This window comes from Delphinus delphis, chromosome 5, assembly GCF_949987515.2.
Source record: "Delphinus delphis chromosome 5, mDelDel1.2, whole genome shotgun sequence".
In the NCBI taxonomy this organism is placed as follows: Eukaryota; Metazoa; Chordata; class Mammalia; order Artiodactyla; family Delphinidae; genus Delphinus; species Delphinus delphis.
In genome coordinates this window covers 22,342,945-23,496,377 of record NC_082687.1, presented here as the reverse complement: position 1 = coordinate 23,496,377, position 1,153,433 = coordinate 22,342,945, and the positions used below count along the sequence as shown (strand labels likewise).

Below are 1,153,433 nucleotides of genomic sequence, written 5' to 3'. Positions count from 1 at the left end.
GTTATTTATTCGCCAGTTTTCTTTCTTTTTTTTTTTGTGGTACGCGGGCCTCTCACTGTTGTGGCCTCTCCCGTTGTGGAGCACAGGCTCCGGACACGCAGGCTCAGCGGCCATGGCTCACGGGCCCAGCCACTCTGCGGCATGTGGGATCTTCCCGGACCGGGGCACGAACCCGTGTCCCCTGCATCGGCAGGCGGACTCTCAACCACTGTGCCACCAGGGAAGCCCAGTTTTCTTGTTTCTTGAGGTAAGCTTGTATCACTATACGCTTCCCTTTTAGAACTGCTTTTGCTGTGTCCCATTGGTTTTGGATCATTGTGTTCTCATTTTTATCTCTCTCTCTCTCTCTCTCTCTCTCTCTATATATATATATATTTTTTGCAGTATGCAGGCCTCTCAGTGTTGTGGCCTCTCCCATTGCGGAGCACAGGCTCTGGACACGCAGGCTCAGCAGCCATGGCTCACGGGCCTAGCCGCTCCGTGGCATGTGGGATCTTCCCGGACCGGGACACGAACCCGTGTCCCTGCATCGGCAGGCGGACTCTCAACCACTGCGCCACCAGGGAAGCCCTATCTCTAGGTATTTTTTGATTTCCTCTTTGATTTCTTCAGTGATCCATTGGTTGTTTAGTAGCATATTGTTTAGCCTCCACATGTTTGTGTTTTTTACCGTTTTTTTCTTGTAGTTGATTTTCACTCATAGTGTTGTGGTCTGAAAAGATGCTTGATATGATTTCAGTTTTCTTAAATTTACCAAGGCTTGCTTTGTGGCCCAGCATGTGATCTACCTGGAGAATATTCTATGTACACTAGAAAAGAATGTGTATTCTGCTGCTTTCATGTGGAATGCTCTATAAATATCACTTAAGTCCACCTGGTCTAATGTGTCATTTAAGGCCTGTGTTTCCTTTATTTGTTTTCTGTCTGGATGATCTTTCAATTGATGTAAGTGGGTTGTTAAAGTCCCCCACTATTATTGTGTTACTGTCAATTTCACCTTTTATGGCTATTAGCATTTACCTTATATACTGAGGTGCTCCTATGTTGGGTGCATATATATTTACAATTGTTATATCTTCTTCTTGATTGATCCCTTGATCATTACATAATGTCCTTCTTTTTCTCCTGTAACAGTCTTTATTTTAAAGTCTATTTTGTATGATATGAGTATTACTACTCTAGCTTTCTTTGATTTCCATTTGCATGGAATACTTTTTCCATCACCTTACTTTCAGTCTGTATGTGTCTCTAGATCTGAAGTGGGTGTCTTGTAGACAGCATATATATGGGTCTTGTGTTTTTATCCATTCAGCCTGTCTGTCTTTTGGTTGGAGCACTTAATCCATTTACATTTGAGGTAATTATTGATATACACGTTCTTAATGCCATTTTGTTAATTGTTTTGGATTTGTTTTTGTAGATCTTTTTCCTTCCTTTCCTCTTTTGTTATCTTGCCTTGTGATTTGATGACTATTTTTAGAGTTGTGTTTGGATTCCATTTTCTTTTTTGCGTGTATATCTATTATAGATTTTTGGTTTGTGGTTACCATGAGGTTTTGATATAGCAGTGTCTATATATACATGATTATTCTAAGTGGCTGATCTCTTAATTTCAAATGCATTTAAAATATCCTGCATTTGTACTCTCCTGATCTCATGATTACTGGTTTTGATGTATTTGTGTGTGGATGATTTCCTACCTTTACTGTATATTTACCTTTACTGGTGAGCTTTCCCATTTCATACTTTTCTCGTTTCTAGTTGTGGCATTTTCTTTTCCACCTAGAGAAGTTCCTTTAGCATTTGTTGTAAAGCTGGTTTGGTGGTGCTGAATTCTTTTAACTTTTGCTTGTATGTAAAGCTTTTGATTTCTCCATCAAATCTGAAAGAGAGCCTTGCTGGGTAGAGTATTCTTGGTTATAGGTTTTTTGCTTTTATCACTTTAAAAAATCATGTCACTCTCTTCTGGCCTGCAGAGTTTCTGCTGAAAAATCAGCTGATATCCTTATGGGGATGAACTTGTATGTTATTTGTTGCTTCTCCCTTGTTGCTTTTAATATTTTCTCTTTGTCTTTAATTGTTGTCAGTTTGATTATTATGTGTCTTGGTTTCTCCTTGGGTTAACCTGCCTGGCACTCTCTGCACTTCCTGGACTTGGATGACTGTTTCTTTTCCCATGTTAGGCAAGTTTTCATCTGTTATCTCTTCACATATTTTCTCAGGCCCTTTCTTTCTCTCTTGTCCTTTTGGGACCCCTATAATGCAAATATTGGTGCATTTATTGTTGTCTCAGAAGTCTCTTAAACTGTCCTCATTTCTTTTCATTCTTTTTTCTTTATTCTGTTCCATGGCAGTGATTTCCCCCATTCTGTCTTCCAGCTCAGTTATTCACTCTTCTGCCTCATTTATTTTGCTGTTGATTCCTTCTAGTGTATTTTTCATTTCAATTATTGTATTCTTCAACTCTGCTTGGTTGTTCTTTATATTTTCTAATTCTTTGTTAATAATTTCTTGTAACTTCTCACTCTGTGCATTCATTCTTTTCCTGAGATCTTGGATAATCATTACATTCAGTACTCTGAACTCTTTCTTGGGTAGACTGCCTATCTTTACTTAGTTGTTCTTCTGGGGTTTTATCTTGTTCCTTCATCTAGAACAGATTCCTTTGCCATCTCATTTTGTCTAAATTTCTGTGTTTGCAGACTCAGTTCCGCAGGATGCAGGATTGTAGTATTCTTGCTTCTGGTGTCTGTCTCCTGGTGGGTGAAATTGGTCTACAGGCTTGTGCAGGCTTCCTGGTGGGAGAAGTTGGTGCCTGTCCAGTGGTAGGTGGAGCTGGGTCTTGGCAGTCTGGTGAGCAGGGCCATGTCAAGGGGTGTGTCTAGAGGCAGCTGTGGGCTCAGGAAGTTTTTAGGTGGCTTGTCTGCTGATAGGTGGGGCTGTGTTCCCACCCTGTTGGTTGTTTGGCCTGAGGCGTCCCAGCACTGGAGTCTACAGGCTGTTGGGTGGGGCCAGGTCTTCATGCTGATGACACAAGCAAGACGTCTGCCTCCTCAAGTCCACATAGCTGAACTTTCCCTGAAATCTCTACCACCAGTGTCCACATCCCCAGGGAGCGTCATAGTCACACCCTGCCTCCCCAGGAGACACTCCAAGACCAGCAGGTAGGTCCAGCCCAGGCTCCCATGAAAACTCTGCTTTTGCCCTGTGTCCTGGTATGTGTGAGACCTTGTGTGCACTCTCCAAAAGTGGGGTCTCTGTTCCCCCCAGTCCTGTGGAGCTCCTGCAATCAAGCCCCACTGGCCTTCAAAGCCAAATACTCTGTGGGCTCCTCCTAATGCCAGACCCCCAGGCTGGGGAGCCTGACGTGGGGCTCAGAGCTCTCACTCCTGTGGGAGAATTTCTGCGATATAATTTTCTCCAGTTTGTGGGTTGCCCACCTAGGGAGTACGGGATTTGATTATATCACAAGTGCACCTCTCCTACCATCTTGTGGCTTCTTCTTTATATCCTTGGATGAAGACTATCTTTTTTGGCAGGTTCCAGTCTTTTTTATTGATTGCTGTTCAGCAGTTGTGATTTTGGTGTGCTCGTGAGAGGAAGTGAGCCCAACATCCTTCTACTGTGCCATCTTGTCCCAAGCTCCTCTCAGTTAGTTCTTATACCATCCCTGGTATAGCAAGAAACTCGGGTCATGAGGACTGAGTGAAGTACAGTCAGGACTCCAGCACTATTTCTCTACAATTCTCTTGCTTTGCTTTGCTTTGCCCTCCTTTGTGTGTAGGCTTTGTCTTCAAGGTGACATCCTTCACTACTGAAAGAAGACCATGAGCAGCAACAATGGCAACATGCTTTCTGGTTCCCTTCCAGTGGAAGAGAGTCATTGGGTTAACTTCAATTCAAATTTCCTTGCTTTCACTTTAACCTGTTAGTTACAAGATCACATTATCCAAGGTTTAACCTTATTCCTGTAGATGATGTTACTAAGTTATTAATCATAGTTAACATTTCCTAATAAGTTTTCCTAAGATGTGAAGAACTTATCCATTACTTCAGGACTATTTAGTTTTAGAAATCTAAACTTATTAGAAAAAACAGAGGGTAAAAATATATACAAAATACAACACTGATGAGATAAGATGCCATATATATATTATTTTCTCTGAAATATTCATTTAAAAAGCTCTCTTTGTATAGTGCATATTATGTGAAGTGCATAATCATAGAAAAATATATACTGGGAATTAAGAACTGGAACTAAGAATACAACATCAAAATGGTGATTTATATTAAGATATGTGTACTGGACAGATTATGCCAATTATGTTTTCCTTAAACTGTGCTGGGCACACAATAAGCATTCAATCCCCTTTTAAAAGAGGTAGCAAAAAGTTTTTGAAGAGGTAGTCTATGAAAATATAACTGCTTTTGTAAATAACATTATCATAAAAAGAATGGAACTAAATGACAAAGAACATTATGGATTTGAGGTTAAGACTTACTTTCGAAATATTTTTGTTCTTTCCAAATGTGAGTTAAAAATACAATAGGCCTTCTGAACCTGCCACAAAGTTCCACAATACCTCTAGACATTATGAGAGATCTTTACTTCTACATCCAAAGGATTCTTCTGGAAACTTAAAGTATGGAAACGAAAGTCAGGGATCTCTAACACAATGCTGCCCTGTTTCTCTGATTATTCAGCTGGAAGAGAAGTGATGGGAAGATACTTGGGGAATGAGCTACATTCCTTTCTCCAACATGAGCTATGTAAATGTCATGAGTCAGAGGTGCACAGGCATTTTCTTAGTGGATGGGTTACAAGGGCTTACATATCCAACATCATCACATGTATTTTCTTCTTTGTATATCTCTCTGGAAAAAAATTCTACTTTTCTCAATGTGTCAATAAACATCCTTGAAAGAATAGACTTAGATTTCTAGTTTTTTATTTTTGTTAGTGAGGCCTAATGTGTTCTTCTCAGCAGCAATGAGCAGCTTCATTTAAACTGATTACCTTAGGCTGAACTAAAGAGAAACAGTAGTTCTCTAGTCAGCCTTCAGTCAGACCTTATATGCAAGAGTCAGAGGAAAGTACAAGGGTTAGGAATATGGGAGAAAGAAAAGACCTAATACGACAATCAAATAAAGCTGCATGAAAGCAATGGAGATGCTAATTACTGAGGAATAAAATGATCCTTAGCAATCCTTAGTATTAGCTTATTGAAAAGGGTCAGTTAGATGAGTTTTTGAATGAAGTGTCTCATTATTCTGGTTCCAAATCTTCCATAGGTATAAATACTTTAAATTCAGCAAATAAGAAGAGCGATCAAGATGGCATAGTAGTAGGACATGGAGGTCACCTCCTCCCCAAAATACATCAAAAATATATCAACATGTGGGACTATTCTCACAGAACATCTACTGCATGCTAGCAGACCTCAGACTTCCAAAAGGGCAAGAAAATCTCCATGTAACCAGGTAGGACAAAAGACAAAGAAAAAAAAAAAAAAAAGGAATCAGGATGGGACCTGTGGCCCTGGGAGTGAGCTGTGAAAGAGGAAAGGTTCCTGCACCCTGGGAAGTCCTCTCACTGGTGGGGAGATCAGCCTGGATGGAGGAGGAGCTTTGGAGCCTCGGAGGAGAGTGCAGCAACCTGTTTTTGGGAGGCAAAATGGAGAGAGACGAACAGATTGTCAGTGCTGCTGCCCTGCAATCCCCAGCCTGAGATGCATGTCTGCTGGTGCAGACGGGGGCTCGGTGCTGAAGCTCAGGCTTCAGAGGTCAGGCCCAGGGAGAGGACTGGGCTCGGCTGTGAGGAGACAGCCTGAAAGGGCTGGAGTGTGATGTGGCTGTAACCGAGCGTGCAAGCGGACGAATCCTTGGCCTGCCGTAGAGGTGAGGTGCCATTGCTGGGGGGCGGGCGAGGGGAGGGCCCGGCCCTGCCACAGGAGACTCTTTCCCCATGTGCGCACTCTCAGGTGACAGGACACTGCTGTCACGAGCCCTGGGGGTGGGTGTGAGCTGCTGCCACCAATGCACACCACTGCTGAAATATCAGGGAGCAGGTGCCAGCTGCTATCTCTGCCGTTGCAGGCTCTGGAGCACATGTGAGCTGCCACCACTGAGAGATCTGGGAGTGTGTGCCAGCCGTTGCCACCACTGTTGTGGGATCTAGGAGCGTGCACAAGCCTCTGCTGTTGAGATCTGGGAGTGCGTACTGGCCACCACTGCCCTGTTGAGGGCTCTGGGAGGGTGCACGAGCCACCACATCTGTGTATCCCCTATCAAGGGGATAACAGCCAGCACACGCTGAGGAAAAAGGTGGCAGGCATCCATACTAAAAAGAGCCCTTGCGCCAAAAATAATAAACCTACCCAAGGTGCACAGGGACACTCCCACGTATAAATAGCTTTCCAAGACCACAGTAGATAACTGTTTCTCCTAAACTCAGAGTAAGAGAAATATAAGTAAAATGAAGAAGCAGAGGAACCACTCCCACTTAAAAGACCAAGAGAATTCCCCTGAAAGAACAACGAAAGAGACCTCTTCAGTCTAATAGACACCAAGTTTAAAGAGGAGATAATGAAAATACTAAAGGAATTAGAAAGGCTGTCGACAGAAATGCAGATTACTTTAAAAAGGAACTAGAAAATAGGAGGAGGAGCCAAGGAAAATTAGAAAATTCATTTGCAGAGGCAAAAGCTGAACTAAAGGCAATGAACAGCAGTAAGAATGAAGTAAGAATGAAGAATGAGTAAATGATCTGGAAGATAGAATAATGGAAATCACCCAGTCAGAACAGCGGACAGAAAGCCAAATGAAAAGAAACGAAAGCAGTATGAGAGACCTATGGGATAATTAAAAGCCTGCCAATCTATGCATAATAGGGATTCCAGAAGAAGAAGGAGAAAAGGGGATTGAAAATGTATTTGAAGAAATTATGGCTGAAAACTTCTCAAACTTAAAGAAGGAAACAGATATCCAGGTACAGGAAGCACAGGGTTCCAAAGAAGATGAACCCAAACAGACATACACCAAGACATGTTATAATTAAAATGGCAAATGTTAAAGAAAGGATTCTAAAGGCAGCAAGAGAAAAGCAAGGTTAATTACAAGGGAACCCCCATAGGGCTATCAGCTGATTTTTCTACAGAAATGTTACAGGCCAGAAGAGAATGGCAAAATATATTCAAAGTCTTGAAAGGGAAAAGTCTGCAACCGAGAATACTCCACCCAGCAAGATTACCGTTTAAAATAGAAAGAGATAAGGAATTTCTTAGAAAAGCAAAAACTAAAAGAATACAGCAATACTAAACCTATCCTAAAAGAAATATTGAAAGGATTTCTCTAAATAGAAAAGAGGCAAGAAGCTATAGGAAAGAGGAAATCACAATAGGAAAGTAAATCACTTAAATGAGCCAGTATACTGATTAAAAAGAAAAAAAAATCTATTTGTGAAAGTGATGATAACCACAAGGAACAGCAAAAGGATGAACATGAAGCTGTAAAAGAGGACATCAAAATCACAAAATGTGGGGGAGGAGAGAAAGAAAATTTAGATTCTTTTTTTGGTTTTAATTTTAAAGAATGCATTTGAGCCTATATGACTACCAGTCTAAGGCAAAGTAGATGTAGGAAGGGGTTAACATACTTGAAAAACAGGGTAACCAAAACAAATCAAAAACATACAATAAAGTCACAAACACCAAAGAGAAGACAACATAAGTATAATCCAAAAAAAAAAAAAAAATCAAATCACAAAAGGAAAAGCAAAAAAGAAAAAGGGACAAGGAAGAAATATAAAAACAACAGGAAAACAAGGTTTAAAATAGTAATAAATACATATCAATAATTACCTTAAATGTCAATGGACTAAATGATCCAATCAAAAGACATAAGAGTGGCAGATTGGATTAAAAAAACAAGAGCCTATAATATGCTGCCTACAAGAGAGTCACTTTAGGGCAAAGGACACACATAGATTGAAAGTAAGGGGATGGAAAAAGATATTTCACGCAAACATAAATGACAAGAAAGTAGGGGTCGCAATGCTCATATCAGACAAAATAGACTTTAAAACAAAGGCCATAAAGAAAGATAAGGACACTATAACATGATAAAAGTATCAATACAGGAAGAGGATTTTACACAACCAGTGGTATTCATCCCATGTTCACAAGTATGGTTCAACATATGCAAATCAATCAATGTGATACACCACATCAACAAAAGACAAAAACCACACAATCATCTCAACAGATGCAGAAAAAACATTTGACAAAATTCTACATCCATTCATGATAAAAACTCTTACTAAAGTAGATATAGAAGGAACATATCTCAACATAATAAAAGCTATTTATGACAAACCCAGAGCCAATATAACACTCAATGGTGAAAAGGTGAAAGCCTTCCCACTAAAATCAACACAACATGATAAAGATGCCCACTCTCACCACTTTTATTCAACATACTACTGAAGTCCTAGCCACAGCACTCAGGCAAGAAAAATAAATAAAAGGTATCCAAATTGGAAGGGAAGAGGTAAAACTGTCATTACACGCAGATGACATGATACTATATATAGAAAACCCTCAAGATTCCACACAAAAACTACTAGAACTGATAAACAAATTCAGCAAGGTAGCAGGATACAAGATTAACATACAGAAATCAGTTGCATTTCTTTACACTAACAATGAAATATCAGAAAGGGAATGTAAAAAAAAAGACTACCTTTTACAATTGCGCCAAAAAAAAAAAGTACTTAGGAATAAACCTGGCTAAGAAGGCAAAAGACTTAAATGCTGAGAACTATGAAACATTAATATAGGAAACTAAAGGTGATTCAAAGAAATGGAAAGGTATCCCACGCTCTTGGATTGGAAGAATTAATATTGTTAAATGGCCATACTACCCAAAACAATCTACAGATTTAATGAGATCCCTAACAAATTACCCATGACATTTTTCACAGAACTAGAATAATCCTAAAATTTGTATGGAACCATAAAAGACCCAGAATTGCCAAAGCAATCCTGAGGAAAAAGAACGAAGATGGAGGCATAGCCCTCCCAGACCTCAGATAATACTACAAAGCTACAGTAATCACAGCAGCATGGTACTGGCACAAAAACAGACATACAGATACATGGGACAGAATAGCGAGCCCCAAAATAAACCCACACACCTATGGACAATTAATCTTAGACAAAGGAGGCAAGAATATACAATAGGAAAAAAGACAGTCTCTTCAGCAAGGGGTGCTGGGAAAGTTGGACAGCCGCACGGAAATCAGTGAAGTTAGAACACACCCCGACACTATGCATAAAAATAGACTCAAATGGCTTAAAGACTTAAACATAAGACATGACACCATAAAACTCCTAGAAGAGATAATAAGCAAAACATTCTCTGACAGAAATTGTACCAATGTTTTCTTAGGTCAGTTTCCCAAGGCAATAGAAATAAAAGCGAAAATAAACAAATGAGATCTAATGAAACTTACAAAGGAAACCATAAACAAAATGAAAAGGCAACCTACAGAATGGAAGAAAATATTTGCAAACAATGTGACCGACAAGGGCTTAATTTCCAAAATATACAAACAGCTCATACAACTCAATAACAAAAAAACAACTCAATAGAAAAATGGCCAGAAGACCTAAATAGACATTTCTTCAAAGACACACAGATAACCAATAGGCACATGAAAAGATGCTCAACATCACTAATTATTAGACAAATGCAAATCAAAACTACAATGAGGTACCAACTCACACCAGTCAGAATGGCCATCACTAAAAACTCTACAAATAACAAATGCTGGAGAGACTGTGGAGAAAAGGGAACCCTCCTACACTGCTGGTGGGAATGTAAGTTGGTGCAGCCACTATGGAAAACAGTATGAAGGTTCCTCAAAAAGCTAAAAATAGAATTACCATATGATCTAGCAATCCCGCTCCTGGGCATATATCCAGAAAAAACTATAATTCAAAAAGATATATGCACGCCTATGGTCATAGCAGCACTATTCACAACAGCCAAGACATGGAAACAATGTAAATGTCCATCAACAAATGAATGGATAAAGAAGATGTGGTACATATACACAATGGAATACTACTCAGCCATAAAAAAGAATGAAATAATGCCATTTGCAGCAACATGGATGGAACTATAGATTACCATACTAAGTGAAATAAGTCAGAAAGAGAAAGACAATATATCACTTATACATGGAATCTAGAATATGACACAAAGGAACATATCTACAAAACAGAAACAGACACACAGACATAGAGAACAGACTTGTGGTTGCAAAGGTGGAGGAGGGGCATGGGAGGGATGGACTGGGAGTTTGGGGTTAGCAGATACAAACTATAACATATAGAAGGGATAAACAACAAGGTCCTACTGTATAGCACAGGGAACTGTATTCAATATTCTGAGCTAAGCCAAAATGGAAAAGAATATAATAAAGAATGTATATATATGTATAACTGAATCACTTTGCTGTACAACAGAAATTAGCACAGCATTGTAAATCAACTATACTTCAATTAAAAAAATTCACATACAGAGTGAAGAGAAAAACTAATACCGTATGCTAACACATATATATGGAATCTAAAAAAAAATGGTTCTGTTGAACCTAGGGGCAGGACAGGAATAAAGACACAGACGTAGAGAATGGACTTGAGGACACGGGGAAGGGGAAGGATAAGCTGGGACAAAGTGAGAGAGTGGCATGGACGTATATACACTACCAAATGTAAAATAGTTAGCTAGTGGGAAGCAGCCACATAGCACAGGGAGATCAGCTTCATGCTTTGTGTCCACCTAGAGGGGTGGGAGGGAGACCAAGAAGGAGGAGATATGGGGATATATGTATATGTATAGTTGATTCACTCTGCTATACAGCAGAAACTAACACACCATTGTAAAGCAGTTATACTCCAATAAAAATGTTTAAAAAAAAAGGAAAAAATTAACAATTTTCTCTAAAATAAATAAAAGTTCAGCAAATAATTAATGTTACTATATTTTTAATCTTAAAAGGAAATCTTTAATTTCCAGTCTTTGGTAGTGGTATGAAGTTATCTAAATATGCTCGGTATTATTATATAACTAGAGTTTCATCTTTCTCTTATCATTTTGAAAATTCAATATGTATTACCTTGACACATAAAAATCTTTGAAGGACTTGCTATTTTCATAGATAAAACTTTGTGTAGGTCTAATTGTCTTTATGGAAGTTTCTAGTAGAAGCAGCTGAGCCCACTATCAACCCACCAAGTATTACATGACTTTACCAATTTCAATAGATGCTAAGACTGATATAGTCTGACTATAAATCATTATCTAGCCAGTGGATAACTGAACGCATAGCTTAGACATTCATTATTAGAACAATAGGAAGTCCAGAGGAAAGACAGTTGATAAAAAAAACTTTCTGGTTCAGTGATTTGTAGGCAAGAGAAGTCTCAATTCTGCAAAAGAATTTCCAGTTTTTAACTAATCCAGTCAGTTTTCCTAATCTTCCTGGTGACTAGAAACAGGTTAGGAGTGGTAAGTAGTAGAATGAAGATGAGGAGTTCTGTTTTTAACCACTGCCATTAAAAGCTTGGGAAAAAGATAAACCCCAAATCACCAAAGAACATTCTTTCCTTAAAATGTTTTCAAAATAAATATGTGACCAATCTTCAGAACAATGTACACCATGGATAAGTTAAAACTTTTAGGAATGGGGACAATTGGGATAACTTCTAAATACTGTATAATCAAGACCCAGGAGAAGTGACTTGTTTCCAGTTTCCTGGCAAAAGAAAATGTGGGACCACAGGGGCTGACATTTCGACATTTTATCTGAAACTGTGAAACAGAAACAACTGTGCAAAACGCATGACTCAAACGAGAAAAAACAAAAAACCCCACAAATGTATAACTCTAAAAATATGTGATCAATGTTTAATATTCTGAGGATTAAGTAACAAAATCGAAAAAATTTTTTTACCTGACTAGGTTGATTTCCTCTGAATTCTTCTAAGAGTTAAAAACAAACTATTACACTTATTGATTTAGAACCATCAGATTTTACTTCAGGAAAATCTAATACCTTTCAAAAGGTTATAATTTTAACATTAGCACAAAAAATTACTTCCTAACATTTCATTTGTAAAAAACTTTTCCGCAGCCAAAGATTCCTATTTTTGAATTACAGTACTGCAAGGCACATACAGAACTCACCTCCTTCAAAACACACAGAAGATATACTCCCTGAAATAGAATTTTTAAAATCCTCAAACAATTAGAAACACTACAAAGTTAGCAATTTTTAGGTAAAAATGTGGCTCCTACAGGATCATGCACCTTTCTTAAAATCAATTCAGCACATATGTATAAATAATCCTTTTTTAAAACATTTGTACTTGAAATGTAGATACAGTGATGCTGAAGACAGCACTGAACAAACCTGAAAAGTACTACAGCTCGATAAAGTTTATGTTATTGCCTTCATGAGAGACTATATCATCTCTAGTATTCTCAAAGACTTGAATTTAATAATGGGGTAACTACACAGGAAATAAAAGATTTTCTTTCTTTCCTTACTAACAATATTTCCTTCACCTCTAACACCAATTCTTTTATAAAGGATGCTAAATGAAATCTATCTTTTGTTCAGTAAAACTGAGGACAGGACCATTTAATTGCCTCTACTAAATTTAATGCAGCTTAATTAGGGACCAGGTACATATTTGCCTCTGAAAATTTTTGGTCAAGCATGTCTAACCATAAAAGAAAATGGAATTTTAAGAGGTAGATTTTTTCCCAATGATGCATTTTGTTAATAAACGTTTTGTCAACAAAATGAAAACAAGCACTATGTTTTCTTGTATAACGGTCTAATGAAAAGAAAAATAAAAGATAGATATGATATTTGTTACAGTCTGACATTTAAACAGTCATAGTATTGGATGTTTTGTGACCAGTGCATTTTGGACTCTCTCAGCATCAAAATACGAGTCTGCCAACTGTATTAAACCCTCCTCCACCCCCACCACCAGTTGGTCCACAGCTTCCTGGTGGATCATTGTCGTCAAATCCATTGGGCCGAAATGAACAGGATGCAGATGCAGCTTGTAGGGCCCGGGCTCGAGCATTCAGCTCTTGTTCCTAAAATTAAAAATTGTTTTTATGAAATTAAAATTCTAAATACAGTGGATGGGTATCACCTACACAAATATTTTTAAATTGCCTTAATCCTTAATAAGCATCCTTCAAATCTCAGTAACTTTAAAAATATTGATTACACTAGTCTTTACCAAATCTTACTAAAGTCGAGTACCTAATCACAGATGGAGCGAACAAGGTAGAGAGCAAAATCCTAGTATAACTCTACAGAATGACAGATCCTAAAGGCCATTCTCTTTCAGTACCCTCCTTTACAGAAGATGAAACTGAAGCTCCACAGTCTTAAAATTTCTCTACAGAAATATCACAGTTGTTGCAACACTCATCACCGTATACAAGAATGGATTTCTTTTCTAATACACAGAACACAGGATTCAAAGGTTACACTTTCTGTCAAGTGGAGCTATTTTGGAAGTGGGTGATTACAGTAAAAGGTATAAATAATGAAAGAAGGCTGAATTTTTTTCCTACCCTTTCCTCAGAATATTTCTCAGTAAATAACAGCTCAAAAACACTGCTAAGGAAAAGGAGCCTGTCTCCTTACAGTATTACTTAAAACTTCCCCCTACCAGATTATTAGAACTTTTATAAGGAACCATATTCATCTATGTGCCTGACACATATTAAGTGCTCAGTAAATATTAATGATTTCAGACTAGAACACTATTAGGTACTTGGCCACGAAAGGAACAAATGTGAATAAGCACTTATTTATTTATTTATAAAGAAACTGCAAATTCATTTGGCAAGGTGTAGAACTGGATTCTAAAACTGGCACAAACTCCTAGGAAGAAAATATTCTGATATATGTCCATGTTCCTGGGAAAGAGTCTATAACTTTCAAGTGAGGTCATCGGTGTCAACAAGGTCTAAAAGCCACTAGCAACAGCACAACCCTTAAATGGTTAGGTATAATCACCCTGAAGAACTTTCATAGTACAGTCAACATTAATAACAAAAACTGTACTACTTTCAATTTTTCAACTAAAAGCCCAATTACTTTGCTCCTCCTGGCAAGGTAATTTTATTTTACAATTTCTAGCTAAATTTTCTTGGTCGACTATTCTACCCCCTTCATGAGATGCCCAATTTTTATTATGGAGAAAAAAATCCCAGGCTTAACCTGACATCTGTCCCTCATATTATGGACACCCTGTTTCTCAGTAAGCATACAGCGACTGCTGTGTGATTCCCAATACACAAAATTATCAAGAACCACAAATTTTTAGGGCTGAATGTGACCTAAGAAATCCTGATAGCAGAATGGCCTAATTAACCAGTCTCTGACAGGTCTTAGAAAGGCTTTTAAAACTTAATTTGCAGGATATTTCTCAAAAACATTTTTTAAATTAACTCTATCATTTACAACATTTATAACTGCTGGCTCCTCTGTATCATGTCCAACCACACAATATTTTTCAGGAGCTATAGTAATTTATTCTTCAATTTGTAAAATTAAAGTAAGAATTACATACATTTTACAGAGAGAAAATAAAAGCTGCAATGGATCTATCAGAAATAGACACAAAAATAAGAAACAAAAATCCTCTATTATGGCTCTATAATCTATTAAGCTATCTAAACAAGCAATGAATATATGACTCTGGATCTACGAAACAATATCTGGTTTAGGATACAGATCATCTTCCCCAATGAAATAAATAAAACTGAGTAAATATGCAAGGCAGAGTTCAAGAAGTTCTGCTCCCAAAAGATACGGCAAATTTTGCCTGGACTTTGTTAAAAAGTGACTTCTCACCAGAAACTATGTTGAAGGACCTACAAAATACAAAACTTAGTAACTCCACTGCTTCTGAGACACCTGAAACCTATATTATATTTTAAGATAGAGAGCTTCCCAAGAAAGAAATATTCCATTTTTACTTTCTTAGCTATTTATATAAATACATGGCTTGAATCTAAAAAAAAGAAGAAAGAAAAAAGAAAAAAAAGGTCCTGAAGAACCTAGGGGCAGGATAGGAATAAAGATACAGACGTAGAGAATGGACTTGAGGACACGGGGAGGGGAAGGGGGAAGGGTAAGATGGGACGAAGTGAGAAAGTGGCATGGACAAATATACACTATCAAATGTAAAACAGATAGCTAGTGGGATGTAGCTGCATGGCCCAGGGAAATCAGCTCGGTGCTTTGTGACCACCTAGAGGGGTGGGATAGGGAGGGTGGGAGGGAGGGAGATGCAAGAGGGAGGAGATATGGGGATATATGTAAATGTATAGCCAATTCACTTCGTTATAAAGCAGAAACTAACACATCATTGTAAAGCAATTATACTCCAATAAAGATGTAAAATAAATAAATACATACATACATACATACATACATACATGGCTGAGGGAGAAAAATGTATGCTATTCTATTTTCAGAAGATAAGCTTAAACTATGGATAGAAGTAGGGGAAACTGCTTTTCATTTTATTTCTTTTAATACAGATGACAATATTAGGTAAATGTCGCAAACTATGAATCTCAGTGCATATGTAATTTATATCCCAAATTTATATCAAGTATTAAAATTAATTCTTATTTCAGCAGTGGACTGTACATCTAGTGACAAAAAGGAGTTCCTGTTGCTTTGGGACAAAAACCTTTCAGTATACTTAGATCTCTCATTTAAATAAATCTGTAAACATTAAATTAATCCATCTTTTTTTTTCCTTTACACAGATATAATGTATACTCTTCTGTATGTGTGATGAAGAAAAAAATTAAGACAAAGTCCCACCTTCTCCAAAGAAACAAAGGAAAGAAACCGAACACGAAAGGAGAGAACTGTCTGCAGCTGGTGTGGGACACATGGGGATAGGTGGTGCGACTCACACAGCTTTTCTCTCACTGGATCCTAACTGAAAGCATGATTTTGGTAGTTCAGACACTAAAATAATGGAGATACTCCTAATGGAAGTTGGGGAGAGAAATATATATGAAGAGATAAGCCCTTTCCAAAATTTACTTTAAGATCCACAATTCGCATTGCTCTCTTATGTGTCAGGCTATGATACAGAGTAGAAAATAGTTTGTCAGACAGGATTTTTTTGCCTAGGCTTTTCACAACCACTAATCCTGCTAATACTATAGAAACAGCAAGAGTCTTTCTAACACTTGTAAATCTAGTTGTGACTTTACTCAACTCCACACCCTTATTTTTACTAAGATCTGATTAAGTTTTCTACAACTGTTTTATAAATAGGTATAATGCTGTTTCTTAAAGCCAAAGTTGTATCCTAGACATAGCAATCTATTACACAGCATTATTACTATGAAATGGGCACAAACTTTTAACTATACCCCAGGAATGAATGTAAAAACAAAACTGAGAATAAGAGCAAAAACATACACATACAGGTTCCACTTGTTCAAAACTAAGAAATGATAGCTGAAAGCGGCTGTATACAAAAATCTCAACATCACACATTCTCACTGCCTGGCAATTATGAGAACATGTTCATCAGTAGAACAGAAGAAACACTATAGTCTCCTAATACAAACTTAAGATGCCAGATGATTCAGTTACACAGTATGAGAAACATCACAATTCAAACCTTATCAATTAAAGTAAAGTCTAAATATATTTAAGTTTCTAATTAAGAGTTGAGTATGTTTTTGTAATTTGCTTTAAAAAAGCACTTTGATAATGAAGCTTTAATAGCCTAAGAGTCTTAATACAGGTAAATAAATAAATACCTTAATGTAAAATTTAGTGATATCTTTTTTGCATTGAACAACTGGCCTGAGACTTAAAATGGAATTCAGAACAACTGCACAACACTGAGAAACTGAATTAACAAAGTACATAATGGTTTTCCTTTATAATGACATAGGGTATTAAAATAATAATGAAAAGAATGGCTCATCACATACAAACATTGTAAAATCAGGATGTAACGGGGTAAACGGCAAGATAGAGAAAATCATGTAGAGCCAGGTTGCAATACAAATAGTTGTTATGGTTAAAAGAGCTTTTCGCATTACAATTACACAAATTAGAGTAGTTTCTGCATATTTCCAAAAGTCAAGATTGCACTGGGCCTTATTTCCTTATTTTATACTGTAGAAAATTTCTATTTTAACCTAACCTTCTCACACTCCACCTCTCTAATCTTCAAGAAGCATGAGTCCTATCTAAGTGCTTATTCAGTATGTAGTGAGGAGGACATGTTTGAGTATACTCTATTACCTTGAACATAAGCCTTCTGACTGGATGTTAGAGTCTTTGGTAGTGAATAATGAATATTCTGAGTTTCTAATTTTTTTTCTGTAAACTGTACTGTTTTTGTGTGACTCTGGAACATTGCCATACTCCTTTAAAAATGTATCATGTATCGTTATCTGAGTATTGTTTAATACAGTAAATTTGAAAACTTTTTGAGTAAACTTCCCTCTAAAAATCAGTACTATTTTTTCTCTTATTCTGTATCCTTTAGGAGTCTGTAATAAAAAATTTTTAGAAACTTACTTATTTAAACTCATACAATCAATTGGACTACCCAATTAATACACCTACAATTTTAACTACAATTTACTGTTGGTCCTTTATGTTGATAGCAAGTTGGCAGGTTTCAAAGAAAAATGCTTTCAGCAAGGTCTTTATTAACTTTAAAGTAAGAAAAAGCGCTAACTCTGTGCGAAAAGTGTAAGTAAATTCAGCTCATATGAAACCTTTACTCCACAGTTTTTATTTACTAATTGTTCTATTACTGCCATGATTCTACTGATCAGGTCCTTAAAGAATACAAATATCCTTTCTTTGCATATTCTACCTTTTAGTGTCCTTTATTTTATCCACCTGACTGTCAATAAACAGTCCTTAAAATATTTATACAAAGGTCTAAAAGGAATAAATACAAATTTAGCAGTTGTTTCCCCTGGCAGGTGGGACTGAAGGGAAGAGGAAAATACTTCCATTTTATTAAGCTTCCTAAATTTCTGTATGTCATGATTTTATAATGATCACATCTTTTCTAATTAAAAACAAACAAGGTTACTCAACATAGTTTTGGAAGTTTTAGCCACAGCAATCAGAGAAGAAAAAGAAATAAAAGGAATCCAAATTGGTAAAGAAGAAGTAAAGCTGTCACTGTTTGCAGATGACATGATACTATACAGAGAGAATCCTAAAGACGCTACCAGAAAACTACTAGAGCTAATCAATGAATTTGGTAAAGTAGCAGGATACAAAATTAATGCACAGAAATCTGTGGCATTCCTATACACTAATGATGAAAAATCTGAAAGTGAAATTACGAAAACACTCCCATTTACCATTGCAACAAAAAGAATAAAATATCTAGGAATAAACCTACCTAAGGAGACAAAAGACCTGTATGCAGAAAATTATAAGACACTGATGAAAGAAATTAAAGATGATACAATAGATAGAGAGATATACCATGTTTTTGGATTGGAAGAATCAACACTGTGAAAATGACTCTACTACCCAAAGCAATCTACAGATTCAGTGCAATCCCTATCAAACGACCACTGGCATTTTTCACAGAACTAGAACAAAAAATTTCACAATTTGTATGGAAACACAAAAGACCCCGAATAGCCAAAGCAATCTTGAGAACGAAAAACGGAGCTGGAGGAATCAGGCTGCCTGACTTCAGACTATACTACAAAGCTACCGTAATCAAGACAGTATGGTACTGGCACAAAAACAGAAATATAGATCAATGGAACAGGATAGAAAGCCCAGAGATAAACCCACACACATATGGTCACCTTATCTTTGATAAAGGAGGTGAGAATATACAGTGGAGAAAAGACAGCCTCTTCAATAAGTGGTGCAGGGAAAACTGGACAGGTACATGTAAAAGTATGAAATTAGAACACTCCCTAACACCATTCACAAAAATAAACTCAAAATGGATTAAAGACCTAAATGTAAGGCCAGACACTATCAAACTCTTAGAGGAAAACATAGGCAGAACACTATGACATAAATCACAGCAAGATCCTTTTTGACCCACCTCCTACAGAAATGGAAATAAAAACAAAAATAAACAAATGGGACCTAATGAAACTTCAAAGCTTTTGCACAGCAAAGGAAACCATAAACAAGACCAAAAGACAACTCTCAGAATGGGAGAAAATATTTGCAAATGAAGCAACTGACAAAGGATTAATCTCCAAAATATACAAGCAGCTCATGCAGCTCAATATCAAAAAAACAAAAAAACCAATCCAAAAATGGGTAGAAGACCTAAATAGACATTTCTCCGAAGAAGATATACAGATTGCCAACAAACACATGAAAGAATGCTCAACATGATTAATCATTAGAGAAATGCAAATCAAAACTAGAATGAAATATCATCTCACATGGGTCAGAATGGCCATCATCAAAAAACCTACAAACAGTAAATGCTGGAGAGGGTGTGGAGAAAGGGGAACACTCTTGCACTGTTGGTGGGAATGTAAATTGATACAGCCACTATGGAGAACAGTATGGAGGTTCCTTAAAAAACTACAAATAGAACTACCATACGATCCAGCAATCCCACTATTGGGCATATACCCTGAGAAAACCATCATTCAAAAAGAGTCATGTACCAAAATGTTCATTGCAGCTCTATTTACAATAGCCAGGACATGGAAGCAACCTAAGTGTCCATCAACAAATGAATGGATAAAGAAGATGTGGCACATATATACAATGGAATATTACTCAGCCATAAAAAGAAACGAAACTGAGTTATTAGTAGTGAGGTGGATGGACCTAGAGTCTGTCATACAGAGTGAAGTAAGTCAGAAAGAGAAAAACAAATACTGTATGCTAACACATATATTTGGAATCTAAGAAAATAAAAAAAGGTCATGAAGAACCTAGGGGCAAGATGGGAATAAAGACACAGACCTACTAGAGAATGGACTTGAGGATATGGGGAGGGGGAAGGGTAAGCTGTGACAAAGTGAGAGAGTGTCATGGACATATATACACTACCAAACGTAAAACAGATAGCTAGTGGGAAGCAGCCGCATAGCACAGGGAGATCAGCTCAGTGCTTTGTGACCACCTAGAGGCGTGGGATAGGGAGGGTGGGAGGGAGGGAGACGCAAGAGGGAAGAGATATGGGAACATATGTATATGTATAACTGATTCACTTTGTTATAAAGCAGAAACTAACACACCATTGTAAAGCAATTATACTGCAATAAAGATGTTAAAAAAAAACAGAAAAAAAAACAAACAAGTGCTTCTATACTGCATGTACTTGTGACTTTTCATTACTAATTTGTAACATTAGAAAGAAAATTTAGCTATATAGGTTGAACCCATTTCATATAAACCCAGATTCAAATTTCAAATCACCTCGTTGTAAATTCCTTAAAAATGCAGAAGTTGGATTTCAAAATTAAGGCACTCATTTAACCACCTGTCAATTGTTTAAATATTTTCCACAAATGATGAAGCTTATATTTCCAACTTACCTGTAAATATAGTTTATTGTCTTTTGTTATAGCATCCATTAGTTCTTTCTGTAGAGGTGGGTCTCCATTTACCCAGAGTCCAGTGGTTGAATTATTCCCACTTAAACCATTAGCGCTGTTCTGTTTTTTATACAACAGCACATAAGCTGTGTCCTTGGGAAACCTACTCGTAATTTTCTGGACTGACTGAAATGAAGTAAACGTCACTCTGCTGTCATTAAATAAAAACCATTCTTTTGACATTTCCTTATTTTCCAAATCCTGTTCAATAACTGCACTGGGACTATCTCTCCCTAATAAATGACTCTGGGAGGAGGCTAATGTCAGAGTTTCGGGCTGGTGGCACATCTGGTATGAGGACTCTGTACCTGTGATGTTTCTGGCATAAGAATAGTAATGTCCGCTTTCAGAGGATACACCAGAGTGAACGACAACAGAACTCAATAGATAGGGCACCAATTTTGGGGAGCAAGCTTCTTCAGTCCCAGAAGGCTTTAATTTTTTAGCTAGATTCTCACTAATATCAGTGAAGTCAACATCTAAAGACCAACTTTCTGACAACGAAGAGAAAGAAGTAGTTCTTTTAACTGGCAACTCCAAAACCAGTGGCAGTGACACATTGTCTAGGATTTTTCTTCTCACATGATACTTCTGATCATATGAAAATCTTAGGAGAGTAAGAATAAGGTATTCAGGTTCCTCCGTGATTTGCATAGTTTTCTCGGCATTCTGCAGAGAGGCACAGTTTTCACAATAATATTGGTTGTCACCAGTAAGAATCTCTGGAGCCAAAAAATAATTTAGTAAGTCAGTTACTGAAGATGTGGTTTCACCTCCTGCTTTCTGAGGTACATCTTTATTAACAAGCATCTTGTTAGAGTCATTAGGGACAGAAGTGTCTTCACTACAGCGAAACTCATCAGGACTATCCACCATTCTTTCATTCACAGCTGAGTAACAGGCAAAGGCAGCTGTTGATGGATTACAGACTCCTGGTTCTTTTGAAGGACCAGGTACACTGGCCTGCATTAGACCACCATCTTGTGTACTGGGTGATGATGCCGGTTCTTGAAAAGACAAGTTTTCCATAGAAGAGGAAGGACAAAAGGCAAGTGAAAGATCTGTAAAGGCTTCCACTTTTTGTGAGGTACTCCTGCAGTTCAAACAACATATGTGAGTTTGTAGTTTTCCTCCAAACATTTTTTCGATTAATGTCTTCTCACTATCACTTGTGCAAGGGGTCTCTGTTAGTACAGCTGCCTTATTGGCTACTTCTTGTAAAGAAGTTTCACTGCACCCCAGACTTTCAGAAAGCTTGTGTGAGGACTGAACTTTCAAGATCTTTTCTTCTTCATGGAGCCTGTAGAAGAGTATATCATTATATAGCTACTTTGCTTAAATTTAAATGTCATTTCTACTTTAAAATATTGGCTGCCTATATAAATAGCCAAATTATTCTTATCAAATATAATGCTTAACTAAAAAAAAATCAAGTTTCTCCTCCTTTAATCAAGAGGAATATTGAACAGTTTGAGAAGGTAGATCAGAAGAGAAGTTAGGAACTGTTCCTACGCTATATTCTCATTACACTTTCGTCATACTGCTATTTTATAGCACTTATTATAGTTAATTATACATGTCCACTAACTGTCTTATATATCTTTGTTTGCCTGACACTTCACAGAAAGCCTGGCACAAAGAAACTACTCAACATATCCTTGCTGAATGGAAGGAAGGTTGAGTTCAACTAACTTTACTAGTCATTCACATAACAGAAGGGAGGCAAAGACAGGGAAATACAGGAAGATAATAGGTTTTATTAACTAAGTGGTAAGAAGACAATAAAATTTACCAAACCCACTGAATTATGAACTGGTTTAAAGAGCAGTTATTAATTTTTTTTGTCTCAGGATGCCTTTATACTCTTAAACAAAATTGAGGAACCTAAGAGCTTTCATTTATGTGGTTATACCTATTAATATTTACTGTATTCAAAAATTGAGAATAAAAGTAATATTACATTTAAAAACAATAATAAACTCATTACATGTTAATATAAATAACATTTTTTAAAATAAAAAAATAGTTATATTTTCTAAACCCCCCAAAACTTAGAAGAATGGCGCTGTTTTACATTTTGCCAATACTTCAAGTATCTGGCTTAATAGAAGACAGGCTGGATCCTCATATCTGCCCTGCATTCAGTCTATCGTGATATGTTGTTCTGGATGAAGTATATGAAGAAAATCTGGCCTCAACTACATATAAACAGATGTGCAGTTCGAAAAGGGAAGAGCCCTGAAAGTGTTCTGGGAACCCCTAGGGGTCCTTGTACCACACTTTGAGAACAGCTGGTCTAAAGTAAGAAAATTTAAAAAAGAAACCAAATTGAAAACAAAAGAACACTTTAAAAAATACAATAAATGCAAGGTATTTTAGGGATTAACAGTTGAAATATGTCTTTAAAGGAAACGATGTTTTGTAGAAATAATCTGTTATGAAAGAACATAATTCAAATCATAGCTTTAGAAATACTTCTTACCTGTCTAGTAGAAACCTGAGGTATTCAGAACAGTCTTGTTGTGATCTGGGGGTAAACCATGGAGGTCTGGAAGCCTCAAAGAATATCCGAGGTGCATACGCTTCTCTCTTTTGACAGAGAAAACACAAGGGAGTGATTCTCACACCATGAACCAAATAACTGAAATCTTAATATATAATGCTTAATAAAGATTACTAAAATTACACTGGCTTAACCTTTACCACAAAGTGCCAAACATGAGGGCACATAAAATTAGTTAGAAATAAATTTAGGTAACTTTCAGTCATAACTTCTTATTCTGCAGATGAGAATTAAGATCTAGAGAAACTATGGGACTTGCCCAAGGTCATATAGCTAAATTAATGGCAGAGGGGATTATATCAGAACCCAAGTCTCTTTAAATTAATATAATGCTCCTGGCATTACCCTCTATGTGCTTGAGTCCACAATTAAAAAAAAAATCAAATCTGAAAAAAATGTTAGTGAATATATATCCTTGCTAAAGTAATAAGGGGCATACTCTACAGAGCCATGCGTACTTATTTTAGGTGAAAATTTCCTTGACTGGGTACACATGTCATAAATGTACAGAATAGGAACACACTGGCTAGGGACTTTTCACTGGTTGCTGACTTTCTTTCTTTTTTTTTAGTACAGAGGCAGTTTAGTGAAGTGGCTGCTAGTGGACTTCAGAGCAAGCTAGGTTGAAATCCTAGATTTTGCCATGACAAAAAAAAAAAGAACTGAAAAAGGCATCTGAAGAGTCGTGATTATAACTTGAAAATTTATAATTTATTTGTGGTATATGACAGAGTTCTCAGTTAAGGAAATTTTTTTATCAAAATAGGAGTGTTTATGGTTTTTTGAAGGAAAGGAATTTGGTGGACTGGTTGAACATGGGTTCCAGAATCATTTGGTTTACATTCCAATCTTGCTGTTTGTTTGCATGACCATGAAAGCAAGTAATGTAAGCCCCACTTCTTCACCTGTAAAATGGGTATGCTACCTTATTACCTCATAGATTGATTTTGAGGATTAAGAGATAATATATGTAAACCACTTAGCACAGGAGCTAGACAAATTTAAATGCTCAATAAATGTTAGTTTTATTAATTATAAGAAGAAAAGCCTTTTAAATTATATAGGGACAATCTCCCTAAAACAATCCTTGTCAGGCTGCTATCAGATAGGGTCTCAACTATGACAGAACTTTAATTAGGTTCTCCTGTTAATTCCTTTTGTCTTTTATTGGGAGTTTGGAAGCCTCCTAAAAATTTTTTCCCAATAGCTCTGACTTAATAAGTTAATATAGTATATATAATGTATTAATATCTACATGTATACGCAGAGATACACACATATATATTATACAGCTGACCACTGAACAACATAGGGGTTGGGGTGCCTATCCTCTGCTTAGTCAAAAACTTTACAGTATACTGAGAAGTTATACTGTGTATCTGTTCATGTATCTGTGGTTCCGCATCTGCTGACTCAAACCACCATGGATTATGTAGTACTATAGTACATATTTATTGAAAAAAATCCATGTGTAAGTGGACTCCTGCAGTTCAGACCTGTGATGTTCAAGGGCCGACTCTATACAGTATACAGTAAATACAGACTAGTGATAAAGCAAGTGCATAAATCCATTTACTAGAAAACAATGTTTGGGGGGAGTTGCAGGGAGGAGATTTCATCTCCCTTGGTCCTGAGATGTTAAATTTAATATATGAACATATTTCCCCCAGATAGAGAATAGTATAAATGATCCTTTGAGTATCTCATAGGCCATCATCTCATGTCAATCTTGTCTTGATTCTTTCCATTTAAGAAGTTATACCTGAGATATTTCTCAGCTTGTAGACAGGAAACAAACCATTCCTATCAACTCAATTCCACCGATTCCGAATCTATCTTCTCTTCTGGCTGTAACTACCTACTCCTTTAGACCTCTGTGAAACTAAGACAATCAGAGTATAACCAGAAAATAATATGTATTATTTATAAATGATATATATTATTCATATGTATTACTCAAAACTTAAAGTATAAGTTCCTCAAGCATAAGGATTCCTTTTTGAATGCTTATCAGACTGCATATTGTGTCTCTCAATAAATGTCTGTTTACTATGTGATGTTCTTGCCATTAGCATAAACTCATTTCCTTGGATTAATCTGTGGACATAAATGATTATCACAAAATTTTAAGCTCTAGAATAGGTAAACAGTTTATCCATTAGTTCTAGAGCTTAGAAGTAGTCATAATTAAAGGGTACATATGTTAGAAATGAGATAAAAAAGAAGCCAAGATGCCACAAAATTATTTTAATTGTTCATTACTGTGAAGATCTACCAATTAGTATCTATAAACTTAATATTAAAGATTCATTTTTAACGATTTCTTCATGAAGGAGCTTAACTTTTGGATAGAAAATCAGATATATAATAATCAGTATAATGAGTCAGTAAAATATTCATCTACAAGAATGGAAAGCAGAAGGGAGAAATAAAAACTTAGAGCATATCCTGATTTTAGGCAGTATCTTTTTAGATTTCTATGTGGATTTGTTGTGCTGGGAGGATATATATTATTTCATCAGTTAAAAAGGTTCACCAAGTTTGGTATAATGTGAAGTTTAAAGAAGATTTTCAATGCAATTAACATATACACACTACACACACACTCACCTGTGTATGAGCCAAAAAGGCAAAAAGATGCTGTAATTTTTTCATTAATGAATTGCACCCATTTAGATTTAAAGATAATACTTGTCTCCTGAAACTGAAAGATAATAAAATATAATGATTTTTGTATACATGTATACACACGATGCATTTTTTTAAAAGCTAAAAGGAAGTTAGTTCAAGAACTTATTATCCTCAAAGTAAAATTTCACTTACCTGAAGGCCCTTTACCTGGCAAATTCACTGCCTACCATGTAGTGAAGAAGGAAGAGAATGACGGTAATTGAACTCTTACTACATGGCCTGGCAATGGCCACGTGCAGTCACATATTATTCCTATCTTCTGGATTAGCAAATAGAAATAGATTAAGCTATTAACTAATAACTTAAGTAAACAACTTTTGAATTCTTTCACATCTGCATGAAATAAAAAAATATGCCGTCATCAAAACTACTATGAAGTTAGAGTGATTTAAAGAGTGTGGTACTAGTGCCAGATGGGAAAAGAAGCTATACAAAAAACAGTATAGGAACAAATGGGTATCCATTTGGAAAAAAAATGGAATTAGATTAAGATTTCACATCATTACAGATGCCACAGAGGAGTAATGAGCTAAATGTAAAATACAAAAGTACTGAAGAAAAAAAAAAAAAAAGTACTGAAGTATTTAAAAGAAAAAAAAAGGTGGGGAAGGGGTATGGAGGGGAAGGCTTCCTAAAATTCAGACACTATAAATGATAAATAGCAGATTTGACTACATAAAATAAAAAAATTGCAAACAAAACACTCCACAAATTTGAATCATACTGACTGGAAGAAAGCATGAAACAAAGGATTATCACCCATAGTATATATAAATCAGTATGAAAAAGAAAAGGACCCAACAGAAAGGTGCACAATGGAAAAAATAGGTTATTCAAAAAATAAACACAAATGAACAAAGAAAACTAGAGAGGGAAAAACTCTGTAATGGTCAGCAATACACATTTTCCTCCAGATTGGAAAAATTTTTAAAGACTGATTATATCAAGTACTGCTAAAGGCATGGGGTCATAGGTACAATCATGTATTCGTATGCAAGTTCAAATGCTATAGCCTTTCTGGAAGCAATTTGGCATACCCTATTCAAAGAATATCCTCTATAACTGCATATGGGCAGAAAGATATTAATTATAAGCAAAACAATCTAATATTCATCAGAGGAATATGATTAAATAAATCATGGTACACCTATTTACTCAGAATGACACAGTTCTGTCATTTGTACTAACGTGGGACTCTTTCCAACACAAATCATTAAAAGAAAAAAAACAAGTGGCTGGAAAAGAATATATAAATAGGATCCTTTATAAACACATTTTTAAAAAAACAATTCATTTGTTCTTGTACTAGATAAATCTTATCTCTGTACAAAAAATAGGTTTGGAACAATACAAGCAAAACTGTTAACAAATTACCCTTGGGGATGGGAATGTCTGATTTTTATTTTATGTACTTCTAGATTTATTTTTTTAAAACCACAAAGAATTTACATATTACCAAAGAAATAAAATATCCTGTCTGCTTATTCTGAGATAGTATTGGCCACTGTACAATAAGATGTGCTCTTTGAATTGTGGTTGCCAGTTATAACTGCTTTGGGTCTCTGCTTTCTCTATCATCTGTAAAATGAGACGGCTGGATTAGATGACCTCTGGTGGTGAGACATGGATTACTTTAGCTTTATGCCTAGTATCACTTGTGTCTAAGAGTATACATTTTCTTAAAAAAAAAAAAAAATCCCAAATACAAACAAACCGAAAGACAAAAGAAAACACTAGACCAAATGAAAAACACCTTAGTGTTGACAGTATATTCTGAGGCCAGGAAAGAAAATAAAGCTAAACTCTTTATCTTTCAGTTTATGATTCCTCTATGTAGGCATAAAAACTTACACGGGCTTAGAACTCAATTTGTAAACATCTTTGCTCAAGTCCCATGAATACTCTATTGGTACAGAAGAGAAAAATTCAACCATGCTTTTGCCTTCAGGAAAATTTATCATTATTTTGTACCTTTACAGATTGTATTCACATAGCTAACAACCTCTGATTTCCTATTTGCTTGGCTGCAAAAGAAAATGAATTTGAAAGTAAATCTGTAAGACGGCAAAGAAACATGTCTGTTTATACAGTTGTTCAGTATCTATCAACTTGGGGTGGGAAGCAGAGCTTGAATTTCCTTAACAGCAACAAAGGAGTTATTGATCTGATAAAACAGCAAAATATCTATAAGCAGAAAAAACATGACCACCTTAAAAGATACACAGGTTAAAAGAAACAGGATAATAACAAATTAGTACTTGAGGACCCTTAAATTCTGAAATAAGCTCAATCAATACCTCTGTTACATTAATAAATATCAACTTGGAGTAATTCAAAAGACTCTAAATGCAATATATAATATAAACATGAAGTAGAATTTATATAAGTTAACATTTTAGAAGTTCCTGAGCAGTAAAAGCAATTCATTTCTGAATAAGGTAATTATATGAAAATATGAATATTTCTGCCATATATAGGAAATAATGTGAAGATAGTCCCACCATTTACATTTCATCAACATGCAACAATTTCTACAGTTAAAATGAAAACAAACAAACAAAAAAGCTCAAATTTAAACTTACTCTGTGGCCATAAACAATGCTTGTATAACACTGTTCATATAACATGTATTCCCTAGATTAATAAGACCAGTTTTCCCAGTTTCAGATTTTCCAGAAAGTCTAGACAAGCAAGATGCCAAAGAATTGGATTGAGAAGTCCAGGCACTTTGACTGAGAATCAGTTTAATCTTCTCTTCACTGGGCTTAGGAAAATCCTGTAGATCATAAAGAGGAAAAGTAGTGTAAAAATATAAACTTTTTTTTATTAAGTTAACACCATAAACAAGATTCTTCCACTGACACTTAACCTTTGTTTTCTCCCACTTAGTTTGGAAATCACTGATAATACTTGAGCAGTCATCAAAAAATCAAATTACACTACATGGCAAAAATAATTGTCTCCTAAAATGAATAAGTATCTCCTAAGGTAGAGTTTATCAAGCTGAGGAATACTCAAGAACCAGGAATTGAAGTCACATTTGAATTATTTATATTTCCTATTTGCCAGCAAAATGTTTTCAAAATAAACCTCTGACATCAGAGAGTATATTGCAGTGCTATTCAAAGGCAGTAGAATAAGGACTTAAATTAGTACAGAATTGAATAAGCTTAACAAACAATTTGCTTTCAAATTTTGTAGTGAAAATAATATCTCCTTTTCATTCAATACTAATATTTACCCAGTACTAACCCTTAGAAATAAAAGCTCAAAGTAATCAGGGAATGAAAAATGAAAGCATCTAAGCACAATGACCTCTGACTTTAAGAAATAAAACTCAATTTTTCTATATGGTTAAATTATGTTTAACCATATAGAAAAATTATTACAGGATACAGTTTCTTCCCTGCTTTGTGACATATGAGATATAAGTGTAAGTGGTTTCAAGCATGAGTAGAGCACTGGAGAATAAGGAAAGTTGGTAAAATCATTCAGGCTTTTTTGGACTATTACCATCGAAGGTACTTAGAGCTCAGAAAACATTTTCTGAAGGAATTTTAATCTTTGGATTTGATTTTGCTGTTGTTGTTGTTGACAGCTAATGGAAAGTGCTTCCCTTGGTTTAAGAGGGAGATCCTTGATTCTTCCGAGCCTATTTCAGTTATCAGAATTTTCAACATTCAGCAGTGAAGAATGACATTTAACAACAGCAATAGCTTTCATCTATGGACACAGCGACACTGCAGAAAGAGATTAACATTACTATCAAATCCATGACAAAAACGAGTTTGCAGGGCAGAAATAGAGACACAGATGTAGAGAACAAACGTATGGACACCAAGAGGGGAAAGTGGCGGGGGGTGGTGGTGGTGGGATGAACTGGGAGACTGGGATTGACATGTATACACTAATATGTATGAAATGGATAACTAATAAGAACCTGCTGTGTAAAAAAATAGAATTCTAAAGTTCAAAAAAAAAAGTAAAAAAAGAAAACAAAAAAACCCCAAAAAAACCCTTTTATACATAAAGACATTTACTTCTGAAGTGTCAAACTGTCATACCACTAGTACACAATAATTGCTGAACAGTCTTGTGTTCTGGGCTCAGTTTGATTTAGCTAACTCTACAGTAAAAAGAGCATGCTCTGAATTCACTTCAGATACATAAGAAGTAAAGATAATGAGACCTTATATTTTATTTCAGATCTCAAAAAGGAACACTGTTAATAGAAATGATTTGTAATAACTTCTGAATACACCTAGCTGAGGCAAGTTCTTCAATTCTTTCACTCTACCCTGATCACGCAATAAATCTACTAAGAGGAAAGTGTGCTTATTGTGACCCATTTTTCAAGACAAACAGAATCAACGCTTTTTAGATCCAGTTATCTATACAAAGTTGAAAACCAGTAAGTTCACAAATAATTCAAGTAAAGATTCTATGAAATATGGACATTCATGAACAATGCATAGCAAAAATGAAATAAAAAACAGAAGAAACGTAAGTCAAATATTTTATTGAAGTGTCTTTCCTTGATTCTAAGACATATCTTACATATTTTAACGTTTCTGATATTGGGATGCAACTCTGATGTATGTATTAACTTAATGTAGCATTTTTTAAACCAAATCTCCCCCAAAGGTATTACAAATTTACAGGGACACCTTATCATTGTTGGCATTGTAGAACTGAAGAAATATGGTTATTAATTTAGATTAGTTATAGTAAATAAGAGATTACTCCCTAAAAATTAATGAAACTTGATTCCAATTACATATTTTATTACATATAAAAGGCATAGTTCCATAAAATAGTAAAATGAATAGCTGCTTATAGGAATGTTTCACCGCATTCATCTATCACATCATGGGCTGCAGCTCCGCAAATACTGGTGCAACTATTATCATACCTTTATTGCTTCCAGGATAGGTTCGTAGAGATCTGGAAATCCAGAATAATGATACATCATACAGTGTATCAGTTCTGTTAATTGCACTAGGAAGGTTGTACTGGAAGGCAGACCATCACTTTTGAAGGAGTGAACCAAATTAACTACATGAGGAACAATCTGAACAGAAAAGAAGACAAACATTCCTCTATTTATACAAATTGTCAACAAATCCTCTAGCCTACAAATGGAATGCAAATGTTACATGATCAGCAAATGCTTTTCTGTATGTTTAGTCACTGCCTTTTTCTAAAAAAGTTATGAAGCTAAACATTTCTAGAATATCAAGGTAAATCTAGGTTTAAATCACATATAATTGTAATTCCATATAAGACCCCTCTCCTCATTCTTAGACTCCATCTAAAACTAAGGTACAAACAAATTAAGGTACAAAACAGGAGCCTTAGTCACTGCCACCATTCTAAAAAATGGCTTACGTTGAAAAATGTTAGGGCTATTATATTTACCAGATTGTTCAGTAGGGAGAAAGTTTTAAAAGATAAACCCAGAATTAGCTTAAGAGCTCCATCTAGTGTGAATTTTAGATTTTTCACTTGAAAGAATTATACAGGAGTGTGAACATTAAAGTCTACTTCAAAAAACCTTCAAGATAATTTATGCATGTAACTAAAATTACAGATCAGACTTCCCCAGTGGCGCAGTGGATAAGAATCCTCCTGACAATGCAGGGGACACAGGTTCAAGCCCTGGTCCAGGAAGATCCCACATGCTGCGGAGCAACTAAGCCCATGTGCCACAACTACTGAGCCTGCTCTCTAGAGCCCATGAGCCACAACTACTGAAGCCCGCGTGCCTAGAGCCCGTGCTCTGCAACAAGAGAAGCCACCGCAATGAGAAGCCCGTGCACCGCAACGAAGAGTAGCCCCCACTCGCCGCAACTAGAGAAAGCCCAGGCGCAAAGACCCAACACAGCCATAAATAAACAAATAAATAAAATTATAAATAAATAAATAAAAATAAAATTACAGCTCAGGATACAGCAGTACCTCTCTTTAAGATAAGGGACTACCTCTATTTTACGGTCGGTGTCTTATGTAAGCATGGTTATCCTTGCTAACAATCCCTATGCCCCACCTCCGAAAAGAAGAGACAGTTCTAAAACTAAAGTGAATTAGAAATTTCTCTTATTTTTAAGGAATTGGGGTTAAAAATGAAGGCGAAATCTAAAATGCTCATTGCTCATAAATATGTAGAAAACTATTAATACTGATAATAAGCACAACAATGTCCTTTCATTATAAAATTACAATAAAAAGTCAATACAGAGCCAATCACATATTTAAGAGGTTATTAACAAAATAAAATAAATTCTATTACGCAGTAATGGCTCATTCCATTAGTACGGTGCTATACTTGTCTCAACTAATTATTACTTATAATCTGATACTACATATTTACAGTTCACATGTAAAAAGCATCTTACTCGTCTAACTCGTGATAAAAGTGAAGTTATAGCTCTATGGACTTATCATCAAACAGCAGTGACAACAATTATAGTTATATCCCAATCAACTCCCTTCCTTCCTGTAGAAAGAAAATCATATTCTTAAATTAACACTGCTATTCTCATTCTGCTGTCTCTGGTTTTACTCTTGTGCTTTGAGGTCTGAAATCACACTTTAGCTTTTGCACCACTTTCTTTAATCTTACCTCCAAAAAAGGTATTAATCTGACCATAAAACTACCAGTTCCTAATGGTTCACTCTACTGCTATCATCTCTACATTTCAAAGCAAATCTGAATTATAAGTTTGCTCCATAAAGCCATATCTATCAGATACTCTCTTGCTAAAATAGTCAGAAATCCAAATTATTGTTTCTTCAGAGGTGACAGGAGAGACAGAGATGGAAGGGAAGAGGAAAGAATTTTTAAAATGATTGTTTAATTTACAAATACCAAATCTTCTAAAAGCTAGCGTACAATCTTCCTAGTGTAGATTGGATCTCTGCAGTCAGATAATACACATAATTGTCTACTACTACATCCTATGTCAAAATGATCACTGACGTGGAAATAACACTAAGTTCTTCACAAGCATATAGATAGACATCCAAGCAGGTTATTACCTTCTAAATATCTGAAAGTTGATTTTTTTTCTGAATGAGCAAATCTAAATATTTGCAGACATTATTGTGATACTCATTAAACTTAAGTTACTATTTGAGAAAATGTGTATAACTTATTTAATTAGAAGCTTTGATATTTTCTCTTTTGTTAAAAATTTTTTTTCCACTTATAAAAAGCATACGAAAAGCAACTTGGTCCATAATAACACACACTATAATTTCAATCTCAGTTTGCTCTAAAATATTCTAAATGTATAATACAATGAATAATGATGCTGGTGATTCCAGATTATTGTTCATTCTTAGCAACTCCTAAACCTGAGTCCTTCGCTGAGTTATTTAGAGTTATAGGTGATTTAACTACCACATGATCCACTACTAGATGCCCAAGTTAATTTTAGTTGAGTAGCAGGTCAGGATACACACAGAATGTAGAGAGTTAGTAGGTCTTTGTTTTTAGACTTTACTAGGCCAGATCACAATTTTCTACTTTAGATCTAACTGTTCTTTAAATAAATGATTTAATATTTACTTATTTCAGTAGCCAAATATTTCAAAGTCAACCATTTGCCATTTCAATTACTATTTTCAGGGGAAAAAAAAGCAATACAAGGTAAGGAGATATCTTCTATCTTTAAAAAAATTGAGCAAAGAAATAGGTTTAGAGTACAGCAAAAGTGACTTTTCAGAGAGATTAAGGAATGTATGGAGAGCAATAAATATTAGAATGGATGATTTCCTTCCCAGAAATTCTGAAAATAAACCTTTTCTCAAATGGCCTATACATGATCATGCCTGAAGACAGGGAAAAATAGTTGTTTTTTTTCCCTTGGAAGATTTTGCTAGTATAGCTGCTGTATTAGCTCAAGTGTGAGTTTTGTTTGTGTAATGGATATAAGGTTATTAACTGATGATCAAGCTCACCAATTAGGGCAATGAACTGCAGAAATCACTCACCCTAAGAGATAATGTATAATGTAATTACTTGTTAGTAAGGTTTACTTCTATTAAGCCTGAAGATTTTGGAAATGAGGCACCAAGTAGCCTATGTGAGTATATAATTCTCTGAGGCTAGTTACATTTCTAGCTGACAATCAACAACTGAAATTCTGCACTTTATCAGTCTCCTTTGAATTTGTTTGTGGTGGGTCAGTATTCCTAAGATTTTAACATTGTGGGTGTGTTGATAATGAGTTTCTAGTCCTGTAAAACTGAGGATCAGACCTTGGAGGAAGCACGTAACCACATACACCACTGCTTTCCTGTGATCCCCTAGATAGAAAAATGGACAGGTTCCTAAAATAACATTTTGTCATTTTTCACCTGCAATAACTGATAATCAAATAATCAAAATCAAATCAAATCAAATCAAAAGCAGTGATGTAGCTGGTTAAAAGTGGTAGGATTCTGGATATATTTTGAAGGTGGAATCAACAGAATTTGTAGGATATGGCCTGAAAGAGAATGAAAAGCCCTAATTCTGGGGCAACAAAACAAAGACTTATGGTTTCATGCTTCTGAAATTCTAAAGCAGTCAGTGGTTTTTTTTTTTTTTTTTTTTTTTGTGGTACGCAGGCGTCTCGCTGTTGTGGCCTCTCCCGTTGCAGAGCACAGGCTCCGGACGCACAGGCTCAGTGGCCACGGCTCACGGACCCAGCTGCTCCGTGGCATGTAGGATCTTCCTGGACCGGGGCACGAACGTGTCCCCTGCATCGGCAGGCGGACTCTCAACCACTGCCCCACCAGGGAAGCCCTAGTCAGTGGTTTTAAACCATTTTTCTCCTACACTGTTCACCTGTGCAACACACAACCAACAGTGACACTGACATGTGACATCTCCCATGTACAAGAGTAACTTTTAACTTTCAATTGCTGGTTGTGATTGCAAGTGGAGCAATTTTGGTGAGACCCAAAACATTCTAAAAACATATTCTTTGGAAGGAAATCTCACAATCTCAATTTTAAAAGGAATCATAAAGCTACATGAAAATAGTTAGATTTAGGACCAACCTACAAGGTTTTCACTAATACAAATGTGACTCAATATTAAATTGAAATTTTAAAACAAGTCTTTTCAGTGTAGAAAGCTTGTGTCATAACTTACCAAATGGAACGCCTCTGGAGAATGCTGAAAACTAAGCAGCATGTGAGAAAGAACTGTGAGAGCACCGGGTCTCACAAGAGGAAACCAAAGCCGATTAAAAACCTGCAGAAAAGACAAGACATCCACTTTAAGAGTTGGTAGGGAAATAATTAATCCAATCAGTGATTATCTTCCTAGGGCCAAAAATTATTTGTGTGAATATCCCCTTTCCTGAGAAGTTCTGTCATAAAATATGTTATTAAATTCTGGGAAAGGGAGAAAGTTGGGAAATAATATGACAGAGATCAAGAGAATAAAAGGACCTAACCAACTCTGAAAACTCCCTGATCAAATAAAAATCTGTCAAACCATGTTTACAAGGTGATATCTCCCTGGTCCTTTATTCATTCAATTCATTCAGCAAATACTTATTGACCACCTACTGCTGCTTGGCACTATTCTAAGTACTGGAGATACAATGGTAGATTAAAAAAAAAGAAATCTCTGATCTTACAGGGCTTACTGTCTAGAGGGTGAGTAGAGACAATATAAAGTAACATGGGAGAGAAATGCTATGAAAGCAGGGTATGTTGAAGAGGGAGTGTTGAATGGCAAAAAGATCTGCTATTTTATATACGGAATTTAAAAAATGCATCGTGATAAAGGTGATACCTGACTTAAAAAAACTGAAAGGAATGAGAGTAAGTCTGACAGATAACTTGGAGAAGAGCGTAGGAAGCAGAGCAAAGGCCCTGAGGCTTCCACCCTGGTGGACTAGAGATATAACAACTAGGGCAGTGTAAGTAAAGCACAGAGACTGAGGCAATAATAGTGGGAGACCGGATGAGAGAAGTAGCAGTGGGCCAGATCAGGTAGGACCTTGTGTGACACCTGAAGAGGACCAAGGGCAGGAGCTGCAAGGCTACTGCAATCAATATAGCAAGGGGTGGGCTTCCCTGGTGGCGCAGTGGTTGAGAGTCCGCTTGCCGATGCAAGGGACGCGGGTTCGTGCCCCGGTCCGGGAAGATCCCACGTGCCGCGGAGCGGCTGGGCCCGTGAGTCATGGCCGCTGAGCCTGCACGTCCAGAGCCTGTGCTCTGCAACGGGAGAGACCACAACAGTGAGAGGCCCGCGTACCGCAAAAAAAAAAAAAAAAAAAAAAATATCTATCTATCTATCTATACATATCAAGGGGTGATGATTACTTTGGACCAGGGTGGTAGTGATGTAGCTGGTTAAAAGTGGTAGAATTCGGGATATATTTTAAAGGTGGAGTCAACAGGATTTGTAAGATATGGACTGAGAGAGAATGAAAAGAGAGAAGAATAGCTTCAAGGTTTTGGGCCTGAGCGTGTAGAAGGAAGAAGCAGTCATTTAAGATGGGGAAGAACAGGTCTGGGAGGGAAAAATCAGGGGTTAGATTGTGGATAAGTTGAACTTGAGATCCAACTGTCTAAGCTGGGTAAGTGAATATGGAGTTCATGGGAGAATAATGGACTTGAAATATAAACCTGGCAGTCATTAACTTAGAGACATTATTTAAAGCCATGGGTCACTATAAGTATGGACTGAGAAGAAAGTGAACCAGAGATATGATTCTAAGGCACTCCAAAGTTAGAAAGATCCACTACAGGAGACTGAGAAGCCAGTGAACTAGGACAAAAGTCAGGAGAGTATAATGTCCTGGAAACTAGCAGGAAAGTGTTTCAAGAGGGAGTGATCAACTATGTCAAATGACTAACAGGTCAACGAGAGAAGGCTTGAGAAATAACTCCTGAGTTAAGCAACACTGGAAAGCACTGGTGTCAAAGATAGCTTTGGCAGAATAATGGTGGTAAAAGTTTGATTAGCTGGGATTCAAGAGATAACGGGAGGAATGTGTTTTCGTAATAAATATTTGAAAACAGCAAAATTATTTTAATTACCTAATCTTAAGTAGCATTTTAAATTTCTAAAGCCCATTCAAAAGAAAACCAAAAACAAGACCACATTCAAAATTAGACACTTTAAAGGGGACAACCCAAAGATAAAAAGACTTATTATATGGGTCCATATATTCCAATAGATTTATACACTCCCACTTACCAGTTCTATCTTCAGTAAAGTAACATCTATCAAAATAGTAAACTTCTGGACAGCTGCCAGTCCTTTCAGGAGTGCAATCACCCATGTGTCTACATGCTGAGCCAACGGCCAGGAGAGCCAGTCAATCATTCTGAAAATTGAAGGAAAACAAAACTATCAGCATTGAAAATATCTTTAACATTACTTATTGAGGAATAACACGAGTTATACTAGATAATCACTCACTTTGTGACTCAAACTGAGCTTGCTTGTGAAAAGTACTATTCAAGATGTAGAAATGACTATAATGGGTGCTAGAACTCAAGGAGTTTCCAATCTTGTAAGCTGACAGTTTCTTATATAACATATTTGCATTAAAAATAATTTCTGATAAACAAGCATTTTGCATAAATGCAAAGTTTTAAACATGCTATATAGTGAGTGGTATCAATAATTTATTAGGCAAATTTACTCTAAGAAGAACAGTTAAAATACGGCTATCTGGGACTTTCCTGGTGGTACAGTGGTTAAGAATCCATCTTTCAATGCAGGGGACACTGGTTCAATCCCTGGTTAGGGAACTAAGATCCCACATGCCACGGGGCAACTAAGCCCGAGTGCTGCAACTACTGAGCCCACACGCCACAGCTACTGAGCCTGCACCACAACTAGAGAGAAGCCCGTGCACTGCAATGAAGAGCCCACGTGCCGCAACTAAGACCAGATGCAGCCAATAAATAAATATTAAAAAAACAAAAATATGGCTATCTGAACTGAGACATATGGATACGGACCAAAATTTCTCCTTTCTGGTGATTACAGTCTAAATATGAAATGCAGTGTTAAAAAAGATTATATTTTGAATTGTGAAACAGGTCTCTTCATCCCTTTCAAAATCTTACCATATAAAGACAACAAGAAGAAATTTCAAATAGATAAAAAGGGCACCAAATGTGTAAATACTGAAGTGGCCTAATTTTGTAATAATGAGTGTTTTTCTTTTTGAGTACCAATCCCGTTTAATGGAAATAAAGATAAAGTAATATGGGGTATGATGGAGACTATCCTTAATGTTACACATCAACCACAATGAAAAAGACTGCTATGACTCTTTTGGAAAGCAACTGGGCCAAATGTTAATATTACTTGATCCAGTAATCCAATTGGGAGGACTATATAATAAAAAAAATAGTAAAACAAACCAGGATTTTAAAGTCAGAATGATATAGTTTAAAAATCTCAATTCACCATTTATTAGCTGGGGAACCCTAAATACTTATGTAAGTTATTTCACTTCTTTGTGTCTCAGTTCCTTATCTGTAGATTACGGATAAATTTTACAGGACCGATGTGAAGGTTAAATGAGTTAATACACTGGAAATACTGTGAATGTCTTTCTTCCAAATATTTACACATGTGGCAATAAATAAATACTTTGATTGTACAAAATGTAAAATATAAATACTAAGTACATAAACACGTGACCAAAAGAGCAACTAACATGTCAAAAGGACTGACTTTCATATGATATGTTATAAACTATCTATCAATACATTAACATTGGAGTGTTATCTTTATTAAGGTTTTTGCTCTTAAGATTAAAATGTTTCATCAGACATTAAGAGTGGCTCCGAAGTTCAAACTCATTTTACTACGAGTTATTTGTATGTTCCCTCTGCTCCCTGCACACATTTTATCTCCCTTCTTGTTTTTCTGGCCAACAATGATGGTTGTAAGTCATTAAAGTAGTCCCTAACAGCTGTTCCACGTCTCTCAACTATTGTTAGCCTGTTTTTCACAAGTCTGTGGCCACTCTAAGTACATGAAGTAGAAAGTAGAGATACTTGCATTTGTGTACAAAGAGTATATTCACTGCAGCACTGCTTATGATACAGAAAAAATGCAAATTATCTAAATGTCCATCATAAGGAAATGGCTAAATATACTATGGTATTGATACTATGAAACATTATGTTGAGTTTTAAAAGATGAGATAGATCAATATGAATCTAGCAACAGGGATCTAACACAGAAAGGTCTGAGATATTGTTGAATTAAAAAAGAAAAAAATGCCAGTAAATCTTTTTTTTTTTTTGCGGTACGCGGGCCTCTCACTGCTGTGGCCTCTCTCGTTGCGGAGCACAGGCTCCAGACGCACAGGCCCAGCGGCCATGGCTCACGGGCCCAGCCGCTCCGCGGCATGTGGGATCCTCCCGGACCGGGGCACGAACGCATGTCCCCTGCATCGGCAGGCAGACTCTCAACCACTGTGCCACCAGGGAAGCCCGGTAAATCTTTTTAAAACTGTTTTTTGTTTGTTTAAAAGAAAACACATGAGTACATATTGTATATATATTTTTTAGCGTAAATACGTGCACAAAAAAACATGTGGTTTAGATAAGGAATATATGTGCGCACATCTCTTTGGCCGTATGGACTCTTCCCCATGGGGAGCAAAGTCCCAGAGTAGAACCAGGTTGGGCTCCCTAGCACACAGGGCCCAAGGCCAGAACTCCCTTTAGCTCAGGTCTAAGGGGGGTACTAGTAAAGAGTGAGGGGGCAGAGTACAAAATTCCACTTGGCCATGGCTTTTCATTATCTCTAATCACCCAATCAGCCTTTTCCTCCATCCTCTCCATTTCTAGCTTCCCATCTCATAAGCCTCTAGTCTTTATCTTATCCCATGTGTACCCAATCTCCTAACCACCCTAAAGATATTTCAAGCCAGAAGTAACACAAATTAGAAACCACTCATTCAAAAAATATTTGAGTATCTATTATATAATAGGCACTGTGTTAAGTGCTAAGAATATAATAGTAAAATATGGTTTCTGCCCTCAAACTGATAAGGAAAGTTAGGAAATTCTCAACAGTCACACAATAAGTACTAGTACTGGTATCTGAACTAAGCTCTGCTGGCGTATAATGCAACACCTTTGGCTACACTTTAATTATATTCTAGTCTTGCTTCAATTTGATTGGACTTACGTATGCTCAAATCCTCTCAGACAAAGGCACTATAGAATCAGTTATTTTTATGGTTAACTACAGTAATCTTATCCACCATGTATTGGTTACACTTTGAATTTTAAGGACACTTAACTGTGATAGGCTGATTTAATTTCTTACTATTTAAAGAACAGTTAGCTGTAGTTGTAATAAATCTTGTTTCCTCTGTTAGATTGTGGGCTTAAGAACAGCGATCTTGTTGTTTTGTTTTTTAATCTTTAATCTTTGATCTGCATTAAAATGGAGCTCAAATTTGTTGAACAAATGAAACCATTTCTCTCTATAGCCAAAAAAAGTACATGCAACTTGAAAATCTTAAAATTGGCAATATTATGAAAGGCCACAAAATAGATTTAATCTTAATTTGTAGAGAATAAAGCCAATTTTCACTTTATTGTAGGTAGCAGCTTAAGGGCTAGATCCAGCCTTCAGTTTTATTTGTTCCAATGTTTTAAATATTAGAAAACTCCACATAAAAACTGGATTTCAGTCTCCTTTTGAAAAATCAGATTAGCAACACTGAACTCAAATTTCCCTGTGATAACAAGACAACTGGAGTTGAGGATCAGCTTTCTCTTTCAGAAAATGCTTGTATACCCCATTCCCTATTACTTCAGTTACCCCGGCCTATTTCATACTTTAATGTTACTATCTGGTTCTTGTACAATACCTGCATTTGCATTTCTTTGGATTACAGAAAATGACAGTAAAGCATGACAAGTGCTATGTGTGGGGAAGCGTAGAGTATGGGGGAGTAGAAGGTGGGAGTGTGATAAAAGTAAACATTACTATTCTTTTCAATTACATTTGCAATACAAGAATAATTACTCCAGGTATATTATAAGTTAAATAGGATCATGTCAGATAAATTGGAAATGCAATGGAAACTGGATCACAACTTTCCATAGAAACATAGGTAAAAATTAATTTACAAATATATCTTAAAAATAAATTCGTAAATTGGACACTATGGTTGTTTTGAAGAGGTTAAAAAATTAAGACTAAGAGTGCCATACAGAACATTATAAATCAACTATAAGAAAAAAAGAGGAAAAAAAGACTAAATGCTAGAGGGCGAGAATTGTACACATGGAGCTTTCTGAGAACCCAAAATAAATACTTAAGTTTACAGGTTACTTTATGACTGTAATTTACAACAGGTGCACAGAAACCACTGTTCTAAATCCTTACATTTTAGGGGACTTCCCTGGTGGTCCAGTGGTAAAGAATCTGCCTTACAATGCAGGGGCGCGGGTTCCTGTCTTCTTCTTGAACTAAGATCCCACATGCTGCAGGGCAACTAAGCCCGCACACCACAACTACTGAGCTCATGAGCCTCAACTAGAGCCCATGTGCCACAACTAGAGAGCCCATGTGCCACAACTACAGAGCCCACGTGACACAACTAGAGAAGAGGAACCCCACACACCACAACTAGAGAGAAGCCCACGTACCACAACTAGAGAGAAGCCCACGCACCACAACTAAGACCTGACACAGCCAAAAATAAATAAATAAATGCTTACATTTTATTTAAATGTGCTATGCATACACACATATATGTGCACACAGGAAATAAATAGAAAAAAATTATAAAACAAAACCAGACAGATATGAAACAAGAACAGGAAGACAGGAAAAGCTCAATTAGAAAAATATAGTCATTGAAATAAAGACACTCAATAACTGGAATAATCTCTATAAATGGGTATCTTTGAAGGAAAAACTAGTAAATTATAAGACAGTATTGATGCTCTTCCCCTTAGATCACCACAAGGTCTGCACCCTCATTTCCTTCATATCTTTATTTCATGGTCACCTTCTCAGTGAGGCCTTCCTCTTCTATCATATTTAAAATTGCAAACCATTCCCCATGCTTTCTTGCTTTCCTATCTACTTTTTTCCAAAAACGCTCATCACTATCCAACATACAAAATTATTTTACTTACCATACTTAATGAAATCTAAAACAAAATCAGTTTTAGGATGTAAAATTTAGTTTATGTACCACTAAGGCAAGAAAAGTCCTGTAATCTAAACTAGAACACCAATGACTGTACCTTTCCACATTTTAGCATCTCTGAGATCAGGATGTATCTCTTCAAATATGTTACTGATATTGCCTGCCTGCCTCCCCAGCTAGAAGCCCGTTAGGATATTTCTACCCATTTGTTCAATGAGGTTTTTAAACACTGCTTGGCACTCATAGTAAGTGCCCAATAAATGTGATTTTAATAGTTGAAAGAATGAATGATTGAATTAATAAAAGCACAAGAGTTCTGAGAAGCAAAAATAACATTAAGTTTACACCTAGAAATATAAGAATAAAACTGCAAAACATCAAGGATAAAGAGAAAAGCATAAACATTACCAGAAGACCCTAACTACTCACAAAGGAACGATAATCAAATTGACTGCAGACTCCACATCAGCAACAATAGATGCCAGAAGACAATGCAGTATTATTTTCAAAATGCTAAGAGAAAATAATTATTAAATTAGAATTCTGTATCTTGCCAAATCATCTACTTGGGAATAAGCAAGAAAAAAACACCATTTCAAACAAAGGCTAAGAAAGTATTACCCAGAGGTCCTGGTTGAAAGAGAAAGTAAAAGTATGTACTAAGTAAAATATATACTTAGCCAGAAAAAAAAAAGATCCCAGAGGGAGGAAATAGGTTGCAGGCAACAATACTGAGCAAAGAAATTAGTAAAATATATTGATAATCCAACCAACTCCTGGCTGAACAGTAAGTGTATATGTGTGCTATATTTTTGGAATTTAAAAAAGCTGAATAGAAAACAGATATGTGAGTTACTGGATGCCTGTCAAGCCTATAGTAAGGTAAACAATTCATTTCAATTAATTTGGAGAGTCTTTATATATTTGATTCCACAATATCAGTTTTAAACATTTCCCTAAGTTTTTCATTACCCACAAAATACAGCAAAATATCTCCTCCTCCCAAATCTACAATTACCATCTATGGTGTTATGAAGAAGTACCTGCAAAGAGCTTGGGTCATACTTGCATCTTTTACATTTGGATCTGTAGTAAGGCTCCTGATGAGAACTGTTATCATCTGAAGAGGAATGTGCTGCACAAGGCTTGCCAATGCCACAGAAGGTTCAAATGATGCATCTATTTTTTAAATGAAAAGAAAAAGGAACATGGCAAGAAGGTTCAAGGGAAGTATTCAGAGAGAACAACAATTTACCACCCCTCCACCAGGCAGTTGTTACACTCCATCTCATGGGTAGACTCTAACATACAAGGAATGTTAAACTGCAGAAACGAGAGATTAAGAGTAGTAGTTCGACAGTACTGCAACATAAAAACTATTCTTCACTATGGCCATATTTAGTCCGTAAATTACTTTATTTTCTTGCATTCTTTAATATTGTTATTGTCGTGTTAAAATATTCATTTGTAAAGCAGTAGTCAGAAAAGACATGCAAGGTATCATAATTCCCATTTTAGATCCTCCAAAGTAACTTACCCCTATTAATTATAGTAGTCATCACATTGTTCTAAGGAAAATTTTTAAAATCACTTAAAGAAGTAGAAACTAAGATAAATTTGGGGGGGACTTTGCTTAAACTACATGAAAATTAAGCAAATCCAAGATGAGCAGCTTTACTACTACAGTTGAAAAAGTTCTGGGGAAATCGAACTGTTATAGCAACACAGGCAATACATAAAAAATTACAATTAAAAAATAAACCAAAACTCAGATAATGCAAATATATAGTTGGTAATTCTTTCATAAATGTACTTAATTCATCAGGAAAGCATGGAGCCTGTTAAAACTCTACTCTTATTTCTTATTCTCAACATAAAAGGAGGATACCTCCTTCACAAGTTCAATTTCGAACAACAGCCAGAGAAAGATTGTACCAAGCAGAGAGGGAGTGAACACAGTTTTGGATCTATTGTTTCACAACTTACAGAGCTGGAAGCTCCATGTCCGAACAAGGAATGCAAACATACAGGTAAAATTCCCGAGTGAGAAAGCATTTTCCTGCTAAGTATCACCTGATCCCTCCCGGATTTCTAAGGACATGATACGTGGGCTATTGACACCTGGAGCGCAAAAACACCTATTTAAGTCTTCATGCTCTTTCCCTTCACTCGTCCACCTGTATCTACTCTCACAAACTACTGCAGACATAAAATGTCAATATTCAACAACGACACAGTTAACTAGGATAATCTAATAATAAATGGCACACAGTCCATGAATTAAAAAATGGAAAAATTCAGAAACTAAGGAAAAACTCATGACAGCAAGATGACAGAATCACAGTACAATGATGATACAGTAAACATTATTATGCGGCCATTAGTCACTAATGAATAGAAGCTTTCACATAGTAGCTGTCATCTTCAAAGCATTCCATAACTTGAGCAGAAGCTGGGTAGTTAAGCAACTTGTTTGCTGCCAAAGGTCTTAGACCTCGACGTTCTCAGCCTCTAAACTGGAAACACTGCCCGTTTTTTAATGTCCAAAGTGACAGCCTGAATAGGGCAGTGGATAAGAATTTGGATGAAGGTGTTAAGATGTCCTCTCCCATTAAGATGTTTTCAGAGCAGGGAAACAAACACGGTGTGTACGTAAGAGACACACACTAAATTTCCAAGAGAGATTTTCTCGCAATGTAATGACCCTTACCTGTGGAAGAAATGCTTGCAAAAACTTCTTGCAGGGAAGGCAGCAAGGTGGAGGGCTCGGCCTTCCAGATGTTCTGGAGCAAGTTACTCACTTTTGTCACCTGTGAGACATATTCCCGCAGCTCTTTCTCCTGGGTGGACACGCACTGGAAGTGGCCTATCGTTCGAACCAGCTGTTGGCAGAAGGTGATGGACAATTTCCCCTTGGGGATGCACTGCACGAAGTCGGTCAGGAGGTCGCTCAGTCGGGCGCAAAGCTGCGGCTCCGGCCTCTCACACACCATCCGCAGCACCTCCACCTGCAGCAGGCTGAAGAGGTCCAGCACCGACGGGCAGCTCATGATCAGCTTCAGGCCGTTGTGAATGTAGTCCAGGATGGCTACGTCCTTCCTGTCCAGCGAGTGGTAGCCCTGTTGGAGGAGGCCCAGCACGAACGTCTTATTGAAGAAGGACTCGAACTCTGGCCGGTGGTAGCGCGCGTAGGCCTCCAGCACTTGATGGCCCACCTGCCGCTGAAAGGGGTCCTGGCCCTCCAGGATGAGCCGCGTCGTGAGGTCAAACATGGCCTCGCATTGCGCCTCGTCCAGCCAATGCTCCGCCGACTCCACCACCTTCCGCACGATCACCCGCTTGAGGGGCAGCGGGTGCGAAGAACTCACCAGGCCCTCCAGGATCTTGTCCATTGTCGCCACGCTGCAAGGCCCGGCCCAGTGAGGAAGGAGCGGGCGGCCACGGCCCCAGGGTGGGCCAGGAGAGCCCCGGGGCGGAGGTGAACTTGGAGCGCAGCAGCAGCAGCGGGACCGACCACCGCCACCGCTGCCTCAGTAGCCACATTTATCGGGCAGGGGGGCCCATCCAAGCCCGGGCGGGAGTTGGCAAGCCTGGGGCGCGTAAGAATCGGCACCGCCCGCGATGGGCCTAAGAAGCCAGAGGCCCGCACTCCGCCGCCGCCCCGGGCCCGCGGGGCCTCAGCATCAGCTCTGAGGGGCCAGCGGGGTCCCCTGGCGGCTACGGGTGCTCAGGGGCCGGGGCTGCGAGCCAGTGGATGAGGAAGCACGCCTCCGCGTTCTGCGGCAGTTGTGGGAGTCCGGGCTCCGGCAGGTCGTAGGATGAAAACCGCCCCGGGTTGAGTCAGGAGCCGCTGTCACGGACGGTGCCGGATCAGCCGGGGAGAAGAGGGGGTGGACACCCTTGACCCGGATTCAGAAGGTCCGGCAAACAGGAAGTGGAGGACGTTGGAACCTCCGGAAAGGCCCGCCCCTCCGCCCCTTCGCCCCGCCCCACTCCTTTCCTCCCTCCCCTCTCACCGTCCTCCGCCCACAATCGCCTCCTACTTCATGGGCCGTGCTGGTACCCCCTCGCTGACCCGCAGCTTAGCTGCTGCGCTGGCGCGGCTGCCTCTGGCTGAGTGGGGCGGCTACCGTAGTGTCACTGGGGATCGTGTGTAAGTCACAGGAGGCTTCCCGGGAGAAGCGGCCGGGAGCGGACGCGTTGGAGGTGACTACGACTCTACGAGTTCCACCTTCCTATCTCTATCCGTTCTGTCCGAGTCAGGTTACTTGTGAAAGGCCGAGAAAGTTTTATTTAGGTAAAATCTTGTGAATGGGAAAGTTTTGGAAACACGAGTAGAAGAGCATTTGGGGAGAAAGTAAGGAAAAGAACTCAAAATCCGGATTGAAGGGAAATCGTTTGAGGTCGTGGCCCATTCATCAAGAAATGAGCTAGGGTTCCTAAATGAGATTGCCTTTCTCTTGCGTGTGGTTATTAAAGTAAGGGCTGTACTGGTGGCCATATGCGTTTGGAGACGATCCGTTATCTTTAGCAAATATCTTTTTAATGAGCTTTTGTGGCGTGTCGAAAATTTATGTTGTCCGAAAAATGGGGGGAGAGTAAGGAAAATGACAGGTGAGAAAGAATGAAAGAGTACTTTGAAAATAAAAAAGGTGAAATTTTCACAGTATTTACGTGTAGGCTGACACTGAAGATGGTTTACAATAAAGAAGAATAGATGGAGTCATCACGCTTGTACTCTTTCAAGTTAAATTCCAAGGATTCACCATAAGAATTTAGGCTTTAATTGGAGACCTTTAAATTGGAAAATATTGCCTAATTATAGCTCCGTTAAGACTTGACTAATATGATTGTGATGTCAGACGTTAACGGCCTGTAATACAGACGAAACTTTAAAACGGTTTAGTTGAAATGTCCAGTAGAAAAAGGAACAAAATTGTAAGTTGTTTACCTTGCTTAATAGTGTTTTGGTTTTTACCAATTTACAAAATGGTTACACCAATATATTTAACGCATCAGTAAGGATAATCTTGAAAAGAATGGCTGTTTAGACAAGGTAGGAGCTGGGTAGAGGAAACTTGAGACCGAGTTAGTTTGCAGGAAGAGATTAAAGATAAAAGAGATATGAAGTAATTGATGGATCTAAGACAGTCATGCTAGAACACAGGAATAGCTTTGGAACTTTTCCTTTTCCAATAGATGGAAGTAAAACTACAGAGGAAAGTTCGCCTTTACTGGGAATGGTGCCACGTTGGAAGACAAAAATAAGGTAGAAAGTAAAGCATTAAGAGGACTGAGTGGTAGGATTGTGGATTTGCTGATACCCTGTAACTTAAATGCTGAGATGTAAAATTAACAATACTTAATGACTATCTGTTACATCCTATGTTATGTGACAAGGGAATAACAGAAGAAAGAAAACAATATTTGTTATATTTGTTATATATATTAATATATAATCTAAGCAAATATTTTTGTTATATATACTAAGCAAATATATTACACATTCACAACGAAAAAAGGAGGAAATACTTATAAGTCTGTAAATGGTCATGTTATAGTTGGTATTTATAACAGCCTTTTCCCACTACTGTTTCGTATTTCCTTTGCCTTCAGCAAGTACCTCAGCTGGTTGTAGTTCTTTGCTTGGTGGAGTGACCCAAACCTTCATTCCTGAAGAATCTGGGCCATTACTAGTCCTACCTGGATTGGATTGTTGTAGATTTCCATTGATTTTAATCACAGAGCATAGTAATACTAGGAGATGCCCTAAGGGATCTCTTGTATTCCAGACAATGCATTCCTTATCTCCATTGTATTAATAGTAGAGTTGCTGTCCAATTTCCTCTTGATAGTGAGGATTAATCACCCCAGCCAGCACACTAATTCCCTTCTTTGCATGTTTTTTTAAAAAATAGATCTTTATTGGAGTATAATTGCTTCACAATACTGTGTTAGTTTCTGTTGCGCAAGGAAGCAAATCAGCCATATGCATACACATGTCCCCATATCCCCTCCCTCTTGAGCCTCCCTCCCATCCTCCCTATCCCACCCCTCTAAGTCATCGCAATGCACCAAGCCGATTTCCCTGTGCTATGCTGCTGCTTCTCATTCTGTAGTGTATATATGTTCATGCTACTCTCACTTTGCCCCAGCTTCACCCTCCCACCCCATGTCCTCAAGTTCATTTTCTATGTTTACCTCTTTATTCCTGCCCTACAACTAGGTTCATCAGTACCGTTTTTTTTTTTTTTTTTAGATTCCATATATATATATGCGTTAGCATACAGTATTTTTCTCTTTTTGACTTACTTCATTCTGTATGACAGACTCTAGGTCCATTCAACTCACTACAAATAACTCAATTTCGTTTCTCTTTATGGCTGAGTAATATTCCATTGTATATATGTGCCACATTTTTATCCATTCATCTGTTGATGGACATTTAGGTTGGTTCCATGTCCTGGCTATTGTAAATAGTGCTGCAGTGAACATTGTGGTACATGTCACTTTTTGAATTATGGTTTTCTCAGGGTATATGCCCAGGAGTGGGATTGCTGGGTCATATGGTAGTTCTATTTTTAGTTTTTTAAGAAACCTCCATACTGTTCTCCATAGTGGCTGTATCAATTTACATTCCCACCAACAGTGCAAGAGGGTTCCCTTTTCTCCACACCCTCTCCAGCTATTGTTTGTAGATTTTTTGATGATAGCCATTCTGATGGGCCTGAGGTGATACCTCATTGTAGTTTTGATTTGCATTTCTCTAATGATTAGTGATATTGAGCATCTTTTCATGTGCCTCTTGACCATCTGTATGTCTTCCTTGGTGAAATGTCTATTTAGGTCTTCCACCCTTTTTTTTTTTTTTTAACATCTTTATTGCGGTATAATCGCTTTACAATGGTGTGTTAGTTTCTGCTTTATAACAAAGTGAATCAGTTATACATATACATATGTTCCCATATCTCTTCCCTCTTGCATCTCCCTCCCTCCCACTCTCCCTATCCCACCCCTCCAGGTGGTCACAAAGCACCGAGCCCATATCCCTGTGCCATGCAGCTGCTTCCCACTAGCTATCTACCTTACGTTTGGTAGTGTATATATGTCCATGACTCTCTCTCGCTTTGTCACAGCTTACACTTCCCCCTCCCCATATCCTCAAGTCCATTCTCCAGTAGGTCTGCGTCTTTATTCCTGTCTTACCCCTAGGTTCTTCATGACATTTTTTTTCTTAAATTCCATATATATGTGTTAGCATATGGTATTTGTCTTTTTCTTTCTGACTTACTTCACTCTGTATGACAGACTCTAGGTCTATCCACCTCATTACAAATAGCTCAATTTCGTTTCTTTTTGTGGCTGAGTAATATTCCATTGTATATATGTGCCACATCTTCTTTATCCATTCATCCGATGATGGGCACTTAGGTTGTTTCCATCTCCGGGCTATTGTAAATAGAGCTGCAGCGAACATTTTGGTACATGACTCTTTTTGAATTTTGGTTTTCTCAGGGTATATGCCCAGTAGTGGGATTGCTGGGTCATATGGTAGTTCTATTTGTAGTTTTTTAAGGAACCTCTATACTGTTCTCCATAGTGGCTGAACCAATTCACATTGCCACCAGCAGTGCAAGAGTGTTCCCTTTTCTCCACACCCTCTCCAGCATTTATTGTTTCTAGATTTTTTGATGATGGCCATTCTGACTGGTGTGAGATGATATCTCATTGTAGTTTTGATTTGCATTTCTCTAATGATTAATGATGTTGAGCATTCTTTCATGTGTTTTTTGGCAGTCTGTATATCTTCTTTGGAGAAATGTCTATTTAGGTCTTCTGCCCATTTTTGGATTGGGTCGTTTGTTTTTTGTTATTGAGCTGAATGAGCTGCTTGTAAATTTTGGAGATTAATCCTTTGTCAGTTGCTTCATTTGAAAATATTTTCTCCCATTCTGAGGGTTGTCTTTTGGTGTTGTTTATGGTTTCCTTTGCTGTGCAAAAGCTTTGAAGTTTCATTAGGTCCCATTTGTTTATTTTTGTTTTTATTTCCATTTCTCTAGGAGGTGGGTCAGAAAGGATCTTGCTGTGATTTATGTCATAGAGTGTTCTGCCTATGTTTTCCTCTAAGAGTTTGATAGTTTCTGGCCTTACATTTAGGTCTTTAATCCATTTTGAGCTTATTTTTGTGTATGGTGTTAGGGAGTGTTCTAATTTCATACTTTTACATGTACCTGTCCAGTTTTCCCAGCACCACTTATTGAAGAGGCTGTTCTTTCTCCACTGTGCATTCCTGCCACCTTTATCAAAGATAAGGTGTCCATATGTGTGCTTCCACCCATTTTTTAACTGGATTGTTTGTTTTTTTGATATTGAGCTCCATGAGCTGTTTGTATATTTTGGAGATTAATCCTTTGCCTGTTGTTTCATTTGCAAATATTTTTCCCATTCTGAGGGTTGTCTTTTGTCTTATTTATGGTTTCCTTTGTTGTGCAAAAGCTTTTAAGTTTCATTAGGTCCCATTTGTTTAGTTTTATTTCTATTTCCATTACTCTAGGAGGTGGGTCAAAAAAGATCTTGCTGTGGTTTATGTCAAAGAGTGTTTGTCCTATGTTTTCCTCTAAGAGTTTAATAGTGTCTGGTCTTACATTTAAGTCTTTAATGATTTGGCGTTTATTTTTGTGTATGGTGTTAGGTAGTGTCCTAATTTCATTCTGTTACATGTAACGGTCCAGTTTTCCCAGCACCACTTGTTGAAGAGGCTGTCTTTTCTCCATTGTATGTTCTTGCCTCCTTTGTCATAAATTAAGTGCCCATATGTATGTGGGTGTATCTCTGGGCATTCTGTCTTGTACCATTGATCTATATTTCTGGTTTTGTTTCAGTACCATACTGTCTTGATTACTGTAGCTTTGTGGTATAGTTTGAAGTCAGGGAGCCTGATTCCTCCAACTCTGTTTTTCTTTTTGAAGATTGCTTTGGCTATTCGGGGTCTTTTGTGTTTCCATACGAATTGTAAAATTTTTTGTTCTAATTCTATGAAGAATGCCATTGGTAGTTTGATAGGGATTGCATTGAATCTGTAGATTGCTTTGGGTAATATAGTCATTTTCACAATATTGATTCTTCCAATCCAAGAACATGATATATTTCTCTATCTGTTTATGTCATCGTTGATTGCTTTCATCAGTATTTTATAGTTTTCTGAGTACAGGTCTTTCACCTCCTTAGGCAGGTTTATTCCTAGGTATTTTATTCTTTTTGTTGCAATGGTTAATGAGAGTATTTCCTTAATTTCTCTTTCTGATTTTTCGTTGTTGGTGTATATGAATGCCAGAGATTTCTGTGCATTAATTTTGTATCCTGCAACCTTACCAAATTCAATGATTAGTTCTAGTAGTTTTCTGGTGGCATCTTTAGGATTTTCTATGTATATTATCATGTCGTTGGCAGAAGGTGACAGTTTTACTTCTTCTTTTCCAATATTTATTCCTTTAATTTCTTTTTCTTCTCTGATTGCTGTGGCTAGGATTTCCAAAAGTATGTTGAATAAGAGTGGTGAGAGTGGATATCCTTGTTTTGTTCCTGGTATTTGTGGAAATGCTTTCAGGTTTTCACCATTGAGTATGATGCTTGCTGTGGGTTTGTCATATATGGCCTTTATTATGTTGAGGTAGGTTTCCTCTCTGCCCATTTTCTGGAGAGTTTTTATCATAAATCAGTGTTGAATTTTGTCAAAAGCTTTTTCTGCATCTACTGAGAGTATCATATGGTTTTTATTCCTTAATTTGTTAATGTGATGTATCACATTGATTGATTTGTGTATATTGAAGAACCCTTGCATCCCTGGGATAAATCCCACTTGATCATGGTGTATGATCCTTTTAATGTGCTGTTGGATTCTGTTTGCTATCATTTTCTTCAGGATTTTTGTATCTATGTTCGTCAGTGATATTGGCCTATAATTTTTTTTTTTTTGTGATATCGTTTTCTGTTTTTGTTATCAGGCTGATGGTGGCTTTGTAGAATGAATTTGGGAGTGTTTCTCCCTCTGCAATTTTCTGGAAGAGTTTGAGAAGGATCAGTGTTAGCTCTTCTCTAAATGTTTGATAGAATTCACCAGTGAAGCCATCTGGTCCTGGAGTTTTGTTTGTTGGAAGATTTCTAATTACAGTTTCAATTTCATTACGTGTGATAGGTCTGTTTGTATTTTCTAATTCTTCCTGGTTCAGTCTTGGAAATTGTACCTTCCAAGAATTTGTCCATTTCTTCATGGTTGTCCATTTTATTGGCATATAGTTGTTTGTAGTAATCTCTTATAATCCTTTGTATTTCTGCAGTGTCAGTTGTGATTTTCCCTTTTTCATTTCTAATTTTATTGATTTGTGTCCTCTCCTTTTTTTTCTTGATGAGTCTGGCTAAGGGTTTATCAATTTTGTTTATCTTTTCAAAGAACCAGCTTTTAGTTTTATTGATCTTTGCTATTTTTTCTTCATTTCTATTTTATTTATTTCTGCTCTGATCTTTATGCTTTCTTTCCTTCTACTGACTTTGGGTTTTCTTTGTCCTTCTTTCTCTAGTTGTTTTAAGTGTAAGGTTAGATTATTTATTTGAGATTTTTCTTGTTTCTTGAGGTGAGATTGAATTGCTGTGAACTTCCATCTTAGAACTGCTGTGTCCCATAGGTTTTGGGTCGTCGTGTTTTTGTTGTCATTTGTTTCAGTGTATTTTTTATTTCTTCTTTGATTTCTTCAGTAATCTCTTGGTTATTTAGTAGTGCACTGTTTAGCCTCCATGTATTTGTGATTTTTACCGTATTTTTCCTGTAATTGATTTCCAATCTCATAGCATTGTGGTCAGGAAAGATGCTTGATATGATTTCAATTTTCTTAAATTTATTTAGGCTTGATTTGTGACCCAAGATGTGATCTATCCTGGAGAATGTTCCACGTGCACTTGAGAAGAAGGTGTATTCTGCTACTTTTGGGTGGAAGTTTTATAAATGTCAATTAGATCTACCTGGTCTATTGTGTCATTTAAAGCTTGTGTTTCCTTATTAATTTTCTGTTTGGATGATCTGTCCATTGGTGTAAGTGGGGTGTTAAAGTCCCCTACTAGTATTGTGTTACTGTCAATTTCTCCTTTCATGGTTGTTAGCATTTGCCATACATATTGAGGTGCTCCTGTGTTGGGTGCATAAACATTTATAATTGTTATATCTTCTTCTTGGATTGATCCTTTGATCACTATGTAGTGTCCCTCCTTCTCTCTTGTAACAGTCTTTATTTTAGTCTATTTTATGTGATATAAGTATTGCTACTCCAACTTTCTTTTGATTTCCATTTGCATGGAATATCTTTTCCATCCCTTCACTTTCAGTCCTTATGTGTCCCTAGGTCTGAAGTGGGTCTCTTGTAAACAGCATATATATGCATCTTGTTTTTGTATCCATTCAGCCAGTCTGTGTCTTTTGGTTTGGGCATTTAATCCATTTACATTCAAGGTTATTAAATTCAATATGTATGTTCTTATTACCATTTTCTTAATTGTTTTTGGTTTGGTTTTGTGAATCTTTTTTTTCTTTTGTGTTTCCTGCTTAGAGAAGTTTCTTTAGCATTTGTTGTGAAGCTGGTTTGGTGGTGCTGAATTCTCTTAGCTTTTGCTTGTTTGAAAAGCTTTTAACTTCTGCACTGAATCTGACTGAGATCCTTGCTGGGTAGAATAATCTTGGTTGTAGGTTTTTCTCTTTTATCACTTTAAGTGTATCCTGCCACTCCCTTCTGGCCTTCAGAGTTTCCGTTGAAAAATCAGCTGATAACCTTATGGGGATTTCTTTGTATGCTACTTTTTGTTTTTCCCTTGCTGCTTTTAATATTTTTTCTTTGAATTATTTTTTTGTTAGTTTGATTAATATGTGTCTTGGTGTGTTTTTCCTAGGGTTTATCCTGTTTGGGACTCTCTGTGCTTCCTGGACTTGGGTGACTATTTCCTTTCCCATGTTAGGGAAGTTTTCAACTATAATCTCTTCAGATATTTTCTCAGACTCTTTCTTTTTCTCTTCTTCTTCTGGAACCCCTATAGTTTGATTGTTGGTGCGTTTAGTATTGTCCCAGAGGTCTCTGAGGTGGTCTTCAATTCTTTTCATTCCTTTTTCTTTATTCTACTCATCAGCAGTTATTTCCACCATTTTGTCTTCCATCTCACTTATTCGTCCTTGTGCCTCAATTATCCTATTATTGATTCCTTCTAGTGTATGTTTCATTTCAGTTATTGTGTTGTTCATCTCTGTTTGTTCTTTAGTTCTTCTAGATCTTTGTTAAACATTTCTTGTATTTTCTCAATCCATACCTCCATTCTATTTCCAAGATTCTGGATCATATTTACTGTCATTATCTGAATTCCTTTTTGGGTAGACTGCCTATTTCCTCTTCATTTATTTGGTCTTGTAGTTTTTACCTTGCTCCTTCATCGGTGACATTTTTTTGCCGTCTCATTTTTTTTTTTTTTTTTATGAGTGGGATGGAATCATTGTTGCGTTTCCTGGTGGCAGAATTCTTCTCTTTGAAACTAAGACTTCTACAGCAGCAGAGCATAAGGTCACAGGAACAGGGAGCAAACATTTTGCAAAAAATGTCACTAGGAGAAATAGTGAGTGGTACCCCTCCCATTTCTATCCCTTGGTTTCTGGACCTGTGAATCCTGGCTACGAGAGAAATAGCACCATGTATTGGATGCTGATTCAGAGCATATACAGCATTCTGGAGAACTTTGCTACAGTCCTGCAAGTTCTAGTCACCTAGTGGCACCGTAACTGAGTCTTCAAAAGGCTATTCCACCATTCTGTCAAGCCATCTGCTTCAGGATGGTGGGATACATGGTAAGATCAGTGAATTTCATGAGCATGGGTCCATTGCCTCACTTCATTTGCTGTGAAGTGAGTTCCTTGATCAGAAGCAATGCTGTGTAGAATACTATGATGGTGGATAAAGTATTCTGTAAGTTCATGGATGGTAGTTTTGGCAAAAGCATTGTGTGCAGGGGAGACAAATTTATATCCACAAATTTATATCCAGAGTAAATGTTTATTCCAGTAAGAACAAAATATTCCCCCTTCCATGATGGAAGGAGTCCAGTGTAATCAACCTGCCACCAGATAGCTGGCTACCACCCAAGGAACTCGTGCCATGGTGTTGGTCTCTGCCGTTGACAGGTTGGGCACTCAGCAGTGGCCATAGCCAGGCCTTGGTAAGTGGAAGTCCATGTTGCTGAGCCCATGCATAACCTCCATCCCTGTCACCATGACCACTTTGTCTGTGAGAACATTGGGTGAATACAGGGGTGGCTGGGGAAAAAGTGATTCAGTATGTAATCATATGTCTGGCCATTTCTCCTTCCATTGAAAGTGAACAGCCAGGTTCACTGCTTGAAGTTCACCTGCTTGGAGGAGTTCCTTCACTACTGTCCTTCAGGGATGTCCCAGAACAAGGGGATGTAGTGCTATAGCCATCCACTTTTGGGTGGTGCTTGCATATTGTCCAAAATCATCTGTAAACCAGGCCAGAGTCTTCTCTTCCTCTGTCAATTGATTTAGGGAACTCCCCATGAGGCCACAGAGGCAGATTTATTTCTCACTGTGGCATGCAAATGTCTTACCATTAAGTCTAGAGTAGTTCCTATTCCAGGTCCATCTTTTGCTCACCAGGTCCAATCCGTATACTGTCATCAATGTAATGGAGCAGTGTAATGTCTTGTGGAAGAGAAAGGCAATCAAGATACTTGTGAATTAAATTATGATCCCCTAAGTTAGGACTGGAGAGTTTAGTCCCCTGAGACAGGAAAGTGAAGGTGTATTGCTGCTGGCCTTGCTAGCTGGAAACAAACTGCTTCTGGTGATCCTACCAATAGGTATAGAGAAAAAACATTTGTAAGATCAGTAGCTGCATACCAGATACCAAGGAATGTGTTAATTTGCTCAAGCAATGAAACCACATCTGGTAGAGTAACTGTAGTTGGAGTCTCCACCTGGTTAAGCTTACGATAGTCCACGGTCATTCTCCGAGATCCATCTGTCTTCTGAACAGGTTAAACAGGTGAGTTGAATGGGGACGTGGTGGGAATCACCACTCCTGCATCTTTCAAGTCCTTGATTGTGACACTAATCTCTGCAGTCTTTCCAGGAATATGGTAGTGCTTTTTGTTTACTATTTTCCTAGGTAGAGGCAGTTCTAATGGATTCCACTTGGCCTTTTCCACTTGAATAGCCCTCACTACACGGGTCAAGGAACCTTTGTGGGGATTCTGCTAGTTGCTGAGTATATCTGTTCCAATAATTAATTCTGGTATTGGGGAAATAACCACAGAATGGGTTAGGGGACCCACTGGGCTCACTCGCTGTGAGACAGACTTGAGCTAAAATTCCATTGATCACTTGACCTCCATATGTTCCTACTCTAACTGGTAGATCATAATGATGTTTTTGATCTCCCGGAATTAGTGTCAGTTCTGAGTCAGAGTCCAGTAGTCCCCCAAATCTCTGAGTATTTCCTTTTGCCCAATCACACTTACCCTGGCAAAAAGCTGTAGGTTACTTTGGGGAAGGCTGGGAGAAAGATTAACAGTATAAATTTTTGGCAGTTCATCCAAGGGGTTCTGGGTCTACAAACTGGCTCAAGTCTGGGAACTAAATGAAGGACCATGACTCTTTCTTTTCATGACTCAGGTTAGACTTGTCTTCATTTGGCCTAGAACTTTCCTGCTTATACAGATCAAGTAAGAATTTAGTAGGCTTCCTATCTATTTCATTTCTAGGAACACCACGATCCACTAGCCAGTGCCTTAGGTCTATGCAAGTCAGACTTTTCTGGTTGCTACGTCTCTGCTGTCCATTATGGTAACCAGAGCACCTTGCCTTTGGCAGTGCCACTTGATCCCTGCTCTCTGAGATTCAATCACTCCCATTGCATTTAGGTTTTCCAATTCAGTGACTGCAGTCCCTGCTATAAGGCCTCGCCTATAAAGAAGAGTGATCACAGAGTTCTTCAGAGATGTTGGGGCTCCTCTCACAAGGTTATTTCTCACGGTAGTGGTGAAAGATATGTTTTCTGTACCCTTCCGATATGGATACATAGGTCTTAAATGACAAATCCACTCTAACATTCCAATCTCCTTAAGCCTTTGAATCCCTTCCTCCATGTTAAACCGAGGCAGGTCTAGCATTTCTCATTTGCCCACTGGTGGTTGATTGAGATCACTAAGGGAATTAGTGTAGATGGGAGAAGAGAAATAGCTCTAAGTTGGGCTCTATAATATTAAGATATTTGGAAGGCTATGAAGAAGCAACAGAAGGGGCTATGAAGAAGCTACTAGCGTGGTAGAAAGAAAACCAAGTATCCTGGTATCCTGCATGAAGAAAACAATTAGCTACATTATATGTTGCTAAATATTATAATAAGATGAGGATTGCTGCTGGAATTAACAATGTAAAGATAAGCAGTTGGATGGAGTGGTGTGGTGAGTGTTAAAGCCTATAGGAGACTGAAGAGAAAATGGGAAAGAAATTGATGACAACAAGAATAAACAACTCTTTCAAGGAGGTTTGCTAACAAGAAGGGAAAAAATGGGGTGGTAGCTATAACGCAGAGCAGGATAAAGCGAAATTTTAAGAAAAGAGAAAAAGCATGTTTGTTCATTAATGGCAAAAAAATCTAGGAAAGGAGATTTTTGATACTGGAGAGAGAAGGAAGAATTGCTGAGACAATGACTTTGAGTAGATGGGAAAGGATCTAGTGCACAAATGGAAGGGTTTCCCTTTGCTAGGAGCATGAACGAGTTCACTCAGTAACGGGAGAGACAGCAGCTGCAGGTAGGTGGGTGAATGTCGTGGGAGTCTGCAGGAATTCTCATCTGATTGTTTCTATTTTATCAGTAAAATAGAAAGCAAGGTCGTCAGTTGAGAGTGAGACTGAAAGAAGAGTTGGAGGTTTTAGGAGAGAGGTAAAGCCATGTAATAGTTGTTTAGTGTTGAGGAGAATGGAAATACAGTATGATTCCAGGCAGCATTAGGGACCCATTGAAGTTAGAGGTCATGAATATAAGTGAAACCAGTCAGTTTGTTTATTTGTTTCCTCCAGCCATGTGTACATGCACAAGTACAACCATGGAATAGGCAGAGAGTTGGACATTACCAGGGTTGTGGTTTAGCCATGTACAGGGAGACAAGAAAAGGGCAGGAGAGTGAAGAGTGTATGCAAAGGAGTGATTATTATTGACCGTGCAATTTAAGCTGGACAAGGACAGAAGTTAAGGTATGAGGGGTGGGAGACGAGAAAAAGACGTTAGAATCAATGAACTGTAGGTTCTGGTGGGGTCAGAGGATTGTTGGAATTTTCCAGATTCTAAGTAGAGGTGGTGAGCTGGAAAAATAGGAGATGATAGTCAAAATGAGATAACCTCAAATTGAGATGATCAAGAGGCAATACAGTCGTCCTTTGGTATCTGAGGAGGTTGTTTCCCGGTGGTGAGCTGGAAAAATAGGAGATGATAGTCAAAATGAGATAACCTCAAATTGAGATGATCAAGAGGCAATACAGTCGTCCTTTGGTATCTGAGGAGGTTGTTTCCCGGTGCCCTCATGGATACCAAAATCCATGAATGCTCAATCCCTTATATAAAATGGCATTGGATTTGCATATATCCTATGCGCATCCTCCCATATACTTTAAGTCATCTCTAGATTGCTTATAATATCTAATACAATGTACAGCTGACCCTTGAGCAGTGTGGGAGTTAGGGGCGCTGACCCTTTGTGCAGTGGGAAAATCCATGTTTAACTTTACAGTCGGCCCTCTGTATCCTCGGTTCCACATTCACAGATTCATCCAACCATGGATCATGCAGTACTGTAGTATTTAGTGAAAAAAACCCACGTGTAAGGACCTGCACTGTCCATGTTGTTCAAGGGTCAACTGTAAATGCTATATAAATACAATGTAAATGCCGTGTAGATAGTTGCCAGTGCGCAGCAAATTCAAGTTTTGCCTTTTGAAACTTTCTGGATTTTTTTTTTCCTGAATATTTTTAATCCACGACTGGTTGAATTAGAGGATGTGGAACCCCACAGATATGGAGGGCTGACGGTAGTTATTGGGAAAGAGGAGGATTGAGGTATGGCCATGCGAGTAAGTAGCTGAGGTAAGGTGGAGAATAAAAAGTCAGTGGAGGAGAGGAGATCAAGGCACTGAGTGACAATGTATTGGGTAGATCATCTATGTGGACACTGAAGCCCGCTGAGAATTATGACAGGAATGCGGTTTAAGACAGTGTCAGGGAGTTAAGAACTAAAATCTCCAAGGAATGGGGTGGAGGGAGACTAGCCTGGGGATTGTTTGAGAACCGCAGCAGGGAGAGGGAGTTCGCGGTTGTTTGATGTCATAAAATTTAAATGGGCAGCTTTTGGAGGAGGGAAGAAGAGTGGTCTGGAAGGAGCTGCAGGGAGCAGGAATGTCATCCTCTCCACCTCCAGGCTTCGTAGTGGTGGAGTTTGGGAGTTTGGGCTGCAGAGGAGAGGGCTGATCAGGTTTTAAAGCAAAAAAGTGAAGGATATGTTTAGAGAAGGTGATTTTGCTGATGACTGAGTCTCAGAGGGCCCAGTGGAAAGTTTTCAGGTGTCCGACAGGGATAAGAAATGGGTCAGAAAAGGAGATGTTCAGAGTCTTATAGGAATTAGAGTCCTGAAGATGAGAGTTAACTTTGGCTTTTTGTGGCAACTAAAATCAACAGGCATGAGGTGCATAGTGAGATTCATCTTGATGAAAGTCTTTGAAAAAAGCTTTAAGTTCAGAAAGGAAACTATAATTAAACAAATGTGCAACCTTAGTGCCTATTCAAGGACAATCTTGGGCTTGGATTAGTCATGAGTGAAATGCCTGTTGGCCAAATGTCTACCTTGTAAAGGGTGCAGGGTGGTCTTTGGGGTTAGGAAGGAATCTGAAGACCTTGGAGATAATCAGGTTTACTATTCATTACCTTCAATTTACACCATACAGCAATTATTGCTGCTATCTCAAAGACTTTCATCATCATAAGAGGATCTTTCTCAAAATCTAGGCAGTAAGTTTCTGCCCTCTTACCTGAGGGGAGTTGGAATATCAGTATCATCTTGTTGATTTGTAGACATTTTACCTGTTGTTACATTCAAACAAAATTTGAAACTTGAAATTTGATGTTTTGAAAATCCCAAAAGATCAAAACAGGCATAACTGGCTGAACATGAATTCAAAATAAAGAAATGGTGGGAAGATTCCAAACCTAGAAAATGGACATAAATATTTATAGGCACATTAAAAACTGTAACAGTTTTTCCTATTCTGCCTAAAATAATCAACATGTGCTACAGGAAGAAACACTGTGTGGGATTATTAATTTTTATCTAATTCTTGTTTTGGTCAACTCACTTATCTTCTCCCTAAGACTAGATCTGTGTGTCTCTTCTTCACTTATTTATAACAAGAATTCACAACTATCATTGCTACTTTTGAACGTTGAGAGGTGAAAAATTTTCTGGTCAGGGACAGCCAAGGCTTTGACTGGCTCAGAGAGGGCCACGTAATCACAGGGTGATGTAAGTAGGAATGAGGTGGAGAGCAAGAGAGTAGATGGCTATGGCATAGCTGCAGTTTTATTTGTTATGTGATTGGGGTGTTTACTACGGAGTCTGAAAACTCAAGTTTGCTAAGAAGGGGAGAGGGCTGGAATGGATACTTATGCAGTGTTTGTGTACAGGTTTAAGATTTAGATGGAAGGCAGGACAGAGAACTTTATCATTTACTGTTTAGGTTCTTTTTAAAGTTTCTGCTGTGACAGTGAGTGTGCAAGACACACTTTGGCTTGGCAAATTGTAGAAGGAATAAAACCAGGGCCCACAAATAGCTACCTCATAATTTTGTTGAAAGAGTAAATTAAATATGCAAGGTACAGAGCCCAGTGCTTGGCTTAAGTTGCATCTCCTTTCTTAAAAGTTTTCTGGAAATTATCTCATTAGTTTTCGAATGTTTTACAGAAATAAAATAACAACTTCTGGTTGCAAAAAACCTCTGTAGTTATTTAGATAAGCTCTTTAACCTTGTGCTAGCTATACACATATGTATGTGTGTGTGTGTTTAATCATAGTAGATCTTCCCTGCTGTGGTCCCTTTCCTCAAGTGTCACTAACTCATTCTTTCAGATCTCAATTTAAATGTCCTATCTTCAGGGGAAATTTTACCTAACTTCACAAAATAGATCAAGCATTCTATAAAATATCCTCAGAGTATCCTATTACTCTCTAACACGTATCACAATTATAATTATTTTTTCTGTAATTTTTGAACGTCTGTCTTCTACCTGATGAATTAAGTTCTTTGAGGCTAGGCATCATGTTTATCTTTCTTCCTGTTCCTTGCCCAGCACCCAGCACAGTGTCTCCCAGTACTCAGCACTCAATAATTATTAATAAATTATTAATAATTATTAGTGAATCTTGGTTTTAGTAAAAATCCTTTTGGGGACATGCTCATTTGGCATGTATCAATATTTTTAAAGAGAAATTTGACAGGAAATAAGTTCTTTAGTGGTATCATACATCTTTAGGGATTATGCATGTTAGCTTCCTCTACTGTAACTGGAAAAAATATATATAAAATGTTATATATATTATTATATATATGTTGAAGAGTTTTCTTAAGGTGATGTGGACATTGCCAACATGTAGGTTATTAAATGTTTCCAGTAATGTTTTATTGCCTTACTTCTGAGGCTTTCTACATACTCTTTCTCAAAGATGTATCACCAGGGAATTTTATTTCTTAGAGGAAATAAGATGTGAGTCTTTTATAGGCTTCAATGTAGAAGAAATTATTTGCATTTTAGGAAGATAGTGCTTAAGTCAGCTTTAGTTATAAAGCATTTTCACATGAAGAGCAATCTAGAATGTTTATTTGAAGTGGCCCTTTTAGCTCTAAAAAGTAGACTGTTGTGGTAGCAAACAAAGAACCAGAGAATTGGTACCAAAGCAGGCCAAATAATCTTTCTGGTTTTTAATATGTTGTATGCTTTTTATTTTCAGTTGCAGATTAGTGAAGAAGAAATATTAACTGTTTTTCAAAACAGACCTAAGTAGATTGACTGTACCTCCCTCTTTTATGTTGTGGCCTTGGGTGAGGTAAATACTTGGACCTCAGCTTTCCCATCTGCAAAATGATAATATCACTTTATTGCCAGGGATGTTCTATGGATTAAATAATCTAGTGTATATCAGATGTCTTGCAAATAATGGCACACAACAAATACTTCTTTCCCCTCATTGCTGGTGTTAAAGAGAAAAATCACAGGCCCAAAATGGTGTCACTTGTGCTAGCATTTATGATACCAAGCCTAGATTTAATATCTAACCTCATTACAGTTTTGCCCTTAATCTTAGTCAACCAGTCTGGAACTTTCTGGTCAGCACCAATTTGACCAGAGGTAATCTGCCACTGTGGGCCTTCTCCATCCCCCAGAGGAAGAGAGGCAGTCTGCATGATAAAACCCTTGTAGTTCCCTTTCCCCCAAAAGATGTCCTCCAGCCTAAAATAATCCCCTCCTTTCTTTTGCTAATAGCTCCTTTGCCCCACCCTTCTTCCTGTAAAAACCTTCCATTTTATACAACCCCTTGAAGGGCCCTTCTAGTTGCTAGATGGGATGCTACCTGATTCATGACCTACCTAATAAAGCCAATTAGATCTTCAAATTTATTTGGTTGAATTTTTGTTTTTTAACAGTTTTTAGGCTGAGAAAAAACAGCCTAAAAACTTTTATCTTTTAACATATCCTCTGACACTTCAAACCAGCCCCTTCCTTCCCTCCCTTCCTGTTTTTCTTCTTTCCTTTTTTTTTTTTTTTTAATAGAAAAGGAAAAGATTGTAGTTTGGATTGTCATTTGTAATTATGATAAAGTTCTTTAGGGGATGAGGAGAATGGAGGGTATATACTTTCTCAACTCTCTATGTCTGGATCTTGGATTGGGTTAGAAAACTCAGAAAACTGGGGAGTTGTGTAAGTTTATTGGGAAGAAAATGTCTAATAAAAGCATTGAAGAAAGCAGGTGAAGGATTATTAAATATATTTATTATTCTTGACTTCATAATATAGATGTAAATACTATTTACAGAGTTTCTGTATTACAAAGGGGCCCATGAAAAGAGAAGTGTGGTATTGGTAGGAAAGCTAGAAATTGTATTTTGGCTGTTTATTGGCTTGTTTGAAGTGAAAGGATAACAAGGTATTTTTTCCTAAGCTTTTAATGGTAACTGAATGCAATCCACAAGTCTGTTGTCCCAAAGCTAAAGAAAGCCTGTTCCCTTTTAATGGCTTTTATAGAGTAAAGTCAGTGCTACTGTATTTGTCTAACTCCAGATTTTTCTGTCTTAATGTATCTCATAATTAGGTCCCATATTATGATTCTGGTCAAATCATCTGGGAGGGATGGATCACCAAGATAAATTACCAATCTATCTAGTTTAGCTTATAGCAGATGCAAATTCTAGTTATTTAAATGATTCATTTGTTCTACTCTAAGGTTTCTTGATTCTTACCAATGATATATACCATAGTAGCTTGAACTCTGTAGATTTTTGTAAGATTAATAAAAAGATCTTCCTTACAGAAAGGAAAGCGTTTCAACTAATCAGTAGTCATTGGCCACAGGCATTACCTAATTCAGTTAAATTTTTATAGTTGGATTCTAGTGCTGGGTCAGCCCTATAATTCAATTCTCTTACTCCAGTTCCCCAATTGCTGAAATATTATTAAGAGTAAGTCAGGAAACCAGACTAATTGATTTTACTGCTAATTCATGTTATCCACCCTCAGTGGTGCCATTACTGTTGTTAAACAAGTTTCATATTCATCTCTAAATATTTCATATCCCCCCAGAACCCAAGCATCCTATCCCTGCCTCTCCTTGGTAACATTGTTCATTCTAACTCCACTAGGAAGATTGAGGACTATCTCATCAACTCTCTTAATTTCTCTCTTCACTGGAAAAAAAAAAGTTTTTGTATATTAACACACATTTCCCATCTTCCTTCTATTCTCAGAGAAGAAAATGTCTTTCTCCTTTTTAATTTTGATGCTCATACCTTTCATCCTTTCTCACCTTTTGCGATATTTTGCTTCATCTATTACATCCTTATATTATCAATCAATTGCTTTACCTCAAAAGGCAGACATGTTCCTTTCCTCAATCTTATCATCTTATCTATTTGCCCTTTAGTAACTCACAATATTTTAATAACACTTCATAAAATAGATGCCTTACACTATTTAAACTGTATGTAAAAGAATGTTCATTTGACTCTCGTAACTCAGGAGTCCTGCCTTAGTTAGCGTCAGTGAGAATTACTAGCTAAGCTAGCCTTAATTATGTGGTTCACTTTGGCATATATGCTTTTAACTTGTCATAAAAAGGTTTTATTAACTACTTATGTGATCAAAAGTATGATCTAATTTTAGTAATTGAACATCAAAATTATTTTCCTATAATTACATTTTAATCAGATTTTAAAAAGATGATATTGTTCAGGAAAAATTGGATATCATTATTCTTGCTGGGAGAACTACCTCCTCTTGGGTACTTTTGTATCTTTATGGGTTTATAATATTCTACCCTGAAAAATCACTCTCATTATTTCAGTGACTATTTTTCAGTTATACATCTACTGAAATACTTTGCTATCCCAGGAACTAATAAAGGCCAACCCTACCCTACCAAATCTAGAAAGAATAGCAATATAACCTTTTGAAAAACAGTTTTTTAAAAAACCCTCAAATTGCTCACATCACTTTTAAATACCATGGTGCCATAATGAAATAGCCAAATAACTATCTTTTCATTACATGGCAGAAATATCTGTCTCATGAGATTATGTTTGTTTAATAGAACTGTTATGATTAAAATACATCACTAATACAATCAGCAAAGCATTATTACCAAAGGCCATTTGTTGATGTATAGGAACAGCATCATTATATAGAACCAGATAGTAAATATATTTGTACCTAAATGTGTACTTTCAAGAGTTAGAGAAATAAATGTACAAAAGATACATAGTAATAAAATTCAAATGATATACGTGAAATCTAACATGAATGTTAGATTTGTAATACAATTTATATTATTGTTTGAGGCATTTTGTGGGAAAAAAATCTATAAAGTTACTAAATGTTGAAAACACATTATAGAGAATTCTGGGAAGATGGTGGAATAGGAAGTGCCAGGAACCTGTCTCTCCATCTAGACAACAGTTGCACTGGCAGAATCTGTCTGATGTAACTGTTTTGGAACTCTGGAGTCTATTGAAGTCTTGCAGTTTCCAGGGGAAATATTGGATGGTAAATACAGTTAATTTGGTCAATTTCAGCTCTTAGCACAGGAGCAAATACCTATTCCCCACCCCCAGCCACATGGCAGGCAGATGTGCACATGCTCCTGGAGAACCTTGCACACAGCTTGCGGGAGCCAAAGTGGGTTAACAAAAAGACTCTGTCCTCAAAATGTTGAGATCTGATTGCAGAAATGCAGAAAAAGAGGTGGGTGGTCATTGTTGTTACACCTCCCATTGTTGTAAGCCCCTCCCCCTCAAGTGACTTCCAGAAGATTTAAAGGACTGACCCTTTTTCTCTCCCATCCATTTCTCTCTTTTTACCCTTTTGGAAGCCAGACATTAAAAACTAGGACATTAAAAAACAACTGTATATACGGGGAAAGTTAGAAAATGACTATGCATGCTCAGGGGCAGGCTCAGAAAAGACCTGGGAAGACCTTAAGTTTACACCTCAGACTCATTCTTGGCATAGAGACAACCTACAGCAATCAAGAAAACAGAATGGAATATTATTTATCCATATAAAAAAGGAAATCTTGCCATTTGTGACAACATGGATGGACCTTGAAGGCATTTTGCTAAATGAAATAAACCAGAGAAAGACAAATGCTTTATGAACTCACGTGTGGAATCTAAAAATATCAAACCCATAGAAACAAAAAGTAGTATGGTGGTTGCCAGGGGCTGAGGGATGGGGAAAATGGGGAGATTTTGGTCAAACAGTACAAGCTTACACTTAGAAGATGAACAACTTCTGGGGATCTAAGGTACTGCATGGTGACTCTAGTTAACATTATTGTATTGTACACTAGGAAGTTGCTATGAGAGTAGGGTTTTAGCATTCTCACACTAACAACAACAAAGTTAATTATGTGAGATAAGGAATGTTTTAATCTTATTTCAGTTAATATTTCACAATATACATGTGTATCAAACTATCACATTGTACACTTTAAACCTACACAATGTTATGTCAATTATATTTCAGTAAAGCTGGAAAAAAGTGACAGAAGTCCCTCCTTATTAGTACTTATATGTGAATGACAAACAAGAGACAGGTTAGAGGAGTGGATTAAAAACATATGATCCACCTATAAGAGGTTCACTTTAGATCCAAAGATGCAAATAGATTGAAAGTGAAGGAATGGGGATAGATATTCCATGAAAATAGTAACCAAAAGACAGCAAGGGTTGTTATTCTTCTATCAGACAAAATAGACATTAAATCCAAAAAAAAGGTTACAAGAGACAAAGAAGAACATTTATAAAAGTTTAAATACATCAAGGAGATATAACAAACATTTATGCACCTAATGACATCATCAGAATATATGAAGCAAAAACAGACAGAACTAAAGTGAGCTATACATAATGCTAAGTGGAATAAGAGAAAGAAAAAACTGTATGGTTTCATTTATATGTGGAATCTAAAAAACAGACTTATAGAAACAGAACAGATTGGTAGTTGCCAGAGACAGGGGGTGAGGGGTAGAGAAAATGGGTGAAGGGAGTTTAGAGGTACAAACTTCCGGTATAAGGTAAGTTCTAGGGATGTAATGTACAGCATGGTGTATACAGTTAACAATACCATATTGTATATTTGAAAGTTGCTAAGTTTTCATCATAAGGAAAAAATTGTAACTATATGAAGTGATGGATATTAACTACACATACTATCATAATCATTTAGCAATACATATGTCATTATGTTTTACACCTTAAACTAATACAATGTTATATGTCAATTATAAAACCAGAAAAAAATAAAGGGAGAAACAGTTCTATAATAATCATTGAAGGACCTCAATACAGTCTCAATAATGGATAGAACAGGGACTTCCCTTGTGGCACAGTGGTAAAGAATCTGCCTGCCAATGCAGGGGACATGGGTTCAAGCCCTGGTCCAGTAAGGTCCCACATGCCATGGAGCAACTAAGCCCCTGCACCACAACTACTGAGCCTGTGCTCTAGAGCCCGCGAGCCACAACCATTGAGCCCATTTGGCACAACTACTGAAGCCTTCACGCGTAGAGCCCGTGCTCTGGAACAAGAGAAGCTGCCATAATGGGAACCCCTCATACCACACTGAAGAGTACCCCTGCTCTCTGAAACTAGAAACACGCGTAGCAACGAAGACCCAATGCAGCCATAAGTAAGTAAGTAAGTAAGTAAATAAATAAACAAATAAATAAAATAATGGATAGAACAGACAGAGGTAAGGAAATAGAAGACAACACAGTACACTAACTAGATCAAATATATATATATATATATATATATACACATACAGAACACTGTACCCAACAACAATAGCACACACATTTTACTGAAGGTCACATGGGACATTTTCTAGGATAGACTGTATGTTAGACAACACATTATGTCTCAGTAGTTTCAAACAGATATCATACAAGTATCTTCTCTGATCACAAAGGACTAAAATTAAGAAGAAATGAGAGATTGGGTTCAAGATGGCAGAGTAGAAGGACATGCTCTCACTCCCTCTTTCGAGAACACTGGAATCACAACTAACTGCTGAATAATCATCGACAGGAAGACACTGGAACTCACCAAAAAAGATACCCCACATCCAAAGACAAAGGAGAAACTACAATAAGATGGTAGGAGGGGCGCAATCACAATAAAATCAAATCCCATAACTGCTGGGTGGGTGACTCACAAACTGGAGAACACTTATACCACAGAAGTCCACCCACTGGAGTGAAGGTCCTGAGCCCCACGTCAGGCTTTCCAATCTGGGGGTCCGGCAATGGGAGGAGGAATTCCTAGAGAATCAGACTTTGAAGGCTAGTGGGAATTGGTTGTAGGACTTCGATAGGACTGGGGAAAACAGAGACTCCACTCTTGGAGGGCACATACAAAGTAGTGTGCGCATCGGGACACAGGGGAAGGAGCAGTGACCCCAGGGGAGACTGAACCAGACCTACCTGCTAGTGTTGGAGGGTCTCCTGCAGACGCGGGGGGTGGCTGTGTCTCATCGTGAGGAGAAGGGCACTGGTGGCAGAAATTCTGGGAAGTACTCCTTGGTGTGAGCCCTCCCAGAGTCCACTATTAGCCCCACCTAAGAGCCTGGGTAGGCTCCAGTGTTGGATGGCCTCAGGCCAAACAACCAACAGGGAGGGAACACAGCCCCACCCATCAGCAGACAAATGGATTAAAGTTTTACTGAGCTCTGCCCACCGGAGCAACAGCCAGCTCTACCCACCACCAGTCCCTCCCATCAGGAAACTTGCTCAAGCCTCTTAGATAGACCCATCCACCAGAGGGAAGACAGCAAAAGCAAGAAGAACTACAATCCTGCAGCCTGTGGAACAAAAACCACATTCACAGAAAGACAGACAAGATGAAAAGGCAGAGGGCTATGTATATGTACCAGATGAAGCAACAAGATAGAACTCCAGAAAAACAACCAAACAAAGTGGAGATAGGCAACCTTCCAGAAAAAGAATTCAGAATAATGAGAGTGAAGATGATCTAGGACCTCGGAAAAAGAACAGAGGCAAAGATCGAGAAGATGCAAGAAATGTTTAACAAAGACCTAGAAGAATTAAAGAAGAACCAAACAGAGATGAACAATACAATAACTGAAATGAAAAATACACTAGATGGAATCAATAGCAGAATAACTGAGGCAGAAGAACGGATAAGTCACCTGGAAGACAGAATGGTGGAATTCACTGCTGCGGAACAGAATAAAGAAAAAAGAATGAAAAGAAATGAAGACAGCCTAAGAGACCTCTGGGACAACATTAAACGTAACAACATTCGCATTATAGGGGTCCCAGAAGGAGAAGAGAGAAAGAACCCGAGAAAATATTTGAAGAGATTATAGTCAAAAACTTCCCTAACATGGGAAAGGAAATAGCTAACAAAGTCCAGGAAGTGCAGAGAGTCCCATACAGGATAAACCCAAGGAGAAACATGCCGAGACACATAGTAATCAAAGTGGCAAAAATTAAAGACAGAAAAATTGTTGAAAGCAGCAAGGGAAAAACGACAAGTAACATACAACCCATAAGGTTAACAGCTGATTTCTCAGCAGAAACTCTACAAGCCAGAAGGGAGTGGCATGATATACTTAAAGTGATGAAAGGGAAGAACCTACAACCAAGATTACTCTACCCAGCAAGGATCTCATTCAGATTCCATGGAGAAATCAAAAGCTTTACAGACAATCAAAAGCTAAGAGAATTCAGCACCACCAAACCAGCTCTATAACAAATGCTAAAGGAACTTCTTTAAGTGGGAAACACAAGAGAAGAAAAGGACCTACAAAAACAAACCCAAAACAATTAAGAAAATGGTCATAGGAACATACATATCGATAATTACCTTAAACGTGAATGGATTAAATGCTCCAACCAAAAGACACAAGCTTGCTGAAAAAAAGCTTGCTGAAAAAAAAACAAGACCCACATATATGCTGTCTACAAGAGACCCACTTCAGACCTAGGGACACATACAGACTGAAAGTGAGGGAATGGAAAAAGATATTCCATGCAAATGGAAATCAAAAGAAAGCTGGAGTAACAATACTCATATCAGATAAAATAGATTTTAAAATAAAGAATGTTACAAGAGACAAGGAAGGACACTACATAATGATCAAGGGACCAATCCAAGAAGAAGATATAACAATTATAAATATATATGCACCCAACATAGGAGCACCTCAATACATAAGGCAACTGCTAATAGCTATAAAAGAGGAAATCGACAGTAACACAATAATAGTGGGGGACTTTAACACCTCACTTGACCCAGCAATCCCACTACTGGGCATATACCCAGAGAAAACCATAATTCAAAAAGACACATGCACTCCAATGTTCCTTGTAGCACTACTTACAATAGCCAGGTCATGGAAGCAACCTAAATGCCCATCGACAGACAAATGCATAAAGAAGATGTGGTACATATATACAATGGAATATTACTCTGCCATAAAAAGGAACGAAATTGGGTCATTTGTAGAGACGTGGATGGATCTAGAGACTGTCATACAGAGTGAAGTAAGTCAGAAAGAGAAAAACAAATATCGCACATTAACGTATATATGTGGAACTTAGAAAATGGTACAGATGAACCAGTTTGCAGGGCAGAAATAGAGACAGATGTAGAGAACAAATGTATGGATACCAAGGGGGGAAAGCCATGGCGGGGGTGTATGTGTGGTGGTGTGATGAATTGGGAGATTGGGATTTACATGTATACACTGATGGGTATAAAATGGATGACTAATAAGAACCTGCTGTATAAAAAAATAAATTAAATTAAAAGTAAAAAAAAAATGAGCCATCAAGCCATGGAAAGACATGGAGAAAAATGCATGTTGCTAAGTGAAAGAATCGAGTCTCAAAAGGCTACATGTTTTATATTTTATGATCTCCACTATATGACATTCTGGAAAAGGCAAAACTAAGGAGAGTAAAAAAAAAAAAAAAAATCAGTGTTTTCCAGGGGTTTGGGGGAAGAGGGGATGAATAAGTAGAGCACAGGGAATTTTTATGGTGGTGAAACTACTGTATATGATACTATAATAACAGACACATGACATTATGCATTTATTAAACCCACAGAATGTAGGACACAGAGTAAACCCTAATGTATCAATATTGTTTCATCAACTGCAACAAATGTTCCACTCTAAGTTATTAATAATAGGGTAAAATTGGGGGTGGAGGAATATGAAAATCCTTTAAACTTTCTGGGGAATTCTTCTCTAAACCTTAAACTGCTCTAAAAAATAAACCCTATTTTTAAACCCAAATGCATTATGAAAGATAGTATTCATCTATTCTGGAATCTGGAATCTTTATTATAGGGTCAAGCAGGGTTTTTCAGTTCCAGGATTTGATTTTACCATGCTTGCAAGCTAATAAGTTAGCCTGTTACTGTTTCATCAATGCATGAGCATCAGTATGTTTGCATTGATTCCCCTTGCCCCTCATTTACATGGGGGTACACAGAGGGCCTAGTTGGGAGCCTGCACATGCAGTCAGTTATATTCTAACTGAATTTGGGAATCCACTGTTTTTATAGCAAGCACTAAGCAAGCCTGCTCTTTATTTGTGATGGTTGCATTACCTTATCTCTCAAGATTGCTCTCTGCAAGCACAAATTTCAGAAATGGCCTGGGCAGAGAGTGGTCAGGGCTTTGCTTTCATGGCACACCCTGCAAAAATGTGCAGTATGATAACTGCCCATGGCAGATTGTCTCTCCCAACAGGTCCTTTCAGTTCTGGTATCTCCAACAATACGTAAGGAAAGAAATTACTCGTATTGGGGTTTCTAAAAACAACATGCATTTTTATGTACAGTTGACTTGCATATGTGTATAAAATTAAATATGAATTCTTCACAAATGGGATACTGATGTCAATTTCCATTTCCTTCTTAATAAGCATTCTTCTCTGTTCTGTTCCAATCTAGATTTCTTTTTTTTTTTAACATCTTTATTGGAGTATAATTGCTTTACAATAGTGTGTTAGTTTCTGCTTTATAACAAAGTGAATCAGCTATATGTATACATATATCCCCATATCTCTTCCCTCTTGCGTCTCCCTCCCTCCCATCCTCCCTATCCCACCCCTCTAGCTGGTCACAAAGCACCGATTTTCTTTCAAGTCCTGCTGATCTTACTTTGGAGGGCTCCATTCAAATCTGCCGTAGAATGGTGACATTTTTTGTATCAAAGCCTTTATAACTATTTGCAGAAATTTCTTTACCTATGCATCTGAAGTTCCTAGAGCTTACTTTAAATATGGCCTTTTCCTCATTTGGCTGCTGTGTACCTTGTTCTCCTTGCCATGCCCTGTTTTCTTCAAGGCTAGGGTCTGCTTGCTTTAGCAGGAAAAATTGCTTCCTGTTTGATACCTAGACTGAAAACAACCACAATGGGCAGGAACATGGCTACCATAATGCTTCTTGGGTAACATTAGATAATCTTCCACCTTCCTGTGTCAGTGCCGGGGACACTGTTGTTTAATTATTTTATTCTCAGTATTGTGTGGATTGTAAAAATCCATGGAAATATGATTTCATATCCAATCTACGGTGTTCTTATAAAAAAAGAATGTCCTTAATGAATAAAATAAGACTAAATTGAGTGCCCATAGTTTATAACTATCATTTATGTAATAAAGGCTGTGGAGTACCAATGCCATTTCTAAATATAATTTCAAATCAAATCAAATCAATACTCTTTTACCCTCCAAGATAATATTTTAGCCATATATGTTAATTATTGCTATTAGCAAAGTTGATAGAGTTAACTTATATCTCCTTTTGCTTTGCTTATCCCAATTGTTGTTTATAAGACGGCAATAAGGAGATAAAATAGCTTGTATAGTGTGAGCACAGAGAGAAACTCACCAAATCTCTTGCTAATTTTCCTAAAACTCCAGTTTTATTTTGTTGTTTCATAACTGACCATCCCTATGCCTCTTTTGGGGGCAGCACAGGGGGGTTGTGCTCGGTGGAATATCAAAGGGTCATTACATTTTGAGAAATGGAGTAAAAATAATAGTTTTTTCTGTTTTTACTTCTCCTGAGGTTAGTAACTCCCTCAGTAGGAGTCACATATATTTAGAAAGTGCATTAACATTTTAAGGCCATTTTGATGCTCGTTAATAAATTATGCTTTCATCATACTAAAATAGCACCTGGATGGACATTCCAGTGGGCTTTCAGAGACAGGGTGTAACAAGGCACTATTATTTGGAATTAGGAATGAGAGCTCAACTGGAGAGTTAGACTGCCTGGGTGTAAAACCTAGTGCCACAATTTACTAGCTCTATGACTTTGGGAAAACTAATCTCCAGGCTTTAGGCTTCTTATATAATGGTAATAAACATACAACATAGACTTTTTTGATGATTAAAGGAGTTAATCCGTAGAAGACACTTAAGTGCCTTTCACATAATATTCACTCTATAAATGATAGCTCTTACTCTTTCTTGGCATTATAATAATATATTATTAATAATAGCCAACTTAATGAGTGCTTGCTACAAGCTTGGCACTGCATTTTCACAAGCATTGACTCATTTAATCCTCACCAGTGTCCTCTGTGTTAATCTTAACACAAAAGATTGCATTATCAAGTCAGACAGGAATCAGAGATCTCACTGGCATCATTGGGTGCAATGATGATTTGGCACAATTAACTTTGCTTCAAGTTTGCCAGGAGGTTTGTCATTAGCATGTTCATAAGGAAATTTAACTAGGTCAACTTCCTTCTTTTCTAGGGGCCTCCTTTCAGTCAAGGGAGAGAATGGATTGTAGAAATATGCTAGCTAGTTTCTTCCCAGGCAGGCGCTAGTATTTCCATTTTAAGGCTGAAGAAATTGGGACACAGAGAGGCTTAGTTAGTTGCTTCAAGCTAGTAATAATGGAGGCTGGATGAAAAGGATTATGGCCTATGGAATACCCCCCCACACACGAGGCACTAAATTGTATACAACCAGACTCACATTTAACCAAACTCAATCAAACTCACATTTCATTTCTAAATAACTTAAATTTTGAAAGAATATATTCTGATAGGTACATAAAATATACAAATATACAGTAATACACTGAAGGAATATTATACAAACCTGGTCTTCTAGTTTTCCCTTTCTCAGGAATGACACCACCATCCAGCTATGCAAACCAGAAATATAGGAGTTGTCCAAGACACTTTCCCCCTTTCCTCTTCTTCACCTTCATATCCAATAACCCATAACAAGTTCTATTGTTTTGACCTCCTAAATAGGTCTATAAGTAATTTACTTTGCTCCACTTTTTCTGCCTCCCCTAGTCTAATTACTATCTTCTGACTTCTGAACTACCACAATAATAAATTTCCAGGTAAGAAAATAGCCTATACCAGCACACTCTTAAAATATTGTCTCCACACCACTTGCAAACTAATCTTTGAACATGCAAATCTGATTATGTCATTCCTCTACTTAAATGTATTAAAGCTCCCCATTCTTAAAGTAAGAACAGAAGTTTTTATTATGGTCTATGGGGCACAACAGGTCTAGCTCTCAACCATATTTCTAGCCTCTGTTCACACTATGCTTCCCCACGTTCTTTGTATTCCACCCACAGTGGCCATTTTGCAAACTCTTCTAATTTCAGTGCTTCATCCTTTCAAATAGTTTTTGCATATGCTTTTCCCTTTGTTCCTCCCCCCCCCTTTTGCTTGGTGGTTCTTAAAGTTTGTCCTACTGACCTTAGTTCAGTTATTTTTTTCCTCAGTGAAGCCTTCTCTCACCTGTTTGACAAGGCCAAACTCCCCAGTTCTAAAGCATGTACTTTAGGTAATTTCAATGGAAAACAGTTAACTTAGAGTCAGTTCCATGAATTACAGATTGGCTAAAAACAAAGTTGGCAAAAGCCAACTTACAGGAGACCAGTTCATCACCCTGGTCTAGGGTGGTTCTCTGCAGCAATCTTTCTGGAAGAGGCTTAAGTCTAAAGACAGTAAATTGCATTTAAGGAGAAGCCCACCATTTGCTTACATTGAAGTACTGGATCATTGGGCTTTAGAGAAGGACTTGGCATCTAAAATGTGAAAACATGAAATTGATATCCAGCCCAGACAGACAGTCAAATTTGGAGTTAAAGAGCTGTCATGAAAGGACTGCATTGCAATATCTGTGAAATGAAGTCTTTGAAAAATCCTTAATAATTCAGTAAATTAGTCATTTGATGAAATGATAATTTGGCAGACTACTTTTCATCAAATTGATTTTCTAGAAATTGGTTTTTGGTGAACTAGCTTTCAGTGATTTGTCTGTTAGGGAATTCAGTGAATCAGTCATTTGGAAAATTGACTTTTGGCAAATTGGCTTTCTGCAAATTGATTTTTGGCAAATCGGCCTTCTTACAGCATCATGTACCTCACCTTACAACATTTTTCATACTTAATGTTTTCCATTTGTTTTATGATTATTGGATTGGTGGTGCTTTCCCCCACTGTACGTAAGCATCACCAGGGGAGGGGCTATATCTGTTTTCATTCACCGCTTTATTCTTAGCTCCTGGCACAGTGTCTGGCACATAGTAAGTACTCAATAAATATATGTACAATGAATTACAAAATAACACATTGCTATAGATCAAAATGGAATTTAAAATACTATTTTCCTTTTTGTTCTCTAACAAAAAAAAAAAAGGATTTTGGGCATTACTCAGTGGGGCTTTATTACCAAATATCTAGATGAACTGATTCTGAGGCAGTTGCTTTTATTTTTTAAAATTTGTATTGGGGTATAATTGATTTACAATGTTGTGTTAGTTTCACATGTACAGCAAAGTGAATCTGTTATACAAATACATATATCCACTCTTTTTCAGAGGCAGTCACTTTTAGATAAGTGCCTAGAGGAATGCTGTATATATAAGATGGTACCGTTTTAACTTAGCAATAGTAATAGCTAACCTTTATATATCACTAACTTCACAGCAAACTTTACAGTGATTAACTCATTTCTTCCTTGCCACAATTCATGGGGTAGATTACTACTGTTATCCTCATCTTGTAGATGAGGAAGCTGACACATAGAGAGGATAAGAAACTTGCCCTGTGTCACACACCTGCTCGAACATAGGCAGTCTGGCTCCAACACTAGCCGTATATTGCAGTTTTCCTGACTGAAATTGCGGTCAAAGTTAGGTGATGAGCAATGAGCAGTTTGTAACTTTGAATATTTCTTAGGATAGGCATGGAGCAATGAATCGGTTATAAGAAAGGAAGAGTATTTCAGGTGTAGTTACTAATGTGATCTAAGAATTTTGAAACGTGTCATGGAGGGTAATGTTTGACGATGGGCTAAGCGGTGGCTGGACACAATAGGAGAAGGCGGATTTTTAAGGTCTTTTGTATCTCCATCGGCCTCCTGAAAACTCCCCAAACATGCAGCATATGTAAAACAGGGTGCTTGCTTTGTATGCACAGCATCAATGCAAAAATCCCTCTGTTTACTGGAACCAAAACAGTGTCCTTGCTGTGCAAATTCAACTTCAAGACAATTTTTCTAATGTCTCTTTCTTACCAGATTTTTGCCCCTAGTTCCTTCTATATAGAAATTCAGGAGCTGACTCCAGTTCTTGTAGGGTCACCTGGGTAGGAATGAAAGCAGCAGGGGTGGGAAATGGATCAGTGATAACTATGGACTGCAGGGAGTGAAATTAAGTAATTCATGGAGGCCTTGTCATCATTATTAAAATAGTAATACGAAGTATGACCTTGCTCTTCAGAAAGATAGAGAGAATGATAACTTATTGCTTTAATGTAAGCCTTCATATCTATCATTTGGTGGGGAGGGGTACTTTGTATATATACTACATTTAATTTTTACAACTTTGCAAATGAAGTATTATTCTTCCTATTTTCCAGATGATGAAACAGATTTGGTAGTGTATATATGTCAGTGCTACTCTCTCACTTTGTCCCAGCTTACCCTTCCCCCTCCCTGTGTCCTCAAGTCCATTCTCTACGTCTGCATCTTTATTCCTGTCCTGCTTCTAGATTCACCAGAAACATTTTTTTTTAGGTTCCATATATATATATGTTAGCATACGATATTTGTTTTCCTCCTCCTGACTTACTGCACTGTGTATGACAGTCTCTAGGTCCATCCACCTCACTACAAATAACTTAATTTCGTTTCCTTTTATGGCTGAGTAATATTCCATTGTATATATGTCCACATCTTCTTTATCCATTCATCTGTCGATGGACACATAGGTTGCTTCCATGTCCTGGCATTGTAAATAGAGCTGCAATTAACATTGTGGTACATGACTCTTTTTGAATTATGGTTTTCTCAGGATATATGCCCATTAGTGGCATTGCTGGGTCGTATGGTACTTCTATTTTTAGTTTCTTAAGGAACCTTCATAATATTCTCCACAGTGGCTGCACCAACTTACATTCCCATCAACAGTTCAAGAGGATTCCCTTTTCTCCATACCCTCTCCAGCATTTATTATTTGGAGATTTTCTGATGATGGCCATTCTGACCAGTGTGAGGTGATACCTCATTGTAGTTTTGATTTGCATTTCTCTAATGATTAGTGATGTTAAGCATCCTTTGAGGTGTTTGTCGGCAATCTGTATATCTTCTTTGGAGAAATGTCTATGTAGGTCTTCTGCCCATTTTTGGATTGGGTTGTTTGTTGTTTTGATATTGAACTGCATGAACTGCTTGTATATTTTGGAGATTAAACCTTTGTCAGTTGCTTCATTTGCAAATATTTTCTCCCATTCTGAGGGTTGTCTTTTCATCTTGTTTATGGTTTACTTTGCTGTGCAAAAGCTTTGAAGTTTCATTAGGTCCCATTTGTTTATTTTTGTTTTTATTTCCATTTCTCTAGGAGGTGGGTCAAAAGGATCTTGATGTGATTTATGTCATAGAGTGTTCTGCCTGTGTTTTCCTCTAAGAGTTTTATAGTGTCTGGCCTTACATTTAGGTCTTTAATCCATTTTGAGTTTATTTTTGTGTATGGTGTTAGAGAGTGTTCCAATTTCATTCGTTCACATGTAGCTGTCCAGTTTTCCCAGCACCAATTATTGAAGAGGCTGTCTTTTCTCCATTATATATTCTTACCTCCTTTATCAAAGATAAGGTGACCATATGTGCATGGGTTTATCTCTGGGCTTTCTGTCCTGTTCCATTGATCTATATTTCTGTTTTTGTGCCAGTACCATACTGTTTTGATTACTGTAGCTTAGTAGTATAGTCTGAAATCAGGGAGCCTGATTCCTCCGGCCCCATTTTTCTTTCTCAAGTTGGCTTTGGCTATTCAGGGTCTTTTGTGTTTCCATACCAATTGTGAAATTTTTTGTTCTAGTTCTGTGAAAAATGCTGTTGGTAGTTTGATAGGGATTGCACTGAATCTGTAGATTGCTTTGGGTAGTATAGTCATTTTCACAATGTTGATTCTTCCAATCCAAGAACATGGTATATCTCTCCATCTGTTTTTATCAACTTTAATTTCTTTCATCAGTGTCTTATAGTTTTCTGCTTACAGGTCTTTTGTCTCCTTAGGAAGGTTTATTCCTAGGTATTTTATTCTTTTTGTTGCAGTGGTAAGTGGGAGTGTTTCCTTAATTTCTCTTTCAGATTTTTCATCATTAGTGTATAGGAATGCAAGAGATTTCTGTGCATTAATTTTGTATCCTGCTACTTTACCAAATTCATTGATTAGCTCTAATAGTTTTGTGGTAGCATCTTTAGGATTCTCTATGTATAGTATCATGTCATCTGCAAACAGTGACAGTTTTGCTTCTTCTTTTCTGATTTGGTTTCCTTTTATTTCTTTTTCTTCTCTGATGGCTGTGGCTAAAACTTCCAAAACTATGTTGAAGAATAGTGGTGAGAGTGGGCAACTTTGTCTTATTCCTGATCTTAGAGGAAATGGTTTCAGTTTTTCACCATTGAAAATGGTGTTGGCTGTGAGTTTGTCATATATGGCTTTTATTATGTTGAGGTAGGTTCCCTCTATGACCACTTTCTGGAGAGTTTTTTTTATCATAAACAGGTGTTAAATTTTGTCAAAAGCTTTTTCTGCATCTATTGAGATGATCATATGGTTTTTATCCTTCAGTTTGTTAATATGGTGTATCACATTGATTGATTTGCATATGTTGAAGAATCCTTGCATTTCTGGGATGAATCCCACTTGATCATGGTGTATGATCCTTTTAATGTGCTGTTGGATTCTGTTTGCTAGTATTTTCTTGAGGATTTTTGCATCTATGTTCATCAGTGATATTGGCCTGTAGTTTTCTTTCTTTGTGACATTTTTGTCTGGTTTTGGTATCAGGGTGATGGTGGTCTCATAGAATGAGTTTGGGAGTGGTCCTCCCTCTGCTATATTTTGGAAGAGTTTGAGAAGGATAGGGTTTAGCTCTTCTCTAAATGTTAGATAAAATTCACCTGTGAAGCCATGTGGTCCTGGGCTTTTGTTTGCTGGAAGATTTTTAATCACAGTTTCAATTTCAGTGCTTGTAATTGGTCTGTTCATATTTTCTATTTCTTCCTGGTTCAGTCTTTCAAGAGTGTGCGTTTCTAAGAGTTTGTCCATTTCTTCCAGGTTGTCCATTTTATTGGCATAGAGTTGCTTCTAGTAATCTTTCATGATCCTTTGTATTTCTTCAGTGTCAGTTGTTACTTCTCCTTTTCATTCCAATTCTATTGATTTGAGTCTTCTCCCTTTTTTTCCTGATGAGTCTGGCTAATGGTTTATGAATTTTGTTTATCTTCACAAAGAACAAGTTTTTAGTTTCATTGATCTTTACTATAGTTTCCTTCATTTCTTTTTCATTTATTTCTGATCTGATCTTTATGATTTCTTTCCTTCTGCTAACTTTGGGGTATTTTTGTTCTTATTTCTCTAATTGCTTTAGGTGTAAAGTTAGGTTGTTCATTTGCGATTTTTCTTATTTTTTGAGGCAGGATTGTATTGCTATAAATTTCCCTCTTATAACTGTTTTTTTGCTGCATCCCATAGGTTTTGGGTCATTGTGTTTTCATTGTCATTTGTTTCTAGGTATTTTTTGATTTCCTTTTTGATTTGTTTAATGCTCTCTTGCTCATTTAGTAGTGTATTGTTTAGCCTCCATGTGTTTGTATTTTTTACAGTTTTTTTTCCCTGTAATTGATATCTAGTCTCCTAGTGTTGTTGTTGGAAAAGATACTTGATATGATTTCAATTTTCTTAAATTTACCAAGGCTTGATTTGTGACCCAAGGTGTGATCTATCATGAAGAATGTTCCATGAGCACTTGAGAAGAAAGTGTATTCTCTTGTTTTTGGATGGAATGTCTTATAAATATCAATTAAGTCCATCTTGTCTAATGTGTCTTGTCTAATGTGTTTCCTTATTTATTTTCATTGTGGATGATCTGTCCATTGGTGAAAGTGAGGTGTTAAAGTCCCCCACTATGATTGTGTTACTGTCGATTTCCCCCTTTATGGCTGTTAGTATTTGCCTTATATATTGAGGTGCTTCTATGTTGGGTGCATAAATATTTACAATTGTTATATCTTCTTCTTGGATTTATCCCTTGATCATTATGTATGACCTTCTTTGTCTCTTATAATATTCTTTATTTTAAAGTCTATTTTGTCTGATATGAGAATTGCTACTCCAGCTTTCTTTTGATTTCCATTTGCATGGAATATCTTTTTCCATTCCCTCACTTTCAGTCTGTATGTGTGCCTAGGTCTGAAGTGGGTCTCTTGTAGACAGCGTATATACGGGTCTTGTTTTTATATTCATTCTGCCAGTCTATGTCTTTTGGTTGAAGCATTTAATCTATTTACATTTAAGGTAGTTATCAATATGTATGTTCCCATTACCATTTTCTTAATTGTTTTGGGTTTGTTATTGTAGGTCTTTTCCTACTCTTGTGTTTCCTGCCTAGAGAAGTTCCTTTAGCATTTGTTGTAAAGCTAGTTTGGTGGTGCTGAATTCTGTTAGCTTTTGCTTGTCTGTAAAGGTTTTAATTTCTCTGTCGAATCTGAATGAGATCCTTGCTGGGTAGGGTAATATTGGTTGTAGTTTTTTCCCTTTCATCACTTGAAATATGTCCTGCCACTCCCTTCTGGCTTTGGAGTGAGAGGACTTGTGGAGGGATGAAAAATATTGAAAATAGCTGCTTCAGAAGAGTGTGGCTGATATTATAGATTGGCTGCCCCAGATTCTTTTGTAATCCCCTCCCTTTCTGTTCTTCTAGTACAATCACTGAAAATCTTAAAGATTCATGTTCCTTGGACTTTCTTGAAGCTAGGATGAGCCACGTGATAGAGATGTGTTAAATGAAACAGAAGTGTTTCTTTTCCCCTTTCTTTCTGGATGAGATGGTTCCTAGCAGGTTCCTGCAGGTGCAGCACCATCTTGCACACATGGACTCCCTGCCAAGGATGCTGGCACAGGAGACGGAAGGAGTCTGTTTGCTTGATAACATTACTGAGGCTTTCAACTGCCAACACTTAGACTTCTTGTTGCATGATATAAATTCCCATGTTTTAAATAACTGTTAGTCAAATTTTTAGTTATTTAGGGGTAAACACAATCCTAACTGATACCAAAAGAAGCTCAGCTTGTTAGATGGAAATTGTTATTACAACATAATGTTAGGGGGACATTACCCTAGGTAATGAAAAGGAAAAAGGCATTGGTTTGAAATTTAATAGTTAGAATGAATAAGTTGTATATAATGCTAAACCTTTATTTCTTTAAATGCAAGAAGTCATCGTGGGGCTCTTATAACTTTATAATTGTAGGTTTTCCAAACTAGAGAAAATTTAAGATCTCTTCATTCACAATGCCCATCAAATACCTAGTATATATTATGTATGTCCAATAAGTGCATGTTAAATGAATAATTGAAAATGTCATTGAAGGCATAAATGAATGTGAAGGATACTTCCTGAAGGAAGTATCATAGGTGACCTCACCAAGAATATTTAAAAACACAAATCAGGAAAGGTTGAGAAGTTTTTATACTCATTTCCATTGATGTCAATAACTTTGAAAGACAGATGTAGAATCTAACATCAAAAAATTTTAATGTTTCAAAAAGATATGATCATGCCTAATGTGAGACTGGGAAGGACAACTTATTTAGTCTGGGAGTGTATAAACAAATGGAAACATGACCTTTAGATTTTATTATGAAAGTTGAAATTAACTTCTAAGAAGTCTATACTTGCCAAATCATTTTCTGGAACTGAAAGGGCAACACAATGTAACAGAATATTAGGAAGCACAATGACATTTTAGAATATAAAATGATGAGTGATACGTGATTTTGACTCTCTATTTTACAAGTTTGGTCGGAGTCAGAGTTGTATCCTTTATTATAAAACTATAATTGTAAGTATAATGCTTTCCTGAGTTCTGTGAGTCATGCTAGTGAGTTATAGAACCTGAGGGGGTCATGAGAACTGTTGGATTTGCAACCAGTTGGTCAGAAGTGTGGGTGTCCTGGGGACCCCTTGAACTTGCAGCTGGCATCTGAAGTCAGGGCAATCTAGTAGAGGACTGAGCCCTTAACTTGTGGGGTCTGCGCTAACTTGGGATGGTTTGTGCCTGTATTGTATTGAAGTACATGCAGTTAGTTGAAGTGGAATACTGTCCATGATAAATGACTGGTGTTTGCAGCCCAGTAGCATTCTCAGATTTTGTCCTGTCTGCCATTAAGTTGACTTTCTTAGGAAATGCACTCCTTGATGGATATTAGTGTGCAGGAGGTTAACTGGGTAGTATTCTCTGGATCAATACTTGTTAAAGGGAAGATAAGGGTAGGACTGGGCCAGGGGAGAACTCAAGCTGTGATACAGTCTTAACGGAAGACTCCCCTGTCCCTACAGAGACTTCTAAAGGTAGGATGACTCCTCAAAGCTACTCCAAGTTAGGGTAATGGCTCTGGAATATGGGGTAGTTAGTTTTTATGGACTGGGTAATTTCATATGCTAATGAGTGGGAGGATTATTCCAACTATTTTGGGGAAGGGGTGGGGATTTCCAGGAATGGGGCCACTACCCAATTTTTGGCCTTTTATGGTGGGCCTTGGAACTGTCATGGCACCTGTGGGTGTGTCGTTTAGCATATGCTAATGTGTTACAATGAGCATATAATGAGGCTCAAGGTCTGCTGGAAGTCAAATCTTCCACCATCTTGGGCCTAATTGGTTCTAACCAGTTTTTGTTGTATCCTCAACAGCTGTATCATTCTTTTAATGGTTATGCCCTTTCCCCTTCCCTCCTGTCTCAAAGCCAGGAGGGGAAAGATTCTCTCTTTAGGAAGGGCCCATTCCCTCTTTTAAAGGCTTTCACTTGATTAACTTAAACTCACCTGGATAACAACCCTTCTCGTTTTTGCTTTTGTCATCTGATGTTACCTAGTCATGGGAGTGAAATCCCATCATATCCACAGATCCTGTCCACACTCAAGAGGAGGGAGTTATACAAGGCTGTACTTCTGCATCAGGGGATGGAAATTTTAAGGGCCAGCTTACAATTCTGCCTACTAGAGTCTTTAAATTCTATTTCCCCCCTTCTTAGTTGTTCTAGGGAAAATGGCACAGGCCCAGAGGTAGGAAGCCAAGGTTAAGTCCTGGCTCTGCCACTGACCCATTAATAACTTTGGACAGGTCATTTACCATTTTAGGAAGGACTAGATTTCTTCTGCATTTCTATTCAGATGCTAATATTTCAAAATCCCATGATTCTATCTCTAAGTTTCATTGTAGGGAGGAGGGACACAATATCAGACACATTGTTGCAATTCAATAGATATTAATTTAGTGAGGTAAAAAATTCAACCTACATTATAACTTGGGTGTGCAGAAAAATTATAGTTACTGAATGTAGTCTACAACTAATTCGGCCTTTCCGTATAACCTCCATCAACTAACTGGAAGGGAGAAAAACCAACTTAATATCCAATGTAAAGCTTATCCGGCTCAATAATTTAAAACTGGCTATTTAAGCAGTGTTTATTACCTCTTGGATAAAAATGTGGAGCCTTTCATACAACTTTCTCCTCTTCCCTGCCTTCTTCCTAAGACAGTGTCAGTATCTATGGGGAAAGGGATGATGATGAGGAGGAGGATGGGTGGGGCTAAAACATCCTTATCAAGGTGGGGAAGTGCTGGCATCTTCAAGTGCCATCGTTGGCCTCCTCTGGTCTCCAGGTGATATGACATGAAGCTAATTGAGAGTAGAATAGGAAATATAATTAGTTTGGCTTTTAGTGCATAGTATTTGCATGGTTTGTAGTCATTTCTATACTACTAGCTATCGCATTGTAGGAATGGATTCTAAGAATATGCCTACTAATCTAGGGTGGCCTCGGCCTGCAGTAACTTGAAGCAGCATTTTGGTTCCCTGGCCAGAGACTGAAGTCAGGCCATGGCAGTGAGAGCACTGTATCCTAGCCACTAGACCACAAAGGCCAGTGGCCAGTGACAAGGCCCTGGCCCAAAGGCTTTGTAGAAATGAATTTCCACAAAGAGACGGAAAGTAGTGAAACAAGTAAAGTGTTTATTAGGAGGAAGAGTGTGTGACTCACACTGGCAGACTCAGAGAAAGAGTCGCACCCTCGTGGTAGTTTGAATCACTTATATGCGGCATTCCTTCTGGGTTTCCTCTGGCCAGTCGTCTTACTTTGCCTGGCTCTGAGTCCATATTTGGTTTATGTCAGGGTCCTCCCCGTGTGCGCACGCATCTCTTAGCCAAGATGGATTCTAGTGAAGAGGCCTATGGGTAGGTTGACATCACCTACTATGGGGTGGCGTCCCCTCTCTTTTTGGCTCCCCAGGAACCATTCTGAGCATGCGTAGTTGGGAAGGTCTCCTTGACCTCAAGAATGAGAAATATGTGGTCTCTTTATCTTTTTATCTGGACAGGGCTAAGCTCCTCCTCGCTCCTGCCATATTCTCCATCTTGGAGTATCTGTTCACAGGGGACAAACTCCAGCTGCTCAGCCTGGGGCCCATCTATCTTCTGCCTCACTACCACTTGCTGTGTCAATTAACCTATTGTCATGGTATGAAGGTGTGGGACTAAAAGTCTTATTGTGATATGAATGTGTCCTGTGGGGCCAGGAGCAAAAGTAAGTGGTTAGTGGATGAGAAGCAAAGATTAAAATGTTTGGGGCCAGAAGCTAGTCTGTGGGAAAATTCTTACCTTCATCACTCCATCTCAGAAAAGGAATTGTCTCAGTTTCTCCAGAGTAAGCCTTTACATTTTCACTGGATTCCATCCCTTCACACTTCTTCCAGAACCTCGGTCTGTTGTTTATACTAGTGTGTACTTTTGGTATGGTATCTGACTGTTCAGACAATAAAAAAGAAATACCTTCCAGATTTAAACTAGACCATGTTGAAGGATCAACCTAGTCACTAGGCCACAGTAGCAGTATGAAGTATCAGTGCATTTATTTATTCACACAATAAATATTTAATAAGCATGTATGTATCAATTTTCTATTGCTGTGTAACAAACCACTTCCAAATTTAGTGGCTTAAAACAAAAACAGTGACTTACATTGCTCATGAATCAGGGCTCAGTAAGGATAGCTCATCTTTGTTCCACATGTTTCTATCTGGGGTGGCTTTGTTGGGAGCTGGAGAATCCGCTTTCAAGATGCTCACCCACATACCTGGGAGCTCAGCCAGCCTCTGTGCCAGGGACTTTGGTACCTCTCCACATGGCTCCTCCATGGACTGCTTGGGCTTCCACAAGGCATAGTGGGTGGATTTCAAGAGCGAGATCCCAAGAGAAAAGGCAGAAATTATGACATTTTTATGAACTAGCTTCTGAAGTCACATGGTGTCATTTCCTCTATATTGGCTGAGGTAGCCATAAAGGCTCACTCAGGTTCAAGGGGAGGGGGTATCTATGTTGTATCAGGGCTTCTGTAACAAAGTACCATGCACTGGGTGGCTTGAAAGAATAAAAATTCTGTAGAAGTCATGGTTCTGGAGGCTGGAAATCCTAAAGCAAGTTTTCGCCAGGGTCATGTCCTCTCAGAGGCTCTATGGGAGAAACTCTTCCATGCCTCTCTCTCAGCTTCTGGTATGGCTGTTAATCCTTGGCGTTCCTTGGCTTGCAGATGCATAACTCCAATCTCTGCCTCTGTCATCACATATGATCATTCCCTCCCTGTCTGTCTGTCTCTCTCCTTTTCTTATAAGAACACCAGTCATATTGAATTAGGGGCCCACCCTACTCTAGTATGGTCTTGTTTTAACTAATTACATCTACAACAACCCAATTTCCAAATAAGGGCACATTCTGAGGTACTGGTAATTGGGACTTCAACATATCTTTCTGGGGACACAATTCAACCTGTGACAGATGACAAATGTATCTTCTTTGGGAAATATAATCTTCCACATTGTACTAACTAGCAGTCACTGGCTTATGTATAGGTGATAAATTGGTGACTTTTAGAATGTAGGCTCTATGAAAACAAAACATCGTCCAGTACTTAGAACATTGCTGACATAAGGTAGGCACTCAACAAATATGCTGAATAAATAGAATGAGTGAAACAGATAAAGACTTTGTCTTAATGGAGTTTACAGTAATACAAAGATCAATCAAATTATCACACAAGTACAAGCTGAAGTACATGCTATTCATTCATATTTAACAAATAGTTACTGAGCACATATATCCTGCCAGTTATTGCTCTAAGAGGTGGGTGTAGAGCAGTGAAATAAACAAAGTTCCTGCCCTCATACAATATCAGAGAGTAAATAAACAAATACATATAATAAATAAGATGATAAGAATTATGGAGGCAAATAAAAAGAGAGAAAGGGAACAGGATGGAGTTGGTAGTATTTTACATGGGATGCCCTCCAGAGTCAACATCACTGAGGAGGTAACATTTCTGCAGAGACCTGAAAGAAACAGATAAGAAGATAAGCCATATACCAATCTGGGGGAAATGTGCTCCAGACAGAGGGCAGGTTAAGGACAAAGGCCTTGAAATAGAAAAGGGATTGGCATGTTTGAGAACAGCAAGGAAGCTGAAATAGAATGAACAAGGGGGAGGAAGGTGTAAATGGAGGTCAGGGACTTGTAAGCAAGCCAGTGGAAGGACTTTGATTTTTTGCTTCAACTGAGATGGCAAGCCATGGAGGGTTGTGAGCAGAGGATTGGCGTGATCTGACTTATGCAAAATCTCAGCTCAAACCTGATTTCAGCTGTCAGCTCCTATGTCATCCTCCCAAATAAAAAGTTTAGATGATCATGAGAATATGTAGCAAGAGAATGTGATCTAGTTGGGGGGTGGGGAGTTTTGAGCTGATAAGTGGGAGATGACAATAATTTTCCAATTTTATCTCAATTTGATTTTCAACAGATAAGAATGTTGCATTATTTAACTTTGTCATATTATATGTTAAGCGATCTATAGTATTTTAAATACCTAGGTATTTGAAAAGGAAAAATATATAGTGATGGTTCTATCCAAATTACATTTTTATTTAGTAGCAATAAGTATTATCCAACTTGCAAATAGGAAATTGAAGCTTTTTCTATTATCTTGTCATTTAGAAAATAATGCTTGGCCCAAAGGATAAAAAATAAAATATATGTTACTTGTTCATGGGGAGAAAGTAAATATCTAGTTTCGTATATTATGAATATTTTAAATAATGATGCTGTGGTTATAAAGTTAACATAATGTTCTTTAACAATATGATGATCTAAAATTACTTCTTTGCCATATACTACCTGTTATGGACTGAATGGTTGTGTCCCCCCAAAACTCATATGTTGAAACCCTAATCCCCAGTGTGATGGTATTTGGAGATGGGACTTTTGGGAGGTTATTAGGTCATGAGGGTGGAGCCCTCATGATGGGGTTAGTGCCCTTATAAGAAAAGACACAAGAGAGCTTGCTTCCTTTCTCTCTGCTCTCTGCCATGTGAGGTACAAGAAGACAGCTGTCTGCAAACCAGACAGAGGACCCTCACCAAAAAATGAATATGCTGGCACTTTGATCTTGGGCTTCCCAGCCTCCAGAACTGTGAGAAATAAATGTCTATTGTTTGAGCCACCCAGTCTATGGTAATTTGTTATATCAGCCCACGCTAAGATACTACCCAAAAATGAAGTGATTTTTAAAAAGTCTCTAAGTGGTAGTATGTCCAGAAGTGTTTAAAGATTACACATTGCTGGAGTATGTTGGGAAACACAGCTCTAGATTGGGGGTTTGGCAAAGTTCAACCAATGAACCAAATTCTGCCCACTGCCTATTTTTGTGAGTAAAGTTCTATTGGAAGACAGTCAAACCTATCCATTTACTTGTTTTCTAATGGCTTTTTTTTTTCTTTCTACAATAGCATAGTTAAGTAGTTATCTGGCTCTTTACAGAAAAAGTTTGTTACTCCTGCTTATGTGAGATGTATGACAGACCTAGAGAAGAAGGTCTCTAACTTTCCCTAAATCTTAGAAAGGTAACATGATTATTGCTAGTGAGGAAAAATTTGTAAAAATGAACCTCTGGCAATTAAAATATCTATTAAGAATAAATGAGTATGGGGATGCTTATGCACAAACATTCCAAATGGCTTTGTAGATTGCTCACAAAACCATTTATACTCCTGTTTTTTATATCAGCACCTCCCAGTTACTCAAGGCAGAAATCTAGCCAGTGTCCTCTTCATTCCTTCTCTGCTTCATCACCAACTCAGTCCTTCTCTCCATTCATACTGTCACCCTGGGCCAGGCCACCTGGAATTCTGCAAACTTGCCTGGAGTAGGCAAGCATCCTAACAGCCTCTCCCACCCCCAGACATTCTTTTATATTCAATCTCTGTCCTACACAATGACCTTTTAAAAGGCATCCGTCCCTATTTATACCATTCAATTGGTATTCTATTGCTTTTAGAAATAAATCCAAACACAAAAGCATAATTTTTGAGTCCTTCACAAGTGGCCTTTATTTGACGAACTTCTCTTTACCCTCCAAGCCCCAGCTTATCTATCACTTCCTCTGGGATCCTTCTCTGGTACCCAAGTCTGGTGTAAGTCATCCTCAAATGTTCTCCTAAGGCACTTTACAGTTTCTTGTTATAGAGCAGAACACATTGCATTGTAATTGTTTGTTTAATTGTCTGTGTGAACACCGTAATGCGGAGGGTAAGAACCATGTCTTTATTAACTGGGGAGGCACTAGAGAGGAAAACAGACATAGTCTCTGTTGTACAGACACTGCAGCATAGTGAGAGAAACAGATACTTATCATGTATTACTGAAATATAAGTAGCAGTATCCTACTACTACTGCTGCATTTTTTTTTTTTTTTTTTTTTTTGCGGTACGCGGGCCTCTCACTGTTGTGGCCTCTCCCGTTGTGGAGCACAGGCTCCGGACGCGCAGGCTCAGCGGCCGTGGCTTACGGGCCCAGCCGCTCCGTGGCACGTGGGATCCTCCTGGACCGGGGCACGAACCCGTGTCCCCCGCATCGGTAGGCAGACTCCCAACCAGTGCGCCACCAGGGAAGCCCTACTGCTGCATTTTTAAACTGAGGTTCCCTGACCCTCTTTACGGAAATTATTCTTGTTTTCTTATGGTTCTTCACCCATTCATTGATTTAGGAAGAAGGCAAAGTCAGGCTAGATGAATGACGTCACGATCAGTTTTGAAGTTCATAGTCCATAGGGAGACAATAGTTTTGAAGGCCAGACTTTCAACTGCAAAAACTAGTCACCTCCAAAGAGAAAAGTGTTTCCCAAATTCCAAAAGCTATCCTTTAATAGGAACAAAAGATTGGGGGGCTAAGGAAGAATTTTACTATAAGCTCCAGAGTAGAAAGGCTACAGGATATGTCACACAGGGGGAAGATAAAAGCTCTTTTGGGGCTGGGCAGAGAAGCCTGGAATGAGGGAAAGGAGTATAAGTTCCAAGTGAGAAGACTTCACACTTTCCTGTCTCTTTCCCCTAGAGTGTAGGTCTTTTGGGGGCAACAGAAGCCCCAAGATGGGGTTGAGAAATCCAGAGGAAGACTGTGCCCTGCTTCCCTTTCCATGACTCAGGGAAGGTGAGAGCCTCTTAGAGAAGAGGCCCTGAGTGTAGCATGGCGCTGGAGCAACCTGGCACACAGGTTGATAGCAATGCTGATACAGGTGACCCAGTGAATGGCTTGATACAGGGAAGGGTTGACCCTCCCTACCTAAAGGGATCCAGAACTGTAGACTAGGAGGTCTGGAATAGTCTAAAGTCTAGACTAGTTTAGAATTTCAGATCCCTTTAGGTAGAGAGGGTCAGTGGAGAAAAACATGTTATAGAACTGAAAGAAAGTCTTGTTTATGATTGTATCCCAAATATCTAGTACAGTTTTCTGGCACATGGAAGCAGATAATAAATATTTGTTGAATAAATTGAATGAATGAAGAATGGGAAAACAGGGAGGAAATTGAGTTTTTATTTATTTAAAAGGATATTTGAAGGAAACAGTCATGTTGACACTTGACATAAAGCACTTAACTGGAAAATTAATCTTACTTTAATTTCAGGAAAGCAAATCTACAAGCAAGTGATCTAAAAAAAAGTCCATAAAAACCTTAGATCCTTGGAAAATCCACATGGCTCCAGAATCCATGGACTGTCTGTCATCTTGATAAACTGTGACAGCTTACTTGATCTAATCCTTTTACAAGCTGTTTCATTTCTTATATTCTTAGTTTCTAATACAACTTTTACTGTCTAGAGCCAGCACAGTATGCTTAGAAAATACTTAAAACAAATTTGTTGAATGGATTGTTGAAGAATTCATCTCATCTCCATATCTGAAAACTTTGGAGGAAGGAAAAAATCCCCCCTCTCTTAAATCATATTTGTACTGATTATCTGCATAGCATCTGGTGTAAAGTGGGTGCTCAAAAATATTTGTTGAAGAAACTGAATGACCAAAGAGGAAAGAAGGGAAAGAAAATTTCAGCTCCCTTGCACACTTCTATCAGAGATCTTTCCAGAGAAGCGCTATCAAGCTTAACATCTTCTATTCCCTATTACCTTCAATATTAATTTTTAATGTGCTTTTGCCATGAAACCCCATGTCCAATCTTACGATCATGTAAGTATTAGGAAAGAATATATATTAAAATAATTAGCTTTTTCCAATTCTGTCTTTTATGCTTTTTAAGGAGGATGCACTCTTAGGAAGAACCTTTGTTTTGCTAAATGAGATGATATGTGGGTGTAAGATGTAGAAGCAAGTGAAGACTGTATTCTGAACAGAGGGGTGGAGAAACCCAGACATCAGGGTATATGGATGTTGCCCACATGACATCCTGGCTTTTGGGTTGAAAGTCTTCCTTCCTGGGTATGGGTTGAGGCTTTTATAATGTTTGTTGTTTTAATCCTTGTGTTCCGCCTGCGTGCACTGCCGACTTCTCTCCCTGGTAAACTTGTGCTTTACTTTCTCTCAGCTTGGTCCAGTACTGATTGTGATTGCCCGTTCCTGCTGACATGGCCTCTCTTTAGCTCTTGGTACTGCAGAGGGCTGTTGGGTCTCTGCTGTATTCTCCATCTGACCTTGTCCAAGGATGTCCACCCTGCAGCAGAGGCTGTTGCTCAGCTCCCCCCACACCAACTATGGCCTGTGCATTCTCATCCCAGGAGCCCTGTTACATAGGAACAGAGGTTGATCCTGTCTCTGGCTGACCAGCCTATCCATTGTCTCGCCCACACAGGGCGTGGCCATTTGTTGGTCAAGGGCCACTCTGTATAACAATCTCCCAGAGTCCTGAATATGGGATGCTCCTCCCGGTCTATCACCTCCTGTAGAGCCTTGAAGCCGGGAGGTTGGGCACACATCTAATTGCTTATCTCCCCTACTTCTATTCACATTTTCTCTCCCAAACCATCATATTGGAAAGGACAGACTTTCCCCTTCTCTTCCTGGCTGATTAAAATACTCTGTGTCATATCCTTCACTTCCCCAAAGATCTTTGTGTCTCCATTTCTTTAAAGCTGTGATTGTGAGTTGGTGTAGGGAGATAGAAAACCTGCTTACCAATAGGCAACATACATAAGAAGATATTTTAAAAATATTATACTTGCTGCACTCTGAGAATGGGTGATTTAGATTAGAGCCAGATACACTGAGCTTTCTGTGGGTTCACTAGGTTAAAAAAATCCGCAGTACTTCTTTGTGGAATGGAAGACTGGAAATTAATATTTAACCCAACCTCTAATGATACATGATTTCTTTAGTGATCAGAGTAATTCCTGGAAATGGAGCTACACCGTTATCATTCTGAGTTCTGCAGACACTTCCCTTAACGCTGGTATAGTAAATTTATACTTCTGTATAATAGCACTTAACTTTCCTACTGTAATTATCTCTGACTAAAAGTCTCTCTCTCCTTTAGATCTGTATGAATTCGAGCAAGGACCTTGTTTTTCTTACGTCTCCTATCACTACCTCTCCAGCAGTCAGTGAGCGTAACACCTGGCACACAGTGAGTGCTCAAAAGTTATTTGTTGAATAAACGACACCATTTAAACCTATGGTTTAAAAAATGTTTCACTTTAAAAGTGGCAATATTATAAAAGGCCACAAGATGGCCTCATTACACTGTAGAAGTTTGTAAAACACTCCTGAATCATGAAATTAACAATTTTCTGCAAAAAGTTAGGAAGATTTCATACATGTTTTTGAATCTTAAAGAGGAATTAAAATGCTTTTAGTGGCAAATCCTGGCAACATTTAGTCATTTCTTTATTCATCTAAAGAATTTTATTAAAGGAAAGTTGTAGTGTTATTTAATTATCATTCCCTCTTGTGGGTTTGAAAAAAAGGTTTTATCTTTATCACTTTTTCCATATATTCCTCTCTATAAAATTGAAATGTCTTCCTATTTATGGAACAATAAGTTAAATTTCTTCTTAGAATTCAAAAAGGTGTTTTTCACTTTTTTTTCATTCAAAAGATTAAGCTTACTAAATTGAGTAGCCCTTTTTTTCTAAACGAATGCTTCTTGAACATTGATGGTATGCCAGGACAGTCTCCATCCTTATCTCATTTGATACTTATGAACTAGATGAGGAAACTGAGGCTCTGAGAGTCTGAGGCTGGCCAAAGTCACCCAGCTAATAACTAGAGGTACATTTTAGAAGAAAGACAGATACAAATCAAACAAAAACAAAAGCAAAAGCAATATCAGAGAAACAAGAGAATTGGAGCTTGCATGACAAAGCATGGTGATTCCATAGAGTGACTGAGGTTCTCCTGTAGGTTGGATGGCCTCTTTGAGAGGGTGACATTGATGCTAAGCCAGGGATGATAAGAAGGAGCCAGGTTTTTGTAATTCTGGGGAAAAGTTTTCCAAGCAGAAAGAACAGCCAGTACAAAGGCTGAGCTAGGGAGGTGATTGATCTCAGTCTGGAAAGAAGACAAGCTGTGTGGCACCAAAAGATTCGTCCAGTATTACTCTTATGCCCTTGACACAGTTGATGTTAGACATCTACTGTCCTGGCTTCCCTTGAAGAGAAGCAGACACTGGTGTGTATCTTTGCAACAACCAAGGGATTGTTGCTTATTTTAAGGGACTGGCACTCACTACCAGGAAGAAGGAAGAACTGTTCTGGAATTAACTGTTCTTTAGCTAAGGAAGGTCAGGGTTATATTCTATTAGGATGACTCCAAGCCAAACAGGACCTCCTGGCACCCGCTGAAGCCACAATGGGATTGGAATGCTTTTCATGTAGTCAATATGTATACGTTAAGTATCTACTGCTGGGCATAGAGTATAATGCAGTGAACAGAACAAAAGTCCCTTCCCTCAAGGAGCTTGTATTTGATGACGTCATGGCTTATGTACCCACACATGGTTTACTTCAATTCTCTTTAGTCAAGCCAGTGCTTGATTAAGTTTAGAACTCTTTCATTTATTGGGTAGTTGAACAAAAAAGGAAATGGCACTGATTGTCAGGATATCCATTTTCCTGTCCCAATCCCAGTTGGGCTCCTTCAACAGTGGGAATTTTCCTGAGGATAGATGTGGTGCAATTATTCCTGCCTACAAAGATTCAGAGCATTACTGCTGACATGAGAAATCCGACAGTTATAATGGCTTATTTGTACCATCCTGGTCTCTAATGCAGACCTAGACTTACATGGTACCCCCTTACTCCCTACCTAGCTTCCATCCATCAGGTCAGGTTATTTCTTCATGATTCGTGTCCCTTAAGTCTATAATAGGAGATGCAGAAACTTATCCCTCAATGACTGAAATCTAAAACCCAGTGGAGTCTAATTGTTATAGACTCGATAGCTTTTTCTGAAATTTTTCCATAATTTAGGCTACATAGAAGAAAAATTCAGAAAAGAAAAAACAAACTACATTCACACACTGACCTTTTGACACAAGGGGCAATATCACTTGTGAACATGGTGTCATTTCTGCCCTCACATCCACTAATTCATAGGAAAAATCCTCTAGATAGAACCTGAAACCACCACCTGCTCCCCCTCCCCCACCAAGCACAGTTCTTTACAATTTTTCTTTGTCATTGAAAGCAAATGAGATAACAGACTATGTATATGGCCTATTCTTAAGCTTCATAGCACCTTATATTGGGTTTTATAGCACCTTATAATAAGTTTTCTATTTGAAAACTTCTATTTACAATCGCAAATTACTACAAACTTAGTGGTGTAAAACAAGATACAGTTATTATCGGACGGTTCTGTAGGCCAGAAGTCTGACAATGGGTCTCACTGGGCTAAAGTCCAGGTGTTGGCAGGGCTAGGTTCCTTTCTAGAGGCTCTAGAGGAGCATGTTTCCTGGCCCTTTCCAGCTTCTAGAAGCTACCTGCGCTGCCTACCTCTTGGTCCCTTTCCTCCAACTCCAAGGCCAATCACTTCACATATCTCTGACTTTTCTTTCATCATCTGGTCCCTCTCTAACCATAATTAGAAAAGTTTCTCTGCTTTTAACTGCTCATGTGATTAGATGGGGTCTGCCTAGATAATCCAGGAAATCTGCCCTTCTCAGAGGCCATACCCATAACCACATTATCAAAGTCCCTTTTGCCATGTATGGTAACATATTCTGAGGTTCTGTGGATGAAGATGCAGACATCTTCGGGGTCATTATTTTGCTACCACACCCTTTTCTTAAAAAAAAAGGCACTGGGAAACATATACATGTAACTCCTATAAATTCCCTGTATAGAAATCCTGCTGTTTTCAGTTAAAACTCTCCTCTCCTGTCCTCTCCTCTTCTTACCTCTTTCCTTCCCTCCCCTCCAGTTTTCTTCTTTTGGGGACAGATATGGAAAGAAAGTGAGATGAATACTGTACTTTTGTCTACTCAGCTTCTCTTCTCTTGTCACAAGCCTTTGGTAGGGGAAGTGAGTGTTCTTTTCGTCCACTCTAATCCTGATGTTTTGGTAGGGTTTCCAATCATAGTACTCCTCTACCTCTTTGCCTCAGGGCCCCCCTATCCAATTTGATTATCTTATCCAGCTGGACATTGTGATTGGTTCAGTAGCAGGCATTTAACCCAAACTGGGCCAATCAGAATACTGCCTTGAGATTTTTTTTATAAGTGGCTCCATGGGGGGACATTACTCTTTCTTTCCTTGCTGCAAGAAAGCTAAAAGTATATGATTCAGAGCTGCTGGTTCTATGCCTTTCACCCCTTGGAGAAACCAATAGACTGATGAGAACAGAAAGAGATGATTCTGGTAAGTTAGTCCTTGATTTTATTCTTTGAGGTCTTCAAAGCTGCTTTGGTTCCTCTTTGATTCTATGAGTTACCCACATTTGTTTCCAATAAGTCTCCCTTTTGCTTAATCTAGTTTGTTTCTTACAACTAAAAGAGTCCCAATTAAAATATGTTATTTTCCCTCCCATAATGCCTTTGTCCCCTGACCTCACTGTTTGTTTTTTTCTGGGGGGTGGGCATTGCTAACTTCTACTTTTTTTTTTTTCTTAAGGTATAGTTGATTTACAATGTTGTGTTAATTGCTGCTGTACAGCAAAGTGCCTCAGTTTTACATATATGTATTCTTTTTCATATTCTTTCCATTATGGTTTATCACAGGATGCTGAATATAGTTCCCTGTGCTATACAGTGAGACCTTGTTGTTTATCCATCCTATATACACTGGTTTGCATCTGCTAATCCCAAGCTCTCAATCCTTTCCTCTCCCCACCCCCACTCCCCCTTGGCAATCACAATTCTGTTCTCTATGTCTGTGAGTCTGTTTCTGTTTGGAAGATATGTTCATTTGTGTTGTAGTTTGGATTCTGAATTTATATGTGATATCATATGGTATTTGTCTTTCTCTTTCTGACTTACTTCACTTACTCATAATCTTTAGGTCCATCCATGTCACTGCAAATGGCATTATTTCATTCTTTTTTATGGCTGAGTAATATTCCTTTGTGTATATATATACCATACCTTCTTTATCCATTTATCTGTCAATGGACATTTAGGTTGCTTCCATGTCTTGGCTATTGTAAATAGTGCTGCTATGAGCATAGAGGTGCATGTATCTTTTCGAATTATAGTTTTGTCTGGGTATATGCCCAGGAGTGGGATTGCTGAATCATATGGCAACTCTATTTGTAGTGTTTTGGGGAACCTCCATACTGTTTCCATAGTGGCTACACTAACTTACATTACTGCCAACAGTGTAGGAGGGTTCCCTTTTCTCCACACCCTCCCCAGCATTTGTTATTTGTAGACTTTTTAATGATGGCCATTCTGACCAGTATGAAGTGGTATGTCATTGCAGTTTTGATTTGCATTTCTCTAATAGTTAGCAATGATGTGCATCTATTCATGTGCCTATTGACCATCTGTACGTCCTCTTTGGAGAAATGTCTATTTAAGTCTTCTGCCCAATTTTCAATTGGGTTGTTTTTTTGTTATTGAGTTGTGTGAGCTGTTTGTATATTTTGGAAATTAAGTCCTTGTCAGTTGCATCATTTGTAAATATTTTCTCCCAGTCCATAGGTTGTCTTTTTGTTTTGTTTATAGTTTCCTCTGCCATGTAAAAGCTTATAAGTTTGATTCGGTCCCATTTGTTTATTTTTGCTTTTATTTCTATTGCCTTGGGAGATTGACCTAAGAAAACATTGGTACAATTTATGTCACAGAATATTTTGCCTGTGTTCTCTTCTACTGTCCAAACTACTTATCTTGTTGATCCATTGGGTTTAAAAGCCAAATCTAAGGTCAAGGATGTCTCCCATGGGGGAAGAAAAAAGATCAAGAAATGATCACAAGAGATTCTGAAATGAGTCCACATCATATTGATTTTGTTAGTTCTTAGGTCACACTTTCTGAAAACATTCACCCCTTGTTTCAGTTCTTCTTGGATCATGCAACTCAGTTAATTAAAGAGGATTATGTACAGATGCCAGTAATCCTATTAATACAATGGCAGTAAGACGAAAAGCTTGAAATCTAAATACTTTCTGTTTCTATTATCAAGTTTCCACGGTGAAATTAAAATCCTTTAAGTGAAATCTTCCTTCTCATTTCTTCTTATTTTACTTCTGGAACTTATACATTCCCAACAAAACCTTCAAAGGCCAGTTATGCTAAAGCCAGCTTTCATGAATCTCATTTTTCCAAACTTCAGAATGTTATATAAGAACATTTCCATTGCAACTCCATACCCAGAATTTTCTGACCCAAATACAAGAAGTGCCAATTTTGCTTCATAATTTGGATCTTCTCAACAGCATATTTCTGAGACTTGGAAATCATTACATTTTTGTGCATGTTTTTGACATACAAGGAGAGGCCCATTGTGCACTTCCCAATGCATTGCAGACTACAGTTCCAGAAGAGAATTGGTGGGGAGAGGAATGTCCAGCCAGCATATGAGGCCAAGCTACTCACTTCACGTTAAATCACAGAATGACTGCCAACTGGAGGTGCTGAACTACATTATGGAAGAAGATACCTCTTCTGCACCTGTTTAGGTATGGAAATAACTCTTCATCTCTAGCCTACAGAGACCATCATCACAAAACAAAATTAGCATGCTGCTCAGAAAGTAGTTATTATCATGTACTTGTAGGGCATAAGCTAGGTACTGGTACGTAAAGGTGGACAAAACAGATCTAATTCCAGCTCTCAATGAGCTTGAAGTCTGGTGGGAGACATAGAAACCAAGTGACAAATAGAGTTATAATTAAAAATTACCCTAAGTGCTATAAAAGAAAAACTTCTAAAAGGTGACATATAATCTGAGCTCTGAATGTGATGGATGGAAAGGAACTAGTAAAGGGGAAACTATTAGGAAGAGGATCCTAGGCAGTAGGAGGAGCATCCAATGAAGAAGAAATAACAATTGCATAGATCCTGAGGCAACGAATCGATTGCAGTTCTTGAGGACTGTCATGCATGCTGTGTTCTGGAGCCTGGTGGGTGATGTAGAGTGTAGTAACAGTGTATGTGTGTTTGGAGGAGAGTTAGGGAGGGCAGACAAATTGTACAGGCTCAGTTTGCCTTAAACCAGGTTAACAATTTTAAATTTTATTCTAGGTACAATGAGATGCTATTGAAGTATTTTCAAAGTGGGAGAGTCATGATCTAATGTACATTTTAAAGGGATCACATGGAACCTGTTTGGAGAATGGCTTGGAGGGTGGCCCTAGTCAAAGCAGACAGACTAGTTAGGAAGCTATTACAGTAGACTACACAGGAGGTCAAGGTCATGACTCTTAGACTAGAGTCATGGCAATAGAAATGGAGAGAATCACATGGATTTGAGATATATGTTTGCAAATAGGATCAACAGGTTTTAGTGATGGGTTGAATACGGTGAATGATGGCAAGAAATCTGCTTTGAGAGGCTAGATAGGTAGTGGTGGCATTTAGGGATCAGGAAAAAGACTTTTGGTGGAAGAGATTTTGAAGATAAGGTAAGAGTTCAATGTGAGAAATTTTAAGCTTGAAATGTTTGTGGTACATCCCAGTGGAGATATCAAACAGGAAAGTGAACAAACTAGATAAACTAGTCTAGAGTCCAGAGGAGAGATCTGGACTAGAGATTTAAACATGAGATCAAAGGCTCATACTCTTTTTTTTTTTCATGTTTTATTTTAGAATAGTTTCAGACATACAAGAAAGTTCGAAAATAGTACTGAAAAATCCTGTTATACATCCAGGTTTCCTAAATGTTAAAATCTTACATGGCCACAGTACAATTATGAAAACCAGGGAATTACCATTCATACAGCACTATCTAATGACAAACATTATCCAAAGTTTGTCAGTTGTCCAACTTGTATCCTTTTTTGCATCCAACATCCAAATCTGGGATCACACATTGCGTTTAGTTGTCATGTCTACTCAGTCTCCTTTCATCAGGAACAATCTTTTGTCTTCATAACCACAGCATTCTTAAAGAGTACTGGCCAGTTATGTTGTAAAATGTCCCTTAATTTGGGTCTTTAGAGAGTCCTAACTAATATAATGAGTAGAAGGGTAGCTTTGGACCTCCACCGAACCCTTAGATCCTGTTACAGAAAGACCTTCCTGCTCCGAACACTGAGAATTCCTGGCTGCCATTGCTAGTGGGCTGAGGGGGATAATCTTCAGTGAGGAAAGGGTGAGAGGGTGGGGAACAGAAAAGCAGCATAAACCAAAACTCTCTTTTGCACAGCAGATTCCCCTGCTGAAGCAGGCCTGAATGAGAAGTGGGAATATGTTTTAACCTTTCATGAATTTCAGAGTTTTGACTATTACATGGGGCCAACTCTTTTAAGTATTACACTTAGACTATTCTTCGGACTGAAGTGACCAGAAGATTCTTATCATTTGCGACATAGGGAAACAATTTTCCTACTCCAAAATGTGTCTCTTTGGCATGAAGATAAATTTAGGCTGATTATTTTTAAGAAACAGAAGACTCGGGAAGTCTTGCTTTTTACTTCCCCCTTAGTTGCCTAAAGAATTTAGATAGAGGGCCTGTCTTCTGAATAGAGCTATCACCAGAGATATTTGAAAAGAATTTGGACTAGGTGTGATCCATAGAGATCAGTTCTTTCTGGGTCCCATTTTCTCTGCATGGCCCAGCAAAATTTGCTTACCAAACATCTGCTTTCCCATCTCCATGTCAATCACCTTCTTCCCCTTTGAAGTCCCAAATCACTACCTCTGATATCTTATTTATTTATTTTTTTTAGCTGAAGATGGTATTTAAGGTGAGAGTTTCGGCCATTTTGGTGAGTTACTCAGTTTTCTTAGGTCTCTCCCATGTATACATGTTATTAAACTTTTGTTTGATTTTCTCCTGTTAATCTGTCTCATGTCAATTTAATTCTTAGACCAGCCAGAAGAACCTAGAAGGGTCGAGGAAAATTTCTTCCTCCCTGACAGAGATGAAGGAAAAAGTCATGAGTTCTGTTATAGAATTTACTCAAAGGACAGGAAAGAACTAGCTTAATAAAATTTCACTGGGCAAGAAGGGGTACAATTATTTTGTTTGTACTCCAGTTTCTTCTTTAAATGTAATAAACACATGTGCAAACAAGAAGACTAAAAATTCATCAACTAAGTATTCAGCTAAAATTTTTTAAAAAGAAAAATAGTCTAAGCCCAAAAAACATAGAAGAAAGAAAAGAATAATGATATAAGCATAAATTAAGGAAATAGAAATCAAACAATATAAGATCAACTAAACCAAAAACTAATTGTTGGAAAAGAGTAACAAAATAAATTAACTTTTTCCAAGATTGAACAAGATCAAAAATAAAGAAAAAGCACAAATAAACAAGGCTAGATATTAAATAACAGGCATCACTATATGTAAAGTAAAAACTTAAAAAGAAGAGAATACTATAAACAGACTTATGTTCATGATTGAAAAAGAGCTGAAACAAATACCTTTCTAGAAAATGGATTCAAAAGGAATTATAAAATCTGAAAAGACTTATACACACTAAAAAACTGAAGGAACATTCAAATATTGACACACAACGATGGCGCCCTCCTCAGAACCTTTTTAAGCTGAGTTTTATGAAACTTTTAAGGAAAAAAATGATTCCAATCTTATAAGACATGTTTACACAATAGTAAAAAGGGTGTACACCTAAACTCCTTTCATGAGTCCAGGTAACTTTGATACCCCAAAAAAGATAGTATGAGAAAGGAAAATTAAAGGCCAGTCTTATTTATGAACATAGTTATAATACTCTTAAAAAATATTTGCAAACTAAATCTACCACTGAATTAAAAAAAGAAACATCTTAACCAAGCAAGAATCATCTCAAGAATGTATGAATGATTTACTAACTGAAATTTTATAAAGTAATTCACCATAATCACAGACAAAGCAAGGTTAAAACCCATACAATGGCCCCTGTATCCTGTACTGCTGCTGTAAAGAAATCACCACAAATTTACTGGCTTAAAACAACACAAATTTATTATCTTACAGTTCTGGAGGTCAGAAGTCCAAAATCAGTCTCAGTGGACTAAAATCAAGGTGTTGACAGGGCTGCATTCCTTCTGGAGGCTTTAGGGGAAAATTCATTTCCTTGCTTTTTCCAGCTTCTGGGAGCTGATCACATTCTTATGGTTTTAGGGTCTCATCTTCTATCTTCAAAGCCAGTAGTGTAACCTCTTCCAATCTCTTTTTCTCTCTCACTCTGATGCTCTTTACTCCTTCTTATAGGGATCAGTGTGATTACAGCGAATGCACCCAGACATTCTAGGACATTCTCCCCAACTCAAAATTCTTAATTACATTTGCAAAGTCTCTTTTGTTATATAAAACAAAATATTCACAGGATCTGGGGTTTAGAATGCAACTATCTTTGGGGGCTATTATTCAGCCTGCTACCTTTTAGAAAAATAATTTGATAAAATTTAACATGTGTTCATGATTTTAAAGTAAACAACCACAGTGATAACAAAACTCTTAGCAATAGAAATAGAAAGCAACTCCCTTAGCCTATGAACGGTATCTTTAGGAACATTTTCTTTTAAGATCAGGAACTATGCAAGAATTCTCATTATCATTGCTTCTGCTCAGTATTGTGCTGGAGGTCTTCACCAATGCAATAGATAAAATAAAGAAATAACTGGTAAAGCACTAGACAGAATAAAAGAAAAAATTTGTCAACAAAGAAATTTCTCCCAGAGAAAACCAAAGAGAGTCTACAGATAAATATTAGAACTAATGAGAAAATCTGCAAGGTTGCTGGATACAAGATGAATTTACTCTTGTTTCTATATATCAGCAGCAAGCAAATAGAACATGCAAGATGTAATTTTAAAATTTCATTCAATCCCTACTTCATGTCATACACAAATATGAATTCCAGGTAGATTAAGGACAAATATTTAAGGCAAAACTATGAAACTTTTCAAAGGCAATATGAGAAATTAACTTTATAACACTGCAGTAGGGAAGGAGTTCATAAATAGGATACAAAAAAATGCAACCCATAAGAAGAAGACTAAATTTGTTCACTTTCTATGATGAACTTCTCGATCAAAAGACACATAAAGGGACCATAAAGGCAAGTCATAGTCGGAAGATAATTTTCAATATCTTCAATATCAGATGTAATTGAAATGAGATTAATATTCAGAATACATAGTGATCTTCTAGAAATCAACATAAAAGAGAGATACCCAATCAAAAAATAGGCAAAAGATTTAAACAGGCATTTCACAAAAGAGGAGATCCAAATGGCCAATAGGCTTATAAAAAGGTGCTTACCTCATTAGAATTAGAGAAATACAAATGAAAACCACAATCAGATACCATTCCATACCCAAAAAATGGGCAAAAATGAAAAAGCCTTATGCCAAGTGTTGTCATCAATATGGAGCAACAGAAACTCTTAGACAATGTTGGAGTGTAAAATGGTACACTGCTTAGGAAAATAGGTTTTACATTTGAACAGAAGTAGACACAATGATTCAGCATTTCCACTCCCAGGCATAGACTTTAGAAAAACTAGTACAGTGCCTGAATATACATATACAGCATTGTTCATACCAGCATTTTTTGTAATAGCCCCAAACTGAAAACAACCAAAATGGCCATCTACAGTAGAATAAACAAAATTTAGCATGTTCACCATTGAAAATGCTCCACAGCAGTGACAGTGATTGAATAACCATCACATGTATCAATATGGCTCAGTTGAAAAATGTGATTTTGACTGAAAGAAGTATACAGAATAAATACGGCATGATTCTATCTATAGAGTTTGAAACCATCAAACCCTGATCAGTGTATTGTTCATAGATACATTCATAGGTGATAGCATTATAAAGAAAAGCCCTGTAATGTCTAATATGAAATTTACAGTAGAGGTTATACCAATGAAAGAGAAAGGGAGGAATAAGATCGTGGAGGTAAGATTCCACATGAGATTCTGGGTAGTCCTAGTTTCTGTGGGGAAGGAAGCAGATGGTTTTTTTATGTTGCTGTTTTTACAGTGTTCAACATCTACAATGTTTCATACATCTTCTGTTTGTATATTTCATTCTTTGTTTCTTTCATAGCCACACCCACACTCAAGAAATTCCATTCAGGTTAGCAATAAAAACTAAAAATTACTTAGGAATATATCTATAAAAGCAGGCATAACTCTTATGGAGAGAATTCTGGAACTTTCTTGAAGGACATACAATGAGTTAATGAACAAACCACGGCATTGGAACTCAGTATGGGTGAATGAAAAGATGACGATTCTCCTCAAATTTACTTTACATTTAGTGCATTTCTTTTTTCTTTTGGTGGATTTTGCTAAACTGACCATAAATTCTGTGGAAAGGTAAGGGACCCAGATTAGCCAATATAAATTGAGATACAGGATAAAGAAAAAAAAATTCACACAACATGTATTAATATAGTTTGTTTCTTTGAAAAAAAAAGACTGGGAATGAAGAAATAGAGATAACATTTGTAGGCAACCCTTTTGAAAAGTTTGGCTGTGCAGAAGAGCAGGAATACAATTTGTCAATACTTGTTCTGGTACACAGAAACATTTCAGCTAATGGATCAGCTGCTGCCTGTGAAATTGAGACATAGTTTATGACACAGACAATCAAGTTCAGGGTTTCCCAAACTTGCCTAGTCATTAGAATTGCCTAGGATAGTTGTTAAAACTGCAGATTCCTTTGCCACATTCTAGACCAACTGAATCAGACTCTCCAAAGGAGGGTCCTGGGAACCTGTATTTTCCCAGTAATAAACTACCCAGGTGATTCTTCTGATTTGTCAAGGTTGTGTAACACCGATCACTTCCTTAAAGAATAATTGTTGTTACAAAGAAACATGATAAAACACATTTTGTGAAAGATAATACATAACTTTAAAATAATAGTAATCATCTAGAAAAATATATATTTTCCATAGATGAGAATTATTTCCACAGAAGTTTGGAATCTACTTTAGTTACTAAGAAACTCTTTAGGAGACACTCTCTAAATGTGTCTAACTTGCCAAATTAAAAAAAGAAATGTAAAAGTCTTAATTTATAGGAGCAGTTAATATTTATTTCCATTTACTTAGGCTCTCCAATTAGAAGATCATTGGTTTAGCTATGTTTTTCTTTTCTACATTTTTATCAAAGAAGGACGTATAATACAAATTTTGGTTTGTGGTTCTGTCCGAAAAGGTTTGTGTAGAGAACAAATGTATAGACACCAAGGGGGGAAAGAAGAAGTCTGTGTGTGTTGAGTTTCAAACTGTTTTTCTTCCTCTCAAGCTGAGCTTCTTTCTTCCTCAGTTAAAGGAGAATCTGTCCTCCGGTTTCCAGCCTTCAGAATCAAAACTTTTTCTTTCTTTCTCCCTTTCTCCCTCCCTTCCTTCCTTCCTTCCTTCCTTCCTTCCTTCCTCCCTCCTTCCCTCTCCCTCCCTCTCTCTCTTTTTCCTTGCTGTTTTTCGTTTTGTTTTGGACTGGGCTTTCCTTCAGTCACATTATTGCCGCTCAAAGCCCATGGTCTTCCTTGGGGAAAGCAGAGGCGTATCTAATTTATCACTATCACTTGTGATTTAATGCTTGTGTTACAACTTCTCAGATGGTAAGCACGTGTCAAAGTTTCATTTCAAACTTGCCAGACGGAGAAGGCTCCTAAGAAAGACAATTCAAAGATTTGCTCTTGGTAGAGACATCTTTTGGGGAAATAAGTGGTTAAGTAATCATTGTTAAATTAGCTTTCTTTAAAAAAAAAAGCATGACTACTTAAAGATCATTAGGCTTATTGCAAGATGACTGTAAGCTGAGTGATGTGACTCTAATTTCTCAAAAGGAGTTTGAATCTCATTATCATCTATCAGAAAATTGCTCCAGCATTTCATCACGAATACCAGCTATTTGCCAGAAGGTACTGTTAACTACATCACACCCCAGAGTTCTGCCTCAGCTCAAGTATGGGGTATTTTTCTTTTTCAGGCCTTTTTTCCCCCACTGAGAAATTCTTTTAAAAGCGCTAGCTCGGTCAAGAAAAGATTCATCTCATTTTGTTTTTATCCTATGTGTATTAATCGAGTTTGTCACTTAGTTACTTATTACATTTTTTACAAATGGTAGAAATTAGACATAGGTTTAATTTGCACCATCAACATCAATATTTGTACTTCCATTGTTAATATTGCATTTAACCATCCCTCTAGGGAATATTTCTGAAATAAGGATATGTCTTACAACTGAACACACACACACCTAGTAAAGCTGTTGTTGAACTGATAGTGTGTCTTAAATAAATTTAAAAAATACATGTGACATTATACAACTTGGCACATGTGGCTTTACAGTGTTAGCTTCCTGACAGTAGGCCTTTTTTTTTGTTTCTTGGTCTGTTTAAAACCCTTTATTATGTGGCATACATGAGAAAGGTGGGGTAATACAGCCTGGTCCCATTCTGTGAGAGGCAGGAAGCTCTCACTGTTTGTTGACTCCAGTGGGAAAGTTGGGGGAAAGGCCTTTTTTTTTTTTTTTCCCCGGTACGCGGGCCTCTCACGGTTGTGGCCTCTCCCGTTGCGGAGCACAGGCTGCGGACGCGCAGGCTCAGCGGCCATGGCTCACGGACGCAGCCGCTCCGCGGCATGTGGGATCTTCCCGGACCGGGGCACGAACCCACGTCCCCTGCATCGGCAGGCGGACTCTCAACCACTGCGCCACCAGGGAAGCCCGGAAAGGCTTTTTATCACCCACCCAAGGGTGGGGAGAAACAGGAGCGGCTGTGTAGTCGCATCCAGATAGTAGTCCTTTCCCCAAATTGGTGACTTCCATGCTTCCATGTTGCTTGGGAGGCTCTTCTCATTATGGAGTTTTCCTCATCCCTCTCTTAGGTCTTATGTAGTTAATAATTCTGTTCAGGTTTTTTTGGGTGAGGCTGCCTAGGTGTGCTTCTAATCCATGTATGTGCAGTAAGGGAAATTGCCCTCATCAGTCCAGCCTTGTGGTGAAAACATGTGTAACACAAATCAAGTTTGACCCTGCCAAAAGTGATTGCTTGTCGGTAGTGCTTCTAAGCGCTGTTATTCTGCTAACGGAGTCTCTCTTTTCTCTTGTTTGAATTATATTACAACACGTCCCCTTCTGTAATCCCCTTCAACACAGACCAGGCACTGGAGGAGAGCAGTGAAAGTTGATTGAAAACCCTGCAGAGCTACATATTGTACCCACCATAGAGTTCCATGTGGTGCTTGGCACTTACTTGGTACTGGCGCCATTTTGCTGGTGGTGGGTGCTTGTGGCAGTGCTGGCTGGTGAGAGACAGGGCTTCTCAGCATTTCACTACTGCCAGGGATGAATCTTTGACCTCACAATTCTAGAAATGGGAATTTTTCAGTACATTCAGCTGCTCCATTGCTGACTCGTGTTGCCTCAGTTCCCCAGATGTAGGTAGATAAGCCAGAACGTGATCTTACTAATTTACGGTCGAGTGTATGCCTGTTGTAGTAACTGGGACGGTCACCATGGTCTCAGGGAGCCCTCCTTCCTAAGTACTGAGGAAAGTGAGAAACTGGACTGTAGCTTGTGTACCTGGAATCAGAACAGGAGCATAGTCAATATGTGGGGTGACGGGGGGGGGATATTTTATCTAAGCTTCAGGAAATAAAGACAAAATATGACTAGCCTACAACAGAGAGAGTTTCTTTACTGACTGCAGTTGACCAAGGTAATTAGTGTCAATGAGAGAATTGGAAGTAGGAAGTGGATTTAAAGGGGTCTAAAAGGGAGCTTACTTTACAACTGTTAAGAAAAATGGTGACATGACAAGTTTTGTTAATGATTGAAATCCAGACATCCAAGACTTTTCCAAGAGCCCAAAGGAGAAGAATGTCAGTTAGCAATAGACTTTAAAAATATCCTGCCTGGGCCTCAGATTTAAATTATGAACAATATTTATTCAAAGAAGTTAATCATGAATGTGACAAGAAACTACCTCCAAAGTGGTAGAAATGTAAGAATTTTAAAATGTGTTATGACTGAAAAAAACACGACAAATAAAACTTTTTTAAACAAAAATAGGGACTATTGCAATCACAGCTGTGCCAAATCTGTGTGAAATACCTACTTAAACAGGTAGGAACATCAGAGGGCCTGTAATTACTGTCTCTGCATTTCCTGTGGAGTCTATTTTGCAATACTTTGTTTGGAAGTCTTTTACCCCAGTTTGTGGAGAGATGAGGGGAAAGAAGTAAATTGGTATTATAAAAAAAAAAAGGAAAAAAATTTAAATATAAGAATAAGAGACCCGAGTTGCACAAACACCCAAGCTCATTAACATAAAGAGCTCTGTGCCACAAGAAGATAATGTCTGAGCAGATAAACAACACAGTTGTTTTCTTCTTCTGGCCTGAGTATGAAATCATCCCCGAGTTTAACGAAAGATAGATATTTGGATGAGTTGTATGAGTGCAAACGGAGGAAGGAAAAACAAACTAAGGCCCCTAAGGGAAAACAAATCAAAATAGGCATCTCATCTTGGGAAAGAGGAATTATATAAATATACATCAAGAAATTTGGACCTGCTATTGCATTAGCTCTTTTGGATATTAGGGATATTGAGGGAAACTTCTAGTTATCTTTGGTCCCCTGTCTATAAAACAAACAAGAATAAGCATAGATCTTTTCAATGGGTGCTGGAAAGTAAATGCAGGATTTTTGGAGAAAGTTCTAAATACTTTAGAAAGGAGCTTAGAAGAATATGATGCAATTACATTTATTGAAATAGAATGAGCACCATGGGCATGTTCATTCCGTTAATTACAGTAGTACGAACACTTTTATTTAGTGTTTGCTGTAATTTTAAAAATAAATAGACTTTATTATGGTATAGTTTGCATATAATAAAATGTGGCCATTTAAAGTATTGTCCACTGTGTTTTGATAAATGCATGTACTCACCACCGCCACAGCCAAGACACAGAACATTTTCCTCACCCCCAAAAGCTACTTCATAGTCTTTTGCAGTTATCAGCACTTAGTATTGTCAGGCTTTAAAATGTTAGTCATTTTAATAGAGATGTAGTGGTATTTCACTGTGGTGCTAATTTGCTTTTACTGATAATTAATAATATTGACCATCTTTTCAAGTGCTTCTTTGCCACTCATGTATTTTCTTTGGTGAATTGTTAGTTAACATATTTATGTTGGGTTGTTAGGTTTCCTCTTATTCAGTTAATGTGAGTTCCATATATATTCTGGATATGAGTCCTTTATCAGATGAATGTTTTGCAAATAGTTTCCCCTGTATGTGGCTTGCCTTTCTACTTTTCTAAAAGCGTTTTTGAAAAAGCAAAAGTTTTAAATTGCAATGAAGTCTAGTTTATCAATTATTTTCTTTTCTAATTTGTATTTTGGGGGACCTATCTAAGAAATCTCTGTCTACTGTAAAGTAACAATGACTTACTCCTATGTTTTCTTCTAGAAGTTTTATATTTTGTGCTATTACATTTAAAGCTATAAACTATTTTCAGTTAATTTCTGTGTGGCATGAGACAAGGGATGAGGCTGATTTTTGTCCATATGAATATGGATATTTAATTGTTCCAGCACTGTTCATGCAAAGGAGTATTTTATGCCCCTTGAATTAGATTTGGATTGCTGTAGAGAATTGCTTGACTATATGTATGTATGTTTCTGGACACTATCTTATTCCAATGTTGTAAATGTCTAGTCTTGCACCAGTACCACAATTTATTGCTTATGATAGCTTTACAGTTTCGCCTGAAATCAGAGAGTATAGGCCCTCCAAATTTGTCCTTTTGTGGGGCTTGTCTAGGTCTTTGCCTTTTGGTATAAATTTTAAAGTTGGCTTGTCGAAAATGTGTCCTGGAATGATTTGACTGTTACTACACAGAAGCCATTGACAATTTTGTAGAAAATTGACATCTTAACGATATTGGGTCTTCTGATCCATGAATATGGAGTATCTATCCATCTATTTGAGATATTCTTTAATTTTTCTCAACAATGTTTTATAGTTTCCAGTATAAAGGTCTTGCATGTATTTTTCAAATTTATATTATTTCATGTTTTTGGATGATATTGTAAATTAAATTGTACTTTCTGATTGTTCTAGTATACTGAAATTAATTTTTCATATTGATTGTTTATTCTTCCATCTGACTAAATATATTTATTAGTTCTAACAGTTTTCTTTTAGATTCCTTAGAATTTTCGACATAGACTAACTTGTCACCTATGAATAAAGACAGTTTTGCTTGTTTCTTTTAGTCATTATCCCTTCAGCTCATTTACTTTCATCTTATTGCACTGGCTAGGAGCTCCAGTACAATGTTGAAAGAAGTGAAAGTGAACATCCTTGATTTACCTTCAAAATTAGAGGAAAAGCATTCAGTTTTTACCGTTAAGTGAGATTTTAGCTATAAATTTTTCATTGATGTCCTTTGTCAGTTTGATGAAGTTTCCTTTAATTCTTAATTTGTTGAAAACTCATCACAAATGCCTGGTGAATTTTTGTCAGATGCTTTTTCTGCATCTATTGAGATGAATCATGTGGCTTTTCTCTTTTATTATGTTAATGTGGAGAATTACATTGATTGATCTATAAATATTAAATCAACCTTGTGTTTCTAAAATAAAACCCAGATGCTCATGATGTATTATCCTTTTTCTCTATTGCTGGGTTCTTTTTGTTAATATTTTAAAAGAAATTTTACATCTATATTCAAGAGAAATATAGGTCTATAATTTTCTTGTTATTCCTTTGCTTTTGGCATCAAAATAATACTGACCTCATAGTATTAAATGAGTTGGGAAGTGTCCTGGGGATCTCCAAGACCACCTTCAGGCTTGATGACTCACTAGAAGGCTCACAGGACTCAGAAAACTATTATACTCATGATTACAGTTTATTACAGTGAAAGGATACACATTAAATTCAGCAAAGGAAAAGGTACATGGGTTGAAGTCCAGGAGAAACCAAGCTTAAGCTTCCAGGTTTCCTCTCTTAGTGGAGTCACATGATGTCCTTTATTCTTCTCCTAATGATGTGTGACAACATGTATGTTACCAACTAGGGGTGTTCACCTGAGTATTGGTTTGAGACTGCAGAGCTTCAGAGCAAAAACAGATGTTCATCATAAATCACATTCACATGAACTATCTGATCAAGCTGGTATCATGTGGTCCAAGGCTTCAGGCATACAAACACATTCTTATCAGTCAGAATATCCCAAGGGCTTAGAGATCATATCCCAGGAGGTGGCCAAGGGGCAGTACGAGAGGAAGGACACTCTTGAGAATGTGCAGGTTTTGAAGAACCCAGGCCTGTTGCATTAGCCCTTTCCTGCACAGGATGTGTGTCTGTAGTCTCTATTTTCTGAAAGAATTTGTGTAAGATTGGTCTTATTTCTTATTAGATGTTGACTGTAATTTATCAGTGAGGCCATTTGGACCTCAAATGTTCTTTGTGGAAGGATCTTTAATTAAAAATGCAATTTCCTTAGTTGATGTAAGGTTATTTATGTTGTCTATTTTTTCTTGTGTCTTATTTGTAATTTGTATCTTTCAAGAAATTTGTCCATTTTGTTTAGTTGTTAATTTTTTGACACCACTTTTTTTAATGATATTTCCTTAAGTATGGTAGATTGAAAACAGTTTCCCAAAGATATGTCCATATCCTAATCCCTAGAACACATAAATGTTACTTTGGAAAAAGGTAAGATGTAACTAAATTAAGGATTTTAGATGAGGAGATCATCTGGGATTATCCAGGTAGGTCCTAAATGCCATACAAGTGTCCTTATATGAGAGAGGCAGATTAGAGAGGTACACAGAGGAGACACTGATGTGAGGATGGAGTCAGAATAGGGAGTAATGGAGCCACAGGACAAGGAACACCAAGGAATGCTGACAGCCACCAGAATCTGAAAGAAACAAAGAAGGGATTCTCTCCTAGAGCCTTTGGAGGGGATATGGCCTTGCTGACCCCTTGAGGGTTTACTCAACCACTTTATACTATGGAAGCAATAAAGAAAGGCCATTTATTAGAAATCCTATTCACTATGTTTTAATTGCCTCTTTTCATGCCTGCTCCCCTTTATTTCACTATAAGCTCTTGGAATGTGGAAACTGTATCATATTCCATGTTGCACCCTCAGCACCTAGAGCAATACCTGGGGCCAAGCAGGCCCTCCATTAATATTTGTTAACTAAATTAATAAAATTCTAGCAATGAGTCTCACCTGACATCTTCAGAAGACTGGCAGGATCATTATGTTACATATGCCCAGAAGGATGCACGGTTATTAGAATTATGTGAAGAAATTTCAAATATGCAAATAATATGTAAATGAGGAGTCTATTAGTGATGAAGCCATGGCTCAGTGGTAGGGGAGGTGGGATGCCAATGCAGATAAGGCTGAGCAGGTCAGGAAACAGGTATGATAAAACACGTAGGCAGAGAGATCACTGAGAGGCTCCTCATTAACACATTTAGGAAGCCTACATTTGTGTTCACAGTGAATACAGAAACACTAAAGTGATCTTTGTTTCTCTGGGAACAGAAACATAGGCTAGCAATTACTATTTAAAAAAGCAAATAGACAGCATTTCTGTATTCATGGTTGTCAAAGAGCAGCTTACATATATTAAAATATTTATGCTCTTTTCATTGCTATAACACTGTCAAACCTTATCACTTGTACTGGCTTTGAAAGAGCAATAAAGCAAGAGTGAAATGGCTTTATTTATTTTTGGATACATGCAAAAGATATTTTTATCTTAGTCAAGGACTAATTTAAAAGCATATTATGAAGTAATGAGAAGACTAAAAGTTTCTATGTTTTCAGTTAAATATTAAAAGTGTACTAAAGTTACAGCTTATGGAAATATAAGAAGAAAATACTTATCTAGGGAAAAGAAAAGAAGAAACTCCACACAACAAGGATTAGGAATGCTTGCAGGGGGACAAATTTCCATCTTGAATGGGGCTGTCAGATAACATTACTGGTGAATCGGGCAGGACAGAGACTAAATGGAGTCTGGATATATTTCTGTCTAGAGCGGCTGAAGCTACTCAGTACCAGTTCTTTGTTCATATGGAACCAGAGCCTGTGTTACCAGTTCTTCAATTTGTTTTCCGTTCTGCTCATGGTTTTGGATGTTCTTCAAAAGTTGCACGTAATTCTCTTTTGATCTGTCTCATTTCCAGTTTGTTCCTGGCCTGGCATCCTTCCTGCATTTCCCTTCTCTCTTCAGCTGAACCACTTAAAAAAAATTTTCTTTTTATTTTATATTGGACCATAGTTGATTAACAATGTTGTGTTAGTTTCAGGTGTCCAGCAAATTCAGTTATACATACATATGTATCTATTCTTTTTCAAATTCTTTTCCCATTTACGTTATTACAGAATACTGAGCAGAGTTCCCTGTGCTATACAGTAGGTTCTTGTTGGTTATCTATTTTACACATGGTAATTTATATATGTCAATTCCAAACTCCCAATTTATCCCTCCTCTCACCTTTCCCCTGTGGTAACCGTAAGTTTGTTTTTTATGTATGTGAGTCTGTTTCTCTTTTGTAAATAATGAACCACTTTTTTAGTCTTTGAAAGATTCCTTTCTTTCCTCTTTCCTCTCTCTCTCTCCATCCTTCCTTCCTGCCTTACTTCTCTTCCTTCATTCTTTCTTTTAAAATAATTCTTTCTCAAATAGCTCTATTAAATGGAAAAATCTGCTTCCACAGTCCTTTAACCTTGCCTAGAGATGGACACACACACACACACACACACACACACACACACACACACACGAAGCTTGGCATTTTAAGATTTGACGTACATTTATCTTGGGTTTTCAATGAAGTGTTCACAGATGCTTTCCAGCTTCCTGTGGGTTGTTGAATTTTTAAATGCTATCATTCAATATCCCCCTAACTAATCTCTACAGATTTTTCAAGTTTTTTCCCTAAAATTGAATAACTGGAATGGATTTCTCTTTTGTTTTGCTTTCTCTCTTCCACTGGCATGCTCAACTTAATTGGCATCATCACAAACATTTACTGAGGGCTGCACCATAAGGCACTGTGCAAAGGAATGGGGACCCAAAAAATATGGCATGCCTCTCTATTTGCTTGTAATCATGATGGGGGAGATAAGATATCACATGAAAAGATAAATAATGATGGAAGGTCATATATGGTAGGTAACAGAAAAGTAATGTAAACAAGTGCTATAGGAATTCAGGGATAGGAACAATTATTATGGCCTGAGAGAGAGAAAAAAAGGGTAGAAACGAACACTCATTGAGTGTTTATTATGTCGAGGCATTTCACATGTGCCATTTTCCTTTTTATTTCAAGAAAATGGGAGGTTTATAATGTTACTTCTTTTCAAAAGGATGAAACTAAGTGTCAGAGTGGTCAAAATGATATTCCCAAGAACACAGAGATAGTAAATTGCAATCCAGGATTTGAGATGAATAGTCATGACGTGTTTCAGAAGTAAAGAGTCTAGGAGAAGTGGAAGGCTCTTACTAGGTATAGTAGAGAAAAAGGTCTTTAATGATAAAGACGAGATCAGGTAATGCTTTGATGTCAGCTCCTTAGAGTGTACTTAATGCGTTCTAGAAGACTGTTTTAATACAATCAAATATTATATTTTACTTTAGAAGGGTAGTGATAAAATATTCTTAAACAGAATTTTATTTTTAAAATTTTTATTAAAATTTTTTTTATTGAAGTATAGTTGTTTTACAATGTTGTGTTAGCTTCTGGTGTACAACAAAGTTATTCAGTTATATATATATATGTTACATATATATAGTTACATATACATATATAGTTACATATATGTTTGATATATATCTATCTATATACATATAAATATTCTTTTTCATATTCTTTTCCATTATGGTTTATTACAAGAGATTGAATATAGTTCCCTCTGTTATACAGTAGCACCTTGTTGTTTATGTATTTTATATATTATAGTTTGTATCTGCTAATCCCAAACTCCTAATTTATCCCTCCCCCTCTTTTCCCCTTTGGTAACTATAAGTGTGTTTTCTATGTCTGTGAGTCTATTTCTGTTTTGAAAATAAGTTCATTTGTGTCATTTCCTTAGATTCCACATATAAGTGATGTTTTGTGATATTTGTCTTTCTCTGACTTACTTAACTTAGTATGATAATCTCTAGGTCCATCCATGTTGCTGCAAATGGCATTATTTCATTCTTTTTTATGGCTGAGTAATATTCCATTTTATATATATATATGTATACATATATGTACATATATACATATATCTATATATTATACCTTCTTTGTCCATTCATCTGTCAATGGATATTTAGGTTGCTTCCATGTGTTGGCTATTGTAAATAGTGCTGCTATGCACATTGGGGTGCGTGTATCCTTTCAAATTAGAATTTTCATCCTTTCCAGATATATGCCCAGGAGTGAGGTTGCTGGATCATATGGTAACTCTATCTTTAGTTTTTTAAGGAACCTCCATACTGTTTTCCATGGTGGCTGCACCAATTTTCATTCCCACCAATAGTGTGGGAAGGTTCCCTTTTCTCCACACCCTCTCCAGCATTTATTATTTGTAGACTTTTTATCATGGCCATGCTGACTGGTGTAAAGTGATACATCATTGTAGTTTTGATTTGCATTACTCTAATAATTAACGATGTTGGGTGTCAGCCATCTGTATGTCTTCTTTGGAGAAATGTCTATTTAGGTCTTTTGCCCGGTTTTTGATTGGGTTGTTTGTTTTTTGGTTATTGAGTCGTATGAACTATTTGCATATTTTGGAAATTAAGCCCATGTGGTTCACATCGTTTGCAAATATTTCTTCCCAGTCTGTAGGTTGTCTTTTTGTTTGTTTATGGTTCCCTTGGCTGTGTAAAAACTTATGAGTTTGATTAGATCCCATTTGTTTACTTTTACTTTTATTTCTATTGCCTTGGGAGACTGACCTAAGAAAACATTGCTATAATTTATGTCAGAGATTGTTTTGCCTATGTTCTCTTCTAGGAGTTTTATGGTGTCATCTCTTATATTAAGTCATTTTTAAAACAGAATTTTAGAAAATATCTTTCACGTATCTTCTTGCCTAGCAATTCCTGGTCTAGATATCTATCCTACAGAAATACTGACATAAGTGTGCAAAGATGTATGTAGAAGGTGTTTATTATAGCATTACTTTTAATAGCAAAAAAAAATGAAATTAATCTACGTGGGAGAGACTGGCTAGATGCTTATCAAGACTTCTTCCACTTCCTGCTCACAAATTCAAACAAATTTTCCAGCCTTCTTGGTGGACTACATGACTAGTTCTTGCCAGTAGAACATGAGTAGGAGAAATAAAGCACTTCTATCCATGCCTGTGAAGAGTGTTGTGCCTTCACACTCTCTCTTCCTCCTGTCTGCTGGGTGACCTTGAAGAAGAAAGGAACCTGATTCTTGTAGGGCCATGTGAAAGAGAACATCTCTTACTGATCCATTGGACTGTGACCTGAGTTCAGCCATAACCTTTAGTAAGTTAAACTGTTGAAGTTTCAGTGTTGTTTGTTATAGCTCTTAGCCTATCTAATTAATAAAATCTGATATATATCTAGAGGAATGAATTAATAACTTATGGTACTTCCATATTATGGATTGCTATGTGGTCAGTTAAAAGAATTGGGAAGATTTTTGGTACTGTCATAAAATCACCTCCAGGCTATGCTGTTAAGTGTGAAAAGCATTTCACAAAATAGTATGTATAATATCCCACTTATGAATATCTGCCACCCCAAACTCTGTTTGCATGTGCCTGTGCACAAATGCATAGGGAAATGGTTGAAAGGATACTGGGCTTTATCAAGGGGGTCCATCACATTTTTCTCTATGTACTTTATTATTTGAACTTTTAACAATAAAAATGTATGTAGGATTTTTATAAAGAAAAAAAGAAAAAGAAAGAATCTGTTCAGACTTCTTTACAGGCTTGGTGTAAGACTCAATGTAATAGTTGTAAAAATTCTTAGGAGATAGTGCTAAATATATATGAGAAGTTTTATTACGACAAACCTCTTCAAATATATGTTGTTAAGATGTCTATTTAGATTTCTGAGCAAGTTATAATTTTTTTGTGCCATAGGAACGTCTTAGAGTTGCAGGTTGCTAGGCTATCTTAGCTGCTTAATAAGGAATCACTGTGACTACAATTTGAGATGCTTCCTGTCCTCTTATGCTTTTTTCCACACGCATCCTCCTCTTCTATCTAGTTCTTCTGAAGGTAAAATACTGGGAGGAGGGGGAGAGTTCTCTTTGCTTTTAAAGTAGCCTGGAAACATTTTACCAATTAGATAAAAAGATTCATAAACGGGGTGAGGAGGTGCCCACACGGCAGTAATTTTCCCCTCTCTGCTTTGGGAAGAGAGGTCGTAAATAATGAGGATGTAATACTGTCAAAAGAAGCAGTAGATATAGAAATAAAGCTGATAAGGTTATCTGAAGGCAAGCTGAGGTTGTCTCTTTAATTCGCTTGAATGGGAATTAATTCAAAGGCATCACTACGTAGACCAGTGCGTAGACAAGTCTTCATGATGAGAAAACAGAAGAAGCAGCACTCTCTGCTTCGGGCTGAGCTGGGTTGGAATGTTGATTTAGCTAACTACATCATGTGCAATTTGGCAGAATGATAAGTTTCTCAGATATCTAGGGCAGTGTTTGATGCGTTCAAGGCACTCCATCAGTGTTTTTAAAAACAAGTTTTTAAGAAGTTATTTGAAGGAGCACAACACTTAAAGTAATTATTTTTATGTCATTGTTCTGCTGAACCACTTTCCAGTGACGAGAGTCATTCTACTGTGTAGCTCATTTTACTTGGTAGGAAACCTTTGGATCTGAGAAGAGGAGGAGTAAGGGAGATAGAGGAGAAGTAGGAGGAGGAGAAAATGGAAGAGGGGAACCGGAGGAGGGGGTAGAGGAAGAAGAGGATTGAGTGAAGGGGGACAAGGAAGAGGAAGAGAAATATGATGAGTCACTTTTAGTTACGTGTCTAGATCACAAAAATGTTTTTTTTTCAGTCAATGAACTAATCAGATACAATCCTTCCTCTTTTTAACATAAAATTTTCATGACAGCTTTTACGTCTACAGTAATTTCCACTGACTGAGTAGTTGCTAACTTGTTACCAGAGGTAAACTACAAGTAGTATTATCTTTACTGCTACCTATTTTATTAAAATCTAAATCTTTTTTATTATAGTGACATTTATATAATCACATAGAAATATCTATGTATCAACTGTTTTCTGCTAGAAAAGCTATGGTTTAAATGTATTAGTGTATTGATAAATAGAAATTAGTTAAATTATTAAAAAAGTTGAAATTTATATTGCTGGAATTGTTGGTGATAGAATATATGGATCATATAGATCACCATGGAACTCCATGGTGAGTGATTTGTAGGTTCCACTGATTAGTTCTCATTGTTTTCTCAATGTCCCAAAATAAACAAAGAACATTTTTGAACATATGTTAATAACAATTGTGACGTTTCTGATTGCTACTTTATGTACTTAGGTTTGTTGATTAAAAGTTCAAGAAATTTCTTCATTCTGCTCAACTTGATCTTACAAATGAAGATTACCAGAAGGCGGTCAAAATATGACTGTATAACTTTTAAATTCTTCTTACAGAGAAGAATACACAATTATTCTTCATTAATAGAGTTAGAAATATTAATATTAATAATCATCATATTTAAAGACAATATAAACAAGGACGATTTAAGGAAGTAAGTCGGTAAGTTCAGTTGGGGACCATTCTTAGCAACCTTTACTATTAGACACCATTTGGTGTGGAACTTAAACTTCTATCTTGGAGTCATATAATTTCCTTGCTTAGAATGCATCTGCTGGAATACAGCTCAATGTCTTTTGGGCAACTAGCATATTGTAGAATGAATAAAGAAAAGAAAACCCACTACTACTCTGCCTGTCAATTCTTTCCATTGTAAAATGAGGGTAATAATATCAGCACATAATGTTATTGTGAAGCTCAAATAAGAAAATGTGTGTGAGGACTTCCCTAGTGGTCCAGCGGGTAAGACTCTGTGCTCCCAGTGCAGGGGGCACAGGTTCGATCCCTGGTCAGGGAACTAGATCTGGCATGCATGCCACAACTAAGAGTCTGCATGTCGCAACTAAAAAAGATCCAGTGTGCTGCAACTAAGACCTGGTGAGGCTGGAAGGAAAGAAGGAAGGAAGGAAGGAAGGAAGGAAGGAAGGAAGGAAGGAAGGAAGGAAGAAAGAAATAAAATGTGTGTGAAAATATTTTGAAAATAAAGGCATTATTATAAGAATTGCCCAACAGGTGTGATGGGAGGTGTTTCTCATGGCCCACTGGCAACTCGGTTCCATTCTTTTTCTTCTAGGATATTCCCTATATTATGAAATTGGAAGCCTGGAAACTAAATTTCACAGAATCCAAGCTGGAAAGGTTCTGGGTTAGATTCTGTCAAGGAGAAGCACCTGTATGTGATTTGAAAGATTGAGGAGAATCTTCTGTCCTCTTGCTACTTCAGCAGTAGAAGGAAGATGCGTGCATGCATCATCATATTCTCTCAAGTTCTGTTTTGAATAACAGTGCCTGCCAACACCCACGCTCTATCCCCAACCTGTGGCCTCCAACATCACCATATTAGTATAAAGCAGACGAATGAGGTTTATCTATAGTCAAGATTCATGAATATGATTTGATTCCTAGTTCTTCTTTTCTAAGGAAACCTGCCTCCTCCTTTTATACCTAGGGCAATTGACAGTGATGACATTAAATTACAACACTTGTTTTCACATCTGGAAAATTAGGAGATGAACTTCTTTCCTACTCTAAAATAGACAGAGTGACAAGCATTCAAAAATTCTTGTGATGTAGTGGGATTATCATAGATATTTTAAATTTCTTTCCTGTTAATTTCAATGTCTTTGTTATATCTGGGACCATTTCTACTGTTTTTTCCCTCCTGGTTAAAAGTCAAACTTTCCTTTTGCTTTATATATCTAGTAATTTTTTACTGTATGCTGGACATTGTATTTTTTTTTCAGTTTTTGTTTTGTTTTGTTTTATTTTTACATCTTTATTGGAGTATAATTGCTTTACAATGGTGTGTTAGTTTCTGCTTTATAACAAACTGAATCAGTTATACATATACATATGTTCCCATATCTCTTCCCTCTTGCGTCTCGCTCCCTCCCACCCTCCCTATCCCACCCCTCCAGGCAGTCACAAAGCACTGAGCTGATCTCCCTGTGCTATGCGGCTGCTTCACACTAGCTATCTACCTTACGTTTGGTAGTGTATATATGTCCATGCCTCTCTCTCGCTTTGTCACAGCTTACACTTCCCCCTCCCCATATCCTCAAGTCCATTCTCTAGTAGGTCTGTGTCTTTATTCCTGTCTTACCCCTAGGTTCTTCATGACATTTTTTTTTCTTAAGTTCCATATATATATATATGTGTTAGCATACGGTATTTGTCTTTCTCTTTCTGACTTACTTCACTCTGTATGACAGACTCTATGTCTATCCACCTCATTACAAATAGCTCAATTTCGTTTCTTTTTATGGCTGAGTAATATCCCATTGTATATATGTGCCACATCTTCCTTATCCATTCATCTGGTGATGGACACTTAGGTTGTTTCCATCTCTGGGCTATTGTAAATAGAGCTGCAATGAACATTTTGGTACATGACTCTTTTTGAATTATGGTTTTCTCAGGGTATATGCCCAGTAGTGGGATTGCTGGGTCATATGGTAGTTCTATTTGTAGTTTTTTAAGGAACCTCCATACTGTTCTCCACAGTGGCTGTATCAATTTACATTCCCACCAACAGTGCAAGAGGGTTCCCTTTTCTCCACACCCTCTCCAGCATTTATTGTTTGTAGATGTTTTGATGATGGCCATTCTGACTGGTGTGAGATGATATCTCATTGTAGTTTTGATTTGCATTTCTCTAATGATTAATGAAGTTGAGCATTCTTTCATGTGTTTGTTGGCAGTCTGTATCTCTTCTTTGGAGAAATGTCTATTTAGGTCTTCTGCCCATTTTTGAATTGGGTTGTTTGTTTTTTTGTTATTGAGCTGCATGAGCTGCTTATAAATTTTGGAGATTAATCCTTTGTCAGTTGCTTCATTTGCAAATATTTTCTCCCATTTTGAGGGTTGTCTTTTCATCTTGTTTATGGTTTCCTTTGCTGTGCAAAAGCTTTGAAGTTTCATTGGGTCCCATTTGTTTATTTTTATTTCCATTTCTCTGGGAGGTGGGTCAGAAAGGATCTTGCTGTGATTTATGTCATAGAGTGTTCTGCCTATGTTTTCCTCTAAGAGTTTGATAGTTTCTGGCCTTATATTTAGCTCTTTAATCCATTTTGAGCTTATTTTTGTGTATGGTGTTAGTGAGTGATCTAATCTCATACTTTTACATGTACCTGTCCAGTTTTCCCAGCACCACTTATTGAAGAGGCTGCCCTTTCTCCACTGTACATTCCTGCTTCCTTTGTGAAAGATAAGGTGACCATATGTGCGTGGGTTTATCTCTGGGCTTTCTATCCTGTTCCATTGATCTATCTTTCTGTTTTTGTGCCAATACCATAATGTCTTGATTACTGTAGCTTTGTAGTATACTTTGAAGTCAGGGAGCCTGATTTCTCCAGCTCCATTTTTCGTTCTCAAGATTGCTTTGGCTATTCGGGGTCTTTTGTGTTTCCATACAAATTGCGAAATTTTTTGTTCTAGTTCTGTGAAAAATACCAGTGGTAGTTTGATAGGGATTGCATTGAATCTGTAGATTGCTTTGGGTAGTAGAGTCATTTTCACAATGTTGATTCTTCCAATCCAAGAACATGGTATATCTCTCCATCTATTTGTATCATCTTTAATTTCTTTCATTAGTGTCTTATAATTTTCTGCATACAGGTCTTTTGTCTCTTTAGGTAGGTTTATTCCTATTTTATTCTTTTTGTTGCAATGGTAAATGGGAGTGTTTTCTTGATTTCACTTTCAGATTTTTCATCATTAGTGTATAGGAATGCCAGAGATTTCTGTGCATTAATTTTGTATCCTGTTACTTTACCAAATTCATTGATTAGCTCTAGTAGTTTTCTGGTAGCATCTTTAGGATTCTCTCTGTATAGTATCATGTCATCTGCAAACAGTAACAGCTTTAATTCTTCTTTTCCGATTTGGATTCCTTTTATTTCCTTTTCTTCTCTGATTGCTGTGGCTAAAACTTCCAAAACTATGTTGAATAAGAGTGGTGAGAGTGGGCAACCTTGTCTTGTTCCTGATCTTAAAGGAAATGGTTTCAGTTTTTCACAATTGAGGATGATGTTGGCTGTGGGTTTGTCATATATGGCCTTTATTATGTTGTGGAAAGTTCCCTCTATGCCTACTTTCTGCAGGGTTTTTATCATAAATGGGTGTTGAATTTTGTTGAAAGCTTTCTCTGCATCTATTGAGATGATCATATGGTTTTTCTCCTTCAATTTGTTAATATGGTTTATCACATTGATTGTTTTGCACATATTGAAGAATTCTTGCATTCCTGGAATCAACCCCACTTGATCATGGTGTATGATCCTTTTAATGTGCTGTTGGATTCTGTTTGCTAGTATTTTGTTGAGGATGTAAATCAGTGATATTGGCCTGTAGTTTTCTTACTTTGTGACATCTTTGTCTGGTTTTGGTATCAAGGTGATGGTGGCCTCATAGAATGAGTTTGGGAGTGTTCCTCCCTCTGCTATATTTTGGAAGAGTTTGAGAAGGATAGGTGTTAGCTCTTCTCTAAATGTTTGATAGAATTTGCCTGTGAAGCCATCTGGTTCTGGGCTTTTGTTTGTTGGAAAATTTTTAATCACAGTTTCAATTTCAGTGCTTGTGATTGGTCTGTTCATAAATTCTATTTCTTCCTGACTCAGTCTTGGCAGCTTGTGCATTTCTAACAATTTGTCCATTTCTTCCAGGTTGTCCATTTTATTGGCATAGAGTTGCTTGTAGTAATCTCTCATGATCTTTTGTATTTCTGCAGTGTCAGTTGTTACTTCTCCTTTTTCATTTCTAATTCTATTGATTTGAGTCTTCTCCCTTTTTTCTTGATGAGTCTGGCTAGTGGTTTATCAATTTTGTTTATCTTCTCAAAGAACCAGCTTTTAGTTTTATTGATCTTTGCTATCGTTTCCTTCATTTCTTTTTCATTTATTTCTGAGCTGATCTTTATGATTTCTTTCCTTCTGCTAGCTTTGGGGTTTTTTTGTTCTTCTTTCTCTAGTTGCTTTAGGTGCAAGGTTAGGTTGTTTATTCGAGAAGTTTCCTGTTTCTTAAGGTAGGATTGTATTGCTATAAACTTCCCTGTTAGAACTGCTTTTGCTGCATCCCATAGATTTTTGGGTCACTGTGTCTCCATTGTCATTTGTTTCTAGGTATTTTTAAATTTCCTCTTTGATTTCTTCAGTGATCACTTCATTATTAAGTAGTGTATTGTTTAGCCTCCATGTGTTTGTAATTTTTACATATCTCTTCCTGTAATTGATATCTAGTCTCATAGCGTTGTGGTCAGAAAAGATACTTGATACGATTTCAATTTTCTTAAATTTACCAAGGCTTGACTTGTGACCCAAGATATGATCTATCCTGGAGAATGTTCCATGAGCACTTGAGAAGTATGTGTATTCTGTTGTTTTTGGATGGAATGTCCTATAAATATCAATTAAGTACTTCGTGTTTAATGTATCATTTAAAGCTTGTGTTTCCTTATTTATTTTCATTTTGGATGACCTGTCCATTGGTGAACGTGGGGTGTTAAAATCCCCTACTATTAATGTGTTAATGTCGATATCCCCTTTTATGGCTGTTAGTATTTGTCTTATGTATTGAGGTGCTCCTATGTTGGTTGCATAAATATTTACAATTGTTATATCTTCTTCTTGGATCGATTCCTTGATCATTATGTAGTGTCCTTCTTTGTCTCTTCTAATAGTCTTTATTTTAAAGTCTATTTTGTCTGATACGAGAATTGCTACTCCAGCTTTCTTTTTTTTTTTTTTTTGTGGTATGCGGGCCTCTCACTGCTGCAGCATCTCCCGTCATGGAGCACAGGCTGAGGATGCGCAGGCTCAGCAGCCATGGCTCATGGGCCCAACCGCTCCACAGCACGTGGGATCCTCCCAGACCAGGGCATGAACCCGTGTCCCTTGCATTGGCAGGTGAACTCTCAACCACTGCACCACCAGGGAAGCCCTCCTGCTTTCTTTTGGTTTCCATTTGCATGAAATATGTTTTTCCATCCCCTTACTTTCAGTCTGTATGTGTCTCTAGGTCTGAAGTGGTTCTCTTGTAGACAGCAAATATATGGGTCTTGTTTTTGTATCCATTCAGCCAATCTGTGTCTTTTGGTGGGAGCATTTAGTCCATTTACATTTAAGGTAATTATTGATATGTATGTTCCTATTCCCATTTTCTTAATTGTTTTGCGTTCGTTATTGTAGGTCTTTTCCTTCTCTTGTGTTTCTTGCCTAGAGAAGTTCCTTTAGCAGTTGTTGTAAAGCTGGTTTAGTGGTGCTGAACTCTCTCAGCTTTTGATTGTCTGTAAAGGTTTTAATTTCTCCATCAAATCTGAATGAGATCCTTGCTGGGTAGAGTAATCTTTGTTGCAGGTTTTTCTCCTTCATCACTTTAAATATGTCCTGCCAGTCCCTTCTGGCTTGCAGAGTTTCTGCTGAAAGATCAGCTGTTAACCTTATGGGGATTCCCTTGTGTGTTATTTGTTGTTTTTCCCTTGCTGCTTTTAATATGCTTTCTTTGTATTTAATTTTTGACAGTTTGATTAATATGTGTCTTGGCATATTTCTCCTTGGATTTATCCTGTATGGGACTCTCTGTACTTCCTGGACTTGGTTAACTATTTCCTTTCCCATATTAGGGAAGTTTTCAGCTATAATCTCTTCAAATATTTTCTCAGTCCCTTTGTTTTTCTCTTCTTCTTCTGGAACCCCTATAATTCGAATGTTGGTGCGTTTAATGTTGTCCCAGAGGTCTCTGAGACTGTCTTCAGTTCTTTTCATTCTTTTTTCTTTATTCTGCTCTGCAGTAGTTATTTCCATTATTTTATCTTCCAGGTCACTTACCTGTTCTTCTGCCTCAGTTATTCTGCTATTGATCCCACCTAGAGTATTTTTAATTTCATTTATTGTGTTGTTCATCGTTGTTTCATCTTTAGTTCTTCTAGGTCCTTGTTAAATGTTTCTTGCATTTTGTCCATTCTACTTCCAAGATTTTGGATCATCTTTACTATCATTATTCTGAATTCTTTTTCAGGTAGACTGCCTATTTCCTCCTCATTCGTTAGGTTTGGTGGGTTTTTATCTTGCTCCTTCATCTGCTGTGTGTTTTTCTGTCTTCTCATTTTGCTTATCTTACTGTGTTTGGGGGTCTCCTTTTTGCAGGCTGCAGGTTCATAGTTCCCGTTGTTTTTGGTGTCTGTCCCCAGTGGCTAAGGTTGGTTCAGTGGGTTGTGTAGGCTTCCGGGTGGAGGGGACTAGTGCCTGTGTTCTGGTGGATGAGGCTGGATCTTGTCTTTCTCGTGGGCAGGTCCACGTCTGGTGGTGTGTTTTGGGGTGTCTGTGGCCTTATTATGATTTTAGGCAGCCTCTCTGCTAATGTGTGGGGTTGTGTTCCTGTCTTGCTAGTTGTTTGGCGTAGGGTGTCCAGCACTGTAGCTTGCTGGTCGTTGAGTGAAGCTGGGTGCTGGTGTTGAGATGGAGATCTGTGGGAGATTTTCGCCATTTGATATTATGTGGAGCTGGGAGGTCTCTTGTGGACCAATGTCCTGAAGTTGGCTCTCCCACCTCAGAGGCACAGCACTGACTCCTGAGTGCAGCACCAAGAGCTTTTTATCCACACGGCCCAGAATAAAAGGCAGAAAATGTAGAAAGAAAGAATTAGTAGAAGTAGAAAGAAAGAAAGAAAGAAAGGAGGGAGGGAGGGAGGAAGGAAGGAAGGAGGGAAGGAAAAAAGAAAGAAAGACGATAAAGTAAAATAAAATAAAGTAAGTAAAATATAATAGTTATTAAAATAAAAAAAATAATTATTAACAAAAGAAACCAAAAAACCCTGATGGATAGAACCCTAGGACAAATGGTGGAAGCAAAGCTATACAGACAAAATCTCACACAGAAGCATTCACATACACACTCACAAAAAGAGGAAAAGGGGAAAAAAATCATAAATCTTGCTGTCAAAGTCCACCTCCTCAATTTGGGATGATTCGTTGTCTATTCATGTATTCCACAGATGCAGGGTACATCAAGTTGATTGTGGAGCTTTAATCCGCTGCTTCTGAGGCTGCTGGGAGAGATTTCCCTTTCTCTTCTTTGTTCTCACAGCTCACAGGGGTTCAGCTTTGGATTTGTGTGGATTTGGCCCCGCCTCTGTGTGTAGGTCTCCGGAGGGCGTCTGTTCTTCGCTCAGACAGGACGGGGTTAAAGGAGCCGCTGATTCGGGGGCTCTGGCTCACTCAGGCCAGGGGGAGGGAGGGGCATGGAGTACAGGGCGAGCCTGCAGCGGCAGAGGCCGGCGTGACGTTGCACCAGCCTGAGGCGCGCCGTGCGTTCTCCTGGGGGAAGTTGTCCCTGGATCCCAGGACCCTGGCAGTGGCGGGCTGCACAGGTTCCCTGGAAGGGGGGTATGGATAGTGACCTGTGCTCGCACACAGGCTTCTTGGTGGTGGCAGCAACAGCCTTGGCGTCTCATGCCCGTCTCTGGTGTCTGCGCTGTTAGCCGCGGCTCGCGCCCGTGTCTGGAGCTCCTTTAAGCAGCGCTCTTAATCCCTCTCCTTGCGCACCAGGAAACAAAGAGGGAAGAAAAAGTCTCTTGCCTCTTTGGCAGGTCCAGACTTTTCCCGGACTCCCTCCCGCCTAGCCGTGGCGCACTAACCCCCTGCAGGCTGTGTTCACGCCGCCAACCCCAGTCCTCTCCCGGAGCTCCGACCGAAGCCCGAGCCTAAGCTCGCAGCCCCGCCCGCCCCGGCGGGTGAGCAGACAAGCGCCTCGGGATGGTGAGTGCCGGTCAGCTCTGAACCTCTGTGCGGGAATCTCTCCGCTTTGCCCTCCGCACCCCTGTTGCTGTGCTCTCCTCCGCGGCTCCAAAGCTCTCCCCCTTCGCCACCCGCAGTCTCCGCCCGCGAAGGGGCTTCCAGTGTGTGGAAACATTTCCTCCTTCACGGCTCCCTCCCACTGGTGCAGGTACCGTCCCTATTCTTTTGTCTCTGTTTATTCTTTTGCCCTACCCAGGTGCGTGGGGAGTTTCTTGCCTTTTGGGAGGTCTGAGGGCTTCTGCCAGCGTTCAGTAGGTGTTCTGTAGGAGTTGTTCCACGTGTGGATGTATTTCTGGTGTATCTGTGGGGAGGAAGGTGATCTCCGCGTCTTACTCTTCCGCCATCTTCCCGGAAGCCTGTATGCTGGACATTGTTGATGTCATGTTGAGAGTCTAACTTATGTTATCTTTCTTTATAAAGTGTTGATTTTTGTTTTGGTAGGAAGTTAATCTACATATGATTCAGTTTGTTTCTTTTGAGGCATTCGTTTTAGCATTCTTTGCAAGGTCCATAATAGCTACTACAGCATGGCTAGATATGCCTTACTCCTAAGTTGTGGCCTTTCTGAGGTCACACAGGGAAACCGTTGAAAGGATGTTGAATACATAGAGAGTTGTGTAAGATGTACAGGAGGTCAGAGTCCCAGCATTGTGTGATCTCTGGATTTCCCACTCAGCTTACAGACTCGCAGCAATTGACCTCTGCCAGGCTTGCAGATACACAGCTAAGGATCTAGACAAAAGGTCAAGAGAACTTGTACATAGATTTATATGTTTATTTCTCTACATAGCTCTCTCCTCTCTGGCACTCAGTTGAGCAACTACATACTGTCTCAGCAACCCCTAACTCTAATATTTATATTCTATACCCAGTAAAGTGGATAATAAGCTCTACTTCCCTGTAAGTCAGTTTGAAAGTGTACCGACAACAAAAGCCAGGGTGAAAGTAGAACTTGCCTTATGTGTTTTCCTTGTGTCTAGGATCACAGATCCATGCTTTCTTTTGTTTAATGTTTGAAAACTTTTACTGCATATATTTGTCCTGCTTTATTGTTATTGACTGCAGGAGGGTAAATCTGATACCTACTACCTCATTATGGCTGAACTTCCAGAGAATTTTTGGAAGTCAACCATTATTTTCCCTTGTGCCATTCTCAGATGTGAATGTGGTACAAGGAACCTCTGCATCTTGGACTGAGCATGGTGGCCTGTGGTCTTCAAAGAAAAATCAAAATGCTATTATCAGAATTGGGGATGAGCTGGGGTGAAGGAAGCAGAGCATTGGTTGCTGGGCAGACAGACCCCAAGGCAATGTCCAGCCTACACACTCGTGTCCATGTGGATCAGGTGACTTCTAATCTATGACCCTTCAACAGGAAATGGAATGCTTTGTATTCTTCTTTCTCTCTCTTTTTAAAAATCAATCAATTAATTTTTTGGCTGCATTGTGTCTTTGTTGCTGCCTGCAGTCTTTCTCTAGTTGCAGCGAGCGGGCTTCTTATTGCAGTGGCTTCTCTGGTTTCAGAGCACGGGCTTTAGGTGCGTGGGCTTCAGTAGTTGTATCATGCGGGCTTAGTAGTTGTGGCTCAAGGGCTTAGCTTCTCCATGGCATGTGGGATCTTCCCGGACCAGGGACCGAACCCATGTCCCCTGCATTGACAGGGGGATTCTTAACCACTGTGCCACCAGGGAAGTCCCTCTTTTTTCTCTTAAAGGTGAATTTATCTACTAAAAATAATAACATTTGTCACACACAAGTAAAAACATATTAAATTTGATTGGAAACTTTTTTTGTAGTTGGGAGAGTACACTATATAAAAGTTCGTTATATGACATTTTTAGAAGAAAGAAAATTTGTTTTATTAAATAAGTTCATAATTCTATTTTATGGTAGAGAAAAGGAGGAATTAGGAAATACATGAGGAGAGGGAGAAACACATAAAAGGAAACATTGATAGAGACTGGGAAGTTCCTCTGTTAGGGAGAGGGAGTGCAGATTGGTAGAGATAAACTATTCTTATCGCATTTTATATTTTACTTGAACTTCTGAGCTAGGTATTTCAACTATTTTTGCCCTGAAATCTATGGATCAGGATCAGAAAATATGGGATATTTAAGTTGCTATTTCCTCCTTTCTGAATCCGTCATAGACATTGCTAATCTATCTTGGCACTGTTCCTCTAAGTGGCCTTAGAATGTTCTAAAGAAGTTACTCTAGGAAGCCATCAATCAGAGTTCACATGCAAATTTACACCTATTTACCATCCGGGTCTTAGAAGTTCATTATTACTGAGACATAGGACTATATATGGCCTGGGATTCCTTGGCATTACCCAGCGCAGTATTATTACCTTGAAAACTGGATACGTTGGGCCTAAAGTTGGGTCCAGCCCATAACCTGGTACTTCTTCATTCATGAGTTCTAAAATTGTGACATGTATCCTGAGCTACCTTGGAGCAGCTAGACTATTCCTTTCCTCAATTATGCCAGCAGGCCAATGGGATAGCCAGCATTTTTTGCCTTTTCCCATTCCAAATGAGTAGCGTTCAACTGCCTGATTCTGGAAACTGCACAGTAATCATTGGAATTTCCTGACTTTGAACTAAGTGAATGCTGTTAAAATTGATTAATTTGAAATCAGAAGAAAAAGGATATTACCCATTTTGGTAAAGATATTGATTAAATTTTGTAGAAGAAGGCTTCATTTGGAATTACAAAAGCAGCCACAGAAGTATGAGGCAGAATATTTTTTAATCTATTTATTTAGTTGGAAAACAGAAAAAAGTGATGACCAAAGGAAGTCAGAGTTACTTAAATGATAAAAAGAATGAAACTGCAGAATTATTAGATGTACATAATGAGTCTTTGTCTTATTATCTTTCTATCTTTACTTAAACACTAATTTCAGGCAAAAATTTTCTGCCTCAAGATTTGCACCTTGGGTCATGCATACTCCATTTCCTCTAAATTATACTAATTAGATAACATATCAAAGATATTAATTTGATTCTTCACTTACATAAAAATCCATTTACTTTAGAAAAATTAATACAGAAGATAGAGCATGCCAGTGTTCTGTTAAAGGAACGTGATGAGCAACAGATTGTATAAGAAACTTCTATCAATATTTGCTGGTTATCTATAAGAACATATTTTTTGAAAAGCAAAAAATTATTTTCTCTAAAATATTCAATGGATTTTCATTTCTCAGTTGAATTTGCAATTGGAAATTAAAACTATCAAGTAGCTTTCAGGAGTAGAGCCTCTGTCATTTTCAGCGGTGGAAATATTAATACTGCCTATGTGACAAACATAAAAATAGCTAAATGTTTACACCAATGGTCAAAAAATAAGCTTACACTAATAATAAAGCTGAAAAGACAGATCATCTCCTGGCAGCCTCCTTTTTTTTTTCCCCAACACCTTTATTGGAGTATAATTGCTCTACAATGGTGCATTAGCTTCTGCTGTATAAAAAAGTGAATCAGCTATACGTGTACATATATCCCCATATCTCCTCCCTCTTGTGTCTCCCTCCCACCCTTCTAGGTGGTCACAAAGCACCGAGCTGATCTCCCTGTGCTATGCAGCTGCTTTCTACCAGCCATCCAGTCTATATTTGGCATATGTATATATGTGTATATATGTCCATACCACTCTCTCACCTTGTCCCAGCCCACCCCTCTCCCTTCCCATGTCCTCAAGTTCACTCTCCACATCTCTGGCAGCCTCCTTTTTTTATTAAAGCAAGACCTTGACTGAAGTGGGTGTGTATAATAACTTCTATTCAGAAATCAAAGGTAACCTATAATATTAGAAAACTGGACCTTGTAATTTTTCCTATGTTGTGTATGTTCTTGATTCTTTTTTTTCTGTAGGTAGGTTCTTTGAGAATCATAACGTTGTTTGTGTGATGTTCATAGAAACATCACCAGTGTCTGGAGAAATGAACAGTTATTCCCATGCTGCGCCTTTAGCTTGGGTGATGCATCCATACACCATGTACCCAATACACAGCAAAAGTCTGGACTTTTGCTCCTTTTCTGCATCTTGCTCAGTTTTGCACTTATCTGATTCCTGAACCTTTGGCTTTATGCCCTGTTCCTTTTCTTGCACTTGACCTTGGACATGACATGTGATTTGCTTCTTTGTGTGACTCTCAGCACTCTGCTTGGATGTGGTTTTTAAAAATTTGCTTCAGGGTCATTTAGCTTCCAATTATTTGATAGCTAAATCACAGAATATCCAACTGAGTTACCAATAAGCCTGACCTTTATCCTGATGGGCCTGAATAAACCCCAGTGAGGTGTAAGCAAAGAGATTGCAGTTTTAGGTTCTGGTGGTTCATTACTCTGGTTCCCTAGGCACAAACTTGATAAAGAAGATGAATGAGGCTCTCCCCTATACCTGTTGACATGAATTTCTGAATAACCATGAAGACATATGTTCTAGGGGCCATTGTCAGATACATACCTAATATGGTCATATGTATAAATCCCTTGGAATATGAGATTGTATAAATATTGTTATAATTTGAGAGGACCTTGTTTGGAAAGAACTGAGAAAGTGGAGTGATCTGCAACATCTTATAAGGGCTATATTAAAAGGGACCATATTATAAGGGCAAATAGAGCTACAGGAAAACCTTACATTTTACTTAGTAGATTCGTTATGATGGTGGTACTGTGGTAGTTCCAAAATTATTTTATTATAAATTGAGTAAATGAATAAATGTTGATATTGTTAGGAATCAGAGTTCTCACTGTAGAAGAAGGGTGATAAAATTATGGATTAGAAGCTATAAAGGAAGATCCCTATGGTATTACTTTGGAATGGATATACCAGAAATACATATATTCATTCAGAAGAAGTGATTTCATTTAGAAGAAGCCCTGTTCAAAATGTGTATCTGGGGCTTCCCTGGTGGCGCAGTGGTTGAGAGTCTGCCTGCCGATGCAGGGGACGCGGGTTCGTGCCCCGGTCCGGGAAGATCCCACATGTCGTGGAGCGGCTGGGCCCGTGAGCCATGGCCGCTGGGCCTGCGCGTCCGGAGCCTGTGCTCCACGGTGGAAGAGGCCACGGCAGTGAGAGGCCCGTGTACCGCAGAAAAAAAAAAATGTATGTCTGAACTTAACCTATATATGTTTGAAGTAGTAACTAAACACTCCTGGAGTGGTGAGAAGGATTAGATAAGAGGAGAAAGGCATTACTTGTTAGTGCTTTACTGTGAATAAATTGTATAAGCTTTTATTGATACCCAGTTAATAAACTCTACGTCAGTTGTTCGTAACAGGTGATAGTGAATTCTTTAATTTTTCCATCAATAGCAAAAAAATTTTTTTGTTAACAGTTACTGTGAATATTATATGTCAGATGTAAAATCGATTGAGTGGGTTTCTTGAGACCATCTAGAACGGGTTAAAAGCTATTATGCAAATAAGAAGTTAAAAGCATATTTTAAGACCAAATACTGCCTGATAAAGATAGTGAGTTTACTGTGATGTTTGAGAATTTTCCCTCTTGAGTATCTAAGCAAGTGTGGTCAGGGTACAAAATAGTCCCCTCAAATGACAACTGAATAGTGAGATAACTAATTGAAGATGGTTAAAGATCCATGTGACATTATATGACAGTTATAATTAGAAAGTAAATCTGTTGTGAGAATAATAAACATATAAAACATATTTATCCAAGAGGTTTGTTATTTATACTTGGAAATAATCAGCATATAATGGAAATACAATAGAATGGAAGGCATCTCATTAGTGGATTTAAGAGACCATGTCTTGGTCAATAAAGTATATAAAGATACAGGAGACAAAGGGAAGAACTCTAGAGATGACATTCTTGTGATCATAGAATTTAGGTGAGTCAAAAAAACATTTGAGATTCTTCCAAGTGGAGCAAAGTAAACTGTCTAAAACTAAACTGCTGACATCACTGCCCTGCCACCTGGTGGTGGGACTCCTCCATCTCCACCCCGTTTATCAACCCGTAATAAATAAAGCAACATACAAGTACAGAAAAATGTAGCTAAAGGCAGAGCAACATATGGTCTTCAGAGGTTCACATTGAAGGAGAAGAGATCACTGGGGAGCTTGGAAAGGTTTTAAACGGAGGATAAAGAGTGAGTACTTTGGGGAAGGAAAAGTTCAGGTAGTACATAAGAGGCTGACTGAGTCTGCCAAGAGTATCCTGGGTAAGGTGTCTGTCATCTTTCTTGCTGGTGTAGTCGGCCAGAATGTTCACCTGCCTATTACCAGGAAGGAAATCCTAGGGAGTAGAGATGCCAGCTATAGGAGTGATTGTGTTATTGCTGAGATGTTAGAATTGAGTAGAGTCTTTTAATCTTTTTAAATCACTGAACTGCCAAAACTTCTGATTCTAAAGTGCTACAAACTAAAAATTTTGAGAACCATTGCTGAATGGGCTTCAAAGATTTGTGGCCAATTTTCTTCCCAGTTGACTTGTGGATATATCTCATTTGGATTGTAACTCTGCATGGGGAATTTCATAAATTCAGTTATGGTGTGCTAGAGGCGGAGCAAGTGAAATTCTAAGGAGGAAGAGGTCTGAGACTTTAGTGGGGTCAGAGTCCTGGTTTTCCAATCCAAGGGAGATTTAGCTGAGAAGCAAAGAAGTGAGTGGCACTCCTTGTCCAATGATTCCCACAGAGGTCTCCTAATCTGTGACTGTAGACCAAAGAATGTATTCTGGTATCAAACTTAGAGAAGCAGGCAATCATGGTGGGTGAAATATGAGGACTACAACAATGTGACTGAATTAGAGTTTGTTCCTGGAGTGTTTCCAGAGCTGAGTAGATACTTGTAGTCATTTCATATTAGGTTTCTGTAACTGCATGTGGTGGTATGTCCTTCATGGTAGAAATACCAATAGGAGGGAGAGTCATTTTTAAAACGTGTGAAATCCAGTGGCATCCAGGGTTGGAGGAGCTCTGAAGTCTGGCTTGTTGGGTAAGTTGGTGTCAAATAAAACAAAGAGAAAGCTATGAAGTAGAAGGAGGCGTGGAAATGAATAGAGGATTAGGGTTTAGAAATGAATAAAGGATTAGGGTTTGGAAAGGAAGATGCTTAAATGATCTTATCTAAATGTGCTGGGCCAAAAAAAAATGTCTGAGTAGGATCTTTTATGATTTGTATAGCTGTGAAAATCTTAATGAGAGTTATGATCACACTTACAGATTATTTGGGCAAAAATATTTTTTGCCTTAATTACCTAAATAATTGAGGAAATGTCTAATGATCCCAATTAGCTATTTAAGATACCTCAGGCCACCAGATAATGTAATCCTCTATTATATTTTGTATCAGTGAGCTAAGGAGAGATCTTTAGTAGAAAGATTTTCCCATTTCCAGTCCTTAAATCTGTTGGTGAAATTGGTCCAGCCTGTATAATTTCTGATAATTGAAAATAAAGACATTGTAGTGCACATCCCTTATTCACTATTTGCTAAAGAATTGGCTTTTGTTTTCTTTTAAAACATTTTGGAATATATCCAAGATCTCTTTCCTTTCTTCTTCTTTTAACTAAAGGAATCTTAACCAGTTGTTCTAAACTTGCATAAATTTGAATACTATTTTGCATTGAGTAGGAAGAGAGTGCCTCTCTTTCTGTGTTTTCTAAGAACACAAAGTTTGATGGGAATAGAATTGAAGTGTAATGACTATGAATTTCAAATATCATTACAATGTCAAACAATTGGTAATTGTAAAATTTGGCTATTAGTCCTATGTTCCAGAAAACTGAATCACTCTATCAATATCTTGATTTCAGAGATGATAGCATTTCCGTCTTCCTTAAAGGGGGTCATTAAAATTAATAAATAATGCCAATGAAATCCTTGACAAAAGTCAGAAACTAGCATTACACAGAAATCAAGATATTATTTATTTAAAAATTGATTACTTATTGTTTATCTTCATATTTTAATTATGAGGTGATAGCAATATAATATTTTAAAATTTAAAATACATCACTTTGACATATCTCTCAATCATTGTCTATGTTTTTTTCTTTTTTTTTGAGAAATTTCTTACTTTCTGGAAGTACAAGGTACTACATGCTTATTTTGTATATTTCCTGTACCATCTCATTCCTCTAAGGAGCCCTGATTCCCTTTACTGGGGAATAGTATTAGAACTAAGAACTAAGAGCACTAGACATGCTCTTTGGTGTGGGGCTGATGTTACCTCTTGGCTCTCTCAGCTGGCCAAGCAAGGAAATATATGGGTGTGTATTAACCTGGGTATATAGGCATGTCTATAAATAACCACAAATTTATATACGAATATGGAAATATGGAAATGTCAAGAAATATAACTCTTTCTATATGTAGCCATTTGTGTCATGTTAAACTAACATCAGTTCATACTTACGTCTCCAACCCTAGTTCTTTACCATGTGGATCCTTCTAGCCTCCTCCCCTTGCTTATGTGTAAACCTCCACTTTAACAATGAGAAATCTGGCTTCCACCATCTGCTATCGCTTTACTTAATTGCTTAATTTTAGTATTCATGTGTAGCAGTATCAGAATTGTTAATCTGTACTTCTGTGGCAAACAACATTATCGACTAGAGTACAGTGCTTATGTAGATTTATTCTGGCTTTTACTTTATAACCTCCACTTGTTTCCAAAGTTACTTAGGTCAACACCTTTTCTTCCCCAACCTCTTAAGTGAGGTTGTTTCATGCATTTTTATTGCTGTTAGGTTGTTTTGTCACATTCTGCATTCCATTGTGGGATTCTTCCAACCTTCTAAATGATTTTTTTAAAATTTGCACTTAAATGTCCATTGACAGATCAATGGATAAAGAATATGGCTCATAGATACAGTGGAATATTACTCAGCCATAAAAAGAAATGAAATTGAGTTATTTGTAATGAGGTGGATGGACCTAGAGTCTGTCATACAGAGTGAAGTAAGGCAGAAAAAGAAAGACAAATACCGTATGCTAACACATGTATATGGAACCTAAAAATAAAAAATGGTTCTGAAGAACCTAGGGGCAGGACAGGAATAAAGACACAGACGTAGAGAATGGACTTGAGGACACGGGGAGGGGGAAGGGTAAGATGGGACGAAGTGAGGGAGTAGCATTGACATATATACACTACCAAATGTAAAATAGATAGCTAGTGGGAAGCAGCCGCATGGCACAGGGAGATGAGCTTGGTGCTTTGCGACCACCTAGAGGGGTGGGATAAGAAGGGTGGGAGGGAGATGCAAGAGGGAGGGGATATGGGGGATATATGTATATGTATAGCTGATTCACTTTGTTATGCAGCAGAAACTAACACAACACTGTAAAGCAGTTATACACCAATAAAGTTGTTAAAGAAAACTTTGCACTTAAGTTTCACTCTCTGTGCTGTAAGCTTCTATGGGATTAAGTTTCACTCTCTGTGCTGTAAGCTTCTATGGGTTTTGATAAATGTATAGTATCATGTATTCACCACTACAATACCATACAACATAGTTTCAATGCCCTAAAAAATCTCCTGTACTTCACCTATTTAACACATCTCCTGTGTCCCCAAACACAAAGCAACCACTGATTTTTTTTATCATTTCTATAGTTTTACCTTTTCCAGAACATCATACAATTTTTCATTATTTATTTTTTTCAGATTGGCTTCTTTCACTTAGCAATATATATTTACAACTCATCCATGTCTTTTCATGGCTTGGTAGCTCATTTCTTTTTATCACTGAGTAACATCCTATTATTTGTATGTACCACAGTTGTTTATCCACACCTGTTGAAGGAGAAGTTAGTTGTTTCTGGCTTTTGACAATTAAGAGTAAAGCTGCTATAAACATTTGCATGCAGGCTTTTTTCCCCCCCAAGATTTTTCTTTATCTTTGATTTTCTGTACTTTGAAATTGATATGCCTCCTCATGGTCCTTTGGCATTTATTCTGCTAGCTGATCACTGAGCTTCCTGGATCTGTGATTTGGTGTCTGACATCACTTTGGGGAAATTCTCAGTCATTATTTCAAATATTTCTTCTGTTCCTTTCTCTCTTCTCCTTCTGGTTTTCTCATACATGTATGTTATACATTTTATAGTTGTCCCACAGTCCTTGGATAATCTGTCCTTTTTTTGAAGTCTTTGTTGGTTTTGCTTTTCAATTTTGAAGGTTTATATTGAGATTTCCTCAAACTCAGATTCTTTCCTCAGGGTCTTCCCTGGTGGCACAGTGGTTAAGAATCCACCTGCCAGTGCAGGGGACATGGGTTTGAGTCCTGGTCCAGGAAGATCCCACATGCTGTGGAGCAACTAAGCCTGTGCACCACAACTACTGAGCCTGCACTCTATAGCCCGCAAGCCACAATGACTGGGTCCACTCACTGCAACTACTGAAGTCCGCACGCCTAGAGCCCGTGCTCCGCAACAAGAGAAGCCACCACAATGAGAAGCCCGTGCACCACAATGAAGAGTAGCCCCCACTCGCCGCAAATAGAGTAAGCCCGCGTGCAGCAATGAAGACGCGTGCAGCAATGAAGACGCGTGCAACAATGAAGACCCATTGCAGCCAAAAATAAATTAATTAATTAAAAAACCCTAAAAAATGGATTCTTTCCTCAGCCATGAACAGTCTACTAATAAGCTCATCAAAGGCATTAGTCATTTCTGCCGCACTGTTTTGACCTCTGGCGTTTCTCTTTGGTTACGTCTCAGGATTTCCACCTCTCTGCTTACACTGTCCATCCGTTTTTCCTTGCTGTCTACCCTATCCATCAGAGTCCTTAGCATATTAATCATAGTTCTTTCAAAATGCTGACCTGATAATTCCTACATCCCTGCCATGTCTGGTTCTGATGCTTCCTGTGTCTTCAAATTGTGTTTTTTTTGTTTTTGTTTTTGTTTATGCAGTACGCAGGCCTCTCACTGTTGTGGCCTCTCCCGTTGCAGAGCACAGGCTCCGGACGTGCAGGCTCAGCGGCCATGGCTCACGGGCCTAGCCGCTCCGCGGCATGTGGGATATTCCCAGGCCGGGGCACGAACCCGTGTCCCCTGCATCGGCAGGCGGACTCTCAGCCACTGCGCCACCAGGGAAGCCCCCAAATTGTGTTTTTTGCCGTTTAGTATGCCTTGTAATTTTTTCTTTGATAGCCAGACATGAACAAGGAACTGCTGTACATAGGCCTTTAGTAATGTTGTGGGGGGAGGGGCAGGGAGAAGCGTTCCATAGCCCTGTGATTAAACCTGAGTGTCTTAGTGAGCTCTGGACTGTGGACTTCACAAATGTTTCTCAGTTTTTCTCTTACCTTGGGTGGATGAAGATGGCTCCAGTGGTCTAGAGTTGAGTATTTCCCTTCTCCCTCTTGGAAGGCTACCGCTGACTCAGCTGACTGGAGTTGAGTATTTCTCAGGTAACTCTCAGGTGCGTTAGGTTCTGATAATAGCCCAGCCAATTAGGCTCAGGTTAATTCGTTTCCCTTGAGGGCAGGCCTTAAGAAGAACGGAGTGCTCTGGTTATTTCAAAGTGTTTCCCTTTCCCCTCCTGGTGCTGGAAGCGAGGGGATTTTTCTCTGATATTTACTGTGAGAATCTGATTGAACTGAAGGTAAAACTCACAAAAGTGTAGGACTTCCCCCTATGACTGGTTCCCCCGAGTTTTTAATTGTCGGAGTTTTCTACGCTGAGCCTCCAGCAATTCACCAATTACGGTGCAGGTCTTCTACTACAGCACTGGTTCTCTTGGCCGTTTCTGCTGTGAGTCTCTGCTCAGGTAAGCCATGACTCCTTGTATTCTCCTGCCTGACTCTCCAGTCTTGGGAACACAGAGGTTTGCTCTGTGTTTTCCCCCCTCTTATGAATTCTAGAAGAGTTGTTGATTTTTCATTCTGTTCAGCTTTTTACTTGTTAGGATGGAGTGGTGACTTCCAAGCTCCTTACACAAAGAACCAGAAACCTGAAGTCTGCAGGTTTTTTGGTGAATATAAGTTTTCAGATAAGTTGGGTAAATACCTAGGAGCGTGACTGTTGGATTTTATGGTAAGAGTATATTTACCTTTATAAGAAATTGCTAGACCCTTCCAAAGTGGCTGAACCATTTTGCAATCCCACCAACAATGAATGAAATGAGAGTTGTTCTGCATCCATGTCAGCAATTGGTATTGTTTAATTTTTGGATTTTAGCTATTCTGTGGTTTGTGTAATAGTATCTCTTTGTTGTTTTAATTTGCAATTCCTTAATGACAAATGATTTCATGAACATTTTCATTTGTTTATTTGCCATCTATATGTTGTCTTTGGTGAGGTGTCCAAGCATTTTGCCCAGTACATTTTTTTATTGCTGAGTTTTAAAATTTCTTTCTATATTTTGGATACAAGACCTTTATTAGACATGTGTTTTTCAAATAGTTTATCCTAGCCTGTAGCTTGTCTTTCTATTCCCATTAAAGTTTCTTTCTCAGGATAGAAAACTTTACTTTTTTTTTTTTTTTTTTGCGGTACGCGGGCCTCTCACTGCTGTGGCCTCTCCCGCCGCGGAGCACAGACTCCGGACGCGCAGGCCCAGCGGCCATGGCCCACAGGCCCAGCCGCTCCGCGGCATGTGGGATCCTTCCGGACCGGGGCACGAACCCGCGTCCTCTGCACCGGCAAGCGGACCCCCAACCACTGCACCACCAGGGAAGCCCCGAAAACTTTACTTTTAATAAAATCCAACTTATCAAGTTTTTCTTTCATGGAATGTGCTTTTGTTATTGTATCTTAAAAACTTACCACAAAATTCAAGGTCACATATATTTTCCCTTACTTTAATTCATAGTGATACATTTCAGCATCTTCTTGTTTGCAAACTTTCTTTATAACCGTTGCAATTCAGTAAAAGCGCCAAAATCTGAAGATTTTTAGACTGTTAATTATTTAATCTCTAATTATTGATTTCTAAGTCACTCTGAGCAAGATGCAATTTAAATGTAAAGGACTCTCTAACAAAAAGTTTAATGTTTTTTCAAGACACTAATTTGTTTTACAATTTTTTTTTCAAAGGCTTAAATATTTGAAGAGAGGTAGCAAAGAAAAATTTTATACTACCATTTGGAAGCTCTTTTTCTTTCTTTTTTTCTGTTATTGTATTTTCACATTAGTTTTGTTGCAAAACTTTGCAGTCCGTTGTAGTGTATATATAAAATATTTGTAAATTTTTAAGACCTCTGTTTTTTAACTGGTGGACTCTCATGACATATTTGAATTTGGTTATGAATTATGTGTGCAGCACAATTAGTTCTAAGTATATTTCTTTATCATATTTTTTCAATTTAGTAAGAACATTGTTCTTACCATGATGATGTGCTCCATCAAAATGTATATATATCATTACTGGAAAAACAAATCCTTTTTTTCACAACAACATTCATAATAATGTCAGATGTTTCACCTTAAATAGAATGAATTTTTTAAAGTTTCACTTTGATTCCATAAATTGTATGAAAAAAATCAAACATTATTAGAATTAACTTTTTCTATTTGAAGCATCTGATGACATAGATATGAAACTGGCATAATTAATAATTTGTTATTTGCTAATGCAGCTAACAAGTTAACACCTATCACTTCACTTTTTATTTACATAGAAGAAAATATGGAATAGAAAATTAGCTACATTAATATAAAAGCTGTGTCATTTGATCTAAATGAAAAGTCATGTTCACAGAATGATAAGTAATCGCACCTCTGTAGCTGCATTTTCTATTTTCATCTCTGGACACAGAGATGTTAAAATAAATACCTAAAGTAAAATAGATGCTGGAATTTCTTCAGATTTCTGACTACTGGTTTTTATATAGCTACTGGTGTCTCTACAATCCTCATGGCATGGTAGATAGTAAATATTTTAAATAAGGTATATATTTATTATCACCTTTTTGAGAGACAGAAATTTAGTACATGACTTTTCATTAAATAAATAAATACAGTTTTGAGGTCATACCTGCTGAGAGCGTGTGTAAAGTAAGTGTTGCCAAATAAGCTAAATAGTTGTATACTTACATCATATAATAAATGGCTAAGCCACTGTAGCAATAATATTCAGGCTATTCTCTATATACTCTACAGAAGAAGTGCTCTGCTATTTCTGGCATATATTTCATGTGTACATAGCCGGTAAGTTCCCATGTTTCACACTGATCTATTCCTCTGACCCTGACTGGTGGTCTGATGGTCTCATGCATCTTACGGACCAGGACATGGACCATGCACAACTAGCAGTTATACCAAATGACACACAGGGTAGCAGCACAGAATATTTTTTCTGATGCCTACCTGAGACTTGAAAGAGATGGTTGTCCTAATCATTTGCATCGAAAGACAGTCTATTTCATAAGCAAGAGCTGTCTGGAAGAGTGGTGTTTGCTGAGTCTGGAAATGCTCAGTGAAGAAAGGCAGGTTATCTCTGATTGTCCTTCAGATTTAACTACACATTAAGGTGAGAACTCCATTTAGTGCACATGAGTCTTGTAGTAGTATTAGTTAAAACCACAGCAGAAGTGGAAAGGTCAAAGTGGAGGTCTGCTAAATGCAGGCATCTTATTTTAATGCAACCGTTACAAATAAAACTTCATTAAAAGTGAATAATCAAGAAAAAAATTGTTAAATTGGACAGGATGCTGTGGAAAAAAGCCCCATAAACTAGGACTATCATGGGCAAACCAGAATATATGGTCAGCTTACTTACAATCCCAGAATCTCCAAAACTTCCTTGTATCATTTGCCTATGTCCTTCATTTTCCAATTTCCTATCCTTGGGGCAATTACTTTACATTTCTCAACTTCTTGGGCATTTATTTCTATATTTTTAAATATGTGCAAACTGTTCTCTTGATTCTTAACTTTTAAAACATTATCGCTTGACTTCCTGTTACAGTAGATGAGGATTTTTCTCTCTTTTTATCCTTTTCCTACTCCCCAATATAAAATCACAATATTTGGTTAAATCCATTTTTGCTGTTTTCATTGTGTGTGTGTGTGTGTGTGTGTGTGTGTATTCGCTGCTGAAGTCAACTATTATAACATGAAAACAGTTTGTTGTTAGACTTCCATCTGAAGTTGATAATTGCCTTATTTTTTTCCCATTTACTTAGTTTTCTTTAAAGTAAAAGCTGTCTTTCTATACTCTAACAATTCTGTAAAATATTTATGAATATAACATTCTAAGTAGTCAAACTTCTAAGAAAATCTGCCAGTAACTTCACCATCATCTCTTACTTACGTTTTGCTAAAAGCATCCTTTCTGGAACCTTCCATCTTCTGTTCCATGGTGGTGTGTGGTGTAGGCTACCTGCATGGCTCTCATCTTGGGACTTCCTTTTGACAAGTTCATACAAATTCCTTTCATCTCTTTCCTCTGTTGGATCCTTGTACTGGAATCCATATCTTGTTTTTGCCTATTTACTTAATTTTATTGTAATATATCCTTCAGTAGCTTCTTATAGAAAGGTACCTGGGAAGTTAAATTTTTCAGAGACTTCATTTTTCTTGTTAATTGTGCTCCATTGCTCCATTTTATTAGCATCCCATTTTCTATTTGGAAATCCAGTGCCATTCATATTTCTGAGTTGGTGAAAATTAATAATAAGAAGCATTTTAATTGCTATTGAACGTATACATGGTGATATGTGTGTACTCTAGGTATTGCCTGGTACTGTTATTAATGAAAAAAAGAACTATTTTTTGGTGTTCTTATATACAGTCGTATTCTTTTCAAGTGGCTCAATGGTTTGTAAAATGCTATCTTTACAAGTAGGTTTTTGATCAAAGTACCCTGGAATATACCCAATATACTACAATTATCAAATTAGATTTCATTTCATGATGATTGTACTTAACATTTTGTAGAAAGAATTAATGATTTCATTGCCTGTTTGTATCTTGAGTTTATTTAGAATCTTTTGCAAATAGAACATACACACCAGTAATGATCACCAAGGTATACATTGTGTCTTTTTATAATTATAAGATCTCTCAGTTCAGAACAAAAGTAAAATCATTAGAGATGACAAGATACTAATAAAATCTGACACAAAGAGTGAACTTTATTTAAATCATAAAACAATGAAAAACCAGTTGCACTGACATAAAGGCTCATAGGTGAAATATAACAGAAAGAAATGAACGATTTTTTTCTTCACATCAAGATGGCAGAGGTAGGGACTCCATGTGATTTCAAGTCACTAGTATTAGAGTCAGTATTGTTTCAAAGAGCCTCAAATAAAGAAAGCTTGCAATGTTAGAGCACAGTTCCCCAAAACCTGACCTGGAAAATATTATGTCCCCAAGAACTGCTTGGGATAAATTTAACCTCAATGACATTACAAAAATATCTGAATACTGATTAATATCTTGTTTGTTAAGTTAACTTACCCTCAACAAAAATGCACATCGGTCTTAAATATTTTAAAAATAAAAATGTAGGTGTTCTGCTGAAAGTTTTGAAATGGTGTCATCATTTTAAGTGCAGTGATTGGTTTCATAGAGCAAGTGGCATAGAAATTTCTGTGTCTTAGTAAATATCTCATATAGACTCCTAGATAATGAAATACAAAATAATGGATAGAGAATAATGGCTTCACTACATGTACATTTATAGTGAGCAGATTAAGCATTTCTGTATGCATATTAATTTAACAGGAATTATGAGAAAATTACAGTTAACAATAATGACTCCTGCTTCTTGAAGTAGCAAAGGGCTTAGAATCTGAAGCCTGAGAAAGATATTTGAATTTTTTTTTTTGTTTAGCAAAGGCAAGTAATATTACATTATTAAGTATAGGGGAATAAAGTCATTTCATTCCATAAATGAATGTTTACATGACTATCTGAGTCTCACTGCTGATTGCTACTTCTAGGAAGTACTGGATAGGGTTTCAAAGAAATGATTTTAGTCTGTCATAACAACCCCTAACTAAAGTGGACAGATAGGATATTTCTTTCCCACTTGCTCTTCCACAGTAATCCTTTCAATATATTATACTTTATAATATTGCTGGTTGCAACACTTAGTTGCTGATAGTTAATGAATTTTCGATGCTTTCTTGTTTATAAACATAATGCCACTGTTAAAACTCTGGTTTTTCATTTGTTATAAGAAATATCAGGTGACTAAGAAATATTAAGTTCCTTTTATCCAAATTTGCCAAAGTGATTTCAGTACTTTTGTGCTTGGACTGGAAAGTATATAAACTTTATTGAGTCTATGGCTTTTTGCATTCTGGTGATCAGTTCTCCACTCATTTCTCCAAATGGGAACAAACAGACAACTTATTGGAGAACATTCTGCCCCATTTTTGTTTTTGCATTTGTTTCTTCAGCTAAGAATATCCCAGTACCTCATTTTCTTTCCTTTATTGCTCTTTTGCATGGGCTGATTGTTTCAGTGGTTTCTGCCACAGTAATAGTCACATCTTTTCCCTGTTTGCTGTGCTAGATGATTGTTCCATTTAGCACTTATTTGCTATCTTGATTTCTTGTTTCTGGACTAATTATTCTACTTTACAAGGGGCACTGGCAAATAGAACAGACCATTAGTCTAAACATTTACTATGGGTTCTATTATCTTCTCTTTCTATTTCACCAACAACAAATACAACATTTACTTAACAGCAACAAAATCTCGAAGTTGTCAAATCACATGGCATATTTTCATGCTTGGAACATTTTGAACTATCTCAATATTAAATAATTTTTTTACTCGTGGGATTGCTTGTCTCACTCACTGAGTGACCTTGGAGCATTCATACTTGCCTCCGCCCCCGCTGCAACACACACACACACACACACACACACACACACACACACACACACACGCTAATTCAACCTACACAGTTATAGAGAGAAAAGCCACGTTAATATAACAGGACTGGCCTCCTGGCATACCTGTGCACCATGCTGGTCCAATCAGAACCTCTCTGAAATTAAGCTATTAAGTTTAGGTCTTACTCTGACTCGTCTTTTGAATTTTCAACACTAGATTTTTTTTTTTTTTGGCTGCGTTGAGTCTTTGTTGCTGCGCGTGGGCTTCCTCTAGTTGTGGTGAGCAGGGGCTACTCTTCGTTGCGGTGCACAGGCTTCTCATTGCGGTGGCTTCTCTTGTTGCGGAGCACGGGCTCTAGGCATGTGGGATTCAGTAGTTGTGGCTCACAGGCTCTAGAGCGCACGCTCAGTAGTTGTGGCACATGGGCTTAGTTGCTCCGCGGCATGTGAGATCTTCCTGGACCAGGGTTGGAACCTGTGTCCCCTGCATTGGCAGTCAGATTCTTAACCACTGTGCCACCAGGGAAATCCTTTTTTTTTTTTTTAATTGGCCATGTTTTCTGCCAAAAGGCAGAGAATGCCTGACTTGCCAAGATTTAAAAGAAGGCTGGAGCTGATTTTAACGAATAGCAGTGGTGAAAGAGGGAGAAAATCATGATTGAATTTAAACTCCTGGTTCCTGGTTGCCAGCTGCATCTGTCTTTGAGATACTCTTATGGTCTTATGATAAAGTCCCCTTTTAAAAATTTATGCTGCCCTGGTTTGGGTTTTCTTACTTGTTAACAAAAGCATTCTAAGAAATGTATTTCTCAAGACCCAAGATATTTTACTTTTAGATTGTCTGTACTTCTCTGTGTTATTGCAAAACAAAACGTAATATAAAAACAAAACATAAAAACACGATCTCTCACTTCTATCAGGCAATAAAGGAAAGGTTTCTGGGCTATGGTCCTTCTTAGATGATATCAAACGGCCCCAAACCCTTGGAATTTCATAACTGAGTGTCATCTCGGTGATGATATATCAGTGTTTTCCTGCAATATCAAAGATAATTTTACTTTATTCTGTAACAAACACTTTACATATTTTATTTATGCCTCAAAGACCGTATTCATATATTGGATCATATTTTCCTTTTGCTTTTCTTTATATTTTGGCTATCTTTTCTCAGGGGAAAAAAGTTAGCTTTATTGCTTTTGGATGTGTGTGTGTGTGTCTGCACATATACACATATGTATGTATATATGTATATAAGTATATATAGGTGTATTATCTATAATGCATATATACTCACATACATAAAGTTGTGTGTGTGTGTGTGTGTGTGTATATATATATGTAAAAAACTTGATCTTTGTTAAAGCATCTATTTAATTTTCCCCATTTACTCTCGTAAAGATTAGTCAAAGAACGTTTTAACCCACATTAAAAAGTGCATGTAAATTAAAGCAAAAACATTTCATTTTACTGTGAATCTTCATTTTCTTCATAGGTCACAGAAATTTAAGCAGGCATACTAACTACTTTCCTTCTTTCTTTAGAAAATTCTAATGGAAACAGTTATGTAAAAATACTTTTCAGAGGTTTCCAGGGACTGCAAGCCTTCTTAATTTGTAGTTAAACGTAAGTTTCAGGGTGATATCAGCAAGATGGCAGAATAGGAAGCCCCAGACCCTGTCAACAGAGACATCCACTCAACCATACATGGACCACTTCCCTTTGTAAGAAATTCAGAACCAGTTAAGAGGCATCTGCTCCCCGGGGGAGCAGTGAAACCAGCCAGCATCAAAGTCAGTAGGAAAATTTATGGCACCCACTCTGCCAGGCTGGATCGGGAGAAAACTCCCAGCTCTTGGCTTCTCTCTCTGGGGAGGGAAAGAGGAAAATGAAACATATATCCAACTGTTCAGACTTTTTTGAGGGTGTCAGCCTGAAGGACTGGTTTCTGTCATACCTGAAGCTAAGTACTGGCAGGAAATGGTGCCAGGTCCAGGGCAGCTGAGAATTAGGTGATGATTTGGACTAGTCCTTCCCTCTAGCTCAGTGCAGAGAAGACCCCCTAATCCTGGCTTCTCCCTGGGGAGGGAAAGAGTTGGAGCATGTGTCCAATGTTCAGTGTTTTTTAAAATTAATTTTTATTGGAGTCTAGTTGCTTTACAATGTTGCGTTCATTTCTACTGTACAGCAAAATGAATCAGCTGTACATATACATATATGCCCTCTTTCTTGGATTTCCTTCCCACTTAGGTCACCACAGTGCCTTAAGTAGAGTGCCCTGTGCTATACAGTAGCTTCTCATTAGTTGTCTATTTTATACATAGTATCAATAGTGTATATGTGTCAACAATGTTCAGTTTTTTGGGGGAGAAAGGAGTTCTCTCTTTCTTTACCTATAATTTTTCTTAGATTTTAAAATCATCTCTTTATTTTTCACTTCATGCTTTTTTTTTTATTATTGTGGCAAAAGAACATTAGGAGCGCAGCATGAGATCTACCCTCTTAACAGACCTTCACATATACAGTAAGAGTAATGTTAACTATAAGCATAGTGTAGGGGACATCTCTAGAACTTATTCATCTTGCATAACTGAAATTTTACACCCATTGAACAGCAAGTCCCCATAAGGCATGCTTGTCGAAGATCATTTGACTGTAAATGCCTCTATTCTTCTTTCTCAAGATTGTTTTGGGGACTTCCCTGGTGGTCCTGTGGTAAAGAATCTGCCTACCAATGCAGGGGACACGGGTTCAATCTCTGGTTGGGGAACTAAGATCCCACATGCCGTGGGGCAACTAAGCCCGTGCACTACAACTACAGAGCCCACACGCCCTGGAGCCCATATGCCACAACTAGATAGAGAACAACCCACAGGCCACAACTAGAGAGAAGCCTGCGTGCCGCAACAAAGAGCCCATGCCACACAACAAAGACCACGCGCTGCAATGGAAGATCCCACATGCCGCAACAAAGATCCCACGCACTGCAGCTAAGATCTGATGCAGCCAAATAAGTAAATAAATCGAAAGAGAATATTTCAGAAAAAATAAAAAGATTGTTTTGGCTATTCAGAGTTCTTTGTGGTTCCATATGAGCTTGTTTTTTTTTTTTTTTTCTATTTCTGCAGGAAATACCGTTGAGTTTTTGATAGGGATTGTACTGACTCTGTAGATTGCTTTGGGTACTGTGGACATTTAAAACTATTAAATCTTACAATCCATGAACACAAGATGTCTTTCCATGTATTTTTGTTTTCTTCAATTTCTTTCAGCAATGTTTTGCAGTTTTCAGTGTGCAAATCTTTCATTTCCTTGGTTAACATTATAATTATTTTATTATTTTTCATACTATTGTAAATGGGATTATTTTATCAATTTCTTTTACAGACTGTTTGTTGTTAGTATATAGAAACATAACTAGGTTTTGTATATTGACTTTCATATCCTACAACTTTACTGAATTCGTTTATCATTTCTAACAGTCTTTTGGTGGAGTCTGAGGTTTTCTAAATATAAGATCATGTCATCTGCAGACAGAGACAGTTTTACTTCTTCCTTTCCTATTTGGATGCCTTTTATTTCTTCTTCTTGCCTTATTGCTCTGACTAGAACTTCCAGTACTATATTGAATAGGAGTGGTGAGTGAGAGTGAGCATCTTTACCTTGTTCCTTATCTTAGAGGAAAAGCTTTCAAGCTTTCACCACTGAGTATGATATTAACTGAGGGCTTGTCATGTGTAGCCTTTATTATGTTGAGATACATTCCTTCTATAACCAAGCCTTTTACCTCTATTCTCTGCACCTCTCAACCATCTAGAATATGCTGGGTCCTGGCAGTACTCAGTGACAGGCAAGACAGAAGTCAGTCCCTTGGGCAGCCCCCAGAAAAGGGGGGATGTTGGCTGCACAGTCCAACTCTTTCCTTTCCCGGGGAGAAGCTGGCATTTGGGGGTTTTCACCCATTTGCTCAAGGCTAAGTTACATGAATGTGTGCATGCTATTCTAAACTACTGCTGTTCTCAGCAGCTCCCAACCTGTGAACCTTTCAGTGCTCAGATTCAGGCAAGGCAGAAACAAGTTCCCCAGGCTGTCTCCAGAAATATCAGAACTTTGGGTGTATGGTCCAGTCCTTTCTTTCCTTCCCCAGGCTGAACCTGGGAGCTGCGGGTTTCCTCCTGATTGTGTGATGCTATGTCAGGGGGAGGGCTTATGGTGACAGGGAATCTCAAATTTTCCTACTGGCTTCAATAAGGCTATTTCACACTTGCTAGGAGCTTCTCAGTTGGTTTCTGGATTTCTCATAGAGAATTGGGCCATGTGTTGTTGTTGAATCATTGTGTCCCTGGCAGGAAGGAGAGTAGAGGCTTCTTATTCTGTCATCTTCTTGACATCATTCCTCTTTGCCTTAATTTTAAAAACATTTATTAATTTGCTTCTGCATGTTGGGAGTCTAAACTCTGGAGATTCTGAAGTTAAGTTTCATTTTACAGACTGCCATAGGTGCTTTGTTCTTGTAATTCTGATTTTCTTTCTTTCTTTGTTTTCAGAATAATGATTTGTTTCTTCATCTTCAAGCAGTGACCAGTTACTTCCTTTTCCTTTTGTTTCATAAAGCACTGAGGATTGGAAGATGTTTCAAACTGTTATAGTTAATATTCCTATTGATGCTCAATTTATTCCATGTGGGAACAGTGGTACCCTTTCAAGTTGGCCCTCGAATCCTTATGATACAACTCTAGTAGTAGTCTTTGATAATTTCTCCTCTTACGGATAAGATATTTCAAACTCATCTTGTACATTTCTTCCCTAGCCGTGCGATCAGCCATTTCTTCAAAGATCTCTGTTCTTTTTGGTGGGTAATTGGACTTAAAAATTAGTATGTTGGTGTTATTCCTTAGAATTTTAAATCTTTGATATAACATTCTCTCTTTTTCTTATTCTCATAGTTAAACTGTTCTGGTATCTATTGCTGTGAAACAACCCACCCTAAAGCTTGGTGGCTTAAAGCCACAATTTGTTGTTATCTCTCAAAATTTCATGGGTTGACTTGACTCATCTGGGCACTTATTCCTTAGGAAGTCTCATGGGGTTGCAGTTAGATGGTGCTCCAGCTGGAATCATTGGAGGCTTGCACGGGAATAGATGTACAAGATGGCCTCTTCACTCATATATGTCTGCCACCTCAGCTGGGAAGGCTGGAGAAGCTTGGGACCGGCCTGCCATCTATCTCTTTCTTCATGTAGTCTCTCTACAATGCTAGATCGAGCTTCCTCATAGCATGTGGATCTCAGAATTGTCAAGCATTTTGCTGTGGTGGCTGGCTTCCACCAAAATAAGTGTCCTAAAGCCCAAGGGAGAAACGGCAGGTTTTTTTCTGATCTAACCGCAGAAATCACACAGAATCGCTTCCACCACAGCCTGCTGGTTACAATAGCCAGCGTATATTCAACGTAGAAGGACATTAGACTTGTCTAAAATGGATTCGTATGGTACAGAATGGCCGTACTTGGACATTATCTTCTAGGCATACCATCTCCGTTAATAGCATCATTTAAAAGCGTGCAGTGGTATTATATCAAATGTTTATTTTATTTACCTAACTATTCCTATTCTAGTATGCGCAAGGCACTATTCTAGGAGCTGAAGATACAGTTGCCAAAAAAGATACACACACACACTCAGAAATGTATTGACTGGTCTCAGTTTACATTTATGACCACCAACAATAAATTCAATATGGGGCAGAACTAGAGAAGGACATACGTACCGGGAGGCCTGGTTTATTGTGGGACTATATGTGTAGACTAGCTACCACATATACCAATAACATCACCCAGACACTGAGAATTATACAGTAGCGTTATATCAAATGGTCATTTTATTTACTCCTTTATTTTAGAATCAAACTTCCACATCACCTCTCCTCACTATTATTTTAGCAAAAGCTGATTAATACAACTTTTACAAGATCACTCGGGTTTCTGTGTTGAGAATTGACTGGAGGAGGGCAAAGAGAAAAGCAGGGAGACTGTTAAAAAACTGATTGCAAAGATCCAGGAAGAAGATGATAGTGGTTTGGACACGGACTTCTATGAGATTCTGACAATCTCCATTCCTCCCCTTTGAAGACATCTCTGTCAGGTCCCATGGCTTCCTAGTCATTCACAGATACAAGAACAAGTTCATTTTTGAAATATACTGTTCAGTCTAACTGTATCACAAAGTCAAAGCTCTTTCCCCTCTGACCACTGCCTTGAGCCCAATCCCAGGCATGGCCTGTGGCAGGAGACTAGTGGTGAGAGCCAAGGCAAGGTCTGATTTCATGCTGCCTCCTGTTTTCCCCTCTCCTTTTCCCCTTTCTGCTGCTCTTGGCTCCCACAGAGTTGGGATGGGATGTAGGGGGATTAGAGGAGGTAGCAAAAGTCTTAATGATTTAACTGTTATTGTCATTGATGTCTTTGTGGACTCAAGGATGCAGGGATTAGTCCTTTGGGACACTGTAGGGACTTCTTTGCCTCTCTACCAGCACACCCGAAGTCCTCAGGTTGCCCTTTTGCAGGACATCTTTAAGACCACAGTACCTACTGTAAACGGTGCAAGTGAAGGCTCTCCTTTGCTGTTCTCTCTCCTTGTCACATCAGCTCACGTTCACTAAAGGGGATATGTGTCAGGATCTCCCAAGAGCTCCCTTTCTTTAACCCACCTAGCACTGGCTGTACCAGGGTCTGCATATTCCACAGAGGTGAGGATGCCAATTTCCCCTTCTTCCAGGTACTCCTGATATCTATGACTGGTTCTCTTGGAGACTCTCAACTAGATCAAATTGGGGAAATTGTGGGGAAAACCCACAATACTCTTCTCTCTAGGCTGACAGCTCACATCTCAAGATAATTCTCTAGTACAACAACTTTCTTTACCATTGCCTTCCCTTTAAATCAGCTTGAGGTGGATATATAGGGGTGAAGGAATCACATCTGATTTTGATTTCTTTTAATAAGCCCCAGAGTGGATATTTGGCAGCTCCTGGGTGTTCTCTTTAAAGTGAAGTTTCTTTGAACATTTATCCAATATTCTCAGACCATAGAAAAGTCTAATTCAAAACCTTATTTAAGTTTTCTGTTTCTTGATTTAATTTTTAAAAACAATAGTTTTCTTATAAAATCATATATCTTCTGGGGTTTTTCTTTGTTTCATAGTCATGTTCCATAATTATTTAGTAAATTTAATATATTTTGGTTTCAGCTCTTCACAATTGGCCCCTAAGAGCCATGATATAAGAATCTTGAATTTTGCTGAAATAAGAATGAGGACTGAGCCAGGCTGGGTCTGAGTGCAGCACTGATATCTCTGTGTGGCTTTGTTGTTCTCTACTTGTCAACAGTAACTCTGTAAGTGATGAAATGTGTGCTTCTTTGTGTAAAATGGCTATTAGGTGAGAGAAAACTTTAGCACAGGTGGAAAAGCCTGCTAAGTTGCTGGATAAGTATGTGTTAGGAATCGCATGACTTTTTATTGAGGTGCAATGTAGAGGAAAGCCAAACAAATTTTAATTGGTCACATATACACTCAACTAGAGATTTTAGTTCCTAATCTCCCTGTAGCTAAGTGAGGCCACATCACTAAGTTTTGCTCAGTTGGATGTATGCAAAGTTATGTGTGCAAATGCCAGATTAATTTTGTGTAAGGAAATGACTTGCTTTCCACATCTTCTGTTTCCCATTTTCCATTGCCTAGAACATGCACACAACTGTCCTCGCCAGCTTTAACCATGTACATGAGGACAACACTCTAGGAGATGGCAGAAGAAGATAGAAGGGATCTGGGTCTGCATATGACATAATAGACTGTTTTCCTGCCTACCAGGGGCTGCATTTCCCATCTGTACTCTTATAAGACAGAGAAGTAAACTGCAGTCTTATGTGAGCCACTGCATTTTGGAAGTCTTTTGTTCTAGTTTCTTAAACTCTTCCCTAACTAATACATCATATTTTCAGGTTTTCATATTTTAAATTGCTTGACGTAGTCCTTTTATATTTCTAGTTTCTCATGCTTACTTTTTAATTTTTCTCTTAATACAATGCAGACACTTTTGTGTTCAATTTTTCAAGTAGATATAGATGGACAGTATATTCCTTAAACCATTTCATCATGTTATCTTGTCTGGGTATAAAATAATTGCCACATCATTTTTCTCCCCAAATTCTGAAGACAGTTCTAGTTTTCTGGGTTCAATGGGGAGACAGGCCTGACTATTTTTGATTCTTCAAAAGTAATCTATTTCTGCCTGAATTTAAAAAAAAATCTCATTTTGGAATTTAAAATTTTGTTTAGTTTATACTTAGCCTATTTTATATCAATTTTGCCTGGAATTTGACCTATCAATGTCAAACTTTTTGACCTATCAATGTCTATGCTTTTTTATTTTTCGACTTCAGGATATTACTATTTTTTCCTTCTAATAAATCTTGACAATTGCTTCTGTTCCTTTTCCCAGTGGTAGTGACTGTTTAAATGTTGAATTTTCTCTTTCACTGTAGCTGTCATTTTCTTAGAGAATTTCTCTAGGTTGTTACTGCTTAGATTTTATGCAGTCTTAATTCTGTACTTTACATGTTCCAGTGCATATTTTAATTATTTCATATTTTATTGTGCTTTGTGGAGGGCTTCTTTGCACTTTAATTTTTCTCTGCCAGCTCCATATTCATTTGTGTCATATCTCATTTCACTGAGTCCATGATTTCTTGTATTTCATTGAGATTAGAAAAAGAAACAATATAAACTTTCCTTTTATTTCTTGGATGAATATTATTTAGAGGTAGACATCTGTATATATTTTTAAGGTAATAGCTAAAGTTCTTTCTTATAGATCACAGAGGGCTTTTATTTTAAAGCTCCCCTGTTTCCCATTTCTTTCTGATTTTTTTAAACTTGAATGAGGAATTACTTCTCTGGGCCTAGTATTTGTCAAGTAATGTGATAGTTTCATTCCTTTTGAGTTAATATATTATCCACACCTTTATTGCTAGAATTCCCCATCAGCTCTTAAGCTGACAACCAACGTCATGAACATAACCTCCAGCAAGTTTCTGGTGTAGAGCAGATGTTCACTTAGGATGGCTTTGTTTGAGAGACCGAGAAATTTCTTCTGCTCTTAGTTTTTGATTCTGAAATTGTGAGGAAGTAAATTTACTTTGGGAATTAAAAAATATTTTGAATTTGGTTAATTTGTTATAGATAATACATGACGGGTATAATCTCTGGATGACATTCTTCACTCTGCTCTAACTGAAACCTTCATTTATCACCAAAGGGAAAACACTGCCCTCCATCTTTCACTAAGGGTTTGGCACAAGACATTGATGCTTCCTGAATGGATATAGAGAGAGGTAAAGAAAAGCATGCTGGGAGATCTGCAGTGTTAAGTAAACTGGTATGTGAGGACCTTTTCCAATCCATTCCTGTAAAACTGAATAGCTGTTTCAGAGGTCTTGTCAATGATTATTTTACAATCTATTGAAGCTATAATTAGGGGTAAATCATTAATCAATAATTGATTTTTTACATGTTTCTTTTGCTCTTACAACTCTCATCACTTCTTTTTCATTTATGGGAAGATAAGGAAATGTGTGTCAGTTTCCATTAGTCAGCATCATCATGACCTAAATGTTGTAATATTTCACCTCAGTGTTGTTTGAAGCCTCTTTATGCTTTGGGGAGAAAAGTTCTTATTTTTGAGCTAAACAAAACATGAATAGATGTAAACTTCAAGCTCAAAATTGTGTAGAACTGTCGTTGGCCTTCCCAAAGGTGCATAATTGCCTGTGGGAAAGATTTGTTTTGTATGAAAATCCTCTGAATGTTCATGAACATTTATAGAAGTCAATTTTGCATCTCACTCTGGGTAGTGGGACTGTTTTTTAGGTCTCCCCAGAAGTAAGTAATGTGTGGAAATGGTCACTTAGAGAGTCTTTATAGAAATAGTCCTACAAAGGCAAAATTGCACTAGAAGCTTATGACAAATACAAACATTTCTAGCAAGCGGCTTAATCATAATGCATATCCACTCTCTTCCTCAAACTTTTAAATGCTTCTCTCACAAAAGCACTTATAGGCTTTGCAGAACCTCTTACAGGCTTTGCAGAAGATTCCCAGGAATTGAGAGGGTCTGTTCACCTGGCTTTGAATGCCTCCTAACCATATTCTTCATCTAATCAGATTAATCCATTTAGCATTTTTCAAATGTGAATTACCTTCTTTTTTTTTTTTTTGCGATACGCGGGCCTCTCACTGTTGTGGCCTCTCCCGTTGCGGAGCACAGGCTCCGGAACCGCAGGCTCAGTGGCCATGGCTCACGGGCCCTGCCGCTCCACGGCATGTGGGATCCTCCCGGACCGGGGCACGAACCCGCGTCCCCTGCATCGGCAGGCGAACTCTCAACCACTGCGCCACCAGGCAAGCCCTACCTTCTGTTTTTAGGCCCTGGACTGTCACATTGTGGCACTGGCTTTTATTCTAGCAGAACTTCCCTCATTGATCTGCTTCTAGTTCTCTCTTCCCCATCTTGATCCTTCGTACTCTCATAGGTCCTTGTTCTTGATGCAATGACTTGTTCTAATCTTTGGCACCTGTGTTCTCTCCAATCCTGATTTTGATCTCTAGTTCCAAGTTGGTTATCAATTTCTGGCCTTTTCGAGTACCTGACCTCTAAATTTTGTCCAAGCTGTACCTTTGGTTATCTGAATTTGGTTCCACTCTTAACTCTGTGGTCTCAACTGTGGAAAGTCTTGGAATAAAAAACCACTGGCAAATTCATATTTAATATACGTGTGTGTGTGATTATAACACAATTTAACAAAATGTAGATATTACAAAACATCCTAAACTGTGTCCAAAAAATAACAACTATTCAAATTAAAAAAAAAACCCAGATACAGATGTACTTTTCCATCATGCCCTCCTTTTTCTGACTTCCCCAAACTCTAAATTCTTTAAAAACATCAGTATTGCAGAAATAGAAGACTCTGCATTTCCAGCTGCTTGGGTTCCTCAGGATCTAAAATTAGACCACATGGTCATGCATCTCCTTCCTCAATTTAGGGGTTATTTAAGAATATTTCATCCTTGTTATATTACACCCTCCACTGCCTGAGAAGTAATAAAACTACCAAATAAAAAATATCATCAGGTAGAGGAAAAGGGGGTAGGAAGGAAGAGGATTGGAAGGTATTATATTTATTATTGGGAAACTGATGTATTAAAGAAATTCAATTCTTACTTTGATAAACTTATTTCCCCCCTTTTTAAGGTAAGGGCATTATCTCAGCTTAGATGGTCTCTGGTGACTTGAGGACAGGATTCTTTTTAGATAACTTACTAGTAATTACTATCCTCATAACATTTTTCACTCCCGTGAAAAATACATAAAAATCATTTTGTCCTTGCATGTTTCTTTTTTGGAATGTTGATAATATATTCTAGGGAGAAAATGAATCATGAAGGTGCAGGGGCATGACATTTAATAACTGATGACCTTCATCTTCAATAGTCAGCACTTATTACAAATATATAAGGGAAAAAGTGGAGTAGAAAACCTTAACCCAGGGAAGAGAAAGAGTGACTACTAGCTACTAGGTAACTAGTTACCTGGCTACTAGGTAACTATCACTGTGCTTTTAATTTAAATAAATCTTAACATATTTATAGGAGAATTTCAAAGTATTTTTCTGTATTTTGTTTTAAATAAAATTCAAAATCTTCCTTTCTTTGTGTGAATTTAAACACTTCTAATTTTGTTCTAAGTATTTCTCTGTATTTTGTTTTAAATAAAATTCAAAATCTTCCTTTCTTTGTGTGAATTTAAATACTTCTAATTTTGGCAGAAATATTATTCTTCCTGGTCTCATGTTTGAAACTCCTTGGTGTTAATATGTTGATAAGTTGGCTACTTTCTGTTGGATCAGCTGTTAGCTATTTACATTACAAATTTATCATTTTTTTGCCACAGGATGTTTTTCATTTGACTTTTGCTTAGTTTGTCCTTTTACTTTTCAATACTCCCTGTTGTCTCAGTTATCATGATTTTACTCATTTTAATTGATTTATCATTGATCTCACAACTTTTTTTCTGTCATTCATTATTAATGTAGTGCCAGAGACGTACCATGTGCTTTATAAGATTGTTGAATATGAATAAGATGGGTCACTGCTTGGGGTGGAGCTTTCTCAGTTAGGATACGATGTTTTCACAGTACCTGTGATACCAAAATCGCTATGACATTCCTAAGCGCAATTGTGATGAAGCCGCCATACCCACCTGATGCCGCGGTGACAAGCACATTGAGGCTAGTATTAGCTTCTTATCATTTGTAGAGATGTGGATGGATCTAGAGACTGTCATACAGAGTGAAGTGAGTCAGAAAGAGAAAAACAAATATCGTATATTAACACATATATGTGGCACCTAGAAAAATGGTACAGATGAACCAGTTTGCAGTGCAGTAATTGAGACACAGATGTAGAGAACAAATGTATGGACACCAAGGGGGGAAAGTGGTGGTGGGGGGGTGGGGGGATGGGATGAATCGGGAGATGGGGATTGACATGTATACACTGAGGTGTAAAAAATGGATGACTAATAAGAACCTGCTGTATAAAAAATAAATAAAATTCAAAAATTCAAAAAAAAAGAACAGGGCTTCCCTGGTGGTGCAGTGGTTAAGAAGCCGCCTGCCAATTCAGGGGACCCGGGTTCGAGTCCTGGTCCGGGAAAGATCCCACATGCTGAGGAGCAACTAAGCCCGTGTGCCACAACTACTGAGCCTGCGCTCTAGAGCTTGCGCGCCACAACTGCTGAGCATGTTGCCTAGAGCCTGTGCTCCGCAACAAGAGAAGCCACTGCAATGAGAAGCCTGCGCACTGCAACTAAGAGTAGCCCCCTCTCGCCGCAACTAGAGAAAGCCCGCGTGCAGCAACGAAGACCAAACGCAGCCAAAAATAATAAATTAAATAAATAAATTTATAAAAAAAGAATAAATAAATAAAATAAAAAGGCTAAAAAAAAAGTGATGTACCTTCTAATCCCTTCAAATTATATGTCAGTATGCATTGATAAACATAGGAAAATATATTTATAATCTCATATATTTCCTCACCAATTAATAGGGTAGTCGAAAGAAAAATCATTATAGCTCGAAACCCCAGGGGCAGCTAGCAGGGGAACATAAATATTTGATCTGCAGAAAAGCTTCCAAGCTTGCTTCTATGTACAGTAAAATGTTTTACTGAGCAAAGTAAGAATTAAGAAACATAAAATGAGATCGAATACATATTAAGATTCTAAAGATGTTCTTCAGCATACAACAGGATCAGACACAACCTAAATGATCTAAATTTATATTGCTATTTATAATTTGTTTGAAAAAATTAATTCAGTGTTTAGTTCCAGAATTGAATTAAGGTATCTATACATGGCTGCAGTCTAAGTAGTCTCCTGAGAGAGCAAATAAAGTCACAAAATAAACCCACGCTTTTAAACATATAGCCAAGCTGTCGCCAAGCACTTTGGCTACAGTATTCACCTTCCTTAAGCAGCTGAAGCCCTTGTGATTTTAAATCCAAGATTAAAAAATAATGTTTTGGAACTCTTCCTACTGTGTGAAATTTCTTGATTCTCTCTCATTATCTTTGCCCAGTAACCCCACAGAGTTTTTTTTACTGTGTCCTTGGGTGTGTGGAAAGAGGAAACCATTAAATAAAGGTGTAATCATTGTCTAGTAATGGAGGCTGGTTCGGCAACTAGCTCAGTTCAGAAAGATCATCACATTAGCTTACTAACAAACGATTTTTTTTTAATCTGTCCTCAACATAATGGTTTTATATTTAATGTATCCAACTCATAGTCTCATTCAGGGCTGCGAATACAACATGGGTGTTTGTGGAGCCTGCATTAAACTCTGGTTTAATCAGAGTTTAACGGAAGGTCTTGCAGTTTTCTCTGCATTTTAACTCACTGTTGCAATGCTACCACTGCAGACCTGCTGGTACCTTTTCAGTATAGGGAGGGGGATGTTCTAGAGGTCTCTCCCCACAGTGTTAAGTCTATCTGTGGTCACATTACTATTCTCATTAGTGGGGCTACATTCATCAATAAGAAAGTTTTAAAGCAATAATAACTTCAAAAGAGATGAGGTCATGAACTCGATGTCCGTGTTTCTGGCAGGCTCTTTAATCTTAGCTCCTATGCAATTCTGGCCACACTTCCTCTGTGGAGAACAGCTTTCTACACCAAAGGACATTAGTAAGGGTGGCGTTTGTCTGTTCACCTAAATGTAATGCTGTACCCTTCCCCCAAGGCGTGGTGTACCCACTTGCCTTGCATCTACATTACTAAGAAATCCACTCAATGAAAAAGATATGCTCCAAGTTTACGTATTTATTAAAAAGGAAATCCATGCACTGGATTCAAAATTCAGAAGGTCCCAGAGGGTTCATTTTGAAAAGCAAATTTTTGTCTCATCCTGTTTCCTGATCATCTAGTTCCTCTTTCTAGAGGTGTGTATATTCTTTAACGATACTATATACATATACATAAACACATGCTACCATCCTATACATATAATTCTATACTTTGAGTGGCATATATTCTATCGTATGCATGCACTATGATTTATTTAGTCATCCTTCTATTAATAAACATTTAAGTTTGCCAATCTTTTGCTATTATAAACAATGCTGGAATGTATATCTTTTAAATATATCATTTAGCACAGTGTGTTTAACATTTCTATAGAACAAACTTCCAGTTGGGCAAGAGAGAATAATTAATAATTTGCAATTTTGTATTCATATCGCAAAATCTCCATAGTTGTTGAAGTAATTTAAACTCACACACATTGTATGCGAGAGTGCTCGTTCTACCACATCTTTCCTGACGCTGTATGTTAACAGTTTTTTTAATCTTTGCTAACTTTTTGGTGAAAAATGAAATCTAATTATAGTATGTATTTATATTTCACTTAGTAGAAGTGAGGTTGAGCATTTTCACATATGTTTAAGACTCGTTTCTATTTCTTCTTCTGTTCTATTTTTTACTGTCTGTTCACAGCCTTTGTCCAGTTTTCCATTAAGTTATTGGTCATTTGCTGTTGGAGTTTAGGATCTCTCTCTCTCTCTTACACATATACTATAAAAGAAATTAATATTTTGTTTGTAATATGAATAACAACAAATACTTTTGCATCTTTATTTGTCTTTAACTGTTTTGGGAGGACACAGGGAGCTTTGTTTTCAGGATAATTAAATTTATCAGTCTGTATTTTCATGGCTTCTAAATTTTGTGTTCTATTTAGAAAGTCTTTTCCCACTCAGAGACTATGAGACTAACATTGTGCATCCCACTGCACATATGTCTGTAATCATCTGTAAGTAAGCCACCTGTTACTTTAGATGACATGAGTGAATTTCTGTTTCTTGTGACCTAAAAAAGAATAACTTAAACTTGCGAGACAGTCAGTAGAACAGAAAGAGAAATTTAAAGGTGCATTGAACCATGATCTCCAGCAATGATATAGTCAGCAGGCAGGTCAGCCTAGTGTGCAGGACTCAGAGAAGTAGCAACGCTTTTTTGAGCAAAGGTTTGAACTCAGACACTGAAGCTGAGACAGAGTCTCAAATAGTAATAGCTCAGAAGCACGGACTTATTTGTGGGAAAATAGATCTGGGAAACATTAAGGAAACATACATATTTTTTAAATTTATTTTTTATTGAAGTATAGTTGATTTACAGCATCCTGTTAGTTTCAGGTATACAGCACAGTGATTCAGATATATATTCTTTTTCAGATTCTTTTCCCTTGTAGGTTATTGCAAAATATTGAGTGTAGTCCCCTGTGCTATACAGTAGGTTCTTGTTGTCTATTTTATATATAGTAGTGTGTATATGTTAATCCCAAGCTCCTAATTTATCCCTCCCCCACCCTTCCCCCTTTGGTAACCATAGTTTGTTTTCTGTGTCTGTGAGTCTCTTTCTATTTTGTAAATAAGTACATTTAGGTTCCACATATAAGCAGTATCATAGATTTGTCTTTGTTTGGCTTACTTCACTTAGTATGATAATCTCTAGGTCCATCCATGTTGCTGCAAATGACATTATTTCATTCTATGTTTTGTTGCTGAGTAATATTCCATTGTATATATATATAGCACATCTTCTTTATCCATTCTTCTGTTGATGGACATTTAGGTTGCTTCCATGTCTTGGCTATTGTAAATAGTGCTGCAGTGAACATTGGGGACATGTATCTTTTCAAATTATAGTTTTCCCCAGATATATGCCCAGGAGTGGGATTGCAGGATCATATGGTAGCTCTATTTTTAATTTTTTAAGGAATCTCCATACTGTTTTCCATAGTAGTTGTACCAATTTACATTCCTACCAGCAGTGTAGGAGGGTTCCTTTTTCTCCACACCCTCTCCAGCATTTATATTTTGTAGACTTTTTCATGATGGCCATTCTAACTGGAGTGAGGTGATACTTCCTTATAATTTTGACTTGCATTTCTCTAATCATTAGCGATGTTGAACATCTTTTCAATTTGCTTGTTGGCCATCTATATGTCTTATTTGGAGTAATGTCTGTTTAGATCTTTTGTTTGGGTTGTTTGTTTTTTGGTATTGAGTTGTATGAGCTGCTTGTATATTTTGGAAATTAATCCCTTGTTGGTTGCATTGTTTTCTCCAATTCTGTAGGTTGTCTTCTTGTTTTGTTTATGGTGTCCTTTGCTGTGCAAAAGCTTTTAAGTTTAATTAGGTCCCATTTGTTTATTTTTATTTCCATTACTCTAGGAAATGGATCAGAAAAGATAAGCAAACATATTTAGAGTGTGGACAACAGCAACTCAGACACATTTAAGTTTAAAGTCTCTTTCCATCACATACTCCTGATTCATGTATCCAATAAATAATACATGTAATTTCTATGTAGATTAGTTTTTTAGGCATCAGAAAGTGTAAAGAATTAAATGCAGTTGTCCTTGACCTTTTGAAACTTGCAAGTTCATGTGAGAATTGATGAATCAAGAAAATACGTATGTGTAAAACCAAGAAAGTATTTGTGAGGATATGTATCAGCTAAATCATTGAAAATTGTGTTTATAAATGTGTAAAGGTCAGTGAGTTTTTAAAAGTGGAAAGTAGATTAAAGAGCAAAAATCACTCTTTTTACAAAAACATTTATCATAGTTGAAAGTTTAGGAAACAGATAAGCAAAAAAAAAGAGAAAAACTTAACAGTACACCTGAGAGATCCACTTTGAGCATGTAGCGTTCCTTTCTTTTCTCTGACTCAAATTATACATTATACATATTGTTTGGTAACCTTTTTTCACTTAACAATAGACTCGGGACATCTGTCATTGCATGTTCATCTAAAACATTTGTGGTGTTCTACCATAGAGCTATACTGTACTTAACATTTGATATAACTATACCAAGCTATACCATTTTCATATTGTTGGAATTTTGAATGGCTTCTAAATGTTCAAGATGATTAACAATGGTGCTAAAATGTTTGTGTGCATCTTTATTTTGTTCAGATACATTGAATAACTAGAATTGATGAATCAAGAGCACCTTTTCAAAAAGGGCCTTTGATATTTACTTATTCATTCATTCCCCATGCAGAAATATTATTCCAGTTTATACTCCCACCATGGCCTCACCAATGCTAGATATCGTGATTTATAAAAATCTATGTTAATTTGATGTCCCCAAATAGTGATTCACTTTAATGTTAATTTTCTAAATTGCTAGTGAGACTAAACATCTTTTCACAAATATCTTTGCCTTATATATTTCTAGGGGCATCTTTTTAAGGGAGACAGTTCTTGAGTAAAGTGTTAGAGGAAAAATTGTAATTATTTTGGGATCACTAAATGATTAAAGTTGTTTATCACATCAGTAAGTATGTTAAAGCCAGTTCTGATTCGCAATTTTTAGTCACATCACTTTTCTTCACTGGATAATCCCTATATGTTGCAATGTAATGGAAAATAAAAGAAGAGCAAGAAGAAATGTAGTTCTAGAAAATTTCAGTCAGAATTATATTTACAGGACATTGGTGACAAAAATGAAGCAGATTGGGTTTCAAATTTTAATCATTTTCACCATCTCCTTCCCCGACAATATCTCATAGAGATAGACAGCATGTAGTACAATTCTGATCATTGGCAGGTGGGGTGTGCTCCAGACCTACACACCCACGGACTTCCAGCGTGGAAAGAAAGCCCCTTGCTCTTATTCTGCTTGATAGCCTGAAAGAAAATTCAGGGAGAAAGGAGATTGTGCTGGATCCCCGTATTTATATCTTAAGAGTGAAAACACATCCCTGTTGAGTTTGGGATTACTCATTTTAGGTGAAAATTTTAGGGAGTCCATTTTGGTTTCAGATGTTTCTGAGAGACTGAATCAAAATACTCCTGGTCACCCCAGTCTATAGGACTAAAGGGACAATAAATTGAGCCAGGTTAGAAGGTAGGAAATGGGGAACTGAAGTCACCTGTGTCTGCCTGGAAAATGCCCTGAGAAAGAACTCTTATCTCCTTTATGTCTTTCATATTAAGGGTTGCTATGGACTGAATTATGTCCCCGCTACCTTTATATGTTGAAGCCTTAATCCCCAATGTTGTGGTATTTGGAGATGGGGCCTTTGGGAAGTAATTAGGGTTAGATGAGGTCATGAGGGTGGGGCCCTCATGATGGGATTAGTACCCTTATAAGAAGAGACACCAGAGAGCTTGTCCTCTCTTTCTTTCTTCCTGTGACTTCTCTGCAATCTAGGAAGAGAACTCTTCACCAGAGTTGGTGGCACTGACCATGCTGGCACTCTGATCTCAGACTTCTGCCTTCAGAAGAACTGTGAGAAAATAATTTTTTGTTGTTTAAGCCACTCAGTCTATGGTATTTTGTTACGACAACCTTACTAGACTAAAACAAGGGTTGACTTCCTGGGTTCTACTCTGGAATGGACCCCCCTCATCTCCTGATACAAATTCACAATTCACCCTGTTAAAGCTGAAGTCTAAACTGGCCTCTCAGTGAGCAGTAGGTAACCACTGCTTATTAAAAGACAGTAATGTGATAACAGAATGCTTCTGAATACATTTCAATTGCTTTTGATAGTGCAATTAACACCTCAGATCCTGAAAAGTTTAATAATTATAGGAGTTTTAAGGTTTAGAGCTTTCAAATTTAGTTAAGTTAGAGGTTCAAAAATGTGGGCATATTGTGGTCCAAAAACCATTGAACAAAAATGGGGGAAGACAATGGAATATAAAATAAATAAGAAATACCCATATTTCTCATATTTGAGAAGTAATAGATTTTTTTAAAGTAAAAATACTCTTGGACCCTTAATGTTGGCCTAAATTATTAGGAGTATATTTCTTAGCTGAGTATATGTATATTTAAATTTTATCAAAATGAAAATCTAAAAGTTTAAGTTTCTCTTGGAAAATCATTAGATTCATTGGAATACAATCATTTATCCTCTGGTGTCTGTGGACTCCCACTTGAGAAATAGTGATATAAAATATAATAGAATGCTTGGATAAACTTGTAACAAGTGATATTTGACATAGCAAAATTAAAAAAAAATTGTCTTTCTCTATGAGAAATGAGTTAGAACTAAGTTCACTGTCCATCGTGCTACTCTCCCCACACTTCCTCAAATGTGCTACCTTAGAAAAAAAAATTTTTTTAAACATCTTTATTGGAGTATAATTGCTTTACAATGGTGTGTTAGTTTCTGCTTTATAACAAAGTGAATCAGCTATGCATATACATATATTCCCATATCTCCTCTCTCTCCCACCCCTCTAGGTGGTCACAAAGCACCCAGCTGATCTCCCTGTGCTATGTAGCTGCTTCCCACTAGCTGTCTATTTTACATTTGGTAGGGTATATATGTACATGCCACTCTCTCACTTTGTCCCAGCTTCCCCTTCCCCGTGTCCTCAAGTCCAGTCTCTATGTCTGTGTCTTTATTCCTGTCCTGCCCCTAGGTTCTTCATAACCATTTTTTTTTTTAGATTTCATATATATGTGTTAGCATACGGTATTTGTTTTTCTCTTTCTGACTTACTTCACTCTGTATGACAGAATCTAGGTCCATCCACCTCACTACAAATAACTCAGCTTCATTTCTTTTTATGGCTGAGTAATATTCCATTGTATATATGTGCCACATCTTCTTTATCTATTCATCTGTCGATGGACACTTAGGTGGCTTCCATTGCCTGGCTATTGTAAATAGTGCTGCAGTGGACATTGTGGTACATGACTCTTTTTGAATTATGTTTTTCTCAGGGTATATGCCCAGCAGTGGGATTGCTGGGTCATAGGGTAGTTCTCTTTTTAGTTTTTTAAGGAACCTCCATACTGTTCTCCATAGTGGCTGTATGAATTTACATTCCCACCAACAGTGCAAGAGGGTTCCCTTTTCTCCACACCCTCTCCAACATGTACTGTTTGTAGATTTTTTGATGATGGCCATTCCTTAGAAAATTTTTGATATTTCTTGTCTCCTTTCTCTCCGCCCTCCTTCTCCTTTCATCTTTCTTCCCTCCCTCCTGCTCTCTCCTCTGCTTTCTCTCCTTCTCTCCCTTCTACCTCTTTTTCTTCCCTCCTTCCTCTCACATACTATGTGCCTAAAGGAGCTTTCATGTTAGTGGAGTGAGTTTGACAATAAACCAGTGAACAAGCAAATAGTAAGGTGTCAGATAGTGATAATCAGGGAAGGAATATAAAGCAGGGTAAAGGGGAATAGAGAGTGCTGGGGTTGTTATCTTATAATTATGTATTTTATATAGGATGGTCTGGGAGTGTCTTGGATAAGGTGACATTAGACCAGAGATACAACTAAAGAGAGTGAGCACTATACATATCTGGAAGAAGAGTATTCCAAGTGTAAGTTTAGTTGGGAGAGTACTTGGCATCTTTAAAGAACAGCAAGGATTACAGCATGGCTGGAGCTGAGTGAGCAAGAGGGAGAGTGGTAAGAATGAGGTCTAAGAGGCAGCAGGGTCATATCACATAGGGCCCTGTAGGCTGTTATAGGGAATTTGGCTTTTAGTCTAAATGAGATGCCAACCTTTTAGAGAGTTTTAAGCAGAGAAGTGATTGTCTCCATGGGTCCCTCACATTTCTGCATACCTTCAAATGTATTAACAGATAATTTGCTCTGAACTGTCTTTTTAAGGATGTTTGCATAGCAACCAGCCTTGGAAGACAGAGTTGTTTCCTTCCTTGTAAAGTTTTGCTTATATTGCAGAACAATAAAGGTAGAGATATCACTCTCTGGAGAGGAGGATAGGCAGGTTTACAGGAGCCAGGTATATAACATCAAAGCTTCCAGACTCCTGTAACCCAACCCACTGCATATACTGGCAATAACTGGTCCTCCTCATAACATCCTGTGAGAACTGGGGCTTATACAACAATGTTGCATTAACTGGTGTTATTACTGTAGGTAATGAATTGTCTTTTGTCTCTGATCCAGTAGTCTTGTGTCTTCTGCCAGTATCTACGAAACTATAGCAGGCTACTTTATTAGCTTGCTAGTAGGTAAGAACTCAGAAACTTTCATAGTTCCTGTCCTGGCTGTGATATGATCTGACTTACATTTGAAAGCACAATTCTGGCCCCTGTGTGGAAAATGGAGTGTAGGAGACCAACAGTAGAAGCAGGGAGACTGGTAGTAGGTTCTTGCAATAATCTTGGAGAGAAATAATGGTGGGTTGGACCAGGGGGTAGAAGTAGTGATGTATTGATAAATAAAATGTTAAACAATAGTATTTGGTAAGGAATTGGATGAAGAGTGTGAGAGAAAGCAAAATGCCAGGGATGAGTCCAAAGTTCTTGGTCAGAGAAACAGGAAGAATAGATGGGAAACACTGCAGAAATCTTGAGGTAGAGATGGAAGGGAACTAAAAAATTTACTTTGGTTGTTATGTTTATTTCATTTAAATTTTTTATTTCCCCCCACCTTTATTGAGATATAATTGACATATAACATCATATAAGTTTAAGGTATAAATGTGATGATTTGATATAGGTAGTATTGTGAAATGATTACCACAATTAGGTTAGTTAACACATCTATCACCTCACATGACTATAGTTATTTTTGTGTGTATGATGAGAAATACTTAAGATCTACACTCATAGCAACTTTAAAGTATATAATACAGTTAACTAACTAGAGTCACCATACTGTATATTAGATCCCCAGAACTTATTTTTTGGCTAGAAGTTTGTACCCTTTGACAATCATCTCTCCATTTTGACAACCTCCCAGTCCTTGGCAACCACCATTCTACTCTCTGTTTCTATGAGTTCCCATAGAACTCCCATTGTCTTTGTTTCTATGAGTTCAATTTTTTTCCTTTGATTTCACATAATGAGAGCATAGGGTATTTGTCTTTCTTTGTCTGACTTATTTCACTTAGCATAATACGCTCTAGATACATCTATTTTGTTGCAAATGGCAAGATTTCTTTTTTTATGGCTAATATTCCATTGTATATCTCTATATACCACAACTTCTTTATCCATTCATCTGTTGATGGACACAAGTTGTTTCCATATCTTGGCTATTGTGAATAATGCTGCAATAAGTATGGGAGTGCAGACATCTTTTCAAGATAGTGGTTTCCTTTCCTTCGGGTATGTACTGAGAAGTGGAATTGCTGGATCATATGGTGGTTCTATTTTAATTTTTTGAGGAGCTTCCATACTGTTTCCTGTAGTGGCTGCACCAATTTACATTCCCAGCAACAGTACACAAATGTTCCCTTTTTCCACGTCCTCACCAAGACTTATCACTTATCTTTCTGATAAAAGTCATTCTAACAGATGTGAGGTAATATCTCATTGCGGTTTTGATTTGCATTTTCCTGATGATTCATCATGTTGAGTATCTTTTCAGGTACCTGTTGGTTATCTGTATGTCTTCTTTGGAAAAATGTCTATTAAGGTCCTTTGTCCATTTTTAAATTGGATTATTAGAGGTTCTTCTTTTCTTTTATGCTATTGTGTTGTATAAGTTCTTTATATATTTTGGATATTAACTCCTTATTTGCTATATGGTTTGCAAATATATTCTTCCATTCTATAGGTTTCTTCTTTATTTTGTCAATTGTTTCTTCTGCTGTACAGCAACTTTTTAGTTTGATGTCCACCTGTTGATGTTTGCTTTTGATGCTTATGCTTTTGATGTCATATTGAAAAATTGTTGCCAAGACTAATGTCAAGGAGCTTTTTTGCTATGTTTTATTCTAGGAGTTTTATAGTTTCATGTCTTACATTTATGTCTGTAATCTATTTCAAGTTAATTTTTGTGAGTGGTATTAGATAGGGGTCCAATTTAAGTGGTGAAAGCAAAAGACAGTGTGAACTAGATTAAAGAAAGAATGAAATTCAGGACAGAAAATTAAGTTTCTGAACAGTCTGGAGTAGAGAAAGGGGGAAATAACTGAAGAAGAGTATGGAGGCAAGTTTTTTTTTTTTTTTGTACGCGGGCCTCTCACTGCTGTGGCCTCTCCCGTTGCGGAGCACAGGCTCCGGACGCGCAGGCTCAGCGGCCATGGCTCACGGGCCCAGCCGCTCCGTGGCATGTGGGATCTTCCCAGACCGGGACACGAACCCGTGTCCCTGGCATCGGCAGGCAGAGTCTCAACCACTGCGCCACCAGGGAAGCCCTGGAGGCAATTTTTTGAAGATGTTATGTTTGTATGCCAGTGGTGAAGTGAAGAAAAATGATCATGGAAAAGAGGGAGGAGGGATAGATGTTGGAGTGATGTCTTTGAGCAGGTAAGAGGAGATTGGCCCTAGAGACAAGAGGAGGGGTTGGAGAAGAGCATGGGTTGTTCATTTCTAGCATCAAGAAAAAGATGATGTAAAAGCAGATATGGTGATAAGAGCTTGAAAATTTTCTCTTGTGATATCATCTGCCTTTTCAGAGAAATAGAAACAAGATCATCAGCTTGAGGGGAGATGGTGTTGGAGATTTGAGGACAGAGAGAAGGCATGGAATAATTATCTAAGTGTGTAGAAGAGTGAATGGAGCAGGAAGACAGATTGCTGGGCAAGGGTCCTCTTTAGATTAGCGATAATGAAATAGAAGGGAGAAGGATAAGCATGGTTGTGTCTTTTTCTTCAGCTCCATTCGGATGTCCAGGTGCAAGGGTGAGGAGGGTGGGGCTTAATAAGCACTGGGATTTAGCCAGGTGAGTATCATGGAAAGGGTGGGGTAGGGAGTTGGGAGTGAAAGGGAGTGATTTTAATTATGAACAACTTTATTTAAATTGTGTAGGTAGTGTATATATGTCCATGCCACTCTCTCACTTCGTCCCAGCTTACCCTTCCCCCTCCCCATATCCTCAAGTCCATGCTCTAGTACGTCTGTGTCTTTATTCCCATCTTACCCCTAGGTTCTTCATGACTATTTTTTTCCCTTAGATTCCATATATATGTGTTAGCTTACGGTATTTGTTTTTCTCTTTCTGACTTACTTCACGCTGTATGACAGACTCTAGGTCCATCCACCTCACTACAAATAACTCAATCTCGTTTCTTTTTATGGCTGAGTAATATCCCATTGTGTATATGTGCCACATCTTCTTTATCCATTCATCTGTTGATGGACACGTCAAATAGCTAGCTAGTGGGAAGCAGCCGCATAGCACAGGGAGATCAGCTCGGTGCTTTGTGACCACCTAGAGGGGTTGGATAGGGAGGGTGGGAGGGAGGGAGACGCAAGAGGGAAGAGATATGGGAACATATGTATATGTATAACTGATTCACTTTGTTATAAAGCGGAAACTAACACACCATTGTAAAGCAATTATACTCCAATAAAGATGTTAAAAAAGAAGAAATGTAAAAAAAATTGTGTAGGTAGGGAAGCGAGAACATCATGGAGATGAGGGACAACGAAAAGGCTTATTGGGATCAACGGATTATAAGCAAAGGATTGATGGAATGTTTACTTGACGGCAGGACAATAAAAGATCAGAGGTTTTGGTTGAAGTGTTTATGGAAGGAAAGCAGATCTAAGTGCAGGTCCGTTTCATCTAATTCACTTTGAATTTTGTGTGTTGGTCTTTTTACATACATTACCCAATCTGGGTACTCACTTGCCTCATGTTCGAATTTTTTTTATCGCCTTCTCTGTTCTGTAAACTACTTACAGGAAGAAACATCTTTCTAAGAGTCATTTTGATCTTGCTGTTCAAATCCTTAGACGTCTATAATAACTCCAGGCCATTTTAAAATCAAAAGTTGATGTTCTTAAAGGTAATATCCCCATAACATCTTACCGTGGCCCTTTCTACTCCATTATTATTATTTTTTTTTTCATTTTGCCCATATGAACACAGCATATTTCCCAGCAGTTCTTTAAGTAAAAAAGGAAGTTTTCTCCCTTTATCTCCCACTGATTTCATTGTCTCATGAAAAAGGAGAAGCTTAGGTCTAAAGTTTCTCTTTTGGTGTTCTATGGCTCTTTATAGTACCTTTTCACCACCTCTCCAGAGTAATTGCACCACAATCCCAGACCTTGATCTCTAAATTTTGTTTTATTTCCTCCTGTGATATCTTATAGGCTCAAAGCATAGAGAGTTGGGTTGTTTTTTATCCAAATGCGTGGTAAGATGCAAAAACAGTCTTAAAACACAGAGTGGGCCTTGTCCTTCCTGGTCCCTCTGGCAGTCCATGCCTATGTGATTCTTTTTGATGTGTTATCAAGGAATTCCAGATGGAACCCTAACACTGTTTTTTTTTTTTTTTTTTTTTGCTTTCACCACTATACCTTGCTCCAGGCTCAGTTTTCTAATGGAGTTTCTTTCCTTTTAAAGGGACATGTATTAGGGCCTTAGGCTATTATTTTTTCTCTACTGATTGGTTATTCTGAGTGATTAGTTCTCATTCTCATTTGACTGACCTCTTCTGTAGAACTTTGGGACTAATGGCGCTTGGGTAATTTTTTATGTAATAGATCTTAAAGTGCTTTTTTTTTTTTAACATCTTTATTGGGGTATAATTGCTTTACAATGGTGTGTTAGTTTCTGCTTGATAACAAAGTGAATCAGTTATACATATACATATGTTCCCATATCCGTTCCCTCTTGCGTCTCCCTCCTTCCCACCCTGCCTATCCCACCCCTCCAGGCGGTCACAAAGCACCGAGCTGATCTCCCTGTGCTATGGGGCTGCTTCCCACTAGCTATCTACCTTACGTTTGGTAGTGTATATATGTCCATGCCTCTCTCTCGCTTTGTCACAGCTCACCCTTCCCCCTCCCCATATCCTCAAGTCCGTTCTCTAGTAGGTCTGTGGCTTTATTCCTGTCTTACCCCTAGGTTCTTCATGACATTTTTTTTTCTTAAATTCCATATATATGTGTTAGCATATGGTATTTGTCTTTCTTCTTCTGACTTACTTCACTCTGTATGACAGACTCTAGGTCCATCCACCTCATTACAAATAGCTCAATTTCATTTCTTTTTATGGCTGAGTAATATTCCATTGTATATATGTGCCACATCTTCTTTATCCATTCATCTGAAGATGGGCACTTAGGTTGTTTCCATCTCCGGGCTGTTGTAAATAGAGCTGTAATGAACATTTTGGTACATGACTCTTTTTGAATTATGGTTTTCTCAGGGTATATGCCCAATAGTGGGATTGCTGGGTCATATGGTAATTCTATTTGTAGTTTTTTAAGGAACCTCCATACTGTTCTCCATAGTGGCTGTACCAATTCACATTCCCACCAGCAGTGCAAGAGTGTTCCCTTTTCTCCACACCCTCTCCAGCATTTATTGTTTCTAGATTCTTAAAGTGCTTTTTTCTGATGTCTGTTCCCCATCATATATTCAGGGCTTTCAGATAAACCATACTCTGTTTACAATGACAATTTAAGAACTGATATTTTCTTCTTGATGTTTCTGGAGAGAGATTCAGGCTCAACAAAGCTAAGTTCTGGTAGAAAATGGAACTTTTGATTTTTAAATGATCCTTACGAGGTCTAATAGAGGAAGTACCTATTAGTCACGGGACTTAGCTCCTTATTTCTTTTTGGTGGGTATTATTAGTTTTCTAGGACTGCCATAAAAAAGCACCACAAACTAGGTGGCCTAAAACAACAGAAATTTAATCCCCCATGGTTCTGTAGGCTGGAAGTTCAAAATCAAGGTGTTAGCAGGGCCCTGTTTCCTCTGAAGCCCATAAGGGATGATTCTTTCTTGTTTCCTCCAGCTTCTGAGAGCCCCAGACATTCCTTGGCTTGAGGCAGCATAACTCCAAACTCTGCCTCTGCCTTCATATGTCTTCCTTCTGCGTCTGTGTCTGTGTCCAAATTTCCCTCTTTTTAGGGGGCACAAGTCATATTGATTAGGGTCCACCCTAATCCATTTCACAACCTAGCTTAACTAAGTACATCTGCAAGGACCTTATTTCCAAACAAGGTCACATTCTGAGGTTCTGGGTGGACATGAAGTTTTAGCAGACATCATTCTTGCCAGTACAGTGGATGTAGAATAAATCTGTGAAAATTGCATTATGATCATTCCTTTGGAAGGTGAGTGTTTCAGAATGGTGCTGTGCAATTTGGTATCCCTTCCGCCGCTACCAGCATTTATTCCTTTTATAAGCAGAGTTGATACTAAGGAGTGGAAATGACTGGAAATGACTCATTTCAGTCATTCAAGATGCTTTTCACCAAATGTTAGAAGAATGAATGCTTTGAGGAGAAAAGTGGATTTGGTAAAATATTATTAAGGTGGAAACAGTAATAAATAGTGCCTTTTACTGGATAAATTCACTTTACCTGTGAAAGAAAAAATAAACTGAAATCTTTAATTTTACCCATTTCACTGCCCCTCAGTAGTTGATTTAACCTACTGCTTTACTAAAAAGCCAGCTTAAAGGGGCCCTGTCACAGGCAGTGTTGCCTCAATGTCTTCATTTCTTCACCATCCCACCTGCCTTTTTTCTCTCTTCCCTCCATGAGGAAAGTGCACCTCTCTTCCTCATCCTTGCACCTGGGCACTTGATCTAACCTCTTTTGCTTCCTCTGAGATTTCATTCCTTCGATTTTTCTTTCTCCTTTGTCAATTTAATCTTTCTCTCTACCGGTTCTTTCCCACTTGTTGATAAGCACGTTTCAGTCTCCATCTCCTGATAAGCTCCATTTTTTTTTTTTTTTTTTTTGCTCTGACACTCAAATCAATACTGTTTTTCTCAGATCGCAATTCTTTTTTTTCTTCCTTTTTTTTTTTTTGCGGTACGCGGGCCTCTCACTGTTGTGGCCTCTCCCGTTGCGGAGCACAGGCTCTGGACGCGCAGGCTCAGCGGCCATGGCTCACGGGCCCAGCCGCTCCGCGGCATGTGGGATCCTCCCGGACCGGGGCACGAACCCGTGTCCCCTGCATCGGCAGGCGGACTCTCAACCACTGCGCCACCAGGGAAGCCCCGCAATTCTTTTTTGTCCTCTAAGAAGCCTTTGACATGTTGACCATCCTCTCTTAGAGTTTTCTTTTCCCCCACCTCTCATTTCTTCTTACCTCACTGTTATTTCCTCCTCTGTCTCCTTCATTGACCCCCTTCTCTCCTACAGTGTCTTAGAATGGAGGTATTTCCCAAGGTTCTCCCATTAAAACTTTTTCTTTTTTTTTTGTTGTTGATGATTTCATCAACTCTTACATCTTCCATATATATACATATATGTGTGTGTGTATATATATATATATATATATATCATGCACACACACACACACACACAGAAGCCTTTCAAACCTATACCCTTTGCTCTCAGTTTTTCATAATGTCAGGAGAAAAAGCAGCAGCAATAGCAACAAGAATATTAGCTACCATTTAGTGAGTGCCTACAGTGTGCTATCTACAGTGCTATGGTGCCAGGTGCTATTTCTTTCCTTTCTAAAAAAAAAATTATCTTATTTAATTCTCCAAACAAGTCTATGAGGGATGTTTTTATTCCTATTTTTCAGACAAAAAATTTGGAGACATTAAACTATTTTCTTGAAAAGGCACATAGTAAGTTATGGAACAGAGAAAGCAAACGTTCTCTGCACAAACTCTATCAACATCTCAATAAGCCCAGGGAACATCCTTGCCTCCTTTTCCTTGTTGTTGTTAATAACAATACCTAACTCCTTATTTTGTTAATTTCAGGGCTGAGATTCTAAACCTGAGCGTTATTCCCCCATTCCCTTTTTCATAGGACTCTTCACATCACATAATTTCTTGCCAAGTTCTTCATAGTGTCTTGAGTCCAGCCCCTCTTTTCCAGGTTCAGTGTTGCCACACTAATTCAAGCCTTCATCTCTTGCCTCGTCTTTACAAATATATATATATATATATATATATATATATATATATATATATTACATGTATATTCTCACAGCTCCCCTTGGCATCCTGTGCTGCACACTGCTACATGGTGAGTAGCCCTCCTGAAGCCCAGCTAGAGTGTCATCCACCTTCTCATACTTCTTCAAAATTTCCATTGCTTGCTGAATTAGGTACAAACTCCTCACACTAGAAGTGCTATATAAAAGATTAGAGTTTGTTTGATGATCAGCTGAGAAAGTACACAGAGCACTTATAGAGCAATGTTTGTGTGTGGAAAGAGCCATAAAAATACATATTTTATAATAATTCAGTGCTCTTCACAATGTGGTTCTAAACTTACTCTTCTAGCTTACGTGTTCCGAAGCCCCTCAACCTTACCCTCCATTCTAATAGGACACGTGAACGTGTATCCACTTTTCTGCTGTAGTGCTTTTATTCATACTGTTTTTCTTTCTTAACATTATTTATCTCTGCTTTGGAGATCCTTTCAATTTTAGGTCCTCTCAAAGGCCATTTTCCTGAGGATTTTCCTGACTTGAGATTTCCTGGTGCAAGCTGATAGAATTGTTTCTTCCTGTAACCCCATGGCACCTTGTTTATAACTCTCAGGTGACAAGCAACACAGACTGTGTGGTAATGTAATTGTCTGGGTACTTGGCTCATCTTTTCTGGATTATAAAGTCTCCGAGGGCAGAACTTGCATGTAATTAATTCTGCATCTTTATAAAGCCTGACATAGTAATTTGTCCAACACTTGCCCTCAGTATAGGTTTGAATTTAATTTATATTATCTTTCTCTAAATTTATTAAGATAATACTAGGCTGCTACAACAAAAAGACTCCCAAGTGCTCTAACTCGAATGAGATAGAAGTTAATTGCCTCGAGGGGAGGCATGGGCTCCAGGAGAGGTAGGGCACCCTGCTCCCTCCATGAGTTGACCTGGGGACCCAGTTTCCTCTGTCTTTTTGTTCCATTTCCTTGGTCGCCACCTCATCCGCATGGTAGAAGCTAGCTTACCTGCCTCATGTTCTCAGTACAGCTTGTGGGGTGCTTGGGAGGAAGTGGAAGGCAAGCAGTTTTCCTATAAGGAAGCACCACATAAGTGATACAATAGATTCCATTGACATTCCAGTGAGAAGAGGTTAGTCACATGCTCACACCGAGCTGCAAGGGACATGAGGACATGTAGCCTCTAGATGAGTGGAGAGTCACGTCCCCACATACTCAGGACGTTTCTATGTCCGAAAGAGGACTCGGAGAAGGAAAGTTTCGGGGATAATTAGCTGTCTTTGCCACACCTCCTCATGAAATCACTTGCTACGTTATATTTTGATTGTATTCTCTCTGTATCTTCTTATAACAAGATCGCTTAGATTAAATCATTCTGAGTAACCAAGTGTTTTAGCTAGCTAAGTATGTATCTATTATGGCACTAAAATTTTTTATTTGACTTTTTTTGAGCAGAAATCTTTTGTATTACAGCTTCAAGGAAATTACTGAGCCTGTTTTAATCATTTCTTAAATACTCAGGGTTATCTTTATAAACATTAACCATTTTACTGAGCTGAAATAGAGGTCCTCGGACATGATGGTTCAGGCTCCTCTTCATAAACATTCACTACTCTATTGTGATGTGCTGCCCTTGCATACTCACCAGGCTTTTACTCCCATACTCAATGTCCCCAGTTCTTACGTCTATTTTTAAGCAATAACCCCACCCCTTCCCTTTGCTACTAGACTTTAAGTTGATAATGCTTGATGGTGTCAGTGCAAATGCCCTCAGAAGCCCTTGTCTCTCTTCTTTCTGGCTGTTTATAATAGTTTATGGGCTTAGACATCAAACAAAAACTATGCCTGGCACAGTTCTAGGTGTTTTATATATTTTAATTAATTTCATCCTGTAACAACTCTGTAAAAAATACTGTTTTCCTCATCTTATCGGTGATCCAACAGAGCACTGAGTTTAAGTAATTTAAGGTCACAGAGTTAATAAACAGCAGAACCAGGATTCAGCTCAGACTGTCTGACTTCAGCATCTGTGCTCTTAATAATTACACTGTGCTGCCTTCAGGCTTCTTCAAATTCTATTCAAACTAAGAAGAAATAGATTCTGAAAGCGGGTGAGAGATACTCCTGTAAAAATAGCATTCTTGGTTACTAGGACATTCTCTCCTTGCTCTATTACATGCAGATGGAATTGAAAGGTAGACAAGTTCCAGAAAGGTGAGGTAATATGGCAGCTGTAGTTTGGGCAGTTGTGTCAGAAAGCAGCGAGAGAGCTTATTCCATACCGTGCAAAGTAAGTCAGTTATAAAGCAGGAATTCAGAGGTGAAATCCAGTGTTTCTTCCCTTCTACATGGACATCACTGTAATTAGAAGCCCATGGATCCTCTTTTTCAAATTGACCAAACAAGTTGCTGGCTCTTGACCTGTAATCCACGTGAGACTGCTCTTTCACATACTGACCCTTCACGTCACCAGGATGTCAGAGGGAAGGTTTCAAAGGAAGGAAAAAAAAAAGTCTAGAGAATGCCCCCAGTGTTTTGCTTTGGTGCTTTAATATAAAAGTTAGTTTCCAAACATGACTGATTTAAAGAAAAAAAGATCCTCTCTTGGTCAAGGAAAAAAGTGTTTATCTTATGCGGAAAATTGGTACTTTGTAAGGAAATGTACATTTGAAAAATGCAATGTAAAGTATCTGGTCAGTGTTTTTAACGTAAAGTATAAGTGTCAGAGAGCATCTTAGAGTGAGGAGGAGATACTAGCTGGGAACAATGCCAATAACCAAGAATATTAGTGAAGTCAAAAAATGTTCTCTAAATACTGATGGTAGAGTAGGCACTATTTAAGATTGTTATAACCTCGACAAGATTTGATATTTTTTAATGACTTTGAGGCTTTTCTAATTTATTTTGATGACTAACAGTTTTTGGAGTGTTCCTTGGTTGTTTACTCATTTTTCTGCTTCAAAAACCACTGAGAGCATTTTCTTTTATAGCAGAGGTGACTTGACTGTCACTGATTGAAAAGTAAGAAGTCTCTTCTCTTAGATACGGCTGTGAATGGTTTTATTATGACAGCAGCGTGTTTCAGAGGCCTGCAATTTGGTTTATTACAAAACAAGTATGATAGTAGAATTTTCTACCATTTGGCACTCCTGTACCTCATTAGCCTGTCAAAATGAGTACATTCATTTTTTATATAACAATACATATATTTACAAGTTATAAAGCTCAGACTGCAGCGTATAAAGAAAATAAATTAGCCTATACAGCACCAAAACGAGTATGAAGGGTGTAGTGGTCCCATAGTAAGGAATTTTATATATTTTAACCTGATATTGGCAGACATAAATATTTCTACCTCAAACCATCAGACATTCCCGTTTGCTTCTTCTACTCCCCATCTCACTCAGCTATAAGAACACAGGAATAGACTGATAAACACTGAACCCCTTGAAAAGTAAAAAAAAAAAAAAAAAAAAAAAGGAGTATATTGACAATGTTGGCCTACTGCCCAAGTGCCTGTTAGTTTATACAGATTTCCTTCAATTCAAGCAATAGGGGCCAGTGCCTATTTTCAAGGCTGTGCTAGCTTCAGGTATTTAAACCTCTTTAGGGATTATACCACTATGCTAGATGGGTATAGGAAGAATTAGTTGCCCAAGATCAAAGGTGAATTTCTTGAGTTCCTATTAGGATTTTAACCTGGTTTATTTAGCCTTGTCTCTGAATTTGGAATAGAGCAATGTCCTGTACTATCTTGAGCATTTAGTTTTATAACTTTGGTTTGATCTTTTGGATAGAATCATTTTCCATGTGATCTGATTCTTTGTATCAGATTCCCTGGAAGAGGCTGAGGTCACACTCCAGCTGCCACTTTCCTTTATGGCAAATCGAATTACTTTCACTGTAACGTGTGACTGTGAATGTAACCCCAGATCCGCTTGTTGCCCTGTCCTCTTGTTGCAGGAAGGGAAACCCCTTCCAGAGTGGGCTCTTGTCTAACACTTGGAAATGAAGTGTCCGAGGAGACACATGTGCAGACAAAGCAAAAGACTTAATTGGAAAGGGGTTCCCAGGGCGGAGACCAGTGGGGTAAGGGCAACCAGGAGAACTGCCCTGCCACGTGACTCACAGTCTCAGGTTTTATGGTGATGGGGTGAGTTTCTGGGTTGTCTCTGGTCAGTCATCTCACTTGGCCCGTGTTTGGTCTGACTCAGGGTCCTTCCTGGTGGTGCATGCATCTCTCAGCCAAGATGGATTCCAGCGTGAAGGATTCTGGGAGGTTGATAGGACGTATTATGGGCTGGCATCTCCTCCCTTTTTTTGGCTCCTCCTGAATTCTCCCAGTTAGTTTTCAGTGGCAGCACCATGTTCCTTATCCAGACCTCATGTTGTGAGACAGTTCATGCAAGTGGTTATCATCCCGCCTGGCCAAGGTGGGCAGTTTTGGTCAACAGTTCCCTAACGCTCTGGCTTCTGTGTCCATGAGTTTTGTCTCATTTTTATCCCATGTAAACGTAGATTCTAAATTCCATCATTTCCCTGCACTGCAAGAATGAAAATATCCACTCACGCCAAGATTTTAATGCATCTCCTAGAACTGATCAAAGATTTGAAAGTCATGGTGGTGAGTGCACTGTCCTGGTTCTGTTTGTCTCATTTTTTCTCTCTGTGTCTCACTCTTGTTTTGCCTTGGAATTCTCCAGACTCTGTCTTTTTTTATTATGTAGAGTATTTCATATTCTCTCCAAGCTTTCATTGATTGATAAGTAGGCCCTGAGGGGCTTAACTTTTACTCCAAAAACCTTTCATAAGTCTTTCCAGCAAGAAAGAGCTGTCTGCCACAAAAGAATTACAGCCTCAGCTGTCAGCTGTTATAAACTTTATCCTATTATGAGTAATAGCTCAGTCATTTTATTAATTGCTTTCCTCCTTACATCTCTCTCGTCTCCTTTCATTTTCCTTTCATTATTCCTTTCTTCTCTTTCTCCCTCCTTTCCTTTCTTCTCTCCTTTTTTGTTTCTTACCTTCTACACCTGATATGTACTCACTACTCTTCTAGGCACTGAGATAAGGAGGATGAATACAACAGGTCCTTACTTTCAAGAAGCATCACTTAGAAAGGGGAGACAAAAAAACAAAACAAAACAAAACAAACAAACTCACAATGTGAGTGGGAGGTTGAGAGGGAGGCGGAGGAACTTAAGGTCATTTCATTGTTGCTAATTTAGAGGATTGGTTTGACAAGAATGTCATTAATAGAAAATACAAGAAACGGAGGTTTTAGGCAGAAATGGTAAGTTTGGTTTTCAACATGATGAAGTTTTATGAACCCGCAAGATACCTGAGGAGAGGAAAATTCAGTGGAATTTAGGAAAGAGCTTAAAGTTGGAATATAATTTTAAGAGTCACCAGCATGTGTGGGTGAGATTACGCAGGAAGGAGAAAGAGAATAAAAAGAAAAAGGGGTCAAAAAAGGATGTAGTTTTAAATAACATCCACATTTTAGAGCCGTCAGAAGCAGAGCCACAAAAAGGAAAAGCAAAAGAACACAGTAAAAGTAAAAAATTATGTGAAGACTAACGCTGTCCATTTCCAAACTCTTGCCTTCTTTTTATGACCTTGAAACGTTGGAGACCATGGATACCAAAAGTGACTATCAAGGTAAGAGAAGAATAGAGTTGTACTTTAGGAAGGAGAGGAGACTCTTCATAAGGGAGGGAGCAACTGACAGTGTACAATGTCTCAGAAGAATAAGTTCACTAAAGAGTGAAGACAGGCCACTGAGTGAGTCCTCTATCATCTTTAACCTATCGCTGTGGAGCATTCCATCTTATTCTGTTTCAGTGAAGCTGGAGGGCAGATGGTCACCATCTTTCTCACTTTTCTTGTCTACTGTTTTCTTCACTGTTTTCCATTAAGTTCCATTCTTTTAAGTTTTATTTTGTGAGCCTTCTCAGAAGTGTGTTCTAGTCTTTTTAATTTCTCTAAAGTCCTTATTGAATCTTTACCTTGAGTCGCACTAAATTGAGTTAGTGCTTCATTTGATTATGCTTTTATTAATTCATTCCTAGACAGCACTTGTTTATTTAGAAGTATGTTGAATTCCTGGTCATATTCAACCTGTATTGCCTGGTAATTTCTGGATTTCTTTTGTTTACGTTTTTGCACAGACAAAAGTTAGTAGACATTAGTATGCCATAATAGCAGCTGGTTTCAAAGGATATGGTTATAGGAAGCCTGAGTATTTTGTTTGTTTTGTTCTTTTGACTGGTGTGGATGGATACAGTCTGAGTAAACATAATGGAAAAGACAAGACAGAGACTATTATTAAAAAGGTTTTTCAGTTAACAGAATTCACACTGAAGATTCCTATAAGCATGGACAATGGTCAGTAGAGTTTTTTCAAATTGACAGTAATAAATGCCTTCGCAGGCCTGTAGGGACACAAGAAGCTGAACACATTAGATGCTTAAAGACAGCAGAAAGTTGTCTTAAGTCATACGTTTCCTTGGATTTGACATCTCACAAAAAAAAGTGATTTTATTCTGGTATTTCCTATAAATACATGATTGGTTGTATGATCATTTTACATTATTTTATTACTTTTATAAGGTCCTTGCAGTAAATTTCAGTGTATTTTTTACAAGGAGAACAAAAAGATAAAATTGCAGTGGGGCTGAAATCATTGTTTCTTTTTATACCTAAACATTTGTAAATATGAGTTAAAACTTTGTGATCACAAGGGCAGTGAGTCTAAAGATCTATTTAGAAAGTATATTTCCAGTCAAAGTTGGATGCTAGGGTTCGTATGACCAAGACTTGAGTTCAACTCTTAAACAAGTCGTCAGAGATGGGAAAGAAGCTGCTGGAGGTCCTGGCCAGGAAGTCTGTCTTCAGGCTCATCCATCCTAACAAGATTCATTAATCACAAGGTTCACTGATCCAGAGGGGTTTCTCTAATCAGACTTGGTGGGAGCTGAGATTCTCCTGGATGTTGCTAGTTAAAAATGAAATATATCAAAGAAAAGCAGTGTAACAAACACCTACCTTTTTGTAGCAATACCTACAATCTATGTTAATCATTTATTCATTCAACAAGTATTTACTGATGGCGTACTACGTGCCAGGCAGTGTTTTTGGGGTTAGTGGTACATCAGTGAACAAAACAGAAAACAAACTCCCACATAAAGTTTACATTTTGATGGGTGGAAACAAAAAATAAATCAACAATTATTTAATATGTTATGAGGTGATAAGTGCTATGGAGAAAAATAATGTATGTGGTGGGTGAAATATTAAAGGGATGGCCTCATTATGAAGAGAGCATTTGAGCAAAGATTTGAAAAACATAAGGGAATAGTAAACTATGTGGAAATCTGAAGTAAGATTGTCACAGGCAGAGAGACATGTGCTTATAGGAACAACCTGGAGACCAATGAGGTTGAAGTGAGGTGAACGGAATACAGATAGTAGATGAGAGCAGAAAGGCAGTGGAGGTCCAGGTCCTACAGGTGTCTTGTCCACTGTTATAAGGACTTCGGAGTTTATCCTCAGTGAGCTATTTATTCTGTCAGAGGAGTGACATGATTGGACATGTCCAAATGGATCACTCTGTCTCTTGGTTGGGAATAAATTGAAGGGGGGCAGGCATGTAAGTGGGGGTATAATTTGAGCATGAGTAGAACCTTCTCTGTGACTGGAAGGTACAAGAATTTTGAGTGTAGTACAAATAGATTGGGCCAATAGGGAAACTACAATTGAAAAGATAACTGAGCATTTCTTTGTGAAAAGGCTATAGTGTGTTTGTGTCTGACTTGGTTGTTGGTGGTGTTTGCTGAGTCCGTAAGCTTTTTGTATGCTTATGGTGACTAAATCTGCAACTGCGAATTATCTTTGCCCCTTGAAATTCTGTTCTTTGCAGTTCTGTCTGTACTTCAAAAGTACTTCTTGCATCAGTTATACACGGTGGCTTATCTCAGTGAATATTTGCCCAACTGTCTCTGAAAAATATTATAACTCTACTCAAGGACAAAAGCTTCCCCAAAACAAATAATAATGAACCTGGGAAGGTATTATGTCAGGGTCTCCTCCAGGAGTAATGGACTGGACAATCTCAGGAGTGTAATATTTAGAAGAGTCTGAGGCAATAGAAATTAACTAAGTGTTTAAAATAGTAAATATTTTATGTCTAAGACAAATTGGATTTTAAAAGTCATCAAGACTGTGGAATTGAAGCAAATAATAAGGTAGTTCATTCTTTGCTACGAGATTCTAAGAAGAATATAAAATTTCAGGAAAAATGAAATAGTAGACAGAAAAATTACTCATCAGAGTTAGCTATTCCTGAATAGTGGTGTATGAATAATTAAAATGATCAAATCAATAGGAACGAAAGCTTAAAGTAATTATATATGTATTAATTTAATTTCCCACAAGTTTAGGAGTTCCAAAATAGAATTTTATTTTTCTACAGCTGAAATTAATTTCCATCCTATCCCATTCTGCCTAGTGGCACAAATGTAACCATTGTCACTTTAGTCAATTCAGTAATTTCTCAATCCATTCAAGATTTTCACCTTTCAATTATCCCTGAGAGAGTATATATATATTCTGAGGGGCTTTCTCCAGAACCCAGCACCAGAGGGGCAGGACATCCATTCCTCAACCATCGATTGTCCTTGTCGGCATCCGTTACCACCTTCCAGTGGCTGTTGGCTGGCGGCCACCCTCAGGTCACAGAGGCCACTTGTAGTTCCTGGAGGCTGCCTGCAAGTTCACTGTCTTGTGGGCTTCTTCACGTGGCTGCTGACTTCATCAGGTCCCCAAGGACAGTCCCTCTATTAAAGGATTTCACCTGATTAAGTCAAATCCATATAGGATAATCCCTCTTTTGATAATAACTTTAAATCAAATTATTTGAGACTTTAATCACATTGGAATACCTTGCACTTTGGCCATATTCTGTCAGTTAGAAGCAACTCACAGGTCCCATCCACCCTCAAAGGGGATGACATGGGAGCTACCCTAGGGTCTGTCCAACAGTCTGGAAGACTTTCTTAATGTTATCTTCTAGAAGTTTTACTATTTTACATTTCATATTTAATTTCACATTCTACTTGGAATTGAATTTTATGTGAGGTGAGTGTTAAGATTTATTATTATTTTATGTGGATAAACAAATGACCCAGTATAATTTATTTGTCATACATCAAATGAATATGTTTGCTTATTTTTCTAGACTCTTTGTTTCTGTTCATTGACCTATTTATCACTATTGCACCCAAACCATACTTTTTTTTTTTTTTTTTTTTTTTTTTTTTTTTTTTTTGCGGTACGCGGGCCTCTCTCTGCTGTGGCCCCTCCCGTTGCGGAGCACAGGCTCCGGACGCGCAGGCTCAGCGGCCATGGCTCACGGGCCCAGCCGCTCCGCGGCATATGGGATCCTCCCGGACCGGGGCACGAACCCGTGTCCCCTGCATCGGCAGGCGGACTCTCAACCACTGCGCCACCAGGGAAGCCCCAAACCATACTTTTTATTAATACTTCAGTTTATAATATCTTGATATCTCAGTAAGTGTAAATCCTCCAAATTTGTTCCTTATTTGTCTTAGCTATTCTTTGTTTTTTGTATTCCCATATAAATCATAGAATCAGCTTGTCAGTTTCTACCAAAATCTCTAGTGGGATTTTTATTGGTATGTCATTAAATTTATGAATCAATCTGGAAGGAATTAATAAGTTTAAAGATTGAGCCTTTCAATTAATGGAATCTCTGTCTCTCTCGCTCTATCTTTTAAAAATTATCTTAGTACTGTTTTATAGATTTCTGTATAGAGTATTGCATGTCTTTCATTAGGTTTGTTTCTCTAGGAAGGGAACCAGTAGTTCTCTATATGGTTGGAGATTTTCATTAATAGCAGAAGAGCAAGCATTGAAAAAAAAATATTTATTTATTTATTTTGGCTGCACTGGGTCTTAAGCCTGCAGGATCTTTTAGTTGCAGCAGCATGTGGGATCTAGTTCCCTGGACCAGGGGTTGAACCCAGGCCCCCTGCATTGGGAGCACGGAGTCTTACCCACTGGACCACCAGGGAAGTCCCAGATCAAGCATTTTTGAACCAAGAGGCAGGACTGAGAAAAGACATAGCTTCCCTAAATTCCTCAATCAGAGATTTAAAATATAATTTCATTAATAAAAATTCTGAATGATCAGAAAATTAGAGACCCCAATATTCAAATATATGGAGAAACTCAATTCCAAAACCAAATCTAACAGCAATTACACTGACAACAAGAGAATTAACCTGTTTTTTAAAAGTCTATACCAGGGGTTGACAAACTTTTTTTTCTGTAAAGGGCTAGATAGTAAATATTTTAGGCTTTATTGGCCATAAAGGACATTTTCTTAAAAGTACTCAACTCTGCCTTCATGGCATGAAAATGGTCATAGACATGGCTATGTTCCAATAAAACTTTACTTACAAAACAGGTGTTGGCTGGATTTTGCCCAAGGGCTATATTTTGCTAGCCTCCTGTTCTAGGGCATTGGTTAGAAATTATTGAAATATACATGTAGCTCATTTAATTATGGATATGGAATGGTTAAATGGCAAGCCTCTGAGTCATTGCAACAAGGAAGGATGTTTAATGTAATTTAAGAAGTATGAAAACATCTATATCTCTGCCCAAAGGGGCAAGCTGCTTCCTGACCTCATGGCGTTTGCAGACTAGTCTAAAGGAGAAAGAAATGCCAGAAAGAACAGAGGATAATTTCTTGACCATATTGCACTAAGGATTTTAAATGACTCCAATGAGGAGGGAAAGGAAAATCAGATCCCTAATGTATATTCATATTCATATGTAAATGTATGTGTATATTTGTACTTGCATTAATATACAAAAAATTATCTTACATATTACACATACTTTTATTTCATTTATGTAAACACATGGAGAGCTAATTCTTCTCTTTGAATATAACTCTAGAATATATTTATTATATTTAATTTGACTATTTGTGAGTATAAACACTATTCATCAGCATAAATAATTTGAATTATGGGAATTTTGCTGCACATTTTTTTGGTGTGCAGTGTTTTAGTATAATTACATCCAGAAGATACAAAGTTCTGAACTTGAAAGTTATTGATCTGAAGCTTTTAAACATAAGGAGGACAACTTTATTAATCATTTAACACATTATAGATGTTTTAATAACTGATCATAAAAGAGGAGTAATAGGAATGGGGGAAGGACTCCCCAAGCCCAGATACAGCTGAGGTAAATGAAATGTGAATCCAAATATCTGGAGAACAGGTGAGGATGAATAGGTAGGCTATTTTTCCCCAAGAATTTATAAAAATTTCCTGCTGCCATTTAGTCTAAGGAAACACATGGTGCAATCTATCTATGGTCTAGATTTATTTGGTTAACTAAGGAATCAGGGGTGCAATTTATAATTTCTATTTTTGGAACTAAGTATTTTAAATTTAGCAACATCCTTGACATGTTGATAAGCATTTTGCACAACATGAGCTGTTAACAGCTATCATGGAAAAAGAGGATTTGGGAACAAATCAATGTGGGATGCCCTGGATAATCTCTCTCTATGTTACAGATTCACCACCTGCATGAACATATGTTAAGGGCTTCAAGAAGTCTGGAAGTTACGAAACATGTTTGTGCTTAGCCTAGATTTCTCCCAAACTTTTTGGATGATGAAGCAGTTTGTTTCCCCTATAAAACAATTAAATTCTGAAGTACAAGTATTTTAAGGGAAAAACTTTGGGAAACAACTATTTTAATCCATAATTTATTTCCCCATTGTTTTTTGGAACCACTTCTCATTGTTTCTGACATTTCTAATCGAAATAGTTGTATTTATTTCTGTCATTTCGTATAGACTTCTAGAGTTGGCTAACTTGAGGATAACTTAGGGAGAGAATTTAATTTTTCTCTGCATGTTGATTCTTGCTTAGTTTGAGATATTAGAAGCAACATTATATTCTTTTTATGAGAAGTTTTTTTTTTCATCTTTATTGGAGTATAATTGCTTTACAATGGTGTGTTAGTTTCTGCTTTATAACAAAGTGAATCAGTTATACATATACATATGTTCCCATATCTCTTCCCTCTTGTGTCTTGCTCCCTCCCACCCTCCCTATCCCACCCCTCTAGGTGGTCACAAAGCACCAAGCTGATCCATGAGAAGTTTTAAGAAGCATGTTGACAGAGAAATTTACCAATCCAGTAAAAACACATTGATTATTAGTGGCTTAGTTAAGTACTGTGCAGTACTTTTCACTTTTGTTTAAAATTTACACAAATAATCCATGAAACTATACTTATTATTTAAAAAAATGAAACAATGCAGGAATTTTAGAGTAAAACATAAAAATTTCAAACTCATAAAGATGATTTTTGTAAACATTTTGGGTTCTTTGGGGGCCTTTTAAAAACGCATTTTATTTATTTATTTTTTAACATCTTTATTGGAGTATAATTGCTGTACAATGGTGTGTTAGTTTCTCCTTTATAACAAAGTGAATCAGCCATACATATACATATATCCCCATATCTTCTCCCTCTTGCATCTCCCTCCCACCCTCCCTATCCCTTCCCTCTAGGTGGTCACAAAGCACCGAGCTGATCTCCCTGAGCTACGTGGCTGCTTCCCACTAGCTATCTATTTTACATTTGGTAGGGTATATATGTCAATGCTACTCTCTCACTTCGTCCCAGCTTACCCTTCCCCTCCTGTGTCCTCAGGTCCATTCTCTACATCTGCGTCTTTATTCTTATCCTGCCCCTACGTTCTTCAGAACCATTTTTTTTTTTTTTTAGATTCCATACATATGTGTTGGTGTAGAGTATTTGTTTTTCTCTTTCTAACTTACTTCACTCTATGACAGTCTCTAGGTCCATCTTCCTTACTACAAATAACTCAATTTCATTTCTTTATATGGCTGAGTAATATTCCATTGTATATATGTGCCACATCTTTTTTATCTATTCATCTGTCAGTAGACACTTAGGTTGCTTCCATGTCCTGGCTATTGTAAGCAGAGCTGCAATGAACATTGTGGTACATGACTCTTTTTTTTTTTTTTTTTGCGGTACGTGGGCCTCTCACTGTTGTGGCCTCTCCCGTCGCGGAGCACAGGCTCCGGACACGCAGGCTTAGCGGCCACGGCTCATGGGCCCAGCTGCTCTGCGGCATGTGGGATCTTCCCGGACCGGGGCACAAACCCGTGTCCCCTGCATCGGCAGGCGGACTCTCAACCACTGCGCCACCAGGGAAGCCCCCGACTCTTTTTGAATTATGGTTTTCTCAGGGTATATGCCCAGTAGTGGGATCACTGGGTCGTATGGTAGTTCTATTTTTAGTTTAAGGAACCTCTATACTGTTCTGCATAGTGGCTGTATCAATTTACATTCCCACCAGCAGTGCAAGAGGGTTTCCTTTTCTCCACACCCTCTCCAGCATTTATTGTTTGTACATTTTTTGATGATGGCTATTCTGACCAGTGTGAGGTGATATTTCAATGTAGTTTTGACTTGCATTTCTCTAATGATTAGTGATGTTGAACATCCTTTCATGTGTTTGTTGGCAATCTGTATATCTTCTTTGCAGAAATGTCTATTTAAGTCTTCTGCCCATATTTGGATTGAGTTGTTTGTTTTTTTTGATATTGAGCTGCATGAGCTGATTGTAAATTTTGGAGATTAATCCTTTGTCAGTTGCTTCGTTTGCAAATATTTCCTCACAATCTGATGGTTGACTTTCCGTCCTCTTTATGGTTTCCTTTGCTGTGTGAAAGCTTTTCAGTTTCATTAGGTCCCATTTGTTTATTTTTGTTTTTATTTCCATTTCTCTAGGAGGTGGGTCAAAAAGGATCTTGCTGTGATTTATGTCATAGAGTGTTCTGCCTATGTTTTCCTCTAAGACTTTTATAGTGTCTAGCCTTACATTTTGGTCTTTAATCCATTTTGAGCTTATTTTTATGTATGGTGTTAGGGAGTGTTCTAATTTCATGCTTTTACATGTAGCAGTCCAGTTTTCCCAGCACCACTTATTGAAGAGGCTGTCTTTTTCCAATGTTTATTCTTGCCTCCTTTATCAAAAATAAGGTGACCATATGTGCATGAGTTTATCTGTGGGCTTTCTGTCCTGTTCCATTGATCTATATTTCTGTTTTTGTGCCAGTACCATACTGTCTTGATTACTGTAGCTTTGTAGTATAGTCTGAAGTCCAGGAGCCTGATTGCTCCAGCTCCATTTTTCTTTCTCAAGATTGCTTTAGCTATTCGGGGTCTTTTCTGTTTCCATACAAATTGTGAAATTTTTTGTTCTAGTTCTGTGAAAAATGCCATTGATAGTTTGGTAAGGATTGCATTTAATCTGTTGATTGCTTTGGGTAGTGTAATCATTTTCACAATGTTGATTCTTCCAATCCTAGAACATGGTATATCTCTCCATCTGTTTGTATCATCTCTAATTTTTTTCATCAATGTCTTATAGTTTTCAGCATACAGGTCTTTTGTCTCCGTAGGTAGGGTTATACCTAGGTATTTGATCTTTTTGTTGCAGTGGTAAGTGGGAGTGTTTCCTTAATTTCTCTTTCAGATTATTCATCATTAGTGTATAGGAATGCAAGAGATTTCTGTGCATTAATTTTGTATCCTGCTACTTTACCAAATTCATTGATTAGCTCTAGTAGTTTTCTGGTAGCATCTTTAGGATTCTCTCTGTATAGTATCATGTTATCTGCAAACAGTGACAGCTTTACTTCTTCTCTTCCGATATGAATTGCTTTTATTTCTTTTTCTTCTGTGATGGCTCTGGCTAAAACTTCCAAAACTATGTTGAATAATAGTGGTGAGAGTGGGCAACCTTGTCTTGTTCCTGATCTTAGAGGAAATGGTTTCAGTTTTTCACCATTGAGACCGATATTGGCTACGGGTTTGTCATATATGGCCTTTATTATGTAGAGATAAGTTCCCTCTATGCCTACTTTCTGGAGGCTTTTTATAATAAATGGGTGTTGAATTTTTTCGAAAGCTTTTTCTGCATCTATTGAGATGATCATGTGGTTTTCATTCTTCAGTTTGTTAATATGGTGTATCACGTTGATTGATTTGCATATATTGAGGAATCCTTGCATTCCTGGGATAAACTCTAGTTGATCATGGTGTATGATCCTTTTAATGTGCTGTTGGATTTTGTTGAGGATTTTTGCATCGTTCATCAGGGATATTGGCCTGTAGTTTTCTTTCTTTGTGACATCTTTGTCTGGTTTTGGTATCAGGGTGATGGTGCCCTCAGAGAATGAGTTTGGGAGTGTTCCTCCCTCTGCTATATTTTGGAAGAGTTTGAGAAGGACAGGTGTTAGCTCTTCTCTAAATGTTTGATAGAATTCGCCTGTGAAGCCATCTGGTCCTGGGCTTTTGTTTGTTGGAAAATTTTTAATCACAGTCTCAATTTCAGTGCTTGTGATTGCTCTGTTTATATTATCTATTTCTTCCTGGTTCAGTCCCAGAAGGTTGTGCTTTTCTAAGAATTTGTCCATTTCTTCCAGGTTGTCCATTTTATTGCCATAGAGTTGCTTGTAGTAATCTCTCATGATCCTTTGTATTTCTTCAGGGCCAGTTGTTACTTCTCCTTCTTCATTTCCAATTCTATTGATTTGAGTCTTCTTTTTTTTCTTGATGTGTCAGGCTAATGGTTTATCAATTTTCTTTTCTGCACAAAGAAGCAGCCTTTAGTTTTATTGATCTTTGCTATTGTTTCCTTCATTTCTTTTTCTTTTATTTCTGATCTGGTTTTTATGATTTCTTTCCTTCAGCTAACTTTGGGGGTTTTTTGTTCTTCTTTCTCTACTTGCTTTAGGTGTAAGGTAGGTTGTTTATTTGAGATGTTCTTGTTTCTTGAGGTAGGATTGTATTGCTGTAAACTTTCCTCTTAGAACTGCTTTTGCTGCATCCCATAGGTTTTGGGTTGTTGTGTTTTCATTGTCATTTGTTTCTAGGTATTTTTTGATTTCCTCAATCATCTCTTGGTTATTTAGTAGTGTATTGATTAGCCTCCAAGTGTTTGTATTTTTTACAGATTTTTTTCCTGTAATTGATATCTAGTCTCATAGTGTTGTGTTTGGAAAAGATACCTGATATGATTTCAGTTTTCTTAAATTTACCAAGGCTTGATTTGTGACCCAAGATATGATCTATCCTGGAGAATGTTCCATGAGCGCTTGAGAAGAAAGTGTATTCTGTTGTTATTGGATAGAATGTCCTATAAATATCAATTAAGTCCATCTTGTTTAATATATCAGTTAAAGCTTGTGTTTCCTTATTTATTTTCATTTTGGATGATCTGTCCATTGGTGAAATTGAGGTGTTAAAGCCCCCACTATGATTGTGTTACTGTCGATGACCCCTTTTATGGCTGTTAGCATTTCCCTTATGTATTGAGGTGCTCCTATGTTGGGTGCATAAATATTTACAATGGTTATATCTTCTTCTTGGATTGATCCCTTGATCATTATGTAGTGTCCTTCTTAGTGTCTTGTAATAGTCTTTATTTTAAAGTCTATTTTGTCTGATATAAGAATCACTACTCCAGCTTTCTTTTGATTTCCATTTGCATGGAATATCTTTTTCCATCCCCTCACTTTCAGTCTGTGTGTGTTCCTGGGTCTGAAGTGGGTCTTTTTTAGGCAGCATATATACAGATCTTGGTTTTGTATCCATTCAGACAGTCTATGTTTTGGTTGGAGCATTTAATCCATTTACACTTAAGGTAATTATTGATATGTATGTTCCTATTACCATTTTCTTAATTGTTTTGGGTTTGTTATTGTAGGTCTTTTCCTTCTCTTGTGTTTCCTCCCTAGAAAAATTCCTTTAGCATTTGTTGTAAAAGTGGTTGGGTGGTGTTGAATTCTCATAACTTTTGCTTGTCTGTAAAGGTTTTAATTTCTCCGTCGAATCTAAATGAGATCCTTGTTGGGTAGAGTAATCTTTGTTGTAAGTTTTTCCCTTTCATCACTTTAGGTATGTTCTGCCACACCCTTCTGTCTTGCTGAGTTTCTGCTGAAAGATCAGCTGTTAACCTTATGGGGATTCCCTTGTGTGTTATTTGTTGTTTTTCCCTTGCTGCTTTTAATATTTTTTCTTTGTATTTAATTTTTGATAGTCTGATTATTACGTGTCTTGGCATATTTCTACTGGGATTTATCCTGTATGGGACTCTCTGTGCTTCCTGGACTTGATTGACTATTTCCTTTTCCATATTAGGGCAGTTTTCAAGTATAATCTCTTCAAATATTTTCTCAGATACTTTCTTTTTCTCTTCCTCTTCTGGGTCCCTTATAATTCAAATGTTGGTGCATTTAATGTTGTCCCATAGCTCTCTGAGACTGTCCTCAATTCTTTTCATTCTTTTTTCTTTATCCTGCTCTGCAGTAGTTATTTCCACTATTTTATCTTCCAGGTCACTTATCCGTTCTTCTGGCTCAGTTGTTCTGCTATTGATTCCTTCTAGAGAATTTTTAATTTCATTTATTGTATTGTTCATCATTGTTAGTTTGCTCTTTAGTTCTTCTAGGTCCTTATTAAATGTTTCTTGTATTTTCTCCATGGTATTTACAAGATTTTGGATCATCTTTGCTATCTTTCCTCTGAGTTCTTTTTCAGGTAGACTGCCTGTTTCCTCTTCATTTGTTTGGTCTGGTGGGTTTTTACCGTGCGCCTTCATCTGCTGTGTGTTTCTCTGTCTTTTCATTTTGCTTAACTTACTGTGTTTGGGGTCTCCTTTTCGCAGGCTGCAGGTTCATAGTTCCTGTTGGTTTTGGTGCCTGCCCCCAGTGGGTGAGGTTGGTTCTACTTACTCCTGTCTCCAAGATCTCATCCACCTTCACGTCTTCAACTTTCATCTCTTAGTGGGTGACTCACAAACCTTTATCTTCCACCTTAAGATCAGCATACATAAATCCCATCTGAATTGTCCCATAAACAGTATTAGAACAACTCACGATTCATTTGGGAAAAAATAAAAAAGTAAATGTAGATCCTATCTTCACAACATACAAAGTGCAATTCTAGTTGAGTTAAAGAGACAAACATTAAAAAAAATTTTTAAGTATAGAGTAGTCATAAAGTTTGTAGATATATATATAATATATACTTATTTATAATGTAATATAAATATATACTTACAAATTGAACTTCTTTGATGATGTCTTCTGAGATATGCTAAAGGTACAGACTTATTCAGTGAAAATCAGAGATACAAATCAATGCATCACAGATGCATGTGCAGCGACTTATGGAAATTTCATGTTAATGTATCAAATTTGCCAACACTAATAAGGAACAACATGTTGAACATATCATGAATATTGCTGAACATATTTATTGCAACACAATATCAATAAGGCATTTATTATGCATATTTACTTAGGCTTCCAGAACTTCTGGTCATCCTGTTTAAGGAGAAACTTTATGATTATTTTGTTTAAAATTATGGGTTAAGGGAGGCCTTTCTACACATGCAATAAACCTCAGAAGCCAAAAAGGAAATATTTTAAAATGCGTTTTTAGAGACCTTCAAGATGCTGGAGGAGTAAGATGTGGAGATCATCTTCCTCCCCACAAATACATCAGAAATACATCTACATGTGGAACTACTCCTACAGGACACCTACTGAAAGCTGGCAGAAGACCTCAGACATCCCAAAAGGCAAGAAACTCCCCACGTACCTGGGTATGGCAAAAGAAAAAGAAAAAAACAGAACCAAAAGAATAGGGATGGGACCTGCACCAGTGGGAGGGAGCTGTGAAGGCGGCAAGGTTTCCACACACTAGGAAGGCCCTTAGTGGGTGGAGACTGCGGGGGGCGGAGGGGGGAAGCTTTGGAGCCACGGAGGAGAGCACAGCCACAGGGGCGCGGGGGGCAAAGCGGAGAGGTTCCCGCACAGAGGATCGGTGCTGACCGGCACTCACCAGCCCGAGAGGCTTGTCTGCTCCCCAGCCGGGGTGGGTGGGGGGGCTGGGAGCTGAGGCTTGGGCTTCCCTCGGAGCGCAGGGAGAGGACTGGGGTTGGCGGCCTGAACACAGCCTGCAGGGGCTAGTGCACCACGGCTAGCCGGGGAGAGTCCGGGAAAAAGTCTGGACCTGCCTAGGAAGCAAGAGACCATTGTTTTGGGGTGCGCGAGGAGAGGGGATTCAGAGCGCCGCTTAAAGGAACTCCAGAGACTGGCGCGAGCCGTGGCGATCAGCGCGGACCCCAGAGACGGGCATGAGACGCTAAGGCTGCTGCTGCCGCCACCAAGAAGCCTGTGTGCGAGCACAGGTCACTATCCACACCTCCCCTCCTGGGAGCCTGTGCAGCCCGCCACTGTCAGGGTCCCGGGATCCAGGGTCAACTCCTCCGGGAGAACGCACGGCGCGCCTCAGGCTGGTGCAACGTCACGCTGACCTCTGCCGCTGCAGGCTCGCCCCGCATCCCTAGCCCTCCCTCCCCCCGGCCTGAGTGAGCCAGAGCCCCCGAATCAGCTGCTCATTTAACCCCATCCTGTCTGAGCGAAGAACAGATGCCCTCAGGCGACTTAGACACGCAGAGGCTGGACCAAATCCAAAGCTGAACCCCGGGAGCTGTGCGAGCAAAGAAGAGAAAGGGAAATCTCTCCCAGCAGCCTCAGAAGCAGCGGATTAAATCTCCACAATCAACTTGATGTACCCTGCATCTGTGGAATACCTGAATAGACAAGGAATCATCCCAAATTGAGGAGGTGGACTTTGGGAGCAACTGTAGACTTGGGGTTTGCTTTCTGCAAATAATTTGTTTCTGGTTTTGTGTTTATCTTAGTTTAGTATTTAGAGTTTATTATCATTGGTAGATTTGTTTATTGATTTGGTTGCTCTCTTCCTTTTATATCTATCTATTTTTTCCTTTTTATCTTTTTGTGAGTATGTGTATGCTGCTTTGTATGAGTATCTCTGTATAGCTTTCCTTTTAACATCCCAAACTTTAGGACACGTGCTTCTTTAAAGAAAGGAAGCAAAGGAGTTAACCAAGAGGTAGTGAAAGGACCCAGAGTGGTATCATGGAAGTTAGGGATTAGGGAAGTTTCAAGATAAGGAGAGGGCGGTACTAACCAGTGGGGAGCAAGAGTCTGTTGTGAATTGGGTGGAACAGAACATTTGATACATTTATGTAGTTAATTGAGTTCTGTGGTACGACTGGCTTTTGGATTATTTTGGATTATCTACAATTTATTCCATTGTTTCCATCCATGGACATGGATGATTGTGAGTTACTGTAAACATGGTCTGTTTGGGGGTAGTAAAGTGAAGTTTTCTAAACATATATATATACATATATATATATATTATTTTTTTTTTGCGGTACGCGGGCCTCTCACTGTTGTGGCCTCTCCCGTTGCGGAGCACAGGCTCCGGACGCGCAGGCTCAGCGGCCATGGCTCACGGGCCCAGCCACTCCGCGGCATGTGGGATCCTCCCGGACCGGGTCATGAACCCGTGTCCCCTGCATCAGCAGGTGGACTCTCAACCACTGCACCACCAGGGAAGCCCTCTAAACATATTTTAAAATATCGTTTTATGAAAATTTTATTTGTATGGTACATTTGAAAGATATTTACAATGAAAACTCAGAACATACAATGATATAATGTATGCAAAAGAACTTTTGACCTAAAGAAACCATGAAAATAAAAGATGTGGTTTGTATGTGTAGCATGTGGTGGTTATTCCTCATCCATCTGGTGAAAATGTGGAGTGCACTGGGCCAAGCCTCTTTGTATCCCCATGTTGTCTGTAGCCACAGTAATGCTGTAGAAGACAATTTAGGCCTCCTAATTCTTTGTTTTTATAAGCTAGTCATTTCTAATGCCTATGTGTGGCTCACTTTTCCCCGTTTCCCTCTTCAAAAAGAGGTGGAGAGAGGTAGAGAATTTGTTCCATTTAGTTTGGATATACTGTTTGATCAGCCTGTGACCGTGCCATAGGGATGATAATCGCTGTATAAATGCATAGCAACACAGTGTCCCACTAGCCTCTCCCAGCTGCCCTGGAAAGCAGCCAGTCTGCAAGCCCAGAAGCCGTGTGCGTCGCTCTGCTCGGCTGCGCCCTGGCTGAGGATGGATGGTGGCCGGATCTGGAGCAGTTGCTCTACAGCAGGACTCGTGGGGAGGAACCTCCATCCAGGCACTCACTGAGAAGCCCATCGGACTTGTTGGTGTGACACCAAGGGAGCTGCCATCAGCGATGAATGAGGGGTACAGACATGGCACACGGCAGTGTGACAGAGGGGGATCATTTTGATTCAAGGTATTGAGCAGCCTGTGAAGCTAGGAATATCCGCAAACAGCGACAGGCCCTGCGTTGGTGCCTGGAGTCAGAAGGCAGGGCTTGACCAGCTAAGCTTCTCTGTTTAGAGCAATTTGCAGGGTATTTTTTTTTAAAGCTATATCCATAAATATGGAAAGCAAGATTGCCAGCATCATTATCATCATATATGAAGGAAGAAGATACACATCCATAAATCATACTAATGAATGCCAGCTAGTGGTGATGTGCTGAACACTGTCTTCCATAAAAGTCTCAAAGTCATTTTCTATCTGCTTATCCTGATTTATTTTCTTCACAGCCTTATTTTTGCCGGATATTTTATTATATATTTATTTATTTATAGATCATTTCCGTCTTAGCCTCTACTATATAGAAGTTACAGGGGAGTATGGCCTTTGCATGGTCTTGTTTCCTGCTGTCTCCCCAGAGTCAAGAACAGTGCCTGTACATAGTGAACCCTCAAGATATATGTTTGCTGTAAAAAATGTAAAAATTCAGTCTAGTATATTTCTAGTGATTTCCCATAATATTGACAAGGCTCCAAACATCAATTTAGAATAAGAAATGTGCTCCTTAAGTGAACAGTAATTTTCTTCAAACTGATTCCTAAATAGCTGAGTTTTCCAGTATTCAAAACGTGTAATGCCATATTTCTGATGGGTTTATCAGTTAACATTAACAATTTAGCTAGTAAACTCATTGTTTTGTGCTCATGCTGCAAAATAACAGGTTTTGACTAAGTTTCTCTCCTCCCCTTTCCATCCCTCCCATCTTGCCCTGGAGAGGATGTTGTCACTGCACAAATGTTACCTGCAACTCACTGTCAATACATTGATAAGAGGAATCAGATGATCTACTTCCTTTTGTAGACTGGGTGTGTCTGTGTGTAAAAGGAGGTGGAAAAATATGAGTTTCCTAGGTAGAGAAAACAGAATGTTTGCAGTTACTTTAGGTGGAAATGGTTTGGGCTGTTGGTTTGGAGTTGTTCCTAAACCAGCCTGGGCAGCAGCCTCATCTGAGAGCATTAATAAATAACAACTCAAAAACAAATAAACAAACACCAAGAACAAACAAACAGGCTGCAAGTCCCCATTCTGGAGGTACATCTGTGGAAATACTGAATTCCATATTGAAAACAAGACAACTCGTCAGGTGATTCTCATGTACATAAAGGAACCATGTAAGGCTGGGATTCAAATTTCAGATAGAAAGTTGGAGCAGATCAGCCTTTCTCAAGTATCGCCCGAGCATTATTTGGTCAAGGCTTTTTTCACTGGGAATTCTATTTCACTTGTGCAGGGTTGGGACCTATAATCTTTTTCCAGTTTTTAATTTAAATTTTAATAAGATTCCAGGTGGTTCTTGTATCATATGGTAGCTCTACTTTTAATTTTTTGAGGAAACTTCATACTGTTTTCTGTAGAGGCTGTACCAGTTTATATTCCCAGTCCTAGGTTTCCCTTTTCGCCACATCCTCGACATCACTTATTATTTGTTGTCTTTTTGATGATAGCCATTTTAACATGTGTGAAGTGATATTTCATGGTTTTGATTTGCATTTCGCTGATGATTAGTGATGTCGAGCATCTTTCCATATGCCTGTTGGCCATCAGTATGTCTTACTTGGAAAAGTGCCAAAGGGTACTCAGCTCATTTTATAATCTGGTACATATCCAAAGAAAATGAAAACACTAATTTGAAAAGATATATTCACCCCAATGTTCATAGTGGCATTATTTACAGTAGCCAAGATATAGAAACCACCTGAATATATTCAGGAGAATATACATCAACAGATGTATGAAGATGTATGTGTCCATCAAGAGATGGACACATTCATCAACAGATGAATGAAGATGTGTGTATATATGCATCTATATATATAATATAATATTACTCAGACATAAAAAAGAATGGAATTTTGCTATTTACAACAACATGGATGGACCTGGAGGGTATCATGCTAAGTTAAATAAGTCAGAGAGAGAAAGACATATACTGTATGTTTTCACTTATATGTTGAATCTAAAAAATAAAACAAATGAACGAATATAACAAAACAGAAACAGACTCAGAGATACAGAGAACAAGCTAGCGGTTACCAGTGGGGAGAGGGGTGAAGGGAAAGGCAAGATAGGTAAAAGGGATTAGAGGAACAAACTACTGGGTATAAAATAAATAAGATACAGGATGTAATATATAGCACAGGGAATATAGCCAATATTTTACTACTTTATGTGAAGTATAATCTATAAAAATATCAAATCACTGTTGTACACCTGAAACTAATATTGTAAGTCAACTATACATCAATTTAAAAAAGATCCCAGCTGATTTTTATTTTCAGCCACATTTGGGAATCATTATCTAGAAGACATTGAGGTACTCAGTCCTCAGATTCTATGGTTATTCAAATAATTTAATTCTCTACTTATCTGATGTAGATTCATTCTTTAAATGATTTTTTGGGGGGAGTTTAGGAGCCCTATAACTGAAATCATAGACAGTGGTTTATAAATTGGACGGTTTATGCCTGGCTTAAGAACGCATGAACAAATAAAGAGGCCTCATTTCATGCAAATTTCCCCTTGGAATGACATGCCCTCTGGATCACTGGGCCCAGTAACATTTTTCATTTGTTTGTGAGCACGCTTGATGGGCCTGCAAAGGTTAAACTCAACAGCTAGAAAAATGATGACAGTAACAAAGTTTAAATAACAAAAAAGCGTGGTGCATGAAAACCAATCTTCAAACCCTATAAAACTCCCAGTGCCAGTTCCTCATTATAGTTTTAACTACATAATGATTATACAACTTGAACTCTTCTGCAAGTTGAAAAACAAATAGGCAGGACTTAGGGTGGTATTACCCAACAATGGTTCTGCTTTGAATTTTCTTTTTGTTTATTTCTTTTTTTACTATATATTTCAAATGGATTAAATAGAGAATTTTAATTAAGAAAACAATGTTGGGGGCCCTATTTGCTTCTCAGATGCTGTACTCTATGATCTAGTAACTACTTTAATGAGTTGTAATGCTGCAAGATGTTTCTAGTTCCTTTACATCCTTAACGCCATCATCATATATTTCTGCCAGACTTACACAATGAATTCTATTTTCCCAAAATGCATAATTTTTAACAAAGAGCTTAGTGAAAGAATTTCTTCCTATTCTACTTTTTTGAAGTGACTAATTTAAGGTATAAGCTATTCTTAACCCCAAGTAGGATTGAACTAATTTTTTCCCTAGCGATCTTACACAGCTTTTCACATGGCAGAAGTCTTCGGATAATTATTTTATCTTAATTTTAGGTCTCCAGATACTGCAGAGAATAATTACAGAAATTTAGAATGTTATCATTTGAAAGAACATTCAAGATAGTTTATGCTAATACTCTCAATTTTCAGATGTGAGGACTGAGACTCGAAAGGACTAAATGACTTGCTCACAGCCACTTAATTCAAAGAAAGCCAGCGCTTGCACCTGGGCATTCAGAAGCCAGATTCTACGTTCTTTCCAACCCATACATTGACTTCAAGTGCCCTCACCCTAACAAGACCGGTCAAATAGCTTAAAAGAATAATGCAGACCACGCTTGATAGCAAGAGTGAGAAGCTCCATAAGACTCCTAGCAGAACTTTAGCCACTGATTACAGCTCAGCATTGCTCAGGGTGGACCCTCAATGTTCATCCCAGTCTGGAAGGGGCAGTGCTCAACACGGAAAGACCTAAGGTTCTTCTTAGGAACTCATGAAATGGAAACATCCCCTGTTTGGTCTTGGCTATAAAGAAACAGCCGTTTCCTCAGAGGGTTTGGAAAACTCCATGGGGACTATTGAGATAAGTCACTGTGACCTCTCGAGTAGATCAAGGTGGACGAGTCCCTGGAAAAAGGTTGAAGGTGTCAGCATGGACCAGGTGATTGTGGAAGGGAAGGGGAAGGGCTAGCTGTGCCCGTGGCTCCTAAACAAGGTTTGACAGAGGATGCCACTCTCCACATCCTGGACCCAAACCAAGGCCAGAAGAAGGTCAGTGAAGAATGTCCCCAGAGAGACGCAAGGACTGAGAGACTTCTGTCTGCCTAGATCCGTATGCATTCTGCATGCGGTGCCAGGAAGAAATGCTCCCCTATACACTTCGGGCTGCTTTGCCTGTGATATACCATTCTGGGGGGCCCTGCCCTGAGTGCACATGAGCTTTGGATAGAAGACTAGGTTCCTATATTCTAGGAAAAGTCTACTGGAGAAGGACAGCCATCTTTGCAAGGGACTGCAGAGATTTTACTGGGAAGGTGAACCATGGAGTAGAGGGCGGGTATGATCCTTCCTAATTCTGGGACTGCGAAGGCTGGGCCTGGATTCCGCAGCCTGGACACACAAGGTGTCCCTGCTACATGCAGACAGTGAGAAATCCTGAAAGAGATTCTATAAACAAGATGGTTTTGAGGACCCTAGGCGGAACCACACCAGGAAGTAAGTTATACATTAATCTTTGGATTGGGCTCTTGGTCATCTCCATACTCTCTGTGGAGCCTTGTGAAAACTTACAGCTTGACTGAGCTGTGCTGTGGAGAAGGAGTGGAAATTCTCCTCCCCTAAGTGTAAGAGGTTGGTTGTGACAACAGCCGACCCCGGTGGTGGCTTGTGGGGCCCAGCAGAGTGGCCTCCGAGGAGGCTCACTGACCAGGTGCCACAGAACCCACTCCTAAGTGAGCACAGATGTTTGAGGGATAACAGGGGCGGAAGTCACGTGCATTAGTACTATTGCTATTAGCACCTGCTGACCTGCTCTGCTGGTACATCCTAGGCCAAGCACCACCCACTATGCTAATCTATGCTAATTGCACAACAACTGTCACCACAGCACAGGCCAACAGAGCTTCTCTCTTAGCCACCCATGCGTGTTGGGCATGCAGGCCCATGCCCTGCCCACTCTGTCTTTTAAACGCCATAAGGATCCTTCTCACTCATCCCACAAGATGTCCTTGTCCCTGTTTCCTCGGCCATTTTCATTTCCTTATGGCCATTTTCTCTTGGTGTCCCCATAAAGCTCTGAATACTTCTCATCAGTCTGTTTCATGGACTCCCTGCCTCCCTCCAGTTCCAGTCTTTCAAATATTGGTGGCTCAGGGTTCTGTCCTCCTTCTAGCTCTCTTGTCCTGTCAGGTGATCTCAGTCAGTTACTGCCAGGATGCCCACACATCCCAGTTTTCTCTCTCTTCCCAGATCTTCTTCTTGCTCTGAGATGTATTGAGAGTTTTCTAAAAAAGATATCTGAGATGTGGTCTTTTTCCTTACAGATAGTTTAACTTATTTGCTATAAATGGCATATTTTATTTTATTTTATTTTGTGGTACGCGGGCCTCTCACTGTTGTGGCCTCTCCCGTTGCGGAGCACAGGCTCCGGACGTGCAGGCTCAGCGGCCATGGCTCACGGTCCCAGCCGCTCCACGGTATGTGGGATCTTCCTGGACCGGGGCACGAACCCGTGTCCCCTGCATCGGCAGACGGACTCTCAACCACTGCGCCACCAGGGAAGCCCAAATGGCATATTTTAAAAGGAAACAAATATTGTCCTTAGGTCTATGTTTAACTATTCAAACTATTTTATAGATTTTTAGTTGAATTTAGAACATGCTAATAAAAATTTTGTAGTCTATTTAGGTCATAATTATATGTTAGATATGTAATATATACATTTAATTTTTATTGGTAATAAAAATCATACTGAAGTAAGGATTAATATAGAAATGTTCATAGCATCTTAGTACTTATAGTTAATAGAATTATTCTTTGAAATTACCTTGTCTCAAAAATTAAAGCATAAAATGAATTTATAGATACTCTGTTTTTAAAACACTTTTTTTTTTTTAAATTACTGGGCTGCTGTTCTTTTTTTTTTTTTTAATTTATTTATTTTATTTTTGACTGCGTTGCGTTTTTGTTGCTCCTTGCGGGCTTTCTCTTGTTGCGGTGAGCGGGGGCTACTCTTCATTGCGGTGTGTGGGCTTCTCATTGTGGTGGCTTCTATTGTTGCAGAGCACAGGGTCTAGGTGCGCGGGCTTCAGTAGTTGTGGCACGAGGGCTCTAGAGCGCAGGCTCAGTAGTTGTGGTGCACGGGCTCAGTTGCTCCGCGGCATGTGGGATCTTCCCAGATCAGGGCTCGAACCGTGTCCCCTGTATTGGCAGGCGGATTCTTAACCACTGCACCACCAGGGAAGCCCTAAAGCACTTTTATACTAGAAAAAAAGTTAGCCTTTTACATGGACACAAACGTTGCTTATGAAGAAAATGAATACTTCCTACATAGATAGCTGTTAAATATAGTCACCAATGGAAAATGGAGAACTGCATTTTCCTTAGTTTATAGATACATCCAGAGAAATTTTTTTTAATATAGAAATGAGTTTATGCCCCTCAGAATTTTCTGACAATAGTTAACTCCTCTGAAGCTAGACCTCAGAGAAAAGTTAACTCTGGAATTACTTAGATAATTCAGGAAAATCATTTCCGTACTAAGTATTTAGTTTAAACCATCTAAGTTTGGGTTTCACTTTTTTTCAAAGGTTATGATCTTAATTTTTTTTTTTTTAAGTTACCTATGGATGACGTGGACATAGAAAACAAGTCCAGGGCAGGGCCCAGGACATAAGACAACCATTCTGGCTGTCTCCTGAAACTGTAAAATGACACATAATGAAACATTCAAATCACAAGCTATAGTGTCTCTATAAGTTACGATAAATAAGACAAACACTAAGCATAGTGCATATATGCAGAACACACTGTTCTGGGTTCTCAGAATCAGTGAGGCAAGTCTGTTTTGGCTCCTGGTGTCCACTTAAACACATTGATGGCCTTGTAAACAGATTGTGACGTGGCCAGAGCCATCTGCGATACTCTGCAGACCTGCCTGGAGTCCACCACAAGCAAGGAGCCAGAGCAGGTCCCTCGAGCCATCCACATATCCACAGCTAAGCTGTGCGCCTGCAGTTCAGGTTCAAGGGATATCTATCTGCACATGTGGATCCATTTTTCAGTTACCCCCATGGGAAAAAGAGTTCAGAGATACTTGGCTGGCTCAGCTGCCTGGGGCAGCTGTGAGCTCAGCGAGAACTGCAGTCTCAGAGCACGTGCATTTATTGCTGAGAAGAACCAGGACTTACAATGAAAGTAAGTGGAATTTGATTGGTTGGTTTGTTCACGGAAGCCATGTCCTCATTGGCTGGCAGGGCTGCTGGTTTGCCAAGGCTAGGAAAGGAAAGGTAAAGGAAGAATCAACCCTAGAAGAGGCAGGGGATGCTCCATAGACTCGAGCTAAGATGCCACGAAGCAGAGAGAAGAAATATTTCCCAAGCAGAGTTGTGAAGTGGTTATGAGCTGGGTATATTAAGCTATACTGCCTGGTTTCAAATTCTAGCTCTCATGACCTTGGGGAAGTTATTCACTCTCTCTTTACCTAAATTTCCCCATCTATGAAATGGGAGTAACAGTCTTCATCTCGGATGGTTGTTGTGAGATTATATGAGTTAATATAGATGAGGCACTTAGAACAGCATGAAACACTCAGTTAAAGCGCTCAGTGAGTTTGAGCCTTTATTAGTCACTGTGATGAATGTTCTTACATAGCGCCTGAATAGGTATGTATCAGTGCCTTCCCCTGACCCCCAGCTACGTAGCACACAAGCCATGGGCGCAGAGTTTGGGGACCTGCAATAGTCCTTGAGTGCATCTCTTTATTTGAGGAACTGCCAGACTAAGAGCAGATCACCTTCTAGAGAATGTGAAACTATTGGAGCCTTTAGTGCAAAGCTGTATAAATCTTGCACACTTTGGTAACATTTTAGGGCATTTTTGTGGGAAATGCGTGCCTACGCGTGCACACAGACAGTGAGCTCTTACTACATGACACGTGTTCCGTTAAGCTCTTTACGTATATAGTTTCACCTACCCCTCACAACAGTTCTGTGAGGCAAGCCTAATTATTATCTTTATTTCAAAGATGAAAAATCTGAGGTTTGGATCAGTTACAGTTACCTAGGATCCAACAGCTGATAAATAGTATAGCCAGAGTTTGGACCCATGTATTCCTGACTCCAAAACCAACACTTCTTTTTTTTTTTTTTCAATTAATTTTTGTTGGAGTATATTTGCCTTACAATGTTGTGTTAGTTTCTACTGTATAGCAAAGTGAATCAGTCATGCGTATACATATATCCCCTCTTTTTTAGATTTCCTTCCCTTTAGGTCACCACAGAGCACTGAGTAGATCTCCCTGTGTTATACAGTAGCTTCTCATTAGTTATCTGTTTTAAACATAGTAGTGTATATATGTCAATCCCAATCTCCCAGTTCATCCCACCCCCTTCCTCCCTTGGTATCCATAAGTTTGTTCTCTATATCTGTGACTCTATGTCTGCTTTGCAAATAAATTCATCTCTACCATTTTTATGGATTCCACATATAAGTGATATTATACGATATTTGTTTTTCTCTTTCTGACTTACTTCACTCTGTATGACAATCTCTAGGTCCTTCCACGTCTCTGCAAGTGACACTATTTTGTTCCTTTTTATGGCTGAGTAATATTCCATTGTCTATATGTACCACATCTTCTTTATCCATTCCTCTGTAGATGGACATTTAGGTTGCTTCCATGTCCTGGCTATTGTAAGTAGTGCTGCAATGAACATCAGGGTGCATGCATCCTTTCAAATTATGGTTTGGTCTGGATATATGCCTAGGAGAGCTCTATGGTAGCTCTATTTTTAGTTTTTTAAGGAACCTCCATACTGTTCTCCATAGTGGCTGTACCAATTTACATTCCCACCAACAGTGTAGGGGGGTCCCCTTTTCTCCACATCCTTTCCAGCATTTATTGTTTGTAGAGTTTTTGATGATGGCCATTCTGACTGGTGTGAGGTGATACCTGATTGCAGTTTTGATTTGCATTTCTCTAATAATTAGTGATGTTGAGCATCTTTTTATGTGTTTGCAATACAACATGTCTTAACCGTTCTGTGGGAAGGTGTACAGGACAGTGGTCAAAGGAAGGCCAGGGTGGTGAGCACACTGCCTGTCATGCTCTGGGGAGATTACCACATTTTCTGGAATATGTGAGCTGAAAATTTTTAAGCTATATTCTTCATGTTACAGGGACAAAATATAACAGTCACAACAAATTAGCATGTACAAACAATAGGGCTTTCTTTCCTGTATCTGAGATCAACTGCTCCTTGGCCCTCATTGCTGCTCATGGTAGGGAAAGACACACTCCTTGCATCTGCCATGTAAATCCCACCCGATACCTTCTGTTTTATATCAGTGAATATTCACTTGATTCAAAGTTCATTTCAGTATTCACTTGATTCAGAGATCAAACTTCCTAAAAAGGTTGCTTCCATCTTGTCAAAAGTATTCTCCCCCTTCTGCTTCCCAAGATGGGAAGCTTAGGTATCCTCAGGGCAGGGAGACAGCAGACTGATTCCTCTGATGAATGTGTCCGATAGGGTACTGAGGGGCTCTTCCTCAGCATCATCAGGGTCATTACTCTTTTCTTGCTGTCTGAGACACCTCCTTTGTCCTCTTGATGTGACCCACCCTCTGAGGCATGGTCAGGGGTGCTCCTTAACCCCATGACATTTGCCCTGGACATCTGCTCTCAGGTTGATTTATTTTTCAGAGGGACCACCCTCCACCCACTCCCCCTGCAGCAACTGTGCCAGTCAGCATCCGCAAGTGATTTTCCGTCTTCCTCAGGGGTGTAGAAAGTCATCCTCTACTCATCACTAGGAATATGGAGCCTTTGCAGGAAATTTCCCTCAGCCATTTCTACGCTTTGGCTTTTGAGTCATGTTGGGAGTATACCTCGAAGAAACTGGTTTCTCTGAGAGGCTTGCACAGCAGGGGGAGCAAAGATGCCTCCTGCTCTGAGATGCCCCACAACTTGTCTGCTTGTTTCAGTGCCCCTCCCTTCATCTGAGGGCTTCCTCTGCAGAGGTGGGTTTGGCGCCACTGGTAGGGGAGGGCAGGAAGCCCCTTTGGATTTATTTACTCTGCATTCCTCTCTCTTCTCTTCCTTTACCTCAAAGAGAGGTTTAGCAGTTGAGTGGGAATTTTCTTTAGTACGTATCTGGACTGTTCTGTGTGATGATCTGCTATGTAGAAAATCTTCCACATTTCGTTTGCTCAAGTTTGAAGAGGTTTTGGAAATTAAGGGGTATGCGTGTATGGAGAGGGGGCGGTTCTCTTGCTCAAGGAAACCAGGCTTTCAAGACTATTTCTCACTATGGTCTTTACAAATCTGATTTAACACTCAAATCTGAGCAATTCCTTTTCTGTAGGTATTATGGGCTCTTCCCCTCAAGCAATGAAAGCCCTTGGTTCAATGCCTGAGAGAGCCATAGGGAATTAAAAATTACATTATTTTCAAAATATTATAGCGATTACATATATATGTAGTTTAATGTTACTTTTTGTGTGAATATCTCTTGTGATCCACAAGTTTCATACAATTTTTATTTAACTGTGCCAGTGTGATTTCAGTTATAGTTAATTTTTTTTCTTTAACATCTTTATTGGAGTATAATTGCTTTACAATGGTGTGTTAATTTCTGCTGTATAAGAAGTGAGTCAGCTATACGTATACATATATCCCCATATCCCCTCCCTCTTGCATCTCCCCCCACCCTCCCTATCCCATCCCATTACGAGGTCACAGAGCACCGAGCTGATCTCCTTGTGCCTTTCGGCTGCTTCCCACTAGCCATCTATTTTACATTTGGTAGTGTATATATGTCCATGCCACTCTCTCACTTCGTACCAGCTTACCCTTCCCCCTCCCTGTGTCCTCAGGTCCATTCTATACATTTGCATCTTTACTGCTGTCCTGCCCCTAGGTTCTTCAGAACCTTTTTTTTTTTCTTTTTTAAGATTCCATATATATGTTAGCATATGGTTTTTGCTTTTCTCTTTCCAACTTACCTCACTCTGTATGACAGACTCTAGGTCCATCCACCTCACTACAAGTAACTCAATTTCATTTCTTTTTATGGCTGAGTAACATTGCATTGTATATATGTGTCACATCTTCTTTATCCATTCATCTGTCGATGAACACTTAGGTTGCTTCCATGTCCTGGCTATTGTAAATAGTGCTGCAATGAACATTGTGGTACATGACTCTTTTGGGGGTTTTTTTTGTTTTTTGCTTTTGCATCTTTATTGGAGTATAATTGCTTTACAATGGTGTGTTAGTTTCTGCTTTATAACAAAGTGAGTCAGTTATACATATACATATGTTCCCATATCTCTTCCCTCTTGCGTCTCCCTCCCTCCCACCCTCCCTATCTCACCCCTCTAGGTGGTCACAAAGCACCGAGCTGATCTCCCTGTGCTATGCGGCTGCTTCCCACTAGCTCTCTATTTTACATTTGGTAGTGTATATATGTCCATGCCACTCTCTCACTTTGTCACAGCTTACCCTTCCCCCCTCCCCATATCCTCAAGTCCATTCTCTAGTAGGTCTGCGTCTTTATTCCCGTCTTGCACCTAGGTTCTTCATGACCATTTTTTTTGTTTGTTTTTTAGATTCCATATATATGTGTTAGCATACGGTATTTGTCTTTCTCTTTCTGACTTACTTCACTCTGTATGACAGACTTTAGGTCCATCCACCTCACTTCAATGATCTCTTGGTTATTTAGTAGTTTATTGTTTAGCCTCCATGTATTTTTATTTTTTACAGATTTTTTTCATGTAATTGATATCTAGTCTCATAGTGTTGTGGTCGGAAAACATACTTGATACAATTTCAATTTTAAATTTACTAAAGCTTGATTTGTGACCCAAGATATGATCTATCCAGGAGAATATTCCATGAGCACTTGAGAAAAGTGTATTCTGTTGTTTTTGGATGGAATGTCCTATAAATATCAGTTAAGTCCATCTTGTTTAATGTGTCATTTAAAGCTTGTGTTTCTGTATTTATTTTCATTTTGGATGATCTGTCCATTGGTGAAAGTGAGGTGTTAAAGTTCCCTACTATGATTCTGTTACTGTCGATGTCCCCTTTTATGGCTGTTAGCATTTGCCTATGTATTGAGGTGCTCCTATGTTGGGTGCATAAATATTTACAACTGTTATATGTTCTTCTTGGATTGATCCCTTGATCATTATGTACTGTCCTTCTTTGTGTCTTGTAATAGTCTTTATTTTGAAGTCTATTTTGTCTGATATGAGAATCGCTACTCCAGGTTTCTTTTGATTTTCATTTGCATGGAATATCTTTTTCCATCCCCTCACTTTCAGTCTGTATGTGTCCCTCCATCTGTATTGGGTCTCTTGTAGAAAGCATATATGTGGGTCTTGTTTTTATTTCCATTCAGCCAGTCTATGTCTTTTGGTTGGAGCATTTAATCCATTTACATTTAAGGTAATTATCGATATGTATGTTCCTATTATCATTTTCTTAATTGTTTTGTGTTGTTATTGTAGGACTTTTCCTTCTCTTGTGTTTCCTGCCTAGAGAAATTCATTTAGCGTTTGTTGTAAAACTGGTTTGCTGGTACCGAGTATCCTTCACTTTTCTTTTCTGTAAAGGTTTTCATTTCTCCATTGAATCTGAATGAGATCCTTGCTGAGTAGAGTAATCTTGGCTGTAGGTTTTTCCCTTTCATCAGTTTAAATATGTCCTGCCACTCCCTTCTGGCTTGTAGAGTTCTGCTGTAAGGTCAGCTGTTAACCATATTGGGATTCCCTTGTATGTTATTTGTTGTTTTTCCCTTGCTGCTTTTAATATTTTTTCTTTGTATTTAATTTTTGATAGTTTGATTAATATGTGTCTTGGCATGTTTCTCCTTGGATTTATCCTGTGTGGGACTCTTTGCGCTTCCTGGACTTGACTATTTCCTATACCACATTAGGGAAGTTTTCAGCTATAATCTCTTCAAATACTTTCTCAGACCCTTTCTTTTTCTCTTCTTCTTCTGGGACCCCTATAATTGGAATGTTGGTGTGTTTAATGTTGTCCCAGAGGTCTCTGAGACTGTCCTTAATTCTTTTCATTCTTTTTTCTTTATTCTGCTCTGTGGTAGTTATTTCCACTATTTTATCTTCCAGGTCACTTATCTGTTCTTCTGCCTCAGTTATTCTGCTATTGATTCCTTCTAGAGAATTCTTAATTCATTTATTGTGTTGCTCATCATTGTTTGTTTGCTCTTTAGTTCTTCTAGATTCTTGTTAAACATTTCTTGTATTTTCTCCATTCTATTTCCAAGAGTTTTGGTCATCTTTACTATCATTACTTTGAATTCTTTTTCAGGTAGACTGCCTCTTTCCTCTTCATTTGTTTGGTCTGGTGGGTTTTTACCTTGCTCCTTCATCTGATGCATATTTCTCTTTCTTCCCATTTTGCTTAACTTACTGTGTTTTGGATCTCCATCTCCCAGGCTGCAGGTTCATAGTTCCCGTCGTTTTTGGTGTCTGCCCCCAGTGTCTAAGGTTGGTCAGCGCATTTTGTAGGCTTCCTGGTAGCAGGGACTGTTGACTGTATTCTGGTGGGTGGGGCTGGATCTTGTCTTTCTGGTGGGCAGGGCTGCATCTGGTGGTGTGTTTTGGGGTCTGTGAACTTAGTATGATTTTAGGCAGCTGTCTGCTAATGGGTGGGGTTGTGTTCCTGTCTTGCTAGTTGTTTGGCATGGGGTGTCCAGCACTGGAGCTTGCTGGCCGTTGGGTGGAGCTGGGTCTTAGGGTTGCGATGGTTATATCTGGGAGATCTCAGGCCAAGTGATATTATGTGGGGCTGGGAGGTCTCTGGTGGTCCAGTGTCCTCAACTTGGCTCTCCCACCTCAGAGGCTCAGGCCTGACACCAGGCTAGAGCACCAAGACCCTGTCAGCCACACAGCTCAGAATTGGGAGAAAAAAAGAAAGAAAAAAAATTTTTTTAATAAATAAAATAATTAGAATAAATTTTTTTAAGTTATTAAAATAAAAAAGGTAATAAAAAAAGAAGAGAGGAACCAAAACAATAAACAAATCCACCAGTTATAACAAGCGTTAAAAACTATACTACGATAAACATAAAAGTCAGAGACAAGTCAGTGGCAGACAACAAACCCCAAGTGTACAGTGGCTCCCAAAGTCCATCGCCTCAATTTTGGGTTGATTCGTTGTCTATTCAGGTGTTCCACAAATGCCGGGTACATCAAGTTGATTGTGGGAATTTAATCTGCAGCTCCTGCGGCCGCTCGGAGTAATTTCCCTTTCTCTTCTTTGTTCGCACAGCTCCTCAGGTTCAGCTTTGCTTTGGGCCCCGCCTCTGCGTGTAGGTTGCCCACAGGCTTCTGTTCCCACCCAGAGGGTACGGGGTTAAAGCAGCGGCTGATTAGGGAGCTCTGGCTCACTCAGGCCGGGGGGTGGGGGGGGAGGGTAGGGAGGGGTACGGAGTGCAGGGAGAGCCTGCGGCGGCAGAGGCCAGCATGATGTTGCAACAGCCTGAGAGGCGCGCTGTATCTTCTCCTGGGGAAATTGTCCCTGGATCATGGGACCCTGGCAGTGGCGGGCTGCAGAGGTTCCCGTGTGTGAGGGGGGACTGTGGATAGTGACCCGTGCTCGCACACAGGCTTCTTGGTGGCGGCAGCAGCAGCCTTAGCATCTCATGCCCGTCTCGGGTCCGTGCTGATAGCTGCGGCTCGTGCCCGTCTCTGGAGCTCATTTAGGTGGTGTCCTGCCTTCTGTGTGCAGACAGGGAAGGAATCCCCTCTTCTCACGCACCCCGAAACAATGGTCTCTTGCCTCTTCAGCAGATCCAGACTTTTTCCCAGACTCCCTGCCGGCCAGCTGTGGTGCACTAGCCGCTTCAGGCTGTGTTCACGCCGCCAACCCCAGTCCTCTCTCTGCAATCCGACCTCTGAAGCCCGAGCCTCAGCTCCCAGCCCCCGCCCGCCCCGGCGGGTGAGCAGACAAGCCTCTCGGGCTGGTGAGTGCTGGTCAGCACCGATCCTCTGTGTGGGAATCTCTCTGCTTTGCTCCGCACCCCTGTTGCTGCGCTCTCCTCCATGGCTCCGAAGCTTCCGCCCCCACCACCCGCAGTCTCCGCCCGCGAAGGGGCTTCCTAGTGTGTGGAAACCTTTCCTCCTTCACAGCTCCCTCCCACTGGTGCAGATCCCATCCCTATCCTTTTGCCTCTGGTTTTTCTTTTTTCTTTTGCCCTTTGCAGGTCCATGGGGAGTTTCTTGCCTTTTGGGAAGTCTGATGTCTTCTGCCGGCATTCAGTAGGTGTTCTGTAGAAGTTGTTCCACATGTAGATGTATTTCTGATGTATTTGTGGGGAGGAAGGTGTTCTCCACGTCTTACTCTAACTTTTAAAAATAATTAATTAATTAATTAAATTATTTTTGGCTGTGTTTGGTCTTCGTTGCTGCATGTGGGCTTTCTCTAGTTGCCGCGAGCAGGGGCTACTCTTGGTTGTGGTGTGCAGGTTTCTCATTGTGGTGGCTTTTCTTGTTATGGAGCGTGGGCTCTAGGCACACAGCCTTCAGTAGTTGTGGCACACGGGCTCAGTGGTTGTGGCTTGCAGGCTCTAGAGCACAGGCTCTATAGTTGTGGCGCAAGGGCTTAGTTGCTCCACGGCACGTGGGATCTTCCCAGACCAGGGCTCGAACCCGGGTCCCCTGCATTGGCAGGTGGATTTTTAACCACTGCACCACCTGGGAAGTCCCTGTATGTTTTTTATAACCAGTGCTGATAAGCTGGCACTAGTTGCCCCTGGTCTGTCTTGGACCCTAGCTCAGTACTATATTCATCACTAATCAGTACATTTCATTCAAGTTTGACCATGACTCAGAGCGTGTCTGGAGATAATATAGGGTTGCAGCAGATCGGCTGAGAGTAACCCTGTTCTTATACCATCCACACCTGACCCTTGGTTGAGCTTTCCTAACTACAAATTGGTCATCATCATTCTTCTTTCTGCCTTTTATGATATTTATAGAACAGAAAAAGCAGAAAGATAAACACCAAACTACTAATCATTTGTAACATTCAGTGAGGGGTAGGTATTGCCTTAAGAAAAACACGCCGGCTTTTCAAATACTCCAGCACAAAATTGTTCATAATCACATACCAGCTTGACAACTCTTTCTTTTTTCCATTACCGAAAAACGATCATGAGAAGAATATGGTGATTGGGGAAGCAGAAAGAAGGTCTGGGTTAGGGATGCACAGAAAAATTCATGTGTGACTCTCCTAGTAGATGCGTGGAACACGGTGTCATGAAGTCTGAAAGAAGCAGTAGGTGGGAAATCAAAATTTGTTTGGCACAAGGGAGATGAGGACGCAGTTGGGGAAAGAACTCAACCATGGGACCATAGTTCAGGAGCATTGCTCATATTCCTGGGACCACTGCCAAGCAAGGCAAAACCTCAGAAACATCAGGCAATATCGATTCACTAATTTGAATTCAGTTACAAGAAGGGCGTGGTGCTTAGAGCTCAGCAAGGACACCAGAGAAGCCACTAGTTCATTCATTTATTTGTTCTTTAATTTTCCCTCTTTCAGGACATATTATTTATAGGGCACACACTATGTGGCAAAAATTAGGGCAGAATACACACAGGGTTAAGCAAGACAGAAAAATTCCCTGCTTTCAAACTTGATATTCTAATGAATGGCTAAGGAAAGCTTACCTTGATTTTAGGCTAATGATCTAATATAGAAATGCTGTAGTAGTTCCCAAATAGGAATTATACTGATTCCAGAGACTAGGGTAGGAAGACATTGAAAGGAAAGGGCTTAGCATCCTTAGTTTTGGGCTTTAGAGAGATGTGCCAGGAGAAAGTCAAGCAGATTATTTCACTGCCTGCATCTTCACAATGGAAGGCTAAGAAATTACATAGTTTGTGTTGAAAATCTAAATCCATGCAGAAAATTAAATTTCCCAAGTCTTCTTTTATTGTCATGATAGAATTGTATCTTGATGTTCAACATTCCACTTGACTTTATTATAGATCTAGAGTAAAATGAAGCACAGACAGAAAATGTATCATATTTTGCTCCATCGATGGTTGTTTTTAACAGATGTTTAACAAAGGCTCTGCTCAAGCATTGAAGATCTGTTATGACAGTCAAACCTTCATATCGTCCTTTTGCCTCGTCACTCACTATAAGTACTTGCTTTAAACTTAAAGATTAAAAGATTCAAACTGAAAGATAAATATCTTCTATCAACTACTGAAATATAGCTTTCATGTTATCTCGCTTCCTGGAGCTTTGATAAGCTGACTTATTTATTCCACTTAATCTTATTTTTAATAATGAAATAGTGAGCAACCATAATTTGCCCATAATAGTGAGCAGATTATATAGCAGATGCCAAGGTTAATTACTGGACAGTTGACTCTACCAATGAATGGGGAATATTGTAATTAGATTACATGAAGAAAAATGTGAGTTTGCACTCTTCAGATGTGTAAAGTCATATCAGAAATGCATATGGCTACAAATACACAATGAGGAATAGAAAACTCTACCTCCAGATTCCTTAGCTGGGCTTGGCCTGCACCAGTTGTTTCTTAGGGAGAAAGCCTAGTTAGCATGTCTCAGTGCTGGATTGAGTCTACATTTAGGTGTGGACTCTCATTCCAAGGAGATTAGCATCCAGACAGTGAACAAGAGCCTACAATACAAAGCACAACTTTACTGTAGAGAATACAAAGAAGTCTGGATTTGGAATCAAATGAAACTGGCTTACTTGTGTAGCCTTAGTTACACTGTACACATCTTCTGGACCTCAGTTTCTATAAAGTGGAAAAGTTGGATTCGATGATCTTTAAAAGTTTCCCTAACTCTAAATTTTGCAACTTGTTTTTATGATTATTCTTTAATATTTTTTTACCATTTTTATAAATTGTGATTATAATATAGTGTAATTGCAACCAAGATGGGAGACTAACAAATGTAAATGGTAAGAAGTAAATGCTGTGAAAACACATTAGAGAAAAGAGCTATACCTTGTTAACTAAACGTTAGCTGAGATGAACTGATCAGTTTTGTTCAGCCCAGACCTCAGAGCACATGTGCAGTGATGTTGGATCACGGCTCTGTAGCATTCATCTCTTACATTTCCAAATCATTGTTCAAAATCACAGTTCTGTGGCATTCATATCTTACATTTAAGCAAAATACATTTTTGCCTATTATATGTGCTGTTATATTTATCTCCATAATAACTAACTGCCTACTGGGGCTTCAATAAACAACCTGGACCCCTACAAACCACATTTTGAGGACTTTTACTCCAAGGAACTTAGACACTTTTCTCTTTGAGACTAAGGAAACTAGATCCGGGTAACTAGCCAAGTTCCTGCCCCGAGATCACACAGCTAAGTAATTGCAACTGGCAAGAGCTCCAGCCTCCTCAGCCCTCCGACTGCTGTGGCACTGGCCTCTGACTGCACCGTGTACTCACAGCCCCTGCACTGATTACCGGCAATCTGCCTGGATGGCAGGCGGTTCTCAAACGTTGGTGAGCCTTAGCAGAAACCAGAAGGCCTGTTAACACACAGGTTCCTGGGCCCCACCCCAGAGTTCCTGATTCCATACTTCTGTGGTAGGGCTAAGGATGTGCATTGCTAACAAGTTCCTAGATGATGTCACTGCTGGTAGAAGGCTATGGCCCTTGGAGAACCCCAAGTGTCTCACTCTTCTCTGATAGTTCTATAGGCATACAAATCACTTAGGGATCTTGTTAAAATGCAGATTCTGCCTTTCTAATGAATTCATATATAATGCCAGGGCTGCTTGGACCAGCCGTGCTTTGAGGAAAACTTCAAAACATGTTCAGCTACCAGGTAAACATCTGGGATGAAAAACAAGGAAGATGCAGGTTGGGCCAGAAAAATATAGAATTCTTCAAATATAGAATCACTTCCATGCAACTTGTTTTTATTACTTTTAACTTTAATTTAATTTAATTAATTAATTTATTTATGGCTGTGTTGGGTCTTCGTTGCTGTGCACAGGCAAGCGGGGGCTGTCTTTGTTGCGGTGAACTGACTTCTCACTGCAGTGGCTTCTCTTGTTTTTGAGCACAGGCTCTAGGCGCGTGGGCTTCAGGAGTTGTGGCGCACAGGCTTAATTGCTCTGCGGCGTGTGGGATCGTCCTGGACTGGGGCACGAACCCTCGTCCCCTGCATCGGCAGGCAGACTCTCAACCACTGCGCCACCAGGGAAGCCCCTATCTCAACTTTTGACATGCCTTCCTCACTAAGCTTAATCATTTCTAGCTTTTGTTTTAAAGTGAGAAATGTGTGACTCTTCTTTTCAATTGAACCGTTGGGGCCATTTGGTTAATGGCCTAACTTCAATGTTGTTGTGTCTCAGGGAATAGGGAGGCCCAAGGAGAGAGAGAGAGAGAGAGAGAGAGAGAGAGAGATGGGGAAATGGTCCTTCAGTGGAGCAGTCAGAACACATACAACACTTATTAAGTTCGCCATCTTACATGGGCATGGTTTGTGGTGCCCCAAAACAATGACAGTAGAGGCAGACCTTGGAGATATTGTGGGTTTGGTTCCAGATCATGGCAATAAAGTGAATGTTACAATAAAATGAATGCAAAGTTTTGGGGTTCACAGTGCATATAAAAGTTATATTTATGCTATAGTGTAGTATATTAACTGTGCAATAGCATTATGCCTAAAAAATGTACCTTCCTTAATTAAAAAATACAAAACAAATAATTATAATGGTAATATCAAAGGTCATTGATCACAGATCACTGAAACAAATATAATAATAATGAAAAAGTTTTAAAATATTGCAAGAATTGCCATAATGTGACACAGAAACACGAAGTGAGCAAATACTGTTGGAAAAATGGCAACCAATAGACTTGTTTGATGCAGATTTCCACAAACCTTCAATTTGTCAAAAAAAAAAAAAAACCCACAATATCTGTGAAGAGCAATAAAGCAAAGTGCAATAAAATGATGTATGCCCGTCTTTTGTAATGTTATCATCTACAATATATGGAAAACATCTTTATGCTATGAGAAAGATTAGGAAGCAACAAGAAAATGACTGAATTGAGATTACTTCTGCCATAGCATTTCATATCCGTGTGTTTACCAGAAGTATTTTTTTACTGTTTTCTCAATGACATGGTACTAAATATATACGATTTTACAAAATAAAATATATCATGCTCACATATGGTCCTTCATGTACATTGCCATACCCCTATAGTTGCCAGTCTATCACTGTGCCTCAAAAATAAAGTTTGCTTTTTCTCATCTTTGCTGATATGTGAACAACACAGCACTCTGGTGACTTAAAAAACTGACAGATAAATGAAACTTTAAAAGCACTTATCTGTTTAATAACTAAATGTCAATGATAAGTAAGTGAAAAGATCCTGAATAGCCAAACAATTAAAAAAATTAAATTGAAGGGAGTTTATTCCTAATTTGAAAATTTACTATAAAGATACAGATATCAAGATAATGTGGTACTGGCATAAGAACAGACTGTAGAAAAATGGAACAGAATTAAGAGTCTCAAAATAAACCCTTCTGTTTGTGGTTAAACTGATATTCCACAGAGGTGCTAAGGCAATTCATTGGGGAAAAGGATAATCTTTTCAACACATTATGCTGGCACAATTGGATATACATGAAAAAGATGGAATTCGACCCTTACCTCACACCATACACAAAAATTTACTCAAAATGGATCAGGGTCATAAATGTAAGAGCTGAAAAAAATCTTTTAGAAGAAAATATAGGAGAAAATCTTGATAACTTGGGTTAGGCAAAGGTTTCTTGGGTATGATACCAAAAGCATGATCCATGAAAGTAAAGAATAATAAATTGGACCTCATCAAGTTCCCAAACTTTTGTATTTCAAAAGACACCATTATGAAAATGAAAAGACAAGCCAGAGGTGGGGAGAAAATGTTTATAAATCATATATCTGATAAAGGATGTGTATTCAGAAAATACAAATAATTCTTATACTTCAATAATTTTACAAAACAGCCCAACTAAAAATAGACAAAATATTTGGATAGACATTCCACCAAAGAAAATATCTGAATGGCCAACAGCACATGAAAAGATTCTTAACATCATTAATCAGTGGAGAAATGCAAATTAAAACCATAGTGAGTACCATTTCATACCCACTAGAATGGCTATAATCAAAAAGACAAAAAGAAAAAAAAAAGACAACAAATAATGTTGACAAGGATGTGGGGAGTTGGAAAACCTACATTCCTGGTGAAAATGTAAAATGATATGACTAAGTTAAAAACAGTTTGGCAGGTTTTTTTCAATAAAGTTAAACATAAATTTACCATACATTTCAGCAATTTCATGCCTAGATATCTATCCTGGGTGAATGAAAGCATATATCCATGTTTTAAAAAGTGCATGTAAATGTTCATAGCATCATTATCCACAACAGCCAAAAAGTGGAAACAGTGCAGATGTTCCTCAACTGGTGAATAAAGAAAATGTGGTATATTCATACAATGGATACTATTTAGCAATAAAAAGAAATGAAGCACTGTTATGTGATACGACATGAATGAATCTCATAAACATTATTCTAAGTGAAAGAAGTCATACTCCTAAATGTGTGATGATACAAAATAAGCACACACATATTACTGGTGTGATGAAAATATTCTAAAATTAGATTATAATGATGGTTGCACAACTTGGTAGATCTATTAAAAAATTATTGAATTGCACACTTAAAATGGGTGAATTATATGGTATGTATATCATACCTTCAGAAATTTTTGGAAAATTATGTGAATGATTAAAACAATTAAAATCTAGGTGTATCTGTCGTCTTGATATCCATGTGGCTTTATTATTGTTAGAACTTTCATGTAATCTTAATATTCCTACAGGTCCTGATGGTACCCCACCCTCCATCAGAATGCATCTCTCCTCAGCAACAAACTAGCTCTTTATTTACAGAATACAGCTGTGGGCCCAGGGCAGGTTATACCCTCTGCAGCCAAAAGCTGTATAGATCTTTTCTAAAACATAACTAATTATCATGTTCCAACTGTTGGTGGGCCTGAAATGCTCTATTCTCCTTATTCTGTCCTATTCATATTTCAGATTTCACCTCAAACCATATATCCTCAAGGAGTTCTACCTTCTTGATTATTCACCCTGGCCTGCCTTCACATTCATAAACTAATCCTTTTGTTTCACTGACCATCTGTTGTTTAGATTTTTGCTTTGTTCTGGCCAGTGATGCCATTTGTTACATTACTTTTAGCACAGTAATTCTCTGATATAGTGTGATTAAGAATTTATTAAATACTAATTATATGGGACCTTGCTAAAAATGTAGATTTCTGTGTCTTACCTATAGAACTTCTAGTGGGTGACTTAGAAATAAATAATTTTAATGAGCTCCAATGATGCTTCTTTGTATGTAATATGTAGACCATGCACTGTTTTTGAGACACAGAGATACGTTGCTGAGGATGGAATCAATTAGAATATTTTTCAATGTAACTTTACTGAGGCATATATTACATATCACATAATTCACCTGTTTAAAGCATACAATCCTATGATTTTTTAATTGAAATAGAGTTGATTTACAACATTGTGTTAGTTTCATCTCATCAATTTCTGCCAAAAAAAAAAAGACCTACTGGAATTTTAATAGATATTATCTTGAATCTATAGGGCAATTTGGGGACAATTGTCATCTTATGACTAATGAGTATTTCAATTAATGTAGATGGAACATCTTTCCAATCATTTAGATATTCCCTCAGCAATATTTATAATTTTTAGTGTACAAGTCTTGCACTACTGTTGTTAAATTTATTTCTATGTATTCTATAAGTTTTTAAATCTCACTGGAGTATTTGGGATCTCTCATGAGCAGAGATGGTTTTTGACTGTATACCCAGATATTAACAGTGGTTATGACTGATAATGTAATAACAAGTATAGTTTTATTTTTAAATTTTTGTCCATATTTTCCAAAATTTCCAGAAGTTTCATGAATCTTTTTTTAAAGTTAGTGATGCCCTCAAACATAATAAATCAATATATAAAAGGAAACATATGAAAGGGAAAACTTTAACAATAAAAAAGCTATTATATATTACACTTTTACTATATATGAGGAATTTTTCCTAAGCTTTTTAGGTGTATTACCTCATTTAATTGTCTCAATGACTTCATGAATTATCTCTATTATGCCCATTTTATTGATACGGAAACTGAGTCAAAAAGCAGTTAAGGTACTTGCCCAAAGTCTCAAGGCTTATAAATGCCAGAGTAGTAATTTGAACTGGCTCTAGATTCCATGCTCTTAACCACTGAATATTGCAATCAAATCCACCAAAATATTAATACTAAATATCTATGAGTAGATATTTTTAATTAAAATGCTTTTTGGAATTTTCTAGATGAGTGTTAATACTTCTATAAATAGAAATATTTGCAAGTACCATAAAAAAATTCAGTGGTGGACTCTATCCTGCAGAATACTTTTCCTTACCTGTTATATCATCCTGAAATTCACAGTCACCAGCGGTAACCCAATGAGTTTAAAAACATTTTATCTTTCTTTCTCTGTGAAATACCTAATCTATAACCATAATCAGAATTTCACACTTAAATCTTGTATTACTTTACCCAAACCACAGGCCATTCCAGTAGCAATTTCTGTAAGTGTAACAAAAAGAAGTGCACATTCATGTATTTAAACAAATAAAACACAAATAAGGAAAGCAAACAAAATTAAGGTATTAAATTTTTCTGAAAAAGACATACAACTCATTTTCTTTCATTTGTGTACTGTTAAATGAATTCCTATGTAACATTTTAATTGACATTTTCACTCATGTCTCTCCTGCTTTTGTGTCTTGTTAGTGAACTGGCTTTTTAATGTCCCAAAGTCATAATAAGGTCTTTAGAAAAGCCTTGTATCCTATAATTAAAAATTGCTATTCCTTTAGCTGTTTTGCTTAGCAAAGGCATAGGGCACAGTGTCTTTTAGAGACATTGCTCCTGAGATGGGAATAAAAGATTTTGACCTTTTATTGCAGCATTCATGAGTCGGAAGCACTTCATTTATTTTAGGTAAAGAGCAAATGGAGCATTGCTTATTTTCAGTAATTCAAGAGCAGCTGAAGTCATCTACAACTTGCCAATCAATAGTCTTTTGTAATGTTTTCCTTTTAGAAAACTATTGTACTTGTCTTTAAAACATCAGTGGCTGTTCCTTAGCGATTTGAACACACACACACACACACACACACACACACACACACACACACACACACACACACACACACACACACACACACACACACACACACACCCTATATGACAACAGTCCAGTCACTGGTGAGCTATAGTTATAAAGGACACTACCCTCATGTGTGAAAATTTTCCTCCTCTTCCAGTTGAAAAGACTTATTCTTCAAAACCGAGAAATCACTCAAAAATTGACTCTTAAACGTGAGCTAATTAGAGCCTGGAGGCTCCATCTAGTTCAATGTTTTAATGTGGAAAAAAAAAAGGCTTGGGCTTCCCTGGTGGCGCAGTGGTTGAGAGTCCGCCTGCTGATGCAGGGGACACGGTTCGTGCCCCGGTCCGGGAAGATCCCACGTGCCGCGGAGCGGCTGCACCTGTGAGCCATGGCTGCTGAGCCTGCGCGTCCGGAGCCTGTGCTCCGCAACGGGAGAGGCCACAACAGTGAGAGGTCCGCGTACCGGGGGGAAAAAAAAAAAAAAAAAAAGGCTTAAGGTCTATTTGATATTCAATCAACTCTATAAGCACAACGATATCGACTGACCCAGCTTGCTCATATATAAAATTAATGGCATGGATAATCTCTGCACTTACTTTTATTTTAAGAGGAAAAATTAGGATAATAATTGAAAAGTGGTAAGAAAAGTTTTGGTCACTTCCACCTTAGTCTATAAGTCCCACTTTAAAGCTATAAGTGCTAAGAAAGCTAAGTTCCCTATCTGGTTTGTTGAAACCACATGCAATTGTGGACACCTAAAAAATATGAAGGTTCACAAGGTGTATCTTTAGTCTGTATAGCCCGAGAAGAAGAAAATGTTGGTACATCGAGTTTGGTTACTAGGATTCACCACTGCTGCTCTAAACAATCAATATAAATTGCTACATAATTAGCCCAGCTGCAATAATCCATGGATCACAGAGACAAGCTGCGGAGAACTGAAGCCATCGATTGTGCCCTCTGTGGCACACCTCAGTAACCACGTGCGTGTGGACCTGGTTGGAAACATATTTGTCACGTGGTTTGCTTTTGCCTTGAAGGAGTGTGGCAACAACTTAAAAAAGAATTCAGAACAAATAGAAATGTCTGTTTTTAAAGGTTTGAAAGTACATGGGGTGGGCTTGGGTGTCTATTACTCCTGGTCAGAAAGACAGTCAATTAACGTGTCCCTTAAAAGAAAAAAGAATGACTTAGGGGTGGTGGTGATAGTGGTGGAGACAACGTGTTGATTTCTCAAACAGCATGGAAAGAGAAATTCTGAGTGATAATAACTTGTGAAAATTATGTAATTTCTGAAGGCTACCCTGGGAGCAATCCACAATTTATTTTTAGAATCAGACGTGTCAGACACACTTACACAAAACCAATTTCCTAACTCATCAAAGATAGAAACCTTGGAACTACACACTGGATATGTAATCTCCAAGAAATAGATAATGACTGTTTTAGAACCAAATGTCTATTTTATTGGTGGTACAAGTAATAATTCAACAAAAATTTCGAATAGAAATAAAACAGAGCTCTCTCCTCAAACTATATTCAACGTGATATAAACTATAAACAAGATCAAGATTCTGTAATGGGCCAGTAATTAGGAAGATTCAACACAGTTGGACAAAGGTACCATTTCAATGAGCTCCTTTTAAATTCTGTTGTGACCAGTATAGAAAGGTCATTGGGTAGTGACGGTAAAGGTGATCTTTGTGTGATTCAGTGATAGAAAAAAACTTTATGAAATCTAACTATGTGCAAAAAGAAGCTACATAATTCATTTTGTACTAGATTCTTCACAAAAACTGTAAGTTCAAACATAAAGCCTCCAGAGTCAAGGGGTTTAGAAGAAATGAGATGAACTCATTAAGGTAAATCTGGTTACCAGCAGATGACAGATCAGCATAATTAATGTTCTTTTGGGAATAAGAGGAAATATTTGAATCAGAAAAAGTACACTGTCTTGTACATGGACCTGATTTAAAAGGAAGATGTAAGATATTATTTGGTTTCTAGATATGAACTTGATAAATGTTAATATTGCTGTTAGGCTGTTCCTAAGAGATGATATGGACCTCTTTGAGAATTTGGAATAGTAATCCAGAGTGATGCCATTAAAAAGCCTTTATCAATATATCATGAGATTGGCTGCAACGTGTCCAAGTTGCCTGCATTGGGTATGTTAGAGTCTTGGGTCCTTCTGTTCGGTGGGTGTAATGAAGAAGGAAGCAATAAGGGAAGGAAAGGTCAACCTGGTAAGCAAAATACTGTGTGGAAAGAGTATGACAAGGAGAAGCAGATAATAATAGTCCAGGAAAGTAGTTCATATAGAGGAGGAGTTTTAATAGTAAATAGCTGGGGGGAGGGTATCTGTCTAATAGATGGACATGAACAATCTAGGAGCAGTCAATATACGGAATGTAGAGAGACAGGCAGGTGGGCATCAGGAGATCCCTTCGGCAGGTAGCAGAGCTCCAATCACGGGACACCCCCCCCCCCCCGCCACAACACACACACACACACCCGCCCCCGCCAGAAAAGTACTGCGATGGATATTGCAGACTGGCTTGTTCAAAACCAATTCCCACCTCTTTCTAGTGTGGCTTCCTATACTGCAGAGGCTGGTGAGCTAAAATCCACATTTCCCACATTTCTGGATGTGATTTATGTTCTGCCAACCAGATGCCTTTACATAAGACCAGAATCCAGAACTGAAATAAGAGTGGAGGGAATGTGGCATGAGGCTCCTATTTTTGCCGGTGCAGATTGAAGTGGAAGTGATTTGATCTTGAGCTAGCAGCTGTCATCATGACTTCTTGCTTCATCAGGCAGCTTCCTGATTATGGCCAGGGCAACAGCAGTTCTGCATCATGACTTAAGAGTTTTTTATCTGGAAGATCAGACTAAATTCTCTTCAGTTTATAAACAGTTTTATAAGCCATGTAATATCCTGTAAAACAGATTCCTTTCTGCTGACACAATCTGGAGTAGGTTTTGTTCTCTATAATTGAACCCTCGCAGGGTATTTACTGGCTACTGTGATCGTAAGCAACAGACTCTCAAAGAAATGAGACTCTAAGATTGGTTAGCTCACCAGTTTGAAATAAAGGCAGCTAAGATTCCACTAGTGTCATAAGATAGACATGGGCGCATACTGGTGATGTATTAACTTAAATCATCACCTGGGGTTGTATAGAACAGGAGACCTATCAATGACAAGGTTTTGGTGGCTTCAGTGATGCTGGTCATTACGAGAGGAAAAAGGATGTAAGGACCGTTGTGGGGATGTGGGGTGGATTTTTCTATCTGTTCCATAGAATGTAAAGGAAAAATGATAACATGAGATTTAAAGTGTTCTGATTAAGGTATGGTCAGAGAATCAGAGAACTTCCACGGCTGCCTGTAGGATTCTCCCCTGTCTTGTAGCTGTTGAACTGACAGAGCCAGAAGATAGAAACAGAGGCAGATCCTTTGAGTTTCTGAACCACAGTGTAGGGGGAATTCATAAACTTTGCATCTCTCATGTGGACAAGAGGGTATTTTGGGGAAAGAATGGGACCAGAAAACAAATAGGGAATTTGGTAGATTCTTATGTCTCCGAGTACCTTAAAAGCCCACATTCTACCCAGTATTCCTTGAAAGCAGAAGCAGACTTGCTTCCTGTTTCATGAGGCTGCTCCTTTCTTGCCAGAAGGCTCTGTGATGTCTTCACCTGAGGGAGTTCAGTCAGCAGGAATGCCAGCCCTCCCCCAGCCCTACATCCCAGCATTCCCTTCAGATCCATAGGCAGAATCAAAGCCCAGCCTGCTGGTGTGGTGGCAAACACAGTCAAAGCTGGAGGGAAAGCTTTATACAACAGAAAGAACCACAAGATTTTGCTCATTTGCAATGGCAAAAACCTGCAATATGTGTGGGAATGGATTCTAAGGGTGTCAGACCAAGAAGCTTAATTTTAGATCCGGTTGATTATTTTGCATTGGGTACACTTGCCAGATATTCTAAGTTTAATATGCTCACTTGAGCAGCTCAGAATGTTTGGTAGAAATGTGGGTATGGTAGCCAATAGCTATCATACCCATAGCCATACCAACAGCCATAGCCAATGCTTAAGCTATGATGCCAGAAATTTCGTGGGATAATGTAGAGAAATGGATGTAAAGATAAGGAAATATTGGGGTTTCTTTACGATGTGAAAAATCACTCATCTACACCTAGTCATGTCTCCCAAGAGAGAGTAAAGGACCTTCCTTCAGTGAGGTACTACCTTCATCAAGAAATACCTTACAGGGAGATCAGCTAGGTGGTTGGTGACCACCTAGAGGGGTGGGATAGGGAGGATGGGAGGGAGGGAGATGCAAGAGGGAAGAGATATGGGAACATATGTATATGTATAACTGATTCACTTTGTTATAAAGCAGAAACTAACACACCATTGTAAAGCAATTATACTCCAATAAAGATATTGAAAAAAAAAAAAAGAAATACCTTGATACTATATATAATAGTTCGACTCTGCTAATCCCAAACTCCCATTCCTTCCCTTCCCTCCCCCTCCCCCTTGGCAACCACAAGTCTGTTCTCTATATCTGTGAGTCTGTTTTTGTTTTGTAGATATGTTGATTTATATCGTATTTTAGATTCCACAAATAAGTGATAGCATATGGTATTTGTCTTTCTCTTTCTGACATACTTTGCTTCATATGATAATCTCTAGCTCCATCCACGTTGCTGCAAATGATGGATAAACAACAAGGTCCTGCTGTATAGCACAGGGAACTATATTCAATATCTCGTGACAAACCATAATGGAAAAGAATATGAAAAAGAATATATATATGTATAACTGAGTCACTTTGCTGTACAGAAGAAATTAACACAACATTGTAAATCAACTATACCTCAATAAAATAAAAAAAATACCTTGAAAAGAGTCAGAGTGGCTGTCCTCTGACGGTAGGAGCTACTGTCAAAGAAAAGGGCTCCCTGATTTCTCTGGGGGTGATGGGGGTCCCAGGTGGCAAAGTTCAAGGGACAGCACAATGATAGGACCCAAGACAGGTGAAATGGGTGTGGTTACCATAACAGGCAGCAGGGCTGGACCAGTGATCACAGGTTTTGAATGTTAGGGATGTTTGACAGTGTTTAACTGTACAAGAGGTGCCTAGGACTGAAAGAAATATGCAGATCTATTATCATCCTCCTTGATCTGCATAAACTGACACCAAAACAAAAGCTCTAGGTGACCTGAGTAACTATAATTATGAGTGACAGCCCTTTACTGGTTCATAGACCCACAGCCCATAAGTGAATGTACCCTGTGATAGTGCCACAAGCACTGTTCATCTTCTTTGCATTCTCCTGAAAAGGACCTGCATTCGTCTGTCAGGAAAACGGCTATGGCCAGGGGAGAGGAACCACCAAGATCTTTGTGGGATTATTGACATGAGCGGTAGCTAATATTCATTCCAGAGGACCCAGAAATGGCCAGTGTGGTTCCCTACTCAGAGGGGACTTATTGAGGTTAGGGAGTATAAATGGAAATTTGGTTTGCGTTTACCTCACAGTGGGTCAACATGGGTCTCCTGCTGATTCGTTCTGTGATTACTTTCCCAGCTTCCATATGTACATGGTAGTTGGAATAGACTTACTCATCAGCATGTGTGTACTAGCTTCCCGTTGCATAGCATGAAGGCTCTGGATGGGCGAGAGAAAGCTTCTGTGCTAAGATGCTGCCCTAAGAGTTAACTTAAGCCATGCCACATACCTAGAGGGGCTGTAGAGATGAGTGTTAATATCAAACCCTTGAGACAGGCAGGGATAATAATCCCTATTACATTCCCAAATCCCCCCTCTCCCATCCTCATTAAGATCTCCTGTTTGACCAGTGAGAAGATTGATGGGTCTTGGGAACAATATCAATGGATTATCAGAAACTTAATGAGAGGGTGATTCCAACAGAAGCTGTTTATTTTCTGAAGCCAGGGCACACAGATCCTGACGCCTGATGTGGAATTGTCAAGTTGGCAAATTTTTGTTTGAAATTAAATACACCAAGAGACCACAGATGCACTTTCCTTTTAAGTAGCAGGGGGCAGCAGAGGACAACTGGCTATATCAACTCTCTGGCTCTGTGTGGTAATTTAGTTCAGGGATTGGCTAACTTTTCCTGTAAAGGGCCAAAGAGTAAACTTTTTAGGCTTTGTGGGCCACATATAATCTCTGTTGCATGTGCTTCTTCTTCCTTTTTTTTTTTTTTTTTTTTAACAACTCGACAAAGTAAAAACCACTCTTAGCGTGCAAGCTTTACGAAAACAGGCTGCAGGGGCGGATTTGACCTGCAGGCCATAGTTTGCTGGCTCCTGACTTGGCTCATGGGCGCCTTAGCCATCTCACCAGTCCACAGGATATCACGCTGCTCCATTACATTGATCGTGCTGTAATTATGAACCCGGGAAGCAGAAAGGAGTCCTGGATGTCCTGGGAAGACACACTGATGTCAAAAATGGAAGAGGAATCCTTTGAAAGTTCAGTGACCTGTTTCCAAGTCACAGAGCTAATTTCCAGAAAGTTGTTTTTAATTCTAGGTTTCAGAAACCAGGAAAACCCATCAGGAGCACTGTGCCCAAACTCTGAGATGGAGGAACAGTGAGTGTGTCTTGAAGCCGGCCCCTCCAGTGTGGGGTGGCTGTCCTCAAACTCTTCCCACCAAGGGCCTTTGGAACTGAGAAATGGCTGAGTCTACGCAAGGGTGTAAAACGGCGCCAAGTGCAAGGAGAGGAGAAGTGCCGTGGCCGGGAACCAGGGGCTTGATGAAATAGGTCCCTGCAATATTGACTGTGAGCCTCTTTCACCAGTAAGCCATTTTTATTGAGGGTATTGTCTGACGTTGGGATGGAAAGAAGTCAAAACTTGACTTTAATTTTATTCCTTAGATTCCCAGGGAAAAACAAAATCTACCTATACGTAATATAAAAATAGCTATGTTCCAAGGGAATTTGAAAGGAAGAAACATTCAGAGATTGCTGAAAACCATATAGTTGTGTAGTTGTGCAAGCAGAGATGACTTTTCTTCTTTATTCATTTTAAGCACAGTTTAAATTGGTTTGTGCATAATAAAAATTTAGCCTTTCATCAATATTTGGATAAATAAACTGCGGCCTCCCTGGAATATAGGTTATCAAGGGACAATCATACTGTGGTTTACTATTTCACGCAGTATGCTTTCTCTTTCAGAAGTAATAAAAACCACAGCTGCATGCTTTATTATAAAAAGCAGAAGAAAAACTGGGCAGTGTTTTCCTTATTTCAGAAAGACAAAGCTCATCAATGAATCACATATTAGGAACTTGACCTGAACAGTAAGAGATTTGACTTTCTGGCTGCCACGTTGGCTTAATCCCATCTGTAAGCATGGTCGGCAGTGGTGACAGGTATTTGAACCTCTTTCTTTGATTTCATGACCTTTAGCAGAAACACATTTCACTGCATATGTGTATGTTTTCACCAAAGCCATTTTCTTAGGTATTTGAATGTGCATTTGTTTCTTTAAGGATTTTACCAGCCTGGTGCCCAATATCCCTAATTCACGATTCCCTGCTCTTGGAAACGATGCTAGGTTGCCCTTTATACTCTCCAGAGAAGTGTGGACACCTGATAGAAGAATAGCCTAACCATACATCAGCAAGATATGATGTAGGCTGTTGCTCTCTCTTCTTAATAGGAGAGATTAATTGCCTCAATCTGATGCTGTCCTTTGCAATTCGGACTGAGGAGAATGCAGAAGATCATTCAAGTAGTGGTAGGAGGACGAAGAGGAACCTCCCAAAAGAAGCATAGACAATGAAAGTTGCTGAGAAGTATTAATGCTCAAAGGGAAGGATTCAGATCAGAAGAGAGCAAAGCTGTGGTTCTGAATGGCGGTATCCCCCAAGTTTTTTTCATCCCTCCACTCCTAGCTGTTCAGTATAAGGTGGCCAGGATCCCAGTAGCAGTGATACCAGTGGCTTCTCTGGCAGAGAACAATGAGAGGTACAGAGAAGGGACCCATCAGGCCAACACCACGGATTCCTAGTATTTCATGTCTGCCCAGTGTACTTCTGTTCCTTGTAACTATCACCCAAATGTGTGGCTTCTCCAACCTCTGGGGAATCACACCTCTCTGCAGTTAAGATATGTAGAATCTAAAAAAATACAAAAAACAAGTGGATATGACAAAAAAGAAACAGACTCACAGATTTAGAGAACACACTAGTTGTTACTAGTGGGGAGAGGGAAGGGGGAGGGGCAATATAGAGAGAAGGGATTGAGAGGTACAAACCATTATGTATAAAATAAGCTACAAGGATATATTGTACAACACAGGGAATATAGTCAATATTTTATAATAACTATAACTGGAATATAACCTTTAAAAATTTTGAATCACTGTAATGTCTACCTGTAACATATAATATTATACATCAATTATACTTTGATAAAAAATTTAAAAGAAAAAAGAATAGTTTTAGCAATAAGAGTAGTACTATTAAAAAAAAAAGAATAGTTGGAGATGGTATCCTGTTTGATTTTTGGAAGTCCAGTATTTTTTTGATCCAAAGAATGCTTCTACCAATTTATTCCAGTTTAGAGAGTCCCTTCAACCAGTCATCTTCTGGTTCTCCTCGTGGTAACTCAAGTTCTTTCTCTGTATCTTCTGGCTTCTCCACACTGTTGCTGATTCACCCTGACAGGACAAAGCCACCAAGGCTCAGCTAAGACCCTGCTGTCGCGTTTAACGACACTTCACAGACAAATGATGGGCACAGAAAGGAATGACAGCAGAGGAAGAACAAGCAAAGAACAGGCGACTTCTTAGGGCTTCTTCTAAAGTGTAAGGGCCATGTCCTTCTATGAGGGCACCTGGGATGTGACGATAGGGACAGAATAGGATGGAACGGGGATGTTACATGGTCTGCCAACATGGCACAGGGAACACTTGGCGTCCTTGAACGAAAAGTGCCTTTGCTCATGGGCTTCCTGCCTGGAGTTTAGTTGCCCCAAAGTCTTTTGAGTCCAGTGAGAGACAGATCTATTTTCTCTCTCATCCACCACTCCTAACCTCCAGTTCAAAGGCTGCCTTCAGGAAACATAATCGTCTTCAGAGAAACAGTAGGGCCTAGAATGAGGACAGACTTTTACATTGTTAGGTAGAGCTGTTTGCTTCCTAACTACTTTGAATATCCCATTATAGAATAATATTCTAAAAAAAAAAAAAAAAAAGAATAATATTCTTTTTGGTTTCACCATCACAAAAGACCCACCAAAGTCCCTTTTTCCCCCCCAAATCAAAAGCAATCTGACCATGTGGTTCAAGTTAATCTTCCATTTGGAGAACTTGATAGAATGTTCACAATATTAAAATAGTAGTGTTTCCCTGCCCCCTGCTCCCAGTCACCTCTGAGTACCCAGTCTTTCAAGGTTTTTTTTTTATTTTTTTAAAGAAAATACTCAAGTCTACTCTCAGCTAGAGCTTTTGGTAACAAAACCAGAAAAGGCTAACTCAGATAGGGAGGTTTTTACTTTCATATTATAGAAAGCATAAAATGAGTCAATCATTTGTTTTCATTATAACTTTCAGGAAACTGAAATTCAGTCCTATAAAATGTTACTTCATTTTAGACCAAATAAAATAGTTGTCTTTTCACACTGATGAATTTCCTCAACCTTTTCCTAAGGTTTGCCCACTTTGCCCACAAGTGCTATGTTTCAAAGGAAGAACACTTTTAAGCTATCTATAATGATTTCTCAAGTTTTACCTTACAGAATATTGCAATGCGTTCTGCGTGAGAAGCTTATATTCTATTTACAAAGAAAAAGATCTGTAACTTTATGCTTTGCTTGAATGTTATAGAAAACAATACTCGAGTGTACATGAAAATGTTACTCAGGAATTTCTAAAGCGTTCCAAAAGTGATCACACACACACACACACATGTGCATGTACACACTCACTCATCAATTTGTGTAACATGGGGTGAGGTTTTTGAAGTAACCCAGATGAATTTTCTCCTCCTGATAACTCAGATTCTTTCTCTGTATCTTCTCTGGCAGTATTGCTATGAGAAAATAAGTACAATTGCTGCCAGAAAAAGAGGAGGCTATGATGTAGGAGCCTTGGTAAACAGGGTAGGGAAGTAGAAAGTGTGCAGAGAAAGGGCAGGAAATGAAACATGGGCAGAAATATAGATGTGATTGTCCTTCCCCCTTAGCGGTTAATCTTCAAGGGTTGGAGAGCAGATACACTGAGATACTTTCTGAAGAACCCCAAACATGGCCTGTCTCAGAGAAGTTCCACACGCAGCCTAGGGGAGCATATTAGAGAGCCTTGACAGAAGAAGGGTCTAGGTGGATGGGCCCTGGCTTCCCATGACCTTTATGTGCCATGTGGCGGTCTAAAGTTCCTGATGACCTCGTGAGGAATGCAGAAGTGCTGAGAGAACTGTGGGTCAGAGATGCCCTGGGACTAGGTAAACCCCCTTCCAAGCAGATCCAGAGGAGGTGAAGCAGACCCTAAAAACTGATAGATTTTTCAGCAAGTGTGGTGAGAGGTTCAAGTTGGATATAAATTTGAAAAGTAAATGAATTTACTTTAAAAGCAAATGAATGGGGCTTCCCTGGTGGCGCAGTGGTTGGGAGTCCGCCTGCCGATGCAGGGGACGCGGGTTCGTGACCCGGTCTGGGAGGATCCCACATGCCGCGGAGCGGCTGGGCCCGTGAGGCATGGCCGCTGAGCCTGCGCGTCCGGAGCCTGTGCTCTGCAACGGGAGAGGCCACAGCAGTGAGAGGCCCGGTACCGCAAAAAAAAAAAAAAAAAAAAAAGCAAATGAATGGAAAATTTAAAAGTAAATGAACGGAAAATTCCGTAGGTTCCAAGTTCTCAGCATTTTCTGGAACCTTCGCATCCATTATAAAACATGGCTTTTCCTCTCAGGAGGAGCTTGTGACCCAGTGAAGGAGATACATGGGTAAACAAATCCAGTGCAGTAAGTGATACAACAGAGGCAGGTTCACGGTGATGGGAAGCATGGATGAGGACTAAATGGATGGTCCCCTCAGAGTGGGTGAGGAGACCTGCTCTGATGGGTGAGAGTTTTCAACATCCACCATGTACTAACAGGCCTCCCTGTGGAATTTGTGCCAGTTACGTTCCCTGAAATCTCTCGCATATCAAACATCATCTCCTTCATGAAGATTTTTCTGATCCTTCCAACTAGATTTGATTTCTCTTGTCTCTTGATTTTCATGGCATGTCCGCTTAATCTCTCTCCTTGTTTTATACCTGTTTGTATACTTACCTTGTCCTGTCAACTACATTTTATGCTCATCCCTGTGTTGCCACATTCCTGTACCCGTGTACTAGACACTCAGTAAATGTGATGTTCCAGTGAACTGAGTAGTCAATAAATAAATGGAGAGGCTAGGTTTAGAAAAAATCAAGTCTAAACCTACTAAATGATGTGCTCTCCGAAGACAAAGTTTATGTCTTCTTCACCTTTTTATTCCCATAATTTAGCACAATTCCTGGCAAACAGCAGGTGCTCAGTGAATGCTTGTTAGGACTGAATAGGAAAGTTGTAAAGATAAACGGAGTTAGAAGTGGTTCTGCAGAAGGTTTCTATTTGAAGCTTTCTGGAAAATTCTCCTTTCAGATGCCATAGACTTTAGTCAGATTCTTTAGAACTCTGTTACTCTTCCCAGGTGCTGACCAATATCTCTGTGACAAATGTCAGGTTGTAGGTAATAGTGAAATAGCGAGACTAGAACATATAAATTAGAAGGTTTAATGTTGAAACTCTGATTTTGCCCCTTCCTTGTCCTCCCTGTCCATCTTCTTCAGTCTTGGCAAGGGGATATTGGATACATGCATCGTGCAAGATGGATGCCAGCTCATCTTGTGTACAGTAAGTGCCCTACCTACGCACCTTCAAGTTGTGAACTTTCAAAGATGCGAACGTGTGTTCTCATGTCCAAGCACGTAAGTTAGTTCACGTGTCTGGTGTACATTGTCACGTGCATGCATCCTCTACAAGTGGTTGTGCCTTTGTGTACTGTACAGTACGGTATCGAGTACAGTAGTACAGTATCTTTATTTTAAGCCCAGAACCTGTGCCATTGTCAGGCGTGAGTGAAATTGCAGCTCGCCCTCCGTCTCCTGTTGCTGACGATCCTTTAGCTCTACCATCTCCCACCTCCTCTCCCTCCTCCAGTCAGTAACTCTTCTTGCCTGTTCACTCGATGCCAGACCCTGGATGCCAGCTGCTGTACTGTACTACTGTACTTTTCAAGGTACTGTACTGTATGATTAAAAGTGTTTATTTTTTGTGTTTGTTTGTTTTTCATATATTATTTGTGTGAAAAGTATTATAAACTTATTGCAGTACATTACTATATAGCCGATTGTGTTAGTTGGGTACGTAGGCTAATTTTGTGCTCTCAGAACAGAACTTGTTCGTATGTAGGGGACTTACTGTACTTGTAGTGCCACGGGGTTCTCACAATCTGTCTATGAGGTAGGTACTATTGTCCCCATTTTTCAGATAAAGAAAAAGACCCAGAAATTTTAAGGCACGCATCAAAGGTCACACAGCTGGTGAATGGGAGCATCATGATCGAGCCCTAATTTGTCTGATACCAAAGCACACATCTTGTCTTGATGAACAAATTAAGTCTTGATGGAGACAGGTCTCTGGAGATACAGGTTTAATTGGGAGATACAGTTGGGTCCAATTCTTCTGACTTACTCTGGTGATCAAAATTGGTCTATTTCAGCCTAAATCAGGTCAGAAGGAGATGATAGAGCTCAATTATACCAAGGAAGAAGGGACCCAGGATGGTAAATTGACAGGAATATTGGATGTAGAGAAATCTTTGAAAATAGGGTGAGAAGGATCTATTTGCACGTTTAAGAGTGGAATGCAAGAGAGAGACACTGATGAATAAGATGTAAGAAAAGATTCAGGAATATCGCTACAGTCAATGGCCCTCATTAACACAAACGTTCCCTACAAATATGTCTGATGTGTAAGTTTGTCCTTCATTTTATGCCACCAGTGACATAATTAGGTAATAAAGAAGTATTTGCTTGAAAATGGGGAGAAAGAAAAACAATTAACTCAGATGTTTTCATTTTGAAGACGTCTGTTAAAATAAAAAGTTGTATATTTCTCAAAGTAAAGCAGCATAATACTGTCACCTCTACTTGAATATAGCTATCTTTACCCAGTGATTGTCTATAATTTCTCCATTTACGATTCTATCCTTTCTCTGGCATTTACTAAACACAATCATGTGAGCTATTGTCTTTAACTTACAGATACTACTCTTAAAGAAAAAAGAATTTCAAATAATATATTAGTGGAAAATTATATATATTAGCAGGTTTTTTTTCAGTTAAAAAGATTCTTCATACAATCAGATTTAAAAAACCAGGATACAGATGTAGAGAACGTACTTGAGGACACAGTGGGGGGAAGGGGAGGCTGGGATGTAGTGAGAGGGTAGCCTTTCCATATATACACTACCAAATATAAAATAGACAGCTAGTGGGAAACAGCCGCATAGCACAGGGAGATCAGCTTGGTGCTTTGTGACTACCTAGAGGGGTGGGATACAGAGGGTGGGAGGGAGGCTCAAGAGGGAGGGGATATGGGGATATATGTATACATATAGCTGATTCACTTTGTTGTACAGCAGAAACTAATACAACATTGTAAAGCAATTATACTCCAATAAAGATGTATTAAAAAAAAAACAGATCCCCTAGGGCAAATATTCTCAGTCTGGATTCATAAATGCTATTCCAGTAGATCTACGTACTTCTGAAAATGCATTAAAAATGTGAAGTGTAAAGAATGTATTTTTAAAAGTCAGTAGAGGGACTTCCCTGGTGGTGCAGTGGTTAAGAATCCTCCTGCCAATGCAGGGAACATGGGTTTGATCCCTGGTCCGGGAAGATCCCACATGCTGTGGAGCAACTAAGCCCGTGCGCCACAACTACTGAGTCTGCACTCTAGAGCCCACAAGCCACAACTACTGAGCCCTCGTGCCACAACTACTGAAGCCTGTGTGCCTAGAGCCCATGCTCTGCGATGAGAGAAGCCACCGCAATGAGAAGCCTGCGCACTGAAATGAATAGTAGCCCCCGCTCGCCGCAACTAGAGAAAGCCCGCGCGCAACAACGAAGACCCAACACAGCCAAAAATAAATAAATAAATTTATATATAAAAAAGTCAATAGAGCCTTTAAATCTCAGGTACAAAAAATGGAACATAATTTTCCTATGGTAAAATTAACTTAGAAGCACCCATTTGTACTCAGAAACAGAAAACTTCAGTTAGTTTTCTTAGTCCTATCCAGTCACCTAAACCAAGTCTATCCTGGTTTAAAACTTACCCAGTTTAAGATACTGCTGCTCCCTCTCTTCCTTCTCTCTCACCTCTGGGGCAGCTTGTTAGTCCAGGGGAGACTTATGAAGCATCATGATATTGGGGGACATGTCTGGGTGTTGATGATCTCTCCTCTCATTTTCTGCAGAGGTGACTTGGCCTCTGTTCCCCAGGTGTGAGTGACACATGACATTGCTCTAGGGCACAGCCACTGACTATTCTGAGGTCATTGCTTTGGCTCCATGCCTGCTCTGTGCAATGCCACAGAATGGTAGCCATGTCCGTGCATACCAGTCAACAGGACACTCTTAGTCCTGTGTCTGTTTACCCTCCTCGGTGGCCTTTTCCATGTCCCGTTGGCTCTCTTTCCCACTAACTTCCAGCCCTCCTGCAGCTCACAGGCACCCATTCGTCACCACTCAGTCACCATGAGAAAGTCCAGGGGGCTGGAAAGGCTGTAACCCTCAGCCCTTAAGGATCTAGATAAGGCAGACTACCATTTACACTCCCACTTTACATCCTTGTGTTCTGGGTTCTTCTCAAGACTGAGATTTTCCAGATACGTCAATGGGAAAACTGGATACAAATTTCTTTACTCTTCGGCTCTCTTAACATAAAGGGGAAATCTCTATCTCACCTCCACCCCCAGACCCTTTCTGGAGTTTGATGCAGTGCATGTCTGTTAGGGGGTGTATGGTGTCCCCCGTCCCCTGCAAATTCATATGTTGAAGCCCTAACCCCAGTACCTCAGAATGTGACAGTCTATTTGGAGATAGGGTCTTTACAAAGGTGATCAGCTTAAAAGGAAGCTGTTAGGATGGGCTCTAACCCAGTCTGGAGGTGTCCTTCTAGGAGGAGGAAATTTAGACACAAAAAGAGACACCAGAAGTGCTGGCACACAGAGAAAAGGCCATGTGAGGACACAGAGGTAGGTGGTCATCGCCAAATTAAGGAGAGAGGCCTCAGGAGAAACCAGCTCTGCTAGCATCTTGATCTTGGGCTTCCAATCTCCAGAACTGTGAGAAATAAATTTCTGTTGTTTATGTCAGCTAGTCTGTAGTATTTTGTTGTGATAGTCCTAGCAAATGAATACAACATCCTTCTCCACATTGCAGCTTCTAACAGCTCTGTCTTCTTTCCTTACCTCTACCTCATTTGTATCTCATTCAGGGCAGGAATGGGGGGGGGAGGGGAACTCTTTCCCCAAGTTCGCATAGGCTCCGGCACTCCCCACCCCAACTAATGTTTTGACTTAACTGGGCATTTTGAATCTTTTGTTGATGAATCTGGAGTCTTTGTTTCACTTGTTCAAATGGGGTTGATTGGAGGAAGCCAAAAGAAACATGTTTGAAGTTCCAGCTCTCAAATAAATATGTCATATATCATCCCACTGCAAATATACGCACATCCAAACACGTATATATTGGATGGATAAACAACAGGGTCCTACTGTAGAGCACAGGGAACTGTATTCAATATCCTGTGACAAACCATAATGGAAAAGAATATAAAAAAGGATATAACTGAGTCACTTTGATGTACAGCTGAAATTAATACAACATTGTAAATCAACTATATGTCAATAAAATAAAAAAAAAATGTGTGCATTTGCTCAAGATTTTTCTGGGGAAGTCCACAGCTCTCTTCAAATTCTCAAAGGCGTTTCTGACCAGAAAAATGTTAAGATTCACCATCTGATTATAGTTGAAATGTGATTCAATTTCAAGTACATGATTTATATACATTTTAGAAATAACTATTATGTAAATGAGAGAGCAGAATGTTTATCTTTGATAAATGTAAATGATATCACACTTATTTCCTTCAGTTAAAAAAATCTCTTATTTGCCATGAAAAAAGGAGCTAAAGTAAACTGTCTGTGAAATACTTGATTCCATCCTCATGCTCATCTAGTCCCAGGTCAAGAGATCATAAAATCATCCTGTTACTTTTACTGGGACCAGCATCTTAGGGCACCACCATCAGCAAGAGGCATTCTCCATCACTCAGGATTTAAACATGCATATGCATTCGCACACACAGATGTCATGGCACGTTATATTTCTCCTTCCCGCCTCCTTCTGCCTTTTGTGCCATTATTCACGGAACAACAAGGATTCAGAGATGACAGCAGTCAGGGGAGAGGATCAGGAACTCCTTCCCATGTTCTGGGAATTTTTCCTTCCCTTCCTGCCTCAGCCCACCAGTATTATCCATCTGATTGCTACAGTAGCTGCTGTGGGAATGCAACTTGACCGTGATCCCCTCGCCGTGGTTGTCTGGACCGGAGTTTGACAGCCAATCGTGGTACTTCCTTGAGAATTTGGAACTGGCCCATAGGTCATGAAGTTCAAGACCTGTGAGTAACCACATAACTCAGGGCACACCAGAGAAGCAGAGAAAGACGTGTATGCGGAGAGAAAGGGAAGGAGGAGAGAGAGAAAGGGTGGAGCAGGTAGGATAGTGGGAGAAAAAGGAGAGATAAAGTCCTTAATGCATGTCCCTGTTTCCAAGTTGTCACTGATGCCCAGTTGCATTCCTGTCCTCGAGTTCCATGGATAGCCAGGTATCTTTACACTAGTTCCCCCCTTTAACTTAAGTTGGGTACAATTCCTATTTCTAATAACATCTCCCATGAGTTTCATTACACACATACACATATGCACACCCAAGAGATGATCTTAGCGTAGGAATATCAAAACTTAACTCTCCCGATGTCAGGGGATATGGGTTCGATCCCTGGTCTGGGAGGATCCCGCATGCCGCGGAGTAACTAAGCCCGTGCACCACAACTACTGAGCCTGCGCTCTAGAGCCCCCGAGCCACAACTACTGAAGACCGCGTGCCTAGAGACTGTGCCCTGCAACAAGAGAAGCCACCGCAGTGAGAAGCACACGCACCGCAGCAAAGAGTAGCCCCCGCTCGCCACAGCTGGAGAAAGCCCGCGCGCAGCAACGCAGACCCAACGCAGCAAAAAACAAACAAAATTTATTAAAAAAAATTGGGAGGAAAACTGACTTAATCTACAAAGTTATCATTAATATAAATGAACAAATTTGGTAAACAAAAAACCACTATGCCATACTTGGTGCTATACTTTAGAAGAGATTTTTCATAGTGAAGGCTCACAAAAATGGAGAATCCTCCTTGTGCCATACCAGTCTCACCTGAAATAAAAATCTCCAGGAATAATGAATCTATACAAAGAAAAAGTATGAGCCACTTCACTGAAAAAGGGGGGTGCAGTGCCAGCCTTGCAGGTTCTGACTTGATTTCATTGCTTTAGACAGCAAGGTAACTACCGAGAATCACCTTTGGTCTCTGGCCCTATAAAGATATATCAAAAGGAAAGGAAAAATATTTTGTCCTTCACTGGCAAATGGAGTTATGCTTTGGAGGCACAAGTGGCTAAAAGTTCAAGGTTTGTAAAAGTGGGTGCTGAATGAGTTTAATAAGCCATAGAAGAATCTGAACCTGCTAGGTTTATTCAAGGAAAACACCGCCAAATAACTGAAAAAGGTAAATATCAGGCTGATTGATGGGTTTTTAAAATGTCATGTGGTACATGTATTTGATTCATTCTCTCTCTCTCCAGAATTAAAACTTCCTAGATGATATGCATGGGTATGTCACAGGGCTGTCCCCAGCAGCCCTGTAAATGGTCTGTAAAAGGTCTTGGTCAGCATGAAAGTCTGGGTTTTAATTTTAAGAGGGTTTTCTGGGTATCTTACTTTAAGTGTTTTTTTCCACAAAGACAGTTGCTGCATCTGTTTTACAACCCTGTCTTTTAGAAGGAATGGTTTAGTGCTTCTGGCACTGTGGCAATCTTCATAAACACACACACACACACACACACACACACACACACACACACACACCAAATCTCCGTTTAAAGTTAGACGACGGATATATCAAACATCTTTTCACTTTAGTGGCAAAGCTCTGGCACCCTGATGTTCTGATATTCTTTCCCTCTTTCTGTATTTTAAGGAAAGGCTGAAACTCTTGCCCAATGAGAAAGTTGTCTCATCTCTCCAGCAGATCTCTGCAAACAGGATTTATCCATTGCTTCAAGCCACAAGTATGACACAGGTGTTTTATTTTGTTTTGTTTCCAAAAAACGGGTGTGTTCAGCACTGCCCCATGGAGGAGAAATTTAATTGTGTAATGGGCTCCTCAGGTGTGATCCACATCCTCGCAGGGCCTGCATGGACTGCTTGTCCATTTTGTTCCTCCATCCAGCTCACCTGTGATGGCGGCTGAGTGTAGCAGAAAGAGCTTGAAGAGAAGGAAAGGGAAGGGCTGCAGGGAGAGAATGGGCCAAGCACAGTTTCTGGCCCATAGTGCTTATTAATTCATTCTGTAAACATTTATGGAAGCTACAGCATGTTAAGTGTTGTTCCAAGTTCTGAGGAAGAGTGATGGGAAAAACAAAAAACCCAAACACCGAAGTCTCTGCTCTCATCGATAAAGCTTATAACCTAGTGGCAGTTAAATGCTTGCAGAGTGAAGGGATGCCTAGATGCAGGGAGCGACAGCAGGGGTGAGAGCTGGGGGCAGCTCCAACTGCCCACTCTGTGTAACTGTAAGTACTGACTTACCCAAATCGACTTCACCATCCCAACTTTGGGAGTCCCGTCTCCGCGGAGCAAACTGTAACCCGCGTGTACTAGCATTCTCACTCTTATTTAAACTGTAAATTTAAAGTGCCCGGAGGGAGGGGAAAGGCTGAGGGTGCCTGCCTGGACTGGCGCTCGCCCGGCCTTCCCAGCATCCCCATGACCTTTGAGCCGCTCAGTGGAAACCTCCCCAAGAGAACCACCAGGTGGCACCTGTCAGGCGCAGATAGGGAGAGTCATTCTCCCCACACCCCAGCCAACCGGAATAGCCAGGCTGTGCGCCTTCGCCAGTGGGCTTGTTGGCGAGGCAGAGGGGGAGTGTTAGCCTCGGTTCAGACTGCGCGATTACGTACCCTGTTTTCCCCACACCCCAAACACGCAGAGTGTAGACCTGTCCCCACGCGCCCGGGCTGCCAAAGGGGCATCATACGCTTGTTGGGAGCGGCTCGGCCTCAGTCACCGCGCCGCGACTTGGGGGCTGGAGGTGGGTGGCCGTGGGCTGCGCCAAGTTGGAAGCCTCCCCAGTGCCCAGGTCTCCTCCGCCCGACCTCATCCCGGGCCAAGGCGGAGGAGTGGCACGAGAGACGGGACCCAGGGCGGTGGCAGGCAGAAGTCCGGTGACGCGGGACACCGCCTCCCCCTCTCCCCCCTCCACCTCCCGGGTCTGAGCCCGGGTCCGGGGCGCCTCCTCCCGCCGGTTAAAAACCGTGTGGTTTCCGCGGCCCCGGCCGCAGCCTGGCGGCCTCGGGTCACCTCTCCCCACCGCTCCGCAGCGGCGCTCCCAGCAGCCCAGGCTGGGGACCGTCCCCGTTGGCAGAGGGGCCCAGCAGAAGGTCGGGGTGCGGGGTGGCCGCACCCGGAGCAAGCTTGTTGGGGTCATTTCGGTTTGGGCGGCCGGGTCACCAACTCCACTCCATCGGTAGCGGAAAGCGAGCTGCGCCAGTTGCGCGACGGTCGCTGCCGTCGCCGCCTCTATTCGGCCGCCGGTGACATTGGGAGGAGACCGCTGGTAACGGGCGGAGGAGGAGGAGGAAGAGGAGCAGGGAAGGGTGGCGTGGGGGGACAGAAAGTAGCGATTATGCCAGGGGGCGTGTGAGCAGCCGGAGAGGCGGCCGCGCCGGTGACAAGTTCTCCGGGGCGCGCGCGGCGGGGCGGGGAGCGAGCGGGGAACGAGCGGTGAGCGCGGCGAGCGCCGGGAGCCGGAGGGAGGCGCGGGAGCCTCGGGGAGCCGCCTCCAGCGCCCCGCGCCCTGCGCCGCCGCCGCGCCGCCGGCTCTTCTCCTCCGGGTTCCCAGCCCCGGGTGCTGAGGCTCCGGTCTATAAATAGCAGGTTACAGCTCCCGCTGGCGCGCACAAGCTCACCCGCGAACGCCGGAAAGTCAGGCTCAAAGTGCTGCTGCCGCTGCCGCCCCCTACTCCGCCTCCGGGAGAGGTAATTACCCGCCGGGGCTCCGAGGGCTCGGCGGGGGCTTCGGCAGGGTGGCCTGGGGGACAGTGGGGGACTCGCGAGGCGTTCGAGCGGGTCTGAGAGCGCGGGGGCGGGCGGGGGGGGCGGGGAGCCGGTCTGTTTGGCATCAAGTTTCTCAGCCTGGCGGCCCCGATAGCCCCATGCAGCCCTCGCTCCTGAGAGGTGTGGTGTGCTGTCTCTCCCGGGCTGCCGGGGTTCCCCTGACACCCGTGGACCCTCTGGCCGGGCGCCCCTTGGCCGGGCCGCGCGCGGGTTCAGGTTCACCGTCACCCTCGCCCCCTCACGCTCACTCTGTGGGCCCCGCGTAACTCTGAGCTCTGGCCTCACTGACCTTACAAGGCGGCGCCCGCCCACCCTCGCGGTCCTTTTGGAGAGGCTGCGGTGGCCCGGGGGACTCGCTCTCCACCGCCTCCCGGCCGCTAACCTGCCGCCGCCGCCCGCCTCGGGAGAAGTCGTCTTCGAGGCGAGCGGGTGGGGGTGGGGTGGGAGTAAGGGAGATTGATACTGGGGTCTCCGTTGCCCCATGGTTCGGTGTTTCCTAAGGAGCCCCCTCTCCATGGCCACCCCCAGCCCGCTCCCGGCAACTCATTCCGGCAGAGAAGCCCGGTGCGTCTCTTCCTGGCCACCGAGCACCTCTTGTCCTGCCCCAGAGAGGTCTCATTTTTAAAGGGGTTCGACAGCGAGGGGCCGTGGCTGGAGGGCGGTGGGGGGCCGTGGTCGTGGGGCTGGCGTGGGGAAGTCATTGTTTGGCGTCTGACAGCTGCGCTGCAGGGTCTGCGAGCTCTCTGGCACCTTTGGCAGGGAGGGCCCAGGCCGGGGATGTTAGGAGCCAGGGGCTGGTTCCTGAATGGACTTTGAGGCTTGTAGCTGGGACTAAGATCGGGATGCTGGAGCCCCACGTATCTGCTTTTGCCCCTCCCTATGCCTCTGAACTCGCCTCTCTTTTGGGGCTTGGTGTCTGCCCCTACACGGTGGAGAGGCACCGGCAGTTTCTGTTTGGGGACAAGAGGTTTATAAAGGTGAGGATGTGCATATTGCTTAGGTTGCTGCTGCTGCCGCCCCAAACTTACTGGAAAAACCCGAGAGGGTGTTTTCTATTACTCTTGTTTTAATGATGCAGATTAACTTTGCCTGTCTCCCCCCCAATCCCCTCCGCCCGGAACGAGGTTTCTTCCCTCTTTCTGAGGTGTGTTATTTGAGCTGTTTACATTTTATGACTCCAGGTGTTACATTTTACATATCTCCTTCCTCTCAGTGTGACAGAACGTGTTTGTAAAGGTGTGGCGCTATAAAATAAGTGAAAGCCTGGAAGACAGAGGGTAGATTGTCTTCTTCCCCTCGAGACGGGCGCTAGACAGCCCATTGGTGTAGGTGTAGGACTACGTTTCCAAGACCTTGGCTTGTCATAGGAGTTTTCTTAAGGGTTCTGGACCAGCAGTAGTAGTAATCTGACGATGCTAAGGCAGCATATAAGGTGCAAGGAACCACCGGCAGGGCAGCTGGCTAGTGCAAGAAGTTGAGTAAAAAGAGGACTGGGTAAGTGGGCACTGTCTCACTTAATAGACAAAGAAACGCATGATCTTGTGTTCCTTTGTGATATACCCCAGTAGAGCATTGATGTGAAATCAGAGTAAATGATCAATGGCTTTGTAATACGTACTTGACCGTTAAAAATTGAACCTCTTGGATTTGTAGTAACGTAAAACGCGACGGCAATGGAATGCTTTTCCAATGTATTTCTCTAAAATGTGATTTAGAACATTGTCCTTGAAAGGTTATGGGAGTCTAGATCCTCAGTGTCTTTCAGAAACTTATGTGCTGCTTGAAATACTGCTCTTATTTTTGAAGAATATTCTCTGTGATTAGGCAAATCAACATTTGTGTTAAATTAATGACCAGTTAGGATGTACATATTTATAACGGTGTTTTGTTTTTGATCCGTTGATAAAGTATAAGAAAAACCAGATAGACCAAGTTTACTCTTGTTCCTCCAGCTGTTTAAAGAAGCACATGGTCAAAGTTATAGGCAGAAAGTACTTTCCAAATGTTGGGTTTGAGCTTCACTTTGGGGATGCAAATTGACTGAATGACTTCATTCCCCGTAAGATTTTTGTCAAAATACTCATAACACAGACTCATCAGTTACATTTGATTATAAAATAATGCTATTATATTTGAGTGTTGTGAAATGGAAAACTCATTAAGCTTAGGGAAAAGCCAGATATTTGTTCTAAATTGTGCAGATTGAAAGCAGTTCATTTCCTTTCTGAGACCTGGGAGTTTCTTCTAGTACAAGTAATATTAATTCGCACATGGGTGACAGAGGCTACTTTCACTACTTTGAGGCAAAACCCAAGAGGGCAGTTCTCCTAAAGACAAAGAAAAAAGTGCAAACTGATCTCATATCTCTTAGCAACTGAACAGATGTCAGTTGTCAGGTAATACCTGACATCTGAGAATACAAAGTTAAAAAAGTTATGAAATAATTAGTGAGCAAAATGCTTACTGAATATCTGTTACATTTTCTTATTTCATAGTGCACAGACCCCGCCAGTACTAATATTAGAAATACAAATATCATAATTTTTGTAATCTGTGTGGAATAAATTCTTGTCTTTCATAACCATGGGGATTTTAATTGCTAGAAATGTGCTGTTTTAAATAATCTCAAGTTTAATGTTAATTTGAAAGCTGTATCTGTCTCTTCTGTATTCTGTACCTTAATTTTTCAATGTGTTCTATCTGTCTTTCTAAAGCCCTAGGGAATGTGCTTCATAGCCACTTTGTTACTACTTTTTAATATTGAGTTAGAAATCTTTGATCATAAAGCTCTTTAGGATACACAAATATACATACTTTCGTATTCAGGCTAAGAAGTGAGGTTATTAGACAAATAATTTCAGTTTAAACATTTATTTTTAGATAAATCCGAATGATAATGCCATGATTGCATTTTAGTGTGCAAGATGTACATAGCTTTTGTTTTCCAAAACTTTAAATGCAGTATGTATTGATACCTAGAAACGCATTAAGATATGGGAGAAAATGTTAAGGAATCTTGAGAGTCCCAGGCATTATTATCATTTGAATCAAGCCTTGTTAGTTCACTTACTTTATATGTTTTCATGACCTTGTCGACCAGTAGGAGCATTTGAAAAGGCTTATGAAGTATTATTATTATAATTATCTCACTTGTATACCTGCAACTGCTGTGGGATTTTTCTTATATAAGGGACAGTTGTAACCACTATCTTATGTCCTAGAAGTATCTTGTTAGTACATGGTATAGCATAAGGCCAGTGGAATATCTAAGAGCTGCAACTTCAGACTTTGTTTTTCCAATTGACTTTGTAATTTTATCGAACACTGATAGATGTAATCCTAGCACAGTGTGAAGAATTGGATTTCAATGTAATATGTGTTCTTAAATCATGTTTTCCAAACTGAGTTTCTTACATTGCAATATTTTGAGTAAGTTCTGTCTTCTGCATTGGCAGCCATGCCAACTAGGTGTCCTAATTGTGTGGAGAGGCCTCAAAATAGCTCTATGCAGAGCTAAGTGGAATAGACTTGGCAGTATTCATTTGGTTAAGCTGATTAAAGGAAGTAGTGAGAAGTTGTCTAGATCATGTGGCTGTGATCAGAGATTCCTTTGGGAATTATCCAAATTAATGATTTCAAGGGGATGGAGGCAACAGTTCCCTCAAAGGTGAACTCCCTCCTTCTCCCCCTCCCTCCCTCCCTCCCTCCCACCCTCCCTTCCTCCCTTCCTCCCTCCCTTCCTTCCTTCCTTTCCTTCCATCGATTTGTATCTTACCTATCTTTCTTTTTCTACCTGCCTTTCTGGTTGTTAAAATGAAGCACTGCAACAGGCTTGATGTAGAAATTACTGAGCTATGTGCTCTATTTTCGACATTGCAAAGGATGGAGAGAAGTTTGTGGGATATACAGGCGGCCTTAATACTCACTCTGAATTTGAATTATCGGAGTAATGACAACAATGAAAAATGTCTTCCAAGAGCAACATAAAATGTAGTTCTTTAAAATTTCCATATATGAGTTGTTTTAATATATCATGTATTTATAAATTATAAGTACTTTAAAAGGAGAAACAGATTTTTATGTGTCTCAAAACGGAGTGTGATTTTTAAAAAGTTAAGCAGCAATGATTTAAAGGGAATCCTCTGAGCATTTTTCATTATAACAAACTTAATTGACAGAAATATGAGTCTTTCACCTTGCACCTTAGTTCTTAAAATAGGTAGCTACAGTGCATTAAGTAGACCAAACTGGGGGCTACCACTGTAGAATACAGTGAAGCAAATAAAATGCACTCCCTTACCCATAGCAAAGTTCTCTATAGCAATCCAGTCTTTCAAACCTTTCTCATTTCATTTTCTTGGGGCTTTACTTTTCTAGCCAAAAGATCAGAGATGAGCCTGAGCAATTAGCACAACCAAACCACAAAAATTATTCACCGCTGGGAAAATAAAGTAGAACTAAAAACCCGTGACATCTTAAATTGAAGTAATCACCTGTAGATGAGGGGAGATTATAGCTATGACCTTAATAAAGCTTGAAAGTATCCTTAGTGATTATTTAACATCCTACAAAGCCCTTTTGAACATTTTCATATACCAAACTTGCTAGGTAACCACATATTCCACTTGGAGCACTGGCGTATATCACATTCATAATAGAATATGCTCCGTACTTGCTGCACAGTATTAAAAAAAATCACCCTTTAAAAAAATTTCATGTCTTCATTAACAAAACCCATCACTTTTTATATTTACTAATCTAATCAGACCTTTTTTACCTAAATTTATGAGACAGGGATGATTTTATGGGATGTGTAATTTCATTTCTCCCTAATAGCTTTCTTCTCTTGAAGCAGTTATAAATAAATATGTTCCAGAGCTATCTTTTTGGATACATTTGCTTTAAAATACAGCGTTTCCACTTTCCTGAAGGCGTCCATTGTGCATTTGGAGTGAAAGAGACAGCACTAGGTGGCAGTGTGCAATGCTTAGTAGCCTTGGGTCTTTTTAATTGCAATATATTCATTATTAAAGCTATTCTTTTGCACAGAATTTATTTATGTCACGGGCGAGCTAATGAAATTAAAATCAACAGGCAGCTAAATCCTTAGCAGTATATGTAGAAGACCTATTGTTTGTAATACTTTAAAGATTTAATTGTAATATTTAACACACACTGATTTTTTTTTTTTAATGTTATTTATTTATTTATTTTTGGCTGTGTTGGGTCTTCGTTTCTGTGCGAGGGCTTTCTGTAGTTGCGGCGAGCGGGGGCCGCTCTTCATTGCTGTGCGCGGGCCTCTCACTATCGCGGCCTCTCCTGTTGTGGAGCACAAGCTCCAGACGCGCAGGTTCGATAGTTGTGGCTCACGGGCCCAGCCGCTCCGCGGCATGTGGGATCTTCCCAGACCAGGGCTCGAACCCGTGTCCCCTGCATCGGCAGGCAGATTCTCAACCACTGCACCACCAGGGAAGCCCCAACACGCTCTGCTTTTATGTGGGGTCTGCTCATGTGAGAAATTCTTAGCAATTAATTCAACTAAACGTGCCAGAATTCTGCTTATGACTGGGTAAGAAAAAGGTAAAGACAAAATTAAGTGAACATGTTAGAACTCCTCCCCACCCCATAGTCTTTCTAAAACAGACATTGTATTAACCATTTGCATTTTAATCCTAATCCTCTCATTACACAGGCTGAGCAAATTCTTTTTGCTAGGTGTTGAAGGCTATTATTCTTAATTTTTCCTCTATCTTATAGCCCTTGGGACAATGCAAAAAAAGAAAAAAAAGTGCAGGTTGTCTCCCTGACACTTCAGCAGTTCCCTAATGTCCTCTGTAATAGTGATGATCTGGCCATCATAGTGACCAAATTGGATTAGCCGCGTAGCACTGTAATTTACTTTATTGTGACAACTGAGATTTATCCAAACCATTTCTTCTTGGTTTATCTGGATGTCAGCATCCCTTTCTTTGGCTGAATGACTAAATCATGGGCCATGGCAGAATTAAAATTTATTCCATCCGCCGTGCACCAGAATGGGTCCCATGCATTGTGTAGCCACCTGATTGGAACCTCCTCAAGATCAACATGGTAGATGTTTCAAACCATGTTCACTGGATGGGGCAGTTGTGGGAATGGAAGCCAAGGGAAAAATTAATCAACATAAATTGGCATAATTAAGAAATATACTTCTTTTAAAAGACTTTTTAGTACTATGTAAAATTTTAAACATAATAAAAAATAGTACAGTGAACTCTTGTGTTCCCACCAGCCAACTTTAGTTAATTGTCAAATCATGGCCATTCTTGTTTCATCCTCAATCTCACTCGCTTTTCCCCTTTCCGCAGTTTTGGGCAGCAAATCCTAGAAATTATATCAAAGGAAATATACTTGTGAAGCAGTTATTTATAAAAATAGGTATCGTATGAAGGGCAATTTAAAAAAATTACTAAAGTAAGAACACTACATATTTCAACTAAAAAATTAGGAATCTTAGCATTAGTTAAATTATGCACAAATTATGAATGTTTCTGGAAAATATGGCAGACTATATAATTAAGGAATCGATTTCAACTTAGGTTCTATGTCGTATTTTTTTAATCAACAAAAGTGTGCAGTAATGTTCCTTGAACATGGTAGGTAGTTAGTACATGCTTGATAAACCAATGACTACATTAGGTTTCTTAGATTAAAACAAATACTGACTGTCTGCATACCTTGTCACTACAGTTTTCTCATGTAACATTTTACTTCTAAAGAGGCAGACATTGTAGACAACAGCAGCCCCTTGGCATGCGAGAATTTAGTTTGCATGAGTCAAGATTTTACCAGCTGTCTTAAATTACTTACATGTAGTAATCTATAATTTTGCTGAAGTGTGAATTTAAATCACACAGTCCTGGAAACTGGCCTTGCAGTGAATGAGCCCAGCCAGTGGCCCAGTGGTCATACCTCCAGCTGATTTTATGCTCTAGGTAACATAGCACTTCGCTTTCTAGAGCTAGTTATCCCTGGTGAGTGTGTTTGAGAATTTGGCAATCTGAGAAATCGTTTGGTCCTCCCCTTTGAAAATGTCATGAATCTCCTAAAATATACCTGTTAGATTTTGTGTTGAGTTGAAATTCTAAATGAGTAGGATTTTTTCAGATTTCAAAAAATTGACAGTAACCGTTATGTATAAATCATTATGATATCATGTGTCTAAGAGAAAATATAATTCCATGGTAGAGAAAACAAGTATTTTGTATCCAAAGGGTTTAAGCCATGCCATACTTTTCATATGTAAAAATTATATAGGGAACACAGGCCCTGTATAATTTTCTTAATACTAGACACATAATTTTTTTCACTTTTTTGAAATTTACTATAATGTTTTCTTTCCTGGGCTGTGTTTTAAAGACTGCCTCCCAATTTATTCATGCTATTCATATTCCGATTTCTCACTTTATATTTTGGGTGGGAGTGAAGAATGGTACATACTCAGAATAGTGTAACAAGAAATAATTGAGCCAGTTGGCTTCCAGTTGATTTTTTTTTCTACTCATTTTTTTTTCCAGATTATAAATGTAATAGATCTCCATTGAAAAAATTTTGGCAAGTAGAGAAAAGTCTAAAGAGGCAGAAAAAATCATCCAAGGATGTATTTTTAGTGTTTTATCATATTTCTTTCTAGAATCCTGTGATTCTTTCTAAATTTTGTGATTCTTCTACAAAAGTTGAGATTATAGTACGTGCATGCATGTGTGTGTGTGTGCGCGAAAATGTCTTGATTTTTTTTCCACTTGGAATTCTGTTGTTCAGTTCAGTTTAGAATTTGATTGAGCACCTACTATGTGCCAGGTACTATGCTAAACTCTTTTCTGGTTTACAGCAATGAATAAAAAAGAAAATCACTTTTCCTGTGCCTGTAAACGCTGCTCTAACCTTTTCTTTTCTTTTTTTGTTTTTAATTGCCATCTGGTAGTTAGGCATACAAATCATTATCATTTGTTTAGCCATCCCTGCAACTTTGACTTTTTGGCATTTTTTTGGCTTTTTTTTGGCGTTTTTCTCCTGTTAACACACTATGATGAATCTTTTCTATATGACCTCATTTTCTAATATCCCTTGTCTATCATTTTTACTGTTTTCTTAGGAATGATTCCTAGAAATAGTATTCTGGATAAAAAGTATAAACCTTTAAAAATTTCCTTATACATATTGCCAAACTGCTTTTTAGAAAGACTGCACCCATTTTCATACTCCCTGGAAGTACATAAGTCAAATCTCCATCCTCACCAGCACTGAGGGATATGATTATTTTTTATTAAGTTTGTTAATTGGAATGAGGAAGATGATTTTAACAATATCAACCACAACAAGAAAACTTATTGTGCACCTCATGCAGCCCATTCATCAAGCAAGACCTTTATCTATATTATCTCATTTAAACTCTGCAACAACTGTAGGAGGAGGACAATGTTACCATCCCATTTTAAAGGTTAGGAAAGTTATATTTTGAGAGGTTAAGTGGCTACCCCAAAGTCACACAGCTGGTAAGTGGTCGAATTGGGTCTTGGACCAAGACTGATTTTACTGGAAAGTCTGGGCTTTAAAGTACTGCATTCTTCTACTATTGTTTTTTTGTTTTGTTTTGTTTTTGCGGTACGCGGGCCTCTCACTGCTGTGGCCTCTCCCGTTGCGGAGCACAGGCTCCGGACGCGCGGCCACGGCTTATGGGCCCAGCCGCTCCACGGCATGTGGAATCTTCCCGGACCGGGGCACGAACCCGTGTCCCCTGCATTGGCAGGCGGACTCTCAACCACTACGCCACCAGGGAAGCCCTCTACTATTGTTTTATTAAGTGAGCCTGAACATTTTGTTGTTGTTGTTTCAAAGCTCCAAATTTTTAAATTTGATTTATTTATATATATTTATTTTAATTGAATTATACTTGATTTACAGTGTGTTAGTTTCAGGTTATGGCAAAGTGCTTCAGTTATACATATATATATATATTCTTTTTCAGATTCTTTTCCATTATAGGTTATTACAAGATATTGAATAATGTTTCCTGTGCTATTGACTAGGTCCTTGACATTTGAGGCTGAACATTTTTGAAATGCTTATTTTCATTGGTACTTTATTTTAAATATTAATTTATATTTTTAGCTTTTTTGCATATTGGGATCTTGGTTTTCTTTTTATCAATTTTAGTGTCCTTTATGATACTGTCTTTTTGTCATTTATGTTATCTGTATTGCTTTTCTTTCTTTTAACATATGAAAGTTGAAAATGTGTGGGTTGTTAAGTTGAATGTCATATTTCTCCCATTTTTTTTTTGCTTAGATAATACTTTCTCATTTATAAAACAGATTAGCATTTACCTAAATTAGCATTTACCTAAATTATTCTTCCCCTAAAACAATTTACCATCTAATTCTTTAATGATTTTTTTTATCACTTTTCCACCCAATGTTGTTTTGGTGTATGGTGTGAGATAAGAATTAAATTAATTTCCCTCCTAATAACATTTTTCTGCAGCAGTTTTTGAATAATGCATCCATTTCCCACTTATTTGTGATTCTATCACATCATGTTATCTAATTCTAGAGGCAAACACACACACACACACACACACACACACACACACACACTCTCTCCCCCACATAGTGGGTTTCTGGTTCTGGTATACTTACTTCATTCTAGTGTTCTGTCAGTATTTTTATTAGTATTACACAGGTTTAGATGTTGTTATTTGCTTAATACCGGTAGTATTGATACTCTCTTCTTGTTTGTTTTTCTGTAGCTTTTAAGACATTCTCACTGCTGTTTCTTCTGGACTCTTTCTAGAATAACTTGGAAAAGTTACCCCCACATATTTTTAGATTTTAATTGAAATTTGAGTGTATAAATGGAATTGAGGAGAATTGGCAACTTAATGGGATTTAGTCTTCTTGTAAGCAACCTGGTGTGCCTCTTAGTACAGTTTTGATTTGGAGGGTTTTTCATGCTATATGTAAGAGCTTGTTTTAGACATCAGTCATTCTAAGTATTTTCCTTTCTCAGGATTCATTCTTCAAACTGACCAGGGAATTAGGCAGCATGCCCCATGCACCATGGGCCCACCTTAGCTTTGCCCATTCCTGTTCATGTGTTTGGCTTAATGGCATCTCACTGTCCAGGAAAGGGAGGGGCCCACGAGGCTCGAAAGCTTCTCTTTCCCATTATTGGTCCACAGCCTTGCTCTAAACATATGTTTATTTAAAATTATTTTACTTAAATTAGCCTAAGAAGATACATTCAGTATAAATATTTAAAATATCAAAATGTGAGTTCTACTTCTTCAACAGCTCACCAAGGAAGTATCATAAAATTGTCCCAAAATTTGTAATACCTGTAACTCAAAAAAATATAATCTGGCAAACATTGCTCAGTTTGATATTTGGTTTCCAGTTGTCACATCTGGTGAAAGTACCTCGAAGATCATCAGTTTGGGCCCATTACAATGGAGCGGCAGTGTTGGGTCACTAGCCTGAAGCTATAGCTCATTTGTTTGGGTCTGTGCTCCAGTTATAGAGCTTTTAAAAAAATGAATATCCAGAAAGAGTTTTGTACACACAATTTATGTCTTTTTAAAATGCTACAATAGCTATGTGCTCCATCTCTCTTCCATTGACCCTGGTGTCAATGGAAAAATAAAACAATTTGCTTATTGGAATCATGCAGAAGAGAAAGCCTTGCTTTTATGAACATGAGTCCTCCAGGTTTTCTTGAAGCTGAGACTTGTTTAGCTCAGGCTAATGGACCCCGCATCTGCTGGTGCCCTGTCTCAGGAAGCTGCAGATAGACAAGTGGGAGAAATATTGTGTGTGTGTAGGCATCTTCAGGCCTGCCCATGCATACCCCCAATTCAGTTATATTATTTTCAATGGCAGTTCTTCTGCGTAGTGGAACTTGGCATGTAAGTTACATTCACGTTACAAACATCAGATTGTGGTAAGAACCACGTTCATCTCTCTGTTTGAAACTGTGAGGACTTCCCCATGGACGGGTCACTAAGTCAGATCCTACTAACATCCACTTTCCATTTCATAGACTAGATCATTGAGCTCAACAAGTGAAAGCAAGTGAAAAGCTTATAATTTGCTTCTGTTAAGACTTTCTAATTTCCATGCTTAGGTTTCTGTATTTCTTTTCAGTTGAATGCTTGAAGCAACAATGCACTAGCAGTGATGAAAATCCTCTCAAAGCCTCAGGAGAGTTTTTCTCCCTGTCAAAATTTCTCAGGTAATGTGATACTGAGAAAGAGTGCGTGAGAGAGAAGAAGATCAACCATCATAGACAGGGCAGGACAAAGACATTGCAATGGGGTCGTAAATCATATGACACTTATCTTGGGATTCTAACCCATACAGATCTATATCTCCATAGTGTTTTCTGCATCCAGCACATAAACACTAATTGTAATTTTAAAAATGATTTAAAAAATCACTGAAAAATACTGTCTTAGTTCAAGAAGACACCTCTAGTTTAACTGTTTCCCTGCACCATTTTAGGATGACCAAGGTTTTATTTATTTATTTGATTGAAGTATAGTTGATTTACAATGTTGTGTTAGTTTTTGCTGTACAGTAAGTGACTCAGGTATACATATATATATATATATATATTCTTTTTAAAATATTCTTTTCCATTATGGTTTATCATAGGGTTTTGAATATAGTTCCCTGTGCTGTACTGTAGGACCTTGTTGTTTATCCATTCTATATATGATAGCTTACATCTGCTAACCCTGAACTCCCACTCCATCTCTCCCCTAACCCCCTCCCCCTTGGCAACCTGTTCTCTGTGAGGATGACCAATGTTTTGATATGCTCAGGGATGGTGGGTTTCAGTGCTGAAACCTGGAGAGACCTGGGCAAATGGGCTGGTTGGTCACCTTATCATCACAAACACGTTTAAAAAGTATAGAGAGATTAACAGGTAGAAGTTTTCAAATAATCTATTGTGCTCAGTAGAAAAGAGAGAGAGTTTTTGCTATGTGAAAGTGCTACTTGAACATTCTATGAATAATAATCACCCCAGGATGATACAAAATCTGGACTCAGGTTCTTTTCTGGCAGAAACTGGATATTTTTTATTTATGTACTTATTTATTCATAATTTATTCCCTGCACATTTCCAAAAATGATTTGAGATGGTTTACAGTAAAACAACATATAAAGATACTGAGTTTTTACAGCAGTTCAATACTAATGCAAACGATATATTTTGGAGCTTGACTAAAAGTACCACGCCTTAAAAATGAAATTTGATATTATGAATACTAACCAGTACGAGATCTGAGGTACTCTAGGTAGAAACACATATGGGGACTTTTAAAAATCACTACCCAAATCCCATGATTTTGGATAAAAATGTAGCAATTTTTTGAGCAATGATTTGATGTATAAGGTTCCCACCACACAGTCTGGGTGAGCTATTGTGGGGAGGGCCCAAAAGACAAGAATTCTGAGCCATCCAAACAGGACTGGCGGCTTTCTTTCACAGGCATGTTTTTGATTCTGTCTCCATACATTCTAGCTTTAGACACATTTGTGTTGCATTGAAAAGACGGTTGCATTTATTAAAAAGACCTACTATAAGACTTTGTTCCTCCAAATCTAGACTGTAGTGATTTGGGGAAAGTCATTGTAATCTACCTGAGCCTGTTTTCTCATCTGTTAAGTACAGATAATAATAACTATCTTAGATTTGAAGTGAGAATTAAGTGGGACTGTATACAAAAACTATAAATTACAATTTATAAAATATACTATAAAAGCATGGTATTAAATATATTGACAACCACTAACGTGATTATTATTCTGTTATAGCCTATACTCAGAATGATTATTTGGCATTCAGTTACAGCTTGACATGTAACCAAGAAAACTATATAGATTCAGTGTCCACTCTGATGAATTTTAAGCCATAGCCTCCTATCCTAATCTGTAAACTGGTTCATGAACACCCACCTTGCAAAGATGTTATGAGGATTAAATACAATAAGGGATGTAAAGCACACAGTGTCGGGCCACAGTAAGTCTTCAATGAGGAGTAAGTCTTCAAGCTATTTTATTACTGTGATTAATAGTTTTTATTTTATATGAATGAATGAGGAATTGAGATATTAGAGTTATCTGATACTGTATTTTCTAAACTTTTGACAGTAGAATTTTAAATGAAATCTAAAATCTCAGTGTAGAAAGTACACATACAAACAATGTTTTATTAGCATAGATGCATTTTGTAAGTTCACATTTTAAAAATATGCTTATTGATAAGGTCAATCAATGAAAACAAGGAGGTTCCTTTGCTGAACACAAATACGCAGACTTTGTGCTGATAGATAATATTTGAGCAATTACGTCTGCTCCATCATGAAATATATTTTTTTACTTGTTTTACTTGTTTTCTTTCCTTTTTAAAATTTGGTGTCTTTATTTGGTTTTGGTTTATTTGGTATTTTTATTTTGTGCCTTTGTTTGGTTTATACAGTTCCTTCCTCTAGATTGCAAATGTCTTTTTTTTTGTATTTATATATATGATTTTTAAATATTTATTTATTTAAAAAATTAATATTTATTGGAGTATAGTTGCTTTACAATGTTGTGTTAGTTTCTGCTATACAGCAAAGTGAATCAGCTATACGTATACATGTATACGTATATCCCCTCTTTTTTGGATTTTCTTCCCATTAGGTCACCACAGAGCGTTGAGTAGAGTTCCCTGTGCTATATGGTAGGTTCTCATTAGTTATCTATTTTATACACAGTAGTGTATATATGTCAATCCCAATCTCCCAATTCATCCCACCCCTCCTTCCCCCCTTGGTATCCATATGCTTGTTCTCTACCTTTGTGTCTCTATTTCTGCTTTGCAAATAAGTTCATCTGTATCATTTTTCTAGATCCCACATACAAGTGATATCATACGACATTTGTTTTTCTCTTTCTGACTTACTTCACTCTGTATGACAGGCCACCCACATCTCTGCAAATGACACAGTTTTGTTCCTTTTTATGGCTGAGTAATATTCCAGTGTATATACGTACCACATCTTCTTTATCCATTCCTCTGTTGATGGATACAGATGAACTTCCATGTCCTGGCTATTGTAAATAGTGCTGCAATGAACATTGGGGTACCTGTGTCTTTTTGAATTATAGTTTTCTCTGGATATATGCCCAGGAGTGGGATTGCAGGATCATATGGTAGTTCTCTTTTTAGTTTCTTAAGGAACCTCCATACTGTTCTCCATAGTGGCTGTATCAATTTACATTACCACTAACAGTGTAAGAGGGTTCCCTTTTCTCCACACCCTCTCCAGCATTTATTAGATTGCAAATTTCTTAAGGATCCGGAGCATCTTCAGTTTTGTCTCTTGGACCCAATGCCCAGTAGAATGCATGGTCCATGGTAGGCCTCAAAAACATTTTGTGGATGAATGAATAATCAGCATAGTGAGGCTTACTCTACCTGAGAAAAATGATTGTGTTTTTATTGTGTGTGAGGGTATGAAAAGGACAGGAAGTGAAATATCAATTAATAAACTGACTGATCTAAAAATAATGCCTTCTTGATGAAGGTCTAGAACTTTAATCTATTAGTAGAGCGCTTGCTACACCAGGGAAGATTCTGGTCTTTGAAAAGTCTGTGTGTGTGTGTGTGTGTGTGTGTGTGTGTGTATGCATGCATATGTGTGCTCCTTCATGCATGTGGTTTTTTGAGGGTGAGTGAGGGACAGAGTGGAGGACATTGGAAGGGAATGAACACTTGTGCAGGACCTGCCATGTGTCAGGCACTTGCCAAGTATGTTGCTTTGAATACGGTCTGTTCTTCTTGGGGATTTTTGCTGCATCAGAGCCTGCTGAAATGCACCCGGTGAAATGTTTATCACGCTTTGGCAGGTGGACTCTGGGAAACAGTTAGAAACTATTTGTAGAACTGTGGGGTCAACTGTTCTCTGTCTTTTTGAGGCTGAGTAATTTGTAGAGTTCTTTATCACCCTTGTCTTATCCATGAGAACCAGCAAGGAAAGGTCTAAGTAAATCAGAAAAAAATAAATCCTCATGGGAACTCACATATTTCCTCTATCCTGATAAAAATAACAATAGCTGCCATTTACTGAACACCATGAATGTTTTACTTACATTAACTCTTTTGCTCTCCACAATTATCTGAGCTAGGCACTGCCGTTACCCCCATTTTACAGGTGAGAACCGTGAGGACAGAGAGGAAATGTAATGTGCTGCAGTCTCGTATTTAGGAAATGGTAGATCCAGGATTCTGAGCAAACTCCTGAAGCACCCACCGCTCAGGGCCATACTCTTGCAATCTGACTCTTCGAATGTCAGCTGCAGAAGCTAAGAGGAAGCCTGATGTTCTTGCCAGTTCCGTGTCGGGGTTCTTCACGTGAGCTTCACTTGATGGGAAAGGAAAGTGTGCCCTTGAGGGTAGCTTGCAGCCATGGTGCCAGGGGCAAAGCGTGCTCTCTCTTTGTTGGGTCAGGAAAGGCGAAGGTGATTGTTCCAGTCCCAGAGGAGGGAGGCTGGCTAAAAACAATGTAGCTATCTGTAGGATCCTTCCCTTTGCCGTTTGTTTCTTCTAGTTGGGAAACATGGTTATTTAGTTCTAGTTGGATCCATCTGTTGAGCATATATATACACATAATATCTAGAGATGCTATGATGCTTATGAGCATAAAATTGCCCAGCGATTGGAAACCTTTAATCGTACACTTTGAACATTCTAGCCAACATTTTTGTGGCCTGAGAAATATCACAGGTGGAAGGAAACATCTGCTGTGTTTTTCATGAGAGCTGTGGAATCCAATCTGCTTCATTTACACAGTCATTTTATGTGCATTGGGCATACTTAAGAATTTTACACTGAGAACATTCCCCATGCATAGAAATAAATGTTAACCTCTGTAAAATCCACTGGTAAAAGCCATCTATAGAAGTTGGCAGCTCAAGGTATAAAAACCACTGTACAGGCTGGATTGTTCTTCCCTGCTGCTGTCTTAGAAGATATATCTTGAGCACAAAGTATATTTTATTTTTAGGAAGGATTTGTTTACGCCGTATGGTGCCAATGCTGCTAAGGTTTATTTGTGCCACGGGTACTTATCAACACTGTAAGAACAATATATTGGAAGAAAATGAGCACACCTTGGGTGACAGCTCTTCATTAAGATAAGCACGCTGTAAATCTCAGTCTATGAAGAATCTTCTATGCCTTAATGGAAGGTGGTATTGCGAGCTAGCGTTGCATGACCATTGCAGATTTGTTCGCTGGTCTCTATGGGGCGGCTCATTTGCAGATCACCCAACATAGAGGTTTAATCTTGGGAAGAAGAAAAATATGCTTTTTGAAAAACACTAGAGGAATTGGTGTTTTCAGCTTGATCATAATTCACTGAAAGCATGAGGGGATCTGTGTGAACCATGTTCTTTAAATTAATGGGGATCGAGGAGTCTTTCTTCACCCTTGTGAATCCTTTTAGAAGACATTTGCAGAGAAATTACTGGAGCTGCTCCCCCGTGGGGTGATTAATGTTTTAATATGCAAAAGCAGACAACCCACAATTCCTTTGCGCCCTGGCACTCGGAGCTACACAATTTTATTGCTTTATTTTCCCCATATAGCTTGGCTGCCTGAAAACTCCTGTAGAGTCAAATGGAGCCACTAATGCCAAGTCATATCCTTGGCCTAGACTTGAGGACTCTGCTACGTGGCACCACCAAGCCGTTTGTGACCTCACTCTGGTGGAATAAATGTCTAGGTGAAGGTATTGAGATTTTCCTGCTCATCCACTTGAATTTCCTACCTACTTGATTTCCCAGCCTCAAAGTTAGGCACTGGAAAATGGTGTTAGGGGAGGGTGTGTTTTTAGGCTCTTTTACCGCTAATTTCCAGTAAAAGTCAAAGCCAACAAAAGCATGACCTTTAATAACCCACCACCTACCTACTTCACTCATGCATCTTATCACTATCCTTTCCTCCTTCCTGCTTGGATAAACTAAACCCTGCACCTCTGCAGTCAATCCTGTTTCCTTCTGGAATCTCAGGGATCTCTACATGGCCATCATTTCTTGTCTCCTGTATCTTCACTTCTCTGCTACCTTCCAATGAGCAGTGAACACACACAAGATTTTCATGTTTCACCCCTCTCTACTGCATACCCACTCCAGCTACGCTCATTTCTCTTCGAGGAGAGAGACAAGTGTCTTGGAGGAGATATTTAACGTTTCCTATACTTTCCAATTTCATTGTAGTCTGGACTTCATCCCCAAAGCTCCAGTGAAACTGCTTTGGCCAAGGTCACTTAGAGACTCTATTATATTTCACAAGTGGTTCTCTGTCCTTGACCACTTGGCAATATCAGATCTATTCCTTTAAAAAATTCCTTCTGTTTTTCTTGATACTGAGTTCTCCTTTAATTTAATTCTTGAATATAAAATATCTTTGATTATATGTATGTATAAAATGTCTGGGACTTCCCTCGTGGTGCAGTGTTTAAGAATCCGCCTGCCAGTGCGAGGGACACAGGTTTGAGCCCTGGTCCGGGAAGATCCCACATGCTGTGGAGCAACGAAGCCCGTGCGCCACAACTACTGAGCCCACGCACCTAGAACCCATGCTCTGCAACAAAGAGAAGCCACCACAAGGAGAAGCCCATGCAGCAACGAAGAGTAGCCCCCGCTTGCCGCAACTAGAGAAAGCCCGTGCGCCGCAACTAGAGAAAGCCTGCGCACAGCAACAAAGACCCAATGCAGCCAAAAATAAAAATAAAATAAAATAAATAGTACTTAAAAAAAAGTCTGTATATTATAAGAAAAAGATAATCAGCATGCTGTACCCCTCTCTCCCAACTATATCCCTCTCTTTGATTGGAACTGCATTAAATCCTTAGGTCAACTTGGGTAGATTGGACTTCATAATATTGATTATAATCTTTGTATCCATGAACACAACGTATCTCTCTCTTCTTAAGAGTCTTTTAATACAGTTTAAACATTTGCTCCATAAATGTCCTCTACATCCTGTGTTAGTTTTATTTTTAGGTACCTCATTTTTATGGTAGTTATTTAAAGTGGTATCTCTTTTGAAATTACATTTTCTAACTATTTGTTAAGGGTGTATAGAAATATTATTGATTTTAATGTATTGATCTTATAATCAGCCACTTTACTAAACCCTTTTATTCTGACATTTTATTTTCTGCAGCTTTGCTGTTTTCTGAGTATATTTATTGCAATGAGTCCATTGCTAGTAAACGCTCTTGGTTGCGGTTTATCTTAAATTGCCTTTATTCGGGGCTTGCTATTAAATAATAGCACTATATAATTCCAAACCGACAGTTTTCCTCTCAGCACTTTGAAGATATTGTTCCACAGTTTTCTGGCTTCTATTGTTACGATCGAGAATTTTGCTGTCAGTCTAATTGCCATTTCTTTGTAGTGATCTAGCTTTCCTTTCTGATTAGGGTAAGGGGGAACCACAAGGAAGAATGTAGAAGCTCAGGAATGACAGCCACAGGGCTGTTGGAGAGGCAGAGGTTACTGGAAACTGGAAGAAGAGAGGGTTGTGTAGTACAGGAGCGGTAACCCTTTGTCAAGAGGTACAGCCAGTTTTGGGGGCCTCCCAGGGAAAGAGCCAACGCCAAGAACACTTGTACTCATTCCCCCTCCTCCCTCTGGTCTCCTGCCTGTGCTCTACATTAACTAAACCCAAGAAGAAGCCAAGGGCCATGGTAGGATTAACATGATGATAAATACAGGTCAGATAAATATAGGGGGCAGAGAGCTTGGTGGAAGAGGGTGGAGAGTGTGCTTCTGGAGGGTTCAACATGAGATATTTAGCCCATTGTATTTACTTTTCTCTTCACATCTGTCTAGTCATTTTCGATCATTTTTGTTGCTTTCTCAAATTTCAATCCCATCTTTTATTTCTTTAGGCATCTCATGCATAGTTGTTTATACTAGATCTGTTAGGTCTGGTATTTTGAGGTTCTATAGTTTTTGGTATTTCTGCTGACTCTTTTTTCTTGAGTTTATGTTCATTTTTAAAGTGAGCACATTTTGGCTAAAAATCTTTGTCATTCTTACGGAACCTGAGTAGAGGATCTTTTCTCCAAAGAGGAGTTGCATTTATTTCTGCAAGATACCATGGACCTCCACAGCCTACTCTATGAGCATGTCCTTTAAACCTCAGACTCTTGTGAAAGAATAATTATAAATACAGTTTTTCCGAGAAGAATATCCTTTTTTATTTTTATTTATTTATTTTTTTCTTCTGCTCAGAGCTGTGATTGAGGCAGATTTGCTCACCTCTTCCCTTTGTTGATGTGTGGAAGTTTTCCAGCCCATCATTTACAGAGAATTGCAGTTCTGTGTGGGGCTCAGGGTCATCTTCCACCTAGGATGCAGGTCCAAGGCCTTAACACCTGTTTCCTATACCAGGACCTTGGATTTTCCAAGGTCTAGTTCCCAGGTGTTAACATCTGTCCTATCCCTTCTTGGTTTATTGCTTGTTTTAATTTGCCATTGAAGGCTTTCCTTTAATTTCTTGTGGACTCAGTATTGTAACTATCATTGCAGTTTATCTGACATCTAGGACTTTGGTGTGAAAGGAGATTTTCACTTCTCCTGGGTTTTTTTTTACTTCTTGTCTTGCCTTGTCATCCTTCCCAGTGTCATGTCCTTGCCTGTCCTTTAAACTCGAGGTACTTCAGAGTTCTGTCCAATTCTCTCTTCCCGTATCATCGTACATTTATGAGTCAATTATTACTTTGATTCACAAGCTATTGTAATCTCTATGTGGGCAGGGATTGTGTAGATGTTTTTCACCAGTATCTCCCTAGTGTTTAGCATAATATGTAGCACAGTAGTAAGTGTCCGGGTTCATATTTGTTGAATGAATGAGTGAATGGCAGAACCATTAATGTGGTCTCACTAGAGGATGATTAGTTTGTTGTACTGTTGGTGGGAGGGGTTGGAAAAGCAAGGGTACTATAATGGATAAATACCTTCATTTTACTTCCGTTTCTTGAAGTTTGCACTTCTCTTGAGGAAATATATCTTGCCTTTGGATTTGCCTCTACCTTCCTGCTGCAGGCAATGTTGAGTATTAAATATATGTTTGTCCCTAATATACGTGGACATGTAGAACTGTAAACAGCTTTAGTCAGTAATGGGCTTTTTCCATCTGCTGAGGGGGATGTTATTACATCTAATGAATAGTAACAAATTATTATTGGCCTTTTTTCCAATTACTGTGAGGACCTTCTAGTTTGCCTGTGACTTTATTACATTTGATGATTGGGCTTGAAGACTTCTCTTCATGTGGAGCAGATAAAATGGCCTTAACTTCTGCTAATATTCAGAGCAGACAACACCTGAATGTATGGAAAAGCGCTTTAAGTGCAGAGAGGTAGCAGGCTAGGGTGAAATCTGTCTTTATCAATGTTGCACAGCTTTTATGCTTAACAGCACGGGACTGGGTTGTGTCTATAACATCCTTCCCACAGAGAAAAGTATGGAGAACAAGCTCCTGCTGGGTAGAGGCAAACCAAAGACTGACCCTTGACCTAAAGAGCTTCTGGTTTTTCCAAACAAGTGGTGACTGACCTTGAAAGCAAGTGACTATTAGAAGCAGTGACACAGGACCTGATTTGTGTTCTACAGCGAGCCTTGAAAACGGTGGTGGGGATGATGACTTTGGGAGTCATAGATCCTACAGAAAGGTACCGATAGGTCTGTGGACAAAGAGATGCTGCTACAGATTTCAGGAGCTGCAAAGATAAAGCTATTTCAACAACAGTGACAAGCTTCCAGGAGCTTTTAAAGATGAAAATGGTCATTGTACTTTATCTTGGCTATTTTGGAGAGCTTGCTGGGTTATTCATTTTTCCTGTATGTCAGAAGCTAGAGAGTTGAGTTTGTGAAGACTGTAGTGGAGAGAGCTCTTGGCAAACTGAATAGAAACACAGGCTTAGCTGGCTGAGAGTTTCCCCAGAGAAACCACATTTGAAAAGAACAGTATTAAAGATGAGGACACTGCAAACAAAATATCACAGAGTTAGAGCCTGTTCAGGAGAACAGATACTGTGCAATTTTAAGAGATGAGAGTGGGAAAGGGTTTCCGTTTGTTTTGTTTGTGTTTCAGCTTCAGAAAACAATTTAGCATTAGGAGAATGGAAAGGGGGATGGGGCTCAGGCTGGACTAGGAGAGAGGGCCTTGGGAACCGTAGGCAAAATCTCCAGGAGCAAACCCGAAGGACATCAACTTCTCAGGTAAAATGCCGGAAGCCGTGCTGTTCATTCTCTTGTGGCATTGTCCTGATGTATAAGAATATTCAAAATGAAAAATTCATTTTATGGAATTCAAGGGCCTATGAGCCTCATTCCCCTGCAGCCAAATACATTTATGAACTTAATCAACTAAATTTAGGGAGAGAATTTTACCATCCTGAAATTTTGGCTGGGAGACCTGGAAAGAGGAAAAAAAAGTGTGGTAATTGTTTCTCATACATACGTAGATTTCACAGATGAATTTGTTAACTTTCATTCCAGCTACTTGGATTGAAATGGTATTTGAGCCTGTTAATGGAAAATAGGCCACATAATCAAATTAAAAAGGAAGCTTAGTGTCTAGAAACAGGGTACATAAACAAAGCAACTGAAAAGAGGCTGTTATTTTCCACATCTGTAAAAACAAGAGCTTGAACAAAGGGTCAGCTTGAGCATTATATAGCTCTGAGAATCTACGGTGTGCATTTTACTTCCTGTTTCTTCTTTGCTGTGCCCGACACTACCGGCAAGCAAGACAACTTGATCTTTCCCAAACATACCCCCTGCTTGTTCCTCCTTCCTCCTTTCAGAGCGCTCTTCCTTCCCAATTCTGTCTCTCAAAATTCTACTCGTATGTTAAGGTCCAACCCAGGTCATTTGTCACTCTTGCACAAAGCTGTCCCCTGTTTCTAGCTGAAAGTGACCTCTAGGCGCTGTGCCCCAAAGCACTCGTGGTTCTGCTATCATACTTTTCACATACTTCTTTGTATTATGCTTATTTGTGTTCATGCCCATCGACTAGATTATAAACTTCTTGAGGTCAGGGATTCCACTGTTAGATTCTCAATAATATACAACATCGTGCTTTGCACATAACAGGCATTTTCTCTTTATACATTGCAAGTCGAGTAAGAAAACAATTTGCTGGTAGGTTAAAGTCAACTAGATAAAGTTACAGTAAAATCTTCAACTGACGTAATGCATTTAGTGAAATAATCAAATTTTATGATCTAGAGTCTAAAACAAGTAAATGGGAACTTTTTTTGACACCTCTATTTCCAGATGAGAAGTTGGATTATCAGTACTCACATTAAAGTAATTCTAGTAACCATATCCCCTCTTGGAAAAGTGCTAAGTCTTCTAGAAGTCAGAAGAAAGAAAATAAGGTATCACAGTCACAAAATGCAAATAACTCGCCCTTTAATATATGTCAAAAGGAACATGGCTCCTAGGAAAGTCTGACAGGAACTTTAGCTCATCAAAGAGACTAGCACACAAATCCAAGGTTGCAGTGCTATTACACAAAATTGCCATTGTTTTTCCCCCTCTGGTATATTTCCTAGCTTTAAATTCTCTGAAATGAAATGGAGATGACTTAAGAAAGTCGTCAACACTTTGTCAAGAAATCTGTCTCCAAACCCAAACACAAAGCTATCCATTTCAAACTCTTTCTAATTTATGTCATTAAAATTCAGGTATATATTTTTTTTTTTTTTTTTTGGTTCTGAACTTTTTCCTTTAAACAAGGAAAGGATCCTACTTAAAAAAAATTGTTTGCATTGTCAACTGAAAAAAATGCACAAAGTGAGAGTTGTGCATTCAGTTTTATTTGGGGCAAAATGAAGACTATAGCCCAGGAGACAGCCTCTCAGATAGCTCTGAGGAACTGCTCGGAGGAGGTGGGAGGCAGGTCAGTATATATGCGATTTTGGTGAAGGGGGATACGTGTCATCAAGCACACATTTTGGCAGAAGGTTACTGCTGGTCACAAGAAGGTTGCTGCTAGCCACGAGGAGCAGATGTCTCTGTTAATGATTTTAGTGCTTTTCTAGATATGAGTCTATGCAAGGAATTGGGCTCATAAACTCTTCTCCTGAAAGTAACTATCTGAAGGCCTGTTTTTCCCAGAACACAGAGTGCCTCGTTCCTGATCTCTGCCCTGAACTCCTTTCAGGGTGTGTTGAAGGTCAGCGCCTGCAGTGGCTAGTGTCTTCATTCTTAAAGAACCAGACGGCGAGTGACAATTTTTCGTTGGCAGTATTTAGTTGAATAATGTTGAGGTGATCAAACTACCTTTTTGAGAGGCAGGCGTTGAAACTCTATATCTGAATAAAGGACTGGGGAAAATGAATTAGTGTGAGATTGCCATGACAGTTCATAACCAAAGAAATTTACTCTTCTGATATTGTGTAGAAAAAGCTTTTGGATTGTGTCTTTGGAGGTGCTGATTCACACCAGAGAAACTATAGCTCTTGGATTTGGAGTTAGGGTTAATTCTGAATTTCGAAGTAACCACTTATTTAATTGATTAGGTTCAAGACAACACTTAACAACCAACTGCTTTAGCCTGTTCTAGGGTCTATTAAGGCCAAGAGGGTTTAGAGGAAGGAAAAGGTGGTTTAGGGTAAGAGCCCAGAGGACTGTCTGCTCCTGCCTGGTGCAGCGTTTGCTTTCTCATTGGAGACTTTCAGAGAAGCGGACAGCTTTTATCCTAAAGCCCTGTCAGTCCAAATGAAACAACCCAAAGTCTATTGTGTCCCCAAGGCAGAATAGACATTTGTGAATTAGTGTTGAAGGCAGAGTCATTTGGAAGAGGAAATATTTAGTGATTTAGATGAGCTGCAAGCAACAATAAAGCACTTTAATGAAAAATGATATTCATTTAAAATGATCAAGATTGATAGAAATTCAGTCAATGCGTTTCAAAAGCCTATGTATTAAAACTGCGTCATTAGCTCTACTCCAGTGGATTGTTTCAGCAGTGGGTAGATACTATCATGTTCTCGTAGTATTTTACGTCTTAATTGTTTTCTTATTCATGTTAGAAGAAACACTACACTTTCGGAAGAGGTATGAATACTGTGAAAGAGAACTGAAGGGGCAATACCCTCATGATATTGTGCTACCAAAGAAAGTTTCCTCTCTCATTAATTACTTGGGAAAAATATTTTGAGAAGCTGTGAGTTATTGTCAGCTTTTAAAAAAATTTTTAAATTTTAATTGTTTACTGAAGTATAGTTGATTTACAATATTGTGTTAGTTTCAGGGGTACAGCAATGTGATTCGGTTACACATATATATGTGTATATATCTATATTCTTTTAAAAAATTCTTTTCCATTATAGTTGATTGCAAGATATTGAATATAGTCCCCTATGCTGTACAGCAAAACTTTGTTGTTCATCTGTTCTATATATGGTAGTGTGCATCTGTTAATCCCATACTCCCAGTTTATCCCCCTATCCCCCTTCCCCTTTGGTGGCCACAAGTCATCAGCTTCTGAATGAGAGAATACTTGAAAACTTTGTAGTGAAGATATGGTAATCATTAGTTGCCTTCACTAAATACCCCTCCCTGGCTCCCTGCTAAGCTAGCACAGGATTACACTTCCCTATCCCTTGTGTTTGGGTGGCCAAGTGATTAGTCTTACCAGGACCTCTGAGTAAAAATGGCCCTTGTGTCACTTCTTTACCTGAGCAATTAACTGTCAGCCCTGCCCCCTTCCGAGCTCTTTCTCCCTTTGCTATGGCCACCAACATATTTTGAGATGGTGGCTGCACCATCATCCCAGATCCAGTATTAGGAAATGTGAGGCAGGCAGGTCCCCATGCCGACCCATGATGAGCATGTATAGTGAATGAGAAAACCTTTATAAAGAAGATGGGAAGACGTAGGGGTTGTTTGTTCATAGAGCACAACCTTGCATATTTTGACTGATGCGGAAGGAATTCTAAACCGTAGGACCAGGTTAGGAGACTATGTAAAAAAAAAAAAAAAACGATGGGATGTCCAACTACACTGGTATAATTGAGGGGACCTGAGTCAGGTTTACCATGTCACGGAAGGCAATATAACCTCAGGGGTGAGGGCTGCCAAGTCCCCTAAGGTAAAGAGGCTGAGTCACTATTTCCCCATCTACGAAATGGGAGTGATTATCTCAGTACTCACCCCCTGAGGTGGTTGTGAAGATTAAATAACATAATGCACTGAAGTACCTCACACAGTGCCACATAATAAATATGCAGTGAGCTTTAGTTTTTATTGTTTTTTATTGTTTCAGTTGTAAGGAACCTAAATTCCTCTGGTCAAAGTTTTTCACCATTTGAGGTGAAAAAAAAATCACTTTTTTAATACCTCAGGTAGTTGTCCTGCTTTTACTTGAAGTCTCTAGTAACAGGGAACTCGCTGCCTTCCGAAACAAGCAGAAACCTCTCCTGGAAAGGCTGGAAACAAAAGCTAGCTTCCCATAGCGTCTACCTCTTGGTTCTCATCCTGGCCCTTAGGGACACTCAGGGCAAAATCTAATCTTCCTTCCACAGAATAGTGGCAGTCCCTTTAGTCAGTCTTTAGGTGACGAGCCTTCCAGATGCCTTCACTTTTTCAGATGCACTTTGATGCATGGGGCAGCGACCCATTTATGCTGCGGGTCCAGACCTACACATAGGACAGCTGAACCAGTGACACCCCTGTCCCATAATTAGCCGAGCTAGCATTTAGTGAGTGCTTACTACCTGCCAGGCTGTGTCCTCCCCACAATTCTATGAGGTCATTTTTATTATTATCTCCCTCTTGTATTTAAGAAACTGAGAAAAGTAAAAATACATCATTCTACCTGTTCTTAAGACTGTTGACTACATAGGAGACTGTTTGTATATATAGTTATAACTGGCAACTCACAGAATAAACTATAAAAATAAAAAATACGTTAAGACTACCTAGTTGATGGCCATTTGAAAAAGAAAACATGAAAATAACCGTATATTAATATTAATCGGATAAACCAATAATGTAATGTAAGAAATGTGTATTATTATTAGGCAGAGTGGTAACTTCTTGGATTATTTTAAGCAACAAAGAAAGAACATTCTCTGCCAGAAAAAAGGTAGAGCCACCTTGTGGTGTCATTTTAATTAAGGCAGGGTGTATTTCTATCATAATGTGTGAAAATAGAAAACTGACTGAAATATAAATCTCACTGTTCCATGAGCAAGTAGTGTATAAATCAAATAAGTAAATGTACTCAAGAGAATTTAGGCTCAAGAGAATGTAATAAATGCTATATCTTCATTGAAGCTTTTAATGATGTTATTACTAAAAATGTGAACTAAAAATAAAAAAGCAGTTGACCAAGTTCTCAAGAGGCATCATAATTCCTATGAGAGAAATAACTGACCAGAAGGAAGCAAGCCTACATATTGTGAAGATAATTCACACGGTTTGCTCATAAAATGCAGGAGGCAGATTAAATTCTTAACTGACTATAACCAATATAAAGTTATAATAGAAAGCATGAGATAGAGTCCTCTTAAAATCCATCAAATACACAAGACCAACTTCATAAAACAAACAAACAAAATTTAAATTAGAATCAGGGGACTCAGAGTTGGCTAAGTTATTTCAGAGTCAACTTTTCTACATTAAAAGATTAAAAACAAACGCACACTGCTATATATAAGATAGATAACTAATAAGGACCTACTGTATAGCATAGGGAACTCTACTCAGTACTCTGTAATGACCTATACGGGAAAAGAATCTAAAAAAGAGTGGAAATATGTATATGTATAACTGATTCACTTTGCTGTACAGCAGAAACTAACACAACATTGTAGATCAACTATACTCCAATAAAAATTCATTAAAAAATTAAAATTAAAAAAGAGGAGGTTTAAAAAAAAATGCACCTGTAAAAAACCATAATGGAAAATAATATGAAAAAGAATATGTATATATATGTATAACTGTATCACTTTGCTACACACCAGAAACGAACACAGCATTGTAAATCAACTATACTTAAATTAAAAATTTTTTTAAATGCAAAGAAAAACCAACCAACCAACTGTACGTGCAGAAAAGGAACAAAAGGAAACCGGGTTATAGTACACTGCAGGCCTTCCCTGCAATTGGGCATGCTCAGCTTCCTACCCAATACTGTTACAGCATAAATGGGCAGTGAACTGGTCAGTTGCAATAGGGAAAGTTCCTCCTCTGCGTACAGTATCATCATAGTTCTCTGAACTTACTCAGAATCTGATAAATTTAAGTGACCTTAAAATGAGGTAGGATTGACTCCAATTTATTCTAATTTAAACAATTCTAATTTTGGATTTGAAGTCAGTAGCTGACCCGGCCGTATACTGTTTTATGTTGGGTTTTCAGATGCAGAGCCCGAGACATGGATTCAGGTGCCATGATTTATTTAGAGGATGCTCTTCCGGAAGAGTCTCTAAGGGAGGAGGTGATGCAGGCGAGGGAAGGGAGAAGAATTGAGCAAAGAGGTGGTTTCAGGTAAATTTTAGTCTTGGCTCCATGTGGGGTAGATTCTACCTTTGGCTAGGTGTAAACTCACAGTGAGGGTGCAAGGAGAGAGGGTGCAGGCATAAACCACACCACACCTTGAATGGTCATCCAAGGATGCCAGTCGGTCATTGGCTGTGGGCTGTGTGTGTGTGTGTGTGTGTGTGTGTGTGTGTGTGTACCTGTAGGGTGTTGGGGGAAAGGCATGTGGCAGCTTCCCTGATGAGGTGGCTCTTGTCTACACTTTCCCAGTAAAGGGGCAGATATGCATATAGGGCATCAGCATAGCCTTTACCACATATACATTTGAATTTTGGTTTTACCAACTTGCGATGGTCTACAGAAATACCTTTTCCATATATCTTGCTGGAGGGAGAAGGAAAGCAGCTAGAATTTGCAGCCTACAAGTTATACTTGTGTCTCACCTGCATTGATAGATAGCTGTAGATTTGGATGTAGTGTGAAATCTTTATTTAACATTCTGCTTGATAATTCCCTGAGACTCACTTAGAATTTCTATTGCCATTTTAAGACATCCCCCTATGTAGGCTTAGTTTCTTTCCCCGTTGCTTGGTGAGGGACTCAAATGCTAACCAGACTCTATGTTCTGCCTCAGTGGGGTGTAAACCTTTACAAGTTGATTTGCAAGAAATGAATCAAACATCTCAGCACATTTTCCCCAGGCCATGTGATAAGATGAGGTGAGCCCTGGATGCAGCTCCTTAGGCCTCTTGGTGTTTGAAAGTGAAGTTGTTTATTCAAACTGCTAAATCTGTTTACTTTCATCAATGTATACTCCCTCCTCAATTCCTGATCTTTCTTCTACTCCAAAGCATTTGAGTCTAGGAAGCCAGGGAGCACAAGTGTCTGAGTCCCTCTTCCTTCTAGAGTAAATACTGCAAAGGTAGTCCCAGCACACAGTGCAGAGGTGAGAGGCATTCCTTCGTCCAGAAAGATTCATCGAGAGGAGCTTCCCTGGTGGTACAGTGGTTAAGAATCCGTCTGCCAATGCAGGAAACATGGGTTCGAGCCCTGGTCTGGGAAGATCCCACATGCCGCGGAGCAACTAAGCCCGTGCACCACAACTACTGAGCCTGCGCTCTACAGTCCGCAACCCACAGCTACTGAAGCCCGCGTGCCTATGCTCTGCAACAAGAGAAGCCACCACAGTGAGATGTCCGCGCACCTCAGCGAAGGGTAGTGCCTCTCGCCGCAACTAGAAAAAGCCCACGTGCAGCAACAAAGACCCAATGCAGCCAAAAATAAATAAATAAATAAATTTTAAAAAAAGAAAGATTCATCGAGAGCCTGTGAGAGCCAGGTGCTCTTCTAGGTGCTGAGTATGTGGCAAAGTCCCTGTTCTCATGGTATTCACTTGCTAGTAGACCAAAAACTCAAAAGCAAATATATCAGAGGGAGAGATACAGTGTGGATAAAAATAAAACCGGATGAAGAGTTAAGGAAAGTTGGGTGGTTGAGATTTTGTATAGACTAGCAAGGGGGAAGGAGTTCTCTAGTATAGGAACAATTGAGGGGCAACCAACAGAGCTACAAGGGTATAGGGAGGAGAGAGTCCCAAGCACTGGGCAGCACAGCACACGCAAGTATGGAGAGACACCTTCCTGGGAGAGTAACTGTGCTGCCAGGGTAGCATGGGGCCGGGGCAGCGCCCAGGAGCTCACCCAGCCTCAAAGTCTTTCTTTGGCCACGTAGCATGGCTTGTGTCTTGTGGGATCTTAGTTACCTGACCAGGGATTGAACCCAGGCCTTCAGCAGTGAAAGCGCCAAGTTCTAACCATTGGACCGCCAGGGAATTCCCACCCAAAGTCTCTTCTATTTCTAATGTCATCTTGATTTTTATTTTAATATCGTCATGCCATTTTTACAGTCAAGACTTTGAGGCATACAATTGACTTAAATTTTGGTTCCTACAGCAGTGGTAATTCTACTGAAATATAGATATCATTGGTAATACATACACACACGTGTGTATTTAAGTTGCTTTCCTTGTTTTGTAGAAAAACCAGGCCCTAGAATAGCCTCTGATGAGAAAAAGCCATGGAAATTTTACTTTGGCAGAAATGCCAATAATGGAATCAAAAGCTGGCCTCATGTTGTTTCTGGCAAAGCAGGCATTGCTCAGTGAAAGAATGATGGCCTTTGAAACTTGTGTGATGTCAGAGGGGAAGTGAAATGCTGGCAAGGAAAGGAGATTAGAGCAGACTCCCGGGCTGCATGCAGTTCTAGGGGCTTCTCTCCACTTTCACATGTATTGCCAGGAGGAGCTGCTTTTCATTCTTTAACATTATTGAAGTTTCATTTTCTTACAATTTTTGACTACTTGATTTTTTTTTTTTCTATCATGTTGCTTTCTCGTTATTTAAGTGCTCTCTCTCGCTTTTTTTCCTCTCTCTCTCCCTTTTCCTCTCTCTTTCTGGAAAGCTTATTGTTTCTAATTCTAATGAAACCAAAAAACCACAAGGATAAGTTTATCTAAGAAGTTCTAATTTCCTGGTGTCTTTTGCTGTTATTTTCGTTTCCTTTTTATATCAGTATATAGCAGTCTTAAAGCGGGTTTAGATGTTTTAATTTTTTTTTAAGTTCAAATACATCCGGAGTATAAATATGGCACAGATATGATGATGGAAGAGACCCAGGAAATGTTAACGTTAGCTTATTTAAAACGGATTTAGCTCTGCTTGAAAGCTGACTTCCTGGGTGATGTGCTGCAGGGCGTCTTAATCCCTGGCTCCACGGTTTCTGTGCGTTGGCACGCTAAGCATTTAATCAGTTAGTCATCGCTCTACCGAGGGCTTGTTGTGGCCCAAGCATTATTGTAGTCGGGCTGTCACCTCCCTGGATACGCCCCTTGGAATGGGGATGAATTGGTTGCATGAAAGGTGTATAAGGGCCAGGGAACCTCAGAAGCAGCTGCATAGTCAAAGATAAAAGTACTTCCTATGCAGTTTCACTTTGAAAGGACTAGATGATCAAGGGGAAAGTAAGGGGAATGAAGAGGCTTGTTGTAGGCAGCTTGCTTGTTTGGGAAACCTATCAGGTCTGTGACTGGTAATTTCATTTCACATGTCTTTAGTTTTATGTGTTTTTTTAGCCCTGGCTCGAAAGCTCCCGAAAAAACTTTTATCCTGTAATCAGAATGATCAACCGCCCTGTTGAATGCACGAGTGCAATGCAAGGTATAGGAAGAGGCCCATAAACAACCGAAAAAATAATGAAATCCCATTTCCTCCCAGATCCCCACCTTCATTGTTTGTGCTTTATAATTTTACATCGAGGACAGCCATTTTGATATGGGAGGCCTGGTGTGTATGAGCATTTCAAAGGGTGCTGTTGACACTGAATCCATGAAAACTAGCATATATAGGGTGGATAAACAACAAGGTCCTACTGTAGAGCACAGGGAATATATTCAGTATCCTGTGACAAACCATGATGGAAAAGAATATGAAAAAGAATATATATATGTATAACTGAATCACTTTGCTGTATCGCAGAAATTAACGCAACATCGTAAATCAGCTATACTTCAATAAAGTTTATTAAAAAACTAAACTGAATCCATTCTTATAGAAATTCTTATTTGTGTATATATCTATCTGGCCCACCGTATTAGTTTTCTAGGGATACGGTAACAAAGTACCACAAATTTGATGCTTTGAACGATAGAAATTTATTCTCTCAGGGTTCTGGAGGCCAGAAGTCTGAAATCAAGGTGTTGGCAGGGCGACGCTCTCTCTGAAGGCTGTATAGGAGAGTCCTTCCTTGCCCTCATTGCTTCTGGTAGTTGCTGGCAATCCTTGGTGTCCTTGGTTTGTAGACGCATCACTGTAATCTCTGCCCCTACTGTCATTCTCATGGCATTCTCCCTGTGTGTGTTTTCTCTTCTTATAAGGTCAGCAGTCATGGATTAGGGCCCACCTTGATCTAATATGACTTCATCTTAATTTAAACTATTAAATCTGCAAAGACCCTATTTCCAAATAAGATCACATTGTGAGATTCAGGTAGACATGAACTTTGGGGGGACATTATTCAACGAGTAACCCCCATCCCACTAGATTATAAACCTTTTTTTTTTTTTTTGCGGTACGCGGGCCTCTCACTGTTGTGGCCTCTCCCCTTGTGGAACACAGGCTCCGGATGCGCAGGCTCAGTGGCCATGGCTCACGGGCCCAGCCGCTCTGCAGCATGTGGGATCTTCCTGGACCGGGGCACGAACCCGTGTCCCCTGCATCGGCTGGCGGACTGTCAACCACTGCGCCACCAGGGAAGCCCCCAAATTGAGTTTTAATAGTCCATGACATTTCTTTCCCTCTTTATACAATAACTATATGAAATAATTTTGGAGAAGAGGACAGATTATTTGGCCATGGTATTAGTAGGTAACTTGACCAGATAGTAATATCTATTTTCTATCTTTGTTTTTATTTTTATCTTAGCATTTTATACCATCTAAGAAAAATAGACTTATATTTTGCGATTTATTTTAATATGTTTGTCAATTAATTCACACTCTAGTTAGGTTTTTTAACCTCTTGGGTGTTGGGGAAAAAGCTGGTGATGTAGATAGTGAAGGACCTCCAACCCCACTGCAATTCCCTCTTGTCTTCCACTGACATTTTGCTTTTGCTTGAAGATATTGTACTTAAAAGATGATCTCTTCCATAGAGAAAGAAAATGCATGGTCCTCCTCTATCGCCCTCACCTACTTTCTTGCCATTCCTCCCCTTTTGTTTTTTGCACAGTGATGGGGAAACACCCTGTTAGAGCAGAGATTATGTCCTGTTTTCCAGCCACTGCCCATTTGCTGTCCCTCCTCAACCTGCAGATGAAAGTGCTTGGCAGTCTGGCCACACCTGGGGGAAAGGTCCATACCTTTTTGTGTTTTTAGGGTTTATAGAGAAATTGGTATCATGATTTTTAAAGTAGTTACCACCATGTTTTATGCAGTATTAAAATTTCAATTCAGAATATAAATACTGCCCAAAGACACAAAATGCAACATAACAAAAGGAAGTGAGAGATAAGAGATGGAGTTCTTCCGTTACTTTGTTGTTTTTCGGTATGTAGGACACATATATTGTAAATCATTGATTTAGTATTCATTTATTTTGTTGTTGGCACTATGATCTTTGAAAATGAAACTTTTTATTAGCTTGGATCTATAATACGTGTCACTGGAAAGCATTTCCAACTTCTTTTGTGTGTTATTGTTTATTTCTTTATCCTTTTATTGGGAGTGACAAGACAGAGCAAAGCTCAACTGAGCACAAAACACCATTACATCGCTTAGTAACACGGGGGTGATGGAAAGACATGGAGAAGTTGATATTAGAGAAACTCTGTGTTATACTTACTGCATTAACCCAACTGGCTCCCACAAGTCTGGGTTCTGTTCATCGAGAGACTTTTAGCTCCATGTGATGATTTGTCAGGAGAGGTTTTTCCTAAGAGACGCATTAACATTTCTTTACCTTTTATCAAATGAATGGTGAGGAAAGACAGAGCAGGTTACTGTAAGAATGTTCAGAAAATGATGTTAATTTCCATTCTGAAATGACATAACGTTTATGGAAGCTTTATAAGGTTTCAAGGTAGTGTTATTTTTACTTATTATTAGCTTGGGACACGAATAGTGCATGAATCAGTCTCCTTGCTGGGTTTAAGAAAAAGGGCTTAGGCACTAGAGTTGGAGTGGAAGAAACTCCCTCCACAGTGAGGCTGTTTTGAAATTTCACTTTCAACATTTTTAGGAGTGAGATCACAAGCACACGAGGAGAAACTGGGGCAGGGTGTACGGCATTAAATATCTGGATGTACCTTATGTTATGAATATAAATTTGATGTTGCTCATAGTAAAGCCTTTCATTTTTTGGCATCTAAATGATAGATGAGAATCCTCCATCTGTGACTGGTGCGATGTTCCAGAAGGGTGCTCTTCTAATAATTATAAAGGATTGTCATGCTTTTACATATATAAAGCCTGTCAAATCCATATAGCTGAAGATGTTGGGAATAGTCTGTGAATTCTAGAAGTCTTTACTGCTCAAAAATATTTTACTAAAATCAAGTGTTCTGATGTCTTTTTTCCCTTATTTTCTTATGAATGTGTATAAATAAGGCACCAACGAGGTAACAAAATTGTTTGTTTTCCTTCTCTGGTAGCCTAGTTATTGATTAAATCCTTTAAGCATCCATGTTGTTTGCTTCTCAAAATGAACAGCATGTGCTCACATCCATTTCCACACATTAGGCAAGAAGAGCAACATGTTCGCAAGAATGGGATCAAACGGAATTTAGTGGAATTAATAAAACATCTGTATTTATTAAAAATGCATAACATTATTTTCTAACTTTAAAGGAGGGAAAACAAAGCAAAGCCAAGACATTTGGTGATGAAGCAACTCTCACGGCTTAGAGAATCAGAAAGTGCAATATCTTCCCCATTGGAACCACAACTGAGGGGAGCAGGACTTCCGGGCAATGTAGGACAGGCACAATCCTGGAACGCCAAACCCTTTATCCACTGTCAAGGCTAACTCACCACAGGTGTGTGGCCACATGCATGCTGTTAGGTACATCATTTTTTGAAGAGTCCTGTGTCGTTAGAATGTGGAGTTCAGCAGAGAAGTGTGCTCTAAATGTTTGGGATTTTAATTTTTATCAAGAAACTCTGTCTCTCATTAGATTTTAAGTTTGTTTGAGAGCAGGGACCGGGTAATTCTTCATCTTCGTACCCTCCATAGAATTCCTAGAGTGCCTTACACTAGTAGGTTCTCAGTAATTTGTGTGTGTGTGTGTGCGTGTGCGTGTGCGTGTGTGTGTGAAATGGAATTGTTGACTTTGGTTTTAGGGGGACTTGGGAAATTATAATTGCTCGTTAAGTATATATTTATTCAATTATTTAATCATTCATTGGATAATATTTTGAGGCCTCTTACGCGCCAGCACCAAGTTTTCCTTTGGGGATATATTGGTCAACAAATGTAGATATAGGCCCTCATCCTTATGAAGCAGGGGGCGGGGGTGAGAGTTAAATGAAAAATTAATATTCAAAATATTACTAACCAGATGGTCAGATGAATCAATCTATAAATCAAGGCACAAGAAAAAATTTAAATATAATTATTTTATTTTCTAACTTAACTGACATGTATCATAAGGCAGTTTCCCAAGTGTTACAAGTTATACTTTAAATTCTTTTAAACTTAACAAATCATTCCAACAATTTCCAAATCCTTGGTTGATTTTTAGATAGTAGTAACATAATAAATCACATCAAACTTTTCCAGTGACTTCCTCATTAGGTTTCCCCTAGCCGGCACGTCTATGCAGTTGGAGGGCAGCTGGCATGATGTCCTTGGGTCAAAGCAGGATACACAGCTGGATATCAAGCCATTTCCTTATGACCCAAACTCGGGGAAACGCTGGCTTGGTTCTGGCAACAGCGTGTCCACCAGTGCTGCTTGCCCCGCCATCCACACACCTGCCCTGCCTGCACTGTGCTACTCGGAGGCAGTGACAGCTATTGCCCATGATTGCACTGCCGTGGTCACCCTTGGTGTACTAGGCAGATGTATGGGTGGAGATAGGTGCCACATAGTCACCAACACTGCACCTGGCCCCATTCCCAGCCTCTACTGCCACTGCTCCATGGCAGTATCCTTAGGTAACTCCTGATACAGCAATATGTAGAACTCTATCACTGGATTCACAGTAGATTAATATTTTAACAAGCAGTGCAAAAAAAATGTCACCATTATATACTGGTACCTGTACGATATCTTAAATTTTTAAATTGCTAGAAAAGAGCTCTTTTCTGTCCGGACATATATAATTAGTAAAATCAGGAGGAAATACTGTTAAACTAATGTATCTTTGTTGAATGACAATTTGTATGCAAGACAGTTTGGGGGAGGGTAGACAAGATGATTAGAAGTCTGATACAAGGATAAGTATAGGATACATATGATAACAACAAGATTTGGTCTTAGAAAATTTCCATAGTGACTTTGGGATCACAGTGTGGGGTCAATAGCAGCCTTACGTAGGAATATATCTATAGTATGAGTGTAAAGCTTACAAGTTAGTCAACCATATATTGAGATGACAATAAAAATGTCTGAGAGAGTCCTTTGTGCTGTATAGGAATTCAGTAGATGTTGGCTGAGCTGACTTTATGAAGCCACTGGTTACAGCACTGAAAATATGATTGTATGTACTAGCTGTGGTCCCATAACTGAAATGTTCATTTCAGTAGATTACTGCTCATATTTATGGCAGTAGAATATTCATATTCTGAATCAATGAATAAATAATGCTGATGGATCAACATGTAGTTCAGGGTTATGAGTAAAAGAAGCTAATACAATAGGAACAAAACTTTATGTGAGGATGTGTAGTAGAAAAATGTGAATTATATTATTTTATAATTAAATGCTATATGACAGCATTATTAATAAGTGTTTTGATGTTAAATTCTTTTTTTAATTTGTGGAACATATACATAACATAAAGTTTACCATTTTAACCATTTTTAAGTGTACAGTTCTGTGCCATTAAGTTCATTTACATTGTTGTACAATTTGATGATAAATTCTTATTAAGAGCAAGGTCATATTATATCCTACAGGGTTTTTTTTTTAATATGGGAAAACCAAATCTTTTCGAGTCACTGCGAAAAGTCGACCGCAGTCGCCTGTGGCTTGACTGAATCTTGTTGATCCAGGAACATCAGTGATAAGGAGTATACCCAGGAAGAATACAGATCATTTGGTGCAAACGTCACTACTTCGTAATAAATTCTAGTCTATATTCTAGGATGTTCGTACATTTTTTTTCTTTGCATCTGTGTCAGTAGTTTCTTCACATGATGACAGGTTATTACTAATAGTTTATAAATGGAAATTCAGCCTATGAATCCATCCTCAGTAATCTACATGAATATCAAGTGGGCAATGCCTGCTGCCTATTACTGTAGAGATACATGGAGATGGGTAAGAAGTGTATTAAAGGATCAAACATTTGTCCTGAATATAATGTTGTAGGTGTTAAAGACTAATGGAGTTCTGGAGCACTTCTTAGAACAGCTGGGTTTCTAGAAGACCTTTGTTTTTTCAGAGTGAAATGAACATTAATTATAGGTATTAAAGCAATATGCAAGGTCATGATTAAAATTTGGTACTGCTATTTAGTCCTATTAAATATCTTTTCTTATACTACATAAGTGGAAATTAAATATGAAGGAATATGTTTATGTTCTAGAATCTTAAAACTTTTATATCTTTTTCTCAAAATGAAAATGTTGGCCATTTTCCTTTTTATGTTTTTTTTTTTTTGACCTTGAAATTCTTTCAACATGCACCGATTTCAGAACACATTTCATTGATAAAAATCTATTTACTGATAAGATTAAACTTTCCTTCTTTAGTAGTAAGGTTTTCATCCAGGATGACTGGTAAAGTCACTTCTTATGCCAATATTTTTGAAAATAAAAAGATTAAAATTCCTGTGTCCTTTTCCCTCACCAATCTGAATATTTGAGTCTTAAGTTTTGAAAACTGTATTCTAATATTAACAAATCCACAAATATTTAGGATAACAATTTTTGAAAACTGTATTCTAATATTAACAAATCCACAAATATTTAGGATAACAATGTTAGCTGCTTAGGCACTGTGGTCTCATATTATCAATAAAAGATATCGATGATTTTCATTCTGGAGTTCTTGGGCTCTTCAAAATCTTCTTTATTTTCAATAGTGAGTTGTGTAAATAAATATTCTAACAGCATTAAAAAAGAAAGCATTCTGAAAAAAAATCTTATGTGACAATTTCTGTTGGTGTCCTGATCATGAATAGTTGGATAAATATACAGAATGAGAGGGATTTATGTTTGCATTGTCAAGGGCTATTTCCAAGCAAAAAATCTCTTTTAAGTTTTAGCTCCTCCATCATAACTATCCCTTAATGTATTCAGTTTATATTTTTATTAATTACTTATGCATATTATTCATCTAAAGTAGTCTTGTTACACTGAAAAAAGATGAGTACAGTTGAGATTAGGTTCTATTTCTAATTAAAGGTGGTATAATTTTTCTTCCTGATTGGATAATCCTTTGATTCTTAAAACAGGTATTTTATAAATCCTCTGAAAGACTTTTGGTATGTCATTTTCTTAAGTATCTTCATCTGACTTTCAATTTGGGAAGTCGTGATTTCTCTGCATTTTTATTAATAGTTTCCATTTAGAAACCTCCAAGCAAGAGTCCTAGGAAGTTTCACCTGTTGTGAAACCCTATTTGGTAATTCTTTTCAGCATTTGTTATTCAGTAGAATAAAACAAAAAAAAGAAAAAGTACTCCCCCTGGAGGAAGAATCTAGTTGGCTTGTTTTCTGGTGTGTGTGTGTGTGTGTGTGTGTGTGTGTGTGTGTGTGTGTGTGTGTGTGTGTGTGTGTGTGTGTGTGTGTGTGTGTGTGTGTGTGTGTGTGATCATTTCCATCTCGCCTGAGAAGCAGGACTCCTTTATTGGGGAAACTCTAAGGTTCCCGTAAGGTCTTTTATTTTAGATGGATGATGGAACTTGGCAACTTAAGTATTTATAACAAAATTGAAAAATCAAAACACCATCTCTGGTATTCACAGAAGCCAGAGTCAAATGAATTTTGAATAACATATAAGATAAATCTTGATTTTCATGTAATTCTAGTATAAATGTTGACATATTTCGATAAAATGTTGTTCCAATATGCTAGAGCAGCTGAAGGTGTATTGATTCCTACACTGTTTTATTCTTCAAGCTTAGGTGTTGTCAGGGAAAAGTTGAATGATGTTGCAGACAGTGGCTATTGGGTGTCACCCTAGGAAATTTACTGTGCATGTTGTTGAGTAGGACACTGAGATGAATCTGAAGGAAATATCATTCTCATCATATCTCACTTTTCAGTTTTCCCCCTTCTAATTCATCTTCCACATTGCTTGCGTGGTGGGCACACGAGTCTGGTCCTGTGTTCTCCCTGCTGAAAGCTCTTCTGGCTCCGTATCTTCCAAGGACAAAACCGAAACTGTGGCAATAAGCTGCTAAGGCGTTTGATAATTTGGTCATTGTTCTCTCTCCTACTTGTTTTCTTAAGATTTTATGCCAACATATGTTTTAGAGTCAGGTGTTTCTTTCCGTAAGAATGTATTTAAGTTTTTGAATCAATAATACTTACATAGAATCAAGTGTCAGAAAATATAAAATGAAGTATCCTGTCAAATGTCTCAACTGTCTTTTCCATTTGTCCAGATCCATTGGCCCTAAGAGATAAAAATCATCCAGAGAAATTTTATGCTTGTATGAGCTAGTACACACGTATGTTTATATGTTATTTTTCCCCTCTATTTTTTCAGTTTTAATATTTGTTTACTGACGTATAGTTGATTTGCAATGTTGTGTTAATCTCTGCTGTACAGAAAAGTGATTCAGTTTTACATATACACATTCTTTTAAATATTCTTTTCCATTATGGTTTATCATGGGATATTGAATATAGTTCTCTGTGCTGTACAGGAGGACCTTGTTTAGTCATTCTATATATAAAAGCTTACATCTGCTGACCCCAACCTCCCACTCCATCCCTCCCCCAACCCCCTCTCCCTTGGCAGCCACCAGTCTGTTCTCTATGTCCCTGATTCTGTTTCTGTTTCACTGATAGGTTCATTTGTGTCATACTTTAGATTCCACATGTAAGTGATATCATATGGTGTTTGTCTTTCTCTTTCTGACTTACTTCACTGAGTACGATAATCTCTAGTTGTATCCATGTTGCTGCAAATGGCATTATTTCGTTCTTTTTTATGGCTGAGTAATATTCCATTGTATATATGTACCACATCTTCTTTATCCACTCATCTGTCAATGGATGTTTAGGTTGTTTCCATGTCTTGGCTATTGTGAATAGTCCTGCTATGAACATTCCCCTCTATTTTTAAGCAAAGTGTGGCATACTTGGTCACACTTTTCTGTACCTTGCTTTTTTCACCTGACAACATATATTGGAGAGTTTTCTACATGAGTGCATTGGCCAGGATAGGTTACTATGTTGATCCTAAAATCTCTGTGCCTTAAAATTACATAGATTGGTATCTCACTCTTACAATACGTGTCTATTGTGAGTCATCTGTAGCCCTTGTCCAGGTCATTATCTCTTGAGAGTTCAGGCTGATTGAGCAACATCTATATGGAACATTGCTAGGTTCACGACAGAGAGGAAAAAGGGCATGGAAAATCACATCTTGGCTCTTAAATCTTCTGTCTGAAAGTGACCCATGACATATATGCCCACGTTTCATTGGACAAAGCAAGTCATACCTTTTCCCAAGTTCAACAGGGATGGGGATATATAATCCTCCTGCAGGGAGAAACATCCCAGTAGGGGAGTTGTGACTAACTGGTGAGTGGTAACCCAGTCTGCCCCGATCAGTAATAAAGACCTCAGTGTCATTTTTACAGCTGCACTGCATTCCACTGAATGGATGCACCGTAATTTATTTAACTACTTTCTTATTAATAGACATTAGCTTGTTTTTAATCTTATTACAACAGTCCTGAAAGGCATCATTTCAGAAGCATGAGCACCTCTTTAGGGTAAATTCTGAGCAGTAGAATTACTGAATCAAAGATACATGTATTTGTAATGTTGATTGATATTAAGTTGCCCTCCAATTGACATCAGCAGCATGTGCGAGTGTATTTTTTTTATGCTTACCGATACAATGTGTTATCAAACCCGCTGGAACTTAACAGATTTGTGAGGTGTAAATGGTATCTTGGTGTAGTTTTATAAATTTTTAAATTTAATTTAATTTAATTTTTTAACATCTTTATTGGAGTGCAATTGCTTCACAATTGTGTGTTAGTTTCTGCTGATTCACTTTGTTATAAAGCTGGTATAGTTTTAATTGAAATTTTTTATAAGTGAGATTGAATATTGTTTAACATATTTGAGAGCCATTTGTATTTCTTTTTCTGAATTCACTGGACTTCTGTTTTGCTCCTTTGGTTGGCTGAATCATGTGCCCAATACTTATTATTTTGATCACTGAGGTTTCATAGTATGTTTTAAAATCTGAACAATCTAGTCTTCTCTCACTGCTCTAAAGTTATAGAACTTTCCTCTTGTACTTACTTGTTTTTTCCATATTAACTGTAGAATCAGCTTATTTCCAGAAAAAAAATATGCTGAGATTTTATTGGTATAATTTTAAATGTATAAATTAATTTAGGGAGAATTGACATTTTGATAACATGTATTTTTTTTCAATTGCCATTTCTAATCATGTTTAGGTTTTCCTAATACAGTTTTGCACATTTATTTGAAAAATAATCCCTAAGTACTTTACCAATTATTTTGTGTTATTGTTTCTGTTGTAAATTTGACCTTCTGTTCCATTATAGGTATGATAACTGGTCATTGTTTGTATATATGCAGATTATTGCTTTCTAGGTACTAATTTTATGTTCTGATACCTCACTAAATCTTATGTTCATTTTGGTAGTTTTTTATTTGATTTTTTCCTCTAGGTGTATAATTCTCTCATCTCCAGGTAGTGATAGTTTATTCTGCCTCTTCCTTTTGTATTGATAATTTCTTTCTATTTCTAACTGAATCAGCTAATACATCCCATACAGTGTGAAGTATTAGTGGTAATAGTGAGCACCCTTTTACCTGATGGTAGTGGAGTGCATCCAGCGTTTTCCCACTAAGAATATTCTTGAGGTAAATCTTAAGGATTTAGCCATAAATTTCTATTTTGCTGGGTATTTAGCAAGAATGTATATTTATTTGTCAAATGGTTTTTTAGTTTCGATAAAGAATACCATGTGACTTTTCTTCAGATATACTAAATAATCATTCCGTCATTTATTAAAAAAATCAATTGAATGCTAACTATGTGTCAGGTACTGTTGTAGGCATGTGGAATGCAGTGGTGAACAAAACAGAGTCCTGGCTCTTTCAGAGTTTGTATTGTGGCAGGAGAGAGAGACAATAAATAAAAATCACGATGTATAAATACATTGAATCAGTTCTAGGTGATACAGAAATGCTATAGAATAAGGAAAACAGAGCAGCATATAAAATCAGAAGCATCAGGGATGGAGGTAGAACAGTTGCAAATTTAAGCAGAGGGGACAGCGTAAGCCTTATGGTGAAGGTGACATTTAAGCAAAAAATTGAAGGCGGTGAGGGATTTAACCCCACAGATACTTGTGTAAAGTGTTCCAGACAAAGGGTGTAGCAGTGCAAGGCTGTTAAGTCAGGAACATCCCTGGGTTGTTTGAGGAGTGGCAGAGTGTCCAGTGTGGCTGGAACTGTGTGACTGAGTGGAGAGAGTAAGAGGCAGGGGCAACAGTTATTATTATTATTAAAGATGTTGACGCAAATACTTTTTAAAAAAAATTTTATTTATTTACTTTTGGCTGCATTGGGTCTTTGTTGCTGCGCTGGGCTTTCTCTAGTTGCGGCAGGTGGGGGCTGCTCTTCGTTACGGTGCGTGGGCTTCTCATTGCGGTGGCTTCTCTTGTTGCGGAGCATGGGCTCTAGAGCACAGGCTCAGTAGTTGCGGTGCATGGGCTTAGTTGCTCCGCGGCATGTGGGATCTTCCCGGATCAGGGCTCGAACCCGTGTCCCCTGCATTGGCAGGCGGATTCTTAACCACTGCGCCACCAGGGAAGGCCCGCAACAGTTATTTATATAGAGTGCCAGGTTATACAAACCCTTTAGGTCATGTAAGAATTTGTGGTTTTTACTCTGTGTGAAATGGAAAGTTTTTGGAGGTTTTGGAGCAGGGAAGTGACATGATCTGACTTAGTATTAATACATTTTCTCAGACTGAATGATCTTAGAATATGCCATATTTGATCTGATGCACTACTCTTCTTTTTGAAGAAGTATTGATGGATTCTGTTTGCAAATATTTTCTTTAGGACTTTTACGTTGATAATCATAAGTGAAATTGGTCTTTGGAATTTGTGTGTGCGTGTGTGTGTGTTTTGAGTAGTGTACATATCTTCAAGATTAATTTCAGAATTTTGTTCAATTCATAGAAAGAATTGAGAGGTTTTCTTCATTTTTCTATGTATTGTAGTGCTTAAAGAGAATTGGCATTATCCTTTTTTTTTTCGTAATTTATGTTAACCCTCTTCTTAATTTATTTTTCTGGCTGCATTGGGTCTTCGTTGCTGCACAGGCTTTCTCTAGTTGTGGCAAGTGTGGGATACTCTTCGTTGCGGTGCACAGGCTTCTCATTGCAGTGGCTTCTCTTGTCACAGAGCGCGGGCTCTAGGCACACGGGCTTTAGTAGCTGTGGCACGCGGGCTCAGCAGTTGTAGCTTGTGAGCTCCAGAGCGCAGGCTCAGTAGTTGTGGCGCACCAGTTTAGTTGCTCCGCGGCATGTGGGATCTTCCCAGACCAGGGCTCGAACCCGTGTTCCTTGCATTGGCAGGCAGATTCTTAACCACTGCACCACCAGGAAACCCCCCCCCTTCTTTTTTTAAAGGGTTTCTTGGAATTCCCCTGGGAAACCGGAGACACATTTCTTATCTCTATTCCTGCCTTAGACCACAGAAGCGAATTCACTTTGTAGGGTTCTATGTCATAAAATTGAAAAGTAAAGTGGTAAAAATAGTTAGGTTTTTAAAACTTTCCTTTTATGAAGAAATGCAGTGACAATCTGTGAGGTTTTTCTTCTACAGCAAGGAAACTGAAAATGATTTTGCTGATAATTTTTCAGTGATTCTCATGTCAAATTCAATTAATAGAAAGTCTTTGTTGAGCACCTACTGTCTGATTATTAAATGAATACAGACTTGAAATTATATTGTACCTTGGCTAATTGATGACTGTTGCAAAAACCCATTTTAAAACTTGGATATTGTATAAGGTGCTGTAAAGTACTAATTCTTGATGTTTTCTATCTTACATCCTACCAATTACTTCATTCCATTTTATTATTTTTGCACAGAGAGGGTGGTCAGTGCTATCTTGAAATTATTATTATTTTCTGCATAGAAACTGAAAGAGGAGAAAGGAACCCCCAGACTAAAAACCAGAGAAAAAGAAACTGAAAGAGGAGAAAGGAACACCCAGACTAAAAGGTGAAGGCTCATAACTGTAGTAGGCTGAACGAGCTGACATCTTGGTGGGCACTTTCAAAATACCTTCCATAAAATGAAATCACTGTCTTGGAAAGATGTCTGCACCCTCATGTTTAGTGCAGTATTCTTAACAATAGCCAACACATGAAAACAACCAAAGTAATGTTATTCAGCTATAAAAAAGAAGGAAATCCTGCCTTTTGTGACAACATGGATGAACCTGGAGGATATAGTGCTAAATGAAATAAGCCAGACACAGGATGACAAATACTGTATGATCTCACTAACATGTGGAATCTTAAAAAGTTGAGCTCAGGAGTTCCCTGGTGGTCCAATGGTTAGGACTCATGCTCTCACCTCCGAGGGTCTGGGTTCAATCCCTGGTCGGGGAACTAATATCCCACAAGCAGTGTGGTGCAGCCAAAAATGAAAAAAAAAAAAAAAAAAAGTTGGGCTCATAGACAAAGAGAAGAGATTGGCAGTTGCTGGGGGCTGGGGCTGGGGGCAATGGGGAAATGTTGGTCAAAGGGTAGCCACTTTCAGTTATAAGATGAATAAGTTCTGGGAATCTAATGTACAATGTGGTGACTTTAGTTAACGATACTGTATTGTATACTTGGATGTTGCTAAGAGAGATCTTAAATGTTATCACCAAAAAAAAGGTAATCATATGAGGTGACGGAGGTGTTATCTAACTTTATTGTGCAATGTATACGTGTATTAAGTCATCAAATTGTATACCTTAAACTTATACAATGTTACATGTCAACTACATCTCAATAAAACTGGGGTAAAAGTACCTTCCCTATCATTTAGTAGGTGAGCTATTTGAGGAAAATCCTGGTACCTACTGGAATGCTTTCAGCTTCTCCAAATAGGATTATTGACCAAAGTGGAATAAACAGTGTGGGATTGTTTTTCTCCCGTGACAAGTGACGAGGTAGGTGACTCCAGGATTGGTTCAGCAACTCCACAAGTCCAGACCTCTGGGGAGGCTTCTCTTCAGTTCTCTTAACCTTCCCTCATTCTCACAGTGTGGCTGCCACACTACCAAGCATGACATCGTCTCACCAGTCCTTAAGTTCAAGAAGAAGGAGGTGAATGTTTCATCACACATTTTTTTCCTCTTTTAATCAAGAAGAAAATCTTTTCAGATACATCTCCATTGGAGATGGATAGGTCAAATGCCTGCTAAACATTCCCTGGCAAAAGAAACTGTGATCTCCATGTGTCAATCATGATTTGTTCTCTGGGGCTTGACATGCTGCTGCCCAAAGCCTGAACCCAAGTAGGCTCCTATTAAAGGGAACTCACAAAGAGAAACATCTTCTGAGTGGACATTCAAGTGGCTGCCTCAGTAGCTAAGAGCCAAACCCTTAGTGACCTTTACAAGGGGAAGATGGACTTCTCTGTCACTGTTTCCTTTCCATATGCTCTTATCCATAGGTCACCAAGTTTAAGCAATCATTCTGTTGCTCCCCAGCAGCGACTTCATTAATCTGTAAGTTGATGGACCTGGGCCCATTTCTCCAGCCAAACTCTCCATTCTGAGCTCCAGATCCATGTATTTATCAAATTATCTAATTTATAATTCGATTTTCTACTTAGGTGCGTCGTAACTACAAAAACTCAACATGTCCACAGCTGAATTTGTTAAGTTTTAGTCCATCCTGCCCCTCCTCTTGGAGTCCCTACCTCAGAAAATGGCTCCATTCTCTGCAGTCACCTGGACTCCCCTCTCTCTGTTAAAACTCATATCCAGTCACTGAGTTTTGTGATTCGTGACTTCTAAGTATCTGTCAGGTCCACTCACTTATAGCCATCAGTATTAGTTTGCTAGGATTGACAACAAAATACCACAGACTGAGTGGCTTAAAAACAGATTTATTTTCTCACAGCTCTGGAGGCTTGAAGCCCACTCTCAAGGTGTGTCAGAGTGGAGGCCTCTCCCCTTGGCTTGCAAATGGCTGCCTCCTTCCTGTCTTCATATAATCTTTTCTCTGTGCACACACATCCCTGTTGTCTCTCTGTGTGTCCGTATTTCCTCTTCTTAGAAGAACACCAGTCAGATTGAATTAGGACCTACACTAATAGCCTCATTTAACCTAATCACCTCTTTACATGCCCTGTCTCTAAATGCTGTCACATGCTGAGGTACGAGGGCTTAGGGCTTCAACATCTACGTTTTGGGGAACATAATTTGGCCCATAACACCATCCTAGTTCTACTTTCTTAACTTTGGCCATCATCATCTCTTGTCTAGATTACTAACTAAAACCACCTCTTTCCCCCCATTTTTTCCCTTATTCTTCAGCTAGCGTGTTCTTTATTATCATGACACTCTGTGTTTAAATGCCTTCAATGGTTTTTTTTACGACTTTAACCTGGTATACAAAGCTGTTTGTGATCTATCTCTGGTCAACTTCTCCATCTTTATCTCTGGACAATTTCTCCTCATCAAATCCATTTTCTCACCATGTGGATCTATTTTCAGATTCCCTAAGTGGCCTGCTCTACAGACTCTGGGCCCTTAAGCACCCTCTTTGTTTGTAACTTACTCCCAATGTAGAATAATGTCCTATTTTTTTACTCCTTCCACCATTTTGAGTTATCACTACTCTCCAAACACCTTGAATCACTTAATGGGAATTTAAGAAGTTCCAAGCATTGTACCAAGGTGGAAATACTAAAAGAGACCCCTAACATTGAACACCCAAGTAATTAGCAGAAATCCCTGAAACAAAAGTAAGCGTCACACTACCAGCATCCTGTGGTGTTTTAAGGGTTGTAAGCTAATTAATATAAGGTTAGTTAGTGTTTTTCCTTTAGAACTTAAAACACTAAGAGATCTTTGGAAGTCTTTGGATCTCTTCTTTCGGAGATCTGCATATAAACCTCAGTTCTTTAATATCTCTTGAAAAAAAAAGATTCTGTAATACATCTGGTGATTCAGTTTCCATTTAATCAGATATACACACCGTTACCTTAACTTTATGCCCTCTAAGAATCATTAGGAGCAAAGAGGAAGCATGATTGGTTAAAGCAACCCTTTAAACTACTTGTAAATAAGCACTGGTACTTTATCATTGACTCAGAATCTTTACCTGCTCTACTGCTTCCGCAGAGATACATTGGCCATAAAAAGAATGAAACCAGCAGTATTGTTTGTTTCCCTGGTATAAATCATTGCTCACTTTGGGGAGAAAGGAGATTGCTGTTTCTAAGTTTGCTGTGTGTATATTCAACCCAAAAGGGATCATATTTTCTTACTGATTCTCAAAGCACTTGAAAAGAACTCACACCTATCTTTTGTTTTTTTGTTTTTAAGTCACACAGTACCATTTTACACAAGTCAAAGAATTACCCTGCCTTTATCTAAATTACATGCTTTTCCAGGTGTACTCAGAATGATCTTTACACAGTTTATTTTATTTCTCTTAGAGCCGGTGTTCGTTTTATACCTCTGGAAATTTAAGCTATGAAAACAATCCAAAAGAGGCAGAGATTTTTATGCACAGATGTATTCTTTGCATCATTATCTATAATTTGAAAAATTTTTTAAATTGGAAGAACACTAAGTATTTGATATTAGGACAATAATTAATTAAAAGTTGATAAAGCATGTAAAAGATATTTATGAAGAGGCTTATGTGTGGAGGAATACTTTTTGTTACAATATTCAGTAAAAAAAAGCAAGAAAAAAAACTTACATAGATCAACCATTAAAACACACTGTATATGCAAAGATGGGAGTAGATACATGAAAATGTTAAAACTGAATAGATATAGAATTGTGAAGGATTGTTATTTTTCTCTTCTATCCTTTTCTCTCTTTTCTGACTTTCCTACATTTGTTATTATTTTTATAATCCCTAAACATATATTTTCAAAATTATATTTGACTAGTCCTTTTAATAACATGGAATGTTTAATACTAATTTTTGTAAGTAGTGGATCTACTTACAAAAGTGGATTCTAAGTGGATTCTAAAGATGATGAGTAAAATTACTTTTCCTTCTTCATGGGCCCAGTTACCTACCCCTCATACCTCTTGAATCAACCTAGCATCAAGTCAAATGAGTTCTGTTGTGATCTCATACCCCACTAACTGCTCAAAATCATGGCACATTTTGGTTTGCTTTCTATATGTAAAAATAGCTTTCTTGTAGAGTTTTCTATATTTTCTGATGTTTCTGTTCCTCCCTCTCCTTCTTCCCTCCCTTTGGTAATGGTAAACAACCTTTCATGATAGCACTAATCTCGTTTGACTAATTTTTATATTGATTGGAATCTACCTCATTTTTCTTCTTTGAGATTTTCTACTGGTGGCCCTATGTCTTCTCGTCCTGAGACCAGTCGCTTTTCAGGCTTGCTGCATAGCTGATATGTTAAGATGTCCCTTTCACTGTGCTCTGCTTTTCTGTTGTTATTTCTTACACCTTTCTCTTTCTTGATTTCCATTCTTGTTTTGGTGAGGCAGCCTCAAGTGATTTCCTCTGAGAGGTGGAAGTAAGATACATGTTCTGAATTTATGACTATCTGAAAATATGTTTATTTAACCTCACATTTGAAAATAGATAATCTATGTACCAAAAAATTTCCCTTAACCTTTGAAAACGTTGCTCTAAATTTATTTCCTAGAATTTAATGATGACAATGGCAGAATGACTGTCGTGCATTTTTTTTCAGTGAACTTTTATCATTTTTTTCACTTCGGAAACGTTTAGGATATTCTTTTTATGCTAGGGAGTATAAAATGCCATGAAAGTATGTCTGGATTTTTTTTTTTTCTCTCTTGTTAGTTCTTAGGCTGGAAAATTTGGTGTCTCCTTCTCCTGTGAAAACACATGATTTTTTTGTCTTCACCCTCTAGAACTTAGGGCACGTCGATGTAGAGCTCCCCTTCTCCCACCCCCAACCCTTTTCTGTGGGTCTTTTGTTTTCTCTCTGCTCTGGGAAAGTTCCTTGACTTTATCTTCCAGTTTTTCTTCTGGTAATCATATTTACATTTGTGGAAAATTTTTTTTTTTTCCTGCACATTGGTCCTCCTAAAGAGAGAGTCTTATTGTAAACTCTCTGTACAGGGATGGGTCTTGTAAACCGACAGTCTCTGTTCAAGGATGAATTGAAAAGAAAGCTTCCTTTTAGGTCAAGAACTCATAAATGGGAGAGTGGGTAAGTACCTGCTTCAACACCAGTAGTCTCTGCAGCACTTATTCAAATGGGCAGAAAGAACTCTTTTAGATTTTTTTTTTTTTTTTTTTCCGACCTGACTGTAAATGTTAAGCTGCTGGAAGCTGTCTCTGCCTCTCTGCCTTGGCCGGAGGTGGAGTTCTCCTTGGTCAGACTTTCACTTAACCTTCCGCGTTCAGCATCCTTTTTCCTACCGTCCGTCCCTGCTGATTTCTAGCCCAGAGCGTGTTCAGGGCTCTCACTCTCTGGCTGTGGATTCTTCCATTCTGTTTCATTCATAGCACGTTTCTCAGCTACTTTCCGCCTCTTAGGATTTTGGTGAAATCTTTTGACTGCTGAACCCCTGATGCCTTCGAAAGTTTTAGTCCCTTTTGTGTTGATTTTTATCACTTTAATGGCACTGTTGTCTTAGAACAAAATGAGAGAGGCAAACGTATCTGCCTTCTCCTTTAACTTAAACAAGAATCCTCCGTGTGTGTTTACTCCTTAGTTCATTCGTTTTAAAATACGTCATTCATTCTTCAAACATTTTTGAACACATATAAATGTGCTTGTCACGTAGAGCAAGAGGTTGGGGATAGAACAATGATGAGATGTGACCCTCGTCTTCGAGATGCTCACATTCATGGTACATGAATATTGAAATCAAATTCAGAGATGAGGGGCCTTTCTTTGGGAGGAATGGATATAAAAATGGAATGAATGTGGAGCATTGTACATTTCTCTCCTATTAGGTAATATCCTTAAATTAAAAATGATGACCTAAATTAGGTGAAAGCATATAAGGCATGTTGAATAGAGGCAGCAATTATGGAAGTTTTAGAAAGAGGGTTTGTAGTGAGAATAAGAGGATATATAAGGTTAAAAAGGTAGTTGAATAAAGGCATAATTCATCAACTGAGTTCTTTTTTTTGGTTGTAGAAAGGATTAAAACATTAAGCAGAGAGGCCGTAGATTGTTTTGGCCACGTTGATAGTTGCACTGGTAACAGTAGATATGATGATATTAATGATAATAATAATGATAATTAACAATCATTAAGCACCTACTATATACCAGATACTATTCTAAGATCTGCTCTGTTTTCACACAGCCTTGTAAGGTAGTTTTTGTTAAAACTTGTTCTTCGAACTGAGGAAACCGATTTTAAAAGGGCAAGTTATCACCCCAAGGACATTAAGAGGACCTTTAGAAGGCATTCTCTTTTATATTTTATTTTGTTACCTACCGCACAAAACCAAAACTATTTATAAAGTATGCATATGTTGTAGAGAATGACAACACAGCAATTTCTTGCATACCTACTGAGACAGGCTGGGACCTGGGGCCCTTTGCTGCAGTGCTGCAGCGCTAGCACCTGGACACACCTCTCCTCAAGCAACAAAGTACAAAGAAACTATATGGGACTAAAAATAACTGTGTGCCTGCGCAATTGGGGCAGAGTCTGGACAAAAGATACAAGAAGATAAAAAAAAATCCCTACTGCCATTTTTGAAAAGCCCAGAGCAAAAACAGGGTGTTGGGAGCTAAAGCAGCCTACTGAGCATGCCCCCTGCACTCATCACCACCAGAGGGGTGGGCAAAACACCTAAGCCACCCCTCCGGCCTGACCCCTAGACACGCCTCTACCTTCACCCCATGTAAGGAGCAAGCTTGCCCCCACCAGCGAGTGAGTGAGCAAGGGAACCTGTTGTTTGCTCTTGCTACCCCTGCTGCAGTAGGGGCCCCCATAAAGCCTTGCCTGAATTTCTCGTCTGGCCTCTAGTCAGTTTCTATTGATTGGGGAAGGCCAAGAACCCAGGTCGGTAACATACTTTGTGGTGCCCAACATGGGGCTCTTGTCCCCTTCTAAGGAGAGGTTTGTCCAGGTGCAAACATTGCAGCATTGCAGCAAAGGATACCAGGTACCAGCCTGTCTCACTACCACTCAAGTTAAGTAAGAGGACCATTGCTTTTGAGGCTCCTTGGATGCATGTCCCATTGTCATCCCTATCTATGCTTCCTAAGAGGTAAATATGTATTACCCTGGATTTTTTGTTACAATTCTCTTGCTTTTTCATCATACTTTTATCATATATGTTTCTATCCCTAAACCTATATTGTTCAGTTTTTCATGCATTTGGAGTTTTATGAATGAAATCGTGCTTGGCTTCTTCTGTAACTTGCTTTTTCACTGAACGTTATATTCCATATTCATGGTGTTGCATGCAGTTGTAGTTTATTCATTTTTGATGCTACATAGTGTTCCACGGTATGAATATACCACAATTTATTTAACCCATTTTACTCTTGGATTACATTTTGCCACTACAAAGAATGTTAAATGAATATCTTGTGAAATGTTTTTTAACACATATATATGTGTGTGTATATATGTATATGTACATGTCTCTCTAGCTAAGCTAAGAATTCAACCCCTAGTTTTACATATACCTATATCTTTATGTATCTTTATATATTTATAAGTATATATAAAACCAGGAGTTGAATTCTTAGCTTACAGTGTCTGCACATACTTAAATCCTACTACTTAATGCCAAATTGTTTTCCAAATTACATCCTCCAAATTTTTAGGTTATTTTTTGTTGCCTCTTTTGGTAAGTGCTGCCATTTTTCTTATATATTGTTTGTCTTTCTGATTGATTTGCATAGGTGCTTTGTATATTTTATGCTAACATTTAAAAATATACATATTATCTCCGAGTATGTGGCTTGAATTTTCACTTTCTTTCTATGATATCTTTCAATGAACAGAACAGATTATTTTAAAATAATCTAACATATCAATATTTTCCTTTATGACTTGGGTTTTTTATGTTTAAGAAATCATTTTTTGCCCTAGAGTACTAAAGATATTCTATCTTCTGAAAATTTTATTGCTTGGTCTTTTATATTTAGTTCTTAAATACACAGAATCTTTTGTGTATGGTATCAGTACAGAGTTAATGTTATATTTTTTTTTCCCATTTTGCCTCAGCCCCTTTTGTGGAAAGATTCATTCTTTTTTTTTTTTTTTTTTTTACTGACTTTTAGTTCAGGTCTGTAATAAATCAAGCTTCCATATACCTTTGATTCTGGATCCTTTATACTGATCCTGTTCTTTTTGTCTATCCCCAATCCACACCATCTTAAACTACAGCTTGATAAACTTAATACTTTATTTATAACTTAAATATAGTTAGTTTTTGATATCTGGTGAAACAGGTTCTCCTACCTTGCTTTTACTTTTCTTTCACTATTCTTGGTCTTTTGCTCTTCCATAGACACATTTTAGAATTAGCTTGTGGTAGAAGGATGGATGGATAGATAGAATTACAACCACCAAAACCAACCCATTGATTCTTTACTTGTAATTGCGTTGATTCTATAGATTGATTTGGGGAGAATTTATGTCTATACAATATACAGCCTTTCAATGCATGAACATGGTATCCATTCATTTAGTCTTCTTTCTGTTTCCTATTCATCCTGATTGAGGACCCCTCCCACCATCACCAATTGAATGGCTGCTTTGATTTTTTCTAATTATTAATATGCATGAGCATATCTTTGTATATTTATTAGTCATTCAGGTTTCGCTTTCTATGAAGTTCTTGTCTATACCTTCATGTGATTTCTGGTTAGTTGTCTATATTTGCAGAAATTCTCTGCATCCCAGATTCTTTACATGCTAGACATTCATTACTTCTCCTTATTTGATATCACTCTATTGAATTTCTCAGTTATATCATTAAAATAATAGAAGTCTTCAGTGCTTTAATGTTGTTAAATCTATCAATTTTCACCTAATGGTTTCGTGTCTTATTTAAGAAGTCCTCATCCACTTAAGTTGAAAAAATATCCTCTCATATTTATTAGTTTCATATTTTTCTATTTCATACTTAGGTCTTTAACATTTGAACATAATGTAGGATTGGTATTAACTTTCACTATATAATGAGCCAGATTTCTTAACATAAACTACTATACAATCTGTCCTTTCCTCACTCATCAGCTCTATTTTCAGATCTCTCAGGTGGAACTTTGGTTCCCTTGTTTAATTGTTTTTCTTCATAATTGCATATAGTTTTTACTACTGTGGCCTTTTTGTTATGTGTTAAAAAGTGGTAGGGAGAGAGTCCCTTCTTTTATTTTCTAACTTGATGTATCTATTCAGGGATATCACCCACATACATACATATCATGAAATAAGTTAATAAGTTCTTAAAAATACAGACAGAATATTTTGTTTAATTTTGGGAGTATTGGTTTTAGGAGTATTTTAATTTTAATTTGCTCCATCCTTAAATATGTTACCCATGTATTTAAATATTTCTTTTTTAAAGTTTTAGAAAAGTTTTAAAAGTTTTCTCTTTCGGGTGTTGACTGAAAAAAATACGCAACTTAAAGTTGAGAATTATGTTTTATTTGGTGGCCTTATTGAGGACTGTAGCCCAGGATGGCAGCTTCTCAGATAGCTCTGAAGGACTATTCTAAAATGGTAAGGGCAGAGCCAGGCTATATAGGAGATTCTGCTGGGGAAAAAAACCCCCACAAAACCGTGTAGTCGAACATCAAAAGATTACTGCTAATCACAACAAACAGACATCTCAAGTTAATAATTTTAGTGCTTTTCATGTATGGGAAGATGCAAGAGTCTGGGCTCAGTGAAATTATTCCTTTGATATGCATCTTAACTATGTAGGACCAGTATTCTGTTTTTCTCCATCCTAAATTCCCCTCAGGGTGCACCATCAGGGCTGATGGCTTGAAGGCTCAGTGGTGGGCAAGATTCATTGCTTTTACCAGAATGGCAGGCAGCATCCTTTGTTCACTGAAATGTCAGGCAACATTTTTTTTTGTCCACATAGGAAAGTTTTAAAGTTTTCTCTCAGTAGGTTTTGTATAATTTGTGCTAAGTTAATTTCTTAGTACTTTTAATTTGTTCACGCTAATGAATGATATCTTATTTTTTAAATGAAATTTTCTAGCTGATTATTAGTGGTTTAGAAACATTTCTGGATTTTGTAAATTAATCTATATTTGGAAACCTTGCTAAGCTCTTTATTAATTCAGTTTTCCTATTGATTCTAATGTTTTTCCGTGTAGATGATCATCTCCCTTACACATAAGACAGTTTTGCTTCTTGCTTTCCAATTCCTATACCTCATTTTTATATTAAATGACAATGATAGCAGTTATCTTTGTCTTAATCCTGAATTTAAAGACTGTGTCAAAATTTCTATGTAAAGGGCTTCCCTGGTGGTGCAGTGGTTGAGAGTCCGCCTGCCGATGCAGGGGACACGGGTTTGTGCCCTGGTCCGGGAAGATCCCACATGCCGCGGAGCAGCTGGGCCCATGAGCCATGGCCGCTGAGCCTGCGCGTCCGGAGCCTGTGCTCCGCAGCGGGAGAAGCCACAACAGTGAGAGGCCCGCGTACTGCAAAAAAAAAAAAAAAAATTCTATGTAAAGTATGATATTTACTGTAGTGTTTGGCCATTAAGCATATGGCCAAAATGCTTTATTATTTTTATTTTCTTTGGTTCTATCAAAGATAGGTTGTTGAACTTAAGAAATACTTTTTTTGTACCTATTATACTCAATAGGTACAAAAAAATACTTTTTTTGTACCTATTGAGATAGTCATATGAATTTTCCATAATAGTCGTCTTTGATTTCTTCTTTTCCATTTAGTTTTCTTTAATTTTTTGAATAAAGTTTTAAGTTTTTTCATAAAGGTATTGCATATATTTTGTTAAATTTATTCCTAAATACTTTGTGTTTTTATGCCATCTTTATTACATTTATAACTTCTTGTTGCTAGTGTTTAGAAATGCAAATGAGTTTTGTATATTGATTTTGTTTTCAGCAACCTTGCTAAAATGTTTTGTTAATCTTAGTAACAGATACAATGTGCTTAGCACTGCACCTCATTTATTTATTTTTGCCTTTTCTGTTTGACTTTTGGAATCACAGTTTTCTACGCACAGTGGATGAGAATGTTTAGGATTGCTGTCATTCTAGGACTTTGAGGCCTCTGAGGAAATCCTTACAGATACATTTTGTTACTTGCAAGATCTGAACCTTAGCTGCTGCAACAAATATGTCATTTGCTTTGTTTTGTCCTTAATGCTTTTTGTTCAATTGGTAATTACATTGAAATATGTGCCCTGCTCACAGTCCTGCTTCCTTGTTCAGTTTAACATTTACTGAGTTTCTCTTGTGGCTACATGCTGATCCAGAGAGTGGGCTGGGTGCTGAGGATACAAGAATGGTCAAGTCAGTCCCTATCTTCCCAGTAACTGAGGGGCTGGAGGACTTTTGGGCAGATTTCCTCCTGATTAATTCTTCTGTGCTGCAAAGGGTAAATTATTTTCTTCAGGGAGCTCCGTTTCTGATGGGCAGTTACTGGAAGCAAAACGCTCTGTGTGGGTGTTTCCTGTTTTTTTAATTTTCACGTTTAAACAAATAATTATGGGTGGTATTGACCCATTTCTGGTTCTGTAGCTTTTCTGCCATTCACTCTTTATTTCATGTGGCATCTTGGGACACTTGAAAAAGTTGGAAGGTCAGTATTTTGCCAGAAGAGTTGGACCTTCCAGCTCCTCTGTTTGGTCACAGACATCATCTGGTTATGGGAACATGGGAGTGAAGATTGGGGTATGGAGAAAGCTTGCATAGCCCAATCCATTTTGAGATTATCTTTGGCAGTTTTAAATCTTGTGTTTCTAAAAATATCTTGGACAGTTCATTTTTAGTTTTGAAAGTCAGAGCAGTGTTTGAATTGAGTTTGGTATTGTTGTCAGTCCACACTTTACCAGAGTATCTTCTTTGTCTTGTGCTCTGTGGCTTGGAAAGGCTGCTGTGCTCCGGTGTGGAGTGACTTTTTCCATCCGGGATGTCTCTCAAGACATCTAGCACTCTAATGTCAATGAGAATATGGCCAAAAAATCTGTTACCTTCTCCGAGCCCATAGTAATGCTTTCCATTTGTTAAGCAGTGTCTCTGTGTCACCTCACCTGAAAACAGTTTCCTTACACTAAAAGGAAAAAAAGTCTTGGGGGCATGATTAAATCAATAATCATACTTTCATTTTCATGGAAAATCATGCGTCAAGAATTTTTAATGTCAGGTGAAAATGTTTATGATAAAGTACTAAGTGAGAAATGAGTGAGTCTTGGTATTTTTCTGTTCCCCCTCCAACCAAGTTCTTTAATTTGTATGTATTGTTTTGACAATTGGAGGGAAAATTTCTAAAAAAATTAATAAACTTTATTTAAAAAACCCATCGGACATACACAAATATAACCTGTGGGATTACCTATGAGACATTATAGGCCTATTTACTTTAGAACTTAAAAAAAAATTTGAAATTAACTTTAAGCAAGTCTCTCTTGGTCACTGCTATTTGAAGTTTATTTTAGAGTTTCTGTTAACTATACTTGAGTACTAGGGTTGTTAGAGGTGGGCTAATGAATGCAAGAAGGCAGTGTGAGCCATCTGGGTCACATCCTGAGGACATCTGGGTGTGGAGTCAGTGTTTGGGAGGATCACACTGATGGTGGTGGGTTTAGGAAACAGTCACTGGGTGGGTAAGTAGCAGAGCCCAAGTCTCAGGGTCCAAACTGTACTGGGGGATCATGGTTCTGAAAATGATTCTAGCTGGGAAGGAAGGCAAAAGAAGGCCATTCTTAATCTCTAGGATGTAGGGAGCCGAGGTAGTAGCGAGTTCTTCTGTAGGAAGATGTGGGCAAGATATTGAACCAATCACTAAATTAGAGCTTAGTCATCAAGATGTGAAGGGTCATACTTGTGGTTGGGGCGTGGTATAAGCCTACTGGATGGAGGGCTTGATCCTCAGCTACGCATGGCAAACTTCTTCATTCTAACTCCTCCCCAGTGGATCTGCCCCTTGCTGGCCTCCCTCTACACACACCCATGGGAATGTCCATCCTGGAGTCTGAGTGGGCAGTGTGTTAATGCTGTAGGCGGAATCCCACTTTAATTGATGCTGTTATAATCTCCGACCTTCTAGTTTGACACCATTCCCTTCCCCTGGTGAATTGTCCATAGAAAAGGGTATTTGCTGAATCTCTGAAATGAAACAAAAGCCCTTATAGAGCAGCAATATTTAAAAGTCCCACTCCATACAGCAGTACAGTTCTGAGATGAAGTCTTTGATGATATGAAATTAAGCTTCGGTGATAAAACTAGTAAGTCATGCCATTTCTTAGGCTTCTGATCTTGGGCAGATCACATCACTATTCCAAGTTTCTATTTTCCTTTCTATAAAAGCGTGATATGTTTTACCCGGGTTGTGCAGTCCAAAGTCAAAGACAGTAATGTATGTGAAAACACATGGTAACATTTATACAAATGTCAAGTATTATCATTATTATTTTTATTTAATGTAGAACATTCTGAAATGTGGGCAGGTTTCCAAAGGATTGTGATGGAGTTAGTGTTTGGTGTTGGGAAGTAGGACTGAGGCAAGATGTGGTGTTCATTATTAACCAGTATGCCCACTTGCCTGCTGTACCTTCTCCCTTTCAGGCTTTTAAAGGAGAAAGGAAGACAGGGCAGCCCCTAAACCTGGTTTATTTGTAATATGAGAGGAAAAAATGATCTCATTCGAAAACCGTATTCTATTCTGCACCATATAGAAATAGACATTTGTATAAATGTTAAAATATAACATATCAATAGTTTAATATTCAATCAAATTAATTACATCAGTTTTCTGTCCCAGTTTGTGTTTCTTTTCCCCATACAGGCCCACTGGCTTTGAAAATATGTCTATTAGAAGTTTGTCAATTCTTCTAACTTTGTAAACAACACTCAGGGATTACCTACTAAAAGCTGCAGCAGAACCAAGAGAAAACCCCTCTTGTATAAGACTCTGGGAACTCAAATTTTAGTCTCGGGTCGATCTTAGAAAGTCTGTTTTCTGTTCTCTTATACTGGCATTTTGGAGCTCCTTCTTTTACTACTTTCAAGAATTGTGAAAAGTTAAGTGAAATTATATTTGAAAAATATCTCGAGCTCTGTGGAATAAAGATACATTATTAAAGTTATTAATATTTGCCTTGAACTTACCAAGTGTTTATTGGCTGGTGTATCATACTTGTTATGCTTTCTGCCCCATGGGTCAGTGTTCTTGGGGACATTGCAAGTGAGGATAATGTTTATATTTCTTAACGCTGACTTTAAGACCTTCTGTAATCACAAGTGCTTCAGCTGGTCCCATCTGAATTTAAGGACTTTCCTCCACTCCGTCCGAATTTCTCTATTCTCGGTACTGGTCACATCTCTGCCCTCTCTCCCTTCTACCTCTATGAATCTTGTACTGGTTTCTCTGTGGCACATTCTCTAATTGCTCAAGTTTAGACCAATCTTTCTGAGCTTACATAGCACTTATATTTACTTCATTTTTACTGTGTTTTCTCTTATATTCCTATTTGCCTTTTTATGTGTAGGTCTCTCCCTCTATCCCTCATCGTGACAGTAGATTTATTTTTTTGAGACCAGTTACTATCTCCTATAGTATTTAAGCACCGATATAGTATTCTTCTCAAAGTAGGATTTGGAGATAGATTTGTCATTGACTATTGTAATCCCCAAATACTGTTGCATAAACTGAGGCACAACTGATAGTTCGATGACATAAAATAAGCTGGTAACATGGATAAGAATGGAACCCAGAATATAAGACTTCTAGTCATCCTGAACCTGACATTTATTTTAATAGAATTCATTTTTAGAACTGTTTTAGAGTTATATCAGAATTGATAAGACAGTACAGAGAGTTCCTATATACTCACTCCTACCTACAACTTACTCTATTATTAACATTTTAGAGTAATGTGGTATGTTTGATATAATTAATAACCAATATTGGTACATATTATTAACTGAAGCTCATGACGTTACTCACATCTGTTTGTTATATGGGTTTTGAAAAATGCATGATGTCATGAATCCACCATTACAGTATCATACAGAATAGTTTAATCACCCTAAAAATCCTCTGTGCTTCTGTTCATCCCTACTTGTCCCCTTCTGAAGCCCTGGCAACCACTAATTAAAAAAAAAAGTCTTTGTATGTTGCCTTTTCCAGAATATCATGTAATTGGCATTGTACAGTATGTAGCCTTCTCAGGCTAGCTTCTTTCACTTAGCGATATGCACTTAAGGTGTTTCTAGCAGTTTCTGGCTCCAGCAACTTTTGCTCTAGGTAAGCTGTTCTCGGCTGTGATTCTCTGTATTTGCTTGTCTTTACAGATTTTGGGTTGGTGACCTGTGACCTCAGTTCTCTGATTGGCCTAAGAATAGTTATTGATTTTTAGGGGTTTTTTCAGCTTTTTTCTTTCTGTAAGCATGGAAACCATGACTTCTAAGCTCTTTACATGCAGAAACCAAAAGTCTCTGGCCTTTCTCTTAGCCTTAAAAGTCTTAAAATCTCTTATTCTTTACTGTTCATTGATGCACCTATACTTGCTCTCAACCACTCTGCCATTCCTCCCCCTCCATTCTACATTGACTATTTGCCACCCAGACCTAGCACTTTATAGGTGCTGAGCCCCACCTCAGTAATTGGCAAGAAAGAGGTGGGGAGATGTGGGAGAAAGCAGGTAATACTATGCTACATGAGGGTTATTATACTCTCTATTTTTTCGAATGCATATTTTCTGTCATTTTAATTCTTTGCACAGTACACAGAGGATTCTAAATTTCTGTTTATCATAATCCCAATGTTGCAAAATGTGGTGTTTTAAAAAAAATCTTCCACAAGGGCTGCATAAAAATAAAACTGGGAACTAAAAACTCAGAAGAGGGGAAAAAGAAGCCAGGTCAATAAAAATTGTCTCTGTGTGGTGCTTTAGTCCTTCCTTTAACATAAATATTTCTAATATGAAAGATGCCTAACTTCACTTAAAATAAGGTTGTTTGAAAAAAGGGTTAGCAAAACAAAAAGAGGGAGTAAGTCAGTCCAGCTGAACCACTGACTAGCAAGTAAGCAATGGCCTTTCTGTAGTAATTCTCTAAAAGGCAGTAATTAAATTCTTATTGTTAGTGCTTGTTTTCTCATGGTAAGTCCACTTTCATGAGGTTATCTTTTGTTTTACTGTTATATCCTGTATGTTTAATATTGTAATGCCAATGGTATACACCTTATATATACTTTATATACTTTTATGTATTTTTATATATTTTTTATTGAAGTACAGTTGATTTACAATATTATGTTAGTTTCAGGTGTAGAACATAGTGATTTAATATTTTTGCTGATTATACTCTATTATATGTTATTACAAGTTAATGGGTATAATTCCATGTGCTATACAGCATATCCTTGTTGCTTACCTATTTTATATATAGTAGTTTACATCTGTTAACCCCATACCCCTAATTTGTCCCTCTATTCTTCCCTCTCCCCTTTACTAACCACAAGTTTGTTTTCTCTATTTGTGAGTCTGTTTCTGTTTTGCATATACATTTATTTGTATAATTTTTTAGATTCCACATGTAAGTGACATCATACAGTATTTCTCTTTCTCTGTCTGACTTACTTCACTAAGCATAATATTCTCTATGTCCGTCCATGTTGCTGCAAATGGCATTATTTCATTCCTTTTTTTTTTTTTGCGGTATGCGGGCCTCTCACTGTTGTGGCCTCTCCCGTTGCGGAGCACAGGCTCCGGACGTGCAGGCTCAGCGGCCATGGCTCACGGGCCCAGCCGCTCTGCGGCATGTGGGATCTTCCCGGACTGGGGCACGAACCCATGTTCCCTGCATTGGCAGGCAGACTCTCAACCACTGCGCCACCAGGGAAGCCATTTCATTCTTTTTTATGGCTAATATTCCATTGTGTGTGTGTGTGTGTGTGTGTGTGTGTGTGTGTGTGTGTGTATACACGTATACCATAACTTCTTTATCCATTCATCTGTCGATGGACACTTAGGTTGTTTTCCTGTCTTGACTATTGTAAGTAGTGCTGCTCTGAACATTGGAATGCTTGTATCTTTTTGAATTAGTGTTTTCGTTTTTTCCAGATATATACCCAGGAGTGGAATTGCTGGATCGTATGGTAGTTCCATTTTTAGCTTCCTGAGGACCCTTCATTACTGTTTTCCAAAGTGGCTGCACCAATTTACATTTCCAGCCAATGGTACACAACTTAGATGAAGACTTACATCCTAGTTTATCAAGATTCGTTCTCACTGAATCTCACTGATTCTTTTCTCCCTTGCTAAGTCTTCCATCAGACCTGATTTTTCATCTCTGAGTTTTAAAAATACTTCTCAAATTTCATTAATCATAGATGGGAAATGTTCATCTAATCCAACCACAATTATCCCCTTCATATTTGCACCCAGGCCACTAGGGCCTGGGCGTTTCTGGTGTCAGGAGAATCACCTCCTTGTAAGGTGACCCATGACATACTGAGGTTCCTTCATATAATGACTGAGAGCTGTTCCCTCCTGTTTCTCTCAACATAGAGTGAGTGAGTGTTCACAACAGAACAGCCAGTGAGTGGGGAGGAAGTGAACCCTGTCTATCAGAACAGTAGGAAGATGACTCATCAGCAGAGGAGAACTTGCTTGGGAGCGATAGGCAGAGTGCAAGGTTTTTTTGTTTTTTTGTGATTTGGAGATGGGAAGAAGTGCCCCCCTAGTCATCTCTAAATGAACGACCTCACCCCATGCCTGCTTTCCTGACAACCGTTCTTATACGAACATTCAACCCCACAGCGGTCTTGCTGAAAATCTGTTAAGTTTTAAGAATATCTCACATGCATGTAAAGAACAACGGCAGTAATACCATGCTTTGTCGTAGCTTGTTTTTAGCTCACAAATTCAGTGAGCATTATGAGATTGATTTCTCCAAAGCCTCTAAGGTCTTGAGATAAATGAGCTCCTAGACTCTCTCTCTCTCTTCTCATTAATTTCATATTCGCAGCCGAAAAAGAAACAATCACACAGCTTCTGACACCTTTAGATTCAGTCTAGACAGGATCGAATTTTGGTTTAAACTGAAAATTGCTTTCCTAGAATTTATTAATGCCTTACTTCCTTAGTGCTGAATGGATGTGTCCTCAGCATGTATCAAATCAAACATAACTTGGCTTTTCTGTCCTGCTTCCCTCCCCATTTTGTATTTTGAACAAGTCCTGTTGATTGTACTCCTGAAAATTTATTTGAATTTACCCCCTTCTCTCCATTCACTCTGATATTCAGCCTTAGTTGAATCTCTCATTTACTTTTGGAATTTTGTTGAAGGTCAGAAATGAGAAGCTCTACTTGACTGTATCATATGTGAAGATTCAGATACTTAACTTTATGAAATTGACATTAATAAACTGTGAAAATCATGTTCACTTTAAAGAAAAAATGTAATTTTCTCTAAATGACCCTGAACTTATTTAAGCTGTCATTAAGGTGCCAGAAGTTGCCCTGTTCTTTCTTTCTTTGTGTGAATATACAAGTCATGGTATTTATTTAATAAATATGATCTCATTTCTCTTGAAGACACTGCGAGCTGCAGACATTTCTCAGACCTGCCTTAGTTTCTTAGTTTCTGGCTCAACCTTCCCCAAGTCTAGTCTCTTCTTCTGCTTTGCTCCCTTTTGTGCTCTCTGCCACTGTGACCTTACATCACCACGTGACTTTAAGCAATCCTCTAGCTTTCTTTTCATCCTTCCTGTTTTCTGGCTTTCATTCTTTTCCTCCCTTTGTTCATTTTTATCTTATTGTAATCTACTTTCCTGTTCTTTAAAAGAAGGGGTGATGGATGGTAACTAGACATGATGGTCACGACTTTGTAATTTATACAAATACTGAATTATAATGATGTACACCTGAAATTTATGTAATATTATATGCCAGTTTTACCTAAAAAAGCCAAATAGAGCCTACTGATTTCTTAGAACATGAGATTATGGAGCATGGACCAACCTCTCATGGTTTCAGCTAATACCTTTTATTCTATGAACATGGAACATAGGAAAAGAGGGGAAGGATGCCACACCGATATTGACCTCAGTGTACCATATTGGTACAAAATAATTAGTAACAATAATAGCTGAGAGTCATAGATTTATAGAAAGAATAGAAAGAAAAATTTTCTGATAGGGTAGTAAACATATATCACTAATGTATCATTGTCTTTTTTTGTAATCTCCTTTGGTCTGTACTATTGATAGTTTCAAGTATTATAGATTCATGTGGACCCCAAATTACGTGAAGTTTGAATTCCAAAAGTTTGTTCATAAATGACTTACTTGGGACCTTCTATAATTAAAACATTGTTACTAATGTTTAGGGCCTTAGGTTAGTTCCCCAAACACCATTCAACTCATTATAATGAATCTAAGCCCTAATTTTAATCATTTCAGTGTTTGTAACTGGCATTTATGAAATTGTCTCAGAAAAATAAATCTAAATTTTATCTTAGGGTGCCAGGGACAATTGGCTGTCACTAACAAGTGACTGAATTGGAATGGGCTATAACAGTGGGTCACTTAAAAATCAGGGGCATATTAACGCTACTTATCCATATAGAAAGCTACCTTTCCTATTTACATAAAAGAAAATAAGTTGGTAATTCTGCTAACTCTCCAGAAGCTACAATGGTTCTTACACTCACGGGGTTAGACAAGTATAAATGCTCTGAATTTAGATCCTCAGCCATCTTTTTCAGTAAGAATCCCTTTCTCACCCAACATTAAAAGTCATATGTTGCCTGCACAAAAACTTACATGATAGAGAGGTTTTAGAGTAGCAATTTGTAAAAAGCTGCAGACTCAGAAGAAAATGATATAGAAAACAAACATTAACTTTGTACATCCCTGCAAGGCAAACTGTATGGAAATCTTTCTAAAATAATGATTCCCAACAAAGTAATAATGGTGAGTCATATGCTTGCCTTGTCAGAATCACTAGGCAGAGTCTCCTTCCATGTGCCCACCTACCTTCTTTCTTATAGCTCCCCCTTCCAACCCTCACACTTCCCCAGCCACGAGTCTCTGTTGTGGTGTCGTTGATACTGATGCGAGCATGGCACATTGCTTGGGAGCACTGGGTGGGAGAAAGCTCTCTAACTACCGGCTTACACAAGTAGGGTCATAAGATGACAGAGATCTATGTTGGAAAACCTTGAGATATTCCTGAATCTGTGCTGTAAATCTTTATGTAACTTGCCAATTTTTAAAATTGTTAAAGCAGGCAGAAGAATCTGAAAACAAGTCTCAAAAGAAATCATCACCTTTTGGCTTTACCTGTCACCAGTGTAGCTTTCGACAAATAAAGTTGCTATATTATGTGTGTTTGGAAAAAAAGAATAAGGAAGCATGTGTGTGTTTGAGGTTGACGGCTCAATAATAAGCAGATAGAAAGGAAGATAAAAAAGCTAACATCTATTGCATACCTACACTAGACCAGGAACTTCCACAGACACACATCTCACAGTGTTATGTGCTGCCAGTTGCTGCGTGCCTGCATTTTCAGCAGAGTACATGGAGGCTCAGTTTGAATAATTTGCTCAGGGCACATCTAATATGGTAGTAAGATCCAGCTTCATGACCAGCTGCACCCGGCCCTGTCCTTAGATGGGCCGCATGCTTAGTTTAATGCTCTGCTGTCACCATCCCAAAATTCTTAAAAAATTTTAACAAGAGGTCCCATATTTTCATTTTGCCCTGGGCCTCACAAATGACATAGCCAGTCTTTCTGATAGGCTTTGCTGAGGTCCTCCGTGGGGGTCCCTAAAGATGTATACTGAAAACTCCTCAGCCCTGTAAGGCAGACTAGGAGAAGGAGAGGTAGCTGCAGGGCTCGCACAGCAAGAACTTTGTGTTCTGGAATGAGGATGTTAGGCTTGGGGACATACCTTCCTCAGAAGAATCAATGCCGTATACGGTAGTGTAAGTGGTTCCTGGGTGCCAGTGTAGCTTGATGCCTTATATTAATTTTCTATTGCAGTATGACGAATTACCACATACTTAGTGGCTTAAATCAACAAATTTTTATTATCCCACAGTTTCTGTGGGTCAGGAGTCTGGGCCCAGGTTAGCTGGGTCCTCTGCTCAGAGTGTCACCAGGCTATGATCAAGGTGTGGCCAGCCTGCGTTCCTTTCTGGAGCTCAGGGTCCTCTTCCAAGCTCATGTAGTTGTTGGCAGAATTCAGTTCCTTGGGGCTGTAGGACTGAGGCCCTAGAGACTAGCCTAGACTAGATTAAGCCTACTAGAGGTCACCCACAGTTCCCTGATGTATGGTCCTCGTCGTTGGCAGTTCATACATGTTCACACTTCTTTAAGGCTAGTGGGAGAATCAGTATCTGTCTGTCTGTCTGTCTGCCTCTCCATTCTGCTGTCGTGTAATCATTAGAGTGATAGTTTATTACCTTTGCCATATTCTGTTGATTAGAAGCAAGTCACAAGGGGAGGGGTTTACACAAAGACCTTAACAACAGGAGGTGAGGAGTATTGGGGGTCACCCTAGGGTCTGTCCACCACATATAAAAGTCCAGAGATGTAGAACACTCTGCCTGGGTGGACCTCTCCCTTCACGCAATTGCTGAGAACATAAAACTTCGGATATACATCCTTGAGATATCAAGAAGGCAGTGTGGATATTTACTCCCCATCTGTACTTATATCCTGTATTTTCTTTTTCATTGCTTTGCTGCTTCAGGAATAAGATGAAAAGCAACCTTGAACGGAGTTCCAGTTGTTATTCATGGTCAACCTCAAATCCAGGCCAGAGTCTGTGTCTGCACTAACTCACTAGTAACTGGCAGATTTGGGGTTTAATCCCAGGTTTGTGTGACTCTGAATTTCATACTCTTCCCTGGGATAGATCCAGGTATTCTGGGGTCTGAAATGTTCAGATCTGGGGGAGCCCACTTTGAGTAAGAGAATACAAAACAATAATTTACAAGATTAAATTCAAATTGACAATTTGAATGAGAGAAGAAATCACAAAAAAATTACTGAAACCTTGGAGATTCAGGTCTTTTTTTTTTTCTTTTCTGAGATCTCTAAGTACTTTGCCAGAAATACTTAACTAGAGATGCTTCCTAATTGCAGCCTGGTTTCCTCCCATTCCCATATAGAAATTCTACGGGTACTGGCAACTTCCTATACCCAGGGGACATAGTGCAAATGATGGGCCTTGAAGCTTCATTAGCTTTCCAGGAAATGTGTCTTTGCTTCTCACTATATCCTCCCTATTCAACACGTGATTCGTGGACCAGCAGTGTTGCCACCTCTGGGAGCTTGTTAAAATCCAGAATCTCAGGCCTCATCCACACCTGCTAAAGAAAACCCTGCATTTTAGCAAGATCCTGGGTAATTTATATGCACATTAGTGTTTGAGAAGCACCACAATATACCACGTGCTGAGCAGCATTGCTTCCTCTATGGGCTGCATCCAACTTTTTTTTTCTTGGCCGGAGCAAGTGGGTAATAGACCTTAGTCCACAGCTGGTAACAATCTTGAAAAGAAATAGTAAGAGCACGTCACACTGCTTTAAATTAATACACATTTCCAAGGTCAGACAAATTACATCCTTGGGGTACAGAAAAAAAATTATAGCTGTGATTAGAGAAACACCATCAGTAATCTCTGAAGAATCACAGGGTACCAGAGAGGTGCCTATTTTTTTCAAAGAAAGGAAAAGATGAATTCTGAAAATTACCGGGTAGTGAGTCTGACAGCAACTGCCTACAAAATTCTGGAAGGAATTATTAAACAGATAACTTGTCAGTGCTTAGAAATAGACGTGGTGATTACTAGGAATCATGCCAAATTAACTGCATTTGTCTTTCTTATAATGTGTTCCTAAGAGTGGGAGACCCCATATAAATATGATTTTAGATAGGTATTTACAAATCTTCTAATGATATCTTTATACACTGTATGTAGAACTGTGGTACAGATAATAGCACAGCCAAATAAATTCATGAATGATTGAATGATCATCTACTGTAAGTTGAATTACAAATATGAGGAAAGGAGTGGATCGTAGGTCTCTGTATCAATCAGGGTTCAACTATAGAACTCCTAGGAATGATACGAAATAAGGCACTGATTATAGGAATTTGACTCTACACAATTGTGGGAACTGGTTAAAGCGTTTGTGTACTTTTGCTGTGTCTGAAGTCGGCTCGGCAGGAAAGCAGGAAATCAGGAAGAAAAGTTGATGGAGAAGTTGGGGAGAGCAAGGACAAACAGGAACGTGTGAGGAGGATGGTCTGGGTCCTGCTTCAGCCTCCAGGTTTCCAATTTCTATGATGCAGGTATCTGGCAGGAGAAGCTGAGGTCCAGACTTGCACCTGGCCTGGGAGTGGGAAAAGCTGAAGGAACTGTGGCCCTGGCAGCTGCTGCATCCAGGGAGCTCAGCCAGCTGGTTCATAACCCATCTGTAGGAGCTGCAAAAGCACCTGGCCCAACGCCAGGCTTCCAAGCTCAAATATGGTGGCTGCGTCCCTTTTGCCTCCTGATCTCACCTAAACTTCTCCCGAGGCCAATCTTAGCTCAGAACCTTGAGGGAAAGGAATTCTGGGAAATGTAGTTCCCGTTTAGCCGAGTCGATCATTTCAAAGCTAAAACAGCTGCAAGCTTTGTTCTTGGCCTTGACTTGCTGATTATTTATTTATTTTTATACATCTTTATTGGAGTATGGTTAAACAATTTTATAGTAAATTATAATGGTGGATACATGACACTGTGCATTTGTCAAAACCCATAGAACTTTCCAACACAATAAGTGAACCTTAATGTATGCAAATTTTAAAAAATTATTAGTACATTGGGAAGATTTCCAGAATAGAATGCAGTTTAACAAAACATGTAACTGTATTACAAAAGTATATGAAATAGCCTCACTGAATGGGGTTAAGGGGAAAAAGTTACTGATTAAGTAACTCTGGAAATGAGTTGAATCCCTAAGAATAAAGTCAAAAGAAAGGGAGAAATGATCGTTGAGCACTGTGAGAAATGGGTTTAAGAAAAGCCTCTGAGATTATATTTATGGATATGCAGTCTTAAAAAGAACACAAACAAAATTAAAAGAAAAAATGGAGACAGGAAACAAACCCCACAGTGGTTTATACTGAATATTATCATCTCCATTTTGAATACTACTGGTAATAATGACGCTTGAGGCCAACTCCAGTGAACAGGGATAACTTTTGGAGGGCAGGCATCCACTACTGTTATCCATAGGGTCAGATGGCTCTTACCCCCTGGAAATCTGGATCAATTTCATTCTCTTCTGAAATGAAGAGCACCAGCAGAAATCTTAGTCACTGCCCTTCTGCTACTACTGACAGAAGAGTATTTTCCTGCTTACATGTTTCCATGCTCATGCATTTCTTCTTCACACGTCTCTACTTTGTGATTCATGCTCTAAAAGTAAGGAACTTCAGGGATACAGAAACTGCAGCAACTTCTATCATGTCTGCTCTCTAACAAATGTATACATTGAAGCTCAGGCAAAGTGTAGGGCTTCCAGTAAAAAATAATTTAGCCAGTAGATCTCAGATCAAGAAATATCTCAGTATAGCTGCTGTAGAGTAATATGTGCATATGTAAATTGGTGTGTGTGTGTATAGCCTGTGTGATTTTTAGTGATAAAAATGTCCAATTAGAGAGTTTCACCACATTGAAATGTAAGTACATAAGTACATAGTAAATAATCTGTCATTTGTAGGTTCTGTATCTCTTGGCAGTGGTTTGCCTGCAATAGTAAATGTAAATAAGGTAAGCTTTTAGTAGAAGACACTGACCTTTGGATTTTATGTCTACTCTCATACCACATTAGTATTCTAATTTCTTTGCTGATATTAATTATAGTCAAATTAATGCTATGGTGAATGACAAAGTACAAAAGACAGCCCAGATCTGTTTTTTATTGAGAGTTTGCAGGCATAACAGCCTGGTCTCTCTGACCTATCTCTTCCTTATCTCTAGTCTAGGAGGAGGTTCTTGATTTTTGTCTCCAGCATCAGTTTCTAAGAGTATCCATTTCTTGGATTCAGGCCCCAAGAGCAATGGTACCACTAGAATGGATTTTTAAAGCATCGGCTCGCATGGTATCAACAGGCTTTCATACTTCATCCACACCCTTCCCTGATCCCTTTGGATCGTCACTTTCATTATTTGTGTACATGTAGGTCTCCTTACATAGACTTTAAGCTCCTTCACTTTTGGGGACAGTGTTGTGTATATTTGTTCATTCCTTCTGGCTCCACGACGGTGTTTTGTATTCGTTTTTGTGCCTCCCTGCTATTGCCCACCCTGGCCCTTCAACCCTTTCCCTCTTCACCCACCTACTAATATTCACACATTATTTAAGAGTCACCTGAAATGTCATAGCCTCTGAGAAACAGCTTGTTCAGTTGGAATTAATCACATCTTTCACTGTGTTCCCACTCCACTTTGCTTTGGTCTCTTTTATAAAGTTATTTCCTTCTGCTGTGTATTTTCCTTATCTATGTCACACACCCACCCCAGAAACACATGCATGCACACACTCTGTTGGAAGCTACTTACAGACGGCCATCCTGTGTATCCCAGCACGAGGACGAGTATCTGCTTTACACATTGCAGATGCCTCATAGATGTGAGTTTTACGACACAACTCAAGGTCTTGTTAATAACTGTTTATTCTCTAATGGCTCAAAAAATTATATCCCTGGCCTGGACCTCCCCTTTGCCTCTCTTGTACTCATGTCTACCATTATCTACTTATCTCCAATTGGCTTTCTAATTAGAATCTCAAACTGAACATGTCCAGGAGACCCCTGATCTTTTCCCTTACTAAGCCTTCCTCATCTCAGTAAAAGCAAGTACCATTTATAGCGCCAATCAGGCCAGACCTGACAGTAAGCCTTGATTTCCCTTTTCCTCATATTGCATATCAAATTCATTAATAGGTTTTGTCAGTTCATTACCAAAATATATCTTGAATCTTATGCATTTTTACCATCTCCACATCCATAGCCCTGGTCCAAGCCACTGTGATCTTGCCCCCTGGGTTAGTGCTATCATAATTTTGTCTGAACTACACGAGATCCTAATCAGTGTACTGGCCTCCATTATTGCTCCCCAGAAATGGGTTCTCCACACAGTAGCCAGATAAAACTCTCTACGGCATACATCAGACCAAAGCATTCCCATTTTAAAGCTCCCCAGTGGCTTCTACTTAGAATGAAATGAAGATTTCTAACTACATCATCTAAAGGCCTTCATAATCTGACCCCTGAGTACCTCTGACTTTCCTTCTTTCTCTCTCCCCTCTGTTCACTGTGCTGCAGTGACATTGACCCCCTTCCTGTCCCCAGACATGGCAAGCTAGTTTGTTCCTGCCTAGGAATTTTGTTTTTGCTGTAGTTTCAGCTCAGAGCTTCACATGACCATATCCTGACCACCTTGGCTAATGGGCACCATCAGTTGTCCTCTTCCATGATTTCATGTCTTTCTAGAACTTACTAGGCGCAGGGCACTTCCTAACTAGGGTGTGATCGCTAGAATCTAAAATAGCACCTGCCTTAAGACGTATTTATTGATTGATAGGCTAATGTCATCTCATCGGCAGCCTCTCTTGCATCTCTAGGTAGTTGGTTCCTTTTTTGTGGTTAAGGATTTTTGCCCTGTCTTGTGATGATCCGTGCACCTCACAGCTGTCTCCTGTGCTTGACTGTGAACCCCTTCCAAGTAGAGGCCATGCTTGTCTCACCACTGCTTCTCAGAGAACTGGGCATGGAGTAGTACTGAAATAGATGAGCACATGTGTTTTCCTTTTAATCCTGTAATCACTCTTTCCTCCCTCATTCTTTTTCTAATGGAGTTGCTTGTTAGTTATAGGAAACTTAAATTCCTATTAGAGCCTTTTAAAACTGAGATTGGAGAATTGATGAGGCCTGTAATTGGGAAAAGAAACTCTGACCTGAGGAACTTGCCTAATGAAAGAATGTGGTAGGAGGACAGTGGGAATTGTTTTGCTTGATAGAGGAGATGAAGATGTGATGCTTATGGCAGCAGTTTATTAGGCAGGAAAACCAATGCTATTAGTTCACTGAAAAAGTGATCTGTCAGAAGAGTGCATCCGCTCTACAAGCTGAGAGACTGGCTTAGGTCTTTTCACAAATTGCAGCCCTTTTACATTTATATGAGCATGGTTAAATAAAGATTTACCTTTATTATAAGATTTTACATTATATAACTTGATATTTTAAATTGTACAATGACATTGTACCTATGTCACTGGCTTTACTCCCAACCAAGGGGGTACTTCAGGTTCCTTGGCAAACTCTCATGACCAAGAAATGATCTGATTTTGTAAAACAAGCAAACAAACTGTTACCAATATTCTGCAAGCATAACCCAGTTTGTTTTTAATGTTTCCAATATAGTTTTCTTTATGTTTTTTTTTTTTTTTTTTTTTTTTTGCGGTACGCGGGCCTCTCACTGTTGTGGCCTCTCCCGTTGCGGAGCACAGGCTCCGGACGCGCGGGCCCAGCGGCCATGGCTCACGGGCCCAGCCGCTCCACGGCATGTGGGATCTTCCGGGACTGGGGCGCGAACCCGTGTCCCCTGCATCGGCAGGGGACTCTCAACCACTGCGCCGCCAGGGAAGCCCTCTTTTCTTTTTTTTAAGTCTTTACTGAATTCATTACAATATTGCTTCCATTTTATGTTTTGGTTTTTTGGCCCCAAGGCATGTGGGATCTTAGCTTCCCAACCAGGGATCGAACCCGTACCCCCTGCATTGGAAGGTGAAGTCTCAACCACTGGACCACCAGGGAAGTCCCTCCAATATAGTTTTCTTACACCACACACAGTACCAGATTTTGCAAGTTGAGCCCAGGGAGCTAGAACAGTGGAGTTGGTCTTTAATTATTTCCCATTTCCTTTCAGCCCCACTCCCACCCAAGTCCACCTTCCCTCCAGACAGGTTCTGGGCCTTGTGATAATGAATTCTGAGCCCAAAGAAAAATTAGAAACTCTTTCCAAGCTGTCCTCCCTCTTGTGCTTCAAGGAACGAGGGGACCTCATTCCTCTGGCCCCTTGTCAAAGCTCCTGTTTCCTTAGTGTCTTTCTTCCAACTAGATTAATGAAGAAAAACTTAGATTTGTCAATGAGTAGTAACACCTCCATGTGTGGATCCAAAGGTATTTGCACTTTTAAAATGACAATTCCTGGAGAGAACAATATTTTAAGATTAATAAATTATCAGTGGTAGAATTTTAGACACTACATTAATCCGTATCGTGTTTTAAAATGCCCATCATGCACCTCACATCTGCTCTAATGAGGATAGAGTAAATTAGTAGAGTTAAAAAAAATGGTTGTATGTAGCTTAGCTATAGTTTATTAAAATATCACAGGTTTATCACTAGACTTATTAAGGTCTAGTTTCAGTTTGGTGCCCAGAAAAGTACTCAAAAGTGCCCTGCAGTGCATCATGGGAAACTCTCTGTGCCCTTCTCACATCAGCGTGGTCCCTCTGGCTGAGTTAACTGTGGAAACAAGCATAGCAGCTGTGGGCCGCGTGAGCTTGGTAGAGCCCTCAAAGTCTGCATACGCAAAATGAACTCATTGTTTCTTTCTTCCTTTCTCTGAGACATAGTCTTTCTTTATTTCCCGTGTTTGTTGAAAACATCACTAAACAATCAACTACTTAAGCCAGAAACCTGCAGGTCACCTTAGAAAAATTATTCTTTCTCAACTTCCATATGTATCTAGTCACTAAAACTTGTGAATTCTACCTCTTATCCTCATCGTCACTCTTCTAGATGAGTGTTGCCCTTCCTCCCATTGACCTTGGGCTATTGCAATAGCCATTTATCTGATTCTTTCTGCATTCAGTATTGTTGTCCACCAGTCCATCCTCCACACTACTAACATGTCCCTGAAACATGAATCTTCCCCTTGTTCCCTATTGCCTATGGAATTAACACCAAACTAAGGCAAAAGCTATCCTTGATCCTTCATGATCATGCTTTGCCTCTTCACGCCATAGCTTTGTTTCCTGACATTTGTCCATGGAAGTGTATGTTCCAGACCCTTGAGCCCTTGCTGTTCTTTAAAAGCTCCATGTTCTTCCCTGCCCCGTGACATGCTTCTGTGTCTGATGCTCTCACTCTGTGAAATTCTTGGGGCCATTTCTACTTATCTGTCTAGAGTCTGTGCAGGCACAACATCCTCTGTGAAACCTTTCTGGTTGCTCTGATTTCTGGGCAGAGTGTTTTTCTCCCTATATGGTATAGCAACTAGACTCAATGTATGCCTTTATCATAAAATGTACTGCTTTGGGTGACAAATGCTTGATCCTTTGCTGCCTCTAGTCCTCTGCCTGCCTCTTGTTTGTAGAAAAACTGTAGTCTGCCAGGCCTTCCCTGAGTCACAAAAACCTGGCTCAAAAATTAATGATTGAAAGGATGTGAACATGTAGTGACAAAAGTAGCGGAGGGACCAGGAGAACTGGTAACGATTTAAACAGTAAATCTGCCATATAGCAGTCACAGAATCTGTTTTTTCCTCCCTGAGGTACATAGATAATAGTACCTGATGGACTTTCCTGAGTTGTTTTACAGATACTAAAACCGCCATCAAATGGAAGAAGCTGACTGCATGATGACCATGAGCATGTAGCCCCCAGGCCACTGGAGCCTGAGAATTGATAATGTTAACCCCTGTGACACCAACCTGGTACCTCACCATCAACCAGGCAGAGAATTTTGCATGAGTTGATCACACAGCCTGTGACTCCCCTCCCTCACCTTGCCCTTAAAAACTCTTCCCTGAAACCCATGGGAGAGTTTGGGTTTTCTGAACATCAGCTGCTCACACTCCTTGTTTGGCACCTTCAGTAAACACTGCACTTCCCTTCACAAGAACCCGGTAGGTGTCAGTAGATTGGCTTTACTGTGCCTGGATGAGTGGACCCAAGTTTGCTTCAGTAACAAGAGCAGAGTCTGTGATATTTGTTTATTTATTATTATTATTTTTGTATCATCTGTACAGTGTACCTGGCATCTGGTAGGCACTACACACATATTAAAAGACTAATCACCACAGCTAACATGACCTGATTTCTTGTTATGTGGTTCTAACCACTTTAACATGAATTACTTATTAAATCCTTATGACAGTGCTTTGAGGTAAATAATATAGCCAGTGCTTTCAGTGCCTTGTGTCAGTGTTTTTTGACTCAACTCTGATCTCAGTCGTCACCGTGGCAGGTAGTTTTGTGTGGGCTCAGATTCGTGCTGAGTGTCTCACCTCAAGCACTGTGTGTGCCCATCTGCTTTCTGTCTCAGGCCTTCTCCAAAGCTGCAGGAAGCCACTTGATCTGTTTGTGAGTCTCAGGCAAAAGTGAAGGGGGTTTAACATCCTCGGGGCAACCCTCAACCAAAGGTGCTAAAGAGCTGGTGGGTAAATGCTCCAGCTTCCCCTCCTTTGGGTCAACAATTCTAAGAGGCATTTTGTATGCTCTCAGAGGTCTCAGCTGAATCAAGCTTCCATTGCTTACGGAAGCATCTTTCATAATTTGCTCTTACATAGCTCTGTCTCACTCTTGGTATTCTTCACTCCTTCTGGAAGCATCTCTCAAGTAAACTACTTACACACAAGATCTCATCAGGTTCTATTTGGGGGAAACTCAAATTTAGACAAGTACTACTATTATCCTCATTGTATTAGAAACAGAGGCACAGGAAGGCTAAATATCTTGCCTAAGGCCTTACAGCTGGAAAGTGAGAGAGACTGGGTTTGAACTCAGTCTCTCTGCAGAGCTCGTTAAGTTCCAGAGGAAGAAGCGTACAGAAGAGTGACAGAGGAGACATTAAAGTATTATAACTTACCATTCTTAAAAACTCCATTTTTTCCTTGTGTCTTTGCAATTTATTTCTCCTGATTACAAAATTAGCAATTACAAATCTGTTCTTGAGAGGAGTGAAAAATATAAAGGAACAGAGAAACATTTGGTCTATATGCAGTTACCCAGACATAGTTATCGTCTTGTCACATTCTCTCTCAACAGTATTGTCAGTAATCCCACTGAAAACAAGCATAAATGGGTTTATAGAAACATATTTTGTATGTGTGAGATTTCTGGACAATACAGGTAAAATGACTCTTTATACTGTTCATTAATTTTTGACTCTTTCATATTATTATTTTCACTTTCTCTTGATTCCTTTACCCCTTTAGAGCAGTGTTGTTAACCCTGACTGACATTAGGATCAGCAGGGGAGTTAAAAGCTCCCTTTTTAATATTTCCTTTTGGAGGCCTCTGCATAGTGGCGGCGGAAGAGAGCAGGCATTTAGATCATCCTCTGGGAGGCCAGCTCATCTGAACCACTAAGCAGTTCCATGACCTTGGGTGACTCTGTTCCCTAACCCGGGTCTCGATTTCCTAAGGTGTAGAGTAAGAATAAAGAGTTTATTCTACATGTGTAGACGGTAGAGAATAAACCTCATGTGCAGAATAAAGAGAAAGTGGCTTTTCTTATATTCTTTTGGAGCCATGGAGTCACTTAAGAACCTGCTTCAGTCTCTGTCTTCCCCACTGTCTCTTCCTCGACCCCAAAGGCATGTGCACAAGTGCAAGCATGATACCCCCATGTAATTTCAGGGACTGGCATCATCTGTGGACCTTCGGGGTTTAAGGACCCAGAGACATGACCTCTAAGTTCCGTTTCAACTGTAGCCTCTTAGGTAAGGAAGCACTCTGAATTCATCCTGCTTAAGATTTTTCTATGAGAAAAGAATTTATGCCTTTTGCTAACTACCAGACTCACCATGAATGGATCACTTATTAATAAAAGTCCAGGTGAGTTTTAAATAGACATCAGTGAGAAGAAGCAAACATTTATATTTTACTTATATCTTATTCTATGTTTGGATATCTTTTTAAACCATGGCAATGGAATATGTAAATGATTGACTGGTGGGCTATACCCTACAAGTAATATTTGCTGTACAATATAAATGAATTTAAAAAGTATTAAGAAGATTATTGAATAAACAAAATGATATTTCCATATAGTTCTGTCACTCATCTAGTGTCTAAAATTAGGATGTTCATGCAATATTAAATTGCTCTGTACTTTTCTATAGGAGACTATATTGATTCAATATCTCTATTTTCTTTAGGGAGAAAAATCTCATTAAGTGAGAATCTAATGAGCTGGAAAAAACTAACAGACCGACCTTGATGAAATAATATATTTATTGAAAAAAAATAGAGCACCTCATTAGCTGGAAATGAATGATAGCTTTGATTTACATTGTATTCGTCCTGTGTTTTCATAAAACTAGTAACTTTTGCTGACAGTTTCCTATACCCTTTTTATGAGCTGAAATCTTAGCTTTTAAAAGAGAGATAACGATGATCAGTAAAACAATGCTCAATTTTATTTCAGGTTGCATAAATAAAAGAAAGATGGCATAGTACGCTACTGTACTGGTTTAGTTAATGTTTCTCTTCAGAGTGATAGGAATTATGATTATGTTAGCAGTGAAAATCCTGTACCCTTTTCTGAATCTAACCAAAAGTAATTCTATTTTGTTAGTTGTGTTTTGCACCAAACTGGCTTTCAGGTGATTGATTGGAGGAGGGTGGGGAGACCCATCTATTCCAACCACAGGGATCACCTTTCATCCGTCCATGGATGCCCCATTACAACTCTTCCTCCAAATACAATCAGCGGTATTGGTCCAGTGGTTTTCTGCATTGTATTTGGAGAGATTGTTTTTGTGCAATCCACCACTCAGTGTGGCTTAGGACTCAGGACATACTTAGGTGACCATGACTCTTGTGATCTAGTCCTTCAGCCCCCTCCCTCCTATATCATTTTGGCTCATAAGCACCTTGTAGATTTCACTTGCCTTGCTTGTCCCCCAGGATCCATGGTTCGTCATTTCAACATTTCCATTGCCTTGCTAATCTCTAATGTTGGATCACCCCATTATCTGTTTTTTCCACGGCCAGGTAACCAAGCTTTGTTACAGAAAGCCATGGCAATTCACAGTCTCTCCTCTTAGATATGTCCTCAGTGTGTCTTAACCTCCTATTTATTTCTTACAGACTTTCTAGAATATTTCTGAGCGCAATTGCACCAAATCTTTTTCACTATTTTTCAAACACTTGATTACTCACCGCTCCCAGCACAGATGACTTAGTCTACTTTGAGATCACGTATGTCCCCTGTTTTAATGAGCTAGCAGTTGCCTGTGGCCTTTCTCACCAAGTCCAACTTCTTGGCCACATATTCAAGACCCTGCATACTCTGGCCCCAACCTCCATGTTCTTGTGTGTTTATCTGAGGCTCTCCAGTTTCTTAAGTTTCCTGAAGGATCTCTTGTTCTCAGGGCAGATTCTGATGATCATTGATAAAAGGAGGGGAATAGCAGAGGATGGGTATTGACTCTTTGGGTGTTGCATAATAAAGAAACCTTTGGAGATCTAGGGTATCTCTCAAGAACATCTCTTGAGGAATAATGGCTCTCTGAATTCTAATATGGTCTGGGGAGAACAGCTGGTTCCTCTTTATTCTTGTCAAAATAAGATGGTTATGTTCAGAGGATGGGATCCCAGGATCATCAGAGCCCCAACTAAGTTATTTTTTTTTGTTTGAAAGTAACTATAATATCAACAGCTTCTTTGATGTCAGCACAGTATGGTGCTGTGCCAGCTATTTTTCGACAGTTGCCTTGAATTTTTCATGACTATATAAAGCAAGAAATGACCTTTGAGGGTTTTCAGCATCTGTTTGTTGTATGTGTTCATTCATATACTTTTTCAGCAACTGTTTTAAAAGGGTCAAGAAATGAACACAACGATTTTAGTCAGAAAAGAGTTTTATTGTGGTCTTTGGTTTATTTGTAAGTTTTTACTTACAAGTAAATTAAATGCAGTTTCTATTTTGGATGTAAATTCTTTATTTTTTATTGTAGACACAAGTAATTTTGTCTGACACATGAAAAAGGGAGATGGGAAATATCAAGAATGTGATAAAACTTTTTTATAGGAAAGAAAAATTTATGATCTCAGAAATTAAGTAATAAAATTTGCATTTTGTCATAACTTTTTGAACTTGAAATAAAGCATTTTAAAACTGAATAGCTCAAAGAATTTTAAACAGCAGATTAGAGCTTTTAGGAAGCTGTCAATGAATATGTTTAATCATTAATTTCGTACAGAACTTTCTTTTTGTTTCTTTTCTATAAGAGTTGGAATAAATTCATCTGTGGACGATGTATATTGCTTTTTTGTTGATTTTTTTCATTTAAAATTCCTTTTTACTAAGCAAAATTCATGGTATTGTATTTGGAAATTGTCCTATCTGCAGAGAGGTATAAGCATAACAATTGAACCTTAGTTAAAATTGGTTTTGGCATGATTTTTACTCTGGGGACATAACCAGTATGCAGATTTATCATTACAAGTTTCCTATTTCATCATGATAGTCTTTATTTCTCCTTTAGAAGAGCAATAAGTCCAAGTAGAATATGTTTATGGTCTCTGAATCATTCCTTAATATATAATATTATATTGTAATTCTCAAGCTCAGTTTCCCTTCTCAATCCTGTGTCAGTTTGTCTGGGGAAGCTTTCATTCTGTGTCTACAAGGGGAATATCTGGGTTCTCTACAGTGTGTTCTGTTGTTTATTTTTTGGTGTTACACCTTGTTACTGAGCGTTAAATCCAAACAAGGAAAAAATTAATTAATATATATTGAAATAGTATTTCTCTTAAATCTATCCATTTTATTTTGTAAGTAAAATGTGTTAATGAGTATAACAAAATTATGTAAGGCTTCTATTTTTTCTTTTCTTTTCAATTATTGTGTTGTTCATCTCTGTTTGCTTGTTCTTTAATTCTTCTAGGTCTTTTTTAAACATTTCTTGCATCTTCTCAATCTTTGCCTCCATTCTGTTTCTGAGGTCCTGGATCATCTTCACTATGATTCTTCTGAATTCTTTTTCTGGAAGGTTGCGTATCTGCACTTCATTTAGTTTTTTTTTCTGGGGTTTTATCTTGTTCTTTCATCTGGTACATAGCCCTCTGCCTTTTCATCTTGTCTATCTTTCTGTGAATGTGGTTTTTGTTCCTCAGGCTGCAGGACTGTAGTTCTTCTTGCTTCTGCTGTCTGCCCTCTGGTGGATGAGGCTATCTAAGACGCTTGTGCAAGCTTCCTGATGAGAGGGACTGGTGGTGGGTAGAGCTGGCTGTTGATTGGTGGGAAGAGGAGCTTAGTAAACCTTTAATCCACTTGTCTGCTGATGGGTGGGACTGGGTTCCCTCCCTGTTCGTTTTTTGACCTGAGGTGACCCAACATTGGAGCCTCTCCGGGGTCTTTGTTGTGGCTAATGGCAGACTCTGGGAGGGCTCACGCCAAGGAGCACTTCCGAGAACTTCTGCTGCCAGTGTCCTTGTCCTCACGGTGAGACACAGCCACCCCCCACCTCCGCAGGAGACCCTCCAACACTAGTAGGTAGGTCTGATTCAGTCTCCTATGGGGTCACTGCTCCTTTCCCTGCATCCGAATACGCACACTACTTTGTGTGTGCCCTCTAAGAGTGGAGTCTCTGTTTCCCCCGTCCTGTTGAAGTCCTACAATCAAATCCCGCTAACCTTCGAAGTCTGATTCTCTAGGAATTCCTCCTCCCATTGCCAGACCCCCAGGTTGGGAAGCCTGACATGTGGCTCAGAACCTTCACTCCAGTGGGTGGACTTCTGTGGTATAAGTGTTCTCCAGTTTGTGAGTCACCCACCCAGCAGTTATGGGATTTGATTTTATTGTGATTGCACCCCTCCTACCGTCTCATTGTGGCTTCTCCTTTGTCTTTGGATGTGGGTTATCTTTTTTGGTGAGTTCCAGTGTCTTCTTGTCGATGATTGTTCAGCAGTTCGTTGTGATTCTCGTGCTCTTGCTAGAGGGATTGAGAGTATATCCTTCTACTCCACCGTCTTGAACCAGTCTCTCTGTAAGGCTTCCATTAGTGCTGACCAGTTAGTGTACTTAGGGAAACGACCTTGAGTATATTTAATGATCAACTTTTAACCAGTGTTCACAGTATTTATGTAGGTTTCAAGTAAGAATGTATTTGCAAGCTGGTAAAAATTAGTGAATTTAAATGACTTCTCCAAGATGACACAGTGAGAGGCTATGATTTCATTCAAGGTCAGATGTTCTTTCCTCTTTCTACACAATCTCTTGAAATGTATGACATCCACCCTCACCTGCCCCCCCATATAAATTGCATTCTACTGCAATGATTAAAGATAACATCGTTGTTCTCCCTGCCTCTTAACAGTATGCCACAGTGGATTGGACCTACTCTAACCAGGCAGGGAAATTCATGGAAAAGTTTGGGCTGGCTTGCTGCAAAGAGCTTCTGCAGGATTGCTTTACTACTGGTGATGCGCCAGAAACCAGCTTTAACCAGAGGAGAGTTAGCTCAGGGTAGCTATTTTTAACTCTTGAATAAACTCACCTCACAGGATTATTGAGGATCCCAGAGTTACTCTGAGAATTTAAATCACTAAGGTGATCTATCTTCCCAAGATTTTTCTTCCGAACTTTAGCAAACCCCATGCATCTGTGTTTGTGCCTGGGTATTTGGGGGAATGCAGCTGGAGAACTGATGTGAGTGTGGGCGTGGATTTCTCTCACTCCAGTCTCATATCAGCCAGAGTGTTTCCAAGAGCCCCACAGGCTCTAACATAATTCCAGAATGCCAGGGGGCTGCAGAATGAGGACCAGCACAGAAATATAGAGTGCATCAGAATGAACAAATGAAAAAAAGGCGGGCATGTCTGTGTGCGCTTTGTGTGAGTTACAGTGAACTCTCTATGCTGGAGACAATTACGGGCATTGACCCCAAGTCAAGGGCTCAAGTTATGTAACACATTTGTGTTTTAAATTCAGTTGTGTCAGCATTTCTCACTGGAAGTAGAAATCAGAAATGATCATTTTTGGTGAGCAAGATGAATCTGGCTAGCTTCCATGTCTACACAGTTGGCCATGTGTTCTGAAAAATTTTGAAATGGTTTATGTTCCACCACTGGCTAAGACTGTGTTACCTTGTCTTAACTGTCCCTATATGTGACTGATTCATATTTGATTGGACACAAAGTCAGAGCTTCCCCAGTGTTCCATTTTAGCAGGGCACCCATAACAAAATTCACTTAATATAATATCTGACAAAGAGGACTGTGCAATCCGCCTACCTCTGTCAATGTGTAGAAAACAGAAACAATCAAATATCACACATGTGGGGTCAGCTTGACAGTGACTTTCTTTTTTTTTTTTTTTTTTGGCTGTACGCGGGCCTCTCACTGTTGTGGCCTCTCCCGTTGCGGAGCACAGGCTCCGGACGCACAGGCTCAGCGGCCATGGCTCACGGGCCCAGCTGCTCCGCAGCATGTGGGATCCTCCTGGACTGGGGCACGAACCCGCGTCCCCTGCATCGGCAGGTGGACTCCCAACCACTGCGCCACCAGGGAAGCCCCGACAGTGACTTTCAAGTGAATTTTCCTAATATAGAATGAACTTTAAAAATCACTCACAGCAATGACCACAATGAGATACACTGTGAACATTAAAAAAAATACAAAATTAATTGAAAATATAGAACCCAGGCATCTGAAAATACTGTTATGGATGCTCAAATGGACACATTTCTCAATCTTGACCACATGCCATTGTGGTATATTTGTGTAAAAAGACATTCATGGTAATGATTTTAAATAAATTATATGATGTTATACATTTTCTCTGTTTTCAAAGTCAGAAATCAATATGCAAAAATATCAAAAAGGATCCATGCACCGAGCTTCAACCAGTTTTCCAGCTTGTCGAAGGACTGAGGTCTCCCGCTACCATGGCCCTGAGATGAAATGGAGAATGTTGCAGAATGCAGTTAAAAATGTTTGAGAAGACGTGTATGCTTTGTAGCTCACAGCAAAAAAGAATTTTTTACGACAGTGTCTTTATTCATGAAAAATATGTTAGGTTCATACTGTGTTCTTGAAAAGATAACTAGATGCTATGTCCTGGCTTAGAAGGCTCTTTTAGTCTGTGTGTTTGTGCGCACGTGCACGTGTGTGTGTGTGTGTGTGTGTGTGCACGCACGCATGTGCACAAGATGGGGGGCAGTACAAAATAAAATAAGAAATAAGGAATGTCAAGACAGTGTGCTTTGTGCTATGTTAGGGCACAGTACAGAGTGCTAGGGTTAGTGATTATTTTAGAAGGGACACACAACCCGGCTTTGGGGAGGATGTTCAGGGAAGAATCTTGAAGAACTTGTCATCTGAAACTTAAAGAATGAGTGCAATTCAGGCAGAGGAGAAGAAGTGGGAGTGGAGAGTGGTAATTGACAATGATGTTCTAAGCTGTGGTAACACCATTGCTGGGCCAAAGGCAAAAGTGTGAGCACGGTTTGTTCAAGAAACACTTTCCTTCAAAACACGTATTTTCAGTGGTTTTTACACCAAATTTATTATAAGAACAGTTGGAATAATTAAAATCACAAACTTTTATTTTTTACAGTTGGCTGTTTTTATATATCGGGCTTCTTTATAACATGACTATTTCATTTTTTTAAGTCAATCGTTGACAATATTTTCAGCATAATTTACTGCTTCTTAAGAGTATCTTGGCTCTTCAACCATAATTGGTTTCCTGTCTGGAATCGGCTGTGAGGGCCTTTATAAATGTTGACACTAACTTCGAGTATACTGCTGGTCATTCATGTAAATTGCCAATTTGTTTAAAACAGTAACCTTTCACAATAATTTACATATTTTGCTACGTTTCTCTACCAAGTTCTCTGATTTTACATTCTTTTCTGTGTAACTCTTTTGTGAGTTGAAAGACATTTTGTCTTTTCCATGTGTGACATGGCAGAGAAGCTGTTAAAATGATTTATTGCCGTTTCTTAATATGATGGCATAAGAAGAGCATTTTCAAGATTTATTTGCTCAGGGACTGTGTTCTCAAATGCACGATACTATCTACTTAATTAGAAATGTAGGTTTCTGGATATTTGTGAATTTTGGCAGTTGAATATTTAGTGACAGATTTCCATTTGAGGTACTTGAGCTTGGCTTCCATTATTTAAGTTGAAATATCATTCAAAAACATGAAAACAAACAGATTTTGTTTTTTTTTTTCTAGAAAAGAAAACAGAGGACTTTTCCTAAAAATTTTTGCCTGTATTTTTTTTTTTCTGCCCCTTGGAAATCTGGATCAAGAGTGCACGTGTTCTTTTCTAGTTGTTAGTTAACTAAGTTTGTAGCAGAATTGCTTCATGGTATAATTAAATTATAATAATAAGTAATTATTAACAATAATTAATAAAAAATAAATAATACTTAAACTAATAATAATAATAAAACCCTATAGAACGTGTTGGCTCAGGTTTTGGTAGAAATTACTTTTGGGATCCTGGGCAAATCACTTAAATTCTTTGTGGCTGGAGTTTTTTTTTCTTTCCATTCATTTATTTAATGGAAAGGTATTGACCGTTTACCGTGTGCATGGCGGTACATTCAATTCTGGGGGAATTTTTAGAAATTAGTAGGAAAATATAGACAAATACAAAAATTGTTATAATGTAAACCATACACACATGCACACATACATGCTCAATAAATGCCAAGCAGAAAGTGTTAATACTGTAAGAGAGCTAGTGTAGAATGCAGTGGGGCTTCTAGGGATGGAAAACTTACTTCAAACCGAGGAGGAAGGAGACTCAAAGAGGCTGTATTTGAGGTCCTTGAATTTGAGTTCAGAGATGTGGAGAATAGAAGAAATGGTATTAGAAATGGTGTTGGAAATAAAAGAACAGCTCTAATGTAAGGCTGAGAGTCTGGAGACCTTGTGCTTAGAAGAAAACAAGTAGTTCAATTTAACTGGATCGTAAGGTGAATTAAGGGTAATGAGGAAAAACAGTGTTGAAAATATAGGTTGGCAAAAGATCATAGAACTTCTTGAATACAAAACAGGGAGTTTAGTTTTCATTTTATAGATCTTGAGACATCATTGGGGGTTGTAAAGAGAAAAGGAGAGACTTTGTCAAGACTTGGTTTTAAGTTCTAACTCTTGCATTTCCTATTTAAATATTTAAGTTACATAATTTCTCAGAAAGTTGGCTTCCTTACCTGTAAAATATCAATGAGACTAACAAGATGATCTTTCTGGTTTGCTGTAAGAATTGGGGATAATGTGTATATAGTAGTTGTTAGCAATTGTTATCCATAGAATGAAGGACCTTTAGCAGGTGAATTCCAAGTTTGCTTTATGTGCTGTGTTTCTGTGATCTTTATGTGATATATTTGCTCTGAGTATCATAGAATCTTGGAGTCAAAGGTAACCCCAGGGCTCCCCTGGTGGCTCAGTGGTTGAGAGTCCGCCTGCCGATGCAGGGGACGTGGGTTCGTGCCCCGGTCCGGGAAGATCCCACATTGCCACGGAGCGGCTGGGCCCGTGAGCCATGGCTGCTGAGCCTGCGCGTCCAGAGCCTGTGCTCCGCAGCAGGAGAGGCCACAACAGTGAGAGGCCCGTGAACTGCAAAAAAAAAAAAAAAAAAAAAAGGTAACCTCAAAGGTGTTCTAGTCCACTTCCTATTGAAGGCAGGTGTCTCCACTGTAGGTTTCCTAATTGTGTTCCACAATGTCAGTCATCTGACCTCTTGAGGGAATTTACAATTATGAGAAAATTGTTATTTTTTAAAGCAGTCCTTTCCATTGTTGACCGTCTAATGGCTTGAAATGTTTTCTTTATATTGATCTGGAATCTGTCATTTTCTAACTTCATGTATTAGTTCTCTAATCCTTTATTTCAGAGCTACCAAACAGTGAACCTCTTCCATAGGTCAAATCTGAAATATCCAACATGTGTATGTAGTTTCCTTTCGTGGGTTTCTTCTGAGTACTTCCACTTCTAGATTAAATATCCTTGGGTCTTTCATCTACTCATCGTATGACATCGTGACAAGACTCCTTACCCTCTTGGTTGGCTTTCTCTGTGTGCATTCCAACTTTTAAATGTCTCTTTGAAACTGTGGTTCCAGAACTATATAAAGTCCCACTGATGAGACCTGTATAGAGATCAGTTCAGTGGATCTTGCTTGATCGGGAGTCTAGACCAGTTCATCGACTGTTGCTTGTGGAATTTTACAAAATGCACAAAGCCAGAGCCAGCTCCAAAATATTCTGATTCACTAGGTCTGGAGTTGGGCCCAGATAGTTGCATTTTTAAAAAGACACAGATAATTTTGATATCTAGCTGGGGCTGCAAATCACCTATGTAGACACCATACTCAATGGTGTCTAGGAGGAAGATTGCATGATGGTTATGGTGGCCACATAGCATTATTTGTGCGTGCCGAGCTTGGGAACAGCTAAAACCAGGAGGGCTTCTTTTTAGCTCTTTCCAAGATGTGTACACTGCCTTTTCTAGGACCTAGATCTAAGACTTTACATTTATTCCTGCTACACCTCATCTTGGGCATTTCTACCCATCATTCTGTTTATCCATATTGTTTTCAGTCTCACATGCCTTATTCAGATAACCTTGAAGGATTCATTTGCTCTGGGTAGGCACTGCAGAATGATAAATATAACAAAAGCTGCAGATTTGGGTCTGTCCTTATATATCACCACTCTTCTCTGGTGAGTGTTATGTATTGCTCTCACTTTTTCATATTCGACGTATTTATTATTTTGCCTAATGCTTTGAGTCACCTTTCCTTTCTAAGTAATGATAACACATGCCTATAGAGTCGAAAGCTGATGGAGAATAGGTCTTGGAATGCTATAAATTCAGGGCACAACCCCCAGCCTAGCACTAAAGTGATGGACATCTTTTAGCCCTTGGCAGGCATCTCATAAAATATTATTGCTTTAACTTCGTTAGTCTGATTTTGGCTGCAAGTATCAGGAACCCCAACTTAAAATGTCTAAAATAATGAGGGCATTCATTATCTTACATAGCAAGAACTCCAGAGGCAGGACAGTCCCAAGGTTAGTTAATTCAGCAGTTTTCTAATGTCATCAAAAGTCAACTTTAATCTTTGTACTCTGCCATCCTCAGCATTTCCTTTCAGGCTAACTTTCTTCATGGTCCCAAGATGGGGGCTTCAGTCTGATAACAATATGGAGACATGACAGTATCCAGGAGCAGAGAGGAGCCCTTTCTTCGCCATCATGTCGTTTTGGAATCCTCTCATCATATATCCTCTCCTGTCTCACATTCCTGAACTCTATCACGTGTCCCAGTGTAAAACAGACATTGGCAAAGGGAACTGGATGAATTGTGACTCACCCCCAGGTCTAGGGCTGGCACTGGATCCAGAAAGGGGGTCACCTCCCCTGAAGCTGATGGAGAGTTTGAGACGGGGTAAAAATTGAGATTTAATAAGCAGGACCTGAACAAAATTGGTATTCTGTGAGTGAGGAAGAAGGTGGGTGTGGAAAATGATTTCTGGGTGAGCAAGTACTAGTGTCTGTTATACTCCCCAAGTTCAACAGCATTTTCTTTCTTCATAGAGTAGATATTGTTATTGTGCCACTGAAAATGTTATTAAAATACTGAGATGCTGTGAGCATTGGCTTGTTGCTAAAGATCGAGAGACCATTTTACAGGGCAAAGGTAACAGGACAAATCATTCTGCTGACCACATGGTAACACATTTTCTTTTTCCCTAAAGCAAATTGATTAAGCCTCATTTAAAAAATAATTTGTGCACGACTCCAGATTAATGCTCTATTTGTGATTGTCAGTCCTATGTACATGTGCTCCATCCTTGCTGAGAAGTGAGGACCTCAGCTCTTAGAAGCAACAGCTCCTCTATTTTTTATTTTTTCCTTCAGTCTGACAGCCTTAGAACAACTCTTTTAAGAGGAGTTAAAAACTGTAGCTTTCCAATTGGGAAGTAATGGAAAAAAAAGGACTAATTCAGATCCCTGACAGAGGAAAAGAATCTGGAAGAGAAAAATATAATCGTCAAAGAGCTGGATAATTAAATGCAAATTAAAAATTTATTTCAAAAAGTTTACAAAAAGCCAATGTAATATTACTTCTAATTGATCCTAGTGAAATCTAGAGTCAGGAAACGGAGAAATTGGTGTAGACTTATAGTCTGAAGAATTCATGTACTATGAATTACTCCATGCCATTCGGAAAGAAAACCCTAGGTGAGTGAAAGTCTGGGGCTATTACTTGATTTAAGTGCTAACTTGAAGGAAAGACTCATAGATTTATGAGGAGAGATAGAATAGAAACATGTGTCATCCACAGAAGAAAATGAAATAAGTAACAGGAACAAGAGTTTCCATTGACTGTGACCTAGTACCTGTCAAGAACTTACTAACATCGTTACATTGAATCTTCGCAACCTTTTGAGGCAGGTGCAATATGAGACAGGTACAATTATGAAGAATTATGTAATTTTAAATTGTAATACGCCATACAAATGCAAGATATTTTTAGTCCATGTTTTCCTGCACCCGTGTCAGTCTACTGTTGGGCTAACTGACTCTCCTCCATTCTAAGGTGAATGCACAAAAGCCCATGCATGGGTCAGAGTTTAGCTATATGAGAATCATTATGCAATTTTACCCAATACATAGCCTCAAAATGTCATTGTACTGAATGAATCCAGTATGGCAGTAATGAGTTACAAAATCAAATTCACAAGCCACACCACACCTTGAGACTGAATCCTTTCGTATTGCAGACAGACATATATTTTTAAATTGGCAAATAGTAGATGAGCCCCCTTAGATAACTTCAATATTTTTGAAGTATTTAAAAATTCTTTTTTGGTTTTGGGAAAGGATACCTCTTGCTGATTAGCATAGAGCAGCATTTAAAATACTGCCCCAAGTGTACTTAAGCCTGGATGTGGCGTAACTGTGAAGAAAGACACAACTCATGGTAAATATTGGTGTGGATTGGGGGAATGGATAAAGAAAGAGAGAAAAAGCAGTTATATATTTCAAAGTGCACTTGTCCTGTTCACAAACAAACGTGGTATTTGGGCTCCAAGAAATTATTTTCGCTGCTTGTCAGCACTCAGGGTCACCACTGCTTCAGCCCAAATAAAGAAGCTCATTAGTAAAAGAGGTCCCAGAGAACAGCATGACTCATTTACTTGAGAACTCGCATGCAAAAGAAACCCCTAGCTAATAATATTTTGGAGTTATTTTTGAGAAAAGAAGAGATATAGGGGAATGATTAGAGGTATGAGGGGAAATTCCCAATGAAATAGTCACACTAGTCTTCATTCCAGATCAGCCATTTTGGAAATAAGCACAATTTCCACATAAGCCATTAACTATGACCTTACTTGGACTTGTACCATTGCTATTCTTATTTTTCAGTTGCCAAAGGTGGAAATCAGTCACCAAGGTAGTGCCTTCTAGGGTTTTCTTAGGAATCAGTAAGACCTGGACTGGGCAGTTTTTCAGTAACATTACACATAAAAAGCAGCCTAGATTTTTTTTTTTTTGGAGCAATTTGCAGAAACAGAAAATAATACTGATATAGTTCTTAAATATTTTCTTGGTCATAAATATACTGATCTAAAATAAAGCTCATCTCTTTTTTTCCCTGGGGGAAACAATCTATTGAAAAATGTTTGATTTCCTCCCTGAGAAGCAAGCATATTCTACCCTAGAAGAGCTTTCAACAGTAAAATTCACTGGGAAAACAAATTTGTGAAAGATTTGAGCTTTTCTCTCTTTGAAAATATATCTACTCCCAAGTGTCCCTAGATCACAGGAAGCCTCAAAGAGTCAGAAAGGATTAGGGAGAGAGAAGAATCAATATTAAATTTATTTTGAGAGGTTCTCCTGGGCTGACCCGGTCTGCATCATGCCAGCTTGACTGCTGATGTAACCAGCAAGATGATAACCAGCAAGTTGGCAACAAATCGATTTGGCTTCACTATAAAGTGAAGCTTCACAATAATCTGACAAGCTCAAGGTGGCTACCAAGTAGTGCTGGATACGCTTAAATATTTTATAACAACAAGAACAACAAAGATATACCACATCATCACTGTTGCCCTCCCATGTACAGTTGAAAGTTTAATCTTGAGAAAAGTAGATTTAAAAGAAAATTTACGTCACTATTAGCGCAAGGGATGACCGATTTTATAACCAGATGTCAGGCCAACTCTGATTGTTGTAAGCATGGCCTTATAAGACTAGTGCTGAGAGTATTTTGAAACTATTACCTCTTAGTAGAATGTTTATTCTGACTAATAAATTCCTGATGTAGACATTTATAGGTCTGTCAGAATAAAGGCTTTATCGCATGTCTTGAGGCTTAGGGCTCTCCTCTGCACAGAGCTGTTTCCACCTGGGCAGGGCATGCCAGGAATTATTTACATTATTCGGAACCAGATATGTGAATCCTAACTCAGTGCCTGGCCCAAAGGAGATACTTAGGAAACGCTTCCTGGATCACTGAATTCTAGTAACTTAACGTTATGACATGTTGTTCCTTCCCTTTTTCATAGAAGAAAAAAGAAAATTTGCTTTTCTTCAAAGACTCTCAGAATACGCAGGAGAATGTGGCCAATAAAGAAGACACACCTGGGCCTCCTTTGTCGGGGAATTTACGGGAGGTAGAATCTTAGCTGTCTGGCCATCGGGAAATGATAATGTAAAATGTGGTGTTATCTGAAGAATTACAGAGGATCTGTAAGATTCCTGTACAACTCTTGCTGCCTGACAGCTGCATTCTGTGACTCTTCCAAGGACAGAAGAAGGGCTCATTAAGTCCAGTCTTTCCCCATCTACTTGCTTAAAATCAAACAGTGAAGCTGGGAAAGGACAAAGCCTCTTTCTCCTCCAGCAACCAGCAGGGAGTTTCACTCTGACACATTAAAAGACAGAGAGTTCCAAGCCTTAGGGATAGGGGCTTGGGAAGAAATTCAGGCTGTGATTCTTGACCCTAGACAAGCTACAGCTGGGAAAGATCTATAGATGGGGAAACTGAGGACACATCTGGCCCCTGGACTCTCTCTACATATGAGATTTAATGCTGATCTTCAGGAGAAGACTACCAGGACAGCCTGCTCCTGGATCAGAATTTCCTTTCCCAGGCCTGCATCCCTCTGACTACAAGGCACCTTTGGCCTCCTAAATCTCAGCTCTCCACGTGGAGCAATTTAATGTTCTTTTTCAGCCGCATGTGATGCGATTCACTGATCTTTACCTTATGTGGCTGGCTTCTATTCTACAGCTCTGAAAAATGTCTATTTCCTTAAGCAGGTCTTATAAGAAACCTCAACTTGGATGTCTCAAGGCTTGCGGTGTTTGTGTCTTAGCCTTATATGTTACAAGGCAGGCCGCTAGATAGGAATAGAATGGAATTCCATATCCTAAAAACTTTAAGTTGCTTAAAATGGAAATTTTCTTTTTTAAGATGTGTCTTAGCTGTGCCTTAGTCAGTTTGGGTTGCTATAACAAAGTAACCATGGACTGGGTGGTTTATAAACAACAGAAATTTATTTCTCACACTTCTGGAGGCTAGAAGTCTGAGATCAGGGTGCCAGCATGGTTGGGTTCTGGGTTCCAGGTCACCTACCACTGACTTCTCATTGCATCTTCATGTGGGAGAAAGAGAGTGAGCTAGCTCTCCGGTCTCTTCTTACAAGGGCACTAATCCCGTTCATGAGGGCTCCACCATTATGACATAATCACCTCCCAAAAGCCCCACCTCCTGATACCATCACGTTGGGGATTAGATTTCAACACTGAATTTTGGAAAGAAACAAACACTCAGCCCAAAACAGGGTGTATACAGGATATGACATGGTTTGGGGAGAGCGAAATAAATAACTCCTGAAGTACATGGAAAAGTATTAAAGCGAAAACAATAGAAAATAGAAAACATGCTCAGTGAAGCAGTGCCTAGTAAACGAATGAGACAACTCCAGGTTCTAGTTGTCTTTTTCGTGTACCTAACCCTCCAGGCCTTAGGACACTTCTGTAAAAATGAGGTCAACTGTTTAATGATCTTTAAAAATTGGAGCCAGGTCTTCCCTGGTGGCGCTGTGGTTGAGAATCCGCCTGCCTATGCAGGGGACGCGGGTTTGTGCCCCGGTCCGGGAAGATCCCACATGCCGTGGAGCGGCTGGGCCCGTGACCCGTGCCGCTGGGCCTGTGCGTCCGGAGCCTGTGCTCCGCAACGGGAGAGGCCACAACAGTGAGAGGCCCGCATACCACAAAAAAAAAAAAAAAAAAAAATTGGAGTCAAATATGGAATAAGTGATGAGCCCATAATATCTATCACACCTTTAACTACTGATCACTGGTTCATTATGTTTAAGCTGGCTTCAAGGAGTTCTCTCTCCTCCCAGATTCATGTACCACAGGCAGAAGCCATGTGCTTAGAAACTTACTGGATGGGGCAGGATAGAGAGTCACAGAATCGTGGGATTAGAAGCATCTTGAGAAAGCGTTTGAAGAATGTGACTTTATAAAGGACTTAGGGTGATACTGATTCCTAAAGCTGTTCATGGAATTGGGGTGAAAGAGAGAGAAGGAACAGAAGGTATGTGTTGAGACATGCTTTATTACTTCCGGGGGAGATACATATTGTTTTCATATTTAAGCCAATTTTTGAAAATTGCACTGTGCTCTACAGATTTATTGCAGAGATCAACTAATCAGCATCTTGCTCCTTAGCTCCCTCTATGTACTTGAAGGCCATTGTCATTACTGGGCTTAGTTTTTGAGTCTGTTAGCCCCCAGTACTGTAAAAATTACAAAAACAACAACAACAAAACTTCTATTTTTACCCTGTTTTTATGCTATTCCTGTATCTCCCTTTTAACACTTGGTGAATGAAACTACCCCACAAAGTTCTGATTATATAGCATTTACTGGCTCTTTTTTTTTTATCACATTCCTTTTCGATATTTCTCAACATCATGTTATTTTTACAGTTGTACTCCAAATACAGCATGTGTCTCCAGGGTATCTAGATTTTTCTACAGTATTAGCAACTAGTCTTTTGCATACTGTATTCATTCCTGACTCTTCTATTTTTTAAACACTTTTCCTCATTAAGTTCTCTGCTCTGATATTTTGCATTTTATCTCCCTGTTTCTAGACTCTCCCATGGGTTTCACAAACTAAATTTCTAAAAGGCAATAGCATAGGTCATAACCCTTCCCTCCTCAGGAACCTCCAAAGCTTCCCACTACCCATAAGGATCATGTGTTTTGTTTTTTTCTTTTTAAGGTTTTTTTTTAATGTGGACCAGTCTTAAAGTCTTTATTGAATTTGTTACAATATTGCTTCTGTTTTATGTTTTGGTTTTTTGGCCGTGAGGCATATGGGATCTTAGCTCCCCAACCAGGGATTGAACCTGCATCCCCTGCATTGGAAGGCCAAGTCTTAACCACTGGACCACCAGGGAAGTCACTAGGATAACGTTTAAATTCCCTATTGTGGCATCCATGCTCATCAGATGACCTAAGAGACTCCTCCCTCATTCAACTCGTTCCTCTAAGGAACCCGACAATATGATCAGACCCATCTGCCCAGGGCCCCTCATAAACGATCCCTCTGCCTGTCCTCTGTGTCTGTGCCGCTCTCACCACTGCTCTCAGACCCCTTCCCATTGCTTCCCAGTGATCTGAAGCCCACCCTGACTTTGGCCCAGCTTATCTCATGTGACTCCCCTCAGGGGCTTCATCCTAACCCTGTCGCCTAGTGTAGGAGACTCCTGCCTCTCCCAGCCCTGCATCTGCCCTACATTGCCATAGCCATTTGGTAGGTATCATAAAGTGATGCAGAGCAAGATTTTTGCCTCTTTTCGTCATTTTCCTACTGAAGTGTATTCTTTTTTAAAAAATAGGACTCATGTTGTTTTGTCAAGGTCATTTTAAAATGAGTTTCACTTTTCCTGTGGGGTGCAACTGAGTGACTAATTTTCTTCTCTGTACACTTTTGTATTTTCCAGATATTCTTTACTAAAAAATATTGCAGTTAGTATTTACAGCAATAACAACAGAACCTTACTATGTGGCAATGACCATATAGAGAGGTATTACTGTCCCCATTTTGCATGACGAGTAATTTATTTGAAACTTACCCAGGTCTGTCTGACTCCAAAGTTGAAGCTCTTAACCATTATACTCCTTTCAATAATCATGAAAAAGAGAGCTGTAATCTTTTTCTTTTTTCATTTTTGAGGGCATTAGTAATCCCTCTTAATTTAATATCAACTACAAGATTAGGTATTTGCCATTCCTTTGTTCAGGGTTCATGACAGATTGTATTTTGACCACATCAATATATAGATACCTCATCACACATGTTTTTCTTGTATGACTAACAAGCCTCCCACTGAATATGGGATCTGTTTTCCCTTGAATCTGTGAGTAGGGGCTTATGACTGTTCCAACTAATAGACTGTGACTGAAGTGATACTCTGTGCCTTCTGAAGCTGGGTCACAAAAAGCATAGGACTTCTGCCTGATTTCCTCTCTCTCTCTCAGCCCTGTCACAATGCTGTGAGATGGATAAACACTAGTATTTAATAAACAGGAAGCTGATTCATTCTGGGAGTCAGAGCAGAAAAGATTTTAAGAAAGAAGTAGATTGTATAATTTCATGTAAAGAAAAGACATTTATTTTGAGGAAACAAAGGGAAAGAAAATGTTTAAGAAGTAGGCATGGGAAAAAGCTGAAGCAAGAAAAGATAGAGGGTACTCTTTAAGACATGTTTATTTAGGCAGCACACAAATACACTTTGGTTGTAACTTCATTGGCAAATGAGAGTGAGTATTAATGATGGGTATAAGTGCTAAGAAGACAGATGCATTGTTCCTGACACACGTCATTTTCAAAAACAATGTAGTTGACCCTCGGGGAGATTGGTTCCAGGACGCCCGGGGGATATGAAAATCGCGGATGCTCAAGTCCTGTATATAAAACAGAGGAGTACAATCAGCTCAGTATCCGCGGGTTCCACACCTGCCGACTCACCACCAGGACTCAGAACCAACGGAAACAGAGCATTAACTCTATTCCGTCAACTAGACAAATGACCACTTCCTTAATCATTCCCCATTCATTGGGCAGCTGGGTTGTTTCTGAATACTTTCAATTTTAATGGGGTTACATACAGGATTTACAGCCTGTGAGGTGATATCTTTTTTGTATTTTTCAGTCTGTTTACTACTAGTTCATCTGCTTTGTCACTTTTCTGGAGAAATCTGGCCATTAGTCACTTACAAATTCCCTAAATATTTTGCAGAATGATTTTTTCCACTTGTGTCTTGGCATTCTATTTGTTATAGCTTTATTACATTCTAGTATGCACTTTTAACGTGTATTTAATTAATCTGTGTCTAATAATTTTTCTTCTTGTTTTTGAATTTTATTTAATTTATTTTTTTATACAGCAGGTTCTTATTAGTTATCTATTTTATACCTATTAGTGTATATATGTCAATCCCAACCTCCCAGTTCATCCCCCCCCACACCCCCACCCCCCGCCACCTTCCCCCACTTGGTGTCCATACGTTTGTTCTCTACATCTGTGTCTCTATTTCGGCCCTGCAAATCAGTTCATGTGTACCATTTTTCTAGGTTCCACATATATGCGTTAATATACAATATTTGTTTTTCTCTTTCTGACTTACTTCACTCGTATGACAGTCTCTAGGTCCATCCATGTCTCTACAAATGACCCAATTTCCTTCCTTTTTATGGCTGAGTAATATTCCATTATGTATATGTACCACATCTTCTTTATCCATTCGTCTTTAAGGGCATTTACGTTGCTTCCATGACATGGCTATTGTAAATACTGCTGCAATAAACATTGGGGTGAATGTGCCTTTTTGAATTACAGTTTTCTCTGGGTATATGCCCAGTAGTAGGATTGCTGGGTCATATGGTACTTCTATTTTTAGTTTTTTAAGGAACCTCCATACTGTTCTCCATAGTGGCTGTATCAATTTACATTCCCACCAACAGTGCAAGGGGCTTCCCTTTTCTCCACACCTCTACAGCATTTGTTGTTTGTAGATTTTCTGATGATGCCCATTCTAACTGGTGTGAGGTGATACCTCATTGTAGTTTTTATTTGCATTTCTCTAATAATTAGTGATGTTGTGCAGCTTTTCATGTGCTTCTTGGCCATCTGTATATCTTCTTTAGAGAAATGTCTATTTAGGTCTTCTGCCCATTTTTTTGATTGGGTTGTTTGTTTTTATAATATTGGGCTGCTTGAGCTATTTATATATTTTGGAGATTAATCCTTTGTCTGTTGATTCACTTGCAAATATTTTCTCCCATTCTGAGCATTGTCTTTTCGTCTTGTTTGTAGTTTCCTTTGCTTTGCAAAAGCTTTTAAGTTTCATTAGGTCTCATTTATTTTTGTTTTTATTTCCATTACTCTAGGAGGTGGATCAAAAAAAGACCTTGCTGTGATTTATGTCAGAGTGTTCTTCCTCTAAGAGTTTTATAGTGTCCAGTCTCACATTTAGTTCTCGAATCCATTTTGAGTTTATTTTTGTGTATGGTGTTAGAGAGTGTTCTAATTTCATTCTTTTACATGTAGCAGTCCAGTTTTCCCAGCACCACTTATAGAAGAGACTGTCTTTTGTGCATTGTATATCCTTGCCTCCTTTCTCATAGGTAAGTGAACCATAGGTGCATGGATTTTTCTCTGGGCTTTCTGTCCTGTTCCATTGATCTATATTTCTATTTTTGTGCCAGTACCATATTGTCTTGATTACTGTAGCTTTGTAGTATAGGCTGAAGCCAGGGAGTCTGATTTCTCCAGCTCCATTTTTTCCCCTCAAGATCGCTTTGGCTCTTTGGGGTCTTTTGTGTCTCCATACAAGTTTTAAGATTTTTTGTTCTACTTCTGTAAAACATGCCATTGGTAATTTGATAGAGATTGCATTAAATCTGTAGATTGCTTTGTGTAGTATATTCATTTTCACAATATTGCTTCTTCCAATCCAAGAACATGGTATATCTCTCCATCTGTTGTTATCACCTTTAATTTCTCTCATCAGTGTCTTATAGTTATCTGCATACAGGTCTTTTGTCTCCCTAGGTAGGATTATTCCTAGGTGTTTTATTCTTTTTATTGCAATGTAAATGGGAGTGTTTCCTTAATTTCTCTTTCAGATTTTTCATCGTGTATAGGAATGCAAGAGATTTCTGTGCATTAATTTTGTATCCTGCAACTTTACCAAATTCATTGATTAGCTCTAGTAGTTTTCTGGTGGCATCTTTAGGATTCTCCATGTATAGTATCATGTCATCTGCAAACAGTGACAGTTTTACTTCTTCTTTTCCAATTTGTATTCCTTTTATTTCTTTTTCTTCTCTGATTGCTGTGGCTAGGAGTTCCAAAACTATGTTGAATAATAGTGGTGAGAGTGGACATCTTTATCTTGTTCCTGATCTTAGAGGAAGTGCTTTCAGTTTTTCACCATTGAGAATGATGTATGCTGTGGGTTTGTCATATATGGTCTTTATCAGGTTGAGGTAAGTTCCCTCTGTGCCCACTTTTGGAGAGTTTTTATCATAAATGGGTATTGAATTTTGTCAAAAGCTTCTTCTGCATCTACTGAGATGATCATATTGTTTTTCTTCTTCAATTTGTTAATATGGTGTTTCACGTTGATTGATTTGCGTGTATTGAAGAATCCTTGTATCCCTGGGATAAATCCCACTTGATCATGTTGTATGATCCTTTTAATGTGTTGTTGGATTCTGTTTGCTAGTATTTTGTTGAGGAATTTTGCATCTATATTCATCACTGACATTGGTCTGTAATTTTCTTTTTTGTAGTATCTTTGTCTGGTTTTGGTATCAGGGTGATGGTGGCCTCATAGAATGAGTTTGGGAGTGTTCCTTCCTCTGCAATTTTTTGGAAGAGTTTGAGAAGGATGGTTTTAGCTCCTCTCTAAATGTTTGATAGAATTTGCCTGTGAAACCATCTGGTCCTGGACTTCTGTTTGTTGGAAGATTTTTAATCACAGTTTCAATTTCATTACTTGTGATTGGTCTGTTCATATTTTCTGTTTCTTCGTGGTTCAGTCTTGGAAGGTCATACCTTTCTAAGAATTTGTCCATTTCTTCATGGTTGTCCATTTTAATGGCATAGAGTTGCTTGTAGTACTCTCCTAGGATGCTTTGTGTTTCTGTGGTGTCTGTTGTAATTTCTCCTTTTTCATTTCTAATTTTATTGACTTGAGACCTCTCCCTCTTTTTCTTGATGAGTCTGGCTAATGGTTTATCAATTTTTTTAATCTTCTCAAGGAACCAGCTTTTAGTTTTTTTGATCTCTGCTATTGTTTTCTTTGTTTCTATTTCATTTTTTTCTGCTCTGATCTTTATGATTTCTTTCCTTGTGCTAACTTTGGTTTTGTTTGTTCTTCTTTCTCTAGTTCCTTTAGGTGTAAGGTTAGATTGTATATTTGAGACTTTTCTTGTGTCTTGAGGTAGGCTTGTATTGCTATAAACTTCCATCTTAGAACTGCTTTTGCTGCATCCCATAGGCTTTGGATCGTCGTATTTTCATTGTCATTTGTCTCTGGGTATTTTTTGATTTCGCCTTTGATTTCTCAGTGATCTCTTGCTTATTTAGTAATGTATTGTTTAACCTCCATGTGTTTGTGTCCATTTTTTTCCCTGTAATTGATTTTTATCTCACAGCGTTGGAGTCAGAAAAGATGCTTGATATGATTTCAATTTTCTTAAATTTACTGAGGCTTGATTTGTGACCGAAGATGTGATCTATCCTGGAGAATGTTCCACGTGCACTTGAGAGAAAGTGCAATCTGCTGTTTTGGGATGGAATGTCCTATAAATATCAAGTAAATCTATCTGGTCTATTGTGTCATTTAAAGCTTGTGTTTCCTTATTAATTTTCTGTTTGGGTGATTTGTCCATTGGTGTTAAGTGAGGTGTTAAAGTCCCCCACTACTATCTATTTCTCCTTTTATAGTTGTTAACAGTTGCTTTATGTATTGAGGTGCTCCTACGTTGTGTGCATATATATTTATAATTGTTATATCTTCCTCTTGGATTGATCCCGTGATCATTATGTAGTGTCCTTCCTTGTCTCTTGTAACATTCTTTATTTTAAAGTCTATCTTATCTTCTATGAGTTTTGCTACTCAGGCTTTCTTTTGATTTCCATTTGCATGGAATATCTTTTTCCATCCCCTCACTTTCAGTCTGTATGTGTCCCTAGGTCTGAAGTGGGTCTCTTGTAGACAGCATATATATTCATTCTGGTCTTGTTTTTGTATCCATTCAGCGAGCCTGTGTCTTATGGTCCGAGCATTTAATCCATTCACATTTAGGTAATTATCGATATGTATGTTCCTATTACCATTTTCTTAATTGTTTTGGGTTTGTTTTTGTAGGCCCTTTTCTTCTCTTGTGTTTCCCACTTGGCGAAGTTCCTTTAGCACTTGTTGTTGATCCGGTTCGGTGGTGCTGAATTGTCTCAACTTTTGCTTGTCTGTAAAGCTTTTGATTTCTCTGTCAAATCTGAATGCGATCCTTGCCAGGTAGAGTAATCCTGGTGTAGGGTCTTCCCTTTCATCACTTTAAATATATCATTCCACTCCCATCTGGCTTGTAAAGTTTCTCTTGAGAAATCAGCTGTTAACCTTATGGGAGTTCCCTTGTATGTTTTTGTCATTTTTCCCTCGTTCCTTGTAATAATTTTTCTTTCTCTTTAATTTTTATCAACTTGCTTACCATATGTCTTGGCATGTTTCTCCTAGGGTTTATCCTCCCTGGGACTCTCTGCACTTCCTGGACTTGGGTGGCTATTTCCTTTCCCATGTTAGGGAAGTTTCTGACTATAATCTCTTCAAATATTTTCTTGGGTCCTTTCTCTGTCTCTTCTCCTTCTGGGATCCTTTTAATGTGTGAATATTGTTGCATTTAATGTTGTCCCAGAGGTCTCTTAGGCTGTCTTCATTTATTTTCATTGTTTTTTCTTTATTCTGTTCCACAGCAGTGAATTCCAGCACTCTGTCTTCTAGGTTGCTTATCTGTTTTTCTGCCTCAGTTATTCTGCTATTGATTCCTTCTAGTGTATTTTTCATTTCAGTTATTGTATTGTTCATCTCTGTTTGTTTGTTCTTTAATTCTTCTAGGTGTTTGTTAAACATTTCTTGCCTCTTCTCGATCTTTGCCTCCATTCTTTTTCCGAGGTCATGAATTATCTTCACTATCATTATTCTGAATTATTTTCCTCAAAGGTTGCCTCTCTCCACCTCATTTAGTTGTTTTTCTGGGGTTTTATCTCTTTCCTTCATCTAATGCATAGCCCTTTGCCTTTTCATCTTGTCTATCTTCTGTGAATGTGGTTTTTGTTGCACTGGCTGTAGGACTGTAGTTCTTCTTGCTTATGCTGTCTGCCCTCTGGTGGATGAGGCTATCTCTGTTCATCTCTTAATACTAAAAAGTTTTAATCTCATTCTCAGATGGGAAAAAAACTATATATTAAAATGGTTTTATATTATTTGACCGTTTTGAAATGTATGGCCATGAAGGTTTAAATTATGGATTTATGCAACTCTTTTCCACACTATCTTCATTAATAGTTATTAATAATGATTCTTTTGTTCATTATTTTGTTACTTTAATTTGGCCTTTATTAAGGTCTGATAATGATTTGATTCCTTTTTTGATTATCTTTTCTATTCTATTAATTTATTTTTCTGTGTTAGATACTTTGTGGTTTCAATAATTTTCACTTTGTAGCATAGGTTAGCATTTCATCAGTTAAGTGTATCAGGGCTTTAATACTACCCTTATATAATTTCATCTTCTTTATTCTTCCAAATGAGTTGTATCACCACTGTCTTTGTGGGATTGTCTGAGGTATGACATTAAATGTTTGCTTAGGGATTAATGTACATTTTCAGTTAATAATCTTAACGAGGACAATGGTAGTCGTTACATTTATTTCTGTCTTCCTATATTTTCTTGTTATGATTTTTCCTTCTATTTCAATAACTTTTGTATTATGAACAGAATTAACAGCCATAGCTTGAATATATTGGTGTTGTAAGTGGAATCATTCTTTTTTTGTACATTTCTAGGTGTGTCACTACTTTATGATAATGGCAGCTGCCATATCTGAAGTGTTTATGTTAAGTGCTTTACATTATCTGTAATCCTCACAACAATGCTGCAGGGTAGGCCCATTGTCACCAAGATATAAATGAAGCCACTAAAGCTCAGAGATTAAGAAAATTACTTAAGGACACATGAGTGGTCAACACCAGATCCGGTATTCAAGTCCATGTCTGTGTGCCTCTAAAGCTAAATTCCTTACACTGTCTCTCTTAGAAGTCCTGTTGATAGTTCTGCTTTATCTCATATATTACAACTCTTCTGAACTCAGTTACAATTAGTGGATAATATCTATGTTTTCTGTGTGTAAAATTTATGAATTTAAATTTCCTCTATGTTTTTAAATGACAAAATCCTTTTTTATTGAATTAATGTCACTCACTTTCATGTAATGTGTTAAGTTGAAGTGGTGGTGAAGAAAGCTAATTTATCTGGTTCTGTGTTTAAAAATGTTTTATTTTGAAATAATTTCATGTTTATAGAAGAGTTGCCCCCAAAAGTAAAAAAATATGCATACAACTATGCTCTTTTACTTAGAATCATTTTTCTAAACATTTCATTTTTAATTTAATTTTTTAAACATTTTGCCACATTGCTTGATTATTACACACACACAGAGTTGTGCTGTGCATGTATGTGCACACACACAACATGTCTTATTTTCTGAACTGTTTGAAAGTAGGTTGCCTACATCATGACCTGTCCCTTCCATTAGTATTTCCATTAGTATTTCCATTAGTATTCCATTAGTATTAGTATTTCCTAAGAACAAGAATATTCTGTTACAAATCTATAGTTTAGTTTTCAAATCCAGGAAATTTAGTATCGATACAGTATTTTTCTTTAATCTGCAGCCCTTATTTCCAATTCCAGTAATTGTCCCAATAATGTTATTTAAAACATTTTTTCCTTTTGTGAAGCAAGATCAAGTTCAGAATCACATTCTAGGCTTAATGTTCCTGTCTTTTCGGCCTTCTTCCTATCTTCTCATTCTTTATTACTATATCATCCTTTTATTATTAATTTTTTTAGTACATGCAAAACATTTTAGTATGATGCCTAGAAGAGATCAGTATTAAACCACATGATCAAAGGATGCATTTTAAAATGATGGTACAAAAATCAGAAACTGTTTTGGAGACTTTTCTGAATTGCTTGGATGTTTTTGTGATTGATCTCTAATTTTTTTATTGTGATTAGAGCAAGAGTCTAAAAAGAACTTAATATTTAGTCAGTTTGGGTAATAAATATTCCATGTATACTTGAGAATATGTTTTATCTTTTGATAGGCACAGAATTTTATTATTTCCATCATTCATGTATTATTAAATGTATAAAATATATTTCTATCATTTGTGTTCAGATATTTGGCATATTTATTAATTATTCTTTCCTTGTTATAGTAAGTACTCAAAAACATTTTAAAATATGTTAAGGGTGTTCAAGTCTCCCATTATCATGGTACGATGATAAATATTTCATTTTGTCCTTGTAATTCTATCAATTTTTATTTTATATAGCAAGGTGAACACAATTTTAGAATTGCTCATTGTTATATTTTCAGGTGAATTGTATATTTTATCATTAAGTACAGATCGCATTATCCCCAATACTTTTTTTTGGCTTACAGTGTATTTTGTCTGATATTGTGTAGTAATATAGCTATACCACTTTTATTCTTTTTACCCATTTAGTCTATTTTTATGTATTGTCTTTCCTAACATATTTGAAATTCTTACTGCTATTATTTTGTGCTTCTTATTTGTCGTATTTTTCCTCTTACACTTCTACTGTTTTTTTTCTATTTTTATGTCTTCTCTCTTTGTGGGAAAGTTTCTGATTATGAATTCAAATTATTTAATAGAAGGAGGAATACCATTCTATTTCTATTTCTATTTCTCCTTGATTCAGTTTTGGTAAGTTGAGTTGTTCAGAGAATATGTGAATTTCCTCTAAGTTATTTGTTTAATAGGCATAAAGTTGTTCATATTTCCTTTTTTCCTTCAATGTCTGTAGTACCTCTAGCAATATCTATTATTTTGTTACTAATTTTCTTAATTTGTTTCCCCTCTTTTATTCCTGATTACTTTGCTAGGGGTTTATTAGATTCATTAAAGTTTTCAAAAAATCAACTTGTGTTTTTAAAAATTTTTCTCTATTTGTCTATTTAATGTGTCTTTGGTTTCTTTGTTTCTTTAGTTTTGTCTCTTTAATGTTCTCTGTTGTTTGTCTATTTAATATTTCTTTGGTTTAATCTTTGATTTTTAATATTTCTTTCCTTCTCCTTCCTTTGAGTTTAGTTTTGTTCTTCCATTTTCTGGTTCTTAAGTCAGAAATTTAGATCTTATTTTCTAATATGGGCACTTAAAGCTATGAATCTCTTTCTAATTACTTCTTTTAGTTATGTCCCATAAATATTGCTATGTTGTATTCTCGTTATACAGTATGGACATTTTCTAATTTTCTTTACAATTTTTTTCTTTTGCCCATGTATTATTTAGACATGGGTTATTTAATTTTTAATTGTTTTTCTCTACTAAATAGCTGTTATATATTTTTAATTTAATTCCACTTTGAAAAGAGAATGTACACTGTGAGATTTCCATCTTTTAAAATATATTGAGGTTTATTTTCTGGCTGGCGTAGATTCTATCATGGTGAATGTTCCATATATTGTTTAAAAGAATGTCTGTACTGCAGCTGTTGGATACAGGATTCTATAATTGTCAACTAGGTCAAGATGGTTAGGCCGTGTTAAGATTATCTTTTTCTTTATTGACTTGCTTGTCTTCTTATTATATATATCAGTTATTGAGAGAAGGATATTAAAAATCAACAATGATTATGGATTTGCTTATTTCTCCCTCTAGTTCTATCGGTTTTTGCTTCATGAACTTTGAACCTTTATTATAAGGAGGATACATATTTAAGATAATCTATCTTCCTGATGGACTGACACTTTTATCATTGTGAAATATCCATCCTTATGTACTGGAATATATTTTTGTCTTGAAATCTACTTTGTCTCGTACTAATATAATGACACCAGCTTTCTTATGCTTCCTGTTTACATTGTAGATCTTTCCCCATTCTTTCACTCTCAATTTATTTGTCTTCTTTAAATTTAAACTGAGTTTTTTGTTGGCAGCATATAGTTGGATCTGGCTTTTTAATTCAGTCTTGTAAAATCTGCTGTATAACTGAAGTGTTTAGTCCAAGGGTTGGCAAACATTTTCTTTTAAGGGCCAGACAGTAAATATTTTAGGCTTTGCAAGTCGTATAGTCTCTGTTGCAGCTACTGAACCCTGCCATTGTAGCACAAAAGCAATGGCAGACAATATGTAAATGGCTAGAGATTGGTGTAAGACGGTGGCGTAGAAGGACGTGTGCTCACTCTGTATTGTGAGACCACTGGAATCACAAGTAACTGCTGAACAATCATCTACAGGAGGACACTGGAACTCAACAAAAAAGATACACCACATCCAGAGACAAAGGAGAAGCTGCAATGAGATGGTAGGAGGGACCCAATCATAGTAAAATCTAATCCCATAACAGATGGGTGGGTGACTCACAGACTGGAGAACAATTATACCACAGAAATCCCGCCACTGGAATGAAGGTTCTGAGCCCAACATCAGGCTTCCCAACCTGGGGATCAGCAATGGGAGGGGGACTTCCCAGAGAATCAGTCTTGGAAGGCTATCAGGATTTGATTGCAAGACTTTGACAGGGCTAGGGGAAACAGAGACTCCACTTGGAGGGCACACAAAAAGTAGTGTGCACAACAGGACCCAGGGGGAAGGAACAATGACCCCATAGGAGACTGAACCAGACCTACCTGCTAGTGTGGGAGAGTCTCCTGCAGAGGCATGGAGTGGCTGTGGCTCACTGTGGGGACAAGAACAGCAGCAGCAGAAGTTCTGGTAAGTACTCCTTGGTGTGAGCCCTCCTAGAATCTGCATTAGCCCCACCAAAGAGCCTGTAGCCTCCAGTGCTTGGTTGCCTCAGGCCAAACAACCAACAGGGAGGGAACTCAGCCCAACTCATCAGCAGGCAAGCAGATTAAGTTTTACTGAGCTCTGCCCACCAGGGCAACACTCAGCTCTACCTACCACCAGTCCCTCCCATCAGGAAGCTTACACAAGCCTCTGATAGCCTCATCCACCAAAGGGCTGATGACAGAAGCAAGAAGAACTACATTCCTGCAGCCTGTGGAACGAAAACCACACTCACAGAAAGATAGACAAAATGAAAAAGGTGAGGGCTAGGTACCAGATGAAGGAATAAGAGAAAACCCCAGAAAAGCAACTAAATGAAGAGAAGATAGGCAACCTTCCAGAAAAAGAATTCAGTATAATGATACTGAAAATGATCCAGGACCTCGGAAAAAGAATGGAGGCAAAGATCAAGAAGATGCAAGAAATGTTTAACAAACACCTAGAAGAATTAAAGAACAAACAAACAGAGATGAACAATGCAATAACTGAAATGAAAAAATACGTTAAAGGAATCAATAGCAGAATAACTGAGGCAGAAGAATGGATAAGTGACCTGAAAGACAGAATGGTGGAATTCACTGCCTTGGAACAGAATAAAGAAAAAGGAATGAAAATAAATGAAGACAGCCTAAGAGACCTCTGGGACAACATTAACTGCACCAACATTCGCATTATAAGGGTCCCAGAAGGAGAAGAGAGAGAGAAAGGACTCGAGAGAATATTTGAAAAGATTATAGTCGAACACTTCCCTAACATGGGAAAAGAAATAGCCACCCAAGTCCAGGAAGCACAGAGAGTCCCAGGGAGGATAAACCCTAGAGAAACATGCGAAGACATATAGTAATCAAACTGACAAAAATTAAAGAGAAAGAAAAATTCTTACAGGCAACGAGGGAAAAATGACAAATAACACACAAGAGAACTCCCATAAGGTTAACAGCTGATTTCTCAGCAGAAACTTTACAAGCCAGATGGGAGTGGCATGATATATTTAAAGTGATGAAAGGGAAGACCCTAAGACACCAAGATTACTCTACCTGGCAAGGATCTCATTCAGATTCAACAGAGAAATCAAAAGCTTTACAGACAAGCAAAAGTTGAGACAATTCAGCACCACCGAACCGGATCAACAACAAATGCTAAAGGAACTGCGCCAAGTGGGAAACACAAGAGCGGAAAAGGACCTACAAAACCAAACCCAGAACAATTAAGAAAATGGTAATAGGAACATACATATCGATAATTACCTTAAATATGAATGGATTAAATGCTCGGACCATAAGACACAGGCTTGCTGAATGGATACAAAAACAAGACCAGCATACATATATATGCTGTCTATAAGAGACCCACTTCAGACCTAGGGACACATACAGACTGAAAGTGAGGGGATGGGAAAAGATATTCCATGCAAATGGAAATCAAAAGAAAGCCTGAGTAGCAAACCTCATAGCAGATAAGATAGACTTTAAAATAAAGAATGTTACAAGAGACAAGGAAGGACACTACATAATGATCAAGGGATCAATCCAAGAAGAAGATATAACAATTATAAATGTATATGCTCCCAACATAGGAGCACCTCGATACATAAGGCAAATGCTAACAGCTATAAAAGAGGAAATCGACAGTAGCACAATAAGAGTGGGGGACTTTAACACCTCACTTACACCAATGGGCAGATCATCCAGACAGAAAATTAATAAGGAAACACAAGCTTTACATGACACAACAGACCAGAGAGATTTAATTGATATTTATAGAACATTCCATCCCCAAACAGTAGATTACACTTTCTTCTCAGGGGAACATGGAACATTCTCCAGGATAGATCACATCTTGGGCCACAGATGAAGCCTTGGCAAAGTTAAGAAAATTGTAATCATATCAAGCATGTTTTCCAAACACACACTATGAGATTAGAAATAAATTACAGGGAAAAAATGTAAAAAACACAAACACATGGAGGCTAAACAGTATGTTACTATGTAACCAAAAGATCACTGAAGAAATCAAAGAGGAAATCAAAAAATAACTAGAGATAAATGAAAACAAAAATATGACAATCCAGGGAAAAAATGTAAAAAACACAGACACATGGAGGCTAAACAGTATGTTACTACGTAACCAAAAGATCACTGAAGAAATCAAAGAGGAAATCAAAAAATAACTAGAGATAAATGTAAATGAAAATATGACAATCAAACACCTATGGGATGCAGCAAAAGGAGTTCTAAGAGGGAAGTTTATAGCAATACAAGCCTACCTCAGGAAACAAGAAAAATCTCAAATAAACAATCTAACCTTACATGTAAGGGAACTAGAGAAAGAAGAACAAACAATATCCAAAGTTAGTAGAAGGAAAGAAATCATAAAGATTAGACAAAAATAAATGAAATAGAAACAAAACAATAGCAAAGGTCAGTAAAACTAAAAGCTGGTTCTTTGAGAAGATAAACAAAATTGATAAACCTTTAGCCAGACTCATGAAGAATAAGAGAGAGAGGCCTCAAATCAATGAAATTACAAATGAAAAAGAAGTTATAATGGACACCACAGAAATACAAAGCATCATGCGATACTACTACAAACAACTCTATGCCAATAAAATGGACAACCTGGAAGAAATGGACAAATTCTTAAAAAGGTATAACCTTCCAAGACTGAACCAGGAAGAATAGAAAATATGAACAGACCAATCACAAGTAATGAAATTGAAACTGTGATTAAAAATCTTCCAACAAACAATAGTTCAAGACCAGATGGCTTCACAGGTGAGTTCTATCAAACATTTAGAGAAGAGCTAACACCCATTCTTCTCAAGCTCTTCCAAAAAATTGCAGACTAAGGAACACTCCCAAACTCATTCTACGAGGCCACCATCACCCTGATACCAAAATCAGACAAAGATACTGCAAAAAAAGAAAATTACAGACCAATGTCAGTGATGAATATAGATGCAAAATTCCTCAACAAAATACTAGCAAACAGAATCCAACAACACATTAAAAGGATCATACACCATGGTCAGTTGGGATTTATCTCAGGGTTGCAAGGAATCTTCAATATATGCAAATCAATCAATGTGATACACTGTATTGACAACTGAAGAATAAAAACCATATGATCATCTCAGTAGATGCAGAGAAAGCTTTTGACAAAACTCAACACCCATTGATGAGGTGGCATAGAGGGAACTTACCTCAACATAGAGGGCATAGAGGGAACTTATCTCAACATCATAAAGGCAATATACAACAAACCCACAGAAAACATCATTCTCAGTGGTGAACAATGAAAGCACTTCCTCTAAGTCATTAACAAGACATGGATGTCCACTCTCGCCACTATTATTCAACATAGCTTTGGAAGTCCTAGCCATGGCAACCAGAGAAGAAAAAGAAATAAAAGGAATACAAATTGGAAAAGAAGAAGTAAAACTATCACTGTTTGCAGATGACATGATACTATACATAAAGAATCCTAAATATGCAACCAGAAAACTGCTAGAGCTAATTAATGAATTTGGTAAAGTTACAGGATACAAAATGCACAGAAATCTCTTGCATTCATAAACATTAACAACGAAAGATCAGAAGGAGAAATTAAGGAAACAATCCCATTCACCATTGCAACAAAAATAATAAAATACCTAGGAATAAACCTACCTAAGGAGGTAAAAGACCTGTACTCAGAAAACTATAAGACACTGATGAAAGAAATAAAAGATAACACAGACAGATGGAGAGATATACCATGTTCTTGGATTGGAAGAATCAATATTGTGAAAATGACTATACTACCCAAAGCAATCCACAGATTCAGTGCAATCCCTATCAAATTACCAATGGCACATTTTACAGAAGTAGAACAAAAAATCTTAAAACTTGTATGGAGACACAAAAGACCCCAAATAGCCAAAGCAATCTTGAGGGGAAAAAACAGAGCTGGAGGAATCAGACTCCCTGACTTCAGACTATACTACAAAGCTACAGTAATCAAGACAATATGGTACTGGCACAGAAACAGAAATATAGATCAATGGAACAGGATAGAAAGCTCAGAGATAAACCCATGCACCTATGGTCCACTAATCTATGACAAAGGAGGCAAGGATATACAATGGAGAAAAGATAGTCTCTTCAATAAGTGGTGCTGGGAAAACTGGACTGCTACATGTAAAATAATGAAATTAGAACCCTTCCTAATATCATACACAAAAATAAACTCAAAATGGATTAAAGACCAGACAGTATAAAACTCTTAGAAGAAAACATAGGAAGAACACTTTTGACATAAATCACAGCAAGATTTTTTTTGACGCACCTCCTAGAGTTATGGAAATAAAAACAAAAATAAACAAATAGAACTTAATGAAACTTGAAAGTTTTGCACAGCATAGGAAACTGTAAACAAGACGAAAAGACAACCCTCAGAATGGGAGAAAATATTTGGAAATGAATCAATGGACATAGGATTAATCTCCAAGATATGTGAACAGCTCATTCAGGTCAATATTATAAAAACAAAGAATCCAATCGAAAAATGGGCAGAAGACCTAAATAGATATTTCTCCAAAGAAGAGATACAGATGGCCAAGAGGCACATGAAAAGCTGTTCAACGTCACGAATTATTAGAGAAATGTGAATCAAAACTACAATGAGGTATCCTCTCACACCAGTCAGAGTGGCCAACATCAGAAAATCTACAAACTACAAATGTTGAGATTTTGTGGAGAAAAGGGAACCCTCTTGTAGGGTTGGTGGGAATGTAAATTGATACAGTTACTATGGAGAACAGTATGGAGGTTCCTTACAAAACTAAAAATAGAATTACCATGTGACCCAGCAATCCCACTACTGGGCATTTACCCAGAGGAACCCATAATTAAAAAAGACACATGGGGCTTCCCTTGTGGCACAGTGGTTGAGAGTCCACCTGCCGATGCAGGGGACATGGGTTCGTGCCCCGGTCTGGGAGGATCCCACATGCCGCAGAGCGGCTGGGCCCATGAGCCATGGCCGCTGAGCCTGTGTGTCCGGAGCCTGTGCTCTGCAACGGGAGAGACCACAACAGTGAGAGGCCTGCATACCGCAAAAAAAAAAAAAAAGACATATGCACCCCAATGTTCATTGCAGCACTATTTACAATAGCCAGGTCATGGAAGCAGCCTAAATGCCCATCGATAGACGAATGGATAAAGATGTGGTACGTATATACAATGGATTATTGCTCAGCCATAAAAAGGAACAAAATAGTGCCATTTGCAGAGACGTGGAAGGACCTCGAGATTGCCATACAGAGTGAAGTAAGTCAGAAAGAGAAAAACAAATATTGTATATTAACGCATATATATGCAATCTAGAAGATGGTACTGGTTTGCAAGGCAGAAATAGAGACACAGATGTAGAGAACAAGTGTATCAACACCAAGGCGGGTACGCTGGGAGGTGTGGTGGTGGTGGGATGAATTGGGAGATTGGGATTGACATATATACATTAATATGTATAAAATAAATAGCTAATAAAAAAAAGTAAATGGATAAACAAGGCTATTTTTCAAAAAATATTTACAAAATAAGTGAGTAAGATTTGGCCTGCAGGTCATAGTTTCTCAACCCATCATTTAGTCTGTTTGCTTTTCTTTCTTTCTCTCTGTTTACGTTTCATATAATTATTTATACTGTCTAATTTTGTCTTCATAGTTTTTCCATTTTTTCTTTATTTTTTTTGGTTTGTTTTTTGTTGCTTCTTTCCTGACTCCTTTGGGATGATTGAATATTTTTTAATACTCTGTTTATGTCCTTTCTTGCTTCTTATTTCGTTTTTAAAATTTATGTATTATTTGCTCTAGTATTAACAATATTCTATCTCTCCCAAATTCTATTTAACTATCCTTAAATTCTATTTTGAGTCAATATTATTGTTTAACACCTGATTCTTCACAATTCCACCTTATTATTTCACATTTGATGCTTCTTACTTCCCAGTTCCTACTTCCCATTTTCAAAATATTATACCGTTCAACTGTAGAATTCCATTAATTTGTCCCTTATGTATTGTGCCATTGTTTGCATATCCTCGATTTCTTTCATATGTTATAAACTCTACCCTATAATTTTATTATTCTTGCTTTTGCAAAAAACAGTTATCTTTTAAAGAAGTAAGGAGAATTTTATAGTCTCTTATATAATCCACTATTTATTTTTTCCAGTGCTCACCTTTCTTTCCTGTAGATCTGCCTTTTCATGTGGCATAATTTCCCTTCTTCCTTTAAAATTTCTTGTAGTTTATGTTTGCTGCAAATAGTTTTTCACTTTTCTTTATAATAAGATGCATTTATTTTACCTTATTTTTAAGTATATTTTTTATTAGATATAAAATTTTTAAATAGCAATTTGTTTCAGAATGTTAAAGATGGTGTTCCATTGTTGTCAAGACTACCTTGTTTAAATGAGTAGTCAGCAGTTATCTTTACCACTTTTCTTACAGTTATATGTCTTTTTCTCTGACTGCTTTATCTTTTGTTTTCAGCAATTTGAGTATGATTTACTTTGGTGTAATTGTCTTTGATTTTATCATTTTGGAAGTTTACTCAAATTCTTGACTTTGTAAGTTAATTTTTTTTCCCCATCAGATTGAGCTTACTTTTAGTCATTATTTCTTTAAATATCTATCTATATGTCCTATTCTTTTCTGCCTGAGACTTCTAGTATACATATGTTTGATTATTTGACATTGCACTGTAGGTTCATTTTTCTTCAAACACTTTTTTCTCCCTTTTCCTCAGATTGCATAATTTCTATAGATTTCTCTTCACTGACTCTTCTGTCATCTCCAACTTGCTGTTAATCCCATCCAGTAATTTTTTAAAAATTTATTTATTCATTTCTTTTTTGGCTGCAGTGGGTCTTCATTGCTGCCTATGTGCTTTCTCTAGATGTGGCGAGCAGGGTTACTCCTCATTGCAATGCATGGGGTTCTCATTTCAGTGGCTTCTTTCGTTGCGGAGCACGGGCCCTAGGCATGCAGGCTTCAGTAATTGTGGTGCCCGGGCTCTGTAGTTGTGACTCACAGGCTCTAGAGTACAGGCTCAGTAGTTGTGGTGCATGGGCTTAGTTGCTCTGTGGCATGTGGGATCTTGCTGGACCAGGGTTCAAACCTGTGTCCCCTGCATTGACAGGTGGATTCTTAACCACTGCACCATCAGGGAGGTCCCCATCCAGTAATTTTTAAAGTTCATTTATTATTCTCTTTAGTTCTAGAGTTTCTATTTGGCTTTTAAAATAGCTTTCATTTCTCATCTGTGACTATCTGTTCTCTCATTAAGGTCATGTTTTCCTTTAATTCTCTGAACATATTTTTCTTTGGTTCATTGAATATCTATTTATTAGCTGCTTTAAGGTCATTATCTACTATATGTAAGAACTGTTTCTTCTCTGGGTTAGTTTATTTTGATGTATTTTCTCTACTATATGTCATATTTTTCTGTTTATTTGTACATCTAGTAGTTAATATATACTGACATTATTAAAACGTTACAATATTAGGAGGTGTTAATGAGCTCCCTCCACTGTGGTTGGCATGGATGCCAATATCCACCATCACTGCTTGACCTCTTAACATCTGTTTCATTCTCAACCAGTAGAAGTGAGTCCCTAAAAAGTCTCATGTATTTTTGTCCTGCACTTGTATAGCTCAGTCCTTGCCTGAGAACTTATAGGGAATACTACTCAGACATCTGAGACCTCTCTTCTACACAGCTTCTTCCTTTCTGACTCCTTGCCTTGCATATTCCATCTACTTCAGCTTCCTTGAATTCTAATTATTGCCTTCTAAGTGCAGTAGGGTCATGTGCTTTGCTTGGATCTCAGCTTGCTTTACTGAGGTTGGAAAATTGTTCCTAAGGAGAGTGTTGGGGAAATGATGGAGCTTTCCCTTAACTCATAAAGTGCAGTTTTGTGCTGCATGTATAATGCCCAGAAAGATTTACCTTATATATTTTGCCCAGCTTTATGGCTGTTTTTAGTGAGTGGACTAATCCAGGGATGGTTACACTATTGTTGCCAGAAATAGAAGTTTCTCAAGCTTCCTTTCTGATTGAGGTTTTTCTGTTCTTTTATTCCCTCTTTGCTGGTTTGAAGTTAATATATTTGATTTCTGTTTTTTAGAGAATGACCATAAAATCTTTGCTTGCACACTTAAAGTCTAAATTTAATCTCTATTGTCTACTCCTCAGCAATGCAAGATATTACAACTTAAATTCAATTACCTCTCTTCTTTTTCTGTAAAATAATTAGTTCAACATTTTTTTGTTATTCACTGAATTAAGCATTATTAGTAATATTATTTTAAATAAGTCACTGTTGATTAGGTTTACCCACATATTCACTAATTACTTTTTTTCTAGTTCCTTTTGTGTCTCAGACTTCCCATCTATGATTATTTTCTTTCTGCCCCAAATCCTTTCTTTAAAAATTTTTTGGTATGGATCTATTGGCAGTAAACTCTGTTTTGATACATCTGAATATTTATTTCAATTCTGCCTCAAATTATAGTTTGGGAATAGATGTCTTAACTGACAGCTATTTTTTTGTGTGTATTAGAATGTATTATTTTCTAGTCTTCTGGCATACATTGTTGTTTTGAGAATCTGCTGTTGATCTATTTATCACTTGCTTGTTGGTAATTGTACTTCCTAGAGTCAGTTGGGGATTCTTGATTTTGTTTGTTGAAATAAGAAAAAGAAAATTAAGAAAGCCGTACAAGACAGAAAAAGCAGCTAACCAAAGAAGTGGATTTAGTGGAAGATCAGCCTGATTCCACATGAAGCTCTGCATCCTAAGGGTACAGAGAAATGTCCCACGTTTGGGTCTTTGTTATCCCTTGATTAGTCATTCTTTGGCAGTGGCCTGTCCCCAGAAGGAGTATGGAAACTGAGATATTTCTAGTAAGCTGAAGACAATTATCAGAAAAGTGTAGGTGTGAGTCCACTGGCTGATATGGCCAGCGAACCAACAGAGTCTACTAAAATAGTCAATCTTTTATTTCTGGCTGTTTTTAGGTCCTCTTTGTCTTTGATGGTATTCAGCAGTTTCACTATTGTCTATAGGTATGAATTGCTTTTTATTTAACCTTCTTGGAAAACATTGTTTCCTGGATACCAAGTTTCAATTCTGAAAACCTTTAGCCAGTTGTCTTTCTGGGTATTGCCTGTTCCAGGCTGCAAAATTTAAGAAGAGTAAATGCCTCCTTAAAATTTTTGCCCTAGCTGCCTCACTTGCCTCACCCTAGGTCTGGCCCTGGCCTCTCTTCCATTCTCTCTTATTTTCCTTTCAGGGAATCTGATTGGTCACATATTCTCTCCTTCATCTTACGTATGTTTCATCACCTTTCCTTTCTTTGTTGTATTTTATATATTTGTGCAAGTGTATCTTTCAGTTTATTAACTCTCTCTAAAGTTGTGCCCAATTTTCTATTCAAAGCATCTATTGAGATTGTAATTTTACTTATTTTTTCCTGAAGTTTTCTTTTAAAATTCCAATTGGGTTTTGTTTTTGTTTTTGCGGTACATAGGACTCTCACTGTTGTGGCCTCACCCGTTGCGGAGCACAGGCTCCGGACGCGCAGGCTCAGCGGCCATGGCTCACGGGTCCGGCCACTCCGCGGCATGTGGGATCCTCCCGGACCGGGACATGAACCCGTGTCCCCTGCATCGGCAGGCAGACTCTCAACCACTGCACTACCAGGGAAGCCCTCCAGTTGGTTTTTATACTCTGTTTTTCCTTTCTCATGTTTTTGTTCCCTGTTTTATATATTTAGTAGTATATTCATTCTATGTTATATATGTGACAATTACAAAGTCTGAAGTCCTTGGCAGTCTAATTCTGCTGTTTGATGCTTCTTTGGACTCTCCTTTATGAAGACCCGTTTTCTTGTTGGTTATGTTACTTTGGAGCTCATTTTTGGCTTTTTAAAAATTCTGGGAATCCTAAGAGGTCTGAAATGAGGTTATATTACTTTGGAGGGGATTTAATTTGCTTCTTTAAGTTAATTTCTCTGCTTGAAGTTTGTCAGGTTTTGTAATCAGTGTAATCCAAGCCCAAAAGCCATAGGGGAAGAACTATGAGTTATGCATTTTTAGAAGAATGATTTTCTTCTCTACTCCAAGCTAGGGATGTCACAGATCATTTTCCCCTTGTCACTTCCCCTTAGTAGAAGGCATTTAAAAATTTTCATACCCTTTTGGGCTTTTTGATATTCTTAATTCCAACTCCCCCATCATTTTCTTTCTTTCTTTTTTTAAAAAAAATATTTATTTATTTATTTTTGCCTGCATTGGATCTTTGTTGCTGCGTGAGGGCTTTCTCCAGTTGCGGTGAGTGGGGACTACTCTTTGTTGTGGTACGTGGGCTTCTCATTGCGGTGGCTTCTCTTGTTGTGGAGCACAGGCTCTAGGTGCACGGGCTTCAGTAGCTGTGGCTCCCAGGCTCTAGAGCACAGGCTTAGAAGATCCCACATGCCCTAGTTTCTGTGTGGCATGTGGGATCTTCCCAGGCCAGGGATCCAACCTGTGTCCCCTGCATTGTGTTGGCAGGCAGATTCTTAACAACTGCGCCACCAGGGAAGTGCCTCCCTGATCATTTTCAAACCTAAAGTCTTGTCCACTATTTCCTGTCAGACTATTAAAATCCAAGGCTTCAAGATCCTACTATTAGTGAAACACTAGCAGAGCACTCATGATTTTTGCATGTGGATGCTACTATTGTTTCAGCTCTGTCTTCATTTTGGCACGGTAAGGTCATTCTTATTTCATTATGAGCTGAACAATGCATTTTAAAATATGTTTGTTGTATTCTAGTAAGCATTCTAGATGTTTTGAAGCAGGGGCCTTTTAAAAATTACTAGTGTCTGTGTTACGAGAAGCAGAAATCTCCTGATTGAGCACCATACAGTTTTTATTTTTGCCCCCCTTTTTTTCTGTAATACTTTGGTAGTGGAATATGGAGACATTCAACTGTAATTTCCTTTTTATAGATTACTTCTTTTTCTTGAATTTAGATATTGTTTGGGTTTTCTGTGCACGAATACTTTCAGCATCATAAAATTGTCTTTTGCTGTGTTAGTTTTGTCATTTATATACTCCACCAAATTTGTTGACTCCTAGAACAAGGGTGAAAGTAAGAGTTAATTTAATTTAAAAAATTTTTAATGGGTTAGTTAATTTCCAAATTTTTGGACAAAGTTTTATACTTGCTTTAATGCATTTAGGCACAGAACCCACCTATAAATAAAATATGGCTATCTGACTAATATGGCAAATTATCTTTCATTATCCTATGGGGGTAGATAATGTCAAATAGAAAGACTGTAAAGAGGTGCAAAACCTCTCTTTGGGCCAAGTCAGTATGAAAGTGGGCAAAGTGTTCTTCAGGTCTTTCCTAAATTGTTATTTTAAATATTAAGAGTAATATATATTAAAAACTTATCATAGTAATTAGCTTGAGAAAGAGGCCAATAAAATGTGCTCATAGCATTTTTCAAATATAAGGTGTTAGTTCAGCGATATTATGAATGAGTTTTAAAATATTATCTTTTCTTTCATCACTTTTAATCCAATGGACTAATAATAGCTTATTTAAGCCTCCTGCATTGATATTAAAATTTATTTTTGATGTCTTCTGGATTCCTAATTTCCCGCTTTTGCTCTCTTTTTGTTAGTGGTACTTTTATTTCATTTTTACTGGTGGTGGTGTGTACTAGTATGTCCTGATTGGCAATTTTTTTGACATTTCAACCCAATTTACTTCAGTGTACATTTCTGAAAGATAAGGATATTTATTTTATGTAACCAATTTATGTTTATCACAGCTGATGCAATTAAAATTATTTCCTTTTTACTATCTAATAAGCAGGTCATACTCATTCTTTATTTTCCTATTGGCAGAATTTTAAAGAATGATCTTCCTTGATGCTATATAGTCAAGCAAATTAACCTTCTTGCCTCAGCTAGCTCGTATGCTGGAAATCCGTTCAAGAACCAACAGCAAGAGATAAGGTGGTAAAGAAATTTGATAATTTTTTTCACGATATGGGTACTGGTGCTTCATTAACATAGTAAAAATGCACTTACTAGCCCAGAATTTTATATTACAAAATTTGTCTTATTTTAAGGTTTATGTTTTTTGCATTAATTTACTGTTTTTGAAACTTATTTTGATGGTTTTCCGTATGGATATTTCTCTTTGAGGGTTTTATTATTACTTTTGATTTCGGTTGTGTTGATGGTGGTTGTTTCAGCCAGAAGCAGAATCCTGTATTGCTACTAAGATATTTTTCTGGAACCTTTTCAGGACAACTTATTTACAAAAACAGGAAACCCTAGGGCAGTTTATAAGTGAATACCTGAAAACTAAGGAAATCTGAGAAGAATTCACAAAGGAACTGAGATCAACATTGTGCTATAATATAGCATAAAATCTTCCAGGATTTAGAGAAAACAGTAGCTACTCTGCTATTGATCGTTTAATTTAGGAGCTCTCTTAGACATTTACAAGGCTATACACCAGAGCTAAAGCATGTCAGCTCTGCCTGTCTGTTTCCAATTGATGGCATTTGTAGTCACTTGGCGGGGGGATATAGCACGTCACAAACAAATAGCTTTACAGACAGCCCTAGAAAGGAAGCTTCTGTTTTACGTCCTCAAGAGTTAATTCAGTAAAATTCACTAATACTGCAGGCAGTAAAGCTGATAGAGACAGTGAAGCCCTCAATAATAATTTTAACAGACCAAAACACTTAGTGGTAAAATTGATAAGAATACCTTTCACAAAACCTACAGAAATAAATTAGCTGAAGGAAGGATTAAGAAAACCTTTAGTTTAGAGGAATATATTATCTAAAGCAAGTTTCTTAAACTTTAATATTCCTAGAGATCACTTGTTGGTCTACCATTGGTCTAGGGTGGTGCCCAGAATTCTGTATTTCTAACAAGCTCTGAGGACATGGTGAGGCTGCTTGTTTATGAACCACCCTTTGAGAATAAAGGGCCTGGAGTCTGAGAATTTGACTTTGGCAATAGCATGAGATAAAAGGTGAGAAAAATATACAATAAAATGTATAAAAAACAATTCAGAGACAAGTACTGAATGTATATGGGTGTTTAAATGTAAGTGGCATGATATATGTAAATTGCTTTAAAATCTTAGGAGATAGTACCCCCTCTAAATTCAAAGTATAGTGTGTTTGCAATTCTAATGAATACATGAAAAATGTAAAAAATAGCAAAGATATACATAGAATAGAAAATTTTTATACAACGGACATTTAGAGTACAATGGGAAGCTTTGCAGTAAGGATTAATATTAATATATTTAAATAATAAGACCACAGGACAGAATATGTACCATAGTAATGGGAACTCACATGGAAATAGCAGAGGTACAGTATCAGTGGAAGAGTTAAGGGAATGGGATTGGTGATAGCTACCTGCCTTCAGATCCTCCTGCCTTTGCTCACTAGCTCTGTGGCTCAGGTAACTTCCAGTAATCAACCTGTCCTTCACTCTCCTCATCTATAAAATGAGATAATAGTGTACACAGCAGTTAAGATTGTTATGAGTATTAAATGTATAAGACAACAACTCAGAACAATATCTGGTTTATATTTGACAGCACTAAATGTTTATTTTTTATTATCACAATAATAATAATAAGGTACTTCTAATTCAGACCTAGAATTTTAAAAATAGTGTTCAAAAAGTAGAAGTTTTCTTGGGTCCATTTTCTTGCTAAATTGCCTGTGGGAAAATATTTTCATTATTTATTTGAATAAACAATAGAAAGTGAAAAATTTAAGTAAATAAAATTATCCGTGAAATTAGACTATATCATTTAGAGAAGACTGTTTTCATCAACTGAGAAAAGGTCTAAATATTAAAAAACAAAAGGATAGATTTTAATTATTCCCAGTATTCAGTTTTTTGTATGTTTTAAACGTGGAATGTGGCTTTTTTGTTGCTATTTATTTCTGCCTTTTCCTCTGGCAGGAAATGCCTGGGCCTGATTATCACCTTTGTGGTTTATCCATTATTGATGCTTAATCTAGGTATAATTATAATAAAGAGATGAAAAACTTTTTTGTACCTTATTGCTTGCAGACAGAGATAAATAAGTGTTAATTGTATTTCTTCTTTTATATGTATATTTTCTTTCCAAAGTTTAAATGCAGACACTTCTAAAAACCTACAATTCTAAACCTTTGTTTTGCTTGTGTTTTTCTTCCCTGAAATAATTGTTTCATAAAATAATAAGCAAGGGGAAAAGTATCCAGTTGGCAGCAATTTTAGTATTTGCAAAAGGAAATAATATCAAAGGTCAGGTATAGTACTTAAAATCTGTCTCTAGGTATTTTCCATTGTAGCCCAAATTAAAAAAATTTCTCAAACATATGTACTGTTAAATATGCAAATATGCTTTAAAATGGCATATACATAACATTTTATGCTAGCTTCCCTTTTATTAAACAAAATCAACGAGTTGTTCAATTTGGGAGGAATGTTATATGTTAAAAATATGAAAAATGGCCTGTGTTCCAGGGAAAACACTAATGTTCTGTCTCCAGCTGCTGTCCTGAGTCATTGAACTTGTAGATGCTGAGGAAAAACATTTACAGATTGAAATCTGCTCTTTTATTTCTTCCCAATCATCTTTAAAATCAGGGATCATCTTAAAATTTATTTGTGCCTTTTTTTCAAGTGGTTCAGACAGATGGGTGGAGATTCCAATGCCACTTAAAAAAACTTATTGAAGTATAACATGCGTATGGAAAAGTGGGAAAACCTTAAGTGTACAACGTGATAAATTTTTGCACAGTGAACACAGCTGAAGATCCAAAAGGCAGGTCAAGAAGGACACTAATATCAGTACCTCAAAGGCTCCCCTTATGTCCTCTTCCCACTCACTATATAACCTACAAGATGTCCCTCCCACATTTTTATAAGTGCTGTCATGTTGTATGTACTTTTTTGCATATGACTTCTTATCCTAAATGTTGTTTGTGATATTCATCCATGTTGTTCATGTGGTTTGTTCATTCTCATTAGTATATAGCATTTCATTGTATGAATAGATCTTAATTTGTTTACCTGTTCTATTGTTAATGGAGATTTGGGCTGTTTCCAGTTTTTTCCTACTGTAAAGAGTCCTACTATGAACATTCTTGTACATAATTTTTGGCAACCATAGTATGCCTTTAGAGTGGTTATAAACCCAGTAGTGGAATTTGCCCAGCCATAACGTATTGTATATGTCCACCTTTAGTAGATACTACCAAACTGTTTTCTAAAATTACTCCAGTTTCTACTCTCTGCCCACATCAAGCGGATGTGACAGTATCATTGTTCTATATTCTTGTCCACTCTTGATATTTTCTGTCCTTTTAATTTTAGTCACATTTGTCTGTGTGTAGCGGTATCTCATTGTGATTTTTAATTTGCATTTACAAAGGACTAGAGTTGAGGAAATTTTAATATGTTTATTGAAAATTTGAATGTCATCTTTTGTGAAATTTCTGTTTATGTCTTTTGTCCACTTTTCTATTGAGTTGTCTGCCTTGTTCTTATTGATTTATAGGAGTTTATTTAAATATTGTGAATATGAGTCATTACCTGATATATGCATTTCAAAGTTTCTTCTTGCACTCTGTGGCTTACCATTTCATTGTCTACTTGGCATCATTTGATGAGCATTAGTGTTGTTTTTTTTTGAAACCTGTTTTCTGGGTGAGAATGAAACTTTATTTTTCTCCTAGTTTTACTGAGATATAATTGACACACAGCACTGTATAAGTTTATCTGGCTTACATACATTATGAAATGACGACCACAGTAAGTTTAGTGAACATCCATCCTCTCACATAGATACAAAATTTAAAAAGTATATTTTTTTCTTGTAATGAGAACTCTTAGGTTTTACTCTCTTAACAACTCTCACACATAACATACAGCAGTGTTAATTATATCTATCATGTACATCACATTCTAGTATCTATTTATCGCATACTTGGACATTTGTACCTTTTGACCAGCTACATCCAATCCCCCCTCCCATGCTCCACCTCTGGTAACCACAAATCTGATCTCTTTTTCTATGAATTTGTTTGTTTCTTTGTTTTTGAAGTATAGTTGACCTGTAGCACTAAGTTAGTTTCTGTTACATAACATAGTGATTCGATATTTCTGTACAAAAGTTCTTAATTTAAATGTAGTCAAACTTACTGTGTTTTCCATTTATGGTTACCACTTCCGTTCTCTTTAAGAAATCATTGTCTACGCCAAAGGGAAAGATACACTCGTCTAAAAGCTTTATTGTTTTATCATCCACATTTAGATATACAACCTTCTGAAACATATTTTTGTATGTGTAGGAGTTAAGATTCACTTTTTACCACAAATGGATGTATAATTCAGTCGGTATGATTTAGTAGAGTGGTTGCCCTCTTCCCACTGCTCGACATTGTCACACTTGCCATAATTTACTTGTATAATTAGTTGTCATAATTCGTGTAGGTTTGTTTCTGGACTCTCCTTCATTCCGTATATCTGTTTGTCTGCTTTTGTACCAATTACACACTTGTTAATGACAAGAGCTTTCCAATAAGTTTGATATCTGGTAATTGAAGACCTCCAGTTTTATTTTTCTTTAATATCACCTTGACTAATCTTGGCCCTTTGCATTTCTGTATAAATTTTAGCTTGTAAAATTAAAACAAAAAAAACTACTGTGATTTTGATTGTGAGTACACTGAATACATGGATTAATTTGGGGAGAATTGATAACCTTATTATACTGAGTCTTTCAATCTATGAGCATGATGTATCTCTTTTTGTCTGCTTTATTTTCTCTAAGTAATGTTTTATGGTTTTTTGGTGTAGAAGTCATAAACATCTTTTGTTAGGTTTATTCCAGGGTATTTGAGGTTTTTAATTCTATTTTAATAATGTATAATTTCTATGTTTTGTTTGTTTGTTGTTATATGGTAGCACAATTGATTTTTGTACAATGACCCTAATTCAGTAACCTTGCTAAATTTACTAATTAGATAAAACTAATAATTTTTCTGCAGACTCAATATTTGTTAGTTTAATTTTAAATCTATTTCATTACTCATTAAAAGAAAGGGATTTAAAATTATTGTCTCCATTGTTATTTTTATTTAAAAATATTATTGGAATTTTTGTTTTAAAATATTAACTGAATGGTAGCATTAACTGATTTTCATAATAAAAAGAAAAGCTGGACTCTAGGTGAGAGAGTAGGAAGGCACGTTAGCATTTCAGTAGGTGCTAGTAAAATTGGAATTATTGCCTCTGCTCTGTCCTCACTTGGCATCACACTCTTGAGTAAATGAGTCTGGCCTTTAGTTTTCTCATCTGAAAAATGACGACACTGGACTAGATACGTTTTAGTTCCTTTTTACCTTTTTAGTTCCTTTTAGGGGTGGATGACTCAGGCAACTTTTGGGTGAATGGTTGTGCTTTCAGATTTTTTTCCTTTCTTCTACTCTGTGGCACTGTGACTTGGAGTGGGGGCAATGGGCCTCTTATGATCTCATTTTGGGGGAGGGGAGTAGGGGGGCCATGCCCACCCAGGACTCTTGTGTCCCCTACTCAGGGCCCTTGGGAACTTATGTCTCCTTGAGATGCCACACATTGGCTATGGGATATTGGGATTCTGTCTCAGGTTCATGTCTGTAGAAACTTCCCTCCCTCCTCTAATGCCCCCTAATTGCTTCTATGTCATGTTAAATGCTGAATGCTGGTTTTCTCAGAGTTCTCTCCAGTCTGTTCCCTGGAAGGTAGTCTGTTAGTCCTAATGCTCCTATTACCATGTTCATGTGGGGTTTAAACTTAGAGAAGGAAATAATGACTCGATGTTTAACCCTTTCCTCTTCTATCTTCTCCATACAACTCTTGAACCCAGGGTAGTTTTCCATATCCTTTACATCATACCCTACATTTTCTGTGCTCTTGACATTGCAGAACTCTGTGATCTGGTTCTCTAGGTCCGACTTCCAATATGTTAATGACAGCAAAGATTGTGTTCTTTAAAATCCTGTTTTCTCTAAGGAAAGCTTGATCTACAAGACTATAGTCTTGTTCTGGACCAAGAATTCTTGCTAGATGTCAAACTCTAAACACCTTTCTTTTTTTATTTATCTTGTAACGATCCTAATCCTTCTTGAGGCAAGTGCTACCCCTGGCAGACAGGTGAGGTCAGACGTAGAAAAATGCAAAAGTATTAAATGTAGATATATTTCCAAATAATAGCATCCTTGTTATATGATGGCCTATCTTCTCTCTCATTTATCACTTCCCTCTGCCTCCTTCCTATCTGACATATTTGTTCAAATGTTCTTTAAATTTTGCACAACAATAGGGATTTGTTATGCAATTTCTGTCACAGAACATGGTGAGATATTTATGCTGCATGTTAGCTCTGTCTTATATTGGTTAATAGATATTTAATACAGAGCAAGTGGCTATGTTCTTATTAGGACTCTCCTTCCCATGTGCTGAGTATTGAATTAAGCACTGACGGGGATAGGTGAGAAGCACAAGACACAATAACGGTCTTTTAGGAACTTAAAATATAGTTGGGAAGACGTGACAGCACAAGACAACCCAAAAAGGCAATATAAATTATAGGCATTGATTATAATTGGTGTACAAGGTCAGAGAATGATAAAATCAACAGAGTCCAAAGTACCTGGGGATCACTTTCTGGAGAAGTTGGCATTAAAACTTTAATAAGGCAGTAAATTTGAAGGTGTTGAAAAGTAAGAATTGAACCACAAGCAGAAGGAATAGACATGGAGAAAAGGAACTGGGATAGAAGAACATGGGAGCCGTTGAGCACCTTCCTGACTGAAAAGGAGAAGTTATATTGAAGAACAATGTAAAATTCATGGAATGTTCAGGAAACTTAAAAAAAAAATCCAGTAGACGTATTTTACAATTTGTAGCTGCTTCCCCCATGGGTCTTTTAAAGCGCAAATTATGAAAACTAATATCACAGGCTGTAAAATTGGAAAATTTTGACCTCTTAAGGCAATAGCTATCAGACAGCAAAGTGATATATGAGACACATTACCTTGTAGAAATTCCCTAGTAGGAGCATGAGAGCTAGTTGGACGATCCCTACATTCCCAATACAAAAGGGGTGTGGGATCTGGAAATTAAAGGCTGATTTCTTTTTAGTGAACTGAGGCTTCACTAGCCATGTCCACAAGGAGGTAGGTTGTGTACCACTTCCACTCTTCCCCTCTCAGTGCTAGAAAGAGGTGCATCAAGGAGACTCAGTGAGAGTTTAATATGTATTCCTTGAAGTCTTGGAGGTGGCAGTAGAGACAGTGCTGGTTTCTAATGAATGTAAAGGCCAGGAGATGAGCTAGTGAGTGGCTCATGGTAGAACAAAGGAAAGAGGCTGAATTGGGATTAGCCCATTTTCCCAGGGTTTGCTGGAGAGTTCCCTGTGGAGCAGATGTGTGCAGTGAACGTGAACGTCATCATGAGGCTGTCTAGGTCCTGTCCCCAAAGGCTACCCTGAGGCTGAGCTGGTCTCAGCAGATAGAAACTGAAGGTGTCACTTGGAGCTGAGGATATAGTAAGTGATAAAGTGAGATGTATGACTCCCATCAAGGGCTGTACAGATGAAAGGTCCCCAGTGATTGGAGAAGAGGGAGCAATCACTGAAGAACCTGGAAAAGAATCCATTGGTTAAGAATCAGCGTTAAATATATAGCAGCCCACTTAGATCAGTAACCAGAACGTCACCTTTCCTTCTCCATTGACCACTTCTGTCCCCACCTCCCCTCTTTAACTCCACTCCCATATTCCAGAGGCATTGGAACCAAGGTTAACTGGCTGGGGAGGAAGGACCTGGAGAAACAAAAGGGGACCTTCTTCACTGGCTGCCGGTTTCCACTGCAGCAGATCCTAGCTATGGAGGGTAGACAATTTGAAGTTCAAGTCAGCTTTTTATATGTAGCTGGGTATTCTAATTTCTAAATTGAGACTATGGTGAATCAATGTAACTATAAGTTTTTTTGTTTGTTTGTTTGTTTGTTTTTTTTAAGCCTCAAGTGTTCAGGGTATGGGTAAAGGCCTAATTCTTATTGGCTCAAAAGATGTTGTATTAGTTTCCTCGGGCTGCTGTAACAAACTACCACAACCTGGGTAGCTTAGAACAGGAGACATTTATTCTCTCACAGTTCTGGAGGCAAGATGTCCAAAGTCAAGATGTCAGCAGGGCCATGTTCTCTCTGAAAGTGCTAGGGGATCATGACTTTCTCAGCTTCCGGTGTTGCTGGCAATCCTTGCATTCCTTGGCTTGTAAGCACATCTCTGCCTCCCTAGTTACATGGACATCTCCCTCTGTGTCTTTTTCTTCACGTGGTATTCTCCCATCTGCGTATATGTTTGTATTTGTGTCTCATCTTATGAGGACACCAGTCATATTAGATTAAGGGTCTACCCTCACTCCATGTAATGTCACCTTAACTACCATCCCTACTTACCTACCTGACAGACTTAGTCTTTCCAAGTCCTTCCCTCCTGTGAAATTTTCTTAGACCAAACAGGACTGATGGTCAGGACTGAGTGTACATCAGTTCAGTTATTCTGATAGAATTTTTTTTAAAGATTATTTATTTATTTAAAATTTATTTTATATTGGAGCATAATTGATTTACAATGTTGTGTTAGTTTCAGGTGTACAGCACTAAAGTGATTCAGTTATGCATATACATATGTCTATTCTTTTTCAGAGTCTTTTCCCATATAGCTTATTACAGAGCAGTGAGTAGAGTTCCCTGTGCTATACAGTAGGTCCTTGTTGGTTATCTATTTTATATACAGTAGTGTGTGTATGTTAATCCCAAACTCCTAATTTACCCCTCCCCCTGCTCCCCTTTCCCCTTTGGTAACCGTAAGTTTTCTATGTCTGTGAGTCGGTTATGTTTCGTAAATAAGTTCATTTGTATCATTTTTTAGATTCCACATATAAGAGATATCATATGATTATTTTTAAAATGACCCTTTCCTAACTGCAGAATATTCTTTCAATTTGTTCTGTTGCTTCAACACATTGTATGTTGTTGTTGTTGGTTTTTTAACATCTTTATTGGAGTATAATTGCTTTACAATGGTGTGTTAGTTTCTGCTTTATAACAAAGTGAATCAGTTATACATATATCCCCATATCTTTTCCCTCTTGCATCTCCCTCCCTCCCACCTTCCCTATCCCACCCCTCTAGGTGGACACAAAGCACCGAGCTGATCTCCCTGTGCTATGCGGCTGCTTCCCACTAGCTATCTATTTTACATTTGGTAGTGTATATATGTCCATGCCACTCTCTCACTTTGTCCCAGCTTACCCTTCCCCCTTCCCGTATCCTCAAGTCCATTCTCTAGTAGGTCTGCATCTTTATTTCCGTCTTGCCCCTAGGTTCTTCTGACCATTTTTTTTCTTTTTTTTTTAGATTCCATATATATGTGTTAGCATATGGTATTTGTTTTTCTTTTTCTGACTTACTTCACTCTGTATGACAGTCTCTATGTCCATCCACCTCACTACAAATAACTCAGTTTCATTCCTTTTTATGGCTGAGTAATATTCCATTATATATATGTGCCACATCTTCTTTATCCATCCATCTGTTGATGGACACTTAGGTTGCTTCCATGTCCTGACTATTGTAAATAGAGCTGCAATGAACATTTGGGTACATAACTCTTTTTGAATTATGGTTTTCTCAGAGTATATGCCCAGTAGTGGGATTGCTGGGTCGTATGGTAGTTCTATTTTTAGATTTTTAAGGAAGCTCCATACTGTTCTCCATAGTGGCTGTATCAATTTACATTCCCACCAACAGTGCAAGAGGGTTCCCTTTTCTCCACACCCTCTCCAGCATTTATTGTTTGTACATATTTTGATGATGGCCATTCTGAGTGGTGTGAGATGATATCTCGTTGTAGTTTTGATTTGCATTTCTCTAATGATTAATGACATTGTGCATTCTTTCATGTGTTTGTTGGCAATCTATGTATCTTCTTTGGAGAAATGTCTATTTATGTCTTCTGCCCATCTTTGGATTGGGTTGTTTGTTTTTTTGGTATTGAGCTGCATGAGTTGCTTGTATGTTTTGGAGATTAATCCTTTGTCAGTTCCTTCATTTGCAAATATTTCCCCCCATTCTGAGGGTTGTCTTTTCATCTTGTTTGTGGTTTCCTTTGCTGTGCAAAAGCTTTTAAGTTTCATTAGGTCCCATTTGTTTATTTTTGTTTTTATTTCCATGTCTCTAGGAGGTGGGTCAAAAAGGATCTTGCTGTGATTTATGTCATAGAGTGTTCTGCCTATGTTTTCCTCTATGAGTTTGATGGTGTCTGGCCTTACATTTAGGTCTTTAATCCATATTGAGTTTATTTTTGTGTATGGTATTAGGGAGTGTTCTAATTTCATTATTTTACATGTAGCTCCAGTTTTCCCATCACCACTTATTGAAGAGGCTTTCTTTTCTCCACTGTATATTCTTGCCTCCTTTATCAAAGATAAGGTGACCATATATGTGTAGGTTTATCTCTGGGCTTTCTATCCTGTTCCATTGACCTATATTTCTGTTTTTGTGCCAGTACCATATTGTCTTGATTACTGTAGCTTTGTAGTATAGACTGAAGTCAGGGAGCCTGATTCCACCAGCTCCGTTTTTCTTTCTGAAGATTGCTTTGGCTATTCGGGGTCTTTTCTGTTTCCATACAAATAGTGAAATTTTTTGTTCTAGTTCTGTGAAAAATGCTGTTGGTAGTTTGATAGGGATTGCATTGAATCTGTAGATTGCTTTCGGTAGTAGAATCATTTTCACAATGTTGATTCTTCTAATCCAAGAACATGGTATATCTCTCCATCTATTTGTATCATCTTTAATTTCTTTCATCAGTGTCTTATAATTTTACGCATACAGGTCTTCTGTCTCCTTACGTAGGTTTATTCCTAGCTATTTTATTCTTTTTGTTGCAATGGTAAATGGGAGTGTTTTCTTAATTTCCCTTTCAGATTTTTCATCATTAGTGTATGGGAATGCAAGACATTTCTGTGCATTAATTTTGTATCCTGCTACTTTACCAAACTCATTGATTAGCTCTAGCAGTTTTCTGGTAGCCTCTTTAGGATCCTCTGTGTAGTGTATCATGTCATCTGCAAACAGTGACAGCTTTAATTCTTCTCTTCGGATTTGGATTTCTTTTATTTCTTTTTCTTCTCTGATTGCTGTGGCTAAAATTTCCAAAACTATGTTGAATAATAGTGGTGAGAGTGGGCAACCTTGTCTTCTTCCTGATCTCAGTGGAAATGGTTTCAGTTTTTCACCGTTGAGGATGATGTTGGCTGTGAGTTTGTCATATATGGCCTTTATTATGTGGAAGAAAGTAACCTCTATGCCTACCTTCTGGAGGGTTTTTATCATAAATGGGTGTTGAATTTTGTTGAAAGCTTTCTCTGCATCTATTGAGTTGATCATATGGTTTTTCTCCTTCAATTTGTTAATATGGTGTATCACGTTGATTGATTGGCATACATTGAAGAATCCTTGCATTCCTGGGATAAACCCCACTTGATCATAGTGTATGATCCTTTTAATGTGCTGTTGGATTCTGTTTACTAGTAGTTTGTTGAGGATCTTTGCATCTATGTTCATCAGTGATATTGGCCTTTACTTTTCTTTCTTTGTGACACCTTTGTCTGATTTTGGTATCAGAGTGATGGTGGCCTCGTAGAATGAGTTTGGGGGTGTTCCTCCCTCTGCTATATTTTGGAAGAGTTTGAGAAGGATAGGTGTTTAGCTCTTCTCTAAATGTTTGATAGAATTCGCCTGTGAAGCCATCTGGTCCTGGGCTTTTGTTTGTTGGAAGATTTTTTTTTTTTTTTTTTTTTGCGGTACGCGGGCCTGTCACTGCTGCGGCCTCTCCTGCCGTGGAGAACAGCCTCCGGACATGCAGGCTCAGCAGCCATGGCTCACGGGCCCAGCCACTCCGCGGCACATGGGATCTTCCCGGACCAGGGCACGAACCCGCATCCCCTGCATCGGCAGGTGGACTCTCAACCACTGCGCCACCAGGGAAGCCCTGTTGGAAGATTTTTAATCACAGTTTCAATTTCAGTGCTTGTGATTTGTCTGTTTATATTTTCTATTTCTTCCTGGTTCAGTCTTGGAAGGTTGTGCATTTCTAAGAATTTGTCCATTTCTTCCAGGTTGTTCATTTTATTGGCATATAGTTGCTTGTAGTAATCTCTCATGATCTTTTGTATTTCTGCAGTGTTAGTTGTTACTTCTCCTTTTTCATTTCTAATTCTATTGATTTGAGTCTTCTCCCTTTTTTTCTTGGTAAGTCTGGCTAATGGTTTATCAATTTTGTTTATCTTCTCAAAGAACCAGCTTTTAGTTTTATTGATCTTTGCTATTGTTTCCTTCATTTCTTTTTCATTTATTTCTGATCTGATCTTTATGATTTCTTTCCTTCTGCTAACTTTGGGGTTTTTTTGTTCTTCTTTCTCTAATTGCTTTAGGTGTAAGGATAGGTTGTTTATTTGAGATGTTTCTTGTTTCTTAAGGTAGGATTGTATTGCTATAAACTTCCCTCTTAGAACTGCCTTTGCTGCATGCCATAGGTTTTGGGCCGTTGTCTTTTCATTGTCATTTGTTTCTAGGTATTTTTTGATTTCCTCTTTGATTTCTTCAGTGATCTCTTGGTTATTAAGTAGTGTGTTGTTTAGCCTCCATGTGTTTGTATTTCTTACAGAGTTTTTCCTGTTATTGATATCTAGTCTCATAGCGTCGTGGTCAGAAAAGATACTTGATACGTTTTCAATTTTCTTAAATTTATCAAGGCTTGATTTGTGACCCAGGATATGATCTATCCTAGAGAATGTTCCATGGGCACTTGAGAAGAATGTGTATTCTGTTGTTTTGGATGGAATGTCCTATAATTATCAATTAAGTCCATCTTGTTTAATGTATCATTTAAATCTTGTCTTTCCTTATTTATTTTCATTTTGGATGATCTGTCCATTGGTGAAAGTGGGGTATTAATGTCCCCTATTATGATTGTGTTACTGTTGATTTCCCCTTTTATGGCTGTTAGTATTTGCCTTATGTATTGAAGTGCTTCTATGTTGGGTGCATAAATATTTACAATTGTTATATCTTCTTCTTGGATTGATTCCTTGATCATTATGTAGTGTCCTTCTTTGTCTCTTGTAATAGTCTTTGTTTTAAAGTCTTTTTTTCTGATATGAGAATTGCTACTCCAGCTTTCTTTTAATTTCCATTTGAATGGAATATCTTTTTCCATCCACTCACTTTCAGTGTGTTATGTGTCCCTAGGTGTGAAGTGGGTTTCTTATAGATAGCATATATACGGGTCTTGTTGTATGTTGTTTAATGATGGTTTTTTCATGAATTACTTACAAACCTTTCTTCCACTAAACTGTTTTTCTTGAATCCTTTCTATTTATAATGGTTTCTCTAAAGTCTCTGGTGTACCCTTCCTTGCAATCGGAGCTCAGTAGGTGTTTTCTGAATTGGATTGAATATTTACAAGAGCAGACAGGGGTCAGTTGCTTTAAGTGAATCTTGAAGTATCCCAATTTCTTGGAGGACATATTTAAATTAAAACCCCCAGCAAAGTCAAAGGAAGCTACTGCAGTGGGGTGAGAGGTTACTCATTCTCCTGAAACGCTGTTTAATCTTTTTCTCTTACCTGCCCAAAGACCTAAAACAACTCTTTATTTCCTTTGCCATCACAGAGTGTGACTAATAAATCAGCAAATCAAGTAACAACCAGTATGGTAAGATTTTAATCATTCCACCATGTGGCTCATCAGGGCAGTGATTTTCAAAGGGGTTGCAAGATTTTTTTTAAAAAGGAGAACAATGATAATAATAGTAATAGTAACGTTCATGATTATCTTGGCTAACATTCATTAATTCTGTGTCCTTTCTGTGTATTTATCTCACCTATTTATCCTGTCAGTTCTCTGAAGTAGAAAGAATTAGCATTCTGATATTACAGATGAGAAAGGAATGTTTACAGAGTCTAATTTCCTTGCCTAATTTCACACAGCTAGTAAGAGGTTTTGGTGATTGCAGTTATATGACTGTTCTTATAGTGACTGTTACAGTCAAATAATCAACGTTGCTTTTAACTGTTAACATTTCTTCAGTCAAATAACTTTCTTAAGGGGTGAATTTAAAATTCTTACCTATCTATGTGATAGTCCTTCCTGGAGAGCTATGGCTTAGACTTGAATTTCTTATCTTGCAGTGTGAACATTCTGATAATGATGCAATAAAATCTTTTATGGGACACTCCTCAAGATGGTTATATGCTAAGGGAAGGAAAAAGATATATTTTCATAACTTTTGACTCCTATAAAGTACTTTTCTCCTCAGTGCAGCATAGAAAAGCTCTAAAATTGCAGCTCCTAAGGAGGGTAATCTGCAATTATTTACTAAGTCAATCCACAATATCTCATTTTATCATTTTTGTGGAAAGACAGAATAGAAAAATACCCAGACTTGCACGAACATTTTAAAAGCCATACTCGCTGGGGGAGGGAGGAAACTAATTTAGATAATTGCAAATTCCATTTCAGTCTGTTGCATTCCAAGTAAATGTTCTGTCCCAACATGAATTACATCTTATCTTTTGAAATGATTGAAGCTAATTCTTTTCCTTGCTCGAGTGCTAGTCTTGTTGCCATGTGAGAAAAGAGAGAGAAGCAAAGAAAACAGGGCTGAGGATCTGTGGCAGTCACCCTTGTTTTCAGCTGCAGGGGAGAGGGGGCCTTTGGGGAAGTTATTTGTCATTTAAAGTAAGTGGTTCCCAAGGCAGCTGCTGAACGGAGCTGAATATTTTGTTAAATGATTTTCTTCTCTGACCTTTATTACTAATAAATGTTTTTAAGAAGCATTTAAAGGGTGAAAAGAAAGGTTGTTTTTATTAATCTCTTTTCTTTTTACCCACAGAACCCAAAGAAATGGTGTCACCTGGCAAGAGATCTGCTATCCTTTATGAAAAATCAGACCAAGGTAATGCTTATTTTAATATATATATTAGTCTGTTTAACTCTGATACATTCAACTGGTTGGTTTTTCTTGATTACTGGTCTTAACTATGGAATAATCCATCAAAAAAGTAAATCATCTGAAAAGTAAAAGGAATGATTTTTGATGACCATCATATTTAGGAAGTGACCAGTAAATTTTAAAATATATGTTAGCTTGAAGCACTGTGATTAATGATGAATTTTCCAGCACTACTCTTGCATTTATGTTAATGTGTGGATAGGATCTTGACTAGAAGATTGTACTCTGTTTGGAAATAGGTCCAATTAGTGTATGACATTTACAAATGGTAGACAATAAGAGAATGAGATTCTTTTGATTAAAATTTTCCTCTTATTTAAGCATCAGTCAGATGGCTTTACATATTATTTTTTTAATAGACAAAAAAGTTCAGTACAAATTCCTAGAAAAACTTCATCGAGTTTGACAAAGACACTCTTACACAAAACATATATTTTCTTTGGAAAGATTGAATTATATCATACAGTTGTTGAATAGCATGCCTGATTATACTCAATGATTGCATATTTAGTTGCTAAATTTTCCAATTGCTATGTGATTTGTTTATATATGTTAGCCTAAGAATATGAACAATCATGCAAATATTCTAATGACATATACGTGTAAGCAAAGTGGGGCGTAGATGCAGATATAAAATGTGTGTATGATTTATGAATAAAGGTGATGTCTCAAAAGAGTTTTTAATAGAAAAGTTTCTGAAAAGTTAGAATTGTGTTGGGAACTAAACCCATCTATCAATACTATCTGCTTATATAGCTATGAAGATATGATGTCGCTTTGTATATAGCAACGCACATACTGGATTTGTTGAAATGTGTACTAGGTCACATACTAATTGGAACTAACTGGGTTCTATTTTTGACAAATTGTCGAATTCCTATAAAACAAATGAGTGCTGAAACAAAGGAAGCATTTGAATTTAATGGACATCAGCAGAAAACTGGTTTATGAACTTTAATTTGCAGTGGAGCAAAAATAGTTAGGTTGAATTACAAACTGGGGTGTTTCTACTTACTTTTGGCTTTTAGTTAATGCTTCAAGGGAGGCGTAAACCCCTTAAGGAAGTAGCTTCTCTCCTGTAATGTTGATTTTCAATTGTAGGTCCACTATACTAAAATGTTAAGTCAAACTATAAGGCATTTTTAAATGGTTAGTGAAATCAATGGAGGGTTTCCTTTAGCTTAGAACTATTAACGGTGACTCCCTAAAGAGAGGCATTATAATGAAAACTAATACCTAGACAGTATGTGGAAGGGGTTGAAGCTGAGTGCTGTGATACAAGCATAGGGAGATGTATGGTAGAAAAACGCTGGCTGAGGCGGAATCAGTAGAAGATGACACAGTAAAGACAGAGAAGGAAACACACTGAGTGAGATGGAGCTAATGAAGAGAGCACAGACCACCCAGGATGCATTCATGTGAAATTTTTCTTTTTTCAGAGGTATGTATATACTAATACATTCAATTTTGTTAGGCTTTGATTTCATTTATTTAAGATAGGGATAAACTTACTTCGAACTGAATGTAGCAAAGAAGGAGTTGTGGTGTAGGAGGGAAATTCCCATTAATGTGGCAGAATATCCAGCATCATGTACCCGGAGTAACAAAGTTTGCTTCTCCCCGATGTGCCAATAAAGAACCAGTTCTGTATACTGACAGTCCAAGCGCTCTGGTCTGATAACACTCCCAAAGAGATTATACTCTAGGATGCTGGCTTTTGTGTGGAGGTTGGGAGTGAGGTGTGAAAGAGTAACTGGGGTGGGAGAAATGGTGTTCATGTCATCACCTCTTTAGGTTGGTCCTTTGGACTCATTAAAATAGGGGTGTTTGCAACTTTATAAAATATTCCTGTTAATAAGGCAAAGATGCTCTGTCTCTATTATCCTAAATGGGATATATGCATTTAAATTTCAGTGTTTAAATAGTAGAAGTTCAAGGCATATTAGTGAAGGTGCTAGTTTTGGACAAATGGGACCATTCAGCCTTTCTCAGTTGCACGCGATGACTAACACACTCATTTTGTGTACCATTAACTCTGGCAATGGGGCTCAGAGAGCAATCTTTTGGGTTAACAGGAACTTTTGTGTGTGCAGATACCTGGAAGTTCTACATTTGACTTTTTCAAAAAGGGTCTAAAATAAGTTTTCATGTAGTGCTTCGCTGTGTAAAGTTATTGAAGTCTGTTGGTCACAATATTCTTAATTTTGTTGCCCCAAAATAGAGGCAGCTTAACCTAGTTGGGTTAAAATATCCTTCTCTGTACCTAGTAAGATTATGCACAAAAATAGAGACCATTATTCTGTTCTATTTTTACACAGGTTTATATGTCCTGGAAATAAGTTGAATTTCAATTAAGAAATTTTCATGTTTGTAATTTATTTGTATTATGTAGGAATATTAAGTATTATTTTCATATATATTTAACTTCCCTGTAGGAAAGTGAAATGGGATATTAAGGGTTCGGCAGTTTTTTGATGTACTCTAAATACATTTTTGATAATTGAAAATAAACTGTTATAAGGCTAGTATACAGCGTTCTTTATGTTCTAGGGCACTAAGAAATAAGGTGTAAATATATTGTTTAGAGATTGGTTTCATTGTGGTTTATTATTATTGGCTGTAGAATATTTTGTAGGTGTAGCACACGTTGAAAATTTTTTTAAAGAATAAAATTCTTCTGATATTTTAAGAGCTTATTACAAATTATATTTTATATTATTTTTTATAAACTACTATAAAGTAACAATGGAAAGTAAAGCACCAGATTTTCAGGTTGATTAATAAGTTAATGACCATGAATTACAATGAAAGTTACAAATACCTCTACACATGTGATGAAAGGGGTGATGTAATTGTCACGATGCTTGGACTCATTCACATAGGATAGACACAATGCTTTACAGAAATAGGGCTATAACATCAGGCATATATGCTCCGAAAGAGAATTTAAACTGAAAGTCAGAGAACAAATAATTGAACACTTTCACTGAGAAATGATTAAAAAGTAATTCTTAAAGAGGACTTTATATGAGGAAGAGTTCTTATGATCATTTTTATGAATTTGCCTTTTTTGTTTTTTTATGATTTTCATCATTTGCCAAAGTTCTTGGTACTCTTTACTTTACTCTTCTGAGTGTTAGATTCTGTGGGATACTCCATCTTTTTAAAACTTTAAAGAAAACTCCCAAGAATAGTCTTGATGGAATAGTCATACAGAAGCCATAGCATTGTCTAGAATTGTCTCCTGCTAATGTTCAAGTTCTTGCATCGACTCCCCACATATGTTTCTTACCGTATTGGTTTCTCTCTTACTACACTGTATACCCTAAACATTCTTGTCTTTCCTTATGCTGATAACTCCACTCAGAATGTCCAGTCTTCTTTTCCCTTGTTCCAAAGCCTACATACCTTAAAACTGTTCTTTAGGGGGCTTTCTGAGTTCCTCATCATGCTACAACTATTTCTCTTCCTTAACCCATATTCAGTCCGTAAAGTAACCTAGATATACTATCTGTCACACTGTCACTGATTCGCGTATATTGCTCTGTAGTAGCTCTTTTGTGTGTGTGTGTTTAAATATGGGACTTTTTTTCCTTCAGTGAGACTGTAAGGAAGATCCTTCTGTCTTCTACTTTTACTCCCACTTGTGAGTGAAATAGACTTCGAAGGAATGAGGTCCTTGCATCTCTAAGATTTCCACCGAAGGAATATTTAAAAGGCTAGAAGTTTCCTTTGTACTATGAGAATTATAATTTAGCAATGTTTTGTATTAATTAGGACTAACGAGAACCTTCTCTCCTGTTATCATATCTTTTCAATGTGAATAAAATCTAAATTCGAATATACTAATTTATAAGGCAAATAATTTTCAACTCTTGAGATACACTCCCGGACTTCTCTGGTGGTGCAGTGGTTGGGAGTCCACCTGTCAATGCAGGGGACACGGTTCTATCCCTGGTCCAGGAGGATCCCACATGTCGCAGAGCAGCTAGGCCCATTCGCCACAGCTGTTGTGCCTGTGCTCTGGAGCCCGTGTGCCGAGACTGCTGAGGCCTGCGTGCCTGGAGCCTGTGCTCTGCAAGAGAAGCCACCGCAATGAGAAGCCCGTGCATCGCATCGAAGAATAGCCCCCACTCACCGCAACTAGAGAAAGCCCGTGCCCAGCAACGAAGACCCAATGCAGCCCCCCCAAAAAATTAATTAATTAAAAAAAAGTATACTCCCTTCACCAAAGGGACATTGCCTAATTCGATCACCCATTGGCTTTGTACCACTTTGCACATGTGATGGGAGGAAAATCTAACCTGAGCTACTCCACAAAGACACTAAGACGCCTAAGAGTAAAACACTACCTATTTCATAGCTTACATTAGAATCAATAGGGGAAAAAAGTTATATTGTAATTTGCCACCTCATTCATCAATTCAGTGTTTACCTACTGTACTCACAAGTGCTTTAGGGGGAGTGGGGTATGTGTAGAACTTGAGTCTTTCTCTTGTTTTACACACACACATATGCACCCCTTAGACACACATACATACAGACATATAGAGGCTACAGAAAAAATCTTTTTACTTGCTTGTAGAAGTTATCTCTATGCTCCTTACCATTTTTCACATCAATATCAATTTCATCATTCATGTGGATAGTTGGAAACGTTAAAGCAGTCCCTGAGAGCTATTTTTAAGTTTTCAGTAGTTACTGAATCTCACGCATAGGGATTTCATGGCCATTTTGAATGTGCAGGTATGTTTGTGGACATGCAGTCTGAAATAACATATGCTCAGCTCTACAGTCAAATCTCTTTAGGCTGGCACCCTAAAAGTACCTAAATGCTAATAGGTGTGGAAACTGGGGACAGACTATGGTTATTTGGGAAGTTGAGATAAAATTAGGACTGTTAGGGTCAGGACAGCGCTTTTGGGAATTGGAGCTTTCAGGGAACTGGCAATTCCCAGTAAAAGACACAGGACTGTGAGGGTAAACGGTTCCTTTAAGGCTTTAGCAGATGTGTTGGTTTTCCTTTCTTCAGTTTTGCGGTAGTAGCCTTACTTTGGAAGGGGAAGCACGCCACTGGAGGCAGAGTGGTGTGAGCAGAGGCAACTAATTTGTAACATGGGCTGTCCACTAGACTTTGAAGGCGATATGTATGCATGTCTGTCCCTTTCTCTCTCTAGATTTATCTTTTTAATGCGTATAACGTTTAAAAAATTATGCCACTAGATGTCAGCAGCAGCCTCCTAGGGTTCCTGTGGCCTTAATTAGTAATAAAATTGGTACTTCATTAGAACATCTTACCTGAGGATAGTAAGTACCTGTTTTGCAGGTTAAAAAAATATTTTTTGAGATATGAAGAGGAAGACTACAAGCATCATAAAATATTTAAATAGTTTTTCAACTTGTTTTTGTTCACTTGTGACAGGGTACTTTTACTTCCAGTATTCTCTCTACCAATGAGATGACATGAAGAATATGTGTAAGGCTGAGGAATTGCTCAGAAATTGGACCTGATGCCAAAGCTTGAAATTTCTGTTTTAATGCTTTATGATTCATTTATGCTGCGATGGCACGAATATTTGTGCTTTGGGCTTGTTTCATTCTGTTTCTGTAGAAGCATTTTGGGAGCTACAGCCTATCAGAAGATGGGGTGGTATTAATTTTTCAGCATCTACATCTGTGCACTGTTTCCTTAGTAATGTCTAAACTTTCCTGGATCTGTGCTCTCTTGTCACAAGATACTCAGAACATTTTGATAGATGCCAAAGAGTATTATGGGTGTTTGCTCACCAGTTGACAAAGAAAACAGTGTAGAAATACGAAAAGAATGTGATTTTTCATGACATATAATACATGTAATTGTCGAGTCCTTAAAATGGCAGGTAAAAGTATAGCAAATGCTTTTTTTTCCCAGAAATTAATAAAAAATCATAGTATTGGTCAATGTTCAATAGATACTAGTAATGTTATTTTAAATAATGCAGTTAATATTTGGTCAAATCTGACTCACATTACCAGGAAGATTCAGAATGATCTGCTGGATTTTAGTTATCAGTTGAAACTCAGTCTTAGGTGATTAGTTAGGAGTTGACTAAGCACCAAGCAGATTTTTAAATGGTTATGAAAAAGGTATGAAGAAAGGTTCCCATTTGGAACAACTCTTCTGGAAAAATTTTGCTTTCAATGCATTTAAAAAAATACCTTAGCAAAAGTTGGAAAAGAGAATTGTGGAAACATTTCCTTTCCTGAAACCAGTTTTACCAAGGAATATACTAATTGTAGATGTTACACCCTTATCACTTTTAAGATTTTCAAAAAATTGTGTTAGTTGGTTCGGGGAGGGGGCTAAGGAAATAATTCCTTTCACATTGAACTTGTTATATTTGAGAATTATTGGTTTACGAGATTATCAGCAAGTTTCTTATTTTCTGCCTTTCCGTTTTAGAACTGCTAGTGAAAAAGACTTAACCAAGATTTTCCCCAAGACTGTGGTTGTTATTCTTTGATTATGTTTGTAGGTGATGAGGCAAACATTTGAAATCATGCTGCCGTTACTTGACCCATGTAATTTCCTCAGATGGAGCAGGTGCAGAGAGTGCCATTAATACATGGAAGGTACATTATTAGCCAGATGTTCAGTTAAGGCACTCTCAGCATTGAACCTGGTGCGGAAGCACACAGCTTGCTTGAGTATAACAGTCCCTCCTGTGCTTCCAGAACTTAACCCTCCAGAAGGGGGTCAGGACTGGGATGGGACCAGGGCATCTGTCTTCAGTCTGTCCCTCTCTTCATCATTTGCAGATAGTTCAATGACACAGATGTATGTGAAGTCTTTTTTTTTTTTTTTTTTTTTTGCGGTACGCGGGCCTCTCACTGCTGTGGCCTCTCCCGTTGCGGAGCACAGACTCCGGACGCGCAGGCTCAGCGGTCATGGCTCACGGGCCCAGCCGCTCCGCGGCATGTGGGATCTTCCCGGACCGGGGCACGAACCCATGTCCCCTGCATCGGCAGGCGGACTCTCAACCACTGCGCCACCAGGGAAGCCTGTGAAGTCTTTTGAGTGAGAGTTGCTGCCAGTTTCAAAGTGTTTTAGCTCCACGTCAAGAAACTAACTCCCACTTCCATATGCACCAATGCCTTCTCTTCAACCTGTTCTTTTGCCTGCGTGTTGACACGGATTAAGTTAAAGCAGACAGAGGGTCAGGTTCCCTTTGGGTGGTTCCAGAAGTCCAAACAGCTCAGCCTGACGTTCAAAGACCACTTCTCTGCTGCTGCATCTCAAATCCTCCCAACCTCATTTCCACCCAATTCCTCACCCAGCTGTGGCTTCGTAGCCCGTACAAACTGGTTGAGTCCCACGCCTGTGTATGACTGACTTATTTCTACCTTGTTGACTTTGCATTTGCTGTTACTTTTTTCTCCCCTCCCCAACTTCTTATTCTTCATTTCAGAAAGCAGAGTGTGGTAGGGACACTTCTCAGGAGCCAGATGGTCTGCATTCAAATTCCAGATTGCTGATTTATTAGCTTATTGCTCCTGACCTAATGCAGGCTGTTTAACCCAGGGGATCTCATATTGGTTTATTGTACAAAACTGTTCAAGAAAAATACATAAATAATTGAGTTAATGTTAATATTAACTTAGCATATTAATATTAACTTGTAATAGTTACTGGCACATAGTAAGTACTTAATATATGTTAGCTACTATTAATTCTATCAAGTCAGTATCAAAATTGACTTCCATAAAATTTAGCCTCAACTCTTATCCTTCTTCATACAGTGATTATTAATCTCCTCGGTGTGTATTTGCAGCTCTACCTGCCCACCCACCAATACTTTTATATGTGTCACATTACCAGGAAGATTCAGAATAATCTGCTGGATTTTCCCCAAGAGTCAGAACTAGCCCAGGGCCATATTAGAATATGCTTAGCTTTTGATTCATGAGCAAAACAAATGTCATAGATTTAAGTGACTAAATTTTGGGGTAATTTGTTATGCAGCCATAGACAACTGCAACACTGTCATTACATTCTTACCCTGTAGCTCCTCTTCAGGACTCCCTTTATTTACTAAACATATGTCAGACCCTGCTCCCACCCAGTGACTGCCATTCCACTTTGACCCGTGCCTTTACTTAAACTTACTTCAATTTGCCAAGTAGTTGTGGACATTTTTTTTCAACGCTTGTTCCGCACTCCTCCCCTGACCCCCACTGGCTTTGTGATGTAGCTTTGCAGGGATGGAAATGGTTGGGGAACATGGGTTGGGATATGCATATTGCTCTATGCCCCTATTAAAAGGCTGGGAATCCTGACTTGATGAATTCACACTTCCATTTTCTAGCCCTATGCTGTTAAATATGGTGGCCACGAGGCATATGAGCTTATTTATATTTGAATTCATTAAAGTTAAATAAAATTGGCAATTCAGTTCTTTAACGACACTAGCTACATTTCAAGTGCTCAGCATTTATATGTAACTACTGGCCATCATACTGAACAGTGCAAAGTTGTAGAACATTTCCACCATCTTATGATGTTCTTTTGAACTATCTATACAACTATCTATACAACTGGGTGTATTATTTTCCTCTTCAATAAAGTAGGATAGGGCTTCCCTGGTGGCGCAGTGGTGGAGAGTCCGCCTGCCGATGCAGGGGACACGGGTTCGTGCCCCAGTCCGGGAAGATCCCACATGCCGCAGGGCGGCTGCGCCCGTGAGCCATGGCCGCTGATCCTGTGCGTCCGGAGCCTGTGCTCCGCAACGGGAGAAGCCACAACAGTGAGAGGCCCGTGTACCGCAAAAAAAAAAAAAAAAAAAAAAAAGTAGGCTAATACTACTTGCCACAGCCATACCTAGGGTATGAAGACACAACTGGAGAACAGGAGTCATAACAGGATTGGTGAGAGTTATCACTCAGCCTGCTTTTGTGATGTGTAAGGAACTGAATTAGGAGATTTCTTTCCCTTGTGTGATCACATAACACCATACACGTGTTTGCTGGGTGATGACCAGAGAGGCAATGAATTCACATTTTTTGAGGATGAGGAGGTGGCAGAACATCCAAATACAAAAGTCAAACAGAAATGGAAATGTGGAGTTGAGTTCAAAAGAGAAGTTACAGCGTGAGTTTGGAAACTAATGGAATTTTCCCGAAGCTGTTTAAGTGGGTGAATGCCTTATCTGAGAGAGAGAGAGAGGGTAGACAGAGAAGAGTAGCCGTGAAGCAAACCCCAGCTCCCCACACACACACCATATGCATACAGTGATCAGGGAGTTGAACCTCAGTCATGTGCTTCTCCAGTTTTTGTAAAGGTAAGGTGGATAATCATGTTTTCTTGGAACCAATGCATGTATTCCTTTAAAGTCTGCAGTTGAAAATAGCATCAGACATAAAACTATTATGTCTGAAAATACTAGGGCAGATAAAATTACTCTTGTCCCAACTTTTGACGCAATATAAATATCATTAACGACAGTTAATCATGTGATAAAAATGTTACTGTCTGTTTTTTCCTAGGAGAAGTTTGATATTTGATCTAATTGGTGATATTGGTGATATGTTAGCTGTGCATAGGTCAGATATTAGATGTTTGTAAGGACATGTGAAGGGCTTTGGAGATCATGTACTTTTACTACATTGGCAATAAATATCTTACTTTCCATTATTAGAATATGCTTAGCTTTTGATACTTTTCTTACTAATTTATTAAAATTGCAAAAAACTTGATAGATCAGTGTTCTGTATTGGCTCTCACGACACTTGTGGGAGACATCTCATTTTCTTCAGGAAGCTGGGAAACACATTCTGTGTGGTGCTGTCATGGGTAATAATAATAGCAAATATTTATTGACTGCTTATTTGATGCCAGAGACTGTTCTAAACACAGTACCAAGCATTAGGGCCTACTATATCTGTTTCAGTTTTGTCATTAATACTGTGGAACAAACACCCAGTGAGCCAAACTCATTGGCACAGGTGTGCAGATTATATGGGTGGTTTACCCTGGTCTTAGTGGCTTTGCTCATGTCTCTGCAGGCAGCTGGAAAAGTCAGCTGTGGGCTTGTCTTGCTGATCTGGGCTGAATTCTCTCATGTGTCTGTGATTTTGGCTGGGACAACTAGGCTGATTTGGCTTTGCTCTGTGGAATCTCTGTTCCCCCAACAGTTAAACTGAGCTTGTCCTCATGGTGGTATCAGAGCTCGGAAAGAAAAAGAGCAGAAATGCTAGAGTCAGAACTAGCCCAGGGCCATTTCAACCACATTCTGTTGGCCAAGCAAATCTCAAGTCTAGCTTCGAATGAAGGGATGGGAAAATAGACTGCCATTGGATGAAAGGAGTTACAAAGTCACACTGCAATTGGTTGGATACAGAAGAGTAGAGACTTAGGGTCATTTTTACAGTCAATTTACCAGAATCTTTATTCTACACTTGAGAAAACTGAAATGCGTTGAGGTTAAATAACTTATGGCTAGGGTGGACTGGGGACCTTCACCTGACCTATTATGGAACGTTATTTCCCAGGACCCAGTGACTGGACAGGGGGTGGGTTTCTGACCTGAACAAAATTAATCACTCTTCTTCCATGAACTTGTTATACAAGAGAAAGATTCTTCCTTTAGGATCAAAAATTATCAGGATATTGACTTAGAGTTGCCAGTAATCTTTTGTTCTGCCAATTGGAGAGGATAATGGGAAGTTGGGGGTGGGGAAAGAGAGAGAGACCAACAGACAGACAGACACAAGAAAGAGACAAGAAACATAGAATGAATGAACAAGTATGAGAAAGTTGCAATTATATCATTTGAGCCACTGGATCCAGCCATACTTGAAACTTTAAGCTTACTGGTTTCTTAAAACAATCAATTTCTATTTTGTTATTAGTTTGGTTTGACTAAGGTTTCTATCATGGGAAGCCTGAACTATGTTATCTAACAGTGATGGATTATTTTGCAAATGGCTACAGCAATATTTCTAATCCACGTGTTCCTCCTGAACCTCCTTGGCACTCCACACCAAGAAGTGAAGACTATTCTCCCTTCTTTTGAACCTGAGTGGATTCATGTCTGTTCTAATGAGCAGAGCAGTACTGCCAAAGTGATGCTATGGGACTTTCAAAGTGAGGTCATAAAGAGTTTACAGAATCCTCCTGACTTTCTTTCTTTCTAGACACTTTCCCTCGGAGCCCAGTCACCATGTTGTGAGACACACCTCATGGAATAGCCATTTGTAAGGTGTTTTGGCTGATAGCCTAAGAGCCAAAGGCCAGCATCATCCAAGTAAACAAGTCCAGATGATCCCAGCTCCCAGCCTTGGGACAACTCAGGTGATGATGAGTGGGACAGAGATGCACTCTTCCCTCCATGGGTCCTGCCCAAGTTGTTGCAGATTCATGAGCAAAACAAATGTCATAGATTTAAGTGACTAAATTTTGGGGTAATTTGTTACGCAGCCATAGACAACTGCAACACTGTCATTACATTCTTACCCTGTAGCTCCTCTTCAGGACTCCCTTTATTTACTAAACATATGTCAGACCCTGCTCCCACCCAGTGACTGCCATTCCACTTTGACCCGTGCCTTTACTTAAACTTACTTCAATTTGCCAAGTAGTTGTGGACATTTTTTTTCAACGCTTGTTCCGCACTCCTCCCCTGACCCCCATTGGCTTTGTGATGTAGCTTTGCAGGGATGGAAATGGTTGGGGAACATGCGTTGGGATATGCATATTGCTCTATGCCCCTATTAAAAGGCTGGGAATCCTGACTTGATGAATTCACACTTCCATTTTCTAGCCCTATGCTGTTAAATATGGTGGCCACGAGGCATATGAGCTTATTTATATTTGAATTCATTAAAGTTAAATAAAATTGGCAATTCAGTTCTTTAACGACACTAGCTACATTTCAAGTGCTCAGCATTTATATGTAACTACTGGCCATCATACTAAACAGTGCAAAGTTGTAGAACATTTCCACCATCTTACGATGTTCTTTTGAATGGTGCTGCTCTAATTTGCCACATGTGGTCCAAGGCTAGCTCCTTTAAACACTGGCATGCAGTGACAAAAATCTTTTGACCCAGAGCAGAACTCTAAAGGATGTGGTCTCTGTCTCCTCGGTATGAGCTCCAGGAGAGGACAGAGATGAGAATCTCTGCTCTAGTTAATAGAGTTATGTTTCATTTACATTCACATGAAAAGGCTGTCTTTTGTAGCCTTTCCTGCATTCTTTTCTAGGCCCTGGACATGTGGATAATGGTTTATTTTCTTGGCTACATTAGTTCCCTTTCTTTAGTCCTGCCTGACTTTCAGAAAAATTCAATTCACAGACGTTATCCCCGTTACAAATGCTGTCCCTCTGAAAATACTTGGGGGCCCCATTCTCCCAGCAGAGAGTCCTCATGAGCACACTGGGCTTCTGTTGACTTGAAAGTGAACTCTGGCTGTGGAGTGGATATTACTCCCTTAGAAAAGAAAAAGAATAACTTCCAGGCAAAAGGGCCTTTCTTCTCCCTAGGTGTAAATTTCCTTGAAAGCTTGTTTATTGATTTTCCTGGTAACAACTGAGCTTACAAGCTATAAAAGAAAAGAAAAAAGGAAGGCAGGGAAATAATATCAACGATCAACAAGTTAATTCACCAGATTTATTTCACGTGTAGTCAGTCACACAGGGCTGTGAAATGAAATGTACTATATGCCCTAATCCCAGTTTTATTATGGAGTCCATAGAATTTAGTTCATCAAAAGGGAAAGCAAATATTTAAACCTTCAAGCAAGGGTCCATCCCCATTATAAAAGGGACTGTGCCCGAATTAATGTCATCATGTGAAGAGAGTGCTAAAAGTGGGGTGAACTGAAGCAAACATGGGATGGTACTTGGTACAATTAAAATGGTGTTGAGGGCTTCCCTGGTGGCGCAGTGGTTGGGAGTCCGCCTGCCGATGCAGGGGACGCGGGTTCCTGCCCCGGTCTGGGAGGATCCCACATGCCGCGGAGCGGCTGGGCCCGTGGGCCACGGCCGCTGGGCCTGCGCGTCCAGAGCCTGTGCTCCGCGGCGGGAGAGGCCACATCAGTGAGAGGCCCGCGTACCGCAAAAAAAAAAAACCAAAACGGTGTTGATTTTGATCTGTGATCAGTCAGTCACATTGCCTGAAATAACCTCCACTAGCATTGGCCCTATGGGAAGGCATCTTCTTAAATTTCTGATCCATGTGATAACACTTTTAAAAAGTCTTATAATCAGGTAATTTTGGAAAATGCTGAATTTTATATCTCCCTCCTGTAGTTTTATGACGCACATTAGAATATTAGTCTCTGAAAATCCTGCTGTAAAGAAACCTGTTTAACTCTGTTTAACCCAGCATTTCCTAAAATTCGTTGACCGTGGAACCTTTCCTACTTTAGTATTTTTTAATGTAATACTCACTGCATCCAGAGGCTAGGTTTCAAGAAAGCAAACTTTGTGAAATGTTGCTTTAAAATAAAACATGAATTCCCAAGAGGGCTTGCTTTATAACACAAAAGTTACCTAATAACACTGTAGCCATTAGCATCCATCCAATACAGATTAACTTTCCTCAATGAGCAGGACCTTAGGACCCTGATGGTGTGGGAGAGGCCATAACATGGAATGTTTTCTAAGGAGGGCTGTTTCAGGAGGGTTCCTGGGAAGTCAGAAGATGGCTAACCATCTCCAGGAAGGTCTTTCCTGGGACGTGAGACTTTCAGAGCTATGTTTCTAGGAAGGTCAATTTTAGAAGGCGTCACAAGTAGATGATTAGCAAAGAAACTTTTTTTTTTTTTTTGCGGTACGCGGGCCTCTCACCGCTGTGGCTTCTCCCGTTGCGGAGCACAGGCTCCGGACGCGCAGGCCCAGCGGCCATGGCTCACGGGCCCAGCCACTCTGCGGCATGTGGGATCTTCCCGGACCGGGGCACGAACCCGTGTCCCCCGCATTGGCAGGCGGACCCTCCACCACTGCGCCACCAGGGAAGCCCAGCAAAGAAACTTTTAATAGCTCCTGTGACTTCCAGATAGTGTTCAATCACTTCCTTCTTCTGTGCAAATAACCATTTCTCAGAAGAGTAGATCACTATCACCATTTCTGCTTTCTCACTAACCATTCACTCTTTGACCTGTAACAATCTTTCATTCAATCTCTCATTCCATTAAAACTCCTCTTTCGTAGATAACCAGTTTTTTTTCTTTTTTTTCTATGCCAAATGTAGGGAACTCTTTGTGGGTGAACGTATTGCCCTCTAGGATTTTGGATTCTACCTAACTACTTTTAAGCTCCACATTTATATCTCCAGCCCAGGGCACCATTCTGAGCTTCAAAATTCATTCCCGCAGGCACCTCATACTTACATCCAAAATTGATCTTATAAACTTGTACGCTAAACCTCTTTTTCCTATAGATCATTGGAAGAACCATTATTTACCTGGTCACCCTAGCCATGTAGGAGTTGCTCTTACCCTTACCCCAATCAATCGCATTTCTCAAGATAATCTCCTCTATCTTGTCATCCACATCTCCTTCCATGCCTTAGGCTCCAGAGTCAAATCATAGCACTTCTACCTGACATCTGAGTGATCCTGAACAAGCCTTCTAGTCTCTTATGCCTCAATTTCTCATTTATTGACGGGGATAATAGTAATGCCTAAGTGAGTTATTGTGAGCTTGTGAAAATTAAATGGAGATAAATTAGGGGAGTAGAGAGAAGAATAAGTTGATTAAATTGACTTTTTTTTGGTCTCCCTAATGGAGGGAAAAAGTACTTATTTATTAATAGGGGAAAGTTCTTAATGGGTTAGTTAGTGTTTTTACAGGAGCAAATGTTTCTTAAAATGCTATAGTAGTAAATAAACAAAAAAATCTAAGGTTGTGATTTGGTTGGAATTCAGGGGAAAATAAGTTACTAATATTTTTCTCCTCTCATTACACAATTATGGGCTATTGTCAGGAAAATAAAGGAAAGGAATCGAATGATCTTTACCACCCATTAGGCCAACAGAATTGATTGTATGATGAAGTAGATAAAAAGGAGGGACCCCCGAGTAGCATCTCTAGGACACTTGTATTATCTGTACAACCAGGCCAATGTGAAGATACCTGCATCTTGTAGGGTCAGCCATCAGGAACACTGCTAACACAAGATTAAGCCCTGGTTATGAATTTCAGACAATTTCCTATAAGTGTCCCTTATGTTTTGCTTAATAGCTAAAAGCCCTATTAAAAATCATATTACACATATAATAGTGCATAGACTAGTGTAGGAGAGTTACAAGGCCATGTGTACTCAGGCCTACCACCACCAAAAGAAGAATACATGATTGATGATAGTCATTCCTCTTTCAGTAAAATTTAATGGCCTCCTACTATGGACCACTAACTCTTGATGCGGGGGATATAGTAGTCTACAAAATAGCCAGAAATCCTTGCTCTGCTGTATCTTATGTCTCAGTAAGAGGAGACAGACAGTAAGCAAAATAAATAATTGTACTGTATTTAAGACAAGGGCTATGGAGAAAAATAAAGCAGGAGAGAGGGACAGGGCATCTTGTAATGGCATTAGAATGACCTATTTAAAGAGAGAGGCTTGGAAATTCTCACGAGGAAGATGCTATTTGAGCAAAGACCCGAAGGAGGTCATGGAGCCAGTGAGTGGTTCTGATCAAAGGAATGAGTTGATCTGACATTCTTCTTACCAGGATCACTCTGGCTACCCTTTGAGAATAGACACAAGGGGAGATGAGTCATTAGGCTACTGCAATAATCCAGGCGAGAGACGGTGGTGGATGGGGCTAGGGAGGTAGTATTGGAGGTGATAAGTGGCATAGGTAAAGTTCAATCTTAGTGTGTGTGGCATCTCTGAGGCCCATGCTCTGTTCTTCAGAAATACCAGGATTTCTGGAGAAGACTGAGGGAGGGGAACCAGGGAACAAAATCTAGAGAGATACACCAGGGAGATAGCAGGAGAATCATTAGAAAGTGATGTCACAGAACCAAAGGCAACACAAGTAAGAAGGAGGTATGAGCAATGTGCAGCACTGCAGAGAATTCAACTATGACTGTGTCTGAAGGTGGTCCCTCAAATCTGACAAGTAGAAGGTTGTCAGTGACATTATCAAGAGCAATTTTAGTGGATTTGCTAGAGCAGAAACAACAGATTGAGATCAGGAAGTGGAAAGGTGTAGACAGAGAATATAGGTTACTCATTTATGACCAGTGCTTGTATATATATCTCCCCAATCCACAGTAAGAAATATATTTTATATTGTGGTCCACTGCACATGTACACACATGCCAATCTGCATAGTTTTCATGGCATAAATACTACTTTTTTTATGTGCCATGCACTCCATTTTCTATCCTCTTCTATGTAATTTCTTTTAAAAAATGCTTGCCGCAATCTACTAAATTGATTTTATAGCCCACTCTAGCGTCTAACTCATGATTTGGAAAACATGATCATAATCAAGATAAAAGATTACCCATTAGAACCATTGCCCACATTACCTACATGCCTGTCTGTCTCATATTTTGGCTTTTGTGTTGAAACTTTCAGAAACACAATCTCTTTTATACATATGGAATTTTTATACTTCCATCTATAGTCACAAACTGAATATCAATAGAATAGCTAATCCAAACTTATTTTAATATCATTAAGACTCAGCGTATAGTAAAGACATTGGCTGTGCTCATAGATAAGTGTTTCCTGTCAACTAAACAATTTGGGCCCATTTCCCTACTTTGATTTTATTCTGTCTTTATGACATGTAAGCGGGAGATCCATGACCCATGGCAGAGTGAGTCAACTGTGTTGAGGAGCTTTGAACTCAGTTGGGATTTGGAATGAGCCATTTGTGAGCAGTGCTTTGTATTTAACTAGGAGAATAAATATTTATCAGATAAATAGATGGCATTAAGTAATGTATTTTTGGGGAGTCAGAAAACTTAGCATATGTCAATAAAAATAATGGTTGCTTCCGGTTCTATAAATCTATGCTAATAGTAAAGGTTATCGAACAGTATGAAAAATGAGCTTTAATTTAAAGGAAATAAGGGGAGAAGGCAGTAGGCAGTCAAAGGAGCTTTGTCCCCCCCAAAGATGAAATTGTTGCTAAGTTGAGCAGAAGGATGAAGTTGAAGACCTTTGAGAGAAGAGGATAATTAACGGAGGTGAGGTATTAGGGGCAATGCTGGGAGGATTCCACTTAAAGAGGAGAAGGATCACCTCTCCTCTGAGTTTGGATGGTTTCAATGTTAGTTAAGTGTGTAGATTGAGAATGGGAAGATGAGGCAGTTGTTTCCTAATGTCTGATTTTCTTTATGAATTAGGAATCAAGATCTTCTGTTGAGAGTGAGAGGCTCTGTGTTAGGAGGGTGCTTGAGGATAACATTGAGGTTTTAGAGTTGTCCTTGGGTAGAAGGAGCTGATCCAAGGTCAGGACATTGATGGATGTGATGGATCAGTGCAGACCTGTCTGCACTCTCAAACTCTGTATCTTCTTTCCCATTGGTTTAGAGCCAAGATCATGAATTGATAATTCACAGAAGCTGGATAGGACCCATAGATTTGTTTGTTCCCCATTATTTTAATAAGTCAGAGTTTTAAATGAGTAGCTTCACTTGCAAGTTTTAGTTTTTCAGGTGTAAAAAAAAAAAACCAGCTAGAAGATCTGGGGATAATTCACTGGAGCTGAGCAATGTCTACTCCGTTTCCTAAAGGCCCGCATTCTCCTTTCATTCAATGTCTCTGCCATCCCCCCACCCCCCCACCCCCCCACTATTACACGATGTGCATTTATCCATGCCGCTCACTTAGGATGCTTCTCTGGCCCCATAGGCATATGAGTGTGGAATCCCTGCTTTAAACCTATGGGATTTGTTTTTGAAAAAAGTAGTAAAGGCAGGCTTACTTAGTTAACCTCAGCCTAGTCAGGCTAAGGTGGTTGCACCTCAGTGGATTAATGGTTTTTAAGGTCCGGTTACCAACCGTGATGACTGAGCTCTGGGGATTGATTCATGTCAATAAAACACATGAGAGATTTACCAATAAACATGTACTCCTGACCAGACTAGGTGATGAACAGAGCACCCCTTTCCTGTGTGTAAGGCCATGCAGCAGTCTAAATTATTTATTCATTTACTGATACTCAGTGGCAGAGTCAGATGTGAAACTCAGGCCTTCTGGTTCTCCCCTACATTTCTTAACTTGGAGCTCCACTTAGTTTCTCAAAGGGAAGGCATAAACAAAGGGGTTTTTGAAACCCAGGGTAAGTAGTTTAGGGATTTTTGTCATTGAGATGTGTCCACCCCACCTTCTCCCTCTCCTGAGTTAGACTGAGGAAGTATAGAGAAGAGAGAAGGCAAGCAGAGTACTCAGTAGTCAGAAGATAAATTGAGGCTGTCCGGGTCAGGATAACTAGGATGCTGCGATTGTGTTTCTAAGTCTGGATTGTTGATGGATAAGTAGGTATGACCTTATTAATGATTTTGAGACATGTTGTACCTGCTCTGACATTTTCTTTAGTGGTTTCCTACCTCTTCCTGATTCTAATAAATGTATATCATGGTTTGACCTTATTAAATGTTCAACCTGAGTATTACAATATTAATCAGGAGACATTTTTCTAGTAGCATCTGTTTTCTGAACATGGATCTTGTGACATATGTTGTATTATGATATGGATCCTGGAAAGTAAAATTAACAAAAAACAACAGCAAAATGCCTGCCCTTGTAAGCATTTTGGGCCCACTCCTCTTTTTCTTTGTTTCAAAATGCTTCTAAATCACATGCAAGTCTTGATGTCAAAAGGGCTGTCATTCCCCTCTGAGTTTTTTCATGGGGCTTTTAGAGTTTACTAGAAAATGTGGTGACAGTTACAGCTGAAGATAATGTTAAGATGAGAAGGAAATGAGACACATTGGAGGGCTGAGATGCGCTTAGAGCATCATAGTCTCGCGGTGATGGATTTAAACTGATGGTTCCTGCCGAGTTCTTTGTCCCATCAAGTCCCGCAGGTCAGCTGGTCCTCACAGACTGAATCGTAGGCTTTATGATAACTGAGAATTATATTCAGAACTTGAAACAGCGGTGGAAATAAGAGACCAGTTGTTGGCTGTAAACAGCTTCTGAGGATGCTTTTCTAAAAACAGATGCCAGGGAAAAGGCCCTGGACCTGTGATTCTTGGTCTCTGGAGGTGGGTGAGGGGGCAGGTGCTGGGGGCCCTCCAAACTAATTTCTCCCCCTTGCTGTGCTTTACAAAGAGGTCAATTTCACTCTTCACTGAGATAGAAAAGTCAGTATTGGGAGCCCTTTTAAAGGTCTACATTGGCTTTTTTAATGAAGTTGAAGGCGAGGCTGTTGGAGGGGTGGGAGGTGACGATTTACAATGCCTTCTCTGGTCCTTTTTGCTAATTTTCCAGCAGTTCTCTGCAGGGGAGCCGAGTTTCTTTCAAGATTGTTTCAATGTTAAATTTACACTAAATCAAGAGCGCAGTAAGCCCCAACCTAGTCTTTTTAAGGGAAGGAAATTTTGAAGGAGCCAGGTCCCCTGTGGGGAGCTGTTGCAGAAGGCAGGAGATAGCAGATAAAACCAGTATAGAAGTTGGGGAGTGGGAAGTCAAAATTAGAAGACTTTGCGATTTTTTCAAAATATGTCTTTCTCTCCTTGTATGTCTTTTCCTGACCGCACCTCTTATATTATTTGTTTTATATGGTGAATATTTTCTCTAGTGTAAAAGAACAAAAATGACCTTTGAAACATTTTTCTCCGTGTTGCATTTAGGCCAAGACCCTCCAGAGATCATCCTTTACCCTGCTTGCAGGGCACTTTGCTAGCTCAAGCTCTTAGGCAGTGTCTTTGTGCTTTGCAGCACACCTGAGTCATATATTAATGGATCAATAAAAGATGCCCTGTTGTGTCTTAAAAGGATATTAAGAACTGGATGCTGACCTGAAAAGGCATGGTGCTGATGGTGACCAGATCTCTTACCAGCAAAATATAGCTAAACATGTCACTCACTTTCTTGCTAAACCTCCAAAGCTATATACAAGATAGTGCATGGTGGAAAAGATTATTAAATGTATAAATGTCAATTCACTTTGTCATGCAGATGGTAGTTCCCATCTTTCTTTCTTCCTCCCTCCCTCACTCCCTTCCTCCCTCTCTTTCTTTCTTTCTTTCCCTTTCTCATTCTCTCTCTCTCTCTCTTTGTCCCTCCCTCCTTCCTTCCTCCCCTCCTACTTTCCTTTCTATTTTGCAAGATAAAGAAAGTTTATTTGACTTTTAAAATTGCGTGAAATCAGAACTTAGTACTTACTTGTGAACATGACTCTACAGGAAAGGAGGCAGATAAATATTATTTTCTAAAGAACTACTCAGCCGTATGTGAACATATGTGTTAATGTGAAGCTGAATTTGTTTACTCACAAACGTTTATCTCTAACAACCTTGAGGTTTTTTAATGCTCTAATGTGAATTGTATTGTGTCCCGCGCTATAGGAGGAGCTAGGAGTAGCTAGGGCTACTCCTTTAAGAAGTTCAGTATCACAGATCTTGAGACTTGATACTACTGAATAGAGAAATATCACTAGCTCTTCAAATATTTTGTGGCCTTTTTCTTCCAAAATGGCCTTGAAACAGAGTGTGGGTAAGTCTTTCGAAGGAATCATAATTTCTTGGTTTAAACCTAACCAAATAGATTATCATGGGCAGCTTGGCCGTGCCTATTGAAAGCAATTCAACATATTTTTTGAGTAAGAGATTACAATTTGAGAAAATTTCACTTACTTCACAAATATTTATTGTCTGCCAATGTACTGGGACCTTCACTTGAAGTACTAGTTCTTCTTCTCAGTAGAGTATATACCAAATAAACATGTAAATTAATTGCTGTGAGAGATTTTTTTTTTCCATTAGTGTATATACAGAGTGCAGCAGTGACACAAAAGACGACCGTTGGCTTCCTGAGATGGCTCAGGACATGTACCGGAAAAGAGGGGACTCTTGGAGGAGTAATATTGGCCAGATAAAAATGTTACGGGAGAACATCCCAGAAAAAGAAAATAACATATACAAAGTCATGGAGTCAAGAAACATCGTGGTATATTTAGGGCCATGTATATAGTCCTGTAGTGTTTCCTGTTAGAATCTTGCTCTTATTTCAATATTCATAAAGAAAATAAAGTATATTGCCTACAGCAGTTGTGAGATACATGATAAAGAAATGACCTTCAGTTATTTACTAAAGAGCATGACTTAGTATTGATTACACAGCTTATTTGGGTGATAAAATGAATTAGGAAAATGTACTGAAGGCAAAATTATCTAAACTATAATACTGTAACATAAGGAAAAATGGTGGCCTGGAAAAGACAGGTGCCTGTAAGAGACGGCTGAGTGCAGCTTAAGTGTCCATCCATGGACTGTGGGTCCTGGGAGAATGAATAGGGCAGATGTGCAGTCAGGCTGGAGTTGTGTTTCTGTGAGGCAAAGAGGCACAGAGTGAAGCTTAGTCAGGTGTGCCACACTGGGACAGCGGTTCCATAGGATGGTGCAGGAAGAACTGGGTGGAGAGGAAAACAAATAAAGAAGGGGAGGGCAGGGCACAGATTGGTACGGGGACAAGGACAATGTCATCCTGGCAGGGTGGGTGTTCCCCGAGCCTGGCAGGGATGAGAAATGTGGGACCTGGGTCATATATATGGAGAGTCCTACAACATTCCACACTGTTTGGAACATCTTAGTAAATATCCGTATCATTCACAGTCACCGGGACTGTGTCATCTATTCCTTGAAATTTAAATATGGCGACCAAGAGGCTCTGGTGTTCTCTATGCCTCCCACTTTCTTGCTATTTCTGGTTATCATCTCCCTGCCTGGCTTTGCCCTGCAGAACCCTCACAGCTCAGGCAACCTGGACCAGCCCAAGGCTTTCGTTTTTCCTTCAAGGGTTTTCCTGAGGAAGGACGATCCGCGAAAGAGAAAGAATTAGTAACTTCATTCTTCCCGCATCCCTTTTTGCTTTGAATCCTGGAAAATTTAATTCTGAATTTGTTTCCCAGCTCATGCAACTCTAGAAGACCTTATACTCTGTATTTCTGTGTCCAGACCCCAATCAGAGCTTTATTGAATTTTCAGTGGTTATTCACTGATTAATTTTATGCTTTGGTATTTATAGCTGTTTTAGAAAGTCCTTTGAGGCCCATTTGAAATGAATTGAAAATTAATAAGAAAAAGTAATCAAATACTCCTTCTAATCTCATGCGTCCTTTGGCATAATCCTCTCAGTTCCCCTCTTCCTTGGAGCATGTTCTCTGTCACTGGGTCAATTTCACATCTTCTTCTCTCTGATGTTCTTTCTTAGTAACTCTCAACACTTACAGCTTTCAGTTAAAAAATATCCCCCATCTTACTAGTTGCAAAACTCTTTGTTTCTTTCCACTTTTCTGAAGAATCCTGATTTTTTTCCTCCTGAAATCATCACTGTTTCGAGTGATCAGGAAGTAAAACCATTCCATACAACAGATTTGCTTCTCCCAACTTACTTTATTCTTAATAACGAGTTTTAGTCATCATCCCATATCTCCTATATAATGAATTTTTTCTGCTCTTCAGTTTTTCTTGGGTTGGATGGCCTGCTTTCTAATTTCTACAGAGTGGAAGTAAAGGAGACACATAATCTTCTCTCTGTTGGAGCTATTTTCTCTTAACAAAGGTTTTCTCTTTTCCAAATTTTAAATTGCATATGGAACCCAGGAATAAATGAAGATGATCATTTATAATTGAAGTTGTTTGTGGGGCATGTTATACTATCAGGGCAGCTCCCAACTGGAGGGCCAACTGGACTCGGATTGGTTCTCAACTTGGACTTCATTTCTTGGCTTTGACCCAAGGTACAACTATATATTGTTTTTCAAGTTGGCAGCCAAGGTATCAGAATCAGCATTTCCCCTACTAAGCGTTCTTAACCTACAGTTGGTGGCTTTGTCATTTCCTCCCTAAGTTTGTCTTGACGTCCACTTTCCGTTAGTTGAGAACTGGAATATTCACTTATACCATGTAAGCATTTAAACTCTAGCATTCTAGAGGATTTATTAAATCCTTATGGGCTATCTAGGGAGTACAAGCTACAGTCTTAGTGTCTTGGAAGCATTTCTGGTCTCAGTTCCCACCTGATTCTAGAGTTTGGAAAATCGGATCAACAGCTTAGGGGTTCAGTTGCATCCAACGTTGAAAATAAGCCTTCTGAGATTTGTAAATCTGTACCTTGTCATTTGTTTCACTAAGTTCAATAATCTAGTTTTTAAATCAAATCTATTTATGGCTCATATATTATGTGCAGTTAATCTCTTGTTATTATATAGCAGTAGATAATTTTCATAAACTTACCTATTTGAGTTGTCTTGATAAGTATTTTTTAAATACTATGGACACATTTACATGTAGAAACCTATTTGATTCTCTAGAAAGTGTAATTGGTATGGAAATATACAGATGACTTTAACTTGGTAGGGAAACTCTTAACCGTTTGTAATTTTAGAAATGATTGCAGTTAGTGGAATTTCAGTGGAATGAAAATATACCATATAAAAAACCCATACTATGAAATTTTCACCATGGAGTTACTAAAATATTTATTGTTTATAAAATATTTTTTTCATCCTTGAACAGTCTTTGAAATATTACTCACTAAAAACATCTCCCCAATGAAGGATTGTTCTAAAGTGCAATTGGCTTTTTTTCTCTTCTCTGCAGTCAAGGAGGATCTATAAAATGGTAATTATTCAAATGTTCTTCTTGTAAACTACTATATATTTCCCTGTCTCAAGCAAGTAGAGGTCTATGTTGGCAGAAGTCAGCTTCTGCTTATTAAGTAATATTGCCGTGGCTTGTAAAATTGGGAAGAAGTGTACCCGAAGCTGCAGTGTTCCTTTCATATATCACTCACTGTTACGCCTTTCAGAATTATGGAAGGCATACTTAAGTCTGAATCAGGGAATAATGTTAGAGAAAATAAATATCCACTTTTTTGGGCAGCAGTTTAAAATATATTAAATTTTAGAACTGTTCGAAGTCACAGGCATGTTCTTTGATTTATTCACTTTTATTAATATATAACCAGCATGCAGTGTTCAAACTGACCTTTTGAGGTTTGGATTATCACTCTGGGTAATTTTTTTGTAGTCTTATGCTAATTTAGTCCAGTTATAATCTTGCCAAATAATTAGTAATAGTGAAGTGTCTTTTTTCTCGTATGGGAATAATGCAACCAAGGTATATTTAGTTAAATGCATTTTGGCTCTTCATTTCAAGCTGAAATGGCTGTGGCTGAATATCAAGGATGCCTTTTCAAAATAATGTCCCTGAACACTCGGGGAAATGTAATGAAATATTAATGGCATATATGAAATCATATTAAATGATCAGCTTTTTTATTTTTAAATTACCAGACTCCCTTTCTGCCTGTCTTCTAATTTCTCAGCCCTTTCTAAGTTTTGTGACTGTTGAGCTATTTGGGAATTACTGGCAGTGGAGCTCTTTTGCCTACGTAGGAGTGGAGGGGAGGAATTTTTATAGTAGACTCCAATGTTTAACTTAGACTTATCTCTAGTCTGAGAATATTGTCATACTCGTAGCTCTGTAAATAACCAATCGTATGCTCTTGGACAAGTTATATGAAACTTTTTGGTAGTAATATCTTGAGTTCCCTCCAAGGGATCATATATGTGCAGTCCTTGTTGGTAGAGCCATTTGTGAAGGTCCAGATGGCCTTCTAACAATTTCCTGTTTTGTGTTTTTTTCACAAAATCCAACAAAATCTTGGCAGACGTATCCACTGGGCAGCCTTGTCAACTGGTAGCAACTCCCCCACTTGCAAGCATGCTGACCACAAAGACCCCAAAGAAAGTTTTATGATGCATATAAATTGAAGGAGCTTTGCAATGGACATATCCAAGTTACACCTTTCCAGATTTACTTACTGTCACTCCATCTGCCTGTATACCCTATGCTTTAGCCTACTCAAATAATGACTAGTCCTGGAACATACCATGTTCTCTTTTGCCTCTAGATGTTTGCCTGGAATTCTCATCAAGCCCGTTGCTGCCTGATAAATGTATACTCGCTTTTCCTGACTTAATTCAAGCACCAGTTCCTCTGTGAAGCTTTCCCAAGTTTCCCTCCCTTTCCCCAATACACATTGGCTCTGGTACTCCCTCTTTTAGATCACTGTATACTTATACCTGTTGTAATACTTGATAGGTTGTATTCAGATCTGCTGGCTTGTTTACATGTGTGATTCCTGTATCTCCAGGTGTTCCAGCCCAGAGTATAAAACATAGGGTCACAATAACTTGACAAAAAGGCACTTGTATGGCTTTTTTCCCAAAAGGTGGTAGGCATGGGGAGTCCTTTTATCCTTCAAGTGGTAGAGAGCACTTCTCTCTTCTACAGCCTGTTCACTGATGCCCCTTGAAAGCCACCAAAGCCCAATACCCTTTGCTTTTCCGTTTCTCTTCCACGTGGAGACTGGTCTGGTGTTCTGTTTAAATCACCACGCTTGTTCTGTGCACCAGTGTCCTGCAAAAGCCTCCCTGATGGGGAAATTCTGTTCCCTCCCTCTAGTCCTGTGGTCTATCCCACTGTCGCCATGAGTCCTGTGCTCTCAGTGCCTTACAGAAGTTTTGTGCTCTCAGTGCCTTACAGAAGTTTTTATAAAATAACTCTTCTAGTGCCCCTCCTCTTCCACAGATACACAAACAAAACACACTGGGAAAATAAGTCCTTCTCTTCCAGGGCTACACATTTAAGGGTGCGAAGCTGTTTGTATATGTCATATGCATGTACTCTATTAAAAATAACTTCGGAGCTCAAGTGCCATATCGCTAGAGAATCAAAAAGTAAGTAAACGTTTTGGCTAAGTTAACCTTCACTTACCTACAAGAGTCATCTGTCTCAAAACCCAAGAATTAAATTCTTCTGAGAGGCTTTCCATTTATCATGTATGTGTGTGTGTACATATATACATAATACATGATTATTGCAATGCTTTTATTGTATAATACTTTCTTCCTTGCCACCCCCAATTGCTAAAATACTCTTGTTTTTGGCTTCTTTCCAACGCTACTGATTGATATCTTATAGGTACCAAAGTTATTTTCTATTAAGTACTTTTATAACACTGAACTTTTGAAACGGAAATCTATTCCTTTTGATGATGAAATGCCAGGTACCATTTCCTTGTCTGTCTCTCGGAATCCCATGATCAGAGTCCCCGGGAGGAGGATATTTTTAACTTCACACACCGATACTCTGTGGGAATATTTTCTATTCCCTTGTAATAGGGAAAGCGCTTTGTTTTAGTTTTTCAAAGAGTTACACTCTTTGTTCAGAAATTGTTTGTTACACTCATTAAATAACCAAATTAAGACTTATGCAGCTTGGTAAAATATGGATGCAAAAGGAAAGAGACTTGGTCTTTTTATAAATTAATCGAATTACTTTAAATTCATTTTCATGTTTGAAAAGAGTTCACAAAAGCTGCCAAAGTTGGTGTCGGAAGACAACTTTAATAGATAAAGGAAGAGTTTACGAATTTATATTTATTTTATATCAATTGTTTTGTAAGTATTTTTAAATTCTCACTTTGGTACAGGGGATTCCCAAGACCACCCTCAGGTTTGATAATCCACTCCGCCGACTCACAGAACTCAGAAAAGCTGTTACACTCATAGTTATAGTTATAGTTTATTACAGCAAAGGAATACAGATTAAAATCAGTAAAGGTGAAAAGTGTGTACGATAGTGTCTGGGAGAGACCAGGCAAGAGTTTCAGTTTGCTTCCCACAGCGGAGCTGTATGGACAACACTTAATTCTCCCTGCAATGATATGGGATGTATAGAAAGTATTGCCAACCAGGGAAGCTCACTGGACCCTGTGTCCAGGGTTCCTACTGGGGCCAGTCACGTAGGCAGCAGACTGACCTACTCAGTCTCCAGCTCTCCCAGATGTCAAACTGAGTGGCGGTCCGGGCCCTAGGTGACAAAAGTACAGGCATGAATCACATTGCACTGTTAGCATAAACTATTTGCCATGGCCCAAGGCCCCAGGTATACAGTCTTACCAGGCAGAATATTCTAAGGGCTTAGAGATTATCTCCCAGGAGCCGATTGTTTCTTTGAACACACACCCAAGCTTACTAAGTCAACCCTTTATTGCAGACTTCTCTTTGGAGACACCCAAGTTGAAATGATGCATGCAGTTGCATTTTGTTTAAGAAAGACAGTCATGGTCTGCCAATTAGAGTAGGTGTACTCAAAGAAAAGGTCTTGTTTCAACCTCAGAAGATCGGCAATATATCTATATTTTCAGTTAAAATAAGATGTTTAAAGCAGCATGTATGATTTTTTGGATTCCTCCCTTACATTGGCTTTTAAATTTCCTACCTGTCCCAGTCTCATCTGCTAAAAACGCTTCTAATGAGCTTAAAATGATCTTAAATTTCTCATCTCCATGAAATGGCTCACAACATAAGGAAGAAGTGAAGATTAAAAAAAATGAAGTAACGAATTTATTTTCAGCAATCACAAATAGAAATGCTGCAAGAGTCATCGTCACACAGCATGTTTAAATACGTGTCAGCTCCTGGTCCTCTTGTAGTTCCAGGTTTCACTATCAAACAAAAGATACCGAAGGAGATGGCACGTAAGGGAACAAATTGTGTTTTAAAGGGGGGATGTGGAGAGTCCTCTTTTTGTCCTTGTGCTCCAGAGCATGCTGTAGTGAAACTGACCTGTCCCCATCCCGTCCCCACTCTGTACTCTGTCCCCCATCCTGTGGAGGATTTGCCTGCATACAGGAAGTCAATGGGATAAGCTCTTCTCATTGATTGATGGACACATTTTGTTTTACACAGCAGCATGTAACTTCTCTCTTAAAGAAGCCATAAGAAAGAATGAAATAATGCCATTTGCAGCAACATGGATGGACCTAGAGATTAGCATACTAAGCGAAGTAAGTCAGATGGAGAAAGACAACTATCATATGATATCGCTTGTATGTGGAATTGAAAAAAAAATGATACAAATGAACTTATTCACAAAACAGAAACAGACTCACAGACATAGAAAACAAACGTATGGTTACCAAAGGGGAAGAGGGGGGAGGGACAAATTAGGAATTTGGGATTAACATATAACACTATTGTATATAAAATAGATAAACAACAAGGACCTACTGTATAGCACAGGGAACTATATTCAATACTTGTAATAACCTGTAATGGAAAAGAATCTAAAAAAGAACATGCACGCGTGCACACACACACACATATATAAAACTGAATCACTTTGCTGTACACCTGAAACATTGTAAATCAACTACACTTCAATAAGAAAAGAAAAAGAATCTCTCTCTTCTGCATATGGGAAGGGGCATTGCCAGCTTTCTTAAAACTGGAGGGACGCATCAGCATGGCTACTCTAAAGATGTTCAACTGTGCAGTATCTGTTAGAACAGCAGGACCGTCTTCACAATGAGTATGGGCCAGTGCCCTGATATAAGAGTCAGATTGTCAGTGAATGAACCATCTCTCTTTTTATAGAAGTTACCTATGTTTTATCAAATCAGATGTAGAGCAGTGCTGATAAATTAGTAAGAAGTTATTCATTTGGATTACGCTGTGCTGAACTTCAAGATCTCCTTACCTCCTAATGCTCAGGATTTAATTTTATAGAAAAATTATTTTCTGCATAATTCACAAATTCATTGTTCATCGTTTGGTGTTTTCATTAGAAACCTTTGCAAATGTCTTTAGTAATAATGGTAAAAGTAGAAAATTAACATTTTTTGTCTTAAATCAACTTCAACGTCATTTTAAGAAAAATGAGAGGAGAAGCAGGAAAAAATATTAATAGTCACACTACTTTTTTATCCCCGAGAAGGGTGGACATACTGAGTAATGAATTATTGATTCAATGTTGATGAACCTGAGTTTATCTTGAAACTTCTACCTTGGGCTGGGGAATAGCTAGAGTTTAACCTCTCTTTACTGATTACGAACCTCGGTGAGATTGGAGCAGGCATAGGAAGTGCAGGTTATTGACATTTTCCTAACAAAGCTACCTCTGCATACAATTTAAGTCATCCAACAACTCTCTATTTCCATTTCTGTGCACGGCAAATAATAGGTGCTACTGGGAGGAAAAATCAATATTGTATTGGATAAATATACACAAAAGATTGGTGCTTATCAGGGTAGACTCTAAAGATGTTCAGCTTCATATAGAAGCAAGGCAATACATTTTGTTCCCAAACAAATTTTATGTATTTAAAATGTACGCAAAATTCTGAGGTTATCTTTTATGTTGTCAGTCTTATTATTTCCTCTCCAACTAAAAGTATAAAATTATCATCAACCTGTACTTCCTCATACTTCATGCATGGCATGAAAACAGTATTTTAGTACGTATTGGTATAATACTTCTAAATGTTAAGGATTCATTTCATCTCTCAAATGTTGTTTTTGTCTACGTAATCAAAATAGTTCCTCCATGTTAAGGCTAGTTGGTTGTCTGGACAAGGTTGTGACAGAGTAAATGAAAATAATTTTTCTACATTTATTCATTAGGATAATTAAAAATACTGAATCTGTCATACTGATGTGACCTTCTCACATAAGGTAAAATTAGTGTTCATTTTTGTAATTTAACTGTAATATTTATCTTGGTTAATATAACTTTAACTTCATCTTTTTCAGTAAAATAAGTTGCCGATTTTGTCTTGTAAATTATTGCTAAGTATGATTTTCATCTATCACCGAATCCTTGTCAGTTAGATAAGGAAGTTATTCTATAGCAGTGAGGTACATGAAGGTGTCAGGGTAATAATCCAGTTATCTAGGTGCCCAAGTTCTTCCTGTGAGGCTTGCTCTGCAGACCATCTCAGTCATATGTCTGTATTAAAGTGACACTGTCTGTTTTAGTTAAAGATTATTATGGGGAAATTGGTGATGCTATTTTAATGAAAAATAGGATACTATAATTATTTTATCAGTGACATAACTTATTGACTTTTAAGGATCATTATTGTATTCACTACGTATTGTAGAAATATGACTCCTTTTCCAGTGTTCATTTTTTTTTGACATTAATGCCAAAGTCTTCAAAAAATAATGTGATAACACTTCAGATTTTTTAAGATGTCATTTTTATTTTACATTCCCTGCACAAGTTACATTGGGTAGGTATCGTTTTAAAAACTGAAAGGAAGAGAGGGAGAGGGGGAAAGAGAGAGGCAGATTCTTGTCAAGTAATTACATTAAATATTCTCTCTGGGGGAAAAAAATGTCCAAAAACTTGAGAAGTGGTGGAAATGGGAAGATTAAATTAACTTCTTGTAAAATAATTTTCCACATCATTAGAATATTTGTTTTCAAATGTCAGAACCAGATGAAATAATTTTACTACAGATATTGCTTCAAGGATGAGACAAACTCACAGAGCACTAGAACAATGGAAGATACAGAACTTCCCCAAGGTGTACAGCGAGATGAGATTGCTCACTGAGCAGAAAGAATGCTACTCTTTATGACTGAACTTTTGAGTTGTTTCTGCATGGATTTGGGATAGTTATACATGAGGAAATATTGTAAAGCACAGACAGGAGTATTTGCCAGCCATATTTATTAAGACTGAATGCACACGGAGCATTAAAATGCCGTACAATACAATGTGTTACGTTGAATTTTAAGAAATTTCAAGGCAGATTAAAAATTGACATCAGAACAAATCGACTGTCTTTGCCTTCTGCTATAAATCTCATTTTTTTTTTCTCTCTCATCATTAACCACTTTCATTTCTTTGGCATTTGCAGACATCCACCTCCTTGAAAAGCCTTTCATTTTTGTCTCTTATTCTCTCTCCTTTCTTTCTTTCTTGGCCACCTATTATCCAGATGTTGGCTTTAATGCCAAAATTAATGACACTTTAAAATTTACTCTTTAATTTTAAGCCTTAGACACCTGACCTTTCCTGCCTACTTCTCTTTTTAAAAAAATCTTTACCCAGTAGTCGAGGGCAGCTCATTAATTAGCATTCACAGCAGAGCAGGAGGGAGATTTGCACCTGCTTGAAATGCCTTTTATCTCACTATTGAATTGCATTTAGAATTTCATAAAGTCTAATTTGGCTCAGTGGGCTCTTCCATGTTTGTTAACTGAAACACGTGGTTCTGGCGTCCCCAGGTTAAGTGGAATCAGTCTCTCTGAACAGGATGTTTTTCTTCTTTACAGTGTGATAGGGGTATAATGTCTGTGCTAGGAAAGGGTATTGACTTCAGATCCATGGCTCATTAAAAGACCATACAGAGTAGAAAAAATGACGCTAGCATAAAGGTGTGTTTTAGACTGTTTAAAGGGCCGTGGAATTACAGTCTATAGGAGTATATACTGAGTAAAACTATGGAAAAGTGAGGTTTTCTGCATGCAACCTGCTATAACAATATAATAACATACACTGTATATAGATTTGAGTAAAAACTCAGGCCAGCAGTCTTTCCATATAAATGTATAGCCTGGGGCCTGGATAGGGTTATTCCCTTGTCTCCTGAGAAGGGATTTGCTCAAGAGAATTTACTAAGGAGTAAATGATACTTGGATTTTCTGACTGTTGTGAATGGCTGGGAAGAGTGTCTGGCTTACCTTTGGGTTGTGGGTATATGTCCAAATACGTCTCATAACATGGCAACCATGGAGTAGACCAGGAGGAAGGGAAGAGAACCACTTTAGTCAACTCTACTTTGTCCTGGTAGTTCAAAAACTTCTCCAAAGTCCTACGCCTAAAACTCAAATAAGATGCCTGACGAATGGAAATGGGAAGATGGTTGAGAAGACATTTCTAGGATTGGCAGCCCAATTCTAGGACTGTGCTTGGTGAAACTAGCACATCTCTAGTAAAAATAATTAGTCCAAAAAATGCCTGTTTTTTTTAGTGACTTCAATTCTTAAATAGCTTGCAAGTATCTTATTTTTTAAAAAGAGGCTTAGATTATGTACTTGCTGGAAACCATTTCATATCAAGCAAGAGTCTTTGGTTCTACAATTTTCCATGTCTTTTATTTTTCATGGTTATTTAGAGATGAATAACCAGCTATAAATAAAGATTCAGGTTGTTTGGCAATAGCTACTTTACGGGGGGAACTAAATGCCTTTTTAATTTGGAAGCAAACCAGAAACAAATGGTCATGTTCACTAAAGTACTTCCCTTGGGGGCGTGTGATAGGTAAGAATGGGCAATAGGATTTGGCATGAAGTGGGTAATTTTGGAATGCAGTATAGCTAAGAAATATTTTGATTTGCTTCCCTGTTGATTTCTTGGCTGGGGTTCCTGGCACAAAGTGTGGAAATCAGATTAATAGGAATATGTGAAGTTTTAGTATTTTATGTTAAAATGCCATTTTAGAATTAGTCTAAATATAATCAAGCCTAGTTTGAATTCACCAGCCAAGACCTGTAATTAGAATTTTGCATTGTGATGTTATGGCTCCGAACCAGAACTCAAAGTGGATGAAGGATAAGGCTAGCTGAAACCAGCCAGTCAGTCCATTGCTGAACAGAAAATAGAGCAGCTAGAAGAGAAGCTATGTCTTCCCTGAGAGTTGCCGTCTACTTCGTTGCCGTCTACTTCCAAATTCAGTCGTTCAAGTCTCTATGTCTAGAAAAGACCATGGTGCATCTATTTTTTTCACTGAGTAGAAGTTGGGTTTATTTTTATAATTAACTGAAGAATTGTATTTTTGTATTGAATAATCAGAAAAGTTTATGCAATCATATAGAAAATGCTTACCTTTTTCTAAAATAATTCAGTTGATTGTTTCTAATTCAGATCGTCCCACACACTTACTGCTACCTACCTTCTCATAATTTTAATTCTCATTTATATCCCCAGAATAAGTAGTGACAAGACAGTTACTGTATGCTACCTTTTCGTAGCGTTGGTAAAGATTTGGCCTTGTCTGAGTCAATTTTCAGATATCAGTTCATTATCAGACTCCCATAAGCATAGATAATTCAGAATTGAGTATATTAAGATAAACAATTTCAAAATGTTCTAGAAAACACAACATTTTAGAAATAGGTGACAGATCATCATTACAACCTTAAAATCATAGTGTATCTATTTTTAAAAAATGTATTGACGTCGGGAATACAGTTGAAGGATGTACAACTCTTATTTCCCACTTGACTGACTTAAGGAGAATGTTCTCTTGGTACAGCGAGTGTGATTATTAGAGGAATGCTGTAGAGATACCCGAAAGGATTCTTCTATAGAATAGTGTTTTCTGCTAAAAAACCTCAAACTAAACCTCAAACCTCTGTATGGGTTTGAGTGCTGATGGCGTCAAGGAAGAGACTGCCTATTCTTGAACACAGGCCAACCACACACGACCCTCTAATGACATTTCTTTTAATTAGTGCTTCTCAACCTCTCTATAACAACTATTTTGTAATACAGGCTTTACTGTTCTGAAATAAAATTCAGAAATAATGCAACCTACCTATGTACCTAATTTTAAAAAATCAATCTAATGCCAAACATGGAGAGATAAAAAGAAAAGTAATTTATAATAAAATAACATGTCTGATGATAGGTAACTACTCATGCAGAACTTTACCAGAGGACAAAAAAATAGCTCCACAGTTTCCAATGCCGTTTAGTTTCCAAGAAACTCAGAGGGGACCATAGTGATCCCATTAGGATTCTCTGCTTTTTAAAGAAAGTATATTAAGTGTCTTGTCAACTCTTTGGCTTCTAGATAGATGTTTTTCTGACTTGCTAAAGCAGCAGGACCCTGTCTTCCAAAGAAATCATATTCAGAGGAATAATATATAAATAGTATATAAAGCACATAAAAGCTCTTCTCTAGTTCCTGTCTGCCATAGTGGCTGCATCCGAAGCATCACTGGTCCAGGGGTCTGGATATCTGATTGTTTCAGTGATACCTTGAGAGCTAAAAATAAGTTGAAGCAGACGAAAGGAAATCTGTTTTTACTAGTAAGGAAGTGACTTCTTCCTTAAACTTTTTTTTTTTTTTTTAGAACAATAGAACCATTCTCTCAGCCTTACTATTAAAAGAAATTTTTAAGGATCAGAGAAGATAAATGAAAGTCTCTTGGGAAGATGTGTCAGGAATGTTTTACGCAATTCTTGATTGCACAGCTAAAGGAAATAACAAATATTTGAGTGGATGAGATACTCAACTTGCTAAATGCTGCTCTAACTTCAGGTCAGTTACACATGTTTAAAATAAAGCCATTTGAGGACAGGCTGTCTAACATTTATTCCAGCTCAAAATACAGATTAAAAATTTATCTCATGAATGGATATAAGACAAATACAACTTTCCTTTCACTAACCATTCTTACACTGAGTGTTAGATCTCTTTTATACTTGGTCTTCCTTTTTGGAAGAGAATCAACATCTTGTAGAGTCAGAAGAAACCTAAGGAGTATTTATCTCAACATGAACATTTTGAAAATAAGGAAATGAAGCCAGTGATATAAATTGATTTGCCCAAACTCACACACAAAGTCAGCTGTCTAATGAGAAATACATGCTGGCCGTAGAGTCTATACCATCTAAAAAGAAATCACTTCCCTAGAGGAACTTAAATCTTTGTTACTAATTTGGACATTATTAGATACTTAGAATTAAATATTTCTTCTAACGAAATAAGATTGGTTTTATTAACTAGCAGGAACCAGAAATGTTGCAGGACTAGAGGACGTTCGATATGGTTGACCTCTCTGGGTGACTCACTTCTTATATTCCTCATGGCCAGTCAGCTGGCCTTGTAGGTTTAATTCAGTACACCATCACCATAATCTTCTAATAAATAATGTCATGATGATCTGCCTTCATATTTATATTTCTCCTGTAAAGGTAAATTTATATTGTCACCACTAATTGATCTCAACATGGCAAAAGTCTTTCCTTTGACAGGCATATATTTATTTTTTCTTAAAAATTGATGACCAGAATTGGGTCAAAACACTGCCAAAACTCAATCCTTAATGCCATTGGTTCCCAGTCAGGAGTGCACATCATGAACACCTGAGGAAGCTTTAAGACCAGGTAGGGCTAGATTGCACCTCAGATACACGGAAAGAGAAACACTAAAGATGCAGTATGTGCAAGTGTATCTTAGGACAGATTACCCAGGGACCAGATTCTGAGTAGGTTTATATTTAGGGGGTTTACTGGAAAGTACTCTTAGAAACAACTCCTGTAAGAAATTAGGAGGAGCAGGGTGGGCAGAGGGAGAAATTGAAAAGAAATATAGTTACATTAGACGAGGCCTCAGACAATTCTATGGGGAGATTTGGATGTAGCCCCAAATTAGGGAAGGATGTAGGGCCCAGTCATTGGAAGCAGACTTTCCCTGGATGGAAGTGTAACCTAGGATGAGACAGGTCCCATCTGCCTTCTCGGCCATGAGCTGTTAACAGCCAACACTCCTGGCAGCTAGGGAGATGAGTACCTGGGCCTCACAGGCTATCTAGGTGCAGGCTACACCCAGATTCACTTGCTTTAAGTAGTAACTTACCTCATCTAGGAACAGCTCTTCCTGGATTATGGTTGGCTTCTTTTCCTGGGGAAATGTAAAAGAAGGTTAGTCTGATCAACTTCAGTCCTGCCCCTGCAGCAGGACTTGTAGCTGCAACTGATACTCATGGTCTCCAACAACTTGTACTCATTCCAGAGTACATTCACCCACTGGCTGGAACCTCTGTTGGTCTAGATGGCTTACCTGGTGGGTTGATCCAAATCCCTGAAGGGTCAGAGCCCTCGATTTCCATGCCCTTCACAGGCCAATGTACACCACTGCATTTGCCAATTTACCATCAACACTGGGTAGGAGAGGGTAGAGAAATGCCCATTATCATCAGGTTGCAAATGTATTACTCTCTTCTCCTGCTGAGTAACAGTATCCCTACCTCCTCATGACAATCAGAGTCAAGTGCGTGACTCCTTTCCTGTTTACTGGTGTTTGGCATGAAGAGCCTAGAGTGACTGTCAGCATTCATCGGTCAATATTCAACAGGACTCTTTCCAAATTTTATCAGTGAAATTTTATAAATTATATAAATTTTATAAATTGCACTGATATCTTCCCTTTAGAGCCAGAGTAGGAGGGTAAAATCTAATCAGAGAATCTAGGTGGTGGGTATTTGCATATTCACTAAAATTGTTTCAACTTTTCTGTACATTTGAAAAATTTTATAATAAAATGTTGCAAAAAATATTTTAAGGCTACTAGATTGAAAACAGAATAAAAACCCACAATGGAAAAGTATACAAGTAGATGCCGGAAATACTTACAAACATTTAAAATGCTAGAAAGCTGGATGCTAATATGAAGAAAAATAAAACTAGTCCTATATTAAAAAACTCAATATAAAAATATTTTTATAGAAATTGGAAAGTTGATTTTAAAATTTGAGAAGGCAAAGAAACTAAAATCACTGAAATAATTTTTTTAAAAGATGGACAAAGATGAAAGACTCACACTATTTAATTTCAAGACCTAGTATAGGACTACAGAAATCCAGAGAGTGTGGTAGTAGAAAAAGGATAGATATATAGACTGATGAAAAAGATTGGGAATTTCAGAAATAGGCTTACACATACATAGTCAAGTGATTCTGACAAAGGAACAAAATTAATTCACTGTAGAAAGGTAGTCATTTCAACAAATGATACTGGAAAAATTGAATATTCGTATGCAAAAAATATGAACTTCAACCCATACCATATACCGTATACAAAAATTAACTTTATATGAATCATGGACCTAAATGTAAGACCTAAACTATAAAACTTCTATAAAAATAACTGGAGAAAGGATTTGTGACCTTTTGTTATGTAAAGATTCCAAAACCATGATCTATAGAAAAATTATAGTTTAGACTATCAAAATTAGAATCATCTGCTCTTCAAATACATTGTTAAGAAAATGAAAAGACAAGCCAGGCCACGGATGGAAAGAAAATATTTGCAAAACACATATCTAGTATTGGGCTTGTTATGTAGAACATACAAAAAATTCTCGAAACTCTATAAGAAAACAAAATAACCCAATAAAAAGCAAAATAATTGAAGAGACACATTGCCAAAAGAGATACACAGATGTAAAATAAGTACATGAAGATCTGCTCATATCATTAGTCATTAACGAAAAGCAAATTAAAGCCGCAATGAGATACTACTATTCCTCTATTAGAATGTCTAGTTTTTTTGGGTTTTTTTAATAAAAAGTAATATAAAGGACTATACCTATACCGAGGGCTGGCAAGGATCCGGAATATCTGCAAGTCTCCAATGATGCTGGTAGGCAAAACAGAACAGCCACTTTCAAAAGGTTTGGAATTTTCTTGTAAAGGTAAACATACACTTACCATATGACCCAGCAATCCTTCTCCTAGGTATTTGCTCAAGAAAAATGAAAATTTAGATTCACACATAAGCACGATAAAACCTGTAAGTGAATGTTTATAACAGCTTTCTTCATGATAGCCAAAAATGGAAAGTATGCAAATGTCCTGCAACTGGTTAATTACTAAATAAACTGTGGTACATTCACACAATGGAATACTACTCAGCAATAAAAAGGAATGAACTACTGATACAAGCAATGACATACATTACACTAAGTGAAAGAAGCCAGACTCAAAAGGTTATATACTGTATGATTCCATTCAGGAAAAGGCATAGCTGTAAGGGTAGAAAACAGTGAGGCATGAGGCATGGAGGATGGGGTAGGATTTGACTACAAAGGTTCATGAGGATATATTTTGAAGTGATGGAATTATTCTATATCTTGATTTGGTGGTGGTACCTTGATCATATGCACTTAACAAAACTCAGAATTGTACACTAAAAAGGGTAAATTATACCTCAGCAAAATTAAAATCTTGATTGGTTCAATGAAACTTTTATTGTATCCCCTGGAGAAAGTGTTACTCTCTGGTAACTAAGACTTCTATGCCCTGAAAGCCTAAAGTTATGAGGACGATAAGCACAAATTTCTCAAGTGTCACTTGCAATGACAGTAAGTAGGACCGCACCTACTTTCATCCCTTGGTTTCTGGACCCACATATTCTATACACAGTTCGAGTTGCAGCATCATACAGTGAGATTGTATTTGAGACAGGTCTTGAAAGATGGGTAGAGTTGCAAGGAATTTACAAAGTTGGAGGGATTTCTGGGAAGAAGAAATTGTTAAGAGCAAAACCATGAAGGCAGGAAATGCATAGTTTGTTTCAGAGTGTGTTTCATTGGAGCACTAAGAATAGGTAGGAACATATTGGGATAAAGGCTGCAAAGGAAAGTTGGACAATATGATGATGTCATGCAGAAGAGATCATATGTAATTCTATAATCCATTCAAGGGCTTTGAGAGATGAATTGGCTGATGGTCATTGCAGCACTTCAGCAAGATTGGTGGGTCAGCAGTCCTTTAGATGGATTTATATGGCTCAGGAGTAAAGGTGACTGTAATGACCCTCTCACTTTCAGTTAGACATGCTTCCAAACCCCAAAGCATCTATGTTTTCACCTACATCTACATTTTCATCCCCATCTTTTGCTCTAGAGATAATTATCTTTCTTGTTGAATGAAATTTAAGGTTTATCATAGCTTTTCAGGTAAATTTATAGTCTTGCTTTTTTCCTGGCACTAATCTTACACCTAGATATCTAGACTTCTAGATTTTCATAGGACAAAGATTTAACCTTGAATCATAATCCCAGCAGTTAGTTCCTGCACCCAGTTATCCCTACCCAATCATCTTCTCTAAGTCTTCCATCCTGGGCAGAAGGCTCTGCAGGTTCTCATAATTCTTCTTGCTCTTGAAGATCTTATATATATTTCTTGCTATCCACAGGTAGCCTACTCCTAGATGTCCTAAGTGCTGCCCATATGCTTGGCTTCTTATTATAGAATCTCATTTAATTCCCAAAATAACCCCTTGGAGATATTTTCTCAGAAGGAGACACAGGCTTAGGGAAATTAAATGGCTCATTCCCATTCAGACAGTTAGTAAGCAGCTGACACAGGACTGCAACTCAGTGGTCTGACTCCAGAACCTGTACTCCTGGCCTCTCTAATGTCCAGGTAGAGACTATATTCAAACAGGTCAGTACGCGCATTACGGTTATTGGGCTTGGTGGTCGGTACTTTGTGGAGACAGATGCTCTCAACGTCATGATCAGTGTACCCGATGGTGAAAGTAGCTTCCAATATAGAGAAATTGGGTTGGCCAAAAAGTTCGTTTGGGTTTTTCTGCAACGTCTTATGGAAAAAAACCGAACGAACTTTTTGGCCAACCCAATATCAAAGTCCTGGCTAAGTGGGCAGGACTCTGGGGAAAGAAACTGGAGGACAGGTCAGGAAACAAGAAAATGGCAAAACACGAAGATTGGACAAGCATAGCAGGGATGGAGAAAGAGGGCTACAGTTAGGCACACAGATTCTGAGCACCTCCCCCAGTTATGCCCATTATGATGTCAATAAGGTCAGCGTTGCCCCAGAACTTCAGGTTTAAGTGTCCGACCACAAAGACTGACCCGGGCTCAGGAGGATAGGTGTTGACAAATACATCATGTTCAGTGATTTCCTTTATTTCTAAAGTCCATGCTTAAATATATGGGTGGGCATTTAGTGTGTGTATTTGTAGCAACTGCACTCCAGCAGCCATTAAAATCTGACAGAACAGCAGGAAAATAGCCTCGGGCTGTGTTGACCTTCCATTCCAATCAAATGGCTTGTTTATCAAGCAAGTGAATATTAAGGGTTATTAGTCCTCATTAAGGGATTTTAGCAAATTAAAAGGTTGATAGATAGCGCTTCTCTGTACCCTTTTGTTCCCCCTGCCAGTGCTGGTGATGTCATTGGACATGAATGAATTGTAGGAAAGTAAGCACCTGCATACACAGAGAATAGCAATTGCATGTTAAAATTTTTCATTTCCAAGGTCTGAATCTTAGAACAACTTCAGAAATGTTAAAAAAAGGAAATTCATGTGATTGATTTTTGCTGCTGTTGTTAAAAATACCATTCTCTGTGTTTCTAGATTTTGTGCAATGACGCTAGTGAATTTATTTTAAAAAACACAAGAAAAGCTTAACTTTTTGTTACTTTTTCATTTATTTACCTCTTCTAATCTTATCTTTATATCACGTGAAATGACTGGTTTTAATAGCTAATACCTATTTTATATTTTAAATGTTTTCTCAGATTATAAAAACAATATATTTGTATAGAAACATGAAAAAATGTTATGAACATTGAAAAAAATCACTTATAATGAGTCACCCAGGAAAATCATTATAAATGTTTTACTTTATTTCTTCCAGTCTGTTTTTATAATGCATATGTAATAATATGTGTTGTACATAATATAGTCATATTAAACTTTCTTATATGTGTATTTAATATATTAGTTTAATGTAATATGTCATATCTATTGCATGTTTTATTAATAGGGCTTGTAATATACATACAGTTTGGTGTCTTTTTTAACTTAATACTGTATCATAAGATATTAATTAATAAATACTGAGTGAGCCATGATTTTAATGGCTGTATAATGTCATTAAATAAATTTTTCTTAATTCATTTAACTTTTTTTTTGGTACAAGTAATGGCTTTATCTTCAATTGTTTTTAACTTTATTTACCTCTAAACTCTTCCTCATCTTTGTGTTTTTAAACTCTCCTATTATTTTCTTTAGGTGTATCTCTTGCAAATAGGTTTTTAAATTTTTTTTAGCCTAATCTGAGATTATATATACATTTTTATTCTTTTATTGCAGAAGTGAAAGTGTGTTTCTTGCAGAATAATTCGGGATTATGGATCAGTTATATGTAAATCAACAATCTCCTCCCCCAACTGTTGATATTTTGATATATACTTTTAATTTTTTATATATACATATACACACATACATACTTAGCAAGCAAAATAAGTATTCTAAATGTGAGATCCCATTGTTTTTAGTGCTCTTTATTACTAAATAAAATATTCTGAAATTTTTATATCACTTCATATAGTTAATGAAAAAAAAAATATATATATATTTTTGCGGTATGTGGGCCTCTCACTGCTGTGGCCTCTCCCGTTGCGGAGCACAGGCTCCGGACGCGCAGGCTCAGCGGCCATGGCTCACGGGCCTAGCCGCTCTGCGGCATGTGGGATCTTCCCGGACCGGGGCACGAACCCGTGTCCCCTGCATCGGCAGGCGGACTCTCAACCACTGTGCCACCAGGGAAGCCCTAATGAAAATATTTTTAACGGCAGATTGCATCTCACTGTATCATAATTTTTAAATAGGTTCTTTGGCCATTTACATTATTTCCATTTTTGCATTAGTAAACAAAACTGCAGTGAATGACCTTGTAGCTGTCTTTGACACATCAGTCATTCTTTCTTTAGAATAAAATCCTAGAAATGAAATTTCTGAGAAGAAAAACTATATGAAATAAAGGATTTGGGTTCAAAAAAAGTAAGATTTAATTTCTTACTTCAGTTATCTTGTTCATATTTTCTGTTTTCCGTGCTTTCTTGTAATTTTGTTTGCCCTGTGTCTCTGGTTTTTCTTTTCTCTTAGTGAATTAAAATATTTACATTGATTTCTTTAGTGTTTTCCTTTAAATTAAAGAAATTCTTAAAACTTAATTTTTCTAAGTATTAAATATATATATAAATATGAAACTGTTTATTATTATTTTACTGTTATTTGTTGTCTGTTTTCATGTTTTTGAATAAAAGGAGATTAACTTGGTTTTGGTATTCTGAAGTGTTGGAATATCCCACGTTAGACCCTCACATTCCCCAGTTTGTATATGTTGTAGTACCAGGTTTTGGGTGGCAGCAACCTCATCCAGGTCCAGAAAGAATGGCCCCAGGACTAGGTGAGACCTTGGTGAAATATTAGATGGAAAGCTGAAAAGTGACATAGGTGACATGGCCACAGTGGGTAGCAGAGGTGGCAAAGAGATCCAGGGGCCAGTAAGTAGGCAAATAGCTTGGGGTGGAAGTAGGGAGACCTAGGTTGGGCTAAGGAGCAGAATGGTCCTCAAGCACAGTGGAACTAAGTAGGTGAGTCACAGACCAGGCTCTGAGAGCCTTGATGAACATATTTTTATGGGGCGTGGCTTAGCCCGCCACCATCAAAGTCCTGGCAGGGATGGCATGGATGGTGGTGTATAGGGAAAGTCAACAAGATGCTGCGTTAATGTCTTCCAAGGCAGGGGAGAACTCACATGCCTTCCTGTCCAGGTAAATAACTGAAGCTGCTGAGTGAACCTGGTGGATCCCTCAGGTGAACAATTAGAATCCTCAGCTCTGAGAGTTAGGTACTTGACATTCCTGAGCCATTTCTCTGATACCTTTTAGTCCTTTGTCACCCTTTAGGAATATCTGGAAATATTTTCCCAAGATAATTAGCTCACATAAGCAAAGATTAAAAAAAAATACATCTCTCTCTCTCTTTTTTTTTTACTTCCTTCTCATATTCCATACTCTTTAATTTTATTGGAGTTACAAAAAAATTCACTGACTGAAAGGTTTCTAATTTTTTTAATGGCTTTATCTGAAAATCTATAAACTATGGTGACAGTTGCCATAGAAGTTCTCAGAAACAGATCAAAACAATTAAAATAGTCTTTCAACTTGTAAATAAATACAAATCTCAAATCTGTTAGTTTTTCTTTATGGAATAATATGTGGTCTATTTAAAAATATGAAATATAATTATTCAGCAAATTGGACAGATTTTTAAAAAATACACAATTAAATGGCTATGTCTTAAAACAACCTGCTTCCTAATTGTCCAAATATTTTTATTCTCTAAAAGAAGACATATTCTTTGCATTGAAATGCTAACTTTAGCCATTCTTAAATATATCACCCACTTATTTCTCACTCTCATTTTAATTCTAGACTTCTGTCTCCTATATTAAAGTGTAATTGCAAATTTCCACAAACTTCTCAATTTAATCTGAAAGATAAATGAATTTAATATAATTTCATTATTCTTCTATCTACAGACCTGTTCTGATTACCTTAATTTATTAGCAATGATATTGCTTTACGTTTGTTAGTACTTGACAGTTTTCATGTGCTGTCACATCTTAAATCTGACTTGATATTTTAGCGAATAAACAAGAAGGATATTAGCCATATCAAGGAGGATAAATTTGAGATGGAATAATTCGTCTGAGTATTTCTGGACCAGAAAAACACTGAATGTCCTTTGTTCCTCCCTCACACTCTTATTCTCAATCGCGTTTTAAATCCGTTTCAGTTTCTCAGTTACCAAACTGATAATCTATCTCAACAAGGGATCCTAACCTGTGCCAATAATTTTTTAATCCTTAATAAAATGATGACATTTCCCCAGCCAGAAATTCAAATAAAAATCTACATATCTGTATTTTTCTTTTACTTTGTCCTAGGGTTTGGAGTTGTAGGGTTACTCTAGGTGGTCTGATTAATAAACACCAAATTTTCTTTCCTTCTCACTTCTGTAAGAGTCCAGTGTGGGTATTCCTGATTAGTGGAGAGTTTTCCTCCATGAGGTTACTCAGGGAACTCAATATCTTTCCACCTTTTCATTCTACCATCTCCCAGGGCCTCTGAGTTCTCTTCCTCCAGATCCATTTGCTTCTTAAAAGCTTCAGGATGGAGATGACACAATCCTTCTTCTCATCTTCCTTGGGTGGGAACTAGTCACATGGACAAACCTGAAATGCATCTCTGACTGGGCCAGTACCTCCCGGAGCCAACACCAGGCTATGAAATAGAGAGGGCAAACTTTTGGGGGACAGCCATCAGTGTGATCGAAGATTAACACTACGAATGCTCCAAAGATCACCATGTGATGCTATTTAATAATGAGGCAATAACAGTGAGATTCAGGATTTTGCAGGGAAGTTTTTAAGAGACCACATGTGTGCAAAGGATCAAACTGTGTTCAACATCTCCCACTCTTCTGATCTGTTCTGTTTCGGAGTCCTGTCTACCTCAATCCTCATCTGATCATCTAGAAGACTTGAGCTCAAGGCAGCACTTCATGGGCCCCATTTACTAACATCTCGTCCCCAACTCAGCATCTACCAATAGCTTCAGTTGGACTGTCTCCTGCTTTGATGGAGAGACTTCCAACATCTCTTACTTAACTTTTTATTTTATTTTATTTTATTTTTGGCTGTACCATGCAGCTTGCGGGATCTTGGTTCCGCACTCAGGGTTTGAACCTGGGCCACCGCAGTGAAAGCACAGAGTCCTAACCACTGGACCGCCAGGGAATTCCCTCAGCATCTCTTACTTCAGATGGAAGTAACAGCCTCACTATTTCCTAGTCAGCGGCTGGTGCACTCTAGGTGAATGGTGTTGAAAGATTCATATTTTAAATAACCATACTTAAGATCTGACGGAGCACGAAAAAAGATCTAGTTGTGTTTTAAAAAGATTTTTCAACTCTGAAAGAATTGCTAACTTAAGAAGCCCCCATGGTTTAGCTATCCCAAAAATATATGATATTGCAACTGGAAAACCTCTCAAACATTACCTAGTATTGAGATTGCAGCCTATTTTTAAAATTCTACCACATCTTACTGATATTCATTTTAAGGACTGAATGTCAGGAATCTGACTGAAATTTTTCATGATATAATTAAGCTCTTTTTCTCTTGTGTTATTCTTCCACAGGATAGAGACAATTGCTGGTTAGGATATTTGGCCCATTGAAATTTATTTTATCATCACACATGTTCTTATTCTTTTACGGATAAGATAATTTTATTTTATTTATTTATTAAATTTTTTTCTTTTCCATTATGGTTTATTACAGGATATTGACTATAGTTCCCTGTGCTATACAGTAGGACCTTGTTGTTCATCCATTCTGTATATAATAGTTTGCATCTGCTAGTCCCAAACTCCCAATCCAGCCCTCCCTTGTCCTGCCATCCCCTTGGCAACCACAAGTCTGTTCTCTTTGTGAGTCTGTTTCTGTTTCGTAGGTAAGTTCATTTGTATCGTATGTAAGCGATACCGTATGGTATTTGTCTTTCTCTGAGTTAATTTGCTTAGTACGATACTCTAGGTGCATCTATGTTGCTTCAAATGGCATTCTTTCTTTTTTATGGCTGTAGTATTCCGTTGTGCGTGTGTGTGTGTGTGTGTGTGTGTGTGTGTATATATATATATATATATATATATATATATATACCCCACATCTTCTTTATCCATTCATCTGTCAATGGACATTTAGGTTGTTTCCATGTCTTGGCTATTGTGTATAGTGCTGCTATAAACATAGGGGTGCATGTATCTTTTCGAATTATAGTTTCGTCTGGATATATGTCCAGGAGTGGGATTCCTGGGTCATATGGTAATTCTATTTTTCGTTTTTTTGAGGAACCTCCATACTGTTCTCCATAGTGGCTGTACCAATTTACATTCCTACTAGCAGTGTAGGAGGGCTCCCTTTGGATAAGATAATTTTAAAATCTTCCCCAGGATTATAATTTAATTTTGCCCTCAATCTTCAGAATTGAAGTATTGATTTTACTGGTAGCTTGCATTTCAGAATTAATCCAACAAATATTCTTACATTATATCACTGTCAATATTTAAGGAATAATATTAGCTTTCTGACAGTAAGTCTTGCTTTTGAAAACCGACAAAAATGCAGGAAGCCAGTAAAAGTACAAGTGAAAATAGCAGATAGATTAGAATAGTGGGAAGCTCCCCATGCCCTTCATGTGGACTTTCAATGGAATAACACATGTAAATGATAAAAACCAAATTAAATTAAATTTATAACCTACAGTATGTTGTCACAGATTCCAATTTTTACACTTGTATAATTAACTGTGCCACTCATTAACTTTGCAGAATCCTTTTAAGTCTTGTTACTTAACCACAGCCTCATGCTAGTTAATTATGGAAAATGTAAGGCAAAGGTGTTTTGTTTAAGAATTATAACTCATTCAAGTGCCATAAATATTCAGGGTGCACAAAATCAGCTGCACTTGTCAGATAATTTTCAAGCCAGATATTAAAAATGAGCATGTGGGTGATCCTGTCATTTAGATTTGGGCCAGTTTTGAAAGAATGTGGTTCATTGGAACCATGGTGTGCTCCATAACAAAATGAGAATTCACTGAGGATAGAAAAGGTTAATCTACTGTTGCCTGAAAATGAAAGTTTAGAAAATAAAATGAGAAGAACTGCCCCACTGTGGAGATAATGGAGCTCACCTACTGAGCTGGACCACCAGGAGAGATGACTTTGATAAATGTCATTTTAACCAGGAAAATTGACATCATACAGGCATGATGAAAGGATTCACAGGAAGGTTTTTCTTTATTGTTGTTGTTTTTTTTTAAGAGTTCTGAAACCATGCTAAAATGCAAAGGAGCAGAAGACCGAAAACCTGAATTCTAGACCAAATTGGTAACTTCTCATCCTACATGTTTAGTTGCTGTGAGAATTGAATAAGATAGATCTGAGAGTGACTCATGCAGGTACTAGATTCAGGAACCCTTTCAATTACATGTTCTCTCTCTCTCTTTGTTCTTTTTTTGGAAGCTGTAGAGGATTGTATTCCCTGATGGTGGCTTTGGGATTGAACTGCAGTGAATTTTGCCTATTTGGATATTTGTGTTGCTTTGCGCTTTGGAACATTATTTTGAGGACAGGGTCTTCTCCTTACTCACTATTTTATCCACCTCATTGCTGACCACAAGTCTTCCAAAATGTCCTCAAAAATATTTACTGAACTTAATTGAGTAATTGGGTTTCAAATGAAAATGAAATTGTAGCTCTGACTTTGTTTTCTCCTTTGTAATATTAGGTAGGAGAGGCTGTTCAGGAAAGGAGGGAAGTCTGGCTTTGAAAACAAGAACTTAGAAAATCCCAAAGCATGTGGAATAGGAAACAAGAAGACATTAATCAAGCAAACCCTTGACACTCCTTTGAAATGATACAATTCTAACAAAGTTTTTTTTTTTTTTTTTGTGGTACGCGGGCCTCTCACTGTTGGGGCCTCTCCGGAGCACAGGCTCCGGACGCGCAGGCTCGGCGGCCATGGCTCACGGGCCAGCTGCTCCTAGGCATGTGGGATCTTCCCGGACCGGGGCACGAACCCGTGTCCCCTGCATCGGCAGGCGGACTCTCAACCACTGCGCCACCAGGGAAGCCCTCTACCAAAGTTTTGAGTGTGTGAATTTCCTTAAGATTTATTCATTTTTATTGTATTTTCAAGGAACTGTGTAGAGCAGAGAGGTGAGAGAACATCTAGAGGTAAGGGAACATTGCCTTTTGTGGTCTCAATTTAGTAAGTCATTTTATGTATTTTGCTGCTAATTTGATCCAATTTAGTTTCATAGCTTTGAGTAAAGGTATATGTTACAATTTAGTAGCGTAGCAGGCAAACTAACCAAGAAAACACCTTCTTTTTTTTGTAGAGGGGATGATGCTGAGAAGTAGTGAGTTCCTTTATAAGAAATGTCTTTTACCTTGTTTCAAATTCTGAGGCATTTGGAAGTTCAGAGTAGAATCTAACTGGGATGCGGTGGGGGAGAGGGAGAAAAAGAGAGGGAATGCATTTGCATGCACACAATCAGTAGACAGTTATTTATTTAGGACTTACTAGCCAATTAATCATTTGCTACAAATGGCGGAAAACAATTAAACAGTGAAGGACAAGAAGTAAGTACCGTATATCAGCATCTGCTTTGAGCAAGGCCCTTAGTTCAATGCTGTGCTTCCTATCTTGCTTGGTTCTCACATCCATCCAGTGTGGAAGATACTATCACCACCACATCATTTACGAGGAAATTGGGGCTTGGTGAAGTAACTTGCTTAAGGTAGCTATGGTGATAAGGGAAAGAGAGAGGAGTAGAATTCAGATCTGTGTTCTGTGAAGTCCATGCTCCTCCAACTGTACTGCGCTCCCTCCACAGCTACGAAAAAGTGTTTGAGGATTCACTGAAATCATGCAGGGTTATTAGCAGGCCTTTGAGCTGCATGCACCAAAGGCCATAAAAGAGCTAAACCATCTCTGAGGACAGCTTTTATTTCTCCACACACACCTGGGCAGGATTTAGGCAACACAACACTTAGTGTTTGTTGCTCTCAGTCTTAACTTGACATTTTATGAAATCCTCACCTAAACCTCCACCCAACTGGCTGTTAAGTATTTTCATGGTAAGCATTAAAAATAGTTCAGGCAAATGAAGCTGAGCTTAATATACTCCAAATAATGAGGTGAGATGAGTGAACAGTTGTTACAGTAGGTTTTATCTTTTTTAAAAAAATTTGAAATATAGAAAAAATACAGAAAATTGCACGCACATATGCACACACAACAAAGTCCTTAATGATTTATCGAAGTGAGCACCCTTGTAACCATCATCAGGTCAAGGATAAAGCATTGCCACCCTCTTTGTGTCTCCATTGAATTGTCCACCCCTGTTCCCTTAAATATAATCACTAGGATTACTTTGATTTAATCACTTCCTTGTTTTTCTTTGTAATTTTACCTCCGAAGTATGTATCCTTACTAATCACTTTGTATAACCTCTCCTGTTTTTGAACTTTATTTATTATGTAAATACTGCGAAGCATACACTATTCTTCTCTACCTCCTTTTGCTTGTTTATGGCATTCATCATGTTATTGTGAAAAGCTGTAGCTTTTAACATTTTGGGTGCATTTTGTTGTATGACATGCCACATTTTAGCTATTTAGTCTACTGTTGGGAAAATTACAGATGATACTGCTTTAAAAATATTCTCTGCATGTCTCTTGGGGGCATATGTTCCTGATGGAAATATACCTAGGAATGCAATTATTGCATCTGAGGTTACATCTTTCTGCAACATTAGTAGATATTGTCAAAATAGTTTTCCAAGGTGGTACCAATTCATATTCCCATCAGCAGTAAAAGAGAGCTCCCACTGCTTCACATTCTCTCCAATATTGGTGATTGGGAATTTTTTCAATTTTAGCCAGTTAACTGGGTGTATAGTGATATCTCGTGATTTTAATTAGCATTTCCCTGAAGACTAATGAGCATGGGCACTTTTTCAAATGATTATTGACAATTTAGCTATCTTCTTTTTGCAAATGCTATTTAAAGGCCCTTAACCCTTTTTCTATTGTGTTGATTGTCTTTTGGTTTTTAATTGCTTGGAATTCTTGGTTGTGTTTCAAAAATCTCCAGCTTTCTGGCTTGCCTCTTTACTCTCAATTCTGATGAACAGAAGTTTTGAATGTTGATGTAGTCCAATTTATCCCTCATTTATTTTATGTTTAGTGCTGTTTAAATTCTTTTAAGAAATGTTTCCCTCTGCTGAGTTGTTGATGTCATATTACCATATACTGTCTTTTAGAAGCTTTGCTGTTTTAGCTTCCATATTTAGACCGTTTTAAAAATGTAGATATATAGTTGTTCTAGCATAAGATATTAAAAATTATCTTTATCCCAAAGCTCTGCAGTATCAACTTTCTTATAATTCAACTATTCATACATTAATAATTCTATGTCTGGGCTCTCTGTTTCATTCCATTTATCTGTTAGTTCATCCTTGTACAAATACTGCATAATCTTAATTACTGTAGATTTTTTTTTTAATGTATTTATTTTTATTTTTGGCTGTATTGGGTCTTCGTTTCTGTGCGAGGGCTTTCTCTAGTTGCGGCGAGCAGGGGCCATTCTTCATCGCGGTGCGCGGGCCTCTCGCTGTTGAGGCCTCTCTTGTTGTGGAGCACAGCCTCCAGACGCTCAGGCTCAGTAGTTGTGGCTCATGGGCCTCGTTGCTCCGCGGCATGTGGGATCCTCCCAGACCAGGGCTCGAACCCGTGTCCCCTGCATCGGCAGGCAGGCTCTCAACCACTGCGCCGCCAGGGAAGCCCAATTACTGTAGCTTTATAATAAATTTTGATTACCAATAGAAAAGTCCTCTCACCTTGTTGGTCTTCTAAAAGAGTGTCTTGGTTCTTTGACATTTTCATATACATTTAAAAATTAGTTTGTTAGGTACTACTAGAAAACTTGTTGCTATTGTTATTAAAATTGCACTGAATTCATAGAATTGCAAAGTATGTTCTTTTCCTGGTTTGCCTACAACATTCCTAGTTTACATCTACACTCCTGGTATCCTATGTAGTTTAGTATTTGTCTGAGGTTTTACATCTTTTAATTATTATTATCATTATTATTAAATTACAACAAGCAGGGAAAGTTTTGCTAGACCTCTACTTTTTAATTTTAGTTCTTGCAGGTCTCATCCAGAAGTGGATGAGACACATGTACGGTGATAAGAATTCTCAGTTTTACTTGTGGTTATATCTGGAAATAAATGATCCACCTCTCTTTTCTCAGCTAATTCCTATAACACTGTTGTTAATATCTCCCATTCAAAGACAACAGGCAGAGTGCTCACTGATAAAATGAGGTGAACTCAAACATGAAGACCTAGAGATAGCTGACGCGTTCTGATCTGGGGTAGGGGTGGGAAACCTATAGTATTTGACTTTTTGTCTCTGCCAGTCACCTGCTGTGCCTATGGTATATTTGAAAAATTATACCTTGTAAAAATATTTTTTAAAAAGCAGTGCTTTGAGATGAGGCAAAGTCAGTACCTGTGAAAATATTCGGGAGGAGGTATTTTAACATGAACAACTCTATGCTCACAAATTTGATAACCTAGATGAAATGGACCAATTCCTTGAAAGACACAATTTGACAAAACTCACTCAAGAAGAAATGGAAAATCGAAATAGGCCTCTTATCTATTAAAGAAATTGAATTAATAATGACTACCCTTCAAAAACAGAAAGCACCAGGCCCAAATGGGTTCATGGGTGAATTCTACCAAACATTTAAGGAAGAAATTATACCAATTCTCTACAGCCTCTTCCAGAAGGTATAAGCTGAGGGAGAATATCCTAACTCATTCTATGAGGTCAGTATTTCCCTAATGCAAACCAGACAAAGACATTACAGTAAGTCTTCTCCATATGAATGAGTTTTGTTCTGAGAGCATGTTCGTTAAGTACAACAAAGTTAGCCTAGGTACCCAACTAACACGATCGGCTATACAGTACTGTACAGTAATAGGTTTATAATACTTTTTGCACAAATAATACATGAAAAACAAACAAACACAAAAAATAAACATTTTTAATCTTACAGTACAGTACTCGGAAAAGTACAGTATAACAGCTGGCATACAGGGGCTGGCATCGAGTGAACAGGCAAGAAGAGTTATGGACTGGAGGAGGGAGAGGAGGTGGGAGATGGTAGAGCTGAAGGATCGTCAACAATAGGAGACGGAGGGCAAGCTGCAATTTCACTCACACCTGACTTAGATGGCACAGGTTCTGGTTCCTTACTGGATTCAATTCCATCTACCCTCTTGAAAAAAAATGATCCATTGATGTCTGGGTAGTAGCTCTTTTTTTCTCATCATAGATGACATGGTAGCACTACATTGCATTCTGAACAGCTGCTGCAACCTTCATGTCCTCTTCTACATTGGGGTCCTGTGCTTCAAAAACAGTCCCTCCTCAAGTAAAGAAAATCCCCTTGCCGTTTCCTGCGTCGTGAATCTCTTCGGTTCTTCAGTTACTTTCTTCTTCCTCTTGTCTCTCTTCGTCCTTTCTCTGGGCCTCCAATTCCATCAGGTCTTCATTAGTAAGCTCCTCACGTTGCACCGCAAGTTCCGTCGTTATCTCTTGGCGCTTCTTAGCAGTACCAGCTACATCACTGCTGCTTTTGCGCTTGCTTCCTGACATCCTGGGTTTGAAATAAAGATACTGTACTACTGTACTCTATATAGTACTGTACAGTAAAGTACACAAAACACAGCCACTTGTACAGGATGCACACGTGGCAATGTACGCCAGACACGTGAACTAACTTACATGATTGGAGCTGCAGATGCATGTTCGCGTCTTTGAAAGTTCGCAGCTTGAAGGTTTGTATGTAGGGGGCTTACTGTATATGCATAAACTTTTTCTCTGATAGGATGTACAGTAAAATAGTATCAAGATTACAGGGCTCAAGGACTGTTACATGCTACTACCAAGGTCATCTCTACTCTGAGTTAATAGAAGTTAAAGGGTTACCATAGTTCAGACACAAATTACACTACAGCAGACTCAATATTTGGGGGAGCTATAGCTAAAGATCCTTGGGAAATCTAAAGTTCACAACATATAGATCTTTAAAGACCCCTTAATTTTTCACAAATAAAATTTCTGTCCAGAATCTCATGGTCTCTGAATATATCTGTCCATCATACATTACAAAGAAATATGCTTAAATCACTACACAGAAAGCTATACGGTAACAAATGGAGAATGCAAAAAAGTATCAATACTTAGCTGCTGGTGGTTGGCTAGATTCACCCATCAGTTAATGGCCTGTTCCCATGCAATCAGTCTCACAGTGCACATTAGGGTTGCTTGCAAATGATTTGAGTCCTCCAAGGGTGAATCCACAAATATCATGGGTTTGTTGTATTAAATAGCCAGTCTGTTCTGCATCCCTCCAGGCTACAGAAAGATTCTTGGTTAATAGAAACTCACACTGAAACTCAGTGGTTAAAATAAACTCTCAGTTGACCGAAGCATGTTCAAATCAAGAGCCCTCATAATGACCTTTCATTCTACTTAGTGGCTTTCCTTGAGTACCAGGAGTTTCTAGTCTGTGAGAAAGCTCTATGCCTACAGCCACTGTTGATAATGACAAATTGACACTAAAAGTAGATTCCACCCTTTCCCTGGCTGCAGAGACATGAATGTAGCTGACATACGCTCACTCCAACTTGCACACATTCATAGCTGACCTGCATCACCTTCCCTCTGGGTTATATCCTCTCAAACAGGCAGCTGGGAGAGGGAATACCTGCAGACAGGGACCACCGCTCACTTCCCAGTGTCCTCCCCACTCCCTGCAAAAAGACTGGCCCAACATCAATGGGCAGTTAACCACAGGGAGACACCTTCCAGCCAGATCTTCACACCCAGGGAGGCGCTCAATGGCCTTCAGGGGAAATGAGATTTAGTGACTTAATGAAGGAACACTCTACCACTAATCTCATAAAATTGGGCCTGTGAAGCAATAAACAAAAGCTGGCACTATTTCAGGCGCCAAGTGTCTCATTTCCAAGCACAGTGTCTCCTGGAGTTCAGAGGAAACGGCACAGATGAAACGGGGAAATTGCACTGATTAAATCATCTGTTAAACTCGTCAGCCACCACAGAAATTCTATAGAAAACCCTGGGTGGAGGACACACATATTTTCCTTAACCTTGTCTTGCCAAGGTGGATCACATGAACACAACTTCCAGAAAATGCAATAAAGAGGACAGCATGAAAGTTGGAGTTTCTCAAGTCACTTGTCATTCCTCAGGTTTCGTCTTCTTTTGTTGAAGATAAGCTACTAAAAATTATTACAATTTATCAATCAAAATATCACATTGAAGTAGCAATATAGCAAAATGTCATCACAATGTTGAAACCATAATTCAAATCATACATTCTAGAGGAAATTAAGGAAAATGTGGTGCTATATACTTTATGTGCTGTAGTCATTTTTCCAATGGGTAGATTAAGAAATGAATATAAACGTGAGATTAAAGACTACATCTCAGGAGTAGATCATAAAGAAGAAATAGAAGAAATATATTTATTTAGCAAGAAAAGTAAGGATTCTTTCTGAAATGTTTGGGTTCATGTGATTTACACAGAATCATAATTCCAGAATTTGAAACCAAGTAAGAGTAGTAGGGACTCATTTAGCCTAACCTTCTTATTTTAAAAATGAAGAAACTGGAGCTTGAAAAATTAAAGATGTTCACAAAATTACACAGATAATAAGCAGCAGAGTCAGGAGAAGAACTTAAATTTTATTCAAATTTTAAATATCTTTTTTCCATTATCTTCTCATTCTTTTTTGTATCTCTGAGTTTAACCTTTTTATTCATTATTTTCCAAAGACTCACGTAAAGCATTACCTTTAAGGGAGCTTTCAGAGATGACGGAATTACTCTGTATCCTGATTGTACTGGTACTTACATAAGTCTATATATATACTAAAATTCGTAGAACTGCACACCACAAAAAGTAAATTAGAAACATGTAAAAAAACAACTTTCAATGTTATCGAAGAAGCTGGTTTGTATCTAGTGTATATGAATTTTTCATATTATAATTTCTTATTTGTTTTCAATAGAAAACCGAGAATAAAATCAGGACATTTTAACTCCTCTGTCCATTATGCAGTGATTCTGTTGTATTTGATGACCTACTATTTTACTGTATGCAGCTTCTCTATAATCAAATATAAATGTAAAATAATGAAATAATAATGAAGTGTAAATCCTTCTTCCTATCATGGACCAAAGCTGAGAGAGGGAGAGAGAGAGATTAAGAAAGAGAGAGAGAGGGCTTCCCTGGTGGCGCAGTGGTTGAGAGTCCACCTGCTGATGCAGGGGACATGGGTTCGTGCCTTGGTCCGGGAGGATCCCACATGCCGCGGAGTGGCTGGGCCCGTGAGCCATGGCCGCTGAGCCTGCACGTCCGGAGCCTGTGCTCCGTGGCGGGAGAGGCCACAACAGTGAGAGGCCCGTGTACCACAAAAAAAAAAAAAAAAAAAAAGAAAGAGAGAGAGAATATTTTGTGTGAGAAACTGAGTGCAGAGGTAAGCTACATGGTTCTACCAAAAATTTAGAGAATTATATCCATTTAGGTCAGTTTTAAATAGTTCATGGTGAAATAGATAATGATTACAGCTACTTGCCATTCATGCAGTCCCTGTGCATTAGAAACTGTGCTAGACGGAAGTCAATTATATCTAGTCCAGAACAATCATCCAAGAGAAAAAGAAATACTTTTTAATGTCAATCATCTGTATTTAATGCAATTTGTATCCCACTGTGTGACTGGTGATCATGTCCTTTTCACTGTACGTGAAAAGGACATGATCACCAGTCACACAGTGGGATTCAAATTGCAACTTCATGCCCTTTCTCACTCTGAGATATTTGACAGTTTTTTGAAAACATCTTTGAGTCTCAGTTTTCTCACTGATAAATGGAAAAATCCTCCCTTCCTCGATAGATAATTGTGTGGACAATGTATCATCATGCATAAAAATAATAACAGTTGATATTTATTTACTGTTTGCCATGTATAAGACACTATTCTAAGTGCTAAGTAGTGTAATTTATTTGCCTGCAGAAAAAGTCTAGAGACAATTGTTATTATTCTAATCATACAGATAACAAAACAGACATAGAAGATTAAGTGAGTAACTTACTGACAATCATATAATTATGTTGGAAACTGATATTTGGACCCAAACATTCTGGTTCCAGAGCCCATTTGCTTACACCACGTCACCATTATTGCCTCATGTAAAAATGACTTGGCACAGAGTAGATGCTCAACTAATGGTTGCTGCTTTAACCATAACTTTTTATTTTTATGGCAAGCTAATCTCACTGGGCTCCTGGAAGCTCAAAGTGGGACAGGGCTACCAATGTGAATGATGTAAATATAACCATTTTGCTAACACTGTGATAGTTTTCATTACATTTTCCCTTCTCCAGTGCAGCGAATTCAGAGATTTCGTTTTAATGCTGATGTTAATCAAAAGTGAAGGTTTACATTTTTTTTTAAAAAAGTTCCCAACCCTTAATCTGTCTCCCAAGCTCTGGACCTAGGTGCCCAGCTGCTCCCAAACATCTCCATGTGCATGGCATACCTGTTCACAATGGTTAGAACAATAGGGAATTGTGGTAGATAAAGAGATGGAACATAAAACGAAGAAAAAATAGACGTTTTTGCAGTTCAGTCCTGGCAAATGAGTTGCCTTACTTTGAGAAAAGAGCACATGAGATTGCCTGAGTGAAGAAGGAGAAAGGAAGTCATCAGGAAAACTCCCTGGACCAAGAGAAGAGGATAGAAAAGGTTACTTAGAAGAGAAACATCAGTGAAGGTCAGTGATCATCCAAGAAAAGGAACAAGGTCGGCATAGCCAATCATGGCCCCTATAAAAAATATAAGCTACTACAGGATATGGCTAAGGCCATGGGAATTGCCTTTTGCCAAGAGGGCTGCCTGCATCTTCTCCCTTCCTACTGTACCTGCTCTGATTCCGGTTGACATTATCCATTTCCAGGACTACCTGGATGCCCTCTAAAAGTCATCTGCTGCTACTCTCCAGTCCTTTGCTTAATTACGAGGCTCTTTCTGTCTTGGGGAATCAGCACTGTGCTCTAGGAAGCTCCCACCATGTAACTGGAATCGACACACAAGATCACACTTATTGGCTGTGTCTTCTTACCTTTCTGATCTATCATTCATACTTCGCCAGAGTCACCTTCCTAAAACAGAGATCCTCTATGGTGACAGAACCTAAGATGGCCTCTAATCCTAAGTCCCAGCCCTAGTATTCATGCCTTATATATTTCCCTCCTTTTGAATGTGGTGAAACTGTGCATAGGATGGACTGTCATCTCCATGATTATGTTAACAATCAGTTGGCTTTGAATTATTCAAAAGGGAGTGACCTAACCAGGTAAATCCTTTAAAGGGATATGGCCCTTCCTAAAGTCAGAGAGATTTGACATGAGGGAGATTCTGTGACTCAGGCTGTGAAGATGGAGAGAGCCATCTGGCAGGGACTTGAGAGCAGCCTCTAGAAGCTGAGATCAACTCCCACCTGACAGTCAGCAAGAAAGCAGGGACCTCTGTTTTACAGCCACAAATAACTGGATTCTGCCAACAACCCCGTGAGCTCCGAAGAGGACCTGAAGCTCCAAGTAGGATTTCAGCCTAACTTACACTTTGATTTCAGCCTCATGAGACCTTGAGTGGAGAACCCAGTTATACCATGTCCAGAATTCTGCCCTAAAAAACCATGAACAAATAAATGGACATTGCTTTAAGCCACTGAGTTTGTAGGAATTTTTTACACAATAATTAAAAAATACTAATACATCCATCCTGTCTTTTCCCATTTGAAAAATCTATCTCCCCCAAATGGCAGAAAAAAAAGTCAACTGTTCCTAACACTTGGTGAAATTTCGTCAAATAAATAAATATTATTTGATGCTCTAGGATGAATACTTCTTCCATTCTGTGGTATATATCTCCATCCGATAACACCCATAAAACTATGTTTCCCGAATGCATCGCTCATCCAAATGAAAGCCTCGCATACCTAAGGTATGATTAAAGGACTCTGCTTGAGAGACGTTTGCAAGTGGCTCTGTCTGCTATCACTGAAGCTTTTGATACACAGCTTCCTGGTACAAGAGCCCTTCACTAGAGCATGATCTAAATGGCACTCTTCGATCTTCACACCTTTGTGGAATATCAGGGCACTTCAGCCAACTCAGCACTCTCAGGACATATTTTTTGAATCTGTCAGTTACTAGAGCACCATTTTCTTGCTGTGATCATTCTCTGGGTGTTCAGGTTGCTTATGTTTTTCTTTGATTCATCTTTTCGCTGGGCATTTCATAAGATATGGCCCCACTATATTATGGAATTCCTAATGTTTTTTTTTTCTTTTAAGAGAGGGCATATTTATTCTCTATGACAGGTTGATTCATCCCAAGGAGTTCCCCAAACACATAATAAACACAAATAAGTGCACAGGGAAGGTGTACTGTGGGGGGAGGGGGGGAGCACAAATGAAACATTCAAGGGATGACACAAAACATTTCTTTCCTGAGCAATAATCTATTATAGTTCAGTCACAATATGTCCAGAAGAGGCAATAAAAAAAATCTACCTCTCTCACATTTCATTTATTACTTTCTTTTCACCTATTTTTTTTTTATGGAAGCAGGATTTAACCAACTTTCCTTCGATTAATAACCCAACAAACAAAATATACTACTACACAGATGAGAACATGCTGTTCTCTTCCAGGGTTAAGGAAATAAACAAAGGTAATTAGTGGCTAAAGAGCATGCCCAGTGGTTCTTCTAACCCTAGACTGATGGAAAAGTGAGGAGATTCTTAGGCATACATTAGAACTGCTTCCCAGGAGAATAGACAGTTATTCAATATTGACTGATTAGTGAGTTGAGTGCTAAACCTTGGAGGATGTTGCTTTTCATTTACTGATTCAACAAATGTTTATGGGCTGTTTTTGATGTGGCAAAGTATGAGTATATAAATATAAGAAATGGCAACTAACTGGAGATGATCAGTTTGATGTAACAAAGTACACATAACGAGAGTGATTTCAATAGGATGGATGCAGAAGGACTGCTTTAGCAGGAAGAGACTATTTATCTCCTGAGGAGTTGAAGGAGAATCCAGAGTGGGTGAGTGTATGCATGAGTGTGCGTGCGTGTGTGTGTGTGTGTGTGTGTGCGCGCGCATGAAGGGGGAAGGAGAAAGAGAATGCACAGAGGTGATCCTTGAGCTGTGTCTTTAAAAATGCGTAGGCAATGACAGGTTGTGTAACAGAAGGTATTTCTAGGCAAGAAGACAACACGAATTCATGAAAAGACACAGCACGTTTGGAGAAAAGGCCCAGAAGTTTACTGTGTTAAGGATAAATGTATAAAAGAAGCAATAGTAAAATGTGAAGTTGGAAGCAGGATGGGACTTACTTGTAAAAGGTTTCGTGTGGCATAACAAAGGGGTAATTGTTTTCCTATACCCAATTGTCTTTCTTCCCCATTCTTCTCCCTCAGAGAGACCCTAATCTGATGGCTGGCATCTGCTATAGCCAATAAGAATAACCCCTTCTAAAGAAACTGACCACAGTGGTGGATCTAGGATGGACATAGGATCTAAGCCAAGCTGGAGAAATGGACCACAGTGATGATCCAAAGACAGAACCTAATAGGTCCAATAGGACCTAAGCTGGGCATTTCCTAGGATTCTTCTTATTGGATAGTAGCCAATAAGGAGGAATAGTAGCCAGGAAAAAGGAGGAATAGTAGCCAGGAAAAACCTGTTTTTTCCTTCTGGTGGCAAGATTTAAGGCTATAAACTTAACACTATCACAAGTTGTGTTCCCTGCCATGATAACTAAGCTTTTCTGCAATAGGGTAAAGTCAACATCTAAAGAGCATAAGAGGCACAAGAACCGAGGGAAGTGTCATGCAACCAGCATTTGGCTTTATAAATATAATCATTCCTAAGGGCAAGCTTCTTATAGCCCTTTTCAATAATTTGGTTAGATAAGCCAATACTTTTATATCCAAGCTAATTAAAATTATATTTCTGTTTAAACTAAACCAATAATTTTACATTTTATTTTGAATCTTTTATTTTTGGCCAAATTAAATGCTTTAAAAATTGCAGGTACTTTTTTTTTAATTTTTAAAAACATTAGTGATATTTTATGCTTTTGGGGGGTGGGGCAGTATTCAGTTTTTTAACAAGTAAACTAAATAAACTCTACTAAGGCTTCTATTTCTGTTCATCACAGACTGATTCACACAAATTAATAGTGCTACTGAGGGCAACTAGAAAATCTGAATCAAGTGTTATAAAAGAGAATGTATTTTAAGACTGTGCAGAGCTAACAGGAGAGGAAAAAATTGCAAGGCCAGGATACAGAGGAGGACAGAGTTCCAGGAAGATAAGCTGACTTTGGGGCCACTTTTTCGAGGAATCTGAAGCGTCATTTAAGAATCAGTCTGGGCTTCCCTGGTGGCACAGTGGTTAAGATGCAGGGGACATGGGTTCGAGCCCTGGTCTGGGAAGATCCCACATGCCACGGAGCAACTAAGCCTGTGTGCCACAACTACTGAGCCTGCACTCTAGAGCCTGCGAGCCACAACTACTGAGCCCACGTGCCACAACTACTGAGCCCGTGCACCACAACTACTGAAGCCCACGTGCCTGGAGCCCATGCTCCGCAATAAGAGAAGCCACCACAATTAGAAGCCCCTGCTCACCGTAACTAGAGAAAGCCCATGCACAGCAACGAAGACCCAATGCAGCCAAAAATGAAATTAAAAAAAATAAATAAAATATTTTAAAAAATCAATCTATATAGCTTATCAGTATATGGAAGAATGAGGTTGGTGTCCAGGTCCTACTAAGGTGGGGAGATAGGGAAATCCATCTCTTTGGGTTCAGACACGAAAAGGTTTAATGTTAGAAGTAACAGTGAACCAGAAGTGAACACCCAATCACTGTAACTGCAGCTTGGCTCCAAGTTATCACAACAACTGCAATTGAATCACAGCACTCCTGTATTACCAACGCCATCAGGTGCCTGGAAGTAGCTAACATAAATCCTCTCTGGAGGAAAGTAATATCATGCCAGGACTCAAGTTATTTCTCTAATTTAAAAATACTGTTTCACCACATAATCCAAAATAAGGGTACAAGGCAACAAGTCAGTAGGTATGAAACCCTCCAGGTACAACAAACAACAGAAACGGATTAATGTGACCTCCAAATATCAGAATAGACTTTCAGGTGACTAGGCTCGTATCTTCAGAGAGATAACAAAGAGAGCTTAGACATTTTGGCAGAGAAGTAGAAGCCATGAAGAATAATAACATAAAAATTCTAGAAACTGTAAATATGAAAACTAAAAACTCAACGCACAATTTTAAAAGCAAAATAGCAACAGCGGCAAAAGTACTTAGTAAACTTGAAAATGAGTTGGAAGAAGCTATGTTTAATGAAGCATAGAGAGAAAAAAAGTAGAAAAATGCCAAAAAGAAAGTAAGAGACTAGGAATACAGAGGGTGAGGATCATAATTTGGAAAATGTGAGCAAAACAAAAAGAGAAGAAAGGGTAGCTACATTATTTGAAAGAATACCAAGTAAGAACCTTCCAAAATTGATTGAAGACGGTAAGCCACAGATTCAAAAGCCTCTACAAACTCGAAATAACACAATATAAAATGTCACCTACAGCCAAAAACATCATAGTAAACTGGCAAAGAATTAAAGATAAAGAAAATATCTTAAAAGAGGAGGTAGAAAAGAAAGGATTAACTTCAAAGTAGCAACAATTATTTTTTTTTTTTTTTTTTTTTTTTTTTTTAATTAGCAACAATTATTTTAACAGCTGACTTTTCTACAGAAAAAAAAAGGAAGCTGGAAAAAATAAAATAATAATTTAATGTGCTTTAAAAATACATGCCAACCTAGAGTTCTGTACCAAAACAATCTATTCTTCAAGAATGAAGGTGAAATAGAGATATTTCGGCAAATAAAAACTAGAAGAATGCATGAATAGCAGACCCATAAAAAAGGAAATAGTAAATGATGTATTTGATATAGATCAATGAAAATGGAAGTTTAGAAATATAAGAAGAAATAAAAAGCAAAGAAAATTAAGAAATATGTGGGTATAGTTGGATATTGATTCTATGAGATAAAAATATCTTTATTAACTTAAATATATATGAAGAATTAATACCTAAAAACAATTGCATGTACTTAAAGAGGAAAACAAATTGAGTTAACACACATTAAAGAGGATCAAAAAGATAAAATGACACAAAATTGATAAAAAGCTGGAGAGAATGATAAAATAAGATAAATAAAATAGATGAACTGAAAAAGAAGCAGCACTAAAGACCTTGAGGACATGAAAAGATAAAAAGAGGATATTAGAAATATTTTTATGTAAATAAATCTAACTACTTTGAAGAAATGCAAATTACTTAAAAAATGAAAGTTACCCAAACTGACACATGTATAATCCTATCACCATTAGAAAAATAAGATGCATAACCAAAACTCCAAATTTAGGTTGTTTCACGGCTTATTTACATTTAAGTGTATGATCCATTTTGAGTTAATTTTTGTGACGGCTATAAGATTTGTATCTAGATTCATTTTTTTGCATGTGAATGTCTGGTTGTTCCAGCACCATTTGTTGAAGAGGTCATCTTTGCATTATTGTATGCCTTTGTTCCTTTGTCAAAGATCAGTTCACTATATTTACTGGGGTCTGTTTCTGGTCTGTCTTCCCTTTCACTGGTCTGTCTGTCTTTTCTTTCACCAATATTACACCATCTTGATTACCATAGCTTTATAATAAGTCTTGAAGTAAGGTAATGTCAGTTCTCCACTTGGTTTTTCTCCTTCAATATTGCGTTGGTAATTCTGGGTCTCCTGCATCGCCATATAAATTGTAGAATCAGTTTTTCCACAAAGTAAGTTGGTGGGATTTTGACTTGAATTGCCTTGAATCTATATATCGAGTTGAGAGAAACTGACTTCTTAACAATATTGAGTTTTTCTATCCAATTACATGGAATATCTCTCCATTTATTTAGTTTTTCTTTGATCTCTTTAATCACAGTTTTGCCATTTTCTACATATAAACCTTGTATATATTGTGAGAGATTTATACTAGTATTTCATTGTTTTGATTGCTAATGCAATGGTAATGTGTTTTTAATTTCAAATTACACTTGTTCATTGCTGAGTTGTAGGAAAGTGTTTGACTTTATATATTAACCTTGTACCCTTCCACCTTGCCATAATTGCTTATGAGTTCTAGGAGTTTTTCTGATTATTTAGGATTTTCCACGTAGAGGATCACGTCATCAGAGAAGAAAGATAGTTTTATTTCTTCCCTCCCAGTCTGTCTACCTTTTTTTTTTTTTTTTTTTGCGGTACGCGGGCCTCTCACTGTTGTGGCCTCTCCCGTTGCGGAGCACAGGCTCCGGATGCGCAGGCTCAGCGGCCATGGCTCACGGGCCCAGCCGCTCTGCGGCATGTGGGATCTTACCGGACCGGGGCATGAACCCGTGTCCCCTGCATCGGCAGGCGGACTCTCAACCACTGTGCCACCAGGGAAGCCCCTGTCTACCTTTTATTTCCTCTTCTTATCTGATTGCATTAGCTAGTAGATCCAGTACGATGTTGAAAAGCATAGGTGAGAAGGAACATGTTTGCTATGTTCCCAGTCAGAAAGCATTTTTTCAGCAGTTTCTCACCATTAAGTATGATGTTGGTGTTTTGTTTTGTTTTGTTTTTATAGATGCTTTTCATCAGGTTGAGGACATTCCCCTCTATTTCTAGTTTGATAAGAGTTTCTGTCACGTTGGAAGTTGCATTTTATCAAATGATTTTTCTGATCTCTTAATATGGTCATAAAACTTTTCATAACTTATTGGTGTGATGGATTACATTAATTGATTTTGAATGTTGAACCAGCCTTGCATATCTGGGATAAATCTGCTTGATTATGATGTATAATTCTTTTTATATATTATTAGATTTGAATTGCTAACATTTTGTTGAGGATTTTTGCATCCGTATTCATGAGAGATATTGGTTTGTAGTTTTCTTTTTTTGTATGTATTATGTGTATATTAATTTGCATATTATAAAGATGCAGTACTAACAAATTTGTACATATGTCAGTTAAGCTTAGGTTCAACTGCATGCAATAGAAAAATTATTTTAAAAAGATAGTGTCTTACACTAGATGACATTTTATTTTTCTTTCATATGAAATCTGGAGGTTGACAGTTGAAGACTATGTGGTAGCTCCCAGAGGTCATCAAGTAAAAAACTCTCTTCTTCCTGAACTTTTTTCCTCACATGGATTTTCTTCTTCATGGTATAAGGTGGTTGCTGGATCTCTAACCATGACATTCACATTCTAAGCAGCAGTACTGTGATTGCATCACAATGCCCAAAAGTTAGCTGCCAGGAAGCCCAGAAAATGACAACATTTATTCTGACATATCGAGCTAAAAGTTGGGATTTTGTTACCAAGTGAGAAAGGATGGATATTGCAGTAGGCACTCAGCAATCTCTAGCCAGTATATATTAAATGTTGTGAAGCATAATTTTTCTTTTAGTTTTTTATATAAACACTAAATATAAGAAGTTTTCATATTTTCTTTCTGTATACACATGTATCATCTTAAGCACCTACCAGGGTGGGCCCCATCACACGGGAGGCAGAAACAACAGGGCTAGTGAGCCTTGCTCTCCAACATGCTGGCCATTCTCAAGAGAGCCACAACTGGAAGACACCATCCTCCTCCCATCTCTCATCCTCCTGAAGGTGGCTAGTTGGGTAGAACTGTTGACAGTACACCTGTGTGTGCAAATAGTGTGTACAATCCTGTGTGTGCTATAGAGTGGGCTGCTGAAACCAGTCCTTCAAGAGGGACCTCCCAGAGGAGAACTGACGCATTTGAGAACTTAATTTCGTTTTGGCACACAAATGAAGAAATAAAAGATATTTTTTTTATAAATACCCAGGCCAGATAAAGTGTTTAAGTCCTAGTTATTGTGTGTTATGTGCTTGCCATTACTTGCTTTTCCTTGGAGCAAACAAAACAAAACAAGATCTGAAATATGCTAGATTCTTGTTTGCACATCCCAGCATATATTCTGGGGTGGTCCAGAAAAACTTATGAACTAGGGTAGCAGCATCAAGATCCTAGTAAATTTGAGAATTCTTGATCCTGAATCATATTTTTCTTTAAGTAGGCTTGCATTGGTGTGTCACTTTCCCGTTTGCAAAGTGTTCATTTTTTTTTTTCTCAATTGAGCCTCAGAAATATCCTTAAAGTAGTTTGAACAGTAGGAGACTGATGTATTGAAAGAATCAAATAATTTCAAAGTAGGCGATCGCGTGTTCTACATTTTTAAGTCCCTGAGACATAAAGCAGTTTTCCCAGTGCCACACAACTACTTAGGAATATAACTGAAAACATACATCTTCTGACTCCTGGCAAATATTCTTTTTGGCCAAAATACCCATCAGAGACTTTTATTTTTTTAACTAGAAAATGTAACAAAAGACTTGGTAAACATTTCTTTACAATATTTAGTATTTTACATTTAAATTGAGAGATTTGTACTTTATGCAAATCCAGGTCATCTTTTTTTTTAACCCAGAATGCCAAGAAAAAATTTTTAAATGTACGTTTGTTAATGGTAGGCTAGGAATAATCAGTTAAATTTTATTGTGTTTAATGACATTCATTTTTATTGTATGATTTTAAAACAAATCCCAGATAGCATATCTTTTCATTCATAAATACTTACGTAGAAATGTTTATGTCTGAAGAATATGTTTTATCCACTTCCTTATCTAGCTATAGCTTCTAATTCCAATTCCAGTATACATCTAGTACCATATTCAAGGCCTTATCTGGAAATATTCTTTCCAAATATTTATTTTTATTTACCCAGAGATATGAACTCCAAGTATGAGAAGTATTTACTGTTAAAACACATGTCATTTTATCCTGAATGTTATTTACTAATCCTTTGTAATTTCAGTAAATGCATAATCTTAACAGTGTTGATTATATTGGGATTACACTGTCTAAAATGGTAGTCACTAGCTAGCTGTTTCAGTTAACTAAAATGAAAACACTCCCTCAGTCCCGCTGGCCACACTTCAAGTGCTCGATAGCCAGAAATGGCTAGTGGCCTCTGTCTCTTAACAGTGCCAATTATATTGCATTTCCACCATCGTAGAAAGTTCTATTAGACAGAGCTCTGTTAGAAGGCTATCGTATTCATTACTGCTAGGTGAATTATGGTTACATTCTTGTTTCAGCTGGTGCATTGGGGTGGCAGGAACAGCGAACAAACTAGCAGTATCAAATGGTTTAGAAAATAGTTGAGTCTTGAAATATTTTTCCTATTCAAGAGAAAATGAGTATGTGTAAAATTAGGATAATAAGTGCAACTAAGCAGATAAATGTTTTTTAGGAAGTCATCAGCACAATAGATATTTATAGATGGTACCCTAGATAAGCTTTTTTTGGATCATATTCTTTATCACTGATAAAGCATTCTGAGGACAGTGTTCATTTCAGGTCCCTGTCAGTGAAGTTTTAAACACTCTGAGTTAATATGCTACCCAAAAATGTAAAGTTGAGCATGATACTCTTTCAGAAAAGGGGAAAAGAGAAGTACCTAGAGAAGAACAAGAGAGAAAGCTGAGTTCTGTCTTTTAGGATAAAAACACACATTTACGTATGCACACATAATCATATACTCATAGACCTTCATTCTGATTGAGCTGAAACCTTCAGATTCATTTCTGTGACTTTTACATGGCAATATTGTGCCTCTTACAGGCCTTGGATGGTGAATTAAACTAGCCTCGCACCAGTTATTAGGCAGCTTCTGTGATTTCTGACTCTCCACACAGCCTCACAGCCTTAATGTGAATTACATTAAGACACTGGAAAATTGTTGGGAGCATTCAGGAGGGAGTCCAGTTGAGAGGCAAACCACAGGACAAAAAAAAAATAAAGGACTACAGTAGGAAGTAAGTAATAAGTAAGTATGAATTCAGAGTAAGTAAACCTCGATGTAGAGTGAGAAAAGACATTTCACAAAGCAAGATTTGAACTTCCTTTGAAGCACGTGGGATTTTGAGCAGGAGAAAGAAAGCCTGCTCTGAATCAGTGATGAGAAGTCCTGAAGATGTATGTGAATGTGCTTGCATTTTGGCAAGGGTGGAGGTTAGGAACAGACCTTGGGAAAGCCTGATGGGATCAGAAAGTGGGCGTTTGGTTAGTGATGACAGCATTGGCTGGAGAGGTAGAATACAGCGTGGATGGAGAGGAGCTTGAAAGCAAGTGTGTTGGCAGCTTTGGCTGATTCTTGATTGGAGAGGGATGTGACCAGACTGTTCTTTCAAGACAGTGAGTCTTGAAGAGTGTTGTTCAAGGTGGATCAGATGCGGAGCAGTGATGGAAACCGGAGGGTGCTGCTATAACCTAGGAAGCCCCCTAAGGGATACAATAGAGACAAGCCAGAGACTAATTTTTAGAGCAACAGGCAGAAGATTTCAAGGTAGTAAGAAAGGAAAGAATAGTTCCAAGGTATAGGAGACTTATAAATCCCTCATCTACCAGACTGCTGACATCACAAAAAGAGATGCTTTTCTTTTTTAGACCATTTATAATGATCATGTTTGTTCGTGATCCCTGTTTTCTCCAAACTCATTATAATGTTGAAGGTGTGGTATTTCCCTGGGGGTGAGAGGAATAACTGGCCTTTTATTGGCTTTCACCTTATGCAAGTCAGTCAATGAAGGGAAGAAGTCCTGGTAATTCTGGCAGGGAACTCCAAAAGGAAATCTCTGCCTTTTTTTTTTTTTTAAGGAAATCTAATGGGGAAGGGCAGCAAGTCACTACAGGTGTTTATAATTAGAAAGCATCAGGTCCTTGGTGATTCATTCATTCATCCCAAAACAAAACAAAACAAAACAAAACAAACCCCACAAAGCCTCCTAAATGCTTACCTGTGCCCTGAAGGTGCAACAGTAAATAGGTAATAGGAAGTGGTTGTGGAGGAGTGCCTGGAGTGCATAGAACCTAGTTCCATGCTGCTGCCTGGGAATGTTCCGTGGTGTCCTTGTCCATAGAGGGGGCTGGACATTTGCACCCTAGAGTAGAAACATGACCACCCATGTTGAAAAGCAGATGATCAAATAACTGAGGGCAGTAATAGAAGTCCTTTTCTTCCCTTCATCCCTAGCAGGGTATATGACTTGAAACCTCCTAATCCTGAAAGCTAATATGTTTTCTAAAAAAAAAAAAAGTATAGCTTCTTTATAAATTTGTCTGTCTTCTCTGTAATTATTCTGTAGAAGAAAGCTGATATCATGTGCCAAAAAAAAGTAAGTCTGTACACAGAGGCTTAACATAGTATTAGTTTTTAACTTGTTTTGAATATAGACATCTGAAAAAAACAACTTCAGAGTTTTCTAGTTTTTATTTTGGGTCAGATTGACAGACCAGAATGCAATGTACATTCTCTAGAGACCGAGAGATTTCAAGGCCAGACCAATGTTGGTGACAAGCTTTGTATCCACCAGGACTGAAACACTTTTTGTGACGCTACATCACACACATATAAGCACACACATGACAATTTATAAAAGCTTTGTATTAATTTTTCCAAGTAGAGAGTGCTCAGAGTGTGTAGTAACAAAAAAAGCTACCACTATAGCCTTTAGTATAGTATATTTATATGTTCACATATACTCAATTTTGTGGCTTATTTTATGTTTAAATAAAACGCTTATCTGCTTTTTGTATATTTCCACAATATTGAACAAAAAAGGAATGATTAAATGAGTTGTTGGATATCTATAAGGTGGAATTTACACAGCATTAAAGTTTGTGCATTTCCCTTTTGTTGTTGTTTTTTTATACTTTATTTTTATTGAAAGTCATGGGGATACACTCATGCCAAAATGTCAACTAAAAAAAAAGCACGATATAATATTATATTTTCATTATAATACCACGTGTGTAAGAAGAAAAAAACAAAGTACAATGAGTTAATCTTGTTAATACGTTCTATAGATTTTGTTTTATTTTTTATATTTATTTGTTTATATTTTTAGATGTTCCAATTCTTCTACACTGAGTACACAATCTCTCCTAATAAGAAAAAACAGCAAAACTAGAATTTAAAAGCAGTTTTAATCATTTTTTTCTTTTTGTTTTAAAGAATTTGCCTCTGATTTTCACTTAAAAATCTTATCCATTTACTACCGATAGTTGAAATTGTCATTTTCAGTACTTCTCATTTTGTAATTTGACCTGAGTTCAGGGTAAATTGATTTCAGTATTCTTTCTCTAATGAAATGGAAATATTGCTAGCAGCTTCCTTGTGGAATTTTAGCACTTTCAAGGCCAGAATGTTGCATGTGAAAAGATTGTAAAATTCCTTTAGGCAAACAGCCTTAAGATCCGAAATATTTGAAAATATGTATTTGAACAGCTGTGTTGTAATCTGACATTTTTAAATTGTTTAGCTCTTCTTGATGCAGTAAGTTTGTCTGAGTCTCTCTCTCTCTTTTTACTTTTTTAAAAAATTTTTATTATAAGAATAGTGGTTATTTCCAGAACAATATTATTGTGGAGTTAGCGGCATTTGTTTTTCAAACTATAGATTCTATAAGAGGGAAGTAAGCTCCTAGCTTGGTGGTACTTTAGTTACTATTGCCTGTTGCAGCTCTTGGTGTTCTAGAAAAAAGCCCGGTAGCCTTAGATATAGATAGATATTTTACCACAGTGAATACAAATTGTTAATGATTCTTAAATGACACTTATCATGATATTCATTGAGTTTCCCCAAAGGAAAGATGCTTACAGATAAAGGGATTCGTATAGCAGCAAGTCTGCTTTTGAAACCTGCTGACAGTCACCTTCCAGAATTTAATCCTATCTCAGAGGGGATTGTTTAGTTTTTAGGATAAAGGGGAGTTCTGAGTGGCTCAAGGAGACGTTCATGTGAAAAATTACCCAGATCCACGTCATCTAAATTTGCACATTTATCTCAATTATTTTTTCATCTGACATTACCTGAAAAGCCTGTAAAAGTTATTGTGAAATGTTTAAGAACTGACATTAGCCTCATCTAAGCCAGTAAATGTTGGCACCGTTGACTTACATAGTTCTCCATGTACGGAATCATGGAATCTGCAGGGTATGTAGAAAGGTCCTTTCCAGAAATTGCAACCCTCTTAATTTGGGCATTAAGGTAGACATAAATAAGCAGGAAATTCCACAAGTTTTGGTATAAGATAGTCCTTTAATTGGAGTCCTGAGCTATTTGGGGAAACCAGAGCAAGGAATTTTTTCTCCCTAGTGTCACGTACATGTTGATGCTGTGAGGGTCGGATGACATGATGTAATTCATCCAGCTCAATACTCGGTTCATCATAATAGAAGCTTTTAATGAATGAGCAGTGCCTCTGGAGCCCAGGCTGTAAAAGGTGCTGCTTGTTTGAGGGTAAATTAGGTGACATTAATTTTGGAGGACAGAACCAAAAGCAAAAAATAATGCCCTTTAAGCTGGGCAGTGTGAAACCTCTAGAGATATGAGAGTGGTCCCTGACTTGGTACAAACTAAGTCCCTGCTTTACTGGATTCCACTTTACACCGAAGAGCTGACAGGGGCAAGCTGGCTGCTTCAGCTGGTAGCAGAGAGGCCAGATTGCGGTGGTTTTAAAAGCTGCACAGTCTTTAAAACTTGGTGCCTTGGATGAATCCCAGTTGGCTTTATTGTAGTTATTAAACTACAAGTGTCTAAAGAACTGTAGAGAGAAAACTAATTTATTTTAAGCATTTGTTACCGTTTTCCTTCATTGTATAAGAAACCAACCCCAAACTTACTGGCTTAAAACAGAAGGTGATTCGTTATTAGTCACAATTCTTTGGGTTTTCCAGATGGTATTTCTGCTGGTCTTTCCTGGGCTCAGTCATTCAGGGTGTAGATTGAGGGGCTGGCCTCTGCCAGGGGGTGATGAACCCCGATGCTGGAGCTTTCGCTCTAAGCTTCCTCACATGAATGTGGTCTCAGTGCGTGATTCTAAAAGGGCAAAGGAAAAAGCTGCTGTTCCTGAACTCAGGTTCGGCTGCCTGCCACTCGAACACTCCATACTCCGGAGACACGTGCCGGTAGGAATGGAAATGTTGCCTTGTTCAGGAAGCGGCAACCTGGGGAGAAGGTGGACTCAGGTCCCAAAACCAGCTCCAAAGATTCTGCTCAGCCATGAAAGTTTTTAGAGAGAAAAAGGGGAAGTAATCCCAGTTAATCATTGAGAGAGGGGATCAGAGTCATTGCCCCCAACTGAGTGCAGGCTTTGTGTGCAGACTTGTCAACTTCTTGTGATCTTTCTCATTCACCCAGCCTGTTCACAAGATTACTGAAGGGGAAACTGGGGAAAAGACCTGGTCATCTGTTAACTACTTACTCTTTATTTCTATTTCTTTGATCTAAGGAAAGAATCAACAGGTTAGGCAAGGTATTGTATGATCAAAAGATTTGAAAGGTGTGCTTGGGCTGGAGATGAGTAGAACAAGAGGGTTCCTGATTTAAAAGTTAGTGACAATATAGCTTTGCTTAAAGTGACAAGACAAAAGGGGTCTCCTGCAGAGAGCTGCTGCCTGCAATGAGCTGCCTGCAAAAAGCTGCTTACACTGCCAAGTCTCTTGAGGTCTAGGCCCTTTTCATCACATAAAATCACTTCCTCCACATGTTACTACTGGTCAAGGTAAATCACAAGACCAGTTCAAATTCGAGGGGAGGGAAAATAAATTCTACTTCTTAGTGAAATAAGGGGCAGAGTCACATGGCCAGTGATCATGGGAGTAATTCTTGTGGCCATTTTTTGGGAAAAAAAAAAAAAGACGCTATCTCAGCATTTCATAAGGAGGAAGGCGGATTTACAACAAGGAAAGTGATGCTACATGACCAAGAGAGGGGACTCTGCTAATGCGAAGAGTGAAAGGAAAGAGCTCCCTCAAATGACTGTCTAATAGCTTGTCCATTGCCAGGTTGATTGTTTAGCATGGTTAGGAGGACTGTATGTCCCAGATTTATTCAAGACAGTTTTGTTTATGTCTGCTGTCCTAGAGCTCCCCTTTTCCCTCTCAAAATATCCAAATTTGGTTAATACATTTTACAATGACATTAAGTGTAGTTTGACTATATACATTTTGTACCTTGAGATTCCATCATGCCATAATAAAAAATCACTTTGACTAACCGCTGACATTTCTGCCCCACAGTGGACACTTTGGAGGAAGATTGTATTTGAAGAAGGGAGATTAGAAAAAGTTCACCATCTCAGGGACTTCTGTCCCTGATACATTAGTTTGTAGCGATAGAACCTGTTAGCAAGAAGATGCCTATTGAGCAAGACTCTTTGTTGGAGCTGCCCAAGGGCCAGCTTCATCCAAGAGCAAGAACCAGAAAGAAATAGGCAGAGAGAGGAGAAGCATCAAGAGAGTAAAGACTCAATATCTATCTCTCTATCACTAAAACTTAGGTAATGTGAGGGCTTCCCTGGTGGCACAGTGGTTGAGAGTCCACCTGCCGATGCAGGGGACGCGGGTTCGTGCCCCGGTCCGGGAGGATCCCACATGCCGCGGAGCGGCTGGGCCCGTGAGCCATGGCCGCTGAGCCTGTGCATCCGGAGCCTGTGCTCCGCAACGGGAGAGGCCACAACAGTGAGAGGCCCACGTACCGCAAAAAAAACCCCAAAAACAAAAAACCCAAAAAACTGAAGATCTTGCTTTCTAATACCATTCTTCAATAAAAGAAATCAAGGCTCTTTGAGGAAATGGTTGAGTCTAGGGCTAGGACAGTGAATACATAAAACAGGCCTGGAATTTCTCATTCTGCCAGAAAGTAGGAAAGTGCTAACAATAACAACACACAGCGATAACAACACACAACAATAACAAAAACAACCACCCCCCATGGCCCTGCCCCAACACACACACAATGCTGGGAATATATCAAAGGGACTCAGGGGCCAACTGAAAGAACTCTCTTTCTTTCTGGCTGAAGCTGGAATAATTTGAATGACAAAATAAAGTAGCATTGGATTATAACTCAAAGTGTAAAATAAATACCCATGAGTTCACACAGATACAAAGAAATAATTGAACAAATAAATAAGTGGGGGAGGATAGATAAATCTCTCACGCAGAAGAATTGCAGATAATTTATGTAGATGTTCTGCCTTCAAGGAGGTGAAGTATAACTCTCATTCCTTCAGTGTGGTCTGCACATAGTGACTTTCTTCCAAAAACTACAGTATGGAAAGGGGGAAAGAAGAGTAACTTTACAGTAGAGAAAACGGACGAAAAGGTACCTTATCCAGGTGATCAAGGTCTACACCAACAGTCATACGTCATGCTGATAATATGTACCCATGATGTGACATGATGACAATGGCACGTCACCTTTGTGGACTTCCTCCCAATCCCAGTCTAATCGTGTGGGGAAAAAATGGGACAAATCCCAATTGAGAGCCACTCTACAAAGCAGCTGACCAGTCTTCCCTGAAACAGGTCGCCAAAAACTGGGAAAGTCTGAGACAGTGTCTTAGGCCAGAGGAGCCTAAGGAGATGGGATGCCTAAATGGAATAAAGTATCTTGGATGGGATTCTGGTTAAGAACTAAGGAAGCCATTAGGGAAAATCTAAGGAAGTCTGAATAAAGTATACACTTTAGATAATAACAATCCATCAATATTGGTTCATGAATTATAACAAATGTGATACATGAATGTAAGATGTTAATGAGAGTGGAAACTGGCGAGGGGGTACATGGGAACTCTATTAATCTTAGCAATTTGTCTATATATATGTAAAACTGTTAAAAAAATAAATAGCTTATCTTTAAAAAACTTTTTAGAAACAAAACAAGGCTCTTATTTTCTTTTGTTCATCCTTTCTCCCTGTCAGAAGAGAGTACAGAGAATATCGAACAAGGAGGGTGAAGGACAGAGCACACAACAGGTTTCTAAGGCTGAGAGAACAGCTGGGGGATGAAGAGAAGCTTTAACCTGACCAAGAGATTACAGTTTTAACTTTGATTGGGATAGAATTGTTTAATATTTAATAATGCAGCTGTCAATACCTGAATACAACCAGAAAAGACTATGGGGCTTTTCTGAGGTATTATTCACGGGAAGAAAGGGTTATCCAAAGGAGTGGATTTGCAAGCTATTTTATGAGACAAATAGTATTGTTTTTTGATTTCTCACTACCAATGCAGCTAGTTCAATAAACTGGTTCAATGAAATATTTGTTGGATAGATGGATGCACACAAACAGGTATTTTGGTTGGTTGAGCTGTGTCTCATGTGCTGTTTGTATATCCCACCCACCTTGCAATTATCACTAGTGTTTGTTTGCGTTCATTTATTTGCTTGGGGCTTTGTGTCTGGAAACTGGAAAAACGTTATAGAGGTTTTGTTTGAGGTGAGATATGGGAGGAGACAGATAACCATCTGTCTGTGGAAGGGATGACGAGGGATGTCTTCTCTCTGGAGTTCCATGGACTGAGAGATCCCATATGGAAGGAGAGGGCAAGTTTGGGAGACTCTGAGATTCCAGGAAGAGGTGGGGCTGGTGGGGCTGCTTATGGCCTGGGTGTAAAGTGTATCACAGAGTTGGGAAGAAGACCATGTTTCCTGGCTCTGCAGGGAATCAGGCCCTGCTTTAGCAGGTTGAAGACTAGCAGCTTCACAAGCATCAGTAGGCAGCTGATTTGGCACAGAACAAAAGTGTTCTCACAACTGCCTCGTTCTGCAGTGGTAAGTCTCCCTTCTCCCAGCAGGACTTGGGCAGCAGGATGGTAAGTGGGCGCAGCAGGGGAGAGGGAGAATGACTGCAGTTGATAAAGGCCCTTTTCCAGACTCTCAGAAATAATTGATGTTATCTCTGAGAGGTGCTGACTTCTCACTTAGGCAGGTAGGGTCTCAGAAGCGTGGTAATTTTGGCCTAAAAATAAATATGGCCCCATTCAGAGCAAAAAAAAGTGGCAGGGCTAGCTGGAGATACACATATATTTAATTCGATCCTTGGAGGTAAGAGGCACGCTATTATTCTTATATTTGTGTTCAGGTAAAGAAAATGAGGCTTAGATAAGTTCAGACGAAGGTCACACAGCTCATAAACTAGTAAAAGTGAGACCGAATCTTAGTGGCTTATTCTCTGTATTATAGATGTATAACCCAATATAAATGGTAATTAGTCTCTGGTTAGGAGAAATTGTACATTAAACACCAATAGCAAAATGTACAGTAAACTGCCCGGCTCTTCATGTGTTACGACACGATCATGAGGGCTATGTTATTCATTTGGGTTTTATAGGCAACTATGGGGGAAGTTGATTTTTTCCTGATTTTTACTTAGCTGTCACAGATTAACAAGTGTGAAAGATGCCAGAGAGGAAAGCTGCACTGTGCCTCGCACAGGTGCCTTGGCCCATGCCCATTTGATGAAGAGGTTTATTTTATACTCACCATTCTCTCCATCGAAAAGGCTTTTTCAAAAGAACTCCTTTTCTCTTTGGTTAGGTCATCTTCTTTATAGATTGATTCTGCCACTATTAATAACTATTGCTATCCCCTTTATGAGTCATTGATGTTCTTTTTGGAACCTCTCTAGTTGCAGGTGACAAAAATTTTAATTTGCATCCTCTCTGCCCAGCTTCTCCTACACACATGGCAGAGTATTGTTTGAGCAATCTACTTAAAGTTTCACAGACCTCTGGTTGCCTGGGTTCCTTTCCACCCACTTGAACAGACCGAGGTAAAGCAAATGTAAGGGCATGTGCTCTTTTATATATTTTTGTGGTTTCACTTGTCAGCTTTAATAAATGTAGGGTACAGATTCTAGGTCCAGTCTTGGGCGTTTAAAAACTAATTTATAATTTTGTAGCATCTTCTTTTTTCACAACCGGTAGCCATCCATGAGTAGACGTATTTTCTTAACCATCTGATGGTTGTGTTTCTTAGCAGATTAGGGGAGTGAGTGGAGAAGGTGTTCAAGACCACCAGGGCCTTTACAGTAAGAACAAGTCGGCAGCAGCAGGTGTAAGGTGTCTGGGAAAAGAAGCAGCGTGTACAACATGTGCTTGCCAAATTGCTGGCTCCCACAATGCACAGCGATGGCATATCTTTTTTTGTTTTTTAAAGTAGGCTTTTCCTTGGTATGATTAACATTCTTTTATTTTAACACCATTGCAGAAGACGGCGAGCCTCACTCATGCCAGCCGTTACCTCTAGTAATTTTTTAAAATTAATTAGTTTTTTAAATTGAAGTACAGTTGATTTACAATGTTGTGTTAGTTTCTGCTGTACAGCAAAGGCATTCAGTTACACATATGTATACATTCTTTTTTATATTCTTTTCCATTATGGTTTATCACAGGATATTGAATATAGTGCCCTGTGCTATACTGTAGGTCCTTGTTGGTTATCTATTTTATATATAGCAGTGTGTGTATATTAATCCCAACCTCCTAATTTATCCCTCCACCCCAACCCTAGTAATTTTTAAGTAGCATCCACTGTCCCATCCTCAATTCATGTAGATTCAGGATCAGCTGGTACAGAAGTCATATCCTTGCAGGATTCTGGGATCATCTCATACGAAGAACAATGTGCCTACAATGATGCCCAATTTAGAATAATTGTAATGGTCTCTTTTCCAGGTAATCTGAAGGAAGATGAATTATTGGAAATAAATATTAGGGGGAAAACGGAACTGCTTTCTATTTCTTTGTAACGGAAAGTTCATGGAGAATTGTCTGCTGACCTTAAGATGATTTGAAAGATAGGATATCGATCAGTAACCTGTTGATCTGACAGTAACTTGGGTAGTCTGTTTGCTTGCACTTAATTTCCAATAGAACTTGGGAGGCTGGATCTGAGAGATAAGTGCTGTGGAGAAATACTTGAGTGCTTTTCTTTGTGCATTACAAAACTTGGAGAAAAAGTCCCTAAAACTCTTTGAGGGATATAGAATGTGTCCTTATTTTTGTCCTCCAAGATTTCCTATCCTTTCTTCAAAAAGTAAACAAAAGTATATTTTTCTAAACCTGATGGATTTTTCTCAGCTCTCTTTTCTTTAGTCTCGTTCTTTACACCCCAAATAATGACAAGACATGCCACTCTCTGCCCCATCTAGCCCATGTTCTACACTTATTCCAGACATATTTCTTCCAGAAATCTCACAGTGATAAAGTGAGAGGAAAGAGTCCTGAATTACTCTTTGATCTAAGGATGAATCCTGTATATAATATGCAATTAAGAAATGTCCTGACCCTGGACCAGATGCCATATAATAACATAAAATCCCATATAACAATGAATGAATTCAGGCCTGCTGAATTATGAAACTTCTAATCTGCCCCAGAAGTTGAAATTGTGTGAGAGGTGGATTAAATGATTTTGACCCAATTTATTTAATCTCTCTCTCTCTCTCTCTCTTTCTTTCTCTCTCTCTCTCTCTCTCTCTCTCTAGTTTAACTTTATCCCGTACAATGGAACAGATTCTGCCTTCTTGAGTCTGCCAGAATGTTTCAGGCATTTTTGGTGGTAGGGGGAGAAAAAAAAAACTAAAGAGAGAAAATTGAATATTTAATACAGGCTTTCTGTCTTCTTTTAATATTTGAATATAAAAACGGATTATATAAATACATTCTTTGTAACCTGCACTGTGATATTGTTTCTTGGCAGAAATTAACACCTGGATTTTAACCACAGCTATCACATGAAGTCTTAAAGTCTCAGTCTTCCCCAAATTAACTCTATCTCTTAATTAGAGATCATTAATTAAAAAAAAAAACTTTCTAACTCTTAGAATTATATTCAGATGCAAGTTTAATACAAGAAGTAACATAAAGAGAGAAAATTGTATGCTGGGCTTGTTTCACGTTAAGATAGCTAATATTCGCAGAACTCAGACTACGTGCGAAATGCTAAGTGCTTTGCATTTTTGACCTGAAAATACAACAACTCTTTGATACTTTAGAAGTTGGAAAGTTGAATCTGGGTTAACACAGCTAGTAAGTGGCAGAGATGGGATTGGAACCCAAGCATTTCATCCCTACCTAAACCCTTCGGGCCTGGGCCTGCTTTCTTGACCACAATGCTATACTGTTTAATGCTTGTATGGGTCAGCGACTAGGTAACGTAAACAAGGATTGAAGTCTTCATTCCACGACCCATTGCTTTCTGTATTCTAACCTCAGGTCCTCAGACACCCCAAAATCTGTCTTGCCTTGGGGGTCTTTATACTTGCAGTGCCTGATTTGGAGGCACTCTTCCCTCCCTCTTTACGTGATCGACTCTTATGCTTATGGCCTTGGGTGAGATGTCTCCAACTCTGGGAGGCCATCCTTCACCACCCAACATCAAGTAGGTTTCTTCCCCCCACCCCCGCCACTGCTCCAGCCCACTGGCATTCTTATTTCACCGGCATTCACATTCACAACCTCTTCCTGGAATTGTAGCTTTCCGTAATTCACATTATGAATGGAATATGTGCTTATGTGCTTGCTTGTTTATTACCTGCCTCTGCCCAAGCCCAGTGTTCCCCTCTTAGATGTTGCCTCCATGAATGAACAGACCATGTAGCTTTGTTTTAGGGACTCAATAAATTGTGTTAGATGAACTAAGGCAGATGTTCCATACGCCGTCTAACACATTGGGTTTAGCAAAATTGCAGCTTTTGTGTGTGTTTGTCTTTTTGGTAGGGATAGATTACAAAACTAGGGCATGTTTATTTTCAGTTGTAGGAGTCCACCACAGTCACGAGTTCCCCGGAAACTTAAAGTTAAGAGGAACATAATTTCTCTCTGAGAGTTAAAGTTTCACATGAAAATGGAATGGGATGGGTCACAGTCAATCACTTTAAAGAGATTGCAGACAAGTGAGACCCGATTGTAAGCTGACTGATGTTGCAACATTTAGAAAAGACAGGATTGGTTATTGACTGAATTATGCTTCCTAAAATTCAAATGTTAAAAGCCCTAACACCAGCACCTCAGAATGTGACTGAATTTGGAGATACGGCCATTAAAGGGGTGATTAAGTTAAAATGAGGCCCTAATCCAACCTGACCGTTGTCCTTGTAAAAAGAGGAAATTTAGACACACAAAGAAACACCAGGAATGCATATGCACAGAGGAAAGACCATGTGGGGGCACAAGGAGAAGGTGGCCATCTGCAAGCCAAGGAGAGAAGGCCATCGTAGGAGAAACCAAACCTACCAGTGCTTTGCTGTTGGACTTTTAGCCTCCAGAACTGTGAGAAAATACATTCTGTTAAGTCTCTTAGTCTGTGATATTTTGTGAGGCAGCCGTGGCAGTCTAATACAGCATCTGAGAATCAGAGGAAAGTTGTACATCCAGTGGCAGAGATAAGATAGTCACAAAGGCAAACCTTGTCATTAGCTGTTTAAGTATCACTCAAGGAAGAAGAGCCCATAGATTTTGTGTGTTCTCATCTTGTGGGAAAGACTTTCTATGATGGCAATGAGATAGATTCATCAGTCTGTCTTGGTCATATTTGATTCTTGTATCATTCACAAAGCAAACCTTATTATGTGGTGTAGCAAACAGACTTTTAGGGTGGCCCTAATGATTCCCAACTGCTGGTTTCACACCCTTGTGAGAGCTCCTTCCCTAGAGTTTGGGTACAACCTGTGGCTTGTTTCTAACCAATAGAACATGGCAGAGGTGACAGGATATACAAGATTACATGTGTGGAACATGCTATGTAACCTTATATGTTTTTGTTACATGAGACTTTAGCACCCATCTTTCTGGGGTCTTCTTTGCTGGCTTTGAGGAAGTAAGCAGTCATGTTGAGGAGCCCCGTATGACAAGGACCTGTAGTGACCTCTGGGAGCTGAGGGCAGCTTCTGGCCAACCCCCAACAAGACAGCGAAGCCCTCACTGCTCACTTGAAGCACTCAATTTCACAAGCAACTGAATTCTGCCAACAATCTAAGTGAGCCTGGGAGGGAATTCTTCCCTCCCAGTGAAGCCTTAGATGAGACCATGGTTCCAGCCAACACCTCGGTGGCAACCTTGTGAGACCAGACCCGAAACAAAAGACCCAGCTAAGATGTGCTAGGATTCCTGGCCCATAGAAACAGTGAGATAATAAATGTATGTCTTTTTAAAGTCACTAAGTTTGTGGTAATATTGTTACGTAGCAATAGATAGCTAACATGCTTGGTTTCCCAATAGGCCTCTCTATAGGAAATAATTCATGGTTAAACCAAAGTTATGGACTCTAGTTCATATGGTGGTGATTTCTCCATATAAATGAGTAAGTAAACATTCTCAATATTATTTAGCTTACATGCATGTTTGTTTACTGGAAAAAAATGGGGTTAGTCCTATTTTCATTATCATTCCAGTTCATGTCCACTGTGGTTCTTGTTGTAGATTAATAGACTGTTATTTTGGTTTTCACCAGACTCACAAGCTTAGTCGTTACGTGTCTGCTCCTCAGAGGTAGACCTTTCCTTTGTGAAATGACACGACATGGATTCATCCAGAGAACAAACGAGAGGCTTCTTAGGAAAGAGTACTGCCTTCTGAATGGGCCTTCTACTGGTACTGCCAAGTACCAGTAGAGCCGTTTTATGTTGATATATCTCTATTTATATTTACATGTTCAGCATCCTTAAATCTAAATGCTTATATAGTCCTTGTGTTTCAACCTGCAGGGAAAAAACAAGTCTTTATGGGAATATTAATGTTGGCTATCCTTGACTCTAAGTTGGGCAATTAAACTAAAATGATCCAAAGCAGGACTATTAGGTGAGCCAAGCATTCCTGTAATGAGGTTGTTAAGCTAGTTGTTGTTTAAACTCAGTGGGCTGACTAGTTTGTAGACAAGTAATTCAAACGATCACTTTTGTAAGGTTATTACTTGGACCTTCAAAATTTAGCAGGACTTTCTAGTTAATGAGAAACAGGGCTAAGATATGCAACATGTTTTTCCTATGCATTCTGTTTTGTTTTCAGGGAGAAATTAGAGTGTGAGAAAATTTTAAAACTAAGTATTAAATGCGCTTTTTATTACTGGGTTTTACTATTACTTGACCAAGTGTTACTGAGTATATGCTATTTAATTGTTAGAGCATTTATTGAATGTCTGTGATGTATAGGGCACTGCGTCCTGTACTCTGGGGCACACTAGATACATGAAGTGTGGTCCCTGGTCACAGTGAAGGGAAATAAAAGAGGACACGTTTCTTACTATGCCTCATGCACATGCTCTCCTAGACGTGTTCTGAACAACTCATAGTTTGTACAGGGCCACACATCCTCTTATCTCATCTGTGTCTTGTCTTTTCCCAAGACATTCTCTTGGCTAGCTTCCATTCATCACGAAAACTGGCTCCAGTAGCCTTCCCTGGGGTTGCTGGGGACGTCTTTCCTGACTACTCTTTTGTCTCAGGCTGGATTTGGTGTTCCACTTCCTGTCCTTAATCACCAAGGAATGGCAAGCCATTGCCACTCCACTTAGTACGTGCCATTGCAGTTTCCCCTTTTTTTCCCTCCTCTCCCAATTCCTGCATTAGCATCCTTTTCTCTCTTCGTAACAGTAGGGTTCTGGTAAAAGGTTAACTAATGACTGCTTACCCTCCCCCCCCCCCACATGTATATCTGTGTATATAAATAGTATATACAGTAAGTCCCCTGCATACGAACGAGTTCCGTTCTGAGAGCGCGTTAGTAGGAAGTCCAGTTTGTTTGTAAGTTCATCAAAGTTAGCCTAGGTCCCCAACTAACACAATCGGCTGTATAGTACTGTACGGTAATAGGTTCATAATACTTTCCACACAAATAATACATTAAAAAAAACACAAAAAATAAGGGAAACATTTTTAATCTTACAGTACAGTACCTTGAAAAGCACACTACAGTACCAGCCACATCACCGCTGATTTTACGCTCGCTTCCTGACATCCTGGGCTTGAATTAAAGATACTGTACTACTGTATACAGTACTGTACAGTAAGGTACACAAAGCACAACCACTTGTAGAGGATGCATGCATGTGACAGTGTACGCCAGACACATGAACTAACTTACGTGATTGGACATGCGAACACATGTTCGCATCTTTAAAAGCTCACAACTTGAAGGTTCAAATGTAGGGGACTTACTGTAACGTGTACACACATATATGCATAGATATATACAAATGCGTACATTTATTATAAATCTTACAGATATAAAGGTGGCACGCAAGTTACAAGTGATATGATATGGAATGCACTATTAAATTCCATACAGTCGTTGATTCTCAGATAATGCTTTCATTCATTTTTGCCCAATTCTTGTACCCGTACCAACCTATGATTACAATTCACCTATGATGTGACCATTTTTAATGCTATTTAACAGTTTTTAGCTGAATCTGCATGATTAACACATTGTCCATCGCTTTCTTAAGTCTAGATAATGAACAAACCAACAAATTAAGCCTTGATTTGTAGAGTCTGCTGATATCTGTGGGAAAAATATTTCCATCATGGTCAGTTTCAAGCTACCAGAATGAAATCCCTGAACACAAAGTTGGGAAGGGTGCTCAATAGCTCACTATTTTATGGTTTTCCTACCATGCAAATACAGTATATATATATGAGCATAGGTAATAGTAAGAGTTGTACAATAGTTAGGAATAATGAGTTTGGGGTAGCCTACCTTTGTCCCTAATATAATTTGTTAAATGATAAGTTTACATAATATACTTTAAAAAATAGTAGCTATGTTTAATAGCTGGCTCACAAAATTCCTGAAAATGTTACAATCAACTCTTGTGAGTTGGCTCACATTGAGGGCAAATGAGATAAATGTTATAGTAAACATTCAGAAATTGCACTTGGAAAGCCCAGAGAGGGAGAAGTTAATTCTGGATAGGGGATTCAAGAGAAAAATGAAAGCTATCACTACCCTTTGGACAACATTTCTTCTACAATTTAGTGTTTGGTTCATAAAACACTTTCATGCGTATAATCACATTGATCTCATACATATCCATGATATTAAAAGAGCCAGGGTTATAAACCCCTTGTACACCTGAACAAAGCAGAATTGGGGGATTTTCAGGTTTGATTTGTGGTTTTTAAGGTTGTTTCAATCTCTATGGAAAATGTAAAGTCACATGACATAATTTTTGTCTTATAAGAGTTTTTCTGTCTCCTATAAGAAACAGAAATGGGAAGAGAGAGCAGAAAGGAGTTCATGGAATCATGGGTTAAGACGGAGCTGACCGTATTGAGAAAGACGATTTAGCATGTGGAAGTCAGCAGTAGGCTGTCAGAGGGTGAGCTGCAGCTCTGTCAGCTACCAGTCGTGAAAACTGGGGCAAATTAGTTTAGTCTTCAGTGCTAGCTTTTCTTATCTGTAAAATGGGCGTTATGTCTGTCTCCATTTCTAAAACCAAGTTTGCTTTCATGTGTAGTGTAGAATAGTGCCTTGAACTTGGTAAGTGTTGGCCTTCTTCACTGTTCCTCTTATTGCACATCACCAGTTTCTTTGTATCTTTTTACATAAAATATTTACAAACAGCATGAGCCTTACAACGGAAAATGTAGCACATTCTGCCAATGATCAGACCGTTCTTTCTGTTATCTTGAAATTGTTCCTTGTATTTAAAGATTCTGGATTTGGATTTGATATTTCTATTGTAGCAGGTGTGGCGGGGGGAGGTGATATGTAGCTGTGAAGACCCTTGGGTGTGATCACTAACCACAGGTGCTGCTTTTGATTTAAGATGTTTAAGATGCCAGAGTGAGGGAGGAAGATGGGGATAGTAGAGATGGGGTGAATGGGCCCCAAAAGTGACTTTTGTGCCTTTCTTTCCCTTGGAGGCATGATTTATGCACTCTTTTTAAAGCTTTGATATTTCTGCTTTAAGTTATCTGTAATTACTGTCCTTGTTGCCGATAGATAGCTATTTCTCATATTATATCTTTTGGTATATTATTCTCATTTGATATCCCTTGTTCAAATAAGGAAGTTAAAGGCATATAAGGAAAAACAATTGGTCATAACGTAGAAAGTCATACTCCAAATCTTACTATTGTATATTGTCAAGGTAAAAGACCACTTTTTATAAAAAACAAACAAACAAAAAAAAAAACCCTTTATTTCAAATGTAAGGACAACTTATCTTTGGGCTGATGAGATGGCATTTCCAAAGACTAAACACTGTCATTTCTGCCCTTTACTATTCTGGATCATTCTCCCACTAGAATGTAGTTCTAATAGGTCAGGGATTTTTATCAACTTTGTTCACTGCTATATTCCCAGCACCAAGTAAATGCCTGGTGCATATTAAACAAACGAATTAGCCCCAGCTGGATATTGAGTGGGCATGTAGCTGTGTTACATGTGCACTATGGGGAGATCACGAATGATATCCAGGCTGGTTTAAAAGCTAAGAGCTCCCGTCCTACAACTTAGTGGATTTGTAACCAGCTGTGAAAGGGCACAGGCAGGGATTCAATCCCTTAAATGCAACCTGAGCACACACAATATATAATTTTGCATACAGCACCTTGAATTATTTGAGCGACTAGGTAGGTGACATACATAGTAGTAACCACAAGGTCAAGGGTGTAATGGTGAGCGTAGTTATTGTAAGTTTTCTTTTTGTGACATGGCATCAAACATGTCAAGTTTGTACTTCTATTTTCATGCCAGCTTTTCCAGGAAGATCTTCATGGAGACAGGCATGAGTTTGAGGCAGGTGGTAGTTGCTAATAATAGTAATTATTGAATGTTTTCAATATGCCATCTCTGTCCTAAGCACTTTATACTATTTTATTTAATACAGATGAAGCCTCTGTGTATAGCTCTCTTAACTGTTATGATCATTCCACCTTATTGATGAGGAAATAGGACTCAGAGGTGTATACATATTATTATTATATTATTTTTATGAATATTTGTGTTATTTTTTACTATAGGACTTTTAAATTTATAATATAGCAACAATAGAAATATATTAGAAAGGCAGTGAGGTACGGTGGAGAAAGTAGATGGTTGGTAGAAAATCTTGATTCCATTAATTAATCTTGGTCACCTCACAACGCACAGTAGTAACAGCTGTTAAATTTGAGTAGGTCTTCAAAATCTGCAGGTTTTTTTTTTTTTTTAAGTTGCTTTAATTCTTGCTTTGGTTTTCTCCTTGAGTGAACCTGCCTACTGTTCTGTCCAATGGAAGCTCTTCTTTTCTCCTTTTCTATTTCTTTTTCCTTTTGTTTGGCCTCTCATCGTAATTCTGCTGCATGATGGGTCGAATGGGATTTGGGGCTGAACTGATAACCAAAAATAACGTGGCTAACACTTCCTAAGGGAAACCATATTCCACAGTAAATTTCTCTTCTTTTGACCCTTATCAGAGTTGAAAGTTATTTCAGCCAAATTAAGGATTAACAAGGCTTTAGTTGGATAGTTTGAGGCTCTCAGTTACTAGCTAAATGTCATTTGGGGAAACTGCTCTGGCTTCCACGAAATCTACATTTTCATTCATTCATTCATTCATCCAGCTGTGTAACATTTGGTGAAGTCTGTCTGTCTGGAGCCAGTGCCATAGTGGGTCACAATGAGTGTCACTTTCCATGCAACCAGGGAGCTATGCAACTGAAGGCAGGAGACTGCTGTATAAATAAACACGATATTCAATATGTTGTAGTAATTGCTTTATAAGAAGCACACACTCGTTAACATGAGGATAGGAGAAACCTTGCTATATTCTGAGTCAAAGAGATGAGGAAGCCAATACTGAGAGAAGGATATTCGAGTTGAGCCCTGACAATTTTGAAAAGTACTCTGTTGATAATTGGTGATTTTCTGTCTCCAGTAACAGTGTAGCAGAAGGTGACATGAGAACATGATATCTCAGGGGAGACTCTCATTCCCTAAGCTTCGTGTAACTTTGTCCAGCCAACGTAAGGCTGAGGGTTACTGTAGAAACAGCATTTAATGTCCAGAGGGCCTGCTCACGATGTCCACATGACGGGTAGAAAATAACTGCACAGAATTTTGAAAGAAGAGAGATGGTGCTAGGCTTTGGCAATGTGGGAAAGACTGGAGGAAGAGTGGGATTTGAACTGGACCATACGCAGATAAAAGGCTAGCAGAGATTCCAGGTCAGGAAACACAGCAAATAAGAAGGCTGAAGGATATTCCAGGTTGGGAAATACAGAATACAAAGGAAGGAAGCAACTCTCCAGATGAAGTTGGGCGACAGTGCGAAGACTGGCTTTGCTAGAGTCGAAAGGTTAGCTGTAAACAGCTGGATATGATGTTGGAAATAGATGAGTTCAGATTTTGTAATATCTTAAGTGTCACATTAAGGCATTTGACATTGATGAAAGTACCAGTCCGAGAGTTAAGTGATTTAGGTTAGAATTATAGCTCTGGCCCTTTTTAGTTGTGTGATCTCAATCATGTCTCCGAATTTCTCTGAAGTTTACACCTATAAGATGGGGATAATACCATTTTTCCTATCAGGATGTTTAAAGTAATCAACTAAAAGAATATATATAAAAGTATTTTGTAAATTATAGAATTCTATGCAAATAAATAGATATATGCATAGTCAAGAAGTTACAAGTAGAGAGACGTGAGACAGTGGAGAATGTAAATTGTCAGTGGAATTCAAGATGGATTTAATGAGGAGGAGATTAAAGTCAAGACAGCAGGTGGCAATGGCTGCGGCCCAATATGAGGGCCTCTGTTCAGAAGTCATTTGTGGCCATTCTCAAGCTAAACTTGGTCAAACCATGATTTAGCACAAGGAGTCTATAATGGTATGCTAAATCCAGCCCCCCACACACATCTTTTTTACCAAACTAATACGGCTCAAGCCAAATTTAATAGATGGGAGTTTATAAAAGATGGATCCTGAGAGTGAGAAGGTGACATATGTTTTTCAGCACAGTAAAGTTTAGAAACAGGCTGGGGGAGATAACCTGTCTCTAGTCAGGTGTATGATTGATTTCTGCAGTTTTCATCCTCAGGCCAGAACCCTGATAGCCTGCCTTACACAAAGTTCTCCACTATATTATCTTGAAGAACAAAGAATTTCTGCCCACCTACGTCAGAAGCAAGCCATGAATAGATGTGGGGTCTTGGGCGTGGAAGAGAGGGAAGGGTTTGTTAAAAGAACAAAGGAACTGGGTAGCGCAAGATTCAAGCTAGAAAATAGAAAAGGAATGTTTTCTGTCAAGGAAGATGGTGGCCATGTGTGTGTCCTGAGGGCCCAGGCCATGCTGAACTACTCAGAAGGGCAGACCAGATAGACTGAAGAAGCCACTTCTGAATCCCCATCCCCTCGAGGGCTCTTTGTGGATTGGCGTATAACACTTTACTCTGATGTGACAGTTAATTATTCTTCAGGTTTCCACGTGTGTGCTTGGCCGGCCGTTCCATGGGGCCCTCTCCCCGTTTCTAGTCACTGGTACATAAATATGCAGTTCTCCTCTGTGGAAAGCAAGAGGGTACAGAGAGCAGGAAAAGGGGCAAATGAACCAGATGACAGAAGAATGTTTTTGTTTTGTTTTGTTTTGTTTGGCTTTACCAACCCTTTTTTTTGTGATAAAGAGCTTAGTACTGAGGTTGGTATTTCTATTTCCCTTCCTCCTGCCGTAACCAGGGGTTTTGGGGTAAGGATTGCAATAGGTAGAGACAGTTGTGGGGAGTTGAGGGCCACATCTTGTGTAACCCACCCAAACTAGCCAAGGTGCCCTCCCTGCCACTGTAATGCTTTAAAATACATGTAAGCATATATATATATATATAAAAAACATATAGCATGTACATATATAATATTAATATAATATATAATTCAAATATATATCATATTATGTATTATATTGTATCATAATATATAATAAATATATAATGTATAATATATATGTAATATACACATATAATAAATGAACCGTATATAATTATATAATATTATGTAAATACGTATATATACATATATTTACATTTACTGAGTACCTATTCAATGCTTGTCAGCCATTCATTGAAAATTTACTTAGTGCCAACTATGAGACTCACAATTGTAGAAGGTAAGTGCATATTATCTCTTTCAATTTTACAATATAGAAAAGAAAGGTACAGGGAGTATAAGAATGTGGTCTAAGGTCAAAGGGCTAATAAGAGGGGGAATTGGAAAATTCTCACCCAGATAAAAAATTCCATACTTAAGAAAATCTCAAATCACTAAATCCTCGCTTATTTGTCTGTATTTATACTAATCCTACAAGTGAGGAGCAGAGAGGGTCTTTCTCTATAATAATAATCACATGCAAATTTCTCACCTACTTGTGCTTTTGCCAAAATATAGTGTTGTGGTTGTGAGAAGCAATGTTGTATTTTGATGTCTTTCCAACTTCCCACCAACTCCTCAGTATTGCTAAGATATTGCGTCCCATTGCTACACCAGCATCAGTGTAACTTCTCACTTATTCCTGGAGGAAGTTTCCGGACGGGAGATACTCCAGAGCTTGTCTGCACAGGTACACTTTGCTCTCAGGCCTCCCTGGGCACCACATGTGTGTCAGTGCCCAGCACCTCTCAGGCTGGAGATGGCATCATTTCCTTACAATCCAGCTGTTGAGCAGAATTTCATAGTTTTATGTGCCAGTGATATAGATCTTTTTAAATCTATTGAATTCAACAACAGGGCAGTGTGACAGCCCATCTTCAAAGACAGGACGGGCTTTGGAAAGTGAAGATACAATTAATGGAACCTGTTACTGACAACCCAAGAAAACGAAATCGTCAGTTTTGTTAACTATGAAGCAGTAATATATAACTGAAGCATGTAGAAAACGCCTAAATATTTCCAAATTTATTTTCCAATTTAACTATCCTGGTATAAACCAGAAAGCAATTCATTTATTCATTCACTCATTTATTCAATTAGTAAATGATTACTGAATGTTTTCTATTTATCAGGCACTATTAAGCACTATTTATCAACATAGCCTTTAAAAGTACCACTTGGCTAAAACATACATCTATGTTTTCTTTAACTAATTGGTGTTCTCTCTACTTCTGTAATAATGTGATTTGAATTAACTTTTTGCCGTCCCTTTGCCAAAATCCTCAAAGTGTCACTTTATTTACTTCCATGGCTGTTAATAAAACTTACTTTTCCACTTGCCAGGCCAATATTTTCAAGCTCTAGAAAGGTGTGAAACAATATTTCTTTGATTTTTTTAATTGCAAGGAGATAATTATACTACTTATGTAAAACATTTATGAAGAATGAGCACATGTGATAAGAATGGAGTGTTGTTATTAAATAAAACTCACAACAATGATTCTTAGGCACTTATGATTATATATAACCATTATTGGCCTACTGTAAACATACATGTTAATCAGTATATGTGAATGGTGGTTAGCTATTTTCCTTTACATCATCACATCAGAGTTTGCTCAGGTTAACCAGGTTGTAAAGGTATGGGGACAAAATGAAAAATCAGAGGCAGGAAGAGAAAGAAAAGATGAGGAAGATGGGAGCTAGGTGGATCTGAAGCTTTTCTGGATGCATAGTAGGTTTCCAACTGGGGATGTCAAGGTCCTCTCCATCTTCTCTCCTCCCCCTCCTGCCCCACTTTGCATTCTTCCTTTTCTGGGAGACAATGTAGGACTGAATGAGGACTCCCAGAAATTTTTGGTTAGGCGGGTCGGGCTAGTGAAAAGATGAAAATTTAATGGAAGCCAAGTAGAAAAGCAGAGGGAGTTAATTACAAGGTGTAACTTGAGAATAAGGGAGATCTGATCAGGGACTTTTGGTTGTTACAGGTTGGAAGAGGATATGTCTTCCTTCAGGGGTGGTGGTGTGTGTGATGAGATGTAGAAAAGAGAAAAGAGGCCTGAAATGAAAAGAGAAGGAAGTACTCATTAGCAGTCAGGTCACATGTGCTGCATATATGCTACAGGTGGTGAAATCTATGATTAAGAGTTCATTTGAGGTCTTTAAAAGCATTTATTTATATGCAGAAATGTTGAAGTGACTTATATTGTTTAAAAATGGCTAATACGTTTCTTTTTCTTTTAAGTAGAGTTTAAAATGGCTTAATCCTAGAGCATCTTCTGAGTTTCCTACCAAGTTTAGAATCAACTTAGATCCTGCTTTCTTGGAGCTTATAGTCAATTGCAGGGTACTGAGTCTCCCCCTCAACTCAAATGAGCTCCAAATTACTTTTGCCAAACTTTCAGTTTGTATTTTATCCCCGCTGCCAAATTATAATACTTTAAGAAATGTTAGCTTTATTACTTTTTTTTATTATTTATTTTATTTTATTTATTTTTGGCTGCTTTGGGTCTTCGTTGCTGTGCGCAGGCTTTCTCTAGTTGCGGTGAGCGGGGGCTACTCTTCGTTGTGGTGCGCGGGCTTCTCGTTGCGGTGGCTTCTCTTGTTGCCGAGCACGGGCTCTAGGCGCATGGACTTCAGTAGCTGTGGCGTGCAGGCTCAGTAGTTGTGGCTCCCGGGCTCTAGAGCGCAGGCTCAGTAGCTGTGGCGTATGGGCTTAGTTGCTCCACAGCATGTGGGATCTTCCCGGACCAGGGCTCGAACCCGTGTCCCCTGCATTGGCAGGCAGATTCTTAACCACTGTGCTGCCAGGGAAGCCTTCTATTCCTTTTTAATGAAAAAAGATTTGCAGTAAAATATTACTTACTTAATTTTCATAATGCATTGAGAATTTTCAGCAGGTAAAGGAACGAGTGTAAGAGGGCTCTAAGTTAATTTGCAAATGAGTATTCAGGGATTAAAAAAAGAGACAGACAGAGAAAAGTCTGAGGCTCCTGGGATGTGGTTGTGGTTGTTTAGCAAGAGAACATATTAATGTCATTGGAAATTGGTTCGTGATTTGGTATGAAATGAAATACATAAAGAAGCAAATGTGTTTTCTTTCTGTTCTTTCACAGACACTGAAAAATGATGGGACTTCTTTAGCATATATTGTAGTTCTCTGCAGGGAGACACGAATTAATTTTTTCTTAGTTTTAGGTAGTCCCTACTTTTTTGTACTTTTTTTTTTTTTTTTTGCATAGAAGGGTCTTATTGATTCTTATACCTAGCTACTCACTCAGAACCATAAATGTTGATTTTATTTTCTTACCTATATATTTCCAATATATATAGAACATTTTTATATGAGAGGTGGCATGTGTTTTATACACACACACACACACACACACACACACACACACACACACACATATATACACACACACATACACACACAGTTGGTCTAATCCACTGTCTCTAGTCGCTGTATTCTTCATCATCAGTAGTGGAATGAAAGCATCTTTCACCATTTATGTCGACCTATGTTTTATATGAGAGCTTTTCAGGAAAGAAAGCACATATTCCATGAACTACAGAGTACCAGAATGTGAATCTGGATGTCGGTGCTAGCTTTGAAATTAATCTTAGAATATAATCCTCTGTTTTTAAGAATTACCTATATTTTAGAGAAATTTTTATAACTATATAGGAGAGAAAGGAAGCAATCACTAGCACAGAGTAGTGGTAAAGATCCTCTTATTAACTGATTCGAACCTGGCTCTTTTGCTCACTTTTCCCATTTGTAAAATGGGCATGATGACAGTGCTCACAGCATAAGGTTGTTATGCAAATTGAGTGATTTAATATTTACAAAGTACTTAGATTTGGTATGCAACACTATGTGGTTGTAAATAAACAAAAGCAAATAAATCACTCCTTGAGGGGTTGGGAATATACTAAAGCATACATAGGAATGTGTATAAAGCAATAAAAATCCACTATTATTTGCAGTGGTAGGTATTTTGCAGGTTAATTTGCTGTTTATTTTTGTGTATCTTTCCCTAATAATGTGGTATTTTGGAGTTCTTGGATCCTGATGTTGTTCCAGAAACTTCTCTTTCTACTTTTTCTCTTTTGAGTTTGCTACATATTGTAAAACCTGAATATGGCAGATGGCTTACAATGCCACATAAGAAGACGCTTTTCCAATTATGTTTTCATCAGGCAAACGGCCCTGCTGTGATGGGAATAAATGGTTATGGCATTCCTATGAAATTGATATTGTCTGTTCCAGAGGCTATAGGATTGAACAAACACTGGTCAGAATTATCCTTCATCTTTTCCAAATGTAAGGTCAAAATTAAGATAAATAAAGGAAGATTGTGTAGTTTTCTCTTTCCTTCTTGCCTCCAGTAGCCATCTAGAATTTGTAAGACAGAGGGACAGAATGTGTGTGTGTGCTCAGTCCCATGTAATACAAAAGTACTTATTCACGCCCAAATACAGATTAAAAATGTAGGTGGCATATTTAAATAATTCATTAAGTTGCTCTTTCATTCATGTAAAAAAAGTAGGTAAATATGGCAACCATTTAGTTTAAGTTCTAGTTTCAGCAGAACAGTTAGCTTTGAAAAGGTCAAGACTACTGACCTAAAAGTATTCATAATCCTTCTGCAATTACCATAGTAATTTGTTCCATATGCCTATGAATTGTTTCTCAGAGTTGCTGGATTATCACCTACTGAGAAGTTCAAAAATATCTATTTGGTATTTTTTCCAGCTGAGAAGCAATTCTGCCTCAATCCCGAGTAGCACTGAATTCTATGCTGAAGTATGTCTTTTCAAATAATATCATCTTCAGTAGCAGTTAAGTATATCTATGATTGTCTAGCAAGATTGTTTAAGTACTCCTTCTGCTCTTAATACATCAGTCATGGGAAAGAGACCATTGGTTTTGGAGAGCTGTCACTTTCGAGTGTTTTTGGAAAAATCCATTAAGTGCCCAATTTTCATTAACTTCTTTGGCATGCTTAGAAATGTACATGATATTACAGAGAGAGAGAAAGGGCATGATGATTGATAGCAGTGAAATCCAATGTCCGGGTCCTTTATTTCTTCATTTAGTTATTGTTTAAACATTTCTGAAGCCCATTTTTATACGAGGCAAAACAGAGTTCCTGCAAGCAAGCCAGTTTCTGGGTGATTCAAGCGTTCAGGTAATGCTGTGGGGCAGACTTTGGACCTCGGTGACTCACGAGAAGCGAGGAAGGTTCAGATCGCACAAAGGCAGGGCTGAGAGCCAGCTTGAAAATGAAAGAAACGACTTGAGCAAAACAACTTCCTTGGTAAGATCAGACTGCTCCTTCTCCGTGTAATTTCTTATTCTACCCAACAGCAAAAAGAAAAATAGAAAAGGAAAAGGGAAAAGAATAATCAAAACCAAACTAAAGTCAGAGACAATGAAAGCAGAAAGGTTCGGTCCTGAGCTTCCAGTCTCTCCCATTTTAGCTCCGGAAGTGTAATCCTTTAATTGAAGCTTTGCTCTGCTCCTGAGCATTCAACTGTTACTAACAGATTTCATGGAGTGTCTATTTTGGAAACAGGGTTGTTTTAGGCAAGTAGTGTCTTAAGTAAATTTGTGTTTTAATTGCAAGAAGGTAGAGTATGATTTGAGAGTACCCAAATTGGAAATGGTTTTTATTCCTTTTCAGGTGCATAAATAAATAAACAGCAATAATGAAAAACCTTTCTTAGAGTATGTAATGAACTGTGGTTGGAGAAGGATTTAAGAATGTGATTACTTTGGCTGTGGCAATGTAAGAGAAGAGCTGTGTTTATGTAGGGGATATGCCTTTCTGTGTGTACTTTTCTCATGTGTATATATTTATTTCATTGTTATTACAGGTATCAGAGTAGGAAAAAAGTATTTAATGAGAATAAACACTGATTTCAGCAATATAGTCATTCAACCTTATAAAGTATTAGTTATAATGAAAGTTTTTTCTCGGTCCTGCTACCCTTTCTGCAAAGAGGAAGGGAGGCACTCTGCTTCTTTTTGAGTCATCACCTGCCTTTAACGGAAGGGTGATGGGCGGGGGGCGGGTGGTGGTGGGGAGTGTAAGTTGTGGGTGAGGGGTGAGTAGTGGGAGGGTGGGATTCTGGGCTAAACAGCACTTCTCCCACCACCGGGAGGGAGCTGCTGGAACAGCTGTAGTGAGTGATCAGCAAGCTTTGCCTGGGTCCTCATTTCTGTCGAGGCTAAGTGATGCCCTAGACTCCAACGGATTGAGTGGTGGGTCTCCTGCCCACCCTCAGGGCTGACCTAGGTTATGTTGCTCCCTGTGGATTCAAATATATTCAGGGAATGAGACTCTTCTTCAATGTAGATATTCAGGATGCAACACTTCTGCCAACTAATCCAGAGCCTTGAAACCTAAAACTCTAGCTCCTCTCTGCTCTTAAAACAGGTGGGGACTCTGTAATGGCCTATATGGGAAAAGAATCTTAAAAAAAAAGAGTGGATACATGTATATGTATAACTGATTCACTGTGCTGTACACCTAAAACTAACACAACATTGTAAATCAGTTATACTCCAATAAAAATTAAAAACAAACAAACAGAAAACAGATGGGGAGAGCTGGTAAGAATTCAATTGCATATACCAGGAACTTTTCCATCTAACCTATGTATAAATATTCGAATGTGCAGGACTAGATAATCTGAGTTGTAACATTATAGCACTTGAGTGGGTGATGTCTGAGGTTGACTAGGCTCTTACTGTCAATCAACCGATCGTTGAAAGTCCTAGGAGGCTCTGAATATGGTCTTTACTTTTGTGTAAAGCCCAGTGGGACTCACAAAAAGGGAACTTCCCTTATTCCTTTACATTTTTTAATGAGTGGCTTGTAATTTTGCACATAGCCTGATTGTGCACTTAGAGATCGACAGTTGCTGATGTTTGCAGTTCTTTTGAATCCTTTGGAGAGTCTTGATGTACACAAAAATTCCCATAGGCCACAGAAACTTCTGAACTTGAAAGAACTGGGTTTAAAAACTGGTTCTGCCCCTTACTGGCATCGTGACACCGCACAAGGTACATGTGCTCTTCAAACTCAGTTTCTTCATGGAAAATGCACCCGTTCGTACATGCTATATCTCCTTCCTGCACTGCAGACTCATCTTGCCTACTACCTGCTAGACATTCTCTTTAGGATATCCTGGTGATGCCTCAAACATTTGTCCCAAATGGAATTCCCTTAGGTCTCCTTCCATTGACCCACCTGCTGCCTAGACACCCAGGTGCTCAGTCTAGTAATAGGGACCTTCTTTTCCCTCCTTCTCCAGTCCCTTCACATTCAGTGAGTGGAAAGTTAATTTTGATTTTTCTTCCCATTATTTCTTGGCTTGCTCTCCTCTTCTCCATTTCTAATACCAGTACGCTAGTTGAGGTTATTATGACCATGTGCCTGAAATAATGTAACAGATTCCTATCAGGCAGAGATGCTTTCCCCAGCTTTCATTTCCACCCCCTTCATTTCATATCTTACTCTCTGCTTGAGACACAGCTGTCATCCTGTCATTTTCTTCTTAAAAGTCTTTCAGTGCATCTCTGTGAACTGAATCAAGGCCAAACTGAAAGTACATGGAACACGTGAGTGTACCCTAGTGTGTCTAATACTAGGTCGACGAGGCTCCGGCGATCGATACATTTTCTCTAAGGTTTCCTCATATTTAAGTTCAGGTTTTACATTTTTGGCAAAGATGCCACAAAGTGAGGTTGTGACCTTCTCAGCACATCAAATCAGAAGGGATTTGATGTCGGTCTGTTCCATTACTGAAAATGGTAACTTTGATCACTTGGTGAAGGTGATGTCTGTCAGGTTTCTCCAGTGCAAAGTTACTGTATTTCTTTGTATTTAATAAAGATCTTACAGAGAAATAATTGGAGAGTATCTAGTTAGCTTGTTATTTAAAACACTGTTGGCACTAATTTTAGAATCCTTTGAAGATTCTTGCCTGAGATAGTTATTACTGTGGGGTTTGCCAAATACTAGTTGGAAATTTACCGTAAGGAAAATTTTACTCCATTCATTTATTCATCCATTCACTCATTATTTATATTAGTATGGGCAAAGGAACTCATTTTATTCCATGGCTTATAATGTGTCACAATCATTTTTTTTGTTGTTCAGTTTTCCCAGATGTGGCCTTTGGGAGTTCCCTTCAAGTTGGCTCCTGTATCTTTTTAGAATTTCTCTTTAAAACACTTTGATATTTTCTGGCACCGCAAGACATTTTAGGCTCATCTTGCACTTTTCCTGCCCCATTCCTGCAATCAGCTGTTTCTCCAAGGACTAGTAGTTTTCTTTTATTGGAGCATGGTGTTTAGAAACCAAGATTTGGGCAGTGAATCGGCTCATTGGTACTGGGGTATCACAGTACCTGACCAACACTCTTGAAAATTGTCAAGGTTGTGAAAAACAAAGACAGACTGAGGACCTGTTTCAGATTAAAGGAGACTAAGAGAAACATGACAACTAAAGGCAAAGTGTGATTTTTGGTTGGATCCTGAACCAAAAAGAACATTAGGGGGGCAATTGGAGAAATTTGAGTAAGTTCTATAAATTAAATATTACTGTGTATTATATTATAGCCTTATACATATTTATCTTCCTGTAATGGTCAACTCAAAATAACATGACCATTCACATTATTATTGATTTAAAAAATATGTATATGTATAGCTGATTCACTTTGTTATAAAGCAGAAACTAACAAACTATTATAAAGCAATTATACTCCAATAAAGTTGTTAAAAAAGAATAACTCAAAAAAAAAAGAATAATTTAGATCTCTGCAATTGAAGAAACTGATCTAAATTAGGGACAGGATATTCAGAAGAGAAATAAAATTATACTTGGTGTTCTAACTATATCATTTAGGATTTTTGAAAGAAATGATCATGTATACCACAAATTATCTAATTAATCTCCCTTTGATGAACATTTACATTGTTTCAAATTTCCCCAGCTATTGTGTAAGTCTGTATTAACATATTTCTACATACATTTTCAAACATTTGAAAATCTCCTTGGTATACATTTCTTGAAGGTTGGTTAAATAATTTATGGTACAGCCATAAGCAATATGAAGTCATTAAAAATTATGATATAGATCAGCAAACTATAGCCTATGGGCCAGATCATCCTTGCTTATTCATTTACATATTGTCTAAGGCTACTTGCATGCTACAGAGCAAGGACAGAGTTGAGTAACTGCAACAGGGACCATATGGCTCACAAAGCCCAAATATTTACTATTGGTCCTTTGCAGCAAAAGTTTCCCAACCCTGATATGGATTATTACATGCAGAATGACAATATTCTGTGAAAAAGACACATTTTATTACATATATTATTATAGATCCGTATATATATAATTTTTTCATTTTTTAAAAATTTAAGTATAGTTGATTTACAATATTATATTTGTTTCAGGTGTACAATATAGTGATTCAGTGTTTTTTTAAACATCTTTATTGGAGTATAATTGCTTTACAGTGGTGTGTTAGTTTCTGCTTTATAACAAAGTGAATCAGGTATACATATCCATATATCCCCATATCTCCTCCCTCTTGCATCAAGTTATTACAGAATAATGGCTATAATTCCCTGTGCTGTACGATATAACCTTGTTGCTTATTTTTTTTACACATAGTAGTTTGTATCCTTTAATCCCATACCCCTATCTTGCCCTCCCCCCTTCCCTCTCTCCACTGGTATCCACTAGTTTGTTTTCTGTATCTGTAAGTCTGTTTCTATTTTGCTATACGCATTCCTTTTTTAAGTTTTTTAGATTTCACATATAAGTTATAACATACAGTATTCGTCTTTCTCTGTCTGACTTATTTCACTGAGCATAATACTCTGTAGGTCCAACCACCTTCGGCAAATAGCATAATTTCATTCTTTTTTATGGCAGAGTAATATTCCACTACACACACACATGTGCGTGCTCATGTGCATCTTCTTTATCCATTTGTCTATTGATGGACACTTGAGTTACTTCTATATCTTGGCTATTGTAAATAGTGCTGCTATGAACATTGGGGTGTGTGTATCTTTTTGAGTTAGTGTTTTCATTTTCTTTGGATATATACCAAGGAATGGAATTGCTGGATCATATGGTAGTTCTATTTTTAGTTTTTTGAGGAACCTCCATACTATTCACATAGTGGCTACACCAATTGACATTCCCACTAACAGTGTACAAGGGTTCCCTTTTCTCCACATCCTTTCCAATATTTGTTATTTGGAGACTTTTTGCTTATAGCCACTCTGAAAACGTGTGAGGTGATATCTCATTGTTATTTTGATTTGCACTTCTCTAATAATTAGTGATGGTGAGCATTTTTCAAGTGCCTGTTAGTTATCTGTATGTCTTCCTTGGAAAAATATCTATTCAGGTCTTCTGCCCATTTTTAACTGGGTTGTTTGTTTTTTTGATACCAAGTTGTCTGAGCTGTTTATATATTTTAGATATTAACCCCTTGATGGTCATATCATTTGCAAATATTTTCTCCCATTCATTAGGTTGTCTTTTTGTTTTGTCGATGGTTTCCTTTGCTGTGCAGAAGCTTTTAAGTTTAATTAGTTCCCATTTGTTTGTTTTTGCTTTTATTTCTTTTGCCTTGGGTGACAGATCAAAAGAAATATTGTGTGATTTATGTCAAAAAACGTTCTACCTATGTTCTCTTATTGGAGTTTTATGGTTTCAGTCTTACATTTAGATCTTTAGTCCATTTTGGGTTTATTTTTGTACATGCTGTGAGGAAATGTTCTAATCTCATTCTTTTATGTGGAGCTGTTCAGTTTTTCCAGCACTATTTATTGAAGAGACTGTATTTTCTCCATTGTATATTCTTGCCTCTTCTGTTGTAGATTAATTGACCATAGGTATATTGGCTTATTTCTGGGCTCTCTATTCTGTTCCATTGATCTATGTGTCTGTTTTTGTGCAGTACCATGCTGTTTTGATTATTGCAGCTTTGTAGTATAGTCTAAAGTTGGGCACATGGAACTTACAGCTTTTTTATATTTCTCAAGATTGTTGAGCAATTCAGGGTCTTTTGTGGTTCCATATAAATTTTAGCATTATTTGTTCTAGTTCTGTGAAAAATATCCTGGGTATTTTGGTAAGGATTGTTTACATCTGAAGATTGCTTTGGGTAATATGGACATTTTAACAATATTAATTCTTCCAATCCAAAAATATGGGATATCTTTCCATTTCTTTGTGTCAACTTCAATTTCCTTCATCAGTGTTTTATAGTTTTCAGAGTATAGGTCTTTCACCTCTTTGGTTAAGTTTATTCCTTGAAAGTACCTAGGAATTTATTCTTTTTGATGTAATTTTAAATGGGATTTTTTGTTTTTGTTGTTCTTCCCCTCCTACCTGATTCCACGTGCATCTTTCCTACAGCCTTGATTTTACAGGAGTCTTTCATCCAATTTCCAGTTCATTTTCAGTAAGAATTATTCCACATGTAGATGTATTTTTAATATATTTATGTCTGGGGAGTGAGTTTCACATCCTCCTATTCTGGCCATCTTGATTGATCTCCTGTATATATATAGTTTAAATAAAAAATCCTATTAATTTAAAATTAGTTATGGACAGAGAGACTCTGCAAGGTTGTTCACCAAAGTTCATAAGTAGGTCCTTTTTTTGGTACATTTTTATTTATAATTTTATGTATACTTTGTGCTTTCTTAAAAGGGTTGTATGAATTCTGTTTTCTCATTTTTACTACAAGATAACTACTCAAACCACACTCTTCAGTCTTCTGCACCCAAAATTGTAGTGAAGCGAGAGCACAGTGATTACAAGAGACTTCGAATGACACTTAATTTTTAAGTAGGGCAACCACTCATTGTAGTTTGCCTGGAACAGTGCTATTTTATGGCTACTGGGACTACAGTGTCATTGTAGCCACATTTTTCTCTTAACTCTGTAGTAGATCTTCCCAGCCCCTTAAGCTGCTATTCATCTTTTATGTGTCCTTTAAGTGTTTCAGTACCTCTGGGTTCTGCCACTGGCCTGGTCCCTTCTTACTCCGATCAATCTCACAGGAACTCCCCAGAACTCTCCCAACTCCCATAGTTTAGTTTACATCTATACACTGATACCTCCTAAATGTGTACCTTTAACTTCCAAACCAGTGCTTTCTGGACATTTTTAAGATATTTCAAATCTAATTTAATCCAGTGCCATCCTTGACCCTTCCTTTCCCCTCCACTTGCATTTCTTCAATCAACAAAAATCCCTGGCAATTTAACCTCCTAAATATTTCACACATTGGTTTCCAGTTTTTACTATTACTGTCCTATTTCAGATTTTCTTTTTTTTCGGTACACGGGCCTCTCACTGTTGTGGCCTCTCCTGTTGCGGAGCACAGGCTCCGGACGCGCAGGCCCAGCGGCCGTGGCTCACGGGCCCAGCCGCTCTGCAGCACGTGGGACCTTCCCAGACCGGGGCACGAACCCGTGTCTCCTGCATCGGCAGGCGGACTCAACCACTGCGCCACCAGGGAAGCCCTCAGATTTTCTTATCCTTGCCTCTTTCACTGAATGCCTTCAGTTACCTACCAAACCTCAGGCAGAAAAATCAGTCTTAAATGCCAACCTGAACGAGTGCCTGAGTCACTCTTTTTCTTAAAGCACTTCAGGAGACTTCCCATTGCCTAGTGACATTTTTTAAAGTGTGGACCATGTACAATCTACATCAGACCCTCCTGGGTTATATATTAAAAAGGCAAATTAAAAAAAAATTGAAGCCCGAAGTCTGGGGTCCATTACAAAGTTACTGGATCAGAATTTATAGGTGATTGAACCCTAGAAATTTCTGTTCTTACCACCACCAGATGACTTTTATGTGCTTTCATGTCTGAGAACTACTGCTGTCCTAGGCCTATATCAAGACACTTCCATCCAAGGTGTTTATGAGACAGTCCAAGACCTTCATGGTCCAGTTCCTATTAACTTCTCTAGTCTTATTTCTTGCCATTTCCTAACTAAAATTTTACATTCTACTAATGTAAATTCCTGTATCTTCCTGCTTCTACCTTACTGTTCAACTTCTGTGTATATTTACCATTCCCTGTGACTGAAATACCTCTTTCCCCGTACTTCTCCTGGCCCACTCATAAGTAAATGTCAAGTCCTCACTTGGGTATCTGTGCTGCAAGTCTTCCTGGCATCTCAGGATGGACTGTGCACCAGAGAGCTCTGTCTCCTCAGTGCACTGTTACTGGGCTTTGTCATTGCGCCTGGTGCATAGTTCATCCTTAACAATGGTTTGGCAAATTAAGTTAATAATAGAGTTCTGTGAAGCCCCTTAGAGTATATGGATTCTATCCACTGTCTTTTGTTGTGTGACAGATCACCACAAAATTTCGTGGCTTAAAATCACCACTGCTTATTTAGCTCATAAGTCCGTGCAGTTTGGTCTGCAATCAGCTAGGTAGTGCAGTTTGGTCTGCAGTCAGCTAGGTAGTTAACTGGGGTTACTCCTGCGTCTGCGGGGAGCTGCTGGTCAGCTAGGTGGCTTTGCCGCTAGGATTGGCTTTTTGTTGGCTGGAGCAACGGCAGTTGCTGTACCATGATCTCCTCAGTGGGTAGAAGGCTCAATCAGCCAGGATTGGGGCTTGTTCAAATGGAGGTGGCAGGTTCTGAGGGAGAGATAGAGAGGTTTATTCTCAGAACTGGGAAAATATCATTTCTGCCGCTTTCTGTTAGCCAAAGCAAGTTAAACACCAGGTCAAATTTGAGGGTGAGCAAATAGACTACATTTATTGATTGGAGGCACTGCAAAGTATTATGGCCATTTTTGCAATCTATTCCATGGGTCTATGTATATGAATTGATGAATACCTTTTACAATGTAACTATAAACTGGATTATAATTTTCTGTCACTGTCACTGCTCTTGCCTTTTCAATACCCTTATTTCTTTAATCTTCAAACCATTTTATAGCCAAATGTTGATGCTTCTTTTCCAGTTCTGTCACCTAGTTCTTCTTCAGTTAGCCTCTTCCGGAGTACCATTTGCATCTATTCATGAACAGTATAAATAAGCATGTACCATTTAGTTAATTACTTGGATTTGGTTTAAGTCTTAAAATGAAGCCAACATTCCCCAACACAGCAAACAACAGACTCTAAGTATGGAAATGGACATGGCTGCCAGTAAGAAAACATACCATTCCCGTATCCTTGAATGTATCCTGAATCCTTTCATTTTTAGCTTTACTGCCTTAAAAAATTGACAATAGCCAGCTTTCGTTCTGCCATATCAGCTGACATATTTTCTGTTTTGAAAGGGATATTCATCTTTCTGCCTACTGGAGGGTCCCTTCACTGCTAAAAAGAGCTTTCTTTAAAGGGCAGAGCCATCTAAGGTCAAGTCCGTTGGCCTGCGTACTGGTAAGGACAGTTACGCTTTGAATTAGAGCTCGTGCTTTGAACCCTAGCATTCATCATTAGAGTCTGCACCTTCCTTTCCCGATTTCCATGGTTCGTCTGGGAATTTTAACCTCCTTGGCATTTTATTCCCTCCCCAGACCTTAGAAGGAAATGTAGCAATATCGAACATTTCCAAATAACCTAAGGGAACAGCATGGAAATTATCAAGCAGGCTTTTCAGTTTTCTACCATAGGGACTTTTTTTTTTTTTTGGCCTTAATGCCTCTCTAATTTTCCTCCTCATGGATTCTGAATTAAACTCTCAACAATCCTTGATATTTTATTCTTAACACAAAAACGGGTTTTATGCAAGCACTTGGGAACTGGACAATTCTGCTTCCGAAAAGCAACAGAATTTCTTTCTTATTTTTGAGGGCACCTCGGTCACCAGAGTTTCCCGGTTCTTGGTCTCATCAAAGCTTAGCATCCAAGCCTATCATTCACTGAGGGGAAAAGGTCCTAGAATTTGCTTTGTGACCTGGGATCTATGGGATGTAAGTGTGTGTTACAAAACTCAATGCATAAAGCTGCTACTTTTGATACAGTCTGGTTCATGGAGAGATGGGATTTAGCTACCTGTAATGAGAATTTGATGTGACTGGAAATTGAACAGAAGCATCTTTTTATTGAAGGTGCTGAGCCTTATAACAATCATTCAGTGGCAGAAGTTATTATTTTTCATATTACTTTTCAACTATAAAACCTTTCAGGGCCTCATCAGAAAATTCCTCTCCTTGTTCAAGCAACAGAAAACTTGGTACCTTTTTCTCTACAACCACATAAAGCAAAACAATGCAGTAAAACCCCTCCCCCACCACCCCTTTAAAAACTGTCTCAGTTTTTCTCTGAGTTAAAGATCCTTTTTTTCTTTCTAGGTCAGAACTGTCCTCTCATGAAATCTTATTTTCCTCTTTTTCCCCCCGTGAGAATCTCAAGGAGAAAAAAAGAGAGAGCAAGAAAGAGAGAAAAGAGAGAGAAAAAACAAATCTAGACAGGATGCTGGAGACTTGAAATGTACATAGAAACTTTTTTGAAAAAAATAATATTTTTTATCCTTTAGTTAGAATCTTTCATACAGTGTGTGCATAAAAAACATGTCAGTCTTTCAGCTCTTTAGAAGATCAGTACCATAAGAATCTCAAATTAGATATTTGAATTAAAGTTAGGGGAAAAGCATTCTCTTACTTGCTCCATTCACAAATCAACTTTAGAAACTTGAACAAGTCATATAGTTATTCTCCTTCAGTTTTTCTGTTTATAAAATGGTATCTATTCAAGTGAAATAATTTTGTGAATTGGTTTCTGAAGTATATTTTCATCAATTCTCTTTTTTGAGCAGTACTCTACTATATTCTTCCCCACCAGAAAATACATCTAGAGAAATTAGTGAGTAGAGAATATTTTTAATTTTTGGTCTTCTAGCAGATCTGATAAAAAATAGTTTAAGTTCTCATCTCCTGTATATTTGTGAGTTATATCATTAGTGAGCTTAGCTCTAACATATATATTCTGTAAATTTAAGTATGGTCTCATGAAATATTTTTCTCTGAAATTTATAATGCTGGTTCGGCAACCATTCCCTGGAGAACAACAGGTGATATTCAAAAGGTAGTTTTCACCAAAATGACAGCACCCAAAGTAAGGGTTTTATCAACTGGGGTGAGAATGATTTTTTAAAATCAATACTGGCATTTATGAGCTTTCAGGATTAAGAAGTATCTTAAATTCCATAGACAGGCTGCTTGCCTTGTTGTGCTCCTGCAGCCTCAGAGCGGAAGAAGGGAGGACCAGGTCAGGGCTGTCATTCTCGTGGGGGGCTAGGCGTGCTTGGAAGAGACACGTGGCTGGAGCAGGGGAGGGTTTCAGAAGATGTCTTTCAAAGGACAGGCTTCTGGTGTTGAGGATTAGATCTTGCCGGAACACTTCACTTCTGTGGTGATCTCAGTAGAGACAACATTGCTTGATAAACCCCCGTTTTGGGAAAGTATAGGAGACCTATTTGATTACTTGTACTTCTTGCTGCTTATCTGATGTGAGGGGACGAGGCTCTACAGAGTCCATACCCAGAACGCTGTTCAGACCAGGCACATCTGATGGACAGAATTACAGCCGCCCTAATCCTACTGTAGGGTTTTCAAGTGTATAAAAGCCTTGTCCGTGGATTAAATGTAAATAAATAACTCAAAGCTTTTTAAACACGTAATAGGAGGAAGAAGAGCAAGCAATAATAAAGGGTAATTCAGTAGCTTTCTTCCCTCATTATTTTTAGTGTCCTCTTGGCAAAATGTTCAGTTTACGTGCTAAGAGTTTAAAGCATCTCAATGCCACGTCTAGGTAAAGTAGTGCCGTCATTAATATATGAGTATTGAGTTGTCATGGGTTTGTCTGTAAAAGACTACGATTATAAGATTAAATATGTGTAGAAGTACAGGCAACACTCTAGAATTAAATCACAATATTGATAAGACAGACACATGTGATTTTACTATTTGCTAGTCTACTGCTGTATTGAAGCATTAAAAGTTGCTTTTAACAAGACATCCTTGCTGTTCTATGCTTTTGAATATTATACACAATTATCCATAAAAATGAGAGGTAAATCCTCCACTTTAATCTTGGTTCATTAAATACAAAGCAGACATTCAAAACTAACATGAAAAAAGTATTCCCCTCAAGCCACAAAAATGAAACAAAAACACACAAGAGTGAAATAAAATTGTAGCCTCACAACCATTCTCAGATACCTGAGGTTCTCAGCTTTTAACACACGCACTGTCATTGCATCATTCCATTAGTCCATATTCATTCCTTTTTATCACACTTATTGCAGACGGCTTCGCTTATTGTCAACTAAAAATGAGAAGCATTGTCACAACTTCAGGTGCATTAGCCCTTCGGGTAACATAACAATTGGGAGAATCCCAGAGCCACATCACCTGGAATCATTGTGGTCTGGATGTTACTAGCATTCTCAGCCTCCAGGTCTCCTGGCCTTTGGGCCACGTGGAAAAGCTGGGCTTCTCAGCTCCTTGCAGATGTGCACCTCTGGATAATGAGCTATGAGAATTGATAGTGTCAGTTCCAGCCTGAGGCTGTGAAAACTCCCTTGTGATCCTCTAGTCTGGCTTCACCTGCCAGGAAGTCAAGAAGGAGACGTGGTCCTGATGAAGCTTCAAGGAGGTGAGACCTCCTTTAGCCCAGGTCCCTAGTTCCTACCTAGAGCAATTCTTTCCCACTTCCCGACACCCATTGAATATATAGGAGAGGGAGGAAATAAACCTTTCTTATGTTAAGCCACTGAGATTCCCAGGGAAATTTGTTAACAGGAGCACAACCTAGCCTACCCTAAATAGTTCCTACAGGTTGAATAATTTCCTTAACTTTAGGCTTCATATTTAGGTGTATCAGTAATTGTTTCTAAAAGAAGTCCTACTTCCTCCTTAACTTTCAGTTTTCATCTTTCTTCTTTCCTTATTTGCTGCTGCCAAAAGCAAATTGTGGTCAGTGTCTTATTTGGGCCAGGGTGATGAAACCTGGAAGATAGTGAGGGTGTAAAGAAAAGGGGGCAGGACAGATAAATACCATGAATCCAGAGGACGGAGCAGCGTCAGTCTAACTATCAAGCCACAGCAAGCAAAAGGGGTAACAAGTGACCGGCATATACAGGCTGGGCTCGGAATTTGGGGGTCAAGGTTGTGAAGAGGGCTCAGACAGAGGAATGAGGCCATGCTGTGGGCTCGTCCAGAGTTTTGAGATGGCAGGGAGGGGGGAGAATTCAGAATGAAAGGCTATGACCAGTGCTGAGGATTGAAAAGGGCAAATATGGCTGCCTTGGTTGGTACCGTGGATGTGAGTCCAGGACCTGCCAAGGAATCAGAGCCTCAGATGCAGAGGAACTGGGCAGTGAGACCAAACCCAGCCCTGGACAACCGTGCCTCAAATGCAGGGCTGAGAAACAAGATTGCCTTTTTGTCTCCAAATTGCTTGTTTGGCGTTCCTTGTGGCTCTGGGGCCAGGGCCAGAACCTAGAAGGGGAAGGAGGGGGCTGAGCCCACAGATGAGACAAGAATCTCTGCAAGAACAGACATTAGAGATCACCACATGGGGAACCCTACCATTTCTGATGGACCTATTTTGGGGCTCTCAGTTCCATTTTCTATTTTGTATGGAACTTAAGTTATATCAATTCCATCTTATATTTCATCACGGTCAGTCCCTGTTACTACCTGTATAGTTTTTTTTACCATTTATCAGATACCTACAAGGACTCTTCACAATTTGGGGGTTTATATTTACTGTGACCACATCTATCACAGATTTTATGATGTCGTGTGGAACGTTAAGAAGGTCCCTTGGAGCGTGTGTCTGTCCTCCTGAGTGTCTACCCTGTTCTGCCACTGACAGCTGCCCATGTGACACCAGTGGGTCATGTGACCTCCCTGGCTGTTTCTTCCTCTGTGGAGGCAGTGGGTCTGTGTGTTTGTGGGAGGTGGTAGGCGTGGGTGGCCTTTGATGAACATCAGCGCCTTTGTGTCTCTTCAGTTCTCTGCAGTCATCCTCTGTGGTGAGTCTGCCTTTCACAGAAGTTCCATTTCTGGGAACTAAAGGAACTCGACACGCTCCCCCTCTTCGCCTCTTCTCGGCGTTGATCTGAACATCCAAACCTTAATTCAGCTCCGACTCCTATCCCTTCTTGATTTTCTCCTCTCCACAACCCTTTCTCCACGTTTCCCGTCAGCAGCCCTCCCCTGGCAAACTGCCAGCCTCCCTGCAGCTGTGTCAGCGCTCTGAGTGCTTAAGGAGATGTTCCCCCTGCACAGGCGAACCTCTCCAGGCAGCCTCTTTGAGAGCCTCTCCCGGGCTGAGCAGCTGTGTGGAAACCTGACATGGGCTGTGATGCTGCAGCAGGCTGGTTGCTGGCCCCCGGTGACCAGCCTTGTGTGGTATCGGTTTTGATGCATCACAGAAGGAGAAGAAAGAGCCCCTTCCAGCCCTGCATCTTCTCTCTTCTGCCTGAATATATGGGGAGAGAGCGCGCAGGTTTCCCAGGTATCAGCTTAGATGATCGAAACTGCAATCGATACTTTCCCCTGCAATCTGTGCACCTCTTCAGGCCTTTCCCTTCTTGCCCTACCTGCTCAGCTCATCCTTCTGAGTCAGAGTGGAAATAAAACTGCCTTAGGTGATATAAAACATCTTTTCACCAGATAGCACATCAGCGGGAAATCTCCACATGCCTATCCTGCCTTCTTGTCAAAGTTAATTTATCCCAGACTGAGCTAATGGTCTTTCTCCCTGTGACCCTGGAAGCCTTTCCTTCCCCTGTGACCCCAGTTTGGTTGGTACCAGCTTTCTTCCCAGTCTCCAAGTCTTGGGTTCTTTTTTTTTTTTTTTTTTTAATACTTCTTTCCTCTTTATCCCTTATACCTAGTCAGACATTAAGTTCTTTCACCTTTTCCCCCAATTGTCTCTAATATTTGCCTTTTTTTTTTCTATTTCAGTTACCATAAATCTCATCTACATCCTCATTTCAAAAACAGTAACTATTTTTCTCCAGTCACATACATGCTGGAGTCAGGGACCCCAGCAGCGACCTGCCTTAACGACTGAGGGGTGATGCGGTGCAACTCCCGCTTGGTCGGTGGCAGAGGGAACGGAGTCTGCGCGGCTAGGGAAGTAAAGAGGAGATTCTCGTGGGTCCTGTTCAGGAACTGCACTTTGACCCCATGTGCCTTTGTAGACAGAGCCCTCCCCTGGCTGGCTGAGGTCCTGGGTTCTGGCTGTAGCTGTGGCACTTTGCTTGTAAGACAAGGAAACTCTGAGCATCAGTTTCTTTACCTACCAGAGGTTGAAATTCGTGCCATCTCTACAATCCTGCCTCCGTGTCCCACTCAGGTCACCCACAGCTAAGAACTCTCTTCTCTCACTGAATAGGAAAAAAATAAGTAGATGTCCTTTCTGTCAGTAGGCGGGAACATAGGAATATTTTTTTCAACCAGCCTCAATGTCTTCACCCTATTAAAGCTGGCTCTGGAAACTATATGTAAGTCAACTGTAAAAGACCCATTTACAGCTAGTTAGTGTCTAATAAATACGTGAGGTAGACTACGTTGTAACCAAGCCTTTCAGAGCCTCCCTCCGGAAAGTCTTCCATGGATGCCCTTGCTCCCTACCTGACAGCTGCTATCTTTACAAATGTGCTTACGGGTCTCACTTGGGCTGCTGAACTAGCTTTCTAAATATGGTATCTTTGCCCTATTTTGTCAACCTCCAATTTGTCCTTGCCAGTGTGCCCAGGTGTCCCGGAGAAGTCCTGGTGGCTGCCCTCTGGTGGCTGAAGGAACTTGTGCGGGTTCAACCTCTTATCTTCTCTCCCAACCCCCACCCCCCCACCTCTTTGGCTTGATATGGTGGGTAGCCATCCTACAGCCAGATGTTTGGATTGTTTATAACTTCCTTTTCAGTCCTCCCCACTTGGGCATGTTGAACTCTCTTCAGCTATACCTGGTACTACCTGGAGGACAGTGTTTAGAGGCGGACAGCCGCACCGGGCCCTTAGGACCACAGCACGCTGTGGATACCAGGAGGGTGCACAGGGATTCCTAAGCAAAGGGGTTGGGGCAAAGCTTCCCAGGCAGAGGAAGCAGCATCTGCTGAGGCTCAGAAGCAGGAGAGAACGTGGTGTGCTTAAGGCATCTTTTTGCAAACTTCTTTTCGCCGTGATTATCTGGTTATAAATAGGTTTTTTTTTTTATCATCATGGGGTACACATATCATTGAAAAAAAGGTCTGACAAATAAAAAAACTCCGATGTGTTTTTCTTCTCCCATTTCCTTAAAATAAAATGCTGATCTTGACCAACTAAATTGTTTTCACACCTCACTAAAATCCATCAGTGAGGTTGAAAATACAAAAATGCCGGTTTAAAAGTCCAGACTGGGTGGAGCCGGGTGGTGAGGGGTCATGTGATAACGATAAGGCTGAAACGGAAAGCAAAGTCAGATCCTGAAGTGCCTTGTCCACCGGTTAAGCATGTCTATTGTTAGCTTAAAAGCCACCGAAAGCCATTGAAGGGTTTAGATGGTGGATACTTGGGGAGTGTGACAAGAGCAGGTTTGCATAATAGTCTTCCTGTAAACCGATTTGAGGGGGTCAAGAGTGGGTGAAGGTCGCCAAAGGATACAAACTTCCAGTTATAAAATAAGTGAGTTCTAGGGATGTAGTGCACAGCAGGGTGACTAGAGTTAATAATACTGTATTGCATATTTGAAAGTTGCTAGGAGAATATATCTTGAAAGTTCTCATCACAAGAAAAAATTTTGTAACTATGTTTGTTGATGTATGTTAACTAGACTTATCAGTGGTGACTATTTTGCAATATTTACATATATGGAATCATTATGTCATACACCTGAAACTAATATAATGTTATATATCCATTATATCTCAATTTTCTAAAAAAGTTAAAAAACAAGAGAGAGTGTGGGAGACTAGGTAGAGGTGTTTCATACTATTCTAGGTGAGGAAAGACAGCTATCGGAGTAGGAAGTGATAGAGGAGATGGGAACGTGGATACTTTGAAGCTAGTGAATGGACAGAATTTGTAGGACTTACTGATGGTGGATCTGAAGGGAACAGAAACGGGCAAGGATGGCTGGGTTTCTGTCCGGTGGAATCAGGCTGATGGTTAACCCATTCACTGAGAAGGGAAGACTTGAATAAAAGCATGTGGTGGGTGCGGCTTTGTGTGGTCTTCTCCAGAAGCAGATACCAAGACAGTTTTAAGGGGTAAGTGGTTTATTATTTAGGAGTCGATCCCAGGAAACACCAGTGGGGAAGTGAAGAAGTGAGGCAGAGAAGGGAAGGTAGGCAATAAAAAGCACATTTCTCAGGGAATCTACCACCATGGAGTTCAGGAGCTTATGCCTGCTGGGGAGCTGTAGAAGTCAGCATGGAACGTGCACCTCAGGGTTACCCACCTGAAGGGAGAGGGAGCTGCAGTATTTATACCCCAGCTTTTCTCCTGTCAGTCATGAGTTGACTAGATCTCCCTCAGACCTAACTATCAGAATCTGCATTTTAACAACATTTCCTGGTGGTTCTCGTGCACATCAAAAGGTAAGGAGCATTGGGCTTCCCTGGTGGCGCAGTGGTTGAGAGTCCGCCTGCCGATGCAGGGGACACGGGTTCGTGCCCCGGTCTGGGAAGATCCCACATGCCGCGGAGCGGCTGGGCCCGTGAGCCATGGCCGCTGAGCCTGCGCATCCGGAGCCTGTGCTCCGCAACGGGAGAAGCCACAACAGTGAGAGGCCCGCGTACCGCAAAAAAAAAAAAAAAAAAAAGTAAGTAGCATGCTCTTGAGAGCCCATAGTACACTGCATGTGCTTGGTTTTCTGCCACAAGCATGCAATCTCAAATAGCCTCCTTACCCAGATTCTCTAAGAGTGATTTTAGAGTACTTTGCACAGCTTTTCTGTGACTGTGGTAGAAATCCCCTGACCTAATTGGTTGATGCTGAGTTATTGCTTCTCCTCTGAAATAGGCACCCCACGGTTTGGCCATCGTACGCTCCTGGTACAGAACCAGGGCAGGGATTTAAACGAGGAACTCAAACTGTCTATTGCATCAGAGTTCAGATGAACCTGATTAGGACTGAAAATAAAACCCCAGCATCAGCTTGGGTATCCTTCCCTGAAAAGTAGATAAGATGGACTCAAATCACTACTCCGTGTCCTAGCCTGTGCCCTCTTGCCATCCAGCTTTTTGAAGTGTGCTCCATGTCACTGACATTCTCTTGGCCATCTGCCATTCTCAGCTTCTGCTTTAGCTGGGTTGGTTTAGTTTGCAGATCAGTGTGTCCATCTGTCTCTACAGCTAGGCTATGGGCTTTTGGGAAAGCCAAATCCACCTTGTCTTCATCTGTGGCTTTGAAGTGCTTGGTCCTCTAGTTTGTTGTAGGGCCTCAATCATTGTTCGGGTTGAATAAATATTTTAAAGCACAAGAGGTGAGAGGAAAACCTACCTTCTTGGCTGTAAAATAAAAAATTCACGGGCACACACACACACACACACACACACACACACACACACATTTTCATGATAGAGATGAGAGATCAAGAGGTAACGGAGAAAAATCTTGAAAAGAACTCTATTCTGGGTAAGTTCCCTTATCTCAGAGAAGTTTAACTCTCCCACCTCAAAGGGATTCAAATAAAGAATGAGGTGTGGCTGCCCCCGTGAGCTACTCTTCTACCAAGATGACTAACATCCTGGTTTGCTCATTTTGAGTTCACAGACCTTAATTATGTAGCACACAGCATGAATCATCCTGTCTGTTCCTACAGAGAATACCAATTTGTCTTCCAGACAGTACAGCAAAGCACACCTTCCTTTGGCCACTACAGGAAAAAGTGAGGAGGAAAGTACCACAGACTCTCCTCTGCCCATCAATCGGGGAGCGTTTCCTCTCTGAGGTGATAATAACCTGACCTGTGACCACCACGGGGTGCACAGGGCTCTAATACCTGATGGTTGTAATCTCAGGCAATGGCCTTGCCATTGTATCAACCTGGACAAGTCATGTGCCTCCCTGGGAGCCTCAGGCATCTCATGTAAGACAAAAGGGCGATTCTTCCAGAAAGTGAGAATCCACCCTTCTGCTAGAACAGGCTCCAATGCAGCTGGCTTTTAAACTGTCATTTCCCCCTCTACTTACTACACTGTGCTGTCGCCTTATCTGTTTATTAACATGGAAACCAAAGCAGAACATCTCACCTACCTGGAATTTAGTTGCTCTGAAACCTCAGAGGCTCTGGGACAAGGGCAGGAAAAGCTGTTCCCAGGAAGTATACAAATGAGACTTGTGAACCGTCACTGTCCCATGCCTTATACCCAATGCCTGTTCTCCTGGGTTAAGACCATCAGGTTACTCAGCCAGATCTCCGTGACACACATGTCTCACCATCCAAGGCATGACTTGACTTTTAAGCCACGTTCAAATTGGGATTGATTGAGGGGCTGTGAAGAGAAGCAGGCACCCTCCCTCCCTCCCACGGTATTTACTTTCAAAATGTAATCACGCTGGAAGGGGGATAAAGGACAGCGCAGACATCCCTGTCATTCATATTCCCCTGCTCTGCCTCCCAAGGCTTGCTCCTTCCTGGACCTGCCTCTTTCTTGGCATTTTTGGTTCCTGCCTCTCCTCTCCACTTTGGCCCTGGACCCTAGACTCCAGCATTTGGTTAGATCTCTTCATTGTGGTTCAGGTTAGTTTGCCCTCTACGTTTCAGATCACTCTCCTAAATGTTACCTGCGTTCTCCCCAGATCCTGACTTCCAGCCATCACCTTTGATGACCATGGGCTCCCCATGCCCTGCTTCTGTGCCAGAATTGCACTAATCACCATCAGAGGGCACGGTGCTGGAGGAGATTAAATCACCAGCAATGGTGAGGAGGGTGAACATAGAACCTAACAGGAAGGGCAGAGAAAAGCTATTAAAAGAAACAGGGCTTCCCTGGTGGCACAGTGGTTGGGAATCCGCCTGCCAATGCAGGGGACACGGGTCAAGCCCTGGTCCGGGAAGGTCCCACATGCCGCAGAGCAACCAAGCCCGCGAGCCACAACTACTGAGCCTGTGTGCCGCAATTACTGAAGCCCGTTTGCCTAGAGCCCATGCTCTGCAACAAGAGAAGCCACCTCCATGAGAAAGCCCGTGCACAGCAACGAAGAGTAGCCCCCGCTCGCTGCAACTAGAGAAAGCCTGCGTGCAACAACGAAGACCCAACGCAGCCAAAAATAAGAAAAATAAATAAATTAAATAAATAAACAAGAAAAAGAAAAACAGACAGAGAAACTAATGAAAAGCACAGGTTGTGGTGTACAACGTGGGGTAATTGAAAGGACTCTGGAGAAGGTGGGCAACCTGGGGTAGGTCACTGTTTACGTCTCCTTCATTACATCATATCGCTCCTCTCTCGTCATTAGCATCCTCATCTGTAATTGAAAAATCTAGATGAGCTCTCAAGTCCTGTTTAATGCTGACATTCTGTCATTCTAAGGGCCACAGAAAGAATGCATTTCTGAGGGCCTCACAGACATGATTGTATTACAGGCCAGTGTGATAATTAATATTCACAATAATGACTCTGGGTCATCAAGGAAAATGACATTATGCCCAATGTACTTTTAAGGAAGGCCTCGTATAGTTTAATACATTTTAGAATGATTTTCTGTCAGAATGTTAAGTGGAAAAAGCATATACTATATTCGCTCCTAGAAAGGTAACCCCTCTGTTATGCTGGAAATTGGTGCAGTCTAGAATGACAGCATTTTTTAGGATTCTGTAGAGTGCAGCATGATGTATCTACAAAACATTTGATCAAGATAACTGCCTCATACTGAAGTGCTCACCAATGACAGAAAAACTTTCCAAATTAAACAATTTAGATGGATTGTTACGGAGGCAATCATATTTGCTTTACCATTAATACGTATTTTAAGTTCTGACACACTAATCTCACGTCATATTGAATTCCTTCTACGAGACAGGACCTTCTGGGTTGGCCTTTTCTCCGACTAATTTATACATTGATCTTATCACTTATATTTCAGGAAGGAGATTTTCCTCTGATGACTTCCTTGATTTTCTGTGTGGATGTTGGTAGTCAAAGTGCTTTGGCTATAGTTCCACTACTGACAGAGGAGCTTAAAATGCTGAGGCCACTACTGAAAATTTTCACTCGTTTGCCATCAAGTCCATGAGTCTCTCATTGCTGGAAATATTGCTCTGTAGTGACTGGTATGAACGACTTGGCTCTTCCACTATTTAAGTGTTCCAGGGAGAGAGTTTTGCAGCCACTGGAGAGGCATTTGAGATATATCTTTCGAAGCTGTACCTTTGGGTTTCCCTGCAAACTTACCACTGACCAGAGTCACAGCCTGTTTCCCCTTCAACTGTGACCTGTGTTAATAGCGATCCTTAGCTTATATCTCTTTCTAGAAACTTCAAAGGGTGTTTTAGCTTTTATTCTCAGTCTTTAAGAATGCAGTCTCTCAAATAAAATACGGTGGTGATTAGCACATGAAGTTGTGTTGTTGCTACCTGAATATTGCAGAACCAGGATTTCTTATGGGTTCCCATAACATTTTGGTCTCAAGAAGAGACCAGATGTAATATATCAGATTGTAAATTGCTCTCCAGTTTTGTTCCGCACAGATAAGGAAATATAATACAATAGAAAGCGAGGAGATCTTTCAGTGTAAATCATTGGAGACGGCATCTTCCTTTCGGGAAAGGTAAAAGCAGCATTGTTCTGCCAGCCAGGGTTTGGCTCCTTTCGCAGCTCTGTGTCACTTCAGCTAAGTCACTTAAGCTTCACGGTCTTTCGTTTTCCTGAGATATGAAATGGGGTGTAAACTCAGTGACCTCCGACGGCCCATTTGGCTGTTTCACTGTCTGAATCGCTAGTGAGCCACAAGATGAAGGTCACTTTTCCTTTGCCAACTGTGGCTAATTGGGTAGCAGAAAATCAGTGCAGTGTTGGAGGCACTCATAAGTAGTTAATGTTTAACTATTGCCTGGACAATCCTGCAAGGACATGGGGGTTCAGAAGCTGAAGGGTCCTTCAATCTATTTGAAAGATTCCCAGAGCCCGGTGGGTGGGTTAGAGTATATGCACTATTTAGTCAGAAGGTTTATTTTTCTTAATTAATTAAGTAAGCAAGTAATTTTTGGCTGCGTTGGGTCTTCGTTGCTGCGCACGGGCTTTCTCTAGTTGTGGCGAGCGGGGGCTACTCTTCGTTGCGATGTGCGGGCTTCTCATTGTGGTGCCTTCTCTTGTTGTGGAGCACAGGCTCTGAAGCGCGAGCATCAGTAGTTGTGGCTCGTGGGCTCTAGAACGCAGGCTCAGTAGTTGTGGCACACAGCCTTAGTTGCTCTGCAGCATGTGGGATCTTCCTGGACCAGGGCTCGAACCCGTGTCCCCTGCATTGGCAGGCGGATTCTCAACCACTGCACCACCAGGGAAGTCCCAGAAAGTTTATTTTAAAAAGGGTCTGGCTAGCATTCTCAAAGGCTTCTGAGACTCCAAAATGTATTTGTACATAAAATATTGATTTGAGGGTAAGTTCTCTCTCTGACTTTGTAGGGAGTAACTGCTCAGCTTTTTGAGGGCTTATTTGCTGTCCTGGTTGCCTTGGTAAAAATGTACAAAAAGTGTAAAAAAATGGAATCAGAAAAAGGGGAATAAAGAACATATGTATTACTGTACAATAGGAATATATAGTCAAAAGTATGATTTGAAAGAATATTGAAAGAAACAAATGCTCAAACTGGTAAGTTAACCAAAATGCTCCAGACAAAATGATTTATAACATGATCTTAATTTTATTTATTTATTTATTTTTAATTTTTTATTGGGGTATAGTTGGTTTATAATGTTGTGTTAGTTTCACATGTACAGCAAAGTGAATCTGTTATTCACATACATACATCTATTCTTGTTTAGATTCTTTTCCTATATAGGTCATTACAGAGTATTGAGTAGAGTTCCCTGTCCTATACAGTAGGTACTTATTAGTTATCTATTTTATATATAGTAGTGTGCGTGTGTCAGTCCCAATCTTCCAATTTATCCCTCCCCTCCCTTACGCCCTTGGTAACCGTAGTTTATTTTCTACATCTGTAACTCTATTCCTGTTTCGTAGATAAGTTCATTTGTAGCCTTTTTTTGGATTCCACATATAAGCGATAATATGATCTTAATTTTAAAAAAGAGTATAAAATATTAATAGTGTTTGCATACAAATGGTAAAATTATAGATGATTTCTATATTCTTTATATTAATCTAAAGTATTTTCATATTTTTCTAAAAGCATATATAACTTTTATAAACTGGAAAATTAAATGTATTGGGAATTGAGTATTCCCTTAGATGGTTTTTCTATGTGCTTAAGGGTGTATTTTGTCCAGGTTGCATTACTGTTGAATGGTGTGGCCTTTTTTTGGGGGGGATGGAGTGGGGATTAACAAAAGTATATAAAAACTTACTTTAAAACATTGTTTGAGGATTCTTATATTTTGACTTTACAATAATAGATTATAAATGTGTCACTGAACAGCTTTTAAGCACTTACACTTTCACTGTCCATTTGGACTCTTTTAACAGTTCTGTGGCAGCACGGCATTATAATTTCCCCAACTCGTATTATATTTCCTTCAACTTGTATTATAATTCCCCCAACTGGTAAGTGGCTTGTTAGTGGGGAGAACCTTCACTGTGTCACCTCAGGTTCCTAGGTTTCTCATTTTGGGACATAAACTCTGGTCAAAAAACTCCATCAGTAGTATTTTACTCTATCCAATAAACATTTCTAGATGCAATGAAACAAACTGAGTCTTAAATGAATGTCTCAGTCACTTTTTCTGAAATTTACATCCCCGATTATCTGAACTGCAAGCCATTTTTGTATCAGTATTAGATCTAACATCACTTGCTCTTGCACAGGCAAGATAAAATAGTAGGTGACAATGAATGTAATTCAGGGTAAAGGAGGCTTTTGAGAACTAGAGCTGGATACGAAGTTGTCCTCATATGAACTTGACTTAAAGCTAGAGCAGGGGTTCTGCAGTGGACGTGTGGTATCTTCTTTACTCCTGGGTCTCTTTGGTTATCACTGAGATTGGTTGAGAGTTTCATCTCTTCACTTAGTACTTACTCAGTGACCTTGAGTGAGTTACTTAGTTACCTCCTTTGTGCCTTGGTTACCTTATCTTTAGAGAAGAGTAATGGGGATAATAGCGTTACCTACCTCATAGGGTTGACGAGAGCATTCGTGCACACTCCCACTATAAAGTTTTCAGGATGCTGTTTGGCACCAAAGAAGTGCTTAGCTATTATTGTTAGCTCTTATCATTATTATTATTGTCATTAACTATAAAACTGTTGTGCTGTAAATACATCAAATCTTCACCTTATAGGTGTTGCTTCCTTGATATATTGTATTCTAAGACTGCAAACCCGTAACTCTTTGGGCATTAATATAGAAACATTTCTATAAACCAGTTTTTTTCTACACACCTATAATCAGGGTCCCTCAGATACAAACTGTAGAATTCCATAAATAATATACGTAACTGAAAAAGTACAACTCCCGGAATGTAACCATAAAATACACTTGATTTTGTTTTCCACTGTCCATGTAAAATATATTCAGTAGGAGAAGTTTTTCCTCCATTACTGGATGAAACTTGCAACAAGTTCATTACTCTTGGATAACAGGAAGTCATAGGGTCACTTTACACAAAAAATACAGTCTCGATTCAGAAAATAGGCTGTCTAGTCCAATATATTAGTCCACACTCAGTCTTTATTTGATCCCCTCCTCCAGCTGAGGCACAGTTTTGGTGGGTCACCTGCCTGCAGGAATTGATCAGCCCCTTCAATCTTCACACTGGCCCCTCCCTCTGTACCTCTCTGCGGCTCTTGCTTCCAACCCTACCAAAGTCAAAACAGGGCAAGAGAGAGGGGGAGTATAAGGTCGTGGAGATCATTCTTTCTTGAGTGATAACATCACAATTTGCTTTGTTCTTTCTTGTCCTGGCAGGGGTGGTTAAAAGATGTTTTTCTTGCATGGATACTTCTGTAGGTTCTTTTGAAGGTTCCCTCTGATAGCAATGTCCCTGACTTGGGGAAAGGTTTCCATCCATCCAGCTGGGACAGCCCACTCTGCCTGTGGTTTTTGTGGTGGGCCCTTCTACATGGCCTCTTTCCATTCTCTTTCCTGTCCTTTTTGCCCTTGAGGAGAAGTAACAGCCCCTGTCGGCCAGCTCTCCCACATCTGGTCCACAGAAGACAGTCACAAATTTGTTCTGATAAACTCAGAGAACCAGGGGGATTCCAACATATTAGTAATGACCTGGTTATGCTCCTAGAGCAGTTACTCATTCCATCTCTCGGCAGACTTTACAAGAAGTCAGACCCGGTCTGCTATTCACCACCACCCACCACGCCCAACACACATACCCTGCAGTAGTCACGCATTACACTTTCGGAGTAACCCCCTTGAAGAGAGACCCTCACTAGGGTCTAAAAATTACATTCATGGGAATTGGAAGCCCTCACTAGGTTTTAGTTACAGGGTGCAACTTCCTCCAAAGAAAACTTCCACACAGACTTTTCTTCGCAAGACTTTTCTTCACTTTTTTTCTTCTTCCAGGTTTTAGACCTTCATGTAGAATAGGGGCTTCCATACCCATGCAGCTGGCTCTTGGGGTCTTTTCTGGGGCTCCCCCTGGTGGACACTTCTGCACTTACATTGATGCCTTTTAATCACGAGCATTTGGCGTCGCATTTGCAATGTCAGGTTTAAACTCCGGTTTTATGGAACAGGTAGGACTTTTTCATATAGTTTTAAAGTATTTCAGAAATGTTTCAGTCATTTTATCCAACATATAAGCTGTCAAGATTTCAAGTTAAAGGTAACTAAGGCCATGGGCTTCCCTGGTGGCGCAGTGGTTAAGAATCCACCTGCCAATGCAGGAGACGTGGGTTTGAGCCCTGGTCCGAAGATCCCACATGCTGTGGAGCAACTAAGCCCATGCACCACAACTACTGAGCCTGCACTCTAGAGCCCGAGAGCCACAAGTACTGAAGACCACGCGCCTGGAGCCCGTGCTCCGCAACAAGAGAAGCCCCCGCTCGCCGCAACTAGAGGAAGCCAGTACACAGCAACGAAGACCCAACACAGCCAAAAATAAATAAATAAAATGGATAAATAAATAAATAAGAAAACAAAACTTAAAAAAAAAATAACTAAGGCCACAGGAACACCTATGCATTTTAAACTTTGGGCAATTGTTGAAAATCTGAAGAGGAAAAAATGCCCTGCAGTGAAGGAGAGCAAACATTACTGAGCATCATTGGGAGGTTTTTGTTTTTGTTTTTTAATGCTGACTCTACAATTGAATTCTAAAATTAAGAAAAAAGAACACTTATATTACAATGAAGTCAAGTGACCTTTTAGCTACACAGCTTGAAGTGTCGCTAATGGATTTAGCTCCATAAGAAAGAGAAGTTCCATTTCATTTTCTGCTTATTATCCACAAGTATAATAGATAATGACTGTAAAGGGAAATTAGTCATGTGACAGTGGAAATGAGTTTACATAAAATTCATTTACTTGAAAATAAAAGCACTCATATTTACCGGATTTGCAGATCCCTAAAGAAGTGGTATGGTACCAGCACAGTTAAATCATAGAACAAAGTGCACCACTAAACTTAATTGGAAACAGCATTTATGTAGTGATTGAAATAGAAAGATTGAAAATGTGGACAACCGTAATGTTTTCTGTTGGGATTAGTGCATTTAAATGTAAGAATATGATACTTTAATTTGTAAGTGTAAACAAGAGGTACTTGAAATTGTGCACAGGTATCAGTACTTTGAGAAATGGGCTTCCAATTCCCATGAATGTAATTTTTAGACCCAAGAAGTACGATATTTCCAGAGGGGTTTTTTACTCAGGATAGTGAAAAAGTTACTGTTTGGGACATGTAAATATGCATTTTTTCCCTCTCTCTGAACATCTGCCACCTTTATTTTATTACACAGTCAAGCCAATTGACGCTCATTTTGAATAAGGAAAATGTATAGTGTTTACACTGCATGAAAGACTCATTCAGTGAGTTTTCATTGGGATACACAGCATCTTACTGAATTATGTGTATTAGAAGAATACAATCTAGTTATTATTGATCTGGCAAAATGGCTTTATTGGTTTACCGTATTCCCAATTTGAGAAGGAAATGAGCTTCATAGGAAATTGGTTATTTTTAAAAAAACAAGTACCAAGAGCTGTGGCCCTGGAAGCCAAGATTCATTTGTATCCCAAGAAGGGAAAAGTATTTCATAAAATTAACTCTTTAATATTTGACTCCATAGTCCTGAATTACGTTTCAGATACCATACTAAGCAATTGCTTCATGTGTATTAATTAAAGTCAAGAGATTATTTAAAGATTGGCAGACATTTAAATTTTATATCAGAGATGAGATTTATATCAGAGACTTATCTGATATAAATTTTATATCAGAGATCAGATCAGAATCTGCTAGTTTTTCTTGTTTTCATATACAAAAAATCAGGTGATTTTTTCGCTTTCTGATAAATAGTGCTGTATTTTCCTCTAATGGAGAAGAAAGGTTTTGATTATTCCTTCAGTCAGGGTCTAATCAGGAGAAGGAAGCCACACATTAATTTGGATGGAGAAAGTTTAATATAAAGAGAGATCAACTATAAGGGAGGATTGGAATAACTAATAATATAAGAATAGTGGACCTAAGGGGCCATCACTTCCCCGAGGGCTGTGATAGGGTTTCCTCCCTCCTGCCTCCAAACCTGAGATCCAGATCTTCTTGGAGAGGGCAAAGCCATGGTCACAGAATGGTAGAGAAGTTGCTGGCAGAACCCGCAGGACATGTGCCCCCTAGCACTTGTGGAAATCCACCCTCTGTTTGCAGGGAGGTGTATCCCCAGAGGCACTCTGCTACAAAACCACCTGAGAGGACTGCCGGGGAATCTGCTGCGGAGTGAGTGCTGTTGGCCCTGGTGATCTTCACGAGCTGCACACAGTTGTTATGTCAACTCCTCCCCAGGCAAGAGAAGTCTCTAGGCCAACCTATTAAATATATTATAATCCTTATATCCCTCTCATTCTTAATTCTTCTCCTTGAGCACAGATTCTAATTTTTCAGCATTCCTCTAGAATCTGCCCCACTGAAGCAAGCCAAATAGTCCAGATATAGTTGGGGAGAATTAAATGAGACTAACAGCCCATGAGTTGGAGCATGCACGTTTGTTAATATAGCCTAATACCACGTTAATGTCAGCAGCTGCCTCAAATGTTGGCTCATCAAACTTTTGGAGAACTAACACCTGTACATTTTTTCCATATAAATTGCTTCCTTGCTCATACATATGCCATTGAATATTAGAACCTAAGCATAGATTAGAATATTAATTAAGTTGCCCACCGCAATAGCTTTTAAACTCTCTGGAAAACGTGACTCAGTCATTTAGTACATTTTCTTATTCATATAATTTGGTGTTACCTGTAAATTTAAGAAACTTATCCTCTATGTTTGTATTCAAATCATTGATGAAACAGGACCAGTCCAGGTGTTGCATGAATGCTAGAAGCTCATTACTTCCCAAATTGTGCTTAATTCAAAAGATACTCTTTGTTGCTCTGAGAAGAATTTCATGATCATTTGCTTTGTTGTAGATTCACATAACATATTAACATTTAAAAATTGGAGGCATATAGTAGTAAAAAAATATGTAAAATTTTATTTATGAAGAAAATAAGTGTATTTTGACAAGGGATATTATTTTCCTCAGCAAGACCCCCCTTGTTCAGTAATCTCTTTCTCTCTCTAGTTTTTAACAGCATCATTTTGATTAGTGCTGACGTGGCCTATCTAGTCAAGGCTAGAAGCACATACTCATGTTAAAAAACCTGTGCTTCAACTAGTTATGGTGAGGCTAAATGCTTTAGCAAATAACCTCTCAAATCCTTGTGTCTTTTTTTTTCATCCTCACCCCGCAGCTTGTGAGATCTTAGTCCCCCGACCAGGGAGGGACTGAACCTGGGCCCTCGGCAGTGGAAGCGTGGAGTCCTAATCACCAGACTAACAGGGAATTTCCCCAAATCCTTGCGTCTTAAAGCAGTAAAAGTTTATTTATTATTTTCTTTTCTTTCTTTTTTTTTTTTTTTGCGGTACGCGGGCCTCTCACTGTTGTGGCGTCTCCCGTTGCGGAGCACAGGCTCCGGACGCGCAGGCTCAGCGGCCATGGCTCACAGGCCCAGCCGCTCCGTGGCATGTGGAATCTTCCCAGACCGGGGTACGAACCCGTGTCCCCTGCATCAGCAGGCAGACCCTCAACCACTGCGCCACCAGGGAAGCCCAGTAAAAGTTTATTGCTTGCTGGTGTCACCGTCTAATGCAGGAGGCAGGTGTGGATGGTGAGGACCCTTCCACATAGTCGTTCAGGGAAACTGTCACCTTCAAAGTGAATGCCCGCATCCTCACCACATGGCCTTGAAGATCATTTCAGAAGGAGATGGGAATATGGAGAAGGCCCACTAGGCACATAACCACCTTAGACCACAGGTCACTTCCTCCTATGTCCTCTTGGTCAAAACTTGTCATAAAGCTGACCTGAATAAAAGACCAAGAAATGTCACCCCCCCCAACTTTACACTATGAAAGGAAAGAACACATTTGGGGGACTTTCCTGCGATCCAGTGGTTAAGACTCTGCCCTTCCACTGTAGGGGGTGCAGGTTCGATCCCTGGTCGGGGAACTAAGATCCTGCATGCCACGTGGCACGGCCAAAATAAATAAAATTACCAATCACTAAAAAGCAAAAAATGCATAAAAAGTTAAAAAAAGAACACATTTGGGATAGTCAGCTAGTCATTTATGCTCTAGTGAAGAAGAGGGTTTTATTGGTTGCTATTTTTGTAACAGAACTCTGACTAGGAAGAGAATTATATCCATACTTACTTAGAAGAAAAATTTGGATAAGCTATTTGAGGCAAAGAGTAAGATGTCAGGCACATACTAAAAACAAAAACAAAAAAATCAGAAACCAAAAAAACCCGTCAGAATCCTAACGACATCCTTCTGTTTTGCTGACTCTTGAGATGAATTTGCTTATTCAGTTTGGGGGTAGAAGCTGGGACAGCTGAATTATTCTGATTGATAGAGAAGAAGAGAGAAGACTGACATTCCAAAAAGAGCTTTAAGTATTAGAGGAATGAGGAAGCCTGATAAAGATTGAAGGTAGGACCAGGAAGAAAAACACCAGGGTAGGGCACAACTGCAGGAAGCCTTTGGAAATTAGAAAAGTCTTGGGCTAGTGGAGGGGCAGTGGGGTTGGAGGTGGAGGGAATGAGAGCGAGAGCAAGAGAGAGATTTTTTTGGAGCATTTGAAGCAATGCTTAGATCTGTGTTTGGCAAAATATAAAAATAGAGATGATACAAGACAAATGCAATGGAATAGAGGCATCAGCGTCCGCATTACACTCTGTAAACAGAATTTCAATGTCATCCAAAGTACATTGTGTACAATGTCATCCAGGGTACACATTATTTTTCCTAAATAACGGCATTTTATCATTAGGGTTCAGTGCAAGAAACAGAAACAACTCTGGGTTCTTCAGGCAAAACGGATTTGGCACGAGGATTACGTGCTTACAAAATCTTTAACGGATGGAGGAGCCACCCCACGAATTCGAATTCCGGCATCAAAGCTTTCACACCGTCTCAGGCTCCAGAAGTCGGGAACTGCTGCAACCACAGCCAGACTGCTGCCAAATTCATAGCCTCTCCACAGCCACCAAGCAAGGGAAAAACTTGGAGTTGAGCGGCTGCTGACACCCACGTGTGCAGGAGCCCATCTGGCCCTCACAGTGTCACTGTCTCCCTTGCATTCTCCAGATCTTAGGGCAGACACGAAATCGCATCCCAGAACCTCAGAGCAAGGGAGCTGAGAAAGTGAGATTTTTGCCTTCCCTGTTCAGTAATTCTGACAAGAAGCAGAACATGGGCAGGGGATGAAAGGGGATCCAGTATCAGCACAGACATTTTATTTTCATAGTCAGTGCTGTTGTGTTTTTTTTTTTCTCCTGGAATCAGTCATTTTATTAAAAGCTTAGTAATATTTTTTCCTTCTCGATATTATGTTAGTATTTCCAGAAGTTATCTAAAATGTACTAGTTCACTTTATCATAAACGCACAGCCCCCTTCTCCCTGTTAGTCCCCCTTTTTCCCAAGAAACTCTTTAATCAAATATCCCAAACAGAAGCACAAAACATACAACAGATTCAAAAGGGCAATGTTAATTTACCATTGGAGTGGGGGAATGATGTGGAAGTTTATTCAGTTTGGCCAATCTCTTCCTCACCAGGCTCTCACAGGCACCCTTACAGTGGGAGCCAGGGAAGAAACTTTGAGACTCACTGGTCTATATAAAATAATATAGGTTTTGTTCTCACATTGGCAAGACACAGTGTGAAAAAGACTCAATTGAGGCCAGGGGAAGGAGGCTGCAGTAATTTGTGTTCTTTACTAGACGACCGATCCAGTCTTTTGATTTTATTGGTTGGTTCCATCCGTCAGCACAGCTGAGCTGAGCTACTGTGACCTCCATCGAGTATCAGCTCTTAGAATGTACCTCATTGACTGATTGGTTGACTTATTACAGATAAATCTTTAAAAGCAGAATTATTTTGCCTGATAGCATTCTTCATTCGAATATACTTTGAATCATGTTCTTCAGTAGGGAAAAATTTTTTTTGTTGCTGTTATATTGTCCTGTAGATGTGCAAGAGAAATGTCATCTGGCTGCTTTATGACTTTCCCCAGACTCTCAGGTATCTGGGAGCCAAGTATGGTAACCAGCTAGCAGGTGGGGTGAACGACCTGACGCCAGTCTTGTATTCTCAACCTGGAGATCATGCAAACTTCCTGGTTTGAGAATGGAGGAACAGTTCTGGTCTGCATCTGCTATCTTTGAGCCGTGACTCACAGATGACTGTTTCCTCAGCGTGATGTTTGTGTGTGTGACTGTGTGTGTGTGTGTGAATGTGCGCATGTGAATGTTTGTGTGTGTGTTGGTGGGGAGGGCTTGTACCTTTTTTTTTTTTAATATATACAAAAAGAGGCCTGAAGAGAGCTAGGATCAAGTTCATATAATTTCTAACTACAGTGTGTGTCCCTCTCAAACACCTTTTTTTTTTTTTTAAAAAAAAGGGTTCTTTTTGTGTTTTTTGGTAAAGAATGTGTAGTTTGTAACTGTAAATGTTCTTCCGCACTATCTAAGTTGCAGGAAGTCTTATTTCTTCCCCCCCGCCCCAGGTATTTCTGACTAAGGTTTTTTGTTTTTTTTTTTTCTCTTTTTAACCTGAGCTTTTGTTTTCCTTTTTTATTGAGGTAGCGTTGGTTTATAACATTATATAAGTTTCATGTTTACCCCATTATATTTCTACTTCTGTATACCCTACAGTGTGCTCACCACCCAAAATTTATTTTCCTTCTGTCACCATACAGTTGATCCCTTTTACCAGTTTTGCCCTCTCCCCTGCCCCATCCCTTGTGGTATATAAAAAACTATTAAACAAGCAAAAACAAAATAAATGAATAAACCAAACAAAAACAAACACGTAGATACAGAGAGCAGAGTAATAAGCACATGTACTTTGAACTATTGTCCTGTATTGCTTCACCATAATACTTAGGCTGTAAAGTCAGAAGTTCAACTGAACTGAACTGAATTACAGAAGTAATTCCAACTCTATTAACTACCCTTAGCAAATCTCTTAATATCTTTGGTCCTCAGTTTTCTTGCATGCAAAAAGGAAATGATGATGATAAATTATAGTGCTGTGTGCAGTATATCTCATGGTGGTTGTGAGCAGCAAATGAGCTAGTGGATATATAATTAAAACATGAATAGAGAGGGGGTTCTGTCTGGTCTGTTATTCTTTAAGCAAAATTTCATTGAATGCACATCTTATTTTACAAAGACCATCTTTACCTGGTCAGTTGGTACCTCACATAAATGTAAATATGGGTAACCTCTTTGCTGTTACCCAAAAGCTTCTGGGAAGGAAGTCTTATTTAAATAGGGAAATTATTTTGTTGAAATAATTCTGGGGAAAGTATTTTTACCTTCCTTAACCTTCATGCCCACACCTGCAATAGGGGTATGTGAATGGATACTATCCATCATGAAAATAGAATTTCAAAGTGGCTTGTTCACCAAGGACAATGCAATTTATATGCTTCTCAGTGTTTATAAAAAGAGAACCCTTCAAATTCTTTAAGGTTATACTTAGCATGAGTCATATTTTCTTAAACTGGCATATTCATTCAGGAATCCTTTTATAATATCACAAAGAATTATGATAACTAGTGTTACATTTAGGCAAAACAAATGTGAGTTTGCCTGAAAGATTATAGCACAAGTATTTAGCTTCATGTTTATGTAAATTTTTTACATAAATTTTTTATATCTGATATAAGTATATATATATATATACACACACACACATATAATCTTGATGAATTTGCTAAATCATAGTTAGAAATTATTTTTATAAATTTCTACCCTGTCACAAGACATTATTTTTAATTTATTACCATTTTTAACACACTCCAGATTGTTGGCTGCCCTTCTTGCCATGTGGATTTAACCAGTTTAGCAGTCAGTGTTGAACGTGTTCATGTTTAAAAAATAATGCTTACAAAGAAAGAGTATGGGAAGCCACTTACATAAGGATTTAGGGGGGTGATGAGCCATGAAAAGCAAGCTGTGCTTTTTGGTGCCTCTCTTAAAAAGGTCATTTGTGATGATCATTTTCCAGAATGCTCAAGTTTAGGTGAGGGTTTTGTTGCTGTTTTTTAAGGTATAAAATGTTTTTAGGAAAGGATTGGGAATAGTACATTTTCCTGAAATAAGAATTTATACATCTTGAACTCTAGCTTACTTTGGTTTTCCTTTGCATCCCCTCTGAAAGTAAGATTTGAACAATTCTAAGTAAATTTTGGAATAATTATTAAATATTTCTAGAGTTCATGCAGTAAGGTATTTTTCATCTTTCCTCTGTGTGTGTGTGTGTGTGTGTGTGTGTGTGTGTGTGTGTGTGTGTGTGTAACCTCTGCTCTCTGAGAACTTGTTTACCTTCTATTTTGTTCGTTTAGGCAACATTTTAGATGTATGTACTTAGCCTCCATCTAAGGTATATTCCTTGGTTTCCCTTTAAGAATCTGGCTTGCCCACTTTCCCACCTAGTTCCTCTTTCCTCCATTCCCCATTCCCATCTCTAGAAATCTATATCTACTGGTCATCCAGGACTCAGCAGCTGTCAGTTTGAATATATACCACTGGGCTTACTCTGAAAGTTTTCCTTTGCTAGTTATGAATCGATTTATTGTCCTGTTAAATTAAGCACGATTAACCATCCCCTCTTTCCTGGAACCTATGCCTGGTAAACTCTTCAAAAATTATTTGGGATCGGCTGGAGTGGTGTTGGATGGAGAGTGGGAAGCAGGAGTGGAAAGTCACATTAAAAAAGGGTCAAATTTCATTCACTGCACTCATCCAAGTTTGGCCCCATTCAAGCCTCAGATGGAGGTGTGCTGGGATCTGACTACATATGCTGAAGCCCTAGATGAATGTAGCACGCATGAGCGACATAGGCTGTTTCATTTCTTCTCTCTCCTCTCTCTGGAGTTCAGCATAACCAGGCTCAAGGAGCGATAGAGGAATTCCAGTGGAGTATTTTTAAGGATTCATTTCAGCGTTGAGGAAATGGCTCATGACCTTCACCTTAAATCTTTCATTAAAGCAGTATATTTGAGGTCAATCAAAACATATCTTTAGGTAGATGATCTGAGGGTTGTTGACATTTACAACACGGTAGTGTTCATCAAGCCGAAATAATACTTCCACAATTAATCACTAAAAAAACCCTCACAATAGGTTTTCTAGATTGTGAATTCTTTTCAAATACCTCTAACTTGATCTGAAAATTTTATCTTATAGATGTAAATTATTGACTAGTATGATCAATAAGGGTGCTCACTATAAACATCAATTTCTATTGTGACTAAGAATTACATTTGGGAACCAGAATTTGGTTTTTAATCTGTAGAAGAGTTGAGGGAGGATGCAAGTTTTTTGGAAAACATCAAGTGTGGCTAGACCTTACACTGGGTGCTTGGGCCAACACAGAAAACACATGAGGTAAAAATCTACAGCTTATTTCAAATACATTAGACAGAAATAATGCTCGGCCTACTTTTTGTGTCAGCAACACGTTTTTAAGGTCATAATGACAGACAAGAGCACAAGTGAGATGCAAACTTAACATTTAGAAATTTCATGAAATAGCAATGAAATGCCAAGCTGCAAGAAAAAGAAAAAACAGAGGTTTAAAAAATATTTTCACTAAGTTATTTTATATTATTTGTTAAATTGCATTTAATTCTGTCTTTATGCCCAATACTGTGTTAGGTCTGAGAATGCAGACATTCCTACAGTCTAGCAGAAGAGGCAGGCATATAAAAAATTACCAAAACAATGCATTTTACCATTAATTCATATATACTTAATCCTTCCTGGGAGTGATCAGGGTGGGGTCTTAGAAGGAAGTGAATGGCATCTTCAGGTAGGTATTGGGATTTTCTAGCCAAATGGGGCAACTCTAAGAAAAAGAGAATATTTGATAAATTATAGATGAGAAAGAACATGAGGTATCCTGGAAACTCCACACTTATCAGATGAAAAGTAGACTTTTACAGACGGTAATTGGAGGTCACCAATGCCTGGTGTGCCATGTGTGTCTACTTCCTTGATAAGACATTGTCGTATAACCAGCAGATCAATGGTACCATAGATTTCATTTCCTCATTCAGGTGATTTTACTTGCTGTTTTTGTTTTGTCTTTATCATGTTTTCCAAACTCAGGTGGTCTTATGAATCATGGCACACATGTGAAGGAGGAGAAGCATGTTAAACCACTTATTCGTATAAAAGTGATTTGTAGTGTGTTTCAAGTTCTGACCAAGGAATAGGTCACATACATAGGAGCAGAGTTTTAGATGTGAGAGGGCAATGCACTTGAGAGATGAGGAAAGTGAAGTTGGAAAAAGTTTTAGCAACCTGCCCAGCTGACTTGGCAGCACCTTGCCAGAGGCAGAAAAGAAAATCAATATCATTCCCCCCAACCTTGGTTATTTTACTTGCTTACAGTCAATTCATTGATAATAGAGGGATGGAGTCATCAGGAAACTAGCCTTCCAGGTGCCTTCCAGGTGCTGAGACAGCCACTTCCTGTCATACATAGCATTGCCTAGATTCCTTACGTACTGATAGAAGCTGTTTGGTGAAGTGCAGGAAGAGGCATCTTCAGCTCTAGAAATGCCCGGGTGCACTGCTCTATGTGCAGCTAGAAATGCCTGGGTGCACTGCTCTATGTGCAGCTAGAAATGCCTGGGTGCACTGCTCTATGTGCAGCTGCCGCTTCTTTTGACTTGAAAAAAATAACGATTTTTCGACTTAGAGGGAAATAAAATCCTAACTTGTAGAAAGGCAGAAAATGATGATAATATAGTCTTTTGTTAATTTTCAGGTGGTTAATTATCAGTTGAATTAATGGTCATTTATCTTTTCCCTGCTTAGAAATCGTTCAGTTCCGATTTTTAGAAGTTAAAATCAGAAATGCATTCTGAAGTGGAAAGTGGAGAAAAGGAGGGCAGTTAATTACCAAGACATACACAGAAAAGAGATTTAGCAAATCAACTAGCATTGTTTATAGAAATAGTAAATATACGACTTTGTTAGATTAAATGAACCAAGGATTGAATGCCTATTTTCATTCTTATACAGATAACTGGGAAATTTACTTCTATACTATTAATCTGTCAATAATTTTACTTGCCCTTGAAAAAATAGGGCAATTATGATATAACTATATAGTGATGAGACATCTTGGTTCTGATGAATCCTTACTCTGTGGGGAGTGGTGTGGTCAGAGTAGACACCTCCAAATCAGACTTTAAGACAGGGGCCATCCTCACCTATGTCTAAGGTCAATACTGGATTGGGGACATGATGCATGCTGTAGACATAAAGAGTTTGAGAAAACAATGGGAAATCCACTCGACAGTGTTCCAGAAGGAATTGCAAATACAAGCCTGGAAATCAAAGAAGGGGTGAGTAATTAAACTTAGGAATCTTACTTTTGGGTTGATAGTTGAAGTCTGCAGATTAGATGAGATTTCCATGAAAAAGAGTATGGAGCGGAAAAAAAGAGGATGATTGTAAATTGAACTTGGGGTATGTCTACACACAATTTATGGATTTAAGCATTCTTCTTCTTCTTTTCTTTTCTTTATTTATTTTTAAAACATCTTTATTGGAGTATAATTGCTTTACAATGATGTGTTAGTTTCTGCTTTATAACAAAGTGAATCAGCTATGCATATACATATGTTCCCATATCTCCTCCCTCTTGCGTCTCCCTCCCACCCTCCCTATCTCACCCTTCTAGGTGGTCACAAAGCACCGAGTTGATCTCCCTGTGCTATGCGGCTGCTTCCCACTACCTATCTCTCTTACATTTGCTAGTGTATATATGTCCATGCCACTCTCTCACTTTGTCCCAGCTTACCCTTCCCCCCTCCCCTTGTCCTCAAGTCCATATTCTACATCTGCATCTTTATTTCTGTCCTACCTCTAGGTTCTTCAGAACCATTTTTTTTTTTTTAGATTCCATATATATGTGCTAGCATACAGTATTTGTTTTTCTCTTTCTGACTTACTTCACTCTGTAGGACACACTCTAGGTCCATCCACCCCACTAAAAATAACTCAAATTCGTTTCATTTCATGGCTGAGTAATATTCCATTGTCTATATGTGCCATATCTTCTTTATCCATTCATCTGTCAATGGACACTTAGGTTGCTTCCATGTCCTGGCTATTTTAAATAGAGCTGCAATGAACATTGTGGTACAAGACTCTTTGAATTACGGTTTTCTCAGGGTATATGCCCAGTAGTGGGATTGCTGGGTCGTATGGTACTTCTATTTTTAGATTTTAAGGAAACTCCATACTGTTCTCCATAGTGGCTGTATCAATTTACATTCCCACCAACAGTGCAAGAGGGTTCCCTTTTCTCCACACCCTCTCCAGCATTTACTGTTTGTAGATTTTTTGATGATAGCCATTTTGACTAGTGTGAGGTGATACCTCATTGTAGTTTTGATTTTCATTTCTCTAATGATTACTGATGTTGAGCATTCTTTCATGTGTTTGTTGTCAGTCTGTATATCTTCTTTGGAGAAATGTCTATTTAGATCTTCTGCCCATTTTGGGTAGGGTTGTTTGTTTTTCGATATTGAGCTGCATGAGCTGCTTGTAAATTTTGGAGATTAATCCTTTGCCAGTTGCTTCATTTGCAAATATTTTCTCCCATTCTGAGGGTTGTCTTTTCATCTTGTTTATGGTTTCCTTAGCTGTGCAAAAGCTTTTAAGTTTCATTAGGTCCCATTTGTTTATTTTTGTTTTTCTTTCCATTTCTCTAGGAGGTGGGTCAAAAAGGATCTTGCTGTGATTTATGTCATAGAGTGTTCTGCCTATGTTTTCCTCTAAGAGTTTTATAGTGTCTGGCCTTACATTTAGGTCTTTAATCCATTCTGAGTTTATTTTTGCATATGGTGTTAGGGAGACTTCTAATTTCATTCTTTTTCAGGTAGCTGTCCAGTTTTCCCATCACCACTTATTGAAGAGGCTGTCTTTTCTCCATTGTAAATTCTTGCCTCCTTTATCAAAGATAAGGTGACCATATGGGCGTGGGTTTATCTTTGGGCATCCTATCCTGTTCCATTGATCTATATGTCTGTTTTTGTGCCAGTACCATACTGTCTTGATTAGTGGAGCTTTGTAGCATAGTCTGAAGTGTGGGAGCCTGATTCCTCCAGCTCCATTCTTCTTTCTCAAGAGTTCTTTGGCTACTCAGGGTCTTTTGTGTTTCCATACAAATTGTGAAATTTTTTGTTCTAGTTCTGTGATAAATGCCATTGGTAGTTCTATAGCAATTGCACTGAATCTGTAGATTACTTTGGGTAGTATAGTCATTTTCACAATGTTGATTCTTCCAATCCAAGAACATGGTATACCTCTCCATCTGTTTGTATCATCTCTAACTTCTTTCATCAGTGTCTTATAGTTTTCTATATACAGGTCTTTTGTCTCCTTAGGTAGGTTTATTCCTAGGTATTTTATCTTTTTTTTTGCAATGGTAAATGGGAATGTTTCCTTAATTTCTCTTTCAGATTTTTCATCATTAGTGTATAGGAATGCAAGAGATTTCTGTGCATTAACTTTGTATCCTTCTACTTTACCAAATTCATTGATTAGCTCCACTAGTTTTCTGGTAACATCTTTAGGATTCTCTATGTATAGTGTCATGTCATCTGCAAACAGTGACAGCTTTACTTCTTTTTTGATTTGGATTCTTTTTATTTCTTTTTCTTCTCTGATTGCTGTGGCTAAAGCTTCCAAAACTATGTTGAATAATAGTGGTGAGAGTGGGCAACCTTGTCTTGTTCCTGGTCTTAGTGGAAATGGTTTCAGGTTTTCACCTTTGAGAACAATCTTGGCTGTGGGTTTGTCATATATGGCCTTTATTATGTTGAGGTAAGTCCCCTCTCTGCCTACTTTCTGGAGAGTTTTTATCATAAATGGGTGTTGAATTTTGTTGAAAGCTTTTTCTGCATCTATTGAGTTGATCATATGGTTTTTTCCTTCACTTTGTTAATATGGTTTATCTCATTGATTGATTTGTGTATATTGAAGCATCCTTGCATTCCTGGAATAAACCCCACTTGATTATGGTGTATGATCCTTTTAATGTGCTATTAGATTCTGTTTGCTAGTATTTTGTTGAGGATTTTTGCATCTATGTTCATCAATGATATTGGCCTCTGGTTTTCTTTCTTTGTGACACCTTTGTCTGGTTTTGGTATCAGGGTGATGGTGGCCTCATAGAATGAGTTTGGGAGTATTCCTCCCTCTGCTATATTTTGGAAGAGTTTGGGAAGGACAGGCATTAGCTCTTCTCTAATTGTTTGATAGAATTCGCCTGTGAAGCCATCTGGTCCCAGGCATTTGTTTTTTGGGAGATTTTTAATCACAGTCTCAACTTCAGTGCTTGTGATTGGTCTGTTTATATTTTCTATTTCTTCCTGGTTCAGTCTTGTAAGGTTGTGCTTTTCTAAGAATTTGTTCATTTCTTCCAGGTGGTCCATTTTGTTGGCATAGAGTTGTTTGTAGTAATCTCTCATGATCCTTTTTATTTCTTAAGTGTCAGTTGTTACTTCTCCTTTTTCATTTCTGATTCTATTGATTTGAGTCTTCTCCCTTATTTTCTTGATGAGTCTGGCATCTTTTATCAATTTTGTTTATCAATTTTCTTTATCTTCTCAAAGAACCAGCTTTTAGTTTTATTGATCTTTGCTATTGTTTCCTTCATTTCTTTTTCATTTATTTCTGATTTGATCTTTATGATTTCTTTCCTTCTGCTAACTTTGGGGTTTTTTTGTTCTTCTTTCTCTAATTGCTTTAGGTGCAAGGTTAGGTTGTTTATTCAAGATGTTTCCTGTTTCTTAACGTAGGATTGTATAGCTATAAACTTCCCTCTTAGAACTGCTTTTGCTGCATCCCATAGGTTTTGGGTCATCGTGTTTTCATTGTCATTTGTTTCTTGGTATTTTTTGATTTCCTCTTTGAATTCTTCAGTGATCTCTTGGTTATTTAGTAGTTTATTGTAGCCTCCATGTGTTTGTATTTTTTACAGATTTTTTCCTGTAATTGATATCTAGTCTCATAGTGTTGTGGTTGTAAAAGGTACTTTATCTGATTTCAATTTTCTTAAATTTACCAAGGCTTGATTTGTGACCCAAGATATGATCTATCCTGAAGAGTGTTCATGAGCACTTGAGAAGAAAGTGTATTTTGTTGTTTTTTGATGGAATGTCCTATAAATATCAATTAAGTCCATCTTGCTTAATGTATCATTTAAAGCTTGTGTTTCCTTATTTATTTCCATATTGGTTTATCTGTCCATTGGTGAAAGTGGGGTGTTAAAGTCCCCTACTATGACTGTGTTACTGTCGATTTCCCCTTTTATGGATGTTAGCATTTTCCTCATGTATTGTAGTGCTCCTATTTTGGGTGCATAAATTTTTACAATTGTTATATCTTCTTCTTGGATTGGTCCCTTGATCATTATGTAGTGTCCTTCTTTGTCTCTTGTAATAGTCTTTATTTTAAAGTCTATTTTGTCTGATATGAGAATCACTACTCCAGCTTTCTTTTGATTTCCATTTGAATGGAATATCTTTTTCCATCCCCTCACTTTCAGTTTGTATGTGTCCCTAGGTCTGAAGTGGGTCTCTTGTCGACAGCAAATATATGGGTCTTGTTTTTGTATCCATTCAGCCAGTCTGTGTCTTTTGGTTGGAGCATTTAATCCTCTTACATTTAAGGTAATTATCGATATGTATGTTCCTGTTACATTTTCTTCATTGTTTTGGGTTTGTTATTGTAGGTCTTTTCCTTCTCTTGTGTTTCCTGCCTAGAGAAGTTCCATTAGCATTTGTTGTAAAACTGATTTGGTGGTGCTGAATTCTCTTAGCCTTTGCTTGTCTGTAACGGTTTTAATTTCTTCATTGAATCTGAATGAGATTCTTGCTGGGTACAGTAATCTTGGTTATAGGTTTTTCTCTTTCATCACTTTAAATATGTCCTGCCACTCCCTTCTGGCTTGCAGAGGTTGTGCTGAAAGATCTGCTGTTAACCTTATGGGGATTCCCTTTTATGTTATTTGTTGTTTTTCCCTTGCTGCTTTTAATATTTTTTCATTGTATTTAATTTTTGATAGTTTGATTAATATGTGTCTTGGTGTGTTTCTCCTTGGATTTATCCTGTATAGGAGTCTCTGCGCTTCCTGGGCTTGACTGACTATTTCCTTTTCCATATTAGGGAAGTTGTCTACTATAATCTCTTCAAATATTTTCTCAGTCCCTTTCTTCTTCTCTTCTCCTTCTGGGGACCCTGTAATTCGAATGTTGGTGCACTTAATGTTGTCCAGAGATCTCTGAGACTGTCCTCAATTCTTTTCATTCTTTTTTCTTTATTCTTCTCTGCGTTAGTTATTTCCACTCTTTTATCTTCCAGGTCACTTGTCCATTCTTCTGCCTCAGTTTTTCTGCTTTGATTCCTTCAAGAGAATTTTTAATTTAATTTATCGTGTTGTTCATAATTGTTTGTTTGCTCTTTAGTTCTTCTAGGTCCTTGTTAAACGTTTCTTGAATTTTCTCCATTCTATTTCCAGGATTTTAGATCATCTTTACTCTTATTACTCTGAATTCTTTTACAGGTAGACTGCCTCTTTCCTCTTCATTTGTTTGGTCTGATCTGTTTTTACCTTGCTCCTTCATCTGTTGTGCTTTTCTCTGTCTTCTCATTTTGCCTGACTTACTGTGTCTGGGGTCTCTTTTCACAGGCTGCAGGTTCGTAGTTCCCGTTGTTTTTGGTGTCTGCCCCCAGTGGCTAAGGTTGGATCAATAAAACTAAAAACTGGTTCTTTGAGAAGATAAAGACAGTGCCTGTGTTCTGGTAGATGAGGCTGGATCTTGTCTTTCTGGTGGACAAGACCATGTCCGGTGGTGTGTTTTGTGCCTGTGGCCTTATTATGATTTTAGGCAGCCTCTCTGCTAATGAGTGGGGCTGTGTTCCTGTCTTGCTACATTTTTAGTATAGGGTGTCCAGCACTGTAGCTTGCTGGTTGTTGAATGGAGCTGGGTCTTAGCATTAGGATGGAGATCTCTGGGAGAGCTTTCGCCGTTTGGTATTACATGGAGCCGGGAGGTCTCTGGTGGACCAATCTCCTGAAGTCGGCTCTCCCACCTCAGAGGCACAGCCCTGACACCTGGCTGGAGCTCCAAGACCCTGTCAGCCACACGGCTCAGAAGAAATGGGAGAAAGAAAGAAAGAGAGAAAGAAAGAAAGGAAGGAAGGAAGGAAGGGAGGGAGGGAGGGAGGAAGGGAGGGAGGGAGGGAGGGAGAAAGGAAGAAAGAGGAAGAAAGAAAGAAAAGAAAGTTATTAAAAGAAAAAAAATTATTAAAAAGAAAAAAGTTAAAAATAATAACAAAAAAGAAAGAAAGAAGAGAGCAACCACACTGAAAAAGAAATCCACCAATGATAACAAGTTCTAAAAACTATACAAAAAACAAAAACAAAAAACGGACAGAACCCTAGGACAAACTGTAAAAGCAAAACTGTACAGACAAGTCACACGAAGACGCATATGCATACACACTCACAAAAAGAGAAAGCGGAAAAAGATATATATATCTGTATATTAAAAAAGAAGGAAGAGAGCAACCAAATCAATAAACAAATCTACCAGTGATAATAAACTCTAAATACTAAACTAAGATAAACATAAAACCAGAAACAAATCAGATGCAGAAAGCAAACACCACCAAGTCTACAGTTCCTCCCAAGGTCCACCGCCTCAATTTTGGGCTGATTCCTTGTCTATTCAGGTATTCCACAGATGCAGGGTAAATCAAGTTGATTGTGGAGATTTAATCCACTATTCCTGAGGCTGCTGGGAGGGATTTCCCTTTCTCTTCTTCACACAGCTCCCGGGGTTCAGCTTTGGATTTGGTCCCGCCTCTGCATGTACGTCGCTGTCTGGCATCTGTTCTTTGCCCAGACAAGAGGGGGTTAAAGGAGCGACTGATTAGGAGGCTCTGGCTCACTCAGGCCGGGGGGAGGGAGGGGTACGTTATGTGGGGCAAGCCTGCTGTGGCAGAGGCTGCCGTGACATTACAACAGCTTGGGGCGCGCCGTGGGTTCTCCCGGGGAAGTTGTCCCTGGATCACCGGACCCTGGCAGTGGCGGGCTGCACAGGCTCCCCGGAAAGGGGCTGTGGATAGTGACCTGTGCTCGCACACAGGCTTCTTGGTGGCGGCAGCAGCAGCCTTAGCATCTCATGCCTGTCTCTGGGGTCCACGCTCATAGCCGTGGCTCGCACCCATCTCTGGAACTCGTTTAGGCAGTGCTCTGAATCCCCTCTCCTCGTGCACCCTGAAACAATTGTCTCTTGCCTCTTAGGCAGGTCCAGACTTTTTCCCGGACTCCCTCCCGGCTAGCTGTGGCGCACTAGCCCCCTTCAGGCTGTGTTCACGCAGCCAACCCCAGTCTTCTCCCTGGGGTCTGACTTCCGAAGCCCGAGCCTCAGCTCGCAGCCCCGCCCGCCCCGGCGGGTGAGCAGACAAGCCTCTCGGCCTGGTGAGTGCCGTTCCGCACCGATCCTCTGTGCGGGAATCTCTCTGCTTTGCCCTCCGCACCCCTGTTGCTGTGCTCTCCTCCGCGGCTCCGAAGCTTCCCCCCTCCGCCACCTGCAGTCTCCTCCCGCGAAGGGGCTTCCTAGTGTGTAGAAACCTTTCCTCCTTCACAGCTCCCCTGCCAAGGTGCAGGTCCCGTCCCTATCCTTTTGTCTCTGTTTTTTCTTTTTTCTTTCGCCCTACCCAGGTACGTGGGGAGTTTCTTGCCTTTTGGGAAGTCTGAGGTCTTCTGCCAGCGTTCAGTAGGTGTCATGCAGGAGCTGTTCCTCATGTAGATGTATTTCTGATGTATTTGTGGGGAGGAAGGTGATCTCCACGTCTTACTTCTCCGCCATCTTGAGGTTCCCCCCTCTTCTTATTATTATTATAACAATTACAGTTTATGGAGCCACTGCTATGTGCCAGGCAATTTGTGTGGATTAGCTCATTCAATCCTCAGAGCCCTAAGCTGTAAATGATATTATTAGCCCTGTGTTAGAGATAAGGGAATTGTTAGAGCTCAATTCCTTTTCTTGCATTTCTTCTTCATAAATCAAGAAAAGCAGCCATGGCAAAGCAAACTGCTCACTTTTGTTACACTGCCATACAACTCGCTCTCATTTATGTCCAGATTCTCCTAAGAAGAGGCAAGAGATCGGCGTGGGCACAGAATAGGTAGTGGTTTGCCTGAAATACGGAAGTCCTTTCTCGGAATTTAGTTTTTGCTTAAATGACGAAATTGTTGACATTTATCTGGAAGTAAGAAAAACAGATTTACCCTGCTCTGTGTAGGTGGATGAACTAAACTCTCCCTCAGCTTTTCTCTGTCTCTGAGTTGTTACTTAATTCAAGGGACGTCATTAGGCAGCAGACAAAAGATGCGATTCTAGGTGCTCAGCGACTTCTGTTGAATCATCAACTGATTCATGATGTTTCCAGTGTTTGGCATTGCTCAGCAAATTGTGCATAAATATAGTCAGCTGTACCGTCTCTTAAGATGATATGTGTTCCTTTTGATAATGCATGAAAATGGATGTTCTTTCAGAACACTAGAGAATGAACTCTGACTTCCTCAGGGGATGCATTTGAAGGACAAATGGTATTGTTTTCGGTAACCAATAAATTGTGCTGTACCTGTGAAAGAGAGTACAGCAGATGCTGTACTTACCCTTCAATAATTCTAGAAATGCATATAGGTTTCCTATCTCAGGCTAAAAATCCTAAAAGGAAATTTGAGAGAGCTGTAGAATAAGGAATTTTAATGAATTGAAATCTGATAACATTCTATAGTTTTTGCATCCTTTGGTCTCTTTTATCCCATGATATCCATATATAAATATAAATAAATGTATATATATATATGCATGTATATATAATCATAGTATAACATTTGAAATTATTTTTGATGACTTGTATTTACAAATGTATATCACTCAGTATGGACTTGGTTATGCTAGAGAAATGAACAACTTCAACTTGTAAAGGCTTAAAAGAGCAAAGGCATACTTCTCACTCAAGACGTGTGTCCACAAGGGGTTGACTGGGGCTCTCATCCATGTCTTTACAATTAGAGGCCCAGAATGAAGGTGTTTTTACCATCTGCAGCAACACAAGTGCAACAGCAGTGGGAAACAAACACTGCAAATGGTGCACTAGCTGTTAGAGCTTCTATACCAAAGTGATACCCACAGCTTCTGACATTTCATTGGCCAAAGCAAGTTCACAGTCATGCCGTGATAATAAATGCAATCCTACCGGGTGCGCAGAAAGGGAAAAAAAAGTGAAAATATTTGATGACTGGCACTGACGATCACCACAGTAGCTCTGCTTCTAGCTGTGGGTTCAAAGAGGCACATGTGGGATTCAGAAGTTCATGAGTTGTCACAGCTTTTAAAGGTGGGTCATATTCCTGCTGATTCTTATGAACACATTATTTCATCTGTTCAAACATTTTGCTAATGAGGTCAGGTGAAATTTTTATTACATTTTTAGCCCTGCTTCACCTCGCTTTGCTCCTGAAAATCAAACTGATTAAGTCTAGTCTTTTGAAAAGTGCAATATGGGAATTGGGGAGGGTGATTGGGAATGGATTTCCTCCTTCTTAAAAGTGTCAAAAATAATTCTTACTACGTCCATGGAAAGTTGTTGGGTCAACCTGTACTAAAGCTCGATATTGTTATTAGTATTTGTTTTTTTCAGAAGTATTTTCGTACATTTTAGAATCCAGGGAAGCCTTGGTTTCTATTTGTTAAAAATCAAGACAACTGGTTGAAAGCTTATTGCTTTGAGTCTGTAGCCCAGATAAAAATCAGACAAAAAGCCACTGTAAGTCCCTCTAGAAGGATGTGTCGGTTTGTCCTACACTGATTTGAGAGCAGACTGTCTTTTGAGTAGAGCCTTATGATTGCTGCAGAGCAGTGAGAACGTTTGTCTTGTATATATATTCATACAACCAAAACTGAGCTCATTCAAATTGTGAGACTGCCGATATATTTACAATACGTGTTGAACATGGACCTCCAAAGATAAAAGGGTGAATAGCCCCAGAATTTTGGACACTGTAGCACTGAAATGATTTTCTGATTCACTTATTTCTTGGGGCTGTGTTTTTGACATGTGTTTCATTTGCTTTCTAAGCCAGTTAGTTAGTGACATCTGGATCTGTTTTTAGCACTGCTATAAAAAAACAAAAACAAAACCTTAATACTTACCATTAGAGTTTACAGCTGCTGAGGTACAGCAAAACAAAACTGTAAGGTTTTTAAAGCCCTCGAGGCAGTAGGTCAACAGAAAAATGGCCTTTGAGTAAAATCAAAAGATCTGAATTTACCAAGCCTCTTTTCCTCCAAATATCCATTTCACAATCACAGTTGGTTATTTAAATATTTAGATGTCTAAATATATCAGTTTTACTCAAGTATTTTGATATCTTCCATTTTAACTCTTTGCTAATTTTTGGCAAACTTTTCTTTTGTGAATAATTTGTATATACTTGTTATTCACCAAATAGTTACTGAGTGCCCATCTTACTCTAGAGCAGACTGGTGTGGGTCCCTCCCTCTCGAAGCTTGCCATCTGGTAAGGGAGATGCATAACTGCCCAGCTTAGTGTAATGTTGCTGTCTTCGTAAGTGCTAGCAGCTAGAGGAACATGGGGTGATTAGAGCATAATACGGAGATTTGACCTCGATGGGGTGAAGCAGGGTGGTCAGGGAAATGTTCCCGGAAAAAGTAAAGCAGAATGGCTAGAGACCGGAAGGATAAAGAGGAGCTAAGAAGGCTTCCCTGGTGGCGCAGTGGTTGAGAGTCCGCCTGCCGATGCAGGGGACACGGGTTCGTGCCCCGGTTCGGGAGGATCCCACGTGCCGCAGAGCGGCTGGGCCCGTGAGCCATGGCCGCTGAGCCTGCGCGTCCGGAGCCTGTGTTCCGCAACGGGAGAGGCCACAACAGTGAGAGGCCCGTGTACCGCAAAAAAAAAGAAAGAGGAGCTAAGAGAGTATGGGAATAAAGAGTGTCCTGATGGGGGACAGCCTGTGCAAAGATCTTGGAACAGCTGGGAGCAGAGCTAGTCCAGGAAAGGACAGAGCCAAAGCAATGAGAGCAGAAGGGTCTCCCTGGCTGAAGAGGGTGGAGAAGCTAATCACAGGCATCTGCAGGTCCCCAGTGGTTTTTCATTATCCTATGAACCTTTGGAAGCCTTTATAAGTTTTTAAGTCAAGGGAAAATATTATGTGATTTGAGTTTTGGAGAAGATCAGTCTAACTGCTCTGCAGAGAAGGATCAGAGCTGGGCAGGACTGATGGAGAGATCAGGTGGGAGAACATTGTTACCCCCAGGCTGCAGGTGACTCTAGCTTGGACCAGGATGGTGACGGTGGTGCCAATGGAGACAAGTGGATGTATCTAATAATAATTAGAAAATAAAATTAACACGGTGATAAATTGAAAATAGAAATTGGACATCTATAACACAGTTTTCTGATGTCTTTTCTCAGTGCAGCCTGACTCAGGATTTAATGTCTGACTGTGGAAACAAAAGTAAATTAAAACAAAAATATTACTTACTTAAAAGGTTCTCATGTATTAAAAAGTAGATGAATAATATATGTGCTTAATAATTCTATTCAGCTTAATCAATGCTTTAATATCAATATTTTGAGAAGAAACTGAAAAACAGGGCTTTGTAGGCGGCGCTAGCAAATTATGGCTCCTTTGTGGAGAAACAGTCCACCTCTGATTAGTGTCTTGGTTTATTTGGTAGAATGCTTACCTGTTAGCCTGAGACTGTGGAATTGACAGCAAATGTGACCTTCACACAGGCTTGTTAAAAACTCTACTCGAGAAATTTTATTCTGTTCAGAGAAGGACAGGGCCATTTTACTCAAGTGTGGATTAGATAACAATAAATCACGTTGTAATAATGTTGAAAGCGACATCATCAACTTGGACTCATAAAAGGGAAGTTACTTCTCATAGACTACACAGATGTACAGAAGCAGCTACATATGCCAGACTTGCCTAATACCATTCAAGGTTTTGATGCTAGGTAAGCATGGTTTGCCTGTGTAAGATTCATCTTTCTTCTAACTAATATCCAAAGATTTTCCTAAGTCATGGAATTAATTTTCCAAGAAGACCTATTCATTCTGGTACAAAAATCCTTCCTTCCTTCTTTCCTCCATCTCTCCTCCCTTCTGGTTTTGAAGAGTTACCACTTTTCTTGGTAGTGATCCTTTCACATGCAAATCATCTAATCCATCAGTGTATCTATTGACTTTATTTTCAAATTCTATCTAGAATCCAGACAGTTCTCAGTACCTCCACCATTACAGTTCTAATCCAAATCAGCATCATCTCCTTCCTTTGTTATTTCAATGACTTCCTGACTACTCTTGAGGCTTTTAGCCTTGACCCTGGGGTTATATTCTCCCCACATTAGTCAGTGACCCCTTAAATGTAACCCGTATTATAACACTTCTATAAGTAAATGTCCCTGTGGCTGTCCATCTCAGAGCAAGGGCTATGTCCTTCTCACAGTCCTTGGGACACTACCTTATCTGCACTTTAGCTCTCTCTCTCTCTGACCTCATCTCCTCCTCTCTCCTTCTCCCCAGCCACACACTGGCCCCCTTGCTGTCTCTCAGACATTCCAAGCATCCTCCCACACAAAGGCCTCTTCAGTTGCTATTTTCAGTGCCTGAATGTTCTTCCAGATATCATGATTTCTTCCTTCCCTTTATTCATGGATCAACTCAATCAATTGTCTGATCAGAGAGGCCTTTGCTGACCACCTTATCTAAAACAGCACCTCTTACATCACTCTCAGTTACTTTCTCCTGCCTTTTCTTTGTTGTGCATATCCTTCTCCTGACACATATGTGCATATTTCTTTACTTGTTTATTCTATTTCTCCTTCCACTGGAATGTAAGCTCTCAGAGTTGGGACTGTGCCTTTTGTTCAGCTCAGTATCCCTAGCATTATAATAGTGCCTCATACCAGCAGGTGCTCAGTCATATTTGGTTTCAAGGATAAATATTGTATAATCCATGTTTTCTACAAACTGGAAAAGGTAAAGAACTGATTATCTCCTCGAGACTGTGCAAGGAACACATTCCTGCTAACACTCTGTTTTTAGGACTTCTGATTTCCAGGACTCTAATAAAATACATTTGCATTATTTTAAGACGCTAAATTTGTGGTAATTTGTTTCAATGGCAGTAGGAAATTAGTGAACCTCATGAGCTAAGATGCAGCCTCATAATCCTTTTCAACTCAGTGCCCCTGCTGTCTGTGGAGGGGAGTTGGCATATCTGGTGGTCATTAGTATTGTTTACTGCATATTTCTGGATTTCCTTTTAGGTATATGGCAGAATTGTGTGTCCCTGAATTAGGTGTGGCCATGTGGCTTTCTTAGGAAGATGACTAGCAAGTAGGAGTCGCATACGTAACTTCCAAGTAAACTTTATAAGCCTTTGCACATTTTGCCATCCCCCTATTTTTCTTGTTATTGTGAGTGTAGAATCTTGATGTACTCTCTGTGAGCCTGGTTTCCTGAGGAAACCATGAGCACATTCCCTCAGCCTACACCAGTGGACTTGTAGCGTGAATAAGAAATAAATCATTTTGTTCAAGCTGCTGAGATTCTGGGATTACTGGTAAAACAGCAAAATCTAGCCCAGTGGTTCTCAAATGTTTTGGTCTTAGGATCCTTCAGCACTCTTAAAATGTATTGAGGAACTCAGAAAACTTTTGTTTATGTGGATTATATCTTTCAATATATATCATGCTGGGAATTAAAGAGACATTCTTAAATAATTCATTTAGAAGTAACAATGTAAATATTTTTAATGAAAAAAACTTTTTCAAATAAAAATAATTTCATGAGATGAGATATGCCTTTATACATATTTGTAAATATTTTCAGTGTTTGGCTTAAAAGAAATTGGCTGGATTCTCATATCTGCTTCCACAGCAGTAAGACTGTTGCCATTTGTGGTTGTGGTTGAAGTACATGGAGAAGATCCAGCCTCACATAGTTACACAGTTGAAAATGAAGAAGCATGTTAACATCCTTTTCAGACAGCTGTGGATATTCTCCTTTTACACCACATTAGAACTCTGTAAGTAGTAGTTTCTTAAAGGTTGATTGCAAGGTAGAACTGAAACCGTATTAATGAACTTTTTATACTGTTCCGTGAACTTCATTGGTCTATCCTGCCCTTTAAATGGTTACCTCCATGATTCTTAAAAGGATCAGTTGGTCATTTGAAAAACATTGGCTCCTTGAGTTTCACAGCTCTTTTGAATGTTAACACATTTCCGTACACAATATCAAACCCAACATTCTTTAATATTGCTGCCAGAATCTGTAGCAAAGGTTTTATATATATTGAGAAACTGGTAAGACACTGTTGCCAGATACAAGTTGTCCAAAATTCTAACATTCATTTAAATATTTGAGTTCTATGGCATATTGAGTATCTACACTGTTTTCCTTGAATTGACAAAACTGACTTTGTTCATTTTCTAGAAATACTCAATTCTGCAAATATCTAAAAAAATACCCAATCCCGAATCATTAAAGTTTGTTTGTTAATGATTCTTCAAAGTAAAAATAGTCTGTAAAGAAAAGAGAAGCTAGTTCACCTTGCAGTGCAAAGTGTCACACAAGTGCTTTTCCCAGAGATGACCATTGTGGATGGCAGCTTCTGATTTAACTCTTGATGATCCCAGCCCCTGGGGGTTCATACTCTTGTGTAATTCCCTTCTCTCAAGTGTGGGATGGGCTAAGTAATTTGCTTATAACAAATAGAATATGGCAAAAGTGAGAAGGTGCCGCTTCTGTTTTTGGATCACAAAAGACTGTGATTTCCATCTTGCTGGGCTTCTCTCTCTCTGTTTCTTCTCCAGGGCTTGCCCTCATGGAGAGGGCAACCTGGCAAGGAACGGAGAGTGGCCTCCAGACAATAACCAGTAGGGAACCGAGGTCCTCAGTCCAAAATCCCTCAAGCAGCTGAATCCTCCCAACAACCATGAGTGAGGTTGGAAGTGGATCCCTCCGCAGTTAGAGCTTGAGATGCCTGTGGCCCCAGTTGGCACCTTAATCGCAGCCTGGTAAGAAACCTGGGCCAGAGGACCCGGCGAAGCAGTCCATGAGTTCCTGACCCACAGAAACTAAGATAATAAGTGTATAGCATTTTAAGCTGCTAAATCTTAGAGTAATTTGTTACACAGCAGCAGGTAATGAATACAACTATCTATTTCATTACATAGTAGAAATACTTTATTTATATCTTCAGTTTCTGTCATATAGTATATTAAGGTTTGTACTTAAGTGCCAAAACTTAACAGAATTACAGTTTTTTACTACTTCATCAATGATTTTCCTAAGTGAAACTGACATTTTGGTGAATGGTGGTGCGTGAAATACGCACTAGTCCAGGTTGTCTCTACTGCCTTGATTTGTTCTAAGCGCAAGGAATTTTACCCACCATTGTATCTGTACCATCAGTGCAAATGCCAACCTAGCACAAACCAACACAATGAAAAAGACGAAAAATGAAAATGATAAATAATAGAGTGAGAATTGTTTTGACTCCACAGAACTCTTGAAATGTTTCCTGGGACTTCTAGGGATCTGTGGATTATGCTTTCAGAACTTCTGGTATAGACTATCCCTATGGTTACATCAGATGAATTGGTAATTACTATCCCTAGTCAATATTTTACAGCATAGTAATGTTGCCAAGAAGAAAGGCAAAGAACAGTTCTCTTCATTTAATTTTTCATTAAGTTTTTTTTTTTTTTTTTCTTTTTTTTGGGATGTGGACCTCTCACTGTTGTGGCCTCTCCCGTTGCGGAGCACAGGCTCCGGACGTGCAGGCTCGTCGGCCATGGCTCATGGGCCCAGCCGCTCCGCGGCATGTGGGATCTTCCCAGACCGGGGCACGAACCCGTGTCCCCTGCCTCGGTAGGCGGACTCTCAACCACTGCGCCACCAGGGAAGCCCCAAGTTTTGAAATCCTCATGGAGTATATGCACGTGGTTGCCTCTGCCTATCGATTCAGGGCTGCTGAAACATTGCCTCGCTTCATTGTTCACTATCATAGTCCCAGATTATAACATAACATAACAAGAAAACAGTTTTGACTCTCACTGTTACTTGCTGCTGTTGATATTGTTATCTTATTTCTTAACTATCAAGAAAGCCATTGTCCATATGTTTTTGTATGTTCGTTTGTGGGTGTGTGTGTTTGTTTTTGCTTTTGTATGAATTCTATAAATAGAAATCTGGTACAAGTTTGAATAAGATTTACAAATATTTCCACGTACATATTTCATTTGTGTCATTATTACTAACATTGGTACTGTAATGGATAATAATACTTATTTCCTTATGATAGGGAATTTAGGAAATACATGGGCAATTTAGGAAACACAATATTAATGGGCAATTTCAACCCTATAACTTGCTTTCAGAATTCTAGTTGTGGTTCTAGATAAACACCCAAGTAATTAATTTTATTGTGAAGAAAGGCACATCACAAAGGAAGCAGTATTCCGCTATCCAAAATACTGAAAAATGTAGGTTAATTTTATTTTTCAGGGTAGGTTAATTTTGCTTCTGTTGTTAAATATGCTATATAGAGTGTTAATAAAATATATTTTTTATTGGTCTGAGTTTTACATACTATCCCATATGTTTTATAGATTTTAAGTTCACATGTTATGTTTGCATGCAATATACAAATTATAAAGTAAAAGGAAAAACACATAAAGAAACACACAGGAATTACCTTGTATTTATAAATAATAGGAGTGACATGTTTCAAGTCCCTGAAGATTGATTTCGTTTTACTAAATGTGGATTCCCAGATATTACAAGCCAGTCAGCACTAGTTTAAAATGCAGGTGATATTCCCAGGTGCGTCCTGCTCCAGAGAATGCCACGGTAGATTTACCTGTCTCAGAGGTCTACACAGGTGATCCTTGTCACCACGGTTGAGCTGATCCTTGCAGCTGGAATTGACATATTTTATGGCCAAAATTAATACACTGGTCAGGTCTCTGATAAGCTATTGTAATGAGACCTCTTATTATTTATTACCTCTGTCTCTATCAAAGAATCAATAAAACTCCCTGAAAGACACATGGAGAAATCTGAAAATTGGTAAATGTTTTCTGTGGCTGGCTACTACTCACCTCTTTTTTCACACTTACACCTATTGGATTCAAGATGAAATTAGTTTTGAAAATAAAAGTGCTCTTCAATAGTATAGACCCAGCATGTTCTTTGCAGGCTTTTGTGTTTTGGGGGCCAGAGAAGGGTCACTAGATATACATATATTGATAACTGTTTTATATTTAATGGCTAGGGATTCCTACGATTAAAAGCCGTGTTCTAGGCTATTACTGTCTTCATTTATTATATATAAAGCTCTATAATGTACATGGTATTTAATGTTAGATGAAACTGTGCCAGACACGTTGCATCCTCCAAGCCGAAAGCAGGAGAAGAGCACTGCAGGAGGGAGACGGGGGGCAGGATGGAGAATGATTAAGGGTTGCACACTTGACATGGCTTTGCTGAGTAGGTGGACTGCAAGGAGAACTTGAAAGCTGAGAAATGATTCTGAGATCAGGAAGCCATTAAGTAAAACCAAACCAGTAACTGGAAGCAAGCAAAGGCATCAGGAAAGGAGAATTTCAGCCTTTTAAGTAAGAAATCTGCATCTTCAGCTCTGACATTTCCTTGGACACCTTGTTCACCTGGTTTCTCAGCATCACCTCTGGCTCATCAGGTTCTAAACCAGTGGGTCTCAAACTTGAGCGAGCATCAGAATCACCTGAGGGGTGGAGGGGATTGTTAAAATGCGGGTTACTGGGCCACGTGTCAGTCAGAGTGGCTGAATCAGAAGGTTTGGGATCTTGAATTTGCATCTCTCATAAATTCTCAGAACTACTGCTGCTGCTGGAACCACACTTTGAGAACCTCTGTCCTAAACTAGTATCTTCAATTCCTCTTATATCTTTCCCTCCAAGCCTCAGCTTAGAGTCATGTCCGAATCTCACCCTTATAGTCAGACAATACCCCAGTTCTATCTTTCCTGTCCTAGAAATTTCTTTCGGATTTGTTTACCTTTTCCGTCTTATAGCTACCAACCTAATCAGATACTTCTACCACTCCTACTATTACTAGCAACTACAGAACTACAATTACTACTGTTAACTTCTTTGAATACCTACTATATTCAAGAAAATATGCTAACCACTTTTAAATATATTATCTCATTAAATAATACTATTAGATAATTTGTATTATCCCCATTCGCAAGTGAAGAAATTCCTTTGCAGAAAGATTAACTTGTAGTGTTACAGAAGGGATAAAAATGAACATCTGTCTGACACCAAAACCTTTATGTCCATCCAGTATTCAGCCCTTACCTGAAGACTACTTCCTTCATGCGGTGCCTCGTGTATAATTGTCAGTGTGGTAGTGAATCCTCTCCCTTCTCTCAACTACTAATGATCCCCTCTGTGTTACAAAGATTTCATATATGATGAGGTGGCATCAAAAATCAGTACGGAAGAGAAAGATTTATCAAGAGATGTCACTGGGACAATTAAATGCCTGTATGACACAACACACAAATAAATAGCCATGGAACACAATCCTCAATGAGAAAAATAAAACTGAAAAATTTGGAAGAAAACATGACATCAAAGTACAAACTTTATAAAATTGATAAGCATAAAAACTTGTCAAAATACAACCAAAGAAATAATAAAAAAAAAGAAAATTAAACCATAAATCAGGGAACTTATTCATGGTGAATTTGAACAATGAAGTATTAGTTTAGGAAATATATAATCAACTCTGTCAAATCTTCCCACTTCACAAAAGAGGAAAGACAGATGGCCAAGGTCGTTATGAAAATATGTTCAGATTTCAAAAATAATAAGGGAAATTAACATTGTATATCAGCACATTGTAAGTTCATACACATCAGATTAATATGAAGTAATGTCTGAATGTCTGCAGATGAGTCCCTGGGAATTCCTGCAGTGCATTGGTTGGTGTGTAACTTAGTTCATTTACTTTGGAGAGAAGTTTGAAACATTGACTAAAGTTAATAATGTAGGTACCTATGACTTATTAATTCTATTTCTAGGTATATCCTCTAGAACATCTCTTCAACAGAAACACAAAGATATATGTACAAGAATGTTCACCACAATGTTGGTTATGCTAGGAAAACATTGGGAACAAGCCACATGTCCTTAATAGGTTATTGGATAATTAATTTTTGTGGTCTATACAAAGAACAAAATTCCTCGGTTAAAATATACGAGGTTAACCTGTATGTGATATCATGGATCTGTCTCATAAACATAACGTCAAATAAAATTAGTACCTCACAGCATGTACAAAAATGATACTATTTTTGTAAATTTAAAACATACAGAAATCCTATGTATTACTCATGGATACAAACATCTGAGTTGAAGTAAATATATGGACAAGAATATCCACCAATTTCAGGATGATGGTAACCTATGGGGAAGGAAGGAGGAAAAGAGGAATGGGGGTGGCCTTAATTGCATAAGTAACCTTTTATTATTATTTAGATAAAAAAATCTGAACCAAATATAGCAAAATACTAATGCTTGTTAAATTAATGAGGCAAATACTTGTGTTTTTTTGTCTTCATTTATGAAATTTTCATAATCAAAAGAACATTTTAACAAAGGCATCTATGGTTGAAAATTTTTTGAATATTCTGGTTTAATCAAAGACAATCATTTTATTTGCTGCAAAACTTTTCAGTCATTAATATGCTAATAGACATTGTGAATTGCCAACACAGTAATGTTTTATGAAATATTTCCCAAATGTATTTGACCATGGAAGCCTTTTTTTTTTTTTTTAAAAAAGTAAAACATCTATTAACATCTCATGGATCTTTTGGGAAACACTGTTACATATCATAGCACTTGATTTTTCCTAATTGTTTCACATAATTTAACTTGATTTCTATGGTTATATTTCCATCTCCTTAATGTCAGAACCTAAGTCTTATTCCTTTTAGCTAGGCATCAAATGGACATACAAGTAATACTTTGACAGCTTGTTTGATTTTTCTGAGAGATTATTGTGCAGGTCATTATACTCAATGTAGGTTTTGGAGGCGAGGAAATAGTTGAAGTATTCCTTGCATACAGTTTTACATGGAAATAAAAACAAAACTCAAGAACACAAAGATCAACATAAAGATAACAGTACTTTTCAAACAAATGGACAATATTGATCCCAAAACATTGCCAGAATTGATTTCTGAACACTTTTCTTCCTTTATTTTTTATCTCATTCAACAGATATTATAAAATTAAATGAAGAGAAATGATAGCTTTGAATAGATAAAAAATAGATACAATCCAATGCATAGGAATTTTCAGAATTAAATCATCAATGATTTCTCAGGGTAAAATAACTCAATCCTTTTGAATTTATATTGAGCATAAATCCACTCACAATTTTATTAAATAATTAATTCATTTAAAGATTTGTAAATACTAGGTATGTCTTAAATTTCTTGATTCACAAAGATATAATTTTAACACAACAATAAATAAAATTGATTAAGCACAAATTCATTGACTAATACTTCTGTCCCTCACAAGAGAGTAAACCTCTCTTTTGAAGCTTTGAAGCTAGGCATTGACTTCTCCTCTCTAGCTATGAAAGTCTTAGATGTCATCTTTTCCCCATAGAAGGCTGTTTGCCTGCATTGAAAATCTATTATTTTCTGTAGCCACCTTCATTAATTATCTCAGCTAGATCTTCTGGGTAACCTGCTGCAGCTTCTGCATCAGCACTTGCTGCTTCACTTTGCACTTGGATGTTATGGAGACGGCTTCTTTCCTTAAACCTCACGAACCAACCTCTGCTGGCTTCAGACTTTTCTTCTGCAGCTTCCTCACCTCTCTCAGCCTTCAAAAATTGAAGAGAGTTAGGGACTTGCAGTGGATTAGGCTTTGGCTTAAGGGAATGTTGTGAACTGGTTTGATTTTTTTATCCAGATGACTGAAACTTTCTTCATATCAGCAATAAAGCTGTTTTGCTTTCTTATCACTGTGTGTTCACCAGAGTAGCACTTTTAATTTCCTTCAAGAACTTTTCCTTTGCATTTATAACTTGGCAAATTATAATTTGGTGCAAGAGGCTTACCTTTCGGCCTATCTTGGCTTTCAGTATGCCTTTCCCACTAAGCTTAATCATTTCTAGCTTATGATTCAAAGTGAAAGGTGTGTGACTCTTTCACTTGAACACTTAAAGGCCATTGTAAGATTATTAATTGGCCTAATTTCAATATTTTTTGTGTCTGAAGGAATAGGGAGGCCCCAAGAAAGAGAGAGAGAGAGATAAATGTGTATTTCTGACTGTTTCATCTACCCAACTAGGGGAATGGCTGGCCAGTAGAATAGTCAGAAGATACACACTTACTGATTAAATTCACTGTCTTATTGGGTGTGGTTTGTAGTGCCCCAAAATAATTATAATAGTAACATCAAAGATCACTGATCACAGAGCACCATAACAGTTATAATCATAATGAAAAAGTTTGAAATATTGCGAGAATTACCAAACTGTGACACAGAGACAAGAAGTGAACAAATGCTGTTGTAAAAATGGCGCTGACGGACTTGCTCGATGCAGGGTTGCCCCAAGCATGCAATTTGTAAAAATGCAATAAAGCACAGTAAAATGAGGTATGCCTGTAGATACGTAAGATCTAGTACAAAGGAGTTAAAACTCACTGGAGTGTTTCAGAAAAGCATTTTGTAATTCTTATTCCATAATTCTTATTCTTATTCCCTTTATACCATTTTCTAGTTGGCAAAATTCTGCTGCTATTGTTTGAAGATAAAACATTGAATCTCATTCTTTTAGAATTTTTCCTTTTGGTATAATTCTTACAGCTTTAAAAGATTATTTTATGGACTGGTATAAAAGAAAATTTCTGCCCTTTGCAGAAACTAAATTTGTGTACAGTAAAACCTCATTTGAAGTACAATTCAGTATTAATATTATTTAGTTTGATTTAGAATTCTGATTTTCTTAAGAGAAACTCATATCAATACTACCAAAGTAATCTGTGTTTTCAGGTCTAATACTATATTGGAATCTAATACTGAGAACAGTTTTTAAGTGGTTTTACTAAAAAATTCTGCAGGTACCCAGAAGTTTTTAGAGATGGGTTTTTCATCTTTTTTGTTATTTCAGTGTTGGAAATATAGTGATATAAACAGTAAATGTGTATCTTCTCTAATTTTATTACATTTTAATATTGATCCGAAATGTTAATGATAAACTGATTTTATATGAAGGCAAGTGGGGAAGAGTGATGTATTGTCTGCTTTGGGTGCTTCTGGTAATATTAGTTCTTTAGCACTCTTTGTATAATGTAATCATGACTCATAGCAAAGTTACAGTTAGTAATTGTTTGAAATTTCTCTGCAGCTGAAGAAACTCATACTTAGTTTACATGCACTGCTAGACCTTCCCAGTATTTCAGCAAGATGTTCCTCTTAACTGTGTAACTCATTTGTTTCACTATCAGCTTAGATAATGACTCATTTCCTGCAGTTAACAGGAGTTAATGGCAGGACATTAACTCACTCCTTATAACTGTCTGGGTGTTAAAATGAGATCACCAGTATTCCACTTATGCTGCTATAAAACAATGAAATAACCATGTTATAAATAGGGTTATATACATTATGAAGATCAAACATGTGGTATTTATTTTTGTCAACAATTTCTTGGACGAGGTCACTTTTTCACATAGACCTTCATTATTTGTACAGGTGTAACTATGGACATGTATATCTTGGAGGATTAATTCTTTAAAATTGTGTCATCATCAAAGTGTCCACACCCTCCTGTTGCTCTGAGACATTTTGCCATACTCTTGAATAAAGGGCTTGCTTGAAAAAAATGGGTGTATGTATGTCAGGGTTGGGAGAAAGAATATATATACAGTCAAGGTAAACCTTGTATAGAATAGAAAATCAGAATAAATAGTATTTTAGTTATATATTTCTATAAAGTAAATTACCCTTCCACCCCCCAAAATCTTTGTGGCTTATACCAGCAAACATTTCTTATCTCACACAGTTCCTGTGGATCTAGAATTTAGGAGCAGCTTAGCTGAATGATTCTGGCTTGGGATCTCATGGGGTTACAGTCAAGATGTCAGTTGGAGTTACATTCATTTGAAAGCTTGAGTGGTGTTTAAAGATCTGCTTCTAAGACGGCTTAATCACAGGACTGGCAGCTGGTGCTGGCTCTTGGTAGGGCGTCTTAGTTCCTCATCATGTGGTCTATTCCATTAAGCTTCTCAAGTGTCCTCTTCACATTGCAAATGATTTCTCCTAGAGTGAGTGATACGAATAGCTTTATGAACTAACCTTGAAAATCACACACTATCATTTCAGAATATCTTATTGGATACACAGGTCAGCCCTGATCAGTGTGGGAGAGAACTCTGTGAGTGTGTGAATACCAGAAGGTGATGAGCATTGGAGAGCACCTTAGAGTCTGGCTAGCTACTACAGGTAGGGAGGAAAAGAAAGAGCATCTGTAATTTGAAAGAAACACTATATCTTGACTCTGTTTCAGGACAGTGAGGCTCTCAATCACTTAAAATAATTTCTGACTGATTTCTTCAAGGCAAAGTAGCACAAAGTTTTTTGATATTACTGTTTATACATAACACTTTTGTTAATGCCAGTGACTCTGCGAGTCAGGTCATACAGATAATTTTCATTTTATAGTGTAGGAACTCTGGCACATCAAGAAGGTGGCAGAGTTATAATTAGAGAAGTAAGGTCTACAATTCCTGTCTTTTAACTTTGGATCATGATCATGGCTTCCTGCCAGGCCAGAAGTACCCTGAGAGAGTCCCCAAATGCTTATTGCTGAAATCTGTCAGTGTATTATGCGTCCATCTCTAGCCATTTTTCTATGACACTGTAATTCAGAGATGTCAGTTGTATATCCCACTGGTAATTGTACATGCTCATAGATTTTAAGACTGTTGTGACACCTTCTGATGATGAACTAAAGACAGTGAGTGCTTTACCTCTACAAGCATATAACTTTGCAAACATCAAAAAATGGTAAAAGGAAGTGCATCCTTCTAACCAAGGCTAGCTATAAAACTCGACTTTCAACATGGAAACCAGGATAGAACAGTGAAGAGTTATCAGCACTATTAAGGTGGATTAGGAGAGAGGAGTGGGTGGGGAACCTTTTTTTTTTTTTTGAATTATGGCCCAGGGTGTTGTTCTTACATCCTTTTCAATGGAAACAGTCTCTACTGTCACCACAGGGTGAACTGTTAAATTAAATGACAAGACCAACTTGAGATGTTTTGAAGAAGAGATGTTAAGGTCCATTCAGATGCTCACTGTCTTTGAGGCCAAGACATTTTTATAAACATGCATTGTTTCTGATGGATGGCTAATTAGATTGAAAGAAAAATAAGGATGCACCTGGTATCTTTCTGTACCATGAGATCACATTTCCTGGTATATTACTACCTGGTTCCAAGAAGCCAACTGTCTAGTGTTATCAGCTGCATAGATCAGATACTTTTGTATTTAATTAGGCTAAGTGTCTGATTTATGACACCTGAATCATAAGGTCAGTAAAGTCATTCAACTCAAAGAGACCAATACCCAACGTGAATAGTCTGTTACTGTCTGCTGCCTGACACTCAGGATGATTTGATAGACCCAGTGACTATTGTTAGAATAAAAATGCTGTTCTACAGTATATAGCATTGCTTTGCATGTTTACATTTTTTATATAAATCTATTTATACCATTGTATTTTTTCTTGAATTAATTTTGTTCATTTCCATATTAGATTTTTGAGATTTATCCATGTTTAATCTTGTAATTCTAGTTCTTTCATTTTAACTCCTGTACAAAATACAAATGACAAGGCAAAATAAATGTAGACACAATAGAAATGAAACTATAAACTTTCAAAATACCAATAAACTTGAAAATCTTAAAAAAAATGCTGTTCTATTTGTAGACTTCAGTTTCTGGCCTCTTACAAAAACCAAGAAAATTGAAAAATAGTTTTCATATAGGCTTGCAGTAGGAGGAATGGAGATTTTTTTGGACAGCTGTAGAATTTATGTCCTGGGCCTGTTGTGCAGAGGGTAGAATGTGGGGATAGTGAGGGTTATGCTGCATTTCGGGGGGTCCAGTCATATATAAACTAGCTGGAGAATGGAATTCTCTGCTCAGATTCCTGGAATGGTGATTTGAGGAAAGTTTAATAAAGGACCATTTACAAAGATGTGGTCAGGGTTTAGGGAGAATAAAGGAACATGGTTCCACGCTATGGCAATTTTAACAGTAGGCCTTTAGGGGCAGAGGGAGGGAAAGGTAGGGGATCCAGAGTGAAGTAAGTCATTTGACAGGAACTGTGGTGTCAACAGAGGGACACAGCAGACCAGTAGTGACCTGACTGAGGGACCCAGGAAAATAAATACACTGACCTTGCTCTCCCGTTGACCCCTAATCTCTAGCTAGTGCCAGACCTGACTGGAAACCCATTGATGCTGTTCGTACAGGCCAGACTCTAGAGCATAGAGCAAGATAGAAAGGTGTTGGGGGTGGAACCGGAAGCACCGAAGGAAGATATCAAGCACAAGGGCATGTCTGTAATGGGCAGAAATCAGAACAAAATATATACTCTTATTCCTGACTGCACTGAAACTAAACCACTAAAACATCGTGTGGTCATCTCTAGAGCCTGATTGCCTGGGTTTGAATGCTAGCTCCAGCAATAACTTTCTGGACTTCCTCTGTCAAAGAGCTAGTCATGGTTCTGAGCCCATCAGGTTGTTGTGAGGGATAAATAAGGTATGCAGTACACTTTGACCAGTGCCTGGCACAGAGTAAGTATGATATGTCATTGCTACTATTATTTACTTGAATCCCATGTAGTATTGTGTAGTTGCGTTGCTCTGTTTTAGGACAAATAATGTGCATTGAGTTAAGCTGGATTCCTGTTGTTATTATTTTTCAATATTCCTTGGTGTTTGGCTGTAACCTGGGATTAAACATGCAGGTTGCAGTAATTGAATGTAGATCCTTAGGAACCCCACTTGCAACCAAAGGAGGCGGGGAACATTTCCCTTAATATCCTTGTGAGAACCGGGAACTGTGGTGAATTTCTTTACTGCAGATGATGAATGACTGGGTTGACCCCTTGTGAATTAAATTTGTGATGGAAAAGTTCAGTCAACTGTTCCTGCTTCCCCCAATAAATGAATCCCATTAGGAATTCCTTTAAAAAGCATTTTCAGTGTGCTTACTGCACAGCATGCTAGAGATGAAAATGAATATTTGACTTGGAACCATGCCTTTTCTTGAGATTTATTATCAAATTAAGCAATTTCCCAATAAAACAGGCATTTAAATTTTCTCAGGAAACAAGAAACAGCAGTGATGATATTAAAAACTAGCATTTGTAAGTCACACTACAGTTTACAAAGGGCCTTCACATTTACCGGCTCCGTGGTTTTCTAGCTTTGTTTTAGCCGTGGAACCCTTTGAACATCATGCAATCTCGAGCACGTGAAAATGGAGCTTTCTGGGCAACCCCCTTTCCCCCACTCTGAGATAACATCGATAGTGGAGGACAGTGTGAAAGCTACTTTATTAGTCTGTTTCTGGATTCCCTCCCTTCCTTGGGTACAGGGCTCAGTCATCCCACTGCATTTTGGGGTTCTATTCCAAATGCAGAGTGCTGGACCTCAAGACAGTCTTCCCTGACAGTGTGGAGGGAGCCACTTAATGAGGGCTTTGAGAACAGACGGAGACACTGACGAGCATCAAGTGGACCCTTCGCATCTCGTTTTTATGCCCCATCGTGATTGTGTCTGAAACTTATCATAACGTCTATGACCAAGCGTTAGTGGAGTTTGGGATTTCAAGCTCCCCCAATCCCACCTTATATAATTCATGCAAGTGAAAATGGGTAGATAGCCCTTCTTCGTCAGCAGACCCCATGCAGTCTCCTAAGCTATAAAGTTTCAAGATGCCAGAGTAATATGGCATAACTAATTCTTGTTTTTACTCCCATGTAGTAAGATCTTTACCCATACAATATTTAAAATAATCTCAATGGGTGTGTGTGTGTGTGTGTGTGTGTGTGTGTGTGTGTGTGTGTGCGTGCACATTTTTGCTGTTTCTCTCTCTCTCTACCTACCCTACCTATTTATTAAAGGCTTGTGTGTCAGCCTCTGAGTTCTCTGTACCATTTCTTTTATGTCTTTTTTTAATTTTTAAAAAATATTTATTTATTTATTTGCTTGCACCAGGTCTTAGTTGTGGCAGACGGGCTCCTTAGTTGTGGCTCTCGGGCTCCTTAGTTGCAGTTCCACAGCTCCTTAGTTGTGGCATGCGAACTCTTAGTTGTAGCATGTATGTGGAATCTAGTTCCCTGACCAGGGATCGAAACTGGGCCCCCTGTATTGGGAGCGCAGAGTCTTATCCACTGCGCCACCAGGGAAGTCCCTGTACCATTTCTTTTAAAACTCACATTATTATGATTGTGATAAGGAGACTGTGGCTGGCTTAAGTAGTTTAGGTCATTTCTTAGAATCTGCCTGTAGCCCATGGTCTTAACTGCCATACTAAATCATTTGTACAAGCTTGACACAGTTCAGCTCCAAAATTGACAAGAACGACACTAACAGCAACATAAAGTTGAAATACCAAGAATCATGGTAAATTTATGGTAAAAAGAAAGGACAACACACATTTTAATCAGATTATTATAAATTCTAACTACATCTTTGGTTAGAAGTTTAGGGAAGAATTTGGTCATGTCTATTCTCTTGTGATTGGTGAGCTATGTGACCAAGGAATTGGCCTCTAAGTGCCTTCTGGGGGAAGGATAAAGGAAGATTGAGATATTGCTTAGGAGAAACCATATGAGAGCTGGGAAGGAAGGGGCACTTTCCAGGCTTGCTCATTCTTTGCCTGTACCTTCATGAAGATCTATTCCAGGCAATGAAGAATTTCCAGGAAGGTAGCATTATTCCACTCCTCTTACATTTTCATATGCTTGAGAGTTTCCCTCGGTTGATTCCTGCTTATCATTCAAATCTCAGATCAAACATTGTCTACTTGGAGATGGATATTTTCCCACGCACCTCCCCTTGCTAACCAGCCTCATCTCCAGAGTCACAATCCCATGACTATTAAAATAAAAATTACTGCCTAAAATTATCTCTTTCATTTTTGAATAAAATTATCTTTTATTTTCCCTTGTCTACTTCTCCCAGCTAGAATATAAACCCCACAGAACAAGAATCTTGTCTTTGGCCCCTTCTGTATCTTCAGAATCTAGACCAGTACCTGGCACATAGAAGGCAGTGTATAAATATTTGCTCATTAAATTAATATTCTGAAGTTCTTGAAGTACTCTGTAATATGAAGAATTTCATCCATATACCATTTCAAATCAGGTTTATAGAGTTATTAATGAGAATTTGAAATTCTTAAAATATGAATAAAATTAAAGAGCTGCATACATAATTTTAAATTCAGTGTGACTTTGTAGAAGCTTGATAGAGAAAAGCTTGTAAAGATGTCAGATATTACATGTGGTTGCTATAGTGGCAGATTGTGAGTAATTTTCTTGTATTTATGTAACAGTATAATGAGCACAAAAATTTTATAAGGAAATATAGAATAATAAAGGACTGGAAAAAATCTAAGTAGATCAACAATAATTTTCCAATTATTGTTTCCAATGCCATAGTTTTACTTTCAGACATATTTTCCAGTTACATATTAGAGACTCTGCCTAGAGAGTTGTGACAGTAACGGTGATGGTGATGATGATTATGACGGTGATGAGACATTAAGAAAGCAAGAATGGAACAGAAAATTCGGGGGAAGTGGAGATATGAGAATCATTTACCATTTTTTTGTTTTTGCATAAACCTGTACAAGCGCGACTAGTAATGTTCATATTATCAGTCTTTTCTTGATCTTTTAGAAGGTGGGGTATAGAGAAAGGCATAGAATGTCAACCAAGATGATCTGAAAATGTGTTATGTGGACAAATGGCAAGTCATTTGTGACTTGATTTATTACTGAAGTTTAATAGTATCTTGAGTTCACAGTGGGTGTACAGATGGCATCACAATCTTTGGCCTGACTTACAAGCCAGCCAGCTGGACTGTATGTCAATGGGGGCAGGAGATGTGTCTTTTCAGACACCTTGTATCCCCAGGGCTTAGTGTGGTACCAGGTACTTAAAAGGTCCTCAACTGTTTTTTTAGTAAGTCAATATACAAGCTATGGTATTTTTAAAATAATGTTAAATACATGGAACCAAGCATTATTTCTTCTGTTATATTATGATATTCTTATGCCAAAGTTCAGATTACTGTTCTGTTTTTGAGGAAGAAGTTGCCTAACGGGTGACTGAATCTTCTATTTCACCTGGAGTCAATTGAATGCGTTAGGGTCTTATAAATGGCTATGTCATATCAAGTTGCATCAACTTGAATGTACACATATGGAAATGATCTCCATATTTTGCTAGAGTATTATAAAAAAAAGTACAAAAATTTAAAAATCTATTTCAGTAGTGGCTTTAAACCTCATCCTAAATATTATAGGTAGGGGATAGAAAGGTAATTCTTTAACTCTGACCAATTTTATTTCCAGTTATGAAAATACATCCAAATATTCCTTTTAAGTCTATGCTATAGTAGCAATTGTTATAAACTTTCCATTTTTTAAAAGCATTTGTTCTCAACTTGAGCTGCATATTAATATCACCTGGGGAAGCATTAAAAAAAAATGCTGTTGCCTGGTTCCCAGCCTATACATTCTGATTTAATTGATCTGGGGGCAGAATGGGCATTCAAGTATTTAAAAGCTTCAAAGGTGTTTTTAATATGCAACCAAGGTTGAGATCCACTGATTAAACTGTTAACAACCTTATCTACTTAGGCTATGGTATTGTTTTCCAGACAAACTAACAAACTGACTTTTGTTAGCTCAGAATCTATAGCTGGTACTAAGTGGTCCACAGAAAAGCTCCTTCCAAACAATGTCTATAGAGTATTTCTAGATGATAAAAAGTTTTCCCTTTTAGATGGACTGTCACACAGATCATTTGCTTTCGTGTTAGGGTTATTGTAAAGGGTGATTTGATGGATTCCCGCTCTTAATAATTCTTTTTTTTTTTAAGTTCTTTTTAGCATTTTGTCCTGATCTGTACCTCACTGAGGTTACCCTTAATGTTCCCCTTTTTAGAAGTACATTAGAGAGAACTAGTACTTTGAAGATTGTATTCTTTGACTCAAATTTTAGGATAAAATTGAAAAATGAACTTATGAGTTAAAGTAGGAATAGCATATTGAACTAGCCAAAATGTATCCTCTGGAGCTCATAAAGAGCGAAGAAATTTGAAAATTTTAATACAGCTCTGCTTTATATAGGAATAGAAAATGAAATAAGACCTGTCTCATTTCCCAGGATCTCAGAAACCCAAGTCATATTCAATTTGGAACTGATAAGTCTATCTGAAGGAATAATTAGTTTAGAAAATTTGGGGAGGAAGATATCCATTGTTTTCAATTTTAAGTTTCCTTTAGTTTGATGGCTTAAAAACATTCTTTAGATATTGATTTAGTAGTGAATTATTGAGTGGAGACTTAAGGGATTTCATGCTTTCACTGCTCATAGACTAATGCATTTTTAAATTTAAAATATAGCTCTTGGGCTTCCCTGGTGGCACAGTGGTTGAGAGTCTGCCTGCCGATGCAGGGGACGTGGGTTCGTGCCCCGGTCCGGGAAGATCCCACATGCGCGGAGCGGCTGGGCCCGTGAGTCATGGCCGCTGGGCCTGCGCGTCTGGAGCTTGTGCTCCGCAACGGGAGAGGCCACAACAGTGAGAGGCCCGTGTACCGCAAAAAACAAACAAACAAAAAAAATAGCTCTTGAGGAAACTCAGATAATCTTTTAACATATTGCCAAGAAAGCACAAGACACATGTAAATAATAGAAGCTCTAAACGTGGGATAAATGAAAATAAGGCATAATATCGAAGGTCTGTTACTCGATGTGGAGTTGGTGAGAATTCACTAGAGTCTTACATTACAAAATAGACCCAACTCATTTACATCTGAAGTACATAGAATCACTTTAAGTTAGTTTGTCCTTATACAGGTTTTCTAGCTGTGGGCAAAAGGGGAGGAGGGAAGCTGTTTAATTTTGTTATTGTGTGCTTGCCAAATGAAATGAGATCAACATGTGAATTAAGTATGTGTTTGTTCTTTAGTATTGCTACAATAACTGCTTTTTGAGTGAGTGAAATAGAAATCAGGTAACCTATTTAAGTTAACTAAGAGAGCATTTGCAAACTTAGTAATTCTTCTAAGGGGGCCATGGGCTAATGAAGAGCCATTCTTGGGTCAGTGAGCTAGTGATAGGTGTGGCAATCTGTATTGGATTAATCATGGTTGTTATTGTGTACCCAGACTGATTGGGATGGACCTCTAGAGGAGATAATGGCAGAGTGGCAGTTCATTAGCCTATATAGACTAATTAAGCATCTGATTAGATTCTTACTAGCAAATACCTTGATGTGATTATGAGTCCGAAGTGATTGCATGAGCCCACAAATTGGATTATCTGGATCTTAAATTCTCATAAAAAAATAATGGGGTTTGAAGAGTTAGCTTGGTCTCAAAGTATTTCTCAGTGAGATCCTTTTCCAGAGCTGCAGTTGGCCGTCCCCATCTGTGGGTTCTGCATCTTGTAGGACCGACCGTACTCTGCCATTTTATGTAAGGGACTTGAACACCCACAGATTTTGGTATCTGTCGGGGTGCCTGGAGCCAATCCCCTGAACAGTGAGGGATGACTGTATTCATAGTTATTTTTCAGTTGCCTGCCTTTATTGTTTTTAGGAACTGTAAACTGATTCTGGTGGAGGCTTTGTGGCACAACCTAAACTCGTTGACCATGCTGAGCCTTAGGAAGGAGTGCCCTTAGGGTCTTAATTTTTTATAGCAGCGTTTCTCAACCATGCATTATTAACATTTGCACCAAATTAGTCTTTGTTTTGAGGGGCTGCCTTGTACATTGTAAAATGATGAGCAGCATCCCTGACCTCTACCCATTTAGATGCCAAAAGCAAACCTTCTCCCCCTCCTCCTTAATTGTGACAACCAAGGATGTCTCTAGACTTTACCAAATGTCCCCTGTTTGGCAAGATTGCTCTTGGTTAAAAACTACTGGTTGATAGGGTAAAGAAATTTTATTAAATATTTTACTAATCACAACGATGACCATCACTGTGTTACAGTGGTTGTCAAAGAACACTTGTACTGGGTGAAATTAAACAGGCAAGAAAGAATTTAATAAAGACTAAGGCAACAGGGAAGAGAAATTGAACTCAACTCCATTGAAACAAAAGGCTGGAGAGCTTTTCAGCACTGTGGTGAGCTAGCGGAAAAGTACTGGAGGACATTAGGGGGCAGGTGGTCCATGTGCAATTGATGAGGCCATCTGGGTTTACTAACTGATGCTTATGGAAGTTAGGCTCCTAGCTTCCCACAGAGACTGAGTGATAGGGGTGCTTTCTCAATTGCATTTCAAAAGGATGATCCCCAGGTCCTTGAAAAAGACATTCCTGGGTTGTAAAACTGGCAAGAACCTGGGAGAAGATTTACACATCAAAGAGGTAGAGAAAGAATTTACAATTACACGTTTTCTAAAGTAAATAGTCTAAGGAAAGAGAGGTCAGGGGCCTATCATCAGAAAGAAACCGTCTGAAGTTTAGTCAAGCTGAGGACAGCGTGAAGGCCTTCTTGGTCAGCGTTATGATAAGCTTGTATACTTAGTGTGCATAAGCTTGTATACTTAGTGTGCATCTAGGGTGTGACATTACTGTCAGTGGTTGGGTTGGGATTTGTGCACCCATCACACGCTCCCAGTAAAGGACGTCTGTGGAAGGGTCTGGTGTTGGTGCTTCATGGCCCTCATCCTATTCCTACTTCAGTTTCCGTATCTTCATCTCATAGAACTGATAGCTCACAGCCAGAGCTCCATCAGCTCCGAATTTGAGCTGCCAGTGCTCTCAGCACATGATGATCATACATTTTCCAAACTGAGATCTATTTTAAATAGCTCTAAACATGGATTAAAAGAACAGGGCGGGCGCTATCTTCTTTACCTTTCATTCCTAAGGCCTGACAAATAGTAAGCATCTAATAGATGTTTGCCTCGTTCACCAGTGGCTTCTGGGTCTCTGTTTTCATGAATGTTCAGCTGTGTCAGAGTTATCTTGACTCTTACCTGGGAAGTTCACAGGAAAGCAGACACAGTGTTCTTCTACCTGGGGGATGATTTCTGGATTTCTCCTTGAGAGGTATTGGGGCAGAGCAGATACAGCATGGTCTCGGTTTCCGTGACTGATTTCAATGAGCAGTTCATTCCACAGCAACTTAATCAGCTAGCACTGAGCATTTAGCATCAGGAAGGTACTGTGCTAAGGACTTGGAAGAAGAAGACAAAACTCCATACCCATCCTGAAGGAGCTCACTGTTTCAGAGGAGTCTGACTATACTCATGGCTACAAATGTATAATTGATCGGGTGTAAGGCTATGGGGAACATAGAAAAAATAAGATTAATTTATCCAGAGACATTATGAAAGACGTTATAGAAGCAGGATCATGGAAGGTGAGATTAGAATGCTGGTCAGAATTTCAAGAGAACAACGTATATGAACAAGGTCAGCCAAAGCAGAGGGGAGAAGCAGTGGTTTCTTATGTCACTAGTCAATAAGGGATAAATGGTATTATTCCTTTTCGCCCCACTGCCCTCCAACAGACTTTGTTGGATCTCCTTTCTCTGCCTCTGGGGAATACCTCAGGAAGATTTCAGATCTTTCCAGAAATAATATTAGAACAATCATTGGCTATTAGAACTGTCATTCTCTGATATTAAAAATATAGTACAATCACATATCATAACTTTCACCTCTAATCCAATTTAAGGCATCGCTCTATCTTTCCAGCTCAGTCCTGACACAAAAATTCCCCAGACCAACCGTGGGGAAGGAGGGATGGACGAATTATCTATTTTTTTTCTCTCTTCCTCCATTTTGTTCTTATACTATTTTTTTCCCCAAAGCTCTTCAGTCTATAGGTCCTCCAGGATTGGGATGGGAGTAGGAAATAGAAGTAAAGGAACAAGTTCTCTCCTGTCTGGGGCTCTTATAATGCGGCACAGTGCCCTGTATTTCAGATGCCCAATCACCAGCTCTTTCTGTAATGGGATGCTTCTTGAATACACTCTGAAAGTGGGGAGGTGAAAATCCCAACCCTGTCCTCTGCTAACAAGTTCTTTAAAAGCACCATTACCTAATTAACTTTACACAGCCTGGTGACAGGTGACAAAGAAGGTAAGGCCATGTTTAGATTTATCTCAGCATGTCTGGGTAGGAGTGTCTGGCACCTCTGTTCAGAATGTGTGAACATTTATCACCTGCTGTCCTCAGTTTTAGAACCTCAGCCAAGACTCTAAGACAACTGAAACCTCCCATTAAATATCCTGCTACTTTAAAATTCGTAGAATATTTACTGTTTATAGAACATGTATACACTGATGGCAACAAGCTGCATTAGACAAGCCTGGGATTTGGAACTAACATCTAACATCAAAACAAACTTTGACATTCATTTTAAACTACGGGAATATTAGTTCCTTTATCTGCAAAATGGGGGAGATGGAACGCACTTTTCAGTATTACCGCATGCAGCACAGTGCCTGGTAGGCAGTAGGATATCAAAAAGAAAAAGAAAAATTTTTGTCAACATCTTCCCTATTTGATCCTAATGGCAACTCTGAGTAGGTATTGCAAGAATTGTTTGGGAAACAAATAGAATGTCTGGGCACAAGAGAATTATTGCACTTGGGTGAAAGACTGATTTTGAGGATCTTGAAGATCATATTAAAAGGTTTCAACTTTCTTTGCTACCCAATCAAAACTTAGGAAGGAGAATTTAAAATATAGCACGATGACTCCAAGTCACTCATGCTTGAACCTCAAATCCATCTTGCTGTCCACCTCTCCTCCTTTTCTCTAACAAGGACCTACAACTGGCCGATTTGCAGTAGTTATAAGATTGTTAGTATTAATAGCCAATATTTATTGAGCACTTTATATGTATAAGGCACTGGGCTAAGCAGTTTAATTACATTGTTGCATTTTGTTTATTAATAACATTTCACAATGTTATTCCATGGATGAGGAAATTTTGAGTTGGGAAAAGTGAACAGTGCAATGCAATGGAAGTCTCACCTCCAGTCAGTGATGGGGCTGGGACCTGAACTCTGTAGTCCAACACCAAAGCCTGTGGACCTGCTGCCTCCCTGCCATTTCCTAGACATACCCATAAAACCTTCCCTAGTCACTGAGGAAAGAGCTTTAAAGACAACAGAGTGATCACCGTTTTTTAATTTTTAAAAATTCTATTCACATATGTAATTTTGCATATTTAAATAGTTTTCAATTTTTAATACTCTTTTATTCTATTCTTTTTTTTTTTTTTGGCCTGATATTTTTGCTGTTCTCCGTCTGCAACACAAATCACCATACTAACTGCTTCCAAAAGTGTGGTAATTCTTGGTGGTGTCCTAATATTTATCCTTCCAAGTTTCTGTTTCATATGATACTATAATGATATAAATATGTTTATATGATCTGTAATCATTTATATGTATATTTGTAATCACTTATATTGCAAATAATTATGTTTTGCACATTTTCCTGTCCCTTCCTTTTCTGATTCAACAATACAGTATGGGAACCCATCTTAGGTTCATTGTCTGGGCTTCTCTAAATTGGACTGACAAAACAACATATTAACAACAGAAAAACAAAACAAAACAAAAATGGTTCTGAGGAACCTAGGGGCAGGACAGGAATAAAGACGCAGATGTAGAGAATGGACTTGAGGACACGGGGAGGGGGAAGGGTAAGCTGGGACAAAGTGAGAGAGTGACATGGACATATATACACTACCAAATGTAAAACAGATAGCTAGTGGGAAGCAGCCGCATAGCACAGGGAGATCAGCTTGGTGCTTTGTGACCACCTAGAGGGGTGGGATAGGGAGGGTGGGAGGGACACGCAAGAGGGAGGGGATATGGGGATATATGTATATGTATAGCTGATTCACTTTGTTATAAAGCAGAAACTAACACACCATTGTAAAGCAATTGTACTCCAATAAAGATGTAAAAGAAATAAATAAAACAAACAAAAACACAACAACAGAAAAACAGTTTATTAACACATTCTGTACACTTCATATGGGAGAAAACTTAGTGATGAGTAACTCAAAGGGGTTGTTAGAATTTGGACTTAGATGGCATCCTATCACAGAACATTAATTTTGTAGAAAAGGGAGAAGACAAACGAAAAGGACTTTGAAATTCTAGGAGTGGCAAATTGAGGGAAGACAAATTTTAGGGGAAACTAGTGGTAGATAAGGCCAGTTAGTAAGGTTTCTTTGTGTAGACCCTTTCTCAATGCCATCTGGTCTCCAGCGATAAAATTATTATTCCGTTCCTGGTGTGAGAAGTAGAGAGGGGTCATCTTCACAAGAAGAGTACCTGTTCTGCCTTCAGGTGGATAAGGGGAAGGCAGAGAGTTTCTCTTGGCCTTCAGCTCAAAATAATCTGTACGCAAAGTGGCATATTATGGGGTGGCATGTTCTGCTACCCTTCAGTGGAAATGCTTCCAGGTCAACTGGTAAGCCTCTAATTCACTCTGTTTAATAGCTGAATAACGTTCCATTGTGTGATCTGTCATCACCCATTCCACCATTTCCCTATATACGGGCATTCACTTAACAAGGCTTTGTTTCTGTTTCTGTGTTTATTTTTGGTCAAAATGAACAGAAGAGCAATAATCATCCCGTACATAAGCGTTTATGAGTTGGGGCTTTTATTCTACGGAGCATATCCTCAGGAGTGGGAAAAGTAAATGCATTTATAATTCTAATAGATGTTGCGATATCACTTTCCAAAAAGGCTGTAACGCTTTGCAGTCCCAGAAATATAGTAGAGGGCCTTTTTCTCCCACATCCTTGCCATTATTTGGTGTTAGAGCTATTTTTTCTAATCTTTGGAAGTCTATTAGGTGTAAAGTGATATTTCATTGTGCTTTATTTCCATTTCCCCGACTACTGGTAGATTTAAACATTTTCCCTTTGTGAACTGCCTTTTCACTGTCCTTTGCCCTTATTTCTATTCAGCTGTTTTTTTCCTATTAATTTTAATACTTTTTAATACATTTGTAGATATTAATTAATAGATAATTAATCCTTTGGCCTACCATTTGCTTGGCATTTTTCTATTGACTTGTTTGCCTCAGAAAAGGTTTCATATAATCAGATATACATAATTTGTGGGATTCCAGTTTTGTCTAGTTTTTTTGTCCCTTGACCATATATGCTGTCACCTAACTTTTTTTACAATTAAGTTTATAATTAATCAGGAATTTGTTTTTTGCAATGATACAAAATAGGGATAAATCATTACATTTTTTAGATAGCTAATTGTGCCAACACTTATTTAATAATCTGTTCTTTCTCTACTAATTATATATAGCAAGATCCATTTCTAGACTCTCTTTCATTCCATTGATCTAGTTTATTTCTATACCAGTACATACTGAATATGGTAATAATACATTGGCTTTATCATAAGTTTTTAAGAACCTGCTCACTGTTCTTCTATTACATGATTTCATTAGCTGTTTTTGGATACCTATTCCTCCCATAATTCCCAAATTATTTTATTCAATTCTACTTAAATTCCTGTTGAGATTCTGTTTGTAATTCCATTAAATGTATGTGCTAATTTAGGGGAAAATTGTCATTTTTATGATATTATGTCTTCCCACCCAAGGACCTTCCTATTTGGTTCAGATCTTGTTAATAACTTTTAATACAATTGTATGTTTTTCTTCATATATTATATGTCTTATGCCATTTTTATTAATTTGCTTAGTATTTTGTAATGTTTATATGTATTATAAATGGTATACTTTTCCATTTTATTTTCAAGTTTGTTAATTGCTGGAGAAGATAAAGGCCAAAGGCTAATTTTTTATATATTGTTTCAAACTACCCTCCATTATCATGAACAATGAGCTTCACTTTCCCAGCACCCATAATCAGGTGCATAAGACATAACTATTTCAGTCCACTCTCTACTCTTTGCTTGACTTAAACCTTCCCTCATCTCGAATTCTGACCTGGTTGTTTGGTTAGAGTATTTTTCTAAGTATTTTCTTCATATACAGTATATGGGCGATACTCTGTATTATTGTCTGTCTTCAAATACTGTTTTTTCACCCTGATGGGTGATAGATATCATGGCTGGTGAAAGGATTCTAGCGTTTCCAGGCTTGTCTTTCAATTAGTTCTAAATTTTATTCCACAGTCTAATAGCTACCAGGGGTTCCTGTGAGAAATCTCATACTGGTCTGGTTTTCTTTTCCCTTAGGTAACTTGTTCCCATTGTGATTTTTAAACTCATACATTATTTTATTTGTTTTCAGATTTCTGAAATTTTAATTCGTAGGTCGAACAATCCTTCTTAGCAATGAAGTTTGGAACTTGATGAATCATTTGAAATGTCCATTTAAATTATTCTTCACCTCAGAAAAATTCTCTTTATAGGTCATTTATCACTTTGCCTTCATCTATTCTTTTTCTGAAATTTCTATTGTTTGAATATTAGGTTGTATCTATCCTCCAAATCTCTTATCTCTTATCTTTTCCCTCATATTTTCCATCTCAATTTTGTTTTTTGTTTTTTGTTTTGCTCTGAATTTTGTAATGCAACTCTTGATCTTCCAAGCTACAGTTTTGGTTCCTGGTGTTGATAATCCACTCTTTTATTTTGTTTAATGACTTTTTAGTTTGGAAATCACGTTTATTAACTGTATGTGTATGTGTGTGTGTGTGTGTGTGTGTGTGTATGCACGTGTGCATGTACAGACATGCCTGAGCTGAACTAAATTTTATTCAACTATCCATTTGTCTTTTCCAGAAGTTCTAATTTTCTGAACAGGTTTTCTGATTACTCTAATTTTCCTCTTGTCTCTGGCTTTCTATCTCCTAAAGTGGCATGTAAGTTTCCTTCATTACATCATTGTGGCTTAGGTTTTATTATTGGGATGTTCTACAGAAGGTGAAAGACATTGCAGTTTCTTCATCTTTGGGTCTGCGACATAGGAGCCAACAGTTATCACTACTCAGATGAGCTATTTGAATTTAGCAGGCAGGTTGGTCAATGTGATTAGGCCATTTGTGTTTATTAATTGATGCTTATCTAAGTTACCCCTTACAGATACTGGGAGATAGGAGCACTATATATATTTCATTGTGGAAAAAAAACCTCTAGGAGCACTATAAATATTTCATTGTGGGAAAAAAACCCTCTAAAAACATAACATAAGATCATGAAACCTACCCTCTTGCAGAATTTTAAGTGTACAGGACAGTAACTACAATGTTGTACAACAGATCTCTAGACATTTTTACTTTGCATAACTGAAGCTTAATACCCACTGAACAGTAACTCCCCATGTTTTTCCTCCCTCCAGCCTCTGGCAACCATGATTCTACTTACTGCTTCTATGAGTTTGACTGCTTAAGAGACCTTATACACATGGAATCATGTGGTATTTGTCCTTCAATGACTGGCTTATTTCACTTAACATCATGTTCTCAAGGTTCATCTATGTTGTCACTTATGACATGATTTCCTTCTTTCTTAAGAATTTTTTAAAGAGATATTTGCACACTCACGTTCACTGCAGCACATTTCACAATAGCCAAGATGTGGAAGCAACGTAAATGTCCATCCATGGATGAATGGGATAAAGAAGATGTGGTATATATAGACAATGGAATATTATTCAGCCTTCAAAAAGAATGCACTGTATTTTTTTATGACTTTGTTTTTTAGAGCAGTTTTAAGTTCATAACATAATTGAGAAGAAGGTACAGAGATTTCCCATATATTCTCTACCTCCTCACATGCATGGCCTCCCCCATTGTCAACATCACTCACCATAATGGTACATTTGTTATCAAGGATGAATCGACATTGACATGTTACAATGTCCCCAAATCCATAGTTTACCTTAGAGTACACTCTTGATACTGCACATTTTATGGGTTTGCACAGATGTAGTACGATATATGTTCATCATGATAGTACTGTATAGGATAGTTTCAGTGCCCTAAAAATCTTCTGAGCTCTGCCTATTCATCTCTTGCTCCCTTCACCTCCAGTGATGACCACTAATGTTTTGATTGTCTCCATTGTTTTGCCTTTTATGGAATGTGGTATGGTTAGAATCCTCCAGTATATAGGCATTTCTAGATTGAGTTCTTTCACTTAGTAATATGTATTTAAAATCCATTCATGTCTTTTCATGGCTTGATAACTCCTTTTATTTAGCATTGAATAATATTCCATTGTGTGGATGTACCATAGTTTATCCTTTCACCTACTTAAGGACACGTTGGTTGCTTCCAAATTTTGGCAATTATGAATAAAGCTGCTATAAATGTTTGTGTACAGGTGTTTTTTTTTTTTTTTTTTTTCGGTACGCGGGCCTCTCACTGTCGTGGCCTCTCCTGTTGCAGAGCACAGGCTCCGGACGCGCAGGCCCAGCCGCCATGGCTCACAGGCCCAGCCGCTCCGCGGCACGTGGGATCTTCCCCAACCGGGGCACAAACCTGTGTCCCCTGCATCGGCAGGCAGACGCTCAACCACTGCATCACCAGGGAAGCCCTGTGTACAGGTTTTTGTGTGGACTTACATTCTCAGTTCCTTTGGGTAAAGCCAAGGAGTATCTGAATCACATGGTAATTCTTTATATATTTTGGGTAACAGTCCTTTACCAGATATGAGTTTTGCAGATATATCAGATATCAGATATCAGATATGAGGTGGCTTGTCTTCTAATTCTTGATATTATCTTTCACAGAGCAGAAGTTTAAAATTTTGAGGAAGTCCAGTTTATCAATTATTTGTTTCATGTATCATGAAACAAATAAATAAATAAAATAAATAAATAAAATACATATATAAAATAAAAAACAAATAAATACATATATATACATATATAAAATGTATATATACATATATAAAATATATGTATATATACATATATTTTATATATGTATAAAATATGTATACATATATAAAATATATGTATACATATATTTGTATATATGTATATATATGTATACATATATACATATATATGTATATATATAAATATATATATACAAATATATATATTTGTATATATGTATATATAAAATATATGTATACATATATATACATATACATATATATGTATATATGTATATACATATATAAAATATAAAAAATAAAATACATATAAATACATATATAAAATAAAAAACAAATAAATAAAATAAATAAAAACATGTATCATGTTTTTTGTATATAAAAAGTCATTGCTGCACCCAGGGTCATCTAGATTTTCCCCTGTGTTATCTTCTAGGAGTTTTATAGTTTTCAGTTTTATATTTAGGTTTATCACCCATTTTGAATTAATTTTTGTGAAGAGAGAAAGGTCTGTGTCTAGATTAATATTTTTTGCTTAAGGATGTCCAGTTTTCCCACCACTGTTTTTTGAAGAGTCTGTTTTTGCTTGTTGTATTGCCTTTGCTCTTTTGTCAAAGATCAGTCAACTCTGTTTATGAGGGTCTATTTCTGAGCTCTCTAATCTGTTCCATTAATTTATTTTTCTGTTATTTTTCCAATACTACACTGTCTTGGTTACTATAGTATTACAGTAAGTATTGAAGTTGGATAGTGTCGGTCTTCAAACTTCTTTCTTCTCCTTCAATATTGTGTTTGCTATTCTGGGTCTTTTGCCTCTTCATATAATGATTGTAATCAGTTTGTTAGTATCCATAAAATAACTTGCTGAGATTTTTCTTAGGATTGCATTGAATCTATGTATCAAGTTGGGAAGAACTGACATCTTGACAATATTGAGTCTTCTATTCATGGAGATGGAATATCTCTCCCTTTATTTAGTACTTCTTTGGGTTTGTTCATCAGAGTTTTATAGTTTTCCTCTTATAGATCTTGCACGTACTTTATTAGGTTTTTACCTTAGTATTTTATTTTTGTGGGTGTTAATATAAATAGTATTATGGTTTTAGTTTCAAATTCCACTTGTACATTGTTGGTATATAGGAAAGCATTTGGCTTTTGTATAGTAACCTCATATCGTGCAACCTTGCTATAATCGCTTATTCGTTCCAGGAGTTTTTTGGTCAGTTCTTTCAGATTTTCTACACAGATGACCATGTTATCTATAAACAAAGACCATTTATGTCTTTTTTTTTTGTCTACATACCTTTTCTTTTCTTTTTTTTTTTTTGTCTTATTGTATTGGCAAGGACTTTCAGTACAATGTTGGAACGGAGTGGTGAGAGGGGACATCCTTGCTATGCACCTGATCTTAGTGGGAAAGTTTCACGTTTCTTACCATTAAGTATGGTGTTAGCTGTAGGCTTTTTGTACATGTTCTTTATCAAGTTGAGAAAGCTTCCCTCTATTCTAATTTTCTGAGAGTTTTTCTCATGAATGAAGGTTGAATTACGTCAAATGGTTTTTCTGTAGCAATTGATATGATGATGTCATTTTTCTTCTTTAGCCTGTTGCTGTGATAGATAGATTACATTAATTGATTTTTCAGTGTTGAACCAGTCTTGCATATCTGAGATATGAATTCAATTTGCTAATATTTTGTTGAGGATTTTTGCATCTATTTTCATGGGAAAGATTGGTCTAGTTTTCTTTTTTTGTAATGTCTTTGTCTATTTTTGGTATTAGAGTAATGCTGGCCTCATAGAAAGAGTGAAGAAGTATTCCCTCTGCTTCTGTTCTTTAAAAGAGATTGTAGGAAATTAGTATAATTTCTCCCTTAAATGTTTGGTAGAATTCACTACTGAACCCTTTTTTTTTTTTTTTTTTTGCTTTCTGTTTTAGAAAGTTTTAATTATGATTCAATGTCTTTAATACATACGGATTTGAATTCAGATGGGCTATTTCTTCTGGGCACTATCTTTCTTGATGCCTGCATTTCAAAGGGAAGACACCTGGATCCTTGAAGAAGACATTTTTGGGTTGTAAAATTGGCCAGAGGCTGGGAGAAGATTTATATATCAAAGAAGTAGAGAAAGAATTTACAACTGCAAGACTTTACAATTATTATTGCTCCTTGAAAAGCTATTCAGTTCTCAAGTCTCTCTGTAATCTTCCAGCCTCAAGGTCAGGGAGACTCAATCTGCCTGATGTAGTTTCTCCACCCCTAAATGTAGGAGACACCAAAGTTTATTGAAGTCAACCTTCTCAGGAGTACGTATAGTTTTAAGCACCAAGTTTGCCTCCCAAAACACAGTTTGTTAGGTCCTGCTCTTGGGCTTCAGTGAAATTCTCAGACTCTTGTAAAACCTCATGCATATTTTCCCATGCATGGCCTCCCTAGCTTCTGAGTGTGCTAGCTATTGGTTTGACTCAGAATTGGCGAAAACCTTAGAGCTTGATGTGGAGGGAAAGGGAGCTGCTGAATTTATTTTTCTAATTTCCAGAATCCAGTCTGCTTCTCAAAGAAATAATATTTTGTAAGGCTGCAGAGAGGCACGCTGGGGGAAGCCTGGGGACTGGTAGGGGACTCGGCCTTTTGACTCACATTAGTTATGATGGGGTTCTTGTTAGATTGCAGGGTTGGAGTAGGGGAAAAGAAGTAAAGGTACGGGGTATTACTCTTTCTGGGTATAATAGGATTTAAATAATTTCTTAACAGCCCATAGGTTTGGTCTTTTTTTATTGGTTAAAGGGAAGAATACTTGGAGGATTATTGAATTGGTAAGTGGTATCTTTCAGCAATTACGACCCCTGAGGGGTTATGGGTAACAACATTCTTCAGAGAGTTGATTCCATAGGCTGCCTGAATAGTTACACATTCAGTTTTCTGGTGAAAGCAATTCCTATTCCTGTGCAGTAAATCTCAGACAAAAGATAGCTTGTAAATAAAATCACTAAAGAAAGCAAAATTATCTTATAACCTGAGTAACATAATGCAATCTTAGTTGGCTTCAGTGTGTCTGTCCAATAAAGCAGATTATAGGTCTAGATACATTTAGCTAAACACAATTAAAACCTGTTCTGAATTTTATTTTGCGTTACTTTAAACCATTTTGTTTCCTGATTAAACCTCCTTTTAATCAGTTGGCAGATGCTAACAGTATCTCCTTGTTCTCAGGTATTTGGTTATTGTTATTTTGCATGATTGAGGCCTCTATCAGATATTATTTTCTCTCTCTGAATGCTGGGTTGTTGACTTCTTGATAAGTCAAGTAAACAACCAGAGGTTTTCTCAGTGGTATTAAACCTCAGTTCTAGCTCCTTAGATAGGTTGAATGGTTTTTATGGAATAGACATTTTTTCTTTATCCTCAAACATCCAAGTCAGGTGCACAGGAATAAAGGAACAGCTTCTGCATTAGGCAACTACAAAGATGCTGATAACTGGTCCTTACAGGGGGAAAAGTCTTCTGAATAACTTTTCAAAATGCTTTGTACATTTTGGAAAATCGCTTTCCTCTCTTAAAACCTGAGACTAGATATTTACAAAGGCACACAGGTTTGTCTTTAGGTCGCCCTTTCTATATTTGACAATTCTAACTCATAGTTTTGTTTTTTAGTAATACGTTGTGAAGATTATCTTCTAACCTAAACCAGAGCGTTTCAAATGAATATTTCTTTAAATAAGACTTTTTAAATAGATAGATTCATTGTAAGGACAGTTGGCTTTCTCACAAAGTCACAGCCATCTTCAACTTTTAAGGTAGTTTAATTCTCAGTTAATTTCTTTGTCACATTGCTTTGCAGGAAGTGGGTTACCCATTAGAAGAATAATGTGATTGGTAAAGTTCTGGTCATTCATTTCTTGGGTTGGCAGTTTTGGATACTGACTTATTCCCCTGATGAAATCACCCAAGAAAAGTTAATATAAAAGAATAAATTGCAAGATAGAAATAAAATGGTTATATCATGATTTCGAGTCCCTTCAAAGCTCATAAAAAGAACTAACATAGGGCTTCCCTGGTGGCGCAGTGGTTGAGAGTCCGCCTGCCGATGCAGGGGATGCGTGTTCGTGCCCCGGTCCGGGAGGATCCCACATGCCGCGGAGCGGCTGGGCCCGTGAGCCATGGCCGCTGAGCCTGCGCGTCCAGAGCCTGTGCTCCGCAACGGGAGAGGCCACGGCAGTGAGAGGCCCGCGTAACGCAAAAAAAAAAAAAGAACTAACACATATATATGCATAAAATGTCCTTTGACTGCAGTTTTGTCTTTTCATTTGTAAATACCTTTATCGTTTTCTGTGCCAGTAAATGTGATCGGCGCCTTAGGAGGCACATAACTCCAAGCAGTCATCTCCTTCAGCTCATTTTGAAGTGTTTTTTCATTTTGTCTACATGTTTCCTGTGGGTAGTGAGTGGACACGTATTAGTAGAGGTAAGCATTTGCATCCTTCTCTCCAGCGCGAAGTATGCTGTAGGCTTTTAGTGCAATGACAAGCCAGTGATATACTGGTGGGAGAAGATAAAGTCTATTGTTGGAAAACACTGTTGTTTCAAGGTAATGTTGAAAAACTCAATGAAATCGAAAGCAAACTAAGAATTTAGACATGGTTTTACTTCGGTTAGTGTAGCACTGTTTGTGGATATAATTATTTATAACTTTGACTCTTTGATTTATTTATCCAGTGTTTAGCCAATAAGGCATTTGCTTGAAATATACTTTAAATGAGGCAGAGATTAAACACTGTGACACATTTTGTGGATTTAAAGCCAATTTAAAAGTGTTGGAGCTTGTTCGTCTCTTCTGTATAAATTTGAGGTTTTTATCATTAACAGATATAGCCTTGATTCTCTCTTGTATTTTTAAGTGTAAATTCTCCAGAAGATAGTGTTACAAAAATATATTATTTTCCTGAATATCAAGATAAATATTATTTGGGCATATTGCATTGCTTGTTAGTTTGGCATTATGTGATTCTAACCGTTACTGTTAGGATAGGAGAGTTGGCTCCTCAACAGTATCAACATTGTTTATTTATCACCTGATATTAGTCACAACTGAGGTAATGGAATGTGACGTGGCTAATAAAGTTATCAATTAAAAAGGCCTCTTTTAGATGGGCATGCTGGAGAAATATTCATATGCGGTATTTTGTAGAAATCCAAAGTAAGGCAAAAACAAAACAAAAAAAGTTAAACTAAAACCAAAAAAACCCAGAAAACAAACCAGCCTCATCTTATGAATTATAGATCAATTTTATTCTGATTATATAGCCATAAACATTTGAAAATACAGGCATCCTTTGTTCTTTCTTTTTCTTTTTTGTGCCGTTTACCATTTTGTAATTCTATCTTCCCAAGGAACAACAGTGAATCTAGATTATTCCTATTTTGTTTTATAAATATAAGATATTTCAATATGTCAGTATTGAATACTGACAGGTAAGTCTGTTGATAAGGAGTTTATTGTTGTGGTAAAGTTGAGGTTTAATTATGTACTGTAATGAACTGAATCAGATATATGAATAATTCATAGTATGAGTAATCCAAAGGAAATTACACATTATGTTTGGCATAGTTGAACTTAAAACAGGAAGAACAGAATATATGGGAATATATTTGCTGCACATATGATGGTTAATATTTTTATTATATAAAATATTTATCTAAAACAATAGAAAAAGCAATGCCCTGATAAAAACACGGTAAAAGGTCTTAGAGAAACTACAGACAATTAAAAATATAAATGGAAACTCTTATACACTAGTGATGGAAACATAAATAGGAACAGCCACTTTGGAAATCTGTTTAATAATAGCTACTAAAAATGAACACATGGGTACCCATGTCCCAATTCTATTACATGTATTTATATATTCAAAAACAGACATTTACAAGAATTTTCAAAGCAACACTATTCGTTATAGCTAGAAAGTGGAAATTTCTCAAATACCCCTTAACAATAGAATGCAATAAATTTTGTTGTAATCATGAAATGGAATAATCTACAGCAATGAGACTACAGAGAGACTATTAGACTACTAATAGACTACTACAGAGAGACTATTAGACTACTAATAATCTACAGCAGTGAAATCCCAGAAAGGTCATGCTTTGCAAGTAAGGACCATACCATAGGAGGTAGGGCCACACCCTAGGGCTAAAGACAAAACTACAGTAAGTCTTTCCTAACAAAGAATAAAGAACAAGTTTGATGGGATTGAGAAGATCATCCAGTAATTTATCTGCCCATCAAAACAACTCAATATTATTTAAAAGAAAACACCTTACTCAAGACTCCATTCATTGTAAGATGTATAATGTCTAGCATAAAGTAAAACAAAATGAGCATTGCTGGTCATGTGAAGAAGGAAGAAATTGTGGCCCAGGACCAAAAGAAAAAGTAGTCAACAGACACAGAAACCTAAATGGCCAAGATGTTGAAAATAAAATACTAAAATTAGGTGTTACAGCAGTCTCTTTATAATAACTATGTAAAATAACTATCATAAATATGTTCAAGAGTTTAAAGAAATCATAGGAAAAAATCAGTGAAAGGACAGAGATTCTCAACAGCAAACGGGAAGCTAAAAGAAAATATAGTATTGAAATTCTATAGTATTGAAAAGAAAATATAGTATTGAAATATAGTATTGAAATTTCAATACTATATTGTAAAAGAAAATATAATATTGAAATTCTAGTATTGAAAAAGTACAAAATCTGAACTTTAAAAACATTACTGGGTGGGATGAACAGTAGGTGGAAACTGCAGAAGAAAGGGTGAGGGAGACCAACAGAAATTAACCAATTGGAAGAACAAAGAAAGAAGTTTTCTGTTGTTGTTTTAAATAATCACAGTCTCAGTTACATGTGAAGTGATGTGAAAAGGTCTAGTATGTGAAAATAGAGTCCCAGAAAAAGAGGAGAAAGGGATGGGGCAATTAATGTCTGAATAAATAATGGCCAAAAACTTCCAAAATTTGCTGAAAATAACACAACTAACCTACAAAATCAAGAACCCCAGAAAATCACAAGTGGGATGAATGCAAAATAAATCACCCTTAGTCATATCATAGTTAAACTGCTGAAAAACAAAGATAAAGAAAGAAGATTGATGGGACTTGCTTAGCGGTCCAGTGGTTAAGACCCTGTGCTTCCAGTGCAGCAGGTGCAGGTTCGATCCCTGGTTGGGGAACTAAGATCCCACATGCCACAAGGTGCAGCCAACAACAACAAAAAAAAAGATTAAGAGCAGTCAGAGAAAAAGTGCACATTACTCATAGGAGAAACATGACACAAATTATGGATGACCTTTTTAATCAGAAACAATGGCAGCTAGAAAACAATGGAACAGTATCTTTAAAGTTCCCCAAAGAAAACAAAAACTCAAATCTGATGAATATATGCAAGAAACTGAGGATGAAATAACATTTTCCAATTTAAGAGAATTCTTGGTCTGCAGAATTGCACTATAAGAAAAGTTAAAGTAGGTTCTGCCAGCTGAAGGGAAGTGATACCAGGTAGGGACTTGTATCAACAGGAAAGAAGGAAGGGCACTAGGAATCATAAATGTGTCAGTAAATATGAAAGCCTATTATATTTTTATTATTTTCTTTAACTGAAAACTGACTATTTAGAACAAAAAGAATATAATCTGTGGAGTTTATAAGATATGACAACAATAGAGTAAAATGGAGGGTAGATGAGATCATGCTGTTGTTAAGATTCTTACTTTTTATCTGAAGTGATACAGTAATAATTAGAAGTAGAGTATGATAAAGTAAGGATGTAAAATGCAATATTGAGAGATATCAGTGAAAAATTATATGAAGAGGTATAAAATTAATAAAAAGGCCATAGAAGAAATAAAATAAATGCTATCTGCAAGAGATGAAGCCTTATTCAACCAGCATATGTTGTGGTAAAAGATGGGAAAATGTGCAAACAGTGACCTGAAATTAGAAAGCTGATATAGCTATATTTAGATCAGACAAAGTAAACATCAAGAATAAGGTTGTTACTTGAAAAAGAGAGATATTTCATAATGATAAAAGGGTCAATATGTCAGATGACATAACTATCCTACATATATATATATACCCATAACAGCATTTAAAATACCTGAAGCACAAATTGGCAGAACTAGAGGGAGAATACACAGATGCTCATAGTTAGTATTTTTAGCAGGCCCCCGCCTCAGCAACTGATAGACCAAAAAAAAAAAAAAAATCAGTAAGTATATTAAAAACTTGAAAACACCATCTATCAAATTGATCTAAGTTATATTTGTAGAATAGCTTTCTCAACATCTAGAACACACAGAGCACTTGCCAAAATAGGCCATGTGCTGAACCATAAAAGAAGTTGCAACAGCTTTCAAAACATCAACATTTTACAGAGTAGTTTCTCTGATCTCAATATGTACAGTAGAATTAAATTAGAAAAAAAAAAAAGTTACCTGGAAACTGGCAAAATATTTGGGAGTTAAGTAACACATGACTTAAGTTACTCATGGGTCAAAGAAGAATTTCCAGGGAAAATTAGAAAATGCTTTAATTTAAATAGAAATAAAAACACAACACATTAAATTTGTGAGATGCAGCTAGAGCAGTGTTTGGAAACAAATGAACACTTTTAAATGCTTATATCAGAAAAGAAACACTTAAAATCAGTGACCTAAGTTTTCACATTAAGAAGCTAGAAAAGGGAGAGAAAATTAAAACAAGTAAGTTGAAGAAAGAAAATAGTAAGTTGAAGAAAGAAAATAGTAAACACAAGACAGAAAACCAATGAAATGGAAAAAGACAAAGAGTTAAAAGGCTAGAACTTGGTTTTTTCAAAAGATTAATCAAGTTGATAAACCCTTAGCAAGACTGACCAAGAGAGTACAAATTACCAATACTGGATTTGAATGAGAGGCTAATAGTATCCTAAAGATACTAAGAGAAATATAAGGGGATATGAAAAATGAACCACTTTAGGCCAGTAAATTCTACAATTTGGTTGAAATGAAGAATTTCGTTAAAAATCACAACTTATCAAAACTGACACAAGAAAAAATAAAAGATATGAGTAGTCTTGTATCTGATAAACAAATTACATTTATAATTCAAAACTTCCCCATAGAGAAAACTCCAAGGCAATGTGGCTTCACTGATGAAATCTATCACATATTTAAGGAGAAAGAACTTTCAGTGTTATACAAATTTTCATAAAATATAAGAGGAATGAGCACTTCACAACCCATTTTATAACATCATAATTCCAAACCTAGAGACATTAGAAGAAAGTACATTCCATTATTCCTCTTGAACAGAGATGAAAATTCCTTAACAAAATATTGGCAAAGCAATTCCATTACATATAAAAAGGATAATTTATTATGAGCATTTGGAGTTTATCCCAGGAATGCAAGATTTGTTTAACATTCAAGAATTAATCTTATATTGTACCACATTAGCAGAAGAAAGGAAGAAATTATATGACCAACTCAATGGATACAGAATAAGTCTTTGAAAAATTCAACACTCGTTCATGGTAAAAACTCTGTAGCAAACATCGTTCTTATTTAATGGTTAGATTCTGAATGCTTTCCAGCTAAGATCAAGAATAAGCAAAGTGTCTGATTTATTCTAATTGTGCTGGAGGTCCTGGTCAATATGAATAGACAAGAAAAAGACATAAAAGTCCTAACAATTCAAGGGAGTAGTTAAAACTGTCTTTATTCACAGAAGATATATGTATGTAGGAAATTTTAACAGGTCTAAAATTCAACTACTAGAAACTATAAGTGAACATGAAAAGGTCATAGGGTGAAAGGCCAATTTTACACAAATCTATTTCTATGCACATAGAGAAACATTTAGAAAATTCATTTTAGATACATTATTTATAGAAGCAACCCCTAAATATAAAATAATCAGGGAGATTTAATAAAATATGTGCAAGTCTTCTACAATAAAAATTATAAAATTTTGCCCGTGCACCACAACTACTGAGCCTGCACTCTAGAGCCCGTGAGCCACAACTACTAAAGCCCGCGTGCCTAGAGCCCGTGCTCTGCAACAAAAGAAGCCACCACAATGAGAAGCCCACGCACTGCAATGAAGAGTAGCCCCGCTCGCCGCAACTAGAGAAAGCCCACGCACAGCAACAAAGACCCAATGCAGCCAAACATAACTAACTAAATAAAATAAACTTATATAAAAAAAATTATAAAATTTTGCTTAGAGAATTTAAAGAAGATCTTTAATTCATGTTTATGGGTTAACGATCTCAATTTTATTAAGATATTAATTCTCCCAAAATTGATCTATAAATTCCACACAATTCCAATCAAAATCCCAGCATATTTTGGTGGGGGCGGGTAGAAACTGACAAACTAATCCTAAAATTATATGGAAATGGACAAAACCTAGAATAGACAACATCTTGAAAAAATAATAAAGTTAGGGAATTTATATTTCCTAATTTCAAGGGTTACTATAATGCTATTGTAATCCAGACAGTGTGATACTGGTGTAAAGAAAGACAAATAGGTCAATGGATTAAAATAGAGTGTCCAGAAATAGACCTGCTTGTAATGGTCAATTGATTTTTGATATAGACACCAAGGCAATCCTTGAGGAAATTCTTTGCAATAAATGTTGCTGGAACTGGATGAATCTATGTAACAAAATGAACACCAGCTCTTACTGTCACTAATGAGCTATATTCCAAATTGCAAGTGCTAAAATATAAACTATCTAAAAGCCAACAAAATAGACTATTCTCAAGAACTTGTGCAGGAAATGATTTGTAATATATAGCTAAAAAAAAAAAGCACAAACCATAAAAAGAAAAACTGATAATTGGAGTTTATAATTATGTAAAACTTTGTTTTTGAAAGATACCAATAGGAAAATGAAGTGGCAAGCCAGGGTTAGGAAGAAAATACTCCCGACCGAAAAGTATTCCAACAAAAATGTATTTGACCAAAGATTATATACAGAATTTAAACATTGCTATTGCACAATAAAAAAATAAAAATAAATTAATAAAAATAAAAATAGAGCTAACATATGATCCAGCAATCCCACTCTTGGGCATATATCTGGAGAAAAACATGGTTCAAAAGGATACATGCACCTCAATGTTCATTGCAGCACTGTTTACAATAGCCAAGATAAGGAAACAACGTAAATGCCCATTGACAGAAGAATGGATGAAGAAGATGTGGTGTATATATATATATATATATATATATATACACAATGGAATATTACTCAGCCATTAAAATGAATGAAATAATGCCATTTGTAGCAACATGGATAGACCTGGAGATTATCATACTAAGTGAACTAAGTCAGACAGAGAAAGACAAATATCATATGATATTACTTATATATGGAATCTTTAAAAAATGATACATATGAACTTATTTACAAAGCAGAAACAGACTCACAGACTTAGAGAATGAATTTATGGTTACCAGGGGGGAAGGGGAGGGGGAGGGACAGATTGGGAGTTTGGGATTGACATGTACACACCGCTATATTTAAAATAAAAATGGCTTTGCATGAAGAAAAAAAGATAAAAATGGGGAAAAGATTGGAATAGTCTCAAATGCACATGTAACAAATGAGTGATAGATATATAGAAAATGCTTAAAATGACAGGTCATCAGTAAAATGCAGGTTAAAGCCACAATTATCACTACCTGTGGACTGAATGTCTAAGACTAGGAAGACTAAACACCAAATTTTGGTGACAATGTGAAGCAAATGGAATTCTCATGTTTTGCAGTATGAAACGGTACAACCACTTTGGAAATTCCACAATCTTAGTAGCTTATGGAAATAAAAGTTTATTGCTTGTTAAATTTAAGTTTGGCCATTCCTGGTAGGTAGAAGTATAGCATCCTGATACAGGGATCCAGGATCCTTCCTTTTATGGATCTGCACTTCTTGGTGTCTTCCTCATTCGGCTAGTAGAGAGGGAAGGAGAACATGGTGGATTATGGAAGAGGATTTTATAGGTCAGGTCTGGAACATGTGTACAGAACATTTGTCTATACTCCATCAGCCAGCTCTCAGTTACATGGCTGCACCCAGTTGCACAGATGGCTTGGAAGTATAGTCTAGGTCAGGGGTCCACAACCCCCTCCAGCAACCGGTACCGGTCCATGGCCTATTAGGAACTGGGCCACACAGCAGGAGGTAAGTGGTGGGCGGGTGAGAGAGCAAAGCTTCCTCTGTATTTACAGCCGCTCCCCATCACTCGCGTTACCACTTGAGGTCCGCCTCCTGTCAGATCAGCGGCTGCATTAGATTCTCACAGAAGCGCGAACCCTACTGTGAACTGCACATGTGAGGGATCTAGGTTGTGCGCTCCTCATGAGAACCTAATGCCTGATGATCTGAGGTGGAGCTGAGGGGGTGATGCTAGCTCTGGGGAGTGGCTGCAAATACAGATTATCATCAGCAGAGAGGTTCGACTGCACAGAGACCACAGTAAATCAATTGCTTGGAGACTCACATCAAAACCCTATCAGTGAGAGGCAAGTGAAAACAAGCTCAGGGCTCCCACTGATTCTGCATTATGGTGAATTGTATAATTATTTCATTATATATTACACTGTAATAATGGAAATAAAGTGCACAATAAACGTAATGCTCTTGAATCATCCTGAAACCATCCCACCCCTCCCCCATCCTTGGAAAAATTGTCTTGCATGAAACCGGTCCCTGGTGCCAAAAAGGTTGGGGACCACTGGTCTAAGTGTGTGCTTAAGAGCAAAGGGAAAAGGGTCTGGTGAATGTCTAGCCAGTGTCAGCCTTACTCACATTGCTGTGACAGATGTGGGCAGCCATTTGTCTGATAAGGAAAACACCAGTTTGGGAGTTTGTTAGTTCTAGCAGTAAATGCATGTTACCTTGGCCAAGAAATTTAAAATGTAGGGGGGTTAAGGGAATGGGATTAGAATCAGACAGATTCATTGAAATGCCAATTTCTTAACCTAGTTGACCCCCTAATTAACCAGTTCATGCTGTGGATATTATAAAATAGGCAGCCATTGATATACTTACTAGTTCTTAAAGACTGAGTTTTTACTTTTGTAAAAGAGAAACCATGATACCTGTTCCTATTCATTCTAGGAATGTCCTGAGGGTCAAATGAGATAGTGTCTCTGAACTATCTGAACTATGTTATGAAAAATAAGTTATTCTCCTTAGCTGGCAAAGAAGTATTGATCTATATGATGGTCACATAAACTCAGATTTTGGAAAAGAGAGCCCTTTTTGAATGAGTATCATTATTTACTGGTTTCTGTGGCTCAGAGATACGGACTCTCGGTCTAAAAGTTAAATACCTAAGGTTTTCTTGTTTGTTTTTTCTTAATGAGAAAATGTCCACTCCAATGAGATGTTTCTAAAAACATTTAGATGAAGGTTGAGATTATGCCTGGTTTCTGATTGCTTTGTTCTCTTCTCTCAGTTTTCTGGCCTAAGATCAAATTCTCCTTTATCAACATAACTTTATGTCTCCCTTAGTGTCACGTTAAAAAAAAAAAAAATGTGTCTATGCATGCCTTCTCTGAAAGCTATTTACATTCCCCAGAAAAGAGAAAGCTAATAACCTAAAAGCCCACACAGAACAAGGATTCTCTGATGAGTAGTGAGGTGTCTCTGCTTTAGTCCCCAAATAACAAGTTAACACTCTAATTTTAGTCCCCCTCTTGACTGCATAGATATTTTAAACATAGACGTCATTATTAATCAAAAACTAAATATAAGACCCCTAATTGTAATTGTTTTCATAGTGTCTGAACAAAGAGACTTTTTTTCTGAGGAATTCCTTAGTGTACAGATGTTTTCTTTCAGAAAATTAGATGTCAACTATTGTTTAAATTGCTTGTTTCAAAATATTCTGGAATTTAATTGATTATATACTCAGGCCCTTCTAATTCTAGTGTTTCGATGCTTTAAGGTATGGTTTACTGGAAGCTGTGGCTTTAAAACCTAAAGATAGGCTATATCCGAGGTTTCCTTTAATAACTATTTCTAAGTTTTTCATAAATTTGACATATTCTTATCAGATATATGTATATTTCCAGATATATATATATATTGGTGTTATTAAAATACTGATAACTTTATTTCCTCAAAGCATATTCGTTTGTCCAAATACTTTGAAATTTGTTGAACAAATCTATATTAAATTTGTAAGTTATATTGATTTTTAAGATGCTTGTTTTTATGTTGATGTTATTCCTCAGCTTCTGTTTCCAAGTTAGCAGACTGTTGCATTTTAATCTAACTGTATAGGGCAGCCATCATACTTCATTCACCTGATAGCTTTAGGTGCTGTTTTCTGGGTCTTCTTAAGTTTAATTCTTAAAAATAGTAATAAGCACAGTACATGGTGTTCTAGGGTGGGAAATTTGTTCTGATATATTTACAATAACCCTCTTGTGATGTATGACATTCTCCAGTTCTTATCAGCTGCTCCATCACTAAGATTCATGTTCTCAAGCAGTGGTCTAAAGATTTCCAGACCCCATTCCAACCCTTTCTAATTAATTTTGAGCCCTGGATTCTATGGGTAGGTCATCTTTTCAGTGTCACGTTTTCCTTAAATATCCAAGTAGTAATACTCCTTGAGTTCTCACTCTATACAATGGCAAGGAATCTAGGTTTCTCCCCAAGAATTTCTGAGAATCTGTAGCGAGTGTTCTTGAATTCCACAAATCTGTTCTGGGTGCTGTTTATCTCTTTAGACCATCCCGCTGCGTTTAATCATATAGTTGCATTAATCCTGTCTTAGCTCCTTGCTTTCCAGTTTGATCAAAACATACACACAGGCTATACAGTAGTTCATAAAGCATAGGATTTCAAGTTTACAACTTTGACTAAGATCTAGGGAAACTATGATGCAAAAATGGAAACTTAAGACTGAATATCAGGTATCACAGCATCTTAAGTCCATTAATACTATCCACTCACAGAGACTTCTTATTCGCCTTTGCTCTACGTACCCAAAGAATGCCACAAGGAGGAGGTATTTTGGGAAAGTGGTAAACAAACAAACAAAAACTGGCTCAAAAAACTCCTTCTATCCTGAGTCTATTATGTTTCCTAGAGTGCTTTGAACATAGTAACACTCACAAGTGGAGGCTGGTTTTGCTGCCTGAGCACCATGATTATGTACTTTGAATTGTTTAGCTAACTCTATTGTCAGATCCTTGGCATTGACCTATGAAATGGAGGCAAACACATAGCATGAGTTCAGTGATTATTATTGGTTCCTACTGTATGACCATGATTAGTTTTGTATTCCTGGAGATTATTACACTCCTTCAAACAAGAGTTCTCCTCTCACAAGACCCTTATTTCTGAGGACTATGGATAAAAGAAGCCAAAAATTAAATTTGCATCATAGTCTCTGCTCATACTGAACATAATCTTTTATGTCATTAAATGTAATATTGCATTATTTATTTATGGAGCGTGTCGTCTATGTGCTGGTCATTATTCCAAATACTAGAAATAAAATGATTAAAACATGCACATAGTCTCTTTCCTTATGAAGCTTATGGGGTTTACAATCTAATGGGAATTGTAAGCTCTTCAGTAATGAATCGCACAAATTAAGACACGATGTGTCACAAAGGAGAAGTACTAGATACTATGAAAGCAAATAATGCAGGAATGGACCAGCTCAAGAACGTCAGCAAAGGCTTTAATCTCTGTACAAAGAACTTTCATATGATTTACTCCTCTGGCTCATGGATGCCTAAATACACACTGATACGTACATAGCTTGTATATATGCCTAATTATCATTCAAGTAGTTTCAGGGCAAGGAAAGTCCAGCACAAAGACACATTCTACATTTTACTTTTGAAGCCGTTAAATATCAGAAATATTGAGTGTTGAAGTTCTGAGGGGGAGAGGGGAGATGGTAAATAAATTATTTTTCTTTTCGCCTAATGTTTTGGAAGGAACTTATTAGTAGACACAGAAATCAGACACACGGAGCTTTAAATAACAGTTTTATTACTAATAAAAGCTCGATTAGTTGATGTGACATACTTGATGCCAGATGGAGCTTCTAACGTTTCACTCTGAAATCAAACTTAGCCACCCAGTCAGATAGAACTGGACAAATGCAAATAGAGCATGTCTCGCTTGGGGCAGAGCCCACTCATAGGCTTAGCACAAGGTAGGAAGCAGAAAGAATGCACAGTTTCCTCTGATTGAAAACAGAGTGAGAAGCCCAGGTGAGTGAGGGGGGAAGAGAAGGGCAGGAGTGTTACCCTAGTGCAAGTCTATCCCCAAAAGAGTCCTGAGGAATGGAAGCCGTACCATACCACAACCAGGTTCTTTTTGTTCCCTTAATCCATGTGGTTTAACAATCAACCCTATGGCTCGCCAGAGTTAAGTCTGGCCCCTATGGAGGAGGATGTTGTTGGTTCCCAGGAAGTCCTGCTCTTTACTTATAAAGTTGAGAATGATACTGCTCCTTTGTGTATCTGGTGGGAAATTTAGTTTTTACTTCTAAAGCTGCATTGCCTCATATAGTAGCCACTAGGCACATATGGCTTATTTAAGTTCAAATGAACTAAAATCAGATTTAAAAAATTAAGTTTCTCAGTAACACTAGGCACATTTCAAGTGCTCAATAAACAAATGTAGCTGCTGGATACACTCTAGGACACAACAGATTAGAACATATTTGCATCATCAAAGAACCATCTATTGGATAACAGTCCTCTAGATTGCACTGAAATGGGGTAGGGTAGTGCATTAGTGAACTCCAGGACTTTGCTTTACCCTAAGACAAAAATATACTCACTTTGTTTTGACGATTTTATTTTATTTTTTTGAAGTACTGTTACTGTACAATATTATGTTACAGCTGTCCAGTATAATGATTCACAATTTTTAAAGGTTTTACTCCAATTTTACTTATTATTAAAACATTGGCTATATTCCCTGTGTTGTAGATCCTTGTAGCTTATCCTATACCCGATAGCTTGTACATTCCACTCCCCTACCCCTCAGGTGGCCTCTCCCCTTCCCTCTCCCCACTGGTAATCACTAGTTTGTTCTCTATTTCTGCGAGTCTGCTTTTTTTGTTGTTATATTCCCTATTTGCTGTATTTTTCAGCTTCCACATATAAGTGATATTTGTCTTTCTCTGTCTGAGTTGTTTCACTAAGCATAATCCCTCTAGTTCCATCCATGTTGTTGCAAGAGACAAGATTTTATTCTTTTTTATGGCTGAGTAATATTCCATTGTGTGTGTGCGTGTGTGTGTGTGTATACCACATCTTCTTTATCCATTCATCTACCAATGAACCTTGGTGTGTTTATATCTTTTTGAATTAGTGTTCTTTTTTTCCCTTTAGAAAATACCCAGAAGTAGAATTCCTGGATCATATGGTAGTCCCTTCCTTCCTTCCTTCCTTCCTTCCTCCCTCTCTCCCTCCCTCCCTCCCTCCCTCCCTCCCTTCCTTCCTTCCTTCCTTCCTTCCTTTCCTTATTGGAACCTCCAAAATATTTTCTATAGTTTCTGTAGTGCCTGTGTTAATTTACATTGCATCAACAGTGCATTAGGTTTACTTTTTCTCCACATTCTTGCCAACATTTGATATTATTTGTTGTCTTTTTCACCACAGCCATTCTGACCAGTGTGAGGTGATATCTCGCTGTGGTTTTGATTTGCATTTCCCTCAAGATTAATGATGTTGAGCACCTTTTCATGTGCCTGTTGGCCATCTGTATGTGTTCATTGGAAAAATGTCTATTCAGGTCCTCTGCCCATTTTTTAATTCAATTGTTTGTTTTTTTGGTGTTGTATGAGTTGTTTATATATTTTGGATATTAACCCCTTATCAGAAATATCATTCACAAAGATCTTCTCCCATTCAGTAGGTTTCCTTTTCATTTTGTTGATAGTTTCCTTCACTGTGCAAAAGATTTTTAGTTTGGTGTAGTCCCATTTGTTTGTTTTTGTTTCCCTTGCCTGAGGAGACATATTCAAAAAATATTGCTAAGATCAGTGTTAAAGAGCACACTTCCTATGTTTTCTTCTAGGAGTTTTATGGTTTCAGGTCTTACATTTAAGTCTTTAATCCATTTTGAGTTTATTTTTGTATGTAGTGTAAGAAAATGGCCTGGTTTCATTCTTTTTCATGTAGTTGTACAGTTTTCCCAAAACCACTTATTGAAGAGACTGTCTTTTCCCCATTGTATATTCTTGCCTCCATTTTCATAGATTAGCTATCATATAAGTGTGGGTTTATTTCTGGACTATTCTGTTCCATTGATCTATGTGTGTGTGTTTGTTCCAATACCATGCTGTTTTTATTACTATACTTTTGTTGTATGGTTTGAAATCAGGGAGTGTGATACCTCCAACTTTGTTCTTCTCTCTGAAATTGCTTTGGCTATTTAGGTTTTTTTGGTGGTTCTATACAAGTTTTGAGATTGTTCTAATTCTGTGAAAAATGCCATGGGTATTTTGATAAGGATTGCATTGAATCTGTACATTGCTTTGGGTAATATGGGCATTTTAACAATATTAATTCTTCCAATTAATGAGCATTATTTATCTTTCAATTTATCTGTGTCATCTTCAGTTTCTTTTTTCAATTTCTTATAGTTTTCAGATCTGCTTCTTACATTGGACCCTTTTGCTCTCTACTTCATGTAGCACAGGTAGGGTTTGCTGCATCTGAGTATCTTCTTTCTTTTTGATTTCGGTCCATGCATTTGTTTTTCTCTCATATTCCTCTGAATTTTTTAATAGAGGAGCTTCTGTTGTGAGAGCTATAAAGCCATCCATTTCTAGATGTAGCAAAAGCATCTAATATTCACACAAATTTTATTTATCTTCACCTCCCTGAATGGCATAACATTATTTCAGAAGTATTTTGTCATCTCATTAGACAACATCCAATATAGACCCAGATGAGCTCTAGCATCATCCTCCTTGTATTTTCTTTAGTATGTCTCCTCTAAATTGTTTCCTCTTTTGGAGTCATAGTTCATTAGTGTCTTGAACTTATCTCTTTAGGACAGTAATGTGCTGGTAAACTGGCTCTCTAAAAAACAAAACTAAACAAAAAGTCCTGATTTTTAGTATTTGCCCATTTTCCAGATATAGATACTCCCATGAGTGATTTCAAGCCACTATTGTGATATTACTAAATGCAGATTTGGGGGAGATGTGGTCACATGGGCTGGAGCAGCTGCTCCAGCATAGCACTACTTTAGGGAAACACAATACCAGCCTTCCATCTACAATTATGGAACCACATTGAAACTAACCCAGTAACATTCTGAGTTTTTGACACTGATGTTTGTGTCTTTGCTGCTCACACATAACCCTGATTTATGAAATCAGGGTTTCTGGCTCTAGAAAGATAGAATCATTGGGATTTTCAAGGTGTGATTTGCCTATTGCTCATGCAAGAGCACGTATCTCAATAGCTTTCTAGATCCCATCTCCCTTAGGAGAAGTCATTCTGGTCTATTTTAAGTTCTTGACTCTCTTCTTTTGGCCTCAGTATTTTGGGTCTCAATCAGTCCTTCCAATATGGAAACAACTAAAGTAAGAATGATAATGAGATAGTAATTTTAGGCACTGGCCTTGAATATAATAAATCCTCAAAAATGTTAACTGCTATGGTAAGATTTTTGTATAATTATTTTATCCCGCACTTCTAATCTACCATTTTAGGGGACAATATGTGGTATCTCCTAACATCCATCCTTTTAAAGAAAGCAGCCTATCAGATTTAGTCTTTTTTTTTTTTAAGACCCTAAGTCCTAAGTTGTCTTTGACAGACCATAATCATGGGTTCACTGAGTCTCTAGCTGGCTCCTTGCCTTTGATATATTGAAAAAAAGTGTTTTTATTTGCTTTGACATTCCTTGAAAGGTAATCTTGAAAGTTGTTTTTTGGGGGAAATGTTTTATTCCTAGATAATACTCCACCTGTAGGCTATTTTGTGGGCCTCCCTGTCATCCTCGTTCTTTGACTGTCTGTCCATATTTTGAAAGATGATCTTTATTTAATAGGGACAGTTTATGGCATTTGACTGGTAGTATTTACCGCTGTGCGCAAAGCTACTTGAAAGAGCAAAATTTCAAAGCTGTGTTATCTCCAAATTGATAGAGCTGGCTGAACTTTAAACAAATAAAAATGTGTACCTTTTTCCTTACAATAGTATCATTGTTTCCCTTTATTAGCCATGCCTATAGTTTTGAACCACAGCATGCATTTTTTCCTGGGTTTATAGTAAGAGATTTGGTACGCAGTCATGGGAATTCTTGTAGGCTATTGACTTTCTCTATTTTATTTTTATTTTTATTTTTTTTAATTTTTTTTTTTTGCGGTACGAGGACCTCTCACTGTTGTGGCCTCTCCCGTGGCGGAGCAACAGGCTCTGGACACACAGGCTCAGCGGCCATGGCTCACGGGCCCAGCCGTTCCGCGGCATGTGGGATCTTCCCGGACCAGGGCACGAACCTGTGTCCCCTGCATCGGCAGGCGGACTCTCAACCACTGTGCCACTAGGGAAGCCTGACTTTCTCTATTTTAATTTAAAATGATTTCTCAACTAATACCGACATATTGCCACCATATATCTTTTTCTCTAATATTTAACTGTTTCTTTTGTTTCCTCACTCTCATGAGGGTACTAAAGGTAATGTTATTGTGATGATTATTTCTTTGGGGCTCACTCAGTCATCTTTTTTACTACTTTCTACACACTAGGCCACACAAAATAGAATAAATGCTCCTTTCTTGAAAAGTTTTAATTACTTGTTCTAAGAAATAGATCCCAATCCTCTCTAAACTTTCCAGTGCTAAATCATAGGCCTATCAGTTGATGTTAGGGTAATTAAAACCAATGACCTCATTGTGTTTTTGTCTGAAATTTGATTTAACAGTTTTACCATAGTTTTAACAGAATCAGTCATCTATTTTTCTGAAAGCTGATGAAATCAAATCATCTGGTAGCTTTTTCAAAATGCAAAATACCCCAATTATATTGACGGAGACTCTTGAATCCCCAAGTAATTCTGGTTTGCAACATGCTTAAATACCACTTGTTTAATGTGTAAATCTGTTGGATTTTTCAGTCATTCACTCAATAACAGTTTAATTTCTTACTACATATAAGGAGATATGATAGTGTAAAGAGTCCAAAAAAAACGTAGATTCAGCCATAAAAGGAATGAAATAATGCCATTTACAGCAACATGGATGGACCTATACATCATCATACTAAGTGAAGTAAGTCAGACAAAGATAAATATCATATAATATCACTTATATGTAGAATCTAAAAAAAATTTAAAAGATACAAATTATTTCCAAGACAGAAAGAGACTCACAGACATTGAAAACAAACAAACTTATGGTTACCAAAGGGGAAAGGGGAAAGGGTGGAGGGATAAATTAGGAGGTTGGGATTAACATACACACACTGCTTACATAAAATAGATAACCAACAAGGATCTACTGTATAGCACAGGGAACTCTACTCAATATTTTGCAATAACCTACAAGGGAAGATAATCTGAAGAAATATATGTATATGTACTTTTTAGAGAAAAAAATAAAAACTTTATCAGACTTTGTTACACTTATTTTATAGTTTAGTATTGCTTTTACTTTAAATGACGTAAGGTGGGGGATGGGAACAGTAATGTTTTTGAAGTTCAGGACCTTTAAGGGTCTTAATCTGGCTGACCCTGCTTTTAGGAAAATGGGGCGATTGCTTTACACTGACAAAGTAAGGGACTGTACCTCCCCTATCTGCCCCCCAAATCCCTGGCAACTTTATCTCTGTACCATGGTATAAAGTACTAGTCTAAAAGATGGCGGTTCAGTTATGTGTGTGTGTGTGTGTATATGTGTGTATATATATATATATATATATATATATATGTATACATATATATATATACATATATATGTATGTATATGTATATAACTGAATTGCTGTGCTGTGCTCCTGAAACTAACACTATATTGTAAATCAACTGTATTCCAATTAAAATAAATAAAAGAAAACATTTACAGCTAAAAAAAAGTAGATTCATACAACAACATGCAAATAAACAACCACATAATAAGCCACCATTACATAAATAATATGGGAATTCCAAGGGAGGGGTAACATTTTTCCTGGCATATATATAGCATACATAGGAGCAGGCTTTTTTGGGTTGAAGTCCCAGTGGGTAGCAACCTGCTGAAAGCTGTCTTCAGACAGGAAATTTGCAGAGACCACAGAACAAAAGCCACTGTGGAAATGGCTGAGACAAAAACTCATGTAGAGAACTAGTAAAGAAGAAGACTGGAAAGGGGCTAATCATAAAATGTTCTGAATAGCAGCCTGAGGTGCATTTTTATTTCATTATACCATTTAATACATCTATTATATGACTATGAAAATAACAATCCTAAAAATTCTCTTTTCTGATATGACTTTCGCCTCGAAGATATTTCTGACACTTCTCATCCAGAACTACATTTCTCCTGGAACCCTGTTGTCTATCCTTTCAGAAGTGCTTGCAGCTTATAATGACCATATTCTGATTAGCCTCACCTTCATCTATTTGTGATGCCAATTTTACCAAAGCCCTTAATACCGAATCATTCATCTTATCTCTCAATACTTCATTATTTAGGGGCTGGCATTGGTATAGACAAATGTATGCAAACTGCCTTGGACTAACTGAGACTCACAAAATCTTTAATTACACTCGACTGTGATGGAGATGGCCAGCTGTCTGTCAGAGATCCTGGTTCCCTTGCAAGGTGTAGAATTAAGGCTGCTCAGGCCACCTTGCCCTCAAGCGTATTATGTGACAGTCCAGACCTCGTGTGATCCCCATTCTCTCTCTTCCCTAGTCTCCCTGCTGCAATTCCATAGTCAAGGTGACTAAGCCACTTGCTTGAAAGATGGTGAGGTCTCCCGTAGCCTGGGTTCCTGAAGGACTTTATAAAACAGAACTCCTTAACTGTCCCCCTCAACCAAAAATTGGATCAATGAGTCAGTAACTTTTTTTTTAACTGACATCTAGTTGATTTATAATATTGTGTTAGTTTCAGGTGTATAGCATAGTGATTCAGTATCTTTGCAAATTATATTCCATTTTAGGTTATTACAAGATAACAGATATGATTCCCTTTGCTATACAGTGTATCCTTGTTGCTTATCTATTTTATATGTAGTAGTTTGTATCTGTTAATTCCATACCCGTAATTTATCCCTCCCCACCCACCCCGTTCCCTCTCCCCTTTGGTAACCACAAGTTTGTTTTCTATATCTATGAGTCTGTTTCTGTTTTGTATATACATTCATTTGTATTATTTTTTAGATTCCATATGTAAGTGATATCGTATAGTATTTGTCATTCTCTGTCTGACTTATTTCACTAAGCACAATATTCTCTAGATCCATCCACGTTCCTACAGAATGGCAGTATTTCATTATTTTTTTAAGGCTGAGTAACATTCCATTAGTTACAGCTGAATAATATGGTAATATATATCACATCTTCTTAATCCAATCATCTGTTGATGGTGTCAAAGAACACAAAAAAAGCATACCTGATGGTGATCAGATGGATAACTAATGATGGTGTACTTTTTTTTTTTTGCGGTACACAGGCCTTTCACTGTTGTGGCCTCTCCCGTTGCGGAGCACAGGCTCTGATCGCGCAGGCTCAGCGGCCATGGCTCACGGGCCTAGCTGCTCCGCGGCATGTGGGATCTTCCCGGACCGGGGCACGAACCCGTGTCCCCTGCATCGGCAGGCGGACTCTCAACCACTGCGCCACCACGGAAGCCCATGATGGTGTACTTTTGATTTCAGTCATGTTTAATACTTCTGTTCATTGGTTAAAAGGAAATCTTAAATACGAATGCAATGACATTGCTCAATAGTTTTATTTTAAATTTACTTAATCAGATAATGACTTAGGGATCTAATTCTTTATTAGAAATCCAGTCATCAAATGTTAAGGATCTAAATTATCCCTCAAGGGATGGAGGAACCTGGATTTTTTAAAGTACATAGTACTTACTAGCAGAACTGGGACTTAGAATCTATTTTGCCAGATTCCTAGTTTTGTACAGTTTTCAGTATTTCATTTCAGCTAGCTGCTTCAAGAAAAACAAAGTAGAAAGGTTTTCCTTTCCAAAACACTAACATATGAATTTTGTATTGGGTTCCAAATTTCTTTTAAAACAATGGCCTAGTACAACTTTGTTTTCCTCTGATGGGAGTCAAAGAAATGATGAGTTTGTGATCTGAAGAGAAAGAAAAAGAGACAGTCTGTCTGATCTAGCAATTCACCTTTCTGCTTTGTAGCAATAGGTTACCCTGGGGAATGATAGACTGATACAGAATCAAAGTATCAAGTGTGTGCAGTAGATATAAAAGTCTTTTGAGTTGGGTTGCTATGCAATGATTCCAAGGCATCGATATTGCATATCTAAGGTGGGACCATAAGGAATTCTCAGATGTTGAAGATGCATTCAGGGAAAAAAAAGAAAGCTTCTGGAATAAATATATTTTGACTCAGTATTAAAGAAGAACTTTCTAATAGTCAAAGATATCAAGAGATAAAATGTCTGATTTTCTTCCTGAGACAGGGAACTACTAAGCTCAGTATCACTGATTGGGATAACTTGGTCAGGGTGGGTGGGGTAGAGGTGATTCAGATGACAGATGGGTGATAGGAGTACATGACATTTTCTCCACAGTGATCTTTGCAGTCCCTTTCTAGCTTGAGATTCTGAGATTACGCATATAAAATTTGTCATTTAAGGCTGTTAACTGCCAATGGTAGATGATATGTTAATTGGTCAGATTTTCTTTTTCTTAACCCATCATCTTCCCTTTAATAAGTAATACATGCTTTTTCAAAAAATTTGAGGATTCCTACAAAGTTGAAAAAAAGTAAAATTTCACTGTAGTTTTGTCATCTGTATAATCCGGTTTCATAGCTGCAAACACAGAATAGACGCTAGCTAGTTTAGGAGAAAAGGAGTTAATCTGAAAACATTAGGTAAGGCTGACTTTTCTATCAGGGACCCAGTAGGCACAGTGCCAGTGACCTACAATGCTTTTATGGACCCGTGAACATGACTTAATTTCTTCTAAAAATCTGAAGGAAAAAGAAGAATTTTTAGGTTGGAAGAATTTTTATTATATGATACTGTATCTATCTTTATACCAACATAGTCATAAACTATGATTATATATACATGTACATATATAAAGGGGTGTGTGTGTGTGTGTGTGTGATGGAGGAAAAGGCAGATGAAGGCACAAGTGCACAGGACCCATTGTAGTCTTAAAGAGCATTGGCTTGGGCTTAGAGGCTGCCCACTCAGGAGCTCTAAGCCCAATCGAATACACATGAGCACTGACTGCTCCAGGACAAACCCCTGATTCCTGCCCCTGGCACAGGCTCCACTGCCCTCACGTGAGCCTGATGGTAGATCCTCTGCCCCTACTGCCTCTGAAGGCTGGCAGAGATGTCAGCTCCCAGATGGATTCAGTGAGGCATGTGCTTCTAAACTGAAGCCTTTCGTGTGCCCAAAGTATAGTTGATAACTCTAATTCGAAAAGATACATGAGCTCCATGTTCCTCATTGCAGCACTATGTACAGTAGCCAAGACATGGAAGCAACCTAAGTATCCATCAATAGACAAATGGGTAAAGAAGACGTGGTACATATATACAATGGAATATTACTCAGCCATAAAAAAAGAATGAATTAAGGCCATTTACACCAGCATGGATGGATATAGAGATCATCATACTAAGTGAAGTAAGCCAGACAGAGAAAGACAAATATCATATGATATCACTTATGTGTGGAATCTAAAATATGATACAAACGAACTTATTTACAAAACAGAAAGAGACTCACAGGCATAGAGAACAGACTTGTGGTTGCCAAGGGGGAGGGGGAGTGGGGGAGGGATGGACTGGGGGTTTTGGATTAACAGATACACACTGCTATATATAAAGTAGATAAAAAAGGACCTACTGTTATAGCTCAGGAAACTATATTCAATATCTTGTAATAAACTGTAATGTAAAACAATATGAAAATATATATATAGTATATATTTGAATAACTCTGCTGTACACCAGAAACTAACACAACATTGTAAATTAACTATACTTCAATTAAAAATAAATAAATAAATAAATTGACTGAAGCCTGTACAAGGGTATGTTATCAGAAAAGCCTTGGTCACAGGCTTTCACTCTAGTGTTCTCACCATGTATCTATCCATTCATGGGTAATTTAGGCTCTTAACATGTAAGGAAGACTGAGAAGTGGATTTTGGGCATCCGTCGTTGTGATGTGTAAACATGGAATGTGGAAATTTCCCAAATGTAGGAGAGGTGTTCCAAAGGTAGTGAACAGCCAAATCTACCACATGATAATTGCTGCCAATGCATTGAAATATTAGCATCTGGACTTTCTGGTGTGCATATGCTTTATTTTTCTTTAATAGTTCAAATAAAAGCTATGTCTGTGATTACTGAATATGTGTTATGTAATAGGTGCTCTTAACACTATTTGAATTATCTAATTTGATTTTAATTAAAAAGAACAGCCTTTTAAATAGGCAATACTGTAACTACTCTTCCATTTTATAAGTGAGGAAACTGAGACTTGAAGAGGCTAAGTAAGTTGTTCCTGGAGCTACAGTTAATGAAGGTGGGATTTTATGCTGAGTCATACCTGCTATACTACACCTGTTATATAAGAGATATACAACTTTAAAACCTGCTTTTTACTTTTAATATTTTGGCATAAGCTTTTGTAAACCTGGATTCTAAATTCTTCTTTTTAATAGTGACATAATATTGCACTAAATTAATATAACACAGTATTTTCAAAGATTCCTCTATATTTTAATATTTAGGCTACTTCTAGATGTTTCCTCTTGTGGTAATTCTTTATGTATACACTTCTTTTTTTTCTCTATTTGGGTTTACTTCCCTAGATAAAAACTCAGAATTAGAATCACTAGATCAAAGCATATGAAAACGTATTTTTGAGACACCAGCCACACTTTTATTTATTTTAATGATGAAAAAACAAGCCTGTTAGTTCATCTATTCAACATTCAGAACGTTTATTACATGACTCCTTTGTACTGGGCATGGTACCTGTAATACCCTGATGAATATTTGATGGTCTTACCTAAAGGGTATTATGGTTCAGTAGGTGTTAAAATAGAGTGTGTCTGAAATGAGCATCTTGTATGAATTATATATGGTAAGAATGTTTCCTAGATTTTCTGTGACAAGGTAGGAATACTTTTAGAGTTCTTAGGGGTTATAGGAAAGTGGCATTCAAAGCAATTTCAAAATGGCATCAAGGATGAACATTTTCTCTTCTTTGCCAGTTTGTTAGATGAAATGTTATCGGTCATTGTTTTAATGGTTATTTCCTTGAGTACTAATGAGGTTGAACATTTTCTCCATGTGTTCGTTAATGAGTTGTTTCTTCATTTTGAAGTACCCTTTGGTATTTAGTATTTATATAAAACAGATTTTGGTGTATTGCATTTGTTGTAAATAATTTCACATCTGCTTTGCTTTTTAACTTTTTTTAAACTTAGGGAAATTGTTTTACATAGTGCAATCTACCTGACATTTTCTTTCTAATTTCTTTTAGCACTTATATACTTCAGAAGTAGACTTGACCTCTCTAAAGAGGCATATAAATAATCAATTCCACTTTTATTCATTTCTTTATGTTGCATTTCATTTGTATTTAATTCCATAATATAGCTGCAATTTATATCTGTGTCTAATGGGATATATTAGATTTTATTCTAAAAAGATAGGCAATTATCTCAACATTATTTATTGAACAGTTTCTTTCTCATTAATTGGTGGTGCTCATTTTGTCATACACTGAATTTAGATTCCCTTTCTATATGAATTCATAAAGTCCTGTGCCCATTTGTCTCCATTTCTATCATAATGAAAATAGCTATTTTTTCCTATCAATCTTTCTGAGGGCAGGAGTTGTGTTTTCCCTTTAATAACTAGCATAGTGCTTGGCATATGACAGGCATTATATATATGTGGAATGAATGCATAAAATAGGATGTTTCTGGGGTACCTATATTTTCCCACTATTCTGTATGTCAGTTTCTATGCCAGTTCTGCTCTATGTTAAATGTTGTGCCACAACAATATATTTCATCATTAGGTAGAACAAAGAATCTCATTAATATTTATATTCAGAATTTTCTTTATGATCTATACTCTTTTTGTTTTTATAAATTTATTTATTTTATTTATTTTTGTCTGTGTTGGGTCTTTGTTGCTGTGTGTGGGCTTTCTCTAGTTGCGGTGAGTGGGGGCTACTCTTTGTTGCAGTGCGTTGGCTTCTCATTGCAGTGGCTTCTCTTCTTGCGGAACATGGGCTCTGGGTGCATGGGCTTCAGTAGTTGTGGCATGCGGGCTCAGAAGTTGTGGCACACAGCCTTAGTTGCTCCGTGGCATGTGGGATCTTCCTGGACCAGGGCTCGAACCTTTGTCTCCTGCGTTGGCAGGTGGATTCTTAACCACTGCACCACCAGGGAAGTCCCATGACTCTTTCTTCACGTTAACTTTAGAAAGTTTTAACAGAATCTAAAATTATCCCTACTAGAATTTTGATTGGAATTATGCTAAAAATATAAATTAATTTGGGAAGAAGCAAAGTTTATGTTGTAAATATTTTCCCACTCATGCATGTATTATAGTTCTTATTTTCCTTTATAGCTTTTTATAATTTTCTTTACAGAGTTATTCATAAGTACTTTACTATTTTTGTTGTTACTGCTGTAGTGAGTCAGGATTATTGATGCTATTGGGAGCTGCATTTATTTATTTTAAAAAATTTGCTTTTTGTTTATTGCTATTATATAGAAAAGTTATTGTTACAAATTTATCTTGCATCCTGAAACTTTTCTTGAACCATTTTATTAATTGTTACAGAAAAATTTTTGTACTTTTTTAGTTGATGTGAAGATCTTCAACACTTGAGAATAATCTCATTGTCAGCTAAATTCTATTTTGTTTTTACAATAAGGGATGGAAATTGAAGAATAAAAGTAAGATTTAAAAAACCAGCTTTTGGAGATAGGATTAAATTTTTACATCTATTTTAGAGACATATTATAATAGATTCTGGTAATTATATATATATATATGTATATATGTATATATGTATGTATATATGTATATATATATGTATATATATATGTATATATACATATATACATATATATATAATTTGGGAAACAGGTTTTAACTGCTGGCTCTTTCAGGGGACAAATATTTGAGTTTTTCAGAACCGATGAAGACTTCCTTGTACAATTTCCTGTCATACATGTTATTATCTCTTCCTGGTCTTTTCTAAACTCCACCTCACTTAGCTCCTGCCTTTGGCATAATATCCCAAAACCTCCCATGGATGGGGGCTCTTGACCTGGAATCACCAGGCTGTCTGAGACCAACAACAAGTCATCTCAAGCCCAGCTTTCTTTCATGTGGCAGCATGGAAAAGGCAAATGTCCAGCTCTGACTTTGGCTATGTCCCCATCACACCAGGACTCCTGGGTAGAGGGAAAATGTGAGTTATGAGAGCCCCATTTAAAGCCACAAGAGAATGGATATAGGAAACAAAGAAGCATAAGGTGGAGCCCAATAGAGTCTATTCCATTTTTTAAATATTGTATGTTTTATTCCTAATCAATAATGTTCAATTTAGTTGAACAGCTGGAAGTTGTCTGAGATAGAATTTTCTATTTTCTAAAGAAAACTTTTGTGTCCTAATTAAGGCAAATATTTTATTTGATCATTTATTGTGAAGGTAATGATAAGTGTTAAATAAGGCTTTTGTTTGTATTTACTCTGTGGGATATTTATTTAAGGCTACCAAAACTTTGGTGGGTTTGGGTTAATATTGGTTCTTGCTACATCATAGGAGCTGACAAATAGTAACACAATGGGGACAATACAAGTATGAAAGATCCAGGCTCACATAACACCATTGATCCTTCTGCATCATAAAATTTTATTCTTTAGACTTGCACAGTTATCCAGTTTACATTCCATGTATTTCATCGTCACTGTGTCATGGGTTGACCTTCCTCTACATGCTTTTCTTGTATTTTTGGAAGTTATTTTAAGGGCTTGTTTGGACGCTCTGAGACTACATTGACCTCTGGACATCCACATTGCAAGATAGACTCATTACTTTTGCAGATGTGATGACACCTCAAAATATCAAGAGATGTGCAGTCTGTTTTGGTGATAGGAACAAGACACTGTAATCCACTATGAGTACAACAGAGTCCAATACTTAGTTTGGGGTGGATTAAAAAAGATAAGATAATGAATTACAGTTTTGCTCAAGTGTTAGAATAAGCCTAATGAGTAAAGTTACTTCAGACACCTAATGATGAACTAGACCATAGTGTTTTTTGCAGTTTACCTGAAAAAAGCTTAATATAGCAAACTTATGACTTTTTTACGTAACTGGCATATTATTTTTATCTGTTGTGTTTAGAAATCAGTGGCTGGTTTACATTTTCTTTAGTAGCAACTGATTAGTCTCATGCTTTCTCCTATTATGAAACTATTTTTTCCAACACTTAAAGGCAACTCTGGATCTATCAGAATCAAAAATTATAGATCTTAAGAAAAATTGTGATAAGATGTTTGTTTTCTCTAAATTAAATAAAACCTGGTGTTTGATTTAAAGCTGACTCTGTAGTTTTCATCCTCCTGTATTAAAAACCATGTAGATTGGGAGGAAATATATGAGAATGTGAGTGAGAAAATCTTACATCACATCTGTATTGCTGACATGACTGGAAGAAAGTTTTGAATTAAGTACAGCAGTTAAAGAACAAGTGGAACTCAATAAAAGTTATTGCTCTCTTTTTGACAGAGAAAATGAAATCTTGGTAATGGATAGTATATTTACAATTTGAAAATGATCATTCCTGATAATAAAATAGGAAAAAGGACCAGGGGGCACTTTTGGATACATCTGTTGAATGATACATAATAAATATTTTGATAAGCCACATGTCATAGTTGTAAAATGCCCAAACCAGATCACTGGGTTCAAATTAAATAGTGACACAAACTAGCTGTGGAATTCTGAGTTGCCTCACCTTTCTTTGCCAATTCCTGTGTCTATAAATATGGGTAATAATAGTACCTACCTCATAGGGTGGTTCTGTTGGGGGTCACCAAGGCCACCCTGAGTCTCAACGGTTTGCTAGAAGGGTTCCCAAGATTCAGAAAAGATGTTATACTCACAGTCATGGATCCTTACAGTGAAAGGATACAGATTAGAATCAGCAAAGGGAAAGGACACATGAGGCCAAGTCCAGCTGCCAACTTCCAGATGTCCCTTTCCAGTGGAGTCACATGGGGGATGCTCTTAATTCTCTCAGCAACAGTATGTGACAACATGTGTGGAGTGCGGTCAACCAGAGAAGCTCAACTGAGCTCTCGTCCCTAGAGTTTGATTAGGTGTCAGTCACAGAAGCCTGCAGCACCAGATGACCGACCTCAGCTATTCAGACGTCAGCCTTCCCTCCCCCAAGCAAAAACAGGTGTTCACCATAAGTGTATCTGATCCACTTGGAACAGCAGAAGCCTCTAGCATATACGCAAACTCTCTCATCAGTCAGACTGTTGGAAGAGCTCAGAGGTTATCTTTCAGGAACTGGCCTAAGGCCAATTCTGAAGGAGTGCCTTTCTTTGGAATGTGTAGCATTTGAGGAACTTATGCCTGCTGAGCTAACCCTTGCCTGCCCAGGGGTTATGAGGAATAAATGAGTTAATCAGTTAACTTAGAATAGTGCCTGGCTCATGTAGCAAATAAATAATGGTCAGCTAGAGTTCCTTCTTGTGGACCTCTGTGAGCTGAACGAAGCAGATCGGTTTGGAATACAAACAAGAAATAGCTATATTCCGTGGATCTCGTGATCATGACATAAGTCCTCAAGTTTGGAATAATGGGCATTACGAGCAAATTAAATATTTTAGCGAGCAGTGTTTTAAAAAAGCAGCGTTTTAAAAAAGAGGAGTTCCCAGTGAAACACCAAATCTTCACGTTTTGTCTTTTTGTTCTTTACAGAGCTCTGAAGTCAGCAAGGCAGTAATCAAAGAGCAGAACTGTTTGAGGAATACCACAAGAAAGCAGGTACAGAGTGGTTCTCAATAATTAACCCGTAATATTCATTTAGACTGATGATTAATTCAAACTTCTAGGCCCTGTTATTAAAAAGATTTTACAGAAAAGCCAGTTTGGTGTCTTAGAATACGTGTGAGACTGCATATCGCAGATGGCTGACCGTATCCTAAAGAGGAACTGATTTCTATGTATACATGAAATCAATTCTGAAGGTTTCAGTTAGGCCAGGCCTAGGTAGACATGTAAAGGAATTAACTAATTATTATTATTTATTATTAAATCAACACATATTCATTAAAGGCCTGCTATATGGCAGACACTCATCTATAAGGTATTTGGTGATTTTATAGACTTGGACAAAACAGGCATGGTCCATTCCCACCCTCATGGTGCTTACAGTTCAGTGAAAGTGATATGAAGTAAATAAGCAATATCAATATGTGAATAAAAATTGATAAATGCTATGAAGAGAAATTGCAGAGTTCTGTAGGAGAAAATATTGGGAAATAAGGGAAGAATCTACTGTAGATGGACTAGACAGAGGTGTTTCTTTGGAAGATGATGTTTCAACTCAGAGCTGAAGTGTAAGGAAGAGAGTCCCAGGCAGATGGAACAGCAGTGAATAAAGAACATAACTGTAAAAAAGGATAAAGTGGCTGTAGCAAAGTCACAGAGGTGGAGACAAGTATAAGATGAAGCTGGGTTGAAAATGGGATGAACATGAATATGGTAACCGGCCCAGTCCCATAGGGCCTTCATGGCTCAGGTAAAGTGTCTTCAGACCAGCTCTGCTTGGCCACTTTATGCCCTTGGCATTTCCATGCTATGTCATTTGGTGTTCTCTGCTGGTCCCCTGAATATAGAAGCTTTCAAATCTGCCACCCAACCCCACCCTTCTACATCTCCTGCCAAAGTATGGTGTAAAGGGCTTATGACTGTGCAAAGAGGTTCTCAATGTGTCCAAATACTAGTTCCGTAATATGTTCTGTATAAAATGGTTTGGGGTCAAGAAGGTTTGAAAATTTCTGAATACTGTACCACTCTCAGGAGCTTTAAATACACATTAACATGTTATAGTTTCTGGGAAGTTCTGTAGTACAAACATATGTGTATGTGTTTTATGTGTGTGTGTGTCCCGTTACTGAACTTAATATTTAACCAGTATTTCCAGGTTTACATTAGAAAATGTTTCAGAATTTTCTCTCTTAGAAATATGTATTTTAAGGGGTTCCTTATACTCCTGAGGCTGGCCTGCATTTAGGTCACTTGACCTACTTTATGGCTATGCACATTAAATTATGTTTGATAATTTTCTAGAATCTGGATAATTCAAGCCAGAAGAAAAAATTCATAAATGTTTGCTTCAGTGGTTTAGCTTTTTAAGGCAGAAGATTTTTCTTGACCTGAATTATATGGTTAACTGCTTTAAGTCCTGATTATACTTTGCATGTGAAAATACTGCCTTAAGTACCAGCAAGGAACACTGGAGTAAGAGCTTACTAAGTAATTTTCAGTGTTAGTGTTAGTAATGTTTGTTTTCTTAAATCAAACAAAGCAAAACCACAAAGAATACTGTCTGCCTCTTAGCTGCTCTGAATCTCATGCTTATTCTTCTTGATTTGTAAAATTCACCTAAGTTTTAAAAGTCTGAAAGTGAGGAAGATGACTTGGGGTAGTGCCTACTTTAGCACCTAAAGAAATGATTTGATTTCATATAAAATGTGGAGATTTTGTATTTGCAGCAATAAAAGTTTCAAGGACTCAGAGCGTGAGAGTTAAACTAAGGTTATCCCAGAAGAGAGGTTCTCAGCATCTGTGTTGGAAAGGACATTGACTTTTATAGATCAATGCAGTATCTTTCAATTCAGTTAATTATTATTAAAAATAAGAAAAAAATCATTAAAAATTCCCTAGTACTTCATAACTTAGAAAGAAAAAAAGCCTTGTTTCGTCCCCAGAAAGACAAGAGACAGCTGTCCCTTAATTACTACTACTGCCATTTGCTTTGTACTAGAGATGTGTCTCAAATTTGGAAGCTAATTAGAAATCTTAATTGAAAATGGCTTAAAAAAAAGGAAAAGAAAGCAAAATGATCAACATGAAAACATAAAGTAGGGAGGAAAATAGAAATGGTTATATTACAGCCAGATTGAATAATCACCTATCTTAAAATGAGTTGGTGCCTAGGGAACGTATTTTGTGGCATGAAATGGAACTTTACTGTTTCCTCTTTCAGGAGGAATTTTCTCCACCAAATGACAAGTCTTTTAATTTCTATAAATTGTAATTTTCAGGGACTAGATTTTTCTCAGTGCACAAACAATAGTTTTAAAGTTTTGAAGCTGAAGTTAAATCCCAGCTCCCTAACTTGCTCCCTGTTTGACCCTGGACAATTTTTCCAACTGTTCTCAATCTCCATCTACCCATCTTTAAAGTGAAATTTTAAAATCCTGTTTTGCAATGTGGTTTCTTTCTTATTTGTTTCTTGACTTATACACTGACTAGATATATTCAGTTCTAGAAAGAAAGGAAAGAAGAGAAAAAGTCAAAAGGAAACAAAGCTAAATTTGAGAATATATATAATGTCTAGCAGAGAATACCAATACCATACATTCAGAAAGTGCTTGTTGATTCTGTGCCTTGGAGGCAAAGATTGGAAGGCAGATTCATTAATCCTTTTACTTAAGCTATTTTTCTTTCTGGTGGGTATTTTGGATTCTGTTGTCCAGATTGTAAATCCCACTTAAAGGTATTAGTGACATATATTATTTCTGAATTACAGTACTTTGCATGCTGGTTAGGCATGAGAGTTGCTCAATTCATATTTGTTTAATTTGAGTGAGGCTGTGAACTAACAGGGCAGGAAGTAGGTAACCCAGATTGTCCTATCTTCTGGTTTACAAACCCCATGTCTCACATCTGAAGCAGAAGTGGTTATGCCTCCCTGTGAATGATTTCATTCAATGATAGTGTACCCACTTCCTGCTGCTGCCCCATGCACTCTACTCTCATCAGACTAGCTAATTTCCTGTTATTTATGCATATTGTACATTTGTGGCTTTAGGTCTTTGCTTGCACTGCCTCCACTTTCAATATTTTCTTCCTTGTTTTCTTTCATTCTCCCTCCCTTCTTCCCCCCTTCCTTTTATCTATACCCATCTTTTTGATGTACATATCTCTTAAAGTCTGACCAAATACCACCTCCCCCATGAAGCAGTCACAGGTATCTGCTGAGATAATTCTCTTACCTCCTTTGATTTTTGTTTTGTTTTGTTTTGTGTTCAAGCACTGTTCCTTGTTCCCTGTCTAGAAAGTGACCCTGAACACAGATCCAATGAGATCCCAACCACATAGTATGTTAATGGCTCTTTACTTCCATCCTCTGCTCCATTTTGTTACCTTTTACCAAAAATCTCTTCAAAGAAGTAGACCACTGGCAATGTTTGCTGCTTGCTTGTACACTGGTGTCTGGGTTACTGGTGGTATGAATTTTTGCCATTGAGCACCAGGCTGCAGTGACATCAGTTTTCTGAGTCTGGTTGGCTTTCTTAATCTATGCTTATTTTTGGCTGCTGTGTACTTTGCAGTCAGGAGCCTGGCTCTGCACCCAGTGGTCTAGGTGCCCTGATTCCCAGGACACCTGCCTGCATCTATTTCCCTGTGTCCTTACCTTACTTTGGGTATCCTTCCTTGATTTATGACTTGGATACACATGTGATACTGAGAGTTGCCCCTGCACAGAGGCCCTTTCTACTGCTTCCTTATCCCCCACCCCAAACTCAAGGGTGCCCCTATTTATTGAGGCCCATTCATATCAAACTTAAGGTTATCACTTAAGTCTTGATAATTTGGACTCTTGGCTCCTATAAGTCAATATTTGTTTCCCAGTTTATTCTTCCTACTCCTTTGGAATGGATTTCTTTTTGCTTCCATTTATGTCTCTGCATTCTTCCTGATTGAATGGTTATTATCAAACCGTTCCAATTGTACCTCTCTAAGGCCATCTTCCACTTGTCTAGCCATGTTAATAGTAAATATTATTAAAATTGATAATGCTAGTAATATTTATTGACCACATTCTATATTTTCTAATATATTCTTTTGTTTCACTGTTTTAAAATTTGCACACAGTAAAATTCATACTTTCTGGTGTACAGTTCTAGAATTTTTGACAAATGTAAGCAGTCATATACTCACTCCACAATCAAGATACAGAACAGTTACATCACCTATAATCTTCTCTTTTCTACACCTTTATGGTCAGCCTCTCCTGCTCACTTCTAACCATTAGAAACCACTGATCTGTTTTCTGTTTCTATAATTTGCCTTTTCCAGAATGCCATATAAATTGAATCATACAGAATGGAGCATTCTGAGTGTGGCTTCCTTCACTTACAATAATGTGCTTAAGATTCACCGAGTTTTGTGGGTATCAGTGATTTATTCCTTTTTATTGCTGAGTAATATTCCATTGTATGGATTTGCTTTGGTGTGATTATCCATTTATTTTGAGTTTGAGTTTTTAGTTTAAAAAAAACATGTTTTTCTGTGATCATGTTTTATTTCTCTTAAGTAAATAGTCAGGAGCAAGATTGCTGGGTCATATGGTATGACCCAGGTTATGTTTAACTTTAGAAGAAACTGCCAGACTTTTTTCCAGAGTGGTTGTACTATTTTGCCTTCCCACCAGCAATGTACAAGAATTCCAGTTGGTCCACATCCTTGTCAGAGATTGATATTGACAATTTTAAAAATGTTTAATTATACCATTCTAGTAGGCACATAATATTAGCTCATTACAGTTTTAATTTGTATTTTCCTAATGATATATAGATCAGTTTAGAAAATATCGATATCTTAACAATAATGAGCCTTTCGATCCATGAACATTGTATATATCTTCATTTGATTTTTATCTTATTTTCTTTTATCAATGTTTTATAGATTTATAGCATACAGATTCTGTACATATTTTGTTTGATTTATTTCTAAATGTTTTTATGTTTTTTGGTACTATAATAAATGGTACTTTAAAAAACTTTATTTTTTCATTGGCAATTTATAGACAACTGATTTTTGTATATTGCCCTTATATTGTGCAACTTTGATGAACTGATTATTTCTAGCTTTTCTGGTAGATATTTTTGGTTATTTTCGACATAGATAATCATGTTGTCTGCAAAGAGACATTAGTTGTTCCTTTCCAATCTGTATGTCTTGTATGTTTTTCTTGACTTGTTGCATTGGTCATGACCTCCAGTATGATACTGAAGAGGAAAGATGAGAGTGGAAATTCTTACCTTATCCCTGACCTTAGCAGCAAAGTACTGAGTCTTTTATTATCCAGTTATGATGATAACTGTGGCATTTTTGTAGATGGCCATTATCAAGCTAAAGTACTTCCATTCTACTCCTAAATTGAGAGTTTTGTTTGTTTGTTTGTTTTTAATTTTCTGGATGAGAGTTTTTATTTTCTGTACATTGAATTTTGTCAGTTACTTTTTCTGCATCTTTGAGATGATCATAGGTTTTGTTTTTTATTCTGTTGATATAGTGAATTACATTGAGAGATTTTTGAATGTTGAACCAGTTTTTCATTCCTAGATAAACCCCTCTGTATACGGTTTATTCTAGAATAAACCCCTCTTGTATACTTTTGAATTAGATTTGCTATAGCTAAGGTTTTGTTGATAATTTTTTTGTGAGTCTAAGTTCATGAGAGATATTGGTCTTTTTTTTTTTTTTCCTTATGGTGTCTTTGATTTTGCATTAGGTTAATGCTGGCCTCATTAAATGAGTTGGAAATTATTCCCCACTTTTGGTTTTCTCAAAGAGTTTGTGTAGATTTTTGTTATTTGTTCTTCAAATTTTTAGTACCACTCATCAGGAAAGTCATCTAGCCTGGAGTTTTATTTGTAGTTTTTAAATATGAGTTCAAGTTTGTAATAGTTACAGAGCTATTCAGGTTATACATTTCTGCTTGAGTGAGATTTGGTAGTTTTTGTTCAAGAAAGTGTTCAATTTTATCTAAGTTACACCTTTTTAAAAAATTGAAATGTAGTTTATTGGTAATTTATAGCTTCTCTCTTTTTTCTTGGTCAGTCTGGCTAGAAGTGTATCAATTTTATTTATCTTTGTGAAGAAACAGCTTTTGGATTTATTGATTTTCTCAGTCGTTTTAATTTTCAATCCCATTGATTTTGCTTTTACTTATATTATTCTCTTCCTTCTGCTTGCTTTGAGTTTAATGCACTCTTTCTAGTTTTCTAAGATGGCAGCTTAAATCATAGATTTGAGACTTTCCTAATAGTAGCTTACTAAATTTCTTCTTTTTTTTTTTTTTTTTTTTTTTTGCGGTATGCGGGCCTCTCACTGTTGTGGCCTCTCCCATTGCGGAGCACAGGCTCCGGACGCGCAGGCTCAGCAGCCATGGCTCACGGGCCCAGCCGCTCCGCGGCATGTGGGATCTTCCCGGACCGGGGCACGAACCCATGTCCCCTGCATCGGCAGGTGGACTCTCAACCACTGCACCACCAGGGAAGCCCACTTACCAAATTTCTGTAAGCACTACTTTAGTTGTTGCATTTGACAAATTTTGATATTATCTTTTACTTTCATAATTCAAATTATTTTCTAATTACTTTCGTGATGTCCTCTTTGGCCCAGTGGTTATATAGGAATGTGTTGCCTATTTCCCAAATATTTGTATTTTCAGATTTTTTTCTGTAATTAAATTCTAGTTTAATACTGTTATGTTCTGAAAACATGCTTATATGATTTAAATTCTTTTAAACCTGTCACGGTTTTATGGCCCATGTCAAAAAAATAAGGACTGCCTTCAGGTCAAAACTATAAGAAAACAGAGGGGAAATGAAAACTTCACCCTTATGTGACTTAATTCTTCAAGTTTTAGCTCCTTCTTACAATTTTCCTGCTTTTCTTTATTTATCAAAATGCTCAGGTATCTTGCTTTTTGTATCTACTTCTGATCAGCGGGACATATAGTATTCAGTTGCTTTGGTCCATTTCTGCTAGAAATGGAATACCTAAAAGTTTTGCATATGTTAATTTATTTACTTCTCTCCACAATTTGTTAGACAGGTATTACCATTTTACCAGCTTATGATGAGGTAACTAAGGAATAATACGGTTGAGTTAATTGCCCAAGGTCTCAAAGTGGCAGAGCCTAGGTAGTCTGGGTCTCTCTTCACCACTTTGCTACAATGTCATTCATGCTAAATTACTGTAATAGGGATTCAGATATGCATGCTAGACTAAAATAGAGTTAAATTATAAAAGATTCCAGAACACAACAGCAAGAAATAGTCAAACAAAGACAGACTTACTAACTTGCCAGACAAAGGAAAAACAACTGGTGAAGAAATTCCCAGAGTAGTTCACTAAAGGGAAAAGAGCCAGTGAGTATTAAGTGCTAAAATGTTATGGGGTGGGAGATAGAGGGGTGTGGGGAGTAGAGGGGTAGAGAAAGAGGGAGAGAAGCATGCAGAGGTGGATGTTATGTTGGTTATGCTATTTAAGGATTGAACATTAGTACTTTGGCAAAGACAGAATATAAAAGGAAATTTTTCTATTTACAACATTACATTCTGTATAGTATATGCTCAATAAATACATGTCACATGAACTAATGATTATGGTATTTCCTTTCCTTACTTTTCCTTACATGTGGGATCAAAAACAATCCTAAGAGTTGGAGAGCTTCATCCTGAGATTGAAAAGATGGGGAAGGAAAAAGTTTTATTCAGTATTCAGGCATAAATTAATGACATACTTTTCACATAAAATCTGAGCTTAAATACCATACTGCCTCAGTAATAATCCTTCATTTACTCCAGCTGATCACAGAAGATTAGCCCATGTTATAGAGGAATTCATTAAATTAATCCATGATTTTTTTTAGTTGCATGAGAGGCACCAGAGAAACTCTAAATGAATTTGCAGGTGGAACAATGGCTTGGAACTTCACTACTCAGCCTTGTTCTTTTCGTAGATATTCTTCCCAATTCAAGTTTAGCAATTAAATGTTCTTTCTTTTTCTTTTCCTTTTTTTTTACATTTTTGAGTACCTGTGTTTGCTCTTGTTGTGGTGCAGTTTTATTGAGTAAATATTTTAGGTAGAATGTGTGACTGGGTACACATTTGTGTGTAAAGAAACTGCTTGCAGTGAAAGAATTCAGACTCATCATCTGCAGTAAGAATGAGAAAACTTAGTTATGTCATATTATATTCTTTGTAGATAACCTCAGGCACTCTATGAATGTCTCTGGAGAGTTAAAGTGAAATTACAATCATCATGAATACACATTTATTCTTGCCTGTCATAATAAAAACAGAAGATAAAATTTTAATTAAATTCATCATCTGTCTTACTTTGAAATTTCAGATTTCAAAAGAAAACGAGCAATTAATCATCAGAAACTATAGCTAATTCAGTCAATACTAATTTGAACCTGAAATGTATCCTCATAAGGAATTCAGTCGGTTCTGTGAGTGAATAACTTCTGATGTCTGTATTAGAAATGGCCTGTGGATAAAGCTGACACTTCAGTTTTAGTTTTGCTTGAGCAGGTGGTATTTAACTGGCCTTCGGTGTACATGTGTGACAGTGTTCATAAGGATTTTGAAACTTTCTTGTTTGTTTCAAATTTAATGGTTTATTGGAAGGTGAATGGACAATCCCAATCAGTTACAAAAGCAAAATTAGAGGATTCTAGGGTTGTGATGGAGATACAGGAGTCTACTGAAAAATCGTCCAAAATTCTGAGAAGCTAGATATTTTTGTGTAATAACTCCAGCATGATCTTTGTTGTCCAGTTTTTGAGATCACAATTTGGAAAGCTCCCTATAATTTCAGCTGTTGGGCTCCTGTGGTAGGATTTCAGCAGAAGCTAGAAAATCCATTTTCTGGTGGATAGGTGGCCATGGCAGACATATTCGAAACTTCCATAACCAGAGCCATACCCGTAGCCTCTGAAGTCACATCCATAGCCCAGTCTGCAGACGCTGCCATTACCAAAGCCCAGGCCACCAAAGCCAACATAGCTGAAGCCTAGGCCTCCGTAATAGTGCCTGTAACGGCTCATGGTGTCAGGGGTGGTGACTTTGGTTTGCTGTTCAAGACAAGATCCTGAGTATGAATATCAGCACGTGTAGAGGGATGCTTATATACCCTGGTCAGAGCATGTGATATATCATGTGTATACCTTCCTCTCATGTCATTTTTTTCATTATACATACTTTGCACAACTCATTAATTTGTTGTCCCTTGACACAGGGAGAGGGCCTCACACTCATTAAAATATTTGAGATCACTTTGTTGCCTAGTTAGGGTGTTCCTTAAACGTTATTGCATCACTCTATCAAAGCATCACTTTGCACCCTTTAAATAGACACAATTACATTTGTCAATTATACCTCAAGAAAGCTGGTGGAAAATGTTATGGCATCATTTTGTAAGAGGAAACGCCGTTGCCGCAGCAGCGTTTCCTCGGAGTCCTCTTTAGTACAGGTGAGAAAAGAATCAGCCTCCATCCAAATTAAGATTCTCTCTGTGCATCTCTGCTTCTTGAGATAGGCTTGAGATGGGCTGCTAGGAGCCATGACATTTAGAATATGCAGCTGCCAAATAAAAGTATCAGGAAAAAAGCCCTGTCGTCTTAAGTGTAGACAGTAGAGTCCTGTCCTTTAGTTAGTTTTCAGATGAAGAGAAGGCCATTTAAAAATACCCAAGCATCTAGTGAATTGCCATAAAACCCTCTTGTACCATTTTTTAAATTATTAATTTGTTTATTTTTTCTGTGTTGGGTCTTCGTTTCTGTGCGAGGGCTTTCTCTAGTTGCGGCGAGCGGGGGCCACTCTTCATCGCGGTGCGCGGGCCTCTCACTATCGCGGCCTCTCTTGTTGCAGAGCACAGGCTCCAGACGCGCAGGCTCGGTAGTTGTGGCTCACGAGCCCAGTTGCTCCGTGGCACGTGGGATCTTCCCAGACCAGGGCTCGAACCCGTGTCCCCTGCATTGGCAGGCAGATTCTCAACCACTGCGCCACCAGGGAAGCCCGTACAATTTTTTAAACCTCTGCTGTGTGATAGCAATTAAAAAAACAAAACAGTGTATTTGGAGCTCGAGACCAGTTTTACAAGTTTTCGTTAAGTAAGCAAAAATGCAATGAGTCACATGAAGTATTTATAGAAAAAAATTTCCATGAAATTACAGTCTGTTCTGGAACATTCAATGAAAGTTCCTATCCTTTGGATGACATGGGAGAAGCAACCAGGAGTGTCACACTGTGAACAAAAGGGTAAAAACCCACCTTAGAACAAAAGACCTTCTCGCTGATCCCAGTGTGGCCACCTAGCCCATGGAGATTTTCTGTCCCATCTCTCGGTCTCAGTGTGCTCATCTCTTGAATGAAATGACCCCTAGTTTCCTTAAGTCTCTTCAATTCTATATTCTGTTAGAACACTTTTATCTCAGTGTTTAAAGAGTGATGATAGGTAGACATAGGTAACACACCTCTCGTGAAGAGATGACTGAGATTAAATCAAACATGTTTTCACATCTCTACTTTGTAATTCTTCAGGTTGCTGTCATTTTTATAACTGACACAGAACACAGTCTAACAAGTCAGAGGCTGACCAGCTGTATTCCCAAAGCTGGTCCAACTGTTCCCCCTTAGGACATCTGATCGTTGTTGGAAACTTTAAATGCTGGTGCAGATCTGCTGTAGGGCTGAGGTGTGCTGAGTTCTCGGGATTAAGTTAAGGGTGCCTTGTCACAGGGATTGACAGAGCCTCCCTTTCTGACTTTATATACAGTGGAGACCCACGTTGTTCTTATACTAATTTGAAACAAATGAGCGACAGACTGACCTCTGGTTGAGAATGAGCCAGAGACGTAGTCCTTTGGACTAAGCTTGCGGAACTGAGTTCTCTGTATTGCTGCTTTGTGTTCTGTCCTTCTGAACATCAAGATTTTGCTAGTTTCAGTGACCATTTAATACTCATTGTAATTTGGGATTATTTCTTGACCGGGATTGCGATCTCTGAAAGACAGCTCTGCAATTTAAAGAAACAAATGAAGAAAATATTATCCCTTTGTTAAGTAACCAGAATGATGGATCCGGAGAGTTGGAAGTGTTCAGTCATTTGGGTCTATTTTAAAATTTCAATTATTTTTAATTTTTGGTCTTGATTATGTTTCATGCTGACTTGACCACTGAAAGTATATTTACATCAGGATCAAGTAAAAGAACCAGAGAGGAGTATGTTTCAATCAGACAGGATGTTATAAATAGAATTATGAAAACATATCCGTGCTGCTTCCTCGTGGTACAATTGAGGAGGACGTAGCTGACTGAGCCCCCAAAGCTGGACTTCTGATCAAAGTGGAGCTCTGACAACTCTCATCTTTATTCTACTTGTGATGAAGCGTGTCCTCACCAAATTTAATATTAGTAGTAAAACCATACTGTTGGCCTGGAGCATTCAATTGTCTCCTGACACAATTGGTTTTCCTGGACAGAATCATTGCCCCTGAACGTTCATTCATGGCTGGTTCATATCCTCTGTCTGGTCAGGGCCCTCATGAGAAGCCAGGAGGGACTTTGACCTTAAATACGTGCCTGAATTTTTTAGGTAAAATATTTGCCAATTTATGCCATTTTTTTCCAAGGAAACATTTTTTCCTGAAATCTTATTTTTAATTCTGCTATTACTTTTGAATGATACAGCGTAAGAATAAATCCATGTTACTGAGAATAGAGGCCTGGTTGAAAAACTGTGAATATAATTTTCCTGCAGTGATGGTAGTCTTCGAAGTACTTGACATTTCCCATGAGAGGAAAGGAGCTGAGAAGGCAGGGGTAAATCCCATCAGGATCACATTGCTGATTTTACCTCTTCTTAGCATCATACAGCATGCGGCCGACCCTTAGAAGATCAGCCCATCCACACGCCATGTTGCAAATTCCAGACGTTTAGAAGGTTTTAAAGTGATTTGGCATTGTGAATTATATCTGGTTTATCAGAATGAAGTCCTGGCTCCAGAAGTTTTGAAACACTGACATGAAGTGAGCAGTTTAGTAGCTTAGCTACTGAAAGGCTATACCATCAACATAATGGAGACTTTATGTTTCTTCTTGAAATGGCTAGGAAATAATAATTCATTCAACACTTCATATCAGAGCAATGTTTGGAAACTTAAGTGAAAGTCATAGGTATACAGTGTCATCAAGCCTCCAGTACTCCCTGCCTGGACCTCAGCTGAACCGGCCAGGAAGCATCTTTAACCAGAGGTCCACTCAGAACCCAAGAATGGCCTATTGTATGATGCCTCACACCCATGTCATCCTGGGATACGTCCTAAACCACAGGTGCCTCCTGTCATGTATCCTGGCCATTATTTCGTCCCCATTTTGCCATGGGCTTAGTTGGCTATGACTCAATCTTCCTCTGATCCTCTCACTTCTGAAATAATTACATAAGGTCCTTGGGGTCTTCTGTTTCTATGAAAAATAGTCTCATCTGCCTTCTACCTCCTGAGAAAATGTTTTCTTTGTCTGTTTGTCTTAATGGAAACCTGCTTTGCTGGAGTTCTCTGCTACCCTGCTGCCTACTGTAATGTAGATCGGCCACATATACAGAGCCTGGAGGCAGGGTTACTGTTTTCCTGGTGCCACAAGAGGCCTCCTAAGCTGTTATGTCTGGCTATGCCACACCTCTGTCCCTATTTATCATGCTCATTGACCAAACTCCTGTTCTCTTTAGACTTTTCTACCAGACACATAGTCTTCCCTTGGTCCCCAGGTTCCGCCTGCAATCCCTCTGGGCAATCGCAATTCCCATGGGAATAACCCGTCTAGCATCCTTGCTGGTACAGTTTCTTTGTCTTTTTATGCTCTAGTGACCATCAACACCACTCTATTTCATCCACTCGTTTATCCCATGACAATACCCTAAGTTACAACCACTCAGTGCTGCTGCTACAATGTGAAAGCAACCATTGACAATACATAAACAAATAGGCATGCCCATGTTACGATAACATTTTATGCAAAACTAATTGTTATTTAGGATTTGGCCTGTCATTTATCCCATGACAATACCCTAAGTTATCCCTTAGGACTGAATTCTTCTCTCAGCCCCCAATCTGTCACATCTTTCCCCATTAATGACTTCCCAATCTAGCGTAGAAACTTTTCAGTCGCCTTAGTAGTATTGCATTCTCAGCTTCACCCTTCTCTCACTGCGTCCACAGACAAAACCCCAACACTATGTCAACTAATCTGTCCTTCTCCACCAGGCTGCCGAGCCCCGCTGAAGAAAGCCACACAGCTAGTCAGACTGAGGCCTCCACAAACCTGTGTCTCCAGGCCCAGATGGACCCATACAACTGCCCCACTTGTTCCTCATCCAGTGCTCATAAAGGCCAGCACAAAACTCCACCTGTCTTCTCAAAGCTTCTCAGTTCCTCCCATTTCCTCTCAACACGTTAACATAATTTAGTTTGTTAAATTCATTCCTACCAAAGTCATAAAGAAAAATATAGTAGATGTTTTGTACCTGTTACCCAGTTTAATAAATCAAACTTTCCCAATACAGTTGAAAACACCTGTGTTCCCCTTCCTGATCACATCTCCTACACCCTTCCTCCCAAATATCATAACTATTCTGATTTTAGTGTTTATCATGCATTTCTCTGTGATTGTACCTCATGTGTGTGTACCCCTATGCAATACAGAACTGGAATATTATTTTACATGTTTTAAAATTTTCTGTAAGTGCCATCCTCTTTCTTCCCCCACCCCCACCCCCGTCTTAGTCTCCTCTTCACTCTTTCTCCCCTTTTTCTCTATACTTTGTGAAGTTAATCAATGTTGGTATGTGAAATGAAAATCCAGTCTATGCAGAATGAATAGATCACATTATATTTATCTACTTTCTTATTGATGGACATTTAGCCTGTTTCAGTATTTTATTATTAGAAGTTGATTCATTATAAACATTCTTTTAACTGTCTTCTGGTATGCATTTGCAAGAATTTTTCTAGAATGTATGGTTGGAAGTAGAATTGCTTTTCAACTTTACTAGATATTACCAAATTATTTTCCATTGTGACTGGAACACCAGCAGTACATAAAAGTTTATATTGCTCGAAATCCTCATCAACATTTGAGGTTTTGAGACTTTAAAATTTTTACTTATTGATGGTCGTATAATGATATCTCATTTGGCTTTAATTTGCATTTCCATGATAACTAGTGAAGTTCAGAATCTCTTAATAAGTTTCTTGACAATTTGTGTTTAATAATTTTGAATTACCTGTCTACATATTTTGCTAGTTTTTTCTGTTGGGTTGTTTTGCTACCATTCTTAAGATATTCTGGAAAGTAAATCTTTATCAGTTATCTTTATTACACACAGTATTTCTGCTTGTTTTAGGTTTAATTTGCTCCTTTTCTAGTTATAAGGTGACAGCTTAGATCATTGATTTGAGACCTTTATTTTTCTATTATAAGTACTTAATACTATAAATTTCCCTGAAAGCATAGTTTGATATGTAGTGTAGTGATTTCATTCTGATTCTAAAGAGTATTAGTGTGTTTTATATATGCACACACTTGTTTTTATTGCAATTCTCTTAAATTTGTTAAGGTTTGTTTTAGGACCTAGGATATGATCTTAGTGAATATTGCATGTATACTTTGAAAAAAATATGTATATTCTGTTGTTGTTGAATTCGTTGTGTTATAAATGTCAGTTAGGTCAAGTTGCTGGTACTGTCGTTGTCTTCTGTATCCTCACTGATTTCTGTTTACTTGTTCTAGCCATTACTGGGAGAGGGATGTTGATGTCTCCAAGCATATCATCGTGGATTTGTCTATTTCTCCTTTTAGTTTTTTAAGTTTTTGTTTCACGTATTACGAAGCTCTGGTGTTAGGTGCATGTACCTTTAGGATTGTTATGTCTTTTTGGTGAATTAACCATTTGTCATTATATTATTCCTTCATGTGAAATCTATTTTACTTGATATTAATATAGCCACTTCAATTTTCTTTTGATTAGTGTCTGCATGGTTTAAATTTTTTGATCCTTTTACTTTAACCTATATATGTCATTATATTTAAATATAACTATGAAACATAGAGTTAGTCCTTGCTTTTTTGTCCAAGCTGATAATCTCTCTTTTTAATTGCTGTGCGTGTGTGTGTGTCTGTGTATGTAGACTGTTTACATTTAATGTAATTATTGATGTGGTTGGATTAAAAACAAATATTTGGCTAGTTTTTGTCTATTTATTCCATCTTTTTTGGTCTTTCCCTCCCGCCTTTGGATTATTGTGTGTTTTTTGTTATTCCATTTTACCTCCACTATTGGCTTATTATTTATACTTATTTTTTAAAAAATATGAATGGTCGCCCTAGGAAGTACCATATACATTTTAATTAATCACAGTCTACTTTCATATATTTTAGTGATATAATTGTATACTATAATTTTAGTGTAAACACAATAACTCCCTATTCATTCCTCTCTTCATTTTTGCTATTGATGTTATATGTTATATTTTTACACATGCTATAAGCATACAATACATTGCTACTAATTGTGCTCTAGACCAGTGCTTGGCAAATACTAGCCTGCAGGCCAAATCCTAAATAACAATTAGTTTTACATAAAATGTTATTGTAACATGGGCATGCCTATTAGTTTATGTATTGTCAATGGTTGCTTTCACATTGTGGCAGCAGCACTGAGTGGTTGTAACAGAGACTGTATGGCCCAAAAGGCCTAAGATATTTACTATCTTTCCTTAACAGGAAAATTATGCCAAGCCCTGCTTTGGGCAATTATCTGTTATAGTCACTCAAAGTAAGAAAAGATGAAATTAACATATATTTTTCTTCATACCATTTGTAGTGCTCTTCATTTCTTTTGTAGATCCAAGTATCTTTCTGTAATGTCGTGCTTGAAGAACTTCCTTTAATATTGCTTGCTGTGCAGGTCTGCTTCTAATGAATTTGTCAATTATTTGTCTGGCTAAAAGTCTTTACCTCTCCTAATTTTTTACAAGTTATTTTTACTTTGTGTAGAATTTTGGGCTGACAGTTTTTATTCTTTCAGATTTTTTAAGATGCCACTTACATAGTTTCTAACAAGAAGTCCAAGATATTTTCTTCTTTTGTTACTCTACGCGTACTTTGCCTTTTTTGCGGTCAAACTTTTTTTACCTCAAAAATTTTCTCTTATCTTTGGTTTTCAGTAGGTTGAATATATGTAGAAGTTTCTTTTTTTTTTTAATTTTTGTTTGATTTGCTTATTTGATTATTGGGGTGTGTGTGTGTGTGTGTGTGTGTGTGTGTGTGCGCACTACTCTGCTTGGTGTTTTCTGAGCTTCTTAAATTGGTGTTTTGATGGTTTTAAATATTTTTGGAAAATCCTAGGCCATTGTCTTTTCAACTATCTATTCTGTCTTTTTCTTTTTTCTGAGATTTGGATAATGCATTTTGGTTGGTACTGTCTCACAGTTTTTGAATGCTCTCATGCATTTTCACTTTTTTCCTCTGTATTTCTGTTTGGGTTATTTCTATTGGCCTGTCTTCAAGTTCACAGTTTATTTCCATGATGGTGTCACATCTACTGATGAGCCCATCAGAGGCATTCTTCATCTTTGATGCTGGTGTTTTACATTCCTAGCATATCCATTTGACTTTTTCCACTAGTTTCTGTCTTTGCTAAAAATTTCTGAGTCTGGATCTCTTGATTGTGTATTTGCTTTTTCTCTTGAGTGTGTTTTTGTTCTTATTCATCTTCTTCTTCATCTTCGTCTATTTTGTGTTGTGTGTAGGACAGTAGGGCATGAAAGAATTAGTACTTAGGCCTGGAAGTGAGCTTTTCTCTTTTTCTGTTAAGCCTTTGTGTGTTGGGGGAGTTGAATCAATCTAGTCAGTAACTGAGCTGGGTTAGGGTTTTGTTGTTGCTATGCCCACGCTCAATGCACCTGTAGCTTCAGATTTACTTCTGTGTTCACTGGTGTTTAGGGTGGGATTTGGGTGGCTGGAGAATTTGTTCTCCACCCTCCAGTTTAGACTTTTCCTGGGAACTTCTACATCAGAGAGGTCACTATTCATGCTTCTGTGTCTCCCCCAGTGGTAACCTACTGTTAACTTATTTCTTAGTGTTTGCTGGCCTGGTGTTTGGGAGCAGAAACATTCTCTGTTGTTCTATTTCAACGTTGATCTTAGGCAAAATCTGTGTTCTTGGGTCTTAGGGAAGGGGCTTTCTCAATGACCCTGTCCCTGTCTTAGAAATAGAGGATCAGAAGATCTCTAATGATCTGATCCCAGGAAACTTTCCTTCCCTTCTCTTGTTCCATCCCCTAATTGCAATGAGTTTTCACCTGTGTGCTGATGGCAACAGGGTCTGCCATTTTTGTTCTATAGGGATAAGGATGCAAGTGTTGTGCTATGTTTTCTCTGCAGTGACTGCTGCTCTGCTCTCCCAGGCCTGTATCACCGAGGATTGCCTTCTTCAGATCCTAGTGTGCTCCCAGTCTTTCTTATGAGTATGTGATGAGGTCCATGTAAGTCTGTTAGTGGGGACAAACTACCTTTGAATTTGTGGCTATCAGAAGCTCTATACACTCATGCTGGCCTACTGCTGACCTTGAGTAAGTCATTAAATATTTCAATTGAATTCTTATTACCAGCTTCTTTGGAGACTGACACCCCTTCCTCCTGTGCCTGAAAGCTCTGCTCTGTGGAGGCCTTTGTCTTTCCTTAGATTTCAGCCTGGTTGGTTGCTCTGAGACCTAAGCTCTCTGATTAGTTAAGGAAAAGTTACGTTTTATATATTATTCAGCTTTTTCTTGAGTTTACGGTAGGAGTAATATTCTTTACATCTTTGTCTAAACAGAAGCTGAAAACTGCTGTGTTACAAACATATTTTCCCAGTATGTAATTTGTTATTGCATGCTTTATTGTATCTTTTGCTTACAGAATATTTTATTTTAATGTAATCAAATTTATTAATATTTTCCTTTATGAACTAGGCTTTTGGTTTTTTAAAATTTTTATTATTATTTTTTAATTTTTCTATTGGAGTATAGTTGATTTACATTGTTGTGTTAGTTTCTGCTGTACAGCAAAGTGAATCAGTTTTACATATAGCTACTCTTTTTTAGATTTTTTTTCCATGTAGGCCATTACAGAGTACTGAGATGAGTTCCCTGTGCTATACAGTAGGTCCTTATTAATTATACATTTTATATACAGTAGTGTGTATATGTCAATTCCAATCTCCTAATTTATCCCTCCCCCCTCCCACCCTGGTAATTTTAAGTTTGTTTTCTATGTCTGTGACTCTACTAATGTTTTGTAAATAAGTTCATTTGTACCATTTTTTTAGATTCCACATATAAGCAATATCATATGATATTGGTCTTTCTCTGTCTGACTTACTTCAGTCAGTATGACAGTCTGAACTATGCTTTTGAAGTCAAGAAATATTTCCTTATTCATAGTTCCCAAATATGCCCTTGAAAGAAAAAAGAAAAAAACAACTGAGATTCTTAGGGAGACTATCCTCAAGTTTCTGTCACTTACTTTTCAGATCATACCTCATTTTCTGCTTACCCCCTTCCTTTCATTACAGCAGATAGAAGCATTTGGATTTTTCCTTGTCCCATCAATCATCTTCACTAGCTATTTTACATTTGGTAGTATATATAAGTCCATGCCACTCTCTCACTTCGTCCCAGCTTACCCTTCCCCCTCCCCATGTCCTCAAGTCCATTCTCTACATCTTTATTCCTGTCCTGCCCCTAGTTTCTTCAGAACTTTTTTTTTTTATTCCATATATATGTTTTAGCATACGGTATTTGTTTTTCTGTTTCTGACTTACTTCACTCTGTATGACAGACTGTAGGTCCGTCTACCTCACTACAAATAACTCAATTTCATTTCTTTTTATTGCTGCGTAATATTCCACCATATATATGTGCCACATCTTCTTTATCCATTCATCTGTTGGTGAACACTTAGGTTGCTTCCATGTCTTGGGTATTGTAAATAGAGCTGCAATGAACATTGTGGTACATGACTCTTTTTGAATTATGGTTTTCTCAGGGTATATGCCCAGTAGTGGGATTGCTGGGTCGTATGGTAATTCTATTTTTAGTTTTTTAAGGAACCTCCATACTGTACTCCATAGTGGCTGTATCAATTTACATTCCCACCAATAGTGCAAGAGGGTTCCCTTTTCTCCACACCCTCTCCAGCATTAATTGTTTGTAGATTTTTTGATGATGGCCATTCTGACCAGTGTGAGGTGATACCTCATTGTAGTTTTGATTTGCAGTTCTCTAATGATTAATGATGTTGAGCATTCTTTCATGTGTTTGTTGGCAATCCGTATATCTTCATTTGAGAAATGTCTATTTAAGCCTTCTGCCCATTTTTGGATTGGGTTTTTTGTTTTTTTGTTATTGAGCTGCATGAGCTGCTTGTAAATTTTGGAGATCAATCCTTTGTCAGTGCTTTATTTGCAAATATTTTCTCACATTCTGAGGGTTGTCTTTTGGTGGTGTTTATGGTTACCTTTGCTGTGCAAAAGCTTTTAAGTTTCCTTAGGTCCCATTTGTTTATTTTTGTTTTTATATCCATTTTTCTAGGAGGTGGGTCAAAAAGGATCTTGCTGTGATTTATGTCATAGAGTGTTCTGCCTGTGTTTTCCTCTAAGAGTTTTATAGTGTCTGGCCTTACATGTAGGTCTTTAATCAATTTTGAGTTTTTTTTGTGTGTATGGTGTTAGGGAGTGTTCTAATTTCTTTCTTTTACATGTAGCTGTCCAGTTTTCCCAGCACCACTTAAAGAAGAGGCTGTCTTTTCTCCATTGTATGTTCCTGCCTCCTTTATCAAAGATAAGGAGACCATATATGCGTGGTTTTATCTTTGGGCTTCCTATCCTGTTCCATTGATCTATATTTCTGTTTTTGTGCCAGTACCATATTGTCTTGATTACTGTAGCTTTTTAGTATAGTCTGAAGTTCAGGAGCCTGATTCCTCCAGCTCTGTTTTTCTTTCTCAAGATTGCTTTGGCTATTCAAGGTCTTTTGTATTTCCATACAAATTGTGAAATTTTTTGTTCTAGTTCTGTGAAAAATGCCATTGGTAGTTTGATAGGGATTGCATTGAATCTGTAGATTGCTTTGGGTAGTAGAGTCATTTTCACAATGTTGATTCTTCTAATCCAAGACCATGATATATCTCTCCATCTGTTTGTATCATCTTTAATTTCTTTCATCAGTGTCTTATAGTTTCCTGCATACAGGTTTTTTGTCTCCTTAGGTAGTTTTATTCCTAGATATTTTATTCTTTTTGTTGCAGTGGTAAGTGGGAGTGTTTCCTTAATTTCTCTTTCAGATTTTTCATCGTTAGTGTGTAGGAATGCAAGAGATTTCTGGGCATTAATTTTGTATCCTGCTACTTTACCAAATTCATTGATTAGCTCTAGTAGTTTTCTGGTAGCATCTTTAGGGTTCTCTATATATAGTATCATGTCATCTACAAACAGTGACAGCTTTACTTCCTCTTTTCCAATTTCGATTCTTTTTATTTCTTTTTCTTCTCTGATGGCTGTGGCTAAAACTTCCAAAACTATGTTGAATAATAGTGGTGAGAGGGGACAACCTTGTCTTTTTCCTGATCTTAGTGGAAATGGTTTCAGTTTTTCACCACTGAGAATGATGTTGACTGTGGGATTGTTATATATGGCCTTTATTATGTTGAGATAAGTTCCCTCTATGCCTACTTTCTGGATGCTTTTTATCATACATTGTTGTTGAATTCTGTCAAAAGCTTTTTCTAAATCTATGAGATGATCATATGGTTTTTATTCTTCAGTTTTTTAATATGGTGTATCACATTGATTGATTTGCATATATTGCCTTACTGGGATAAACCCCACTTGATCATGGTGTATGATCCTTTTAATTCGCTGTTGGATTCTGCTTGCTAGTATTTTGTTGAGGATTTTTGCATCATGTTTATCAGGGACATTGACCTGTATGTTTATTTCCTGGTGACATCTTTGTCTGGTTTTGGTATCGGGGTGATGTTGGCCTTGTAGAATGAATTTGGGAGTGTTCCTCCCTCTGCTATATTTTGGAGGAGTTTGAGAAGCATAGGTATTAGCTCTTCTCTAAATGTTTGATAGAATTCACCTGTGAAGCCATCTGGTCCTGGGCTTTTGCTTGTTGGAAGATTTTTAATCATAGTCTCAATTTCAGTGCTTGTGATTTGTCTGTTTGTATTTTCTACTTCTTCCTGTTTCAGTTCCAGAAGGTTGTGTTTTTCTAAGAATGTGTCCATTTCTTCCAGGTTGTCCATTTCATTGGCATATAGCTGCTTGTAGTAGTCTCTCAGGATCTTTTGTATTTCTGCAGTGTCAGTTGTTACTTCTCCTTTTTCATTTCTAATTCTGTTGATTTGAGTCTTCTCTCTTTTTTTCTTGATGAGTCTGGCAATGGTTTATCAATTTTGTTTATCTTCTCAAAGAACCAGCTTTTAGTTTTATTGATCTTTGCTATTGTTTCCTTCATTTCTTTTTCTTTTATTTCTGATCTGATCTTTATGATTTCTTTCCTCCTGCTAACTTTGGGTTTTTTTGTTCTTCTTTTTCTAATTGCTTTAGGTGTAAGGTTAGGTTGTTTGTTTGAGATGTTTCTTGTTTCTTAAGGTAGGATTGTATTGCTATAAACTTCCCTCTTAGAACTGCTTTTGCTGCATCCCATAGGTTTTGGGCCATTGTGTTTTCATTGTCATTTGTTTCTAGGTATTTTTTGATTTCCTCTTTGATTTCTTCAGTCATCTCTTGGTTATTAAGTAGTGTGTTGTTTAGCCTCCATGTGTTTGTATTTCTTAGAGAGTTTTTCCTGTAATTGATATCTAGTCTCATAGCGTTGTGGTCAGAAAAGATACTTGAAACGTTTTCAATTTTCTTAAATTTACCAAGGCTTGATTTGTGTCCCGAGATATGATCTATCCTGGAGAATGTTCCATGGGCACTTGAGAAGAATGTGTATTCTGTTGTTTTTGGATGGAATGTCCTGTAAATATCAATTAAGTCCTTCTTTTTTAATGCATCATTTAAGGCTTGTGTTTCCTTATTTATTTTCATTTTGGATGATCTGTCCATTGGTGAAAGTGAAAGTGTGGTGTTAAAGTCCCCTACTATGATTGTATTACTGTCAATTTCCCCTTTTATGGCTGTTAGCATTTGCCTTATGTATTGAGGTGCTCCTTTGTTGGATGCATAAATATTTACAATTGTTATATCTTCTTCTTGGATGGATTCCTTGAGCATTATGTAGTGTCCTTTTTGTCTCTTGTAATAGTCTTTACTTTGAAGACTATTTTGTCTGATATGAGAATTGCTACTCCAGCTTTGTTTTGTTTTCCATTTGCATGGAATATCTTTTTCCATCCCCTCAACTTTCAGTCTGTATGTGTCCCTAGGTCTGAAGTGGGTCTCTTGTAGACAGCATATATATGGGTCTTGTTTTTGTATCCATTCAGCCAGTCTGTGTCTGGGTTGTTTGTTTTTTGATGTTGAATTCTATGAGCTGTTTATATATTTTGGATATTAACCCCTTATCGGTCATATCATTTGCAAATATTTTTCTCCCACTCAGTATGTTGTCTTTTCATTTTGTCAATGGTTTCCTTTGCTGTGCAAAAGCTTTTATGTTTAACTAGGTCCCATTTGTTTATTTTTGTTTTTATTTCCAATATAGTGGTAGAGGATTAAGAGGTACAAATTATTATGTATAAAATAAGCTACAAGGATATATTGTACCCCATAGGGAACGTAGCCAATATTTTATAGTAACTATAAATGCACTATAACTTTAAAAATTGTGAATCACAATATTGTACACCTGTAACTTATATAATAATGTACATGAACTATAACTCAATAAAAAGATAAATAATATATAATTATCAAATTGATGGTTTTGGTCTTATTGATAGTGCTATGGCCCTTTACCCCAGCAAGTATTCCTAGTTGTATCCTTAGAAGCCAATGTGTATTTATCTGCAACCTTATTGTAATCATTTCTAAAGATTCAAGATGCTTTGTGGATTTAATTTTTGCCAGATGATATTTAAAAACTAGAGCTGAATTATAAATGAAGCTGCTTTTGTTAAGAACAACAAAGAGTGAGTTTGTGGACTTGTGGAGCTGGAAACCAAATCAGTATTCCAAACCAAACTCTACTGCTGCTATCTCATTAAACAGCATTGGGCAGACGTTTAAAGATTTTTATACATTTTAATTCAGCTGGTAACTTGATTTAAAACAACATTGATTTTTTTCCTAATCGTTCTTGGTCATGTATAACATGCTAAATATCAAAATGAATCTGATACTGTTTGAGGCTGTCTGTGCAACATAGGTATTAAATTCTTGGAGGCTTCTTTCCCCATGCTAATTTTCATCATTTTGCCATTATTTTCATTTCCCTTGGAGCTTTAGCTTTTTAGAATTATTATTCATTCTTTTCCCCATATACCCCAATCATTAAACAATTAAACCTTTGTCAGACAGAGCAGCAAGAGACTTTATGGATAATGATGAGGTTGGAAGCTCCCCTGAACAACCTGTTGGCTCACCTTGGAAGAAGAGCGTCCTGCCAAATTATCTTTATGTGCTCATGAACAATGTTCTAACAAGGGTGGATGGAGAGATGAGCGTAGAGGGCAGTTCTAATGGAAGGAATGATAGCAAGATCCGCCTTAGCAAAACGTGCTAATGCTATCTGCTCTTGCTGCTAAATTAGGTACATATAGCGATCTGCTATTTTACAAAATGAACTAGAAGAGAAATAATATACCTTTCAGAATTTAGAAGTCCCTCATATGACTATAAAGTAATTGCATAGAGATTACCCATTTAACCCAGAGTTTATGGTGCATTAACTGGGTGGATTGTTTCTGAAAGTAAAAGTGGGATAGGCAGGAAAGAAGTTCATAGGAAGGTAGCTGTAGGCTGTACCTACCTTTAATTCTTAGCTTTATCCTGAACTCTGAAGTAACTGAGATTTTTGCTGTTGCTGTTTCCTAAATGCAGAATTTCAGAGTGGGATATCAGGACTTTAGTGTGAAGATACATCTGTATTAAACCAGGTATCATTGGCAGTGACATTTTGGCACAAATATTTGGAAGATTTAAAGAACTGTGAAGGTTGATCATGGAAATCAAAGAGGAAGGAGCATCAGAAGAAGGCCAGAACTTTCTGCCCACACCCCAGGCAAATGATACTGGGGAATTTCAGTTCACAAGTGAGTATGCATGCACCCCCCCAAATTAACTAACTTTGTTCCTTTGCACTGTTTGTTCCAGTGTTCTGAATCTATGATATGCCTCTCATCTTCTGTCTTGGGTGAGGTAGATGATCATCTATGAAGTGGTTCAATAGCAAATAGAATCATCATTCTTGAATGTGTATTAAGACATTAATAAATACTTTTTAAGTACACGTTCTATTGAGCAGTTTTATAATCTCATGTGGAATTATTTTTTGGAACATAGAAATTTTCTCTTTAAAACCAAAGACATTTCAGTTGAAAGCATTAGGGCACAATAGTTACACTAGATGCTTAGCCTGTCGCTGCCATGCCTGAGAACACTAAGTCACATAAATAGGGCAAGCTTGGCTATTTGGCCAAGATTTGCAGTTGAACATTAACACTGGTCTTTGTGCTACTCGAGTAATTAAAGTCATTGGAAGAATTGTACGTTTTCTCTCATGCTTAACGTCTTAGAGTTTGGGTTTGATTGTTTAGCATAAATTGTGTCTTTTTCTTTTCAGAAGATTCTTGTTGCCCAGTTATTTAACCCTGGCAAACATATGCCTAGCTTCTCATTTTATTTATATTATAAAAATAATCTTTAGAAAATGGTATTGGTTGGATGAGTTTTTCTGAGAAATTTGATCGTCAGAGCTTACAGCAGATTGTTAATAACCTTTAAAAAAACCCACAGTATTTGAAATTAACAAAGACCTACCTAATGATTGTCACTTTAACCCCTCTTGGAAAGTCTAAAATTGTTAACCATAGCAATGTTAAATGTCAGCAGGAAATAAAAATAAATGGTTACTCTGCAAAAAAAATGTGAACTCTGTAAATAAAAAATGGATGATTTTTATATAAAGAGGTGGTTCTAACAGTTGTCAACTAAAAACCAAATTGCACAATTTGAGAGCTGTGAGTTAAGTTTTATTTGGGGCAAAATGAGGACTATAGCCTGGGAGACAGCATTTCAGACAGCTCTGAGAAACAGCTCCAAAGAGGCAGGAGGGAAGGTCAGTACATATGTGATTTTGGTGAAGATGGAGTCCATGCAATCAAGCACATATTTTTTGCAGAAGGTTTCTGCTAGTCACCAGGAGCAGACGTCACCTTGAAGGATTTTAGTGGTTTTCTAGATATGAGGAGATGCAAGAATCGGGCTCATAAAATGGTCATCTGAAAATATCTAACCATCTGAAGACCGGTTCTGCCAGTTTTTCCCAGAGCACAGCGTGCCTCATTTCTGCTCTCCACCCTGAACTCCTTTGAAGGTCAGCAGCTGCAGCACATGATTTCATCCTTGTAGAGGCAGATGGCAAGTGCCAATCTGTAGTTAACACAGTATATTCATGACCGAATGCTAATAAATTTAAATTGTCTCTGATGGGTGCACCAGTAAAAATAAATGAGGAAAAGATTTTTACAATATTCTTACATTTCTCGGTCACCATGAGTGGTTACAAATGACATCTCTGTCTTCAGCCCCTCTTGTTTAGGAAGCCCCGTACCATGTGTGGTCTTAGAGAGTCCACCTATGACATTATCACTTGCCCCAGCCTTACCTTTCTACCTTCTAACCATTAGACATTCCCATTTCCTTACCTTTTTCTCAGACTCACTTTCCCTCCCACTTCACCTTCAATCATTTAGCCATGTTAATAGATTTTTTTTAATTGCCAAAAAAAGGAATAGAAACATTAACAGAATGCTGATTTGAGCTAACAGTAAGTTAGCTGAATAACCACCATCATCAAGTCCTGAGTAACCTAACCAGAGGTAGCTCTTTAATTAATAATTTACTATTAACACCAGGTTGGAGTGGTGTGAAAGAGAAATCTATGTTAGAGAGGACTTTGGTGAGGTCATCCTTTATGAAGGTCCCATCTCTGTCTACATGTATCCAAAAGAAACAGAAACAGTTGAAAATATGTTTTATATTTGTCATGCGGCTTACAAAAGCAATGTTTTTGCGTTTTTTATGGCCATGGTGCTAAATAGGTCAATCAAATCTGTAGTCATATCTAGTTCTGCTACAAATATTATGTCCTGCCCTGACAACCGACTCCTTATATACATGTCTGGACGATTAACTGAGTTTATTTGTTCTGCCAAGTAATGCATTTATACATACTGGGCAGGCTGAAAGTAATATATGTTGACATAATTTTCATAATGAGTTAAATATCTTCAGTCTGAATTTGTTCCTATTATTCATAGGTATTCAGAAGACTCCAAATGAACCTCAGCTGGAATTCATCCTTGGTAAGAAATTCCATCTTATTTATTTATAGCTATTAATGTAATAAGCCATTTGTACCTATAATTTACAACTTTAGATACGTTACTTATATCATTATATATTTTATAAATTTTCATGAATATCGTTCTGTGAAAAAATTTCATTCTATAAGGTAAGTGTTATTTTCCCCAATTTATTAGTAAAGAATCTGAGCTGTGGAGCAGGTCAGCTCATGACCCAAGGATTGAGGGCTCAATGGTGATGGGTGGTGATGGGTTTGTGCCTCTCAGTCAGGTCTGCTCTCCACAAATCTGGTGCCCAGCACTCATTCTAATACAGTGACCCGATTTTGTTGCTAGTCAACATTTCTCAAAATCCGTGTGTCTAATTATCTACTCCTTGGGCTGGAGACTGGGCTCATGTAGAGCTTTCCTTTATCCTCCTTTATACCATTTACAAGGTTCATGCCCCCTTTCGGTCTCACTCACTCAAAAATATCCCCTTACTCTTTTTAAAAATTAATTAATTAATTAATTAATTTTTGGCTGCGTTGGGTCTTTGTTGCTGGGCCCGGGCTTTCTCTAGTTGCGGCGAGTGGGGGCTACTCTTCGTTGCAGTGTGTGGGCTTCTCATTGCAGTGGCTTCTCTTGTTGCAGAGCACGGGATCTAGGCGTATGGGCTTCAGTAGTTGCGGTGTGTGGGCTTCAGTAGTTGTGGCTCGTGGGCTGTAGAACGCAGGCTCAGGAGTTGTGGCGCATGGGCTTAGTTGCTCCGCAGCGTGTGGGATCTTCCTGGACCAGGGCTCGAGCCTGTGTTCCCTGCATTGGCAGGCGGATTCTTAACCACTGTGCCACCAGGGAAGTCCCAATCCCCTTACTCTTCCATCTTGATGTTGTGGACAGATCCTTGACTTTGAGAGTTTAATTTTAGTTCAAAGCTTTAACTTGCTTAAGCAACTCTAAAGATCTGGCACATGTAGAAATTTGTAACTTTGTCAAGGGTGAATTATTAAAAATGGGCACCCCTACAATATTGTAAACCAACTATACTTCAATACAATTTTTTTTTTGCTTAAACATCACTGGTTTAAAAAAAAAATGTGTACCCTGAGGCTGGTCCACTACTTAGCTAGTGAGTGGAAGCTGCTTTGTGTTTGAATCAGCTATGACTACAAAGTGCTATTAGGGAATTAGCTGCAAAATGGTATTTAAAGGGGGTAAAAATATGGTTCCTATGAACTATTCAGAGAGAGTTTTTTTTCCCTCTCTCTCACTGTTCTGAAATATTTTGAAAGGTCCCCAGTATCTTTACATTTTATTTGTATGAAGTTTTATAGAATTGTAAATGCATGTATTCATTTCCATATACAGATACATTTTGGTATCCAAATCTTTAAATATTGATATACATATTTTATAAAGTTATGGGAAAATTGAAATATATACATCCACTATCTGCAGTAGTTTTTAGTTGTTTGAAGTCCCAGTTATTTTAGGAATATACTTTTTCATTATATAATGAAATAGGTTTCAAGTTTACACCCTTTGCTCAAAATATTACATTTTCAACCATAACTTATTGAAAAGAAATAATCATAATTTTTTGGTTTTGTTTTCTTTCTCTTTCTAATAGATTTTATTTTTCGAGCAGTTTTAAGCTCACATCAAATGTGAACAGAAAGTACATCCCCTGCCAGAGTGGTACAGTTGTTACAGTTGATGAACTTACAGTGACAGATTATTATTACCCAAAGTCTGTAGTTTACATTAGGATTCATTCTTGGTGTGATACATTCTACGGATTTGGACAATGTATAGACATGTATTCATCATTATAGTATCACACTTATTATCTTCACTGTCCTAAAAGTTCACTGACTTCTAACTGTTCATCCCCCTCTCTCCTGTAATCCCTGACAACCACTGATAAAGCTATACTTTATTTATTCATTTTTCTAGAGAGTTCTCAGATGTTGTCGGATATAGAAAGAATTCATGTTTCAGAAAGGGAGCCAAGTAGCAAAGAAGACCTAGGCACCTCTTGACTCACTGACAACTTGACTCTTGCTACTTGAGCCTTTATTTACTCATCTTTTATTTTTAAGAGAAGAAATTCATTTTTTACCTTTTTAGCAGGACTTCTGAAAAATGAAGATTTGTTAGACTAATTTGGTGTATTTTAAAACACAGAGAAAGCTTTCTTACTTGCATCCTGAGAACAGGGGAAATCTGAACTAGGCAGAAGCAATTGGAGTGGAGGCTGTTAGTCAAACATGGAGACAGAATGCCTGGGCCAAATACCTGTCTTCTGTTTCTTTCTTTTTTTTCCCAGTTAAATTGCCCTTTGGGGACCCTTGAAGACCCCATAACTCTCACCAAACAATTAATATATACTTTTTCTTTTTTTTTATACTTATGTATATTATTTCTTTTTTTTTTTAACATCTTTATTGGAGTATAATTGCTTTACAATGGTGTGTTAGTTTCTGCTTTATAACAAAGTGAATCAGCTATATGTATACATATATCCCCATATCCCCTCCCTCTTGCATCTCCCTCCCACCCTCCCTATCCCACCCCTCTTGGTGGTCCCAAAGCACCAAGCTGATCTCCCTGTGCTATGCAGCTGCTTCCCACTTGCTATCTATTTTACATTGGGTAGTGTATATATGTCCATGCCACTCTCTCACTTCGTCCCAGTTTACCCTTCCCCTCCCCCTGTCTTTTATTTCAATTAAAGTTATTTATCTTGTTCAAAGACCTAACTATACTAACTCTTTTGAAAGCACAGTCAAATTTGGGAACAATGCTGTCGTCACTTACATTTCCGGCTTTGAATCGTAATCTCAGAGATGAGCAGCTCTGAGAATTTATTCATAATAATATTCCTCCCATTTAAAAAAACAAACCTTAATTTTCTTTTTTCATATCTATTCAAAAAATACAATAGAATTCTTTTTTTTTTTTTTCGTGGTACGCGGGCTTCTCACTTTTGTGGCCTCTCCCATTGCGGAGCACAGGCTCCGGACGCGCAGGCTCAACAGCCATGGCTCACGGGCCCAGCCGCTCCGCGGCACATGGGATCTTCCCGGACCGGGGCACGAACCCCTATCCCCTAGCATCGGCAGGCGGACTCTCAACCACTGTGCCACCAGGGAAGCCCCAGTAGAATCCTTAACAACAGGTAATTTTATTTTATCATATGGCAGGAAATGCCTGACGAGTAAACAAAAGAAAGTTATTTAGAATCTTCAGGGAACTGTGTTCTTGATCCTGGAAGATGTAGTTTCCAAACTGTTTGTTATGTTTCTTAGCACTTTAAGATCCTTAACTGTACCATCTCTTGAAGAATTTTTGAAAAAACTACTCTTTCAAGGAGATCACAGCTAAACCCGTGTAGGTTTTACAATATATTTTTGTCTCTTTTTTCCTTTGAGTTTTTTTACTCTCACAAATTATTCAAGATTTCACCTATTATATAGCTGACTTCACTTCATAATTAAAAATGAGAGAATAATAGTTTCTTAAATATTTTTGTCATCGTTTAAGAATGTGCATGTTTATTTAATCAGAAAGAAAGCAAAGCATCTTAATACAAAAAAAAAAAAATCTAGGAAAAAATGGCACAAACAAGGTAAGAGACTTTTTTCCACCTAATTTTCCAACTAAATTCTTTTCAGGGGGGGAATTTTTTAAATTGAAGTATAGTTGATTTACAATGTTGTGTTAATTTCTGTTGTATGGCAAAGTGATTCAGTTATACATGTATATACATATTTTATATATTCTTTTCCATTATGGTTTATCTCAGGATATTGAATATAGTTCTCTGTGCTATACAGTAGGACCTTGTTGTTTCTCCATCCAACTGATTTTTTTTAATATTTGATTATCAGTTCTGTACCAAGGTATTCAAACAAATTGAGAGTTTCAATAACCTTGCTTTTTAAATTGGGAAAACAGCCACACTAATTTTGTAGGTGTCATATTGCTTTGTATGAGTTATATTCCATCCAGAATTTGTCTCTGCCTTGTCTATATGCCACTGTAAAATCATTATATCTTGCTGAATTTCCTCTGCTACATCTTTTTTTTTTTTTTTTCCTCTGCTACATCTTTATCTAAGTAAACGAGTTAGGAAATGCTTAGTCAATTGAGCAAGCTGTATATAAATAAAGTAGATAATAATCAGCTAAAAATAGTACAAGAGAAGCATGTACTGATAAAATGAGTATCTCATGCCCATTGTCAGCTGTATTTCTAGTGGTTGACTGCATTTAAATTATATAATTCACTCTTACACGTACAACTCTGCTTCCACATGTCTTTCATTTTCACTTGAGTACATTGATACTCTTCTTATTTTCACAAAGAGAAAAATAATTAAAAACCCAAAAGAACACAGATTTTGTTTACAGTCTCATAAAATTGTTTTCATTTCAACAAAGCTGGCATTTAAGAAGAGGGATCATTTCTTACAATCTGGTAACATTTCTTTCTTGAAACCACTGTGGAAAATGTATAGAGGTGAGTCATTTGACAAAGATATGAAAGAAAAGAAATTCCTACGAACTATTTCTTAAGTTTATTCTCCTGATTATGCTTACAATGTTTATTGTCATGCCTCCATTTACTATCTCCAAAGTCAATAGAATACTTAGAAGAATATATTTTTGTATTTTTATATGGACACCACACATACCATAAATCCAAGGCAATAGTCACTAATGCGTGTTAGTGCACAGGAGGGAATGGCATGTGTGTGTACATGTGGTTCTTGTGTTTTTTATTTGACACTGTGAAGTCACATTCTTTAAATAACTTACACGTCGATGACTGATACCTACTGGAAGCCAGACACAGAGTACATCAAAACGCACATTTTATACGTGTCAACAGCCTCGGTGTCGATTATGATAGGAATGTGGGGACGTGGAGGCTGGCGTGAAATCCTTAACAAGTGCAAGTAATTCACTCATCTAAAGTGTATTAGGAGCATAGAAAACTTATAAATAATTTCAGGTAGTGTTAAGTTCTATGTAGACAGAAACAGGGTGACTATCTAGAATGTGCCTGGGGAAGAGGTAGTTGACTTGGGGAACAGAAGGACTGTTTTTGTTTTTGTTCAGTTTTTTTTCAAAACATAACCACAATACCTTTATTAGTCCTAAAAATATTGATAAAAATTCCTTAATATAATCAACTATCAAAAAAAGTTTACATTTCAGAGGGACTATTTTGAATATAGAGGGTCAAGGAAGGCCTCTTTGTGTCCAAAGGGACTTATGCATGTTGCAGATGCTGATTTGGAAAGTATCCATACTAAATGTAAGATCCAGGTGAACAAGAAGACAACCTACAGAATGGGAGAAAATATTTGCAAATGATGCGACTGACAAGGGATTAACTTCCAAAATATACAAATAGCTCATTCAACTTAATATCAAAAAAAAACACCCAAAAAACAAACAACCCAATCAAAAAATGGGCAGAAGACCTAAATATACAAATAGCTCATTCAACTTAATATCAAAAAAAACACCCAAAAAACAAACAACCCAATCAAAAAATGGGCAGAAGACCTAGGAGACATTTCTTCAAAGAAGACATACAGATGGCCAATAGGCACATGAAAAGATGCTCAATATTGCTAATTATTAGACAAATGCAAATCAAAACTACCATGAGGTATCACCTCACACCAGTCAGAATGGCCATTATCAAAAAGTCTACAAATAATAAATGCTGGCGAGGGTGTGGAGGAAAGGGAACCATCCTACACTGTTGCTGGGAATGTAAACTGGTGCAATCACTATGGAGAACAGGATGGAGTTTCCTTTAAAAACTAAAAGTAGAGTTGCCATATGATCCTGCAATCCCACTCCTGGGCATATATCTGGAGAAAACTCTAATTCAGAAAGACACATGGACCCCAATATTCATTGCAGCACTACTTACAATAGTCAAGACATGGAAGCAACCTAAATGCCCATTGACAGACGAATGGATAAAAAAGATGTGGTATATATGTATACAATGGAATATACTCAGCCATAAAAAAGAATGAAATAATGCCATTTGCAGCAACTTGGATGTACCTAGAGATTCATATTAAGTGAAGTAAGTCAGACAAAGACAAAGATCATGTATCACTTACATGTGAAATCTTAAAAAATGATACAAATGAACTTATTTACAAAGCAGAAATAGACTCACAGACATCGAAAAACTTATGGTTACCAAAGCAGGGGAGATAAATTCAGAATTTGGGATTAACATATACACACTAATATAAATAAAATAAATAAACAATAAGGACCTACTGTATAGCATGGGGAACTATATTCAATATCTTATAATAACCCATAATGGAAAAGAATCCGAAAAAGAATGGATATAGTTATAGATATATAGAACTGAATCACTTTGCTGTACATCTGAAACTAACACAACATTGTAAATTAACTATACTTCAATTTAAAAAAAAGGTTTTTTTAAAAAAAAACAGTTGACTTTCCCAGCAGGAGGGGGCAGGCTATAGTAGATACTTGCACAGTAGGTAATAGGGTTTTAAGAATGGAAATACTAGGGTTCAAGGATAGTCAATCAGGTTGCTGGTTTGACCAGGCATGAAACCAAGCTATGAGCTGATCTGGGCTCGTAGTAAAAGGGGAAATGGCAAATAGTGAAGGACCATTTGCTGGGCTACTGGAATGCCAAGGTCAGATTAGGACAGTAGTAAGATAGAAGATGGGCTGAGCCAGTGAGATCCCTACTCCCATGGCCTCTTCTAGTCTCCCTCACCTGTACCTCACCTCTGAACAATAGGATCAGCCCTGGTGTGTGGGTGATGCCAAGACTCTAGTGAGTAAAGGATAGAGAGAGATGAGATTCAAAGCCAACTGATTGTTAGATCCTTTCCCTTGTGTGAAGCTGATTTATCTTTTAAGAATCAGTACATAAATTTATGGAATGAATTTTTCCTGAGACTTTTTCCCCTGGAATTGAAAATGGATCAATTCCTCCCCTATAGATTTTATTAGTACATAAAATAAGACTAATCTGAGGTTCAAATTATTTAACAGATCCTTACTTTTTCTTTCAGTTTTCTCTAAAATCAATAAATCTATATTAACTGCTATAATTTTCTTAGTAATATCGTGAAAATTATATCAGATAACAATCAATAATAAGCAATGCAGAAATATATCGCAGTTATCTCTGTAAAGTGGTCATACATTTTCAGAGAGTTATCTCTCTTGATTTCTGTTTTCCCATCTCATTTCTTGACTTTCTTTTCCTAATGCTTCAAAGTCAGGATAGATAAAGGGGAAGTTTAAGCCACTGTATTTCATCCCCAGCTCAGAGTCAATCAGCACATGTTGTTTAATTTTTATAGTGAAACATAGATTCTTAAGATGGAAAACTATTCCGTCATTAAAAAATCATCTTTCAAAAGGATATTTCATCAAACAGGGGAATATAAGAGTTGTCAAAGCAGGATAACAAACTGCTTGTACAGCATAACCCTTACTTAACTGTGTTAACAGTATTTGTGTACAAAAGAACAAGATTGGAAGACTAGGCATGAGTGTCTTTAACCATGGTTCTCACAACTTGGTACAGTTTTTATTTCTTTTGTTATATTTTGTTATATCTTTTAAAATATCTTCAATGTGCCCATATAAATGTCATGATCAAGTGGTGTTTGTTTGTTTAAATAAATACCTAGAAAAGCTGAACAAGAAAGGGGGCATATTTGAAGGAGTAAAATTTTGCTCTTTGCCTTCAGTTAACTCATAGTATAAGTAGAGAGATCAAACTAAGACTCCTGAAGTGGTTAAAAAGATCCTTAAACGCTAAGCTATTTTTCAGGGTCTCTAAGAATATGAGAGATGGTGTAAAGGATCAAACTAGTATGAGGAGGAGTGGTCAGGAAAGGCTTTCCAAGGAAGACTAACTAAAGCGAGTTTTTGAAGGAGGAAAGCAACATTAGAACAGGTAGAGGAAAGGAGGAATCACATTTTAGACCAGGAGAGCAGCAGAAGCAGACGCTTGGTGCTTGGAACAAGATAAATACTCCAAATTCAGAAAACACAGACACAGAAAGGCGTGCAATAAATACTTATTTTTATTACACCAAGTTATGTATAAGAAGCCAGCCATCTTGTCTTCCTAGAAGAGGAAATAAAAACTGTGCTCTTCAATAGGAGTCTTGATTCATCTACTTCCTGGTCCTTTGGAATCGTGGTATATACTGAAAAATCAGTAATTCCAAGTGCTTTATAGGAAATTACTTCACATTCACTCTGTAAGCCATGTCAGTTCTGCCATACATAATGTGACTAAATAAACAAATTGAAGTACACCCTTGTAGAAACTGTTTTCTCTATGGAAATAGAGACTTTAAAAAGTCTGTGGGCATGCAACCCACTATATACCTGTACCAGGTAAATGATGTGTACCAGCCTAGAATTCAGTGATTAAAATTCAGTTCTATCGCAACATTACGTTATGGTATAATGGCAAGACGTCCTTGGGTAGGTTACTTCAAATATTAGAGTGACTTTCAGTAAGCACAAGAAGAATGCTGATTCTAAATGCTTTGTTCTTTGTTCTGTTGGAGCATATATGTGACTTTGTGTACTGATTTTAGATTTTATATATACAGCCACAATATTTCTAGTAACCCAGCTAGGAAAAAAAAAGTCATGTAAATCATGTGATCAGTTTTCTGTTTAGAATTTGAAAATGTGTATAAAGTACGCCCAAACGGACAAGCTGCACAAAAACTGTCTCATCTCTTTATAGACACTGCTTTTATAGAATGCTAAGGCCTTCATTAACCTGCCTGTCACATCCATTCATACTTTATGAATTGCTATAAATCAGCCATTGTTTTATATGTTTCTGGAAAAGAAAACAAAATCTGAGGAGGCTAAACTTGCCAGTTTTCTCCTGTGTTCACACTTCTACTCTCCTGCTGATCTGTTTTCATAAGTGATCATAAAGCTCTGACTTTTTTAAAGCTCCAATGGGAGAATGGAAGATTTTATTATATCTTCTTTAGTATTTTTACCCTCTACGTGGTATCATAGGCAAACTTAAGGGAATACTGAGCACAGCGGTATATTTTTGTATTTAACCTATTGATAAAAGTACTGTATGAAATACTTCATCATATAAGCTGCAAGATGATTTTCAAGCAACCAGAGAAACAACTGCTAAGAATGTGCTTGCTCTATGTTTTTGCTCATTATACGCTGATTGCCATTTTCTTTATTCTTACAGTGTAAAGTACTGGGAAATCACAGTAATAGCTACCATTTTTTGAGCATCTACTATGTGCTTATCTCTTTACAAACAGGATGCCATGTTTTCCTTACCACAATTCTACAGGATAATATTAAAGGAGCTAACATTTACTGAGTGCTTGTTTGTTCACCAGACGTTCTAAATAATTTACATAAACTAATTACTTTAATTCTCAGAATTTCATTATGAGATAAATTCTCTATTATCATCTTTGTCTTATAGGAAAGGGTACTTAGACATAAACAAGTAAAGTTATGAACCTAAGATTTGAACCCAGGAATCTGAGTACAGAACAAACTCACCCATATTATCTTCAATGGAAAGATGAAAAAATCTAAGATTCCCAATGATCAACTTTCCAAAGATCTTATGGAAGTTGAGTGACAGAGTCAGCATCCAAGCTGAGTTTTGTCTGATCTGAACTCCTGCTTTTAACCATCAGGCTGTCCTCCCTCCTTCTTGATTCCTGCTTTTCAAGAATTTCCAGGACATGGTAGAGACAAACTATCAGACCAGGTAGATTGTGATAAGGGCAAAATAAAGACATAAGCCAAGAACTACGGAAGTACTGAGCAAGCAGTGATTAAATATAACTGTGGGGCTTCCTGGTGGCGCAGTGGTTGAGAGTCCGCCTGCCGATGCAGGGGACAAGGGTTTGTGCCTCGGTCTGGGAGGATCCCACATGCCGCGGAGCAGCTGGGCCCGTGAGCCATGGCCGCTGAGCCTGAGCGTCCAGAGCCTGTGCTCTGCAATGGGAGAGGCCACAACAGTGAGAGGCCCGCGTACCGCAAAAAAATAAAAAAAAAAAATAAAAAATATATAAATATAAATATATATATATAAAAAACGGTGGCATCAGAAAAAACATCTCAGAGGAAGTGGCATTTGGACCAGGTTTGGAAGGATGGGCAGGATTTCAGCTGGTTTAGAAGGAACACAAGAGACAATTCAGGCAAAGGGAGTAGCAAACTACATGAAAGAAAATCCTACAGCTCATTTCCTAAGGTGATGAATTTAATGCTCATTTACATTTTCCTCTTTATTACTTATAATCCCACTCTAAAAATAAATCAAGGCTCTAGAAATCTTCTTGCAGTATTTTACAGTTGTTGCACATACATGAGAAACTTGTTTTAAAATTCTAAATAAACACAAGTCTTTCAACATTATTCTAGTGCTTGCAGATTGTATTTGGGTATCAGGAAGAATTGAGTCTTACTGGCTTTGGTGCTAAGCTAGCAATAGATGAAACTCAGGGAAGGCTCAGGCCATGCTAAGCTAGACATGGCAGACTCTGTAGCCATGCTGTGTCCCTGACAATTGCCTACCTATGCAGAGCTTGCAGACACAAGAATCTGCCTGACGTGTCTTTCTTGGAGCTATCTCAATGTTGACAGCATCAGGTAACTAGCAATACTTTTGAAGAGATGTTTTTCAGAACAACAGTTTATCACTACGACCAAAATAATAGACAGTAGTTTTGCATTTCAGGCTCATCAGTCTACAATCTGAGTGAGGAGGCAATATAGCTAAGAGATGGGAGTGTGAAGACTACTCTAGAATTTTAACAATGCCTTTGTTACTACCTGGACAGGCAGCCTTGGAAAAATGACACAATGTCTCTGACTCCCTATTTTCTTCTCTGTAAAACAGGAAGGGGATCAGTATCTACCTTATATGGTTCTTGTTAGGATTAAACGAATTAATATACAGAAAACCTTTAAACTGGTATCTGACATATACCTAACGATTGGTTAGCCTTTGCTATTTTGGATTTAACCTTGGGTAAATCACTTTGTCATACTCACTGAGTACTGTTTTGAAAAGGGGTCTTGGCACTGAATTTTTGTGCATGATAATTGCTATCACTTATTGAACTCCTAAGTGCCAGGTATAGAGTCCTACTGGCTTTGGGGCTAAACTAGATGAAACTCAGAGAAGGCTCAGACCATGCTGAGTGGGACACAGCAAAATCTGTAGCTATGCTGTGCCCCTGACAATTGCCTCCCTATGCAGAGTTTGCAGACACAAGAATCTTCCCAATGTGTCTTTTCACATTTTATCTCTGATCTTAGAACAGACCAGCTAGGTGCTTCTCACTATACCTGTTTCACAGGTTAGTCACTTGCCCAAGGGCGTAAAGACGGGAGTGGAGAAATGTAGGTTTTGAATTCCAAAGGCCATGTTCCTTGTGGCTGATTATTAAAAGTACAGGATTGGAGGGAGGTAGACAATAAAAGGTTATCTAAGACCTGTGTCACGTTTTTGTACTGCTGAGATAGAGATTTAATTGAAGGAAGAGAAAGTGAACCAATTAGAGCTTCTTAACAGGTCTGTCGTGTGGGTAGTGTTTTCTGGCGACTCAAGATTTAATGTGTGCTCCCTCTGGAACGTAGCTGTTTTTATTGCTACTGGTCTAAATTCTAGCTTGGCATTCTTCAGGAGGTTGAGATACATGACATCAGTTAATAAGTGAAAAGTATATAAGAGAACAAACCTCTCTTTTTGCCTCACTTCCCCTTTGCTAGGAGTGTACCATTTAACTGAATTTCGTTGCAATAAATTATATCTATTCTTCTGTTCCCATTTCTTTCTGAATAATATACCACAGGAACATTTAGTTAAGGGAGGCCTAAATTGATTTTTCCACATGGGTTTAGCTAATTACTTGTTAAATTAGAGGTTTTTTTTTTTTAAATGTTCACACCTTGTTTATCTGTCTTTCATCAACGATCAACATGCCCCATCCAGTTTATTTCTCTTTGTGTGTGATTCACCTAATTACTTTCTTTCCTCCATTGTCTAATCACTGAGAGTGCTGGTCACTGGAACAGGCCTACCTTTGCAACATCTGTTGCTACTTGTGGGTAATTGAGGAATCAGGACTGCCTAGCAGCTTTCACTTTTCTTTCTTTCTTTTTTTTTTTTTTTTTTTTTTTTGCATTACACGGGCCTCTCACTGTTGTGGCCTCTCCCGTTGCGGAGCACAGGCTCCGGACGCGCAGGCTCAGCGGCCATGGCTCATGGGCCCAGACGCTCCGCGGCATGTGGGATCTTCCTGGACCGGGGCAAGAACCCGCGTCCCCTGCATCGGCAGGCGGACTTTCAACCCCTGCGCTACCAGGGAAGCCCTGCCTAGCAGCTTTGTTCATTAGGAAGCCACCGAGGTTATGAGGGAGCGAGGTCCCCTGATGCTGTTGTCTGTGTGGCTGAAATTTGTCAGTGGGGCTTCTTGTCAAGCAGATGGCATGCAAATGTATCTAAGGCTACCTGGGAACCAAGCCGCGGGGAAGAAACCTAGTAGAGTGGAACGTGGGATTAAAGAAAAGTCCCATCCCACGTCCACTGTACAGAGCAGTCTTTTCCCAAATGCTTCTTACTTGAGCTTTGACCTTTCACAGTTGGCAATGGTGGTGCTCTCCCCATTTTACAACAGCAGAAACTGACTGTCAGATGGGTTGAGTGACTTGCCCGTGCTCGTGTTTCTGGTATAGCAAAGCCCAAACCTGTTCAAGTGCTCTGCCCCTCACTCCTCCATTCCCTCTACTTGACCATGACAAGGACATGGCTCTTGGCTGTCATCTACAGGGGTAAGGTGGCAGAAGTCAGTCTGAACACAAGAGGTATTCCCAGGTCAAAACTTGTTCAAATTCAGAATATCAGTTTTATCCTAATACTCACGAAACTTAAACACCCTCTTGCTCTAAGCAGTTTCAAAGTCTATGGGCTTTAAAGAATATTTACGGGTCTTTGTCTCCAAAATTTGTAACTCTCGCCTTCACTTTTCTTGGTTTTTTTTTCTTTTTTTTTTTCTTGAAGTGTAATTGATTTACAATTTTGTGTTAGGTTCAGGTGTACAGCAAAGTGATTCAGTTTAATATATATATATGGAAAAGAATCTGAAAAATATATATATACTCTTTTTTCAGATTCTTTTGCATTATAGGTTATTACAAGATATTGAGTATAGTTCTCTGTGCTATACATTAGATCCTTGTTGGTTATCTATTTTATATATAGTGGTATGTATCTGTTAATCCCAAACTCCTAATTTATCCTTCCCCACTCCTTTCTGCTTTGGTAACCATACGTTTGTTCTCTATGTCTGTGAGTCTGTTTTTGTTTTGTAAATAAGTTTGTTTCTATCATTTTTTTAGATTCCCCATATAAGCAATATCATACGATACTTGTCTTTTTCTGTCTTACCACTTAGTATGATAATCTCCCTCCTCCCTTTTTCAACTGGCTAGTAAATATCTCCACTTGCTTGTCTAGGAGGTCTTTTTTTTTTAAGGATAGCAAACATTTATTGTATATTTATTATGTTCCAGGCTCTTAAATAAGTACCTTACCAATTTTATCTCATCTCATCCTCACAATAACTCTGATTAGGCACCATTATTATCTACATTTTGGAAACTGGATTATGGAGAGGCTGAGGAGTTGAGATTTGCATCCCACAGGCTCACTCTAGAGCCCATTCTCTTCGACACTGTGGCTTGTGCGACATCCGAGAATGAAAGAAGAAAAATGCACTTTTGGCTCTTTCAGACCCCAAAGGTTATTTTGCTGTGAAGGGGGAAGAAATATCCTGGACTTAAAAGTAAATCAAGGAAGATTCATGAGAAGGGAACACACCTTTAAGACCAAGGCTTTTAAGTGGAATTCTCCCTCATTTTTATATGTCTCGTTGTATCTTTAATTCTGTGTCTGAGAGGTAAACCCTCAGATCTTAGGATCAGGTCCTTGGAGCGCTCGCTTCATCTGGAATGTTGATCCTTGCTCTCCTCTCAACTCCACAGTGTCATTTGCTCAAGACACTTGACTTCCTAGGAGGGGTTTTAAACTCAAGGTAGTTAAAACCTGATTTCTTGTTTCCCATTTCCTGTCCCTCCCAAACATTTTATTTCCCCAATGATATACATCGCCTTAAAATACATCACCATCCCTTCTGTTATGCAAATCCTCAAACTCTTAACTCTTTCTTGATACTTCTTTTCCCCTCACCTCATGTCAAATCCATCTTCAGGTCCTATACTTTCTATGTACAAAGTGTATTCTGAATTTGATCACCTCTATCCGTTGCCACCGATATCGTTCAATTCTCAGCCGCTGTCGGCTCTCACCTGAGCCGGTTAAGGGAGTCCTCCTAGGTCTGCTTGCATCTGCCTCTTACCCCTTCACACCCCCTTCCTGATGGGAGAGCCAGAATAAATAATTTAAAAATATAATTGGGATTTCCTTACTTCCCTAGTTAAAATCCTTCCATGGCTTCCATTTCACTTAGAATAAAATCGACAGAGGTATACAAATATCATATGATATCACACGTGTGGAATCTGATATTTTTTAAATGATATAAATGAACTGATTTACAAAACAGAAACAGATTCATAGATTTTGAAAACACACTTATGGTTACCAAAGGGGGATGTAGGGGGAGGAATAAATTAGGAGCTTGGGATTAACATGCACACACTACTATATATAAAATAAGCAAGAACCTACTGTCTAGCACAGGGCACTCTACTCAACAGTCTATAATAACCTCTATGGGAAAAGAATCTGAAAAAGAATGAATATATATGTATGTATAACTGAATCACTGTGCTGTACACCTGAAACTAACACAACACTGTCAATCAACTAGACTCCAATAAAATTTGAAAAAGGAATAAAATTGAAATATCTTACCACACTCTACAAGGATCTTGGGCAGCAGGCCCTTCTCACCTTACCTGTGCCGATCTTCCAGCTCACTCTGCAGCCTTACTCTCAACCTCATTCGTCTTCTTTTTTGCTTCTCAAACAAGCCAAACATTTGGGTCTTGGCATTTGTTCTCCCCCCAACCCCGTCCCCGCCCCTCAGCTGGCCCCTTGGTAAGTTTTAGATCACAACTCAGGTGTCACCTCGTCAGAGAAGCTTTTCCTGATTCTTGCTTCTCCCAACACTCTCAATTTAATCATCCTGTTTAAAATGCTCACTAAATTATTACTTTTTTTAACTTTATGTCTTGCTAGACTGTAAGCTCCATAAAGTAGAGAACTTGCTTTCCTACTCACTGCTGTGAAACTGTCACCTCGAATCATGCTGGGCACATTTAGACATTCAGTACATACCCACGAACTGAATGCAGGCATGAATGCCATTGCTTTATGACTCACGTTTCTTCATAAAATAAATTTATAGGTTTAGAAATGCCCTTGAAATGTTTTGGAATTGTCGCTAACACAATTGTTTGTAAAAAGCAATTCATTTCAGTATTCTCAGTGAAGACAATCATTTAACTGTTGATATTTTGTTGTTAGCAAATTATATCAGGAAGGGCAGAGCCTGACTGCCCTTGGGGTTCATCTAGAGAGAACTGACAGGAAGAATCAGTCATGGGCCAAGCTGAACAAGTGGGTTCTGTAACTAGACTAGATCGCTGACAATTGCTTATCTGTGTAGAACTTTATGCCCCAAATTCTTCACAAAGTAACTTCCAGATTCCTGTACTATGATAGCATCAGGAAGCAAGCTATCTTCCTATAGAGATGCTGTTCAGAACATATATACACAAATAACAAGAAGCATAACGGAACTAAAATAGGAGAAATGGACTGAGGTCCAGAGATTTGAGCCTAGATTTCAGCCCACCACGTGTAACCCTGAGAGAAGGCAGTACAAGGGCAGTGTTTGAGAGCATGGGCTGGGCTGCCATCATGAGAGCATATGAATCCTCATCCTGCTACTGGCTACCTGTGTGGCTCTGAACAATTTCATCTTGACTGGGTTGTTTTGCAGCTTAAATAAGGTAGTGTACTTGAAGCACTAAGAATGATGCTAGGTGTAAAATGATTGCTTAATGATATTGTTCATTAATGATATTGTTCATTAATGATATGATAATGATGCTGTTCTGGGTTAATCCGTTACCCTCTCTGAAAATCTGATTCCTTGTCTGTAAGTTGTAGATAATAATTCTTATTTCACAGAGTGTTTGAGCTAATATACATGAAAGGGAGAAGTACATTATTAATACATCATTAGGAAATTAACAAATCTTTTTTCCCCACATATATTCACAAGCACTCAGTGAGAATAACTGTAATTATCATCCTCATTTCCTGAGGAGGATACCGAGATTCCATAACAAATCCAAAGTTACCTGGTCAGGACTGGAACCTACGACCCTGAGCCTTTGACTGTTTACTACACAGAGCAAGAAAGAACTGCCAGGGAGACCTTCAAACAGAAGGTGTCTCATATTCTTATCTTACCTAGTCTCCCACATGTCTTGGAATTGCTGCGAAGGTGGTTCTTCTCTAGTTTAGTTTGGGTAGTGTAAACAGCTGCTCCTTTGTTCTGAAACTTCCTGTGTAGCTAGGGCTCTGAAGCATTCTACATTCAGCTCACAGGTGCTCTGCTAAGCTTGAGGCTCTCCTTGGAGATCCCCAATATTCTGAGAAGTGTGCTCTTTGCTTCCTTCAAACTTGGTTTCTCTTAGAATCGCGCTCTCCCACTCTCAAGCTGCGCTATTTCCACATGGGGTTGAACTTGTGGATTTTGCTCTGAATAATTAGACCCCTTCTGCCCTCAAGCTAGTCCACAGTGGATTTCTCACCCACAGACTCACTGTCTTTCTCCTCTTGTGTCATGTCTCCTGGTTCACTAGTCATTTCTAGCTTTAGCTTATCTCTACCAACCTTGTTTTATTTCCTGTGAGTCAACTGTCTTATGATGGGAGAGTTGACACCCTTAAAGCTCCGTATTCAACGTGAATATTGAGGTTTTCTTTTGTCGACAAAAAACTCACACGTATGATTGACTCAAGGGACTCAGGAGAAATAGGGAGTGATAACTTGCCCCTCCACAAAGGATGTTCTAGATAGAGACAATGAAATGAGAGGCTAGTCATCCCTCCAGAGCCACCTATTCCTCTCATGCTTCCCTTCCCCTGCTTGTTTCCTAATCTATCCATGTATGGCTTTGATTTAATACTTTAAATCTACTTGTAAAATATTTGACAGTAGAGGGGTGGGAATTTCACAAAAGACTATTAATTCCACATATAACTACCAAGTCCAATACATTTATGGGAAAAAATAACTGAAATTTTAAAAATTACCTTAATTTAAATACCATCTTCTAAAACTTAGCCCTTGGATGCAATATATACAGTACAATTTTTCTGAAACATTTTGCTTCAGGAAAGCGTGTCTGAAAGTTGCCTCATGCAGGATTTGGTGAAACCCAGACCATGAGTCAGTGTTTTGTGTGTGAAATCATCCAGTTTAAACAACTGCCTTCCAGAGCGCTTCCTACTTCCTGCCCCTCAGGAGACTGTCAACCCCTGAAGGTCATGTTCTAAGGTCCCAGTTTCCTTTTTTTCTGCCTCAGACTCCCAAGTACCTTCTGGACATCGTTTTGTGTCCTCAGTTAGAGTTCATCAACTTTGAGCACACTTCTCTTAGCTATCCACACTTGGTGACTCAGGCTCTGACTTTCCTGCCACCACTCCTGTAATTAACTGTCTCCACCAGCCACGCTAGCCTCATCTTGTGGTTCAGAGGTAAATCAAGGAAGCATCCCCTCCCCACTAACCACGTGCCCGGCTGGATCCACTGATGGGCTCTATGCTTGTCCTGAACGGGAACCCTATTGGCTCCTATGTCAAACTGGCAGTTCTGGAAAAATATTGTCATCTTGGTCCCTGGTCGGGTATAAGATTTAAGGTTGTTGCCTGTGTTTCTTCCTCTTCTGCAACCCTAGTTCTAATACTACAGATTCCCATTCACTGACTCACAACATTTCTTTTAGTATTCAGAGGGACCAGCTTCCATTCTTTTTTTTTTTTAACTTTTAATATTTTATTTGTATTTCAGAGCTTAAATACACAGATAACTACTTAGCTTACTTTTGGATACATTTAGTGTTAGTTATCAATAATATACCTGAGGGGAAATTCCTGTGACTGAAGGATATTGAAAACAAGAGAGGGTAGGTGGGAAGGCAACACAGGAGACGCACATCTTGGAAGACCCTTTATTTAAGTGGTCATTGAAATTGTGTGAGAAGTTAGGTTACTGCTTTAATAAGAAATAGAGAAGAATGAAGGGTTGAGAACAGCTTCCATTCTTGGAATAACATTTTCATCCTTTCTTAAGCAGCATACATGTTCTTGCTCAAAAGAGGGGCAGAAAGCTCACGCACGTTCCTGAAGTGGAACGTGGATTTGGAGCATGCTCACAGAGAGCCAAGTCTGAACAAACTACTAGGCGATGATGCCAGGCCAGTTTGGGGTTTACATCATATAGCGTGGGAGGTCAAAACCGGGAGAGACACGAGCACAGGCTTGTTTTTATTTCAACTGCTTGAGAATGGAGTCTCAGCCATCTAGGTAGTGTTCATGAAAACAGGACAAAACAGAATTTTCTGAGGATTGAAATGAGAGAAGCTGGGGGGAGCAGGGGACGGGCTGGAGAATGGGAGTCTTCTGATACAGACAACAGTGTTTTGAACCAAATTTGCTCTTTTCATATGCAAATATGCTGTCTTCTGTACAGCTGGCATCTTTGCTGCTTCAGAGCACGATCAAAGAGCATTCCCCGAGAGCACCATTGTTCCAGGCAGAGGCTCCACTTCTCTCTCTCTATAGATTGTTCAGTGATACTTATATTGAGAGCCAGTACTGAGTGGTTAGTTTATTTTAGTGTAAGGTTCCCAACTGTAGAAGTGAATTTCATCTTCTTGGCTATTTGTTGTTAAGGCCAACATTTTTTTTTTTTTAAAACACACACAGATACACATAAAATATGGTGGCATATTTTTATGTTGTTTTGTTATGGGGGAAAAAAGTAACACATTTTATTTCCGGACCTATTTCTCAACAATCTGAATCTGGCTTTTTACATCAAGGAAATTAGTTTAATTTAGAAGTGAGTCAGTTGTAACAAAATTTAGCAGTGGTGCTCAAATCTCAGTGTAGCAAGAATTCTGAAGCAATATTTCTATAACACTATCTCTTCAATTCCCTCATGCAAATTATTACGTATATTCCTCAATAACTCTGTCATCTGCTTTCTCCCTATGGCATTAGTCTCATCCTTTCCTCAAGGTTTATTTGGATTCTATTTTCAGAGTGTTGAGAGTCTTAAAATTCTCCTTACAAAGCTAAATCACCAATGAACGTGCAGCGGACCAGACGGAACAGAATGATGTTAGTGACAAAAAAATTAACTGGGCTACTGAGCTATTGGTAATAAATAAATAAATAGTCTTCGTGATCTACAAATCTGATTAGTCAAAAATATGGATATGGAACTAATGAAATGATGAGGCGGCACCAGGCACGTTATTGTTCTGAATTTGAGCTAACACAAGCAAAGTTTAAGCCTAATGCCACCTGCTGCATAATAAGTATGCCATAAATTGTGCTTCCTACCCCTCACCCCCATCTTCTCTGCATGCTTCCTTTATTATCTTAATTGAGAATAACCTTAAAATTTGCCTTATATTAGCTTTTGTTTTTCTTTTTTCTTCTTTGGTTGCACCGCATAGCTTGCGGGATCTTAGTTCCCCGACCAGGGTTCAAACCCATGCCATGTGCACTGGAACTGCAGAGTCCTAACCACTGGACTGCCAGGGAATTCCCTATATTAGCATTTTATTGTTGTAGTAAAGGGGCAAAAATCCTAGGATTCTTTCAGTATATCTAAGGAATTCCTTCATTAGGATGGCTTTATTTATTCATTTATTTATTTATTTAGTCGTGTGTGTGTGTGTGTGTGTGTGTGTGTGTGTGTGTGTGTGTATTGATTCCCTGGATTGATTTCTTATCTTTCAACCTTAAACACTGAGTTGCTTTTTGCCCTCTAACTTTCTAGAAACCTAAAATTAATACTGTTTGTTCAAGTTATATGGGTATACTTATCCTCCTTGAAAAGATTCCAGTTTTGTATTTAGAACATTAATATTTTGAACTCAGTGTCTTAAAAGACAAAAGAAAACAAAACAAACAAAAAAATGAAAGAAAAAAAAGAAAAAGAAGTCCAAATTTTCGAATCACATTTTTCACACCAACTCTTCTATCTACAGTTCTTTAATTTTCCCAAGAAATATTGCTTATGTTGGCAGCTATGCGTGGTTCACATACTCTTTAGGGAAATGTGTGTAAATTAAAATTTCCCACACAACAGTTAAGGGGAAAATAGCACATTTTTGTTTTACTTCTATGAAGACTGAAAAAATGGTTACTTAACTGGATGGAGAAGCTGTAGTTTGTTAAGAGAGATGTATTCCTGACCCCAGTAGTCCCAAGTCTTATAAATAAATATACAAGTGATGATTTTGATAACCTCATCTTTCTGAGTGATGAGATAAACATGTTAGTGAGGACATTTGAAATAGGAGAGAGCACATAGCAAAGACATTTGAGAAAGCGGAAGAGAACACAAATGAGAATAGTAATACCAAATGAGAAAATGACAGAAAGTAGGCTCTATCAGTTGAAGGTAAGCTAAAATGAACAGAGAGGGCAAGATGTGATGCTAAGCTCAATGAATCAGAGACTCAGAGATTCTACAGAGAATACAGAATGAACATGGAAGAATATTATTAATGGGCATCAATCAGCTCAACATGATATAGAGCCACATTTTTCTAAGAAGTAGCCTTAAGAACATATTCAAAAGTGAATAGCGTGTTCCTGATTACTTATGAAATGCTCCTTGTGTGGATATTAGTATGAGTCCAGGACACTATACACTCTGCCACTTTACTGTAGAAAATGGAATTATCATGGAACGTGGTGCCCTGGGAACGAGGCAGTGTTGTCTTCTGAATCCACTCAGTAGATCTGAATTGTAGAGGTTCACATCCTAGGCTTCAGAAAATTGCTGTCTTAGAATTCCTGAGAGGAAGGAAGAATGAAGAACAGAAAGGCGGAAGAAACTAAAGGTGGGAAAGCGTATTGTACTGGCAATTAGCGGGGCTATTAGGCTTTTAAAATGTAACAAATATTTACATTGTATTTACATTTGTATTTATATATCTCTTAATGTATGATGTCAATTCATTTAGTCTAGATGTACTCACTGATCTAGAATGGTAGCTGTGAAACCATGCAAAGGAATCCAGTAATTTATTGGACTGGGAACTTAACCCAAGTGGGCCTATCAGTTGATAAGCGGCATCTACTTTTCTGGAGTACAAGGAGCAAGGATATATATGTCACATTTTTGAGAAACCTAACCAAACATTAAGAATTCGAGAAGTAAATAGAAAGCTGCATTCTAGGCAGCAAGAGGCTTACCCACAGCCTTAGGGAAATGGCTGATTCTCTTAGGGATGGTATAATAAGAACAGTGCTATTGGGGGAGCCTGGAGCTAGACGGTTATTTCCCTAAATCCCTGTTTGGATAAGGCCACTTTCCTGTTCAAGATGCCCCCTATTCTCTGTGCCCTGGCCCTTTTTGCCCTTGAGGGGCATGGATTTACCTCTTCTGCTTTCCCTATGAAGAGTCTGGGGTGGGGGAAGAAGGGGGAAAGAAATGAACTTTCATCAGGGGAGGTTTGTTGCCATCAGGCTATATTGGGTTTGAGTTATAACATTTTTTTTTTTTAATTTCAAGAAAAAGAAGCTTTATAATCATTCACAGCCTTCTTTTTGATGAGAGAACGTACAGAACAGAGGAGCGAGTCTTCCCATTACCCCTTGGGACATCTCAGTTGTTAAGACAATGACTCTTTGTGGACCAACTTTCTCTAAGGATTTTTTCTTTATTTTTTTGGCCATGTGGCATGCGGGATCTTAGTTCCCCAACCAGGGATCGAACCCTTGCCCCCTGCAGTGGAAGTGCAGAGTCCTAACCACTGGACCACCAGGGAAGTCCCTCTCTAAGTAAAGGAACACTAACCTCCCAGATAAATCTCTGCCTAGAGGGTGAGTTTACATGTAGTACGTCTGAGGACAGACAGAAAATAAATAAATCTTTCTGCTATTTTTGGCTTCTCATTTGGAAGTGCCTAGTCAGAGGTGAAATTAGCAAGTATGAATGTGTACATTTGGTTTCACAGAAAGCAATACATTAATGATAACTATGATTTCTGAAATTCACAAATAATCCAGTAAGGGGTTTAAAATTTTTTTGTATTGAAAACAAGAAGGTACCAAGAAATCACAGGCATATATTTAATAAAATACTTTTATTAAAAAAGAATAAGGTTACATAAAATCAGGACCAACCTGGGATATCTTGAGCATTTAATTACTATAAGAATATTGAATAGATAAAATCCATTTTTGTGCCAATGTATAATTATATTCATATCAATCTTAATATATAATAAAAGGACCTATTATGTGCCTAGCATTCAACACATATTACTTCATATAATCTTTATAGCAAATCTATGAAATCTGTCCTTTGACTTCCACTTTACAGATAAGACAATAGAGACTGAAAGAGATAAGAGTAATGTATCCAAAGTCACATAATTCCTTAGGCTAGATCCTGGTTTCAAATATAATTTTATCCCGAGTTGAAAAACAAACATTTCTTTTTTCTCTGTTTGCTCTCCTGTGTGGTTTCTCCTTTAAGCCTAACTTTCCTCTGGCTAATTTAAGAGCAGAATTGTAGAGATATGGGAATTCATGTCAGAGTCTCCCTCCACCCGCCCCCGCTTGTGGCCGTTGCTTTTTCTAGAGGATTGAGGATAAACTTTGTTCGATGCTACTAACACTGAATGGCAAGAAGAGAGATGAGATAGAGTGGGGCAAGGAAAATGACCTGACTTCACAGAAGAAAGAGTTCTTAAGGGGAAAGAGACAGTTGCTTGGAGTCAGCCTTGAACTCACACTACACCAGTGGCTCGGGCCACTGCCCCCGTGAAAGCCTGTGGCAGGCACCTCTGCTTATTTGAACACTCCATAGCCAGGGCAGGTCTTAGAATAACTAGGATTTGGCCGGTGCTGCTGAATGCAAAGCCACCTGAACTGACAGTTGTGTTCAAATTGATAATTGCTGGGGCTGAGCTCTCCGGTAGAAGAGTCTGGAGACATTTTTAGGCTTCCAGCCACTGTTGGCTAGAAGGATGGAACGGCTGTATGCACTCAAAAGACTTGACGTGCTTTAGAAATGATGGCTGAATGAAACGAAAACAGATCTTTTATAAAAATGGTACTTTGGGGCGGGCAGAATATTAATTCAACAAGAACCCAGAAACCCCCACCCTTTAGCTTCCGGATTCTCAGATATTAGAGGAATGATAGGAGCAACAGATGATCTGCACTTCTCCCTAAGACTCCAAGTAGTAGCTTTAAGCATCTAGGTCGGAGGTTGGCATCTTCTGGTCCTTAGGCCAAATTTCGTCACAGATATATCAGTTTAACTCATACAATGACTGGGATTTCAAGCTTTGGACAAATCCTCAAATCAAGCCACGTGGGCTTTTATTTCTTCAGGCCATGAATTTGAATGGAGGGCCCCTCTTTTGGTACAGCATAGGTTTCCAGTTTGCTCAGTGCCTAGCCCTCTCCTGAGATATTGAAGCTCTGTTTGTTTTTATCATTACACTTCTATTGAGGATTCCCTTCCAGCAGAGAGCTGTCTGGATCCTGTACAAATCTCAGCTGGGAATGCCTGCGAGCATCTCGTTCACCAGCACTGACGATGGAAAGTGAATTTTCATGTGGCCAGTTACTATAGCAAAGGTGACAGGAAAAACAGTCACTCGTAGCTCTTTTGTTTTTTTCTAAAGAAAAGTTTCAAATTGTAGTTTTTTAAAAAAATTATTCATTACTTTTACATTGTGATTTTTCCCCTTTTTATTAAAAAATAAACAATTCAGTGGACACAAGCATATTTGAATCCCAACCTATCAACATCTTGTATATATTTAAACTCTCTTGGGCTCTGAGAATGCTTTTAAACAGCTCAGTCCAAAACAAAGCCAATAAAAAGGCAGAAATAAAAGTAAAAAATCTACTGGTGAGTGAATGATGGCAGAGAGGTATTTACTTGTTACGACCCATTTGATTCAAGAATTCTCGAATAAAACGAAACAACCAAAGCAAAACCCTGAAGTATTCTTTTAGTCCTGTGAGTTGAAGACCGTTTATGCAGGTCACTCCCTCATAGAGTAGAATTTTGTGTGGGTAATGGGTAGTGCTAAGTATGGCTGGAAAATTGATATGACATTTTTTTTTTGATTTCTGAAAACAGACTTTTCAGGCTTCTTTAGTGGTTACTAAAAAGTTCCTATGCAGGTTATACTTTATAGTGACCCAGTCTCTGTGAAGCAATTCAATCACTCATCATTTATCACCCCTCCAGTGGGACAGTGTCAGTATGTATAGATCCATAGTGTGTATGGGTTTCAGTTTACTAAATGCAATGAGTCAGGTACTGGTTTGATATTTACAAAGAAATATTGGACCTAATGATAGTTTTTAAGGAGCTGTCTGAATATGGCTGAACCAATAAAAACCATTGTACAAAAGAATAAAACACTAACTATTAGTAAATGTAGGTATTGATATTGGTAAATATTAGTAAGCTTTATTTTGCATAGAAAAGTCCATTCATAAAAAGGGACCTAATTTCTTCCTTGCCTCCATCCTGAGAAATAGACAGATGAGGAAACTGAGCAGCTAAGAGTTTGTGACTTAAAGGCACATACGTAGAAAATGAGGAACCTGGGACTATAGCTCAGGAAGTCTGGCTGATGTCAGAGTCTTTTCCTAACATCTTGCCACATAGAAGTAGGGAACATTAAAATCTCTGGGCTTTCAGGAAGGAAAAGATATGGACAGCCAAGATGTGACCTTAGTTGTTGTTGTTGTTTTCTAGGCCATATTTTAGATCTAAAATATAAAGAAATGCAAAGTGCCATTACAGTTGTTTTTACTTCATCAGTATTGGGGGAATCTGCAAATTGGGTCGGACTGAACATTTGAGTTTAATGGAGATTATCTCTGTTTTTATTAGGAGTGAGTCTGAGAGGTTCGCTGATAAAATGGAGAACACCTCACTTCTGAGAACTAACCACAGCACACAATCAAGGCTGATAAGAAATAAGACAAGAATTAACTTACTTTGAGCAAACGTGTCATAAGCTCATAAGGTAGAGATGAAGCTACCAGCAGAAAGTGGACAAAATGCATGTGTGGGAAACAAATTGACTCCAGCTTCAAAATCTAAGGAGAGATATATGTCAGTATCAGTAAATGGAGAGAGAGCTGTACACTACGAGCAGAAAGCCCAGAGAATGAGTGATAAAATTAAACATTCGTTAGGCAAGTGGAGGAAACGATCAAAACAACCACCAAAGGACAGTCAGGTCTAAATCTGTTTTTTTTTTTTCTTTCCGGTGATATGTTGACATTATTGAAACCTTGCGTCAGTATTTTCTAAAACTAGATCTCTTGGGTTAGACAGTAAAGAATTATGGCAGTTGGTCTTCCAAAGAGAGGTGCCACTGTCTGAGAGAGGAATTCATATGCTAAGAAAAGAGATGGAACTGCTGGGGTGTGATGTAAGAAAACTACCAGAGAGTTCTAGTAATGTACATGTGAGCACTTACTCTTTCAAAGCCTCTAGTTCTTAGTATGTAAAAATGAAATAATAGTTCAAAGCACTATTTTGAGAAATAAAGAGATAATTGGCAAAAGGCCTCAAAAATAATGATGGCTAAATAAACTGTTGCCATTAATTTGTTCCAAGCATGCTTTCCTAAGCTTTCCCGTACGGTTAGAGGCATATGGTTTAAATAAGGAAAATTATAACAAAATACCGTACAGGAGTAAAAGGATCTCAAAGTCTGTCAAGAAGAAATTAAGAAGTTGAAAAATTTGCCCAGAATTGCTTAGCTAGTAGAACTGGCCGAAAACCAGGCCAGTTTCATTCCAAAGCTCCTGCTTTTTCCTCTGTCCCACTCTGCTTCTATAAATGAGCTGATCTGTAAGCAAAGGAAAGGTGAGCATTACATTCATAATTTGCTTTGCTTTCAAGTTTCAGGTTTAAACCGTAGTACCTCTGTCCTAGTAGGTGTACACTGTTGCAGAGCCAGAATGTAGCTTAAATACTTGGGTCCTTCCCTCTCTTTCTGCACTGGTCAGAGGCGTGAGATGTATATGGTATAGAGCCCAGCATACTCTCACCATGAATCCATGACCCGCGGCTACTGCTAGTCCCTGGTCCCAACTCCAGCCTGACCCTAGCCCCCAGCTCAGCCTAATTTGAACCTCTTCCCTGTCGTGAGGACACTTTGCATGATACTTCGGGATCCAAATGCAGGTAGTAAAATTACTATTTCAAAGCCAGGTGGGGAAACACCTGAGCAGATATTGGACTTGCTGAAAAGGAATTTTTTTTGGACTTTTCTTCCCCCAATTGTGCAATTGTGAGAATGATATGTGGGAGGAGAAAATATTCAAGTAAATATGGTATGGTGGAGAGCGTCTGTAATATGAGCCTGGTGTCTCAAGGGATAGGTCTTACTTTTGTGGCCCCTGGGCAAGAATTAAGCCATCATTTTTTTTCCACGTTTCTGCCTCCCAGACTTGGCTGGAATCCTGGACAGAGGAGGCTTTTAACCCCTCCACCTCCTCCTCTGCTCCTTGCCCGGGGCTTGTGTGTTGCTGTGATAGGGTAGCCTCCCTTCCCCGCGTCTGTCCCTATGTAGGACTGTAGGAGGCCAGCTCTAGTGAATAGATAAGTAAGGACCAAGTGTGCCTTCCAACATTTGAACTAATCCTGCCAGTGTCAATAAGGAGAAGCGTAAAGTTCCCCGGATGTGGCCCAAGTCAGTTTATGTAGTCTAGGAGTGTGAATTAAAGCCCGGGGTTTAATGACTAATTAAAGTCGCTCAAAGCCCCTGAGCTGTGTGTGCACGGTCACACATGAGAGCTGGGATCCGAGGGCAGTGGAGACTCGCATGAGCTGCACATGTGGCCAGTGGAAATGAATTCTCAATTCCGCTCCGCAGCACGTGACTTCCTATTTCTGTAAGGTACTTCCAAGGGACTTCCTCTGTAAAATCAGCCAGAGTCCCAGAAGGTTTCATTCAGCGCCGGCGCTGAGTTTCCTTCCAACCCGGGACAAAAGTTTTCCCTGAGATACGATGTTAGTTTCTCTTCTTTCTCTTTTCTTTGCCATTGCCAGCATGCAAGGATCTTGTGGCTCCCGTGCGTGATAGGAAGCTGAATACACTGGTGCAGATCTCAGTAATCCACCCAGCGGAGCAGGGTCTGACAAGATACTCCAGCACGGAAATTGTGGAGGTGAGCGTGCTGTGTGCCTGATTTACTCTCGCTCTCTCTCAGTCTCTCTGGATTTGAGCAAGCAGCTGAAATACTTTAGATTTTGGCCTGCAGCTGTGCTAGGTTGCAGTCCTCCTTCATTTAGGAAAGCATACCTGAGGTTACTAAGCATGCATTTGTAACTTACCAGAATAAACAAATGGGGAAAGAACTTGCCTTTTTTATAAAAGACCTATTTTTCTTTAGTAAGTAGAAGGAAAATCCCCACTCTGGATCTTTGAATAGAGTACTAAATAGGGGGAAAATATATATATATATATAAATATATATATATATATATATATATATATAAATTTTAAATTAAATGGAATGAATATTTCTTTGAGGGGCAAAAAAGAAAGTTGTAAATTACCTAGAGGCGTTTTAAACCTAAGTGTTTTTGCCCTTTTCATTTTTTCCTGTATTCTTCAGATTGACTGTGGAAGCTTCATATTCTCTGCCTTTCGTGCATGTCAGAAGCTTCATATTCTCTGCCTTTCGTGCACGTCAGAAGCTTCATATTCTCTGCCTTTCGTGTGTGTCTTTTTAAAGTATGATGTTTTTCAAAGAAAGGTGGATAATTAATTTGAGACACTGTAATGTTTCTAGGCAAAAGGTGTAAATATTATTCATCCGTTGGGAGATTTCCTATTTACATTTATTGTTGCTAATATAACACTCACAATGTGTTGGGAGGAAACTTGTTATTGTGTTGGACCAGATTCAAAAGAGGAAGTGTTTCCCTTTTGATTATTTTGTTCTCATCACATATTTCACAGCCTTAGTGAATGAGAGATACTTACTCTCTGGGACTAAAGAAAATGTTTTCTACACTCCTTAAGCTTTGCTCTTCTTCGACTTGGGAGCCCTTTCTGTTTTGAACGAGGAGTTTCTCTGTAAGAGTCTAAGTTGCCTACCCCAGATCTGGCTTGCTTAGTGCCATTGGTGGAAAAAATGATTCAGACGAAACTCCATTCATTTCTCTAATGGGAATGACCCAGATCCTACACGTAGCCCTGACTCTGTCCTTGGGAAACTTTAGGTTCCAATGCTGGTATCATTTGTAGTTAATGCTGTGGTTGAATAAACAAAAATAGTCTTATTCATTCAAGGAAAACTAAAATTGGAAAATTGTTCATTTATATGAAAACTATTTTCAAGCATTATTTCAACTTGATTATTTTAAAAATATTGTCAAAGCTTAAAAGAAATTATTTATGTTGACACATTTATTTGAACATACATAGCTGTTGTTGACTGTTTCATTCACTGTGTGTTCCAGAGCATCTAACACTGTGCCAAACAAAAAGCAGTATTTGTTGAATAAAAGGAAGAATGAATGAATAAATGAATAACTTCAGCTTCCAGAAACTTCCATAAACAACTGGCTTACAGAACTCTAGCAAATATCTCCATGATATTCAGCACTATGCATATTTAAATATAGATATAAAATTTAATGTTGGATGTCAGCTCTCTAAAAATGAATCCTGAGGCATGGAAAAACCCTGTGCACTGCATCCTGAGCTAGTAATTTCATAGCCCCGAATGCATCATATTTAGTTTCTTTCATTAGTTTTCAAATCAGTCTGAGAAAAAAAATACAGCTGAACATCTAAAAACAAATGGACGCTATCAGAGCATGGCTTTCAATTGAATCATTACAGAAAGGACATAAAGGGACAGCCTAAGATTGCCAAATGGTTCTTGATAAGAAAAGAGCTTCATTTTAATTTGATCAGTCAATATCTCAGGGTATTTGCATAAATCACAGGTTATGTCCATTACATGTATTCTAAATGGACAGACAACTGACCCTAAAGAAGGGTGCTGCATATAATGAAAATAAATTGTTTTTCAAGATGCTTAGCAGCTCTGACAATGATGCAGGGCATTTACTATCAACAGCTCTATCAGTACTTTGGGGCCCTGGGCCGTGTCCCTGTGGCCATCATTTGGCAATTCAGATATCTCTTCTAATAGAACCACTTCCTAGAAAAGCAGACCCAGACACTTGCTGCTTTCTCATGTGTCACTGCGTGCTGCTGACTGCTGCCTTATTGAATCAAAGTTGTCTGCTTGTGCTGTTACAGGGAACAAGAGACCCACTGTTCTTGACTGGTGTCACATTCCCATCTGAGTATCCCATCTATGAGGAGACCAAAATAAAACTAACAGTCTATGATGTCAAGGATAAGTCTTATGACACTGTAAGTACTTGTACTTATTTCTTTCTTTGGGAAAAGCAGTAGGCTTTTCCAAACCACTGGGTTTTTGATGTAACTGGCATTTTTCGAAGAGGGGCTTTGTACTGTGTTTATGGTTGTCTTATGTTTATAGTTTGCTGGGATTTCTTTCAAGTTCATTTGGCTTAGTGCCATACTGGCAACTGGTTAGGAGCAGAAGCTTTCAGAACCGTTTTTCCTCTTTTTCAGGGAGGCTGGCTGGATGTCTTGGTTTCCATTTTTGTTGTTATGCTTTAGGAGTTGTTGAAGGAGTAGCACCGTGAGCAGAAAGCAAGTGGAAGAGATTAAATAATGTTTCAGAACTTTCCAGATATTGTCATTATTCTAAAATGGGATTGATAAAGTGTTCTGCTTTCACAATTTATTCTTTTATGTACTGAATAAGAGAAACTCCCTCTGTTCTTCTGATGTTGTCTGTGGGACCAAAGCAAACAGAGGAGGAAGTAATCGTCAGCATGAGGCAGAAGCTTTCATTGGCCTGGTTACAGGAAGGTCACGTCAAGTCCTGATGGCCTTTTGTCCTAGGCTGTTCCTACTGGGTCTGACTTTTCCTCCGCTTGAATCAGTGGGTTCAAGTGAGACCGTTAGGTACCCAGGCACTGCCTCTGGAGCCCACTCTGAAAATCCCTGGACAAGAGAGAATGTTATTGATAGGTGTTGAGAAGGGGATGGTTTAGCCCTCTTCTTTAAATCTCTCCCATCAGAATGAATTTTTGTTTGTTTTCAAGGCTGGGTGAGCTATGGGAGTATTGATGGTCCACAATGAAGTATAAGCCAGGAAACACTTTGAAGGCAGGTAGACCAGTAGGTTCTGGGAGAATTCTGCTTGAGGCTATGGGGTGCTGCCCGGCTTGGAGAGTCACACACACCTGCTTGAGGGGAAATGCACCTTTCAGCTCTGCCCTCACTAGGCATTTCTGTCTCGCTCATGAGTCTCTCTTTCCTTTTCATTCTTTACCCCGAAACATGTAACATAGGTAGATGGTGGATATATGTAACAGAGAAAAAAAATCTTCTGCATCGAAGGCATTTCTACTCAGCCCCAGAAAAGTTCATGTCTTCAAAACTGCAGAAGAAATGCCCAATGAAATGCACAGCACATATGTGGTATAGAAACAGGGATAGCGGTCAGGTAGAGCGGTTGAGAAGGCAGACTGGTTTCCGTTCCACTTTGTGACTCTGGGAGAATTGATCCTCATTTATATTTACCTGGTGGGGGCAAAGGGGGTGTTGTAAGGATTAAATAAGCTAATATATGAAACATATTTAGAAGACTTAACAGCTACAGATTCATAAGTGCAAGCTTATTATTGCGGTAGTTACTGTTTTGGCTACTGTCTTGTGGTCTCTCATAAATAGTAAAAATCAAATGAAAGAATATTAACCAAAGGCTTTTCCCATATTTACTTACTTTGTTTTTTCTTAAGTAGTCCTACACTTATTATTTCTGACTTCTTTGAAGAAAAGTGGAAGATAAAAATATATATATATGTTTTTAACATCTTTATTGGAGTATAATTGCTTTACTTCCTTGTGTCAATTTCTGCTGTATAACAAAGTGAATCAGCTATACGTATACGATACAAGAGGGAGTGGATATGGGGATATATGTATACGATAAAAATATTTTAAGAGACAAACATTGGGGTTAAAGCTCGCAACTAAAAAAATATATTAATATTTGCCAGGGAGTTTTGTTTTTACCCTTTCTATTCCTTTTCCTTGATTTTTGAGGTAACAAAGAAAAGGAGTAGACTGTGATTGGGATATCTGGACCAAAGACTATGCACAAAACTTACAGCATAACTTTTTTTTTTTTCTTTTGCCTTCTGCCAAGAAGAGAGGGAAATGGGGGAGAAAAAAGTCATAAAATTAGGAAAAAGGGAGATATGGTTCAAATGGATGGTGGGAGGAGGTGACACAACTATGCAGAGAAGTAATAAGCAGGGAAGTGATCAGGGTGACAGGGAAAGCAAAGCAGAAACTATGGGATTTTATGGTTTTTCCAAGCACATGGTCAAATTCAGTGCTCCCAAAGGTCCCAAGGTATAGACAGGATGGAGAATATGGAAGGGCCAGAGTTATAGAAGCACTGTGCTACAGAGATGAAAATGTTGAGCTCTTGGGTTGGTTAAGTCCTTAGAAATATCAGAGTTAGAAATATTAAATACCAAAGGTGTTTCTTTTCTTTTCTTTTTTTTTTTTTTTTTTTACGCGGGCCTCTCACTGCCGTGGCCTCTCCCGTTGCAGAGCACAGGCTCTAGACGCGCAGACTCAGTGGCCATGGCTCATGGGCCCAGCCGCTCTGCAGCATGTGGGATCTTCCCGGACCGGGGCACGAACCCACGTCTCCTGCATCGGCAGGCAGACTCTCAACCACTGTGCCACCAGGGAAGCCCCCCAAAGGTGTTTCTATCCCCTTCAATCTGCCTCATTTAAAATGTTATGTATGTTAATGCTCTAGGGATAGTTAGCTTACTCATTAATTATGCTTTTTATGGGCTTCTATTCTGAAAACTCATTAATTAGGGGCTTTTAAAGACGATCTTCCCTGATCCAGAGGTTTTAATCACATAAAAGTATTGAATAAACTGGAATCCCTGCTGTGAAAGAAGACTTGTGAAATTTGAACATACTTAAGAAATGCAACCAGCTTTCATTTACCAAGTGCTGTTAATTAAAGCATGACTTCTTCCTTAAAATAACTAACAGTTCTGGTGATGGAAGTGTAAATAGAGACACAGTTCATTAATATGCTAATAGTCTCCATGGACATGTAGTCTTATCCTGGCACCTTTTCTCCTTTTTTTGTCTTAATTTTTATTGGGGTATAGTCAATTTAAAATGTTGTGTTCGTTTCTGCTGTATAGCAAAGTGAATCAGTTATACATATAGCCACTCTTTTTTAGATTCTTTTCCCATATAGGTCATTACAGAGGATTGAGAAGAGCTCCCTGTGCTATACAGTAGGTTCTTATTAGTTATCTATGTTATATATAGTAGTGTGTATATGTCAATCGCAATCTCCCAATTTACCCCTCCCCCCCTTTCCTCCCCCAGTAACCTTAGGTTTGTTTTCTATATCTGTGACTCTGTTTCTGTTTTGTAAATAAGTTCATTTGTATTACTTTTTTAGGTTCCACATACAAGTGATATCATATGATATTTGTCTTTATGTGACTTACTTCACTCAGTATGACAATCTCTAGGTCCATCCATGTTGCTGCAAATGACATTATTCCGTTCTTTTTCATGGCTGGCACCATTCCTCCTCTTTCTTAAGGTTTGTTTGTTTTTGGTGTGGAGGTGGATGCAGAAGTGAAGGAGGTGGCAAGTGGTTTTAAAGTACAGTTTAGATTATGGGCATTTAAGAACCTAATTATTTTAAGATCATAATACTTTTAAGGATTAAGAAATGAAATTATGAATATTTATGTGTTTTGGAAAATCAACAAATTATGTGCATGTATTTAAAAGAAGTTTAAATATTTGATCTTAGTAAACCATTGGTCATATTAGAACAGGACAATGAGATACTCTCTATTGGCTGAATACTAATTAATGGAGCTAGCTGACTAAGTTCCTTGTCTTTTTCTATTGAGTTTATTATTACTTGGAATTAGCCAGTCAGATAAATGCGTTACTTTGCCATCTCATGTTTGTTTACATACATATTAAAATTGGAAGTTTTGAAAGGGATAAGATAACCTTCCATCGGCGCCCTTGATGCGGCGATTATCTAACTTGTTCTCGTACTCCTCTAAACAAATGAAGCCGAGATTGTCTTTCTTAATAACTTCAGCAGAAATGCAATCAGTCATTGTAAAGAATGAAAAGAGTCTAACTGCTGATTCAGAATGACTCTTGTTTCCCCCTGTTTAGCTTATAGGACAGAGTCCCATGTCCAATAGACACTGAACATTTCTCAGGTGAGAATCTATGTCCTGAGACATTTTTTACCACCAATAAGTAACAACTCCCCATTTGTACCTTTTAGAAAAAGGGACCTTATCTAGATTGGATATAAATTTATGTTTTTTAATTTATTTTTATTTTGGGGGGCCACACCGTGCAGCACATGGGATCTTAGTTCTCTGACCAGGGTCTGAATCCCTGCCCCCTGCAGTGGGAGCACAGAGTCTTAACCACTGGACCTCCAGGGAAGTCCCCTGGATGTAAATGCATTGTATTTTGTGTGTTATATGTCCAAGGAAGTTTAGTACTAGTACAATTCCCTAGGCAGAATTATCCAGTTCAGTTTTTATGTTTTTCAATGGAAAATAAAACCATTTTCTATTTAGTATACTTTGGCTTGGCTTGATTTTCTCCATTGACTACTTACAAATTTAAGTCTAACTATACTTGTTGAGACAAATTCTGTGGCTGGCCTTCCACTCTACCTGGAAGATATGGTGAACTGGGTAAGGAAAAAGAAATTAAGGTTACTGATCACTAAGTATATACCAAGCGCTATGTTTAATTTTTAGTTTCTTCTTTAATCTCCATAAAACTTCTTTGAGGGAAGAAGTATCATTATGCCCATTTTAAAGATGAAGCAATTGGGATTCTAAAAACAAGTAGGTCAAGTCAAAGATCCTTTATTTTTTCCATGCTACACTATGGTACGTACATAGTTGATAGGATTTCTCTCATTTTTCACTCCCACAATATGATATTTTTTACTTCAACTGATACTTTAAAAGCATTCTTCATTTGGAGACTAAAAATTAGTTAATTGAGAAAAAAATGTCAATAATCAAATATAGGGAAAAAACCTCATATCCAAACATTTTAAGCACTTAAATTCTGTATGTATAACTAACTGCAGATGTCTGAAAAACTTTTGTAATGGAGTGACCAGGTACTATTCATGAAAACATAGCTGTTACTGCCTGTTGTGAAATGGCTAGATTTATGTCTCATACTTTTGCTTTTGTCCCCCTGGCCTTATTTTTCCTTTTTCTTTTGTGTGTGCTGCATGGTCCTCTCAGCCTCTTCATTCACTCAGCCTTGGCCGTTTGGAATGCTCGCCTTTACGTTATGACATAGTTTGCAAGGGGAGTTGCCAATTCCATACGGAAGTAGTTCAGAGTTCTAACATGTTGCCGCCCTTCATAAATAACTTCTCTTCCTTTCTACCTGTTGATAAGTGGTATATGTTTACAAAGAGCATATTTATATTTTATTGCAGCATAATTTACATACAATAAAAGGGACAGATCTTAAGCGTTCACTTCGATGAGTTTGACAATGCATATGACCATGTGGCCTTTACCCAAGGCAAGATGTAAAACGTTTTCGTCCTTCCAGAAGGTTCCCTTGTATCCCTTCGCAATCAGTTGCCACCCCCCCCCACACCCTGTAAGGCAATCACTTTCCCATATCTACCGACATATATTTGTTTTGCTTATTAAAATTTATGTGAATGATATCACATAGTGTGCACTCTCTTGTATCTGGTGTTTTCTGTTCAACATAATGGTTTTGAGATTAATTCATGTTGCTCAGTGACTTGATTACTGAACGGTATTCTGTTGTAGTCATACACCACAATTTACTTATTCATTCTCATATTGATGGACCTTTAATTGTTTTCAGCTTTTAACAACAATGACTAAGTCTCTATGAACATTTGAGTGCAAGTATTTGTTGGAAATTGTCCTTTTATTCTGAGGGGTAAATACCGAGGAGTATAATAGTTACATCATAGGTCAGATACCTGTTTAACTTTTCTAGAAACGATTCTTCAGAATTATTTGCAACTTTATTTTCCTCCTCTTAGTAATTCACGGGAGTTCTAGTTACTGCACAAATGAAGATACTGTCAATCTTTTTCACTTAGCATTCTAGTAGATATGAAGAGGTATCTCATTGTGGCTTTAATTTGCATTTTCCTGGTGACTAGTTACGTTGAGCAGGTTTTCCTGTGCTTATTGGCCACTCATCTCTTTTTTTTTTTTTTGCGGTACGCGGGCCTCTCACCGCTGTGGCCTCTCCCGTTGCGGAGCACAGGCTCAGGACACGCAGGCTCAGCAGCCATGGCTCACGGGCCCAGCCGCTCTGCGGCATGTGGGATCTTCCCGGACCGGGGCACCAACCCGTGTCCCCTGCATCGGCAGGCGGACTCCCAACCACTGCGCCACCAGGGAAGCCCTGTTTTGTTTTGTTTTATTTTGTTTTTTTAATGAAGTGTCTATTCAGGTCTTTTGCCTATGTAAAAAAATTGGTTTTCTTCTTATTGTTATTTCTAAGAATTCTTCATATTTTGTGGATACAGGTGCTTTTGTTAGATATATGTGTTATGGTTTTCTGTGAGTCTTTGGCTTGCCTAATAATTTCCTTAATGATGTATTTTATTGATCAGAAATTTTAAATCCTGATTAAGTCCGTTTTTCATGCATAGTAAGTGCTTTTGTGCCCTAAGAAATCTCCCTAACCTCAGGCCAGGAGAATATTCTCCAGTGTTTTCCTCCAAAATATTTTATAGTTCTAGCCTTTACAGTTAGGTTTAAGCTCCATCTCAAATTATTTTTTGTAATAGGAATAAGGTGGGGATTAAAGTTATTTTCTCTTATGTAGATATCTAGTTATTTCAGCATCATTTGTTAAAAATACTTTTTTCTCCACTGAATTTAGTTGGTACCTTGACTGGAAAATCAGTGTCTACTGATACATGTGGGTCTGTTTCTTGATGCTCTGTTCTGTTCCATTGATCTGTTTGTCTAGCTTCATGACAATAACATGATTTTTGTTGCTTCATAATAAGTCCTGAAATCTGGTAGTTTAAATCCTTTATCTTTACCAGCTTGTTCTTTTTATCGAGGTTGTTGTTTTTGTTTTTGCCAATTTGAAAGCCCTTTTTCTTTCCATATAAATTTTAGAACAACTTGTCAGTTACTTTAAAATACCTGTTGGGATTTTGACTGGAATTGTACTGAATCTATAGATCAGTTTGGAGAGATGGACATCTTAATGACATTGAGTCTCGTGATCTATAAATATGATACGGATATCATTCCATTTATTTAGGTCTTTAAACTTTTATGGGCAATGTATTTGTGCTCAGTATATAAGTCATAATATTTTTTAGACTTATTTCTAGGTATATGATTTTTTATGCTAGTATACAAGGTATTATTTTAAAAGTACAGTTTTTAATTGTTGTTTGCTAATAGGTAGAGATATAATCATTTCTTTATATTGACTTGTAGCCAAGGCTGCGGCCTTGCTAAATTCACATATTAGTTCTAAAGGATTTTTTGATGGATTCCATAGAGTTTTGTAAAATACACAATTATGTTATCTGTGAATAATGAAATATTTATGTTTCCCTTTCCAATCATTGTGCATTTTATTTTTCCTTATTGCACTGGCTAGGTAGGACATTTAATATAGTATTGATAGAAGTGGTAACAGTGGAAATCCTGGTTTTGTTCCCAGATTTAAGGGGAAAGTGTTAACATATCACCATTAAGTATGATCTTAACCGTAAGTTTTTCATAGATGCCTTTTTATCAGATTGAGTAATTTCCCTTCTATCTATAATTTTCTGTGTATTTTTTTTTTATCATGAATGGTGTTGGATTGAGTCAAACTATATTTTTCTGGTATGTGTTGAGATGCTGAAATGTTTTTCTTATTTATTCTGTTAGTGTAATGAATTACTTTAGTTTTGTATGTTAAACCAACCTTAGATTCCTGGAGCAATTTTTTTTCTTTAATTCACTGCTCTTCCACATCTTTGCCAAGCTTCAGCCTAGTATGTGGGGGAATCAACCTCTGCTCTTCAGCCCTCGCCTTAGAGAAAGCCCTGTGCACCTTAGCAGTGAATCTCACTGCTCTTTTGCCCCCCCATCCTTCATTGGAATACCCTCCTGCATGATGTGACATCCCATGGGAAAAAGTAAGTGGATGGGTGAGACTCAGGCTGTGGCTAGGACTCCTAGGGATTCAGATTTCTCGTGCCAGGTCACATGGGCTCATTATAGAAAGTCATTACAAGTTCAGCTGGTTTATATGGAAGATCCTCTACTTCCTGCTGCTTAGCCAAGGATGACACCAGCCCTGGGCATTTCTTCCTCTACTAAGGGTCTGTCACCATCTGGATTTCATTTCCTTTTGGTTTATTTATACCCTCAGTTTTCTGATAGGTTTAACAAAAGGTATGATTTGGTGGCATAATGACCTCTTCTCAGCGTAACAATGGGAGTGACAATCTCTTGCAACTTTTTACATCTTAACCAGAAGCAGAAGTGCTACTTATTTAACACCTTCCCTTTAGCATTTATGCTGCTCTCTGTATATATGCATTTCCATCTCTTCCTTTAATTTCCTCTTCTCTGTAGTTACATATCAAGTGCATTCCATTCTACCCTGCTCTTTACATTGTTTTCCCTTTCCTCACGTAGTCCAGTTCTTTCTTTGTGCCACTATCCTCTGCATGGGCACAGTACTTGCTCTATATCATCTGTTCAGAGATGTTTTTTGTTTTTCTTTGGATTCCCACAAGAGAGAAAAGGATATTCATCAATACCTCCTCACTTTCCAGAAGGAAATGTTGTTTGCATGGAGAAAGACTGGCTCTTAGACAACAACATAAGAAAATGAATTTACTCATGAAGCAAAACAAGCTTCTTACAAATTTCTGGGGGCCATAGCAGAGTGGCTGCTTGACCATGAGGTAGCCACATCCCTATTTTATGGAGATCAGCAGAACTGTAGTTTCAGTGTTTTCACCCTTGACCGTCTTCAGATGTGTGAGTTATGGAAACAATTGTTTAACCTAGCTTAAAAAAGAAAAAAGAAGAAAAACCTAAATAAAACATTAATTAATAAAAGAAAAATTAATTTGCTTTTTTACAATTAAAGTAGAAATGGGTAGTTAAGGCCATTTCCCATTCTCTTTCCAAAACAGGGTAACTGTATTCATGTTCATCAAAAACATAGAGAAGCTTAGTCTACCCTGTATTCCCTAATGGGATACTGAGATTGGTGGGGATTAGTGATCCTCGTAATATTTAAAGAGTTCTTCCAAGTTTAGAAGTAGGGTCAAAAAATTGAGCACAGTATTTGACGAGCCAGTCCTCAGGAAAAAGAAAATCAAATGACCAAGAAACATAAAACGTGTTCTAACTGTATTTTCTTGGAAACACAAATTAAACGAGCAATGTGATCATCAATTTTTGCTGATAAACTGGCAAAAAAATTAAAGACCATTGCTGGCAGGAATGTGGGAAAAGTGCCCTTTCGTACAGTGCTGACTGAATGTAAACTTCTACAACTTAAAAAACAAAAAAATCTGCCAGCATCTAGTCAAATGAAAGGCAAGTGTACGTTTTGATTTAGCAATGTTACTGTTAGCTGTCAACCTCTTAGACGTAAAGCCACCAGTACTTAAGGATATATGGAGAAGAATGTTTGAGCATTACTGTGAAAAATTAGAGGGAAAGTGTGAATACATTCTGGTGTATCCTAATTAGGGATATTATGAAGCCTTAGAAAAGAACGATTAATTAATTGGAGCTCTAAAAGTAGACTTGGAAGAAGATCCACAAGGTATTGCATACTTGGGAAAAGCACGATACAGAAGATAATGTATAATAGAATACCACTTTTTGAAAACGAATAATAAAAAACGCCTTTATATATGTATGTGTGTTGCGTTTATAGTTAAGCAATATATAATTGTAAATGACTGTTGAGTATGTAGAAAAATATAAGAGAATAAATGCAGTGAATGGAATGGGGGAGAAGAGGAGTAGATAATGAAAGAAGAAGAAAGAAAGGAAACAGGAGAGCATGAAATAAAATAATAGTATGATCAAACAATCCTGCTAGTGGATTTTCTGAAAATTAAGTAAAATAAATGTAACTTTAAAAGGTAAGTGTCATTTATATTGCTTCCATGCAAAATACATTGTCCTCAGAGAAATGTCACTTTTGCACCCTCAAGATTCAAAGCAGGAGGGCTGTCAGTAGCCTGGATGGGAGGGAACTGCTACAAACAAGTGGCCACCTATAGGAATGCTGGCAGGTGCAGGGGAGTGCCTGGGGAGATGGCAGACCTGAGGGACCTACCGTCGGGGGGATCATCTGTAGGGAATGAAGGCAGTAGCTGAAAACCTCACCAAGGCCAGTCAGAGCAAAAGAGGAAGAAGATGGTCATCATTTGCATTACTTGGTGAAGCCCTGGGAACTCCCTGAAATAACTAGGGGAACTTATAGGGGACTCAAGGATCTGAGATCACAAGTTGGAACTCCGTCTTCCGGTACTGTTGTAGTCAGTAAACTGGATAATGAATTCATGCTTCCAAGTAGATTTAGGAGCATTTATGTATTTATTTCTTTTACCTGCTAACACCAATCAAATGATCTGATAACTGCCCACTGGGATTTGTGAGTCTAACTTGGACCCTGAACTGAGAGAGAGTTTATTTCTGCTTCCCCTTATGGCTCTCTGAGATATTGACCTCATTCTGGTAGTTTTCAAGCATTTGCGGGTTGTTACCATTTTTCCAGCAGCTTAGCTGTGAGTGCCTGGCTGGCCAGCTCTGTCTCATTCATGCAGCAGCCTTCTTGGCACAGCTGTGAGGGCAGGTGGAAGCTTAGGGAACATTCTGTCTGATGGGGTGGATCCCTGAACAGCCCGACGTGGGCACAGAGGATGTGTGTCTTGCATTGGCTTCCCATTCCTGCTTGGTTTTGCAAAGCTGAAATGTGATATGTTGCCAAAACATTTCTTCTGATTAGAAAGGGGCAGAAACTAGTGATTTAAAAGGTCAATGTGCTATACAGCTCAGAATAGCTTTTAATTACCTTAAGTTTATATATGCAGCACAGTGGGAACAAAGGGAAATTCTAAAGAAACCTAGGCTTTCTTTAGAGTCATTTGAAGGGAATGATAATTACAGCTAGGTTCCAGCTGGTATTTAACTTCACGTGAAAAGTATTTTTAAACATACGGGGAAAAGTCATGTGTATCTACCAAGACAGAAGGTGAGGCCACATTCTGAAAAAAGTTGAGGGACATCTGGTTCCACGTCACAAAGATTTTCTTCTCAAGTTGCTATGAGTCGGGTTACTCAGGTTTCATGGCGGTAAGTCAAGCTATCTTTTAAGATGTGCCCCTTAAGGATGGAGCTAAATGCTGAGGGGGCAGATGTCCTAAGGAATTCAGTGTGTGAGTTCACAGAGATACTGGTCTTTCAGACAAACCTGGGTAATAGTTTTTAACCAAGAGAGAGAGAGCAGCTCTTGGAAGACACTATCAAGATTTGTTTAATCAGAAGGGGTCTCTAAGGATATTTAAACTTTTAAATAATATACTGATAATTTTTTAAACTGCCGTTTTTTGTTTGTTTTGAAAAGGGCACTGATAGTCACCTTAGCATGTTGGAATGTGGGAGAGCAGTTTCCCAAGAAAATCTTAATTGGATAGGATTTAAGTGTAAACAAGAGCTCACCCACCTTCCCCCCGCCTGCCCACACTCAGGGAATTTGGAGCATGTGTTATGGCTACAACATTTGCTTTTCATTCCTGAGTTTAAATTGAGGCACAGTGAAATGTGCATAGCAGCTTGCCGTGGCCTCCAAGCAACAAAGAAACTGAGGGCTCATGTTAGAAACTCTGGACGCGTGCTTGTGTCTTCATACCTACATATATAACGGTTTTAAATATGAGTGTGTACACGGAGTAGAATTCACAAATTTGTATTTATGTACATTAGGTAAGGCTTTAAAGTTGAAATTCCAGGATCAAGTTCATTTGTTGTCATGCAAGGCCAAAAATATGCTTAGGGCAATGTTAATATTCAGAGAAATGTTCTTCTATGTGTAAAGAGAACCTTTTCAGTTAGTGTAGGCTTAAAGGCAGAAGGATGTCTTTCAAATTCTGTTTTATTGCCTTCCCCATTCTGCTTTCCCCAGCACACACACTGTGCTTCCCCTTGGTATTAGCGTCATCGACTTTGAACTTGCTATCTAAACAAGTATCTGAAAAAAGACAGTACCAAACTGGAGATGAATTATTGAATTGTTGTAAGAGACCATAAGAGGCATTTGAAAACCACACCAGTGGGTGCAACAGCAAGGTTTCTGAATGCCATTATGGGAAAATCAGGTTCACATACTGTTGGAAACAAGCGAAGCCAGGACGTTTTCAAACTTGGGATCAAGGATACAATTCTCTGTCCCCTCAAGGATCCTTTCCCAATCGTGATGCCACATTGAGAATGAAGAACATCAAGTTTAGAATCAGAAGCTCTAATCTAAAATCTGCTACTTAGTTGTGTGGCTTTAGACAGGTTATCTTTTTCAGATCTCAGTTTCCCCAGCTCTGAAATGGAAACCGTAATACTTGCTCTGTCTACTGCTGAAAGGAAAAGAGGCACATGTCAAAGTGCTTTGAAAACTAAAAATCCAGTAGAAATGCAGGTATCACCATTGTTTACTGCAGATATTACTCTTGTACTGAGGGTACTCTTTCCCGAGTGACACTAGTGTATTTCCAAGAGAAGGGTTAGTGGTTTCCTGCTATCAGACTCCTCAAGGTTGACCATGTTTCCAGTGAATTGATCAGTCTGGATATCTTCTCTGTGTTCTCATGAGATGATTTGTGGCTGGGTGCTGAGCCTATGCTGGTACACCAGAGCTGTTTCATTTTGAAACAAGTGTCTAGCAATGAATAAGAATCAACTTTCTCTGTTCTTATTTTAATATTTCATTAACCTGATACTCTGTATTCTGATACTCCAATATTCATTTCCTGAGTATTTCTTTACAAGAAGGGAGAAAAACAGCAAAAGATAATGCAAGGCGTGTCCACATTTTTCATTATAAGAGTCATTTTGATACCTGACTCTCATCTTCTGACTTGGGTTACAAGGGACATTGTGTCTATGGGTCTATCTTCTGAAACCACACATGAGAAAGAATGAGAGGAAAAAACCCTCTTCTTTAAGATTCACTTTTCAAATCATACTTATACAGATGGGCTGACCAGTGAATCACCCTGTACCTCTTTTTCACTCTTCCAACTCTGAGTCATCATCCAGTTTGATTTTTTTTTTTTTTTTTTTTTGCGGTATGCGGGCCTCTCACTGCTGTGGCCTCTCCTGTTGCGGAGCACAGGCTCCGGACGCGCAGGCTCGGCGGCCATGGCTCACGGGCCCAGCCGCTCTGCGGCCTGTGGGATCCTCCCAGACTGGGGCACGAACCCGTGTCCCCTGCATCGGCAGGCGGACTCAACCACTGCGCCACCAGGGAAGCCCCCAGTTTGATTTTTGAGACATCGTTCTAACTGCCCCAAATGAAATGATTTTATAAGATTCTTTGACCTTGGATATAGCAGAAAGTAAAAGTGGAGAATAAAGAATTCTTTTCTACCTCCCTTACAATCTTGCTTTCTTTCTTAAAACATTTGTTAGACGGAAGCAGAATGTTTCTTCTCTAGTCTGACCTCATGAAATTCATGAATGCTTAAGTAGATGAGACTGTTTGAAGGAACTTCTGAGACCAAAGCCACCTAAAAGTTATGAAAAAAATCTTTTTGTTTGTTTTTCTTCTGCAAGGCAAATGGCTTAAGCATTTAGACTCTCAGAAACACCAAAGATAAAATAGAAGAAAAGGCTTAAGAGTTATTAATTAATTAAACATCAGACCAGAGTACAAGTGGTATTTTTGGATGGCAGATCAAAGAATAGGATTAGCTTACCCTATAGCTATACGTATTACTTCACCTTTTTCAGCAGTGCTAATTTTATTTGGGACATCACGGAAAATAAAGAACAAATAAATTACATACAACTTCAATAATTACAAAGAATTTGTACATGTAGTATTACAGTTGAAGCTCATAGAGACCCTGTTGAGTCAGGGAGCTAGGAAGTAAGTTTAAATAATTTGTTCAAGGTCGTATTGAAATGTCAACCAGAATCTCAGTCTTCTGATATTGAATCTATTGGAGTGTGGGAGGTTTTCCAGGAACAGTGAGTTTCCTAACTCTATTAATAATTTGAAGTGGATGATGACTTTCAGTCAAGCTGCTGCTGTAGGGGACCACCCTTGTAAATGTGGTTAAGAACTTCCTCTTTAAATTGACCTCCAGGAAAGGGAAGAGGGAGAATTTACGTTTTGAAGGCTCTGTCAATATCTGGAGTAACTGCCTTAGATAATGCATCTTTCTCCTGGGTCAGCGTATCTGCCTTCAGGTGCTGAAATGCCCTGATGACCTTCCCATTGTTCATTTCAATTTGGTTACGCCTACCTTGGGTTCCCCTGTAGCAGCTATAGCTACGTTAGTGTTATTTGGTGCCTGTCTCAGGTTAGCTGAGTTACAGCTTGTAAGACTTCAGTGTCGGCCAACAGACATCCTGGAGGAGGTAAGCAACGTTGCCAAGTGATCATGAGATCTTATTCTAGGATGCTGACAATGTCATGATAAAAATAGTCAAATGAGGAAAAAAGCTGTACATCTTAATGCTGTTTCCTCCAATTGGAAGTTCCTAGAGATTATTTGCTCTGCCCTGTTTAGTCATGTCACAATTTATTAATTCACTTAAGTATTTTTATACTTATTCTGTGAAATAAGAAATATTAATATTGGCTATATTAAGAAAACACAAAGATATGACAAATGCACAGGTTTCTTTATATTAATTTGATTTTTGCTACCATAAGATTGACATACAGATGAGATATCCATGTTGAAATATCTAAGCAATCATTTGGAAATAGGTGCATGGGATTAGGGGAAAGTGACAAGATTTATATTGTCTGGAAACACGTAACAGTCGCTTAAAAATTATTTTGTATTTTTTCTCCCACAGCAAAGGGGAAGGGGGAGTATTATCTCATTCTGTTCTGTTTCCTCAGGAAAGCAAACTTGTCCCAGACTTTTTCTTGCATTCCATTGGCTAGAATTGTGTCCCATACTCACCAGTAATAGCAAGGGAAGTTGAGAAAACAAGTGTCTGTTCTTTCAAACTTTCTTTGTTGGAATGTGTAAAAAAAGAAGCAAGTTGGAAATGACTTTTTAAATTATGAAGTAACCATAGTATTTGGAATAAAGATTTGGAAGGCACCTTTACAGAAGTGATTTTTGAAAATCAGAGAATCAGGAAAGAGAAATAGGAGAAAATGATCAAAGTGAGAACCTTGGGAAATAGTGACTATGGAGAATGAGAGATGACCAGGTTTCAATACAAAGATAAGGAGCAACCTCACAGCCATTAGGATGGCTATTGTCAAAACACCAGGAAATAACAAGTTCTATTCCTCCATGGCTAGGGTGTGCAGGGACTGGAACCTTTGTGCACTGTCAGCAGAAATGCAAAATGGTGAAACTACTACTGAAAACAGTATGGAGGTTCCTCAAAAACTTAAAAATAGAATTGCCATGCAATCCAGCAATCCCACTTCTGGGTGTATATCCAAAAAATTGAAATCAGGATCTCAGAGATACTTGTACACCCATGTTCATAGCAGCACTATTCACAGTAGCCAAGAGGTGAAAGCAACCCAAATGTCTATCAATGGTTGAGCAGATAAAAGAAAAAATGTGGTATATACATACAACAAAGTATTATTCAGCCTCGAAAAAAGAAGGAAATCCTGTCATGTGCCACAACCAGATGGATCTTGTTGACACTGTGCTGTGTGAAATAAGCTGATTACAAAAAGACAAATACTGTATGACATCATATATATGAGGTACCTAAAGTAGTTAAATTCATAGAAACAGAAAGTAGGATGTTGGTTACCAAGGGCTGGGGAGAGAGGGAAAGGGGAGTTGTTATTTAACGAGTTTCAGTTTTGCAAGATGAGAAAGTTTTGGAGATCTGTTTTACAACAATATGAATATACTTAACACTACTGAACTGTCTACTTAAAAATAGTTAAGATGATAAATTACAGGTTATATGTTTTTTCCCCACAGTTTAAAAAAAAAACAAACCTACTTCAGCTTTCTACTTTGGTCAGTTTGGGCTGGGGCCCAAAAAGTTGACTTTCTAACAAGTTCCCAGGTACTGCTGCTACCGCTGGTCCACTGGTCATACTTTGGAAATGACTGCTCTGACGTAAGACTTATCACTCAATCCCATAATCCTCTGTTTATAGTCTAGCTCTCCTTCAGACTGTGAACTCTTAGAACAGGTACCATTTAGGTTTACCATCCTCAGGTTCTAACCCACTATTTGTTCCTGAATAAATTTGTGTTGAATAAAAAAAGATAGGGAAAAAAAGACTTAAAAAACAGTAAGAAAAACAAAATGAAGAGAACCAGACTGTGCAGTGCCTTAGAAACCAAATTAGGGGAAAATTTTAAGATAGAGATGAAGGTTAGTGTTGCCTAGTGCTACAGAGATACCAAGGAAGGTGAAAAAAGATGACTGGATTTAGTGATTAGGAGGTCAGTAGCCTTTCAGAAAACAGTTAGAATGCAAGGATCAAGGAATAGGTGAGGTGCTAAGATTGTAAATACTGGGTAGCAAAAAGGAGAAATAAGAAGGAAATGTGAGTGAACTCACAGAAAGCTTTTAGTTTAGGGTAAGTTTGAACACATTTGTAGAGAAGAACTAGGCCACCTAAGCAAACTGCAGGAGTCCCCAGAGATTCTGGGGTAGTGGGAATTAGGGGTTCCAGAATAGAGAGCTGGTAATTTCTTGATAATTAGTCTTGCCTTTACTCGAAATTGCTGATTTATCATTATTATTTTTAATTTCAAAGTTTCTTCTGCAGCAGTATTTATGTTACAATCTCTTCCTTGGGTCAGTTTACCAAATGAGAAATAATGAAATACTTGACTTGAACCTATTTCATTTGGGTAACAAGAGGAACTGACAAGTATTTTTATTATGTGTTTGGAGATTCTGATGGGAAAGAAATCATGTTATGTTAAGGTCACCAGTAATATGACTTCCTTAAGGAACATAAGATGAGTGTTGCCTAATCATTTCTCAATAAAAATTTATTTTAACTAGTTTGACAAGCCTCAGGAATCCGAAATATTTATGATAAAAGAAAATCATGTGGAAGAATGAGAGAAAGAATATATATGAAATTACATTCAGTTGTGGCTTATATATTCTTTTCCCATAGCATCTCAACAATAGTGCAAGACGGAAAGACCTCCTCTCTTTTGGGGGAGATCCTTCTTTTCTCTACATCTTCCAAAATGTTTACCCAAATGGGTTTTGCTAAGAAATCCAGATCATTGGAAAAAAAATTATAAGGAAAATGTTAGCATGAAAAATGCATCTTGGTTTGGAACTATAGTCTCTGAGATTATGTCTTAGATTGTGAGCTGTGCTCATCTGAACCAGGGTTTATTTCCAGGTTCTGACACTAATTTTGTATGCGGGGACCAGTTACTTAATCTTTCTGGCCCTCAGTTCGTTCAGTAATGAAACGATAATAGGAGTAAATATGACACAGGGTGGTTATAAGGACAGAATGAAACGATTGGTGTAAATCTTCTCGTATAGCAACTGGCTTGTAGTGGCTGCTCAGTGCAGGCTAGCTGCTACTGCTGGGGTTCTTAATATGATGATGACGGTGATGAGTGATGATGATATTTATATTTTAGTACCACAATTAACTTCGGAAAAACTTTTGTGTTTTTTTTTTGTTTGCTTTAACAATAATTGCAGAAAGACTCTCAACTGGGAATGTGATAAAACCTAGTATTTCCTAAATGGCTGTTTACTTTCCATATTTAAAGGAGTGTGAGTGAACATACAGAAAGGTCTCATTATATCTTGAATGTACAATCATCAATATCCTTATCCTACTAAAAACAATACCTTTATAGCACTATTCTGTATCACGCACTGTTCTCTCCCTATTTGCTCATTTAAGCTTCACAGACTACTAAGAGATAGATACTATTAGTATGACCTCCATTTTCCAGAAGAAAAAATTGAGACAAAGGTACAAAGCTATTAAGTAGAAGTGTTCAGATATAAACCAAGACATTTAGCGCCAGAGTCTGTGCTCTAATTAATCACTACATTTTAAATGACGATAAGTAACGTGGTAAATAATACTTATTGTCTGGATATCTATTATATTTTACTACGAGAGTGTTTTTAGTTGTATAGTTCAGGTCTCAAAGGGAGAAATTCTAGCAATTTCACTAAAATATATTTTTCTCTAAGTGTTCGAGATTTCTGATCTTAGGATTTCAGCACCTTAAAAGGTCAAACGTTGTTACTCTATTCATCTTCTCAAACACTTTCTGCTTTATGAAAGGGCACCCATCTATTCAATATAGATGCAGAAGTAGAATTTTTGACACATACAGGTCTTGGCTCTTCAATCAGAGTTCTTTCCACTTATGCTGCATTACATAGAGTCAAGTCAGATTCTCAAAATAGTAATCGTGAGAGCCTGCAGCTACTTGAGACCGATCTCTGTTCTAGCAAAGAAAAGAAATGATTCTGTTTAAAACCCTCTGTATTTCAAGTCCAGGAGAGAAGTGCACTGTATGCCCTTGTATTTATTTATTTACTTGTAGGCAGATACAGAGGGTAAGTCCTTGGTATCAGGGCTGAGATTGAGGTAAAGTCTACTTAAGCCATCATGCGGGATACTATCTGTGGTGATTCCAAGGCAGCAGGAGTAAAGATGCTCAGGTATTTACTTCCAGTACGAGAAGACAGCTAAAATGCCTTCCCGGAGAGGAAACACTTTTGCTGAAGGTAGGAATGGGAAGGATGTCATCAACCTTACTTATTTGTTCCTGAGAATGTGTCAAGCTGCTTGGTCAGAGGTACACTTCCCTACCAACTGTAAGAAGCCAGACTAGAAACAAAGTAAGGACTTGTGAAGGGAAAACTGCCCATCATTGAAAGGCCTGCCAAGTCTCTCTGCCCTTTTCCATTGGAGAACCAAATCCAAGTGATATTTTCTGCTTGTTTTTTTTTCTTTTTTTTAATTTTTACTTTCCTTCAGTGTAGAGCATGTGTTACGTAAATATAAGGCTTGAGTATCTAGTCAGAATCTGAACTACTTTTATCAAGGTGGTTTATTTTTAAGGAAAATCTAAAGGAGATTTAGAACTCTACACAAACTCCATGGGGACTCATTGTGCAGAGGTTGTGCTGCATGAGACTGGGTGACTTTTCAATGTACCATTGTCCCAGGCAGGTAATTGAATATTGTGAAGGCCTTTATTTACATCTAGAACATGGACATTGGAGAGGAACAGACTTGGGTTTGAATATTGGCTGTTTATGAAGACCTTGAGCATTTAACCCTGGGTATCGAGCTTTCTCATTTCTAAAGGGAGGTATGAATAAGAATATGAATGGAAGCTGCGATATTGTCTAGGTAGTCAATATGTTTATTTCTATTGGCATATCAGTGTGTTGTCAGAAGTTTCGTAGGCATGTGGCCTAAGCCAAGCCAATGAGACATGACCTGATCTATCAGGATTTTGTTTTGCCTGGAAATTCTGGAGGAAGAAGCCCTCTTCTGAGCATATGAAATGAAGTTCTCAACAGTTTTGTTGTTTCTTGGGAAGAATCTGTTTGAGAACAAGAGGGAAAAATCAGAACCCCAAGAGTTTCGATGATATTTACACCAGGATTTAGGTGTGCCTGAACAAGAATCACCACTGTATATTGAGGGGAGCTGACAAATTCCAACATCCCCTACTTTTCTTTCCCCTTCCTCCCTCCCTCCCTTCCTTCCTTCCTTCCTTCCTTCTGGTTGGCGCCTCCTCCTCTCTCACCATCACCTGTAAGAAACATCCAAGCTCCTTAACCTGGCATACACGTCTCTTCTTGAAGTGACCCAGGCATATCATCTCAGCAAATGTCTTCTTTTATTCTTCTACACATTCCTGGAGTCCTGTATTTCCCCCAAAGGCTTATTTTTCTTGGGTTATTGGACATCTCATCATGTCTCTACTCCTTGGCAATTACTCTTTTCCCTTTCACCAGTTCTCCTCTTACACTCATCTGCCTATTATGTCCTGTGCAGCTCCTTTGGAAAGCATTCCTTGATGTCTTTTTCCATTAATTTAGGTCATTATTTTCTCTGAGCCCATAAGAGTTTGTACAAACATGTATTCGAGCAATCACTTGGGTGGTTTGAGCATTTTGTTTCTCTGTATGCCCGGAACATATGCCTTTTGACTTACAGTAGTATCTTTCACCATTCTGTAGCCTCACTGTCTCTCAGATTATGTGGTTTTGGAACAAACAAATAAGTATGTACAAATAACGTTTTTTTCATAAATGGTTACATGCTATACAAGCAGTAGTTATTATTATACAGAACATAAAGGAAAAATATATTATTTACTAATATTACCTGATTGAGGGAATAGGGATGCCATTGTCCAAAATTTTGAATATTGGAAAAGAAGGAAATTATTATTTGGTTTTGGAGACATTGAATTTAAGTTGATAATGGTACCACTGAAAGTACCAGATTTTAACTCAACGTGTGGAGTAAGATACAGAGAAGAATCCACACTTGACACTAAACCATTTATTATTATTTGTGACTCTCATGTTACAGTGTTACTTGGAAGATATATGAGAAATTAGGTGTTTTAATTCCAGAAGCAGGGACAATGACCTTTGTTTTAATGGGTTATTTTGTATTTGTAAGTTCCAGGGAATTGTGTGCTAAAGAAAGTTCACTCCTCCATCTTTAATCTACTTGAATCAAGGTAGGAAAAGTCATGCAATTATTAATCAGACAAGAACTGTTGAGCTCTCATTTCTGGATGGAGATGGAAATAATTAGGAGGAAAAAAGGGTGTGATGGAGTCAAATTAGACCTCCCTTCATGACTGCATATACACATATATACATACATATGAATGAACTAATCTAAAATGTTAATCAATAAAAAGATATAGAACATTCATCCTAGAGAAGTAAATTAGAAGCATTCCAAATGTAGATAATTCTATTTTCAATAAAAACATTGTATCCCTTCATGGGTTCTCATGTGATGCAAGAATAAATTAATAGCATTTGTTGAAGCTGGGACCAGGGAGCTTGGTAAAAAACATGGTACAAACAGAATTTTCTCACAAAATTCAAAAGGTTCAAAAGAAAAGATTGGTTGAAGAAAGCTATTAGTTCCAATCAGCATTTTCCCTGGGAGAAAACATAAAAATGAGAATCCTCGTGTTAAAAAGTATGTGGTTAGTTTAAGGATATTTCCAAAGTGTTTTTTTTTTAAATTTAATGCACAGTTGCTGAATCCATACCATTGTACTTCTCTGAATTAGGAACTGCAGCTTGTCCATCAATACTTTTCAGATAACATGGTTTTGAATGACAACCTCCCATAGCACAGGGATGCTGTAATGATTGAGGGTGCTATCTATCCATTAGTGAAAAATCAACAAAAGACATCTTTTTTTAACCCCAAACCTTATTAACTGATCCCAGGGGATATTCTTTTTGTTTCTAAATATGCTTATATGGTATCTATTACCACTGTAAATTATTGGCTTTTTCACAGCTCTTTATGAAATTGTACTGAACTAGTTATTAAACTTTGTTAATTATGAAGACTTCCAATATAATTGGCCAGTAAGTATTTGAATTTTGTGTTTCTCTGATGATTTCTATTTAGATTGAATTGTCTAAAAGATAGAAATTTGTCTTACTTTCATGCACCTAGATTAAAATTAAGAGCTACTATTTGTAACCAATACTAAGGTTTCAGAGTAATTATGTTTTTGCAGCTCCCTTTTATATCCTTTGACATACACACATTATCGCTAGAGAGTCAAACCTCATGACATAAATTGATGTGGCCAAACAGCCAGCATGACCAGAATCCTCACAAGATTCCTGGGAGGATATCGTGCATTCCTTGTTTCTATGAGATAGTGGTGCAGGTAGTGTACTCAGAGGATAGTCCTATAACATGCTCTTTATTATCATTATATACTTATTCACGAGAAGAAGAACCACGGCCTTGCTCATTTCCCATTGGCAGAAACCTTCACTGATTCCCTTTACAATGAAAAACGCAGTCCCTGTCTTGAATGCAGTCTTGAAAAATGAGAACAAAAAGCTGACTAATGAAGCTAATTATGGTGATCAATTCCAAGGAATTCAATGGTATCACAAAATCCAAGAATTTTTGAGAAGGGTCTGTTCATGGCCAAATGTTAATAATCGAGCACATCTCTCAAGTCTTCGGTGAAACAGCTCTTAACATTTCATCCTCTCCACCAAATTTTCATTAACAGAGCTGTGATGATATAACTGTTTGGGGTAAATCCCTCCATGCCTCAAAAGTGCAACTCTCATGGTTCACTCTTTATTTCCCTAATCCTAGATCCATTTAATCCTTCTGTGTCCTTAATATAAGTACTTCATTGAATCTGAATTATACATTACATTTTCTAGCTCTCTATATTTTCTTCCCTATGTTTCCTGAATTACCAAAGGTGTGTAGAATAATTTGTCAGTTAGGTGCCTAAGGTGGGACAAATTTGTTCTCTTAAAACAAGGAAAGATGGAGGTAAGGATCTCAGTGCTGAATTAGGAAAAAGAACATACCTCTTGTATCAAAGAAGTTTAGATCTTTGTATCCTGTTCCAAGTATCAGTGGCTCCAGGCAGAAGGAAACTTATGTTGTTTGGCACATTCTTCTTTAATTTACTGTTAGTCATGTGAACGAACACTCAATGTTGGGCTGTCACATGCTTGGAGAACTGCAGTTTTAATACATTCTTCGAAATCTCTTAAGTGTTTCTATATTCAGTGTTGTGTCTCATTTCATTGTCAAAATAGGTTTTTGAAACCTCAAGCTATCAGTTAAGAAAAGTCTGGTTTACTCTGTTCTAAATTCCGTATTAACAGAGGAGCGGGTTATTTTGTTTACCGTGCCTCTGCCTCTTCTACCCCACAGCCATTCTTCTCCACGCTTCTCCATCCTGCTGTGGTCTCCCCGATCTCAGGATTTGAGATTCCTTGCTTTTCAGCTCTACGCAGAGTCCGGCCACCGTGAGGCCCTGCTGAAGATCAGGACATGAAGGGGAGAGAATCAGACAATATACAGCCCTCAATCCCATTCCTCACCCTTGCTCGGGTTCTGGAATTGTCTGCTTCCCCCTCCTGCCACTGTTCCTGTCCAGTCCTGCAGAATCACTCCTGGCTCCATCTCTCGGCAGGTCCCCAGCAAATGTGGTCCCTCCCTTCTCCCTTCCCACCAGTGGTGTTGAGGACCAATAGCTGTGGCTACATTCCCTGGTGCTTCCCTGAACCTTCTTAGGTCCCTGACTCTGTAACAGTCCTTATCTTTAATCTTCTTCAGTTAAACCATTTTGAGAGTGCCATCTGTTTCTTCCTAGGCCCTGATTGATGCAGCAAATATGACTTGCTTTAGACAGGAAATACCTTGTTTATTACATAGTCTTTTGCTGATGGCGAAATCTTAAAACTTTAGGACATTTACATCTGTCCCACTCTTTTCTCCGTATTGACTATGTCCTATTTATCTTTGCCTTTCTAAGTCTGTATCAACTCACAGCACACTGTATCCCTCATAGGATGCTTCAAGGAAGTCTTGGGTCAGTTGAACTGGCGTGAATTCACACTGAATTCTCTTATTTTCATCGCATTGGACACCATGAGTAATAATGCTGAACTGAACATAGATTTTTGAGTGACAGTTTGCCTACTTAACCTAAAATAGTCAGTTGTTATAATCATTTTGCGCTTTATTTCTCCTTTTCTGTATATGAGATTTACCTTAGTTCTTCTCATGCAGAAACTTAATGAATGAGTCTTTTAAATTAGAAAGAGCTGCCTGTAATAATATTTTATTAGAACCATTTATTCTTTAGTATTTTATGCAGAATTATGGTTATCATTTTATAATGTGGGAAAACACTTTCCCCACATTCTTGTTGAATTAAGGTAGTGATAGGGTCAATTTATATAATCAGGATGCAGGGTCAAATGGAGTAAGTGAAGAAAATATTTGATTATTTGGACCATTATTAGTAATTTGGAGAAGAAAACTATTGTAAAACTTTCATGTTTTTTAAAAATAGTGATGTATGATCTATAATGATGCTTTGTGGTTTCATGCCTCACTGAATCTTGGCTGCTTTAGCAAGGCACATGCATTATAATGAGCTGCTGTGTGAAATGACTAATGTTGTGAACACACATTACATTTAATTGATGTAGCCACATGTCTGAAATAAATGCTCCTTGTAGCGTCGAGTGTAAACATCTCTAGATCCTTCAATGTGCACTGCCCACGTCTGAGTGTGAAACTAGGAATCTGAAAACTGCAGCTTCTGCTGCAAGAGAGGGCTACAGATGTTCACTTCTTTTTATTTCTTCTTCTGCCTATTACTTATGTGTTGTTTTTATTCCAGTAAATCATCTCTGGAGAGAAGCATAAGTAATATTCTCCTTTCACTGCTAAAGCCTCCATGGTCTCCATTGATTTTTGCATCTGTGTGTGTCTAGTTTATGGAGAAGGCCCGGCTCAGTGGGGAACGCACAGGAAATGGTCTTATTTTTCACCAGTCTTTGCTCCCTTATTGTGTTATGTCAAATTCCCCTTCCCAGCTGGGTAGCAGATCAGATTCCTTAACGACATCCTAGGCCTATGCCGTCACTCTCCAGTCATTTCCCATTACTCAAATTCTGTCCACTGGAAAATTCCAGTCTCATTTCTTTTACAAAACTTTCCCTTCCAACATCATGGGCCAGGCTCCAGCCCCTTGACACATGTGGGAGGGGCGTGGCTCACTTGTCCTCTCCTCCTACCTCTTCTTCACCTGTGAGCCCAGGGCAGCATTGGTTGGCCAGCCTTTGGACACTTTCTTCCTCTCATTTTCCTTGTGTGCTCAGGTGGGGAGCAAGAAAAAAGGGAAAAGAACAGTTGTCCCTTACCTGACTGGACCTGTTGTAATTTTCTCTTGGTCTGTTACTGCTGCTTCTCAGGCTACTGCTGTCTCATTACTGCATAGCTGGCTTTCTCCTGGGGGTGTGGGTAGGGGGCATGCATGAGTTTGTTGACGTCCTCTGTGGGGGGCGTCCCTTATGCACAGGGTCCTGAAACTGATCCTGTTCATGTACCCCATACTCTCTTGCTGCTTGGGGCTGTCACCTGGCTTGCAGTCCTTTTCTGTGGGTTGCTATTATGGTGGTTCCAGTCCCGTTCTTTTCCACGAGGCCCACTTGACCATAGGAACCAAGTACTGGAAGTACAAGCTACGACACAAAAATCATCTCCTTCTGTCCTTGGTCTTTTGTCATTTCCCTTTTCCTCTGCTTAGGTAGGTGTAGGGAAGATCAAGATACCTGCAGTAAGGGAAACCACTGAGGAGCTAGAATCCCAATGTCTAGTACAGATGCTCTCCAATCTCTCTTATTTAGCTTGTTTGACAGGGGCAGATTTTACTTCCCATTAGGTCAAGAATCTATGACTCTGGATGACTGTGTCCCTTTCTCCCTTCCCTTTTTTTTTTTTTTTTTAGTAGACAGGTGAGAGAATTCAGGAGGCTAGAGTGAGAAGCCCTTATTGTTCGTAGTTCTCTTTAGAATATGAGATACTTATATTCTTTCCATTCTTAGAATTAATCACCAATTTGGAGCAAGAGGAAAAGTCCCATTGAAGATCTTGTTACCTGGTCTCATATTCCTGTCGGCAGAGGCACCAGAGAGAGATGTTAGAGCTACATCCCTTTTCTGGAATCTCTCCAACCTCACTCCCCATCCCCCCGCAACCTCACCTCAGGAGGTTCTGTTACCCAGCTCTGTAGAAGGAGCCCTGGGAAGGAGACGGGCACCTGGAGCCTAGTCTGATCTCGGCAGAGCTCAGCAGCTCGCTGGGGCTTTATCCGTCCCTGCCTCAGATAATCCACCTTGGCGAATGCAGATGGAACTACTGCCCCTACTTATCTTTCAGGGTTGTTGGAGTACAAACAAGATAATATCTGAAAACCCTTTGGAAGAAATGTGATGTATAAATATAGGTGGCATTATACATGAGACACCACCCTCATCTTTCTTGCATCGGCTATCGGACGAGATGTCTTTGTGCTATTCTAAACGTAATAGCAAGATCCCCGGACTCATCGAGCTTCTTTTTTTTTTTTTTTTTTTTTTGCGTTACGCGGGCCTCTCACTGCTGTGGCCTCTCCCGTTGCGGAGCACAGGCTCCGGACGCGCAGGCTCAGCGGCTATGGCTCACGGGCCCAGCCTCTCCGCGGCACGTGGGATCTTCGCGGACCGGGGCACGAACCCGTATCCCCTGCATCGGCAGGCGGACTCTCAACCACTGCGCCACCAGGGAAGCCCTCAACGAGCTTTAACATAATGGTTCTGCTTGGCTTTGAGCACTAACAGACTCTATTTCTTTAGGTCAGTTGTGCCATCTCTTTACGTTTACTTCAATATCTAAAAAAATGTGCAGCAGACAATGGTATTATTTACCCCTCGGAGGCACTATGAGAGTCAAATACACCAGGCGGTATGAGTGAGACATATAACATATTTTGAAATGTATCTGAGTGTCTTTGTATGAATATATATATATATATATTATAGCTCGATATAATTATATATAATATATCCTTATACTTTTCCATAGACACACATATGTGTCACGTATATCCCTTCCATTTATGTCAATGACATGACACAATTAAGAAACTTGCCTTGAAGCTTCTTAAGTTGATATATACAAATGATATAGACTGCAACTCATTTTTATAATAATTAAAAATTCGTTGCGCATTCATGTGTGTGCATGTGTTTACATGTGTGCACGCGTGTAATACTAGACTCTCTCCCACGTTCCAAAATTGATTCGAAGCTCTGTCTTTCTCTGTACCTCCCCTCTGGTTATGGTAGTTGAGCTGCAACATAGTCAAAAGGCATTTAGAGGACCAAAGAACTATAGGGAGTTTGTAGACTTATCTGCATTTATAGATGAATTACTTCAACCCCTCACACATTCTATAAGCTACGCTTTCTTCATTTTTCTCATTATAGCTTTTTGTGAAACATCTAATCATCTGAGGTCTTACCCTCATAATTGATTTCTTTCTTTTATGTCTTTACTAATGCCCAATTTTGATGTACATAAGTTTTTGTCTCTGGTCAAAGTGCCGTCTTTATTAAGGGTTGTCAAGCTGTAAGTTGGGGCAGCATAGTTTTTATTAGATGTACATAATTTTTAATTGTGTTAATTACTGCAGTTCCCCACCTCACCCCACTCCACCCCCCACTGAAGATTTTGATAGAATTTGTGCAGGATACCATATCCTGTTTCTTCTGGCTCTCTTCTTCCATCTCTATGTTGTGTTTCCTTAAGTCAGCCTTATTAAAGCACAGTTACCCTTATTCCTTAGGCCAAACTGGGTCATCATTGGGTGTTGCCTCAAGGTAAGGTGTTATAAGAAGCAAACAAATAGGGATAATATATTTCTTTGCGTCTTTTTTTTTGGATGGGCTGCACCTTGTTCCTCACATACACTGTGCTTTCTGGAAGTGCCTATGGATTTTTCTCTGTTTTTCTCCCACCCTCTCACCCTCATCTACTACCTCCATCAAAATAATACTCAACTTCATGGTCAGCTTAGACATTCTCCCAGGATTTCTTCCTAACACTCCAGTCATTAGGGATTTCTCTCTTCTCCTAATTCCCATAGCATCTGTGCCATGTATATATTACCTGCTGCCCTTTATGGTTATTTGTGTACATGTTTTTCTTTTGCACTAAGTCTGTGTCTTTCTTAAGAGCATGTTGTATTTACTTTTGTATTTCCCACACCACCAAGCATAATACCTTAAACGAAAAAATATAAGACAAACGTCTATTGACATAATGGATTTATAATATAGTTCATAATGTTGATACTCATAAAAGTAATTATTTTAGTCATTCTCTTGTCCACGAATATTTATCTCCTACTGTGAGGGGTGACAATATGCAGCCGTAAATAAGGCATAAATGTTCATTACTGTCACAGAACTTGCAGAGAAGTCAGAGAGACACAAACAAACCAACAGATACATAATATAATAACAAATTGTAATCAATGCTAAGAAGAAACAGGATTTTGAGAGATTAAGAGGAGGGAATTTAATTTTATAAAGTGTAATTAGGGAAAGCGTCTGAGTAGGTGATATTCAGTTAGAAACTTGAAGGAAGTCCCTCAGCATATATATCTCCTTACATCTGATGGACTGAAACTTGGTGCCAAATCTAACTACAAGGTCTGAGACTTCCCTGGTGGTCCAGTGGTTAAGACTTCGCCTTCCAAAGCAGGGGGTGTGGGTTCGATCCCTGGTTGGGGAACTAAGATCCCACATGCTTCACGACCAAGAAATCAAAACCTGAAACAGAAGCAATATTGTAACAAATTCAATAAAGACTTTAAAAATGGTCTACATCAGAAAAAAGAAGTCTTTAAAAAAAATCTAACTACAAGGAAAGTTGGGAAGATTGCCAATTCTAACAAAATTGGGGTTCTGGCAGTACGGAAGAAGTGACAAATTAATAAGAGGTGGACCAAATAGGTAGGTGCCTGTCCCACCTACCAAAACTATTTATATCCTTTATTAGAGATTAGGCTGGGGATACGGGTAGGGTCAGGTCATGGTCAGTCTTAAAGGTATTTTAATTTAATTTTATCTGATTTAGGCAACCACTGATTGGCTTTAAGTAGAGAAGAGATAATTCTCTTTGTATTTTTAAATGGTTACACTAGCTCCTAGGTGGAACATGGACTTAAGGGGGTTAGGAGTAAACTGTACAGTGGCTGGACCAGCATACTGGCAGTGAAATGGAGAGAAGTGGTTGGATTTTAGATGTACTTAGGAGACAAAAGCAACTAGACTTAGTGAACAATAGGATAAAGTAGTTGAGGTAAAAAGAAAGCATCAAGGATGACGCCCAAATGATGTACACAAAATATGACACACACACAAACTACATAAAATGACAACTGCATCTCTATTTAAATATTTACTGTTGGTGCCAGCTCAAAGGAAAGAACCAAAACAGATTCTGAGTCATTGTAGCTTTTTCAAACTATTTGCATGGCTACTGGAATTTACTTTTTCTACGTAATGTTTTATAAATGATAATCACTTTTTGTGAGCTGACATAATTAAAAGGCATTCCATTTTCATAGTCACCATAATCAGCACCTTCAACCGTTATCTAAAATTATGTTTTTCTTTCCTGCAGTGTGTAGACCTCTGACCTGGATTCCAGGGGATTTGCAGAATTAACAGACATTATCCCAACCCTGAAATGACCTAAATTCTTCTCAGCCTACAGAGGGATTTTAGCATTAATTATTTGCAGTGTATCAGTAACTACATTTGGCTTTGTAATGTGAAGTAGTCCTTGAAAGTAAAAGTATCTGAGATGTATTTTCAGGGTACCTTTCAGTGAATTTCTCTGGTTCCGAACATGTATGCTTTTGTGGTGATGACTTTTTAACGCCTTGACTGTTGACATCTTTCTATCCAGCACAAAAGAGTGGATGGTTTTAGTTGACCAGCTGCTTCTCAGGGACAAGACAAAATACTGAATATTGTTAAAAAGCATAATTGAACAAATTTTACAATTTGACCCTGTTTTTATGTCTGCTGGGTTGGCTGCTCATTTGCCCTTCTAGAAGTGGCCTTTGGAATTACTAATCTTTATTACTGGCGTGTGTAACATGTTTATATTAACATTAGGGTCAGAATTCATACACATGTTACCGAAATCCTGATCTCAGGGTCTATGACGGGGTCCATTTTATGGTTAAAATTACCTCAAATAACATTTCCTGTGGTGTTTCTTTTTTTTTTTTTTATAAATTTATTTATTTATTTATTATCGGATGCGTTGGATCTTTGTTGCCACGTGCGGGCTTTCTCTAGTTGCAGCGAGCAGGGGCTACTCTTCATTGTGGTGCGCGGGCTCCTCATTACAGTGGCTTCTGTTGTTGCAGAGCACGGGCTCTAGGCGCGCGGGACTCGGTAGTTGTGGCACACGGGCTCAGTAGTTGTGGTTCGTGGGATCTAGAGCACAGGCTCAGTAGTTGTGGTGCACGGGCTTAGTTGCTCCGCAGCATGTGGGATCTTCCCGGACCAGGGCTCAAACCCATGTCCCCTGCATTGGCAGGCGGATTCTTAACCACTGTGCCACCAGGGAGGCCCTCCTGTGGTGTTTCTTTAAAAGCCTCTCTTATGTATGAAATTGAACTCAAAAAGAAACATATTGTGATATTCTAGTATAATTTTTAAAGATTTGAAGTTCCCTTTACAATAAATACTAAGTGATAATAGTTATCACAAGTCCCATTTTATTAAACGGGCACAAAAGCCAAACGTAGAGAAAATGGGATTAAAACTCAGCATGACTGAATAAACTTTGACATGAAAAAGAATTTCCTGCCCAAAAGGGTTATTTTAACTCTACAACAAGTTATTAAAGTGGGTTATAGGATTCCAAGACCCAGAGATCCTTGAAAAAAATTGAATCAGAATAGCACAAAGTGTTATTCAGGTAGACACAGCCAAGGTATTATTTTTCAATTCATGTCTCTCGACATTATTTACTGATGATGGTGACAAAAGGAGAGAAGGATATTTAATACATTTTGGAAAACCTACAGAATTTGTTATTTGATAAAAGGTTTCATCATTTAGGTATTGTTACTACTTTTTTTTCCTTTGCTACAATAAATAAAAATGAAAGAATTTGGGTGGTGAAAATGGGAAGAATTCTAAATGATAAACATGCAAGAATACCTGTATGAAAGGAGAACTGAAAAATGTAAACTAGTGAGAGTAATAATAATAAAACTTTTATTAGCCACTTAAGTTCCAGGCATTTATAATATTTTTTATTAAAGTGTAGTTGATTTACAATGTTGTGTTAATTTCTGCTGTACAGCAAAGTGACTCAGTTATACATATATATACATTTTTTATATTCTTTTCCATTAAAGTTTATCACAGGATATTGAATATAGTTCCCCGTGCTACACAGTAGGACCTTGTTGTTTATCCCTTCTATATATTATAGTTTGCATCTGCTAACCCCAAACTCCCAATCCATCCCTCCCCTATATAATTATTTATCTTATTTAATCTTCACAACAACAACATGAGAGTAGGTGCTATTATCATGACTATTTTTACAGATGAGGGAAGCAAGGTGTGGTTAGATTAAGTGTGTTGCCCACTTTGCACAGCTGATTGCTAGTGGAGCTGGGACTTACCTAAGCAGTCTGGTTCCACAGCCTGTTCTTTCCCAGTGTTCCTTACAGCCTTGTCAACAAAGGTAAGCAAGAGTCCTGTGGCTGGAATCTCAAAGATTATGTCCTGGAACAGTGGACAATATGATACACGAATGTGTAGTGGTGTGACAATGCCAGCTACAGCTACTGTGTGAAGCCCCTTGGAAAGCTAATGACATCCAACTGGGATCTTTTTCTGAGGGATCTGATTTTTTCAACTCCAGCCAAACCAATCATTGCAATCCACAGGTCAGAATGACCACTTGAATACAGATGTTATCTGGAAAGGCAAGATTTACTTGCTTGGAATGATCGCTCCAACCAGTAGGGCTCTCAAGTGGCTCTAAGGTGTTCTTCTCTGTCTAAGTGAGATCCAGGAACTTAAAACACTGCAAATTTGGCTGGATTGAAGAGACCAAATGGGAGAGAAATGGTGTGACTGGGTGCTGGAGTGGTGGATAAAGGCTGACCGTACCTTAAAGGCTAGGATAAGTATTTAGGACTCTGTTCTAAGTACAGTAGAAGCTCTTAAAGGAGCTTTTGGTTTTAATGAATTAATCATATTCTAAATTTTCAAAGTTTATTCTGACTGCAGAATGAAGAATTATTGGAAGGGGGCACTAGTGGATGGAGGAAAATCAGTTAGGGTACCTGGAAGAAATGGGCTGTGCTGTTTATTGGTCGTACAAAAGGAAGAAAGATAATAATGATTTCATATGCTTTGGAGACATTTGAAATTGGTCAAATGTCGGTTTGATGAAAGAAGAGGTTTCAAGAATGGCCCCATGTCTGAGAAGACTCTGAAAATAAAAATCTTGTGAGTGGCAAAAAAATTAATAAGTAAGTGCTCTTCTCACCACTGCTCAGTTGAGACACAGCACTTCTGTTTCTAGGTGTATACCTCAGACATTTTTAAGCATACAGCTTCTCCGGCGCGCCACTAAAGAGTCTGGGTCCTGGAGATACACATTAGTCACAAGTGCTTTAGGTGCTTCTCATAATCAGGACATCACCTGAGAGACTTAAAAATAACTGAGGTCTTGATCCTACTAATTCTAATTTAGTTGCTCTGGGGTGCAGCTTGGGCGTGAGTAGATTTTTAAAAGCTCCCCAGCAGATTTACATGTACAGCCAAATTTGAGAATCCTTGTTCTAGAACAGAGTTGCTTAGCCAGGGTTACCTGCACATCACTGTGCTGGAAATTGGGAAAGGTTTGAAATCTATAGAGATTTGATTCTTTTTAGCCTTTGGGGTGGCTGCATGTGTTTGGTGAGGTAGAGTGGCTGGTCTACTTTAACTCTCTGTGAGTAACATTTTCCCTTTACTGCAATGCACCCTATAAATATTACCACTTGTCTGTCATGATGTAAGACAGAATAGCATGCATAGCCATAGGATAGGGCATCTGGATTTAAAACAAAAGAAAACAAAGCAGAACTCTCCAGATAATTATAGTGTTCAGACAGGGTTACCATCCAGTCTCCTAAAATTTCTTTGCAATATTTTTTTTTGTATTACTATAAAGTTGCAAGAGAGCTAAATGCCCATTCACGTAGAATGAATAAATTGTATATTCACACTATTAGAGCAGGTAAAAATGAATCAACTCTTTATGTGCATTGTAAGAAAAACAAGACATTTTAAAATAAAAATTACTACCCAAGTGCCCATCAGTAGACGATTGGCTTAAGATGTGGTACATATACACAATGGAATATTACTCAGCTATAAAACAGAATGAAATATTGCCATTGGCAGCAACATGGATGGACCTAGAGAATACTATGCTTAGTGAAATAAGTCAGACAGAGAAAGACAAATACTATATGATATCAGCTATATGTGGAATCTAAAAAAATGATACAAATGAATCTATATACAAAACAGAGACAGACTCACAGACATAGAAAACAAACTTATGGTTACCAAATGGGACAAATTAGGAGCATGGGGTTAACAAACTACTATACGTAGAATAGATAAGCGGCAGGATTTATTGTATAGCACAGAAAATTATACCCAATATCTTGTTATAACCTATAATGGAATATAATTTGCAAGAAAAGTTAAAAATAAAAAATAACGGTGCATATATGTTTATGAAAAATGTAAAACACATACGAGAACAATAACAACTAAATTCAGGACAGATATTATTTTTGGAATTGGAGAAAGAGAAACAAGATCAAGAAAAGACAGACAGGGCTTCCCTGGTGGCACAGTGGTTGAGAGTCCGCCTGCCGATGCAGGGGACACGGGTTCGTGCCCCGGTCCGGGAAGATCCCACATGCCGCGGAGCGGCTGGGCCCGTGAGCCATGGCCGCTGAGCCTGCGCGTCCGGAGCCTGTGCTCCGCAACGGGAGAGGCCACAGCGGTGAGAGGCCCGCATACCGCAAAAAAAAAAAGAAAGAAAAGACAGACAAAATGCTTAATGTGTTTCTTTATCTACATCTTTCTTTAAAAGTAGAACTAAAGCGAATATGGCAAAATGTTATGATTAGATTAATGGTAAGTATATGGATATTTTTAATATCATTTTCTATTGTTCTCTGTAGCTGTCTATGTGTTTGAAATTAATTACAAATCGCTTCAGAGGTCAGGGGATGAGAATTACTATAGTCCAAAGCACAGAATCATCAAAGGCTAATGCCAGAACAGACCACAAAATCATTTTAGTCATTACCCTTATTACGTTCATGAGTATAAGGGCTTTCCTGGAGGAAGGTGAGGTCTTTTCTCCATTACCACAAGTCACATTATTTTTGAGGTTTGTCTGGAGAGAAAGAGGAGGCTGGAGTGCCTGGGTGTGCCCCTGTCCCTTGCCCCAATCCCTTGCCCCTGTCCCTTGCCCCTGTCCCTTGCCCCAATCCCTTGCCCCTGTCCCTTGCCCCAATCCCTTGCCCCTGTCCCTTGCCCCAATCCCTTTGTGGATTGTGTGGAACTCCAGTAACTCAAAAGCACCCTTTGTCCTCCCGGCTCCTCATGGTGCCTAGAGAGCCTGGTCTTTGCCTTCTGCTCACCAGCATCCCCAGCACTTCCATCCCACTCTCTTTGTCTGCCCCTGTCGATCTGCCTTCTCCTGTCTCCTTTCTCAGCTGGAACCATAAAATGAGTTTTCAAAAATGTCCTCAGCAACGCATCTAGAGCACCCCAGATTCTCTCACCATCTTCACTTGATTCATCCTGGTTCCCAGCTTGGATGACTCCCATTGTTCAATTCCTTTCATCTCCCTGGACTACTGAGTATGCCTGGAGAAATTTGCAAAATCGCGCTGAGTTGATTCTCCTACAGAGTCATGTATCTCATCTTCACTGCTCCTTCACTGCTGTTTGCTTTTGTTCTCCTGCCTTTTTAGTGCCCCAATGCACTGATCACGGTGAAGTTTCCAGACCCATCAAGTGCCCTGACAAAGCAAAACATCATTCTCTAGAAGCTAGAATCTAGATAACTGAAAATACTGAGCTTATCCATGTGTTGCTCACGTCTTCTCCTCTTTATTTCAAACATTTATGTAAGATTTCTATTCCTTCCTTACTTGACCTCTGTCTCTAAAAGAGGTAGATCAGCCATCTCCTTACAGATGTAAACTGTGCTTTGGTGCTTTTGGTCTTTTATCCTCGAGGTCCTGGACTTTAGTATTCTCGTGTAGCTTACTGTAGTAATACCTAACCTCTCTCCCTAGCCACTCATTTCCTCTGTAATCAGCTACATTCATTGCTGCCAGAATAATCTTCCTAAAAATACCACTCTGGTTATTTTATTCTGGTAGCTCTTCATTACCTTCTAAAGCAAGGTAAATTCTTTATAATCTGACTCTGAGCTACATATATACTCTTGTCCCATGAACTTTCTCTTTTTAGACCCTACATTCTTACAGAGGTAGATCATTCACTTTTGTTTAATTAATACTCCCCTCTCTCTTCTATCTAGAATGCCTTCCTCTCTGTGTCTGTAAAAGTATAGTGCAAATATCACCATCTTTGTACATTTTTTTTTTTGCAGTACGAGGGCCTCTCACTGTTGTGGCCTCTCCCGTTGTGGAGCACAGGCTCTGGACGCGCAGGCTCAGCGGCCATGGCTCACGGGCCCAGCCGCTCCGTGGCATGTGGGATCTTCCCGGACTGGGGCACAAACCCATGTCCCCTGCATCGGCAGGCGGACTCTCAACCACTGCGCCACCAGGGAAGCCCTCTTTGTACATTTTTAAAGATCCCCTAACATATCTTCCTCTTTTGAATTTGGATTGTAATTTGTACCTCCTCTTCATCACTTTATCATTTTGTACACTGTAAACTAATTGTTTGAATAGTCTTATTTGTTTTGGTAACAATCTTTAAAATTCTGGAAGAATAAAATTACATAGTTTTTATTTTTATAGCCCTGTAGCATCTATCCAAATATGTGGCATTTAAACAAAATATGCATCTTATTAAATCATACTGTCCATTTCTCCTGAGGTTAGGAAAGAATTCCATAGGAAGAAGAGTGATCAAGGCTGTCCTTACATATGAAAAGAAAGGTTCCTCTCTGTGGGATTAATTGGCCTGTCTGAGGATCAAAGCTTTGACTTCATTAGCCCCATGTTCTGATATACTGAGCTGCTTCTCAAAGTTTGCTTGATACACACTGCCTGCCTTGGATGTCTTAGTCTTGCCAGAAACTGGTAACTTCTGAATCTCCTTTGTGTTGTTATATAAAGAATCTCTGTGTAAAAAAGTAATTGCTTTCCTCAGCTGAAAAGGTCATGACTTTTCATAGTAGATAAGAATACGTGCTTAATAAATAAACTGACAAAATCTAGTTTAGTTTCTCTCAAACCTGCCTGTCCCTCCTCTGTCCCCATTGTTATGACTGGGTGTTTAGTGGGTGCCAGTTATGATGCAGACATTGTATAAAAGCATAGCAATGGCATAGTATCTATTTGTTAGAATTCAAAATAATGGATGACCTGAAAGCATAAATCAGTGACCTCTCGCATCACCTTTGTCCCTAAGGAGATACTCTGTTGAAAACAAGGGAAATCATATCTGCCTCTTATTTAACCTCCTGACTTCTTTCTTCTGTCTGGGTGTGGTAGATTATATGTATACACACACACACACACACACACACACACACACACACACAGATTCTTTGCAGCCCCTCCAAAAAGAGGTGGAGTCTATTTTCCCACCCCTTGAGTCTGGTCTGTCTTTGTGATTTACTTTGACCTGTACAATTCAACAGAAGTGGCAAAATGGGACTTCGGAACCTCTATTTCTATCAGCCTTACGACTTCTACTTTTGCCCTCTCGGGATACTTCCAGCAGCGTGTAAAATTCCAGATGGAAGGTTTCATAGAGAGAGAGTCACGGTTGTTACAGCTTTTCCAGCCATTCTAGCCAAGCCCCCAGGCCTTGGGGTCATTTAAAGCATCCAGCCCCAGCCAAGCCACTGGCTGACTGGGTCACCCACCCTGAGTGAGGCCAGATGAGGTGAACAGAACTGCCCAGTCCACTAACAGAATCACATGGAATGATACATCACTTGTGTAAAGTCACTAAGTATTGAGCTGGGTGCTATGCAGAAATAGGTAAGTGATACAATAAACTTACGTGAATTCGGTGTATTTAGCTTGATTCTCTGATTCTGGAGTGTGCACAAACAAAATTTCGTATTCACATAATAGCATCTAAGGTAAACCCCGAATAAAGATCATCCCAATGGAGGACTGGACCTCTCTGAGTTACAGTTTCCTAAATGTAAAGTGAGAGCATCGCATGAAATGTACCTAAGATCTTTTTGCTCTATTTTCCGAAATACCAGCTCGTTTTGATAGTTCGATTCTCCGGGAGAATTAGAATTCATGATTCTAATGTTCTTCTTTGTTCTCTACCTAAATTGTTCTGGCCAATTTATTCCTTGAGCGTCCATGACAGATAAAAGATACAAAATAGAAATGGGTGAGAGCTCCAAGTATATGGAGGGGCAGGAATCCTACTATGCCTTTCCTGTGAAAACCTTGTGCCTCCTTCATATAGATAAGCTGTGCTCATCCAAACCTCTTCTGAACTGCCACATAGTTACAGGGAGAAAAAGCTGCTGGAAGATGATTTATGCAAGGTGTCTGTGCATTCCTTTGAATTTTTAGGTGTGAGAGTCAGTGTACACATGTGTACCCACGTGTACACAGTGTACACAGTGTACACTGTGTACACTGTACATGTGTACACAGTGTACATGTACATGTGTACACAGTGTACACAGTGTACCCATGACCCAAGGCTCTAAGAAAATTTCGCCACACACGATACCCAGAACGCTTGACTAAAGGCAGGTTGTGAGTTTGCTGTTGGGATTTGTCTATTGAGGTTGGTTTTGGCTGGGCTGCTGTGTCCCAGATCTCTTCAGCCCACTGGTCATATACAGTTGATGTGAGTTCTTTGTGCTCACTGGATGTATTGGGTTTTGCTCCATGACCCCGAGTGGCATTACGTCAATGAAATCACCCAGTGGAGAAATGACTTAGACCGCCAATAGTCACTGAACATAATTGCTCTTAGCATTGGAAAGAAATTGATGAAGATATAAAATGCATAGACTATTGGAGCCAGAAGGCACTTTAGAAACCATTTAGTGAGGAAAGTGGAACTCATAGAACAAAGGGACATACCCAGAGTCACAAAACTAGTTAACGGCATTCCGTGCAGTTTAAAAATAAACGCTCTATACTATTGCTGCATACTATTAGAAATCAGAGGAAGATCTAGGGTGCTGTGATATTATGACCAGTGCATCAGCAATGCCAAATATACCTTGCACGATATTTGTCCCCCCAAACATGGACATGGATGGCTGAACAAAGGCAGTAATCAGAGAATCCTGGGTGTATTAGGATATGCAAATGTGTGTATATATTGTGGGTGTGTATGTGTATAGATATTTAGATATATTACTATCTATATAGACACAAAAAGAGAGAGAGGAGTTTGTCAAGGCAGTGATTTAGCTTGTTTTCCATGTAGAAGAAAGAAATAGCATTAAGAGAAGTAATCCTTTATACTGACTTTTAACCCTCTGAAAGCTCCAGTCCTACAAGACATGGTACAATCAATGTCCTGGACTCTGACCAGCCAGATCATTCTCTCTTAGTGAAATGGAGATTTCTCCTTTCTTCCGAACTTAGCCTTTAGGAAAATTAAGGCGAGGAGCCTGGAGTTCCCCCTAGAGGCTAACATTTATACGTGCAACTTTAAAAGCACTGCACTGTAGGGATCCCTGTGTTTTCAGTCTTCACAATTCCCTAATGAATATATCAGCATGATCTCTGTTCATTACCTTAACAGATGTTAACAGAGCGAAGGTAGAATATCCGTGGGTGTATCTCATGAGTTAAAGGTTGGAGTCATAGACATCATTTCTTTTATGATGGACATCTAAAAAAATACATTAGATGACCTCCCCTTTGAACATGCGCTGGGTGGTAGCACATTTGGGTTCTGTGATCCAAAGTATCAGATAATCTCCAAAGTCAAGTTGAATAGGGGCAGTTATCTGAGTCGTGAGCTGGGAAATGCTACCCTCTATTGCTAAGCTACTCTCTTCATGACTGAATAGGCCACTTGGCATCAACTAAAGTCCCCAGGGACCCTTTGGCACATCACGGTGGTAGGATGCTGCCTGTCGTGCAGCAGGCTGTATCCAGCAACAAGCTGAGGCAAACAGATGCTGCCATTAGCTTCTCCACTGTTGGGGCTCTAAAAATGGGGGGCTGCTCTTTCATAGCTGTTCAATTAATAGACAGTAATTAAGAGAGGTGGGAAGGTTTCTTTCGTTTTCTCATTTCTTACTATGTTCTCTGTGAGTGATCCGTCATAAGCCACCGAAAGGGTCCTATCCTATGAAATTAACAGGTGCATTTGTTAACTTCCTGGTGAAACATAGGAACGTATGGCTTGGGAATATTTTCTAGTGTTGAAAATTAATATCTATATGCATCTATCTCTCTATACATACTTTACGAGTAAAAATTTCATTTTCATATCATACAGGATATGTATTTTTTATATGGTGTAGGTACTGCAGATGTGATTGTACTTTTAATCTGTTTTTTTTTTTCCTGTGTTTCAGTCCTGAGGATCTAGAAAAAATGAGGGAGGAAGAATAAATGTTGGTGTATTTTTTTTTAACATCTTTATTGGTGTATAATTGCTTTACAGTGGTGTGTTAGTTTCTGCTTTATAACAAAGTGAATCAGCTATACGTATACATATATCCCCATACCACCCCCCTCTTGCATCTCCCTCCCACCCTCCCTATCCCACCCCTCTAGGTGGTCACAAAGCACCTAGCTGATCTCCCTGTGCTATGTGGCTGCTTCCCACTAGCTATCTATTTTACATTTGGTAGTGTATATATGTCCATGCTGCTCTCTCACTTCGTCCCAGCTTCCCCTTCCCCTTCCCTGTGTCCTCAAGTCCATTCTCTACGTCTGCCTCTTTAGTCTTTAGGTGTATTTGTTTTTGTAGCTTCTGTTTTCACTTTTTTTGTTGTCTTAATGCTGCCAATTGTGGAAGCAGGCCATTTGGGAAGCATTTGTGGTGCTTTCTTCAACTTGATTAGCTTTTGCTGCCAGGGCCTCCAGTTGTATGGTTAAGGAATTCCTGTAATTTACAGGAACACAAAGCAGCCTTTGGAAACACATCCACCCAGCAGACAGGAAGAAAAAAACACACTATCTGGCTAAAAAAAAGTGAGGAAGTCCAGGTGGAGAAAAGCTTGCCGAACATCCCGTCAGGAAATATTCATTACTTTTCATTTTAAACAGCAGCTTCCGAGATCCATTTTCATATTTATAGAATACCTGGCAGCAAGCAAATGTGATCCCGAAAGCTATGTTTTATTTCATATCTTGCTTTTGCTTTTTGAATCCCACTTTTAAAACTGTATAGGAAAGAATGAGCTCACAGGTATGGTCTTGACATTCTTCAGTGGCCTCAAACGTCATGGATCTTGACTGTTTGTTACACTACAGGAATAAGAATACATCTTAACCCAAACTCTCAAAACTATTAGAATGGATTGAAATGGAAGAACTTTCATGTAAAAATTAACTTGGGGCCTGGTCCAAAAGATCCGACTTTAAATAGCCGTGTTCATCTGGGCCACCTTAGATATTTTTACCTGTGTACTTTATTGCACGTGTGGAGTTACCTAGGAGAAGTACTTTATTCAGTTTACACATAGAAGCAGTTTCTGTGAAAATAGTGTGAAGATTGGAGCTCAAATCCCAGGTGTTCTTTTCCCAGGGTTAAAATGTTATTTTGTGGACATCTGTGAAATGGGGACAGTAAGGCTTGCTCTAACGGCCCCCACAGGGCTGTTGAATGGATCAGGGCTCACTCAGGAGACAGAAACCACACCAGTTATTTGAACACAGATATTGAGTATAAGTAGGCATAATATTTTTAACGAGATAAGATTATCACAAAGATGGCAACTACAAGAGGTAGCTTTCCCCTCTAGAGCTGGAGGAACAAAGGGAAGAGTTTGAAATGGTAAAAACTTAGAACTTCGGAGGAAAGGACCAGTGGAGCTAAAATTTATTGATGTGGATGAGCTTGGGCAAAACGCCTTGTAACCTGAGCCCTGCTCTGCAGAGGGCAGGCTAGTGGGGTATCTCTGATGTTGGAAGTATTGCAAACTGGTTTTGGCTTGCTCTAGAGCAAGGAACAGCTGGGCCTGGAGCACAGATGTATAGTTAGGTTGATGCTCTTAGGAGCAGCAGAAAGGCAGCCAGTCCACAGGAGGGAATATGTGTCTCCCTCCTCTAGTTCTCTCAGACTCCATCTAGTACTCCCTGGTAATAAAGGCTAACAGAGAGCCAGTTGGGAAAGCAGAAACAGGGTTTTGAGAGTCTCAGCCTCAGCATCGGAAGGCAGAGTGTTAACAGTGGATTTGGAGCTGAGAGTTAATCGTGGCACAGTTGTATGTAAAACTGCCTTGAAAATTAAGGTACAGATATGGGTTGTAATTTCACAATGTAAAGGTAGAATTTTATAATCATTTACATTTCAGCTCTTTTAAATCTTGAAAAATAATAGTGCCTTAGATATTCTTAAATGACTTCCATGTTGTTCAAATATCTTACCAATAATAGGGTACTTAATATGGGTATTTACACCACATGTGGGCCTCTTATGTTTGAGGCTCAATGGCTTATGAATAATAAGCTTATTCTGCTATAGTAAAGTAAGAATTAGAAAATTAATACAGAATGAGGTAAGTCTAGGGTAAGGGGAAGTGGGGTAAGAATTTGAATTATGTTAGTATTGATGATATGTAAGAGAAACTGATTTAGGTTTTGGTATTTTGTTTGTTTTGCAAAAAAAAAAAAAAAAACATTTGGAAGAATGGTCCCCAAGGACGATGTTGAATGTTGTTCATTATGTGCTCTGATTTATCTTCACATTATCTTAGGGAAAAGGCAATTGAAACATGGACAGCAGTTATGGAACACAGAATGTGACAATGATGATTCCACTTTTATTATTTGGCTTAAATAAAGCAAGGGCATACCTTATGTACTTGACATGACATATACCTAAACACTTAGAGAAAGGCTAAGAAAGTAAGCTGTTTTTGTTTTGTTTTTTTTAATTTTTAAATTGACATATAGTGATTTACAATGTTGTGTTAATTTCTGGTGTACAACAAAGTGATTCAGTTATACATATATATTTTTTTTCATATTCTTTTCCATTATGGTTTATTATAGGATATTAAATATAGTTCCCTGTGCTATACAGTGGGACCTTGTTGTTTTCCTATTTTATATATAGTAGTTTGTATCTGCTAATCCCAAACTCCTAATTTACCTCTCCTCTACCCCCTTTCCCCTTTGGTAATCAAAAATTTATCTTCTCTGTCTTTGAGTCTGTTTCTGTTTTGTAAATAAGTTTATTTGCATCATACTTTAGGTTCCACATATAAGTGATGTCACATGGTATTTGTCTTTCTGTTTCTGACTTAATTCACGTAAGACGATAATCTCTGGGTCCATCCACATTGTTGCAAATGGCATTATATCATTCTTTTTTATGGCTGAGTAATATTCCATTGTATATATTTACCATATCTTCTTTATCCATTCATCTATTGATGAACATTTAGACTGCTTCCATGTCTTGGCTATAGTAAATAGTGCTGCTGTGAACATTGGGGTGCATGTATCTTTTTGAATTAGAGTTTTCTTTGGATATATGTCCAGGAGTGGGATGGCAGGATCATATGGTAACTATTTTTATTTTTTTAAGGAACCTCCATACTGTTTTCCGTAGTGGCTACACCAATTTACATTCCCACCAATAGTGTAGGAGGGTTCCGTTTTCTTTGCACCAAGACTAGGCTGTTTAATAGTGGAAAGCAACTTACAACCCAAGTTCTTCAGGTTCACGTCTCAAGATAATTTTCTTTCTATGGCTTGTTGTATCTAAGAGCATAAACAATAGCATTGATTGTGGTGATAACAGTCTGTGTCCTAGAGCAAGATTATTTTTAGAGTGCATTGAGTATCTTAACAAAAGAATAACTTTTATTTCTGTCTTACATTGAAGAGAATAAACAGATATTCTGGTCAGATAGTAATGATGATGGCTTTTTTTTTTTTTTTTTTTAACAACTTCTCTGACAATATTGGTTTCAGGAAGATCTGAAATTATTCGAGCATAAAATTCTTGGTTTGTCTATTTTTAAACTATAGCTAAAAAATAAAGAAGCAATGTGTCATTCCTTGATTCGTTGGAGGTGAGGGTAGGGGATCTAAAGATGTGAATTTTATAGAGGACAATTCTTGATATTACATTCAGGTCGAGTGATTACTATTTTTCCTTTTCGTCTCACAAAATGTTCCACGTCAAAGAGTGTTTTGTGGCTACATAATAAGTCTTTATACAATATTTTATTGTTATGAATTATTGATGTTGAAAAAAGCCCTATATTTTATATTTTCAACGAAATGTAATATTCTTATGTCTTCACAAGAAGACGGAAAAGCTGCTCCATGAGATTCTCCTTGTGTCTAAATCATTCTCTGGTTTTAAGTTATTTGCGAAGAGAGTAGTTTGACTTTCATTCTCTTAGAGGACCATTTAGTGCTAAGCTACTGTAAGAAAGTGGATCTTTCTTCCTAAGAACATAACTGACAAAGACAGTTCAACAGGCAATGAGAAAAACAGCATCCCTTTTATGTCATCTTTCTTTTTTCCCCTCATTTGGAAAGTGATCCACAAATGTTTCTTTCATCACTGTATATGACATGCTCTTATTCTCTGAGGGGAAATAAAAAGAGGTATGTTGAGAAGGGGCTATCTTCTGTGATGTCAAAGTTTCTACCTAAATTAAGATATAATACTGGTAATTGACCCAAGTTAGTTTAACTCAGATTATAAATAAGGGGCTATGGCCATAACAGTCTTGGCTACCAGACAGTGTATGTAGCAATAGCTAATAAAGAGCCAAATATGGTGGAAATTTGGAAGAGAAACAAAAAATCCAAAGGAGTGTAAAAACACAAGGAAAAATGACATGTGCTCTGGGTTCCTCATTGGTGCTGGCAAGGCTGAGCTGTAACATCAGCTTCCCAAGAGCAGCGCCCTCCAGCTCCCTGCACTGAGCTGGCTGTGAAGTGCATGAAATCACTCTTTTTCCTGCCTGCAGAACAGCCGTTGGGGGTAGGCAGTCACTGAAACTGACATGGGGAATTCTTAAGCCAGATAAAGCTTTGCTTTGCTAACCTTCTGTTGGTATAGAAGGAAGGACTCTTCCTTCAAGTCATTCACTAGGGATATTTTAGACAATCATTGCCCACTTCTAGTCTGCCATCCTGGAGCTATGCTATTTGAGATTAGTGTGTTGCCAAACTCATATTAAGAAAGAGATTCTTTTATTTCTTTATGTCTCAGACTTGCACTTGTCAACTGTAAGGATGAAAAAGTGAGAAGAGAGAAAAGGTTTCCCACATGTTGACGATTTCGAGGGCTTCCTTGATCATCTATGTTGAAATAAAATTAGAAGGTAGGGCAGGTGGCTGTTACTGGGGCTCCAGAATTAACTGGATTTGTGTCCACAAATGATTGGTGAGTGATCCTTCCTCTAAGGTAAAATAGTCCACAAATAAAAGATTCTCCTTAAGCAAGTGCAAACACGGAAGTGACTGGATAGCGAATGCCTTAACTTCATTAAAATGGCAAAAGTCAACCCATTTCTTATTGCCTATCAAGGTAATGATGGAACAATTGACTCAGAAGCTAATGGAAACAAAGGCTCCTCAGTGACCTGTTTGCAGGAGCAGGGTTGGGATGGCGCTGTTTACAATACCCCCTCCTCAGATCTAATGCCCTTGCCCTGTCCCACCCCTATATCATAAGCAAGGGCTTCAAGATGGAAGAATATTATTCACAAGATGGAGCTCATAGTTTATCTTTGTTATTGACGTGCACTTTGTCAAAATGTGTGGGTATGTATGCAGCCACATAATGAAGCTATGTTTTGTTTTTTTGTTTTTTTTTTGCGGTACGCGGGCCTCTCACTGTTGTGGCCTCTCCCGTTCGGAGCACAGGCTCCGGACGCGCAGGCTCAGCGGCCATGGCCCACGGGCCCAGCCGCTCCGCGGCACGTGGGATCTTCCCGGACCGGGGCACGAACGCGCGTCCTCTGCACTGGCAGGCGGACTCTCAACCGCTGTGCCACCAGGGAAGCCCTATGATTTTGTTTTATAATCATACGGCAGATTGTCAGATTGAGATGTTCTGTCATGTTTCGGACAATTATAGTTCCCTGATTCCTCCTCTCTTTCCTTCATGGTATCAGGAAATTTTGTTGTGACTTAGGATGGGAATACTTAACCTCCTAGTGAGAGTACAGTGACCCTTGCTACTCTTTATAGGAGATTGTCCCCTTTTCTGAACCACCTCTGCTCTCATACATGGACCTAAATCTAGAAAAAAAAAGTCTCCTAGTGCACTCTCTCCCCATCTCATAAATGCTTTCATATTTCATTTTCAGTCTTTTAGATTCTGATATCAGAGAGGTCTCAGGAGAAATGTCACATAGAAATGATTTGCTCAGATATTTTAATTAATGGATTATTTTTAATAATGTGTTTATTGAATGCTAATATTTTTCATTTTGATATTTCCAATTTGAAAATTAAATGAAAATAATAGCATCGTTGCTAATTCAGCTAAGGATGAATAAATTAATTTCACTGAAATTTTTTGACCCCTGAGGCTGGTACTCAAACCAGTATTGATTTGGCTTGCTCCAACCTTCATTCTGTGTGTCAGCCACGATGCAATACTGATAGTGCTTCACAATGAAAAGGGCTGTACTTTCCCCTCAGACCACTGGCCAAATAATAATCAGGTCATTGGAATGTATTTAGCACTTTCATCTGAAAAACTAATACACACTAGCCCTGACTCTCTAAGACTCTCCTTACGTCATCCCTAGTAAGCTGTTAGGTGAAGAATATTTGTCCTGGTGGCTGGCACATGAAAAATATTCAATAGATATTTGTTGAATATCTTTTGAAGTTGAAATTAAAGTGACATCAATCATTTAATTTAAATTTAAGTACCCATTGACTTAATTTGAAAAATATGTTATTCACCATATGAACATACAATGGAATGACATTAAATGTTATGAAATTAAAAAATCATAACTCATTTTTTCTTCCCATTTTAAGGATCTAGGCATTTCAAGATCACACACTAGTTTACAGAGAGGTTGCTTCAACATTCTTATAAGGGAGGGCTGAGGCTATAGCTACACAAAGGGAAATGAAAATTAAAGCAACTATAGAATTTAATTAAGCCTGGTATCTTTACCTAGTCCATCTGGATTGGTCATGAAACTGAACTTGGTCCATGACTGTGTGTGTGGTTGGCACTACCAGGCACCACCTTTTGTGTCCTTTCAAGTAGAGAGGTCTCCATTTGTGGAACTTGCTCTGCCTCTTAAAATGTCATTATTCAGCACTTTTAGGCTACTGCTACTCAACATTGCACCTTTATGTTAAAAAGTATTGAAAGACTCCAATTTAAGCCAAATGTTTCAATCATTTAGTTAGGGTAGGCTTGAATTACTTAATGTTTGTCTTAATTTGGTATTTTTTGCTGAGTTGCTAGAGCCATAATTCCATTTAGGGAAATTTATTTTGCTAAAGAGCTCCCAAGCCTTCTTTTATTGTTTTATTATTTATTGTTATTTTGTATATTCTTGAGTCCTTTTCTGTTCTTGGCCTTAATTTACACTTTTTGATTATCATTCTTCGTCCAGATACTATCTCTTACCTCCTTTGTTTATTTGGGTGCTAATTTGGCTTATGAAAGAGACTTTTATCCTTTTCCACTTCATCAATGTGTCACTTTTTTCTAGTCTCATTTTGGCTTCTACTGTTTCATGCTATTTAATGTTTGAGGATATTTGCCTTTTTGAATCTTTCTATAAGCCTTCTTGTTCCCAAAGCCTCCTTAAATTATGGAGTAATAGAGGGCAAGAGTCAAAAAGAAGAAAAGTGAAATGGAATAAAGGTAATGACCAGTTTGTCTTAGAGTCCTAATGATTGGGTTTAATTAGGAAGCCCACAGGGCAGATCTACGTTCGCTTGTTGGAAAGGAACAAGAGTGTGCTATTTATGTTTTAGTTCATAAACTCCTGAGCTGCAGAGACCATGTCTATTTAAATTACGTGCCCAGTTCAGCACCACATAAGATGATGATAATGTTGTCTGATAAATTCGAGCTACTGCTGTCTGTTCATTTCTACAATCCCATTTCCTCCTTGTTGTGACTGTATCTGCATGACTTAGTGGCAACTGTATGTTTACATTAGCAAACTGAGGTGGACAACTGAGAGGATAACCACTTTGCCCAATAGAAAAAGAAAGATCTAGAAGCCATTTATTCAAAGGTCCCCTTCCTAAGCTAGGTATACACTAAGAAGGTGAAATATTAGCAATTGTAGGGAGAATGGACAATTATAAGCCCTAAATCTATGGCAACATAAGCCATTTCCTTTGATTATTCTGGTTCTTTTGGTCATCGTTATATTAAGTCAAGTGTGAATCACTGTGACTCTGTTTTCCTACGAAGAGCACCAGAATGCATGGGAACCAGACCATTTAAGTGAGACTTGAATTAAATGAATTACGTACCTCTGCTCAGATATGGCTGTGATTTATATTTCAATGTCCCACCAAGTAAGCATGTGTACCGTTCCTGATCCAAAAGGCCATGCACATTGAGTGATATAACCACATCCCTTTATCCACTCCTGGCATTTGGAAGGCTCCTGTCACACCTCTGTGAATGTATGGTGTACATTGTTCTCTAAATCTTTCTTCTTGTCCCTGTCTTTCAAATGCTTTATTTTTCAACAATACTTTCCCCCACTCTGGCTTTTTTTTAAAAAAATCAGGAAATAATTCTATGACAGTGAATTTCGATCCTTCATATCAAAAAATGGCTTCTTTTTCTAGAGATCTGTCACCCACAGTGTGTCTTGTAGTAGACTCTAATTAGTCATAAGTATAATACATCTGCTGCTATATAGCATCTCTTCCTCTGTTAAAGAATAATGTTATGACTCTGCAATGCATAGCTGCCTCCATAAAGATTTTTTTATTGTGCATATTTCCCCAAATATAAGTGAGTTTGGTGCACTTAAATGTTATTAAGTTGTGAATTTAAGACTTCATAGAAATAAGCGGGACCAAGCATTTAGCTTAGAATAATTTAAGGAATACTTATAAAGCACTTATATACAAATCAAATGACATAATAGACAACAAGAGAACAATGTTTAATTTTAAATACTCCACCTAGAGAAAATATTGTTGCATACTAACTGAGTGACACAAAATGTCAAAAAAGTGGAAATTGAGGATTATTTTACATCTTTATATTTTAAAGAAAAACTATCAACATCTTAAGTGATATGAGCATTTATCATATTGTCAAACAAAGCGATGTCCTTGTTTCTTGGATGACTGATGAGTGTGTTGCTGGAAAAGCAGTAGATGTTCTTGCTCTGATATTTTTTTCCATTCATGTAAATTTATACCTTGTAGAAGTTGTATGATTGTGCAGAGCTGCTTGAGCTACTAAAACTTGCTACATCTACATTTCCCATTATGATGCTATCCTTTGAGTTGCTAATAAACCTTGTAGCTTGGGTAATGGACCTATAAAGCTGTTTATATAAAATATACATTATAGGGCTTCCCTGGTGGCGCAGTTGTTGAGAGTCTGCCTGCCGATGCAGGGGACGCGGGTTTGTGCCCCGGTCCGGGAAGATCCCACATGCCGCGGAGCGGCTGGGCCTGTGAGCCATGGCCGCTGAGCCTGCACGTCTGGAGCCTGTGCTCCGCAACGGGAGAGGCCACAACGGTGAAGGCCCGCGTACCGCAAAAAAAATAAATTAAAAAAAAAATATATATATATATACATTATATAAAATTTCGTAAATATATATATATATTTTTTCCCTCCCCTTTAGCTTCCCTTTTTTGCAGTCTGGATCTGGCTAGAGTATCTCACTGTTAAGGAGAATAATGTTCTATTTTCCACCTGCAAAGTTTTTTTTTCTTATTTCTGTGGTTATTTCTCTTTAAAAGAATGCTATTCTTCACAAATAAGGGGTTATTTTAGAGAATGTGAATGGTTTAAAACTAATTTATAGGCATTATTAGAAAGATAAGCAGAGTACACTCAATATTAAAAATGGCTAAATGGTGACATCTTGGAAGTACAGGAAATCTCATTGTTAACAAATGTTATTAAGTTGCAGCTTATTACTTAGCAAAAGTGATACTCCATGAGCTATCTAGGGCTAGAAATGTAATATTAATATTTATAGTAATTTTGTGTTAAATTTGTCTAGTGCCTTACTGTTTTCAATGTGTTTTCACATGCATTATTGCTTCTAAGCCCTAAGCAAAGGAAAAGGGTAAAGGACATGGTTCCTCTCTTTTAATAGAGACAAACAAAGGGTCAAAGAGATTAAGTGGTTTGACCAAATTCACAATTAATCTGTGGCTAAGTTGTCACTAATAACTAAGTATTGAACTTCATCAGCATTCCAGTTGATGAGGAGATAAATAAATCAGAATATAGGGTAAGTAAAAGGCATTTGGGATGCTTTGGAGCTGTTAGTCATTATTCTGTCCAATCGCCTAGGAACTCTGATCATGGAATTCATATTTTAAAAGAACAGGCAAAGTTCCAATTCCCCAGTTTAGTCAAAGGCCAATATTAGTTTGATTTATTATAAACTTCTAGGTATCTTTTAAGCCCTCACAGGTATAGAGATTTATGTGAAATCAGAAGCAAAGGATATTCATATAATCCATTAAATAAATGTCCTATATCTGTCTATCCCTTCATCTCTAGAAGATCAATATCTCTGTCACTACATAATATGAAATACATCCCCTAGAATGGGCTGTATAGTCTACTCAGTTCTTGAGACCCCTGGTTAATTTACTACTTAGGATATCAATTTCAGTGGCACCTGTTTGGTTATATTGGAAAACATCCTGTTTATTCAATAGGAATAAACTGAGATCACAAAATCGTTTCCTATAGGCTTTTATGCTGCTAGTATTGAAATTTCTTCTAATTCAGATGTTTGAGCTGACACCATAGAAATGAAATCTGTCACGTTCTTACAGATGGTTTTTCTTCTAATGAAACTGAGGGATGAATGAAATTTTAAACTTTTAAGGTAATGATGTTGGTTTGTACTTGACACATTTAAAGCTCTAGTTACTCTTTGCTTCACATTTCTCCACTAACAACGGGTTTTTACCCAAATTTTTTTTTTTTTTTTTTTTGCGATACACGGACCTCTCACTGTTGCGGCCTCTCCCATTGCGGAGCACAGGCTCCGGACGTGCAGGCTCAGCGGCCATGGCTCACGGGCCCAGCCACTCCGCGTCATGTGGGATCTTACCGGAATGGGGCACGAACCCGTGTCCCCTGCATCAGCAGGCCGACTCTCAACCACTGCGCCACCAGGGAAGCCCTATCCAAATTTTTTATGGCAGTGTTCACTTATAAAATCGTTTTTAGAACCTTTGGAATGAGGCCACTAACTATTCCAGCTTTAAAAGCATCCACATAAGTAACAATCCACTCTGTGTTGGTGCTTGCTTTTTATTGGTAATTAAAATGATCTGAAGTCAAAATGAGAGTAGTAAATAAAGCTTAGCGTCAGAGATCAAGGCAGTAAGCAAGATACTTCAGACTGCTATTAAGAAACACGAATGCTTTTTTGGCAAAATTTTTCTATATAAAATGCATGGAGTCTGTTTTGAAATTGCTCTATATTACGAAAATGTTCATATTCTTATAAACATTTCCCTGTAATTTTAATTTGCAAAAGGAGTTGGCAAAACTCCTTTTGCAAATATGCAACAATTCTTATATTTTGCAGAAGAGGCAATTGTGTTTTTTGTGCAGCTTAAGCTATTATAAGCATCCCTGCCTTAAACTAGATTCCTTGATTCTCGGCATACACGGCTACTAAGTTCAAGCACCTAAGAACTGAGAGAGGTGGGAAGAAGGTAGGGAGGGCTGAAACGATAAAGGGAGGGTACTCAAGGCCAATTTCTTCTCTTTCTCAATTTTATTTAGTACAGTTCCAGACATTGGATGTAATAAAATTAAATTTGTCAAGTTCTTGATTAATCAGTACTCTATTTGATTGCATCTTCAATTGACATTAGTAGAACTCACCTCTTCCTAAGGCCTTTTTTTATATTCACTCTTGTGAGATTTAATTTTCTAGGATACAAGGAGTAATAATGTTACTACTGATTTTTAAGAGCTTTCTGTGAGCCAGATCCTGGGAGTATGTGTTGAAAACAGAATTGCGTTTAATGCTCACAGCTACTCTGGGAGGTTCTATCATTTGTAGTTTACATGTAAGGAATCTGAGGATTAGAAAGTGTATGACAAATTATCACAAATTTAGCAAATTCAAATGATACGTATTTATTATCTTACAGTCTGATAAGAAAGTGTTGTATGTAAAGTAATATAACCACAGGATGACATCTTATCACCTCTGCCATGTAATATAACAATCTTAACAGTGACATTCTATCACCTTTGCCATATTCTAGATTAAAAGCAAGTCACAGGTCTTGTCTCCTCTCAAGGTAAGGGGATTATAAAGGACAGGAACACCAGGGAGCTGGGATCAAGAGAGACACCCTGAGGTCTGTCTGCCACATTAAGTAAATTAACCAGGGTCACACAGCTACTGGGATTCAGAGCTAGATGTTATTGACTTAAATGTCCATGCATTACTACCATATTTTCCCATCTACATAGGATCCAAAAGAAATAAAACACGACTGTATAAGATTATTGTCTGCATATACTTCGATTACTTGCATAAAGTATAACTTAAGTGATGTAATTTCTATATTTGGGGACATTCTTAAGCCTGATCTACTCCTTAAAATAAAATATGTGTATGTTTTATCACATCTGTTTAGAAATAATAAATGTAGTGTTGAATTAGGTACCAAATAGCATTGACTTAGAGCAATTGTTGCTTTCAAAAAGTAATCAGTGAGGTCAAGGGAGAGATGAAAGTATCTTTTCCAGTCAAATAAGTGTATTTACATATTCACTAGTAAGCACAGTAGAACCTGTAGAGTGTTTTTCTGTTTAAAAAGTGTAACTTAAATTTTATCATCAGAAGCTCCAGTAAAATAATGTCAAATGCATTATGAACTGCACTTTAAGTTCCTGGAGTGTAAGGTTGTGACTGTGAATTTTTAGCTGTCTTGGTAATTTTTAGGACTGGAGATGAGAAAACAAAAGAGCTGCCGTTCTTTTTTCCTCTCCAGGTGGTATTTAAAGACCTATTAGAAAAAATTCTTCCATGATTTGATGCCTGCTTTAGGGAGCCTTCAGATCACTTCCTGTTTAGTCGCACTGATGGCTAACAGACAGGAAGCATAGAGCCCAAGGCCCCTCTGCACTGGCAGGATAGAGAGAAGGACCCCACGTGGGGTCGTGGTTTTAAGGAAGGGGAAGATTCTTACTCATATAGTGGCTCCCTCTCCTATCCACTGTTGCCTCTGCTACCTGCTACAGCATCTAGGAAGTTGGGAAATAAGGGATCCTCAAACTAAGCCTTCCTATCTTTTTCCAGTGGAATTTAGACTGCCTTCCCTATAGGTGAACAGGCAGGAAAAGGCCCCCCTCTGCTCCTCTCTTTACCAGATACTACACCTTATGTATTTCCAGTTAGTAATTTCAGTTAAGAAAATCTCTCCTCTGTTTGATGTGCTTTTTGTGGTATTAAATATACCCTAGTTTGAGAGACTTTCATTTCTTTCCTTAAAAATTTTTATTGAAATATTATTGATTTACAGTGTTGTGTTAGTTTCTGCTGTACAACAAACTGAATCAGTTATACATACACATATATCCACTCTTTTTTAGATTCTTTTCCCATATAGGTCATTACAGAGTATTGAGTAGAGTTCCCTATGCTATACAGTAGGTCCTTATTCGTTATCTATTTTCTATATAGTAGTGTGTATATGGAGAGACTTTCATTTCTAAAGTACATAAATAATAAGGCTTTTCCTTAAGAAGACAGCCTTGTAGCTGAGAAATAAAAATATTTCTTTGTAGCATCCTGAGGTATTTATTCATGTAGCTAATGATAATTTGTTTCTTTTTTCCAGTTTAATAATTGCTTTTTTGTTTTGCATGAACTACAAATAAGAGGAGACATTTTTGTTATTTAATATTATATCAAAGCATGAGAAAATAAGAAATCTATGCAATGGGGAATAGATAAATAAGCCTCAGTGGAACTGCCTTTTTTCTTTAGGGAAAGAGAAAAAAACAGTAAGAAAAAAAAAAAAAAACTCTGAATGAAGTTCAAAGCCAGGATGTATGGGGGTCACTTGAAGCATAATTCACTTCCCTTCACTAAGTAATGTCCCCTTTCAGTTTCAAGATGTGGAGGTGAGAATGAATGAAGTAAGCAAGAGGGTGTAAAGAATTGTTGTGTGAGGGAAGTGCTTTTCACCAAACCCCTGAATGCTATCCAGCTAGCAGATAATGATTGGAGTCTACAACCTAGTCCTGTTAAAAAAAAAAACCCATCCTTCCAAGGGGGAGAATAATTGTTGTTCTTCATTATTTGTTATATTCCCAAGGCCCAACATAATTTTTGTGTTCCTTGAGTCTTCCGTTAGCTCCATAGAAGAGAGTACTCAAAAAAAAAAAAAAGAAAGAGAGAAAGAAAAGAGTATTTGTGCTTCTATGTGCGTTAGACAGGAGCCCAGGAAAGCAGCACTTACAGGACTGTACCTTAATACTTTGTTTTGCTTCTCTTTTTGCACACGAGCATGACTCTTAAGTCTGTATCAGTCATAGTCCCAATAGGAAACACATGGCGCTCGCAAATTAGGATAATTCCAGGAGGGTTTATTTACAAAGAGACTATTTGCAAAGTGGAACCACAAAGAGTAGTGCAGTAAACTGGTTTAATAATGGTAGAACAGTTATCATTCCTAGGCCTGAAAGAAACAAGGCGGGGAACAGTTTCCAAAAAATAGAAAGAGAGACTTGAGTAAAGAAGGTCATGTCGACTGGAAGAAAATTGTACAACCTAAAAGTCGAGAATTATGTTTTATTCGGTGGACATTCTGAGGACTTCAAGCCCAGGACACAGCATCTCAGATACCTCTGAGAGACTGTTCCAAAGAGGCAAGGGGGGAGCCAGGATATATGGGAGCTTTTGCAACAAAGACCAGGAGTTGGAATCAAAAGCTTAGTGTTAATTAAAGAAAAACAGGTAGCCCAAGTTAAGGAATTTAACCTTTTCTATGTATGGGAAGATGCAAGAGTCTGGGCTCACTGAAATCATTCCTTGGGTATGCACCTCACTGTCTGGGGCCAGCATCTTGCTTTTCCCCATCCCGAATCCCCTTAGGGTGCACAGTCGGGGGTGGCTGCTTTGGTGGAGGGCTTAGCAGTGGCAGTCCTGCAACCCGTTTGTCTCCATCCTGAGTTTCCTCGGGGCTCACCCTCCAGGCAGCTGTAATGGGATGGCTTGATGGCTGCAACAGCCTTTGTTTATGGATATGGTAGGCAGTGTTTTTCATTCACAGCCAGTTTGGTCAAGGGGCACAGCCACCAGAAGCTACCTCACAGGAAGGAAGCCGAGGTCATTTCCTAACCTCCCTTTCCCCCTCTGGGCCCTCCAGCCTGCCGCCAGGGTCCCCACCATGAGAACCCAGCTAAAAGCCAGAGGACAAGGAAGTCCCTTCATGTCTTCCACAGAGCTCAGCCCCCAGGGGTGGATGACCAAGGCGGGAAAGGGTGGAGGAACAAAAAGGATGTGGCACATTTGACACAGATTCCAACATACGGAAACTAGGATCTTGAAATGCAAGGTTGTTTTTTTTTTAATGGCTTGTGATAATCAGAATAAATGAATAGCAAATACTTAGTACTTATGAGGCATTAAGGCTTTGAGAGCCTTACTCTTTTGAATTTGAAAAGCAGGAAAAATAACAACTCACTCATTAGTAGGGCCTATGTCAAGGCAAAGGAACAGATTTCTATACGCAGGGCAGTTATTTTCTTGCAAAATTGCCTTTAATTAGAAACTCCTCGGACAACTGGATGGCTAGTCTGTCATGTGGCACTTAATCAACTGGATTTTTAAAATTAGCGTGTTTGTTATATATAGGTCAGTATCTAGGTGTTGGGCTCTATGGCGGGGAAGGTTTCAGACACGTATGGAGAATCCTGAAAACATATGCAAAGTGACACATAGGCAACTTTAGGATGACATAGTTGAAAGCAGGTATGTAAGTGCTGACACACTGCTTCCAGAATGCAAAATTGGAGATAATGCTATTAGATACATCCTTGAGATGTCTTTTAGACGTGTATGGTTATATATTCCTTTTTCCTCACCTTGTCATAATGCTTTCAAATATGAACATTTAAAAGAGTCAGGTGGAACAGATACCATGAAAAGACAAGTTATAGAGGGGAGGAAACATTTGCAACACTTATAAATTACAAAGGATTAAGATCTATTGTATATATAAAATCTATAAAGGACACCTACAAATCAATAAAAATAAGGCAAATTATTATAATTATAGGGGAAAAAGGCAAAAGATTTGGACCAGCACTTCACCAAAGAGAAAAATCCAATGACCAATAAACATTTGGGATTCAGCCTTATTAAACAGAGAAATGTTAATTAAAACTATGATGAGATATAATTACGTATCAGCTGTTGGCCAAAAATTTAAAGATCGAATCATTTCAAGTATCGATAAAGATGTGAGATTTTCATACAGTTGGAGGTAAATGCTACAACCATTTTGAAACACAATTTAGCATTCTAGTTCAGTGAAAGATGTGATCTCAAAAGACCCAGCAATTCTCCCGAGTAATTATCCTAGAAAGTGGTATGCAGGTGTGTTCCAGAATACGTGTGAAGAATTTCACAGCAGCAGTTCATCCCAGCCCATACCTGGAAATAATCCAAATATTCATCAAGAATAATAGGGGTAAATAAATTGTGGTATAGTCATACAATAAATTGCTATCTGGCAATGAAAATAAATGAACCTTTGCTATATGCAACAATTTGGATAAATCATAAAAAAATGGTTGAGTAAACAAAGCAACACAAAGGGACTTGTAAAGTATTTATGTATTTTATATTAAGTGAAAATGTAGGTAAGAAGAAAGCCCGCATTTTTTGGTTTAGGCATGCATTCTTTAGTGGTAATACTCTTAAGGAAGAAAAAGGAAATCATTACAAAAGGACAATGGTTATCTTTGGTGGAAAAGGTAGGGGTTGTATTGAGGAAGAGGCTCAAAAAGGAGGTTTTCTACTGGCTAAGTTGCATTTCTTCCACAGGTGGTGGTTACACTGGTGTTAATCTGTACATATTAAACTATACACATAAGATTATGTAGTTTTCTTTCTGCTAAGAATAGACAAACGACTTTTAAAAAGTCAATTGACTCTCCATTCTCCATGTTCTACAGTTTGATAATTGATCCTGCCTGTCTCTCAAGGGTATTTAAATGCCCTATTTTTATTTATTTATTTATTTATTTATTTATTTAACATCTTTATTGAAGTATAATTGCTTTACAATGTTGTGTTAGTTTCTGCTGTATAACAGAGTGAATCAGCTATATGTATACATATATCCCCATATCCCCTCCCTCTTGTGTCTCCCTCCCACCCTCCCTATCCCACCCCTCTATGTGGTCACAAAGCACTGAGCCCTGATCTCCCTGAAGGCGCTATTTTTAAATTTCAGATTGCATTTTAGTGGCTGAGAAGTTAACATGACTAGCATAACATAAAATGTGAATATATAGTAAATGTCCATTAGATTTGCATATTTCTTCACTTCTGGCATATGGAAAGCAAAGCCGTTTTTAAGGTATACGTGAGAAACCTGGTGTCACGAGGAAGAAAATCAGTGCTGCTGTTAACAGTTGAATTCTAAAGAGTAAGATAGATGAGGTGAGGAGTTAACACAAGGTATTTTGGACTAAAAAAAATGAACAGGACCAGAGCTGAAGCTGGAGAAGAGAAGCATCCTGTACCCAAGCAAACATTAGGAACCAGTTCACTAGAATTTTTTGTTTTTGCTGCTGAAAGGTTTAATCTGAGTTACTATTAATAAAGAAAATGGGAGAAGGGAAGAAGCTCCCATGGAAATGGTCGGATGCCTTTCTTTTTATAACTCCCTCAGCTGCTTTGGGAATTCTTGGATCCTTAGAGAGACTTTTTTTTTCCTGCATTTTTTCCCAGGAAGCAGCAGACAGAGCATTAATCAGAGTTAATGCCTGAGTTACAGGCATCATCCTTGGGAGGTCTTCGGAGGCCAAACTTCTAGTGGGATTTCAGGGGAGCGGTTGCCATAGGTGTGGTTGCTCCCTAGAGAATTTATCCATTGTGTATTTAAATGCAGCTCACCAACTGCCTCAATGCAGTATGCATTCAAAAACAGAACAAAACCAAACAAAAAACAGTGAATTTAGTACCTGTAAAAACCACAAGATCATGCAGTTATGCTGTGGAATTTTAGAGTGTATATGTACAAATCCTTTTCTCTTATTTACTTTATTTACTTTATTGTAATGTAACATCATATATCTTTATATATTTTAACTAAATGTACTACTATTTTCCAGCCTTCTTGATTTGTACAAAAACGTTTGAAAACTAAAAGATGGAGAGGAAAGATTTGGTCATTTCACAACCTCTCCTCCATTTTGAAAGAATACATTCTTTCGGTCTTGGTTTGTCAAACCTTAATGTACTCAGGGATCACCTGAGGACCTTGTGAAATGCAGATTCTAATTTACAGTCCGGGCAGGACCTGAGATTCTGCATTTCTAACAAGCTCCTAAAGGATCCCAATGGTGCTGACCCAACAGCCTGGCTTTGTGCAGCAGGAACACAGGGAACAAAGGTGTGGCCCCAGCTGATCCAATCAGACAGGATGCTCAGGAGGCACCCGAGATAGTCCCCATAATCTGTCTCCGTGTTTCAAAGTTTTCATTGTGGCTACTTGTCTGCGATTTTATAAGTTTTTTAAGGAAAAATGAAACATTGGGCCTAGGCCTAATTTTGTTCTGAGCTAATTGTGAGACCAGGGAGATGTTGATCAAAGGGGACCCACTTCCACGTATAAGATGAAGTTCTGGGGATGTAACGCACAGCATGGTGACTATAATTAACACTACCCTCTCGCGTACTTGAAAGTTGCTAAGAGTTGATCTGAAGTGCTCTCTCCACACTCAAAAAAGGTAACCAAAATGAGGTGACGGATGTGTTAATTAGCCCGAGTGCAGTAATCATTTCACAGTATATATCAAATCATCACATTGTATACTTTAAATATGTATAATTTTTATTGGTCAATTATACCTCAGTAAAGCTGGAAAAATTAAAAATTTTTTTATTTTGCAAAATACTTTTTCAAGTTGCTGGATTAAATTATTTTTAATGTCTTTTCTAACCCCAAGACCCCTTAGCTCATAAATGATAGAACACTCTGAAGTGGGTTTCTGTGATGACAGATACGATCTGCCGTTTTTTCTATTTCTTAAATTTCCTCACTGTAAGTGTTCTTCTTTTTCTCCTTTAATAAGGTTTCCTATTCATTTCTCAAGGACGTTGAGAAATATTTCTCTTTTGCTTTAAGAATAGCATTTAATACTCTTCTGTTCCGAGCTCTTTTTATGAATATTGATATGCCTATGAAGGCTACTAATCTATTATTACAAAACCTGTACTAAGTGTCCAGCCATATTTACCTGCCTTTTTATTTTAAAGAAAGTGAAAAAAGAGCCAAAAACAATGTCTCATGGTGCTGTAAATGTCTTTTTTTTAAAATATAAAATTGTCTGAAGTCCCTGAAACATGATAATGTAAGTACAAACTGTCATATTGTATACCTTGGTTTGGAATAAGCTGTGAAATAAAACTTGTGCGAAACAGCTATTCTAAACTTTAGATTTTCTTAAGGAGGCAAAATTATTGGCATGGTTAATTCCCTTAAAGAAATTTTTGCTTGCTTAATTGAAACAACTGTTAAAAATTCCTTAATGGAAGATTTTCCTAAGAGTTTAGACTCTAATAAAAGTCCTAGATATGAATAAGCCTGTTTATGGACTAGGACACATACTGACAACCTTAGGTTTTTCTCCCAACTTTGTGGTACATTTCAGTAAAAATACTTTCCTAAATAGTAATACATAACATGGTCTGTGGCCTGTAAAGTTTACAATCAGAGGTTCTAAAGATAGAGAACATTTTGTAGCATCCCAATACTAGCTACCAGGGCACTTAAAACTGACCCTGGAGCCCAGATATGTCATGAGACCGATTCTGGTCAGCCAGATTCTTTGTGTGTTTCTGCATCTTTCCCATGGCCAAAGTTTCCATTGATTTTAAAAGAATTTCTCAGCAGCTACTGGGAATCTGATTGAATAGATAGAACTGGTCACCTCTTAGCCAGATATTTGCGTTCCCCTGAGTTTAAACTTGATTAAAATCATTGGTTTCTCAGACATAGAAAACAAATTTATGGTTACCAAAGGGGAAAGGAGGGGGAGGGATAAATTAGGAGGTTGGGATTAACAGATACACACTACTACATAAAAAATATGAAACAACAAGGACCTATGGTATCACGCAGGGAACTATACTCAGTATTTTGTAATAACCTAGAAGAAAATAATCTGAAAACAAATATATATATATATATAGAGAGAGAGAGAGAGAGAGAGAGAGAGAGAGAGAGCTGAATCACTGTGCTGTACACCTGAAACTAACACGACATTGTAAATCAACTATACTTCAATTAAAAAAAAAGAAAAAAATTGTTGGCTTCTGAGATATGGTTTTATTCCCTGTGATATGAGACTAAGGATGATTTTACTTTCAAATTATTAATGGTAATATAGTGGTTATTACACGCAGTTCTTCCTGGAATAGATGCCTGAGCAGGCTGTAGTCAGGCTCACGGCACACTGAGATCTCAGGTGACCTGGATTCAAGCACCTCTGCTGTGCTGACTTCTCTGCCATGACCCCACGGTGGGGTGCCGGAGCCTGCTTCCGTCAGCCCCAGAGAACTGATCGTCCACACCTCTTCCCAACTACACGATCAGTTATCCTGAGTGGTAGCTTGTAGCGGGCCAGGGTGAGAGTATTTTCACCACCGAAATTGGCACTCTCTATAAGTCATAGCTTCTCCTCCCATCCCCAGCCTCTGAGAACCAGTTGTTAGACCTTCAGTGGCACCCCACTGCTCTTAAAGGCAGAATGCTATCCAGTATGACTAAAGTCCCTGAATTTCCTTACCTGTGGTCTCATCCAGTGCCAAGAAGGAGCACCCTTATCTGAGAATGTTTGCAAGTTTCTTCCTGACAGTATCAAAGGAAAATTCACTTTAAGAAATAGGAAAGGTGAAAGCACAACTTTTGATAAAAAGAATTTATGAAAATGCCCCTTGTTGTCCCTGTGAGTGGACTTAGCTTAGTGCTGTTAGTTTTAAACGGTTCTCTCTTAAGTGCCTGAACTCATTAGCTCCAATTAGCCTGCCTCTCTACACGCTGAGGCAGCAAGAATACCAAGTGTAAACTCATCTTAAGCACAAACGTGCATTATAAATGGCGGAAACACTCCAGCTGTTTAAGTTTTCAGCGTTAAGATTCTAGGTTTTAAATGTCTCCTTGAGACAGTAAGTTCCTTAGACATCTGAGAAGATATATTTTAAAAGCTCTGAATGGTTTGAAGGGATAGGAATACTTTGGCCTTTGTTGAATAGTTATAGTTTTAATCAAATTGCTTTACTGAATGCAAGTGTGTGTGCATACGGATGTGTGTGTCTTTGGTTAAAACAGACAGAAAAACTGATTAGAAAATGAAAGAGCCATCTCACAGGCAGCTCCAGTGCAGACGAAGAATGTTCCACAGCTTTAACTTAAAAAATCCAGAGTTGGATTTCCAAGGTGTATTTTTTTTATTTTTTACTTTATATTAAAGTATAGTTGATTGAAAATGTTGTGTTAGTTTCAGGTGTGCAGCAAAGTGATTCAGTTATACCGATATCTATTCAGATATCTATTCTTTTTCAGATTTTTTTCCCATTTAGGTTATTACAAAATATTGAGTAGAGTTCCCTGTGCTATACAGTAGGTCCTTGTTGATTATCTGTTTTATATATAGTAGTGTGTCTATGTTAATCCTAAACTCCTCCAAGGTGTATTTTAAGTCAGGCCCTATGATGTGTAAAATCGTGCGTATGTGGAAAGATGCTTTTCAGAAGTCCTGTTAATAGGTATCTTGTGCTGGAAAGAAGGGGTTTGGTTTCAAAATTAAAGGTGCTGTTCTTCCTTTTTATGATCTGTCCATCCATCATTATTTGCTGTTCATGGGTCTTTGAATCATTGCTTGCTGACATGGTTCAAATGCAAAGATGAAACAATGAAGATATTCTCTAAATTCTACTGTCACAGGTACCTGCCAGGAGCGCTGAATCCATTAATAAACAATCCTATTCATAGGGGTTTCTTTAGTAATTATAATTCTGTTATCACTCAGTTTGTTTATAATTTTTTTTTCAGGGAATTGAGGTCCTTCGCGCTTTTAAGGTAGCATGCTTCTTCTGAAGATTCTTCTATTTCAAGAGCTGTGCTCTTCTTTAATATCCATAATGTAAATAGGATGTAAATAGTACATTTATTGTTTAGTACTAAATGTATTTCAATAATTATTCATCTACAAATATTCTTATGATAGTTGAGCATTATTATCCTCAGAGGTTAATGTAATTACACATATAGGAAATTTATATACTAACTTTATTTCTCTGTCAGTATCAAAGTGCTTTCTGTAAATATTCAGAAATGAATTAAATGACTCAAGGCAGCCTAATGATTATCCTTCTAAAGCCTAAATACCTAGCTTGAGCCTGACGCTAGAAAAGTAAAGTGATGGTAATAAAACTCTAATTTGCAAATGACTCCTAATCGTTCACCCTTTCCACTCTTGACCTTCTGCAGTCTGTCCTCCGTATAGAATCAGAGTAGTATTTTTAAAGCATGAAAAAGATCACATCACTTCTTGGCTCAAAACCCTGATTGAGTTTCCCATTGTAATTAGAATGAGGACTCTACTCTCCCAGAGCCCTCCCCTCCTTTGAATCTACCTCCCTCTTCTTTCTTCCTCCTTCAGCTACTTTTTTCAGACACTGTGACCTCAGGGCCTTTGCACTTGATGTTGCTTTGGGCTGCAACACTGTTCCCCCTTATTTTCCTCTGAACTGGCTTCTCTTCTTTAGCAGGTCTTAATCAAAGTCATCTGCTCAGAGAAATTCACCCTCACCATTATATGTAAAATACCCCCATCCAATTAACACTTTATTCCATTACCTTATTTTACTTCCATGCATACTTACTAATTTACCCATTTTGATATTTTCCATCTCTTCTTGTTGCTAGAATGTAAGTCTATGAAGTGATTATTCCTTGTTCACAACCATGTCCCTCATACTTAGAATGACAGAAGATCAATATAGGCAAAGGCATCAGGGAGATGGGAGAAACGCAAATTAAAGGAACCCTAGGGATTCAGATCAGCTGGATTAGTGGGTTCATGTAGTAAACATCACATCCATCTCTGAAAGAGATTACAGCAAAAATCTTGTTAAGGATGGTAAGATTGTGAAATAGACAATGTGAAACACAAGTCTCAGATGTTGAGGAAGAAGCAGTATTTCTCAAACCTTTGGTCTCAGGATTCTTTTACATTCTTAAATGCTATCTCAAATCCCAAAGGGCTTCTGTTTATGTAGGTTTTAATGATCATGGATGTTTACATTAGAAATGAAACTCAGAAATTTTAAAAGTATTTATTTATTCACTTACAATTGCAAATAATAAACCCATTATATGTTAACATACATACTACATGCTTTTGAAAATAAATTGTATTTTGGAAAACTAAAAAAATATACTGAGGGAGTGATTGTTTTACATGTGTGTAAGTCTCTTTACTGTGTGATTAATAGGGGAGAACTGCATTGTCATGCCTCAGTCTGTAGGCAAATCACAATTCTTGCAGCATCTGGAGAACTCAACTGTACATTTGTGAAAGAATGAGAGTAAAAAGTAAAATACTGTCTTAGAATTATTAGGAAAATGGTGTTGACCTTGCAGATCCCCTGACTGGACCCCATTAGAGAACTGCTGATCTGGGGTTTGAGTAAGACCTAAACTGCAGGCATTTCGTGTCCCAGCTGCTACTCACATGTCACAGGATTCAGTATGCACCTGGTCTGTTAAAGTATGAGGTGACCTCAACTTAATGAGATCGTATCCCCAATTTTGGAAATCAATCTTCAGAAACGTTAAATACATTTTTCTATACAGGCAGGGTTCTTCATCAGTATTACCTTCCTAGGAAGAGCTCACAGCATTCAGTTTAACGCCTTTGCTCTTTTAAGACAACACTGAGTGCGTCCTGCAGTAGACCCTGGCCACTGCATGATAACGTTTCTTTGAGAAGCCATCCTTGGTTCCTGTTTGAGACGCCACAGTCACATTTCCCCCTGCGGGGAAACTGCGAACTTTGTTTCAATTTGCCCACATTGTCTTCAGTCCACTGTAGTGGAAGTGTACTATCCTTTCAGCCCGAGCTGCAGGCAACACGACAACAGCAGTGTTGAAAGCATTGGTTTGGGAATACAGAAGATTCCGGCCGAGGCGTTGGCTTTTTGACATACTAGCCACGTAACCTGGGAAGAAAGTTACTTATCTTGACGTTTTGTTTTCAGGCAGGTTGAAAGGTACTGAAAGTGTGAGCCTCAGTTTTCTCATAAGGTTGCTTTGAAGAGTAAATGAGAAGAGAGAGCAGTGAAAACTCTGAGTGATTAGAAACGGGTTATTTAAAGGAGTGTAAATAATGCCTCCGAATTTTTAAAGCTTCTCCAGGTGGTTCTCAAGTGCAGCCAGTGCCCAGACCCAATGATGGAATAAATTATTAGATACTTTGGTGGAATTCCATAGAGAAAGAAACTAGGGTGATGATAGAATGGAGCTGCTGAATTATCCCAGTTTTGCCTGAAGACGAACACAGCACTTCATCGGATAGCTACATCAAAAGCCTTTCCTCTGTGCCGGTATACACCATTATATTCCAATTTGTCAAAAAATATGCTTTGTGGGTTGATTATATAAATCAATTGATCTTTACCCAGGGCTTGGTGATCTTCTTTTGACTGGGGTTACAAAAGCCTGGGTTGTAAATGATCTCTTAAAATACTAAGTGATATGGCAATAATTTTATTTTAAAGCTACCTAGAAATTATTTAGCCTTATAGTGCTGGGACTAATGACTTTCACTGAGCAACAGAGTAATAGACATGTGCTTGTATAGATATCACTGTTCTCTGTCTAAAGGCTCGTTCATTAACTCATGACTGTGGTCTTAACTGGAGGCTTTTAATACCTTAAGGATGGTGGTTTTGAGTCTGGCAACGTGATAAACTGTGTCTGTTTCTATTCCCTGAGGCCAATAGATTTTTGGTTTTTAAAACTCATTAAGCAGCCCTAGGGAAGACAATTAAAGCCACCACGAGCGGGGGCTCAGAAAGGCACACCACCATGGAAGGGGTGCAGACTTTGAAAGCAGACCATTTCATGTCTGATCTGTAACTTGCTATTGAAGTGAGCAAATTACTCCAGTTTTCTGAAACTGAGTTCTCTCATCTGTAAAATGGGCCAAACAAGAATAATACAACACAGAACTATAGGAATTGAGTGAGATAATACAAGTAAAAAAAATTAATGCACGTGCCTCTGAAATAATTAACCCATAGGCGAAGGAAGTATAGTTATTTCCTTTGATTCCATTATCCTTATTTATCAATTATAAGTTTGTATTATTTCTTTCTAGGGTAGCACATATTCAACCCAGGTCTAGTGCTGGGATCAAGAGATCAGTTCCCATTGACTCTCTTTCCATTTTTCAGAATGATGGTACAGTTATTTTTGTATATTGGAGTTGTGGAGAAATAGAGGAAGCGGAATGAAAGCAGTAGTGGAGGTTTAACCTGACCAAAAATCTATTAATATGGATACATGATATTTGAGTCGAATGCTCTGTGTATTGAAATGTTAATAATATTCTCATGTGAGGCTTTGGAAGTCAGCAGGAATAGAATTCTCAACTTATAATGAGCAGCTGTTTAGCAAATTATTAGTTAATGTCTTCAGTGCCTCTAAAACACATTTTTAGATTCTGTTTCTGCAGTGCAGAGAAGTCCTTTATTCTTTACCTCAGTTTTAAAAATAGCTAAATATCTATTAACACTGAAAAAAGTTTTGTTTTTAAATTGTACAGCTCTTTGGAGGTTTGTCCTATTTGTTTTAGGTAAGTGCCCAGGACAAGACTTGACTCTGAGATGCAGTGTAAGATACCTGATGGGGTCTGACCAGTGCTGCCTTTCCCAGGCTAGTGTCCCTTTCAGGAGGCTCCAGAGGTAAAGAGTATGAAAGGCAGAAGAGTTTATGCTCAGAACAGAGGTAGAGAGACCTCTTTGACTTCATGAAAACTAGACCTCAGTTTTAGCATCTCTTATTTTCAGTCGAGCCTGTATCTTTCAGTGACTCTCTTGGAAAGGGAAATGGAATAAAATGTGGGTAATGGCAGGGATAACCAGAGTTACGTGACTCTGGAGCACATTTGCTGTCACCATTAACTTAAAGAACCACATGACCGGTAGAAGTTAGCATAATGGTGTATTCATATAGTGAAATTAATAGCCTTAAAAGGCCACCAATTAAACATAAAGGGACCGATGTGACCAGAGGGCTGTGGTGTGACCACCATTGCCTTAGAGAAATGGAAAACTCCTACGGTTAGATGCATCTAAACTAAGAGTGCTTACACTTTTCTTAATGTTATCTCATTTGGCTTGGGAATCTCTAGAATGTTCTTGTGTATATCATTTGCATAATATGTTTTGACATGTGAAAGGTGATCACGTTTACCTGGTAAAGATTAAGATAGCACATCACACTCAATAATTATTGGATTATTTTTAGTTAGTGCTCAGGCTTCAGGGTTAACTCTGCTTTTATGAAGAGAACTACCTGTAGTTATACATTTGTAACTGGTGTATCGAAGACTTAACAGACAGCCCAACACGTAATGACTTTTTTTGCCCTCTCCGATCATATTTAGCTACTACATTCTGTTGAGTATCATTGTTCACCTCTTAATCACGTTTGGAAGATCCCTTAGCTTCGCGATAACTTTCAGATATTACAAAGGTTAGTTTGGGTAGGATGTGGCAGTTGAAACAATGCTCGCTCTGACGCCACCTAGAAACAAGCCGAATGTGTTATAAAAATCACGTTTGAAAACATCATCAAGCTGTGACAGTAATAACAACATGCGAAACTAAAATTCCAGAGAAAGGAGGACGTTTCAGAGTGGAGCTATCAGGAGCCTGTGGACTTTTCCTCTTCGGGCATTTGGTGATTCTGAGAGTAGGTTGAAGAACAGGCATTTGCCTGGACACGGGGCTGCTGCTCCTTAGAAGAAGAGAAAGTAGCAGAGCTTTCAGCCGTTGTGTTGGATGGACTGAGAAACTGAGACTTCAGGGACCTCAAATCAATGGGCACTTTTTCTCAGAAGAGAATCGCTGAATCCTGACCTTGACAGGAGGCGAAAGAACCAAGCCAAAAGCTTATATAAAGCAGAGTGAAACCTCCCACGGTTTCACAGTGTTTAGGAAACCAGGGAAAGGAACCAAAACCAGGCATGAGCCACAGCCCTAGAGGGAGTGTTGAATTGACAATGAGGGACTAAAAAGCCATCTCTCACCTGGGGGCGATTACGGATTCTCTCTGTAGCTAGAAGTCTGAGCATCTGTCTTTGCTAAACACAAGGTGGCAGCTGCCAGGCCCAGAACCCAGCAGAGATTCTGGTTTTCATGTGTAGCTGAAATGACAAACTTAGAGAACAGAAGGGACTCGAACTCACGGCTGGTCTGTCTCTAGAGACATTTGCCAGACGTTGAAGCTGAGGCCCAGTACAAAAGCGGTACACTGAGACATCTAAGGATCTCCAGCATCCTTTCAAGGACTGAGGAGCAAAGACCAGTTAGGCTGTCAGCTGAAAGTTACGGAAGGCCGTACCCTACAACACAGGTAGACTGAGTGGCTTAGTTTGCTAAGCCTGCTATGAAAAAGTGCCACAGACTGAGTGGCTTCAACAACAGAAATTTATTTTCTCACATTTCTGGACTCCGGAAGTCCAAGATCAAGGTGTTGGCAGGGATGAGGTCTTCTGAAGCTTCTCTCCTTGGCTTGCAGATGGCCACCCTCCTGCTGCCTCTTCACATGGTTATCCCTTTGTGTTTGCGCCCCTGGTGTCTCTTCCTCTTCTCGTCAAGTTACAGGTCCTATTGCATGAGTGCCCCATCCTAGTGGCCTCATTTTAACTTAATCACCCTGTCTCCAATGATAGTCACATTCCGAGGCACTGGTGCTTAGGGCTTCAACATAAGAATTTGGGACTGGGGAAGCTTGGGGTTGGGGGTAGAGGGAGTGTGGGATTGGGGGTAGACAGGTTGGGAAAGTGGAGATTCAGCCTACAACACCGAGTCTTACTAGAATTCCAGACTAGCTCTGTCCCAAGTCAATCCCTGACTTGATGACAAGAGCAACCCCTTCCCCATAACATGATGTAAAAAAGCATAACAAAGGAAAGACACGTCTGAAAGAAAATATTATCTGGAGCTCTACAGATGATTGACATTAAAAAAGTGACTAATTACCTTCATAACCAGAAGAATAAATCCCATTACTTATTTAAGCGTGTTTAGGTGCAAATGAATATCTACCATTCTCGTCTGTGACCTGTTTCACTCGTAAGTACTCTAGACCAGACCATAAACATGCGTATGAATTACATGGGAACCTTGATGAAATGAAGACTCTGATTCAGTATGTCTGGAATGAGCCTGAGATTCTGCGTTTCTATAACAAGCTTCTAGGGGACGGTCCTCAGACCATCCTCCTGACCAGCTTACAGACCAGTAGGTGATGAGTGTGTACACTGGAGTTTAAGAAAAATTGCCCAATAAATAACGTTTAAGATCACTTCCAGCTCTGACATTCTGTTAACTTTAAAAAAAAATCTTTTCCAAAGGAAGACTTATTCTATCACTTGACCATTGCACAGTGCCTTTTTGTGAACTTGTATAGGATTTGGAATTTATGAGGCTCACACTCAAAAAAGCTCATTTCTTTTAGATCAGTAGTTCTGAAATTTGGCTACACATTGGAATCAAGTGGGGAGTGAGCACTGAAAAACACTGATGCTGGAACAGACCCTTCCCTCAGAGATTCTGATGTAATTATTCTAGAATGTGGCCTGGAAATTGGCATTAAAATTATGCCGGATGATTCCAATGTGTTGTCAAGATTAAGAACAACTGTTTTAGGGTAGCACTTTTATTTGTTTATTTATTTTTACTAAAATAGTACTGGACCTGCTTTGACCACCCACCTCATTTACCAGGCCCGTTTCTGGTAAAAGTAAGTAAATGCTGGTCACAGCCCACCTGCAAAGGAGGTAGGATTTACCCACAGTTGATAGTTGAATAACTTTTTCTTGGGGATTTTTTATCATCTGAAGCTAGATAGTTGCTGCTCCTTATAGACTGGGCATGTGATTTCTACTTTGCCAGAGTCTTCTACAATCCCTATTGTCTCTCACACCCAGTTCACTTCTTTCAGTAATTTAACCTGCTTGGAGCCTTTGGGTATGTGAGTTTGTAACACTATCTCTACCGTACTAATTAGTGAGATAGTAAATTAGAGACTAAACATGTTCAAGGAGAAATTTTAAATGTACTTCTCAGGCATATTTCAGATAAAAATTTCACATTGCGTAGGTAGTTTTTCTAGGTTAGCTCTAAGACCCCTTCTATCTCTAATATTCTGTGGTCTAAATTGTTGGCATTTGTGCATAGATCATTTTCCCCATCCACAGTTGGAAAATCAATATCTGAGTGGCTGATAGGTTTTAGACAATTGAAAATGCTTAACAATTATTATTGCATATTTTGACTCTTAACCATGTTATTAGTATTGCCTATAGGAATACGATGTCTTCTTAATCTCTGAGATTGCCAGTGTTTATAATAGTGGCTGGGTCATAATAAGTAGTTAATGCATGTTTGTTGACATTAGAATACTGAATTAGGATTTAATATGACCTATTTTGCTTCATTTCTTCATAGCCATAAACTGAATTCAAAATTTCATTTACAACCAATGGGAGGTCTGAGTTATGCTGGCCACTGAAACAAATGTAAACATCAAAATTCAGTGTCTCAGCACAATGGACGTTTAGCTCTTATTGTGGTGGACAGACTTCTAAGATGGCCCCAAGGTACCACCCCATGTACATGTTTTACATAATCTGAAGATCTGAAGTGCAAGAAGGTTTGATGCAAACGAGATTCTTTATTGCTGGATTTGAAGATGGAGGAGGCCACACGGCAAGGAATGAGGGTCACCTCCAACAGTTTATAGCAGAGTCCAGCTGACAGCCGTCAAGATAACAGGGACCTCAGTGCTAGAGCTGCAAGGAACTGAGTTCTGCTAACAGCCTGCGGGAGCTGGCAGCTGACCTTTCCCTAGACAAGTTTTCAGATGAGGTTGCGGCCAGCTGCCACCTTGATTTGAGCCTTGCATGTAGGACTGGATGGGAGAGCCCGGCCATACCAGGCCTGGACTTCTGACATACAGACTGTGAACTAATAAGTGAATGTTGTTTTAAACAGCTAAGTTTGTTGTTATTTTTTACACAGCTAACTAGAAAGCTAACCAATCATTTGATAGCCTAATACTGGTAGTGATGGATGATGGATGGCTTTCTTTTATGTCGTCATTCTGGGACCAGGTGCAGCTCTGCAGTCACCTAAAGAGACAACGGAGAGGGCATTCTAGATCCACTTCTGAAAAATCCAGTTTAGATGTGGCAAACATCACTTATATTTTATTGATAGGAACTAGTTACATGGTTATCTGTCAATACGAGGCATCCTAGGAAATACAATCCTGACTGAGCAGCTTCCTCTCCAAAAATTCATATTGTGCAAGAGGGCTAAACGTTTCTGTTGCAGCCAGATTTCCATGTGTTTGAATATTAAGGCAATTCTATATCTCATTCCAAGTGGAACAAGTAAATGTGATGATATTCTATATTTTAATTCGAGATTCAGAAAGAATAAGAGTAATGCATTTATTAGAAAAAAGGGATGTGTTTCAATGACACATTCATTAGCAGAGATCTTATCAGATATGACAGTAGTCTGAGGAAAGAACCTGGGCTTTCTCCCTGCCCCGAGGTATTCCTCCACTATTGCCAACATCTTCCATTCCGCCTTCCAGGGGAAGGTTGCTCCTTCCTCACCTACCAGTGAGGTCCAGACCTGGACAACCTGCCGCACAGCATCATGGCAGCACGGCCTCCCTGTGGATCTGGTTACCCAGCGGTATCCTAGCACCACTCACCTATGAAAAGGACAGCAATCACCCTCCTCCCTGGCTCAGGGTAGCTGTGCCCAGCCTCTTTGTAGCAAGGGCGACTCTTTTAATAAGTTGTCCCCCATGGACTGGAGTGCTGTGTCCAGCCACTTCAGTGGTAGCCCAAGTAGCCTCTTGCTTGGAAACAAAGTTTATGAACTCATCTATAAGGATTTGATGAAAGAGTGTCACTCGCACTAGGCTACCTGATTTTCCTTTGGTTGTTTCTTTTTTTTTTTTTCAGGGTAAATTTAGTGCATAGAAGGTTGAGCTTATGAAGTTGATAGAGAAGGAAATGAATTTGTTTTACAGGAACCTTAAGAAATATTCAAGACGGAATATACAATTTTCTACATGACCTCTTCTAGTAATTGATCTTTCTTGCTTTATTTGATATCATAAAAATCCAGACAAAAGGATGTTCTAAGAACTCTAAATATGTAGTCAGGCAGACATTCTTATCTTCCAGGAAGGGACAGGAGACAGGAGACGGGGGGGGGGGGGGGGGTGCGGTGAAGAAAAACAGGGAGAAGAACCGCTAATAAGACCAAAAAAGGGAAAATGAATGTCTAAGGAAGGCCAGTAAATCTCAGGAGGCATGACATTGCCGATGAACTGGAATATTCCAGATGCTACAGTAACAGCCATTGCTTCATCCCTTTCTCACCAAGAGGTCTCAGCTAAATCTGTCCAGGGTTTATTTATGGTTTTTTTTTCAGTGACGTATTCCTCCCTCTGGTCCTGTCTCCCTGTCTCTCTGCTTCCTCCCATCTTTCCTCTGTCATCTCTTCCCTCTCTCTTTTGTCTTCTTTCTTGTTTCCCCTCCCCCCCTCACTTCTTCTCTTCCTCCTTCCCTTTCTCTCTCACTTCCTCCCTCCTTCCCTCTCTGTGTTTAAGTACTGTTCTAAGTGCTGAAAAGATGTCATACTCGTGACAACTTGTGGCGTCTCTTATTAACCCCATGTTAAAGATAGCGGACGTAAGAGCAAAGGGCAACTGGCGTAAAGAGGTTAAATAATTCTTCCGATGTGAGTCTGGGCAGAGTGGGATGATTCAAGGGGCTCCGATCATGTCACTCCTCTACTTGAACACCTTGCTAGATTTCCTAGCAATTGCATACAGCTCCGATTCTATAACATGATAGATGGATCTCTACAACAAATGGCCCCCAGCCTCTCTCCCCAAACACAGTCGGCTTTTGTCACATCCCTAGAGGCCCCCATGTTATAGCATCATCAGACTACTCACTCTTTTCCAAACACAGATGGGCTTTTATGACTCCATGCTGCATGCCTGATACATAACGCCTTGCTTAGTTTGTCGCATCCTTCTTTACCTAAAACTCTTACGCATCGTTCAAAACCCAGACCACCTCTTTTGTGAAGCCTTTCCTGACACTTACAGGCTGAACTAGTTACTCTTCACTCTGAATGCAGACAGGAAAATGCTCACATTTCCATTATAGAATTTACAGCATTGTCCTGGATTATTTATACATTTGTCCTGCCCACCAGACTCTGAAGTCCTGAAGAGAAGGAATGGGACCTTATTCACTGGCAAACCCAGTGTTTGCCACCTAGTTTGTGTTCACTGTGAAGAGGGTTGTACGATAACGCAAGAAAAGCATCATTGATATGTAACCTATATGCTAAACATAAGTAGTACTGACCTTAAATATAAAGGTTTTAGAACTGTACATACATGCTGACTTAATCAAACATTTCCTATAAAAATTTGACTTTATACAATTTAAAATTGATTTATAATTTTGTCTTTCAGTTCCTCTAAATCAAGAGCTCTGCTAGTGATTTAATAAAATGTGACGTACATGTACTTTTCAAAAATACTTTTATTATGTAAAGTGAAATTCATTCTCTCTCTCCTTCACACACAAACACACGCACACACTGGATATGGCAAACCAGTCTGTGAATATCTTTAGACTTTTTCATAGTATACACCTTTGTGTTAAAAATCTTTTTTTCTATATAGTTTATTCATATTTATTTAACATTTAAGAAATAAATGTTATACTGATAAAATCAATTTAAATTTAGGAGTTTAATGACGGTGTTGCAGGAATTGTCACTATTATTCTACCTTTGTCCAACATTAGATTGCATTGTCTACACACACACACACGCACGCACACACACACACACACACACACTATATGCAGTCCTACATATGTTTAACAGTTTCGGACTTCTTTCACTTTATTTCTAAATTCAAGCATATCCCTTTGGAAGGTGTTATTTGGATGTCAAATATTTTCTTAAAATGATATATAAATATACCCATATATATTAGTGTATGAGTTGCATGTATGTGAATATTTATTCACTGTATATATAGTTCATTCTGGTATATATATGTATATAGTGTTATGTGTATGCACACACTATGTGTATAGTCCATATAAATAGATACATATATGTACATATATGCGCACACACATACTGTATTTATATATCCCTTTGGATGATATTATTTGGATGTCAAATATTTTCTTAAGGTGATATATAAATATACACATATATACATGTGTGTATTAGTTGCATGTATGTGAATATTCCCTATATATGTAGTTCATTCTGATATATATATATGTATATATGTATATAGTGTGTGTGTATATACACACACTATGTATGTAGTCTATACATGTATATATCCATATACTATATTTATATATCCTTTTGGGTAATGTTATTTGGATATCAAATATTTTCTTAAAATGATGTATAAATATACACATATATATGTGTGTGTATGAGTTGCATGTATGTGAGTATTTATTCACTCTGTATATAATTAATTCACTATGTATATAATTTATTCTAGTATACATATGTATATATGTGTATAGTGTGTGTATATTACACATGCTATGTATATAGTCTATACACACACACTGTATTTATATAGTCTATGTGTGTACACACACACACTATATGGTCCATTACAGCATGCTATATATTAATATATAGTTTCCAAGCTTCCTCATCCTTTGAGGCCAGCTAATGATTTCCAGATAATGAGACTGAAGGGTACCTCTGAACATTCTGGACCAAAGAACGTTAATGCAGCTACCAACCTGGAAATGCTCTTAAACAGTGAGCTCTCTGTCATGAAATCCTGAGCTGAGCATGTTCTGTAAATTGTGTTTACTCTGTGGGGGTCTCTCCTGTCATTATTTTGTGTGACAAAATAATGGTGAACAATTCTGAGTCATAATGACTGACAAATTGTACAAGTGATAATGCTGGATCTGTCATAAAGAAACAAAGAAGTATGATTGCCCTTGCTGCACCTCCAAAGGGATTTTGTTAAAATGACCCCCTAAAATGTTGATCCATTATATGTTCCTGGGTTCCTCTCTCCCATCCCTCCCTGCAGCCCTCTGCTCTCCAGTTAAACACAGTGTTCTTGTATGTTGCTGTGTATTCATTTAACTTGTTTATCTCATCCTTACTTCAAATTTAGATATACTAGGTTTAGGTTTTATGTTTTCTTCCTGCTTTTACTAGCTTTTTCATAAGTGAGAAAGATGATTCTGACTTCTTTTTATCGGAAACATCTTTTTTCTTAAAAAGAGAATCATAGACTCGTAACTGTACATTAGGGTCAATATCCATGGACAGGAAAGAGCACAGGTAGTTTGAAAGGTCTCCAGGTTATTCTAACGTACAGCCAGGGCTGAGGATCACCACCCACTAGAAGAAATATGTCTACTTATCATCTAAGGAGTTGATTTTTCACCAGGAATGCTTTTTAAACATATGAAAAGCTTCCCCAAATGACTATTATCCTCTCCCACAATCAAGAATTAGTTTTCAAAGGAATCTAGATGATGGTATATCACAGTTTGGCCCAGAATTCTCAAGAGAGAGAGATATCCTAAAAGAGAATAAATATTTATAAGCATTCATGGAATGACATTCTCTATGCCAACTCTGTCCTTTTCCTGGAATGTTGAATGAGCTTTGCTTTTCAAGGAGATTAAAAGTGATTCACCTAAAGCCCAGATATCTCTGTATTTGACAAGGAGTGATGGGATGAGCTCTGTCTACTTAAGAACCTCAGGAAATTCAGGAACTATAAAAAGATAGCATCGTTGTTGCCCACAGTGGATGTCATACACAGGTACCTTCAGTAAAGATTAACCACAGAGTCTGAACTGATGCCAGATGAGGGAAAATGCAAACAGCACCTGTGTGAAGCTTCTGCACTGGTTTCTACTCCAAAGTCATACAGAAAATGTTTGTTTTTCTCCTTAGGTTAGAACAAGTGTCCTCCCTGAACATAAGGATCCCCCGCCAGAGGTTGGGGTAAGTGTTTCTTTTGTTTCCAAAAGGCACACACATCATTTCTAAGCTAATCATTTGGGTTTTCTCTGGCCTTCTGCCTTCTAGCTGACAAATAAAATTGAGTTAAATTAATAGAGTGTGACCTGCAAGGAGACACGGTCACATATTTGTGGAATTGCATGGACTTCATTCCTTGTCTCCTGAAAATCATCCTCAAGTGAATTCTTATTTAGTTCAGCTGGCTAGAGATGAGTCTAGGAATTGCCCTGCAGGTAACTGAGATGTGATTCGGAGCCAACATTCCAGGACCAACAGGAGGCTGGGAAATTGCAGGTGTGAGCTCGACCGCTTCCGCAAGGACGCAGAGGGCTGACTAGCCGTGGGACTGGGATGTTTTCTGCGTCCAGCCGCTTCAACACTGTAGGGCGGGTTGAAACAGAAGATGCCACCGAAGTGCAGCCCAGTGCTGGAAAACCCAGCTGAGGTTTTCCTGCTGCATCTGAGCCATTGCATCTCAAGCTTTTACAAGTTGGGAGAGCAAGAGAGTAACAGGTCATTTTGCTTGGACAAGTTTGCAGTAGGCAATGGAGGCTCCTGAAGAATAGCCCAGAAGGCTGGTCCCTGGGATCCTGCATTCAGAAAGGTGGAAAAAGTCCAGAAGTAAGTTGAGCCTAAGAGGCCCTGCCAACTGAAAGGCCTATTTGAAATTCCCTGAAATCCTACAGGCAGTTGGCAATCTTCTTCCGGTGGGTGTGGGGAGCCCTGTGCTAGGTAGCATTCATTTCCTCATTGGCAACAGCTGCCATCCCAACCTGCTAAGGGGACCCTCCAGAAAGCGTGCCTTGCATTGGCTGAGAAGTGAGTCAGCCACCTCTGCATCTCTCAGCGTAGGGGAAGGAAAAGGGTACTTCGTGCTCTCTCATGCCGAACGCAGCCTTCTAGTTTCTTCCTGGAACAGGCTGAATAACTCTCTTTGACTTAAATGAATCTTCATGCTTTGTTTCCTGCCAGTCCCTTCAGCCTCTTGTGCTGCTCTCACTTCCACCGCCAGTCTTGGTGCCAAGACTACCTGGGCTGCTAGAGTTTCTCCCAAGGAACCAGCGAGTCCTCCCAGCCTCAGGCCTCTCTCCCTGCAGGACACATGCAGTCTCCTTGCCTGGCTGCCCAGTGGTGCTCTCTCCCAGCTCAGGACTCGGGTCACAGGCCTTTTGCCTACGACCACTCAGACGTCCTCCTTCAAACTAGAACCGCCAGTGCAAGCCGTCCTCACACCCTTTACAGTTCCTTCATATAATGTAAGGCCTTCTGAAATTTGTAACTCTTTTTTTAAATTAAAAAAAAAATCTATAGTGCTTTACAATTTTCAAATGTTTCACACACATGATTTCATATAATCCCATAATAACCCTTTTCCCCCACCCCTATTTTGCTCCTCCCCCTTCCCTCTCCCCACTGATAACCACTAGTTTGTTCACTGTATCTGTGGGTCTGCTTCTTATTTTATTTATTCACTAGTTTGTTGTGTTTTTTACATTTCACATGTTAAGTGATACCATACAGTATTTGTCTTTCTTTGTCTGACTTATTTCACTTAGCATAATGTCCTCCAAGTCCATCCATGTTGCTGCAAATGGCAAAAAAAAAAGAATGAAATTTATAACTCTTAGTAAGTTAATCATTTTTTTAAAAAAATTACCATTTACTTTTTGAGGTTCAAGAAAGATGAGCTGGTTTAATTATTTTCCTCCAACTGCTCACTCCCACAATTTCTCTGTGTTAAATCCTCCTTGCTTGAGATTTTAATGACATCTTGGCCTAATTGTATGAATTTCCCCCCTATTTTTTCTCTCACTCAAGTTCTTGGAATGGAATGCATCTTATTCATTTTAAAACTTGAGTCTCTTCTCTGATTTTAAATTATTCTCTTCCACCCTCTCCTCCACCATTTCCTGCTACAGGCTGTAGACAACTCTGCGCTTCTAGCAACTTGTGTTGGGGGGAGGGGGAATGGTCCATCCTCACACATTCTCCCCTTTCCTCCTCTCATTGCTCAGTTACTCAGGAGAAAGGAAAGGGGAGAGTTCCTTGTGTGCTTGCCCACCATGAGGTGTGGTGCCCTTTATGCTGGTTTTTATGCTTCTCAGCATAATGCTGCCCGAGTTCTCTTTGTGGCAGAGTGAAATGCTGGCTCTCCTGTGAGCACAAATATAGGTATTTCTGGAGGCCTTGGAGGCCCCTTCCCATTGTATACTTTCCCATCGTGGGGGATCTGGTTCTGGCTGAACCATGTCTCTTCTGACCGTTTCTGTGAGCCCCAGCAGCATCGGGTACTAGATAATCAATGATTCCCAAAGGAGACACGATCACCGGTTCCCAACACAGCAGAGGTAGAGATGGTTTGGACACCTTCAAGCTTCATAAGTCATGTTTTGGGCCCATACCCTGATGACTTTGGTTTTGGCGTTGGAGATCAAGATGTCTTCCTGAGGGTAATGAAGAGAGAGATCTGCTTCATTTCCTAAATTGTATCCTCCCCAAGTTCTGACCTCTCTCTTCCAGCACTACCTTTATATGAACTGGCTGTGTTGTGGTTACTAATAGACCAGTTTCTCTAAACTGGCTCCTTTTAGGCACTGTGATGAGGTTTTCTGAACTTATCATGTGGAACATTTGTTATCTTGTGTCCTCATCCTTGACAAAGACTCATCTATAATTCCTGGACCAAGAGAAACTTCTCAATGGGCATTCTCTGACATGCCTATTGTATCAGTTAGGAATGCATTCAGAAGCAAGTAACTGGATGAAGAGTAGGTAACAGACTTGTTCTTCTCATGTTAAGAAAAGTCATGGGGAAATTGCCCAAGTCTCCAGCTTCTCAAAAGGACTTAAAGCAACCAGTCTCTGTCCATTGTCCTGCTTCTCCTTTCTTAAAGTATTGTACAGTCTGACCATTACACCTCCAGGTATCACATTCCAAATTGAAAAGGTTCTGAGCATCTCATCCTGTTCCTTCAATTCTGGAAAGGAAAACTCAACTGGTATACAGTCGTTCCTCAATATCCTCAGGAGATTGGTTCCAGGATCCTCCTCGGATACCAAAAATCCATGGGTGCTCAAGTCCCTTACAGTTGGATTTGCATATCTGCGGGTTTTATCTCAGTGGTTCTGCACCCCAGGGTACAGAGGGCCAACTGTCCCACCACTTACATAATCACTGAGACGATCAGAGTCCCTGGGTAGAAGGGAATCGGGATACAATTCCCATTTAAACAAAATCAAGATGCTATTAGGAATGCAACTTGGGCAGAATGGGTATTATTTATTAGTAATGTCTCCACTCTCCTACTAGATGTTAAACTAGTATTTTGTTTAACAAAAGACTAGTTTATTTTGATTGCAAAGATCATGTATATTTTGTTTGCAAAGATCATGTGTATTTTGTTTACTTTAATAGCCCTAGCTCTGTGCCCAGAAATTAGCAAATCATGATATATGTATTGAATGCATTAGGAAGCATACCATGATTTTGGTTTGCCAGCCATCTTATATTTTTTTAGAAGCAGCAGAATAAAAAGGGAGGGGGTGTCTAAAAATAATTGCAATAACATGGTAAGAATCGAGTACATTTTATGACACATCAGAAATCAATAAAATGGTAATTATATTACCAAACTAAATCTCAGGCATGATAAGAATGAGTCTAAATAAGAACAAGTCAGCATGCCTTGGCTTTTCTAACACCCTCAGAGCACATGATATTCTGGATAGAGAAAAATTGTCACGCCTTGAGCAGCTGTGAAGTACCGCTGATTAATATACATCTCATCACTCCTCCAAACTATTTTTTTGGACACTGAAAAAAATCCGTGAGAATTTAAGTTCTTGGCCAAGAACATAGAGCAGGTAATGGCTCTGCCGTTACAATGTGCCGTGGACTCTAGCCACTAAGTACTCCAATTTAAAAAATCAGCTAAAATTTTTTATTATAAATCTTTCAAATATGTTCTATACATTTCTTTGCATTCTTCAGCAGCATCTATTAGATGAAACCACACCTTTGGTGATGACTTAGTCAAGCAGATACCAGTCTGTGCTCTGAGACCTTGTGAGGTATATTCATAGTAAAGATGTAATTTTATAATATATGACTTTGCCCTAAATTGCATTTTAATGTGTTCTTTGGACTGTTCATCAAGTTGTAATAGATATTCTCTCAGTTCTTTTTTCTTTGTCATGTATTTTTTCAGCGCATATAGTTCATGTACCCTCTGTCCCTTCCTATAGAGTGGGAAACCACACAACCATGTCTGTTAGGGTAGAGGGGGAAGAAACAGTACCTGTACAAAAGTATGAAAAAGGGCCCATCCTGTAAGTTATATGCAGGAGATGCTGTGTATCAGCCTGCCTCACCATATAAACTTCTGGTTTTCAAAGACCTTTTAAAACCTACACCACAGTTCCAGTATATAGTTTTATGAGAATATGTCAGAGTATTATGGATATCTTCATTTACCCTCAAAAACCAGCACTGTCTTCTAGAGACTGTCATACAGAGTGAAGTAAGTCAAAAAGAGAAAAACAAATATTGTATAATATCGCTTATATGTGGAATCTAGAAAAATGGTACAGATGAACTTATTTGCAAAGCAGAAATAGAGACACAGATGTAGAGAACAAACTTATGGATACCAAGGGGGGAGGGAGGATGAATTGGGAAATTTGGATTGACATACGTACACTACTATGTATAAAATAGATAACTCATGAGAACCTACTGTATAGCACAGGGAACTCTACTCAGTGCTCTGTGGTGACCTGAATTGAAAGGAAATCTAAAAAAGAGGGTATACATGTATACGTATGACTGATTCACTTTGCTGCATGGCAGAAACTAACATTGTAAAGCAACTATACTCCAATAAAAATTAAAAATAAAAAAACAACACTGTCTACTAGAAATTTAATGCATGCCACATATGTAAGTTAAAATTTTCTAGCAGCCCTTGCTTTTAAAAGAGTAACAAGAAAACAGGTGAAATTAGTTGTAATATTTTATTTAACTCAATATATGTAAAATATTGTCATTTCAAAATGTAATCAATTCAGAAATCAGTAATGATATATTTCACACTCCGTTTTTCATATCACATCTTATAAATCTGGTTTGTGTTTACACTTAGAACACAACTCAACCCACAGTAGCCACAAACTAGTGCACATGCTGGATAATGCAGCTCTGGACAGTACTTGGAAAAACTTGGGAGATCTATGAAAGTTGTAGTATAAAGGAAACCTAAACTTTGAATAAAGGCTTTGTGAGATGAACATAGGCGATGGAGGTATGTGTATGGAGGAGCACTTCCTCTGGATCCTTGTGTAGTACCAGGGGAACGAGACCATGGAGGACCCGCTTCAGGCAGGTATGCAACCCTGCTGAGCATTCTGGATGTCTGTGACTTGCGCTGAGTCCCCACCAGGGCAGGCAGGATGAACGGTTTATTTGTACGCTCCCCGTAGAGCAGAGCCAGGGATTGAGACAGGTGCCCTGCATTCTCCACCCTGCTTGATATCACTCTCCAGCCAGGTGAGTGATTGAAATCGTGCATCTGGCAATTTAATGATCATCTGCTTTGGGTGCCTGCACCAGAATGATAATGGTGAGTGTTGCATTGTCATGAGCAGGCAAGAAAGGTCAGAGCCGCACAGAGTGCAGGCAGAGAGCCTGTCAGAAGGAAAGGGAATTGCCACCTGTCCTGGAAATGAGGCACAGCGTGAGGGGGATGAAAGAATTCTGGACTGAAGAGCGAGAAACCTGGATTCTAACTTGGCTTCTGCACATTAACTAGTTCTGTGACCAGGTGTAAGCCAGTTAACTCCCATGGGTTCCTGTCTCTTCATCTACAGACTGGCCATGTCTTAGTAAGTCTTAATGTTTGTTGATTTCATTCAGACATTTCTTGGCCTCTGATAAGCATTCCACATCATCTAATAAAAATTTGAGCTATAAGGAATTATAGGTAACGTGTGCTCAACACTAAGGACCACATAACTTTCGTATCTTTTTTTTCCACTAGAATTTATTCTAGTTTATATTTCCCTGAATCTAACTTTTATTTTTAAACATACATTTTTCTTTTTTATAATAGGAATTTCTCATAGACTTTTTTTTTTAAATACTCGGCCTTTTCCAAAAAGTATTTGAAGTGGACTTATATTTAAGTCATCTGACGTCTGGGCATATTTTCCTTAAGTACTATGCAAGCTAATATTTATGCAGTGCTTCCTATTTTCCCAGCAATGTACTAAGTGCTTTGCCTGGATTACTTTAATTCTTATAACAATAACAATGAGAAAGATACAGTTATCCTATGCAACATTTTCATCCAGAAACTAAGGCCTAGTATGGTGGAGTAACTTGTCCAAGTCCCAGATTTGTGAGAGAGAAGACAGACAAATGGAGGTTGACAGTGCCCGTCAGTGGACAGCCAGCCTGGGGCCTGGGAGAAGTGATTTAATTGCCCAGATTTCCATTTTTGGACATAATCATGGATTTAGAACTACACTTCAGACCTCCAACTCTAGTGACACTTTAATTTTTTTTTTCTTTGTTTTAAAATTTTCCCCTGATATTGGATCTCCCAGTTTAAAACCTTGAAGATGAGAATTTTAGAAACAATACTGAAGGAGAGATGAAAACATTGTTCCCTGAGTTATATTTGGAATATAAACAGATTTTTTGAAATAATTTTCTTAAATTCTATGATTATGATTAAAGTGACAGTAAAGATAAAATAACTCTATATTAAATTATTCTTTTGCATTAGCATTGTGTGCCGTTTTCCCTCCATGGGAATTCAGGTTTCATAATAGAGAAGACTGTTTTCTCTCTAATTCATTCTTTGACCAGGAGTCCAGTGAATATTCATGTAAATGAATGATGTGTTTTCCACTTTCAGGGGTGTGGAGGGTCCTAGTTTTATTTATACTGAGGCGAAGCAGACACATAAAAACCTGCTAGAAAGTAAGAGTATAGGCAAGTCCATTGTTCGGTATTGCAATGTGAAACAATTAGGCAATGTCTTTAAACTGAGGGATTTTATTAAATGCATTTTATGTGACATGTAGTCCTAATGTACAGTTATTTTTAGAATAAATTTTAAAAATATTTTTAGAACAAATAACACTTCCTCTGGTTTGACACCCTTTCGTAATGCCATTACCTAAGTTGATTTATAACGGATTGTATGATTTCTGTAAGCTCTCTCTCAAAGGATAATATCCTTTGAGATTAAGCACGTGGCTGACAGTTGTGATGGAAAAGGTTGACTCACAGGCATCCATTTTGGCACACTGCAAACACTCAGTGCAGCAGTGGGCGTAGCATGCAGCCTCTCTGTTCCGGACAACGGGCTGAGCTAGAAGATGGACGAGCCAAGGTCCTGCTTCCACAGGAGCTCCCGGCCTGGTAGGCAGGAGAGACATTCAATGACTTGTGGTCACAGACTACTTGCAGCTGTGCCTGCTGGTGTGTCTGGGGCGCATGTCTGAAAATAGCCCCTCCACCTGTCTCTCGTTGCTACATTCCCGTCTGGGACATCTGCTGCTTCTATTGCTGAAAAGACCACACTAACATTCATGGCATGTGCAGTTTGTTTTCTTAATTCTAAAACCATCCCTTCCTTCAGAAATCTCAAAAGGCAAGGAGAAGAAATAACTTGAAATTTGGGGGCATCGTGACATTTCTGGTCACGATGGGTCAAATGGGTTGAGCATTTTCTTCAAGTGAGGATAATGAGTGAGGGGTAGAATTTAAATTAATAACCCTAATGACTGGTGAAAGAGAAATAAGCAAGACATCTCTTTAACATACAAAATGCTAAAGTGAAATTCACTACCACGTTATACAATCCACAAGCTAAAAAATTGTTTTAATTTCCCACAGGTCAGTGAATTATAATGGTTTATAAATATCTGCAGAAGGAGTATTTCTTTTATATCTCATAGTATAAATTACTTGAAAGCTAGTGTCTATGCCATTCATTCATTCATTTATTGTCAGTCACTATTTATCACACACCTAATGTGTGTTAGGCAGTGGGAGGTTACCAGAAAACAAAGCTCGTCGTGCATCTTCAAATCTCAATTTTTATTTTGAGGGGAGGACAGAATAAGCAATGAAATACATAATATTTAAGTGACAATAGAAAAAATACAACAGGATAAGGAATGGAGATGAGCAGTGTGGAGAAGGGGAGCCCTTTTATACAGGGACGTCCTAGTAGGTTGTCTGCTGAGGGGGCATAAGTGCTTTTGTTCAGCTGGGTCTCTCCTAGACACTCTCTACCCCTTACTGAAAAGTCACCCTAAATTTTGGCTTTGTTCATACAGCTCTTGGAATTCTTCTCTGCCTTGATTCACTCTCAGCATTCATGTCATCACAGCTTGTTTCCACAAATCTTCTGTTTTCACATAACATTCTTCACCTAATAATTTAGTCTTCTATGATCCCCAATTTGGCGACTTGGTATCTAAACCACTTCTTCGAGTTTCAAGTGAATTAATTAGGTTTTATCATTACTAACATATAGGCATCTCCAACTTACAACCGAGTTGTATTTCAAATGTTTGCCTTTACGATTTTTGAACCAGTTCTTCTAAGTTAGAACTTTGAAAAGAAGGAGAAAAATTCTGACCTGAAGCTTGTCTTCTCTATGCTCAAGGATCACTTTGTGTAGGTGCAGCCTCTTATGTATGGAATCACTGCGCACTTGCCTCTGAAAAGAGCCAGTTGACTTAAGTCCAGCATCTCATTCTAGGGCAGGCTGGCAACAGACCTATGAAGAGAGAATGTTCTGGAAGATGTAGTGTAGACTTCTTGTAAAGTATTACAGTGTGTTAGGCAGCAATGGAATAGGTAATAATACGGGTTTGAAACTGATATTTTCGTGTTTACATCTTGACCTTGAAAGGAGAATGAGAAATCTTATTTATGGTATACCATAATATTGTGACTTTTAAATCACAAGCAGCCAGGAATATTAAAAAGAGATGAAAGATTTTTATCCTGGAAAAGAAAAACCAATTTAGTGTTTTATTCTTTATATTATGAGTCAGAGAGTGTAGAAGATAGATATATTCATAGATAGTCAACACCCTGTATGATAGGTTAAAAAAGCAATTTTAGAAAATGTAATTGAATAAGTACCATTCTTTTTTGTGTGTTGGAGTGAAATTGTCCCATGCTAGTGTAGAAATAACAAAGGAAACAAATACTTTTAAACATTGCTGTGATGGGGGAGAAATGTAGCATTTCTATTTATAACTTGCACAGAATTCCACATAAAAATAGCTCCAACTAACAGATTTGCTCATATCTGGAATACAAAGTTGTTGCTGCCCATGACTTGAGGAATTCTAATAAGAACAAGGACGGCATTGGTAAATATTAAACGTCTGTCATCTTTTCTTTTATCTCAGTTTTCATGTGGGGAGAAAATGTGTTCATGGAAAAGTCCTGGCTTCTGTGTTAGACATTTTGTTATTTTCCTGGCTATTCATCTCTGTTTTTAATGAGAAGGATGCATTTGCATCCCTCAACCTCGCCCCATGAAGTGGACATCTATTACTGATGGTTGTATTTCTGTCAATGAAATATTTGTCAGGCTAATAGATTTAACATTTCACTCTTCTGAAGACTGGTTTTGTGTGATTGCTGTGACACAAAATTCTGAGAACCTCAGAAGTTAATGGAAACCATTCTTTCTTATTTTCAGCGAAGCTTTCTGGGCTATGCCAGTTTTAAAGTCGGAGATCTACTGAAGTCCAAGGAGCAAGTGCTGACCCTGAGCCTGAGGTGGGTCTCAATGCTGTTAAATTTAACAGCCTGTGATATTTATTGAAGGCTGGTTGGGTTTGAAAGTCACAATTCTTGCAGGTGTTTGGATGTCAACTCTCAAACAGCTTACGTTCTCCTCTGCAACAAGTTACAGGGAAACAGCAATTATTCAGGTTCATATTCAAGTCTGTGTTTCACATGGTCAAAAGTTATCAGCTCTTGTAGGGAAAAAAACTGACATTATTAACAAACTAGTGGTGGCCAGAGGGTTAGGGGTGGGGAATGGACAAAAAGGTGAAGGAGATTAAGCAGTACAAACTACCAGTTATATAAGTCACAGGGATGTAATGTACAGCAGGGGAATATAGCCAATAATAATATAATAGCTTTGTATGGTGCATAATCTATAAAAATATCAAATCACTGTATTGTACACCTGAAGCCAATATAATATTGTAAGCAACTGTACTTCAATATAAAATAAAAAATAAAGTGATGAAACTTGAAATGAAACTTCAAAAAATAAGGTGATAAAATTCTTGAAAGTAAGAGAGTAAATAGAAATGATGGGCATGTTACTAAATAATATTTCTGTTACTTATCAAAATGTTACTTTTTAAATCAAGTGAGTTTCTAGGTTTGAAATATGTTTGTTAGAGGCAACTTGCAGATTTATGATAATAAAGGGTAGGCTGATTATTCTCTTTTTTTAGTTTATTTTGCTGCTATACTATTAAATATAAACTGTAAGTTAAAAAAATAAAGTATAAGTTAAAACAGACTCACTGCAACAGACAGCAGATCAGAGATGCTTTTGAGTATGTGTACAATCTGTTTTGATACAGATGACACAACAATCTTTAGGAACTGCACTCTGTTTTCATACTAAGAAGAGTATTAAATAGATTAATCATTTCTTTTTAACTTCATTATAAATTAGAAAAATAGTATGTTATTTTCTAACCATATAATAACTTTAAAATTATGTATACATGGAGAACACTGCCTTACAATATTTATATAGTATAAATGAATATAAAAATTGTAGAGAACATTGTTTGTAAATCTTAAGATGCTCTTCTTTTGATGCAATGTAGAGACCATTGTCAGGGAACAGACAATGTGTCAAGTTTGTTTTCCCTCTGCCCAGCCCCTAAGGACCCATTATAACCAATTTATTTCAGTGTAGATGTCATGGTTTATGGTGGAATCTGTACTGCTGGCTGTCTCCTGTCTGACTTTTTCCTGATCCTTACAGTTTAGCATTTTGACTTAAGAGATGGTATAAAATAATTTAAAGTAACACATGTTCATGCAGAAAAATAAGTGTTGAAGGGTTCTACTGAGGCTGTCATCTTCTTTTTGGCTTCCTTTCGGCTGTAACATTTTTTGTTGTTGCATTTTATTTGGGACGGCATTTAAAAATCTTTATAGTTTTGTGGTGTTATTCCCAATAAAATTTTGCTGTGTTTATTTTCTGTTGGAAGTGTGTAAGTGCCAGCTAAAATGTCTATCTGCCACTGTCACTGGTATCCTAGAAGATACCTGTTACCCATCTAGCATGGCAGTTAGATTTGACCCAAGTGCCCCTGGATTCATGATATAAGATGTCAGACATTGAGCTTGCTGAGAACCACCAGCAGGTCACGTGTTTTCTATATAAGGTGCATGGTACTTTATTCCTCACCTTGCTGATCACAAACTGCAGTATTGATTGTATCATAACTGTCATTAACGTCCGCAGCCCTCTGCACAACATTTAGACACTGGCTTTGAAACCGATATCAGGGACCCAGAAATCCTTAGTGCAATGAAAATATGTGAACACACACAATTAGAGGAAGGATAGGAACAGAAAGAGTACTACACTTAGAAGGAAAAAGGAATATAACAATTCCAGATTTAGAGGAAATCAAGACACATTTCCACTTTTGATTTGACTACTCCTGATTCTTATTTATTTGAGTTTGATTGTCTAAAAGGAAACCAAATTTAGCAACAAAGCATTGCATTTTCTAGAAGAAATAATTTTTGAAAGCCAACTTTGAAATGGGAAGGTTAATATTTTTTTCCCTTTTTGTGCTTTGCCAAATTTGTAGATTTCTCCCCCTATGAACAAGACACATTATAGACTTATCATAACCTGCTGATTTCTGATGCTTCGTGTTTTTCCATCTGTTGTAATTTATCTTCTCTCCAATGACTTGGCAACCTCTGAGGTACTGAATCGGAAAAACGTTAGATCAGGGATAAGAAGCATTTTTTTGGTTATTAGTTTTGTTTTTACTATTCCTTTGCACTGACATTATCTGACTTTTATTCCTTTTACATTCGGGTCATAATTTTTAAAGAGTAGAATTCTCAGATTTCTGTAAAACAAATTCACAGAAATAAGGGTAAGGGCGTATTTGTCGGCACCGTTCTTGGATCGTGAGTCTGGTTTTGTTTGTGTTCACTGTCCCTTATTCTTATCAGGTAAGTCAGATTTCAAACTCTCAAACTAGTTTCATGGAATACCATAGTTTAATGTGGCCTGTCCTATGTACTGTGAACTGGAATTTTTGAGTTTGAGTTGAATTTTTATTTTCCACAAAAAACTTAAAAGGGCAAGAAGTGTGTGTCTTATTTATAGACTTAGACTCAAATTGCATGAAATATGGTACCGTGCATTTTTGAAATTGTAGGCTAAAATTTGTTTGCATGTATCGGAGAGAATGCCTCCGATATAGAAAGTGGTTCCCACTCATGTAACTCATTTTCATTTAAATGCATAGCCACTAAATTTCTGTCTAAGCGTTCTAGTATCCCAGTCGGTGTCTTTATTTAGTATTAACCCTGGTACCTTTTTATGACATCTGCTTTGTTTTTCTAGTTTACATTTGGTAGTTCCTGTCTACTCTGACTTCCTTTAGATCTGAATCATCCTTTCTGTTTCGTTTTCTAGCTCATTACTATCTATTCCTGACTTCCATACTGTACTGTAAACAAGCTAAGATTCTTGTATAGCGGATTACAATTGCAGACGTGGAAGACACTGGTTAATATTACAATAATAGTAATACTAATGAGAAGAGAAGGAGGAGGAGGTGGAGGGGGAAGATACTATGAGACATTATGTGTTTTATGCTCTGATAAGTATGTTAGAGATGTTGTTTCATTGACCCTTATCAGCGTATGATGTTATTCCTTTTGTCATTTTATAAACTAAGGAACTGAGGTGTAGAAAGCAGTTAAGTAATTTGCGCAAAGTTACAATGCTCTTAACATAAGAAAGCCAAGGCGTGAAGCCACACGTTTCTGACTACAAATCCTGTGCTCTTAATGACTCACTTTTTGTCCCCATTGACCAAGGGGAAAACCGAGATCTAGTTAAAACATGTCCTGTGTCACGTGACTTGGTAATGGCAGAACAAAGCAAGGACGGAGGTCCAGGACCACTCGTTCAAGGTGTCTTCCACGTTGATTTCACCACAGTGCCTGGATTTATCGCAAATGAAGACCTAATGAGTGTTAATGGCCATGGAGAACTCAGGAATGTTAGCCATGATGGCAGAAAGTGAGAACCAGCCTGCTAGGTTAGGGGGGAATGGAGACTAAGGGAAACCTGGGGAATCTGTTCTCACCCCAGAACCATGGCCCTGAGCCTGGTTTACTGCCCAAGCACCTAACAATTATTTGTTCTACCAACCTGACCTGAGTCTCTTGGAATCATAACAAGCAGAAATTTAGAACATCATAATACTGTCCTATTTAATTACAGAATGGAGAAGCATATCTTTCTCTGGCAATGGCGCTAGAGATCAGGGGAAAAATTACGTTGCTCTTAAAGTAGTCAAACAATCGCAAAGGCAGAAAAAGAGGCAGGGATAAAAATTCTTTCTTAGGAAATCCTTCTCAGAAGAACTGAGACAGATAGAGGTGCTTTGACCTTATCTGACCTTTGTTGCCTGTCTCCACACAGTTCGGGCTTCATTCAGTGACTGTTCATTCAACGAGCATTTATCGTGAATTTTTCATATGCTAACTATAGTAATAGGTTCTTTACCCAATTTTTAAAATAGTAACAGGGTTAACATCTTGCAATTGATATTACTAATAACACTGTTAATGAAAAATCTTGTTATTTATTGATCATCTACTAGCATGCAAGGGATATGTTGGGTGCTTCTCCTGCACTATATCATTTAATTCCTGCAGCTTTATCATCCCAGTTTTATAGCAACTTGTCTAAGATTCCGCAGGTACTAACTGTACAAGTAGGATTAGAATTCAGTTGAGTCTGACTCCAGAGCTGCTTCTGCTTTTATTGTGCTGCCTGATAGGAAGCTAATGGTCTCATAGCATCTTTGCTTTCTTCTCCATTTTATATTCTATCTTTTGGAGAGTTTTAGGGGCCTCAATTACTTTTTATTAATGTTTTAATCTTAAAATTCAATTTTATATGCCTGTGACATAGTAGAGAGGTTCAATAATTATTTGTTGAGATTTTGATTCATGATGATGACTTATATTTTTATGGATGCTAAATATGAACCTGGTACCATTTATTTCCGAGTGGAATCCACCTAAACTAGTGAATATAATGCAGTCTAAGCTTTAGAGTATATCTGAGACAAGTAACTTTCAGAGTAATAGTGAGTGATAGATTGTGATTTGCTTGAAAGGCTGAAAACCTTACTTAGAATTCACATTTATTTCAGTATAGGTCACATTGCCTTGCCACAGAAACATTCAGCTCATCTTAGCAACTGCTCTGTTGTTTCTTTTGTAACCTTCCACGTGTAATCCCCCCCAAATTAAGCAAGCATTTATTATAATTTTATCATAGTGGATGTGACCAAAGTTTCTTGAATGCAGATGTATAAGAATTTATCCATAAAAAGAGAATTTATGTTTCCTTTTTGTTTATTACTTCTGCCACATTTACAGTAGTGCTGTCGTGAAACGTACAGCATAAGACTCCGATGATCCTAGACAGACACATGATGTTATGTTTTATAATATACAGATGTATGGGAGGGGCTCTGAAAGAAACGAACAATGAATTTCTACTGTTTTTAAATTTTTCCTATTTTATGTAACATTTTATATGTGTACATATTCATGCAAATGCCTCATGGAGTGTATGGATAGGTATGTCTGTACATGTATATTCCTTTACAATTATTTTGCTTTCTCCCAAACTTGATTATTTATTTTCCATTATTGTCAAATGTGTGTGTTTAGAGAAGGTAAGATCCAAACTATGGTGTCTTAAGTTTTGTTCGATTTTGTTTTTTGGCGTTTTGCTTAATTTAACCTCCTTACACACACACACACACACACACACACACACAGGCACAAACACGCACTTCCATTTTATTTGTAAAAACAGAAGAACGACAAAAAAAAAAAAAAAAATTCCTGCATATTTTTAACTGAATCTCCCAAAGGCATGTTCTTAATTTAAGAGCTGGGAGCAATATTAAGGAGAGGTTCCTTAGGCTCTGACACACAGTTTTCTACACCAGCATACTCAGAGTGATAAAAAAAATGCAATTGTCACTAACATTTCGCAGGTTGGGAGCCAAGGCCCGTTCTGCGGGCCATAGGGCAGTGGGTCAGAATGTTTCTTCCTGGAATGCTCGAGTGCATGTGAATCCCCACGGTAACCTGAGACCGAACTTGGCCGTAGATTGACAATACAGTTTTAACTGATAAATTTATTTTTCATTTGAAATGGAATTAAACTTTGTTTTTTCGTTTCCTACCATAACTCTTTTCCTGCACGCAAATAATGCTTACTTTAAGCACTAGATACTGTCTTTAAAATTGTATGTGTGACGACAACGTATTTTCTTATATTTACTTGGACTTCAGAGATGCTTTTAAAAAATCACATCCAAGCATCTTGAATATGTTTTGAATATGTTTTATTCTCCTTTAAAAGTCGCTTCCAGTTAGTTTTTCTAGGTATCAGAAAGTAGGATTACAGCAGAAAGTCCTGCTGGTTCCACCACACTAAGTTTTATACACGTCTAAAACATTTTCTATATTACATAAGGGCGGTAGACATTGACTGGTGGCCAAAAAGCCTGCTTTAAGAGAAAATAGCATATCAGTGATTAATTATAAAACAGAATAGTATTAAACTTTATTAAATGCATTCGTGGAAAAGTTCGAGGATAAGGATGTCATGTAAAAGCTAACTTGATGCTTTTGCCTAGAATTTTCTAAAAATGCCCATCCTAACCGCTGAAAGCAATGAAAAAGAACACTGCATTCTTTTCCTTTGGGAGTGAACAGCAAGAAAACATGCACGTCAATAGCAAATGCACGCTCATGCTTGATCCAGATGCACACATATGGGGAAAGCCTCGAATCTCTGGAATGCTCTATTCACCGTGCTTTTGGCATAATTCAAAACGAAGACAGGAAGCTCCTCCAGGACAGCTTCTCTGATACTGACACTGACTCGGACCTCATAGAAACATAGGAAGAGGTAACTAACACTATTTGAGGTTTATGATGGATTAAGCGTTTCAAATGTCTTACCTTACTGAATCTTCTAATACCCTTGCCTGGAAGGTGATATTATTCTTGTTTTATAAGCTAACTGCAGAGTAGCAGTATAGCTTTCTAAGGTCACACAGCTGGGACAGGATGGAAATTAGAAGAGAAGAAGGGTTCTTAGAGAATATATATTTTGTTTAGAATTTTAGGATTAAGTAAGTTTACAGAGCAGAAGAGATCTTGACACTTTAGCTTCTTCCTGGACCCCTTTAGTGACCTGGAAATCAAACTTAGGAGGCCATACGTCTTTCCCATTTTCCGACAGGTCAGTGTTAGAAAAGTGTTCCTATTTTATCCCAGACTTTATCTTCTTGCCACATTCCCAGCTCTCCTTCATAGCGTTAAGTACAATAAGTCTCATACCTTTTCTCTATGATCGCATTTGAAAGCAGCTTTTTTGCCCAACTTTAAATCTTCTCTCCTTTTTTACTCAGCAAGGAATGTAATGTAGAAAGAGCACCAGACTTTCCTACCAGATTCGGGTTCAAGTCCCAGCTGTGTCACCCCAGGCATGTTGTCTATTCTCTAACATCTGTTAGTGGAAATAGTAATGACCTCCCTCCCAGGGTGATTCTGGGCAATTAATAAATGCAGTGAAGTTCCATGCATTACCATGCATTAGAGAAAAACACTCTATAAAGATTGCTTCTTGCATTAAACTTACTAATTCCTTCACCCATCACTTAATGTTTTTCTTAGTTTGCTTAGTTTGTTGTAGGTCTTTCTTAAAATGTGACATCCACAATTCTCTAAATTGGGCAATGGCAGAGGTTGATTTAACCTTTGATCTGGACATACCATTTTTATTATCTGAGGAACGGATGCTTCCTTGAAACCCAAGTTCTGGCTTTAATCACACTGACACCAGATTTGGCTTCTTATAAAATGGCAGATACCAGCAAGAGACATAGGGAAAGTATTTGTTTGGTTGAAACAGGCTGCATTCTGATACAGTTGGGAAAAATAGCAAATTCGCTTTGACTTGAAATTTTAGCAATATAGCATTGAAATCAGGACAGATATTCATAAAAGTGACACAGAGTGTCAGTTGCTTTTAGGGTTTACAGATACATGTTATTGCCGAATCCTTAATAAACTGTCTACAGAAATAAATTCAAGTGATGTTTCTCAGGACTGGTCTGGGAAAAGGAAGGGAAACATCAAAAGCAGAAGTAGGGCTATTTGCTTCTAAAACTGATTCTGTTCTTATATATAACTGTGTCATTGTCATTTAGGAAGAAGACTGTCTAAAATTATCAAAAGGCTGTAACATGAGCCACTTTGTAATAACTACTAAAATGACATTAATTTATTATAAAATCAGAGAATGCAAAGTATACAAATATCATGGGCTTAGGACAGTAGAGAAATAAAAAGTGTATGGGATTTAGAGACATGCCTGAGCCCAAATCCTGGCTTTTTTTATTATCCAGCAGGATGATTGATTACTCTGAGACTCAGTTTTCTTATCTGTGAAAAGGGGATGACAGTGGTGCCCATCTCACAGCCTCAGCTCACATGAATTACTAACGTGAAATGTTTATAACAGTTCCTGACACATAGTAAGTGCTCAATAAATGTTGGCTGTAATTTTTTTTTCCTTTTATTGATTAGCTTCTCTAGCCTTAGGTGTTTTGATGTTGTTTTTGTTGTTCCCAGGTGAGAATTAGACAAATGGTACCCAACCCATCTGAAACAGTACCTGATGCAAAGCATGTGCCCATCATGCTCGTCACCTATTTTTAAAATTATCATCCTCATCAGTATTATTATTCCCCATTTCATCCAACTAGACTGCCTTTCATTTATAATTTAAATGGCTCTACAGTGGTATAGTCTGCATTTTTCTTTAAGTTCCTAATGCATTTTCATGGGGCGGGAGGTATGACCATAGAAACCGATTAGCACTTCCTTAGTTTGCATTATTCAAAATATGTCATATTTGTCAGACTGCAAATGAGAGTTTTCAGTCACTGAAGAGACAACGCATACTTAGAGTACACTTCAGTAGCTCCTCAATTTGTAGAGAAAAGCCTGAGCTCTTCCCTCTTTTAAAATGCAGATCACATAAAATTAATATCCGTACACAGACCTACCTGCTTAAGAAGTTTGAGAGCTAATTTAGCTTTGAAGATAATTGCAGGAATGATTAGGCCTGCAAGGAATTATATTTGACCTGAAAATTTTGTAAAGGATTTGCCCATATTTACCAAAGTCGCTTTCATCATTATCACCCTGTATTTCTGCTGCTCTGGACACATTTATATCAGCTTTTTCCGAAGAATGTTATTTGGAACACTGGTATCCCTTCAGTTATTAGTATGTGTTCTTCGAGTGAAGTAGTTTATGTGCAGTAAGTTTGAAAATGTTATATTCAAAAAAGTGAAGAGGGTGACCTTACTGTAGGATTTCTCAGAGCCTTCATTAAGCCCTCAAGTCCTTCTAGGACTCTCAGAGGCAATGTCGCCTACAGCTTTTCCCTAACTAATTTGAACCCAAGAAGCTTTCTTTTTGGAAAGCTTTCTTTAACAGCTTATCAGACAGACACTGTGTTCCAAGAAAAGCAGCTGCATAGCTGAGAAAGTGCTGATTTTGAACAATGTAAACAACCAAGTATTTTCCAGAGAAATGTATGAGACACTCTCTATATGTATTCATCCACTTTTCCCCACCATGAGCATTTTCTTGAACAGACACCTCTGCAGACAGGCCTGTGGTCTTCATCCAAATGAACCCTCATCCTATACACACACCCTGCACCTGTGCACATTCTGCCCCTATCCACATGCAGTTACCCAGCCCTGTTTCTCCCACCCCCCGTTCTCTGTCCACAGGCATTGCCAACCCTGTGGCATTTTACACCCATGCCATGGACTATATAGACACCCATTTGTGAGATTTGTACAGAATATGTGGAAAGGGGAAAAGAGTGACAAAATACATGCTTTCTTTTTTATAGTCGTTGACAGATTCTTTTTAAGCTTGCATAAGTGGACACACACTTATTTTCACAATCACTTAATATTAGAACCACCCTGAACTGAATTTAGGTCTTCTCCTGAAGGCTCTGCCCTTTGGTGCTTGTCCTTTCTTGGTTAAATTCAGAACCATTAGGTGCCCTAACTATAGCCCAAGTTAGAAATCACAGCATCCATTTCCAACTCATCTTTTCTACAGCTCTCATCTGATCTCATCTAAAGCTCTTTTTCTGATTTAAATGTATATGTCTTCCTGTCCCTGGACCCAAATGAACATGAACCTGAAAATAAGCGTGCAAAAACCTCAGCCAGGAGATACAAGATAGTAAGTCTGCTTTCTCAGCTTCATCTGCAACCACACACGTAACCCTTGACATTGATCGTCACTTCCTTTGTCACTTATAGCGGCTTATGTGCACATAATACTTTCTAAAGGTGGAGTCAGAGTCTCTGTAGTTCTTTGGAAACCCCTCTTCTCAGGGTATTGAGCTCAGTGTCAACCTCAACCAGCAAGAGAGCAATGTCCGTAGGTGTAGACGGTGCACCTAAGATTCTTCCCCACACTGACGTCCTATTATTTTCCCTCCATCTTTTGTTATCCCTTGCCTGGGATGGTCTCACCCATCTGAAGTCCCTAGTATTCTCCATACTTATTCTCATTAGGAACTGAGAGGCGATAGTCTCCAGGCATGTCAGTGAAAAGGGCTGGTCACTATCCCCTACCCAGGCTCCTCAATTTCCTAAGACCAAATTGACCATTTTCCTATCATCAAGCTTTTGAAGAAGCAGGTCAGAACTCATTATTCCTGCTCCAGCTACCACAGGCTTAATGATCACTGGAAGGTCACTATTCTTAACTGTGTTCCTAGTGAGGTTTGGCTTTGCTTTTTCATTTACACGTTGTCAGTTCTACTTAATATATATGAGTGAGCTGTGTTGGAGGTGCAATCCTTGAGGAACTGTAGAAAGTTACCTGCCCCTTAACAATGTATTCCCCTAATAGCATGCTCTAGCCTAGGATTTTCCACCCTAATCCATTAAGTGAAATTCACTGATGTCTGTTGTTCTGTGGTATAGCATGGTGCCTCGTAGTAAAAGTGTGGTTGAATGAAATTGTTTGCAATAAGACTTCAGGGAGATAAAGAACTGAGTCAGGAAAAGGAAGACGAGTGCAATTTTATAATGGAAGCTAGGAAAACTAGAAAATATACAAAGTCATACCATGAAATATTTTAAGAAGGCAGAAGAGAAGGATGAGGTCAAAGATAAAAAGTTGTAGAATAAGATGGAGAAGAGAACAGACACACTTATTTTGCTTTACCTAATTAATTTTAATACCAATATAACCACATTGTTTTTCTCAGTGCTGTGCTACAATAGGGGCTGGTTGCTTCTAGTAATGGGCTCAGCCTATTGGTGACCCTTTGGGTCCCTTGATCAATGTACTCAAGCTTATTAGAGTTTGACAGAAAATGTTAGGTAATTAAAGATCAGTCTTTATACATTGTGTGGCACTGATGAATTTATTACATTATGGGACAGTTTACCATCTTACAGGGAAAATAGATTTAAAAATCAATTGAAATCATTGAATGCAGGTTTAATTAGACTTGATCTAAGTGCTACTTGGCATATATTACATTATGACAAGCAGATGAAATGACCAGTTGTGCTTGTAGATACATGCTGTATGTTGCTTCTTTCTGATGTTCACACATGTAAATTGGAAAGTAAACACATTCCTTTAGAACTTAATATAAAAATTGATTGCTAAAAACAAATTTAGGTTGCCATAATAAACTTGGTCTAATCCTCATCCATCCATCTAAGACCAGAGCAGATAACTTGAATTTTATTTTATTTTAATCTTCCCCATCATCGATGCCGTCTCTCGAATTCAAAGCAGGTTTAAGGTTCAATCCTAAACTTAGAAATGGTGTCTAGTGGGGATTATTTTTCTCTTATCTAGAATCAAATTGAGGATTTTCCAGGGACCTACACAGTAAGTAGGAAAGAGAGACTCTAACAGTTTTGAGGTTTGCTTGTTTGTTGGGCAGACTACTAACTAACAATAAATTTCTTGGCTACGGAGACTTACTTCTAGTACTGGTAAACGTGAATTGCTTCTCTGACCAAGTGATATGCCTTTCAAGTACTTTAAGGATTGGCCTGTGATTGTAACACTGGCGGAAGCTCGAGTTCCATTACTGTCACCAGGAGGTAACTACTTTCCTTAAATTTCTTCATCTGACTACTAATGATAATAATGACACTGAGATGAGCTTAAATTATGAATTCATAGGGCAGATTTTAAGAATCTCTTTATACTTTAGTAGGAAAAATTATTTTCTCCCTCTTTCTTTCATGCTATCTCTTCTTCCCTTGAACCCCCACTAGTTCTTGAAACAAATACTATGCTAATTTTTAAAGTTTGAGGTTTTAAGAGTGTTACAGACTGAATATTTGTATCCCCCAAATGTATCTGTTGAGGCCCTAAACTCCACTGTGATGTTATTTGAAGATGGGGACTTTGGGAAGTAATTGGAGTTAGACGAGGTCATGAGAGTGGGGCCCTCATGATGGGATTAGTGCCCTTATAAGAAGAGCCACCAGAGAGCTTGCTCTCTCCTTGCCATCTGAGGACACAGGGAGAAGACAGCCATCTGCAAGTCAGGAGGAGGTTTCTCACCAGAATCTGACCTTGCTGGCACCCTGATCATGGCCTTCTAACCTCTAGATCTGTGAGAAATTAAGTTTCTGTTGTTTAAGCCACCCAGACTATGGTATTTTATAACAGCCTGAGCAAAGAGTTATTAGATTCTAATAGAGTTCTTTGATTACACTTTAAAATCATATTCCTCTTACATTGACTGTGTTTTCTTATTGTTAGCAGTAAGAATTAAATTATAAAAGTTACCACCATTGCTGTATATCTGTGATGAGCCACAGATATGCATCTCTGCTTCACGGGATGGAGTTAAAGTTGTCAAGAATAAGGCCTACTTAAAAAGATGCCAAGTGAACTTTAGAAGAAGGCGAGAGGGTGAAACCAATTGGTATGCTTGGAAATGCTTACACATTTTACACATTTTACACAATTTACACATTTGAGTGTAAATACAGTACACTCAAATATGGGATGATAGTTCATGTAACCAGCAGAGAGATCATTTGTCAGATTGCTTATGCCTGTGTTGAAGAGGCTATGATAGTCAGTGCAGCTTATACTCATGAACTTACAAAATACAGTATGAAGGTACTTTGTATTTGGATTCAGTTCACACCTGAACTACCACTGGAAATAAAGTTTTTGGGGCCCTGAAGAGAGCTGTGGAAAGAAGCTTTTCCATCCCTCACAGAACCAAACGATTCCCTGGATATGGTTCAGAAAATAAGGAATTCAAGGCGTAAGTACTTTGGAAGAAAATCAGGGATCAAAACATTGCAGATTATATATGGAAGGAGATGGTGACGCTTACAGGAAAAAATTTACTCAGCACAAAAAGAAGGTAACTCCAGACACCGAAGAGATGTGCAAGAAAGTTCATGCTGCTGTATGAGAGAATCCAATCTATGAGAAGACACCTAAGAAAAAAGTTAAAAAGAAGAGGTGGAACTATCCCAAAATGTCTCTTGCTCAGAAGATTAGGTAGCTCAGAAAGCAAGTTTCCTCCAAGCTTTAGAGTGGGCTAGTGAGGGTTGAACGAAAACACCGCATTCCTATGAAGAATTTTCAGATAAGGACAATCAACTTATTGACGAAGAAGCTAAAAATAAATACATTGAAAAGTTACCACAATTTCATCTTTTGGTTTTCAGAAATAAAAAAAAAATCAGGTGTGGACTTCTGGTTTCTACTGTTCTTTGACAAATATCAGCACTGCTGTTGACCTGTGAGCCTTTCACTTGACCTCTCTGGGCTTCAGTTTCTACAGAATGAATTGGCTGATACTTAACCTTACTTTCTGTTCTAAGCACTCTCTGATTTTATTCAATCCTAATATTGAGATCTGAGGAATTTATCATAGAATAAAAGAGAAAATATCTGCATCCAAGGTTATTGAAAGCTGGTGAAATTTTTATTTGGTAATCAAACTTCAATTCAGTTCTCAAATACTTACAAAAGGATATATAGCAAGCACTCCTGAACTGAAAATTTTAATCCCGTGACTTTTAATTTTTACTGTCTTTCTCCTTCCCGTTAGCACATCTGCCTGCCAAATACCAAAATCCGTTTGTTTTCTTATATCGATTTTTTTTTCTTTTTTTTCTTTGCGGTACGCGGGCCTCTCACTGTTGTGGCCTCTCCCGTTGCAGAACACAGGCTCTGGACGCGCAGGCTCAGCGGCCATGGCTCACGGGCCCAGCCGCTCTGCGGCATGTGGGATCTTCCCGGACCGGGGCACGAACCCGTGCTCCCTGCATTGGCAGGCGGACTCTCAACCACTGCGCCACCAGGGAAGCCCTATATGGATTTTTTTTAATGATGCAATAAAGACCTTTAATTACTAATAGATATATTTTCTTCTTATAATGGAATCTTAATGTTTTAAAAGGGAGATATTCAGAGAACAAGTAATTGCTTTCTCATGTACTTTATGCAAAGCTGGTATAGGACATTTGATTTATTCTTGCTGATCTTCAGAATCTATTTAACGTGAATAAAAGCAGTATACTGTTTCCATATGGCAGGTGTCTTGAACTTTGCGTTAATTGCTTTTCTTCCTTTTAACAAAAAAAAAAGATCTGTAGAAATCTTTATTGTTCTATCTAGACTCCTTTAACAGTGAATCAGTCACATTTTGACCTCGAAAATAATTACCAGATGATTTAGTAATGCGTTGTTAAGACTGTTAGCAGAACAAGTTAAAATCTGAAAATGGGAAATTTCAGGTCTTTAGAGTATTTTTAAATTACTGCTGCCCTGTCTGCCTGGCATATTTTGCCTAGCTAAACTGAGTTTCCTTATTGTAGCAATAACTATGACTCATTTTCCAGTGATTGGTGACCACGCAGGAACCCTGGATTCCTAGGTCATCTTTCATTCATATGGCCGCCCATCATTTTACCTGTTTGTCTACTCCCTCCTGTGGCCCTGGTGCCTTCTACTCCCTGACTCTATTCTGATCCTTGAGCCTCTTCCTCAACCCCATCCCCTATCCTCAGTCATTTCTCTTTGTCTAACTGGAAGGTGGCTGTCTCCCCTGCAGCCCTGTCAAGTGGTTACTCTTCATACCTACTATGGGATGAACAAGAAAACGGGAACCTTCGTCATACAGCCACAAGGAAATAAATTCCACTAACAACCTGAATGAGCTAGGAAGTAGATTCTCCCCTAGAGTTTCCACGTGGGAGTGTGGCTCAGCCTACATCTTGGCTTCAGTCCTATGAGACCCTGAGTAGAGGACCTGGCCTGCCTTCTGATCTGTAGAAACTGTGAGATAGTAAATGGGTGGTATTGTAAGTTACTGGGTTTGTGGTCCTTCATTATGCAGCAATATAAAATTAATCCGTGGCTCTCTGGCTTAGTCTTCTAGTCCTCTCTCCCCACCTACCCAGCAATAGCCACAATGGGGTCTTTGCTCTTCCTTGAATATGGGGACCGTGTTCCTCTGCAAGACGTTTGGACCATCTGCTGCTTCTGCCTGAAAAGACCTCCCCCTAAGAAAGGTATATGGCTCACTTTTTTTACCTCCTTTAGGTATTTGTTCAAATGGCTTCATATTAGAGAAGCCTTTCCTAATGCATATACATACATATGTAGTCATTATATATATATGTAGACTATAAAGTAGAAGCCCCACCCAGCACTCACCTACCTTGCTTAAGTTTTCTCCGTGGAACTTATCGTATCTGTATCATTTTTTTGTTTACCATGAGAATTCAAGCTCCATGAGGACAGGGATTTTTGTGGTGTTCTCTGTTGTATTCTGGTACATGGAGCAGTGCTTCCAACATGGTAGGTGCTTAATACATGTTTGTAAGTGAATTCACATTTTCTGTCATTTTGACCTTATTATATTTCTATGGAAATTTATAATTTTGGAGACTCTTTTTTTCATTAAAAATGTTGCCATATTAAAGGAGAATGAAGAAAAAATATTGGAAAAACCACAAGATTTTATAACTTAATACCTGCAGAATTTAAAACAAATCTAAATGCAATTCAGCAGAAAAATAGAGGCACTTAATAACTGTTTGGTTTCAGAGTACATGCCTCACTGTACAATTTAAAGCTTAGTGAATTTCTTATCACACAGGTTTGAAATACATTATACTCTAAGGTTATGTTCATACACTGGATAACTTTGATTTTTCTTTAACTTTGATCTTTTAATGCTAGCTTTAAAAAAATCCCTTTGCATTATTTCCTACTATTAAGAAATTTACATAAAACCGAATGGCACAAAAAATCCAGCAAAAATATAAATAATTCAAAACTTCAATAGTAAATATAGACCCATCACTAGTATTTGATACTAATTATTTAATAATTAAATCCGCTAATCCTCCATGCCTGTTATCTTTAGTAGAATGTTTTCATAGTGGCCCAGAATTTTTTGATTTATTTTTTGACATTTGCAAACTATTCTTGTAAAGAGTTTCTGCTGCCGGAGCATGTCCATTTTTAGTAAGAAATAAATTTTTGCTTAGCTGTCTATCAAGACTGTTTATACTTGGTCTTAAAAATGTCCATATTTTTTGCTTTTAAAAATGTCAGCATTAAGTCGGGTTTCCCCAGCCATTTATGTATAACCTCCTATAATTCCTTTCTTGCTACTATTCTCTTCCTCTTCCAATGGTCTCTGCTTAATATATATAGTGCTCTTTTCCTTTCAACATTTTTCTTTCTCTTAAAATTCAAACAATAAAATAGAATAGAATAAATTAACAAAAAGCCTTAGCAATCGTTTCTCTTGTAGGTCTAAACATGAGTCAATTCAGACATGGGTGGCTAGTTGTTTTATCCCATGAATGAGTCATGGGCTTGGGAAATTCATTGCACCTCCTGCAAGAGCATTTTTCTCTCCAATCTCTGATGAAATACCCTCCCCACCTTGTTCAGGTGGAACATGTTCCTCTCACATATGGCATTTCTATGTCAGCAGATACTTTGAAAGCATAAAGCGTGGGATAAATTGACACTTTGACTCTACCATTACAAATCAATGTTGCCAGCAGTTAGAAGGTTCTGTTCACATGGAAGGTAATAGCCTTTCAGTCATTTGGTTTTGTATTCCCAGATTAAATAGCTAATAGTTTGTTATCCATTCATTATCATCGAAAATGGCTATATCTTTTCTCATTTATTCTGTTTTGGAAATTACATTCAGTAAACATTGACTTTTTATTGCTGTGCAGTTCTGTGAATTTTAACACATGTATAGATTCTTGTAACCACCACTGCAGTCAGGATACAGATCTCTTCCATCTCCACAGAGGAACTCCCACCCACCCACTGCCCCTTTGATGAATGCCTCCACCCACACCGACCTCTGACACCCATGATGTGAGTTCTCCATCACCATAGAGAAATGCTTTTTGAAAAAGTCATTGAATCATTGATTGCAGATCCTCCTGAGACTGGCTTCATTTATTCAGTCTAATGCCTTTGAACTTCATCAAGGTGTTGTGCATATCAATAACAGGTTTTTTTTTTTCAATTGCTGAGTTGTATTCCATGCTACCGTACCACAACAAACTGTACCACAGTTTGTTGCACCATTCATATGAAAGTATATTTTGGTTGTTTCCAGTTTAGAGTGATTATGAATGGAGCTGCTAAAATATTCCTGTGTAGGTTTTTCTGTGATCCTAAGTTTTCATTTCTTTAAGGTAAATACCCAGGATTGGAATTTCTGAGTCATATGGTAAGTGTGTGTTGAACTCTATTAGAAACTGCTGTACTGTTTTCCCCACCAGCCGTGTATGAGAGTTTCAATGGCTCTGCATCCTCACCAGACATTGTAAAATATAGTGTGACATCTCCTAATGCTTTTAATTTTCATTTCCCTAATGGACAGTGATGTTGAACAGTTTTCCATGGTCTCTTTGTTATCTGCATATCCTCTTCTGAGACACATCTCTTCGACTTTGCCCTTTTATTTATTATGTTGTTCATTTTCTTGCTGTTGAGTTTTGAGGGCTCTTTATGTATTTGGGATGCAAGTTCTTTGTCAGAAACATGATTTGTAAATGTTTTCTTCCAGTCAGTAGCCTGTCTTTCCATTCATTGTGTCTTTAACAAAGCAAAAGTTGTCAATTTTGATGAAGTTCAATTTATCAATTTTTTTTCTTCTTCAGATCATGCTTTTGGTATCACATTTAAGCACAATTTGACGAAGCCCAGTTCATGAAGACTTTTCTCCTATGGCTTCCTTTAAAATTTTTTATATTTTTATGTTTTACATTTAGGTCTATGAACCATTTTAACTTTTGTTTCAGTTGTGAAGTTTACGTAAAATTTCATTTTTTCCCCAAATGGATGTCTCATTGTTCCAGTACCGTTTGTTGAAAGGACTACTCTTTTTCCATTTCATTGACTGTAACTTTGTCAGAAGCAGTTGGCCATATTCTCTGTGTACTCTGTTTCATTTATCAATATATCTGTCCTTTTGTCAATACCACAGTTTTGTTTACTATAGATTTACAGCAAGTCTTAAAAATCAGTAGATGCAATTTCTCCATTCTTCTTCTTCTTTCTGAAAAGTACTTGGGCCATTCTGTTTACTCTGCCTGTCTTTATAACTTTTTGAATCAACTTGTCATTATGTACAAAAAATCTTGCTGAGATTTTAATTGGTATTGCCTTAAATCTGTAGATCAATTTAGGAAAAATCGACATCTTTATAAACTTGAGGCTTCCAGTATATGAACACAGTATGTCTCACCATTTATTTAGATCTTTTTTGATTTCTTCCATCAACTCTTATAGTTTTCAGCATACAGATCGTGCACATTTTGGTTGGATCTATACCTAAGTACTTTGTTTTGGACTTACTATAAATGATAAATATATTTTTTAAAAATTTCAGTTTCTAATTGCTACATATTTGTATGCTGACCATGTGTCTTGTGAAACTTTGTAGTTTCAATATCACTTCTGTTTTCAAAACTTCTGTAGTGTTATTCGTATCTGTCCTTCGAATTTGTCACCCAGGTGACAGTCCGGGACCTGGGGGATGGTGTAGTCCATAGATTATTTCTCAGAGTATCTGATATGTGGTTTAGATCCATGCATGCACAGCTTGAGGTAAGCCCAGAAGTCCATGAACGACATTAAGAAGTCCCTTCCTGAGCTCCTTCCTCATTACACTCTCTCTGGCATGTTCCCATTTCCTGTGGATTCCCTGGAAGGAAAAGATCAAAAGACCCTTCATTCAGAAAGCTGGGGTTTGATTTTCCCTTCTCTGCCTTGCAGCTGCACCCTCTTCTGGGGCCAAGAGGTAGGAGAAGAGAGAGAGAAAAAGTAAAGGGCATGCATCCCATGCCCTTGGGATCACAGCTCCAATCAGAGAGGAAACTTTCCCTTCCTCATAATTTTAGGCTTCTGCACTTCCTCCAAGCTGTCACTTTTGTTGCTGCCACCACTGGATTGCTTGGGGGCTGAGACACAAGAGATTGGGAAAAAAAAAGTGATTTCATCATTCTTCTGAGTATTAGGAGACCTCTGTTCTGTTCTTTGAGCCAGAACCAGAGAGTTTCTCCTGGAGCTATCTTTGTCTACACCATGACCATCTCTGGGCTTGGGGCTGTTTTGAGTCTAGATCATGAGATACGAGAGGAGAAAAAATGGTAAACTAATTGCTGGTTCAGTGGCATTTAAAATTCTAATCTTCCCCAGTATTCCCAGCAGTGTTTACTTGGAGTCCTCAAACAGCTGCTCTGTGCATTCTGTCCATGTTTTATAGCTTCATCCAGTGGGTGCAAGAGGGTAGAGTAAGCTTCCTCTATCTTACTTGCAGCATCTTATCTCCCAAAGGGCAGATGATGGTGACCTGTTAACTTGAATGTAATTTTGGTTGCCTGTGAATCCAAGGACATTTACAAGATGCCAAGATGTTTTCTCACCTTGCTGTTGAGGTATATCTTACATTTAAAGAGATGGGTATTTCTTACATTTCAAGAGATAGTTGAACTGTTTAAGGCGCTGGAAATGTCATCTAGCCGTGTGCCCAAGAAGAGGAGGGGGACTAACATTTGCAGTCTTTGCCCTATTTTAAATGTCTATTGCCCCACCCCACCCCCGACCTGCCAAATTCGATAGGGGTGGCCATGTAACTGAGCTCTGGCCACTGGATCGTAAAGAGAGGAAAGCACACCGGTTCTGCGTCTGTCCAATAAGAGTTCCTCCATGCTTTTATCCCCTTCTGCTGTTTGGAGACCTTAGATGCCACAAGGTGAACATGGCAGAGCCTTCATCAGCCTGGATCCTCAGATCACTGAATAGATGACCTACATTTGCAACCATAGTTAATTTGAAAGTTGCTAAGAAAGTAGATCTTAAAAGTTATCATCACAAGAAAAAAAATTTTTGTAACTGTGTATGGTGATAGATGTTAACTAGACTTATTGTGATGATCATTTCGTAATATACACAAATATAGAATCACTGTGCTGTATACCCAAAACTAATATACTGCTATATAGCAATTATACTTCAGTAAAAATGTATATTTGAATAACAAATAAAGAGATAGTTTATATTTTACATTTAGCATTGAATCGTTTCCAACTACAGCTCACTACATATATATATATATATATGTATATTTAATAGAGTCATGAGGAGGGAAAGATTTCTTTAGCTTATTTGTATTGAGGCAGTTACTCATGTTTGGATAGTACTGTTTTCAGCAGTAAAGAGGAATCTACAAGCCAATTAGTCTGAAAAACTGGTAGTCAACGTATCTATGATGTGCTCTTGGAACTTTGTGTCCCGGATGGTATAACAGTTGTACTCATTACCATACACAAAAGCATTTTTTTTTTCTTGCCACGCTTGCAGGATCTTAGTTCCCTGAGCCGGGATTGAACCCAGTGGCGGCAGTGAAAGCGCGGCAGTGAGAGTCCTAACCACTGGACCGCCAGGCAGTTCCCACAAAAGCATTTTTATATTTAAACTTTAAGATCTTTTAATTTTGGACACATAAATCTTGTGAGATAAGTAGAATGGTTTACTACCTTCATATTTTATAGCTCGTAAATCTTAATAGTGGCTGAATTGCCCTCTCATGATCACCTAGTTGTTTACTCTGAAGAGCCAACACCGTAACCAAGGACTTTTGTTACTCAGAGTTCACTGTGCTTTCCATTAAACCATGCTCCATTATTTACTGGTGTGTGATGACACGGATCTGTTTGATCCAAAAATACTGAGCTGTCCATAACTCCGGACAAGTCTTAAAAGACAGTCTACACTTCAAACTCTCTTGGTAGGCATTAGGCAATGTCTAAGGAATTTTGACAGAGAAAATAAAATACAATAGTGATAGCAGGTCTTAAGAAGGAAATCTGACATGGACGGGATGGAAGAGAAAGATTCTAGAAGATGGGAAGTAGGTTCTTCAAGTGTAATGAAAGAAAGTTGGTGAAACTAATTGGGATGTTACCATTGGGAAGGGATACATGTAAGGGGCATTATACAGGAAGAATCAGTAGTGCTTGATGACTTATTGAATGGTAGGGACGAGGCACTGGTAGAGATGGAATATTCTGTGGTTTTGGTCTTTGGAGAATGATATGCTACTGATGTGAGCTGGGGTTTGGGAAGAGGACTAGTTAGGTTTCAGGCTTAGAGAATGTCCAATTATATCAGGACGAAAGGAATTTGGAGTTCTGGAATAGGAAATCAGGTCAGAGTAGGAAATATAGGTTTGTGGTAGATCCTCAAAGATGTGACAATTGAATCCCATAATAATGGACAGAATTTCTGAAGACAAGTTTATAATGAGAAAAGAGGAGAAAACAAAGGACTAAAGCTTCGAGTGTGTAAGCTATAATATTAAGAACTACTGAAAAGTTTTATTTGAATATTAGTTTGAAAGTATCCTATGGCTTCTGAAATTTTTGAAGTTCAGCCAGGATAGAGGTGTGTTCAGGCATGCATACTTAAGTAGAACTCTCACTTCTCTGAGACCAAAGTAAATCTAGCACTGCCAGGTGAATGTATTCACCAGAAAGAGTCAGAATGCACTTAGTTAGTTAGTTAGTGCCACTTGTTTACCGATGGCCTTTGCTTATATTTCTGTCCAGGTGAGATTTTCACTTCCCAGTTACATGTCTAGATGGGTTAAATGCCAGGCATGTCTCCAAGATGATGATCCCGGTGCTTAGTCCCAAGACTACTTTATATTCACAAAGCCTAACAGTGCTAATGACGATTTTCTCCTGGATGTTTACAGAGTCATTTGTATCTCTGTGGCATTTCCAAAATAGAGGAGGTATTTACATGTTGCTCTTTAACCTTTCCATAGGATTTTTTTTTTTTTTTTTTTTTTTTTTTTTTTTTTTTTTTGCTCTACTAAGGATGGTACAGTAGGTGGTGAAGAAGTTTAGAGGAAAAGTGTCATTAAATTGTCTTTTGTGGGCTTCCCTGGTGGCGCAGTGGTTGAGAGTCCGCCTGCCAATGCAGGGAACGCGGGTTCGTGCCCCGGTCCGGGAAGATCCCACATGCCGTGGAGTGGCTGGGCCCGTGAGCCATGGCCGCTGAGCCTGCGCGTCTGGAGCCTGTGCCCCGCAGCGGGAGAGGCCACAACAGTGAGAGGCCCGCATACCGCAAGAAAAAAAAAAAATTGTCTTTTGTTAGAAGACTGTTTCACATCCCTTTTCCTTCAGTCTTCTAAAATGTTTGTAAGTTTTAGCATGTGAAATTGAATATTTCATTAGGAAGCATTAGGGGAGTTATTTTAATTTTTTTTTTTTAAGATTTTTTTTTTTGATGTGGACCATTTTTAAAGTCTTTATTGAATTTGTTACAATATTGTTCCTGTTTTATGTTTTTGGTGTTTTGGCCGCAAGGCATGTGGGATCTTAGCTCCCCGACCAGGGATCGAACCTCATCCCCTGCATTGGAAGGCAAAGTGTTAACCACTGGATCACCAGCGAAGTCCCAGGGGAGTTATTTTAAAGGAAGATTTTAAAGAAACTTAATCACTAATGTATTATGCATGCTGAAAAACTAAGTGATAAGGAAGTGTAGATTTGCGTTGCTGAAATTTTCCCTTTCTCTGCCTTCCATCTTGTTGGCATGGTTAAATATTTAAGTGTACCTGCTGAGGGAAATAGGAGCTTGATGTTGTGATTGAAATAATGTGGCTGCCATGAACTATTCATCTTTTACTTCTCTTATAGCTCTCTGCATTAAACAATGGTAATGACCTGGCAAGAGAGTGAAATGACATAGTTTTTTTTTCTTCTTCCTATAGATTGAGATAGTTATTTATTACTGCAGCCTGTTCTCACTGCCATATAAATTGCTAGGAAAGTGTACGAAGACCTCTTTTGTTTCTTAGTTCAGTCAAATTTGTATCCTTGTGAAAGCGCCAAGTTGCAGTGCCATAATGGCAGTAAAATATATACGTATACAGTGGATACTATAAGGAAAACTAGCCCTTGTATTTGACTGTAAGTGTTAAAGTTACTTTCTAGGTTTGGCATGCATTTTGTTTGCTTCATTTGTTTTGGGGAGAGGTTGGAGGGGAAGGTGGGGAGTGAGGAGAAGAGGCTAGGATGTGCCCAAGATTTTCCCCAAGGCTGTATCAGCCCATGATAGCCTATGATGCCTATGATGAGATCAACTGATGGATTCCAACCATGTCAGAGCACGAAGCTTGAGTGCTAATATGATAACTGTCAAAGACCAATTCTTTGTTTTGCAGTAACAGAAACTGAAATCCAGGGAACTGAAGCAATATGTTGTTGATCACATAGCTAGTGAGCAGCTGAGCTGGATGGAGTATTGGTTTTTTGATTCCTAGCCTAGAAGTCTCTTCAATATATCTCCCATGCAGAGAGGATGAATTTCTATTAGATAAAAGTTAGTGCAATTTTGGTGATGAATAATGGTTAAGCAATTAGTAGTAGCCTCCTGAACTTGATGGGTGATTAATTGAAAGCATCATTAATCACTTAAGAATGATTTTTTTCTAAATTTTTTTGAAATCACCTTTGAAACAGCCTTTGGAAACATGAAATAGGTATTTCAGTTGTGACTGTCCTGATTGAAGAGAAGTGTCTTGAATATCCATGGTCTGTGGGTTGTCAGTTGTTACAGAATAAATAGGAAACAGCTTCTACATTTCACATTGCAGTTCACTGACAGGATGACCCATGATTTGGGGTGTCTTGTGTTTAGTTCTTAAGTTTATAACCTGAATTCCCCATTCTGTCTCCCACAAATCTCAGGGGAAGAAGCATGATTTAGGGTACTCAGAGATTCTTATCCAAAATGGTTTGTGAAAAAAAAAAAAGGTTTTAGAATCTCTCTAGTGTCCCTATATCTAATGTGACACAGAGGCACAGTGAGCAAATGCTTTTAGAAAGGATGGCACTGATAGACCTGCTCAACGTAGGGTTCCCACGAACGTTCAATTTGTAAAAAAACAAACACAATATCTGTGAAGCTCCAAAAAAGCAAAGCACAATAAAATAAAGCACAATAAAACAAGATATGCCTGTATTTAAAAAGCAGCCAGAAGCTTTTTTAAAGGGAATAAATAAAGCTAGAGTTCGGAAGCTTACTCCCATACTCCCATGGTGCATTGCTTCTTCATCTACCTTTGGCACTTTGAAAGGTTCACTTTGTATTGTAACTGGTTATAAACTTGTGTGCTTTGCACTTCTAGGAATGTAAGCTTTATAACATCATCTGTCATTACTAAGTCTTTGTACCTCTAATGAGCACTTAATCACTCTTGAAATGCATGTGTCCTGAAATCCTATAATCTTTTACTATAGTCTTAGATGCCCATTTTAGTAAAATTTCTAAAGAGAATTGAATGAAATATAATACATTAATGACAATAGCAATTCTGTTGATACTGCTACTACTACTACTGGGATGAAGCGGGGGTAGGAAGAAGCACTTATTTTGTGTAAGTCATTGTGCTGAGAACTTGACATAAATCGTGTCACAATGTAATCCTTAAAACAAAATTATCATCTCCATTTTACAAAGTTTCACATGGTTAAGTGTCTTGTCCAAGGTCATGAAGCTAGCAGATAACTCAAACTCCTGAGTTCACACTTTTAACTGTTATTGCATGTGTTGGTTTATTACCCAGTCCTGGGAGAGGGTGTGATAAATCTATCCTCTCATTCAAATCATTATGACATTATTTGCTTTAGTCAATGAAAAAATTTGAAACATTAAACCTAAGCTTTGTATACCTAGAAATTAAGCTCAGTTTGCTCCAGCAAAAATTTTACACAATGCCTATGAGAAAAAAAAGTGTCTTTAATTGTTATTGAGTATCAGTTTGGGGGAAAAAGAAGTCTGCAAATTTCTAGAAAAACCTGTGAGTAGAACCAGGGCTTTTATTAAAATATCTGTTTCACTATCGGGTACTAAAGAATTGTACAGAGATATGTCAAATCATGATTTATGACAAGTTATTATGTCATTTCAAGTAGGAAAATGGTATAATTAATTGTTAAAATCATCCCAGAATTGAAGCTAATGTAGTTTTTTACAAAATCATAGATTATACTGTCATCTGTATACACATCTTCTTTGTAATGAATGCTTAAGTTTTCTGTTAATTTAAAATAATTGAGTCAATATTATGATTTACACTGACTTAAAAATCACCAAGAAGCATTTTATTTTATATTTTAGTAAGAACCTTAATATACTATTTAAGTAAACCACTTGTATTTTTCTATGTACATAATCTTTATTTTATTACATCATGACATTAGCTATGTATATGTCACCAGAGTTTTTCTATTTCGGTTTTCTTAAAATCATAATTCAAAAGATGTGTTTAAATTTGTACTTTATATATTTTGAGAAAAATCTTCCTATGATCTGGTAACAATTGGGTTTCCTTTTCGCCTAACTTATTGTTTTAATTAGCATTTTAGTAAACTACTTATACTAATTTTCCTATTCCTCTTTTCTGACACCTCCAGTAATAAAATAGTGACATTTTGAAGGAATTGGTTGAAAGACACCGTTCATATTCAGATTAAAGTTAAACACAAATTTAAAAAATGAAGCAACTGACAAAGGATTAATCTCCAAAATTTACAAGCAGCTCATGCAGCTCACTATCAAAAAAACAAACAACCCAATCCAAAAATGGGCAGAAGACCTAAATAGACATTTCTCCAAAGAAGATACACAGATTGCCAACAAACACATGAAAGGATGCTCAACATCACTGATCATTAGAGAAATGCAAATCAAAACTACAATGAGGTATCACTTCACACCAGTCAGAATGGCCATTATCAAAAAATCTACAAACAATAAATGCTGGAGAGGGTGTGGAGAAAAGGGAGCCCTCTTGCACTGTTGGTGGGAATGTAAATTGATACAGCCACCATGGAGAACAGTATGGAGCTTCCTTAAAAATCTAAAAATAGAACTACCATACGACCCAGCAATCCCACTACTGGGCATATACCCTGAGAAAACCATAATTCAAAAAGAGTCATGTACCAAAAAGTTCATTGCAGCTCTATTTACAATAGTCAGGACATGGAAGCAACCTAAGTGTCCATCAACAGATGAATGGATAAAGAAGATGTGGCACATATATATGGTGGAATATTACGCAGCAATAAAAAGAAATGAAATTGAGTTATTTGTAGTGAGGTGGATGGACCTACAGTCTGTCATACAGAGTGAAGTAAGTCAGAAACAGAAAAACAAATACCATATGCTAACACATAACACATATATATATGCTAACATATATATATGGAATCTAAAAAAGAAAAAAGAAAAAAAATTGTTATAAAGAACTTAGGGGCAGGACAGGAATAAAGATGCAGACGTGGAGAATGAACTTGAGGATATGGGGAGGGGGAAGGGTAAGCTGGGACGAAGTGAGAGAGTGGCATGGACTTATATATACTACCAAATGTAAAATAGATAGCTAGTGGGAAGCAGCCGCATAGCACAGGGAGATCAGCTCAGTGCTTTGTGACCACCTAGAGGGGTGGGATAGGGAGCGTGGGAGGGAGGGAGACGCAAGAGGGAGGGTATATGGGGATATATGTATATGTATTGCTGATTCACTTTGTTATACAGCAGAAACTAACACACCATTGTAAAGCAATTATACTCCAATAAAGATGTTAAAAAAAACAAAGTTGGGGAAGGGCCAGTGGATGGATGAAACAAGAAAGGCAGAATGCTGGGAATTGTTGAAGGTGGGTGGTGATGGGTATGTGGAGGTTCACTGTACTCACCTCGACTTTGATGTGTGTTTGGAAATTTCCATAATAAAAAATTTTTTTTCAAAAAGAATATAAAATGACTAAATAAGGAAAATGAAGTGTCGCTTGGTCAGTTAGGCTTAGATATAGGTTACAGCAACACCCCATACCAATGGGTGACTTGCTACCTATCTTAAAAAAAGGTGCAAGGGAAGAATATCATTATGTATTACAGTGTTCCCATGACATGATGCCAACATTTATTCTGTATATTTTCTTGCCCAGAAAAGAAAATTTGAGAATCTTAAAGGATGGTGGTTGTTAATTTTATTTTAGGTTTTCATTATTATTGTCATAAAGTTTGTATGTTGATGACAGTGATGATGAGGAAAATCTTAATAATAAAATTTTCATCATCATTGAGTTGAGAAGAGTTGTTCAATGACCAACAGACTTAAAGAAGATAAAAACCTGGGTTTCTGGCTTTGCCAGTTTGTTTCCATGCATGAGTCTTTCTATCTTCATGAATCTCAGTTTCTTTATCTGAAAAAGTAATGGGTCATCCTAAATGATCTCGGTGGTTAATTTCTGTCTTCATGTACTGTGATTTTCTGATGTTTGCTGGGAGAGAATCTTCTTTACCTGGTCTCTGAGAAAGAAAAATGAAAAGGCACAAAATCAGATGTTACAGCCGATGGCCGGGTCATAGAGGAATATAGGGTTATCTGTACTCTCTTCTGTTTTATTCAGCTGTAGTTTCTGTAATAGATGAGCACAATATCCCATGCGATTGGTATAGAGGAGCCATGGCTGATGCCGTTGTAGTGACAAGGGGTTACCAAACAGGGCACGGATCCATGATCTTGGCGGCTCCTCCTGAGAGCCGTGAGATGGTTTAACCTTCATGAGGTAGCTTCGTGCACTTACCACACCAATTCGTGATTCTAGTAACAGGTTTCAATGTATTTTAAGCAGATTTGTTCATTACAAGCAACGCAGGTAAAGAGCGGTGTTAGTGGTTTTCAGAAACAAACATGTTTGGACATACTTTCAGGGAAGAGATGATTCTCACCTTTCCGCTTCCTTTATTTTTGATTGCAGAACTTCAGATGGTGGCAAGGTTGTTGGCACCATACAAGTCAGTGTCGTGAAGATGGGGGAGATTGAGGATGGGGAAGCCGACCACATCACGACAGATGTGCAGGGACAAAAGGTAGGGTCCCAGTCAGCTCACTGCACAGATTAAATTAGAAACGATCAGCTTTGCCAGCTGCCTGGATCGCCACTACCTCTGTGGGGTATGAAATCTCATTATTCCAAAGCTAAATGAGAAATCAGCTTTGGAATGGGAGTACCGTAAGTGTGTCTCATCCTCGTAACCCGACAGCCTATTTGCATGGAACTGTGCAAAGCCATGCACCATTCCAAACACCATTCTCTTTGTAGCTGGCTCCCATGTGGACACAACCTCTTCTCAGTTCAAAAAAAAAGTATTGATCACTGTTGCATCCTGCCATAATTAACCCTATGTGAGATGCACAGAAGATTCTGGAAGGCCTATTGCCAAAAGTAACCACTTCTCCGCTCTCGAAATTCTCTTTGGAAAGAGATGCAGTTTGAATTTGGATTTCGTTTTTATGTGAAGGAGGACAGATTTAACAACTTTGTGCCTTGTGAGATTGCAGAGAGAGAAGCAGGAAGTAGTAAACGGTGGAGGGGGAGCTCTGCTTGAGGAGCGATGCCAGCTGGGAGCGAAGCAGCTTCCTTGAAGGCCAGGATAAAAACCCCAGTATTATCAATATCCAGGGCTTTTACTTGTTTTCTACTTTCTTTTCTTTAAGAGAGAGACTTGATATAAGTATTAGTCTAAAGTTCTGTCTTAGGAATGTGATTGCCTGTTTTACTGAGACGCAGGGGACAGATTTACGAACTGCTAATAGTTTTTTTTTTTTTTTTCCCCAGGGAAATGAATTTGTTTGTGTACTAGAATGCCTACCTTTTCATAAATGAGCATTTTTTTAATGACAAGGTCTATTGTGACCTATTTTCTGGCTTAGTGTTGCTTATGTGGGAGCATATTTTAATTTCTGGTACATCTACATGGGAGACGGTGCAGTGCTTATCTAACACTTAACAAATCATTAACTTTACCAAAATAAATAAAATCTAAACTGCCTTTCAAAAAAATATTGTTCTTGCCCAGCATAGGCTAGGGTCTTACCGCGTCCCCAAGCCTCATTCTTCTCTGTTCCCTACTATCCCTCAGAATAAAATCCAGGTCATGAACACATTCCAGTGAGGACCAATGTCTGAATCAGGTTGCTTGCAAATGTCAGGGCCATGGTGATGTCATGCAGCAGAGCGTTTTAGGATGTGTGTATTCAAGATTCTTGCCTTGTGGATGGCTCTGTCCTTCAACCCTTGTTAGCTCTGGAGTTCTACGTAAGACTCCTATTAGTCACCACCACATGGATGCTTATACTACAAAGATTAAGGAGGGAGGATCTGTAAGCTAAGAAGGTGGGAAGGGTGTGGGAGACGGGGACAGAATGAACTAAGCGCATGCGCTAGGAGACCAGGAGCTAAAACACTTCCCATCTCAAAGCAGGCCTGCTTTCCCTGTTCCCAGTCTATTACCAGCCACCTCTCTATTTTTCTCAAAGCTGGCTCACCCCTTGACTCCTTTACAACGTTGCTATTATGGGGTAGCACAAATTGAATCATATTCTTTTCATAAATGGAGAACTTGACACCCAGGAATATGCCCCACCAAAGTTGTACATAATGTTTCTGACTTAGTAATGTGAACTTAAAAATAAAGACTTAACTGAGCCGTTCTAGAAATAGGAGGTGGTAGTGTCAGCAAGTACCTTGTAGGAGTCATAAGTGTACTAAAATGGTAAACCCTTAAAGCAGTGTTGGTTTTAGCTCTGTCCTATCTGGATTCTTAGTAAACCTTGACCTCTTGTGAAGTGTTTCATAGTTACTTATAAACCCTACTGGCAATCCCTGGGAATAGTCATGAAGGACATGTAATAAGGTCCACTATGCATGGTATTTCGAAGAGTTATGTGGAAATAACTTTATCTTGGTGTTTTTCAAAGCGTGGTCAGAATCATCAGAGGTGTTTGTTAGAAATTCAAATGTGGGGACCCTTTTGCAGATCTGCTAAATCAGAATCTCTATGAAGTGTATTAACACAATCTGTTACTAATAGTGATTTAAGTCCTGAAGTTAGTCAATGGCTGAAATATATGAAAAGACAAAGTAACTGAAATGGAGGTTATCCCTAAAACAACATCCGTCTCACTGGTTTGTGTGAATGGGGGAGAAAGAAATGGTACTACTCTTAAAACCATAGTCATGTATTGAGTGACACAGGCTATCTCTCATTTATAAGGAGCAGCAAAAAGGTTCATACCTATGTTTATCAGCTTGGGCTGTCATAATAAAATACCATAGACATAAACAATGGAAATTTATTTTCTCACAGTTTTGATCTTACGAAGTCCCAGATCATGGTGTCAGATGATTCAGTTCCTGGTGAATGCTCTCTTCCTGGCTTCCAGATTTCTTGCTGTGTCCTCACAAGGCTTTTCCTTGGCACAGATGCACAGAGAGAGAGAGGGAGAGAGAGAGTGAACTCTGGTGTCTTCTCCTCTTCTTGTAAAGGACACCAGCCCTAGCATTAGGGTCCTACTCTTATGACCTCATTTAACCTTAATTACCTCCGTAAACGTCTTATCTCCAAATACAGTTACGTGGGACATTGGGACTTCAACATATGATTCTGAGGAACACAATTCAGTTCATAACAATACCCCGATATAAAATATTACATTTTAATCTTGACTCTTACATTACCTCCAGAGCATGGAATAAAATATAAATGAGGGCTTCCCTGGTGGCACAGCGGTTGAGAATCTGCCTGCTAATGCAGGGGACACGGGTTCGAGCCCTGGTCTGGGAAGATCCCACATGCCACGGGGCAGCTAGGCCCGTGAGCCACAACTACTGAGCCTGCACGTCTGGAGCCTGTGCTCTGCAACAAGAGAGGCCACGACAGTGAGAGGCCCGCGCACCGCGATGAAGAGTGGCCCCCGCTTGCCACAACTAGAGAAAACCCTCGCACAGAAACGAAGACCCAACACAGCCAAAAAAAATAAATAAATAAAAATAAATTAAAAGAAGCTTCAACATTAAAAAAAAATGACAAAGGAAAAAACATTTTAAAAAAATATAAATGAAAATCCAAACTCTTTCCTCTCACATACATTTACTTACTTGTTTCCTAAAACCATATTATTATGTACTTTTTATCAAGGGAAACTTGTACAGAGGGTCATTCACCATATTATACTGGTTCAAACTTCTATTTCATACGTACATACATAGAAATAGAACACAACGTGTTAAAATCACGTAGCAGTAGAAAGAAAAATTCACAAAAGGCCTACAAACATCGTCCTTTTACAAAGCTAACATATTAGGTGAAATATCACATTAGGTATACCAAGCTTTTTGTTTTTAATTTTGGGGTCATCTTTGACTCCTTTCTGCCTCTCATACCTACAGTCAGTATGTCAGCAAATCCTGTTGATTTTGACCTCTGAATAAATCTAGAACCCGGCAACTCGTGAGCCCTTCACTATAAACAACATTGTCTATCACCTAGATTTTTGCAGTGGTCTCTTAAACGTCTCCCTGACTCCCTCCATCCTCTTTCCCTGACCTCCCCCGCCACCATCATAGTCCATTATCAGCACAGCACTTAGTAAAATGTAATGCGGACGTTGTCATTCCTCCAATGGCCTCTCATCTTCCTGAAAGTATAAACCCAAATTCTCACTTAAAGTCCTCTAAGTGTTGGCCCCCTTCATGTCCTTCACCTCCTCCTCTACTCCTCATTTTTATTCATTTCAGTCCAGTCACATTATCTTCTTTGCTGCTCCTTGAACAGTCCAGGTATATTTCCAAATTGGGTCCTTAAACTTTGTTATTCAGTCGGCCTGTGAAGCATTTTTCCCAGTAACTGTGCTTCACTCCCTCACTTCCTCTGATCTTTCTACAAAATCACTTTCTCACCAAAGGCTTCTCTGCCACCATATCTAAAACTGCAATGCCTACCCAAAACTCTGTCTCTCTTCTCTGCATTATTTTTGTCCTTAGTACTTATCACTGTCCAACATTATATATCTTTTTAGTTTATCTCATATACTGTTTATTTCCCTCATTAGAATTAAACTTCCTGAGGGCAAGATATTTGTCTATTTTGTCCTCTCTTTTACCCTCAGCTCCCAGAACAGAGCCTGACACGAAAAAAATGAATGAGTGAATAAATGAAGTCAATTTTACTTTGAAGAAATTAAATCCAAAATTGTCTCCTAGAAGGGAAAATATTTGGCTACCTATAGCACTGTACAAACTGACCAGTCAATAAATAAAGCATGTAATAAGGATGTAGTGAAGAGTGTAGGATTATGAAGGAAAGAAGAAGAAATTAAATTTTAAAAAACCTTTGAAATAAGTAGTCAAGAAAAAATGCTACTGAGGAAAGGAGAACCAGGAAACAGAATCATCAAGTGAGGTGACAGATGAGAAAACTCATGTAAGTAAAAGCCAACAGGATCAACTGAGAGAGCCCAGTTCACCACTTTGCCTGCCCCAGAGATGCCTGGGCCTCTTGTTAGGGCAGGAGGGTTAACAATCCTCTGGTGAGGCTGGTTAAACCCAGCTCCTGCCTCGTCTTCCCCTTTTGTCTAATGTCTATATTATATTTGAACGTTGCAGAGTACTAATGATCAAAGTGGTAGTGATTTCTTCAAAAAGAAGGAAAATGCCTTACTTATTAATGACCATGGCAAAAATGGTATAAGTGGAGTAATAATGTCTCCCTTCGACTATGAAGCTAACCCAGCTAGTCTTTTGATGACCTGCTGCCCTTAGGTTATTTTGACCCCATACTTAGAAGAGGTGTTTTAAGTGGACTTTCATCAGACTTAATCAGGGAAAAACTAGAGTCCTTGTGTAGCTAAGGACCAGTCTCAAAAGGTTTCCTCCCTTTATCTACCCTAAATATAAAAGTTGAAAATTATATAACAGGCCCTACTTATCTTTATAGAATATTAAAAGGCATATAATATTCATCATTCATTCATCAAACAATACTACATTTTATGTTCTAGGCATTGGACTAGTTTCTGCGTATTCAGCAATGAACCAAATAGACACGGATGCCACCTTCTGGGGAAGTAACAGTAAAAAAGAAAGTAATATACTGTTGATCAGATGGTGCTGTGTTCTATAGGAAAAATAAGACAGAGTGCAAGGACTAGGGAGTGCTGGGCTGTGGCCTTCTTAAACTGGATGGTCAAGGATAGATTCACTGGTAATGTGATATTTGAGCTGAAACGTGCAAGAAAGAAGGGAACAAGACGTGGATATCTGAAAGGAATAGGAATTGTAGACAGAGTGAAGAGCAAGAGCAAAGGTCTTGAGGAGACAAGATGCTTGTGGTGTTGAAGGAGCAGCAAGGAGGCCAGTGTGGTTGGAACTGAGGGGTCAAAGAGCAGAGTGGTAGGAGTTGAGGACAGAGGTTCATGGGGCAGGGAAGACCAACCCCCATGAAGGTGTTAGACTCTGGGCTATGTGTAAAGACAGTTGAGGAGCTGTGAGTATAGGTATAAAATCTGATTCATGTTTAAGGGGACTGTTCCAGCTGCTGTGTTGACTAGGGCCTGAAAGGAGGCAAGGACAGAAGAATGGAGTCTGATTATTGTGAAGATTCAGGGAAGAAGTGCAGATGAGCTGGATCAGGGTGTGACTGATGTAGAAAGTGAGACGTGGCCAGACTCCAGGGGGAAAGGCTACCAAAAAAAAAGAATTACCATTTTCTCAGAAACAAATGGACATTTCTCCAAAGTAGACATACAGATGGCCAACAAACACATGAAAAGGTACTCAATCACTAACCATTAAGGAAATACAAATCAAAACCACAATGAGGTATCACCTCACACCTGTCAGAATGGCCATCATCAAAAAATCTAGAAACAATAAATGCTGGAGAGAGTGTGGAGAAAAGGGAACACTCTTGCACTGCTGGTTGGTGGGAATGTGAATTGGTACAGCCACTATGGAGAACAGTATGGAGGTTCCTTAAAAAACTACAAATAGAACTACCATATGACCCAGCAATCCCACGACTGGGCATATACCCTGAGAAAACCATAATTCAAAAAGAGTCATGTACCACAATGTTCATTGCAGCTCTATTTAAAATAGCCAGAACGTGGAAGCAACCTAAGTGTTCTTTGACCGATGAATGGATAAAGAAGATGTGGCACATATATACAATGGAATATTACTCAGCCATAAAAAGAAACGAAATTGAGTTATTTGTAATGAGCTGGATGGACCTAGAGTCTGTCATACAGAGTGAAGTAAGTCAGAAAGAGAAAAACAAATACCATATGCTAACGGACATATATGGAATCTAAAAAAACGATACTGATGAATCTAGTGGCAGGGCAGGAATAAAGATGCAGACATAGAGAATGGACTTGAGGACGCAGAAGGGGAAGGGGAAGCTGGGATGAAGTGATAGAGTAGCATCGACATATATACACTACCAAATGTAAAATAGATAGCTAGTGGGAAGCAGCTGCATAGCACAGGGAGATCAGCTCTATACTTTTTGACCACCTGGAGGGGTGGGATAGGGAGGGTGGGAGGGAGGCTCAAGAGGGAGCGGATATGGGGATATATGTATACGTATAGCTGATTCACTTTGTTGTGCAGCAGAAACTAACACAACATTGTAAAGCAGTTATACTCCAATGAAGATATATATATATATATATATATATATATATAAAACAACACTGAGAGTAGCAGTTGGAGGAAGACAGGAGATTTTGAGATGTTACATTTGACATTCCTCTTAGACAGCCAAGTATGGATATATCTAAGCAGTTGGAGCTTCAAGTCAGAATTCAGGTGAGATGTCCAAGCTAGAATTATATATTTGTGAGTCATCAAATGATATTTGGATGGTACTTAAACCATGAGACTGAATGAGATCACAAAAGCATAGCAATTCTCATATTTTACACTCTTCAAATTATTTATGTGGATTTTATCTATTGATGTTTACTGTATTAGAGATTTTGCTTATTTGGATTATATCCATAGACATTTATCATATTAGAAACTCAAACAAGAAATGTTTAAAACAGAAGAGTACATAAGCACACATACCATTAACTGTCAAATGATTGTGTCATATAGCTTCTAGAAAATTCTACCGTATGCTTGTAAGAGAGAGGGGAACAGACAGGAATTCCCTGGCGGTCCAGTGGTTAGGACTCTACACTTTCACTTCCAAGGGCCTGGGTTCAATCCCTGGTCGGGGACCTAAGATCCCCCAAGCCACGCGCCGCCCCCCCCAAAAGAAAAAGAGAAGGAAACAGACAAATAATATTTTAGTATTAATATGAAAATAAAGTTGTCTTCGCCCTGTGCTAGATGCTACAAAGGGTGCAAAGGCAAAAGTTATCAGGGACTTCCAGGAGACTCCAGACCAAACTTTGAAAAGTGTGATTGATGGAATAAATCAACAGATGTGAAAGTACTTGGCCATGAAGTGTTGGTCTTGATGGATTCATACAGAGCTTTATGATTATTGTTCATACAATATTGCTAATTTTCTAGCTCAGTGCATGGCAAATTGATATGTTAGCTGAGAGTCAAAATCATTTAGCTCCAAGAATTTTACATATCATATGTTTCATCTGCTTGGCCACACTTACCATCAAATAACACTTTTTAAACTATTAATCAAAATCAATAGGCTTATGGCGCTACATCTGGTACCAAAAGCACGTGATGTTTGTTATTCCTGCTCAGAATCGCAAATGTAAAGTTATTACATTGAGAGCGCACACCATGTAAGTGTGTAATGCTGCAAATATCCACCATAATAATAGCAATGAACAGTAGAAATAGCGGAACCTTCTTAAGCACAGATTCCTCATCATTTCCATCTTTGCATTCTCTGTAGCAACCAGCACAGTGCAAAAAGATTCTAAGGTCAATGTAAAAAAACGTAAAAAAAATAAAATAAAAATGGCCTAAGGAAATAAGAAATAAGGTTCTTGGCTTTGAAAACTTTCAATCAAAATAAATAGAGACAGAAAAGGTACACTCAGGAAACAATTGAAAAAAATAATTGCTGAGTCCAAATATGAAAATATTAATTAATTTAGTAAATATTTATTGGATTTTTCTGTTTATGTTCCATGGATTTAAATCTTGAGAGCATTCTGAATAGTAGAGTTGTAAAATACAAAGTAAGAATATTAGTTTAAAATTGTCTTAAATATCAGCCTTCCAGTGTGAATGGAAGACATGAATATATAAAAGTCATATGTCTGTATTCATTTAGTGGAATAAAACGGGCCTTTTGTTAGGAAACAGAAAGTTATCTTTGATTTCAAAGAGGCAGGGTCGCCTCCATAAAGGGAAGCAGTTTCTCAGGGTAATAGCCTGATCTGTGTGAATTATGGACTTCTTCACTAAAAAAGTTTAGTCTAAACCATTCCTATAAGTGATATTGTAGATGATGATCTTTTAGAAAGGAAGATGACTTAGAGCTGTATACCAAGTTATTATGTGGAAGGATGTCAGGGACAAAGCATGAAAGGATTTGAGGCCCAGTCTGAGAATATTGGATTTGATTGGACAGTAAATAACCATTATATACATTCTAGAACAGAACATTGATATGACGAACATAATGTTTACAAAAGATTACTTTAACAGCCCTATGTAGCCTGAAAGAAGTCGAGAAAGCTTTGCAAATAAGAGAAATAAAGAATTTTAAGTGTGTCCAAGCATCCTTGCACATTGCTGTAGTGATTTGGGAAATACATCTCCAAAATAGCTGTGGATTAAAAGAAGGGATCACTTCTGACTTTTGGTTGGTCGGGAAAATGATTTAGAGAACATAAAATTTTAAGAGTTGTTTGCAGTTATTCATTTTTTTCAGTAAACTAGGATCTCAATATAAGCACTAAAGAAAGTATGAAAGCACATTTTTCTCCATCAAGAAATTTCCTGAGTAATGTGATGAATGTTATGATAGAGGAATGAGTAGTGGGCTTTAAGAATACAGAAAGTAACATTTAAATCAATGTTTTAAGCCATTTGTCTTCCTTCTCAAAATGCTTCAGGGACATAATACATTCTATCATGAACAGTGACCTTGGTGGTGGTGAATCTCAAGGAGGGGGGCACTCCCCAGAGGAGGAACGGAGGTGGGTCACAGATAGTTAGAACAGTTGGGAAATAGCCCAGGCAATTCTGATACATCCTACTAGGGAGGGCAGTCTGAGCCCTTGGAGTCTCTTGACAACACTATGCTTGCTACAGAAGGATGGCTGTTTCCCTTAGAACTCTTCACCCAGAGAACATTCTGGGGTTTTGTCTGTTTGTTTTGTTTTTGTTTGCATTTATTTGTTTATGTCTGATATATTTGCTCTAAAAATTTACTTTCCTCCTTCTCCCAGCCCTCCTTTTTCTTCTCTGGGGTCGGGCGGGGGGCGGTTGCTAGAGATAAAAGGAAAGTCATCTAAAGAAATAATTACTGGTCTCTGTCTTTGTGAATATAGGTTTCTTATCAGCCTCTCTGGGGCCAAAAAAGTTTTGCTTCCTCTGTTAGTTACAGTTTCATAGGAGGTTGAAGCAGAGTCCCATGCTTAGGGATGGCTTATCTGAGATAGTATCTCCCACCCATGGTTCACTCGTTAGGAACATGGCAACGTGCTCTCTGTGTCTCTCTTCTCTCCTTCTGTCCAGAGAAGTGTTGGTTCTGTAAAGGATCATGAGCTGAATCTAATTATCATGGATTAATAGATCTATGATCTCTGGATCCACTTATTTATAAATTGCTTATCCATAAATCAGACATCAACTTATTTATAAAGTATCCTCATACTTTATAAGCAAGTGTTTGCATCGTTTTGCCAGAAACAAACATCTCTTTTTGCCTTATGAAATTAGATGCTGTAACATATTTTATTTTTTATTTAAAGTTGCCTTTACTTAAAAGCCAGAAGATAATTTGCTTTTTATTGATCGAAAATCAACCCGGGCAACAGAAATACAAAGCCATTCAGCTTGTCATAGGTGATTTGCTACAGGAGGAACCTATCTCTAGCACGCGGATAATCCGTTTCCACAAAGAAAGTACAAACTTTGTTTCCTAAGTAGTCTTTAACTGGAACTGAAATGTAGTCTATAATTGTACAATATAATCATATTATATATAAATGGAAGTAAGTAATCACAAGTTAAACAAGGTTCATTGTAAAGATAAAGCTAAAAATAGTTTTACAAAAATGTTTGTTCAGAACGTTTTGGAACCGTGTGCATGGCCTCATGTTTTGCAAATAAAAAAAGAATCTCATTTCTTATTTGATCATTTTCAAATATGTTTTCTTTTATTCCTTCTTAGTGTGCACTGGTATGTGAATGTACAGCCCCAGAAACTGTGAGCAGAAAAGATAACCTACCTTTTTTGAACGCAGGTATGTACCTCCCTTTTGGAAACTTACATTCATTTCATATGAACATACATTTTACTTTTCTGTGAACTCAATACTGAATCTGAGCAGCATTCTTACAGAACCATTGTAGACACTTATTAAATATTGGTAATCTTGGGAGTGGAGTCAGCAGAGTGGTGTTAGACTTGACAAGTCTGTAAGAAAGATATATAATATATATAAATACATGTATATAGCTTGGCTATATGGCAAAACAAATTCCTTTTAGCTTTTGGATTTTGTATCATCTGAAATGAGATATTAGAAGAGGGAGTATTAGAAATGTCAAGCTCTTAATTAGTTTGAGTTTTAGTTTATTTTAATGAAGTTGTTAAAACAGTATGTATATGGATTCAGTAGGAAAAATTCATATACACATTTGTACATTCCTGAGTGTGTGTGTACACGTGTGTGTGTGTGTGTGTGTGTGTGTGTGTGTGTGTGTGTAGTGTTACTTATAGTAATATATTTGAATTTCAACAAGGAACTAAACAATGTGATAAATGATGACTTTGAGACATCTGGTAAAATTACAAAATATGTGATAATATGTATCTATAAGTTATGGAACTGATTTTTGAATGATAACATAAATTCTGTTACCAGTAGTGATAATAATGGCAAATAAGTGGCAGGCGGGATGCCACTCATATGCCTTGCCTTACCTTGCTTTCTGATGTGTGCTATGAAGAAGGCAGTATTATTATCTCCGTTTTACAGGTGAGGAAATTGCTCAAGGTCACTACCTAGTGAATAGCAGGTCCAGAATTTAAATCCAGTTTTAATCCCAAGGCCTTTGCTCTTAATTACCAGGTCATGCTATTACTAAAAAGCCATTAATTAAAAAGTTGGTGTAACAATAGAATAAACCTTAATATTTTTCTAGCCTTCTATGTTGTACATTTCAACAGTGACATGGATAGCATGATAATCAGATTAATGAGTGATACAAAGTTCAGAGGCTTACTAATACATAACCCCTAAACTATTAGCAATTTTCCCCTGCAGGAAGCCACTAATAATCAGGGATGGAGAAAGACAGGCAACCTTTTGACTCAAAGAACTCAAAATAAAATATAGCAATAAAACACCCATTAAATGTACTTATTAGAATGAAGGATTAAACCAAAGAAGAGCAGCTGCTTCTCAACCTATGACCAAGTGACGTGTTTTTTAAAAATTTTTATTAAGGATGTAATGCCAGGAGGGACATGCATTAAACAGTGAAGGGGCTACCTGGACGCCTAGACCAGCCATGTACCATAAAGTACTTGATAAGTTATCAGTGTGGATAAAATAACTAATGTAACCTCAAAGGGTCTTCCTCACATATATTTTTTTCACCTGAAAGTTGACCAAACCTTTAGTCCTTTATTTCAATATATCCAGATAATCTATTTAATTTACCAGATGTCAATTTTGAGAAATAAAAGTGAATGTGGGAGATACTACATTCATGTTAAATGCAGTTTGAGTGAATCAAATTATCATCAGAATCATCTACACTGTAATTATAAGACACTTTTTAAGTGATTCACTCATGTGAACCTTGTAACTTTTTTATGCCCACAAAGAGAAATGCCATTTTAAAAAACTGATTGGTTTAATATAAATTTCAAAGAGAAAGAGAAAAATGGCTCCTGGAGTAAGAAAATATATCACCTAAGGAAGAAGAGACAAAGGGAACATAGTGAAAAGTAAATCTGCACCTCCTAATTCTTGTGCCATAAAATCTGCAAGGCATGAGTCTTTGAAGCGTACTAACTCTTCCAAATTACTAGGGTACAATTCCTAACATATGGACCGTAATATGACAGAAAGTGATATGGAAGTGATGGAAGCAGCTGCACTCTGCAATTTAAATATACTCAGTGGAGTGAAAGATGATTGATTACTGCTTTTCCCTTTTCCTGGAGGTGACAGTTTTGGTGGTGATTCTCCACTTAGGTCTGATGATATTTCTCAATGTCCCTAGTCCAGGCAATCCGGAAGTGCCTGGAATATATTTGCCACCAATATTTTCTATGAGCCTTCTTATATCAGGGAAAGACAAGGCTAAATGACAGTCAAATGTTATAAAAGCTAGATTTTTTTAAAAAGTTATTTTAAAGTACAACTAAGTGCTCTATATGAAATGTTTCTGCTCCATATCTAAGTGTGTTGTGCACATACAGCATATGTAGCTAGACTATGCGCCTATGACTTTGGTTTGTGTAGCTAGACTATGCGCCTATGACTTTGGTTTGTGTAGCTAGACTATGCGCCTATGACTTTGGTTTGTGTAGCTAGACTATGCGCCTATGACTTTGGTTTGTGTAGCTAGACTATGCGCCTATGACTTTGGTTTGTGTAGCTAGACTATGCGCCTATGACTTTGGTTTGTGTAGCTAGACTATGCGCCTATGACTTTGGTTTGTGTGTACCTTGCTCTTTTTTTCTATTTATTTGTCTAAACTCAGCAACCTTGGAATTAATCCACTCTATTCCCCTCTGGTAGTTTTTCAAACTCTTCAGGTGAAGGGAGTTATTGACATTCTTCTCAAGTCTCTGTATTCGTGTATTATGTGGAACTTGCCAGTCTCAAGTGAGTGATGAAGTTCTTCCTGAGTGAGTGCAAAAGGATGTCATAGCTCATAGCTGGTCCTCACTATTCTATTTATATCTCTAGAAGTTTAATGCATGACTTGGGAAATTCACTTATCTATTGTGAGACTACAAAGAAAAAGCTCTTCCCCCTCGGGCCTCACCTTTTTCATGCCCTGTTTGCCTCTCAAGTTGAATGTGTATGTTGGGAGCCTGGGGAGTTGAGGGCAGGAGGAGAAAGAGATGAGAAAAAGGAGAGGGGGCAGAATTTACAATTCCATAAAAAAGGTATATAAGTACCTTAGTTATAGGAGAAAACAAATTCCTTTCAGCTGTTGGCTTTTATATTCTCTGAAACAGGAAACGCACTAGAAGGTACAGTATTAGAATTGTGAGGTTCTCATTTTGCTTAATTTTTTAATTCTGTAGTTCATCAAATAAAGTTGTTAAAATAACAGATTCACCCATTTAATTATTTGTTTATTCATTTAAGCAAATGGTAGTGAAAGCACTTAGCACTCTTTGTTGTTGAGGTATTGTTTGGGGGTTGGGGGTAGGGGAAGTTATTTTTGAACAGAGGGAAGTGTAGACAGCAGAGTCTCTTATCTGGTCACGGAGTTGGGTGTCCTACTAAGTCTCATCAACTGAGGTGCCTTGCCTACAGCAGAACAAGAACTCTGGTGGTCTTAATATCAGAGCACTGGACAGACTCTTCTGAAGAACTGGTGTCACAGCCTAAATTTGCTAACCAGCAGTGTGACCCTGCCAGACAAGTCAGCCTCTTTGGACATCAATTCTTTTGCAATGAGCAAATTGACCTGGACAGTCTTTGATTTCCTTTTTGGCTCTCAATGTCTGAAGTCTGTAGAGCATAGTTTAGCTTTTGCTATGTCTTCCTTCGTTTTAGAAATACCTCGTGAAACTATTCATTTTCATCAGTCTCACGTGGAGTCACATATCTATTCTTTGTCACTTACAGTTGTCTTTCTCAGGAGTTATTTATTTTTAATAAGCCTGACCACAGATAAGCTTTTTAAACATTTTTGTCAAGGAGACAATTCTCTCTAGATTTCCTGAATCTCCCAATTTTCCTTGTAAAAGTATAATGCTACAGAATACTTCAGTCCATGGACTTTGATATTATTATGCCCAATCTGAGGAGCTAATGGGCCCTGTCACCAAGTTTCCTATTATCTTCACATTTCAAGTGAGTTTCCCCCTGTCAGCAAGCATTCGATCTGATACAGCATCTTTCTTGGTTGAATTCCATACTGCTTGAGTCATGAAATTATCCTTGATAGTTTTTAAAGACGACTTTCATGCTTTACATTAAAGTGTGTGTGTCCATTGCCCTCACAGAGGGTGTATCTGACAACGATGATTTCCATGACTGTGTAAGTTAGAATCGAAGCCACAATGCGGGGACTACTCTGCTTTCAGCCCTAAACACAGGCAATTTCCCTCCTGTTTGGAGAATTTATTGGTGTTTTTCTTCTTGCCTCACAGATAAATTGCAATTTTTCTCGAAATAGTCCACTATATCTTTGATTCTTTTTCCCCCAATAGGATTAAGCCATCTACTACTATTGCCGTACGGAAGATGCCTAATTGTGTGCTATTTAAGAAGAAACGTTGCTTATTTACTTCTGTGTCTCCAGGGCCAGAATACAATAGGCACTCAGTAAATATTTGTCAAATGACTAATAATGGGTATATCTTATCGTTTGAATTGACGCTTCAGGTAACAGAAAACTGCACTGTTATTCTTCTCTCCGTGAGAAAGATGTTCAAATTGAATCATTTAGGTTTGAAATGAAAGAATTTATTACTCTCCCTAAAAATTACTATGAAATTCTCATTTTAAGTTTTTTCCTGCCTCCTATGGCGCCGTAGACTTTAACTGCCTTTCACAATACCACACAGTTGAAATGAATATTGGGTGACATTCTCCTCACTACCACCTCATGTAAAGCAAGGCATGACAGAATATTTTAGGAGATATTCTGAGAGACATTGAAAAATAGTTCCCTCTATATTCATTTTGAGTCCTGAGGAACTCCAGCCAAAAAACAAATCCCATTTTCCCCGTTTTTTCTTTTCATTCAACTACCTTGTCAAATCTTAGATCATATCAATTTATGCTAACAAAGATATCTCTGTTGTGTTTTCTCCATACTAGTTTAAATAGATTTTGCCCTTGTATTTATAACTCCATGATGTGTAAAATATGGGACCATCTTGGCTTATAACATTGGCCCTTTATCCTTTGTACTTACTTACTCACCAGATTTCTTTGCCCTTTGCTGTTTTAACAAATCCAATGGAGTCCATTGTCTACTGAAAAAAAACAAACACACACACACAACCTAAAAGTCGAGAGTTATGTTTTATTTGGCGGATATTCTTAGGACTTCAAGCCCCCGGAGGTAGGACTCTCAGATCACTCTGAGGAACTGCTCCAAAGAGGCGAGGCGGTAGCCAAGATATATAGGAGTTTTTGCAACAAAGAGCAGGTAGTCGGAACATCAACAGATTATTGGTAATTAAAGAAAACCAGACATCTCAAGCTAATGAAATTAGCGCTTTTCTATGTATGGGAAGATGCAAAGTCTGGGCTCGTTGAGATCGTTCCTTTGATGTGCACCTCAGCTATCTGGGGCCAGTATCCTGCATTTTCTTATCCTGAATCTCCTCAGGGTGTGCCAGCAGGGTGGCTATAGCAGTTGACAGCTAGATGGCAGGCATTCTTTGCTTCCATCCCAAGTTCCCTCGGGGTTCTCCCTCTGGGAGGCTGTAATGTGATGACTGGATGGCTGCAACATCTTCTGTTTACTAATATGGAAGGTGGCATTCTCAGTTCACACCATTAACCTTGCTCTTTTGGAATTTTCATGTTTTCATTACCGTGTATTAACATATTTATGGTGTTAAGTAGCTTCAATGGAAGAGTGAATTTCACTGCCTAGTAATCAAAGAAATCATCTCTTAGACACCTCTAAATACTTCAGCTGTCTTCCTGTTGTAAGTTTATTACCCCCTCCACTGCCCACCTTAGGTAAACTAGAAGAAAAATAAAGGCAAGAAGAGGATATAGTCAAAAGGTTAACATTTTGTGGACAAACGTGAGCAGGGCTTTCTCTCGGCTGTGGTTTTCCTTCTTTTATTCTGATGCCTGTGCTCTCTCTTGAAGAGAGGTTTTTAGTTATGTCCTTCCCTCTTGCATTTTCCCCTCTCAATTTACACAGTTGTCAGGGCCCTAACTGTTCACCTATTAGGGAAAGTAATGATGAGAAACATCTGAGGTGTAATGTTTAAGCTCATTTCTGTGGAATGTTTGCATATACTGGGCACTGTGCTAGGAACAGGAGATAACATGAGGACAAAGAAAACTGTACAGTCATGGCCTTCACAAGTTTACATTCTAATGGGGGACACAGAGCAGTAAACAGACAATTATAGCACAACTGATAAGAACCATGATAGAGATGGGGATGGGGAGTACAAAAGAGGAACAACTGTAGGGAGGGAGCAGAGGGAAGTCAAGAAGGGCTTCCTGGAGGAGGTGCTTGCTGAGCTGAGTTTATAGGATGATTATGTGTAGCCAGGAAAAAGGAGCGTTCCTTTGAGGTGCAGGGAATACCTTGAACAGAGGCAAATTGGCAAGAAACAACTTGAGTTCCATGAACCGCAGGTCATTCCAGGCTGCTCAGCATGAAATATGAACCAGGAAAGGACACTTTTGTAGATCTGTCCTTTACTTTAATGACTGAATTAGAATGAACAGGGAAAATCATTCAAACTAGAGTGAATGAAGCAAATCTCTTTTCTGACCACCCAAAACCAAAGCTCCAAATTCTACACATTGAACTCGCCAGTTTTCACCAGTTGGAGACTAAATCCCCACAAAGATTATCTTTATGTTTTATTCTGCATCTGTAATAGTTTTTCTTGTTCTTGGCCTTGAATTGAAGATGGAAGGCCAGGAGCTTGTGGGTTTGGCTAGACTAGGGAAGCAGCACTTTGTCTGACTCAGCTTATATACTATTTCTATTCTTATTTGTTGTTCCTTTAAAAACAGCACAAACAATAACATAATTTAGATTTTATAACACAACTAAAGAAAAGTAATTTAAAATTCTGGGGGAATTTATTTTTTAATAGTTTGTTTCATCTGTATTATTTTAAAAGAGATCTTTCTTTGCTGTGTTTTCTGAGCTCCTGTCATGCTTTCTTACTTTCTCTTTTCTAAGCCTTGCTTAGGATAGTCTTTTAGTGATTTCTATTTAGGATTTTTAGTTCTCATCTAATCTTAAGAAGAGCCAATCTACATTTAAGATGTATGTATCTAAATCTAAGATATTTTCAACTACAAATGAGAGAATGTCATTATCTAATTGGCTTACACAGACTTATCTTTACTAAGCGTAATGTAGCATTTGGAGAATAGGCAATGCATGTACATTCGGCTGAATGATGAAACTATTAAACAACTGCATAATTAAAAGCTATAGAATGAATAGATTCTCTACAAGAATCTACAGTACATTAAAGTAATGATTTTGTAAAGCTTGAAGCCAATGAAGTCAGATTCCATTTAAATACGTGACATCTACCACCTCCTGAAAGCAAGAAATTGCATGAAGATAATCACAGATGAGCTTATTCTGGAGAACTGTATTAAAGACAATCTTAATTGTCTGGCATTCTGATGATCCCCTCAACCCTGAATCCAGATTTCCAAAACTCCTTGTCTAATCCACTGATGTCCCCAACACAGACACAGAAAAGAGAAGATCATCCCTACGATATCACTCTGGTTTATCTTTTCTGCCCCAGGTTGCTTGAACAGCCATCCTTTTTGAATGTGTTGTCTGTGTTTTGGCTTTGTTGAACATTTCCTTGGCATCTTTACCTTGATAGTTCAGAACTGGAGCACTTGGCTTTCACAATTGCTGGAAAAGCAGGTGGTGTGCTACCGTATTAAAAAGGCCTTTTACAGTGTCTGGAATAAATGATATGGAAATTTGAGTTGTGTTGCAATTTTAGGAGAAAAAAATCTGTCATTTACTTTCTGTCCCTGTGTTCACCTTAGAGGGTGGATCTCAGTGGGAATGTATTCATATCTGGACCATCTTAGAACTTTATCCTTATTAAGTCATAATTAAGACTGTGGTGGTGTCCAAAATCTCTTCACTACTTTTCCCTTGGTAGAATCTGTCACGTGATATTTTTAGCAATTGTTTTGGCAAAAGCAGTGAAAAAAAATGAAGATGATACACACAGGGCTCTCTTTAAAAAGAACTTATAATAGATAAGTTAGATAGTTGTTTTTGCTGAGCTGAGCCTATTGTATGGTCAGAAATGCATCTCCTACATGAAGAAATACTTGACATCAGTGGAAAGCCAGAGCTGAAAGTGGTGGGCTCATTTACACAGCTGGAGTGTGTGTGGCAGAATTGTTGAAACTGTATCTCTGCTATAGGGGAGAAGCATTTATAAAATGACAAAAGCGGGCTTCCCTGGTGGCGCAGTGGTTGAGAATCTGCCTGCTAATGCAGGGGACACGGCTTCGAGCCCTGGTCTGGGAGGATCCCACATGCTGCGGAGCAACTAGGCCCGTGAGCCACAACTACTGAGCCTGCGCATCTGGAGCCTGTGCTCTGCAACAAGAGAGGCCGCGATAGTGAGAGGCCCACGCACCGCGATGAAGAGTGGCCCCCGCTTGCCACAGCTAGAGATAGCCCTCGCACAGAAATGAAGACCCAACACAGCAAAAATAAATAAATTAAAAAAAAAATGACAAAAGCATTCATCATTTATGGCTCACTGTTCAATATTTGATACATGAATACCTTGCCTTCCTTTTATATGAGGATGGCAGAAATCTCCTCACTATGAACCCAGCAAAATTTTGAGTTGAGAACATCTTCTCTGGTCTGTTTGTAGCCGTTGGAACAAATTTCATGGTAATTAAAAGTCAGGCCATATATATATTTTTAATTTTCTAAGTCATAATCCATTATATGGCATTTTGAGAAACAGTAAGTGTTCTTGCTTTATACGTAGTAGGTATTCAATAAGCAATGCTACTGGATCAGACTTGGTTGTAAAGTGGATTCCACTATGTCTACATTGAGATCCTAATAGCTATGTGCAGTTAAATACTAATGTTTAGAGATCTATGAGTTTCAAAAGGTTAGAACCTATAGCATGAAAGTTAGATAGGAGACATTATTGGGAATTTTGGGGGGGCTAGATCATGTGGCCTGATTTTTTAATTATTTGCCCCAAGTGCTTTCCTTAAAAAAACAGCAGCATTCGCACAGGGTCCTGGATGTTGTGTCTCGGGTGGTCGGAGGATAGTTCTGGAGCTCATTAATCACACTGGCCTTGATTTCTACCACTCTATTTCAACAAAGATTTATATTTAAAATACACTGAAAAGCAGTAAAATGAAAACAGTAAAATCAAAAGTTGAAGGACTAGTTTTGTGATAACAGATAAAGAATATCATATTTTTCAACTTAATTAAAAATACAAATTTTGGCTCACAGGCCCAGCCACTCCACGGCATGTAAGATCTTCCCGGACCGGGGCACGAACCTGTGTCCCCTGCATCGGCAGGTGGACTCCTAACCACTGCGCCACCAGGGAAGCCCAATCGAAGGGTTTTTAACCGTGGTTTGGGAGATACAAAGATTCTGTGTAATCCTGAAAAAAAAAAAAAAAAAAGCAGAGGTTAAAAAGCAGTGCATATACTAAGTATAGATAACCCAAGTAATTGAATATTTACTTAGGTTACTAAGGAAAAATGTGGACATTTCACAGAAAAAAAAGAAACAGAGACCGTTTCTGTCTTACTACAAAAGGATGCATTTGTATTCCTGATCATGTTAGCTACATTAGAATTCCTGAGATCCCATAAATGGTTTAACCTGACTTACAATATATTGAGTTCTGTACATACATTGTTTTTCTTCTCCACCTCTAGAGATAGGGCAATAGAGGTTATAGTAAAATTCTTACATCTTTAAAACATTGTCACTTTAAAGATGAATGAAATATCATAGTTTCTTTCATTGGCTGTAAGTTTCTGTATTTCATATAAAAGAAAATACATCTGATAAGGGCTAATATCCAAAATATATAGAGAACTCATACAACTCAGTAACAGCAAAAAAAAAAATTCTGATTAAAAATGGGCAGAGGATCTGAATAGACATTTTTACAAAGAATACACACAGATGTCCAACAGGTACATGAAAAGTTACTCAACATCACTAATCATGCGGGAAATGCAAATCAAAACCACAATATCACCTCACATCTGTTAGAATGGATATCAAAAATAAGAAATAACAAGTGTTGTTGGCAAGGAAGTGGAGAAAAGGGAACCCTCATGCACTGTTGGTGGGAATGTAAATTGGTGCAGCCACTATGGAAAACAATATGGAGATTCCTCCAAAAACTAAAACTAGAACTACCATATGATCCAGCAATTCCACTTCTGGGTATTTATCCAAAGAAAATGAAAACACTAATTCAAAAAGATATATGCATCCCAGTGTTCATTGCGGTATTATTTTCAATAGCCAAGACGTGGAAACACCCTAGGTTTCCACTGACGAATGGATAAAGAAAATGTGATACACACACACACACACACACACACACACACACACACACACACAGAATATTATTCAGCCATAAAAAAGAATGAAATCTTGCCATTTGTGACAACATGGAAGGACCTTGAGGGCATTATGATAAGTGAAATATCAGACAGAGAAAGACAGATACTGTATGAACTCACTTATATGTAGAATCTAAAAGCAAAAACAAAATAAAACGTAACAAATAAAAAAACGAACTCATAGATGTAGAGAACTAATTGGTGGTTGCCCGAGACAGGGGATGGAGGTGGGTGGAACAGGTGAAGGGTGTCACAAGGTATAAATTTTCAATTATAAAATAAATAAGAAAGGGGGATGTAATGTACAGCTTGGTGACTGTAGTTAATAATGTTGTATTGCATATTTGAAAGTTCCTAAGAGAGATTTTTAAAGTTCTCATCACAAGAAAAAGTTTGTGACAATGTATGGTGACAGATGTTAACAAGACTTATTATGGTAATCATTTCACAATATATACAAATATACAAATGATATTGAATCATTACATTCTATACCTGGAACTAACATAATGTTATATGTCAATTATACCTTTATACCTCATTAAAAAGAGAAAGAAAATAAGTATAATTAGCCTTATATATGGATCTGTGGTATAATCTAATTGATAAAACTTAAAGGTCATGTTTATGGCAAAAACATAATCCTTTAGACATACAACTTTAGATTTAAAATATTGTCTCTCAACATCCTGGAAATATTCTATCATCTTCTTGCTTCTATTGATGCTTTTAACAAGTGAACATTCTAGCTAATTCTTGTAAGGGGTAGATAAGTGTGCCGGGAGCTTTGAATCTGATCGTTAAAGAATGAGATGTTTGTAATAAAGGTTTCCTATTTAGTATCAATTCTGATAGTGATAATTGTCAGACTGGACCTCTGAGAATGATAGTTGCAGAATGGATGAATAGTTCCTCATTTTAATGCTCAGAAATATATTTATATTTCCAAGTAATGAATGAGACACAGCCTTATAAAACCCTAAAATGAGAAAGGTATTTTACTCCATATGTTGAAGAGACTTGGGCCACATAACAGGCTGGGCGTTATTTAAAGTCTTGCATCCACTTCAATATCAAATTCTCTTTTTAATTAGCTTCATTGGTAAACTGGAGCCAAATAACCATAGATACTTGACTGGTGATTCACCTGACATTTTGTTGTCCATTAAGCTTTGATATATCTCTCTTATATTCTTTATCCAACAGCAATGGAAATAAAATCCTGCCCTGAAATATAGGGCTTGGTAGTGTGGTAGGGATGCTGGCCTCACAAAAAATGTATCAAGTATTATCTTAATATCTAGCCCTACACTTTTTCTTTAAATCTTTTAAAATCCTTGATGACATGACCATGTTATTTCTCCCCTAATCACTGTCACCCATCCCAAATATTCAGCTTGTTCATAGTCTCCCTGTCTTGCTTCTGATAATATATGGTTTTGGGAAAGTGTTATTGACTTATTGACACTAAAGTATGAATAATATTTGAATTGTAATAGACCTTAAGCCAAGGAATGAACCTTTCTGACATTTAAGAAAAAAGTCACTTTTGGTAGTAGGGTCATTTGAAACCTCTAATATAACATATCAGTTGTCACCTACTATATAAGTGGGTAAAGTTGACTAAGAGTGATTGGAAGAAATCCAGAAATGTATTTTTTCAAAGCATGTATGGTGTATAAATCCATATATTTTCATCTATATTTATAAATACATATACTTTAAGAAAATTTTTAGAAGGAAAAAGAATTAATAGGTGGTATGTCAGAGAACCACAGTAGCCACATTTATGAATTGGAATTTGTTGTATCACTTTTTAATTTAATAGAGACTATATCCAAGAAGCTACTGAAAAAAATAGATATAAGGAGAAAATTCTTAGAAACACAGTGGCACTACAGATTATGATAAAAAATTTTGATCAAGTATTAGAATGGTAGGCTGATTAATGATTTTGTTAATTGATCTTTATCTAAAGTGCATATCTTTATAATTTAACTATTAACTTTATTTTTTTCACCTTTTCCAGTGTTAAAGAACCCAGTGTGTAAATTATATAGATTTCCCACATCTGACAATAAGTGGATGCGAATCCGGGAGCAGATGTCAGAGAGCATACTTTCTTTTCATATTCCTAAGGAATTGATCTCTCTTCAAATCAAAGAAGATTTGTGTAGGTAAGAGAAAGTGATTTATGATTGTCTCTTACATTAATTATTTTTTTTATGAAACATTTTTTCTTCAAGTATGATGATAACATAAAAATCTAGATCTGCATTGTCCAGTATGACGGCTCCTAGCCCTGTATGACTATTAATCACTTGAAATGTGATTAGTCCACTTTGAGATGTTCTGCCAAGTGTAGTATAAACACCAGATTTTGAATTCACAGCACACAAACAAAAAAAGACTGCTTTCATAATGAAATGTTAACATTTTGGCTGTACTGGGGTTGAATACAATATGATATTAATTTTATGTGCTTCTCTTTTTACTTTTAATTTTATTTTTTATTCAAGTATAGTTGATTTACAATGTCTTGTTAATTTCTGCTATACAGCAAAGTCATTCAGTTATAGATATTATATGCATTTTTTATATTCTTTTTCATTATGGTTTATCACAGGATATTGAATATAGTCCCCTGTGCTATACAGTAGAACCTTGTTGTTTATCCATTCTATATATAATAGCTTACATCTGCTAACCCCAAACTCCCACTCCATCCCTTCCTCAAACCCCTCCCCCTTGGCAACCACCAGACTGTTCTCTATGTCCATGACTCTGTTTCAAAGATAGGTTCATTTGTGTCATATTTTAGGTTCCACATATAAGTGATATCATGTGGAATCTAAAATATGATATCTTTTTACTTTTTACATATGACTACTGACCACTAGAAAATTTTAATCACATGTGTGACTCTCATTTGTGACTTACATTACACCTTTTCTGTGTAAATCTCCCACCATTAAGATGTGTTGAAAAAAAATCAATTATGAATCTTTAAAATTTTCTAAAGAAAAGTAGAGAAAAAATCATGTTGAAGACTCAAAAGGGAAATAGAAAAGATTGTAAGGAAATTGACTAGAGATCTCAGTAGAATATAAGGTATGGTTATTATGAAAAGGAATTAGAAAGCCCTAAGTTGAGAACCATCACCTTTTAGGAAAAATGCTGAGAAGAAAAGGATAATGGAGAAAATAATGAAATTTTAAAATGCAGTAGGCAAATTAAATCCACAAAACCAGCAGAGAAGAACAGATTTGACACTAAGAAGTCACATCTCGGATGTGGAAGACAAACACAATAAGTTCTTCTCAAATGTTCTTTCTTGGGAAAGAACAATTCATGCAAAAACTTGGAAACAGTGAAAACTTAGGCAGGTTTTTATTTTACATGCTAAAATCAGACTAACCTTATACTTACCTCTCTGCAGAAGTCCATGGAGTAACATCTACTGATTTTTGATTTTTTGAGAGAAAAAGGTTGTGGCCCACTTTATTATATAGGGTCAAGTTATGACTTTTTTTTTTTAATGAATGAAGGCAATGGAAATGACATACTTAAATACGCAGAAGCTCAGAAAATGTCATTCACCAAACTTTCTTAAAGAATCTACCCTCGAAGATATATGCTATCCAACTGAGACAATAATTTAAATTAAGAATTATATTTATAATATAATATAAATTAATATACTGTAATCATTAAATTATAATATGAAATTAACATGATATAACATAACAAATTAAGAATGTAAGAATGGGACATTGTCCTACAGAAGGACTTGAAACATTTTTCTTGGTTGGGTGAAATCTCCGGCCCAGACAGAGCTTTACTCTGAAGTTCTTTTTTCGGCCTCTTTTGTTTTGTTTTAATTTTTATTGGAGTATAGTTGAGTTACAAGGTTATGTTAGTTTCTGCTGTACAGCAAAGTGAATCAGTTATACATATACATGTATCCACTCTTTTTTAGATTCTTTTCCCATATCGGTCGTTACAGAGTGCTGAGTAGTGTTCCCTGTGCTATACAGTAGGTCCTTATTAATTATCTATTTTATATACAGTAGTGTGTATATGTCAGTCCCAATCTCCCAATTTATCCCTCCCCCCTTTTCCCTCCTGGTAACCATAAGTTTGTTTTTTACATCTGTGACTCTATTTCTGTTTTGTAAATAAGTTCATTTGTACCATTTTTCTAGATTCCACATATAAGCGATATCACATGGTATTTGTCTTTCTCTGTCTGACTTACTTCACTCAGTTTGACGATCTCTAGGTCCATCCATGTCACTGCAAACGGACTCTTTTACCCCTAGTCTTACTCAGATCCCAGAAAGTGTTATACTTACCTCAACCTTCCTCTCAACAGCACAATTTTAATGGATTTTCTTAGGTGGTTTGATGAAGACTGTGGGTGTCATCGTGCCCTTATCTTTCAGTAGTTGCAAAGAGTACAAGGTGCTTCATTTTCATGCTTGGAAATCTATCTTGAGAGAATTATTTTTTTAAAAGCTTCGAGTCTTTTCTTCAAAAAAAAAAAAGGTGCCAGGGCAACTTTATATTATGCTAAGTAACTGAAACAGCTACTTTCTGAATCTTTAAAATAACTGTTAACTAAATTATATCATTTTAGTTGGTGAAGAGCAGTAAGTAAATGAGCAGTAGATAAAAGCTGCCATTAAGTCCCTATTCATAGGACCTGTGGATGGATGGAGATAGTTATAGATGGATAGACAGAGAGATAGACAGACACACAGACATAGATATACAGTCTTTCTTTCCTTTTCTTTCTTTCTTTTTTTTTCTTAGGAAAGTCAGTAATCACAGTATGAATTTAGCTGTATAACAGGGGGTGCAAAAACTTTTCCTTAAGGACCAAATAGTAAGTATTCCACAAAATATTTTACAAAAGTGAGATGTTTCCTCTCAATTACCAAGATGATAAATTTGCAAACATGGTCAGACTTCTGTGAAGTCTGGATTTTGACAATCCTACACTTTCTTTCACGAGCCACTGACTCTTTCAGTCTCACTCTTCACCCCAGACGTAAACTTTTCTACAACTTCTCTGTGTTGGTGTGTTGTCATCTCCCTATAGGGGTAATTAGGGTATTATTTGAACACTTTGTTACATAACTTCCCTCCTTTACCAAGGGAATAGAAAACGGGAAATTTTCTGAAAAGACTGCTATGATTGATATCAGCCTCATAAACTCGCAGGTAGAGATTTCCTAAGTTTGAGTATGGATTTAACTGTGAACAAAAATAGCAAGTAAGAAAGGGAATTTAGAGAATATTAGGTATATGTCTAGTCACAACTGTGTCTTAAAGACAAGGCATTATTAGTAGTTTTGTAATCTATTTAACTCGGTAAGAATGAAATCCCACTCATGCATTTGAAGGTCTATTATTAATTTTATCATGTCTGGGATTGGTAAACACTTGACAGGCTAAGTTAGTGTGAGTCTGTTGGCAGGGACCAGGTGTGTGCATGGTACGCCTCTATGCCTAATGCATACCTGTATGTATCAGTGAGGAAAATGTTGTCCTTCTCAGCCGTCATGATATGGAGTGTAAATGTTGGCAGGGACATAATGGTGCAGCAGCTACTTTCCCTCACTCATACCCAGTGCCCTTGCCTGCAGCTGCCATCTAAAACTTCTCTTGCTATTAGTTCCTTAGTGTGACATTGGACTCAACGTGAACTACTTTTATTGACTTTGAGATCGTACATACACAAAGTCTTAGGGCTGTGATAGGGTTTAAATCCTCTGGGGCCTCCCTCTGATTAGTGCCTCCCTAAGCACTAATACCTTCTGAGTTCAAGTTCAGATATATAACATCTGTTGCGTTGGCTGTGACGTGTTTTCACAACGCTAAACTTTGAATTTTATATTACGGTTTAGGCCCCCAAAATTCACAAGCAGGAAATCGTAGATGACAAATTATGTTTACTGTTGTGAAGAAAGCCTTATATTAGCAATTTTCTGCCTCTTTGCTCCTGAAGCCATATTTTTAAAAAGATATAAAAAGTGTGGTAATTTTTTTCTGTAAAAATAATATATGGTCACTATAGAAAATAGTGAAAATATAAAAAAGAAAAAAAAATCACTCTAAACACACCACCCAGAAGAAATACTGTGTCTTTATTTTCTAAATCTACCCTCATCTTCGTGAGCCTCACTGTGGAAAGCAGACTTTTGGTCCCCATGATTACCATGCCCTGGTATCACATTTAAATCATTCTCCCTCCAATAATTCCTGTCTCAGTAAATGCCACCCTCTCTTCAACAGTTCAGTGCAGAAACATAAAACATAAGTATTTTTGTCTTGTCTCACCAAACCTATCCACATTCCACATTCAATTTCAAGTATCAATTTCTAATCATGCTAATTCCACAATTTCCCTCAAGTTCATTTATTTTTTATGTTTTCACTCTATCCATTCTAATCCCAACCACCATCATTTCTTGCCTGTGATAGTGTAATGGTCTATAACGGCTTTTCTGCCAATGGCTTTGCTTCCTTAAAATCCATGGTTCACGTTTTTATGAACAAATGATACAATTGAACTTATTTACAAAGCAGAAATAAACTCACAGACATAGGAAACAAATTTATGGTTACCAAAGGTGATAGCGGAGGGAAGGGAGAGCAGAGAGTTTGGGATTAACAGATACACACTACTATATATAAAACAGGTAAACAACAGTGACCTACTGTATAGCTCAGGGAAATATACTCAATATCTTGTAATAACCTATAATGGAAAAGAATCTGAAAAAGAATATATGCATATATGTATAACTACATCATTTTGCTGTACACTAGAAATTAACACAACATTATAAATTAACAATTCTTCAATTAAAATATAAATAAAAAAGAAAAAGATCCATGGTTCACATTACAGACTCACATAATCTGATTAAAAATGTTATAAATATGCAGATTTCCAGCAGGAGTATCAAGGAGACAGCACTGATGTATAACCTCTTAAGTGCTATGCTGGAATTATGTGTTGGGAAGGGAAGATGGGGAGGTCCTGCTTACCAAGTATCAGTATAACACCTCGCTTCTGAGAAGTTTACTAAATGATTCTATAATCGTGATACCTAAGGGATGTGGCATTATAAAGTAGCCCAGTTCTTTGATCTAGCCTCCTTGAAGGATGGGGGGGAAAACACAACTGGTTTATTATAGAGTTAGTGTAATGGAGAGAAAAAGGAGAGTCCATGTTGAAGACAGCTCAGAGATCCTAAATACATAGAAGATGTGTGTGTGTGTGTGTGTGTGTGTGTGTGTGTTTATGTGTATTTTTGCCTGTGTTTATAATGCCACAGGCTTTACAGTCCTTCACCTTGGGTTGCATGCAGGCAAGTTATGTAGGTCTTGCCAAACTACCACTTATAAAATTTTTATAGCTTGTTTTAGTGTTGCCACGTATTTTGTTTATATTGAGTATTTTCTTCAGAGTTTGTATTACTTCAAAAATTTGCTTTGTAGTTTTGATTTGCATTTCTCTAATGATTAATGATGTTGAGCATTCGTTCATGTGTTTGTTGTCAATCTGTATATCTTCTTTGGAGAAATGTCTATTTAGGTCTTCTGCCCATTTTTGGATTGGGTTGTTTGTTTTTTTGATATTGAGCTGCATGAGCTGCTTGTAAATTTTGGAGATGAATCCTTTGTCAGTTGCTTCATTTGCAAATATTTTCTCCCATTCTGAGGTATCACCTTACACCGGTCAGAATGGCCATGATCAAAAAATCTACAAACAAAAAATGCTGGAGAAGGTGTGGAGAAAAGGGAATCCCCTTGCACTGTTGGTGAGAATGTAAATTGATACAGCCACTATGGAGAACAGTATGGAGGTTCCTTAAAAAACTACAAATAGAACTACCATATGACCCAGCAATCCCACTACTGGGCATATACCCTGAGAAAACCATAATTCAAAAAAAGTCATGTACCACAATGTTCATTGCAGCTCTATTTACAATAGCCAGGACATGGAAGCAACCTAAGTGTCCATCAACAGATGGATGGATAAAGAAGATGTGGCACATATATATGGTGGAATATTACGCAGCAATAAAAAGAAATGAAATTGAGTTATTTGTAGTGAGGTGGATGGACCTAGAGTCTGTCATACAGAGTGAAGTTAAGTCAGAAAGAGAAAAACAAATACTGTATGCTAACACATATATATGGAATCTAAAAAACAAACAAAAAAAATGGTCATGAAGAACCTAGGTGCAAGACGGGAGTAAAGACGCAGACCTACTAGAGAATGGACTTGAGGATATGGGGAGGGGGAAGGGTAAGCTGGGACGAAGTGAGAGAGTGGCATGGACATATATACACTACCAAATGTAAAATAGATAGCTAGTGGGAAGCAGCCGCATAGCACAGGGAGATCAGCTCAGTGCTTTGTGACCACCTAGAGGGGTGGGATAGGGAGGGTGGGAGGGAGACACAAGAGGGAAGTGATATAGGGATATATGTATATGTATAACTGATTCACTTTGTTATAAGCAGAAACTAACACACCATTGTAAAGCAATTATACTCCAATAAAGATGTTAAGTAAAAAAAAGTTTGCTTTGCTTAGTCAACATTGAAATGTGTCAGTTAATAGAAGAAATGATGGAACTTGTGGCGTTGAAGCTCCATGGCAGCTACACATACCATATTAAATGATGGTGTACACATATATATGTTTAGATGGGAGGCTTGGGTGGCCATAGGGTGTTTGGTTTTATCAAAACATATACTTTTCTACATTATAATATGATGTTTGAAAACGTATTATGGTACAAAAGTTTTAAAGAAATGAAGTATTTCGGTGACAATGAACCTCATGGTCCATAAAACTCCCCAGGAAAAAATTAGTTTGATTTATATCATGTATTTTTCTCTTTTCTCCTGTTTCATTTCTGCTCTCTCTCTATTTTTCTTCATTGGTCCCAGGGGTGAGGAAGGAGAGAAACTTCCTTGAATATAATTTTGGGAGTCTAAAAGAAAGGATAAGAATAATTTATAACAATTAACTTTAAGATGTCCTTAGGTTTTATATAAGACATAAATATTTGTGTGTACCAGGCAGAGGAACAATCTTGTAAATAAAATATAAACATCTGAACCAAACCCTTTAGTAGGGAAAATGTAATAGAATTTGGGACATAGAAAGTTTAAATAAAAATCTTGCTAACACTTCTTTTAGAGAATGTGAATGCTTTCTCTTAGATTTTAGTGTTTGTAAATATCGTACATATACTAAATTCATGGTGATAAAATATTTTATGTCAATGAAGGCACTGTTTTGCTCAATACTATATATTTCAAATATTCTATATTCTTCATTTTTAGAGCTATATTACAGACCTATGATAAGTGTATCTATCTGTCTATCTATCTAGTCTTAAATTTATTTCTTGAATGCACTATATTCTTATATATGCAAAAAAATAGTAAGATACTTTGAAATCCCAGGTTGAAAGCCTAGTTGCTGCACAGAGTTACATTTCAGAGACATGTTCTACATGCTGACTTAAATATTATCATACACTATTAAATGGGTTTTCTAAGCAATATACCTAGTTTGAAAGAAATGAGGAAGATACTTAATTTTCTGACCTTGCACCTTATCTTAAAGCATTTTGTGACTATTACATTCAAAAAGGTTCATATTATTTCAAACCAGTAATGCTACAGGAGTGCCATTTAAAAAATGTTAAAAGTATATACTAGGAATTATGAACTAGAATATATTCATATAAATTCTATTTCAAAAAGTTGTACAGTAGGATTTTACCACATAGTGAGCCAACCTGTCCATTGAACGTGGTTAGATCTTCTTTTCAAAATTTATCACCAGACGAGGTTTCCCCTTCACACGGCCTACAAGGCAAACAAGGGCTCCTTTCTACCTACATCTCCAGCCTCATCTTACACCGTGTTTATTTTGACCTGGCTGAAGCACATGACTTTTGAGACGTCTACTGACATTTGCATACTTAGATAAAAGCACACTGAAAATCTTTACTGACCTTAAAGAAACACTGATTAGTGGGAAAAGTAATAAGGAGTCAGCTATTCTGTTTAGGTCTCATAGATACTGAATAAACCTCAAACTGATGAATTTCATAGATTTTTTTATAGTGTTCTATCTCTTCCACTTTGTTTCTCTTTGTGTTTCTTTCTGTCTCTCTTGTTTGCTTTCTCTGAGGAAAATCTTAAGTCCTAAATATCCAAAAGTGGTGCATAAAAAAGTATCCCATTGGGACTCCACTGTTGACTCATAGCTGATGAGTGTTATTTCTTCTGTTCATTTTTCTTCATGCAACGTTGATGCAAGGTTGGAATACCATGTGGTGTATTATTTATCATGGAAAGAGTGCATTGGCCCTACCAACTCCTAGTATTGAGGGCAGATGCTGTGTGCCATTAAGTTCATCATTATAGATTCTTGGTATCATTTAATGAGATGTCCTGTAGAGCGCTTAGTATCACCAAGCTGGCGATAGAAATATGTGTTTTATTTTGTTGTTTGGTTATTGCCATAGCCCCACAGGAACAAATAAGGCAAAGCTCATTCAGAAGCATATTTGTCCATTGTGCCAGGATTCTTTATTTCACATGGATTGAGTAGGAGACAGTGTACGTTGTGATGATAAAAACACGGAATTGGAATAATTATCAACCCGAGTCCAAAACCTCTTTATCTGCCATTTGATACGTACTTATAATTTTTAGAAGATTACACGATTTCTCAATTTTCAATTTTTTTTTCACTTTTTAGATAATAATATTATCATTTGTCCTACAGGGCTACTGTAGAAATTAAGTGAACAATCAGGAGACTCTAGCACTTATGGCTGTGGGATTTGGGGTCTGTGTGTATGTAAGTGCATACCTCGTAGATACGTTTATTATATGGTACTACAAATTCCCAGTGGGCAGAAAAATGGACTTCTCTCACAAAGCTGGTGTATTTAGAGCTGAGACAGTGATTTTGGAATGATAGTCAGGCTTCAGACTTCAGATTAGTTAGGGCCTTCTGGGACACAGAAAAGGAGGAACTTGTCAATTTTCTTATTGTACTATTCCTGGAATCTAGCATAATACCTGGCATATAATGAGCACTCAGGAATGTAGTCTTTTCCCAAGAACAGCTGAAATTGCGTGAAGAGAATAACATGATTACACTTAGAAAAAGGGAAGCAAGTGTGGAGGGATAAAACAATTTAGGGATGTTGTGTTTGTCTGGGCGAACAATGGTGGTGACTTAGACCGTGGTGGCTGGGGGGAAATGGTGAAATGTACAAACATTTGGGATTTTTTTTGATGAGCAGAGTTTGGTGGTGGATTATCTCTGGAGGTAAGGCGTGCAGAATAACTTAAGCATTCTGACCTGCATGACTGAATAGATAAGTTATAATTCTTTGATGTAGGACATAATGGACAAGCACAAGGTTTAGAAGAAAGAAAGGAGCCCTCTTTGGCTCTTAATTGAACCATCGAGGTCTTTGCTATTAAGTACAGATGCTGCTTGCTCCATGTGGCTATTGAAACTTAAGTTAAAATTTGTTAAAATGAAATGAAATTTAAAATTTCGTTTCTCCATCACCTTAGTCACATTTTAAGTGTGCAGTAGTCACATATGGCTAGTAACCATTGTAATTAAATAGCACAGCTTTGGAACATCACCATCACACAGAGAGTTCTATTGGACAGCACTGATCTAGGATAACCAGCAGTAGCATCTCTAATTTTAAAGAGTTCTAGTAACATAAATCCCCCCTTTCTTCCTGCTCATTGGAATTTAATGTAAAGAATAAGAAGGCTGACATCAAGCTTTACCCTTGTCTGCAAAAACAGAAGCGTTTTATTTTGTTTTTTCCTCAAGCTGATAGTATCAAGATATATGTTCTTGATGTGATTTCTAGTGAGAGTGAGATTGTGCTGTATTTCTAATGGAGAGTCTATCTAGCATAGTAGTTTAAAGCATGGGCACCCTAGACAAACTTCCTGGGCTTCATCCCAACTCTGCTACTCACTATCTGGATAACTTTGGGTAAATTACTTATCTTCCCTGAGTCTCAGTTTCCTCATTTAAAAAATAAGGATGATAATAATAATAGCTACTTCCTTGGGCTATTATGCATATAGAATGAGTGAATATTTATAAAGTTCTTATTATAGTGCCTGGCATGAATAAGGATAATCAGCACCGCTAAATATTTGTTAAAGGAATAGAAAATACATAAGAATTTTGTTTTGTTGTTTGAGATTCCAGCAATTATGGCAGCCAAGGCTGTCTGGTAAGTGCACACTTGAGCAAAATATTTGCACCAGCTCTTTGTTGACCTGGGTGGAATTTACATACAGATGAGTCCCTCAGATGGGAGATTCCAATCTTGTCCTCCTATTGAAGGATACTGGCTTAAAAGAAATCATACTCACCAGAAATTAAAATAAAAAAGAGAACAAGATTTGCATTCACAAGACCTCGGTACATGTCTTGATTCTGCCACTTCCTAACAATATGGCATCAAACAAGTCACTTTACTTCTCACTTATATTCTTCCCATTTTTCCAGAACAATGTTGTTCACTAGAACTTTCCACGATGATGGAAATGTTCTATACTGCACTGCCTACTCTGATAGCCATGTAGCTATCGAGCACCTGAAATGTGCCTAGTGAGACTGAATTTTTAATTTTGTTTAGTCGGGCTCTGGGACAATTATATCTGAGGAGTGTTTTAAGAGTAAGAAAAGAGACACATTCTATACAAAAGTAACCTTGATTACCTGGAAAGCCTTACGGTTTTCCCCAAAGAGCTCTACTTCCAGCACTTTGAGAGCCTCTTGAATTCTGTCTACCTATGAAACTGAACTGGGTGACATCTGCACTCCAAATGCAGGAGTGAGAATTCAAAAGGGTGATACTCACAAACGTTTGCACTTTCTAAAAGTATGGGCATGAATAATGAAAAATGGTAACAGTGTGAGTATCTGTTCTTGCTTTAGTAGCCTTTCAGGTACAGTGAGTAATTTTCATGGCTACCCAAAATAAAAAGACATATATTAGTATATGTGGATTTAGGAGAAACTTCATATGAACACGCCACCATTTTAAGCATAAATGAAACACTGAGCTTTAACATATTAAAACAATAAATGACCATGTTTGACAAACTTTGAAGGGTAAAGAAGATGTTATGTGGAAGTAAATAAACACCAAATCACCTTTATCAGGAGCAGCAAATAGACTCTCAGGATGGAATAAGACATACTTATCACTCCTCGTTTTTTTCTAACGCAGCTACCTAAAATTAAATTATAGAATCCGGCTGTTTATCAGATACAAACAGATTCTGTGATTACAGCTAATTCCTCTAGTTACTGTGTTCCAATGCTTAGTCTTTGCATATAAACTTGAAACCTTGAGTGTATAGTACAACAGCCGCTTGTTTCAATGTCACATGAAAATCAGAGTGAATGACCACTCAGAATATCCAGTCACTTTTTCCAGTGAAATAGTGGCTCGTGGATTGCAACATTACCCACGTTGTCATTTACAAAAATGCATTTTAAAAAGGCCTGTGATTTATGGATGCAGTTTTTATCCCTCTACAGGTTAAAGCACAGACAGTTTGAATTGTGCGTTGAAAATACTGTGAAACTTGACATGTAGTTGAACTTTGTTCAGTTTTATGGTGTCACCGGGCCACTTTATGAAATGAAGCCACCCACCAGTCATTTATGGAGTCTACACTTCATTGACTATTTCATGTTTAATTTTTTTTCCTAATGGGTACATTTTTATGGCTTCTTTCAGGTTTGTTTTAAGGTCTAATTTTGCTTAATGAATGAAAGCCATTTGCCTCTTAAACTTGCCACCCACGTACACCCACATGTACTTTTAGAGTGTGGTAACTACCAAAAGGCTCTATTTAAATTGTGTAGCCATTTTTATTCTACAAAATGGTATTGTACAGCTCATTGTAGGAAAATATTTCTATTTGCTTAGATAATAACAATTTCAAATAACATTTTAATGTCTTTCTTACTGGTCTGTATCCTTTGGTAGATAAATTTTTATCAGGCTATTTGGTCTTACTACCTTCTTGTAAATGAATTAACTGTTACTCTTGGGCACTCTTTCTTACAATAATTACTTTTCGTAATTTCAGGAATTTTTGAATTCACATAACCAGATATGTTAAGTTGATTATTCTGGGTTTACACTTCTAATAAGATAGGTGCTCACATGTGGCACTTTGGCCTCAGGACTAGAGATTTCTTGTGTATGTCCCTTAGACAGGCTGAGCATTTCTATGGTTATTTTTCTTTTGAAGAAGTCAGAGTATTTGTAAAATGTAGTGGGAGGGATAAAAGTTCATGAAAGAGCCTAAACTGTATTCTAGATGTTTCCATCTCACCACCACCCCCAACTTCTTTTACACCAAGCAGAAAGAACGCTTTCTGATGAATCTCTACATAGTTAGTGTATTACTCAGGATTCTCTAGAGAAACAGAACTAGTAAGGTGTGTGTGTGTGTGTGTGTGTGTGTGTGTGTACTCATCCTCAGATCTTCAGGGTGAGTGAGCAAGCTGGAGACCTAGGAAAGACTATGGTGTAGTTTTAGTCCAAAGGCCAGCAGGCTTGAGACCCAGGAAAAGCCAGTGTCCCAGCTCAAAGTCAGCCTGGCAGGAGGAGTTCTCTTTTAGTCAGGGGATGGTCAGCCTTTTTGCTCTATTCAAGCCTTCAACTGATTGGATGAAGCCCACCCAAAGTAGAGAGGACAATCTGCTTTACTCAGTCTATAGATTTAAGTGTTAATCTCATCCAAAACAACCTTATAGAAACACCGGCAATCACATTGGACCAAATATCTGACACCCTGTGGTCTAGCTAAGTTGACACGTAAAATTAACCATCACAGTAGGAGATGCCATATGAAGATACATTTCAAATCTCTCTCCATCCTTGAGGAAGACATAACCAAACTAGGGTTACAGATCTCAACCGTATAAGGTTAGAAGACTCAACAGTGACTCATTTATGTATTGCACGTATCCATTTTAACTGGGGCAGAGCTCAGCATTCTACTTTGGGGTTAGCTTATATTTTGACTTTATCTCGAATTTCAGGAAAATCTAAGAATTACAGTCTTCAAGCAAATCTTTCATTCAGTTAACAGGCCTACATGGAACACTTTCTATGGACAAAGGACTGTGGTGGGACAAGACGATAAACAAGACAAGTCTCTGTAACTCACAGACTCAGAGCAAAGTTTTCCCCATGTTGGAATTCCCCCCCTTGAATACATCATCATCAGGCTTTGAAACTACTTTTAAATAGAGGCTTTAAGTAGATGCTAAACTTTTTCCTCTTTGAACTAGGTTCTGTTTTGGTAGTCTTAAACCTAGCTTTATTTTTCAGCAGTAGAAACTGTTTACAGCTCTGTACAGAGAATTCCAGTATTAATTAGGGAGATTCAGTTAGAGCAGGTGGATGGCTGGAGTAAGGAAAAGGGCCGGATGCCAGTTTGCCTACTTGGTTTCCCTGTTGCCCAGCACCCTCCCTGTCCTTCTAGCCATGACAGCCCCAGGGGTGTAAGTAATGAAGTTTAAAAAACATTTACCTATTTAATAATCTTTCCAGTGTTTCATGCATTATATGTGAAAGCAGCTTTGGCTATTTCCTTTTCAGTTTCTCTGTGACTCATTTTGTGTTCAGTTATTTCTTTTTACTCTTCAAGAGTCATTTGGGTTTTTTTTTTTTTTTTTTTTTTTGGTCTCATTTTCTCTTCATGTTATTTAATAGTCTGTGTTTCAAACATGTTATACTTAGTAGTGTGTTTCACATTATGGAAGGTTCAGAGGGTCATAATAACCTCCAGGAACTTGCAATTTTCCTAAAGAGAAAAAGCATGTATTTTTGAAATATTTAAACAAGGTAAGATGAAACAAACCATATAGGCAAAAATACACCAGAGATCTGTATGAATATTTCATCAAGTATCAAGAATGTCAGTCTTTACAGTTGAATGTCAAGAACCATAGAGCATTAGGTATTTCTCAAGTAGGCCTTAGCAATCACCTGTCTCCTTTGGAGACATATTTTATATGATTTGCCTTTTATTTTTGTAGGTAGCAAAGTGAAAGTGGATGGATGGCAGTAAGTGCCAAGAGAACTTTAATGTGTAAGCGGCCCAAGCTTATTAGTATTTGAATATTCAGTCTTGTCTTTTCAACTTCCTGTGCCTACCTATTGGAGTCTTGGAGAATTGGAAAGAGTTAGAGACAAGCTAGAAAATTTGTTTTAAAAATAGAACTTTAGTGAGAGTAAGGTAGGGAATTCATAAGAGATTGTGTGTGTTTAGCAGGGCAGTGGATTTTCCAGAAAGAAATATTCATTGTCATTGTTGTAAGGTAGCAATTAAAGGAGACAGCTTTTGAAAGCAGAAGGTGTTACTGTGAGTAAAATGATAATGTTAATAGATAGCGGAGTGTTTTAAAAATATTTTTCTATGGATTAAAAATGCATTTACACAGCTCATCACTTTTTCCATTCACACCAAAGGTTTAGTAAAGATGTGTAACTGTTTAATTATAATGTTAATGCCAGATTTCTGTTTAGATAAAAGTGGCAACATGCAGACTGGACCACAGGGGCCATTATCTGTGAGTCTCAGAATACTAGACACCACTATGCACTTGAACATATTTTAGAGATTATTACTGCATACCTAGTAGCCGTGCCACTTGAACTGAAAGATACAGAAGTAAAAAAATCTCAACTTACAACTTACCCTTTGTTCAGGTTTAATGTTAAAAGTACATGAAAGTTAAAAAAAAAAAGTACATGAAAGTTTATAAATGTGATTTTAGAAGTCAATAGCTCCAGGTTCTATACCCCTTCACTCCATATATGTTCATTGAGTACCTTCATAAACAAGGCACTGTGTTTATTGTTTGGAATTTTGTTAATTTGTTTTGTATTTCTTTGTTCGTACAGTGGAGAATCTTATGGGGTGAGAAAAGAGTTGGTATAGAATTATAGTCTAAAAGGCTTATGTTTTTCTAGTGACTCTGAGATTAACAAGCAGCTTTATTTAGATGCCTCCATCTGTGAAGCAAGAGGTTTCAAATTGTTTCCTAAATTTCCTTCCAGCCATGACATTCTGTGAGTTTGTAGCTGTTGTTTTCTTTTACTATATCAAAAAGGATATGTTAATTCTGATATCCTAAAACTTGGGTCATTTAAAGGGATATTTTGCAAATGAAAGAGGTGCTGATAATTACAATGGAGTAACAGGTGTAAACTGGCACGTATGGTTGCTCCACCTCTAACATATGTTGGTTCAATGACAAATAATGGGGGAAATCAGGAATATAGCACATACATATACATACACAAAAAAGACCTTCTTCATCTATGTACATAAATAATTGCTGTGATTTGAACTATATTTCTGATGCATATACCATTCAGACTTTATGTATATAAAAGTCATATATATGTCATAAATATGTATGAAAGTCATATATATCATATTTATCAAAAATATAGTATATATATATGTGTGTATATATATATAACCATTAATGGAGAAGCAGAGTGTGTCAAATAGAGCCCAAGGAAGAGGAACATTTCCAAAGTTCCTAACTGTGTTGCCAGCCCTTGGGTACATGAGATTGAACAATGGGTCTGAACGTATCCATGGTGAGAAATAATGCTGCCCTGTGGAGGCTTCAGCAACTTCAGGTAGGATTGTTTCAGTGCAGACCTTTAGGGTTCTGAAATGTACTGGTGGTTCCTGCATCATCCCAGTGTGATACTGGGCCCTAGTTAGAGACTAAACCCCTGACGATTTAGACACAGAATGACTCTGGGCCTAGAGCTGCCCATTGTGAACTGGGTACTACTGTGATCCCATTGTATGATGTAGGAGTAATGTATTGTGTGGTGGGAGTGATACATTCGGAACTGGGCTTAAGCAGATCCAGGAGGTATGAGCATATATCGTAAAGAGCTGTCCCAGAGTCTCATGTCACTGATCTCATGTTAGTACCTCTATCTTATGATGCTTCTCTTGCATTTTGATTAACTCATGGAGGAAGAAGACACTCAAACTCTTAAAAAGATGGGTGAGCCTGATGTGTTAGGTGGACCTTAAGGTCAATAATGAAGAAAATCCATCCAGTGGGGAGATCTGAGAAACAGTATGATTGTTAATCATTTAGAGGGAGAGATGGCCTGAGGTATGGATATATATTAAGTTTAGCAAAGTGAATGGCTTCACGGGCCTGGAAGAAATAAGACTAGAAGATTGGATTCAAGGAGTATGGGCAAGGGTATGTAGATGGGCTTATAGGAGTGAGCACAAGTATGCCTGAGCCATGCCCATCAGAAAGCAAATACTCTTTATGACCAGAGAACATTATCACCTGCCCATGGATTAGCCAGACTCCTTTCTTGGACACTCCAGAGTTTGTGAAATAGACCCACGAAGAGAATGGCCTTGGTGGCAGACACGGGTTATACATGGACCTAGAGGCGTGGCCTCCCTCTCCAAGGCTGATATAGCTACTGCCACTGCTAAATGTTAAATGCCAGAAATAGATTGGCAATGGACACGAATATGGTACCATTCCTTGGGGGAGACCCAGCAGCTATTTGGTGGCAGGTCAATTACGTTGCATCCCTTTGACCTTGGAAAGGGCAGCAGTTTATCCTGGGACATGAAACATAGTCTGAATACGTGTTTCCCTTTTCTGCTCACAGTGCCACTGCTGGCACCCCCATCTGATGGCTTACAGAATGATCTGGTGTCCCACATAACATTACTCCAACCAAAGGACAAGTGTTACGTAAAACGAGGTGCGACATGAGTTTGTAATCACTGCATGCCCCTCCACCCAAAAGCCACAGACCTGATAGAACAGTGGAATAATATTAACCATGAAAGACTCAGCTAAGGTACCAGCTTGGGTAAAAAAACTTAGGGTTGGGATACTATCCTCCAGGATGAAGTTTATATGCTAAACCAACAGCTGGTATAGGATGTTGTGCCCGCTATAGCTAAAATATCCACCTCTAGAAGAAAGGGTTAGCCCTTATAATCAATCACAGTGCCCCACTTTTGGGGATCTGCGCTTTCTTTCCCTACAGCCTTAGACTTTGCCAGTTAGAATCCTGGTTCTTGGAGTATGGGGACAGGCATTCTGTCAGGGGACCCATTAAGAGTCCCACTTAACTGGAAGTTGTGGTTGATTTCATGTGTGATCTGACTACCGTACATTCCTAATTAAATGGACCAGCAAAGATAGTAAGAGATACACCATGGGGAAGTAGGGCTGCTGAGCAAAGAGAAATTTATCTAGAACTCAGAGGTGTTCCATGGCCAGAAGTGCATGGGAAATTGCCACAACTAAAATTCCATAACAGCAAGGAAACGAAGAGTGACCTCACAAGGCAGCACTCCAGAAATGCCAGTGGAGTATGAGGCAAATTTGAAATGAGTGGTAGAATGATGAATACCAGCAGCTAAGGCCCCCAGAATCAGCTGGAGTATTGACTGTTGTGCTTGGTTCGCTGCTTCTCTTTAAATCTTTGGGAAGTTACACCTGGCCGTCATTTTGAAGGATTGTACTTGAACTTCCCTCTTGCAGAAGATGAAGAATGTTGTCTTATATGCTATCTGGATTTCATAAATGGATCGGAATTGTGCAAGAAGTTTCCTGTCCTGGGCCCCGTTTTTGTGTTTTCCTATGCCCACTCACCCCCAACACGTCTTCAGGTTTTGACCACCTGCTCAATGGAGAGCCCCTCCTGGGCTCAGTTTATGTGCTTTTCTGTGCTGGCTTAACTGGAATGTGTCTTCAAGTTTTGACCACTTGCTCAATGGAGAACCCCAACCGGTGACACCATTGTCACCTTATCTCCTGATGCCACCAGCTTATCAGTCTCCCTCAAGGTGAAGACCAGCCATTATCATGCACCCAATGGTGGAAGTATCCGTGGAAGTATCCAGAGTGGACTTGGCACCTATATTTTACCAGACCCAGGAAAGTTCTGTCTCCACTGGAATATTGCCCCCGCAGTGGCTGCGTGGAGGAGACAGATTGCATAACTAGAAGTACAGAGGAGCTAAAGTCCCATCGGATGAATCTTTACCAGTGAAATAGAGTGGATGGTAAGGAACTGGCATATAAATGCATTTTCCTCCATCTAACAATCTGTTCCAAGGTGCAGAGGTTCCGTATGACTTCTCTGGAGTCATTCCACATGGCCACCTAACCAGCTGTGTTTTCTTGTGAAGTTCTGCCCAGCTTGATAACGAACGACGTTATGCCTGTTTTCGCTTTTTCCCTTCAGCACTTCCCTTCTTACCTCCCTCTGACTGACCTAGGATTGCTTGATCTCAGGCCCTGCCTTCCAGAGAACCTGGATGGAGATATAAAACAAGGCTCTTAGATGCTAAAGTTTTTGTTTACTGAGTGACAAATCAAAATATAATACAAACAGCCCTAGCCTTCCTGATTGAAAAGTTTACTGATTTTCATGCAGCCAATTATCTTCTCTATTTTAATGTATTAATGTAATTAATTTCTTTCATTTTCTAAAAATTTACTTTCTTACTCTGCCCCATTTTGTTTTATACCTTTTTCATTACTCTAGTTTATTATACCTTTATTCTATAGTTAGTTCTCCTATATTTGAACTTTTTTTAAAAAAGGTTTTTTTTGATGTGGACCATTTTTAAAGTCTTTATTGAATTTGTTACAATATTCCTTCTGTTTTATACTTTGGTTTTTTGGCCGCAAGCCATGTGGGATCATAGCTCCCCGACTAGGGATCGAACCCGCACCCCCTGCATTGGAAGGCAAAGTCTTAACCACTGAACCACGAGGGAAGTCCCTGAACTTTTTTAATGCGGAGAAACCTTATGTTGTTTGTTTGTCCCTTTCAGAATGTGTATCTGTTTAATGTCCTCTCTTAGAACAAGAAAGCAGTGAACGCCAGGTTTCGTCTAGTTATTCCTGTATGTAAGTTTTGACATATTGGAGGAGTGTAATGAATTTTAAACCCCAGTTTGTAGATTCCTCCCGGCTTCCTTCAAGTCACTCCCTACAGAACGCTAAGATTTTCTGATCACACTTTGTCGGACTCCTCTTGGGCAGGGAGGTGTACTCCACCCCAATATTCCACACCGTAGTCAGGGGCTTCACTCTTACCATCCCCTCCATCGCCACCTCCCTTATAATTATTATTTCTGATAGGAATTCAGAGACAACATAAATTGTAAACCCATGGTGCGTTTATTAGTGTTAAACAGTAATACCTAGTTAAGATTTCTATTATAACCATATATTGAAAGTAAAACCCAAAATCTTACATATTAAGTTGACATATCACACTTGCTCTCTACCTCAGATTTGACCTAATTGCCCAGATTCTTCTAGACTTGGTATCTCCAGCTTTTGGAATTATCTGTTTGTTTTGTCCTGAATTTCAATACCCTACCATCTGAGTCCACACAGAGAACTTGACTTCCCCACTCCTCAGCCTTCTCTCCTAACCCCGCTTTGGTCATGAATTTCCTTTACTCCCATTGTCCATTGATTAATTACTTCCATGAATGTTGTCTGATGAAAGTTAATCTGTGGAAAAGTTGAGAATGAGATTAATGTTCACAAAAATTGTGAAGACCTCAGATGGAAGATGCAGCAATACTATATAGCATTCCCATTGAAACCAAACAAAGGCAGCTACAAGCATTTGGAAGCAAGTCACATTTTTGCACACCATCCATTATTCCTGAATTTAACAGGATGTTAAAGCTTCTACATCTTCTGAATTTATTAGCTTGGTATTTAGCATGTTTCACAGCCAAAATAGCAAAGAAGTTTCATTACTGCTGGTTAAACTGCCTCATGAAAATGTTGTTGGTAAAAGGTTATAGAAATGAATGAGAAATCTAACCAAGAAGCATATTAAACCATTTATCATTATAATTTAAAAAGGCATTTTATGACTTAAATTAACATGGCTAAAGGGTAGAGAATTAAAGTTAATAATTAAAACCTAGATCTTGATTAGCTCTTCTTTTGATAAAGAGGGGACAAAATATAGGCATACAGTATTTACCTAAATTGTCCTTAGGAGAAATTGAGACCAGTAAAATCATACCTGATCATACTCTTTATGGGCTTTAGAAAGATTACAGCTATATTATATATAAACTAGATTCTGTGGTTAGCTTCTGTTTCCTTCACAGTCAGATAACCCTTTCCAAATTATTTCATGTGGGATCGTCAAAGCCTAGAACTTAGCTATCTCTCTATTGAGGTTTAGTGTTTTGTTTTGTTTTGTTTTAACTGAATGGCCTCTATTTATATTAAGGATAATAAGTCTTTGCCATCTTTGTGAAATTTTTATCAATAAATTTAAACCTTTTTTTTTTTGCTCTTTGACATACAGGACTTTAATGTTTGTGTGGCCTAACCTAGTCACTTCTTCCTTTGTGTTAAAATGATTTTTTTTCCTAATAAGCACAGAGCTTTCCTGAAAGGGATGGTGAATCAGTTAGTTTGGCAACCCTGATTAAGCATTTTGTGTCTGTGGGTTTAAGATCAAAATAAATATTTTCTCTTCTTTTTCATTGTAACAGAAACCAGGAGCTAAAAGAACTTGGTGAGCTTTCTCCACACTGGGACAATCTACGAAAAAATGTCCTTACTCACTGTGATCAAATGGTGAATATGTACCAAGACATTCTGACAGAACTCAGCAAGGAAACAGGTATGAAATCAATGACTTTACATATTCAAACTGAAATGAATTTCATGTATGTTATGTGAAAACAATAATAAATACTGTTGTTCTGGACATAGAAAAGTCAAGATTTAACAAAAAACAAAAAGCAGAAAACTTTTATTTCCAACTCTACCATCTTGGCATGAAAAACAAAGAAGAAAAAATTGCACTATTTTACCTCATGGTATCATTATAGGGGTAACTGAGAATTTTTTTAAATTAAATTTCTGAGAAGAAAATCCACTCATACAGAATATGTTTTTCTTTCTGAAATTCTTATAACATTTTTCTATGTCAAATGTACTTTTCAACACACACACACATACACACACACATACACACACTATTTATTTACTAATGATGTTTAATTTTTTTTTTTCCACCTAGGGTCCTCTTTCAAATCAAGCAGCAGCAAAGGAGAGAAAACATTAGAATTTGTTCCGATAAACCTACATCTGCAAAGAATGCACGTACACAGCCCTCACTTGAAAGGTAGTATATAGTATTCTTTTTCAAATGGGCAAATTATATTAGTGTGTACTTCTTTAAAAGGCTTGACTATTGGCAGAATTAGAAATTTTAGCAGTTATATAAAGGTGAAGATGAAACAATTGAAGCTGATAATGACCCTAGATACTACAAAAGAAACCATTACATTTTCGTTGCTGTGTTTCTGGGCAATGTTTTGTAAATATGCCACCTATGAACTCAATAACTATGAATTGAGTTACAGGTGACTATGCAAGATGAGTATTAGCTTTATTAAGTATTATCAGCGATGCCTAATAGCTCCCCATTGTGCTACTGTTTGAATTAGAGAAAAAGAAAAACAAGACTCGTTCATTTTGTGCCTATCCTGAGAAACCAGAGGCCAAAGATGGACTCATGTGCTGTTTCTCCGACTTAGTGGTGGCTATCACCAGAATCACCCACTTCCCTATGAGAAGCGGGTTTATCAGATAGAAGGTGCTACAGTATTTTGATGTACTTGGTTGTGAGAGACATTTTTCAAGAAAATACACATAGATTTTCATAACATACCTGAATAGTTCTAGAGTGAATGATACGGGGTTGAATTCATTGCCACTCAAGTAATTCCTTGCCATTTCTCAGTAAAATATATTTTAAATACTCTTCTCATCTCCCTTTTCTTTAACTTATTGCTGTATCAATTTTGTGCATATTTAGGGTGACCACCTGCCCTTATTTATCAGCAGAAGTCCCATACTATGCCTGTTTGTCCAGCATCTTTGTTAATGATGCCCTCCACATCCTTTCCATCTCAAAGGTCTCTCTGAATCATAAATGCTGTGGTCATCCTATGGGTACTCATCTTCCTAGGAAGCTAAAAGTTACTTTAGATCATCAAATCCTTTATGCTGAGTCTATCAACATATACATACAAACATGCACATACACAGATACATCTAAAGAAGCATTCTAACACCCAATTTTGTAGCCATTGTCACGATGAGGCTACAGGTTAGAGGTCAGAGTTTTAAAAAATTAAAATAAAATCTCTGTCTGTTTTAAAATTACCTGAAGTTTTATAATCAGAAAAATTAAATTTTTCAAGTTGGTGCATACTGATTGTGTATACACAACTAGCTAACGTATAAGTTCAAGTGTAGTTAAAATCATTCTGATATATAATTGTATTATCTTTGGTAACCCTTATCAACTATCTGAAATTTTAACTTGCATCCTGTTCACCAAAAATTATGTCAACTGAATTAAAAATGAGATGGAATTATACCCCAATAAAGATGTTAAAAAAAAAAAAATGAGATGGATTGGCCTGAGGCTTTCAGGAATTCTTCCCTGAATACTGAGTGTCTGTTAATAGTTTGAACATAACAATATCTAATGGTTTTAAAAAAATCATCAAAACCAAGGTCATAAAGAAGCTGCAACATTCAAAAGCTATCTGACAACCAGCATAACTTTTTTTTCCCTAATGGCCTATATGAAGAGACTTTTATGATATAGTAAAAAAGTTTATATATTTTGGAGGGGAACAGAATTTCAGCTTTACTACTTTATATATGACCTTAAGCCTGTTATTTAATCTTTCTGAGCACTGTCTTTTTCTTCCTGATTAAGTGAACTAGACCACGTAAAACACATAGAACGAACAATAATAGTTTTTATGATACATGTGGCATTTGCTATCACTGGAACAAAACGGATCTGTCAGTTTTATCAGGACTGTTAAAATTGGAGGAAAGTAATCAGTTAAGAGCCTATTAAGAGACATTGAAATCTTGAACTAAAGAAGTAGCCAGATTTAGAGAAAGGATGATTTAGAGAAGCATTTTAGAAAAATCATCACATGCAAGTACTGTGACTAATCAGGTTACAGCCATGGATGGGTAGCAGTATCATCAAACCAGATAGTTTGTTGAAGCCAAATTGATAGGAATTTATATTTTAAATGTGCATTTAAATATTTGGTGATAATCCTTAAAATACATCCACCACACAAAGAGAAATTATTATCTATGTGGCCTTTTACTTTATACTTATTTCTTGAAAACAAAAGAACCATTTACATTATGCTGTTTTCTCTAAGGTAATTTCTGAAAATAGACTAGAGTGAACTGGGATGATACAAGGCAGTTAGTTTTTGTTGCTCCAGTGTAAAAGGAAGAAACTGGCAACTAAAAGAAAGATATTTAGAAAAGCAAACAAAATTTCTTCTAATTAGTTTAGTGGGATATGTATCAGTTTCCTAGAGCCACCATAACAAAGTATCACCAAGTGGGAGTCATAAACAACAGAAATGCAATGCTTCACAGTCTGGAGGCTAGAAGTCTAAAGATCAAAGTGTTGGCAGAGGAGTGCATCCTCTGAAACTGACAGGGGATTCCTTCTTGCCTCCTTCCATACCTGGCTTCTTACGGTATTCCTGCAGTCTTTAGTTTTCTTTGGTTTGTTGGTACATCCCACAGATCCTCCGTCTTTGTATGTCGTTCCCCTTTATGCCTTTACACCATCTTCTCTGTGTCTGTTTCTGTGTCCAAAGTTCCCCATTAAGGACATTTTGGATTAGGTCATGTGGGATTAGGACCTGCACTAATGACCTTATTGCAACTTGATTGCATCTGTAAAAACCTTATTTCCAAATAAGGTCATATTCTAAGATATCTTTCTTGAGTGGGGGCACAGTTCAACCCATAATGGGATATATAAAAGAATTTCTTATTTGTGATGACAAATATCAAACAGTAAAGAGAAAAGCAATATTTTGAAGTTACGGAACTAGGGTACAACTCATCAACTAGAGGGTTTTTGACATAGTTTTCAGAAAGACTGATTCCTTTCTTTGAAGACTTAAGGAGTAAATGGGGGAAAGGACTAGAGAGTCTAACAGCCAAGAATTAATTCGAAAGTACTGAATTCTATTACATGCTGGTTTCTTTCCCCAAGGCTACTCATATATATATATGATATGCATGTCCTATGTATAATATTAAATATATGTTTTTAAAATATTTAAGTTTTTAGAAGTTTAAATGTTATTTTAAATTGAAATTCAGTTAAAGTAGGTGTTTACAGACTATATCACCAACTATGTATTATAATAGAAATTAAAATCTTGACTGAATTTGGGGGACTCTACCCCTTACTTTTTTTTTTATTTTGACCAAGTTGATAACCTTTCTGAGCTTTGATTTTCTTTACTTGAAAAATAAAATGGTTAAAAGTTAGATGGTAGTCAGTCTGATTTTCTACTTGCTTATATAACATATATTTAGCAGATTAAATGAATCAAGTTAAATGTATTTAAGATCCATGGTTACTGATTTGAATGTTTAGCTGAATTACAGACAACATTCTTCCAGGTAATGATGCAAGTAAGATTGGCCAAGCCTTGGTATTTCACTGGTGAGTTATTTGGATGTAGTCTACATCTATTTTAATTCTTACCATTAGTAAATTTCATCTATCCACATTTGATTAATATGTCTCTTATATTTGGAGAGGTAGCTATGCAAACAGGAGCAGGCAGGTTCACCAAAGACAAGGCTAATGTCCAGCTCTTGAAACAAGTAACAGCAGAACTATGATGTCATGTCTCATACGGACAAATGAAATAACCTTCCTTTAACTTCAGGTGCCCCCAGACCCATTAAGTTAATTTTTCATCTTTGTCCATTACTTAAATGCAACAAATAGAATACCCACCACAATAGAGATCTTAGCAGCAGTGACAACAATAACACAAATCCCTGAAATTAAGAAGACAGTTTCCCTCTCCAGTATATTTTACTTTCATAGAAAAACAGTTGTGAATATTATACAGTATGGATTCTTGTGTTATTATACTATGTTTAAGTTAGTTTGTATGTTTTATACATATATATATATATATATATATATATATATATATATATATATATACAATAGCATATAGTACATAGAAAAGAGAGAGAAAAGGGAAGGAAGGAAGGGAGGGAGGGAGGGAAGGAGGGAGGGAGGAAGGAAAGGGAAAGAAAGAAAGGAAAAAAAAAAGAAAGAACCTACTATATTATATCATAAAGCTGTGGCTATAATCAAATGCAAGATCGGCCAGGATTTACTGTTTAATATGGATGAGTCAGCTAACCTCTCTGCCCCTTAGTCTTCTAATCTCTACACGGAAGGAAGGAGGAGACAAGAGGAGCTATTTAGATCTCCCTGATTTCTGTGTCTCAAGAGTTCAGGTGTATCACCTCATCAGTGAAGTGCAATTACCTTTTAGATGTGTTTAATCATCATGCCAACTTGCTTGGACTATTTTGAAACAGATTTCCCTTAGAATTCCCTCTTGTCTTGAGATTCATGTCGAAGTCATTTTGTGGGTCATTTTACAGTCAGGGATTATGCTTAAATTTTTCCTTGAAATGAGATCAGCATGTCTACATTTTTTTTTTTCATCAGCACTCTTTTTATAGTTGTAGGAATTTTAAAGAGATCTTCTGAGAAAAAATAGACTTACTATCTCATTTCTATTATTAAATGGCTTTTAAAAGGCTATGAGGCAGCCCTACTATTAGATTTCAAACCAACCTTGTATCTTTAGTTTGACAAGACTCAACGATTTGAACTCCACTTTCCTCATATGGTGTATATGATGAAATTTTCACAAAGCCAAGGAATTGTTGAAGCATAAAATATCAAAGAAAGAAGAGAGGCATATTATATTTTTTAAAAAAAAAAGAGAAAAAGACTTCACACTTATTTTGCTTGACTTTTCTTTAAAATAAAATGCCCACTTAGATTTTTATAATTGAGTACCAAAAATCTGAAAGTTAAGGGCTATTCATGTCACAAAGATACATAATTTAAACAGCAGGATAAAATGAGGAAATTTTAAAGTGAGACAAATATCACTGATCAGATTGTTGTCTTAGAATTTTAATTTTTTATTGATTTTTTTTTTGTATATCTGACTTCTTCTAGAGGAAAACAGTCAATTACAGTTAATTCTAACTAAATTTTAAGGAGTACGACTGCTGTAGCCAAGAATGAGTATGGTATGGTAAGTGTATACCATTCTTCATTAACTAAACTAAGAGGCCAAAAAATAATTCCCTTGGTGTACATAGATCTATCTACTATTTATGTAGTAATTGCAAGTGAAATTCAAGGATGAAGGGGCCAAAAGAGATAAACCTAGCTGTTCCAGTACTGTGGTATTGGTAACTGATAATTATCAAATAACAGTTGCAAACTTTTAAGACTCCCTGGAGTCTTGTGATTTTTGTGATTTCCATAAAGAATGCTGATACTTAAAAATATTAGTGATCAATGTTAATTGTGACAGAAACTGTCTGAATTAAAATTAGGTATTATACAGCTGTACACAGTATGTTCTTATTTCAGATTATATGATAAACCAAAAATACCTAATAGCTGAAGAACAAAGCTGTTTTCTTTTGCTTAAAATCATATAAATTCTGAGAACAGAGTTCAGCAGCTACTTTCTAATTGTTTTCTTCAGAACCACTCTTTAGTTATTTATGATTGTGGGGAGGAGATTTCCCCCACCCTCATTTGTGCAACTCTCCAGAGCCACAAACTAGGTGTCCTACAATTCAACTCAATTCTGACATTATTTTCCCAGAGACAGCATCAGATTCCACAGGTTAAAGGCTCAGCCCCACAAGACTGCCCTCTACTTCAGATGCCAATTGAAATTCCAGGTAGTTACCCATACTTCTGACCAACTGGCTAAAAATCAGGGGTTCCCACAACCCCTTCCTTGGATTTGATTAATTCGCTAGAGAGACTCACAAAACTCAGAAAAAACATTCTACTTGCTAGATTACTGTTTATTATAAAAGGAGAGAACTTAGGAAGAGTCAGGTGCAACAGATGCATAGGGCAAGGTATGGAGAAAGGGCGTGGAGCTTTCATGCTCTCTGAGTTCCCCCAGCACCTCCATGTGTTCACCAACCTGGAAGCTTTCCAAACCCTGTCCTCTTGGGTTTTTATGCAGGCTTCATCACACAGGCAATATTGATAAAATAATTGGCCATTGGGATTGAACTCACCTTCAGCCCCTCTTCCGTAGGGGAGTCAAGGGAGAAAGGACTGAAAGTTTCAACCCTCTAATCTCATGTTTGGTTTCACTGGCCACCAGACCCCATCCTTCGGTGCAGTCCAAAAGTCGCCTCATTAACCTAACAGAAGACACCTTTGTGGCTCTCAACACTTAGGAAATTCCCAGGGTTTGGGGAACTCTGTGCCAGAAAAGGGGACGAAGACCAAATATTTATTTCATATTATAAATCACAATATCACAGTAATCACTGTTTAAAAGTTAATACCTCAGAGCAACTCTTTGAAACTCAAATGTGCAAACACTATTTAAGCCTAATCTCTTTGAGCCTCTGTAAAATGTGGACATAAAGATCCCAGCTTTTTGAGAAATGGTTCTAATCAAGATGGGTAAAATCAAAAGGCAACAGAGAAAAGTGAGAGAGGCAAAAGAGAGACCTTATTTACTCTTTCAGTATCCAGACAGAAACTCTAGTGTCCCTGCAGAGAAGACCTCTTGATTCTAATGGGATATTATGGTTGGCTTGGGAAATGGGAGACATGGCTTCTGGAATATAGATAAGATGCTGCACTTCTAGCTCTGCTGAACCACAGTAGTACTATTTTCTACTTGCTTATTTGAAATGCATTCTATGAAGTCCAAAAGTGAAGAATATTTGGGGAATGCTTCTATATTTACTTCTTGGTACCTGCACCTTGGCTCCCTTTCTATTCTTATTTTTTTCAAATCGTGATTGTTGTGCTACTAATTATTGTGTAAGTTTTCCATAGAATTTCATATTTCCAACCTGCTTTTATTAACTTACTTTTGTTATCTTGTTTAAAATGATAATTAATGGTAAAGATAATTATAAAAATGATAATTTACTGAAAAGATTGGGAAAGAAAGGACCTGGCCTATGTAAACTTTGGAAAGGACTAGATATTGTAATGCTAAATTAAAAAACACTACAAACACTGTACATTCGTTAGTAATTCTTTTTTCTTACAGAGGTAGGGTTAACAATTCTGAAGCTGTTTTATTTTTCACTAGGATTGACCATATATTTAAATATGTGGATAGGGAGAGTCAAGTTTCTCAATGTCAGGGAGAGAAGGTAGAAATAAGGAAGGAAGGCTAGAAGGAATCTTGTGAGGCTGAATTGAAGTCAGAGGTAACAGCATTGACTCATGGTTTTTGTTGTTGTTGTTAGTACAGTATAGATAGAGCAGTGGCTAGATGGATAAATATAGATGTGTGTGCACAAGTTAGTACACATACATATATTTTCTAGCTCTAGCTACTGAAAGGGATTGAAAGCAGTAGCAATGAGTGTAATTGCTCATAGTAATTGATTTCTGAACACCATTCTCCAATAAAAAGAACTAGGGTTCCTTGGAAAGCTGGTTGATTCCAAGGCTGCGGCAGGGAAAATATGAGTCTGGAGTATCTTGTGGCTCTAGAAAGTAAGGAAGTGTCCAAAAAAACAAAAAGCAAAATAAAATAAAATAAGACAAAACAAAAAACAGAAGGGGCAAAAAAAGTGATACAGGAGCCATTCCAAAGGGGCTCCCAGTGGACAAAGCTGGAACAATTTAAACATAAAGCTAGGGTTGGATTATGAATCAAAGAACAAAATACTCATATTGATGTTAATAAATAACTGAATAAACACATGAAGGAAGAAGAAGGGTCATCTATTCCTTCCAGAAGAATTCCAATGAATAAATTTGGCAAGAATGAGGGAAATGGAAAATTACCATTTGAACAGTAGTAATTGCCACAGGCAAGGTTCATCAGTGTATGCTAAAAGTAATGGGTACCAGTTTAAACAGAAACAGGAGACTTGCATAATCTTAAAGTATGTCCCTTCAAATACCCAGTAGCTCTACAGTGAAGAATCAACTCTAGGCAGTGGCCGATATCACCTTGACCAATGAATCGCAGTTAACATCAAGTAATACAGATTAACTTAACATACTTTCTGATACCATGCACTGACCATTTTAGATACCTCATATAAGTGCAGTCATGCAGTATTTGTCTTTCTGTACCTGGCTTATTTCTCTTAGCATAATATCCTCAAGGTTTATATATGCTGTCACATATTGCAGAATTTCCTTCCTTTTTAAGGCTGAATAGTATTCCATTGTGTGTATACAGCACATTTCCTTTATTCATTTACCTGTTGATGGACATTTAGGCTGTTTCCATGTCTTGGCTATTATAATTAGTGCTGCAATGAACACAGGAGTGCTAATATCTCTTCAAGATCTTGATTTCAATTCTTTTGTATAAACACCCAGAAGTGGGGCTGCTGGATCATATAATAGTTGTATTTTTAATTTTTTGAGGAACCTCCATACTGTTTTCCATAGCAGCTGCATCATTTTGCATCCCACAAGCAACAGTGTGCAAGGGTTCTAATTTCTCCACATCATGGCCAACACTTGTCTTTTTTTTTTTTGATAAGAGCTATTTTATAAATGTGAGGTGATATGTCACTGTGGTTTTGATTTGTGTTTTCCTGATGATTAATGACATTTACCATTTTTTCATTTACCTTTCGCCATTTTTATGTCTTCTTGGCAAAATGTCTATTCAAGTCATTAGCCCATTTTATAAGCAGGTTATTAATTTTTTTTACTATTGAGTTGTAGGAGTTCCTTACATATTTTGGAAATTAATCTCATCAGATATATGATTCGAAAATATTTTCTCCTAATTCTGTGTATTTCCATTTCACTCTACTGATTGTTTCCTTGGCCATGCAGAAGCTTTTTAGTTTGATATTGTCCCACTTGTTTATTTCTGTTTTCATTGCTTGTGCTTTCTGTGTCATTTCTATGAAATCATTGTTAAGAGCAATTTCATGAAACCTTTTCCCTATGTTTTTTCCCTAGGACTTTCACAGCTTTACATCTTATGTTTAAATCTTCAATCCTTTTTGAGTTGATTCTTTTGTGCTTGCTATAAGGGTCTAATTTCATTCTTTTGCATGTGATAATCATAAGCTCTCTGTTATTCTACAGAATGTGATTCATGAATGGATATATATTCATTCCCATACCCTGGAGAATATATATACATATATTCCAGATTCTAATATATGTGTTTCTGGATAGTGTATCTAAAATTTTTATTCTTCAGCTAAGAATAGTAATTCCATGTATGATCTGAGGACAAACATGACAAACTGAATTTTCCCTCAAAATATTAGTTTATCTATTCGTTGACATTTATTGAGCACTTAAAACATGCATGATGCTGAGACATTTGAATGTTCTTCTATTTATATCTGAAAGATATGTGGAGGGGTATAAGTCTCAAAGCCTGTGTTTTGGGCAGAGTGATTGAATGGCCACCCATATAGAGAAGCAATCCACTGCATTGTGAATGCATAGAGGCTAGGACTGAAGAGGCAGTAGGAATCTTGACAAGACATGAGGAAGATCAAAATTAAGGTAAAGGGCTTCCCTGGTGGCGCAGTGGTTGAGAGTCCACCTGCCGATGCAGGGGACACCGGTTCGTGCCCTGGTCCGGGAAGATCCCACATGCCACGGAGTGGCTGGGCCCGTGAGCCATGGCCGCTGAGCCTGCACGTCTGGAGCCTGTGCTCTGCAACGAGAGAGGCCACAACAGTGAGAGGCCCGCATACTGCAAAAAAAAAAAAAAATTAAGGTAAAGATGTTTAACATGTATAAGAGAGAATAAAATTTTGGTAGCAGAGTTGTTAGAACTGATCAGATATAATGCTGAGGGAAAGAGAGAAATTGGAAATGATCGTCAGGTCTTGAAGACTTTACTGGAAGACTTAAAGGAATAAAGTGTCTACATGGGTCACAGGGAACCGGAGAAGAAGAGCAGGAAAAGTCAGCACAATAGAATATTATCCAGCCTTAAAAAAGAATGAAATAATGCCATTTGCAGCAATATAGACAGACCTAGAGATTATCATACTAAGTGAACTAAGCCAGACAGAGAAATACAAATGGTTTTGCAAATTTTGCATAATCAAGTCATTTTAATCTCCATCAATTAAGACTGCTTTCTCCACTCAGATTTCCACTTCCCTCATCCTTCCCCTCTTGCTGGGTGGCGTTGGAGAGGCTACAAGTTTTTTTGGATCCAGTGAAAGTCCATAGACAACTTTTTTTGAAAATTGAGTTAGGAATGCATTTAATTTGGGCTTGGTGGGACATGTGGATACAGTTTATAGTCACTTTGGTATATTGTTGGTATTGCTGGTCACCCAGGTTTTAGCAGAAATGCAATGTATTTCATTACAACATCATGTTGATTTTTTTTTTGTATTTAGTTTAGATTAACACAGGAACTGATCTTATTCAGAAGACTGAGCCTCAGAATCACTTTCCTTTTCAGACTGAAAAGTTTATTTTTAGGGAGAAATAAGCAAAAGTTAAAATATCAGCTTTCTTTGCTTAATTGGCAGGATTACTTCCTACAGGGAAAATAATCATAGACAATACTTACTGAATGCTAACCTCTTTTTACTACTTTGCACTCCATTTTCTAGCTGAGGAGCTGAGACATAGAAAGGGTTAGTTTTCCCAATGCTGCACAACTTATACATGGCAGAGCTGGGATCCGGAGCCAGGGTCTCAGGGTCCAGTCAATAACTTAAATCACTGGTTCTCCATCCCTGGGTTAGAAGTTAGAAGGCCCTGGGTATAATGTCTTTGGGACTTCAGACAAAGCAGGTAACTTCTCAAGATCCTCAGGTTTCTCAGATAAATGCAGGTAGACAAGTCTTTAGTTGGCCCCTTTTGGGGGATCTCATGACTGTTCAAAAAAGCTGTGACCCCTTTCCATGAAGTAGAACAGATGCACCAATACAATTCACCATCCATCCCTGGGCATCTTAAAACCCTCTTCTTAGCCCTAGGCTAAAATCCCCTGGACTAGAAATCTGAAAATTTCACACTAGTCTAATGTGTTGCTATTTTAGGAAAAGATGACTTCTAGTTGATTAGTGACTTTTTAAAAGGACAAGAGCTCACCACTCCAACAATCCATTAAGTGATTGTTCAGTATCTTTACTAACCATTTGGATTGGGTTGTATTTCTGTTTTTTTGTGACCTTGAGTTCTCTGAGTGCAGCTGAAGTCTTTTCAATTTAAGACATATTTTATTAAAAAAAAGAAAGAAGGGCTTCCCTGGTGGCGCAGTGGTTGAGGGTCCGCCTGCCGATGCGGGGGACGTGGGTTCGTGCCCCGGTCTGGGAGGATCCCACGTGCCGCGGGGCGGCTGGGCCCGTGAGCCATGGCCGCTGAGCCTGTGCGTCCGGAGCCTGCGCGTCCGGAGCCTGTGCTCCGCAGCGGTGAGGCCCGCGTACCGCAAAAAAAAAAAAAAAAAGAAAGCTATTTCAGGTGCATTTGGATTGAACCACTGTGAAGAAGTTATGGTGTTTACTTGAAGCTAATAAAATAATTTATGTTTTCCCTGTAAATGAGATCAGAAAAACAGCCAAGGTGTCAATACGAAAATCAATTTGAAAAGGATCTACTATGAAATTAGGTTTCTCAAATAAAATGTAGTTTAACAAGAGGACATTCACTTTTTCTTCTTTCTTATGGGGGTACTTTTCATTAGAATGTAAAAATGATGGCATGTCTTGAAGTGGTAAATTTAATATGTATCAAACTTGATGGCTTCGAAGATCAAAGGATTGAGTTTCAATTTAAATGTATGGATTTTTTATTTAAAAAAAACAAAGTATTTCACTGGAAAATAGATCAAGAGACATTTTGTGTATTCTTTCTATGTCACCTAAGGAAATTGCAAAATTCAATTGCGTGCATTCAAAATTGTGTAAGATTTAGTATATACAGGCAGGAAACTACTATGTATAGATTTTTAAAATGCACTATTACTGTTCTGCCCTTGAGTCAAAATGCATTAATATTTTGGTTCTTTTCTCGGCAACTTTTGGTTGAAAGATTGTTCATTATTGTTGAATTTCAATATGATTGCAAATTAAATGATGCAAAACTCAATAAAGTAAAATACACAAAAGACCAATTAACATGTTACCTCAGTAAGTATATAGAATGAGATAACATACTGTTCTACACAGTACCATATAATTAAGATGTAGTCACAAATCAAGGAAATATTATAACTTCTTTAGGTGCACAGGTGGCTTTTAGAAAGATTGATTAGCTCCTCTTTGCCCCCTTGAGATGTGAGTTCATTTTTATTCCTGAAAAATCAAACAGAATAATTTCTCAAACTTCCCACAGTGTGTAGGCTTCAATGCAAACAGCATGTTGGAGATAAATGTTTGCAAAGTGTTCATCTCCTTGTCCATTCCTGTTCCAGATGCTCTCTACGATGTCATCACTGTGGGAGCCCCAGCTGCACATTTTCAGGGATTTAAGAATGGTGGTCTTCGGAAACTACTCCATAGATTTGAAACGGAAAGAAGAAAGTAAGTGATGACAGGATGCATTAATGATATTTACCTTCTCTTTGGGGAAGTTCGTATACCAGGTTAGGATAAAGAAGCTTAGTCCATCACAATGAATAGTTCTTGACACCTCCAGCCTATTTAGGAAGAAAGCATTAAAAATAAGTTAGAATTGTGTAACTGATATACTGTTATATAAACGTATAAACTAGCAATGCATATATATATATATATTTATGTCTTTCTTGTTTTAAAGAAATTGTCTATGTGCTGATACAATATTATTAACTCAGCTACCTCCTTATTAAGATTTCTCTAGTTTTTTGTGTTTAGTTTTGGTTTTCTGGTGGGCAGGGTATATAGTTCTATGAGGTTGTATCACAGGTGTAGATTAGAGTAAGCATCGCCATAATCATCATAAATAACTGTCCCATTACCACATAGAAACTCCCTCAGGTTATCCTTTAATCATCACATCCTTCCCCCAGACCCTTTGGCTGCAGAAAGTGGTTCGTTTGCCTTATTATTTCAACAGGGGGTGGACGTCAGAGTTCCAGCTAGGGACTCTGAGGGGAGAGGCACCTTCTTTGTAATTCATGGAGGTTGGAAATCAGTTCAGTGACAGACCGCATGGGGAAAGGGATGCCGTCCCTTTACTGAAATGAGAATAAGAGTGGAATACAGGCTCAACCTTGGCTGCACTTTAGAATCACCTTTGGAGCTTTAAAATATTTTATCTATGCCAGGATATCACCCCAGACATATAAAGTCAGTTCTGGGAATGGAGCCCAGGCACTGGTAAGTTTTAAAAGCTTCCCAGGTGAGACTGATGTGTGGCCAGAGTTGAGAACCACTGATACAGCTGTAAGTGAATAATGCTGGGAGAAGACAGGTGAAGGGTGTGGAGACTAGAAACAGGAATAGTGACACAGATGAGTTAAACTTGAAAAATGTATAGAACATCAATTAGTATCTATCAGGAGGAAAGAAAATCTACATTAAGGAATATTTGTTGCAATACAGAAGAAAAGCATTACATCTTGTTTATTGGAAATTTTTCTTTAAAGAATCCCCAACTCATTAAATTGTTACAAAATGGAACCAAAGATGGGGATAAAGCTGTAAGAGTTTTGATTTGGGAAAACTTGGGCCTGAGTAATCATGGATGAATAAAACCGAGCATATTATAGAGTTTTTCATGCTTTAGACATGAGACTTTTCTAGGAGAACCAAAACCCTAATTACTCATACATTATTTGGGGGTTTTTTTGTTTGTTTTTTAAATTTTTTTAAGCTTTTTTTGTTGTAGTAAAATATATGTAACATATAAATTTACCATTTTAATCATTTAAAAATTTTTTATTGGAGTATAGTTGATTTACAATGTTGTATTAGTTTCAGGTGTACAGCAAAGTGATTCAGTTTTACACATATATATATAAATATATATACGTTTTCCCATGTATTCACTTGTTCATCAAACACTTATGTGTTTCTGGATTTGGTGATTTACCTAGGCACTATTTGAAAGCTTGTGGACTCCTCCCTCAAAGTATGAATCAATTCTTTACTTCCAGTATTTCGTAAAAGAAAGGGAAAATCTACCACAACAACACATACTTTGCGGGCTTTGATCATTTGTTATTTCAGCAGGAACCTCAGATTAAGCCAGAACTTTCACTGAGTAAGATTATGACCTGACAGCACAGCCCTTTCACTGAGATAGAGAGGCACCTCATGAAAACCAAGAGTCTTTGTAAAGAAGAAAAGCCAATGAGGGGCAGTGTTCACTCCTGGAGAATATTAATTCCTTATGATCTACCTGTTCATTAGGGACAAACTCAGAGCTGACTCCCTGCAAGAGATCCTAATGTCAAATGCCTGCCTTGAGTATCTACCATGGTTTTCCCTCCATACCTCCCACCCACTCTATCTGGTCCCATAATCAAGATTGACTACCCCAAAATTTCAAATGGAAAAGAGAAAAAAATCATTTGGAAAAATCATAAGGAAAACAAACTAAAATTTACCAGTAGAAGTGTTATAGGTTGTCCTTGAGCTTACAACACTTGAGTCGTACTAGAATTTGGGGGAATTTTCCGAAGGAAAGTAAAGCAATACGAAGAGTTAAACAAACCAGCCTTACGTTTTATGAGATCAAGGGTTATACAGTCACAATGGTTATACAATTTCTAAGGAAAATTTTCCTTATTATTGTAAGGAGAAATATGAATAGAAGTTTCCCAATTCTCTATTATAAATAGGAAGTTTCTTGAGTAAAAGGAGAAATACCGCATCAGGGAAGGAAGTTCTCTGTAGCCTATAGTGTAGCAAGAATCCAATAAAACAGAAATGGGAGAACTGGATGCAAAATCATACCACTACCTCTGAAATATATTCATCAGACAGTATCACTAACCACTGCTTAATTGGGGGGGGCGGGGTTTAAAACATAAATTAACATTTTTCATTAGTGGTATAAAGCTGAGATATCTAAGCAAAATGGTCAGAGTTTTCCAACTCTTCTTTTTATGTACTTTCTCCAGTAAACATATGAGCAGACTAGGCAGCAGTTACAAGTATATTTGTTTTCAAACCCTTCACTTTCATGCTTAAGACAAAGATTTTCATTTCTTTTATGAAAGGGAATGAGTGATTCAAATGTATTCATTGAAAGCAATAAGACTGCATCCATGATTTGATTTTTGAGAGCCAATTTTTCCCCCTGTTTGGAGGTCTTTCCATGTCTCTACCTTGATCACTGGGTTTTTCTCAGAAATTTATCTTGTCACTCACTGGTAGAGCAGTTTAGAATCTGAACTCATAACTCTGTATAAATCCATGTCTCATGTCATATATCTTTTAAACAGAAATATTTTTTATCTTTTAGTGATATATATTTTTAATATATTGCTTTCTATTGACAGTTTTCAAATTTTGTAAATATGTTTATTGGCAAATGTAGAAAAGTCAAAAGTAGGAGGTTAAAATCACCCATAATCTCCTTCCTCAACAAGACAGTTACTGGGATCATATTGGTACAGTCTCTTCCAGTTTGTTTTTCCACATGTAATCTACATCTTATGTTTTTTTTCTATTATAAATTTAAAAATTCAAAATGGCTTAAAATGACTAATTCTTCAAAGTATATAAATTGAGTGCTCTCCATTTAAAAATCCTTATGTGTTTTTGGTTTTTGGAAGTCATGCCCAATGCAACAAAGCTACTATATTTAATAATCAGTCTTACAAGTTATAGCTAAAACTCATCTCCTGTTCACTTTCAAATACTTTTTTCCTTTTTGGAAAAAACACTTTATAGCACAAAAAAATATAGACATTTTAAAAGTATAATAAAATCATACAGACGCTGTAGAAATAAGAAGTGTGAATAAAAGCCCTGTTCGTTCCTTTTTTTTTCTTTTGAACTGTGTCCAGTAGTTGACAACATATCATTTCCAAGGAGATAGCAATTTAATTTTTGTGTTGATTATAACTTGATTCATTGGAGGTATATTTTCTTCTTCCGGTGAGTCAGTTTCTCCTTGGCCACTCTTAGATTTCAGCTCGGTTCATGTTTGAGCAAATACAACACTAGGTCTGCCAAAACTGTGTACCAGGTTTTTCTCATCAATGTGCACTTTTCTCTGTGCACAACTACAAATTTTCAAGAATAGGTGGGTTTTAGCTCTTACAACATCTATAGCGTGGAGTCAGGAGAGAATAAAATACGTCAATTAAATAGCCCTGCTGAGTCTTGGACATACTTTACAAACTAAATGATGACACTTGCAAAGCATTAAACTAAATGTAATATAAGGGAATGAAAGGATTCTCGCTAAGTTGCATATGATCCTAAATGAATTTGTAATGCAGAACTTCTCCTGCTTCATTCTCTTTTTAACTATACAAAAAACCAATGTTTGCTTCTAGCACACGAATTCAAAGAATAAAGAAGCACATAAAGTGAAAAGTCTGCCTTTTCCATTCTCCTTCCCCAGAGTAAACCAATCTGAACAGCTTAATGCATTTCCCTATGCAGTTTTTTCTAGCTATCCAACTCTGAGTTTTCAGTGATCAGGACTCTTTGTCGACACAGACTCAGGTCATGGGAATGTCATGTTCTTGACTTTCCTATAATTCAGTTTACTTTTTCTGGCGTCCATTCTGGGGCAAGGCAGAAACTCTCATCTCAGATAATTCATAGATTCTACACCTTGTATGGATTTGAATCCTGGTTTGGGCACTTACTGGCATTGTGACATTAGCCAAATTACCTCACCCCTCTGTACCGTAGTTTCCTCACTCGTGACACAGAAATAATATTGCTTTACCTCATAGGATTGTTCTGAAGATTTTATTACTTCATATACACCAAACATTTATAATGGTACCTGGCACATAATGAGGGCTTAATAGATATTAGCTATTATTTATATAAAATATGTAAACAAGTATTTTTTTACTCAAAAAAATGTTCTGACAACCTTTAATTTCAATACATTTAGATCTCATTTTTTTTCTAAAAGCCAAGTAGGGTTTTATTGATTGAATGTAGCAGAATTATCTAACCAATACAATATTGATGGGCATTTAGTTAATTCCTAGTATTTGTTATAACTGTGTGTTTGCAAGGTAAACCCTTATTCTTCTGTTTTTGCAAATTTGTGTTTCTTTTTGATAAAATTCCTAAAAGTGGAATTTCTTAGTTGAAGTGGTTACACTTTAGAGATGCTGTCATACTGCCTTCCAAAAAAGTTCTATTAATGTGCATAATATGCCTAATTGCCCACTTATTCTTTTTAAAATTTTTTTATTGAAGTATAGCTGATTTACAGTGTTTCAGGTATACAGCAAAGTGATTCAATTATACATATATATGCATATATATGTATATATAGACATATATATTCTTTCTCAGATTCTTTTCCATTATAGGTTATTACAAGATATTGAATATAGTTCCCTGTGCTATACAGGAAGTCCTGTGCCCACATATTCTTAAGTACTAGGCTTCGTACACCATCTCTGTGCTAAGCCCAGGCATGGTTCTTAAGATTCAGACATGTAGTTACCACCATTTAGTAGACAGCTCCACGTTGATGGTATCATCCAAACACCTCAAAGTCGACACATTCAGTCATCTCTCATCCCCTTATCCTCAAACTTCTCTTGGGGATTGTTTTTCTTAATTAAGACACCACATCCATCTAGATGTTCAACTTTGAAGCTTGAAAATCCTTGACTACTTTTCTTCCCTTGCTTCCACTTCCCAGAAAAAAAAAAATCAGTTCCATCACTTCTACCTTCTTATATCTCAGGAATTCGTTCATTTCAATAATTAATTTGGTTTAGGATAATCCTAACCCGTAGAATCACTATTTTTTAAACATCCTACTGCCAAATCTCTTAATCAGTCTTCATCCTCCAGGCTGGCTCTCATCTCATCCGTTTTCCTCATCTTGGTTGGAATAATATCTCTTAAGAGGCAAATACAATCTTGTGATTTCATCATGTTAAACAGTTCATAGCTGCCTCTTGCCTGGAGAATAAAAGCACAAGGTGCATAAGATATTCATGTGTCATCTGACCCTGACTTTTTCTCCAGCTTCATCTTTCTCCACTCACACCATCATCTTCTCCTCTCATTCCACCCTCCACGGTGAACCAGACCGAAGTTCTTCAGTTTCAGGTCTGCTTTGAAGTTTTTTTTTTTTCCTGAAGTCTTCTCCGACTCCTTGGCCAGGCCACATCTGCTTTTCGCCTCCCACGTACAAACATACCTCATTGCCTCTCTTCGCCTCTAGACTGTGTACTCTGGGGGCATGGACTGTGTCTGTAACTAACTGTGTCAGGAACTAACTTGATAAGTGTTCCTTGAATGACTAAGTATATGAAGAAGTAAATAAAAGAAGTGAAAGCATTGTCTGTCAGAGGAGTAAGAGGATGAACAAATTGGTCTGCCTAAAGAGATCACTGTGTTGTAACTAGGTGACAGAAACATAGGGGCATTTGCGGAAAATGTCTTGTAGGCTTTCAGACAGCCATTTGTCAGCTATTAGAATGTTTGTGTTTGCTTGCACCTCACTAGGAAGTGAAAATATTCTTTTATGTGTTCTGAAAGAGGAAAGCTGATGATTTTTATAAAAACAGCCAACCTAAAATCCGGTTCAATATTAGTAATGCAGTGGTGACTTTAACGTTTAAAAGTTGGCAACATTCTTCCAATCACCTACCCAAAAGCTTGTGAAGCAAAGTATAATCTGAAGCAAGAAGCGCTGTGTCAAGTGTAACAGTTCAAACTGCTTAAAAATTGAATCTTTCGGGCTTCCCTGGTGGCGCAGTGGTTGAGAGTCCGTCTGCCGACGCAGGGCACACGGGTTCGTGCCCCGTTCCGGGAAGATCCCACGTGCTGCGGAGCGGCTGGGCCCGTGAGCCATGGCCGCTGAACCTGCACGTCCGGAGCCTGTGCTCCGCAATGGGAGAGGCCACAACAGTGAGAGGCCCGCGTACCGCAAAAAAAAAAAAAAAAAGTTGAATCTTTCCTTTCAAGAAAATGACTTTAATTGTAAATGAAAACAAGTTTGCTAAATGATCCTAGAAATTAGAGTGATAATAAATTCGGTAAAGAGAACATTGTCTGGAAATGATAAAACACATAATCTTAACTGTGTGATGTCAGAAAACCACTGAGCTTTTACCCTTTAGTTTCCTTATCTGCACTGTGGATGTGGCTGATTTCTGTTGAAATCATTAGATTGTTAGAAAGAATGGTTACAATCTTGAGATTTTTGAGGAAAGACATATTAAGTGTATCATCACTCTCAGGAAGATAATTTGGATAATTTGACTTTACAATTAAATGTTTTAATTTCACACAATTATTAAGATATGACTTCTGGTTTTAGCTCAGAAGAAAAAGTTAATCAATAGGAATATTAGGAGTTAAAAATGTGGAATCTATAGCGAACTATAGAAACATTGTTTTCTGCTTAAAAAACTAAATATGAAAAGAATATATGGTTTGAGGACTTATTTTCTGTAAATCAGGAGTTGCATTTCTTCTTCACTATAAACTAAAAAGATATTTGGAATCGTGACATAGTTATGTCATCTTAACTAGTATGCTTTTAATCCAAGGAAGACCTTGTGTACTCAGATTAAATGATGAGTAATTTTCAGCATGTTCTTTAAAGCTCTCTATGAGCTTAGATATTTAATATCCATCATTCTAGAGGCAGCAAACAGCAGAAAGGATAGTCATCTACAAATATACTGCCAGAAAATTTTAAAAGTGCTTTATTTTCCAGAGCTTTAGAAACTAACTCTAGAGTATCTCATTCTTTGCAAGATTATAGTGAAAGTACTAACTTAAAAAAATGTACACATGGGATTTACGTCATGGGAAAATCACACAATCAGCTTGTGTGACGTGAGAAAAAATAGTGTCATTGCAGAATCTTTATTAGATGGGACCTTGCCTAAGCTATTCCAACGTCTTCTTCCCTGTCAAGAGGCTTGCGTAAGTAAGTAGTTATTGCAGTGCTTCTGCTGAAGAAAGGTGGGTTGGCTTAGGGTGGTTTAAGCACAGATGTAGAGAAGGGGATCAGTTACAGAGATATTTTAAAGGACTTGGCAATTGTTTGGACTTTGTGTGTCTGTTTGGAGTAGGAGGTAAAAATCCAGGACTGTCTAGGAAGACTCCCAGGCTTCTGTGCAGCACACCTGGGCAGGGTGGTACCATTCACTGCACCTTGGCTTGGGAACTCCAGCAACATGGAGCGGCCGGGAGAAAGAGAGAGAGGCAGAGAGACAGAGGCAGAGAGACAGACAGAGAGAATGAGAGAGAGAGAGAGAGAGAAGGCTTAAAGGATGGGAACCAAATCTGAAGGACCCTTGTTTGCTGTGTCAAGTCCTGGCTTCTCATCCTATAGGCTAGGTTAGGCTAAGAGGACTCATTGACAGGTTCTTATCTGGGTATTAACATGATCAGAGGCGCATTTTGAGTTACTATGTGGAGAGAACTAAGGGCACACAATTAGGCTATTATAATAGTGCTGGTGAGAGGAGATGGGTGAGTAAGGAGTTGAAGAAGATTTAAGGAAATTTTTACAGGATTTAAATCCAATTGGATGAGGACTCGAGGGACTGAGCAGGGTTGAAGGACTCAGGTTTCTGGTTAATATAACTGGGTAAATGGAAAATTCACGAGGAAAGGGAATACAGGAAATACACCATGTGTTTACCATGTTTACTTAATAAGATCAGTTGTCTATATTCAATATGAAAAGAAGTTTGGGGAAACAAGAAAGTTATTTGAGTCTGCCTTTTTTTGCATTAAAGAATCGTTTAGATCTTAGAACTTACAGGGAATCTCAGATTACAAATTCCCCTATTTATTTTACCAATGAGAATAATGAGTTTCAGAGACTGAATCGCCCATACAGCTAATAACAGAGCTGGAAAATCAGACTTCGGTGCCCAGTCTCAAGGTCTTCTATATGCATTCATCCTCATACATTCAATAGATTTTCAACACGAAATGTGTATGCTGTTAATGAATGAATGATGTTAGTTTACGGATAACCTTTCTAAGAATTGATTTTTGCTACCCACCAGATAGAAATTTTTTTAAAGTTGATGTATTTGACCCTTTCTGGGCCTTTATGAGAATATAATTTTCAAAGTAAATTACTTTATCTGTACTACAAAAAAGAATGAATGAATTGATGTGGTAATTTTCAGTCAGATCAGTTACTATTTTAATCTGCTAAAGAAAATAGTAAAATATTTTTAAGACTTTGGCCTTATTCTCTATCTACAGCTTTCCTAAATACACCCCAGGAAAACCACTTATTTAGGAATTATATATAATAAAAATAATTTTTAAAAAAGAAAATATTTCAGATATTCAGAGATTCTATTCATAATGGTAAAATTTTAGAAACATCTTGAATGAATGATTAAGCAAGCTTATTCTGCATCACTGAAGTGGAACACTATGTAGTCATTTAAATTAGTATGTGGATTATGAGGTATCTAGAGGTGTATATAAAAAGGTACTTGTAATAAAACAAGCAATTATGGGGCTTCCCTGGTGGCGCAGTGGTTGAGAGTCCGCCTGCCGATGCAGGGGACGCGGGTTCGTGCCCCGGTCCGGGAAGATCCCACATGCCGCGGAGCGGCTGGGCCCGTGAGCCATGGCCGCTGAGCCTGCACGTCCGGAGCCTGTGCTCCGCGACGGGAGAGGCTGCAACAGTGAGAGGCCCGCGTACCGCAAAAAAAAAAAAAAAGAAAAAGAAATTATGTATACACAGAGGACAGGTATTGGTGAACGTTTTGGAAAGGATAACAAGTTAACTTAGAGTGGTAGAGATAGATACAGAGTTCTATTTCCTTTAGGACTTTCCTTTTTGTTTTCTATCTCTCCTAGTTGTAGAATAAGAGAAATGTCTTTGTAAAACCCTTTTGCCCCTTCTACTTCCAGCAAATATGGAAAACTAGGTATCATGAAAAAAAATCTCCAACAACAAAATGCCTAGGAAATTTGGATGCAATGTGACATCCTTTTACATTGCTCTTAAATGAAGGTCTGAGCTCTTGGGAATGTAAAGAGCTATAGTACTGAGTGGTTAGTAAACAAACCCTGAAACTATGGCTACCTGGGCGATTTTTGCATATATTAACAATATAGAGCCTTAGATTCGCAAGGACTTGTGGGAAGCAGCTATTTATCCCCCTTTTTCTTCTTCTCTGCTACCAGCCCTGGCTGTAGCATTTAGAGGACAAGTGTCATCACACTCATCCCGTGATTATCTTGCTGGTTAACTCCAGCCTTTTGCTTTTCTCAGTGCATTGACTGAACAGCAGTCGTTAAATATTTGTTGCAAGCAATTCATGGTGAGATGATTTTCAAATTCTTTCTTATGTCTAATCTGTGTTATAAAATGGAATCATACATCTTCTCTAATGAGCTTTGTTTTAATTAGAAGATGAGAACTTCTTCAATTATATTTTGTTTTAATATTTATATGCTGTACCTACCATTATTTTACTAAATAAAAGATGTTTCCTGTGTTAGTTATGGGATTGTAATTTTTTCAAATCTCAAATGGATCTATACCATGTTCATAAAATAGTAAAACACAATTAAGAGTTCAAACTGTGTATTAATAAAGACCTACATTTGAATCCTGGTTCTACCATTTATAGTAGTTGTATGTTCTAGATCAAGTTACTTAACCTACTGAGTCTTCAATTTCTAAATCTATATAAGGGAATAATATTTGTTGTTCAGAGAGTTGTTCTCATGACTAAATAAAATAATCACTGAAAAGAAATTAGCATAATTCTAGGCCCATATTATAGATCCAATAATTATTAGCTATTAAAATGAGAGAGAGAAAGAGAGAGAGAGAGATACTTGGATTATTAATGTAAATTCTACATTAATAATCCAAGTATTATAATATATTATTGGCTTTATAATAAATTATTGGCTTTATAATAATAATTTATAATAAATTATTGGCTTTATAATAAATTATTGGCTTTTTTAGAGACCCTCCATAAAAAATATCAGATTTAACAGGGAAAAAATGAAATGGGTCCTAAATATACCTTCTGTTTCCCTGTATTCTTATCCCAGAATCATGATTATCAGAATCATAATCACCAGCACTACAATATCATATGCTGGGAACACTTACTTGTTTCCTGCAGCTTTATTGAGGTATAATTGACAAATAAAAGTTTTATATATTCAAGGTGTATAACTTGATGTTTTGATATATGTATACATTATGAAATAAACATCACAATCAAGGTAATCAGCCTATCCATCATCTCACATAGTTACCATTAATACCTCACTGTTAGTCACCAGACTGTACATTAGATCTCCAGAATATATACATCTTGGGTAAATGAAACTTTGTACCTCTTGACCAATATCTGCCCATTTCCCACACCCCCAGACCCTGGGAACCAGCATTCTACTCTCTACTTGTGTAGAATAATGTGCAATTGACCTATTTTTTTAAGTGTATGGTTCAGTGAATGTTAGTTAATTTATAGAGTTATGTGATCCTCATCACACGCCAATTTTAGGACATTTCCATCACCTCTAAAAATATCCCTCAGGCCCATTTGCAGTCAGGGGAACATCTACCTTGCAGTGTATTTGGGAATGGTTTCTATTCTTAGACCTTATCTTACTCTGTACTTTAATTAGATGTATGAATGAATGAAGTCCAGGATGGAGTTGAGAAATTTTTTGGATGGAAGGGAATCAGGGGACCTGGTTTGGGTGTTACTCCATCACATCTGCACAGAGAAGTGAGCCTGAAAATACCAGAAGCCAAACTAGGCAGAAATAGATCTACCAGACTCTTGGAAGTTGGCAGAGGAAATCAGGGCAAGTGAAACCAAGGATAAATGGGAATAGGCCATGGAAGGAAGTGAAAACTAATTGGACTTTGTCATATAATAGTGTCTGGGAACCTTTTGTTAGAGCAAGAATAGGACGAAGGAAAGGATTTTATATATATATATATATATATATATATATATATATATATATATATATATATTAGTTCTAGTGGTCAAAAAATCGCAAGTAAGAACTTTCAAGCTGAAAAGTGGGGTGATCATAGGAGGCAGTGTGACCAGAGCCAATAGGGAAATTTCCTTTGAGGGCAAGTTGAGCCGAAATGAAATGAATTTTAGGTTTTTCCCCTTTAATTAGCATTACCTGTCACAGAGCTAATAAACAAGAGAGTCAAGCTTTGTTCAAAATGCTGATTCTAAAATTTCCAAGAAACCAATATTTTTAGAAAGAGTAGTTTCTGAGACAAACATCAATTTAAGTTTAGATTAATTAAGTAATTAATTAACTCAGTTTATACAAGTGAAATCTATAGGAGGTAAACAAAACAAATACTGGTTTCCTTTAAGTTTTTTTTCCTAAGCAGAGCTGTATGTTTTTTTTACCTTCTACAGTTTCATGAAGCACATTGTTAAACCCTGTGAAGCCAGAAGGGTATATTCAAGTGCACTAAGCTGTAAATTTTCATTTATTATCCACATGGTTTTCTTCTCAGAACCGAAAGCACATCTGTGCCTCCCTCTGGATTCAAGAAATCGTTTTTTTCACAAGTAGTGCTTGAGTAGAGGAAAAAAAATAGAAGTGGAAATAGTCCTTAGATTTTTCTCTGGAGATTTAGTTCTGCTATGGAGTGAGGCACATCACTCCATAGCACTTTTTTCCTGAGCTCATCAACCCTAATCTGCCCATGCCCCATCTCCCTTTCTTTTCCTTCCCTTTCCCCTCCTTCCTCCCCATCATCTCTCATCTGTATTTTTCCATGACTCCATTTGCCAAAATAGTAGCTTGGTTGAGCAAATGGGTTAAGGAGTGGCCTGGGAGAAGGAAGGCACAGATAAATGGTGGAGCAAGTCCTTGGATTTGGGGTGTGGGCAGGGGACTAAGAAAGAACTGCTTTATTTCTCTCTCCTTGCCTGCTTCCCACCCACATCCAGCTAAGCACATGTCAAGGATTTCAATGTCTCAGAGTATGGACGGAGGTGGGAGACCAGTTTGAGGCTACTGTAATAATCCTGGCAGTAGATGATGGTGGCTTGCACCAGCATGGTTGCAGTGAGTGTGGAAATACGTGGTTGGATTCTGCATATGTTTGGAAAAAAAAGGCAGAATTTTCTGAAAAATTGGGCAAAAATTAGGAGAGGAAGAGAAGAGATATTGGCCACATCAGATGAACTTGGTGTGAACTATGATGGGGAAGAGGGTAGAAGGAGCTGGTTGTAGAGAATGGGGAGCAGATCAGGAGCTCAGTTTGGAACATGATAAGTTGCAACTGTCAAGAGGAGAGCTTTTGCTTTTAATGGAGTTCAGGGAAAAGTCTAGGCTGGAGATGAAGAAATTCGAAAATCATTAGCATAACTGAGGTTTTTAAACCACAAGATTAAATGAGAGTACTTAGGAAGGACATGTAGATAAAAGAAAGGAACACTAGAGGAGACATAAGGAGGACCAGCAAGAAGTGACTGAGGTGGGATATACACACAAGAACATATATCATTGTTTTAATCATATTTCGGTTATCAATTAGAGTTTGTGAATATGAATATTATTTCACTATGTGAAATATCTCAAAAATGATACCTCTAGTAGTAACAATATGCACATGAGCATATGAGTATGGCTATGTGTATATGCTAATTAACTGGATATTAAATAATTTAAATAAATATATATTAAAGTGTATATATTGACATACATACATATATACTTTCATTCACTGTTTCATCAATATAAAAATATTATGACAATAATTTCAATTTTTATTATCTGTGATTTGCTATATTATTTATCTCCTATAAAATATTCTTTGTCCAAGCAAATATTTTGTCTTTCTTCTGCTTTTGCCGGATTGATAGTTGATTCAAGTGTTTGGGTTCAGTTTAAATTTCAGACCACTATAAAACAGAGTTTAGCAATATTCTTTTTATCTCAATAATTAAATTATACTCATAACTTTCTATTTAAGAAGCTCTAACTGTTCAAATATATGACATGTTTAAAGAGTAAGGCACTGAATATATAGATGAAATGTATGTATACTTAAAATTATTTTGTGGGTGGTGGGTTTTTTTTTCCATACCATACTGTTTCATCCTGGACACCAACATTGGCTCTTATTGTGGAAAATGAATCTTTCAGCCTCTGTAGGTAAGATGCTCATCGTGAAAAGGCTTAACCAGGAGAACCAATGCCTGCTACGTAACTCTTCTCAAATAGAAACTGACTCAGGAACAGGGGGCCAGGAGTTATGGTTCGGTCCCATGATGGTGACTGAAGAATGTATTGGGGAAGGAGAAGAAGAGGGTGGAGATTATATTGGGAGGGAAAAGATGAAAGGATGATGGAGGCAACACTGGTAACGAGAAGTGAACCAAAGCATTTTGTGCTGAATGTAAAGATGAAGTACAACAGAAACAGACTCATAGACCTAGAGAACAGACTTGTAGTTGCCAAGGCAGAAGTGGGGTGGGGGAGGGATGGAGTGGGAGTTTGGGGTTAACAGATGCAAACTAGTATATATAGAATGGGTAAAAAACAAGGTCCTACTGTATAGCACAGGAACTATTTTCAATATCCTGTAATAAACCATAATGGAAAAGAGTATGAAAAAGAATATACATATGTGTAATGAATCACTTTGCTGTACAGCGGAAATTAACACAACATTGTAGATCAACTGTACTTCAATTTAAATAAATAAATAGATGACTAATAATGCACAGAATTGTAAAAAAAAAAAAAAAAGATGGAGTGCAAAAGTAGCCTTATAGAAGGCATTATGAAAATGAGAATGAGTTAAGGATAAGAAACTTAGAATAAGGAACTTTTATCGGAGTCAGTGTGTAGTGTGATCAGAGGTGTAGAGGGCAACTCACAGTCAAAACAGTGCAGAGGGTATTTCTAAAAGTGCTCAGCTGTCCTCCTGCATCAGGATTTCCTGAGATGCTTGTTACGAAGACTACAACCTACTACAGCAGAATCTCTCGGTGTCGCCAGGGCACCTGCAGTCTTTATTAAAAATACCCAGGCCCTGACCTCATCCCCGAGTGAATCTTACGCCTATTAAAATTTGAGCACCACTGAACTAGGGTGTAAGGAAAGAAGATGTAAGAAATAAATCTTGGCAGTGTATTTCCTCCAATGGAGAGGAGACTCAGGGAATTTGCAGAGTAGGAAATATGTATAGAGGAGTCAAAAAGAGGGCATAGGAGTAAACAGGTGAGAGGCCAGGAATGACACACTCAGAAAGAGGACAGATCTGTGGAGAGAAGGAGGGAGAACCACACTGGCCTTGAGAGCTCTAGCTTTCCCAGAGCTAAGCCATGGGAGGCCTATCCATCCCCATATGATGAAACCAGAAAGCAAATTATAAGAACAGAAGAGCAGATCAGTGAAAAGGGACCACAGAGCAGCCCTCACAGGCTGCTTTCTCTGTCTAGTCCTTAGTAAGTCCTATTCTCAGCTGTAAAAACTGCTGGGTATTAAATATCATCCCCACCCTGGTGACACATCAATATCTTTATTCATTTATTTTGTATTGAAGTATAATTGATTTACAATGTTGTGTTAGTTTCAGGTGTACAGCAAAGTGATTCAGTTACACACACACACACACACACACACACACATATATATTTTGTTCATATTCTTTTCCCTTGTAGGTTATTACAAAATACTGAGTATAGTTCCCTGTGCTATACAGTAGGTCCTTGTTGATTATCTCTTTTGTATATAGTAGTGTGTATGTGTCAGTATCTTTAGATAATCATTTTCTTTGCGGAAATAACATGGAGTTGTTTGATTTACTAAAGACTGCAGTGGATTGAATTTTGTATCCAGTCTGAGTACAGATGATTAGGGGGACATCCCAGTTCATGATTTTTGTTAAAGGCTTCAGCACAGTCCCACAGATCAGATGAGCCAGGAAGAGACAGCGATAATTGGCCTGGACTATTGTTTTCCTTCTCCTCCTCGCCATTGTTACTTGTCATCTGCTTCAGTTTGCATTAAAATAAGTGGTATGTTTTATTTGTAAGCTCCTGCTTCTGAAATTTAAAAAAATCTACAAGTACAGAATTGAGTGAGTTCTCATCAGTGTCACAGGATAGCAATGTGTTTCTTAGCTTTTAGACACTTGTATCCCTCATTCATCAACTTCTTGTCCTATCTCCTGAATAGTCCAAGCACCAAGGTCGTTTTTAAAAATAATTGTGAAAAAATAAATTAAATAATAGAAATATTTATTATATTGTCTTCCTGAAGAAACCGATACTTTGCCCTGAAAATCATTAGTGTCAAGGCAAGGGGAGAGTGCTTTCTAGATGTTAATGTGTCTTATTGGATGCTAATATTTCAAAATAAGAAATGGAATTATGGGAATGTTAATAATTTAGCTGGTAAACGTAAAGAAAATATTCAGTAAATACTCATCACAGGTTGCAAGGTGAAACCCAGCAAAGGGCTTATGTGCCCACGGTTCAGAAAGCCAAACTCTGAGAGCAAAGTGAAGATTTATTGCAGGTCACCAAGCAAGGGAGGGGGAGGCAAGCCTCAGGTCCACTCCAACTTGGTCTTTGAGTTGGAGATTTTTTTTTTAAAGGGTAAAAAAAGGGGGTCGGGATTAATCATCCTCTTGTGATAGTCCTTAATCCTTAATCGTAGTCTGGGGAGTCAGGATAACTGGTTTATGATTCTCAGACCAGGTGGCCATGGCTTGGGGTCCTGTTAGCTCATCCTGCCCTGGAGAAACAACCTGAGTTTGTAAGTTAATGATGATATTGACAACAGCAGTTTTAGTCGTCTGACTGGTCAACGAGCACAAGACTGAGGTCAGAGGAGACAAGAAAGGGAATAAAGTTTTGGGTAGAGACATTAATCATAAATTATAATTGATTAATAATTAATCATAATTAATCATAAACAAAGTTCTCGGTAAGGAAACTTTGTTTTGGGGGGACTTGGTTTCAAAGATGCTATGAAAAAAGCGTTGATGATTGGATATAAAGAGATATGACCAAGTGTTGCACCCACTGTGTAAATGCACCATCCATGGCCACTCTCTTCTTTTTCTTTGGCTGATGTTTTGCTGTTTCACTTCTTTCCCTGCTGGAATGCCTCCTTTGTTTTTCCTAATAAAACTGGCCAAAGACTCCTTCATTCCACGGAATTCTTACATCCGTAACATGCTTGACCAACTCCTAAATGATGACTATAAAAGTCAGTCATTCTTTCATTTGTAATCAATTTTAGGTATTTTTACAAGTCAAATGAGAAACCACAAGGGGAACAAAAAAGGTGATGAAAAAGATAGCATAAGGGAATTTTTATGCCGTCATGTCTCTTTTCTATCCAATAAAATTCTCCATATGCCCACTTGGCATTAATTTATATTCTCCCCATTTCTCAGCTATTAAAATCTATGCCCCCTGCCCTAAGTATCATGGGGAAAAATATACACAGTAATTATTAAATGCTTGCTCTGTGTCAGGCATTTCACATGAATGATAACCAATCTTACCCACCTCTTAGAACTGTTTGCATAATTATTCCCACTTTCCTGATGAGGAAGGTAAAGGCCGCCCAAGATCACCCAGCTAGTAAGTGGTAGAGCCAGGATCTATATTCATATTGGCCTAAATATAAAGGCTCATACTTTTCTCTCTGTACTGTGTGACCTCAAGTTCACTAATAATTTTTAATAATATTAATACTAATTTGTTTTGAATACTAATACTTGACATATGTAATCATGAAGAATCTTCCTAGTGACTGAGTGAGGACTGGATTTATTTCAACTAGTCTTACAAAATATCTTGGTCATTTGACTTTAAACACTCTTCGGATATCATAAAAATCTCTTAGAATAGCTCTTATCTGTTCAATAGGAAGTAATGCTATTTGGAGTTCTGTTTATCATTCGCCATCTGGTACTAAGTGCTGAAAAGTCTTTCCGCTCGTTGTGTAACTTGCCTTTATCTTTGTTGTTGCAGTACTGGATACCAGTTTATTTACTATTCACCTGAAAACACAGCCAAAGCAAAAGAAGTTCTCAGCAACATCAATCAACTACAACCTCTTATAGCAACCCATGCAGACCTACTGCTTAATTCTGCAAGCCAGCATTCTCCAGACAGCTTGAAGAATTCTTTAAAGATGCTTTCAGAAAAAGTAAGACCCAAATCGTCACTGCAGTGGGGAAAATGAAATACCCAAATCCCCGTTGGTACTGCTTTCTGTATACATTGCCTTTCATAACATCTGGAAATGTAAAATAGACTAGGTTAAAAAGTAAGCTTCAAAGTATTGCCACAGGATCAAAATGAATTGGCCTCATTCTCTTTTCAAATTTTACTGAACGTTAATTTTTTTTTCCTAGTAGGAAACAAAACCTATTACTGGTTGAGGTATATTTTCTCTTTTCCTTGACATCTTTCATTCTCTTTGGTTCCTGGTTGTATTAAATGAATTAAATTAGATTTTGAAAATTATTTTCTCTGGTGATCCCCTAACTTTGATGCACATGAAGCTATACCTTTGAGTCAGAATGTCACTTCATTTGAGAGCAGAACTTTGATGGGGATTCTTATCAGTGACATGGGTAATTCCTCTGCCTCAGTTTACTTTCTGTAACATTATCAACTGGGAGAAGGTTCTAAAAATTTCTGAAGTATTAGTTATTGTTTGAAATATAGTAGGACCTAGGTCTTAATTTTTCCAAAGGTGACTTACATTTGTATATGTAAAGAGGAATGGTAGTCTGGCGTGGGGTAAACACTCAGCATCAATTTCCATAATGAATTAAGGCATCTGAATGATATGGAGAACCAAGATAGCAAAAGTCAAATTGCAGCTTGAATAGAAATGCAAAGTCAAGTATCCTGGAGTCCAATTCCAGTACACTCATTCGTAACCTCCGCATTCTGAGGACATCTTGAAACTTACTATGAGATACTTCCAATGAATATGCCCTTGAAGAAACTGACCAGACAATTTTTACGGTAACATTTTAGAATAAGATAACAGTGTAGTTCTTTGAGTCCCTGAAGAACAGATTCATAGAAACCTGAATACTATATCTGTATATATTTTTGACTTAGATACGTTAATTTATAATAATAATAATACCTTGCCCTTATTTAACATTTTAAAGTCTACATTTTCACGTATTTTTCTCATAGGATATAACCAGGATATATTTTTAGAAAAAATTAGCTAATATGTATTCAGAAAGGTCAAGTGAATTGTCTAATAAATTAAAAAGTGAAAAATCAAACCCAAGACTTCAGTTCAAAATGCAACCTTCCTTCCATGCCAGAACAGGTAGCCCCATCAAGAAAAGGGAGGAGAAAATTGACCCAAATTTTACAACTACCTATGTTGTCAAATATTTTGCTAGTGACTTCAGTGACTTAGGTTATTTCATTTAACCTTCAAACTGTGGGTCCATGTTATCTCCATTTCACAAAGCAAAAGACTGAAGCTCAGAGAAGTTTAAAAAATGTGCAAGGTCATGCAACTAAAGTCAAACCCAGGATTCAAACAAAACTAGGGCTCAGACCCAGGTCTGGTTGACTCCAGAATGGAAACCCTTTCTGGTATCCTCCATGCAATATATGTTTTGATATTTCCTTTTTTAAAAATTAAAAAAAAATTGTTAGACAAACTTCTCAACAATACTTAACTATTCTAATAGTCAATGAATATGTTTAATAGTCAATGAATATGTTATGGCTAAGAAAAAGGAAAAACAAGAGGAGGGTGTTGCATACAGTAAAATAACAGAATTTCTTTTTGGTTCATTTCTTTTTTGGATTTGTAGGTGAGGTGAGGTTTCCCTGGGTTCACCTAAACAGAAAATTCTAGCAAATAGAGCATCACTGTGGTGATTTCAGAGCAGTATTTATATTCTTCCTGTGCATTGGACAGGGATTTGTCATTTCACACATCCTTCACATCTTGCTGCAGTGATTTGGGAGTGTGGCAGGGCATGTATTTTCTCCTCCTTTAATTCAGCATTGCTCCAACTTTTTTCCCTATGTTTTTTTTTGTTTGTTTGTTACTGAGTAGACAAGCTTCGTCTACTAAGAAATCTGTCAACACTTGAAATCACGAGGATTTTTTAAAGTTAAATTTGCAAGCCATGCATTTCTTTAAGAATTCATGCCCAGAATTTCAAAGAAGTATCTAAGTTAACAGAGTTTTGCCTAGTGTATGAAGACAGTTACTAGCTCGTGGTTTAAAATAAACTATGATCTATGAATCTAGCATAAAAGATAAATCATTTTAGTGGCATCTTAAATTTTAGCTTAATTTAATATTATCAAGATTTAACTTAAAAACATTTCATGTTTAAGACTAGGGACTTGCACACTGTGGATTAGAGAATAGGTCTTTTCTTCATTGATAGTCCCCTTGTTTCTTTTAATGAATCTGAACTGACATGTTTGGAAAATAAGTTCTTGAGTTGTTTTCTTAGGAACTCATCCATAGGACATAACTGAAATTTCACAATAAAATTTACTATAAATTTTTCATATCCTAATGTGCACAACCTCAATTAAGTTCTATTTTTTTTAAAAAATAGTTCTTAAAAAAAGAATCTTGTGAAGGATAACTGGATTTGTTTGCTGCATATGTTTATGAAAATATTAAAGAATTATTTAATGTTATGATGTAGGTTTATAGCAAAAGACAAACTCCGACTTTACATAACTAATCCCAACAGAGAAAACAAAGCATAAGCCAAATTTTTAACATAAGATATGAAAGGTTAATAATAGAGTGGGATAAAAAATGCATTTTCCTTTTTTCTAGATAAAATTATACAATATTGTGACAAAAAAAAAAGGAGAGAGAGAGAGAGAGAGAAAGAGAAAAGTAACGTAAAGAAATTCAAAATGAAAATGTAAGGACACAAATGTAGGCATGTATCTCATTACTCAGATATATGTGTGACATTAGTTTCAAATGCCCATCATAGTCTCCACTCCATAGAGATTGATAGGCCTTGTTTAGAAAGTAATTATTATTATGCTCATCACAAAGCAGTATTGAGCACCTAATTGTGTGTGGTATTGTACTCAATGCTGTATGACAAATACTACACAGTATTAATTTTACAGTCTAAGAAATTAAAAGCATGGACTATTTCACAACACGGCAATTGTGAAATGGTAAACAACAACAAAAAAGGATTTGGTCACAAATATTAGAGGCTTTGCTCACAATATATTTGAGAAAACACAACACCTTCCAATTCCTAGTATCTTTTCAACCTTAACATAGTATACCAAAGCATTCTGCTGTATTCAAAGAAAGAAACAAGCATTCCATTCTAAAACTTAACTCAGGATTTTCTTAAGAAATGTTCCATTTTCCTTAATAACAACGCCAGAAAGTCAGTATGCTAAGAAGTTGAAGATATATATTATATACAGAACATTGATTATGTTGATTACTTAGGTACTGAGAAGGAATTTCTTATTGTTTATTCACTTCCACTACTCTCTCTCAATACCAAATTGAGTAGAAGAATTCAGTGAGTTTTCGTTTGTTTTTTATAGCTGGTGAAAGTATATGTCTATATATACACACATACATACATACTAAATTCTAAGGGAACTTGAAAGTAACTAGTGTTAATGAAGGTGAAATTTCAGGATTAGAACTTATGTTTCTTCTTTTCATAGTCTCCCTCATATGGTAAATATTTAATTGGTGAAATAAGTACTGTTATAGAAAAACAAAACTGTGTTTATTAGAATATTAAAAACAAGGAAAATAAAGGTAAGAAAGTAAAATAATATTAAGAATGATACTTATACATAAAATACATGGAATTAGAACCTCTTTTTTTGGCCATGGTAGGGTAATATGGGTCCTCTCAAATGACAAAAAGACAGCTAGACAAAATGTATAAAGTCATGGTTTTTAGGCATTGGAAAACAGGCAGCATAGGAAGATGACAAACTATGTGACCTTATAATTGCCTAGTTTCTTCCTGGAGGCAGTTTCCAAGCTGCAGCACAAGGAGGGAGAAGCCAAACAGCAACTTCTCAAGTTGAGGAGACAGAAAGTGGAGTTCAGGAAAAGCCAAGATGGCTAAAATTTGCAGAGCAGAGTACCAAAAAGGAAGGAGCTGCATACAGAAAGAGCCTTGGACATCTGTAAATGGGTGCTTTAAAATCTTTACCTGAGTACTGATTTGCATACGCATGTGAATAAACTATCAAAATCCAGGGAAATAAGCACGAGAAATAAGCATACAAAAGAAGTCCTGGTGGTCATACAGGACTCGGAATGGTTTATCTCCTGACCAGCAGAGTGAGAAGACTTTGTCACACATAGAGCACTGCATAGAGCCCTCAGAAGGGCATGGCCCTAGTAGTGGGGCTAACTTAGTCCTAGATTAAAGGCTGCTCTTGATTCACTCTAACAAGGCTTAAAAATAAGGTTTGAAATGATCTTACTGAGTCCTTCTGGTGTGAAGTAACTTAACTTCATACCAAAACAAAACCCAACATTTTTTAAAAGAATACAATAAAATATAGCAACAAGAATGTAAACTCAAAATGCCCCCGGCATTCAACAAGCATATACCAAGCATGCAAAGAAGCAGGAAAGTATAACCTGTAACTAGAAGAAAAATTAAGCAATAGAAGCAGACCCCGAAATGACAGAGGTGATGCAGTTAGTAGACAAGAACCTTAACATGGCACTTATAAATATGCTCACATACTTATGAAAGCAAAGAAACATATAAAAAGGATGAGGAAAAAAAAGGAAAATTAAAAAAAGAATCACATAGAACTCAAAGAAAAGCAAAATATAATTTCTGAAATAAAAATATGCACTGGATGGAATTAGCAGATTGGTCACTTCAGAAGAATAGATAGTGAACTTGCAAACATAGTATTAGAAAATAATTAAATGAAGCACAAAGAGAAAAATAACTGAAAATGATAAAACAGAGCATGAATGACTTACAGAACAATACCAAGATATCTAACATACATATAATTAGAGTCCTAGAATAAAAGAAGAGGGGGACAGAAAAATATTTACAGAAATGATGACCAAAATTTTCAAAATTTGATGAAACTACAGATCCAAGAAGCAAAATGTACTCCAGCAGAGTAAATATTAAAAAAAGAAAGAAACACAGGTATTAAATTGCTGAGAAACAGAGGTAAAGAGAAAATTGTGAACAACCAGAAAATAAAAAGAAAAAAAAGGCACATGTGCAGAGGAACACAAATGAGAATTGTAAAAGACTTCTTATTAGACACTATGCAAACCAGAAGATAATGGAGTAACATCTTCAAAATACGGACGTACATAAAAAGTTACAATTCCATATCTAGAGAAGATGTCCCTCAAAAATAAAGGTGAAATAAAGATCATTTTAGACAAAAACTGTGAGATTTCATACCAGACTTGTACTATGACACATTTTAAAGGAAATGATCCTTTATACAGAAGGAAATGACACCATGGAAAATTTGGATCTACACAAAAGAATAAAGAGTGCCAGAAATGGTATGTATATGGACAGAATTTTAAAAATCAAAAGTTTAATTTACTTAAACATATTTACTCTTTAAAACAAAAATAATATTCATTGCATGGTTTGTAACATATTAGTGTAAGCACAGATATATAGAGCAACAGAATAGAATGCAGAATCTAGAAATAGACCCATACATATGTGTTTAATAAATTTAGACAAAAGTGCAAAAGAAATTCATTGGGGAAAGGATATCTTTTTAACATATAGTGCAGGAACAATTGGATATCCATATGCAGAATAAACCTTTCCTTATGTTTACCTTACACTTATATAAAATTGATTAAAAATGGATCATAGACCTTAATATATAAGCTAAAAGAAAAAAACAAACAGATAAATAAATAAACATCTAGAATAGAATATAGGAGAAAATTTTTGTCATCTTGGGTTAGGCAAAGATTTCTTAGAACACAAAAAACATGAACCAAAAAAAAAATGATATGTAAGACTTCTTCAAAATTAAAAACTTTCAAAATTAAAAACTTTCATTAAAGTTTTCAGAAGACACTATTAAGAAATTGAAAAGGCAAGTCATAGACTAGAAGAAAATATGCGTAAAATAGGTATCTGACAAAGGACTTGTGTCAGAATGTATATTCTTACAACTGAATGATAAAACAATTAAAAATGAGCAAAAGAATTGAAAAGACAGTTTATCAAAAAGACAGATGGCAAATAAGCACATGAAAAGATACTCATCGTTATTTGTTATTAGGGAAATGCAAATTTAAACTAAAATGAGGTACCACTAACCGCCCACTGGAATAGCTAAAATCGAAAGGGCTGAGCATAGGAAAAGTTAGGAAGGATATGGAATAACTGGAACTTTCATCTATCACTAATGGGTACACAATTGTTGGCAGTTTGAAAAACAGTTCATCAGTGTCTCATAAAGTTAAAAGATTTATATATGAGCTATCCATCTCACTCCTAGTTATGTACCCAAGAGAAGGTCTGTTCTGTAGGTACTGAGAAGGTTGTTAAGGGCGGAAGGCCTGGAGGCTTGCTTTCTGAAGATCATCCTCAGAGCCATAACTAGGCTGAGTAAGGACAGAGAGATTTGAATTATTGAGCATCACAATATCAGTAATGCTTTGGGGGAGCTTGATAAAATACAAATTCTGATTCAGTAGTTCTGAGATGGGACCCAGAAGTCAATATTTTAGTGTTGGTGACCTTGGATAACATCCTGAAAAAAGAAGAGCTAAAGAAAAGTAAATCAACCAGTAAGAAAACTATGGAAATATCAACATGGAATGCAGAAAGGATATTAACTAGGATTAGCTGTGGGGATATAACATAAGGGTCAATCTTTGAAATTATTGAAAATATCTAACTACTAGAAATTGATCACTAACCCAGAAAATAAATATTACTGAAAATGATCCAGACGTTTGGACTCAGAGTTGCTGAGTAGTAATGATACCACTCAGATGGAAAACAGGGAAGAAAACATTTATTTGAAAAACTTGAGATCGGGCTGGGACTTTTCAAAAAGCTTGCAGATGGAAACCCTTGACCATGCTGATTCAGGAGATAAGCAGAAATGGATTTTGAAGACCTTGGCATAATAAAAAATGAGACTTGAAGTTATGGAAGAAGCGGTTACATCACCAATGGAAAAATGCTTTTAAGAATGTGGTTTAAGGCCCCTTGGGGTCCACTTACCACATTTTGAGTGAGCAGGGGATTATGAGTCAACAGCAGAAACTGAAAAGGTCAGTCAAGAAAGAGAAGCATAAATAGAAGAGTACAGTTTTCAATGAACTCCCATAAGGGTTTCACAGATAGGCGTTGTAATTTTGTACATACTGGGGAAAAGTTGTTATGTGATTTAGCCAAGGTCAAGTGGATAATTTATATAAGCTGCCCAGATGTCAGGTAACTCTCCTGGCTGAAAGTTCAATGTTCTTTGCTTTAGGGAATGTTAAACACATATCAAGGTACTAATGTCAAGTATAACACTATGAAATAATTAAAGCATATCAAACTTTAAAATAAGCAGGATTCTTTTTTTTTCCATATACATGACTACTAAAATGATAATTACTTGTTTATGGTATTTTGTATTGCAGATGAGATTAGGCATGGCCTTGAATTTTTTCAGTGACTCTAAGGAAATTCTAAATAGAATGGGACTTTGCTTAATTTGTTGAGTTCTCTAGTTTAAAAGAGTGTTTTTAAATGAACATATTCTAACTATTCCCCTGGCATTAGTATTCAGGAAACTAGGAAATGTATCCCCAGGAGAAGTAATATTTAGTAGTTTTGTACTTGCAGATAATTCTGTGTGTTACTTTGAAGGATACTTGTATGAGCGTATGAATTGGACAAATGGCAGAAAGGCAAGAAAACATTTTCTTTTTCTTTTTTGAATATAGAACTAATGAAATAGATCTGCCTTGGGTTCAGAGTTTATGCTTTTTTACTATATCTTACACTGATAATTTAAATTAATTGCTTTGCCCACCCTTACAATAATATTTAGTCAGCCTTTCTTCTTTCATTATTATAGTTGGAGCTAAGTAAGAAAAGGAAAAAGGCTTTCGGAACTCTGAGTCAATAGGCAGCTCAGAGAGACATGGTCACCTCCTTCCCTGATGCGTAACTTCCCTGGTATTATCTCAGTTGTAAGAACAGCAACATACAGATGTGTTGGGATTGTGTGACTACCTTAATCTCTTCAAGCTGATTTATTTTGACGGTAAAACACCTGGGTCTCTATTGGTCTACCTTTACCAAGTAATACCAGTCAAGAAAATTAAGATTTTTTCCAGGTCATGATGGAAATTGCAATGGAATATTTTGCTATTTTCTAACAGAATACGATTCTATGCACAGGATCTGGGTGATCCAGAGAGTTTCCAAGGAGTCAGATACATGTTTCAGTATACACACAAAGTAGAAGATCAGCTTTTATTGTGTTTAATATTTTGTGCATTATATTCAGCGACCCTCCCCCAAAATTCTAGGTTGTAAAACTGCAAGAATCTACTGTATTATCTCCCATGTCTTTGGTGCTAAATCAACCCAAATGAGATTTGAGTAAATGAAGAGGAAACTCTGTGTGTGCATGCTATGGGAAGATAGTGGTGATTACAAGAACCATAGGAAATTTCATTGGGTTTGAATAGTATTCAGCTACATAGTAATTAGTGAGTGTTATGGAGACTGGAGCTGTAGTAGCAGGAAGTCAAAGAAGTCAATCTGTTTTGCTCCAAAAATAAATCAAAAGAATTTATCAAGAAGAATCTATCAAGAAAGAAATAGTTAGGTCAAGCTGAGTGGAAGTAAATTCACATTTTTAATATTTAAATTCACATTGACAGACACATCCGTGCTGTCTGGAAAATTATGTAAACAGCATGTTTCCCCATTTGCTATAACTGTACTGACTTGTACTGTCTAGCCAACTTTTTCATCCGTTCTTTTAATGAAAAGAGCTCTGCCTTATTTTTATTTTCTTAGTTATTATAAAATTATTTTCCAACCTCTTATTCTAATATAGCCTCTTTTTACCATATTTCTTGTCTACTTACCTTCAAAGTGCCTTCAATATGACTAACAGATTAAAAGAGTGTTTAAAACATCCATTAAAATTTCACAGGGCAGAGAGTTAACATCAGCAATTGTGGACACAATTAACTATGAGAGCTGGTAGATGTTCAGAACAGATGGGGAGCCAGAGTTAGAGAAGCAGGGGAAGAAGGACAGAAGGACCGAGGCTGAGGGTCATGGTGGATGGTGTGGAGTAAGGGGAAATACTGCTGAATTTGTTAGAAAACTTTGACTCTGTTCCCTTTGTGCTGCCAATCAGCAGTCTGCCCTAGAACAGATCATCACACTTTTTTGGTAGTTTTTTTATCTGGTTAGTGAAGAGGTCCACTCAACTCCCTTCTAGCTCTAGAATTTCACGATCCACTGCAAAGATATAACTATTCAGATATGACAGGGTCTTATTAATTAGTTGCTTATTTTGAACTTGGTTTAACTGGTCTTCTGTAACTGTCCACACTCACAACAGGGAGATTCAGAGACAATTTAGTAACAATTATTGAGCATGGCACTACTGACTACATATTGAGAGAGCACCAATAAATGTTTACCTTGAGTTACAGCATTGGTGAAGACAGCCTTATATCCAGGAGTGTCTCAGTAAGTGATCTGTGATTCAAAATAGTGCAATGGGTTAAAGGGCCCCTTCCCAACAGATTACAAAGCATAAATATGTTAACAATGTAGGTCAGTGCTTGAGTTACTTCTCTAAACAGATTGGTAGGCCCCGTGTATGTTAAGTGTACTATAATACAGAAAATCAATTACTGCACCCTGCAGTGTATAACAGGGTGAAGCCATTAAACATTTCATCAGGAAATTGCAGAGTACAGCTGTAAAGTTCTTTATTGTTGGAAAGCCATCATTACGATAGTACTTACTAGGTATTTACCACCAGCTTGTAAAACCTACATGACAAGTTGCATAGTAAGCTCGTTAACACTGAACACTACCGAAACCATTTGGTGGAGGAGACAGTTTAGAGGGTAGTAATGGGGAATAAAAGCCAAATGTTTTCATGGGGAAGACTGCTTATGTCAGCTCTACTGCTGAAATCTGTCCATGATGCTAAAAAGAAAAAAAGGTCTCCTGCCTCTATTTTTTTTTTTTTTTTGAAGAGATATGTCATTCTTTAGCCTTTAACTGTGTTTAAAATACAAAATAAACATAGTCTGATCACATTTTCTTTAAAGGTGTATTTGGAATTACTTGAAAGGCACAGCAGGGAGATGGTGTTCAAATGATAATCCCCAGGGAACTACATCTCCAAAGACAGGATCTGGAACTAAAAGAGAGTGGGATGAGGAGACAGATGGTGTTTACAATGCATATAGAACCTCAGCATTAACTTTAGAATAGAACTCAAGGCCTTGGCAGAAACCCAAACCAAACTATTTTCCATTGATACGTAAGCATCATTTTCTCTCTCTGTTGCCTGCACTTTTTCCACCATCCACACCACTTAAGTGACAGCAGATCTGCCACTGACCTTTTCAAGGCTCTGTGCTGAACCCCTGTCAATTTCTTTCCAGACAGAGCTTTTCGTACATGCCTTCAAGGATCAGCTGGTCAGAAGTGCCCTTTTAGCACTTTACACTGCCAGGCCAGGAGGTGTCCTTAAGAAGCCGCCCTCTCCTAAGAACAGCACAGAGGAGAGCAGTTCCCAGGACCCACCCCCGCCGATGAGAAGGCAGGACTCCATACCGCATCATTCGGACTACGATGAGGAAGAGTGGGTAAGTTTTTAATTTTTTTTTACATAGCCTGCCTCTCCGTGTCTAGTCCTGAAAAGTAAAGCAAGAATGTTTAAAAAAAAAAAAAATCTCTGCTTTTTATGAAAACAAGTCGGAACGCAGTCATAATACAGATTGTGGATAAATAGGTTACATTTTTCCTCAGGGGCAAATGATAAAATGAAAATTTTATTCCTGATGACATTTACTTGACGTGAAAACCTATTTGCTCTCAAATAGTTTCTATATATAACATATACATTATATATATTATATATATATATAATGCAGTCAAAGAATAAATATCTCCAAGAAATGTCATCAAAGCAAGGATGCCACAATTGCAAGACTCTATAATATCAATACTTTTCCTTATTTATTGCCAAGGTAATATAAACCATTAAAATTATTTTTTAGAAAATAAGTCAATAATCATCCATAATCTACTCCTTAGATGCAACAAGTATCTTCATTGGTGCAACCCAGCGTGTAAGTTCTGGACACACTTGAAAAAGCGTTAACATTTATATGGCAGCGGACACAAAGATCTCTTAAATCCTTCTTGTTCATGGGTTCTATTATTTTTTAAAAAAAGATGTAGCGCTGGGCTTCCCTGGTGGCACAGTGCTTGAGAGTCCGCCTGCCGATGCAGGGGACACAGGTTCGTGCCCCGGTCCGGGAAGATCCCACATGCCACGGAGCGGCTGGGACCGTGTACCATGGCCGCTGAGCCTGCGCGTCCGGAGCCTGTGCTCCGCAACAGGAGAGGCCACAACAGTGAGAGGCCCGCGTGCCGCAAAAAAAAAAAAAAAAAAAAAAAAAGATGTTACTCCAGGTGGCTCTAAAATTGGCAGGAGAATGGCCACATAAAAGCATCTGAAAAAATAACTAGCAAAGACACATAAACCAAAGAAGCCAACATGGTGATAGGAACTGTAGGTGGGCAGAATAAGACAGGAGAAAATCAAGGTTTCTCTCTCTGGGTGAGAGGGGACAGTGTGTTTTTCCTGAATCAATGCATATTCATTATCCAAGAACCTTTTGAAGTATATGCACATCTCACACACACACACACACACACACACACACACACACACACACACAGAAGGAAACGCTTTACTGAATCATATGTTAAACCAAGAAACTGCTGTAGTATGCTAGCTGTATTAGATGTTAAATAGTTAACGATTACTTTTCCTGCCACCCTAAATTTAAAAGTGTTTGGGTAGTAAATTATTTGAAAGGCGCAGGCCTCTCAAAAAAATTGCTGTCTGAAGCGCTGTGAAGTGATACCTGCTCTTTCTTTTGATAAAATTTCTATCACAGGAAAGACAGAGCTGGGCTCCATGAGGTAAATGCTGAATAAGTATTTGTTGTTGCTGATTAAGATTGCATTTCTCCCACTGCATCATTTTCAAAAGAGCAAATCTAATATTTCTTCCTTGTACTGTCACCTTCTTCTTCAATTTATTCATAGCTCCAAGGCGTGCATACCTCTTAACCTCTCTGAAGTTCAATTTTTTTCAACTGTAAAGTGAAAATAACAGCACCTGTTCTGTTTAGCTCTTAGTGTGGTCCTAAGATAAATGATTTACCTGTGTGACAATGCCCCATGACCTGGAAAAGCCCAGGCCAATGCATTGTATTACTTTAATATTATTGCTGTATGTTTTCTTTTTTAAGATATGTAAATTATATAATCTTATTATGAGGATCAATACTACTCCTTGAGATAAATGGGGAAATGGGGTAGATCATAAATTCAGAATGTGAATTTGAAAGAGTTTGGGTAGATATAGAACTTGTATTTCATTTAAATAAACATACAGTAAACTTTTTGACAAATGATTGCCATTTTTTATTCAGTCGAGGGAGAGTTTTGGAACTGGGTATCTTTTGTTTTCATAATTTTCACCTTATTGTGTTATGCAAACACACTCCCACACCTCACCCTCCTCCTGTGGCTCCAATCGCCCCTCTCCTTCCCTCCCTCCTTTTAGATAACTTGTGAGAACTTCTATATCCACAGGTGCTCCAGAAGGGAAGATAAGTCAGATCATTAGGTCCTAGAGCTCAGAGTCTAGTGGTAGATAAAAATATGTTAATAAATAGTTAAAATGTTGTGATAGGGATGGAGAGAGACAGGTGGGAAAAGGTTGACTCTGCTAATGTGACTTCAGATCAACATTTTAAATACAGAAACTTTTTATGATGGGAAAGTGGGAGAGAGTAGGAAACATGGTGAGTTGAGGTCTATGGTGAAGCATTTGGTGGGTGTTACTGAGTGGGTGGGTGGGTGTTACTGAGTGTTACTGAGCCCTTGTTGGGGTGTTACTGAGCCCTTGTTCTGCCTGGGTTACTGTGCCACGTGCTGGGGAAACATAGGTGACCCGCCCACGGCTGCGAGGGCTCCATGACCTATTCAGGGCTCTGGAGACACCAGTGGCAATGACAGTGCAATTTAGGATTATACACAGGATGAAGTGGGAGTCTGGTGGTCAGGATGGGATCTCCAGAAGTAATTCCTGAGATATAAATGTGAATAGAAGTTAACAATGTGAGAAAGAAGATGAGGTGACCCTTTAGACAGGAACACTTTAGCTGACATAGGTCGTGTGTGTGTGTGTGTGTGTGTTAGTTGCTTACTTGTTTTGTTTTAAAGGTCGTGAAATTGACTGTGTTTATCACTCCAAAGGCCACGTAAGAGGCTAAGAGACTGAGAGGCTATTACTGATAGAACAAGGTCCTTGCAAAGAAGAGAAGATGATCAATTCAAGCAGGCAGGTGGAGGACGAGTCCTGGGCAGAAGTGTGCTCCTCAGCTGAGACCACAGGGAAGGTGTAAAAATGGCTTTTACTTTTGTGAGGGTGCGTGGGCCTGGATGGCTTCTTTGTTCTTTGCTTGAAATATTTTTCTCCAGGTTTATTGAGCTATAACTGACATATAACACTGCATTAGTGTAAGGTGTACAACAAAATGATTTTATACGTATATATAATCACCACAATATATTTAAACATCCATCAACTCATAGGATTACAATTTTCTTTTCTTAGGATGAAAACTTTGAGACTCATTCTCTTAGCAACTTTCAAATATACAGTACAGTGTTGTTGACTATAGTCACCATGTTTTACATTACATCCCTAGGACTTACTTATCTCATAACTGGAAGTTTGTACCTTTTGACCCCCTTCACCCATTTTGTCTCCCCCTCCTCAGCTCTGGCAACAACCGATCTATTCTCTGTTTCTATGAGTTTGTTATTTTTTTTTTTTTTTTTTTTTTTTTTTGCGTTACGCGGGCCTCTCACTGTTGCAGCCTCTCCCATTGCGGAGCACAGGCTCCGGACGCGCAGGCTCAGAGGCCATGGCTCACGGGCCCAGCTGCTCCATGGCATGTGGGGTCTTCCCGGACCGGGGCACGAACCCACATCCCCTGCATCGGCAGGCAGACTGCCAACCACTGCGCCACCAGGGAAGCCCTGAGTTTGTATTTTTTCTATTCTGTGTGTAAGTGAGATCATGGTATCTGTCTTTCTTTGTCTGACTTATTTCACTTAGCATAATGCCCTCAAGACCCATCCATGTTGGTGCAAACAGCAGAATTTCCTTCTTTTTTATGGCTGAATAATATATATATACACACACACACACACACACACACAATATATATGTGTATATATATATATATATATATATACACATCACATTTTCTTTATTCATGCATTTGTCGATGCACACTTAGGTTGTTTCCATATCTTAACTATTATAAATAATGCTGCAATGAACATGGTGGTGCAGGTATCTCTTTGAGACAGTGATTTTGTTTCTTTGCAATATATACCCAGGAGTGGAATTGCTGGATTATAAGGTGGTTCTGTTTTTAATTTTTGGAGGAACCCTCATCCTGTTTTCCATAATGGCTGCACCAATTTATATTCCCGCCAACCGTGCACATGGGTTCCCTTTTCTCCACCTCCTGGCCGGCACTTGTTATCTACTAGTTGTTTGATGACAGCTGTTCTAACAGGTGTGAGGTGTCTCTCATTGTGGTTTTGCTTTGCATTTCCCTGATGATTAATGATGTCGAGCACCTTTTTGTGTGTTCTTTGGAAAAATGTCTGTTCGGTTCCTCCGCCTATCTTTAATTATGTGTTCTGTTTTGTTTTTGGCTATTGAATTATGTGAGTTCTTTTTATATTTTAGATATTAACCTGCATGACTTCTTTTATCATAAAAGCAGAACCATGTTCAGAAGAGGGCAGAGAGCACAGGCTGAGGAGAGCGGTGAAAGTTTCGAATAGGCACCAAAGAAAGTGGGTAGAGTGCTTATTATCAACATTTGAAAGAAATAGGAAATTCCAGTGCTTGTGAGGGATGGCCAGTATTCCAGTAGGAGTCTGCATGGATGCTGGCTCACCTTCAGTCATTCACTTGGGAATACCTTGGTAGGAAAAAGTCTGCCTGATTTTTTTTTCCAGTTGATGCAGGAGTGCCTTCTCAGTTTCCCAGGGTTTTTTGGTTAGGGTAGGGTAATAATGATCTGCATCTTCCTCTTTACCTCCTTTCATACAATTTCTGAGTTTCTTCCAGAACCCACTATTTCTAGAAAGCATATAAATGCTCTGATAAATTTATCACAATTACAAGGAAAATCTTTCCCACTCAGAAAAGTTACTTCTAACTCTCTTCTCCTAATATAATTTTACTCTATTTGCAAACAATAACCAAGTTTGATTGTTATATAACAATTGTTATTGACGTTCCTTAGCAACCACTTTCTATTACAAATATCCCTTTGTTAAGAGATGGAAATCCCTTATTTAAAAAAATTCACCAAAGTCATAACCATTTAACATTATTTTCAAATCTTTATCTAACTTTGAAAAGTTGAGTAACTCCAAAGAAAATGTAGCTAATTAGAAATGCCTTTAGAGACTGTGCTATTAAATGAATTGGAAACATAATTTTGTGTACCACTTTTCTTAGTTAATTAAGTGTTAGAAAAGTTTCAGCACTGATTACAAGTCTGGTCAACTTCCTGAAATAATTCAATGTTTTAAACAATTAATTTAATTGGGTTTCTGTGACATACAAAAATATTCTCTGATCACGTAGGTTGATTTAGGTTTGCACATAAGATTAAAGTAGTTCCGTTTTACAAAATCTGTTCTATTTAATTTCTGGCAGGGACTGTAGGTTTAACAACTACCTAACTTGAACAACTGCATTTAGCTTCTAATAATAAATATTTGGAAAGTGAGTTCATGTTAGTAAATTGCTCTTGATTTCTACTGAGCTGATGCCTATAAAACACCTTTCTTTTGGAGATCAGGAGAATCTCTGTTAACTCTCTATCAGTGTGAGAAGGTTCTTTCTCTGTTCAGCTTGTTTGTTGGCAAAGTTGATGACATATGAATCTGGATAATAATTATCTAGTCAATAAGGAAGAGATTGAAACTAAAATGATCACTGACCCAAAAAAAGTCTGTTATTTGCTGAATTTTACTTATTAAATAATTGAGAGCTTTAAAGGTTGATTTTCGTGAAAAGTTAGTAAACAATTAACCCGCAGAGGAATATTGGGATTTTATGACAATCTGTGCAAAGAAATAGACTAATATCGCATTCTTCATCTTTTAGCTGGTAAAGATGACATATTGCTTTTCTGTCGCTATATCTCTACAACAGATGCTCCCAACAGCTGGGATTCCAAGATTAGTTTGTCCAAAATGTGAAGGCATGTCAACCAACCAAAGTATTAAGTTGACCCAGTTTTTGTGGCTTCCAGTAATTATGCTGTTCTCTAGAACACTGTGATTTAACTTCAACATTACTACACTGACGGGTTTGGGACTAAATCTGCCTACCCTCGTTCAGTAATTGTTAAAGAAAAAAGATACACTTCTGATCTTTTATATTCTGATCCATTCCAGCAAAGTGCAGGACTAAGAAAACTGTTGTTATTATTTAGCCATATCCCAAACCCATTTTTCAGTTGAACTACATTTGTATATCAGGCAACGATTCCGCATCCAGATTAGCCACTTAATTTCCCTTCTTTGTTGTAAATGTAAATGTTGTAAATGTAAATCAGATTTAAAATTAGTTTCCATTCTTAAGCTAGGAGAACATTTGCTATGTATTATTATGGCAAAATGTGTTTATGTCACATAAGCACAATAGATGGTTCGCATTAATCCATATACGTTTTCAGTCATTTCATAGTTTATAGAAACAATGGCACAAATTCAGTAATACTTATGTCCGACATCCTCTGAATAAAGTCTCTGTACAACCTGAAAAACATTGTGGTTTCTCTGTAACTCAGTATTCCCGAAGATTGAATTTTGGAATAAGACTTACATCTTTCTGGTGTGTTCTTTACCAACTTCTCACAGTTCATTTTCTACTACACCTTTCTCTAATGATGTGTAGAACAAATATGAATGTTTCAGTTTGACAGGAGTATTGATAGAGCTATTTATATTGTCAACATTGGTAGCAGTGAGCATACGTGGCTGCAAAATATTACTAACTGTTAAGGACAAAACTTATCTAGCCGGTTTCCTCCTCCACAAACAATCTGCAGTGATCTGTATTCTCAACTTCTCTTGCCAGATTCTGTCTCCATCTTAGACCTTACCTCTAGGGAAGATAGTTAAGGTCATGCATAATGCAGAGGTACCTAAGCAAATTCATATTCCAAAGCAATTCTGTTCAGTTCTCTGGCTGCCTAGAATTATGCTATGTGAAACCATTGACCTGATCTTAATAAGAAGGAAATAAATCGTTCTCATTGTTTAAAAGTAATGAATTCTTATAGACAACTGGATACTAATCTGTGATTTATCTTTTGTAAAGCAATACCTATGACTTAGTTATGTGAATCAGTAAAATGTCCACTAAAATAGGGCCACTTATTTCCAAATTTTCTGTTATTGATACACAGATAGAGATGTATGTATACATACATGTGTATGTATTCAACTCCAAAACATTTTGTATAATACAGCATTATTCTTGCACCCCATGATCACACAGCCTTGTGAATGCTGAATTATAATCAGTTGTTTATGTATCTGTTTCTTCCATGTGCTCATCAACTTTATAAACTCCTAAAGGGCAAAGACAGTGTTGTGCTCACTTTTGTGTTTATGTGCAGAGCACTTGCACATAAAAGGTACCCAATACTCATCTGTAGAATAAATTAATGACTTTGAAATTTCCCCTCAAGTTATTATTCTTGTCTACCTTCTTGTTTGGCTGGAAACGGAACAATTAAATTTAATATAACTCTGCACCATGTCAGGTACCTTTTCCTCCATTAGAATTCATGAATTTTTTGGAGGATTTTCTTTCTCTCTTCCAATCAAAAGTACCCAGTTAAATCCCTCTCTCCTTAGTGGATATTTCCCAGAGTCATAAACAACTCTGAGGTGACTGTTCCAAGTCATCTTCACAATTATCCTCAAACACAGAAAGTGGTGAAAATTCAGGATGGACACAAAACATCATCAGACATGACCAAAGTTAAGAACATGATGAGTTAAGGCCTCCAGCAGCTTCCAGAAACCCAGTGGTGGTGATTTTCATTTTATTTGATTATTCATGTGCCGATTACAAAGGGCCGGTTACACAGAAATAATTTCAGATGTTTACCTGCAAATATGAATTGGAAGCAACTATCTTCCCCTTGTCCCAGCTCTTTCTTTTTCCTTCCTACGTCACGCCTAATAGGGTTGCCTGGTTTTGTTCATCTTGCTATGAGGAGGGGACATTGAAAGCATCTATTCTCCCCATCAGAAAGGACAGGGAGAATTAGGCCAGTTGTTCTCTGTATGGCAATGACAAGTGTTCTGGCATCTGTTTTCCTGATGGATGGGAAACCCTCCTGACCTTCTCCAGTCCATTTCCCCCAGGAGAAATGTGCTCCGAATACTTATCTGATATTAAAGTCCACAAAAGGTGATTAGGCAAAGTTCACTACTGTCAAAATGTACAAATGTCCTATTCCAATAAAGACGTTAAAAAAGTTTTTTTTTAATAAATAAAGAGAAGAAACCCCAAAGGAGACCTTTATGGGCATGCGTATTCATGAAATCCTACCAATTTCTAGATTTTCCCACATGCAATTAATACAGTCACCTTCAGCCCCCTGTTTTATGGTACCTAATACAGTGTTTTATACATACCAGTTCAATGTATTTTTCAGAATTAGTCAGAATAAGTGAACGGATGGATTTGCTGAATCAGCAATTCATCTTCCAACTCAAATTAGTGTTTTTAACAGAGATATTTTCTTCTTATTCATGAAATGGTGATTTTCCTGTGGTTTTATAAGGGATCGTATCATCTCCCTTGGATACTTTGCTGATTGTTACAATGCTTGGTTCAGTGTCAGATAGTTTGATATGCCTGTGTATAATGATTATGCAAACTTGCATACACACACTTTAGAAATGTATGATTACATTTAAATCAAGTGCCTTTAAACTTTAATACATTCTGATGTGAATAGTGAGATATTATTCCTAAGTAGACATTTTTGAATACACCAAAGTTAATGAATACTTAAAAGAAATGCCGAGGTCTATACAGGCAGACTATTGTCTTGCTATATCAGGGTACATTCAGTGAAAAAAAAAATCAGTCCTGGGAAATGGTTGCATGCAGCACGCTCACTGATGTCATATAATTCAGCCAGTTGTACGACTATTTCATGGTGTGTGGCTGACACGCAATTACCAATTTAAAATTAACAGCTTTAGTCAATCAGTGATTTATTTTTATTTATTATTAAACAAAAGCTTTATTTCATATTTTCACTGAATTGAAAACTTTAGCTTGATGTGACACATATTAGGGTGAACTCAACCATTCAGAATATGAGCTTAATTCTAACTTCAATTTGAAGATACATGTGCCAATACTTCTTATAGTTGTATCTTAATTTATTTCTACTGCTAAGTAGCAGGCTATTAAGTCAATCAACCAATGTTAATTAAGCATCAATAATGTGAAGCAGTGCTATAGGTACTTGGGGGAAAACAAATTAAACATCAAAAATGGATCCTGACCTCAACAGCCATATCATCTAATTCAAGTGAATGGCCAGCACTCATAAAACAAGCAGAGATACTATTGAAAGGTATTTCCAGAGCAGAGGTGGGTATGTGATACACATTAACAATGTCAAAAGTATTAAGAGAGAAGTTATGTGAAGGTTGAAGAAGATGAAAAAACCATTTCTTCCTTCCTTTATTTTTCTTCCTTCCTTCCTTCCTTCATTCCTTTATTCATTCTTTTATTAACTATCACCTGGTAAGTACTATGACCTGAGGATAAAAGGATGAATAAATAATAGGCATTTCCCTCATAGAGCCCACTGTCTATTAGAAAGAAAATAAAAGTTAAGCAAAGAGAGAGTAGCATGAATAGTTCTTGGAAATGGTGAGAATTTGGATTGATGGAAGGTAAGGAAGAAGGCACTTGAAGCCTAAAAAGCAGTATATGTCGTTAGAAATATTAGTTCCTCCAAGGTTTCCTTCATATCTTTGATGTTCAGCACTCAGCAGGCAGGTAGCAGATGCCCAGAAAATATATGTTGAGCTAATCAGCAGTATGTTTCTAGGACAGCAAGGAGACTGACCTGGATGAAGCTTTCATTTTGAAGACTAAAGAGAAATAAGTAGAATTATCTAGGTCGACCCAACTACAGAGGTGCCTCTAGGCTGAGAGAAGAGTGAATACTTGCTGCAGTACTAAGCCTCCTTTTGATCAGAGGAGTGATGGCATGAGCGTGACGATCAGTGAAGATGAAATATAGACCTGATCATGTGAGAGCTAATCGTATGGATCTGGGCAAGATCCAAACCAGGGACTGTGGAGAGGTCACTGCTGGAGAAACAGTGGCTGACCATCTGTGTCCACTCGTGTCACTAGGAACTGAATTTCAGAGTGAGGCCAGCAGTGTGTTCATTGGGAAACCAAGGTCAGGGATTTTTACATGAGTAGGTGGATGAAATTAAGCAGCAGGATCAATAAGAAGCAAAGGTTGGGGAATCTCACTTAATTCTGATGGATGCCACATATCTGGCTATATTTAGTGGACATGATGTATGTGTATGTTTATATGTGTGTGTGCAGGTATGTGTGTCTTATGCAGCTTGGGCCATATGTGTGCCAATTTGGACCATAAAGTATTGTATGTACAACTCCTTTCACCTAAAAGTCTGGGTAAGGTTAGGATTCAGAGAGCAGAGCTATCAAGCTATGGAAAGAGCAGAGGTTTGCAGTGTGGAGGAACCAGGCCAGTATAGTGCAAATTGCTCTCAATCAACTCAAAGATAGACTGAAGCTTCTTTTTAAAGATGAGATCGGCCTTGTTAATTTCCTAACTGGTTCTAATCAAAGTGTTCGGAAATTGGTAATGACACGTGACGAATTGTGCATGGAGATAAAGATACAACAGGGCCCTCATATCAGCTCTGGTTTAGCCTTTTTACATTCTTGCTGATCAAAACTTGTCCCTAGAAAAGTTGATCAGCTAAGCATTGCTGAACTTTTTTTTTTCTTTTTTAAAGTTAACTGCTGATCCAAAGCAGTCAGGATGTCTCTCGATGCCACCAAGCTCATAAACGTGTGACATGCTGAGTAAGCACCATATTCCCTGCCCTCGTGGCTCACTCTGCCAGGTGCAATGGCCCCCTGGCTACTCCTGGCTACGTCCATCAGATGTGTGCATCTACCGCCACTGGGTTTGACCTGCATGTTAGCTTAGGTCCTAACCCAGAAATAAATAAGAACCAAGATCAGCACCTGACTCAGAATGGAATAAATATTGCTGCTTATTCCCCACTGACTTTTGCCTTCATGGCTGAGCCAAAGTTGACAGCCACTTCACCTTCGAGAAGTTGGGTTGTATTAAGGTCAAGGACAACATTAAGCTCCATTTAATAAAGGTTAGACTTTAACCCACCAATTTTCCATTACTTCCTTCAATAGCAGGCTAATGACTGCTATTTGTGGGGGGGGGGGGGACCAGCAATCTTCTTTTCTGATAGGTGGTTGTTGTGTTGTTTTATTTGGTTGTTATTTTGTTTTTGTTTCTAAACCTTTCCTGTGGCTGAGGGGCTAAACAGAATCTGGAGACTGATCATTCTTCCCTGGCCTGAAAAGGGGAGGGGTCGGATGCACCATGGAGTGCGGCCACATTCTTACGCTTTGATTGTCTTCTCCCCCCTAAGCAGCCTTTCCTCTTCATGATTTTAGTAGGGAAAAAAGTTGAGTAGGTCCCAGCCATACCAGCAATCTAAATAAAAAGAATCTCCTAAATGCACTGACCTCATGAATAAAAAATCATCAGAATGAGAATGGAGTTTCGCTGGTTATTTTCCTCTGTGTGTATGTTTTCACAGAGATACTATAGAAAGTGGCTTGTTTAGGATAGACATCAGATATTCAAGGTACATCTTCAAGAATCTTTGCCTACCCATTTTAGCATCCTAGCTCCAAAATAATTATCTTGCTTGGAATTAATAATAATTCATAATTATCTCCTGCAAAGTGAATTATCACCTTTCCTCCCTGTAACGCACTCCCTGTTTTATATCCCAGGCTGATGAATGGATCTGGGGCCTTGATGCTAACACTGTCCTCTATTAATACTGGCCACTTATGTCCTTTGACCCAAGCTGATTGATCCATTAGCCAAGTGATTGCCCCATCCGTGATTACATGATACTGTTGTTTTCAGACTTAAGGGGACATGGGACCAGCCTGTCCTTTTTCTAGAGTAATCTCTTAGTTCGGAATTTGCCATTGGGCTCATTTTCAAATCTCAGATAACCAAAACCTAATCTTACTCCTGTGAGGTGACACACACCTATACCTGGTCCTTCCTGGGCTCCCTCTCCCCAGGCTTCCTCTGTCTGGCTTGTCCCCAAAGTTCTAGTAATTTCATGAAGAGCAATTCCTACTGGGTACCAGAATGCTGTGGGAAACTATAGGGGAAGAATCAAGTCTTTGGAATCAAAATGGAATTTCTAATCTACCATTTTAATATTGAATATTATTCAACATCTCTTACCTGAAGTTCCCTCATCTCTAAAAACTAAATCAATAACATTGACCTTATGTGATGGTTTTTGAGAGTTAAGTTAGCTAATGTTCATATACCAGTTGAATGTAAATAGCAACCCTCAATCTGCCTTTGGGTTGGAGTCCTCTCTCTCCTCCTCCATCCTTTGCTCCCTCTTTATCTCTCTCTCTGCCTTTCTTCCAGACCTTCTGCAGTGTAGTGAGGACACAGCTCTCAAATGAGTCATAGTCAAATGTGAGAGACAGAAAAGTAAATCAGTGACTTTACTTTGTTGATGCCATAAAAGAGAAGGAAGCAGTCTGGCAAAGCTCAGTGTTCTCTCACCACTAGCTCGGCAGGAGCTGATCTCCAAAACACAAAGAACAGCATGAGTCTGCTTGGGGTCTGCTGCTGCGTGGGCCTCCAATAGAGTATTTGATTATGCGTGAATCATGTATTAGTGTTGCATGAGAAACTGCTCTATTTCCCCAACAAACATACTCCCAGCTCATGTGTCCTCCAAGCATTTTCGTGACTTAAATGTTTTGCTACCATTTACCACATAACCCTTTACTATATGACTGTTGGTTTTGGTCAGTGAACATGCTTGACTTTGTTCCTCATGCCGATCAAGATGCGTCTACTGACTGCAAAGGTTACTTTTTCTCCCAGTGGAATCCTGTGACCCGAGGTATCTACGAAGGAAGAAGAACAATGTATAGGAGTAGAATGTAAAATCATCTTCTTATATACCGTTATGTTCACAGTCTTCAAAGATGTGATTCAGAGCAGTGATCCATCCCTTATATGCCTTTACACAAGAAAGACAGCATGCAATACTACTCGTCTTTGATCAAAATAAGTTCCTTTCAACGTGGGCAACAGGAGGAGAGTTGAAAACCTATCTCCTATACAAAGCTAATCTGGAAAATTAAGAGAAAACTTCTCCCCTTTTTCCCCTCAGTAGCAGAGTTTATTCCCAGTATTAGCTAGAGAGTTGCTTCATTTTTCAATTTAGGAGCCTGAAAGATGTAGGTGATGGTGGTGATTAAGGCATATTCAGAATGGGAGCCAGTTCGTTTGGTTATATGGTCTGGAATATAGACTCCTCACCAAATTCCAATGAGTGATGTCACGTCCTCAGCTTGCTTGCCATTCTCCAGCATTTCCTCCCGGAAGTAATGAGCTTTTTAGGTGTCAGAGGTTTCTACCTCATTTTCTCAGACAATAGGCAGAGAATCATGTAATTTATGGATACGATTGCTTTAATTAATAGCAGAGGAAAAGTGCTTTTAATTCTTTGGTGGAAAGGAGATCTTCCTTTAGGGGAAAATTGTTGATTACTTGTGTTTAATAGCATACTTTATACTCAAGATTACAGGGTTATAAAAAGCAAGCTTGATTCATTTAGGAAAGCCAGCAAGGATAGGACGTGATTTTGCCAAACTGCAATAATTTTACCAAGCACTTTCATAGATACCATGTCATTTGCCTCTCACTGCAGCATGGCGAGGTAAGCAGGGCAAGAATCATCATTCTAAACTGTAGATGAACCAACTGTAGGTCCCCAGAAATGAGGTGGTTTTCCCAAGGTATCATAGGTAGCATGTCACACAGGCAGACCTTTTCTAACTTTGGATGTGCTGTTTTTCTACTAAACCCTCTTTCCCCCTCAGCTTTAGTATGCATATCTGTACACCCCCATATTTGGTTTAATGTGGTTGAATTATTCAACTTAACTCAGTCTTTATAAGACAACCGTCACATAATCTAAATTCAAATGTAGTTCTTTCTTCCTAGATTACTCCTACCCAAAAGTAGTTTATATGTTTACAAACTAACAAAATTAACTTAGCTAAAAAAATACATTTCAGTAAAAAAAATATAAACCTCTAAGAAAGTAGTATAATTGCATATTATCTTTGCACTAAGCGCTATTCTAAATGCCTGAAATAGCTCTGTTACAGAGAAAACACCTACTGAAAGATTCCTTTATGGCAAGATGCAGGAAAAGCACTAAGACTCCGTTTGGTTCATATGCAGTGATGTATTAGAGAGGGTTCTCCAGACAAACAGAACCAATAGGAAATTATTTATATATATGTACATAAGTATATATATATACATATATATGAAGAGTTTTATTAACATTTATTATAAGGAATTAACTCACACAATTTTGGAGACTGAGAAGTCCCACAATCTGCCATCTGCAAGCTAGAGACCCGGGAAAGCTGAAGGTGTAGTTCAGTCTGAATCTGAGGTCCTGAGAACCAGGGGAGCCAATGGTGTAGATTCCAGTCCGGGCTTAAAAGCCTGAGAATCAAGAGCACCGAGGATATGGGAGGGGGAAGGGTAAGCTGTGACAAAGTGAGAGAGAGGCATGGACATATATACACTACCAAACGTAAGGTAGCTAGCTAGTGGGGAGCAGCCGTATAGCACAGGGAGATCAGCTCGGTGCTTTGTGACCTCCTGGAGCGGGTGGGATAGGGGGATATGGAGGGTGGGAGGGAGGGAGTCGCAAGAGGGAAGACATATGGGAACATATGTATATGTATAACCGATTTACTTTGTTATAAAGCAGAAACTAACACACCATTGTAAAGCAATTATACTCCAATAAAGATGTAAAAAAATTTTAAAAAAATAAAAAGGAGACAAGAGATTTACTAACTAAATGTAACACATACATCTTATTTTGATCTGGATTTAAACAAATCAGCTATAAACAAAAACAAGTAGAAGAAACTTGGAAACTGACTGGATATAAATGATATCAAAAAATAAAGGTTAATTTTTTAGTTATTAAAAAAAGAAAAAGAGCACCGAGGGCAGAAGATTGATGTCCCAGATCAAACAATTAAGCAGAAAGGGTCAAATTTCTCTTTCCTCTACCTTTTTGTTCTACTCTGGCTGTCAGTGGATTAGATGATGCCCACCCTCATTTGGGGGAAGGGGGCAAAACGCTTTATTGAGTCCACCAATTCAAATGCTAATTTTATCTGCAAATGCTCTCACAGACACACCCGTAAAGTAACGTTTGGCCAAATATCTGGGTATCCTGTGACCCAGTCAGGTGGATTCATAAAATTAACATCACAGATAGGGAGTCAGTGCCTCCATCTGAATGATGTGGAAAGAGAAGCAAGAAGGGAAGCCAGGAATGATTGGCTACCACGATGATAACTACATTAAAATCTTTCTTCTTAAAAATAGAAATTTTTATGACTCAAAAAAATCAGTGTTATCTGTTGCCCTTGACAGAAATGGTTGCTAATCAGAACTTAGGAAGATTAGTGACCAGTGACCGAGAGGCTCCCTAGTGGTAGGGGCTGCTTCTTAGACTTACATCAGCCAAAGTGACTTATTATGCAGATGAAGCACATAATATTGAGTAGAAATTCTCATACTTGGTGTGGTCAGAAGCACCTGAAGAGCTTCTCGAAATTTCAACTTAGAGTTCCCAATGGTTCTTTTTTTTAAATTTAACTTTTATTTTATATTGGAGTCTAGTTGATTTACAGTGTTGTGTTAGTTTCAGGTGTACAGCAAAGTGGTTCAGTTATACATATACATATATCTGTTCTTTTTCAGATTCTTTTCCCATATAGGTTATTAGAGAATATTGAGTAGAGGTCCCTGTGCTATACAGTAGGTCCTTGTTGATTATCTATTTTATATATAGTAGTGCGTATATGTTAATCCCAAGCTGTTCTGACTGACTTGTGGCATCCCGGGAACTGCATTTTAATTCTCTAAGTCATTCTGTTAGAAGTGATCTGAAGATCACAGTTTAAGAACTTCGAATACCTAGAACAGTCAAATCCTTAGAGACAGTAAGTAGAGTGGTGGTTGCCAGGGATGGGGAGAAGGAAGAATGGGAAGTTCATGTTTACACGGTACAAAATTTCAGTTTGGGAAGATGAAAAATTCCTGGAGATGGATGGTGGTGGTGGCTGCACAACAATGTGAATGTACTTAACGCCGCTGAACTGTACCCTTAAAAATGGTTAAAATGGGGCTTCCCTGGTGGCGCAGTGGTTGAGAGTCTGCCTGCCGATGCAGGGGACACGGGTTCGTGTCCCGGTCCGGGAAGATCCCACATGCCGTGGAGCGGCTGGACCCGTGAGCCATGGCCGCTGAGCCTGCGCGTCCGGAGCCTGTGCTCCGCAACAGGAGAGGCCACAAGGTTAAAATGGTCAACTTTGCCATTATGTATATATTATCACAATAAAAAGAAAAATAAGAAGTTTGAATGCAAGCGGCGGTCATTCTTTAAAAATATTGGTGTATCTCTGCTTTCTTACTAATTATTGATAAAGAAAATAGACATCTCCAGCGTAAAATGTCGTAACTGGTGCTCAATTATGGATTCATGCCGTTCGGTAGTTCATCATTGCTTTATGACAGAGGAAAAATAAGGGACTAAATAAAAAGATTCACAACACTTAAATTATTCTTTATTAGGAGAAAGTAGATTTCTTGTCTATCCATAATTTGGCCAAATTAATGGGGGTATTAGAGCTGCTCAGTCTGCATCCTTATGATTTGTTCCTCTACCTGCTGCTCTCAGGTGGATTCATCTGATTTTGCCTGATCTCGATTTTGCAATAAAAATGTGTAGTGATACTCATGCTCTTTTCAGGATAGGGTGTGGGCCCACGTGGGCAAGAGCCTGAACTGCATTATTGCTATGGTGGATAAACTGATTGAAAGAGACGGCAGCGGTGAAGGAGACGATGGCAGCGGCAAAGATGGAGAAAAGGGCCATTCTCTAGGGGACTCCGTCATAACTCATCCACAGGGTAAGGAATCATTTTTTTTCCGGTCATTGACGAGTAACCAAAATGAGGAAGCCAAGATACAATGGGATCGAAAAAGAGGAGTCAGCAGTGCCTTAGATGAAAGTGCTGATAGAGTGTTTTTCCACTGCCCTGGCTGGGGTGAGGGAGGCTATTTATCAAATTGCATCACAGTTGTGTTTTCAGAACTCCTTGCAATGCTCGTTTTTGTTTTGTTTTTGCTTCATAAAAGCCCTCTTGAAAGGAGAACAGTGTTTTCTTTTAAAGAGTCTGACATAGTTTAATCTACTTTTACACATTCCTCCAAAATTGTATTAGGAAGAAAAACAAGCATCTGAAAACGCTTAGAAACTTTGAGGGATCTCAGGACACAGTATCTCAAAATGGTTCCTGAAAAGAAGTCAGTATGATAAAAATGTTCCTTGCCTTATTCTGAGGAGTGATTTTGTGAATTATTTCAAAAACATATAAGAAGTTTTAATTCTGTATAAGAAGAATGTTTTTGTGTGTTATTCCAAAGACATATTTTCACAGGGTCTAGACTTTCATGGATATATGTATATGTACACACACACAGATGCATACATATGCATACACATGGGTGTCTAGTCTCTGTAGATAGACACACACACACACATATGCGCGCACACACACACACATATATATAGAGAGAGGGATACTTTCAAATGTATAGCTTATTGACTAGCAAACATGATAATTAGAATTTTCACTACAGTTGCATCCCTATAAATGGCTTCTTTTGTTAAAATTTTTCGTTAATTTAATTAATTTTGACAACAAAAACTAAGACAGATACCTGCATTTCTCTATGATGGTAAGAACTGCTCTTAGAGTGGTCCCAGCTAGATGCTTAAGTGTTTGGAAAGAAAAAGTGTTGCCCTATCCTCTTCTTCCAAAATCTGCTTTTCCTTTTCCTTTTCCTTAAGGAAAATGAGTCATAATAAAATGTGGATGCTTATCAAATTAAATTTGTTTTCTCAATTTGTTTTCCTGATTTTTCATTACTCACATTTTCATCAGGAGTTTAATTATGGGAAACATCAATCTTTCATCACCTGATTAACAGTAGAACCATTTCCAAATCACTTTTGTAAACAATGGCTTTCTAAAGTTTGCTTACTGTAGATGGTCCTAATCCTCTAGAGTACGGTTATGTAGGTAGAAAGTTTACACTGGTGTTCTTTATGTTCTACTTGATCTAACTGTATATGGGGATTTTTAAAAAATAATATCAGGTTTTTTTCTGATTTTCTATAACGTTTTAAAAATAATATCAGTTTTATTAATGAAACTAGTCCAGGTCCATAACTTTACATGAATCAAAATGAAAGCCTGCCATAACTTACGTCAAAAGGAACTAGTATACTTCAATGTTCTTTAATTGAATATTTATTGACCATCAGTGATGAGCCAGACACTGTGCTGTGCTCTGGAAAATGAGGTAAAGAAGCAGAATCCATATTAGTGACTTGTTTTGTCCATTGATGGGTGTTCAAGGCATAATAATCTTTAGTAAGATTAAGAGATTAAGGGATACTGAATTTGGCCACATCTTTTTGTTTTCATGTTCCCCAAAACTTCTCATTGATGAGAATGGAGTTCCAAAGTATTTGAAATTATGCATTTATTCATATCTTATATTTTTTCAGAAGATTGTATTGTGCGATCAAAGTTTCCAGTTAAAAAGTAAAAACATTTGGTAGATAAATCATCTGTAAAATTAGATGAATCACCTTCATTTGAATGTAAAGCATTATTTGGATATAGTCTAAAACCAGGTGGAATTTGCTCCCAAAGTAGAATTCACAACTTGATCAGCTTTGTAGATGGTTAGAGTCAAATTACAACACAGTGCCCTGTAACTGATTTTATTATTTCTATTTTATTATCCATGTTTATTTCATCCATTCTTTTTTGTGTTAGAAACATTTTTAGGAGACAAGACACTATTTAAATGCGCAAAATAAAATCTATACTTTGGTCTGAAAATTATTCAATATAGTATCATCAAATAATTCTAAGTTAAATCTTTTGTTAACATTTTGTGTGTTAGACGATTGTGTATACTTACGTTTTGGCAAGGATAGTGGTACATAAAAGAGGATGCTTAACAAAGATAAATAGACGTCTTACAAATGAGTGTGTGCTCAAGTATACTTAAAATATATTATGGATGTTACTGCATATTTGGAGTGGGATTGATTAGCTCAGTCAGTTATTTAATAACAACTTTTTATTAAATAATAAAAATAATAATGCTTATTATTCTTATTTTACTCTTCCTCTTAAGGTTGGGAAAAATCACTTTCAGTTTCTACCCATAAAACAATGCAGTTAAGAAATTAATACATAGTGGCTTTCTGAACTAATATAAAGCAAACAAGCTAAAGTCACATATTTACCTATACTACTCCCCCCAAACTATTTCAGACAAAGATATTTGAGATATACATTCACTAATGATATGTGCCTCAATTTACCTGTATTTTAAAATTTTATTAGAAATATTAATTTTAAAAATTTGAGAAGGAAAACAAATAGGATTGCATATGATTTTTATTTCCATCAGACATTTGAATATATCTTGTGTTTATGCACACACACACACACACACACACACACACACACACACACACACACAGAGTAACCAAACTGGAGTGCACAATATAAATACAGATGTTCTTCTTGATATCCTGCATGTCATTATATTATGAGTATTTCCTGATAAATATTCTCTGGAAATAATGAAATTATAATGACTATAAACTAATTCATCAAAAGAGAAACCATTATTTTAGATATTTAATTATTATAATAATGCTACAATTAACATGTAAGCATCTTTGAATATGTAAATCTTTAACTACATCTCAGAAATTGTCCCCTAAGTTAGATTGCTACAAGTGGAATTATCTTGTAAGGAAGAGTTACCCCTTCTCTCCAATGTAGTTATTTATACAATTACTTGTTTATATCAGTGTGGACTTGTGAATAATTTTATTCTTTGGTTTATAAACCAATAGTGTTATTATTTATTTTGGACTCCAATTGTTCTAGAGTTAGCTCTTGGGAGCTCTCAGTGGCCTTTTGACAGCTTCTGCTGCTACAGGCTACATACTTTCTTACTTACTTTCTTACGTTTTTATTCACTCCCTTATTCTCTGGTATCATGAGGGACTTACTCTAGTCTGATCTGTATTTGCCCCAACTCTAGGTTCAGCTATTTTCTAAGGAACCCTGGTTTCTTTTACTGGAGAATAGCGTTTAGAAACCAACATCTGGGTGGGTTGGGACATTTTGATGGTTCTTTGTAACAATAGGTACTCTTACCAGCAGTACCTGTGAACACTCTTTTAACTTCCCAGGCTTAAATATTTTCACTGATTTCATGCCATTTGGGGTGAAAAAAATCATATTGTAATATCTGATTATTTGTGACTTGACATTATATAACTTAATACTATATTTCAAAAAATTATTTTGGTAATTAAATCCATTTCTTCAATAGCACCAAATTTATCCCCAGCCCATAGCTGGGGTGGAAAATCATTACATTCTTTTCCTTTTATAGTTAATTAATAAATTGACTCAGTGAGTGATTTGAGTCATCTAGAGTTCATTGTTCTATATAAGGTGCTAAATACTGATAGAGATTTGTTGTCACATCATTTATTAGTGATTATTTTCCTCACATTTGATTAGTTTTTCCTTATACTTAAGTTCTGCAGATATTTTTAATCAATTTTAGTCAATACACTAATTTTGATCAACTTCTGATCAATTAATCAGTGGATTTAGTCAAATTTTGTTCATGTGCTTTTGACTATTGTGTTTTATATTGGGATACATTTTTTTAAATTTAGTTTATTTATTTAGTTTTTGCTGCATTGGGTCTCTGCTGCTGCACGCAGGCTTTCTCTAGTTGCAACGAGCGGGGGCTACTCTTCATTGCAGTGCGCAGGCTTCTCATTGTAGTGGCTTCTCTTGTCGCGGGGCATGGGCTCTAGGCACGCGGGCTTCAGTAGTTGTGGCACACAGGCTCAGTAGTTGTGGGTCGTGGGCTCTAGAGCGCAGGCTCAGTAACTGTGGTGCACGGGCTTGGTTGCTCCACGGCATGTGGGATCTTCCCGGACCAGTGCTCGAACCCGTGTCCCCTGCATTGGCAGTGGATTCTCAACCACTGCATCACCAGGGAAGCCCTGGTATACATTTTGAAATCTCATAATTTACTTTAGACAGTCAGTTTTTCTTTCTTTACCATCATTTTATTTTTACATTATAACCATAATTGGTGTTTCTTTGTTGGTTAAACAGATGGTCTTCTGAATTGTTGCTACATTTATTCATTTCTTTATGTTCCTCTATAACCTGCAGATATTTCTCTTTTCAAGTTGCAGATTTTTATTTTTATACTGTATCAATTTAATAATGTTTTAAACCTGTAGTTTTGAAGGTATTTTTGTTTGTTTTAGATCCAGGATTTGGCAGTATATCTTACTTCATAAATTTGGGACTTACTACAAATAGTGCTGAGAGAAGTAAAACTTTCTCTACTGTTCTGAGCACAAATAATAGATTAACTGTTCCAAACTCCCATGGCTTATATATATTCCTATACTTTCTTAATAAACAAGATTGTCCTTTTATTTTTTTGTACACTTAAACATACTTATAAGCATCTTCTGTATGTGTAATACCACATGCTTTCAATTTCATAATAAATTGAGGACTCAACGATAAAACCAGTGAATTTAGAATCTTAGATTTTGATGTGCCCTTAAGGATTATGTAATTAAACCTGCTAAATTATGTTAAGACGCTTATCTGTAGTATCTGCCAATTTTCCCCTAGCCTGTGATACACATCTCCACTGATAGAAACCGTTTTTTATGTCCTAAAATGGCACACTCCAGATGTTGATCTAAATACGTTTTCTTTAATTTTACCCGCTAGCCCAGATCTAATCATTTACAACAAACGGAACAAATTTACTTTCCTTTTTGCACATTATAGCCTAACATATCTGAAAGCAACCATCATATTATTTTTTGAATTGCCACTGTTTTGGTCATTTTTCAAAGGTTTTGCATCAAGTGCAGAGTAACACAGGAGGACCACTTCTCTACTTTTAGATACTATTCTATTATTGATATCTAAGTTTACATTTGCTATTTTGACAGTCGTATCTTACTATTAACTTCATTGAAATCCATAAACCCTGCTAAATTGGACCTATCCTTCAGGCTTCTCAAAATTCAAGTAATATTTAAGCACCACTCCGTGCTAGACATTGTGAAATATTAGGAGCACAAGGAGATTAAGACACGGTCTATTTCAATTCTCCTGAAGAGATTGGTGTCTAAACCCACAACAGTAATATAGTACACTTTTGCGTACATGCTAATAAATACCTGTTTCTTTCATCCATCATATCTACTGCCCTACCCTACTCAGGTTTATTTTCTTCACATCTTGGAAACATTTCCTGTCCACTCGCAGAAGTAACAGATAAAAATGATGGGAAAACAGAGATAAATATATATCCTTGAGGCATATTACTAAAAAGAATTGTATGCATTGAAATACACTTGTTAATCACTACTCTTTGGGGTTGTGTGTTGATCCGGCTATGTATTGACCCATTTGTGTTATTGCATGGCCTGTATTTCTCTGTTTTTCACACAGATGTCATGAACTGCCCTGTGAAAGGCCAAATACCCTATGTCATTGAATACGTTTTTCTAATCTACCTAGCTGTAAGCCCTATCAAAAATGAGATGAAGTTCCTGTGCCATAATTTTCCCAGATGAGCCCATGCTGGCTTCAAGTCATCACTGCTTCCTCATACAAAGGAGATAAACATCCCTGGAGATCACAGAATTAGTTCACGTACCACTGGTTACTTTCATGTTCCTTGATTCTCACGTTCTTCCCCAATTCATAATTTTCTTCTAACTGGCAGGCACATGCCTTGGGATCTGAGAATTTATTTTCCCCCACATCTTTTAGTTTATCGCTGCCTGCCTCCAGTTAACACAATTGTCTGGTAACTACCAAGAATGTATCAGTAATTTATCACCAATTATCCATGACTAGCGAATGCCAAAGATCAGTCGTCTGAAAAGTTCCCCTGCCCGTACTCCAAATAGGGACAAATCCAAGGTTTTAGCAAATCACATTTTTTAGCCAATCTTTTTTCCTATCTTTGGAAACCTTTCCAACCTTTGGTTGGCCAGAGTAGCTATCTTCCTAATACACCTGAAATAAGTAATGAATAGAACAATTAATCAGTTGACACAATTATATCTAAATATATCTAAAACAGTTCATGGCGTTAAGCCTTATGGAAGAGACATACCAAATACATGTTAGTTGGAAGACAAAGAGGAAGATCCTTTCATTCAATTGTTAGATATTATTTGAGCATCTATTCTATGCCAGGCACTGTATCTAGAAATACACTCAGTCATCGTCGTATTCTTGCAGTCTGGTGGCTGAGCAACTTGTATTTGAAAGGAGATACACAGAGATTTTTCCAAAGACAGCATCTACAAGATAAAGAAAGTGGAAGAGGAAGTATCCATTTGGGAGTCTTCAGCAGATAGGAAGATGAAACTGGATAAAATGAAAAGAGGAAGAAAGGAAAAAATGAGCATAATCCCTAATACAGAGCCTTGGGGTGCGGAGATTGCCCTCGGCCGAGGAGTAGGAAGCACCAAGGGATGAAAATCAAATGCAACTTGGAGACCAAATGAGGGAAAAGAGAGGAAATAGTCACCTTAATAGTTAAAACTGACTGCACTCGCATTTCTGTGACATGCACTTTGCTAAGCTTTCCATCTCTGCCTCCCTTCCAGGCACAGTGATCCCTGATTGAATTTGTCAGAAAGAACTGGGTCTGCAGAATAACTGTTGGACAAGGAATGCTTCAATTTTAAGAGCAGTTTTGCATGTGTGTTTGCTTGCCTTTATGTTTGCTCTTAATATCTTGATGAATGATTTCCCAGGTAGTCATAGCTAATGCTTCACTTGTTGGTTACGTTTTCTCCTTATCGTACAAGGCCCTAAATTCCCAGACTCCCACTTGCCTCTTCAAGTGCTTTGCCATCTTCTTCATGTCACCCTACCTCAACCTTCCTGATCCAGCCACACTGGACTCTTTGGAGAGCTCACCTTGTGCTTTTCAATGCCAGGCTTTCAAATGTTTGCCCACCTCTATTGTCCAGAGGCTCAGTCTGCACATCTTCTGGGGCACCTTTTCTGATCTTTCAGACCAGAGTTGGCGTTACAAGCGGGGGACCACTTGCAAGTGCACAGAATTCCTCAGTCAGCAGGACCCTTTGCTCTGGGTTTAATGCTCTATGGTCACCATCTTGCCTTTTTTTTTTTAATAGTGTTAGCTTTGTGTTATAAGTAAATAATGGGCAAAGAAGGCTATGCCTGGAACTTGGAGACTTGGTTCATCTCCAGTTCTCTCTCCGTGGTTCTCCAGTGCCTGCCTAGCTTCCCCATCCTTGTCCCAGTCCAGTGACCATCTCCCATTCCCACCCTCACCTGCTAAGGGACCTGGGTGTGAGTGCTGGAGAGTCAGGGTCAGTCTGGGTGCCTTTGAAGCTCTTCACGGAAGCATCCCCACACCCAAAGGACTATGACATGAAAGAGTAAATAGAAATCACCGTGATGGGCCGAGAGAGGTACCACTGAGGAAGAAAGAAAGAAAGAAAAAAAAAAGCTTGTTTACTGCTTTTTGAACCAAAGTCTCACAATTTTATTTTTCACTGGATTCTGCACATGATGGAATCATGCTTTCTACAAGGGTTGTAAGTACAAAGGCCCACAGTCATCGTGCAGGTTAACATGAACGAGTCAGGTGAAATTGATGGATACTGGAGCAAACTAGGAAGTAAATGTCCCTACAAAGAGGGCCACTGCTACAGCTCTAGCCAGTCATTCCCATGGGGGAATCTGGACCTAAAGTTATTTACCACATCTTCTGATTTTTCAAGTGACTGAATTTTTATATTAAATATCCCAATTTTTTAAAGGTTGATAATAGATTTTTTAAAAATTATTACAATGTGAGGAAGGCCAAATAAAATACATTTGAGGGCCAAATGAAGCTGTTCATGGGCCACTAGTTTGCAGCCTCTGTATCTCTGATTTATTGGTAATGCTGTTTTAAATATTATTTCCCCTACTAGTCTTGGCTCTGTGAGAAAATATGCCAAGTATTTTTGATTTGCTCTTGAATCTCCAGAGCCTAACATGATTCTTGGCAAGTAGAGTCCAACGCATAGTCACCTTGATCTATAACTGCTACCAGACAAGAAATGCTTAGGTTTTCTTGGTATTATTGACTATCTTCAGTGTCCGTGCATATTTATGCATACATGCTTGAAAATCATTATATCCTCGAACTTGCACTTAACATTCCTGGAGTCCATGAATTTCTACACATGAATGTTTAGAATTCCATTGGGAAAGAAACATCAATGAATGAGGCTTTTCTAAACTCACAGGTCAGTAGGTGAGACAACTTTTAAAATACACTTACAAGTTAAAATTAAAACTTGCTAAAAAATAAAAGATGACACAAAGATTTTTATTATAAACTTAGAACTCCAATAATAATTGTACCCTATGACATTGTTGAACATTTAGTCTTATCAGAAAATTAATGTTGTTTCCCTTAAAAATTGTGCCGTGAATTATGATGTAACAAAACAACACTTGACCCAGAGCCAAGATACTTGGCAAGTCCACAGTTTACTAATTTGGCTGCATGACCTTTGACACATTGCTTAAATTCTCTGGACCTCACTTTCTTTGTTGGTAAAATACAGATCATCTGCAAATTTTTAAGGTCCCTTCCAGTTCTGAAGTTTTACGATTATAAAGATGTCACATTATTATTTTTTTAAACATCTTTATTGGGGCATAATTGCTTTACAATGGTGTGTTTCTGCTTTATAACAAAGTGAATCAGTTATACATATACATATGTTCCCATATGTCTTCCCTCTTGCGTCTCCCTCCCTCCCACCCTCCCTATCCCACCCCTCCAGGCTGTCACAAAGCACCGAGCCAATATCCCTGTGCCATGCGGCTGCTTCCCACTAGCTATCTACCTTACTTTTTTAGTGTGTATATGTCCATGACTCTCTCTCGCCCTGTCACAGCTCACCCTTCCCCCTCCCCATATCCTCAAGTCTGTTCTCCAGTAGGTCTGCGTCTTTATTCCTGTCTTACCCCTAGGTTCTTCATGACATTTTTTTTCTTAAATTCCATATATATGTGTTAGCATACGGTATTTGTCTTTTTCTTTCTGACTTACTTCACTCTGTATGACAGACTCTAGGTCTATCCACCTCATTACAAATAGCTCCATTTCATTTCTTTTTATGGCTGAGTAATATTCCATTGTATATATGTGCCACATCTTCTTTATCCATTCATCTGATGATGGGCACTTAAGTTGTTTCCATCTCTGGGCTATTGTAAATAGAGCTGCAATGAACATTTTGGTACATGACTCTTTTTGAATTTTGGTTTTCTCAGGGTATATGCCCAGTAGTGGGATTGCTGGGTCATATGGTAGTTCTATTTGTAGTTTTTTAAGGAACCTCCATACTGTTCTCCATAGTGGCTGAACCAATTCACATTCCCACCAGCAGTGCAAGAGTGTTCTCTTTTCTCCACACCCTCTCCAGCATTTATTGTTTCTAGATTTTTTGATGATGGCCATTCTGACTGGTGTGAGATGATATCTCATTGTAGTTTTGATTTGCATTTCTCTAATGATTAATGATGTTGAGCATTCTTTCATGTGTTTGTTGGCAGTCTGTATATCTTCTTTGGAGAAATGTCTATTTAGGTCTTCTGCCCATTTTTGGATTGGGTTGTTTGTTTTTTTGTTATTGAGCTGCATGAGCTGCTTGTAAATTTTGGAGATGAATCCTTTGTCAGTTGCTTCATTTGCAAATATTTTCTCCCATTCTGAGGGTTGTCTTTTTGTCTTGTTTATGGTTTCCTTTGCTGTGCAAAAGCTTTGAAGTTTCATTAGGTCCCATTTGTTTATCTTTGTTTTTATTTCCATTACTCTAGGAGGTGGGTCAGAAAGGATCTTGCTGTGATTTATGTCATAGAGTGTTCTGCCTATGTTTTCCTCTAAGAGTTTGATAGTTTCTGGCCTTACATGTAGGCCTTTAATCCATTTTGAGCTTATTTTTGTGTATGGTTGTAGGGAGTGATCTAATCTCATACTTTTACATGTACCTGTCCAGTTTTCCCAGCACCACTTATTGAAGAGGCTGTCCTTTCTCCACTGTACATTCCTGCCACCTTTATCAAAGATAAGTTGTCCATATGTGCGTGGGTTTATCTCTGGGCTTTCTATCCTGTTCCATTGATCTATGTTTCTGTTTTTGTGCCAGTACCATACTGTCTTGATTACTTTGTAGTATAGTCTGAAGTCAGGGAGCCTGATTCCTCCAGCTCCTTTTCTCGTTCTCAAGATTGCTTTGGCTATTCGGGGTGTTTTGTGTTTCCATACAAATTGCGAAATTTTTTGTTCTAGTTCTGTGAAAAATGCCAGTGGTAGTTTCATAGGGATTGCATTGAATCTATAGATTGCTTTGGGTAGTAGAGTCATTTTCACAATGTTGATTCTTCCAATCCAAGAACATGGTATATCTCTCCATCTATTTGTATCATCTTTAATTTCTTTCATCAGGGTCTTATAATTTTCTGCATACAGGTCTTTTGTCTCCTTAGGTAGGTTTATTCCTACATATTTTATTCTTTTCGTTGCAATGGTAAATGGGAGTGTTTTCTTGATTTCACTTTCAGATTTTTCATCATTAGTATATAGGAATGCCAGAGATTTTTGTGCATTAATTTTGTATCCTGCTACTTTACCAAATTCATTGATTAGCTCTAGTAGTTTTCTGGTAGCATCTTTAGGATTCTCTCTGTATAGTATCATGTCATCTGCAAACAGTGACAGCTTTACTTCTTCTTTTCTGATTTGGATTCCTTTTATTTCCTTTTCTTCTCTGATTGCTGTGGCTAAAACTTCCAAAACTATGTTGAATAAGAGTGGTGAGAGTGGGCAACCTTGTCTTGTTCCTGATCTTAGTGGAAATGCTTTCAGTTTTTCACCATTGAGGATGATGTTTGCTGTGGGCTTGTCATATATGGCCTTTATTATGTTGAGGAAAGTTCCCTCTATGCCTACTTTCCGCATGGTTTTTATCATAAATGGGTGTTGAATTTTGTCAAAAGCTTTCTCTGCATCTATTGAGATGATCATATGGTTTTTCTCCTTCAATTTGTTAATATGGTTTATCACATTGATAGATTTGCGTATATTGAAGAATCCTTGCATTCCTGGAATAAACCCCACTTGATCATGGTGTATGATCCTTTTAATGTGCTGTTGGATTCTGTTTGCTAGTATTTTATTGAGGATTTTTGCATCTATGTTCATCAGTGATATTGGCCTGTAGTTTTCTTTCTTTGTGACATCCTTGTCTGGTTTTGGTATCAAGGTGATGGTGGCCTCGTAGAAGGAATTTGGGAGTGTTCCTCCCTCTGCTATATTTTGGAAGAGTTTGAGAAGGATAGGTGTCAGCTCTTCTCTAAATGTTTGATAGAATTCACCTGTGAAGCCATCTGGTCATGGGCTTTTGTTTGTTGTAAGATTTTTAATCACAGTTTCAATTTCAGTGCTTGTGATTGGTCTGTTCATATTTTCTATTTCTTCCTGATTCAGTCTTGGCAGGTTGTGCATTTCTAAGAATTTGTCCATTTCTTCCAGATTGTCCATTTTATTGGCACAGAGTTGCTTGTAGTAATCTCTCATGATCTTTTTTATTTCTGCAGTGTCAGTTGTTACTTCTCCTTTTTCATTTCTAATTCTATTGATTTGAGTCTTCTCCCTTTTTTTCTTGATGAGTCTGGCTAGTGGTTTATCTATTTTGTTTATCTTCTCAAAGAACCAGCTTTTAGTTTTATTGATCTTTGCTATTGTTTCCTTCATTTCTTTTTCATTTATTTCTGATCTGATTTTTATGATTTCATTCCTTCTGCTAGCTTTGGGGTTTTTTTTGTTCTTTTTTCTCTAATTGCTTGAGGTTCAAGGTGAGTTTGTTTATTCGAGATGTTTCCTGCTTCTTAAGGTGGGCTTGTATTGCTATAAACTTCCCCCTTAGAACTGCTTTTGCTGCATCCCATAGGTTTTGGGTCGTTGTGTCTCCATTGTCATTTGTTTCTAGGTATTTTTTTATTTCCTCTTTGATTTCTTCAGTGATCTCTTGGTTATTAAGTAGTGTATTGTTTAGCCTCCATGTGTTTGTATTTTTTACAGATCTTTTCCTGTAATTGATATCTAGTCTCATGGCGTTGTGGTCAGAAAAGATACTTGATACAATTTCAATTTTTTAAATTTACCAAGGCTTGATTTGTGACCAGAGATATGATCTATCCTGGAGAATGTTCCATGAGCACTTGAGAAAAATGTGTATTCTGTTGTTTTTGGATGGAGTGTCCTATAAATATCAATTAAGTCCATCTTGTTTAATGTGTCATCTAAAGCTTGTGTTTCCTTATTTATTTTCATTTTGGATGATCTGTCCATGGGTGAAAGTGGGGTGTTAAAGTCCCCTACTATGAATGTGTTACTGTCAATTTCCCCTTTTATGGCTGTTAGTATTTGCCTTATGTATTGAGGTGCTCCTATGTTGGGTGCATAAATATTTACAATTGTTATATCTTCTTCTTGGATCGATCCCTTGATCATTATGTAGTGTCCTTCTTTGTCTCTTTTAATAGTCCTTATTTTAAAGTCTATTTTGTCTGATATGAGAATTGCTACTCCAGCTTTCTTTTGGTTTCCATTTGCATGGAATATCTTTTTCCATCCCCTTACTTTCAGTCTGTATGCGTCTCTAGGTCTGAAGTGGGTCTCTTGTAGACAGCATATATAAGGGTCTTGCTTTTGTATCCATTCAGCCAATCTGTGTCTTTTGGTGGGAGCATTTAGTTCATTTACATTTAAGGTAATTATCGATATGTATGTTCCTATTACCATTTTCTAAATTGTTTTGGGTTCGTTATTATAGGTCTTTTCCTTCTCTTGTGTTTCTTGTCTAGAGAAGTTCCTTTAGCATTTGTTGTAAAGCTGGTTTGGGGGTGCTGAACTCTCTCAGCTTTTGCTTGTCTGTAAAGGTTTTAATTTCTCCATCAAATCTGAATGAGATCCTTGCTGGGTAGAGTAGTCTTGGTTGCAGGTTTTTCTCCTTCATCACTTTCAGTATGTCCTGCCACTCCCTTCTGGCTTGTAGGGTTTCTGCTGAGAGATCAGCTGTTAACCTTATGGGCATTCCCTTGTGTGTTATTTGTTGTTTTTCCCTTGCTGCTTTTAATATGCTTTCTTTGTATTTAATTTTTGACAGTTTGATTAATATGTGTCTTGGCGTATTTCTCCTTGCATTTATCCTGTATGGGACTCTCTGTGCTTCCTGGACTTGATTAACTATTTCCTTTCCCACATTAGGGAAGTTTTCAACTATAATCTCTTCAAATATTTTCTCAGTCCCTTTCTTTTTCTCTTCTTCTTCTGGAACCCCTGTAATTTGAATGTTGGTGCGTTTAATGTTGTCCCAGAGGTCTCTGAGACTGACCTCAGTTCTTTTCATTCTTTTTTCTTTATTCTGCTCTGCAGTAGTTATTTCCACTATTTTATCTTCCAAGTCACTTATCCGTTCTTCTGCCTCAGTTATTCTGCTATTGATCCCATCTAGAGTACTTTTAATTTCATTTATTGTGTTGTTCATCATTGCTTGTTTCATCTTATTTCTTCTAGGTCCTTGTTAACTGTTTCTTGCATTTTGTCCATTCTATTTCCAAGATTTCGGATCATCCTTACTATCATTATTCTGAATTCTTTTTCAGGTAGACTGCCTATTTCCTCTTCATTTGTTAGGTCTGGTGCATTTTTATCTTGTTCCTTTATCTGCTGTGTGTTTTTCTGTCTTCTCATTTTGCTTATCTTACTGTGTTTGGGGTCTCCTTTTTGCAGACTGCAGGTTCGTAGTTCCCGCTGTTTTTGATGTCTGTCTCCAGTGGCTAAGGTTGGTTCAGTGGGTTGTGTAGGCTTCCTGGTGGCAGGGCCTAGTGCCTGTGTTGTGGTGGATGAGGCTGGATCTTGTCTCTCTAGTGGGCAGGTTCACATCTGGTGGTGTGTTTGGGGGTGTCTGTGGCCTTATTATGATTTTAGGCAGCCTCTCTGCTAATGGGTGGGGTTGTGTTTCTGTTTTGCTAGTTGTTTGGCATAGGGTGTCCAGCACTGTAGCTTGCTGGTCGTTGAGTGAAGCTGGGTGCTGGTGTTAAGATGGAGGTCTCTGGGAGATTTTCACCATTTGATATTATGTGGAGCTGGGAGGTCTCTTGTTGACCAATGTCCTGAAGTTGGCTCTCCTACCTCAGAGGCAGAGCCCTGACTCCTGGCTGGAGCACCAAGAGCCTTTCATCCACACGGCTCAGAATAAAAGGGAGAAAAAGTAGAGAGAATTAGTAGAAGTATGAGGAAAGAAAGAAGGAAAAGAGGGAAGGAAGGAAGGAAGGAAGAAAGAAAGGAAAGAAGGAAAGAAGGCAAGAAGGAAAGAAGGCAAGAAGGCAAGAAGGAAAGAAAGGAGGGAGGGAGGGAGGGAGGAAGGAAGGAAGGAGGGAAAGAAGGAAAAAAGACAGAAAGAAAGAAGATACAGTAAAAATAAAATAAAGTATAATAAAGTTATTGAATTAAAAAATACTTATTTAGAAAAGAAAAAAAAGGGGGGGACGGATAGAACCTTAGGACAAATGTTGGAAGCAAAGCTATACAGACAAAATCTCACACAGAAGCATACACATACACCCTCACAAAAAGAGGAAAAGGGAAAAAAATCATAGATCTTGCTCTCGAAGCCCACCTCCTCAATTTGGGATGACTCGTTGTCTATTCATGTATTCCACAGATGCAGGGTACATCAAGTTGATTGTGGAGCTTTAATCCGCTGCTCCTGAGGCTGCTGGGAGAGATTTCCCTTTCTCTGCTTTGTTCTCACAGCTCACAGGGGCTCAGCTTTGGATTTGGCCCTGCCTCTGCGTGTAGGTCGCTGGAGTGCGTCTGTTTTTTGCTCAGACAGGACGGGGTTAAAGGAGCCGCTGATTCGGGGGCTGTGGCGCACTCAGGCCGGGGTGGGGGGGGGGGAGCGGGGAGGGAGGGGCACTGCGTGCGGGGCGGGCCTGCGGCGGCCGGCGTGACGTTGCACCGGCTTGAGGCGCGCCATGCGTTCTCCCGGGGAAGTTGTCCCTGGATCCCGGGACCCTGGCCGTGGCAGGCTGCACAGGCTCCCTGGAAGAGGGGTGTGGAGAGTGACCTGTGCTCGCACACAGGCCCCTTGGTGGCGGCAGCAGCAGCCTTAGCGTCTCCCGCCCGTCTCTGGGGTCCGCGCTTTTAGCCGTGGCTCGCGCCCGTCTCTGGAGCTCCTTTAAGCAGCGCTCTTAAACCCCTCTCCTTGCGCACCAGGAAACAAAGAGGGAAGAAAAAGTCTCTTGCCTCTTCGGCAGGTGCAGACTTTTCGCCAGACTCCCTCCCGGCTAGCCGTGGTGCACTAACCCCCTGCAGGCTGTGTTCACGCCGCCAACCCCAGTCCTCTCCCTGGTATCTGTCCGAAACCGAAACCCGAGCCTCAGCTCGCAGCCCCGCCCGCCCCGGCGGGTGAGCAGACAAGCCTCTCGGCCTGGTGAGTGCTGGTCGGCCCTGATCCTCTGTGCGGGAATCTCCCCGCTTTGCCCTCCGCACCCCTGTTGCTGTGCTCTCCTCCGCGGCTTCTAAGCTCCCCCCTCCGCCTCCCGCAGTCTCCGCCCGCGAAGGGGCTTCCTAGTGTGTGGAAACTTTTCCTCCTTCACAGCTCCCTCCCACTGGTGCAGGTACCGTCCCTATCCTTTTGTCTCTGTTTATTCTTTTGCCCTACCCAGGTACGTGGGGAGTTTCTTGCCTTTTGGGAGGTCTGAGGTCTTCTGCCAGCCTTCAGTAGGTGTTCTGTAGGAGTTGTTCCACGTGTAGATGTATTTCTGGTGTATCTGTGGGGAGGAAGGTGATCTCCGCGTCTTACTCTTCCGCCATCTTCAAGGTCCCATCCTCTAATCCATCTCACATTATTTTTAAAGTGATTTTTTTTCTTTCCTTTCAGTCATTCAACATATTTTAGTTGAGCATCTACTATACAGGCACTATTCTAGACACTGGGATACAATAATGAACAAAACATACAAAACACCTGACATCCTGAAGTTTGTATTCTTTTTACGTCTCTTGACATAAAAAAGTAACATAAGAAATAAGGGCATCACCTAATATGTTAACAGTGGCAAATGCTGTGGAAAAACATAGAGTGAAGTAAAAAGGTTTTGGAATATTGTTGAAGCTTTGTAGTCAGTGCGAGCTTCACTGAGAAGTTGATGTTTGAACAAAGACACAAGGAGGTAAGGAAGTGAGCCATGTGGATACCTGGGGTAAGGATATTTGAGGCGTTGAACACAACTAATGCAAAAACCTTGAGGCATAAGTATGCCTTCCATGATCAGGAAACAGCAAAGAAGCTGGTTTGGTTTGAACAGAAAAAGTGAAGAGGAGAGAGTAGAAGATGAATTTAGAGGTAACTTGTTGGATGAAGGATTATGCAGTGTCTTTGTATTGACTTTGGCTATTACTCTGAGAAAATCAAGAGGTAATTGGAGGATTTTGAGCAGAGGATTAACCTGATTTGACTTAGATTTTAACATCCAGGCTGTTACGTTGAGATTTGACTGTAGATAGAAAGAGTAGAACCAAGTGTAGTGGCAGCGTCTGGATTCCAACCCTGGTGCTCTGAGTTGAGAGCCTGTCCCCTCAACCACGGTGCTGCACTGCTTCTGTTCTTTCCAGGAAAAAGCATCTCTAACCTTAACTCTGTACAGATAATTTTTTGCTGTCACCCTTTGAACAAAATGTTAAGTTTTATCAGACACAAATTAGCAGTATTATGGGATAACTTCATGAAAATCAATCCCATCGGTATCTCTTAAAAGTTTACTATGGAATTGTACCTTATGCAGAAATTAAGAATTGCCAAGTATTCATAATGACAATTGAAATATTATTTAGCATTCTCATAAATCTGATGATACTCACTCCCACAGAGAAACTGAGATAGTCAAAGAAAGAAGATTCATATATCCCATGTGGGAACTGTGGGGCATATAATTATGGAATAGAGTGAGAAATGGTACTGTTTATGTTATGTTTGGTTACTTGCCTACTTACTCAGCACTTATAAGTTGAACCTGTTTACATGAAGCTTTGTTGGATTTGTAGCAATAATTTTTTTTTTTTTTTTTTTTTTTTGCGTAACGCGGGCCTCTCACTGTTGTGGCCTCTCCCGTTGTGGAGCACAGGCTCCGGACGCGCAGGCTCAGCGGCCATGGCTCACGGGCCCAGCCGCTCCACGGCATGTGGGATCCTCCCAGACCAGGGCACGAACCCGTGTCCCCTGCATCGGCAGACGGACTCTCAACCACTGCGCCACCAGGGAAGCCCCTGTAGAAATAATTTTTAAAAGGATGCACTGTATTCCACTGGCCTTGAACTTTACTGGCCTTGAACTGCTACACTCACCTACTTCGCTGCAGAGTAGATAATGTATCTTCTTTTCCCCTCTGGGTGCCTGTGCTCTAATCAGGCTTTCATCAACTCAGTATCCACCACCCCTCTTTTCTCAGTCTTAGATACTGGACAAAATTTAAATGACAAGAGCTGCCTGATGTAGATGTATTGGTGATTTTAGGTTGCTCAATGACCTATGACCTACGCACTTATTCTTAAAAGCTCAGCGTGTTTGTAGGTCAGAGTCCTGAGGTTACAGATTTTTTTAGGCCAAAAGGCAAAATAAGCTCAAGGAATGTGAATATGTGACTCTTCCTGGTCCACTGTAAACTCTGATTCAAAACTTTTGTGCTGCAACCAATGCAGAACTTGTTTGATTAATGGATTTAGTTCCTGGAAACTGTCTTAGCAGAATTTACTTAAGGCTTTCAACTTTGTGCTGCGAAATGAGAAGTTTAAGCAGGATATCAGTTGATGCATTTCCTTTGCTGTTTTTCTAAGAGCAAGACTGGAAAGTTTTATGACATTGTTCTCAGACTGGCAGGACTTAAACAAATAAAGTTCCCTTGACATGAGAAAAGTTGCCTTTGTTCTTCTCCTAGCAGTGTGTCGAGTTGAGCAGTCCACTCATTTCTCATACAACTGGAAGGTGCCAAGGTCAGTCACTTACCTTGGGTCATAGCTCACTGGACACGACGATGATAACATTTGAAGATACACGTTTGTCTTTTGTGTGAATACCCTTGAAGCCTTTAAAACTGCTCCTACTAGGTGCAAAGGAAGGTACAACATTTATATGTGATCTTCCTCCCAGGCTTATCATTAACCTTGCCCTACCTGATACCCATTATTTCTAGATTTGGCCTTGCTTCTTAGGTTTTGGCTCTCTGCTCACCCATACTCTGCACTTTCCTTCTTCTCTCCCCACGCCTACTTATTCCATTCCCTATGTCTACCATGGTGACTGCCCACCTGGTTTTCCATTGGTTTTTCCTACGGCTTCAGGCTCAACACTTACTTCCCCTTTATTCCTGCCTTTTCCACGTGCTTAAAGTCATCTCAGCCCCTTCCCCGCTCCCCTCCAGTCCCACTTCTGACCTCCTCCAGTTAGTTTATGGGTTCTGTATTTTAAGCTCCGTGATGGTAGGGGCCATGAGTTTTAATATTAGTATCAACCATAGGACCTCCCATTGAAGAGGCTCTATTTGTCGGATACAGTCGGCCCTCTGTATCTGCAGGTTCCTCGTCCACAGTTGGTTGAATCCCCAGATGTGGAATCCGCGGATACGGAGGGATGATGGTACTGTGCCATTTTATAGGAGGGACTTGAGCATCCTTGGTTTTTGGTATTTGCAAGAGTTCCTGGAACCAATCCTCCATGGATACTGAAGGACGAATGTATTTCTCACGATGGCAGTGAAAAAAAAGGGGAAATTGATATAAGGAAGACAGGTTAGCATTTTTTAAAGAAAGATAAATACAGGTTTTTTTTAAATTCCTGGACCAGATTGTAAAGGTGGGCAAGGAGTTAGGAAGACTTGGAGGAGGTCATTCTGAGTGCCCAAGAAGTCACTCTAGGCAGCCCAGCCTCAGCAGGTGCTTTTCTTTCCTTGGTTACTCGTCTGTTGTCTGGATTAGCCTCATTTCTGTGTCCTCTATCTCAGAGATAGAGGACAGGGTGTCTAGAGTCTATGACCAAAGTTGGCCATGTGTAGTATACAAAGGAGTCCTGCTAGAAGGTGTCTGGAGAGGAAGACTTATTATTAGTTGACCCCTCAGTGCTGATGTTCACATTGTAAAATTGTACCCAAAAGACAGAGGGACACATAGGCAGCCATCTCTGGGTTGACGGAGGACATAAGCTCTTCAAAACCAACAAGGACTCTATGGGCAGGGATATGATATACCCACTCCCAGCCCTCAGCCTTGAACTCACTGCCAGTTCTGTGCTACCTGAGGTTTGGGCATCCTATAAAAACCCTGTCAGCTGTGGGATGGGTCTCTGTTCCTCTCAGAACCTTGAAAATTTTATCACCCTCCTTAAAGGCCATTCTAATGACTTCACAGTTCATCATCTTCTTAACTTAGGCGAATCCTAAGAGCCAGGCTCATTTCTTCTCTTATCTCCTTGCATAAAGTTTAATGGGCATGCAAGCTGTGAGCTTTTCTTCCCCCCACCCCCATGTCTAAAAAGTGGTGGTAACAAAAATAACAATGGCTACAAGCTTCCTTGAAGTGAAGTTCATTATCTTAAATGAGAGAAAGAGACCAAGCACCTGAGAAGAAAATGGCTCGGAAATTGGAAAGAAAACATTACGCTCTGCTACCATTGGTTGGTATTTGGCTCTTTTTTTTTTCTCCTGAGCAACCTAAGAGCCATTGAGCTCAGAGGACGTGAACAACCTGTACAGGAAATAGATGGTGTGTGGAGGAGGTGAGGGGGGTGCCCGGCAGTCGTTCTTTGAATCCTTCAGTGAATTCACTTGAATACGTTAGAGAAGCTGGAAAACAGGCTCTGCTTGGATGCCTTCCAACACACTTCACAAAGCTCAGGATAAGCTCAGCAAAGCCACACGCTTTTTAATGCTTTCCTGAGGAAAGACTCTGCTTCTTGGTCTCAGGGTTAAGGAGTTTCAGCAAGTTTTTATAGAGACGCTAAAACATTCTCTTCGTATTTTCCTCTGTCACTAAAAGGAGCCCAGGGGATAGAATCAAAGATGTGGGCACTTATGTGCCTGCTGGGCCAGTTAGCTTCTGTGAGAGGTGTAGGTGCGGTGACTATATTGTGGTGAGCCCTGAGCTACCCTGCGTCCTTGGGTATATCAGGAGTGTGTGTGTGTGTGTAAAATCTCAGTTGAAACGTGAGGAAACTAAACTCAGAAGAGTGGATGTGTGCATTTCAAGATTTCTTCCTTGGACCAGAAAATGCAGAACGAACACCATCTTTATCCCTCCCAGAAAATGGTTTTCCCCTCAGGGCAAAATAAACCCCATGTAGATTGTAAGTATGGAGAGACAGGAAGCTGAGAGGGATATAACAGTGGTCTCAGGACCGTCAGGAGTTACAGCTTTTTTTGTTGTTACCCAAAATATATATATTTTTTAACTTATTTATTTTTGGCTGCATTGGGACTTCGTTGCCGCACGCGGGCTTTCTCTCTAGTTGCAGTGAGCGGGGGCTACTCTTTGTTGCGGTGTGCGTGCTTCTCACTGCGGTGGCTTCTCTTGTTGTGGAGCACGGGCTCTAGACATGCGGGCTTCAGTAGTTGTGGCTCGTGGGCTCTAGAGTGCAGGCTCAGTAGTTGTGGTGAACGGGCTTAGTTGCTCCGCGGCATGTGGGATCTTCCCGGACCAGGGCTTGAACCCGTGTCCCTTGCATTGGCAGGCGGATTCTTAACTGCTGCGCCACCAGGGAAGCCCCCAAAAATATTTTTAAAGAGAAAACTAAAGCATTTCTTTTGCTTTTGTGAGAGTGATTTGGAATGCACATTGGAGCAAAAAGGCTGTTTATGAACTGACTACTTTGGCCTTTCTTTGGCCTATCACACCCCGTTGTGTTTATTTCAGAACCTGAGATTTACACTGAGTGAATATTAACAGGGAACAAAACCTGAAGCCATCACAATTTACATTTGCCAGTGAGGTTTTCCTTTATCTGCTGAACTTATTAAATTGCTTTTTTTCTAGAAAAAAAATGTAATTTTAGCTTTCTCAAGTATGCTTCTTTATAGGAAGCTTATTAATATCTTTAAGCCATTCTACCTTGCTCACCAACTTGTAATTTTCTCATTCATCATTAATGTTTTCTTATATTGTCATTTTCCTTAACTTTTAGCCATAAAAAAGTATATATAATTACAATAAACAGAGACACTGGAATATTGCTAGTGTCAGACAAATACCTAACAACACTCCTAGATTTAGAATTTCAGTGTATTTATTTATTGTTCCAGGTCCTTAGTTTTATTCTAGAAGGATTAGAAATCAGGTGATCTCTCTGTCTCTTTTTTAATGTCATTGTAATTTCTGATTGAGTCAAATGATTAGATAAGTGTGAAAATAGGTTTAGAAGTGAGTAAAGAAATTATCCTGATGCTAATGAAGAAATCTGTGAAGATTCCTCTTTTAAAGATCTTCAAGAAAACCATCAGCTATATTTAATTTGAGCTGTCACTTAGTATCTTCCAAGGGAAAAAAATTAAGTTAATTTTCCATTTTCTAATAGAAAGAGCCTATTACACTTTTGGCCAGGTTATTGACCACTTGACACAGGAGAGTAGGATGCAAAGTGCCCATACAACATGTACCTGCTGTTTGGGAACTGTGCAAATATATAAAAGAGTATATAAATCAGTTACCTGAATGGAGTAAGTGACCAAGTTAGTTCTACTTCAGCCTGGTAAAACAGCGCCACCTACTGCGCAAGGCTTTATCTTATGTTGGAGAATTCTTCAGTAGATCTCTGCAGACCTCAGCACAAAACAAAATAGGTTTTCAGTCTGTTATCTTTTAAGATCTACATCTGGGTCAATTTATTGAGATATTCGTTTTCTGTGTGTGTGTGTGTGTGTCTGTGTGTGTGTGCACATCCATATTGAGAACAATAATTAGAGAGTAGGAGAGAATGGGAGATAAAAGAATGTAAATATGAAAACAATAGGAATATCGAATATTCCTTCTTGGTGTCTACTGATGTGTCTTTTATTCTGAAAATAAGTCTAATGTACCTCCATTTGCCCTTTTTACAGCTACTAATGACATAAAAATCAATAGTCACCGAATGCCTGTTGTACTTGAACCACGGTTCGTATTTCATCCTAGGCTGCCCACAGTGATTCCTTTATTAAACGATTACAGATTTAATAGGCCTTCATTGAATTCCCCTTTCTCTAGTTTTTTTTTATTCCTCTCATAACACTTAATTCTACAATATTTTAAAATAAGAACTCCTAATATTCCTAATGTATTTTGCATTATAGCATCACATAAGCATTTACATGGAGTATTAACAGGAACACATCTTTTTATTGAGTTGGGGCCATTAATTATCCTTTCACCCATTTTGGTTTATTTCATCTAATCTATTTCACCACAACATAAAATAAGTAAGTGACAATAGATATGGTACAATAATGATTATGATTCTTTTCATCACTACCTATAACTCTTCCAAGGTTTTAACTGATTATTGACCTTTCAAATCATTCACTTTTGTAAACTGAGAAGGTCATACCATTTTATTTTATTTTATTTTATTTTTTTTATTTATTATTATTATTTTCTTTCTTTCTGCGGTACGCGGGCCTCTCACTGTGGCCTCTCCCGTTGCGGAGCACATGCTCCGGACGTGCAGGCTCAGCAGCCATGGCTCACGGGCCCAGCCGCTCCGTGGCATGTGGGATCTTCCCGGACCGGGGTACGAACCCGTGTCCCCTGCATCGGCAGGTGGACTCTAAACCACTGCGTCACCAGGGAAGCCCGGTCATACCATTTTAGATCTTGATTCATAATTAATTTTTCAGCATTCGCTTGTTTCTTTTAAATCATATTTGTGTTTTTCCCACTACTGTTAATTTATTTATATATTAATGGAATAGCACACAGTCTGGAATTTATAATGTTTGACATTTGTCAGGGGTTTGATTTCCAAATAAACTGCAATAGGATATAACTTGTTTCTATTTCACATGCCAAAGTCATAATTATATAATTGAAACATGTTAAATTTCTAGACATACAAAAAGCACAGATGGTTTCAGTTTTGTATCCTGATTTGAAGGAAAGCTATTCGAATTCCAAATATTGTCAAAAACTTGATTTTCTCTTACATGTCTATATCTTAAAAGACTTTTGTTATATTTATTGTAACTTTACTCATTCAATTAAAAACTGAATATCTGCTATGCTAGCTTCTGGAGATTCAGTGATTAAAGCAGAAATTTCTCACCCTCAGTGAGCTTCCTTTCTTGCAGAACAGCATGGATCGCTCTAGAACAGTAAGAGCAAGGAGCTGTGATGCAAACTTTTAGTAAACAGGGATGGGGGGAGGAGGGGATTAAGGGGAAAATCAAGAAGACTTCCTGGAAGAGAGAAACCCTGTTGAGTCTGCAGAGAAGATAAAGTGTTTGTCAGGAAGATACGTATGTGCTCCAGGATTGGAGATAGGATTTGCAAAGACACTGAGATGAGAGACAGCAGGTTTGGGGAAATCCGTGTTGTTCAGCTCACCTGGACTCAAGGCTTCAAGTGAAAAAGTTCTGAGAGATGAGACTGAACATGTAGGCAGAGGTCAGATAATGCAGGGTCTGTCATGCTTTGGGACTTTGTTCTGAATGTTTTGGTGTGTTTAAAATAGTTTAAGTTAAGGAAGTGAAAGAGTGAGTGATGGGATTCAAACTGATTAGAAAGCCCCCTCTAGCAACTCTGTTGAGAAAGGATTCGAGTAGAATATGACTGGAGGAAGAGGGGTCAGTTATGGAGCGGAATAGAAAGTGGTCCGAAGGAGATGGATGAATGATGATGGGAGAGGGCAAGGGGGAAGATGAGTGTTTGATGGCTTACTATGGTGGTAGAACTGATTTAATGACCCAGTAAATGTGGAGACTGTAGATGAAGTCCAAGAAATTGTTTCCAGCATAGGAAGAGTTTGGTGGTACCATCCGCTAAGATACAGGCAATGCACAGATTAGAGATGAGTAGAGAAGAGAAGACTTCTACTATAGATGAGCTAGATACTCCCAAGTGGGTGGCTGGTAATAGACACCTGGAGTTCAGAGGAGAGATTGGAATTGGAGATCTTTAAATCTAATCTTTGTGACTCCTTAATAATGTGTAGAACTTCACTGAAAAAATAAACAAATTGGTTCTATCTTCCAAGACCTTCCTTCATCTATCCCACTGTTCTTATGCCCCATCCACCCCGCAGAGGACTGGTATGAACAGTTGTACCCCCTCATCCTTACCCTGAAGGACTGCATGGGAGAAGTGGTGAATCGAGCCAAGCAGTCCCTGACGTTCGTGCTCCTTCAGGAGCTGGCCTACAGCCTTCCCCAATGTTTGATGCTGACGCTAAGAAGAGACGTCGTCTTCAGCCAAGCAGTAGGTGCCTCTTGATCTTGTGAGCCCAGCACAGTGATGGGTTGTCAAATAGTATCCTTGGTGAAGATAGATATCTTTTTTTGACAGTTTTCTTTTTTCCTGAATCCTTTTATTTTATATTGACATATAGTTGATTACAATGTTGTGATAGTTTCAGGTGTGCAGCAAAGTGATTCAGTTATACATACACATATATCTATTCTTTTGCAAATTCTTTTCCCATTGAGGTTGTTACATAATTTTGAGCAGAGTTTCCTGTGCTATACCATAGGTCCTTTGGCAGTTTTCGTTTTAAAGGGATTCTTTTTTTTAAGTTTAGTACCCAGTTTTTCTTACTCATAATAAATACAAGCCGAATGGAAACAGTGTCTGAGACCTGAAGTATTTATTTCAGCAAAGAGGTGGCCAAGTCTCTGAAATGTCCATGCTGTTTCACAGGGCAGAGAGTCTGTGAAGGAAAGGGTCCCCCATCCTGTCCTCATATTATGCCGTGGGCTGTCCACACCGTGCACAGTGTGGATGGCAGCCAGGACCGGCAAAAGGGATCTGTTTGCAACCCCTTATTTATACAGCTCCCTCATGAATCCCAGGACGGGACTTCATAATGATCTCTTTTTGGTGTTTATAAAATAAGTTCACCAGGCCATAGTCTTGAATGGGAAGTTTGACAGGACCACCTCCTTTGCCTACACCCAACCCTAGCCCATGACACCAAGGTTGGCCTCCATCACAATGGCTGTGTTCCTTCTCCCCTCCTGCCTCCACCACCATGATTGAGTTTTATAGACAGACACGTGGAAGGAAAGAGACAGAAGCCTCTCCTTCTAAACCTTCCAGACAAAGGGCATGTTTTACCCAAAATATCTCTTGTCCCCCCTATTTCATGCATGACCCAGTAGCAAACGGAGCTAAGTATCAGGCATTATGCTCTGCCTTATACACATTTCTCCATTGTGTCCTTTCAACAGCTCTGCAAAATGAGAACTATTATCTCTATTTTCCGTGTGCAAAAAAATAAGAACAGAAAGATTTGCAAGTGTTAAATAACTTTTTATGGTTTTACTGCTTAGAAATGGGAGGGACAGGATTTGCAGATTCCGAGTCCGTGGTCGTTCCCATTTCACAATGCTGCCTTCCCCAAGCCATACTAGAGTAAATGCAGTCAACGCATTTCAAAATGGATATATAAATAGTTATAATTTTGTTACATATACTTGAACATTTCTAATTATGTCTGTGATGTCTCAAAGACATATATTTTTAAATTAAAGTTTGCTGACCCCAGTAATCTCTTCAATGATTTTTTTTTTAGCTTGCTGGATTGGTCTGTGGTTTTATCATCAAATTGCACACAAGTTTGTATGACCCTGGCTTCCTTGAGCAGCTTCACACGGTGGGATTGATAGTACAATATGAAGGACTGCTAAGTACATATAGTAAGTATTGCTTTAGTCCATGTTAAAATAAGATTCCTATTCATAAAGATATGGGATCCATAGATTCTTCAGTTAAATATAAAAATGAGTAGTAAACCTTTCTTGCATCAAGCATTAGAGAAAGAATGTAACTTTTAGTTCTTTGTATTCATTTTCCCTGTCACTGTGCTTTTACTCTCATTATGTTTTTTGTTTTTTTAGTCTTCAAGATTTATTTTATTTTATTTTTATTTTTTTAACATCTTTATTGGAGTATAATTGCTTCACAATGGTGTGTTAGTTTCTGCTTTATAACAAAGTGAATCAGTTATACATATACATATGTTCCCGTATCTCTTCCCTCTTGCGTCTCCCTCCCTCCCACCCTCCCTATCCCACCCCTCCAGGGGGTCACAAAGCACCGAGCTGATCTCCCTGTGCCACGCGGCCGCTTCCCACCAGCTATCTACCCCACGTTTGGCAGTGTACCTATGTCCATGCCTCTCTCGCGCTTTGTCACAGCTCACCCTTCCCCCTCCCCATATCCTCAAGTCCGTTCTCTAGTAGGTCTGTGTCTTTATTCCTGTCTTACCCCTAGGTTCTTCATGACATTTTTTTTTCTCATTATGTTTTGAAAGTGGGATTATAGATTATTTCACAGGCTGAGGCTTTTTAAATAAAGGCTTTTGCCAACCTAGTTTCAATGACTGGATTTTTAAAGTCCCAACTCTGTACTGTCTAGAGCTGCCCTGTTCAATACATAGGTTGGTGTGGCAATTGAACACTTGAAATGTATCTAGTCCAAATCAATAAGTACTCACGTGCACATCAGGTTTCAAAGACTAGTGAAAAAAGAGTTTTATATTAATAATTAATGAATAATTAATCATAGTATATTGATTTACAGCTGAAATGTTATTTTGGAACTATCAGCCTAAAGGAAAACAGATTATTAAAGTTAATTTCACCGTTTAAAATTTTACTCTTTAAAAAGATGATTACCAGGAAATTTAAAATTATATATGTGGCTCACGTTATATTTCTGTTGTGCAGGACTGATCTAGAATCTTATTTAATTACCTCCTTCTTAGGTTTTATTTGTCAGTGTATTAAGATATAAAACTAGCATGAGCTTGGGTCAGTGACCTTCATTTCAGCCATCTCCATTATTTCTAGAAATCAAATGTCAGTCCTGCCAAGGGAAAGAGATCTGCATGATACTTCGTGCCATAGAAGGATTAAAACTTCTCTCTAACCTTCCAGCAAAGGCATTCCTCTTTCCTTCCCTCAAAGGGTATGTGGACAGCTGGAGTCTATTTAAATGGTTCTTGTTTCACTGATGAAAACCTTCAGACTCAGGAAAACGTATTGAGAATGGATTCGCTGCCTTCAGAAACTCATTCACTAAACCGTTAGAACAAATTCCAGCAGGAAGGTGGAGTACAAAGTGACTTTCTTCAAATAGTATGTTTGTAACTAAGCTCCTTTGCCCTTGTTTAGGTGAGGAAATTGGAATGCTGGAGGACATGGCCGTTGGTATTTCAGATTTGAAGAAAGTCGCTTTTAAAATAACTGAAGCCACATCCAATGATGTCTTGCCAGTTATAACAGGAAGGCGGTAAGTGGTGTTCATTTCCTAAGACCAAGCTTTGTTAGATATTTTTAATTAACCCCTGACAAAGGAGCCAAGGAAAATTAAGGTTTGGTTTGGAAATGTTTCTTTTGTTCTCTTTGCCTTTTTGGTGAAAAATAAATGTAGGTGACATGACAGGGGAAGATCTTGAAAAACTCATAAAAGTCTCATGAATGTTCGTAAATTGTACTAAAATGAGGTAAGTAGGGTAAGGCTCCCCTATGAAATATGAGAAATTCAAAATAATAGCAGGCATGAGAAAAAAATTTTCTCTTTATTACTATCTAATCTAAAGGTCTGGATGTTTTTACTTTTGCTGGAATCATTTGGTTAATAGTGTCATAATTCTTGAGATGACTTGGTATTAAATTCCTGGTATTAAAAGCAGCAACATTTTAGAAAAGGTATATTGCTATGTCAGGGGCACATACCACCATTTTTCTTAATTATTATTATTAATTTATTTATTTATTTTGCGGTATGCGGGCCTCTCACTGTTGTGGCCCCTCCCGTTGCGGAGCACAGGCTCCGGATGCTCAGGCTCGGCGGCCATGGCTCACGGGCCCAGCCGCTCCGCGGCACGTGGGATCTTCCCGGACCGGGGCACGAACCCGTGTCCCCTGCATTGGCCAGCGGACTCTCAACCACTGCGCCACCAGGGAAGCCCTATGTCAATTATATTTTAATAGAGATGACAAAATGTTATATAGAAAGTCCAGAAATAAACCTACAGACTTATGGTCATTACAACTACTACAAAGGAGGCAAGAATATAGAATGGAGAAAAGATAGTCTGTTTAATAAGTGGTGCTGGGAAAATTGGGCAGCTGCATGTAAACGAATGAAATTAGAACATTCGTTGAGTTTACAAAAATAAACTCAAAATGGATTAAAGACCTAAATGTAAGACTGGATACTATAAAACTCCTAGAGGAAAACATAGGGCAGAACACTGTTGACATAAATTGCAATATATTTTTGGATCCATCCCTTAGAGTAATGAAAACAAAAGCAAAAATAAACAAATGGGACCTAATTAAACTTAAAGGCTTTTGCACAGCAAAGGAAACCATAAACAAAACAAAAAGACAACAAACAGAATGGGAGAAAATATTTGCAAATGATGAAACTGAGAAGGGATTAATTTCCAAAATATACAGTTCGTACAGCTCAATATCAAAAAAAAAAACAATCAAAAAATGGGCAGTAGACCTAAATAGACATTTCTCCAGAGAAGACATACAGATGGCCAACAGGTACATGAAAAGATGCTCAGCATTGCTAATTATTAGAGAGATGTAGATCAAAACTGCAATGAGGTATCACCTCACAACCAGTCAGAATGGCCTTCATCAAAAAGTCTACAAATAATAAATGCTAGAGAGGGTGTGGAGAAAAGGGAACCCTCCTACACTGTTGGTGGGAATATAAATTGGTGCAGCCACTATGGAGAACAGTATGGAGGTTCCTTAAAAAACTGAAAGTAGAGTTATCATATGATCCAGCAAGCCCACTCCTGAGCATATCTCTGGAAAAAAATGAAACCCCTAATTCAAAAAAATACATGCACCCCAATGTTCACAGCAGCACTATTTACAACAACCAAGACATGGAAGCAACCTAAATGCCCATTGACAGATGAATGAATAAGGAAGATGTGATACATATATACAATGGAATATTAGCCATAAAAAAGAATGAAATAATGCTATTTGCAGCACCATGGATGGACGTAGAAATGATCATACTAAGTGAAGTAAGTCAGACAAAGACAAATATCACATAATATCACTTATATGTGGAATCAAAAAAAATGATACAAATGAACTTATTTACAAAACAGAAATAGACTCACAGACATAGAAAACAACCTTACGATTACCAAACGGGAAAGGAGTGGGGGGTAAATTGGGAGTATGGAATTAACAGATACACACTACTATATAAATAACATTGACCTACTGTATAGCACAGGGAACTATTCAGTATCTTGTAATAACCTATAATGGAAAAAATCTGAAAAAGAATAATCACTTTGCTGTACACCTGAAACACAACATTGTATATCAGCTATACTTCAATTAAAAAAAAGTTATCATAAAGAATGTGTATAATGTTTTACCTTCAGAGAAATCTTTAAATGCAGGCTTGGCTCATTGAATCTTCTCATATTCCTGAAAATTTTGAAATAAACATCAGCCTTCTGTTAGCCAGGCTATTGTAAAGGACACTGAGAGCAATTTAGGAAAGAAAAATAAAGTGTCCATCCTCTGAGGGTAGTGCTAACATCCCTGCTTGCTGGATTGATGGTATTTCCAGATTCTCTAGTTCAAAGCTGAGGTAAGAAACAAGTCTCACTGTCAAGTATCCAGAGTACGTAGCAGTATTATCATACTAGAGAAACTGAAAAGATTTTCACAGAGACTCTCTAATTGTCCTGTTCTTCATTACCCCATACACATATTACAACACCAGCACTCTATATAGTTCAGGAAGCACATGGATTTTCCTAAATTCCAGATGAAACTTGACATTTCTTTAATCAATTCACACTGGATCAGAAGATATCAAGTTTCATAATCTACAAGCAGCTATTCTTATTGACCCTATTTTGTGGATCCTAATTTGAATTTTCAACACTAAACATTAGGGGTAATTTTTAATGGAAATTTCCGAAGAAAAAATGCTCTGGTGATATGTTAATGTTGCAAAATGATCAGGAAAGCTGAAAGGTTACATCTTAAATAATGAAACCATTACATTTCCATCAGGTCATCACAAACGGAGGTTCATCTATAATAACAATTAGGCCATGCTAAAAAATGTATAAATGATTTGGTTCATTAGTTTCACTATATTAAAAAATCCATCATTAAATTGCTTTTCTTATTCTTGAGACTGGGTTTTTAAATAATTAAATCAAGAAAACAAATATTGAAGCTCTTATGCACATGGCCCTTTTATACAAAGATGCACTAAATATTCTTCCTTTCCTATAAAACCTCAGAGTAATGGAGATAAATGTAAATGACTCTTTATGCCAAGTAATTTAACAGTGAAGTGAATGAAATGATTATCAAATGAATTAATAAAAGAAAATAAGCAGATAGAAGCCAAAAACCTAAATCACTGCTATATTCCAACTGTTTTATTGTTTCTTTCATATGAATCTAAAGTAACATTGAATGAAAAAAAGCAAGGCTGCTTCTCTTTGCCCTCCTCTTTCTCCAGTGAACATTATGTGGTGGAGGTGAAGCTTCCAGGCAGAATGTTTGAGTCCCTGCCTCTACAGATTAAAGAAGGACAATTGCTTCATGTGTATCCAGTACTTTTTAATGTTGGAATCAATGAACAACAAACTCTTGCTGAGAGGTAAGCTTCAGATATAAGGTCGGTACTTGATTTTTTTGTATAATTGTTATGGATATGCTAAATAATTCCACACGTTCCTGTACATAGAAATTAGATTCATGGGTAACATTTTCCTTTTCGTCAGTACAAAGTTATTTGATATGGCAAGCAGAATTATTCATATTTAAGGATTCCTGGCCCACATCAAATTTAAATATGGCAAAATAACAAGGAAAATATTGGTGTCAATACCAAAATATTCACATGGATTAACTTTCTTCATGTTTCCAAATACCTACATGTGTGTATCAAATTTTAGAATTTTTTTGTGCTTACATATATTTCAACATTGTAAACTCTGCTAGTTGTGTCCAAATTTTCTGGACCTAATAAAACACGCTATTTTTTCCTTTTATTTTATTTACTAAAATATTTTTTTTAATTTATTCAAAAAACTTTTTAATTTTTAAAATTTATTTATTTAAATAATTTTAAAATTTTATTTACTAAAATAATTGTTATTGGAGGATGACAACACATCTTTTCATAATAATTTTCTCAGTTAGATGACAGATGATTGTATGTGATCGCATAAGCAACTGGCAAAAACGCTTTGAGCAGACAAAGGAATTATTTTTGCATCTTACATGATTCCCATGTAGAGATTATCGAAAACGTGGGTAAGAGTTAAGATTCACAGAACACATTTTTAAAAGATTCTCTAAAACTTCTCAGAGAAAGAAGTTAGTGTCTTTTTTTTTTTTTTTTTTTTTTTGCGGTACGTAGGCCCCTCACCGCTGTGGCCTCTCCTGTTGCGGAGCACAGGCTCCGGACGTGCAGGCTCAGCGGCCATGGCTCACGGGCCCAGCCGCTCCGCGGCATGTGAGATCTTCCCAGACCAGGGCACGAGCCCGTGTCCCCTGCATCAGCAGATGGACTCTCAACCACTGCACCACCAGGGAAGCCCAGAAGTTAGTGTCTTGCTGTAAAGCCTAGCTGGAAAATTTCCCCCAAAGCAAAACTTTTGAAGAGTATTTTAAAATGCTTCCTTGTCAATAATTCACTCTCTAAATGTTTCCTTCCCCCATAGGTAGCTGGCATATTCTTTGCCATGACTTGTTATGTATGTTTTAATCCTTTATTAATGTTTTTTACTAAACTAAGACTACCACTACATTTATAGCCGTCTTGAATTTCAATGATGGTGAAGGTGCCTGTTTTTAGCTACTATTTTCAACGATTTCTCCATCTCTCCCTTTCATCCAAAAGGTTTTCTGGACAACATAGATTTTCATAATTCTCACCAGTTACAAAATTCCATGCCAGTTTTGTATTACATGTTTAATCTCAAACTGTGTGGAAGCTATTAGTCTTTTGTCTTATAGTATGCTTAAATCAGAATATAATTTTTTTCACTGTATTGTACAAAAAGTTGATTCTTCAATAATTAAGCACTTTTGCAAATAATTATGTAAGATCAGATTATATTCCAGTCATCTTTATATGTTGTCTCACAGCAAATTCACAGGTTGAGGAGAATGATATTTATGAACATAAATTATACAATTTGGGAGGTAAATGATATTAATGAACAATTGGGGGGGAAAACAGCACTCTAAATTAATTGTCTCTTCTTTGGTACACTAGAGTACAGAGTGTTTGGAGTTTAAATTACTAAGTTAAGACCTGTGAGTGCAGTCTTGAGAGACATGTGAGACTCTCCATTTACAGACTTTTCAAGGAATACTTAGCATTGTATTTTCAAGCCTTCTAGATTAGGTTAATTTACATGTCATTGTTACTATTTTAGATGTTAGTCACTTTATTTTTTTTTAAATGCCCCTCCCCTTCTCTCTCATCTGTCTTGCCTATAAAAATGTATTTTTTCTGGCTTCCCTGGTGGCGCAGTGGTTGAGAGTCTGCCTGCCAATGCAGGGGACATGGGTTCGTGCCCTGGTCCAGGAAGATCCCACATGCCACGGAGCGGCTGGGCCCATGAGCCATGGCCACTGAGCCTGTGCGTCTGAAGCCTGTGCTCCACAACGGGAGAGGCCACAACAGTGAGAGGCCCACGTACCGCAAAAAAAAAAAAATGTATTTTTTCATACCTGGATGCTGTTTAAGATACATAGGATTTGAAAAAGAGACACAACTGCAAAATAGAAACACAAAGGGAAGCAGGAAGGCTGGCCCTCGGATATCAACCAACTACTACTTTGAGCAAATCACTTTGTTCTCTGAGCTTTATTTTTCTGATTCTGAATTTTGAGCTTTTTCCATCAACATTCACATGTTAGGTATGCTATGTAATCCAGGTATAATATGTTACTATATATGTACCCATAGCCAAAACTTATGTAATGTATATCCATTTTTAAATAAGTAAGTACTAATTAATCTGCTTGGGCTACCATAACAAACTACCACAGGTTGTGTGGCTTAAACAACAGAAATTTATTTCTCAGTTTTAGAGGCTGAGAAGTCCCAGGTTCTGGCCAATTTGGTTTCTGGTGAGAATTGTCTTCAGCTTTCTTGCTGTGTGCTCACATGACCTCTTCTTTGTGTGTGTAGAGAGAGAGAACCAGCTCTTTGATGACTCTTTTCACAAGGACACTAATCCCACTGGTTCAGGGCCCCACCCTCATAATCTTAATGACTTCTTCAGAGGTTCCATCTTCAAACACATCCACACTGGGGATTAGGGCTTCAACATATGATCTTTGGGGGGACACAACATTTAGTCTGTAACACTAGTATTACTCCAACAAGGATAACATTTTTTAAATACCAGGTGTTTATAATGTCTGAAAAAGGTAGAAGAGTGTATTTCAGAGTTCAGGCTAACTCTCCTGTAGATTTTCCTGGGTTCGTATTCCTGTCCTCCAAGTTTAACTCAGTAACGTTTTTGAACATTGACTCTGCACCAGGCATTACTCTGCCAAGCTGTGGGACACAGGGAGCAGGCAGTGTAACAAGAAGAACTGACATGATCCCCATCCTGAAAGGACCCACCATCCAGTAAGGAAGACAGTTCAACAAATGATACACCACAGTTTGACTCATACAGTAAGCAAAGATGTAGGAGGGACAGGATTCATGGAGGAAAGAAAGTGATTCACAGATGGGAGAACATTTCATCAGGAAGGTTTCATAGTATATATACACCTTCCACAGGGCTTTGAAGGACAAATCAGAATTAATCAAGCTGATAAGGAAAGTAAGGCTTCCTAGTCAGAGGAGGAATAGCATGTGAAAAGTCCCAAAGGCATCAAAATCCTGCTGGTAAAGTAGAAGGGTGTAATTCCATTCCCACAAACAAAGGGTTTCGGAGGCCTTTGTGGAGACATTAGATGCTAAACTAAAGAGACTGGACTTTGTTCTTACACAGAGAGGAGGTGCAGTGAAGTTTAGTGAGCAGATATGATGAAACGGGTGGTAGACTAACTTCTCCAACATTTCATTCATTGCCTATGCAGCATCTGGCACATGGCTGATGTTAAATAAATATTTGTTGAATGAATGAATGATCTGACCATGATGTAAGGGATAGATTGGAAGGGAGGGAACCTGGAGGCATAGCACTTCTCATATTTGGGAGGCTTTATATCCAGTCGAGACTGAATATTACTAAATACCTAAAATGACAGTGGTAAAGAAAAAGAAGGAAAGGACACCGGAGATGTGAATATATCAGTGAATAGTGGATGGAGTGCGGAAAACCAAGGAAATCCAAAAGGGTGCCTAGATTTTGAACCTGAATTAATGTCAGATTATTAGAAACACGCCTATTTCTAAACAAAAGGAGGAGGTGGTTTCAGTTTTTGGTTAGGTTGCATTTGAAGTGGTGTGGGTTAATTCACTTTGAAATTTTCAGTTGACATCTAGAAATACAGATTTGAATGGAGATATTTGGATGAGGATACATGTTGGAAGCCGTTTGGATGAGGATACATATTGGAAGCCATTTGCATGGCATCCTTTTATAGAGAGACAAGAGGATTTTAAGTTTAAACCTGAGAAGGGCTTAAAGAAAACACAAGGTCAGTGATATACAGGTAGAAAGTTTTGCCTGAAGAAGGTGGCAGAAGAGCACCAGTACAGAGGCTGGCATCCTTCATGGTGTGGGCAGAAAGAAAGGGCCACAGAAGTGAACCAGTCCCTGGGAGACTGGAGTACTCTACATGTGCCTACAGCAGTTGACAGTGTGTTTAAGACTGTATGCAGCCCAATGTTCAGTCCTGGTCCTATGGACCTCTCCACAAGCTGTCATTGGTGAAGTGGAATATAGGAGGGATAAAAAGAGAGAAGGAAGAGTTTTTAGGTCTTTAGAGATATAGCCCTGCAGAGGTAGGGAGACTAACATTAACTGAGTATCAATTATGCAGAGGCACGGGGTTGGTGTTTTAGATTTCGTATTTCATTCAGGTTCACATTTGATGACTGTGGGAATATTTTGGTGTGTCAATAGGGATTGGTGGAGTCAGGGCCAGTGGAGACTGGAATATAGTTGAAATCACCTTTGCACAATGTTGCTTAGAAAACAGAGACTCCTTCCTTACAAAACTATTGCCACCTATTTAAAAAAGAAAGATTAAAAAAAGTAACTTTCGGGTGCTCTTTTATAACCCGTAACTATTCTCTTTGTTCTATGTTTAGGTTTGGAGATGTCTCTTTGCAAGAAAGTATTAATCAGGAAAATTTTGAACTTCTAAAAGAATATTACACGGTATTTATGGAAAAGATGCCTCCCGATTGTAAGTATGCAAGTTACAAAGAAAAGCAACAATAATAATTTCTTGATTATAATTCTTCGGGAGAGGTCAGACATAGAGGTCAATGGAAGAATAAAGCACAGTGTGGGAATGTGAGAGTGATTTTGAGATTGTCTGCGCCAAGAAAACTGATTGCCAAGGTGGCCTGGCCGACACCTGCCTCGCTGCCCTGATTGCACTCAAGTGTGTCCTGCTGCTTATGCTAGGACATTAATTTCAGTGCCACTAGAAAATATCAAAAGTCAAAAATAAGGAACTTATAATTAGAAATCTCAATTGAGTCCAACAGAAATTTTGTGGAATTCTTAACCATGTAAAAGACTTTAATAAAGATTTAGTTTTCTGATTTATAAGCTACATCAGCTATATCTTTCACATATATATGTGTGTGTGTGTATATATTTATATATTTTATATTTATGCATATATATATATGTCTGATAGAATATAAATTTTACAAGTAATAAAAAGTGGTATAAATTAAGGAGCAAATTATTGAATATAGTTATTGCAATATTTATGTGAAAATGTTGGGGCATAAGCCTATAGAACTGTGTTTTACATTTTGTTTTTTGTTTTGTTTTGTGCCATTGTTCGGTTCTGCCGTCCTTTTTCCCACAAAATTAAGCACGTATTTGAGCAGTGCAAAATTAGAGAATAAAGAATGTATTTGGAGCTCATCCATAAGCTCATTTGTTTTTTTAAGGAACCTCCATACTGTTCTCCATAGTGGCTGTATGAATTTACATTCCCACCAACAGTGCAAGAGGGTTCCCTTTTCTCCACAGCCTCACCAATATTTATTGTTTGTAGATATTTAATGATGGCCATTCTGACTGGTTGTGAAGTGATACCTCATTGTAATTTTGATTTGCATTTCTCTAATGATTGGTGATGTTGAGCATCCTTTCATGTGTTTGTTGGTAATGTGTATATCTTCTTTGGAGAAGTGTCTTTTTAGGTCTTCTGCCCATTTTTGGATTGGGTTGTTTGTTTTTTTGATATTGAGCTGCATGAGCTCTTTGTAAATTTTGGAGATTAATCCTTTGTCAGTTGCTTCATTTGCAAATATTTTCTCCCATTCTGAGGGTCATCTTTTTGTCTTGTTTATGGTTTCCTTTACTGTGCAAAGGGTTTTAAGTTTCATTAGGTCCCATTTGTTTATTTTTGTTTTTATTTCCATTACTCTAGGAGGTGGGTCAAAAAGGATCTTGGTGTGATTTATGTCATAGAGTATGCTGCCTATGTTTTCCTCTAAGAGTTTGATAGTGTCTGGCCTTATATTTATGTCTTTAATCCATTTTGAGTTTATTTTGGGGGATCGTGTTAGGGAGTGTTCTTATTTCATTCTTTTACATGTAGCTGTCCAGTTTTCCCAGGACCACTTATTGAAGTGGCTGTCTTTTTCCATTGTATATTCTTGGCTCCTTTATCAAAAATAAGGTGACCATATGTGCATGGGTTTATCTCTGAACTTTCTATCCTGTTCCATTGATCTGTATTTCTGTTTTTGTGCCCATACCATACTGTCTGGATTACTGTACCTTTGTTGTATAGTCTGAAGTCAGGGAGCCTGATTCCTCCAGCTCCTTTTTTCTTTCTCAAGATTGCTTTGGCTATTCTGGGTCTTTTCTGTTTCCATGTAAATTGTGAAATTTTTTGTTCTAGTTCTATGAAAAATGCCATTGGTAGTTTGATAGGGATTGCACTGAATCTGTAGATTGCTTTGGGTAGTAGAGTCATTTTTGCAATGTTGATTCTTCCAACCCAAGAACATGGTATATCTCTCCATCTTTTTGTATCATTTTTGATTTCTTTTATCAGTGTCTTATAGTTTTCTGCATACGGGTCTTTTGTCTCCTTAGGTAGGTTTATTCCTTAATTTCTCTTTCAGATTTTTCATCATTAGTGTATAGAAAGGAAAGAGATTTCTGTGCAATAATTTTATATCCTACTATTTTAGCAAGTTCATTGATTAGTTCTAGTAGTTTTCTGGTAGCATCTTTAGGATTCTCTATGTATAGTATCATGTCATCTGCAGACAGTGACAGTTTTACTTCTTCTTTTCTGATTTGGATTCCTGTTATTTCTTTTTCTTCTCTGATTGCTGTGGCTAAAACTTCCAAAACTATGTTGAATAATAGTGGTGAGAGTGGGCAACCTTGTCTTATTCCTGATCTTAGTGGAAATGCTTTCAGTTTTTCACCATTGAGAACGATGTTGGCTGTGGGTTTGTTATATATGGCCTTTATTATGTTGAGGTAAGTTCCCTCTATGCCTACCTTCTGGAGAGCTTTTATCATAAATGGGTGTTGAATTTTGTCGAAAGCTTTCTCTGCATCTATTGAGATGACCATATGGTTTTTCTCCTTCAGTTTGTTAATATGGTGTATCACATTGATTGATTTGCGTTCGTTGAAGAATCCTTGCATTCCTGGGATAAACCCCACTTGATCATGGTGTATGATCCTTTTAATGTGCTGTTGGATTATGTTTGCTAGTATTTTGTTGAGGATTTTTGCATCTATGTTCATCAGTGATATTAGCCTGTAGGTTTCATTTTTGGGACATCTTTGTCTGGTTTTGGTATCAGGGTGATGGTGACCTCGTAGAATGAGTTTGGGAGTGTTCCTCCCTCTGCTATATTTTGGAAGAGTTTGAGAAGGATAGTTGTTAGCTCTTCTCTATATGTTTGATAGAATTTGCCTGTGAAGCCATCTGGTCCTAGGCTTTTGTTTGTTGGAAGATTTTAAATCACAGTCTCAATTTGAGTGCTTGTGATTGATCTGTTCATATTTTCTATTTCTTCCTGGTTCAGTCTCGGAAAGTTGTGTTTTTCTAAGAATGTGTCCATTTCTTCCAGGTTGTCCATTTCATTGGCATATAGCTGCTTGTAGTAGTCTCTCAGGATCTTTTGTATTTCTGCAGTGTCAGTTGTTACTTCCCCTGTTTCATTTCTAATTCTACTGATTTGAGTCTTCTCCCTTTCTTTCTTGATGAGTCTACCTAATGGTTTATCAATTTTGCTTATCTTCTCAAAGAACCAGCTTTTAATTTATTGATCTTTGCTGTTGTTTCCTTCATTTCTTTTTCATTTATTCCTGATCTGATCTTTATGATTTCTTTCCTTCAGCTCAACTTTGGGGTTTTTTTGTCCTTCTTTCTGTAATTGCTTTAGGTGTAAGTTTAGGTTGTTTATTTGAGATGTTTCTTGTTTCTTGAGGTAGGATTGTATTGCTCTAAACTTCCCTCTTAGAACTGCTTTTGCTGCATCCCATTGGTTTTGGGCCATCGTGTTTTCATTGTCATTTGTTTCTAGTTATTTTTTTATTTCTTCTTTGACTTCTTCAGTGATCTCTTGGTTATTAAGTAGTGTATTGTTTAGCCTCCATGTATTTTCCTGTAATTGATATCTAGTCTCATAGCGTTGTGGTTGGAAAAGATACTTGATATGATTTCAGTTTTCTTAAATTTACCAAGGCTTGATTTGTGACCCAAGATATGATCTATCCTGGAGAATGTTCTATGAGCACTTGAGAAGAAAGTGTATTCTGTTGTTTTTAGATGGAACGTCCTATAAATATCAATTAAGTCCATCTTGTTTAATGTGTTCCTTTTTTATTTTCATTTTGGATTATCTGTCCATTGGTGAAAGTGGGGTGTTAAAGTCCCCTACTATGACTGTGTTACTGTCAATTTCCCCTTTTATTGCTGTTAGCATTTGCCTTATGTATTGAGGTATTCCTATGTTGGGTGCATAAATATTTACAATTGTTATATCTTCTTTGTGGTTTGATCCCTTGATCATTATGTAGTGTCCTTCTTTGTTTCTTGTAATAGTCTTTATTTTTAGGTTGATTTTGTCTGATATGAGAATTACTACTCCAGCTTTCTTTTGATTTCCATATGTATGGAATATCTTTTTCCATCCCATCACTTTCAGTCTGTATGTGTCCCTAGGTCTGAAGTGGGTCTCTAGTTGACAGTATATATACGGGTTTTATTTTTGTATCCCTTCAGCCAGTCTATGTCTTTTTTGTATCCATTCAGCCAGTCTCTGTGTTTTGGTTGGAGCACTTAATCCATTTACATTTAGGGTAATTATCGATATGTACGTTCCTATTACCATTTTCTTAATTGTTTTGGGATTGTTATTGTAGGTCTTTTCCTTCTCTTGTGTTTCCTGCCTAGAGAAGTTTCTTTAGCATTTGTTGTAAGCTGGTTTCGTGGTGTTGAATTCTCTTAACTTTTGCTTGTCTGTAAAGATTTTAATTTCTCCGTTGAATCTGAATGAGATCCTTGCTGGGCAGAATAATCTTGGTTGTAGAGTTTTCCCTTTCATCACTTTAAATATGTCCTGCCACTCCCTTCTGGCTTGCAGAGTTTCTGCTGAAAGATCAGCTGTTAACCTTATGGGGATTCCCTTGTATGTTACTTGTTTTTCCCTTGCTGCTTTGAATATTTTTTCTTTGTATTAATTTTTGATTGTTTGATTAATATGTGTCTTGGCATGTTTCTCCTTGGATTTATCCTGTATGGGACTCCCTGCACTTCCTGGACTTATTTCCTTTCCCATATTAAGGAAGTTTTCAACTATAATCTCTGCAAATATTTTCTCAGTCCCTTTCTTTTTTTCTTTTTCTTCTGGGACCCGTATTATTCGAATGTTGGTGCATTTAATGTTGTCCCAGAGGATTCTGAGGCTGTCCTCAATTCTTTTCATTGTTTTTTCTTTATTCTGCTCTGTGGTAGTTATTTCCACTATTTTATCTTCCAGGTCACTTATCCGTTCTTCTGCCTCAGTTATTCTGCTATTGAGTCCTTCTAGAGAATTTTTAATTTCATTTATTGTGTTGTTCATCGTTTGTTTGTTGTTCAGTTCTTCTAGGTCCTTGTCAAACAATTCTTGCATTTTCTCCATTCTGTTTCCAAGATTTTGGATCATCTTTACTATCATTATTCTGAATTCTTTTTCAGGTAGACTGCCTATTTCCTCTTCATTTGTTTGGTCTGGTGGGTTTTTACTTTGCTCCTCCATCTGCTGTGTTTCTCTGTCTTCTCATTTTGCTTAACTTTCTGTGTTTGGGGTCTCCTTTTCACAGGCTGCAGGTTTGTAGTTACAGTTGCTTTTGGTGTCTGCCCCCAGTGGCTAAGGTTGGTTCAGTGTGTTGTGTAGGCTTCCTGGTGGAGGGTATTATTGCTTGTATTCTGGTGGATGAGGCTGATTCTTTTCTTTCTGGTGGGCAGGACCACATCCGGTGGTGTGTTTTGGGGTGTCTGTGACCTTATTATGATTTTAGGCAGCCTCTTTGCTAATGGGTGGGGTTGTGTTCCTGTCTTGCTAGTTGTTTGGTATAGGGTGTCCAGCACTGTAGCTTGCTGGTCGTTGAGTGGAGCTGCGTCTTAGTGTTGAGATGGAAATCTCTGGGAGAGCTTTCGCTGTTTTATATTACATGGAGTCAGGAGGTCTCTGGTGGACCAATGTCCTGAACTCGGCTCTCCCACCTCAGAGACACAGGCCTTACAGCCGGCCAGAGCACCAAGAACCTGTAGAAAACAGGAATTTTTTCTTTAATCTTTCTATTGGTCTCCTTTTAGAAAACAAGCAATTCAATGTCATTATGTGAAGGCCTCACTCTGGCTTCACCTAATAGGGTTCAAAGAGTACAGGTAATTTGAATCTGGTTCTTGTGTTCATCTTCTTTTCTTCACCCAGGCTTCCCACCATCCTTCTTTTCCTGGGAATTCCCTGGTGGTCCAGTGGTTAGGACTCCGAGCTTTCACTACCAAGGGCACAGCTTTGATCCCCGGTCAGGGAACTATGATCCCACAAGCCATGGCAAGAAAAAATAAAATAAAATAACACCTGTTCCTGAAGACAAAGTGTCACTCCATGCTTCTGGGAAAGGCTCTCCCAGTGACTTGTTGGTGGATAATTTTCTTACAGTTACTTGTAATTTGGAAGTAATTCCCATAATTTTTATAAACAACTTGATTTCTCTTTATATGGGTCCTTTCAAAGTGAGGTCCCTGGGCCAGCAGCATCCGTGTCACCTGGAAATCTGTTAGTAATGCACATTCTCAGGGCCCTCCGCAGGTCTATTGAACTTGCCCTGTAATCTGTTTTAGTAAGCCTTCCAAGTCATTTCTGATCCATACTAATGTATGAGAACCAATGCTGTGTCATCCTTACTCAAAACATACATTATATTAAAAAGTAGTTTGTTGGCAAAGTCTATGAAAGATATCAATACTACACATAAACAATTATACACCTAAAAAGAAATATGTATAAGTAATTGTTGAAGTATTTCTGATATATGAAATACAAAGTAATCCCTACATTCAAGTCATTGAAACTCTTCATGGGAATGTAAGTTTTAAAAATTGGAAGAACATGAGACCTCATATAAATTATTGCTAATTAAATATAGCTGTTTTAGAAATATATAAATATATCTCATGCTTGAAAACAGGATGTACTTTTGCATCAAATCAATTTTATTTCATTAGTTGAAATGAGTTGTCTTAACAGACTGAATTCTTCCTGATATTTTGTTTCCTGTTATGTCAACATATTTTTGAGACAACACTATCATAGATTTGGCACAGAATGAAGGTATGATGTGACTGTGGTTGTTTTCCATAACAAAAGTCCAAACCGTATCTATGAAATTATACCAACATATGTAGGGTTTTTCCTCATGCAGAAATGTTGTAACCTAAAGCATCACCGGGTTGCACTCCATTTAAGGAGGTACGTAAAAGCTTTATTAAGAGTAGGAATAAGGGTTAGGCTCTTTGTTAAGGAGGGAAAAACTACTATGTGGGATCATACTTATAATCCATATAATCTACTATTTTTCTTTCACAGTGAAATCAAGGGATAATTTGTAGCAGTGTTAAAAGGCTAAGTTAACCCTCTAAATATATTCCTTTCACTTATTCATCCATTTTGGATGTCCTGTCCATTAATTTACTCACCCTGTTTTTTTTATGATTTATGATCTAGTCAAATTCTACATGTTTTAAATAAAAAATTTTCCATTCTTCCCCAAATTTTTTTTTTAAATTAGGGATGTCCCCTACTTTTACAATACCAGGATATAATGAATAAATCATTTTAGCCTATATATTCACTCCCAATCAAATAGTTATCATCTTTCTGTTTATTCTTCTTATACATAGCTTTTATGGTCTAAAACATTTATTCTTCCCCAAATATTCTCTAATTCTGTTAAATATGTAGTAGATTCAATTGATAGTCTCAATCCAGCAGTCTACACACGTGGACTCCTTTTATCTAATACCTCTGTCGGCTTTACTGGGCATTCACCCCTTAGGAGTTAGTAATGGGGAGGGCAGTAAACTTAAAAGTTGCTAAACAACAGTACCTCATTTCCTTTCAGTGTGTTCAACATAGTCTGGTGATTTGTAGATTAATGTATTTGAAAATCTCAAGTTCATTTGGAAGAAATATTCAGTCAAATTCAAGTATTACTATCCTCCAACCCCATTTTCCTTGTATCTGCAGAAAGGTCATTAGTGGGAGACTTGGTAGGTTGGAATGGCCTCTCTCTCTCTCTCTCTCTCCCTCTCTCCCTTTCGTGGAGGATTCATGGGATCTAGAGCTGAGAAGTACCTGTTACAGAGGAGGAACCCAAGAATGGGTGATCCCTTTCCTGTAAATCTTTGCTGAAAATTCTGAAGCGAGAAATATATAATGTCTGAAGTTGGTATCAAACAGAGCTATTGATGACTGGGAGGTCTGTTTGCCTGTCTGAGTACCGTGTGTTGTGGATTTCTCCCTTCACATCTTCTTGGCCTAGTGATGCAGCTTTCAGACAGTAGTTCTCGCTGCCCTGACTGTAAGGCACAGTAAATCATCCGAGCTACTTCCCCTCAGGCCCTGCCTGTGATATTCACTGGCCCCTTTGATCAACCAGCAAAACTCCCCTGGGGCAGGTGTGAGTGTTTCTCTCTCTTCTGGTTCTGATCTTCCAGATGGGTTTGATGATCTCAGAAACCTTTCAAGGCCCCTTCTGTACCCACCTAAAGCATTAAGACACTTCAATGTTGGGTTAGCAAAATAAAATCAAATAAAGTACTGCTGTAAATCACTAGTGCAAACTGCTCTGCAGTTTAGAGTCAGCATCGCATCTCATACATAATTCGGGGCTCCTGACTTTGGTGGATAAAATGCTTCTTTCTTTCCCCTTTAACTGACCAAGGGTCAATTTATACTCTCCAATCTCTCATTTCTCTTTGTGATAATAATGTCCTTCTCTTGTCCTTTTTCCAAAACAAAGGAGAAGGATATTTTCATACGGTTCTATTGGAATGCTACCGTTTATTGGCTCCTATGTGAGTACTATAAGGGTGGGCTGTCTAGCATGTGAGCTAGGAAGGAAAATCAGGCAGCCTTTTGTGAGCTGTTATCAACTATCTCCACAATATTTGATATCCCTGTCTTACATATAATATTTCATCAACTATAGCATAACAATCTCACACAAAATATTTTTTAGAAAAAATCTTAGGCTCCCATTCAATTTAGCAGACATTGGTAGAGATCGTATTATGTGTAAAACTTTGTACCCATCGCTATGAATGATGGAAGATGAATAAGATACAGTCTCTGCTTCTAATAGCTTACACTTTAATGACTCAGTGTGATCAAGGAATAATCTACCTTAACTCTAAATCTCTTTCCAGAATACTAGTTGCTATTCCGTAGTATTGATCCTTTCTGTGAATAATTTGGTTCTGTTTCTGTTGCTTTTGTTGTTCAAAAAGTGTTAGTTTCTCCTTGATCATTTTTGACATTCATTGTGTGGTGATGCATTGCCACAGATTTCACTTCTGCACTGGGAAAAGAAAAGTTTCTATGCATTCTTTCCATTCTTAGAAATAAGAGAACAGGATAAGAAGCTAATATTTTATAGATAATTAATTTTAGAGGAATTGTTTAAATAATTTTCCATGTATTCCACTTAGGAAATGAGAAAAAATACATGATAGGGGGAGATTATCCATAAGTATAGGGAAAGGAGGACTAAGGAACCCACAAAAAAATGGAGACATGATTAGAGATTGAGGGTCATCGAACATCACTATAGCTAAATGAGAAGAATATCAACCACGAGAAGGTGACCAAGAATAACAAATGTGTTGATGAAGAAAGAAGCACGAGAATTAAAGAGAAGCTGTTAGATTCGGTGTTTAAGAGTATTTGATGACATTCGATGGAGTAGTTTTAATAAAAGCATGGGATGAAACCACATCAAAGGCATTCAAGGAGAGAACTCGTGTTGTACAAGTAGAGGAACAGAGTGAAAGCCACCCCTTAAGAAAGTTAAAGTGAATACAAACAGAGAAGTGGAAAAGTAGGCTAAAAGCAAGTATCAGGTACGAAGGTTTTTCCCCTTTGTTTTTCTTTAGTTTAGTTTCCAAAGAGAGAGCGAAATTATAAAGACAGATTGAAATTGCCAGATGGTGGCTAGGGGCTAAGCACGTACCCTTGACCCTGCCAAGAGGTTCTGGAGAGGAGTACAATGATGAGGCCCCTGGAACTAGCCAGAAAGCCTGTGAGAGGCCCCGAGAGAGAGCAGAGGACAGGCCTCCCATGTGATGCGGAGCCAGAACCTTAGCTGAAAGGGAAAAGGTAGTATTCTGGCTTTTAGAAAAAGAAATCTGCCCTGCCTGGCTGAAGCCCTTTAACACCTGAAGAATTCCAACCAAAGGTCACAGTTAATTCTTTAAGATTGATGTTCTGAGCATAAAAAGTTTGAGAAGAGCCCAAAGAGTAGTTCTGCCTTGGTCTTCATACCCCTTCTGGTCCACCAATGTCATCAGGTCTCCCATGGTCCTTTGATGGCTTCAGAGGAAAAAACCTTGAAGAAAGATTTTGTTCACATCCACCGAACTAACTTTCAAAATCAGATCAATCATGGTTTTCCTTGATATCTTATCAAATTCTTTTAATGTCATTAACTATAATTCACAAAATCTTTGCATGCATGCCATACACTCTGATGCACACTTTTGCTGAGGTAAGATTTAGTTAACAGGATGCAGTTTATTTTTGTGCCCTTTGAATTTATATTTTCAGTTAACATTTTTTATTTTTAGTATTTTGATTTATCTGATCTCTCATTTAAAAATAGACCAAAGGAGCAAAGCTGGTGCAGTTAAAGATAAAATTAGAAAGAAAATTATAATAAATATTAAAACTCAAAATAATGTGAAATATAAAAAAAGTTAACAGGACTCCACTGGGATAAGGAAAACCTTCAAATGAGAGGATTTCCCAGAAATAGATGAAAAAGAAAAGCTTGACTATGAATACAATGTTGAGTATCTAAAACGGGCTTTTGTTAGATCAGAGAATGGATCAACTCATTCCTTATATCTAATACTTTGTCTTTTTAAAATACTGCCGTTGAAAATTTAACCAGTTTTTCAAACCTAAGAGAGCTCTCTAGTAAATCAAGATAATCTTTCTAGAACAAGTGTGTGGTAATACTTCCCTGAATGAAGTTATTGGATTTTGTTTCTAGAAGGAATGAAAAGACTGGAACTACCAAGATATCATTCATAATTGTACTTCATGTGAAATGAATTGACAAATTGATACACATCAGACTATTGCTGAGAAAGAACTAGTTACAACGTTTATAACACATATTGTGCTCTGGAAGAAATCAGCCCTAGGTCTTGGCAAACGTCTTTAACCTATCACACTGTTGGACTTTCCACACTGTTCGATGCCAGGGAGTGTGGGAGTGCAGTCACTGTCACATGCTAACAGGTATCTTGTGTTACAAATGGATAAAATCACCGAGGAGCAGCATGTAAATTAGTTCTTGGAATATTGAGCATATATCAGAGAAAAGAATTGCACCACATTTGCTCTGTTTATCAATGAAAATTAAGACTACTTAAATGGATATTCTCTTCAGTTAGTGGTTATTTTATGAGCTCTGTTGCAGACTAGAAAGTGTGTGATGAAATCAATACTGACAGCATCAGCTCCATGTGCCGCATAGATGGGCAATGCTCCATAAACAAAGAACGCTGCCTCTGAATATTCAATCACTTACTGCTTATTTACCTACAGTTGGAGTCCACGTGTGTTGACACTCACAGCGTGGCTCGCTGCCACCATGAGTTTGAACATGTTGCTTTCACTTCGTAGAATAAGTTATGGTGGGTGTTTCTTGTCCCTGCTTTTCAGAGCCCTCTGTCCTTACACTACCACCTAAACTGAGCCTGGCTCCCCAGTCCTTAGTAGGCTCTGGAAATGACTTGAATTTATAAAGTAAGGAAATGAGGTAAGGCAAATATCTCAAAAGACATAAACACATGCGCAGACATATGATTGCACACACACACACAAACAGACACACACACACGCGCGCAGGCACAACTTACTAAAAGTCGACAATCTGAGTGTTTCTGATTAGCATAGGGACTTTCTGATACAGGGTAACTGTTTCCCAGGTTTCAAAGTAAATTTCTAAATTATTACCTTTCTACCCACACGTGATAATACTAGATTTCCTCTGAAAGGTTCACATTCACATAGAGAGACCCTTTCTTAACATGAGGCCAGCCTCTCAACATTCACAGAACGGTGACATCAGAGGCTACGGTTTTATTCTGTCAACTGAGGTTCAGCTGTGGGTGACAAAAGGCACTGTTAGACCCTTCCCCCATCACTTGTCTCCCTTTTCCCAATATCTCTTTTATCTCTGCTGCCTTTCTACTGTCTGTAAACTTTGGGGGTGAGGTCAGGCTATGATTAACCTGCAATAGGATCGGGTAAAGACAAGGTGTCTGAATTAGAAAGGATATGCTAGCCTAGACTGTCCTGTGGTAAATTGAAAAATAATGCCAAATTCTTAGCAGCCATAGTAGTCAGAACCCAGTCATGCAAATGAGCATTCTAGGAATTTCCTGCAGAGTATTGGCGATAAACATGAAGAAATTTGGGAGAAATTAACCAGGGCATTGCAGCCATCCAGCGCTTAGCAATAAGTAGCATGAAACTAGCAGTAGCTAACCCAGGTTCGGAAGAGACCTGAGTTGGATGTAGTGGCACCAGAGCACAAAAGCTGTCCTTCCCCCACCCCCATCTAGGTTCTTGGTGGGGACTGTCCAGCAGAAGCTGGGACCATGGACAGAGAAGTTGCCCTACAACCAATTCCAGAGACAGCGGAAGAAACAGAGATTGAGAGAGAAATATACTAGCTTCTGGCTTCTTCCTTGCATTTAATCTCCCTCTTAATCCTCATTGCCCAAACTTAATTGTAGATCAGAGGGCAGCAAGTAGCTTGGGAAATGAGGCTACCTGCGATCAAGAGCAGAATGGGGAAGGGTTCAGGTAGATATGAGAGCAAATCAGCATTGACCAGCACAATTTACCCCTTTGCCGCTCAGCACCTCTCCTCATTTTTTATCCATACGAGTCATTTCAGAGAAATCCGTCTCTGGCTGTGGGGTCAGCAGCCTGTGTTTTGACAAGCCCCTTCCCAGGGAGTTCGCTGCACGATAAGATTTGAGAACCACTAGCTTAGATTTGTACGATGTAGATTTAGCTATCAAATTGTAAATCTGTGTTTTGCATTTCATTAGTACTCTAGACATGAATGTAAAAGGAAGCGAACATTTTTCAGAATAGTAAAACTGTACTATCTTTTATTTATTTGTTGTTTAACAAACATTTATTGACCTGAGCGAAATGTGTATATAAAGCAACTAGCTGTAATCATGATTCTGTTCAATGTGAGATTACCTTGATTTATTATGTCAAGCTAAATCCATGTGTCTAAGTTTCCTAAGCACAAAGAATAATCTGAATACTATAGATTATTTTGGTATTTTTAACAATCTTAAGGATATAAAATGACAGAAGATATAAGAATTTTCTTAACACATGCCAATCCTTCCAATAGAACTATAAATTACTATGACATAATTTATTTAGTAATAATTTCTTTATGGACATCTCAACTTTGATACTATGTAGACATCCAGATAGACAAATGAAAAATCCTGTTAGTCATCCAAATATTTTCCTTAGTTTGTTTCAAACTATGTGTATTTGGAAACATTCAGATGGCTGAGGAATTTTTCACATGTTACCCGTATGTTTGGCTTTGCATAGACATGTAAAAAGATGAGTAAAGGGGATTGTCAGTACACAGGAAAAATATGTTATCATGCAGGACTTCCTGAAAGTTGGAAATGTTCCCCAAAAAGCAGACAAAAGTGGAATTTGAAGGTTACTGTCTTTAATTTTTCTCCCCCCATTTTTCTAGTCAGCTGCTCTAGTCAGCCTTTGCCACATAACTTCACTGAAACTGGTTTTGTCAGGTTTTCTGCCTGTCAAAGCCAATGCTCAGTTCTCTGTCCTCATCCTACTTGATCTAGTAATAGGTTTGAGATGGTTATTTTTTCCCTCTTTCATCACTGGTCTTCCAGGCCATCACCCTACTCTTCTGTGATTACTCCTGCCCCCCTGGCTGCTGCGTTTCAACCTCCATTACTGATTCCACATTATCTTTCTGACCTCTAAATGCTGAGGGTACCAGGATTTAGTCCATGGATGTCTACTCCGCTCCCTTGTTGAACGACCTCATTGCTTTAAATACCATCCTTTAATTATCCACCTCCATACCTGCATCACCTGCCCATCTCTCTTCCCTAAATTTATATATCCTGCTCAACACCTCAAACTCTGTTCCTGATGTGCCCCTAAAAATTTATTCTTCCCACTATCTTCCCCATTTCGGTTTTTACCATTTCTAACTTCTTGTTGTTTCAGAAAAAAATGGGAGTCACCCTTGACTCTTCTCTTTTTTTCACACCCCATCAGAAGATTTCATTGGCTGTATTTTCGAAATGTATGTTCAGCTCTGTCCACCTGTATTGCTACCACTCTGTGCAAATCCTTGTTATTCTTGCTTCCAGATTATGACAAAACCTCCCCATCTCTTTGTTTCCTCTCTCAACCTCATTCAGTAGTCTTTTTTGATCACAACAGCCAAAGTGACCTTTAAAAATGAAAATTGAATCATGTCACTCTTCAAAATCTTCCAATAACCCCCTGTTTTTTATTGCAGAATGACTATCTAAATTGTTACAATGGCTTCTAAGCGTCCCCATAATCTGGCAAAAAAATTGGATATTTTGACTCCACTCTCTTCTCTCTCTCTGTGTGTGTGTCTCTCCCTCTCCTTGTCCCTCCCTTCCTCCCTTGCTTCACTCTGTCCCACAGTGACCTCTTGCTGTTTCTTAGGACTTTTCCATTGGCTGTTTCCTCTGCCTTAAATGCTTCCCCCCATAAGGATCACTTACCTCCTTTAAGTCGTTCTCCAAATGTCACTTTCTCAGTAAGGCCTTTCTTGACCACCCTCTTTAAAATTGCAATCTCCGGTGCCCTGGTCCCCTTCTCGCTTTATTTTTTCTCCACAACATCTATCATGCACCTTGCTTGGTTATAACTCCTGATCAGAACATAAGCTTCATGAGGACAAGTCTCCTGTCTATTTGTTGACTTTATTTACCAATAAACAAAAGCATTGTCTGGCACATAGCTTATACTCCATAAATATTTGTTGAATGAATGGGATAGATTGGGTCATTTGTTTAGTTGAATGTTTTGAAGAATCAGAGAACAATTGGATCTTGGAAATAATCTAATCTAAAGTATTCCAAAGAACACTCTTTCTGCTAATAATTGTTGGGCAATGAAAGAATTCTATAGTCAAATGATTTTGGAATTCACGTTATCACACTGAAAGTTTTGAGAAGATCTGTAGCATAGCCAGCAATCGTTTTATGTAAAGGATCAGAAGGTAAATAATTCAGATTTTGCAGGCCGTGTGATCTGTCACAACTTCTGGACTCTGCTACTGAAGTGCAAAATAAGCCATTAACAATATGTAAATTAATGAACTTGGCTGAATTCTAATGAAACTGTATTTATAAAAACAGAATTGACTGGGTTTAGTTGGCAAGCCATAGTTTCCCAACCCTAATCTACACTGCCTATACTTTAATTTTGTTTAAAATAGCATTTTTATTACATTATAGGACCACCAAAAAAACCCTATAAAATATTCATTAGCATCTTGTTAAATAAGTGTTCCTCAAGTCATAGTTTAAGAAACACTGATCTAGTTTAACCCTATAATTTGTTATGAGGGGTTTGGGATCCAGGATAGATTTTGTTAAATTCACACATGCAGCTAGTGGGAGAACAGGGATATATCCTATTATTTTCTGACTCCCAGTTAAGTGTTCTTTTCACTTTTAGGCCGCAACTCTTCCATGGCTGTCTAAGGACTCTGATCTTCTAAATTTAAATTTTATTTTCAACTCATTGCAGAGAAACTCCGATGTACTTACCTGTTGAAATTTTTAATGTTGATGAAGATTAAGATAATTTTTTAATTTGGTATGTCTTTTGAAGCACTCCTGTGTCTTTTTGAAAAGAAAAGTGATACTGAACCATACTGAATTTTAATTTTCTATGTGCACGTTAAACCACAGACGTAGACTTTTAGTGTCCATTAACTTGTACTCTGAATCGCAGCAACAAATACAAACAACACTACAAGTAACAAAGGTAGACACATATACCCTCATACACACATACAAATGGCCACCTCCCTGTTCAACTCAGCATTTATCTCTGCATCTTCTGTGTTACTTCATTGCCCTCACAAATTAGATGTATCAACCCTATTGTCAAGTTTATGAGGGTAAAAACTCAGATTTCCAGCCTTTTAGTCATCCTTCCGTTTTTCTATGTTCTTTCCTTCTCACTGGGGCTCTCCTTTCTTTAGACTTCATCACTCACTGAAGATTGGCCGGACTTCCAGTAAACCCGTCTAGTTAGTATGCACAGAATAGCATGAAAACAAAAGAGATGAATTCAATTGAAAGTTCACTTAGGTGAATCATTTGATGCTCTGAGTGCCTCCATGTCATTATCAGCTAAATGAGAATAATTACTACATATGTACCTGTACTTCATCTACCATTATCTCACTAGAGAAAGGAAGTTAATATTTCCAGTGTCAGTTTCCTGATAAGTTGTCACACCACACTTACGAACATTAGCGAGATGGATAAGATAATGGTTGTATGTGCTTTGAGCCTCTCAAGAGAGTTCTGCTTCTCCTGTATACACACATTGATCCAGTTAAATTTGACTGTAAAACTCTTTCTTTTATTTTTTTAAGTCTTTATTGAATTTGTTACAATATTGCTACTGCTTTATGTTTTGGTTTTTTGCCCACGAGGCATGTGGGATCTTAGCTCCCCCAACCAGGGATCAAACCTGCACCCCCTGCATTGGAAAGTGAAGTCTTAACCACTGGACCACCAGGGAAGTCCTATAAAGCTCTTTCTGTAGTTTGAACTAACCTGCCTCTCTTCCCCATTCAACAGCCTCTTTCCTTCTCAGTCTTGTCTGTAACCCTTCAAATACCTACCTATATTAATCTTAATGATTTTTTTAACATAGTCTCTGCTTCTCTGATAATCTTTCCAAAAAAGCACATTTTTCTTTTTGGAACACCCACATAGAGATGAGCTCCTGAAATTGAAATTGAATAGGCAGCAGAGAGCAGTGGCGTGAAGCGAGATCTTAGTTCCCTGCCCAGGAATTGGACCTGGGTAACCTGGATGGAAACCAGCAATCCTAGCCACTAGTCCACCAGGGGCTAGAGGCTAGGAACAAGGTTCCCCTGGCTCTTACCCCCATTGAGAAATGCATTTCTCAAGGAAGCAAAAACTGTAGAAACAGGTACAAAGTTTATTATTAGAGACATGGTACAACAAATGGGAGAGCACACAGAGAAAGTTCGTTTAGTTAAGACAGAAGCGAGGCAGAGATACACTCCAGGAGAGAAAAGCTGTGGGCATCCCCCCTAATGAGGAGGAATGCAGTAAAGAGGTGGTTAAATCATTTCTATAGGGCAGTTCTTCTGGGTCTTTGTTCACCTTTGGCCAATTATCTGGTTTCTTTTTCCACACCTGACCTGCCCTAGGACCTCCCCAACACGTGTGCACAACTTTTTTCACAGATGGATTCCAGCCCACAGGCCTATGGGGGGCCTGGGCACCACCTATTTTGGGGTGGTGCCCCCTCCTTTCTGACCCCCAAGAAGCCTCCAAGGTGCAGTGTCTCCCTTTGCCCCAAGGATGGGAAACACGTGACCTCTTCATCTTTTACTCAAACAGGGTTTAGCCCCTGTCTGTCCCTGCCATGACTGTTATCTTAAAGTGTCCACAGGAAACAAAGTCCAGCCATTTACACTGTTCCTGTTGTAATTTCTATCTCAAAGTGCAAGCAGGAGACAGGTTGTAAATATCTAGCCTAGAGCCCACCTGTTTCCTTCCTCAGGAAGTGTAAACAGGAAGCTAGTTGTAAATTCCCAGCCTGGAGCCCATCTACCTCCTGCCTAACAAAGTCATCACTCTTTGGAACTGGCCGCACAGTGAGGAATGAGGTGGATATTAGAAATCTTAGGACTCATCTTCCCTTTTGGAAATAAATATCTAAATTTGACCTGAATTAATACCAGTCTCCTATGAATTCAGTTTCAGGATAGTACCGCATCCAGTAAACAGCCCAACAATTAAAAATAACTAAAAATTAGTTCCAACTTTCAATTAAACATCAAAGAGGAGACAACTGACAACTCATTATTTTACTTTTTAAATCCTTTTTTCCAAATGTTTAAGTCACTCATCGATTGAGCACATCACTCTCCCAGACAGTCACTATTTACTTACCATTCCGCCTTTCCCAAAACCATGAGTGCAAGGCCTTCTGTTTCATTCCAGTCCACCTCCCCATCCACCTTTCTTTCTTCATGCTTCCACTTCTGCAGAACAAAACTCCAGATAAAGCACAACTCTTCTCTGAAGTCAGGTAAGGGGGAAAATTTGAAGACTCAAAGATAAAATTATCTTTATCAGACACATCAGAAAAGGGAAATATGGCAACACACGTAGATTAATACATTTTGTTGCTATCAACAAATTATAAATGTCTGAGAATCCTAGATGATCAAACTGGAGGTCACTTAAAGCCAATAAAAGGAGCTATATGAATGGAGAAAAAGGTAGGCTGTATAATCTTAATACCCCCTGTCTCTTCATTTTGGAGTCTTCTAAAGCAGCTTTAGTTCCATAATCATCTTCCTCTATTTTACCTCATTTATAACTTTTGAAATACCTCAGGAGTTATTTATTTTATTCTATATAGTATGAAGCATTAAAGATCTCATTCTTTTTTTAATTTTTATTTTGTATTGGAGCATAGTTGATTAACAAAGTTGTGTTAATGTACGGCAGAGTGATTCAGTTACACATATACATGTATCTATTCTTTTTCAAATTCTTTTCCCATTTAGGTTATTACAGAATATTGAGCAACATGTTGGTTATCTGTTTTTAATACAGCAGTATGTACATATCAGTCCCAAACTCCCAATCTGTCCCAACCCCCCAAGCCTTCCCCGCTGGTAACCGTAAGTTCTTTTTTTTTTTTAAGATTTTTTTTTGATGTGGACCATTGTTTTTCAGTCTTTTATTGAATTTGTTACAATATTGCTTCTGTTTTATATTTCGGATTTTTGGCCGCGAGGCATGTGGGGTCTTAGCTCCCCAACCAGGGATTGAACCCGCACCCCCTGCACTGGAAGGCGAAGTCTTAACCACTGGACTGCCAGGGAAGTCCCCGGTAGCCATAAGTTCTTTCTCTAAGTCTGTGAGTCTGTTTCAAGATCTCATTCTTACTTGCCTCCAAGAGCCTAAAGAGGTAATCCAGAGACCATTGGAGAAAAGCCCATTCTTCTCAACTGTCTCCCCTTTTCTTTGGCCATTATTCTGGCAGTTTTGGAGTCAGTTCCTTCTGCATTATCAAAAAAAGGAGGGCCATGGAAGAGGTGAACCCTTCTTCTTTGGAGAAGGCCTTATTATGTGTCTACCTCTCTGGCCTGCCATTTGACCTTGGTATATTTCACGGGCTACCTGGCTCTTACATGGGCAGGGAGGTGAGGTGCTGGAATTACCCCCAAAAGCTGCTTCCCTCTCAGTCCTAAACTTTGAGAAATCTATTCTTGCTTTGGTCCTCAGACTTTTGTGCGTAGTGTGTGCTCTCAACAGGTATTTTCTTGCTGTTGCTCTAAAATGCAAGAGCTTAGAAATTGAGCTGGAAGGAAAAAAGGGGACCATCCAACTCCCCTCAGTGCTAAGGACCCAGGCCACTTAAAAGCAGGCAAAAAATAATCCAAGCAGTACAACCAGGCTAACAGGAAGACTGACCTGGGGATTTGTATAGGCCTCTTTCATACTCAAATTTTCTATTTTCTGTTAATAAAAATATCTCAATATCTTGAGAGCAGAACTTAAATTTTTGAGAGTCAGCTGCCTACAATCCATCTCCCAACCTTTGACATACTCTAAATTGTTTGGAGATTCTGAAATTAAATAATGAATGATTTCTTTGAAAAAATGAAAATAGGAAAAAATATTAATGGGTTATAATTCTACTCTTCTCCCTACACACCAAGTCTCATGGCCTTCAATGTGCAATAGTGAGTGAGGAAATTCTAAACAAATTGTTAACACATTACTTTTAATGTATTTTGACAGTTAGTTCTAAAGTTCATCTTTTCCTTTGCTATGGGTGATGCAACCTTGAAATTTATTTAAGAGGAAACAGTGAAAATGTACAGGCCAAAAATATTTTTCAGCTCTGATCAGGTTGGGAATTTGATATTTGATTTCTGATACTGCCTTTTTTGTAAATTGTAAATCAGATTTAAGTAAAGCTGGTATCAGTGGGGCTTTTTCTTTTATAATTTTCAAGATTTTACAGCCTCTGAAAGAGCATAATTTCCAATTTTAAGACATCTCAATGGCTTTCACCTAATTGCATTTGTTTGTTTGTTAGTGCATTTAACTATAATTGTTTCAGAATAAATTATAGAAAAGATTTGATATTACAGAATGTAGTACTAACCAGAGTGGACTGTGAAAACTTTGTTCTTCATATGTTCATTTTATCATACTTAGAAGAACAGGTCCTTCATGTTTTTTTTTTTTTTTTACTGTAGTTGTTCTGGTAATTTATTGCTAGGTAACAAATCATCCCATGTTTACTGATATAAAATTAGAATCATTTTATTTATGCTCACAGATTCTGTGGGTTAGTTATTCAGACAGGAAAGGTAGGGAAGTTTGTCTCCACTCCAAGATATCTGGGACCTCAGTTGGAAAGAAGAATGGCTGGTATCCCTTAAGTGACTGGGAACTGGAGTCATCGGCTGGCTTCTGCACTCACATTCTGACCACTGGGCTAGGATGACTCAAAGGCTGGGCTCAGCTAAAACTGTTGACCGGAGTACCTAAATAGGACCCTCCATGTGACTTGGGCTTCTCCGAGCCTAGTACATGGATTCTTATAGGGAATATCCCAAAAGAGGGAATACAGACAGTAAAGTTCCAAGAGAATAAGGCAGAAGCTTCATAGTCATTTATGACCTGGCATCCAAAGTCTCACAGCATCACGTCTGCCATTAATCAACATGGTCACAAGCCCACGTAGCTTCCAGATGAAGGTACAAAGACTCCACCTTCTTTATAGAAGGAGCGTCAAAGAACGTGGGGCTATGTTTTAAAACCATCACTGTAGAATGGACTTGTAGACACGGTGCAGGGGAAGGGGAGGCTGGGATGAATTGAGAGAGTAGCACTGACACATCTATACTACCATGTGGAAAATAGATAGTTAGTGGGAAGCCACTGTATAGCACAGGGAGATCATCTCGGTGCTTTGTGATGACCTAGAGGTGTGGGATGGGGAGGGTGGGAGGGAGGCTCTAGAGGGAGGGGATATATGTATACATATAGTTGATTCACTCGGTGTACAGCAGAAGCTAACACAACATTGTAAAACAATTATAATCCAATAAAGATGTAAAAAAATCATAAAAAAAGAAGTGATTAATGGGATGCTTTCCATAAGTACTCTTCCTTATTTGTGATTCCTCACCTCTAAAGCAACAGTACACATTTGCAATATTGCTGATCAGTGTTAAAAATGCCTGTATAACCAGGTGTTTACCTTAGAATGCTTTTGGTCGCAAGTGACAGAAACCCTGACTCCAACTGGCATCAATTAACAAAATTGAAAATTTCAGCAGTAAGACAGGCAACCAGTTAAGAGAGGGTTGGTTTAGTGGCTTAGCAGTACTGAAAAGACACTTCTCTGCCTTATTTCATGACTCTTAGTGTTGACTTTGTCCTACATCTAGTTCCTTCCTGAAGAAAGTCTTGCTGGCGTGAGCAGTTATTCCCATGCTCAACTGTATGCTCAAGCAAAGAGATAAAGAGAGCTTTCCTCCCCTTCTACTTTACAGAGTCCTGAGCCTCACTCAGCTGGAACAGCATAGGTCACTTACATAACCCTGAAACAATTTCTGAGGTCAAAGTCAAGTTCTGATTGGCTTAGATTTACCTGCTCATCCCTGAACTAGTCCTGATTTCAAAGGGGGTGGAATTATACCACTCGACTTCATCATGGGGGTGTGATTGATCCCTGTAAATGTTGTGCCTGTTCCCCACTGGGAAATAGGTGGAATAGGTGAGGGGAAGGCGGCTGTAATTTCTATTTCATCTTGGAACATTCTCTGACAACATAAAATCATTTGACCGTGAAGTGACGGAGCTGTTGCCTTGGCCTCATTAGCATCATAGTTCAATGAGCCGAGAGTTCACGGTCCCATTCCTGTTCACTGGTCAGCACCCTGCCTTCGAGTCAAGCCAATGTCATATTTAGAGCTGCCGTTGTTAAAGAAATCCCATTTGACAAAACAAGGAAAAAATAGCTACTACAAAGTGACTCTGAACTTGGCTGTTCTCTCCCAGCAAGGAGTGGTGGGAGAACAGTCACTGGCTTTCTGAATGTTTGGGATCATGTGTGTGCATCTGTGTCTGTATGAGAGAATATTTCTTACTTTGGATAAATTCGGACTTTTGCCTGAGAAAGTAGGCTTTCTATCTGAGGCTATGAACTCTTCTTAAGAACCGTGAATGTCTTCCTCTGTTTTTCAGAGGTGACACAGAACTGAATAATGTAGACTCTTCTGCCAAGACTTTTTTTGTTTTTTGTTTTTTTTTTGCGGTACGCGAGCCTCTCATTGTTGTGGCCTCTCCCGTTGCGGAGCACAGGCTCCGGACGCGCAGGCTCAGCGACCATGGCTCACGGGCCCAGCTGCTCCGCGGCATGTGGGATCTTCCCGGACCGGGGCACGAACCCGCGTCCCCTGCATCGGCAGGCGGACTCTCAACCACTGCGCCACCAGGGAAGCCCTCTGCCAAGACTTTTATTCATGGTTTTCCACTGCAGCAGGACAGGGTTATTGTCCTCACTTTGCTGTTGAGAAAATAGGGACAGAGGGTTAAGCAGCTTGCTATGACCACATGTCGAAGCAGGGACGGAGTTGGCATTAGTAATCATTTTCCTGGAATTTTGGCTCAGTGCTTTCTTTACAAAGAATTATGAAAGTTCCAAACGGAGAAAGAGAACAGGTCATAAAATACAAGCACTTTGGAACCCATCACCCAGTCTCAGAAATGTTGTGAGAAACAAATATTTGTAGACATAATGGAAACCCCCTTTGTACGCTTTTTGGTTCCCACCCCTCACCTTCCCTTCTCTGAGAAAATCAGTATCCTGAATTTGGCATTTTGCGTTCTCATACATATTTTTCCTCTGTATGTGTGTATTCATAAAAAATATGGCAAAGGTTTGCACATTTAACTTTATATTATTGCTGTTATCTTGTATGAATCATTTTTTTTTGCTCAACATAGTTTTTAGTATATATCCATGCTCATACATCTAGCATGTTTATTCATTTTACCTATTATATAATATTCCATGTCATAAATATATATACATATGTATGACAGATTACCATCATTTAGATTTTTGCTGCTGTTTAATGTCATAAGCAGTAATGCACTGTATATTCTTATACCTTTTACCTTCTGATTACTTTCATGAACCCCACTGGGAAAAAAGAATACTTTTATGGAGATAAGCATAGAGATTCAATTGCTCTGTCTAAGTTCAGTCCTAGAGTAATGCAGGAGTGAGTACCAGAAGCAAGACTTATTGCCATATTTACATTTGAAGAAACTCATTCTACATCTAAAACAGTTACTGAGCAGAACCTTACGGGGCCTTCCCAGGAGACTCCTCCCCCATATCTTCTGCTTTATCTCCCCTCTGAAGTACCCAGATAACAGTATTGATGCACATTTCCTGAGTTGTTTTACAAATGCTAAAACCACCACCAAATGGAAGAAGTTACCTACTAGATGACCGTGAGCATGTAGCCCCCAGACCTACCAGCACCTAAGGGTTGATAATGTTAACCCCTGTGACACTGCCCTGTTACATCACCATCAGCCAATCAGAGAACTGTGCACGAGCTGATCACATACCATGGGACCCCACTCCCTCACCTTGTCTTTAAAAATACTTTGCTGAAGTCCATCAGGGAGTTTGGGCTTTTTGAGCATTAAGTAACCAGGACTCCTTGCTTGTTACCCTGCAGTAAACACTGCACTTTCCTTCACTACAGCCTGGTGTCAGTAGATTAGCTTTACTGCTCATGGGTGGGCAGACCCAAGTTTGGTTCAGTAACAAAACCAATCCATGTTCTGTGTATACCATGATTTACAGTTGCTATATCAGGATCTATCATTATATCTTGAAATCTCACCTATTTAGTCATTACTAATGCTACTTCTTTCCAGATCCAGACCTGAATTTCTGTGGCCTACAGGACTTTTGTCAGGCTGAAAAAAAGTGGCAGCAGTCTTAGTGATGGACTGAATAAACGAAGCTTTATCATTACAGAAATAGAAACAGTGGCTTGAAAATTTTAAGAACATCAATTGACTTCCTTCTAAAAATCATGCCATGGGGAGAAGGGGTGAAATTTCTATGGGACATCATTTCTGTGGATCTGAAAGCACTATCTTTATGTAGATAAACATGAGCAAAGGATGGCCATTTGTTTGACTTATTTTAGGAACATTGTAGTCTGTTTAAAATGGCTGATTTAAAAATCTCCATGTCAACTATGAAACTAAATTATTTTGAAATATCATTATGCTTTGTTCTGAATCCTCAGAATTCTGAAGAAGCTGGTCCATTGTGTTAATACTGGAATTATTTTTTGGATCAGCAGCCAACTGTGAAGACACTGATACAGATTTGAAGGAAATTACTGGCATAGGACTTGGGAGACTGGATTTTGTGTGTGTGTGTGTGTGGTACACGGGCCTCTCACTGTTGTGGCCTCTCCCGTTGCGGAGCACAGGCTCTGGACGCGCAGGCTCAGCGGCCATGGCTCATGGGCCCAGCCGCTCCGCGGCACGTGGGATCTTCCTGGACCGGGGCACGAACCCGTGTCCCCTGCATCAGCAGGCGGATTCTCAACAGCTGCGCCACCAGAGAAGCCCCTTAAGAGACTGGATTTTTGACTTGACCGTCTGACTATGAACCTTGTGAAAAAGTCACCTAAGCATCTTGGACATGAGGTTGCCCTAGATCAGTGCTTTGCAAGTTTTTTATGTTGACCATATACAGGTGTTTAATCAATTTAGTGGGTTGGGGCCAACATTCAAACGAAAGCAACATGGAATAGAACAAAATATATTCAGGGTGCAGTGAATGCACTAAGGGTAAATATTATTTCATAAAATTTTTGTTACAAAGGGATGAGTGTGCATAACTGCTATGGGACATTGTATAAAGTAAAATTCTTCTTCTGTATTGCTTTTAAAATTATTTGAAAGTCATTTTTACCAGGTGATTTAAAAAACAATCTCGGGGACCTCTCAGATATGGTTATGTCCATAATTAAAATTCACCAGGCGCTCTCATTTTTAGGAGGAAGCCCAGCTATCCCAAAATATCAGAATAGACTCTTAATAATTCTTGCCTCTAGGACTGTGCCCTCCAAGGACATGGTGAACCACAAGCTTCCTGTTTCCATAGTACTGCCTCATATGTCCATGCCTTTGTTGACATTTTTCTCTTGGCCTCAAATACTCTCTGTAGACACAAAGCATTACCTTTACTAGAAACCTTTCCATACTCAACTATTCTTCATTGAATTGGCCACTCCTTTTCTTAGGTCCCTATTATCATTTTTACTGTCTTGCGTCATAGCCCACAGTACACTTGACCGCAGTTAATAATGGTGTAAAAAATCTATCCCACCCTACCAGACCATGGAAATTTGGAGGTCAGGTCTTTGTATCATAAGAACTTGGGTTTTTTTTTTCCTTTTCTTATACATATGTACTCTGTTCTCCCTTGCTCTTAAAATAACTGTATTATTTTAAAACAATATATATTTATTGTGTCTCAAATGACATAAAAAGGCAGTTGAGGAAGGGATAGATTGGGAGTTTTGGATTGACATGTACACACTGTTATATTTAAAATAGATAACCAACGAGGACCTACTGTATAGCACAGGGAACTCTGCTCAGTATTTTGTAATACCTAAATGGGGAACGAATTTGAAAAAGAAGAGATACACATATATGTATAACTGCATTACTTTGCTGTATACCTGAAACCAACATGACATTGTTGATCAACTATACTCCAATAGTAAATAAAAAATTATTTAAAAGGCAGTTGAAAAATCACCCTCAATCCCATAACCCGAAGAGGAGCACTGTTAGTATCTAAACCGATGTCTTGCTCTGCCTGCATTCACATAGAGAGAGAGGTAAGCATGCACACAAGTGCAGGCACACACACGCAATGTTACACCAATAAATTCCTTTATTAATATGACCAGTTTTTCCTTTCAACAATGTCAAGGACACTTTCTCTGTCAACGATATACCTGTACACAATTTTAAATAGCTGCTTGTTATTCTAAGTCATGGATTGTTTTTGGTTTTGTTTTGGTTGCCATTTATCAACGTTAAGGGCAGTGATGGCAGATCTGACTTATTCCTTGTGTGCTAAAAGTATCAGTTAGAAGGCACCATTATTGTCCGTCCTTTCTTCAATTAGCTGTAGAGTCCTGAGCTGGCTTTGCAGCTCTCTTCAAGGCATTCTACATTATGCCTCCTTCCCTTTATCCTTGGGCTGTGTCCTGTTAAAATCTCTGTGTATCAGAGTCTCCTACCTAGCGAGGCAATGTCTTTAGGGAAAGCTTCTCTTTCTTAAGAGAATCATTGGGACTTCCCTGGTAGTCAAGTGCTTAAGGCTTCACGCTTCCAATGGAGGGGGCACGGGTTCGATCCCTGGTCGGGGGACTAAGATCCTACATGGTGCGCAGTGTGGCCAAAAAATTAAAAAAAAAAAAATCGTCTCTAGTTACACGGTAAAAATTTGACATTTAACAGTTTCCCCATTTAGGAACTAATAAAGTAGAATCATGCATATATTTATATGAATATTTTGAATCTCATCTCCCTAAAACAAGGTATGAATCTGGATTGTACCTGACCTTCCTCTATTCTGTGGACAGGAAATTCAAGATGATATATAATTGTTTTCAATGCTCAGTTCCATTTTACCAACCACTTCCATTCTTTGGTAGATATAGATTGCTAGTACAGTTCATTAGGATATTTCCTCTACTCTCTGGAGCTAAAGTTAAGAGCTACTCAGATATATTATTCTAATAAAATGAAACATCTGGTACAGTTTTGGAAAGTGCTAAGCTTCATTATGATGAAAGCTTATTTGTGTCATTTTTGTGTGTGTGTGTGATCTGACTCAGGAACAGATCATCTGTTTCTTCAGTGTAACTGGATAGCCTACGTATAGTCCATGTTGTTCTTATGTATTTTCTCCTGTTTTTAGCCTCAATTAAAGCTCTCGGGAGTTCTTCATCCGTCAGTTTGTGGCTTACACAGTAGAGTGTATTTTCATACCGTACGGTACTAACCCAACCACTCTCTTAGACTTTTTGTTTCCATCTCTATATTCTAATCTTGAATCCTATCTTACTGAGTCTCAGGAATACTGGTGTCATAGTGTGCATTGCCTTAGGTTTTTGTTTTTTTTGGGTTTTTTTTGCGGTACGCGGGCCTCTCACTGTTGCGGCCTCTTCCGTTGCGGAGCACAGGCTCCGGACGTGCAGGCTCAGCGGCCATGGCTCATGGGCCCAGCTGCTCCGCGGCATGTGGAATCCTCCCGGACCGGGACACGAACCTGCGTCCCCTGCATCGGCAGGCGGACTCCCAACCACTGCGCCACCAGGGAAGCCCTGCCTTAGGTTTTAATATAAACCATATGCCATCGATTACCCATGCTCTAGTTATGAGTGTGTAGAGATCTGAGCAATCAGTCACTTCTTGCTCCCTTCCCAATTATCTCATATAATTAACTATCGCCTCTTGCGTTGTTCCTCTTTCCATCCATACCTGTGCTCCTTAATAGCACCTGTTCTCAAACAGGATAGACTTTGCCCCCAAGGAACATTTGGCAATATCTGGAGATTTTTTTTTTTTTTTTTTGCGGTACACGGGCCTCTCACTGTTGTGGCCTCTCCCGTTGTGGAGCACAGGGTCCGGCCACACAGGCTCAGCAGCCATGGCTCACAGGCCCAGCCGCTCCGCGGCATGTGGGATCTTCCTGGACCGGGGCACGAACCCGTGTCCCCTGCATCGGCAGGCGGACTCTCAACCACTGCACCACCAGGGAAGCCCTGGAGATATTTTTGATTGTCACAATGGGAAGGATACTACTGGCTCCTGAAAGGTAGAGGTCAGGGATGCTGCTTAACATCCCACAATGCAGAATATAGGCCCACTCCCTACAACCAAGTGTTAGCCAGTCCAGAATGTCAATATTGCCTAGTTTGAGGAATCTTTCTGTGTAGAAACTGACTTCATGGGTTTTGGTTGAACTTTCCAATTCCACCTCTGAGATGTTCAGTTTGATATAGTCTCATGATTCAGACTAGCTGCTCAGTAAGCCAAAAATGGAAGGTTGTATCTCATGTTTCATCCATATCCTCTACTTTGGTTGAAGTGAGGCAGCCTTTGTTATTAAAAACAGTTCCCTCCTTGGTGAGTGTTATATCACCCATTGACATTACCCCAGTTACACATAATAGGGAATGAGGGAAACTGAGGCATATTTCTAAGTAAAGAATAAAACCGGAAGGATTAATAAGTATGATTATCCTCAGATACTCTCTACTCCAAATGGCATTTGTTGTTATGGAAATTACATTTGCAAATATATTAAGGAAAACTCCATGGGCAGCTTAATACTAATACGGTTTCCTTTTTCTTCCCCTCCTTTTTTGTTTTTCAGACATTTCACATTTTCAAGAACAAAATGATTTAAAAGGATTACTAGAAAATCTCCAGCAAAATATTCAAGCCAAAAAGAGAAAGAATGTAGAAATCATGTGGCTGGCTGCAACGGTAGGCACTCTCCTGTCAAATGGTATTCCCTGTCACCGTGATATCAGCAAGTGTTATCGGGTATCTGCTATGTAGGGTCCAGCCTCTGCACTTTGGGCTACCAGATGTCATTCTCCATTATCCAGGAGATTAGGCATGAAGTCTATCAATACACAAAAACACAAGATAGAAGAAGATGTATTCAATGAGAAAAAATCTTACTCATTGGCTTTTCTTATAAATTTGGGATGTGTTTGAGGTTAAAATCAAGTGTCTGTGATTTTCTTGTTACTGCATGTTGCAATGTCAATAGCCCATGTCAGTCAGGGTTTTGAAGTGCTGCTCTAGAGACATATGGTTTCAACAGAAAGTGGTTATCAGATCTCTGACTCACAGCCTCAGTAAGGCTCCTGGACATATTGTTTTGTTAATGAGCTTGTAAATGCGTTTGTCAATTTAGATACCGGCATGGAATTTATTACTGATGTATTGCTCTTAGGGTAATGAGCTATATTTTGTATGCTTCTTTCTCATTTAATGGCAACCTCAGGGTAGAAGATCTGCCTGCTTCCCCACCCCCCAAGATTTCTACAAGGTTGAGGGAGAAAATCATGCCTATAATTTTTAAGCTCTTATCTGGCAACCGCTCAGGTATAGCTCATATGAGTTTTGTTAAACATTCAGACCCAGAGATCCTTTCACTAGGAAGGGATCTTTTCATCAGGAAAGGCACACATTGGAGATCTTTTTGATGAACGCCGTGTTTGAACTTACTGCACAGGATTGCTCGTGTAATTTGGAGTTGAGTGTAATAGATCTTCTCACATGTGCTATTCATTCTCCATCAATAGCATTTGAGACAAAGCCTTTCCCCCTACTGCCAGCGCTTCAATTATAATCTAATATTACTTACTCTCTTCTGGGAAAAAGGAATGGATAATTTACCATGAGTCTACATAAAATAATTTACCAAAAGCAAGGCAGAGGAAAGCTGCTCTAGTTTCCCTTCATGCCCTCTTGGAGCCCCAGGGAAGAACATCAAAGGTAACAATATGAAACGTTGCTTTCAGGCAGCTCATTTACACTGGTCCCTTTTAGCATCATACTACATTACATGAAGGTTGTTTTTAATAGTTCTTTCTCCCGTGTCTGCTCTATATACCTTCAAAGACTACTGTGGTTGCTAATTCTCACGAAAATTTCACAAAGACAGGTCGTAAGTTATTTTTGCTATATTACTAATGACATGATAGCACAAAAGTACTTTGATCATTGCCCAAGGCCATCTGACAACTTAGAAACATATACATATGTCATTATGCACATATCGTGCAGTCATGTAAATTGACAAATGAAGGATGCACAGGTAGAACCACAAATGAATATTTTCTCTAGTACATGTAGTTTTCTCATTTGAATATATTAAAAAAATTCCCATAAATCCTACGTTTCTGAAATTTTTTTTGAAATGTATATACCAACCAAATACGGCTTACTCACAACTTACCATTGAATTCATGAATGGGTGATTACTTGCCTTGATAAATATACAGCACCCATAGTGTGCAAATTTGGCGTTCTGTAGGAATATTGACTTTATTATTAATAACATGTCTATAGGGTGATACATGAGTTTCAATATCCTCTTTGTAAACTAGGGACCTTGGTATTACTCTGAAAGAAATATAGAAATTCCCTTTTACATTTTCCAAAAAGTTTTTATTTCTGTCTCTGTTTTATTATCCTCTCTTCTTTAAAACGATTAATGAAATACTGCTTTTGTTAATGTTTTACATTCTAATTGAAAAATGTAAAGCTATTTGGTTTTATGTTGAATGAATTTTAAAAAATGAAAATTTAAAAAGACCAAATACCAAATTAAGCTAATGTTAAATTAAGCTCATATAGTTCAAATAGTTGTGAAATACAGAAACCAAGACCCAACCTGTCTGCTTTGACGGAATTGCCCCAGCTTCTTTTTTTTTTAATAAATTTATTTATTTTGTTATTTTATTTTATTTTTGGCTGTGTTGGGTCTTCATTGCTGCGCGTGGGCTTTTCTCTGGTTGCGGCGAGTGGGGGCTACTCTCTGTTGCAGTGCGCGGGCTTCTCATCATGGTGGCTTCTCTTGTTGCAGAGCACAGGCTCTAGGTGCATAGGCTTCAGTAGTTGTGGCACGTGGGCTCAGTAGTTGTGGCTCAGGGCTCAGTAGTTGTGGCTCATGGACTCTAGAGCACAGGCTCAGTAGTTGTGGCACACAGGCTTAGTTGCTCCACGGCATGTGGGATCTTCCCAGACCAGGGATTGAACCTGTGTCCCCTGCATTGGCAGGCGGATTCCTGACCACGGCGCCATCAGGGAAGGCCGCCCCAGATTCCTCTTGATTTTAAATTTGTAACATGAAATATCCTTCGTAGGATAGTTGCATACAATTGTGACAATGCATTTTAAAGAATATTCATTCTTTTTAAAACTCACCTCTCATAAGTGACCATTGAGGTTTGTATTTTGTTACTATAAATATAGTCAAGCCTTTGTTATTTTATATTAAAATTTTTGAAATACTATTTATTTAAATGCGTTAGTGTTTTCTACAAGAAACAGAAAAGATTACATGTTGAAATCATGCTGTCACGTTTCTCTAGTCACTTACATTGGAGATAGTGAGAAAGTACCTAAGGGCTAATAAGGACTTGTAACTCCTAAGCTAAGTATCAGAATCACAATTAAATCATGATAAAAACCCTTGATAAACTGTATTATTATATCCTCTCTTCAAAGGCAGATAGTAAAGCAGGCCTGTATCTCATCAGAGTAGATGTATCTTAAGTGCATGTTGACGAACATTGTTGATGCCTTACCATGGACTAGGGAAGAGAATAGAATGGAGTGATTCACCTGTTAACCGTAAAGCAATGAGACCATAAATTATTGCTACTTACAGATTCTTCTCCTGGCTTACATCAGAATAACAACAAGAAAGAATTATAGAGAGAGACAGAACAGGACAGAAGTTAAAGACTTGGTCCTTGTTAGGTAGACTTATACCAGCATCCTGGCTCTGCTCTGCTGTGCATAAGGCACCTTACCTATCTACACCTCAATTTCCTCATCTGTAAAATGAGATTACTATACCTTCCTCCAGGGTTCATGTGCAGTTAAATTAAAAGAGCAAAATCTATATGAAATTTATTAGCATTGTACCTGGTGCACAGTAGATATGCAATTACAGTGGCCATTTTTGGTGTCCTTATTCTTATTAGTTGCATTGATGAGTGGTTTCCTTATCGGTTTCACTTGGCACCATGTGGATGTTTGAAATCTCGTAACATCCAGCAGAGATTAGTAAAGGTTATTTTAAATATATAGTAAGAAGGTATTAGCTATGTAAGATTCAAATCAAGGGGCTGATCCAGGAAATACAGATTATTTTTTTCCCCTTCACTATTAAGATATTGCTTCTGAGCTGTGATTATCATTATCCCCTGCAGCTTAGATGCCCTCTCAGAGAGCCTTGCTGCCTCTGCTGGATATTTACCATCTTATATGCCTTCAACAGCCCCACACCTCATGTACAAAGAGCTAAATAAATTAAATCTATTCCACTAGCTTTTGAAATGAAAAGGTAATATGTTTCCATTCTATAGGCAGATTGAACCAGTTAATTTTCATAAATTAACATAAATTTGGTGGGTTTAGACTAGAAGTGTCTAGAGGACTCTGACACTTTAATCTGCGAGTAAACAATAAACTGTGTATATGTCTGTTACAGATTTGTCGCAAACTAAATGGCATCCGTTTCACCTGCTGTAAAAGTGCCAAAGACAGGACGTCGATGTCAGTGACACTTGAACAATGCTCAATCTTGAGGGATGAACACCAGTTACACAAGGACTTCTTTATCCGAGCACTGGATTGTATGAGAAGGTACCCCATATGTCTTCAACTTTTTTTCTTTCTTAAAAAATATTTTATTGAAGTATAGTTGATTTACAATATTTGTTAATTTCTGCTGTACAGCAAAGTGATTTAGTTATACATATATATTCTTTTTTATATTCCTTTTCATTATCGTTTATCATGAGATACTGCATATAGTTCCCTGTGCTATATAATAGGACCTCATTGTTTCTTTTAGGTCATTTTAAGGTTTGGGTTTTTTTTTTCCAAATATGTATTTTACTGGAGGACTAAACATTTAGTTACTTCACTGCATTTCCATGGCTTAGAGCTGATGACATGAGAGATAACATAATTTTAAGTGAATACTCATTTTAGGCAATAAAAAAAATGTGGCCAGATTTTGGTCATCTGAATGGAAGATATATTTCATGAATACATTTAGACCTAAGTTGAAGGGCTCCGGTCCTTTCACATATAACACTTGAAGAGCACAGTCCCTTTTCATACAAGTCGTTATGTGTATGCACCAAATAAAACTAAGTCGTTATGCAAACAAAACAGCTATCCAAAAAATGGCAACTAACAGGTGATCTTCCCATAGCTTGCAGGGTCTTCCTATCTTTAACCTCCTTCCTAAAATTATTTTCACATCACTCATAATAAAGATGGGATTACACGGATCCTTTAAGATTGAGAATTAATATGGTTACTCTGCTGACATTTAAAGTATTCTGCCTGAAGTCATGTTTCTTGATTCATTTCCACAGTAATTAAATCTAAAGTCTAAGCCATAATGGGAAAGAAAAAGTGCCTCATTCACAACATCTGTCAGCAAGGACATACGTTAATTAAAAACTTTAGCAAACTTGTCTCTTTGCCACAAAGACCGACTCAGGAGCACAACAGGAAACATGGGACAGGCTCCCTGATCCCAGAAAGGAATGTCATGTGATGCTCTGAGAGGGCTGCTTCTTATCTGGCATGTCATTAGCTCCACTTTTCTTTTAACTGCTACACTCTTTCCATGGAGAGAGTGATGCTTGCCTGCGCTCCTTCTATGCTGTATGTTTTCCCGGCTAATGAGAGGGTTCTGAAGTCCTCTCTTTTACCCCATTTCATGTCTCTTGGCATTTTCGTTGCTCAGTGGAGTTCTACCATAATTTTTGGATAAATGTATGAGGATATCTTCAAGGCCTGACATGAGCATCTCAGCCATACGAAACATGTTTGGTTGTCATAAAAGACTTTTTTCAATAATAATCTCTCAACACTCACAGGGGAAGGTTCAGAATCTGAGTATAAAATCTTCTAATGTGCATTTAAAAAGTACAAATGTCACCATGGATGGAACAAAGATGCCAGGTGAGGAGGGTAGAGCACATGATGTTACAGGCCAGAAACCCTAGAGGGCTAAAATGATTCAACCAGCATAAATTATCTGGAAGGTGAAACTGTTACTTGTTTATTTAAGGTAGGGGTAAGAGAGGACCCTTACATTAGAAAGGTAATTTTTTCCAATCCGTAAATAAAGGGCCTATCTGTCATATATATGTTGAACTATAAAACTACCTATTTTGGAATAGCATAAAGGTTGTATGGACCTGACATTATATATACAACACATTTGCTAATGACATAACATTTATGAGGATTTAGTTTAGGATTGTGAAATAAAAGTAAGGCACTAGAAATTTAATCCAAAAATACTAAAGATCTTAACGTCCATATGCCCACTACTCTAGTGAAATTCAAATCTGCCAGATTTATCCTTTGGTTTTGTGTCTATGTGAGGGCTGCACGAGAGTGTGAGGGCTTGTCCGTGTGTGTGTGTATGCGTGTGTGTGTGTGTTCGTGCGTGCATGTGTTTAAGGGAAATAGACGTGTTATTGTCTTGAATAACTGATGTCCTTTCCCTCTTTGGGTACTGTCTTACATCACAAGCCCATAGGTTTGTAAGCTCTGGCCACAGGGCAGAGCAGATGAGAGAATGCGGCTTCAGAGCCAGCTGACCTGAGTTTGAATCCAGGCCCCTGCCACTTAGCAGCCAAGAGGAAGTTAATCTCATCCTGCCTCTTAGTGCCTGAGGCAAGTTAGTCAACCTGTTGGTGCCTCAGTCTTCCCTTGTGTAGAACTAGACATGCTAATAATAGTAGCCCTTCTTAGGAGTGTCTCCAGGATTAAACGAATTGATATGTGTAAAGTGATTAGATCAACGTTTGAGACACAGGGATCACTCTACGATATTTGTTAAGAAAATAAATATCAAAGGTCATGATCTTCCTGAGACAATCAAATCTAGGCAATTATGAGCCTCGTATTTCTTCTGAATATATTATGACATACGGTTTGATTCCAATACCATATATGAGAATCTTGTAAATAAGCTTTCAAATGCAATGTTTTATCTATTTAAGAAAATAAGCTCTTTAAATACCACTTTGAAACTGTGCGTGTGTTTACAAATGCTGTGCTAATTATGGATGGATTGCATTCATTAAAGTAAGCCTGGATAGGTTTCTTATAAGTATTTTTTATGTTAATGTGTATTATTGTATGCCCTTACAAATAATCATCGAATTTGAGGTCAAGGAGTCACCTTAAAAATTTAGTCAAACCTGCTTCACCTTATGAATAATGAAACTGAGTTCTGCAGAGTGTTTCAGCAAAGACTACTCAGAAAATACTAGAGCCAGCACTAAAACACAGATGCCTTAGTTACATTTTTTATCCTGTGCTATACAGTAGGACCTTGTTGTTTTCCTTAGTTGTTCTTTTCTTTTTTTATAAATTTTATTTATTTTTTATACAACAGTTTCTTATTAGTTATCTGTTTTATACATATTAGTGTATATATGTCAATCCCATAATTATTTGGTTATGTATTTGACTACTTCACATCTGTTAGTTGAAACATTATGTAAGTCATATGAGTCATAAGAACCATGTACTTTTCGAAATTGGAGACTGTGTGCAAGACCAGAGTGGTCTGCCCAAATCCTGAGACCTTGAAGAACAAACTCTAGTTCTAAAATGTTAACTCTTTAATTTCTACCTTATCTATCATGTTCACTATTGTATCTGGGCATTTGAGCACAGTGTCTGGTCCAGATTGAAATAAATATAAATAGCGGTTGAATAAACAAAGAACAGTCCAAATAGGAATTCATTCTGCTGCCTTCTGTTTTTCAGAACCGTGTAGCAACTTTTTCATCCGTTTTTAAAATTGTATTTTCAGTTATGTTCTGAGATAGTAGTTCAGTTCTTACTTTTATGTCTAAGCCTTGTTTCCTAGGGTTGCACTTGGGTCTCCGTAGTTCAGTGGTCAGTCAGTGATTAGCCAGAAGTTGTGCTCAAACAGTTCAATCCAGTAAGGCTTTCAGCCTCTGCTGATATATCTGTGTATGGACTGGGAAACATGTTCAAATTCAGGAGTTTTCGTATCCATCCTGCCTTTTCTTTCCACCAGGCCCTATTAGGTCCTACTGGTCAACCCAGGATGTGTGGAAATTGATCAAAGCCCTCCATGGTTCTCTCATGTCCAGGATCTCATTGCCCATTACATTCATGGCTAGTCCACTGGTCTGGGGAGTAGCCCAAGTGGGAGTGCAGGCTCAGGTCAGCTGTGAGGTTGGCAGTCAGCATTTGTTTGCCTCCAAGGAAGCTAATGCTTCAGACTGCCTGGGAGTAGGCTTTTCTACTCTTCACTTCCAATGCACTCAGACCCTGGGGCAGCAAAGTTGCCGGTTTCCATGGCAGCCTCTCCCTGGTAGAGGTTTAGCTGAGAGGGGCGGGGTGGGAGCTGCCCCAGGTAGAAAGACCACAGACTCGCCCTCTTCTTACTTGCCAGTCAGCAGTTTTCCAAGAAGAAACTTTTCCACTTGTTGCTTGTCTTTGGCTTATTATTAGGTCCTGAAATGGTTGGTTTTGACAATATTTTTCAGTGTCATGGTTTTGGGAGGAGGAAGAGGATTTGCAGAGCTCTTTGCTCTGCCGTCTGATGGACAGTCCCAGCCTCCAGACAGTGGCTGCTTCTGGAACATTACAAAACTACGTATATTTGGACCCTGTGCAGTTTATCATTCAGGTGGATCCAGGGATCCAGAATTTTTAAGAACTTTACAAAAGTTCCAGGACACACACTGGATTAAAGAAAAAAAAAAGCTAGTGTTTTAAAGGAGTTTGATTTTTACGTTTTTAAATGTATTAAAGTTTTTTATTTTATTTGACATCAATTGCAGTTTATTTTATGTTTGAATTATTCTAACCACCTTTCAGGCTATTTACTCTGGATAGTTTTAAAAGCTCACCGGGGTTATAATATCAATGCTGTTTTTGTAGTTTTAGTTTTTTCCTTATCTATATTAAATTTTTCTACTGTATAGTGCTTCTATCTGTTAAATTTTCAAATTATTTATGGATGAGAGAAACGTTATAGATACAAAGAAATAAAGCTTCATCTACCTGCTTGTTCAGAAGTCCCCTCACCAGAGTAAGGTTCATGAGAGTGGGGACTTTTGTTATCTTGTTCACTGCTATATTTTAATTATCCGTACCTAGAATAATGCCTAGTTAGAGTAGGTTCTCAATAAATATTCAGTGAATGAGTGAATGAATAACATAGGTTTCTAAAATGTTCAAGTCCTATAGGGAAGTTTTGTGCATACATGGGCATTTGGAAATAAGCAAATGAAATTATTGCTCAGCTGTGACATATTTATAAGCAAAAGTTCCAGAAGATGAAAGTGAAAGTTTTGGAGAGGTTTCAACTCAAATTCAAAAACAAACAGGCCACAAACAATCCACCTTAATGCACAGTCTGAATCTGTCAATGAAAACTTTAGAGACAGACGTGAAATAAAAAGGTGTTCATTTAGGGCTGCAGCCCGGGAGACACAGATTCCACAGGCGTCTGAATTGTGTTCTCCCAGACTACAAAATGGGGGAGACTTATAAAGGCAAAAGCCCACAAGGTTACAGTTAGTTACATGAGTTGTTTATCAAGAATTATAATTGGAGCTGGCAAGAGGCAGGGTGCTTGTTAAGCGAGGATTGGTTGGGATCCCAAATGGTTGCATAGTTACAATGGAAGACCTTGAGACCATAGGTTGCAGCTGGCAGGTATTGTTCTGAACACGGCTTGGGGTGTCCTTGGGTCTGGTACAGCTCAAAGGAAGTTCAGGTCCCCAGTGGTGCAGAGACTTGTCGGAGACCAGGTCCTCAGTGGCCGCCCCACTGCATTTTTGTATGCCGGAACCATGATTACTCTATCATAATTTCAACTTGTCATTATACCCTCTGTACAGTTTTTTAAAATTTCAGACTCTCTCTTTTCTTACATATCCAGTATTACTTATAGCTTCACACTTCCGACACGTGCTGCTACTTACAGTCTGTTTGACTGAAATGGCACAAGATCCTCTTCAGATGAGGAAGTTGGCAAGGAGTGGGTAGGTCTGACTCCGTAAGGAACTCTTAGCGGTTGTCTATGTTATAAGACCAAAACAATGATTCTCACAGGAGTCCCACCACAGACTAGATTCTGGGATAGAGCCGGGGTTGAGGACTGCTTGACTAAAGTCTGCCTCATTTAAACCAGCCACCATTCAGGAATTGATTTTAATGGCTTTGTGGTATGACTATAAGCCTGGTATAACTATCCTTTCTTTGAGTTTTGAAGTGTATGTGTATCGCCAAATTCTCCCTTGATCATCTGTGGCAGGAATTTATGAAATGGTGGCTGAATAATCGGCAGATTTTTATTTTTAAAAAGAAAGGGAGAATGCGTCCCCGCTCTCAGTATCAGCACTCAGTTGTTTTTATATGGAATCACCATTGAATGCTAAGAGCCATCTTGTCACAATGCGTTTGCAAAAAGCATATGTAGTAGGGACTTTCAAACTTATATTTGATTAATAGGTGATTGGGATTGGATTGGAAAATAATAAAATTTGACTGGATTATAAAATGTCATGTTTTATCAAAAAATAATTGTGTCAGGAAATTTAATTGCCACTAAAAAGTAAATGAAAATGCCAGTGCACTGTTATTTTCCCTTAAGAGGAACTCTAGGATTTTGTGTATATACAGTGTAGCAGTGTGACCCATATTGCTTAGTTGTCTGTCTGTAACTTTTATTTTCCTTATGTTACATTATTCTTCCATCTGTCATTCTGTAATGGCTCCTTAAAGTTAAGATAGTTGGTATGCCATTAGCAAGACTAATCAGGGTATGCTTTGGCATACAACCTATTTACTACCCTTAAGATACAGGGCTGTAATCATTCTATTTTAGTAAATATTTAATTCACAAGAGAGGGATTAAAAGGCCCATCAGCCTTATTTTTATTATCCTGCTGAATGTCGTATTCTCAACATGAAGTTTATGTGTCGGGGAGTGTAACTTATGAAATGTTCTGCTTTATAAATAAGTGACCTTAATCAACTGATGTCAGTATAGGTTTTATTTCTCATGACTCCCTTTGTGGGATTTGTTTTTGAGTCACAAAGGTCATTTATGTCTTCCTTCTTTCCTTAGTCTTGTTTCCACTTTGGCTTTTTTTTTTTTTTTTTTTTTTTTTACTTTTGATTGTATTAGTTGGAGAAGAGCTCCCATTATTTCATATTATCCCCTATTTCAAATATTGAAGTGAATAAGAAGCATTGCAGACATAGGTAATTGAAGCTTTCAGTTGTCTCTTGACTGTTGGAAAGGGATGTGTTTATGTAGAACAGCCCGAGCCGGAGCAGTTTCTCCATTATCACTTAGTCTTATCTCTTCCCTTGAGAGTTTCAGTGGTGTGTTTGCTGCATTATTTCAGTCCGTATCTGTGACAAGTAACAGTAATAAGCCCAGATGAAGTCACTGTCTTCTTAGGCATGCTAATAATTACGTGAAAACTTACCCCACTTAGGATGTTGTTGCTTCAGCTGCTGGTAAGATGAAAGATGCTGCAGAGAGTACACTTCTATAGAAATCATGTTAGAGCAAATATCTCTTAACAAGATACCCACAGATGAACCACCACAAAAGAACTGCTCTTACTAGAGAAATCAAAGAATGACCTACAAAAAAACTTTCAACTTCCTGAACAAAATATTTGTGTTAATTTTAGGCTATCTTCTTCATACATTTATGGGTGTCAGATTACTTTCCTACTAAAAAGTAGTAGTTTTGAGGTCTGTTTCTTTTCTCTAATTTGTTTGGTATTTAATTTTGTTTTCAAGTACTAGTGACTTGAGACCCTGTAAGTATGGAGCTTATCATTCAGAGCCGTTACAAGCTTTAGACGCACCTTTCCAAATGAGTCACTTCTCTCAGTTCCTCAAATTATTAACTGAGGACCTAGACATATAAGTGTATGGAATATGTGCTTTTCATTTAATTTAATGAAATAACATGTAAATGAATCTAATTTAAATAGATTTAACTTCTGCCACAAACACGGGTTTTTAAAGTCAAGAAGACCTGGGATTAAATCCTTATTCCAGCAATTATTTTCTGTGCCGCTTTTAAGTTAATGAATCTCCAGGCCTCAGTTTCCTCATCTGTAAACCAGGAGTAACTATCTCTCTCTCTCTCCTGTAGGTGTTGTGTTAAATGACGTCACCTATTTGAATTCTCTATGCCCGGCAGATATTAGGGGTTATGCTTAATACGTGTTACCCTGTTCTCCATGCTTTCTCCATTTTTACCTACCCTACTTAACCTTTCCTGTCCCGTGTTTGTCTAAAAGTGCCTCCTCTGAGACTCCTGAAATTGAGGAATTTTCCTGGTGTTCAAGATCTTAGAAGAAAAATCCCAGGATTAATACTTGTTTTCTAAGAGGCTTAAACTCTTTCAGTGACTTTGGGCTAGAAGGTCTGTAAGCTTTGCTAGAGCTCAACTAATAACTTCAGGGGAATCTAGGATCAGCTGAGCCTGGAATAGGAGGTTAGCGCTCATCTGTGGTCCCCAGAGAGCAGTGCCTCAGCACTCAGCCAGTGGAACTTGGGAATGTCCAATTCTTGAATGCCCACAGACTTTACTGAATATCCAGTAAATAATGAGCCAGGACCCCACCTCAGGAAATGACCTGGGCAAATGTAATCATTAGCAAAAACATGTCACCATCATATTCGTAGGCAAATGTAAACATTTATTGAGTATCTACTATGGCAGTGTACCAGACTAAGCAAAGGGAGACATAAACTTGTCATAATAATAGCAACTAAGAGTCAATGAGTTCTTGCTATGCACTAAGAACTACATGAAACATCCTATGTGAGGAACCTTCATTAATCCCCACAATGAGAATATGAGATAGATGAGGTCACATGCCTAAAACTATTATTATTAGAGTGGATCAGAGGAGAAAAGGAATCATTGTGGGTTGGGTGGTCCTGAGGGAGGTAGGATTTGAACTGTGTCTTGAGGATGAGTACAATTTAGGAAAGTAGCAAGGAAGAGTTAGGAGGTCTTGACTAGGGATATCTAAGTGGTTAAGGCTAAGAATATTATTTATTAATTCATCATATGCGTTGGGTGTTTTCGTTTCCATAACTGGTCTCGTAGTGTGTGTCACCTTCAACGACTCATATTCTTGAGCTGATATCATGTTTTTGAGATCTATGTTCATATACAAGGTCTAGTTCTCCCCTTTTAATAGCTGTATAGTATTCCTTTGTATGAATAGAACACAATTTACCTATTCCCCTATTGAATTTTAGGTTGTTTCTGATGTTTTGGTACTATAAGCAACAGTGTAATAGACATAGTCACATGTATAACTATGAACACAGTATGAAGGTACATAAACGTATAAGTGGAATGGGTGGTATTTATATTTTCAATTTTACTAGATGCTACCAGATTGCCCTTCAAAATAGCTATACTAATTTATATCCCACAAGCCACGCACACATGCTCCCATGTTTCCACAAGCCCCAATATTTGTACGATAAGAATTTTTACCAATCCAGCGGGTAAAAAGTGCTATTTTGGCTTAATTTGTATTTTCCCAATAATAAGTGATATTGAACATCTTTCTAAACATCTTGGCCATCTTGGTTTTCACTTTTGGTAGCTCATCTTTATTGCTTCATATACTGAGGGTTTGCATATAACTGTGACTTTTAAAAATGTGACTTTATAAGGCACTGGTTTATGGTGTTTAAGTTTCAGAAAAGAGGGTTTCAGGAGTGGTAGCTTTTAAAAAATATTTTTATTTGTTTTGTTTATTTTCTTTAAAAATGAAAGCGCAGTGAAATAGGACAGAAGGGTCTCTTGGATTTGGAAAGAAAAATGCACAGTGTTTTGACAGGAGCCTGTGATGTGATCTGAGACTTTTTTGAACTCCACTTTAGACAAGGGAAGGAAATTTCCAGCTGAGACACAACAAAAACCTAACAGGTGATTAGGGAGACGATTGATGCCTTTGCACTTGGAAAATGAGGTACAGCAGGAACCAGTCCTAGAAAGGGCTTGTTCACATTACAGAAGCCAGAGATGCAGGCAGCCCGGGCCTGAATGATGTGTGCAGAGCAGTTATGCCGAAACCCAGCAAGTTTATTTATGCTCCCAGAAGGTTGAGACACAAAACTCAAGGCTTAAGCTAGTGGTGTAGCCTCATATCATTGAACTTGAAAGCCATGTTCAAGGAAAGAAACAACTTGGAATTAAACATGTGGATATGGAACAAATATCGTAGTTCTATCTCAGATTCTGTTTGCTTTTAAAGTTTACAAGTTTGTTAGGGCATTCTGTTCCCATACAATAGTGCTTCCCAAATCTTAGTCATTCATTTAACCACCCAAAGGTTTTTTTCCACAAGTGTCGCATGAACAATCATTTATTTTAGCCTTGACCTGGGCAGGGATGTTCATGAATTCATACAGTTGTTACGTTTTTGTTTGTCCTAATGCACGTGAGAATAAATCCCAAGCTATTAAAAATCAATGCATTGTCAGTGTACCGCGTAAAAATTCCTGTCTTCATCAAAGAGCTTACTGTACTCAGGTAAACACTGTCATTAAAAGGGTTTCAATCCTCCTTCTAACCTGAATTTTGGTTGTAGTGCTCCAGTCTCTAGCCCAGGGTAACAAACTGAAAGTCTTCACAGGCTACTGTCTAATGAAAACTGGACTGAGAGACAATAGAGTTTATGAAAAAGCAGCCAAAATACTGTAAACTTTTCTCCTGATCAGAAGATCACAGACGACAAAGAAGTTCAAATGCCCAGTGTGATACATTTATACCCGAGGGTAATGATCTCAAGTTCTATGGGCAAAATATATTATGCACAATTACACCGCATTCTCTTCCATTCATTGAGCCCATCAGAATTTATGTGAATGACATCTTTATAAGGATCAAGGGTGTAATTTATAAAACATATCATTTACAAAATTGGTAGCTGATTCGTAGTAACAAGTCGCATGTGATAGTTCTCAAGTATCACAGCGTTGTTTTGGGGATTTCACTGCACTGAATCCTCTAAAATCTAACCATCGAGACGGCTGAGTGGACAGCAGGATGTCAGGTGAAGTAAGTACAGACAGTCCCTGGCTTAAGATTGTTTGTCTTAGGATTTGGGGACTTTACAATGGTGCAAAAGGAATATGCATGGAGTAGAAACTGTACTTGGAATTTTACTCTTTTCCCAGGGCTAGTGATATGCAGCACAGATAATCTCTCGTGATGCTGGCAGGGCAGCCACAGCTGCCGTTCAGCCACGGGATCATGAGGGGAAACCACTGACACACTTAGAGCCATTCTGTTTTTCAGTACAGTATTTAATAACTGATATGAGATATTCAAGGCTGTATAAAATAAGCTTTGTGTTAGATGATTTTTGTGCAACTGTAGGTTAATGTAAGTGTTCTGAATGTGTTTAAGGTAGTCTAGACTAAGCTATAATGATCTGTAGGTTAGATGTATTAAACGCATTTTTGACTTATGGTATTTTCAACTGAAAATGAGTAACGTAAGTGTTGTGAACACTTCAAATGTATAGCATCCTTTAATAAGCTTTTTCTTTTTTAATATAGTGGCCTCATTCCTAGTTCAGTTTTATGACATAACCCTTGCCCTGATATAACTTTCTCACAATCCATTCTTGATATCTTACTAAATTTTATGTATCCATTTAGACTGTCTTAAATTCCTTTTAAAACAAGGTGGGGGGCTTCCCTGGTGGCGCAGTGGTTGAGAGTCCGCCTGCCAATGCAGGGGACACGGGTTCATGCCCCGGTCCGGGAAGATCCCACATGCCGCGGAGCGGCTAGGCCCATGAGCCATGGCCGCTGAGCCTGCGCGTCCGGAGCCTGTGCTCCGCAACGGGAGAGACCACAACAGTGAGAGGCCCGCGTACCGCAAAATAAAAAAAACCCAACAAGGTGGGATGTGAATACTTAAGATATTAATACTTAATAAAATCACATAAAGCATTCCCTACCTGCTAGGCTTAAGGCTTTTCCTAAATCTGCTCTTAGCACTCATCAAATCAAGTTGAATAATACTGATTTGGAGTTTTTTCTAACAGCAGAAAAAAAAATCTAGTCTCTTACACATAAGAACTGAATTTATGTGTTTTCAAAGTGATGTCTGTCTTCTCAACTATTTGAGAAAATAATGGCATGATATTTTTGTGTGCTTCAGAGTTTGAAAATCACCTTGACTGCTGTCTTGCTCTAGAAAATAGAAATACAATAGATATCATCTGTTGTTCAGTTTCTGTTCCCTAATTTAATTTTATAACAAATTCAGAGATGGAATCTTTGTAACAGATAGTTGGGGTTTTTTTTGATTTTGTGATAAAGATTTTTTTTTCTCTTGGAAAGGCTAGAACAAAAGTGAGAAAAAGGCATATTAGAGCTGTCGAGAGATATTATTTTTGCCAGAAAAGGAGGGGGCGCCTTCCTCTTCACAAGAATGAATTGATTTTACAGCAGCTGCTCTTGAAATAGATACATTTATTGAAAACTCCTACTGATCTCCAATCCCTATATAAAAAGGAAAACCATTTTTTCTATAAGAAAACAGAAATCTCACGTACATATATGCAAGGTCCATGTGATCAAATATTACATGGTCATAAAGTCAAAAGGCAACTGAGGCAGCTGTGTAGATTTGCCATGTTTAATTCCAAATTCCAACAAGCATTTGCTGAGTTTAATCTTTTTCCTCTGGGGTTGGATTACATAAATATGATTTTATTGCCCATGTTAATAATTTTAAAGTTGCTAATAAATTGTGTGGTTCCTGAACAAGAGTATAGATGCCCTACGTAATTGGAAATTAATTCTAAATCATGAAGCTTTATTTGGGGGCTAAATAAATCTATTTTTAGAAAGTAATACTATTTGACATTCATGTAGTCTGTTATAACCTCCCCAAAGGGCAATACTTGACGTTCCTTTATAAATTAAAACCTTATGTTACTGAGGTTACAGTTTCAGATCATAATGGAAAATGGAAACTATTTTGTTTCTATTTACGGCAAGGTAAAAGAAAGTCATGGTTTTTTTTGCAATCTGCTTTATATAGTTTTATGATAAATGTGTCTATGTGTCTTTTGCCACCTTCGCTCACATCGCTTGAATAACAAAAGAAGGAAACACTAACAATCTTGGTGTGGACTCTGGGATGAAAGGAAAATGAGAAATATCCCATATTTTAAAAAGCTTTAAGAATTTGGGGCTGTTGATATATTAGTGCTAATGAAAAATGAATTTATGTGTGTGTATTTTTTAAATTTTGAGTGCAATTTAAAAATAAGTAATTGCCCTTTGAATATCCTTATCTCCAACTAAATGTTAAAATGGTATTAGCACATTTTGCTAGTATGTTGCTGAACTCTGCTAATTTCCTCTTAGAATTTGATTAGTAATGGGAGCAAAATTTTGATTTAATTCATTTTATCACAATCAAGAAAAAGCAAAACTAAAAGATCTTGAAAGAATCTGGACCTATGTGTGTGGAAGATAGGGGAAAAAAGAAGCTTTCTGATTTAGGTAAGGTTCGATGAAGTAAAGGCATATGTCAACTTTCATGTCTCATGGACCCCTTGGCCAGGGTGGTTGGTAGGGGTCTTCCAGGAAGGAAGAGCTTTCTCTCTCCTACAGAGGCAGGCCTTCTGCTCGCTAGATCATCTGGACTCAATATTTTCCTTGGCAGCTAAAAGAAAAGTTGCTACAAGGAAGTTAGTCTGTACTCCCCATAGACGTTGGCCTCTCCTCCAAAGGAAAATGCTTCGCAATCTGATATTCTTGCCATGCCCTTCCAAAAAATAAATAAATGACTACTGAGACAGCATTCTTATTCACATATAAAAGAAACCTTTTGTGCCATTATCCTCGTGTGGCCTTATATCTCTGTTAGTACCAAGATATCTAAGAGCAAAATATAGTATTTCAACTTAGGTCAAAAATTTTATTGAAGAAGGCTTCCCTGGTGGCACAGTGGTTGAGAGTCCGCCTGCCAATGCAGGGGACATGGGTTCATGCCCCGGTCCAGGAAGATCCCACATTCCGTGGAGCGGCTGGGCCCGTGAACCATGGCCGCTGAGCCTGCGTGTCCGGAGCCTGTGCTCCGCAACGGCAGAGTCCACAACAGTGAGAGGCCCGTGTACCGCAAAAAAAAAAAAAAAAAAAAAAAGAAATTTTATTGAAGAATCTGAACAAGTATCATCAACATTGTTTTTTCCATATATCAAGACATATACCTGAGGTCTAGAATATGTTTTTCTGTTGAACCCATGTGGAAAGGGAAGCTAGGTATCTTCTAGTCCAAAACTTGGCAGAATCTTAGGTAGGTGAATATAGGCTAATAAAGTAATTATTTCTTAATCTAGATATTGTACTTAAGTCTATACCAGCCCTTTAATTAAGTTTGGTGGAAGGTTTTTCAGTGGAAAGTTCTTCAGTGGAAGGTTCTCTACTTGAATGTAACGTGATGGTTTGCAAGAGCAGGCATGCTGGAGTAAAACAGGACATTCCTTTCTTGAGCCTGAACTGATTCCACTGTGAGAAGATGTGCTTCTCTGAGCAACAGTGAGAATTTAAACAGAAATGACTGGGGCAAGGTTAGATCCCTGTGTTTGAGGAAATAGTCTAAATCCACTTCAGAGAATAAAGCCACTTTTTTTTTTTCAAAATGAATTTGGCACCCTTGTAAGACTTACGACCCAAATAACTAAAACGAAAAAGTAAATTGCAATGAACTTTTTTAACATTACTCTTTGACTTGCTTTTGAGACCAAAGATATAGATATTGAGCAATATATAAGTGTATATATATATGTATATAAATTATTTAATATTTGCTTCGCTTAGACCTAATTTGATCTTGTGTGTAAATTACACCTTGATTCAGATGACCCAATCATTGTGACTTGTGACATACCCATTCTTACACTACTCTTTCAACAACTATGTTTAATATTAAGTAAAAAAACAAAAACAAAATTCCATCGTGTTATCTTGTCAAAATGAGACAAATTGAGAAACGGAAACTAACCATATGTTGACACGTCAACTTCCCCCAAATATGCCGGAGTACTTACTTTGCTCATTACTTTCATGGGTTGGTGAAGGACCACAAGCTTTTGGTACAGAATAAAGTGTTATTTTTCAAGCCTTGATTGTTATTCTCCTAAAAGTCAGTTTTCAAACCACCTCCATTTCTGTGCACTTGTAACTTTTCATATTAATGATATTTTAACACTGAAACATTTGGAAAGGAATTTAGAGATTACCTAGTGACCCTGCCAACCAAGGCAGGAATTCTTTATACAACATCCCTGATAGATTATCAGCTAACCTTTACTTGTGCATTTCCAATAGGAGGGAGGTTGTCACTTTGTGTATCAACCCATTCCATAGTCGGACAGCTATACATTTTATAAAATTTACCTTCATGTTAAGCTGAACTCTGTCGCTCTAGAACTTCCGGTCATTAATCCACTCATCTGCCTAGATCAACATAGAGTAAGTCAGTATCTCCTTCCTTTTGTCAACCCTCAAGTATTTGAAGATGGATGCCATGTTCTGCTTAATTGTTTAAATCCCTTTAAGATGTAAAATTACATGCCACTCCTTCTGCCCTTCCTAAAATAGATTACCACCATCTCTCAATGCATTCTTTGTTTTTATGGCCTTCAGAAATAACTACAAACAGAATTAAACACCATGTTCTAAATGGAATATGAACACAGAGTAAAATAGGACAAAGGTCTGCATATCCCTCCCTCTCTCCCTCCTTCCCTTCCTTCCTTCTTTCTTCCTTCCTTTATATAATGCTGACTGTGTACCAGGCACTTTTCTAAGCACTTGGCAAATACTGACTTCCCCAAACTTTATTTTAAACCTAAGGATTAAGTCTTAAAATGAGGAAACAGCGCCAGAGGGGCTCAGTGACTTGTTCAATGCCTCACAGCTAGCAAGCGGTATGAGGCCATCTGACTCCAGGGCCGTGCTTCTAAGAGCCTAGGCTGTCTCTCTTGATCTATATTTAGCTCTTTGTTCCTGGATCCGTAAACTTCATGACCTTTATAAACGAATTTTGTCTTACTGCGTAATAAATTGAAACATATAGTCCTTTGTAATATATACTGATGTCTAACAAGCTTTCTCCCAAGCTCTACTGGGATAATTGATATTTTGTGATGAAATTTAAATGTATATATTTTTATTCTTGTCAACCTTACCCATGAGGTAAGTATGGTGGCCCAGATAAGTACGGTAGCCACATTATATATTTCCTATGCTTTAAGAAATGGGGCTGAGTTTTATAATAGAACATATTTCTAAACAATGATATCTAATTAATAGGTAATTTAAGGGCTCTTTAACCAAACATCTATGTAAATAAGTAAACAAATGAATATTTAAAAGAGAAATTTCATGGAGACAGTCTTTTGGGCACAGTGAAACACCTACATTGAAAAATCATGCAAGGTACAAAACCAAAACTTTGTCATGTGTACATAGCATGTAATGACTCCGGAACCCATGTGTGGTTGATTGTTTGTCTAACCAGACCACAAAGTCTTAACCAAGTTTGCAAGGTAGTGAAATAGACAATTTGGACTTGGTTCAAGTTCACTTCAGTTCCCCACTGAACAAGCAGGGCAATGATGTCAAAGAGAACAGGATATCAGTGAGGAGTTGCAGTTACAAGGGACCTGCATTGTTCCTTTTTCTCATAAAAGCCCACCCAAAGTACAAAGCGGGGAGAGTGAAGTGGACAGTCAGACCCCTGAGCTAGCTCAATTTTGTGCCGTTGGTGGGCTGGAGCCACGTCTCCCTCAAGGTCTGTTTACCACCACAAGAGGCAAATTTACAGCCTGATGATGACCTACCTCTTTGCTCTGTTTCTTTCTGCAGCACAGGGCCTACATAGGCTGTTCTTGGTTGACCAGAACCCTAGTCATTGTTCCTCCCAAAGTATTTCATTTTATTCCAGGTCATTATTCCACTATGGCAGAAGCCATTAACTCTAAGGAATTGATGGTTCTGAGTACTCTCTTATATCAAAGAAGGAAGCAATTTTTGCATATTATTTACTGAGCATAATGCTTCATGTTAAAGATATATATATATAGATATATATAGATATAGATATAGATATATGAACACGATGTGCTTCTTGTCCTCAAAAATCTTCAAAGCCTTTTGGGAGAGAATCACATGCAAATAAATAATAGTGGATTAGGTTTTTATGATATTGTATATAAACTGCTTTTGGAAACATAGTTAAGGGAGCAGTTAATTCCCAGAGAGGTGAGGGGAGGGGAGTGTGGGATACTGTTGGGGCTTCAGAGAGAAGGTGACCTCGGTATTATTATGAGACAAGTAAATTAAGAAAGAACATATTTCACCCACAAGAGACATTGATGTTTCTTAAGAAAAAAAGCTATTGATTACTCTCGAATTTTCAGCATGTTTTACTAGAGACCTAAGATTGGCACGTATTGACAGTAAATATCAAAATAGATTACTTTATCAAGCTATGACTTCTGAGAAAGCAATGACCTTAGAAAAACTAGAAATATGAGTTTTATAAGTATCCAGGTTTAGGAGCCCCTGTCCCTCTGCAAATACATAGGTTTTCTCCATGATTTTTAACCCACCTGCACCTGCACCACTTATAAACCCACCTTTATAAGTGGCTTCATGAGGTTGAAGTAGCCAAGACAGTATATCTGGGCTAGAAATCTGTGATACAAACCAAAACCTAATTTCTCCCATTAGATTCAGTTTTAGATGAGCTCCTTTCAATTCTTGTAAACATCATTACTACTCAAATTCACCTCCATCCTTTATTCCAAGAATGAGGAGAGGGCTTCCCTGGTGGCGCAGTGGTTGAGAGTCCACCTGCCGATGCAGGGGACACGGGTTCGTGCCCCAGTCCGGGAAGATTCCCACATGCCGTGGAGCGGCTGGGCCCGTGAGCCATGGCTGCTGAGCTGCGCGTCCGGAGCCTGCGCTCCACAATGGGAGAGGCCACCAACAGTGAGAGGCCCGCGTACCGCATTAAAAAAAAAAAAAAAAGAATGAGGAGAAGCTTGTGTTAGAGCCAGACAGCTTGCAATAGATAATCATAATTGAATTTTTGTGCAAGAACCCTCTCCATTTGTTGTAACACTAGACTAAGTGTTTTCAATTTTATTAAAAATATTACTTCTGCAAAATAGAATTTCATTGTAGTTTTTCTGTTCTCTTTTTTAAAATCTCAAACCCTTCTTGCTCTTGAGTATCTCATTCATAATTGTTAGGCGAAAGTGGTATATGAATTCTGCAGTGCTTTAAACATAATATTGGACTAGAAAGTAGCTAGTCTCTTGAACTATTGTAGGCTGTTGGAATAGAGAGCAAAATGGACCTAAAATAGCTTCCTCAAAGATGTTCTAAGGAAAAAAAAAATAAAAAGCACGATCTGGGAAATAATAGCCCAGTGATAGAGTAATGTTTATTTTAAAAATCGTTTGTGAGTGGGACACAGGTGGGTAGATTAATTGCCTCCTTTCTGCTCTTTACTTGTACTATTTTCAAGAATTTAATAGGCATTATCTCATCAGCTTTAAAGTATATATGAGAATCAGATAAAAGATAGAAAATAACTTCCCTATTTGACAAAGACCTGCTTTACTTTATGAATTTGGGGTTGATGGTTGTATTTACCATAGCCTCTTCCATATGAAAAGTCCAGAGTTCATTTGTACCTCAAAGTTGTGTGTATCATTATAAATGACAAGAAGGAATGCAGAGTCTAAATCTTTTTTAGGTGCTTCTTAGAAATCTGTGATTGTCAGTATTAATAGTGGTCTATTTAACTATCAATCCAATGTTAATGCACCGTGCTATTGAAAATGGATACATAATAGTTAGCTCCATGGTTCCTGTGACTTTGGAATTACAGATGCACAGAGTGGGTCCACAAGCAATATTAATTGAAATAATGAGACCAAGTCAAGAATCTAAAAAGTTCAAACTAGTGAATAGGATCTTATACACACAGGTATACACTTGGTCACTCTTATGTCACAAAATGCTTAGTAAGCAATCTTCAGCTAGTGATTATAGTTAAAATTAGATGATTGTGAAGCATGCATGCAAATTCAGTATAGCAGATCGTTCTGAATAAAGTAACACAGATGTAAAGACCTTCGTCTATTCCTATTTTACAGACAGTGCATAATAAAGATTGTCACTTATGTATGTTGTTGTCTCCATTTCCTAAATACTTAATACTCAACAATGTCATTATCTGTCTATGGATATATTTAAGCATGATTTAGGAATCCTTTGTGACTACCCAGCCTCCTATAATCACAGCACTAGTTTTAGTAATAGATGGGAAAAATATTAAAATAAATGTTGCAGATCCTTAATACAGGCAAGCAGACACCCACAATTAAGTTAGTTCTCAATAAAAGAAAAAAAAAAGGGACTCTCTGGACTATCAGTGGAATAATCTGATTTTGAGTTTACTGTGTGTGTGTATATAGTGAACAATGTCAAACTCTGTGTTTTCAGACCCAGAGGCAATCACTCTCTCTATCATCATGAACCATCTTCCTCTAAGCGGCACAATAAGAATAACAAAACCCATTTCAGTCTCAATTTTAGTTTAATTCCCAGCTGGAACTTGAAATGAGACTGCAATGAACTTGAACTTGCAGCAGTGATTATCTCATACGTGCATATAAAAGTGTTCAGATACAGTAGCAGTGTTTCCAGATACAACACTGAAGGCATTCACTTTTGCAGAAACAGATGAAAAATGGAGTGTCGGGCTCCCCAAATTATTACACTGACCACAGGGCAGCCAGCAGGTTTTGTTCTATTTTACTTTCTATATAACAGGATGACAGAACAGCATGATAGCATGATCAGAGTATTTTTTTAAATGACCTGTAGAGCTACATTTCCCTCAGAAGTTTCTAAATTAATGCATAAAATGTCAGCAAATGTTATCTGAAGAAAACACATGAAGGCAAAGGTTGATGAGGTATATCACTAAGTGCATTTAGCAATACGTTGATTAGAATTATAAAATATTTCTTAAAAAAAAAGAACAGATCTCCTCAGTGTCTAAATAGTTCCCTAACACCATTTAGGCTTTTAGGAAGACACATTCATTCCTTTGGCTGTCACAGGCATCATTTAGTATTTTATTACTAAAGCACTGAATTACATTTTGTGAACATGGATGAATGACTGTGCCTACTTATGCATTTAATAAGCCAGAATTCAAGTAGGAATAAGTTAAGCCTCCACTAGATGAGGGAATGGTTGCTGGAGTTTATGTCACCGGGTAAAAAAAAAATCGACACAAGAAAGACCTGAGTTGGGGTTCTTATTGTATCATTTTTACTCTCTGGTAGAGAGATTGCTAATTAGTAACTCACTGTCATCCCACAATTTTCTACATGTAGGTTATCTTCTCCATGATCTCTTAGAGATTGAAAGATGTGGGTAGATTCTGAGTTAAACATTCAAGCATATCTAAAGTATTTTTTGAGAAGCTGGCCCATGACTACAGGTACAATTTTAACTTTTCTTGATGTGAGAATGTGGTGGCCCGCCGCTGGGACAAAGAATACGAGTCAGGATCTCTCATGTTTCTTAATCAGATACCAAGGTTGGCACTACTATCACCAGTGTCTAGAAACACACAGTTTTCCTTTCTGTTAATAACACAGAATGTTGCCATCTACTTAGCATCTGCTTTGGATCAGGCGTTACCATTTCTCACAAAACTCCCTCCCCAGAATGCCTACTAGAAACTCATCCTCTGTGTAGAATTCATATTCATGTTGAAACACACATCTGATCAGTCCCCTCCTGTGTGCTTAAGAACATGTCAGTGACCCGTCATGTGATCACTCATTTCCTGGCCTTTTCCTTCTCCACAGCCCTTTTCTTCCCAACCCCTGGGTCCTTGAAGCGCTCTGTCCTTTGCACGCACTTTAACAAAAATCTACGAAGTGACCTCCTGAGAAACACCTGCTCAAGTCCAAGAACTAGCATGTTTCTGGCTCCCCAAAGCCCCCAACACATTTATATATTGAAGTCCTAGGAAAACTCCACTATAAAGAAGCTTGACTTTTGTTAACCCAGTGCTACACATCCATCGAAACTCATGGGACACACTATGGGAAATTCTGTCTTAGGAAACTAGGCAATTTAAGCACTGTAAATTTTGGCCAGTAGATAAGATAAAGGCATTATTTTCAAAATGATATTTAATGAAAGCATTCAATGTATTCTTTGACTGTAGGAGTTTTCAGAGAATTAGTGTTATTTTATAAATATGTACCTTTTAAAGGAGAAGTAGAGAGAAGAAAAAGAAACCTCTGTGTTTAATTTATACCTATATGCGAGTGCTTTAGTTTGTATTTATTAACATAGAAGAACATGGGTTATACTTAAGTGATCAGGTAGCAATTTCTGGAGAAACAAATTTTAAATAAGTAATTCCTAGGGAATAAATGAACTAGTTTAATAATAAAAGAGTTTCTCTTTAGAAACTATTATGCATTTTAATAACTTAGTATGCATCCAACCTCTTAATTATCGTTATCTAAATTGAATACTTATAATTATTCAAGGTATAAATATTTGAACAAAAATCCAAATATATATTAATGATTTTTGATTGAAAGTATTATAGCAAAACATTATTTGTAGTGAGGTGGACCTAGTCATACAGAGTGAAGTAAGTCAGAAAGAGGAAAACGAAGAGCTGATTCACTTTGTTATAAAGCAGAAACTAACACACCATTGTAAAGCAATTATACTCCAATAAAGATGTTAAAAAAAAAACATCATCAGAATTAAATGGTTATTTCAGGTAGACTACAATGAATTATAAGATTGAGCGACTCAGTTCTTTTGTTACATATGGTTAAATTAAACATGGACTAGAAATGTAAGAGAAATAAACACCATAACATGTGTAATAATAAAAGCAAGCAAGCAGTATTCTACAATTAAAATATCTTTCGGTTCAAAAGAATCAAACTGTCCAACAGCCCATCAAATTTGTACTTGTAAAGTTTAGAAAAATATTTAGAGAGAGTAATACAATATGCATTGTTAGAATGTATAAATCATTAGAACAAAGTATTATTTGAAATAATTCTTAAATACTCTTTTCTTAAAATCATTACTGTGCACTGCAACTTTCATAGAGATGATTCTTTGTTACATTGTATGTTTTTCATTAGCCATTAGTAAAAGATCTTGTAGATTATTTCATTGCCATTTATTCAATAAATAATTAGCAATATATATAATGACACCAATAATTATATCTACCATTTACTGAGCACATAATATATGTCTGGTATGCTAAATATACTATACGTGTACGTGTTTGTTTATGTATATGTGTGTATTTAACTTTCATGTTAACCTGTATGTGACAATATTATTATCATCTTCGTTTTAAAGATGACAGAACTAAAGTTTAGCAAAATTAAGTAGCTTGTCCAAGTAACACAGGTAGCAAGAGGCAAAGACAGATTCAAACCCAGGATTGTCTTACCAGTATATGAGCAGAGTACTATAAAGAAATATAGAATCACTATATAATATGTACGGTGCTATCTACTGGGAATTTTTTTAAAAACCTAATAATTTATAGAAATAGGAATCCATAGGCTAATAATCTGTATTCTGGCTTTCAATCAGCTGTTTACTTTTTATTAATCTTTCTCCAATGGGAAGTAATGAGAGCGACAGCTAATTCCTGTTTTACTAAAATGTAATCCATTAGGATACAATTCTCTAAAACCGAAGGATAAGCGTCCTGATAAATTTTAGCTTCTTGTTTCCCTATAAGAATCTTAGTTCATACCTAGATTAACTTTGGGATTTTATTTATACAAAGTCAGGTGTCCATGATCCCCTAACCAATTTCTTGGCAACTGCCTTTCAGTGAATTATTTGCTTTTATTTAGAGGAAGGAATTAAAAGAATGAAAGTCAGTATTTTAGCCATGTGGCTCTGGAGCTCAACAACCTGACTAAAAGTCATAAAATCAGCTCCTAAATCAATGGCACAAGGATATGATCCATGGACATTTTGTTAACTGATTTGTGATTTGGGGTAATTAGATATGTCACCTGGATTGTCTTCCATATTTCTGAAGACTTTACCTTTTAATGAATCTTTCAAATTGTCATTTATTAATTTGACCATAAAATTAATTCCTGCCTATTGATATATTCACCTTTCTGGAAAGAAATATATTTAATGTTCACCACAAAACTCATCTTTTAGCTAAGTGCAACACCGTACTAAGTCTTGAGTATCAATCATAGCTTATATAGCTGGTTTTACTGCTTGTATTGCTTTAGTTTATGGTTTTCCTTCAGAACCTGTCATACATAATATACACTTCTTGATATGGTCTCAACTGCTGCTGTTGCTTTTTAATCCCATATTTTCTCCCTAGCCCATTGTCATTTGACTCCCATCCATCAGGCCACTTAAACTGTTCAGTTGAACATCACTGATAACTACTTCCTTGTCAAAGCCAGAGATGTAAATAACAATCATATTCGTATTAGATCTATGTCTCAAACTTGAGTCATGTGTTGACCTCTTTAAGAAGAGAGAATTATTATGTACTTTCCTTTCTGACATAAACTAGTTTTAGTATGTTCCTAACATATAGCCAAACATAAAACCAGGTATGAACTCCTCATGCCTTTAGCACGTATACAACTATAAAGCCAAAACAAATATACAAATTACACAGAACAAAACCAACAAAATTTGAGTTAGCATAATTCCTTTCCTGTGACATGATACTGTTTTGCTGACGTTAAACTGCATGTGAAAGCCGTTCAGTTTGCCTGTATTTTCTGTGCTATATGATACAATTCTCCCATCACTTATTTTTTTAAACGAGTATAAAAACTTTGGGTAGCGTGTGCCGTTATTTCAACTTGCTGCCCCTTAGACCCAAAGCATCGTGAGTGCGCTAGGCAATCCCGCATTGTTCTCTCACTGCCCATGATGATGGCATGTAGAAGTTGAGACCAATATAATCATAAACAGTGATGTAAGGCTTAATTACTTGTTTGTTGACTGAAATTCTGCCATTTCTTCCCTTTGACATGTCTTTGGCTTTGACAGGTTCTGTCTGCCACCCTGGTCTTTTCTTATTTGCCTCACACCTTGATTATTTCAATACACTCTTTCTTGGTTTTTCTGCTTCCAATCTCTCTACTTCAATCTACCCTGCATAGTATTTTCAAACTAATTGTTCTAAAACCCAGGTATAGCGTGTAGAAACATATAATCTTGTAGTGTCATTTCATGTCCTTATCTCTTTGTTGGACCATGCCCTGTTTCTCTCCCTCATCTTTTCACCATGTTTTTACATAAATACTTGCCCCTACACTCTCATTCAGCAAACATGTAACAAACATAACAAACGCCACAAATCCTTGCCTCTATCTTTTTTCTTTTTTTTCTTTGTTAATACCCAGAAGTCCTCTCTCCTTCCCTCCATCTCACCCAGGCGGCATACCCTAGGGCTATCCCAGGCACACTGGGATGTGTGGTCACCCTAAGCCCAAGCCCACACTGAGAACTCTTTAGATTCAAAACCTTTATTTCATTTTATATTGGAGTATAGTCGACTAGCAATGTTGTATTAGTTTCAGGTGTACAACAGAGTGATTCAATTATACATATACCTGTATCTATTCTTTTTCAAATTCTATATAATATAAAATAAAAAGTTTAAAAAGAGAAAAAGAAATCCCTTTTGAGCACATAGGTGTTTATGCTAATGAGATTTCTGAGACTGGAGCCCCTAAAGAGCATCAAGGTAGGGTTGGTCATCAGAAAGACCAACAGAATAGAGGATTGGAAGGGGGAGGGGCTGGAAATTAAGCTCTATGAAAACTCTTGAACAAAGAGATTTGATCAACTTCCAGATTGGCGAACACATCCAAATGCTGGGAAGGTGACACACCCCAGTTCCAAGAGGGACAAAAACTCCTGTGCTGGGGACCCTCTGGACCTCACCCTATTACCTCTTCATCGAATTATCATCTTCAGTATCATATATTTCATTCATATTGTAGCATGTGAAATATCCTATATTATGTTATCATTTTATTTAATAAACTGGTAACCTTTTTTTAAAAACCTTTATTTCACGTATGGCAATACTACATGTTTTTCTCTAATAATTCTGGGTATGTTGGGCTGCCCTGGGTAGACTGTAAGGCCATGTGTACAGGTACTATAATCTACATGGTTTCTGGCACAATGCAGAATGTAGAAAAGGAAAGTATATCACAGTTGTTAAGAGCACAGACTCAGGAGTCAGAAGGAACCAGATTCACATTCTAGCTCTACCTCTATTACCAGTGTGAGTTTGGATATTCTACCTAGTGTCTCTAAGTTGTCCCATTTGCAAAATGAATCTTTGTACGTACCTCACAGAAGTGGTGTAAAGGTTAAAGGAGATCATTAGGGTTAAGTGATTGGCATTCGTGAAATAGCACTCAGTAAGTGGTCACCTTTATTATTAACTTTCTATGAGCTTAGTTGATGTTTTATGAATGAGTGTTACAGGAACCCATCCATTAGTTTTCTTCCTTCCTGGAATTCTCAGTGGTTTGTGAGTTGGAACAGCAGCTGCCACAGTGACAGAAAGGCTAGTTTTATGCCATAATTATCTAGAAAAAGGAACCAAAGTACCACAGGGATTTCTGAGGAACAGTGAGATCACAGTGAGTCATATATGGACAGTCTCCAGCTCTGCTCCCTCCCAAGCCCAGGGGCATTTCCCCAAAACAAGGTGCCGGACACCTTGTCCTCACAGTGTATAAAGCCTGAGGAATGAGAAAAGGGCTCCTTCCTCTCTTAGGGATGGGGCGTGAGAGGAGGTTCTGTTTCATTGTGTGAGGACTGAAGAATATCATGAATCTAATTGTTCTGCACACAATCCCAGCTCTGCACCCTGTGGACTACTTATGAGTTCTTGGTCCTCCTCTGGAGGCCTCTGCTTCCTCATCTGCAAAATGAACGGGTTGGACAAGGTGATCTTTAAGGTTCCCTTCTAGCTCCAACGATCTGAGTTGAAGAAAAGCTTTAAGCAATTCAGAGGGAGCCTAAACAAGAGGAAAGTAGGAAAAAAGGCCCTTTTTTCTAAGCTCTGGGTCTCCGTGTCTTACTCAATTGAACAGAAGAGGGTCGATACAGAATATGATTTCTGACGGATGTGGAAAAAAGCACAAACCAAATGGATGGAAAAGGAAATTGTGGTGCCCTTAGAATTCTTTTGGTTCTCCTGGAATGAAACTACTGACGCATTTTTTATTTTAATCAGAAATTGGACTCGAAGCCATTACTATGGTTGGCTCGGAGTGATATTTTGTACTCTCCCCGATAGCCATCTGTTTGGCAAACAGCACAGCCATTTCAAGAATTATTGCAGAAAATGGTTGCAAGTGACAGAAATAATGGCTCTGTTAGACTCAATTTGATTATCTGCATCAGTGTAGTTACAAAAGCAGACAGAGAAGGGAAGAAATGTATCTGAGATAAAATACTCTCTCCTGGGTCTTATGATTTATAATTGCTGCCTCTGTCTATCACTCTTACAGGGCAGGTTCAAGATGCTGATTCACCCCACCTCCCCATCTATCATACATATAGCCTCTCATTCATTTGTATTTATTTTGCTTTACTCCAGACCTTTATTACTTTTTACCTGGACCACTGCAGTAGGCTCTTAATTGCTCTTTTCTCTAGTCCCTCACCTTCTAATCTATTTTACACATTCCTCCCAAAGAGTTTTTCCTGGAGTTCAACTTCAGTCATGTGACTCCCACTACGTAGAGAGTAATGTTCAATTTCTTTAGCCAGGAGTTTTGGAGCCTCTGTCATTTCAGGATCCATCAACTTTTTCTATATCACTGCCCCTTCCTCTTTCTTTTTATTCTTAGATTGTGGACAGTTCGAACTATTCAAGGCACAAAGCTGGTACTCAAAAAATATTCCCTGGATAAATATCTAAATAAACAGTCCTGTTTGAGTTTTTAACTCAGCATTTTCCCAACTCATTTCATCACAAATATCTTAGGAAATATTATTCTCATGGCATTGTATTCTATATCCTTAGAGGGGCTTGAGAGGTTTAGGTCACAAACGGAAATTAATCAAGACCCATGGCCAATTGCTTATAACTTAGATTAGTACCAAACCAATTTTAAAAAGGAAAAGAAATACCCAGAATTGAACAGAAAAACAAGAGGAAGCATCCATCTGTATCAGTAGAAGATAGCTGGATGTCTTTGTGTGTGTGTGTGTGTGTGTGTGTGGTACGCGGGCCTCTCACTGTTGTGGCCTCTCCCGTTGCGGAGCGCAGGCTCAGCGGCCATGGCTCACGGGCCCAGCCGCTCCGCGGCATGTGGGATCTTCCCGGACCGGGGCACGAACCCATGTCCCCTGCATCGGCAGGCGGACTCTCAACCACTGCGCCACCAGGGAAGCCCCGAGAATTCTAAGTTTTTACCGACGACACAAACATTTGCCACATAGCCCCATATCATTTTAAAACAATGTAGTTGAATTTCTTATCACAAAATATGTGTTTATTTTAGAAAATGTCTAAAATAGATAAGCTACAAAAATAGAAAGTATCCTAATTTTAATATTCCTGCTTTTGCTATTTCCTGCTGCCCCATTACAACCAAAGCAGAGTGTGGGTCATTCCCAAGTGCATCTGACATTCTTCTGTTTCCATGCCTTTCCATGTTATTTACATCCCCCCAACCCCATCCAGTTTCTAACTATTGAAATTCTATTCGGCCTTCATCATCCATCACAAAAGTCTATTTCTCTAAGATACCTTCCCTGATCTTTGAATCCTTGCAGCAGATATTAGTGATAATATATGTAAAAAGCACTTTGAGTTACACCTTGGGGTTCTTCCTCCTTGGTGGATTTTATATTTTATAGTCTGTCATTGTGTAACAGTTGTGTAACTGTTGTTTTTAAGCCATGCACTTGTTGTATCCAAAAACTACACTCTAAGATTCTTGAATGCCTTTTATTCTCTTTCACAACGATTTTCATAAGCCTTGACTTCCAGAAGTTGATAAAATAAATTGTAGCAATGTGCTATTTGCTTGGGATGGTGGGAATAAAGGGAGAGCTGGGGATAGAAATGGGAAAAGTTGAAAGGGGGAGAAACAGAGAGACCCTATCCTCCTAGAGAAGACAATGCCAATTCCAGGGGCAAAAACTCTAAACTGATTCTTTTGGTGTGTCCAATTCCAAGATGGGGTGGAAATGAATGTGTAATAATGTTGATTCTGCGGTGGTGATATTGATACTGGTCCATACTCAACTCCGTCCATTTCAGATGCAACAAGGATAACCCAAAACAGGAGTTCACCACTGAAAAAGGTTGGCAGGATTTACCTCGCTGACTGGAATCCCATAGAAATGGCAGGGCTGGGAGGGGATTGAAAAACGTGAGAAACCCAAGAGATCGTGGCGAAAGAAGATATAGCTGAACAACTTCTTTATGGTTCAGGAGCTTCGTCTCAGTGCTGAGCAGTTGAAAATATTTCCATCTCCTTGCAGATGGATAAGCACCACTGCTATTTTGACAAGCCTGGCTCCCTATGGGAGACGGAGATGCAGCTGGATTTCCATTCTGTAAAAGCTCTTTGGGAAGTGGTTTCAGGATACGACCAGAAGAGTGCATTCGTTGCTTTGCTATTTGTCCAAATGGGTACATCAGGATTTACTGAAACTTAATAGAGCAGCAAGAGTGGTGAAGGTAGGAAAACGGTTTCTGTTAGTATAAGCAAGATGACGGAGGGTCACAGGCAGGTCGCAGCGGTAGAGATGCTGCCAAGTGGTCCGATTGGTGGATGGATGGATGGATGGATGGCTGTGGGGTGTAAAGAGGGCAGAAGAATCAGGGAGAACTGAGGTGCTTAACATGAATGTCTGAGAATGGTGTCATTTTCTGTGATGCGAAAGAAGGGAGGAGCTGATGTGGAATGGTGGCAGAGGAGGTGGACTCAAGTTAAGATGTGACCTTGAAACTGGACTGAAAGTAAGACTTTTCCTCTGCCCCCTTAGGGTCTCTGGCTGGGCCTGAGAATTAAACTGCCCTAAGACAGAGTAATGGGAGAAAAGCATACACATTTTACATATACATGGCAATTCTCACCAGAAAATGAAGACCCAAAGAAGTGTCGAAACCTCAATACTTTTATACTAGGTTGATCAAAGAAAAGCAATTGTGGAAAAATAACTGAAATATATGGGGACACGGGGTGTGGTGCTAAAGGAAGATAAGAATTCTTTCATCTAGCTCTGCTGTATAGAATTCTCTCAGCATTGACTCCCCACATCTAGTGATAAGAATGTTTCTTTCCTGCTGGTAGAGAGAGGGCATCTTTCACGCGGGAATTTTATCTCCTGCTTTCAGGAAGAAAAGGGGAGGTCAGAGCACTCCTCCTGCACCTGCTGTTTTTTCAAGTGCCTTTAGCTCAAAATAATCCTCATGCCAATGTGGCATGTCTGGGGGTGGCATATTCTGCCATGCTTCATTACCTTAAAATGTCTATTAGGCATCCAAGTGAAGATGCAATATATGTGTCTGTAATTCAGAGAAGAGGTGTACGGTAGAGAGAGAAATTTAAGATTCATCATCATACAGTGATTGTTAAGTCATGGGACTGGTTGACTTCTATACTGCCTAAGGGCAGTATATATATAGTACAGGAAGGTAAAGTGTGCTGTCCTAAATCCCGGGAGCACTTCAGCATTAGAGAGAGCTAGAGGAGAAAGAGCTGGGACTGAGCAGCTGCACATCTCGTCAAGGTACTTCTTGTCCACACGGAAACTGAGATTTAACAAAAGGAGGGCTAGAGAGGGAACTTTTTTATTTACCTATTTACTTATACCTATTGTTGGGAATGTGGTAGGTGCAGGTGCCTTTACATTATCTCTCAATAATCCTATGGGGTAGATCTTAACATTCTCCCTTTAAAAGGGAAGATTGAAACTTAATCAAATAGATGTTGGGAAGCTGGGCTGATGTTTTTTCCTGTTACACGTTCCTAATGGGTATGTGTTGTTACTGACACCCGCTACTTTCCCGAGCTACTTTCATAATAACATGAGCATATATGGACTTTTATTTTTATTGGGGAGCTGAGGACAGCCCCGCCAGGAAATCTGGCTCTCAGCGGATTTACCTCATTATTCTCTGCCTGGTACTTATCAAGAATGGAATCAGAAGTCTTCTATTTCTGCTTGTTACTTTCCTCTTCACTGGGGTATAAAAGTTCTCCCCAATCCAGGAGAGTGCCAAACTAGAGCAGCGAGACAAGGGTTGTTTATATTTTTAAGTACTTTAGCCACAAACACAGTTACAGAATGTTTTAGTGACTAGTCTGGTTTCTTCTCTCTGACTGTTATTTTGAAGCCATTAAAACTAAGTCATCCTGTAGGAGCTCTTGTACAAAGAAAGGCGAATAACACTGCATGGGAAATAGAAAATGAGTCATAGGTATACATCCGCATCTAAGTACCTGTTTCTTTGTAGAAGCACCCTATTTACCTGTTTACGAACTAAGGTATATGGTTTGGTTTGGTTTACTTTTAAAATAATTTCCTTAAACAAACTTCATTCCACATTTCAGCTCCTGTCCAGCCAGGCTGGTGGAAAGTCAGTCTCTATTATTTTGAGCTTTTCCTCTTGCCACGGGTCTTATCTTGCACTGAAACTTCTGGAAGGCTTGTCGGTATCTGTCATCAGCTGCTGATGTGCCCATTTCCTATTCATTATGGTATCTTTAAGCCCCTTCATTTCCTTACATCCAAGCCAAGCTCAAGACAAGGGAACCTTTGGCAAGGTGGACCAGTGACTTAGGGAGAGCCTCCCTAGATGCACCGTGTGGCCCTCCATACTGCGCCACTCCCCGCCCACGCACAGACACAGAACAATGCACAGGGATTCACCCTCCGGGCACCAACTTTTGTCCCTTTGTCTTCTCCCCACTGTTTCTCTCTCTTTCTCTCTCTCTCTCTCTCTCTCTCTCCCTCCCCGTCTCCCTCTCTGTCCCTCCCTCCCTCCCTCCCTTTCCTTCTCCCTTTCCCGCTCTTTTCTCTTTCAACCCTCAAAGATCCTTTTGCCCCCTCAATGGACACCTCATATTCTCTGTCGTAAGATTAAAGAACAACAAATCTATTTAGTTCAGACAGCGCTTGCTTTCAGCATTGCTAGAATCCCTGAGGCACATGCTTTATGCTACAGCCTAAAATATAAGAGAGGAAAACACAATTTAATACCTCAAAAATTATTTTACCACTGTCTTACATACATTTAAATATAGCAGTCACATCTCATTTAGCCTTCTTTTATCAAAACAAAATTAACCTTAAACACTTCCTCATAAGCATTTTTCTTTAGCCCTTTAATCATTTATGATATTTCTTTCTGGACCTCATCCGAGTATTCACCTTGTTAAAATTCAAAGATCAAAACTGGAATCAATTCTCTGAAAATGGTCTGATGGAAGCCATTATACTTCAGATTCATTCATTCTCTCTTTCTCTCTCTTTTTTTCCTTTTTAAAGTTTTTTATAAAACACTTTCATCAGTCTTGAGTTGTTTTTTTTGGGCATCTGCACTTTCTTTTCAAAGCAATGTTAAATAGTATCTGAAAGTGTCACTACTTGGAGCCTTGCTTCTTCTGACAAGAAGATATTCCTATTTTCCAGGCACTTTGTAAAACTAAAAGAGTGAAATTGGAAGAAGAATGTAAAAAGTGATACTGGGGAGAATTAAACCATGAAATATGTCACTTTTTTTTTTTAAATTCTGAAAATAGATAAGAATGAGCGAGAACCACTGTCGAGATTAAATACAGTGTCAACATGCTTTGCCTTCTTTGATTTTTGCCCCGTACCCTATTTCTTATTGAACTGTCACCTATTCTATTAGTAGAAAAAATATGCATCTCTAGAGTCAGTTATGTTTTAACAGAATCAAAGAATCACAGGAAGGTAGAGACGAAAGTAATTTTAGAAGTTGCTTAATCTAATCTAGCAACTAGCAAGAAATCACACCTGCCAGTTTCTGAGAGGTAGCGAGAAATCTGTGCTCAAAGGATCACAATCATAAAGTAGAAGGCATGTGGTTTTTCCATTTGACAGACGAAGATAAAAATTCCCTGTCCGCTACTTGCACAGGTTTTATAATCCTTTTTTCACCTGTGGAGATAATAATTCTAACCACTTTGACTGTTTGTAAGGAATGAATAGATAATATCTATAAAGCAGCTATCACATGATTGGATATGATACATGAGAGATCTCTTTCTTTACTTCAAACACTTCCATTGATTTGCAAGTTGCCCAGACTTTAAACTACTGAATCTTTGACTATCTGAAATCAACAACCACTTAACTATAAATGTTCCTGTTCTCTAAGCCAATGGAATTCTTCTCATTCCCGTAGCCTTCAGTCTTTTCTGATTTGCCAGGTTCCCAAGCCCACTGTCATCTTCCTGGTGACCATGCTCTGGTATCTAGTTCACAGTAGCCCTCCCCTTAGACTGTCATGTCCAGAAGTGCATGCAGTGCCCTATGGGGAGGACTCCTTCCTCTGAGTGCGATTTTCCTAATACTGCTCTTTCTTTTGTAGCAAACTTGTCTATGATTACTGGAAGCACTCTATGACCTGGACATTACAAGCAGTGACATAGTCTTATGTCTTCTAAGTAATTTCTTAATTTAGGGGCTTTTCCTGTGGTTGACCTAATGTATTTTGAATTAGATCCTGAAATTCAGTTAAAATGAAGATATCATTTTAAATGTTGCTGGTGATTCAGTAGCCACCGAGGCTAATCTTGATTCTAAGCCAGTGGAAATTATCCCAACCTTGATATTCTTTTATTAAAACGTCCCCTTTGTTTAAAACAGCTGCACCGTTTTTTCCAAAAGTCCTGCAAATATACTTTCAATATTCTAATTATAAATTAAATTTTTGGAAAGTTTTGGTAGGTAATTTGGCATCTAAGAGTATTTTGAGTCATTAAATTTCACACTGGACCTTGATCTAAACTGAAAACAAAAACTTCTTCTCTTATTTTTTATCATTTAAGCAAACTGTGAACCAGGCAAACTACATATTCAGGATCCTTTTTTGCCACTTGCTGTCGTAGAAGCCCAGGCAAGGCCTTTAAATTTGTTTTCTCATCTATGAAATGTGTAATTCAACTTGAAGACTTTTTAAAGTCACTCTACATCTGAAGAATCTCTGATTTTATGATGTAGGTACCACTCTCAAAGCTCTTCTTGATAAAGACCTACATTATATTCATTTTCACACAGATCTGCCGGTTTAAAATCTGACACAATCCAACATTCTAGAGCCTGAAACATGATGCTCTCTTAAGATCGATTTATCAGATGAATGTAGACTCAAATAAAGTTCTGTAAGATACTGGCTCTAAAATCTTGGCTCAGCATTTCAAGATGGTATGCCTATAGCTCCGAACTTGGATGTAATGAAACGTGAAACAGTCTCATTTTAGCATGGAAGGAAATCAGCTTTCTCGTCAGAAGGAAAGATTTTTCAATTCAGTTTTAACTGGTAATTTTCCTTTGAGGGAGCTTGAAGAGCTGTAGTGGTTAAAGGAATAAACTATCAAATAACAGTACTATTCATGAATAATTACCCAGCAGGGGGAGATAGGAGGATTCTAACTTTTATCTTTAGCGGTCTGACTGATTTGAGAGGATACCTATAGTGGGGGACTTGTGATCTAGGATACAGCAGTAGTTGCCGACAGAAAAGAGGGGGAAATAAGCAAATATCATCAAGGCACGCACGTTGGGTTTTATTTAAGGAAATGTCTCCTTGTGTAGGCAGTGATGTGTTTAAGAGTGAGACATTTCCTTTTACTTGTTTCTATTTTAAGTGATTGCTTTGACAGGTCTTTGAAGGAAAAGAAAATCATTTTCTATCCTGCAGGTTCAGTAACTGCCCTTAAATGTCAGATCATGTCACATTTTCAGTGGAGACAACATTGTGATTTGCTTCCATGGTGATCTACCAGTCAGTGATGGCTAAAACTAATGACCTTGGATTATCGGGGTACCGTGCAAGGCAGCCACTAATTAATTATTTGTCATAATCTCCCAGGGAGGAAATTACTAATGTTATTACTTAGTACATCCTTTGCATTTACGCTAGCAGAGTGCTGAAAAATTCATTTGTGGCCCTGAAGTAATAACCATTTGTGCTGTTCTTAGCAGGAAGCAAGGAAGCAGCCCCAAGAGCACCTGTGTCCCCTCGGTGATATAGTCAGGGCCTCAAGCTCTATGTGCTGTGGCAGGCTTGTAGGCTACGTTGCTTTCAAATTTCAGCTGAATAATAGAATGACTATGTCAGAGGCATTTTTAATATATTATTCTAATCTCCAGAGATTGCAGTTAGTAAGCAACAAATTAATTCAATTATAAAACTGCCCCTCAAAAAAAAATCTTTTCATGTAGCACTTTTTACTTGGAAGGCATATTCAACAAGCAGACTTGGAAAATATTAAATGTGCTCTGGCAGTTGTAGGGCAAAAAAGCCATCTGGTATGAATGAGTCACCTGTATTTGGAGTAAGGACGGTTACAAGATCCTTTCAACTTACTGGTCGGCCAGTTGTCTGTTCCTCAGCCAGAGCCTGTCTACAGGTGGTCCCACTGGGAAAGAAAGAGTATTTCTATACTATTATTGATAGATTGTGGTTAATATTTAACCTAAATTTGTAATCAGAATTTAATATTTATATTATGATAGATAGATAGATAGATAGATAGATAAATGATATAGGAGACTGTGTACTTCTCTCTTAACAAGGAAAGAAACGAAGGTTTTAACAAGCTTAAGATTTGCTACAGATAACCTTCATCTTAATAATGGGCAGGAGGGAGCGTTAGTGAAGATGATATTAGAGAAATAATATTGGACAAGGAAGCTTTTCTTAGTCACATTCAAAGGTATCCATACTTTAAAATCTACTGCATGTTTCCTACCTAGTGAGCAGTAGAAAGTTAAACAAGTAACCAAGTACAACTGACAATAGGAATTATGCAGCCCTCCCTTTCACTCAATAAACCACTCATTTTCCAGATAATATTCTATTTCACTTTGACACTGGCGCCATAGTCCTTAGGTCTTAACCGAACAACAAGGAAGCACCAGAGCCCAGCCCAGCGTGATTGATTTGGTGTTTTAAACTGAGATCGCTGTTTGAAATAATTACCACTGCTGTTTGTCCACATGTGGCCACTGGATGTGGTCGACACCAGGTCAAAAAAATCTCTGTGTAGGAGGTTTTCAGAGCTGCAGCTGGTTGAAAGGGGGTCACGGATGCTAAGGGGCTCGTGTAGAAGGTACCTTTGCATATACAGCCCTGTTCATAGACCAAGCAACAGCTGGCTTTCTGCCTCAAAACCTGGAGGAGCTGACAGAGATCAAAAACTCCTTGACAACTGAGAGTGACTGAAATTCTGAATACTCTGAATACTGATGAACTATACCGTAGAAAAGCATTTGTATTTTCAACTTACATCAGTATGGCGGATTTCAGATGTGCCGTAATTGGAACTCCTTTTAAGCCCAATTACAAATGCTTATTTTTCACTTTTACAGAAAACACACAACCTGGAAATTTAGAATCTTTTATTTTTCAACACGTACTCTGTAAATATGGATCTCTTTTCAGTTCTGGAGAGTCCATAGGAGATAGATTTGGCTTCATTTTAGGAAGATGAGCAGAACAACATAATTTACGAGCTGAACCGATGAAAGGGTGCTGAGTCGGGTTTGGTTCAACTAGTCTTATGGCTGGCAAGGATGACATGTCAGATATTTCATTCATTTTAAATACCAAGCCATTTCCATTAATCATTTTTATAACTTTAAATACATTATATAGGTACAGTAACAATAGACAGTGTGTTTAAATGTGCCAGACACGTCCATTTCCTTCACTACATACTGTGTTTCTCATTTCATTTTCCAAAGATGTACTTATCGGATTATTTTTATGGGCTGATCCATATTTTAGTTTTATTCATGTAGCCTTGTCTATTGGCCCCGTTATGCTTCTCTGACTCTTCCTTGTGCATATACATATTCAACCCATGTGAGTATCATCATAGCATTTCTCTCTTCCTTTTTGCACAAAAGCCCAGTTGGAAAAAATACGCAGGATGCATTTGGGGCTATTTAGCATGAAAACTTCATCTGAAACTGCTGTATTATATAGGATAATGTGTTGTATTTCAGGCTATTTAAGGTTGAGTTTCTTTACTGTGTGAACGCTATACTATTTTCTTTTCTCCCCTAACTCCCCACCCCCCCCCCACCCCCCGTTTAACAGCAGACAAACCCAGGGAGCACTGAATGAATCTGATGATCCTGAAACAGGCTGTCTAACTGATAACAAGGCAACTTCTCGACACTTCTATCCCGTCGCCTTGCTGCTTGTCAGCTCACACCTGCTAGTTGTGTGGCTTATTTTAAGTCTTGCATTACTATTAGCCAAATACCAATAAGTTTTATGTTGTACTCCTTTCTTTTCTACAACTGACAATGGACTTTAAATTATGGGGACAATGCTGTAATTTCTACATTTTCAGAGTCACAGAATTTAAAAAAAAAACACAACAAATGTTTGAATTGTAAGTGTTTTATGTGTTTTTCCTAAAATCTAAAAAAAAAAAAGTACTATGCATTAAGTGAATTATTTTGCTCTTTTGTTCATGGAGAAGTGTTTCCCTCTGTTAACTAGCTCAAGAAGAAATTTTAAATTCCTGCCTTTGGCATAAGACAAAGAACAGAATCCTGAAAGCTTGACGTTCTGCCTCTTCTCTTCCTCTTCCCATTAAATTTATTTAAAGAAATTAAGACTGAATTTGCACAAACCCTGAGACCCTGAGACAAGTCCTAGAGATGTGGGAGGTTCCAGACTTGATTTCCACTGTGCCGATCTCATTGTCGCCATCAGCTGATAGAATCTTCTGTTTGATATCTCAACCTGTTCGTTCTGTGATTTCTTTCCTGCAATTAACCCTTTTCTGTCAAGTAACTTTCTGGAGAGAATGGCTGTTTATGTTTTGTAATTAAATGAACCCGTTTGTAACCATGGTTTGGGTTGATTTGGCTCTCAGAGTACTTTTCTATTCTTTTTAACAAAGTCTTGTTTGTGTCTCGATGCCCCATTTTCAGCACCTGTGACTTTTGTACTGTCTGTACACAAGCACTCCTCTTGATAAAGCTGAGACTTGGACCAGGCTGTCTGGAAAGCCATTTTCCTCTTCGTTGCACAGCTAAAATAATGCAGTCAAATAGAGATGAAACTTTCCTTTAAAAATCTATATGGCCAGACTTAATAAATTAAATGCCTTATTCCTAGAACCTACATCCTTAGGGCTATGTGTAGATGTTCATGTGTTTTAAAGAGACTGAGAAATTCATTTGTGGAAAAGTTATAAAAAGGCAGATATATTTATGAAACGAAAATGAAGCTGTATTGTGGAACAAATTATATTTAAAGAGTTTATTAAACCTTAAATATATGTTAAGAGCAAAGGGACTCTACTCATCTTTTTTCTGAGGGCAATAATGGTATTGGGCCTGGCCTAGGATTTAATTTTGTAAGATGTATCATCATTTGTGGAAAAAAAAAATGTAGAGTTGAATCTTTGTTATTTTTACTTGGACTGTTGCTGCAACTCTGCATTGGACAAATAAAGCATATTTATTTATTCTGTGTTTCATGAAGTTGTCCTTTTTCCCCTTTCACCAGAGAAGGCTGCCGCATAGAAAATGTACTGAAGAATATCAAATGCAGGAAGTATGCTTTCAACATGCTACAGCTGATGGCTTTCCCCAAGTACTACAGACCTCCAGAGGGGACTTATGGAAAAGCTGACACCTAAGTTTACCAACATGTAAATAAACAGGAACACAAATACGCTTCCGCTGGATAATCTCTACCTTTTTTACGTTTTCATTGTCATGAATTTGTGGAGGGAGGTGATCAGGGATATTTGCCCAAGTCTAGGAATTACTTGAATTAGTTATCAGCATATGACTCTGAAAGAAATCCATTAAACAAACCTTAAATCATATCGCGTTTCTAGGTCTAAGCTTGTATTGATTCTCGCTGGTTGAGATCAGCTCAGAAAGTGTACATTTCATTCATGGGGTATTTTAACGAAAGACATTCTGAGAAAAGCTAGGTCGCTACAGGGGACCTGGGGGTGATTCAGAGAGTGGCCTTCTCCACTCCAAAGCTATGATAGAGTGTAAAGGGAAGAGAGACTTTGAGATATTATTCCATAGCCTTTCTCACAAATAACCTGAGAGCCCGTTTTGGGGCTTTAAAAAATATTTTTCTAGTTACTTGAGACTAGGGAGAGTTAACTCATGATTTTGACTACAGAAGCAGTTTATGTGTGCTTGTAAGGACTTTTGTCATCCAGTGGAGGTGTGACAGGTCCTCCTAAACACATAGATGGACAGTGTTAGTAAAGCAGTAAAAATACTTTTCAAAAGCATAGTATCTTCTCAAAACTCTGACTTAGGTTCGATGGCCCCATCAGCCTGAACTTTATGTAGTCAAGTTCATGAAAAACTGTAAAATATCTTTGAGGTGTTTTCTAGCAGTCATCTTGGTATAGAATGTAGATGCTGTAAGTATGCATTGTCTAGCATAGATTAGTATACGTGAATAAACCTTTTAAAACATAGGCCACCATAACTAATGATAAACCAAAACAATTATTTCTCTTAAATGGAATTTCACATTTGCCCTTACTTAGTAAAATAACACTGAAAGTTTTCCAAAACTCCAAATCAGAAGTTGCCTTAGAGATCATCATGTATAACACCATTATAAATGGCTACATTAAAGCACAAGGAAGATATACCCCCAGTTACCCAGCTAGATAATTTTAGAACCCTGGTTACAATCGCTTCTTACCTTCTTAGCTTGTGGCTTGTCTGTTCTCTAAATTGCCGCGCTAAATATATGCATGCAGATTTGGGAAGAATGCTAGTTAGTTAAATAGAAATTGGCATTTACTGCTGGAATTGAAGCTTGGAGTATAAGGGTCTGAACAAATGAGATTTTTTTCCTCCAAATTTTAAGAATCTATTCTTTTTCCTTTCTTATCAGAGGAGCATGCCATCCAGAGCATAAATCTCCCTTGGAAATGCCAGAGGCCTGTTCCACTGACACTTCTTAGCTGTTACCACATGTGGATGGTCTTAGGGGCTTTCCATAGCTGATGTAATAGCTCCTCCACGAAGATGCCTGTTGAAATGAGGATTCCAAACATATCTCTAGGCTCATATTAGGTTTTTCAAATTACTGTGTTTTAGATAACGCTTTGGGGCTTTTAATGCCAGTATTATTAATCTATTATTTTAGTTAAGGACTTTTGGGCATTATACTTGAGGCAGGTGTCAAAACTATTTACAGCCTTTTTCATAAGAAGATGCTGTGTACCGTGGATCTATTCATGGACAGGTTATCTTGGTGTTCTCCTTTATGCCTCGTTCTTCATTTCACTGAGTAAATATAATCTTTGAATTGTTCAATTTCATTTGAAAATGGTAGCATTTGTGATTATTTTCATTATCCCACTGGATTTAAGGTACAGAGGTTGGGATGACAGAGGTTTCCCTGAATAACTGTGAAGCCTCATTCAGTATATCAAACGGTAGTCTGAGTTCCAAGATAACTTAGCTGATTTATCATCTTGTAAATATTCTTATAAACAATAGCTTTTTGTTTGTATTTTTAAGAATGAAACCTCTTGACTCAAATATGGAAAAAAATATTAACTACAAAGCCAACAGTAGAGTTTTGGGAAGACATTTCAAAGACCTTTTGCTTCTTTATTAAGTACTCATATAAAAATTCTAAAAGAGTAGAGCTGACTGTAATACAAATGCATGTAAGTTCTCATTTATTATTAGCATAATCATCTGCATTTCCCTACTGGAAGCTTATATTTGTGCACACTTCTAAAAGTGGATATCATCCAGAAAATTTTTGTTTCTTATTGACAACAATGTTGCTCCTTTCCTGAGAGGTATTCCAAGTATCCTTGGAAAACTACTTCATTATTTCTTAAATTATTAACGCTTTCTAAATCAAAGGAAAAATATGAAACAAAAAGTTTTAAAATCTCTTTTGTACAAACACAGGCTCAGTCATGCTTTTCCATCTTCATTTTCGTTTAAAAGATGCACCAATCGTTCTATTTTAAAGGATCACGTTGAGTCAGAAACTGAACCAAGAAAGTAACATTTCCAAACAAGACAATTTTTTTGGTTCAAAAACATGTTTGCCCTCTGATATCCTTAAATGTAGATAAAAATTCTGTATTTGCTATTTACAAAGTCCTATAGAAAACATATTTAAAAACAAGGGAAGGTGGAATCCTAATTATGTTTGGCCCAGTGACCAAAGATCCAGAGCCTGAAAATGTCCTACAAAACAGCTGAACATTAAAGTTTGAAATATTTTATTGAATCAGACCCACATTTTAGATGCACCCATTCATTTATTTCTTGTGTGGTTGTTTCTTTCTTGTAAATATTGCCTTGGGTTTTGTCTACACTCTGCCCAAACCATCCTTTGATGTAAATAGTTTGGTCAATCCAACAACCCAGTGAGTCAGAGCAACCATCTGATCCTGCTTACAAATTGTACTGAAATGACCAACTGCCCAGTTAGAGCAGAAGCCCAGGTAACTAACCTCTAGTCCTTACTTTATAAGACTAACACCTCTTCTTCTGAGGAACTGTGAAGTCTTAAAAGCTAGCATCTGGATGAAGGATACTTCCCTTTTTCTTTCTCTCAGCTAAGTATAGTATTTTGCACAGAATAAGATGGTGGAAAAGAAAAAGATTTGTGTAGAGCCATGCTTTTCTTCCCAAGCAAATCAAACCCCCTCCTATGTCAAGTTAGATACATGCCAAGAGGAGGATAACAGTGGTGTGCTGGAAAGTGGCTCATGCTGACTTATGGTAGCTATCACTAAATTCTGTAAGCCAGTCGTGAAAACACAGCCATCATTAAATATTAAACTATAAAATACAGTTGAATAGATTTTATTAAAAACAAAGGTAATAATCAAAACTTACCGATTCCTAATTGTTTTAGTACATTTTACTATTGACCTCTGCCCTCGAGGTTGTTTATGTCAATGGTATCTGTCCAGTGGAAACACAATATTATAATGTGCTAACTGTGCCTCTCTCTCTTCCTGACCCCAGTTCAGTAACATCACATCCCTAGCTTGAAATTGACCACAGTGGGAGTTACACCACAGAAACTTCCAAATGCTACCAACCCATACTTTTAACTCCTGCAAAGCCAGTTGTCAAACAATTACCAGCACATAACTGAATGCCGCCATCACTTTTTCTCCAGAAAATAACCAATAATGGGAAGCAGTATTAAATTACTAGAATGATATAAGATGCAATCACTCATCTTCAGATGGCTACAATTTTGATTTGGTTTTTACCCTCTTTAAAGACTCCTATTAGACTATAAGTAATATTTGATGTTTATATTTTATTCATAATTAAATTATTTAATCCTAACGATGTGTTTTAAAAACGTCTCTCTCTATGATGTTCTGCAAGAGGAACCTCAGCAATGCAGCTTTAGTGTACGTAATAACAACTTCAGGCTAAATTCAGGGAAATGGTAGCCTAATTAGTGTATCACTAAAAATGTGCTTCAGTATCAATTTTTAAGTTTATCAGTTTAGCATTAGCTAAAAGAAGAAAAACGGTAACATATTACCATGCCCAGATTCTAATAAATATAGCTCAATTGAAAGCCCAACTGTTAGATTAAACAAGTGAAACTCTGGCAGCATACTAAACCACACAGATGTTTTAGGTGTTTGATTTCCAAACAGGATGGTCTATCCATGGTTTAGTTCAATAGACAGGGCACCTTTTGTAATCTTTTGAGAAACAAATTAACTCTTATCACCATTTAAGAAACTGGTCTGAGAAAAAAACTGATCAGCAGTTGCAAAGGGAAGCAAACGTATTGAACACAAGGCATCCCAAGTAGCTGGAGGCTTCACAAATTATGTGCTGCTGAAGAGAATGATTTGCTGAGAGTTGTATAGTGGATTGACAATTTCAGGTGAATTCACAGATTCACATTCATTTAGCCCAGCTGTAATCGGCAAGAGCTATGCCCTTTCCCCCCCATATTTATGTTTCATTGCTTTATAAACAAAGTACTGATGTATTAGAGCTTTTGTTTCTTTGGAAGATTTAAGTTAGAACTTTTCCAAACAGATGCTATCTCTAGCAAAGACTGTCTTTAAGAACAGAAAAATACAGTTAATGTTTTAGATAAAACATGGCAGGCCAATTAGGTATAAAGGTAAGGCATGGAAATTTGGATTTTTCCTTCCTGAGTCATAGTGTACATTAATCACTCTTTTAATTTTATTTCTAAGCAAGTAAGGGGAATCTAAAACATTGCTGATTTCAAAGAAATCATATCAGGCTGTTAGTAACAAGGAGGTAGGAAAAAACTGTAAAGTCATATTAACTTTAAAAATGTAGATGCCATCAACTCTCCTGAGTTTGAACTTTTATAGATTGCATGAATATTTAGAATTTTAAATTTGAAAAGGAAAACAAGACTCACAGTTAAGTATAGTACCCAGAGAGACTGAACATTAAAGGAGAGAAGACCTAATACAAGTGATGTTGCTTGATAAACCATTCTTTTAAGATGTTGCACTTGCACACACGGTATGAATACATTCACAATCTTCCTAAAATCATCAAAATTACTCCAAGGCCATAAAAGGTCACAGCTCAGCAGTACATCTTTACTGATGACTTGGTGCGGTTTTATTGACTAGCAGGCAATATTGACTCAAATATTGGCAAAATTGCTCTATTATCTTTATAGTTCTTCTGATGCTCTTATGTCGCTATCAATATTAAAAACCATTTCATGTCAAAGGGCTTTCAAACTTTTAAAAGGCAGGCTCCAAGTGTTTGTAAATGTATAGACACTCCCATTTTATGGCACATGTGCAATCCTTTGTACACATATACTCATATGAAGATTTTATTATTTTATTTAACCTAATATCTGATTTTCAGATTCTTGCGGTACTTATCGGAAACATTGGCATTTGCTTTAATGTTAAATGTATATTCTAGATCAACCAATAATGTATAGTCCCAGGAAATGAGGCACAAATAGGTTAGATCATTTTATATTGGTATTTGAAGAAATATCATTTTGTTTTATTGTTCTGTGTAAACCATATTCATTGTACACTGTGTGTATATTTTTGTTTAAATAAATGTGATTTTTATTTTTTATGTTTCTGTCTTTTTCATTTCAAATGTCAAATTATACATTTTTGTCATTTTTGTCAATGTAGCAATATCTAAAAATTCATTAAAATAACAGTAGGATAGCCTAAACAGTATCTCAAAGAGAATAGACTAATTTTCCGATGAACTACAATTACAGTGCAAATTTTACATTGATGGTAGATCAGTCTCATATAGCAGAATGCATCTTTCAGGGTTGCTATTCTGTGTGACCAAAATCAACCATAATTTTAAAAGATGCAAGAACCAGATGTCAATGCTTCAACTCTGGGCAAATCCCTAATCTTTGTAATCCTGATTATATTAGTCATTTGAGCACATGAGATAACTTTTCCTTATTGGCTCTTTGGATCTGATCAATTATAATTCATTATAGTAGTTGATAGTAGAAGGTAAATCCCAAGGAGTTTTAATTTGATCTTGTAGCAAAAAAAAAAAAATGAGGCTCTTGATTGCATGGAAAGAAAGAAAGAAGTTTTGCCATCTGGAGAATTTCAAGAACATATCTGATCCTGTAGCAAGAACGTCTTCTGTCACGTCATCATCATCAGTATATGTTCATACTAATGTGTCTTTCTACATCTGAGCAGGAACAGTGCTGGAGCTAACCCCATGGGGAAACAATGCATAGTGAATTATAGCAAAATGCTGCCTGCCATTAAGCAGTATAGTAGCCTGAGTGAGGTAAGAGTACTCTTCTGTCTTAAACATCCATGCAAAAGTTTCTCGAGTGTCGTAAGTGACATACGAACACAAAGTCAGAGTACAAGGGACTCAGAAAATTTGTTCCAGAGCTATAGTTTGATCTCTCCAGAGAGGGGAATCGAGAGGGTGGGTGGATATAGTTGGAGCATGTCAAGCCAAAGTAGCCACCACATGGGCGTGATTCTGCGGCTATAACAGCAGAAACTGAGTTCTCTGTTCTCTCAATGATCCTGATGAATAAGAGTGACCCAAGAACAGATTTTTAAATAACTTGTACCTAAAAGGTAAAATGAGAGAGGAAAGCACACTTGGGTAGAATACCAAGCATGTGATACTCAGCTACTAAAAGCTCCCTTCTATCCTAAGCCATATGAGTGTATGACTATCGCCCTTCATTTCAGAATTAAACAATAGCAATGAGGAGGAGGATCTGCTTCTTGCCTAGGGTGATGACTTCTCAGTTTTCAAACCAATTGGCCATAAACCACCACCTCCTTGGTGCTAATTGACCTCTTTTGAATTTGAGTGTGCTGCACTTAACTGCTGTTTCTGCTTCCTTTGCTTGCTTCTTACATGTAGGAATTACCCAAATCAGTATTCTACTTTTCTCATTCGATACACTGTCTTTTGAGGTCTTCAACTGTTATTTCTAAGGAGAAAACTCCAGGGCCAAAGAATGTGGGCTTTTGAGTCAGAATGCCTGAATGCAAATCTGATTCCCCCACTCCATTAGATGCGGACATATGTCAAGTTACTCAGTGTTTCCATGTCCTCACATTCTTATCTGTAAAATGAGGGTAATAATATGACAATATTTCTTGATAAAAGGGAGTGAGAAAATGTATGTTCAGCCCTTTGCCCCATGCTCACCATGCTGGTTCTTCTCTGTTGGCCCTCAGCCTGCGTTCCCACTGTGGTTAAGGCTCCTGAAGTCCCACATCCCTGGCTGGATGACTAAAAACTACATTTCCTCAACACTCTTGCCACGAGAGTTCAGGATATCCTATAGGTTCTGCCAATGAGACCCACCTACGCCATATTTGGCAGGCAGGAGGGCAGGAAGTGTTTACCCCTTGTGCACCCAAGTGGGCACACAGGCGTAATCCAAGTAGAGGGTAAGCAGCAGCTGGATTTCCACGCTCATTGTCAGTTCTGCAGCTTGCTGGGGTGGTGGCTGCGACTTCAGCACGGTGGAAGCCGCAGCAGCAGCATTTTCTTAACCTGGGGGCAGCAATAGTAGTTCCTGAAAACTGGATCGGAGGGGCTTGAGGTCAGAAGCCTGGTAAGAGCCCATTTCTGACATGAAGTTCCTCTATCCTTTCTAATGCTTGTATGAACACCAAATTCCCGTATTGTATGTACTAAATGATTTTCTGCTAAAAATGACTGGGTTCCATTTCCTGCACTGAACTCTGGCTGATACCCTCAGCCTGTAGGACATATTCAATCTATTTCTTTGTGGTAGTTGTTGCTGATTAACTTATTTATCTTTGACTTTTTCAGCTGGGACCCAGCACCACCTTTCCAAGTATCTGCTGGCTATTTCTCTATATGTTTTCAGATATTCATAATTTCATTGCCCTCCTCCCAATTTACACACATCCCTCCTAGGATTCCTCTCTCTGCTAGCAGAATCCATGCGCTAGTCACACAGGTTCACAAGATTGAATCAGCTTAACTCTCCTATCTCTGTCGACATACAATATTCCATTTGTCACTAAGGTCTGTCAATATTACCTTCCTATCCCTCAGATCTGTTACTTTGCCCTTTCATTGCCACAGCTGTTTTCTTCACATGCATCCTTTATTACCCTCATAACTATGGTTCTAAACTAAATGAAATCCACCATTTGGCCTTATCTTCTCTTTCAAGGTTATTTTCTTCTATCTCCTCTAGTTCTATCCTCCATACATACACACACTAGGAGTTTGCATACGTGTATGTCCCTTAAACACACACACACACACACACACACACACTCAGACACCCAGATTTTCTTCCAAGTTTTCTCTGAGGCTATTTCCTTTCTTCCCACCACTCCCAAATTTATTGCTCAAAGTTGAGCTCATTTGCTTCTTATTCCAAAGCAATCTTCCCATATAACTCTAAATGAAATTAGTCTCCACTATTCTAATTCTTCCGTAGTATACCCTGTGTCATTCATTCATTCATTTGTATATTTCTTTTATTCTTTCATTCATTCAAAAGATACTTTGAGTGTCTGTGTAACTGGCAGGCAGTTAGATACCAGGTGTTTAGTGGTAGACAAGAGGCATGGTTCTTAAATTCATGAAGTTCACAGTCCAGGCTGGTTGTGGAGACAGACAAAAATAAAGCCAACTAAATAACAAATAACTAATTATTAGTTATCCAGTATGGTATGAAGTAAACGATCTAAGGGTTTTGGCAGAGAATCATGGTGATTTAGACAAGGTGGTCAAGCTGTAAAGGAAGATAATCGTCCAACCAAAACAAGGTAAGGGACAAACAGGGACAGTGTGTGTGAAGCCAGTGCCAGGAACACAGAGTATGGGGCTTGGCGAGAGACGACATTAAAGTTATCAAAAGATTTTTAGACCAGGAGAAAGGATTTACATTTTATTTTATGTGTAATTAGAAGCAATTACAAGGTTCCATGCAGGGGATCAAAGTGACTTAGTTTATATTTTTAAAGGCTCACTCCAGGTGCTGTGCAGAGGCTGGACTATAGGAAATCAAAGCTGAACGTGTGAGATAGTTGGAAGGATACTGCAATACATTGAGAGATGGTGTTGGACTGGGATGAGAGAGTAAAAATTAAAAGTAGAGAGAGTGACTTCTGTAGCATTTAGGGAGTAAGAATGGCAGGTCTTGCTGAAGGGTTGGCAGTGGGGGGAAGTGGGGGGATCAAATAATTAAGGTAAGTTTCATTTCTTACTTGAGCCACTGAAAAGTGGTGGTAACACACTGAGAGGCAAGAAGGCAGAAGAAGGAGACGAGAGTAGGATTGAGGGAAACCAACTGTTTGGCTTTGCACGTGGTAAGTTCAGCCACCGAAATCCTCCAATCAAAGCCAAAATTCAAGTATGGAATTCATGGAGGTGAATCTAGGGTTCAGAGAAGAGTCTGGCGTGGGACTAGAAGAGCAGTGTAAGCTGTCAGCATGAGTAAATGAAGAGAAACACTCAGAATAGTAGTCAGCACTTGTTGGCTGAAAGTGACAAAAAGCTAGCTTAAACGAAAAGGCAATTTCTTGACTCAAACTGAAAAAGAACAGGAGTTGAGTTATAGGCACATCTGCTGTCTGATGTTTAAATCTTTAAGTGATGATTTCAATTCTCTCTCAATCTCTCTCTCTCTCTTTCTCTCTTTCTCATCTCGATCTCTCTATCTCTCTCTCTCCCCACCCCCAACCACGGATTTTTCTTTTTATGACTGTTCTTTCCTCTGTCTTAATTTTCCAGAAAGTCCCTGCCGGTTCAGGCTTATGTGGTATTTTCAGCTTATGTCTCACAGAGATCCTTTGTCTCTCAGCAATCATATCAGTTCCCAAAAGGACTCTCCTCCGTCACTGTGTCCTGGGTGGAGACTCTGAGGGACTCGTCTGGGCCCCTCTCCACCTCTATGGCACCTTGAATGGCAGCTCCACCCCTTTATATGGCATCGGGAAAGATCAATTCCCAAGAGGAAAAGAGATGGGGGAAATGGACCTCCATGTCGTCTGGGGAGTGAGTGTGGTGAGAAAAAAGCCTGAGCCCAAGCCTTCAGGAGCTTTAACATTAAGAGGTTGGGTTATATAGTAAAAGCAGCCTGCTTTTGATAAGAATTACTTTACCGTAAAATTGCATTTTATTTTGGAGATAGATTCTAAGGTCACTAGTAAGATAAAAATGAAAAGCAATTTCACTGAAATAAATAAAACTGAAGAAACAACTATAACACTAAGGTGAGAGGCAAGAAGTCTAATGGGGTCTGGATTTGCCATTAACCCCGAGTGAATCAGTTCATGGTTATTTTCCATTTCCCCCCATGTAAACAGAAGATAGCATAACTCTCTCTATGCATTTTCCTTGTTAGCTTCATGAACAAGGAGAACACCCACCTGAAAGCAAAGTGAACCCATTGCCTCTGGAATATGTTTTTATTTCAGAGGTCCCTGACTTACTCCTAAAGAGAAGTATGGGCTTGAGCTGATTTGCTTTTAAAGAGAAATAAAGTAGAGGGCTAAACCTCTTTTCACTTTTGTTTCACGTTTTCCAGTGAGCAACATCCTCTAGGAAAATATCTGTGGTCTTTCATTACACATTGCACAAATTGTTATTCACGCAGTGACTTTTTTAATCGGTGTGTGTGGATATGCATAGGTTAGCCTCTATCTTTCTTCTTTTCTGATATTTACATACCTTTAGATATGACATTTTCTTTTAGAAAATGGAATAAGAGGGAGTATTTCCCAACTCATTTCATGAGGCCAATATTATTCTGATAATCAAAACCAGACAACAACATTACAAAGAAAAACAACTGCTGACCAATATCACTCGTAAAGTGATAGAAAAGTTCTAAACAGAATTTTAGCAAACCAAATTCAACAAGTGGGATTTATCACAGGAATAACCTGGTTTAACATTCAAAAATGAACATTAACATTAACAAACTTAGAAAAGAAAAACTATATGATCATCTCATATATCATTTGACAGAATCCATAATTCGTCCCTAAAAAATAAAACTATTGGAAAACTAGGAGTACAAGGGAAACTCCTCAACTGATAAAGAGAGCATCTACACAAAATCTACAGTGAACACTTTACTTAATGGTAAAAGGTTGAATTCTTTTCCTCTGAGATCAGGAACAAGGCAAAGATGTCTGCTCTCCCCACTTCTGAAAATTTTACTGAAGTTTCTAGCAGATGAATAAGGCAAGAAAAATAAAGTCACCCAATTATGAAAGAAGATGTTAAACCATCTTTATTTGCAAGCAACGTGATCAACTATGTAGAAAATCCAGTGGAATCTATATAAAAACTAGAAGGAAAAAATGAGTTTAACAAGGTTGCAGAACACAGGGTCAACGTACACAAATTAATTGTGTTTCTAACAATCAATTTAAATGCAATAAAAGTACCATTTACAAAGGTACAAAGTTAAGTCAATTAATACAAGATTTTTTTCAACAAATGGTATTGGAACAATTGGATGTTCAGACAAAAAGTAAACTTTCATGAATACCTTAAACTTTATACAACAATTCACTCAAAATGTAAATGTAATACATAATATTATTAAACTTCTAGATAAAATATAGGGGAAAATATTTTTGACTTTGGGTTAGGCAAAGAGTTCTCATATATTACACCACAAAAACAAATCATTAAATTAAAAGAATTGATAAATTGAATTTTATTGATTAGAAAATTTTGCTCTGCACTTAACATTGTTAAGAGAAGGAAAAGCCTAGACACAGACTGAGGGAAAATATGTGTACATCATATATCTAACAAAGGATTGGTACCTAAAAATATAAGTTACTCTTAATATGCAACAATAAGAAAACAAACTACTCAATTTAAAAAATCATGAGCAAAAGATTTGAATAAGCAACTTACCAAGGAGATACATGATGGCATATAATCACACAAAAAGATGCTCAACATTATTAATCACTAGAGAAATGCAAATTAAAACCACCATGAGATACTTGAGTATGTGGAGTAACTGGAATGCTCTCATATTGCTGCTGGTGGGAATACAAAATGGTATGACCTCTTTGGAAAACAGTTTGACGGTTTCCCATAAGGTTAACATAAGTTTACATAATCCAACTATCTCATTCTTAGGCATTTACTCAAGGTAAATAAAATGTATGTTCACATAGGAACCTGTACACAAAGTTTATAGAAACTTTATAATTGTAAAACCTGGATACAATTCAAATGTCCTTCAACCACTGAACCAATAAAGAAACTGTGGTACATCCATACATTGTACCACGACTCAACAGCACAAAAAAACTGCACTATTTCCCTGCACAGCAATATTGATGAATCTCAAATTCATTGTGCTAAGTAAAAAAGAGTCAGACCCAAAAGACCACATCCTTTACGGCTCAAGGCATTTTGGCAAAGTACAGGAAGAGAGAACAGGTCAGTGGTTGCCAAGAATTGTGTGTGAGAAGAGGGCTTGACTGCAAAAGATAGCATGAGGAAATTTTTGGAGGTGATTGAACTATACTACATCTTGATTGCGGTAACATATGAGTATGCATTTGTCAAAATCCATAATCTATATAAAATGGAGAAAACATTATAATTATTTTTAAAATTTGTAACACTAAAGAGAAATGAGCCCTCGAGCCAAATAAAAACTTGGAATAATGCGTATTACTAAGTGAAAGAAGCCAATCTGAAAAGGGTACATGCTGTATGCTGTCAGCTATATGATATTCTGTAAAACGCAAAACTATGGATATAGTTAAAAGATAAGTGGCTGCCAGGAATTAGGGAGGAAGTTGAGAGCACAGAGGATTTGGGGGCACTGAAACTATTCTGAGTGATAGAGTAATGATGGATACATGCCACTGTACATACGTCACAATGCTCAAAATGTACAACACCAAGGGTGAACGTTAACGTGAATCATGGTCTTGGAGTGCTAATGATGTGTCAGTGTACCAAATGGACCACTATGGCGAAGGATGTCTATAGTGGGAAAGGCTGTGCGTGTGCGGGGGCCAGGAGGTATCTGGGAAATCTCTGTAACCACCCCTCAATGTTGCCATGAACTGCTCTAAAACATAAAGTCTATTTAAAAGTAAATACAATTGCGAAACTAGAGCAATGTCTCAAACGTTATTCTCTGAAAGAGGAGAAAGGATACAGCAGTAAATCTTTGCCCAGATGTAGTCATTTTGTATTCAGATCTGGTTAACTACTCTTTAAAAGAAGAATACCTCTAATTGAGTTTAACTTTGTAGATCATGAACTCCAGATGGGCAGGCTGGTTGGACTCAAATCTAGATTTTCACCACCTATCTTTGCTTCTTTAAATGCCATTTGAGTTTCTGTATGGTCTTTGGCAACACTGAGTACTGAATTCTGACTTAGGGCCAGGGAGTTAGCTTGCTTTTCAATCAAGGGCAGGCCACTGACAACTGTATATGTATCTGCTATTAGTTCTTTGGATGCTTTAAAATCGAGGCTCCAAGAGATCTGGCATTAAACTAATACAACTTCTGGAGCTATGAAAGAAATATGCCGGTGCCAGAACAGTTTAGACTGCAGCTGCTGAAGAAACTGCGATTCTTCCCAGATGCGAAAACCCCTCAGGCTGAAACTGAGAATATAATGAATTGGGGAAGTCCTGACTTGCCCTGTATTTGTAACTCATAGGGACAAGATAATTTGAATTTTCACCTTAAAATTCCTCTAGATTTTGACGTCTTCGTATTGTAACTTACAAGAGGATTTAGTGTGCAGATTTTAAATCTCCCCTGGGATTTAATCATGGAAATAAATGTTGGCATCTTTGTTTGTCGCCATTTTATATTGGCTCACTTTTACATTGTTTTTTATTCTTATTACAGAATCTCATGCCATTTTGGGCAATATGGATGGATCTAACTTGGAAAATAAAATTGAGAGTGAAATATAGACAGCTTGGAGTTATTTAATATTCCGTTCTGACTCATTTAAGAACCCTCTGGTGGCAATAAAGTCATCCCCGAAGTATCCACAAAACTGTGGTTGAACAAATAAATATTTTGTAGATGGTGAGAGCCAGGTTTCTCCCTGAGAAGATAGTGACAAATAAGGAAAGAGGAAGGATAAAATAAATCCCCCTGTGGTGGTAGATTGGAATCAGAAATATCAGTATAAATTCATGTTTTATGTATATATCTTTATCAACATATATACATATACATATATGCATATAAACACATATACACACACAGAGATAGGTGGATACAGAAATACAGATTTGTGTATATACCTGGAAAGGTATGCGTACATACATTTCTCAACTCTATGCACTAAGAGGACCTACAAGAAGTCACACACCAGTAGCAATGAGCACACCTAGCACCTAGATATTGGTTTCAAAATTCCATTTCCCAATAAAAGGAACCAAGATTACTTGAATAGATGGTTTATTCCAGGGTAAGGGCAGAGAAAGTACAGCTGAATCTAGATCATCTTGAGGTGTCAAAAAGTAAAGACAAAATAAATTAAAAAAAAAAAGAACAAAAGTCAAAACAAAACACAATGGGAAGATATCAAAAGAACACAAAGGCCAGCCTGAACAAACCCCCAATGGCCACAGTTGGAACAATTAGAAACACAAAATAAATAATGATAATATTGGATTATAAGCCACAGAATAAAATAAGTATGAGATAAAAATAAATGATTGCATCAATAAATAAATGAGGGAGAAGAGGCAACTTAGCCTTACAGAGAATTCCAGTTGATGGATGTAGAAGGGAGTAGTAGAAAGTCACCATTAACAGTTACTCTCACGGTCACTAGTAATAAAATATATCAATATCATGTACAATCTGTTGTATGGGCACATTGCCTCTTTGGTACTCCCCAAATCCATAAACTCAGTCTAATAATGAAAAACTATCAGGTAGACCCAAATTAATGGATAATCACAAAATACCTAGCCAGTACTTTTCAAACTGCCAAAGTCATGAGTTACAAAGAAACACTGAGGACTCTGACAGAGGAGGTGACTAGACATGACGACTAAATGCAGTGTGGGATCCTGGATTGGATGCTGGAACAGAAACTGGGAAATGTAAATAAAGTCCAAGTTTAGTTAATAAGATTAACTAAACTTGGTTGTATAAGATGTTAACAGTAGGAGGAGTTAAGTGGAGGTTGTATGGGAATTCTGTACTATCTTAACAACTCTTCTGTAAGTCTAAAATGACCTCAAAATTTCGAAATAAAAAATCAATGCTTCTCTCTTTATCTCTGATACCTTACTCATTGTCTACCTCCTAATTTGTTCAGAACGTGGACAGGAGAAGGAGATACTATATTAATTCCCAAAAGTCTCCTTTAAAAATATTGGAATTATTAGTTTAAAACTGTGTAATGTGATAATGGGTAATAGATTAAGTGATTTTGTTTTCTAGCACAACCTTTATCACTCACGTTTTTTAAAACAGAACATCAAAGAAGATTATGTGTGAGAATTTTATTTGAATTATTTCTCTCTTCAGTAAATCTTTTTAGTAAATATATTTTCAAAATATTTTAGGGAGAGACTGATGCAAGAGATCAAATACAAATGCCCGAGAGAAAACAAATAGTTTAAATATGCTTTTTCAAATTCTTAATGTAAAAATATGGCTTATGAGAACAATTCACCTTCTCATAAAAATAATAAAAGAAAATATTTTGAGGCATTTCTTGAAATTATTACTTCCTAGAATATTCTTCTGAGGGAGAAAAACTGAAAGGATATTAAATGTTTTGTTCTATACCTGAAGGATGACAGTAGAAATTAGACTTTAACTCTCTGTGTTTAAGAAAAGCACACATTCGGTTTTTCTGTCTTTACATTGTTTCTACACTAATATCTTTTTTAGCGTGAATTTTTTTTCCATTTAAAGAATATAAGCATCTAACATTTACAACTGAGAGGACCGTAAAAAGCTCTTCTGTATAAATTAACTCAAATTTCACCCATGTTACATATATAATAGTTTAAAATCTTTAGATCAGCTTAGACCAAATGCTAAAAATGTTCTGGGCAAGGGGGAAAAGCACATAGATAAATGTAAGCAAGTGAACACATTGTCTGACTCTTAATACCTTGGAACCAGAAACCAATAAGAGACTACCAAAAAAACTTTTTTAATATATTAAGACGTGTAATGAATTCTAAAGAAGAGAAAAAAAGAAAACTGCCTGGAATGTGCAATTGATTTTGCTCACAGATGGTGCACTAGAAAAAAGATTGGAAGACAATAGATTAAATCATCAAGAAAGCTAAAAAGCACCTGCTGCTGCGCCATTAAATACAGAGTCAGTGAGATTAGCAAAGAGAGGTTATTCACTCACATAATACAATTTTAACTACCTAGGAAGCTCAACACGGACTTGGATATCAATTTTAATACATTATAGGCATTCAATAACTGCTTAATGAGTTGAGTTGACCTTTGATCAGAGAAGGCTGCGTCGGTGCTAAGGTATCAAATAAAATATATTTCTTCTTAAACGAGATAAAGACAACAAAAAAACTATTAAAAGACAAAATTCAACTGAGTAAATTTTAAAGATCTCATTAGCTTTGTTCAGTGATTTATGAATCGGGCAGCATCCAACCTAGCAGATAGAAAGGAGCTGTACAAAATGAAAGACTTATAGGCAGACAGGTGCGGAAACAAGGAAGTTACTCTAGGCAAAAAGTGTGTTGCTTTTTGCACGGTTACTTTCCTTTCGGAGTTGACTGGAGTCTATCAGGCAAATTGCCTCACTAGGACTGATCAGACGATTCCTGATTAATTGGTGTATCATTTCTGGGGGAGCCCAAACTGATTAAGTTAAATCCCGGTTTAGCGATGTGGGGCTTAGCATAAGTGACTCCACTGGGGACTTTCATATTGTTTTTAACATTGCTACATCTTTTTCTGCTGAGTATTGCTTATAGTACTGCATCTCTGTAAAGTTATTTTCAATATAGGGGTTGATAGAATATTTTTCCTAGTTTTGGGGGGTTTTTTGGTCTGCTTGTTTGTTTGGTCTTGGACAGAGAGCCATCTGCCTAAAATGATGTGTGTATGTTGTATCTGAAAAGATAATGGTCCATCAAAAATAGAATCCATTCTTGCTTTAACTGCTCTTCGTTCTGAGTGTAATTTTAAAATAAACATTTTAGAGAGTGACTCTCAGATATAAAAGTAGTAAAACTATGAAATAGGTTAATTCTCCTATTGGCTTACTAGTGTTCTTATGTCAGAAAATGTTCTGTCTCTTGCTTAGTTCCCTCCTTTTTTAATCCAAAACACACAGAAAGGAATGATTTGTTTTCTTGAAAGAATATAGTATTTTAAAAGATCTGGATCCCTCGGATTTTGGGTATCATTTATGAATAAGATATTATTAGTTGCATTGTGAATTCCTTTTTGCATGCTGTTTTTTTTTTTTAAGATCTTTTTTGGGGTATAATTGCTTTACAATGGTGTGTTAGTTTCTGCTTTATAACAAAGTGAATCAGTTATACATACACATATGTTCCCATATCTCTTCCCTCTTGCGTCTCCCTCCCTCCCACCCTCCCTATCCCACCCCTCCAGGCGGTCACAAAGCACCGAGCCAATATCCCTGTGCCATGGGGCTGCTTCCCACTAGCTATCTACCTTACGTTTGTTAGTGTATATATGTCCATTGCATGCTGTTTTTAAAAGATGTAATCTATGTTAATTTGAGCAAGTAAAATTGTTTTCTGATTTTTCAGTGTCCTAAAAAAGAATAAAAACATATCCTCTTATTTTAGCTCTACAAGATAACTACAAATGTCCTTAAGATGTCTGCTATCCTAAATGAACGAAATCCTATTGTATATTGAACTTCTACTAACTAGGAGTTTTATTTTTACCTGTGCTAGCATTCTTCTTTCCTCTTAACCACGTTTTATACATTATTACCAAATCATAGTTCTAAAATCATCTGTTATTTCCACCTTTGTTTTATAGATTTACCATATTGATAATTGGGACTATCAGGTAAGTAAAAGACCCTCTCAGAGAGGATGAGCTATAATCAATTTAGAAATCATCTTTTATTTGTCTGATTGGACAGGGCAAGTATCCTGGTCCCTTCTGTGAGGAAGGAAAGCATAATCATTATTTTTATTTTGCAAAGCAGAAAACCAGAAACACTGAGTGGAACTCATCATGTGCCTAAGGAGCTCGCATCCCTGAACTCAACCCTCTGGGAGTTGCATGTTACAATTTTCATGAGTTGAGTAAACGTATCATTCTCCCAGATATCAGAGTGAGAAGATGGGAAACTACCACTGCAACGCAAGTCAGAATTTACTTTCTTAATACCAATGCTTCCTCCAGGAAACTGTACATGAAGAAGCATTCTTCTCAGACTAGTGGACACTTGGCAATCACTTTGGATTAAACTTATTTACACAAACCGGTCCATTAATTGATTCACTTCAGTTGAACAAGTATCTATTGAGAATTTCTTATGTGCTGGGCATCATGGCAGGGGATTGGATTGAAGAATAAACAAGGTTTCACAATGTAGTGGATAAGACAGACAAGAAAGCTACAATTTTTAAACAATATGGAGTGATTTAAGAGTACAAGGGAAGGACATTTGGTTTGTCCTGGAGAGGAAGAAAAAATAAAGGAAAGCTTGCTGGAGGATACCGAAGTTGAATCCTGAAATATATACAGGGTCAGCTAGGAGAACAGACTAAAACATTTTACACCAAATCAGCCAGCAAAGCTTTGGAGTGAAAAATTGGCGTGATTACTAGCAGCTCCATGCTTTAAATCTAGCAGTGGTTGCAACAAAATGATTTACAGGAATGGTAAAAAATAAACAGGTTTAATCAAGAAGATGAGATAAGAGATACTGTACTTCTTTTACCAAGAAGAATATGGCAACCATGAGCTGTCTTTGGGCATGCCCCAATTTATCATGTTCTTTAAAGTCTATGTGTTCATATATTCATTTACGCTCAGTTTTAAATTTCAGATAAAAAGCTGATTTTTAAAAATGAAAACAACCTATTTATATTTATTTATTCATGAGAATTCCAAATGGACAGCAGCCAGATGGGCTCATACAGTTAAAAAATGTGTGTGTGTGTGTGTGTTGACACATCCCAAAGAATACAGCTCTATTTGCATTAAACTTATTAAGTCAAATCAATTTTACAGACATATAGGCTAGAGCTTTGGCACTTAATTCCTCTTGATCGTCCACCTGGTAAATTTCATTTCCCGCTGTGCTTCCCTGCAATTTATTTTTTATTTATTTATTTTTTTGTGGTATGTGGGCCTCACACTGTTGTGGCCTCTCCCGTTGCGGAGCACAGGCTCCGGACGCGCAGGCTCAGCGTCCACGGCTCACGGGCCCAGCCGCTCCACGGAATGTGGGATCTTCCCAGACCCGGGCACCTGCAATTTATTTTTAACATTGTATTTGTTTGGACATCATTAACAAAGAGAATAACATCCTCCTAAGGTACAGAAGAGCATTTCAGACATTTCAGTGAGAAAACAATCAAATTTACGTACTCAGGTCTTTTATCCCACAGTGGAATATGGTTGGATATACATTTTACTCATGAAATCTGGGAATATTTAATGATTAGGTAGACACCAACGATGTGCCGATCCATGAGCTACATATGGATAAGGAGAAGTCCACATCGTATTTCTTACTGCTCCGGGATCTATACCTTAGATGGGGAGAATCAATTCTTATTTGTTGAGCATCTGTTATATGCTGGCTCCGTGATAGGCACTTTGTTATACTTTACTTCATTTAACTTTCAGAACAACACTGTAAGGTGAGGAAATAAAGCTCAGAAAAGTGAAGCAGTCTGTTGCCAGTCACATAGCTAGAATTCAAACCAGGATTTCTGACTCCAAGCCAATGCTCTTTGTACACCACCTGCCTCACTGAGGCTTTCAACAAAATCACACACCATGGAGGGTTAGTGACCATAATGTGATTTAGCTGTGACCACAAAAAAAAAAAAAAAAAAAAAAAAAAATTGTGAAAATCCAAGTTGATGAGATAGAAAAACTAGAAGATATTTATTTTTCAAGGAATTTGAATAAGAAATCTGGATATCTGTTTATTGTAAACACAGATTGCCTACTACGTGCCAGGCATTGAGCTACATTCTTTGTGGCGATGATCATCAATGCTCAAACTGTATTGAGACAGGCTGGGACCTGGGACCCAGGACCCTTTGCTGCAGTGCTGTAGTGCTTGCACCTGGACACACCTCTCCTCAAGCAACAAAGTACAAAGAAACTATATGGGACTAAATATAACTTCCTGCATGCTCAGTTGGGACAAATTCTGGACAAAAGATACAAAGAGACCAAAAACCTAACTACCACTTCTGAAGAGCCAGGAGCAAAAGCAGGGTACTGTGTGTGCCCCCTGAACACAATACACCTAAGGGGTGGGCAAAACACCTAAGCCACCACTCCAACGTGATCCCGGACACACTCCTACCCTCACCCCATATAAAGAACAACCTCCCCTCGGCCCCAGCGAGCGAGCAAGTAAGGAAACCTGTTGTTTGTTCTCGCTCCCCACCCTGCTGCAGCAGGGGCCCCCATAAAGCCTTGCCTGAATTTCTTGTCTGGCCTCTGATCAATTTCTATTGATTAGGGAGGCCAAGAACCCTGGTTGGTAAGAGTATGAGGTAGATATTGTTATTATATCAGTGAGAGATAAATATGAGAGTTGCCCCCAAGTCTGAGTCCAGAACGTGTCTTGTTCCCAAATACTCTACAGCCTCCTCCCAAATTTCCTTACACGTTGGAAGTAACCAAGTTATGAGCAACCTCAGAAGTGAGTAGTCCATCTCAGACAGGATATGTGAGAGAGAAACTGAAAAGTTACAGAGATTTTCCGTTTAAACAACCTTTTACAAACCTTCTCTCTGCACATGAATTGGGATTCATTACTAAAAGCTGCTTAACTCACTGTGACTTAAGAACTGATACACGGTTTGGCCCCTGTACCACCAGGGAAATACCTGCCTTTAGGAGGGAAGTCATTTAAATTTAGAGATTTGAAAATAAAAAATAATAAAAATGTATATCATTCCAAATAAAGAATGTGTCCTAGATTCATTCTTTTGTCAAATGTCATCCAGATCAGAAATTTTAGGTATGAATCCTATTTGTAAAATAGTGGTTTAAGTACACACTTACTAAATACTATTTTCTATCATGTTAGAGTTCATCTGCTGTAAGCCTTGTTATGGTAAAACTGCTCATATTATTTCTTTCCATGGAGCTCAGAATCCCCATCTCAATACCAGGCCTATCTATCAACCGAACTAAATTTCCTATCACAAGAGGCCACAGTGATTTTCTTCTTTTCTCTACCACCATGAGGTAGGAAATGGGGAGGGTAATTTTTTCTGGATCTAATGACCACACATTGTCTTAGAAAACCATGTTCAAGGATTATTGAGTGAACATGCCTGCCAATTTTTATGAGATATTGCCACCAACCTTGAATACTTTGAAGGAGTAGCGCCTGAATCTTAGGATATTTATTTATATTTATTTATCCTGGTCTTTGGTTCTGGATTGAGCCCTTGTTTTAAGAGAATAAGAATTTGTTGGACCATTTGGAGGCCTGGTTCTATGTTATGTAGATGGAAATGTCTTCAGGCAGCCAATTAACTTTTCAATCTCTCCAGAGACCTGTAAAAAGTCCAAGTGCACCCAAAAACAAGTTTTGAAATGATACAAGAGCACCCTGCCTGACCTCTAGCATTCCCTTTTGGTGGTAGGAAGATGATAACAGTAAAGGAATAACAATCATTCCAGGTAATGGGAGAGTTGATGTTCATATAATACATGGAGATGAATAATATTTGTCTTGAACTGATCTAAACCAAGTTGTCCACCTACAACTATTAGATTCCTTTTGATAAATATTAGTGACTTCTAATAGTTAGAGGTGGGTGAGAAAATATTATCTTTCCTTCCCCTGCATCATTAAAATAAAAGCAAGTCTCAGACTGACTTCTGTCACACATACAGATATTTAGTTGCCAGCAGGTATGAAACAAGGGCACGAGCCCTTTTGTATGCCTAAAGAGTCCCTTGGGGGTCCTGACAAAAACTTGACATAAAAAGTTTACCTCAAGGCAAATGTGACCATATTCCAGCTAACCATATTAATCTGAGTCATGTGATCAAAAATCTACTGGCTAAACACAGGACCATTAAGGAGTGAGATCAAGGTAGTCAATTCTCTGGGTCAGGGATGAAGGCTAGTCTAGATTCTTGTATCTTATCCACGCACCTTCCTCTGCCTATCCACAGTTCTTCAACACCATTCATTTCACCAAAGAAACATAATCTCTAACACCTGTTCCACAACTTAAGAAAATTGCGATATTGAACATTCATAAATAGAGCTGAACCTTGTGTTGACCACATCTGGAATACATCCTTTTGATGAAATACTAGTTAACCTTCCCTGGAGTGAGTACTGATTAGAGCACTTGACTACACCTAGGGTATAGACGTAAGCTAACATTACTGTGATGGAAGAATATTTTTATAGTATAAATGAATATCAAAGATTTGGAGAAGATGTTTTGTTTGTTTAAAATTCCATACAACCTATTTAGTAAGTTCTTTCTCACTGTATTTCAAATATAGTCTGAGGTATTAATTTATATAATACTAAGATCTTAAAATACAAAGTAAACAATATTGACACTTTCTTAAGAGTTAAAATAAAGTAGAATCTAGCCCATTTATTTACTACTCCTCATCTAATTTCTTAAGGAAATAAGACTGTGGTATAGAAAAAATAACATAAACTTTGGAGTCAGATAGTCTTGAAGTCAAATCCCGATTTTCCACTTTCCCACTATGTGAACAAGGATACTTTGCCAAAGCAAAATCTCAGATTCCTCATCTGTTAAACGAAGATAATTTCTACGTCATGGAGTAGTAGTGAGGATTAAATGGAATAACAAACAACGTGTTCTTGGCACATTAGAGATAGATATTAAATAGGAATTATCATTATATGATGATCAGGATGACTTTGAAAATAAAAACAACAAATTGCTAGTAGTCTCATTTTAGATGTGGCAGAGTAGGATCTACAATTCAAAAGGCTTAACCTCCAATATTGTTCTTTGTTCTGAGTGTGGCGCATTACTCTACTGGGTTTGTAAAGGGAAGTAGGGCAGAAATCTATTCAGTCTCTGACTGTAGAATACTCATGTTTTTGGCTTTCTTTTTTCCTGCCCTGGTTGCCTTTTTTAGAAAAATGTTATTGTTTAATAGCATTTCACCTATGGGAACTATATCACAATTATAGCATAACATAAAATGAGAGGAATATAGTTAATGTCGAAAGTAAGTTTTTATTGTGATTGTGGTTTTATTTAGCTTATTCTGTTCCATTTTGCTGGGTGCAGAAAACAAAATGTAGGCCTATATCCAGATTTCTTAGGCTCTATTCCTTCTCTTAATAAACAGATCAATACTACACTCCTCTACTCCATGGGTATAAGAACCACTTCTCAGAGTCCTTTCTTGAGGACAGATCTTCAATACACTTGGAGTGAAAGACAGAGAATAAAATTGTTGGGCTATTGATTTATCAGCATGGTTTAAAAGGCCATATCTTACAACAGTTTGCTTTAAAAGGCTATAATCTTCTCATAAGGAAACTCAAGACCTAATCTGTTAAAACCATTTTTAACATTTTAAAACCACACACGACACAGCTTTGCTACTGATTCTCATTAGCCTGATGAGGAATATGTTGACCTGAGACCTTTTGTTTTAACTCCATTTGGGAACGAGAGCTACCCAGCATGCATTAGTACAAAGCAGTTACAAAGGTCATTGCAGAAGTGAGTGCAATGATTACTAATATCCGTTTTGCCGTTTTACCTAAGCACGATGTGTAGCTGCTGTGTTATAGATTAATTGTAAATATTTTGAAGGTGATATTTCTTTTTCTTCATAAAAAAGTACAGGTGAAGTGATTACATAGTTGAGTTTGACAGTAGAATAGAAATGCATTTTTCTATGTGACTATTATCAGAAGATAATGAAAAATAAACAATAGTAATGCTTTCTTTAACCATTCCCAAGGAGCTAAAAGAAGTTCCCCATTTCATGAAATTGTCCATGGTGGTCAGCCATTTCTTAAAATTACTCCCTGTGCAAAAATTACTCCTAAGAGTAAGAGTACACATGGGGATGGGATTCCTAAATTACTCTTCTAAACTTTGCTAGATCCAACTGTGAATTACTCATAAAACTATGCACTCTCAGAGAAGACCTTAAAGATGTTCACCTAATGCAGGCACAAGTTTGCTGCTTAATTTTCTCTGTAGCATTATTTGCAAATTTTCCTTCAGCTTTCTCTGCAACCTCTGTAGTGGTGGGGAACATAGTACTTGGTGAGGTACCACCACGCCCCCTGGAGAATCACATGAGGCTGTGCAAAGAGCACTAGGCTTAGGTATAATGCTAATGCTGATTGGTTATTACTAGCTTCGGTGACCTTTGAACTTAGCTTTGCTTATCTGTAAAATGAGAGAGTTAGGTTAGCTAGGTCTCGAAGAAACTCTTTACTTCAGATTAAATGGTTCTGTAATGTCAATATCTTCAAAACCTCACTGTTTTTTCTGAAAATTTTCCAGAAGCAAAGATGTAAGCACTGCCGTATCCTGCCCAGACTTTCACAATGAGAGTTTTCTAAACTCTCTCATTGTCTAGCTTCTTTCTCCATCCCCTGTGATTCCTACAAACCAGAAATTAGAACTATTGGTGGGGGGGTAAGTATACATAATAAGTGATGCTGAATACTACATTGTATCACAGCAGAAAACTTATTTTCTGGTTGAGCAGCCATGGGTGTTGCTAAGATTAAACATTGGACTGAGGGACTGACAGACTGGTTGTTTTGTGGTAAAGTAATTTTCCCCCTTCGCAAGCCAGAGATATTCACAAAAGGGTTATATCTGCAATTTTTCATGTTCCCCATCAACCACTCACCTCATTGTTTTAGGTGATCATCCTTACCTGGATCAGTAATATCATTAGGGTTTGCAAAATGACAACTATGTAACCCTATAATTTCTTCTACCTTATTAGCTGGCCATCTTCTGTGTTACTCCTTTCCCAAGCCAGGTAAATTATCAATGGGCTGTATCCCATGACATCCAGCCTATTACTTTGCTTGCTTTTAAAATAGCACCATACTGCCTATGTACCTATTGACATTCGACCAGCTTTCTTTGTTGTACATATATTCAGATAATCACTCCAGGATGTTTTCAGTTGCATTGATTAACCTGCAGCCCAGTTTAATCAATCCACATATTACAGCAGGTCTCGATTCCAATTCTTTGATTGTTTTTATTAAGCAGCGTTATAGAGCTCATGCTATAGAGGACTTCACCCTTAACCCCAGCACCTTAAATGGGGTTGCCATTTAGTGTGTGAGATAATTTATTTGCTAAAATATAGGCTTGTGACTTACTTATAATAATACCATCTTTAAAATCGGGAATGCCTCTCACCTGATAATCCCTCTGGATTTGTGGATCGGACATTCAGTTCTAAGTCACACATTTCTGTTTTTGTTTCTTAGACAAGCAGCACCCACTGTGAAGGATAAGTTGTCTACTTAATATCTTTCATTTCAATAGATATATTTTATACCATAATGGACTTTTAAGAAAGACTTCAGGGCATATATTAATGTAAAATTTTAAAGTCAATTTTCTCGTCTCTGTAATTTGTTTGATTTGTCAATTAATCAAATAAAAAATAAGTTAAATAGTTATACAATGCACAGCTGATTTCATTAGTTTCCAGCCAAATTTGTATTATGACAATGACTTCTTAGGCAGGCCTAATTATTTTCAATTATGCAAAAGGTTTAAGGAACCAATGCATTCAAAGGACCTTTTATGTAGAATGACTCACACTTTTCTTGGCTTCATGTGAACATAGGTGGTTTTTATTTCCATTGAAGTAGTTAATAGGGTTAACCAGACTTAATAGGAAATGTTTAAGCATGCCGAATGTTGACTTTTTGACAAATGGTCTCTCCATTTAAATTGCTCAGACTATATAGCTGTGCAAAAGCAACCTCGGCCTTTTCAACAGCATAGATTCGTTTCTTTCCTTTCCAAATTATGCTTAATCATTTTCCTGAAAATATTTGAACAAAAATCACCTCTTCTGCTATTTGTTCCAACACATTGCTTAGAGGGCAAAACATTAAGTAGTAGAGACAAATTTAGGGTAGAAGACTGAATTCCTATAGTGACTGGGAAACAGTTTTCTTTGACAGAAAATACTCTCTTCCGTTAAGGCCAAAATGGATTAAGTTGTAATTAGTGTTTCCATTTTTGTGGAATTTCAAAAACAAGATGGCATGCTTTACCTAATAAACTGGCTTCCTTATTGGAACCATTTTAATTTTCCCACATAAGTTAGTGAGCATTTAAATCAAAAGGGTTGAGAAGGCAGCCTGTCACAATTTATGGACAAAAAAAGAGGGAAGGAGATGAATAAACAAATAATAATAATTTTGAAAATGCCTTAAGTATTGACATTGTCATAACTTATTTTGAAGACCAAGATAATTGGCTTCAGTAGACATGATATCGTATGCAAGCATTTCCATATTTCTGATTTAATGAAAGTTACAAAATGATGAAAATATAGTCCATTCTTACAACAGTTTAAATACTCTTTTTCTCAATGTTATGGCCATTCTCAGTTCCCACTGGCTAGAAGAAAAAGATAACGTGTTGAGTTTAATTGTAGGCACTACGCAAGACTATAAGAACTATAAAATATAACTGTAGGGTATATTACACTCAGGAATTTTGAAATATTTGAGGTGAAAGTAAATTTCTTCAATAAACAAAGATTTTCATCTAAACTTCAATGATTGTAAGAGACAAAGGACAATTGCAATGGAGGTAAACTCATCGTCATTTAATAGAAAGTAGATGGCTTTGGAGTTAGCCAGATACAGATTTAAATCCTGCAATTCCTGCCTACTATTTCAGGCAATTTACTTATCTCTGTCTAAACCTGTGTCAGTAGCCATTATTCTATCCACCTCAGTCAATCAGCTGAAAATTAATGAACTGATATTTATAGAAGAAATGAAGAAACTATGCATATGTTGGCATAAATAGTTCAATTAGGGAAATACCAAGACTTAAAATAAATTTCTGGCTTTAGAAGTGGAAAATGTGGTAAAATTCTAAGAATACTGGAAGAAATAAAAACAGAAAAATATGTATTTACCTTGATATAAAAAGAAAGATGAATAGTCCACAGCTTTTGTTGCTACAATGAATGAGAGATGAAATTTTCCGTTTCTGCCTTCTATGTGCCCATGCTGACACTTGCGTAAATAAATTGAATGGATTTGTCTTTGCAATAAAGAGCTGAGTTGTGGCAGAAATAGACTATTGTTGGATCAGTCTTACCAAGAGACAAATTTAGGATGCTCTGACAAATTTGAAAACATCTCCCCAAATCACATCTGAAGAATACTGATACTTGTGCAACAAAATAAACCAGAAAATATGTGCTATTACAACATCTTCTTATAAACCTTGCTTGTATCCAATGGTTTATTTGCATCACAATAAATGGGACTAAAGTTTTCTTCATTTTACACTCTGTGCTTCTGATTGAAATATACTTAGGTTGTAAAAATTGTCACTGCTATATAGCAAGCTCATATATCTTTGGTAATCAAAGTCAGGAAAGGCGGAGTTGGACATTCTAATCTTTATTTTAGGAAGTGTTTAAAAAGTATTTTGGGGAGTAGCCAATGAATATCAATATGTAAACACTTTGTCTTTAAACATTTCATAAGGTAAAAATCTTAATCCAATTTTTTTTCCACTTTAGAAAGAAGCTTATTAGAGAAAACTTATGTTCATTTCTTTATGTTTTATATAGTAAAAATGGTATTTTCAAGATGCACAAATAAATTTTATTCTACCTTAAAAATTTTTATTCCCTCAACAATTACTATATATATTAATGGTAATTCTGTCCACAATTTTGTTTCTTTGCTTATCATTTTATGGATTATTAGAGATGTATTGACAATAGATTCCTTTGAATCTCTTTCTGTTTATTTGGCCTCCCCTTAGAGTGGCCCATTGGCTTGCCCCATCTGATGATGTCCTTTCTGCTCTCTTGCTTCGTAACTCTCAACAATTACCAAGTGACAATAGGAACACCAAGTTCTTTCTTATCTGTTGTCTCTAACCTAATGTTCCCCACAATCTGCAAAAGAGTAGATATTTTGTTTAATAATGAGTTCTAGGGTCTTATTAATTGTCTTAGATTCCTATTGCAAATTCTTAATTATACCTTAAACGCTATTATTTTAATATAGTTTCTGTAGCAGTTGACACTAGGAAATTTATCAACACAGAAAGCACCCAGAAAATGTGTATCCCAAGGAGTTTTGTTACACTATTTTCAACAAAAATGAATTAAGCAACCCATCTGATACTGATATTAAAAACACTACAAATGAGGCCTAGCTTACTTTTCTAGAAAGTACCACCTACATGTTCTTTATTTTAATGCTGTTTTATAGGCTTAAAAGTTTGATATCATATGATCCCAGGTCCACATTGCTTCTCACTATTTAGCAGGCTTGGGGTCATGTGACATAGCTACTTGATCTTTGGGTTACCATTCTGATGAATTCTGAATTTTCACAGATCCAGCTTCTCTTCCTTCTTTTCTTCCTTCCTTCCTTCCTTCCTTCCTTCCTTCCTTCCTTCCTTCCTCTCTTCCTCCCTTCCTCCCTTCCTCCTTTTCTCCCTTCCTTTCTTTCCCATGTAATTCCCCTAATTAATCAAATTCATTGGTGCCATTCTTCAGAAAGCCTCAGTCTTGGGCTATTTTCTGCCCTAGCACAATAATGGCTGGATACGGAAATCTATCAGAAGACACGATATACTGACTAACCGACCTTTAGTCCAGACTATGCTGCAACTTTTACTGCAAGTGTCTGGGATTATTATCATTCCTGAACCAATGACTTGATTTTAGAACTCTCACTTTGTTCTCTAGCTGCAAACCAGAATTTCATTCATCAGGAGGATACCTTCACGTCTTTCCTACTAGTAGATTATTAATGTGCTTCTCACTCAGTGGTTTCAATAAACGACAACTGGCTGGAGGAAACAGGATTTGAGATAAATTCTAGTAGTTTCACATGGCTACACATATTTCCACATTACCACACATTACCACAGACTTACTTAAAATAAGACAAATTTATTATCTTACAGTATCAATATTGGAGGTCAGAAGTTCAAAATGGGTATCACTGGGTTAAAATCAAGGTGTTAGTGGAGCTGCATTCCTTCTAGAGGCTCTAAGGCAATGTAGTGGGTTGAAATGATGACCTCCAAGATGATATGTCCACATCCCAAACCCCATCTATGATCTGCACTAATATGGTAGCCACTACTCACATGAACCTGCTGAGCACTTGAAATATGGCTATTCCAAATTGAGGTGCATCATAAGTGCAAAACACATGTCAGATATCAAAGACTTGGTTTAAAAAAAAGAATATAAATAATCTCATTAATAACCGTAGCATCAGTGACATGTTGAAATGGTAATATTTTGAAAAGATGAGATTAAGATATATTATTAAAATTAATTTCACCTATTTCTTTTTACTTGTTTTAATGTGGCTACTAGAGCATTTGAAATTACACACATGGTCTGTATTTTATTTCTGTTGGACAGTGCTGGTTTATATCCTTGGTATAGTTCTTAGAAGCGGAGGGACTAATCTAAGTACACAGCAACAGCAAGGAACATTCACCTCCTTCTGTTCTAATTTCCTGTACTCTTCCCTATTTTTCCAAATGAATTAGGTAATGGAGGTAAGACTGCTAGTATCGGGGCAATGACTTTCTCTTCAGAGTCTCAGTATTACTGATTTGAAACTCAATAAAATACAATCAGTAAATGAACAAATGAGTTGAATGAATGATCAGCTGAATGCATTTTTTGAATGAATATCGAGCAGCACATACATCATACATTTAAACATTTGTCTTTATCACTGATGAACATTTATTACAGTATGTTTTGAGTATATATACATTCCACAATCTTGTGAATATATAATTGGAGAAAAAATCATTTTTATTCAGTGAAGACACCACTCTAGCTTAGTGCAAAATGTTCTAACCTTACAATATCAAAGATGACATATATCCTAAATTATTCTCTCAGTTTGAATTAGTCATTTGCAACTTTTTTTCTTACTAGCTTATAAGCAAGTCAACTGAAGTAATACTACTTGTCAGCAACTTTGCATGAAAACAAAGTTCCCCAGACCCTTTAACATTTACTGGACATATTTATCAAATAATTATATGCACAAGAAATCTTATGGGAAGTTCATATGACAAACAACATAAGCTAACATTCATTGATTTAACAAAGTTTTATGAGTGTGTTCCATGTACCAGTCACTATGCTAGTTCATTTTTATGCATAATTTCGCCCAATGTTTAGAATATTCTAATAAATCTTATCATCAATTCCACGTTTTACTAATGAGGAAACTCGCAGAGTTTAACTGACTTGTCCATAGTGGCATACCTAGTGGGTAGAGTAGAAACTGTCAAAAGAAAATTTGGAGAGCTTTAGTTGATATGAATATTTTATTGAGCAAGAAACAAACTGTTTGCAAACAGGGAGACTTCAAAACCAAAAGTGCTGTGCTCTCAGCCGTTACAGCTCAGTTTACAAAGCGTGAATGGGGAAGTACTTTGTTTTCTATTGTGATTGGTTACTAGAAGTTACATTCCTTTTAGGGTAGTAGCACTGCATAAGCTTGTCTGTAGCTGATTGTCTAGGAAGCTGCTTGAAAGAAAGCTTGAGTTTTGGTCGAGATCAGAGTCAGCATTTCAGGGAAATCAGGACAGTTTAAGTTTGGGTTACAAGGCAGTGGGTGGTTGGATACTCAGACTGTGGCTCCATTTGGGGTTTTCTTTAACACCACAATTCAGTCTTCATGCTTATTCTAAGGCCCTTGTTCTACTACAAATTTTTGACACGCATTAAAAATTTTACATAATTTAAATACTTCTTTGATAATCATTTCCAAGAAAGCAATGTTATGTTTAAATATTAAATACATACCATGACCACTGTGTATCTTAGCAAATGGCTTCATCAGCAGTTGCAGGTCTGGTCAGCAGTAACCAATGGCAGGAGGGTAGGTGAAAACTCACTTCTCTGAGGGATGTCTTCAGTTTTTGCCATCTCGGTAGCCCTTCTCCCCTTTTTGTTTGTAAGTTTTTATTACAGTCCCTAGAATTTCCTTTGGAAACCATACACATCATGTTTGAACTTAAGATATGTGAATTTCTGCTTCAAGCCACTGAGTTGTGACAGTCAAGAAAAATATTATGCAATGAAAAAAGAACCCAGCTAGGAAATGAGAAGCATTCGGTCTAATCCAGGCTCTGCCGCTAACTGGCTGTAAGATCTTGGAAAACGTACCTATTTATCCAGATGTCTACACCCACAAAATAAAGGGGTTGGTCTCCACGTGATCTCTCGGAGAAATCCAGCTGCTGGTTCTGTGATCTTGCCTAAGAGAAGGTCTGAAAATTCAACCCTCAAGGAACAGTTAGGAGTTTATTTTTATGAGACCCAAGGTGATTGAGAATCGAAACCAAGCAACTGTACCTCATTTTTAAAATTGTTTATTAAATAACAAAGAATCAATATTCATTTGATTGATAGCAATTAATAATGAGAGAAGAAAAGAGAAGGTTATAGAATATCACAGAATCAATTCAAGAGAATTTGCTGGAGTTGAAGGACATAAGTCTTCAGATTGAAACCACCTTCTAAATGCCAAATAAATGTATGAAGAAGTCTGTTTCCTAGACAAGTATTTGTGTAATTTTGGTACCAAAGGAAGAAAAAAAGACAAGGTCCTAATAACTTCCAGAGGGAAATAGATATGTCATCGACAGGGGAGTGATCAAATTGGAACCAGATTTCTCAGCAATAACACTGATGCAAGATAGTCATGGAGCAAAGCTTTCAGAGATCTGAAAGAGGCAGATGCAGGATGAGAATTCTATGTCTAGACAAATATTCAGTCAAATGTTTGGAATAAGCACATTTTTAGACACAAGTTTTCAGAAATATCACTTCCCACACACTCTTTGCTCTAGCAAGACAACTAAGTAATTCAAGAAAGGCAAAGATAAGTTCCAGGAAAGATCTTCTTCCAAAGATGAAATCCCAGGATGACCACCTCAAAGCCATCCTAAAAAGTGACTTGTCCAGATGATAGGTAAGGGAAAGAGTGTCCCAGGGGAAAGTCAGTAAAACAAACACTCTGTAAAATGTCTGATAAGCTAAACAGTTTAAATACAATGTTTGCATAAAGAGACATAGTGGACAAAAAGGAAATTAGAAACTCTTGATAAATGAAAAACCTGCCAAAGAATAAACTATTTGGTTTTCAAGTAAGCTACATTTACATAGTTTATTGATTTAATTAAATATAGTGATTTAACTATGCTAGGAAGTTGGTGGTTTAAGAGACAAAAAAGTAAATACATAATTTCTAAAATTGAATAATTGAATAATAGCAGTACAAGACAGCATTCAGAGATATGGAAAAAAACAGGAAGAATCAGTTAGGAATCAAAAGTCACAGACTTCCAGTTATAAAACAAATAAGTCCTGGATGTAATGTATAGCATGGTGACTATAGTTAATAATACTGTATTGTATATTTGAAAATTGCTAAGAGAGTAGCAATTTAATTAAATTGCTAATTAAAGCTTCTTATCATAAGAAAATAAAAAATTGTAACTATGTGAGGTGACAGATGTTAACTAGACTTATTGTAGTGATCATTTCACAATATATATGAATAGCCAATCATGTATAACTAAAACTAATATAATATTATATATCAATTATATCTCAATTAAAAATAACTAAAAGAGGGCTTCCCTGGTGGCTCAGTGGTTGGGGGTCCGCCTGCCGATGCAGGGGACGTGGGTTCGTGCCCCGGTCGGGGGGGATCACGCGTGCCGCGGAGCGGCTGGGCCCGTGGGCCATGGCCGCTGGGCCTGCGCGTCTGGGACCTGTGCTCCGCGGCAGGAGAGGCCGCAGCGGTGAGAGGACCACGTACCGCAAAAAAAAAAATAATAATAACTAAAAGAAATAGCTGAAAGAATTAAACATGGTTGCCTGTATATAGCCAAACTGGAGGCTGGGGAAGAGCCTGTACCCTTTCATCAAGCTTTACTATATTATTTGGTGTTTTCACCACGTTCATGGGGTATTGTGATCTAAACTATTTTGATTTTTTTCAGTGAAATAATGATATTAAGAGAGTTTTTTAAAGTACTTTCGATGTCTGAACACAGAGTACATAATTCTCTATATAGTATGATCTCAATTTTGTAAAATAAATAAAATAAATACCTGATATATATATGTCTTTTAAATATATATCAGATATTTGTTTTATTTATTAAAATATTGAGTTAAACATATATGTATTGTATGTATTTTACTAAATTGGGTATTATATATATTCAATTTAATAAAGTTTAATAAATAAAATACAAGACATATAAAAGGAAAACATATATATATCAGATATTTCTTTTATTTTATTTATGTTACTAATTGTAGCTCATACTGTGAGAAATGTGTATTCTGTGATATAGGCATATATTTAAATATATGTATATATTTAAACTTTATATATGTTTATTTGAACCCCATATTTGATGACTGAGAACATTGAGAAAGCAGGTAAGAAGAGTTTGGAAAGCAAATTTCCTGTGGAAGAAACTTCTGATGCGACCTTAGTCTTTAATGTCTAGGAAGCAAGGAATTTTGACATTGCTCATTGGTAGAGTTTATACTAGGCCAGAGGTAGGTTTTTACCTTGCAAAGTTAACTTTGAACTGCTGACAGCAGCTATGAGTCCAGAAGCATTAGTCACTAGGTATTTTGGGCTTTGCCAGGTGCCTGCAACTTGTTGTGGTTCTGACTCTAAAAGAATTTCTGTGGAGATAGGGCCAAAGGCATGGGCCTTTAGCCAGCACAGATGGCCTCAGAGTACGGGTTGCTGCAGTTTGACCTTAAACTTGTAGTGCAACGTGAGGACCTCAAAAGCTATGCCTTCGGCAGGTGCTAAGGCCTCACACTGCAGGCGGCTGTAGCTGAGAGTGGTGCAGACACAGCTTGGCCTGCCGTCACTGGCCAGGCTCAAGTGGACTGTTACCTGCATATACATGGCCAGTCGGCAAAGTTACACGTGAGACACAGAACACTAGGGAGCTTCTAGCTAGAAAACATTAAAATATCACATAGCTGAGGCTTAAGTGGCAGGAGGTAGTGCTCCATTCTGCCTTCACGGTACAGGTTGAGACTGCGGAGCCCTTGACCTTTAATTGTGTGTCTTGTCCAAAAGCTCAATATAGAAAATGAAAATAGAAAAGGACATTTGGGCAAGTTTCAAAATAATTATTGTAGCTGAGCATGTGGGTATCACAGCAGCCAGGGGATTTATGGGATGGAAAAGAAGAAGGAGATTGTCTGGACATCAGAGGACCATATGGCTGGGACACCTGCCCCCATTGGGACCTCAGGACACCTGCCTCACAACAGACTCAATAGCAGCTTCAGTTGAGAAATTTTAAGGGTGCTTTTTCAGCTGAAACAAATGTGGCTCTAAGGTGAAATCCTTTTCTAAGAGGCAGGGTTTCTTTTTAAGCCAAATTAATTCCGTTCCAAGAGGCAAAGGTACTCAGTGGGTTCTCAGTAAATGTTTGTTGAATGAATAAATGATTCACATTTATTATTAAAAAAAAAAGGGGCAAAGGAAGGGTGCCACTATACACAGGCACAAAATTCCTCACAGAAGACCGAGGAGTCAGTACTAACAATAAGGCTCATCCTCAGGACTGAAATGCTTAAAGAGAAAAGGAAGTTAAGAGGGTTTGAATAGGTTGGATGAGAAAGAAAGGATTCTCAGATAATACCTCGTTTGTGCGGAGGGCTGCTGCCATTGCAAACAAAGATGGCAGCATCGTCTCAAGGCCACCCTCCTAAGGAGACGTTAGGCTTCTGGAACGTCCCCCGCCCCACATATGATAAATTCATAGTGATAGCATTCATCATTTGCTGGATGATTCCTACCAATTACATTCACAGGGTGTGGATTCCAGAAAAGTAGACTTGCCAGCAATGCAGGCAAGCTGAAGCCAAGATAGTTACCATCTACCATCGGCCTTTCTTCCTCAGAAGAAAGTCATCAAATATGGGGTTCAAATAAACATATATAAAGTTTAAATATATACATATATTTAAATATATACCTATATCACAGAATATACATTTCTCACAGTATGAGCTACAATTAGTAACATAAATAAAATAAAAGAAATATCTGATATATATATGTTTTCCTTTTATATGTCTTGTATTTTATTTATTAAACTTTATTAAATTGAATATATATAATACACAATTTAGTAAAATACATACAATACATATATGTTTAACTCAATATTTTAATAAATAAAACAAATATCTGATATATATTTAAAATACATATATATATATATCAGGTATTTATTTTACAAAATTGAGATCATACTATATAGAGAATTATGTACTCTGTGTTCAGACATCGAAAGTACTTTAAAAAATCTCTCTTAATATCATTATTTCACTGAAAAAAATCAAAATAGTTTAGATCACAATACCCCATGAACGTGGTGAAAACACCAAATAATATAGTAAAGCTTGATGAAAGGGTACAGGCTCTTCCCCAGCCTCCAGTTTGGCTATATACAGGCAACCATGTTTAATTCTTTCAGCTATTTCTTTTAGTTATTATTATTTTTTTTTCCTCTTTGACAACACTATGTACTGAGTTTAGGGAACAGGACTGTTACCATGGATCACTGCTCTAGGGGTGAGAGTTTGGCTTATATTGTAAATTTAGTGGGTGTAGGATTAGGGTTACTTTTTGAGTCTTATTTTAAAGGGTCCTATTAGAGTGAGAATGATGTGTCTTGACATTGAGCTAAGAATATCTGAGGCCCTAAAAGATCCACACCCTTCCCAGGTTGTAGCTGATGAGAAAAACAAAATAAAACAAAACAAAACCCAGCTCTGTTCATCTGTGGTCAACTCCTCAGACAGAACTGAGCAGAATTACAAATTGGGAAGGATGATTTTTGGACTTTTTATTTTTTTAAGTCAAAAGGATTTGATTTTGAGCCTTATTTCCTTTGGATTTAACTTGCAAGAATATTTATTCTTTGAATTTAATTTCTCCCTAGTAATTTAATATTGGCAGAGGGCTTAGGGGTAAAGTTAAGACATCTTTATTGTTGGAATTTTATGAATAGGTTTTATGCATTTTATTATTTATTATTGTTACCATCTAATCTCATTGCAAAACTTCTGATAACCCGTATAGGACAACATAGCTAGACATAATTTGGCTTGAAAATTAGAATAATAATGGCTAACTTCTTGAGAATGTATTTTGTACTAGGTTGAATCTCTGCATCATATACAGTTGTAATTACACATATGTTACAGAATAGTATATGTAATGTCATTACATATATATTTCATAATAATTACATATATCTGTACGTTTATAAAGACTAAACTTGGCTCGTACTTTTCTCCTTTTGGAGAGCCAGACTGCTTACAGGGATTTAAATTCTACTCTGCTCCTCAAGGGCCAAGCCATCCACTAGTGGAACTTGGTCTCCCCAGGTCCAGAATTTCCTGTGGTCGAGTGGGTAAGTGCATAATTTTGGACTTCAATTAGCTGGCCCTTTGGTTTTTCACGCAAAGCTATGTTCTCCGACTTAGCCTTTATCAGCAGTAGAATTATTATAGCCCTCACCTTCTATTCTTTATTTCTCAACTGATTTAAGAGCCTGGGCAAGGAAGAGGGGTGTCATTATTCAGCTCCTCTCAAATACGGCTGTAGTGTATATGAATATGCAATGCATCAATATTCAGGTACATATATAAATGACTATATATATCACACAAAAAGTATGCATTCAAATATACTATATATATGCACATATGTATATATATAAACATATACCAATGTGTGATGTATGTATACCTGCATGTATGATATGTAAACATATATATAACATAATGTACACTCACACATGTACACATATTCATGTATATACATATTCATGTATATAAATTAAATATATCTGTTTTATCTGGATTGTGGGATTACTAGTAATATTTTATTTCTCTTCTTTATACCTTCTATATTTCCAACTTTTTTCAATGTGTATTCATAAATCAGACCTTACAGTGTTTAAATGACTAAGTTCAGTTTTCACCATAACTCGTGTCCTGTTTCTTCCTCCTTTCCACAGAAGTTACCCTTTTCTTTTCACAAAATGTCTTTATTAAACGAATGAGAGGGGCTTCCCTGGTGGCTGCAGTGGTTAAGAATCCGTCTGCCAATGCAGGGGAAATGGGTTCAAGTCCTGGTGCCGGAAGGTCCTACATGCTGCAGAGCAACTAAGCCCGTGCGCCACAACTACTGAAACCCACGTGCCTAGAGCCCGTGCTCCTCAGCAAGAGAAGCCACCGCAGTGAGAAGATGGCGCACCGCAATAAAGAGTAGCCCTCGCTCGCGGCAACTAGAGAAAGCCCGCGTGCAGCAACGAAGAGCCAATACAGCCAAAAATAAACAAATAAATAATAATTTAAAAAAAATAAAAACGAATGAGAACGCATTTCAATGTATTTTACTTTATCTGACTTAAATACATTTTGCTCTTTGGTCACCCTGATTACAGTGGGACTTCCTTAAGAGGAAGAGTCCTGTCATCGTAATTCAATGCATATAACAGTATGCATTTTCTCCTGTGCATATAACAGTACGCCTTGCATACAGTGAGTACTCATTAAATACTTATTGAAATTTGATTCTACCCCATTTCCAGGCAATTGGGTTGTACTCCAATGAAATAATTGCTGGAAACAGGAGAAAAACAATTCCCCCAGACACACACAATGAGGTAATTCCAGGCAATTGTCATGAAACAGTTCAATGAGTTTGTTAGAGAAGGCTTAAAAATAAAACCATAGTCCATGTAGCAGCAGATTTAGATCGGGCTCTAGATCTGATTTAGATCAGGGGCACCATATCTGATTCAAGGTAAAACAATGGAACGTGTTTGAAATCAAGCCTAGGCAGAGTGATTATGGAAACATGGTGAGAGGTGCTTAATATGTCCTCAGAGACCCTAACAACTCCTCTTGCCAAATCAACAAATCCTGTTATCCTGTCTCTTGAGGGACTAGATGGTTGAGTAACAGGCTGCAGTTGTGAAATCTTTAAGCTTGGCTTCTGTTTGAGGAGCCTGTCAGGCACCACGTAATGTGAGAAGCTGATGAAATCTCTGTAGGACCCTCAGAGCCGCCAACGCCAGCCCTGGGAGCACACTGAAATCACTCAGAAGCTGTAAAAATGACTGATGCCTGGTTCTCTGTCCTCTCTCAGCCCCCCACCCCTGGCTTCCTATGTAATTGACCCCATGTGCAGCCTGAGTGTCCAGAGTTTTAAAAACTCCCCAGGTGATTCTAAGATGCAGCCAACAGTGTGAATCAATTCTTGAGGGTCTCTTGGAAGTCTTAATGAATTTTTTTTTCCTCTACCTACAGATTGTCCCAAATAGACACACCTCCTTCCTGCAGACTCAAGTGAAATCACACAGGTTGGTTCCTGGTTGGCCTGGAATTGTAAAGATAACTTTTTCACCTTAAAGCCTTCATTTCTAGTTTAATGGTGCTGCGTCACACAATTCTTCCTCTGAAGAAAAATGTGCTTTTGCTGCACAGAGTGTTAACCTGTTCTATGGATGTGAAAGAGCTGGGGATAAACAGTATGCTGAAAGTTAGGAAGAAAAATGTAAATACTTTTAAGTATGAAGACTGTTTTTCCTGCCTCACATTAAATGGTTTCCTAGATTCTTACCTGTCACAGCTGGATTTTAGAATTCCTTGATTGAGAAAAAGTATAATATAAAAGGTAGTATACATTTTAAAAACTGTAAAAAGTATAAATGTATTTATTAATCAAGTAGGGAGCTACATTTTTTTTAAGTTAAATGCATGCATGTCTTTCTAACTATTTAGCATACAGAAAGTGTTTAGTACATGTGAGAATTCATGGACTTTTTACAATAACTCTGTGTCTCCTCCAGGGTTCATTGCCCAAAGACTTGGGTTACTGTTCAACGTGTCTGCACATGGCAGTAGTTTGATTTGTCCATCTCACCATTTCTAAGACATTTATCACCATATAATCTGGCCCATGGTGGTACCAGGGTCTAGAAGGTCATTCTCATCCCTGTTCCCAGATCCCAGAGTTGTTCAGGCATCACGACTCAGTCTTTTTTTTTTTAACTACCACTGATGTAGTGATGAAGCTTTCACTGATCCGTTTTTATGCTTAGCCTGGGGGCAGTAAAAGTTAAACTCAAGCTGTAAGTAGTTGGTCCTTAACTATCCTTTCTAACTTCAAACCATGTCAGTAATGTTACATTTCCTGTATGCTGTAAGGGAATGAGAGACCTATCAGAGCAGTCATGTGATGAAATATAACTATATTGTTGAGTAAAAGACAGCTATGGGAAGTTAAATAAACCTACAGTGTGTTAAATAAAACTACAGCTTGAAAGAAGTTTGCTAGTTAATGTAAAGAGCTGATCAAAGCTGTGATAAGGATGAAAATCAAGGACAAAATTACCATGCAAAGTGTTCGAGAGCAGAGAGAGTACCCTTCCTTTAAAGGCATATTAATCATGGGCATATGTAAGATGGAAACTGCCCTAGTTCTGTCTTCAAGGCTATGGGTATCCTTGAAAAGCTTTTATCATTCTTATCTTTCTTCCTCCACAAAGATTGATGCGTACTTACTGTTGGATAATGTTTAATTTGTATTTGCATCAGCTGTCAATGACACAAAATTTTAATTTTCACATAATTTTTTGAAGCTTACAATCTAGGGAACAAATATATACCGAGTCTCAATTTCTTAAAAGACTCTAGTAAATCATCTGTACTCGTGCCATTCCAGGGACCACCTAGTTAAAATTTACATTCTCCTTGCCCTAGGAAAATCTAATTTTCCAAGCAAAATTGATGAGCCCCAGATCTTGGGTGTTGCATTGGATAAAATTATAAATAAAATCATAGGCGCAAGTTTCAAAGGTATTTAACTAGAAAATTTCAAGGAAGAAATTGTCACAGGTGATTTTGAGAGCGTAAAGCACTGATTTAGCTGTTATTCTGCTTAAAGGGAAAATAGAGACAATGAGAAAGTATTCACATCCTTTGATGTCAAAAATTTCCGTTATATCTATGCTTATTTCATAGCCGGTTTTTGTCAAATCTGTCTTCTGATCAAGGGAAACATTTTCCCCCCTCCTAGTATACCTTCCCGTGTGGAGGTGAGTAAATTGGTGCAACTCTTGGATGCTCTTTGCCCTTTTACTGACCTCACCCTAGATGAGCTAAGTGATTTATCTGACTGGTAATTTGGGAAGAACAAATGCCTTTTGCTCTTCTTGGAAGTGAACCTACCCACAAGTCAGCTTGTTTTCTGTGCTGTGAATCTTACCCAGGAAGTCCCCTCCAGGTGGAGATAGTTGCCCGGGTCCAGTTGCCCATGGAAGGGTACATAGTTCTAACTATTTAGCTGTTAAGCGTCATGAAATTCGTTTGGCTGCCACAGAACCTCCAACTTTGGCTTTGTGAATATTGATGGTGATATACTGGCCTCCATTTGCTGCTTTATTTTTTCTTTTTCCAATTTATTCTGAACTCACGTAGAGAGAAGGAATACATACACTAGCATGTACTGAAAAAGGTAGAGAACTGTGTTATATTGGTAAGTTTGCTTTCATAATTTAAAAGAACCATCATCCTGTATTCTGTGTAACAAAACCACCTCGAAACCCAGGGGCCTGAAGCAGTTTATATTATTCGTCATGATTCTTTGCGTTGACTGGGCTCAGCTGGGCAGTTCTTGCCTCACCTTTCTCATGTGGTTGCAGTCAGAGGATGGCTGGGGCTGGATGTCCACCGTGACTTACAAGCCTGGCACCTCAGCTGAGATCCAAGATCAGTTGTCTCGCTCCACTGGTCCTTACACACGGCCAGGTAAGGGCTTCCTCACATAAGAGGAAGAGAGGGTCTCCTGGTAGTTAGACTTCTTACTTTGTGATTGGCCTCTCTTAGCACATGTGTTTCAAGAAAACAAGGCAGATGCTGTAAGGCTTCTTATGACCTAGACTTGGAAGTTATGAAGCATCATTTTTGCTGCATTCTATAACGTTCATGAGGTCAGTCCAGATTCAATGTATCTGGACTAGCAAGGGTACCAGTTCCAGGAGCCTTTGTACACAGACATGGGGGCTTAGCCACAAACTGTAATGTTGGAAACACAAATGTTTGTTATAGGAAACTTTATTTATTATGACGTTTATTAGAGAGAATTGTGTTCTTTCACTTAATTTTGTAATTGTTTGTTTTAGGAAGCGGAAATCTCACTAATCTTATGGTGATTAAATGCTGATTATTTAATTCAATGTATTGTTGAAATTAATATATTATTGATTTCATTCAATGTATCATAATTTATTCCATCACTTAAAAGATTTTAAGTTTTTTCCATTTTGAAAACTACATGAAAGACTTACTTGTGTATGTTAGTTTTTAGTTAAAATAAGTAATTCTGCCAGCTTAATTTTAAAGCACAACATGAATCTATTTCTTCCACAGCAAGAAAACCTTAAAAATGTAAAATGCTTACATGGCCACAAGAAGATGGTCATCCCTGGAGCTGGGGATGCTATAAGAGTCTCTAGAGTTGGGAATGTGGAAAAAAGAACCCAGAGGGCAGAGTGTACAGTAGAATCTTGAATGAGCTGATAGCACTCCAGAAGCATGTGTCTGGGTGAGAAGAAGACACCTAGTTCTAGCTGATTCTAACACCGGCAGGTCTATCCAATACCTGTTACATGGAAATGTTTCCAGAGCACAGCTCAGCTTCTCTGGAAGGACTGAGAAAGAAGGTGGGGCCCCAAAGAGCAACTGAGATTTAGGGTCAGTAAACAGGGGCAAGGCAGGAACCATGCTATAAAGACTGGAATTTATTGCAGGAGTCTGGATGTCACAGTTTTATATAAGGCAATTATAGCCACTGTAATATATAAAGAACCAGATATTAGTGGTTTTTCATCATGGAACTTTATTTTTCACTTAAATTTTAAATGAATGTTACTGATTGATGAGTGTCTCTCCTTCAAACAATGATTCAGAAACAGATACTCTTTCCATCTTAAGACTGTCAGTTTTATCATGAAGATTTCAAGGTTGTCATGCCTTTCTGCAAAAACAGTCAAAGGAAGAGAAATTGAATGAAGGGCTCATGAGTAAGAGACTTTCATGGGACAGGGATGGAAGGGACACACAAAACTCCAACCACACATAACTCGGTGGCGTGGCCAAAGCCAGCTGGGAAAGAGAACACCAGCCAGAGATAATGGGGAACGTGATCTAGCTGTGGGTCCAGGAGGAGGAAGATGGGGCTTTGCTGAGAGGTTAGCCAGTCTTGGCCACACTCAGGACCTAGAATTAGTGAAAGAATCAGAGAGGCTTGGTACGGATCCTAAAGGGCTCTTGACATTGATATTCTTATGTTTCCTCTTTCTCTACAGGCAAGAAGAGCCCCAGAATCTTGGGAAGGGCTAAATCAACAAGGAGGCTTAGTGATCCAGTCTTATAGCTTAAAAAGACAAAGTAATGCTATGGAGGGATAGTGCATCTACAAAATCTAATTCTGACCAACTCTAATTCTACTAATCAAGAGGATATGATTGGCAGATGACCTAGAGAACCCAAAAAGGGATCAAATAAGCACTGCCGAAGTATTGATATGAAATAGAGAATATGGCTGAGAGATACTGTCAACAATAATGAAAGAAATAGCTGCTCATAGAGACAATGCCATCGCATAAGAAAATTGAAATTTGGTGAGTGCCTATGGAACTAAGAAGAAATTTCTTCTGAAACCTTAACATTTTTCCACCTCATTAATTTTCCTAGTGAAGACATGCAATGCTGGTTGACCTATGGGCATTTATTTTACTTTGACTACCCATGTTGGCCTTGATTTTGCTACCAGCAGGATAAAAAGCCACCACTGACATCAGACTTAATGACATCTTCCATTTCATTCTATCAGCCTTAAGAGTTAAATAAGAGTTTTCTCTATATAACTTTTCCCTTTTGTACTTTTTAGCATATATACATTTTATTTTTATTTTATTTAAAAAATTTTTTTCTGTTTAAAAAAATTTTTTTTATTGAAGTATAGTTGATTTACAATATCATGTTAATTTCAGGTGTACAGCATAGTGATTCAGATATCTATCTATCTATCTATTTTTTCTTTTTCAGGTTCTCTTCACTTATAGGTTAGTACAGAATGAAGCACATATGCATCTTAATTTTTGTTTTAAATGTACTCCACTTCTTAGCTTTAAGGCATTGAAACTCTTCTACAGTCACTTGTCATTTGCTTTGGAAAAATAAATTTCCTATAACTTGGAATGACCCCTGTATACAAGAAGCACAATGGGAGCCCAGGCAGAGGGACAACAGGGGCATCCCTATAGCCAGACCAAGCAATATCTTCATCTCAGAGCAAGGTGTGAACTGGCTTCTGCAACCCTTTCACAGGTCACTCATAAATCTGTGAATCCCAGAATAAAGTAACAATATAGAGAAGGACATGTTCCTTGTGAGACATCCAAAATGCCAGCTGGTTATTTTCTTAACCAGTGTTCATCTAATTCATGTGCTAAGCATTGTGGCTTTACAGCAATTCACAAGGGAGGAAATGGTTGCTTAATTGCCCAGAAGAATTTCCTAGAGATGCTTCAGTAATAACAACTTGTCTTTCTCTGCCCATGATCCATGAATAACAAAACAATTGAAAATGAAAGTCACACTGAAAATATGACAATGGCATCTCTAGTCAAAATAAAGCACAGCACTGAAATAATTATTTGAATAAATCACACCCCTCCCCCTCAAAATGCCCATAATTTCCATAGCTCAGTTTGAAGCTTTCTATACTGGAGAATAAAGTGTAACTTAATTATTTTCTTTACTTCATTTTATGTGAACACATTCAGCCAAAGGGATAAAGTGTCAAGAAACACTCTTTTTATTCTACTCAACTATCTCCCACCCCAGCTTGTGTATCATTTTCCTTAGAGGTGTTGGGGGAGGGAAAATTTCCCCCTATGCTTTTGGGGTTTTTTTTTGGCTGGTCTGATAGTTAAATTGGCACAAGAAAGATTAACAGGAGAAAATTAAATTTAATTTTGTACATACGGAGGTCTCATAGATATAGGACCTAGGTAGTGGCCAAGGCAGGCAGCTTTTATACTTTTTTAGACAAAGAAACAATACATTTGTAAGGAATTGACAAAGCAAGGAAACTTAGGTTTGGGTGTTTAATAAGTGAAGAATCTAAGCAGAGTTTGTTTACTCAACCTCCTGGGAGCTGAATTCCCTGACTCTGGAAATAAGGATGTCTCTGTACCATCCTGGTGCAGGGAGGGTATTTTTCACATGGGAGGTTTCATGTCCTGCTTTCTGGGGACAAAGGAGAGTCAAGAGTTTTCTTGCACTGGCTGTTTCTTAAGAAACTTTAGTTCTAAATAATCAATATGACACTTTGGCATATTTGGGGGCGGCTTGCCCTGAACCCTAACAGGAGTCCTGGATTAAGAGTCAGACTACTGGGGTTTACACTCTCTCTCTGTCCCCAGCTGACACTTTGCTTCTGGATCCGTCGCTCCATTTCTCTGGATCTTACCTGTAAAGTGATGAAGATAGGATAGCTCAGATTTCCAATTATTCTTATGATTCTGTAATTCTATTTTCTCCTGAGAGAAAGTTCCTAATTATTAGCATGAGAACACTTTGCAAGCTTTAAAAGGTATCATAAAATATTCAATTTTATTGACTGTGGTAGCATTCTATAATGTAGACCAAGTCAACAGGTGTTCGAGTATGACTAGAAAATGTGCTTTCTTTTGCCATTATGTTTTCAAACTAAATCTTCAGCCTCTTTGTCTTCAGTCTTCTCCCACCATTTCTAGAAATGTAAATTCACTGTCTTTTTCCAAAGAAACCCAGAATTGGTCTCCTTGAGGATATCCTTAAGAGTAATGGCCAGAAGAATCAGGCTTATCTATCTAGACTGAAATAATTGAGGTATGGATGTGAATTGGAACAAGAGGAAATGAATTTTCAGAGCAATAGAAATGTTTGAATATATTCCAGAATGAACTGTATTATTTTACCAAGGTATTGTTTGCATTTTGATAGAGATAGCACGCCCAAAATGAATATACCTCCTGTCACTTTTCTTGTGATCTGTAATGAAGGTGAGCTTCCTCATGATAAATGCATGTTTAACAGTAAGTGACAACAGTATTATCTCTCGTATTGTGTGCTAATAAGGTCACCTTCCAGATGGTCTTCAGTCAGGACCTTCATTCCACGTATCAGTACAAAATCGGCTTCTTGGTGAAGAAAGGTAAGCTAAGAGAATTTTTCTGCGATTTCCAAGGGAAAACGTGATGACGGTAATAGCAGCTTCCTTTAATAGAAATTATGTTTGAAGCATTGAAACTTCAGCTTCTTCAGGAAGTAATAGCTCCTGAGTTCCCAGCACTGTAGATGTTTTTTATATATTATTTCTAATCATCACAAAAATAATCGAGCTATAAATTACTCCCATTTTATAGTTGCTGGAACTGGCACTTGGAATGTTTAAATATTTTCAATGACTCATAGTTAATAAATGATTGAACCAGGATTTATATCCAGAACTGTCAGACTCCAAAATCTTTCAACCTCTTGACCACTGCTGCCCACAATTGTCACCACCAGCCTTATGTGGCTTTTGTGACTTGTCCAAAGGACAATGGAGTCCAGAAGATTTCAGATTCTACAAGAAACAATTTGCTATTATCAGAGTGGAACTCAACCAAGTTTTTACCCCTGAAGCTATAGGGGTTGCCTCAGGCAGTGGGTGAACAAACTGTCTTTAACAGTCTCAGATTTTGTTGCGATGAAGTCTAGTCACAGACTTGGAAAACGGAGGCAGGATTCTGAAAAATCCTGCCCATTTTAATCCTAAAAGATCCTTTTGTAGGAATGACTCAAGTGATTGCTCTTCAAAACTAGTGAGAAAGTTAAGAAATCACATTCACTCCTGCCAAGCCCACGGGGGTGGGGGGTGGGGGTCCCTATAGGATTTTCTTTGTAAGTAACAAGCTTTATTAAAAGTGACATTTTCTTTCTTCCCTAGGTGTTCTTTCACAAGAAGAGATGGCCAAGTCTGAATTACAGATAAAGCAAGCTTCTGACACTCCTACGTTTTCCCCCTCTTATGTTATATACACACTGCCTACTTACCCATGCTTGTGATGAGGTAAGCCTCATTCTTGTACTTCTGTAGGTTGAGGGAATGTTTGAATGGCATAAAGGATATAATTTCTTCCTTTACTGTAAAATCTTTAAAACTTTGTCAGGGGCTCTCAGAGAACAAAGAATATGAGGAAAGGGGATGGAGGGAGTGTTGGAAGAAAAATTGGTAGAAGAAAAGTACTATTTTCTTATGAAGACTTGCAAAAGCTTCATGACTAGAACAACAGTTTGTCCATCCATTTGTTTTTCTCTATGCTTTCTTAAGGAGAAATATCCAGTTTGAAGATTACAAAAATTTAAAGCAGAGATGGAAAAACAAATGAAGTCTTTTAGTCTCTATTTTCTGTTATCTAAATCCCGTGTTGGGGGTTGGTGGGGTGGGAGGGGGTGCACATCCTCAAAACCACCCAGGTGGAGCTAAATGGTAACCCACCATCAGTATCCAGTAAGTCAGGAAGTGCAGCGTTCAAAGGACTAATTCCCATACCATCATCAAGCTAATGAGACTGGAAGAGGCTAGTTAACATGCCCAACCCCTAAGCCTGCTGTTTGAGGGGAAATCACCAGTAGCAAGGTGACAGAAAGCTATCTCCCCGCTCATAAGCTAATGCTTCTTCAGCCCTTCAATAAAAGTCTGCACTGCTGAACAGAGGACTGCAATTTATTTTCTCCTAGAAATATACCAGAAATTGCCTTTTAATTATTTGCTACATTTTCAGAAGGAACTACAATTTCCCAAGCGGTAAGGACCATTCTTTTGACAGAGAATTCTAGTTGATTTCCCATACTGCTGACTTCTTAGGCAGAGAGGCCCAAATAACTTTAATTCTAGAATTTGGGAACACAGTTCTAGTAGTGACTAGAATTCTTACTGCAGACACTGTTCTCCTTATGTCAAGGATCCCTGGATTCTTGCCGTCTGTATGATCGACACTTAATAAACTAATTTGTGAAATAATGGTTAGCATTCTCCATCGTGTTGGCTTAAATCAGATTCCCAACCCGGGATGTGCAAAAGGAGACGTGGAGGATCTCTATATGATTTTCATTAACAAGGCTCCTACCTAACATTTTCGAGCCCCTACCGTGTGCCAGGCAATATGTTTGTTGCTTTGTATGCACTTTTCATTTATTTTAAAATAAACTGTAGAAATGTGATGATTTGTCTCTAATCTAATCAAACTTTCAGATACATCACGATCACCGGGCCGTTTTGAAAACACAGACTTTGGGGTTTCTAACTCAGTAGGTCTCTGGTGGAATCTGAAAATGTGCATTTCTAAAAAGATTCAGGTGGTGCTGATAATGTTTGTCTGGGGACCACTCTTTGAGGATAACTGCACCCTTACATGGGGTTATCCAAATTACATCCCCAGATAAAGATCACAGAGTTAACTGGAGGAGGTGATTCTCATACAACATTGTGCGCTTCAAAGTTTAAAAAAATTTTAAAAATTTGTATTTATCTAAATTACAATGAATGTAAGGTTAACCAAAATATAGCGTCTCTTTCCTTTAGATGCAGAAAAAAGAGTGTTTCTATCAATAACCTGTTAGGTGAAGTTTACCAAAGGCTCTTTGATGAATTGCATTTGAGAAATGAGCTTTTATTTAATATATGTCCAGAAAAAAAAAAAAAAAGAAAACCTGAGGTCCAAGAAGAGGGGAACAGAAGTAGAGAGACTTAGGTAGTAACAGTGTTAGAAAGCTGTTTCTGGAGACAGAGTGGTCCTGTTGCCCTATAAAAGTCCTTTTGAGGTGAAAACTTATGTATTTCCCAAGTTGACGTGTTAGGCAATAAATCATTCTGTAAGGAGGTTAGCATTGTCTAGAGATACACAAAGATACGAGATTCATCAAAACAATTTCTTTTCCCTTAGCTACCTTGAGTTTTGTTTTACGTTGTAGTTCACTAGATCTTGGGTTCAAATCTAACGCTGTGGTGATTTATAAACATCGCTTATTAGGAAGAGGTAAGCCAAAAAGCATCTGCCTATCAACGCCAAAAGAATATCTTTGCAAGACACAAACCTGCCACTTCAGGGTGCTTCCAACTCTGTATGTGCGTCTGGATAAAGCCGGAAACTGCACACAAAAATGGAAACAGACATGCTTGGCTGGAGGGAGAGGTGTTATTTTTCAATTGTTCCTCTTCCCAGCAGGAGGGATGTGAGGTTTGAATTTCAAATCAGTCTGACCATCATAAGGCAAATATCATCACACAGTCTGGGGAAGGGAAAGAGGAGACTCAAATGTCACTCGAGTACATAGTAAGTAATACCCACCTCAGAGGTCTATGGTCTTCTCTGTTTTCGTAGCAACCCTGTGAGATGGTAATCACGTTTCATTTCCGCAAATAGGAAACTGAAGCTCTGGAGGCTGGTGACTGCCTGATAGCACCCGTAAGATGTGGCAGAGGAGTAATTTAAGTGCAAATCTCTGTGGCTATAGATACATGCTCCTGCCTTTATACTCCATGGACAGGATCTATCAGAAACTCCATCCATTTCCCCTCAAGAAGCAGGGCTGAAATGTATAAGAAGTGTAGTGCTTTAAGACAGCTATTGCAACCCACCCTGCTGTACCTTTGCACTTGTCCTAGCTTCCTGTTCTGGCCTACACGGATTCTGTGAATTCTGTGGGAATCACAGGCTTTTGATCTAACTCTTTACTGACTTAAATAGGAATTCTTAAAATATATGTGAGAAACTGCAAGAGAAATTAAAAAAAAAATGTCTGAACCTCAAACCACAAAGCTGACTCAGCAAAACTGTGACATTGGGGTGCATAGGACAAAAAAAGAAGGAGAGTGGGGAGACAGAGCAGGAGGGAAATGGGAAAGTATCCTGTGTGGAATTATTAGTTTTGTCTTTTTAAGTCATACTAGAGAAATGTGTATGAATATCAGAAAAGACACAAACTTTGATGGAATGGAAAACATAAACAAGGACAAAAGAGATAAGTAAATTGATGGAATTATTAGAAATAAGGGGAAAAGAAAATAATAAATTAATACATACTGTATTAATACATACAAGTAAAGTGAAATAAATAAAATGAAGTAAAGTATTACCCTTTAAGAGGGCAGACTGTAATATTTAAATTAAAAAAATTATGCTGTTTATAGAGGACAAAGTATTAAATCTGAGTTGAAATTAGAGACGGTAAAAGAGATATTATTCAAATGGAGTTGCAACCACAAAAAAAGCAAGAGTGGCTATATTAATATCATATAGGGAAGAGTTTAAGGTTATATTCAGTTACCAGAATAAAGAGGGAAATTGTGTGACTATGGAAAGCAATGTTTATGAAAAAAAGAGCATAAATCTGAAATAGTCCTACACAAATATAAAATTAAAACTATTTAAAAAACAAAGGGGACTTACTAAAAATAGATGTCAATATAGTTTTTTTTAATAGAACAGATTTTATACGTGAGAAGTAATAACACTCAACTGTCAAATTTACTAGTTATTTATAAAACTTTAACTTGAGTAAAAAGTATTTTGTGTATGTTCATTGAACATCTAAAAATCCTGTTTACCAACTTAAAAACAATAAAACCTTAAATTTAGAAAAGTAGAAATCTTACAGACCAATTCTCTAATCCTGAGGCTATAAATTTAAGGGGGGGGAACTTTTATTACATAAAAATTAGAAAATTAACTTTTAGATAGTGGTTGAATCGAAGAATATTTAAACCTAAAAGGACAAATTATCAAAAAAATATAAAGGAAGAATGGTTATTACAAAAATCTAGTGGACCTATCAAAAGCTCTTTTCATAGAAAAATACATAACATCAGACTTAAATACTTGCATTATTAAAGATGAAAAATTAAAATAAAACTGTACTTTTATCAGTCAAGATTTTGAGTGGGAATCATAAAAATTCACAGAATCTACTCTAGTAAATAGAAAATAAATATATAAAAGCACTGTGATGGTTAGTTTTATGTGTCAGCTTCACTGGGCCATGGGGTACCCAGATATCTGGTCAAACATTATTCTAGGTGTTTTGCTAAAGGTGTTCTTGGATGAGATTAACATTCAAATCGTAGCCTAAGTCAAGCATATTGCACTTTCCAATGTGGGTGAGCCTCGTCCAATCAGTTGAATGCCAGAATAGAGCAAAAAGCTGACCTTCCCACAAGCAAGAGAGAAGCCTTTCTGCCCGACTGCCTTTGAACAGGAACTCTGGTTTATTTCCTGCTTTCACACTCAAACTGATACACTGGCTCTTTCTGGGTCTCCAACCTGCTTGAATTACACCATTGAGACTGGAATTACACCAATGACTCTCCTGGTTCTCGGGCCTTTGGACTCAGATTGGAACAAAACCATTGGCTCTCCTGGGTCTCCAAGCTTTCTGACATATCATGCAGATATTGCAACTTGCCAGCCTGTATAACTGTGGGAGCTGATTCTTTATTATAAAACTCTTTATTTATATATGGAGAACCCAGACTAATATTATTACCCAGACTAAATTCCCAAGCATAGCTCTGAGAATCTCTATGAGGCCCAGAGAATCAGGTTTGGAGGACAGACAATCTGACCCTCCAATTACACCACTGGGCTTCTCCAGTAAAACCCTGTTCACTCTGTCAAGGGGTAGAAACTCCCAAGTTTAAACCTGAAATCTTCCACATCCACCTATGACACTGATGTGCTGGAAACCTGATGCTTCTGGTGTAATATAATATTGTACAGGTGCTGTCATGACCCCGTATTGAAGTTGTGACTAAAAACTCTCGATTTCCCTTTGGGGCAGTTAGTTAAGTCCCTAACTCCACCAGTTCCCTTCTTGGGCTCTCATTTTCTGGGACCATGAGGCACAAATTACCAATTGCCCCTGGACCAGGTAACAAACAACTTGACATCCCTCAATGCCGCAGAGCCTGTGTAATTATTCAGATTAGTTGATGCTCAGGAAGTCCAGGAAACCAATCTATCCTCACCCCATTCCATAATAAACCTGCTCCTACAGTTCCAGTTTGCTGTTACTCCGTCGGCTTGTGTGGCAGCCTTCTCCCATTTGGAGCTGTAAGTAACAAAGCGTTCTGCCTTTCATCTCTCTGAGGGTCATTGTGTTTCATCCTGCCATCAAAAGGACCTTTAAATCTTATAAAACATCTTTTCAGGTCATCCTCACCAGGAGGAGTCCATGCCATGACTGTATTTAACATCAGTATCTGCTAAATTGGATTCTCATTTAGGTAATTCTAATAGGTAACATCTATGTCATCTGCCTGCACCCTTGCAGCAAGAGAGGCTGAATATAAGTTATAATTTTAACTCTAATTTGAAGTGTCTTCTAATTCAGAGACTTCTCAAATATAGGAAAGGTGCCAAAAGGGCTAGGCAGATAAATAGCTGATAAATACCTCTCTGGATATCTACCTTAAATATTTTCATTAGATAATATGCAACATAATAATGCAAAAGAAAGAAGGAGAGGAAAATAATAAAATAAAATCTGAAATTAATAAAACAGCAAAAGTAGAAATAATAAATACCAGATCAATTCTTTGAAAATTATTTAAAAATTAAAGTCACCCTCAGATGATACTTAGACTTATCATGGTGATCATTTTATAATGGGTAGAAACACTGAATCACTATGTTGTGCACCAGGAACCAACATAGGGTTGTAGGTCAGTTATACTTCAAAAAGCAAACAAACAAACCCAGAAAAAGAGATCAGATTTGTGGTTACCAGAGGTGAGGCGGGGGTGGGTGGGAGGGTGAGTTGGATGAAGGCGGTCAAAAGGTACAAACTTGGGCTTCCCTGGTGGCGCAGTGGTTGCGAGTCCGCCTGCCGATGCAGGGGATGCGGGTTCGTGCCCCGGTCCGGGAAGATCCCACATGCCGCGGAGCGGCTGTGCCCGTGAGCCATGGCCGCTGAGCCTGCGCGTCCAGAGCGTGTGCTCCGCAACAGGAGAGGCCACCACAGTGAGAGGCCCGCGTACCGCAAAAAAAAAAAAAAAAAAAAAAAGGCACAAACTTCCAGTGTGAGATAAATAAGTACTAGGGATGTCATGCACAGCATGATAAATATAATTAACACTGCTGTTGCATACGAGCATATACACGTGTTACATATGAAAGTTGTTAAGAGAGTAGATCCTAAGAGGTCTCATCACAAGAAAAAAAATTGTTTTCTTTTCTTTTGTATCTATATGAGATGATTGATGTTCACTAAACTTATTGTGGCAATCATTTGTAAGTCAAATTATTATGCTGTACACCTTAAACTTATACAGTGCTGTGCATTAATTATATCTCAATAAAACTGGAAACAAAATTGAGTCGCCTTTTATAAGCCTGATTAAGGAAAAACTAGGAAATGTGCAAGATTAGAAAAGCAAAATGAGACATAATCACAGAAAAAGGGGAAATTAAAGTAAAATTAAGATAATTCTCCATAGAACTCTATAACAACAAATTTGAAAACCTACAGAAAATGAATGATTTCTTAGTGAAATTTAAGTTATCTAACTTAAATATATTAATTATCATAGACAAGATCGAAAATGTCATTACAGATATACCGATATAAGAGGCCCCAAACTAGGTAGTTTCACACCTGTCTTCCATCTAAGCTTTAATTATTATACATTTGCATTATTATTTAAGTTTTCCCAAGCAATAAAAGAATGTAAATGTCACCAAGAATTTTATAAAACCAGAACAACTTTAACATCAAAAGCTGATCCCCCCAAAACATATTGGTCTTATTATTTAATATAGATGCAAGAATTCCAAGTAAATATTAGCAAGGAGACTCCAGCAATGTATCAAAATAGTAATGCACAATGAGTAAAAAAGGCTTATTTCGCAATGCAAGGGTAGTACAATTACCATGAAATCTTTTCAGAGAACTTATTACATCAATAAATTAAGGGAGAAAAATGATGTGATCAGATCAATGGATGCTGAAAAAGCATTTGATAAAACTTAGCAGTCATTCTCAGTGAAAATTCTGAGAAAAATAGAATGCCACTTAAATATTGCAAAGATTTTTTTTTACCAAAAACTAACATCAAATCATTCTAAAGAGCAAAACTGAAACTATCTCAATTAAAATTGTAAACCAGTCATCAGGAATGCTTGCTACTGATATCTCAGAGGTACTAACAAATGAAATAAGATTTTTTAAAATGTATAAAACATTGGAAGAGAGAAAATTATTTTATTATTAATTTTTTTAACCAATAGTTTAATTGTATAACAGTTAAGAGATACAAAAACTTCCAGGATTGATAAAAGAAGTATGTTATGTGGCTGGTATAAGTATACAAAAATCAATAGAGTTTTCTCTATAGGTATAAACTCCTAGAACTAGAAATGAAAATAATATTCATACTAGCAACAAAAACTGTAGAGTGCTTAGGGCTTAATTTAATAAGAAACATGTCAGACCTATAAATTTAAAACTATAAAATACTACTGATGAAAATAAAACAAAATATGAATAATTGGAAAGTCATTCCATGTTCTTAAATAGGAATTTTTTATATCATAATATTAAACTTCCCCAAACTAATAAATAAATGTAAAGCAATTTCCATCAGAATGCCAACAGGAGAAGGATGAGGGAGGTGAAGGATTGGTTCTGATTATTTAATGAGGAACTCTAAATGCCAGAGATAAACCAAGAAAAGTAGGACAACGAAGAATAGAGAAGGGAAGAGTTTTTCTTTACCTGCTGTTTGACCATGTGATAGAGTCATTTTAATCGCATTAATATTGGCATGGGAATAGAGAAACAGATCAAAGGAAATAGGCAGAAAAATCTGTAAATCAATCTTACATATTTGAAAATGTAGCATGAAGAAAAAGAGGAAAAAGTTATTTCATTTGAGTAGGAAGGGTAAGACTTTGTTTAATAAATGCTGTCTACAACAAGTAGGTATCAATGTGGAAGGAAGTAAAGGTGAATCTCTTTCTCACGTGATTTGCAATAATTCCATCTGGATTCGAAACTTTCATTAAAGCAAACTATTTAGGTGGATCCAAACGGGAAAGGGATGAAGATTTTAATGTTAAATCAAGTCTGAATATCTTATTAGTATCTAGGAATGAAAACTATATTATCTAATTGAGTCTGCATTTGAGAGTTAAAAGTGACCTCAATTTTCATCCAGGGGCAAGGAAAGATTAAACCCTCTAAATAAATGTTAAAAGAAAAGTGAGAAAAAGAGACCAAAACAAAGTGTGTTTATGTCCTTAATCATGCTTGTTCAGTCTACTGATTGTATCTGAATAAAGACATTAGAAAAAAAAATTGAGCCATGATACGTACAATTTATCAATGTAATGAGCAGAGCATGATTTTAATTAAGTAAAAATAAACACACACAAAAGATATCTCACATTTGTATGTATGCTTATATTTATACATATGAACAAGGAGAAAGTTACAGAAAAAGGTTATTAGCATTGATTATCTGGTGGAATTGGGGGATGAAGAAAATGGTTTTGTTTTGCTTTTATGAACCTTTATGTTATATAACTATTTCACTTGTTATACACACTTATTTTAACTTAAAATACAGCAAATAAAACATTTGGCTGTAGAAGCTCAGTAATGTCACCAGCAGCATGCCAGATAAGGCATCTACCTACGTTAAGGAGGTGAGAGAATCTGAACAAGGTGGAATCTCCCAATGACCCACAAAACCATCCCACAAAGGAAAGTATTAGCAAACTGTGCACGTGTCACAATTGTAATGAAATTGTCCCTGGTGTCAAATTATACCCACAATTCATATTATATTCTCTTACCCCACATCTTGCCTCTTCCATCCACAATTAGCAGCTGATAAGTGAGGGGACGTGAGGGGGTGTGTCCTGCTTTATTTAGGTAAGCCCACGCTGGGAGAGGAGAAAAGCTTTAATTAAAATAGATGAGAATTTGGATTTCTGATTCACTCTCTCTTTTAACAAATGTGGCTTGAGTGAGTGCGTAAAACGTGTTCACCACATTTTTACGTTCAAAGAATAAATCAGTAAAAACACATATACACAGGAAAAGAAAAGGAAAAAAATCCTTGCCTTCAAGGAACTTACTAGTGAAGGAAACAGAAAATAAATAAAATCAGCAAATTATTTATTAAAAGGCAGAAAATAAAAACAGCACAAAGGAGAATATGGAATGCTGGGGTGGAAAAGAGATTTGTAAAGGTAAATAAGATGGTCAAGGAAGATAACTTTTGAGCAAAGACTTGATGGATGTGATAATCACCCTGATTAGACTTTCTAGTACCTAAAAACAAAAAAAAAAAAAAGAAAGAGAGAGAGGAGAGAGAGAGACTTTTATCATCTGAGAGTGATTGGGAAAGCTATGGAGTTTATAAAAGTTTTAATCCAGGGACAGGAATGAATATTCCATAGAGGGACTGACAAGAAAGAATAAAGTATCCTAGAGAATTCAAATTGACTCACTTTATGAAAGCGATTATATATAATTTAAGGACAAGAGCATCCAGAATCAGATTCTGCAACTGCCAGCATCCTCTATACTTGCAGTGTGCTTGTTTGATGTTGCATTCGCACTCACGAAAAAATCTCTCTACTTGCAGGGTCCAATCTAAATGCTTTTGTAGTTTCCTCTGCCGCTCTTCACACAACTGGACTCTTTTATAGTCCAAGAATAGTTCCACAATTTTCATGAGAGAGGCATGGCGATTATTTGAGTCAAGAGTGTAGCTCCTCTCTGTGGTGTGTAGATAAGTGTGCACTTTTCAGGGTGGACTTCTGGAAGACTGGTTATCTATGAATTCATTGTGTTCCCAAAGGTCAAAGCTTTTTCACTTGCTTCTTTGAGATAGAGCATTAGTATCATAAGACAAGCCCATCAATTCATCTTCATAATTCATCAGCTCAGGGAATGAATTAAAAAGAGAACTGCTCTGTTTCACTCGGCATTTTGTCAATACAATATATTAACATGCTCACAATTATAAATAGAGGATATGATACTACATTTTCCCACCCTCGTGATTTAATCCATGTCTTAGATAAATAACAAGGCTATTTCTGAGGCATATAGGTTGGTGGAGAAACTCCCCATACACAGTTTTATTTTTAGGCCTATGATTTTATAGACAGAAAGACTGCCTGTCTTCACAACTAGAATGTAAGCTCTATGACACCTAACACTTTGTCTTATTTACTGTCGTTTAAAAAAAAAGGAATTAATTTTTCAATGTATCTTAGAATGTTTTTATAATAAAGCATATAATAACTAACTGTATTCACCTGTTTCATAGATAAAATGTCTTCTGTAACGTAACTGCATAAATTCTGGTGGCATGGACTTAGTGTTTTGAAGGAGAGAGATACTTTTCAGAACCATACTAACGTGAAACATCAGTGCCAGAACAGTGGGGAAGGAAATAGTTGCTTAACATCGTTCTTTCCAGGCGTCTTGTTTGCATTATTTTACTTACATATCACAACCATTTCATATATATAGTAATACTACTATCCTAATTTTACAGATGAGGAAATAAGCTGAAACAGGTTAAGTAACATCCAAAGTCATGTAGCCAATGAATAACAGAGTAAATATTCAAACTCAGTTCTGTGTGGCTTCAAACCACAACTTTACTGGAGCTGCTGGTTTAACCAAAGTCTGAATTATTTTGACAAGAAGATGCCGTCTTCAATTTCATATCTGTAGCTGTTTTCAGATGTTTCAACTGTCAGGGCTTTTTAAAGCTTGTTGGGAAATTCGGCATGGACAAAATTGGAGCCCTAAAATTCCACTTCCTGGGACTTGGACTGTGTTGTGTTTGTAGGATGGTTTAACAATAAATGACTCAAATGGGAAATTGATAGTTAAGAGACCATGTTGAGATACAGCCTTAATTCAAAAGAAATGACTGAGGTCAGTGTAACCATACAGAAATGATTTTCTTCTTTTTGTTTGCACAACCAGCATGAGTGGCTTGCCCTAAATCTTTCACTAAATTTATGTACTTAATCTATTATGTACTTAATCTATTAAAGTAGATTCTATAAATCTGATGGTCTTCTGATACCTATCAGTTGGGATCTTAGCAGGAATCCAGGTGATAACAGATGAAGTGTTTAAAAGATCGGGAGTTTAAAAAGTTGGGCAAAGGATCTGAATAGACATTTCTCCAAAAAAGACAAATAGTCAATGACGTCCATGAAAAGATGCTCAACATCATTACCCTTCAGGAAAATGTAAATCAAAACATTATCACTTTATAACTTCCTATTCAATATATTTATTTATGACATTTACTATTTAATATTTTCATTGGGGAAGAGACCTTTGTCTAATTTGTTTACTGATATGTCTCAAGTGCCTAGAACAGTGCACGGCAAATAGCAGACATTCCAAAAGTATTTTTTGAACAAATGAAGACCGTAATTTAACCTTGCACAATTGTGTTTTGTAATTGTATTTAGCTGTCTCTTTCCTTTGTGAAACCATGCTTTCTGTCGTTGAGAGCTAGTATTGTGCCTTATTTATCTTTGCAACTCTAATGTTTCCTAGTAATTGGCATATAGTAGATGTACCTGTTATCTATGCCTGTGTAACAAATTACCCCAAAACTTAGTACCTTAAAACAATCCCCACTTATTACTCCTCATGAGTTCTTGGGTCATTTGGGTGCTTTTGCTGCTCTCAGTTGGGCTCACTTATTTATCTCCAGTTAGCTATAGGATGGGTGATCTTGACTGGGCTCCAGACATCTCTGGGGCCAGGGCTGAGACACCTGGCTGATTGGGCTGGTCCATGTGGTCTCTCATCCTCCAGCAGGCTAGAGTGGACTCCTTCATAGAATGGACGTTTGCAAGACCTCCTGAAGCCCAGGCTCAGACTAACAGAACTGCACTTCTGCTGCTGTATTTTATTGCTCAGAAAGATTGACAAGAGCATCCTGGATTCAAGTGTCGGGGAAATAGACTCCATGTCCTGATGAGAGTTGTTGAAAAGCCACATTGCACAGAAGCTTAGTACAGGGAGGAGAATAATTGCAACATTTTTCTAAATAATCTGTCAGGTAAGGCAAGCAAAAATTGTTATACAAAATAATAATAATTGTAGCTAACGGTACAGGATTGCTCTCTTCTAAGTCTTATGCTAAGTGTTTTACAGGCTTTAGTTTATTGCTTTCTCTGAAAGTCCCTTGAAGGTAGATGTTATTATTAATAGTATCTCTGTATTTCTGGTGAAAAAACCAAGGTTTAGAGAAGCTAAGAAACAAAGGTGTACTAAATGAAAATAGCAGATTAATGAATACCATCTTCTGTTGGGGTGATTCCCAAAAGACTGTGGATAAATTTTTAGACCTGGAACTAGGTAGAACAAAGTTTCTCAAACCTGTTCAAACATAAAAGTACCCTGGGGGCACAAGTTCAAAATACAGAACCTAGGCTGTACCCCAGACATCCTGAGTTAGAAGCTCTAGGGAAAGGTCCAGGAATCTGTGCTTTTAACTAGCACTTGGGTGACTCTTAGTGATGAGCAAATTTAGGAACCACAGAGCCAGAACACTTTCATAAATAACTAACTCCAGACCATCAAGAGAAAAAAAGAATATTTCCTCTCTAATTTCTTAGTGTGTACAAAGAACAATTAAACCCTGGTGCTCTAGTCACCACTCTTCCTGGGTCAGAGTACATCATTTTACATATATATATATATATATATACATATACACATACACACGCACAGATACATTCCTCCCCACCCCAACAATGTGAGACTGTTTTGGACATTTGGACCCAACGCAGAACAGGACACTTATAACAGCAGTAGGAGCCAGTGTTCACATGACCATAATCAGGGTGTCAGGGTGAAGTCAGAGCTACTGAACCATGCAGTGGATTAATTGGGTGGAAAATAAGGAAGTCGGCCAGTGTTTACATTTAACACAAATTAAAGACATGGAAATCTAAGCTAAAATCTTCTTTCTGTCCCCACCAAACAAGTTCTGATCTTTGGGGAGTTTTAGAATCTTGCTCAGTGATGGGGTAAGAGTATATTGCTGGAAAGCCTGAAGTAAGACAGTGTACATCACTACTCCTTTGCCAAACGGCTCAGGACCAGCATGTACTCAGCCTTTTGAGGACCAGTGTTTAATAGCTTCTGATTTCTCCAAACTTCATTTTTCTCTGCAAAAATGAGGCAGTGCATGTGCAAACTAAACCCTCACAGGAGTGATTCCCACAGGAATCCTGTGGGTGGGTGCCCCTGACCTCCCACGATTTCACTCTTTGTCACAGGGTGGTGTGGCAGAAGTCCCCAGAAGCAGAGGGTAGAGTTAACACTGAAGGAAAGGGAGAAATGGTGTCAGTTTTCCTGAATAAGAGGAAGGTTGAGAGAAAAGCTCTTTCTTTCTTTTAGGTCACTGTTACCTTCTATTTGATGTGTTTTCTTTATAATCAAATTCTAGTTAAAATAGCACCATTGTTTTCATTAATCACAACTCATTTTTATCATCTTTTTCTTTTTCCTTTTTCTTTGGTTGACTCTAGTATTCATTTTCTAAATTCTCAAAATACACCTTAGGACAACTGATTTTGAATATTTCTTCTTTTCTAATATTAATATTTAAGACTATAAATCCCTCTCAAAGGATCACTTTGACCACAACTCGTAAGTTTTGCTTTATAAGCTGAAATTATCTTCTATTATCATACAATCCTAGGAATTATTTATTTCTCTTAAACTTTCATTTATTATGTAACAGTCTTTTAAAAAACTTCAAATATATGGGAAAGTATTTTTCTTTCATCTTTTGAAAAATAACTTCTAACTTAATTATATTGTCTTTAGAGATCATGATCTGTGTAATATCTATGGTATCCTTGAAATATATTGTGTTCATTTCCTTTATGATAAAATGTCATAAGAAACCTTCCATATATGCTTGAGAGATATATGCATTCTTTAATTGTTGGCTGCAAAATTGGACATACGTGTACTCATTCAAATTTGTTAATCATGTTGTTCAGATCTATATACTTCCTGATTATTTTCTGTGGTTTATCTATCAATGGAGAACAATATGTTGAAATCCATGATGATGGATTTATCCATTTCTCCCTTAATTATATTTCAGGCTTTTTAAAATTAGGAGCATCATGTTTTAAATTGCTGGAGCTTCTTACTTCATGGAAATTTTTATCATTGGATAATGATACTCAATCTTTAACAAGTACTTCATATATTAACATCCATTTTATCTGATATTAATTTAGCTACACAGCTTTCTTTTAATGGATATTTGTCTGATGTGTCTTGTTATTTATCTTCTCTCTCATTCTTTGAATGTTCTTTTGCTTCCTTATCCATTCTGTCAACATGTTTTTTAATCTGTTTACATTTACTGTAAACATTGATGAATTTGTATCTGTTTCTGTCACTTTAAAGTTTTTCCTATTGTATCTAAGTTTATTTTTCTTTCTTTTTGACTGGTACTTTTTTTAATGGCAAGAATGTTAGCAAACTCTTGCACTTTTTGGTACTTATGCACCACTTTGATCCCTCTTTCATATTCTCTAGTCTTTCATTTTGCAGTTATTATAAACCTATTTCCCCTTTTGGGGGGTTTAGTAAGACAATATTAATTTTAACAAGGTTTTGGCTATATTTTTTTCATATATCCCTTATAGTGTTTCCTGGATTTGCTTTTTTCTCTTTTTTATGTAATTTATCCAAAATCATAAGTCAGGGAATATTTTTATCATGTCCCTGTATTTGAATGGCAGTTGTCAAGAAGTAAATATTTTCATGTTTCTGAATGGCTAGGGATTTCTGAGTGAAGGAAACAGAGTCCTTGGTTAAAGGACAAACCTTGATATTCTAAAGATGGCTGAATAAATAGCAAAAGAACTCTGTGGAGATTTACCTGTTTAGAGACATGTGCTTACATTTCAAAGGGGGATAAACCACAACACCAGGGAGACATTTTAAGAGTTGTAAGCTGAGATGATTGTTGTATTTTTCCCCTAGAGAGGTTTATATACAGTCTAAAAGGTAAGAACCCAGGGACTTTCCACTTCTTTTCCAAGAAAATTTTGTTTACTTAGGGAGATTAAGTTTATCTCCCTCTCTAAGAAGAAAAGGTGGTTGATGATCAGCTAATCCAAATAAACTCCCAGATTAATAATTTCAGGGTTCCTCCTCTGCACCCCCATATGTGCAAGGTGATAGCTGGCCCTCAAGCAGAGCCTGTGGGGTATGAGACACAGGGAAATGGGCACAGTTATTACCTTAAGTAATAACTCTGATCTTTGCTCTAGTAACCTCATGTTTATTTTCAGAATAAAATTAAATGTCTTTAAGTCTTTAATCAAGAGTTTAGCCATATGTCACACTCTAGTTTTTATAATCTTTTCATGAATAGTTTTGAAAGAGTATTTTATTGTTTCCTACATCCATTTTTTTGTGAAAAAAATATTATCAACCCAATTCTTATTCCTTTATATGTGATCTTTTGCTTCGGTCAGCTTCGAAAATTTTCTCTTTGTCTTTGATATTCAAACATACCATTTTAGTGTGGCAAAGGATGAGCTTTTCCTTCATTCTTTTATTTGGTCTTTTAGTGTCTTTTAGGCTGAGGGATTTCATATTTGGGGGGAGGGGTTGAAGTTTATTTCTCTGTGACTCTATTCTAATTATTTTATGTTTTATAACTTAAATATCTAGATTTTTTAAAAAATTAATTCTCATTTAATATTGCTAATATCATCCCTTACCTCTTTTCATATGTTTATTAGTCTAATTTTAAAGTCTTGGTTCTTTCGTTTTTGTATTTTTGCTTTAATGGAATATTTAATGCAGTATGTTGCTTTTCTTCTTAATACTTGGAGTCTTCAAAAGTTTTATTATTTTGTCCTTTGAGCTCATTTTCCCATCGTGGTACTGACTACACTGTCAGATGATACATGTGGGGGCAAAGCCATCTCCAGTCCAGTGAGCCCCAATGAGCTCATGGAATGAAGGGTTGATGAGCCATAGGGTTTAAAGAAAAATAAAACAACTAAACACTCTTAAGTCACCCCAAATAATTCCTTTATTTCCCATAGATAAATGTATTAGAAGAAGTGCCTCTTTATTTATTTATTTGCGGTACGCAGGCCTCTCACTGTTGTGGCTTCTCCGGTTGCGGAGCACAGGCTCCGGACGCGCAGGCTCAGCGGCCATGGCTCACGGGCCCAGCCGCTCCGGGGCATGTGGGATCTTCCCGGACCGGGGCACGAACCCATGTCCCCTGCATCGGACTCTCAACCACTGCGGACTCTCAACCACTGCAACCACTGTGCCATGGAAGCCCCATGATAGACTTTTAATTAAAACTATCACATGATGAGCTGATTGAGCACAGGAAGTCTCTGGAACACATTCATCTATAAGCTTCATGCAAAGGTCTTCCTGCAGTCACACAACTGCAGTTATGTTTGGTTAACCTGTAGTTTTAGGGTTTAACTAAGCCTTTTAATTTTAATATCTGGTAGGCTAGTTATTCCCTGCAGACATGATTTTACCATGACACCTGTTAGGTGCATCAGGAATGCACGTGTAGAGCTTGGTGGGCCTCCGACAAGGACTCACAGTAACACCGGCCTTCAGTGCCTCGGCTTCCCTCCACTCATGGGCTCTCTGTAAGAGTGCCTCCAGCCCTTTATTTATTTTATTTTATTTTATTTTTTGCGGTACGCAGGCCTCTCACTGTTGTGGCCTCTCCCGCTGTGGAGCACAGGCTCCGAACGCACAGGCTCAGCGGCCATGGCTCACGGGCCCAGCCGCTCCGCGGCACGTGGGATCTTCCCAGACCGGGGCACAAACCCGTGTCCCCTGCATCAGCAATTCACCAGCCCTTGGAAAATTTGGAAGGGGAGGTGTTGGAAAGTGACTATCTAAAATTAGCTCTTCCTCTTTTTTTTTTTCATCTGATGCTCAGGGCACAAGGCTTCTTATCTGGCATGAATTTACTTTTGATGACAGCTCAACTGGAGCCTTGAGTAGCAGCAGGTGCAGGGACCGGCACTGTTTGTCCCTAGGCAATGTCAGGAGAGAAACAAAAGCAGAACTCCAACAGTTCCTTGAAATTTTATCCTTCCACAGTCTCACCTGGCTGTTTCTTTCCCCAGGTAAAAACCACATACCTACACAAGGCTTCAAAATAATCCTTGTCACACCAGGAGATTTTAAATCATTTTATACATTTATTTTTTTTCTTTGTTTCCCCCCATAGTTGCTCAGGGATTGACCTTGGGGGAGAAAGCCAACAGTCTTGCTGGTTCATCATTTTAGTGGGAACCTGGACCTTGAAAGCTATCTTAAAAAGGAATGTTGCACCATAGTTTTTAAATTAAACTTTTAATTTTGACATGATTATATATTCACATGCAGTTGTTAAGAAATAACAGAGAGATCCCAAGGATCCTTTGTCCAGTTCCCCTTACGGTAACATCTTGCAAACTACAGGACAATATCACAACTAGGAAATTGTTATTGATACAATTGAGATCATTACAGTAAAGATATTTCCATCACTACAAAAATCCCTCAAATTGCCGTATTATAGCTATACCCAGCTCCTTCCCATCTCCACCCCCCTACTTAACTCTTGGTAACTACTAATCTTCTCTTCATTTCTATAATTTTGTAATTTTAAGAATGTTAGATAAGTGGAATCCTACAGAGTGTAACTTTTGGAGATTGGCCTTTTTTTTCACTCATAATTCTTTGGAGACTCATACAGATTGTCACGTGTATCAGTACTTCATTCCCTTTTATTGCTGTATAGAATTTCATGGTTTGGGTATTTTACAGTTTGCTTAACCATTTATCTGTTGAAGGACATCTGTTAGCAGCTTTTAGCTATTACAGATAACGCTGTCATAAACATTCATGGACAGATTTTTGCATGAATATGTTTCCATTTGTCTCAGATAAATGCCCTGAAGTACAATTTCTAGGTTATATGATAATTGTACATTTGTTGTGTTTTTTTGTGTTTTTCTTGTTTTTTTTGTTGTTGTTGTGTTTTTTTTAATAAACTGCCAGATTATTTTTCAGAGTAACTTATGCCATTTTATGTTCCCACCAACAATGTGTGAGTGATCCAGTTTCTCCACATCCTCACCAGCATTTGGTGTTCTCACTGTTTCTATTTTAGCCATTCTGATAGGTGTTTAGTGATTCTCATTGTGGTTTTATTTTTCATTTCTCCAGGGGCTAATGATAGCGAACAACTTTTTATGTGCTTTTTTGCCATCTATTTGTCCTCTGTGATGAAATGAATCTTCAAGACTTTTGCTCTATTTTTAACTGAATTATTTGACTTTTCACTGTTGAGTTGTCATATTCTAGATATTCATATCATATCCTAGACAGTAGTCCTGTGTTGGATATGTAATTTCCAAATGTTTTCTGCCAATCTGTGGCTTGTCTTTTTATTAAAAAAAAATCTTTGCATAACAGTCATTTACTAAAATGGCCACTAAAAATTCGAGAGCAACCCTCTTTTCCCCTTTTCATCATAACGACTTGAGCACCTATTTGTACAAAATGTCCCACTGATTTTTGGAGGTGATCTTCAATATTCAAATTAGCAAAGCTATAGAGGTTGTCATTTTAGGGATCACAGACAATTTCAGCACTTCAGGGATGAACTAAAAATTTACCCTGGGGAGATCCTTTTTTTATATTGGAAGGAACCACGTTGATAAAATATTTTCCTGGGAAAACTCTGTACTGGCAAAAAATCAAAAAGACTAAGCATTAGACCAAGATATTTAAAAGTTGTGAGTCTAGTAAAACAACACAAATACTATGCTTCAAACTGAGTTGTTGAAGACCATAGGCCTGGAACGTGTCAGAACTGAATATTGACCTTAATTTTAATATTTTTATATCTTGGCTTGGGGCCAGATAAAACTATTTAAGGCTTTGGATTAAGAGCTGTTCAAATAAATAAAAGGCTTCATTGTTGTCATTATTGTCTTCCTAGTTTTTAGTTAAGATGAGTGAGACATGGAAACTACCAACAAGTTGAGGACTGAGAAAAAAGACCCACAGAAAGAAACACTCTAGGAATGGGTATTGGTATAAAATTATGGAAATATTACTACCTGATATCCAGTTTTAAATTTTGTATGTAATGAGTCCATTATTATTATTATTATCATTATTATTATTATTAAGCCTTTAATACAGTTTCATTAAATACTCCAGCCTGACATGAGTGATGTTTGAGGGAAATTAATGAGGGAGTTACTCCCCCAGTGAAGTAAAATTTTGCAGAAAGAAAACAACTGCTCATAGTTTCAGGTCTGGCATCCCCGGAGTGACCACCAGAGAAGCTTACTGAAGGAGCCAGAACCAGAGAACCATGTAAAGAAGAGTTTGTGTTAACAATATTGGCACATGGGCTGTCACTCTGTTCCCTGGAATGGAGGGAGAGAAAGTCCCTTAAAGTCCAAGAAGAATTTTCAGGTTATACCTCCTTTTCTTTGTGAGATTTTAGCATTTTAGCAACTTGGACCATATCTCATTTCTATTAACCAGCCATAGCAGCTCCCAGAAAACTACAAGCCCTTTTCAAAGGTCACAGCATTGGCATAACTGTTGTTTTCCCTATTGAATACTTAAGAGTGAAAAAGAATTCAAATTGCAAATTGCAAGCTGTTTTTAAAGATTCAGGCTTTTCATCTTTTGAGATAGAAAACAATTACATTGCTTGTCCCCAATTCCCATTTTCTGCTCTCCTCTTGACTCTGAGATTTCTGCCAAATATTTCTTTCCTGTTGGCTTTCCATTAATCGGGACTTGGATTTGTGATTGTTTGTGTTACTCTTGCAAACATGCTGGCCTGATTACGTTTATAGGAATTATGAGAAAAGCAGCCTCTAATCATTATCAGTGCAAGGGTTTTCTGAGGAATATTCAGTGCTCTTCTGTGAAATGTGGAAGGTAAGACTAGTCCTTAAATAGGTGTAGAAATTAACAAGAGTAATATCAATCTCCTTGCAAGCTCAAGTATAATGAACGCTTCATTTCACAGGCATGATTCGCTATCATCTGGTACAACGAAAGGCAGAGAGGTTGTTTTTAGTTTATTAGACTTCAATTCAGTTTCTAGAGGTGTTATGAAATAGTCAGGCTCATAAATATTAGATAAGCCTATTTATTTTATCAAGTTTTCTTCTGCAATGCATTTGCCCTTCTTTTTGTCAAACCTATTCATTAACCCCTCCTTCCTTCTGGGCCATCCAACTTGATCTTACCCAGCATGCACTCACTGAAAGTTATTTTCATTTTTTAGGAATCAGATGGCAGCAGGACTTAGGTATTGCAGACTACAGTATCAATTGTGAATAGTATATAGTAACGATCTCCATTAATTCACAGAAAGTTTTATAAAGCTACAATTCTCAGCCTATGGAAGAACCCTTTTCCATGATACTTCATACCTCAAAGAAGCACACATCTCTTCCACTGGTTTAATTAAAATGAATATAGTGTGATACGTCCCCACTGAAAAATATATTACCCATTATTTTATTCTGGTGTTACTACGGTATCTGTATAGCACAATCTTTTCATAAATATAATTAATTCAGTAGAATGAGTCAAATGACCTTTTGTCATAAGTTATCAATGTTAGAATTAAGATTGCATGAGTAAATTTTATTTCTGATTCAAGTAAGTTTTCCAATTATAACCATGTATAACCTGAAGGATACTATATACAACTGTTTATTACCAATAGAGTTTTTATCACTTTGATAAGAAAAATTACCTAAAGCTTCAAAATAGAACAAAAGGATGACGGTGCTTCTTTATAACATCATGGTGGAGCATTGCCTAACTGATGTACCTAAGTATTATATCATTTTATAGAGATGTACCTTTGTTTGAGTCACTGATTAAGGCCCAGATGGTGTCAAATTACATGTTAATTTTTGTCTGGAAGAGATATAAATGATTTCTATCAGTTAGAAAAGATAACTAGAAAGATTATGATTTTAATACCCTGTAGGGCATTAACTAGTTTTGTTTTGCTCTTAGAACACTTATCTCAGCATGCCTTTTTCTATGAATTATATGAACTTGTTCTTCAAGTGACCCTTGAAGCAACTTTATCTATGCATATCTTAGTTTGCTCCTCCAGAGTGAATCAGAAGTGGCAATAGAAACTTACCTTTGCTGACTTATTTTACCCTGTTTTTCCCTGTGCTGTTTTGTTTTTATTTCTGGTTCATGGATAACTTTGGTTCTGGTTCTGGTTTGCAAAAAGTCAATAAATTATTCCCTATAAGTGGCAACAATATTTAGGAGTCCAGTTTTGTGATCTCTACTGAAATGTTGGGCATCTATTCTCTAAAAGTGAGAAACTACAAGAAATCTGGTTTGTAGCCTTCCATGTGTATGTTTTAAGTGTGCCCTGACCACCCACATGTTCAATAATTCACTGGGACTCATGGGACTCTGGGCCTTAATTGTACTCATGGCTGTGGTTTATTACAGTGAAGAGACACAAAGCAAAGCCAGTAACGATCTCCATTAATTCACAGAAAGTTTTATAAAGACTCACCCAACGGGGTCTGGAGGGTCCAGACACAGCTTCCAAAGCTCTTCTCAGCCAGGGTTGCACAGAACATGCTTCTTCCTTCAGCTATGAACTGAGGCAATGTGTATGAAGTCTTTCTGGTTAGGGAAGCCTGAATAATAGAGCTGACAGTTTTTTTTGGAAGCTGGTCATGCAAATACTCTGTACCTGTACTACCAGCCACAATTACCAAAATCCCAGACACCAAGAAGGAGAGCAGGTGTTCCCCATAAACCACATTTTTACAAACAACCTAGTCAGACTGATACAGCAGCGTTCAGGCCCCAAGCATGCAAAACAGCCTTATCAACTAATAATGAAGGGAACATTCCAAAAGCCAAATTCCCATGTGAGGCCAAGGTCAACCCCACAAGCAGGCCCTTCTAAAGAAATGTTAGAATTGGGCAACATCAAGCCTACTGTGCTAATTTTTTCCCTGCATAGTATACTTGTCTATATTCAAACTTATTTCAATTAAGAGATTATGTCATGCTTATAGGACATCATTTTTGAGAGTTAGATTTTGGGATCAGAACCAGTGAGATTTTTGTGCCCTGCATTTACTTTTGACCTATGGCAAATGTTGATCTGAAGTTGCATGCTGTCTGTGGACTGAATTGTTTCCCCCCCAAATTCAGATGTTAAAGTTCTAACTCCCAAGGTGATGGTGTTTGGAAATAAGGCTTTGGGAAGTAATTAGAGTTAGATTAGGTCATGAAGGTGGGACCCTTATGATGGAATTAGTGCCCTTATAAGAAGAGACACTAGAGAGATTGCTCTCCTCTGCCAGGTGGGGACACAGGGAGAAGGTGGTCTTTTGCAAGTCAGGAAGAGAGCCCTCACTGGAACCCAGCCATGCTGAAGCCCTGACCTTAGACATCCATTGTCCAGAACTGTGAGAAATAAATATCTGCTGTTTAAGCCACCAGTCTATGTTTTTTTTATAGCAGCCTGAGCTAAGACATTACCTGTGTGTCCATCTGCCAATAATTGAGAAAATTCTTCCCCTCTTATTGTGTGGAATATTTGAAATATTGTCTTATTTTCAAAGTGTATTAATAAGCAGGATTACAAATTATCTTAAATTAGAGATCTTTGGTTCTGATTGGATTATAGAAACAAATAAGGTATAATGTCCTTTGTTTTTATTTTATTTTTTTAACGCTACCTTATTCCAGTTTTGAGGTCCCAGCTAGAAGTCAGGCAGTTCCCCTTTTTGAGCTGTTGGTTAAGTCTACACAGCCACCGCTTCCCTCATGGGGCTTTCAAACTCCAGGTCACTATATGTCATTCCTAATCACTCTGGGGCCGGGTACCAGACAACTAGGGACAACCTCTATGTACCAAATGCTGACAAAATTATTCAAATTAGCCAACCCACAGGGAGTCTGTGAAACCTCTGTAACCCCACTAGGGTTGCCATATTTAAGCTTCCCCATACAGCCCCAGCTTGCTTTCATCTGTCCCTAGGTGCAACCTCCTGTGTGGCGTGCCTGGCAGCTTTCTCTCTCTCTTTTTCTTTTTTTTTTTTCTTTTTTTTTTTTTCCTCTTTTTTGTTTTTCTCTTTTTTTTTTTCTTTTTCTTTTAATAGATCTTTATTGGAGTATAATTGCTTCACAATATTGTGTTAGTTTCTGTTGCACAACAAAGAGAATCAGCCATATGCATACACACGTCCCCATATCCCCTCCCTCTTGGGCCTCCCTCCAGCCCTCCCTGTCCCACCCCTCTAGGTCATCACAAAGCACCCAGCCAATCTCTGCTCTGCTGCTGCTTCCCACCAGCCAATTATTTTACGTTCAGTAGTGTACACTTGTTGATGCTACTCTCACTTCGCCCCAGCTTCACCCTCTCACCCTGGCAGCTTTCTCTTGTTTGGAACTATAAGTAACAAAGAGTTCTATTTTTCATCTGAGTGTCATTGTGTTGTGTTCTGCCGTTGAAAGAATATCACAAAACATAAGGTTTATATAAATATTTAAAAGCACAAGAATTTCCAGAAAAAAGTAAAAGTTCTGTTTCTTTGTATGTGCTCTTACTGAGTCTTCCCTGTACAACGGAGATTAAACCTTAATTCTCTACATCATCCTTTGCAAGCAATTTATTAACTTCTCTCTGTTGCACCCACAGTGGTATTAGCTATGCACCATCCTTGAGGGAATTGAGAAAACAGTTAACAATCTTCTGTGTCCTGTGCTTCAAATGAGGAATCCCAAGCTTTCAAAGGGAAAAATAAAACTTGTCTTGGGGGAAAAAAAAAACAAAAAACAGCTTTGCTCAGAAGTGTTTTTATATAAGGATTCAAGTTTATATGCTCAAAATGAATCCTTGGGAAAATGAGATAGTTGGCTCTTTGGGGGTTTAAAAACAGCCCTATGTATTTTTCCTAACTTTTATCAGAGTAAAGTAAATGAAAAAACAGTTTCTTTTAGGTTTTGGTTTGTTTTCTCATAAAGAGACTGCTAATATGAATGTCCTAAAAGTCTATATTAGTTTATTGCCCAGATTAACTGATATTCTTCCATATTAATTTTTAAATTATATAAAATTATGTGTTCAATTAATTGAATTATAATTCGGGCAAACTTTTTGGCACCAGGGACCAGTTTCATGGAAGAAAATTTTTCCATGGACAGGGTTGGGGGCAGTAATGTGAGAAACGGGGAGCAATGGGGAGCAGCAGATGAAGCTTCACTTGCTCACCTGCCGCCCACCTCCTGCTGTGCGGCCCGGTTCCTAACAGGCTGCTGACCAGTACCTGTCCACGGCCCAGGGGTTGGGGACCCCTGGTTTATACAATACAAAGATACATTGTACAACACAGGGAATATAGCCAATATTTTATAATAACTATAAATGGAATATAACCTTGAAAAATTGTGCATCACTTTGTTGTACACCTGAAACATATTGTACATCAACTATACCTTAGTTAAAAAAAAAAAGACATAAATAAATAAATAAACACAAACAAAACAAATTATTGTGGGGTTTTTTTTTTTTTGGTCAACTTAAACAAAATTTTTAAGAGATTAGTTAAATTTAAGACCTTGATGAATATCAGAATTAATTAACAGATAACCTTTGTTCATAGACATAGATTATAAGAAACATAGAACAATGGAAATTTGATCAAGGATAAGGTTTATTGTAAAATATTATAGTGTCTATGCCTTTAAGATGTGTTAATAAACATCTTTTTTTTTCCACTGTAAGAGTGTAAAAGTATGTGATTTTAGAGGTTTTATAATGTGTGCTCATAAACTTTTCTGATCTGCCAAAATGCTGATATAAGAGAGTTCTCAATTACCTACCTCTCATTTTTGCTGTGAAGCAGAACTTGGTACTTTAGTTAAAAGTGGCAATTAACATGGATGGATGAGAATCTATGCAGAAAACTGACAGAAAATAAATACAACTTGTATATACAAGGTAATGGAATATATTTTTGTATTTTTTAAAGGAACTAGAGAATAGTTTTGCCCTAAAATAAAGTGTCAATTTATTCTAGAACATGAAAGACTATAGTGGATGACAAAATTTGAGTGGCTATAGCAAGTTGTTTAAAGAAAGTGAATTTTCTTTGACTTGGATTGTAATACCCTAAAGGATGTGTCTGAAAAGAAGCAATGCAATGTGTTGGGGCAGTTTTGATGGATTTGTTCACAAGGGGGAAAGAAGGTTTATGAGTTCTTTACTGTCAAATATTAATACAATACGAGAATTTGGATTTTCTCTGTGCTAAAATTGATCTTAAAGTATTCAGCTCCTCTTAAGAAATAATAAAAGGTTACTCTTTAGCTTTTATATAATTTTCAGACAGCAGAGACTCTGTAGCTCATCAGAATAATTTTTTGTTCTGCTGTCTTTGTAATGCCCTTGATTATTTATTTTTAAAAAAACAAAGAACAAAAATTACTTCTGAAAGAGAGAAGGGATATTACAACTAGGTTAATTAGGTTACCTTAAAATTATGTTAATTAGGTTACCTTTTGCTATATCTGTTTAAAAAAATTTTTTTTGACATTGTGTTTACTAGGTAGCCAGGCTATAACCATTTTTTTAGACACTTATGTTCCTCTCTTAACCCAGTGTCTAATCTCCTTTAATGATTCTTTTGATTTTGCCCTTCTAAAATCAGATCTTATATTCAGAAAAAAAGTTTTTTCAAGATATCTTTAATACGTGAGTAATGCATGGGGTTTTCCAGAGGTTCTTAGGTACCTACAAAGATTCTTTTTTCATCTTATTAAAGGAGGAATACTAGTAATAATTAGGTTGTTTGATGTGCTCAGCATTTCTTAATTAGCTTAACACTATTGTAAGAGCTGTTGGGAATAGGTGTCAAATCAGGAAAAACTATACTTTCCCTAAGTTAGTTTCATACAGGAAAATACTATTAATACAAATTTGTTTCAGGGCTTATCCACATTACAGAAAGAATTGGAAGGCTCCAGGATTGCAGCAATGCCCTTATAGTTCATAGTATGTTTGACCCACAGGGGAAACCTGGATCAAATCCATCCTTAAGATATCATTATATATTATGACCCAACAGAGAATATTATTCCCATTAAATCTCATAATGTTCTACTCTAATAAATTAATCACTGTCATTAATGTTATCATCAACAGATGGTTTATACTTTTCTCTCATGTTTGCCCAAAGGCTCATTATAAGCTACAGTCTAGAAATGTGGTCCTCAATAAAGAAGCATGTTCTTAGGGCATCAGAGAAAGACTGTACTACTCACTGATACTTCGAGGGAAAGGATTTTGAGTAAAGGCTTCTAAGCCAACATCATTTAGACAGGAGACTGATTAAAAATGTCAAGAGCTCTTTTTAATCAAGAAGCATACAACTTCATGAAACCAGACTGCTGACCAAGATCCAATGGAAAAATAATTGACTAAGTAGGACTGAATGAACTGATGAGGAAAATTTAATTGTGGTTATTCATTTTGGAATATTGTTGGTAATATTTTTCAATGTACTATTTTCTGACAGCTATATGAGCAAGTCATTTCTATTAATGTTTTTGCAAATTGAAATGATACTTTAAAAAAAATGCTATCTTTTTCTCACTGATCTACCTATCAGTGGACAGGAGCAGATACTGAATCTCTACTTTTCATGACAATATAATTATTTACATAGATCTACTAAGATTCTGTTCTTTTATTTTTAACCAGAGTATAATTAAGCAAATCAGTTGTACAATCAAGGATATGGCTAGAGTGTCATATTTGAGACTAAATCTTATTTATTCACACATTAAAAAGCCCACAATTAAGGAAAAGGGATTGTACCTTTCATTTGACCAATGTCTACATAGCCCCTCCAGGATACTGGTCTAAAAATAGGGTCCTTGCCTTACAGATATTAAGGAAGGTCATTTTCTGACAGTTCAGGAAGCTCAGCAGATTCTGAAGATCTCAAGGAGAAAGGAATTCATCAACATTACCTGTACTGCAAACAAAACTTGGTGGAGATGAACCTCTTGTGTTGGTTCATAACTTGAAAAAGAAAGTTAAATATTGGAAGCTTTTAAAAGTTCATTCCAATATTTTTAATGAAATCTCCACACAGTTAAATTCTGTGGATTTAGTAGTCTTCCAACTTTATATAACTCTAGATTAGAAGACCGTTTAGAAAGGATATGTACATATGTTACTTAAAGCTTCTTGCCAAATCTATACAGATGAAACATTAGACCAGCCTTTTGTGATAAAGAGTATAATCTCTGATGATTATTTATGATCACAAGGAAAGCCTGTTAAAAAAAAAAAACCTATCCTAATATTATTTGTAAATAAGGGAAAAGGGTGACTGCATGCCTTTTCAATGTCACGCTGGAGCATTGCCTAATAGACCCACCCCCAAATTATTTCTCGATATGGTATGCTTAAGTTGATTCACTACTTAACCCATGATTAGGCCTGTGCAGTTATATGTTTACTCTAACAAGGTTTTAACCAGAGATTTTGTCTGTTTGTTCTCAGAGAGTTGTCTGTTAGAGATGCAAACAATTGTTATCTGATAGAAAAGGTTACTATTTTATTGCCCTGTAGGACATTAACCAGTTTTATGTCTAACTTCAAGTTATTTCAACATGCCATTCTAAGCTGACTATATAAATCTCTTTGATGCTTTTTGATGTGGCTTCATTGTTCTACTGGTTCCCTCATTAATGAGTTAAGTATATTTGACATGTTTTCACTATATATTTATGTGATTCATTATTTTAACTTTTTAAAAACTATACTTTGAATAACATATTAGTTTGCAAAGGTAGCAGTGCAGACATAGTTATTAGTCCCTAAATATCACATTTGTAATTTAAGTAGGGCGCCACCTAGTATACGGCAAACATAGCACTTGATTGTTTTAAATTTTTGTAAATATGCAGACATCTTTATTGAAGTAGCCAAACATAATGTTCATCAATATATTTGGAATTTGTGCAATATTTAATTATAGACACATACTGTTAATCTGGTGTTCTAAGTCTCTCCTCTTTTTGGTGTATTGCTGACAACAGAATTTAATACTGTTTTGTTGTATTACTGACAACATAAAATAATACTACAACATTTATTTTATCGTATCCTTCCAATGAAGTCTTATTCTCTACAAATATTCAATACTTACTTTTGTGTGGAGTCCTGTAAAAAGACTTGGGGCTATTTTTATCTCTGTTCTCTGGTTTACCTTTCTAGATGTTATCTGTTTTTCAAAACTCAGTTCAAAGCTCTGGGTCTATTAAACCAATCCTGAATCTTCTTAATAAAGTTATCTGCTGTTTAGCTCTAATCGTATACCGTTATATGATCGGTTAGCAGTGTATATTCAGGGAATATAGTCAATAATATGTGTAACGCTCTAGATTATTTTAGTCCCTTTTTTCTGAAGAGTTCAGAACAGAAGAGGGACTTGGAGGTAAAAAAAAAAAAAAAGTGTGTCAAGTAGGTATTATACTACTGTGTCAAAGGGACTAAGGCTGTTTTTTGTGTGTGTATTGCTGTATTTTTTTGACTCACTGTTGTACCCATTGCTTTAATGTAGAGATCCTTCACCTGTTTTTGAAGAAAACCATACTGAATGTGATATTTGCAAATGTACCTGACATACTACTTAAAACTAAATTTATCCTATTTCTTGACTTTGCAGACACCCCACTTGATTAGGCTCATTTTTTTCCCTCCTGCACTGAGTTAGAAAGGCAGAGGCAAGGAAGGTAGGAAGTCAGGGTCAGGAGCACAAGGAAAGCTGCCCCCAAATCATCTCAGGACATGAACACCAGAACAATCAGAAAACGCTAGAAAAACCAGTAATGGTGCCTATGACTGTTGAACAGTAATTGAACTGAATCCCTCCATTACCCAGGGCACTGGTTTCAAGGTTATGTTGTTTCCAGAAAACGTGGCCCATAATGTATACAGCGGTGCCACAGTGATTTTGGAAGCACTGTTTAATCCCTCAATTATTAGGCACACTGATTTTAGGCTTAAAATCAAAGCATTCTGTAATAACAAAAGCCTCCTCGATCATGTTATTAACCATATGCTACCTTATGACAGCTATTAGATTTTTCTCTTTCACTAATTTTTAAATCACACAGAGTCATTTAGCATTTAGTCCTTTCTCCCCCTTTTTCTTTTCAAATAAACTTTAAGGTCATTAAAAGCAAAATATGGGACATACCATCTGATTTTTGTATTCCACAAGACATCACCACGTTGCCTTTCATAATAGCAAATACTCAGTAAATGTCTGTCGATTTGATTTTGTCTCTTGAACATTGTTAATTTTGATGTTTGCCATATTTAAGTAGAACACTATCGTATAAATTGCTCATAAATATTTTTTGTGGGACATGTACGTTGTTCCGAATATAAAGCTGGCTTTCTCGGTGTTTTTTTTTTCCTAAGTGATTATTTATTTAGTTATTTATTTTTATTGAAGTATAGTTGATTTACAATGTTGTGTTAATTTCTGCTGTACAGCAAAGTGAATCAGTTATACATATATATATTCCACTCTTTTTAGATTCTTTTCCCATATAGGTCATTACAGAGTATTGAGTAGAGTTCCCTGTGCTATACAGTAGGTTCTTATTAGTTATCTATTTTATATATAGTAGTGTTCTCAGTGTTTTCTAGAAGTATGCAAAGATGTCAGTATAACTCTTTGCTGGTTATAATCTCAACTTTCAAACATAGCTCAATCTGGGAAAAATTTAAAATACTGCTTCAATCCAATTTTAGTAGATTAATTTTCTTCCACATCCCATGCTAATATTAGACCCTGCTTCATTCCATACAATATAAACAGAACTCTTTGGCCAACATATGTCAATAGTGTGAATTCTACTAGTTACAGTTTTGCCTTGTTTTTCTAGTCAGCAGTTTCATATCTATCCCAACTATTTTCTCAGCATATTTCTAGCTGGTAGATGGTTATTAATTAATATGCATCACTTATAGTGATTGTTTATTTTCCCACTTACAATTTTTTGTAGCCTACCTTCTGACAATTTTTAAATGATTTTGAGTTAATAAATAGTAACCATAGAGTTTCAAATTTAAAATCTAAACTGCTAAGTTTTATCAAATGATAGTTTAGTTATTTTTGCATTCATTTTATATTAGCTTTTTCAGGGAAGAAGATAAAATTCGGTGAACATTTATATTATTGTTAATTGTTACTTTACACTCCTCAGTTAGTACCACTTCGTTATAAAGCAGAAAGTAACACACCGTTGTAAAGCAATTATACTCCAATAAAGGTGTTAAAAAAAAAAAAGAAAAGGCATTAAAACAAAAAGAAAATGTTAAGTGATTCCTCAGAATATTAGATCTCAGCATTAATAGATATAAGGATTTGTTTTCCTAATTGTGACACTAAAACATTTAGAAGGAACATAAAACTTAATAGACTTTTTCTCAACATTACCTTCATTGGCTAAAATCATAGAATCTTAGAATTGGAAGACACCTTAAAGTTACCTAATTCAATGTGTGAATGTTTTTATTAGATAGTTTAAGTGATTCTGTCAGCTTATGCCGAGCTGACACAAAGGAAAGTGACAACTGGAAAGAGACGTCACACAAATAGCTCGATTTTGGAGAACAGCTATCATGCCCTGAATAAAAGATGTCCTTTTAAGCTTTGACCCCTTCTGAGAGCACAGAGAGAAAATTCGATAAAAAATTCACATCTCCTTGTATTACTGTCAGAAGGATACTTTTGTCCCTTGATAGTTTAACCCAACCTGAAGCTTATTTGTATTGTATTTGGTTTTCTTCTTCCTCTTGGAAATAACATATCCCAAAGCAAAAGCAGAAAAAAAACATCAAAAAACATAGTAGCAACTGCATAGAGGAACATAGGATATCACAACACCCCAAACACCCCCCTTTTTGCTTGTTCCTCACAGGATTATACACAACTCTTGGATGTCAAAAGTGCCCAACAGAAGCTCGAGGACTTTAGGGAAGCAATCTCACTTAAAGACACCAGGGAAGATTCCACATAAAATAACTCACACGTTCATGTTTGTATTTCACAAGTAATTTAATGATGGTGATGAAATGTCTCTGCCAGACAACGTTCTAAGTACTCTTCAGTATTAACCCATTAATCCTCCTAACACTCATATGAGAGCAGTGTTATTGTTTATTTCCATTTTACAGATGAGGAAACTAAAGCAAAGGAGATCAGGAACTTGATGAGGTCAGACGATTCAGATGCTGTCTTACATAACTTTTATTCTCATATGAGCAGACAGACTCTCTCTTCTTTGAACTTATATCACAGCAATAATGTTGTTCATTTGATTCATTGGCTACTTATTTCTCTCTTTTAGTTGTTTAAACATCCATTTCTTAAACAGTGGGGTTCTTCTATGGACGAGAGATTGTGCCTGGAGTCTCTTCTGTCTCTGAGCAGATAGATATCTGTCAAAGGCTATAACTCTCTCAAACAATAAGGGATAGGCAAGAATTTCTACCATTTATCTAATCACAATATTTCAGGAGCAGTGTGTAGGTCCTGTACTTTCATATTGTTTCTCATCTGAATATCCCTATAGCCCTGTGCATTAGGTGGTGTCATTCTCTTTTTATAGATTATACAAACAAGACTTAAAAAATAATCAGTGTGGTCTAAGTCACTTCATATGGTTAGTAAGAAGATTTGGTATCTGACTCCAAATCCCAAGTCTATAACCACGTTGACTAGTTAATGAGCTAGATAGAGTTCTGTTTAGAAGAGGGTTGAAGCATAATGCTGTTTATATGTAGCAGAAATAATCCACTCTGACTCTGGAGGAGTTAGTCTTGTAGAAACAGGACTTTGATTCTGGTACTGTGAGTTAGCAAGATGGACTAGATTTGCATTTATACACACAAGAGCCTCTGCCTTTGCTTCAATCTATTGATATTCTCGTGTCCATGAATGTAAGATGTCCATGGGTGGAGAAAGATTGGGTTGTGGTCTATTCTCAGGATAAATCTCATTTTCCCACTTTTGCCCCTCGCTTGCTGTATAACCAACTTAATCTAATATCCCTCACCCATCCTATGAACTTAAATTTTACTAAAATTTTAAGTAATATTTGTGGACATCTGAAGAATTTCTAAAGGATCTTGACATCACCTGGCATAATGCTTAATACAACCACCTAAAGCTATAGTTCTTTATATCAGACAACATACACACAAATGTCCTAGAAGTGTTATAGCTTCTTTTCTCTAATATTTTCTCAGATATACTATTTTATTTCTACTTAGAGACTCAGTACCCAAGGCTTCCATTGGGGGCTAGTCACCTAGGCACCCTTTGTCTAGCACATGCCAAACTTTCAGATGTCCAGAAACAAAGCAGGTGTCCAGCTTAATCCACAATATTTATATAAACATTTCAGGCACAGTTCTGGGAATGGTGGGAAATCCTCTCCAAATCCAAAGTCTCAGGTATGCCAAGGGCCAACCTTGCAAGTTGGTCTAAATTGCCATCCTGTTTAAAAATAGTAGCAGTCTCGGACCTGCGTGTTTACTGTTTCTGCACACCTTGCCGGCTTGAAAGTAACGCTACTTCCGGCCCCTGTGACTCACTCACTGGCCCAAACAGAATCTAGATAGAGAAACTGAAATTTGTTTGGAAAGAAGGGAGAAGATAAACAGGCTTCTCAAAGGAACATCTGGAGGTGATAATTACTGTGCTACTTCCCCGGGGAGAGGCTTGAGCCCCCAGTAAGCTACTGCCACTTCACAAGGTCTTTACAGCTAGAGCTATACCTAATGATGACAGCTGAAAAGTGAGGGACACTGACCTTTCTCAAGTGCGTTTGTGCTTGGAAGTAATAATTAACTATAAAAGATTCAGATCACCGTGCTAACGTCATTTGGCATGAAATCACCCTTCTCTTTATTAGGACCTGAGTGATAGTCATTTTTTCAGTCCTCAGGAGAGACACTAGGTAACTCTTGGTTTGCTTCCTGGCTTCACTGTTCCAGGGCAGCTTAAGCTCTTAGATCAGCAAGGATAAATTCCAATTGGCAAACCACAGACTCTCGGCTTAGAGATAATATGAGCTAGTTTAGTTCTTCATGATGATATGATAATACTCCTTCTCAGGGGTATGAAATGGAAATCAGTTCCCGTGTAAAATACCAAGAGAGAGGAAACCATGGAACCGGAAAATAAGTTTGGCTCTTTGAAGTTAAATTTTGCTCTTTTTCTATAAACTCTAAAACTGTATTTTCATGAAGCTTGGATTAGGAATCAGTGGGGAAAGGTAAAGGCAAAAGAATGCCTGCGATTACCACTGTGACAGTTCTCCATTTTTCCCTGGAGGCCAGTGCAGAAGAAGAGGAAAATGGGTGACAATTTGCTAATTGTCCTGAAGTGTTTCAGAAGGGTCTGATTTTATGCTAAGGAACACAATTAAATTCCTGGAAATACTCTCTCTAACACAAGAACTTCTCCCTAGGGAGCCTAAGAAGGCAAGAGAAAGGATTTAAGAGTGAATTTCTGCAAATTGTTCTTATAATCTCCATTCCTACCTTATAGGCTTTGAAAAAAGCAGAAGATAATTTGGGGAAAAATGAGAACATACATCTGTAGACAGTTTCTCAAATACTTTATAGAGACTTTAACCTTGCTCTTTTAAATAAGATTCTGATTTACATTCAACATCCCTTATTTTCTTTGTCTTTCATCTCAAGCAATAAGAAAATAAACATAATATTTTAAAAAGCTCTAACACAATATCCAAAATTTGCATGCTCATCTATTCATCTAAAGTCTAAAATATTAAAGGAGTGTTTGTTCATTAAGCAATGTTAGAGGAATTTTATGTTTACATTATTTTGTGATTTTAAAGATGGAATTCGTGCAAAGGATCGATATCCACGTGACTATGCATGTGCTTCTCATTTCACAGCTGCTGCAATTTTTCTTCTGATCCTGACACCATTGTGGGTGCTTCCCTTAGACTTACTTTCATGTTCTCAATAATGTCTCCCCTTCAAAAGAAATATTTCATAGCTGGTGACTGCACTAGGTACCCTTGATGTGTAACATCATTCTACTGCAAAATCTAAGAAAAACATTTTCACCTGGCTTAATTTTTACAAAGACATAATAAAGAAGTATTTTCAATTTGATTCAAGATTTATATAATTATTCATTTTATAACTGTTCCTGTCAATGCCAAAAGTAAAGCTGGAAGTGAGGAGAAATATGGATTCATGTTACTTCAGATTAATTCGTGGCATTGAAACGCGTGTACGAAACTAAGCGATTTAGACAGCCCTAGTTTTAGAACAGCTAAACAAAGAATGTTGAAAAACCAAGAGAGACAGCTGGGTGACAGTGCAAACTGAAGCATTATGTACAGGCTTTGACCAGACATGAACTAAGTCTGGATCAGACTATATCTATAGAAGGTAAATCTTCAGGCTGAAAATGTTTGTGAGATGCCAGCTCTCTAGACGTTCTTTTACCAGCCATGCCTCCTACTGGGGATCTAAAGATTCAATTTTGTTTCATACTTTATCCAAACTTAGGCTCAACTCAAGATTCTCCAACCTACTTTCTTACTCTGTATTGGCAGATTATTACATTTTTCTCCTCTTAGAAATGAAAGTCAAAGACACTGACAAGTTTAGGCTCGGTGTAAGACAGAAAGAGTTCTTATGTCAGCAAGTGTTCTTGAGAGAATTGAATCGTGTTCCTTAATTTAAAACGAAAAGTGGTTCATTTTGTACTGATCAATGCAACCTAGCAAGAAAATTGTTATTAGTTTTAATTATGTCATTTTTCTTATGAAAGATCAAGAAGGTAATCCAATAGTAATTTAATCACTTCTTCCCCTGACCCCTGAGCAATTAGCCTTTTTCTGGCTGGGTTTTAGAAAGATATAAGCCAGTAAGGGTCAACCTCTAATCCTACGGTATTCCCCTGGGAGAAACCCATTAAGTGAAGGCCTATTTCAAATAGATGGGAACTGGGGAGGGACCTAGGGGAAGGGCCGCCCTCAGAACTACTACATAATTTGTGAGGTTCAGTGCAAAATGAAAACACAGAGCATCTTGTTCAAAAGTGTTAAGCATTTTAAAACAGTGACGGCAGACCCCTAAACCAAGTGTGGGGCTCTCCTGAGGGTGGGTCCTTTTGTGTCTGTACTGACTGCACACCCCTGTTTATACAGTATCTGGACACATATCTGAAACCAATCTTCCTACAGTTTAGGGTCTGTCATAGGGCCTGGCTCTGCGTGTAAAATTTCCTTCTCCACTATGGAGATCTCTTTCTCAGAGTCCTCCAAGGCCTCTTCTGTAATCTGGTTGTTATCGAATAAGAAAGCCACTTAACCAAACATTGAACGTGTGTCTGTATGTTTCAAGCCTAGTTTCAAACAAAATCCAGATCTTTGTCCTTTTCCCATTGTAGGAGCCTCTCTACCTTCTATGTAATTCACAAATGCCAAGTGGATACACAGGGAAGGGGGCAGACCACAGAGCAGGATTATTGAACACCTCAGGCACTAACTCCTCTCAACAGACAGCTCCCGCCTCCCCACTCTCCCCTGCACTCCTAGATATGCCACACAAGAAGCCTTGACACAAATCTGGCACCTCTACAGCAAACTTGCTGGTGAGACACAGGAACCTAATGGGTTTGCATGCAATGACTAAAGCAAATATTGCACTGATTCTGTTTTGTCAGTATCTTTGTGCCAAGGAGTTGTGCTTCCGCCCAGCCTTTCCACTCCCTCCTATCAAGGATATAAATCCTTTTCCACTCCCTTTTCTGCCTAATTACTTAGCCCTTAATTTGTTAAGAAGTCAACATATACATTCACATGCAAATTTTAAGTGCCTCTCATTGCGGTGACCAGAAACCAAATTCACGTCTCAGATAACCCAATTGAACTTGGTGTTCAGCCCACATCCCTGGCTCTGCTTGAACCTCAGGGTGTTTCAGAATAACCCCACACTGAGTCATAAATGAGTAATTCAGTATTGCCAACTCCTCTTCCTTTCAAAAATCCAGTCAAGTCAGGACTTATGAATTCGACTTGACACACTGATAAAGATTTTAGGGAAAAAATACTGAGCAGGGCAATGGGAGCTTTTCTCAGCTCAGGTTAAACCAGCTTCATCTCATAAGAATACTGGCAATCAAATTTGTGCTCGCCTTTCTTAAAAATGTAATTAGAATGCAGAGAGAAGTATAATAAAAGGGATGGGGATTATTTATAAAAGTTTTAGAGTAAATCTTCCTGGGTCAGGAGATTTGCCCAGTGGCAAGAACTTAATACATAAGCATAGCTCTTTAGAGAGCTCCCGCTCCAGGGAATTTTTTTCCCCCCCCAACCAGTGGGAGCTTGAGGAAATGAAAAATTTCAAAGAGATGTTAGAAGTGGATGGGCAAAATCCAATTTGATCTTCACTGTAATGGTATTATACCACTTTTGCATTAAAGAATAATAACCATAATGTCAAGATTATGCCAAGTACTCTATAGAAGGCGGCAAACCTTCAGGCAGTCATCGCCGACTTGCTTGCAATTGTGCTTGGAACCACGCACACAGATACTCCAAGAAGCGCAGTGTCAGCAAAGCTTTGGGGCTGAGAGTTTGGAAAAGTAGGCAGCTCTGTCCCACCTCAAAAATACAGAAACCACTTATATATGCGAGAAAAAATGTAGTTTAGAAGTTGAAGACTTTGTCTAGCAAAAATGTGTGGGTATACTAAAAGTATGAAATAATCATTCATTTAGCTTCCTTGATCGAAAAAGTATATATGTATATTGCATGTATATAGGTGCAATACATATACATGTATATATTTTTCAGTGTAGTGTGTATATTTTATGAGAGAAGTCATATAGAGAGTTACTGAAAAAGTAAATAGGCTTGCAGACATAGAAAACAGACTTGTTTTATGGATACTAAAGGGGAAGGGGGGGTGGATAAATTAGGAGTTTGGGATTAACATATACATACCGCTATACATAAAATAAGTAACTAACAAGGACTTACTGTGTAGCGCAGGGAACTATCCCTATCATGATATCCCTATCATTATAGGTTATCTTCCAATAACCTATAACGGAAAAGAATCTGAAAAAGAATATATATATATATTTATATATATATGTATGTATATATATAATTGAATCACTTTGCTGTGCACCTGAAACTAACACAGTATTGTAAATCAACTAGACTTCAATAAATATTTTAAAAAATAGAGTTACTGAAGGTGTGCAGATGTCCAGCAGAGCACCCACATGTGAACCCCAAATTTCACTTTTGTACCATTTCATGCTGCTCCTATCCTTATATCCTTGCTTCTATCTATAGAGAAAGATCAGAGACCTAACTGGAAGTAGCAGTTACGTTTTATCTCACATGTCAAATCTATTATAGTGGCTTCCCGGGGAGCTGTGTTGAGAAGAATCATGTCTGTGTCTGAGATCATCAGGAAAGATTACACTGATTGATTAGTGATGTCTCTCATGGCACACAGTGAAAGCTTTACTATAAATTTTTCATCTCTGTTCTGGACTTAACTAAGTTCAGGGAAATAGATGGAAGGGGATGGATTCATAGTTCAGGGCAGATGGAAGGGGTGTGGTGATCCTGGAAGTATATGATTTCCCTTCAAGAGTGATCCAGTGGCCACACCTCTGGGATTCACTGAAGTGTTCTCACTTAGGTCCTGAGTTACCTGGCTTCTCTCAGCTAATGAATGAGCATGGCTGGGGTACTAGAGCCAGATAGTTTCTACTTGATATGGGACTCTTCTAAGCAACAAACGTTGCCCTGAGGCTCCTCGTTGGCCTGGCCTAGACTTTCTTGGAGATGCACCGCAGTCTGAGACTTTCCTTACCCAATCCTTCTTTTTCTTCCTCCTTTGACAAGCATCATACCTGAGTGTCATCTGAGGGCTCTCTCTGCCCACTTCTGTCTCTCTCTCTCCCCTTCAGCCTTCACAGGAATTGTCCCAATTGATATCGTGCACTTCTAATTCTGTCTACTGCATCTTATTCTCAGAAAACAAGAATTGACACACTTGGGATAAAAATTAACCCTACACTTGGCCGAGTAGCTAAGTGTAAAATTTATTCCCTCCTCCCTTCCCCATTTCAATAAAATTTAAGTAATATTGATATCAACTGATGTATAGCTTAACACAGAGGCTCCTCTATACAAAACTTTCATGGAAACAAACAAAACTATGTGCTCAAGCAATAATGCTTCATCAGTGCACACCACTAACAGTCCAATAGTGTGGGATGACTTTGGGCTTAAGGACCATGGATTTGTGTACATCTGACCCAACCTGATTGTTTGTGAGTGGTGAAGCTTCTTCAATGATTAGACTGAGTGCAGAAAAAGGAAACAGGATCTATCTTTCACTCCCAGTTAGTTCCTGACATTAAGCTTGGAATTTTACCTGTATTTATTTACCTGTATTTACCTGTATTTACCTGTATTTATTTATATACAGAAATGATTTCTGTATCTCTTGTTGCTGGCTTAGGGGGCCTCGGTTTTGAATCTGATAAAGTATCTTGTATTTTTTAGCATGATTTATACCTGAATATATATTATATAAACCTAGCTCTTATAATCGTGTAATCACTAAAAATCAACATTGGGCCAACAAGTCTGATCAACTCCAAATAGACAAGTTAACATTAACTCAGCGGATAGCACAGAAGCTGTCATTTCTTCTTTAGTTTCCATGCTCACACTTCTCCATCACTGGCCTTATATTAATTAGACTGGCTAAAGATGGAAGAGAATCTTCCACTTGGATTATTTTTCCTGCTGTGATATGTCTTCTTGTGCTTGGCCTACAGTCAGGTTGATTCCCACCCTTCCTTCAAGAACCTACAGGTCTTGCCTCTCACGCCAACAATACAAACCTATGTGATCTGCTCCGATTACACCACCAGCTCTATTTCTGTATATACAAGCGTAGCTCTGAAATGACGAAGTCAAACCCATTGTGTTCAGTCAATTCTGTTAACTATGAGTTCAAGGTATTGGCAAAGCTCTTTTGCAGAATACATTGAATTTTATAAAGGGACACTGGCTACGTATCCACTTTAAATAGCAAAGACTTTTCACTGTATTTGATATAGGATATCTATTTTAATCTAAATATTCATTAGTATTATGGATTCCTTCTCTTTACACTTTGCTCCTCGGTGTTTACAGTCTTATAAAAGTCTCAAGCAAGGATACTGAAGAAGAAGCACCCTGAGGAAAAAGTTAGCAAACAGTAACAAGAGAGAAATCTTAGTCTCTTCTAAATTTCAACAGATTACTTCAGATCTGCTAAAGAAAAAATGTCTAACTTAGGCACACGTGTTATAGAAAGAGGAAGGAATAACTTCACCTTCTAGTGAGACAGCTTAATGATCCATTTCTTAGGTAACAGCAGGATATTTTCCTGTTAGGATTTTAAAAGCCTCTTCTTTCTTTTTCTAGTGAATGATTTTTTTTTCATTCCTCCCATATTATTTCAGTTCACTGCAGATACTTCTGAAATGCTTTTCATAGGATTGAATTTCAATCTGCTTCTGGTGAATCCATCTAAGAAATCAGAAAATAATGATCCTCTATAAGCTTGGTTTCAGACCATATTTTTGGACTCATCACTAATGTAAAGAATACTGGTTAGAGATTAAAAGGATCAGACAGATTCCTGGGTAAGAGTGGACTTTGCTTTGTAATTAAAGCACAGATAACAGTTTCTATACGAAACAAAAAACAAAAAAACTTGGGTAGTTTTGTTCTCTATCTATAACACACTTGTGGAATTTTGATTTATCTATCCATATTCATTCAGTGAGGCCTCCATTTAAGGGTAGATACATCATTTTTTAGGCCACATAATTTTTGAACATTTTTACTTAATTTGACCATGACAATTTAATTTTTAGCTAGTTGAATTCAATTGTGAAAATCTATACTTATTATTTAGTTCAATTTATTAGCAGACGTTTAATTCTACAGGGAAATACATCTCTAGGATATGTATGCTTAAAAAGGATATCAGCAAATTAAGTAAGTCTGAGACGCAGTCCTTAAAGCTTTTGGTTTGAAATATGTGGAAATATAGGGTCATCCATTAAACCAATACTGAAAGCTACCTAAAAGCATGAAGTGTCTATTTCAGCTACCAATATCATGCACAATCTTTCTTTAGTCTAAAGGAATGAATGGTAAAATGAATGCTTTGATATGATTCTTTTGCTGTTAGAGTCATATAGAATCTCTTAGGTTCCCCGTACAAAACAGAATGGCCCTACAGTCAAAAGGCTGCTTTTTTTTTTTTTTTTTTTTTGCGGTACGCGGGCCTCTCACTGCTGTGGCCTCTCCCGTTGCGGAGCACAGGCTCCGGACGCGCAGGCTCAGCGGCCATGGCTCACGAGCCCAGCCGCTCCGCGGCATGTGGGATCTTCCCGGACCGGGGCACGAAGCCGTGTCCTCTGCATCGGCAGGCGGACTCGCAACCACTGCGCCACCAGGGAAGCCCCCAAAAGGCTGCTTTTTTACTTCACAGAGAATTGAAACTGCAGATCTCAACAGCAAACTCCATGCTCACCTTCTTTACTGGGTTGCAACTTGTACAAGGTTTTAGCTCCTCATTCCTGGTTCTCTGCTTTGAGTTCATATCCAGTTTCATCCATCTGCCAGTGTATGATTTTGAATAAGTTGTTCATCCTCTCTAAGCTTAAGATTCCCTATCCATAAATGGCATTAAAATGCCAACCTCAGATATAGAGAGAGTGATTTTTTTTAAAAAACTGCCTAAGGTGTTTACAAAGTCACCAATGAGATTTTTTTAAATAAATTTATTTATTTATTTATGGCTGTATTGGGTCTTCGTTGCTGCGCGTGGTCTTTCTCTAGTTGTGGTGAGCGGGGGCTACTCTTTGTTGTGGTGCACAGGCTTTTCTTGTTGCAGTGGCTTCTTTTGTTGCAGAGCACACACGGGCTTCAGTAGTTGTGGCACGTGGGCTCAGTAGTTGTGGCTCATGGGCTCTAGAACGCAGGCTCAGTAGTTGTGGCACACGGGCTTAGTTGCTCCACAGCATGTGGGATCTTCCTGGACCAGGGCTCAAACTCACGTCCCCTGCATTAGCAGGTGGATTCTTAACCACTGCACCACCAGGGAAGTCCCACTAATAAGATTTTTAAATGACACTGTTTTATACTTTTCTAAGCACAATAATCCACATATGAGATACTGCCCTAGAGAAATAACCTAACATATAGAAAAGTGTTTCATACAAAGACGTTCAGTGGTAATATTAACAGAAGTAAAAAGCCCATAAAAGTGTGTAATTGCTAGAGAACTGTTAAAGACTGTAAATAAAGGTAATTTTATGCAATCGTGGAAAATGATAGCCATAAGTTAATACATAAAAAAGCCAAGCACAGACTAAATTCATTGTATGATCAAAATATTTAAGATTATGAATGTCCAGAACAAATATACCAAAACTACTTCATTGATTCTCTTAAGATGGTAGATTATAGCTGAATCAGAGGTATTGTTTCCTCTGTTTTTCAGAAGTTCTATAATGTAGTTATATTCTTTTTATGAGTAAAAATTTTACCAAGCACCTCATCATCATTCTTTGAGGCCTGGAAGCCTGGGATGGTGAAAAGAGAAAGCTCTCTTCTCTGAACTGGCTTTACAGCTTTGGAGGTGGCTATCGTGGAGGGAGCTTCAATATGAAGGTGGCTGGGAGGCAGCCTTAATTGAGAAGGCTGAGGGTGAGGTCCAGGTTTAATCCTGAAACAGGTAGACCAGGTCAGAAGAGTTCCTCAATATTATTTCTACTTTTGGGAAAAAAAAGAAAGAAAAAATTCAAGTTTCTGTCAGCTTGCCCCATCACCATCACCATTATGAAAGCCCAAGAAGTCTTAAGTACTAAGAAGTGAGCACCCGAGTTGTAAATCTTTGAGCAGCAATATTTCAGATGGGTACCTTGGGATTAGTTAATTTCACACATATAGCTTTAAAAAATCTTCGACTACTCAGCAATTCTATCTATCTAGCTTCACCCAGCCTCTAACCTCTACCAACCCATGGTCCACAGTTATTAGCCCCAAGTAGCTAGTTTTTCCACTTTGCTTTTACATTTGGTGATCTCATTCTTATCACCACTTCCTTCTTTTCACATCAATTTATCCCTTGCTCTTTTAAGTACACTTCAGGACCACTTGCCCTCTGCTCTCTGGAACGCCTATGCTACTGGAACACATTTATTTGAAAAAGATTTAGGAAACTCCTTTCTCCCTAACTTCTAATAATTTTTGAAATGAACATTCTCCCCACCCTCAATTCTGCTGCATCAGAAAAATTAAGGGATATGACCCTTCTTCCCACCTGCTATTTCCAGTTGTTTGTTTTGCTTCCTTTGACTTACAACTTTTCTCTTCAACTTTAAAATATCCTTATCACTATTAAGGATTCTCCTTGTGCAAAAGCCAGGGCTAGGACAGTCATTCCTTCTCAACATTTGGTATTTATTTCATTCTTCTTCTTAGAATTTTTGGCAGCAAACTTAAAAAGGAATTATGAGATCCAAACAACATTTAAAAGAAAACATGTATTACAAACAATGACCACCACAGTACCACAGCATTTCCAGTCTTTATAAAAGCATCCACTGCTAATGGCCCATTTACTGGATCAACCTTCAGAACCGTATTATTGTTGGAATAGAATGGTTTATTCCCAGGCTGAGCTATTTTCCTCTTCATAAGATAATAAGGCAAAGTTGTAAAATTTTCCAGAAAACAAGATCTTTCGTTGGTGGCCATCTGATGTCACACTGGGTCTTTTCCAAACTAATTTTTTGCAGCAGGTCTCCTGGACTGAGCTGTTCAAAGTTGTCTGTCACACGTTAGGATGTAGATTCATTTCAGCACAACTTTTACCTGTTAATCAAAATATGGAGATATTTGAGGATGACATTAGCTAGATGGCAGAATAGGAAGCCCCAGATCCTTCCACAGAGACACCGATCCAATAACAACACACAGACCAATTCCCTTTGTGAGAAATCCAGAAAACAGTTAAGAGGCACCTGCAGCCCAGGTGAGTGTGAAACAAGACACATCAATTCCAGCAGGAAAATTCATGGCCCCCACTTACCATAGTCCCTCCCACAAGCTCAGCGCAGCACTTTTGGGAAAAAACTCTCAGCTCCTGATTTCTCCATGGGGAAGGAAACAAGGCTAAAACATACATCCAACATACAGACTTTTCAGGGGGCCGCCCAAGGAGATGGTTTCTGTCTTGCCTGAATCTAAGAGCTGAAAGGAAAGGGTGTCAGGCTGGGAAGCTAAGAACAAAGGTATCGACTAACACCCACTCACTCACTATAGCTCCTGCCCCTGGTTCACTGTGGAAGATCAGGGGAAAAAAAACCAACTCCCAGCTTCTCCCTGGAGAGAAAGAGTTAGAACACGTGTTCTGACTTCTTTGGGGGACTGCCCAAGGGACTAATTTCTATCTATCTCAGTTCAAAGAATTGATGGGACCTGGCATACTGTAGAAGCCTAGGGACCACTGAGAACAAAAAGCTGGACAGCTTGCAGCAGCTCCAGAAAACCCACATTAAAGGTAAATGTATAGACAAATATAGAATATTGTGCTACTGTAAGTGCAGTACTGTAGACAGACACCAGAGGGATCAAGAGATTATGAGCTCCTGAAAAAGAAATCAGCAAACCCCTCGAATTGGAAATTTACATGCACAAGTCCAGAGGAAACACATCCATTTTCATTGCAGCATTATTCACAATAGCCAAGATATGGAAACAACCTACATGTCCTTAGAGAGGTGAATGGACAAACAAAACATTGCATAGACAAACACTGGAGTGTTATTTGGGCTCAAGAAGAAAGAAAGAAATCTTTTCATATAATACAACGTGGTGAAACTCGAGGACATTTTACTAAGTGAAATAAACCAGTCACAGACAGATACTGCATGATTCCACTTATATGAGGTACTATCTATGGTAGTCAAACTCATAGAAGAAGAAAGTAGAATGGTGGTTGCCAGGTGCTGAGGGGAGGGAGAAATGGAGAGTTACTGTTCAGTGGTGCTATGGACTGAATTTCATCCCCCCCCCCCCCAATTCATATGGTGAAGCTCTAATCCCTTATGTGACTGTATTAGAGGTAGGACTTTTAAGCAGGTGATTAAGGTTAAATGAGGGCATTACAGTAGATCCCTAATCCAATGGGATTAGTGCCCTCTAAGAAGAAACACCAGAGAGTTTGTTCTCTCTCTGCCTCTGTCTCTCTCTGCCCTTCTCCCAAGAAAAAGAAATCATATGAGCACAGACCAAGATGGCAGCCACCTATAAGCCAGGAATGAAGTCCTCACCAGAAACCCACAATGCTTTGCGTCCTGTTCTTGGACTCCCAGCCTCTACAACTATGAGAAAATAAATGTCTGCTGTTCAAGCCATCCAGTCAAATGTATTTTTGTTACAGAAGCCTGAAATGACTAATACAAATGGGGGTAGAGTTTCAGTCGTGCAAGATGAACAAGTTCTAGAAATCTACTGTACCAAAATGTGCATGTAGTTAACAACATTATACAGTATACTTAAACATTTGTTAAGAGGGGAGAGCTCATGTTAGGTGTTTCTTACCCAGTTTTTAAAATGTAGTGGTATTTCTATAAAGCCTGTTATTGCCCCAACATATTCTCTTTCTTTAAGCCCTTGTCCTTTTCCTAAATACAACAATTTAAGCCTTTTTACCACCTTCCAGCCCAGGTTTTATCAATTATCCCCTACATTTTGTCATTATTACCTATATTTTATTTTATTGTTTTTGTATCACCTTTATTTACTTTTCACTTCTAAATATTAATTAGAAGAAGTAATAGAAACACATGGTATAAAATCCAAAAGATACAAAAGAGTATACAGTAAAACCTAAGTCTTCTCCTGCCTCTGTTCTCTGTCTTTCAGCCACCAACTGTCTTCTCAGAGACAACCCCCTGTTTATGGTACAGTCTTCCAGAAGGAGTCTATGTATAGACAAGCATAAATATATTTTTCCAGACTAATGATAACTTATTAAACACAGTGTTTTGCACCATCCTCTTTTCATTTAAAACCTTGCTTTGGAGCTTATTTTATATAAGTACATATAGGTCTATCTCATTTTGTTAAAGACCAACATTAAAGGACCTCATTCTTTTTTTATTTTTTGAACGAAACATTTTTATTCTACTGAAATAGCCACTCTTTGCACCGGGTTTGATATGAGAGAATAGGCAAAAATTTCTTCAAACTGTCCTCAGAGACACGAACCATATCCTTTCATAAATGAGGAATCATGAGAAAAATACTGCAATTATTCTTTATTCTTTCAGCCTCTTACACTCACTGCCACCTTCACCTATATTGTTAACAGCAAATGAGATTATGGATAGTGTGAAACAGAAGAAATAACTATTTAGATGCCTTTCTCTGTGGACACTGACCTATATCTCAAATGGCCTTGTGTCTCCTGGTTTTCCTTACCCAGAAATCTCAAGGACAGCCTTGGCCTCTGACTCAAGCAGGGTTTGATCCCAGATCACTCTGGCAGGACTCAGGGAAAAGACCTCATTCTTTTATAGACCAAGGTACATCTATAACAGTGGTTCTGAGGCTAAGCTCTGAGTTCAAATCCCAGATCTACCACTTACTAGCTGTATTACCCTGGGCAAGTTACTTACCTCTCTGTGCCTCAGTTTCTTCATCTATAAAAGGAGGATAATAGTCATCTGAGCTCACAGCTTTATTGAGAGGAAATAAAATAATACAAATAAAACACTTAAAATGGTGTCAGATTGTAAGCACTCAGCATTTTTCTGTTATATTTATCCCTTTCCCTATTGAAAGACATTAGGTTATTTCCAATATTTTGATGTTATAAAGAATTCTGTAATAAGTATCCTCATATAAAGTCATTCTGTACTTATGCAAGAATATCTGTAGGATCGTTTCTGAAAGTAGAAATTTCTAGGTCAAATGGAACATTCATTTTATATATTCCTACATATTGTCAAGCCACCCTCCATTCAGACTATAATAATTTACTCTCTACCCCCAGTGATATGCCTCTTTCCTCTCACCATTGCCAATGTGACGGTTAAAAAATATTGCAGCATAATTGTAACTTCAATTACCTTTTTATGTTAAGCATTTTTTCATGTGTTTAAGAGCCTTTTGCATTTCCCTTGCTCTTTTTTTAGGATCAGTTCATTCATATAATTGCCCCATTTTTTATTCCTTTCCTTCATGTAACTATCACATTTTGCTAAAGAGGAAGTGGCCGGTGCAGAACCTCTGACTCACTTCCCTTTCCATTGAAATTGCAACCTCTACCTCTGCTTTGCTCAAAATCTGCTCCCTGGAAGTCACCAGTAACCTCCTAATTACTCCATTTAATAGTGTCTTCTCAGTCAGAATTCTTATTCTTTCTGCAGTTTTGAATGCGCTTGCCTATCCCCCTTCCTGGGGCATTCAGGGGACTTCTAGATCACACACCTCTGCTTCTCATTGGAGCCCTCCACCTGCTTTCCAGTTCTCTGAGGGTGACCGTGAGGGGCCACCTGCCAGTTAAGCTAAGGGTCACCGTATAATTTATCATCCAAACCAGGATACTTTTTAGACTGAAAAGGTGCTTTTAATAACCATTCCAAGGCCATAATTATGGACAGAAGGATCTGGTTATAACCAGGATATGTGCTGACTCTAAGCCTCTTAGCCATCTTTCTGTCAACTGTTTTCTTCCTTCTCAAGTATCAGAGCTTTCCTTTACAGCTTTGGTGATTGAGTTTTGCCACGTATTTCTGGGCATTGTATTCTGCTAAGATGAGGTGAGGAGTAAAGTCAGTTCATCCCAGTATCTTGCTTCCGTGCTGTAACTCAAATCAAGCATTGAATCACTTGGAATTTTAAGAATTGTTCTCCTAAGAACTTCGGGAGTATCAGAGAGGGTATATTATCAGGCAGAGGAAAGCATACCTGTGTCTGAAACAGTGACCCAGTAGCTAAGTGAACAACTTCAGATGAAGCGTACAGCTAGGAAAGACGAGCTGAGCTCTTAAAATTGGATACTTAAGGGCACTCTAGAAACTCAAAGTGGCCACATCTTTCCAACAGATGATACGTTTCATTTTAAGCCATCTGAAGACCCTTGTATTGTGATTGCTCGTCTATCAAAACCACTGCAGTTGTTTTAAATTTTCTTGAACAGAAACACTGGAAGGGATTCCCCCTCTGCCCAGACAAGGAGACACTCCTGGAACAGTCGGCAGAAGGTGGACCTCTGATGGGCATGCAGCACCATGGACATTGAACTCCTCCTACAGGCAGGCAGCCCGTCCAGCCTCCAGACCTATGAGCGATGCGGCTGCTTGGGAGGTTTCGTGCAGGCTGGACAGGAGCTGCACCAATCCGTCTCTACCTCACCTCTTTCTACATCCATATATAAACGTGGCTTATGGGGATGACCTTGTGTTCTTTGTGTAGTTCATGAAAGGGATTTTTGTGGCTAGAGGCAGAAAGGTGTGATATAAAGGCTATGCCTGTGGCACAGGAATCCAGGAGGTAGACTGCGATTCCCCTTTATAAGTAAGTTTTATGCGGGGGCAACGTAGGGCCTCTGGCTGTAAGCCAGTTTCCTCACCCTAATATAAAATCCTTCACAGATACCAGCCTAAGGGCAGGAGAGGTCAGAGGAAATAAATGGAGACAGAGGAAATAAACCTTCAAATACAAAGTTGATTGTCTCAACATATAATGTCAGGTCCCTCTATAGTTTGGTGTAAATCAAAATCCTCATTTACTCATATGCGATGAGAGTCTCGCAGACATCAGGCACACGGGCTTGTCAGCAGACCAAGAAAGAGGGGTCTGGTAATTGTAACAGAGAAGAACAAACCTGACTTCATATTGGTTTTATTCCTTTGGCTGTGACCCTTGAGCTCTGTTGCTTGTGCTTACTCATGCTGGCTCTGCTAGACTGCTTTACACACCTTCTACCTTTGCTCTTTTTAATCTGTATCCCTTCACTATAATAAATTATAACTATGAGTATAACAACATCTGAGCTCTCTGAGTCCTTCTAGCAAATCACTGAACCTGAGGGTAGTCTGGGACCCCCAACACAATACTTCTTAGTGGCTTATTTAGAATTAGGGCGAAACTTAAGAGCATCCAGGTTACCCAAAGTGTGATAAATGGACATGTGAAATAATCACAGTAATTAGCATTGTATTGATAATTTATAGTTTACAACATGCTCTCTTTTGATCTACCCCAAGCTCTAAGAAGTGGGTATTATCCTCATTTTTTTTAGATAAAAGACTGTACTAGTTATTTATTACTGTATAAAAAATTACCTCAACACTTATTGTATTGAAACAACAAACAAGTATTATCTCACTGTTTCTGAGAGTCAGGAATCCCACAGCGGCTTAGCTGGATGACTCTGACGCAGGATCTTCCCCAAGGTTTCAGTCACCCGAGGCTGCACCGTGCTGTACAGCTTTGACTGGAATTCCAGGCTCTACTTCGGAGAAGACTCACTCTAATAGCTATTGGCTGGAGCCCTCCGATCCCTGGTGGCTATTGTCTGGAAGTCTAAAGTTTCTTGCCATGTAGGCTTCTCCACAGAATTGTCTGATTATCCTCAAAACAAGGAAGAAGGTTTCTCCCAAAGCACTCACTGCCTAAGGCAGAAGCCACCGTCTTTATAACCTAATCTTGAAAGTGACCTAACATCATTACTGCCATACACCATTGGTCACACAGACGAAACCTGGTTCAGTGAGGGAGGGGATTACACAAGGGCTCACTGAGGGTCATCTTGGAGGCTGACTACCACAGGAAGTGAGAATTTAGCTTATAAGTGTAAGATCACTCTGTGAGAGGCAGAGCCAGAAATTGAATTCCTCTCTTTTGACTCTAAATCCTTGGAAGTTCTCCCACAATTGACCTATAAACATTCCCTTTGGCTATAGGGAAAGAGAAGCAGATGAAAAACTAATTTAATCCTTGCATCACAGTTCTCAGTGAATGTTACTATCTGTGTTTTTTTTGTTTGTTTTTTTTGGTTTTTTTCCAGTATGCGGGCCTCTCACTGTTGTGGCCTCTCCCGTTGCGAAGCACAGGCTCCGGACGCGCAGGCTCAGCGGCCATGGCTCACGGGCCCGGCCGCTCCGCGGCAAGTGGGATCTTCCCGGACCGGGGCACGAACCCGCATCCCCTGCATTGGCAGGCAGATTCTTAACCACTGCGCCACCAGGGGAGCCCACTATCTCGTTTTATAGATCAAAATAAAGGTTCAGAAAAATTACATTTTTTCTTTTCCATATTCTATTATTCTAAATTGCCTCCGTATCATGCTGCAAGAGCAAAATATAAAATAAATCACCCATCTTGTGCCTTCATTTCTGTACTTGTTATTTTATACCTAATTTGAAATATCAGTGATTGTACTACTAGGAAAAAAGAATGCTGCTGATAAAATAATGAAAAAATGCTTCAATGAATGTCCTGCACAATTCATGAATTAGTCATGCTAGACTCTCATTGCCTTGAAATTTCTTTCATCTCTTCTGAGGGACTTGTCAATTTCTTCCAACTTCAGTTACATTGCTTAGAATCTAATAGACAATCCTTCTGCACATATCTCATTAGGAAAATATAATACAGCTTCATTATTTGTCAGTATTTTATTTTTTAAATCCTTGGTTGTTGCTCTGCAAAATAAAATCTATAATTTAGTTATTCCACCAGCAATGAATATTTGTGTCACTAAGAGAAAATTTATGTCCTGCTGTACTGTTTCTGTCTCTTTCTGCTTACATACCAACTTTCCATCAATACCAATTATACTTCACCTGCAGTAGGATACAATGTACGCATCAGGGCTTCTCTGGTGGTGCAGTGGTTGAGAGTCCACCTGCTGATGCAGGGGACACGGGTTCATGCCCCGGTCCGGGAAGATCCCACATGCCACGGAACGGCTGGTCCTGTGAGCCATGGCCGCTGAGCCTGCGCGTCCAGAGCCTGTGCTCCGCCACGGGAGAGGCCACAACAGTGAGAGGCCCGCGTACCGCAAAAAACAAAACAAACAAACAAAAAATGTACGCATCAGTAAGTTAATGGAAGTGATGACAAAAAAGAACAGTTATGACCAAGCTGTGCACACCCACCTGGCTGGGAATAATGGTAAGATACCATCGAGTCTATGGTGAATGTTGGTTTCTAATATGTTGAAATAGGGAAACCTGTCTTAGAATCAATGAAATTCTATTTTTGTCCAAGTTTTACTCCAACAGTGATTGCTGGAACACAGCCATTAATTTCAAGGTGCAATTCAATCTAACTAAAACCAAATCACACCTCTTTTACCTCACTTATCATATCCTCAAGCAAATTTTATGTTACATTACGTTTAGCGTCTCTCAAGAATAAGTGAGAAATCAATTCAAAATACTACATTTGATGTTTAAAAGAGAGAGAGTCAGCCATCAAAACAGTTTATTTCAACATGCCGTGGACCTCCACTGACAAAGTCTGACAAGGCTTATTTGGATAAAATGAAAAGTAGAAACAATTGTCTTTGCAAACCAAGAGCTTGTGAATCTCCTCTAACCAGCGATTTCAGTAAATGGGAGTAAATGCTCAGAAAAAGGTCAGGAATGTTTTCTGAGAACTAATAGAGTGAGATGGGTTGAGAGGCAAATGCCAGGTGTAGTTATGTCACCCTGATAGAGTCACAACACTTAGGAGACATCTTTCATTTATTCTACAAGCATTTGCAGTTCAGCTGTGTACATTTTAGACACAATTTGTATTTGTTTTCTATTTGTTGCCATAATGAATTAGCACAAGGTAACTGGCTTAAAACAACACAAATTTGTATCTTACAATTCCAGAGATCAGAGTCTGGCACAGATGTCACTGGGCTAACATCAAGGTGTCAGCAGGACTGCGTTGCTTTCTGGTGGCTTGAGGGGAGAATGGATGCCCTTGCCTCTTCTCTCTCCTAGAGGTCACCTACATTCCCTGGTTCACAGTTTCCTTCTCCATCTTCAAAGCCACCAGTATTTCATCTGCCTGTGCCTTTCTGTCATAGTCGTATCTGTCTCTGACTCTCCTCTTTCATCTCCGTTTTCCACTTTTAAGGACTTATATGATTACATTGGGCCCATTATATAATCCAGGACCTATCATATTTCAGGTCCCGTTTAAAGATCAGTTGATTAGCAACCTTAATTCCCCTTTTCAATATAACCGGACATATTCACAGGTTCAGGGGTTTCACATGAGTATCTTTGGGGGGGCCATTATTCTGCCTAACACACTACTTTTGCTCTTAAGGTTGCCTATGATTTAATTTACAAAGTCATCTCAAAAGTTTCAAACTTATCTTAGAGTGCTAGAGATTTTAGGCTCATTTATTCACCAAGTGTATTTTTAGCACTCACTACTATTTTCATGAAAGACCATCAGACTGTCTTAAGATAGAGCAGTTTCTTTCTTGTTATTGACTTTCTGGGGAAAAAATCACATCACTTCTCTGAATCATATTTTCCTGTGCATGACATGTGGATAGTTGTACATTTCCTACTTATGCAGTTATGATAGGATGAGCAAATATATGTAACATATCATATTGTCATTGCTATACAAGTATAAGACAGCATGTCTATTAAAGTAGTAATAATTTAAGTGTTCCAATTTAACCACTAGTTTCTTATCTCAGAGCTTCAAGATACTAAATGTTATAGGAGTTAAAGGCTCATGAGAAAATGTCTCCTGTTTTTCAAAGCATGAACTATTGGATAAACACAACATTTCCTTTATGTGTAAAATGCTTTTAGAGAGCCCTAAAACTCCTGGAATCCCCATGATGCTTCATCTCAGAGGATCTGGTTTAAAATAGACTGTCTGTATTACAGATGCAAATTGTGTGACAGCTATGATTGGTTACATCTTCCACTTTCTGCAGGTGGTACTTTTTTTTCCCCTTTCCATACCGACAATTGTATCAAGGAAGGAGACCTGTTTAAGGGCGAGGATGCACACAGGTGGGCCAGGGCCTACGGTTGTCAACTTAAGGGCACACTTTCATTTTCAATACAATTAGCTATCTAATTGAGCATCCAAATTTAGCAGTGCATTTGCATGTGCAATTAATTATGATTTAAAAGTCTTCTCAGTTAATGATTTCTTTTCCATTATCTACAAATGTAATTACTGAAGGATGGATTGAGTTTGGAAATCATTTGGGAAGCTGTTTTTGCACCACTGGAGCCCAATGCTGTAAGTGATAACAGTGAAAATCAGAATACCACACCCACAGGCATAAGGCTGAAAAGGGAGTTATTTAGGGGGAGGGCTGTAGGACAGGACCAGATTGCCGATTTGAGTGTATGGTAATCTTTTTCTTGCTTACCGGAATTAAATTATAGTCACCATATGATTTCACTCAGACAGAAAAGAGATAAACCCTGGTTTTGCAAAAGTAGATTTTAGAGGGAAAAATCCTCACATTAAAAACAAAGAAAATCTAAAAGGAGACAATACCTAAATAATTCTTCAAAAATCACAAAATTAATTTCTTTTTTTTTTCATCATTTAGGTTTCTGGAAAGATGTTTGGTGCTTTTTTTATTATGCTTAGAAGAAACAAAATTAATTTCTAACTCATCCTAGGAACATTTGTATAGTTTTCTTGATTAAAAGAAGTAAAAGTATAACCTTAAAAAACTGAGATAAAATTCAAATTAGGAGCCAGTAAAAATTAACAGACAGCAGATTGAAAGCCTAGTCATTGGGGAGAATATAAAAATTTTGAATAAGCACATTGTGTACTTTCCATTGGCTGAACAATTTAAAAACTCTACTCGTGTTTCCTGAGGAAAAACATTAAGCATTTGCTCACCTGAGATTTCTGTAAATATTTCACTGTAAACCTGATCACAGGTTTGCAGTGAAAAAGGGAATTTCAAGAACTATTACAGACTCCGAGCTCTTGTATTTCGGTCCCCAAAGAGCACAAAGAGCCTGAAGGATGGAGAGACACTTGCTTGGGTTTATCTCCACTGAGCTGTGTAGCAGGGAGCCTGACCTCCTTTCTGGGAGCTGCTGCAGGGAAAGCAGTCAGGGAGAAAGGGAGGAGCAATTCAAAGAGTGAGGGGAGGTGGGGAAAGGTCAGGAAGATGGTGTGAAAGAAAAATTCTCACTTAATCATGATCTTATTAGGGTTTTAATTGTTTTAAATCAATTGTTTTACATAAATAAATGTATTTTAAATTTTATTTTTAAATTATGTTATTAAACTATTAATTTAAGAATTGGGGGCTACCCTGGTGGTGCAGTGGTTGAGAATCTGCCTGCCCATGCAGGGGACACGGGTTCGAGCCCTGGTCTGGGAGGATCCCACATGCCGTGGAGCAACAACTAGGCCAGTGAGCCACAACTGCTGAGCCTGCGTGTCTGGAGCCTGTGCTCCGCAACGAGAGGCCGCGATAGTGAGGCCCGCGCACTGTGATGAAGAGTGGCCCCCCACTTGCCACAACTAGAGAAAGCCCTAGCACAGAAATGAAGACTCAACACAGCAAAAATAAATAAATTAATTAATAAACTCCTACCCCCAACATCTTAAAAAAAAGAATTAAATTTTAAAACAATTGTTTAAATGTTTTAATTATTTAAAATAAAACATATATGTGTATATATACACACATATATGAAAGAAAACCAAACAGAACAATAAAACAATAAGTAAAAATCTTCCTTCAGACTCCTAGTTCTTCTCCCAAAGGTGACCACAGTTAACATTTTTCATGTACTCATCTACGAAATACATATACTACAGGTTAAAAATGTATACAAATTTTTGTTTCATACTATAATTAATCTCTGCTTGGCTCCTTGCTTGTTTTTTCATATTAAAGCTTTGATTTCCTTGCATATTAAGACATCCAGGTCTACCTCCTTCTTTCTTATGGCTTCTTTAGAATACTATTGAACAGGCGTAAAATGATACATCTGACCATTCTCTTACAATGAACATCTGGGTGGTTCTAGTTTTGTCTTTTATATACAATAGTTCAAATAATGTTTATATAATCACCTTGGCATACTTTGGTGTGACTATATAGAGAAAAAAATTTCAGAAATGAAATTGTTACGCCATATAGACATTTTGAATTCTAATAGGTATTGGCAAATGCACTTTTAAAATAGCAATATTCGGCATCACCAATAGTGTCTGAGCATGCTAATTTTCCCAACACTTCACCAATCTATTATCAATATTTTAATTGATAATATTAAATTATTGAGAGGTGGATTATTGAGAGGTGGATCTGATATTTGGAGTCTTTTGGCCCCAAGGGCGCTTTTTTTGACAGCTCCTTGAGTCTAGAGCAAATGTTAGCAAACTTTTTATGTAAAGCCCCGGGTAGTAGATATTTTAGCCTTAGAGAGCAACGTATAGTCAGTTGCATATTCTTTTTGGGTTTTTTTTACAACCCTTTAAAAATATTTTTTTAAAAATTTGGAAATAGTGGTGAGGATTTCACAGCATTGTGAATATAATCAATGCCAGTGAATTGCACACTTAAATGGCTAATAAAAAGTGGACCAACTTTATAAAAGAGAAAACGCCTCTCCTTCTCCTTCCCCTCCTGCCTTCTTGAAGCAGCTAACAGGGAAATCTCGGAAGGCAAGTGCTGAGAATGGTAGAGCAGTAAGATGGAAGGAAGAAGACTGATGGGATCATCACTGGAAGACCTACCTGACAATCAGGACTACCCATTGTGGATTTGACATGAGAAATAATTTTCTACCATTTAGGGGAATTTATAAGTTTAATATGTATACTACTATAACTATGTGGTATAATTATAACTGCACATATTACCATAATTACAATTATGCATATATGCATCAAATAAATGAGAGCTAAAACAAAAGGAAATCCAGAATACACATTTCAAGAGACTTAATCTTGTCATTGTCAAACTAGTGCCTAAATAAAAAAGGCTTAGTTTACAGTGTTGATTTTTATATCTGTAAGTTTTCTTCCCTGGGATGAGTTATTTAGCCTTTCTGAGCATCGTGTTTTCAAGATTATAATGCCTACTTCTTAATGCTGTTTAAGGATTATAGAAAAACATCCCTTAAATTGTACGTGGCACAAAACAGCCCCTCAGTATGTGTTCCCTCCCTCTTACAGCTTTGGAGGCTGCCGTAATGTCAGCCAAGACCAAAATTACCACAGTAAAATAAGGAGAGAAACAGTTCTTCATTCATAATGTCCTGGTGTAGTTTGATATAGAATCAATGCCACCAATACTTTTCCAAAATTAGAGGTGAATCAGAAATCTATCTTTATTAGTTCACTGTAGTTCGCTATCTCACTTAAATTAGGTTAAAACTTTAATTTTCTAAAACAAATGAAGTGTAAACCTACAAATGGAAAAAAAATCCATACCTTAATAAAATATATTTCATTTGAATGTTCTTTCATTTCCTACTTACTCTCCAGGGCCTCTTAGGATACAGCCAAACTGGAACCCTTAATTATAAGTAGCCATGTGGAATTGCTTAATCAATGCTGACTTACAAGAGAATGCATAGACAAACCTTATTCTCATAATTACTTTCCAAATGAATTCCTAAGTATGTATATCTCAGTGTATCATGGAATCTTCCTTTTGATTTCTCTAGATAATATGAGTTAAACTGGTTAGAAATAGACCTACGTGCCTAAAGTATACAGACACATGTTTTTATGAGAAGTAAGAATTTATTTCTAACACAATATTTACCCTAGAGGTTTCCAAGCTCTTTAGAAACTCGTGAGCTTCATGAAGCCCTGGAATGAGGGTCACAAGGGTATAAATATGCCAATATTATGCTGCCTTGAGTCTAAAGAATCATATGTATTTTTTAAAAACTTTAAAGGATTTTGTAATGAAGTGATCTAAATGGTGGTCTAACCAAGCAACAGTGAAGAAAAATATTTATATAGTTTGATAACAGTCTCTATCCCTTGCTAGGTTTGTTGCCTCTAAATAGAGTTATCTGGCAGATTTTGAAAGGAACTGTTTTAGCTGGGTTACCTCCCCGCCAGGGATGTATACCTGAGTAAAGGAGAATACTGTTATTTCCACTCACTGATGGTTTCCTTTATATAAATACAATCTTTTGCTTAATACTATTTGCATTAGGCCAAATGTGATTGTTAGGGTGTGCTTATTCATAATTAGGGAGCTGATGTATTCAATTTATATCCCCAGTCTTGAGGAAAACCACACTCCTTAAATCTTTTAGTTTGTGACTAAAACCTTCTTAAGGCATAGGTATGTAACACATTTCTCCCATTCTTCACAGCAGTCCTGGTATTGAATTCCTATCAAGTAGTGTTTTTATATTTTTTCATTGACTTCCATTTATCAGCGACATAAACAGACTATACTTTATGAAAAAAAAATGTGACTTAGACCAAGATTAAAGGCTTGACGATAAGGATCAAGGAACAACTGAAGACGGGTAACTCCCCAAGTGGAAGCACGCTGGAGTTTTAGAAGGTGAGGACAAGATTGGGACACCTGTCCCTGTGGTTTGTCTCTGTGGCCGTTTTGTCTTTTAACTGCTGTGAAACTTGCAGTTGGAAGCTTTCTGAGTTGTGTGCTTCTGCTAAGGACTGTTCGTGGAATTCCATCCTGAAACCTGTCATAGCGGTACTCTCCCAGAACCGTTTTGTTTTTTGTTTTTTTTTTTCGGTACGCGGGCCTCTTACTGTTGTGGCCTCTCCCGTTGCGGAGCACAGGCTCCGGATGCGCAGGCTCAGCGGCCATGGCTCACGGGTCCAGCTGCTCCGCGGCATCCTCCCAGACCGGGGCACGAACCCGTGTCCCCCACATCGGCAGGCGGACTCTCAACCGCTGCGCCACCGGGGAAGCCCTCCCAGAACTGTTTTTGCAAGCCTTTTAGTTTTCTGGTTGGGCAAAATATGAGGCGGAGTTTATGGAGGTAGCAAAAAACAAGAAAGGAAGAGATAAAAGAAAGAAAAAAGAAAAGAGACAAAGGAAAACTTGGGGACTTTCCATTATATCTGTTTAACCCTTTTATATAATATAGAAAAGGAACATGCCTCATTCTATACATGTCTTCATTCATACTTTCCCTTGTTTTTCTTATCCACAGTAAGAAGCAGGAAAGGATCCTTACCATGTAACATGTCTACATATCTACAGTGTGAACAAACTAGATAACTTTTCCAGTTACATTATCATAATTTCCTATTTTATCCTTCCTACAGACTAGCCGTCTTTTGCATTGTTCTTGAGGTCTCTTTTCTATCTTCTACTTAGAGTTATTGCCCTGATTTATCATATCACGCTTAGCTTTACACATTAGTTCTTCCCTTGAGAACATTGCTAGTACCTTGAAACTTTCATAGTCTCCCTTTTGACCTAGACTAATTTCTTAAGAACTTACGAATTTAAAAGATCTCAGCAATATTAGAGCATGACCTTAAAATACACATTTGAATGAGACATACCTTTTTAAATAGAAAACACTGCCTTTCCTACACATAGTAATATCTGCATAATTTACATTGATAATGTTAGAGTATTATACAAGTCCTTTGAAGCTTTCAACAATGATTGGGCCATCTACATTTAGAAGTTAAAAAAATTTTAACATAGCATATTTTTTAGGCAAATGAAACATTTACAGCTTTGTAGGAATTCAAACACACAAAAACTATCTTGGAACTACTGATTAGCATATTGTCCCTCTTTATTTCAATCTCCTTTCCAGAAAAATATGACTGACACACATGGGACCAAATGTGAATGAAAATCAAGAATTATGAATACTTTTCTTTCTTTGGGATTCATAATTTATTGGAATTTTCTGTACCTTGAAAAACAAAAATCTCTGAGAGAAGATGCTTTGGCAATTTTTAAACTTCTTATGCTAACAGAGATGCACGTGTCATCATTAAGGATTTATTTGTGATTAATTTATACTGTAAACAATGAAAATATCTTATCATAACATTAATTTAGATATAAATCATTATACTCTTCATTCCAGAGCACACATGTCTGACCATCAAGCAGATGGACCGAGCACTTTGTCAAAGTCCAATAACTGTTCAGTCAATCAATTTATTCACTTGATGGTTAACCTGCCCAAGAAGGCTGTAAAACATTCATTTCACTCCCTTAAAGTCATTCACAAGAAACTGATGGTTTATATATCCTATTTCAAGAGGGGGCCTCGGCATTTACCCACCTGAAATGGAGAAAGACCAGCCTTTTGGTAATTGGAATGTAAACCTCAAATGCATGAAAGAAAACTATTTGTTGGGTCACAATATGCATCAGAGCCATGCCATGAAAGCCCATTTTCTGCATCATCTTCTGTTCTCTTCTTTCCATGGTTTATAGCTTGAACTTGTGCTGCCATCCATTGAATTCTCATAAACGGAACTGAACAATTTTGGTATTACCATCAGGGACGGGCATGGATGACCTAGAAAACACAGGTAGTTGATGAGTGCGTAGAATAAGGAGTATATGCCTTCAGGAAAAATAAAACTATCTGCTATAAGTCAGTTCCTAAAGATTTGTGATAGTTAAATAATATTTGTAATAGTTAAATAATATTTACGATCGTTAAATAATCTTTTCAATTTCTGCCTACATTTTCCATACTCCAATTTAGAATTGCACTTTCTTTCTGACTAAATGTGTTCCTGAGGTCCAATTGTTTGGAGTTCGTTATTTTGAATCATGAAGATTGAAGGAAAGAATAAAATTTTTCTATTTCATTAGAGAGCACTGATTATATGACTACTGACATGAAAATAAACTGCTTCTCAATACTTAGAACTAGAACATAGTAAATAATACCATCAATGAGATTTATGTCTAGACCTTCAAAGATAGGGGATTTGGACTAGAAGCCCTAAAGTTTTATTTTGGTTTTAGTGACGAATGGAATTTTGGACCATTAGGTTGGAACTGTTTGAAGATCTCAGTGATTTGCCAACAGCGTCAAGCAGCAGTAGGACATCTTAGTGGTCTTTAATCACTACAGAAGGAAGGATAGAAGGAAGGACAGACAAAAGGAGAAAGGGAAGGAAGGGAAAAAAGGGAGGGAGGGAAGGAGAGAGGAAGAAAGGAAGGGCAGAAGGAAGGAAGGGAAGGAGGGGGAAAAGGGGAAAGGAAGGAAGAAAAAGAGGGAGGGAGAGAGGTCAACATGTACAAATCAGCTCCATTCTCTAAACTGTGGTTTTAATATTGAGCTCGCATAAAGTCACAGAGGATAAACTTCCATAAGTTTACATCTCTGAAGGCAAAAGTATTCTTTCCATTCTCCACACTTCTCCAAGTAGAAACAGTGTAGCTCATCATGCAACTGCTCAAATACAGTTCCATGAACATGATGCCACGGGTTCAATTGTCTCTAAGGCAAGCAAAGGACCTCCAGAATTTAAGGATCATCCCAGTTTCAAAGCAGTTGCTCTTTGTTCTTGCATTTCTGTCCCCCATTCCAAATATAGTTTAGTTCAGTGATAGAGCCAAATGGCCTCATTCCCCTCAGACTGACTCTTAAAACGTTTCACATGGGAAGATGAAATCAAGCACCACCTTTCTTTGGTGGGAGGTTGGCTAAAATTTGGGAGTAAACTGGGCTTAGTCTTCAGAGAAACAAAGTGCGCGCTGAGCACGATTAATAAAATATTGTCTAAAGAAGCTTAATATTAAGCTGAGGAGATCATCTGGGTTTTTGGGGTCAATGAGGAATTGAGTTTTTTTGGAAATTTGGGGGAAATGAATACTCTCCCTCCAAAATTCCATTTTACTTGAAAGTTAACAACCTAAACTGTTGCACATTTCAAGCTGTTTGCTGAGTCTGGAAGCTTTGTGATTCAGATTAATCCCATGGTGACTGCCTCCACCCCCATTGTTTTCTTTATTAGGAAGCAAAGATTCCCATATGTTTCCATGTAAGACAGAATGACTCAGGCGTTTTATGTTTAATGCACCCTTGGATAGCTGCTTTAGATTTTATATGCTGGTGCAAGAGCACAGCAATCGACTGTGACACCGTCTGTTGATGAAATATAGAGAATGACCCGGGAGACAGAGAGTTTTATGTTCTGGTTGAAAATATGCAGAATATCTGAATCTGTTCAATGCTATTTTTTGCCAAAATCTCTCAAATGGACTCTTGCTTCCAGCATTAAATCTAACCAAATGGTAGCTGCGATGAGATTGCCTTGACCAGTATAGAGGTCAGATGCAAGATGCTTATCCCCAATACTCCTCAGCAACCAGCAACATATTTACAAGAACTCATGGTTGGCACAGAAAGGAAGAACTCTGTGGAAGGACTTCCGTTTCTCAAAATGAGGTCTGCCAACATTGCCTACTGCCATATTCTTATCCTTATGGCCTATGCCTTCAAGATCCGTAGGGGGACTTTGACATATACAGCTTGTACAGGCCTCCTGATGGCAACCCAGGGAGTTGCAGTGAGACAAATGCATGTACCCATCTCCATTTCCATACGTGAATTTTTAAAAACGTGCTTCATTAATGAGTTTTAGCATGGTTCACTAGACCAAAAGGTTTCATTCTTGTCAAGAACTTGAGAGTTCATTCTCCATTCATATCTTTAAAAACCCATGGTCACCAAGTCCTATAGACTCTACCCTCTAAATATAATATTTCTTACTTCGTTCTCTTCTTTGTGTAATTTCTTAATGAAGTCTCAATAGCTCTGCCCGTTTATGGTAATGGATTCATAACTAATCACCTGCACCCAGTGCCCTCTTCCCCTTACCCATAAAACCACTATCCAAACTGGTGTCAAAGTAAAACATTGCACTGGAGAAAATTTAATAAGCAAGGAAGGCTTTATTCAAGACTATTGCAATAGGGGCGAGAGACTGAACTCAACTCCACTGAAACAAAAGCCTGGTGAGTTTTGAAGAGCTAGGGTGGGAGGAATTGTAGGACACCCTGCCTGCCGCTCAGAACTTGCTAATTAGCCTTACCCAATGGAAAAGTTAAGTTTCTCCTATCTTCATTACAGGAGGTGGTTTTGGAACAAGTAGCCCATGGAAGTTAGGTTCCTACCTTCCCTCAGAGGCTGGGAGATAGAGGAGCTATCTTCCTTGATGATTACATTCCAAACGGGTGGCTCCCAGGTCCTTGAGAAAGGCATTCCTTGGGTTGTAAAACTGGAAACAGGCTTTTAAGAAAATTTACAGACATTTCAAAGAAACAGAGAAAGAATTTGCAATTACAAGTTTTCTAAAATAAATGCTCTAAAAAAGGGAAGTCAGGGCCCTAAAGACCAGAAGAAATCTGTCTAAAGTTTAGTCAAGCGAAAGGGAATATTAAGGCCTTCTTGGTCACTGGCAGCAGATGAACCTTTCTAAAACACAAATATGGACATATTAGTTCCCTGCTTAAGAATCTTTGATTTCTGTTCTCATGTAGGATAAAACTGAAACTCTGAGCTTGTCCTGTAAGAACGACTTCTCATCATCTGATACCCTAACTACTGTCTGGGCCTCTGTGCTTCAGACATATAGGAGAATCTGCAAATCTCTAAATATAGCATATCTGTCTTGGCTCTGTTCTTTCATGCCATCATGCATGCTGTTCTTTCTATTGGAGACACTTTCCACTTCCTTGTTCTCCTACCAAAGTTCTTTACTCCTTCCAGGATGGCATAGCAAATTTTCTGTAACTCTGGCATGGACTTATAAGATGGCATTATCATGGGCTGTTTCTCAGTTTCTTGAGAGCTGGAGCAGGAATAGGTGGAAATTGTGTATTTTTCATATTATATTCTTATCACCCATTTTAGTGCCAATTACCTTGAAACTACTTCTTTAATATGTTTCAGCTAAAGACTCAGTTCTTAGAAATAACCAGGACCTACAAATGGATCTCCCACATGTTCTCAGTGGTATCAAATTACCATCTTTTGAGGATAATTTTTTTTTATTGAAGTATAGTTGATTTACAATGTTTTGTTAGTTTCAGGTGTACAGTAAAGTGATATATATATATATGTATATATATACTTTTTCAAATTCTTTTCACTTATAGGTTATTACAAAATTACCATCTTTTAAGGATAGAATTTTTAAAAATAATAATCAAGTATAATTTGGAACTATATTTGAATAAAGAATATGATTAAGCCAATTTTTAAAATCTGTAATAAGTATTTTTAATGTGATTTTTACAATTAGTCCTTAAGGTTTTAATCAAAAAGTGTATCATTTAAATGAGGACCTAGATCCAAGGACTTACAAGGACAGCTCTGGATCAGATAAATGAGATTGATATGTTTATTAGCAAATTTATCTCAGCACTATATTGATATTTGCAAAGCAGCTCTGGGTAGGGCTATGTCCTCTGTGAGTCTTAGTAAATACATGTTGCCTAAATATTTTAGAATTATCCATTGTTTAAGGCATCACAGCAAAATAGAAATTGTCCCCTGGCTTGAAAAGTTTAACATGTTTGAAACACTATAAAATCATGCTCTGTTTGATAATGAATCCATTAGTCAGGGTTCTTGTAATGTTCAGACACTTCCCCACTGGACAGCTGCTTTACACTTGCTAGTGAATGATCTTCTCTCATTAAGTATGCTTAGTTCAATTTAAAATTGAGTTCATATCCGTGAACATGAATTATTTAAATCCCTAAAATCTTTGGGGCAGTGGGAGTACGTTTTATTTGTTTATTTATTTATTTAAATGAGGTTAAACAACTATTTATTTTTCCTGCTTAAATAACCATCTATTGTGAGTGCTATCAAGCTGTGGTCGACTTTGATAATGGCACAAAGCCTGATACAAAGTTAAATGCTAATATGAGACTATTGATATTATGCTTTATTTCTGATGAAGAAAGGTGCCAGTCTTATGATTGAATTTCTTCTCTTATTTTATGTCTCTCTGGATCCAAGCACCACACACCCTCTATACATATAATATAAATGACGCTGCATTTTGGTCATATTACAGAAATCCTATGGATTTTTTTTTTTTTTTTTTTTTGCGGTACGCGGGCCTCTCACTGTCGTGGCCCCTCCCGTTGCGGAGCACAGGGCTCCGGACACGCAGGCTCAGCGGCCATGGCTCACGGGCCCAGCCGCTCCGCGGCATGTGGGATCTTCCCGGACCGGGGCATGAACCCGTGTCCCCTGCATCGGCAGGCGGACTCTCAACCACTGCGCCACCAGGGAAGCCCCTAATTAAATTTTAATAAAACAGAAACATCTGCAAAAGAGACAATTTAGACAGCAAATAAATCAAACCACAGATGGAGCATTTTATTTTCTTCACTTTTTCTTTATTTTTAAATCAAATAATTAACAACTCAAAAACAACATTTCAAAGTTAAGATATCAGTCACATTCAGTAAAGTTTCATGAATGAACTAAAACCTGAATTTGCTAAACTATTACATCTCATGGTTTGCTCTCTTTTTTAGTTTTAAATGTTAGACACAAATCAAAATTGAGCTAAGATACGGTTTCTTAATCTTTCCAATCACTGTGTTACCATTATTTATTTCAATCTATTTAAAGAATATGTATGCAAGGCCAGAGCAGTGAAAACACCAACTGTGTGAAAAAGGCTGAACCCTTTAGAAGTCAGGGTCAACTGAATCCACTAGGGTTGGCGGCCAACCATGTAACTGAGGTCTTCAAACTAACTTCCATGTAAAATACAGTGCTTATTAAAGGATAAGTGGCAAATGTGAGCTAATTTGCAGATTACATACATAGTATTAAAAATTATAACCTAAGCTATTGTTTAAGACATAGACTTCCAAAAAAAAGTTTTCTCAGGGAAGGGTGTTCTACCACTGGCATTGTTTAGAATCACTTGCACATCTTGATCATAAAGGCAGACAGACTTTCAGTTTTATTACTGTTTTTCAGTTCTCTAAAGACAATGCACCCACTTGAGGCCTACACCTCGGGCTTCTATACGTGGTCCTCGGTACACTGCTTGCAAATATTCATTCCTTTGAGCACAGTTTATGTTTGTTGTTGAAGATAAAACAAAGGTGACTAAGAAATGAAATGAATCCTTAGGGACAAGTTAGCTCTGCTGAGAAAAACGTATGGCCTCCTGGGAAAGCAAGTTCCTTCAAATAGGAAAATTCTAAAGCCCAGTCAGATGCCTTGGAGAGTTATGATCTCACTGTGGTGATAAAGGGTTAGACTTTGTCTTATCTTTTCTGGCATAGAACTCAGAAGACCTGTGAGGAGAAAGGGTTCTTATGCTTTGCAAACCTACTCAGTCTTACTGAGTAGAAGGGAAAAATTGTAAATGGTCATTGTAGAAGGGAAAAATCCTTTCTACAATGACCATATCACCCATCAAAAAGCCATTCAACTGAAAAGCAGGAAATAGCATCATTGTGACCATTTAAATGAAGTCTGGGGCAGCTGTTAACTTTCTGTTTCCAAGGAGAGCCGCTTTGGTGATCCCCACACTCTTAACCTGTGAAGCACTGAAAACTCAGGCCCAAGTGACCAGCAAAGAAAATAACCACTTAAAAGAGTACTGCCTTATGTCTGCAGTTTGAATTGAGTGCCTCTTTCATAGAAAGTGTGATATTTTTCTTATTATGCTGTGGTGTGGATAACAGGTCTGTGGTTTTCACTCTTTAATAAACTCTGGGACACCAAGAGCTTACATTATATTGAAGAGTGGATTTCTTTTCTGATGAGATGTTTAAAGCAATGCTATTAATAATGCTGCTTATGACAGCTGCCTCTATTTATTCATAAATACAGCACAAACATCTTACTTGTCAAAAGGAGGGGATTTTCTTTTACTATAAAAAGGTAATTAATTCAGGCTGAATAATCTTAATGGCACATTTGTCATCTGGGCAAAGCAAACAAAACACCAGAATAGAATTGTGTGAAGAAAAAATAATCAAAATATGGAATAAAAATATCTGCTTAAACTCTGTTTTGATTTCCTTAACAACAGATAATTTTCCACCCCAAGTATTATGCTCATGATTTTTTGAAAGGAAATCTAAAGACAATAGGGCATAGAAAAAACACAGCTGAATGTGGACAACATTTTCAGCTGATTTCTTGGTTTCTTTTTGGTTTCTTACATATCAGAAACATAAGCAAATAGATTCTGCCTCTCTTCATCTATACCCATGAGGGATGGAAACGTTTATCAAAAAAAAAAATATAGATAAAAGTGCTTTGTGAACGTTTAAGAACCATGAAAGTGTAGGAGGATCATTACTACTTGCATCAGCCTCCATGTGCCCTTAAGAGAGCAGAATCCATTGACACACTGTGGGGGGCTTTGACTGTATTAAATCAACCCAGAAAACTGAACCTGGCTGATGACCATGATCTTTAAAACCCTTGTGAAGATGGTACTTGTCACTGTACTGATGTTCTTGTCTCACCTTTAGGCTCGTAGTTGTCACTAAGATTCAGAAATGTTGCTTCTTTCTTATCATCTCCTTACAAAATGTCAGCTTTTATCTCTTCTAAGCCATTGTATAGCCTGATCCCATGAGTCCCTTATTCCGTTAGTGAAATTGTGCTCTTGAAGCTTTCTCTCTCTCCACCTGGTCATGCCTATCTTGCCTCTTCTCACTTCCCGTTTTAACTGTGCCCTGTCGCACTATCATTATATCCTGGTGCTTTCCTCTACCCCATTTTTCTTAATGAGAATGAAGGGCCTCCCTTTTATCAAATAGTTCTCATTAAAGAGTGATTTAGAAAGTCCTTCCCGCTGTTCAAATTTGGACTACAGGTCAGTTCTGACTATCCTCAGATTCCAATTCTGGACATATATGTTAATCCTCATGATGTTGGCCTCTCGAGTCATAGGTACTGCAAACAGGTTTCTTGTTTTTGACAGTGAACAAATAATTACTTGCTAAAGTTTATTTCTATTAGGTGTTGTAAGGAATTCATTAAATGACTGCAATCATTAGGCCCATGTAAGATGATGTTATTAGAAATAATTTTATTATGCTGGCATTTAGTGGTAAGGAGATGTTGACTACTTTCTCAACGGCAGAAGCAATGCCACCTATATTTTTTATACATGTCAGAATAAGAGTCCCTTTTTTTGGAGTATAAAGAAAAATCTTTATCAGAGCCTATGACATGTCAGAATAAGAGTCCCTTTTCTGGAGTATAAAGAAAAATCTTTATCAGAGCCTATGACATGTCAGAATAAGAGTCCCTTTTCTGGAGTATAAAGAAAAATCTTTATCAGAGCCTATGAGACCAGTTGATACTTACCTTACCAACTTCTTTCAGGGCTTTCTCCAACTTTAGACACTGGCTTTCCTTCTGCTCTTTGAACTTGCCGTCATCCTTCCTGACTGAAGGTTTGTCAGGCTATCTATCTGATTGACTCTTTATAATTCATAGCAGAGCTCAGATATCACTGTCTCAAAGAAGCTCTCTGACATCTTTTTTTTTTTTTTTTTTTTTTGCGGTACACGGGCCTCTCGCTGTTGTGGTCTCTCCCGTTGCGGAGCACAGTCTCCGGACACGCAGGATGCGCAGGCTCAGCAGCCATGGCTCATGGGCCCAGCCACTCCGCGGCATGTGGGATCTTCCCAGACCCGGGTATGAACTCGTGTCCCCTGCATTGGCAGGCAGACTCCCAACCACTGCGCCACCAGGGAAGCCCTCTCTGACATCTTAAATGCATCAGTTCTTCTCTTCATGTGCTTGCCTGGTACCCTTCATAGAACTGAAAATACCTGAATAAGCACTCGAGTGATTAATTTGATAATATGACTTTCCTGCTGGAATGTAAACTCCATGAGGGCTGAGATTACGGCTATCTTATTCACAGCCGTAACTGCAGCACTTAGCATAATGTTCACATACAGTAGGTTTTCAACAAATGGGGTTACAATACCATTGATGGAGGGAATTCCCTAATGATAGTGATGATGAGGACAAGCCAGCTGGAGGGTGACCCTAGATTCTCTGATGATAACATTCTGGGAATGTTGACACAGTTTGTAAAACCTAAAGGTATAATTTTCAATTCTGCTTCTGTGTAACAATTTCCTCTTAATTTTTCTAATAGTTAACTTACTTTGAAATCCAGGATTAAAGAAATAAAATATAGGACAAAATCAGGACTCATTAGTGATTTATTAACTTTTCTTCTATGTTGCCTCAGGTAGATCATACAATTAGGGGACTTTTCAATAAAGCTAAAGTTTACCTTGCATAATAAATTATTCGGTGAAGATGAACTTTAGTCATCAGACACATTCAGAAGCACTGAACCAAATCTCTATGGAAATGGGATTTCTCCTGGGCAAAGTATTTATACATGACATGCATACGTTAACCATGACTCACATATGAATGCAGAAAGCTTACACTAAGCCTGACATAACACAGATGAAAGAGAAAAAAATGCATTCGCAGTATTTGTGTGGGTGGGAGGAGGAGAGGGATCAACCACATTCCTTGATTTGTATATCATATGTCAGTATGAACTTAGGGAACATTGACTTTGATGGCTAGAAACAGTAACACATCAAAACATATAAGGCCCCTCTCACAACAACAGCAACAGCAGCAAAATAAAATCATCTCAATGATTCTCTGTTCTAAGATAAAGAATGAGAGTCTATAAAACTAGGCTTGTGATTGGGTTTTAAAATCTCTGGGCTCACAAATTATGTATTGGTTCTCTTCGTATTTCCATGTCCTCTGCCCTCTAGTCCTTTCTGCTTATTGCCAGGGAGAGTGTACAAATAATAGTCTCTCATACATCTTCTTCTTTATCTGAAATTAAGAAAAGGTAAGAATATAATTCATCAGTATGACTTTGGGCTGTAAACCTGATTTTTATTAGGCTTGCTTTTACTATTTGAGGTCCTAGGTCTATGAGTTGGTGCTTTCTTTAATATAAGACAAATACCTTCAGCATTTAGGGCAGGTGAGACATAAACACAGCATACCAGTCTAGGCAAATAACACTGAGCTGGTTAATTAAGAACAGTTCAAGATGGGAAAATTTTGAAACGCAAATGAAAGACTAATTTGTTAAGAATACAAGCATAAAAAATAAAATTTAGATTGTTTTGTGTGATTACTTTTTTTCTTAAGTTAGCTAAGAATGCTTTAAGAAGCTGCACATCTATGCCTTGAGTTTCTTAAGATCAACTGAAGTTATCCATAGTAAGTAACTAATGTGGGAGGAATTCTAATTTTGAGCATTGGAAAATACCAAATTTTAAACCCACTCTGTGCTTATATAACCAGAATAGATTACCAGTCACTATAAATGGTTCTTGGTAATGTGATAATATTGGTTATGTAATGTGATAATTATGGTTATTGATAATGTGACAATATTGGCTATATAATGTGATAATTATGGTTCTTGGTAATGTGACAGCCATTATGGTTTTCCTTCCTCCATCCCAACAAGCACTGCTTGGAGGCTAACTGTTGTCTAAGGACTGGATTGGAAACTTCCAGTTAAAAATGGTGCATTTTTCATTAGCGTATAGTAATGCAAGAGATTTCTGTGCATTAATTTGGTATCTTGCTACTTCACCACATTCATTGACTAGCTCTAGTAGTTTTTTAGTAGCACCTTTAGGATTCTCTATGTATAGTATCATGCCATCTGCAAACAGTGACAGCTTTACTTCTTTTCCAATTTGGATTCCTTTTATTTTTTTTCTTCTCTGACTGCTGTGTCTAAAACTTCCAAAACTATGTTGAATAATAGTGGTGAGAGTGGACATCCTTGTCTTGTCCTTGATCTTAGAGGAAATGGTTTCAGTTTTTCACCATTGAGAACGATATTGGCTGTGGGTTTGTTATATATGGACTTTATTATGTTGAGGTAAGTTCCCTCTATGCCTACCTTCTGGAGAGCTTTTATCATAAATGGGTGTTGAATTTTGTTGAAAGCTTTTTCTGCATCTATTGAGATGATCATATGGTTTTTCTCCTTCAGTTTGTTAATATGGTTAATCACATTGACTGATTTGCATATATTGAAAAATCCTTGCATTCCTGGGATAAACCCCATTTGATCATGGTGTATGATCCTTTTAATGTGCTGTTGGATTCTGTTTGGTAGTATTTTGTTGAGGATTTTTGCATCTATGCTCATCAGTGATATTGGCCTGTAGTTTTCTTTCTTTGTGACATCTTTTTCTATTCTCCATCAGTAGAAAAGCTAGGGAAAAAAATAAAATAAAAGCTTTAAAATTTTTCATTTTATTGAGAATAGCTTCCCCTCCCACCCAGGCAAGGGAGCTGAGATATAGCTTCACCCACTGTGGAGAGTGTCTTCTGACCCCACCTGACCAGAAGAGCTGGAGACAACTCCTGGAAGTTGTGCAACCCAGTGGCACTTGAGCCAAGAGGCAGGTGGGCGGAGCTGGCTTTGCAGAACAAAGCCAGTGACCCTGCTCTGTCAGGAAACCTGGGGTGTTGGTTGGCTTGAGTTAAGACAACAAATGAAGAGCTTTACTAGCTTTAGAGCTGCTTCTCCCACTGCGTCCTGGCAAGGAATCTAATTCATGGTCCTTCAGCCTGTCCTACCAGGGAACCTAACCAGCGCATATAGGAAGGTGCAGAGCCCTTTCAGTAGCCTATGCACAGTGGCACTTGAACAGACCGCACAGCTGTTGGCTCTCCCCATCTGCAGAGCAAAGCTAGTGGCCTCACCTGACTAGGTAGTTCAGTGCACATTTTGGCCTGATTTGGGCCCCTAAACAATGAGCTATACATATATCCCATATTCATGGATTGGAAGAATAAATATTGTTAAAATGTCAATACTACCAAAAGCCATCTACAGATTCAATACAATCCCTATCAAGATTTCAATGGCCTTTTTTATAGAGGTGGAAAAAGCACTCCTGAAATTTATATAGAACCACATAATACCCCAAACAGCCAATGAAATACAGAGAAAGAAGATCAAATAAGGAGGCAAGCTAAACTATAAAGCTATAGTAATCAAAATAGTATAGTACTGGCATAAAAACAGACAATAGACAAAAGAAACAGAATTGAGAGCCCAGAAATAAGATCAAGCATATATAGCCAACTAATATTTGACAAGGGAGCTGAGAATACTTAATGGAGAAAAGAGTTCTTTTCAATAAATTGTGCTGGGATAGCTGGATACCCACATGTAAAAGAATGAAACTGGACCCATATCTTAACACCACACACAAAAATTAAATAAAATGAATTAAGGACTTAAATGTAAGATCTGAAATCATGAAACTTCTAGAAGGAAACAGAGGAATAAAAATCCTTTACATGGGTCTTGATAATGGTTTTTTGGACATGACATCTAATGCACAAGCAACGAAAATCAAAAATAAATAAGTGGGACTACATCAAACTAAAAAACATCTGCACAGCAAAAGAATCCACCAACAAACTGAAAAGGCAACCTATAGAATGGGAAAAAATATTTGCAAACTATATATCTGAAACAGGGTGGATATCCAAGATAAAGAAAGAACTCATACAACTCAATTTAAAAAATTTAATAAATGTTCAATGGACCTGATAAACATTTCTCCAAAGAAGATCTACAAAGCCAACAGGTACATGGAAAGATACTCAGCATCACTAACCACCAGGGATACGCAAATCAAAACCATGAGAAGTTATCCCACACCTATTAGAATGACTAGTGTCAAAAAGACAACAAATATCAAGTATTGGTGAGGATATGGAGAAAAGGGGACCCTGTGCACAGATGATGGGATTGTAAGACGGTGCAGCCACTATGGAGAACACTATGGAAGTTCCTCAAAAAATTAAAAATAGAACTACCATATATATGATCCAACAATTCTGCTTCTGGGAATATATACAAAGGAAACAAAAACACTAACTTGTAAATATATCTGTACCCCTAGGTTCACAGAAGTATTATGTACAACAGCCAAGATATGGAAACAACCTAAGTGTTCATCTATGGATTAATGGATAAAGAAGTTGAGGCATATATATGTATGTGTATACACACACAAACACACACATATGTATCCCATGGAATATTATTTAGCCATAAAAAATGAAGACATTTCACCACTTGTGACCACATAGATGGAACCTAAAGGCATTATGCTAAGTGAAGTAAGTCACAGAAAGACAAATACTGTATGATCTCACTTTTATGTGAAATCTTAAAAACAACAACTCATTTTAAAAAAAGAGAGGAAGATGGTCAAAAGGTACAAACTTCTAGTGACGAGATAAATAAGTGCTAGGGATGTAATGTACAACATGATGACTCTAGCTAACACTGACCTATGATTTATAGGAAAGTTGTTTAGAGAGTAAATTCCTTTTTTTTTTTTTTTTTTTGCGGTACGCTGGCCTCTCACCGTTGTGGCCTCTCCCGTTGCGGAGCACAGGCTCCAGACACACAGGCTCAGCGGCCATGGCTCACGGGCCCAGCCGCTCCACGGCATGTGGGATCTTCCCGGACCGGGGCAGGAACCCATGTCCCCTGCATCGGCAGGCGGACTGTCAACCACTGTGCCACCAGGGAAGCCCAATTCCTTTTTTAAAAAAATAAATTTATTTATTTTTGGCTGCATTGGGTCTTCATTGCTGCGCACGGGCTTTCTCTAGTTGTGGTGAGTGTGGGTGACTTTGTTGCAGTGTGCAGGCTTCTCATTGTGGTGGCTTCTCTTGTTGCAGAGCACAGGCTCTAGGCACGCAGGCTCAGTAGTTGTGGCTCACGGGCTCTAGAGCTCAGGCTCAGCAGTTGCAGTGCATGGGCTTAGTTGCTGCATGGCATGTGGGATTTTCCTGGACCAGGGCTCAAACCCGTGTCTCCTGCGTTGGCAGGTGGATTCTTAACCACTGTACCACCAGGGAAGTCTCAGCGAGTAAATTCTTTAAGCTCTCATCTCAAGGAGAAACTTTTTTTCCTGTTTTCTTTTTTCTCTTTATATTGTATCTATATGAGAAGATGACGTTAGCCAAGCCTATTTTGTTAATCATTTCACAATATATGTAAATCAAACCTCATGCTCTACATCTTAAACGTATATAGTGATGTATGCCAATTATTTCTCAATACTGTAAAAGACAAAAAACAAACAAACATAAAAGCTTCCAGGTGATTTTGATGCCATTGGTCACACTTTAAAAATACTGACCTAAGTAATATATTTATATGAAAGTAGCCAACAATTGCAATTGCCTTTTTAATAGTCATATCAAACTGTCAACTTACACTGAGTTACTAGTGCATAAAAACCTAAAATCTTTTTCTGCTGAATCCAGCTGCATCTTCCTTATTCCTTCTCTTGCAGTTCATTATTGTGGCCAAGTACGGAACTCCTTGTACATCCTTGTTAATTTTCATCTTGTTACACTGGCACTTCCTTCTAGTCTGAGGCAATTGTAAATTTTTATTCTGTTACATAATTTACATATTCCATAAATTTGATAAGCACCCCTTCTATCTTTATCCAAGTCACAGACCAAAATGTTGTACCACAAGAACCAAAATGTTGTACCACAAGAACCAAAATAAAAGAGTAGAAGCATGATCATGACTGTGGTTGACAAATGCCATCATTCTATCTAGACTATTTTTATCTCAGAGAAATATATTGTCATGTTTTAGACATTATCATTCGCATCTAGAAAGATTAAACTAAAAACAGAATTCCTGTAATGTATTTGGGTTTAATGCACATAGTAAAATTTTCTTGACGTATTACAATAATTTGACCTCTAATTGAATAATTATCAAAAAATCTGTATTTTAACTTTTAAAATTGCTGCTTAGTACCTTCTGATACAATAAACAAAACAATTGCATTATCAAAAATTCCATTTCAAATGAAATTTAATAAACTGGTACAATCCCAATGGCTGCTTTTGTCTATCTGTCTGGACTGAGATCAGGGAATGAACTGAGAGCAAACACAGGACTCTTTGGAAGTGAAATGGAATACAGATTTCTCTAAAACTATCTTGAAAGAAAATTTTAAGCATACATTGACTAAAAGAATGAGATACATGAGCCTGGATGGGGCACTGGACTCCAAAAGAATGTTTCAATAGAGAAATGGTTTGTACTGTGAAATGGAAAGAAATCCAGTTCTTAGGAGATCAATTCCTGCCATTTAGTCTCTCAGTAAAGACTGCCAGAAGTGAACCGGGGGAAAGAAATTTGTGATGAAATGAGAATATTTCATTTCAGTCAGTTCCATTTGAAAAGAGTTTGAAAATTTTAGACAGTATACTAAAAAATAATAGAAACAATTATTTTATGCCAGATCATGTTGACTTTAACTCATCAGCAGTTTTTTATTATACAAACATGGCAAATACAATGTGGAAAAATAAAATACCTGTACTTGGGGAAGCATGAAATATAAACACCGGTGCAATCATTAGTTTTTGATACACAGTTCTACCTATCAGTGAAGGTTTATTATTGCCATCCCCACCTGAGATGGACTGATGCACATTCCATGCCGGGTACTTGCAAATTCTCTCTCTCATAACAAGCGCTTTATATATCAATAACAGAATTACTGGTCTCACATCTAGTTCCTCCTTTCTCGTTGGTAGTCAATTCTCCCTCCAAGTGCTACACCTAAAGGAGAAGTAAAGGAAGGCTGGTAGTCAATTTCCACATTGGTTGGGGCATCCTCTTTACCTACAGCAGTGGTGTCCAGCCCCAGTGGTTGTTAAATAATCTGACTATCACCCTTGAACCAAACACCCTCTATTTTCTTATGACATAAAATATCAGTGCAATTTCAAAAGATAAAATATATACACAATTTTATTCAACATTTTACATTATGCTACAAATATGTACAATCTCAATAATAAATTAAAAATAAATGAATAAAATAAGTCCTGCGTTCGTAGACACCATGGTACTCAATGCCATTGTTCGGCCTTCATTTCTGTGAGTTCATCCGATCAAAGATCCTGATCACCCTCTTGCCAGAAGAGTTTATTTTGGCAGCATATTTGAAATGCTGAGTGTTTCGTTGCTGCCTCTAAGCAGTGGGGAGATGTTTGTTAATAATAGAAATGCTGAAAAGGATTAGCTGCACTTAAGAAGGGTTGATGAACATTTGCACAATATGTACAAAACTCTTCAAAAATTCTTTAATGTTTTTTTCCTCCAGCTCCTCACATTTTTTGCATCCCGATTCAGTTTTATACTGCAAATAAAAAGAAAGGATTAGATTGGAAAGTCTAAAATATGCCTTTCCTGCAAATCTCATATCATTTGAACCATATGGTGAAGTCTTGAGACATAAATTTGTTGGTAGATTAACTATCATATTAGGAAGAACGATGGGTGATTTGATGAGGGCTGATTTTTCCTAGAGTGAATTAAGGACAATGAAAAAAAAAATTGAAAAAAAAAAAAATCTATTGAATCAGGAACTTCTGTTTAGAGTCCTTCAATAGTTTCTGGTCATCTACCCCAGCATGAAGTCCATGCTTCACTGCATGGCATGCAGGCCCTCCTTGAGCGGTTCCTTACCTATTTCTTTCACGTTTTCCACAGCTCAAAGATATGCCCTAGGAACACTGGGCTCATGCCTTTAGCTCCCATACATACATCAGGCTATTAGGTGCCTCGCTGTCTTTGCGTTTCTCTCTGCCTGTTCCACACTTCTATTTTAGCTACTACCACTCACACTTAAGATCATTCAGGCGCTGTTTCCATTAGGAAGGCTTTTCTGAACCTGAGAGCTCCTGGGGCTGCACGAAATGTCCCTTCTCTACATTCTCAGAACCTCTTGTTTAGACTCCGTCTTATATCACATCATGTATTACATTGATATCATGGAGCTTTATGCTTCTCATACCACTCTTCTCTAGGCTTTTCCAGGAAGGCAAGGCTATGGATTTTTGCTCCCCTAGCATTTAGCATAGGGCCTGGCACATAATATTCACCCAATTATTATTGGTTGAATACAACTATTTCGATGAATACCACAAATTATAGTAATTTAAACAGTTTCAGAGAGACCTTCAAGATGGCGGAGGAGTAAGATGTGGAGATCACCTTCCTCCCCACAAATACATCAGAAATACATCTACATGTGGAACAGCTCCTACAGAACACCTACTGAACGCTGGCAGAAGACCTCAGACTTCACAAAAGGCAAGAAACTCCCCACGTACCTGGGTAGGGCAAAAGAAAAAACAGAGACAAAAGAATACGGATGGGACCTACACCTCTGGGAAGGAGCTCTGAAGGAGGAAAAGCTTCCAAACACTAGGAAGTCCCTTACTGGCGGAAATGGGGGGAGGCAGGGGGCAAGCATCGGAGCCAAGGAGGAGAGCACAGCAAAAGGGGTGCAGAGGGCAAAGTGGAGAGATTCCTGCACAGAGGGTCGGTGCTGACCAGCACTCACCAGCCCGAGAGGCTTGTCTGCTCACCTGCCGGGGTGGGTGGGGGCTGGGAGCTGAGGCTCCAGCATCGGAGGTCAGACCCCAGGGAGAGGACGGGGGTTGGCTGCGTGAACACAGCCTGAAGGGGGCTAGTGCACCACAGCTAACTGGGAGGGAGTCCAGGAAAATGTCTGGAACTGCCTATGAGGCAAGAGACCATTGTTTTGGGGTGCGCGAGGAGAGGGGATTCAGAGCACTGCCTAAACAAGCTCCAGAGATGGGTGCGAGCCGTGGCTATCAGTGCAGACACCAGAGACAGGCATGAGACGCTAAGGATGCTGCTGCCGCCACCAAGAAGCCTGTGTGCAAGCACAGGTCACTATCCACACTCCCCTTCCGGGGAGCCTGTGCATGATTTCTCCCAATCAAGCCAAGAGCATCTGATGTAGCTCTGCATAACTACTGGATAACTCACCTCAGTGGAAGATAAACTGCTGTTTGCTAGGATGATAAGGTTTTCTACTGTATCGTTAATGTCTGAATTTCTGGACTCATGCAAAATCACATGTAACTCCAGGAGAAAGCATTTCATCGTTGTTACTTTGCAACTGGGCTAAAAGAGATGCAAAGAACCATTTTGAAAGAGAAAAGGAAAGAATTATTTCCCCATTATTCAGTTTCACACAGATGTAATTTTGATGTTTTAGAAAGCCAATCCAGCTATTTTATAAAGAAACACAACACCCCTAAAAAGTTTTACATAGGAAGCAGCTTGATTTTTTTCTTCTCTTTTGGCTTTGATATCAAAACCAAAACAAACTGAGAACAAAACAGGAAGGATGGTGATACTGTATAGAAGAAAGAACATAAAACTAGAAAACGTGGAAATAATAGGCCACTTTTTCCTCACAAAGCACATTTCCTCTGTGTAAAGGACAGATAATACTGACCTGAGACTCTCAGAACATTAATAGAGATGGTGCATATGGAAGAATTTCTTAGAATCAGATCACATTGTTAACATTTTAAACAGTGGTGGCTGCTAATCATACTATTCCTGCAAGTTCCAAAGTTCCAGAGGCAGACGTGATTCCAAGAAATTTCTTAGAAAAATCAAAGCAGGTGTATGGTCTATTCACAGGCTGGCCATATCAGAAAGGCACCTTTCAGGTGCCACAAAAATACATTTCCCAAGAGGATTACTTTAACAAAAACTTAAACTTCAAACAAAAGAAGCATTTAATGAGCACGTGGGAATTTGACCACGACGTGTCTGATTTCCTGTTCTCAATGTTATGCACAGTGCCTGGGACTCTGCAGGCACTTAACAGGTGCTTACGGAAGGAAGGAAGCAAGGAAGGAAGAAGGAAGGAAGGAAGGAAGGATGACAGCCATGTGCCTGGGACTAGCAATATTCCTTATTCCCCCACAGCAGCTTCTCCGGATTGAAAGGGTAATAAATGCTGTCACCATGTCGATAATAAACTAAATAATAAATAAAATAAATAATAAAACTGAGGTTCAGAAATATTTAGTGTCTTCCAAGGTAACAAAGCTTGGAAGTGGCTGAGTCAGGGTTTAAATCTAAATTTCAATCTCAACTACTTTCTACAACCCACGGGTTGCGAGGTTATCGTCTTACAAAAAAAGCAATCTCAGGATTCGGAGTGCTGGTGGTTAGCTGACTGCTTTCTACTTTGAAGAATATGCAAAGAAAAGTGGAAAACATGCTGAAGCCAAAAGAGGGAAGCAATTTCTAGCACGGCAGCACTATCTAAGTGAATGATGGGTATCTGTTCTTTCTAGTTTCTGGCTGTGGCTTCTTTCCAATGCTTAGAAAGTCTTGATAGGGCAAAACCTTCTATTGCAGAGAAATTCTACTTAAGGAATAATAGAGGGCTCACTGTTCTGAACGCACACAACACAGTTTGTTTTTCACGAAGTGAAGATGTCAGGGATTTGTTTCTTGGTTTTTTGTAGCCAATTCAGAGGGAAAGGACTAGCAACTCAGCTGAAATCCTATATGACTAAGGCAACGTCAGCAGCATATTAATGAAACAAGTTCGAGATCAGTTTTGAATTCTGATAGACTTTGTGGGTTGTGTTTGGTTTTTTTCTCACATGGAGAGTAACCAGTCAGAATCCCTTTTTGACAACGGTAGAGATTCAGGCAAAATGTAGAGCATGAATGTATTTAAACAATTTGTAAAAAATATGATTAAAAGTGATAATATGCTACAGCACTGGAAACAACTGATATATTGGATACTTTTAAATTGCCTGAGTTAACTTGATTCTTGTATTTAACTGCATCATGATTTAATTGCATCACAGAAATATATACTACATTTTGTTTGACATTGATGGGAAAAGTTTATGTTTTGATTCGGCAATGATGCTACCATGAAAACAGCATCTATGTAAAAGTTAGATTTTAAAACTATACACAGTCCAGTAAACTTATGAAAATATACTTCTTAGACCTTTGAAAATTGGAAAATATAGCAATATTGAAAACAAACTATACTCACATGAGCATTGCTTTCAGTATATAAAGTGGCATCCATATGTATAGACTGAAATGGAAACAAAATTCGGTAATATGAAAAACTATTCCCGCTTTAGATATGAGAACAACCTACTGAAAACACGAAAACTTTTTTCAGTGAAATTCTTTATTTTGAGATAATCTTAGATTCATATGAAATTGTAAGAGAAAATACAGGCAAATCCTGTGTACGCCTTCACTGTTTCCTCCAGTGTTGAGGTCCTGCATAACACAGTACAATAGCACAATCAGGAAATTGACATGGATGCAATCCACCCACTTTGTTCAGATTTCACCAGTTTTATGTGCACTAGTGCGTGTGTGCGTGTGTGTGTAGTTCCATGCCATTTTATCAGAGGTGTAAATTCACGTAACCACTATCACAGTTAAGATACAGAATCCTCCTGCTACCGTTGTATAGCCACAATCAACTTCCTCCAGACATGCTCCTCCCACCTCCTACCATCCATCGAATCCCCAGCAACCACTTCTCTGCTCTCCATTCCTATGATATCATTTCAAGAATGTTATATAAATGGAATCATACAGCATATAACCTTTTGAAATAGGCTTATTGAAAAACTTAATAGACTTTATTTTTTAAGCAGTCGTAGGTTTACAGAACATGAGCAGAAAGTACAGAAAGTTCCCATATGGCCCCTTGGCCCCCTCCCAAGTTTCCCCTATTATTAACATCTCGCATTAGCGTGGTACATTTATTACAATTGATGAGTCAATATTGATACATTTTCAACTAAAGTCCATAGATTCCATCAGGGTTCACTCTTGGTGGTGTACACCTATAGTTCTTGACAAATGTATAATGACATGCGTTGATCATTACAGTATCATACAAAATAGTTCCGCTGCCCTAAAAATCACTTGTGCTCCACCTTTTCATCCTTCCCTTTCCCTTATCCCCTGTTGTATTGTATCCAACCTTTTCCAGAGTGTCATATAGTTGGAATCATATAGTATCCTATCATATAGTATGTAGCCTGTTTTGATTGGCTTCTTTCATTAGCAATATGCTCTTAAGGTTCCTCCATTCCTTTTCATGGCTAAACAGCTTATTTCTTTTTATCGCTGATAATATTCCATTGTATGGACGAACTACAGTTTGTTTACCCCACTGGCTTTTTTTCACACAGCATAATACTCTGGAGATCCACACAACTTGTTGTATCAGTAATTTGTTCCTTAGTACTGCTCACTATTATTGTTTGATATAATGTACCGAAGCTTAACTGTTGACCTGTTGAAGGACATTTGGGTTCTTTCCAGTTTTTAGCTATCATAAATAAAGTTCTATTAACATTCATATGCATGTTTTCATGTCTCTGATATAAATGTTTGAGTGTAACTGTTGGATCATACGGCAAATGCGTGTTTTGTTTTATAAGAAACAGCCAAACTATTTTAGAGTGGCTGTACAATTTCACATTCTCACCAGCAATATATAAATGATCCAGTTTCTCCACATCCTTGCCAGCATTTGGTATTATCAATATTTTTTATTTTAAATATTCATATAGGTGACATGTCATTGAGGCTTTAATTTGCATTCCCTAAATAAAATACAGCCATTTATTGGTACTTTCTCTCCAAAAAAGACTTAGGGTGATTTATGATTTCTTCCTTTCTAATATGCATACTTATTACTTATTTTTCTTGCCTTAGCCTTTTATTTCTTTTTTTCTTGCCTTGCCAATTGAGCTAAAGTTTCAACACTATGTTGAATAAGAGTGGTAAGAAAAGACATCCTTGCTTTGTTCCCAATTTTAGGGGAAAAGCAGTCAGTCCCCATTAAGTCTAATGTCGGCTCTAGGTTTTCTGTACATGCTCTGTAACAAACTGAAGGAGCTTCATCTTTATTCCTTGTTTGCTGAGAAATGTTTATCATGTTTATCATTGAAGAGGTGCTGCACTTTTAAGATGTCTTTTCTGCATCAACTGATATGATCATATGATTTCCTACTTTAGTCTACTCATATAGTGGATTACATTGATTGATTTTCGAATACTGAACAGGTCTTGCATTTGTTACATTTTGGTAGTTTGTGGTTTTTGAGGAAACTGTCCATTTCCTCCAAATTATCAAATTTACGAGAATAAAGTTGTTCATAGTTTTTCTTTTGTATCCTTTTAATGGTTGTAGGTTCTGTAGTAAGACCCCAATTTCAGTCCTGATACTAATGGCATGTGTCATCTCTTTTATCTTTGTCAGGCTTTCTAAAGGTTTATTGACTTTATTGATTTATTTTCCCAAAGTAAAGAGCTTTATGTTTTGTTGATTTTTGTCTATTGTTTTCCTGATTTCAATTTCCTTCCTTCCTTCCTTCCTTTTTATTCCTTCCTTCCTTCTGCATGTGCTGGGCTTATTTTGCTCTTTTCCCAGTTTCTTGAGACAGTAACTTAGATTGGTAAACTGAGATCTTTCCTCTTTTCTAAGGTAATCATTTAGTTTTATCAATTTCCCACTAAGTAAAGCTTTAGCTAAATCCCACAAAACTTCCTATGTTGCATATTTGTCTCCATTCAGTTCTATATTTTTAAATATCCTTTGAGACCTGCTCTTTGACCCATGGAATGTTTATAAGTGTCTCATTTAATTTCCAAGTGTTTGGAGATTTTCCGGTTGTACTTATGTAATTGACTTCTACTTGATTGCACTGTGGTTGGATAACATATTCTGCATGATTTCAGTTCTGATAAATGTGCTAAAGTTTGTTTTATGGCCCAGGATATGTTCAGTCTTGGTGAGTGTTGCCTGAAAAAAACGTTTATTCACTGTTGTTGGATGAAGTGTTTTTCTATGGAAATGAGATATTGTTGGTTGACTGTGTCATCCAGTTCTTCTATATCCTGTCTGATTTTCTGTCTAGTAGTTCTATTTGTCACTGAGGAGGTACTAAAGTCAACTATTAATATATTTATGGATTCGTCTGCTTCACCTTTCGGTTCTATTATTAGTTTTTGCTTCTTACATTTTGAGGCTCTGCTGTTTGGTAGGTACACATTTAAGATCATTATGTTTTCCTGGTGGACTCATCTTTTACCATGATGTAATGTCTCTCGTGACTCTCGTAACTTTATTTGCTGTGAAGTCTACATTATCTGATATGAATATAGCCACTTCTGATTTGTAAAATTATTGTGTGAATTATTATGTGCATGTGCCTCCGTTTCCCAGAGCTGCTGTAGCAAGGTATCACAAAGTAAGTGTCTTCAAACAACAATTCATTCACTTACAGTTCAAAGCCAAGGAGTCAATTGGGCCTGTTCCCTCTGAAGGCTCTAGAGAACTGTCCTTCCTTATGGCTCCCAAACCCTTTGCAGCTCCAGGGGATCCTTGGCCTTCCCTGGCTAGTAGCTGTATCATTCCAATCTCCTGTGGCTTGTAGCTGCCTCGGTTTTCATACGGCCTTCTTCCCTGTGTCTATGTATCCTGTCCTCTTCTTATAAGGACAGTAGTCATTAGATTTGGGACCACCCCACTCCACTATAACCTCACCTTAACTAATTATATTTGCAAAGACCCCATTTCCAAATAAGGATACATTCTGAGGTTCTAGGTGGACATGAATTTTGGAGGGACATTATTCAACCCACTACAGCATGGGTTTCTCTTCTTTTAATTTCAACCTACTTATGTCATTTTATATATATATATATAATATGTACATATTATATATGTATATATGTGTATATATTATGTATACATATTATATATGTATATATTTGTATATATATAATATACACATTATATGTGTATGTTTGTATACATATTATATATGTATATATTATATATACATATTATATATGTGTGTATATTATATACATATTATATATGTATATAATATACACACATATATAATATGAATATATATTTGTATATACATGTATATTTGAAGTGAATTCCTCGTAGACAGCATAAAGTTGGTTTGTCTTTTGTTATCAATTTGGCCAATCTCTGTCTTTTATTTGTATTCTTTTTCTCCTCTCCTTCTAGGATGAGAATGCTAGGAATGCTAGATCTTTTACTGTCCCAAAGATCCCTGAGGCTTTATTTGCTTTGTTTTCAGTCTATTTTGTTTCTATTATTCTATCCTCAAGTTGACTGTCTTTCCTCTGTCATATTCATTCTGCTAATGAGCCTCTCCAGTTTGTTTCATATTCCACTTGTTGTATTTCTTAGTTCTGTAATTTCCATTTGGTCCATTTTACATATTGTATTTCTTTGCTAAGACTTTCTGGTTTTGTTTTTTTTTTCAGTTGTTTCAAGGATATTCGTAAGTGCTTGCTGGTACATCTTCATGATACCTGTTTTAAAATCCTTGTCAAATAATTCCAACATCTAATCCATCTCAGCTTCAGAGTCTGTTTCCGAGTCTCTTCTCATTCAAGTTGTGATTTTTCCTGCTTCTTGGTATGAAAAGTGATTTTTCAATTGTATTCTGGTATTTGGGCTATTATGTCAGGAGACCCTGGTCCAATTTGAATCTTCTGTTTTAACATGCAGCCACCCTGTGTATGCTTAGCATAGAGGTTCTGACCCATGTTTGCATGCTGTGATTCCAATGACGGTTCAGTTTTCAGAATCTTTGTGGTGCTAATTTGAAAGGTTTGGTACACCTGCTGACCCGGGACTCTCACTGGTCCCTGTTGTATCGCCCACACAATAGTACAGCCCATATTTCTCCCCTCTACAGGTTCTGCCAGGTCAGCTGGTGTCTCCAGGTGGGAGAAGCATTCTCTAGCCCATGGAATAGACAGCCCTTCCCTGAGTCAGGCCATGCCCCCCACAAGGGCCCCAAAGCCGCCTGGTTTCTTGGGTAGGAAAAGGGAGTCTCTCTAGTGGGTGGTGACGGAGAGCTCTTCATGCTGGGCCACTCATAAATTGAGTTTTAAAGATAATTAGGGTCTGAAAATTCTAAATAAAAGAGGTCATTTGAGGTGCTACGAGGCTCACCAATTCTACAGAAACATTTTTGTTTCAAGTGAGATTTCACTAAGATTGACAGCAAAACACAAGGAATAACATACTGCATAGCAATTACACCAGGTATTTTATGGAAAAATGAGTACTCACTTGAATAAGATCCTCAATTCTTTTCAAATCACTTATTACATGCTGCCAGTTTGCTTCTGTTTTAGGAAGACCTGCACTGATACAACTGAAAGCAAAACCAAACAGCAAAGCATTTTGAATGAACATAATATTGTCTTGATGAATACTATAGGCAAAAGGGCAATCAAGACTTTTTTTTATCCAACAAGTGAAAAGATGAGTGCCATCCTTGCCTTTGTGTATTCGACAGCCTTGTAGATGAATATAAAAACTGAACATATAGTACAACTCTGATGCTTTAGGCTAGCCTGATGACCAACCTGCATTAAAGAAAAGCCTAATTTGAAGGGATGACTTATAAATAACCTGGTGCAATTTATCACCATGAAATAAAAACAGTGCATGATGTGTGGCAGTGCTCAGTAATGTTTTTGAATGAATTATTACTTTTCCTTAAGTAGAGGTCCCATCAGACTTTTATGTCTAATAAATGGGTAAAATTCTTAAAATAAGCAATCATCTTTTTCATGTAATGATCTTGACAGTAAATATTCTTTGCAATAGGTTAAACATGCCCCTTGCATGCTCCTTATAGCAGCTTTCTCCATAAATGTTATGGACTTGAGCCTAATCTAGTCATAAAACTAGATCATATAGCTTACTTACTGTTTGTAAAACAGTAACCTAATATCAGGACAAAAGACACATACATTGACCGAGTAACTGTAGAATAATTCTTAGAGCTTCAGGAAAAATAGTCTCTCCTTGATGGGTCCTGTACAGAAGCATGAGAGCCAATACTACTTTCTTCTTTTGAGAGGAGGATTTACCTGCACAAATCTACGGTTCCCCACAGCATGAAGGCATTATAGAGTAAAACTGAACTGAGAGATTACATAACTATAGGTTGGGTGAGTGCAGTGTATTAGTTGCATCTAACAGAGAAGAAAAAAGTTAATAGGCATGGAAAAATATGAAAGTTTATTAGGAAGAAAAACAAAAGGCCTCAATAAAGAAAGAAATGTTTTAAACTGAACTAACATAAGGCTCAAATGATAGGAGAAGTCAGTGCCAGGGACAGATAATAAAGTAATGTGGGTGAGCCCTCAATATCTAATTTTTTTTACTGGTGTGAAAATCACACAGGATATTAATAAAGAGTGTACTTCCAATTTTAGTTAGACACCAAGAAGTCCAATTTATTTGCAGGATATAATACTCATTTGGAATATTACACGAATATAGAAATGCTCTGTAGGCTGTTTACCAAACCTCCTCTGAATCTCCCATAATCTGTCCTCTATCATGCCCCAAATACTGAGTACCTAAGGATTTAAGCAAACTGAACATAAACCAATTTAATAGAGAAGATATTGAAGAACAATGATCATGGTTATTAACATGATGATTTTATGCTGAAAGATAAAATTACCCCAAAATGAAGACATGAATGCCAGCCTCAGTTAAAAAATGACTGTTCAGAAGTAAACACAAGTAGCACTGGATGGAAGTACTTCTCAAATATGGTTTCTGAAAAATATAATCATAGACAAAGTGGTTAAATTTTTTAGTTAAAAATTTTTTAGCTAAAAAGGAAGAAAACTGGGTCATTTGTAGAGATGTGGATGGATCTAGAGACTGTCATAAGAGTGAAGTAAGTCAGAAAGAGAAAAACAAATATTGTATATTAACGCATATATGTGGAATCTAGAAAAATGGTACAGATGAACGGTTTGCAGGGCAGAAATAGAGACACAAATGTAGAAAACAAATGTATGGACACCAACGGGGGAAGGTGGCAGGGGGTGGTGGTGGTGGTGTGATCAACTGGGAGATTGGGATTGACATATATACACTAATATGTATAAAATGGATAACTAAAAATAACCTGTTGTATAAAAAATAAAATTGAAAAAAATGAGATTTAAAATAATTTTAAAATTATCATATTTTTAGGTTCCAAAATGTAAATATATCAAGATTTCAAAATTCCTTATCAGAATTAATGAAATTAGAATTTACTTTTTTTGCTTTCCTCCCTACCTTCAGCTCTGTCTCCTATGTGCAAAATTCTTCAATACGTATTTTTCCAGATGCATTTCAATGACAATAATTTAAAGAAAATATACATATTTACTAATTTACATATATGCTAATATTAGCACTTAATTTGTTTCTATTATCCTTAACCTCCTTTTCACCCTTCTTTCCTAATATGTCCAACATATTTCATACAACACAAATTAGTAACATGAATTACTAATATAGGTGTACTAGTTATATATTAATTTCATGTGATGATGAAATTAAAAATTAATATCATTTGGAGAAAAATTGGATAGAAATGGAACCAACCAAAGATACTCTATACCACCCTGAGGTCAATATATAATCATTTTTCTGGGTGATTTAGGAAAATCACTTATCTTAGAATTTCTCAGAGTTTCAATACCTCTGCCTGCCTCTTTAACATTGTCAAAACCTTTATAGTTTCAGACAGCAGTGTTGACTTAACCACTTAACCTCTAAGAATCTGTGCTTCACGTAGTCTACACTGAAGGGATGAATAACACCCAGACCTGTTAAAGCCTGTATAACTTACTGAGTATATAGACACTTAAAGAACAAAACAGGGTGAGATAAGTGAAATAATACATTTACAACAACATGAAGGGCACATCAGGGTGTTAACAGACTTTAAAAACCTGTTTTACTCATTTTCAAACCAACAACAATCCATATGTGAACGTACCTCTGTGACTTCCCAACATATTTAGAGAAGAGCCACATAACTTATTATGAAGTATCTGAGATACAAGTGACCTTTTAAGAAAAGTCCATATACTATCTTTATCTAATTTTTCTTACCAAAATTCTCATTACTCAATGCCAGAGTAAATCCTTAAGTATTGAAGAAGAGCTGGCTAAGGCATTGGGTTTCCAGCAGCCATCCATCCAGAATACTTCCTACAACACAACCCAGAGTAAAGATGATCCATTAAAAACACAAGTGGACAAATGCGGGGAAAGGAAGGGAAGAGAATGAATATTTACTGAGCACCTACTTTTCCACGGGCACTCTATCAGTCACTTGATATGTGTATCACATTTAATCCTCAGAACAATCCTATGGTGTAGGGTTAGCAGCATTTGAGCGAGCTGCCCAGGTCCCACAGCAAGTACAAGACTGCCAGGATTTGAGACCAGGTCTGTCTGATTACAGAGCCCAAGGCCTTTCCACTACATTATGTTCCTGAATTGGTGAAATTCCAAAACCATATTAATGAAAAGCAGAAGCAGCCAAATATCTTATGTATATAAGCTACTGACTGTTAATGTAATTTATAACAGAAGTAGCTACTTCTACAGACATGGAATAGACGTCTTCAGTCTTTAAATCACCGTTAATTGAAACATCATTTGAGAATTTCATAAGCAACAAAATTTGTTTTCTTTAATTCAAAGTGGCGAAGAATGTGAAGATTACACATTCCCATATTCAATTCCATTTTATTAAATTTTAAACCAAAATATATAAAATATAAACAATTATTTTTGCCATCCTTCTAAAATAGTATGTATTTGTTGACCTCCCCTTCAAAAATCAAAATCCACCACATCTCTTGACATCAACTTTCGCTGAAAAATTAAGTTCTGTAGACTAAAATTATGTTATTTTTCAGATGTTTTTAAAATATAAAAATGATTATAATATATGATGTATAACTCTTTAAAAGAAAAACTGGGATTTAACTAGGTATTAAAGATACTGTAAGAATATATCCAATAAAAATGCCCTTTTTTCCACAACTAAATATTAAGTCTAATCCTCCTGTTACATACAATCTAAACCATCCATTAATCAGTTTAATTAAAGCAACCTCTCTTTGTTACTGTCATAATCATTCTCTTCGTCTATGTTACCTCAGTACTCCAAATTTTTTGCTAAACTTTAAAATTATCTTTGTAATTTCACCCAAAGTCTCTTAAATTCCCTACCTCCTTTTTAGTTGCAGGATCCCCCCACGCCACATTGTTCAAAAAACAAGATTTACTGACTTGGGGCCAAGCAGTACAAAGGGTGATATCATTGATAATAGGCCTCATGAAGCTGCTTGTGTAAACAATGAGGATTTCATTCCTGGGCTTTTACATCAGTGAGTCTCCACACGCGCAGGATGTTAAAATCTCATCAATGAGACTTTCACTGCCCTGTCCAACTACAATTAGTCAAGGACAACTAAGAGCTTTAGCCAGAATGCTCCATGCCAAGCATGGTGGAATTAGTAGGAAATGGCCTCAAAGACTTCTAACAAATAACAATAATGGAAACCAGTGTTTACTGAAAGGAAATTTTTACAGCTTTGATTGTTATTTGGCAAAAAAACTGACGTGGTTTTCTGGGCTGACAGCAAAGACTGATTTTTCATAACAGCTTTGGAGGCTTTCAACCTTCTACACTTACAGTATGTAGCTCTGTGGATCAAAAACTTTACTAGGAATGTGTGTGTGTAATCCATGTGCGTGAAGAAGGCCTGAAAAGGTAAAATACTCTATAACTTTCTCTTTGACCAGGACTCAATGTTAACATTTAATATAATATCATTAATGATGGCAATATTAATTAGAATAAGTATTATTTACCGAGTGCTTTTAGTTTTACAAAATCATCTCACATACGTTACCACATTCCATCCTGGCCATATCTTTATGTGAGAGACATTACTCTTATTTTACAGTGAAGAAATTGAGGTTCTGAGACATTAAGTGACTTGCTTGAGGTAAATGTCATACATGTCGCTATCAGAATTCTGCCTCAAAATCCAGGTTGCACAGGCGGAGGAGAGATGCAAGAATATTACAAACTCTATGGTTGAGAAGTGGAGGCCCCTTACTATAGGAAACATCTGACCCATCCCGTGTGAATCATAAAAAGCCACTGCTCTCTGATAGTTTAAAAACAGGTCTTTCACTTGTGGTTGCCAAGGGGAAGGGCAGCTAGGGGAGGGATGGAGTGGGAGTTTGGGGTTAGTAGATGCAAAATATTATACATAGAATGGATAAACAACAAGGTCTTACTGTAGAGCACAGGGAACTATATTCAATATCCTGAGATAAACCATAATGGAAAGGAATATAAAAAAGAATGTATATATAAATATATATATATAACTGAGTTACTTTGCTGTGCAGCAGAAATTAACATGATGTTGTAAATTAACTATACTTTAATTTAAAAGAAACAGGTGTTTCAAACTGTTCTGACATGAAACAGAACTTGAGTCCTTTCACATACATCATCTCATTTGTCTCCCACAAAATACCTGTTAGAGACAAGTGGCTGAAACCAAGTTAATTACTTTCTGAGAAGTGTAGGAATGAAATAAATTGTCCACTTCCTTTTATGTCATATTTTTGAAGAATTATGGAAGCACTGTTTAACCCTGCCATACAATATGCATATGGTCATGAAAGGCCCCCACCATCAGCATCTTTGGTTTTGTCCTTCATTCACCTGGTACCTAGATCCAGGAATAAAAAAGACCAAATCCCAACCCTACCCTCAAGGAGCTCTCAGAGTTTAAGCAGGACTTTTTTGACTCCTGTGACTGGGTCTCACTGCAGGGTACCCACTGATCTTGTGGCAGTGCTGTTATCTTAGCCTGATGTCACTGCCCAAGAGTAAGACACCATGGAGAGAGGATAGTCCACACAGTGGGGTGGCAGCTTTAATTCTGCAATGACTTGTGAAAATAAATGTAAACATTATATTCTATACCAATAGTAGAGTTTTTCCCAGTGAGGAAATACAATCTAGCACACCACTGTTTTGTTTTATTTATTCTGTTTAATGATTTACTTGCCTAGTCACACATTTAAAATAAACTTAAACAGACTTAGCAAGGAAAGAAGAGATATAAGTATTGGTTTATTTGGTAAACATATGTATCTAATCACTCAAAAAAACTAAAATTGAGGGCAAGTCAAGGTTGATTGCTTATGTGGAATATAAAGAATGTAAGATAGCATGGCTGTCCTTGATCCAATATATTTATTGAGTACTCACTACATGCTAAGCATTTCTGTATGACCTTGGAGTACATCAGTGAATGTAGGAGACAAAGAACCTTGGTTTCTGGGAGAAAGACAGACCATATATAGTATACATAAATAAACTGAATGTATACTTCATTAGAAAGTGGTTAAATGATATAGGAAAAAGCAAACAGAATAAAGTAAAAAGGATGAGCTTGCAACTTTAAGAAGGGTAGTCAGGGCAGGGTTCAGGGAAGATGAAATTAGATCAAAGACTTAAAAGCAGAGAGGGCATGAGCTTCAAGGACATCTGAACGAAGAACATTCGAAGCAGGGGATACAGCTGGAGCAAAGCCCCAAAGGCAGCTGCACACCTATGAGTTTGAGGATCAGAAAAGACACCAGTGGAGTGAGCGAGGCAGAGAGCAGTCTGAGGCGAGGTCAGAAAGGTAGGGGGAAATGGGGATAAGGTCAGGCCCTTGCAGGCACTGTAAGAATCTGAAGTGAGAAACCACTGCAGCATTTTGAGCAGATAATTGATGTCATCTGAGTGACCTTTGTAAGAATCCTTCTTGGCTCCTGTGTAAGGATAGGATGTGGGGGTGGGCAAGTATGGAAGCAGGGAATCATGCGGCTCTAAGAATTTAAGTGAGAGATGGTGATGTTGAACAAGGCGGGTGGCAGTGGAGAGGGTCATATGGTTAGAATCCGGAAACACTTTTATGACAGAACCAAAAGGATTTCCTGACGGACTGGTTGTGAGCGGAACGAGAAAGAATTACTCAAGTCTTTTACCCTGAGCACCTGAGAAATGGAGCTGCCATCAACTGAAACAGGGCAGGCTATGAGTGGAGCACATATTTTGAAGGGAGGGGGCCGATCAAGAGTTTTAGTGTTGGATATGTTGAGCTTGAGAGGTCCACTAGATACACACACGGAAATGTCAAATAGGCGGTAGGAGACGTAAATCTTGAGTTCAGGAAAGTGGCTGGGCCTGAAATAGGTACGGAATTCATGACACTGGTTGGGATGACCAAGAGAAAGTTAGAGAAAAGGCTAAAAAAAGGACCAAAGACTGAGCCAGGGTAATTAGTCAGGGAGAAAAAAAAAAAGAGTCATAAAGAAAAACAGACAAGTGAGAAAAGGAGAAATGAAGAGAGTGTGATGTTCTAGAAATCAAGTGAGAAAAGTATATCCAGGGAAAGGAAATGATGATCATGTCAGATGTGCTGATGGGTCAGGGAAGACACAGACTGAACGCTGACCAGTGGGCTTAGCAACGTGGAGGTGATGACTCTGAAAAGAGCACTTAGAGGGCGGTAATAGAGGCAGAAGCCTACCTGAAATGGGTAGCAGAAAGTGAGAGGAAAGGATTGTAAATTGCTAGTGCCGGACAATGTTTCGAAGAATACCACTCCAAAAGGTGATAACAGATGGTAGAAAAGGAGGGAAATAACAGCACATTTGTATGCTGAGGGAAAAACTGAAGATGTAAGAGAGAAGAACGATTGCCAGAGTGATGTTCTTGAATAGGCAAGCTGAGGATGAGGATGATATCTGTGATATTGTGATTTATAATAAAATATATATTTGGTCTTCATCCTCATTTCTGGCCCATAGCTCCTAAAACCCTAGGAATTTCCTAGTGACACGATGATCAAGAGTCTTTGAGAGTTGGGGCTTCCCTGGAGGCGCAGTGGTTGAGAGTCCGCCTGCCGATGCAGGGGACACGGGTTCGTGCCCGGGTCCGGGAAGATCCCACATGCCGCGGAGCGGCTGGGCCCGTGAGTCATGGCCGCTGAGCCTGCGCGTCCGGAGCCTGTGCTCCGCAACGGGAGAGGCCACAACAGTGAGAGGCCCGTGTACAGCAAAAAAAAAGAATTGTGCTCTAAATCAGACACAGAGCAGTGTTTTAGAGACTGAGGAGGTAACGTCTCTCCAGGCTAAAATCCTACATTTGGTTCCTTCTAACAGACTGTGATATATTCCCCTCTCTTGACAGATTTACCCCAATACACATTTGTTTTGTTTTGTTTTGTTTTAATGAGGCCCTCGGGCCTTGGGAATAATATCACACTTTGTACTGACCTCTTAGTGTTCAATGTTAATTCTCTAACATTTAGTAATCAGTCCCAATTTGAGTATAGTTGAGAAAGTGGTATCTTTAATGTCTTAAATTGTCCTGTCATTAAGTGTACTGGCATTTTTTCACTAGTTGCTTTCAAACTGTTTTCAATGGACACCCATAAGAAATTTCCAAATAAGAAATTTCATTAAACACAATCTGTGTTCAATATTAAGGCTAAAAAAATCCAATATGAACTATGTTACCATGGGTTACTACTGAGATTTTTAAAAACTACTTCATATAAAAATATGATTTGATGTTGGTATTTAATTCTCTCGTAAGACCACACAACATGTTATTAGGGCCTATAAATCTCAACAGTTTATCGAAACGACAAAAATAAATGATTAAGTGAGATGTTTCTTAGTATTTAAAAAATATCTTTCATACCAGACCTTAGAAAATTTAAGATCCATAGAAGGTCTGTGATATAATGATGTGAAAATGCATTCCAGGAAAATAAAAAAGTTATCCAAGAAAAAGAAAGATGTGGATATAAGAAATTATGGAGAATAAAACATATAATATTTATACCTGGGTATAAATAACAAATGGCAACATTTCTTAAAAGTCCATCTTTTTAATCTGATTCGTTCATTTATTTTGCAAAACTGTGAGATTCTTGTGGTTAGAAACCTTGTTTATCTTGTTCATTACTGTACCTCCAAAATATAAAAGCATACTAGGTACAAAACAAGCATGTATTACATGTTTGTTGGATTTTTTCATTTGTTTACAACTACATTGCCCTCATTCTCACACTATCAGCCTCTTAGCTGCACCTGCCTCCCTGTCCAGCAGGTGTCCCAGTTGGCCACTGTAATACCATCCTAAATAGCACCTACGTTTCCTCCACATTTCATCCTTCTGCTACTTTTAGTTGGCCAATTTCAAATTCCAAGCTACAAAGTATTGCTGAAAAAAAATGTGCCATTATAATTTTTTGAGATGAAGCCTTTAATGGCCCTTCTCGACATCTTGCTAATGATTTCTGGTTATTTCTGACATTCTCCACTATGCTGTTAAAATCAATTTTATTGAGGTATAACTTCAAGGCAATAAAGTACATCCATTTTAGGTATATGATATGCAGGTTTTGACAACTGTATACACCCATGAAATCATCCCTACAACAATGATAGAAAACAAATCTATAATCACAAAAATTTCTCTCATGCACCTTTACAGTCACTCCATTCCCAGCCTCAACGCCAGGCAACTCCTGACCTAATATGTACTTTTCCAAATGGCAATGTGGAAGGAAAATCACAGATAAGCTCCATGTGGTAAATATGGTGAGAAAAGAAGAAAAGGAAGTAAACTCATGCTAAGATGATTATTTTATTTGGTGAACATGCAACACATTCATGATAATTAATTGCACAAATCAAGAGGAAAGTTCAATACAGGAAAAAATAACCCTAGATATATCATAATTTTAAGCCAAAAAATAAAATAAAATAAGGCAAAGAAAACTTAAGCAATCTAACAGAAGGCAGTGGTAGGCATAAAAGGAGAAAGTTAAACAAAGAAATCACAGTAAAAAGTTCATATATAAAAAGTGATGGAGCAGAAGTAAACCTAAACATACAAGTACAGTCACCCACACATGAAAAGATGTGATAAAAACTACATTTGCTTACTAAAAGACACTTACATTGGGTTTAAAAAACTAGAGACTGAAAGATAGACAGGTAAAATTTTAAGTATGCTATTTATAAGAAATGGAACAAAAATAAAATGTTACCAAAAGCTTGAAAACAAAAAGTACAAAAAAAGATATGCTAAGCAAATATGAGTATAGTAATAATAATAATACCAGAAAATTAGAATTCAAGAGAGAAGTTCAATGAGAATTCTAAGCAATAATGCACATGGATAAAAGTTACAACCTACAAAAGGATATAGCAACCATGAACCTTTATGCTTCTAATAATATAGCTTCAAATTATATAGAGGAAAATCTAATAGAAAAACAAGGAGTTATTAAAAATATTAAACACTGTTCAGAAATTTAAACATAAACAAAAATGAGTAGGGCTATGGTCTGTGTATGCAAGTTAGCTGGCTCTCAGAAAACAACAAGAACGACATTAACAACAACACTGCCTTGTAGCATTTGCCAATTTCTGTTGTGTAACATCCCCACCCTACTGATTTCAAGCCACAGTGTTTTAACAACTGGTTCACAAAATTCCTGCATATTTAACCACTGGCTCTCACAAGCCAATTAGAACTGTGTCCAGCACACCACTGCCTGTGGTAAATTTTAAAACACAATGAGCAATGTTTTATGTAGTATATATGTATATTAGGTTAACTATAGTTAAACATCCTACCTTACAGAAATAGCACATAGAAAATAAACACATAAAACATTCATCAAAGGTTGTTTATGACATAGACCTAAAATGTTATGTGCTAAATCTAAAGTAACATCTCATAAAAATTACAAAACTCTGAAATCACACCTGCCACATTTTGTAATCACAAATCAATAATATCAATAATATTGGATGACTGGGACTTCCCTGGTGGTCCAGTGGTAAAGAATCCACCTTACAATGCAGGGGACGTGGGTTCTATCCCTGGTTGGGAAAGTAAGATCCCACATGACATGGGGCAACTAAGCCCATGCACCACAACTACTGAGCTTGTGCGCCTCAACTAGAGCCTGCGTGCCGCAAACTACAGAGCCCATGGGCTCTGGAACCCGCGCGCCACAACTACAGAGCCCACGCACCCTGGAGCCTGCGTGCCACAACTAGAGAAGAGAAAACCTGCACGCCACAACGAGAGAGAAGCCTGCGTGCTGCAATGAAAGATCCCACATGCCTCAACAAAGATCCCGCGTGCCACAACTAAGACCCGACGCAGCCAAAAATAAATGAAATAAATAAATCTTAAAAAAAAATACTGGATGATTGAATTGATAATATTGAATTAAAATATCAATAATATTGAATTAAAAATCAATAATAGAAAAATTTTAAAAATCTATCCACTTGTAAATTATCCTTTTAAATAATGCTGGTATAAAAGAGAAAATCAATTTGAAAATAACACTTCATTAAAAAAAGTATTATGGCAAAAGCATAACATAGAGAATTGTACAGACTTTCATAGAAAATAATTAGTTTGAAATATTTTATTATGCATTAATCTCAAGAATCCATAAAAATAATTTTAAAAAGAGAGTTAAGTGTTACTAAAGATAAAAACAGAAGTTAATAAAGTAGAAAATGGTAGTTAGTAAAACCAAGAGATGGATCTTTCAATAACAAATCTGGTCAAAACTAAAAAGGAAAGAAAGTGTCAAATTATACACATATATATTAAAATGCCAAAGAGGCCATTATTAGTATAATTTTTATAAATTATATATTCATGCAAATCAATTTGAACATTGACTTTCTGAGAAATATAAAAATGGACTCACAAAGATAAGGAAAACTTAAAGATTAGTCAAAATATATGTAATAAAAAGAGTCTGATTTCTTTATGAAGGTTTTGCCAAACATTCAAGGAATTTACAAATCCTTAAGGTAATATAGGATTATTCTAACTCATGGGCACCAAAATCTGATATCAAAACTATGTAATGATATCCCAGGAAAGAAAATTATATAGCCATCTCTTATATGAACATAGATGCTAAAAACCAAAATAAAATATTAACAAAATTCACCAAGCAGAGTGTTAACAGAATAAAATTAAATAAGCAGGTTTATTCTTGAAAAGATGGTCAACATCAGGAAGTTTATTAGTGTACTGACTACATTAACAGCTTAAAAGAGAAAAGTCATACAGTTGCCTTTGTAGGTGGAAAAATATTTGACAAAATTCAGCATAAATTCTTAACAAACAAACAAAAAATCGACACATTCTCCAACTGATAAAGAGTGTCTAGTACAAACGTGCAAGATTCCTATCTGGGGTCATTTTCACTAAGTACAGGCACAGAATGAGGAGACGCACACTTAAGGCTGCCAGTCAGCACTGATGTGGTCATGCTGTACGGGTCCTAATCCTGACACTCATTTACTCTCTAGGTGATTCCAAAACATGCATATACATTAGTTCTTTTTTTCCCCCCCAAATCAGCAAAATGAAGATGATCATAGAACATACCTCCTATGATTACTGTGAAGATTATGGTAAAGATTAAATTTTATACTGTGCACGAGGCATGGTAAGGACTCACAACATCATCTTTTAATATTACATGGGCATCCCATCAACAATCCTTGAGAAAAATATGGCAGTTGTCATTATTATCAGCCTCATTTCACAAATGAAGAGAGAGTAAAACTCAGAGAAGTTAAGTAATTTGCCCAACGTTACACATGATAAGAAGGAACATGACTGGAGTTTAGTCCTGCTTCTTTCATTCACTAATTCATCAAATACTTATGGAGCCCTTACTATGCGTCAGTCATTCTTCTAAGGACACAGCAGTGAAAACAAAACAAAACAAAACAGGAAGTTAGGAAACAAGTAAAGGAGCAATGATAAAGCATGACTGTTAGTGAACTCAATTACCGTGGAGAACAATAAATACAGTACTTGTGAAGTTAACCTCTTTTGTACAAAGGATGGGCAAGAAAGGCCTCACCAATAAGGGGACATTAAATGGAAGCAGAGATATGGGGATATATGTATATGTATAACTGATTCATTTTGTTATAAAGCAGAAACTAACACACCATTGTAAAGCAATTATACTCCAATAAACATGTTAAAATAAATAAATAAATAAATGGAAGCAGAGACCTAAAGGAAGAGAATAAGAAAATGGTGAGGAAACAGTTTTCCAGGGAGAGGCAACAAGGAATACAAAGACCTTGTGGGAGAAGCATGCTGGGAACAGCAAGGAGGCTCTAATTCAGCCAGAAATTCGGGAGGCGAGGTGAGGCGAGAGGAGAATGGGGGACAGTGGCAGGAGGTATGCCATCAGGTAAGGACTTAGGCTTTCACTGGAAAACCCATCTGGAGCATGTTGAGCACAGATAGTGTGTAAACTGACTTTGATATATATATTTTTTTGTGGGATCTTATTTCCCCAACCAGGGATTGAACCCGTGCCCCCTGCAATGGAAGCTCGGAGTCTTAACCACTGGACCACCAGGGAGTCCCATGGTTTCAATTTTTAAAGCCACACTCTGGCTACCATATTGAGAAAGACTGCATGGGCAAGTGTGGGTGTAGGGAGATGAGTGGGAAGTTGCTACAATAATCCAGAATAATGGTAATGGAGATGGAGAAAAGTGTATGTTTTGAAGATACAGGATTTTCTCATGAATTGGATGCTAGGTATGAAAGAAAGAGAAGTGTCAAGGATGACGTTGAAGGTTCTGGCCCGAAATGGGGAGAGCCGGGTTACTGTTTATTAAAATGAGGCAGACTGGGAGAGGAGATGATCTGAGGAAAACGTCAGGAGTTCAGTTTTGAAAAGATTAAATTTTATGATTATTAGATATCCAATTTTATCAAGATGTTGAGAAGAGAGCTGAGTTTCAAGATAGAGATCCTAGAAATAATTATGGGAATGTTGATAATATACCACATGAGCAATAAGCAAGTAAATGCAAAGGGAACCAGAGACCTACTGTCTTCACTATCCAGCTCTGTTCACCAGACATGTATTGAGCATCCTCTGTGTGCCTGGCACTAGAGTTACAAAGGTGAATAAGCAGTCCCTGTCCTAGAAGACATTATAGAAATGCACACATACTCTCATTATAATACTGTAAATGCTAAACCAGTTTGGGTACCACAGATTTGTAGGTAGAGAAAGCATCCTAGAGGAGAGGTAGACAAAAATTGATTACCTTAGAGGATAATTAAAGTTAGCCAATCTAAGGAAGGAGAAAAGGGCTTTCCAGGCAGAGGGAAAATAATGGGCGAAGGTACGGAGGCATGAAACACTAGGAAGCATTCAGGTAGACTCCAGGCACTTCAATGTTATCAGCCCATCAAGCTGGAGAAAGGGAGTGAAAGTAGTGTGGTCAATGATAAATGGGTTGTCATGAAGAGCCTTGCCTGACAGGAGAATTTGCTGTTCACTGAGCTCACGAGTGCAATGCACAATCAAATCTGCACTTGATTTAGATCATCTTGACCACCCTGCAGAGAATATATATAAAGGAAGCAAGACTGAAGGCAGGAAAACAAATCAAACATTATTATAGTACATGGTTCACATAAGGCTCTACACTGAAGAAGTAGTAACAGGAATTGAAAAGTAGTAATAGTATTAGTTATTGGAGCAATATTTTCCAGCAAAATTGGCAGGTCTTGTTGGCTGTCTGGGTATGTAGAGTGGGGTGGGGTGAAGGGGGGGAAGAGTCTAGAATGACTCACAGGTTTGGGGTTTCGAATAACAGGGTAGTGGGGCCACTAATTGAGCCTGGACACAAGACAGGGCTGATCTGTGGGGAAGATGACTCACCCAGTGTTTGACATGTTAAGTTTGGGAGGCTGGTGGGATATCAAAGAAAATGGTCTGACAGATGAATATGCAAATTAGAAGCTCAAGACATGGCAGGGCTGAAGATATAACGTATGGGCTTAAAACCGTAAGTTCAGACAACATCAAGCTAGGAGAGCATGGAAAGAGAAAACTGCAGTGAGAAAAGGGAAGAACAACAATCTTTACCCTTTCTTCAGATAATGGCTTCGGTGAAAGTCTTGTAATTGCTTGGGGTTATTGGTCACAGCTAACATGATCATACAGCAAGCAATTACAGCCCCCTCGTGGACTCAGCACAATTTCCTTGAATGTACAAAACACATTTTTTCAATTTGCACATTTCTGAAATAGGGTTGCATCTTATAACTGATCTCTATCCTCATCTCCAGAAAAGCTATTAGTAAAAAGATTGTGCTTCTTAAAGAAAATGATGGTGCTTCAAGGTAAGTTCTCTGGGAAGGAGACCCTGAGACAGATTTATGTGCAGGATGTATATTGGGAAGTGTCTTCAAGATCACTCCCTTTGGGGGAAGGAAGGAGAAGTAAGGCCATTCATTATGCAGTCACTCTCTGGGCTCTGTGGAGCTCTGAAGTTGGGATGGCCCTTGTTGTTGTCCAAGTTGGAGAAAAGAGGGCCTTGGTAACACTCCCCTCCCTGCAAAGAACTCTGGACGCACACTGCCCTGGGGGTGGGTGTGACCTTGGACAAGGAGAGGTTCTCCCAGAGAGGACTGTCAGATGAAGACCCTAGCAAGTAGCGCTCCAAGCCGTCGGGGTAGCAAATTCATCATTCCTGAAGGAGAATATGGCCATAGCATGGCATCTACTGAAAATGATATTTACGAATGAAGGAAATACAGCACTTTTATCTCAATGTGATTTGATCTTAATATGGTCATGAAGTATTAAACGTAAATATTCCCTGGAACAACCCATTTCAAAACCTGTTTTAGTAAAAGCTTAGGTCATCTGGAATCCTACCCTGTTTGGCATAAAGTGGAGAAGGAGAACTACTCTGGAAAATTTTTAAAATTATATAAGATCAAAAAAGGCATTCACTGCAAAATTCCTAAGGATTTACTGAAAAATTATTTGACAATGAAAGACTAAATAATAATGGTTAAGTGCTAACATACTGAGCACTGAGAATGAGTCAGATTTGCCATGAAATTAGTGGTGCTTAAGCTCTAATGCTTCTATCCTACGTTGCCTTTAGTGAGGAAGCAACAGCCGCAGCCCTGTAGTGGGGGCATGGAGGGTGGCCCCAGCCTGGTAGTCACGTTCTACCTTCTAGTTGTCATCCTGGGTTTGCAGCAGGTCCTATCAGCAGGCAGGCTGCCAGCACTCCCCTCAATCTATCTGGACTCCAATGACAATCTAACCCCAGCAGACCTCATGGAGAATCTGGACCTTATCTGTTACTCTAAGGACACGAATACCAAGCCTGATGCCTTGATGCTTCAAGGTCGCTATGTCTCAGGCTCTCAGATACTTTACATAGATACTTTATTTAGATATGTGCTGGTGAGCGTTTTCTCTCCTCTCACAGTTGGATCTGCCCACAAGGGTGGGAATGGGGAGTCAAGAGGAAAAGTGAGGACGTGGCCAGGCTGGACCAACTGCAGAGGCACTGGCCCATCTGAGATCAGGCCAAGTGAAACCCCAAAGCTGGACTTCTCTGAGGCTTCCCTCCAAATGAGAGGGACTGCCTGAGCATGAAGCCCTGGAGGAAGTTAGAAAAGTGGTACTTCGGTAACGTGTTCTGAAGGTAAATGAATACTTCCTAAACCATCAATAATTAAAAACAAATTTCAATCTACTTTGCTAGAGAAATGAATAACTTTTTCCTTCTATTCTCTCCATAGAAAATATTAAAACTCATTACCATATGAAGGAGGAAATCTGAGTGTATGCAGACAAAAACCCAGCTTAGAATATTGTTGTTCTTCTGTGGCTCTTGTTCGTTAGTTGGGAGCTTGTTTTATACAAACTGAAAACATGAGCTCTTTAACCTTTTGTTTTAATGATCAGTGATACCTTTAACATCTAAAAGCTATGCACTATCTCCTCAGGAAAATGATAAAGAATAAATAATGATAATGGTTGATAAAGAAAAATGATAAAGAATAAATAATAAGAATAAGATAAAGAATAATGATAAAGAATAAAATAAACACATATCCAAAAATTTAGATGAAATCATCTGAAGTTAAAACATTAAATCCTCTAGAGGTCTCAGGATCCGTTTCTTCTAGATTGTTGGCTTCATAAAATGATTTTTTTTACTGCATATCCATAACACATACAGAAAATACATTTGTTTATCTCCTATAGTGCCTAACCTTGCAATAAACATGACAGAAGTTTAATAAATGTTCACTGATTTGAATTACCCAAGAACTAGGTAGTAGCCAACAGGAGACACAGAACCATCCTCATAATTTTTTGCCTGGTCATGTCTTACACTATTTCATGCTTTCCTTTTTTTAAAAAAAGACATAATTATTGCCGTTGTGGGTTCAGTTTTATAGTGGAGGTAAAATAAACATTAAACAACAAACTCAGTATAACTACTTGGATATGACTATACGTGCAATAAAAATGCACGTTTAGGAGAGGAGAGCACCTGTAACATAGAGAGTACTCAATAAATATTTGTGGAGTGATTGTGAATACATGAATAAATGAATAATAAATAAGAATGGATAAAGGCTGCTGCAAATGGAGAAGGCTTTTGGATGACATGGCAATTGAGATTAGTTCTGAAGAGTGAATATAACTGAAATAGGAAGAAGGAGGCTATTCCAGCTAATACAGACCCAGCATAAATTATACCATCCAAGGATGAGAAAACTTAAGAGGAGCCACCAACTGGAAAGTATTGAAGGAAGTCACAGAAAATACATTTAAATAGGCGGGTTGGAGCTGCACTGCATTTAACCTTCAAAGTCAAGGTAAAGAATCAGATATTTTTTCTGGGAGGTGGAATACAACTTTAGATTCTTAGAGAGTGATGTTACCTAACAATTGTCCTTGACAGGAATTAGTTAGTAATTAAATCCATAACTGAAGAGAAACAAATCACACATCATTTTTTAACATCAGCTAGTATGACACTCAGCCAGTTGTTTACCTATTAGATAAAATGTTACCCTAACCGGAGAGACAGCCCTTCGACTTTAATAAATGAGTTTTTGTTTCCTGGGCATCAACAGACATTCTTCTTTTTTTTTTTTTTTTAACATTTTTATTGGAGTATAATTGCTTTACAATGGTGTGTTAGTTTCTGCTGTATAACAAAGTGAATCAGTTATACATATACATATACCCTCATATCTCTTCCGTCTTGCATCTCCCTCCCTCCCACCCTCCCTATCCCACCCATCTAGCTGGTCACAAAGCACGAGCTGATCTCCCTGTGCTATGTGACTGCTTCCCACTAGCTATCAATTTTACATTTGGTGGTGTGTATATGTCCATACATACACTACCACTCTCTCACTTTGTCCCAGCTTACCCTTCCCCCTCCCCGTGTCCTCAAGTCCATTCTCTAGTAGGTCTGCATCTTTATTCCCGTTTTGCCCCTAGGTTCTTCATGACCAGTTTTCTTTTTTTTTTTTTGATTTCATATATATGTGCTAGCATACAGTATTTGTTTTTCTCTTTCTGACTTACTTCATTCTGTATGACAGACTCTAGGTTCATCCACCTCACTACAAATAACTCAATTTCGTTTTTTTTATGGCTGAGTAATATTCCATTGTATATATGTGCCACATCTTCTTTATCCATTCATCTGTCGATGGACACTTAGGTTGCTTCAATGTCCTAGCTATTGTAAATAGAGCTGCAATGAACATTGTGGTACATGACTCTTTTTGAATTATGGTTTTCTCAGGGTATATGCCCAGTAGTGGGATTGCTGGCTCGTATGGTAGTTCTATTTTGAGTTTTTTAAGGAACCTCCATACTGTTCTCCATAGTGGCTGTATAAATTTACATTCCCACCAACAGTATATGAGGGTTCCCTTTTCTCCACACCCTCTCCAGCATTTATTGTTTGTAGATTTTTTGTTGATGGCCATCCTGACCAGTGTGAGGTGATACCTCATTGTAGTTTTGATTTGCATTTCTCTAATGATTAATGATGTTGAGCATTCTTTCATGTGTTTGTTGGCAATCTGTATATCTTCTTTGGAGAAATGTCTATTTAGGTCTTCTGCCCATTTTTGGATTGGGTTGTTTGTTTTTTTGTTATTGAGCTGCATGAGCTGCTTGTAAATTTTGGAGATTAATCCTTTGTCAGTTGCTTCGTTTGCAAATATTTTCTCCCATTCTGAGGGTTGTCTTTCCGTAACAGTCATTCTTTTTACAGGAAAGGAGAGACTCTTGATTCTTCAAGAGTGAGAATTTGTAGTTGATTGCATGCTGCACCCACATGTTAATTATTAGATGGTTAAGCAGAGGATTGGGTCATAATTAGTTGAGATCCCAGCATAAAATTTCCCAGCCTCCCTAGAACATATGCCCAATAAGAGCTTCCATCTGGCTTGTGGCCATTTTGTTACTGTTGCTTCCTTAAATATATATATATATATACACACACACATATATTTATATATATTATATATATTGTAATATATATATATATATAATTTGCTTTATCTAATATTCATGGTATTTCTGTATTTTCAGTGGCCTACTAAAGCTGGTCTTTACTCAATCTCTCTACAAATCCGTTCACAGTATGTTTGGGTTATAGTCCCTTTAGAATTCTAACTATTGATAAAAGTGAAAAGTGAGCAATGCTTTTTTTTCCAGAAAATTTGTACCACCCCCCTCCAGCCTAAAGCCTATTCTTCCCCTTCAGTATCACCTTCTCCACCTGCAAACAACTATTATTCCAATGACTGAATGTGAAAGTTAACTTGGGAATATTGTCCTAATATATAGATAAGATAAAAGTAAGCCAGAAGTTATCAAACAATTTGTGCCAGGTTCCCACACTGTTTCTATTACATCACAGTGTCTCTCACCATTCCCTAACTGTCCAGGGAACTTCCCAATGTTGGCTTTCCATTGCGGGTGTGTTTGTGTGTGTGTATGTGTATGTGTGTGAGCACACACACACACACAAGCACACACGCATCTTTGCCATTGCACAGAATGTGATAAAATCTCTGCTCTTATAGAGCTTAGATGTTTTTTAGTGTGACTATACATTGTGGAAGTGTGCTGTAGACATGCAGAGACAAATAGTGCTGACTTTTGTTGGTGGGGTGACCGCACCACGTGGCATGCGGGGATCTTAGTTCCCCGACCAGGGATAGAACCTGTGCCTCCTGCAATGGAAGTGGGGAGTCTTAACCACCGGACCACCTGGGAAGTCCCAGCACTGACTTTCTGAAAGAAAATTCTAGCTAGTATCTTATACCTTAAATAGTTTTGATCAAAAGTTTGATGGGGCTTCCCTGGTGGCACAGTGGTTGAGAATCTGCCTGCTAATGCAGGGGACACAGGTTCAAGCCCTGGTCTGGGAAGATCCCACTTGCCGCGGAGCAACTGGGACCATGAGCCACAACTACTGAGCCTGCGGGTCTGGAGCCTGTGCTCCTCAAGAGAGGCCGCGATAGTGAGAGGCCCCCGCTCGCCACAACTAGAGGAAGCCCTCGCACAGAAGCAAAGACCCAACACAGCCAAAACTGAATAAATAAAAAGAAAAAGAAACAAACACATCTAATAAATTAATAGAATTATTAAGCATCATTAATTAAGGATTAAAATTTAAAAAACCAAAAAAAGTTTGATGGGTAAAAATTTGTAACTAGATAAAATTAAAATTTTTGTGGCATTCAATTATCAATATTTTCCAAGGTTAGACTTGACAGAGAAAATTCAGAGTCATTATTAAGTAAAGTTTTTCTAGTTGTTCACATTTTCTTATGGATCTGAATTTAAGAAGAAGGTATTCATAAGGAGAACAAAGCTAGATATTACTGTTAGTCACTCATATAGAAAGATAATATCTATATTATTGAACTTGTCTTTGTTAAACTTGTCTCTTTTGTTAACATTAACAAGTGTTCAGGAAAAACTCATAGTATGGCAAAAACTATCTCTGAAGGAAGATAAGTACACTAAAAGAACAGAGTCTTACATTAATAATCCCTAGAGTATACCCATTCAAATGTATCAAACATATCTAATGTTGACTCTTAATTAAAAAATTTGAACTGTCTAGAAAAATCACTCTTCAGCAGAAATTACTTCAACATGAGCTATAAATTTGTAAATTCAAGTGAAATACATAATCTGTATGGTGCCAAAAGAAAATAATGATTCTTGGCCTCAGAAACAACAAAATGGATCACTTAATATTGGGGAGTTATATAAAGCCAATGGAGCAAATAAGCTCTCTGAACTAACAATCTCATATCGAGCAACTAATGACTTAAGCACCTGAAGAGTCTGTGGGTTATTATCTGAAAAGAAGGAAAGCCCCGTAATAGGGTAAAAGGCCATGCAGAGTAATAGCCTTTGGAAAAAAAAATGTTTTCTCAGTTTCCAACAGAAGTACAGAAAACTTAAATGATACGGGAATGAAAAATATGTTAAGAATCTTGTTATTTCACTTTGACTCCTTCGGGCACCCATTATCGTGCTAGAACTGAATATTTACATCAGATAAACACCATTAGCGGAAAAGAAGATGAAAGAAAATTCTTTTCCCACTTAATTCTTTTCAACATCTGGGCTATCATGTGTCATTAAGGCACAAGGAAATAGACTGTCTGGACTGCCACCTACGCTTTATATTTTTAAAGGAAAAGTCAAGAAATATCTGTATTGTTTAGATTCCCTTTGGATGCTGGGAAACCTGTTTCCAGGCAAAGCAAAAGATTACTATGACTTTTATTACCCTTTTAAAAAACAATCTTCTTCTTTTTACTTGGGTTAATTAGACATGCCAACTCATAAGAAAATAAAGGAAGGAAAGGTATCGTGTTTCACAGTGCATCTCACGTAAGAGTTCAGAGTAAGAATCAAAAGGTGTTCTGGGGAAAGAAGGAAAATGTACAATGATGGAACCAGGCACTCTCTCAGGCTCTGCTTAATTAAGGCAAAACAGGAACGCTTATAGTCACAGAATTACAGGGAGAATCTGGGTGTGCACTGGCTAAGCTGAGTATCAGAGATGTCAGCCAGTAAGGATACAAAGCCAGGTGACATAATCACAAAATGAAGTGGAGAATGAGAAGTTTTAATAAGGGAAAACTGGTGTTAAATTATGCTCATTTCAGGGCTTCCCTGATGGCACAGTGGTTGGGAGTCCGCCTGCCGATGCAGGGGACACGGGCTCGTGCCCCGGTCCGGGAAGATCCCACATGATGCGGAGCGGCGGTGCCCGTGAGCCGTGGCCGCTGAGCCTGCGCATCCGGAGCCTGTGCTCCGCAACGGGAGAGGCCGCAACAGTGAGAGGCCCGCATACCGCAAAAAAAGAAAAACAAAAAAATAAAATTATGCTCATTTCAATTTTAAAAAATCTCCCCAAAATGTTCAATTAATACTCATGAGGATTCCCTGGCGTGAAACACTTCTTAGGAGATATGCCTAGAGTAATAAAAGAGGTGAATTGCTGAACATAAATGATGTTTGGTCCTTGACAATGCAAATAGCCAAGGCAAACACTCCAAAAGCTTGGTTCCAATGTACAGCAAGGATGAGCTGAACGAGACGATTGAGCCCCAAAGAAAGGCTGGTGGGACATATGTTCTGTAGGAAGTAAGTGGTAAGATGAAGGATGCATCCAAATACACTGGGCAAACACAGCTCTGAGTTAAAACTAACTCTCAGGTTCTGAGCTTTTTAATAGCACACAGGGCAGCAACTCATAAAGGCAATTTATGATCAACTTTTACGGGACTTTCCTTTATAGCCAAGATATAAATCTCCATGCAGGAAGCTTTACAACAAAACTTTCCATCAAGTGTTCGACAGAAACAGAACCATCTGACGAGTCTCCGATAGTCAAACAACAACAACAAAAAATAAAAGCAGTGGCACAATATTCATTCAGTAGAGTGAAGCACATAAAACACAGGAGATAGCTCACTTCTGGACATGGTATTGGTGGCATTAGGCTTCCTGCCTCTAACACATGTAGTCACACGCTCCTTCCAGCTACAAGAAAATATTGTTATCCAGCCAGAAAAGCAACACATTGACTTGCAAAGCACGTGGACTTGGTAGTTTTCCTATCAGAATCCTACAGCTTTATGAAGCCATGCACTGACAGAATGGCAGTGGAAAAAGAAGATAAAACCAAAAGAAAAAGAGATAAACAGCTGCTTCCCCTTGCACTAAGGCATCATTGCAAACATATAGTAGTAAAGGTTTTTGCCTAGTGAAAACTCTTTTTGTTCCCTACATACTGAACGGCAGCATGAATAGTTTTGTTCTGTTTGGATTGCTATCTTCCAAACTTTATTACCAGAAAAATCATTTCCTAGGTGCATGTAGCTCATAATATCCTCCCTTCTAGGGAGAGAAGTGATAGCTCAGAGCCCATTTCTAGTTTAACCGTTCACTTAATTTTTTTTTTAAAGTTTAAAACATCCTATGGATGCTTTGACTTGTCACAACTGGACCATCAATTTGGGGGAGAACCCATCAGAATGACAACACTGGTGTTTCATACAACATATTTCACAAAGAGAAGCAAAGACAACTTTGCTAAGACAATGTGTAAGAACCACTCTGGCCGTGGTCTGCTATCACGATGCCTGTGTTTTAATATTTTGGTAATTTCTCTTAGATAGCAGAAATATGAACGTCTCATCAAAGTAAAAACAATCATGTCTAGATCGTGACCAAATAACAATCAAAATAAAAGAGATTTCTGGTGAAACGAGAGAAAAAGCAAAAAAAGAAAAGAAAAAAGAAAGAGAAAACGAAACACTTGAGAAGAGCAGAGTGTGCAAAATTGGAAGCCAAGAAAGAGTTTCATTGTGTGAAGAAAGAAAAACAATCCTGTAACTCGATTAGGTATGGCAAGCCCCACACACATTCCAATCAATTTTATTATACTAGTCACACACATTCATCTGTAATTTTTTTTCATATGGTTTTAGAGATCTAACAAACGAATTTCTAGGTAGTAAAACCAAAATAAATTAAAAATCTCTAGCAACTTGGAAACTGGCCAAAGTATGTCACACATGTGTTTAAAAGAAAAAAAAATTTTGGAACTGCTCATTTTATAGTTGGGGACAATGAGGTTCAGAGATGTCTAGTGACTTGTTCCTAATTACTTAATCATTGAGTAAACCAGGGTTGGACTCTGTTTCACTCATAAACTACACTGTTCATAATACAGCTGAGCTGGTTATAGTCTGTGAGGCTCTATCTGACATATAAATCATGGGTGGGGGGAAACAGATTCTCTCATTGTCTTAATGGGGGAAAAAAAAGAAGATTCAAAAGCTGTCAACATGGGGCTTCCCTGGTGGCGCAGTGGTTGAGAGGCCGCCTGCCGATGCAGGGGACACGGGTTCGTGCCCCGGTCCCAGAAGATACCACATGCCGCGGAGCGGCTGGGTCCGTGAGCCACGGCCGCTGAGCCTGCGCGTCCGGAGCCTGTGCTCCGCAACTGGAGAGGCCATAACAGTGAGAGGCCCGCGTACCGCAAAAAAAAACAAAAGCTGTCAACAAAGGACTCAATAGTTCACTCAGAAAAAGTTACACTCAACATCCCTAGGGGTATATACCATATATTCGCTTAAGTTATTTAAAATCACCAAAATAACACTATCTGGTGTGTGTGTGTGTGTGTGTGTGTGTGTGTGTGTGTGTGTGTACCAGATCAAATATTCTACTTCATAAAATTCCATGTGGTTTCTAGTTAATGGTAGCTTGGTATGCTCGAGAATGGGATTTTTCTTAATTGACTTTATGTTTTTTGCAGTTCCCTTTGCACGTTGCTACAGGAATTATAGTCACTCAAGTCAATTACCTCTGAAAAGAGTATGAATACAGGAGAAAAACTACAATTTCACTCAAATTTCGCAAAGAAACTGAAATGAGCTTGACACTTCGATAACCAAGTCTTTAAAGTATGTTCATAAGATAAGCAGAGGGGAGACAAGGTACAAGCAGAAACCAAAGCTTGAAATAAAATGGGGTGGACTAAACCGATGTTAAGTGCAAATCACAGACATATGCAGAGCATAACAAGACATAATTTATGTGATGCTTGACCATCTGGATCTCCTATTTTACAGGACCAGCGTACAGGTCAAGCTTGCACTGGCACCCTCTAATGCAGTACTTTTCACAGCAGTATGTAGTACCAACACAGTCTGGCTATGTAGCCACAAGGCTCGTTTCCATAATGTCCGTGTATAAAATCAGACCCTCTGATGAATGTGGTATACGGACAAAGTTCTGTAGTTCAACCAAACCCAGGCTTGAGCTCCAACTCAGTCAATTACTATTTTGAGAAATAGGGCATGGCAAGCAAAATTATACGCCTCACCTCACCCCCCAAAATCCCCCCTTAAATGCACAGATGATGAGATATCACCACTGTGGATATGTGATGTTATACAGCACAGTTGACCTTAACAGGGAGATTATATTGGGGGTTGGGGGAGGCGGGGAGGATGACTAATCTAGTCATGTGAGCCCTTAAAATCAGAGAACTTTTTCTGGCTGGTGGCACAAAGGGAAGCCAAAGAGACTCAAGTCATGAGAAGGACTACACATGACTTTGCTGGTCTCCCACAATTAAGGGAGCCATGTAAGAAGGAATACTGGTAGCTTCTAGGAGTGGTGTGTAGCCCCTGCTGACAACTATCAAGGAAACAAGGACCTCGCTCATACAACCACAAGGAACTGAATTACGCTCACAATGAATTCTGCTGAATTATGCTTGGCAATGGATTTTTTTCAGATCCTCCACATAAAAGCCCAGCTTGGCAAACACCCTGATTTCTACCTTGTGAGACCCTGAGTTATAATAGCCAGTAAAGCTTGTCTGGACTTCTGATCTACATAACTGTGATATAATTAATGGGCATTATTTTAAGCCACTAAGTTTGTAATGATTTGTTACACAGCATAGAAAACTAATACATAGGGCAATTTATTTAACTTCCAAAGCTTGTAAAAAACAAAGATGATAATATAAATCATAAGAAGTTGTAATGAGGAGTAAAGAGATGATGCAGGCAATGTGCCTAGTACAGTATTTAGCATGCAGTAAGAATTTAAGGTGCAATCACTCTACTTTTAAATACTTTATTTTATGAAACTTCAAAGATATCTGACACATTTTGTAAGTCAGCCTTTCTGAAATCCTCTGCAAAATTGTTCGGATATTACTTCTGCCTAGGTCCCCTACACCTTGAACAGACTTAACAGGTCTGTGAAATTAAAATTAAGTTTCATATGAGATCGCATAATAATCAGATGATTCACAAAATATATTTGAAAATCATTTTGGTTAATTTGTATTTTCATCTTATACATGCTCCATGTCAGCTGAGCATAAAAAATAATAATAATTAAAAAACCAAACTAGATATCCTTAAACAGGATTAGAATGCTGATAAATAAAAGTCAGAAGTGCTCTAGGTTGTAGTTCTCTATTACAATAAAGAACAGCTGAAGAATTACCTAAACCTGTGCAAATCTAATATCAACTTCAGCAGAACTCTCCAAATTTTAGGATCCAAACAGGAAAGATTAAATACTTTGTGAATGTTCAATTTGCTTACATTGTTTGGTCAAAATAATGCATAGCTATGAAAGTGGAAATGTGGATTGAGAGAAAAGGCCAGAAAATTAATTATGTTGAAATATTAGTAATGGGATAAGAAACTAGAGTACTTTGAAAGAGGATAAACCATATAATAAAATTGAAAAGAGAGTGAATCTATGAGACTGCTGTCAGGATGGCAGCAAAATATTTTATATACATGAGCTAAATGGACTTGAGTTAAGGAAAGGTCATTGCATAATAATAAAGGGGTCAATCCAACAAGAGGATACAACATTTGTAAATATTTATGCACCCAACATAGGAGCACCTAAATATATAAAGCAAATATTAATATACCTAAGGGGAGAAAAGGAAAGAAATACAGTAATGGTAGAGAACTTTAACACCCCAATTATATCAATGGATAGATCATCCAGACAGAAAATCGATATGGAAACACTTGACTTAAATGACATGTTAGGTCAGCCATCTGACCTAACAGACATATATAAAACATTCTATCCAAAAGCAGCAGAATATTTAAAAGCCCGAAGATAAGAAATTGTATTGCATTTTCAAGAAAATGAAAGACTCCCTATAACGAGAGACTATAATCGACATATATAATTGCCTATAAACTGGAATATTTTTACTTTGCTATCACTGCTTTTATGTGTTTTTTGTTTTTATTTTTTTAAAACTGGGCAGCACCAAACCAGAAATGGTTAGGAGCGCTCCTGCTTTTACATACTGAGTCTTTTGTTCAATCTGTATCCTGTTAATACTTTTCAGAAAAATTATTGCCACTTCCAAATGTTTGAAATCCTTGTTTTTAGCAAAATGGAGAAATTTGTTTCTGTTTTGCCATACATACCCTCAAGATGAGGTATATAAATTATAAAGTCACTGAGACTACAAAACAACAAAGATAGATGAATGCAATAAAATAATATTTTGTTATGTCATTTAAAAAGTAAGGAGACTGGGGCTTCCCTGGTGGCGCAGTGGTTGAGAGTCCGCCTGCTGATGCAGGGGACACGGGTTCGTGCCCTGGTCCGGGAGGATCCCACATGCCGTGGAACGGCTGGTCCTGTGAGCCATGGCCGCTGAGCCTGCACGTCTGGAGCCTGTGCTCCGCAACGGGAGAGGCCACAGCAGTGAGACGCCCGCGTACCGCAAAAAAAAAAAAAAAAAAAAAGTAAGGAGACTAACCAGTAGAAATGACATTGAAACTACTAGATTAAAACAAAAAAATAAAACAAAATTTCTCCCCATCACCACTCTGTGCTCTCTAAGCCTCGGTTATGCACTGAAATAAAAGAAAAATTGAATTAAAATATTTTTATCTTTTCGTCATGAAGGAATAAAAGTGATAGCTAGTAATAGGCAAGATTTACCTCCATTGCTGAACCACTGAAGATCAACTAATGAGACTTCAAAACTCTCAAATTAGCAGATTTTTTCCTCACAGATAGAGACAGAACCTTTACTCATAATGCATCAGTTAGAAGATGCTGCAATATTTCCTTTATCTTACTTCATATTATTATTTGCTAGTAATGGTCACTGAAATACAAAAAAGAAAATGCAACTGCCAGCCATTGTATAAAGACTTATATTTTACCAAATGTGAAATGAAAACTCACCACGTTGCAAAGATGGCCACAACAATCCCTCCATCCCTGTGCCCTTGTACAGTATGACATCACCACTCCTTCCATAGAAAGGTGAAGTCTATTTTCCCTACCATTAACCTGGGCTGGCCCTGTCCCAATAACTTGCTGTGACTGAGAGGATGTGACAAAAATAAAATGCAACTTCCAAGGCTAGGTTGTGAGAGGCCTTGCCTCCCTGTTTCCTCCATCTTTTGAATGCTTCTGCTGTCTTGAAAGAAAATCCAGCTAGACTGCTAAATGAAAAAACTACATAGAGAGAAAAACTCAGACCACAGCCAGCCCCAAGGTCCCAGACATGCAAGTAAGACCAGCAGAGAAACTGACCAGTCAACAAACAGAATCGTGAGAAATAATAAAGCACTGTGGCTTTAAGTCAATACAGTTTGGACGGTTTGTTACCCAGCAATACATAACTGATTGACCATATATAAATTTCTAAATCACAAGATTTAGAAAATGTGAGTTAGTATTGTCTTGCCAATATATCCCTCAGTCTATAATATGAAATCATCTAACTTTCTATAGCACTTTGCAGTACTTTTCACAACCTCATTTCTTCCCTAACCGTAACTTTATGAGCTAGTTATTACTATTATCCAGACTTACAGAGAAGAAAACCAAGGCTGATTAGTTCACCTAGCTAATAACTGCCCACAAAACTGTGAGTATCCTCATTAGTCTGTGAGCTACTTTAGCGGGGAGATGTCTTACGCATCTTTGTATCTTAAGCGCATGCAAGATGACAAACAGAAAGTCAATTTTGAAAAGGTTGGATGGATGGATGGGTGGGTGGATGGATGGATAAATGGATGGACGAATCAACCTGTTGTTTCCTCTATTATTTTAAATATTTAAGAAAACTGATATACATGTAGCCCATCCCCATGCCCAGCCCCTCCAAAGTCTCTCTTTTCGATGCTAGTTGTTTTGGCTACTTTTCACTTAAGTTAGTACATAGATAGTTTATATTCCTGGTTGTCTTCTTTTAAGTAAAACCTAATTCATCAATGTTTTTCTCAAAATTTAGTACCTAAATTTTAGTACCTAAAACTAAACACAATATTGAATTTAAAACTACTTTCTGTAATCTGAACTCTGCAACTATAAGAAAGTAATACTCTTCGTAGATATCAAAAGTTTATCTGAAATAAGGTATCATCTTAAAAAAACAAATAAAATAATGTCTTGGTTCTAATGGGGAAAGATTAAATCTCTCTAGAAATCTGTTGTAAAGTAAAATGCCTCGGCTAAACTTAAGATCAATAAAATTCAGTCAGGAAAATATAATTACTCTCCAATGATCTACTTGAATTGAGGGAAATAAATGGACTCATTAATTTTAGCTAGTTTAAGAGGCTTCTTTAAATTATGCCATTGATTTTGGTTAATTTAGATAGAATTAAAGAACTCAAGTTATTTTACTAAATTCTTCCTATAATGCATTTATTTAGGTCAGTTTTAAAAGAATATAACACCCTCTAATCCCATAGTTAAAACATAAATAATCCCTATTCCTTGATGCCAAGTGCAGTTGGCTACAATTATGTGCTGTTTTGTTCTATCATTTATCATGATGCTCGCATAAAAAAAAAAAGTAGCACTTTTTGTTTCTGTGACACCCAGTAAGTGAAACTTTATTTGCATTAATTTCCTTAGAATTATGAAATTAGGAATTTTCAGAAACTATTATGCTAAATTCTAACCAATATTTTAAAAAACATATCTATATTAATTTTATTGAAATTACTTTTGTATTTAGTCGCTAGAAGTCCTTAGAAAGTAACTTTACGGGGCTCACAAGAAGTAGGACATGATTTTATAAAATCTTTTTCTGGGAGAAAAACTTTTAATTTAAATATTTATGTCATTTTATTTTCACCATACAATTTGATTTTAATTAGAATACTACATATAGTATCCATATTCAGCAATGAATTTTCAAAACATATATATGTTAAAGATTAAGAATTCTAGATCTCTAGTCCAGACACCTCTGCCATGGCTCTGTTCTTTGACAATAAATTCTAGCAGGGGTTTGCAAACTGTGGCTTGATGGGGCAAATCAGGTCACAGCTTTTGTTCTACATTTTTACTTAAAAACATTAAAATTCGTAAAAGAAGAAACTTTTGAAAGAATATGTAACAGAGACCATATCTAGCCCACAAAGACTAAAATATTTACTATCTAACCTTTTACACGAATAAGTTTGCCCATCCCCGATCAATGGATATTTCCACCTGAGTAGCCTATCACTATCTCAAACTTAATCTAAAATCAAAGTTTTTCTGCCCAGACAACACCCTCTTCTAACTCTCCATTTCTCTTAAATTCAACTGAATTAAACCATGACCCTTGGGTCAGAAATAACCATGGCCAGAGTCTCTGTCTGAGCCCTGATAACCATTTCTATGCTTTTCTGTGTCACCACTGCCATTTGCCACAATTTAATCTAGGTTGGCATCACCTTAAGGCTGAATTCCTGTAACTACAATCTCTATTTCACTCTTTGATTCTGTCTGTGCTCCTCATGGGTTAATTTAAAACAACAACTTTATTCTCATCATAAATCACTTAAATTTTATCCAGTTCTCCTATTGCTTACTATTGTATGTCTAAATTATATGGCATTTTCAAAGTCCTACTTCATCAGGCACATGCATTTCCAACTTTATTTTCCATTTAAATGGTTGCCAATAAGAAGTTACTTATCTCCCTGCAGCTAGACCCATCACTTTATTGTATTCTACTTACGTTCCACATCTTCAAATATATAAAAGAAGGATTTTTTTACTATTACTAATGATCATAATAAAAGAATAATTACTAACATATATCAAGCACTGACTACTTAGTTACTGTGCTGAGCTATTTACATAGTATTAACCAATTTTTTGTTACAACAACTTTATAAGGAAGGGACTGCTATTATCATCATTCTAAATATGAGAAATCTGAGGAACAAAGATTCTTGGGCCAAAGTTATACAGCTACTAAGTGGCAACACCAGGGCAGGAAACGAGGCAGCCTGGCTTGTTTCCGTGTTTTTAGCACTGTACTATACTCTTCTCAGAATTAAACCAGTGTGACCTCCTGTTTGGAAAATTCCTACTGCCTGGCTTTCCTGAGGCTCCTTGAAAATGAAGGTTGGTCTACAGTTTCTTCTACAGTAGAGAGTGAAAACACTACCTGTCTATGAAGGGTAGGCAACAGGTTGCCCTCAGGATCAGAAAGATGTGATGTAAGTAAATGTTTCAGCCAGGAGGGTAGGAAAGCTAAGAGAAACAAGTAGAAGAAGACAGGTGTGCAACAAATTCTCCATTGAGGGGTCGGTGCCCATGGTGGAATGGGTTGAGAGTGCGTTTGATGGCAAGGCTTAGTCCTGTGCCCCAACTTTGGAATTCCTGATGGATACCGACAAGAAGGGTAGTCCCACTCCACAGGCAGCCAAATGTGGGAGAAAAATAAAGGCGAGGATTAATTAGGCAGAGAGAAGGACTGACTTAACACACCCAAGGCTCCTCACTGGAAGGAACCCAGAAGTTTCTGCCCAAATCCACAAGAGAACATAGAGGATGGCTAAGGAGAGCCAGACCTGCAGGGGAGAGGTAGTGGTGAGATGGCGTAAAGGAAGATGATCCAAGTACAGCAGAGATAGCTTAAAAGCATGGCCTGGATAGGTAGACTGAGGCTCAGAGGATCTGCAGTACCTATTTTTCAAAATGTCCTCCACTCTAAAGAAAATACCTCTTAACAAGGATGTGCATGTATTTTTCTGGCATATGTAGCACTAAGCATTATCTCTATTACAAAATCAATCATTTAACAAGTTTTAATAAAACCACAGAGTGGTTTAATATGTATTAAAAGGTATATATCCTTTCTGTATACTTTTTTAATGCACAAATTATAGTCCTGTAGCATGAGCTGTACATAACAGTGAAGACAAAGCTCAATTGTCCCATAAAAATGTGAACAATGTAAGGTTAGGTTTCCACAGAAAATTAAAATAAACTACTGTGTCAGAAAATTAAAATTAAGATAAGATAGAGGATTAAATAAGTAAACTTACTAATGGTAGGTGATGGTAATGAGGTTCATGCCTATATGCATCATGACTAGCCCTCAGTACATATGTGCATATGATTAACCGATCAAAGTATTTTGACAACTTTTTGAATATTATGCACATTAGGACACCAAGACAAAAATAAACACGTTCCACATTATCACCTACTATGAGAACTAAAAAAAATTTTTTTTAATTAGTATTTAACTCAACTCCACTCTTCCTTCCTGAGTAAACAGAGCCTTGAAAAGCAGAAGACAAACTTGTTCCTTAATCATGCTGACTGGACGAAGCAAATACATTTGTTTTTGAAGGTGCATGACATACTGAGAGTGGCACACTGAAGAAAAAAATAGGGTGTGAATTAAATCAGCGGTGCTCCAACACCTGCTGTCTCCATTTTACAAATGACGAAACTGAGAGCATCAGTAGCTAGCCTGAGTTAAATACAATGTTCCTAAGTGGTAGAGCTGGGCTTCAAACTCCAGTCAGTCCAATCTCTTTTTTTTTTTTTTTTTCTGTACGCGGGCCTCTCACTGTTGTGGTCTCTCCCCTTGCTGAGCACAGGCTCCGGATGCGCAGGCTCAGCGGCCACGGCTCACGGGCCTAGCCGCTCCGCGGCATGTGGGATCTTCCCGGACCAGGGCACGAACCTGTGTCCCCTGCATTGGCGGGCAGACTCTCAACCACTGCGCCACTAGGGAAGCCCCCAGCCCAATCTCTTAAACACTGCACCAACAGTGCTTCACAATGCATTTCACAAAATTCAGCATCCATTCTCTAAAAAAAAAAAAAAACTCTTAATAAAAGGAATAGAATAATTATTTCTTAACATAATCACACCTTCTTTAAACTAATACCAACTTCAAACCTACTAATAAATCACTGTAAGTGTCCCTGTTGTACTCAGGAGAAAGAATAAGATACCTGGTGGCTTTTCTTTGGAACTTTCTGGAATTTCTGAATAACATAAAGCAGAAAAACAAGAAACTCTAGTTATAACCATTCAAAACGATAAGACGATTACTTATAAACTGTACAACTGCTTAACAAAACTAAGCATAGGGCTTCCCTAGTGGCGCAGTGGTTGAGAGTCCGCCTGCTGAAGCAGGGGACACGGGTTCGTGCCCCGGTCCGGGAAGATCCCACATGCCATGGAGCAGCTGGGCCCGTGAGCCATGGCCGCTGAGCCTGCGCGTCCGGAGCCTGTGCTGCGCAACGGGAGAGGCCACAACAGAGAGAGGCCCGCATACCGCAAAACAAAACAAAACAAAACAACTTAGTAAGCCTAGTACCTAAGAGATCATAAGAACTGAAATGGTAAGTTCTTTGAGATGGTTTGGAACAAAATAAACGATAAATAAAAGTTATATAACCAATAATTTTCATATTCTTCATTCTATATCTTAGCAATATGTAAAGGAAATTATCTAACTCACTTAGGAATAAATATGATAAGGAATATACTAGAGCTATATGAAAATCAATAAAACTAAATTAAAAAGCAAAAAAAGACAAATACTTTGAGAAGTAGACTTTATTTCTGGATAGAAACACTGTGTATTACAGAGATATCATTTTTTCCAAATTATTTCATAAGAAATGAAATCGGAGGTGAAATTGACATTACGATCTTTAAGTTCGTCTGGGAAAATCCACTGGTGAAAATAGAATAATTTTGAAATAGAAAAGTAATAAAGAGGAACTAGACCTAGTGGATGTTAAAATTTATCACAAAATGAAAAGTTTCTCACTGAAATACTGATAGCTGACTCAATGAAATATCGTAACACTGAATCTTAAAGCAGCAGGTGAGGGAAGAGTTATTATTTAACAAAGTTTCTATGAAGCCATTGATTAGTGATTTAGGAGAAAAATTATATTCTCATCTCACCATATGACAAATTCATATAGTGAAAAACAAAAAGACATCTGAAAAAAACAATATAAGTAAGAATCTGATTTCTGGATAGGCTTTAAAGCAATTTTTTTTAAAAAAAATCAACAAAATAAATTGACAAATTTGACAAAATAAAAATTAATACGTTCTATAAGTTAAAGTATAATAAAATGATAGGGTGAACAGAGTGAGAAAAAGTGAAATAAATATGTTAAAATGTACTTGTTCCTTATATATGAAAGCATTATAAAATTCAGTTAAGAAAAACAAAAATATATCTAAATATAAATAACAAACAAATAATTTCAGTGAAAATGCAAACAACAGATGAACACTTTACGGAATCCAATACCTACAGTAACCAAGAAAGCAAATTAAAATGAAATGCATTTCTCACTTTTCAAATTTGGGAAAAAATTACATTTTATTGACTTTTGGGGGTGATCTCTATGTATACAGATGTCAAATTATAACATTGTACAGCTGAAACATATAATTAAAAAATAGTTTATTATATATTTTTGTAAAGGTAATGTATTTACACGGTTGAAAAACAAAACAATAGGAAAAGGTATTCATTTAGAAATTGTACCCTGATTCTTGTCCCTGTTAACCTATTTTTCCCTTCACCTCCTCTCTTGATTTAGGCAACCATTTTTAGTTATTGCAAATGCTTCAAAGTTTCCTTATGAAATGCAAGCAAATCTAAAAATATATACTTATATTCCCACATTCCTTAAATAAAATTAAATAACAGCTAGCATTTTACATGAGGTTAAATATTTTTTATGAATCAAAATACTATTTGTATTTTCTTATGCAAACTGTTCATTCATCTTTGCCCACTGTTCTGTTGCTTTGTATTTCTCCACACTCCCACAATTCCTAAAATATATTTAGAGAGAAAACTCCTGGTGATTTGAGAGGCAGATATTTTTTCCCTGCTTATTATTCTCCTTTAGAATTTCCCCAGAGTTTTTGTTTTGGTTTGGTTTGGTTTTTGCCAGCAAAAGGATTTTTTTTTTAATGAGTCAGATTTATCTTTTTATCTTTCTCTTTCTCCTTTAGATGGTGGAATTGAGTAATAGAAAAATTTCAGCTAGATTCTTTTGGATTTTCTAAGTATTAAGTCATTTACAAATAACAGTTTTACTTCCACCTTTCTAAGTTTCATAGCTCAAATTTCTTTCTCTCATCTGGCTTTGTTAACTAACAACACTGGTACAGCATCACCAGCAGGGGTGAGAGGTGGACACACTTACCTTGTTTGTACTTTGAGCAGAAGTAGCAGAAGTGCCTCTAGCGTTTGGTCATTATTTACAATGCTATCACCGGGCTGAGTTTGCGCATGTGTATGTGTGAACACACGGTCTGTCAGTCTGCCATGCTTATAAAATGTTTAACTCTTTCTTTATTGAGCTGTCTCTCTTTTTTGAAACGTCCAGAATGGCTGTTGAATTTTGTCAAATGAGTAGAAATTAACATGTGATTTTTTTTCCCTTAGATCAACTATTATGATGAATTATTTTAATAGAATTCATAATCTTTCATCCCTGGAACGAACCCTACTTCATCAGGATATATAACCCCTCTAATGAGCTGCTGCTAATAATTTTCTGAAGAGTTTTTCATTGATATTCTTAAATAAAACTGGGAATAGTTTTCTTCTTGTGAAATTCTGACCAAGTTTAGGTGCCAATGATAGTCTCCCTTCATTAAAATAATTTGAGTTTGTATTCCTCTGGAAGGGTTTAAATCACCCTGAAATAATCTCTTCTTGAAAAAAAAATCATTGGATAGGATGTAACTTGCAAATGATGCATACTGTAATATCTAGGTAACCAATCTTGAGTTGTAATCTTGAGTTACAATTTTAAAAGTTACATGTAATATTTAAGGTAACAAATACAAAGAGTAAAACACAATTAATTAATGAAGTAGTAGAGGAAACAGCGATAGTAAAAAGTCGATTCATCCGAATTAAGGCAAGAAAGGAAGAACAAAACTACGTAAAGAGATGGGTCAAATGGAAACAAAGAGTAGACTGGTAGATATAAACACAGCTATATGAGTAATTATATTAAATGAAAATGGATTAAATGCTCTATGTAAAAGACTAAGATTGCCAGATTAAATTAAAAACAAAAATGTAAAACCTGTGGTTTTAGAAGGCACACTTGTAACATAAGGGCAAAGACAGGCTGAAAGTAAATGGAAGGACCAAAAAGCAAGTCATTACAGTTAAAGGACTAAAATTATTCAGTGTTTATTATCTGACAGAATTCTGGCTGTTAAAATCAATACCAAAAAAATAATTCTTAATTTATTTTCTCAATTTTCAATTGTGTGAAATTCTCAATTGTCTGAAAAATAAACGATACACTTTTTGAATAACTCAGGAATCAGAGAGGAAATCCCAATGGAATTCAGGCAAACAATAAAGATATGAAATCATCATTAGGCACAGAAAAAGGATTCTATTAAATAGAGCAATTCCGGGAAGCAAGAGACGGTAAAAATGGGAAAGCAGCAGGAAAGGGGTGAAGTCCATAGAAGAATGTGACGTGGGGCTTGCCATTCCTAAGTGCGCAGAGCTACAGAAGAGTCACCCCCAGACAGAGGAAGGGGCGAGAATGTGTTACTAATTCCTGCATCCCATTGGTCAAAGATTAGCCAGACAGCCTGTTAACTTGTCCACATTTCCATGTCAGGAGGAAACCCCGGGCAGGAAACTCAGGATGTGAGCAAGTGCACCCACCCCACCTGTCAGGATGTACCTTGTGGAGTCCATCAGAGATTACAAGAAGGTGCTACGCACCGGTTCTGACCTCTTCCAGCTTTGTCACTGGAAGCTACCACTGAGGGACACAGCCCCTTCCTACCAATGCATTTCCCTCCTTTTTGAAAGATGTGCTTTCTGAGATCTTCTACCCATGGGCACAAAGAATTTTTCTCCATTTCTCCCAGCAATGAATCCCTGTTCAACCTCAGTCCCCACTCAGAACTGGGCTCTTTCCTTCTTGTTGGTGATTGTTGAGAGCTGTCATCACTGGGCCCCCTCCATACTTCCATTCCTCTCTGTCCCTCCAGTGGAACTTCCTGTGCAAATTCTCTAGCCTCAGTTGCTTTTGCCTATACTCCACATGGTTTGGATTTTAGAGCTTTTCACTATCTCTGAGTTTTGCTTTAGACTTAGTTTGTGGGTCTTTCCACAGTCCCATTCTACATGATTTCCGAGAGAATTACATTTGGTCCAATCCCCTGCTCATTATGGAACCAGGAAGGATTGTTTTGTCCATCGCCAGATGAACGGATAAAGAAGATGTGGCACATATATACAATGGAATACTACTCAGCCATAAAAAGAAATGAAATTGAGTTATTTGTAGGAGATGGATGGACCTAGAGACTGTCATACAGAGTGCAGTAAGTCAGAAAGAGAAAAACAAATACCGTACGCTAACACATATATATGGAATCTAAAAAAAAAAAAAATATATGGTTCTGAAGAACCTAGGGGCAGGACAGGAGTAAAGACACAGATGTAGAGAATGGACTTGAGGACACAGGGAGGGGGAAAGGTAAGCTGGGACGAAGTGAGAGAGTGGCATGGACATATATACACTACCAAATGTAAAATAGAGAGCTAGTGGGAAGCAGCCTCATAGCACAGGGAGATCAGTTTGGTGCTTTGTGTCCACCTAGAGGGGTGGGATAGGGAGGGTGGGAGGGAGACTCAAGAGGGAGGAGATATGGGAATATATGTTTATGTAGAGTTGATTCACTTTGTTATACAGCAGAAACTAACACACCATTGTAAAGCAATTATACTCCAATAAAGATGTTAAAAAAAAAAAGCTGTTAATGTCAGCACTGATGAGGATGCAATGTCACCAAGACTCACAAAGGGATGACAAAGATATACATTTGTACATATTTTCTGGAGTATGTCTTGAGCACCATTACAATATTTATAACTTTAAACATTTTAATTCTCCTCCTAGAAAATTTTCCTAATAAAATTTTCAGAAATCTGGTCAGGGATTTATTCAAAAATATATTTACTGAAGTATTATTTTAATAACCACAAATTAACCAGATTATAATCAGTTGTGATATATTTTAAATTGGAGTATTATATACACATTAAAAATAATATTAACTTATGTAGTATCACAGGGAAATGTCACAGTTTATTGTTAAATAGACAACAGTACAAGGCAAATTTTCAATAATTTTTATATCAACCATGTAGAAAAAATAGCCCGGGAAAGAATCATGTAATAAGCTGCCTCTTAGTTATTGCATTACTGGTGATGTTTTTCCCACTTTACACTTTTCTATAGTTTTCACTCATACTATAGTGAGCACATTACTTTGATAATCAGAAAGATAATAAGAAATAAAACAAAAAATAAAAATAAAATCTTGAGACCCTTCCTCACACCAGGTAAGAACAGGTATCACAGGCCTCCACAAATAACCACAACATAATATGATTATTTAAGTACCCAAAAGGAAGCTTTGGTTTTTAAGTACCACAAAGGAAGCTGCTCTGAATTTTTATTAAGAATCCCTAAACTCAAGAAACAACCTACTCAAAAACTAGGAATCAAGGAGAATTCTGAGAAAGAGAAAGCACTTTTTTATGACTTCAAAACAACTCAGGGAAGATTCCTGTTTAATTTCTTGCATATTTCAAGTATGATTTCACTTAAAGAAAATTCCCCTGGCTTTTGCCCCAGAATTGATCATAATGGATTTTTAAAAAATAATATGTTTATTTTCACAAACAGTGACAAGACAATTTAAAGCTATGTTGCTATTACAAAAATGTCCCAGTTCTACTCCTCAACATCCAAAATGCCCTCCTGCTTCTTTGAGCCATCAGTGGTAGCAATACATAAAATGTGTTTAACCCTAAGACTGTCAGTAAGTTATTTCTTGAGTTTAGGGGATTCCCTATAAAAAATCTAGGAAACAGAGCAATTTCAAAGAAGCACATGAAGTTAGAGGATATGTTTTACTTTGTAGGCAATTATAAGCAGAGGACATTTTCTTCACACTTTTTCTTCCAGTTTATATTTACTTCATTATTTTCTGATGCCAGAAATGATTGCACAAGAGAGGAATTACTTGTTTCCTCTTAGGATTCTTATAAAGAGTTTCACTTTTCATAAACCCCTGTATTTACTCTACTGCTTATCCTGATCTATACAAATGATTCAGAAATTTTTCTAAAGGAGTTAAATATTATAACTGAAAGTAAAAATTAAATGCATGTGTTCACTTTATCAAGAAGTCAGTTCCTTTGATTTCCATTTCTGCAGCTTTATTTTGTTTAGTTCTTGAGACTGTACTTGATTTTACATCATTCTCAAACATTTTTCAAAAGTTTCAAACAGTCATTCAAGAACTCTAATCTACATTATTCTCTAATTTCCTTACACTTGTAAAATCATTCAGAAATTTGATAGTTGCATTACATTTATTATTTAACTTTAAGCACCCCAGTTCCTTTAAAATTAACTTAATAATAGAAAAAAGTGAGATGCAGAATGTCTTCATCTAATATGCCAAGGGTTGGCAAACTACGACCCACAGGCCAAACTTCACCGGCCATTTGTTTTTGTAAATAAAGTTTTGTTGGGACAAATCCATGCCCATCCACGTCTACAGCAATAAGGGCAGAGTTTAGTAGTTGCAACAGATATCATTTGGCTGGCAAAGCCTGTCTGGATTTTTTCAGAAAAAATTTGCCCACCTCTGTTATGTGCAGTGTTCTCTGTCCTCAGAAAATGTTTTCAACATTCTATAACAAATGGCATTTTCTTTTTTAACTAAGATGCTCATTTTTTAAAATTCTGGATATATATATAACATCCCAGGTTTGCCAGATCTTCATTATTACTAATTATACATTATTACATAAATGGGTCTATACTGTATGATGTAATTCTTAAAAGCTTTACTTACATGACCTCCTGTACATTTGCTATCTTCTAACACTGACTTCTTTGTTTCCTGTGACGTCACCAACATAGCACGTGATGGGACATTGTTTTAAAGAACCACATGACCATATGTAGGAATGGATTCTGTAGGAATCAAAGGTAGGATACAAAGATTAAAAATTATGTATTGAATAATCTTAACTTCCTTGAATTTATGATTACTTCTGCATCTGATGATGCTAGAAAAGACAGGAAGACTCATGGAGAAAGCTTCAGAAGTCAATAGAAACTTTTTTAAATTAAGTTTTCCTAAAATCTTCAGTCTTCCTCAGAATTTAACTCACATCCATGTTGACTATAGCTGCTTCATTTGGGAAAAGAAAGTATCATATATCATTTAAAATAAAGATTTTTTTACTCTTTCCCTGGAACTGGTGACCAGAACCAAATGTTGGGGATAAAGAAGCATTAAGTTTCCCACATTCTAAAAAGAATTTTGTTGCTAGGTCCAGCAACCTGCTCCAGGGAGAACTCAGAGGTAGGCAAACCCTTACTATTTCTACTACCTCCAAACCATCAACTCCACCCCAAGACCCCATTCCCAGTCCATATACAGAAGACTAAAATACCAGCATGGGAAGGGAAAGGAAATGATTGGAATCACCAGCGAGGAACATGATGGAAAATGCTATGGGATTATACACAAGAGACTGTGCTATAAACTGAATTGTGTCTCCCCAAAATTCTTATGTTGAAGCCCTAACCCCCATTGTGATGGTATTTGGAGACGGGGCTTTGGGAAGTAATTAGGTTTAAATGAGGTTATAAGGGTGGAGCCCTCATGATGGGATTAGTGCCTTTATGATAAGTGACATCAGAGAGCTTGCTTCCTTCCCCTCTCTCTCCACCACATGAGGACACAGTGAAAAGGCAGCCATCTGCAAGCCAGGAAGGGAGTCCTCACCAGAGAACTCAATCATCTGGCATCTTGATCTTGTACCTTCCAGCCTCCAGAAGTCCAGGTGTGCTATTTTGTTATGGCAGCCTGAGCTGAATAATACAGACTGGCATCACATCCCCTGACTAGACATCATAACAGCTCATGAGATGGTTGATTTGTTCTTAAACCTACATGACTAAAGAAAAAAATAATGAAGAAAAGTATCAAATTTTGCTTCCAGGGTTTGATCCAGCAAAACCGTGTGAGTTTCCCATGGATCAAGACTGGCCTCCTTGCAAGGGGACTCAAAATCAGACCTGGTGGGCTGTACCACCAGGGGAAACTGATGAGAGGGTAGGAAGAGGTTAAGCCTAATCACCTACAGAGGGCTGGTGTGGAGGCCACTACAGGTGTGTGGAAGAACTCACACACATGGCCCACAGGAGAGCCCAACTTTGGAACCTCCTACACAGAAGCTTTCAATGATTCATTCTTGTTATCCAGGAAGAGAAGCAACGACCAACAGAGGATAGCCTAGTTCAGTCAGGAGCCATTTGGCCCATCTGCCCTATGCCACCCTCTTAGTCCCCAACTTCCTGCAGTTAAAATCAGAAGGAGGTTAGAAAGCATGAAGACGTAGACCACACCCTCTTCCCCCAATGGTCCCACAGGCCCAACTTGAGCTGAGGGAATATATGGAGATGAGACTGGAATTTTAAATGGACTAGACAATTCAATAATTGGAAGTGACCAAAATGCTATAGGATCTGACACTTTTGCGAACGGATAATTACAAATGGATTATGAGGGAAGTCGTTCCAGAAACACTGAAGAGTTAGCATAAATAGGTCTTTGATACCACCTGTTACAGAGGAAAAGGGAAGAGGCAATGATTGTTCAGAAAAGAGTAACTCATTTTGGATCAATTTAAGGCAAACTGCTATTCCATCATTTCTCCACTCTCTAGCAATGACTTTTCTAGTTTATTCCCTTTCAAGCTCTCTTTTTAACAATCTCTCACCTCATTCATTACTATTATATAATAATGAGAAGAATAGTAAGAATCCTTACGAAGCTTTTTGTTGAAAGAAAAAAAGATTAAGGTTTTTGAGAAAAATGTCTATTCAATTGAAAAGTTGATCTTAGACACTGCCATCAATCTTAGCTTTTTGTTTTTCATTTTTTCTTTTTTTGCTTTCTTCTCTGCATCATGTTCATATAACAGCCAACTCCTTAGTCCTGGTTTTACTTCCCACTTCTATTATCTCATAAGAACTTTTTCTTAGAGATTTTTCTTGGACATTTTTTCATCCTCTCTACAAACTTTCATCAACTCTATCACGCACACCTAAGAGAGACCTCTTCCTTGGACATTTTTCCTCTTCAACCAAGAAATAAGCTTCCTTGATAGCCCCACAACTGACGAATTCTGCAGGAGGCATGAGTATGAAATTAGCAAATACCCTGAAAGGCACAGGATGGGCACTTAGACCCATCTGATTCTCAAATGGAAAGACCCTGAGAACTGCTATGGCTTTTTGGCTACACCTGTTTACCCTGAGCTTCAAAAAGGAGGATGAATACCAACACCTAAGTCTGTGGTTTAAAGCTAGATGGACTCCTGCCTTCCATACCCTATGTAGTTTAATCTTTCAATTATTAGCAATAAGGGTTAATGTTTCTAGGAAGATAGCAGGCTAGCTTCTTCAGGAAACACCTAACAAGGGGTAACCAAAATATTTAAAAAACAAAAAACTTCAATTCAGCTCTGCTGCCATTTTGCCCTAATAATCTGCCTCAAGTTAAGTGACATATTCTTGAAAGCGCTATAACCATGCTCGTTCTCCATCACTGCACAGCCATGATAACAGATTAAGGCTGACCTAATCAGATTGTTGGCCTCTATGTGGCCAACCACATGTTTGGGGAAATTTGTCTCTTATATTGGACTTTAATTAGTACATATTAAATGGAATTAGAAGCAAAGAATGTTAGATACTCCAAAGAACGTCCAGCCAGGCATCCATATTTCATAGAGGAGAAAAAAAAAAAAAAAAAAAAGGTCCCAAAGAGACCAAATGCCTTTCTCTGACCAGCAAGGGTATCTAAGAATTTATATACATTTTCATAAAAGATGCAAAGATGCTATTCAGAGTTGTAGTGAACACTGAGGCACTCATTACCCCAGCTGAGAGCTCAGAGCTGAGCCTCTCTGCAGAAATGCCCTCAGTGGAAGACAGCTGCCCAGCACAAGGTCACAACCCCTCCCTGGGGGCCTGGCCTCCTTCCCTGGAGTTGGAATATCCCTGAAGGGTCATCACAGCTTCACAGCACTCCCCGTGGGACTGACTGGCTGAGGCTTCTGCTGCAACTGCATCCCAGTTCAACTTCTCCCTCTACCCACTTACTTCCATTCCCCCTCACTTCCATCAAGTGTTGGTCCTGAGAACATGCCCCATTGAGTCTCCTGCATGTACATTTCTATCTCAGAGTCTGCTTCCCAGGGAACCCAACCTACAAAAAGAGTATATGCTCTTTCTTGAGAAAATGTATGGTTGAGAAACACTTGGATTAATCTGACATAGATTATGGCGGGACCCCCTTTAATTTGACAATGTGCACTGTGAACCTCCAATGAATACACAGAGTCACCAGAAGTTATTTAGTCTCAGAAGCCACTTTTTACATTGAACATCTTCTGAGACTTGTGTTCTGTGGAATATGTTCTGGGAAACATGAATGCAGTTCACTCTAGCTCACATGAGAATATAATTGTTAAAGTTACTCATGTCAGTATTTCCTGTAATGGCAAAAGAATGGAAATAACACTGGAGGAATGATAAACAATAAAAAACAATAGAGGAAACAAAAATAACAATAGAGGAATGTTTAAATTATGATATGTCCATTTAATGAAATATTATGCATCCATAGAAAGAAAATGAGAAATTCTTTAAGTACTAGAATGAAAAAATATCCAAGGTATATTTTTCAAGTCCAAACAGCAAGGTTAGGCAGTAGTATGTAAGTGTTTTTAAAAAGGGGAAGGATTAAATATATGTGTACATTTTCTTGTGTGTGCACAAAATATTTGTAAAGACACATACTAGAAAATGATAGCGCTAGTTGTTTCTACAGGAGGAAATTAAAAGCACTTTGACCTTTGAATTTTAAATGATAGAAATGGATGACCTCTTCAAAAAATTAACATATTACAAATTAAAAGCAAAACACTATAAAGTAATAAATAGCAGACATTTAAATATTTTGTCTAATCATATATGAAGAAACTCTGGAAAAAAATGTATAACATCCTCTACAAAGTTACTTAGACTGTGAACTCCTTCAAGATGGGAACCATATCTTATTCATTTATTCATAAGGGCTGAAGCCTAGCAGAGTGCCTGAACCAGAGGAGCCAATCATTTGTTTGCTTTTTAATTGAATCCTATTGCTTCTAAACAGCAATACATTTAAAACAGCCCTTCCTCCCTTCCTTCCTCCCTCCCTCCCTCCCTCCCTCCTTCCTTCCTTCCTTTCCTTCTAAAATCAATATTTTTTTAAAATGTGGGATCCAGGGAAGCTCTAGAAATGGAGAAAGAACTGCACATTCTCTTAACGTATTTTCCTGGTTTGGTTTTCCCCTTATTAGCCTATACCCAGAAACATTTAAAAAGTATCTGAAGCTGTGCTGTCCGATACAATAGCCACTAGCCACATGTGGCTGTTTTAAAATAAACGTAAATTAATTAAAATAAAATAAAACTAGAAATTGACATCCTCAGTTGAGCCGGCCACATTTCAAGTGCCCAAAAGTCACACGAGGTTAGTGGCTACCATACTGGACACAGCAGACAGAGAACATTTTCATCACTGCAGAAACTTCTGGATAGCACTGACCTAGGTATAGTACAGAAATTTGTTTCAGACATATCTGGGTTGAATTCCAACTTAGACACTTACTAACGGTAAGGTTTAGGGAAAGTTAGTCTCTCAGAGCCTCAGTTTCCTCATCTATAGAATAGGGAAAATAAGAATACTGGGTCATTGTGAGGTTCACGTGAGCTCCTTCATGCAGACTACATAGGACACAGTGAACATGTAAAATGTTACCTCTCAGCCATCATCACTACTGTGAATGTAACACCTCACCAGGAACCAGTCATCTCATTCCTCACAATCGGGCTCTTCCACCCCTCCCATAGGACTGGAAAGAGACAAAGTGGTCTTTAACATCCTCACAGTCTAGTTCAGTGTTATTCAAGTGCCAGTTTACAATGAAGAAAGCTTGCACTGGGAATTCCCTAGTGGTCCAGGCGTTAGCACTCCTTTCTCACTGCCGGGGCCCCAGGTTCAATCCCGCAAGCTGTGCAATGTAGCCAAAATAAATAAATAAATAAATAAATTTAAAGAGAGAAAAAAAAGCTTGCTCTAATTCCTTCTTCAGAAAAGTCTTACTAGGAAAAAAGAAATGTCGGATGAACTAGTCAGATGAACTAAACATGTGCTAGTGATGTGGTGAATTTACATTCTGGGGCAAGCTCTTTATTGGGTCAAATTCTGGGAACAAACATTTTCATATGTTAGATTGCAGTGGTCTAGTTGGGGACACATAAACCCCTTGATAGGATTTTAAAATTCTCACAGAGAAGTCTGTTAAACTTTTCCATGAGTAGGGCAAAATCTAAGACAACAGAATTGAAGGGGAAAAGACAGTTGGGTCAGTCCAGATGAGGTTTTTATAGTGAGTGTATTTGAGCTCAGTTTTGAAGAACAGAAAAATCATGATGAGGAAAGAAAGAGAAGTGGAGAAGAATAACAAAGGAATAATACCCAGAGAAAGGAAAGAGAAAGATGGGAGAGAAGACTTGTAGCTTTAGCCTTTCAAGAACAAAGCAATATTTTCCTTGTATCCCATAAGCCAAGACACTCCCTTGTTAACTTATGGCTTCCGAAAGAGAAAACCAGAGAGACTTGAATTTAGTAGCGGCCAGCTTGGGCCTTTTTAGTCCTACTAGGCAGTATCTTCATATAACTGGAATATGAAATATATATAATTTTAAACTCTAAAATTATACATGGAAAGCTATTCTGGTGACTTTCTGACCCTTCAAATATTTGCAGTTAAAGATAAATGAGCCCCAAACCACGAAGTTCCTAAGTATGTGTCTATAAAATGAATGTTCTGCTTTTGCCTTCTTCAGGTATTTATATAAAAAGATCTATATAAAAATTATTCTTCATCATAAAAATAAGCCAATCATTACTAAACAGTTTTCCAGTTCTGCCACTATAGAAAACTGTTTAACGATTAAAGTGTATGTTGTGATTTATAACCGCCGTAACGGCACCAATCTCTACATGATTGCTTGGTGCTGCCACGGAGCACATACCTCATCTGTTGTGGCATGAAATGCGCCATGTGACAATTTATAATGATGCACAATTTCTTATTACCTACTGATAATAACCTATCAGTGAAAACAACAGCTTAATTATATAGCACATCTCCTGCTGGCAAATAACTGGATTCAAACATCTCTCTCGCTTCTCACCAATCCCTAACAGAAGCAAAGAGGTATGATTACCACAATCCTCAGAAACAACACTTACAATTAAGTAAAAATAAAAAAATTGTTTAAAAAGCTAAGGCAAAGCTGCTCTTTTATTTATTAAATACAGATGTACTTTAGACCAATAATTCCTCAGTCCCCTGTTTCCAGTTCACTACAGCTGGTTACCATTCTCCTATTGTTTTATTTTTCTTGCTGATTAGGCCTCTGGTATTTCCCATTCCAAATATTTGGCTCTTTATGAAATTATGAAATTTCCCATTCCAAATATTTGGCTCTTTATGAAATGTATCAAATGATTTACCCTGAACTTTGAATCCCTAAATCAACACCGTGGCCATAGATTTGCTATAGTAATCCCGAATGTCTTGTTTCTACGGCATTGCTGGTGGGCTCCTTCCTGACAAGCAGACTAAACTTCTCAAGTCTACAGAGCAAAGCAGTAGTGCTTACAAAACTCCTAGGAAGCTGGCTGTCTCTGTTAATAAAGTTTATTTAAAATCTGGCAGAGGGACTTCCCTGGCGGTCCAGTGGTTAAGACTCCGGGCTTCTACTGCAGGAGGCCCAGGTTTGATCCCTGGCGGGGGAACTAAGATCTCACATGCCGCACGCGGTGTGGACAAAAACATAAAATAAAATGAAATAAATTTAAAATCATGTAATTGTGTCTCCTTTATAAAAAAAAATTGACAGAGTGCTTACACTCCTGAGTTCTAGTGTGGACCATGTGGCTGCTGGCTTTCTTTTCCCTGGACTGGATGGTAGAACTTGTCTACCTTTTCAGCACTGCTGGTTCTTTCTTCTCCACCAGGGCTGTGTCCTTACCTGGGACACAGCTAACAGAATAGCTACCCCCAGATGGGGAGACTTAATCAGTTTTAGTTCTTTACCTTCTCTTTCATTGGTCTCCTTAAATATTCTTATTTAAATACTACTTACTAAAACTACCACTATGAATAGATTGCCATTCCTTTATTCTTTCTAATCTTTGCTTTCCATTTTTCTCTGCTTTCTACTTCTTCCATGCTCCTCAGCTTTTGTGCCAAGAAAACGGGCTGTATAGGCATCATCAAATATTCAGTGTGCCTCTACGGGGTTGAAATACTCAATTATTTCTATGGGATTACATATTTTTTATAGTCTTTTAAGATTCTGACCCTTTTTGCTGGGTGTACTTGTACAGGATGCCCAAGATGACTATTTTTGTAAAGTGTTAGATTTCTTTTGAGGGCTTTTTTGTTTGTTTTCAGAGGGGGTTATGAAGAGGTAAATGTGGGTAGCTGCTTCTTGCACCAGAGCCATCCCTAAATAACAGAGGCTGCACTATTAACTTAAATGACCAAATTACTCACAAGAAGATACTTTGACGAACATGGAATGAGAACAAAGGAAACTGTAAAGTCTTGAAGAATATATCTACAACATAAAAAATTATCACCAGGGAAATCCCTGGTGGTCCAGTGGTTAGGACTCTGCACTTCCACTGCAGGGTCATGGGTACGATCCCTGGTCCGGGAACTAAGATCCCGGAAGCCATGTATGGCGTGGCCAAAAAAAAGAAAGAAAATTATCTCCGTTAGGCTATAGGATATAGCCTTCTAAACAATTAGCATTAAATGTGTCACTACCATGTGCTGGGACCACAACATTAATTTTTATAGAAATAGAATCTGTCTCTTTGGACTCGTGTAAACAACGGCGGTGGTCACCATCTTTTCTTTTACTAGACTCCATACACAATACCATCTTTCCCTTCTATTCATCATTAGAACGTTATGATGTTCATGTAATATTGAGATTGAAGGCTCCTTGATGAAATCTGGAGCCTCTCTAACCTTATCAAAACCATGGAATGGACTGGAAACCTACAGACTACAGCCCTGGTCTTGGTTCTGTCTGTAGACAGCTATGTGACCACAGCAAGGTAGTTCATGTTTCTTAACCTTCGTTTCTTTATCTTTAAAATAGGGAGGTGTAATTGGATGGTGTCTAAAGTCCCTTCCAGTGCCTAAGTACACCTTAATAAAGGTCACAGGTCAGTTACCAGCATATTGTCAAATTCATCCATGTTATATTAATCCTCAATACCATCTGATTTGAACCTGAAGGAATTCCTCTGGTCTAAACATCTTAATTTTCCAGAAGAGAAAAAAAACGTGAAGAGAAACTGAATGTCTTGTCCAGTGTTCCACAAATAGGTAAAACTGGGGTCTACCATGTGTCTTGGATGCCCAGTTTAATCCTCCACCAGCAGTTCATTCAGCTAATAGGGAGCACAAGGCATGTGCTCTGCACTGTGCTGCTTCAACATATTAGCTTCAATTACAAAACAGGTCTACTCATCCCCAAAATCTAGGGTTACAATACGCTTGGGGCTTTCAACCCCATACGTAATGATGATAACTAAAGGGAAGTATTGGTAGATTTTGAATCATTTTAATTTCACACCTTAGATCTAACGATCCTGCACCAGCAGCACCACTGGCAAAATGTTGCTCCAATGCCACTTACTTCACTCCACTTATTTCCAAATAACTACTTTCTTGAGTCAGAACAACTCAGGTAAACATGCCACCCATAACTTCCCTGAATAAGCTCTGCTTCTTTCTCACTGTCACCCAATTAACAGCTTTCTACCTTTGAGGAATGGGGAAGATGGAAATTTCACAATCTCCTTTACACTGTGGCCACGACACCACACTCTGGCTTTTATACTGGGACCTCTGGGATCTTGGTCCAATGTGGCTTCATGATAATAATGGCAAATATTATTATATATTTACACATTTACTGTTTCTTGAATAAATCGGTTGGGAGGAAGGAGAATGATTCATCTTAGGCAGTTCCTAGTTAGATTAAGGATCAGCAAGGGCAGCTGGCTCCCTCTTTGGAAATCTGCCTGATGGGTTCTGGAGAAATCAGATGGTTTTTAGAATGCCAAGGCATGCTCAGGAACTAATTCCACATCTGGGAAAATCCCTTGAGAGACAGAGGAAATTGGATCTCATTTTGGCAGCCCAAAGCTAGACAGAGTTGGGGACCAGAAGTGGAGGATGAGATGAGGAGGGAGGTTCTAGTTGCTGTATCCTGTTCCCTCCCTCCTCTTCCCTGAAAGATAGGATTAGGAGATGCCTGCTTCACTTGACTGACACTTGCTGGCTGGGCCTGGATTGTGGGGCACTCAGAAAACTGTCAACATAATTGCATAAGCCCATACCCTGAGTCCAAGTAATTGCTCTTTCCATCACTACTACCAGACAGTGGGGTACCAACAGCAAGAGACTGGGAAGGATCCTTTGGAAACAAGGTATCGGAAGAGTGGAGAGTTGTGGAGCTGTTAAATCCAGAGGCAACAGTAAAGGGTCTTCAACCTGAAAGGTGCCCCAACCAACACATTTGGAGAACCACAGCTACAGCCAAGGGCTTTATCTTTTGGCTGATAACATTAGGCTAACAATGATCTCAACTGAAGAAAGACAAACTTATAGGGAAGAATATATAGTGGGAACTCCATAAAAGAGTGACAAAGCCTGGAAAAAAGTAAGCCAGATGGGGAAAGCCTACGGAACAGATAAGGATTTAAACCAGAATTTTTTAAAATAGTAAATTCCCTGTAGAACAGTAAGAAGTATTTTGGAAACATGAATCAGGAGGAAGAAATGATGAAGAAATAACTGGGTATAATAAATATTTTAAAAATAAGTGATAAAGTAAGGAATTAAGTAAATAGCTTGAATGCCGGAATGAATACTGCTGGACAGTGAAAGAATGAGCTACATGGTTAGATCAGGCACTGTCCTCAGAGGCTTCAGGGACAAACGACTAGAAGGGGAAAATGAAGGAAGACTCAAACGACATAGAGGATGAAAGCAGAAATTTCAACTTCTATCCACTTGCGGTCTGGCAAAAAAAAGGGGGGAGGGCATAAATGAGAAAATAATTATCAGAATTTTTCTAAAATTGCAAATATAAGACCTCAAAATAAAGAAGACAATAGAGTGGCAAAGAACATAAATTAAAAACAAAGCCAGACTCAGTCGGGAATATTTTAGTGGCATTCAAGAACAGTCAGGCCAAGCAGAAACTTCAGAAATATTCATTAGCGTGAAAGTGGACAAAGTTCAGACAGACATCAGGTCCTTGAAAGAAACAACAGATGCAAGAAGACAGTGGAGCAGAGACCCTACAATGTTGAAGAAAAATAACCTTGTAGCTAGAATTAAATATCCAGGGAAACCATTATTTAAATGTGCAGACAAAATTAATATAGCCACAGGCATATGATATCTCTGAAGAATTGACCCTTCATTGATCCTGTTTGAACTAATTTTTGGAGGAAGCAGAAAGATATAGGAAGCAAAGATAAGTAAAGAACTTAGAGTCTACTACTGTTTAAATAAGCAAAACAAATAAAGCACTTAGAATACTGCTTAGCACGCAGTAAGTACTCAGTGAAAATGAGCTGTTAACTCTTATCTCTGTCTTCAGTACTCTCTTAAATAGTTGCATAGAAACCAATATCCTCATCGTTTCTCAAGACGAAAGAAAATGCTGTTTAAAGTTCTATGTTAAGGGGAAGGTCTTCAAGATGGTGGAGGAGTAAGACATGGAGATCACCTTCCTCTCCACAAATACATCAGAAGTACATCTGCATGTGGAACAACTCCTACAGAACACCTACTGAACGCTGGCAGAAGACCTCAGACCTCCCAAAAGGCAAGAAACCCCCCACGTACCTGGGTAGGGCAAAAGAAAAAAGAAAAAGCAGAGACAAAAGAACAGGGGTGGGACCTGCACCAGTGGGAGGGAGCTGTGAGGGAGGAAAGGTTTCCACACACTAGGAAGCCCCTTCGCGGGCGGAGGCTGCGGGTGGCGGAGGGGGGAAGCTTCGGAGCCACGGAGGAGAGCACAGCAACAGGGGTGCAGAGGGCAACGTAGAGAGATTCCCGCACAGAGGATCGGTGTCAACCAGCACTCACCAGCCTGAGAGGCTTGTCTGCTCACCCGCCGGGGCGGGCGGGGCTGGGAGTTGAGGCTCCGGTTTCGGCTTCGTAGTTCAAATCCCACGGAGAGGACTGGGGTTGGCTGCGTGAACACAGCCTGAAGGCGGGTAGTGCAACACAGCTAGCCGGGAGGGAGACTGGGAAGAATTCTGCACCTGCCTAAGAGTTAAGAGACCATTGTTTTGGGGTGCACGAGGAGAGGGAATTCAGAGCACAGACTAAACGAGCTCCAGAGAAGGGCACAGGCCGTGGCTATCAGCGCGGACACCAGAGACGGGCTTGAAATGCTAAGGCTGCTACTGCAGCCACAAAGAAGCCTGTGTGCGAGCACAGGTCACTCTCCACACCTCTGCTCCCGGGAGCCTGTGCAGCCCGCCACTGCCAGGGTCCCGTGATCCAGGGACAGCTGCCCCAGGAGAACACACAACGTGCCTCAGGTTGGTGCAATGTCACGCCGGCCTCTGCCACTGCAGGCTCACCCCACATTCTGTACCTCTCCCTCTCCCTGGCCAGAATAAGCCAGAGCCCCCGAATCAGCGGCTCCTTTAACCCCGTCCTGTCTGGGCGAAGAACAGACAACAGAGGGCGACCTACATGCAGAGGCGGGGCCAAATCCAAAGCTGAACCCCGGCAGCTGTGCGAACAAAGAAGAGAAAGGGAAATCTCTCCCAGCAGCCTCAAGAGCAGTGGATTAAATCCCCACAATCAACCTGATGTACCCTGCATCTGTGGAATACCTGAATAGACAACGAATCATCCCAAAACTGAGGCAGTGGACTTTGGGAACAACTCTAGACTTGGGGTTTGCTGTATGAGACTGACAAGTTTCTGAATTTTATGTTTATCTTAGTATAGTTTTTAGCACTTGTTATCATTGGTGGATTTGTTTATTGGTTTGGTTGTGCCCTTTTTTTAATTACTTAAAAAATTTTAATAATTTTTTTATTTTAATAACTTTATTTAACTTATTAACTTATTAATTAATTTATCCCTTTTCTTCAGAGCCGTGTGGCTGACAGGGTATTGGTGCTCCGGCTGGGTGTCAGGCCTGAGCCTCTGAGGTGGGAGAGCTGAGTTCAGGACATTGGAACAAGAGAGAACACCCGGCCCCACGTAATATCAATCAGTGAGAGATCTCCCAGAGATTGTCAATGCAAAGACCCAGCTCCAATCAACGACCATCAGGCTTCAGTGCTGGACACCCTATGCCAAACAACTAGCAAGACAGGAACACAACCCCATCCATTAGCACAGAGACTGCCTAAAACCATAATAACTTCATAGACACCCCAAAACACACCACCAGACGTGGTCCTGTACACCAGAAAGACAAGAACCAGCCACATCCACCAGAACACAGGCACCAGTCCCCTCCACCAGGAAGCCTACACAACCCACTAAATCAACCTTACCCACTACGTGCAGACACCAAAAACAATGGGAACTAAAAACCAGCAGCCTGCGAAAAGGAGATCCCAAACACAGTAAGTTAAACAAAGTGAGAAGACAGAGAAATACACAACAGATGAAGGAGCAAGGTAAAAACCCACCAGACCAAACAAATGAAGAGGAAATAGGTAGTCTACCTGAAAAAGAATTCAGAGTAATGACAGTAAAGATGATCCAAAACCTTGGAAATAGAATGGAGAAAATAAAAGAAACATTTAACCATGACCTAGAAGAACTAAACAGCAAACAAACAATGATGAACACAATAAATGAAATTAAAAATCCTCTAGAAGGGACCCATAGCAGAATAACTGAGGCAGAAGAACGGATAAGTGACCTGGAAGATAAAATACTAGAAATAACTGCTGCAGAGCAGAATAAAGAATGAAAAGAATTGAGGAGAGTCTCAGAGACCTCTGTGACAGCATTGAATGCATCAACATTCAAATTATAGGGGTAACAGAAGAGGAAGAGAGAAAGAAATGGACTGAGAAAATATTTGAAGAGATTATACGTGAAAACTTCCCTAATGTGTGAAACAAAATAGTCAATCAAGTCCAGGAAATGCAGAGAGTCCCATGCAGGATAAATCCAAAGAGAAACATGCCAACACACATATTAATCAAACTGTCAAAAATTAAATACAAAGAAAAAATATTAAAAGCAGCAAGGGAAAAGCAACAAATAACATACAACAGAATCCCCATAAGGTTAACAGCTGATCTTTCAGCAGAAACTCTCCAATCCAGAAGGGAGTGGCAGGACATATTTAAAGTGATGAAAGAGAAAAACCTACAACCAAGATTACTCTACCCAGCAAGGATCTCATTCATATTTGACAGAGAAATTAAAACCTTTACAGACAAGAAAATGTTAAGAGAATTCAGCACCACCAAACCAGCTTTGCAACAAATGCTAAAGGAACTTCCCTAGGTGGGAAAAACAAGAGAAGGAAAGGACCTACAAAAATAAACCCAAAACAATTAAGAAAATGGTCATAAGAACATACATATAGATAATTACCAACAATGTAAATGGATTAAATGCTCCAACCAAAAGACACAGACTGGCTGAATGGATGTAAAAACAAGACCCATATATATGCTGTTTACAAAGACCCACTTCAGACCTAGGGACACATACAGACTGAAAGTGAGGGGATAGAGAAAGATATTCCATGCAAATGGAAATCAAAAGAAAGCTGGAGTAGCAATTCTCATATCAGACAAAATAGACTTTAAAATAAAGACTATTACAAGAGACAAAGAAGGACACTACATAGTGATCAAGGAATCAATCCAAGAAGATATAACAATTGTAAATATTTATGCACCCCATATAGGAGAACCTCAAAACATAAGGCAAATGCTAACAGCTGTAAAAGGGGAAATCGACAGTAACACAATAATAGTAGGGGACTTTAACACCCCACTTTCACCAATGGACAGATCATCAAAAATGAAAATCAATAAGGAAACACGAGCTTTAAATGACACATTAAACAAGATGGACTTAATTGATTATTACAGGACAATCCATCCAAAAACAACAGGATACACTTTCTTCTCAAGTGCTCATGGAACATTCTCCAGGAGAGATCATATCTTGGATCACAAATCAAGCCTTGGTAAATTTAAGAAAATTGAAATCGGGGGCTTCCCTGGTGGCGCAGTGGTTGAGAATCTGCCTGCCAATGCAGGGGACACGGGTTCGTGCCCCGGTCTGGGAAGATCCCACATGACATGGAACGGCTAGGCCCATGAGCCATGGCCGCTGAGCCTGTGTGTCCAGAGCCTGTGCTCTGCAACGGGAGAGACCACAACAGTGAGAGGCCCGTGTACTGCAAAAAAAAAAAAAAAAATACAAACATATGGAGGCTAAACAATACACTACTAAATAACCAAGAGATCACTGAAGAAATCAATGAGGAAATCAAAAAATACCTAGAAACAAATGACAGTCAAAACAAGATGACCCAAAACCTATGGGATGAAGCAGAAGCAGTTCTAAGAGGGAAGTTTATAGCAATACAATCCTACCACAAGAAACAAGAAACATCTCAAACAAACAACCTAACCTTACACCTAAAGCAATTAGAGAAAGAAGAACAAAAAAACCCAAAAGTTAGCAGAAGGAAAGAAATCATAAAGTTCAGGTCAGAAATAAATTAAAAAGAAATGAAGGAAACAATAGCAAAGATCAATAAAACTAAAAGCTGGTTCTTTGAGAAAATAAACAAAACTGATAAACCGTTAGCCAGAATCATCATTGAGGAAAAAAGGGAAAAGACTGAAATTGACAGAATTAGAAATGAAAAAGGAGAAGTAACAACTGACACTGCAGATATACAAAGGATCATGAGAGATTATGACAAGCAACTATATGCCAATAAAATGGACCACCTGGAAGAAATGGACAAATTCTTAGAAAAGCACAACCTTCGAGACTGAACCAGGAAGAAAAAGAAAATATGAACAGACCAATCACAAGCACTGAAATTGAAACTGTGACTAAAAATCTTCCAACAAACAAAAGCCCAGGACCAGATGGCTTCACAGGTGAATTCTATCAAACATTTAGAGAAGAGAAAACACCTATTCTTCTCAAACTCTTCCAAAATATAGCAGAGGGAGGAACACTCCCAAACTCATTCTACAAGGTCACCATCACCCTGATACCAAAAACAGACAAAGATGTCACAAAAAAAGAAAATTAAAGGCCAATATCACTGATGAACATAGATGCAAAAATCCTCAACAAAATACTAGCAAACAGAATCCAACAGCACATTAAAAGGATCATACACCATGATCAAGTGGGGTTTATCCCAGGAATGCAAGGATTTTTGAATATATGCAAATCAATCAAAGTGATACACCATATTAACAAACTGAAGGATAAAAGCCATATGATAATCTCAATAGATGCAGGAAAAGCTTCAGACAAAATTCAACACCCATTTATGATAAAAACTCTCCAGAAAGTGGGCACAGAGGGAACCCACCTCAACATAATAAAGGCCATATACAGCAACCCCACAGCCAACATTGTTCTCAATGGTTAAAAAACCACTTCCACTAAGATCAGGAACAAGACAAGGTTGACCATTCTCACCACTATTATTCAACATAGTTTTGGAAGTTTTAGCCACAGCAATCAAGAAGAAAAAGAAATAAAAGGAATCTAAATCAGAAAAGAAGTAGTAAAGCTGTCACTGTTTGCAGATGACATGATACTCTATGTAGAGAATCCTAAAGATGCTACCAGAAAACTACGAGAGCTAATCAATGAATCTGGTAAAGTAGCAGGATACAAAATTAATGCACAGAAATCTCTTGCATTCCTATACACTAATGATAAAAAATCTGAAAGAGAAATTAAGGAAACACTCCCATTTACCATTGCAACTAGAAGAGTAAAATACCTAGGAATAAACCTACCTAAGGAGACAAAAGACCTGTATGCAGAAAGCTATAAGACCCTGATGAAAGAAATTAAAGATGATACAAATAGATGGACAGATATACCATGTTCTTGGATTGGAAGAATCAACATTGTGAAAATGACTCTACCACCCAAAGCAATCTACAGATTCAATGCAATCCCTATCAAACTACCACTGGCATCTTTCACAGAACTAGAACAAAAAATTGCATAATTTGTATGGAAACACAAAGGACCCCAAATAGCCAAAGCAATCTTGAGAAAGAAAAAGAAGCTGGAGGAATCAGGCTCCCTGACTTCAGACTATACTACAAAGCTACAGTAATGAAGACAGTACGGTACTGGCACAAAAACAGAAATATAGATCAATGGAACAGGATAGAAAGCCCAGAGATAAACCCAAGCACATATGGTCAACTTATCTTTGATAAAGGAGGCAAGAATATACAATGGAGAAAAGACAGCCTCTTCAATAAGTGGTGCTGGGAAAACTGGACAGGTACATGTAAAAGAATGAAATTAGAACACTCCCTAACACCATACACAAAAATAAACTCAAAATGGATTAAGGACCTAAATGTGAGGCCAGACACTATCAAACTCTTAGAGGAAAACATAGGCAGAACACACTATGACATAAATCACAGCAAGATCGTTTTTGACCCACCTCCTAGAGAAATGGAAATAAAAACGAAAATAAACAATTGGGACCTAATGAAACTTAAAAGCTTTTGCACAGCAAAGGAAACCATAAACAAGATGAAAAGACAACTCTCAGAATGGGAGAAAATATTTGCAAATGAAGCAACTGACAGATTAATCTCCAAAATATACAAGCAGCTCATGCAGCTCAATATCAAAAAAAAACCAAACAACCCAATCCAAAAATGGGCAGAAGACCTAAACAGACATTTCTCCAAAGAAGATATACAGATTGCCAACAAACACATGAAAGGATGCTTAACATCACTAATTATTAGAGAAATGCAAATCAGAACTACAATGAGGTATCACTTCACCCCAGTCAGGATGGCCATCGTCAGAAAATCTACAAACAATAAATGCTGGAGATGGTGTGGAGAAAAGGGAGCCCTCTTGCACTGTTGGTGGCAATGTAACTTGATACAGCCACTATGGAGAACAGTGGAGTTTCCTTAAAAAACTAAAAAAAGAACTACCATATGACCCAGTAATCCCACTACTGGGCATATACCCTGAGAAAACCATAATTCAAAAAGAGTCATGTACCACAATGTTCATTGCAGCACTATTTACAATAGCCAGGACATGGAAGGAACCCAAGTGTCCATCAACAGATGAATGGATAAAGAAGCTGTGGCACATATATAAAATGGGATATTACTCAGCCATAAAAAGAAATGAAATTGAGTTATTTGTAGTGAGGTGTATGGACCTAGAGTCTGTCATACAGAGTGAAGTAAGTCACAAAGAGAAAAACAAATACCATATGCTAACACATATATATGAAATCTTAAAAAAAAAAAAAAGGTTCTGAAGAACCTAGGGGCAGGACAGGAATAAAGAGACATACGCAGACCTAGAGAATGGAATTGAGGACATGGGGAGGGGGAGGGGTAAGCTGGGACGAAGTGAGAGAGTGGCATTGACATATATACACTACCAAATGTAAAATAGATAGTGGGAAGCAGCCACATAACACAGGGAGATCAGCTCGGTGCTTTGTGACCACCTAGAGGAGTGGGATAGGGAAGGTGGGAGGGAGACACAAGAGGGAGGATATATGGGGATATATGTATACTTGTAGCTGATTCACTTTGTTATACAGCAGAAACTAACACAACATTGTAAAGTAATTATACCTCAATAAAGATGCTAAAAAAAAAAAAAGAAATAGATTGCGTTTCTCAGTCAGAAGTGAATCATGTTTGGAAGTGATTGTGAAATTAAATGAGTGATTGAAAATGTACGAACTCTAGATAGCGGCAAATGAAGTGATACTTAATGGAGCATGGTTCCAGAGGAGATGAGAAAGTTTGGAATTAAAAGCACATGTGTTCGACACATACACACTACTATATATACAATAGATAACTAATAATGACCTACTGTAGAGCACTGGGAAGTCTTCTCAATACTCTGTAATGACCTATATGGGAACAGAATCTAAAAAAATTGGATATATGTATATGTATATCCGATTCACTTTGCTGTACAGCAGGAACTAACAAAACACTGTAAATAAACTATACTCCAATAAAAATTAAAAAGAAAAAAAAAAGTTCTATGTTAAGTATGATGTTTACCAGAGATGTTTTAGTAGGAATCATTCATTCATTCATTTATTCATGCATTTATTTGGATGATCCCATCTAATCTTATCAAGCTCTTATTTAAGAGCTTGATAATAACTTTTTCTGCATGCCTTAAGATCATATTGATAGATTTTCTAATATTGGGCCATCCAAACAAGCTTTAAGTGAACTCCGTTTGATTGTGGTGTCTTCCTGCTGCTCTGAGTACTTTACTACTGTGTTATGTTAGCTAACATTTTATTTAGTGTTGAAAAATGCTCTTCATTTTTTGTTACTCTTCTGCCTGCCTGGCCATCTTGCTGAACTCGCTTACTAGTCTTCGTAGTTTGTTAATATTCACAGCTTTCATTTATAAACAATGGTAATTTTTATCTCCTCCCTTTTAATCTTTACGCCTCTTATTAGTTTTTCCAGTGACGCAGCACCCGCTAGGTGAAGAGTGCAGGCTCTGCAGAGAGACCTGGGTTCAAACTCTAATTCCACCTCACGGTGGAGCCTGGCCAAGGCACGTAAACTCCTGCTGCTTCAGTTTCGTCACCTAAAAAGTGGTGAGGAAAACATCTCACAGAGCTTGGGAGGGTTACACAGGTGAAAGTGCTTGGCATGTGGCTGACAGTAAATGCTAACCACAGTCCTTTTTCTGTATCCACCAGCTTCAAGGACCCTAACGGATACCAGCATCTGCAGATGCTCAAGTCCCTTATATGAAATAATACAGTATTTGCATATGACCTACACTCATCCTCCGATATACTTGGAACCATCTATAGTTTACTTACAATACCTAACACAATGTAAACGTTATGTAAATAGTTGCCAGTGAGTAGCAAATTCAAGTTTTACTTTATGGAACCTTCTAGAATTTTTTTCCCCCCCGAATATTTTCAATCTGCAGTCCGTTGATCCCGAGGATGCAGAGCCTGTGGATACGGTGGGCCAACTGTATTGAAATATTTACTAAATGAAATTAAGAATGGGAGATACCTAATCCAATCTTGGAGGCTTAGGGGAAATATTCCCAGAGAAAACAATGTCAAAGTAACACCTCTGGATCAGGTAAGTGGGTCAGGAGGAAGAGTGAGGAAAAGACATTGGATGAAATAGTCCCAATGAGGGACGTGCACGTCCGTACGTTTAGCGATGAAAGAAAGCATGGTCTCCTTAGAGCATGGACAGTTGTATACTGGGTACCTCAGTTCTTCGTGCACAGATATTCATTGCTCCACTAGATAATAAGTCTCTAAAAGGAATCATGTTTGGTGCATGTTTTTACCCCTCACAGCGCTTGGCAGAGAGCCATGTACAGGGAACGTGCTCAGTAAATCATAAACATCTGCCAATGACTGGGAGAGCTTCCGGTCTGTCGTTAGCCTCCCTGATTCAAAACCATCGCCAGAAGCCAATGCTTTGTGAACTGCAGAAGCTGAGGAATGTGCCTTAGAGGTCAAAGTGCAGAAGAGAAATACCTCAATATCAAATCTAATAAGCCATCAGAAAACCACATGTCTGAAGTTTGAGAAGTCCTGCACGAAGCAATGAGAAGGATCTTGCTTTCTAGGCATAGAGTCGAAAGATATGAAATATAGATTTTTTTTTAATTTGACATTTGGAATTACTGCAAATTTTAAAGTGACAATGTTGTTACGACTGCATATTTGTTCTCTTGGATTCTCAGGAAAAAAGACACCAAATAAATTAAATATTAACAATACTACAATTTTTACAAAATTCCTCTCATCTTTTTTGTACTTTCGAATTTTTTTTTTCAAAATACTTAGCAAATACTGTTGAAGTAGGAAGACGAAAGGATTTCTATTTGAAGGAATTTAGAAAATAGGGTGTGACTTGCTTCTACTTCCTTTCTTTAATTGAAGCATTTACTTTGCAATTTATACAATTATTCTTTCAAATAATAAAACTGGCAAAAAAAACCTATTAAACAACCTATTTCTTTTCTCAGTTCTAAAAACCTCATATTAATCTAAGAAGCTCATCTGTATCATCTAAAAATGAGTATAAGGATTCTATCTGTAGCCTGGCCCAAATCAGACTCTCAGAAAGTTCTATTTCCCTTCCTGATACTGACAATAAAGCATATGCTGGGACATTCCGACCGTTATGTGATCACTAGTGACTTATTTCCAGTCAAACTCCTTTTCTCAGAACCTGATATTACTTGATCCCCTCAGCAATATGTGATAGATTACTGACAACAAAAATAACATTATTAAAGCTCTACTGTGTACCAAGCAAGTGCTTGGCACACAAGGACACAGCGTTTCCCAAACTTCAGCCCCTCCAACTCCATCACAATTCTTGTCATCCTTTGTACCACCTGTATCATTTACTTGAGGAGAGGGGCAATGTGAGTACGAGTCAATATAGAAAATACTGCAGGTACTTAGAGAAGTATCCATCAGTGGGGGCAGAACAGAGGAGAGGCGTGATCAATATTTCCAGGTGGCTAGAGAGGAGGTAAAGTTGAGGTTTTGCCGAGAGAACTTCATGGAGCAAGGGACTCGTAGAGAGAACACATGGGTGCTTGGTTGCCAGAGGTGGGGGGCAAAATGCATGCAGGGGGTCAAAAGGTACAAACTTGTAGTTATAATACAAATAAGTCATGGGGATGTAATGTACAGCATGATGACTCTGGGTAACAGTACTACAGTGCATACCTGAAAGTTGCTAAGAGAATAAATCTTAAAAGTTCTCAGCATAAGAAAAAAATTATAACCATCTATGGTGACACACGTTAACTAAGCTTACGGTGGTGATCATTTTGTCCTATACACAAGTGTTGGATCATTATGTTGTACACCTGAAACTCACATGACGTTATATGTCAATTATACCTCAATTAAAAAAAGGAAAGAAAAGATGTGGGTGTAAGAAGAGGCATATGGCGAATATAAAATCCATCATGAGAGGAGCAGACAGAGTGCGCAGGACAGGCAAGCAAAGGCTAGAAAGTGTGAAAAGCCTAACGTTCTCTTTAGAGGACCTGGAAACTGGCCAACGCTTTCCTGAAGACATTGCCTGAACATTTCCTCTTCCAGAGTGCGCAGCTCAGTAACAGACACTCTGGTCTTCGTATGACCCCAAACCTTCTTTACATACTTTTGCCTCCTGGGGAGACATTCCGACAGTCAATGGCTTCAGTCAATAATTCTTGACTATTAACCCATAAACTAAAATCTCTTGTACTAACAGCTCACGCGATCTTCAGTGCAGTACTTCTAATGACTTGCAGGACATTTTCGGCTTTACGTTCCACTGTTATCTCAATCTTGAGCTTTCCACAGGGAAGCTCATCCATTTCCCTGCCTCACCCCCATGTTTTAGCTAGGACCCATATCAGTTCCTGCAATGTCTACTTTTCCTCACTCCCACTCAGTCTTCAGGATCCTCCCTGTACTCTGCACCTCTCACTGAATGAAGGCCCGTCAAGGGCTTAGAAGAGTGCCTGGCCCATACTAGGCACTCAAAATTATTTTAAATCAATTCAACGAATAAATAAAATGTATAAACAAATTAGATCTTCTTTGAAATAGCCCTTCTTTTATTCCCCATTACTTTTAACATATTCTACCCTTTAGCATCCACTCAGCAAATATTTATCGAGAGTCTATCATTTGCCAGGCACTGACATGATGGGGATATAGCAATGAATGAAATAAAACTACATGCTCTCCTGTAGCTCATGTGCAAATGGGGACAGGTGAGAATTAACAAACAAATCATTAAATAAAACATATATAAGTCCATTGCTCCTTATCTGAAAATCTTAACTCAAAAGGGCTCTAAGAACTGAACGTTTTGCTTAATTTACTGGTTAACAAAACATGAACTGGCATAAGACTACTTACAATCTGTATTTATTTCACTTTTGAGGAGGTCCCTGGATAAGCTTACTATATACCGTAGTTGTCACACAGTATATAGCAAAGGCATTATGTCACTCTCTTAGTCTGCTCTGCTAGGGCTGCTGTAACAGAATACCAGAGAGTGGATGACCCACACATCAGAAATTTATCTTCTCACATTCTGGAGGCTGGAAGTACAAGAGCAAAGTGCTGGAAGGGTCAGTAACGACTTTCTTCCTAGTCTGCAGACAGCCACCTTCTCACTACGTCTGCACATGGCCTTTCCTCTGTACGTGTCAACTCCTGGAGTCTCTTCCTCTTCTAATAAAGACAGCAGTCCTTCTGGATTAGGGCTCCACTCTTATGACCTCGTATACCAGAGTTACCTCCTGAGAGTCCCGTCTCCAAATACAGTCACACTGGGGGTTGAGCTTCAATATACGGATTTGGTGGGGAGAGGGAGAGACACAACTCAGTCTATAAAAATGACCTGTCCAAAAACTGAAAAAAATCTCAATTCCAAACACATCCGACCCTAAGAGTTTTGGATAGGGTAGTGTAAACCTGGCAGTACGGCAAGTAGTTGTGGGCGTCTGGAGGAGAGTTTAAGCAGAGAATGCTGGTGGGAATGCAACACGAAGTACACCAGTCAGGGAAAGCCTCCCTGCAAAGAGGGTATTTGAGCCAGGCCCCCCATGAAGTAAGGGACTGGGCCACATCTGAGAGAAAACAGTCTAAGCAGGGGGAACAGCAAGTTCAAAGACACGGAGACAAGAACAGAGCAGTATGGGTGATGAATAGAAAGGTTGTCGGTGTGACTGAAGCCCTGAGCTAAGGGAGGAAGAGCACATGAGGCAGCAGAGGTACGAATCACCGAGGGCCTTACTGACCACTGTAATGGAATTCGGCTTTTATTGAAGTACAATGAGATGGCAATAGAGGGTTGTGAATAGAGGAGTGGCGTAACTGGATCAATGCTTTAGCAGGATCCCAACGTGTGACAGATAATCTTCAAGATGGTGGCCACCCATCAATGCCTTCTTTCCATGAACAAGCATAACATACTACCCAGCAAGAGGCTGAGTCTATGTCCTCTCCTCTTGAATCTGAGATGGCCTCCTGCCTTGCTTTTCGCAATAAAATGAGACAAATGTGACAGTCTGGGAATTCCAGGCCCAGGCCTTCAGAGCATCTGCAGTTCCTGCTTCCCTTTTATAGAAGCTGGATACTATGTAAGGAGTCTAACAACCCTGAGACCACCATGTGAGTAATCCCAATCTAGCCATGGGGAAAAGCCAAGTGGAGAAGCATGAAGGAACCCAGCCAACAGCCAGGACTGAGGCCCCACATATGACCCAATTTCTTAAACAATCTCAGACAGTCCTTTGGAGTCATACCAGCTGAGACCACAGACATTCTGGCATAGAGACAAGTCATTGCCACTGGGTCCTGTCCAAACTTCTAATCTTGGAACTTTAAACAAATAAAATCACTTTGATTTTACACTCCTAAATTTGGGGGGTAGTTATTTACATAGCAATTAGTAATTGACACTGAAATTGATATAAGATCGGGTGATAGGTAGACACCTGGGGAGTACATAGCAAGGACACTCACTGTTAGTGAGGCGAGAAAGGCAGTGATGAAATTATTATTAGAGGCTGGAGAGAGGGCAACTCACGTTGCACAGTTGCCTGCAATAATATGGAAGAAAGAAAACATATCTAATAAACTTGTGGACCTGGCTAAGAAAATTTCTGAATGTGATCATTGGCTTCCTTTTGCAGCCTAGGATTAATTGCAGGAAGAGAAAGAGGAACGTTCAAGCTGAATTTAGAAGAAATCATTCAACCCAGGACTTGCCAGGTTGGAAAACTAAACTTACTGTCATTCTTGTCTCTCGAGACAACACAAGATTCTCAAAGAAAGAAGTAGTCTTAGGGTAAAGATCAAATCCAGGGCCTATTAGTACAATGGACTCTCAGGTTAAAGATCAAATCAAGTATGTGGCTGGAAGACGCCTCATTAAATCTAGAATGGATTTAAAGTGGCACCTCATAGACCCTATCAGTGAGACAAAGGTGTTTCTAAAGGCCTTGAAGGCTTTTCCTACAGCATTCTGACTCACAGCCAAAGTAAACCGGAGTCCGTCTCAAGAGTTTTCTGGGTATGTCTTTTCCAATGGAGTGAACCTCAATAAAGTTTACAGGAAGCCCCCAAGGTTTATAAGAAAATGGTACCCTCCCCCCCACCAAAAAAAAAGCCCCACCAGCTAAACAAAAAAGAAGGACACACAAAAAAGTCTCTAGATCCCTAACTCACCATGAGCAGGAAGCACCCTGCTCAACTGCTATAGCAAGAGCTATTTCTTACGGAAAAGGAAGAATCAAAGGAGGAGCCTTTAACTTCACAGCCAGCCCAGCTGAGGTTCCAGATGGACAAATGAAGAAACCTTCTTGGGTGTTTCATGCCCAGCAGGCTTAGAGGAACTGACCAGCTGCATGTAGCCCAGACTGCAGCATCATGACAAATAACAAATTTTTGTTTTTTAAGCCACTGCATTCTGGAGTGGTTTTTGTTTGTTTGTTTTGTGGTTTTGTTTGTTGGTTTAATGCAGATAAGTAAGAACAGATAACTGAAATCTTCTTGGGGTGGGGGTGGGGGGAGGGACAAGCAGAGCAACAGAGAGACCACCTCTTGCCACTATACCATGAGGCATGATTAACGGTGGCCTGGGCCCATGTGGCAGCAGTGAAGATGGTAAGCAGGTCAGATGTGGGATCTATCTTGGAGGCACAGCTGAATGATTTAGCAGATTAAATGTGGGGTGTGAGAAAACAAGAATGATCTATGCAGCTACAAGAATGGATTTGTGAGATGAAGAAGACAGTGGGAGAAGCAGTTTTGGGGGTTAAGTCAGGAATCCAGTGAGAACTAGATATCCAATCAGAGATGGTGAAGAGGCTTCTATGTATGAGTCTGGAGTTCAGAGAAAAGTCATGACTCCAGACATGAATTTATGAATCACCACTTGGGAAGGTGTCAAAAGCCATGAGATTGAGATCACCAAGGGATTGAGCACAGCCAGAGAAAAGGTCACGAACTGAGCCCACAGATGCCTACATTTAGAGGTTAAGAAAGCAAGGAACTGGCAGAAGAGACTGCAATAGGTGCTGGTGAGGAAAAAGGACAATAAGGAGAGGGGATGGCCTGGAAGCCAAATGAAGAACTTTCTAGTTCTGCTGACAGGGCACCTAGGAAGAGAACCCAGCACTAATCACTGGATTTAACATGGGTTCTTAGTGCCTTTGACAAGTGCATTTTTCATACAATAGTGGGGATGACAGCCTGGCTGGGTCAAGAGAGGATGAGAAGAGAGACCCTGGAGACAGAATAGGGTTGACTTTGAAAGTTGTCCTATAAAATGGGGAGAGAAAAACCAGGTGGTAACTGGAGAGAAACATGAGGTCAACAGAGACTTTTTGTTTTTTGTTTCTAATGGGAGAAATTATAGCATGCCTGCATGGTAATGGGAAAGACTCATTAGACAGAGAAGAAAATTGATGATGAATTAAAAAAAAAAAGAAAAATTACTAGAACTGTGTCCTTGAGCAGATAATAGGAATGAGACTACATCCCTGAATGAGTGCAATAGATTTCTGGCTGGTTTCCTCAGCTCCAATTTGTTCTTTTCTTCAATAAATCCTAGCCCAGACTTATTTTCCTAAGATAGTGTTTTTATTATAACGTTCCAGCGATGTGTTTTGCTGTGTTACTTAGGTTTCCTACCTGCTTTTGCATGCCTCTGCTTAGCTGTCAAATTGTCCAGTGATCACTGAGGTCAATATAAGTCAACTATGTGTCCAGCCCCTGGCTGGGGACACGGGACCCACTGTCCTGTCTTTATTCAAAACGTAAGTGTAGAGACAGGCACATAAGAAGATGAATTTACAGAGAGAAAAGCTATTATAAGGGAATGTAGACAGCACCAAATAAATTCGTATCAGGGAGAGAATAATTCTGCCTGGGCAGCAAAAGTTAGAGACGGTGGGCTTTGTGAGTAGGACATTCGAAGGCTGACAAGGAGTGACAAGGAATACAGCAAGTGTGTCTAGAGCGCAGAGCAGGTATGACTGGAGATGAGGGGGCAAAGGCTGTCCAAGACCGACTGGAACTTACTCCTCACTCCTTTCAGTGGGAAGCATCTATCGCAGCCACACTCCCTTCTTTACTGCCCCCCCCCCGCCACCCCAGGCGTGAACACACATACTTTCTTTTAAGCACAGTGAACCATGGCAGTCCAGAAACCACGGGCAGGGGATGGGGATGAGGCTGAACTAGATCAGAGCTCTTCAAAGTGAGGGACGGGCACTCCTGGGGAACCCCCATGACTTTCCAAGGTCTGTATGACCACAGGGAGCTCTAAAGAAATGAATTTCCAGACCCACTACTTCCTTGGGTGCCCCTTTGTGTAAGTGATATGCCTGAAATGTGCCTGAGGCAAAGCAGATTTCTAGCAAGTTCTCTCCCCCCCCCCCCCGCTTCCTCTTTCATAATGATGCTTCTCCCATTTTACGAAAGAAAGGTGGACCTCTCCCCCATCCAGAATCCTACCATGCGCCTTGCCTGTCCAAGGTGCCAAATACAGGGCCAAGTGGAAAAACTGATATTAGAGATACCTTCTTTAGTCAAAGCAGTGATATCCACACTACCCACCTCTACGCTGATATCATTTCCAATGTAGTTTAGTTTTATGCTAATAAGTACTTATCAAAAGTGAATGCGGGGTGCTTCCGTGGTGGCACAATGGTTAAGAATCCGCCTTCCAATGCAGGAGACACGGGTTCGATCCCTGGTCCAGGAAGATCCCACATGCCACGGAGCAACTAAGCCCGTGCGCCACAACTACTGAGCCCGTGTGCCACACCTACTGAAGCCCACGCACCTAGAGCCCGTGCTCCGCAACAAGAGAAGCCACCGCAATAAGAAGCCCTTGCACCACAATGAAGAGTAGCCCCTGCTTGCCGCAACTACAGAAAGCCCGCACGCAGCAACGAAGACCCAACGCAGCCAAAAAAAAAGATAAAGAAAAGTGAATGGGATAGTTTGGTTAATTGTGTACTAATAATATTTAAAATAATATAATGAATAATTTTAACAATATAGTTATTTATTTTAGAGAATGAAATCTCACTGTATATGCTTATTTTTGGTGCTGAGGAGTAAGGAGAGCAAAAAAGTTGGGGAAATATATTGTAAAATATCTAACTAAGACGTTCAATTAAAAAATATTATTTGAAAATGCTGGCAGTCAGGGCTAACAGTTTGCCAAGGGTACAGCTAACCCTTGAACAACAGCAGGGTCAGGGGCGCCAACACTGCGCTCAGTGGAAAATCCGCTGTAATTTTCAGCAGGCCCTGGGTACCGCAGTCCTTCCGTATCCGTGGTTCTGCATCACAGATTCAACCAACCACGGATCCTGTAACACCACAGCATTTACGGTAAAAAAAAAAAGCCTTGTATAAGTGGACCTCGCAGTTCAAACTCCTGTTGTTCAAGGGTCAACATAGTTCCTGTCCCAGATTTTTATCCAAAGGCATGTAAGCAGGAGGCCCAGTAAGGAGACTTCAGTGATACAGAGATCACTGACTATGTCACTGGGCTCGTGTGTCATGACCTTAGAGTCTCCCCACCCCCAACCTTACAGCCCTAATATTTTCCTCTTCTGGGATCATTTTCGGTTTCAATTCCTTTACTTGACAAAATATTTTCTGTCACTCTCCTTCAGCATCTGGAAAAGAAACAACTTAGAATATGATCACCTACTATAGGCATTGACTTTTTTTTACTCCTTCTCATGTGGTCTATATATAGTCCTCTGCTTCTAAAAATGACCTGCCAGGCACCACTAGATTTGCAGCGGGATAAAACACTGGAAGATATGTGTGTATACATACTCCGCCTCCAGATAGAAATTGTGTACAAATACTATCGTTGAAATGAACAGAGATCAAAGAGCCTCTTATTTCCTATTTCTGATTCCGGCACTGAATAACTTTTTTTTAAAAAAAGTGTAACATTCCCTGACATGTAGCAAGTTAATAAATAATCATAAATATATATGAAATTGATTATAGTTAGTAACATTACCATTAAATAGGAGTAAACACTATGAGCAAAACCCACAAATGTTCTCTCAACTTTCCTATGGAATTTTTCCATCCAATCCATAAAATAGGATAGCAGCCAACAACACATCAGCGATGCTCGGCCTCAACAGTCTCATGAAGTAATCTGTAATCGCTGGGTAAATAAATCAAAGCACTAATACTGAGTTAAAAACAGGAGTTGGCTTCTTGCCAACCCTCAGACCATAAAATCTTCTGAAAAGGGGACTTCCCGAATAGTTGACTACACCACTTCCACTGTGATATGGGAGTCTTCTGATCACTCCCTGAATCCCAGCCTTTTACTTGGATGGATGGATATATAGGTAGATAGAAAGATAGATAGAAAGATAGATAGATAGATAGATAGATACAGACATATCGATCAATCCACATTTGCCTATTTGCCAAGCTCTACCAGCAAAAACTATGTACACTGGACAAATGTTTTCATTCAGGAACCATAAAAAAATTTTTCTCCAAGGAACCAAACACATATAGACACTCATGTGAATATCATTTGCTCATAAAGATAATCTTTAAATATATAATTAATAAGGTCAATTATACAAGTACCATATAAGCATTAATTTTAAATGAATGTTCCATCATTATAGCACTCCGCATTAAAATGAAATAGTGGTTGATTGTCACTGTCAAACTGTGGGAACTATTTCTATGGAAATAATATCACCCTTCATAAATATCGGTGCTCTTAAATCTGTCTGGGTTCAAACCCCAGCTCTACCACTTTCTCACTCTGTGACTTTGGGAAAGTTATTTAATTACTACTCTATGCTCCAATTTCTTCAGTTATAAAATACAGTCCCTACATCACATAAGTTTATTATGATATTTTTTTAAAAATAAACACATACTTGGAACAACATCCAGTACATAATAAGAATTCAACAAGTGTTAGCTATGATTCATATTATTTCCCATAGTCAAGCTGTGGACCTAAAACAGTACTCTCTGTATTGTCATTAACTAACCTTCAATAGAATAGTTACATAATGAATACAGCTAAACAGTAAACTCTAAGCAAGATAGGAAGAAAGGGCAGTTTTCTAAGTTTTAAAATGCTTTAAAAACTGTTAGGGTTCGAGACTCATTTAAAAAACTCATTAGAGTTATGGCTATTTTCCTCAGAAAAAATCCCCTTTACACAACATTTCAGAGCTTCGTTCACCGCCTTCCTGAAATCCACCCAGAGCCAGCAAACCTGAGATGGAGAACCTTCCAGGATTTAAAATTCTTCAATTATCAAATTCTATTTCAATAAACTTTAGACCACTGCTTTCTCCCATCCTTCAAAGAAGTTTATAAACATGTATTGCACTGACAAACATTATGTCCTGTGATACGGCTGTTGACATTTACATATTAATTTCATGGATTTAAACGGAAAGCATCAAATTGTTTTTCTTAAACCCACTGGTAACCTGTAGGAAAATCCTAATTCCAGAAATTGTAGCTTCAAATCAGGTTCTGGAGTTCCCACTCCAAATTAGCAGAGAACAGTGAACCCAAAAGTATGGGAACACTCTGCCTACCAGAAGTCCAGCGGCCAACCTAACCCCTCTGTCACTCTGTCATAGAGCAGATGATACTGCTGGAAAGGCTGTTCTGAGTCTGACCAAAACTTTGACGGGAGAAAACAGAGGAAGAAATACAAGGGTGTGCCATTAAAACACAACCAGAACAAACCTTCAGAACTTTGTAAACTTCTTAACTTTATGAAGTAAAACTTTAAATTTTTTCATCACTTTTTAAATCTAAAATGGCTATTGCTTTGTCTTCAGTCCTTTCCTTTCTATATCCTTGTGTTCTTCCCTTTGTATCTCCTCCCTCTGTCTATCATGCCCACCACACTGCTTTTTAATAAAAATGACAGGAGTTTAATGTATATTGTACCCTGATGCTTTCCATAGAACAGTCCACATCTGCACAGCAGGATGCTGTAACCACCTAGATCTGATCTGTTTATTCAATCAAGTCAAAGAAGCCTCTAGAAGCCCACTGACAAGATAAGAATGCCTATCAGTTACAAGGAGATACCATTACCAGTGTCATAACATTAGACTGTAGCTTTTAAAAACATAATGGAGATAGCTAGTGACAACCATTTCACTTCCAGTTTCTAAACTTCTGACTCACCCTGTTTAAGAATCTGTTATAAGCAACACTGAAGAATTAATCTTGCCTTACATATACTTCGAAAATAACAAAGTTTTAAATGCACAGAAATTCAAGTTAAATTCAATATATTATAAGCTAAATTCAAACACATTGCATACACTTGCAAGAGTCTCAATAACACCTGACAAAATTAACTGGATTTTCATTTAAAGCCACTTTGAATAAGGATTTCACGGCAGTACAAGTCTCCTGCATTTCTTCCAAGTTTCTAGCACTGATTTTCTGGAAATAATATAAACGGAGGCCTGATTGTCAAACGGTAACCATTCTTGCAGATTCCTCTCCCAAGGAAGGTTAAGTGTCCTGATCAAAGCAGAGGAGGGTAATTTGACTGACTAAGATAGAGTCAGACGTGCTGGGTTCACACTCAAGTTGGCACCAGCCGGCGGGGAGTTTGGGAGGGGGCAGGGAAGAAGCGGGAGCTGCGGTACCTTTCTTGAACTTTCTGAGCTCGATGAGGTGCAGAACTCAGCGCTCTGTGCCGCCGGACCTCGCTTTCTCCGAACCCCGCAGCTGGGCTGGGCTGGCCAGGCGCGCGTCCCTCGCCCTCCGCCTGCCGGTGCGGAGTCGGTGGAGCCGACGGCGGAGCCGAGCGGGGACCCGCTAGTGGACGAGCAATCTGTGCTCGGCTGGAAGCGGAGGATGGCGAGGAGAACCCGCGACGGCAATAAAGGGTCAGAAGGGGAAATACCTCCGCGCGGAGCGCCACCGAAAACCGAAGTCGCGGTCAAGCGTTCCCCAAAAGAGGGCGGGGCGGCCCGGCCGGTAGCCTGTTGTGGGGAGACGCGTGCGTCCGGCCAGAGCTGGGAGGAGTCCGAGGCGAAGGCTTTTGGGGAGAGTTCCCTCGCCCTTTCAGCCACCAGCACCTCCCCTCCCAAAGCGGAGAAGCCAAGCTCTGTACCTCCATCGAGTCCGGGCTACAGAGTTGCGGGCGGCGGGCAGCGAGGCGGGGCGGGCGCGGTCGTCCGGCTCCCTTCCCGGGCGTCGGGCCTCTGCGGCCAAGAATGAATCAGCTGGGGTTCCCCTGGACGCCTGGAACCCAGGGAGTCCCAACTCCCAACGAAAAGAAAAGTGAAAGAGAAAAGAGGAGAGGCGAATATAAACACCCCCAGCGGAGGCTGAGGGAGGGGAGGGTGGCGGCAGCCCTTGGCCGACTGCCCCAGGTGGCCTGGCTCCCCGCCCCCAGGGAGGTGGCCGCCGCTGCCAAGCCCGGGATCTCAGAACCTGCAGGGCCAGAGGGAGGAGGTCTAGGAGCGCCGGCCCCGCCTCGCAGGGACGCTGGACCGGGACTTGGCCTATCCCTCCTGCGGCACCTGCAGGGAAGGCGCGAGGAGGTGGCCCGGAGTCCACCTGCCGCATCCACGGGCGCCGGGCATGGCACGCCAGGCTGCCCGGGCTGAGACTGAGACCTGGGAGCAGCGCGTGACCAAGTTGGCCAGAGGAAAGGGAAAAATGCGTTGGATCGGACGGAATGGGCGGCTACTCCAGACCTTGACACTCTCTACGGCCTAGAAGAAGGAAGGCCCTGAAGTCCTGCTAGAGAAAACGTGGGAGGAAGGCCCCTGGGCGACTACTTTGTCCAAGGTAGTTGGCACGGAGGGTGAATGAACATGAACGAATGTGCCTATCTGTGGACCACTTTCCCAGCCTAGGGCGTCGTCCAGTGT

At 38.1% G+C, this 1,153,433-nt stretch overlaps 3 protein-coding genes and 1 pseudogene across 7 annotated transcripts; 2 read left to right on the top strand and 2 right to left on the bottom strand.

The window, feature by feature from the left end:
- Nucleotides 1-11,912: 11,912 nt before the first annotated feature.
- On the bottom strand, nt 11,913-46,015 carry USP38 (ubiquitin specific peptidase 38). Its single transcript, XM_060012089.1, has 10 exons — nt 44,831-46,015; nt 43,164-43,299; nt 37,170-37,299; nt 35,106-35,207; nt 30,876-31,034; nt 28,546-28,739; nt 25,883-25,976; nt 23,192-23,298; nt 20,650-22,009; nt 11,913-13,179 (listed from the first exon to the last, which is right to left on the bottom strand). Exons 1-10 carry the CDS (start codon nt 45,510-45,512, stop codon nt 13,018-13,020), a joined length of 3,126 nt encoding a protein of 1,041 aa, XP_059868072.1. The 5' UTR covers nt 45,513-46,015; the 3' UTR covers nt 11,913-13,017.
- A 417,851-nt stretch (nt 46,016-463,866) lies between these two features.
- INPP4B (inositol polyphosphate-4-phosphatase type II B) lies at nt 463,867-951,510 on the top strand. Of its 5 annotated transcripts, none has more exons than XM_060012086.1 (25): nt 463,867-463,957; nt 574,100-574,165; nt 598,305-598,516; nt 600,746-600,790; nt 628,229-628,347; nt 630,459-630,575; nt 705,336-705,386; nt 715,139-715,218; nt 743,220-743,331; nt 753,634-753,706; nt 766,030-766,177; nt 786,699-786,829; nt 787,232-787,336; nt 799,713-799,821; nt 817,392-817,569; nt 828,058-828,261; nt 844,991-845,150; nt 869,780-869,952; nt 871,265-871,388; nt 872,868-872,985; nt 876,232-876,372; nt 881,008-881,105; nt 909,523-909,635; nt 913,387-913,541; nt 950,872-951,510. In XM_060012086.1, the coding sequence occupies exons 3-25, from the start codon at nt 598,426-598,428 to the stop codon at nt 951,002-951,004; spliced, it is 2,778 nt and encodes a 925-aa protein (XP_059868069.1). In that variant the 5' UTR covers nt 463,867-463,957; nt 574,100-574,165; nt 598,305-598,425; the 3' UTR covers nt 951,005-951,510. The 5 variants fall into 5 exon arrangements, with proteins under 5 accessions (XP_059868069.1, XP_059868067.1, XP_059868071.1 ...); XM_060012084.1 differs by lacking the exon at nt 950,872-951,510 and adding an exon at nt 949,444-950,858; XM_060012085.1 differs by lacking the exons at nt 574,100-574,165; nt 950,872-951,510 and adding an exon at nt 949,444-950,858 and having other exon boundaries at nt 463,944-463,957.
- On the top strand, nt 718,602-728,562 carry LOC132425641 (large ribosomal subunit protein uL18 pseudogene; annotated as a pseudogene).
- Nucleotides 951,511-1,071,622: 120,112 nt separating the features above from the next.
- IL15 (interleukin 15) lies at nt 1,071,623-1,152,747 on the bottom strand. The gene is made up of 7 exons (XM_060011633.1): nt 1,152,668-1,152,747; nt 1,120,853-1,120,974; nt 1,082,269-1,082,366; nt 1,080,858-1,080,942; nt 1,075,749-1,075,793; nt 1,073,693-1,073,830; nt 1,071,623-1,072,031 (listed from the first exon to the last, which is right to left on the bottom strand). The coding sequence occupies exons 2-7, from the start codon at nt 1,120,916-1,120,918 to the stop codon at nt 1,071,921-1,071,923; spliced, it is 543 nt and encodes a 180-aa protein (XP_059867616.1). The 5' UTR covers nt 1,120,919-1,120,974; nt 1,152,668-1,152,747; the 3' UTR covers nt 1,071,623-1,071,920.
- Between the last annotated feature and the right edge of the window lie 686 nt (nt 1,152,748-1,153,433).

Excerpts from the sequence above, each read along its gene's own strand:
- USP38 (XM_060012089.1), bottom strand. The coding sequence starts at position 45,512 with ATGGACAAGATCCTGGAGGGCCTGGTGAGTTCTTCGCACCCGCTGCCC. Across the intron at positions 35,208-37,169 it reads CTTTACTGAAGATAGAACTG|GTTTTTAATCGGCTTTGGTT; the intron begins GTAAGTGGGAGT and ends TCTTTTCTGCAG. Across the intron at positions 23,299-25,882 it reads CCTTTTTGGCTCATACACAG|AGAGAAGCGTATGCACCTCG; the intron begins GTGAGTGTGTGT and ends CTCTGTCAAAAG.
- INPP4B (XM_060012084.1), top strand. The coding sequence starts at position 598,426 with ATGGAAATCAAAGAGGAAGGAGCATCAGAAGAAGGCCAGAACTTTCTG. Across the intron at positions 628,348-630,458 it reads CCAGCACGGAAATTGTGGAG|GGAACAAGAGACCCACTGTT; the intron begins GTGAGCGTGCTG and ends GTGCTGTTACAG. Across the intron at positions 766,178-786,698 it reads ATCAAAGAAGATTTGTGTAG|AAACCAGGAGCTAAAAGAAC; the intron begins GTAAGAGAAAGT and ends TCATTGTAACAG.
- IL15 (XM_060011633.1), bottom strand. The coding sequence starts at position 1,120,918 with ATGTTGGTGACGTCACAGGAAACAAAGAAGTCAGTGTTAGAAGATAGC. Across the intron at positions 1,082,367-1,120,852 it reads GCAAATGTACAGGAGGTCAT|AAACCATATTTGAGAAGTAC; the intron begins GTAAGTAAAGCT and ends TATATTTTTCAG. Across the intron at positions 1,080,943-1,082,268 it reads ATTCATGTCTTCATTTTGGG|TTGTATCAGTGCAGGTCTTC; the intron begins GTAATTTTATCT and ends TTTTGCTTTCAG.